General features: G+C 35.9%; 12 protein-coding genes and 3 long non-coding RNA genes across 47 annotated transcripts; 8 read left to right on the forward strand and 7 right to left on the reverse strand.

The window, feature by feature from the left end:
- Positions 1 to 30,044: 30,044 nt before the first annotated feature.
- Positions 30,045 to 678,891, reverse strand: klar (klarsicht). 23 transcript variants are annotated; one of them, XM_073982967.1, is made up of 22 exons: positions 677,464 to 678,891; positions 585,688 to 585,716; positions 502,811 to 502,848; positions 437,118 to 437,866; positions 409,722 to 410,597; positions 387,695 to 388,000; positions 383,430 to 383,591; positions 170,711 to 171,163; positions 128,512 to 128,934; positions 122,884 to 124,344; positions 112,513 to 113,445; positions 108,097 to 108,369; positions 75,739 to 75,924; positions 74,660 to 75,656; positions 67,901 to 68,048; positions 67,546 to 67,775; positions 65,911 to 66,311; positions 65,745 to 65,850; positions 35,914 to 36,089; positions 32,745 to 33,250; positions 32,440 to 32,662; positions 30,045 to 32,378 (listed from the first exon to the last, which is right to left on the reverse strand). In XM_073982967.1, exons 5-22 carry the CDS (start codon positions 410,502 to 410,504, stop codon positions 31,494 to 31,496), a joined length of 8,652 nt encoding a protein of 2,883 aa, XP_073839068.1. In that variant the 5' UTR covers positions 410,505 to 410,597; positions 437,118 to 437,866; positions 502,811 to 502,848; positions 585,688 to 585,716; positions 677,464 to 678,891; the 3' UTR covers positions 30,045 to 31,493. The 23 variants fall into 23 exon arrangements, with proteins under 23 accessions (XP_073839068.1, XP_073839075.1, XP_073839069.1 ...); XM_073982974.1 differs by lacking the exon at positions 502,811 to 502,848 and adding an exon at positions 622,957 to 622,979 and having other exon boundaries at positions 409,722 to 410,594; positions 677,464 to 678,583; XM_073982968.1 differs by lacking the exon at positions 502,811 to 502,848 and adding an exon at positions 622,957 to 622,979 and having other exon boundaries at positions 677,464 to 678,583.
- LOC141402171 (uncharacterized) lies at positions 59,799 to 64,948 on the reverse strand. The gene is made up of 2 exons (XR_012412548.1): positions 61,138 to 64,948; positions 59,799 to 59,929 (listed from the first exon to the last, which is right to left on the reverse strand). It is a non-coding gene; the product is annotated as an uncharacterized lncRNA (long non-coding RNA).
- LOC141402169 (uncharacterized) lies at positions 75,979 to 79,274 on the forward strand. Of its 2 annotated transcripts, none has more exons than XR_012412545.1 (3): positions 75,979 to 76,467; positions 77,952 to 78,539; positions 78,683 to 79,274. It is a non-coding gene; the product is annotated as an uncharacterized lncRNA (long non-coding RNA). The 2 variants fall into 2 exon arrangements; XR_012412546.1 differs by lacking the exon at positions 75,979 to 76,467 and adding an exon at positions 76,895 to 77,064 and having other exon boundaries at positions 78,683 to 79,251.
- LOC141400760 (odorant receptor 67d-like) lies at positions 527,892 to 535,958 on the reverse strand. The gene is made up of 5 exons (XM_073980233.1): positions 535,660 to 535,958; positions 530,575 to 530,987; positions 529,978 to 530,498; positions 528,298 to 528,487; positions 527,892 to 528,218 (listed from the first exon to the last, which is right to left on the reverse strand). The coding sequence occupies exons 2-5, from the start codon at positions 530,830 to 530,832 to the stop codon at positions 528,009 to 528,011; spliced, it is 1,179 nt and encodes a 392-aa protein (XP_073836334.1). The 5' UTR covers positions 530,833 to 530,987; positions 535,660 to 535,958; the 3' UTR covers positions 527,892 to 528,008.
- A 22,193-nt stretch (positions 678,892 to 701,084) lies between the features above and the next one.
- LOC141402170 (uncharacterized) lies at positions 701,085 to 701,853 on the forward strand. Its single transcript, XR_012412547.1, has 3 exons — positions 701,085 to 701,181; positions 701,569 to 701,638; positions 701,728 to 701,853. It is a non-coding gene; the product is annotated as an uncharacterized lncRNA (long non-coding RNA).
- Positions 701,854 to 710,179: 8,326 nt separating this feature from the next.
- LOC141402172 (uncharacterized) lies at positions 710,180 to 722,391 on the forward strand. Its single transcript, XM_073982990.1, has 4 exons — positions 710,180 to 710,301; positions 718,318 to 720,699; positions 720,780 to 721,209; positions 721,312 to 722,391. The coding sequence occupies exon 2, from the start codon at positions 718,439 to 718,441 to the stop codon at positions 720,137 to 720,139; it is 1,701 nt and encodes a 566-aa protein (XP_073839091.1). The 5' UTR covers positions 710,180 to 710,301; positions 718,318 to 718,438; the 3' UTR covers positions 720,140 to 720,699; positions 720,780 to 721,209; positions 721,312 to 722,391.
- A 10,888-nt stretch (positions 722,392 to 733,279) lies between these two features.
- Positions 733,280 to 737,335, forward strand: LOC141401460 (protein phosphatase methylesterase 1). The gene is made up of 6 exons (XM_073981722.1): positions 733,280 to 733,574; positions 733,638 to 733,836; positions 733,893 to 734,002; positions 736,082 to 736,393; positions 736,456 to 736,653; positions 736,726 to 737,335. Exons 1-6 carry the CDS (start codon positions 733,501 to 733,503, stop codon positions 737,033 to 737,035), a joined length of 1,203 nt encoding a protein of 400 aa, XP_073837823.1. The 5' UTR covers positions 733,280 to 733,500; the 3' UTR covers positions 737,036 to 737,335.
- Positions 737,336 to 757,632: 20,297 nt separating this feature from the next.
- LOC141402052 (UPF0193 protein EVG1 homolog) lies at positions 757,633 to 764,975 on the reverse strand. The gene is made up of 3 exons (XM_073982680.1): positions 764,679 to 764,975; positions 764,168 to 764,545; positions 757,633 to 757,879 (listed from the first exon to the last, which is right to left on the reverse strand). Exons 1-3 carry the CDS (start codon positions 764,851 to 764,853, stop codon positions 757,707 to 757,709), a joined length of 726 nt encoding a protein of 241 aa, XP_073838781.1. The 5' UTR covers positions 764,854 to 764,975; the 3' UTR covers positions 757,633 to 757,706.
- A 20,466-nt stretch (positions 764,976 to 785,441) lies between these two features.
- LOC141402549 (uncharacterized) lies at positions 785,442 to 786,720 on the forward strand. The gene is made up of 4 exons (XM_073984057.1): positions 785,442 to 785,585; positions 785,651 to 785,798; positions 785,858 to 786,382; positions 786,445 to 786,720. The coding sequence occupies exons 1-4, from the start codon at positions 785,519 to 785,521 to the stop codon at positions 786,596 to 786,598; spliced, it is 894 nt and encodes a 297-aa protein (XP_073840158.1). The 5' UTR covers positions 785,442 to 785,518; the 3' UTR covers positions 786,599 to 786,720.
- Positions 786,721 to 802,774: 16,054 nt separating this feature from the next.
- On the reverse strand, positions 802,775 to 852,777 carry LOC141402572 (protein Smaug-like). Of its 7 annotated transcripts, none has more exons than XM_073984124.1 (8): positions 852,007 to 852,073; positions 851,724 to 851,911; positions 819,734 to 820,827; positions 818,673 to 819,633; positions 816,333 to 817,023; positions 816,030 to 816,249; positions 808,152 to 808,662; positions 802,775 to 804,016 (listed from the first exon to the last, which is right to left on the reverse strand). In XM_073984124.1, exons 3-8 carry the CDS (start codon positions 820,459 to 820,461, stop codon positions 803,975 to 803,977), a joined length of 3,153 nt encoding a protein of 1,050 aa, XP_073840225.1. In that variant the 5' UTR covers positions 820,462 to 820,827; positions 851,724 to 851,911; positions 852,007 to 852,073; the 3' UTR covers positions 802,775 to 803,974. The 7 variants fall into 7 exon arrangements, with proteins under 7 accessions (XP_073840225.1, XP_073840221.1, XP_073840223.1 ...); XM_073984120.1 differs by having other exon boundaries at positions 808,152 to 808,677; XM_073984122.1 differs by lacking the exons at positions 851,724 to 851,911; positions 852,007 to 852,073 and adding an exon at positions 852,435 to 852,777.
- Positions 804,024 to 808,145, reverse strand: LOC141402574 (uncharacterized). The gene has a single exon (XM_073984126.1). It carries the CDS (start codon positions 808,131 to 808,133, stop codon positions 807,603 to 807,605), a length of 531 nt encoding a protein of 176 aa, XP_073840227.1. The 5' UTR covers positions 808,134 to 808,145; the 3' UTR covers positions 804,024 to 807,602.
- On the forward strand, positions 812,545 to 816,013 carry LOC141402573 (endothelin-converting enzyme homolog). Its single transcript, XM_073984125.1, has one exon. It carries the CDS (start codon positions 812,598 to 812,600, stop codon positions 814,593 to 814,595), a length of 1,998 nt encoding a protein of 665 aa, XP_073840226.1. The 5' UTR covers positions 812,545 to 812,597; the 3' UTR covers positions 814,596 to 816,013.
- An 11,787-nt stretch (positions 852,778 to 864,564) lies between the features above and the next one.
- On the forward strand, positions 864,565 to 871,396 carry LOC141402575 (ubiquitin-protein ligase E3B). Of its 4 annotated transcripts, none has more exons than XM_073984127.1 (11): positions 864,565 to 865,014; positions 865,122 to 865,361; positions 865,423 to 865,662; positions 865,727 to 865,797; positions 866,549 to 866,730; positions 866,805 to 867,185; positions 867,254 to 867,861; positions 867,933 to 868,051; positions 868,471 to 868,853; positions 869,372 to 870,169; positions 870,237 to 871,396. In XM_073984127.1, the coding sequence occupies exons 2-11, from the start codon at positions 865,201 to 865,203 to the stop codon at positions 870,519 to 870,521; spliced, it is 3,228 nt and encodes a 1,075-aa protein (XP_073840228.1). In that variant the 5' UTR covers positions 864,565 to 865,014; positions 865,122 to 865,200; the 3' UTR covers positions 870,522 to 871,396. The 4 variants fall into 4 exon arrangements, with proteins under 4 accessions (XP_073840228.1, XP_073840231.1, XP_073840229.1 ...); XM_073984130.1 differs by having other exon boundaries at positions 864,596 to 864,969; XM_073984128.1 differs by having other exon boundaries at positions 864,597 to 865,014; positions 865,105 to 865,361.
- Positions 871,397 to 905,825: 34,429 nt separating this feature from the next.
- On the forward strand, positions 905,826 to 907,765 carry LOC141401785 (uncharacterized). The gene is made up of 2 exons (XM_073982275.1): positions 905,826 to 906,207; positions 906,548 to 907,765. The coding sequence occupies exons 1-2, from the start codon at positions 905,951 to 905,953 to the stop codon at positions 907,713 to 907,715; spliced, it is 1,425 nt and encodes a 474-aa protein (XP_073838376.1). The 5' UTR covers positions 905,826 to 905,950; the 3' UTR covers positions 907,716 to 907,765.
- A 74,256-nt stretch (positions 907,766 to 982,021) lies between these two features.
- Doc2 (Dorsocross2) lies at positions 982,022 to 1,023,905 on the reverse strand. Its single transcript, XM_073980328.1, has 5 exons — positions 1,022,780 to 1,023,905; positions 1,011,874 to 1,012,030; positions 993,043 to 993,310; positions 992,800 to 992,937; positions 982,022 to 983,503 (listed from the first exon to the last, which is right to left on the reverse strand). Exons 1-5 carry the CDS (start codon positions 1,022,868 to 1,022,870, stop codon positions 982,229 to 982,231), a joined length of 1,929 nt encoding a protein of 642 aa, XP_073836429.1. The 5' UTR covers positions 1,022,871 to 1,023,905; the 3' UTR covers positions 982,022 to 982,228.
- Between the last annotated feature and the right edge of the window lie 129,528 nt (positions 1,023,906 to 1,153,433).

A 1,153,433-nucleotide genomic window follows, 5' to 3' on the forward strand; every position in this document is an offset into this window, starting at 1 on the left:
GGAACACGCATATTAATATTTTGGGAGTCATAAATTTGTTTGCATGCAAATTATTTGAATTTCTACTCATTATTAGTTGTTTTTTACCGGTTAAATATATTTTTGATATCACAATATATATCCACTTTTTTGGACGATAGATCTTCAAAAAACTCACAATGTTTCCTTTGGAAATTTGTATATAGCATCTGTAGTGTTCAAATTGGAGCATTGTCCGTCTGTCGAAAATTTCACGGTCAGATATGGCAAACTATATTTGCAGCGACTTATATATTGATTTAGATTAGGTGTATTCCAAAAAGGAACCTGATATTCAAAGAAAATTTATAGATGTATCAGAAGGGGCTAATAATGTCAATTTTCCGATTTTGGAACTTTTATTAGAAATGTATAAACATATACATAATTGTTCCACAAACATCCCAGTAGGGACCATGGACATTTTACATTTTTTGATTTTTGAAGAATAGACTTCGGAGACATTTAAAATGCCCAAAGCAAAAAAATCATTACGTATGTATCTTCATTTCTAATATTATTCCATAAAGTTCAGCTATATTTTAACTTCACATCCGCCTTGTACGTAGAATGTCGTGGGTTCGATTCCCCGGCGAGGTAACATTAAACTTTCAACGGTGGCAAAATACACCTCAGTAATGTTGGCGACATTTTCTGAATATGTCATCCATATAAAACTTCTCTAAAAGTGGTGTCTTAGGACACGCCGTTCGGACTCGGCGATAAACTGAAGGTCCCAAACTTAATGTGATAAGGTGGCAGAGTCGACAAAGTTATTTCTTACAATAAACTTTGTACGATCAGGAGGGTTTTCCTAACCGGCAGTGTAATTTAATTATTTTATTTTATTAAACCGCACTGCTGTAAAGTTCTTGGGCAGTGTAAAATGCGAGAACGATAAAAGGAGCGAAAAAAGAGAAACACAGATGTTGCTTCAATGCTTCAAATAACAATATTTTATTGAACCCAACAGACAAAACAGCCAGAGCGACGGACAACGAGACGAACAAGAGACATAGAAAAAGATATACAGTCGGACCTCGATTATCCGTGATGGTCGGGACCGGAGGCATTACGGATAATCGATTTTCACGGATAATGGAGGCAATGCTTTTATGCAGTTTTTCAACATATTTTGAAGTAAAAATGGCATAGTATCGTACAATAATATGAAAATCTGCAATTTATTTAAGTTTGTTACCGCAATCCCCCAAAATTTTATAAGATACTATATCATCATCATCATCAGACTCAACTGAATTGACTTTGTTCCATGGTTTTTGTGATACCATAAATACACAAATTGTGTAATACGGGAGAATTTCCAGTTTTTGTTTGTTTACATTTTTTTTGCTTAATCAAATTAATTGGAAAGTGTTCTTTTAATGCCGGGTAATGAAGTTTATAACGAAAAATATAGGAAATGGAACAAAGTCCAACATTTCTGTTCTATCACGGATAATGGAGGTTCCCGGATAATCGATTCACGGATAATCGAGGTTCAACTGTATATGTACGTACGTACACATGTACGCATGCAGATATATAACGATGCTTTTGGTTTCTAACTCTCGTTATTTTTTTTTTAATTATAAACTTATTTTCTAGTTTTTAGTGCATTTAAAAATAGAACACTGAAACTTATTAATTTTATAATTAATTTTAATTTTTTTGTAAATACATTTTTAAGATTTTCAATTTTATTTGTGATTGTGGATGTGTGTAGTAGTGAACAGGTTAGACTGAATGTGGAAAAGGCAAGTTGCGAAGGGGAAGTTCGGAGAAGGTTGTTTGGAAGTTCAGAGAGGTGGAAGTTCCTAACATCCACCTTCATAACACCATCCCTTCGAACAACCTCCACCGATCTTACGAACAACCTCATCCAAACTTCCCAAAAATCTCCTCCGGACAACCTCATCCGAACTTTCAAACAAACTCCTCGGAACTTCCGAACAACATTCACTTTAACTCCGAACAACTTCCACCGAACTTTCCCCTCCCAATATGCTCTTTCCATTTTCAACGGAACCCCATAACCAAGTTAGGCCGAAAATGTAGATAAAAACTTTAAAATGCCTGAAATTGGGTGGTACCATTTATAGGGGCTATATCAAAAACCTATGTCCACAATTTTTGGTGGACAAATTGGGAACTCGAAATCAAAGTTACAGCCATTTCCGCCCAAAAAATTAAGACAAAAAGTTACACGCAATTCGGTTTAAAAATGAAGATAAAATCCTTAAAACACTTGAAATCGGGCGGTACCGCTATATGGGGGCTATACCAAAACCTGGACCTATGTCCATAATTTTTAATGGGTACGTTTCTGTACCATTGGAAACCCTAGTTGTCAAAAAACAGCCAATACGGGCTTAAAATGACGGTAAAATACCTTAAATCGAGTGGTACCGCTGGATGGAACTACAGGAAAAAATTGACCCATATTGGTTTTGGTTTCATATTCATGTATTGTCATCCAAATCTGAAAAGTGTACAAAGTTTTAGTTCGATTGGTCAACTACAACTGTGCGAAAAATGAGTTACCAGATTTGAAAAGCAAATTAGATAAAAAACTGTAAAACAGTGTAAAAATGGACTAATATTGGTTTTGATTTCATATTCATGTATTGTCATCCATATCTGAAAAGTGTGCAAAGTTTTAGTTCGCTTGGTCAATTACAACTGTGTTAAAAAAGAGTTACCAGATTTGAAAAACAAAATACCGGAAATCTGGTGGTACCGTTATATGGGGGCTATAGGAAAAAATGGACCCATATTGATTTTGGTATCATATTCACGTATTGTCATCTAAATCTAAAAAGTGTGCAAAGTTTTACATCGATTGGTCAACTGCAACCGTTTTAAAAATCAGTTACCAGATTTGAAAAGGGGGTTAAGTTAGACACCATAAAAACACTGTAAGAATGGACCAATATTGGTTTTGATTTCATATTCATGTATTGTCATCCAAATCTGAAATGTGTGCAAATTTTAAGTTCGATTGGTCACCTGCAAATGTTTGAAAAATTAGTTACCAGATTTGAAAAGCAAATTAGATAAAACACTGTAAAACAGTGTAAAAATGGACCAATATTGGTTTCGATTTCATATTCGTGTATTGTCATCCAAATCTGAAAAGTGTGCAAAGGTTTAGTTCGATTGGTCAACTGCAACCGTGTTAAAAATGAGTTACCAGATTTGAACTAAAAACACACAAAGGCAAGTTAAATAAAACACTGTAATAATAATAATAATAATAATAATAATAATAATAATAATAATAATAATAATAATAATAATAATAATAATAATAATAAATAATAAAAAGGAATTTTGATTTGCTGAATGCTAATTCCCAGGGGCAGTGGTGTAGGGTATTACATGGTCGGCATGGTCGTAGCGCTTTTTAAACAAATCGCGGTCAAAGTTCACATTTTTAGTTTTAGGTTTTCACGATTTTGCTAGGAAACCGCAAGCCCCTGCAAAATGGAACTAGAGAGAATGCTGTGGCAGTGAAAATTGCCTACAGCATTGACCTTTACGATACTTTTGTATGTTTTACCACTTTTGGGACAATATACTGACCAAGGCATATCGACCAGGTAGTTTCATCGACATTTTTGTAATATGTTATTTCAAAAATTTCTTTATGTTGTTGGGGAAATTACAACAAAAATATTTTTTTTTATAAAGGGATTTTACTCTTAATATTCGAACAGCTGTTGTGATAACAAATTCCCGATAAAGAGAGAAAAGAAATGGAGAGTCTCAGAATACAGGAGAGAATATATACAGTGACTGTCACTGAAAATTATACAACCTGAAATAAAAAATGTAAACAAAAATGTAACAATTCAAAAAACATTAGCTGTGTTCCATTACTTACCTGAGGTTACCATTTTTACCATTTGTTACCATTTTTAACCTGCAAAGCGTTCCTTAACCCCACAAAGTGGTAAAACTGGCAGCAATTTTTAAGAGAGTAAGAGAGGAGAGAGATATCACATTTCTACCACAGGCTACCAGACAAATTTCTCTTCTACCACAGGCTACCAGGCAAATTTCTGCAGGTAAAAAATGGTAGAACTGATTTTTCGACTTTTGTTTGACGATTATTTCACAATGAAGAAAAAGATGGACGAAACACAGAAGAAAAAGTCGAACGCTGACAAAACTAAATTAAAAACTGTGAAAAAAGACGAAAATTGATTTTTTATGTTTCTTTTTGACATTGCTAACACATCTACCATTTTTCCGTTCCTTTAGTTTTCTGGTAAAAATGTTCATGAGAGAGCAAATTTGACATTTTCTCTTTTACCACTTTTACCACTAAAAAAGTAATGGAACAAAGCTATTTTGTAGGCTGAAAGTTGTCTTTAAGATGACATACAAAAATATACCGTTTACAGTACCGTTATACTAAAATTTTACCGGAAAACAAAAAATGGGAATTTTTGAGGTGAACATTAAAAATGATGCACCACAATAATCGATTAATAATTTTAATTTGTTCGCTTATTATGCCATTTTAGTAATCGGAATGGTGGAATAATTGGTTCCCTAACGTTTTCAGTTGTTTTGTCATTGATTCCGACAGAAAGAATGATGTTCCTGACGTAATTTTGGCATGATCGTAATTATTGTCCCTTTGTGGGCAATTTAGCTAGAAATTTCAAGTTATTTTCCAAAAAATGACTATGAAAAATCATTATGGGTTGTCCAGAGTACGTACAAATAACCTAATGATATATGGAAAGTCCTGCATTAGCCCGGCTTGCCCTATATTATTCTAGTCTTTAACGGCGTTGACCTGATAAAGGTAAAAATTGGGACATAGAACACAATTGTATGCACCTTTCTTTGAAAATAGCTTTCAGAAATATTGTTAACAATAGGTGTGTTCGTTTACTCAACAATTTGTACAAATTTGTACAAGTCCAGTAACTTCTTGTAATCGACTAAGGTCTTCTGCGTTGTACTGTAGAGTAAACGAACAACATCCAGTAACAATTTGTAAAAATTTTGAGTGAACGAACACACATAATGTTTTGACCATTTTTGCTTTTACAAAAACCAAAATTCCAACACCCATTGTTGTCATTCATGCCCGAACAATACTACTTCCTTCGACGAGTTTCATAGAATCACTTCAATTCTTTTTTTGTTGCGGGGTTTTTCAAGCTATGTTATATTTATGCGGGCATTGCGTGGTATAAAATTCTTAGTTCGGATGAAAATTAGCATATCTGGCGTAAAAACGTTATATTACTAGTAGAAGAAGCCAACACACACCTGAGTTTATATAAATAAACTGTCGCTATCAAAATGCTTAGAAAGAAGTATTATTGTTTACGTCGACCAAAATGCGAAAAGGAAATTAATGGAAACGTCCCCTGATATTTCACCTGTGGTTGGAAATATGTCCACGACGGAGTTAATAAAGATGATGCATGAATCCATGTCCAAGCTTCTAGACGAGAAGCTTGAAAACTTACCAACAAAGTCTGATATTTCAGATATTAAAAATAACATGGAGTCCATTAAAGAAGATGTTAAACGTTTGGCTACAGAAAACGAAGAGCTCAAAGCGGAATTAAAACTCCTCAAAGAAGAAAAAGAGGAAGAGAGCAAAAAGATACAAAGGCTAGAAGATCAGCTAGGCACCAAAAAGCTCGTTATACGAGGATTACCCAGTCAAAAGTCTTTGTATGGAGCTGTTAACAATCTGTTTCTTAATACCATGATGCTAAATATTGAGAATGAAATCGAAAATGTTAGAAAAGTGCAAGAATCCAACAATAAAATGTCAGTAGTTGTTGATTTTGCATCAAAAAGAACGGCGACGGACATCCTAAAATCTTCAAGAATGTTGGCTGGTACATCAATTTATATCGAACGGGAATTGACTGGAAAACGTTTGCAGAAGAAAAGAGTGATGCTACTACTAAAGAAGGAATTGCAAAAGGTGAGAAAAGATAAAAGGATTGGCATAAGAGGAGAACAACTGTTGATGGATGGAAGAACTTTTCACTGGAATGCGGAAAATAAATTAATGTGTGGTAGGAGTTGTGGTGTCGAGATTCTGGGCAATATTTTTGGCGAGTGCATTCAAAATATAAATATAAATTACAATGATCTAGCTGATAAGTTGATTTCAAAAAACTAACAAATATAGAGCAATTAAAAGCAAAATTAAATAAAAGTAGAAAAGAACAATATAACATAGCATATACTGAAAAAAAGAAAACTATATACTTAGCATTGTGGCATATAAAGTTCATGGCTTAGGAAGTAAAAATCTTCACCACCGTTTTTTTGAGTATTTAGATAAATTTGACATTTTCATTCTTTCTGAAACACATATTGAGGCTAAACAAGAAATAAACTTTGCAAACAAATTTAAAAACTTTAAGATTCATTGGAATGCTGCTACAAGAACCAGTGCAAGGGGACGAGGCATTGGAGGACAGTTATATGGAGTGCGCAGAGACTTGGAAAAAGCTTCAAGCATACTTTTACCAATAACGGAGACCAATATTTAATTCAATGTGAATTGAATTCTATTCGATTTGAAATAATTCCAGTATACTTAAGGGGTGCATGTTGGTATGAAGATTTCGAAAAACTGCAATATGTCGTGGAAAATCAAGGAAGTACTAAGATTATAATAGGAGACCACAATGTTCGTATTGGTGAGGAACAAGAAGTACCCACAGAAATTCTTAAAAACTGCCCATGTAGTAGAGTTTCAAAGGACAAAACTATAAATGCAAATGGCAGAAAATACATAGAATTCTGTAATAATAATGGTCTTATAGTTTTAAATGGAATAATGGCAGGAGATGAAGAAGGGAACTTCACTCTTGCGAACAAAAATGGTAACTCTGTTATCGACATATGTGCAGTGACGGTAGATACTATAAATTTTATCAAGACTTTCCGAGTGGAAGACCAAATCTGGTCAGATCATTTCCCTATAGTCTTAACCCTATCCATACCTTCATCGGGACCGAATATGTCAAAGAAACATAATCTTCTTCCAAAATTACTATGGAAGGAAAGCAAGAAAAGTGTATATCAAAACTCTCTAAACAAAAACATCGATTATTTGCCCCACAACCAAAACTGAAAGAGCTGACGAGAATTATACATAAGTCTTATCCGAAAAACACAACCAAGAAAAATATAATGTTCAAAAACAAATGGTTTGATACAGAATGCTTTAAAGCTCGGCAAAAAAACAATGAAACTCCTCAATAAATTCAGAAGATCTGGAGAAAGTTACAACAGAATTCATTATATTGAAATGAAGAAAACGTATGAAAACTTATGCAAGTCGAAAAAAAGAAACTATTACAATAATATAGAGCGAAGGCTGGACACAATAAATGATAGCAAAACTTGGTGGTCTTTGGCAAGGGAGATCAGACAGTTAGATGAGGGAAGTAACTGCTGCTGTCGCTATCAAAATGCTTCGAAAGAAGTATTATTGTTTACGTCGACCAAAATGCGAAAAGGAAATTAATGGAAACGTCCCCTGATATTTCACCTGTGGTTGGAAATATGTCCACGACGGAGTTAATAAAGATGATGCATGAATCCATGTCCAAGCTTCTAGACGAGAAGCTTGAAAACTTACCAACAAAGTCTGATATTTCAGATATTAAAAATAACATGGAGTCCATTAAAGAAGATGTTAAACGTTTGGCTACAGAAAACGAAGAGCTCAAAGCGGAATTAAAACTCCTCAAAGAAGAAAAAGAGGAAGAGAGCAAAAGGATACAAAGGCTAGAAGATCAGCTAGGCACCAAAAAGCTCGTTATACGAGGATTACCCAGTCAAAAGTCTTTGTATGGAGCTGTTAACAATCTGTTTCTTAATACCATGATGCTAAATATTGAGAATGAAATCGAAAATGTTAGAAAAGTGCAAGAATCCAACAATAAAATGTCAGTAGTTGTTGATTTTGCATCAAAAAGAACGGCGACGGACATCCTAAAATCTTCAAGAATGTTGGCTGGTACATCAATTTATATCGAACGGGAATTGACTGGAAAACGTTTGCAGAAGAAAAGAGTGATGCTACTACTAAAGAAGGAATTGCAAAAGGTGAGAAAAGATAAAAGGATTGGCATAAGAGGAGAACAACTGTTGATGGATGGAAGAACTTTTCACTGGAATGCGGAAAATAAATTAATGTGTGGTAGGAGTTGTGGTGTCGAGATTCTGGGCAATATTTTTGGCGAGTGCATTCAAAATATAAATATAAATTACAATGATCTAGCTGATAAGTTGATTTCAAAAAACTAACAAATATAGAGCAATTAAAAGCAAAATTAAATAAAAGTAGAAAAGAACAATATAACATAGCATATACTGAAAAAAAGAAAACTATATACTTAGCATTGTGGCATATAATGTTCATGGCTTAGGAAGTAAAAATCTTCACCACCGTTTTTTGAGTATTTAGATAAATTTGACATTTTCATTCTTTCTGAAACACATATTGAGGCTAAACAAGAAATAAACTTTGCAAACAAATTTAAAAACTTTAAGATTCATTGGAATGCTGCTACAAGAACCAGTGCAAGGGGACGAGGCATTGGAGGACAGTTATATGGAGTGCGCAGAGACTTGGAAAAAGCTGGCTTCAAGCATACTTTTACCAATAACGGAGACCAATATTTAATTCAATGTGAATTGAATTCTATTCGATTTGAAATAATTCCAGTATACTTAAGGGGTGCATGTTGGTATGAAGATTTCGAAAAACTGCAATATGTCGTGGAAAATCAAGGAAGTACTAAGATTATAATAGGAGACCACAATGTTCGTATTGGTGAGGAACAAGAAGTACCCACAGAAATTCTTAAAAACTGCCCATGTAGTAGAGTTTCAAAGGACAAAACTATAAATGCAAATGGCAGAAAATACATAGAATTCTGTAATAATAATGGTCTTATAGTTTTAAATGGAAGAATGGCAGGAGATGAAGAAGGGAACTTCACTTTTGCGAACAAAAATGGTAACTCTGTTATCGACATATGTGCAGTGACGGTAGATACTATAAATTTTATCAAGACTTTCCGAGTGGAAGACCAAATCTGGTCAGATCATTTCCCTATAGTCTTAACCCTATCCATACCTTCATCGGGACCGAATATGTCAAAGAAACATAATCTTCTTCCAAAATTACTATGGAAGGAAAGCAAGAAAAGTGTATATCAAAACTCTCTAAACAAAAACATCGATTATTTGCCCCACAACCAAAACTGAAAGAGCTGACGAGAATTATACATAAGTCTTATCCGAAAAACACAACCAAGAAAAATATAATGTTCAAAAACAAATGGTTTGATACAGAATGCTTTAAAGCTCGGCAAAAAAACAATGAAACTCCTCAATAAATTCAGAAGATCTGGAGAAAGTTACAACAGAATTCATTATATTGAAATGAAGAAAACGTATGAAAACTTATGCAAGTCGAAAAAAAGAAACTATTACAATAATATAGAGCGAAGGCTGGACACAATAAATGATAGCAAAACTTGGTGGTCTTTGGCAAGGGAGATCAGACAGTTAGATGAGGGAAGTAACTGCTGCATCTCAACAGATGAACTCAAAACATATTTTGAAAACCTCCTCAACCCCATCTGCAATATTTCACCATTTCATTTTGCACCAAATATATCAAGGGATATACACATGGATGCCGCATTTACTGTCGAAGAACTGAAAGAACAATTAAAAAAAGCAAAAGCAAATAAAGCTCCAGGGGAAGATCAAGTACCCTATGAATTTTTTATTCACGCAACAGACAGTTATCTAGAAATGCTGTGCAACAGTTTCAACAATATTTTTAATGGTTTTGATGATTATGAAACTTTTCGTTCCGGCATTATTTTTCCAATTTACAAGAAGGGAGATGTAACGGAAGTGAGCAACTATCGAGGCATCACATTTATGAACAGTGTTGGTAAATTGATGATCGGTATGATCAACCAGAGAATTGGAGAATGGGTGGAAAGAAACAATATATTGAATGAGTATCAAGCGGGATTTCGAAGAGGCTACTCGACTGTGGACAATATATTTAACCTTGCAGCGATAACGAACTTAAAAATTGACGAAGGCAAGAAGGTCTATGCTTTTTTCCTCCATTTTAAAGCAGCTTTTGATCGAGTTCCAAGGGATATGCTAATGTATAAATTGCATGATATCGGGCTGTCCACAAAAGTCGTGAATTTTATACAAAGGATATATGAAAAAACAAAATCTGCAGTTTGGTCAGGCCAAGAACTATCCGATTTCTTTGAAACACGGTCTGGAGTAAAACAAGGTTGCTTGCTATCTCCTATTCTTTTCGCTCTTTACCTCAACGACCTGCATGATCATCTTGAAGGAGGCATTTATATAGATGACACAAACATTCGTGTATTAATGTATGCGGATGATATTGCAACAAATGATCAAAAAATTAGAAGCATATTGTACATTATGGGGAATGGAGGTAAACCAAACAAAGTCTGAGATAATGGTGTTAAGGAAAGGAGACAGACTAGCGTCGAATGAGCAGTGGGTGTATAAAAACGAACAAATAAGAATAGTCAACGAATACAAATATTTGGGAATATTGATAACACCAACGTTTTCCTTCACTAAACACTTAAAGAAAAAAGAGGAAGCCACGAAACTATCCCTGCTCTCCACCTGGAAACAATTTATTTCAAAAGCTTCCATAAGTCTCACTGCAAAATGGAAAATGTTTTTGGCTGTATGCCGCTCAATACATAGTTACGGGGCCCAAATCTGGGGCAATGCGTACTTTAGCGAAGTGGACAAAATGTATCGCTTCTTCATCAAGAAGATATTGAACCTACCGGAGTCTACACCCAATTATGTCTGAGAATAACATTTATCACAACAACGTAATGTCTAACAAGACTTATTGGTTAGAAGCTGCGCAGAAATTGCTGACAGAACTGAAACTCAAAAGTATAATCGAACATATTGAAAAAGCAGAATGTAGTGGAACCCGAATATATAAATACCTCAATTTTAACATTGGTCCTCTTTATTGTAATGACAAATATAACCAAGAGCAAATTAATAATGAAGGCCAGATGTGGATTATTAAGGCTGAATTTTAATACTTGGAGGTCTGAGGAGGAACAAAGGTGTTCGTTATGCAATACTGGAGAAATAGAAACAGTAGAGCACTTCATAGGACGTTGTCCAGTTTTAAACAAGTGAGCAAAGGCTGTAGTCGGGACGGGGCCGACCATGTGATACCCAACACCACTACCCCTGTGCATAAGCTTTTCACTGGTAAACATTTTGTTTTAGGGAAAATAAACCGACTACCACCAAAAATAATATGCCTCTTTGTCTATGGGACTCCCATAAGCAACCAAAATTTCGTGACCATCCAATCAAAATTACGACCTGTAGCTTGATTGCAAAAAATGGAAGAATTGGATGCATTACCGACTATTGTGGTATCTCCCTTGTTTGACCACCTTCACCACCAATATAAAGGTAATATTTTCTTCTTCCATTGCGGGCTTTGCCGTTGGAATATCCCTACTAGAAGCCAATATATTCACAAAGAATAAAACTTTGAATATGTCTCCAAATGAGTTTTTCCCCATCCCGACCCCTAAATATTATCCGACTATCACCAAAATCAATAGGCTTCTTCCTATGTGGGACCCGCATCAACTCCCAAAAAATTCGTGACGATCCGATCAAAATTGCGACCTGTAGCGTGATTACAAACAAATCGGAAAATGGGATGCATTACCGACTATAGCGATATCTCTGTTGTTTGAGCAGCTACGACAACCTACTTTACATCGTTGTAAAGGTGATATTTTCTACTTTCCTTGCAGGTTTTTCTTTAGATATGCCTCTTAAAGAAACAGAGATATTGGCTTTGAAATAAAACGTAGACCTTTTCTCTAAATAAGTTTTTGCCCATTCCGACCCCTGAATATTATCCGACCATCATTAAAATCAGTAGGCTTCTTCCTCTATGGGACCCCCATTAACCCCTAAAATTTCGTGACGATCCGATCAAAATTGCGACCTATGCACGATGGGGCCGATGATATGTTTTTGAGGCAAAAAATCACAGGGGCAAGCTAGACCTTCAAAATTTCGTGCAGATATTTATAATCGGTCTAGAAGCTAATCTGCCAAATTTGGTTGATATCGGTTCATATATAGATATAGCTCTCATATATATGTTCGCCCGATTTCGAGTTATTGATGGACCAAACACGAAAATTCTGTCCAATTATGATGATATTTGGAATATGTGGCGGAATTTGGACTGGAAATAAGTTTGCCAAGTTATTTTGAAATCGGTTCAGATTTGGATATAGCTCCCTTATATATTTTCGCCCGATTTGAGGTATTTCTTGCAAAAAACACGCAATTTCTGTCCAATTTCGAAAAACGTGTGACAGGATTTGGTCTAGAAATATGATTGCTAAATTATATTGAAATCGGTTCAGATTTGGATATAGCTCCCATATATATTTTCACCCGGATTTAGGTATTTGGTGCAACAAACACGCAAATTCTGTCCAATTTCGATGAAATTTAAAATGTGTGTCGAAATTACGTCTAGAAAAAAAGTATGCCAAATTATATCGAAATCGGTTCAGATTTGGATATAGCTCCCATATATATTTTCCCCCGATTTTAGGTATTTCGTGCAGCAATCACGCTATATATGTCCAATTGTGATGAAATTTAAAGTGTGTGACGGAATTTGGTCTAGAAAACATTATTGAGACATCATATTGAAATCGGTTCAGATTTGGATATATCGTTCATAAATTTTCTCTGTCGAAGTTAATTGTTTAATTGTTTTTATTTTTCGTTTGACAAATTGGCCGATACAGAGGCGGCATGAATCAAGGGTTTGGTATTGTTGCCGTGTTCATAGCAGACTTCCGAAGCAAGTTTTCTTCCTTCATTATAATCCACATCAAATTGTAATACACGACTTTTTGACCTCCAATTTTTTATCCATTTTTGGTTAAGGCGTGCACAAATATTATAAATTTGCTTTTTAACTTCGGTCACGAAGTTGTCTTTGACACCTCGATTAAATTTTGCAGAAATCCATTCTATAAGGTGTTTAGGTTTTCGCTGATTTTCCAACCAAAAATTAAAAATATCCAAATTTTTAAGTTTTACGAAATCTGGAAGTTGATAATTTTTTTATTCGCAAGTATACGCAAAAATTCTTTTCAAAATCTGTTAGCCGACATTGTCACCTTTCACCAGATACATATTTTTACGAGAAAGCACCCTGAAGCCGAAAGTTGTACTCCAAAGAACACATGGACGATACCACAGACTACATCAAAAACCATCACTTACTGACACAACAAATTATTGACCACATCTAATATTACATTTACACTTTTAATAATAATCTTAATTTACATACCATTTCCCGTATTTTCCATTTTTAAAAAATAGATAATAGGTGTGTACGATAACCCAATAATTTGTACAAATTCGTACAAATTTTTGCTGAATGCTGTTCGATAACAAAATTATCCAGCAAAAGAGAGCGAGTTTGGAGAGATTTTTGGAGAGTTTTGTGACTGAGAACTTGCAAATTTTTGCTGGGAAAATTTGTCCCGCAAAAATTTACAAGTCTGATCAGCTGACTTTTAATCACCTGTTCAATGTAAACAACTCGAAATGTTAACATTTTTGACGAAGAAAATTTCACAATTGTACATTTTTTTAGATTCTAAACCGTTCTGGATAGGATTAAAGCATTAAATAAGTAAACTGCAATTATAAAATTTATGTTTTTGTTCCGTTTGGTTTAAAATGTCGAAAGAAACAAAAACAAGTTTCATACATTTTCGGAAACAGCTGACTTTCTTGCAAGTTTTTGCAAAATGCTGTTCGATAACTTTCTGCAATTTTTCTTGCTTGAGAGTGTAAAATTCACTGAGAGAGGTTGCTGGAACTGACTGAGTAATTATTGCTGGGAAAGTTATCGTACACACCTAATATCAACAGATCGGGTTTTGGCGCCAAAATACTTAAATTGTTTAATTACGACTGAATGTCAGAAATAAACGGAATCATAATTATGACATCTTTGACAGCTTGGCATGTCGCCGTGGGTCGTTCCAGATTGTAATCTTTTGGTTTTGGAGGTTTGAAAGTGTTAAGAATATAATTCCGTTATTATTTGATTTCAATCGCTGACTTGAAAAAATGACTTTTTGCCTTAAAAAGCTGCCATTGGCCCCATCGTGCTATGGCGTGATTACAAAAAAATCGGAAAATGGGATGCATTATCGACTATTGCCATATCTCTGCTATTTGACCACCTATGACAACCTAATTTACATCGTTGTAAAGGTGATATTTTCTACTTTCCTCGCCAGATTTTGCTTTTGATATGTCTCTTAAAGAAACAGAGATATTGGCTTTGAAATAAAACGTTGACCTTTCTCGAAATAAGTGTTTACCCATTCCGACCCCTAAATATTATCCGACCATCATCAAAATCAATAGGCTTCTTTCCTTTTGGGACCCCCATTAACCCCCAAACTTTCGTGACTATCCGATCAAAATTGCGACCTGTAGCGTGATTACAAAAAAATCGGAAAATGGGATGCATTATCGACTATTGCCATATCTTTGCTATTTGACCACCTACGACAACCTACTTTACATCGTTGTAAAGGTGATATTTTCTACTTTCCTTTCCTGGTTTTGCTTTTGACATACCTATTAAAGAAACAGAGATATTGGCTTTGAAATAAAATGTTGACTTTTCTCCAAATAAGTGTTTGCCCATTCCGACCCTAAATATTATCCGACAATCACCAAAATCAATATGCTTATTCATCTGTGAGACCCCCATTAACCCTCAAATGTTCGTGACGATCCGATCAAAATTGCGACCTGTAGCGTGATTTCCAAAAAAATAGAAAAATGGGATGTATTACCGACTATTGCAATATCTCCGTTATTTGGTTACCTACGTCGACCTAGTTTGCATCATTGTAAAGACGGGATCTTCTACTTTCATAGTCAGGCTTTGCTTTTGGAAAATTTTCAACCAAAGCTGTGATATTTGTCAATATAACTAAAATCGCAAAAATGAAAATTGCGGTTTTATTTGCTGCTACTGCGATATCTTCGTTGTTTGATCACCTACGAGCACCTACTTTACATCATTAGAAAGGTGATATTTTCTGCTTTCATTGTCAGGTTTTGCTTTTTTCAAGGATTTTATCTATTAGCGTACATCTTGATAAACATTATCATATAACCACTCATCTACCCAGCAGACGGTTTATAAAACCATGCTGTAAATATTCTTTATTCTAACATAATATCTATAATTGCAATATTTTGTATTTTGGGATTGAATAGCAACAGAGAGTGTCGAAATTTTGGTTTTTATAAAAGCAAACTGGTCAAAACATTGTTAACAATATTTCTAAAAACTATTTTCAAAGAAAAGTGCAAAAAATGTTGTTCTTTGCCTTGATTTTTACCTCTATCAAGGCAACGCCGTTAAAGACTAGTCTAATATGGGGCAACCCTGGCTAATGCAGGACTTTCCATATATCATTAGATTGTTTGTACGTACTCTGGACATAACCCATAATGATTTTTCATAGTCATTTGTTGGATAATAACTTCAAAAACTAGAACTTTCTAGCCAAATTGCCTACAAAGGGACATTTATTATAATCATGCCAAAATTACGTCAGGAACATAATTTTTTCTATCGGCATCAATGACAAAACTACTGAAAACGATAGGGGGACAATTATTCCACCATTCTTATTACTAAAATGGTAGAAAAAGCGAAAATTTTGGAAATTATTGATCGATTATTGTGGGGCATCATTTTTAATGCTCACTTCAAAAATGCCCATTTTATGTTTTCCGGTAAAATTTTAGTATAACGGTACTGTAAAAGGAATATTTTTGAACGCAACTTTTCAGCCTACAAAATGTTTTTTGAAGCTCCACCCGTTTCCATGTTATCAACCTTTACATTTTTATTTCAGGTTGCATCATTTTCAGTGACAGTCACTGTACATCTATGAATACGAAAGAAGATAAAGATAACACAAAACTGCAATATTCGATCGCAATATTTTGAAATGTACGGTGCATGTGATTTAGTATTAAGTTTTTGTTTTTTGCAGCAATATTTTTGCATTTTTTGATTATATATTTGAAAATTTTTTGCCTTTTTAGGCGAAGATCGTTTTTTAAGATTAATTTTTTAATTTTTTTAATCGAGCTTTATGATCTATTATGCAAGTGAACACAGGAAAAAAGTGTTGTCACGGCGTGTTAGCGTTCAGAGCCAAACTCATAACTTTCAAAGGCAGCGCTAAGCGTTTGTCATGAAAGCACAACTAAATGGGAAAATCCTCATTGTTGTTGTAAAATACAAAACAAAAATGCATTTGAAAGAAGAAAAGTTCGAGGACATCGAAGCCGCTCCACATCCGATATGTCTGAAGAGTCTTTACCGAAGACGAAACATGCATGTCACATAGTGGTGGGTGTGTGGGTTCGAATCGTCGGCTTTCCTTTTTCACTTGCATAATAGATAATAAAGCTCGATTAAAAAAATTAAAAAATTAATCTTAAAAAATGATCTTCGCCTAAAAAGGAAAAAAAATTTCAAATAAATAAAATCAGCTGAGCCAGGCTGGGGTTTGAACCCACGTCCTTGAAAAACACAGGAAAAAGTGTTGTCACGGCGTGTTAGCGTTCAGAGCCAAACTCATAACTTTCAAATGCAGCGCTAAGCGTTTGTCGTGAAAGCACAACTAAATGGGAAAATCCTCATTGTTGTTGTAAAATACAAAACAAAAATGCATTTGAAAGAAGAAAAGTTCGAGGACATCGAAGCCGCTCCACATCCGATATGTCTGAAGAGTCTTTACCGAAGACGAAACATGCATGTCACATGGTGGTGGGTGTGTGGGTTCGAATCGTCGGCTTTCCTTTTTCACTTGCATAATAGATCATGTTTTCATCTTAATACTGACCGATTCAGCCCAGTATAAATAATATACAACAAACATTAATATCATCACTACGGTCATAATATGTGTGTTCGTTTACTCAAAATGTGTACAAATTGTTACTGGATGTTGTTCGTTCACTCTGCAGTACAATGCAAAAGACCTTAGTCGGTTACAAGAAGTTACTGGACTTGTACAAATTTGTACAAATTGTTGAGTAAACGAACACACCTAATAATTAAAAAGTTTAACACGGCCCTCCGCCGTTAAACAAGTAGGAAAAGCGTTAAGTTCGGTCGGGCTGAACTTTTTATACCCTCCACCACAAATTTCAGCCATTTCGGTGGATTAATGTGGCCAAAACCTTCAAAATACCGGAAATCGGAAGGTACCGTTCTATGGGGGCTACATAATGGCGTGGACCTATACCTACCATTCCCAGCCGTTTCGGTGGATTAATGTGGCCACAACCTTCAAAATACCGAAAATCGGAAGGTACCGTTCTATGGGGGCTATATGATGGCGTGGACCTATACCTACAAATTTCTGGGGTAAAGTTCTATACCCCCAACGAAGACTAAATACCAAATTTCAGCCATCTCGGTGTGATAATGAGGCTAAAACCATCAAAATACCGAAAATCGTCCTATGGGGGTTATATCAAAACGTGGACATTTTATGGAAGAAATATTTCTTAGCCTCTGGAAACACAAAATACTAAGTTACAACCGATCTGTTGTCAAATGGGACTAATACATTCAAAATATATTAAAATGACGCGTTCTTTATATGGGGCGTTATATGGGTGCTATACCAAAATGTGGATCTATATAAACCAACTTTGGTAGGAATGTTTTTTGGCCTCTGGAGACACAAAATACCAAATTACAGCCAATTCGGTGTTAAAAATTCCTTAAAACGACGACGCGTCATTTTGTATGGGGGCTATACGAAAGCGTGGACCTACATAGCCCGCTTTCAATACCAAAAGTCCTAGGTACAAATAATAGATTTTCCCAAAATTTCATCCACCTACGTCAATCCGTTCGGACGCTAGAGTAATTTCCACAGACGGACAGACGGACGGACATGGCTATATCGATGTAGAATTGCACGCTGATCAAGAATATATGTATATAGTTTGTGGGGTCTACAATGATTATTTCGAGTAGTTACAAACGGAGTGACAAACTTAATATACCCCCATCCTAGGGTGGAGGGTATAAAAAGAAGATCAGTTGAAAAGACATAGAACAAAAACATCATCAACCATGAAGAGCTATCCTGTAGGAAGCATGTGGTCATGTGTCGACAAGTCACAACTTTGTCTACTATCATGGTGACAAAATCAACACTTTTGGTCTGTTCCTTTACTTTTGAAAATGGTAAAACCGGCAAGTTGTAAACTGCTCCCATATGAATGGTATGGTGTCCGAAGTAAAGGAACGCTTTCCGAGTAAAAAGTGGTAAAACTTGAAGATTCTTGCACGTAAAGGGACAGAGCTTTTGTCAACAGGTTGTCAACAATTGATACTTTTACCTTAATAAGAAGAAGCATTGTTTATATTGACAAAAGATAGCCCAACGAAGCATCTTCTTAATCTTTCTTCATTTTTTTTTTTGAAAAATCAATCAAATATTGTGAATTTAATGATAATTTTAATAAGAATCTTGGGCTAAGCCCTTTATAAAGATAAAAAAGACTGTAATACACAATTTGTACTTTTTTGCTTTTTCAATATTATATGATTTTTCTCTAATAAAATATACTAATAAAACAAAAGTGTAAAGGTCTGGGTACATATGTATGTACATAAGCTGCCTCGCCTGATTGCCTTGCTTTCCTGCTACATTACTGACTTCTATATCTATATATATAAAATTGAAATTTGTTTGTCTGTTTGTTTGTTTGTGCCTTATAGACTCGAAAACCGCTGAACAGATCTTACTGAAATGTTTAGGGTACATTGCTACATGGCCTGGAATGAAAATAGGCTATATCATTTTTTTAAATTTCGCGTTGATCTGAAGATATAGCATCAAAACCGGAGGTACCTCCAAAAAATTTAGATTTTATATGCAAATATCTTTAGAACTGTTACAGATACAATCTCCAAATTTTGTATGCGTGACGGAATTTGATGTAGAAATAAATTTACCAAATTATATTCAAATCGGTTCAGATTTGGATATAGCTCCCACATACATATATTTTCGGCCGATTTCCTTATTTTATGTACCAAACATGCTATTTATGTCCAATTTCGATGAAATTTGGAATGTATGACGGAACTTGGTCTGGAAATAAACGTGCCAAATTATATCAAAATCGGTTCAGATTTGGATATAGCTCCCATACACATATATTTTCGGCCGACTTCCTTATTTTATGCACCAAACACGCTATATATGTCCAATTTCGTTGAAATTTTGAATTTCTCACGGAATTTGTTCTAGAAATAAATGTGCCAGATTATATTGAGATTGGTTCAGATTTGGATATAGCTCCCATACACATATATTTTCGGCCGATTTCCTTATCTTATGCACCAAGCACGCTAATATGTCCAATTTTGCTAAAATTTGAAATGTGTAACGGAATTTGGTCTAGACATAAATGTGCCGAATTATATCGAAATCGGTTCAGATTTGGATATAGCTCCCATACATATTTTCGGCCGATTTTCCGCATTTGATGCACCAAACACGCTATATATGTCCAATTTTGCTGAAATTTAGAATGTGTAACGGAATTTGGTCTAGGCATAAATGTGCCGAATTATATTGAAAACGGTGCAGATTTGGATATTGCTCCTATCTATATTTTAGGCCGATTTTCTGTATTTGATGCTCTAAACACGCTATATGTTTGGGATGTCTGACGGAATTTGTTCCAAATATAAATGTGCCAAATTTGGAAATCGTGACGCAATTCGTTCTGGAAATAAATGGGACAAATTATACCGAAATCGGTTCTTCTTCTTCTTTATTTGCGAAACCGATATTCGGATGTAAAGCGATCATACAATATTATTGTTTACTTGTTTTAAAATGAATTTCAAATATAGATATTATCTAGTTGTAGGTAAGTTCTCGATTTTTAGCGGCATTTAGTAAGTTGGTTTCATCTCTGTATCCCGTCCAATCTTGAATGTTTTTTAACCAATATATCTCTCTCCTGCCTCTGCTTCGGCTTCCTTCTATTTTCCTTTTTATAATATGTTGTAGAAATTTGTATTTTGTATTTCTCATAAGGTGACCCAAGTATGAGATTTTTCGGTATTTGACAGTATGTAGGAGTTGTCTTTCCTGGTTCATTCTTCTCAGTACTTCCTGGTTTGTTATGTGAGCAGTGTATGGTATCTTCAAAATTCGTCGATATAACCATATTTCGAACGCTTCGATTTTCTTTTCATCTGCACTTTTAATTGTCCACGTTTCAGCTCCATATAATAACACAGACCAAATGTAACATTTCGTGAATCGTATCTTTGTTGCTAGACTTATCTTATATTTGAAAAATGTGTCTCTGGCCATCTCCACTCGACGTTTGATTTCGTTTGATGTATTCCATTTGTCGTTTATTAGAACACCAAGGTATTTGAAGTTCTTTACACGTTCGACAGTCTCGTTCTTTATTTGTAGTGTTGTATCAAGAATCAAATCGTTTCTACTGACAACCATATATTTTGTCTTTTTTATATTTATCCTGAGACCATATATTTCGCTTGTGTGTGTCAGTTTTTGTAGGAGTTTTTGTAAATCAGATATACTGCTAGCAAGTATGGTGGTATCATCGGCGTATCGTATATTATTTATCATTTTGCCGTACATTTTTATGCCCATGCGTTCTTTTTCAATTGATTCCCGAAATATTCGTTGGGAGTATATATTGAAGAGGAGGGGTGATAATATGCATCCTTGTCTAACACCTTTGGATATGAGAACTTCGTCTGTCAATTCGCCGTTTATTTCAAGTCTCGCCGTCTGGTTCCAATATAAACTGCGTATGCATCTAATTTCCTTTTCTTCAATTCCAATATCTCTCAGTATGTCAATCATTTTATCATGTTGGACAGTGTCGAATGCCTTTTCGTAGTCAATGAAGCATATGAACACATCCTTATGAACGTCTCTACATTTTTGAACAAGTACTTGAAGAGATAATAGAGCTTCCCGGGTACCCATACCTTCTTTGAATCCGAATTGGGATTCTCCCATAGCAATTTCACATTTAGAGTATATTCTCGTGTGTATTATTCGAAGAAAGATTTTTAAAATATGACACATGAGACTAATTAATCTGTATTCACAGCATTTTTTTGCATTCGACTTTTTTGGTATCGGTATAAAAGTTGATATTAGCCAATCGTTTGGGTATTGACCTGTGTCATATATATAGTTAAACAGGCGGACAATCAATAACACATTGTTTCCATCTATAAGTTTTAAAATATCAGATGGAATTTCGTCAGGTCCAGTTGATCTCTTATCTTTCAATGATAGAATGGCATATTCCACTTCTGATTTATTGATTGGGTTTCCAGATAGATTAGCATTTCCGTTGTGTTGGTATATTGAGCGTCTATCGTCGGTAAATAGTTGTTCAATATAGTTTTTCCATGTATTCTTTATATGTACTGTCTCAAAAATTGGTTGATTGTTATTATCCATCAGTAGTGTTGGCGATGTTCTCCTATATATCCCAGCGGCTTCTTTTAACTTTTTATGTAAATTAAAATCGTCATGTATATGTTGCAAATGTTCGATCTCTTGACATTTTTGATTGAGCAGGGAATTTTTGGCAGCTCTGGTTGCTGTGCGAATCTCTTTATTGATCTCCCAATAGCGTTCGTAATTAACATTTTTATATTTTCTTCGTTCCTCTCTTAGTTCCATAATCTCGTTGGTCATCCATTCCTCTTGGGTTCTTCTTGTGTGGGTTCCTATGTAGCTTTTTGTTACTTTACATATCGCATCCTTCACCTTGTTCCATATATTATCTGCATCGTTTGCATCGATATCTTCAAGTTTGTTGTTTATTTGTTCTTTTATTTCATTTCTGGCTGTTGTATTTTGAAGTATTTCAATATATATTTTATGGGATTTTTTCTTTTTTTTTTTTTTTTTGAATCCGAGCTAGTTTAATTCGAATATTGCACATCAAAAGATTATGATCTGACGGCACATCAGCTCCTGGATATGTCGAACATTTGGTTACACAGGTCCTAAATCTGTTGTTGATCATTATATAGTCTATTTGATTTCGTACGACATTTCTTTCGTTATCTAATGGTGACTTCCATGTGTATAGTCGTCTAGGATGTAGCCGGAATATTGTGTTGGTTATTGTCATTTTAAATTCTTGGCAGAATTGGATTAACCTGTCTCCTCTTTCATTTCTTTCACCAAGTCCATATCCTCCCGTTACTCCATTTATTTCTTCGTTTCCCACTTTGGCGTTGAAATCTCCTTGAATTATTGTTATTTCATGTGATTTCGTCATTTTTAGTAGTTCACTAATTTCTTCATAAAAAATTTCAATCTCGTCGTTGTTTCCATCACATGTAGGGGCATATACCTGTATAATGTTTAAATTTATGGGTTTTGCTGAGATTTTAATCATCATAGTTCTCTCTGACATCGGAACATATCCAACTACACAATCTGCAATGTTTTTATTGACAATAATGCCAACCCCTCTTCTGTGTATTCCCTCCATATTTCCAGAATGGTATACCAAGGTGTTTTTGGACTCAAAATTGCCGCTTTCTGTCCACCAAGTTTCACTGACACCTAGTATATCAATTTTGAGTCGATTCATTTCATTGATGGTGTTATTCAATTTGCCAACTTCATATAGGCTTCGGACATTCCAGGTCCCAATTTTTAGTTTTTGGTTATTTTTACCTCCGGGGATTCTTAGCACCCTCGTTTGGCCGGAGACTGAGGGCCGTGTGTTTTGATTTGTGTTGTTCATATTGCATGATTTTCAAGGGAAATTACTTCAGTTGTTTCCCGTTGCCTTCTGAAGGGTTTGTAGTTTTCCTTCTAGATTTCAGCCGCTCCACAGGTGAACAGACGCTGTTTGCAGCCGCCCAATGTGGGAACAGACGCTACAGTTATGGCAATTGGTTATTTAATGGCGCCAATGACTCGCCATGTCAATTCGAGCTTCAAACGGCACTCAATATTTCATTGGGATACTCTGCCAGAAGTATCTTATTGAGACCCTAGGCTCTGAAAATCGGTTCAGATTAGAAATCGGTTCAGATTAGAATAAAGCTCCCATATATATTTTCGGCTGATTTTCTGTATTTTATGCACAAAATGTGAATGTGAGACGGGATTTGGTCTAAAAATAAATTTGACAAATTATATCGAGAGCGGTTCATATAGGAATATAGCTACCCATATATATTTTCGGTCGATTTCATGTTTTTGTTACGTATGTTCAATTTCAATGAAATTTTGAAGACTTAGCAGTCAGTAAAAGTCATTATTATTTACAGAAGTACTTATAGTCGGGAAGGAATTGACCAAGGCTACAGCTATTAAGTGTCATGCCTTTGAGAGACTTCTTAAGATTTATGTTTTATTACGATATATCTAAATCATTAGGAATACTTATAGGCGGAAAGGCATTCGGAGGAGTGTTACCTCCTGAAACATACCAAAATACCATACTAGCTCCATAACAACCCTGAATAGGTATATAACGCCTTCATATCTCCTATATTTATTCGTTTAAATATTAAAAACATTAAAATAATTCTGCCATTCCATTATATTTTATCGTAGTCGGGGCAGCAAAGCGCACCGGGTTCAGCTAGTACATATCGTCACCATAAATGCCGGAAGACGTAACCCACAAAAATAAAACTTTACAGGAGAAGCAAAAAACGTTATAAAATGAAAACGGTGTTATAAAATATCGAAAATTTTTAGTATCGTGTTTTAAGACAGAGAAGAAATATATTTTTGGAAAAAATTAAATTTATTTCCAGAATGTTAGAAGCTGTGTGGGTTACGTCTTTTGGTATTGTATTTTTCTGAAATGTCAAACGACGTAACCCACAATTTATTGAGTATACATTTGAAGAAAGTAGTATAAATGAAACATTATAATTAAATTAGAACCAGTTTATTGGCCTCCGCGGCTAAGCGAACTTTTTACTAGCAATCTGGCGGTGTTGGGTTTAATTCCCAATCTTAACGGTGATATTTCAATGGAGCACAATTAGGAGAACTGTCTATTCCAACCAGCACTGCAAATAATGTTGAGTGTTCCTTTCCTCCAAAGGATTAATTCATTAGGACTATAGCTTCGTTCCCGTACTTTTTAATGGTAAAACTCGTAAAAGAGAGAACTGCAAAAAATTTGTTCTTACACATAAGTTTTCTGAAATAGTTCGGGAACGGAAAAATGGAAAATACGTCAAAAAAACTGGAACAAATGTCAAAGTCGGCGTATCAGCCAATCAGACGCCGGCAAGCATGTTACTATTTTTTTACTCGCCCAAATTTGTCGTGTAAAAAGTTTTTAAAGAGAGCGTCATTCAGCGCCATTTTTGTTTAAAGAGAAGTGAATATTTTACAACTTTTTTGTGTACGGGAACGCTTTTTCGAGTAAAATGTGTAAAAGTCGTAAAAATTGTAAAAACTTTTTAGTTCTGGAACACAGCTTATGATTAGTGAGAATGTCCACTAGGAGCACGTAATGTATTCCAAGAATACTTTACCTACAAATTTTTATAACACTTAAATAGCCCAGTCAAAATAGACATGCGTATAAGGGGGAAATAGCAAAAATGCCCATAAAGCTGGATTTTGGTGGAGAGCTAGGATTTACCATTAGAAGCAACGTCCAAGAAGTCCTCATCGATCCCATGTGAGCAAAAAAAAGTTTTTCGGGGACATAGGTCATTTTTGGATGCATTATTCAGTTTTTATTTAATTTTTCTCAGAAACGGTAAGACTTAGCAAAAGCCGACTAGAGTAAAAGTTGTAGATTATCTATATGAATGGTCTGTATTATTTCCCAAAAATACTTAGCATTTTTGAGATATCGCGATCTAAAGGCCAAATTAAAATTAGCGGCGTAAGTACATTTTGGGGCGAATGGGTGACAATAACCACACTATGTGTTAGGTATTTTCGGATCTGCCACCCGTGAAAACTGTATTTATCCGTAATCAGCGCAACAAACCCTACCCTCGTTCCCGTTGGGCTTTCGATTACACATGTGGGTTAAATGGGCTATTTTGCATAAAATTACTCTAACATGAAATAACTCTACTTAACACGCTCCGATTTTGTTGGAATTTGTTTTAAAAGATAGGTATAATTTCGCTCTTCAAGGAAACATATATTTTTTGGGGGAACAGACCCGGTTACTTCGGTTATTTTAGTCGGTTCGTCTGTGTATGTGCATATTTCCCTTATATGTGCATTCATATGTTTTTAGAACAACTATATCTCAAGAATGGTTCCTTCTAGGAAAAGAATTAAAAAGACCAAACTTCTAGATAAGTTTTCTGTCTACAATATTTACTTTAGTCACTTTTCGATTAGATTAAACGTTTTAAAAATAATAAATCCGAAACCCTAGAATTTCAATAAATTATTAAAAAAATCGTATTCTTTGACATTAAAAATCACAGGTAGGTCTAGGGATTGTTGTGTTGTACTCGCGCAATTATGCAACCAATAGATTTAAATTCCATTTTGTCTTATTCGTAGGCTATAACATTTATATAAATCAATGTCTATTTTATGTTTTTCGATTTCACGTCTGTGAAATGTATACACATAGGCTACGAAGTCTATATCCCTGAAAAAAACACAGAATAAATATAAATCAATTGTATAGAGGTTTCAGACGACGAAAATACTCAGGAAATGACACCTAAGTTATACTGGAGGAATATAAGAAGTAAATGTAGTAGCCAGGAAATCGACTCCCAGTTTTAAAATGGTCGCAGCCCGCGATATTTGTTAAAAATTAATTCGATTACTCGGTAATCAGGACAATTCGATAATCCTGACACAGCCGGATTATCGAGATTATACTGTACTTATAATATTAAGTGTATTAAGTGTAACCTCAGGCAAGTAAAGGAGCAGAGCAATAGTTAATATAAATTAAAGAATGTGTAACAATTTAAATGTAACTTTTAATTCTCATTAAGTGTTTTAAGTCTAGCAGGTGCTGAAATTTCTTTTTTGAAACTTTTAGCCTCTGTGCGTACATCTAAGGAGGACCCACTGCCATAAAACGCCGGATCAAACGCTAATGTTTGCAGTTTATTGGATCTCCTGTCTATTTGCATAAGTAAACAATACAGAAAAGTTGCGTTTTTCTCTGGACCTATTTGAATATCATTAAAAGCAGTTGAGTTTATCCAATCTCAAGCCATTATATATGTTATACCACGGGTTGAAAAGAACATTTTCGGCAAACTTACACTATAATCGTAGTTGTCTTTAAAAAAAACATCTTTGTGTTAGGCCGACGAAAATTTTGAGCATATGTTATATTCAAAAAAGTTTTTCAATCGTTGAAGTTGAGGTTCACCATTTAATAAGTCGCGAACTGTTAATATATTTTATAAAATATGAATATATTTATATTAATTGAAGTGTTTTAGCCACGATCTCATAATATGGACCATAACAAATAATTTTCGTGGAAGCTGCGTTGGTGGTAATATAAAAAAATGGGAAAAATGTGTTGAAGTAAACAAGTTTTTTTGTGTTCTTTTTTGCTTTCTGGCCAAACCACGCAAAATTCGAACCTGCGCCCAAAGAAAGAACTAAACAATACCCCTTGGGCAACACGGTTCTAGTGTATGACTTTCGGATATATACACTGCATCCCCCTAAAATCGACGCTGACAATTTGAAGTTTTGATTTCAGTGTTTTTCGAATTTTTCTTATAATTAGAGGGTGCAACTAGAAAATAATCCAAACTAGTTTATAGGATTGTAGAACTCGCGATTCCACGTCGTTCGATGTGCATCTCATGAGTGTGCTCCGTACAGCTTCCTAGTAATAGGAGTCCAAAGGCGAAAATTTGGTGCGTAAATTTTCTGAAAAACCCTATTTTTTGGCTTTAAAATTTACAACTGTCGTACAGGTACCCCTGAACCCCGCGTGATTTTAGTTTTTTTACGTGCCGGATCTAATGAGCTCTTCCGCGGTCGAATCCATCCACTAAAACGCCGGATATAGATACCTTGAAAGTAGGAAAATCTGCAAAAATATATTTTGACAATTTCGCGAATTGAACCGCGATTTTCTTTGATTATTTTTGCATAAATGTAATCATTTATACGCGATTATAATATTTGCCAAAACGGCGTGTCACAAATTACAAAGATTCGGGAGTAATATCCCTATTTATCCCAAAATAGAATGTGGTGGCACATCCGCAGTTCTTGACGAATCTGTCTAAAATAATTTATATTGACGTATTTTTAATAGGGGGCCATTGAAATCGGATGCACCTTATAATCATATGCACATCGCGTGATTTTTGCCCACTTGAAGGTTTTTTGAATAGTAAGATGCAACTGATGGCACACTTTGGCCCCTGAATGAAACATAGAAAATCCATGCATATTGATAGACATGGACTCCCTGTATCCGAAAAGCACATGCACCTCAACCGAATTAAACCAATTCGCGAATTATACGGTTTTTAACTTCTATGTTTTTTCTTTGATTCAATATTACTCTCTACTTCTTATTTCTATTGCTTATCACAGAAAGCAAATATTAGTGTTGGGCAATCTCGTTCATTGAGCGGATCGATCTTTTTCATTCCGTTCACCAAAAAGATCCGGGTCGTTTACTTCGTTCGTTGGCTCTTTTTCGTTCAACAATACATTTGAATGTACTATTTTCTTTTGAAGTCGTTCGTTCTCTGCTGCATATGACTCCGTCGTTCTTTCCACCGAATCGTTCTTTTGATAATGTTCGGTCATGAATGACACAACTGTTGTGTTACTTGCTTGTTTGTGTGCTAATGGGGGTGGTTTTGTTTCTGAACGTAGTGGTGGTGGTTTTGATATGAAAGAACCAGATGAACGAATGATGCAAAAGAAAGATATGACCGAGATGTGCTACTGAATGAGGTGAGTTACTGAGCGAGAGTAGCTCTCTGAATCATTGTTTGTTTTGTGTGGAAATTTGTGCAGCGTTTGTTTAGAGCAAAACCAATGCTGCTAATTTTGTAAGCAGCAATGCCTCGTCCATCGGGGATCTAAATGAACGATATAAAAGAATGAGCTGGATACGGATCCGTTCGTTCTTTTCACGGAATCGTTCCTTTGAGCCGGTTCGTTCATGAACGACGCAACTCTAGCAAATATACTTTCACGATGACTAATTACTTTTCTCGTAGAAGTTTAAGCAAAATACTTCAGGATTTGGATCGAAATTTAGCGAAATAATAGAATAACTCCCAACATTTATTTTTCAAATATTTCATATTTAACCAAAAATATATTTTTGAAATAATTTCCAACAATAAGTTTCCGTTCTTTGTTGTTGCTGTAATAGGCATGTTATAAACGTGATCTTTATAATTTTGGTCTCACATTTTTCTACGCGTTGTCTAGATTCTGTACGTATTTTTAAATTATTTTTTAGAGATTTTTTGGACTCTGATTTAGAATAAATAAAATTTATTCCAAAATTTCTTCAATATTTTTTGATTTTCCGCGAAAATAAAAAATAAATTTAGCAACTATTTTAGCATCTACGGATAGATATCAAATGCTGCTAACGATTCATATATACATGTTCTTATTACAACACAATAGGAATTTTTAAATATTTTTTCTTTATAAGAGAGTAAAACCGCATATAACTTTTGAGTGCAGCATCCAATTTTGTGAACGCGAACAGATTTGAAACCACGATTTTTTTCGTAACCCATGTACCAAAAATGGCGGATGTGCTCACCAAAAAAGTTTTTAATTTTTTTCTATAAATTTGAAATTTACCATATATGTACACGTTTTCGGGTCAACGTCTCATAAGATTTGTCACGTACATCAGTTTTTGTTGCCATATGTCTTCAAAATAACCACTTACTTTTTTGTTGTTCTTGGGAGGTTTATTTAAATCATGGCATAGGTCGGTCTTCAGACATCATCTTCAATTAGACACTTCAATCACGTTTTTATTAAAACTTTCGACATGTTACCAAACCTGGGTTTTGGCTATGACCTGTGTATAAGGGGAAATATCCAAAATTCCCACAAATCTGAATTTTGGTGCAAAAAGTTATTCGAGTTACAAAAACCGCCTAAAGTAAAAGTTCTAGCTTTAAAAATTAGCAACAAGAGTGGTCTTTATAATTTTTAAAACGGAATCACCAGTCATGAGATATCATCATCTGAGATTCAAATTAAACATACAGGGAAATAAGCTGCATAAGAGTCGAATTAAACACATAGGGAAATATGCCGCATAAGAGTCGAACCGGTTAAAATAACCACGCCATGTGATAGGTATTTCTATAAGCTTCCAAACGACACCCACTTTATAGTAATAGGTTCAGTAGAACCGGGTCTAACCCGGTTTTTGAATCCGGACTTTCGGATCAAATAACCGCCCCAAAGGAAATTATACATTTCCGTAATCAGCTCAAAATACCCTCCCTCTGGCATTATAATGGCTGCAAAAATCAAAGACTAAATTGTTTGTACTGCTGTTTAATTTTCAAATAATGTGGGTTACGCCTTTTGTGTTTTATGAAAATTACAGTATGCTGTTACGTCTTTTGGCATTTCTTGAATAGGATCGCTATTTTTAAACGCAGAACTTTGAAATTTTGCCAGAGCATGTATTTTAGCTTAATGTATCAGATTCCACCAAAAAACGAATTTCGATTTTCATGTCGGTTACGTCTTCCGGCATTTATGGTGACGATATGCACCTCTACCATAAATAAAACACATTTAAAATTTGATTTCCAGTTTGTTTGTTTTATTTAAAAAATAAAATGATTTTTGTAATATTTTGTAGCTTTTTGTTAAATTTTTGTTTCTTTAAACTTATATAGGGATATATTATAGATGGATTTGAAGTAAGTTTACGAATTAGAATTAAAGAAGATAATAGTAAAACTAAAAACGAAGATGATAAGGGCCACATAAATAATATACAAAAGATTGGATAGATTGGGATTTTTGGGATTTTAAGAATACTTAGAATATAGTTGAATCTTGTTTGCCTATACAAAATTTAGTGGATAGTAAATCCTTTTGGATTATAAGAACAGAAAATACTCTTAGAACATTAGAAACCTCCTTTTATAACTAGAATTGTATTAAACGAAAATTTGAAGAACGAAAACGATAATTTCAGTGAACAGTAGAAGAAGAACGTAAATTACGATAAATATGTTTGTATGTGTATTTGTTGTTATTTGAAAATAAACTAAAGTAACATTAAAATTTGCCATAACTACAAAGGGCTTTGTTTAAAAATATGATTAGAACCCCCAAAAGGATTTCTAAAAATGAATTGAATGTTTGTTGTTCACGGTAAATGGAGACAAGGCAATCGAATGTTGTTTCTTTGACAAAATGTCTGCCTTGCAGTAATTGTTGAATGTCTTACTTTTTTCTCTTTACAGAGTTCCCATTGCATAAGTTTGGTATGTAAGCCAAGGTTTGCAAGGCTTAAAGCCGGCAATTACCTTAAGCTTTTTTGTTGATGTTGTTAAACACTTTTAAGCTTCTTTGTAATGCTTGTTTAAATTACTTTACGCCGGCCTACTCATCGAGGCGGTAATAACTTTTTCATAATTTCATTTCATGTTGTTTTTATAAAATAGCTTAGTTGTAGCTTTTATTTTAGTTGCTCTAAACACTAAACACAAAAACAAAAAATAAATTTCCATTTCATTAAAAAAATATATATAAACTTCCTAAAACTGCTTCTTAAAAACTGCTTACAACTTCATCTGCTGCTATTGCTGCTGCGTATAAATGATCATCTGCTTTTGTGTTATTAGCTTGAACACGCCTGCGGTTCTTTTGTGTAACTCTCTAAAATCTATCATAACCTCGATTATAATTTAAGATACATATCTAACAAAACAAATACTTGGAGACGCTCGTGGATTGGGCCGTTAACGTTTTGCGGATATCACGCAAACGTAGCCTCATTCCTTCTTCAATCTGGTGTTATGGTATTCTTTGTTGCTTTTGTAGCGTTCTGTTCTGTCTCAAATGTGATTTGTCTGATAGTCTGAATGCCCTATATGTGGTGGAATGAATCCGTAGACTCCTTATACAAGGGACCTTAAGCTTAACATAATCCCTAACCTTATAGAGACCTTAGTAATGCATGCAAATCAAAGGGTACATCTGTGTGACCTTTGCTGCCGATGGCATTGCATAAACCCCTCAAATCGGTGGAGGTCCTCGTACATAACGCAATTGTGGTGTAAAACTCATGGACAAATTGTTGATGTTGTCACAGCAATTGGGCTGCATAAGGCAGGCGGCACAGAATACGGTAAACAAGGCCAATTGCATGGGAACTGCCACACGAGCTATGCGCCAAGCCCAGCCACGCTTCGATTTGGGATTCAACTCATCATCGGATGAATCCAAATCATAATTGGAATTATCATCGGAGGGATCGTCATCACCATCAGGATTGGTGGAGGACATTTGTATGGCATTACTTTGGGCCATATCAGCCGAAAGAACGGCATTTGTGGGAGCTGTGGCTGAACTGCGGCGATTTTTACGTTTACGTCTACTCATTGAAGAGGAGGGGGATGCTGCTGATGATGTGACACCTTCAACAGCTGCAAACTGGACTTTATTATCTAATCCATTCAAATAACCATTGGTCATTTGTTGACGTCCCTTAAGACAACCATTGGCATGTTTCAGTTGTGCTACAGGTTTTGAATCAGTTTGATCTTTCTTGTCTCCGGCCGCAACTTGTTCTTGGGATTGTTGTTTCTTGCTTTGATGAGAAGCTGCTGTTCTCACTATCAAATCTCTGCAGGTATTTTGAAGACTCTTTAAATCATTTTCAGCGGATTCCATGCGTGCGGCAATTGATTTCATGGCCTCACTGCCGGGAGCCAAGGCCGATTCCAATTGTTTTGCCAAACGTCTCAAGACACCCAAACGGCGTTCACGTTCTGAGAGGCCACCATCAGATGTGGCACCACCATCTGAAATGCCTGAATCGGAAAGCGAACCATTGGAAGCGGTAAATTTGGCTATGTAGAGGACATGGTTGGGATCCAGGTAATCCTGAACAGCAGTTAACTGTAAAAGAAAAGAGTTCCGTTTATTATGTGAATAGTTAATAAGTGTTATGAATAGTTACCTGTTCCTGGCTAACATTGACTTTTTCGGACAGTAATTTAGCCACCAGTTTAACATTTTGCGCCAATTCTCCCGGTGTGGCTTGGCCAGTTTTCAAAGCACCCTCCAAACCTTGTAGAGTACCACGATCTTGACCCAAGGCCAATTGAAATTCTGATAGGCCACATTCCAATTGACGCCATGCCGTCAAGGAAGAAGTTAATACTTCCAATTGTGAATTGATTCTAGATAAACAAAAGAACAACAACAAAAGATTAGCTTTGTTTCCTTTTTTTCCATGCAAAGAAATAAATCTTTTTTTCTTACCTTGAATCAGCTTCATCCCAGGCTGTGTACATATCGCTGACTTCATCTTTTAAATGTTTGTGGAATTCATTTTCCGATGTTATCAAGGATTGTAAATCCCAATTCTTTTCATTGGCAACAATTGTTTGAGTTGTCGTTGAGGTACCAACACTGCTGGCTGATGTCGTCATCATTGTAGCGTTTGTGGTGTGGGTTTCAACTTGATTGCCATTACTATCGGTGACAGTTATCATGGTTGTTTTGTTTGTTGCTGTTGTTGTACTATCAGGTTCTGTTGCAATTGAGGATGCTGTAATGCCGACGACGACTGCCTGTTTGTGTTCGGACTCAATTTCGTCTTTTTCCTCTAACAATTCAATGCTACCTACTTTGGCAGCGGCCTCTTTCAATTGTTGTTCGACAACAGCGTTTTGTAGACGTCTCTCCTGTTTTGTTAACCAACTGTGGACGGAGGCATTCAATTTTAACATACTTGTACGATATGTCTGCAATTGGGTTTTTTCATTCTGCAAGGAGGAAAAACAAACAAAAAATGAGAAAAAAACCAAACAAACATGTGATTAGAGGAATTGTAATTCAGAATTCTATTTAAAAGCAGTCTGTCATTTGGTCAGTTTATTGTCTATGGCCCCGTTTGTAGTAGTTTAAAGGAGGTCTTTATGAAATTTAGTACAAATGTCAACGTTGGAAAGGAATCGAAATTTATGTTGTTGTCCATCTGCTTAGCAATAATCCTCCTTCTCATCACATGCAAGATAGGTATAACGATACAAGTCTATGTAGAAGGCATACATACATATGTATATATAACTCTGGCTATAGATCAGCAATCGGCACTGTTGTCGGTGCATGGCTTTTTAATTAGTGAGTGAAGAGAGAAGCTCTCTTTGCTTGCTTGTGAGTAAAGGGCTGCGGAATGCTGCTATAGACCAAATAAGTCCCCATTGGCCGGACCTTTACATTAGCCCAAACGCTGGGAACGACGTGAGTACGTGATATGAGAGAAGAGTGAGTGGCTCTTGTTCCTTCGGGGATGCTGTGGAAACATATCGCTCATTTACTCAAAGAGTGACGACTGAGAAACCTCTTGTTCGAATCACACAGCCGTAAAAAATGCTGAGAAGACGACAAAAAGGCAAATAATGTATCCAAATTATCCGAGGCGGTTTCACTTGACACCTTATCTGCTTAAACTATAAAATTCCGCAAAAGGACGATAAAAAAGAAAAAAAACGTTCGACTTAGGTGCAAAAATGCTGTATGCTTGTCTAACCCGAAACATTTTGACAATATTGCGCGACGAATTGTCCTAGATGACCTTTGGCTAGCAATCATCTACAAGCATCAGCGATTGTCATTGGTTGTTGGTGAAAGGTCATAGGGACTTTCTCCTGTCAGACGTGGTTGACTAAAGTAGTCACGGTGTGCCTTAACCAAATTTAAATGGAAGGTGCTTACACCGGGGAAGTTTTTTTCAGATTCTGAAACTACAATGCTCATAGATGAGAAATATCAAAAAACAAAAAAATCGCCGGAGGGATTTTCAAATAAATCGCGATTTAAGTTTACATTTTTAGGGGTTCTTTAGATTTTCACGATATTGCTTGAAAACCGCGAGTCCTATGTAAATGGGCCTATAGAAAATGTTGTAGCTGTGAAAATTCTCCACAAGATTGGCCTTTATGATATTTTAATAGGTTTTACCGTTTTTGAGATATAGAATGTCAAATTGAGACAATGCACTGACTGTATCGCCTCCTTATAAAACAATATTATGCTCAGTGCGCCTTAACTAAGTTTTAATGAAAACCGCCTTCACATGTTAAGATTTTGCGGATTCTGAAACATCAATGTTCTTAGATAAGAAAAATAAAATAAACAGAAAAAATCGCCGGATGGATTTTTAAATAAACCGCGATCAAAATTCACAATTTTAGGGTTTTTTAGGTTTTCACGATTTTGCTTGGAAACAGCAAGTCGTATCGAATTGAGACTAAAGAAAATGTTTAGCTGTGAAAATTCTCTACAAGACTGACCTTTAGGTTTTTTTCGTAGCTTTTACCATTTTTAAGATATTGAGGTTTAGTTCAAATTTTTAGGTTTTTATCTAGTCTTCAAGATTTTGCTTGGAAACAGCAAGTCATATCAAAATGGAACTAAAGAAAATGTTGAATCTGTGAAAATTCTCTACAAGATTGGATGATTTATTTTTTCCTAGGTTGTACCATTTTTAAGATATAAAAGTTTAATTTGGGAAATTGCAGTAATGACATTGTTTTATAAGGAGGCGATACAGTCAGTGCATTGTCTCAATTTGAACTTTTATATCTCAAAAACGGTAAAACCTACGAAAATATGATAAAGGTCAATCTTGTGGAGAATTTTTACAGCTACAACATTTTCTTTAGGCCCACTTACATCACAAGGAAGTCAAGATAATTAGATGCGAGAATAAGGAGTCGGTAGTAGTTCTTATACAGGCAGCATTGAAGCACATTTGCTCGTATGGATTCCCCCTTATTCAATGTAGTTGGGGCGAATATTGAAGATAGTCGAGAAGCAGACGGGAAAGTGGAGAATTCTTCATTCCTTTCAGAAGAACGACGGACTTGTCATCAAGTTCGCCACCGACAAGTCTGGAGAGGAAGTATGATAATGTGAAATTACATACCACAATATGCTGAGTGTTTCATTTTCTCTGTTTCCGGAATTCAATATGGCTTTATAATGGGGACATTCTTACTCATTTTCATAATATGACCTAGTGAATGGAATTTCATACATTTAACCATGCGATAAGGGTTGTTGGTATAGCTCGTGGTTCATACGACCCCGATATTCAATGTTTATCAGCTTTTTAAAAGCTTTTTCTCTTAAACAAATCATGTCATGTCTAATGTGCTTGATCAAATGCTTTGGATCAGGTAGTGTCAGTGTCATATAGACCATTTATATAACAGCTTAAGTCAGCTTCAATTTGAAGTATGTACAACTAACCATAAAATAATTTCCTCAATCATACCACTTAAGATTACAACGAGAAGTTAGCCCGCATTTCATTGCAAAAATCTTCTTGCATGTTCCAATTACACTGTAATTTCCTAATATTTTTCATATTCATGATTGAATATCGCAAGTCTGTGAATCTTTCTGTGTTGTTTGGACTTACCTTTAGAGCTTCAATAGCAATTTGAATTGATGGTTCTGTATCTAACTGTTCATATGATGATTTATTGCCTAAACGATTTAGAGCATGCTTTAAGACAATCATGTCTTCTTGCATTTTACGAGCAGCGGCAGCATTTTCGCTCCAACCCAATAAATCCTCCCAGGCAGCTAATAAATCTGCAAATAAATGGAATGATGGAAGAAAAGAAAAAAAAAACGAAACAAAATAGAATGTTAATAAAATTAGTTTAAATTGTAAAAGTATGTAAGGCAACAACTACAACAAATACAAATACGAGTACATACAACAATAAGTGAACTAAATTTCAATTAAAATACAAAAAAAAACTTTCAATCTAAGGTTTTAAACCTTTCCAATTTCTTGTTTGATTGTTATCTGTTTGTGTCAGAAGATCGAAAAAGCCCTTTCTATTTTCATTTATTTCACTCTGTACTTTCGTTACAATTTTAAGCCTATATTATTTGTATTCCCTAAGTAAAGGTAAATTTATTGGCTTTTGTGTTCGGCTTAGGCCGCCAAGACACGCATTGCTTGTAAAACATAGGAAAAGAGCTGAAACAAAAGGCAATGTGAAAAAGTGGGTTTCTTGCCAAATCGATTTTATCCGCTTCGATCCAAAGCAAATCGATATTCTGTTTGTTATTTGCCAAGAAATTGTACAATTCATGAAGAGAAAGGGTTTGAACGTTGTAAAGTAACAACATGGGGAAACGACTGCTTTCAAAGAATAATAATAATATTTATTGTAATTATAAAAAGATATAAAAAACATTCTCTCTAAAATACATATCCCTTTAAGTTTGGCCATTAAATATTAATATTTTTGTTTTAGTATTTTTTATTTATTTATTTATTTATTTATTTTTTTTTTTTTGGTGAAAAATCGAAAGTTTATTTTGCGGCTCATTATTGTTCATTTTCATTTCATGGAAATTGCATGTTAATGATTCATTTTTCACAATCAATTGTTTTTATTACAACAAAAAATATATTATCGTTGTTTATATTTTCTCTTCACATGAGCAAAATTACAACAACAGCAAATAAAATAAATATTACATACAAATCAAGGTACACAAAATACAACTAAAATATGAAGAAGCAACGAAAAAGGTGTGTAATTGGGGAAGTAAATTTTTGTGAAAAAATTTCGTTTTGTTTATCGCATGAATAAAATACACAAAATACATATGAATTTTGCATTTGTTAAGGTTTTTTGTTATTGTCTGTGCTGAAATGTGTTTTCTGCTATAAACAAATTGTTTGCCTCAACTCCAAGCTATCCAACCAAGTCTAACTGACGGGCCGATAAAGGGAGTGTTGCATTGAAGTATTATTGTCGGTGTATGTCACCGACTATCACCCAATGTTGCTGGTGACGATAGCGATGATGATGATGGCGGTGATTATAATGTTAATGTCGGTATCGTTATTGTGCCTTCCTTAACTGTACATTAAAGCACTGCTTCTTTTTTTGTTTACATTTTTCCATAAATTTACTATGATCGTAGTTTTTCTACTGCTGTTGTTGTTGTTGCTGTTATTGTTGTTCAATACAACATTTCCATTAAAGTCAATTAGTAATTCAAGAGCAATGAACTTTATATTTGTTATTAATTCAATAGGGAAAACTAAAGCAAAAGAAACGTTGTGAAATGAAAGCAATTACAGAAAATTTATTTGAGCTTAATTTCATTGTTAGAAATTGAGTGAATGATTAAATGCAAAATCAATCAATAGAAGATTTAACAAGATTCACATAAAGTAAAAGTCGATATCAATAACGTAATGTCAAGGTTTCGATTTTCGCCACAACCAAAATTCCTTTAAGATCGGTAGACTTGTTAAGGCAAAAAGTGTGAAAACCTATTCTACATCGCAAGATTGAATTTAGTGCTAGAGATGAAGGAGTGGCCCTAAATATTGGGTGCTTTCGGGGCCCGTGTATCGACAAGTATTGCCCTTCCTTAGTAAAATATATAATGCTGTAGTCGTTATTACAACTGGAAATGGATTTTTATACCCTACCCACTCCACACTGTGGTAAAGGGTATTATGTCTTTATGCCTTTGTATGTTAGAGATAGACCCATAGTTGCTTTTAGGGAATAAAATTACTTTATTTGTCGGTTTTTAGGTCTCTGTCCGTCCATCTGTCCATGTTCGGTCCAGATTTGGATATAGCTCCCATATAAGTTTTCGGCGGATTTCCAATTTAATAAAATTTGAAATGTGTGACGGTATTTCGTCAAGAAATGAATTTGGCAAATTTTATCGAAATCGGTTCAGATTTGGATATAGCTATTATCGTTCCGTAGGATTTTTAGATCTTTTGAAACATTACGGAAGCATCGACTTGCCTATCAAACACATTATGTCGCTGTAAACAGAATCACATGGAGTACCACCGGTAAGAATTTCAATACAATCCTCTAACAGCCCTTAAACGGCAGTTAAGCGACAATTTTCTACTTTTGTGAGTGAGTTTCCCGAAGATATATGCAAAGTACGCCCAAATCGGATACTCAATTTGTAAGTAATCGTGCTTATTAGTCATTTTAGTAGGTGTTTTTGGGGAATTATTTGAGGAAGAAAGGACTTACCTAAAATAAAAAATAGTACCGTTATAATAGGGATTGTCTCCGCTGGCCCAAAAATTCATTTGTTTAGAGATTATGGGACATTATCCCAGGAAGAATGAATTTTCCAACGGAAAAAATTTACCGTTTACCGCATACGCAGAAAATTTCAAAAGGATCCGAGTCATAGTCTTTAAACTGCACATATGCGAACATTTTTAAAATTTTGTGTGGGAGGTATCCTAAGGAGAGGTCCGATATAGACTATAATCGAACCTAATCTATTACTGGAAGAAATATTACGAGGAACAAATCGTTGGATCCGTTCGAAAGTTATCCTGTTCTCCAATTTAGAGAAAAGTATTGAACGTTTGGTCTATCTTGATTTTGATCAAAGTTTCGACAAAATTGGTTGATCCGTTCGAGAGTTATGGTGGTCTCCAGGCAGCCAGAAAGACAGGCGAACGGACATGGCTAAATCGACTCCAAATTGTCTGAAACGGATTTCGTCCAAACATATGTGGGATCCAACCAAAACCTTCATTTCGATAAGGAACCTCGTTAGCCCAAAACTGACATGGAGCTTTTGAAGCAACTTTGTGGGCGACTATTTTTACTACTCAAATTAGAAAGAGGTTAAACTTTATTTTCAAATTTTACCAATGAAATTTTTTGAATATCGGTACAAAAAATCTGTTGACAAATAAGGCTATAAATTTCAATTGAGCTTAATTTCATTGTTAGAAATTGAGTGAATGATTAAATGCAAAATCAATCAATAGAAGATTTAACAAGATTCACATAAAGTAAAAGTCGATATCAATAACGTAATGTCAAGGTTTCGATTTTCGCCACAACCAAAATTCCTTTAAGATCGGTAGACTTGTTAAGGCAAAAAGTGTGAAAACCTATTCTACATCGCAAGATTGAATTTAGTGCTAGAGATGAAGGAGTGGCCCTAAATATTGGGTGCTTTCGGGGCCCGTGTATCGACAAGTATTGCCCTTCCTTAGTAAAATATATAATGCTGTAGTCGTTATTACAACTGGAAATGGATTTTTATACCCTACCCACTCCACACTGTGGTAAAGGGTATTATGTCTTTATGCCTTTGTATGTTAGAGATAGACCCATAGTTGCTTTTAGGGAATAAAATTACTTTATTTGTCGGTTTTTAGGTCTCTGTCCGTCCATCTGTCCATGTTCGGTCCAGATTTGGATATAGCTCCCATATAAGTTTTCGGCGGATTTCCAATTTAATAAAATTTGAAATGTGTGACGGTATTTCGTCAAGAAATGAATTTGGCAAATTTTATCGAAATCGGTTCAGATTTGGATATAGCTATTATCGTTCCGTAGGATTTTTAGATCTTTTGAAACATTACGGAAGCATCGACTTGCCTATCAAACACATTATGTCGCTGTAAACAGAATCACATGGAGTACCACCGGTAAGAATTTCAATACAATCCTCTAACAGCCCTTAAACGGCAGTTAAGCGACAATTTTCTACTTTTGTGAGTGAGTTTCCCGAAGATATATGCAAAGTACGCCCAAATCGGATACTCAATTTGTAAGTAATCGTGCTTATTAGTCATTTTAGTAGGTGTTTTTGGGGAATTATTTGAGGAAGAAAGGACTTACCTAAAATAAAAAATAGTACCGTTATAATAGGGATTGTCTCCGCTGGCCCAAAAATTCATTTGTTTAGAGATTATGGGACATTATCCCAGGAAGAATGAATTTTCCAACGGAAAAAATTTACCGTTTACCGCATACGCAGAAAATTTCAAAAGGATCCGAGTCATAGTCTTTAAACTGCACATATGCGAACATTTTTAAAATTTTGTGTGGGAGGTATCCCAAGGAGAGGTCCGATATAGACTATAATCGAACCTAATCTATTACTGGAAGAAATATTACGAGGAACAAATCGTTGGTTCCGTTCGAAAGTTATCCTGTTCTCCAATTTAGAGAAAAGTATTGAACGTTTGGTCTATCTTGATTTTGATCAAAGTTTCGACAAAATTGGTTGATCCGTTCGAGAGTTATGGTGGTCTCCAGGCAGCCAGAAAGACAGGCGAACGGACATGGCTAAATCGACTCCAAATTGTCTGAAACGGATTTCGTCCAAACATATGTGGGATCCAACCAAAACCTTCATTTCGATAAGGAACCTCGTTAGCCCAAAACTGACATGGAGCTTTTGAAGCAACTTTGTGGGCGACTATTTTTACTACTCAAATTAGAAAGAGGTTAAACTTTATTTTCAAATTTTACCAATGAAATTTTTTGAATATCGGTACAAAAAATCTGTTGACAAATAAGGCTATAAATTTCAAATTACCTACAATCGGAGTAAATCATTGTTTGAAAGCCAACGTGAGTCAATATTTTCCCTAACAAACCCCTTTTGTGACCAGTTTTAGCCATCTAGTCATTAAATGCTTAAAAACCGCGAGGATTTTTGCATACGGTTAGGTTATTTATAAAAATGTCGAGCAACGCGGGACCAGAACACTAGTCGATGACTTTATTCACCCGTCTTACCACCCTTAATATTAAATGACATAATAATTGACTGCATAAGTTGCTAAAATGTTTTTCTAATTACCGAAATTATAGGAGATCCCTACTTAAAGGTGGGAATTTTTTGACAATTTCAGTTTACAAAAACTCGTTTGTTAAGTGAAGCTACTAATATCAAAATTAATTAATTGTTCCTCACAAAACTCATTCAGGCATACAATATGCCGCATACTTATGTACCAAATTTAATTAATTTAATTAGAGTGATTTTTACATACGGATAGTTTTTCATAAACGAGGGGCCAGGAAAATAGTTAAAAGCAAACTGACCTAGGTTGACAACTCTTTTCTCCTCTCGTTACGAAAGTCATCAAAGCCCTTTGCTATGCTTTACCAAAAATAATTTTCAATTAGCACTTAAAATATTCTAAATGGTCTTTCATTCAGTGACTCCAAACTCTTTCAATTTGGACCTTAAAAGTAATAAATAGTAAAATTGAATGCCTAGTCACAGACATGGAGTACGTGATTCAAATTAAGCTTAACAAAGAATTCACAGACCGTTTATGGCAGACTAATACTATCGTGCTTTGCATGATTGATCGAAACACTTACTAGATCTGGGACACAATTGAGAGATAGAATAAATTATTCAGCCAATCTACTTTTTAAACAACAACTAGGTACTAACAAAAAATCCTTTGAAAAGCCGACATCTCCACAACAAAACCTTACGAATCAATTGAAAAGAATAAAGTAACAAAATGTTGTAACGGTTTATGTTTCCAAAAACACACTTTTGGTTTGTCCGAGATTCTTCTTAACATGTTTTCTTCACTACTAAATTGTTAGGGTGGGTTTTTCCTTTTTATTACTCACAGGTTAAAATGTAAATATTGCAGCAGGTAGGTTTGTACGACTCTATTGTTGGTTTTACGGGGTTGAACACAAATTTAGGTTTTTTTATTAACTTATTTAGACTTTCTCCACAATAAAATAAAGTATATTACTTTTTCAAAAGTTTACTATTAAAACAATTTAAATAAACTCATTATTCACTTGGTAAATTTCACAAAACGCAGCAATTAACAACTTCACCTCAAGATACGTATCATAACCACCGAGACTGATGAAGGCACTTAATATGGAAAAAATTTAATAACTCAACAGACCGCATGCGTAAGTTGTTCGTTTGCTTGCACTATTTTGGAAAAATGTTAAACACCAACCGGTAAATAAGTTGTTTTGAAACTAAACAATTTGAGATTTGTAATAATACCAAGGGGTTTAGGCGTTAAAAATGTCCACGATATTTGCCTCCTTTTTTTCAAAAGATTTTGTTTTTAATCTTTACAGTCTTGTTTATTGATGCGTAAGGATACAAATCAACCACACACTGCACTGCACGCTTGAAGAGTTGCAACTAAACTGGTTGCAGGTACTTCCATGCAACCACAATAAACACAACATTTAGCTTGGCTTGGCTTCATCGGGTACAGCTGATTTTACTTGCTGAAGTGGAAACTACGCTGTGTAACCACCATAGCCTGTCGCCTCCGTCGTCAGGTAGTAGTAGGCTGGCTGAATTGAATGCTAGACCGACCACCGTATTGTATTTAGTTAGAAAAGAAATACAAATCTAGTCAATCACTATGCAGCAGCAGGGAGGGAGTTTTTGAATGCATTGCAGAGTGTGTGTGCGCTGGTGCAGCACTGTAATCAATGTTTTTGTTTGGGTCTAGGTTTGGAATGGATGCATCTCTAAGCAACGACGAAAAAAACTAAAAAAAATTGTAAAAACATAAACCAAAAGCGACTGCGCATTTAATAATAAGGTAAGTAACTAAGCGTATTTTGAGAACAGTGGTAGCAAATGTAACATTTTTCAAAATAAAAAGGAAGTAAAAGCTGGCAAGTTGGTGTCCTGCCATTTTACAACAACAACTACTGTATAGACTGATTATTGTATTTGTTGTACCCTTTCTCTCATTTGTCAGTCAGAAAGGCAGGCGGAAGGACATGGCTAAATCGACTTCAAATTGTCTGAAACGTCCAAACATATGTAGGGTTCAGCCAATATCTTCAATTCGATGAGACACATTTTTGTCGTATCAAAGTGTATATAACCTCGTTAGCCCAAAGTCTGAGCGTAATGTGGAGCTTTTTAAGCAATAATGTGGACGACTATTTTTGGTACCCAAATTAGAATTACTTAAAGGTTGAATTTTATTTGTAAATTTTACCAATGCAATTTTCTGAATATTGGTACTAAAAATCGGTTGACAAATAAGGCAATAGTTTTCAAATTACCAAGAATCGGAGTAAATCATTGTTTCAAAGCCAACGAGAGTCAATATTGTTAATTTTTCCCCACAAAAAACCGCATGTGTCTAGTTTTAGTCGTCTATTCATTAATTGTTTCAAAAGCAAGAGTGAATTTTGCATACTGATAGATTTTTTTATAAAAATGGCGCCCAACGCGGGACTGGAACTCTAGACGATCACCAAATTCACTCCTCTTACGACCTTTAATATCAAATGACATCACAATTGACTGCATAAGATGTTAAACGGCGACTACGAATTTAAAATTAAGTTAAGTACCTAAGGGAATTTGAGAATAGTGGTACAGATGGAAAAATTTTCAAAATAAAAAGGAAATAAAAAATAACAAGTTGATGCCCTGCCTTTCTGGCATACTGAAGTTTGTGATTTCAGCAGTAGTTAAATCCTGCAGTTACCCCCTACGTAGTGAAATGGTAAGTTTACACGCTTTGCACACTGTATGCCCGAGGACGATTGTCAGGCCAGGCAACATTAAAATTTTCAATGGTGGCAAAAATACCCATCAGTCCTACGTTACGCTTAGGGGTATTTCTGCAATTTTCTGAGAATTTCAGTCATTTAAAATTTCTTTAAGAGTGGTGTCGTATAATACACCGTTCGGACTCGGCTATAAAAAATAGGTTGATATAAGGGAAGTCTCCTTTGTCCCATCGTGGATGTTTGTGAGTCATATTGTTACGAAAAGTAACTGGTAGATTTTGGTTAATTTAGTTGAGTTTCTGTTAATTTAAAAATCTGATTTAAAGCGGAAATTTTTATTAAGCATTTACTTTATTTGAATCAATTTTGCAAGAACAATGTCACCCAATATTTGACATGTTTATTTTGTTTTTGATGTACTCTTTCTCTCATATTTCTTTTGATCATTTATTATTCCCTCCACACAAAATTCGGAAAAAGTGAATTTTAAGAGCTCCTCTTGGATAGTTTTGAATTTTTTTCTGGGGTAATTCCACACTTCCTGAGACAAGGGCCTAAAACCTCCAAAAAACGGCAGCAATTAAAATGGCAAATCCGCAAGATAACTCTCACAGGAAGTTTCTGCTTGCTCCAAACTTTACACATCGTATTATTTCATCTAGTCATGTAACGAATTGGAATATGGACTGATATAGTTAGTCCCGTTCTTTCGGTACCCGTTCCCCTTCTTCCGGTACCTAACACACAAAATTTGGGAAAAAATGCAGTTTAACAGGTCATCCCGGATCGTTTAGAGTTTTTTTTTTCCAAAAATTCGTCTTGCTGGACCTGTTACGACTGCGCAATTTTTTTCGGGGGCAAGTCGATACTTCCTGAGATTATGGGAAAAAAGCCTGACGGTACCAACTAAATTGGGTAGTACGTAAGATAACGATCGAAGGGAGAAGCTGATTTGGTCTTACAGACTTGAATTATGTTCGAATGTTTACTACATCGGAATAATCTTTCGGTTACCTCCCACACAAAATTTAATAATTGAATAATCTTTCAGTTACCTCCCACACAAAATTTGGATTGAGTTCAATTTAAAGACTCGTCTGGGATAGTTTTTAAATTTTTGGCAACATGTTGTGTTTGCGGCCCTAGCTACGACGGTACAATTTTTCGGGGGCAAGTCTATACTTCCTGAGAAATTGGCTCAAAAACTCACCCCTATACACGTCAGAAGTATTGTGTTTACTTCTTTTGTCGGCATAGCAGACTGATACTTTCTTACTAGTTATAAAGCATTTACTTTATTTGAATCAGTTTTGCAACAACAACTACTGTATAAAATGTCATTTTCTATTTATCATGTTTATTTTGCTAAGGTTTTTTTGTACTCTTTCTCTCATCTGTTTTGATCATTCAGTTTTAGCTTTATTATTCTTCTACATTGTGACGTTATTCCTTATTACCCTCAGTCTCATTTGTGGATTCATCCGTCTGTTTGTATATGTATTTGCAAATCGATTGACATTTCGCTTGATCATTGTGCAACATGCTAGATTGAGGATCCTAGAAAGTCTATGCTTCAGCGAGCGAGTATAATACGGGAGAATAGCAGGTGGGTGAGTGAGTTGTAAATCATACAAAACCCTTCAGTTAGTGAAGCTTTGTGCATAGTAGAGTCAAGTTATGTGCTAAGTAAAGTCGTGTACGAATAATACGAATAATAGTTAAGGTAAGACTCGTAATCTAAACGAATCTTCGTTTTATTTAGTACAAATCGTATAGGGGAATGAAACAACGTCTACAGTGAGTTAATTTAAACCTATGCTCTGTACCAGAACCTGCAAAAATCTACTAATTTCTCTATTTTTTTAGATATCAAAAATTAAAAAAATTGTATCGTAGTAAAATTTGTAGAATCTTGCAGGTTCTGGAACAGAGCACTAATTCTGTAACAATACGTTAACATCTAAGTACTCCGGCGATACAAGGAGATCCTATTTTATTGTGCAAAAAAAATCAAATGTTACACTTTTATATCGGGACCCTGTATCATCTGGACCAACGGTGAAACGTTGCATAATGGTTATGTATGTTTGAAATTTAGAAAACATTGCTTTTGAACTAACATAACCACTGTGCAACATTATTTGCATTTATTTCATGCCAAACTTTACGCACAGCTGAGTGGCAGAGGCAGTAACCGCAGTCGTAGCTAGCACTTCAATAGGCAGCATATGAATTCATGCAGAATAAATACTTAACTGTCAGCTTCGACTTTATTGTATTATCTAAACCTATTGGTCGGTCGCTCAGCATAAGAGATACTTTGAAAAGTTATAAAGAAGGTGATATGATGCGTTAAATTTGCAATGAAAAGAATTTACATTTGAAATTAACTTTAAGAGATTATAGTTTATTTCCCGTAAACTGGACAACAACTGGTGGTGGTAAATAATGAAGAAAATGTGTGTATGTGTTGCCAGGGGTAACATGGAACATTTGTACGGGTCATTTAGCCCATAATCTATAAATAAGTTTTATAAATTGTGCAGGTCCATTTATGGTAAAAACAGTGCGATTAATAATTTTTCGCAAATACAAACACATCAATCGAGACACTAAAACTTGCTAATGGCCATTAAGTCAATTTATTAGCCAGCCAGTGGTTAACAGAGAAACACCTTAACATGATTTTTATTTGATAGGCGAGTGACTCCTGTTTTTTCGTGCCAATGGTTGGTTGTTGGTCTTTCATGTGCTTGATCATGTGGTATGGAATGAGGCGATAAAATGCTGCCAGCATTGCTGCATGGGAGGCACATGGCAGCCAGACACAGGCATGTATGTACAAATGTATGTTTGCAATGATTTTGGCTTATGGCCATATTTAGATGTTGGCGTTGCAACAAGTTGGCCTTCATATCTTTATGTCTTGTTGTCGCTATTACTTAATTTTTTTTCTGCATTACAAGTTGTTTATATGATTAAGTATTTGTTTTGGCTACTCTCCTGTGAGTGGGAAAATACAAAAAAAAAAAACATTGGTGAAATATATTTTCAAGCCAATTTATAATTTACGCAGCGTTAACACATCACCCCTTGGAGCGTGATGAAGAGTATTGCAGCAATGCAAGTAACAACATATTGAAAGAAAATTATGATTTTCACTTTTGAAAATCAGAAAATTAAATAATTTCACTACGCATAAACATGACGACAGCATCGGCAGCTGGACAAGCAGGTTCGCCAAAACACCATTTACCTTTCAGAGGTGCGTACATTGCCCGCGGAAATTAATTGTTTGCTTATCCATTAAGTAAAAAATAATAACAACAAAAATGGGTTTGGCTTTAAAACCAACAACAACACCTTTGCGTGGTGTAAAAAACCTTGAATTTGAGACACCAAAATGCATTTGCAATTCTAATACCCCCAACATTGTGGGTTTTGTGGTTGGTTGGCTACATTGTTGGTGATTGGCGTCAACAATTATTGAATATTTTCAATACATGGGAAACTAATTTAAAATTTAAATCAAAACTAATCAAATTTCAAAGAACATTTCAACTAATAAATTATCTCAACTCAGCGTCGTCAAACATATTTTTGTATCAATTAAAAAACTTAATTGACTTCAAATATAATTAAACGGATCTCAAAAGCAAAATCGAAAAAACATGTGATGTCATTGTGTGATCAGTCACAAATGATTTCAATTTGTTCTGTGTTAACTGTACAGACAAAACAAGGTTAAGTTTTCAATATGGCGCTAATCTAATATTTGATCTTTTTATTTCAAAATTGTATATAGAATTTTAACTACAGTAGAATTTGGCAAGGGACCACCCATTTTATTTCAAAGTTCGAATTATTCGAATCGATTTAGCGGTTAGGCTAAAATAATAACAAATAAAAAAACGTGTTTAAGGGACCGGCGGAAGAGTAGGGTAGGGCACCAACACAGGCGTAGACATGTTTTTTGTTTGTTGGGTCGCTACACTGATTTTCAGAATGTCTACACATTTCAATGAAAAAGTATGGTGATTATTTGCACTACAAACCCCAAGTTGATATTGTCCTAGTACATCGCAAAAACATTGGAACATTCTTTCAGGCAGTTTTAGCCTTAAAACAGTGCAAAATTTTCGGAAAATGTCGATTGTACCTCAATATCATTTATCAGCATTTTCCGAAAAATTTGAAGTATCTAAAGGGCAAAACTGCCTGAAGCAGTCTTCCAATGTTTTTGCTATGTACTAGAGAGTTCTTAATTATTGTCTTGACTACAATTTTTGTCTTTGTGTTGGATCGAAAATCTCAATGGTTTGCTAAAATATTCAAAAATCTAGATAAAAAACTTCAAGTCAAAATCTAGGGGCTCTATTTTCACTTCAGACGTATGGTCTAGTAGACTTTTTTAGTCAGTACAATCCCAAGGATCAGAAACTCTAGCCGCCCGTGATGGTGTTCAATGCGCCCCGGCCTAACCTACATCAACTCATACCTCTCTCCATATATAAAAACTTTGTTCACAATAAATAAAAATGTAATTTAGTCTCTTTTGACTTATAACTGATGATGTGATTTTATTTTTAATTTTTTTGTTAAATAAGGTGCCATTAATTACAAAACTAGATTGTACAAATAGGGTCATTACAAATTAACACAAACCGGTCTATAATGACGACATAAATAAAACTGAAAATAAAATTCGTTTTGAGTTTCAACTAAAATCTAGTTTAAGAATATTTTGAAAAGATAAACACTAAAACAAAAAATAAAAACGTAAATATTTAAAAGCCTCGAAGAATAAATTATAATAGGTTTTTAGTTTTCAAGAATAGTAATACAATTAAATTTAAAGCCTTGCCAAACCACAATTGAATGATCGATTACACAGTGTGTGTAATGTATCTGTAACAAAATGATTTCAATGATTTTTTGTTTTCTTGCTAAAAAAGTTTCACAAATAATCACATTTATGAAGGGAAACAAACAAAGCATTGACCTTGACTTTTGTGATTTGAAAAAATGCTGTTTAAAGCACGATTTTGTTTGTGAAGCAAACATTCAAAGTTCCCCCCAAAAATGAAGAAAAAAAAAACATGAAAACTTCAACAACAAAACTTCCGACCTCTTGAAGCAGCATAACAACAAAACAAGCGCTTATTTAATTAATAATTATAGCCTAACCAAAGCATTTATTTAAATAATTCTCACTTAGTGGATTATCGGTGTTTAGTTTGTGTTATCAATGCTTTGCTAAGCAAGTCTAGGCTCTACGTCATCTTTAAAAAAAAACACAAATCAGCTAATTTGTGGTTTTAAAACAGATGGTGCGGAATTTAACAATATAACGGCAAAAAATATTTAAACAATTTGGCAAATTATAAGCAATAAACACAAAATAGGTATATTGGAATAAAATTAACACAAATTAGTTAAACATATTAAATGTTCGTTATTTTAAATTTAGGTTTTTTCTCACAATGAAAATTTGTAAAGATGAACTCAATTCCAATTTTTCTTTTTTTTTTTTTCAAAATATTAAAAATTCCTTTGGGTTTTTTATTGGCAAAACAAATAATGGAAATTTCATGAAAACAATAACATTTTTTATTTATTTTTCTTCACATTCCGCAAAAGACCTTGTCACACTTTCTTCAGTGTATAAATGTAGCTTTTCTGCAAATTTCACTTTTTTATTGCAATTTTTATTCGAATGCATGAAATGTGTTACATATGTATATTTATTTTATATGTTAAGTGGTTTTGAGTCACGCAAATAATTTTGCAACAAAGAACACTAATCAAATAGGGATTAAAATGCATGGGATTTTCTGCATTGATGGTCCTTGACACAAACCTTTTAATACCTGCGAATATTTTGTGAAAATATCAACTTCAGTGGCTTGAAAAAAATAGTTCCCCTCTTAACAGTTTGTTTACATAACCCTGCTTTGTTTACATTACTTGGTAATGGATTGTTTGTATTACTTTGTAATGCATCATTTGGGTCATGTGTCTCACAAATATTTGCTGGTTAAATATAAACTATTTGAATGATTTAAAATGGTTTTCATGGTGGAGAGAATACGGATTTCAGTCCGACTAAATAATTTATCATGTGTGCGTAACATAGTCTTCTTTATTTAAGCAAAATAACTTCTTTGCTAGTGAATCGTTTACCAACCTGCTCTCTTCTTATGGGGCTTATCTTTATCATGCACAGTCTACTTTATTTTATGGTATGCATATTATCTGTATTTATATGATAAATGCTAAAGCATAAGATAATACAAAGAGGTGAAATAATTTGTTTACTACTGCGTCAAAACGCAATGATTGCAGAGCTGATATGAAAATGTTATTTAAATATTTATAAACAGCTTTTCATTTAACATCATCACAATTATGACAGATTCTATGAGTTTTATGGTGTTTAATTATTTTAATCATTTCAGAAATGGAAAAATATATTTGATTCAAATAATGATAAAATAAAAATACTTTATATGTCATATACGATTATGAATTATACACGGAAAATTAGTCACAAAAGTGAAAAATAAATATAATAATTGTTCCACAAACATCCCAGAAGGGACAAGGGAGACTTCTCTCATATCAATGAGTGCACCCCGACTCATATTAGCTCAATAATATGGGACCTACTGTTTATCGCCGAGTCCGAACGGCGTTTCTTAAGACACCACTTGTAGAGAAAAATGGTATTAAGGAAAAATTGTATTGACAAATTTTAAAAAATTCAGAAAAAATTGTAATCGTCCGAATCCCATTACCACATAGGGCTTAAAATTTTTGTAATTGGACGTAGTTTACCATACAATTTTTTTGAAAAAATTGAAGGGTGCAATCATGTTTAAAAATTTATTTTAAATATTAAATCCCGAAAATTGCATTGAAGCCCACTGTGCATTTTTCTTCTAAATATTTCTTTCGATAGCTAATAAAAAAACAAACAAATCAAAAAAAGATGGTCCCATTTGGACCAATATTAAAGAAGTTATGAGTATTTATTTGAACATAGTTCTTTAAAAATGCGATAATTTCAATAGGCGATATCTCTGTACCGTTGGTCAAAAAATAATTTTAAAATATACTAAAATGTTCTGTTGGCTAGGAGCATAAATTGAACCAAAAACAATTGAAATCAAAAATTACTTTTCTCCGAATTGTCCGATTTCACTTGGAATTCCCCATATATATGGTAAAATTCAAATTTCCTTTACAATTCCATCGAGAAAAAAATTAAAAAAATTTTGACAAGCACATTCACGATTTTTGTTACATGGGTTAAGAAAAAAATCGTGGTTTCAAATATGTTCGCGTTCACAAAATTGGATGCTGCGCCCAAAAGTTATGGGGGGTTTTATTCCCTTATAAAGAAAAAATATTTAAAAATTCCCTTTGTGTTGCAATACCAAAATGTATATATAAATCGGTAACAACATTTAATACCTATCCGTAGACGCCTAAATATTAGCTAAATTTATTTTCATTTTCGCGGAAAATCAAAAAATAATGAAGGAATCTTAGAGTAAATTTTATTTATTCTTACTCAAAGTCCATAAAAATCTCTAAAAAATAAACTAAAAATACGTACAGAATCTTGACAATGTCCAGAAAAAAGTGAGACCAAATTTTTATTGATTAGGATTTTAAATTGCATATTGCAGCTACAACAAAAGACAAAAGTTTATTGTTGGAACATTATTTCAAGAATATATTTTTTGGTTTAATACGAAAAATTTGAGAAAATTTTTTGGAGTTATTCTACTATTTCGCTAAATTTCCTAACAAAACCTGAATTATTTTGCTAAAACCTCTTCAAGGAAAATAGTTTATCATCGTGAAAGTATATTTGCATAGTGTGATAAGCAATATAATTAGGAAATAGTGATATTGATATAACAATCAAAGAAAAAACATAAAAGTTAAAAACCGTATAACGCGCGAAATAGTTAAAATCAGTTGAGGCGCATGTGCTTTTCGCATAGAGCGAGTGCATCTCTATCAATATGTTTGCATTTTTCCATGTTTCATTTAACCGCAAAAGTGTGCCATCAGTTGCATCTTACTACACCAAAATGCTTCATGTGGGTAAAAATAACGCGATGTTCATATGATTATAAGGCGCATCCGATTTCAGTGACCCCCTGTTAAAAATACGTCAATAAGACAAATTTTATACAGATTCGTCAAGAACCGCGGATGTGCTACCTGATTCTATTTTTGGTTAAATACGAATACTACTCCCGAATCTCTGAAATTCATGACACACCTTTTTGACAAATATTATAATCGTGTATAAAGGATTCCATTTATGTAAAAAAAATTAAGGGCAATCGCGGTTAAGTATGCGCATTAGTCAAAATAAAATTTTGCTTATTTTCCTATTTTCAGGGTATCTATATCAGCGGTTTCAGTGGATGGATTCGATCGCGGTAGGGCTCAGTGAATCCGGCGCGGAAAAAAACTAAAATCACGCGGGGTTCAAGGGTACCTGAGTCATAGTTGTAAATTTTGAAGCCAAAAAATAGGTTTTTAAAGAAAAATTACGCACCAAAAATTCGACTTTGGACTCCTATTACTAGGGAGCTGTGGGGAGCACACTCATGAGATATACATCAAACGACGTGGAATCACGAGTTCTACTATCCAATAAATAGATTAGGTCATTATCTGGTTGCGCCCTCCAATTATAAGAACAATTCAAAAAACCCCGATTTCAAAACTTCAAAATGTCAGCATCGATTTAAGAGGGATGCACTGTATATATCGAGAAGTCACACATTAGCATCATGTTGCCCAAGGGGTATTCTTCAATCCTTTCTTTGAGCTCAGGTCTGAATTTTCCCTCGTTTGACCAGAAATCAAGAAAAAACACAAAAAAGCTTGCTAACTTCAACACATTTTTACCCATTTTTTTATATTACCACCAACGCAGCTTCCACGAAAATTATTTGTTATGGTCCATATTATAAGATTGTGGCTAAAACACTTCAGTTCATGTAAATATATTCATATTTTATAAAATATATTAACAGTTCGCGACTTATTAAATGGTGAACCTTAACTTCAACGATTGTAAAACATTTTTGAATATTACCATATATATATATCCAGTTTTGATGAAATTTGAACTATGTGACGGAATTTGGTCTACAAATAAATGTGAAAAATTATATCGAAATCTGTTCTGATTTGCATTTAGCTCCCACATATATTTTACATATTCACAGTGGTGTACGGTATTATATAGTCGGTCAAAATTCTGGAAATTTTGCACGGATAGAGATATTTTCACATTTTTTTATTCGACAGATAACACTTTCAGCTTTCCGATGCATCAAAAGCGAAATTTCTAGTAGTTTCAGAGGAAGTCAAAATTTCGAATTTTTTAATATTTTGTATCAAACTATGAGCGTTTTTGAGATTTTCATATGTTCCAATCTATGAAAAAATAAAAAAAAACTGTATGTTTAAAAAAAATTAACATTTTATTTTTAAAAAATTTTAAATTTGTTCAAAAATTAAAAAATAGTTCTCGGGTTTTCATGAAACGCATATAACTCATATTCAATAAATTTAAAAAAAGTGTTAAAAAGACGTAGCGGGACGGGTACAAAAGTATATATGGGCTGAAAGAGGACACTCTCAGGTATCTCTCTTCGAAAACGGAACTTTGTTCCATGATGTTCCCTAAAAGTTTTGGTACACTAAAGTTGGAATTTCACTAAAATTTAGTATCTGAGGAAAAATAAAATAGCTCACTTCGTTAAACGCTACGGTTATTTATTACAAAAGTTATTAAAACAACAATCCTACCTACCTAACAAAAAGCAATGAACACAATATCTATTATAGTTTCCGAGAAATAGATATTTCTTTCTTCAGAAATTTGCAGAAATTAAGTATTTTCCAAAATTGTGAAAAATGGTCGTCTTTAGGAGCACGTCGCGCCCACACCTTATAATATTTTAACCTAATTTTACGGTTTCCTTAGTTTCAATATGTTTACTATCGAATCCCATATAGAAATTGACAATCGGGGTTTTTGGTTCGATTCTTGAAACATTGTACATCGTAAAATTTTTCCTTTTTTTCTGTATTTGGTCTAAAATTTATTGATTGATCGAAATAAAAATTGCATATATAGTTTAACATCTTTCTGTAGGCCTATTCTGTAACTTTTATCGATTGAAAAGTTGTTAAAATTTCCTTTATTTTTGTAACAACTACAAAACAAGCAAATGAAATTGTTGTAAAATAAACAATGAGTAAAGTTGTTAAAAAGTTACTGAATAGGGGGGCTGGTTAAGCCAGGTCAAGCATTTCCTCCCGAAAAATATGAGACGCTTATTCCCAAAATGAAAATAATATAAAATCATAAATAAAATTGTAAATATTTAATTTCCATCATTTACGACACTTTCTCCACTGGGTTTGGCAGTTTACATGAGCTTGAGCAACCTTTAATTAATTTTCTTAGTTGTTGTAATCCAATCCCCACGGTTGCTATTGGAATGTGCATTTATTTCTTTAAAAATAACTTCGATAGTCAACCATACATAAATTGACAAATTACAGTTAATTTCATTCATTAAATGGCATTGTTTATTGGAAAAAATAACCAACCAAAAACAACAACAACGACATTAAGTAAGCGACACTAATTATAGTAACTTCCAATTACAGTGGTATAAATCGACAAACGACTTGGGAATGTCAAGCCATAAAATATGGTTGAGGGGGACACAAAATGCATGACCATAGGCATGTGTCACATAGTCACAAATGTCAGTCAGGCAACATTAACAAATAACGGTTAAAATAACAAATACGTCACAATAGTTTATGGGCAGTGCCAAGGGGCTATTTTTTGTTCAAACTATAATGTCAACCAAATAAAGAGAAAGAAATACTCGTACACGCACACACCCGCCGCATTGATTGTTGACCCATGACAATAAATAATGAATTTGAAACCAATATGAAAACAAAGGTCTGGTTAACTCGTTCATTCCAATTAGGTATGTTTGCATTCGGGTAATGAAATGTTGTGTTAAACGTCATATTACGTCGATAAATCAAAATAAAAAGACAATAATGAATTTAGGTTTCCTGTTCAGTTGAAAAAAGTCGGCATGCCAAATTTAGGACGAGTTTAATTTTTCAATAGGCTACTACAATTAATTAACCTGAATACTTTTTGACTAAATTACAAGTTGTTAGTCATTTTCCCCTTTACCGAAACATAGCTGAGTGCCACGGAACACGTCCACAGGTCCAAATTTTGGACCGAATCGGCTGATCCGTTCGAGAGTTATCGAAACAGACATACATACATACGAAGAAAGTGTGCTCAGGTTATGGAAAAATGCAATGACGACGATGTCGCAAATCCAATCTTAGAAGACGAATTTACATGGTTTTTCAAAAGTCCGCCCTTTGGCTACGCCCTTGGTTGGATCATATCAAGTTTAGACCGGGCAATTGACCAGATCTTCACCTTGATGCAAATTCTAGAGTAGACTCAAGAAAAACAGATCGATGCAAACATCTTACCTATGATGCATTTGGTATTCAGCTAACTTCATACGTTTTATATGAGGTCCTCAGTTAAAATAGAAAGGAGTCTATCCGAACAGTTTAGTAGCAAACGAGGTTTCCTGTGATTTTTTCTAAATCTTTCTGGATAAGGTTATGCCAAATATGGAAGTGAATAAAAATACCACAATACACAAAGTCGAAGGTTACACGCTTATGCCGCAATATTGCAGCTGGCTTTCTTGCTGCTCTTCATTTTTGATAAAAGAATAAAAAAGGCCGAGCCAATTTCGAACTAGGTTAACCTCTTCTTTTTTATTGCTTTATCAGAAATCCAAAAAAGCCAGTCACTTATTTACGTAGGCCTTTACGGATACCAATAAGTGAAAAAAGAATCTTCTCAAGTGCCGCGATAAGACCAAGCTCAGGTATCAACGCGCAAGATAATCCAAATGTGGAAATTGAAAAATACAATTTCCAGTTTTGATGGCTTAATTCGGCATGTTTTATGTCTTAATAAAGATATTACGAAATTTAAATAACACCTGATACCAGAAATTTCCAAATAATTTACTGAAAAACAAGTACTTAAAAATACAAAAAAAAAGTTACCTGGCATTGAAGCGGAACGGGAAGTTGTTGCTGATGAATTCGTCGTGCTCGAAGACCAAAGACATTCGGCGAGTTCAGTTTGAACGGCAACATCAAGTTTAAGTACCATTTTTGTTGTTTTGTTTTAATTATTTTTCTTTTTTGCTTACAAAATTATTACTGAGATTTTTATGCGTTTTTCACGTTTAAATATTTTAATAATAAAAACACCTGATAAGTAGTGGCTGTGAATGCAATTTAACCACAATTTTTCAGCTAAAATTACTAGAAAATATCAAAGCAAAAATATGAAAAACATGGAATATGAACACTGAAATGTGGTTTAATTTTAATGTTTTTTATTTATTTTTATTTTGTTTTTGTGTTTAATTTTGTATACACGCACAACACACCGACCGGTCTTTTCGAAAAATACTAGAGGAGATAATTTAACACTCGAGGTAAAATGTTCACATCATTATGCACGAGGCTGCACAACAACTAAACAACAATAACACAGGATGACAGACATGTGCTAGCAGCAGCAGTTGCATTTATTATTCAAGGCGAGAGAGAGAAGCTTTTCGATTTTCTAATTACAATTCTGTGGCAATATTTGAGAGATATTTTCTATTCTATTATTATGAGAGATGTTGCATTTTGTATGCGACTGAGAGAGATAGTTGTTACATTGAGAGAAAGTCAAAATTACAAAGCAAAAGAAGAAAACGAAAAAAATGAGTTCAAGTTGGGAACATTGACCCATATTTCTAGACAATTACCTTCTCCTCTGCCACCCCCAAAATCAGATGAACAACCCCAGACACGTGTCTTGTTGTTGCTATTGCAACAAGAGACACAAAAAGAATAATGTTTTTTTGTGGAGGAATTTATTTCACCTTCTTTTGGTGGTTTCACCCTCATCTATCCATCCTCCCCCAAAATGTTTTTGAAGTGTGAGGAAAAACAGACACTTGTAAATGAAATTTCTATAACAAATAGAACAAATTGTGAATAATAATAAAATCGAATAAAAATACAACAACAGTTGTTGTTGTCTATTTAGTAAAGTACTCTTATTTTGGGATTACTTATGTTTTTTTTGAGGTGAATTCTTATCATCTGTTTTTTCAATTGCTCTACACTATGCTGCAGAGATCTTTGGGAGATGTTGCAATGTGAAATTTTGCAACACCAGTGTTGAATTTTAAAGGTTTCAGATAAATATTTATTTATTACACAGAAATTTTGGGATGCATTCAAAACAATTTGGATTGTATCTCTCTCTTCATCTATAGGAATTTTCTCTGTAGAATCTAAAAATTTTATTATTATTTTTTTTTTTAATGATAAAAAATAAAATTGCGGAACTACTCTCAAACATATACCTAATTTGTGCGGATTTTTTTTTTTTTTTTTTTTTTTTTGGAACGCTTTTTGACAAAATAATGCCTTAACTTGAATATTCTTGCACGTAAAGGAAGAAGAGCCAATGCCTGTAGATGAGTGTAATTTTGTACTCGTTTCTTCAATGAAAAGTTTTATTTGTTTGTCATAGATTAGTGTCAGAGTCTCATGCCAAACAAAAAATATATTTGTCATCAATGAGATGCTCAATGGAGTGATGAAATCATCACACTAATATGTGAGTACGGACAATAAAATATTAAATGTTTATTAACAATTATTTTTTACAGTAAATAAAAAAATAATTAATTTCAAATAAATTATTTATGAGATTAGACAAAAAAAGAAAATTGTCATTGTAATTCCCATCACATAAAATGACATTGGCGACTTTCTCTCTCTCAGTTTCTTTTTGGGGAATTTCTCTCTCATGCTTTTTCTTTATGGCAACTGTTGGCATCCCCCTTTTTATTGCAGCACATTCCTAGAAACATTTTCTTAAACCACCACTTTTCTAGATTTATTTTTAATTCTTTACAAGTTACACTTAGAACTTTACCACTTATTTTATAAATATCACAGATATTTCCAGGAATTTCTTTAAGTAACTAAGGGTATATTTGTTGTTGTTACAAATTCAATTTCATTATTCGTTTCATTCTTGAGATTCTTTGGTGGAGTGGGGGTTGTTTGGAGTAATAAGAATTCTAATAATTCATCCGCAATACGTCATTTTATGACCGTTACACATTTTATTTCGAATTCGGAGGCAACAGTTAAATCATATTCTACCAAACCGAAAGCAACCGTCGTCTTTGCGTGTTGTTTTATTACTGAAATTCAACGAGAAAACAGAAAAAGTTTTGTTGTTCCACCATTGCCAGCAGCAGCAAACAATGCTCGACAGTTTGTTGGCACGGGAAACCCGAACAGCACCGCACAGGCCCACAGCCAAAGAAGAGTATCAAGAGTAGAAGTGGTGGTAGTCATAGAAATAAATGATTTTGCACGTTGTGCTTTAAGCGACGCAGTAGGTAACTATTTCTTAAATGCTGGTCATTGCTAATGACACATGAAGGGAGCTGAGCTTAAATACATTAGCTCAAAATAGGTATAATGGGGTTCTAGAAAATTTAATTCTTTTCTCCAAGAAAAATTGTTATGTGTTTTCCATATGGTGGGTGGCATAGGAATTGGAAATTTCCTTTTACCTACCTTTTTAGTCATTCATTTCTCAATGAAATCCATAAATTGTATCATCTTATTTGCCTTCAACAACAACAAACGATTACTAATTACTAAAACAACACCAACAACGTCTGACCTCTACTACGTCATCTAACCAAAAATATTTTAAATACCTAACGCAAAAATAAAACAACAACAAAAAAAAACAGACAAAAAGAGTCAAGACAAAAACAATCAAGAATGACGACAACAACCAATATTGGGGAAAGCATTTAAAATAATTCAGTGACTTCAGACAGCAGCAGTATCGAACAAAAAAATACACACAATAAAACTTGGACGAGAATCAAACAACAGAAAAAACACGTTGTTTAACTTTGGTAAGCTTTTTGTTTAAAACTACCGCCAAAAGTCCCCCAAATACATTAATCAAGTTCAACTTGAAACATTCGAAACAGTAAAAGAGAAAACAGACTACATTTTCTACAAAATATTAAGAGAAATAAACCCCAACAAAATGGGGCTAGTAACTAGTTAACACAACACAAAGAGTGGGGGTTACATAGTTCCCCATCTCTTGTTTTCATATAACAAAAAGAGAAAATACATTTAAAAATGACAATGGACAATAACAACAGATTTTCTACAAAAGATTAAGAGAAACAAATACCCCCAAACAATATTTGGGGCTATTAAAACCAATACAATGCGGTTTACAACAGTGGAACTCACAATATTTATTTTTTAATAAACAATGAGAATATCGAGCCCTTCCCGCGAAAAAGATGTAAGCGACATTTTTTCGATTTTCGTTTTTTTGCGGAAATCTATGAAGAATATTCCAACACACCATCTCCCAAATTTTTAGAACTCAGCCATGTACCGTTACGAAATTAGAGCAAAAACAATTTTGATGTAAGCGCCATTTTTGCTTTTTGTGTACATTTGTTTGTGACAGCGAATTGTCGCTTACATCAAATTGCACATTTACATACCATGTCGTTATTCAACTATATTACAAGAAATACGTTTTAATCTTATAATTCTTCGAATAAATACTTGCTATAAAATTAGTGTGCTTTGTTTTTAAATTGTAGATAAGAACTACTGTAAAAATGATTTGTTTCAAATAATTTTTTTTGATGTAACCGCCACTTCTCAAAGTAAAAGCCTGATTGCGTGACAGCGAAAAAGATGTAAGCGACACAAACTACCGTTATATTGAAAATATTCCAGATTTTTTTTAGTTTTTCAGTAAATAGGATTTAATAACAGAATTATACGAAATTTGAATAAACAATTTTGGTTATATCAAAAGTTATTCAATAAAAACCGTCTCCTGTAAAATTAGCTTTTTGTCGCTTACACCTTTTTCGCGGGAAGGGCTCGATATGTGCAATTAATTTTTACGAAAACAAAAAAAATTGAAGCATGTCTGTTTCAAAAATGGTACAATCCCCATCTCTTGTTTCCACATAATGGAAAGAGCTCCACTCAACTAAAATAAATAACAATGTAACCATAACAGAAATCTGTTATCCGTAACAGAAATGTACAAAAAAGCTTAATTTAACGTTTATTTATGCTAACAGCAAATAAAAGCTTATTTCAAATCAATTATTTTTGATGGGAAAGAAGGTTTGTCTTAGTTGTTTTAAGATTTTCATTAAGATTTCGTATACAAAAGCGACGTAAACACAAACGTTAATGGAACATATTTAACGCTTTTGCTTATATTTCAAATTTATTTAAATTTCTTTGTTTCTACTAATGTTGATTTTGCGTTTCAAATCTTTTGAGGTATGCCGCTAAGTGCACACAAATATTAAATATGTTTTCTTATACATTAGCACAGGTCGAAGGAAATAAAAATAAATAAATAAATTGGACCGCATTTCATTCATATTTATGAAATATTTTGTGCATATGCAAAAAATATCACACGTTTCTATTAGAAATGCGCCAGGTGGGCCAAAATATAAAATAAAATTTGAAACATTAGTACAGTATTAACGGCATATAAAATAATTCGAATTAATTAGTCAGAACCAAATAACGGTACATTTAAAATGCATAATTTTAACAATGTACGATGACGTTTTTTAGTTGTAGCATTGCGATAGACGTGTGCATTATGTGAATATGTTGTTAAAGAATCGTGTCTATTTTCGATATATCGTTAATGGTATTTAATTCAATGAAATAGTTTTATGGGTTTAGGTATGGAAAACCGCCGAGTTACGCTTCATTTCCTTTTTTATTTTTTATATAAAAATCAGGGCAATCATTAGAGTTGGGTAATCTAGTTCCTAGTTCCTTGTACTAGTTCCAAAACGTATGAGTAACATCATGAAATATAACGTGTGATAGTAAGTATACGCAGTTTGTTCAAAGAAAAAATGTGGGCCATTGGAACTGCGAAGTGAACTATATAGTTCCATATAGTTCCTTTGGCACAACTCTAGCAATCATGAATAAAAAATCCGTGCGGAATTTTTCCCTTTCCTCAATTTCATAATTTTTTATTTCCATATTTATTTGTTTCCTGTGACTTTTTGCAATTTTTGATTTTTTACCATTTTCACGGAAAAATAATTTGAAAATTTTCGTATATTAATAATATTTTTTTAATGTATTTTTCACTTGGTCAGCCCACATTAATGTTACAAACAAATATATATTTATTGTTTCTTTCTGTTATGATGTGAATAGCGCATTTAATATTTTTTATTTGAAATATATTTGCAAAATGACGTAAAGTTGTTGTCATATTCGAAAACATTATTTAGTTTGCCAAGTTCACGAATATGTACATTTATATAAACAAATCTGAAGGTCAAGTTATGTGCTTTTTTGTATGATTTAAACTGACAACATTTTTATTTTGTCCCCAAAGTGAATTTTTTGTTTCGTTCAGCATTGAATTAACGAAAGATGTAAAATCGTACATACCGATACTGATCATGGCTATTTTAACGATTTTGCCTAATCAACTGAAATGGTGTAGAAGGTTAGACGAAACCAATATATTAGAGTTGAGCAATCTCGTTCGTCGCTCACTGTCCTCGTTCAAAAACGTATGAGTAACGCCATACAAACCAACAGTGAAATTAAGTATACGCCATACAAACTACCGGAATCCATTGAACGAGATGGTGAACTGAATCGTTCAATTAAACGAGATATTGGCACAACTCCACAACATACCCGAAAGTCATATTCTCATTTCAAAGTACAAATGGGAAATTTTTAAAATCGACTTTTACCCCCGAATATTTTTCACTGCCTATAGATTCGGTGCCAGGCACTGAAAATAACACATGCAATTTTGTTTATCTTTTAGAAGGGCTGTCTTTCTCCCTTCATACCCCTAGGCTCAAAACATTTTCATAAAAATTTTCATAGTCTGGCACAAGACTTATTTATTTACGAATTTTATTTATCTTGTAATTACAATTTTCCATTGGAAATTCGAACTTTTTTATTTGTAAATCGAATTTTTTACATTTGAAACTTGAATTTTTATTTGAAATTAACAATTGAATTAACAATTTGAATGAACAAATTCGATTTACAAATGAAATAATTCAAATTAAATAATTCTAATTACAAATGAATAAATTCGAAATTTATTTGGAATACTCAAATTACAAGTGAAATATTCCGAATTTGAGATTAAATAATCAAATTACAACTGAAATTCCTCGAATTACATGAAAAAATAGTGTAGACAGTGGGCTTGAAAATTGAAAAAAAAATGTAGCCAACACCCGTTTTCAAAACTTGGATGAATAAGAGAAATGCTAATAAATTAGCGCCTATTTAAAGCAATGCCTATTTGGGACGAGGATCGTTTCCGTTACAGTCGATCAGATTGATCTGTAGCAGCAAGGTTACAAACAACGGGCTCTGGGAGGGGGAAGGCTCAGGATTTTTATTGGCCGGCTGCGACAAAAATTAGTATCTTCGTATAGTTGGCAAATCTTGTGGAAGAGTTTTAAACACATTTAAAGGTTGTCAATGATCATTCGATCGGAGTTGATAAATAGTGGACAAAAAGAGATAAAGAAGTTTTAGTCGACTTTGTCAACCGACATAATGAAAAGAAACAAACCCAATGTGGATTGTTTTTCAAAACCATTACTGTTGTAATGAGTACTGCGACAATATCCGAAATAAAGTCTAAAATTTATCCGCAATCAGGCCTCAAACTGTTCTTAAGCCTAAATGTTTGAAATTTTGTAGAGGAGAAGTGGGGGACCTTTTGACCATCTTTTTATGTAAGTTTAGAACTGATCTTCTACGATGTGCAAGGATTAGATCAAATCAAGAACTCGCTTCAAGAGCCATTTTAGTTTATCCTTAGTAATTATCCTAGGAAGTATAGACTTGCACTGTAGTAAAATGAGCCGCGAGGAAAATACGCTGTAAAAATATCAAAAGCATTCTAGGTATGTCCCTAACCTGCACATTTGTGAACAATTTTAAAATTGTGTGTGGGAGGTACCAGAAAGAGTGGACCGATATAGTCTATATTCGTTTATGTTCGAAAGTGTGAAAGAAATATTACCATTCGTAAAGTTTGGATCAATGTCAATCACTTCTTTCGTGTCCATCAGGCATTTTAGTTTGTCATCGTGGATTTTCTTTAGAGATTTTGACCATTATGGCAAGAAGCACGGACCACAAGAAGTAATTTCGGTAAAAATAGGCAAACGACTCTCAAACAGCCCTTAAACTGCACTTAAGTAAAAATGTTGAACTTTTGTGAGGGAGGTACTCGTAGATGTTTTCAATAAAGAACTTTTTGTAAGTTGATGTACCGATGCCATTATTGTGCGCACAATTTTAGCAAAAAATTGTGAAATTTTGTTGGGGAGCTACCCGTAGGAGTGGATCAATATGGCCCATCTTCGAACTAGATGTAACTTTGGACAAAATATTACGAGAATCAAATTTTGGAACAAATTGGGTGATCCGTTTGAGAGTTATCGTGCGGTCCAGACAGATGGACGGAGATGGTTATATCGACTCCAAATTGACAAAAGTTTACTTCTATCAAAATGTCCCCGATTTCCCAGCCCGGTGTATTGTACGATAGCACTTATAGTTTATATACAAGTGGATACAGGGTTGCAATATTTGGGAAATGCATTCTAATATTAGTCAAGTGTTTCTGCCACCGATGATACAATTGATTCTGTCTGGCTGAATGCAAAGATTGTTAATTAAAAATGTCATTAACATCGTTTTAAGTCACAAAGATAACACAACAGAAGAATTAAACTGGAGAAGGTTAAGCATTTCCTTATAACCACTTTCTTTTATCTTCATAATTATAAAATTGTTTATTTTCATTTTCTTCTAGTCATTGCAATCAATGAAGTATGTAGGAGAATGAAGCTTGGGGGAACCCTTTACCTTAAACTCTCTTTCCACAAGTAAAATCGCCTATATTTCTAAATCCAAACCGTTCGGATTACCAACAAACTTCTCTTATTGTAAATATATGATTAATTTTTTATTCAATCAAGGAAAAATATTTCTTCAATAACAGGAGTTTGGTAGTAATTCTAACAAATTCGGTTTCGAATAGTCTTAGAGAGTCACGGCAGCGGGTTTTTTTCGTACCGGATTGACCCGGAACCTCCGGCTGCCAATCGAGCATCAAACCTGTGCTTCACGTAGGTTTCTATGCTACTACAACAACAACATAAGCTTAGAAATCATTAAATCTATTTCGGATCATAACCGGTTAATTTGTAAATTTGTTTGGCTTTACAATTGTTTGGTTCAAATATTTTATATTCCATTCCTATATGTAGAGATTTTGACAGACAAACGTTCACAGATTTTATACATGCTCTGTTCCAGAACATGGAAAAAGCTATTATTTTCTACTACGATAACATTTTTTCCTTTATGCTATCGAAAAAATAGTAAAAATTAGTAGATTCTTGCAGTTCTGGAACAGACCAACAATTATAAAAATAAATTGAGTTCTGAATACAGACATTTGTACGAATAGACAAATAAAATCATTTTCTTGAACCTGATTCTATTTACATTTCATATTTTCCATTATAAAATTGCATTTTCAGAAAAGATATGTATTTTCAAAAAAAGAAAAAAAAAATACGACTTTACTTACTGCTGATGTCGAGGTAAATATTGCACAGTGCAATTTACATTCGACAATAGTAGTATAGTAAGAATATTACTTTTAAGAAAAATCTGGTAAAAAATATTTTTAAGCAAGTACTTTCCTTGATGATGCAATTTTATTGGAAGTATGAAAATAAGTAATGAGAACAAACATCACAAATTTTGATCTCAGTCTCCAAAAATATTATATCAATACAATTAAATTATAAATTTACTACAGACATATACGTACATAAATATTATATTCAACTACAATACAATGTGAGCCCATTACCTTTCTCTCTAACACTAACAAAACACAAGATTATTAGTTTGTTTCTAAAAAGAATCTACCAAAACTATGAATATAAAATAAATTTAGACGAAATTAACCAAACATTAACAACATTGTTAAAAAAAAAAAAAAAAAAAAAACATATACTACCAAACATAAAAGGCAAAGATGATTTATTATTATTTCCCTATGGAAATGCATTAAAATAAAAATTCGTTGATATTTGTACGATTTTTTGGTAAGTGAATGCAATAATTTATTTATTTATGACTTAATAATACTAATTGATAATAATATGATGTTAATTATTTAAGTTTTATAAACAATTAAGAAATGGAAATACTTTTAATGAAAAATATGTTAAAGCTTTTGTCAAATTCAAAATAGATTATATGAATATGTATTAATAATAGTTAATAAACAATAATTAAAGCCATTGCAGAAAAAATCACAAAAAATTCAATTTCTTTGATATATAACAAATGCAATTTGTAAATATGTATATATAGGTAGGTACTCAATTCCGTTATAATAAACTACGTAAATATTCTAAAGCTTTTTCAATTTGCGTCAAATGACAATTGGCCAATTCATAAAGTTGTCGCAGGGTATTGAGAAAAAACTTATACAATGTAAAATGCTCTAAGAAATTGCTCACATCCAATATGAAATCTATGACACGGGCTATAAACCGGGTAATGGGCGCACATTGGCAATTGAGATGCATGTAAACGGTCAACTCACCTTTAGATTGGGTAACACATTGTGCGGACAATACCGAACTGGAGGGACCTTTTAAAACCGATTCTAAACAGCGTATATTATCACGGCAAGTATTGATAATTTCAGTCTATGGAACGAGAAAAAAGTGGATAAATAAGAGAACTTTCTAGATATTAGCTGAACTTACATAATCTTCCGGTCTCAAGAGATGACAACGTATTTTCAAGGCCTTAGTGTCATCCAAACGATTTTGTGATTGCTGCAATAAATTGCGTATTTCCTTTTCATCATCGCTATCGTCACCGGACGATGAAGAGGTGGCTGGTATCAATTTTATACATTTTTCCAAATTACGTGATGAACGTCTACGTTCGTCGGCTTTGCGACGTCTCTGTGAAGTATCACTTTCTGATGTACGTCTCAGCGATTGTGCCGAATGACTCATACCGAATTCCAATTTACGTGTGGCCGAATCTAATTTATGTTGTTGGAAATTGAAACGTTCCGAATTTTTCGGTGTCAATGCCTGTGTGGACGAAGAGAGTTGGGCAATTGTGGGACTCTTGGGATTTGGATAGTCCAAAGATTCTAGACAAAAAATGGAAAGAAAAATGAAATCATTAGAAACATAAGTTTGAGGAAATGCTAAAGAAAGAGTTAATAAAACCTGGCTAAATGTCAGATTAGAATACCTGTAAATCTTCTAACATGTGGAAAATCTTGGAAATATGTTAAATCGAGTGGTATAGTTTGGGGAAACTTAAATGTTAGGAACTTACGATAGCAAGATAATACATCATTTCGGACGCAGACGTAAACGTATTTTGATACGATGCAATTATATGGGCTTATAAATGTGGACATATGCTAACTATCTTTGAAAAGAAGGATTTTTACCCACTGAAAATCCAAAATTGCAAACATTAGTCAAATCGTTTCAAATGTATGAGGTTAAAGCTTAAACCCTTGTTTGAAAAGTGAAAACTCAAATTTTAATACAAGCTCAGATCACTCAATATGCTGCTCAATAACATCCAACCTAGATCTTGAACTTAAAAGATGCCAATATAGTTAACTTTTTTCAAATAAGTCTTTATGCCGCTGGGAGCTCAAAATTTCCATTAACAGTAAAATCGTTAGCAAATATTGACTTGCAAATAGGATTCCCAACATCTTAAAACGTTTCGAACGCTGGAGAGGGCGATTTTTACGAAAATTCCAAATTTAAAGATATCGCTAAATCTTGTCTAAGGCGCCAAAATTGGATGGTGAAGTCATATGAAGAATGTCCTAAAGTGGGTATCTGTTGTGAACTTATTTTGCAACGATCTACAGAAAAGGTATTTGAAGTAGAAACCTTTAAAAATCCACAAATCGGCTTTTCATATGAGATTAAAAAAAGCGCTTCTAAACTTTCGTTTTTTATAATATGAAATTACCCCAATTTCACAATTTACTTTGAAAAGATTTTATATACACTTTTGATAACTATTGACCCTTTTCTCATTGAGAAGATACAAAAAGTTTATTTTTATAAAATGCATTTTTATCTATGAAATTTGGGAGCTAAGCCACGGTGTAATGTAGGTAAATTCTTGTCTTTATGGCTCGTTCTTATCTTATTTTTTTTCTTTAATTTTTATTACTACAAAACGTTTCTCTTCATTAACACACCGCCTCTATAACTTTCTTTTGCCTTCACTTCACACACGCACACACAACTGCACTAATATTTTTCACTTAATTTTTGCATTTTTTCAACATTTTCCTCATCTAGTTTTGATAAATTTCTTCACATGTTGTAGTGGTGGTGACCAATTACCTTGACAAGATTTACGTCTGATCTCTAGATTTTTGCGACGTCGCTCATATTCCAATTCAAGTGCTCTACGTCGTCTGGCATGATCCACACTACTGACAATTGTGTCTTGGGTTATGACAATTTTCGTTTCATTTTGTTGCAGTGAATCCATGCGCGGTGGTGAGAGTGAATCCAAATTGTTGGCAGCCGACAATGAAGAGCAACAATCCGATTGTGAGTCAATGAAATTGCTGTAAAAGCAAACCAAGAAATTTTAATTTAATATTAATTCAAACAAAAATTGTAAATTATATCACAATGACAAAAAGCGATCTTCCTGTCTGCAACAAGTGTTGTGGTCAGACCGACTACTTACCGATAATCATCACCAAATTCCAATAATTTGCGTGCAGCATCCGAATCAAAACCTTCGGAATAATTTTCGGAATTATATTTCTCTTGATAATTATCCCAGGCTGTCTCCGAGAAACTGCTATGGTGATCTTCAGTGCCCGTTGTATATTCTAAAGTAAATAAAAAAAAAAACAAAACGAGAGAGGGAAAATTATTATAATAAAATTATTATATATATTGAGGAATGTTCTATTATGTACAGAGAGTGCCAGAGAGGCGGAAAAGGGGTGTAGAACAACAGGAAAAATATCTCATGCACTACACACAGAGGAAAGTTTCAAATTCAAATGTTTTTACTTTTTTAGATATACACAAATGGCTTTTCGCGGAATATAAACATTGGCAAAAAGTTCTAAAAGTTTAGCATGCTGTGGAAATACAGTAGTACAGGGTTCGGATATCAATGTTTATATGTACATACGTACATTGGGCGTTGTCTATGAAGAGGCGAACAAATTTTAATTTAATTGCGAATATTTTACGATCAAGTAATAACAATTAGACTATAGGAGGAATTGTTTGTTTACATTAAAAAAACTACTTTTAACCGGTCAATGTACTTTATATAATAGAGTGGCACGATATAACCAAGTGAGCTACAGAAACAAACATAATTATTCTAATAAGGATAGCAATTTAATGAAAGAAGCTACGAAAACATGGAAGGTATACAACTATCCTTTTTCAAGTGTTTCATGGCCGAAACATTCAGAAAATGGGGATAGCATCTTCCTGAAAAGTTTTTTGCCCCCGAAGAAAAATGTGATGTTGTCTTGTCTGAAAAACTAACCCAGGAATTCAGTCACATTTCCCGTGTATATGCCAGTACCATTGATGTGATCGAGCGAATACGTGATATTCATATAGCATACTTTTTGGCGTTAAAAAGCTATGGAATGTCAAAATAGTAGTAAATAGTGGATTACCGGGTTTTGACAAACGGGAGGCGACTACGTTAATGTTATATTCATATAGCATACTTTTAGGCGTTAAAAAAGCTATGGAATGTCAAAATAGTAGTAAATAGTGGATTACCGGGTTTCGACAAACGGGAGGTCGAGTATTTAAAGATAGTAAAAAGAATCATCAAAAACAAACCATATATGGGATGACGTTCCGAATACAACTTTTTCACTCCTGTAGTGCGATTCTCTAACACATTTTTTTGAGTTACCGACAAAAATCGGTAAAAATAAAATGCTTATAAATTCGGTAATTAACGATATTTTTCGGTAAGTTAGCGAACAAGAGAAAGTAGTCGTAAAGTTCTATCGATAGCAACAGTGTTGTCAACTTTTATTTGAGCTTTTCATTCATAATTTTGCGTTTTAATTTTACCGACATTTGTCGTTAACTCAAAAAATGAGTTAGAGAATCGCACTACTGACGTCATTAAAAAGTTTTCGGCTAATTATAAAATTATATTTTCTTTTTAAAAAATTCCTTAATTTTTTATACCCTGTCCGTCCGTCTGGTTGGAGAGCACGAAAAGTCTCGAACGCACAGTGGATCCACCCATTGACCAAAAATAAAAAATGAATGTCAAAATTTTGGTACAACATTTGGCAAATCTGACAGCTATGACATGGACCTTTTTAAAAATATATTAGTTTTTGTTTCATTCGAACGCGATCTGCTTAAGAATAGCTTCAAAAGTCGGAACATTTGACTAATATTTTTTTGTTGTGAGTACAACCTATATTTTAAGTGCAAGTAATTATATTCAAAATATCGCGAAACTAATACGTATACCAAAATATTATAGTGGATTTTGAAGGAGGAGGTAATAGCTTAATTTTCATTAAAAAGTAGTGTTTTAGCGTGTTGTGGAATTCTAGTTAGCTGCATATTTTCTTAGTGTATTTTGTAATGCCAATACTTAAATTTGACCTAAGGTTTTAGCCATGATGCCCACCAGTGCCCACTTCGGGAATAATTTTCTAAAGTAGGTCATGGGTTTAAGATTATTCAGTATTAAAATCAGCTGCCATCTAGTGTCACACTATAAATGGTGGGTCGCTGACTAAAGCTGCGCTAGAATAGGGTTTCTGTGGATATATTAGCGTATAACTCTGTTATCTGACCACCTACATTAACACAATTGGCATCAGTCGCAAGATGAAGAAATCTTCTTCCAAATTTGTTGTACGTTGGCGTTGCAATAAGAACGCTATAAGACCTCTAAATTGGTTGGATTTTATGTTGTTTTGGAGATTGTTTGTTTCCCCAAGCCTATTTTTGCATCATAAGATAATCGGAACCTTTGTTCATGTCATTTTGTATTAACAGCATAAAACAATTCTTACCCTATACCCCCTCCAGAAGAAAAATGGGGGAGAATGTAACGCCCGTGGTTTCTTAAAACACTCTACGCAGCAGCACAAAGCTGTACCCGGCGCATTGGCTTGATTTTTACACTCAAAATATCTTTGGACACTTTCTCCATATAAGTGGATCCACTGTGGAACGGATCAAACGATTTGGTCCTCGTAATATGTTTTACCACTCTTAGATTAAGTTCGAATATCACACCTTCCAGAAGCTCCGCAACGAAATTTTTCACAATAATGGGGCGCACGACAAACTTTTGGCCGAATCAATTGATTTGGTTCAAAAATATCTTTCTCGTAATATTTCTTCAGACATTATTGATCAGATTTAAAATCTATCTACACAAATGTTCAAACATTTTCGCACAAGTGCAGTTTGAGGGAATATTTTGCATCAGATTGTTCTTGTGGACCCTATTACAACGGTACATTTTTTCGAAGGCAAGTCCATACTTCCTGACATAATTGTCCGAAACCTCAAAAAAAAAAAACACCTGCGGACACCAAGTAAAATTACTGATGATAACGATTACTTATGAACTAAATATACGATTGGGCGGAAACTTTGCTCATCGGACAACACTTTCGGGTACCTCTCTCACAAAAGTTCAAAGTTTTTGCTTAAGTGTAGTTTAAGGGCTGTTCGAGGATCGCTTTGAAATTTTTAACGACCACAAAGAGGTCCCATTTACCGCGACATAATGTGTTTTGTGGGCAATTCTTCCATGCTTTCAGATATTATGGTCCAAGCTCTAAAAATTCTATGGGGATCAACTTAAATGTCTGATGAGAACGATAATCGAAAGTAGTGGTTGACATTGCTCCAATTTTTACACACCCTAATATTTTTCTCAAACGTACATGAAGTTCAGAGACGGTCAATATCAGACAACACCTCACGTGCCTCTTTCACAAAAGTTTAAAATTTTGCTTAAATGCAGTTTAAGCACATTTCGAGGATTTTGAAATTTTCATTAAAGGTGTCCATTAGGGTTATGACTTTTTTACAACCTCATATCACTGTATCATGGTGTGATAAGTTTTGCCATAAGATTACATAAAATCTTAATTATAAGGTGATTCGGTGAAAAAACCTCACGCACAAAATGATTTTAAAATTTGAATTTATCAAAAAATAAAGGACAACTTTTTGAAGTCACTGGAAACAAATATATAATTGAAAATAAACTTTAGAGAGATAATTAAAATGACATACAATTATTTCTTACTATTTTTCTTCAATTCTGAGAATCGTAAAAATGTCGTAAACGCTTTTATTCAAAAATATAATTTTTTAAGTCAAAATGACTTTTTTCGCGACTTTTTTAATATTTGAATGAAATAAACGTTATTATAGTTATTAGTAGGCTTATATTTATGCATTCGTGCAACAAAAAAAAAATTTTTGGAAAAATTTTTTTTTTCATTTCATATATTTTTTCAGAAATTTAGTTTTTTTTTTAAATCGATTTGTGTGTGAACTTTTTTTATATTTCAATGGAATAAACGATAGCATAGTGATTAATAGGCAAAAGTTCATTCATCCCTGCTACAGGAAATCATTTTTGAGGAAAAATGTCAAAAAGTCATAACCCTAGTTTCCATGTTATTCTGATTGCAATGATATAATTTATTTCGTGGGCAGACCATGCTTCCGGACATAATGACAAAAAAGCAAAAGGAATGACTCCCAAAATGCTATAATTTTATTCTGTATGGACTATGTTGATTAGATCTAACAGTGGGAAAATTAGTTTATGATATCTGCCCCAAAATCGCATAAAAAATTACTGTGAGAACTTCCTTTTTCGGCGAAATTGATATGATCAGTTGTAATTATGTGTGTGTGTCAGCCGGACGGACAGGTTAAATCGACTGCAAATTGTCTGAAACGGATTTCGTACAAACTTACTTGGGGTCTAAAACTATTATTTAGATGAGTCACATTTTCATTAGGCTAAAACCTTAAGGTATGCAATATTTTGTTTCTTTTTTTCAAAAATTCCTTAACTGAATTTCTTAATTTTTATTGAAACCGATATGAGAGTGGGTACATCGATATTTTTCAGTCTTTCATTTCGTCAAAATTTGAGCCATCAAGCACTTTTTTTATGAGATAGACCTGTTGGCTAAAAATTGAGACGTCGATTTATGGACAGATCGAATACCGGCAACACGACCAAACATTTCCATTCACAAAAATAGTTTAGGGTGTTTTTGTGTTGCATTTTTTGGAAGTTTGAACTTATCGGATAAATAATGGGCTTTTCGGAATTTATTTGATCGAATCAAAGCCATACAAATTGAAGTCAAGGTATGGCGGTTTTTAACGTACTGCAAGATTTAAACTACTGGACATTATAATAGAAAAGGAAATTTGCTAAGATCGTGGGTAACACTGACTCATTGAAATGTCTTAACCTATAAACTGCAATATATTGTATAAGTCTGATCACAATTTCAGCATTTTCAAAACCAAATTTTGACAAGAAAAATGTGACAATTGTTGTGTTCTGTCTAAATTAAAATTTCAAATCGAAAGTTCGAATTATAAATGAAAAAAAAAATCTGTTAAAATGTGTCGAAAAGAAAGTTGGAACGAAACACCCAAAGATTAGTTGATGTGTTTTTTTTTGGAATCGACAATAAGGAACAAACCCTATCTAACTACCCTGTAGGGACTGTGGCCGATTTAAGGCTCACATAAAGCTAGCTTTTTTTTAAACATAAGTGGCATTTTATCGATAATTTTGTCTATGCCAACTGACTAATTTTACAAGGCGATGAGCGCCTGAGTTGTCAGTATTGTCCAACGCCAGATAACTTTTCGACTGATAATAAACTAACTTTTTTTTGCCAATTTTTAGTCAGTTTAAAACATAATGTGAAAAAAAACAATTTTTGTTTCTGTGTGTTTTTTATTTTTGACTTTTCATATTCTCTCTCTCATTCTCTTTGTCTCTCTCTCTTTTTTGTTAGAGAGAAGAAAGGGCAAATTTGTATATTTCCTTTGTGTTCCTTTTTAATTCCAGAATAATATGAGTAATATGTACGAATATGTTCAGTCCATCAACACTGTATTCTATAACTGGATGCTGCATTTATACGAAGAATATTAAGAAAAAGAAAGTGCGAATTATTTATACATTTGTGCCTTATTTCTTCGACAAACACAAATACTTTGCAGACGGTACATGTTTCTGTTTCACGGTGGTTAATCTCTAGATAACTTTTCGACTAACTTTATATTGGTCGAAAAGTTATCTAGACATGGACAATTGCCGAAATTTTTTTCTGTTCAAAGTGGTTCATCTCTAGATAACTTTTAAGCCAGTTTTTAGTCAGTTTAAAAATTATCGATCTATTATCAATCATTTTATCAACTGGTTAATAAAAGTCCGACAGGGTACCTCAAGAATACACAATTGCCTTGTTTCTTTAAACGATTCGAAAACAAATTCGTTGAATTACTACAATAGCAGGAGTGTGGTATTAATTAAAACTAACTTGGTTTCATAGAGAAACAGCCCATAATAGTTAGAAATAAGAAATTTTATAGGTTAGGAAATGTTAACATGCACAATTCTAAGGAAATGAAAATTTCTAAATTACTGTATAAGTTTATCTACTAACAAATTTAGAATGTCTTCTATTCAACTACAGTCTTTGTTTTAAATACCTCTTGGTTTAAGTGTATGTGGCACAGGAGTGACAGCTTGAAAAGTGAAATTTGGAAATTGTATTGAATAATGATGTGATTAGATAGAAGATACACAACAGTGTAATGACTCCAATTTTCAAACAATAAATTTAAAATAAAGTATTAAAAAATACATATGTATTTATAACGGCAAAAATGTGGTCTTATATGGAATAATATCAAGGACGCTGAAACTGTCATACGATATGACGAATTAATCATACAAGTCGTTTAAAGACTTAAGATATATTTGCAAAAAGAGTATAAAAACCAGTAGTACATCTCTTGGAATCTTTATAATATGAGATGTACAATTTTCGTAAATAAACTAGGTAATGAATGGAGTCGAATAACAACCTGACAATTTTTGCCGCTGGTAAAATAAATAGACCAGAACCAAAAAATTAACGTAACACAAAACAAAACCCAAGAGAAATCAAGTAAAACGAAATTCAAACAAAAACTGAAAACGATATAAAACACTTGTTAAAACTGAATGAAAACAAATAGAAAATAAATAAAAAATAAACAAAAGATACGCGCACACACACACACGTCCATATATCACCAAACACTTGCACACACTTTAGTTGGAGCAGTGGCATGTGCAGGTTGTTCTCGGTGATGATAGTGGTGCTATACAACTATACTAAAAGTTAGTCATTCCGTCAGTTGTTATTGTGACACTTACCTCCTTGTAATTCCTCATCATTCATGTATGTGGCCAGTTTTGCCAATGAACCCAAACGGGCTTCATTGGTCATGTAGGCGGTGGTAAAGGAACCCACGCGGAAATTGGGCTTCATCAAATGATTCTCTTCTTCGCCACTTTCTGCATTTGAAGCTGATGTAGCTGCTCCTGTAGGACAATTGTTGATCAATTGTTCCGAGGTGCTAGCAATGTTACTATTGCTATTGTTGTTGCTATTTTGTAATTGCAACAATGCTTGGGTGATTTCTGCCATTTGCTGCGGTGTCATTGACTCACAAGACGATAGAATCATGTTATTGTTGTTGTTGCTGCTGCTGTTGTTGTGCTTATTCAATTCTGTCTGTTCCAGATTATCTTCCGAGTTGGTGTCAGACTTTTTGCCATTTGTATTGTAGCTAAGCTTCTTCTTGCGAGTTTTGCGTCGCTTTAGTGAACCTTTGCTGTCATAGCTCTTAACTTGAGCTGCTGTCGAAGAGGTGCGTGGTCTGCCTGGCGACAACGAGTCCAATGCCGACTCACTTATGGAGTGTGAAGCCAAACCAGATTGTACATTGCTAATGGTGCTGACTTTGGCCGCCACTTGTTTGGCATCGGTGGTCAACTGAGAGAGGCATGAAACCGACCAGGGTCTCTCGGATTTGCGACGTGATTGCTGGCGTTTAATTACCTTTACATTAAGACTTTGATTACTACCTGGTACCACCATGGGTTCAGCTGAGCCACCCATACGCTCAGTAGAATTGCCATAGGAATTGGTGCTAGTTTGCATACATGTGGCTATGGATTCAGTGAAACCTTCTGAGGTATCATCGGAGCAGTGTTGTGGAATTGAATCAGTTTCAGAAGCTTCACCCGAAGCCTCACAGTCATCTGTGCGTGAAGGACTTGCAGCTATGCTTGATGGTGAAGCCATCAGCTGATGATCCTGTGACGATTTCAATTGAACCGGTGTGGAGGGTTGATGTTCGAGCCATTCCTAAACAACAAAACAAAAACACAACACAAATCAGTATCAGTACCACAACAAATTGTGATAACAGCAGCACATCTACTCATACCTGTACTCGCTTTATGGGACCCGGCATTATACTGACTTCACGTTTTTTAATGGTTGACGATATCTGCACCAGACCGCCACAGTTGATGGAATGCTTTTGCTTGGTTGGTGTTTTCAAAGCTTCGTCACGTACTAAATGCTCTGCTTCGAGTACCAACTGTTTGATGGATTCGTGCGATACTTTACCCTGTTGTTTTTGTTGTTATTATTTCGATTCGATGATGATTTTCGTTTTTGTTTCAGCGTTGATGAGGAGGAGAGCATGTATACATCCATCCAGCGACGTCGACGAACGTAATAAAATCCGACAACAACAGGCAACAAACATCAGGCAAGCGGGCAGACAAGACCAAACCGTAGCGGCAACAAGACATGATTGAATGGATGGATGGATGGTGGACATGGAACGAGACGAGAAGTAAAAAAGAGAGTAAAATAGAAATTAATACACATGAGAATAAAAAACAAGTAAAAATAAAAGGTAGATAAAAACGGGCAAAGACAAAAACATAATAATAATAATAACAACAATGACGTTTAGCCATCAAGCCGGGCTGGGCTCAAAAAACAATAACAAAACAAACTATATGAAAAAAAGAAGTGTCTATAAAACAATAAAACCACCTCAAATAAACCTGGTCAATTATGACAGCTTAAAAATGTACCCTACATAGCATGAGGCAACAACACCTGGTTGGTTGTAACTTGTTCGGTCGGTCGGACAACAACGGTAAGTAGCTGCAATAGAAACAGCTGGATATACAATTCTCAAGTTCAATTTTTGTTAACGGTTAAATACATACACACATGTATAAAATGCAGAACACAGATACAAAATGTAGCGAAGAAATATAGAGTGTGCTAGGGAGATCGTGAGTATTTATTTCACGTGTTTTCTCTAAATGAGAACTTAAATCGCGGCTCTTGTTTTTGGAGATCTTTGAGCAAAACAGCTGATCACACATTGTTGTTTATTTTGTTTTATTGTGGAATAATTCTAAAAGAAAACCCACAATGATTGCATTCTTAATAGTTTAACGATATTCAGTTATCAAAAGTAAGAGTAAAATAGTTAAATTTGGATTCTTTTATTTATTTTGAAGACTACCTATTCATTTACCCCCATCTAAAAACATAATGGTATAAATTTTTCATAGAATATTTCTTGTGGAACGTGAATAATATCAACTGGAATGATTTCCTAGCCGAATACTAACTCATCCTGTGGTTGTGCGTTAATACACTTGTATTCTTCAACTAGAGATTGAATAGCTGTAATATGAGGTGTGCTCACACTTGGAACCGAGACGTTATTACACGAAGCAAGGTAATTTTATTTGTCATTGTGAAGCTTTCGATGCCAAAATTCTACTGATGACAGCTGTATTATTAAGGATGAATCGTAGTTAAAAATTTAAGTAATAAATGATCTAAAGTATATTTATGAAGCTTATTACCATTTATATGTTTACAAGTAGCCAGGTAGAGTTTGGTAGGCAAACCTAATAGTAAGTTTACAAACAAAGGAGGATAACCCGGCAAAAAGCGCAAATGCAAACATGCTATAAACAATCCAGATCAAACTAATCCGAATCTGCCAACAACGGTTTACATTTTTATTCCCTCCACCATGGAAGATATATTAATATAGTTAGGTGCCACCATGGTGTAATGATAAGCACGTCCGCCTTGCACTCTGTATGCCCGGGTTCGATTCCCAGCCTGGGCAAAACATCATACTTTAATGAAAACGACATTTCCTGAGTATTCCAGCAATGTAAAAACTTCTCTATAAGTGGTGCAATAATAAATAAAAGTAGGTGCTATATCATTGAGCTGATACGGATCGGCGTACATTTATGGATATACATAAGAGAAGTCTACCGTGTCCCTTCGGGGGTATTTAAAATAGGTTAAATAGGCCCACGTTTTGGTATAACAAACATATAAGCCGACGTGTCGCTTTATGGAACTATGAAGATATTAGTCCCATTTGCTCTTTGAATTTGGGATTTAGTGCTTCGGGAGGTTAACAAGCATTTCTACCAAAAATTGTTTATATAAGTCCAAATTTTGGTATAGGTCCCATATAAATCAACTCGCAGATTTAAGGCCACTTTTGCCCGCCGAGTTAGTTGTAATTTGGGATTTTGTGTTCCCAGAGAATATAAAATATTTTCGTTATCACCCGATTAACTTTTTTTTTAATTTCAGCCACATTATCCAACCTAAATTGCTGAATTTGGGTTTCAATATAAAAATTGCTGAAGAAATGTCAATAGCAAGGAATCAGCCAATGTCAACATCATGGTATCCTTGGCCAGCGGCTAAGATGGATGAGGAACACTGAGTAAGCAGCAAGAGGGGCCTAATTGCATTTTATTCATGGAAGAACTCCATTGGTAAACGCTGGGGTCTTAGACCGCATACAATATGCTGGTTTTATAGGACAGTGGTCGGCAGGCCCTAAGTAATACTTCGAACCTGTTCAAGTTAGCTACTGTGCAACGAGCTGCGTCAGTTCTCATTACTGGAGAAGTAAAAAGCTACCCTCAGGCATCATTATAAGCTGTACTAGATATCCAACATTGGATACTGCATAAACTAGGTGAGCATCAAGCAGACTGATGTGTCTTGAGGCTTAAGGAGCTTAATATGTGGCGTTGTTCACGGCTTGGCCATGCAAGCGTTCTACACCGGATTCTAGCCACATTATTCTGAGTGACATGGGGTATGGTGAAACCGACAATATTTCGGCAATCAAAGACTTTGAAAAAGCTGAAGCATTAATCCCTGACATGAGTAAGTGGGTTCCTTATACCCTAGCAAGCAATTCCAATTAACTCCTTTTTTCCCTACATTTGTGCTTTATCTGCTCTCCTCCCACTTATTTTCTGTCCTTTTCCCTTCATTTCGCACTCCTACCTCTTTCTATCTCTTTTCAGGATGAGCACAATGGACCCCCGGTCGTCGGGTGAGGTGGCTGTCAACAATCAACGGCAGTTGCGCATCCTTTAACCTAACCTATCAGCCAAGCAAATGCCAGCACAACTATCGAGAAATTACAGAAGAAGCCCTCAAAACTAAGGAGTTTGAAAAAAAAAACAATCGATCTGGCGTGTGTATCACGATATATCAGTAGATAGGGAACTCTGTGAACAGATATAATCCGATCGGCCTTACTGACATACAGACATACTTTTATGTGTAATTATGCTTATTTAATAAAATACTACTAGCCTCAATTCGACTCTGAAATATTGTCCCAGCGGTATCTAAAAGGTCTGATAATAAATAAAAGAAAATTGTTTAGCTCGCCGATTGGTTTGTGTTCGATACCTTTGTGGACGAAAGAAAGTTTTATGGCCCAATTAAAAAATTATCGAAATTTTAGATCTTACGATAGGATCTTTTTGAGAAATTATAATTATAGAGAGCTCTAGAATTTTGTGTGCTAGGCCGAGTAAGCAATATACATATGTACATTTGAATATCAAAAGAATAAAAAAACAAACTACTTTTTATTTTCATTTCAAATTATGGCGAACAGAATTCAAACAATTTTATTACCTCTCTTAGAACTTTCTTATCTGTGACGACGCTTTGCTCTTTGTTCTGGTTCAGAAAAACACAAACAAATAAACCAAATTGCTAATAACTTGGACGGAGAAAAACTTATTTAACTGGAGGGTTTCGAATGTTCCCTAGTGAATACTTAACAACTAACTTCAATGTTCCCAAGAAGTATTTTTCTACGCCAATAAATAAAATACTTGACTAAAAAAATAAACCAATATTATCTTCTCTGCAATTTATTAAAGTGACGCATCAGAACTTCATGTACTTTACTGCAGCTACAATATTATCGCCTATGACCAATTAATAACACAATTCAAGTGAGACCGGCACTCGATTTAGAGAGCACGTAGTACATATTGTAGATGGCAAAAAATGATTTCAAAGAAAAGCCACTAGAAGCCAGCCAACGACGGACATTGATAAAAGTCTGAACTGAATTCCATACAATGAAGAAGACGCTCGCTCATCATCATTGTCTGCCATCTTCATTTTCATCCCATCACCGCCATTAAGTGTCAGTCAGTCATATCAGTTATTAAAGGGTGTGAATTTTTTTAAACCCCTTGATGTGTTTTGACGTGTTCTTTTTATGTGCCAGTTTTTTGTTTTTAGTTCAAAATTTCTTATTCGTTCGTAATAAAGATAACGAATTTTTAATTATTTATCAATTTGATAATTTTGCAAATTTTTTTGTTTGGAAAGTTTTGTTTTTTTTTTCTTGACAAAAAAAAAAAAAAAACGGGAACGTATGGGGGGAGTGTATTATATTATTTAATATTTTATTGTTTATGGTGGTAGCTTTTGACTGAAACTTTGCGGTGGTTTTCAAAAGTGATGATGACCTCATTTTATTCCATACACACTTTTTATGGCAAATTATTGATTTTGCTTCGTTAATGGTAAACGAAAGCAGGCGAAAAGAAATTACGAGCTGTTAAATTGTAAAACATTTAATGATTTTGTTAACAGACAGGAAAGGTTCACTTAAATAAAGAAATATTTTTCTAGGGAAGTGAGACAAAGAAACATTTGAAGTAATGAAAAGCACACATCATTTTCAAAGATTTTCCACAATACGAATTTGTAAATCTTTGTGAAGAATTCCGATAATTCGAAACTCTAATTCGTAAGAAAATTTAGGTCCACTCTATAGATGGTTCCAGGCCCTTTTCATTACGAATTATTTAGATTTCACTGCATTTAAATAAAGCTTTATTTCAAGTTTTTTTATAACCTAGAACCAAGCTTTAATCAGTATTTGGGTCGTTCTATTTACTTTTGACACACTTATAAAGTTTCCAAATACGACCCCGTCTGTGTGTCAGTTTTCAAAACAACAACGAAAAAATGGAGAAATCAGCTGACCTTTCAAGTTAAACAACTCCAATGCCGCCGCTGTTACTGATCTAATATCAGAACTTGAATAATAAAATTAAGCGGCTAATTTATAAAGCCATTTAGACAGTTAGTCAGTCAGTCAGTCACAGTCAGTCAGTCATTCATTGAATGCAAGTAAAATGCATGTTAAAAAAATTGACTCATTGAAATAGAAATAAAACAAACTAGAATAACAATAAAAATGAACTAAACTCTATAAACAAATTACCATAATATTGAAAGAATACAAAACAAAAAGTTAAACAAAACAGTAACAAAAACACATGTAAATTAAATGAAATTACAAATTAGATGAAATTATTTGGAGCGCAACGTTAGATTTAGAGTTTTGAAAACAAACCCTCATTTTTTAAAGTAGTGGAACAACTGTAGTTGCTTGCTTGATTTTGTTGTTGTTCTATGACACAAAATCAAAACGGAAATGTGTATAAAAACTAATGAAGGCATGCATTAATTTCAGGCTACTGGACACACAGCCATAAAATTTGTTTTGAAATAATAATAAAAACCGTAGATCATAAATCAATGGGAGGAGTTTTAAACAAGAGAGACAAAGAAAAGATTATGTTATAGTTTATATTGTGCTACAGTGTTCCAAATGCTATATAAATTGTCACAATTTATGATGGATAATGATGCGAATGCCATCAGGAACGCTAAATCATCCAAAGCGATGGGCCCTAATGGAATCTCCATGGTAAAAGCTGGATGAGGCGGGAGTTATGTATCACACAATGTTCTCAACCTGTCTCTAGCAACACACATCTTGCCCGAAGTCTGGAAAATACGCAGCATGGTCCCACTACTGAAGCAAGGCAAGGATGTCAGCAAATGTGAATTGTAAAGACCGATTTCATTTTGTCGCCCGTAGCAAAGGCGCTTAATGCTTTACTTCTCCCAAGCGCCAGATATAGCTATCCACTTGTCGATCATCAGCATGGGTTCCGTAAGCAGCACAGTACGATAAAAAACTGTACGCCATCTCCACACATATTGGTCGAGGACTCAAACAGAACAAGCCATGTGATAGGACAGTGTTGGTGGCGCCCGACTTATCAAAAGTCTTTGATGCTGTTAGGGTCTCTACGCTGTTTTTGAACATTGAGCAGACCAACCTCCGGCCAAGTTTGAGTTTGGTAAGTTGGATAATCAAGTTTGAGCTGGATAATCAATTATATGTGTGGAACAGGAACAAGAGTTCCTAGCCACGTAGAGGGAAACAGGGAGTTCATTAAGGTGGAGTGATATCTACGGAACTGTTTAACCTCTACCTAATCTCCACCCCCTCCAGAGATCGTAACGTATGCAGATAATTGTATGATCTTGGCGTCAGGTACTTTCCCTTATGGCATTTGAAAGGCTGAACTCCTATTTGAATGATCGATTTATCAACTTTTTTCCACACGCGTGGAATACATATGCAAAGATCCGCCAGTAAACCTTCGACTATGTTTCCCACATTGACTGCGTAGGTGAACAGAGAACTAAATGTCATGGCCGATGGTAGCCGAATTCCGACCACTAACTATCCCAAGATTCCTGGGGGTCACATTCGACAGCATGTTCACGTCGTTCAAGAATACCACAGCTACCTGCGACAGACTGAGATATTGGAATATTTTTATCAAGTCTCTAGCCGGCAACACTTCAGATGCAGTCAAAGAAACCTAGTTGCCGACATTGAGATGCAGACAAAGAAACCTAGTTGCCCACATATAACGCAATTGGGCGATCTGTGGTAAGCTGTACGGTGCTAGTTTGGTCCGCGAATAGAAGTGCAACGTGATGGAATAATGCAACAGAGTGCCTACGCATCTTCAGTGGACCACAAGGTCCTCGGGTGTTAACGTAAGAGCCATCCTGATCACCATATGGTGGATGGACGACTAACAGACTAGTTTTGTCTCTAGGGCAAGGAATGATGACGCCTTGCGAAACATCTGCATAGCATGCGGCATATTCCCGCACAACACACTGCACCTTTTGAACTGCCCTACCAAACTAACACAACTAATTCCACTAGCTTTGTGGTTACAACCCATTGAAGCAGACACTAGTGATAGACCCAGAGCCGGATTAAGCAGAAAATGAACTGTTACAACAATAACTAAGTCTGTGGGAATGGAGACTTTCAAAATTGCTTACCTCCAAAAATTAAGTATTAAGAGGGTTTCAGAGTTTTGAGGCCTTTTTTTGAAAGTATGAAACTTTTAGCGTATTTATCTGACATTTGATTTAGATTAAAGCACAAAAGTGGTAACTGAAGGAATGTGTCGGTGCCTTTTGGTCATAAACATACATATGTTCCCATAACATCACCGAAGGTTCAATGGAGTTTTGCCACCGCTGAAAATGTCGTTGTTATGGTGAGGGATTGAACGGCAGAGATTATGTGTCCAAAGCGGACATGATTACCCCTGCACCACGGTGGCTCTTTTTTGTAAGTAAATCTAATTTTTGGGAGTCATTCCTTTTGATACACCTTTTCAGATGTAATTCGAGAATTCCATTTGTAATTCGAATTATTCCATTTGTAATTCGATTTATTCCATTTGCAATTCGAAATATTCCATTTGTAATTCGAATTATTCCATTTGAAATTTCAATTATTCCATTTGTAATTCGAATTATTCCATTTGTAATTCGAATGATTTCATATGTAATTTCAAATGAAATAATTCGAATTACAAATGGAATAATTCGAATTTCAAATGGAATAATTCGAATTACAAATGGATTAATTTGAATTACAAATAGAATAATTCGAATTACAAATAAAATAATTCGAATTACAAATGGAATAATTCAAATTACAAATGAAATGTTACGAATTACACATATAATTCTCGAATTACAAATGAAATGTTACGAATTACAACTAAAATGTTTCGAATAACATCTGAAAAAGGTGAAGTCATCAGGATTTTTTTTATAATTTTGTTTTGAGTTTTGGGTCATTATTAGACAGCGGAATCCTATGCAAATGCATATATGGTTAGGGTGGTCGTAGAGAAAATCTGATTAGACAGAAACTCATTTTATCACAAAATAAAACGAATTAGGCCCTGAAATTTTTGCGTATATTCCATATTTTGCATATTGTGCATATTTTGACATATTTTTACATATTTGCATAAAATGAGCATATGCAAAACCATATGCAAAAATATATACAAGGACTTGTGGTCTAAAATCCCACCGAAATGGCTAAAATGTGGTATTAAGTCTTCGTTAGGGGTATTTATACCCGAAATTTCTCGGTATAGGTTCACGTCTTCATATAGCCCCCATGGAACGGTACCTCCGGATTTCTGGTATTTTGAAGGTTGTGGCCTCAATATCCCTCCGAAATAGATGAAATTTGGTATTAAGTTTCCTTGGGGGTATACAATTTTGCACCTGAAATTTGTCGATATAGGTCCACGTCTTCATATAGCCCCCATAGAACGGTACCTCCCGATTTCCGATATTTTAAAGGTTGTGGCCTCAACATCACATTTAAATGGCTGACATTCTGTATAAAGTCTTCGTTGGGAGTATAAAGCTTTCCACCTGAAATTTGTCAGTATAGGTCCACGTCTTCATATAGCCCCCATAGAACGGTACCTCCGGATTTTCGGTATCTTGAAAGTTGTAGCCTCAGTATCCCACCGAAATGACTGAAATTTGGTATTTAGTCTTCGTTGGGGGTATACAACTTTACACCTGAAATTTGTCGGTTTACGTTCAGCCCCCATATAACGATACCTCCCGATTATCGGTATTTTGAAGGTTGAGGCTGTGGTTATAAATTTCTCTATTTTATTGACCTCTGAATAGAATTTTAAACAGAAAAATTGTACATACAAGATGTAAGATGTGCAAAGTTTGGACCAACGTCAGTCACTCCTTTCTGTAACCTACAGCAATTTTAGCTGGTAAGAAAGCATGGACTTGCCCACGAGAACCGTTAATCGCTATAAACATTTGCTAACATTTTTAAAGTGACCTTCAAAAGATTTTACACTGCGCTTAAGCCAACATGTCGGAGCTTTTGAGGGGAACTTAACGTACTTTCGGAAGATGTTACAAGATCCAAAGTTTGAACCATATCGGTTGATCCGTTCAAGAGTTATGATGCGGACAATCTGTTTAAATGTTTTTATAATGTGGATTTTGTTTGTTGCCCAGTGTCATTAGGTAATCGTAACTAAACCAATAACATGAAGCTGATGTCATTCATAAACAATTAAGAAATAAGTATATATTTTAAATACGAAAAATTTCATTGCAACTGTTTTTTAATTAAAATCATGTGGTACTTTTTAGAAAGGAGGTAATTAGCAAAAGTCCGCTATTAGTGTTAATGATATACCCAATTAAAATATGAATAACATTCACAATACATTTGCATACATTGTGAAAGTGGAGTTGAAGTTATGATTTGTTGATTTCAAGAAAAGAGATGGCATCAATGGATGTTCTAATTGTCGTGATTTAATTAGTTCAGAACTAGGCCTGTAATCCTGGAATTAGTATAATACGATCTACAAGTAATGCAGCGAGAGAGAAAGAGTCAATTTGTTATTTCCTATGATATCCACAAGCAGTGCCGACCAAGAAGAGAGAAGCCACAAATGTGAATGTATTCAAACCATTGGCAATTTATGACAGTGTGTTAGTAAGATTGTATGCTCCCAAGCTACAAAACAAAAACAAATCAAAACATTTGATCTCTCTTGCACGCTCATTCTTTGCGTTCGGCTCGTATTTGTGTGAATAGCCGAAAATCTTCGTAACCAGCGACAAATGGCTGTTCGGCACTGGTCTAAAGCATAGCCGACCAAGAAGAGCGAGCGCTTAAATTGTTTATGTGTGGGTAAAATTACACTGACAGAACAGGGTGATGATTTTCATATTGAGTGTGAAATGAAAAATATATTGTTGGCGCGTTCGCTTTGTATGACTTCAATTAAAAATAATATAAATAACTTCATAATTTGAAAAGTATTTTTCTTCATATGTTAATTTTTTTGAGAGAAAAAACAAATTGTATATAAAAATGATTTTTTAAGACTTTCTAAGCATACATACATTTTTTATTGTTGCATTGCAGACGAGGCATTCTGCGTCATTAAAAATATTAATACAAAACAAAAATCATTTTCAAATTCTTCTCTCCACATATTTGCTGTACAACTGCAAAATCTTTTCTGTGTACCCAAAAATAAACAAATAAAGCGGCATCAACCTGCTTGCATGAAATTCAGTACAAGACTGAAGTAAAAAAATCAAAACATTTGCTCTCTTACTTTGCGTTCGGGTCGCGTGTGTGTGATTTGCCGAAAAACTTCGTAACCAAATCAATACCCACGAACGGGTTTGGTCTAAAGTGGAACAGTTACTGTGACTCTGAGAATAGATGAGTTTCCGATAACGGACTAGTTCATCTTGGTAGCGCGATGGTCAACTGTACATACTTCTTTGAAGGCCCTACCTCTTTTTTCAATGACATTAAAAAATAAAGAAAAAATAGTCTGCATTCAAAATTCACAAACTGATTTCCCCCCTTTTCACACCTTTAACGGAATCGAGTTACAAATAATTTCGACAACATTTAATTTCACATTAACTTAGCGTCACTACAAGATATTTCGTTTAGTATTTCTTATTTCGTTTAAAAAAGTTTACAAAACCATTATGAACTGTTTAGCAAAGTTTTTTTTTCTGTTGCTGATCTTGATAATTAAAATAGTGGTAAAAAGCGCAATGCGTCTCTAGTTGTTAGTTAAAACGGAAACAATTTATTTTCCTCAAAAACTTGGTCTTTTTTCACAACCGCAAAAAACAAACAACAACAAAAACAGTGATATGTAATGTTTGTAAGACCATATGAAACCAAAGTAACAACAACTAAATAAGATAACAATCATTTTGTAAAAAATAAATAAATAATCCCTCTAAGCAACAAAAAAAGAGGCTATTGCAATTTCAAAACTAATACACAGAAAATAATGTGGAAACAAATTAAGATATTAATAGGCAGAGCTTATCTCCCTTAAGCTCGTGATAAAAACGAGGATGAAATAAATCTTAAATTTAAAGGGGTGTTAAGTTCTTTTGGGTCCAATTAAGGATTCAATTTGATACGTCGGTGATAGATACAAGATCTTTAGCCGGAAGGCCTATAACATATCGTCTATAGGCAGAAGACTTTTTACAGTCTTGTTAACAGTTCTTCTATAGGCAGATGACCTCTAACATGTATTTTACAGACAGAATACCTTATGCAGGTCTATCTATATACAGAAGACCTATAACAGGTCTTCCACAGACAAACTACCTTTACCAGGTCTCTATTGACAGATACCTTTAAGAGGACTTCTATAGACAGAAGATGTTTTTCGGGTCTTTGATAGACATGGCCACTTTTTTAATTCTCACTGTGTATTTGCAAAAACCTCCCATTTTTACGCAGAGTCATTGGAAACCTAAGAAACCAAACTTTTTCCCGAAGACTATGTTTTTCGTGTTTTGTTTTTGGGGAAAAAGCCTAAGCAAACAAACAAATACAAGAAATAAAATGGCAGAAAAAAGTAAAACAAGATTGGGCGTTTGTGATAATTAATGACAATTATTACAAACTTCAAATTAAAATGTTGTCGACATACAAACACAAACAAAACTAAGAGAGCGAAAAAAGCCATCCTACCAAATGGCCAGCCAGTCATTCACGTTAGTATAACGCCTTAAGTAAATGCCTAGCTGGTCAGAAGCAACTTAACTTGGCCAATTAACGCAAAACATAAGCGACATTGTCTGGCGGAGGCACAAAACATAAATGACAACCGCAAACCATGATGACGCGACCAACCAACCAACCAACCGCATGGCCGGCCGACAATCACAAAGATTTCAAATCTAACGTCAGTAACAACAACAATGAGAGCACAAACTGTAACTAAATCTCAATTAACTCCAATTTAATGCTTAAACTTTGTTGAATACAACACAGGCTTTGTCATACAAAAGAGGCTGGACCCGGTGCGGTGCCGCTTGTGCTAATAGAAAAACCACAAATATCAACAAAAAAACGACAAAGTAATGACATTCAGTTTAAAGTGAAAACAGGAAAGTCTACAGGATAGACAATTTGTTTGGGGAAGACATTAATGTTGACCAGGGCCTTTTGGTGTTAAATGTTGATGCAGCAAGCAATGCAGATTTTCTTGGTCTTTGCCATAAATCTCAGTGTCGGTCACCTAAATAACACAAGACACTGCAGACAGTTGTCAGGGTGGCCGGATGAATGAATCCAAAACAAAAATACATATTAAAGAAAGTTAAGTGAATGAATGTTGAAAAAGGAAAGAAAACTGTCTGATTGTTATTTTAGTGATGGTGGCAGCATCACACATAGAATCGGAATTTTTGATGAACTAATTAGAAATGGAAAATAACCTTGATACGTATTCCCATTGAGAATCTCACATAGACCCAATCAACACAGTATACACAAGCAACATAATTTTTCTTATATTACAAGAATACCATTTGGGCGGGGTTTTTCAACATTCGGGCCATTATCGAGAGAATTATGGGGAATAAAAATTTAGCGTAGTAACTAAAATCACCAAGACTACTATTTGGTGGCAGAGATGTATGAACAAGTGGCCCTAAGTGTTGGGACATTTCAGGCCCATACCTCAGGAAGTACTGGCTTCTCCTAGCAAAAAATATAATGTATTAGTCATTGGATAAGGTTCATATCTGAAGGGATAGATCGACATAGTCCATCTTGGAACTGGACTTAGTTCTGGGAGTATTTCCTTTCGGTGGTTATTTCAGTTGTCACAGTAGGACTTTTGGGTCATTATGTTAGGAAGCATGAACTTGCCTATTGTATCAATTGTCTCACAACTTCCCCAAACACATCTCGTACGCAAAAATTAAAAAAAAATTGTTAATTTTTCTTTTGTTTATTTATTTGTTACCACAAAACAAACAACTAACACTTGACTCATTATTATTATTTTCATTATTGCTTTGTGTTGAATATTTGATGGCTTTTTGTAATAAACCAGATTAGATGATGTCTATTTTAAAAAGCTCCTCATATACACACCACCACTGACGTATGTAGTATTATAACAAATTAGACATTTGATTTTGGCAGGCAACAGCCATTCAGGCTAAGCAAGGCAATCATCTGTTGTTTTTATTCGCGAGATACAAAACACCATTTTAGATATGAGCTTGTGCTTAATACGAATAAACGCAAATATGTGTATTTTTTCACTTTAAAATTTATTTACACGAACTCTTATTCATCGTTACAACAGCGAGAAAAAAACCTCAATTGGCGTACAAATAAATTTTAACAAAAATGTTAAACTTAATTGTTATTTTACACGCAAAAATTCGATGTATGAGGTAGATTTGTTTTTTTTTTTCTTCGTCGTCTTCTTCTACTTTATTCAGCTGTTGCGGTATGGATATTAGATATTAACACACACACGATTTTATTTTTTGAACAGTAAATTAGAGATTGCTAAGTTGAAAAGCAGAGATTCTTTGAAAACTTTCCTTAGAAGACTTCAAGGACTTTCAACCTTTGTAAAGAGAAGCCTTCTAAAGCTCTTCTAAAGCAAGAAGACTTTCTATAGGTAGAAGACCTATAAAAGAACAGTAGGAGAGTATGCCTTCCACAGAGTTTCTATATACAAGGTACCACAGTTTATACAGTTGGACACTAAATACAAAGAAACTCAAATCACAATAATATAAAATCTATTATGTTTGTTGTCAAAAGTTGTTAACATAACTCTGAATGGCCCACCTTCTATAGGCCTTGCAAGGTACCTTATACAAATCTCCTGCAGAAGGAAGACCTTTTTAGAGTATTGACAAAAAACCTTTTAGAGGTCTTCTATAGAAGACCATTTACAGGTTTTCTATAGACAGAAGACCTTTTTTAGTCTTTTATAGACAGAAGACCTTTTACAGCCATTCTACATATAGAAGACCTTTAACAAGTCTTCTGTTGACAGACGACCTTTAACAGGTCTTCCATAGATAGAACACGTTTTAATTGTGATATATTCTATATAAACAGAATAATTTTAGAGGTCTTCTACACACAGGTCTTCCCTGGACCGAAGACATTTTACAAGCCTGCAGATCGTCTACCGGTCTTCCACAGACAGAATACCTTTTTAAGGGTCTTCTATAGTCCGAAAACTTTTTACAGGTTTTCCATAGTACGAAGACCTTTTACTGGTCTTCGTTGGAGAAAAGACTTTTTGTAAGTCTTCTATACCCAGAAGAGCTTTTACACGTCTTCTATAGTCAGGAGACCTTTAACAGGTCTTTTACAGTCAGGGTTTTTATAGTCAGAAGACCTTTTAAGAAATTTTCTATATGTTTGCCGGTCTTCTATTGACAAGATATGTATAGGCAGAAGACCGCTTGAAGGTCTTCTAAGAGCAGAAGACCTTTTACAGGTCTTCTATAGACAGAAGACCTTTAGCAGGTTTCTTATAGACAGAAGACATTTTTCTATAGTCAGAAGACCTTTTAAAAATATTTTGTATACACAAGACCATTTGCCGGTCTTCTATTGACAAGATATGTATCTTGTACATGTTTTCTATAGGCAAACAACCACTTACCGGTATTCTATAGACAGAAGACCATAAAAAAGCCTTCTATATAAAGAAGACTTTAACAAACCTTCTATATAAAGAAGACTTTAACATGTCTTCTACATACAGAATACTTTTTACAGATACAGTAAGAAGGTCTTTTATAGGTCTTCTATAGACAGAAGACCTTTTACATGTCTTTTATAGATGGAAGAATTTTTCCAGGGGTCCTATGGTCAAAAGACCTTTTACAGGTCTTCTATAGACAGAAGACATTTTGCAGGTCTTCTATAAGCAGAAGACCTTTTATAGGTCTTCTTTTGACAAAATACCCTTTTCAGGTCGTCTATAGACAGTAGACAGAACACAGGTCTGCTGTAGACAGGATACGTTACACAGGTCTTCTATAGACAGAACACCTTTTAGAGGTCTGTTATAGTCGGGAAACCTGTTACAGATCTTTTATAGACGAATACCTTTTGCAGGAATTCTATAGACAGAAGAACTTCGAGATATCTTCTGTAGAGACAGAATATTTTACAGCTCTTCTCTGACAAAAGAAATTCTACAGGTCTTCTATATAATAATGTTCCGCAAACATTCAAGGCGGGTCTTCTATGGTATTCTATAATCAGAAGGTCGTTTATAGGTCCTTTATAGTCAGAAGAACGTTTATTGGTCTTCTATAGACAGAAGTCTTTGTCAGGTCTTCGATAGACGGAGGACATATTTACAGGACTTCTATAGAAAAATGTCCATTTACAGGTTTTCTATAGTCCGAAGATCTTTTACAGGTTTTCAGTTGTCAGAATACCCGGCCTTCTATTGTCAGAATATCCTTTATAAGTCTTCTATAGACGCAAGACCGCTTTCCGGCGGATATGGTACCTCTAATCCGACAATTGACGTTGTTAGCCACACAATCCACGCTCAGAGCAGGGAATTATGAGTGCAACCCTCTGTCAGACGATGAGATGGATACCACCTTTATCCCATTTCAATCGAACGGAGAAGATCTATGAAAAGCAAGTAAGAGGACAACACCATTAAGTAGGACAGGCTCTGCGAAGACGAGGAAGAGATTGAAGGGATCAAACATCCTATATGTCGGTATCCTAGTCTGATGAACAAAGCAAACAGGCTGTTTGGCGCCCTTGAGATTATATCTCATTTCCTCCATCACTTCCATATAACCCGCGGTCTTGATAATATGCTGCAGAAAACTTAGATGACAGTTTTATTCTAATAATTTATTTATTATAATTTATTCTACACCTAGTCGAATTAATCTCTCTCCCTTTTCCTTTCTCTCTCACGGTGGCCCTGGCTATGTCGGGGCATATAGGTTGAAACAATGTTGCAGGTCTTCTAGTTTCTTCGCAGACTCTGCGAAGACGAAGAAGATATTGAAAGGACCGAGCACCTTTAGTGCCAGTGTCCTAGTTTGATGAACAAAAGAAAGAGGCCGTTTGGTGCCCTTGAGATTATATCTCACTCTTATTTCTCTTCCATTCATTGATAAGATTTGTGCAGCAGAAACCTTAAATGGCGGTAAGGCGCGTCTTCTTTGATGTACAGGCGTTCGGTTAATTTATTCTACACCTAGTCAAATTAATCAATTATCCCTTGTCCTTTCTTTTCTCTTTTCATGATGGACCCCTGGCAATGTCGGTGCATAGGTTGAACCCATGGTGCAGGTCTTCTAGAGCTATACTTACAACAGCAAATATTCTTGGGGTAATTTTGAATTTTCGCTAAGTATTTAAAAAAATTGATTTTGTTTGTTTTATATCCTCAGCTTTTAGGCTAAACTTTGATACGACCAAAACTGTGCCTCATCGAAATAAGGGTTTTAGACCCTAAGTATGTTCTGCAATTTGGAGTTGATTAAGCCATGTCCGTTCGTCTGTCTGACTGGTAAGCACAATAACTCTCTAACGGATCAAACAATTTGGTTCAAATTCTGGGTGTTTTGTCCAAACCTAGTTTATGTTCGAAGATAGACTAATCTGTCCATTCCTTCCGGTATCTCCCCCACAAAAGTTCAAACATATTTACTAAAGTGATGCGCACGATAACTCTCGAAGGGAGTGGCCGACCGAATAGGTCATAACTTTGCATATGGTAATATTATTTCCAGGCATAGATCAGATTTGAATGTGGACTAAATCGGAAAGAGTACAGTTTAACAGCTCCTTTCGGATCGTTTTAAATTTTTCACAACAAGTTCTCATCACAGGCTCTGTTACGACGGCGCAATTTTTTTCAGCGACAAGTTTATAATTCCCTTGATAATGGTCCAAAAGCTCCAAACAAGCCTGCCGGAACCAACTAAACAGGTTACTACGTAAGATAACTCTAGAAAGGTGAAACCGATTTGATCCAAACGTTGCACATAGTATTATTTCTAACAGACTCGGACTATGTCCGAATGTTGACTATATCGGACTACTCTTTCGGGTACCTACCACACAAAGTTAGGACAGAGTGCACTTTAAGGATTCATCTGGAATCGTTTTAAATTTTTGGCAACATGTTGTGTATGCGGCCCCAGTTACGACGCAGCAATTATTTTTGGGGACAAGTCCGTACTTCTTGGGAAATTGGCACACAAACTGAAAAAATCCCTATAGACTTCAGAAGTATTGTGTTTACTTCTTTTTTAGGTCCAAGTTTGAAGGTATATCTCTGTCGGCTCTGCTGACTGATACTTTCATACTTGTTTTTGTTTTGTTGGGGGGTTTCACAAAATAATCCTTGACAGTGATGACAAATTCCCCATTTTGAATCCCTATTCATTAGCCATATTGGATTTCTGAGTAATTTACAACAACACACTAATAAATAATCATAACACCTCGATTTTGTTATTGGTGTTCCTGATAGAAGTCGCTCAGTGGTGGTGGTCGTGGGGTTGCAGTGATTGTTGTTTGCACGTCATAACCAATAAAACGAAAGATGAAACGATAATCGAAACAAGACATACGATTTTTAAACGAATGCATGAATGAGTAACTAACTGGATGCAATGAATGTAAAAATTACACTAGTTTCTTTTTTTTTTCAACATAATTTTTCCAACACTTGCCTCTGTGATGTTAGCGGTGACAATTTTTTTCTTCTGTTAGACTTGATTTTAATTAGATTTTTTTTTTGTTTTAAACAACTGTTGTTGATTAAAATATAAACAATTTTGTATTAGATTTTGATTTTTAAACAATTCAATATGACATGTTCCATGAACATTTCTTTTTCTTTGTGGTTTTCACTTTTTGATGTTGTTTTTGTTATTATTTGACACTTTCCGAAAACGTGATAAATTTCCGTCAAATTTTAAACCGTTGTTTATTTTTTATTAATATTTTCTTTGTTTGGTTTTTCCAAGAACTTTTTTTATTTTATAAGAAATTAAATTTTAATAAAGTTTTAAGATTTTTTTTTTCTGTTCCGTCTTCTAGCCAGCGTTATTTAAACTGAAACACAAACTCAACAAGTTGCGATATATTCAGTCCATTCGCCTGTCAATTCACTGTACCTGTGTACTCAACACGAATTTTTCTTTGCTTGTGTGGTGTTTCTTTATTTTCCACATGCCTTGCCTTTTTTCCATTTTGTTTCGTTTATTTAAGCGATAAGATAATAACAATAATAATATTATAACGAATGGTGGCTATAACAGCAACAACAACAATCAACAAAAGTAATACCAATTCCAATATCAAACACTAATTGTTGTTGCTGCTGATTTTGTGAAAAACTACAATACAACAATAACAACAACTGGACTAAATATTTTCATATTGTTGTTGGAATCTTTCGGTATATTGTTTTTGTAGAACTCAGTCATGTATCAGCGATATCAGCCTGCTAGGAATATTTTGTGAATATCATTTGATTATTTTTATATTCAAGTTTGTTGATCTAATAATTTCGGCTGACTGAGTGGCTGGTAGCGTTAGAGTTTGTTTGGCTATGTTTTATTGTTTTACATTTCAAATTTGCAAACATTTTGTAAAACAAAACAAATCTACACTGGCATACAATGTGAAATCAATTGTCAAGGAGAGATTTTAATTCGAATGAACTTGAATTCAAATTGGAAACATGCCCATATATTTGGTGTAGGTAATATGTGACCATTAGCCGCATTTTGTGGTTAAATTGAGAAAATCGGATCAGATTTTGATATATATACATATATCGAAATCTGTTTTGAAAAGTGTTCAATGAGACAATAATTAGCACAAATCCATTCATGAACATAGAATATTTTGAGCTCGAGTTTTTTGCCAGAAAAACGTGACATTTTTAATACCATCAGTAAAACCATTCTACAAGTGTCGCCGCATTAGGTTCGACGTTAAAAAAATGGATCTTTGAACTAAAAATAAAATCAGCCTATTGTCTTCCATATAAAAAGGAGTCCCTATTTTTATTTCTTGTAATATTGTGCCATGTAAAACCATTCCACAAGTGGCGCCGCATTAGGTTCGACGCGCCTTTTGGACTCGAAGTTAAAACAATGGATCCTCAAACTAAAAATAAAATTGACCTCTTGATTTTCATATAAAAAGGAGTCCCTATTTTTATTTCTTCTCGTGGGAAATACACAATTTTAATAAATGAGTTTTACATTTTACCAAAAATTGTGTGTAGTCCAGTGTAATATTTCGAAGAAGCAACATTGTTTATCATTTAACATTTTCGATCGTGTGTTTGGCATTTATTATTTATCTTCTGCAAAGTGATAATTAATGTTTTGTTTTTTCTTTTTTTCTTTTATGATTGATAACGTCTAGAAATAATTAACTATCAATGAATGTTTTAAATTTTATTAAAATAAAATTCATTCAAATACTAACCACGTGTGTTTAACGTGCGTAACGTAATTTAACCTTTATAATGTTTGTTTAATTTAAACAAAAGAGTATTTGATTTAAACAATAATCAATGGGTTTGCTTTGCTTGGTCATTGTTGATATAAGGTCAACAAACTCATGAGTTACTCTATAGGGTAGTATGTATGTAGTAGTAATTTCCTAAAAGTAGGCAACGATTTTTGATTTTAATGATTGTTTTTTTTTAAATAAATAATTTCTGAGGACTTGTCGAATAGTCCATATTTACATTAGGCAATTTTCTTTGCGGCAATTGCCAGTTTGTAGGTGAGAGAGGGTGTTGAGAGGCAAAGGGTTACCATATGCCATCAAACTGACAATTGCCGCAAGGAAAATCGCCTAATATAAATATGGAAACATGCTAGACAAGAGAGCCTCCTTAATAAAATAATAACAAAGACGCATTTAAAAAAATTTTAAATTTCAGCATTCGAAGTTTGCTAAAAAGGTATCGCGAATTTTGATTTTCGATTTTTTGTTGCCTTATGTTGTTACAGATTTCAATTTCCCCGATTTGTGCTGCATACTAATTAATTTTATTACGATTGCAACAAATCGCGTTGACATTGCTAAGGATATGTTGAACTCAGTCTTCGAAGGCTAAGATGTCCTCCAGTAATGGGATTCTGTAACTTTTTTGTCGCTACCGTCAAAAATTGGTAAAATTAAAACGCAAAATTATGAATGAAAAGTTAAAAATAAAAGTTGACAACACTTACGGCATTGGTAGGGGTTAGATACAACTTTAATTTGGTCGGTAACGACAAATTTCGTTAATTATCGAAATTATAAGCGAATCAAAACTTCCAGTTATCGATAATTGTGCGCAATTCTGTCGTTAACTAGTTACAGAATCGAACTACAGAGGGTCATAACTGGATGAATGGGTTTGGTCGGGTCAGATAGTAGAAATCAAAGCTAAATCATCCCGATGGAAGGTGTTGCAAGAATCAAGACAGACTTTCGAACCTACCTCGTATAAACAGTTTATTCACTTCCAAAACAACAACAAATCAAAATATATCTTCTATTTGCTGCGTTCCTCACGCTCAATCAGGTTGAAAGGTTTTAATGTGCCTAATAACTTCGTAAACAGCGTAAAACTTGTAGTCAGCAGCCGTATAGTTCTTCAAAATATAGCTGAAGTTCGAAGATCCCCTAACGGACCATATCTGTGCATTAAAATGTAATTTAGGGGCTATTCGCTAATCATATTGAATTTTTTGCCACTGGTAGCAGTTATGATTCTGATTACAACGATATAACCATTATCTTGGGTAAATGCAGAGCCTCTTGATGCAATAAACATCAACTAAAATGACCAACTCTCAGCCTTTAGGCTGACGATAGTTTTACACCCTAATACGATTAAAAGTGGCACATTTTTAATCGTATCGAAATAATGAGCTTAAACGACAAATACCTTTGGGCGAAATCCGTTTCAAAGCTAATATTTTGTCTAAATTAGATCAAGTTCGATGATGGGCCATTTCGGATTACTACTTCAAAATCTTATCCATCGTAATATTTCTCTCATACATAGATCGGGCTCGAATATGGACTACATTGGTCCAGACCTTAGAATGTTTAAAAACTTTTCTCAGATTGGTTTGGTTTTTTGCGCAACAGGTTGTTCTCGCAACCCCTACTACGGCGGAACAAGTCTCTTCGGAGGAATGTCATTACTTTCTGAGATAATAGTGCTAAAGCTCAAAAAAACTCTGCCAGCCCTAACTGAATGACTGCTAGGCACGATAACACACGAACTGAGTATATGATTTGGGCGAAAATTTGAACATCCAAAAAAGTCCACATCGGAAACACCATCAGAAGGTAAAAAATTTCAAAATTTTCAATGAAGTGCAGTTTAAGTGCTGTTCGAGGATCGTTTTGAAATTTTTACCGAAGAACCATGAGGGGTTTAAAGTGGAACTAGTTATTGTAACCTTGAAAATCTATGAGTTTCCGATACCGAACTAGTTCATCTTGCTAGTGGGTAGCTACTCTAAACTTGAGAATCGACGTATTTCCGGTACCGAACTAGTTCATATTGCTAGCGGAGAAAATAATTTCTTACAAAATTAAATCAAGTTCCAAGATGGGCTATATCGGTCCATAAGGCACTCCGGGCCCCCCCCTGGCTACGTCGGTGCCACCAAGGCATTAATTTTTTACAAGAAATCTACCAAACTTTTTCAGAAAAATTTGCTTTCACCTGACAGGCCTGTTTAAAAAAATAGTGAACTGTCAAAGTCAAAATTTGAACTTTGACTAAAAAATGGATAGTTTTTCGCCATAAATCCGTCAATTTTTTAAGTCCCTCGCTTAGTCCATATTTACATTAGGCAATATTCCTTGCGGCAATTGTTGGTTTGTCGGCAAGAGAGAGTGTTGAGAGGCAAACGGTTATCATATGCCTCACCTCTCTCACCTTCAAACTGACAATTGCCGCAAGGAAAATTGCCTAATGTAAATATGGACTAAGCGAGGGACTTAAAAAAATTGACGGATTTATGGCGAAAAACTATCTATTTTTTAGTCAAAGTTCAAATTTTGACTTTGACAGTTCACTATTTTTTTAAACAGGCCTGTCAGGTGAAAGCAAAATTTTCTGAAAAAGTTTGGTAGATTTCTTGTAAAAAATGAATGCCTTGGTGGCACCGACGTAGCCAGGGGGAGGCCCGGAGGGCCTCATAAAATTAACTCGAAGTTTTTTGCAACATATTCTATTTTATCTATACTAGAATATAGTCCAACAAAAATATACGATTTTGTAAAATTTGCAAGCGGCCATAACCCCGAAAAGGTCATTTTCGGGATCGTATTGGATTTGAATATCGGGAAGTGATTGTGACTACGACATTATATTTTTTGCTAAGAGAAGCCAGTAGTTCCTGAGATATGGACCTAGAAATCACTTATTATTAACGGAAACTCTTTCATAGACCCCCTCGGAGTGGAGTTTCTAGTAGTCGTTGTGGTCTTTGTTGCAACGCTATAATTTTATTCCGCACACTTCTTTCAATAACGGTCCAAATGCTCCAAAGTGGCAAAAATTAGGACCACTGTTTGTAATACCTACCCACAAACGACTAAAAATTAAGATTCAAGAATCGATCGATTTTCCTGGCCAAAACCTCAATTTTTTGTCATTATATTCGATAGTAAATATATTACAACGACGAAAAATTAAAAAATTCGGTCAAAATATTGTAAGGTTATGAATTATGAAAATATCTCTTCAAAAATATCCGAAAATATCCATCAAAAAACACAGAATTTTGACCAGCAAAAAAAAAAAAAAACGATTCTGAACCACTGTGCGTTGAAAAATTCCAAAGCTTCATTTGTCACCTACGAAAATGGTACATATTTTTTAAATCAGGAATCTGTTTTAATAAGACATTTAAGTCTACCACTCTTCAGCCATATGCTGAGGTTATTTATCTTTCGATAAAGACGACTGATTCTTTCTTACATGTTTTTGTAATAAATTAAAGATGTGTGATTTTTTCTAGAATAATTTTTATAGAATATTAAAGTTATCTCCTTCTCGAAATACCCCCACACAAGTGGCAGCTTAATACCTGTAATTGAATCATTTTTAACTAGAAGCAATAAGTAGTCTTCTCGATTATAACTGTATATTTTTTCGACCAAGAGTCCAAAGAATAATAATTTTAAGATCAACATGTTCTCCACAACATGGCCCCCAAAAGTAGGCAGTAAAGTGTTGAACTTAAACTTATACAACCTCTTCTTTACAGTCAAGATCTTCCTCCCATCATAATATTGATTGCATTAATCACCCACTTGTTATTCATATTTGGGGCCTGCCACAACCACTCGACAATATTTTTTCCCACAATTTAAACAACTCTCCAATCGTAATATTATTTAAATTTATTAAACATAAAATCGGATATTAAGATCATATTTAACATTAAGTATTCATAAGTAATAATCATTAATGGGATTATTATTACTATTGGAACAATCGCGCAAAGTCATTAACAATTCAAATTTAAATTCAATACACACCAAATGTAGACCAATAATACGTACACGCATTATACGCCACCACCATTACCAAACTTTGAAAAAAAACTTTAAACGGCTTTTTAATAAAAGCGCGCTTTACATGAAATAATAAAAGCGAACATTTAACGCCTGTGGCGTGTTTACAGGTTTTGAATTAACAAATTTTATTTATTTTTCACGACGTGTCTACATTTCACGATGATAAATGTATGGCTAATTTCCATTTTTGGTTCAAAAAGAAAAAAAGGAAAAACACTCAAAAGACAGGCGTGATATGTCTCATCCACACGCAATAACTGCCAAGAGGCGGCGGTGGGAGAAGCGGCCAAAGTGTCCAACAAAGCGCAAATCGAATCATTTACCAATCCGCACACGCATTTAAATGGTTTTTGTGTGATTTGTTTATGAAATGATTGCGATTTGGATTTTAAGATTTTTATCATTTTCCTTTTAATGTTTTTTGGTGGTCATTGGTGACAACATCGTTGCAAACAACTAATCGTTTTAATGACGTTCAAACTGTGACGTGTTATAGATTATGGAGCGAAAACTACATGAAATTCGTTATCATTAAATCAATGATAAAGTTTTCCGTTATTTAAAAAATATCACCTTTATTTAAAGTCGCTATGAATTAATTTCACTCCGCAATCGTTTAGAAATATTCATATTAGATGAAGATAGCAAACGATGATTAAATAGTTTGAATTGAAAAGGTGAGGAAATTAAGCAGTTAGCTTCTTTTCCATTTGAACATTGTAACATATTTTCTTTCTCTCTTGTAATTATATCTCTTTGGTAACCAACCACAGCAATTCCTGGTTAAATGGTACCCATTACCACAGAAAGTTTTTCTCCCTGGGGCAGTGTTGACAATAATAGAACCCATATATCTCAGGTATCACATAACCACTTAAATTGTAAATAAATCATTACCATCAACGGCCTGCATAAATAATGATCTCTTTGCATGTTTAAAGTTCTCAAACTTTAATTGATTTTACACTTCTAGAAGATGTTGATGGAGAAGAAGAAGATTTTACCTGGTAAGACAACTGTCACTTTGCCACAACAAATCAATGTCAATGTAAGGAACAAATGTTTCCCACCCAAAAAAACCGCATGAAATTAAATATATTTCCTACAACTTAGACGGAGGGTGGAAGAAGTTGCCGCTAACGATTTGACTACAATGTATGCTGGCCGTAACCATTGAGAAAATTAAATATTTTTGCAACTTTAAACTCTCATGGTGGTCGGGTGTTTTTAGAGCTTCCTTCATTTGTCATTGGCAAAGCTGAATTTGTTTTTACTATTTTGTAGTCAAGTGATAGGAATGTCGTTATAGAAATAAACGAAAGGAATATTGGAGGAGAATATTTGTGATCAGTTTGATCGAACGATCGTCATCATCAAAACCTAATCTTTTCGTAAACCCGTAGAATGCTCCAGTCTATTTCTACATATAGGACTGCCCGCTATCAAAATTGATCAACATGATCCCAAAACATAGGTTCTATAGACGCATCCTTTCGTTTAGAAATGGTCTATAGAAGCATCCATTCTTTTAGAAAGGGTCTATAGAAGCACCACTTCTTTAAGGAAGGGTCTATAAAATCATCCTTTTTTTAGGAAAGGGTCTATAGAAGCACCCTATCTTTCAGAAAGGGTCAATCGAACCACCCTATCTTTCAGAAAGGGTCTACAGAAGCACCCTATATATGGTCTATAGAAGCACACTTTCTATAAGAAATGGTCTATAGAAGCACCCTACCTTTTGGGAACGGTCTATTGAAGCACTCTATCTTTCAGAAAGGGTCTATAGAAACACCCTAGCTTTCAGAAAGGGTTTATAGAAGCAACGAATCTTTCAGAAAGGATCTATCGAACCACCCTATCTTTCAGAAGGGGTCTATGGAAGCACCATATCTTTCAGAAAGGGTGTATCGAACCACCCTATATTTCAGAAACTGTGTATCGAACTACCTATCTTTCAGAAAAGGTCTATAGATGCACCCTATCTTTCAGAAAGGGTCTATAGAAGCACCCTATCTTTCAGAAAGGGTCTATCGAACCACCCTATCTTTTAGAAAGAATCTACAGAAGCATCCTATCTTTCACAAGGGGTCTATCGAACCACCCTATCTTTCAGAAAGGGTCTACAGAAGCACCCCATCTTTCAGAAAGGGTTTATCGAGCCACCCTATCTTTCAGAAAGGGTTTATCGAGCCACCCTATCTTTCAGAAAGGGTTTATCGAGCCACCCTATCTTTCAGAAAGGGTCTATTGAAGCACCCCATCTTTCAGAAAGGGTCTATAGAAGCACCCCATCTTTAAGAAAGGGTCTATCGAACCACCCTATCTTTCAGAAAGGGTCTATAGAAGCACCCTATCTTCCAGAAAAGGTCTACAGAAGCACCATATCTTTCAGAAAGGTTCTGTCGAACCACCCTATCTTTCACAAGGGGTCTATCGAACCACCCTATCTTTCACAAGGGGTCTATCGAACCACCCTATCTTTCAGAAAATGTCTATAGATGCACCCTATCTTTCAGAAAGGGTCTATCGAGCCACACTTTCTTTCAGAAAGGGTCTATTGAAGCACCCCATCTTTCAGAAATGGTCTATCGAAGCACCCTCTCTTTCAGAAAGGGTCTATCGAAGCACCCTATCTTTCAGAAAGGGTCTATCGAACCACCCTATCTTTCAGAAAGGGTCTATAGAAGCACCCTATCTTCCAGAAAAGGTCTACAGAAGCACCATATCTTTCAGAAAGGTTCTATCGAACCACCCTATCTTTCACAAGGGGTCTATCGAACCACCCTATCTTTCAGGAAGGGTCTATCGAACCACCCTATCTTTCAGAAAGGGTCTATAGAAGCACCCTATCTTCCAGCAAAGGTCTACAGAAGCACCATATCTTCCAGCAAAGGTCTACAGAAGCACCATATCTTTCAGAAAGGTTCTATCGAACCACCCTACCTTTCACAAGGGGTCTATCGAACCACCCTATCTTTCAGAAAGGGTCTATCGAACCACCCTATCTTTCAGAAAGGGTGTATCGAAGCACCCTATCTTTCAGAAAGTTTCTATAGAAGCACCCTTTCTTTCAAAAAGTTTCTATAGAAGCCCCTTTCTTTCAGAAAGGGTCTATCGAAGCACCCTATCTTTCAGAAAGTTTCTATAGAAGCACCCTTTCTTTCAGAAAGTTTCTATAGAAGCCCCTTTCTTTCAGAAAGTTTCTATAGAAGCACCCTTTCTTTCAGAAAGTTTCTACAGAAGCACCCTTTCTTTCAGAAATTTTCTATAGAAGCACACTTTCTTTCAGAAAGTTTTTATAGAAGCACCCTTCCTTTAAGAAAGTTTCTATAGAAGCACCCTTTCTTTCAGAAAGTTTATATAGAAGTACCCTTTCTTTCTGAAAAAACTACTCTAGTTCAATGTCGTTCTTTGGTATTGTTGAAGTTACGAAGTTTTTCGGCAATTCACACACGCACGGTCCGAACGCAACGAAAGAGCACACAAAAGAGAACAAATGTTTTGATTTGTTTTTGTTTTGCAGCATGCGTGCATACAACCTTACTAACACACTGTCAAAAGATGCCAATATGCAGAATTTTGTGTGCCCTCTTCTTGGTCGGCAGTGCTCTAGTTTGCCGCGGCAGCTGACGTTCTTCAGCTGCGATAGATGGGGATGTACGCCGGGGACCGCATACACGCTATAGTTTTTACGGCATCTGCTACTGCATCTGTGTGAATACTATCAAAAGCCTACTGAATAGGCTTGCATATCCAGGGTTTAGGTCATGAATTCGTCTAGATCATGAAGATCCCCACTATCTCCGAGCAAGTACTGCAACGAGTGAATGTCATTGTGGTGCTGCACGGGAAGAATCTTTGTCTCAGGTGGTCTACTGATGACATGAGAGGCCACCCTTTTGCGTTTCTCAGGGTGATATTCTGACAGGTTTGCATATTTTTCCATCGCCTTGCACTTATATTCACGAACCACACTGGTGCCGCATAGCCTACAACAGGCCGACCTAGCACGTTTTATGTGGTCAACAAGGTTTCTTTATCTGCTCTCCAAGTGCTACTGGCTAGGGACTTGAGGACCTTGTTCCTACATATCAGCTTGTTTCAGACGACGCGAACGTGTGGCCTCAAGAATCTTGGGGTAGTTGGTGGTTACCTGCTTCTGTAGCGGAACCATACTGCCTATTTCTCAGACTTCGGCAACGATGTGCCTGGCTAACGACAGGTTGAGAATTTTAGTGAAACACTCGACTTCCGGCTCATCCAGCTATTTCAGCATTAACACGGAAATTTCATTAGGGCCCAACGCTTCGGATGATTTAGCGATTCTGATGGCGTTCTCAATATCATCAATTGTAAATATCATCCATATTACTATTTTCTTCGTCCTATAACTCCCGGGTTCTCGACAAACTGTCGATTAAAACAACTTGCGCACTTCATCGGATCAGTCATCAGAACGAATGATGATGGTCGATTAAAATTTCTGTTTCATAGAGATCTGTTGTTGTGTGATTGAATGGTGTTTCAGATGCCTTTTTGTCGATAGATGCACTACTCCACTAACCGGCAAAAAGGGACACGCGTGCCCTAAAGAGTGTTCTTCTGCCTTCTCACACAGTTAAAGTTCCCTAAAGTATGCAACAAAAATGCACTGAGCAGATGAGAAAAATCTTTGTGTTTCGGCAAAACTTTTGACTCTATATAGGAAAAATATAAAAAATATCTTCTATTTGTCCCGCACCAATCGGATGTCTTAGAAAAGCTTTCGCCGGTAGGTTATATGGCAATCTACCATGAATAGACGACTGTATTCGGATCGATTGTCATATGTATTTAAATATACATGTGTATATACATGAACTCTGCTATGAATTCGGAGTCCGAAAACCCATACTCTATGGCTTGTATAGTGACTTGGGATTCCCCAATTATCATCGAAAATGATTTGCAATCTCTAAACCATGGAAGGGGGTCGGCCGTTCGGTCAACAGTGCTCTCCTACATAATTTAATGCCACTAGCGGTTGCCTATTGCCTTTTGTTTGTATTGTATTTGCTTATAAACTTTTGACAAACTCTTGAGCGTTTCGTGTCTAACAAACAATCACGGCACGATTTGAAGTTTAGACAAATATACCGCCGCCTCTACGCATATTTTTTATTTCAGTGAATTTTTCGCGTTTTTGATGTAGATTTTGTTGCAGATGTGTACGGTACGTTCGCTGAACATGAGAAGTGAACATGTAATGCAATTGTAGGAAATCTTGTTTTCAGTGCAAACACGCAGGCGCGAGTGCACAAACCATAATTTCCCAATGGAATTTAAAATAATTTGAAAAAAATAGTACCAAATTCGTGTGGGTAATTGCCACTCGAAACATTTGATGATGGTGGTCGAGGAATAAAAATATTAAAGCAGCAGCAGTAAAATTACAAAAACAAAGCATCTAATTTCTGGTGTAATGCGACACGCATGCAACACTACAATATTTCGCACAGCATTCGCATGTTTGGCCCAGGGCAAACCAAACCAAATCAAACCAACTAACTACCAATTTTAAACTGGCCACCAGAAAAAAAAATAAGTTATGCATACTAAGACGTGTATGGTTTTTATTTTGTTTAATTTTCTTTTAGTATGATATGTATGCGGTCATATGTCTGTCCGTCCATACACGTCGTTTATGTTAGTTATGAACTAACTGACAAGTTGCGTTTATGTTGCTCTGACACTTGTTACCTTAAATATTGTCGACGCAATAGTGGATGGCGGCGAATGCATGGCGAATTTTTCGAATGCAACGACGCACTGCCAAAACGCCTTCCCATTTAGGTTTTCTTTATTTCTGCGTGTTCAAAATGCAAGCGAACGAACGACCAAACGGATAGACAAACATATGTCACTGCCAAGGTGAATTTATGACTTTTTGTAGGCTTGTTTTTTCTTCTGTTTCTTCTTCGTTGGGTAGTTGTAACTTTTTCTCGTTTAATATGCCCAGCTCAAATGTCGCGTGAGTTGAATTTTTATAATCTATTTATGTTTTGATGACTTTTTACGCCCACTAATCTATGACAATGTCAGGTTATTTGTCTGTATTACGTGCGTAGATATTATGCGTTTGTTGCTTTGGTTGTAATGCTTTGAAAGTGATTTTGTTGTTTTGATTTGGGGAAGCTATGTAATAATAATGGGTTCATTTGCCTTTGGAATATTAAGTAGAGGAATATTGCATTTTATTTTGACTATTAATTCAGTTAAGAAATGATTTGCGAGAAGTTTCATGAAACCATTGAAAACGACTATGAATGGAAAATGTTGAGGATTCCGACTCATTTGGAAGTCAATAGCTGACTGTGTTTCTGCCACGGGAATATAAGAAATACAACATCTTGGCGAATTTTTCAATTTAAATCCTGGAGATCTACCGAAAGATATTTTTACAATTCCTTGGCGACTTTTTTACCCTCCACTATAATATGGAGGGTATAATTAAATTTGTCATTCCGTTTGTAACACATCGAAATATTCGTAGGAGACCCTAAAAAGGGCTACGAATTTTTGACATTTTTTCCCAAAAATGATTTTCTGTAGTGAGAATGAAAATGATTTTCTGTAGTGAGAATGAATGAACTTAAGCTTGCTAATGCCAAAATAAAATTAATTCCATGTTATTATTAAAAAGTTTCCGCAAAAACCACATTGAAAAAATATTTTTTTTTGAAAAAATACTATGGAATGAATTTTTTTCTTAAAAAAGTATTTCCTTCTGCACGAATGAATGACATTTTGCCTATTAATGACTAAAATAACTTTTATTCCATTTAAATATTGAAAAAAGTCCCGCACAATCCGCTTTTAATTTTTATGATATATGAAATAAAGTTATATATAATATAAAATGATATATATGTTATAATACGATGATAAAATTAGTAAGAAACAAACGGTTATGTCATTTTGGTTATGCCGTGTGCCCTATACCTTGTTTTCAGTTAAATATCTGCTTTAAGGGACTTCAAAAAATTGTCGAAAGTTCTGAATAATAAAAACTTTAAAAGCTTTTTGTGCGGATGCTTTTTTATCGGATCACTTTAGAATTAAGACTTTATGTAATCTTAGGTAAAAACTCATAAAAATATATCACCCAGGGATAGGAGCTTGTAAAAAAGTCATAACCCTAATATATATTCTAGACCTTGGTAAGTCGAAATAGCCATGTCCGACCGTCCGTTCGTTCGTCTGTCTGTTGAAATCAATATACAGGTCGCAATATTTAATATAGAGCTTTATAATTGTGTATAGATGTTTCTATTACCCCTAGGATGTTTGGTATTGAAAATGGGCTATACCAATCCTCGTTTTGATATAGCCCCCATAGAACGGTACCTCCCGATTTTCGGTATTTTGAAATTTGTGGCCTCAATATCCCACCGAAATGGTTGAAATTTTGTATTTAGTCTTCGTTGGTGGCGTACACATTTCCACTTGAAATTTGTCGGTATAGGCCAACGCCTTCATATAGCCTCCATAACACGGTACCTTCCGATTTTCGGTATTTTGAAGTGTGTGGCCTCATTATCCCACCGAAATGGTTGAAATTTTGTATTTCGTCTTCATGGGGGTATAAAACTTTCCACTTGAAATTTGTCGGTATAGGCCCACGCCTTCATATAGCCCCCATAGAACAGTACCTCCCGATTTTCGATATTTCCAAAGTTTTAGCCCCAACATCCCACCGAACTGGCTAAAATTTGGTGTTTAGTCTACATTGGAGGTATACAACTATCCACCTGAAATTTGTCGGTATAGGTCCACATTTTTATATAGCTGCCATAGGACGGTACCTCCTTTTTTTCGGCAGTTTCAAGGTTTTATCCTTAATATCCCACCGAAATGGTTGACATTTTGTATTTAGTCTTCGTTGGTGGGGTACATCTTTCCACTTGAAATTTTTCGATATAGGCCTACGCCTTCATATAAACCCCATAGAACGGTACCTCCCAATTTTCGGTATTTTGAAGCTTGTGGCCTCAATACTACACCGAAATGGTGGAAATTTGGTATTTATCGTAGTGTTCGTTGCCACCGAAACGGCTGAAATTTGGTATTGAGTGTTCGTTTGGGGGTACAAAACTTTCCACCTGTAATTTGTGTGTATAGGTCCATGTCTCAATGATGCGGAACCTACTGTTTATTGCCGAGTCCGAACGGCGTGTCCTAAGACACCACTTGTAGAGAAGTTTTACCAGACTGAAATACTCAGGAAGTGTCGCCAATATTGCCGAGGGGTATTTTGCCACCGTTGAAATTTTTGATGTTGACTGGCCGGGGAATCGGTGTGCATACCATTACACCACGGTGGCACCCCAATAGGTCTTTATATAGCCCCCATAAAACCGCACTCACGGTGGGTAGAAAACTTCATCCCAGAAATTTTTCAGTATAAAGTTATTATCATCAGTTATAATATTATCCTCCTCCTTGGAATTAGACTTAACGTACATGAAGAGCTTAGTAGTTACTATTTGTTACTATTTAATACGGTTCGCGGTGGAGGGTATAAAAAGTTCGGCCCTGCCCGACGCGGATCTTAACCCCATTCTTACTTTTTAATTTAAAAGCCTGGAGGAATTGAATGCATCAATAAATGGGTATTGAATTGAATGTCAATAACTTAATATCTCATAAATAAATTCTTTATAAACACTTCAAATGCAGTATTCAGAATTTAGTTTACAATTTATAAACATTAATAATTGCATTGAAAACAGTTTAACTTACCTTAGTGGGTGAAATGGTGGAAGTGCTGGTATTAGTTGAAGTTTGTGAAATGCTTGATTTTGCCGGTGAACGTGGTGGCAAACGTTTACCGACATTTGTGGCATGCAATTGTTGGCTATAGATTAGCTGTTGTGCTGAAGCTGATGCTGTTGTGGGTGAAGAGTTAAACTGGCCATGGTTGTACTGGTGGTGGTGCTGGCGATACTGGTGATTGTCATTGACTTTGACATTGATATTGCAAATATCTGCACGTGTATAGAAACGTATATTATCCTTTTGAATAAGAAGAGAGTAAAATAAAAAGACATAAATAAGTCTAAAGGTTTTAACAACAATAAAAGGATAAACTAAACCAGTTCTTGCTGGGTGGTACAATTTGCAAATGTTGAAACTTTCAAAAAGTGAATTGTTTTACAAAATACCGAAACAAAATAATAGACAAATTATTTTGCAAAAACAATAAAAGCAAAAGTCTAACATGATCTTTCTCTCTCATTTTCCCTCTCTGTCTCCCTCGCTTTTTTTTGAACTACTTTTTTGCCAGCTTTAAACTTTACATGATTTCCGCTTATTATTTTTAATATGACTATCGCAAAAATCTTAAATCATGATCAATGATTTTAGTCGCTATGCTTTTCTTTTCCTTTTTGCAAAGTGGCTGTTGCTGGAAGAAACCACATCTGCAACAACAACAGTTACTACAAACAGTTGCATATTGTTGCAAAGGAAATCATTTGTTAATTTGTGAAAACGTTTACCACCACCATTAGCCATTAATATGGATCAGGTTTAGGCCGCCGCGTCATTCCGCTTCACTGCACTCACTACTCTGTGTGGTGATGATTTATGGTAGCCAATTTAATTAATGATTTTTCACTAAAATCCCGCTATGATCACATTTGGTAGAGGTATTTGAAAAGAAATTGCATCTTTAATTGAAATTCACACGCACTTTATATGGTGGATAGGTGATGGATATAAGAGTAGGTATGATTGAAAAATTAAAAAATACCGGAAGTGAGACAAAAATTTCTCAGCAGATGAGCTTTGTCGCCAACCCCTGTGACCCCAGAGTTAGGGAGCTGACACTTGAAGTTAACAGATTGGTCGGCGAGCTTAAGCGGAACAAGTGGCTATATTATCTTAAGGTAATTTGCAACCGGAATAAGTGAATTTGGGCAATTTTCGAATCCCGAGAAGAATGAAGATAGAACCTCAGTCACGTTTGGCGACGTTGCACTGACTGATCCGAAGAGGTGCGCATGTTAAATTAATCGATAGTTTCTCGAGCACCCTGGGAGAGACAGGGCGAATAGAAGAGTACTACGTTGTATTAAATTTCTTACTGCCGAGGAGAAACCACCACAATTTACAATTATCCAAATTATCCAAAACATTGGGCCCTGGTCGAATCTCCATGATAATACTGAAACACCAAAGTTCTCAAATTCTCGCTAGCCACCCACATAGTTTCCGAAGTCTGGAACATGGGTGGTCCCGTTACTAAATCCAGACAAGGGAGACAGCAAATGTAAATCGTACAGACGGATTTCCCTTTTGTCCCCATAGCAACGACTCGTGAGGCTTTACTCCTCCTCATAGTCAGAAAATCTATCCAGATGCCGATCATCAGTAAGCGTTCGTAGTCAGCACAGTACGGCAACAGCGCTGCACTACATCTCTACACATATTATCCAAGGACTCAACCAGAGCAAGACGTACGATAGAACAGTGATGTTGGCGCTCGACTTATCACGCCCCGATCATGTTTGAAACGCTCGATAATCAATTATATGTGTTCGTCCGCCAGTCGTACGTGAAAATCAGGAACAAAATGTCGAAGCTCCGTATAGTGAACCAGTGAATTCACCAAGGTGGGATTATTTCTCCCGAACGGTTTAACCTCTACCTTTCCTGTTTTTCATGACCTTCAAACGGCATTGAGAACGTAACGTATGCGGATGATTGTAATATCTTAGCGTCAGTTATCTTTCCTGATGACATTTGTGAATGGCTGAACTCCTATCAAATCGATCTACCCACCTTTTTCTTCCTGAGATATATGAAAATATGAAATGACCATTTTGTTTACCATATTGACTGCGGAGATTAGCACAAAGGTAATTGTCCTGGTCAATGGTAATAGAATACTAACCACTAATATTTGACAACATGTTCACATGGTCAGATGTAGGAACAAAGTCCTCAAGTCTCTAGCCGGGAGCAATTGTGGGGCAGACATAGAAAAACCTAGTTGACCACGTATAATACGATACGTCGGTCTGTGGTAAGTAAGGCGGCGCTAGCGTGGTCCTCGAGCATAAGTGCAACGCGATGAACATGTATCCAAATGTTTCAGAACGCCGTCCTGTGCCTCCTCATGTCATGTCTTCCAGGGTGGAAATACATGCCTGCAGGCATACTTGGCATGCTCTCGCTGCAGTACTTGCTTGGGTGTTACCATGAGAGTCATCCCAATCGCTGTATGGTGGATAGGCATGTCAGGAGGGACTTTCATGATCTAGAGAGAGAGACAGGACCAACGATATAAGTGATAACCCCTAGATCAGCAAGCCTATCAAGCAGGTTTGGACAGAATTCACACAGATGCAGTCGCAGATGCCATAAATAATTATCGTGTGAATGAGGTGCTCGGAGAACATTTCCCATCTATCGCAGCAGAGGAGCGTCAGCTGCCACGACAAACCAAATTAGTGTTCGCTCAAGTTCGCTCGGGATGATGCAGTCGCCTAGATTCCCAAAGGGCAAGGGTTGATAACACCGTGCAAAACACTTGTCCAACATGCGCAACAGGAGCTTACGATACACAGCAACCTTTTCAGGTACCGGAAAAATCGATGGGCTATATATTGGAACTGGATCTAATTTTGGGGAGTTATTTATTTAGATAATTGTAATGCCCTCCGGTGCCGTAGGTTTTTAAAGCTTTTATATCATTATGTCAGGAGGTATGGACTTTTCCAAAGCGAAAACTTTGAACTTTTGTAAAATGTTTAAAAAATTCGAGTCATGGACGGAAACTACACTTTTGCGAAAATTTTTGAAATTTCATTTTGCAGGTAACCAAACGGAGTGGACCGGCATAGTTCTTATTTGAAGGTTATATATGCGTGGTATAAAATATTACGATGTCCGATCAAATCGCTCAATCTCTTTGAGAGTTATCGTATGCACCATTTTAGAGAAAAATTCAGATTTTTTGTGGTACCTGTAAGAGTGGACCCATATGACCCATCTTCGAATTTGATCTATGTTTGGACACCATTTCACTAGTGGCAAAGTTTAGAAAATTTCAGTAAGACAGGTGGGTTTAAAGACTTTTATCTAGACCAGATGCAAATGGTACCAAATGTTCAAATTTAAAGTTTGTCACAATGACCGTGGACATTGAAGATAATACGGTACTGGGTCGTATACTACCAGGGGCAGTGGTGAAAATGACCAAATGATCGTAGCAATGCAATTCAGAGTTTACCGCTGAAATACAAGAAATGTGATTGGAATTCTAACTTTCAATATCAACAGCATCAACTGATCTTGGCTGTTGCTGTTACTTTGCTGCAGTATATACCCAACCCTGGTCAGCTGGAGAGGTGATTAATTCTGCAATAACGTTTTAAAAATGGCATTATAATTAATATGAACGATTACGAGAGATGACGTCCTTCGACGAACGTGACAAAATTCAGATACCAGTTTTCGTGGAAATCGAAGATGAAGAAAAAAGGGAAGATTTGTTTTTGAATATTTAAATAAAGTAAGTCAAAATAAACATTAAATTAAAAAATATTTTTTAAGAAAGCTATTTCAAATATCTCAAAATCTAACTGATTTAAGAACCAAGTTTTATAGTTCTAATTTAAATGAAATGTAACCCTTCTTTGCTTAAAACAAAACTGAACAAAGAAACTTTCTTCAGAAGAAAGAAATTTCACCACAATCAATTTAGGTTAAATTCCTATACAACCTCTGGTAAATTGATAAGCTGGCAGACATATACAGACATTTCCCCCTATATTCCATATAAAATAAAAAAACCAATAACTCATTGATTTTGAAGTGCACTGAGATGTTTTTGAGACAGAGAAAGAGTGAGAAGAAGAAAAGAAACACTGACACCGTTAACTGAAATGCGGTCTCCCAAGGTATTTGGATTAAGTTATTTGAAAAATGCCACACTCCGATCAACCGAAGAAGAAGAAGCACAGCAACCCAAGACCAAACATATCCAAGCATTTCTCACCTAAACGTCAATGGTTGGCTACAATTGCCGCAATTTTATTTGGATGGACGGATGGATGGTTGGTTGGTCGGATGTTTTTATTTCTTTGATTGCTTTGGTTAATGGTTTTAGTTTGTGGCTTCTTTTGATTATTTTCTTCTTCTTCGACTTACCTTTTCCAGATTTCCATTGACAGCATCATCGGAAAATGAAGAATTTCTGTTATGCTGCTGCTGAGAGGCTGTTGAAGATGATGCAGCCGCTGACAAGGCAGTGGTGTTGTTGTTGCTGTTGAATGTTTTGTGGCGAGAATTTGTGCTGACACAATTATTGTTGTTGTTGCTATTGCTGACAATATGTTGCATTGATGTTGATGTTGGCGATTTGCCGTTGTTGTTATTGTTGTTATTATTGTTATATTGATGGTGGTCATTGCCATGATTATTATTGATTTGTAATTCCATTTCTTGGCGTTGATGATACTTGGAACGAATTTTTGTGGCACTTGTTTTGATTGAGACTCCAGTTGTTGTTGTTGTGGTAGCTTCCGTCAACATATCATTCGATGAACAAGAACTACTGGTAATCGAACTGCTGGAAGAACTACCCGATGAAGACTCTTTGACAGCAGAGTTATTAGGTTCTGTTGTTATTGTTGTTGTGGCGTTGACAATCACGTCCGTATCATGAACTGTTGTCGTTGCAGCCGCCGATGTTTGTAAATGTATGGTTGTTAAATTTGTTGTAGTTGTTGTTGTGGCACATACAGCCTCCTTATTTTCTTTATCGGAATCACCGTCACCATATATGGTAGCACCTAGAGAAGCGGCAACAGTGGCTGCCACAATGGCCGCGGATGTTGAAGATGATACGGTACTGGATTGTATACTGCCAGGAGCAGCAGCGGCGTTGTTGGAAATGGCCAAATGATCGTAGCTATACAATTCAGAGGATACCGCTGAAATACCACGAGAAATATGATTGGAATTCAAACTTTCAATATCAACAACATCAACGGATCTTGGCTGGTGTTGTTGCTGTTGTTGCGATGCGGCAGTGTATAGCCAACCCTCGTCATCGGAAGAGACTTCAGCCGATTTTAGAAGCTAATGATCCAAAGGGAATAGATGAAATTTAATAAAAAATAAATAAATTAAAAAAAGATAGATAGACAAAATATGAGAAGTAAGCAATAGATGAGAGTAAAATGACAGTGAATATGAGTAAGCTATGTAATGTTTTGTTTGTATATATGTATGTATGAGAGTATTAACAAAATAAAATACAACACAAGATTCAGTTTTGGTTTTAGTAAAAAAAAGCATTGAAATTTAATTAGTTCTGGCAACAATAAAAAATTGCATCTAGAAAATGCAACCTCATCAAAGAACGCTGAACAGTCGTAACCACACACACACATACATGAATTTTAATGTAAAATCTTAGACAAATAGAAATAACAGCCAATGGGCAAAAACGTTTATCTTTAAAACCACCATACACCACAAACGCCATGTTTTGTAAAATAAAAAAAATACAAGAAGAACCATGACATTACTTACAAATGGACATTGCACTATGGGTTAAGTATTTAAGTAGATTTGGGATAAATTTGCAGATTTTGGGTACTATTTCGACTCTCAAACTTATACCCAATTCTAACTAAAGGAAAATATTATAAATCTGACAGTTTTCTTTTTTGAGTACTGCACCAAGTCGCGGGTCTACCTCGAAGATATTTTGTAGAGAAGGTTTTCTACGCATTTAGAAACCGAAAAAAATTTTCATCCTCTTCATTCTTCACATTCTATTAAAATTCTTCTTGTTGATACTTTGGAAACCCAGCTGTAGTACAGTATTTATTATTTAAATATTCTGTAGTTTTGTACCTAAAAGTATGCACTTTATTTTATCGTTCTAAGTTTTAAACGGGGTTTTCTCCTAATATATCTTTTTCGGTGCCCTCTGTAGCTCGAAAACGATTATTCAACCTTCATATATTTTTGTGGGATTATTATACAGATAAAAAGCTTGTTCATAAGCGTCTCTCGCTTTTTTAAAAATAAATTTGACGGATTTATGGCGAAAAAACTATCAAATTTTTTAGTTAAAATTTAATTTTGACAGTTCATCTTTTTTGAAAATGGATATTTTTTAATTCCGTTTCGATTAAAGACAAGATTACTAAGTTCTTAATGATCCCAAAAAAACATATACTGATCGGTTTATTTGTTTTCGAGCCACAGTGGGCACGGCAGACTGCTTTAGTAAAATAGGTCTTTATATGCGGCCATTTGTAGAAAAACAAAAAAACCGAAAGTAGCTCATTATGTTCCCTATCAAATGAGAAGAACATCTAAAAAAGTTTGGTAGATTTCTTCTAAAAATTCATAATTTTTTTTTGTTCTCAATAAGTGTCCATTACCCCTTCAAAATCAAGATCTAAATTCTTCTTCGTTAGTACGGTATTTATTATTGAAATATTTTGTGTAGACACCTAAAAGTATTCACATAATTTAATCATTCTAGGACTATAACCCTTCTTTGTAAAATAGCGATCACACATAGATGGCGTTCGTTTAAATTACATTCAATATCAATGGTCTTATTGTCGTAGCAGTACATGATTTAATCTCTTGGTCTAGATATTTATTACTATTTCAATATTCTATATCTTCTGATATTTTTACCACAGGAAGAGGTTTTTGATCCTGATTAAAATAAGTATACAGTTTTTTTGTGGGAAACCCCATATTTCCCGAGATACAGGCCTCTGAAATTCAGAAAATTTACAGTTTAAAAGAAAAGGTTGTTCAAGTACCCGAGATTTGCACCTGTCCATAGGAAAAAGTCTTAAATCTCTGGCCAAATGCCCCCTGCTTGGAAACAAATTACAGTTTAAAGGAATAGGTTGTTCCCGCAACCCGAGATTTGCACCATCTATATATAGGAGAAAGTCTTAAATCTTCCTCCGAATGCCGGCTATTAACAGATACATTGTTATGTATGTATTTGATAGTATATTTCATAAGATTTACAATGGTATCCATATCATCATTATCCGTTCAAAAATAGCAAGGGAATTTTCGGAATTTTAAAGGACCTTATCTCGGGAAGCAAGGACTTCCCCTTCTGTTATAAAAATGTCAAAATTTTCCATTAGCTGATAGAGTATTCAATTGTTTCCATTAAATTTATTTATCTAAGGCAACAACCGTTTTGTGTAATATCACATATAGATGGCGTTCGTTATAACATATATTCAATATCAAGGGTTTAATTGTTGTTACAGCAGTATCTGCTTCAATGTATATGGAATACGACCGCTTCTACTGGCTGTGATCACAAGCCCTCTGGAGTTCGTTGATTGATAATGCCCAATGAAATATGAAATTCTATATCTATACTTAATGAAATTTTTCTCAAAATCATAGCATAGAATTGGAAATTTTAATTAATAAAAATATATATATTTTATCAACAAACTTTCCTAATATGAAAGTTTTTAATTAATTGGATTAATCGAGCTAACATGGCCTAAGGAGTTTTCTTGTATTGAAAAATGAATTCTGGCGAAATACCACACACTCAACCATTACGCTACGATCGTTTCGCCTGGTGGTTTTAAGCCAGGCTCATCAGGCGTATTTGAATGCTAATGGCTAGAAGACAAAGGCTGATTTTGATAACTTCTATTTATACAAACATTTTTACAATTTTGTAATTATGAAGTATTTATTGAAGTCTTTTTCTTTATCAAGTCACCCTAGTGTCTTGTCTAGGAATCATTTTCTCAATACATACACATATACAATCAAAGGGGGTTTCCTTCATGAATTTTAATGCCTTCAGTTTTTGCAGTTTTTGGATATCATGTCGACTAGTTTGTTGTTATGATACATTGGCAGTGGCTTAGAACGCTGAGATCTCGAGAACATTGTCTGTTTGTTGGAGAGGACCCAGGTTCAAACCTCAGCCGGGGCAGCCTGGCTCTGCTGTGAAGTTTTTTATTTATTATTGTCTTTTTAGGACGAAGGCCATTATTTATGAAAGTTTTTAATTAATTGTTCCCATCCCATAAATTTATAGAAGTTTTCTCAAAGTGATTACATAAAATTGAAAATTTCGAAATGGAGTATTCACTGCAAGAAAGAAAATATACTCTTCTTCGGTAGTATGGTATTTATCATTATTAAATATTCTGTGTAGGAACCTAAAAGTATGCACTTCAATTTGTCCTTCTAAGACAACTACCCTTCTGTGTAATTTCACAAATAGATGGCGTTCGTTATAACATAGATTCAATATCGAGAGTATTATTGTTGTTTTAGTAGTATCTGATTCAAGGAACATGGCCGTTTCCGCTGAATGTGACCACAAGGAGTGACTCTAGAGTTAATTGAGTAGTATTGGTGCAGCAGTTGAAAATTCGTCAATCCTCGCCTTATAAAAAATTAGATTATATGAATGAAATTTCTTTTCAATTTCCTTCCATAAAATTAAAAAATTTTATTAATAAAATTTTATATTTTTTCAACAAATTTTCCGCAAATATTTCCCATTGTTTAAATGTCCATAACATGACCATGAGAATTTGACATTGGCAGAGAAAAAAAAAACTTTTAAATACAAAAACTGTGTTTTCTAAGCCTACTTCTTTATCTTAATGCGGCGGCATCTTCCAAGATGCCATCACTCTTGGCATTCGCCTATGATTAATTACATTTCATTGCAATCGAAGGAAAAGACAAATGAATGACCAAAGATGACCAGTCTTGAACCATGCAAGGCAGGCATTCACGCAATTTGATGAGATTTTTAGTTAGTTTTTCTTTCATTTCTTTAAATAAAAAAACTCGACATTCACTCACCATCATCGTGAGATGGCAATCATTCAACAAAAAAAAATTCATTTAAACAGTTGTGAATATATTTCTTTCATACGATCTTCGATTGTGAATTTCAATTCGCCTAACCATTAACTTTTAACAACAACCACTAAAAATCATTATATATGAATTTTTATTAAAATTGATAATTGCCAATTAATTTAATGGTTAACAATGTTTAACTTTTGGTTTTCAAATCAAATATCTTTGGTATTTCAACGGTTTAATGTTGTATAAATTTTTAATTATTTTTTTGCGAGCGAGAGAAAAAAAGATAATTAAATTGGAGAATTTTGTTGATGTTTTCGAAGAAAGAAATAACATAATTTATAATTAATTTTAAACTATTAAATGGGTGGGGTTATTTAAATTGATTTGAAGTTTAGAAGTTGAGTTTTGACATTTAAAGCCTAGAGAGGAGTTGTAGCTTCACGAAAGGGGGAAGAAGAGAGGCCAAGTAGGGAACTGACTTGAAAATATTTGCAATATCTAGAATAGTCAATACAATAATACTACTTCAATTGTATGGGATTAGGCCATCACTAACAAAGATTTATTATATGGTTTAAATATAACCTGTTTAATTAAATTTATACTAAAATAATATGCTATCTTCTGAAGCTGACAAAAATAGTTCTAAAAGATTGATAGTCATTGTAACTATATTGAGATATGTTTGGATCAAACTAAAATATTATTATGTCTGGCACAATACTATGTTTGAAGGCGCCAAACTTCGCTCCATATAGTTACCATATCATATCTATGAGCTGGTATGGTAAAAGTACCATAACTATTATTCTTCTAAAATATGATTAAAATCACCAAATTCATTCCTGATCTATGCGCTAGTATGGTAGATGTTTTAAATACATTTGTCCTTAAATATTGCAGAAGAGTTCATTGAATTGGCCTTTAGGGCGTAAAATGTTAATATTAGCAATTAGTGTTTGTAAGTATTTCTTGTTAGGTTAGTAAATCAAATTATGGCTTACAACAATATTCAAAAATATACATACATCACAATAAAATTATGTTAATAAATTATAAAAATCAATATCATGCAACATCAAACACAAAATAGAAAATAATAACCCATTATTATAAAAAAACAAAAAATTACTAAGAAAAAAATTGTTACACAAATACCCAATAAGATTAGAGAGATAAAATAAACAAATAATAACCGACAATTGCCACAGGAGGAAACCCGAAGAGCAGAAATATTGGCTAAAGAAGCCAAACCAACACCAACCACATTTCAGACAAATGAATGAATGAAATATTTATTTTTCTAGGGGCATGAATAAAAAAAGCTAATCGGAGCCCCAATAAGAAGAAAATACGACAAAAAGAAACAAACAAATTATATGACAAAATGCGAATGTTCCACAACCAGGTACCGGGTGATGAATCTTACCACAAAACCAGGAAATACAAACTAAACCAATACCACACCACAACAGTACACAATGATACTGATATAATAATAACAATGATCGTGATGATGATGACGACAACGTAAAAAACTTAAATAAAAAACTGAATGTAAAACACACAACTACAACGTCCTCGTCGTACGACGAAGACAAAAAAATCAACAGATGAATGATAAAATATGGAGCATATGCGTCATCATTTCAGTGTCACATAGCCCCAAAACGGCAGGGACACACCAAAATTTGGCGGATCCACACACCAAACTGAATGAACATCGGCACAGCATTGCCAACAACGAGAGAGACAATGCCACAGGGATATAGATGTGAGGACAGATATGATGAGAGGTAAATATATTATTTATATGTATATGGAAAAATATCAATGTATGACTTAAGATTTAGCCCCATAACCAAACGACCGGCCCAAAAAAACGGGAAATAAGGAAGACAAAAAAAAAAATAACTAACGTCAACATACATTGTACCATATAATAGGGTGGTGGGTAATATGTATACAAGTCTTAAGTAAAATGACGATTAACGAAATTTCGTGGATAATGAAGATTTTGTTTAGATATTTTTTGTGAAAAGAACATTTTTCTACTAACGTTTTAAATATTGTCATCTTCTTGTACCAGAAAAAAATATTAAACATTTCTAAACTGCGTACTCGAAGCTAAAAAACATTGACCATTCTTCAATAGAACGCTACTTATTGTTATTAAAATAGTCTGCTATTTTTGGCGCCTAAAAGTATGTACTTCAACTCATCCTTTTGCCACAAATCGTAGATATGTGGCGTTCGTTGAAATGTATATTCAATTTATAAGGTATTGATATTGTTGTAGCAATATCTGCTTTAATCTCTAGGTCGTGGTATTTGTAAGAAATATTTTAATATTCTGTAGTTATTTGGTATCTATAACCTTTCTGCCTAATATCACAGATATGTGGCGTTTTCTAATAACGTATATAATGAGTGTATAGTTATTGATGTAGTAGTACCGGCTGCTATATCTAGGTATTTTTTACTATTTAAATATTCCGTAGTTGTTGGCACCTAAAAGCGTACCTTCCAATGTATCTTTCTAAGACAATTACCCTTCTGAGTGATATCACAGATAGGTGGAGCCCGTCATTTACGTATATTCAATTTGAGGGTATTGTTGTGGTCGTAGCAGTATCTGCCTCAATATTTTGGTTTAAGAATGTGATCGTTTCGATTCAACAATGCATTAAAAATATCGGAAATTTCCTTATTTAGATACAGCAGTAATCGATTTTTCGACTTTTCGATTTTGGTCTAAAACTAAAAATGCCATTTTTCCGTCTGGCGATTATTTCTGTTGTCCTAGAACTCGACTTTCGACTTTTTCATAACCGCAGCAAAATTATTATTCGCCGATTGTCGAGTTTTCTTTTGAAACTGTAAAACCTCCAAAACCGCCAAGTCAACAATCTATGGGCAAACTCGAAAATCGATCACAAGATAATCGATTATGCGATTTTCCCTCTAGACAAAAGTCGACAACGAATTTTAGTCTTTTGACTGCAAAAAGTTGTTTAATCCTACCTTAAGAATCTTATTAAGGAACGTTTTCCAGAGGGTACATTGTTGTTGTAGCTATATCTAGTTTATTATCAAAGTCTAGGTATTTATTACTATTTGAATATTTCAGTTTTTTTGGAACCTATGGCGTCCGCTATAACGTATATTCAACGTATATTCCATCATAAGGATAAAATTTCTGTATGTAGACTTCAGTCAAGGCCTCGGTACATAAGAAGCCTCACCTGCCTGCCTAGCTTCTCTGCTTAATTTTCGGCATAATAAAAATGAATAGTTAGAAATTGGCTAGACTTTATTTATTCAGGCAAGAAAGCCAGGCGTCGAAAATCAATCTGTTAAAACCACCAATACGTGGATTTTAAAATAATATCTTTTCAAGCATTTTACCAAGACGTGGATTTAAAAAAATGTTTTTTCAAGCGTTCCACCAAGACGTGGAATTAAAAAAAAAAAAACATATTTTTTCAAGCATTCCACCAACACAGGGAATTTAAATTTTTTCAAGCATTCCACCAAGACATGGCCTTTTTAAGAAATATTTTTTAAGCATTCTACCAAGACGTGGCCTTTTTAAAAAAATATTTTTATCAAGGACGTGGATCTTTTAAAAATATTTTTTCAAGGACGTGGATTTTTAAAAAAATATTTTTCAAGGTCGTAGATTTTTCAAAATGCAGTTTTTAAGGACGGGCCTTTTTTTAAAAAATATTTTTTAAGGACGAGGATTGTTCAAGAAACAAAAAAATAAGGACGGGGATTGTTCAAGAAACAAAAAAATAAGGACGTGACTTTTTTAAAAAATAATTTTAAGGAGGTGCATTTTTTAAGAAATATTTTTAAATACTTGGTTTTTTTAAAAATATTTTTTACTGGACTTTTTAAAAAATATTTTTAAGAATGTGGATTTAAAAAAAATTAAGGACGTGGACTGTTTAAAAAATATTTTTAAGGATGTGGATTTTTCACAAAAAAAATTAAGGATATGGATTTTTTAAAAAATATTTTTAAGGACGTGGATTTTTTTAAAAATATTTTTTCACCGGACTTTTTAAAAAATATTTTTAAGGATGGAGGATTGTTCAAAAAAATATAAGGACGTGAATTTTTTAACAAATATTTTTAAGGACGTGGATTTTTTAAAAATATTTTTAAATACGTGGATTTTTTCTTTAAATATTTTTTCACAGACCTGGATAGTTAAAAAATTTTAAGGACGTGGATTTTTTATTTTTTTTTTTAATGACGTGGATCTTTTAAAAATGTTTTTCCAAGGACGTGGATCTTTTAAAAATGTTTTTCCAAGGACGTGGATCTTTTAAAAATGTTTTTCCAAGGACGTGGATTTTTAAAAAATATTTTTTCAAGGACGTGGTCTTTTTAAACAGTATTTTTTAAGGACGTGAATTTTTCAAAAAATATTTTTTAACGACGTGAACTTTTTAAAAATTATTTTTTAACGACGTGAACTTTTTAAAAATTATTATTAAGAATGTGGATTTTTAAAAAAAAATTTAAGACGTGGATTTTTTAAAAAATATTTTTAAGGACTAGTATTTTAAAAAAAAATATTTTTAAGGACTTGGATTTCTTAAAAAAATATTTTTAAGGACTTGGATTTCTTAAAAAAATATTTGTTCATGGGCCTGGACTTAAAAAAAAAATTAAGGACGCAGTTTTTTAAATATATGTTTTAAGGACGTAGATTTTTTAAAAAAATATTTTTTCACATGCCTGTATTTTTTAAGGACGTAGATTTTTTAAAACCTATTTTTAAAGACGTAGATTTTTTAAAACATATTTTCTAAGGACGTAGATTTTTCAAAAAATATTTTTCACTGGATTTTTTAATTACGTAGATTCTTTAAAAAATAATTTTAAGGACATAGATTTTTTAAAATATATATTTTAATGAAGTAGATTTTTCAAAAAAATATTTTTCACGGGCCTGAATTTTTAAAGAAAGTAGATTTTTTAAAAAAAAAATTTAAGCTGACTCAAAGCAGAATTCCATGGCATTATGTACCGAAGCCTTAAGTCCTTCATTACCGTTTGTTTCGGCTCGTCGTTGGAATCACCTTGAGATCTTCACAAAATTTTAATACGATCCACCATCGACACACTGTAACTGTCGATTTAAAAATCGATTTAGAAATGTCCGTATGTGGAAATCACTGTATCTTCCAGTAAACTTTAACATAAAAAAGAAAAACTGCCAACAAAAGTCCACGTTTGAAGACACAGTCCGATTGAAGATAAATACCCACTTATTTCAGATAAAAAAGTGTAAGAATGACGCTTTGAGCGGGCTGGTTTTTAGAGAGTCGTTCAACGTTAGTAGGCCGATGGAGAAACATTTAATGGAACAGTTAAAAAACTTCAAATATCTGGAAGACATTTTTCACTTTAAGTCCTTCCCAATACAAAAACGAAGGACTGTACACAACGACAAAAATTAACAAAACAATATCACACATTACCATCACTAACAATTGTACAACCAATACCACCACCTTCACCACCACCACTAACTTAAAGTAGGAAACAATGTATGGACGCCGTTACTGAGTTGATTGCGGATGTAAAGTTTTCTTTTTTTGCAATGTTTCTCACAGTGCTCTTCTTCTGCTTCAACAGATTACTTACATCACTTGCGTGTGAGGAGGCGGCCGATGATGAGAGTGTTCCACGATGATGACGACGACCATCGTTAACGTTGTTAATATCGCCATCTCCGCCACTACCACCAACAACATCATGGACATCATCACCACACTGGCTGTTGCTGTAGTTGGTCTCGTTGTCGGTGTCCAAATGCTTAAAATAGAAAATGGCACAATTTTTCGATTTGCGATTTGAGCGATTGAATTTTGAAATATCGGCGGCATGATGGTGTTCATAGTGTTTGCGCAACACTGTAGGCGATTTTTTGTTGTTCAGCTTGTTGGGGTGTTGATGAGGATGATGATGATGAGACGCTTTTGTGCCATTGTGACTGTTATTGGGCGAGATAATGGCAATGTTTTTCTGCTTCATGGTTAGACCAGAATTTCCACCAATGCCACCAAGACCAACGATACCACCGGCACCGACACCAACACCATTAGCAAGATTGTTCTGCTGATGGTGTTGCTGTTGATTGTTGTCGCTGGCCGTTGATGACGATGATGATAACTTGTGTTGCATGGTATGATTGTCGATAATGCCGCTGGTAGAACTTGAATTGCTGTTGCTACCGTTTATTGAACAACCGGACAAGGCACCAGACGAAGAGGACGACGATAACGAGCCAGAGGAGTTCGCTGTTGAACCTGTTGTCGTCGCCGTCGTCATGCCATTTTGTGTAATTGCCATAAGGGTTAATCTCTGGTGATTGTGTAGCTGCTGTTGGTGCAAAACTTTCAGTTGTTGTTGCTGCGACGGCAGATGCAAATGATCATTAGCCACCATTTTTGCATTCACCAATAAATCCGCTGCCGTTGCCTTAGTTTGCATGTCATTTATTTCACAACTTTCTAGTTCAGTAGTATTATTTTCAATTGCCGGCTCCTCTACCACCACCTCATTGGCCGCAGTATCAAGCGAGCAACTAACATTAGCTCCACTAACCGAAGAAGTAGCTACCTTTGTGGCTGGTGCTACTGACGTTGTTGTTGTCTTCGTATGATGATTATTGTTGCTAAAAGCGTTGTAGCGTTTTGCCTGATTTGGTGAAAAACTACCGTTTGCAATGAGGTATTTATAGGTCGTTGTTAACAATCCCTTGCCACCACCAACGGTAAACGCGCCACGTTGATTACGTATACGCTGTTGTATGGTCTCTAAATCGGAACTTTCGGAATCGGCTTCAAAATCACTTAAAGTTAAATTAGTTTTAAATTTGCTATTATTGCCGCCAGCTGCAGATGAACGTCCACCTGTGGAACGGTCAAAGGTGACTAGAAGTTTGGTATAACCGCGTTGTTTACGCTGTTGTTGTGGCTGTTGTTGAGGACAATCGATTTCATCTATATCAGTATCAAGATATTCTTCATCATCATCGTCATCATTGACGTTGTTATCTTCTTCCTCTTCTTCTTCGTCGTCACCTTCGTCTTCAAAATCAAGCTAAATAATATTTTTTGGATTGGAGAGATATATATTTTGATTTTTGTGTTGCAAATAAGTTATAAGAGAATAAAGTACGGTAAAGAAATTGTGTGGATGTGAATACAGAAAATAAATAAATGAATGTGTTTATACGGGGCGAAAAGGATGTGACAGGGTAGAGATGTATTATATTTGCTTATAGTCCTATCAAGAAGGTATGAAACAGAGTTGCTTTGAAAGAACAATTGAACCACGAAAAATTCAAAGAATAAATAGTTCTTAGTTTGGGGCCAGTTTCGAAGACATTGCGGCTGGTCTATGATGCTTCCACCCGAGTGAACGCCTAATTAGCTTGATGAAAGATTTTTCAGAACGTTCTTCATTTTAGTTATTGCTATGTGTGGCTTATTAGTCCTTGTGGTTCTTCTGTTGGTTCTGCGGGATTTGAGTTACTAAAGACCTGAAGCATTGTAAATGTATTCAACAAAATTCTTGTATGAGAACCCATATCAGAAGATTTCATTGCAGTTTTTTTTTTTTTTAAATTTGAAGGTCTGTCGAATGATTATAAAACAAGCTGACAACTATCGGATAGAGAGACTAGAACCACGTTCCTAGGGAAATTCCATTAGCAGACCATGTAGAGTTTTATGAGAAGACCATTTCCAATTTAAGGTCTAGGTTTATGTGTCTGAAGAACAAAGGTCTGCTAGAGGGAAACCGATGGTTTATATAAGAAGACCGAGGATATTCTTTAAAAAGATCGAAAGCATTCTATGAGAAGAGACATGATATTGTAAAAGCAGACCGAAGGTTTTCTATAAATAAAACCTTGTGGTCTAACCGTGCCTCATTGTCTTCTCTAGGATGCCCTTATAACATTTCAAAAGAAGACCTTTTGGTAATTTATAAGACCTTGTGCTCTTCTATAAGAAGACCTTGTGATTTTTTTCTAAGAAGACCTTGAGGTCTTCTATAGCAAGAACCAAAGTCTTTTATCAGAAGAACTTGAAATCTTCTATAAGAAGACCCTGAGATCTTCTATAAGAAGTCTCCGATGTTTTCTATAAAAAGACCCTGAGGTCTTCTACAAGGAGACCCTGAGGTCTTCTATCAGAAGACTCTGAGGTCTTCTATATGAAAACCCTTATAAGAAGACCCTGAGGTCTAAAAATAAAAGACCCTGAGGTCTTAAATAAGAAGTCCCTTAAGTTTTCTATAAGAAGAACTCGTGATCTTCTTTAAGAAGGAATTCTGATCTTCTATAAGAAGACTTTGTGGTCTATTATAAGTTTTTGTGGTTTTCTATAAGAGGTTTTCTTTAAGAAGCCCCTGAGGTCTTCTAAAATAAGACCCTGACGTCTCATGTAAGAAGACCTTGTGGCCTTCTATAAAAGGACCTTCTGGTCCTCTATAAGAGGACCTTGTGGTTTTTATAAAAAATCCTATGGTATTCTATAAGAAGTCTCTGAGGTCTTCTTAAAGAACCTCCTGCGGTGTTATATAAGAAGATCAAGAAGTCTTCTTTAAGAAGGCCATGAGGTCTTTTATAAAGAAATGCCCTACGGTCTTCTATATGAAGACCCTACGGCTTCCTAAAAGAAGATCCTGAGGTCTTCTATATGAAGACCCTAAAGTCTTCTATATCAAGACCCTGAGGTCTTTTATAAGAAGACCCTTAAGTCTTCTATAATAATATCCTGAAGTCTTCTATAAGAAAATCCTGAGGTTCTTTATAAAAAAATAGAAACTACTGAGGTCTTCTATATGAAGACCCAAAAGTCTTCTATATGAAGCCCCTATATGAAGATACTGAGGTCTTCTGTATGAAGACCCTGAGGTCTTCAATAAGAATATCCTGAGTTCTTCTATGAGAAGACCCTGAGGTCTTCTATATGAAAACCCTGAGGTCTTCTTTATAAAGACCCTGAGGAATTCTACATGAAGACCTTTAGGTCTTCTATAAGAAGATGCTGAGGTCTTTTAAGAGAAGACCCTTAGGTCTTCTAATAGAAGATCCTGAGGTCTGCTATAAGAAGACCCTGGTTTTCTATAAGAAAATCCCGTGGATTCTATGTGAAGACCATTAGGTCCCCTATAAGAAGAACTGCGGTCTTCTATAAGAAGATCCTGAGGTCTTCTATATGAAGACCCTAAAGTCTTCTATATGAAGCCCCTGTATGAAGATACTGAGGTCTTCTGTATGAAGACCATGAGGTCTTCAATAAGAATACCCTGAGTACTTCTATGAGAAGGCCGAGAAGAAAATAAGAAAATCCTGAGGTCTTCTATATGAAGCCCAGACGTCTTCTATAGAAGATTCTGAGGTCTTCAATAAGAAGGCCCTGACGTCTTCTATAAGAAGACCCTGACGGCTTCCATAAGAAGATATTGTGGCATTCTATAAGAAAATCCTGAGGTCTTCTATGACAAGACCCCGAGGTAATATATTAAAAGACCCTGAAGTCTTCTATATGAAGACCTTAGGTCCTCTATAAGAAGACTCTAAGGTCTTCTATAAGAATATCCTGAGATCTTCCATAATAAGACCCTGAGGTCTTCCATAATAAGACCCTGATGTCTTCTATAATAAGACCCTGATGTCTTCTATAAGAAGATCTTCTGTGATCTTCACCCTGATGCCTCCTTTAGGATGATCTTTTATTTTTCTGAGATTTTCTATAAGAATATCTTGTAGTTTTCAATAAGACCTGATGTCTTCTTCGAGAAGGTCCATATGAGACCGTCTTATGTATTCTGAATAGAATACCATGTGGTCTTCTCCAAGAGCAGATAAGTCCGAATACCTGCGATGCTAATGATAAATTTCAATGGGTTATCGAGAAGCTTCTTCAGTTTACATTCTCATACTTACGTGGAATACAAAAAGATGGGTCAAGCGAAATTGTGAGTCACAACTTGTGACTCAATATATTGAAGAAAATATAACGCTCTTACCTTTCAATGGCTAGGTGGCAATTATTCATTTTTTCTTTCATAATTTGTTAAATCAATGACTTCCATTAATCTAAAATCTATTTAATTTTATTTATGGCAACTCTGTTTCATGCTCACGTTCCTATTTCCATTACATTTATATGTTTTTTGTGTGCCTTCCTTTTCAATTCGCGTGACAATTTGTAAATTTGAATTCTTTGCTGTGTCAAACAGCCTGGACAGACAGACCAACATAAACATATGCCACGTTTTACGGGCACCATGGGGTAAACATGTGGAACAATCGGATAACCGTTAGCAAACGAGAAAAAAACATACCAAAAAACGCCGATAGACAAACAAGTGTTGCCAACTCTTGAGGCCCACAAAAACCCTTCTAAAATTCAAATTTCCTATTATTTAAAATTGTTTGGTTAGTTTTTAGTAGGAAAAAAGGCAAACAAATACAACAACATTACATCATTTCTTGTTAAAATTGAAAGAAAAAAATCGACTTACAATCCAAATAAGTACAAATCATAGGAAAAAAACGTTGACAATACTTTTGCATGCATTTTATGTGTTTAAGTTTATTGGAGGCAGGCAGATAAAACTTAAATAGAATTTCGGCACAGGCAAGTTACCGAAAACAAAAACACCAGGCATGACACAATTTGTTTTTCAGACCAAAATGCAAAAATTCACAACAAAATAAGCGCGAGCACCAAAAAACTCTATTCGCCAAATAAATGACAATCTGAAAGAGTTTTAATGCATTGCCATTATTTGTGGGACTTCTTTCTGTTCGCTGGCTGGTTGGATGGCTGCATCTCATCTCGCATGGGGTTACTTACTGATTTTCACGAGGAGATTTCGTACAATTGCGCAGCCCGGCAAATAGACAGCCAGCATTTAGTTTTTGTCTATGATCAATGTAACTGCCAAATAGACAGGCATACAGACGGACGGACGGACAGACAACATACATATATGTACATACGATTTGCAAATATATTTATAGGAATTATGCTGGTTATAGATTAAGGTGGTTAGGGAGAGAGTGAGTGGGAGTTAGAGGAGTTTAGTTTGGTAATAGGAAAAAAACAACAAAGACATAAATAAATTACATTTTGGAGGATCTGCTTGTCGTTTTTTTGTAATGCAACAACAATATTGCTCCTATGTAATATATGGGTTACAACAAAATGTAACGAATGTTGTTTTGTTCATTCGGTTACGAAATCTTACCTTAGTTTGAATACAATCACGAGAAGCCTTTTGAAGAAGATGTACCTGGTGGTGATGTTTGTTACGCTGCTGACTATGATGAGAAGACACAATGTTTAATGTTTGCTTTTCCTCATCGATGTCACTGGTGTTGGAACGTTGATGTTTTGGATGATGTTGTGTTTGATTACTAATGTCCTCGCCGTTGCGATTGTCTAAATGTTGTTGATGCTGTTGCTGTTGTTGCAAATCTTCGTTATATGACAGTGAGTTATGTCTTATGTCACTTTCCAAATCGGAAGCTAAATCATTTAAATCATCTTCTGTGGCGCCACCAATTGCTGCACGGTGATCATTGTGACCATCTAAACTATCATCAGATGTGGTATCATCAATTGAATCATCTATATCGTCACTATCTAAATCTTCATTAGTTAAATTGTCCTGAAATTAAAAAAAAATAATTATGAAAAAATTATTATTATCACTGTTGTTTAAAAATATTAAATTAAAATGAAATATTTGAATTAAATATAAAATTAATTATGTAAAATCGTGCGATATCGGTATAAAGTGACTAAAACAACGCATTATCTTGAATGTGTAGTGATTTTATTAAGAACCATACTTAAATACGCCAGTATACTCAAAGCGTTTTTCGCCACAAAAGTAGTACACATGTATTCTTTGAATATTACCGAAATACGTCGATCGTAATGGGGTAATACGGCCTCTAAGAAAGCGTTGTTGTGGTAGAAAGTTGAATTTTTTTGTACGTTCCGTCGTGGGCTAGGTATGGTTGTAAAAGCGAACGAACGGGAACGTAATAGTTTAATTAATCGATTCACTGAAGAAAACTGCTGAACTAGTTCAGAAAAGTGAAGAAAAGGACCTACTAAATTATTAAAAAATATTATTATTTAAAATTAAAAATACATATTTGAATTAAATACAAAGTTAATTATGTCAAATCGGGCGATATCGGTAGGAAGCGACTAAAACAACGCATTATCTGGAATCTGTGGTGCTATTATTAAGAGACATACTTAAATACGCCCGTATACCCAAAGCGTTTTCCATCACAAAAGTAGAACACATGTATTCTACCAATAAAAACCGAGCGTGTCGTGGGTTAGCTATGGTTGTAAAAGCGAACGTACGAGAACGTACTACACCATTTTCACATGTAATTCGAATAATTTCAGTTCTAATTCGAAACATTTCACTTGTAATTTGAGAATTCGAATTGAATTTCGAATTATTTCATTTGTAATTTGAGAATTCCATTTAATATTCGAATTATTTCATTTGTAATTTTAATTTTTTCATTTTTAATTCGAATTATTCCATTTGTAATTCGAAGTTTTCCATTTGTAATTTGAAATTTTTTCATTTGAAATGTGAAACGAAAAAAATCGATTTACAAATAGAATAATTTAAATTACAAATGGAAAAATTCGAATTAAAAATGAAATAAGTCAAATTACAAATGACAAAATGCTAATTACAAATGAAGTAATTCGAATTTCAAATGGAATTATCAAATTACAAATGAAATAATTCGAAATTCAATTAGAATTCTCAAATTACAAGTGAAATGTTTCAAATGAAGTAATCAAATTACAACTGAAATTCTTCGAATTACATGTGAAAATGGTGTAGTTCAATTGAATGATTCACTGAAGAGAGCCACTGAACTAGTCCTGCAAAGTGTGACAGTTTGACCTACTGACAAATAATCAATTTCATTACAGAATTTTTAATCGATTGAATTAAAATAGCCCAAGTACGATATAGACAGACGATCAAGGTAAACGATTGAACTAATGTGTCGATAACAAATACGGAACTAAAGGAGCAGTAACAGGATTCAAAGTCTAGCATATTTGAAAAAAAGTCAAATGATTAACATAAAGCCTGAAGTGCTGAACCAAATAGACAAATGAGCGACTATGGTTTATTGACATTATATCGTCTGCTCCATACGACATCCTCTCGTGGCTATCAGAAGACAAACAAAAAATTACCATCAAATTACCATTCAAACCCAAATCAGTTTATAAATCCCTACAAGTAACGGCAACAAATGTTGTTGTGTTTTAATCAAGTTCAATGCTCTCAAGCAAAAGAAGCGCTAAGGAAACAAAAAGAATTACTACTAGTTTTGTTCCATCTTATAAACATCATGACTGGAATCATGTAAAAAGATGCAGGGGGCACTTGATATGGTGATTGAACTGCATTATTGAACTGCAATGGGCATATTATTTTCTTCATTGCAGAAAGATCATAAGAAGAGACATTGTACTGATAGGTTACCAGCCGGAATTTTTATGACCGGTATCGATATGTTGCATTATGTATGAGTTGCTGACTCTGACAATTTGGCTAGAGAAACACATGCCTAATAATTGAATCCTTAGCAAAAATTAAAAAGTCTTAATTTTCTGGGGTCATTCATTTTAAATTATCAATGAAAAAGCCGGTTAGCTTTCAAAATACAGGTCACGCTATTTTTTTGCAAACAAATTGAGAATTATCTCTCCAAATCCAGAACGTCTTGAGTTTATAGCTTCGAATTTCGAAAATCATCAATGGTGATCAGTGTCAGATAAGCGCCATCTATACTTGAATACAAGGAATTTGATCCTATCTTACTTATTTAGCGCATCGTTAGGCTTTATCAGTGATCAGTGTCAGATAAGCGCCATCTATACTTGAATACAAGTAAGATTGGATCTTACTTATTTAGCACATAATAAGGCGTTTATCTGAAATTCATTAAATTAAATTGATTGAATATCGATGTTAATAAAATCGCTTGATTTTCAAAGTACAGTCTTTATTTTGACATACAAAAACATACATCTACAAAAATATAGTTCAATTGCTGATCGCCGTCTATACTTGATTAAGAGTTTCGTCAAATCTTTAACATTTCGTACTTTTTATAGCATGACATGGCATTAGGCGTTCATCTCAAAGGGATGAAATAACAATATTTTTGAATTTTAAAAATCATCAATTGTGATCAGTGTCAGAATATCGCCATCTATACTTGAATATAAGAAGTTTGTTCCAATCTCATTCATTTCAACTTTTGGAAGCATATCATTAGGCGTTTATCTGAAATTCATGAAACTAAATTAATTGAATATCGATGAAGTGATGTTAATAAATGCGCTCGACTTTCACAGTACAAAGCAAGCTCTGTTTCGACATGCGCATATACACACATACATCTACAAAAATATATTTCAATTACTGAACGTCCTCTATACTTGATTAAGAGACTGGTCAAATCTTTCACATTTCATACTTTTTTGTAGCATGACAGTATATGACATTTAAAATTGTTGAAATACAATTGATGTAACGAAATGGTTTGACCTAAAACCATGGAAAATAGCCACAAATGTTACAAATTCCCGACATTTTTATGCAAAAAAAAAAAAAAATCATTGGCAATTATGTTTGAGGTAATCCTAGTGCAGCTCCTTTGGTATTAAGTTATAGACCACGTCCTATTTTCGATAATATAACCAAACGATTCGTTATTCAGAACAGTACATTTGAAATTTAGATCTTGGAATTTGGATCACAAATAAATATTGAATTTGGCATTTAAGGATTACGACCGCTTGCAAATTTCGAAAAAAATTATATTTTTATTCGTTCATTGAAAAGTGCAGGTAGAATAGAAGAATATGTTGCAAAAGTCGGGTCGATCGGACAAAATTCGCTGAGATATGAGCATTAGAAAGGAAAAATTCCCGAAATGGCTTTTCTGAAAGCGGTACCCACTATAGCCCAAAAACGGACAATCGGATCTTCATATGTTTTTGTGGGATTATTATATACATTAGCTAGTCCTTAAACGATTCATTTAAACAAATACGGTTTTACAACGAAAAAAAATCTATTAAAATTTAAATTGTTTACTTTGACAGGTCATCATTTTCTAAAAAACGATTAGTTTTTAATTCCTTTTCGCTTCGGTTTATTCGTTTTCCAGCTACAATGGGAGTCGGATCAGAAAACTATGCTATATTTTCAACAAAATAATTCCTTAGAGGTAAAATCTCAGATGAAAAAATCATATAAAAAATTTTGTAGATAATTTCTAAAAATGTATGTATTGAAGGTTCGAAAAAATGTTATCTATAAAAAATTCTTTAATTCTAAGATTGTCATTTTTTACTGGGTTTCTTGACTAAAGGTTTCGTCAAATGTTTATCATTTCGTGGCTTTGTAGCATGGACCACAAACTGTATTTGTTTTCATACATTCAAGTAGGGTACCAAAGCTATAAATATATTACCGCCATCTATAGTTGGTTTTGGTACGTTTAAGTACGCAAATCTTTGTTATTTTATGTTTCTGCTGTAAGCCATTAGGCATTCATCTTCGTAGGGCTTTGAATTTTGAAAATATCATCAATGGTGATTAATATCAGATAAGTGGGATTTTATTCGTTAAGGATAGATATAAAAAACGGTAAAATATCCACCAATAGCAGACCGCCATCTATAAATCACTGCGAGTTTGGTCAAATCATCTTCATTTTATACTTTTTGTAGCATAACATTAGGCTTTCATCCGAAATTAATTGAATATTGATAACAAAGACAATGTGCTACATAAGAGAATACCCCGCTTCAAAATCCCTTAAGAGCGACTAAGAAGTTTTTTTCTAAACTCTTTCAAGAAGGTTATGAAACCTGAAAAACTATTCTTCATCTCCTCCTCTCAATTACTTACTATTCCTCGAATAAAAGTAAGTTATTGAGAGGAAACAGGGAAAAATACAACAAGTATACAAATTCGATTAAAATCAACTGCGGATTACACATCAGAGATGTATACGAGCTTATTCATTCTTATTGCATATTCATTGTTTTTGTTTTGACTGTATTGTCTTTTGTTTTGTATTCGTTCTCATGTGTGTCTTTTTAGTGTTTTTAGCAATAATGACTCTAAAAATTAATACAAAAAAGTAACATTTTCTTAAAAATTATACAAATTATATTCGAATCGGTTGTGGTTGGTTATACATATCAGAGATCATAGACTAATGAATGTATAAACTACAAATGTTTCTCAGCTTTTATCTTCGAAAAAATTTGAATCAATAGATGTCGCAGACAGCTGTTTACGGGTTGAGTAAAAGCAATTCTCTTTACTCAAACTAAAATTTATAAAAATATAAACATTTATGAAGTTCTTATTCATTGAATAGGATGTTAATTTAACTTGTAGAAAAAAATACAAAGATAGTCACCAAATTGTAAAAAAACCAATAAATTGTTTTCACTAGCTTCAGTTAGCTGTGAGTCAAATGACTAGACCCAACATCAATTTGTGCGACATCTGTTAGGAACAGAAAATGAAAGCTTTTGTTGTGAATACTTTTATTTGTCTATGTCAGAGATCTGCAAGAGCTGAGTGAATATTCATTGCATTTGTTTTGACTGTATTGCCCAAAAAACTGCCAGAAGAAAGGACAAGGGGGACTCCCCTTATATCAATGAGTGCACCACTATTTATATTACCTTAATGATATGGGACCTACTTCTCATCGCCGAGCCCGAAAGGTGTACCTTAAGACCCGCCCTTGTAGAGAAGTTTTTCATGGCTAAAATACTTGGGAAATTTCTCCAACATTACCTTACTCTAAGGAGCCACCGTTGAAAATTGTGACGTTGTCTGTCATGGGAATCCATTACACTGTGGTGAAACCCAGTAATATTTTTAATATTAAATCCCATAAAATAAGCTTGCTTACTTTTAATAAAATTTATTACATATTCGTTGCATTTGCAAATGATGTGAATACACAAGCACTAAACAGCGAATCATACTTTTGCACCATTCGTTCTCTCCCAGCATTGCTATCGAAAACGATATCGTTTTCCAATGTTTCTCGATAGTTTTGCGGATATTTTGTTCGAGAACGACACACGAGAATGAATTGAAAACGATTCATTCGTCGCTCAGTTTGTGGCAGGAAAACCTTCGATTTCGAATATATTATTGCCGATATTCGAAATCGAAGGTTTTCCTGCCACAAACTGAGCGACGAATGAATCGTTTTCAATTCATTCTCGTGTGTCGTGAATGACGATAGTTTCTACGATAGTGGCGAAAAACATTTTTTGTGGAATTTCTTGATGTTTCTCTTATGTACCTTTTCCGTTTTTATTTCTTTATGTTTGCGACTCCATATGTAACTGTTGATAAACATTGTTGGCTTGTTCGAAAATGATATCGTTTTCGGACTTTTGACGAACAAAAGAACAACGTGCTTGTATACACACGAAAAACATTCTACAGTGATAGTCGCTTTCGAAAGTTGTGCCGAACATTCGAATAATATCAGAAACTGGTATGAGGGGTAACTGTTGATAAACATTGTTGTCTTGTCTTTTGTTTCTCGAAACAATTTTTCTTGTGAAGAAAAAACATTCACCAAATGTTCGAAAATGATATTTTTCGGATATATTTTCGGACTTTTGACAAGCAAAAGAACAACGTGCTTGTGTACACACGAAAAACATTTGCCAAACATTCGACAGTTATAGTCATTTTCGAAAGTTGTGCCCAACATTCGAATAATATCAGCAACTGGTATGGGGGGCTGATACGTATAACAAACTCATACTTGTTGCTTATTTTTTTCTAAAACTAAAATCATCAGAAAAGGTTTTCTTCTGGAACTTGACCATTGAATATAAGCTTCTACGACACGTTCTTTCCATGAGATCATACAAATAAATAAAACCGAACATTTTCATAAATTCTTAAAAAAATATTCTAAATATTTCTTTGGGGTATTTTGGTTATTAACAAACTAAACCATAAAAAATATTCTGCAATTTCCCTAATCATTAATCAAAAGTGTTTATGAGACATCATGACAAGAAAAAATATCTAAACAAACAGAGAAAAATGAAAATTTTCTTAACCAAACAAAATCTTTTTAATGGCCCTTAAAGACAGACTGACCTTCAGTTTTCAGTTCTTAATGCGTAAGTGATGGAAATGGGAAATGTTTAAACATGTGAAAAACTTAGTCATCAACATGAGAGAGGTAGGGATCTTTAAAATGTCTGCCTATACATTTTTTAAAATTTGGTGTAGAACATTTTTGAAAAATACTTGTGAAGTTCACAATGAAATTGTGTATTTATTTATTCGTCCATCATCTTTGACTTTTTGGGCTTAACAAGAAAGACATTGTTTTTATGCGTAGCTATATTGAAACATAAAATTTATGCGAAATAAATTATAAACTATGAAATAATTGAATTGAAAAAAAAAAACGAAGAGACTCCGCCTAGTGGGAAGGGCAGAAATGTTTATGGAACATGGCCGGCAGGCTTCACTGAATATCTCAAGGTTGGGAGGTATTAACGTACATATTTTTAGGTATTTTATTTTGTAAACATTTATTACTAAACTTTTTAGAAATAATGTCATTAAATAGCTGAAAAAAATTAAGAATCAAAAATAATTAAAAATATAATCTTGATCAATAGTTTCTGTGGTATCCATCGCATTACAAATTAAAGGAATTTGTTACTGTGTATTTCATGATTGTCAATAATTTTTATTAACTCCCAACACCGTAGTTTGAACCAAAGATTAATATCGAACTCATGATTTCCAGTCATCGAATTAATTACCATACCATCTTGTCCGACATGACAGTTAACACCCGATAAAACTTGTAATATTTGCCACCCGCCTAATAAATAATAACATTATAACCACAACAACTTTAAATGCAACTTTGATCCAAAAAAAGCGACATAAACGTGCGTGGGTGTGGTGGGTGTGTATATCTGTCATATCTGCTACTCTCTATGGAAAACATAAAACTATCAACAATACAGCCACTGGCGCAGCGTATCACGTATCATATCAGCTAAACGTCATACTATTTTGACATTTATATATTTCAATTTCTTCGCAAATGCTACCATTTGGACTATAACTTCCATTATTGCCATTGTTGGTAGTCTGAAAAGTGTGGCAAAAATAATTTATTGTTACTGCAAATGACGGTTATCATTATTAAATTGTCAAATAATAATAACAATAAAAAAACTAAGGCACACGACAAATAAACTGTCAGCTTAACTGACAATGTAAAATAGATTTTCACACCATGTCGTTATTATGAGAGGTGGTGTCATGTTTGCACGACACTGTGTTTGGAATACAAATATAGAAATAAAATATTTGAATATAGGTAATCAAGTAAATAATTTTGAAACCGTGTTAAATAAGCGCCACTTTATTAAACACAGATTCAAAATTGTTGACTTGATTTAGATGTGTTTTGCATAAATTCTCATTTTTGTCATTGCCGATTTCTTAAATATGGATGGAATAAAATAGTAATAGTAAAATTATGAAAGTAGTACAATTATCGTGAATTTTATTAAAAATTTTTTTTTTCAGTCCCCTTGGATTTTTATTTTTTTTTTAAATAGTGGATTTTTTTAAATATTTTTTGAATAATCGTGGACTTATTTTAGAAATATTTTTCTATAATTGTGGATGTTTTTGTAACATATTATTTTCAATATTCGTGGATTTCTAAAATGATTTTTTTTTTTCAATTACCGTGGATTTATTTTAAAAATATTTTTCTATAATCGTGGATAATGTATAATTGTAACATGTTATTTTCAATATTCGTGGATTTTTTAAAATGATTTTTTTCAATTACCATGGATTTTTTTAAACATATTTTTCAATAATCGTGGATTTTTTAAAAATATTTTTTCAATTATCGTGAATTTTTTTAAAAATAGTTTTCAATAATCGTGGAGTTAAAAAAACATTTTTTCAATAATCGTGGTAAAAATAAAAACATTTTTTCAATAATCGTGGATTAAAAAAAAAAACACTTTTTTCAATAATCGTGAATTTTTTAAAAATACTTTTTTTAATAATCGTCGATTTTTTTAAAATATTTTTTTAATGATAGTGGATTTTTAAAAATAGTTTTTCAAAAACCGTGGATTTTTTAAAAATATTTTTTCAATAACCTTGGATTTACTTAAAAATATTTGTTAAAAAATCTTGGATTTTTTTAAATACTTTTTCTGTAATTGTGGATTTGTTTAAATACCTTTCCTGAATAATCGTGGATTTTGTAAAAAAATAAGTTTTTTTCAATAATCATGGATTTTTAATTTATTTTAACAATCGTGGAATTTCAGAATATATTTTTTGCAATAATCGCGTATTTTATAAAAAATATTTTTTTCAATAATCGTGGATTTTTAAAAAAATTTTTTTAAAAATCGTGGATTTTTTAAAAATATATTGTCAATAATCGTAGATTTTTTTAAAAATATATTTTCAATAATCGTAGATTTTTTTAAAAATATATTTTCAATAATCGTAGATTTTTTTAAAATAATTTTTGTAATAATCGTCGATTTTTTAAAATATTTTTTTTATAATCGTGGATTTTTTAAATATTTTTTTTCAATAATCGTGGATTTTTAAAACTATTTTTTCAATAGTTGTTGATTTTTAAAACTATTTTTTCAATAATTGTTGATTTTTAAATATTTTTTTAATAAATTTAAACGATTTTAAATATCTAAACAATTATTATTAAATAAATATTTTTAAAAATCCACGATTTAAAAAAAATATTTATTAAAAAAATATTTTAAAAGATCCACGATTTAAAAAATATTTATTAAAAAAATATTTTAAAAGATCCACGATTATTTAAAAAATATTTTAAAAGATCCACGATTATTTAAAAAATATTTTAAAAGATCCACGATTATTTAAAAAATATTTTAAAAGATCCACGATTATTTAAAAAATATTTTATAAGATCCACGATTATTTAAAAAATATTTTAAAAGATCCACGATTATTTAAAAAATATTTTAAAAGATCCACGATTATTTAAAAAATATTTTAAAAGATCCACGATTATTTAAAAAATATTTTAAAAGATCCACGATTATTTAAAAAATATTTTAACAAATCCACGATTATTGAATTATTTTTTATTATTTAAAAAATATTTTTAAAAATCCACCTTCTTAAAAAAATGTTTATTAAAAAAATATTTTAAAAGATCCACCATTATTTAAAAAATATTTTAAAAAATCCACGATTATTGAATTATTTTTTATTATTTAAAAAATATTTTTAAAAATCCACCTTTTTAAAAAACATGTTTATTTAAAAAATATTTTAAAAGATCCACGATTATTTAAAAAATATTTTAAAAGATCCACGATTATTTAAAAAATATTTTAAAAAATCCACGATTATTGAAAAAATATTTTTAAAAAATCCACGATTATTGAATTAATTTTTATTATTTAAAAAATATTTTTAAAATTCAACCTTTTTAAAAAAATGTTTATTAAAAAAATATTTTAAAAGATCCACGATTATTTAAAAAATATTTTAAAAAAATCAACGATTATTGAAAAAATATTTTTTTTATAAATTTAATACTTTTTATTTAAATATATTTTCAATAGTCGTGGATTTTTTCAATAATTGATTACAATATTTTTTTAAAATATTTTTTCAATAATCGTGGATTTTTTAAAATATTTTTCAATAATCGTGGATTTTTTAAAAATATTTTTTCAAATAATCGTGGCATTTTTATACCCTCAGCCTTTAGGCTATGAAGGGTATATACACTTTGATACGATGAAAATGTGCCTCATCGAAATAATGGTTTTAGACCCCAAGTATGTTTGGACGAAATGTGTTTCAGACAATTTGGAGTCGATCTAGCCATGTCCGTCCGTCTGTCTGTCTGTCTGTCCTGCTGGCTGGAGCGCACGATAACTCTCGAACGGATGAACCGATTCGGTTCAAATTTTGGCTTTCGTAATATTTTGCCCAAACTTAGTTTAAGTTCGAAGGTGAGCTACATCGGTCCAATCCTTCCGGTACCTCCCCCACAAAAGTTCGAAAATGTTCGGAAAAATTGTGCGCACGATAACTCTTGAAGAGAGTATCCGATTTGGTTCATACATTGTATAACGTAAACTTTCTACCAGAGTAATATGAGGTTCCAATATGGTCTTAATAGGTCCACTGCTTCGGGTACCTCCCACACAAAATTTGAGAAAAGTTCAGTTTAGGACCATCTCTCGAATCGCTTTGATTTTTGTTTTAGCAACTTGTATTCACTGCCCTCCATACGGCGGTACAAGTATCATCAGGGGCAAGTCCATACTTCCTGAGAAAATAGCAGGAAAGTTGCAAAAAACCCCTATGACACCGTGTGAGGTGGTTGGAGCGCAAGATAACTCTCGAACGGATCTGCCGATTCGGTCCAAAATATGGCCTTAGTAATATTTTGTCCAAACATAGTTTAAGTTTGAAGATAAGCCATATCGGTCCACTCCTTCAGGTACCTCCCCCACAAAAGTTAAAAAATGTTAGGAAAAATTGTTCGTACGGTAACTCTTGAAGGGAGTGGCCGAATTTGTCTATACTTTACACATCCTAATATATCTACCAGGTTCAAATATGGACTATATTTGTCCACTCCATCCGGTACCTCCCACACAAAATTTCGGATAAGTTCACTTTAAGAGCTGCTATCGAATCACTTTAATTTTTGTTGAAGCAACTTGCATTCGCTGCCTCAATTACGATGGTAAAAGTTTTTTAGGGGCAAGTCCATACTTCTTGAGCAAACAGCTCGAAGAGTGTAAAAACCCCCTATGGCACTATATGTTGTGCCTGGAGATCCACTTACATAACGGTCAATGTCGATCTATTCCTTATAGTATCTCCTCCGCAAAACTTTTTATCTTTAATCCTAATCAAAATTTTTGTCGGTTCAAACGCCCAAAATATTTAAAAAAAACATACGTATTTTGGGAAAAAAAAATTTTCAATATACACAGGCTGAGGGTATATCTCTGTCGGCAAAGCCGACTGATACTTTTTTACTTGTTTAAAATATTTTTCAATAATCGTGGACTTTTTTAAAATATTTTTCAATAATCGTGGACTTTTTTAAAATATTTTTCAATAATCGTGGATTTAAAAAAATCAAATAATCGTTGATTTTTTAAAATATATTTCAATAATTGTGGACGTTTTAAAAATATTTTCTCAGTAATCTTGGTTTTTTTTTCAAAATATTTTGTCAATAATCATGGAGTTTTTAAAAATATTTTTTCAAAAAACGTGAATATTTTAAAAATATTATTTTAATCATCATGGATTTTAATAATCGTGGACTTTTTTTTAAATATTTTTTCAATAATCGTGGACTTTTTTAAATATCATTTCAATAATCGTGGACTTTTTTAAATATTTTTTCAATTATCGTGGACTTTTTTAAATATTTTTTCAATAATCGTGGACTTTTTGATATATTTTTTCAATAATCGTGGATTTAAAAAAAATCAAAAAATCGTTGATTTTTTAGAAACATTTTTTCAAAAAACGTGTATATTTTGAGAATATTTTTTAATAATCGTGGTTTTTTTTAAATATTTTTTTAATAATCGTGGATAAAAAAAATTAAAATAATCGTGGATTTTTAAAAATATTTTTTTAATAATCGTGGATATTTAAATTTTTTTTAATAATCATGGATTTCTTAAAAATATTTTATAATAATCGTGGATTTTTTTAATATTTTTTAATAATCGTGGACTTTTAAAATAATTTTTCAATAATCGAGGATTTAAAAAAGTCCAATGATCGTTGATTTTTTAAAAATATTATTCAATAATGGTGGATGTTTTAAAAATATTTCTTCAATAATCTTGGTTTTTTTTTTCAAAATATTTTTTCAATAATCGTGCATTTTTTAAAAATATTTTCGCAATAACCGTGGGTTATTTAAAAATATTCTTTTAATTAAAAAGTTTATAGCATATAAATTGTATTTACCCTCGTTATCCTAAAGACTGAGGGTATAAAAAGTACTGGAAGCTACCCATTCTATCCGGTATTCCAAGTACCTCCTATTCCTATGAAGACTTTCTTTAGGATGAATACCAATGGCAAAATATGTAGTCATTGAAAAAATGTTTGTTAAATTGTCTGTCATGCCAAAAAGTCATCTCGCAGGCATCCCTATTTGCTACTCAGGTAAATTTTTATTTGTGGGTCAAATACTTAGGTATGTAGATGTGTGCTATCGCTGGCAGATGGTAGCTCATTAAATGTTACTACAAGACTACAAAATAGAATGCGGAAAAAGGCTGTTTTAATTTAAACAAACGGAAATTCAAGACAACAATTTCACAAAGAAATACCCAAATTCACTTAACCAGGTAGCCGAAAAAGAACGACAGCAAATAAACACACGACAACCAGTGACCACACTATAACTCTAAGTAAGACGGTAAGATTAAAAGGTTATGAAGACAAGAACATGGAACAAGCTAGAAATTAATGTCTGTTAAGATTTAGTAACTTTTTAGTCGACAAATGTTAAAATAAAATATATAATATTGTCCACTTAAAAGCCGCGATAATTGCCGAGATTTATTATTTAATTTCTTGAATTACTTTTCAAGTTTAATAACCTCACAATTTGCAGATCTGGCCAACAAAATCTTTTTTCTTGCAATTGTTAACATTTTTTAGGTGTAATAATTTATGACTGTATTATGCAGCTTTTATTTTGTCATCATGGGCAATAGAAAAAGTTCCGTGTGTGTCAGATTATGGGTGTTGAGGCTATGGCAAATAAAATGCCAAGGTTTTTCCCAAACACTGGCATATTGCGTGTACGCATGCGTACATCTGCTCTTGACAATTGTGTTTGGGCAGAAAACTGGCTAGAGCTTGGCATTCATCTGCCTACCTAACTGCCTTCTATGCTGTGGTTGGGGGGGTTTTTCCCCGCCTCTTAAGATGTAATAGAATTTCTTAGTTTTGTTGTTGTTGTGGTTATTTTACTTTACGATTCCTACAACTCGGTTGGCAACTTTTCTAAGCTGCTTGAAAGTATGTAAGTGGCTGTGTATTTTTTCTTTCTTAATTTTCCGTTTCACTCTGTGTCATTTTTCCTAAGAAGACATTTTCGTTTAATTGGTGGAAGATTTAAGTCTTAAAAGACGTGTTTAGCCAAGAGAATGAAGAACAAAGCCAAGAAGAAGAAAAAAGAGCTTTGAAAATAACTTTACAACGTGCTTACATGTCACATCATAGAGATTACGAGCCAACAAACGACATTGCCACAAATGTGCCTTTGTGTAGAACATGCTTTGGTTGAGTCGGTCTGGTCTGTTGGCGGCGAATCGATCGGCAAACTGGCCTACCGGTTGGTTGGTTGGTTGATCGACCGTACGTACGTACGGTTTGTTGGGCATGCGTCCTTATGTCCATATGGTTTAAAGCTCTTTTTTAAGATTCAAGATTGAATTGTAGTTGTAGCTTTTGTTGTTGCTGCTGTTGTCACAACCCATCTCTGATAAAGAACGCGCAACAAGCACATTTTCTTTTGACTAAACGTGTTGAATGATTAACACCGTTTGCTGTTGTTGTTGTGAGTTTGTCTTTTTTTCTTCAAATTTCTTAATAAAAATTACATGTTTATATATCGTCGGGAGGGAGATTGTGTCGTCTTAATGTTCTGAAATAAACTCCTCACTTTTATGTAATTAAAAACAGCGGCATTTTACCAAGAAAAACTAGAAGGAGCGTAGCTGTATGCATTTAATGGTGCTATGGCCATAACTAATTGTGAAAGCTGTTGACATTTAGAATGTGACCCAAAGGCCGGAAACAGGGTGGGGATATGTTTGATATAAACATTGAATTTTTATTAGGTAACCTAAAAATGCCCGATCTCATTTAACATATATTTTATGTTATGAGCGCTACTGAACTCGCTGGACTTATTGAGTTTTCAGCGAATAAATACATATTTTGTTATGAAATATAAGAGACAAATGGATTTTTGCAAGACTTGTAATATACTTGGGGTTGATTTTGGAGCATGCGGGCCATTATCAAGAGAAGTATGGAGAATAAATTTATATAGTACTGTAACAAGACCTCAAAGTCTACTAAAAGCTTTAGACTACTAGAAGTGCAGTGCATGAAGGTTTGGCCCTAAATATTGTGACATTTGTGGGTCCATATTTCAGTAAGTATTGGCTTTCCCCTTCGCAAAGACTGCTCCCTATTTACACGATCTGAAAAGTGGCTTTAGATTGTATTAAAGCGGCAAAATATCGATCACCGTAGGAATTTTTAGAGCTTTTGAGTCATTATGCCAAATACGAGGGCAGTACGATCACTTTCTGGATTAGGCAACACTGTGGTTTGCCCGGCGACATTTGAAATTTTTAGGAAAGTTTGACAGTTTTTAGCCTAAACTTAGTACGAGCGTGTGCTGTGTTATTTACAGTTACTTGAAAAATTACTTTGCAAAAAATGGAATTTACTTGTGGACATTTTCGTCCGATAATTTTTCGCAATATTCGACATGGATAATTACGGCAAAATTGCATTGATCAAATTATAAATCTTTGTATGTCGATAAGGGACCCTCCTTTAGCACTATAAAAAACTGGTTTAATGCATTCAATAATGGCCAATACTCGCTAAAAACGAAGGTTGTGAGGGTCATCCAAAAACGGCCGTTGTGCCAGATAAAATTGAGCCGTGCGTGAACGGATAATGCAAGATCGCCATGTTATATATCGCGAAATAGAGGCGTCCTTGGGTATTTCTTCCACCAACTAATAATGTCCATGTACATCTGGCTTCAAAAAGTGGGGTTTCTCGTTAGATCAAGCACAATTTGATAATCGCCCAATAAAAAGCTCTTGTCGATTTGTGCAAAGAAATAGGATCGCTGTGCTTCAAACGACGTTTATAAGATCGTCCCATACGAATCTTGGATCTATACCTATGAGCCCGAAACAAAACCGCAATCGACCGTGGAGGTCTTCAAAGGCGAGTCAAATCCAACGAAAGTTATTCATGGAATAAGCCCTTCGAAGCAACTGGTCGCCTGTTTCTATGGCAAAACTGACCATGTAGCGACTATACGGCTTGAGTAATATAGGACGGTTAATTCTGAGTGGTACACTACAATTTGTTTGCCTGAAGTCTCCTAAGAAATTCGAAAAACGAACAAAATCACTGTGCAGAATAAAATCACAGTGGAGAATAAAATTATAGTGTTGTAAAAGTGACTACCAAAAACTTTAGTTCGAGAGCTCTATGAAGGAGTTTCCTAATATGTAGGACATTTCAGAGGTCATATCTCAGGAAGTATTGGCTTCTTCTACCTAAGGAATATATTTAATGCTGTAGACACGATCACAATGACTATGTGATCTTCAAATGTTCAAAAGTGTTGATCTTTTGCTAAGGAGATATCTGAAGGAATTTTGAAAGTCATTCCGTTCGATGCCCAAGCAGCCACTTTAATTGGTCACAGTAGGATTTTTTTGAACTTTTGGTACATTTTGTCTGGAAGCATTGACTCGTCCACGAAGAAGAATATATATCGTTGCATTTAAGCGAAAATTGTTGTGAAGAAGTTACCGGAGAGTTGTCGGATATAGTCCATTTTCGAACGTGATTTAAGTTAGAGAGAAATTTTACGATTTTCAAAGGATGGACCAATGTCGGTCACTCCTTTTGATAGTTATCGTCCCCTCCAGCCATTTTAGTTAGTAACCGTAGGATATTTTAGAGCTTTTGGACTATCATGTCACGGAGAATGGACTAGCATATGAAAAACATTATATCGCTGTAAATCGAACCATAAGTAGTACCTTCGGTAACATTTTCAAAACTATTTTCGAACAACTCTAAAACTGCAGCTAAACGAAACTTTTGTACTATTGTGAGGGAGGGATCGGAATGAGTTGTTCGATATACGAAGACATACCTACTATATATATCTTCGAATTTGAATTAAGTTACAGAGAAATATTGCGATGTGAAAAGTTTGGACCAATATCAGCCACTCCTTTTGATAGTTTTTGTTCCCCCAGCCGTAGGATTTTTTTAGAGATTTTGGCCATTATATCAGGGACGATGGACTAGCCTTCAAAAAAACTTTATATCGCTGTAAGGTGTATCTTCGGTAAACATTTCAAAGTGATCCTCAAATAGCCCTTAGCCCGCCGATAAGCGAAAATGTTGAACATTTGTGAAGGAGGTATCCGAAAATGTTGTTCGATGTAGACCTTCTTAAAGTTTGAAGAACGTGTGTAAGAAATTTTACGATGTATCGTAAGCTTTCGTGTCATTTTAGTTGGCGGGCCATTCTCTCAAGAAGTGTGTATGTACGAAAAACTTTATATCGCTGTAAACCGGCCCACAAAGAGTACCTTCGGTACAAATTTCAAAACGACCCTCAAACAGCCTTTAAACCACACTTAAACGAAAATGTTGAACTTTTGCGAGAATGTTACCTTCTTCGGCCAAATTTGGGTGTCATTCTCTCAGAAAGTATGGACTTGACCAAGCTGCAAACAGGTCCACAAGGAGTATCTTCAATAATAATTTCAAAACTATTCTCGAAAAGCCTTTAAACCACACTTAAACGAAAATTTTGAGCTTTTGTGAGAATGTATCTTCTTCGGCCAAATTGGTGGGTGCCCTTCTCTCAGAAAGTATGGACTTGCCACCGGAAAATGTACACCGTAGTAATATGGACAGCTGGGACATACTGTCAGTTTCTGTTTTGAGATAACGTTTTACAGTTTTGTGTGGCAGGTACCTGAAGAAATGGACAGATATAGTGTATATTCAAACATAACCTATGTCTGGAAGAAATATTACGATCAGCAAGGTTTGGACCAGCTTTAACTTAAATTCTTTTTTATGGGACAGGTATGCGAAAAAGAGTATAAATATGGCCCATCTTTGAACTTAAACTAAGCCAAATCGAGTTATCGTGCGCACCAGGTGGACAAACTTTGGCAAAAAATCCAACAAACCAAGACATGCAATTTTGTGTGGGAGTTACTCGAATAATTGGGCCGATATATGGACCTAACCTGTGTCTGGAAGAAATATTACGATCTGCAATGTTTGGACAAAACTTTCTTTTTATGGGACAGGTACGCGAAAAAGAGGATAGATACATATATATGGTCTATTTTCGAAATTAAACTAAGTGCAGACAAAATATTACGAAAGTTGGGGAAAGGTGGGGGGTGAACGTACAGGTAGACATACAGGAATAAATAGATTCAAAATTGCCTGAATCGGATTTAGTCCATATTTTTACTCCCTCTTTAGCCCAAAGGCTGAGCCTATAATGACGGTGCAGTGCTCAGCTTACCAGCCCAATACACAGTAGATAAGAGCTGATGGATTCGTAGAAGTTAAACAACTTTTTTCGACGTGGCATCTAAGTTTTGGCATTCGAAATTTCTGCAGCGGTATTTCATTTTTAAATATACGATAGAATTCAAACATATTTTGGAGGCTTCTGATTGAAATCCTATTAAGAATTGTTCTAGAAATTCTTTAATGACTTAAGTTAGACCTCGGTAAGTGAACCTGACACAAAGTCGTTACTACATCTAAAAAAAAAAAACTATTTCGCACGAACCCCCCAGAAGGAACAAGGTGAGACTTTTTTTATATGTATCCATTCTCAGTTTGTTCTGGGATCTTCGATTATATTTTATCTCAATGATAGAGGATAATCTTTTTTACCGCTGAGGCCATGCCTTTGGGACTAGGTGATAAAAAAAAGGCTGAAATGGCTGAAATACTCAAGATATGTTACCAATATTAAATATTTAACCACGACTGAAAATATTGATCTTGCTTGTCCGTAGTTTCTATTTCATTGCACAACGGAGGTACCCAGGTCCTATGGGTATATCCTCATATGAGGTGGTATTGCATTCTCCACCGTGTCCCAGCTTCGTATCCAATTTTTACAGGTTCGTTTAAATTCTAACTCATGTTGAGGCTTAATATTTCGCAGACACATTCCTCTCGTATAGAAGAATATCCACTTTCTGACGATTTCGGAGTAATGCATTAATGCTCAAAGATATGTTTGCGTTGAACGTGGTATTATTTTTTGCACTAAAGGTTAGGTCACAACAACAACGGGATAATGGCAGCATCAGTTTTTCGACAGAATTGAATCTCACAGTAAAATAAAATGTAACTCCTTGCAAGCCAATGTGCTGATTCTGTTTAACACATTATATCACATTTAAAATGTTTTATGGCATATTTAGTTTGTACTCTGTACGAACATTTAAATGTTTTACAATATTTGCTTCAAGTTTGTTAATCACATCAATAAATACATAAAAAATTCTATTCTGAAAAAAATATCTGAGTTCTCAGACAACTTTTTCATTTATCCAGAAAATGTGTGTATTTTCTGTTTCCCTTAGGAACCTTATAACAGATATTTAAGACCGAAATACTTACAAAAAAACTATGCGGGGTATCTTATCCTTAGTAATTTTTATGATAATTAAAAACTTGGTATTCCATTTCAAAGAACTGCCGCACTCTTAAAATATTTATAGCACTTTTTGTTAATTATAATAAATTTAAAATTTGATTAATTTTTATTTTAATTATTTTATTGATTTTATATAATTTTTATTTATTTTTCAATAATATCTAAAATGGTTGTTTCTAAAATTTCACTCGTTATGTTTCACATATTTTTCTTAAGTACCGTCCGTCACAAAACTCATACCGAATGCACGCTCTAAATTACTACGCAAAACTAATTTTAAAATTCTTCGAACAAAAACAAAACCCTTGTCTTTCAGTCAGTCATCTGGCAAACATGCAGCAAGAAAACACGCACACACAGGTAGCAAAATGTGCAAGGACACAAGCAACACACACACAAAAGGACGAGTAAAAAGAAAACAGAATATTACAGACGATCAGATTTTTTGAGTAACTCAAGATTAGGGCTGTCTACCTAGTTTGAAGTAAAAGGCAAGAAAGAAGGGATAAGTAATGTGGAATGAAATGTCATAAAGAAAGTGTTGGTTGGTTAGATATTCCAGATTAAACGGTAAGAAAATGTAACTGGATTAATCTAGTAAGACTTTATTTGAATCTCATAAGAAGGAGGGATAATGCGAACAAGGTTGAAGAATTAGATAAATTCAACCAACCGTCAGGTACACTCAAAAAAAAAAAAAAAAAACAAACGCAAATATAAGATTAAAAAAAACAATAATTAATAAAATAATACAAAATATTTTTCTATCCTGAGAAATTAAATTGCAAATTTTGACAAATAAATTTTATTTTTTCTTTTTATGCACCCTTTGATTCGAGAAAAAAGAAAAGTATCCCGCTGTTTCTTCCAGGATGTCTGTTGAAAATTGTGTTATGAATAAATGTTTAAATCTCAAGGCAAAATGGTATCCATGCAAGTATCCCGATCTTGTTCATTGATGTTATTTGTTTTCAGTTTATAAATCTTCTTTAAATTAAGACTAAGGGGAATACTTCTCTTTATGATGCTGACTACATGGGAACAGTTACTACCAATAAGATTTGATTACCTTTGCTCCATTTCCATGCAATAAACAATCAAAATACTATCTCGCCCTATAAAACATTCTCTCAATGTAATTTATGTCAAACACGCAAATGGAAAACTAGGTTACTAAGATTTAACTGAAACAAAATTACCCCACATTACAATAAACAAAAAAAAAGGAAACAACAACAAATTATCTGTTCCCTTTTTAAGATCTTGTTTTTTGCATACCCACGAAAATTATCTTCTCCATTAGCCTCTATGGTGGACAGACAGGCCGTCAGACAGACACATCAATCATGCCATTATCTTACATTGATTGTCAGACAAGACAATTACGAAGGAAAAATCTAACATTCTTAGCAAACGAATTTCAGCACGATTTCAAACAATACTAGAATTATGTAGTACAAAATTTCCCTTGGGGTCATTTTCATGCAACACTTGCATTTATTTGCACTCTTTTTTGTGTTCAGAACTGTTTTGCAATTCAGTGAAGTTAGGGTAAATGGAATTAGAAACAAAGTTGCTACTCTCTTAATGTGGCGGGCAATTTTCGGTGATTTGTTAGTTAGGGCAATGGGTTCGCAAGTCTACTACATTCGAACATACATATAATTAATTTGTATGCTACGAATTGAGTTAAGAGTCTACAAATAATTGCGTTACATTTCCTGAGGACATCACGAAATTTGAATCGGGATTGCCTCTTTGCAACGACATTACAAATACTTGCCATAACTCAAACAAGTGTATGCCACAAAGTATATCTGTCAAAAATAGCATTATTACTAAACATTTATGGTAGCTAGAGAATCAGTTGACATGACTGGAGTTGGAGATTATGTTCGCTGTTGTAAATTTAACAAAAGTTAGGAATTTTCTGATCCATGTGGTGCCCAAACTTCAGCGTAATGCTGCCGAATATTTCATAATTTGACTTAAAAAAATCTCCAATAACCTTTCAGGACCTATAGAGAAATTGAAAATTGCTGGAAGTGAATGACAACCCACTTTACCATGTTTGTATATGTTATTTGAGGTATATTTTAAATAAATCTGTATAAATGGTAGACTATTATAGAAAAATGTAACTTTTGCCATCTCCTTTGCAATTATGTTGGAAATCTTCAAAATTCCATAAAACGATCAGATTATCACCAGATATTTATAATATAATTCCAACAAACACTATATGGTTCTTGTAACCATGTAACTATATTAATGTTCCGTATTGTCTAGTGGTTAGAATATCTGGGCTTTTTTGGTATAAATGTTCGGAAAAGGTTTAAGGATCCTTAAAAAAGGCAATAGCAACATCCCGTATTTTGACTTTATAGTAGCACTTGTTTATAAAATGGTTTCTACAAACACAATATGGTATTTATAAAAATATAACTATATTAATTTTCCGTATTGTCTAGTGGTTAGAATGTCTGGGCTTTTTTAGTATAAATGTTCAGTAAAGGGCTAAGCAGCCTTGCAAAAATACAATAACAACATTCCGAATTTTGACCTCATAATAGTAGTTATTATATAATATGGATCCTACAAACACAATATGGTTCTTATAACCATATAACTATATTCATTTTCCGTATTGTCTAGTGGTTAGAATATCCGAACTGTTTTTAGTACAAATGTTCAGTAAAGGTCTGGGAAGCCTTGCAAAAATGCAATAGCAACATTCCGAATTTCTACTTTATGGTAAGAGTTATTTTTAATATGGTTTCTACAAACATAATATGGTTCTTATAATCCTATAACTATATTAATGTTCAGTATTGTCTGGTGGTTAGATTATCTGGCGTTTATTAGTATAAACCTTCAGTAAAGGGTTTGGGAGCATTGCAAAAATGCAATAGCAATTCCGAATTTCGAGTAAGTAGCATTTATTTATAATATGGTTCCAACAAACACAATATTTATCTTATAACAATACAACTATATTAATGTTCCGCATTGTCTAGTGGTTAGAATATAGGCCCTTATTAGTATAAATGTTCAGTAAACGGTTAGAGAGCCTTGCAAAAATGCAATAGCAACATTGCTACTTTATAGTAGTTGTTATTTATAATATGGTTCCTACAAAAACAAAATGGTTGTTATAAGCACATAATTATATTAATGTTCCGTATTGTCTAGTGGTTAGAATATCTGGGCTTTTTTAGTATAAGTGTTAAGTAAAGCGCTAAATATGCTTGCAAAAATGCAATAGCAATATTGACTTTATATAGTAGTAGGTGTTTATAACATGGTTTCTACAAACACAATATGGTTCTTATAACCATAAATATTTTTCAGTTGTTATAACATCTCACATTATTTCACTATGAATGGAAATATAAAAATGTCACACCTATCAGTGCGACTTACAACATATTTCATACTCAAATAGCTCTTGCCATTATCACTCCAGTACACCTTAAAAACTACATAGCAGCGGAAACAATTAATTCGATTCTTAATATCGAAATGGCATAACAAAAATAAGCAAACCAAACATTTACGATAATGCTAAGTTAAACTCTATTTTGTTTTTTTTTTTTCTAAGGAATTCTTATGCCACCACTCATTCCGCCATTCATTCATGCATTCCCAACCCAACAGTGTCTGCAACTTGTGGCATTACATCACCGTGATAATACACAAAATGAATAAACAAAGCGACAAAGTTGCTCCCAGGCAACAATGGTTGGTGACAACAACCAGAAATGAAAAAAGAGACGTGGTTGTTTGTAATCATCATTATTTCAGTTTCATTTTGTGTCACACAAAAATAGATAATCACCCTAGCAGCAGCAGTTAGTAGTGGCATCAACTGAATGAAGTGTGAACCAGCAAGCAACTAACTAACTAGCAAGCGTATGACAAATTTAAGGTGTTGCCAACTCAACTTCATGGTGGAGGGGGGAGTCATAAAAAAACACCTAAACTCCAACTTCAATTCACAATCTTTTTTAGTGGCAGATAAAATTTGACACCTGTTGTTGTTTGCCACCAACAGGCGAATGATGCATAGATGAAACGATTTTCTTATTTGTGAATCAGGTAATTGTGGCAATAGTGACAGTGATTTTTTTTTTTTTTTTTTGCTTAACAAATAACTTTGGCTAAACCGAAAAATAAAATTATTTTCAGCAGCAGTTTTATGTATTTTAACAGCTCCATCACCGTCATCATTCATAGTCTTATTTTGAAGAGGAGGTTTGTAGTTTTACTCAATTTAAGTTAGGTGCGGCTAACTATTGTTATAATAGCAATAATAGTTTTATACACCGTGGCCAGGAAGGTGAGTCAAGCGAATGGAAGTGTGTTTTAATTTGCCGAAAACTTTAATGACATTTTGATGAAACCAGTTGAGAGAATTATGAAAGAGTTACATCTAATTGCTGAAGTTGATGTCGTATCAGTTTGTAATTGTTACCATTAAATTATGTATAGCAGTCCAAAAGCATGTGTTAGATAATTGGTAGGAACAGTTTAATACAAGTAAAATAATTTTCTCAAGGATTTAAAATTTAAATTTTGTTATGAATTAGATTTGAGCATAACATTGTAAAAGTCGATACAGTTTCAAAAATGTTTTTATCAATTTCTGTAAAAATTCTGAATGATTTGGTAATCCTTCCAGCAACAAAATGTTTAGATTTACAAGGGGGACAGAATTGATTCGCTTTAAATCTCATTTAGTTTATATTACAATATTGCAAACTTTTATTGTGCTTTGGCTGAATATTCAACGACATGACAGAAATTTGGTAAATGTTTCGGCAAAGATATCGAAAACCAACAACAATTGCGATTTAATTTTTAATAAAAAATTCAGCGAATAACTGTTTTTAAGCCCTCCTATTTAAATATTCCGGCCAAAAGTATGCTCTGTAAAATATATTCTCAAAGAATAAATACAATACTAATACAAAAATTGATATGTAGATGGCGTTACAACATATCAATGAACGTAAACAAACAAAAAGGTTCCCTTACCAATCACACAAAGCCACAATCTTTTCAGCTTCTCTGAATTGTTTCGTTCTCACAATCAAAACAAAACCATAAACTTTTCAATGTAAAAAGATGAAAACCATACGATTGCTGAAATGTTCTTCGGCTATGCTTTGCCGAGTTGTTTCATTCAACACCGAAACAAAAAGATTTTTTGGCAAACATTTGCTGTGCGTTATGGTTAACGACACACTCAGCCATACACACACAAATGTGATTGTTTAACAACCCTATAATCAGCATACCACAGTGAATTTTATTAACCACCAAACGTTTTTGATTTATTCACATGTGTTTAGTACTATTTCGTTTTCTATCTGCTCTTGTGGAGTTGAGTACTTTTGGCTTTTCGTTTTGTTCGTACTCACGAATGTAAACAAAACGAAACTAAACAGCGAGCTCTGCCAACGTGGGTTACGTTTCGTTTCGTATTGTTCCTATGGAAAATACGAAACGATTGGAAACGTTATTTAAAGTATTTTTAAGTACGCTGCAACATATATTAGTTTCGTTCCAGTACTTTATAGTAAACCTTTTGCTAGCAAACGAAGTGTAATAAAATGCTACCACATTCAAATTTGTTCAACTTTGACAGACGTGTCATAATCAACATATCAGAACCCAGTAGATCTATTGTTGGTTTTTAACGAGAGCGCCATATCTGTTCCAAGGGAAGACCAAGTTTTGCTAATTTCTGTAGTACAGGAATGTTTTATTTTTGTGCAAAAAAAGCGCGAAGTACAAAGAAGTATTATTTTCAATGTATAAGATATTAAGCAATTAGAATATTTTTGATACGTTTTTCGGGACTGAGAAGCTAAACTTCCATTCACAGCTTTGCAAAGCAGAAGCTCAGTGAACTAATATTACAAATAGACAGATTTATGCCTTTCAACCCAGTTATGTACATTTTTTTGATTTACAGCTTATATCTCTCGTTTATTTACCTCAGCAATATATTTAAAAATTTTATTTTTATTATGACATTATGAGACTTATGAAAATACATTTTAAAACGTCGGAAGTTATGCTTCATTCATGTTACATCACATTTCAAGCTTGTATGGAAGTTAAAGGTCTTGTAATAATCTAACCAAATTGTATTATTTCGGAACCCCAAGGCCCAATAACTCCTATAAAAAATTCATTCTAAGAACATTCGAATCACATATCTCTACCTATTTGGGCATTTTTTAATATTAACTCATCTAAGGTTTTCATAGTTGAAGGTTTTGAGTTTACATCTCTGGAAGGATTTTGAAATTATTCAAGAAGAAATTAGAGGTGCGAGCGTAAGTAGTTAGGCGGGGAATTTGAAATTCTTGGCTACAGAAATGTTACAATTGACGCAGATATGTATATTCAAACAGAAAATCGTGAGATTGATAGCACGACGGGGAAAAAATATATCTCACATTTTCTGTTTATTTCGTATATGAAAAATACCTCTGTAAGGTATTTTGTTGTCCTGTGTCAATTTTAATTTGAGTTGTTGAGAATTTTTTAGGCATTTGCTATTGTATAGAATTTTACTCACTATTTTCCATGTTGCTTTTGCTACACTCTCCTTTTCCCTTATTTGTTTTCTTCGCTCATTTTTAGCTTAATTTGTCTGCTACATTATGACGTCATAAAATTATTTATTACCTCTGCTCCATTTGTTGTTTACATTCATCCGTCTGTTTGTATATGTGTGCAGTTGCGTCTTTGAATGCATCTGTATACGAACATTGTGGAACATCCTAGATTGAGGATTACAGAACAGTCAAAGCTTCAGCGAGGGAGTATAAATACGGGAGAATAGCGGTGGGTGAGTTGAGTTGTAAATCAGTCAGCGAACTAAGTAAATTAAAGCTGTGCGCTTAGTAGAGTAAGACTGTGTGCTTAGTAAAGTCGTGAGCGAGTTAGTGAAGTAAAGTTAATAGAGCATTGGAGAATCGTAATCTATGGAACAAGAGTTTTATTTGTATTGTTAATTATATTTTGTGGAAATTCGTTCCTTGTGAAAGATGTCATTGATATTGTTTCTCTTTGTGCCATCTGTTTCACTGGACGATTTATCTGACAAACATAACCCGACGATTTATCTAACAAACATAAATTGGTCAGCAAACTTTTAGGAAACAAATTAAAATACAGTAGTATTCGATTGCGAATCGATTTTCATCGTCAGAAAATAATATACATACATGGCTTTGAAATGTATAGTTTATGATTCGTTTTGTAAGTTCCATGTCATTGAGCTAAGCCTCCCGTTTTTAAAACGATTCTTAAAGAAAACAGTCTGAGGCTATAGAAAGCAGGTACCATGTTATTAAGTCAAGTCTCCCGCAATGTCCCTTTGGAAATTTTCGTGGAAAATATTTACTTTTTATTTGAAAATTCCATACAGAAGGTAAGAAATTATTTTCATATTTTACTATATACCACCTATACTTCAAGTTCGACATTATTGTGGTGGTTGTGTTCAATCTACATCGATCTGAAAAATAATTGGTGATACTTTCCAAATATTTTAAGCTTTTAAAGGATGTTTTCTTCTTCTTTATTTGCATATTCGATCTCCGAGTATAAGCGACCAATACAATTATATATAATTATCTGTTACAAATTTTAAGGTATGTTCATATATTTTCCATGATCTCCATAATAGCGTCTCTATTTCTGGCTTCACTCAGTAGGGTTGAGATATTTCCAATGCCGGTCCATTTAAGAATATTGTCAATCCATGATATTTCTTTCCGTCCTCTCGATGGCTTCCCTTCTATTGTTCCAGTGATTATGGTTTGGAGCAGTTTGTATTTTGCGTTCCTCATTACATGTCCAAGATATGACGTTTTTCTTCTTTTTATTGTTCCAATGAGTTCACGTTGACGGTTAACCCTCGAGAGAACCACTGAATTTGGTGCTAAATTTGTCCATGCAATTTTTAGGATACGACGGTAGATCCACATTTCAAAGGCTTCCAATTTCTTTATTGCAGCGGTTTTTAGTGTCCATACTTCTGAGCCGTACAGCAGAACCGACCAGACATAAGTTTTAATAAATCGTATTTTTGTTTCCATGTTTATGTCATGACTCTCTCTTGCCATTTCTATTCTGCATCGTATTTCTTTCGAGTTGTCCCAGTTTTCATTTATTTTGACGCCAAGATATTTAAAGTTCTGTACTTTATCGATATGTGTATTATTTATATATAGTTCGGTTGTACTTTGGTTTTTAGACCTGGTTATCACCATATATTTAGTTTTTGATATATTAATCTTTAACCCATACTTTTCACTATAGGAATTTAGCCGAGTCAGAAGAAATTGTAGTTCTGATACACTACTCGCAATTAAAGTGGTATCATCTGCATATCGGATATTGTAGACGAATTTTCCACCAATATATACGCCTTTAAGAGCTTTGGACATTGATTCTTCAAAAATTCTTTCGGAATAGATATTGAATAATAATGCCGACAATATGCAACCCTGTCTAACTCCTTTCGATATTGCAATGCATTCTGTCAGTTCTCCATTAATGTCGACTTGTGCTGTTTGGTTCCAATATAATTGCTTGATGCATTGTAATTCTTTTCCTTGGATGCCAAGATGTGAGGATTTCCACCATTTTGTCATGTTGTACGGTGTCGAAGGCTTTTTCGTAATCCACAAAACATAGGTAAACATCTTTATGTACATTTCTGCATTTCTGTATTAACACTTGAATAGAGAGTAGGGCTTCTCTTGTACCCATGCCTTCTTTAAATCCAAATTGAGATAGCCCCATGGCTTCTTCACATTTTTTATGAATTCTGGAGTGAAAGGATGTTTTATTGAATAAATATTGAGAATATGATACTAAAATCCATCACTGAAGAAGCCCGACTCATCGTGCTTTAGGTCATGTCTCACTAATCTCTGCGGACATATTCGTAGAAAATAATAAATTTACTATTATTAAATTATTTATGCGCAAGTACGAAATGCAAAAAGCGCATTCATAACCTGTTATATGCCACAATTCCATCTGTGCTTGAGGTTTGGTACTGTTATTGGGTTGTTGTCTCAGATATATCAAATTGCTCAGCATACTTTTAGGAGAAAGCATAAGTGTGATTTGATACGATTCCATCGTTACTGCAGGATAATAAACGAAGCATATTGCAGGATAATAAAACAACCAAATATTTTTTAGAAATAAGCAGTGGATATCGTTTAAATTCTGTGTCTAAGCAGCCCAAAGGATCCAACTTATATGAGGTAGAACGTAGACAATTTTAAATTGATATTCAAAGGACCAATTTTAACGTTTCATTTCTACCCGCCAAACATTTCACCGTTTAACTTCGTAATAAAATGTAACCATTAAGAAAACATAAAAAGTATTTCCTCAATGTTGCGACAAAAGATATTACAATGGACTTTCTTCTTCTAAAAAAAGAGGAAAGACAATGCTTACAAATACTGAACACAAATAGGTGGGTAGGTGTAGGAGTCATTAACAGCAAAATCATGTTGACTACTGCCATTAAAAACTCCTACCACAAAAAGACAATGAACAGCGCCACAAATGTTAAGTAATTTAATAGCAAATTTAATGCAAATTTAAAAACAACAGAAAAACGTGAATTTAATGAGTTCATAATGGCCATTTTTCCAGATGCTAAAACTATATTTTTTGAGTGTATACGTAAGTTGGTGGTACAAATTGAGCACAGACAAGAAAAAAATTGGCCAAAACTAAAAATCCGAAAAAGTGTGTATGTTAAAAATTTAATTATGTTACAGTGTAAAAGTTGAAATTCATCACTGCTAGGAAAAATTAAGTTTTGTTTTTCGCCGTTTCTACAACCAAATTAGAGGAGGAACCATAGAAAGGCCCAACTGTTGGATTTCACATAGTGGCGCGTATTTAACACGGAAGTTTTGTTTTGCGATTTTTTCCCAACGTCTATGTTTCGTTTTGTTTTCTACCTCTTCGGCTGGCTTTAATCGTAATTGTTTGTCCAACTGTCTGATTCAGCTGTCTTGTGGTGTTTGGTCAATTGTCGATCAAGATATTTATTGAAGATTTGTTGTAAGCTAACAACTAACAACGCCAAGGAGGAACTGGCGAACGATGAACAAAGGCGGGAGATTTTAAAAGACCTACAAAACAGCGAAACAACAGCAAATCATTGGGGGTTATGTTTCGTTTTTGTTTTTGTAATGGCATTATTATGCTCCAGATATTCCCCCCGGGAGAGAATTGTTGTATGTAGTTAAGTTGTCGTTAAGTTAAGGGAAAGTAGTTCGTTTTGTTCACAAGAAATTGCATAATTAGGTAAATCAGGGTAGATGGACAGACAGAGGTATTGGACAATAAGCTGGAAATGCTCTCAAAAAACAGACATTTAGTCACAAAGTGAAAAATCGTGTAAAATGTAACAAAACTAAGCTTTCAATTTTAACCTGTACAATTTATAAAATCTCCCCCCTTTGAATTCATAGACTGGCAGACAGACGAACACATTTTGTCGATGATGAAGAAACCTTATAAACGTCATTTACTTGGTGGTCAAATGACCGCTGTGAAAAATACAATAACTTAGCACAAAGAAAGCGAAAGCAATATAATATAGATTAAATTGTTATTTGTTTAGCATAGGGATTTGGGAGGACAAGAGAGTGATTTGTAGATGAAATGAAATATTTTTACTTCCTTAGTTTTTGTGGTTGTGGAAAAAATGACATATTTCGTGGGGTTAATGATTAGATTTAATGATTGATTTGCGCTCGATATAGAATTAAAAAAACTTTATTTATTTCCCACCAAACGAACATCCCAGAAGTAGAAGAACCGTGGAAAATCGTTAATAACAATTTTATGCATTGAATACTTCTAAACCTTTTCCCATATATTGCAGACCAGTAAAAAGTTTCTATGTGTTACAGGTGTGTAAAGTCTCATCACACATTAGGCAATTTTCCTTCAAAGTCAGGAAGAAAGAGACGAAGCCTACGGGAAGCCTTTTGACTTCAAATTTTTTAGCTGAATTACATTTTTCGTAGCTGAAATGATTGAAAAAAAAAATTATAAATGTAATGCCTGATATCAATTATGCATCTCAAAAATGTTAGCTGAATTACAAATTTCAATTTCTGAATTACATATTTTTAGTTGCATTAAATAAAATTAATTACAAATATAATATTCTCAATGAAACAGGTACTTCTAAATTGTAATATCTCTGCTAAATGATATTTTGAGTCTATTCTGCTATATACCCTTGCTGAATAGCATTTTTCCCTAGCTGAATTTAGTAATAAGTTAGTAAATGTAGTCCCTAAAGGCAAATATGCATGTTATGCATAAAAAATATTAGTTGAATTTCGTGATTCGCTTGCTGAATTACTGAATTAATAATATAGCTGAATTTGCTTTCGAATTAGCTAAATAAATACAAATAAGTTGGTATATTATCCTATAGTCTAAAGGAGCATTTTTACCTAATTTATAGTTAGCTGAATTTGTTTTGGGATAGCTGAATGGCAAAAATATTGTGCAAATTTAGTTGGTATACCATAAGGGCATAGTTTACACTGTTTGTAGTTAGCGGAATAATGTGCGGAGTAGCTGAATAGCTACAAAATGTGTGTATAGCCAAGGAAACATATTTTCTTATTCCATAGCTAGCTGGATTTGCATTTAATGTAGCTGAATTGAGCAAAACCGATGTAGAAGAGTTCGCTTTGTGTCTGTACTTTAAATTCATGGGCAAATTTTATCTATTAGTTAGCTGAATTATAAAAAAATTTGCTGAATTTAATTTAAAAAATTAAATATTTATCTTATAAAAAAAATTGTAAATATCTTTTTGAATAGCATTTCATGTAGCTGAATTGAGCTAAAGCGATCAGGAATTGATCGATAAGTTTACAACTTTTTTAAAGCTGAATTACAAAAAATTCAGGTGAATTGCACTTAACCTAATTGAAATTGATAAAAATGTGTTCTAGCTTAAAAGTGGCAATGTTTGTGTCCTAATCATTTGCTTCAATAGCATATTTTGGTTGCATATTTTCTAATAACTACCTTGCTTAATAGGATTTAATCAAGCTAAATTGGACAAAATCTGTGCGGATTTATTCGGATTGTTTACGGGCATAAAATTTCTTTAAAAAAATAAGTTCCAGTTAGCTTAATTACCAAAAAATATGCTAAATTGCATCTAAAACAAAATGTTTTTTTTAATTAATACCTTGCTGAATAGGATTCTATGTAACAGAATTGAGCAAAATCAATAAATTTGTTAAAAAATAATAAAGTTTTTCTTTGCTGAATTGAAAAAATTATTGCTGAATTGTACCTTATAAAAATTTACAAACATTTATACAGACTACATTATTCCTGTTCTAATACCACTATGGGCAAAAAGTATATGAAAGCTTTTCCATGTATATAATAGTTCGAAAAGCTTTTTTATAGAAGGCTTCTATGTTTAGAGGACCTTTACAAAGTCTTCTGCATATGCAAGACCTTTAATAGGTCTTCTATTTATCAAATGGGTATTGGTAAGTCGACGTTCGTTGAAACTTTGGATCGTTTGGCGTTTTTTGCCTTTTAAAATACTAGGTGTGTCTTTTTACGTGATAATTTTTAATAATTATTACGAAATGTTACTAAATGCTGTCTTTTTACACAAAAGATCAGTAAATGAGAGCGAAGTGAGAGAACAATTTTGACAGTTGTTTGCTGAGAAATTGCTAAAAGTTGCTGAAAGAATTTTTCCCAGGAACATTTAGCAAGTTCTTGCTAAAGTTTACTAAATGCTGTCCTTTTACTTTTTTATCTATTTTCGTATGAAAGATGAAAAACCCTCTTACTCTCTGAAAAGAAGTTACTGAATAATTATTACTGAAAAAGTAAAAAGACACAACTACTAAAATGTTCAAGTTTATCTTTGAATCGAAAAGTCGACTTTTCATAGTCGACTTTCGATTTTTCTTCAACAGATTTTAATAGGAATATAGTCGAAAAGTTTAAAAATCTACGTTTGTTTTCGATTACATATTTGAAAGCTTCTCGCAAGGCTCTTCCAACTGTGTTTATACATTGAAAACCGCCAAAAGCCATGTGTCTAAACGCTCTTCTAAGCCCCCTTATATATCTTGTATGTATCAAGGTCTAACTTCCTATGGATTTTCTATGCCCAGAAGAACTCTAAAAGCTTATAGAAGACCTGTTAAAGCTCTTCTTCTTCTTGTCTCTAAAAGCTCTTCTGAATATAGAAACATTTATATAAGCGCTTAAATGTATAACAGACCACTGAAAACTTTTTTATGTAGAATATCTCTGAAAGCTCTTTTATATACATGAGTATTTGAAACTCCTCTAAAAAGTTTTCTATGCACTGAAGACTTCTATGGCTTTACGAAAGCTCTTCCTTTCCAAGAGGCCTCTAAAATTGTTTGTGAAAGCTTCTAAAAGGCTTTCCATTTATTGTAGACCTCTAAACAATCTTCTATTTATTAAATATATCTTGAAGCTTTTCTATATGTTTTACACCTTTAAGTGTTCGCTTATATATTTTAAAAAGTTTATTATGCACTGAAGACTTCTACGGCTTTACGAAAACTATTCCTTTCCAAGAGGCCTCTAAAATTGTTTGTGAAAGCTTCTAAAAGGCTTCCCTTTTATTGAAGACCTCTAAACAATATTCTATTTATTAAATATATCTTAAAGCTGTTCTATATGTTTTACACCTTTAAGTTTTCGCTTATATATTTTAGACACCTAATAGGTACTCTATGTATCGAAGGCGCAAAGAATATTACATAAAAAAGCTTTTTGAGTTCTTCCACACATGACAGGTGTTTTAGAAGAACTCAAAAAACTTTTTTATGTAAGAGCACCTCTAAAAGAAGATCTTTTATATATCGATGACCGCTAAAAGATTACCTTGTATAGAGGACTTTTAAAAGCTCTTTATGTATAGCAAGCCCCTAAAAGTTATTTTCTGTATAGAGACCTCTAAAAGGCTTTCAAAAATGTAATAGCTGTCTACGATAAAATATCTATAAACGGTTCTTCATAAATAGAAGAACCTAAAACGTTAATATTCCTTTAATACTTCTTTAAGCTTTTTCATGTACAGAATACTTTTAAAAGCCTTTTGTGAAATTTGTTAAAACTACCTCCTAATTTTCTCCTGGCAACATAACGCCGTCATGTAAGTAGGTACTATGTAAGTATGTAATAACCACAAAAACACAACTAAAGCTCACAAACAAAACCTGTCAAATTATGTCCATTAAATTTGATGGTAGTAAATCATTTTAATTACCCTCAAAAGTCATGAAAATACGAGAAAAAACATAAACCGAAAATATTTTAAACTTTTGGCGAAAACCTAAGCGGCTAAAATCATGTTTGATGATGGAAAGTGTCAGTCAATTGTCAAAAAAACAAAGAAAACCGACGAAAAAACAGTTGTAGGTCCATTCCAAAAAAATTATGAATTACAAATGGACATAAAAGATCACTAAAACGACATTTTGTAATTTTTCGATGGTAAAATATCACTGAGAGAAATCTCCAGATCAGCTCAAAAAGGATCATTAATTAACCACCATGGCAGGCAGGCAGACAGGCTTAAAGTTTAAATGTGACAACATAGATTGTAAAGGTAACTTTACTGTTTTCCAAAAAGAAAATATGATTTTTTCAAAAGCAAAAGTTCAGTGAAAATGCAACAATACTATTGTTCATCAGCATCATCATCGTGATTATGGTCGGGGGTTAAATTGAAAACAACAAACAAAACGGACATTGATAATAACATGACAGATTTTAAATGTCAATTTGTGATGCGGGAAAAATCTTTTCCGTATTTTAAGGTAAACAAAATGTTTTGTTTTTGTTTACCATTGGAGTCTTTCCACTGGAGTAAATCCAAACATAAGTAGTTAGCCCTCGAATTGGCCAATGGCAAACAATTGAACCCAGCCGATCAATGGACAAGGGAGAGATGAACGAACAGCAACACCAAAATGTATATGAATGAATGGACATAACAATTTACAATGTGTTTTGGTCATGTAAATAAGGAAAATCACATTGAACTACCACCACCAGAAGACACAACACCGCGCAACAAATCTCCCCTCCAAAAAAGTGTTCAACTAGCAAATGCAAATATTGTAAACAAATTTCAAATCCAATGTTATTTTTTTGTTGATTATTTTGCTGCTGTTGGGTATTTATGTTTAGAAGAGTAAAACCCCAATTGAATTGAATAAAATCAGTGCAATTTTGAAAGTAAAAGTTTTAAATTTATGTTTATGTTAGAGGACTCGAGAAAAACTCGAAACAACTCTAGTTTTTTGTAGTTGTTGTCAAAAACAAAAACATCGTTTACAACTTGTAGAAAATTGTAAAATAAAACAAAACTTATTTCGCAAAATGGGGGGGGGGGGGGGGGGGGACGACGACGACATAAAATCAATATGTTGTTGGATTGATGTTTTTGTGTGGTGTTGGAGTTTTTATTTCAACTTTTTATGTGCTCTATTTTATTTATCATAAATTTGTATACCACTTTGTAAGACACCACGAGCAAACATCAAACAGCAAACACACGTAGAGGAATGTAATCAAACCTTAAAATTTGAATGATTTAAAGGCAGATGAGTGACCAAAAGTATAGACCAACATTTTTTAATTGTTGAATGTTGTTATTTTCGAATCAAAACCAAGTTCTAACATGAAAACCAAATGACAATTATACGAGTCTAAATTTGTTTTTGTGTCGTTGACGGAATAGCCGCACTGTATACTTTTGGCTCGTAATGGGAGGAAGGGAAACCCATGACTAATTTGCATTAGAGTTGGGCAATCTCGTTCAATTGAACGATCCGGATCATTGTCCTCGAAAACGAATGAGTAACATCATAAAAACCAACGTGTAAAATTAAGTATACTCAGTTTTGTCAAAGAAATTACCTGCGTCCATTAAACGAGATAGTGATCCGGTCGTTCAATTGAACGAGATTGTCCAACTCTAATTTGCATGTGCTCGGTTTATCACAGCCACATCCACCAACTTCTTTAAGGTGCGATAGATGTTGGGAGTGGATGCATCTAAGGGGTTGCTGTGGACTCGTCCATGCGAGGGACTAGGACAGGGTATATATTGATGCATGCTGCGAGGACACAGCCTCCGAATACGAGACTTATAGGCAGCTCCCCAACAGCAACCGCTCACGCAACACTTGTTGTTGCTGTTCCAATCCCTGGAAATGTGTCATCAGTTTTTGCAATTTATTTGCTTCCAGTTAAGATCGAGGTAATAGTGGACTTTATGTGTCACTAGAATATCATGGTCGAGACGGTGTTGTGGTTACAGCGTACCAAGTTGAGGGGCAGCTTTCCTGTTGTAACAGTCTGTTCAATACATACCCTTCTGGTTTGAGCCTGGTTCTTTGACCCGTACATGAAATGTATCGGGTTAGCAGTCAGGTGTGGAACTGGCGCGTTCGCCGCATAGCTTGCCACAGACCAACATACCGCGTTATATATGGTCAATTAGGTTTCTTTGTCGGCACCTCAAATGCTTCCGGCTAGGGACTTGTTGACCTTGTTCCTACATCTCCACTTGTGTGACAGATGATCTAACAACTTGTTCTGTTTGTGGTCACACTAACTCTGGACTCATGAAGCCCTGGTCATGGTCTCACTTCGGGTATTCGAACAGCAGGTACATGACGAGTGGTTGAAGCTGTAATGATGTCTAGGAACATCATTTGTGCTATCCGAACATGAGAAGGCTTAGGCAGTTCTCTAAAGCGGTCATTTGTGAAATCCCTGAAACTAGAACAATTGGTTTTCACTTGAATGATAAAAGTGGGGCGTTCTGAGGTGATAAACTCGGGCGGTATGTCGACAAAGACAATTATAGGGAAATGGTCTGACGGGTTGGCAGGTGACGTCTTTTATCAGAACAGTTGACACAATGGCTATGTCTGGTGAACTATGGAACTCTCCGCTAATTCTGGTAGGGGAGGGTTATAAATCCGGTCAGCCAGCGCTATGCCGCTCTGGCCATTTCCGAGGACCGAATGGCACAACTTATAATGAGCTTTGAAGTCTCCGCAGACCACTCAATTGTAGCCTTATAAAATGGGACTACTGTTGGGACCAAAAAGGTTATGCAACTCTTCCAAAAAAATTTCAAACATTTATCAATAAAATGGTGCACACGATAACTCCCGCAGGGAATAACCGATTTGGTCTAAACTTTGCACAGTTCAAACTCGAATATGGATTGTATGGGACCACTGCTTGAGGTACATCCCACACAAAATCTCAAAATTGTTGCAAAAATTCCATAAAGGGTGTGGACCGGATCATTTTGAACTTTTCTGCAGCAGGTTGTCCTTGCACTAATAACCCGTGCTAATATATGGTTCCATAGCCTGGGTACTTGCGCAGGCAGATAAGACATCGCCGGGCAATCTGCGTTGACGGTGAATATCGACGTCGTATGAACGGCGAACCGTATCGCTAAAAAGCGTATAAAAACGGGCTGCGTGGCATTGCATGCAGAACAGGAAGCCCAAGGATTCGGTGGAGTAAACAAGTGAAAGATGAGATTGAAAAACACGATATTCCAAACTGGAAAAGTAAAGGAACAAATATAGAGGAAGGGAACCATTTCTTAGTTTGGCTTGTAGGAAAAACGTTCTATAGAGGTCTCTATTACATACATTCCCACAATATCCTCGAAGGGGCAAGGGAACCTTCTCTCATATCAATGTGTGGCTCGATGATATGGGTCCTACTTTTTATCGCCGAGTACGAACGGCATTTCATTACCCTCAGTGTAATACCTCCATACATATCGTGAGTATTTCAGCCATGAAATACTTCTCTACAAGATTTGCCACCGCCGAAAATTTTGATGTTCTGGTCAGGGATTGAACCGAAGCCTTCTGAGTGCAAGGCGGACGTGCTTACCAGGGCACTGCGGTGACTCCAACGGCCTCTCTTGCGACATTAAATTTTGTTTCGGAAGCAAGTCCATATTTCCTGAAATAATGGCCCAAAGGATCTAAAAATCCCCAGCCGGCACCAACTAAAATGACCGATGAGCACGATAACTTACGATTTAAGTATCCGATGTAGTCGAAACTTTGACGTTGTAAAATTTCTTCCAAACTTACATCATGTTCCAAGAAGAACTATATCGGAAAAAATTTTCGGGTACCTCCCTCACAAAAGTTCAGAAAATTGTCTTCATTTTTACCGAATGTTGTTTCATGTGCAAGTCCGTGCTGCCTTACATTATAGTACAAAAGTCCCACAAAAACCCTACGGTGACCAACTAAACGAGCTGTGAGGATACCTGTCGAAAGGTCTGACTCAACTTAATCAAGTTCGAAGATGCACTATATCAGAAATTTCCTTCCGCAACCTCCCTTAAAAAAATTTCAAAATTTTTGGCTTATTATGCCAAAATTAAATCCGGATGCAAAATAGATTACGGTATAGCCCCGGACAGGGACGCATGCAGGGGTGATTCCCATTAGAACCATTATTTGAAATTTTTTTGTTTCAAAATTGATATTTGGTGTAGTGTTTACCTGCGTTTAATATTAAAAATTTCGGGAGCTGATTTAAAATATTTCGAAAAAATTTACATGTATAACAAAAGTGTGTACCAAATTTTTAACCTCCTTTCCTACTGTGCCTCTGTGTTTCCAACTTCAAAAAGTAATAAAAAGGAAAATAATCATGAGACAGACGGTCATTCAATTGAGTAAAAGTGTGCAAAACATTTGGCAAACATATGTAACAACATTTGAGTTACATTTACCGATTGCTATCAATTTCTTTTAGTTGGCCCTGGCAGGCTGGCTGACAGAATGACCATCCAGAGCTAGCTATCCATCCATACACAGCTGTCAGTTATAATATTTTGGAAAAGATATAAAATAGGAGGAAAATTGCCTTTTTATTTCTGGAACTGCTGTGTGTTGTTGTCGTTGATGTTTACAACTCCCAGATCAAATGCCCGGTGTTTATTGATGGAAAAAAGGCATTGCGAAAAAAATACAAATAATAAACTTTATAGTTCAAAGATATTTTTGTGGCATTTTTCTTTGCACAGTTATGGTGGTTAATGTTTAGGTTCATAAATTACATGGAACAAAAACACGGACATGGGTGGTCAACAACAACAAATAATTGTGTTTATTTTAAATACAAATTTGCGGTGTTTCTTTTTAGGAAGATTATATTGCTGCTAATGCTGCCACAGATGCTTGTAAAAGTAGACAACTTAACAGGAAGTATATTATGCTATAGCGAGAAATGTGGTGAAAGAGGGAATACCCTTTCCCCAAATTAATATGTTCCTCTATTGAACATAAAATAAACAAGTGTTTATGCAAATGATCTGGCAATATTTACAAGATATCACGCCCGAAATCTTTGGTAGCTTTTCCAAATTAATGTAGAATTATACATTTTAGCAAATTGTATTTTTTCAAAAGTAAATTCTTTTGGAAAATTTGTCACCGTTATTTTTATACCACAATTTCTTCCCACTGTGCATGGGAATGACGACAGAAAACTCCATTTGGTGACATTGTAAGATCACACACTAACCAATCGTCCGGCCTTTAGTGGTGGCATAGGCAATCTCTCAATCAGTTTTCAATACAGCCAGCCAGCGAACTACCCAGACTATGTCACAGTCAACAAACAACACGGCATTACAAAACTTTACAATGTTTAATGTCCGTCTAAAAAAAACAACAAAAAATAAGCAAAATGAATACTTGTTTCCTACTTTTTTAGCATCATTGTCACCTTTTTTGGCTAAACAAAAAACTGTGTGTGTACATTGTTGCAGTTCGTAAGTTTTTAGTTTTCCCCAAACATTTTCTTATTTTCCTTCCATAATATGCAGCAGCGTGTTGCATTCGAGTCTGTGTGTGCTCGGTTTTCAAGTTCAAGTTTGTAATTTATCTTTTCATATGTCGATTTTATTTGTTTGGCAGCGTCAAGCAGCAGTGAATAGCATTTTCCCTTTTAAATGTTTTATTTGATGAGATTTCCATAAGAAAAATGGGAAGTGGGTAATGTATTAAAATCTTGATAATTCTCACACCATAAATCCGGAAATATCAAACGAACTGAATAATTTTATTCTTGTTTGGAACTCGTAAAATTGAAAATAAAGGGATTCCATTATAAAGGCAAAGCCTAAATTATTACGTGTTGCGTGTGCGTTCTTCGAAACAACAACAAAATACATGTTTTTCAAATTCGAAATTGGAGTGGGTGGTGTAGTGGTGTTGTTGTTAGACAATAAAAACAAATCGCCAAAATTGTTTTTTTTTTCAATCTCTCAGAAGAAACCAGTATTTTTTTGCTTTATGAAAGGCGTTCTTGAAATGCAGAAATTTGAACTTTGGCAAGACTTTATGAACACTATTCCTATAATACAGTATTTTTTTTTTTTCTTTGTAATTAGAGTTTTTGACCATTATATCAGGAAGCATGGACTTGCCCAAAAAGCATAATATCAAAGTAAACATGGTCACAAGATGTACCTTCGGTAAAAATTTACAAAGGATCATCAAACAGACCTTAAACTGCACTTAAACAAAAATTTTAACTTTTGTGCGGGAGGTACCCAAAGGATTGGACCAATATAGTTCACATTCGAACTTAAACTAAGTTTGGACAAAAAACTCGAGATCCAAAGTTTGGACCGAATCGGTTGCTCAGTTTAAAACATTGATGACCAGCAGAGAAAAAGCGAAATTAAACCCTAGCACGCGAGTTTAGTCATTTGAGTTGCTTGCGCTAACGTAGCTTGCTTGTGTTTAAAGCTAATGGTGGTTGTTTTGCTAATTGCGTTAGCAGCAATGTCTTGGCCATCAGGGGGTTACAAGTTATCGCGGTTACCATTTTTACCCATATTTTCGAACTTTTGTGGGGGAGGTACCAGAACGAGTGGATCAATAAACATCATCTTCGAATTTCATATAATATTCGAAGAAATATTACAATATGCAAAGCTTGGACTTACACAGTATTTTGTTCGAGAGTTGTCGTGCCCACCAGCCACTCTACACATGGTGGTCGTAGGGGTTTTTTACAGCTTCCGGGTCATTTTCTCAGGAAGTATTAGCTTGCTCCTCACTTGTACCATCGTAATAGGAGCCTCGAGTGTAACGTCTTACAAGAATTATCAAAACGATTTGAGAGGAGGTTTTAAACTGCAATTTTCCGAAATTTTGTGTGGGAGGTATCCGAAAGAGTGGACCGAATATAGTCTATAATCGAACCTGATTTAAGTCTGATACATATATTATGATGTGCAAAGTATGGAATAAATCGATTACTTCCTTCGAGAGTTATCGCGCGCAACATTATAGCGAACATTTTTGAACTTTTGTGGGGGAGGTAATTGGAGGAGTGGGCCGTTATGGCTCATCTTCGAACTTAGACTTAGTTTGGACAAAATATTACGAAGGCCATATTTTAGCGAAGGAATCGGCTGATCTGTTAGAGAGTTTTTGTGCGCTCCAGGCACTGAAATGGTGTCAGCTTTCGGGCCATTTTCTCAGGAATAATGGACTTGCCCCTGAAAAAGATTGTATCGTCGTAATGGGGGAAGCAAATACAAGTGGTTGCAAAACGATTCGAGAACAGGTCTTAAACACAGCTTTTCCGAAATTTTGTGTGGAAGGTACCCGAAGGAGTGAACCAATAGAGTCCATATTGCAACCTCGTCTATGGCCAATTCGGTACTGTGCACACAATTTTAGCGAAAAGCTTTGAACTTTTGCGGGGGAGGTAGCCAAAGGAGTCGACCGATATGGCCCATCTTTGAACTTAAGCTAAGTTTGGACAAAATATTACGTAGGTCAATTTTTGGACTGAATCGGTCCGAGAGTAATTGTGCGCTCCAGACTGACCGACGGACATGTTTAAATCAACTCCAAATTGCCTGAAATGTATTTCGTCCAAACACTCTTCGGGTCTAAAACCATTAGTAGCAGCTAAATTTGTTTTCTGTAAATTGTACATTTTTTTAAACGGACGGCCTTCGGCCGGGGATTTAAGGCTTTCTCCTATGGATAGGAGCAAATCTAGGGCATGGGAACAACATTTTTTTATTTAAATTTTTTTCTTAGTAGTTGGGCTTTAACCAAGGGAATTTTTGAACTTCAAAGCACCATTTCTCGATAAGTATGGAGTTCCCAAAAAGAAATTATATAATGTCGTGATCATGAAGGGGAGATCTACCAAAAAAAAAAAATTTCATCACAATCGGAGCTGAGCGGCTCAGCTTATCTTATGCACAGTTTCGGCGTATGAAATAGGATATGCCCTTGTTAGCCTAAAGGCTGAAGGTATAATAATCAAAAATCTGAAATGTTTTATTTTTTAATCAATGATAGATTTTTCAAGAAATATTTGGCAAGTCAATTGCATAAAATTCAGGTTATACAACTATTTCCTATGAAGTTACCAACTTATCTGTGGAGTTATAATATGCCAGAATTAGGGTCCAGTGGCTATACCGTCTTAACTCTTCAGGAGAACAAATCACAATTTTAAATAAGTGACTTTCCCCTCCATTGTAACATAACTTCTTCTCGGTATTTTACTATTTCAGATCTAATATAAAGAAGCATCTTGTAAAAATTTCTTCTGTTCACTTACCACTGATGAACTTTTCTTGCGCAGCAAACCATCCAACCACAATTGGACCTCAAATGCTTTCAAATATAATAAATGATAACGATTTTGTAAACGTTCCAAACTCAATTCCGATTTTCGGGAATGAGATGTTGTGGTGGCCGGGGTGGTGGCGTTCGACGAATTGTGATTGGCTGAATTTGCGCCAGCAGTTGGTGATGAGGGGGTATTTACTAATTTGTTGGACTCAGTGGAACAACAGACAATGCCCGATGATGTTGTGGCCGTATCGTCTGTAGAAGATAATGACGAATTTGTTTGTTCCGCAATTAAACTGGCATCGGAATCTTGGTTATGCTGAAGCTGTTGCTGCTGTTGCAATTGTAATTGTTGTTGTTGTTGCTGTTCCTTTTCGGAGGCTGCTCTAATACAGGCACTTACTATTCGGGCATGTGATACTATTTCATGGTATAACACCTGGAAAGAAACAACAAAAAAGTGAGACATTAGATATGGCAAAATTGTTGTTGGGTAGATAAAAGCGAAAGAGAAGTGAAAATTAATGCATTAATTTATACCGTTGATGATGATGTTGTTTGTTTGTTGGTTTGAATCAAATGTTATTTTGTTTCGAACAAAGAAGTTGCATTAAAATTTAAAAAAGTCAAAACAAAAAAAGAAAAACTTGCAAAAAATTAAACTACACAAATAGAAAGTGGAACGAACTTTTATGAAGAAATTTTCAGTACTGCAAAATGAAAATGAACCACGGAACACACAATTTTTATTGTTAGCATGATATGATGAGCATTTTCATTTGCATTTAATTTTCTTTTGTTTTGTTTAGGCGATAAGTTTTATAGGCTCTATGGAATGAATGCAGTATAACTAACTCCAATGAATAGCTTGCTATACTGCATCTGGAAGTGCAGTCCAAAAAATGTTATTTGAGTGTGGGCTTTTTTGTTGTAACCAGTGAAAAATTACTATAATCCATAATGAACCGTTCCTTGGTACACGTACTCCATGTATTCTGTGTGTCTAAATAATAGACAGATGGGAAGGCGGAACTAACAAAAAACAAAAAAAAAAACAACAAGCGACCCCGAGACGACACCGCCGCCACCATTATCATCATCACCGCCGCCACATACAATAATTGGATGGGAGAGACACATTAATGCCTCTAAACAATTACATTTAATTTTAGAGGTTTATAACGAATAACCAACTAGCAAAAAAAAAAAACAGCAGATCTACGCATAAACCATATTTCCAACAAGACACAACCCACATTTTTATATAATAATAACAATAAAAACAATAGCAACAATAAAAGAGTTGATGAAGGAAGCAGAACAAACACCAGCAAACTGTGGATAATAGATTATCCTAAACCAGCACCAGTAAGTGCATTAGCATCAGTTTGTCTTCCTCTCATCGTTATACAAGAACCTCTATCATCGCCATAGAATCATTTATTCCATTTATCTCTTCTTCCCATGCTTCAAACTTCAACGATGCAATTTAATAGTTCGTTCCTATAGTGCAAATAGAAAGGGCCACGCAATTTATTGAAGTCTAACCTCTTAACTTGCGCAGCTGAATCGTGGTGGTGGTGGTGCATTGCAAATTCAATGGCAATTATTTGGAGAATTGCCTACAAAGTTTATTCTTCTTTGGCAGATAAGTATCACAAAAAAGGGTCAAAGTTATAACGAAATTTAGATATAAATTTAATTGGATTAAATTGCAAAAAAAATATATGGTTAGAACGAATCACCGGTATTTGAATCTTAATAATGAAGGCAGAGGGAAACGTGATCTTAAAAAAAAAGTAAAAAAGTACCGACTGAGATATACCCTCAGCCGGTGTGAAGCTTTGAAGCTTTCATCTATTGACAATATCCAATCAAATACTGGCTATCCTACCGAATTCCCCTTCAGAAAAAATTATATATTAGAGGGTTTTCAGATTTTGTAACTTGCCGACAAAAATATACAACTTTAAATTAAAGCTTAAAAGTATTGCCGAAGAGGTACCTGAAGGAATGAATCGACATAGTCCATTTGGAAGTGGATCTTATTTTGAGTCATTTCTTTTTCATAGATTTCGCGCCCACCAGTAATTTCAGTTAGTCATCGTATAACTTAGAGCTTTTGGACCACTATGTCAGGAAGCATGGACTTGCCCATCCACTACACATGGTGCCCTAGGAGTTTTTTTACAACTTTCGAGCTATTTTCTCAGGAAGTATGGACTTGCCCCTAAAAAATTTAAAACATCGTAATGAGGGCACGAATACAAGATGCTACAACAAATCAAAGCAATTCGAGAACATGTCCTTAACTGAAATTTTTCGAAATTTTGTGTGGGAGGTGGCCGAAGGTGTGGACCAAATCGTCCATATTGGAACCCCATTCTGAACGATGTTCAAAATATAGACCAAATCGGGTACTCCCCTCAAGATTTATCGTGTGCACAATTTTACCGAACATTTTTGTGAGGAGAAGACCGATTCCTCGGTCAACCTCTTTGCTATTGCTGATCCGACTATGTCTGGACCAATGAATCCTCCATCATTACACATAGTGGTTGCATTGTTGTTGCATCGGCTTTCATCTCATCACTGAAGTCTACCATGACCATGTTGTTCGCCAATCCTTCCGCTGTCTCCTCAACGAGGTTACGAAATGTATTATTCAAAGATTCCTCGGTTCGCTGAATATCTTGAATGTGGTCTGCCGGGATTTTTGGTTGTTGACCAGTCCACCAATAGGATGTCTGCAGGAGAGTTCAGCTGCTCTTTTCACTTTTCCACTTGGAATTAACTTGTAATCAGTTGTTGTAATCAGTTCCTTGATTATTATGCTTAGATTTCTGATATCCTCTTTGAGGATTAGGCAGCGTTTAGGAGCTATACTTCGCCGGAGTGTATTGCGTAGATTTTTTCGCTCATCGATTAATCTCGTGATGTTCGGTGTGAGATCATCAAGGAAACTTCTATTGCAGCTGTAGAATATCGCTTCCACTTGGATGGCATTGGTTTACAGGCACATTTTAACTGGTCGACGGTCAGATTCATATTCATGGATTGCTACCAACCCTAGGTTGTCAATAGCAATTCCTGTAGTGCGTTTCTCTAACTCTTTTTTTGAGTTACCGACAAATGTCGATAAAATTAAAATGCTTATAATTTCGGTAATTAATGATATTATTCGGTAAGTTAGCGACCAATAAAAAGTAGTCCTAAAGTTCTACCGATATCAACAGTGTTTTCAACTTGTATTTGAGCTTTTCATTGATAATTTTGCGTTTTTATTTTACCGATTTTTGTCGTGACGTCTAGAGGAATTTTCGATATCCGATATCTTCAATATTCCCCTAGACATGTGTAAAACGCAATTTCCCCATTTGAAAACATTACATAATTCCATTTTGCAAATCCTTTTTCGATTAACTTCGCACCTATTGCCAGCAGACGTCGGTCGTACATTTCAAAACAATATGTCATTTATTTTTATTGATTTTATTGACAATACAAAGTTCAACAAAACAAACAAATGTCAATATACACCCATTGATGTTGTCATTTTGTTTGGCAACTCAATCTTCACCGGCAACAACATAACATTATCAGCTGTGGTTACAGTTGCGGCTTGGTGATTTCAGAAAACATTTGATGAAGGAGAACGTGTCTTTGACGTACCCCCTTATTTCTTGGCAACTCAAATTAATTATCACATGAACTCTAGAGATGGGAAAAAACGGAGAAAGATTAAAGATCAACTTTTTACCATCAGTCAATGAAGCCAACAAAAAACAGAATGCGATACAACAAGTTAAGAAACACAAGTTGGCAAATACGAAAAAAAAACATATATAGAGGGAGTGTTGGGATGAGTTATTAATGTAACCTTAACAACCAGAAATTGACAAAAATCAACAAAAACGTTGCATTCCACCCTCCTTCGTTGCACAATAGCAAAACGGTTATAAAGAAAACGTCATCATTCATATCGTTTTTACAAAGCACATGTCAATAATTTTCCTATAGCATGCGGTTCGCTGTTGTTGGAAATGTCGTTATCCTCCTAGTATTCGTCTTTATAAAATCTTGATAAGTCACCCGCCAAAATATTGCGGATAAAAAATGGCAAACAATCACAGACAGAGACCGGCCCGCACTGCACTCACCAAAAAGGGAAATAGACAAAAGTTAAACACCAATTTCAAGGGGCCAAAATACTAGGAGGCCACCACGTCACAGGGAATTGTTTAGACAATGCATGAAAACATTTTGTTTTTTTTTTTTTTGTTGTAGTTGCTTTTGTAAATAATGATGTTTGCAATATTTTGTTTTCTTATCTCTACATATTTCACGCCGCCTCTTATTCGTGGTAAAACAATTGAATTTTGTTTAACTTTATAGCGTGTTTCTTTTCATTTTTTATCATAGTTTTCTTTAAGTGCGAAACAAAGAGATTTATACGAAAGGAACCAAAGTAAACAAACAACATTTTCAACATTTCGTTTTACAATGGAATCTTCAAAAAAAAATACGTAAATAACAAAATGCACTGGAAGAAAAAAAATGGAGAAGATGTTTTGGTTTTTCACAAAAATAACAAATAGTTGTGTGGGTTGGGGGATAACACTGTGCAACATTTTTAAGGTGATCTTGTGCAAACAATTCGAACTGAGGATTTTTTGAAAGTACAGACCCAAACGACAAAAAACCCTAGTTGGGTTTTGTTGTGTCAGATCCAGCTGGGATTTTATGGGCCCATCTAAACATGGTTAAATATTGAGTTTTTAAAGAAATTCGGGGCTGTATCTCTGAAACCAATGCGAATCTTCTTCTGACCAAATTTGTAGATAAGGACAATAATAAAATATTTGGAGAAATAATGAACTCGAAAAACTACATTTATTGCCTCAAATTTCAAAATATATGCAAAAATTCCACAATTTTTATACATTTCGCGCCGTATCTCCAAAACCGTTAGTTTTTTCTGAATATTTTCTTTTGGAAAAATATTCCCTGGAATGTTATACACAACTTCAGAACATGCCATTGTTGTAAAATGCCTATATGCCGTTGTTTTCAGTACATTTTTCAACGACGATTTAATAAAAATGTCAATGTTGTAGTGAAATCCGAAATGCGAGAATAAACTGTTGGTGTGAACTGTGTTTGAAATATGTGTTCTGAAAGATATAATGCAAAATACCGCTGAAACAACATGAAGTAAGCATTTTAGCGTTTCAGAATGTTCTAAAGAATTGTTGAGGAATTTATTTGGAAGATTTTTGCAAAAGGTTACTTGATTCAACTCCCAATAGTTTACCAATACTGACCAGAATTTCAGCAATTATGTAAAATTTTCTATATTTTATAGATTTTGATGCCCTAAATCGAGTTTTTCTTGTGTTTTTTTTCTTTCGATCTAGTAGTTTGAGATGAATTCAAGGTCGAAGTAACAAATTCCATTTTTTTTCATCAAAATATGAGTGTTTTTGAGTTTTTCATAAGTTCTAACTATTTAAAAAGGGCCAAACACCAATATAAGTTTTATACCACCAACGAAGACTACCAAATTTCAGCCACCTCGGTGTGATAATGAGGCCAAAACCATCAAAATACCGAAAATTGGGGGCTATATCAAAACGTGGACCTATATAAATATTTTATGGTGGAAATGTTTCTTAACCTCTGAAAACACAATATACAAAGTTACAACCGATTATGTTGTCAAATGGGACTAATACATTCAAAATATAATAAAATGACGCGTACTTTATATGGGGCGTTATATGGGGGCTAACCAAAACGTGGACTTATATAAACCAACTTTGGTAGGAATGTTTTTTGGCCTCTGGAGACACAAAATACCAAATTACAACCAATTCGGTGGTAAAATGAGACAAATATCCAAAAAATTCCTTAAAACGACAACGCGTCACGCGTCATTTTGTATGGGGGATACACGAAGGCGTGGACCTACATAGCCCGCTTTCAATACCAAAAGTCCTACGTACATATAATAGATTTTACCAAAATTTCATCCACCTACGTCAATCCGTTCGGACGCTAGAGTGATTTCCACAGACGGACGGACATGGCTATATCGATGTAGAATTGCACGCTGATCAAGAATATATACAGTTTGTGGGGTCTACAACGATTATTTCGAGTAGTTACAAATGGAATGACAAACTTAATATACCCCCATCCTATGGTGGAGGGTGTAAAAAAACAATGAACACAATATCTGTTATAGTTTCTTTCTCCAGAAATTTGCCAAAATGATGTATTCACCTAAATCGCGGAAAAATGGTCGTTTTTAGGGGCACGCCATGCCCACACCTTCTAATATTTTTACCAATTTTTTTTTTTGGTTTTCTTAGTTGCAATATGTTTACTCTCAAATCCCGTATAGAAATTAACAATCGTTGACGACAAAAAATTGTGGTTTTGGCCAGGAAAATCGATTCCTGAACCGCTGTGCAACGTGGATAATCACGGCAAGAGTGCATCGATCAAATTAAATCCTGGTGTGTCGATAAAGGACCATCCTATAGCATGGGTGACCAAGAAGAGAGCATATCAAAATGTGAATGTAGTCAAACTATTGGCAACTTATGACTGTGGGTTAGTGTGTTTTAATGCACGCACTCTCAAAACAAAAACAAATCAAAACATTATCTCCCTTTCGTACGCTCTTTCTATGCATTCGGGTCGTATGTGTGTAAATTGCCGAAAAACTTCGGCACCGGCGTGTTAAAGAAGAACACACTGGTCCTGTAGCACTATGAAAAACTGGTTTAATGCAGTGTTCACCAACAGCTACAAATGCAACCGCTCCGATTGTGTTGGACACACACACGAGATTATATATCCCTCTCTAGATCAGCGTCAGGCACCATACCTTTCTATTGTATACTTTACGGGGTGTCATTGTATATTTCAATTGGTTGAATTGTGTGTGTGGAGAGAGCAACGTTCAATGAGCGCACGTGGGCGCTCTCTCGCCTGACGCTGCTCTAGATCAGTGTTCACCAGCAACAACAAATTCAACCGCTGCGTTTGTGTTGGGCACACACACGTGTGCGTTAATTGATTGCTAAAACAAAGAAGATGATCGGTGGTGAGAGTACCGTTCAATCTCACCACAATTGAGATTGTGTGTGTTCACACAGACACGGCTCGCGAGCCCAGTGGTGATTAACACTGGTTTAATGAATTCAATCGTGACCGAACGAAGGTCGTGAAGGTCGTCCAAAAAGGCCGTTGTGCCAGAAAAAAAAATAGAGATAGAGGCATCTTTGGAGTGCATCGATCAAATTATGTCGATAAAGGACCATTCTATAGCACTATGAAAAACTATTTTAATGAATTCAATCGTGGCCGAACGAAGGTCGTGAGGGTCGTCCAAAAACGGCCGTTGTGCCCGAAAACAATTTAGACGTGTGTAAACGGATAATGCAAGATGGCCATGTTATATACCGTGAGATAGAGACATCCTTGGGCATTTCTTCCACCATCTAACATTTGATATTGCACGAACACCTGGCCGCAAAAATGTTTTTTTTTTCGTTAGATCAAGCACAATCGCATAAAAAAGGCTCATGTCGATTGGTGCACAAAAATATTGAATAAATACGATCGTGGTGCTTCGAACGACGTTTATAAGATCGTCACAGACGACGAATCTTGGATCTATGGGTCTTCGAAGCCAAGCCAAATCCAACGAAAGTTGTTCATAGAAGAAGCACTTCGTAGCAAATTGTCGCCTGTTTTTTCGACAAAACTGACCTTGTGGCGGCTATACGGCTTGAACAACGTAGTATGGTTAATTCTGAATGTCACATTATAAGTTGTTTGCCTGAAGAAAAGTTGTTTGAAGGAGAAAATCGAAAAAAGAAAAATGGAAGACGAATCATTATGCACCATGACAATGCGAGCTCTCACACATCGATTCAAACCAGCGCACACTGTCGAAACCATTGATCTAGCGGCGCGAAAGTCAAAAAATCAAAGTATAAAATTGCGAAATGTTTTCCATTGTATCGATTACAGACACTCTGCTGACTAAAATTTTGTTTTCACTTTTTTGTTGTTGTAAATATTCAATCAGTTATTAACTGTCAAGTGCAAGAAATTTTGATTCATCAGATTTAACAAAATTATTGCTAAAACCTTATTTCATATTTGTTTAATTGTTTAATAAATTCGTAATAAAACTAAACAAAGTTTATTTTTTATTGATAGGGGAGGGTGTAACTTAAATTTAGAAAGAAATGTTTGGGGCCTGCAGTTACATAGTTATGTAGCAATAAATTTTCAAAAATTATTATTTTTTTATGTTTTTAGTGCAATATACTTTTGGTGAATGGAGCGTAACTACCAAGGTCCACTGAGGTTCAGTCCAATTTTTTTTACTAACTAAATTGGACTTCCTAGATTCCGAATAACCACAATTTGGCTGCAAATAGCTGCAAATCTGGCTGATAAATGGTGCTGAAATCCTCAAAATACCCAAAATTTGTCGGTACAGTTATATGGGGGCTATATCAAAATGTAGACCTATCTTCGAAATTTTTGGTGGATAAGATGTATGACCAACAAGAACCTCCTATGTCAAAATTCAGCTTATTTGGTCTGAAAATGTAGACAAAATCCTAACAATACGGAATATTGTGAGGTGCCGATATATGAGGACAATATAAAAACGTAGGCGTATGCCACGATTTTTGGTGGAGAATGATTGTGTCCACTGGGAACCCCAAATACCAAATTACACCTAATTTGGTCGGAAAATGTAGTTTTAAACCCCCAAAATACTCAAACGTGGACCTATGTCCACAACTTTTGGTGCAAAGGTTTAGTGATCACTAGAAACCCTAAGTACCAAATTACAACTAATTTGGAAGGAAAGGGTGGCCTAAATCCTCAAAATACCGAATATCAGGATGTACCGTTATATGGGGGCTATACCAAAATATTAGCCGATGTTGTTCAAATTTAGTCCATTATTACCCACGGACACAGACTGAGTTTGTGCAAAATTTCAGAAAGATATCTCCATTCGTTCCCATGTTATTAATTTCGCTCCGCTAGATCAGTGATTTCGACCACCGTGCAGCGCTTGTTTGACCGGACAAAATGTGGAATTGATGGGTCGTCCGCCGTACAGCCCTGACTGAGGATCCAATGACTTCATTTGATTCCAGAATATCAAGATAAAAAGGTGTGGTTAACGATTTTCGTCGCCAGAAGATTCTGTTGAAGCGTTCAAAAAATCAATGGGTGTGGAAAAAGTGATTCAATAATTGGCTTGAGCGCATGAAAAGTGTATAAATCACACTGGATACTACTTAAGATAACAATAAAACTATTTTTGATGGTAAATATTCGCGTTTTCATAGTTATGCCCGAAACTTTTTAGTTCCCCTCGTATCTATGAGAAAAAAGAAGAAGATTACAATCGAACCATTCTTATGTCGATACACATCTCAGAGGCAAAAGTTGCAGTACATATGCCGGATGTAATGGAAAGTACAGATCGATATTACCACCAGAGTGAAATAAATGTTCAAAATAATCCACAGCGTATCCTGGGTTTAAAAAAATCAAAAATCAAATCGGTTCCAAAAATCAATAAGATATCCATCCATGACTTTTGCCATTTTCTTTCAGTGTATGTTGTGCCGCTTGTAATATCACATCGTGTAAACAATGCTTATAATCGCAAAAAAGCGTTTATCTTTTTTATTAGCAACGCAAAAAGTCATTGTTTCTTTCGTGTTTTTGTCTACTCTTCAATCGTTAAGACTATTTATTTTGTGACTCGGTTTGACCATTTAATTCGATATGCTAGCGTTCATGTTTGACGGTATGTCTGGGCCATTAAGATGGGTGTTAAACTTTTGAACTCTTGCATCATAGCAGAAATAATAGCTTACCAGCGACAACAAGTACATTAAAGATTTTTTCCACTTGTTGTTACAAGTCCGCCTTGGTACGGCTAATAACTAAGAAGGCTGGTCATCAAGTGATTACAAAAAATTTTATATCCCTGCAAATTATGAAGTAACATTCAGCAGATTGAAATTTATTTCCGACATTTTAGAGCCACATTGAATGTCTTCTTGAATTGTGTATTACTTATTATTTCTAAAGTAATTCAGCTTAAAAGCAGTTTTGTTGTTTTGAAGGTAGTTAAAATGAATTTCCTTTCAGGAAAGACGGAGAACGCTATAGTTTCGGATTTTGCGACACATGCTCATCAGCTTTCTTAGTTTTTTTAGTTAAACAAACAAAAATTACCAAAATATAGAATCATCATAATTATTTGGAAGGTTTGTTGTAAAAACCAAAACAATATTTCTTTATCTCAGAATAATCCGTCATTCTTGTGCCTCTATTCCAAAAAACACATCGCCATATCATTTTTTGTTTTCAAAATTAAATTTAAACTTTAATTAGCCCAATCGAATACCCACCCATAGCGAAGAGAAAAAAAATACCCAGAAACAATGTCGAGGTCAATTAATCAAAGTTCGCCAATTTTCAGTTGTTTTCTCTCTTCTCATCCGAACCGTTACAATGAATTCAAAATCGGCCATTGTTGCCGATAAATAAATTCTAAATTGGAAGCATCAATTAAAGTATTTATTTTTTTTGTTTGTGTTTCGAAATTAAACTGAAAAATCAAAGGCTAATAGAAATTGAACAAAAACATTTCTAATGAATATAGACAGCCGCCGGCTGCGGCTGCCTCAACCCAAAAAATAGTGTAGACGACAAGCAATGTGAAAATAAAAGAAAACAAACAAAAATACATTTTAATTCGTCATTTTGTAACGGCGCGATATTTAATGTTGATGATGATGAGTCAACGAACCACTCACAAAATTTTCTTTTGAGAAATGGCAGATCTATGGAAGCAAGAAGTGAAGCGTAGCGAGAGACGACGCACTAAGGCATTTGAGTGAGTAGAATTTTATGTAGCCAAGAAAATACACACAACACACATTTTTCCGCAACTATCATCACGTCTAGGAGAACAAGAAAAACATTTGAAAAGAATAGAACAAGTGCGTCTTATGTTGCCAATAATACCGCATGTGTCAATTTTGAACAATGTTGTCATTTTTGCGTTTTTATACCCTCAGTATTTATGCTATCGAGGGTAATAACACTTTCATACGGACAAAATGTTGTTTATCGAAATAATGGTTTTAAGTATAGTACACATTGACAAGCAAAACTGACAGTCATCGAGGTCCATTTCGTGAATATCAAAGCCTAACTGAAAAATGTCTTTTGTAATCTCTAAATAATACCGTATATATACTATTTCAAACGTTTTTAGCTAAATAAAAGTTTTTATTTGCCGGAAAATCGTCCTAAAAGTACGTTGACTGTCAGTTTTGAATGATAGTGTGTACTCCCCTTTAGACCCCAAATTCTGTTTCAGACAATTTGGTGTCGATGTCCGTCCATTTGCCTGTCTGTCTGGCTGGAGCGTACGATAACTCTCGAACGGATGAACCGATTTGGTCCAAAATTTGACTTTCGTAATATTTTGTCAAACTTAGTTTAAGATCGAAAATCAGCCTTCAGGTACCTCCCCCACAAAAGTTAAAAAATTTCCGAAAATATGGTGCTCAGGATATCTCCTGATGGGAGTAACCGACCTGGTCCATACTTTGCACATCGGGAAATTTCTACCAGACGTAGATGAGGTTTCAATATGGACTTTATTCACTTTTTCGGGTACCTCCCACACAAAATTTGGAAAAAGTTCAGTTTAAAACCTGCTCTCGAATTGATTTGGTTTTGATTGCAGCCATTTGTATTCGCTGCCACCATTACGACGATACAAATCTTTTCAGGGGCAAGTCCACACTTCCTGAGAAAATAGCCCGAAAGATGTAAACAAGCCTATAGTACTACGTGTAGTGGCTGGAGCGCACGATACTCTCGAACTGATCCGCCGATTCGATCCAAAATTTGGCCTCGTATCTCCCCCACTTCTACGGGTATCTCCCCCACAAAAGTTCAAAACTTTTCGCTAAAACCGAGTTGGTCCAAACTTTGCACATCGTAATATTTCTGAGAATCCTAGACAAAGTTCGAATGTGGACTATATAGTTTCACTCATTAGGATACCTTCCCCAGGAAGGTTAAACGTTTTTGTTCATGTGCTGTTTAAGATCTGTTCGCGGATCCTTTGGAAATTTTTACAGAAGGTATTTATTGTGGTCCTGTTTACAGCGATATTATATTTTTCGTGAGCAAGTCCATGCTTCCTGATGTAATGGTCCAAAAGTTCTAAATTATACGACCCACCTACTCCGCAACACTTTTGATCATTAATCCAAATATATTTTTATCGGCAAGCTCATACGTTCGAAAAGGGCCACAAAATCTGGAAAACTCCCTGATACATAATTATTGGGGAAAAGGATTTCGGTTGCATAGCCTATATTCGATTCGATATTGTCAATAGATAAAAGTTCCAAATTCACAAAGGCTGAGGATATCTGTGTCTGTTGGCAAAGCCGACTGATACTTAGTATGGAGGTTATATTATGCTCGTTTTTTTCCGTTTGTAACACGTTGAATTATCATTTGCGACCCTATAAAATATATATATTCTTGTGATCAGGATAAAATTCTGAGTCGATCTAGTCGTGTCCGTCTGTTGCAATCACTCTAGCGTCCGCAAAAATTGAAATAGAACACTAGATTGCACCAGAGTATTTTTTTTTCTATATCCAGGTCAAGTTCGATGATGGGCTATATCGTCCCATGTTTTGGTATATCTCCCATATATGGGTACCTCCCGATTTTCGTTATTTTGAGGGTTTTAGCTAAAAATTTTAACCGAACAGGCTGTAATTTGACATTTAAGGTTCTTAGGGTTACACAACACTACTTCATTAAACACTGTCCACATAGGTTCATGTTTAGGTATAGACCCCATATAACAGTACCTCCCGATTTTCGGTATTATGAGGGGTTTAGCTACAATTTTTAACCGAACAAGCTGTAATTTTACAGTTAAGGTTCTTAGGGGTCATAACAATACTTCATTGAAAACTGTCAACATAGGTTCTTTATAAGGTATGGACCCCATATAACAGTACCTCCCGATTTTCGGTATTTCGAGGGTTTTAGCTACAATTTTTAACCGAACTAGCTGTAATTTGACAAGGTTCTTAGGGGTCACAACACTACTCCACCAAAAACTATCAACATAGGTCACTGTTTAGGTATAGCCACCATATAACGGTACCTCCCGTATTTCAGTATTCTCAGAATATTGGCAATATTTTTTACGGAAATTTTACATTTGAAGTTCTCTGCAGCCACGAAACTTCAACAACAACATTGTTCCACAACATCCCATACGGGACAAGGGAGACTTCTCTCATATCAATGAGTGCACCCCGATTCATATTAGCTCAATGATATGGGACCTACTGTTTATCGCCGAGTCCGAACGGCGTGTCCTACGACACCACTTGTAGAGAAGTTTTACATGGCTGAAATACTCAGGAAATGTCGCCAACATTACTGAGGGGTATTTTGCCACCGTTGAAAATTTGATGTTGCCTAGTCGGGGAATCGAACCCACGACCTTCTACGTGCAAGGCGGGTGTGCATACCATTGCACCACGGTGGCACCCACGAAACTTCACAATCAAAAATTGTAAACATAGTTCCATGTTTTGGTATAGCCCCCGTATAACAGAACCTCCCAATTTTCGGTATGTTTAGGGTTTTGGCTACACTGTTTGACGGAACTAACCGTAATTTGACACTTAATGTTCCCTGCAGTCACAAAACTTTTCAAAAAAAAAAATGTCTACATAGATCCACACTTTGATATAGCCCCCATATAAAATTACTACCTGATTGAACACATTTTTTAAATTAGATAACTTAGGCAATTGGATTATCCATGGTCGAACAATTTTTGCACTTAAAATTGTGGACAGGCAGGGAAACTACTTACTCCATTTTGGTTAAGGATATTTTATGGTGGAGGGTATAAAAAGTTTGGCCCGGCCGAACTTGACGACTGTCATTTTCATAACATTTTCGGGCGTCATGTAGATACCTAATGCAAGATTTCCATGATTGTTTCTATAAAAGTTTGCGTCTGCATTAAACAGTTTATTTGAAGTCCAAATATTTGGCAACAATTTCGAAGGCTGTTTTTTTTTTTCATTTTAAGATTTTAATAAATTGATAAATATGAATTTTTAAAAAAATTAACTCAGTTATTCCCACTGACTTTATTCGAGACGTGTCGAGAGCACTTGTTAAAAAGTTGTACAAGGCTGGAATATTTAGGAAATGGAGCCAACATGACGGAGACGATATAATCACCGTAATATGATGGTGGCTTGCTGAAGATTTGAACTCACCACCTCCTGGGTATATGGCAGGCATGTTAACTATACACCATAGCGAAACCGATAAAGCGAAAACGATGATATCGAAGATTGGAATGCAAAACATCCTTAACTTCCTAATTGCGTTTTTTATAGAATATCCTTTTGATAACACTTTATTGATTTCAGAGAGGGTTACGCATTTGAGATACATTTGGGTTCTCTCTCAGATTAGATTTTATTTTTGCTAGAAGACAACTCATGTCTGTGGCGCGCAACACGAATGTTTCATCTCAAACTTACGCATTCATAACACATTTGCGCCAATCTAACGCTAGAACTGACTGAGTGTGTTTGGCAAAATGTGATCATCTACCGTTTACATACAACAAAATCAAAGACATGTGCGCCGCGCTGTTGATGTTAATTTTAGTATTTATTTTAGCACAAAAACCAAAATGAAAAAAGTAGACGTATTCTAAAACAAATAAAGAGGACCAATAAAAATAGCCAACATCATTAAGTAGGTATGAAATATTTCAGAATATCTGTGTTTTGTTTTTACGAAATTTACAAAAATAGAAAAAAAGAATTGCTAGTTGTTTCAAATACATTTCCATGTGCAAAAGTTGTGAAGCAATAAACTTTTTCGTTTTGTTTTTGGTGGAAATTCTTAAGATTTTGTCATCATTGTTCTAAGAAAGAGGACAATGGATTAGTAGTAGTGAGTGTTCTGAGAATTAGATTAGGCGAATTTCTTTATGAAAACTTATTAGAAAATGTATTATGGCTCCCAAGTACAAATATTCAAATGAGGAACTAAGTATAATTATGAAAAATAAAATAGTATTGAAATCTATGCCACAAAATTTGGCAACATTTCTATTGCACATTCACATGCAAATCAATTTTTCATACTTTCACATTATGAGTGCATTTTTTTTTAAATCGCCATATCTATGTTACCCTATATTTCTAACCTTATTCCTCCTTCTCACAACAAAAAGTCATAATTTTAAATAGCAATAACGGTTTTCTTTATTAGTATGTGCTGCAAATCATTTCACTGTATGTCTGTCTGTCTGGTCTCATTCATATAAAAATCTCAATTTAGGACCCAATTTCAATTTCCTAAGGATACATTTGCATATCGATGTCGTTTCCAATCATCATTCAGTTCATTCAATTCACTTAGCCACCACCAACCACGTCCTCATTAGATTTCATTCAATTTGCTTTAATAGTCGTCATAAGAAAACAAAATGTGTTTGAAATATCCCAGTGATTTGGTTTTGGAATATTTGTTCCACTGCACTCACTGCTCCAAACTCTGTCCTTATGTTGATTAGTCACGAGTTTGATTCGTTCCGCAAACACTCGCCAAAAAATCTAATTCACAAACAATTGGCTTAACTTTCAAAGAACTTGAAAAATCGTGCTTTAGAGCGAAACAAAATAAAACGACGACAAACTGAAACTAAAAACTCCAAACTAAACTGTATTGAAGTCAGATTCTCTAGGTATGGTATATTTTAGTTGTAAATCAATGGAATAGCAACAAAAACAACAAATCACCAAAGGTAACCATATAGCCAAAGAGAAAGGAAAATATGTTTGGCATTGCAGGTAAGTTTTGGGGTCCCTGTTTAGAGGAAAAACAAAAGCAGAACAAACTTTTTAACAATCATATTTAGAATGCAAAATAGTTTTGAAGTTTTAATCCACCATAACGAACCTTCAGATACCCTAACAAGAATGGCCAGTTGGTTTTACATTTTTTCTCCTTATCAAAGAGGAATGGACAAAAGCCAAATTGTGGCGGTTTCCTTGGAGTTGATGGAATCGGGATAAAAGACTATTTTACATTTGAAGAGGCGGTGTCATATAAAAAACTTGAAATACAGCCTCTTAGTGTAGAAGTAGAATTACTTAGATATAGGCGAGTAAAAGGGAATCTTAATTGGCAACCGAAGGGTATCTTTAAAGGCGATAGAAGACGACAAACACCACTTAATGAAGTCTACATCACGCCGAGGGGGTTTTTGCCACCTTGTTTGATGTTATCTAGCTTGAGAATCTCACTCAGCATGCAAGGCGGGCATGCCAACTATCGCACCAAGGTTACACGCCATATTGCCTCATAGACGTGTCGAACGGAGTCTTATTACTCGAGCAAAAGGCGATCTTTCGAGAAGACTACAAGAATTTTGAAGACAAACAAAAAGGAGTGATTGAAGGGTTTATAGAGGGCTAAAGGGAAGTAGAATCGAGCAGAATTAGTTTCTATAGACGAGCAGCAACAGAGTGTCTTTACCAATAGGAAGTCACATGAGCAAGTACTAGCGAATCTTTATAGACTATCTGAAGGGAATTTTTATGAGCTGACTCTTGATAGACTAGCTGAAGGGAGCTTTTATGATAACTGCGGCAAATCTTTTCACTGGACAAATAATGAAAATAATCTGCAGCCAACTTCACATTAGCTAAATTACCCTTGCTGTTTTCGTAGTGCGAAGTTGGCTGCATACGTAAATTCAATAATGTTTTAATGCAGTGCAAATATACCCAGCAAAGAGTTTTACGAGTTAAGGGGAGTTTTATTAGAGGAGCAGATGGAAGTATGCTTAACCACTAAAGGAGGCTTTCTTTAAAGAAATGAGTCTTTCATAGTTGAACAGAAATGACAATCATCTACAGCCAACTTCACATAAGCCAAATTACTCTTGCAGCTGAGGCTGAGACAAATCTGGACTTGAATTTTTCGCTAGACAAACAATGAAATCATCTTCAGCCAACTATACATTAGCCAAAATACTCTTGCCGTTTGAGCAGTGCGAAGTTTTCAGCATTCGTCATTTCAATAATGCGACAATGGAAATATATCCAGCAAAGAATTTTACGAGCTGAAGGGAGTCTCATTAGACGAGCAGAAGGAAGTATTCTTAACCACTGGAAGAAAGTACTTTTAACGTATTGAAATTTAAAGCTAGCTGAGACAAATCTGGACTTAAACCTTTTACTGGGCAAATAACGAAAATCATTTGCGGCCAACTCCAAATTAGCTAAACTTCTCTTGCTGTTTTCGTGGTGCGAAGTTGGCTGCATTCATCGATTCAATAACGTTTTAATTTGAGACAAGCTAAATATACCCAGCAAAGAGTTGTACGAACTGAAGGGATTCTTATTAGAGGAGCAGAAGGAAGTATTATTAAGAAGAAAGTCTCAATTAAAGAACTAAAATGAGTCATTCATAGTTGAACAGAAATGACAATCATCTGAAGCCAACTTCACATTACCCAAAATACTCTTGCAGTTTGAGTAGCGCGAAGTTGGCTGCATTCGTCTGTACAATGATTTTTTAAATTGTAGACAATGGAAATAAACCCAGCAAAGAGTTCTACAAGCTGAAGGGAGTCTTATTAGACGATCAGATTGAGATATTAACAACTCGATGGAAGTCTTTTTTAAAGAACTGAAATTATTCTCTCATAGTTGAGCAGATCTTTATAGACGAGCACATGGGAGTCCTTAAAGCAAGATGTCTTTTTTATTTTCTTCCCTATTTTAATATTTTCCCCCATCAAACGATCTTCAGGTTTTCCGTTTTTCTTTGATAAAGCAGGGGTTTTCGAATTCTTCTACTACTTAAAACCCCAAACATTTGATATACTTTCTGGTGCTGGTTTTTTGATTTTTCTTCATGCACTTACTGCACTGTAATGACAAATGGACATGAGCATAACCAACTACAACTACCACTACAGTAATAACAACAAACAAGTTGTTAAACAAAACAATCAACATGAAAAAATGTACAAAAACATAAAACTGCAGATCTACAAGTCAAGTCGGGCAGACAAAAAAATAACAACAACCAACATTTCTATTAATAATTTTCAATGGACACCCCAAAAGGAACCAAAAAAAAAACCTACTGCTATAATAAAGTGCTCAAACTCTACTTCACTGAACATGTATTGGATTTGAAGGTTATTGTCTTGCGGCTAAATAAAAATTTCCAAATTTTCTTAAAAAAAACTGAGACAAAGAAACTTTAATGTCGAATTGTAAAAAACACAGTACACGGCAAGGTTGTTTTTTCTTTGTTGGTTGTACAAGGTATTTAGCAGGGAACTAAAAGGTGTTAGTGCATACACATGCCATTGAGGCGAAGAAAAAACACAACAAAACAACATGCTTAAAGTTTGACAACCCGCCATTTAGTGCCACAGTATCCATTCACCTCCCAGTTTATGGCCCTAAGAAAAGTAAACAAAAAGTGGAAAAAGAAGCATAAAATCTAAAGACAAAGCATATTTAGTTTGTTATCGTTCCATCACGAATGAACATTACAAATATTTGCTTAGTAGTTTTCTTAGATAATAATTTTTTTTGTCGCTTTTAAATAGAAAAACAAGAAACCAGTAGCATTTTAGAAACTAATTTCCCATTCATTTTTATTTCAGACGAATCATCAACTTTGGCGAGAAAGAGTCAACAAAAAATGTGCAAAGCTCATGGTGACGTTGATGAACAGCAAACAACTCCAGCGCCACCTCCATCAGCCAGCACTGTCACAGTAGACACTTGTCTAAGTTGCAAAAGATTCACTTCAAGCCCCCAACGTAATGTCATTAAAAATGGCATTTTTTCGGAGGTTATTGGATGGTTTAGAAAAACAGTGCGTCAATGGATATTCACAGAGTTTGAAATGAAAAAATTTTGAATTTTATATTAAATATACCACAAACAATAAAATAAAATATGAATAGTATGTTCTAGAATCCTCAATCCAGGATGTTCTACAATGGTCAAGCGAAATGTCAATCGATTCGCAAATACACACATAGAAACAGACGGTTAAATGTAAACAACAAATGGGGCAGAGGCAACAAATACGAGAGAGAGAGTTGAAGTTGAGTAATGAGTGAGGTTACAGTGTAGAAGAATAATTAAGCAAAAACTGAATGATCTAAACAAATTTGAGAAAGAGTACAACAGAAACAATAGCATAATAAACATGGAAAAGAGTGAGTAAAGTTCTATACAGTAGTAGTTGTTGTAAAATTTATTAAAATATTTTGTTTTTCAAAATAGTCAGGCTTAATCCCAAGGGGTAAGGCAGGGAAGACTATAGTTTCAGATCTCGCCACAGATCTTCATCAGTTCCCTTGTTTCTTGTTTTTCAACAGAGTGTTCGATTAGAGTGTTTCTTTGCGCACGTATATATCTATTTGAGCGAGCAATTAACACCTGGGTATAAAAAGTTTCTTGAAAAACAAGAAACAAGGGCACTGATGAAGATCTGTGGCGAGATCTGAAACTATAGTCTTCCCTGCCTTAACCCTTGGTAAACATCGCCAATTTTTTCCACTAATAAATTAAAGTTGTTTTAATATGGGATTAAGCCTGACTATTTTGAAAAACAAAATAGAAGTCGTCATCCCAAATAAAAAACGCCAACCCTCCTAATTTATTAAAAAATTTACACTACATATAGAATTTTTTAAATTACTGAAATTCATGTAAATTAGCTAAAATCCAACAAAAATGTATTTTTTTTAATTTTTTCACATTATGTTTGAATTGATGGTTTTCTTCCAAAGAGAAATATCTATTTCTAACCTTATTCCCAGTTTCGTTTATTAGTATACGTCGCAAATCATTTCACTGTATGTCTGACCCTCTCATATAAAAATCTCAATTTAGGACCCAATTACAATTTCCAAAGAGTAAATCTGCATATCGATGTCGTTCTCAATCATCATTTAGTTCATTCAGTTCACTTAGCTGCCACCACGTCTTCATTAGATTTCATTCAATTCGCTTTAACAGTCGTCATAAGAAACAAAATGTGTTTGAAATATCCCAGTGATTTGGTTTTGGAATATTTGTTCCACTGCTCTGCTCCAACTGTCCTCATGTTGATTAATCACGCCAAAATCACTCGCCAATAATTGAATTCACAAACAATTGGCTTAAAAGAACTTGTGAAGGCCCCATAGACGAGCAGAAGGAGGGTTCTATAGCGGGACAGAAGGGAAGTATGTATTTATGGACCATCAGAAAACAATTTAAGATAAGAAACGAAAGACTTTAAATGGAAGTAGGGACGATACACCATGTTCGGGGCTGCAATTTTGAACTTAGCAAATCTAACAAACAGATATTTGAAACCAGCATTGTTTATCCTGTAATACTTTTGTGATCTGCAAAACATCACAAATTAGCAAGAAAATACGTTTTCATTAAATACATTTGTACATATATACAAACTTTGCTGCAATTTAAATTGTCTTGCTATAACTTGCTATAATTTGAATTTTCTTTGCACTTTCCCACTCTTTTTTTAGAATAAACAATTATTCTGTACTCTAGTATTGAAATTCCCTCTCCCATTTTTGCTTCTCCTTTGCTTTGCTATTGGGAATAGAGAGAGCGTGGAAATGAGAAAATTCCCTCCCATGGGTAAAATCTCCCTGGGAATATTCGTAATAGGTCTGATTATTGAATCTTTTCACAAAAGTTAAACAATGAGCCTGCCTTTTGCAGCTATCCTTAAATAACGTAATTGGGGTTCATCCTGAACGTAATTCCCTCCTTTAAGTTGAAACTAACGGAGAATTTTCATTCGAAATAAATTAAATTTATAAGATTTTATAAATCTTTCTCAATACATTGATACTTAAATATCTAAATGGGAACTTCAATCTCTTGTTTCACACGTTGAAAATGTTAATGTGAAATTTTTGGGTTTGCTGGTAAGAAGGGATATAGTGGGTTCCTATATCTCCGCTCTCTCTCAAAATCTCAATAAAATTCAACTTCTGTCTGTCTCTAAGAACAATGTCTGTCTGTCAATCAGAACAAATCTCTAAGAACAATGTTCCAAAAAATGGATCATCTGCATATGATTATGGTAGAACTCTCCTTGAACTTTTTACTGGGCAAACTATAACATTAATCTGCAGCCAACTTCATATTAGCAATACTAATTTTGCAGTTTTCGTAATGTGAAGTTTGCTGCATTCATCAACTCATATTTTTTTGAAATTGTATTTTTTTCATACCCAGATACTTTTGATGATCGAAGGGTGGTAAAAGGCTTAGGTTGGTCATAGGACTCAGAGCTTTTATTAAATGTTAGAAGAATCATAAAGGTAACATTGTCTCACTTGTTTGTGAAATTTGAGGTAGTCAGTGGTGGCAGTTTAATTACGTTTCTATTTGAAGTTTCAATATTTTGGAGGAGATCTGTTTTTTGCTCTTAATGATGGGGAAGAAATAGTTTTCTCTTCATGAACTTTTCATTGGACCAACTGCAGCCAACTTCACTTTAGAGACACTACTCTTGCAGTTTTCGTGATATGAATTTGGCTGCATTCGTCAATTCAATCAGTTTTTTTTTTCAATTTGAGACAATTGAATTGTAACATTTTATGATAAATGAAAAAAAAGGAACCATATTCAGCTCAATCGTTTAGATCGTTCATTTAGCTGCTCTTGTTGATATACCCCTTCTTCTAGTAGTCAAATCAATCATTTATTTTTTAATATGAGACATTTAAAATATAAACATGAACTTCATTTAAAAAGTTTATATAGTTATATATTTTCTCCGAACAAAGGATAAAAGGATTAGGTTGTTCATAGGGCTTCAGAGCTTTCACTAAGGATAAAAGGATTAGGTTGTTCATAGGGCTTCAGAGCTTTCACTTAATTTGAAAAACACACAAAAAACGTTTTTTACGCTGTCTTTGTGAAAAATAAAGGAAGAATAGTTTTTCCGACATAATTTAATTTAATCTCTAGCATTTGGAACTTCACAACAAAACTATAAATCAAGCGAATCACCAGTTTGTGTTTGATTACGGTTTCTAGTTGAACTTTCAACATTTTTGAACTTTTCACTGGGCAAATCATGATAATCATCTGCAGCCAACTTCACATGGTTCTTGCAGTTTTCGTAATGTGAAGTTGGCTGCATTCGTCATTTCAATTAGTTTTTTTTTCAATTTGAGACAATAGAAATATTTATTTTGATTTTTACATGTATAACAAAGCCTATAGGCCAATGAATGAAATACACTATACATAACCCGGTGAATTTAACTACTCTACATGGACTCCACCAAAAAAGCTAATATAATAATGTTACATTTCATGTTAAAAACCAAAAGGAACCATATTCAGCTCAATCATTTATTTGTTCATTTAGCTGCTCTTGTTGATATACCTCTTCTAGTTTATTAAGTTACTTTATTTTTTGCTCTATCTCTCTTTTACAATACATTAAAACAAGAGAAGAGAGAGATGTCATAGGGTAGAAAAATGAATGAAGAAAACATTTCTATTGTGAATGGAAAGGGGATTTACAAACCATTAGCCAATGAACGGCCTGGTTCCTTTTGGTGAACGGAATGAAAAAGAATGAAATGAGTGCTTCCACTTTTTTTGAAAATATTAAAGGACTATAAAGAGCCACGCATACAGATTTTTAAGGGAAGAGTACTGTTGTCTCGAGGTGCAAAGGTCACATTATTCTGCGAGCAATTTGCCAGTTAAAACTTCATTATTTTCGAAAATATTTAAATTTGTTCTTCCTATACAAAGCTTCTACACAATTTTGGACTCAAGGTTAATTTCATTTGAAATGTCAGAGTCCAAACAAGTCGTAGTAGAACAACATTAGATTGCCTTCAGTTTGAAAGTTAGAGCTTAGAATAAAGAGGAGATCCATTTCATTAGTTAATAAGAATCGATATACATTCAAAAAATCTAATTAGGAACAATATCTTCAGCGAAAGGACCCATTGTCCCACGTTGAGGTAATGTTCCTAATCAGTAGAGTTGGGCAATCTAGTTCCCGGAGCGGAACGATATTTCTAGTTCCTTTTCCCAAAAGAAACTATTTCCCTAATATAGTTCCATAGGTCCAAATAGTTCCGAGACATAGTTCAACAAGTCCTTCTCTTTCATCATTACTTTCATTCCAAGTAGTTTCGAGACCGAAACAGTTCAACGAATCTTTTTATTACGAATTTGTTCAAGGTTTGGTGGATGAATTCACATAAAAATAAATAAATTGCAGCGAATAAACAGCAACGTTAAAGGAACGATAAGAATGAAAGGTACTATATGAACTACAGGAAGTATATAAACGCAAGAGCTGGATATAGTTCCAATTGTTCCTTGTCCGGAATAATTTCTTGGAACTAGTTAATTCTACTAATCAGGCTTTTCCATAGTTAAAATGCGCTCTTTTTCCGCAAGAATTGATTTTTAGAAACTGTTTTAATTTAAACAAAAAATTCAAATGATGATAGACCACTGTAAATTTGTTTTCCAATATTTGTATATTTGTTTTCTGCTTCTTCTTCTTGTTTCCATTGACACCGAGCAGTTGCATATTTCACAACAAGTGGCAATGTGATAACATTTAACCCTTTTTGTAAACAAATTCCTCCCAGTAAAACAACCAAAAAGCGCAGTGTTGTGGTGGGATATTGCATGGGTTAGTGACTGAGTGATGAACGAATAGTGTTTGGTTTTCCAGTTCGGTGGGCAAATATAATACTGCTGCTGGTGGTGGTGGTGTCTGTTAAGGATGCTGTGTGGCGGTGGTTGGCTGCTTCGTGTGGGTGAAATTATGCATGTAAAAATAATGCAAGTTTCATTGCCTTTAAGCGTTGCGAGAAGAGATAATCGGCGATAAGCGTTCGTTGTACATTTAAATGAATGAATAAAATTGATTATTTGGCTTTGAGGCGAGAGAAAAAACACCAGAAAAAATCGTAACCAAAAAAGAAGACACTTTCTATTTGGAGGAAATAAAAAACAACAATTGCAAAACAATGTTTCGAATATGTAGTGGGCTTTGGTGGTTTGTTGTCTCTGCTAGTTTTGCATTTTTAAGATGATGCACTTCCTTTTTGTCGTTTTGGCTTCCTTTCCTGTGGCATTAAGTCAAGGGTGAATCTCGATGATAATTTGTCATGACACTAAATGGCATGTGAGACGACAAGTGATGGTGGTGTTGTTTTTCTTTTTTCTGTTTATTTGGTTGGTTACAGGGGGGTGTAAAAGTTCATTGGCACCTGTTGGTGGAAACCACTAGGATTTTTTGGAATATAACTTTTGAATGATCTTGCCGAGATATGATTTCCAAATCATTAGCAATAAAAGTGAAGGTATTTCTTCTCAGTGGCCTTAAAAAATCACAAACAAAAAATGGCATCACAGTATCCGCATTATTTATAAGTCATGGCATGTAGTTCCAATGAATCTTCATTTTCAGTTGTTGTTTCTTGCTGTATGGCATAGCTGTGCCGAGTTCTTGATTTATACTTTTTTCACTTAGCAAATTGACGCCAGGCAACGTGTGACTGGCAGAGACTGCTGCTGCCACAAAAGCGTCACGACCAAAAGTGAAGGCGAAGACAGCCGCCAAGATATAGAAACAGAACAATAGGGAAAGTTTTCTGCATTTTCATCATCAGCTTCTTCTTTTTCAGTGTGTTTGGTTTTACCGACAAAACAACAAATCATATACCCCCTTCTTGATGCTGAAGAAGCTTCCACCAGAAACACAACAAAAAGAAGAAGAGCCCGCAATGCCTCTGTGGTACTGTGGTACATGCAACAAATGTTGTCTGCCATACCACTACCATATGGCCAACGAATGAAGATTTTTTTCTCCATAATAATTGCACACAGAAAATAAACAAACAAATCGAATTTATGTCTGTCTGTCCGTCCATTCATCCGTCCGTCCAGCCTGCATTCACTCTGTGAAAATTTATGTGAGAAATTCTAAGGTTACAATGAAAAGGAAGTCATCGACAGGCATTCCACTTTTTGTTTAATTCATGGCAAGATTTTTGCTTTTTCTCTCTCTTCCATCCGGCAACAACCACACAAACCGACATGCTACAGCTCCAACCGCCGCCGACGTTCCACAGACGGCGAGTCAACAAAGTAAATGAAAGTTCTTTGTTTTGGGGTTTGTTGTCGCCTGACACTGGTGTGTCATTTAAATTAACTCCATTCTCAACAAATTGAAATAGCTCAAGACGACAACAACTTTTGTCATAGGTGAATGTGACACCATGCCACCACACATGCGACGACATTTGTACTACACCAGTTTGGCCATCACCAGGTGAGTTTTGTTAATAAACTTTATTTGTGCAGCGTGTTGGTGTCTTCATTTTGTTTGCTGTTTTGCTTTTATTTTTGACCATCTAGTGGCGTTGTTGTTATTGTTGCCACGATTTGTGGGCCACGATTCAACCCAGAATCTCAAAACAATGGCCCTGTCAGTGCAGTGCTTGTTTGCTATGGAGTGACATCAACAGGCAACTACTTCACTATCGTGGCCAGAGAAGGCCATCAGGATCATATTTCAAAACAACAACAGCAACACTGCAGCATGTAAACACATTACAAATGAGGTGACTCTAACGAACGAACGCTGGTGGGGACAGCGCCACACAAAATTTTATTAGCTATCAAATTAACATTAATATGGAAATTAGAAGTGTTAAAAGTGACATTTAAAACTTAATCGCCATGTCTTTTACAAAATAACTCTTGACTACTGTTTTAGGGGAAATTAAAATTGAGATAAAGTTCGATAGATAAATATTTACACCTTCAAATGGGGGAGCGATAAATGGATATCAGAAAATGCAAGAAATTAATGGTCCAAATCGCCAGCACGAAAAAATTGAAAAAAGAAAAAAACTTGTTTGATGGTCAATATCTCACTTTGGATCGTTTTGTATAATAAAATGACGTTTAAGCCTTAAAAGTGCATATCAGGCTGTTTTCCATATTTTGACAATTAGGTGATATTGGTATTCAACATTTTTATTTTATTTTATGGGACTACGATTTTCAATACTTGAATTAATTATCATGAGACTCTTTTTAGGTATGAACAGATTTTTGGATTTTATTGTCTCACTCACCCATCTAAATATGTAGATCGTGGGTACCCACTTGTTCATCTTCTTAATAGACAATATTTGTATTGTTGTAGCCTTTTTTGTTTGTTTTAAATCATTTACAAACCAAGAGTTTTTTCGACACTATTGCCGTTTTTCCAGTATCCATAATTAGTTATGGAGTTACTTTCTCAAATGTTAAAGAACATTGACATAATCGCCATCATGTCAAGGTGTCACGTTCGGAACAAACAAAAAAGAAAATGAAAACAAAATATCAAAAAAGTGGAGTAGCATTCAAGTTTTCGTTTGGATATGGTAACAAGATATTCATATTTGTTTTCTCAATTTTCACCACACATCCGGTATTTAACACAATTAGCTGACATCACATTTTTTGGTGTTTATTTGGAGTTTCAAAGAAAAACAAAAACGAAATTATTCAAATGAAAGTGTGATAATTTCCATGTGAAGCACTTACATACAATAATTAATTAGAGCTGAATAGGTGAAAATTATCCGTAAAGAAGAGAAAATGTAAATTATTGGAAAAAAGCGAAAGTATTTTTAGAGGGTGCAGTGGTGGGCACTCTAGGAGATTCACATTCCAACACCGCTGAAGAAATCAGAATAGCAAGTCTTAATTTGTACAAAATATTTTTATATTTGGTCCTTTGGGGCAGATCATAAAGTTTACAATAGCATTTCTTTATCACTGCTTATATGAATTATCTTCGATGGGAATTATCTTCCAAGGTCACCTTATGTAAACTTTCTCCATATAATAAAACAAAATAACATAACATATAAAAAATGTAAAATATTACTAACAAAATATTCAATAACATAAAGGTCACTGACAAAAAAACCGCAACCATGATTGCACAGGAGATCTTTGACCACAACACTATTGGCGAAAAAAAAACAACACAAAATACGAAACCACGCTCTTCCAGTAAATTCCTAAACATCATTCCCCCCCTCGTGCGCATACCGAAAATCATAACTAATCACTGCGCTAAAGTGAATAATAGCGATAAATTGTGGTGTTGTTGGTGTTAACATAAAAATTACCAGAAGCTAAAATTTAAATTGACCAGACATTGACCTTAACGTTGCACCATCACAACCGTCACGTCAATGGCATAACAAAGCGTAGAAAGATGCCGCCACAAGCTTTAAGGCCCCTTTAGAAATATTCACAAAGAGGTTTTGTTTTCCGTTTTTTTTGCTTTTGAAATGGCAACGTAACTGACCTAGCCATGACCAACCTAACTATCTGCCTACCTACCTACCACCTCTTTTGCAAAACAAATGCAAAAGGTATTTTCCCTCAAGTCTTTGAAATCATTGGAATTTTATTTATTTTGGGAAAAAATATAAATAATAAAAAATGTGTTGCAAAATATTTGCACTTTAAGAAATTGGGAAATGGAGGGGCGGACAGAAAAATATTTGTTTGACCCATTCTTGGTCAAACATTTTGGAATATTTGGAATCATTAATGGTCATTAAATCAAAGTAAGAATTATGTTTTAAGTTATATAAAATAATCTTCTTATTTCGAATTATTAGCCACCTTCATCCAACTAATTGTTATAACCTAACCCTATGTCTTAGGAGTTTATAAACATTTTGACATGATCGAAAATGTGCTTCGGTTTAATCATGTTTAAAGATGGGGTTGAAACCCCGACACAAAGGAATAAAAAAAAACAGTTTAGGGCTGATATTGGATGATTTTGATTTTCTGTCGAAGGTAGTCTTTATGGTCCTGATTACAATGGTATAGTTTTCTCTCATGTGGAACTCCGTGCTTCCTAATGTCCCGGAAGTTCTCTAAAAAACTCTCATAGGGAGTATACACAGATGATCGAGCGTTTTCATTCCGTTCAACAAAAGGAACCGGGTAGTTCATTTCATTCGTTGGCTCATTTTTTGTTCAGTATTGCATTTCGACACATTTTTCTACAGCACCGCATCCTTCAATTTTTAATGTAAGAAGAGATAGAAATAAAATAAGAAAGTATCAGTCAGCTGTGCCGACAGAGATATACCATCAGCCTCGGACCTAAAGAAAAGAAAGAAACACAATAGTTCTGACGTCCATAGGGTTTATGAGTTTTTAGGTCAATTTCTCAGGAAGTATGGAATTGCCCACAAAAAATATACAGTTTTAACTAGGGCCGCATACAAAAATTTGATGCCAACAATTTAAAACCGATCCCAGACGAGTCCTTAAACTGCACTCTTTCGAAACGTCGTGTGGGAGGTACCTGAAAGCGTGCCTGATGTAGTCGATATAGCCCATGTTCCAACCTGATACATGACTAGATGAAATAATATGATGTGCAAATTTTGGACCATAAACTCCCTGTGTGCCGTTCAATCTTGGAACTTTTAGGCCACTATCTCAGGAAGTATGGACTTACCCCGGAAAAATATTGTAGCGTTGGGAAGGGGGCCGCAAGGACAATCTGCTGAAAAAATTCAAAACGATCCAAGAGGAGCTCTTAAAATTTACTTTTTTTAGAATTTTGTGTGAGAGGTACCCGAAGGAGTGGACGGATATAGTATAAAGCAATATTACCATTGCAATGTTATGGCCAATTCGGTTCGAGAGTTATTGTGCGCACCTTTTATTCGAAAATGTTTGAACTTTTGTGGGGGAGGTACCGAAAGGAGTGGACAGATGTGACCCTTCGAACTTAAACTAAGTTTTAACAAAATATTACGAATGCCAAATTTTGGGCTCGATCGCTTGCTTCGTTTGAGAGTCATCGTGCGCACCAGTCAGACAAACGGACGGACATTGCTTAATCGACTCCAATTTGTCTGAAACCAACCATTATTTCGATTAAGCATATTTCTGGTCGTATCAAAGTTTATATACCCTCTTTAGCCTAAAGGCTGAGGTTATAATGACTAGAGTTGTGCCAAATGAACTATATGGAGCTATATCGTCGGTGTTATGCTTAAGTGTTTTTGGTTTTGACTTTTTGAGGTGGGTTTTCGCGTATGCCCATTCTGAATTTTTGGTAGGCTTTTTATTATCTGATCTAGTTTCCGAGACATCCACCTTCCAGCCAGAAACCTTCAGTTCTTATCAGGTATGAAATTAATATTTTAATAACTTATCAATTAAAAAATACATTCTTTAGGCTAAAGAGGGTATTTACACTTTGATACGACCAAAAATGTGCCTCATCGAAATAATGGTTTTAGACCCCAAGTATGTTTGTACGATATCCGTTTCAGACAATTTTGAGTAGATCTAGCAATGTCCGTCCGTCTGTCTGTCCGTCTTTCTGTCTGGCTGGTGCGCACGATAACTCTCGAACGGATCAACCGATTCGGTTCAAATTTTGGGTATCGAAATATTTTGTCCAGATTCGATTTAAGTTCGAAGATGGGCCATATAGGTCCACTCCTTCAGGTACCTCCCCACAAATGTTCAAAAATTGTCGCACAATTTGTGCGCACGATAACTCTTGTAGGGAATAACCGATTTGGTCCATAATTTGCACATCGTGTAATTTCTACCAAACTTAGATGAGGTTCCAATATGGACTCAATCGGTCCACCCCTTCGGGTACCTCCCACACAAAATCTCGGAAAAGTTCAGTTTAGGAACTGGTCTCTAATCGCTTTGATTTTTGTTTACGCAAGTTGTATTCGCTGTCCTCTATACTACAATGTAAGTTTCATTAGGGGCAAGTCCATACTTCCTGAGAAAATAGCCAGAAAAAATAACAAAAAACCCTATGACACCGTGTGTAGTGGTTGGAGCACAAGATAACTCTGGAACGGATATGCCGATTCGGTCCAAAACTTGGCTTTCGTAATATTTTGTTCAAACTTAGTTCAATCCAAAAATGGATTATATCGGTCCACTCCTTCCGGTACTTCCCCCACAAAAGTTCGAAAATGTTCGGAAAATTTGTGCGTACGATAACTCTTGAAGGGAGTAACCGATTTGGTCCATACTTTGCACATTATGAAATTTCTACCAGACATAGATGAGGTTACAATATGGACTCAATCGGTAAACTCCTTCTGGTACCTCCCACACAAAATTTCGGTAAAGTTCAGTTTAGGACCTGCTCTCGAATCGCCTTGGTTTTTGTTGTAACATCTTGTATTCACTGTCCGCTATACGAAGGTACAAGTTTCCTCAGGGGCAAGTCCATACTTCCTGAAAAAATAGTCTGAAAGTTGAAAAACTAACCCTATGACACCATGTTTATGGGTGGAACCGCAAGATAATTCTCGAACGGATGTGCCGATTCCGGCCAAAATTTGGCTTTCGTAATATTGTTTCCAAACTTGGTTTAAGTTCGTAGATAAGCCATATCGGTCCACTCCTTCAGGTACTTACCCCACAAAAGTTCAAAAATATTCGGAAAAATTGTGCGCACGATAACTCTTGATGGGAGTGACCGATTTGGTCCATACTTTACACATTCTCATAATATCTACCAGATATAGATCAGGTTCGAATATCGACTATATTTGTCCATCCCGTACCTCCCACACAAAATTTTGGATAAGTTCACTTTAAGACCTGCTATTGAATCACTTTGATTTTTGTTGAAGCAACTTACATTCGCTGCCTCAATTACAATGGTAAAAGTTGTTTCAGGGGCAAGTCCATACTTCTTGAGAAAACAGCCCAAAGGGTGTAAAAACCCCTATGGCACTCCCATGGTCTATGTCGGTCCATTCCTTTAAGTACCTTTTCCACAAAATTTTTGAACTTTAATCCTAATCAACATTTTTGTCGGTTCATACGACCAAAATTTTGAAACCCCCTAAATACATAAGTTTTTTGTGAAAAAAGTGTTTCAATTTGCCCATGCTGAGGGTATATCTCTGTCGGCAAAGCCGACTGATACTTTTTTACTTGTTTTCAATTTAGAAGGTTTGAATTTATTGAGGCAAAGGTGGGAAAATTTATTTGTCACATTGTTCCATATGATTTACAATATTTTGCATTTGTGTCATAAGTGTGCATATGGAAAAATTCGACAAAAATTCTATTTCTAAAAAATTCTATATTACTATTTCATTCCAACAAATATTTCTCTAACTTTTGCCAATAAATCTTGTCAAAAATATAAATATTTTCTTTAGTTGACTCCAACCAGTTGTGATGAAAACATTAAAATGCTATTATTTCAAAACGGGAAAATGGCGTATGGAACACTTGAGCATGACACCGACGATATAGTTCACTTCGCAGTTCCAATGGCCCAATTTTTTTTTCTTTGAACAAACTGCGTGTACTTCATATCACACGTTATATTTCATTATGTTACTTATACGTTTTGGAACTAGTACAAGGAACTACATTACCCAACTCCAATAATGACCAGAAGGAAATATATTCATTTGTTCAATCTAATAAACTAGAATATGAACGAGAGAAGCTAAATGAAGAATATACAGGAATGAGCTGTATATGGTTCCCTTGGTTCAATTCACGAAATTGTTGCTTTGAACTAGTTCGTTCACTCTATTTTTAAGGCCACAATATATACTGTTATATAGTTAAAATATATTGTGCTCACAAAATATGATTCCGATGACCATATTCCTTCTCCGTGTACATATCCAGCACATTAATGCGCATTTATGAAAATAATGTTTTAACCAAAAAAGGTCAACATTTTGTTAAAGGCGCGTGTCAGACAATTTCGCTTAGCTTTTTGTTTACCTTTTTCGGAAGAAATAAGGAAACCAAAGCGTTAAATTTATTTTCAACGTTATCGTGTAAAACATGTTCGATGCCAGGTGAGACTCAGTGGACAACAATATTACAACTGATGTTTTCTTCTTCATGATGCCGAGGCTGATGATGATGATGATGGTGGTGGTGTTGGTGGCATTGTTTGGTATGGATCATAATCTTCACTTAATGTCTTTTATCAGAGAAGCAGATTTCAGCATTTATGAGCATGTCTTTGGCAATCACATGAGAGTGTGTCCCACAAAAGTCAGACAACCGACAACTAAAAAAAACACCTGTTCAAACGAACACACACTCCAATGGATACCACTAAAAATAGAGATGCATCTATATTGACCAGTTTTTATTCCCAGATTAACTGTTTTTGTTGTTATTGCTTTTACCACCACCTGTCTGTCTCTCGCATCTTTTAAAGCTTAATGGTCACAGAGCAAAAGTAAGGTTAAATTTGGGAAATTGATTTGCGGAACTCCCATGTGATGTTGGAGTTTAACTACCAAATATCATGTAATAGCCAAAAAAACTGGAAAAGGACTTCCATTTCTAAAAAAATAAAATTGGCAAGTATATTTTGGCTACTTATTATATCAATAAGGCTTTATCGCCTAAAGAGAGTTAGAGACAGAAAGTAAAAGTCCATCACAACGCCAAGTGCATGGACAATAGACGGACATTTGGATGGATAGATCGATGGACGACGGCGACGACGACAAAGAAACGTGCTGGTTGCCATTGATGACCAAAAGATAACTTAAAAATCAGCTTTCGGTAGTTGTTGACTTGCTTCTTTTTTGGTTTCTTTATTTCTTAATGATTTTCAGAAGTGCTTCGGCTGCTGCTGCCATCGAACAGCAGCCGTATCTATTAAAACGTGATTTGCTACTAGCATTTTATTATTTTCCACTTACTCTCTTTATGGCAAAAAATTATTTGAAAAGCTTAACCAAAAATATAAGCGGCAGCAACAACAACATCCACAACAAAACAAAGTCATGAGAAAACACCATCTATAAATGGCGTTATAATTTAAGCTCATTAGTAGCACTAACTTCTTGCTAAACCAAAAAAAAAAGAGTAAAAAACATTAACTACAGGCAATGACGACATCGTAATTTTAGTTACTTTACTAATACATGCCGTGTGGAAAGAAACAAATCACCCAATACAGCCAAAACCTCCAGCCACGACATCACTCATTTCCAGTCTCTGAAACGTTTTTAGAAAGGAAGTCTTTGCTTGATCAAGCGTTTTATTATGAGGTCATTTTATGATGTAAGCAACATTGTCTGTTTTTGGAGGGAATTTGTTCAGCTTCAACGAATTTTCTTACCATAATCAATTTGGTAAACATGAACTGCTCTTGGCCATAAACACGAATAGTCTGCAATATGTCAAGAAGTGTGCTATACTACCAATGGTAGCAAGTTATGCGCAAAGGGGAAATAAATATGTAATGTAAAATGGAATTTTCACTTTCAAAATTAGAAAAATATGAGACAAGTAGCGACTTTTGCAGGCTTTTATAACATTAGGGTGGGTCAGTACGAGGGAGAATGGAAAATAACATTATAGCGTTGTCACTAAGACCACACAAACTATTTGCAGAAAACCCCTGGTTTAAACGACACTTTAGAGCGATATCTTTGGCCGATATCTCGGGAAGTATTGGCTTCCCTAGCAAAAATATTATAATGTTGCTGTTTTTGTAACAGTTTGGCTGTAATCGAAAGCTCTCTCTTGGAAGTTGTTAAATAAATGGAAACATGAAAAGAAATTAAATACGAGTGGATCATTGTATCTGAAGAAATTGTGCCACATTAGTAGGCTGTAACCGGAAACTAGTGGAAGATATATTCGTGGCTGCGGACTGGCAGTTGAATAGATGCTGGGTGTCCTAAGGACTTTGGTGGCAGGATGGGTATCTATTTAGAGTACTGGGAACAATGCGTTCTCTGTTCGAACTGATAATGCTACTGTAACCGGAAAGTATGGATCGTATTTGCCTTGGAAGAAGCCGCTTATTATCCGAAATTGTTGGAGGATGTTGGTTTAGGACTTTATTGCATCTGTAGCCATTTATGACTTCGATCGCCGCCTGTTGATGCACAATGTTCAGAGAGTTTGCTGTCGACAGCCGGTTGGCGTCCGATGGACTGACATCTTGGATGTCCTAAAGTCCTTACAATTGCCTCTAGGTAGTGGATTTTCCATCAGGGTGACTCGCCTGATATCATGCCAGTAGAAAGGAACTGTGTAATTAAAAACATATCATATTGTCTGATTGACGGCATCCTGGTCTCCTGTCATCCTCAAGATGATCCACATTTGACAACTGAACACAAATGCGGAGAGCATTATATTGTGATATTGCAGTCATGTTATCTGAGAAATGGCCCTACACTGGATTAATCTGAAAACTGGATGTACGTTTGGGAGACATTCCGTTCGATAGTTATCAGGCCTACAGGTCAGTCAGGTAGCTCCATGAAATAAATCAATGTGAAAAGGACCAAAAGGTACCCAGTTCTGTTAAAATTTTTACTAAATCTTCGAACAGCCCATAAACTACAGTTAAGTAAAAATGTTCAGTTCGTGAGTTACCGTGATCATCAGTCATTTTAGTTGGTCTCCCCAAAAATTTTTGAAATTTCGAAGGAATGGACCGATATAGTACATGAGAGTAATGATGACCAGTAGTGCGATTCTGTAACTCCTTAACGACAGAATTAACGACGAATGTCGGTAGTTAACGATAATTTTCGGTAAGTGCTATTCTGTATACCAATTTTAACAATTTTTGTCGGTAAATTTTGTCGTTAATTACCGAATATTATTGTAAGGTTAACAACCAAAAAAAAGTTGTTGTTAAGTCTTAACGACAGTACATTATTGCAACATTTTGTTGATTTCTTTTAAAAACGGCGTTTTTATATGAGCATATGTGTTAATGAGAAGTGTACACAAGGTAAATTCTGCCTTATTGAGAAAAATCTTCTTAAAGCGTTTACATAAGGGTTAACTATGTATGATAACATGGGTCAGCTGCGCCACTGTTGTGCTTTCGCCAGCGCCGATTTTATTGAAACTGCATAAAGATCATCAAAGTTCTCTTTGATCTTCGATTAACTCATAAATTTCCTTTAGACCACCTTCATGTAGCATCAATTAAATCGGCGCTGGCGAAAGCGCAACAGTGGCGAAGCTGCCCCATGCTATCCTACATATGAAGACTACGCTAACCTTTGTTTTACTTACTAAAGAGGAAAAACGTTAGCTAATGCTTCAAAAGAACTCAAGTGTGGTACTGCTATGTAAGACCTATACCAATGTCCGTAACACTATCTTTCTAGGAGGCTTTCGTTAATAACACGTTAATAGTATTACTATAACCTACTTTGTTCTGTGATAATCTTATAGATTTTAACTCAGCATCACTAACAATCAGAATGCTAAAAATGGCGTATAAGCTTGGATTTTCGAACTTTTCATACTCTCCGCTATGAGAAATATCATTTAATGTGGGCGTGAATTAAATGTGTGAATATATAAACTCAAATGACGGTAACGTGGATCCACGATCACTGAAGGGGCTTAAGTCATGTCAAATATCAAAGCTGAATTTCCATACAGAGCGCCACAACCCAAAATATGATCCCAACTTTTAATTAAAAAAATACAACTGCGCTTTTAAAACAGATTAATGATGGTTTTATCACTTTTAAATCACACACACAATAAAAACATCTTAAGAAATCCTTCTTTACTGGCATCCGAATTCATCCAAAAGACACACATTTGAGCCAAATTCCTTCAAAAATCTGAATTGTTTCCTACTTAAACGCTTTATGTTTTGTACTCGCGACGAAATAATGTTTTCAGCTTCAAAATATATTTTAATAAATATTAAAATATAATATTTGACATTTCCTTCCTATCGATTTTCGTCGGTATGAGTTAACGATTTCTACAATCGGTAACATAAAGTTACAGAATAGCAAATTCGTTAACTCAACCACATATTTTCGTTAACTACCGATGTCGGTTCGTTATTAAAAAAAGTTACAGAATCGCACTACAGAAGCCACTTTACAGCCGATATATCTGATGAGCTGCTACTAACAGCGAAAGCAGGTCACATAATGGTGGTTGTTTGAGTGTGAATCTTCAGCTTTCCTATTAAAATGATAATAATATGCAAAATTTCAAACAAATTAAAATCAGCTTGAGCCATCCTGGGTTTATCACGGCGTGTTAGAGTTCAGAGCCAAACTCATAACTTCGGAAAGCTGCGCTAAAAAGCGTTTGTCGTGGAAGCCATACAGGTAGAATGAGAAAAAAGCTCATAACTGTAATAAAAAACACATTGCATGTGAGAAATGAAAAGTTCGATGACAGAGGTCTACAAAAAGATTAAACTCTGTAGCAAGACTTTAGGGTTTCTAAAGGCGGAACCTTTGTAATTCTAAAAGGAAGACCCCTTAGAATTTTTTAGGCTACTCCTGGGCCTTCAAAAAAGAAGAGGCTTTTGGAATTGAATAAAAAGTCTTAAATATGAACATCTCCATCCTTAGGGTCTTCTAAATGAAGATCTTATATTCTTCTATACGAATACCTTATAGTCTTGAATAAGAAGGCCTTTGGGATGCTCTGTACATGCAGAGGAAAAATGTGATTGATCCAACAATATTCGAAAAGCAAAATATGTATTGTAAATATATTGTTAGATTCCGCATGTAGTATTGTGAGTCCAACAAGCGTTTTTGTTAATTACAACAATTATTTTTGTCATTTCCAACAATAGTTGTTGTCATATCTAACAATAGTTTTTGTCTGCTGGACAATATTATTCTCTTTTCTTCGACAGGTTTTCGATGCCGTGGTAAAAAAAAAAAAACAATTTTGGTGAGTTTTGTTTGTATGGGTTCCTCTTATCTTTGTTTTCTTGTTTTTATTTGTTTCTTCTTTCTCATTCTTCTTTGTGTTTTGATAGTTGAGTTACACCTCAATCTGAGACGTGTTTTTTGGTCGTAATTTGTGTTTTCTTTTTATATTTGTTGAGGTTTTATGGTATTCCTTATGTTGGGGTAGGTGCTTGGAGGATGAGCTAAATGGAGGTGTCTTTTTAGTTAGACCTGGCAAAACCTGGCCATGTGTAGTGTTTGTAAAAGCTCATAATATTATACGTGACATTTATACCAAAGTTATGTGAAAAGTGTATATGAGAATTATATACGATGAAATCAGAAAATTTCAGTAACAGATTTTCTGGGCTAACAATAGTTTTTGTAAAAATTCTAGATTATGATAGTTCCTACCATATTTTTTACAATATTGAGGAATTTCACAAGATGTTTTTGTTTTGTATGTTTGGAGCAAACGATGGTATTTTTGGATTTGCAATGCTTGAGCAAAACAAATGAATTGTTGGAACAAAAAAAGACAAAATAGACATTGTTGTTCCAACAAAAGCAAAAATATTTTTTCCCTGCGTGTAAAAAGACCTCAAAGGACTCCTGTGACACAATGAAGAAGGCCTATAAGAAAATCCTTCATGGTATTCTATGAGAAGATCCTTGGTCTTCTATAAGAAATCTTTCTTTTTTATAATAAGGAATTTTTGGTATTTTGTTGTAAGTGCTTTTTGGTTTTCACAAAAAAAACTTATCGGGTTTTTTTAAGAAGATTTTTTTCATTTTCTATGAGAAGAATTTTTAATCTTTTTAAAGACCGTTTTGATCCCTTTTGACCTTCTTTAAGAAGACATTTTGATGAAGGTATTTTATAAACAAACATGGTTGTCTTCCCTGAGAAGATCTTTCTGGTTTTCTATAAGAATAGTGTAGGGCAATCTCGTTCATTTTTTCATTCCGTTCACCAAAAGGAACCGTTTCGTTCGTTTCTTTCATTGACTCATTTTCGTTCAATATTATATTTCAGTCTATTATTTTATTGTAAATATCGTTCATGCTTCCTTTTCTCATCATCGATAGCGATTTTGTCAGTCACAAATATAAGAAAATAAATATATTTTATATCTATATAAAATAAAAAAAAACTTCTATCGACACTCTAGATATTTGTTGTTTTTGATTTTGATACGAAATGAACGAAATTTGTTCATCGTCCATTTTTCTACTAAATGACATGTCTCATTCTTTGAAAGTATGAGGGAGATAGAGTGAATTGACCTGAAGAAACAATATTCACTCATCCAACCTAACAAACGAGAAGAGCTATATGAACGAGATGGGCTAAATGAACGAAATTATCTAAATGGACGTTATAAACGAATGAGCCAGATATGGTTCTGTTCGTTCAATTCACGAACGACACAGCTCTAATAAGAAAACTTTTTTGTTTTTATAGTAAGAAGAATGGATTCGATAAGAACACCTCTTGGACTCCTATAAAATATATTTTGAGACTTTTTGGTATTTTTGTACGACTACTATAAGATGACGTTTTATTATAGCAGTTAGTTATTATAGTAGCTGTTATAATTAATCCATGTCATACATGTAACGTACATATATACATACTATACATACATACACACTACTCATGTGTACTAAGTAACTTAATTCTATTTATTTAAATAGCTAAACATGAGTTATGCACGCTTTTCATAAACGATTCATATTGCCGACTACAAAATAGATTCTATGTATACGGATAACAACTTTTGGAGTTAAAAAGAAGACCATATATGTGTGTATACGCACTACTCTTTATTTAAACTGTTTTTGCCAACTTTGTCAACACATTAAATGGATGGATGGCTGACATTTTATTTTCAAAAGACAGCGGCTCACCGAAAACCTAGTCAACAAAAGGCATCATCTTACAGAGAAAAATAAAAAAACTACATGCGAATTTACCGTGACACATTGGCCATTTTATGGTGCAGAAGGGTAAATAGCAGAGAATGACCGTAGTAGCTACATAGGTTGGTTATTACAGACAGCAATAACAGTCCACATAACCTGGCTGGCCTATAGTGGTTTTGTTTTGCATTTTTATAACATAGCAACTGGCCTTAGGTTGTGGTCAGCCTTAAATCTAATAGAATTGTGGTTATTTCGCCGTAAAAATTTTGTTGTTGGTTGTTGGATGTACGAACGAATGTTTGGACTTTTTGTTGTTTGACTTGACCTCTTGGTTAATTTGCCACTGCCACATGGCTATCACATATCGGTTGACGATAATAAATTTCAGAAGTTGTAGGCAAACGTGAAAAAGAGTTATTGAATATGATGTATGAAGGCAGAGTTGGTACCTTCCTTTGTACATATGGTAGCAAAATTGTTTTATATTAATTACATTATGGAAATAATGTAAACAGAAATTTTATCCACGTATTAAAAAGAAATCTCATTCAAATGATAAAAGTTCTAATAGGAAACGTATACCCGTTATCAGCTTGATATAGAAATCTTATGCAAGTAATCATGATGGATCAAAAATTCTATCCACGTTTTCAGAATTAAGAAGCAACATTATGCAAATAGGTGGAAAACTAATCTATGATTTGCAATTTTTTTACAACATTAAAAAAAAAATTGAGGCATAATTAATTATCCACTTCAACCAAATAATTATCAACATTTTTCAAAGAAACAAACTAAATCTAAATAGTTTATCCACATTGTTGAAATATGTTGAAATAACAATAACGTTTTTTGTTTGTCACTTCTTTTCCGGGCTGTAATTTAATTCTTACCAACAAAAGAAATAGTATGTAAGTAATTAAATTATTGTTAATGTTATATGTATCGTCGGTGTCATGCTTAAGTGTTCCATACGCCATTTTTGACTTTTTGAGATACTGGTCGTTTCTAGGGTTTTCCGGTATGCTCTTTCTGAATTTCTAGTCGGCCTTCTCCTATCTGCTCTAGTTTCCGAGATATCCACGTCTTGACGGGAAAGCATAAACTTTTTTCAGTTATAAAATTAATATTTTAAAAACTTACTAGTTTAAAAACACATTTCAAAAATCATAATTTTAATTTTACATTTAGAAGTATTTAATTTATTGAGGCAAAGATGGAAAAATTTTTTGTCACTTTGTCCATGTGATTTACAATATTTCACATTTGTGTCATACGTGCGGATATGGAACAATTTGACAAAAATTCTTTTTTTAAAAAAATCTCTATAACATTTATATTCCAATACATATTCCTCTAATTTTTTGCAAATATGTTCTATAACTATTATTAATATTTCAAGTGAAAAATATAAATATTCGCTTTAGTCAGCTCCACACAGTTGTGACGCAAAACATTAAAATGCGATTATCTCAAAACGGGCAAATGGCAGTATGGAACACTTAAGCATGACACCGACGGTATGTTGCCGGCGGTCGGTCGGTCGTTTGGTCAATTGCTTTTGTGTTTTATTGTTGTAATTATTGTTTGTTTTTCTGTTTTTGTTTTATTTTTTTTTTTTTGCTCTTGGGGTAATTAAACTTTATATTAGCACTGTTTGTTGTTCGTGTGTGTGTTTCAAGGACTGTTGTAATTTAAGATGTGTTTTTTTCAGTTTAACTTCTCTGTTCGCAAAACTATTTTTCGCATTTGCTTTATTTTTTTTTTCATTTTGTATTGTGAAATTTAATACAGTGAGTGACACAGATTCTGGCAAGATTTTTTTAGCTTTTTTTGAATTTATTTAAAGGCCAAACAAAAGCTCTACAACTAAGAAAAAGGGAACAATTGAGTTAAGGTACATAATGTTGCAAGAAAGGGTTAATTGTCTTGTTTTTATAATTTAAATATCAAACACGTGATATGATATGTAGGTAGGTAAGTAAGAACAATAAAAAAAGAAGTTCAAAAACATTGTAAAAAAGTGTTCTCATAACACCAAGAAAGGAATTTCATTGAAAAAAAAATTGGCACCACAAAAATTCCTCTTGAAATTGAGAACTTTGTTCATTATTAGGCGTATAATATTTCATTTTCAGTTAATGCTTTGTTTGAGTTGTCTGAAATTGATGAAAAGGAGAGCTCAGAAAATCTCGACTGTTAAGAAAACATAAACAATAGTTTTTTTGTTTTTGTTTCATTAAAATAGATCTATGTTGGGCAATCTCGTTCATTGAGAGGATCGATCTTTCCCACTCCATTCACCAAATGGAACAAGTTCGTTCATTTTGTTCGTTGGCTCATTTTCGTTTAATATTAAATTTTAATCTTTTTGGGAATATCATTCGTGCTTTTTCTTGTTATTTTTTAATTCAATGATGGAGTTATGTTAAGAGCGAGAAGAGCTAAATGAACAATATAAACGAATGAGCTGGATATGGTTCTTTTCATTCATTTCACGGAATCGCTCTTTTGAACTAATACGTTTATGAACGATACAACTCTAAAATAGTTAAATTATCACCAAATTGAAAAAAGTAAATGAAATGGCAGGGAAAGACCTCGAGAATATTATGAGTACACTAGTTGAGAGGTTTTCCAAGGCTTAAAAATTATTCGGGCAGCTGAAGGTTTTTTGCCACAACCATGTGATTTGGGTAGGTGTGCATGGCGGTCGGATTTATCGACATACATAGATATACATACTCTCAGCCTATGTGAATTGAGACTTTCATCCACTTTCGAAAAAATTATATATATTTAGGTGGTTTTCAGAATACCACTTGAGAGGGGTTCTAGGAACATTTGGGCCATTATCGAGAGAAGAATGGAGAATAAAATTATACCGTTGTAAAAATACTACAAAGACGTCTAAAAATGTTAGGGTGAGATGTATGTGAAAAGGTAGCCCTACCCAGCAAAATATGAAGGAAGGGGTTCCATGCCACGACGTGATTTCATGGCATCTTTCGCATTGGTTCAAACGAAGTCGTGAAAGATCTGATCTTTTCATTAGCATTTGAACCCATGCAAAGGAAATCGTGAAAGATCCGATCTTTTTATCAGCATTTGAACCCATGCAAAGGAAGTCGTGAAAGATCTGATCTTTTCATTTGAATCCGATCGATCCAGTAGAGATGAATTTTGTGTTTTTATTTATACACATTTTTCTAAATATATAAGATTAATTATTAGAATAGGCTTGATATTTTCGGAGACTCGAAATCACAACCAACGTTGTTAAAACTCTCGTCGTAATGATAATGTTATTGCAAAGGGTTGGTGAAAATGACATGTCAAAGCATTGGTGTAAATGACATGTCAAAGCATTGGTGTAAATGACATGCTTTGGATCCATAAATGAATAGCATCCTTTGGGGTCCACGCTCATATAAAATTCATCGATGAAGATGCTAAAAAGATGACATGCCAGATCACTTGCACTCATGATTGAATGGCATCTTTGGCATCGAACATTTTGTTGGGTAAATATTGGGATATTTCAGGGCCAAGATCCCAGCAGTGGTCTTAATTAAACTGAATTAAAGGCGGATAAGGCACTTGATGGAATGGGCCGAAATAGTCCATTTTAGAAGTGGATCCATGACCTGCTATTTAAATTTAAACACGATCTGAGAAGTGCCCTTAAACTGCATTAGAGAGCAAAAATGTTGAACTTTTAGGAAGAATGTACCTAAAGGAGTGGAACGACGTAATCTATCTTCAAACTGGATCTAAGTTAGGAGGGAGGTATCGGAAGAAGATGTCTTCGAACTTGGTTCATGTTTGAGAGAAATACGACGAAGTGTTAAGGTTTGACCAATTTCAGGCTCACCCGCCATTTTAGTTGGTTATCGTAGGATTTTTGGAAAATTTGGACCTTTATTTCAGGTAGCATCAACAACCTTATATAGCTGTAAACTGGATCACAGGGAGAACCTTCGGTAAAAATTCAAAACTATACTCTGACAGCCCTTATACTGCATTTAATTACAATTTTTGAACTTTTGTGAGGGAAAAGGTGTTTGGAAGAAATTTTACGATGTGCAAAGTTTTGTCCAAATCGTATACTCAACTTTTAAGCGCATGTTTTTTATGTCAGGAAGTATGGACTTCGGAAAAAATTACCGTCGTCATAGGTAAAGCTAGGATAACCTGCTGCAAAAAAATTTCAAAACGATCCGAAACACGTCCTTAAACTATACTTTTGCCAAAAATCGGTGTAAGAGAAGGAGAAGAAAAAAAAATCCCATAATCGAGCGTGAAATTATTACGATATACGAAGTTTAAAACAAATCGGTTATTCTCTTCGAGATTTATCGTGCACACCATTTTAGCAAAAAAAAATTGGTTTAAGTTTGGAAAAAAGGTTAGGTTAAAATAGGTTTGAGGATGCGCAGCGGACATACGGTGGCCGCTTCACCCGGCAACCTTTGTTCATTGTATAGGTTTGAAGAAGATGTTGAGAATATTCCATAGTTATTGCATGTTGAATTGCGGATAATGATGAAGAAGTTTACCTGAGATTGCAGTGTTGTTGATCGGTGGTTTGTACTGGAAGAGAGATAGGGTAAGGAATAAGTGGAGTATATATGCTTTTCTAAGCCATGATCGATTTTTCGCAAATTTCAATAGGATAATGGGATCTATGCCTTATAAAAAGGTGACGAGTGTATAACTAATATCTATCTATCAGTGCCTACAAAGTAGATGTTCGACGTCTTTATCTCTTCTGCATCTCCAAACAAACTACAGTAGTCGACTCCACTCCATTTTGACGTTAGAGACCTAACCGTACAGTGACCCGTAATAAGTGATCGAAGGCCAGATTGCTTGGGATATTTTGAACCAAGGTTCCATAATCCATCTGCGGCGCTACTTCTAAGTTTGCTGTTGTAGTAGCATATCGGTGATTACTAATTATTTTCCCATTATGTTGCTACGTCCTGGAACCCGTCGAAGTTTAAAGATATTTTGTATATTTTTTTTATTAATTTTCTCGTTTAGAGTTAAGCTTGATGATCGGAAATTATTTGCAAGTGAAAAAGGAAAGCCAAGCGTTTGTCGTGAAGAAAGTACATTTCAGCGGCCAAATATCAGCGTATGTATAAAACACATTTGCATTTAAAAAAAAAAAACGAAAAGTTCTAGGACAGAGAAGCCACTACGTAGTCGATAAGTCCGAAGATCTGCTTTACCACCAGTGAAACCAGGTAACGTAATTTGGTGACTATGTGGGTTCGAGTCCTTGACTTTCCTTTTCACTTGCAAATAATTTCCGATCATCAAGCTTAACTCTAAACGAGAAAATTAATAAAAAATCAATAAAAATTATCTTCGCCCTAAAAGGCAAAATTTCAAAAGATATTTTGTATATTTCTGCAATGAAGGATAGCTCGAGAATTTAGGATCCTTCAGGGTCGCTTGACTATCGTAATACATGTGTAGTCACCCGCCATGATCCTGAGTCTCAGAGTCTAAAAGCCGTCCTCACAGACAGAAATTGGACCCCTGATGAAACTTGCACCGTCGTATGGGGGCAGTGAACACAAGTTGCTACAGCAAAAATCAAAGCGATTCGAGGGCAGGTCCTAAACTGTACTTTTCCGAAATTTTGCGTGGGAAGTACCTGAAGGAGTGGACCATATTGGAACCTCATGCATGTCTGGTAGAAATTTCATGATGTGCAAAGTATGGAGCAAATCGGTTACTCACTTCAAGAGTTATCGTGCGCACAAATTTTCCGAACATTTTCCAAACTTTGTGGGGGAGGTACCGGAAGGAGTGAACCGATATAACCCATCTTCGAACTTAAACTAAGTTTGGACAAAATATTACGAAAGACAAATTTTGGACCGAATCCGTTCGAGATTTATCGTGCGCTCCAACCAGACAGACGGACGGACGGACATGTTTAAATCAACTCCAAATTGTCTGAAACGTATTTTGTCCAAACATACTTGGGGACCAAAGCCATTACTTCGATAACACACATTTTTAATCGTATCAAAGTTTATATTCCCTCGTTTTAGTTCTCACCAGATGTTATGGAGTTTGAATTAAGCTTAAGACATTACCTATCGATTCTGAATAACAGTGGGCTGCTAGTATCGGTCATATGGGCGAATGGTCAACGAAAGTTATTATACGCTCCGACTTGATAATTAATTTTCGGTAAAGCTATCAAAATTCTTTTGTTCGTTTCTGAACTAAAACAAACTACTTTATCCGACCTATTTATGTAATTCAGTAGGTCTGTTCAGTGAATACACAGTTCAATTGAATTAGTTTTTTCTTGAAAAAGAAAAACGCAATACTCTTCCTATGAAGCTTTCGCAGCACCACTCTTCCACTAGGAAACACCAGTGGTGATCCCGTTGCTGCTTTAGAAGCGTCCCTATATGTGTTCTTTTCCTCCGATCCTGTTTCATAATGTCCTCCTTGCACTTAATGGTTCACCTGAATTAGTTGGTTCATTAATAAAAATACTGTTTTAATGCAACTTTGTAAGTATTTGTCTTTACCGAGGAAACCAAAATTTATTTTTTATTTTTATTTATTTTCATCACTTCAATATTTATTTCAAACTTTCTTTCATAATTGCCATTGAAAAAAAACGTTTATGCCTTAAAACAGAAGCACCAAACAAATCCAACAAATTGATGATTTCTTTATGACTGTGGAAAAGAAATTCCCAAATCAAGTGAAATCAAAACAAAACCTAATCATGTGATGAATTCGTAAAAAATGAGACACTCCATTCACCAAATGGAACAAGTTCGTTCATTTTGTTCGTTGGCTCATTTTCGTTTAATATTAAATTTTAATCTTTTTGGGAATATCATTCGTGCTTTTTCTTGTTATTTTTTAATTCAATGATGGAGTTATGTTAAGAGCGAGAAGAGCTAAATGAACAATATAAACGAATGAGCTGGATATGGTTCTTTTCATTCATTTCACGGAATCGCTCTTTTGAACTAATACGTTTATGAACGATACAACTCTAAAATAGTTAAATTATCACCAAATTGAAAAAAGTAAATGAAATGGCAGGGAAAGACCTCGAGAATATTATGAGTACACTAGTTGAGAGGTTTTCCAAGGCTTAAAAATTATTCGGGCAGCTGAAGGTTTTTTGCCACAACCATGTGATTTGGGTAGGTGTGCATGGCGGTCGGATTTATCGACATACATAGATATACATACTCTCAGCCTATGTGAATTGAGACTTTCATCCACTTTCGAAAAAATTATATATATTTAGGTGGTTTTCAGAATACCACTTGAGAGGGGTTCTAGGAACATTTGGGCCATTATCGAGAGAAGAATGGAGAATAAAATTATACCGTTGTAAAAATACTACAAAGACGTCTAAAAATGTTAGGGTGAGATGTATGTGAAAAGGTAGCCCTACCCAGCAAAATATGAAGGAAGGGGTTCCATGCCACGACGTGATTTCATGGCATCTTTCGCATTGGTTCAAACGAAGTCGTGAAAGATCTGATCTTTTCATTAGCATTTGAACCCATGCAAAGGAAATCGTGAAAGATCCGATCTTTTTATCAGCATTTGAACCCATGCAAAGGAAGTCGTGAAAGATCTGATCTTTTCATTTGAATCCGATCGATCCAGTAGAGATGAATTTTGTGTTTTTATTTATACACATTTTTCTAAATATATAAGATTAATTATTAGAATAGGCTTGATATTTTCGGAGACTCGAAATCACAACCAACGTTGTTAAAACTCTCGTCGTAATGATAATGTTATTGCAAAGGGTTGGTGAAAATGACATGTCAAAGCATTGGTGTAAATGACATGTCAAAGCATTGGTGTAAATGACATGCTTTGGATCCATAAATGAATAGCATCCTTTGGGGTCCACGCTCATATAAAATTCATCGATGAAGATGCTAAAAAGATGACATGCCAGATCACTTGCACTCATGATTGAATGGCATCTTTGGCATCGAACATTTTGTTGGGTAAATATTGGGATATTTCAGGGCCAAGATCCCAGCAGTGGTCTTAATTAAACTGAATTAAAGGCGGATAAGGCACTTGATGGAATGGGCCGAAATAGTCCATTTTAGAAGTGGATCCATGACCTGCTATTTAAATTTAAACACGATCTGAGAAGTGCCCTTAAACTGCATTAGAGAGCAAAAATGTTGAACTTTTAGGAAGAATGTACCTAAAGGAGTGGAACGACGTAATCTATCTTCAAACTGGATCTAAGTTAGGAGGGAGGTATCGGAAGAAGATGTCTTCGAACTTGGTTCATGTTTGAGAGAAATACGACGAAGTGTTAAGGTTTGACCAATTTCAGGCTCACCCGCCATTTTAGTTGGTTATCGTAGGATTTTTGGAAAATTTGGACCTTTATTTCAGGTAGCATCAACAACCTTATATAGCTGTAAACTGGATCACAGGGAGAACCTTCGGTAAAAATTCAAAACTATACTCTGACAGCCCTTATACTGCATTTAATTACAATTTTTGAACTTTTGTGAGGGAAAAGGTGTTTGGAAGAAATTTTACGATGTGCAAAGTTTTGTCCAAATCGTATACTCAACTTTTAAGCGCATGTTTTTTATGTCAGGAAGTATGGACTTCGGAAAAAATTACCGTCGTCATAGGTAAAGCTAGGATAACCTGCTGCAAAAAAATTTCAAAACGATCCGAAACACGTCCTTAAACTATACTTTTGCCAAAAATCGGTGTAAGAGAAGGAGAAGAAAAAAAAATCCCATAATCGAGCGTGAAATTATTACGATATACGAAGTTTAAAACAAATCGGTTATTCTCTTCGAGATTTATCGTGCACACCATTTTAGCAAAAAAAAATTGGTTTAAGTTTGGAAAAAAGGTTAGGTTAAAATAGGTTTGAGGATGCGCAGCGGACATACGGTGGCCGCTTCACCCGGCAACCTTTGTTCATTGTATAGGTTTGAAGAAGATGTTGAGAATATTCCATAGTTATTGCATGTTGAATTGCGGATAATGATGAAGAAGTTTACCTGAGATTGCAGTGTTGTTGATCGGTGGTTTGTACTGGAAGAGAGATAGGGTAAGGAATAAGTGGAGTATATATGCTTTTCTAAGCCATGATCGATTTTTCGCAAATTTCAATAGGATAATGGGATCTATGCCTTATAAAAAGGTGACGAGTGTATAACTAATATCTATCTATCAGTGCCTACAAAGTAGATGTTCGACGTCTTTATCTCTTCTGCATCTCCAAACAAACTACAGTAGTCGACTCCACTCCATTTTGACGTTAGAGACCTAACCGTACAGTGACCCGTAATAAGTGATCGAAGGCCAGATTGCTTGGGATATTTTGCACCAAGGTTCCATAATCCATCTGCGGCGCTACTTCTAAGTTTGCTGTTGTAGTAGCATATCGGTGATTACTAATTATTTTCCCATTATGTTGCTACGTCCTGGAACCCGTCGAAGTTTAAAGATATTTTGTATATTTTTTTTATTAATTTTCTCGTTTAGAGTTAAGCTTGATGATCGGAAATTATTTGCAAGTGAAAAAGGAAAGCCAAGCGTTTGTCGTGAAGAAAGTACATTTCAGCGGCCAAATATCAGCGTATGTATAAAACACATTTGCATTTAAAAAAAAAAAACGAAAAGTTCTAGGACAGAGAAGCCACTACGTAGTCGATAAGTCCGAAGATCTGCTTTACCACCAGTGAAACCAGGTAACGTAATTTGGTGACTATGTGGGTTCGAGTCCTTGACTTTCCTTTTCACTTGCAAATAATTTCCGATCATCAAGCTTAACTCTAAACGAGAAAATTAATAAAAAATCAATAAAAATTATCTTCGCCCTAAAAGGCAAAATTTCAAAAGATATTTTGTATATTTCTGCAATGAAGGATAGCTCGAGAATTTAGGATCCTTCAGGGTCGCTTGACTATCGTAATACATGTGTAGTCACCCGCCATGATCCTGAGTCTCAGAGTCTAAAAGCCGTCCTCACAGACAGAAATTGGACCCCTGATGAAACTTGCACCGTCGTATGGGGGCAGTGAACACAAGTTGCTACAGCAAAAATCAAAGCGATTCGAGGGCAGGTCCTAAACTGTACTTTTCCGAAATTTTGCGTGGGAAGTACCTGAAGGAGTGGACCATATTGGAACCTCATGCATGTCTGGTAGAAATTTCATGATGTGCAAAGTATGGAGCAAATCGGTTACTCACTTCAAGAGTTATCGTGCGCACAAATTTTCCGAACATTTTCCAAACTTTGTGGGGGAGGTACCGGAAGGAGTGAACCGATATAACCCATCTTCGAACTTAAACTAAGTTTGGACAAAATATTACGAAAGACAAATTTTGGACCGAATCCGTTCGAGATTTATCGTGCGCTCCAACCAGACAGACGGACGGACGGACATGTTTAAATCAACTCCAAATTGTCTGAAACGTATTTTGTCCAAACATACTTGGGGACCAAAGCCATTACTTCGATAACACACATTTTTAATCGTATCAAAGTTTATATTCCCTCGTTTTAGTTCTCACCAGATGTTATGGAGTTTGAATTAAGCTTAAGACATTACCTATCGATTCTGAATAACAGTGGGCTGCTAGTATCGGTCATATGGGCGAATGGTCAACGAAAGTTATTATACGCTCCGACTTGATAATTAATTTTCGGTAAAGCTATCAAAATTCTTTTGTTCGTTTCTGAACTAAAACAAACTACTTTATCCGACCTATTTATGTAATTCAGTAGGTCTGTTCAGTGAATACACAGTTCAATTGAATTAGTTTTTTCTTGAAAAAGAAAAACGCAATACTCTTCCTATGAAGCTTTCGCAGCACCACTCTTCCACTAGGAAACACCAGTGGTGATCCCGTTGCTGCTTTAGAAGCGTCCCTATATGTGTTCTTTTCCTCCGATCCTGTTTCATAATGTCCTCCTTGCACTTAATGGTTCACCTGAATTAGTTGGTTCATTAATAAAAATACTGTTTTAATGCAACTTTGTAAGTATTTGTCTTTACCGAGGAAACCAAAATTTATTTTTTATTTTTATTTATTTTCATCACTTCAATATTTATTTCAAACTTTCTTTCATAATTGCCATTGAAAAAAAACGTTTATGCCTTAAAACAGAAGCACCAAACAAATCCAACAAATTGATGATTTCTTTATGACTGTGGAAAAGAAATTCCCAAATCAAGTGAAATCAAAACAAAACCTAATCATGTGATGAATTCGTAAAAAATGAGACAAATAACCATAAAGTTAATCAGCATCATCATCGCCACCATCACCACCGTGTATGCATAAATAAATAGCTGCAGACGTAAAGCTGTGGAATTTTCCCATATTAATGCCTGGCAGTTGGATGATCAAGAAATTAACATCTGTAAAACGCACTTAAACAGAGTTAATTTGAAAGCCATGACAATAGCAATTCATTGCCGGTGCACCATTAGCGGGCGAGAACCGACAACTGTTGCAGTAGTAGCAGCAACAGAAACAGCGTCATCAGGTGCGGCATATTAAGGCGTTTAAATGTTGATATTAATGATGTATTTTTGCTTTCAGAAAAATGGTTGTTAAGCTTTTAATGAACACCTTCTGTATCGGCACAGCACCCAAACCAAACCAATCCGACCAACTAAAGTCATCAAATATGCTGTTAAACCTTAAGTTGTGGTCCAATAACAAATGTTTTACAACCAAACTCCTAATTTCACATAACCCAAGAAAGTAAATGCGTATTGAGGAGGCAGACACTTTTACTTGGGGAGAAAAGTGCTAAGCCCGCATTTGTTCATTTTTGTTTGTGAAGATTCCTTGAAAACGTAAGGAAACAAAACTCCCGTTAAAATGGGCTTGGCCTAGGTTTTTTAGTATGCTCTATTGTTGTTGCTTGGCCTAATGAGCTTAACTTGTTCAATCATCATCGTCGTGGTCTATGGTTGCCATTAGCAATGGTCATGCTTGGCAAACACTTTTCCCGCTAGCTTCTCAATTGATTTAATTAAGTTTTTTTTGTTTTGCCATAATTTTTTTGCAACTGTTATGGTTTCGAATTGAAGTAAAGAGAGCCATTAGATTGCCATTTCGTATTTCAGCTATGTATTTAGTTATGATGATGATAGTAGTTGTTGATGGCGGAATTGTGGAGAATGGTAATGGTGATGGCCACGCTTTATATGATTTGGGCGCGTAAATATCTTCTGGTGGTGTTTGTATTTCATTTTTGTGGCCTTAATTGGCATTATGGCAAGGAAAAGTGTAAAATTTTCTCTAATGGCCATCAAATGAAAATTTATATCTATGGAATTACAGACATACGAACACATAAACATAAAAAGTAGAAGCTATTTATTATAAGGTAAGTGAGTAATCAAATCAGCGATTTATTTTAGCAAAAACAAATATTTTGCGCTCATAAATAATAATAATAATTGAATAGGTTGGCTTTAGAGATTTTTATTTAAAAAAATTAAATGAAAATATGTATGTATATTCATAAAGGAGATCACGGATAGCAATTTACGTAAGAAAGTATGTTAAATCCTAAAAAAGAGTCTTATTTTACAAACAAAAAATCTCTAAATTAATTATTCTTATAAGAGGTTTCAATAAAATGCGAAATTGTGAAAATTGCCATTGCAAATCCCTTAAAATTAAAGCAGTGCAAAAATAATTAGTGTTTTTTTTAATCTTCGCAGTCCTAATTACATTTCATTTCTAATCCCATACATTTTTAAATTGATTTCAGACAAATTTACATATTTTCAATTAATTTCCAAAAAAGAAAAACACTTCCTAAATATTACATGTTGTCTTGTTATTCAAAAATTTGTCTATTACATTTCAAACATTTATTTGGATGGCTGTTCGTTTGTTGTATGCAAATTTCCTGATCGATAACAAAAATCCAATTACTTTTTCCCCAACTAAATATTTATATTGTATATTTTTATGATTTCAAATATAAAGTTAATCATCATTTTGAATTTTACATATTGAAGAGAAAAAAATTGAATTTTCCTAAAAAATAATTGACAAAATTCCCACTTCTTGCACTTGCGCATTTAGCTTGCAGAAAAATCTGCAGGCAAAACAAAAAAAAAAAAAACGACAACAAATCCAGCTCACTTGCATGTTTATGATGATGGCCCAGAGACAATGGAACCGCGCCAAAACCACCATCAATAAGCAAACAAATGGGATACTCTCGTCATGCCACCAGCAGACGGCAAGGCACAAGCATGTTAATATCAAATAAACAATAACTTTTATGTGAATATGATTTTCAGCTTTATATTTGGGTGGGGGTTTATGACAATTTGTGCTATAATTGCACTGAATGGTTATTAGTTCAAGCTGGAGAGACAGGGAGACAAAAAGGACTTTGATATCGTGAGTAGTTTTGTCTACACCTTCACTTTACGAATTGGGCTGCCTACCCCTTAACAAATATTGTTAGTAATTCCCACCAAATTGGAGTCAGAAAGTCGGTCGTACTTTCTATACAAAAACAAACAACAAAAACACAAAATCCAGATGGCATGCTCAGATGAAGCAACAGGAAAACGTATAGCAGCAAACACACGTGTTTTTTATGTATTTTTATGGTATAGTAAGGGTGTTGATTGTTGCCTCTACTGCTGACCTGGTCGGCGTTCACAACGACCACCGCGCTGCTGCTGGCTTCTGGTGTGGTCATCTGTAGCACTGTTGCTTCCCTGGTTTTGTTTTCGTAACATTTTATTTTAGTTTGCATGAGAAATTTTTAAATTTTACACTCTCTCAGCTGACCATTAGAAATGACCACATCATATGAATGTTGGGTTATTTGAAAGTAGTACACTGTTTCCACATAATGAAAGCTTAAAGGAAATATTATAAACACGATGGAATATGGTACAGAATGTGATTTACTCTCATTACCGAATTTTAAAATACAAACGGAATTTAATAGAAAATATATTAGAAGGTAGCCGAAATATTAAATCAAAATATCTGAATGTGACTGAATAATCATTTTCCCCCATTTTTGTCGTCGTAATCTATCAGTAAAGTCGGCGACATTTCTTCATCCATGTAAAACATCTCTACAGTGGTGTCTTAAGACACGCCGTTCGGCATGAGCTAATATGAATCTTGGTGCACTCATTGATATGAGAGAAAGCTCCCTTGTCCCGTCTGGGATGTTTGTGGAACAATTAATCCTTTGGAGCGTATGATTTGCTACAACAGTCATACGCCGCGATGGCATTCATACAGTCTTTTCAATGGAAAAAAAATTAACGGGTATGTTCTGAGAACAATTCACCTCTCACTTCACACCTCAAGCATTTTGTTAATGCCATTAACTTCTATTGTTTGCGAATGTTTTTGGCCTAAGATTCATTCACCCTAGTCCGCCCATAAAATACTCGTAAAATTAGCGTAAATGGGGTGAACAAAATGCTTCACAACATACCCGTAAATAATTAAAACAATCAGAAAGATTCCAACATCTTTTTACAACGAGACGCCAGCAAAGGTTTGTGGATTTTAACTGGATTTTAGAGAATATTTCCCAGATGCCTCAAGAATCGAAAAGTGTGGGTTAAATACAAACAATGACATTGCTAATTTTTCTAATTTTCATAAATATTTCCTAAAATCTCCAATCCTTGGGGCCTATTAAAGATATTTTCTAAATTTTCCACGCCTTGTGGACCATTAAATACTTGCAAAAGTTTCACTTCTTAGAAAATATTATTTGAAACATTGGAGCGTATTAGTAAAGGCTTGTGGATTTTAAAAAATATTTTCCAGATGCATTAAGAATCGAAGAGCGTGGATTAAATACAAACAATGACATTGTTTATTTTTCTAATTTTAAATAAATAAATATTTCCCAAAATCTCCCAGCCTTGGGGCCTATTAAAAATATTTTCCAAAAATTTTCACGCCATGTGGCCCATTAAAAAACATTTTGGAAAAATTTCACTTCATAGAAAAGATTTCTTAGAATATAATTTGAGACATTGGAGCGTATTAGTAATGACGATAGTTATACGCACTCAGGTGCAGCCACATTTACTACAGTATTAAGTAATTCTCTAAATAATAAGCGCTATAAAATGTGGCTGCCAAAATCTTCATTTTGTTTTAGTCGAAATACAGATTCACAGATTTTATGAAATTCTATTAAGCCCACTGATTTTGTGAAATGGGATCTTGAGAACTAAGAACAAGAACTTTGGAACGTATTACTTAGGACAGCAATCGCAATGAAACTTTCTGTTCAAAACAAAAAGAAATATTTGAAATAATCAGGAGTTTCCTACAACAATTATCAAAGATTTAATTTTCAATTCAATTTAGAAATATTTCCCAGAAGGCTGGCGAGGTTCTATAAAATATCTTGGATTTTGTGAAAAGGGATCTTCAGAATTACGAAGAACAAAATATAGATGCTTTTACGCCAATCTGATCCTTCGCCATAATTCCGTTTAAGCTTTATTTCCAAAGGTTAAAAAAAGAAAAATGAGATCCTTTGGAGCGTTTGACTTACGTTATAATAGCATTGAAACTTTCTTTTTAGTGAAAATTTAAAATAATCAGGGATTTTCCTACAACTGTTATCAACGAGTTTAGTTTCAATTCATGGAGAGGTTAATGTGATCCTTGGAGCGTATGACTTACGACAACAATCATACACCACAATGATTTTTTTTCTTTCGCTTTAGTGTTAAAAGCTCGAATAAATATTTCAATTAATGAATTACTATTTTCAAAGATTTTGCTTTCAATTCCTGGAAAGGCTCCTGGATTTTAGAAAGATTTCCCAAAAAACCCAATGATAGAAGAGCGTGAATTGAGTACAACTAATGGAGGGGTTCTACAAACTGTATTGGCTGAGTGTGAATTAAATACAAGCAATGGAGGGGTTCTCTAAAGTGTCTTAGCTTTCTGGAAAGGGATGCTGAGAATTACCACAAGTGGTGTCTAAGACACGCCGTTCGGACTCGGCAATAAACAGTAGGTCCCACATCATTGAGCTAAATATGAATCGGGGTGCACTCATTGATATGACAGAAGTCTCCCTTGTCCCGTATGGGATGTTGTGGAACAATGTTATTTTGTTTGCTGTTAAAGAACATACTGCTCTTGAACCAACTTTAAATAAAAAGTGGTTACACCTTGGAAGTTTTTGCGGATTCTGAAACTACAATGTTCATAGATGAGAAAAATCAAAAAACAGAAATATTACCGGAGCATTTTTAAAAAAATCGTGATCCAATTCTAATTTTTAGGGCTTTTAGGTTTTTACGATTTTGCTTGGAAACCGCAACTCCTATCGAACTGGAATTAGAGAATATGTTGTAGCTGTGAAAATTCTCTACAAGATTGACCTTCATGATATTTTCGTGGGTTTTACCATTTTTGAAATATAGAACAGTTTCTATTGTTCCATTTTGGTACGGCTTGTGGTTACCCAGCAAAATCGTGAAAATCTAAAAAACCCTAAAAATGTGAACTTTGACCGCTATTTATTTAAAAAGCGCCGGGTGATTTTATTTTCTCATCTATAAGCATTGTAGTTTCAGAATCCGCAAAAACTTTCCAGGTGTAAGCTCCTTTCATTTAAGGAATTCAAAATTTCCCCTTTATGTAAACTCTTGTCGATGTGGGCCTTGGGGCGGATGATTTGTGACAACAGTCATACTGCACATGTGATAACATTTGCATGTCTGGTGGCCCTTGAAAAATATTCTTTAAAATATTTATACCTTGTGATTCTTTTAAAAATATTATTTTCATAATTACGGATGGTAGGGCGCATGAGGTTAAATAATTTAGAGAATGATAAGAACCCAACAAAAATTTATTTGAAGTTGTTCTATGTGAAATAGTGATTGCATAGTTTTTTTTTTTGAAGCAGTTCATGCGGAGTCGAGAAAAAAGCAATCTTTCACATAAAAAGATGTAGTCCGAAATCACTTGCACTCATGATTTATCTACTTCTTTGGTTACAAACATTTCGCTGGGAATTAATAATTTCCCCTTTATATCAACTTTCGCCAATCATACGCCACATGGGATGAAATTTGCATGTTTGGTGGATCTTTCAAAATATTTACGCCTTGTGTTCCGTTAAAAAAATAATATTTTCAGGGTTTTTTAAAGGATCTTAAAATGTAAGAATTTGTATACAAGCTCGAAATTAGAAAAAATAATTTAATTTTAATTACTATAAAAAATTAAATAATTAAGGAAAGAGTTTCTAAGGGATAAGTACTTTTCATTAAAAAGAATTTGCCTTTTCCTCTTGTATCAACTTACTTCAATGTTGGAACTTAGAGCGTATGATTTGTGACAGAATCATAAGCCACATGGTCCATTAAATTATTCTTTAAAATACTGACGCCTTGGGACCCGTTTAATTTTTTTTCATTATCATTAGTCCTAGAGCGTATGTCAGTAAATCAGAGGTTTTTTTTACAAAGATCTTAAAATTTAAGAATTTTGATACAAAGCTCGTAATTAGAGAAAAATGAAATAATTTAGTTTTAATTATTTTAAAATAAATAAAATAATTAAAGAATCCGTATCTAAGGGGTAAGTACTTTTCATTAAAAATAATTCACGATTTCCCAATTCGCTTTCGCTAATGCTGGTCCTTGAAGCGTATGATTTGTGTTATCAATCATACGCCACATGGAACACCACAAATATTCTATAAAATATTCACGGAATACAAAATATTCTTTTCATTACTATGGGTACTACGACGTATGACAAATTTTAACATAATTATTTATTTACTTATTTATTTAATAAAAAATTAAATAAAATAGTAAAGCAAATTAATAAAAGACATTTTGGTACGCGGACAAATTTCTAATTTTTTATTTGGTTTAGCCCCTATATAAAATTGTTATTATTGGCCCATGATTTGGTATAACCATCTATATAAACACTGTTTTAATTATTAAAATATATTAGGACCAGAAGGGTTGGCGTTTTTTGTTTGGAATGACGACTTCTTTTGTTTTTCAAAATAGCCAGGCTTAATCCCATAGTCGTTGTTTTAATATTTTATTAAAAAAACTTTAATTTATTGGTAAACATCGCCAATTTTTTTCCACTAATAAATTAAAGTTGTTTTAATAAAATATTAAAACAACGACTATGGGATTCAGCCTGACTATTTTGAAAAACAAAATAGAAGTCGTCATCCCAAACAAAAAACGCCAACCCTCCTAATTGTGAGACCGGGCGCCGTCGAAATGTTGTTTATTGCTGTAGTATGCAATACCAACAAATTAGTTATGTGTTTTTTCGTCGAGAATCGACGAACGCATAGCAGTGGGGAAGATTTGGTTTTGTTTGCAAGTGAAGTTGCTAGAGTTTAGGTAGTGCCAAAGAAATTCTCGATCAGAGTGTTTCTTTGCGCACGTATCTATTTGAGCTAGCAATTGACACTTGGATATAAAAAGTTTCTTGTTGAAAAACAAGAAACAAGGGAACTGATGAAGATCTGTGGCGAGATCTGAAACTATAGTATTCCCTGCCTTACCCCTTGGTAAACATCGCCAATTTTTTCCCACCAATAAATTAAAGTTGTTTTAATAAAATATTAAAACAACGACTATGGTATTAAGCCTGACTATTTTGAAAAACAATATATTAGGACCTTTAGAAGGGCGGTCGGTTTTGCCCACTGAAATATACCCTCGACCTAAGACTACGGACAGCTCCAACTCTTGCTATTGCAACAAAAAACGTCAACAGGTATTCAATTCATAAAGGACCTCCTGAAGTTCTTCTAAAAGTCTTTAATTCATGCCCAAATAAGCATCCTAAAAGTCTTCCGTTTTTGTGGCGTAGGTACCAGAAGAATTGAACCTTGGTTTTATGTTTCCTAAAAAATGTCAAGAGATTTTTGATCATTTTTGCTAAAAAAAAATTTTAACATGTGTTGGTATTGAACATTGTTGGCAATGGTGTAACACACTCCTTTTCATATTTTCATTTCATATATATTTTTGGTTATTTCTATAAATAATATTTATTTATTTCGAAAAAAAGAAGAAAAAAAGGAGTTTTAATATTTTATTTCATTAGTTATGTGCAGTTTTGGAATGGATGCATGCAAGCCAAAGTTTGTGGTGGCTTTCCAGAAAAACTCCTGTTATGTAAAACGGCAATATCAATATTGAACTGGACACGAGGTGCTGCAGCAGTAGTACCAAAATGATGAGAAAATAAAGCTCTATTCGTAGTTGTTGTTTTGTTAGGGGAAATGTGTTACAAAATATCACCAATTATAATTTGGTTAGATTTGCTGTTGTTGTTGGAAAATTGCGATTTTCACATGCTCACAGCTTCTGCGCGCACAAGGCGCATTCGCACAAAATTGTTTTTTTTCTTGACTTTTTTCGTTACTATAACAAAGTGAAAGTTGGAAGGTTCAACATTTGTTGGCGGCTTTGGCGACTGGCAGCCAGCCAGCCAGACTTTGATGGTGGTCGTCGTCATCGTGCCTTAGATTATTATTGCTTATTTTGTTGCATTTGTTTCAACACCATTTGGTAGCCCAAAAAAAAAACAAAAGTTCACTTTTATTTTCATTTGGCCAAAAACCAAGTCAACAACCCAGCCAATAGTAACATCTATAAAAGAAGATGAGAATTCAACACAAAAAGAAAAAACAACACACAACAACGGTATATGAAATTATAATGAAAAAATTATAAAATACACGCAATCTGTAAAAAAAAAAACAATAAAATAAACCAAAAATCTGTAATGTTGGTAATGAATCAGCAGCCAGTCAGCCAGTCAGCCCATGCACAAAGTCAGGCCTATGGCAATGAAATGTCTTGAGAATATTGATGATATGACGTTGCTGTCTGGTTTGGTAATGACAAGGTGTGTTCCATCGCTAGTGGAGTTTGGTTGATGCTGCTGCATTTTTTTTTAATTTAAGAAGTTAAAAAAACTACACCCAGACAGCATCATTTTATGATGTTAATTTTACGTTGTAATTAACTTTTTTTCTTCCGTCTACAAAACAGCTTATTTTTTTGGGTGTTTGTGTCTGTGCTAACATTACATGTCTTGATGGCAGCTTTAATTTTATAAATAAAGCCACGCAACTTCGTCTAAAGAGTTTCCGTTTCTTGAACTTACGTAATTATAGAATTACTTTTTTAACGAACAACAACATCATTGAATGAAGAGAAATGCTTACCTAAAATGAAAAAAGAAAGACAAATAATTAGAGAAATGCAATTTATACTTTAATGTATATAAATCTAATGTATATTAATGTATATAAAAATATTTTTTTTTCTTAAATATTTGATACCAAGTAAATTTTGAAGATTTTCAAGTAAAGAATTAAGAAAGTTTAGGTGCTGTTTTTCGCCTATAATACACTCTCGATCTGAGACTGCAAAAGATTACGACCTATAGACAACTTCATCAATTTCTATGGAAAAAAGAAACCCTTCTAAATGTGTTCTATTCATATACGGCATCCTAGTGTTCTTCTATCCATAGAAATCCTCCTTAAAGTCTTCTATCTATAAAAGATCTCCTTAAGATCTTCTATCTATAGAAGACTCCTATAGAAAACGTTCTCAAAGCTTTGTATCGAAAGAAAACTCCGAAAAAAGTAATTTATCTATAGAAGGTACCTGAAGGTTGTATACCTACAGAAGACCACCTAGAAATCTTATATTTATAGAAGTTCTCTGTAAGATCGTTTATCTTTAGAAAAGTCTTAAAGGTTTTATACCTAAAGAAAGCCTTCTAAAGGTTTCCTATCCAAAGAGTTATCATGAAATCTCTTCTATCCATAGAAGAACTCTAAAAGTCTCCTATCCATATAAGACCTCCTAAAGATCTAATATCCATAGGAGACCTACTAAAGTGAAAAGAAGAAGGGAGAAGGCGTTCGGAACGTTCTGCGCTCACTAAAGAAATAATACCACAATAATTGGATTCCAAACATCACATGTATTTAAAAAATAAATAAATTAAAAAATTATGGCAAAGATGGCCCCATGAAAATATTCTTTAAAAAATTCACGCTTATGGCACAGAAAATATTCTTTAAAAAAATCCACACCGCAATTTCCCCACGAAAATATTCTTTAAAAAAATCCACGCCCAATTTCCCATGAAAATATTTTTTAAAAAATCCACGACCCATTTACCCCATTAAAATATTCTTTAAAAAAATTCACGCTTATGGCACAGAAAATATTCTTTAAAAAAATCGACACCGCAATTTCCCCTCGAAAATATTCTTTAAAAAAATCCATGCCCCAATTTCCCCATGAAAATATTCTTTAATAAAATCCACGTCCCAATTTCTCCATGAAAATATTCTTTAAAAAACCCCAGCTCCAATTTCCCCATGAAAATATTCCTTAAAAACTCCACGCCCCAATTTCCCCATGAAAATATTCTTTAAAAAATCCACGTCCCAATATCTCCATCAGAATCTTCTCTAAAAAATCCACGCGTCCTAAATGAAAACATTTTGTTAAAAGAATTCACGCCCCCTGAAAATATCTTTTTAAAAAATCCACGATCACATTTTCCCTTGAAAATATTTTTTAAAAAATCCACGCCCACATTTTCCCTTGAAAATATTTTTTAAAAAAATCCACGCCCATATTTTTCCCTTGAAAATATTTTTTAAAAAAATCCACGCCAATATTTTTCCTTGAAAATATTTGTTAAAAAATTCCACGCGCAAATTTCCCCATGAAAATATTCTTTAAAAAACCCCAGCCCAAATTTCCCCATGAAAATAAATATTCCTTAAAAACTCCACGGCCCAAGTTCCTCATGAAAATATTCTGTAAAAAAATTCACGACCACTGAAAATATTTTTTAAAAAAATTCAGGCCCCAATTTCCCATTGAAAATATTCTTTAAAAAAATGCACGCCCCCTGAAAATATTTTTTAAAAAAATCCACACCCAAATTTCCGCATGAAAATATTCTTTAAAACATCCACGCCCCAATTTCCCCAATTCACGACCACTGAAAATATTTTTTAAAAAAATTCAGGTCCCAATTTTCCATTGAAAATATTCTTTAAAAAAATGCACGCCCCCTGAAAATATTTTTTAAAAAAATCCACACCCAAATTTCCGCATGAAAATATTCTTTAAAAAAATGCACGCCCCCTGAAAATATTTTTTAAAAAAATCCACACCCAAATTTCCGCATGAAAATATTCTTTAAAACATCCACGCCCCAATTTCCCCAATTCACGACCACTGAAAATATTTTTTAAAAAAATTCAGGCCCCAATTTTCCATTGAAAATATTCTTTAAAAAAATGCACGCCCCCTGAAAATATTTTTTAAAAAAATCCACACCCAAATTTCCGCATGAAAATATTCTTTAAAACATCCACGCTCCAATTTCCCCATGAAAATATTCTTTTAAAAATTCCACGTCCCAATTTCTCCATGAAAATATTCTTTCAAAAAAATCCACGCCCCAATTTTCCAATGAAAATTTAAAAAAAAAATCCCTGCCCCAATTTCCCCATGAAAATATTCTTTAAAAAAATCCACGCCCCAAAAAAAAATCCATGCCCCAATTTCCCCATGACAATATTTTTTAAAAAAATCCACGCCCCAATTTTCCCATGAAAACATTCTTTAAAATATCCACGCTTGTGGCACAGATGGCTCATAAAATATTCTTTAACCAAAATTCATACTTTTGGCCCCAATTGTTGTTTCAACAAATTATCAAAAGCTTGGTAAAAGCCACCCACATCTGTCTATTGCTTTAAGTTCAAAGTGTCAATTCTCTAGAAAATCAAGTCAAATGATGATTTATAGACCACTTATTGGTTCGTAAGAAAAACGCCACCGCACACACACACACACTCTCTTTCTCAACATGACAATGAGAATAATTGTATGTTCCAATTTTAGACATTTCCACATAAATCTAAAGTATTTTCACTTAGATGTCTATGTTGGCAGAACTTACAACTAACGACAAAAAGAGGATAGACAAACTGGTAGTAGAGATAGACAAGAATGACATAGGAGAAATAAAAATGCCACAAAAGGACAAATTTATGAGAAAATGCAACAATGCAAAGACATGTGAATGATGGCTGGCTGGCTTAGTTGGTTGGTGGACCAATCCATTGACGGCCATAATCCATTGACATTTGAAGTGTTAATGCAACGTAAATCTCTTAGAATTATCTACACTACTTAACCCTTTCCTTCTATGGTTCGATTGAGGTTTGTGGCATTTTAATGGAGAAATCAACAAAATGAAAATGTATTTTCTTTCTATCAGAGGAATTGAGTGGGGTGGTAAGGGGCATCGTTTTTCTTTTGAATTAGCGAGTGTGTGTGCATTTGGGTTATGACATAGAAATAGCTTAGCCTTGAACTGTAAAATGTTCTCACATAGTTTACATCTGTTTTATGTTATTCCCCCTTTTAGCTATCGTTTTGTTTTGTTTTTCTACATTTGTACAATTAATAAATTAAGAAAACAAATAAATTAATGTTGAAATCTATTATCCCTTCCCCCTCTCTCCCTTTGGTTGGTTGCACACAATTGGAATGCACTGGCTGAAACGAATTGATTTCATTCTCTTTTCGTGGTGTTATTCTTGTATTATGACTTAATGGCTTTTGAATTTTATGGATATGATTTACATGGGGTATTTATTGTGTGTGTGCAGCACAGTGTTTTGAGGGTGCAACAGAGTAATTAAAATTTAAATATTTGTTAAAAATTGGTTATTTGTGAGAAAAGTACAAATTTCAGTGCACATTAAATCTTACTAATGGGTAAAAAGTAGAAAAAATTATGAATGAAAAAATGAAAATGATGATTGATTACACAGTCCAAATTCTCTATAACACAGCTATTCAGGACAAAAAAGTAATACCTAAAAAGAAACTTCGTCATAAAGAGACTATTTTGAGTGAAAATTATATTTGATCGAAAAAAATCCAAGCTTATGGCCCCATGGCCGCATGAAAATATTCTTTAAAAAAAATCCACGCATGGCCCCATGGCCGCATGAAAATATTCTTTAAAAAATCCATGCATGGTCCCCATGGCCGCATGAAAAAATTCTTTAAAAAAATCCACGCTTATGGCCCCCATGGCCGCATGAAAATATTCTTTAAAAATAATTTACGCATGGCCCCCATGACCGCATGAAAATATTCTTTAAAAAATCCACGCTTATGGCCACCATGGCCGCATGAAATTAATCTTTAAAAAAAATCCACGTTTATGGCTCCCATAGCCGCATGAAAATATTCTTTAAAAAAATCCATGCATGGTCCCCATGGCCGCATGAAAATATTATTTAAAAATCTACGCCTTTGGCCAGCATGGCCCCCATGGTCACATGAAATTTATCTTTAAAAAATCCACGCATGGCCACATGACCGCATGAAAATATTATTTAAAAATCTACGCCTTCGGCCAGCATGGCCCCCATGGTCACATGAAATTAATCTTTAAAAAATCCACGCATGGCCACATGACCGCATGAAAATATTATTTAAAAATCTACGCCTTTGGCCAGCATGGCCCCCATGGTCACATGAAATTAATCTTTAAAAAATCCACGCATGGCCACATGACCGCATGAAAGTATTTTTTAAAAAATCCACGCTTATGGCCACCATGGTCACATGAAATTAATCTATAAAAAATCCACGCATGGCCACATGACCGCATGAAAGTATTCTTTAAAAAATCCACGCTTATGGCCAACATGGCCGCATGAAATTAATCTTTAAAAAAATCCACGTTTATGGCCCCCATGGCCGCATGAAATTAATCTTTAAAAAAATCCACGTTTATGGCCCCCATGGCCGCATGAAATTAATCTTTAAAAAATTCATGCTTATAGCCAGCATGGCCGCATGAAATTAATCTTTAAAAAATCCACGCTTATGGTCCCCATGGCCGCATGAAAATATTCTTTAAAAAATCCACGCTTATGGCCAGCATGGCCGCATGAAATTAATCTTTAAAAAAATCCACGTTTATGGCCCCCATGGCCGCTTGAAAATATTCTTAAAAAATCCACGCTTTTGGCCCCCATGGCCGCATGAAATTAATCTATAAAAAATCCACGCTTATGGCCCCCCATGGCCGCATGATATTAATCTTTAAAAAATCCACGCTTATAGCCCCATGGCCGCATGAAAATATACTTTAAAAAAATCCACGCATGTCCCACATGACCGCAAGAAAATATTCTTTAAAAAAAATCTACGCATGGACCCACGACCGCATGAAAATATTCTTTAAAAAATCCAGGCATGGCCTGCATGAAAATATTCTTTAAAAAATCCAGGCATGGCCTGCATGAAAATATTCTTTAAAAAATCCAGGCATGGCCTGCATGAAAATATTCTTTAAATAATCCACGCTTATGGCCACTATGGCCGCTTGAATATATTCTTTAAAAAATCCACGCTTATGGCCACCATGGCCGCATGAAATTAATCTTTAAAAAATCCACGCTTATGGCCACCATGGTCGCATGAAATTAATCTTTAAAAAATTCACGCTTATGACTAGAATGGCCGCATGAAAGTAATCTTTAAAAAAAATTACGCTTATGGCCCCCATGGCCGCATGAAAATATTCTTTAAAAAATCCACGCTTATTGGCTTCGATGGCCAAAAAGAGGATATTTTGAGTGAAAATTCATATTTTTTATCGATAAGATACCTATGGCTGTTTTGAGTTGATTGAATATTAATTAATTAATACATTTTTTCAAAATGCAATATACCTAGTTTTAACACTTTTATGTCTCTACTATTTTTACAACCTGCAGTGAAGATTGAAGGAATCTATAAAATTATTATTCAAATATATTCTCTTCAAAGTAATTTTAAAATTCTAATGTTATGAACTTGTTTCACATTAGATATAACCGAGATTTAATTTTAAAATTACTTAGGGTGATCGTGAGTTGGTCCATATGCTGTGAGCATAGCTAGAAATTATTCAATGCTAAATAGATTTTATATTTACAACAATGACGTATTTTTTTATTCAAACATTTTATTATTCATTTTCCATTGTTCAAATTAAAAAAAAAAAACAAAAAACAAAAAACCAAAAACACGAAATCTCCACATGGAGTCACAATTGTTTCTGTGACATACCTTAGTGTTGGTCATTGTTTTCAGATTCTCACAGTCTAACACCATCTCGAACAGTTGTGAAGTGCGGATGATGACAACAATTATATTTAAAATGAAATGAAATTTATTATAAAAATACGCAAACTGATGTAATCTCTGGAAGTCATTGAAATCATGTTCCAACATTAACGATTTTGGGAAGAATTATGTGCGCCGACTTGTGTTAAAATCAGGTCATAATATAATACTTGGCACCACTCTAGGTATTTTTGTAGATATGTTTTATTGCACAATACATTTATTATTTTTTTGTTAATACCATTTATTATTTGTTTTTCTCAATTGGAAGGATGAATTTCGGTAAACACTCACAAAAATTGTTTTCTCAGGAAAAAACAGAATTTATGGTTTCGGGAACTGTATTCGTAATATGCAGGTAGAACATTTTTAGTTGCCCAGCTAACCCCACTCGCATGTCTCCTGTCTCCTGCTCTATGGAAGCAACCCCCAAGGCAGGGTGATAGATCAGTCCAAGTTGCAGAATTTTTGAGTCTTGATAAAGAGGGACCATAACCTGATAACTGAAATAATACACAATCGAACATATTTGCGTTTCTTCAACAACAAAGGCCAAACAAAAGTGCAGTTTAAAATAATCAATCGGATATGGGCCAATTATATTTCTGGTTCCACAGCGAGTCAATGAGGACATTTGTAGCCAATATATTTCTATCTTTTCGACAATGTAGAACACAGGAAAAAATTCCTCTTTTTTCAACACAATTCCATTTTGTTCATACTATTATTATTATTAGTCCATAAAATTAACTATCACCTTTAACATTTACGTCTTGACATGCCAACTTGCCGTGCAATGTATTGGGTGACGTTCATCCATACATTTGTCTGTCCGCCTTTGGAAATGATTGACAAACCATGAAATTAAAATCTCTTTTGTTCCAACAGCAATAACAACAACAAACAGCTACAGTTACAGTTAAAAGCAGCCATAGAAAGAAGCGAAAAAATTGAGATCCATATCATTACGATTACCACCAACAGCAGCAGCAGCAACAAAAAGGTCCAAGCCACAAACATGGAGCTGGAGCAACAGCTGGTAAAGACAACAGCTAAAATTTTCATCTGTTTATAAGCCCATAACCAAGAAAGCGATAGTTGGGGAACAATGCAAAATCGTCATTACTCGTCAGTGAGTTGAGGGAAAATATCCAAAATAGGGGAGGAGGAAGCAGACAAAAAAACAGTATCATCACCAGACGACAGCCAACACCACCAATAACACAAAACGACCACCATCATTCTTATTGTGATCATGGATATCTTCTGGTGGTAATGGTCTGGCCTGGTATCTTCTTCATCATCATCAACATCGGTATTGTCGTAGCCATCTATATTATCGTGCCACAAATGCCTCCTAGATGGATGAATGTTTGGATGGATGGATTGTTGGATATTGATCGTCAATGCCTTGAACGTCGTGGTCTCCAACTCCATTATTGCTCCATCTTCATGTTATGGTTTTTGGTAGTTATTGTACACATTTACATTGTTTCATCTTCAATTTATGGTTTCATATCGTGTGGCAGATACTTGTTGCTGTTTTTAGTTTTTAGCTTTTGTTTGAGATCTTCTTACCACAACTTTACTACCATTTGGATGGGTGCCCGGTTTCATTTCTTCTTCTTCGGCAAGCATTGTGGTTGAACAATTAAAGGATTTTGGCTTGTAGCAAGAGGAGAATGTATCTCCTAAACTGAGTGGCACTTTCAATTGGAAAAAAGGGTTATTTTTTGCCAATAGCTCTCCCTCCATATCAGCAGCGCAATAAAAAGCTCAACTCCAACAAAATTGTTAAACATTTTTATGGTTTCCAATAAAAATGAAGGGTACAATGCAAAAAAAAAAAAACTTTTTCTGAAATAACTGTGGTTTTGTTTATGGCTAATTCAGAGAATTTTTTTAAATATTAAACCAGGTTAAAAGAGAACAAAAACAAAACAGAAGACTATTCTACATACCTTTCAAAATGAATATTGACCACATTCACATTTGCCTGAAATACTCTGGTTGTTTTTTGTGGAAATGTGACTGCGACTTCATAGTCAGGGTCACCGGGGCCAACTACGATTTTTGTTGGTTTCATATTTCTGAAAGTTGGGCATATAAAAGGGAGAATTGCTCTTGAAAAAACGCGGACATCACAATGCGTGTATTATAGAACTGCTTAAGTTATACTGCTTTCCCTCAAAAAGCTCTACTTTTACATCGTATTTAACTGAACTTAAAAAACAGTAAACAAGGAGGTCAGCGCCAAATGCCAAGTTGAAAACGGTCACTAGATAATTTTTTCATACTCGGGAAAAGTCGCATACATTACACTGTGGTGATTTGCCACCGCCTAAAATTGTAAAGATCTGGTGGAGGTTTGAGCCTCAGACCTACTGAGTGCAAAGCGGACGTGCTTACCGCTGTAGTATAAAGAAGCTACCTTCTGCATTAGCAGCAGTTTAAAAATGCCTTATATTTTCTTGTGTCAACTAAGACGTTCCCACGAGTACAAGAAGATATTGCTATAGCTAGCCAGACATCGCCATTGTGGCTCCCTGTCTGATAAATGATATGCTCAAACCATTTTCTGATCATCGTCTCCGCTCAATATGAATTGGACGGGCCCCAATATGAACGGTTGCATCGTCCGGATCATAACTGTGCTGGCATTCATCTGTTGCGATGGATGGGAGGAGGTATCTGAGTACGGTGTATCAGTGTGAATGCTATTCATGCCTAACTGATATGCTCGTTGATCTAGATGTTCTTGGACCTTTCTCTGGATAATGAAGATCTCTTCTGACATATCTGAATGGGGAAACCTACAACACCAAAGCAGGCATCCCAACACACATGCGGATTGGGACCGCACGCCACGCTGCACTTGTTTAGCTGCCCAGCTAACACCACTCACCTGTTTCCTGATTCTTTATGGACGCAGCCAGTCCACGTTGCAGGATTTTTATGTCAGGACACAGAGAAACCACATAATTGAATTGAACTTATTTCCGTTAGTACAACAACAACTGCTGTGAGGAGTGGAGTTTTAGAATATTTTCTTCACTTACATCCCTGGCTGTAAGGCGTGCATTTTGAGAGAATATTTTTTCACTTACATCCCTAGCTGTGGGGCATAGATTTTTAAGACATTTTTTTCACTTACATCCCTAGCTGTAAGGCGTGGATTTTGAGAGAATATTTTTCACTTACATCCCTAGCTGTAAGGCGTGGATTTTGAGAGAATATTTTTCACTTACATCCCTAGTTGTAAGGCGTGGATTTTGAGAGAATATTTTTCACTTACATCCCTAGCTGTAAGGCGTGGATTTTGAGAGAATATTTTTCACTTACATCCCTAGCTGTAAGGCGTGGATTTTGAGAGAATATTTTTCACTTACATCCCTAGCTGTAAGGCGTGGATTTTGAGAGAATATTTTTCACTTACATCCCTAGCTGTAAGGCGTGGATTTTGAGAGAATATTTTTTCACTTACATCCCTAGCTGTAAGGCGTGGATTTTGAAAGAATATTTTTTCACTTACATCCCTAGCTGTGAGGCTTGGGTTTTTAAGAATATTTTTTCACTTACATCCCTAGTTGTAAGGCGTGGATTTTGAGAGAATATTTTTTCACTTACATCCCTAGCTGTAAGGAGTGGATTTTTATTTAAGAATATTTTTTCACTTATATCCCTAGCTGTGAGGTGTGGATTTTTAAGAATATTTTTTCACTTACATCCCTAGCTGTGAGGTGTGGATTTTTAAGAATATTCTTACTTACATCCCTAGCTGTGATGCGTGGATTTTTATAAAATATATTTTCCCTAACATCCCTAGCTGTGAGGTGTGGATTTTTAAGAATATTTTTTCCCTAACATCCCTAGCTGTGAGGCGTGGATTTTTAAGAATATTTTTTTCACTTACATCCCTAGCTGTGATGCGTGGATTTTAAGAATATTTTTTCACTTACATCCGTAGCTGTGAGGCGTGGATTTTTAAGAATATTTTTCACTTACATCCGTAGCTGTGAGGCGTGGAGTTTTAAGAATATATTTTCACTAACATCCGTAGCTGTGAGGCGTGAATTTTTAAAAATAGTTTTTCACTTACATCCCTAGCTGTGAGGCGTGGATTTTTAAGAATATTTTTTTACTTACATCCCTAGCTGTGAGGCTTGGATTTTTAAGAATATTTTTTCACTTACATCCCTAGGTGTAAGGCGAGGATTTTTAAGAATATTTTTCACTTACATCTCTAGCTGTGAGACGTGGTTTTTCGATTAAGGACACTTTTGGAGTATATAAGTCATATGAGGGATCTAAAACAGTTATTTCCATTAGACACTTTTTCTTTGCTGAAGCAAGTGGAGCTAGTAGCAAGCAAACTGCTTCTTAGATATGTAACCATTGACATTATGTATGCAGTGATTTGCTTGCTTCACACACAAAAGTTCATTCATTACTTCGAAAATGCAGGCTAAACGCCTCTAATGTTATGTGTGAGCGTGTGTTTTTTTGACTATGTGTGGCCTATTATGTTCAGTATGTAGTATGTTCAAAGCGCCGTTAAGACTCGGTAATTAAAACACATAATTGAGCTAAAAATAAAATCGTAATGTTTGTATTGCTATGAGACAAGTCTCCCCTTGTCCTTTGGGGGGTATGTTCGTGGGAAAATATGTTTTTTTTGATTTTTATGTTTCGTTTTAGTTGTATCGTAAAATAATCATTTTACTTGTTTTTTTCTTTCGATGAGAAAGTATCATCAATATTTAATTGTTATGTAAAAAAAGTTTCCCAAATTCGTGACTAAAATTTCTCAGTTCTGGCCATTTGAAAGCATAAATAACAAAATTTACCATAATAGTAAGCTAGGCAGCAACAGCAGATGGATCATTATAAAAATATCAAATTTGAATCTGAAATTAAAGACCCGGTTTTATGTTTTCTTTTGAACGTTTTGTCGTTTTTGCAGTTGTTGTTGTCTTTCTATTGAGATCACATCTTTGGCATTGCATTTAACTATAAACGAGCGAACGAACAATCATGTCAAAGGTTATTATAACACAAAAATGATCATCTGTTGCATCTACTGCGATGGGACGACACTGATGATGCAGACAGCATAGCATTGCAGTCATCTTTTGCCTCTTCATTGTGGCAAACATTATTTTTGCATCTTTGGCCTGGCATCGGAGTTGAAAATTTTTTGTTTTTCTAAACAAGTCGGGCAGTTAGTTGCTGTTGTTGTTTTGAACTCCTAGCAAAATGACAGCCAGTTGTTGTTTGGTTTGCCCCAGCAAAGATTGTATTTCAATTTTCCAAAGTTTGATATTAAATGGAATGGAATGAATTGTTGCGCTGGCATTATGGCCACATCTTTAGGTTTATGGTTTTATTTTTACTAGTTTTTTTGTTTAATATTTTTGTCTTGCAGACACTCCTGATGCTGTTGAGGTAACCATATCCCCAGTTCCATTTGTTGTTGCTGTTATTATTGTTTGTTACTATATCTATAACCCAGATGCAGCAATGCATCCATCTACCAACAACCATTATGGCCCAAAGCAAAGATGTTAAAATTGGTGGCAAAATATGAATTTCATAAAATCCATCAACACTCACAGCATGAGTTCCAATTTGAAGAGGCAAATGACTGAAGCTTGAACCCCTTGTGCACTCCTTACATATTCCTTATTTGAGTGGCTGGTTATTGACTGCTCTTAAAACAAAACGGCAGCCACATCAGCCACTTCTGCTGCCTGCCTCTATGCAGCGGCATATCATAAACAATTGTATTTTTAATTATATGGCCGATTATAAATACCGTCATAAAGGTCAATTTTGTTATAATTTCCAATTTTTAGCTTTTTTCTGATTTGCGGTGTTTATTGCAGCTCAAAGGCAGTTAGTTAGTTAGCCATTTGGCTAAGCTTGACCAAATATAATTTTATTACCAGCAATTGCTATGTGCAAAAGCAAAACAAAACTTCAATTTCAATCAACTTTCCCAAAACAATCCAACTGTGAATTGACCGAATCGCCGGCATTATTGCATTACTAATAAAGTGTAAATTTTCATTTTGCCAAAATATTTTTTTTCGGTTCATTTAATTTCACACAAAAAAAGGTGTTAATAAACAACATTGTGATATTTGTGTTTTTCTCATAAGGAAAATCTTTATGGAGCCACCGGATTTATGAATGGCCAACCTCTAGCCTGATTTTCCTTTTCATTGAAAATTGTTGTACACCGTAAGCTAATTAAGCAAAAATGTTATGTAAAATAAAATTAAGCCAATGCTTTGTGAATAGTCAAAGCTCCTTCAGTTGTGGTATTTTTTTATTTTTATGATATTCAATTCGCGTTTTGGTTTTTAGTGGTTGGGTGGTATCATGGAAATATTAAAACATGATTTTTAATTAATTTTTCGCCTCACTCTCAACTTTTTTACAATCGGTGTTTGCTTACATTCTTTGAAAACTGTTTTATAAGCGGTGCTAAATATGTAATAAACTTTAGCGAAATGATTGTTGTTTTTTTAAAGGAAAAAAAATGAGATTAAGTATTTTAGATAAAATTCATATTTTTTCATGTTATTAAAAATGTTTATTAATAAAACGTGAAACATTGAAATTGAGTGGCAAATGTTTTGAAAATAAACTACAATTATGGTTTTAATGACTTGGGAGGTCCACAAACATAATAGTTAAGAAAAAAAAAATACTTATAAGCAGCAAAAACATGGTCATTACCTAGTAATGAGATTGGTAAATACAATTAAAATATGAAATATATATTGAAAAATTTGCGGTTCAAATTTCAGTCAAAAGTCTTCTCACATTTCACACCTTTTTGAAAATCTGGTGGGAATCATATTATTTTTGCGAACACCAAAACGTGTTGGTAGAGATCATTTCTGGTAACAGTACATTTACATTTTATTTTTTCCCCTGGTTGACCGTATTATTTTTTGATGTTTTGAATATAATTAAACTTTATTAAAAACAACAAGTATGTATGGTTGCATTAACAAAACGATGCGACCATATTATTTTCACTTATATTATTGCTGTATGGTAACGTATGGTAACATATAATTTTTTTTATTTTCCAGCTAGTTGGCCGTATTATTTTTTGATGTTTTTAATATAATCAAAATTTATTAAAAACAACAAGTATGTATGTTTGCATGTGACCATATTATTTTCTCTTATATTATTGCTGCATGGTAACGTATGGTAAAATTTTACTTATGGGGGTTATCATGAATGAAATTTCCCCGCGAGTTTTGTTTTTCCGCCGTTGCAACTTAAGAGAGAAAGTGAAAAAACTCACGGGGAATTGCCGTTCATGATAACCCCCTATATATTTTTTCTGCATGAAGTGAGAAAAGGTAATTGCTCTCAATTTAAATAGGGCTACCTCAAAATGGAGTACGTGGTATAGCTATTCAGAAACATTTTTTACTGGCCAACATTCTTGAAACGGTTTCAGGTATATTCAGTACAATCATGAATATTTTCTTCGGAATTTTCCGTACGGAAAATAATTTTAAAAATTGAAATTCTTTTTAATTCAATATTTTTTAGCTTTCAATACTAGAATCACTTAATTTTGGATTTTTCTCGCCCGAATCGATAAAAATATCCCTTTTGGACATAAATATAGAAAATACAAATTGTGAAATTGGGGAAAGGGAACAAATTCTGCACGGAATTTTTATTCATGACAGCCCTGCCTCGTTTTCTCTCTTTTAAATTTGGTATTTTTTATTATTTTTTGTTAAATATTTTTAACCTATAGAACATAACTTTGATAATGAAATTGTTTATAAGAAAGTGAAAAACGAATCAGTCGGCTTTACTGACAGCTAAATACCCTCAACCGATGGTTGTACAGAAAAACAATAACAGAATTGGTGGACCTACATGTTCCATAAAAAATATCATAAAATGTGGAGTTAATTATTCCACTGGCAAACGATTTTCAGAGCCACTTTAGTTGGTCACAGAAGGATTTTTAGCAGCTTTTGGGTCATTATGTTGGGAAGCATGAACATGTACACTAGGGCTATAACCAAAAAAATACCACCACATAGCCGTGTAGAGCATGGAAAACTATTATGAAATACGGCGTCAATTTTTCTCTATCGCGAAAAAAGTTTCCGCACCAAATACATTGAAGTTCAGTAATGCATTTTTTAATTTTAGCTGTTATGACAACATATTTGCTTTTAATTAAAATTTGTATTTTTTTCTAATCTAATTTAAAATCATTATCAAAGCGTTCTGGACCAATTTGTTCTCAAATCGCGCCATTTCGGAGCATATTAGGAACTTTTGATACTATTGCAATTTTTGCTTTTTCTTAATAAACTCGTGAATTTTATGTTTATATTTTTTGTAGCTACCGGACAAAAGAATATGGGGTCATTTGCAACGAAGTCGCGAAAGTTACAGGCTGTTTTTGTTGACTTTGCCTGTAACCTCAGGTAAGTAACCGAATACAACTTATATTCATCTTTGCCATTAGCAGGTAAGGGGTCATATAGGATTTAATGGTAGGCATACTTATACTTACAAATTAACCTACTAACCCCCTCCAAGGAGGGGCAAAGGAGACATCTCTTCTATACAACCCGATTCATATTAGTTCAATGACATGGAATCTACATTTTAACGTCGATTTCGAAATGCGTGTCTTGTAGAGATTCCATTACATGGCTGAAATACTCAGGAAATGTCGCCAACATTACTCTGAGCGGATTTTTTTTAAATAATAACTTAAATAAGTTGAAATAAATTGTTTTATATTTTTTTTAACTTTTGAGCTGAATCTATGTCCCATTTCACCACACTCCAGTTTTTTTTTTTTTTTTTTTGTATTCGTTGTTGGTCTGCACTCATGAACATAAAAGTTGTTTTAAGGTTACACACAAATGTTTGTGACACACAGTCCTGGAAAAACTCATTACAGACTAATGAAAAAAACTATCATCTTCATTACAAATAGTATAAACAGTAATGGTTTGTTAAAGAAATACAACCCAAAGAACTTACTTTATCCACTACAAAGTAGATTAACGGTGGCACAACTAGTTCGCGTCCTAAGAATTTTTAGGATTACGAAGAAGTTGAAATTAATAAGGGATACAGTGGGGGGGGGGACTATGCCATCGTCTTCTGGAGGTACCCAACTAATTTTAACTAGATACTGCTTGATTTTCACTATTTATATAAGTTAATGAACTTGTGAACCTATCTCTTCCCGCTCTTCCCAACATCTTATTAAATTCATTTTACGTTATTCGATTAAATAGATTTATTAAGAGATATACAACTTTGTAAGCAATTCCATGTCATGTGTTATTCAATTAACAGAAAATATTTTCAAAACGTAATTGAAATCTTTCTCTCCGCAACTAAGACATGAAATATTGCGTGTTATGGTGAAAATAATTTGATAACTACATTTGAATTGAAGTGTTAATTTTAAGCACAAAACTCATATAAATAAGTAAAATGTAAATGCATGAAATAAAACAATTAACTAACTCCCTTCTAAAAATATTAAGAAGATGAGAGAAAGAGAGGTCACAGTGTTACCATGTCAAATACATAATTCATAGAAATGACCTGCTTTAGCAAAAGAGTGGTCCATATCTCCACCATGGTTTATTTATAATTCACAATAATAAAGGAACAAGCCCACATTTTTCTTTTACCAAAATATGAATGACCACCCACGTATGCCAATAGCTGAATTTAGAGACCCAGTTAGCCCTCAAAACAAACAAAAAATGCCAGGGCCAAGTTTGCTAAGGAAAAAAGAAACATCTTAGCACACTTGCAGTTTGAATCCACTCAATCTGAATAACAAAAACAACAAAATAAACCATTAATAATATTTTTGGAAACAAATGAGAGGGGGCAGAACACTGAAACTATGAACAGCATAAATTTGTAACATTTAACTAAACGTTGGTGTTGTATGATTGTGTGCGGCGGCAAGGCACTTCGTTGGTTTTGTTGTTTATGATGTTTAGGGGTTTCCTTAAGCCGAATTATGTTTCGATGGAGGCAAGCGCTTGCGCACCTAACATAGTTGTAAATGTTAAAATATTAGAAAAATATTTTCCATAGACGAAGATCAACAGAGCAGAAAGGTAAAAAATAGACATGGAGTTTTTCTACATTATGGCCGCACCTTGAAATGTATCATCAAAACCAAATCAAAAATTTATGAAGGAGAATAAAAATGAAAATAATCCACCAAGTGTTCAAAATTGTTGGGCGACAGTGGTATTGTGGAAGAAAATTATGAACAAGAAATTTAAAGGAAAATATTGGATACATGTGGCAATTAAGCGCTATAGAAAAATCTCGACATATGTAATAATCTTATTTCATATTTTATTCTAAAATAAAAATAGAAGGTAATTTTTTGGAAAACTTGCATATTAAAGTTGTTAATGGATGAAATGAAAATTTCTTTTAATTTCACTGTAAAATTTCCACAGATCCCGCAATTGAACTACAATCAGAAAATTCAAAGTCATTTCCACTCTCCACAATTTGTACTTCTTTACATGTTTTTTGTTGGAAAAACAAAAATCTGGCTGGCTGGATGAATGAATGAATAGCTGGGTGGATGGATGGATCGATGAATGGTTGTGGCTTGCTTGTTGTCGTTGATCTTGATTGCTTTTGTTTTATTTTTCTTGTTTCTTCTTTGAAAGAAAAACTAATTCAAGATCATCTCGATTAAAATGTTAAACATAACATATTTCTACTATTTTCCTTAGTTTTGCTTGAAACCACAGAAACTAGTCCAAATATTGTCTACAGCCATAACTAATGGCTTATCGTTCAATCTATCGATTATTACCTATCTTCGTTCGCCACAGTGGAAAAAGGTCTTTCTTCTAAGCCTTAAGAAAGAAGAAAAGCAAAAACAGCATGGAAAACGTTTCTCTTTGCCACAAAGACAATAAATTTATGGCAGATTGTGGTTTGTAGTTACAATTTTGGTGTTTTGTTTTTGTTGTTCTTTTTTTCGAAAATCTATCTACATTATTAGGTTTTTACAGTTGATGAATTGATTACAAATTGAAGTATATGCCACACAAAATGTAAGCGTTTTTGTATTTTGTTGTTGTTTTCCTATATATGGTTATCACCATTGGAATGATAAGAAATTGAATTTGAATATTTTGGCAAGTACACTTTTTTCGTAACATTTTACAAAAATTGTTTACATGTGATAAGTTCGTAAAAGGCTTGAATCATATAAGTTTTTGATGGGAAATATTTGGATATAACAATATATTTTATAAAAATATGTACCTATATGATTACATTCCGGCCCTAAAACATTTGAAATAAAGTTGTATATATTGGTATCCCATGTTGTATACGTTTTGACAATATGTATACGACACATTTTACGCTTACACTCCGGACTTTATATATTTTTCAAAAATTCATATAGAAAAAGTCTGATATTTTTAGACGATTTTAAATATTTATTTTCAGATTTGTACATGATATAATGAAAAAATTAAAAATGTGTTCAAAATCATGTAAGTATATCAGAATTTTCTTATTTTAATTTTGGAATAATATGCACCTAAAATTTGTTGAAAACACATTAAAACGGGCTTTGTTCACGTGGATTATATAAAAAATATTTTCAGATTTTTTAAATTGTTCAGATTAAAAAAAAACAAATTTGTTTTTTAAATCTACGTCAAACCATTAATGTGGTTTTTTAAAAAATATTTTTTTTATATTTTTTAAAAAATATTTTTTAGATTTTTACAAAATATTTTTAGATTATTTTAAATATTTTTCAATAATTTTTTAAGGCCACCTTAACGTGTTTTTAAAGGATATTTAAAAAAAATTTCTTTAGCACGAGTTTTTAAAAAATATATTTTGTAAAACAATTCTTTAAAATTTATGTTTTGATTTTTTAAAAATATTTTATAGATCTATAAAAAAATTTATATATTTTTAAATAAAAAATGACACTTTTTAAATAACTTTTTTTTATTTCATTAAAAATATATAGTTTTTAGATATTGTAAAAAATATATTTTTAGATTTTTTAAAAATATTTTTTTAGATTTAAAAAAATGTGAAGAAAAAAAAGTCAACTAAGATTTTGTTATAAATATTTTAAAAGACCTCTTTAATATAAATTTTTAAAGGACTTTTATAACGTGGGGTTTTCAACACACATTTTTTAAAAACCACCTGATAACGGGGGTTTTAAAATTTTTTTTTTTTGATTTTTTAAAACATTTTTTTAGATTGTTTTAAAAATATTTTTTTTAGATTTTTAAAAATATATAGCATAGTGGTTGAGTTTTTGGTACTTCGCTAGAATTAATTTTTCAATACAAATTCTTTAGGCCCTGTTAGCTCGATTAATTCAAACTTTCATAAATAATGTCCTTCGTCCTAAAAAGACAATAATAAATAAAAACTCACAGCAGAGACCGGCTGCCCCGGCTGAGGTTTGAACCAGGGTCCTCTCCAACAAACAGACAATGTTGTCGAGGTCTTAGCGTTCTAAGCCACTGCCAACCTATCATATCAACACTTCTTGATATGATATCAACAAAAGCTTCCGAAATGGAGGGCATTACAATTCATGAAGGAAACCCCCCCTTCGATTGTACATGTGTATGTATTGAGAAAATGATTCCTAGACAAGGCACTAGGGTGACTTAATATAGAAAAAGACTTCAAAAAATACTTCATATCTACAAATTTGTAAAAATGGTGGTATAAATAGAAGTGATCAAAATCAGCCTTTGTCTTCTAGACATTTACATTCAAAATATGTCTGATGAGCTGGCTTAAACCACCAGCGAAACGATCGTAGCATAGTGGTTGAGTGTGTGGTACTTCGCTAGAATTCATTTTTCAATACAAATTCTTTAGGCCATGTTAGCTCGATTAATTCAAATAATTAATTAAACGATTTTATTAAAGTTTTCTTCTAATTTGGCTGTAATGTTTGGCATTGTGGATTCTCAATATCTGTAACGGATTTTGATGTTTGGGTTTAATATTCCTACAAAAGTTCCAATTAATCAAGAAATCTCAATACTACATATTACAATTACATATTTTTAAGCAGTAAATGTTTTGTCATTTAATAATTGAGGAATACAGATGTGTTAAAATTAGAAGAACAAATACGATAATTGACTCTTTAACAGTTACAGTTGTAATTTAGACCAAATTGTTTAACCACAAAAAATGTAACCTCCCTCCATGTTAACATCAATTAATTGGTTCTTACCTAATTTATGTGTAGTTATTATTGATAGTGACAACTTACCTGAAAATACAAAATAGAAAATATTAGTGAAGAAAATAAAAAAAAAAAAAAAATGGAAAAATTATAAATAAAAAATTAATAATAAATTATACAATAGCGGAGTTACTAATGTAAACGTAGTACAAATATTATAGATTTGTTTGAGATATGCATTACTTGTTATCTGTAAAGCAATGCCGCTTAGTTTCAGTTCTGATGTTTTCAATTTAAAATATAATTTTTTTGAAGTGGGAGGTAGTTGAAATTGATTTTTTGGGAAAAGCAGAAAAGATTATACTTTCGGATATTCCCACATATCCCCAGTAGTTCTCTTACCCCCAGTTTATGTATTTCGAAACGAAAATGTGTGCGCATGAAAGACACCCAAACTTTATTTTTTGAAATATTATTTCATTTGCTTTTGCTTCAAAACAAAAAACAAATTTGAAATACACACTCAAATTTGGTAGTTTTTCTTCCGCATTCGTTTTCTTATCGACATACATAAACAGGCCCTTAGTTTTTTGCATTGAAACAAAAACTCTTCCCCAATATTAATTGGTGAATTTACTTTAAATTTCTATTATCTTTCACCCCACAGATTTGGTTTTTGATTTAGAAAAATTACAAAATATATTTTAAAGGCATTTGCACTGAGGCAAGACAATTTTCTCCTCCTATAATTTTCATTGTCGACTTGGGGTATTTTTTCATATGTTAAATGTTATTGATGTTGTTGTTGCATTGCTTGTATGCTTCATGTTACAGACTTAAATTTCTTTATAAATTACTTTATATTAATATTTTATTGTATAGTGTAGTGCTGTCTTGTATTTTATTATTATTTCTACCAAAAAAAAAGAATTATTATTTAGAAAGTTACATTAAACGCCCACAAATTTGTTCAAAATAACCAAAACATAGACAACAACAACATGAACAACAATAAAAAAAAATGAATTAGAAAATACAATCAGTATCATTTATCCCCGGACCCCTAATCATACCTACATATATGTAGGTATGTACCACCAATTATCAAGCAAGGAGTACAAATGATGAACATTGATTTGGTGTGCCACGGGGCAGTGTAGCCGCCATGGTGGTCATATGGTTGGTTGGTTGCCTTAGCACTAAAGGTGGGAGCGTTTGGGTATGACTTTCTCCAAGGTAATGCTGCTGTTCCATAATTAAAAAATATTTCTACAAATTATTAATAATTGTTATGGAAAATTATACAAATATATATCTTTAGATTGCTTCCAGCACTAGACGTTTGTTTCTTTTTTTTTTGTTTTTGTTTTGATATTGTATTGAACCTTGAATGCAAAAATCACCAAAGATATTCAAATGCCACTGAAAAGACAAAGCATTGCATTTAGCAAATAAAATTCAATGGAAGACCTTTCAAAATCGTGATTAAATCAAACATCAATCGCTTCGATGGTTAGAAAATGCAAATGATGAGTACCACAAGGTAAGGCAAAATTATTTGAAATTTTTAGCAATGACAACATGTAGAGGGAGAGATAGTAACTATTTTAATACATACAATAATTAACAGCTAAATTTCCTAGATGAAATAGGAAAAAAGTACGGATGTGCTTCCCAAAGATTTTGTGGTGCTAAAATTTCGCAATATTATTTCAGATTTCCAAATCTCTTTCTCTCTCAACAAAAGTGTGTTATTTTCCACTGCTAAGCTCGGAAAGGCATTAATTTTTTTAAAGTATATAAAAATATATGTCGTTTTACAAAAATCAAACCCACAATCGACAGAAAAAAGAGACGTAAAACAAATTGTTGTTCCCACAAAATACCCATCCCTTTTTAAAGACCCCACCTTTTCTACTTAAGCAATATCCCCTAATCTACAAATCATGAAAAAATCAAACATTCTAACGGCTTCCACACTCTAGTGGGCTGATTTCAATGGCTAATTAATTAAGATAAACCCTTCAAACTTTAAATGCTCAACAATTAGAGGAGTAATATTGAAAACGAATAACTGTTCATGGCAGTGCCCCACACCTTTATTTTAAAGGTTTGAAAAAAAGTCATTATTTGGTAATCATTGGAAATTTCGAAATATGTGTTTGTTTTGTTACGTTGGTTGTTTGTCTTGCCACCAACTTCTTATATCAATTCTTTTGAAACACACTACATTTCCAAACCAAAAACATATGTTTCTTAGTATTCAATGATTGAAGTGTGCCTAAAGCCTAACCACAAATCATGCAACATAACAACAACCTACATGCAACATGAATTTTCCCATAGACGAGAAACAATCAAACAAACTCCCAATTTGTTGAATACAAATCTCATGTTTTACTGTTGTAATTACATTTTAAATAAAGATTTCGATAAGTGAGTCAGCCAGTCTGTCAGTCATGACTACACCTATGTGTGGTATTGTGGACAAGTGTTTATGGTTTTCTTATAAAACATTTGGTAATCAAGTTAAAACAAGCTAATAAAAACAAATAAAATAGAGCCTTTACGAACAGTTCAGCTAAGAAGATTTAGACAAGAAAACATCATTATGTGTGATGTCTTTAACATCTGCTGGAGCAGTTTAAAAGGGGTTCTTGTGTAATACACTATACGCAAATCAACAAAAAAAAAAAAAAAATTCTAAAGAAGGCTTTAAAAGAAGCGCACCGATACTATCACCAACATTTTTTTTTGTCGGCTACAAGGCATTTTTCGATGGACATAAGCCATTCCAGTACATATCTGAGTTTGGCTTTGGAAGATAAACAAGGTTACGCACAACAAACAAGCTAACGAGTGATCTTTCAAAATCTTACTAGAGAAGCTTGTGCGAGATGCGAATTTTAATAGAAGTGGCACACTATACACAAAGCAACATAATGCGTACCATACGGAAAACAACATATGTTACCCCCTCGAAGCAAATCGTGTGCTAGGTATATTCAATATATCTGTAGTGGGATTCTGTAACTAATTTTTGCTGTTACCGACAAAAATCGATAAAATTAAATCGCAAAATTATGATTAAAAACATAAAGAAAAGTTGGCATCACTGTTTGTGTCGGTAGAGGCTAGCGACTACTTTTTATTCATCGTTAACTTACCCAAAATTTTCGTTAATTATCAAAATTATAAGCATTTTAATTTTACCGACAATTATCGATAACAGCAAAAATGAGTTACAGAATCCCACTACTGGACTGAAGGCATATCTCTTCTGGACTGTCTGGCGAAATATAAACGGTTCCAAAATGGACGAAGGCACTGGCGCCGTATACTGCGAGAACCCATTAATTAAACACTCATACAAGCTTAATGATAGATGCAGCGTTTTTCAGGCAGTGATCCTTGCTATCAGGAAAGCTACAGAATTGGTGAAAGAACTTGAAGGTAATCCCACAGGTCCGGTGACTATATACGTCGATAGCCAAGCGGCCATCAAAGCTCTCAAGTCACGGACCATCAACTCTCGAGCTATCCTTGACTAAAGGAAAGCTCTGCACGACATACGCAATATCGTTAAACTATGCTGGGTTCCGGGTCATAGTGATATAATGGGAAACGAAGCAGCAGATGAACTAGCTCGAGGCGGCTCTAAGTCTATCGACCTACCAGTTGATGAAGCTGTCCGACCACCAATGTACTACTAGATCGGCAAGCTTCGTGAGATCTAAAGCGAGAATTCACATCGAAGATGACTCCTGAAACCTGGTTGCATGATATCCGAAGAAAACTGGCCTGTGGTCTCTCGTCGTAAAACAACCTCCCTCCTCTCCCGATTACTGGGTAAATATGAGATAGATACTCTGACCTTCCTATCTACTTAACTTTACCAAGCACTTATCCTGGCTTGGCAAAGGCCCAAAACTACTAAAATTCGTCTCTTCTTTCTATTTCCAGTAGAGTAACGGATCAACGATACTGCAACAATCTGCCTTCTTCATCCGCAACTCATTGAACCATAACTCTTAACACTCTATCATCATCTTTGTCTAAAAGTTATCTCATCACATTTTCATATTTATTTCATCACCGTCATCACCATCTTACCATCATATTCACCACCTCTAACCTTTTGATACTGTCAGGCACTACACGCTGTTTGAGGACATTGAGCAGACAACCCTCCGGCCAAGTCTAAAACGTTGGATAATCAAGAAGTCCAAACCCACCAGACGGCCTTGAAATCGTAACGTATGCGGATGATTGTACGACCCTGGCGTCAGGTACCTATCCTGATGACATCTGTGAGAGACTGAACTCCTATTTAACCGATCTTACGAAATTTTTCCACGCGAGGAATATGAAGATATCCGCCACTAAATCTACGGCTAATCTGTTCGCCACATGGACGGCACAGTATAGACGAGAGTTGAATATCGTGGTCAATTGTAGCAGAATTCCGATCACCACACTGTGTTCACGTCGTCCGCGCATGCCGCAGCTGTCTGCGATAAACTGAAATGTAGGAACAAGGTCCTCAAGTCCCTGGCCGGCAGCACTTGGGGTGCAGATAACGAAACCTTGTTGACCACATATAATGCGATAGGTCGGTGTGTGGTAAGCTATGCGGCGCCAGTTTGGTCCCCAAATTTATGTGATACGCAGTGGGATAAGATTTAAATTTGTCAGAATGCCGCCCTGAGAACAGCAACTGGGTGCCTCCTTCAAGTCTTCAGTGGAACATCTGCCTGAGGAGGCAAAGATTTTTCCAGTACAGCAACACAATGAGATACTTTCGTTACAGTACTTGCTGTTACCATGAGAGCCATCCCAATCACGATCAGCTGGCTAGGTCCAACACACCCGGGCATATCAGGAAGGATATTCTTGCCCTAGAGTGGGGTTCAACAATATAGGAGAGATCCCCTAGATCAGCAGGAATATCTGGCAGGTCTGAAATGCATTCACACGGACGCAGTTGCTAAGGCCATAAGCAAATACAGTGTGAATAAAGTCCTTGGAGTACATCCCCCATCTATCGCAGCCGAGGAACGTCAGCTGCACGACAAATCGGAGTAGTTTTGGCTCAACTACGCTCAGGATATTGTAGTCGCCTAAGTATCGGTAGCAAGTATCGGTAGCACCGCGCAAAACATCTGCCCAGCATGCGGCTTTGGTCCGCACTGCTCCTTTTCAACTGCCCTGCCAAACCTACTCATCTAACTCCATTGGATATGTGGTTACATCTCATTTAAGCAATCACCTTCCTGGAACTTGAGATAGACTCAGAAGATTGAACAGAAGAACGAACATACAAACATAATAATAAACACTGTTACAACAACAACAACCCAGGATGAACACAATGGACTCTCTCCGAGTGAAGCAATCACGTTAAACTATGCTGGGTTCCGGGTCATAGTGATATAATGGGAAACGAAGCAGCAGATGAACTAGCTCGAGGCGGCTCTAAGTCTATCGACCTACCAGTTGATGAAGCTGTCCGACCACCAATGTACTACTAGATCGGCAAGCTTCGTGAGATCTAAAGCGAGAATTCACATCGAAGATGACTCATGAAACCTGGTTGCATGATATCCGAAGAAAACTGGCCTGTGGTCTCTCGTCGTAAAACAACCTCCCTCCTCTCCCGATTACTGGGTAAATATGAGATAGATACCCTGACCTTCCTATCTACTTAACTTTACCAAGCACTTATCCTGGCTTGGCAAAGGCCCAAAACTACTAAAATTCGTCTCTTCTTTCTATTTCCAGTAGAGTAACGGATCAACGATACTGCAACAATCTGCCTTCTTCATCCGCAACTCATTGAACCATAACTCTTAACACTCTATCATCATCTTTGTCTAAAAGTTATCTCATCACATTTTCATATTTATTTCATCACCGTCATCACCATCTTACCATCATATTCACCACCTCTAACCTTTTGATACTGTCAGGCACTACACGCTGTTTGAGGACATTGAGCAGACAACCCTCCGGCCAAGTCTAAAACGTTGGATAATCAAGAAGTCCAAACCCACCAGACGGCCTTGAAATCGTAACGTATGCGGATGATTGTACGACCCTGGCGTCAGGTACCTATCCTGATGACATCTGTGAGAGACTGAACTCCTATTTAACCGATCTTACGACATTTTTCCACGCGAGGAATATGAAGATATCCGCCACTAAATCTACGGCTAATCTGTTCGCCACATGGACGGCGCAGTATAGACGAGAGTTGAATATCGTGGTCAATTGTAGCAGAATTCCGACCACCACACTGTGTTCACGTCGTCCGCGCATGCCGCAGCTGTCTGCGATAAACTGAAATGTAGGAACAAGGTCCTCAAGTCCCTGGCCGGCAGCACTTGGGGTGCAGATAACGAAACCTTGTTGACCACATATAATGCGATAGGTCGGTGTGTGGTAAGCTATGCGGCGCCAGTTTGGTCCCCAAATTTATGTGATACGCAGTGGGATAAGATTTAAATTTGTCAGAATGCCGCCCTGAGAACAGCAACTGGGTGCCTCCTTCAAGTCTTCAGTGGAACATCTGCCTGAGGAGGCAAAGATTTTTCCAGTACAGCAACACAATGAGATACTTTCGTTACAGTACTTGCTGTTACCATGAGAGCCATCCCAATCACGATCAGCTGGCTAGGTCCAACACACCCGGGCATATCAGGAAGGATATTCTTGCCCTAGAGTGGGGTTCAACAATATAGGAGAGATCCCCTAGATCAGCAGGAATATCTGGCAGGTCTGAAATGCATTCACACGGACGCAGTTGCTAAGGCCATAAGCAAATACAGTGTGAATAAAGTCCTTGGAGTACATCCCCCATCTATCGCAGCCGAGGAACGTCAGCTGCACGACAAATCGGAGTAGTTTTGGCTCAACTACGCTCTGGATATTGTAGTCGCCTAAGTATCGGTAGCAAGTATCGGTAGCACCGCGCAAAACATCTGCCCAGCATGCGGCTTTGGTCCGCACTGCACCTTTTCAACTGCCCTGCCAAACCTACTCATCTAACTCCATTGGATATGTGGTTACATCTCATTTAAGCAATCACCTTCCTGGAACTTGAGATAGACTCAGAAGATTGAACAGAAGAACGAACATACAAACATAATAATAAACACTGTTACAACAACAACAACCCAGGATGAACACAATGGACTCTCTCCGAGTGAAGCAATCACCTATATTATTAGATGGCTGCGAATTCTTAAATCTAACCTAACATATCTAAGGTGGATTGTAATAACAGTTTTTTTAATATATGCTACCTTATCAGGAAAGAGACAGAAAGAGAACTATATTTACCTGTCCTCAGCCTTAAGCTAATATACGTACGGTCAAAACTGCACCTCATCGAAATAATTATTTTAGATCCAAGCCAAATATGTTTTACGAAATAAATTTCAGAAAAATTTTAGTAGATTTAGCCCAGTCCGTCTGTCTGGCTGGTGCGGTGCGCTGATAACTCCCGAACGTATTTGGTCAATATTTTGGACATAATACTATTAGGTCCAAACTTAGATCAAGTTCGTAGATAGGTCCTGATGGGTTTCCCAACATTTTTGGACACCTCCCATACAAACTTTTCAAAATTTTCACAAAAGTGCAGCTTAAGACTAGCTGCGTATCGCTTTGAATTTTTACAGCAGGTAGTTTTCCCGTATCCTATTACGACGGTTCAATTTTTCGGCGGCAAGCCAATACTATCTGAAATGATGGTCTAAAAGTTCCAAAAACCATACCGGGACAAACTTAAAGCAATGATGCCCACGTTAATTTACAGGTATCCGATTTGGCCAAAACTTTGCATATCGTAAAATTTCTTCCAAACGTACATCGAAAGGGTACCTCCCTTACAAAAGTTTAAAATTATTGCACAAGTGAAATTTAAGGGCTGTTTTAGGATCATTTTAAATTTTGCCAAAGCTACTCCTAACTATCGAAAAGAGTGACTTAAATTAGTCCAACCATAGCACATCGTAATATTTCTCTTAAAGTAAAACCCAGTTCGAAGATGAACAATTTCGGACAACTGCTTAAGGCACCTTCTTTACAAGAGTTGAAATTTTTCCCCCTCGTGCAGTTAAAGGACTGTTCGATTATTATTTGTTTGCAAAGTTTGCCTATTAGGGCGAAGGTCATTTTAGTATTAATTTTAATTAATTTCTCGTTGGAGTCGAGCTTTATGACCTAAAATTTGTTTGCAAGTGAAAAAGGAAAGCCGAAGATTCGAACCCACACAACCACCATTATGTGACCGGTTTCACTGTTGGTAGCAGATTATCAGATATATCGGCTGTGGAGTGGCTTCTACGTCATTAAACTTTTCATTTCTCTATGCAAGTTATTTTTTACAGTGATGAGCTTTTTTCTCAATCAACCTGTATGGTTTTCACGACAAACGTTTTTAGCGCAGTCTTCGGAAGTTATGATTATATTGTTTCGACATCTTCATTGAAAGCAGTCATTGAGATTCTGATTAGTCAGTATTTTCTGAGATAATGACCGAAATGTCCCAATATTCAATAGTATTCGTGGTCTTCGTAACAGCGGTATAATTTTATTCGCCATACTCCTCTCGATAATACCCTTTTTTGGTGTTGAGCGACAACTGTAGGTGGAATAATTAGGTCCACTGTTCATGATACCTATCACTATACGGCTAACAATCTATGCTGAAAAACATCTTTTGGAACCAAAGAAAATTTTATTTAATTTTCTAATTCCGCACCAGCAGACTGATTATTTTTCTTTTTTTAATTTTTTTCTGAACTTCCGCCATAGATGGGACAAACATCTAATAAATCATTGACATATGAATGATACATTTTCCAAACGAGCTAAATATTTATTGAAAACAGGGATGGAGAAATAAAAATAATTTTGTTTACCTGATCTTTTGTTGCAAAAACACAATATCCTGCCGGAGCAAAATGGCCAACTACTGCCGACCCGCCATATGTATGTGGTTTAATAGTTTATTTAATAATGTGGTCAATTAAATTTATTGTGGCATAAAGGAAAACAAAAATACCACTTGAAATTTATAATTGTTTTTAACCCCCTACTGTTTATTGGTAAATGTCATAAAACATTGTCCGCAACCCCTTATCCTGTCTGAAAAGATCCAAACTGCGTGTTAACCAAACAACCAACCAACAACCACTTATGGTTTCCTGTCATTGAAAATTGCGTGAAAATTCTTTTGTTGTCAGCGACACATAGCCGATGATGTTATGTTTCCTCAACATTAGCCGCTGCCGTTGAAAGGAATTTTTAGCCCTCTCTTTTTGGTGCATGTGGAGGAAACCTTTGAAACGGGTTGATGTGTTTTCTAGTTTGTTTGTATTGCCGGTATTGTTAGCCGCCGTTATTCAGTCATTATTGAACAACAATTGTTAGGTTGGTTGTATCAAATGAATGCGTTCCAATTCGTTGATTTTCCGCTTAACGCATTATTTTCTTTTTTTGTTTGAAATTGTATTCAGTCCGTCCGCTCGTCCGTCCATCCATGTTGTGGCCAATTGAATGAAAAGCGATTTTCAGTTATAATGATTTTCCAAAGTTTTCATTCATGACAGCGTGGTAGTTGTTTGCTAATGTTTTTATTGTTGCTGTTGTTTTCAAAAAAGGGGATAATGACTCTGTCGTTGAGGGTAGCTTGGCTTTTCCATCAAACCACCAATAGGTGTGAATGAGATGGAGTGAAATGCCTGACATTTGTGTAATGATGATGGATAACGTGAAAATATTGAAAATTCAATACCTTGCAGTAGTTGTCATCGGAGTACACCCAGCTGGCGGACAGACGGATAGACAGTTACACTATAAACTACATGTGGCAATCACGCATTTATGCGTGTATGGTATTTTACCTTATGTGGTGTTTTGTTGTTTGGTTGGGTGCTTGTTTGATGTTGTCACAAAAAGAAAAAAGAAACCTGGTGCTTTGGGTGCTACAGCCTGTTGTTGCATCTCCCATCAAAACAATGAACCAACCAACAATTTCCATTATAAATGATATTATGGTAATTGTCATGGTCAATTTTTCTTTTTTCTGTTATTGTTTTTTAAGCACCTTTACAGTTCGACGAAATTAAAGCTGCTAAACGAGACAGAAAAAAATCATTACCAAGATCTATGACTTTAGATATTTCGCTCCCATAAACTTGGCTAACCGTATTATGACCATAATTTATCACTGTTACTGCTTGGCTCGCTGGTATGTCAGTCGGTCGTTGCCTAGTGGCGGCTCGGTAGGTGTTAAACATTTATATGAAATGTCACTTTTGCTTGATATGGGTTTGATTGTCATTTGTCAAAATAAAAACCACAATGGCCAGTAAAATTTGACCCAAATGTGGTATGACGTGTTGGTCAGAATGGCCATTTTGTCAAATTTATTTTACATTTTATGTAAATTAACAATAGTTTGTGGTTTATGGTGAACATTTATTATGTATAACATTGTATATTCTTGTAAAAATGGTGTAAGGAAGGTAAGTAATAACAAATGCAATAGCATAATGTCCCACCCGCCGATCAGTTAGTAAGGTAGTGAAAAATTCGTTTAATACAATCACAGATTATATAGAATGTATGCTTCTTGGAATTAGTGTTGCACTTCATGTAGTATTTTAGAAGCGTGAAATTTGTAAGTTCAGAGGCTATTTGATAATCTTTCGTACTAAATTGTTTTCAAATTTCTTCAATGTAAACGCAATATGTAATAATTCAACCTAGTATTGGTCAGTGAAAATCATTAGACACTTTAAAAATCTCAATTTTTCAATATCACACCAAATCAAAGAACTTGTCTCTGGGTTTCGTGTCAACAACTTAAATATTTCAAACCAAAACTTACCAAACATCATTTTATTCAATCTCTATCAAAAGAAACCAATATTTTTCGCATTAGGAACAGCATTCGTAATATACACAAATTGTCAACACTTTTTGAGCGCTATTCATAATATGTATGCATTTTTTCATAAACATGTCGCAAAAAAAATTATTTTATTACTGTAAGGTAAAGCAGCTTAATCTCAATTTTGTTGTTTTTAAAATTTCTCAATTTTGTCGGTTATTTAACTACCTTCTTGAGTATCAAACCATTTTCAAACTTTTTTGTTGGGAATCATACTAACTTCTCCGCACTTTCAAACATGTTTGTTCGGTATCAAACTACCTTGTCGAGTATCAAGCCACCTTCATCCTTTAAACCTCTTTGTCGAGTATTGAACTACATTTACGAGTATCAAACAAACTTCAAACTTCGTTGTCGGGTATAAAACTACCATCAAACTTCTTTGTCGAGTATCAAACTATCTACTCAAGTATCAAATCACCTTCAAAATTGTTTGGTTAGTATCAAACTACTACCTCTACGAATATCAAACCACTTTCAAACATATTTGTGGGATATCAAACTACCTTCTCGAGTATTAAACTACCTTCAAACTTCTTCGTTGGGTATCAAACCATCTCTAGACTTTTTTCAAACTACTTTCTAATGTATTCAAACTTCTTCGTTGGATGGCAAACTACTTTCTTGGGAATTAAATTAAATCAACATATCTGCTCGAGTCTTAAACCACTTACAAATTTCTTTGTCGGGTATCCACCTACCTTCTCGAGTATCAAACAACCCTCAAACTACCATCTGGAGTATAAAACTCCCATTAAACTTCTTTGTAGTACATATATCAAACTAACTTCTCGAGTGTCAAACCAACTTGAAATATCTTTGTCGGGTATCAAACTACCTTTTCGAGAATTAAATAACCTTCAATCTCCTTTGTCGAGTGTTAAGCTATATTTTCGAGTATCAAACCAACTTCAAACTTTCTTGGTGGGTATTAAACCACCTTCTCGAGAATTAAACCACCTATAAACTTCTTTGTCGGGTATCAAACTAGCTACTCAAATATCAAACCACCTTCAAAAATATGACGAGTATAAAACTGCCTTTGCGAACTTCAACCTTTTTTGTCGGGCATCAAACTACCTTCTCGAGTATCAAACCGCTTTTAAACTTCTTTTTTGTGGGTTTTAAAATATCTTCTCGAGTATTAAGCTACCTTCAAACTTCTTTGTTGGGTATCAAACCATCTCGAAACTTTACTGTCGAACTAACTTCTCGAGTACCATACTAACTTCAAACTTCTTTTTGGATGTCAAACTACCTTCTCGGGTATTAAACCACCTTTAAGCTTCTTTGTAGGGTATCGAGTCTTAAGCCACCTACCAATTTTTTCCGGTATCTGGCCACACTTAAACTTCTTTGTCGGGTATCAAACTACCTTCTCAAATATTAAACCACCTTCAAATTACTTTCTCAGATATCAAACTGCCCTCTCGAGTATCAAATCCCATTCAAACATATTTGTACGTCATTTGACCACATTTTAACTTTTTGATGGGTATCAAACTACTACATTCTAGAGTATCAAACCATCTTCAAACTTATTTGTCGGATTTCAAACTACTTTCTCGAGTATTAAACTACTTTCAAACTTCTTTGTTGAGTGTCAAACCATCTCCAAACTTCTTTGTCAGATATCAAACTTCATTCTCGAGTATCAAATCACTTTCAAACTTCTCTGTGGGATATCAAACTACATACTCGAGTATTAAACTACCGTCAAACTTCGTCTTGGGTTTCAAACCATCTCCAAACTTGATTGACTGGTATCAAACTAACTTCTCGAGTATTAAACCATCTTCAAACTTATTTGTAGGGTATCAAGATATCTTCTCGAGTCTTAATACACCTTATTCGGTATCAAACTACTCTCAAACTTCTATGTCGGGATTAAACACTTTCAAACTTCATTGTTGTGTATCAGACTACTTGGAAACAACTTTGCGGAGTATAAAACTTACTTCCCGTGCATTAAAGCACCTTCAAACTTCTTTGTCGTGTATCAATCTACCATCTCAAGTATCAAACTACCTTCTCCAGTATCAAATCACCTTCAAACTTCTTTGTAGAGTATCAAACTACCTTCAAACTTCTTTGACGAGTGTCAAATTGCCTTCTAGAGTATCAAACCACATTCACCGTAGGGATTTTAGAGCCTCTTAGTTCATTATGAACCAGCTTTATGCCTTTTTTGATGATGAAAAGGTGAAGCATGACCGATATTCACAGGAAAATAATAAACTGAAATGTAATATTGAATGAAAATAAGGACTTGGTTCATTTTGGTGAACGGAATGAAAAGATCGGTCCGCTCAATGAACAAGATTACCCAACACTACTAAATACACTTGACTCATATCTCAAATCACATCCACCTCCACCAGCATTCTAAGGAAATTTTGAATATTCCTGTTCCGTTATAACTCAACAAAAACTAATTTGTAAACATTTTGTAGAACAAAATCGTGTCCAACAATGTGCCGTTGTTAACTGGCATTCTCACTCAGCCAGCCATTCATTTGTGACATTTTTTTCCTTCTTTCCTTAGCGTACAGATGTTTGTCTGTCATACAGGCTCTTTCATGTCGTGCTCTTGTAATGTAGTGTGGACAAGTGAACAAAATAATTCCTATTATTAAGTTTTCATTCATGGAAATGGAAACGAAAATGGTGATGGCTGGCAAGGAACTGCGGTGATGTGGATGGAGATGTGGAAATGATAGTAAACGATCACCACCACCAGCCATCACTAAACATATGGAGGCACCACACAACAATAACTCTTTACAATGTCAGCTCGCCAATTCAGATGACAATGACGACGACGACTCCTTTTGAACGCCCACCAAATGCCACACGCCTTTCTTCTAGCGGTAAATCGCCAACATATTTCATGTTGTAAATTTGAATTCGGAAATAATAGCTGCTTACTATGAGCAATAATAGCAGCATACAGTAACAAATTTAAACAATTTTAAATAAAATGATAATGGATCCATGTCATGACTACTTCACGCTAGCTGGCTGGTCGGCAGACTGGCTGCCTAGCTAGATGCCATGGCAAAATGCTTGGTGTTAAAATGAAACATGGAAACCATGGTTGTTGGGTTAACGCCTCTCATTTAGTTGAATATTACAACAACAACCACAGCAATGATACATAAAAGCGCGTGAAAAAATGTTATAATTTTCTGCATTGTGAATAATTTGTGTAATAAAGAAACAAAGCATAAAAATACGGGAAAAGATCTGTGTGCAATGCAGCAAAACATAATTTACAACAAACTTTTAAAAGAAAGAGAAGAAGAAGAAAAAAGCGGAAGTTTTGTTTTTCATGCTTTTGATTGGGCGCCAAGAAAAATCACCACCACCAAACAAACAAAAAATGCAAATGAATATGCAAAATGTCGTTGTAAAGGAAGTCATCGATTCGTTATGTTTTTCCATCCACTGCAATGGTGAGGAATGTGTGGTTTGTTGGTGTTATAGCCGAACCCTGATATCTTCCTTAAGTAAAAGTGATTGGTAACGCATGAACACAATTGTTGAGGGAAGTTTCCACACTTAAAATTTATTTGTGTAATTTTTGCATCTTTGTCTTCTGTCGTTGTTGAATGTTTTCGTTGTTGCTTTTTTGTCTCTTGTGGCTTCTGTGTTGATCTTTGCTCTTCTTGGTCAAGTTGGTGTGGCGATAAAAAAGACAGCTGGTTGGTTGGCTGGCGGATTGGCCTTAAGTTGGATGAGTCTGCTGCATTATCAACCCACCACCAGCCAAGATGATGACTAGTGTTATTACCAGCTAAAGTGTATTTGTCCATGTGTCCACACTTCAAAGCAGCTACAATCATCCATTTATACTTATGTACGTTGTGCTGCCCCTATGCAATTTTTATGGACATTTTTAACAAATTGTTTGCTTTGTCAGGGTCACCAGTGTTACCATCTTCCGAGAGAGACAACAGAAATTAACCCAACTCCAGGCAAGACAAACAACATTTTTTTCGTATTTTTCTTCTTTTTCTAACCAAATTTAATATACAATAAATAAGTTAAGTGTAAGGTCACACCAGTTGTTAGAGGCACTTAAGAGTAGATTATAGTCTATGCCATGTATGGGCCCGCAGACTTCTACTTTTATCTTCCATACTTATTCACTCCTACTCCTCCATGCGGTGTACCTGCATGGTCAACGATACATTTGTACATAAATATTGAAGACGAGACGAGAAAATATGGTGAAAATGAATGGTAAGATGACGATGATGGTCTTAAGTTTCCCTCTATTGCTCGCTTCCTAGAAGAGCTTTAATTTGTTTAATGTTTTGTTTAAAAGACACAACAATTTATTATAATTTAACCCATTGCTGGTGTCAGATGTCTTTCTTACTTCAGTTTTTGTGGCTTTTTGATTTGTTGGGCGGGGGGAAAATATTTAAATTAATGACATTTAATGTTGTGTGTGAAGTTTTTCCTAAAATAATGATTGAAAGTAAAAGTTTCATTTTCATTGAATGCGAGAAAATTTATTTTTTTTCCCATCATAAAAATATTTTCCCCTGCAAAGATTATTATCTTTGCAATATAAATACGAGTGCATAGGCATGACTTATGAATACAAAAGAAAAACATTTAAATATTGTCAGAATTTTCTCTATATCTAGAAGAATGATACCTAACTTTGGTGGGTAGATGCTATTTTTCGCTCTTGTGGGAACAAGAATATTTTTTTTGGTTCCAACAATTTATTTGTTTTGTTCAAGCATTGTAATTGCAAATCCAAATCTTTTGCTACAAACTTAAAAAATAAAAACAACTTGCGAAATTCTGCAATATTGTAAAAATCATCAAACATACCGATAGTATGAACTATCATAATCTAGAATTTGTACAAACACTATTGTCAGCCTCGAAAACCTCTTATTGAAATTTTTGATTTGATTATGTATAATTCCCATTTACACTTTCCACATAACTTTGGAATAAATGTCACGTACGTGTATTGTATATACAAGAAAAAAAAGAAATAAAGATAAAATCATTCTGTCATAAAATCAAAACTCACCAAAATTGTTTTCTCACCACGGCATCGAATTCGAGAGAACAGAATAAAATTGTCGAAGAAAAGATAAGAATAAAATAAAAAAAACATTTGTTGTAATTGGCAAAAACGATTGTTTGACTCACAATACTACATACGGAATCTAACAATATCTTAACAATACATATTTTACTCTTCGAATATTGTTGTATCAATCATATTTTTTTCCCCTGCGTGTGTGCTGTATTCTTGATGTACGCTATACTTTTAAAGGATTACTGAAGACATACACGAAAAAAGCATCAAAGTTGCAGTAATCAAATAATTCAGCACCAGAAAACTCTATATCCTTTAAGAATACATACTTGTAAAAACTCCAGCTAGAACATAGAAAACAAGAACAGACGTCCCGTTTATGTCATAACCATTTATCGTCCAGATACATGTTGTCAACCGAGAGTTGGAAACATAAATGTTGCCGGTAGCCTTTAGTATACGAATACATGTTGTTATAATCCATCCAAGCAACAAATTGCGAGTCATATGTGTTGAATAACTCATTACCAAGTAATTGCTCTGTTTCACAACCTGCAAAAGTCTACTATTTTTGTAATTTCAAAAAAATTGTTCCTTTATACTTTTGCCCACAAAAAAAAAAAAAAAAAAAGATTCTTGCCACCGTGGTGCAGCCCGCCTGGCAGTCAAAAGATCTGCAGATCAATTCCTCGCCAGAACATCAAAATTTTCAGCGGTTGCAAATCCCCGTAGTGTAATGTAGGAGACATTTCTTGAGTTTTCAGCCATGAAAACTTCTCTACAAGTAGTGTCGTAGTTAGTAGATTCTTGCAGGTTCTGGAACAGAGTCAAAGTAAATAATTTACCTTCTCCAGAAGACTAAAAATGATGGGTTATTTCTCCCCTTAATGTTGGTAAGCGTGGAGCAGTGTGCCTAGCTACAAATTAGGAGTTTGCACATTTAATTCCGCCAGAGGAAAAATAAAAATGTGGTGAAATTGAACACAAAAATTGTCATCAACAGTTCTAAAAATATAACATATGATATTTTAGCTTATAAATACGACATTCCCTTGTTAAAATAGTGGGTTTGTAAGTAGTAACAGTCAGCAAAAAGTATTATATGAAGTCAGATTTTAATGGGATAAAAAGTATAATTACGATCGAATTATACAAGCGCGCGTACATACTAAAAAAAACAGCAAGTCGGTTTGAAACATTATCGAAAAGTCTTCAAATATTATATTCCTAATTGTTGCGAAATTTATTCCGATTTGCAATGTCTATTGCAATGTCTATGTATCTGCCTGTGCTACATTTATAAGCTGTACCTAAAAGTTAAATAGCTAGCAGGATAAGCTTCGTAAGATTAAGACGATGGGCCACAAAAACACATAAGCTTGGGTAGTCCTGTTGTGCGCTATAGTTTTTAAACTCGTTGGCTCCAACATGGTTAAGGAGATTTGCAATGGTAACAAAGTCTCTCGTCGTCCTCTCCAGATTCGTTACTTTCGGCAGATGCGCTTGTAACCCAAAGGTGTCCTTTCAGACTGCCTTAGGTTCTTTGTTTTTCCTCATTTGGATTTCCCCATGGAATTTTGGTGTTTCCCCTAACTCCTCTTATTTTTACCCAACATTTTTGTCCATGCTTCTTGCCAAAGAGTTAGCTATATCGTTTCCTAATTCATTCATGTACTGGTTGGGAGTATTTGTCAAGTGAATTTATGCAGTGCAACATAGTTCATAGTTCGACTGCAATAATACCTTCGTACTGTGAATAAGGAATTTAACAGTAATTGGACTCGAGTTAGCACCAAGCCATTTCAGACACTCTACAATCGTTTGAACTTCCGCTTGAAGTATGGTTTCATAAACCGGAATTATTGTTACGGACCCAGCAAAATAAATTGGAAGTAGTGCAATGTGGACTAGTTCTGTTACGGCATGTTTTGATGCAGTTCAACCGGAGTCGTGAAAAAGGCACTCCAGTCCTCGCATTTTAATCGCATTTGGATGCAATCCAAAGAGTCACATCCACTTGTGACATTTTAACAACATCCGGATGCAGTTCAGCGGAGTCGTGAAAAAGGCACTCCAATTCCTCACAATTTAACAGCATCCGGATGCAGTCCGAACGGAGTCGTGAAAAAGGCACTCCGTTCACTGCATTTTATTAGCAGTTGTTAGAGATCCCTACATGTACATAAATCAGTTTGTACATCTCTACAGGCAGCGGAATACATTTCCAAAAAGAGATAATCGTGTTAACATTTCCAAACATTTGTTAGTACAAACTAAATAATGTTTAATTTGTGAACATTTTTCCGGTAACTCACGAGAAGAAAATTTCCCAATGGAGTGCTGTTGGAGTACATGTCGAAATCTTAACTGGAGATGGGAAGACAATATCAAACCCTTTTAGCAGATGAAGCAAAAGCACTTAAGCTTGGATTAAATGAAGAGCTGAGGAAACACACATGTTTGCGATTGAATTCAATAGAGAATTTTCATAATTTGTGTTAATTTAATAAAGTTATTAATATTTTTGTTTTACACAAATAATAAATGCATTTTATTTTGTTATTCAAAACACGTGCTCTGGACTGCCTCCTATTCTACCCCAAAGGGTCAGTTAAAATGCAATGCCAAAGGGTCAGTTAAAATGCAGTGCCAAAGGTTCAGTTAAAATGTAATGAAAAAGGGTCAGTTAAAAATCATGAGTGAAAATGCATAATTTGATGCACTTCCAAATCACTTGTACATATCATTTAACTGTCTCTTTGGAGGCAAACTTTTTGCTGAGGAATTATTTACTAAGCACACAGCTTTAACTTACTTCAGCTCTAACTGACCGTTATAGTTCGCGGTATGATTTATAACTCTCTCACCCATCTGCTACTTTCCCGTATTTATACTCGCTCCCTGTTGCATAGACTGTTCGTTCTAGTATCCTCAATATAGAATGTTGTAGAATGGTCAAGCGGAACAGCAAACTGACGGATGAATATAAAGAACAAGTTTAGCAAAGGTAATTAACACGAGAGTAGAAGGGGCAATAATAAATGACGTAACAATTAAGCAAAAAACGAATAATCAAAACACTGCTTCTAGTGGCCATTTAGACTTGTGTTTAAATAATACATCTTATCCTTAATTCCTTCCATAAAGACACGACTTCCTACACCGGAAGCACTCATACAACGCCATACCACAACAGAGCCTCCTCTGTGCTTTACTGTTGAAATTGTGTGTTTAGGGTCCAAGGCGGTATTTGCCCTATGACATACCTTAATTGGTCCATATGACCAAAACAGTTAAAGTTGTCTTCATTGCTTTCATTGGCAGCCTGTTTTGGTCATATGGACCAATTAAGGTATGTCATAGGGCAAACACCGCCTTGGACCCTAAACACACCATTTCAACAGTAAAGCACAGAGGATACTCTGTTGTTGTATGAGTGCTTCCGATGTAGGAAATCGTGTCTTTATCGAAGGAATTAAGGATAAGATGTATTATTTAAACATTCTGAAAGGATAATTTAAAATTTAGGCGCTGAAAAAATGGGATTTGGGACAACATTCCAATTTTATCAATATATGAGCACGAGCACAAATCACATATTTTTCCAAAATGGATGCTATGTAACTGTCCAAAAGTGATTCAAACACCTCCCCGATCCCCGGATTTGAATCCTATAGATAATTTATGGAGTATTTTGGAGACAAATATAAAAAATCGTAACATCTAAAGTATAGGAACCCTGAAAAATGCCTTGCAGGAAGGATGGGGAAAAATTCAGATATCGTACACCGAAAAATTAGTTAAATTTTTGCCAAAATGGCTAAAAGCTGTAAAGGATAACAAAGGATGTCATACCAAGGGCTGAAACCCTAAAAACGTTTAGAGTGCATACTTTTCACTATGATGTAGAAATCGATGTTGTTTAACCATTTTTTTATCTAAGTTTACCTAAATTTCGTTAATTTTATTTTATTATATTTAAGTTACGACACTAATGTAAAAATATAAAAAGAATAAAACCGCTATCATTAACCAATTCTTAACAATCGCAGTTTTAATGAAAGAAACTGAAGTGGATACTTTTGACTGTGATTCACTGTATAAGTTTATTAGCAGGATAAATCCGATTTACCATACAAAAATAAATCCACGTATTGAATGGATTTGTTTTTAATCCGACATAAATCTTCGTATACAATTCTGTTTTTTTTTTTTTCAACATGTTGCTAGAAAAGTACCAAAAGTTGCTAGTATTCCATTTGCGTTCTGTATAAATTTAGCTAAGTGTCAAATGCGATTGGCAGGACGAACAATAAACCCAGAAATTAAAAGAAGGAAAATCGAAAATAATTGAATAAAAAGTTATTTAATATATGTTTTAAGTTTCCATATTTGTTTAGAGATCCGCAAGCGTCTATAGTGGCGATGGCAAAAGAATGCAATGTACTTTTTAGTTACTGTCATTTGAACCCTCCAAAAGGTATATCTAAGTGCCGTGAGATTTGTATTGGATGTAATAAATCCAGTGGAGGAGGGCCTATAGCCCTTCTACAGGTTGACCAACATACATATGTAAGCTTTGCTTGCTCTTTCCTAGATATGATCTTTATATTTGATTTAAATATACAGGATTACTCACAGATATTTAATTTTATTTGATTTATTCAGGACAATTTTTTTATCGAAAAATCCTACTGTCTATATAACTAGCAACATCTCAATAACAACTTGTATCTCGGAACAAGTTGCCTTGGGAATAACAAAATTAATATCCACCCAACCTTTTATCGAAGCGTAAACAAAAATTCATGAATCTCAGGCATAAATTACCCCCAAAAATATTTAAGAAAATTCCCCCCAGCCTCAGCGAAATGTAGGTCCACTTCCCTCTGCAGGAAGGCCGGAGAGATCATGTTTGGTCCTGCTGCTAGCAACATTTCAACATGATGGAATTCACCAAACTAATAGACACACCCAATATTTTATTGTGGGGCAACAAAAAATCCATGCTTCACCAAGCTTAAATCAATCACAAAATGTTTGCTCTTGCACTGCTTTATCTAATTTGAAAATCTTTTTTTTAGCATAAACACAGCAATTTCTTTAATAGTTCCTGTTTTACGATTTTAGCTTAACACCTAACCAGCCTGCCAGAGCTCTCTCAATCACAGTTTAATCTGCTTGAAATTGGCCGCACTCTGACAAAACTTACACAATAAACCTAATTTTATGTGTTAAAACAAAATTAAAAACAAATTTATTTGCTGTTCAGTGATTTGCAAGCAAAAGCAACAACATTTGTTGTTGTTGCAATGTGAAGAAAATTCGGCACACTTTTATGCAAAAACAAAACATTTTTACAAACAAATGCAGAGGCAGGCAGACAAGACAAGTGAAGAAATGACGGAATTTATTTTGTGGTGGAATATTGATAGTTTACCCCCTAGAGCTTTGGAACAATAAAACTACACCAACGGCAACAATCAGCAACAATGCTGAATGGCAACATCAACCCCCTTATCGAATGCCTGCCTAGGATGCAAGTGTATCAGCAACAATGCAACAATGGGGTTTGGGGCTGGTTGGTTGTTCGGTTGCCAGTTGACAGCCGAGACTTTTCAACAACTTCAATCCTCCTAAATCAAGATTGAGATCATTTGTAAAGTCTCGAACGAAACCGAAAACTATGCAGAAAAATTGAATTGAACACAAAGAAAACTATTCCACACATATGAAAAGCAAAAAAAAAACTGTTACAAAAAATAATTGAATTGCAATAAAGTTGTTAAGTGGAAAACATACAATGTGTGGTGTAGCGCAGTATGTAAGTAAAGTGGGGAGGCGGTACAGTGCTTTGTATGTAAACAATTTAAAGAACCAGGGGAATTAAACATTAACAGGAAGTACACGCTACTGAAAAACTGTTTTCTTTTATAACAAGTAAAAACGTATCTGACGGCTTTGTGAATTGCCTTTCATCTATGGGATTGAAAATTTAATCCATGGACAATATAGACTTGAATATCGGTTACGCAACCAAAGTCCTTTTCCCAAATAATTATATATTTAGGAGGTTTTCAGATTATGTGGCCTTTTTTGGCCGTATGAACTTGGGACAAAAATATATTTGGAGGAGGTATGTATCGACATAGTCATTTTTGGAAGTGGATCTTATTTTGGGAGTAAAAAAGTATCTGTATCTAACAATTTCATCCATGGACAAAATAGACTTGAATATCGGTTACGCAACCAAAGTCCTTTTCCCAAATAATTATATATTTAGAAGGTTTTCAGATTATGTGGCCTTTTTGGTCGCATGAACTTACCGACAAAAATATATTTGGAGGAGGTATGGATTGACATAGTCAATTTTGGAAGCGGATCTTATTTTGGGAGCCATTTCTTTTCGATAGGTAGCGTGCTTTCCAGCCATTTCAGTTGATCGCCGTATAACTTAGAGCTTTTGGGCTAATGTGTCAGGAAGCATGGACTTGCCCACGAAAAACAAGATATCGGTGTAAACTGGACTACACGGAGTAACATCAGTATAATTTTCCAAATATTAATCCTAAATTGCTCTTAAACAAAAATGTTGAACTTTTCTGGGGCATGACCCTAAAGAGAAGACCGTATGGACCATTTTCGAAGATAAACTAAATTTGGATCAAATCGGTTGATTAGTTCGAGGATTATAGTTCGTTCCAGAAACTACACATGGTCACATGGTGCCAGAGTCTTTACCTCTTTTGTGTAAATTTCTCAGGAAATGTGGACCTGCCCCTGAACAAAACTTGCACCTGCGTAATGGGGCAGCGAATACAAGTTGTTGCAACAAAAATCAAAGCGATACGGGAGCAGCTCTTTAACTGCACTGTTCCGAAATTTTGTGTGGGAGGTAACCAAATATACCCGATATACTTCATATTCGAACCTCTTCTATGTCTGGAACAAATATTAAGATGCACAGTGTGGCCAAATTCAATATTTTGTGCCAAAAATGCCAAAAATTTTTTTTTAATAATTTACAAAAATTTTACATGGAGGGATAGAAAACATTCTAGCTATGAGAGAAAATTAAAAATTTCGTTGGTTGTACCGCTATTTTTGACGTAACGGTACCTATAACATGGACTTTTTTACGGCAAACGAATACTCAAAAACACAGTGAAATTTGTCGATTTTGTGTGGACCATATTGTCGCGAGTTGTTGAAAAATTTTAATGGTTCTTTTTGCTAAACTATAGTACGAAATCTGACGTATTAAAATATATTTAAAAGTAATTGCATTTGTGTAACACTTCTGTAGAAAACCCGGATTTGTTTTGGAACCTTTTCTACGTGTATATCTTATATTGGTCTTTTTAAATGGGATATAACTAAAAAGCCCCGCGGTTATCCGCAGTTCTAATAGTACACAAATTTAGAGGAGCTGTTGAGCTATCAATTTCTCAATAAATTAGCTGCGACCACGTGCGACGCCGGGATATAGACCCCCTATAACTGTACCTCCCGATTTTCTATATTTTCAGGATTTTACCTACAACAATTATCCGATTTAGTTAAAAATTGAAATATAAGGTTATTTACGAGTACACTATCTCCCTACCAAAAATTGTCAAAGTGGGTCCATTTTTTAATATAGACCCCATACAACGGTACCGCCCATTTGAAGAGTTTTTGGTGTTTCTGGCCACATTTGCCAACCAAATTGGCTGAAATTTTATATTTTGGGTTCTCTGCAAGTGAGAATCATTTATTATAAAAGCTGTCAGTGTATGTCCACGTTTTAATATAGTCCCCATATAACGGTACTGCCCCATATTAAGGGTTTTAAACGTTGTGAACACAGTTCCTAACCGAAAGTTAAAATTTCGATTGTTTAGCTGCCCGCTACTTTAAAACTTCAAGTTATCATTTGCTATTTATTATCCATTTCCACTTTTTGTATTACCATGTCTCTTAAAGTTCCACACAATATTTTATTTGATATATGGCTAAAAACGCCTCGACATAATAAAGTGAGAAACATTCAGGAGTACATTACTAACAATATTCCAACTTCATCAAATGCAGTTATCGATGAAACCTTGATAAAATGGCCACAAACGAGGACTTGGTACATCGACTTTTAATATCATCTGATCCATTTATTTGTAGTTTAAGAAAGAATTCAAAAACTAAAAAACATTACTTAAACAGTGAAATATTACCATTTTTACGTTAATTAAATAGTCTTATATGAGTTTATTTGTAGTATTTTTGTTACAGTATACTTTTTACTTGAACTATTTTAAGTTGTTTTTATTAGAGAAAATTCTGTTTTATGTTTTTATTTCTTTAAATCTTTATTTTAAATAACACTTAAAAATTATAAATTCTGATTTAAATACATATATATTACACAAACTTAAAAATTATGAAAAAAAATTTTATTCAATAAAATTCTGTAGAAGGCGTTGACCGAATATCACGTAACTACATGGAATATAAGTCCACTGTCTGATAAACATCTCCTCCAAATTTCATAGCTCTATCTTTTACCGTTTAGAAAATACAGATTTTTGGCACAAAAATCCCATTTTGGCCACACTGTGAGATGTACAAAGTATGGTCCAAGCTTTAGCACCATTTTAACAAATATTTTTTAACTTTTAATATTACGAAGGCCAAATTTTTGGGCGAATCCGTTCGAGAGTTATGGTGCCATAGAGTTTTTTACAGCTTTCGGGTTCTTTTCTCAGGAAATATTGACATGCCCTTGAAAAAGACTTGTACCGTCGTAAAATTGTTGCAACAAAAATCAAAGCGATGCGACAACTTTTAACTGAACTTTTCGGATATTTTGTATGGGAGGTACCCGAAGGCGTTGACATATATAATCCATATTCCAACCTGATCTATGCAAAGCACGGACCAAATCGGTTACTGCAGAGCTGCTTATAGAAGGGTAATCTAAGCTCTATCGACCATTTTTATTCCCTCTACCATAATATGGAGGGTATAATTAAATTTATCATTCTGTTTGTAACGCTTCGAAATATTCATCGGAGACTCTATAAAGTATATTCTTCATCAGGGTAAAATTCTGAGTAGTTTTAGCCATGTTCGTCTGTCCGTCCGTCACGATACAGCTCGCAATTTTTAAGATAGAGTTTTGTAATTTGGTATAGAAGTTTCCATTACTCCTAGGATGTTTGGTACTGCAAATGGCTATATCGGTCCACGTTTTGATATAGCCTCCATAGAACGGTACCACCCGATTTTCGGTATTTTTAAGGTTTTAGTTAGCTTCATTATCACACCGAAATGTCTGAAATTTGGTACCTAGTCTTCGTAGAGGGTATACAACTTTCCCCCAGAATTCTGTTGGTATGGGCCCACGCCTTCATATAGCCCCCATAGAACGGTACCTCCCGATTTTCGGTATTTTGAAGGATGTGGCCTCAATATTCCTTCGAAATTGCTGACATTTGGCATTCAGTCTTCGTTGGGGGTACCAAACTTCCCCCCAGAAATTTTTCGGTACAATTCCACGCCTTAATACAGCCCCCACATAGAACGGCACCACCCGATTTTCGATTATCACACCAAAACGGCTGAAATTTGGTACTTAGCCTTCGTTGGAGGTATAAACTTTCCTCCCCAGAATTTTTTTGGTATGGATCTACGCCTTCATGCAGCCCCCAAAGAACGGTACCTCCCGATTTCAGTTACTTTGTAGGTTGTGGCCTCAATATTCCTCCGAAGTCGCTGAAATTTGGTATTTGGTCCTCATTTGAGGTATATAACTTTCCATATGAAATTTGTCGGTACAGGTCCACGCCTTCATATAGCCCCCATTGAACGGTACCTCCCGATTTTCGATATTTTGAAGGCAAGCGACATTGTTTTACCGAAACTGCTGAAATTTGGTATTAAGTCTTCTTCATAAACGAAAGGAAACGAACTGTTCCATTTTTCTTAAATACCAGCCGTGGTGGAGGGTATAACAAGTTCGGCCCGGCCGAACTTAAAGCCTTTCTTACTTGTTATACCTACTACAAATTTACTAATATCGGGTGTAATGTTTTACTTCACATTTTACCAGTTAATTTTCTAACAATTTTATCTGCAGTTTCCAAACACTGTTAATCGGTTTACAATAAACTACAACTTCTGCCATGTTTTACACTACATTTCTTCACCACAACATTACACTTCCATACTTTTCCAGTTGTTTTCGTTTTTCCTTTATTTTTTCTTTGATAGACATGTGGAAGCTATCAACGAGCAAAACAACAACACAAAGACTGCCAACAATAATTTTATCGAAAAAAAAAATACTTGCAACATATAAGGAAATGATTTGGCTATCATCACCACTTCGTGGTTGCTGTAGAAATCTTTGAACTCTTTTTTATTAGAGGTACACAGACAACTGCAAAATGTTCAAAACATTGAAGAGCAAGCAGTAGCAAAATTTGCATATTGAAAAATTGTTAAATCATTTACAGACTTCAGGTGCTTGACAATTTTGATAGACAACTGGGTGGTGTAACTTTTTACTGTTTCCACCATCATTTGCTTCATTAAAATAGGTGTCATCCCCCATTTAAATTTCTTTACAAAATTCACATAATATTATTGAGGGCCATATTTTAACTTTTACTTTCATTGGAAAAGAAAGTCGGCATTCGCGTCAGCACTACGAAGGCTAATTAAAATTTTGCCAACCTTGGCTGCAAAGCAGGTTGCAATAACGCCCATCCACATAAAATAATGACCATGGTTCCAGCCTACCCTCAATAAATTTGATTACAAAAATAAAAAAAACATGCTTCCCAGAAACTTTTCACTTACATAATTTATGCATGTCGTCTTCTCTCAAGTTGGATCATCATAACATACATATGAACATGTGTAATTTCAACAGCAACAACAACATCAACACGATCATGAGAAACATCACACCAATATAAAAACACTGCTACTATCAAAACAACAACAATGTAAAACCACTACGCTTCCCATAATCCTTACAGGCAAATTTATTGGTAATCGTAAAAAATTAATGAAAAGGTGAATCCGTTGTGACATTAAAACTTTGTGACAACAACCAAAGCAAAGCCAACCAACCAGCCAGAAAGTCTGCTAGCATCTGTAACTTAAAAAAAAAGAAAAACAACAACTTGGTAGAAAACACTCTTACCTTCATTTCGAGCGTCTGACAGGTTTTTGGTGAAAACTACGAAACGAAAAGGAAATTTTATGAGCCTCAATAAGCTGTAATTAAATGACTAGGCTTAAATGCGGTGGCAGGCAGGAAGGACACTACTACGCAATCTAAAACTTATCGTGGGAAAAGATAAAAAGAGACGGTCAAAATAATGGAGACAAAAATCTTTCGGTTTGATAAGGTTAAATGGGTTAGCGTTTCTCAAAACGGATCATGACACATCGGAAAGGACAATTGATATCGACGCAACTGGAGTTGCGTTGCCGGAAGAGAATATCATACGATTAAAATGGGCAAAAAGTAATTTTTGTCAAATTTAATCAATATCAGTGTTTTTAACTTTTAGCTATTAATTTAATTGTAAAAAAGCATACATTTATTTTTATGCGGAAATAGAAAATTCTATAACTAAATTTGTTGTGGGCAACGCAACTGGAGTTGGGTTGCTATCCATAATCGACCCCTAAATCTCATAATGAAGCTATATGAAAGGTTGATGCTGATACCCAGCAAAAAATTGGGAGCCACATGAGACGCATAACTCTGACTGAAAGCTGGCAATGGGAGTTTTCTTTAAAAATGTAAAAGGCAATACTATTTATTCTACTCATTACTAAGTAATGAGTGTGTGTATCCGACTACAAAGCCTAAAGTTGTGAGTTCAACGCTCAACGTCCGCAAACGAGTTTTTTGATAAAAAAAAAACTAGGAAAAGTTGCTGCTGTACATAAGCACATAAATCCCAGCAAAAAATTGGAAGCCACATGAGCCTAGTAACTCATTACATAGTAATGTAAACAAACTTCCTTCTTTAAAATTTTGCATATCAAAAATTCTTATTTTACTAATGGCGCAGAATTTGTGTGTCCGACTACAAAACAGTGTGTTGTGTGTTCAACGCTCAGCGTCGGCAAACAGGGTTTTTATACCAAAAAAAGGAAGAGTTACCGTTTAAACAACCCCTAATACTCGGTTTGTAGTGTGCCATAAATCAGAAGTTGGCATGTTCAATCCCAGCAACAGGTCAAGTCAAAATGTGAAGTCAGTTAAAATTCAAGTCAAAAGTTCTGAAAAGAAAACATATTTTGCAGCATATTTTCGAGTTTTCGAAATCGATTTCAGACAATTTGGAGTCCATTTAGCTTTGCCCCCCGTCTGACTGTCGTATCGAACGATTTGACCAAGAAGTCGTACATTGTCTGTAAAAGACCTCAAGAGACTTTCTATGGTCTATGGAAAACTGCAAGAGATCTTCTGCTGTCTATAAAAGGCCTCAACAGATCTACTGTGGTTTAAAGAAGACCTCAAGAGGTTCTATTGTTTCTAAAAGATCACAAGAGGTCTTCTTTTGACTATAAAAGACTTCAAGAGGTCTCTTGTTGTCTATAGAAGACTTAAAGAGACCTTTTAAGGTCTATATAAAACTTAAAGAGGTCTTCTGTTGTATATAGAAGACCTCAAGAGGTATTCTTTTGTCTATAAAATACCTTATGATGCCTTCTATTGTCTTTAAATGACCCCAAAAGGCTTCTATTGTCTATAAAGGACCTCAAGAGGCCTTCTACGGTCTATAGAAACAAAAATGGGTCTTCTTATGTCCATAAAAGAACACAAGAAGTTCTCTGCTTTCTATAAAATACCTCAAAAACTTTTTATGGTCTATAGAAAACTGCAAGAGGTCTTCTGTTGTCTATAGAAGGTCTCGAGAAGTATTCTGTTTTCGCAAAAGTGCAGTTAAAACAATTTTTGCAGCAACAATTTCAACAACTAAGATTATTCTGGGTGACTATGGAGCGATCTCTTGATAGTCTAGTAAATAAAGAGCGTGTAGCTGAAGAGGACGTCAATTTTCGACTAAAATAAGCAAAGGCTAGCGAAAATATATATTCCGAATATAGAAATTCCGAAAAATTTAAACTCATACTAAGCTTCGAATACATTATTCGAATGTTAAGTCGATTCGGTCTGCAGCAAATTTTGAACATATGATGTCGGAACCGCATTCGAAACGATGAACTACTGAAGATTACCAACGGAAATGGCGTGAGATAGGCCAAATGCTCCGAAAATCAGTGGAAAACATTGCTCGCCAAACTCTTCATTGGAATCTTCAGGGAAGAGATGGGCATGTTTATGAACCACCTATATTATGGAGAAGTTCGGTCGATACAGACCTGCAAGCAATAAACTACACGCAGAGAAAACAATATGATTGATCCAACAATATTCGAAGAGCAAATTATGTATTTTAAATATATTGTTAGATTTCGCATGTAGTATTGTGAGTCCAACAATCGTTTTTGTTAATTACAACAATTGTTTTTGTCATATCCAACAATAGTTGTTGTCATATCTAAAAATAGTTTTTGTCTGCTAGGCAATATTATTCTCTTTTCTTCGGCAATTTTATTCTCTTTTATTCTCGAATACCGAGATTCTATGCCTTGGTGAAAAAAAAACAATTTTGGTGAGTTTTCTTTGTATGAGTTCCTCTTATCTTGGTTTTTTATCTTTGTTCTTTTTTTATGAATGTACACCATGATACTCTTGTTTTTATTTGTTTCTTCTTACACATTCTTCTTTTTGTTTTGATAGTTGAGTTACACCACAACCTGAGAAGTGTTTTTGATCGTAATTTGTGTTTTCTTTTCATATTTGTTGCATAAAACCTTTTGTTGGGCTGGGTGTTTGAAGGATGAGTGCAATGGAGTAATTATGTTTCTTCGTTCAATTTGTTTCCTTTTTAGTTAGACCTGGCAAAACCTGACCATAATACGCCATAATACTCATAATATTATACGTGACATTCATACCAAAGTTATGTGGAAAGTCTATGATGAGAATTATATACGATCAAATCAAAAATTTCAGCAACAGGTTTTCTAGGCTGACAATAGTTTTTGTAAAAATTCTAGATTCTAGTTCCTACCATAGGTATTGTCAATGATTTTTACAATATTGAGGAATTTCGTAAGTTTTTTTTTGTTTTGGAGCAAACAATGGTATGTTTGGATTTGCAATTGCAATGCTTGAACAAAACAAATGAATAAAAAAAAAACATTGTTCCACAACATCCCATACGGGACACCCCGATTCATATTTAGCTCAATGATATGGGACCTACTGTTTATCGCCGAGTCCGAACGGCGTGTCTTAAGACACCACTTGTAAGAAGTTTTTCAAGGCTGAAATACTCAGGAAATGTCGCCAACATTACAGAGGGGTATTTTGCCACCGTTGAAAAATGTTTGATGTTGCCTGGCCGGGGAATCGAACCCCTGGCCTTATGCGTGCAAGGCGGGTGTGCATACCATTGCACCACGGTGGCACCCAAATATATATTGTTGTTCCAACATAAGTGAAAAATATTTTTTCTCTGCGTGTATTCATGGAATGACCTCAGCCAAGAGACCATATACTGAGCAGGGATAACAGAACAAGGTTTTGGCTAAATTTTTCAAGTTTTATAAAGCCCTTTATTTCATGAAAAAATGCAACAAAATTCTGAAAAAACCCCAAATAAATAATTTTTGAACAATGGCAGGATTAAACATTTTTGGTTTGCTTCTTTTAATTGTGTCACAGGCTGAGGGTATATCTCTGTTGGCAAAGCCGACTTATACCAGTTACTTGTTAAATGTGAAACTTAGCAGTAGCAGTGGTAAATCTGAATAAATTCTGCAACTGTTGCAAGAAGAGACTAAAAATCAATGGCAAATTCCGTTTCTCTATACCTGTCTCATTTAAAAAATTTACAAAAAAAGTATGTTATTCTATAACTCAATTAAATAAAATACAGCTTTACAACTATGTGAACGTTGTCAATTTGCAATATAATTTGTTTTCAAATAACCCTCCACTAAACAAATGAGAACAGAAGTTAATAAATTGTCAAAATTGTGGAGGGTCTTGTAAACACCTCAAAACAGAGGTGGCAACAATAACAAATTTGGCAAAATATATTTTTCCGACAAAAAAAACTATTCATTAAAAAATGAGAGGGGGAAAATCAACTGACAGCTAGTCATTGCAAACCTGTCAAATTACAACAAATGCCACAACTAAATACCGCAGAGAATGGCTCAAGAGCTGTTGCCATTGTTTGAAGGCGGTTTGGGTTTTTTGCTCAACATTTTAGCATTATTATTTTTTGGTGGCCTGTAATTTATGTGATTTCGAACTGATAATGACAAAATACCACTGTCATAGAATTTCGGTTGAAGTGCCACCAACAAAAAACGTTATTTATTTTTAGTGCTATTGTTAAACTTAAAAGACACGACACGTTATGACGAACGAAAAAAAAAACAACTAGAAACAATTGGGAATTGGGAGCGGTTTGATATTCTAAAAGCACGTGTTTCCTCAAATGGAAATCAAAATTAGTTAAATTTTGGAGAGAGGAAAATTAGTTTTTCCAAAAACAAAAAAAAACTTTTTTAGAAGTTGTTTGAAATGCTATTTCTAATTTCCAAAGTTAATTGGTATTCGTGTTTGTTATCAAAATTCCCAAATCATGATTGGTTTGCATTTTGTTGCCACAAATTATATGAGCTAACTTTGCTATGCAAAGACTTTATTCATATACAGATTACTCCTCCAGCTGTTTGGCATGATTTGTAGTTTGCCAACCCTTAGTTTGTTTATTATAATTGTTATTGTTTTCCTATCTGTCATCGTTAATGTTGACTTTTCATAATTAACCCTCTTGCAACGAACTCCTAAAAAGCGGCATGCCACAAAGTCTTTGCCACTCACTTCCAAATACGGAAAATGTTACTGTGCCCTAAATAGATTACATAACAATGACAACAACAACACTATTTGTTTAATGGCATTCGACCAAAGAGTTGTTCGACGCACTTCAGACCTTATATGGTTAGATGTTATTTGTCATTTTTAGTGTAAATCAATAAATGGGTCATAGAATTCATATTTTTTTTTTTTTTTTATTTATGATTTTGGTTAAACTGAAGTTTATCTATGAGGGAGTATTGCACCGAATTGATAGATAAGAATTTTCATTTAGGGTGAATCATTTAAAGGGATTTGTAGTTACGTATGTGGCCATTTAAAAAAAAGGTTTATTGGAAAAGGAATATATCAGTGATTTTCATAGAAAGCTACATACAGTTTGTCAAGTAATTGTTTTCGAACCAAGAAAACTAACATTTTTCTGTATTACTTAATGAAAAAATTACTGATAATTGTAATAAAAATGTCGGGTTTTTTTGCAAAAATTAGTTGGACGACTTATTTAAGACAAGATTGGATGTATAAATAAAAAATTAATCCACGTAGTCCAACAAAAAATAACGAAAAGCAATAACTACATGTAAAATAAATGTTTTCGAAATGTAATGGAGGTTCCAATATACCCCATATTTTCGGTAAATACTTGAAAATCAGGACAATTTATGAATTTTATTTTTAACAGGGAGTAACTACTAACAAGTATCAACAATATTAGTCATCGAATATCCGTACTAGGAGGGTTACCATATGGACCAAGGGAGTACCAGGTCATATTACATGTAAATAGGGTCCTGTAGGTTTTAAACCGGGAATATTTGAAAACTAAGACGTTTTATGAGTTTCTTTAGTTCACTAGGACGGATTGTTATCAACTAAAAAAAAAAATTACCTTCAGAATAATTAAATCAGGAGGGTTGCCAGATGTACGAAAAAGGTACCAGGTTATATAAACAGTAAATGAGACCACCTGAATCCATAACCAGGGCTTAAGATTTGTTTATTTAACTCAAATTGAATTAATGGATGAAACAATTCTCTAAAACAAATCAAAATATGACATAAAAGTACAAATATCGCTTAGAAATACATATGCAAGATATTGTCAGTCTATACTGATTTTATAATGGACATCCGATGTCAACTGTTTAGAGCCAGTTCAGAGGAATTCTCTAAGTTTTTTGGCTTCCATGGTAAAATTGAAGCATTATTTTGCCGCCAGCATTATTTTTCCCTTAAAAAATATGCTGAGTAGTATTGCAGAGTACACGAAATGAGTCCAATAGATCGTAGTAAGCATTTCTGGAAATTGTCGAAATCTGTACCCCATACATTTCTAAGCAATATTAGTCTCTTACTGCGATATTTCCGATAGTTTCGTGAAACAAACTTCGGTGCCCTGTTTTGAGACACAGGTGGTCTCGTTAACTGTTTATATAACCTGGTACCTTTTTCGTACATCTGGCAACCCTCCTGATTTAATTATTCTGTAGGTAATATTTATTTTAGTTGATGACAATCCATCCTAGTGAACTAAAGAAACTCATAAAACGTCTTAAAACCTACAGGACCCTGTTTACATGTAATATGACCTGGTACTCCCTTGGTCCATATGGTAACCCTCCTAGTACGGATATTCGATGACTAATATTGTTGATACTTGTTAGTAGTTACTCCCTGTTAAAAATAAAATTCATAAATTGTCCTGAATTTCAAGTATTTACCGAAAATATGGAGTATATTGGAACCTCCATTACATTTCGAAAACATTTATTTGACAACTTGAATTACATGTAGTTATTGCTTTTCGTTATTTTTTGTTGGACTACGTGGGTTAATTTTTTATTTATACATCATATCTTGTCTTAAATAAGTCGTCCAACTAATTTTTGCAAAAAACCCGACATTTTTATCACAATTATCAGTAATTTTTTCATTAAGTAATACAGAAAAATGTTAGTTTTCTTGGTTCGAAAACAATTACTTGACAAACTGTATGTCGCGAATTACAAAAAAATAAATAACTAATAAATTTTCTGTCTATTAGAGCGAAGTTCTTAAAACTGTTGTCAAGCTACTATTTTGAGATTTAAGTAAAAGAATTTCCAATTAAACTTTCCATTCCTTTCTATAAAAGACAAAGACCCTAAAAGTTCTTGTTTTCCTTATGAGTATCGTGTCCAAAGCGTGATTTATATGCCTTAATCTGTCATGACATGGCGATTTTATGAATTATATCTTGACCATAATTTCATGCTATTTATTATCAAAAAAGGACTGGCGCACATAGTAAAGTTTTTTTCCTCCTCGATGCGGGTCATTTTGGACAGTTGAAAAATAATTAAAAACCATAAATAAAATGACTGTTTTTTTTTTGCTTCCCAGCATAGACGAGTCCAGGGGTACAAAAAATAATAGACACAATGGGTCAAGAAGTCAGCAAACATATGGTGGAGAAAAAAAATGAAATGAAATGAAATGTCTACATGGTACGCTACACAAAAACCCAACGATTTATGGAAATCGCCAGAGAGCAAAACAACAACAACAATCAAAAAACGCGCCAAACATGTGTGTTTTGGCAATATGGCAAATAGCATAAAAGACATAAAAATTGCACAAGTACAATTTTGTTATTTTTTGTTGGAGGTTAACTTCATATGCAGATATCTGAGGCGGCAACACCGCCAGGCCATATTGCCTGCCACATTTAAAAACGTATAAATATTACCCAGTAAATGGACAAATGAATGGCTAATAACAGCTAAAATGGTCATGTGAATGACCACCACAAACGAATTGAAACGAAACGACGATATGCCTTAAAGGGGAGGTCGAGATATCAAAAGCTAACAAAAGCGTTACAATCGAATGTTTAAAAAATCACACATTTAATAAAAGGACTTGTTACGTTTTTCGTTTTTTTTACAAAAATTTTTGAAAATCTTTAGCACTGAACAAACATAAAAATTGAAAAAGCAAATAACAATACTTGAAGCGAATCACTAAAGCAATAAAAGAAAAACCAACGCCTTTTTTTCTAGACAAAAAAGGCAACACAAATGGGCGGACAGTTCAACAGACAGTTGGACAGACAAATGAGAGGACAGACAGACAGAAAGGCGACGAACAATGGTTTTTTTTTTAACTGACCACGACGTTTGCCCCATCGTATGTGGCATATCGCTTTTGAAGAAATAAACCTTTGATTTTTAAATTTTATTCAAAAGAAACAAAACCAACTGCCAATCATATCTAAAATAACACTAAATGCAACAACATTCCGCACAAATCAAAGTGCTGTTATCATAGAGTCGCTGTGTGTTTTTCTTCTGACATTTGTCTATAGTGAAATATATAGCACAATCCATGGAGTAAATCGAAAAGCTTTTATTGATTTTGTATTTTTTGTTTTTTTTTTTTCAAAAGTCTCCATTCAAAATTTGTTTATAACTTGTAAAATATTAAGTGTTATAGTGACTTGTATTTAATGAAATACCTTCGATTTCAGTTAAATCAAATAAACGCCAGATGTTCAGATTGTTCTTAAAATATGAGAACTATTTTACTCAGCAAATCACGCTTAGCCCATAGCTTAAAAAATTGCACTTCATTTATTAAGTTACAATGTAAAAAGCAATTCAATCGAATAGCAAACAAACTACTGTTTTTCAATATTTGTTTCATTTTTGGTTTTAACCAAACGGTAGTACTTCCGAAATGATTCACTAAAGTGAACTCTTGAACTTAGTTCTAGTTCTACTACTGTGGAGACCCTGCAAAATCAATGCGAATAATTGCGTTTATAATTTAAAATATTTAATTAAAAAAAATAACAACATTTTTTTATTTGATTCTCCGAGGTAGATTAAGGAAGTGTCTTTTTACTTTTTTTTGAAAATTACTTTTTTCGAATTTAATAGGGTTTATTCATGAAATTAGAGATTCCAAATTTGCTTTCATAAAACCTGTTGTTTTATCCTAAACGTATAACAACCCAGCAAAAATTCGGATCCATTAGTCATTACGTAACTCATTACAAAGTTATGTAAACAAGCTTCTTTTCGCATTACAAGTAAACTGAAAAGTAATGGGATACCTATTAAAAAATTACAAGGCAAACCCACTTACTTTGCTCCTCACTAAGTAATGAAGACGGTGGCACAGTGAGCGTGTGTCCGACTATAAATCCTAGGGTTGTGTGTTCAACGCTTACTGTGGGCACACGAGTTTTTTTTAATTAAAAAATAACAGTTCGTGGTGCACATGTGCACTGCACATTTAAGTTCTTAAGCAACCCTTAATGTTCGTGTGCGTGGCACAGTATGTAGTGTCTTTGGCTAGAAATCAGAGGGTTCGTGTGTTCAACACGCACAGCGAGCGAAATAAAATAAAGTAAAATAAAAGTAAGAAGTGTGATGAAATTAAAAAAATTCTCTACACAACTGTTCTAAAAATAGAATTTCTTCAAGTTACTTTTCAACTTCTAGTAGCCACAGAATAACTAGTTATTCTAGTGGTCATAAAATAACTACAAACTGAGCGCGACATGCCCTTGTAAAAATAATGCGGAAGAAAGGGGGTTTGCGAGTAGTTACGGCTGCCAGAAATCCCTTACGAAACCCATGATTTTGAGAGGACTTTTTTTGCTGGGAACAAGTAAAAAAGTATCAGTGGGCTTTGACGACACAGGTATGTATATCCTCAGCCTATGAGTATTGAAACTCCTTTTTCCAAAAAAAGGTATGTATTTAGGGGGTCTTTAGAATTTTGGGTCTATGAACTTGCCGACAAAGATATGGATTAGGATAAAAGCTCAAAAGTTTAGCGGACTAAACAACTCCATTACAATATAATCGTCCGACATATGTAGCTTGATCTTGTTAGGCTGTCAACGAACGAATGGAATGTGTCGATATATTTTTCGTGGGCAGATTTGCCAGCTTTACGATAGCTTTCTGGCCGATAGCTTTCTGGCCTAGGCATCATTGGCATTTTGACATCTTTTTGAAAAGTTTGACAGCTTTTATCCCAAAACGTACTCAGGACAGTTTGACATGCGACCATGTGTTGCTTAGAGTGACTTGCAAAAATCACAGTGCAAAAAAATGGAATTTACTTGTGATCATTTTCGTCCGATCATTTTTCACAACTGATCTAGTTCATATGCTCTTTTCGATGAATCATTAAATTGAACTAGTTCGTTTGTGTACTACACAACTCCAACCATTACAATATAATCGGACAAATATCGTATGAATGCAAGAGTTCGACATGGCTTGATCTTGTTAGGCTGTCAAAGGAACGAATGGAATGTGTCGATATATTTTTCATGGACAGATTTGCCAGCTTTACGAGGGCTCCACGATAGTTTTCTGGCCTAGGCAACACTGACATTTTGACACTTTTTTTTAAAAAGTTTGCCAGCTTTTAGCCCAATACGTACTGAGGACAGTTTGACATGCGACCCTGTGTTGTTTACAGCGACTTGAAAAAATCATATTGCAAAAAAATGGAATTTACTTGTGAACATTTTCGTTCGATCATATTTCACAACGTTCGACGTGAAAAATCACGACAAGAGTGAATCAATCGTTCAAATTAAATCTTAATATTTCGATAAAGAATCATCTTATGGCACAATGAAAAACTGGTTTAATGAATTCAAACGTGGCCGACACTCGCTAAAAAGCGAAGGTGGTGTGGGTCATCCAAAAACGGCCGTTGTGCCGGCAAAAATTGGCTTTGCGTGGGATAGAGTCACCTTAGGACATTTCTTCCACCAATTAACATTTGGCATTGCATGAACACCTGACCGCCAAAAATGTGGTTTCCGCGTTAGATCCAGCACAATTTGGCAATCGCTCAAAATAGGCTCTTGTCGCTTGGTGCAAAGAAATTGGGAATAAATACGATCGCGGTGCTTCAAACAACGTTTATAAGATCGTCACAAACGACGAATCGTGGATATATGCGTATGAGACCGAAGGTTAGTCAAATCCAACGAAATTTCTTCAGCAAAAAACCATGTTTTGAAGATGCCTCAATCGGAGTGGAAAATGTGCTTCAACAATTGGTTTTGGCGCATGAAAAATTGTATAAATTGTCCTGGAGTCTACTTAAGAAGACAATAAAACTATTTTTGATAGTAAATATTCACGTTTTCATATTAGGACGGAAAGTTATCATATAGCCCTCATAAAATCACATTTGCCCTATGTATACGATGGGTAAGAGATTCATAAAGTATCCCAGACCATTTGCAGTTCAAAAAACCCTCATCTTCTTTAAGGGGTTATAATCACGTACAAATTTAACAAAATCGAAATTTTGGCCCACAAAGTCCAAGTAGAAATAATATGTTGCTAAAAATTTAGAGGCGATCGGACAAAAACTAGCTGAGTTATGAGCGTTAGAAAGGAAAAATACATTGTGATTTGTATGTAATATCGAAGTTTTAAACGCGGTTTCCTCTAAATGGAATTTTTGAATACCCACTGTAGCTCGAAAACGGATGATCGGATTATAATGTTTCATGTTTTTGTGGGATTATTACTTTATTAATTTATGGCGAAAATGTCGACTTTGACAAATTACCATTTTTTAAAAATGTGATATTTTTAATTCCGTTTCGCTTAAGGAAAAGGTTATAAGGTTCTTAATGATCCCACAAAAATATATGCTGATTGCTTTATTCGTTTTCGAGCCACAGTTGGCACCGCAATCATTGTTTCGTAGGCGGTCATTTGTTAGAAAACTGTCCAATAATTTGTAACAAAAAAATCTGAAAGTAACTCAAGGTATGACCTTTCAGATAAAAACAAAATCCTCTAAAAAGATTTGGTAGATTTCTTGCAAAAAATCATGAAAAATGTTTTTTTTTTCTGTTCAATAAGTGGCCATAACGCCTTAAGAGCTTTTCAGGTGAATTTGTGTTTAATTTCGAAATACGCCACATTTTTCATTTGGCAACCGCTGGTATAGATCACGCAAACTTCAGATTTGTAGCTAAACACACTACATACTGAGCCACGCTTATGAACATTAAGGAGTCGTTTACACACACGGATTTGTATCAACAACTTTTCGAATTTTTTTATTCAAAGACTGGTTTGCCAACGGTGAACTATCGGTTTTATAGCCGGAAAGAACCTCTCTTTGCCACCGTACTCATTACTTAGTAAAAAAATAGTTTTGCTTGGCAAAATTTGAAATATCTCATTATTTTACAGCTTACTGATAATGCAGAAGGAAGCTTGTTCACATTGCTTTGTAATGGGTAATTCGACTTATGAGGCTCTCAAATCTTTGCTGGGCTGTTGTGGCAGGATTACTAACATCGTATTTGTGCTAAAAAATTTTTTGGCACCGGTGAGCGTACCTCACTTACTCATTACCTAATAATACTAATGAAATACCCCATTAAATTTTAGCCTACTGGTAGTGCAAATATTAGCTTGATTACATTACTTTGTAATGAGTTATTCAGCTCGTGTTGCTTCTTAATTTTTGCTGGGCAGAAGTGATTCTTCTTCGTTTTACCATAAATCTAATGTCTACTATTTCATGTCTGCATCGTTTCCATTCACCGTTCGCACATTCCTGGTGCAGATCGTGTTCTTTGAAACCTTTGCGGTCGTCATTTTTCTTCTGTGTTTTTGTGGTAGTATTTTTCTTAAGGTTTGGTTGCTATTATAAAACTCCCACTTTTGGTTTTTATTGTTCTTATGGGAGAGCATGTTGCACGACAACTGTTAGCCCTTTTTTAAAACCAAATATTAGTAGCGGATCTTTGGACAACTTTTTACATCGCCATGCTAAGTTATGCACATAGATAATAAAGGTTTAAGGCCCTTTGATACAAAAAATCGACATCACTTTCCTTTTCAATGTCACACTTTCGTTAGTCAATGTTAATTTGTTCACACTCTTTTACGCTCATACATAGCCACATTAATTTATTGGAAAAACGAGCTTATAAACAAACAAATTGGAAAAGAAAATACAATAAAATAAAAATCCTAACCACAAGTTGTTGTTGTTGTAGCAACAAAAAAGCCACGCCAAAACAATAAAAATCAAAAAGAAATTTAAGAGTTGGAAAAATGCCGACAACATTTAACAGCTTTATTGGCCGGTCATCAATGAACGCCGTGCTTGCTCTCCCTTCCCGTTCATAGACATTGAACAAAAACCTCGTAACCATTGACTATGCCATAATACCGACCAACGATTGTCGTAAAGAAATGCAACGAAATAAAACTAAATGGTTTTCTTCTCGCTGATTTCTGTTAAACAATTTTCATGTAATTTAAGTATGTTGATGTGATAAAATTCAATATATTTATCGATGCATATATCTCAGCGATTGCAGGCAGTTAGGCAGTAAGGCAGGCAGTCAGCTTTTAAGTAAGGAATACAATTTCCACTTGTAACTGTTTCGCTAGATTTTTTTTATTACAAAATGTCCAATGGCATTTTTCAGGCCGCTTACAACAAACAAAGGCGGCAAGGATTCAAACAGAAAACAAACAGCCAACAAATATTGCAAAAATATGTCTTAAATTACTTACGCTCTTTACATGTAAGGCAACTCCACTAATAATGTTGTCTTTGTCTATATTTGGCTAGGGGAGTTGGTGGAACTTACCTAAAACGAAACGAAAAGTAAATTAAAAATTAATAAAATGTATGCCTGAGATTAAATGCCTGTTTAAAATGGGTAATTAATAAGGGTACCGCGGCACAAGTGCCACCGGTGGCGGCGGCTGTTGCCAGTGGCACTGACTAAGAGACTACCGAAAGGGGTTTTGGCCACTGTTGTAACTCTGTTGACAAATAGTTGATAATTATTTTTAAAATTGTGGCTGTTTGTAAATTTAACAGGAATTTGAAGTGATTGGAAATTGCAACTGTGAGAAGATTTATTGCAAACAATCAATTTTCGTATAAAAAAGAGATTATTTGGAATTGGTAACAAAAAATAATGATGATTGCATTTTGTTGTTTTATGCAATATATTACAGTTTTGATTACAAAGTCATTACCTCACTGATTACCAATACATGAAAAAGGGGTTACAATTATCTGAGTCAAGGTTTTTGTAATGCGAGGTGCACGATAACTTTCTGGATTATGCAACACAGCGTGTTTCCAAGGGCGATTTGATTTTTTTGGAAAGTTTGACAGTTTTTAATATAAAGGGACACAGAACAGTTTGAAACACCACATGGTCATTTATGTTATTTACAATGACTTGAAAAAATCACTTTGAAAAAGAAAATGGAATTTACTTGTGAACATTTTCGTCCGATCGTTTTTTACAACTTTCGACGTGGATAATCACGTCAAGAGTGTATCGATCAAATTAAATCTTTGTATGTCGATAAAGGACCATCCTATAGCACTATGACAAATTGGTTTAATGAATTCAATCGTGGCCTACCGAAGGTCGTGAGGGTCGCCCAAAAACGTTCGTTGTGTATGAAAAAAATAAAGACGTGCCGGAACGAATAACGCAAGATCGTCATGTTATATACCGTGAGATAGAGACATCCTTGGGCATTTCTTAAACCATCTAACATTTTATATTGCAAAAATGGTGTTTTATCATTTTTGTTTCTCATCTCAAAAGATGCTATTGTCGAAATAGTGAATAAATACGATCGCGGTGCTTCAAACGACGCACATTGATTCAGGAATCGATTTTCCTGGCCAAACCCCCAATTTGTTGTCGTCACTGATTGTTAATTTCTATATGGAATGCGATAGTAAACATATTGAAACTAAGGAAACTAAAAAAAAAATTAGGTCACAATACTGGAAGGTGTGGGCGTGACGTGCCCCTATAGACGACAATTTTTTCGCAATTTTCCAAAATACGTAATTTTTGCAAATTTCTGGAGAAAGGAATAGCTATTTCTCAAAAAATACAACACATATTGTGTTTTGTTAGGTTTATAGGATTATTGCCTTTCAGACCCGTTTCAACAAATTACCGTAGCGTTTACACGAAGCGAGCTACATTATTTTTCCTCAGGTAGTAAATTTTAATGAAATTCCATATTTAGTGGACTAGAACTTTTAGGGAACAGCTTGGAACAATGTTCCGTTTTCACAGAATGCCCGAGAGTGTCCTCTTTCAGCCCATATATACTTTTGTACAAGTCCCGTTCCGTCCGTTTAACACTTTTTTTAATTGTTTGGCATAAAATGGGTAAAAATGTGTGTTTTTCCATACAGTTCCCCATATAAATTACAGCTTTTTTAGACAATTAAAACTTTTTCATAAGATTTATATAAGTTTTATGAGTTTTATGAAATCCTAAGGAGCATTTTTTTAATTTTAAAAAAAAAATTTTTTTTATTAAAAATTTAAAAAAAAAAAAAATTTTGTTTGTTTTGTTTTGGTTGAATTTTCAATCTTGTTTGAATTGTTTTTAAGTCTGGAGTATTACCCCAATGGCTTAAAGTTCATCATTACTTTCTGTTACAACGAACTCACTTTTCAAAAAACGAACTGACTTTTTTTTCAAAAAAAATCCTTTTTAATTTTTTCTATTTTTATGGTTTGTTTCTTGGTGTTTGACCTTTTTTAAATAGTTGGAACTTATGAAAAGCTCAAAAACACTCATATTTTGATGCAAAATATGAAAAACTCAAATTTTGAACTTTGACCTTGAATTCCTTCCTCTGCAATGATACGGGACCTACTGTTTATTGCCGAGTCCGAATGGCGTGTCTTAAGACACCACATGTAGAGAAGTTTTACATGGCTGAAATACTCAGGAAATGTCGCCAACTTTACTGAGGGGTATTTTTTCCACCGTTGAAATTTTTGATGTTGCCTGGCCGGGGAATCGAAACCACGACATTCAATGTGGAAGGCGGGTGTGCATACCATTGCACCACGGTGGCACCCAATGAAAATATCTCTATCCTTTCAAAAGTTACAGAGTTTTGACCAGGAAAAAACGATTCTGAGCCACTGTGCGACGTTTATAAGATCGTCACAGACGACGAATCTTGGATCCATGCATATGAGCCCGAAACAAAACAGAAATCAACCAACGAAAGTTCTTCATAGAAGAAGCACTTCGTAGCAAATGGTCGCCTGTTTCAGCGAGAAAATGGACCTTGTGGTGACTATACGGCTTAAACAACGTATGACGATTAATTCTGAATGGTACATTACAATTTGTTTGCCTGAAGCCTTCGGAGAAATTCGAAAAAAGAGAAGACGAATCATTGTGGACCATGACACTGCGAGCTCACACACATCGATTCAAACCAGCGACTTTTTTATCCGGACAAAACGTGGTAATGATGGGTCATCTTCCGTACAGCCCTGACTTGGCACACAATGGCTTCATTTGATTCCCGCATATCAAGGAAAAAAGGCGTGGTTTTCGTCGCCAGAAGATGCTTTTGAAGTCTTCAAAAACCACGTTTTGAAGCTGTCGCAATCGGAGTTGAAAAATTCTTCAAAACAACAATTGTTTTAAGCGCATGAAAAAGTGTATAAATCATGCTGGAGACTACTTAAGAAAACACTCAAACAATTTTTGATGGTAAATATTCGCGTTTTCATTGTTAGGCCAGAAAGTTATCGTGCAGCCCTCGTATATGTCGGAGAAAAATTATTTTCAATGGAAAATGAGTATAAATAAAAATAATTTAAAAAAATTAAGTTTCAGTGTTTTATTTAGAAATGCACTTAAAACTAGAAAATAATTTGTAGCTTAGCCTCAATAAATATATACTTTCTCATGATGGAATCTCTCAAATAAAACGCTTGCCGTTTAATTTTGCCACCATTTATAATTTAAATGCAAGAGTTTTATTTGAGAGATTCCATCATGAGAAAGTATATATTTATTGAGGCTAAGCGACAAATTATTTTCTAGTTTTAAGTGCATTTCTAAATAAAACACTGAAACTTAATTTTTTTAAATTATTTTTATTTTTAACTTTTTAGTAAATACATTTTTTGACCACTGAGAACAAAATTATAGTCAATTTAGGCCGAACATTTAGATAAAAACTTTAAAATGCCTGAAATCGTGTAGTACCGTTATATAAAGACTATACCAAAACCTAGACTTATGTTCCTAATTTTTGGTTTGGAAGTTTATGTACCATAGGGAACTCCAAATGCCAAGTTAAAGCCAATTCTGGCTAAAAATTAAGATAAGGTCCTTAAAACACTTGAAATCGGGTGGTACCACTATATGGGGGCTATACCAAACCCTGGACCTATGTCAACAATTTTTGGTGTGGAAGTTTCTGTACCATTGGGGACTCCTGATACCAAGTTACAGCCAATTCGGCCTAAAAATGAAGATAAAATCCTTAAAACACTTGAAATCGGGCCGTACCGCTATATGGGGGCTATACCAAAACCTGGACCTATGTCCACAATTTTTAATGGGTACGTTTCTGTACCATTGGAAACCCTGGTTGTCAAAAAAACAGCCAATACGGGCTTAAAATGCGATAAAATACCGCTAGATGGGAGCTACAGGAAAAAATGGACCCATATTGGTTTTGGTTTCATATTCATGTATTGTCATCCATATCTGAAAAGTGTACAAAGTTTTAGTTCGATTGGTCAATTACAACTGTTTCAAAAATGAGTTACCAGATTTGAAAAGCAAATTAGATAAAAAACTGTAAAACAGTGTAAAAATGGACCAATATAGGTTTTGATTTCATATTCATGTATTGTCATCCATATCTGAAAAGTGTGCAAAGTTTTAGTTCGCTTGGTCAATTACAACTGTGTTAAAAATGAATTACCAAATTTGAAAAGCATGTAAAATTGAACACTTTGCAACACTGTAAAAATGGACCAATATTGGTTTTGATTTCATATTCATGTATTGTCATCCAAATCTGAAAAGTTTGCAAAGTTTTAGTTCGATTGGTCAACTGCAGCTGTGTCAAAAATGAGTTACCAGATTTGAAAAGCAAAATACCGGAAATCGGGTGGTATTGGTATATGGGGGCTATAGGAAAAAATGGACCGATATTGATTTTGGTTTCATATTCACGTATAGTCATCTAAATCTTAAAAGTGTGCAAAGTTTTACTTCGATTGGTCAACTGCAACCGTTTTAAAAATCAGTTACCAGATTTGAAAAGGGGGTTGAGTTAGACACCGTAAAAACACTGTAAGAATGGACCAATATTGGTTTTGATTTCATATTCATGTATTGTCATCCAAATCTGAAATGTGTGAACATTTTAAGTTTGATTGGTCAGGTGCAACTGTGTGAAAAAATAGTTACCAGATTTGAAAAGCAAATTAGATAAAACACTGTAAACCAGTGTAAAAATGGACCAATATTGGTTTTAATTTCATATTCGTGTATTGTCATCCAATTCTGAAAAGTGTGCAAAGTTTTAGTTCGATTGGTAAACTGCAACCGTGTTAAAAATGAGTTACCAGATTTGAACTAAACACACACCAAAGCAAGTTAAATAAAACACTGTAAATAGATTTAAATTTTAAATCAAGCACTTTGATGGTAAGTTTTTTTTTGTGAACCTCATTTCATTCTGTTGTTTCAAGCCAAAAACATTGTCCCTAATGTGCTTTCCCTTAAACTCCCCTCAAGCCCTTTTATTCACAAGTCTTGTTATTTCAATATCCCTCTCCTTTGTCTCCTAAAGCTCTTTATAAATTCATGTCAATATAACAAAACTAATGAATTGTTCACGATAATTTGTTTTGTTGTCTTTATTTTTTCGGCTATAATTAAGTAATTTTCTCTATGGTTGTTATTATTGCTCATTGTTTCTTGCGGCAATTATTAGGTTTTGGTTTTGTCTTGGTTGTTTTCTTACTTAGTTTCTTCTTAGTTTCGACTCTACGGTTGTTGTCTGATGGATTTTGATGTTTTTGTTGGTAACTGATGTGTTTTTATTGTATTCATTTACATTTAATTTGTATTAACTAATTTTTATTGACATTTTCAATCTTACAATAATTTATTTGTAAACAAGATAATGCCGTGTTTGTTGTCTTTGTAGTTATTAGCATATGTCAAAAAACAAGAAGAAGAAAACAACAACGCTACAAGATTTTCTTAATCGTCATTAGTTTTGCAAGACAATTTTTGAAGTCTTTCTTCTCATCGGTGTCATGATGATGGCGATGATGATTACAACTTTAAATAATATCCCCTTGAACTCAATGTTCAACTCATCATCATGTTTAACATAAAAGTTGTTTCTAAGAAAAACAATGATATTTAAATAATTTTATAGAAGAGTCTTGGCGAAATTGGAGACTTTGTCGTGTTTTTATTGTTACTTGGCAACGTAAGAAAGAAATAAAAGAAACAGATTTTGAGGTAGAGGAACTTTAGAGAAAATACTTTTTTTAATTTGTTGTTATAAATCACGTATTAGCTTCCCGCTGGCTACTAAAAATTAAGCAATTGCTTAATTAATTCAGATATTTTTCATGTCTTCTTCATATCCATATTTTGTAGTAAATTTTTTTTGAGTGTCTGGTGAAGTGGGGATTACAAGCAACGTGAAGTAGTTTTGTTCCACGTTTTGTTTTCTTTTTTACTTTATTTAAGTTTACATACTATTTTAAGTGCCTCGGGTGATTTACTATATTTAGAAACTGAAGCTTACAAATAAGATGTAGGTAAAAGGTAACATCAGAAAACGACAGTCTCGGGTTTATTTTGATTCCTCTTTCTACTCATGTTTTCATTGCTCGTCACCAATGTCTCAATCAGGGTGGAGAACACAATGTTTATGTCAACCAACATTTTGGGAGTCACATGAGCCGTATAACCAATTACAAAGTAGAGAAAACAAGCTACCTTCTGTCTTACCAGTAAACTAAAACCGAACGCGCTAGGCATGGTTGGATTTGTGGTAAACCGAGGAAGAAAATCCCATGTCTCCAGATTCTCTCCTGTAAAGAAGTGTCAAAATGTCTCATCTGCACCCATGTTCCGACTGGTAATGGACGAATCGGGAGAAAAAATGCTCAAATGGAAGGTCGACATTTTTTCACAGTGCCACTTGCAGATGACAGGAATGTGATAATAGCAAATATGTATTGAGAGCAAAATAGGTAAAAAAATTATATTATTTGCCACATACCCTCAGCCTATGTGAATTGAAACTATCGTAAATGGATAGATCGAATACCGAAGTCCTTTTCTACGACTTCTACGTTATCTTGTGTAAAATTTTCAAGTTTATATCTTTAAAACTCAATGAGTTTCAACTTATTTTTTAGGAGATTGGCATAAATCTATAAAAAAGGTTTTCACTTCAAAGGCATGCTTGATATTGCACAGAAATTTAGCACTGATATCTGGCTAGCTCGTTACAAAAGACTGTCTAAATAGTTATTTTATTTTTTGTGTAATAACCATTTTAAATTGGGAAGTCAAAATCAAATCGGTAACATAAAACGCATTTTCCTCGAAACTTGATTTTTTGAGATGTGTCACTCTTTGATGTTGTTGTGATGTTTCCCGAAGGGATAAGAACGACTTCTCTCATTCATATTGGTAATTGATATGAGACCTACTTTTTTCGCCGAGTGTGAACGGCGTGTCTTATGACACCAATTGTACAGAAGTTTTTCATGGCTGAAATGCTCAGAAAATGTAAGTCATTAAGGGGATTTGCCACTCCCGAAAATTTTTACGTTCTCGTCTCAATTGATCGGCAGACCTTCTGGGTGCAAGGCGGACGTGCTTACCATTGAACCACAATTGTTCCCAAATATAAAAGAATTTGGATTAAAGCTCAAAAGTGTTGCGAACTTTTGCGAACTTAAACTAAAAATACTACAAAATATTACGAAATCTAAAGTTTGGACTTAATCGCCTCCCCCGTTCAAGGGGAAATTTTCGATAAACACCATATTCGAATGTTACCTAAGATTCCAAGAAATATTTTTTTGATTGATGATTAATTCATCTTTAATTTATCTGTTTTTTGGTCCGATGACTTAAATAAATAAATAAATAAATAAATAAATAAATAAATAAATAAATAAATAAATAAATAAATAAATAAATAAATAAATAAATAAATAAATAAATAAATAAATAAATAAATAAATAAATAAATAAATAAATAAATAAATAAATAAATAAATAAATAAATAAATAAATAAATAAATAAATAAATAAATAAATAAATAAATAAATGAAGAATAATAAAGCAGCAGGAGCCGATGGCTTACCAGCCGAGCTGTTTAAAACCGGAGGCGATGCGCTGATAAGGTGTATGCATCAGCTAGTTAGCACCATCTGGCAGGAAGAACGCGTACCCTACGATTGGAACCTGAGCATCCTATGTCCCGTCCATAAGAAAGGAGATAAGACAGTATGCTCAAACTATAGGGGCATAAGTCTTCTCCCTATTGCCTATAAGATAGTGTCAGGGATATTGTGCGAACGACTAAAGCCAATGGTCAACGAAATAATTGGACCATACCAATGTGGCTTTAGACCTGGCAAGTCCACCATTGACCAGATATTTACCCTGCGGCAAATCCTAGAGAAGACCCAAGAGATGCAGATCGACATATTTCACCTTTTTGTCGATTATAAAGCAGCATTCGACAGTCCCCTCCGATCAAAGGTATTCCACGCAATGTCTGAATTTGGTATCCCCGCAAAGCTCATCCGGCTTTGTAAAATGACTTTAACTGATACTAGGTCCTCAGTTAAAATTGGAAAGAACCTCTCCGAAGAATTTTGTACCAAAAGAGGTTTCAGACAAGGAGACAGCCTTTCGTGTGACCTATTCAACATTTTGCTGGAAAAGGTAATACGAGATGCAAATGTCAAAAGAAATGGCACAATTTACACCAATAGCCACATGTTACGTGCCTATGCTTATGACATAGACATCATGGGACGATCAGTAAAGGAAGTAACTGATACCTTTAGGAAGGTCGAAGCAGAATCTGCGAAAGTGGGCCTGGCGGTAAACGGCGAAAAGACCAAATTGATGGTGTCGACGCGCAAAGCGTCCATAGAGCTCGGACCAACTGTGAAAGTTGGTACCTACAATTTTGAGGTAGTTAAAGACTTCGTCTACCTCGGCACTGCCATAAACACAACAAACAACATCAGTTGTGAAATAAGAAGAATTGTATTGGCCAACAGATGCTACTATGGTCTAAGTAAGCAATTTAAAAACAAAGCCACATCTCGTCAAACAAAAATAACACTATACAAAACGCTGATACTACCCGTGCTAATGTATGGCTACGAAGCATGGGTACTTGCGCAAGCAGATAAGGCAGTGCTTGGTGTGTTTGAGAGGAAAATTCTTCGAAAGATCTACGGGCCGATTTGCGTTGACGGTGAATATCAACGTCGTATGAACCACGAGCTATATAAGCTATACAAAGGCATGAATATAGTTAAACGTATCGAGATGCAACGATTGCGTTGGCTAGGCCATATCATGAGAATGAGCGATGATGAACCCGCTAAAAAGGCGTATGAATACACGCAGAATCGGCAGGCCTAAGCTTCGATGGAGCAAACAAGTGGATGAAGAATGGAAAGGCGCGGTATTCCAAAAAGTCAAGCGAAAAACAGAGAGGAATGGACATCTTTTCTTAGTTCGGTCTATGGAACAAATGTTCTGTAATGGGCCAACTAAGTAAGTAAGTAAATAATAAATAAATAAATAAATAAATAAATAAATAAATAAATAAATAAATAAATAAATAAATAAATAAATAAATAAACAAATAAATAAATAAATAAATAAATAAATAAATAAATAAATAAATAAATAAATAAATAAATAAATAAATAAATAAATAAATAAATAAATAAATAAATAAATAAATAAATAAATAAATAAATAAATAAATAAATAAATAAATAAATAAATAAATAAATAAATAAATAAATAAATAAATAAATAAATAAATAAATAAATAAATAAATAAATAAATAAATAAATAAATAAATAAATAAATAAATAAATAAATAAATAAATAAATAAATAAATAAATAAATAAATAAATAAATAAATAAATAAATAAATAAATAAATAAATAAATAAATAAATAAATAAATAAATAAATAAATAAATAAATAAATAAATAAATAAATAAATAAATAAATAAATAAATAAAAACTTGTGCCGCTGGATCCATGAGAAAAACACGTTCCAAAAAAAAAACTAAACCATTTGAGACAAGGTCTTAAACTGCACTTATCCGAAAAATTTTTAAATGTCGTGTTGGAGGTACCCGAAGAAGTGAACCGATATAGCCCATGATCGAACCTGATCTATGTCTGGCAGAAATATTACGATGTGCAAATTATGGATTAAATCAGGTACTTCCTTCGAGTGTTTCGAGTGAGTTTTTCGCACCACTTTTGCGAAAAATTTTGAACTTTTTCGAAGATTCGCAGAAATATTTCGTCATGCAAAGTTTGGGCCAACGCAGTGTCCTGTTCGAAATTGTCGTTTGCAGTAGCCGCAACACGAACCAGTTTTTGAAGTTTTCGGGCTATTTTCTCAGGAATTATAGACTAAGCCCAGATAAACTTGTAGCATCGTATTAGGGGCCAGAGAATAACCTGTTACGGAAAAAGTTAAAACGATTCGAAAGCAGTTCTTAAATTGCACTTTTTCGAAATTTTGTGTGGGAGGTACCCAAGGGAGGGTACCGATATAGACCATATTCGAATCTGATCTATGTATGGTAGAAATATTACGTTGTACAAAGCAGGTACCAAATAGGTTTATCTGTTCGAGAGTTATCTTGCGCTCCAGCCAGCCAAACAGACAGACATACGAAGATGAATCTATACAGAAATCGTGCTCAAGTTATGCAAAGAATGAGGACTACGTCGCAGAACCAATCCTAGAAGACGAATGACATGGTTGTTCATTGCAACTGTGCAACCAAAAACCCGACAAACCCATTATTAACCAACCAGATCTTCACCAAATCGGTTGATCCGTTCGAGAGTTATCGCGCTCTCCATACAGTCAACCATGCCAAATCAACTCCTAATTGTCTGAAACGGATTTCGGCCAAACCTACTTGGAGTCTTAAACTATTATTTCGAATAGGCACATTTTGGTCGTATCAAAGTGTATACCCTCTTTAACCTAAACGCTGAGGGTATATGAAACTATTTCCCATGAACAATCCAGAAGGGATAAGGGGAAATTTGAGAGCAAAGTTGTAAAGTATAATTTAATGAACATGGCACCGCCATAAGTAAAAAAGTAAAGGGATGTAAATCGATACCGATAGTGGGTAAATGGAAAATCTTTCCGATACGATATGTTCATTTGTATGTCTTGCAAATTCTTGCAAAAGTCATTAGCCATTTTTCTTCTGTATCTACAACTTCATTTTGTTTCAAATTTATTTTCACTTAAAAAATGTACAAACGTACATATATGCATTCATATGTAGCTTTGATGTGGTATTACGTGAATGAATTGTTGGTCTTTCATACAGAAATTTGTGGTTTAAAATTAAAAGTAAATAATACACTTTTCATTGTGGCCGAGAGAGAGAGTACATATTATGTGATTTTGAGTTTTAGAAACCACAACATTTGGTTTTTGAAGTTCCCTGTATGCGTCGAGGCGGGCAATTATTGTTACATGTTAATGTTATATATTAATTCATTTTTTATTTTGTACAAAAAAAACTTCCGTGTTTTGTGAGTTGTATAAGCTTCAAATAATTAATGTAAGTGATGATTAGTTATTAAAGCAGTGGCGTATGAATATAATGTTATTATTTATAAAAAACAGCTAATTAAGGATGTCCAAGCTACGCCATCAGCTTTTGAGAAAAAAAACTTAATACTCGTAGGAAAATCAAGCTTATATTATTTCAATTAGATATCAACTATTTTTCAACAATTAAAAATCCTATGTTATTTCCATTGAAATTCGAATCATTTTTGTAAAATGAAAAATGTTTGTGGTTCCATTGAAATTCAAAATAGTTTCAACTTTAAAGAAAATCCCCATTCGAAATTTACATTTTCGTTGAATGCCAACAATTAATTATTGAAAGTCAAAGTCATTAAACTTTTATTTTGATTTTGAAATTCATTGAACAACGACGATAAAAATAAAAAAATATCTACAATAATCGCTTGGTTATGCATTTTTGCGATTATCAGTGAAATGTATGTTGAATCTACACCTTTTGAATGTAGATTTGCCAATTAAATTGGAAATTTTTCGTTGGTTAAACAATGCAAACCATAATAACCACAACAATGAAAACATAAAATAAACAGCAATGTTTTTGTATTGTTTTTCTTTTTTTTTTTGCTAATAATTTTACTTGTTAAATCTGTATGAACTCGTATAAATACTGACGCATAGCGTATGATGGCAAAAAAAAAAGAAACGGTGAAAATTAATGTAAAGAAAGTTTTAAATGTATTTGCCATTTTCCAAAAAAATGTAATTAAAAGTAAAATGATATGTTAGGCATAACGGTGATAGATAAAAAATGTTCAATCGTTAAAATAAAATGTTCAACATAGTGACTGACCTAGTTTATAGGCTCTTTTCAATGAACCATTTAGTTGAACTGATTTGTTCAGTAGAATAAAGATATCCGAAAATCAGAAATAAGACATCCACCTTGGAAAAAAATAAGTGATATTTTGTGGCATTTGGGGGACTGTATAAATTTAGATTGAATTCACTTCTTCAATTATATAAAGCTTGCCTACCTCTTCCTCGTGAATAATTTATTTAAGGACCAAAGCTCTGAAGTTTTTTCTCGTAAAGAGATATTTTCATAGTACTTTTTTTATTCGACAGATGACACAATCACATTTCGATCAGATTCGTTCTTGTAGATGCAACATAAAGTCGAAATTAAAATTTTCAGTTCTTTTCATATTTTGCATCAAAATATGAGTGTTTCTCAAAGGCCAAACACCAATATACAAACCATAAAACACAAAAGAAAAATAAAAAAAAAACTTTTTAATTTTTAATTTTTTCCTCTTCATGGACGATTCCTTCTAGGGCCGCACAGTTCAGAATCGTATTTTCAAAGTCAAAGCTCTGTAACTTTTGATCGTATAGATATATTTTCATAATTCTTTTTTTGTTCGACAGATAACTCCATCAGTTTTCGATCAAATTAGGTCTAGTAGTTGGAATTCAAAGCCGAAATTAAAATTTGGACGAAATCCGTTTCAAACGAATTAACCGATTTGGTCCAAAATTTGGCATTCGTAATATTTTTTTTTCGTTAAAATTTTACGCACGATAACTCTAGAAGGGACTAACCGATTTGGTCCATACTTTGCACATCGTCATATTTCTACCAGACATACATAAAGTTCGAATGTGGACTATATCGGTTCACTCCTTCGGATACACCCCATACAAAATTTCGGAAAAGTGCAGTTAAGACCTCCACTCTAATCCTTTTGATTTTTGTTGCAGCGACTTGTATTTGCTGCCCAAATTACGACGGTGCAAGTCCACATTTCCTGAGAAAATGGGCTGAAAGCTGTATGTGTTGTGGATGGAGCGCACTGTAACTCTCGAACAGATAAACCGATTAGATCCAAAATTTGGCAATCGTAACATTTTACCCAAAATTAAATAAAGTTCCAAGATGGGCATCATCGGTTCACTGCTTTGAGCAAAAGTTCTGAACTGTTCACTAAACCGGTGCGCACGATAACTCTCGAAGGCAATAACCGAATTGGTCCATGTGTCAACTCCTCGGATACCTTCCACACCAATTTTAGTAAAATTGCAGGTTAGGACCTCCACTCGAATCGTTTTGATTTTTCTTTCAACAGGTTGCACTCAGGACCCATATTATGATGGTACAAGGTTTTTCAATGACAAGTCCATACTTTTTGAGAAAGTGACCAGAAAACTGTAAAAAAACCCCCTACGGCCAGCATGTGTAGTGGCTGGTGCGCACGACAACTCTCGAACCGAATGCTGCGTTGGTCTACACTTCGCATATCGTAATATTTCTTCGAATATTATATGAAATTCAAAGATGGTGCTTATAGGTCCATTCCGTCCGGTACCTCTCCCACAAAAGTTTGAAAATATTCGCTAAAATGGTAACTGGTGCGAACGACAACTTTCGAACCGAAGACTGCGTTGGTCCACACTTTGCATATCATAATATTTCTTCGAATATAAGATGAAATTCGAAGATGGTGCTTATAGGTCCAGTTCTTCTGGTACCTCCCCCAAAACAGTTCAAAAATATCCGCTAAAATGGTAAGTGCAATATCTCAAAAACGGAGCAACCAATTTGGTCCAAATTTTGGATCTCGAAATACTTTGTGCAAAGTGGTCCCTATCGGTCCACTGTTTGGGGTACCACCCACACAAATGTTCCAAATTTTTGTTAAGGTGCGGTTAAGGGTCTGTGCGAGAATCCTTTGGAAATTTTTATTCGTTTTATTATTTCGTTTAATTTAAAATTTTTCAAAAATAAAAAATTAAAAATACTTCTTGGGTTTTCATAAAAATCATATAAAAACTCATATATTAAAAACCGTCAATTTGTGTAAGAAAGCTATAATTAATATGGGAAACGCCATGAAAAAAACACATTTTTACCCATTTAATTTCAATAAATTTAAACAGGTGTTAAGCGGTACAAAAGTATATATGGACTGAAAGCGGACCCTTTCAGGCATCATTCTACGGAAACGAAACTTTGTTCCATGCGCTGTTACCTAAAAGTTCTACTCCACTAAAGTTGGAATTTAACTAATCAAATAGATAACTTCGTGCAAACACTACGGTAATTTATTGGAACGGTTCTTAAAGGCAACATTCCTACCTATCTAATAGTACACAATATTTGAATGTTCCCAATAAATAGCTATTTCTTTCTCCAGAAATGTGCAAAAATTACGTACATAGGGAACTAGAAAAGTTTCTGGCCTAGGCAACGCTCAGCGATTCCCGCACATCAAAAAAATGCGTGGACGAAAATCGTTGACCACGCTGCTAAAGTGTCCAAGAACCATGTTTTGAAGGTGTCTTAATCGGAGTGAAAAATTGTTCAAGCAGAACAATTGGTTTTAAACGCATAAAAAGTGTATAAGTCAGCCTGGAGATTACTTAAGAAAACAATAAAATTATTTTTGATGGTAAATATGCGCGTTTTCATTATTAAGCCAGAAACTTTTCTAGTCGGTATTTTCCAAAATTGGCAAAAAAAAATTGACGTCTTTTATTATAACCGCAATATGTAGTTGCTAAGTTTATTATGTTTATCAAATTTTGTTAAGTAATGTTTTTTTTATTTTTTTTTTTGCCAAAGGCCTGGGAAAATTCCATCTGTCATTATCATTCCAATAGTAGTAATAGTACTAATACATTGTTATTGTGTTTTTGTTTTTTCTTATTTGCAAAATTTTTTCTACAACGTTTTTGTTTCCTTGGCGCGTTCTTTCCTTTCGTTTTTAGCCTCTGGTGTTCAAGAACTTTATGGTTGAATGCATGTTACCAAATAAATACAAACTGCTTCACTGCCATTTTTTGTTATTGTTGAAAATCCAACAAAAAATGTAGAAAAACACTACAAAAGTTATGTGAAGTCATGCGTTACAACAAGAAAAAACCCTCTATGAAAAATTGAAAAATCACTTGAAACACGCAACGTATTTAACAAGTGTGGTGTGTCAGTCAGGGGCTCTGCACTTCTTTGTCGACGATGGAGGAATCCGGTGCAATGGTAAAATAATAATGCCAACAATAACAAATAATTCAACAATAAAGGTTGCAAACAAAGAAAAAATCAGGTGAATGGCTCTTTGCAAGAAATAAGATATGGTCGGATTTTCTCAACAAACAACAAAATAAAATACAAAACAACAAATGAAACCAAAAATAAAAATCAATAATAAAGACAAGGAACTATGGCAATACAAAATCGAATGAGAAAAAAAACTTTAATTATTTGCGATTTGTTGCACTCCACAAATCGTAATTATAGTTAATGTCGGCAAAAATTGCTGTTAATGAATGGAATGAAAATCTGATAAGCCAAAAACAATCCAAAGGCTGGTAGAGGAAGGGGGGGAATTGTGAAACAACCAACAACCTGCCATATGAAACCATGTTTGGCATTTGTAAAATTAAAAAACAAAATACACAATGCGATATTATACAAAGAGATTACCATCTAGAGTATTTTCCAAGTTAAATGTCATTTTAATTTAAAAATCAGGGTTCAATATACTTTTTTTAGTTGAGAATTTTTAAATTTATACCATTTTAGTTACACAAATTATCTCACAAAATTAATACATATGTAATTAGGAATAAAGATTAATGTCCTAGATGGTTACCATTAAAAAGGACATAGATGAAAAAGGGAATAAAAAGAAAAAAATGAGAAAAGTATTTGATCCTCTTTCGCATTATTATTAATTATAATAATAATTATAATTTATGTTATAGTTATAATAATTATAATTATTAATATAAATAATAATTATACTTATTACTACAATTATAATTATAATTATTAACTATAATTATAATAATAATTATAATTAATAATTATAATTATGAAAATTATAATTATTAATTATTATAATTATAGTTAATTATTATAATTATAAAGATTATAATTATAACTATAATTATAATTAGGAATAATAATTATATAATATAATTATAATTATATATATAATTATAATTATTATAATTATAGTTGATAATTGTAATTATAATTATTATATTATATATAACATAAATTATAATTATTATTATAATTAATAATAATGCGAAAACAGAATCAAATACTTTTCTCATTTTTTTCTTTTTGTTGTTTTTCTTTTTAATTATAATTATATAATATATAATTATAATTATACTTAAATTATACAGCAAGAGTTTATGAAAATGCCTCATTTATTTGACAGTGGAATTGAAAACATAAATGTTCCGTTTTTACTATATTTTTAATTATATTTGCAAAAATGTTTATGTAAAAGCCAACTCTCTTCTTAATTAAAAAAAAAACGTTCAAATATTAATTACACACCAGGCCTTTTATAACTGTAATTACCAGCAAGCAATTCACGCATAGGCAATTGTTTATGAGCTTTTAAAATTTGTTTCTTTATTTCTGTTTTTATTTTCAATTTCCTTCTTTTTTGCATAACACACTTAACGCACGATGGACATACATAACCATTAATTGAAGTCATTTGATTACAACATAGCCAACTCTCCAGCTTTATCTACGAGTACACAGCAAAGCCAACTAAATGTTGCAATTAAAAGACTACGAGCAAAAAAAAATCGCTAAATTAAAATTCTAAACTCATAAAAAAAAGCAAAAACAACCTACTAGCTTAGCTTAGTCTGTCCTACAGTTAATTTTTACAAAAGAAATAAAGTAATCAACACAAATCAACAACAACAAAACCAACAAACCATCCGCATGCTGACACGTTGAATGTTGTTGATGTTAATTGTTGTTGAGGAACTCCAGCCGAACTGAATTAATGGAATGGAAAATTGCGATTAGAACCAAACAACGAAAAAAAATGTTGTCCAGCAACAGCATGGAGATTCAAGCAGAATGTGAATAGCCAAAGCAAGAAAAAGCAAGAAATATATGACACACCAATCGGATGAATAATTATTACACCATGACTGATTCCAGTCTGAGACTTAAGCCTGAAACGCTGGAGTTGGTCAGCCTGCTAGTCTGTCTGGGTAGCCTGAATGGCCTGAGGGGACATATATACATATGTATGTATGCATGCGGCTAGCTACTGAGTTCAACAAGAAAAGTTGCAATACATTATGAAAGCGAAGAACGTGTATAAGAATTAAAGCATATCCAGCAGGAACGCATTTTGTCCAAACTATAAAATATCATCCAAATTAGCAGGTAATGCAAGCTTCATAAGTTTCAATGAAGAAAGTTGATAAAATTATATTTCTTCTTTTTCACTTGCAAAAATCATAGGTCATTAAGCTCGACTCTAACGAGAAATTAAATAAAATTAATATTAAACATGATCCTTGCCCTAATAGGCAAAATTTTCAAATAAAACTAAAATCAGCTTGAGCCAGAGAGGGGTTTGAAACCCACGTCCTTGAAGAACACATGAAAAAAGTGTTGTCAAGGCGTGTTAGCGTTCAGAGCCAAACTCATAACTTTCAAAGACTACGCTAAGCGCTTGTCATGGAAGCCATGCAATGAATGAACAAATATTCAGCGTTGTAAAAAACAAATTGCACAGCCGATATGTCCGATAAGCCTCTACCAAAGGCGAAATATGTCACATAGTGAATATTTGTGGCGGAGGTGCCGGAAAAAGTGGACCGATACAGCCCATCTTCGTATTTGACATGAGTTTTGAAGAACGATTACGATGTGCAAAGATCCTTTAAGACCCATAGTTGGTGGGTGTACGGTTTTTACAACTTTAGGATAATAATCTCAGTCAGTATGGACTTACCGTCGATAAAAATTATACTGTCATAATATGAGCCGCGAGGACTACCTACTGTAAACATTCAAAACTATCGTAGACTTTTTCCTAAAGTGCATATTTACGAAAATTTTTGAAATTTTGAAATTGTGAAAGAAATATTACGATGCGCAAAGATTGGACCAATGTCAATCAATTCGTTTGATATTTATCGTGGCCATCAGACATTTTAGTTGGTCACCGTAGATTTTTGGGAGCTTATGGCATGATACATGGACTTATCCAAGTAAAAAATTGTAAACTGCACTTTAGCAAACAATTTTGAACTTTTGGGAGGAAGGTACCCGAATATGTTTTCCAATATAGTCCTACCTGGAACTTGATGGAAGAAATTCTACGATACTCGTAAGGTTTGGTGCTCAGCAGTTATTTGAGTTGGTGGCGGCAGAGCTATTGAGATATTATCTCAGGATGTATGATGGTCTTGCACCCGAAAAAAATTGTAACATCGTAAAAGAGGGCCTTGCTTTATGACGATGACGAGACATGTTCCTACTCTGATTTTGTGTCAAAAAGCTCGAAATTTGTGTGGGAGTTGCCCGAAGAAATGGACCGATGCAGTCCATATTCGAAGCTAATTTATGCCTGGACAATATATTACGGGAACCAAATCCATTGAATCCTTTCGAGAACTATCGTGCGCTCTAGCAAGCCTGACAGATAGACTGACAGAAATCGACTCCAAATTGTCTGAAACCGATTTCGTCCAAACATATTTGGGGCTCTAAATCCATTATTTCCATGAGACACTTTTTGCGTCGTATCATTAGCCTAAAGGCTGAGGGTATAAATAGAACGAACACTCTTAATAATCCTCAGTTGGTGATTTAAATGTCATCCTAAAGATAGAATATGGTACACTTGCGGAGAGCATTTATGCTTAGCTTGTTATCGGGCATATGGAATATCTTAGTGATAAGAGGTGGGGAGGTCTTTTTTGAATTTTGATTAAAGTGCCAACCAGAATACGGTGGAACGGTACTGTAAAATGGCATGACCTGATCCGATCTTTTCCCTCTATAATCTTCACTCAGGTTCTATTGATAAATTATACAGAGCCCGCAGCCATCAAACTCCTCGACGAGATAGTTTTCGTCCGACCAACAGGAAAGCCCTTATCTGAAAGATATAAGCGAAACTATTCCTAAATCATTGGGGACATTTTGATCCATTCACAACTAACATAGAGCATGACAAACTCTTTGAAGAGAGCGTTTTTGAGACTAAGCAAGGAGAGCATTCCATCGTACATATGGGACAACCATATTTTGTCATCTCTTTAAGCTCATTGATAAACTAGGCACAACAAGGCACTCTCAATAATCCTCGAGGAGAGCTGTCCTTCACACTGAGTCAGAAGGACATCACATTCGTTACATGGAGCAACTTTTTTCTTTGAGTTATGGTGATGGCATATCGGTCATATTGGGCATCATAGTGGTATTCTACTCCAGACTGTCAACTCTTACGCTGATCCGACTGTTCTTTAAGCTCCATTAATAACTTTAAACTATCCTAAGAAGACATTTCGCACATACTAAGTATATGAAGCATTCCATCGGAAATGTCATCCAATAGGACTATCAAATGAGATGCTGACCTGACCTGCGTACTCTGTAAAAATGGACTGGAAGAAGAATTTCGAGAATCCGAATCGAAGATTGCAATAGGCATCTTAATTGAAAATATCTAGGTTAAACTGCCCGCTTAACTTTAAATTCTGTCCCTTATTTTCCCTAAGAAAGTTTGGAATTAGTAGTATTTGATATATATTTGCATACCCTGAGCCTTTAAGTTAATGTGCCTCATTTCAATAACCAATCCGTAATATTTTTTCTACCTTATATTAGAAGATGAAAAATATCAGTCCAAAGCGTCAGGTAGTTTTGAATTTTTATCCTGTTTGTAGTCCTTGTGGACCTGTGGGAAATCGACACATCCTGACATAATGACCCCAAAATCTTAGAAACCTCACTACGGTCACAAACTAATCAGGGTACCTATTCAGTAACTTTTTAACAATATGTGCCCCAAACATAGTTCAACTTCAAAGATTAACTTCATCGGTTCCATATTTCGGGAACTTTCCCTTGAAAAGTTTAAAATTTTGCGCTTATATTCAGTTTGAAACCACTTTACGGATAGTTCTGAATTTGTGACAGCAGGTAGCCGTTGTGGCCCCAATTACAGCACTACAATATGGTTTTTAGGAAAGCTTGAAATAGGAGCCCCCAGAACATCCAAAACCTTACAGCCACCTATCAAAACGGTGGCCGTGATTACAACGTTATATAATATAATTGTTCCACAAACATCCCATATCAATGAGTGCACCCTGATTCATATTAGCTCAATGATATGGGACCTACAGTTTATCGCCGAGTCCGAACGGCGTGTCTAAGACACCACTTTTGTAGAGAAGTTTTACATGACTGAAATACTCCGGAAATGTCGCCAACATTACTGAGGGGTATTTTGCCACCGTTGAAAAGTGGTTTGATGTTGCCTGGCCGGGGAATCGAACCCACGACTTTATTTATGTGTGCAAGGCGGGTGTGCATACCATTGCACCACGGTGGCACAACCGTGGGGTGATACAATCACATAAAAAGCATAAGAGTTATAGATATTATAATATTTGATATTATAATTTGATATATTTTTCAGGGTCTCTGCAAAGACATCTCTGCCTCAAGCATAACTTAGAGATCTTCCAGATCTTCCCGTCCATACTTGGATATTGTCTAGCCATGTAGTTTCCTTTCTTCCTCTGCCACCAATAGTTGTCCGTAGTATATTTAACTCCATTTCGTATTGCATTTTTCTCAGGATTTCGGCACTATTAAATAAATCTTATTTACTTTGGCATATTTTATTTTCCTTCTTCTTCTTTTCTTTCTGTGGATTTGTTTAGGATATTTGATGGAAAATATTCAAAAAATCTAATATGTTATCCACAGGAATCAAATATCCTCACCATAATTTATTCAAATTGGGAGGACTCTATGCGAAATTAATTAGAACAAATATTTGAAAATATTTTCACCACTCCCACATAATTGATCCATTTGAATCTAACCCAACCTTCTTGGTGAGGAAATAATTCCTGAATCTTTATTAGCCATTTCCTAATTAGGGTCACCACACCAACTAATAATTTCTCTTCATAAACTTCTCCTCCTAAAAGCCATAATTTTGTATTTCCTTCGAATTTATTAGGTTAATCTTATCATTATGGCTTGATAATGCATTTTGTTTCCTAGAAACCAACAGTAATATTGTCTCATCTATTTTTGGGAAAGGTCAGTAATTTGTAGTGAAGTTAAACGTTACGACATTTATGACTTCTAAACTGTTTGCATTTTTTTTTTCGTTTTTTTAGACAACAAAGTCTTAGGGGGATTGTCGTCGTCGTCGTTTGACCAAATGCACTATTCCTTTGTCAGTGTATTCTGTTGGCTGAAATGGTTAAATTGCATGTCATAATTTCCTGTACGTACGTAACGTAATATAACGGAAATTACTATTTCGAAAAGGAACATCAACAGCAAGGAACAGCAAATAGAACGCTCCTTCGATGATGTAACTTTTTAACATTACAAAAATGAAGAACATTTGAAATTGAGGTGCGACCACATAAACGGCCAGGTGAACCGTTGAGAGCGAATGAGCGTTTAAATGCTTTTTATTAAATTAAATGTTGCTAACAACAGCAACAAGAACCAGCAGCAACACGTCAAAATTTAACAACAAGTAAGCGATTGCAATGAAAAGTGCAATACCAACAACCAAGCCGGCAGTCTGGCGTGCAAGAAATCATCATCATCACCGTTCCTTCGTTCGTTCGTTTGACGCTTGAAGCCAATGACCCACGCAAAAACAATACAAACAACTTGCCTCCAAGTGTCTGCTGTTAAAATAACAAAGAATATGTTTTCTTGTCAGTCTGCCTGTGGTTGGAACTCAAGAAGCTTCCTCGGTAGGAGCGAGCGTATTGCACTCACTGTCTGTGTGTAGCAAGTAGATGTTTGTCTGTGTTGGTGTTGTTGGGGCAACATGAAATGTTTGCCATTGTCGCTGCCGTTTAGGCAGCAGCAGCAACACTCTTTAGAGCAAAATAAATAAAAACCCGATTTTTATGTTGCTGTTGGTATTTTTTGTTGTCGCTATTTTTTGGGAGGTTAGTGGAGTCAATGCAACCAGCCAACCAAACAAAACAAACATGCCATCATGCAACCCAAACACATGCGACATTAGCAACAAGAACAAACAAACCACATGGTAGGTTTTTGCTGTTGTTATTGGTTGATATAACATTTTACAGAACCCGTCAATTTTGCATTTATGCAATTTTATTTCTTTAATGCAAAAAATAAATCGGGAAATAAAATAATATAGCGGTTTTACCAGAGGAGTGATGGAATTTTCAATGATGGCACCTTTTGACTTACCACTTGCCCAAAATTTTATCAACATGGACTTACCTGAAAGAAATAAAAGAAATATTTGTTAGTTAAAGCTGTCAATGATAACATTATATGGATATTTAGAATAAATTCAATTAGAGAATAAGGCACGTAATTGCTTAAAAAATTAAAGATAGTACCTATACGATTGCAAAATGTACAGTAACTACCACGACTAAGTGGACTTAAATGTTAATTGTGATTATTTTTCATTGAAAATTTTCGATATTTTAAACCAAATACAAACTAAAGTTTGTACACATTTTTCAATACTTTGTATAAAAATAAGCGATAAAAAAATACACATTAATCAAAATGCAATGAATTTCGCACCACATTTAATAATGCTTCCACACGTCACAGTGCCCCTGAACTAACTTTAAATGAAAGGTGCTTACACCTGGGAAGTTTTTGCGGATTCTGAAACTATAACGTTCATATAATAATAATGTTCCACAAACATCCCAGGCGGGACAAGGCAGACTTCTCTCATATCTATGTGTGCACCCCGATTCATATTAGCTCAATGATATGGGACCTACAGTTTATCGCCGAGTCCGAACGGCGTGTCTTAAGGCTCCACTTGTAGAGAAGATTAACATGGCTGAAATACTCAGGAAATGTCGCCAACATTACTGAGAGGTATTTTGCCACCGTTGGAAATTTGATGTTACCTGATCTGACAATCGAACCGCAGACCTTCTGAATGCAAGGCGGGTGTGCATACCATTGCACCACGTTGGCACCCACTATAATGTTCATAGACGACAAAAATCAAAAAACAAAAAATCGTCGTAGGGATTTTTAAATAAATCGCGGTCAAAGTTCGCATTTGTTGAGATTTTTTAGGTTTTCATGATTTTGCTTGCAAACCGCAAGTCCTTTCGTAATGAGGCTAAAGGAAATGTTCTAGCTTTGAAAAATTTCTACAAGATTGTCGCTTATGATTTGTTCCGAGGGTTTACCATTTTTGAGATATAGAAGTTCAGGTACCATTTTAAATTTTAGTTATAAGTTTTCATAATTTTGCTTGAAAACGACAAGTCTTATCGAAATGAGACTAGAGAATATCTTAAAGCTGTGAAAATTCTCTACCAAATTGACCTTTATGATTTTTTCCTAGGCGATTCCGGTGATTTTTTTTATTTTCTCATTGCAGTTTCAGAATCTGCAAAAACTTCCCAGTAGTGCGATTCTCTAACACATTTTTTGAGTTACCGACAAAAATCGGTAAAATTAAAATGCTTATTAATTCGGTAATGAACGATATTTTTCGGTAAGTTAGCGACCAAGAGAAAGTAGTCGTAAAGTTCTTCCGATAGCAACAGTGTTGTCAACTTTTATTTGAACTTTTCATTCATAATTTGGTGTTTTAATTTTACCGACATTTGTCGTTAACTCAAAAAATGAGTTAGAGAATCGCACTACAGGCGTAGGAACTTTTCATTTAACGTTACTTCAGGCGCACCGTGACGACTAAGTGACGCCTAACCATTTCTAACATTTTATTTAAATTAATATTTTATTGCATTAATTTTTGGCAATAATCTTGCAAATTTCAAGTTTCACGTTATCCTAAGTCCACGTAGTATACTCTATGGCCCCCAAGACATGGTTATGCTAACCTTGTTGAGTTTGCGATGAATTTCTTGTGTATTTTGTGTATTTTTGTGTAGGGATATGCCACAATTTATGAATATTAGTCACAATTTAGATACTAGTGTTGGGCATTCTCGTTCATTGAGCATGTCGTTCACTAAAAGGAACCAGGCCGTTCATTTAGTTCGTTTGCTCATTTTCGTGCATTTCATTTCAGTTTACCATTTTTTGTGGACATCGTTCATGCTTCCACTTGGATTAAATTATTGGGCAATATAGGTCCAAGTTTTCTGTTAATTTTGAAATTTTTACTGTTGATAGTTCTTGTGGTACTCTGGAAAATCCATACTACCTGAGGTAATGAGCCAAAATCTCTAAATCCCCACAAATTACCATAAACTAAATCTCGACGCAAGTGCCCTGATTGATCCACACTTGCAATATGGGTTCCAAACTTAGTTCAACTTTAAAGATTGACTTCATCGGTTCCATGTTTCCGGCTCTTCCCTTGAAAAGTTTCACAATTTGCGCTGATATTCAGTTTGTGTCCACTTTACGAATGGTTTTGAATTTGTAACATCAGGTAGCCCTTGTGGTCTGGATTACAACATTATAATTTTGTTGTTGGAGTTGTTCAAAATAAGAGCCCTCAGAATTTTCAAAAGCATTTTCTTGTGGATATCGTTCATGCTTTCTCTCCTCATCATCATTAGACTTTTTCAGTCTTAATGATTAGAAACAGGTGTTTTGTATACACTTTCAATTCGCTATAGAACAAATTGTTTTTATTTAAAGCATTATTAATACAAGTTAAAAAATAATAGGATCGAAAAACAAATTATTGGTTATTTTTGAACTCACCAACAGCTAAATGTTAACAAGAAAAAAGAAATTACGAAAAATAAAAAGGGCCGAAGGAATTTTTTCGCTCGTTCAACCTAATAAACTAGAAGATCAATATAAAAAAGACAGGTAACTGAGTTGGATATGGTTCCGTTATTTCATTTGACAAACTCGTTCCATTGAACTAGTTCGTTTGTGAACAACACAACTCTAACTTTTTTTCATAAACATGGACTTCATATGTTTACATTTGAATTGTATCAAAATGATTAAAATGACGAATGCAGCCAACTTCACACTACGAACACTGCTAGACTAATTTGGCTAATGTGACGTTGGCTGCAAATGTTTGTCATTATTTTCCCATTGGATTTTTTCTTGATTATTATGTTTTAATTGAAGTTTTAACAATTGAACCATTATTATGTTTTAATTGAAGTTTTAACAATTGACACAAAGAAGAAAAAACCCTAATTCAGCCAAACGAACGGAAGTCGGTCAGATACGGTACAAAAATCGTCCAATTTTGAGCGGCAAGGGTATTTTTTGCACAAAAACTCGATCCAAATCCAATTAGGATTAAATTGGCAAACAGATTGTCAGAAGGACATAGTCGAAACGACTACAAGTTATTTGAAGGATTTCACCTTAACAAATTTGTTATAGTATACATTTGTTTAATAGCCTCGTTAGCCATAAGGGTGGAGATATGAATAAAAATATTGTTAAACCTAGATACGACACGAGGCATAGGGCAGTCTCATGTTCGAGCATTTCAAGTTTGCATTGAAATCACTCATTAATATCACTAGATCTCTTCAGCGCGCAGAAATGAAAATTTTCTTCTATTGACCCGCTTTCACTGTGGGCATGCATCATTTTATTAGTTTAGTGTGGATTTTAGTTAGCTGTACAATCGAACCGTCTTAATCAATTGTTTGAATTGTGTGGAGATAAAAACATTCACCCATCATTTACGGGTACTGGCCTTGAATTTGTCCATCTGTTTCTCTAATAGGGGGCCACCGTGGTGCAATGGTTAGCACGTCCGCCTTGCACTCAGAAGGTCTGCGGTTCGAATCCCAGGCCAACAACATTAAATTTTCAACGGTGGCAAAATTCCACCTCAGTAATGCTGGCGACATTTCCTGAGTATTTAAGCCATGAAAAACTTCTCTACAAGTGGTGTCGTAAGACACGCCGTTCGGACTCGGCAATAAAAAGTAGGTCCCATATCATTGAGAAAATATGAATCGGCGTGCACTCATTGATATGAGAGAAGTCTCCCTTGTCCCTTCAGGGATGTTGTGGAAACATATGTATGTATGTTTCTCTAATAGGGCTTAAGGTCCTTCGTGAAAAGTAGGTAGGTAGTTTAGGAGGTTTTATCATAGAATTTTTATAATTTCTATTTTTGCCTGTCCATCTATTTTGAATCGTGTCATTTTGAAACGACAGGTCTTTAGCATCCTATGATGCTGGCGCTGTCAGATTGTTGGGTCCAGGTAGCCAATTTTGATCTAAAAAAATCAAATCTACCACTTGAGACGCATATTAGCTTCGTTTGTTTCTTATAACCTTGCAGTTCTTTGTATATTTTTTACCGATGTGGGTAACACATCTTCACAAAAAATTACAACACTGGTTTTGATTTTGGTACATTTCTACGGAAAAATATTAACGAAATTTGTCAAACGATTTCGCTTAAATTTTGTTTTTAGAGGTTATTTACTAATGTGTGGTGCATACTTTTAGGAGTATAAATATGATCTGCGTGCAGCATTCGATTTTCCCGACCATAACTCAAAATTTTTGTCATCAACCATTTCTAATTTATATCTGGACTTCAGTAGTAAATATTTTGAAACTAAGAAAACTACAAAATATTTGAATAATTTCCTATGTCGGAAAAAACGTTGTGAAGAAAACTAAAACTAGTTCGCAAAAAATTTGTAGCAAAATTTGTCATACGATTTTGCTCAAATTCGGTTTCAGAAATTCTTTCCTTATGTGTGGTGCATACTTATTGTCGTACAGTTAGTCAACTATACTATTGCAAACGATGAATTTTTAAAAATTTAGATGTTTAATTAGGAATTACTACAAGAAATTCTTTCAATAATGTTGGGCTTTTTGTAAATATAGGTTTATTTACTTGTTAATGACAACATCAAGCCAACAAATTCAGAAATCGGTCGGAAATAACAAAAACAACGGGCAAAAAGGATAGGTACCTGGTTTTTGCGGTGTCAACTAAATAATTGCAAAATGAATTAATGTGCAATAAAATCGTGTGTTTTCCCCGCGTTTTTTTTTCCAAATAAGGATTTTTATGGTATGTGGACATGTAGATCCATAATTTTTGATCATCAATTAATTTTTGTGTGTGTAACATAGGCAGTATAATCAGAAAAAGAGAAAGTCAGGTAAACGGTTTCGGAAAATATGCTACATTTGGTCTATTCCAATTGTAATAATGGTAAATCCGAAAGAGAAATCCTTAAAGTCACCTCTCATAAGCTGAGAAGGGTATACAACATAATATACCGTACCAAGAAAGAAGCCAGGCTCAAACGGAAGGCGTTACAAGGCTGGCCCAAAATAGTAACCACACGAATTGACAGGAGAATGATTAAAGAAATTGACGAAAGAGCCCAAAGCAGCACCAGAAAATTGAATTTTTTTAATTAAAAATGATTTTGGAGTAAGTGTGTTACATGGAAGAGTCAGAAAATTGCTACATAATAACAAGCACTCATCACGAGTGACTAGGTAAAAACCATTGCCCTCCCAAAGCACAATATATAGAAACTATTCAGACTTGTTACAGACAACTTTTCACTCCATCTTTAGTATCGGCATGACGATATATTTTCTGATGAGACTAAAATTATGCTGTACTATCACGATGGGTCTCAAAAAGTGTTGCGAAAACCCCTTACAGCCATGGAAAATCAGAATTTAATACATACCGTAAATTTCGGAAAACTGTCATTTATGGTATGGGGTTGTACACCAAGCAGTGACGTTGGTAACATCCAGATTTTGGAGGAAATAATGACAGAGGAAGTTTATTTAGATGTTTCAAAACATGATTTAACCAAAAGCGTCAAGAAATTTAGGCCTGTTGGCCCTGAAAATTCAAACAAATTGCAATATAAGTACTACCAAGACAACGCCCCTAAGCATAAATCTAATTTATGTAAGACTTGGTTGTTACACAACTGTACCAAAGTCATTTACACCCGGTTCCAATGTCTAGATATTAACCCCATCGCCAATTCATGGGTACACCTGAAGGAAAAAGTTGGCAATAGGCCGCCCACTAACCTGGAGGCTTATTATAAAATGCAATAAAGAATAATGGCAAAAAATGCCAATGAAATATGACATTCCGAAAATTATTTATTAAATTCTGATACGTTTACAAGCTATTTTTGATGTCAAATTTGGGCATATGAAATATTAGAACCAACTTTTCGAAAAATACCGAGAAAGACTGAAAAGTTGTGAATTTTGCAATTCTTTAGTTGACAGTGCGAATAATGAGTTGTTCTCATTTTTGTTAATTTTAAAAAAATGTTTGGTAAAATTTAGCTACTTTTTATTTTTTTATATTAATAAACATCTGTAAGAATTATACTGTTAACAAAAATATTAAAAATGTTATTTATTTATACCAATAAAATAAGGTTTTATTTTAAATTTTGTAATAATTTTGGTTTTGCAATAATTAAGTTGACTAACTGTATCAATATGGACGGTACGAAATTATTCAAAGCGGCGCACAGTGATTCAGAATTCGATTTTCCTGGCCAAAACCCCTATTGTTTGTCAACACCGATTTGTAATTTATGTATGGATTTCGATAGAAAATATTTTGAAACCAAGGAAACCAAAAAAAATTAATTCAAAATCAAGGGACAGTAATGGAATTAGGAGTAGGTAATGAAAAGCAATAATCGATTTTTCGAAATTTAGATTTTGGACTAATATTAAAAATTTTCGATCTGTAGTGCGATTCCGTAACTCCTTAACGACAGAATTAACGACGAATGTCGGTAGTTAACGATAATTTTCGGTAAGTGCAATTCTGTATACCAATTTTAACAATTTTTGTCGGTAAATTTTGTCGTTAATTACCGAAAATTATTGTTAAGTTAACAACCAAAAAAAAATTGTTGTTAAGTCTTAACGACAGTACATTATTGCAATATTTTGTTGATTTCTTTAAAAAACGGCGTTTTTATATGAGCATATGTTATGTTAATGAGGAGTGTACACAAGGTAAATTCTGCCTTATTGAGAAAAATCTTCTTAAAGCGTTTACATAAGGGTTAACTATGTATGATAACATGGGTCAGCTTCGCCACAGTTGTGCTTTCACCAGCGCCGATTTTATTGAAACTGCATAAAGATCATAAAAGTTCTCTTTGATCTTCGATTAACTCATAAATTTCCTTTAGACCAACTTCATGTAGCATCAATTAAATCGGCGCTGGCGAAGGCGCAACAGTGGCGAAGCTGCCCCATGCTATCCTACATATGAAGACTACGCTAACCTTTGTTTTACTTACTAAAGAGGAAAAAAGTTATCTAATGCTTCAAAAGAACTCAGGTGTGGTACTGCTATGTAAGACCTATACCAATGTCCGTAACACTATCTTTCTAGGAGGCTTTCGTTGGCTTTAATTTAGCATTGAGGCCAACATGTGGATAGTATTACTATAACCTACTTTGTTCTGTGATAATCTTATAGATTTTAACTCAGCATCACTAACAATCAGAATGCTAAAAATGGCGTATAAGCATGGATTTTTGAACTTTTCATACTCTTCGCTATGGGAAATTTCATTTAAAGTGGGCATGAATTGAATATGTGAATATATAAACTCAAATGACGGTAACGTGGATCCACGATCACTGAAGGGGCTTAAGTCATGTCAAATATCAAAGCTGAATTTCCATACAGAGCGCCACAACCCAAAATATGATCCCAACTTTTAATTAAAAAAATACAACTGCGCTTTTAAAAACGATTAATGATGGTTTTATTACTTTTAAATCACACACACAATAAAAACATCTTAAGAAATCCTTCTTTACTGGCATCCGTATTCATCCAAAAGACACACATTTGAGCCAAATTCCTCCAAAAATCTGAATTGTTTCCTTCTTAAACCCTTTATGTTTTGTACTCGCGACGAAATAATGTTTTCAGCTTCAAAATATATTTTAATTAATATTAAAATATAATATTTGACATTTCCTTCCTATCGATTTTCGTCGGTATGAGTTAACGATTTCTACAATCGTTAACATAAAGTTACAGAATAGCACATTCGTTAACTCAACCGAATATTTTCGTTAACTACCGATGTCGGTTCGTTATTAAAAAAAGTTACAGAATCGCACTACTGGTGATTATTTCAGTTTTCCTTAAACTCGACTTTCGACTTTTTAATAACCGCAGAAAATAGATTATAATCGATAATTCGTCGATTTTCGAGGTCTTTTAAGAAGCTTTACACAAATGAGTTATACGTAAAAATTTTTCGGTAAACTAAATTGAGTTTTTGGGAAAAAGTGGAAGGAGCTCTTCTACCCTCTTTCTTAACACATATTTCCCAAAATCACTATTTGTACATGTAACTACTGAATTTCCGTCAGAAACCTAAAATCGATGGGAAAGATCGATCACAAGATAAGCGATTATGCGATTTTACCTCCCGTCAAAAATCGACTACGACTTTTAGACTTCTCACTGAAAAAATCGATTAACCGAAAGTGGACTTACCTATCCCTAAACAGAATGTAGAACTGGTTTGGAAAAACTAAGTAAATATAGTCAAGTAGCTATAAACCATACATGTAATTCATGTATAAACCATACATTGTCATTTATATTCAACTCCACACGGGCGGACCGTTTTTCGATAATTGGATTTAATTCAGTCGTAACTAGATTGGCATTCTCTTAGTTTTTCTATTAAAATGAGAAGTAATTTCTCCATGTTTGCTGCATACTTTTGGGCCCAACTAGTTGTATTGTAACAAAAACACATGTTTCTTTTATAACTAAGTTAAACATTAAATCCGAAATGAATTCCTTGTTAATGCTATCCTTCAATTAAATTCAATCTTTTCATACCAGCAGCTGATATTTTTCCCATTTATAGAACTTCTTTTTAAAACGAGCAAAAAGTGCAACTTGTATCATCCGCCTTTATTCTGTAATAAATCATTTCGTCTAGTTTTTTTTTTTAATTTTGCATTTTGTTGTTGGCAAAAGTTTATTAAACTCTCTTCGATCACATTTTTTTGTTCTTTCAAAACTTGTTTCTTTGCCAAACTTCTTCGCAATTTTTTTTACCCAAAAAATCGTAAGACTTCCACACATTTTTCGGGTTTTATTTTGATTTTGTTGTTTATAACGAAACAAGTTTTCCAAGAGTATTTTGTTTTGGGACAAACTACTTAAGGAATACAATAAAAAGAAAACAAACAAAAATTCATCCCGGCTTTAGCACGAGTTGTTCCTTGTGAATGCTGCTGATAACCGCATGGCAGGTAGAGTAGGTTGTTTTAAAGTATGACCCATAGGAGCGAAATGTAAGCAAAGGAGAAGAAATGTAAATGCTTAAGAGACAAGGCAAAACAAGCAGGGTGTCCCATTAGAACTGCTTGTCGTCTGAGGATGGCAGATGAAGCCAGTTATATAAGGTGAAGACCTTCTTAACCAAATATTCCACACCACACTCACACAAAAAAGACGACAACCAGAAAATGAGAAATAAAAAAGACAGTCGTCGTCGCCTTATTAAGGTCGGCTATAATGGAGATAAAGTTCTGGTGATAAACCTCGAAGAAAAAAAGAAAGAAAGAACAACACACCAAGGCAATCCATGAAGCATGGCCAAGATAACCGGCAACAAATGGAAATGTGCAACAGGCACGAATCCCAATACCAAAAATGTGGGTATAAGACACACAAACAACCAACCTAGTCTGATAGTTGGGACAGACAAATGTTACCATGGTCGAATGCATACAGCACACACGGTAGTATTAGAACGTGATGTTCTTTTTGTTGTTGTTGTTGTGTGGAATACTTAAAGAGATGACTGCTTAACTTAGGCAGAACAAATAGATGATGATAATGTTAAATAGAAGATCTTGAGGGGAGGGGTGAAGGGGGGAAATATAGCAATTCAAAATAAACATTACATTAAAAAATATGTTAAAGATATAAACATTTTTGTTAGGGGGTACTTATAAGTGCAACAACGTGTCATTGCTGTTGTTGCTAAGAATGTTTATAAACAATACAAAGAAAATAAATAGAAAAAAATGAATTTTAAATTGTTTAGCTAAGAACAAGAAACATTTTGAACTATTCGAGCGAGTGGGTAGAAAGAGTTTGGTGGGGAACTTACAACGAAAAAGGGCACATGCCACAAGTGTCTGTGACTTTGAACTTAAAGACACCAAAGGTTAGGTTATGGGTTTTTGTGTCTTTTGTTTTTTTTTTTCAATTTATTATTTGTAATGTACTTAAGATAAAATCTATTTGTGTGGGGAATATTGTTATCATTAGATGGAAGTTAGAAAAGTTTGAATTCAAAAATGTAAAGAAGCAATTATGGAAATTGTTGTGTGGCAGAGAAGCATTTATTCTGTGGAATTCGAATGGATTTATTTTTTACTATGTAGATTCGGTAGGCCATGAGGTTCAGCACAAAAGAAAAAAATAAATTTGTTATAGATATGATAATTTGTTAAATTAACTAAAAACGCTACCGATGTTTAAATATCTCTAACAGTATTTTTCGAGGAGAAATAATTGAGCATAGGCCCACGCTTTTCTATATTCTTTATATAACTTTGATTATTCATTAGCATTTTCAATAGATATGGCTTAAAGCTCTTTCCAGAAAAATTGCAATATTAATTTTGATATATCCCCATGAAGCATCTCCTCCGAATAATGATATTTTAGCAAAATTGTGTATTACTAATGTGTGGTGCATACTTTTAGGTGTATTAGTTTTTCAGAGGGGAGCACAGTAATTAAATAACAGCATCTTCTCCGGAATAAAAATATTTTGAAATTTTTAATAAAATTTGTCAGACGATTTGGCTGAAATTTGGGTTTTAGAGGTATATTATTCATGTGTGGTGCATACTTTCAGGTATATCTGTATGGTCTGTCTACAGCATAAGCTACGAAATTATTCAGAGCGACGCACAGTGATCCAGGATTCCTGTTTTCCTGTCCAAAACTCCAAAATTTTGTCATCACTGATTTCTAATTTATATATGGAATTCGATAGTAAACATTTTGAAACTATGAAAGCCAAAAAATATTGGAATATTTTCTTATTTCGGAAAAAACGAAATTTGTGCAAATTTCTGGAGAAAAGATTGACCATTTCTATTTGAAGATATTAATCACACTATTTCGACACCGAATAGAACCACACAGTATCGGTGTTCCGGCCAGGGGCTGCCAAATCAGTGGACATACATATGTGTGTATGTGTATCGTTTTTCTGTGATGCCTGATTCTAGGGACGGAGGAAATCCCAAGATCAATATTTATGTGATCGGTTTGCCATATCCGCAACCACAACACCCAAGCTTCCCTGAGATGCAATAGATGTCGGGATTCGCTCATGTAAGTGACTACGACATGGACTATGGTCCTGCATGCTGCTGGAACAAAGCCCCCATTGAGTCGTCGTTATCAGAAGACACGACTCACCAGCTGCTGTCTTGTTCCAATTCCTGAAAATAAAAATTTAATTGCAATGAACCCCGAGATAAGATCAAGGAAATAGTGGACTGTATACGTCGGAAGAATTTCTACGTAGTTTATGGTTACCACGTACTGAGGAATGTTAGCACTAGAAGTGGTTGGGAACCAGATTTCCTATTGCACCAGTCTGTTTAATACAGAGATTGAGCCTGTCTTTAATGTGCATGGAATGTAAGGGGATAAAAGTCTGGTCACACACCAAATAAAAACTTGTACTCCAGGTTACAGGCCCAACATTCGACCGCATTTGGAAGCTCATAACCAATTGATCTTAGGGACATAGTCTTTAAAACTGTCAAGCACTCAACGCCAATCTCAGTGACCTCAGAGAGTCACTTAGGCGGAATTATTGAATTGTTAGTAACGGTTGAATCACTCTCGAACCCTGGAAAGAAGAAAGAGGTTACGCGTCAGTTATTTTAATCGACCATCTATGGAGCACCCCAGGAGTAAAAGAGCGAAGTGAAGCCCCTACCAAAATTGGTGTCACAGTTCGCCAGATATAACCATAGTATCACCCTGTCAGACAAATTACGTCATCGGATAGATCAGACCATCATAATTATCTTAATCAGCAGCCCGATTTCATAACTTCTGATCTCCGCACTTTCATCAATCATGGGCCAATTGGCCTAGTTTCAGAGACTTCACTAATCACACTTCGTTCCGAGACATCATCAATGCTGCAGCCATGCACTATATACCTGTTGGACGAATACCCGAAGCGAGACAAAAACTCCTAGCAGAGCGCGGCGGAATTAGCAAATGAGCATGATGAGCTTCATTGGAGCCGGAATAAGTGAATTGTGGAATTAATCGACAGTTTATCGAGCACCCCGGAAGTGACAGGGCGAATAGAAGAGCACTGCGTCGCATTAGACGTCTTCCTGCCGAGGAGGAACCCCCGCAATTTACAATAGATGATGCCATCAGGAACGCTAAGTCATCCAAAGCATTGAACCCTGATGGAATCTCCATGGTATTGCTGCTGAAACAGCTGCATGTGCCGGGATTGCAGTACCTCACCAAAGATCTCAACATGTTGCTAGACACCCACGTCTTGAGGCTTTACACCTTCGCAGCGGCAAAAATCGCTATCCAGCTGCCGATCATCAGCATGGGTTCACGACAACGGTGATGCATGTCATCACCACACCTAGATAGAACAGTGATGTTGGCGCTTGACTTATCCAAGCTTTTGATACTGTCAAGCACTTCACACTGTTTGAGGATATTGGACAGACTACCGTCCGGCCAAGTTTAAAACGTTGCATAATCATTTATATGTGTGGACGCCAGTCGTACGTAGAATCCCGGAACAAGAAGTCCAAGGCCCGTAGAGTGAAACAGGGAGTTCCCCAAGATGTGGTAATATCTCCTGAACTGTTTATCCTCTACCTCGACTGTATTCCGCCCCCTACAGACAGCATTCAGATCTTAACACATGCGGATAGTTGTACAATTTTGACGTCAGGTACCTTCCTTAATGCTATTTGTGAAATGCTGAACTCTTATTTGATCGATCTTATTACATTTTCCGCACGAGGAATATACAAATATCCGTCACTAAATCTGCGACCACTCTGTTCACCACATGGACTGCGGAGACTAGTACTGAGTTGAATGTCCTGGTCTATGGTAACAGAATTCCGACCATTAACTACCACCAATATTCTAGGGGTCACATTATTTACAGCTATCTACAACTACGACCTGAGACCTGCAACAGGGTGATTTCTGATGTGATCCATCATTCAGTGGATCATCTGCATGAGGAGATGAAGATTCTTAAATGGCATTCACACAGATGCAGTCGCAGACAACATAAACCATTATCGTGTAAATGCGGACCTCGGAGAACATACTCCATTTCGCAGCTGAGGAGCGTCAGCAGCCACGACAAACCTCATTGGTTTTAGCAAAACTACGCTCGGGATGGTGCAGCCGTCGAAATTCTTATAGGGCAAGGATCAATGCAAAACATCTGACCAATATGCGCACGACACACTGCACCTTTTCAACTGCCCTGCCACCAAATTTACTCAACTAACTTTATCGAAACAGCCACATTTCTAGAGCTGGAGCGATACAGATAAAGCAGGAAAACGAACATACAAACATAACTTTACGAAAAGGTAAAGGTTTACCTTCCCGGTGTTAAGACCTCGGTACATAGGAGGCATGGTATGCTGCTTAAGTCATTTCTGGTAAACGTATAAATAACGGACGAGCCAAATTCGAAGTAGCTAGCCCTCTTCTTTTACCTTTCTATCTCAAATAACTTGCGCACTAAAGGTCGTGGGTTCGATTCCCCGGCCAGGCAACTTCAAAAATTTCAATAGTGGCAAAATACACACACACATTTATATTCCAACTACATATATATCTATATTATATAGTGAGTGAGCCATGTCTCCTAATTTCAACTAGTTTTCGAGGTTAATAGACAACCATTACATTCCACAAAAGATGGACTAATTAAGAAGTTATAAAAAACGCGGATATGTAATTAAGGTAGCTGCTTTTATCATTTATTAAGATTTCAGAACTGTCCCATCAAAACAACATGTTTCTGGTTTTTACTACAAGCAAACACTCAATCCGTTAGTGACAAAACTTCACAAATCGTAACTTTTCAGCTGAACCATATGTTACGAATTACCTCTAAGCACAGACCCGTCTCCTCCTGATTGTTAATGTATGGGTGCTTCCCTTTCATGTCACTTTAATGAGGTTTTAACCTGTAGAATAAATGAGTTTCTTGTTGGAGCATTTCCTCTTGGCACAATACACACATGGCCGCGAAGCAGAAGAAGAAGAACATTGGCAATATTTTGCTCTAACCAACAACTGCTGTAGTGACAACTTTTTATGACCAACAAAGCAAAAAAACGAAGAAGAAAAAAATCAGGCTTTTAACTTCTGCTTCATTTGGTTCCCGTTGTTTTTTCTTGGAGGGGTGTGTGTTTGGTTGTGTCATTTCTATACTCTTATTCATGGAGTTTGTTTGTATTGTCCAAGTCCATTTCCATGTTTTCTGCTGCTGTTGCTTTCCAAAGCATGCTTGCATGCCATGCATCTTGAATCATGGCTTGCATTTAAGAATTGTTTTGTTTGTTTGTGTTTTGACCATTTGTAAGTGGTTGTTGTTTTTGTGTTCATCCTCATATTGTTGTGACCGACCATACGACGTTTGTTACTTAGTGCCTTCGTTTGTCTGGCCAGAGTGGAGTTGTTGAGTGGCCAGCCAGTCTTACTTGGCCTGTTGCCTGCTCTAAAGTGGTACTTGTTTGCCTTGGTTTGGTAATAATCTTCCACTTCTTGAGTTGTCTTTTTTTTTTTTTTTTTGCTTGGATTCTTTGTAAGTCTTTCTGTTGTCATTTCGGTTTTTTATTCTTCTTCCTTTCTTTGTTTTTATTATTTGTTCGTTTCGTTCGACTGTTGGTTGTCTTCTGATTGGATTTGTTGTCATTTACGCTTCATTTGGAGTTTCTTGTTAACAGCTATCGAAGCAAGAAGTCTCAAGAATATCTTCATTGGATGCCAGAGTTTTTTCTTAACATCTTTCTGAAGTTTTTTTTTTTTTTTTGTATTGATGCGAACGAAGGCTGTCTGCCTGCCATTTTTGCCGACTGTTTATAGCTTTCTTGTGTAATTTTTTTGGCATGTTTTCTGGGCCCTTCTTCTATTACTTTGCGTTCCAATGATGACCAGATAATAATCTGATCTTTACCGTATAAAAAACCTTTACAAATTGTATTCAAAACATAACGAAACCGTGCAAAATCAATGATTAATGAATGAGATCTTTGTTGGTTGGCTTTTGGAATACCATAAGGGCGTGGGTTTTTTTTGAAATTTTTTCTTGTTGTTGTTGGTTGGTATTATTTATAATTTTTGATTTAAAGTTCAAAAACATTCTCACGTTTTTCAATTGAAAATTCAATGTTTGAAAAATTAATTGTATGTATGTGCCTTTTAAACCTTCCTATACCACACACGGTGCTCTTGAACCAAATTTAAATGGAAGGTGCTTACACCTGGGAAGTTTTTGCGGATTCTGAAACTACAATGTTCATAGATGAGAAAAATCAAAAAACAAAAACAAAATCGCCGAAGCGCTTTTTAAATAAATCGCGATTCAAGTTGACATTTTTAAGGGTTTATTAGGTTTTCACGCAAGTCCTATCGAAATGGGATTAAAGAAAATGTTGTAGCTATGAAAATTCCCTACAAGATTGAATTTGATGATATCTTCGTATTTTTTACCGTTATTGAGATATAGAAGTTCAAATTAGGACAATGGATTGACTGTATCGCCTCCTTATAAAATAATGTAATGACTGCAATTTCTCAACTTAAACTTACATATCTCAGAAATGGTGCAACGTAGGAAAAAATACGAAAACCATTCTTGTAGAGAATTTTCACAGCTACAACATATTCTTCAGTCCCATTTCGAAAGGATTGGCAGTTTTCAAGCTAAATCCTGAAGACCTAAGAAAAAAATCTGAAAGTTTGATCTGAAACTCTATATCTCAAAAATGGTAAAACCTAGGAGAATATCAATCAGCCAATCTTGTACAGAATTTTCACTTCTACAACATGTTCTTTAGTCTCATTTCGATAGGACTTGCGGTTTCCAAGCAAAATCGTAAACACCTAAAAAAACTAAAAATGTAAAATTTGATCGCGATTTATTTAAAAATTCATCCAGCGATTTTTTTCTTGTTTTTCGATTTTTCTCATCTATAAACATTGCTGTTTCAGAATCCGCAAAAACTTCCTGTTTTCATTTATAGTTAGTTAAGGTGCACTGTGCATAACATCGTAATATAAGGAGGCGATACAGTCAATCCATTGTCCTAATTTGAACTTCTGTATCTCAATAACGGTAAAAACAACGAAGATATCATATCTTGTAGAGAATTTTCATAGCTACAACACTTTCTTTAGTCCCATTTCGATAGGACTTGCGGTTTCCAAGCAAAATCGTGAAAACCTAAAAAACCCTTAAAATGTCAACTTGAATCGAGATTTATTTAAAAAGCGCTCAGGCGATTTTCTTTCTTTAGTTTTATGATTTCATCATCATTCAGAATCTGCAAAAACTTCCCAGGTGTAAGCACCTTCCATTTAAATTTGGTGAAAGAGCACCGTGCACATCGAAAAACGTTGGAGCAATGCTATAAAAAGTAATCACTTCGGACTTCTTATACATTTTGAGACTTTTTAAAGGACGAAGAAAATCCTTCGAAGATTGTAAGACAAAATTTCGATTGGTCTCAGAGATGTAGCCCTAATTTGAAGGAAAGGCTAAATTTGGCTAGGTTTAGACGAGACCATAAAACCTAAACAAGATACAACAAAGCAGATCGGAATATTGATTTCTAGTATCGATATGTCTGTCCTTTTAAAAACTTGTATTTAAAAATTTATTTCAATTCTCAGGGGGTTTGCCGAGGTTGATATGTTAGCTTCATCTGAATACACACCAAATTGGCTTCTCAGTTTATTTTAGATCCTTATCTCATCAGGGGAAGCTCTTATGAGCCATCTTTTTCCAAGATTTTCAATATGTGTCCAAGTTTTAATAACTCCCCTTTTTGGTACAAGTGAAATGAACAAAAAAAAAATACTTTCTCTTGCGCTTTATCAAATATTTATTGAAATATTATTGAATACAAAATTAAAAATTGCAATTATAGCTATTCAAATTACAGGCCATATGTTCTTCGAATTTAGTTTAAATATACCCTTATAAAGGTTAATTGCAATATTCTTCGGAAAGCAAATCCACACAGAAATAAAAATTCACTTTTAACCCTCCTAAAAATAAACAATAACAACAAGTAGTAGCAAATGGTCTCTGAAACTGTGCGAAATCAAACATCTGCCGATTTGCGTGCAATCAATCTGCTGTACAATTTCCGGAAATATTTAGAAATTCATTTAAGGGTATTTTCAGCAAAACACGAAAGCAAAATGTGCAAGCCAAAATGTGGAAGGATGTACTTCGGACAAATGAATTGGCATTTCATTCAAATGAAATAAAGGACAAATGCAAGTAAAAGAAAAGAAGAGTTGAAAAATAAAACAAATCCAATAAGAAATGACAACTCGGGATAATCCCTGAAAATAAACAATTTTTGCTACAACCAACAAAAAAAAAATATGTCAACTGATTCCAACACAAGCAGGATGTTCAACGATTTTATTTTTATCTCAAATATTTAAATATAGTGTCTGCACTCTCTTAAATATTTATTTATCACACTTAATCGCATAATCTTTTCTCCATGACTGACTGACTGACCACTGACAACAGCAGTAGTCCATAAAAGCTGATGCGTGTGACATGTTATATATAGACCAATGTTTTAAACTGGAAAAATATGTTAATAAATTAACACAATTATGGAAATATAAAACAAATAAAACTTGTTTTTCCCGTGCTCCTCTCATTCACTCTTTCGTTTCTGAAGAAAATAAAAATTAATTGGAAATTAGTTACACACTCTCATCTCAGACAAATGTCTGTATGTCTGCCTGCTTGGTTTCCTCGTAATTGTTTGAAGACAGAAGCAACTCAGTCAAGCAATCAACAAACAAACTAATTAAGAGGTTACGCTTTAATTTGAATAAAACATTTACAAAAATGAGTTTTATATTTTATTCTATGACCCCAGAACATGAAGATGGGGAATAAAAAGGCGAAATAAATGAAAACAAACCACTAGAAATTTTACGAAGTTTAACAGAAGATATTAAGAGAAAGAGAGGAAACTCCAAAAATTAAACCATGGCAAATCGTAATGTTAGCAATTAATTGCTGTCAATGACCGATTTTGTCTATAACGGTATATCATTTATATAATATGCTTAGCCAAGTAATTTTTGAATGAAACAGGGCGCAATTGATATTTTGGAAACTGATTGCATTAGGTTTGTGGTCCCATGTTAAGTAACACACTATTTGCCATTTACATCCTAATGAAAGAGTGACCCTCAATATTGGGACATTTTGGGGTTCATATCTCAGAAATAACCCCTAGCAAACAAACATTATAATTCCAACACGATCCGAGATGTGCCTTCAAACTGGATTAAAGCGCAAAAGTGTTGAATTTAGCGTAAGAGTTACCTGAAGAAATGAGCTGATAAATCCGTACTGAAGTGGTTCTAGCTTTGAGAGAGATATTCATTTAAATGATTTTCGTGGCAACCTGTCAGTTTACAGTGTCTTCCAACAAGAGTTGTTCCGGCCGATCATCAACAACGTCACCTCTTTGCTGATTCGGTCCTCGAAATGCATGAAAGTGACCCGGAATTCCATCGAAAAACAAGTTGACTGATGAGGCCCATCTCCATACCGCGGCTACGTCAACAAGCAACACTGTCGCATGTGGCTCGGAATACCTAAGATTTATTGTTGAAAGACCTCTCCATCCTTAAAGTGTGATTGTTTGGTGGGATTTATGGTCGTTCGGACTTTTTGGGTCATTATGTCAGGAAGCATGGACAGAAAACATTATATCGCTGTAAACAGGAGTAACTTCGGTAAAAATTTCAAAACTATCCTCGAACAGTCCTTTACTGCACTTATTCGAAAACTATTTAACTTTTGCGAAAATGGGGTATCCGGACAATTTGTTCGATATAACCTTCTTAGAACTTGATGTACATTTAGAAGAATTTTTTCGATTTGCAAAGTTTCGGCCAAATCGGATGCTCAATTTGTAAGTTATCGTGCACATCATTAATTTAACTTGATATCGGCAAGGGTTTTGAGAGTTTTTGGACTAAAGACTGAGTGTATAAACATGCAAAATTAGGGCTGGTTTAATTCGAATGTGATGCAAAAACCGTCGAAACCCTGAACTGGGGCTACACCGGATAAGTTTTGGTAAGGTGGACTCCAGGAATCTCCCTAGGAAATTTTTAGTAAAACGTTCAAAATTTCCTGTTTGTAAAAATATTTTTTTTGGTTTATTACATAAAAACAGAATATTTAATATACAAAGCGACCCCAGATACCTATTTATTTATTTTATTTTATTTTATTTTATTTTTTGTTTTGAAACATCTCCAAAATTGTTTTATAATTTTTTAATTTCTTTACTTAATATACAATAAGCAACAAAAATAGTTAATTTTTCTGAAATTTTTACTAAAACGTTCAAAAACCCTCAAACGGATTTATCAAAAAAAAAAAATTATATCTTTTTATAAAAATATTTTTAATTTTACATTTTTATTTAAATTTTTAATTATTATTTATATTTTAAATTCGTAGTTTTTAATATTTTGATTTTTTATAAAAATTTGTTTATTTATATTTTTAGTGTTAGCTATAATCCCTAAAACGGTATAATTAGGAAATTAAGGATATATTTTTTTATAAAAATATTTTTTTAATTTTTATTTGCATTTTTAATTATTATTTATATTTTTAATTTTTATTTTTTAATATTTTGATTTTTTTATAAAAATATTTTTTAATTTGTTTACTTTATATGCACTAAGTAACAAAAACAGATGATTTTTTGAAATTTCTACTAAAACGTTCAAAAATCTCTAAAACGGATTTATCAAAAAAAAAATTATATTTTTTATTTTTTTATAAAAATATTTTTTTTTATTTCTTGTATAAAAATATTTTTTTTTATTTTACATTTATATTCTTCATTTTATTATACACTTATAATTATTATTTATATTTTAAATTTGTATTTATATTTTAAATGTTTATTTTTTAATAATTTGATTTTTTTATAAATATAAATAAATATATATTTATAAAAAATCAAAATATTAAAAAATAAAAATTTAAAACATAAATACAAATTTAAAATATAAATAATAATTAAAAACGTAAATAAAAATGAAAAATATAAATGTAAAATAAAAAAATATTTTTTTTATCGTAGTATAATCCCTAAAACGGTTTAATTAAGAAATTAAAGATATTTTTTATAAAACTATTTTTTTTAATTTTTATTTGCATTTTTAATTATTATTTATATTTTTAATATTTATTTTTTAAAATTATGATTTTTTTAATTAAAATATTTTTTAATTTTTACTTGTCATTCTATTTTTATTTTATATTTTTATAATCCCTAAAACAGATTTAATAAGAAATTTATATAATTTTTTTTTTAATAAAAATATTTTTTAATTTTTGATTTTTGTATATATGCTTTTAATTTTGTATTTTTGTTTAAATTTTTAATTAAAATTTATATTTATTTTGAATTGATATTTAAATTTGTATTTTAAGGTGTTATTTTTTAAATATGTTTTTTATAAATTTTTATAATTGTTATTTATAATAAAAAGGTCGAAAAAACAAAAACAATCATTGTTATTTATATTTTTTCAATTTTTTTAAAAATATTTTGGGTTTTCTATAAAGTTATTTTTTTAACTTTTATTTATAAAATATTTTTATTTAATATTTAATATACACAGAAGATTTAATATGCACAGAGAAACTTTATATATCTATTACGTTTTAAACTAGAGTTATGCCAAAGGAACTATATGGAACTATCTAGTTCACTTCGCAGTTCCAAAGGCCCACATTTTTTCTTTGTAGAAACTGCCTTTACTTAGTAGCACACGTTACATTTCATGATGTTACTCATACGCTTTGGAACTAATACAAGGACCTAGGAACTGCATTACCCAATTCTATTTTAAACCCTAACCCGTTAGGTATATCTTTAATTTTTTTTCTAAATGATCTTTACAAAATTTTTTTGTTTTAATCTAGTTTTATTTTTTTAATTTCTTTAATTAATTTTCGCAAAGATGGAAAGTTGCTAATTTATCAAAAATTAATACATACTATAATTTCTTAAAATATTTTTTTATATTTATTTTTTTAATAATAAAAATATACAATATTTTTTATTTTTTATAAACACCAAATGAGCGTTGTTCAGTTATAATTAAAAATTTAATATTAAAAATATTTTTTTTTTTTTTTTAAGTTCGACTTTGTCCCTAAATGCTAAAAGATCATAAAAAACATACTACTGACAGTACCCAAAGAGCTGAAAGCTCAAGATTAAGGCAGAATGGCCAAAGATATCGAAAAGTGTGGTATTAAAAATTAGAAAAACAAAGTAAATAATCGAAGTGGTGCCAAATCTATTCTTAATTTAGCTTAGGGTCTTCTACGAAATATTACTTCATTCATTAAGTAACCACTTGCAATAAAAGATACTCTTTGTAAAATACTATAATTTCCAATTTTTTACTTAATTAATACATTCCAAACACCGCATTAACTTACCTTTAATTCAATTTCATTAATAAAAATCCAGAATAAGCTGGATAACACGATCATATGATTTTTCTTATAATCCCCACTTTCGATATTTTCAGCGGAGAAATTAAATAGCAAAAAAATTTTTCAGCTTCTCTTATTAAAAAGATAATCCAATTAAAAATATGCTCTTTTCATAAATGCACAAAAAAAAATCTGCTGACATTAGGCACACTTCAATAAAAATGTCAAAATGCGGATATGAGATTCAAGATTTACACGATAAACAAAATAAGATGAGGGGATCACTGCAAAATAATCTCACAAAGCTTTGATCTTGGACAAAAGCTATAGATTCTTTAGAAGAGCAGGAATGTTTAACGTTTTTTTGCTTGTAAATTTTATTTAAGAGTTAAGCTTGGGGAATTTGTTTGTGTGTGTTTTTTTTTCTTCTTTAATTGTATTTTTGCTTAAATGCTGACAGTCATAAATCCTTTAAATGTAGTCATATATTTATGTTCTTGTTGTTGTTGTAAATTGAGATGATGGCGGCTTTTTCAAGATGAGGAAGTCGTCTATATTGCTGCGATCATTGCAAAATGCTGGTGATGGTGGTGGTGGTGGTTTGTGGCCTCCATAAAGAAGGAATCATAAAAAGCAATATATAGAATATGGAGAGCAAAGCGGAATCCAACAAGAACTCAGAAATACAAGGAAATTCTCATACACTTATTTTTGTTATGTTTTTATTTTTATTCTTTTAATTTTTATTTCATCACCATTCAATTCGAGACGCGTTTTGTGAAGTTAAGAGCAAAAAGAACGAAGACCGTATTATATGGCAAAAAAAGATGCGAATTGTTTGCTTGATTGTTTTATAATGGAGAGCTGCGGCTGTTGCTTCTTTTTATTGTATTTTTTGCAATTTTTGCGCTTTCTTCTTTCTCAGAATATTTCCACAGCTAAATATGCTGGTGTTGGTGGTGGTGTTCTTAATGGTATTAAGAGTTTTTGATTTGCCTTTCGAGTGTTGTTCTTGTTAGGATTTTAATGTATTTTCGTCTTCCTGTACTTTTCGAATTTTGTTGTGAATTCAAGACAAAATAAATGCGAATACCAACATAGAATGCAAAACGATCATTGAACAAAATATTATCCCCCTTAAGGCAATTGGCGGTGACTGTGGTGGTGGTCTGGTCTGGAGTGATGCATTGTTTGTTTTCTTTTAATAATTTTAAAGGCACAATTTTTGTATAGCAATTGTATAAAAGAAACAATGTGTTTGTTTTTAAAATTTTTTCTTTATTTCAATACTTTTTTTTTATAATTTTAGTGCAATTTTGATTTGTAAATATACACAATTTTCAATAAATACAATCTTTAGAATTTTTAAGTATTTTTTTATAATTAAAATAAGGCTTTTATTTCTTTCCAGGTAATTATTTTATTTGTTGTTCTCAACTTTGTTCACCAAAGTGACATATTTTATTTCAAACTTCAATTATTATTATATGTATTTTTAAATTTGATTTTGTTTTATATTTAAAAAATCATAATTCTTTATTATTTTTGTTTGTTTATTTTTAACCGTATACACACAACGCGTTATTTCCAATTCGGTTGAGACGTTTTATATCCGGTGTATACGACACGACACAACTTTACATGTGAAGAGTTCGCGTGTTACTAAAGTATCTGTACACAGAACAGATACATTTGTTTAGTGCGGTATCTCACAAATACACTAGCAGCACATTGTCGTATATTGGCGGCGGCCCTGGATGATCCATAGCAGGCGGCAACTTTATAAGTTGCAACACGAACAATATACGAATGAAGAAAATTCCGATTGGAATTGCTGGGTATGTATGTGTGTGTGTTGCACAACGTGTGTGTTGGGGAAACATGTTGAGTAGAATGTTTCATGATATGTTGCAGAGAAACAAATGTTTCGATACTTCAAGAATGTTGAGCAATAATATTTAGTTTAGATAAAATGTTGTAGATAAATGTCTGTAGCAACAAGTTTAATAGGTGTGTTTTACATGTGCTACCCAATGCAATTGCAATTTTCGAATTTCGAAAAAAAGCTGAGTTGTGCTGAATTGTGCTAGGATTGTGCCCATTTGTGCCGAAACATTTTTTTGGAATTTCGAAAAAATGACTGAGATATTCGACAAAAATTGTGCTCGGCGAATTCAACTCAGCACATCATCTTTATATTTGCATTTTTACAGAAATTACAGTGATTTTTAATACGAAAATATTGGTTTTCGAAATTGAAAATGGTTAGAGATATTAAAAAAATTTAAATGCCACAAGTCGGCACAAACCGAGTAGAAATCAGCACAACTTTTGTTTCTTTTCAAAATTGCAATTCTGTCATTTTTTCGGAAATCGAAAACGGAGACATCGAAAAAAATTGCGGCACAAATGCGCACAATTCAGCACAACTTTTGTTTTTTCGAAATTCAAACCTTTAATTCTGTCATGTATTCGAAAATGGTACAGTATCGAAACAAAATTTTGCGGCACAAACTGAGTACAATTTAGCAAAACTTCTATTTGGAAATTTATTTGGCGAATATCTGTAATTTTTCCGAATTTCGAAAAAATGTTTCGGCACAATTCAGCACAACTCAGCTTTTTTCGAAATTCGAAAATTGCAATTCCGTCGGATAACACTTGGTTTTACGGTTCTATGAAAACATAAAGAAATGAGAAGATATGGTATCACCATGGTATTCCAAATTTCGATATACAGTTCACGTGGTCGTGATTTAATTAATAGTAACGTTGACCGAACGTAGAAGCATGATGTTCATTCTGCAATTTCTTCTATGATAGTCAAATCGCCATAGAAAGTATACTCTGTCCAAGAACCTGCAAGTGCCTACTGTTTTTGAAGTCCGATTTAGCCATGTCCGTCCGTCTGTCGGTCTATCTGGTTAGCTGGAGCGTACGATAACTCTCAAACGGATGAACCGATTCGATCAAACATTTTTCGTTCGTAATATTTTGTCCAAACATAGTTAAAGTTCGAAGATGGGCCATACCGGTGCACTCCTTCGGGTACCTCTCACACAAAAATTAGGAGAAGTGAAGTTTAACAGCAGGTCTCGAATTGCTTTGATTCTTTTGCAATCACTTGTATTCGCTGCCCCCATTACGTTTTTTCAGGTTTAGGTCCATACTCTCGAACGGATCACTATCGCTCCACATCTTCCGATATCTCCACCAAAACAGTTTAGGTAGGATCTGTTCGAAGATTCTTTGGAAAATTCTACCTATGCTACTCCTTGTGGTCCTGTTTACAGCGATATTTTGTTTTTCGTGGGCAATTTCATGCTTCCTGACACAGTAGTCCAAAAGCTCTTTGTTATACGGTGACCAACTGAAATGACTGGGGACGCACTATTTATCGAAAAGAAATGACTCCCAAAATAAAATCCACTTCCAAAATGAACTACACCGATGCATTCCTTTAGGTACCTCCTACGCAAAACTTTTGATCTTTAATCCAAATATGTATATATGTCGGTAAGTTCATACGTCGGCAAGTTCAAACGTCCAAAAAGGGCCACAAAATCTGAAAACTTTCATAATACATTATTATTGGGGAAAGGATTTACGTTCCGTACCCGGTATTCGATTCGATATTGTCACTATATGAAAGTATAAATTCACACAGGCTGAGTGTATATCTCTGTCGACAAGGCCACAATAACGCCATGGGTGCTTTCTTAAGTATTATAGATGGACAATAAAAACGAGGATTTTTGATATTTTTAAATGTAATGTGTTTTGGGTACCACCGTGGTGCAATGGTATGCACACCAGCCTTGCACGCTAAAGGTCGTGGGTTCGATTTGCCGACGGCAACATCAAAACTTTTCAACGATGGCAAAATAACCCTTAGTAATGTTGGCGACGTTTCCTGAGTATTTCAGCCATGTAAAACTTCTTTACAAGTGGTGTTTTAAGACACGCCGTTCGGACACGGCGATAAACAGTAGGTCCCATATCATTGAGCTAATATGAATCGGGGTGCACTCATTTGATATTGCCCCACAGTGTAATTAACCAAATACAACTGATATGGCTTTTGCAACATGTTGCAAAAATATTAACATTTACTTTACACATAGAAGCACCTCTGTTAACTAACATAACGATCATAACTAACATAACAAACTTTGAGAATGCTGTTGCGCCTGCCTGTATCCCATTATATATGTAAAAGGTATTTATGACAAGTAGTAGACTTTGTTAGACTTTGCTACCAAAAAGTGCTAAACATTTGGAAAACAATTTTCACTCAGAAAAACAAAAACCAACAAAGAATTGCATGCTAAATGTTCAAATTGAAAGAGGTGAAAGGTCAGCGACTTGACGGCTTTAAAACAATACGAAAAAAAAACTATTCATAAATGCTAAATGCAAAAGGTGTCAATTAGAATAATAATAAGTACGAAGAGAATATGAGTACGAAATGTAATGAACAGTAGTTATGGAGGGAGAAACAAGAGACTGGAAGACAAAAAACGAAATTATGGAATTTAGGAATAAAGGCTATGATGGATAATGTAAATGTGTGATGCATACTTTTAGGCTAAGGTAACCAAAAAATAATACAGTCGAACCTCGATTATCCGTGAATCGATTATCCGGGAACCTCCATTACCCGGGATAGAAAAGAATTGTTGGTCTTCTTTTCAATACCTCTATTATCCGGGAGAAAAAGCCTACCTTCCAATTATTTTGATTTATCAAACAAAATGGTAACAAAAAAATGGAGCCAAGAAAAATATTTTTGAATAGTACTTATGTAAGTAATAATAGGGAGTAATGAATTGGTTAATTTTCTCGAAATATTTTTCTGCAGATGTAAATTCTTGAATTCCATATTTTATTTCATTTCTTTCCTTTAATAAATATAATAAAAACAGCACAGATAAATATATTTGTACAAACCTATTGTACCATTTTTAACCAAAAATATTTTCGAAAACTGCATAAAAACATTGAATCCATTATCCGGGAAAATCGATTATCCGTAATGCCTTTGGTCCCGACCGTCACGGATAATCGAGGTCCGACTGTATATGTAATTGTTCCACAAACATCCCAGATGTGAAAAACATTTTTTTTTTTTTTTTGAATTTACTAGTGGGATGTTTTGAATAGTAAAGGACTTTCTCCGAAAATAAAACGCCTGTTTCGATTCAATGTGGTAGAGAATAGCTTTGAGAATAGCATTGGCGTAAAAGTAGGATTCCGTTAGAAACTGTCAAATAGTACTTTCTAGTAATTCTTTTCTATCACAAAACACAAAATGGCGCTAAATGACGCTCTTCGCCCCTACCTCTCTCTCTCTCTAAACACATTTGAATGAGTAGAAACCTGAGCTCCGAAATGCTCACTCCCTACTCGAATTCGAGTGGGAGACGAATAAGAACGCATTAGCTTGGCTCGTTTTCGAGTGGGAGTACAATATGCTCGATAGACCAGATTCTACTCTTGATGAGTACTATTTTGGTTTTTGTTGATTTATTTGTAAAATGTGTTTTTTTTAATAAATGAACAGTATCAAAAACTATTAGCTACAACTACACACAAACGAATCGGCAATAAAAATAAATTTATTTTTCCACTCGATTTCACTCTTAGAGTAAACTCTCTATTCGGAAATTTTTGACTCCTACTCTTATTTTCCAACAAGGGGCTCAACCACATAATACAAGAGGGATAGTAAATATCATGTAAAATTCGTACTCATCGATTACTCTCACTCACGATTAAAATCTGGTAGAAACTATCAGCTCGACAAGAAACTCAAATGACATGGAACACATTCTCATATCTAGTCGATGCCATAAGCGCGAAAGCGATGGTTCTGATGAACCATCACAGGAGGATACAAATATTCCCTCACAAATTCATAAACTCGGCGTATATTTTGAACGAACCAACTTCCTTCGCTAGTAAATCGAAATTCAAACGAAATATAAATATGTGAAAGTAGCAAGTCATAAATCCCAGGTCACTACTACTTCAGTTGAAAATGCTTTGAAATCAATAGCGAAAAAAACTTATCAACCTTACCTCCATCCCATGATTGACAGGAGGAAGTCTTAAACATGTACATTGTTACAAATATTCCCACAAAAATTCATAAATTCTGCGTATATCCGGAGGTTTTGACCATACACACGTTTACACACAGACAGTATTGGCAAGGCAATAGCAAAGTTACAAACCATTTTCAAAATACATTCATATTTTTCTCTATACATATTTGAAAATTTGTAATTGTATTTGTGAAAAAGGTTTGTATTTTTGCTATTGTCTTGCCAATACTCACATATGTAAACGCTTTTAAAGTTTTTATTTTTCAGAACTTTTGAAATTTTTGAAGTCACTGTAAGCAAATATTTAACTGAAATCAAGGTATAGGGGCACACGACATAACTAAAATGACATAACCGTTTATTTCTCACTAACTTTATCATTGTATTATACCATATATATCATTTTATATTATATATAACTTTTTTTCATATATCATAAAAATTAAGTGGTTTGAGTGGGACATTTTTTAAAATTAAAGTGGAATAAAAGTTATTGTAAACATTACCCAGCAAAAATACTCATTACAAATTGGCCTACTTTCTCATTATTTTAACACGGGCATGTCATAGGGGGTAAGTACTTATTTTTTGGCACTTAAAAGTAAATAAATAAGTACATAAATAAGTAGTTACGACTTGAAGTAACCAGGGAGTAACTACTTATTTATCTACTTTTTAGTGGCCCAAAAATAAGTACTTACTCCCTATGACATGCCCGTGTTAAAATAATGAGAAAGTAGTCCAATTTGTAATGAGTATTTTTGCTGGGTAATAGGTAAAAGACCATACATTCGTGCAATAGGAAATAATTATTTGAGAAAAAAAAAATTCTTAATTTCATAGAATTTTTTCAAAAAAAAATTCAAAGTGGTTTATGCCGAACCTTTTTTTATAATAAAGTGGAATGAATGTCATTTTAGGCATTAATAGGAAAAATTTCATTCATTCTCACTACAGGAAATCATTTTTGAGGAAAAATGTCAAAAGTTCATATCGCTAATGGATAGCTTAGGCCACGTATGATACCATCCGTCGACTAGAAAGCCCCTAAAAAAATCAATCGTTATCGTTGTAAAATGACAATAAATCGAAAAGACCGCGGTGAAAAAATATTAGCTGCGAAGATTGATTAAAAACCTAACAGTTGGCCTGCCAATTCTTGAATATCCATTTCATTTCCATATTTGTTAATAAGTTTGTATTATTTTTTTAATTTGTATTTCCACATTTCCTCAAACCTAAACCACTGTTTATGATAATTACGACCTATAATAATACATAGCCGAAGAATCCAGGAAGTATCTTTCACATTGAACCCCTTCCAAGAATCTAACATAACTGAAAACCTGTGAAATGTGCAACGGTTGGAGGTGTTAATGGGAAACCCACAATTAGAAAAAAGAAAGAAAATATTTTGAGTTAACATAAAAGAGCAGACATAAAACACCTCTCTTCCTCAAAAAGATACCCTCTACCCACCTCCGTTCTATAACTCTGTAATAAATACAGACTGGTCATTGCTTGTTTTGTTTTCTCAAATCTGTCAAAAACTATTAAATTAATTTTAATATGCGATAACAAAAATAAACATAACAATTAACTACGAAAGGAAAAAGAGGGTGGTGATCATAAATTAAAAAGCAAAAGCATGACTTGTGGCCAAAAACATCACCACCACCAACAACCAAGTGCTGGCTACAACAATAAAAATAACAAAAGAAGTGACATGAAAGCGGTCGATTGGTTGGGCTAAGCGGCCAGCATTTTTCAGTTTTATGTAAAATTATGTAAATTTCCAGTGAACGAAGCAAACAACAACGCTACATTCGAACCACATACATATTGTTGGTGTTATTATTCATTTCCTATTGTTTATAAAGCTGTAAACCATATCAAAACATAATTTTCAATGGGTTTAAAAGCTTACGTTTTTTTCAATTTTTTCGCTTCATCTTAACAAGATAAGTAAGGGATTTATCTTGTGCGGAACAGCCAGCTAGCTATAGGTACCGAATATAAAGAAAACCCATAAACAATGTTAAACACCTAAGGCTGGAAAGGGCTCGTTCGTTGGCTTGGTGGCATGGCTGCTCCAATATAAAAACCCTAATTTGTGTTTTCGAATATTTCAAGCCATATTTCTTTGGTCGTTGTGGTCTTATTGATGAAGAAAGTTCAATCCAAAAATTAAAGCAACAATCATCACCAACCAGCCATCCAGGCCCACATATTAAAAGACAAGATAACATTTTGATGTTACAATGGCCAAGAAATCATCTGTCAAAATGTCAAGTAACATTTAAAATAAAATAAATAACCCCATAATCAGTTGGAAGGTTAAATTCATTGGAATTTATGTAATGGCCTTAAAGATTTGTTTGGCCTATATGTCGTCCACCCAATGCCAAATAATAAAACACATATTTGTTAAAGAAGTTGAAGAGAGTTCTTTGCAAGACGAAGCAGAAGAACAGGGAAGAAGACAGTTTTGTAATACAGGTAGACATTTGTTATTAAAACATATCAAAATTTGCAACATTGTAAGACCAGTAAAATCCCATGGTGAAATTTGGGCGATATTAAAGAATTTTAATTTTAAGATATGATACAATGTATTGAATATAATATGCACTTTAATCAATGGAAAGTTTTCTATATGCGAAAAAAAACAGAAGAAGAATTTAAATATTAAAAATAATTTACTGTAATCCCCAAGGAGATGTTAGTTATAAATCCCAGACCACCACTACCTCAGTTGAAAATGCATTGTAATCAATGGAGGAAAAAACGACCTACCAACTTTACCTCCATCATCCTCCGTGGTTGGCAGGAGGAAGTCTTAACCATGTCGATTGTTATTACTTTTGTCATTATATCCCATGCTCATTGCAATGGCTAAGGTAAAAATCATCTAGGCAAATCTAAAGCTTTCTTTTCCAATAAATTCTAAATGCCCAATCGCTGATGCATTCACATACAGACAGCCAGGCAAAACAACACCACCACCTTCAAAGAGCACACAGACATTGGGAAGGTTTGATAATTGTAATAAAAAGTTGCGATGTAGAAGTGTTATTTTTTCCCAAACATTTCAACAAAGTTACCGTTATGTGGGATACATATATCAAAAACTGAACCGATGTGGTCCATTGGTCCGAATTGACTCCGAGTATTGAAAATGAATTGTAATCAATAGTATCTGAGTTCGTGTTTTTTTTTACCATGGACGCTAAAACAAATATTCTGGAATGCCTGCTATGAAGGGTTCAGAAGCAGCCTCGGCTGCTTGTCCGCTTCATTCCTGACATAATAAAAGTAAAAGGATAAAGAAGGCCGAGCCAATTTCGAACTAGGTTGCCCTTTTCTTCTTTTGTATTTCATTTTTATTATGTCAGAAATGAAGCAGGCAAGCAGGCTTTTTGATTCGTGCCGGGATTGAGAAGAACCCCGAGTCGTAGATCTGCTGTTCCGGTTGCCAGAACCGCATCCACCATATGTCAACATCGGTGGGATGTAATGGACGTATGGAATGGGCAGAGTTCTAAGGCTTAGACGCATCCAGGACTACTGCGATAGTTCTCTTGCTGCTTGCTGCGCCATAACATCACTCAACGTGTCCTCAACTTCATCGTCGATTCATCGTATTCGTTGGAATACGAAACGCAGTCTCCCCAACGACAACAAAGGCAGCTCCTTGTTCAGCACCCCGGAAATGTATTCTGCAATTCATTTGCACTAGCAAGATTGTAAACCTTATGAGTCGGAGAAATATGATGGTCACCGCGATCTCAGCCACAAAGCTCACCGTCACTTGTAACTTGAAACGATGTGATGGTTACAACGTTTTGCAAAAGGATTGAACAAGAAGCGGATGCAAAGGGATTGTCTTTCTTATACACCAGTCTTTCCAGTACAGACATATTTTGCTTGAGTTTGACCCAAGCGTACACAGCGCAGATAAATAGCCGTGTCGTGCGTTATATGCCTGACATAAGTGGGCTTGCTTTTGGAGGGCAATAATCCTCTGGTGCTAGGGGATTCAATGCTCACCAAGACCCAAGATAGGGAACTTACTCTTGAAGTCACCAGACTTATAGCACACGAGAAAAAAGTGACTAAGCAAACCGCCTGATGTAATGCGACATTGGTACAGGACTAAGTAAATTGTTGACAACGGTTAAATAACTTTCGTGAAAGAATGGTTGCTCTACTCCCAATCATGCGAACACAACAACATCACATGCTATATCCACTCAATCATTCAATAATTGGACCAGAATAGGTCGTGCGGCCGAAGAGTCATATGCCGTCAACCATGCCAAACTGATATCTACGATCTTAGGAATATGAAAATATCCGCCGCTAAATCTACTGTTACGTTGTTTACCACGTGGTGCATAATGAGGCTCCCTCCGAACGTATTCTCCTATGGTGTCCAGATTCCGACCACTAACTAGCCCAAGGGAGTAACATTCGCGCAAACCACTGCTATTTTCGATATGAGCGGAAGTAGGACCAAGGTCACCAATTCGCTTGCCTGGACTGTGGTAAGCTAGATGTCCTGAGAACTCCATCAGGCTGTCCCTCGTAACACCAGCAAAACATTTTCATGAGGAGGCGAAAATTTTACCGGTGCATAAGCACAAGGAGATGTTGTCGATGCAGTATTTGCTTGGCCACAATCTAATGGACAAACTTTCCCCACTCAGTTGCGACGGGAGAGATCTCATGATTTAGAGAGAGAGTGATGTCCAAAGGTACAAGCAAGAACCTGTGGATCAACGAGCCTATCTGGCAGGCTAGAATATCATTCCCACTGAGGCAGTCATCCATCGCAGCGGAAGAACGCAGGAATAACCACAATTGCCAAGTCATACATGGGTGGCCTTAGCAGTAAAGTCAGGACGGTGCAGCCGTCTCAACTCATTATGGCACCCACTGACCTCACCTCCGACTCTTCATGGACGCATCCATCCAGGATTCATAAATTTTAAAACTGGACACAGGAGAACAAGTGAAATCTAGGAACAAAGACCTATAAGCATTAGCATTCATTGCGCCCTACAAGGCCATTTGTCTCTCAGTCTTCAACTATGATGCTCAGTCTTCAACCAGGATGCTGCTGTTAGTCAGGCAACATAGTGTGTTGCTGACTAGACAGTTTATTCTTGCATGTTATCGTAAAGACTTCAGGTGTTATCGTGAGGACATCCAAGAAGACATATCATCGTAAGTCAGCAGATTGTCGATAGCGTACGCCCTGAATCATCAACAGGCGGTCTCCGAAGCCATAAATGCCTACAAATACAAGAAAGTCCTAAACCTACATTCTCCAGAAATTTCGGATAGCGGCTTCTTCCAAGGCAAACTTGTTCTTTACTGGCGAAACTACGGTTTGGTTACGGTAGCATTCTCAACTCGTAAACAGGACACATTGTTGTCGGTGTTCTAAATATGTGCCCTTCCTGCCGTCAAAGCCTTCACGACACCCAGCATATATTCTACTGTTCGTCCATACCCATGAGTCTAGCTCCTATCTATTTATAGAAAGAGCTTCCGATTACAACCCAACTTCCGATTACAACCCACGTATAGAAGATCAGGTCACATTTTCAGATTTTTTTGTTAGGTTTTCCACAATTTGCTTGAAAACAGTAGGTCTTATCGAAAAGGGTCTAGAAAAAATCTTATAGCTATGAAAATTCTCTACAAGATTGGTTATCGTTATAGTTTCCTAGGTTGTACCATTTTTGAGATATACAAGTTAAAGTTGGGAAATTCCAGTCATGGCATTGTTTTATAAGTAGGCGATACAGTCAATCTATTGTCATAATTTTAACTTATATATCTCAATAACGGTAAATACTACGAAGATATCATAAAAGTCAATATTGTAGTGAATTTTCATAGCTACAACACTGTCTTTAGTTTCACATCGATAGGACTTGCTTGCCCCTAAAAATTTATTTAAAAAGCGCTCCGGTGATTTTTTTGATTTTTTTCATCTATGAACATTGTAGTTTCAGAATCCGCAAAAACTTCCCAGGTGTAAGCACCTTCCATTTAAAGTTGGTTCAAGAACGCCGTGGATACTGAGGGTATAAAAGACTTTTATTCTTCGGAATAACTGTACGATGTGTCGAACATAGAGACGTTTTTCATAGCTGAAATACTCATAATATGTGGATAGCTTTTTGCCAAGTGAGTTTTGGTGAGGAATTGAACCACGGAACTTCTTTGTACAAGTCGGTGCTTTCAAGTTCAAAAAGAAAAACCGTACATATTTTTATGAATGTAACTGATAGATTTCAGTTAATTTAGATGGATTTCCGTTAATTTAAACATTTGAATTACAACGTAGATTAAGCAGTTACATAATTTTAATAAGTTTTACAACAGCGACTACTGTATAACATTTTTTCAATCATGCTTGTTCTTACTTTCCATGTTTCTTTTGTTATTGATGTAAATTTTTACATCATGCAATTATCGCTTGGTATCAGTTTCCAAGTTTTTTTTACTCTATTTTACGTTTGTTTTGATAGTTCAGTGACGTCATTGTTGTCTCTTTCAACTCTCTATTTATATTTGTCGCCCTTTCGCTCACATATGTATGTGTTGTTGTTCGTCTAGTGCGTGTCGTGTTTATCGTACTGTTAAATTGCTGGTAGTCGAGATGCTACCAGATCTTCCGTCTAGAAACATCGGGTAATAGAAGCGATTGGGCATAAATACTGGGGAATTGTAAGGTAGTCAGTCAATTGTAAATCAGACGGAGAATTAGAAACGCCAGCTGGTAAAGAAGTAAATCGTAAATTAAAAGAAAATAAATAAAACAGATTTGAATTCGCAAAAATATGCAAAGATTCCTGCACGCAGAGAAAAAATATTGTTGGAACAATCATATTCTAAGAGCAAAATAGTGTATTTTAAAATTATTAAAATATGTATTGTTGGCGCAACAATATATTTTGTGTCATCATGTTTGGTAATAAAAATATATGGTTGAAACAACAATATATATTTTCAGATTTTTAAAATACACTATTTTGCTCTTAGAATATGATTGTTCCAACAATATCTCTTCTCTGTGTGTGTATGATTACTGTACCATTCTGGAAAATGTTATTTCTCCTGTTCACTTTCTTATTAAACCATCCTCCATATCCTCCAATAGATGGATTCATTGATTCCTGTTAAAAATCCAATATATGGCTGGCACAAAATATATATTTGTGCCACCGGAAAATGAATCTGTACACGGCGCAACCAACATTGCCTGTGGCCAGAGCTGCTGTTGTTGGCGTTGTTTCGCTTCAAAACAAAACGGTGATCAATGTATCAAAGCTCGAGGTTTTGTTTATAAATGTTTCTTCTTCATTTTGGTTTGCCGTTGTTTGCTGTTAGGCAAACTGAAATCGCTTTTTGTTATAGACGATGGAGAAGAAAATCATTGTTTATAATTTATGAAATGGAAAACTCATTTGTTATGATGGTGGTGGTGGCTGGCAGGCAGGCAGTCTTCCTTGTGGACCTGGTTTAATTTTGATCATCTGGCAAGGAATAGAAGCTTTGGCATTAGAAGGAGAAGAAGAAGACAAACTTCATAGACAATCAGTAAAAATAGCTCACACATAGAGGAAGAAAATTAAAGCACAACTAAATTGAAACCTAGCTTGACTGCCTGCCATTCATTCATCCAGCCAGGGAGTAAGATATGCAGCCAGCTAGAGCTATTCAGTGAGTAGTCTGTTTTTTGCTTTTTTATGTTTAGAATCTGAAAGTTGTTGAGGCAACAACTTTTACTCAATGCGGCACAGCAAACAATGGCTGGAAAAATGGGTCGAGAATATGATTCAATAGATATATACAACAAGTAAATCTATTATAGCAGAAGCAAACGGCAATCGACTGACTAACTGATTGACTATAAAAATAACCACAACAAAATCTCATAAATTTCCACTTTCCATAAATTTTGCTAAATAACAACAAAAACCAGTCAAAACAAAATGATATGGAATCACAGTTTGTCTTTTTTTCTGCTGTTGATAATGAAGATGATATTGCTGCAGCATCCAAATGTGATATTGGCTGGCGGCTTCGGCAGCGGCGCTCTCTATGATGACCATAATGATGAGCAGCAATGTCATCATTATGCCTTAGAGGAAATTGTATTTGTATTTCTCATAACATTCATGTTGATGATGTTGATCGATTGTTCGTTCGATTAATGATTGTTGTAGTTGTTGCTGTTGTTGTTGCAACAATTATTCATTTGTTTTTGCTTTTCATATCGATCAATAATTATTTGTCATATAGTGATCATCAGCAGAAGAGCAACAAAAAAGGCCAAACAAACCTCGCCAGACTTGTGGGTGGTGAAAGTTTGAAGTGCGGCAACCGTTCACGTTTTTTGTCACGGATAATGTGATGATGACAATGATCTGTTGTGACGTGCTACGGGGCGACGTGATGTTAAGTGTGCCGCTGGTGGAAAGGCAGGCAGCAATTGATGCTCGCTCCCTCCTACCGCAGCAGCAGCAATAACCTCAGCAGTAGTTGTGTTGTGGATACGTGAGTATAATTTCAACACCGTATTTTTGACATGAAAATCATAGATACATTAATTAATGATGCTATATATTTGTTGTTGTTGTTGTCATTGTGGATGATTAAATCCACAATATCGTATCGTTATTTTTAATCTAACAGATACATGGCAAAAATATTAACAGCGACACGATCTAATCAAAATAAAATGAAAATAATGAAAATTAGCCTCGAGGGTCGATGACTAAAAGAAAAAACAGCGACGTAACTTCATGGAAAGTTCCAAAATATGGAGAATAAAAGAGTTTTTATTTTTAAGTCCACATTAGCTAAACACATTGCAGTCTCTAAAATAAATGCCAAAACATGATAAAGCTCAGGACTTATGTTGGTCTCTTTAAAACCCGTTAAAGCTCACTTATATGTGCCGCGCGTTTACAAATTAGAAAAATACAGGTTTTTATCATTCTTATGAGAGAACGCGGGGCACGGTTGGGCGTCGTGTAAATAATCCACCAAAATAAAAGCATGGTGCTATAAAAAAAAAAAAACAAACCAGTAAGGAAAGGATCAAAGTCGGGCGGGACCGACTATATGATACCCTACACCACAGTGAATATGTAAAATATAAATCGGAGCTATATCCATATCTTAACAGATTTCGATATAATTTGGCACATTTATTTTCAGATCGAATTTAGTCATACATTCCCAATTTCATCGAAATCGGAACTATATAGCGTGTTTGGTACAGAAAATACATGAAATCGGCCGAAAATATATATGGATACTATATCCAAATCTGAACCGATTTCGATATTATTTGGGACACTTATTTCTAGACCGAATTCAGTCAAACATTCCAAATTTCATCAAAATCGGACGTATATAGCGTGTTTGGTGCAGCAAATACGTGAAATCGGGCGAAAATATATATGGGAGCTATATCCAAATCAGAACCGATTTCGATATAAGTTGGCACATTTATTTCTAGACCGAATTCAGTCACACATTCCAAATTTCATCGAAATCGGACATATATAGCGTATGTGGTACAAAAGATACGTGAAATCGGCCGAAAACATATATGAGAGCTATATCCAAATCTGAACCGATTTCGATATAATTTGGCACACTTATTTGTGGACCGAATTCAGTCTCACAAGCAAAATTTTATCAAAATTGGACGTATATAGCGTGTTTGGTGCATCAAATGCGCCAAATCGGGCGAAAATATATATGAGAGCTATATCCAAATCTGAACTGATTTTCACCAAAAGCAATAGCGTTCTTCCTATTGCTAAAAAAATGTAGTCCCCAATTTTCAGCTGAATCGGACAAAAAATGCGACCTCTAGGTTGCGAACAAAAATACATGGACAGACGGACGGACGGACGGAAAGACGGACGGACATGCATAAATCGACTCAGAGAGTGATTCTATGTATATCCCCCAAAGGAACTATATGTCTATCTCGCTTCCTTTTGCACGTTACATACAAATGCACAAAGACATAATACCCCTTACCACATAGTGGTGTAGGGTATAAAAAGATAAACAATCCCCTCTTATAGATCCGAACCCCGCAAAAATTTTAAGGACCATAATCAGCAATTCTGCGCTTTGAATGTTCAGACTCTTTATACTATTGCCATGCAGGAAATACCGTGAATTTGGAAAGGCGTCACAACGACACCTAAACTTGACAGGAGTTTGGTTACGGATTTGGATGGAAGACTTGCTGCAATTCGGATAAAAGCTAAATTCTTTAATATCAGTCTTTAATGTGTCCATGCCTCCACCGAACCCAAGGACAGCATAAAGATATATTTTACGAGCGCTTGGAAAAAAGAATATGACCGGTGTCCATGATATTAAAATTTTTCAAGGCAATTTTAATACCAAAATTGGATAGAAGAATATCTTTCGACCAACAGTTGTGAAACTCTTTCTCCGCAATGAAGCGGGAAAAATATATGGTAGTTAGCAGCAGCAAAGAAACCAAATTTATAACGTTGTGATATATGGAAGATATTCATCGAATGTGCTGAGGGCCAAACATTTACACTACCTTGTTGCAGCAAAGGTGCGTACCTGGTTAAACGTTTCAAATAAAGTACGAACCGACACAACACGGAAGTTGGACATCGGTAAGCTGCAATCACAACAGGCAGCCACAGCAATCAATTCTTAATTCTTCAAATCAATTTTTTAATTAAAGCTGTCCTCGTTCCGATAATATATTAGCGCATCGACAAAGAATTGCTCATACCATGTAAACAGCTGTAAAATCCATACTTGGATACCAGAGACCTCCAACAAGGAACCCATGGTATTACCATGAGTCTCGTGCGGCTACCGAAGAGAAAAATGCGGCATATAGGGCTAGTTTACTATCAGTAGCAACGCTAAAGTAGCAAATCTAAAGCAATCCCAGAAGATGTTATTCAATGTATACCGCCCAGCCCAGGTGAGGTATAGGCAGCAATAAACCGGCTGAAGAATAATAAGGCAGCAGGAGCCGATGGCTTACCATCCGAACCGGAGGCGACACGCTGATAATGTGTACGCATCATCTGGCAGGAAGAACAAAAGGAGATAAGACTGTATGCTCTATGTATAGGGGTATAAGTCTTCTCCCTATGGCCAAGATAGTGTCAGGGATATTGTTCAAACGACTAATGCCTTTGATAAAAGAAATAATTGGACCATACCAATGCGTCTTTATACCTGTTAAATCCACCATTGACTAGATATTTGCCCTGCGGCAAATCCTGGAGAAGACCCAAGAGATGCAGATCGACACCTACCACCTTTTTGTCGATTATAACGTAGCCTTCGACAGCTCCCTACTGGGCTTTGTAAAATGACTTTAACTGATACCCGTTCCTCAGTTAAAATAGGAGAGAACCTCTCCGAACAGTTTAATATCAAAAGAGGTCTTAGACAAGAAGAAACCCTTCGTGTAACTCATTCAACATTCTGCTGGAAGAGGTTTTACGAGATGCAGATGTTAAAAGAAATGACACAATTTACACCAATAGCCACATGTTACTTGCTTATTTTGATGATATAGACATCATCGGCGATCAGTAAAATAAGTAACTGATTCCTTTAAGAATGTCTAAGGAGAATCTGATGAATTGGGTCTGGTGCTAAACGGCGAGAAGATCAAGCTGATGGTGTCGACGCGCAATGCGTCCATAGAGCTCGAACCAACTATGGAAGTTGGCTCCTATAATTTTGAGGTATTAAAAGGATTCGTCTACTTCGGCACCGCCGAAAACACAACAAACAAGATCAGTCGTGAAATAAGAAGAAAAATTGTATTGGCCAACAGATGCTACTTTGGCTTAAGTAAGCAGTTTAAAAACAAAGTCACATCTACATACATATGTTCCCACAACATCCCCGAAGGGACAACGGAGACTTCTCTCATATCAATGACTACACACCTATTCATATTGATTCAATTATATGGGCCTACTTTTTATCGTCGAGTCCGAATGGCGTGTTTTACAACACCACTTGTAGAGAAGTTTTTCATGGCTCTTACGGTATTTGTCACCGCTTAAAATTTTGATGTTCTGATCATGGATTGAACCGCTGACCTTCTGAGTGCAAGGTGGACGGGCGTTCCACTTACAAATCAGACTGCATCATGAGCTGTACGGCTAACAACGACACCGGCATAGTTAAACGTATCGAGTTACGTCGATTGTGTTTGCTAGACCATATCATGAAAATGAACGAGGATGAACCCAATAAAAAGGCGTATAAATATGGGCCGCATGACAGTACATATGAAGAAAGGGAACACCAAGACAATATTCCAAATTGAGAAGAAAATGCAAAAAATACGGAGAGGTTGAAATCTACTCTTAGTTTGCCTTATAGTTTAGTTCGACAAATGTTCTGTAGAGGACCATCTAAGTAAGTCAACATAAAAGTTCCCTTCTAAAAGCTGTCGATATTGGGCCACGTTTGGTAGACTCTTTAATGAAAAATGTCTTCATTCTTTTCCTTAAACCCATAAAGAGTAATCAAAATATGTATAGGCTTTCCCCAAGTTTAAATCAAACAGAACCATTGCCAGATATCAGTATTTATCTAAGTAACTCTAAAAGGATGACCAAATTTATTGTGTAATTATGAAATACTTTTTAATCCGGCCTTACCTTGATCTTTTGAAAAAATCTTAGTTTATGTTGAACCCAAAACCCCTAAAGGCCAAATAAAAAGCCTATAGCCAAAAAACTAAATAAATAACTTTCATTTTTTCCAATTCCATAGGAAATAAACATATTTTAGGCCTTCCTCCTTTTTCTTCATTCATTCGGCATCACTTCACAAAAATGTGCGATAAAACACACATTTTAGGTGTTATCGAAAAAGACAGCGGCGGCGGTGGCGCATGCGCCTACTTTTATTTTTTCTCTTCTTTTTCTTTGTTCATGTGAATGTCCATGTAATTTAGCAGCAGTTTACTTTTGGTGGACGGTAATCGTCATATTCGCCAAAAGCGAAAGAAAGACAACAGTTCGCAGTCTGCAGAGAAATGCGTTAAAAAGGAAGTCCAAATGGATAGATTATTTAATTTTATTTTCTGTAACAAATCTATTCCAAAAACGAGGAGCGACAACAGCATGTTTGATATCATGGGTACTACAGCCGAAAAACGGGAAGATTTCCAAGTCGTAACGACGTTCCGTTCATCGTATGTAGTAAGACGTTAAAACAGCTGCTAACATTTGTTTTGTTGCAGATCTTCGTTACAGTTTGCCAACAACTTAAGCCCGTTCCATGTAAAGTTATGAAAAAAAAACGAAACAACTGTGCCTGTCCATACACAGAGCGGATTTAACATAATGGTACTGGCATTAACAACGCCTCCGCCACCTCGCACAATGCATAACAAGGATTTTGACAATGGCAAAACAGAATTCAACAGCACATTTAAAACAAATGTTTGTAATTCCCATTTTTGGCTAAAAGTGTTTCTGTGCGTTAGGACTTTTTTGCGACTTGTTTATAACAATTGTTATTTTGTTGCTAATGTTATTGTTTAACGCGACAATGTTGTTGGTGGCAATGCTGTGTGATTGTTGTAGGTCTTTTTTCTTCAGTTTTTTTTTTTGCTACAATTTTTGGAGTGGTAAAACAGTTGTTAGATTCACTTAACGTTTAAGCGTATTTAAGCATTTTGATAAAGAAAATTACAACCATATTTGGCAACTCTTGGCCACAATGGAAGCAGCAATACCAAAAACATAATGATAATTTAAATTTGTTAAAAAAGAAATGAATGTTTAATGAATTCAAATTCGTTATTAAATTATTTTCTGTTATGGAGAAAAACGGGATGGTTAGCAATTGGATTGTTTGTCTACGTCCATGTCCATGGTCAATGATTTTCGTCCTTTCTGACAACATACTAACGTACTTAGGATACCCTCTACAGAAAATTTGTCCTATAAGCCGAACTAAGAATAGACTTCCACTCCTCTCTGCTTGTAGCTTTGCTTTCTCAATTTCGAATATCATGTTTTTTGATATCTTATTGTACTTGTTTAATCCATCGGAACCTTAACCTTCCCGTTCAAGGGAGTCTCCTCTCATATCATTGAGTGGCCGCCGATTTATGTTGACTCAATTATATGGGACCTACTTTTAATCACCGAGTCCGAAAGGCGTGCCTTTCAAAATCACTTGTTGAGAAGTCTTTCATGACTGAAATACTCAGGAAATGTAAGCCAGCATTACACTGAGGTGATTTGCCACCGATGAAAATTTTAATGTTCTGGTCAGGTATTGAACCGCAGATCTTCTGAGTGCAAGGCGGACGTGCTCACCCAGAGAAAAGAAGTAGGAATATAAAAGAATCTGCTCACTGTTGCCGAAAAATAAAAATGACAATTATAAAACTAATCATTCTTTTTATACCATCCACCATAATATGGAGGGTATATAAAGTACCGAAATAACCATGTCCGTCTGTTGGAATCCAGATACAACTCGCAATTTTTATTGTAGATCTTTATAATTTTGTATAGAAGATTCTATTACTCCTAGGATGTTTGGTATTGAAAATTGGCTATATCGGTCCACGTTTTGATATAGCCCCCATAGAATTCTACCTCCGAATTTTCGGTATTTTGAAGGTTGAGGCCTCAATATCCCACCGAACTGGCTGAAATTTGGTATTTAGTCTTCGTTTGGGGGTATAAAACTTTCCACCCGAAATGGTATAGGTCCACGTCTTCATGTAGCCCCCATAGAATTCTACCTCCGGATTTTCGGTAGAGTGTGGCCTCAATATCCCACCGAACTGGCTGAAATTTGGCATTTATTCTTCGTTGGGGCGTATAAAATTTTCCACCTGAAATTTGTCGGTATAGATCCACGTCTTCATGTAGCCCCCATCGAACGGTACCTCCCAAATTTCGGTATTTTGAAGGGTTTAGCCTCAATATCCCACCGAAATGGCCGATATTTGGAATTTAGGCTTCATTGGGGGTATAAAAATTTCCACCTGGAATTTGTAGGCATAGGTCCATGAAGATACAGCCCCCATAGAACGGCACTCACGAAGTTTCGATATTTTGAAAGTTTTAGCCAGAGGTACAAAACATTATAACAGGTACAAAACATACCTTACAAAAATCAGTCAGCATACGTCCACGTTTTGGCAAATGCGCCATGTAAAGGTACCACCCAATTTTCGCGCCAACCATATTATTTTTCTCTGTGTGTATTAGGGTTATGACTTTTTTACAACCTCATATCCCTGTATCATAGCGTGATGAGTTTTGCCATAAGATTACATAAAATCTTAATTATAAGGTGATTCGGTGAAAAAACCTCATGCACAAAATGATTTTAAAATTTTTATCAAAATTATGGACAATTTTTTGAAGTCACTGAAAACAGATATATAATTGAAAATAAACTTTAGAGCCACATGAGATAATTAAAATGACATAAAATTTATTTCTCACTATTTTTCTTCAATTCTGAGAATCGTAAAAATGTCGTAAACGCTTTTATTCAAAAATATAATTTTTTAACAAAAATCAAAAAATTTAAAATTTTTTCAAAGTGACTTTTTTTCGCGACTTTTTTCATATTTCAATGAAATAAACGTTATTATAGTTATTAGTAGGCTTATATTTATTAATTTGTGCAACAAAAAATTATTTTTTGAAAAAAATTTTTTTTTTTCATTTCATATATTTTTGCAAAAAATTATTTTTTTAAAATCGATTTGTGCGTGAACTTTTTTTATATTTCAATGGAATAAACGATAGCATAGTGATTAATAGGCAAAAGTTCATTCATCCCTGCTACAGGAAATTATTTTTGAGGAAAAATGTCAAAAAGTCCTAACCCTAGTGTGTATATAAGAAGTAACAAACATAATTATGCGTACATAAAACAGCAATATCTCCTCACTTGGGGTTAATGGCATTTACCGTCTTTACCCCGTTCTCAATCATCAATCATATAATATGCTTTAATTTCTTCTTTTAATCAAACTAAGAAATTTCTACTACCCTGCTGACTTTTGTCTTCATTGTTTTAACAAAGTTTTTACGTCAATTTCAACCAAAAATGAGATCATTCGATGTGGATCAGCAAAAGAAAAAATCGCCAAGGAAGAAATTGAATTATTGTTCTATTGATCTTCACAATTTTTTGCATCTTCGTCATTATTTTCTATTATCCGGCAGTTTATTTCTTTTTTTTTTTTTTCAAATAAATTTCTTTCTTACCTATCAAATGCTCAATATCAGAGAAACAAATACATAGTAAATATAGTAACAGCAACAACAACTAAATTAAAGATTCAGTCACTACAATACCCTGACAGATTCAACACTAAGGTAGGCAGACAGACAGGCAACCAGGCCGTATTTGTCGGTTGGTCATATGCTGCAAAACGTATTTAGTTCATTTGAGCTTAGTTTGTTGCGTTACAAAGCTTTAGTTTGAAAAAATTATTTATCAGATAACCGATGAAATAAAGTTTTGTTTGTAGGTCATCGTCATCATCATCATGATCATCATAACGGTGGTGGTGACTTCAGTTGACCACCACAGAAGACCAGAGAAGATTCAGTCGTATGTGTTGTGTTGAATGAATAGCAAAAGGAAATGGGTTGTTTATACTAAAGCGGCACATAATCTATTTTATGTATGTAGATTTTGAGGAAATTTCTATTTTCTTTGCCACATCATAATGTGCAACAAAAACAAGGCTAATAACCAGGTTATTGATTTATTGAAGTTTTTATTGAACTAAAACTTCATAAATTAGGTTTAAGGTTTTCATTAATATAGATTACGTTTGTGGAGGAGGAAACGATATATTAATTATGGGTTGGATCATAATTCATAGCATATACAGAAGGTATAAGATGTTGGATGAGAAAGGTTTAAATGCTCTATTTTAGCTTGGTACTAGTTCAGATTTGAACCATAAGAAAAGAAAAAATGAAGGAGTGTCGTAACGGTGTTTATTTAAAGATTCACAAAATTACTTACCAAGAATTTTACAAAATATTGGTAATTTCAAAACCATAACTTACCTGAAAATAAAAATAAAATGAAATTATAAATATTTTCCAATATGTTAAATATGTATAAACACATATGAAAATAAATTATTCTAAAGTATTGTCCATTACAATTGGAACAATTTCAAATGAAAACTCGTCTGTTCAAATATTAACTCGGCTATTCAAATTATAACTTCCACCAAAAAATCGGCAAATAAATTAAAAAACGATTTTCGATTATTTTCGCAAACATGGACAGATCCATGTTTTGTGGTTGCTGTACAGATTGACATTAACCGATCTTTTTCAAGAAATAGACAGTCAAAAATTATGGTGTGTACTACGATTTATACAATCGATTAATCGGACTAATCGATTAATCAAAAACCGACTTGTGCATCAGTACACCACAAAACAAGCCCTTCAAAAAATTATGTTTCCGATGGCAAACTAAATTTCTGACACGTCTGCTCAGATATTACAAAAGTCTACTTTTGGATCTCCTAAAACCAAATAAGTAGCTCAAATACCACAAGAAAATGCGACATGAGGAATATTGGAAGGGTTTGAGAGCTCGATATAAAAAAATATTAAAAACAAAGTCATCAGATTAGTAATCCAATCCTATAATAAAACATCCTACTATGAAAAAAAAGCAAAGAAAAACACACCCCTCTACAGTTGACTGCCCCCACAAACGTTTGAAGGACAATGATCTGCAAATCTGCTCCTAGAATTTTTCCCTTCTTTAGAGAAAAGGTGCAGTTTGCGCACTAGCAGATGTACTTGCAAAGTACAAGGCCGATATTACTGCTATACAGGATATTCGATGGATTGGGAAAGACATATTTGAACTGCCATGATAGTCGCAGGTTTCTAGTTTCACTCCGGTGAATGAAAGAATTGCTATCATTCGAATAAAAGAAAAATTCTTTAACATCATTCTTATTTGCGCCCATGTCCAAACCGAAGACCAATGGTATTTCACGATGCTTAGAAACATAGGACTAGGGTCCTGCCCATGACATAAAAAATACTCTAGGCGTTTTTAATGGGCAAAGTTGGAAAGGAGAATATCTTTGGAAATTCAGTTTCCACAGTGAAGCATCTCGCAAGGGAATGAGGCTGATAGACTTCGCAGCGACAAAAAACATGCAGTTAGCAGCACCAGATTTTGGCTTGTAGGCGTTCATGGGGATACCTGGCTACCACCAAATCCAGAGACAGTAAACCAAATTGATCACGTTGTGATAGAAGACATTTATCAAGCGCGTTTAATGTGCGATCGTTCCGAGAAGCAAACATATATGTTTGCTAAAGGCTCGGAAAACTATCTTGTTGCAGCAAAGGTACATATCCGATTAAACTACAAACAGACCCAACAAGTAAATTGGACATCGGTAAGTTGCAATCACAATAGATAGCCACTGTAAATTCTACTCAACTGACCCAATGGCTTAATGTAAACACTACTCGTTCCGATAACTTATCAGCACAGTATTACCCACACTCCATGCTTACAGCGGCAAAATCCATACTTGGATACCCGAGACCTTCACCAAGGAACGCCTGGTATGATCAGGAGTGTCGTGCGGCTACTGAAGAGAAAAATTCGGCATGTAGTTCTACGGGTACTCTGCCAACAGCAGCAATGCAAGGAGAGGGGAGAAACTACTTTTTCGCAAGAAAAATGAGAAATGGAAAAAAAAGAGAAAAAAATAAAACATCAAATTGACAGTGGTAGTAAGGGCAAGACAACAATAAACCGGCTAAACACAAACATACAACAAACACAGTCGAGGATCGACACAGAACAGACCGTGCGACCAAACAGTTATGGTGGGTCGTGACCTACAGAAGGCCTTCGATACCGTCAACCTTTCCAAGCTGATCGAAGACATAGAGAAGACTTTCCTCCAGTCGCGTTTGATACGTTGGGTAATCAACTATCTATACGGACTCAAGTCATTTGTGAAGTTCAGAAATAAGAAATCGAAACCCCGTAAAGTGCAATGGGGAATCCCCCTAGGAGGAGTGATATCTCTGCAACTATTTAACATCTGTCTTTTACATATTTCGCATGCGGATGATTGTACGATCTTGGCGTCGGGTCCTATCGTCGATGACATATATGATACGTTATATGTCTACATAGCTGACTTAGTGCCACCCCCTGAACATATTGGTGGATGGTGTCCTCATTCCCACCACTAACTACCCCAAGATATTGGATTAACGTTCGACATCATGTTAAAGTCGTCTACGCGAGCCACAGCTATTTGCAACAAGATCAGAAGTAGAAACAATGTTGTCAAGTCGCTGGCCGGAGTAGCACTTGGGATGCTAACAAAGAAACCTTATTGAAAATAATAAAACATTAAGCCGGTCTTTGGTAAGCTATGTGGCGCCAGTGATGTATGCAAATGTTAGCGCTGCGCAGTGGAAGAATATTCAAACCTGCCAGAATGTCGCCCTGCGGATTGCAGTGGGTACCTTTTCATGACACCAGAAGAGGATTTTACAGATACATCAAAAATCAACAAGATGCTGTTGATGCAGTACCTGCTTTGGTGTTACCGCCGTGAACGTCCCTGCAACGATCTAGTGGACAGACTTCCCCACACAGGTACGTCTGGAGAGATCTTCATAAACCGCAGAGAGCGGTCCAAAGGCACAAGCGAGAACATCTAGATCAACGGGACTATCAGGAGGGCTTGAATAGCATTCACGCTGTACTTGGATACCAACCCCCCATCCATCGCAGCAGAAGAACGCCAGCTGCCTACGCAAACATTAGTTGTTTTAGTCCAGTTATGATCCGAACGATGCAACCGCCTCAAATCATATTGGGCTCGAATTGATGGCACGATACCCAACACATGCCCTGCATGTGGACTGGAACCGCAAGGCAATCTGTTTCCTGATTCTCTATGGACGCAGCATGTCTAGATTGCAGATTTTTTTGAATTTCAACACAGAGGAGCCAGAGCCAGATAACTGAAAAGATATATTAATGAACATAGTTGCGATACAACAACAAAAACTAGAGTTAGCTAATCTAGTTCCTAGTTCCTTGTACTAGTTCCAAAGCGTATGAGCAATATCATGACATGTAACGTGTGATATTAAGTATACGCAGTTTGTTCAAAGAAAAAATGTGGGCCACTGGAACTGCGAAGTGAACGAGACAGTTCCTTTGGCACAACTCTAACAAAAACCGACTAAAGAATAATGAGGCCGCAGGAACCGATTGTTTAACAGTCGAACTTTTCAAGACTGGATGAGTAACGTTGATAAGCTGTATCCGTTAATTAGTTAGCATCATCTGACAGCAGGAACGCGTACTCGTTGATTGAAATGAGAGCATCCTATGTCCTATCCACAAATAAGAGATAAGACGGTGTGCTCAAATTATAGGGGCATAAATAAGTCTGCCAATAGGCAATGAAATAGTTGGGCCATATCAGTGCGGCTTTAGACCTGGCAATATTGATCAGATAATTACCTTGCGGCAATTCCTGGAAAATATTCCAGAATTTCAGATTTACAATTTTGAGCTTGTTACTTCTTGTCTACTTCCGAATCTTTTGAAATAGGGAGAAGAATAATATTGGCCAACAGATGCTACTTTGGGCTATGTAATAACTCTTTAAATAACATCACTTGGTGTGTTTTGGAGAAAAATTCTCAAAAGATCTATGGGCCAATTTTCGTTGAATTGACCTTCAATCGATGTCGTATGAACCACGAGCTGCACCGGCTATACGACGATATCGCCATAGTTAAACATATCGAGATACAACGATTGCGTTGGCTAGGCCATGTCATGAGAATGAGCGATAATGAACCCGCACCGCAAGACGGTACACGCAGTAGTGGAAGGCCAAAGCTTCGATGTAGACAACATGTGGAAGACGAGTTCAATAAACACGATATTCCAAATTGGAAAAGAAAAGCAAGAAATAGGAATGAAAATGTTTCCTTAGTGCGGCACAAATGTTCTTGAGAATGACACCTAAGTAAGTACATACATAAAGACATATAATTTACCCAAAGAGTGTCACATCTCAAAAAATCAAGTTTCGAGAAAGTCGCGTTTTAAGTTACCAATTGAAATTTGATTTCCCAATTTAAAAAGAAATAATTTAAGAATAAAAAAAAAATAACTGCTTGGACCACATTTTTCAAAGAGCTAGCCAGATATCAGCTTTAAATTTCTGGGCAAGATCAAGCATGCCTTTGAAGTGAAAAACTTTTTTTGTAGATTTATGCCAATCTCCTAGAAAATAAGCTGTAACGCGTTTTGAGATATCTATATCAAAATTTGAGACAAGGTAAAATAGAACTCGTAGAAAAAAATTACTAACTCAAAGAAACAAAGTGCGCCAAGGCTATAGTCGGGTCGGGGCCGACTATGTGGTACCCTACCCTTGTATATACGCTTCTGACTGGTAAAATTCAAAATACTAAAATTGGGTAGCTTAGCGCCTTTGCTCTGAATGTCTTTATTAATACAGGTCAATTTTGTTGAAACGCATTTAAGTTCATCGTCAGTACAACTCAAATAAAAAAATGGAAAAGTGGCATGTACGCCAACCATCAATAGGCTTCTTTCTCTGTGAGTCCCCCATCAACCCCCCAAAATTTCGTGAGGATCCGATCAAAATTCCGACCTGTAGTGTGATTGCACAAAAAATGAAAAAATGATGCATTACCGACCATTGCGATATCTCTCTCCAAATAAGTTTTTTTTCGACCCCTGAAATCAATAGACCATCACCAAAACCAATAGGCTGCTTCCCTTTCGGGACCTTCATCAACACCCAAAATTTGGTGACGATCGGATAAAAATTGCGACCTGTAGCGTGATTACAAAGTTTAGATGGACAGACGGACACACATAGCCAGATGGACTCAGCTCGTCGAGACATTCATTTTGGTATATATATGTATGGGTCTACGACCATTATTTCGATGCGTTACAAACTTTTTGACCAAAACCAACTTATAATACCCTCTCCACATAGTGGTGTAGGGTATAAAAACGCTTGTTTGAGTTATGCTTTCAGTAAATGAGCGATATGTTCCCACGGACATTCCCGAAGGGGCAAGGAGGACTTCTTTCATATTAATGAGTACACCTCGAATCATATATCATGAGGGGAGAGAAAACAATCCAAAGCTGTAATATTTTTTGCCACTTTCTACATACAAGTGGATCCACTGTGCAATGTTAAAATGTATAGTACTTTACACAATAATGCCGAGATGTTCCCACAAAATCCCATTTTTATCATGTGAATCCGCAATTTGTTAGATGATGTTACGCAATGCGTAATTGCGGTTGCTGTCAAAAAAGTAATGACCAAAAAGAAATGTTATAATCGTAAACTTCACTTACTTCATTACTCTTATTTGAAAGCCTAATTTTTTATGTATTAAGCCATTAAAAAGTAATTTCCTTTTCAAGCAATTGCATCTTTTTGGCCTTAATCATTTGAGGTTACAATTGTAGATTGTTAATAATCTTTTATTGATCTGATTATTATCTACAAAAAATACATTTTAATTCACTTGAACTCTGCTTCTGGGTTAAGCTTTATAAAAAAGTATAACAAGTCAACATTATATATTGGTAACTATTTTTCATGGCCATAACATTCATTCTACCTACCACCATTTTTTCAAACAAAACAATAGAAACTTTTACAATATGTTCCTTAATTTCTCTTTCATTTTAGTTTTCTTCTTTTGTTTTTTGTTTCTTGAAATCAAAAGTTCATTATAGAAAGTGAAATTATGTTTGTTTTTCCATAACCCATCTCGTTCGTCATTGTTGTTTTAGAAAAATTACAACAATTGTTTTTAAAATTTCTGGTAGATTGGTAGTATAAGTTACATATTGCCAGCCGTAGCTGAAACGCCCAATTGCATTGAAATTGTGTAATCCCCAAGAAAAACATATGTAATGAGATGGCTACTTTCTGTCCGACTTCGTTACATTTCTTTCACTCAATCAAGATAGTCCAGTCAGTCACTCAGCTAACCCGCCAGCCACTGTCAGTGTTAGTCTAAGTGAAATTTTACAGATTAACATGAACTTCTTTCTAAAATGTACCTTTTCTTTCATTTTTGTTTTTTTGTTTTTCTTGTTGTTATTTTTTGGCATCATAAAAACCCAAAAATGAAGTCAACGTTTGGTGTGGACGGACCAAACCCATGCCTGCTGCCTCTGCATTGTATGGTAAGTACGAGTATGCTTGTCAAGTTGCTTAAATGCATAATGATCAGCAGCATCACAACAACAACAACAGCAGCAACTTTTATAAATTGTTGTTGTTGGTCAGCAGCAGTTTGAGGCCCACAATTTTATTACCATTGAATGTTTTGAATGCTTTTGATAGATTGGCTCGCTTGAAACGTGAGGGTGCATTTTATTTATTGTGCAATAAAAAAGATTCCATACATTCTGCTCCACACAGCTCCCTGGCCCCTTTTCCAAAAAAGCAACAACAAAAATATTCATAAATGGAGAGATTGATTGGTAATAGCTGAACTCAAAAAAATATAGGTAATAATAACAAATGTAAAATGCAGCCGAGATTGTGAGCTGCTGTGGTTACTCCCTACAACAGTTTTTTGGCTGCTGGTGCTGCTTTTTTCTGGTGCATGACTCGCATTTGCGTTGCCCTGCTATTTATTAGATGCTAATGTTATGTTAAGCAGCATATTGTATTTCTGGTATTTAGTGAGTGACGGTCACAGTGGGACAAAAACTCAGAGTTGGCATTATTTAATTATATGCATGGGTTCTTATTCGTGAAAATGCATTTCTGGCCCCATACACATTACTATGGAAACAAAAATGGCAAAATTTCACATATAAGGTTTTTGGATCAAAAAGAAAAATTTCGGGGCTAGGAGTTTAAAAAAAAAAAAATTGGGTCGCTCTAGTATAGGATAAAATTCTAAGATCTAGCCATGTCCGCCCATCTGTTGTAATCACTCTAGCGTCCGCAATAATTAAGATAGAACGCTAAAATTTTGCATTTTTTCCATATGCAGGGCAAGTTCGAAGATGGGCTATATAGGACCACGTTTTGCTATAGCCCCATATAACGGTACTTCCCGATTTAAAGTATTTTGAGGCTTTTCTGATGAAATTAGCTTAAATTTTAGATTTGAGGTTTCCAGCTAAAGAAATATTTTTGTACTGCCTGCGCAGCTGTATCAGTGTGAATGCTATTCAAACGTTCCTGATAGGCTCGTTGATCTAGGTGTTATCGTTTGTGCCTATATACGTCTATCCAGATTATGAAGAACTCTCCTGACGTGCCAGGGTGAAGGAAACCTGTCCCTGTCCAAACAGGTACTGCATCGACAACATTTTGTTTGTTGTTTTGTTGATTGTTTGCGTTGGCCTACTGGTGTCATGAGGAGGCACCCTGTTGTCGTCCTCAGGACGGCATTTTGGCAGGTTTGAATATTCTCTTCCACTGTGTAGCACTAACATAGGCATATACCACAGGCCGGTCTATTGCTTTATAAGAGGTCAAGCAGGTCAACCCAGTGCTGGCGGCTTGTTCCTACTTCTGATCTTGTCGAAAATAGCTATGGCTTGCTCGGACGACTTAAATATGCTGTCAAACATTACACCCAATATCATGGGGTAGTGGTCGGAATTATCGACACCATTGGCCAATATGTTAAGGGGTAGCCTCATTTCAGCGGATAATTTCATATTCCTCAAATGAAAGAACTGCGCATAACTCAGCTATGTAGACATTTAGCCTATTTCATATATCATCGACACCAAGATCATACAATCATCCGCGTATATTACGATCTCTGGGCCGTCTGGAGGATGTGGAATTTAAAAACGGTAGATGTTAAACAGTTCCCGAAATACCACCCCGCCTTGGGTAAATCAATGTTTCATTCTACGGGTCCTGGACTTCTTATTTCTGAATTCTACAAAATCAACACCTATAGTTGATAATACAACGTTTCAAAAACGGTTAGAGGGAAGTCTTATCTATGTCCTCGAACAGCTTGGTATGATTGACGGTATCGAAGGCCTTCGATAGCTCAAGAGCCACTATAACTGTTCGGTCGCAAGGCCTTTTTATGTTCAGTTCTCGACAGATAAGTTTGGATATGGCGTGTAATACTGCTGTGGTGCTATGCATTTTCCGGAATCCATTCTGATGTTGGCCAACTGGGAAACTGATTCTCATCATGGGGTGGAGAAGTGTCTCTAGAATCTTTGCTACTGGCTACAAGTGGGAGATTGGTCAGTACGATTCACCTCTGCTGGCATCCTCGCCTGGCTTCATTAGCGGGACCAACCCCCCAGCTTCTGGTACAGTTGAGATGATTTCGCGTTTCGGATAACATCTACAACATCGCTCATAGTAAATTCTGGTGGTACCTTCTTAGCTGATAGGACTCTTATACGGCGCAGCACACTCCTCTTCGCCCTATCACCTTCGTCTATATACTAGTGGTTACAATATCACGCGCCTTTCCCGGATTCGAGAGTGATTTACATAAAAAATACTTAATCCTGTCGCAATGTTGCATTGCTTCAGCTAGTCTAGCCACTTTTTCCGCTTATGATCGCATAGTGGTCTGTGGATTTCAAGAGTACGTTCCCTGACTCTTGGGTCAGTCCGTAATATCGGGAATTCGAATAGCCGGTATGTAGTGAGCCGCCATTTATCATTCCGGATCCACAATGGCGATGTCTGGCGAGCTGTGGCAATCTCCTCTTATCCTCGTTTGAGCGTCTTCGTTCACCGCGCAAAATGTGGAGCCGTTTTTGTTTGCTTTATCCTGACGACCATAATGTTCCTCCGACTCATGAAGGGTACGATTTCGCCGATTTTGCTGCCGAGACAGTTGACATTTAATTGCATGATTGTTGTATTTTCGGGGCGCCGAACAACAACATGTGGTGTTAGATGCTTTGTTTGTTGTTAGTAGGAAAACTGCGGAGGTGTCTCGAATTCCAACGACGACGATGTTGGTGACACGCTGGGAGATGATCTGGAGCAGCAAGCAGCAATATGACTTCTATCGCAGTAGTCCTAAGGCGACTACGGCCGGAGTAGACTTGAAGGTGCACCTATTCCATACATCCTATAAAGCTCACCGAAGTTGATATATGATGGATGCGGATCTGGCAAACGGAACAGATCCATGGCCCGAGGTTCTTCTCTATCCCAAAAGAGCTCGAAGCAGACATTCCGGAATATATTGCTGGTGAAGGAATATACGAACACAAACACATAATTGTTGAGTTGACGGCCCCTGGTCGAAGATTCTTACAAGTTAATCCTGATTGATGCTATGCCAAGTTGTTTTCATTGCTGGAGCAAAGCGACTTCAAATATTTCCATGTGCGAGCCACTGTACTTGATTTTCTTATCATGATACATGTTTCACATATTTGTTGTTTATGTCGATTTCGGTTTCTTACTTCATTTCGATTTCTTTCGCTTAATTCGAATCGAATGAAAATTAATATTTATATGATTTGAAAGTGAAAACGCATCTGACATTAAATTAATCGGACAATAAACAATATTGAGTGAACATACAGGAAATATCCAAAGCTTTGTGGTTGATTCCTTTCCTCAAAGTTAAACACACTCACACACCATGCAGAGTGGTGTGAACAACAATACCACCCCCAGCAGCAACAACAAGAAAATAAAATTAAATTTCCAAAAAAATCAAAAGACGTAGAAACAAAACATCGCCCAACGATGCCACACAAAAAAAAAACGAATGATCAGTTAATGGCTGAAATAATGGTTAATTGTTATGGCAAATGCAATCAGCAATTGTTTGTACTAACCGCGCTTGGCCACAAGGTGGACTTCGATATGGTCTCCCCAAAATAAAACTGAAAATTATGTTCGTATGTCACGTCCCCACCATTCATATCAAACATTTGAGATCCATAATAAGTCATTCATTGCTAGATTTGTAGATCGTTCGTTAGCGGGAGGGAGTTTGTTAATGTTTGTTGCCGGACTTGATGATGTTCGTTACCATGTGTTCCTCGTATTCACTCGTCCGTCATCAGTGTCCAGTTGTAATAATTTGTATATGTGTTCGGTGGTACATATGAATTTTTAATATTTTTATTATTGCAATGTAAAGAGAGGGTGAAAGAGGGTGGTGTTGCTGGTGGTTTATCCATCACATCGTTGCCTTAAAACAACTTGTATTTCATTTTTTCTTCTACTTAATTCCGACATTTTGCTTAATGTGTTGAGTTGAAAAATGCTTCCACAGATAAACAAAACAACAACAATAACCGAGCAGAAAGAAACAAAAAATCTCCAGAAATGTTCAAAATTATAGTGGCGGTGTAAAAGTGTTGAAATTTAATGATCGATATGATGATTACGTACTGCTCTCATCGTTCACAAATTCACTGGTAAGCAGTCTATCCATGTCCATTCGTCACTTTTTTTGCCCGGCATTTTAGTTTAGTTTGGTTGTCTAACAACTAGAAAATTTTTGATTAACGCTCATTTTTAGCTATTAGTATTACCCAATATTATAATTAAGTGTTTTTCTTTAAATAATGTAAAACTGAAACTTGATATTAAGCAATTTTTTAAAAATACATTAAGGGATATTCAATTTTTTTCAATTTTGTTATATATGAAAGGGTATTTTAAACACACTTAAGTGGTAATGTTAACGTGTACAGATTTACAGTTTGTTTCACCTACAATCAAAACTTTCGAATCGACAAAAGGAAACTAATTTACCGAAAATATGCAGAAATTATAAGCATTTAATTTGACCGATTTTGGTCGTTAACCCCAAAAATGAGTTAGGGAATCCCACTACAGGATCATTAGCATTAGTATTAATATTGGGGATTAAGGGTGACAGGCAAAATTCCTAAAAAGGAGAAAGAGGTCAGCTGTGCCGACTGAGATATACGCCCAGCCTTGGACCTAAGGAAAAGAATAAAAAACGAGCACTTTTTCCAAACTTGGTGTTGGACATACCCGAAAGAGTGGTCCTATGTAGTCAATAGTCGGACATAACTCGAGGATGTAGGAAATAGTACGATGTACAACGTTTGGACAATATCGGTTTCTCCCTTCGAGGGTTATCTTATACTACCCAGTTTAGTTGGTGCCGGCAGGCACGTTTTGCAAAAAAAAAAATCAAAACAATCAGAGACGAGCTATTATAGTGCACTTTTCCAAATTTTGTGTGGGAGGTACCCGAAGTTTGGACCAATCAGAATCTCCCTGCGAGAGTAATCTTGCGGATATGCCATTTTAGTTGGTGGCGTCCAGGTTTCTTGGAGCTTTTATACCATTATCTCAGGAAGTATGAATTTGCGCCCAAAAAAATTTTACCGTCGTAAAGGGAGCCGCAAGGACAACCTACTGAAAAAAAATTTCAAAACGTTCGAAGAGAAGCCCTTAAACTTCACTTTATGCGAATTTTGTGTGGGAGGTACCCGAAGGAGTGCACCGATATAGTCCATATTCGAACCCGATATATATCTCGAAGGAATAATACGATGTGCAAAGTTTGGACCAAATCGATTGCTCCCTTCGAGAGTTATCGTTCACAACATTTTACAGAAACATTTTGAACTTTTGTGGGGAAGGTGCCCGAAGCAGTGGACCGATATGGCCCATCTTCGAACTTAAATTAAGTTTGGACAAAATATTACGATTCCCAAAATTTGGTTCAAATCGTGCGCACCAGCCAGCCAGACAGATGGACGGACATGGCTAAATCGACTCCAAAGTGGCTGAAAAGAACAATTAAATTTACCTTGTGTGAAACATAAATACCTGGCGGAGACATGTGAATAGATGGAATTATAGCACAAATGCCCGCTAGAAACTGCAGTTACGCAGATGGGTGCGCGCTAGGGGGAAAACGAGACAGACATTTTATACTGCATGACCGGAATCAAAAGTCTTCCCACGACTGCCGGATCAAAACACCATCCTTCAGACGAAAGTCCGAGTAATTACAGAGTGTTTGAACTGGTTTAGTGCTAGGCCAACCACTAACGTCCTAACGGATCGTAAAATAGCAATAATGGCTATAATAGCCAGAATAGTGAAATCAAAAACTGTTTTGAACAGCATGAATTCAATTAACGACTACTCTCTGCTCGGTCTAATCATTAGACTCTAATGCACATTATATGAGAGGTAACGATATAGCTAACTATTTGGCAAAACATGCCATAGAAGAAGCTAGGCTGAGTGCGGCGGATCTAGAATGGAGAATGAATGCCTTTTATCCTTTTGCAATAATGAAGAGATAGGAAAAACACCAAAATCATATGGGGAAGAGAGGACAAAACAAAAGACCTACAATTAGTAGGTAAGATAGAGATTATTAAACTGACAGGCAACCTTACAGGACATCCAGGGCTACAAGCTCATTTTCAAATAGGTTGAGTAGATAATAGCGAATGCAGAGCATGCCAGGAAGACTATGCAGCTTTGGGACACTTTCTCTGTAAGTGCCCAAGTTTCGCAAACCTCAGAATCCAGATTCTGGGAATCGACACAATTCAGGAACTTAGCCAAATCAGGACAAACGAGATTGAAAACTTTAGGTATTTTGTCAGGGCACAGATTCCTAAAATGTTAAACAAATAAGTATTTCGATCTAACATCCTCCATTTAATCAACAGCGCACAACAGGGCTACTGTGGCTTAAATGTCAGGGAAATCTTCAAATAGTCATTGTTAAGATTGATATTGTTATGGAATTAGGTTTAACTTAACTCGGTGTAGACGTTGTTCGATTTCTTGATATGATTTATACCAATAAAACTATGCTTTATTGACTTCACTTCAATTATTCGTACTGTACATTACTTTACTAAGCACACAGCTTTACTTTACTTAGTTTACACTTTACTTCTTTACTAACTGGCGTTGCTTCATAGACTGTTCTAGTATCCTCAATCTAGGATGTTCTAAAATGGTCAAGCAAAGTGGCAATCGATTCGAAGATACACATACAAACAGATGGATGAATGTTAACAACAAATGGGACAGAGGTAATAAATACAAGAGAGTAGAAGGGGTAATACTGAATGACTTCACAGTGTACAGGAATAATTAAGCTAAAACGGAATGATCAAACAAAAAAAATATGAGATAGAATACAACAAAAAATAGCAAATAAACATGTGAAATAGTGAAGGAAATTCTATACAGTAGTTGTTGTTGTAAAATTGATTCAAAGAAAGTATATGCTTAATAAAAATTCACACTACAATTCAAAATCTTAAATTAACGAAAATTCATTTATATTAATTCTAATCTACCAGTTACATTCATAACAATATATTTAATTTGTGTTCTTAAAAATCAAAATCAATCAAAACCCTAAGTAAACTCCAATTTTCAGTATGAAAACAGTGGTGTATTTTCCCGGTAATGAAATGTCATTTTCATAAATAGCTCGAACATTACAATTTATGATAGTTCATAAATTATACATGGTCTTGTCTAATCATGACTTCTTAACGGACTGCTAACGAGCAGTGGAAGCCTTTAAGCAGTGTTGTTATTGTTTTTACACCCAATAAATTGTTAAACGCCTTCGAACGAAAAAAAAACGAATGAATAAAAAATATCGGGCAATTACAAAGCAAGAAACCCGCTAACTGATAGCTTAGAAATCATTGTCAAGAAGATTTCAAAGCATCATTTAAGACACAAACCAACACAACTTAACACAATTTGCGTGGTGAAAATGGCAAATGTGTGGAATAATAAACTTTCTTTTGAAATTACATCCCCTCTCATCCTCTCTCTCTCTCTACCATCATTTAAGGCAATAAATTTAATTCAGTAACTGGGACTTTATGCAGGAATATTGTGTGTGTTTTTTTTGAGCTGCTTAAAGTTGTGGTTCTTTTTAAATTGTGTTAAATACATTCAAAAAGATTTATTTCTTAACAAAAGAAGAAACTAAAACTTTGTAACAGAAGAAAGCTGGCATTAACACCAAACATCCAAAAACGCACCCACACTCACTGTCATTTTAATGTAGATGCCTTGTTTTCTTTTGGCTAAAAGCCCAATGTTACAACGGCAGGAGATAAAACCAGCAAATGCATCTGATTATCAGACTACCAACCAAACCACCAACCAAAGCATTGAGGAACAAACGGTTGGTTGCTTCAAGAGAAAAGAATAATTAGAAATGTTTAGTCAACATTTTAAAGTACCAGGAATTGTATAGCGAACGAGCTCACCATCCAGGCCATACAACCAACAACATACATTATGAACAATGTCCTCCTCCACAACACACACAGAGACCATAATGATTCGTTCCATGAATTCATAAAAAATACACATCTGTCTGTCCTCCCGAAACTCCTAAAGGCAAAATAAGCAACAACAATAATAAACTAACAACGCAGAATTTTTACAATAATATGTTAACATATCCGTGTACAGATGTAACCTTAATTCTGGAGCCATGTATAAATTTTAAAACTACAAAAAGGTGTTTTCAACGAACAAATGCTGGTTGGTCGGCCGGTCGGTTATTTAATTCTATTTAAAAAAGCACATTTACCGTTATGTGGACTAACATGGTGGAAATGTGTTTACAAGATGACTTCTATAGATTATCAGGAGGCCTACTTTTCATGTTTTGGGTCAATAGACATTTTTTTCGTTACACAAAGAAAGAAGCAGCTATAAAAATTAAAAATAAAACGTAATTGGCGCTTAAAATTCAGCCGATCATAAAGTAAATTGTTTTTAAGCCTTTGATTGTTATGAGAGATGTAAAACAGATTTCGCAATAAGTAAGTTAATCTTCGGTTTGTTTCATCCTTTTAGCTGAAACAAAATATTTGCTCGTTAAGATGTGTGCTACACGCAGAAAAAAATTATAAACATGTTAGCAAATATGACCCTAAAATTTTTACAAAAAGTATTACCGTTAAGAAAAGCCTTCCCATGAAAAGGCACTTCCCTTCGAGCACTCGCGATACACAGTTAAATTGACAGTAAGGGAAGACGCATCAAAAGAAGCACCAAAATATCGATAACTCGATGGTCAAACAAGGCATCATGAGTTTCTTACCGTTTTAGCGGTTCGCGGTATGATTTGGTTTGTAATACAAACATATTTATTGTTACGGAAATAGGTTTAACCTAATCCCGTGTAGACGTCATATTTATTTCCCGATACAATTCGTATCAAATAAAACTCAGGTTATTCTAGTTAACGAATCTTACAATGATATATTAAATTTACTTCACTTATTCGCACACGACAAAGCACACAGATTAACACTTCTAAGCTAGCGATAGGCATAGTATATTTCTATTGCATACTTTAGAGGGTATCATCGTGTGAGTGCATGCTTTTTCAATTAGTTGAATTCTGTATATGGAGAAAGAAACGTTCACCGAGAGCACTTTAACTTTATTTAGGTTGCACTTAACTTCACTGACGGTTTTAGTTTGCGATATGATTTACAACTCACTCACCCACGTGCTATTATATTTATACTCGTTCGCTGATACATGTCCTGTTCTAGAATTCTCAATCTAGAATATCCTAGAATGTTCAAGCGAAATGGCAATCGCTTCGCAAATACACATACAAACAGACCGATGAATGTAAACAACAAATGGGACAGAGGTAAGAAATAGTTGAGAGAAGAAGGGGTAACAATGAATGACGTCACAATGTAGAAGAATATATAAACCTAAACTGAATGATCAATAGAAATAGGAAAGAGAGAGAGAGAGCACAACAAAAACAATAGCAAATTTAATACGGAAAATTGTGAGTGAAATTCTATTCAGTAGTTGCTGCGAGATGCGCTGTCTGCAACGACATTGAGGCGCTTTCAGCACTCAAGCAGTTATCCAATCCTTGGACGAGTGTCAGGATGATCAGGCCCATGAGACATAGATGGTCATGAAACGACAAAGAAGGGATCTTATCACCTGTCTTGTAGTTTACTACCATAAATAATATATTAAGAAGCTAAACCGAGAAAGGATTTGAACAAGCCCGACACAACAATACTTCTGAGGGAAAATAGTGCATTGTAGAAGGACTAATTCGTTCTAAAAATAGCTTACAACTAGTCTACATACATACCAAAAGTTCGAAACGTCAACCCAGAAAAAATGGAAATATATTCTCTAGGAAAATGGGACCTTTCAAGGAGTATTTCAACAAAAAGTTAAATAACTGGGAGTAATACTGAATCGAAAACACAAACTAGACGACCATTTCCAGGAAAGGGCAGACAAAGCAAAAGCACCTAGACATATTAAGAGTTACAACGGCTGATTCAATAGAACATATTGCATTATACCGGAAATTCGAAACAAGCGTAATTACTTTGTGTGAAACACTAACACCAGACAAAGACTTGTGGATCGATGGGAGCCTAACACGAATGTGCGCTGAAAACGTATGCAGATGGATCGATGCTAGGGGGAGAAAGGGACTCGAACATTGTATTGAAGAACCGGAAACAAATATAGATTCTTCAGGGATATCGCTACTTCAAATTATCCTTCATTACAGAGTGTCACGATCGTGACACTAAAGAACAACAACTAAAGTGTTTAGTACTTAATCGTCGCTAAAGTGCTTAGTTGTTCCTGTTTAGTGTCACGATCGTGACACGCACCCCTCTTTGATCTGAACTTGTTTAGTGCCATCTCATGGCCAACTGCTGTTAAAGACCTTACTAAAAGTAAAATATGTAGCAATAAAAGCTAAAGCAACAGGACAATGAAAACTGTATTGAGCGGAGAGGACGACGCAGCGTTAGAATTTTCTCTTTCAATGCCCTGGTTTAGCAAACCTCAAATATAACCGAGTCAGGGCAAATAATGAGATAAAAATTCTTTATCTTTTATTGTGATTTTATTCGACCTTTGGATTCAGAATTCCAAAAATCATATACTAATAAACATTTTAGATCTAGATCCTCCATTTAGTCAAGAGCGCTCATAGTAGGATATGACTTAAATTAAAATTGTATGGAAATGGTTATTTTATTGGTTAAGCTAGTCATCGACGAAAATATCAAGCTTTGTGCGGACTTCTCTCGTCCAGGAAGTGAATAAGGACACTATAGTCTTTGCGGAAGATAACTTTTGATTGTGCTCCCGGTTAAATAGCTAGCAATTTTGGCACTTACTTCGTCATCTGTACACGGAGGTGGGAGATTTGCAAGAAAGATGTTAAATGGAGGACAGTGCTTCGCTTTGCGGTCCTCCCATTTTAATCTTACAGAATTTGGATTTTTCGGCCTCGGAATTCAACGAAGACTTGCTTGCGTAAAATTTCCATAGATAGTTAGCACGATTTCAATTCATGATTTTGGGATTTGGATGGTTTGGACTTGGAGATAATTCTCTCAACATCACTGGACGTGAAGGAGACATGGACCTCTGTAATACAGCTCCGTCGAACCTGTTCTGTAAGTATGGATGCTCAATAAACTGGCGGCAAAACTGTGTTGTAGATTTTTTGGCATCTGAATGGAAAATCCGATTAAAGACGAAAGCACGGATATTTCTATTCTTATTGGAAGCAGATAGACTTTTTATAATGGACTAATGATTCTTACAATTAATTGTGCAGTGTTGTAGCCACATGGAACGCCTGTGTTCTGAAAATAATTTCGATATTTTGGTGGTCACTGACTTGTAAAAAGAATTGTTGAAAACGATGGCATGTAAAATCACTTGCCAGCATGCTTGAATAGCATCGATCATTTTGGTGGTTCCAAAAGGACATGTGGTTTTTCACCGCCCCCTTTTCTCAACCTAACCTAACCTTAACATATAATTCTCATATAAAATTTTCAAATAATTGTGGGTATAAATTTTACATACTTCTTACAAGTATTGATGGAACAACATATAACTCGCTTCTAAAATACTTCCCTCACCCAGCAAAGCATAAAGAAGAATCAGAAACACTTCAAAAAAACAATCCCCAGTTGTTGGTGTATATGTAAAAGACAAAGATAAAATAATAAAAACAAAAATCTTCAAAATTGCTTTACCCTAATACAGCTATATTTTTTGTTGATCTGATCATAAATATTGTTAAAGGGAACAATGTCATAATTGGTCCAACACTTTGTATTGTCGAAGTGATCATACGTATTTCTAAAGGGACATTTCACATGACTGGCCCAACACTTTAAATTATCAAAGCGATAATACATATTCCTATTTAGGACACAAAATCTTGTCTACTATGACAAAGGCTATTGTTGTGGAGACCATTTTTATATCGATTTTGAAAATATTTTTATAATAATCTCTTTTCTCTTCAAATATTGGTGAGTGCGAATATTGTCAAATCAACCATATATTTTTTCTCAGCGTGTACGAACAAATTGATTCGAATGGTGGTATAACAAAAAATTTATTGTCATATAAAAAATCATTCATTAAAAGCCAGCTACTTGTTATAAACGTGTTAAACTGTACTGACTTTTCTTTTTTTCAGTCCGTTCCCATGAAAAATATCTTAACTTCAGTCCACTTGCAAATTACATTATTGGGTCAGTAGTACTGTGAAGCTTGACTTATTCTCAAGCTGTTTCTATCCATTCATTCATCCATCCATCTATCCACTTTGTCAACGCAATTAATTGTTTGACAAAAGAACGTAAGTATATGCAGCGTTTTATTAACTTAAGTACACTTGAGAAACATCAAAAATGTAGACAGAATGTGAGTATTAAAAAAAAAAAAAAAATAAATAAAAACAACAAAACAAGTAAACATAAATCAAAGTTTAAGAAAGAAAAGACAAACAAATATGATTGATTAAAATTACTTGGGTAAAATTTTTTCATTTTTTTTGAGATATTTTAAATTAATTTAAGTACTTAAGCTATCATGACCTGAGGAGTTGTATGGAAACATTATTTCTGGAGAAGTTCCACACATCCAATCAATAATCTATGGTTATAAACTTTGCTATTGGTTATTCAGCTCATCGGACATATCAGATGTGAGTGCATAGACAAAGATCGATATGGGTAATAACTATTTATACGAATATTATTGCATATATCTCTAGGATTACTTTCAACACATAATGTGGGCTTTTTTCTTCATGAATTGTAGCATATCTTCCAGTTGGAATGATTGATAAGTTTGTGGTGGCTTGGCACTATACACACAACAAATATGAGCAAGTGAAAAATCTTCAGCTGAAATTTGTTACAACATTTATCTGATTGAACAATCAAATATTTTTAGTTCTATTTTAGTATTTAGTTCACCTGCATCATCTGTAACCAAAATTTATCACTTCCAATTCTTGTAAAATCAAGCCAGAAACAAGCATTTTTGCGATTTTTTCCAGAGAAGACCTTCTAATCATTGATAAGATTACAATATTGTTTCATTGTTTTCTTGTTTCGATTTCTACGAATACGATTATTACAATTTATATACCAACAAGTGAAAGGGGTTTTCTTGTTGAAAATGTCTGTGTTTTTTTTTTCATAAAAAGGCACGTACCACAGTGTCATATTTAAATGGCAAAATTATTGAAAAACAAAAAAAACAAAACACAGCAGAAAATGAAAACATTAAGCTAAAATATATTTATCTATTTAATGTGATGGTGACCATTTTTGTTGGAATCAAGGATGTACAACATGGAAAAACTAAACAGCACGAGATTTGGTTTTTTGTTATTGCCGTGGTGGTGGTGCTGCTGCTGCCTGTACTTCTTCTCGATCTCGATGATATTGTCTTGAAAAGTTATTAGAAATGTAACGAAAAACTAAAGCGTTTTGCTTTTTGCACTTCGGAACAAAAACTACTTTAAACAGAATTAAAAAGTGAAGGTGGACAACAACACGACGATGTCGACGGACGATATGAACAAATGTCGACTGTTTTTGTTTATGGATTGTGCTGCTGGAACAACAAACAGTCAGTTTGGTGGCTATTGTTGCTCTGTTTTTTGGCAGTTACAATTTAGTGATCATTTTTCTGACAAAAGCATAACTATAAAAAACAACCGTTAATGCAACTGCAACATCAAAAACAATAATAAAAAATGCAATATTTAGCAACAGCAGCAGCAAAAGTAAATGACACAAAAGTAAAATTGTAAGAAAAAACCTCACAAGTGGTTTAAAAAGTTTAGAAAATTTCTCAAAAGCAATAAAGTAGGAATGTTCTTACAGAAATTACACGTCTGTAATAATTAGTAAATGTCACATAGTTTAAGCTTAGTCCCGTTAAACACTAGAGTGATTTCTAGAGTTGGGTAATCTAGTTCCTAGTTCCTTGTACTAGTTCCAAAACGTATGAGTAACATCATGACATATAACGTGTGAAATTAAGTATACGCAGTTTGTTCATAGAAAAAATGTGGGCCATTGGAACTGCGAACTGAACTAGATAATTCCATATAGTTCCTTTGTCACAAATCTAGTGATTTCATTGATAAAAGTTCATGAAAATAGGCGTTCTTAGATCGAGTACAGCAATTTCATGATATTACTCTACTATGGAATTCGATCTAGGGACGCATAATTTCATGATTTTTTTCAATGAAATCGCTCTAGTGTGGACCGGGACTTAGGTGTTTAGCCACAGTCGTTCTACGAATTTTAAATGAACTAGTTCAGCGTGCTCTTTTCAGTGAATCGGGCAATTGAACCATTGGTAAGTGAACTAATCGAAATTTAGGGCCTGTTTCTGATGACAATTCTTTCTTTAATCTTTTTGAAACAAAAAACAATAACAAAGGTGAGGAACCTAAAAGTTCATATATATCATAAAGAGCTCCCAACATTTGAAAACAAATAGCATTTTCGTATGTCACAAAAGAAGTTTTGGAAGATTCAAGCGTAAATTGTTAGACTTTTTTGGGGGAAGGTATCATAAGCGGTGGGCTCATTATTCCTCTAGCAGATCCAATCAAAATAGTCTGCACCAGAAAAAGCATAATACTTCTTATTTTGCAAGAATATCATTTTTTTAAAAAAATAACTTTTTTCTATAAAACGTATAGTTTTCCTGCAATCGAGCCTTGTCTTAAAAATTCCGAAAACTTTTAAGGGTAATAACGGGTGATCCAAGTAGAGGTATTTTTTTCAAACAGCCTTTTTTGACAGATCACTCGTGAGTCGTGTCACGTGTTCATGTTATTTTTGTTTAGTACTGTTGGACATTTTTATCATGGAAAAGCTTACGCCTCTACAACGTGTGTTTCGATGCTAATTTTGTTCAGTGATGAGGCACATTTCTGGCTTTATACCTATGTAAAGAAGCAAAATTGCCACATTTGGGATGAAGAGGAACTTAAATAACGATTTGTCGGTGGAATCGTCGGACCTTATTTCTTTAAAAATATACCGGTTAGGACTTTATCGTCAATGGCGACCGTTTTTGCGCCGTGATAACCAACTGTTTGATGTCTGAAATTGAAGCTCGTAATCTCGACGACATTTGGTTTCAACAAGAACTCTTCTGTGAGCACGTTTTGGACCAGTCAATGCCAAAATTAATTTAGCTCGGCTAGATCAGTGATTTCGACCACTGTGCATTGTCTCCGTTAACAGACCACAAGACGTCATATTCTCTTACCGACAAACTTTTCTGAACCATGGAAAAGCTGACCTGCAATGGTTCAGAAAATTAACCAATCACCGCTGTCCAATATCTTTGATCCTCTGGTAGCTGAGAGAATTTTCCCGAGCGTCATATATAAGAGCCATCCCTCCTGAGTAGGTACTAGCACTAGAGCGATGTTGCAGTTTACATCAGTAACGAAAAATCATCCAAAGCGTTGCACTCGCACGGAATCTCAATGGTAATGCTTATTCAACTGGACGAATCCGCAGTTGAGTATTTATCAAGTGTCCTCAATATATAGTTAGCCACCAATATTGCACCAAAAGCCTGGGAAGTTGGCAGTAAAGGTGAATCGTACAATCTCCCTGCTGTCACAAAAGGTACCGAAGGTTCTAGAAGCACTACTCCTCCTTCCCGTGATGAGAAGCAGTTTCCCCAGTTACACAACATCAGCATGTATTCCGGAAAATGTATAGTACCTCAATCAGTCGAGGACTGAACCAGAACAGGATGTGCGAGCGAACAGTCAAGGTGACTTTTAACCTATCGAAGGCCTTCCATACCGTCCACAATATCAAACTCTTCAAGGATATAGAGAAGACTACCTTCCCTCCGTGTTTGAAACATTGGATAATCCACTATATGTGTGGACGTCAATCGTTTGTAGAATTCAGAAATAAGAAGTCGAAAGTGAAGCAGGAAGTTCCTCAAGACGGGTTGATAACTCCAGAACTGTTCAACATTTATCTTTCTGAAATTCTACACCCTTCATCCGGCAAAGAAATCGTAATGGGTGCGAATGATTGTACATCGAGTCCGATCGTCAATGACATTCATATGTCTACATTGCTGACTTAGTGCAGTTCTGAATAATATAAAAATTTGCGACTCTAAACCCACTGCCACACTCTTCAACACCTAGACGGCTGAAATGAGGCTTCCTCTAAACCACAGCCGACCAAGAAGAGGGCACACAAAATTCTCAATATTTGCAACTTTTGACAGTGTGTTAGTAACGTTGTATACAGGCATGCTGCAAAACAAAAACAAATCAAAACATTTGTGTGCTCTTTCGTTGCGTTCGGGTCGTGTGTGTGGGAATTGCCGAAAAACTTCGTAACTTTAACAATATCAAAGCACGACATTGCTCTAAACATATTGGTCGATGGTGCCATGATTCTGACCACTAACAACCCCAAGATATTGGGTGTAAGGTTCGACAGCATGTTTAGGTCGTTCGCGCTACTGCTATTTATTTGCGACAAGGTAAGAAGTAGGAACAAGATTCTCAAATCGCTGGCCAGCAGAATTTAAGGTGTTGGCAAAGAAACCTTGTTGACCTCTTCCAATGTGATAGGCCGGTCTGCGGTAAGCTGTGCGGCGACAGTGCGGTAAGAAAATGTTAGCGCTACGCAGTAGAAGAATATTCAAACCTGCCAGAATATACCCCTGAGGACTGCAACGGAGTGCTTCCTCATGACACCGGTGCATCAGCATAAGATGTTGTCGATGCAGCACATGCTTGGTTATTATCACCATAAGCACCCTGCCACAATCTAGTGGACAAGCTTCCCTCAGTTCCAAAGGCAAAAGCAAGTACCTCTAGGTCAACTAGCCTATCAGGCAGGCTTAAATAACATTCACAGCGATGCAGTTGCGCAGGCAGTACAAAGAAACCGTGTGAATTCCGTACTCCTATACCATCGCAGCAGAGGAACGGCAGCAGTTAAATCAAACACTACTGGATTTAGCCCAGTTAAGATCCGGACGATCCAGCGGCCACGATTCATATTGGGCCCAAATGGCACGATACCCGAAACGTGCCCTGCATGGCAAGGGAAGATGTATTTGTTCAACAGCCAACTAAACCTACTCACCTCTCACCTGATTCATTCGAACGCAGCCAGTCCAGTTTGTAGAATTTTTGGAAAGGAACCAGAACCAGTAGTGGGATTCTCTAATGCATTTTTCGGTAACCGGTAACCGGATATGAAGGCGGATATGAAGCCGGAAATCAAGTTTCTGTGCGAACGAACAGTGGTATATTGCAACAGCTCCTCCAGATTACACTCCGATAAACTGGACAGAACCGAACATTGAACTTTCAAAACAGCCCGTTGAGGATGGGTGAAATTTCTCACGAGTGTAGTAGAGTTTGTGCTGGATGTTGCAGACTTCAGGCAACAAGAGGCAATTAAATTAGGCGACCAGTCATGATATGTGCTTAGACCTGATGAACTCAGTTGTTGCAAACGTTACATCTAACGGAGATAGAATTCACATTAATGCGCATATTGCACAAGGAACAAAACCCGACACCAGGATTGGGATTTTGTAAAATGGCAAACAAAGATGCCGACGCATAATTTGTTAAAAAACCCCTTCGTTAAATTGGGTCGTTCCGGAGCGTAGATCGGATTGTCATGGGAAGGACCTAGACTGGTAGTTGATATCGTGCTGGTTGTTGTTGTACCAAAACCGCGGTTTCAATGTAGAATTTTATTTGAGGTATTACGAAGGTGTACAGAAAACCTCCCTTCAAAAAATTGTGGACATATAACCTGGACATATAACGGTAGATTAACAACGAAACCATAACATTTACATCTCCCTTAGAACACCCAAATTCCTCTGCATAACCTCGTTAATGTGTTATTAAACATGCTGTTGTTGTTGTTTTTCTCTTTTTTTTCTTTTGAAATATAAAGCACGGGCCAATCATTGTAGTGCCACTTGACTTTGCCACGATTTCGAATTTTGGGATTTTCTTGTCCTCACCAGTGTTGTTGTTATTGCTATTGTTGTTGTTGTTAGTTATGTTCAATAGCAGAAGTTAGGCATTAAGCCATTTTATGAATACGGGCTATTACATGATGTTTTGTTTCGTTAGATTGTTCATTTTGCAAAAAAAAAAAAAATAACAGTGCAACACAACACCGGTCACTCTCGAACTTCGCCGATTACGGTTTTTGGTTTTTTGGGGAAGTTGCAACAACAAAAACAATAAAAATTTCTGCCACCAGCACAATGCCAACAAAAAGTTAGACATTAAAATCAGCATCTAAAAAAGATCTGTTTAGTCGTAATAAGGCTGCTGTTACTGTCATTTAGTGCATCGTTAGTTTCAACTTCTTTTTTTTGGTTTTCCACCCAAAAAAGCGTCAATATCTGGTGTGTGTGTGTGTGTGTGTGTGTGTAAAGGTATTCGTTTTTATGGTATTCATAATTTAGTGAACAAACGCTCTTTCCTTCTTCCTCCATGTACATATATTCAAATATATATTGAGACATGAACTGCCGCTATTAGATGCCACCACAGAAAGCCACGAAACATGCCTTGTTTTATTGGAAATCGGAATAAAAAACACTTTTTTAACTGTTTCCAATTGTATTTGAAAATGCCAAGCAACACTTGTTAAATTGTCCATTCAAGCGTGCATAATTACCATGTTTGTCTTATGGAAATTTTTATGAATCGAAGAAAAACAAAAAAACAAAAGCGAAGTACAAAAATTCAAATTGAACAACTGTCTCAAATTATTTGAAATCGTTTTCTAATGACACAAAAGAAAAAACACCAACCACCAAGAAATAAAATGTAACAATTGAACTCGGTATTGAAGCCATTGCTCTTTATTCAAGTGAAATGCAAAATAGTTTTGGGTTGTTGGTTGTTCCTTAGCAAAAGCATGATTAGGATATGAAAGTGGTAAACACCCACTTGTTGGCCACAGAATGCAATCATAAATTTTGAATATTTGAAAGGTTTTCCAAAAATATAATATTCAAATGAGAATAAATTTGGCGAATCAAAAGCTCTTACTTCATAATAAAAATTACGAAAGACCTTTATACCTCTCCACCATAGAAAGAACGATGATCATTATTTCAGTTTCCTCTTCTTTCAGCCTTTTTTTCTAATTGTACATATTTTTAGAAAATTTCATACAATTCCACAAATTTCAATTATCCACCAGTAATGAAAATTTTCACTAAGACTTTTCTTTTCTTTACAGGCTTGCTGTGTTCATTCATGTCTAATATTCTGAACTCACTTTCATGCCGGTGAAAATGGTATCTTAAAAACTCTACTAAGCTATTTTTGTTCTTTGTTTTTAATTTTTTTTCCAACATTCGAGTTAATTGTTTTCTTTATGTTCATGCCGAAGCCGCCTTTGTTCTTCTGGCACAGACAGACAGACTGGCTGACTGACTGACTTAGTGATCTAAATTGTGCACAACTGGAGAGTATGTGTGTGCATTTTTGATTCTTTTTTTGCAACAAGGTGAAAGAAAATTCTCAGCTGTATGACATGCGATCTGCGATAAACTTTTGACTTTTCAAAACTGGGAAACTGTAGTTGAAGAGATGATAATGAAAATTTTACAAATAAACCATGACGAACACTTTACTTTCGCACTCATTTGCACCAGACATGGGTGGGGAAGTGGAATAAATGTTGCGGGTTCTATGACTTCAGGTCAACTTTTTTTTAACAGAATAAAGGAAAGTAAAGAAATCTCTTCACAAAACCTAATAAAATTACAAAGAAAATAAAAATTCATTAAAACTCTGCAAAAATTGAGTCGGTTCGGTACATCCAAAGGTAATTAATCACATCAATGACAGCTTGAATAAGCAAGCTTGAAATGTGGGTCATATTTCCGTGAATATTAATTAGATTTTTTCCAAATTCCCTCTTTCTAATAATATTACATAAAAGTTGATATAATATTATTGAATATATTTTAACAGGAAATATTCGAAATTAATTTTTATTTTGTCACGCTGATGTTCCAATACGTTATCCCAATACAAATTGATTATTTGAAAATCATTTCGACTTACCGAATGTTCAGTTAGATGTTTTTGCAATTCTGCACACGACAGCATTGTTGCCTCCGACAAAGTAGGGGCACTTTCCAATTTGTGTTCCATATCTCTGAGCCATTTGCGCAATTCTTTGGGATCTTCACAAGAACCAACACTGGGAATACTTTCTTCGAGCATCTGGAAGTGTAAAGAACAAAATACCATATTAAGCAAAACAATATTTAAATGACAAAATTAAGAAAAGTAGTGAATTGCTCTCATTTAAATTGTTGTTGCAACAGTTTGCCCATTCATTCGTGTTATATGAAAATAAAAAAGAAAGTATGTGGTTAGATCCGACACGAGTAACAATGTATATGCCGCATCGAGGACGCGCCCACCAAGCTTAGAGGAGAATGCCATAGTTCGCCTGACATATCCATCGTGTCACCTGGTCTGACAAATGATGTGACTTGACAACCCGTCATATCCCTTGGGTCGGACCATCTCCCTATCCACCATCCGTCTTCATAATCTCTAAACGCCGAATTTCCTTAACCACGGGAAAGCCAAGCGGCAAGGATTCAGGGAAATCACCAACCAAGGCTTCAGAAAACTGCCCAATCACTCTGATGTTCGGGTAGCAGAGAGGAATTTCCGAGACATCATCACTGCTGCAGCCGCTCGTCTCCATCTCCATCAATAGACCATCCATCTTCATAATCTCTAAACGCCGAATTTCCTTAACCACGGGAAAGCCAAGCGGCAAGGATTCAGGGAAATCACCAACCAAGGCTTCAGAAAACTGCCCAATCACTCTGATGTTCGGGTAGCAGAGAGGAATTTCCGAGACATCATCACTGCTGCAGCCGCTCGTCTCCATCTCCATCAATAGACCATCCATCTTCATAATCTCTAAACGCCGAATTTCCTTAACCACGGGAAAGCCAACTGGCAAGGATTCAGGAAATTCACCAACCAACGCTTCAGAGAACTGCCCAATCACTCTGATGTTCGGGTAGCAGAGTGGAATTTCCGAGACATCATCACTGCTGCAGCCGCTCGCCATATACCTGCCAATCAAATGAGGAGACGGGGTTAGCGAATGAGCGTGATGGGCTTCGCCGTAAGAACCCTAGTTACCCCAGAGTCGGAGAATTGACAATGAAAGTTAATAGGTTATTCACTGAACGCAAGCGGAAAAAGTGGCTAGAGCATCTGAAGTGCTGCAATATTGGAACCGGTTCTAACAAATTGTGGACAGCGGTTAAGACGTTATCGAACCCTGGATCGGACATCTGTCATGTTTAACGGCGTGACTATGGCAGCTCTTAAGAGGTGTGCGGGCTATAGTTGCCAACAATTTATCGAACACCACCAAAGCTACCGGGCGAAGGGAAGTGTTTCACGTCGTTTGTGATCTCTTCCAGCCGCGGAGAAACCACTCCAATTTACGATGGTTAATATTATCCGAGGCGCAAAATCATCCAAAGCGCTTGGACCTGACTGAATTTCTATGGTGATGCTAAAACAGCTGGATGGCCCGGGAGTCGAATATTTAAGCAAGGTCCTCAACTTATAGCTAGCCACCTTAATAGTTCCCAAAACCTTGAAGATGGGCAAGGTGGTCCCGCTGCTGAAACCTGGCAAGAATGCCAGTAAAGGCGAAGATACTTGAGGCATTACTACCACAACAGCTCTGCACGCCATTTCTACACATATTAGCCGATGACTCAATCAGAACAAACCGTACCACAGAACAGTGATGGTAGCATTGGATCTGACCAAAGCCATGCTAAGCTGTTCGAGGATGTCGAGAATACTACCTTCCGGCCTTGTTTGAAGCGATGGGTCACCAACTATTTGTGTGGTAGCCAGTCATACGTGGAATTCGGAAACAAGAAGTCCAAACCCCATAGAGGGAAACAGACAGCTTCCCAAGAGGGTGTGATATATCCACACCCTCCCGACGGCATTTAGTTTATTACATACGCTGATGATTGTATGCTCATGGCGTCAGGTCCAAACGTTGATAGCATTTGTGTCAGGAATATGAATATATCCGCCAAGTCAACAGCCGCACTGTTCACCACATGGCGAGGGTAAATGCAGCTCCCACTTAATGTGCAGGTCGATGGTTCAATAATTCCGGCACATGGAGGGCGTAAATGCAGCTCCCACTTAATGTGCAGGTCGATGGTTCAATAATTCCGACCACAAACTAACATAGTTGAGAAACAGGACCAAGGTCCTAAAGTTCCTAGCCGGCAGCACTTGGAGTGCAGATGAAGAAACCTTGTTAATGACATACAACGTGATGGGTCGGTCTGTGGTAAGCTATGCGGCGCCAGTGTGGTTTGCCAACGTAAGTGATACGCAATGGAGAAAACTTGCAAACCTGCTAGAATGCAGCTCTGAGAACAGCAAAAGGGTGTCCCATCATGTCTGCAGTGGACCATTTACATGAAGAGTCTATGATTTTGCCGGTGCGTCAGTGCAACAGGATGCTATCGATGCAAACCTGCCAGAATGCAGCTCTGAGAACAGCAACAGGGTGTCTCCTCATGTCTTCAGTGGACCATTTACATGAAGTGTCTAAGATCTTGCCGGTGCGTCGGCATAACAGGATGTCATCGATGCAGTATTTGATTGGGTTGTTATAGGCAAAACCATCCAAACCACCATCTAATAAATAGGTCCTTGCCGCCCAGGCAAGTCAGGAAGGGTCTTCGTGATCTGGAGAGGAAGGTCCAGAGATACAAAAGAGAACAAGCTTATCGGGCAGGTTTGAGAGATATTCACACTGATGCAATCGCTGAGGCTTTAGGAGCCTATCGTGTGAATGCTGTGCTCGAAGATCACCCACCATCCGTGGCAGCCGAGGAACAGCTGCCAAAGCAAACGAGAGTTGTGTTGGCCCAACTAAGATCTTCACAACGCAGAACATCTGCCCAGTTTGCGGCACATGTCCTCATAATACCCTGCACCTTTTCAACTGTCCAACCCAACACATCTAACTCCACACTCACTTTAGACTAATCCTATCTAGGTGGCGTCCAATCTGAACATGGAGATAGATGTAGAGCCGAATCATTCATTTAGAAGCTGATACACACTCGACCACCATGGCAGAGAGAAATGGGTGAAGCCCACAGTAAAGAGTCTTACAGGAGCATATACACAGAGAGGAACTTTTGCTGTAGGTTTCAGATGTGCTGACATCGATACCAAAAAATGTACGGTAAAGTTCTGCCAGTAATTTATTGCACATCCAACCAACCAACCAACAGAGCAAAACGAGGGGTCCTACGATTAACCCGAAATCTAATTAGACATGATCCTGTATTATTTTCAAAAGAAAAAAATCAGCACTGTCATCACAAGTTGTTGAAAATGATGGGCCCAATTGTAAATAATAATTCCACAAAAAAAGGTCCGATCTCCCCCCTACCAATACTATTCAAGGTTTTGGCTGAATAATGGTTTAATCTCTACGTGTAGCACAACATTAGCATGGAATCAAAAAGACTCAGAGCACCACTACAGCCTTCAGACGGAATTGCAAACGCCTTAAACCATACAACACCTAATTTTCCTAACCCTCCAGACAGTGTATAACTAGTGACTTACGCATATGACTCCACTATTATGGCCACTGGAGTATGCATAAATGAACTGAAGGGAAAAATCAATGCCTATCTCATCAGCCTGAATACGTTTTTGAACGAAAGAAACTTGCAGCTACCAGCGCCAAAATCCACATAACGGACAAAAAAGGTAAGGAGGAATTGGATATCAAGGTTAGAGAGGTCGCTATGAAGTCCATTCATATCCAAAACTTCAAAGACTTGACAATTCTTTCACTTAAAACGATAGTGTTAATAGTACAGCCGAACTACTCTATAACGTTTCACAAAACATAATAGTGTATTCCCACTCAAAATAGTCTATTTATTACGAATTTTCTCTATAAAGTAGTAATTCTTTCTCCACAGCAGCTACTTTATACAAAAGTCCGACTGTAATAGCTTTACATAAAATTTGATATTGGCGACATCTTTATATGTTGCAAAACATTAAACATTACATTTGGAATGTTATTACACATTTACCAACATTCTTATTATGCCTACAAGTATGCTACGGTTAATATTGTGAATAAAACTAAAATCCAAGCACATTTTCACCTACACATCATCGACAACAACCTTAAATATACAAGATTTATGCAATTTGTCTCTTAGTCACCACTTTTTCCACAAAATTATTACCACTGTTATTAACCACACACCAAAACTCACCTTTAAACATGTTTCATTTGTATTATTCAACACACTTGTGGCGCCCTCTATTTCACATCTTGCCTCTTTGCATGTGTCCAAAAGATTTGTGTCCATAATATAATTGTAATTTGTTTGTATGGCTGCCCACAAATCATCTTTGCCCGAACCAATGCCCAAGGTGGCAGCACTACTATGCAATGAAGACGAACTGTGGCCACTTCCCCATGAATAGCGATGATGTTTGTAGTTGTTGCTGTTACCATGCTTGTTACTGGCTCTTTGCATTTGTCCCAATTGATTTGTTAAATTTCGATCACTGTTTTTCTAAAATGAGAGCAAGATAAAATTAAAATGTAATTAATATTGACTAAATAAGGTTGATGAAACTAAATTAATAATAAATCATATTCATTTCCATGGGTATGGGATGTTTTTAATTCAAACATAAAATTATTCAAAAAAACCTATAAACATTAAAATGACTGACACAGGATGTACAGTACAGCACAATGTACAGTGGCAGGCAAAAATACCCAGCAAAAAGTTTGCATCCGCGGATGCTGTTGAATCACTGCAAGTGTACAGTACATTTGCCGTTGGAGTACATCTTTTCCTATGAATTCACTTATGAATTTTACAAGAGAGCGCGCAGCTAGGATGCACTCTATTTTGCTTCCACAGCACACAGCTAGGATGCACTCCGTTTTCGATCCAAATCACAGCTTTTTATGTAGTCGTTTGGATTGAATTTAAAGGCACTCTTCGGATTGTGTTTTTAATCAATCTAAAGATGCAGTAAAAATGGAAGCTATTGCGAAATATCCCAGAATAAATAAAATGCATTTATTATTTGTGTAAAACAAGAATACAAAGAACTTTATTATATAAACATAAATTAAAAAAATTGCCTTTAAATTCAATCACAATTGAGTGTACTTCATCCGTTCTCCATTTAATCCAAGCGCAACTGATTTTGCTTCGTCATCCTAAAGGGTTTTTATGTTGCCTTCCCATCACCAGTTCAGCTATCGGCATGCACTCCAACTCCACTCCATTAAAAATTTCCGTCTCCTAAATTACCACAAATATAGTCGCAACTTTTGTTTGTATTTTTTTTTGTTTTATAACAAATTCTTCTAAATATATTCACACTTGTTTCTCTTTTGAAGAAATTATGTCGGCAGCGACGGGTAGGGATCAACCAACAGTTTTTGTTTTCTAGGGATCTCTAAAGCAACTGCTTATAAAATGTATCGAACGGAGTGCATTTTACATAACTCTGTTGGACTACATCGAAAGATGTTGTGAAATCATAACTCCAATTGCACAACTTGCAATTTTTTTGCTGGGATAGTATTGCCAATACAAGATGTTTCTGCACTAAAAACTTGTTGTTTTTAAATTTGAAAACAACAAATATGAGATTAAGCGAGCTTACTTAAAAAAAATAAGTAAACACAAATCTCAAAAAAACAAAAAACAAGGGAACTGATAGGATCCTATGGCGAGCATCGAAACCATAATCTTCCCTGCCCTACCCCATGGCGAAGGAAAAAATTGTATAAAATGTTCGCTGGTGCTCAATGAGAGAATAGGAAATAGTATCTCAAAATATACAGCTGTGTTCAAAATAATAGGAGTGCTCATTTACACCAAGGGAATGGTCGAATAAACATGGTTAAACTTACCCATTTTGGTTTATTTTGAATTTATTTAATATTATTGACATACCAACAGTTAATTGATCAGCAGAAATGTGGCAATCTGTTTTAAATTATTTACTGTTTACACCAACATTATAAATTGACTTTAAATTTGTTGTTCAAAAAAATAGGAGTGCGGAAGAAAAAGGACAATAAAAATATTTTTAGTTGAGTTTAAGATCAAAATTGTCTATATTTTAGTTGACAGTAGTGAATTCAATATATTTTATAAGATTTGATGGCTGTTTGAAAACAAAAGTCCTTTGGAGGTAGCCTAAAAACTGGTGATTGTCCTTGCAGCGATTTCTTCCATAAATTGAGCACTTATTGGGTAACTCAATGGATTTTGTAGGCAGAGCTTTAGTGATTAGAGTTTTTTGATGCTCTGGCTGTTATCTCGAACAATATATAATGAGCGGTATCCCGGAAATTCGTGTATTTTGATCCTTGAGCCAAGTTAAAGCCTGTTTCCATTAACTCTTTATGTAAGGATCGGTTAAAAGAGCGTATCTATAAGGCATTAATTTCTCGATCAAGTGATGTTCTGAGGTCCTTAGCATCTTAACTGTACACAGAATTCATTACATGGTTCATTTTTGAACAATTGGATGATTGGCACATATGAGACATTTTTCAAAACGCTTTGTTGAGAAGGAAACTTTAAAGACAAACTTTTGAAGTTGGCCTAAGATTATTTTTATTAGGTTTTGCATCGTATAATAAACAGTTATCTAATGAAACTAACCTAAATGAAGTATTTTTGAGTGAAAACCGTAAGTTTATATTGAAAAATATATTACGGCGTATACCAACCATAGTGCAATCCCAGCCGGCCTATCACTAAGTGGTTCAAAGTACATTTCAACCGTTCACGTTTTAAATATTTTTTGAATAGAAGCGAAATTGATTACATACACAAGGTTAGCATCCTAAGGACTTCCAAATTTTATTTGGTTGGGGAACAAATTCCTTATAGATACGCTTTTTTTGGCCGATCCTTACCTTAAGGGCTAATGTAAACTGTCTTAAACTTGGCTCAAGGATCAAAATACACAAATTTATGGGATACCAATCATTATATATTGTTAGAGATAACATCCATAGCATCAAACAAATCTACTCGTTAAAGCTTTTGTCTACAAAATCCATTGGGTTGCCCATTAAGTGCTTATGGAAAAAATTTCTGCAAGGACAATCGCCTGTTTTCTGGCTAACTCCAAAGGACTTTTGTTTTCAAACAGCAATCAAATCTCATAAAATCTATTGGATTTACTACTGTTAACTAAAATATTGACAATTTTGATCCTAAACTCAACGAAAACTACTTTTATCGTCCTTTTTCTTCCACACTCCTATTTTTTTGAACAAAAATGTTAAACACGATTTATAATGTTGGTGTAAACAGTAAATAATTTAAAACAGATTGCCACATTTCTGCTGATCAATTAACAGTTGGGATGTCAACAATGTTAAACAAATTCAAACTAAACCAAATTGGGTAAGTTTAACCATATTTTTTGACAATTTTCTTTTTTTGTATGGGCGCTCCTATTATTTTGAACGCAACTGTAAGTATATGGTCCCAATTTTATTTATCTTAGTGGAGTAACCCCCTACTTGTCACTTTTGAATAGCCAACAATTTTCATTGGCTTATTTAGAAGTACGAGTACTAAGAAGCAAAAATATGTGGTAAAAATTTAAAGTCGATCGGAACAAAATTGACGGAGATATGAGCTTTGGAAGGGAAAAATTCATTGCGTTTTGTATGTGACATAGAAACTTTTGAACACGCAAGAAGTGGAGAAAAAGCGCTAAAAAGCGACACTTGCCTGTTCATCGTCTGCCTCCACAAAGTAGCATAGAATTTGCCTATTTGTTTTTTTTTTTATTTTTTTTTTTACTTTCGTTGGCTCTTCGCACAATTTGTTTATTTTTTACTTTCGTTGGCTCTCCGCACAAAATAACGTAGAACTTTTCTATTTACATTAATTAATAACATAGAATATTTCTGTTTTGGTTCTTCTCCCTCTTTCTGTCTCTCCTTGCGACATATGTACATACGCACACAGCAACACAGTGACCGGTTCTGAGAGGACACCGAGTGGATGGCGAAGTGTGGGGCAGAGGGAGGGAGAATTTAACCACCGCAAAAGAAGAAGTTGAAGGGTTTTTGATTTATTCGTTTTTTGATCGCATAAAGTGTGCCAACGCGCGAGCCAACGATTTTTGTGCGCCATCAAATATCAAACTAAATATTGATTAATTTAAGTCAGTTAATTATTGAATATTATTACTTCCCTGTCATAGACATTATAACAAGATAAACTGAAGTATTCCTGTGTCATTAATACCAACCGGAATTGGTTGTTTTAAGTTAATTGTACTAAATAAACAAACAAGAAAAAACTAAAGTTGTTGTCATCAGCCGGTGTTTTTGTGTCTTGTTGGAAAGGGGGTTGTGCTTTAAACCAACGGCAGCTTGTGTTGTCCCAATAATTCGGTGCTGCCTCCCCGTCTCCCGTTGTCTCACAGGGGGAATCCATTGGTGCGTGCTTAAGCGACTTAACCAGCATATTACACCGAGGCCGAAGGTGCAGGTGGACTTGGCTGTCCAGGGAAGGAGTATCCGTGGTGGTCAGCCTTGGTAAGTTGGGTGATTGGCCCAAACAACTTTAAATGCGTTTTTCTCGAAATATCATTTTGGAAGTTGAAAGAATTTTTATTTTTTATTTTGACCGATTAATTAAAAATTACATTTTTTTTATTTGTTTAAGTTAGAATTGATTATTTGATTTAAATTGGCCCTATGAATTGCATAGGTATATTCGTTAAAATCTCCTCATTACCATATATTACATTCCTGTAATAGTATGAGAGATTTCAACGAATATTCTCTTGACAACCGCGCTTTTGTAGCATCTGTGCAGATGTCAACATAAACATAAAATATAACAAAACACATAAACAACAAAAAGAATCGACCTCTTGAATCACAAGCAACAATACCCGCACTTTATTGTAAACATCCCTGCAAAAAATGGAAGTTGTGCAATTGGAGTTATGATTTCACAGCCTCTTTCGATGTAGTCCAACAGAGTTATGAAAAATGCACTCCGTTCGATACATTTTATTAGCAGTTGCTTTAGAGACCCCTACAAAAAAACAGTTCAGCGTTAGCATTTTTTCTAAAAAAAAAAAAAAAACAAAACTAAAAAAGACTGTTTATATTTCTAAGAATTTTTTATCAAATAAAGAAATACAAGGTAAACGCGAACATTTTTTGCGGTAATCACGAGACGGAAATTCTTAAAGGAGTGAAGTTGGAGTCCATGTCGAAAGCTGTACTAGTGATGGGAGGGCAACATAAAAACCCTTTGGATGATGAAGCAAATTCAGTTGGGGTTGTATAAAATGCAGAGTAGGAGGAAGTAGATTCAGTTGTGATTAAATTTAATGACGAATTTTTATAATTTGTACTGATGTAATAGTTCTTAACAATATTGTTTTAAACAAATAAAAGATGAATTTTATTTACTCTGGGATATTTCGCAATAGCTTGCATTTTTACTGCATCTTTAGATCAGCTATGTGCACCCAGACAAATGTAACCACTAAATTATGTTTGCATGAGTAGCAGTAAAACCCGAACAACAGCAACAATGCGTCAACAAACGAAAGCACACGAAGTTGTTTATGCGCTGCGTGTGCTTCTGTTCGTTTCCCATAAGCACCTAACTATAGGCGCTGCAAATAACGGTTTTAGATTGATTAGAATTAAAATCCGAAGAGTGCCTGTAAATCCAATCCAAAACAAAAGCTGTGATTTGGATCGAAAACGGAGTGCATCCTAGCTGTGCGCTCTCTTGTAGAATTCATAAGTGAATTCATAGAAAAAGATATACTCCAACGGCACTTGTGCTGTACACTCGTAGTGAGTTAACTGCATCCGCGGATGTAAACTTTTTGCTGGGTATAATTAATCCCAGCAAAAAAAGTTTGGAAGTAGTGCAATGTAGAGTTTTGATTTCACAACATCCTTTGATGATGTCCACACGGAGTTATGAAAAATGCACTCCATTTCATACATTTTAGAAGCACTCGCTTAAAGATCCCTACAGGCACAAGGAAATTTGTTGATCCCTACAAGAAATGTTGCAGTCTTTTTTTTTTCAAATAAAGAAAAGAGTGTCTAAAATTCTAAGAATTTGTTTAAACAATAAAGAAATGCAAACTAAAGTTACGAACATTGTGGTAATTCACGAGACGGAAATTAGTTTTGGAGTGAAGTTGGAGTTAATTTCGAAACCTGAGCTGGAGTGAGAGGACAATATGTATATATAAACCCTTTGGATGATGAAGCAATATTAATTGCGATGGCATAAAATGGAGAGCAGAGTAAGTAAACTCAGATACGATTAAATTTAACGGAGCATTTGTATAATTTGTGTTAATGTAATAAAGTTCTTAATATTTTTGTTTACACAAATAATAAATGCATTTTATTTATTCTGGGATATTTTGCCATGGATTGCATTTTTATAGCATCTTTAGACTGCATTTAAATTCAATTTTGGATCGAAAATGGACTGCATCCCAGCTGTGTGCTGTGGAAGCGATATGGGCTGCATCCTAACTGCGCGCTCTCATGTAAAATTCATAAGTGAATTCATAGGAAAAAATGTACTCCAACGGCAAATTTACTGTACACTTGTACTGATTAAAACTTTTTGGTGGGATTAAATCAAAATCTCGCTAAACCCTTATATGTTGTAAAATTAGCTTTGCCAACTCTAAAGAAAAATTTTATCTACCTAATATACAGTACAAATCGAAATTGTTTTCTAGTTAAGACAACAACCGATTAATAGTAAGTGGTAGAATTGCCAGATTGAAATGTAAGTACTGGTAATGCAAGAAAATTCATGGGATGTTTTTTCTGGCAATGACTTTTTGATGGGATGATTATTTAATTCAACGAAGCCCAAAAATTAAATACTTTGATATTTTTTAATTGAAGTTAATTTTAATACTGATTTGATGATATAAAGGAATGATCGATTTTTCTCCGAATGTATCTCATTTTTTATGTGATTAGCACTTCTTTCTGTAGTCTTGATTCCGCAATTGGAACAACCATCTTCCAAAAATTCTATTACAAAATTGTATTGAATGCCTCCCAATAGCATTAATTTGTCTCCCCCATAATGTCAGCTTTTATGATATAATATCAAAAATTAACCTGTGCCACCCAAACGATTGTAATCAATACCTGGAAAATTAGTTAAAAACAACCAAACAACCCACATGAGACGTGTTCGATTAAAAATCATAATCGTCGCCATTACAACAACAACAAAGAAAATCCCTCCTCTAACAAATTTTTCTTTAAGATAGCGGTATATTGTATCTAACGATTAAATGGCTCTTAATGAAACATGCTGTAAGGCAGCCAGCAACAATAGCAACAAAACATTATCGATTACAAATTTAAAACACTGCAATCAATGTACGAGTATCTGCTGGCAGCATGCTTGCCATCGCCATCATCATCTCCTCATCACTGCTGTCAACATTGTTTTTGTTGTTGGTTGTCTATTATGGGGCTGCAGCGTTGATGTTGTCGCCAACCGGCCTCTCATCGCGTCACCATACTTTGGCATGATGATGATCTCAATGCATTTTTACTTGTTCAAGATCATAAATGCGCGTTGCGCTTGTCACACTTGTTTTCCGGAAAAGAAAGACAAGGTAATCTTATGGGGGGCGTGTAGTATGGGGGAGGTAGGGTGAGTATTAGACGTAAAAGGGACAGTGGTTTGAAATCGATTGGAAGACAATAAACTCTAAATGTTCTAAATGTATTGTCGACAACATGCAGGCATTTGTTGACAAAACCGTGCATTTACGTATGAATTGCCAAGAAATGGTGTCAAGGGGTGTGTGGTCTGTACCCTAAAATTTTATAAAGGGCAAAATTTTAAAAAATTCAAAAACAGTAAATTCTTGCTGGTCATGTGGAACATAAGATATGACCAAATGTGAAACTCAAAACATTCTGTAAGCTAAACATTGATCCCCGAAGCTAATAGAAGACTCCAGCAAAAAAAAACTTATTAAAAATACCATTTCTAACCCATTATTTTAACAAGGACATGTCGCCAAAAATTTTTATTTATTTTGTTGGCTCCTAAAATAAGTAGTCAGCCATTTCTAGCAACATGTCCTTTGTTAAAATAATGAGTTAGTAGGGACGTTTGTAATCAGTTTTTTTTGCGGAGACGTATTCCATTTCCGTTCACTGTGACAACTACGATGCTCGCTTATATTAAAATGTGACGAATTAGATGCAGACCTGAGATATCAAAAACATCTGTGTGCGTGTGTGCGCAAATGTTTGGAAAAATTATGCTAGAGAGAGAAGATTAGATGTGCATGGTCGGTTGAAGGAAAAACAGCAGCAGCCGCAAGCATGTGTAAAATAAAATAGACAAGATTTTATTGACGAGTTTAGCAAGTTATCGGACACTGCAAACTGGATGTGATTGTAACAAACGTTCCTTAAAGCTGTTGGCGCAAAATTTCTGACTTAAGACAGTTTTCAATCTGCTGAGCTGAGCTGTTTACCGGTATTGAACGCCTATCAATGAATGATTCTTGTTTTGTTGTTGCTTATTATGTGTGAGATAGCAGTTGTGATCGGCTATAACGACAATGTAACTTGGCCAATGGCCATATGTAAGGAAGGAATCCTTCAGAATCAACATTTAATGCCAATGTTGTTGTATACGAATGCAGCTGAAGCATAGTTGACTTTTCGCATGGCATGTGGACTGGTTTGGTTTTTTTCTTTTTGTTTTCGATTCAATAAAAGGTAACTGGTTCTCCAAACAAAAATAACAACAACAGACACAAGTGTTTGATGTTGTTGGTGTTACTTCTAGTATAGCTTGGTGTCAGTTTGGTATTTGCCCCGGAAAAAAGCTATCTTTGTGCCTATTTTTCTATTACAACACCAATTACGATTTATGATGAGCACCATTAGCAATGCTCCCCTACAGTGAGTGTTGCCAGTGCCCGGTCTGACTGTGCAGAGAAACTCGTTATGTTTCTGGGGTTTTTGTTAGCTCATTGCCAACTTAACAAATGTTTGTTTACTAATAAAAGAAATAGATTTTCGAATTATTTGATGGCTGCAAATAGTTTTCCTTTGATGTTATATAATAACTATATCATTTTGGAAGATTGTGGCAGATACAATTATTAGACTAATTACTAGGATTAGGATGAGGTCTCCGCTCATCTGCAAAGCAAAAATTCCCAATTTCCTTAGAAGAATTTTGAGAGCTCAAAGTCAAAACGATTTTCAGCAATTTACGTCACTGTTGGTAGAACCCATTATGTGTAAAACAAGATCGTTCCGTTGAGAAACGGCCACCAGGAACCAGATGGCCTCGGAGAAATCTTCTTCGACCACCTCAACAATTATGTGTTTGTGTTCGTATTTTTCTCACTACGGGAGCGGCAATATATTCCACAATCCATGCTTCGAGCTCGTTTGGTACGTGTTAGACTAGAAAATAACCCCGAGCGTTGGATCTGTTTCGTTTACCAGATCCGCATCCACCATATGTCAACATCGGTGAGATGTTATGGATGTAGGGAATGGGTGATCTGACCTTAACCGCATCCAGCACTAGTGCGATATTGATATCTGCTACTCCAGAACATCTCCCAGCGTATTTCCAAATACTGCGGTGTCTGCAACAACAACAAACGCAGCATCTTACACCACATGTTGTAGTTCAGCGCCCCGGAAATGCGAAATTGTAGACTTTATAATTCGGAGAAACGTCACCTGTAGCTTGCAACGTTGTGATGGCTATAATGTTTTGCGGTACAGACTTATCTCGCTTGAGTTTGACTCTTTCGTTATCTGCCTGATATTAGTTCGTTTTTGGAAGGCAATAAACGTCTGGTGCTACACGACTTCAATGCAAATGATGAGCTTTGACATTCCATCCTAGGCAATGACTAGGCTCCACATCTTGCACGGTGAACGAAGACACTAATACGAGGTTAAGAGGAGATTGCCACAGCTCACTTGGCTCAGACCACCACCCTGTCATCGTCAACATCGCCGTACTTTTCTGAACCATCGAATGCTGATTGACTTGAGTTCACTAATTCCTATTCTCTCAGATCCTCAGGATCGAGATCATCAAGGTCCTCAGGTCGTTGGTCGGCAGCCCTTAGGGTGCAGGCAAAGAAACCGTATTGACCTTTTTAAAAGCAACAGGATAGCCTGTGGTAAGCTATGCACCGCCAGTGTGGAATGCTACGCAGCACCAGAATGCCACCCAGAGGACTGCAACAGTATGCCTTCTAATGGCACCAGTCGACCAATGAGGAGACGTAGATTTTACTGGTGCATCAGCCCAACAATTTGTGTCGGTGCAGTACCTGCTTGGGTGTTATCGTCGTGAGTATCCCTGGCACAATCTAGTCGACAGGTTTCCTTCAGCCAGGCACGTCAGGAGAGATCCTAATGATCTAGAGCAATGATAAACACGAAGAGCTGTGATGAATCGCGCGAAATCGTAAAAACGAGTGCGCATCTTGTTCATCTATGATTTAGAGAGAGAGAGAGTGAGGTCCGAAGGTACAAACGAGAACACCTATATCAAGCCTGCAAGCTTGGATAGCATTTAAACTGTGAATGTCGTACTCGGAAACTACCATATTTAATCGCAGCAAAAGAACGCCAGCAGCTAAGACAAACACGAGTGGTTTTAGCCCAATTACGATCCGGAATATGCAGCCGAATTTTAGAATATAGACACAGGAACTAGAACCAGATAATTAAAAAATATACGAACGAACATCTTTGCGTTGCTGCAACAACCTCACGAAAAAATTAAAAAATAACTTGGCAACACCTACGCCTTTGTCTTGTCGCCGTTTACTTCGAGTCCCACTTTAGCAGATTCTCTTACGACTTCTCTAAATGCATCAGATAATTATTTTACTGATCGACCCATGATGACGTAGGCTAGGTCACACGAAGGGCTCCATGTATGAAGCCTCTTTTGAGTAATTGTAATCCTACAAAGCTGAATGAGCTTAGTGGGAATACTAAATTCACAAATGGTTTGGAATACCTTTGACCGACAGCATATGACTGTGATAGGCTGCTTTATAATCGACAAAAATATGTAACATTTCTATCGGCATCTCTTGGGTCTTTTCCAGGATTTGCCGCAAAGTATCTGGTCAATGGTAGATTTGCCAGGTCTAAAGCCGGATTGGTATAGTCCAATTATTTCGTTACCATAGGCTTAAATTATTCAAAAAAAAAAAATATGCCTGATACTATCTTACGAGGGCGGCACGATAACTTTCTGGCCTAGGCAACCCTGCGTGTTGGAAGTGGATCCTCCTATAACCCTATGAGAAACTGCTTTAATGAATTCAATCGTGGCCGACACTCACTAAAAAACGAAGGTCGTCAAAAAACGGCTGTTGTGCCAGAAAAGCCGTGTGTGAGCGGATAATGCAAGATCGTCATGTTATATACCGCGAGATAGATACATCCTTCGGCATTTCTTCCACCAACTAACATTTGATATTGCATGAACACCTGGACGCAAAAATGGGGTTTTCTCATTAGATCCAGCATAATTTGACAATCGCTCGAAAAAGGCTCTTGTCGATTGCTTGGCGGGGCTTCAAATGACGTTTATAAGATCGCCACAGATGGCGAATCTTGGTTCTATGCGTATGAGCCCGAAACAAAACAGCAATAAACCGTGGTAGATCTTCGAAGATGGGCAAAATTCAACAAAAGTTGTTCATGGAAGAAGCAAATGGTCGCCTGTTTCTTCGGATAAACTGACCATTTGACAACTATACGGTTAATTCTGAGTCATACATTACAATTTGTTTGCCTGAAGTTTCCTGAGAAATTCGAAAAACGAACAAGAGAAGACGAATAATTGTGCACCATGACAATTCCAGCTCTCATACATCGATTCGAACCAGCGCCTTATTGACCGGCCAAACAGGGTCATCCGCCGTACAGTCCTGACTTGGCACCCAATGATTTCATTTGTTTCCCGCACATTAAGAAAAAAAACTTGGTCAACAATTTTCGTCGCCAGAAGATGCTGTTGAACCTTTAAAAACATAGTTTCGAGGTGCCTCAATCGGTTTGGAAACATTTATTCAACAATTGGTTTGAGCGAATGAAAAAGTGTATAAATCATGCCCGAACTATACGGATACGCGTTCTTACTGTCAAATGGTGGAAACTAGCTGATGCATACACCTTAACAGGGTGTCACCTCCCGTCTTGAAAAGTTCGTCTGTGAAATTATCATCTCCTGCGGCCTTATTATTCTTCAGTCGATCTTCACCTTATCTTTCAATATAATCATCTGGGATTGGCACGATTTTCGCCAACTTCGATAGTATTGGATACCAACTGTTTGGCAAATTCCTCTTTCCATATCGTAAGCACACTATCTGTATCTATTACCAGATTGCTATGATTGTCTCTACAGGAGGATGGCAACACAAATGAAAACACTGCGCAATTAAGAACACAAGGCGTTGCCTACAAAAAAATACAATGTATTTATAAACACACAGCATTATCAAAATGTAATGCACTGCTGCGTTTAGAAACCACAATTCCAGTATAGGCTTTGAAAATATAAATTGCAGTGAAGTAACCATTTGTATGACAATACTAAGTTACAAAAACAACTCCCACGCTTATGAGTGGAGAAAACTTTTTAAGAAACTTACTTTTAATATTTTCATTTTCAATTTTCATTCAACGAAAAAAAAAAAACATAGAAAACCCTGCCGTATCACATCGCCATCTCTTGTGAGTACAGTAATTGACTGAAATTAACACTTAATAAACAATCGAACTATCACACTGACAATTCAAACAAATGGGTTGTAGGCATGTAATAATAACCAATCTCAGTGTCGCATTTAATCGTCGTATGTGCCGGCGACAATGCCCCTTCGTTGCCTGTAACAAAAATTCACTCTCTAATGAATCCTAATGGGACTACTGACAATGACGCCGACGACGATATGGTAGTGCCTGCCTGCCTGTAACATAACGATTATGCAATGCAATCAATTGTCACCCAAAAGCATTAAAAAGTCAAGCAATTTTTACTTCATTTTTTGTCAGCGTTTTTTTTTATTTTCATGAAACGTTTGTTTCTTTCAATTTCCCACACATGCTGGCTGGCAGGCAGCAAACAGCATTGGGAGCGCGTTACCGGGTATTTTTGTTTTTCTGTTACAGAAGCATGAATTTCTGTATGAATTGGAAGGAAAACCTGAAAACATATCAAATCATTGAGAAAACGAATGAAAAAAAAACAGGAATTATCATTGGAAAATTAATGCGGGGAGACTATCAGAGAAGAAGTAGGAGATGTTAAACAATATTGGCGCTAGTCTTCAGAATGGCGGTGGGGAGAGAATGAAAGAGCTTGCTGCTGCTGCTTTTAGTCCGGCTTAACGTTTTATTGTTGTTTCTCTTATTTCTCCTGTCTACTTTGTTTATGATCTGTTGCTTTGAAGTTTTGTCTTTGCTACAAAACATCCATAAATTAATCGAGCTGTAACATTAAAAATAAGTTTGTAAGCGGCATTGGCTTTGTTAGTGATGAGGAAAGTTTGCATTTGGGTGTGATATTCGGGTTTTTATACCCTCCACTATAGTATGGAGGGGTACATTGAGTTTGTTTTACCGTTCTTGATCAGCATAAAATTTTGAGTCGATTTAGCGATGTCTGTCTGGGCTATATCGGCCCACGTCTTGAAATAGGGTTCCCGGATTTTGGGCGTTATGTCCGCTGCGCTTTGCGGACATAACTCCCAAAATTCGTCGTCCGTGAAGCAAAGCGGACATAACACCCAAAAAAATCGAGGACATAACCCCAACGATTTTTTTTAATTTCAAAATTATTTCCTTGCTTAATTTTGAAATTTATAGTTATAAAATTTTTTGTAAATTTTAGAGTAGAAGTTAGAATATAAGCGGAGTTATGCATTTGAGAAGGCCTAAGTGCAAACCAATGCCGAAGTATCCACAAAATCCTCCTGATTTCATAAAATTCGGAGAAGTTTTACGGTATTTCTTAAATTGTAAAAATATTTGTTAAGAAAATCGGGCGAATTTTTTCAAAAATACTTAAGCCTGTGGTGCTTTTTGATTTTCAGAAAGTATTTTAATATTTTTACAAAATCGTTTTATCTTCTTAAATTGTGAAAATATTTTTGTAAAAAATCGGGTGGTTTTTTTTTCAAAAATATTTTTGCAGACTTAGGCGGACATATCTTCCAAAATCGTTTTGGCACCTTGATATAGCCCCCATTTAACGGCACAACCTGATTTCAGGTATGTTGGGGAACTCAGCTACATTTTTGGCCGAACTATTTGTAGTGTGACATTTCAGGTTCTCAGTGGTCACAAAATGTCTCCACCAAAAATTGTCTACATATGCCCATGTTTTGATATAACTTCCATATAACGGTTTCTCCCGATTTTTAGGAGTTTAGCTAAATTTGTTGACCGAACTCACTGTAATTTAACATTTGATGTTCTCAATGGTCACGAAACTTCTCCACCAAAAATCGTTAACATAGGTCCATGTTTTGGTATAGCTCCCAAATAACGGTACCGCCCGATTTAAGGTATTTTGAGGCTTTTAGCTACATTTTCCGCCCAAATTGGTTCCAATTTAGCATTTAGTGGTCAAAAAAACTTGTTCATCAAAAATGTTGGAGATAGGTCCACGTTTTGGTATAGGCCCCATATAACGGTACCACACGATTTAAAGTATTTTGAGGCCTTTAGCTACCTTTTTTGACAGAATTAGCTGAAATTTGACATCTGAGGTACCCAATGACCAAAAAACTTCTCCACTAAAAATTTCCAAAATAGGTCCACGTTTAAGTATAGCCCCCATATAACGGTAACTCCCGATTTAAGGTATTTTTTGAAATTTTTTCAAGAAAATTACACATTCCCGTAATCAGCGCAACAATATCTACCCCTGGAAAAAAATGCAAAAAAATCGGAGAGTTTTTACTAAACTAGAGTTAAGCCGCTGAAATTTGACAGTTGATATTTCCAATAACCACAAAACCATGTTTGGGCATGGGGGGCATGCGGAACCTCCCGTTTTGAGGTATTTTGGGCACGGTACCCCCGATTTTCGGTATTTTGAGGATTTTAGCTACAATTTTTAACCGACTAGGTGTAATTTGACACTTGAGGTTTTCAGCGGTGACGAAACTTCTCCACCGAAAATTGTCAACATAGGTCGATATTGTGGTATAGCCATTATATGACCGTACCTCTCAATTTTCGGTATTTTGAGGATTTTAGCTACAATTTGGGTTGGCTTCAATTTGAGATTCCCAGTGGTCACAAAACTATTCCACCAAAAATTGTTAACATAGGTCCATGTTTTGGTATATCTCTAATATAACGGTACCGCCCCATTTCAGATATTTTGAGGTATTTAGCAAAATTTATCGACCGAAATAATTGCAATTTAACATTTCCGGTTTCACGTTGTCACAAAACTTGTCCACCGAAAATTGTAAACATAGGTCCATGTTTTAGTATAGCTCGCATATACCGGTACCTCCCGATTTTTAGGTGTTTTGAGGAGTTTAGCTACATTTGTTGACCAAACTTTCTGTAATTTGACATTTGATGTTTCCATTGATCACAAATTTTTCTCCACCAAAAATTGTCAACATAGGTCCACACGTTGATATAGCTCAAATATAGTGTTCCCATGTAAGTCCACAATATAATGGGGCCTATATAAATATATCGGCCGATTGAAGACATTTTTACAGTGTTTTATTTAACTTGCCTTGGTGTGTGATTAGTTCAAATCTGGTAACTCATTTTTAACACAGTTGCAGTTTACCAATCGAACTAAAACGTTGCACACTTTTCAGATGTGAATGACAATACATGAATATGAAATCAAAACCAATATTGGTCAATTTTTACACTGTTTTACAGTGTTTTATCTAATTTGCTTTTCAAATCTGGTAACTCATTTTTAACATAGTTGCAGTTGACCAATCGAACTTAAAATTTGCACACTTTTTAGATTTGGATGACAATACATGAATATGAAATCGAAACTAATATTGGTCCATTCTTACAGTGTTTTTACGGTGTCTAACTTGACCCCCTTTTCAAATCTGGTAACTGATTTTTAACACGGTTGCAGTTGACCAATCGAACTAAAACTTTGCACACATTTCAGATTTAGATGACAATACATGAATATGAAACCAAAACCAATATGGGTCCATTGTTTCCTATAGCCCCCATATAACGGTACCACCCGATTTCCGGTATTTTGTTTTTCAAATCTGGTAACTCATTTTTCACGCAGTTGCAGTTGACCAATCGTACTTAAACTTTGCACACTTTTCAGATTTGGATGACAATACATGAATATGAAATCAAAACTAATATTAGTCCATTCTTACAGTGTTTTCACGGTGTCTAACTTGACCCCCTTTTAAAATCTGGTAACTGATTTTTAGCACGGTTGCAGTTGACCAATCGAACTAAAACTTTGCACATTTTTCAGATTTAGATGACAATACATGAATATGAAACCGATACCGAAAACAATATGGGTCCATTTTTTCCTATAGGCCCCATATAACGGTACCACCCGACTTCTGGTATTTTGGGGATTTTGTCTTCATTTTTAACCCGAATTTGCTGTAACTTGGCATTTGGAGTTCTCAATAGTCCAGCAACTTCCCCACTAAAAAATGTGGGTCAAGGTTTAATATAGCTTCCATATAACGGTACCACCCAATTTCAAGCATTTTAATCTACATTCTCTGCTCAAATGGACTGTAATTCGGCATTTGGGGTTCTCAGTGGTCAAAAAAATGTATTTACTAAAAAGTTACAAATAAGAAATAATTTAAAAAAAATTAAGTTTCAGTGTTTTATTTAGAAATGCACTTAAAACTAAAAAATAATTTGTCACTTAGCCTCAATAAATATATTCTTTCTCATGATAGAATCTCTCAAATAAAACGCTTGCCGTTTAATTTTGCCACCATTCATAACTTAAATGCAAGCGTTTTATTTGAGAGATTCTATCATGAGAAAGAATATATTTATTGAGGCTAAGTGACAAATTATTTTTTAGTTTTAAGTGCATTTCTAAATAAAACACTGAAACTTAATTTTTTTAAATTATTTTTTTTTTTAAATAAATTTGTTTATTTAATTCAGGTATTTGGGGTATCCGTGGTCATAGAATAGCTTCACATACTAGGGAACCCAAGTTGACTTTCGATTAGTCGAATCTTTGGTGTGAAAAGTGTAAAAATCGATGTCGAGGGAAAATCGAATAATCCACTTTTAATGGTCGACTTTCCTACCCACGATTTTTATATGACATGTTTTGAAATGACACCCTCTATTGACAGGAATGAGTCCGTCAATCCAAAAGACTCCTAACATTGTAGGTAGGAAGAAAATGTCCACACGATTTCGTGCTTTCTCCTTAAAAACAGGTCGACTTCGATTTTTAGACTTTTTAAGCCAAAAAGTCGACTTATTTATTCAATCGAAGGTCGACCTACTTATCCGAATTTGGCTTTATTTTCTGAAGTGGTAACGACTATGTTCGACAACGTGTTCGCACTCTGTGACAAGAAGAAAGTCCCATGTCATGATGTGTTCTTTGATATGAAGTTAGTTCCCCTGGCCCCTTTCTAGGATGTGTGTAAAAATATTTTTTTCTTATAAAATTTCTTCAACCCTAATTTCTTTAATTCCAAATAAACCGAATACCTGCAATACCCTAATCTGTAATACCCATCTTGTAAGATGGCCAACTACACATACAAGAGTTTTTAAGTTCCAAGAGTTTTATTTCCCTCTCTCTCTCAAATTTTATTTATAAACTTCATTGAAGTTGCTGGCTTAGTTATTCATTCATGTGCTCATAATCAACATCATATATTCTGCAAAGTTTTTTGTTGTTGTTATTGTGTTTTCTTCATATTACTTAACGTCTAGGAGGACGTTTTCCCCTTTATGCATGCAGTTTAATTTATGTACTGTTCGAGACAATATTTCGCACAGGCACCCCTCCTCCACCACCCCTTAAAGTTAGTTGATTAAGTTTAGACTCTAAACTTTAGAGTTATGGCAAATGGATATGCGATTGTCTGGAGTGCACCACTACCAAACAACTTTAATATAAATACGATGGATATTGTTTGCCACCTTTCATATCCCGCATACCTCCCTCCCCAGGCATTGTTTGTGCAACATAGTTACGAATAAATAAATCATTAATACGCAGCATTCATTTAACCGCACTTAATATTGTTGTTTGTTTTATTTGTTTTGTTAACGTCGTCCGCCGACTATAAATAAACAACAAAAAACGGCCAGCGAAACTATGAAAACCCGGCAACTACCACTGACTAACTAACAATAACAATCACTAGCTAGCGTTTGTTAACTATTATGCATTATTTTATTAATTTTTCATTGAGATTTTTATTACGAGGTGGGTTATGACAGGTGCAGTGTCCTTGGAATAGGGAATCTGCCCAGAATCTTCAACACACCTATAGAACGATATGAGGCAGTTTTCATTCACAAAAGCAAGGCAAGTTACACAGTGCCAAAATATAATCGTCCGATAAGCCCATAGAAATTCAGGTAAGGTATGAAGCGGTGATCGCATTCAGAAGACTCAAGGCTATGGATTCGATCCACTCGAAAGAGATCACGGAACAAAGATAAGGTTATAACAGGTGATTCGATAGACCGGAATGCTTCTCGGAAACTGTTATTATATAAATGGGTTGCTTATAGGAGGAGAAGGGCACTGGGACTTAATATTGAGGAATTGGAAACAAAAATCTTCCTCCGACCGCCGGATAATAACATGATCCTTTAGGCGGATGTTCAAGCGATCACAGAGTGTCTAAACTGGTTTTATGTCCATATGAACGAACATGCGGCGACTTTTCATCAATCCTCTTCTCAATCTAACCTAACCATTTAACCCTGAGAACTGCAACATTCATCCCGTATGTAAGCGTAGTCGTACGCTTTACGTCCACTACCAGCTTGGGTGTCAGTTGGGAGGATCTTCATAAACGATAGATAGGTCGAACGTTACAACAGAGAACCTCTAGATCATTGATGAACAAAATTAACAATCACCCTTACGTTTTCATTCGATTCACCATACAAATGCTCTCACCGTTGCTCCAGATCAGCATCAGGCGAACAAACAAACAAACAAAAAACAATGGGAGCATGCGTTATTCTTATTGTGAGAATGCTTTGTTTATTAACGGGTAAAGTTGTGTGCATCTTATGGATATACGAACTTTCACTAAAATAACACCCAAAAACCCTAAAATAAACCTTCGACTGACGTAGGTTTGGATGCCTTGGCACCTTCAGTCTTCAATTCTACAATTGCATCAACCCCACTATCGCCAGCAGCTCAAGCTCTGGTGCTACAGAGAAACGGACTGTAGACAAGGGCGGGGACGCCATTTCAGTACTGGACCATATTAATGACAGTCTAAACAGAGAGAAAGAACATGAGGAGTATCTACCTCAAATTTATTGAGCAAAATGTCCCCCTAACTCTCAAGAAGGTAAGGTTGCTGAACTGACTTGTTCCACTGGGCATGCCAGTTCAGTGTCGCACGGACGTGCCCTGGAGGAGGAAAGTGGCAAGAGCTAATCATCCATCAGTAAGACCGCATACCTTTAAAAAGGCCAAAGCCAAAGGAACAATGGACTAAAAAGCATACCGAAGGGCAGTCACAAACTGCAATCGGTATGTAAACAGAGATCCAAACACTATCAGCCTAAGGATATATCAGTCGATAAGATCTAACCTCAAATTCGTGAGAGCAAAAGGAACCCTTAAGGAGGTGACAGTGGGAGAAACCCCTTGTTCGGAAAAGGACACACATTCGTCCAATGCGCCTACATCGCAGTCTTCACAAAAAGCCGAGAATCCTCCGGTAAGGTTCCACTTGACTCCTCATCTGCTTCAACTCCAAAACCCTGCAAAAGGGTTATGGAAGTGAGTCAGCTGATGACTCAAGAGCAAACGTGATTATGCGGACCAATGATGGGTCTATGGCAGCGTCAATTGCGTCAGTCCAAAACACAATTTGTGATTGTGAAGAGAATGAGGTCGTCCGAGGAACAGCCTCCTATCATGAAGAAACTGACGCTGTCACTGTCGGTCCATTACGTACGCCTCGGTGACAAGGAAGCTTAGTGAGAAGATCAATGCTGGAGAGGCAAATATCTCTTAACATTTTTCGAAACCTTGTAAGTCTGCGAAGGCGTACCGAAAACAAAAATCTTCCTGCGACTGCCAGATCATAACAAATAATTCAGGCGGAAGTCCGAGAGAATAGGAAGATAGTTGGACAAACAGTTACGGTGCAGGACAGATGCCTACGAATCCGAACCCGTCGTCATCAAGCGATCGTTAGTAAATCTCTCACACAGTTGTGGGTGCCTTGGCGTCTGTGGTCGAAGGTAAGGGCAAATACAAGAAGAAGGATACTGAGGAACTAACGGGAAACTCATGCTCGAGCCAGCCTTCAGATACAGGTAGCAATTTATATCTGAATCCGATAGCAATTGCAAATCAAATATAACCGTAATGGCAACGAAAAAAGGAGGAGGTCCACAAGATGGTAGATGAAGTGAGCGAGAACATTGCAAAGCTGTTTGGGGCTCAACGACCCAAGTTAAGGAAGCATCAGGAAAATTAAAAGGCTATATCACAGGACTCCTCCCAAAGAGATCACGAATACTCCGTCCACTTCTTCGGAAGTGGCAAGAGGATCAGATCTCCCGAGGAGCACAACACTGCAAAGCCGACGAAGAAAAAAAGAGCTCGAAAGAGCTTCCGGCGAACAGCGTCAAGAACCACGCAACAAAGTGAGCTCGAACGTGAAGAAGGTGTGCCCGGCCGAAGAGAAAAGGGATGCGGAGACTGGTATGGAGCCGCCATATTACGACAAGATAGTCAAAAAACGCTACAGGGACGAACTCTACTATGAAATGATCCGACAAGCTACCCAACCATCCATTTTCCAGAGGTGTCAAAGTGGACATGATGGTGTTACAGTAGTACCTCCATGCGATTGCGGCAAACTCATGTTGGTGAGGAAAGACCAAATTTCTCAACTAACTAAGATATCCTTATTTGTCAGAGGTTGGGTCTACAAATTCGAGACGGAACGCATGCTAGTAGTCTTTGGTCGCCAAAACTACACTTTGGATGTGAAGAGATGGGAAGTCTTCCACAGGGAGGAGCAGGAGAACGGTACTTTCCTTGTGGTCGAAAGTGACCATCCCTCCATAGTCAGTCTGAACAGAGACTAGGGGCATGTCATGGTATGACAAATCAGCCAAAAAGCCCTTTTACTGGAAGACCACTGATCGAGGTCATCCAGATAAACCTCCATCGGAGCAAGAAGGCAACCATGGCCCTGATGAAGCAAATTGATATACATAGGTAAAATTCATATTGATTTAATCCAAGAACCTCGAACTATTCAGAAGAAGGTATATGGACTAAACCATATAATCAACCAATTGTTTTATGTAAATAAGGACCCCAAGGAGCACCTTCGTTAACAATTTACAAACAATCCTCGAAACTCCCTTAAATTACACTTAAGTCAAAAATGTTGAACTTTTGTGATGGAGGAATCCGAAATCTTCCTGGGTTTTTGAGAGCCGGCGGGGGTTTTAAGAGGTTTTGGTCCATTATCTTAGGAGCCGCAAGAAGAATCTGCTGTTCCTGAAGGTGTGGACCGATATAGTCCATATACGAATCCATTCTATGTCTGGAAGAAATATTACTATGTACAAAGTTTGGACCAAATCGGTTGATATGTTCGAGAGTTGTAGTGCGAAACAGCCAGCCAGCCTGACAGACGGATGGACAGGGCCAAACCAACTCCAAATTGTCTGAAGTGGAATTCGTCTAAATATACTGTGGCGCCCCTGGCTATGTCGTTGTACGACATAACATGTACAAAAGCTTCAAATTTTCTAGAATCTTCGGCGACTTTATGCTTAGGAATGTTATTTGTGAGAAATTTATCGTTCCTTTTTCCTCAAATAACCATCCTGATCATATTTTCTTTCATTAAGTATTTTATTGAAAGGACAACAAAACATCCCCTCCCATTCTAAAAAAATAACAAATAATCGAAAATATCTTCAAAACTTACCTTCAAACTATTGTAAGGCCTTTCCGCCTTCAATTTAGCGTTAATACCATCACGATTTTCCTGTTGCTCATCTGGTGGCAATGAAGTCATCGATAGTGAAGTTTTTATATTGGATAACGATGACGATGAATCATGACCACGGCCGCCATGCATGTTATGACCGCCACCGCCGCCGAGACATTTTGAAGATTTATTGCGTTTCTTTTTCTTTTGGTGTTGTGGCAGGGAAGCCGAGCCGGCCGCCAATAGAATTGATTTATTTTCATTTGGTTTTTGAGGAGTTACAAATTGATTAGATGTATGTGATGAGGCGGATGAAGTTGCCGATGTGACAGAGGATACCAAAGCTGCAGATGGCAAAATATCGGCAGAAGGATCTTCTGTATTGGCCACCATGGTTGTGGTGGTGGTGCTATCTTGGCGCTCATCTTCATTATCATCATTAGTGTTGCTGTTATTAGTTAAGCTTGTTGCAACAACATTAACATCACTTGGCATTGATGTTGTTGCAGAAGTCAATGTCGAAGAAGTTGCAGAATTTTGTTGCATACATTTTTCCTCTTCGGACATCATGGCCGCTAGTAGATCAGTCTCTTGGTTGCTCATATCATTTGAATTGTTAGCCACTGTATCAAGGCTTGGTGCTGAGGTGCTGCTGGAGGGTATAGTTTGTGCTGTGGGCGGTGGAGTTGTTGATAAATTGCAATTCTCCATATTTTCACTAGAAGTCAAAGCTACGTTTGACGACGATGTTTTGTTGTTTTCATTGGCAGAAATATCCATTTGGTCACCACCATATCCATTTATTATTGACTTTATAAGGTGTAGAGTGTGGACATAGCGTTGCCGTTGTGTTTCGTTACTGGCCAAACTCTGCTGTAATGAAATGGAAAATTGAAGAAAAATTCAACATTAAATTTCACATTATCGTTTGTCATTTTAACGGAAATGAATTTGTTCGGAAGACAAAGAAGAAGAAAACTACTACTTCTACTACTATTACTGTTGCCACCAAGCTTCTGAATGTATGTTGAATTTTAATTAGAAATAGGAAGAAATAAAAGGAAATGGTTAAATGTCTGGATGGCATGTGATTTTGTGTTCAAGTTGTGTTGTCTACGAGTGTTTGACAAGAAACCATTAACCAACACCTTGCAACACTAAGTTAGAAGGGAAGCACTTCTATATCAAATGCATTCATTGTTCCGTGTCATAAACCGAGCAAAGGTGCTCCCTCCTCCTCTGAAAGTCATAAACGCTTGGAAGTGCAGTAAATCGTAAGAAATGTAAGAAAAACAATTTCACCTAAACTTTATTACTCTGAGAATACCATATAGGTATGTATGTCTGTTCTGCTATCTTATCTCTCGTTTTTGGTAAATCATTCACCACTCAGTCACATTTTATTTCTAGACTATTTGTCATTTTTACTCAAATACTAACACTCAAACAGAAACACAAACAACTTGTACTTTTGCTTACATTTTAATTAATCGATAAAAAAAAATTAGAAAAAAATTAAATGACATATTGATTTGACAGATATACAGTGGTGTAAAATAGAACAAGAACAAGTAAAAAAGTATCAGTCGGCTTTGCCGACAGAGATATACCCTCAGCCTGTGTATATTGAAACAAATTTTTTCCAAAAAACGCATGTATTTAGGGAGTTTTAAAAATTTTGGGCGTTTGAACTGACAAAAATGTTGATTAGGATTTAATATCAAAAGTTTTGCGGAGGAGATACTAAAAAGAATGGATCTCCAGCCACTACATATGGTACCATAGGGGTTTTTTAGAACTTCTGGGATGTTTGCTCAAGAAGTATGGACTTGCCCCTGAAACAACTTTTACCATCGCAATTGAGGCAACGAATGCAAGTTGCTTCAACAAAAATCAAAGTGATTCGAAAGCAGGTCTTAAAGTGAACATGTATCCGAAATTTTGAGTGGGAGGTACCGGATGGAGTGGACAAATATATACCATATTTGAACCTGATCTATATCTGGAAGATATATTAGGATGTGTAAAGTATGGACCAATTCGGCCACTCTCTTCAAGAGTTATCGTACGCACAATTTTTCCGAAAATTTTTGAACTTTTGTGGGGGAGGTACCTGAAGGAGTGGACCGATATTGCTTATCTTCGAACTTAAACTACGTTTGGACAAAATATTACGAAGGCCAAACTTTGGACCGAATCGGCAGACCTGTTCGAGAGTTATTTTGCCCTCCAACCTCCTCACACGGTGTCATAGGGGTTTTTTGCAACTTTCAGGCTATTTACTCAGGAAGTATGGACTTGCCCCTGATCAATCTTATACCGTCGTATGGAGGGCAGTGAATACAAGTTGCTAAAGCAAAAATCAAAGCGATTCGAGAAATGTTCCTAAACTGAACTTTTCCAAAATTTTGTGTGGTAGGTACCCGACGGAGTGGACCGATTGAGTCCATATTAAAACCTGATCTAAGTCTGCTACACGCTCCACGATGGGCAAAGTATGGACCAAATCGGTTACACCCTTCAAGAGTTATCGTGCGTACAAATTTTCCGAACATTTTCGAACTTTTGTGGGGGAGGTACCGGAAGGAGTGGACCGATATAGCTCATCTTCGAACTTAAACTAAGTTTGGACAAAATATTACGAAAGCCAAAATTTGAACCGAATCGGTTCATCCCTTTGAGAGTTATCGTGCGCTCCAGCCAGCCAGACAGGCAGACAGACAGACAGACGGACGGACATTGCTCAATCGACTCCAAATTGTCTGAAACACATTTCGTCCAAACATACTTGGGGTCTAAAACCATTATTTCGATGAGGCACATTTTGCCCGTATGAAAGTGTATATACCCTTCATAGCCTAAAGGCTGAGGGTATAAAAAACGGCCCGGTAATGCCGAACTTTTAAAACCTTGGATCACCATAAAATCTTCAGAAAAAACAACAAGTAAAAAAAACGCCAAGTTCGGCAGGGGCGAAATTTTTATGCCCTCCACCATTAAATACTCTGATCGGTCGGTCGATACCGCTATATGGGGGCTACAATAAAACCTGGACCTATGTCCATAATTTTGTTGGACAAATTTCTTGATCACTGGGAACCCTAAATTACAAATTACAGGTAATTCGGTCTGCAAATGTTGCTAAAAATTTTAAAATACTTGAAATCGGGAGGTTGGCAGTTTTTAGTAGAGAAGCTTTCTGGTCATTGGGAACCTCAAATGTCAAATTTCAGCCCGTTGGGGCTACACCAAAACGTGGACCTATATAGCCCATCTTCGAACTTGGCCTGCCTATGGAACAAAGAGACGCTAGTGCAAAAGTTTAGCGTTCTATTTCAATTATTGCAGACGCTAGAGTGATTACAATAGACGGACAGGCGGACACGGCTAAATCGTTTTAGAATTTTATCCTGATCAAGAATATATATACTTTATAGGGTCGCAAATGATTAGTTCGACGTGTTACAAACAGAAAAACAAACTTAATATACCCTCCATACTATGGTGGAGGGTATAAAAATACAACAATAAAATGACACCTCATGCAGCATTCAATGCTAAGTAGTAGAGTATCAAGTCTCCAGAGGTGCTTTGAGGAAGCTTATCATGTGGCATTGTTCACGGCTTGGCATTGTTCACGGCAAGCATTCTACAACTGACAGATAGTCAGTTTGGGCTAAGTGACAGGTGGGTGAAACCGATTTCATTTCTCCAACTCTGGACTTTGACACATCTAATAATCCCAGACGGGAATGATTAAGCAAAGGGCGGGTAATTTTTTGACAGTCTATCCATATTTACTGATGGGTCGAAGATGGATGAAGGCACGCGATCCGGTATGTTTTGTGAAGAGCTGAACATTAGACTCTCATATAAGCTTAGCAGCAACTGCAGTTTCTTTCAGGCAAAAGTCTTGCAGTGTTTAAAGCCTTAGAGCCACTAGTAGAAATTACAGGGTTTGAAAGTAGGGTAGTTACAGTATTAAATCTAAGACTGTTGAAAATTATAGTATGGTTGTTAAAATTTACATGCTACCTTGCTAAAATATTGCAGGAGCCTGAAGTGGCTATGGTGGCGGGTAATGCTAGACTATAAGTTTAACTAATCCTTTCTTCTATCCATTTGTCTTTTCAGGATGAATGGACCGCTGACCTCTGAGGGAAGTGGCTGCCAACAGGGAATGACAGCCGTGCATCCACAAAAAGCTAACCAGATGTCATGAAAAGGCCATTAGCTCAAGGATATGGGACCTACTGTTTATCGCCGAATCCGAACGACGCGTCAGACACCACTTGTAGAGAAGAAAAAAACAAACTTAATATTCGCTTCATTCTATGTTGGGAATAAAAAAATAATAAATAACTCTTTATCGTTCTTGAAGAAGTATATATTTCGTAATTTATACTTCAACCCTTTGTCGCAAAGTAAAAATTCCTTGGTAAAATTTCCTAAGTTAAAAAAAAAACAAGATTACACCAAGGTCTCACTAAGAGAATAACAATGAGTCAGTCCGACACAAGTGTAAAGTGTGCTACAGAAACGCTGTGTGTTCGTTACACTTGAGGTGCGGAGGTGAATGTCAGAACAGGTCCAATAATTTCTAGAAATGAAATTTCTAATTTTTTACGATGTCATTCTAATGAATAAAATAACACATACATACATATTATGTATGGATGCATCTTCCAAGCAAACTTATGCCCCCTTTCAAGGAGGAATAGTGAAATTATCTACCTCGACACTGCATTTAGCATAAAATGTATTTTGTTTTTGAATTTTGAAACAAAAACGCAAAACCCTTTCGAATTATACACTAACTGCTTGCTGTTCCCCCATTCGTTACACGTTACGTTTTTATGGTAAAAATTGCTGATTTTCTAAGCTCGTCGTTGTAGTTGTTGTAAAATTTTAACGTCTCTTTTTTATTGTTAATGGTTGTCTTTAGAGAAACTCAAGCGTTGCAAATAAAAGTTCTTAAATTACATTTAAGTGGGGGGAGGGGGAACACCACCAAAGGAGACAAACTCAACGAAAGACCCAACAACAATAGCAAAGCAACAACAAAAACAGTAACAAGAACAATGTTAACAAATCAACGATCAACTAGCCACCGACGACAACAACGACGGTTCGCCCTAAATACTTAAGACGCAAATAAGCACTTTATGACAGTGGTCTTAGCAAGGCTTTACTGAGTTGTTTATGTGCCTCGAAGGTGTTGTTTAATGCTGTTAAGAAAACCACTCCCACCCATTGTGGTCTGGCGAGCCAAAGTCACCTCTACCTAACCCCAACATAAAGCAGAAGAAGGAATATTCAAATGATATTTACCATAAATTAGCACACAGACATTAGAAAATAGTTTAAAAGTTGAAAAAGGGGGGAGAGCGAACCAGCATTAGGCCTTCAAAGCTGCTAGACAAAACCATCATTTCTGGGTAAACTAATGGTTTTGTTATTAGTTGTGGTATGGAAAAGAAGCACATCACCAATAAATTGCTTGTGGCATACTTGAGAATTGTAACGAAAAGAAGAAATGGAAAAATTGCATTTCAATCATCATTGGCGCTAAGGTGAAAATAACAAGAATTAAACAGTTATGCATTGCAATTATTAAAAAATTATTATGTTAATTTACCTTGGGATATTCAATTGAATGTTAAGATTAAATTCCGTGGAATGTAACACAATTTACAGCAAAAATCTCTTTTATTGAATTTTTTAAAATTCCTTTCTATAAATTCTATTTATGAACATTTTCAAAGTTTTAACTATTTAGTTGACATTTAAAATAAAATGTTGTTAACATGTATTTTGGATTAAAAAAAAACAACAAGTAGAAAAATGTATGAAGTAGATCTAAATGTCCGATAGAACAATAATCAAATAGAAGGTTCTGTGGAACAACCTTCAACGTGCGATACTACAGATTTGTGAATTGGAAATTCGCTCAATAATTAGCCTTTCAAACAGAATCCCCAAGAGTAATCACAGAAAATGTTAAGTGGGGAATATGAAATGGGTTTCTGCCCAAATAAAACCGTTCATGTTCTCATTGGCCAATTAACCAAGATACAATAACTTTGGGACTTATGCCCGATGTTATGAGAAGGAGTTATGCCTTTAACATTTTCGTAGGTGGCAAAACAAATATTAGCAAGTTTACAGCGTATATCTTTAGACATTAGACAATCAAGAGAGTGTCACAAAAAACAAAAAAACAAAAAAAAAAAACAAATATTGAGACATTCCGTTGTCATTATGACAACGACTACTGGAATAATCTTCGAACTATATCTTGCCAACTAGCCGTTATAGTTGTCAACAAGCAAGGAATTGCCAAGACAAAATTAGATCATTGTAATTAGGGAGCTACCGGAAGGAGTTGTTGTATACAAACCATCTTTGAACTTGATAAAAGTTTGAGAAATATGTTACTATGTGCAAATGTTGAACCAATGTCAGTCAATCCTTTCCTTTACCTATGGTAAAAATTTCAATACGATCCACAAGCCATTTAAAGCGAATATGTTGAACTTTTATGAGGGATCCGATGTAGACCATCTTGAAACTTAATGCTTCTTCATCTGTTGTGTTAATGCTTAATCATCTGTTGAATTCGCATTTAAACGAATTCGTCGGTCACATTTATTCTTGAGCTCGAGTCGTCATAAAATTGGGGAAGAGTTCTTTGTTTTCGGTACAAAGAACTAAGAGAACTGATGAGTCCAAGTGGCGTTGGACGAAACTAGTATTCTCTGCCCTTCCCTAAAGTAAATCAATTTTAACTATCCCAACTTTAAAAACTTGTTGTTTTTTTAATTTGAAAACAACAAATATGAGATTAAGCTGGTCTTACTTTAAAAAATAATAAATATCATCGTAAAATTGTTCATCAGTCATTTAAGTTGGTGCCGACGGGGTTATTTTGAGTTTTTGGGTCATTATCTCTGGAACTATGGACTTGTGTTCGAAACAATATGGCCGCGATGACAACCTGCGGCAATAACAAAATCAAAGCCCAAAGTCAAACCTGACCTATGTCTGGAAGAAATAATATTAATTGCAAAGTTTGAATCAAATTGGTCATGCCCTTGAGAGCTATGGTGAGCACAAATTTTGGGAAACATGTTTTATTGTTGTGGAGGAGATATTCTATGTAATGAACAAATATGACCCATCTTTGAACTTGATCTAGGCTTAAACATAAACGAGATGCAAAGTTTGGAACAAAATCGATTCTTTCGAGAGTTATTGTGTACACCAAAATGCTAGACAGATGATCGTAACACAATCACATAATTGTTGAGGGGAAGGCCCCTGGTCGAAGATTCCTCCGAGTCACTACTTCATCCCAGATGCCTAACATCAGCATAGATCCCGGAAAATTAACAGGACTACAACAGCATTACATGCCAATCCATACATATCAGTCGAGGACAGAACCAGATTAGGCCGTTCGACGGAACAGTTATGATGGCTCTTGACCTATCGAAGGTAACCAAGCCAATCTCTTGGACATACATAGACATAGGACGGACATATAGAAGAATTCCCTCCTACCGTGCTTGAAATGATGGATAATCAATTTTATGTGCGGGCGCCAGTCGTTTGTGGAATTCAGAAATAAGAAGTTTAAAACCCGTAGAGTGAAACTCCACACCTTTTCTGACGGCACACAGTGGTTCAGAATCGTTTTTTCCTGGACAAAATTCTGTAGCTTTTGAACGGATAGAGATATATTCATAATTATTTTTTTGTTAGACAGATAACACAATCAGCTTTCAGACGAATTATAGGCGGTCAAGTTCGGTCTGGTGGTTGCAGAGAAATTCAAGGTCAAAGTTAAACTTTTGAGTTTTTTAACTATTTTTCATCAAAATATGAGTGTTTTTGTGGTTTTTATATCTTCCTATGTATTAAAGATGGTCAAACACCAACAAATAAACAAAATACTTACAAAAAAAAACTAAAAAAAAAAATTGAAAAAATGTCGATTTTTTTTTCAAAAATGTGTAAAACAAAATTTTACAAAAAAAATTTAAATTTTTTCGAAAATTAAAAAAATTCTCCTTGGGTTTTAATAAAACTTATATAACTCGTATAAAAACGCATATACTCAAAAAAGTTGTTATTTGTGTCAAAAAATATCATATGGAAACAGTATAGAAAACACACACTTTTACCCATGTAATTTCAATAAATTGAAAAAAGTGTTAAACGGACGGAACCGGACGGGTACAAAAGTATATATGGGCTGGAAGAGGAGACTCTCGGGCATCTTTCTGTGGAAACAGAACTTTGTTCCATGTTGTTCCACAAAAGTTCTAGTCCACTAAATTTGGAATTTCATAAAATTTAGTACCCAAGGAAAAATAAAATAGAACATGTTGTGGGAACGCTACGGTAATTTACTAAAACGATTTTTAAAGGCCACAATCTTATCTTCCTTAAAAAAAAAAACATTGAACACAATAACTGTTATAGTTTCAGAGAAATAGCTTCGTCTTTCTCCAGAAATGTTCAAAAGTGAAGTATTTCCCAAAAATGGGGAAAATGCTTGTCTTTAGGGGCACGCCACTCCCACACCTTCCAATATTTGGGCCTAATTTTTTGGTTTCCTTAGTTTCAATATGTTTACTATCGAATTCCATATAGAAATTAAATATCTTTGACAAAACAAAATTTTGATTTTTGGCCAGGAAAATCGATTCCTGAACCATTGTGCGGCATACAGATCGTAATTTATGCGGATATTTGTACGATCTTGGTGTCAGGTACTAACGTTGATGGGATATGTGATATGTTAATGTCTACATAGCTGACTTAGTACAGTTCTTCCATCTAAGGAATATGAAAATATCCGCGTCTAAATCCACTGCCACACTGTTCACCACCTGAGCGGTTGAAATGAGACTGCCCTTTAACATATTAGTCGATGGTGTCCTGATTTCGACCACAAACTACTTCAAAGTATTGGGTGTAACGTTTGATAGCATGTTTAAGTCGGAACAAGTCGCTCAAGTCGCTGCCCGGGGGACTTGGAGTGCTGACAAAGAAACCATATAGACCTCCTATGAATCAAAAAACTGGTTTGAGGTAGAGATGGGCGCGTGCCTAAAAAATTAGGCACGAACATGCACGAACACGGACCAAAATTTTTATGCGCTTTCACGCACAAACACGGCGTTTTTCGAGAAGGCACGAACACGCACACTCACGCACGAAATTATAGAAAAGATATATCGATATAGTTGTACATTTATTTGTTCAAAAAATTCATATGTTCTAAAATATACATATTGCAAAATTACTTATAAACAAACATTTACATATTTTTATTTAATAACATTATTTTGTCCAAGTTAGAGCTCAAAAGTCTAGTTCGTCTTTCGTTGAGAATATTTCCAGATGTGGAAAAAAATCTCTCGCTCGTTGCTGAGCCGACGGGTATAGCCAACATTTTCCTGGCTAATTGTTTTAATTATTTTAGGTTCGACTGTTTCCAAAAGTTTACAACATCAGTCTGGCTAGATACGGCACTCGCTAAATATGTATCAATTTCTGTATCAATTGGAGACTTTTCAATTTTTCGTCTTTTTGCCAAATTTTGATCCAAATACTCTGAAAATTCGTGTAAATGTGGCATTGTAATTTCCTCCTCATCATTAGAACACTCTATGTTCTCACCTTGTATATCAAGTAACATTGCTTTTACATTAGCTATTACGTCATTTCTTTTATCTTCTAATAAGAAATTCATCTCCTTAAACGGCGGAAATAAAAACGTCCCTATAAGATGTACCATTGCTGGTACAAGGCGTTTAAGCAATGTAAACAATCATTGCTTTCAAATCTTTCATTTTTGCTTTCAAATCTTTCATAAATTGGTATCAATTGAGCAAACTATCAAAAGTTTTTCAGACCAAAGGGTATAAATATGCATAGTAGGGTATTTTTCCGAGCTTAATTTTTCGGAACACACTTTGAAAATTTTGAGAAAAGAAAAGAGGTTCTAACAATGAAAACTTTAAGTCAGATATACGATTCAACTCATTCTTTTCTTACAAAATACTCTTAATCTCATTCTGGACTTGGTATATGCTGTCAAGCATAATATATGTTGAATTCCAACGTGTTCTTATATCTTGTTTTAATGTTTTCGACAATTTGTTGTTTAGCTCCGATTGTTTAAAATATTTTGCAAGCTTTTTTGAGCAGCCAATCAGTTTTCCCAATTCGGGAAGAGGGTGTTTTACAATAACATCATTCATAACTAAGTTCAAATTGTGACAAGCTCAAGATATACGTTTAAATCTAAAATAACGTTGGAACCATTGTCGCTTACAAATACAGAATTCCTCAACTTGTCGTCAATGTCAAATTTAGCAAGATAAACAACCGATATCAAAGACAATATATTGCGTTAACCCGCTGAGTTGTTTTTGTATTTGCTTCTCTCTCATGAACAAAACAAATGGCAAACAAACATCATATTTTTTTCACCCATTCTCTGGCCTCTTCATAACAAAACGGCCAAAAGTACCAGACTACAAAATCAAAGAAAATAAATTTAGGAAAACTACAGTTGGTGAATTTTTTGGTCGGTTTTATATTCTTGTTCGATTTTCTTGTTTAGTATGGTCTCTTGCACGACTTCTTAAGGGAGCCCAACAATTTAGCACGATCGTGACACATAGTGCAGGTCGTGTTTATTCGTGTCGTGCAAAATCGTGTCGAACAAAAAAACACGATCACGCACGGCCAAAAATTTATTCCGGCACGACACGCACAAACACGGCGATTTTCGGGAAGGCACGAACACGCACTACTCACGGCACGACACGCGCCCACCTCTAGTTTGAGGTGTTACAGCTACACAGTTGAAGAATATTCAAACCTGCAAGAATGCAGAGTTGAGGACTACAGAGTGCCTATTCATGATACAGTGGACCATCTTCGTGAGGTGACGACGATTGTATCGGTATATCAACACAACAAAATATTGTCATTGGAGTACCTGCTTGGGTGAGTCTTCCCCCACCCTGGCACGTCAGGTGAGATCTTCATGATCAGGAGAGAGAAATGCAAAGGTATAAGCGAGAACCTCTATATCACAAGCCTATCCGGTAGACCTGGACAGCATTAACACTAGTGTCGTATTCGGAGACTACCCCCATCTATCACAGCAAAAGCACACCAGCTACCAAGGCAATTTTATATTTTATTTATTGGCATATTCATGAGTAGACGAAGATTTTACCGGTATATCAACACAAGAAGATGTTATTGATGCATTACCTGCACGAGTGCTATCGTGGACAGGCTTTTCCACCTAGGCACGTCAAGAGTGATCTTCATGATCTGGAGAGAGAGGCCAAAAGGTACAAGCGAGAATCTCTAGATCAACGAGCCTATCCTACAGACATTAACACTGATGTACTACATTACTATACTACTGCTACTGTTGCGAAGATGAGAATTGATGAGTCAAAAAGGAATCATACATACTTAGATACTTAGATGCAAGTGGCGCGATGTAATATATGCTGACGGCAGCACGATTGACCGCCGATTTGGCTTCCCGGAGAATGATGACACCAGGGTAATTGGTGGCTTTGGCGGCGCAATGGCTCGATGAGTGTTTCAAAACCTACTCGACTCGCAAAGCAAACGCTAACAACGGCCCGCTGTACGCTGTTGTCTTGTCTTTAAGCCAGGGGAACGTTTCACAACCGAACTTAACTAGAACGACAACACAAACAGATCCGGCAAAGGCGGTTCATTATACACTAAAGTCTTGTTTTAAAGCCAAGGTCATGTTTTACAACTCCATTCGACTAGACAACCCCTACATCAATTCACTTCCACTGGTAGTGGAGGGCACATTTCATAACACCAATTTAGGAGCGTCAGTTGCTACCGCAAACCAGAGTGGTTTTGGCTCAATTACGCTCGGAATGGTGCAGTCATCTAAATTCCTATAGAGCAATGACACCGTGCAAAACATCTGCCCAGCATGCGGCATAGACCCGCACTACACAAACCACCTTTTTAACTGCCCTGCCAAATCTACTCAACTAACTCTAGTAGCTTTGTGACATCAACCCATCGAAGCAGCTATATTCCTAGAACTGGAGATATACCCAGATTAAGAAGGAAATCGAACAAACAACAACGCAAGTCAAGGTCAGGTTTTTCGACCCCACTTGACTAGGCAGAAACTACAACTAAGCTATTCCCTCACAATCCATGTGCCCGTTTTTCAAACCCACTTGACTCAACAACCGTCCACAGACGATTACCTCTACAGCACCTTCTCTTATATCTGCAGGGAGCTGGCCGTCGTTTGATTCAAACTTCATCGGCGTAATAAACATTAATGTAGCTACCTGACGCTAGGGGTTCGAATCACTACTGTATCTGTGTATTAGTTTTCCTGTCCTACCACATGAGGGCAACTCGATTGTTAAATTTGAATTTAATATAATTGAAATGAATACATATTAATGGAGAAAACTGTACAATGAAATAAAAAAACGTGTACCAATGACTTTTGAGTGCTTCAGGGTAGAGCTAACTCATTGATATTGAGAAGTCTCCCCTTGCTCCTTCGGGAATGTGTGTGCAACATCTGTTAAATGCCATTGGTTAGATAATTAATTCATTTCGGTTCAATAATCAGCATTACTGACATATCATTTTTTACTTATTTCATTAAGATCTCCTGGTAAAATTTTAATATCTGGACCAGGGCAATGTCTTAAGCTACTCGAGATAGAATCTGATATAAACAACACTTAAAAAAAAACAATGAAATTCCATATAGAACTTAGGATAAAGCTAAGTTTGTAAATAAATTTAATATAATACAAAAATAATTGTTTATATAAAAAGTTCTTGTTGTTGGTGTTTATGAGGTAACTTAATGAATTTTGTTACTTTATTTTCTGTTGTTATTCATTTGTTGTCACTAGCATTAACCATTATAAAGCAAGATTTGTTTTTGCCAAGTTTCCCATTGCCACCAAAAACGAAATGACATGCCACCAACTATAGAACAGGCATTCAGTCAAAGCTAACTAAAAACACAGCCGAATCCACCGAATCCAGCTAGACAGTGTATGAACCATGTAAAATCCATCGAGGCATATGGATATGTCGCTGTCGTCGTCTTGGCGGTGCGGTGGCACATTGATATTCTCGACCAATATTTCTCACCAGTACTCCAAACAAAAAGAACATATTTGCCACCATCAAAACACGACGACCATAATGGGCCATGGACTGAAGAGGGAGTCTAACGAGAATATGAATATTTTCCATATAATTTTTTTACTATTTTGTATTACAATTTATGTGAGGGTGAATGTATGTGTGACTTGGGCTGAAAAAAGGATTTGCATTTGCCTAAAGTTTAATAAACAATTGATATAAACGTTTTATATTTGTTTGTGTTTTTTCTGTTTCTTTGTTTGCCATGACAGGCAGCCATGAAAATTGGTCTTTTTGTTGAGTCATACATACACATGCATGTGACGAACAACGGACGTATGTCTGCCAGTCCGTCTTTGGTTGCATATACTCATATGTGCCATATCAGATGGATAGATGGATGGATTGGTTGGTTGTTGTTATATGAAGTGTGTTTTTGTGTTTTTTATTGTTGAACATGTCTAACACAGAATGGTTTTCAATTAAGTAATAAATTTTGCACAAAATGAATAAATCAAATTAATTTTAGATTCAATTTTATTCAGTCATATCTACATAGGGTACGTAAAGAAAGGAAACGGTTTAAAGGCATATGTCAGGCCTTATTACAATTCGTGTCTTTTAAATACCAAATGTAAAATTTTTGCATATACGAAGTTAGGCAATTTGGGTAGCTGAAACAATGTACATATGATTTTGGCCTTGATCTATTTACGAGCATTTGTCATGGGGTTTGTTTCAGTGTTTAACTTCATTCAGTTCATTGCCTATTAAAATAAAATGAAAATCTTTGTAATTAGCAAAAGCTTCAATTAAAAAATCCGCATATGGTGTTAGACACCCTAGCACAGATACTCCATTATTATTCAACCAGACAACATATAGGTATAAACCAAGACTGCACCCCTATGGAAAAGGAGGAGAGGAGGACGAAGAAAACTAAAAATAGCAAATAAGCCATATGTACATACATCGACCATTTGAGTTGATTGCTATGCCAAGGCAAACGTAATGCATCCGATTATTTTCCCCCGCATGTGTTTGCGTTGTCGTTTAATGAATTGTTAAGTGTCTTGCGACATGTTGCACCGGCAGCAATGACGCCTTCCTTTTGGTCCTCCTTTGCATCCTCTACCGTTAGACTTGGTAATAAGTTTCCACCAAAAAAGCATATCACGCGCGTCCTCGACGTTTCGATTTCGTTGTAACGACGCCGCCGTGACACAATATTTGGAACAATAACAGCAACAACTGCAGCAATATTACGAATATGGCGACAATGTTTTGTAGCCAGAGAAGAAGTGAAAAAAGTGTCATTAATGACACACGACGAGGTAACAAAATGGCAAACTATCAAAATAACAAAACATTACCACATGTTTTACGTCCGCACCAAAGACGACGAAACAGAGCTAACACTAAACTGTCGACTATGATGTTGCCACCAACAACCATTAACATCACCATCATTATCGCCAGCCACTTTGTACAACAAAATGCTGGTGTTTGTCATTGGCTTTATTTGATTTTGGTTATAATAACACCACCAATGATATTGCCCGCTAAGGTATTCTTTAAAAGCCACCACTATTCAATGTCTTAGTTTCCAGATATGCAGAGCCAGCTGCTCAGCTGGTAGCTACAACAAAAGTATCGGTAATATTTGGAGTAACCACAATGTCATCGACGATCGGTTTGGTCTGTTCATATCAGTTGCAAAGATTAGAAAATGTTGTTAAAGCATTTTAATAACAACAACAACAATGATAAAAATTACAAAATTTGTTCGTTTTTGCTAAATAAATAAGCCAAAAAACAAGTAATAAAAATGTATAGATACGTCTAATTTTTGATAGGTTTAGGAGCAGAACTGTTGTCGTTGTGGCCGCGTTGTAAAGCATGTGATTTGTTTGAGAAAAACCTATAAATTGACTATACTCAATATTCTTTTAAAAAATAAATATTTTTGGTGTATTGTTTGAGTTTCCAATAGATAATTGGATAATTTAATGACTTTATTGTCTTTCTACGAAAAAATCGTTGCGGGTGGTACTCAGCTTTAGATTTCTTAACTGTGGTAACTAAATCGACAGCATATGGCAAATTTAAATAATGCATTTGAGGTGGTGGCTGAGGAACCTTGTCGTCCTCTTATAAATTAATACGCTGGCCAGTGGCCCCTTAAAAAGCTTGAAGTATAAGCAAAAGGGCTTCTGATATTAAGAAAACAAAACTTCAATGTTTTCATGTGTTGCAAATTTGCTTTTGAAATATTTCCGTGCTTTTCCCATAGGTATCACATTTGCATTTTAAGGAATTTGGAAGAAGTGGTTGAATTTTTATTTTTCTCCTCAAAATAAATTTTGTACTTCACTTTTCTTCAATCCAAATGATTTCATTGCCCATTAAATTTGTACATTCTGATCTTGATTTAGCATATAGAATATTGTCAAAGCTTGGAGTATAATCAAAACGACATCTGTATGACTATTCTGTAACTTTTATCGATTGAAAAGTCGTTAACATTTCTTTTGTTTTTATAACAACTACAAAACAAACAAATGAAATTGTTGTAAAATAAACAATGAGTGAAGTTGTTAAAAAGTTACTGAATAATTGCGACCAGCCCCCCTATTCTGTAACTTTTTAACAACTTTACTCATTGTTTATTTTACAACAATTCCATTTGTTTGTTTTGTAGTTGATTTCGAGATGTTGCCAAATCTTTATTCTGGAAAAATCGGCTACGAGAAGGGATTGGGTATGAATACAAGGAAATTGTGAGCAATCAGTCATTTGTGATTTGTAGAGCGAAATTAACAGTCGTTTGGTGACGTAGGGGATGGAAGATACCAAGGAACGGTCCTGACCGGTTTTAACATGGCAAAGCCCAGGATTTATCTTGGTCCCTCTTTCATCTCAAGTGGACACTGACCTCCCCGTGGTGTCACCTGGGGAACTGCCTTTAACACCCGTTAAAGGTAGTGAGCTAACATGTGCCGCGCGTTCACCCATAAGAACGTTAAAAACTTGGGTTTGGGCGTCGGGTTAGTAACCCTCCCCTAGAAAAAAACAGCCTACTATGAAAAAACGAAAGAAAAGAAAAACAAACCCCTCTAAAGTTGACGAACCCCGCAAACGTTTTAAGGACCATGATCTGCGAATCTGCACCTGGAATGTTCGCACTCTTTATAGAGAAGGTGCAGTCTTCGCATTGGCAGACGTACTTGGAAAGTACAAAGCCGATATTACTGCCATACAGGAAATACGATGGACTGGGAAAGATGTCACAACAACACCTAAAGGTGACGCACTGTATTATAGCTGCCATGACACAAAGCATGAGTTTGGTTGCGGTTTTGTAGTTGGTCGGAGGTTAAAACATCTGGTCTCCAGCTTCACCCCAGTGAATGAAAGACTTGCTACAATTCGATTTAAAGCAAAATTCTTCAACATCAGCTTTATCTGCGCTCATGCCCCAACCGAAGACAAGGACGAACAGACCAAAGATATATTCTACGAGAGCTTAGAAGAAACATATGACCGTTGTCCTGCCCATGACATTAAAATTGTTCTAGGCGATTTTAATGCCAAAATTGGAAAGGAGAATATCTTTGGACAAACAGTTGGGAAATTCAGTCTACATAGTGAAACATCAGACAATGGAATGAGGCTGATAGACTTCGCAGCGGCAAAAAACATGGTAGTTAGCAGTACCAGATTTAAGCATCTCGATATTCATAAGGGCACTTGGCTGTCTCCAGACCAAAGAACAATAAATCAAATTGATCACGTTGTGATAGATGGAAGACATTCATCGAGCGTGTTGGATGTACGATCGTTCCGAGGAGCAAACATAGATTCGGACCATTACCTCGTTGCAGCAAAGGTACGTACCCGTCTAAACGTTGCAAATAAAGCACGGACAGACACAACACGAAAGTTGGACATCGCCAAGCTGCAAACACAACAGATAGCCACAGCATATTCCACTCAACTGACCCAATTGCTTAATGATAGCGCTTCTCGTCCCGATAACATATCAGCACAATGGCAAAATATTGCCCACTCCATGCAAACAGCCGCAAAATCAGTACTTGGATACCAGAGACCTCCACCAAAGAATCCGTGGTATGACCAGGAGTGCCGGCATATAGGGCTACTTTACAATCAGTAGCAACGCGTAGCGCACGAGAGAGGTATCGGGAGAAAAGGAGAGAGGAGAAACGTCTTTTCCGCAGGAAAAAGAGAGAAATGGAAAAGAGGGAGTGTGAACAAATGGAGATGTACAGGAGACAGAGCGAAGTCCGAAAATTCTACCAAAGAGTGAAGCATCAAACTGATGGCTTTGGTACAGGAATATCGTCCTGTAGAGATCAACAAGGTAATTTGGTAACTGATACAGATAGTGTGCTCAGGATATGGAAAGAACATTTTTCCAAACTGTTGGTATCCGATAGCAGTGAAGACGGCGAAGATACCACAGATCCAATCCCAGATGATGGTATTGAATGTATACCGCCCAGCCAAGATGAGGTAAGGACAGCAATAAACCGGCTGAAGAATAATAAGGCGGCAGGAGCAGATGGCCTACCAGCCGAGCTGTTCAAAACCGGAGGCGACACGCTGATAAGGTGTATGCATCAGCTAGTTAGCACCATCTGGCAGGAAGAACGCGTACCCGACGATTGGAACGTGAGCATCCTATGTCCAGTCCACAAGAAGGGTGATAAGACTGTGTGCTCCAATTATAGGGGCATAACTCTGCTCCCTATTGCATATAAGATAGTATCTGGCATATTGTGTGAGAGACTAAAGCCTATGGTCAATGAAATTATTGGACCCTATCAGTGCGGCTTTAGACCTGGCAAATCCACCATTGACCAGATATTTACCTTGAGACAAATCCTGGAAAAGACCCAAGAAATGCAGATCGACACCTTCCATCTTTTCGTCGATTATAAAGAAGCATTCGACAGCCCTATACGTTCAAAGGTGTTCCAAGCCATGTCTGATTTTGGTATTCCTGCAAAGCTCATTCGACTTTGTAGAATGACATTAACTGAGACGAGATCCTCAGTTAAAATTGGAAAGAACCTCTCCGAAGAGTTTACTACCAAAAGAGGTTTCAGACAAGGAGACGGCCTGTCGTGTGATCTATTCAACATCCTGCTGGAAAAGGTCATACGAGACGCGAAGGTCAAAAGAAATGGAACGATATACACGAACAGCCACATGTTACTGGCTTATGCCGACGACATTGACATCATGGGTCGATCGGTAAAGGAAGTAACTGACACCTTTGCAAAAGTCGAAAGAGAATCTGCTAAAGTTGGTCTGGCAGTAAACGGCGTAAAAACCAAGTTGATGGTATCGACGCGTAATATGTCCATAAACACCGCACCATCTGTGAATGTTGGTACCTATAATTTTGAGGTAGTAAAGGACTTCGTCTACCTCGGCACCGCCATAAACACAACAAATAACATCAGTTGTGAAATACGAAGAAGAATAGTGTTGGCTAACAGATGCTACTTTGGGCTGAGTAAGCAGTTTAGGAATAAAGCCACCTCTCGTCAAACAAAAATAACACTGTACAAAACACTGATACTACCCGTGCTAATGTATGGTTCCGAAGCATGGGTACTTGCTCAAGCAGATAAGGCAGTGCTTTGTGTGTTTGAGAGAAAAATTCTTCGAAAGATCTACGGGCCAATCTGTGTTGACGGCGAATATCGGCGTCGTATGAACATCGAGCTGTATCAACTATACAATGACATCAATATAGTTGAACGAATCGAGATACAACGATTGCGATGGCTAGGCCATGTTATAAGAATGAGTGATGATGAACCCGCTAAAAAGGCGTATAAATACGGGCCGCATGGAGGTTCTCGCAGATCTGGAAGGCCAAAGCTTCGTTGGAGCGAACAAGTGAAACGAGATATCACAAAGCTACATATCCCAGATTGGGAAAATACAGCAGCAAACAGAGAGGATTGGAGATTTTTTCTTAGTTATGCTTATGGAACAAATGTTCTGTAAAAGGCCAGCTAAGTAAGTAAGTAAGTAATTAACAGTCGTTTAAAGAAAAAGTAACGGATAAGCTGTGTGCTTATTAGAGGTAAGCTGTGTGCATAGTAATTAAAGTCGGTTACAAATAGTTCAAGTAAGGTAAGGTAAATAATGCATTGTAGAAACGAAATCTAAAACGCCCCCTGTTTTATTTTGTACAAATCGTATCGGGGAATAAAGCAACGTCTACACGGAGATTATTTAAATTTAAGGCCGTAACTGTATAACCAAAACGACTTCTGATATTGTGAAAAGTCTTCAAAGTTATGATGTATTTTGTAAATTGTTCAATTGGAATATTTGCTAGATATTCCTATAGGTATCAATCGCACTGCTCTTACAGGCGAAGCAAAGTTATCTTTTCTTTCAAAATTTGTATTGGTACAACTGGATGAATTTTTGTTCTCAAAATACATTTTTTCTTCACTTTTCTTACCAATAAAATTTGTACATTCTTTTCGGGTGCTGACGAGACCGAGTTCGTCTGGTGAGAGCTATAAGGCTTAAGTTGACGCTGATCTTGGATCTTGCTGTGAGCGCCTAAGCACACTTAGTCGAGTGAGGTTATGAAACGTGTCCTTAAGGCGAGAACACAATGGATTTTTGTTGCTTATTTTTTCCGCCTCGCTTCAAAGCACAAAAGTGAAATTGTTCTGTTTTCAATAGGAAAGGCCACAACGAAGCGAGGCTTCTGGCCACAAAGTTGAAAATTGTTGAACTTTTGAATTATTCGCCTGGCTTCATTTTTGACATTTCGTTTCGACATTCAATTTGTTATAACACCTGTTCAATCTGAAAAATATAATTTGGATGTAATTTTTATGTTCGGTACTAATTATTTACGAACAATTCATATTAAAAAATTGTATTTTATTTGATATATTGAAATAATTATGTTTATAGCGCCCATGAATTTTACGCTTCGATGTGTGATACCAAGAAATAAGCGGCCTAGTGAAGAAATAAGCTAAGCAGGAACATTAAGCTAAGAGCTGACTGTGTTCTCACCTCTAGTGTGTTTTTTGTCTAGTCGAGTGGATGTATTATCATCGAACTCAAGTGGGGTTGTGAAACGTGGATTTAAGAAAAGCGTCACCGTACATCTGGCCTACCATTCATATGACTGCTATTCTCCCAATCGCGCTTTTGCTACCACCAACAATAGATATGATTGAATGAGAATGGATTCCCAATATGTAGCAAAAACGGATACGGGAGTTTTTATGTATATTTGGGATTCTCACTAAATTGAATTCGCCACTCATACTTATTCTAGAGCTTGAGGAAATTATTTTTTCCTGATAAGGATATGTGGCGATATCCGAAATGTCTTATCTGCCTATGCCGAATGCAAAAAAGTTAAAATAAAGCTGAACTATTTTGCAAAGAATTCGAAATGGCTAAATATGATCATTTGAAGGACAATTTGTTCCCTCTTTAACATTAATGAAAAGGAAAGCTTATTGTTCCCATAATTCATTAAAGGTTTCGCAACTGAACATTTTTTCCCTCAGCTTAATCCAATTTTAGATTAACAATTAATGCTTAAGCTTGAAATTTCTCCTGAATAATTTTGCCTTGTTATCTTTGCGAATAAGAAAACAAACGCCCACATGATGAAAACTTTGGCTATCTTAACTTTGTTACACAAAATCAGTGCAACAAATATAAATTAATCATGAGTTTCATATCGATTTTGGTATTTTTCCCTCTTTGCAGTGTAAATATCTGTAACATATTATAACCATAACAGAGGAATTTTTCAAAGATATTTCTACTCCTTTTGCCAGACAATCCTTTTTTGGCCTGCAACCACCAAAGTGAATTTGCACCACTTTCTAATTTGTAATGCAAATTAGTTTAAACGAAACAGTCTTTGCTTCCCGGTTAGTTGCTAATTTCAAAAACACTGGCTGGCGAAAAAAATTTCTTAGGATTTTATAAAAATTTAGCCAAGGCAACAATGTCTTAACTATGAAATATTTCGACTCAAATACTGAGATTAGAGCAAATTTTAAACAGTCAAGCAGCCGAAACAGAAACATTAACATACAAAGTTGAGCGTTGAGGCCAATGAAGCAGAGTCAGTAATAGGAAAATGTGGCCAAAGGAACGCTTCATCATTGCCACCAATGTCTGTGTCTGGCACACATGATCCCCACATGAATGAATGGCTTTGAGTAAATCGACTCCTTGTTTGCTTGCCACCAACACCACCAGCAACAATAACTGCAACAGCAGACATCAGTGAATCAGAAAAATTACAACCAACCAGGCCAAGCAATCAAACAGTCAAGCACCATCCACCAACACACTCCACAGTCATTTAGTCTTGTTTTTTTTAGTGGTGATTGGTAATTAACGCTTTGTCGTCTGGAGGTTATTTAATATCAATCTGCTCTCAACGACCACTAAATACAAGCCACAAACAAATAACCCCCGACCAGAGGAGCACTACGGCTGCTGCTGTTGCCGCTGCTCAATGATCCGCCGTTTGCCATATCTGTTACCCCCAAAAAAATGAAACCCACAAAAAAACTTTCGCCCATTTCACTTTTCTCTAAGCAATGAAAAATGAAAAGATGAAAATGAATTTGCTCCAAATTAGAGAAAATTTGACATTGTCAACTAGGAAATTGTTACAATTTACAATGACAATTTTGTATTTTTGTGGTTATGTAGAGGCGTATAAGGGAGACCAGCAACAAAGTAATGCTGAACAATTTTTCTGAATTTTTACCTGAAACTTGACCCTGTAAAATATAGCGCTGGCATTCACTGTCACATGTCAACAATCCAGCAAGGCAAATGTAGGGTCAACTGGAATCGCCTTCGTCACTTATTTCCTTCGATTCAACGTCATTGGCGTCTTACGATGGCGAAACCCACACAGAGCTCGAGATATCTCCTGTGCTAACAGAGGTGACCAGAGGTCAGGACAGTATTCGACAAAAATTTGTCTGTGTGGAGACGCTATATATTGCTGCCATATCTTCACACAGACGGGGCAAGCAAACAACTTTTTAGTAACAATAAGTGGCCGACCATTCCGCAAGAGCGTTCCGTCCGGAACTGGCGGAAGTAAAGCTCCAATGAAAACAAGGCGTAGCGAGAGGATAAAAATCGTTATAAAAAGAATAATAGTTTGTAAGCTTTTTTCAGTATCGGAAAGTATTAGACCGGCACAGTTGTGACTAGAAAAGATAATTGGAAATCATGAAGACATACATAAGTTACAGTTACCCTAGGTATCAATTTTGTAACCAAGATCCCGTCAACGTGGCCTGGTCAGCGTATAAGCAGAGAAGCTACGTCGGGAAGGCTACTGGATACAAAACCACAGGGAAGAAATCGGATAACCAAAAAGTGAGTGTGCTGTATTACGCTGATGTAACTTATGTTATGATAAATAGCAGTACACCAGTGTATTATCACGAAAACGCGAAGTTAGATTATATCGCGGCGGTCGAGAGCCTTCGTAGGCCTGAACATTGGAAGTAATGTTGTCGAAATATTAGGAGCCGTCGTGGGACTGAGCCTATACATAAAAATATCTTATAAAATTTTTCTCTTGAGGGTCAAGATCCATCGTGGGTCTGAACCCACACATAACGTGGTCGTAGCTAAATTATATTAGTGAGTTCAAAAGCCATCACTGGCAAGAAAACAAGAATAATGTGGCCAGTATTCCGTAATTCATTTAAGATACTTCATAGGCCAGAACACAAGAATAAGATGACCATTGTTACGTTCAAGAGCCGTCGCGGCCCAGGAAGCAAGGAAAAGTGGCCGACGTTTCGTTCAACAACCGTCATGGGCGTGAACGCAAATATAAAATAGTCGTAGCTAAATAATATCGCGATGTTCAAGAGTCGTAGCTGGCCAGAAAACAAGAATAATGGGCCAGAACGCAAGAAAAAGTGACCGATAGTTCGTTTAAGGTACATCGTGGGCCAGAATACCAGAATAAAATGACCATATTACGCTGAAGAACCGTCGTGGCCCAGGATGCAAAGAAAAATGGCCGACATTTAGTTCAACAGCCCCCGTCAGCCAGAAAACAAGAATAAAATTATCGGTTCGTTAAAGATCTGTCATGGGCCAGTACACCAAAATAAAAGTGATCGATATTCCGTTCAGGTGCGGTCGTGGGCCTGAACATCGTCAGAATTGTTCGCAATCTAGTTTAACTCGTAGAGTCAAGAGCCGTTGTGGGCCTGAACATGATCGGAAATGTTCACAAAACGTCAAGAGCCTTCGTGTACCTTAACGTAATCAGAAGTGTTTCCAATCTAGTGGAACACGTAGAGTCTAGAGACGTCTAGCCGACAGCAGTACTGCCATGGGTCTATAGGCAATAGAATACCTCCTGAGGTTTTCTATAGGCAACACAAGACCTCCAGAGTTCTTCTATGGGTAACAGAAAATCTTTTGAGGCCTTCTATCGGCAACAGAAGACCTTTTGAGGACAACAGAAGACCTATATAACCTATAGAAGATCTCACTATGGACAACATCAGACACCTGACCCTCTTCTATAAGAAACAGTAGACATCTTGAGGTCTTCTATAAGCAACAGAAGCCCTCTTGAGGTCTGCCATAGGTAAAAGAAGAAGAAGGTATATCTATGGACAACAGAAAATATGTTGAAGTCTTATACAGGCAACAGAAGACTACTTGAGATCTTCTATAGGTAACAGAAGACCACTTGAGGTCTTTTATAGGCAAATGAAGACCTCTTGAGGTTTTCTAAAGCAACAGAAGCCCTATTGAGATCTTCTACAGGCAACAGAAGACGTCTTGAGGTCTTCTCTAAGCAACAAAAGACTTATTGGGGTCTACTATGGGAAACAGAAGACCTCTCGAAATCTTCTGTGGGCAACAGAAGATCTCTTGAGGTATTCTATAATACGTAAGACCTCTTGAAGTCCTTTATAGATAACAGAAAACCTCTTGATGTCTTCTATGGGCAACTGAATTTCTTTTGAGGCCATCTATGGGCAACAGAAAACCTCGTGTTGTCTTATGTTATTCAATAAAAGCTAAACCTCAGAATTTCTAACCAAAATTCTATCTTTCACACTCAGTCACTTCAATATAAATTTTCTATGACGAACCCTATCCCTGAGGGCCTATCCCAGCAGCCGGAGAAACTATAATAATTGCAAAAGAATTCTCGAAAACCCCTTAACTGCACTTTAGCCAAAATGTTAGAACTCGATTTCAGTTGAAGAGAAATATTCGACGTACAAAGCTTGGAGTAATGCCCAGCATCCCTTTCAATAGTTATAGTGCACACCGTAGGATTTTGGTATCATGGAATTGCCTAGGAAATTCATTATATCGCTGTAGACGATATAGTCCATATATACAGACCTGATCTATTTCTGGAAGACATATTACGATGTGGATCATTTGTACGAAATTGGCTACTCCCTTCGGAAGATTGAGCTTGATCTAAGTTAGGAATTACAGATTTCGGCCAGTTTGAAACGATTACCAATCACTGTACGAAAGAAACCAGTTTGACAGTTTTTAGCCTAAATGTACTCAGGCCGATCATGTGTTGTGTTGTTTACGGTGACTTGACAAAATACTTTGCAAAAAATGGAATTTATCTCTGAACATTTTCTTCCGATCATTTTTCACAACTTTCGGCGTGGATAATCACGGCAAAAGTGCATCGATCAAATTAAACCTTTGTATGTCGATAAAGGACCGTCCTATAGCACTATGAAAAACTGATTTGATGAGGATCGCCCAAATACGGGTGTCAGAAAAAATTATGCCGTGCCCGAACGGATAATTCAAGATCGATCGCCATATTATATACCGTGGGATAGAGGCATTAATCCACCAACTAACGTTTGATATTGCATGAACACTTCGGCCGCAAAAATAGAATTTTCTCGTTAGATCCAGCACAATTTGAAAATTTCCCAAAAAGGCTCTTGTCGATTGGTGTAAATACGATTGCGGTGCTTCAAACGACGTTTATCAGATCGTCACAGACAACAAATCTTGGATTTATTTTTTTATGAGCCCGAAACAAAACAGCAAACGACCGTGGAGGTCTTCGAAGGCGGGCCAAATGTTTAAAGTTGTTCAAGGAAAAACACTTCGAAGCAAATACTCGGCTGTTTCTTCGGCTAGACTGACCACGTGGTTACTATACGGCTTGAGGAACGTAGGACGGTTAATTCTGCTCGGTAAATTACAATTTGTTTACCTGAAGTCTCCAGAGAAATTCGAAAAACGAACAAGAGAGGACGAATCATTATTATGCACCATTACAAAGTGAGCTCTCACACATTGATTCAAACCAGCGCCTTTTGACCGGACAAAACGTATAATTTATGGGTCATCCGCAGTGCAGCCCTGACTTGGAACCCAATGACTTCATTTGGTGCTTACACAACAAGAAAAAAGGCGTGGTCATCAATTTTCGTCGCCAGAAGATGCTGTTGAAGCATTAAAAAACGTTTTGGAGGCGTCTCAATCGGGGTGGAAAAAGTGCTTCGATAATTGGTTTGAGCGCACGAAAAAATGTATAAACAATGCTGGAGGCTACTTATGAAAACAATAAAACTATTTTTGATGGTAAATATTCGCATTTTCATTGTTAGGCCAGTAACTTTTTTAGTTTCCCTTGTATTTGTCGTTGTTATGGGTGGTAAACCTAGTGATTCCACAGGGAGATAAGTGACACTATTTGAGATGAGTAGGAAGTGATGAGAAAATCATAAAGACCATTCTTGTAGTGTGTTTTGGAGTTGATCATTGACAAGACTAAGGACTTGAGCACATGACATGTAATGGCAAACCCTACCTCCCCACCAAAATTCAGCTTTCTTGGAATTTTTGCTATTTCAATGCCTATTTTGACTGGCCTAAATAGAGACGATAAGGCATTGCTTCGTACATATCTACCATACAAATATTTTTTTGTTAAAAATATTAAATTTGTTAATAGAAAATTATCATCAATTTACGAGTATAAATAAAAAACAATCCATAATTCATAGAATATAAATATGTATTGCGTTGTGAACATTTACTATGAATTGATTTGATTTCTATTTTACGTGTTTTTTAGCTGATAATTATTATTTGTGTGATAAGTTTATGTCGGTATCTCAAATTTTGTTGCTTTTTTCTGTTTTAACGCTAAATTTCGATTCTCAATTCGTTTTCTTGTTCAAAACGTTTAATTAATATTTTCCTCAACGTTTATGACGTTCGAAAAGGCCTCCACGTTATTGTCATTAAAAGTCAAAACATTTACAATAAGTTTTGTTGTTGTAATAGTATTTTGTTGTTTTGGTCAAAATGTTGGCAATTATGAGTTTTTTCTTCTTTTCAATTGTTTTAAACATGAAATCGTTAGCAAAATCTTAGATTACAACGAAAAAAACATAATTTTTAAATTGATAGTTTCCTAGTTCGGTTTTGATTCTATTTTTTGGTTAAATGAACCACATCCGCCTACAATTATTGTACAAAATCTTAAGTAGGTTGTTAGAATTTATTCGAGTTTTTGTGGGGCGAAGAAGAAAAATGTTTTTGACTGAGCAAAAAAGGAAGTTTACGCTTTCCGTGTTTTCCATATAAAATGTTCGGAAAATATTTGTTTGTAGAAATAAAGCTTTGGAGAGAGAAGCGACCCATTTATGAAAATGCAATGCGTACAGACCGATTCTTTTTTAGCTACTTTTAAGAGCTGACTACCTCGCACGTAGTATCAATCATCGTGCAACACCACTTCATGGCGAACCACTCTATAGGAACTTTTTTCAATTAAGCTATATTACTTTTAACTTGTTTGCACATAGGTATATAAGTTTTTCCCTACTAAAAAATCCTAACTTTCCTATCCTTACTTTTCCTAAAATCATTCCTTTTTCCTTTTCCACTTTTGTTTTTTGTTTTTTCCTCAGACGATTTATTGCAAATGACTTTGCAACAACATAATTGCTAAACACAACCGATTGCAACATTTAAAGATTTTGAAGACAACAAATTTTTTACATTTATTAGCCATAAATTCTTCAAAGAAAGCGAAACTTTTAAACGATTTTTTTGTTTTCAACTACATCGACTTACCTTTAGTTCAGTTGAGGTTTAGTTAGAGCAGCAAAGGAATTGTCCATTAATTGTGGCAAATGTTGTGAGATGCTGCTGCTATAGATGTAGATATGGATGCCACAATATGTGGCATTAAGGCACTTCAAATCGAAGAAAAAAACTGTTTTTTTTTTTAACCTAATAGCACGTGTTCGACGTAAGATCGGTGGTACGTTCAACTGGACACAATTTATCTCTCTTTTTCTTTCCGAAGTCGATACGCACCAAATCTTTGTTGTTTACTGTTGGACTATTTGTATGATGTCCACATGACTTTCAACAAAGACAAAACACACACACACACGGGAAAAGAGGATCAATGTGGCAGCAATGTATCCCCACAAATGTTTATGCAAAACAGAAGACTTAAATAAATTTTTGTAAATATTTTTTGTTTCTTATTGTTGTTATTAGTTTGTCGTTGTAGCAGCAGTCACTGACTCGTTGCGGCGAATGCCTGGATGATTGCAAAATGATTATGATGATGACAAGAAATGTTGCTTTATTATTCCTTTTTGTTTACTTCGAAATGAAAGGATAGTTAAACAATATTGATGTTGCTGTTGGTTTATTGGTTGTTTTTTTTTTTTTTTGCTTTGTTTTTTTAATAAATATTTAAATTATTACCAACATTTATATTAAAGACGTGGATTACAAAAAAAACACTTTTCACACTGCACGATACAGCAAATTTGGGCGCTAACACTGACAACAAACTTGACGGAAATCTGCAAAGAAAAGTAAAAAAAGGAATAATTAGAATTTAGAAAAATATTGTTACGGAAGTAACTAGTAGATTTGAGTTAATTTAGATGAATTTCTGTTCATTTAAGAATTTGAATTGTAACGTAAATTTTTATTAAGAATTTACTTTATTTAAATGAAATTCACAACAACAATTATTGTATAGAATTCCAATCACTACTATTCTATGTTAGTCTGGCAATGTTTTTGTGGTACTTATTTCATTTTTCTCTCTCTCTCTCTCTCACTCTCTCTTTTATTTGGATTATTTAGTTATGTTTCATTCATATTAACCCCTTCTGCTCTATCTTATTTACTAGGTCTGTCCCATTGGTTGTTTACATTCACCCGTCTATTTGTATGTGGGTATGTACATTTGCGAATCCACTAGCATGTTGCATAATCATTGTGGAAAATTCTGCTTTCAGGATTCTAGAACAGTCTATGTATCAGCGGGCAAGTATACACACGGAAGAGGATCGTCTGGGCGAGTGAGTTGTAATTCAAACCGCGACTTTAAACCGCCAGCGTATGCTTAGTACAGTGTAATCTGAAGCTGTGTGCTTACGAGAGATAAGCTTTGTGCTTAGTAGAGTAATAAAGTCCTGCGTGGATAAAGTCTATAATGCATTGTAGAATCGTAATCTAAAACGAATCTTCGTTTTAGTTGGCACAAATCGTATTGAGGAATAAAACAACGTTTACACGGGATTAAGTTAAACCCTAATTACTAGTAAATAAAAAATTCATAAATATTATGAAAAGTGTTCCAAATGTTCCGATTCATGCATATTATGAACATCGTTATTAAGGCAAAAAAATAATTTCTTCTGAGACATTGAAAATTGAATTTTGTTAAGTACAAACCGATATTTCAGCCATACAGGAAATACGATGGATTGGGAGAGGCTGCGGATTTGTAGTTAGACAAAGGCTTCTCCCCGAATAAAAGCAAAATTCTTCAACATCAACTTTATTTGCGCTCATGATGACCGTTGTCCTGCCCATGACATTAAAATTATTCTAGGCGATTGTAATGCCAAAATTAGAAAGGATAATATCTTTGGCCCAACAGTCGCGAAATTCAGTCTCCACAGTGCAACATCTGACTATGGTATCATGCTCATAGACTTTGCAGCTGCAAAAAAACATGGTAGTAAACAGTACCAGATTTAAGCATCTCGATATTCATAAGGGCACATAGCTGTGTCCAGATCAAAGAACAAGTAATCAAATTGATCATGTTGTGATAGATGGAAGATATTCATCAAGCGTGGTGGACCACTACCTTGTTGAAGCAAAGGTACGTACCCGTCTAAACGTTGCAAATAAAGCACGAATAGATACAACGCGGAAGTTGCCACAGCATATTCCATTCAACTGGCCCAATTGCTTAATCAAAACACTCCTCGTCCCGATAACATATCAGCACAGTGGTAAAGTATTGCCCACTCCATGCAAACATCAGCAAAAACCATACTTGGATTCGTAAAGTCCTCCATCAAGGAACCCATGGTATGACCAGGAGTGTCGTGCTGCTACCGAAGAGAAAAATGCGGCATATAAGGCTACTTTAGAATCAGTAGCAACGCGTAGCGCACGAGAGGTATCGGCAGAAAAGGAGAAAGGACAAACGTCTTTTTCACAGGAAAAGAGAGAAATGAAAGAGTGGGAGTGTGAGCAAGTCAAGATATTCATGAGCCAGAGTGAAGTGCGAAAATTCTACCACAGATTGAAGCACCAAACTAATGGCTTTAGTACAGGCACATCCTCCCGTAGAGATCGGCAAGGTTATTTGGTAACTGATACAAATGGTATGTTCAGGATATAGAAAGAACATTTTTCAAAACTGTTGGTATCCAATACTAGCGAAGATGACGAAGATACCAGAGATCCAACCCCAGAATATGGTATTAAATGTATACCTTCCGGCCAAGATGAGGTAAAGACTGCAACAGGCTGAAGAATAATAAACAAGCAGAAGCCGATGGCTTACCAGCTGAGCTGTACAAACCCAGAGTCGACACGCTGATAAGGTGTATGCATCAGCTAGTTATTACGATCTGGCAGGAGAACGGGTACCCGACGATCCCGACGATAGGAACCTGAGAATCAGGGATCTTGTGCGAATGACTAAAGCCAATGGCCAACGAAATAATTGGTACATACCAATGCGGATTTAGACCAGGCATATCCACCATTGACCAGAAGACCCAAGAGACGAACATCGACACCTACCATATTTTTGTCTATTGTAAAGCCGCTTTCTACAGCCCTATACGCTGAAAGGTAATCCAAGTCATAACAGAATTTGGTATTCTCGCCAAGTATGCCAGAGTAATATCATGACGATTGTAATCCGTAGACATCGATCCATCCATGTAGTTCCCTCAACACACAATTATGTTTATTTCTTCTTTAACATCTAAGAGGAAAATAATTTTGGTGAAACTTTAGCAGCAATTGCATCATATTCAAACATAAAAGCAACAAAAATATCACACAACAATGTTTCAAAGCGATTGTTATGCTTCATAAGTTATTATGCCAACCACCCACACACACACACTCTTTGATTGGCGCTTATGTCAAGTACATAAATTATGAGCCCAAGTGGTGGGGAAGGAAATAAAGGAAATCAATAACAAACAAAACGGACAATAACAGCAACAAATACCAACTCATTAAAATAGCCAATGGCCAAGATACAAACAAAACAAGCAAATCTCGCAAAATGTAAGCTTTGCCATTGTTGTTAGGAAATTTGCAAAGCTCTTGGGAGCTCAACAATTTGAATGTAACGCACTCCACAATGGATGACGACGACGTCCACAGACAGGGACCACCTTTAGGCATAATTTCAATTTACAATTTTATGATTATCACAACGTTTAAAGGAAATTAGTTTAGCTTTTCATCAATTTTATTTACACTAAAAAATTTCAACAACCTCGTCACAGTCATTCATTGTTTGTTTATCTTTTTGATAGGTCTGTCCAGCAATAACCATAACAATTTGACACAATGAAAACGGGCAAGTTGCATGCAGCGACAAAGTTCCTTCCAATGATGAGAAGATGAAAACTGAAGAAGTGGAAATGAAAGAAAAATCGCCAATGAGATCATTGAAGTCACTCAAAATTGCATTTCATAATGAAAAATTATTATGGCCAATCGATCGATGAAAAAAATAAACGGCAACAATAAATGAATGTTGTTTTTGGCTATATTAGAAAATATGAGACAATAGCCATCAACGACAACAGCAAAAACAACAAACAACAATATGATCAACAAAATATTGGCACAACATCAAAAAAAAAAAATATTTATTACCGTTATTAACCTTTTCGAACTCTCACTCTTCAGATCACTTACCGGCCAAAAACAAAAAAAACAGGGCGACAACAATCATAATAGACATCAATGATGATGACGATGATGGTGGCAAAGACCACTACAGACAGACTTCGATTCAACCACCAACTAACTAACCACATGGAAAAGACAACACAACCACAACCCAGACTTTGGTAGCAGGAAATTGAGATGATCAAACATTTTTAAAAAATGGAGAAGTATTGCTAAATGTCCGATATATGTCATCGCCGATGACTTTTCCTAAAGAAAAGTTCATTGCCGATGATTTTTCCTAAAGGAAAGTTCATCACCGATGACTTATTCTAAAGGAAAGTTCTTCGCCGATGATTTTTCCTAAAGGAAAGTTCATTGCCGATGACTTTTCCCAGGACTTCTCATACGAGAACATTTATTGACATTGATCGACATGATGACCTTTTTCTAGGAAGTCATCTCCGATGAAATTTTCTATAGGAACAGACATCGGCGGTGAATTTTCCTATACGAAAAGTCATCGCCGATGAACTTTTCTATACGAAAAGTCATCGCCGATGAACTTTTCTATACGAAAAGTCATCGCCGATGAACTTTTCTATACGAAAAGTCATCGCCGATGAACTTTTCTATATGAAAAGTCATCGCCGATGAACTTTTCTATACGAAAAGTCATCGCCGATGAACTTTTCTATACGAAAAGTCATCGCCGATGAACTTTTCTATACGAAAAGTCATCGCCGATGAACTTTTCTATACGAAAAGTCATCGCCGATGAACTTTTCTATACGAAAAGTCATCGCCGATGAACTTTTCTATACGAAAAGTCATCGCCGATGAACTTTTCTATACGAAAAGTCATCGCCGATGAACTTTTCTATACGAAAAGTCATCGCCGATGAACTTTTCTATATTGGAAAAGTCATCGTCGATGAACTTTCCTATATAGGAAAAGTCATCGCCGATGAACTTTTCCATATAGGAAAAGTCATCGTCGATGAACTTTCCTATATAGGAAAAGTCATCGTCGATGAACTTTCCTATATAGGAAAAGTCATCGCCGATGAACTTTCCTATATAGGAAAAGTCATCGCCGATGAACTTTTCCATATAGGAAAAGTCATCGCCGATGAACTTTTCCATATAGGAAAAGTCATCGCCGATGAACTTTTCCATATAGGAAAAGTCATCGCCGATGAACTTTTCCATATAGGAAAAGTCATCGCCAATGAACTTTTCCATATAGGAAAAGTCATCGCCGATGAACTTTTCTATATAGGAAAATTCATCGCCGATGAACTTTTCTATATAGGAATAGTCATCGCCGATGATCTTTTCTATATAGGAAAAGTCATCGCCGATGAACTTTTTTATATAGGAAAAGTCATCGCCGATGAACTTTTTTATATAGGAAAAGTCATCGCCGATGAACTTTTCTATATAGGAAAAGTCATCGCCGATGAACTTTTCTATATAGGAAAAATCATCGCCGATGAACTTTTCTATATAGGAAAAGTCATCGCCGATGAACTTTTCTATATAGGAAAAGTCATCGCCGATGAACTTTTCCATATAGGAAAAGTCATCGCCAATGAACTTTTCCATATAGGAAAAGTCATCGCCGATGAACTTTTCTATATAGGAAAATTCATCGCCGATGAACTTTTCTATATAGGAATAGTCATCGCCGATGAACTTTTCTATATAGGAAAAGTCATCGCCGATGAACTTTTTTATATAGGAAAAGTCATCGCCGATGAACTTTTTTATATAGGAAAAGTCATCGCCGATGAACTTTTCTATATAGGAAAAGTCATCGCCGATGAACTTTTCTATATAGGAAAAATCATCGCCGATGAACTTTTCTATATAGGAGAAGTCATCGCCGATGAACTTTTCTATATAGGAAAAGTCATCGCCGATGAACTTTTCTATATAGGAAAAGTCATCGCCGATGAACTTTTCTATATAGGAAAAGTCATCGCCGATGAACTTTTCTTTATGGTCTTATATGGTCAATGTCATCTTCGATGAACTTTTTTATTGGAAAAGTATTCGTCGATTAACTTTTCAATAAGAACAAGTAAAAAAGTATCAGTCGGCTTTGCCGACAGAGATATACCCTCAGCCTGTGCAAATTGAAACACTTTTTCACAAAAAACTTATGTATTTAGGGGCTTTCAAAATGTTGGTCGTATGAACCGACAAAAATTTTGATTAGGATAAAAGTTCAAAAATTTTGCGGAAAAGGTACTTAAAGGAATGGACCGACATAGAGCATGGGGGTGCCATAGGGGGTTTTTGCACCCTTCGGACTGTTTTCTCAAGAAGTATGGACTTGCCTATGAAACAACTTTTACCATCGTAATTGAGGCAGCGAATGTAGGTTGCTTCAACAAAAATCAACGTGATTGAATAGCAGGTCTTAAAGTGAACTTATCCAAAATTTTGTGTGGGAGGTACGGGATGGAGTGGACAAATATAGTCCATATTCGAACCTGATATATATATGGTAGATATTATGGGAATGTGTAAAGTATGGACCAAATCTGTCACTCCCATCAAGAGTTATCGTGCGCACAATTTTTCCGAATATTTTTGAACTTTTGTGGGGTAGGTACCTGAAGGAGTGGACCGATATGGCTTATCTACGAACTTAAACTAAGTTTGGAAACAATATTACGTAGGCCAAATTTTGGCCGGAATCGGCATTTCTGTTCGAGAATTATCTTGCGCTTTCACCCATAAACATGGTGTCATAGGGTTTGTTTTTCAACTTTCAGGATATTTTTCCAGGAAGTATGGACTTGCCCCTGAGGAAACTTGTACCTTCGTATAGGGGACAGTGAATACAAGATGACAAAAACCAAGGCGATTCGAGAGCAGGTCCTAAACTGAACTTTTCCGAAATTTTGTGTGGGAGGTACTCGAAGGAGTTTACCGATTGAGTCCATATTGGAACCTCATCTAAGTCTGGTAGAAATTTCATAATGTGCAAAGTATGGACCAAATCGGTTACTCCCTTCAAGAGTTATCGTACGCACAAATTTTCCGAACATTTTCGAACTTTTGTGGGGGAGGTACCGGAAGGAGTGGACCGATATAATCCATCCTTGAACTCGAACTAAGTTTGGACAAAATAATACGAAAGCCAAATTTTGGACCGAATCGACAGTTCCGTTCGAGAGTTATCTTGCGCTCCAACCACTACACACGGTGTCATAGGGTTTTTGTAACTTGCCCCTAATGAAACTTAGAGCGTCGTATAGAGGACAGCGAATACAACTTGCGTAAACAAAAATCAAAGCGATTCGAGACCAGGTCCTAAACTGAACTTTTCCGAAATTTTGTGTGGGAGGTACCCGAAGGAGTGGACCGATTGGGTCCATATTGGAATCTCATCTAAGTTTGGTAGAAATTACACGATGTGCAGAGTATGGACCAAATCGGTTATTCCCTACAAGAGTTATCGTGCGCACAAGTTTTGCGACAATTTTTGAACATTTGTGGGGGAGGTACCTGAAGGAGTGGACCAATATGGCCCATCTTCGGACTTAAATCGAATCTGGACAAAATATTTCGATACCCAAAATTTGAACCGAATCGATTGATCCGTTCGAGAGTTACCGCGCGCACCAGCCAGACAGACAGACGGACAGACAGACAGACGGACGGACATTGCTAGATCGACTCAAAATTGTCTAAAACGGATATCGTACAAACATACTTGGGGTCTAAAACCATTATTTCGATGAGGCACATTTTTGGTCGCATCAAAGTGTAAATACCCTCTTTAGCCTAAAGGCTGAGGGTATAAAAATCATAATAAAAAAGTCATCCCTTCTTCTATAGTAAAAGTCATCCCTTTACTTAATAAATAAAAATTTGTACCAAGCAAACCACTGTTCTTGATTTTATTTCTGTCCTCAAAAAAGGTTTCATTAAACCTCTAACTGACCAATTGTGATAAGATTTTCTTTCGTGTAGTTTAAGTGGATCAAAATGTCAGCAGTTTCATCAAGAAACATTTTTACAACATCACCTAAAACAGCTATCACAACAACATAGTTTCTGAGCCATAGTCTATGGTGGTGGGGAAACTCTGTCATTGTTATGACGATGATGTGGCTGATGGCTGCAGCAAAAAGGGGACAAGTTATTACAGCTCTAAAACCTTTTCACCTAAAACGTTTTGTTGCCAGTTTTTGTATCTTTTTTGCAAGCCAATCCAGGAACGGAACAAAAAGCTCTGTTGCAGCAATGAAACGAACGTGTGATTGATTAAATTGCGAAAAAATATCATTTATTGGCAATTTGTAAAACAACTTAACTGTCAAGTTGTTAACGGTCTGGGACATACACCCAAGACGATGCCAACGCTGATGATGATGGCAGGCAGCATCAACGGTGTCAGCAGTCATGATTATGATGAAGATGATGAGGCCATGACAAACGGTTATGACGAAGAAATTTATGCAAAAAGTTGAAAAAAAGCTCTCCACAAAAACAAAAAGTATTCGCATGAATCGCAGCGTGCTAGAAAAAGGAAAAGTAATATCCACTTTTCGCCAGACTTTTTTGTTTTTGCCTTACACGCCAACAATCCATCATTATGACTCCTTTTCAATAAAAGTAAACGCCCACTTGTGGCGTTGTTGTTTTCCTACTGAGGTTGCTTGGAAAACAAAACGTTTTGGTTTTTTTCTTCTTTGTTTTTTCCTGCAAAACAAAAGAAAGATGAACAAAAACCTTACGGTTATGTGGTTTAAAAACGAACAAAAAAAACACAGATCAGTTATCGATAGTCAGACAGCTGGGCGCAAATGCAAAAAAGGAAGAAAAGTCTAGGTATTTCTTGAGAGGAGTTGCAACCACAGAGCATTGGCAAAGTGTGGATGTGTGTGTTTGGTGTAGAGGCCAAATTATGGTAATGCTCTAATAACCTTTTTTCCACCAACAATTTTTACATTTTTACAGCTACTGGCGATAATAATGTTGTTGTTAGTTTTTTTTTTTTGGTTATAATGCTGCGTTTCAATTTTAATGCAACACTGACCCATGTATTATCACCTTTACAAAGACACAAATAAGATATGTAATTGAAACTATTGTTTTCACCCAAATTACACATGTTACTCAAATCTACGATCTGCTTGAAAACGTATAACTTATTAATTTTGATAATTGTGAGAGGTACAAAGCTCGTGAATTTGTAAAATGAAATATCATTTCAAAGGAAGCTGGTATGCAACTTTTCGAAATAGTGTGGAAATCTAGGCACCAAAGCCAGCCTCCCAATAATGTAGAGAAATTTAAACATAACAGATGTAGATGCATATGTGTCTATTTTGTTTTTCTTGGGCCTTTTCCAGGAATTGGTGTAAGGTGAAAATCTGGTTAAACTGAATATTTCTATTAGAGATGTCATGAACTTCTAACTGGGAAAATCATTCCCGATAACTTATCTATAGAAAAAGTCATCGCAGTTGCACTTTCCTGGAAGAAAAGTCATTGCCGATGACCTTTACTATAAGAAAAGCCAATCATTATCGGTGAATTTTCCAATAAGAAAAGTCATTGCCGATGCACTTTTCTTCAAAGAAAAAGCCATATCCGATGAACTTTTTTTATAGGAGAAATCATTGCCAATGAACTCTTCTTTAAAGGAAAAGTCATTGCCGATGAACTTTTCTTTAAAGGAAAAGTCATCGCCCATTAACTTTCCTATAAGGAAAGGAACAGGAACAGTCATTGCTGATGAATTTTCCTGTATGCCGATGAATTTTCCTGTAAGAAAAACGATGGCCGATGAACATTTCTCTGAAGGAAAAGACATTGCCGATGAACTTTTATTTAAAGGAATAGTCAGTGCCGATGAACTTTTCTTTGAAGAAAAAGTCATATCCGATGAACTTTCCTTTAACGGAATAATCTTTGCTGATGAACTTTACTTTAATGGAAAAGTCATCACCGATGAACTTTTCTATAAGAACAGTCATAGCTGATGAATTTTCTTGTAAGAGAAGTCGACGCCGATGAACATTACTGTAAGAAAAACGAAAAAGTCATTGCCGATGAACTTTTCGTTAAAGGAAAAGTCACTGCCGATGAACTTTCCTTTAAAGGAAAAGTCATTGCCGATGAACTTTTCTTTAATGCAAAAGTTATTGCTGATGAAATTTTCTTTAAAGGAAAAGTTATTTCCGATGAACTTTTCTTTAATGGAAAAGTCATTGCCGATAAACTTTTCTTTAAAGGAAGAGTCATTGATAATGAATTTTTCCTTAAAGCAAAAGTCATTTCTTTGAATGAAAAGTCGTTTCCGGTGAAATTTTTTTCTATGGGAAAAGTCATCGTCGATGATTTTTTCTATGGCAAATGTCATTGTCGATGATTTTTTCTATGAAAAATGTCATTGTCGATGATTTTTTCTATGGAAAAAGTAATTGTCGATGGTTTTTTCTATTTAAAATGTCATTGTCGATGACTTTTTCTATGGAAAATGTCTTTGTCGATGGTTTTTTCTATTTAAAATGTCATTGTCGATGACTTTTTCTATGGAAAATGTCTTTGTCGATGATTTTTTATAAGGGAAATGTCATTGTCGATGATTTTTTTCTAAGGGAAAAGTCATCGTCGATGAACTTTTCTATGGGAAAAGTCATCGTCGATGAACTTTTCTATGGGAAAAGTCATCGTCGATTAACTTTTCTATGGGAAAAGTCATCGTCTGAACTTTTCTATGGGAAAAGTCATCGTCGATGAACTTTTCTACGGGAAAAGTCATCGTCGATGAACTTTTCTATGGGAAAAGTCATCGTCGATGAACTTTTCTATATAAGAAAGTCGTCGTCGATGAACTTTTCAATATAAGAAAAGTCATTGTCGATGAACTTTTCTATACAAGAAAAGTCATTGTCGATGAACTTTTCTATACAAGAAAAGTCATCGTCGATGAACTTTTCTATACAAGAAAAGTCATCGTCGATGAACTCTTCTATGAGAAAAGTCATCGTCGATGAACTCTTCTATGGGAAAAGTCATCGTCGATGAACTCTTCTATGGGAAAAGTCATCGTCGATGAACTTTTCTATGGGAAAAGTCATCGTCGATGAACTTTTCTATGGGAAAAGTCATCGTCGATGAACTTTTCTATAGGAAAAGAAATCGTCGATGAACTTTTCTATGGGAAAAGTCATCGTTGATGAACTTCTCTATGGGAAAAGTCATCGTCGATGAACCATTCTATTGGAAAAGTCATCGTCGATGAACTTTTCTATGAGAAAAGTCATCGTCGATGAACTCTTCTATATAAGAAAAGTCATCGTCGATAAACTTTTCTATATAAGAAAAATCATCGTCGATGAACTTTTCTTGAGAAAATTCATCGTCGATGTACTTTTCTATGGGAAAATTCATCATCGATGAACTTTTCTATGGGACGTAGTTTTCTATAGAAATATTCACCTTTTCTAGCATATGAAAAATCTTATCGCTCTTTGCAAACGGCAAAAAACTGTTCGCCTCCAACAACATAGTTATTAGATTTAATTATTTGTTATTGTTGTCTTACAATTGTGTCAATTAAGATTCTCCAAATATTTTCAACAACTGAACAAATATTCCAATCCAATCCCATCACATAACATGTCCACAAGCCACCACAAACAAGTCATGCTTTATGTATTGTCAGCTTTACGTTTGCGTGGATATTCATTCATAGCCGTTGCAGGTTGTTTCACTTTCTACTCTTTAAATATTCCGCGATTTGTGTGCGGAATGACATGGAAACTTTGGCAAATCCACTATGCAGCACTAACCACCACGATGAGGAGGACAATAAAATTCCATTCATTGATTTGTTACCAATGCAATCAAAATAAGAATTTCTTCTTGTTGTTACAATTGCCACTACATCTACGAGGAGCAAGCATCATACCACCACCATCAGACTTGCCGTCATCATCAAAAGCCAGGCTCTCATTGATGCTGAACATGCCAAACAATAATCTTTGGAGTTTTATGATCATTGAGTGGCTGGCAAAAAAAAGTCCCAGCATTTTTCTCATCTCTTCTCATTGTGTGTCAATAGAGCAAAGTTGTAGCTGCCCACCTCACGTCCTTGCCTGCAACTCCGCTGGGATGATTGTTTCATGGTGGTTGGGTCCCAGAGAAGGTGTTTTGCAATGCTGCAATTTCGCATAGAAAACGCAAGTGCATGAATTCCATTTCAATTCACCGATTTTCTGTGTGATTATTTGGAAATGATGGTGGTGGTGCGGCTAGTGCTGGTACTGCATCATGAGATTTATTTTTCTTCTAGTTGGTGAAAAAATGTGTGAAAATAAACTAGTCTAAAGTATTTTGGAATTGATGCTCATCATCATCATCCTGAGCAACAGGTCTGCCTGCTGTGGATAACAACAAATAATGCGTCCGTAATTATTGCATTGTATTGCGGTATGTAGCGAATATTTTGAACTGACGACCAACTGACATGAGTAGATCGCATTGTTAGAAGTGCCGTGGAAGGAAAGTGAATCGAGTTTTCTCATTTTCAACATATTTTCAAGTGATGACATTACAAAGATTTATGATTGAAAGAAATTGAAAATTTCACAAATCCACTCACAAGGCTCACGATGTCTTACATTTAAGGAGTCAGCAAATTGAGGAGTGTTTTTCTATCCAAAAAAAAAATATATATATATATAAAAGAACCAAAGCATTATTATGTACTATGTACCATAACCAGATATACTGGGGACACAATTTTTAATGAAAAAATATCACTTAATGCAAGGGTGATTGCATCGTAAAGCCACAAAACTGTTTCCAGTTAGAGGGAAGTTGAAACAATTTGATTATTCTCGAAGAAGATTATATGGGTGATTTGAAAAAACCAAAATCCAAACCACATGGCTTATCAATACATTTCACAATTGTCCCATATCTTAAGGTCATGCTTTACTACGACCTCAAGCACTTATGATGAATCCCACATAAAAAAGAAGAAATTGACTTAATGGTTTTTAAGTGTTTGATAAGAAGATGATAAAGATTCTGAAGTGGTGGTTGTGGTGCTGATAGTGGCATCTCTCTAAACTAAATCAACAATAAATAAATGATTCAGTTTCAAGAACAAGGCAGATAAAAACCGCCTCTTAATAACCATAACGAAAACAATAAACTTCTTTTTGTTAAATTTCCCATTCAAAAAACAATGACAACAACAAATACATTCATACATAAATATTTATAAATCAGAAACAAAAAAATGGTTAAAAAGATTTCCTATGCATTCAAAACCCATGAAACAAAAACGCATTCAATATTTTTTTCCTCTAACATAGCGCGGCATAAAAGAAAAGTGGGCATTGATAAATGCCTCTTCTGCTGCTGCTGATGGCAGTCAGCTACTTGAAGTGCAATCAACAATCTCTCACACATAGTACATTTGATGATTTTGTACAAATGATAAAGCCATAATTTCAAATTGAAGTTGAATTAAAAGTTTGTTTTTTTAGTTTGTATTGTCTGCACAACTTTTCCAGATTGAATGTCAAAGCTGCCGTAATGCAAACAACAAAAAAACGCCAAAATCATTGATACGTTTTAACAAACAATGAAAGATAAAAATGGACAACCAGTCATATGAAAATAGACATTTACGATATATGGACAGTTTGACAGATCAAATGGACAGATTGGTCCAAACTAAACAATTCAAATTATTTTGGGTGGCTTACAAAAATTGCGAACGATTGAAGGACCAAAAAGGTGCATTTACGGGAAGCCTGAGTGTTGTGCAAGATAACTCTCAAAAGGAGAGATTCGTCGAAACTGTGCATTTTTTCGAAGACTTCGAAAACTTTGAAGACGAAATACGTACTTACATATATACCAATTTTCCGTTACATCCTCAAGTAAGGATTCCTCAAGTACCTTCTTGACCTTTTGAAGTGTTCTTTATGTTTTGGGCTTTTTTATGGAGGTTTCGAAATTCCCCTCTTGCGTGGAGCACCAAAAAATTCGTTATTAACAGCGTACGAAAATAAACTTTATGAAACGTTTGCAATTGTTTCGTTTCGTATTTTCCATAGCAACAAAACGAAATATCACCCTAGTGGACCGAACTCGCTATTTAGTTTCGTCATGTTTACATTCGTGAGTGCGAACAAAACGAAAAATGAAAAGTTTTCAACTTCACAACAAAACAAAACATACAATACACACTACAAAGTACGGCACAATTACCAAGGTAGCTGCGGCAGCCCAGCTGATCGAATGTAAAATGTCAAAATAGACTGGAAATTCGCCATGAAAAATCAAAACAAATATTCAAACGTCAAAACAAAAACCATATGATTCAGTTATTCTGCGTTCTGATTGGTTAAATAAATTTGACGCGAAGTTCACATGCTGAGGCGAATTGTTTTATTTTTCGCCTTGTTTACAAATTTTAACATTTTACATTACTAAAAAACGTTTCTTTGTTGTAGCAATTCGCCGATGCATCTACCTAGGTAATTGTGCCATGCTGCAAACGTTTGGTGGTTGATTGAAACATCCACCGTAGTATGTCACATACGGTAGGTGATGTTAGCTTAATGAATGTGCTATTGATCATTTGTGCTATTGAACGTTTCCAAACGATTCATTTTGTTTCGTTCGTAAATGAAAACGTTCAAAAACGTGCGTTGCGTTTTGATTCTCATTCGTAATTGCACTTTTAGGGTTGCGCTGTTGAACAAGCGTACTTTTTGAACGAATAGACGTACGTTTTTTAATAAAGTGCCAACAAATTATCTGCCTACTTGAAGATTAAAAAAATTCTTTGGAAAAAATCAAAATTAAAAAAAAATCTTTGGAAAACTACAAAATTAATAGCAGGTACTACATATAAATTATAGAATTTTTTACAAAAATTAGCATTTCATAATATATGAGTTTTTATATGTCAGTTATATGAGCTTTATGACAACAAAAAAGTATTTTTAATTGAACAAATTTAAATTGTTTTGAAAAAAAATGATTTTTTTTTAGTTTTATAGTTTGTTTATTGGTGTTTTTAACTTTGACCTTTGATCCCAAGCACAAATAACATATTTTTCGAGAATGGATGCTATATAACTGTCCAAATGTGATTCAAACACCTTTCCGATCCTCGGATTTGAATCCTAAAGGAAATTTATGGAATATTTTGGAGACAAATATAAGAATTCATAACATCTAAAGTATAGGAACCCTGTTTGGACAAAATATTCAGCAGGCCAAATTTTCGGCTCATCCGTTCGAGAATTATCTTGCGCTCCGACCAGCCAGACAGACAGAACGACGAACGGACATTACTAAATCGATTCCAAATTGTCTGGAACGGATTTCGTCCAAGCATACTTGGCGTCTAAAGCCATTATTTCGATTAGACACATTTTTCTCGTGTGAAATTCAATTTATGTACTTACACAGAGAAGAAATATGGTGGGAGCAATCATATTCTAAGAACAAAATAGAGTATTATAAATATCTGAAAATATATATTGTTGGTACAACAATATATATTGTGTTTCCTGACACAAAATATATGGCGGAAACAACAATATATATTTTAAGAATTTTATAATACTCTATTTTGTTCTTAGAATATGATTGCTCCTACAATCTGATTGCTCAAACAAATTCATTTTTACGAAATCTAGTTAGACTTATTAATTTGGATTCGAAAAACCAATCCAGATTTGGCCTCATAGCTCTGGGTTTGGCCCCTGAGAGCAAGTGAGAGTAAATAATGCATTGAAATTTATGCTCACATGCTCTCAGTAAGTGCACACTGCCTGTCGCTGGAGCAAATATTTTCCTTAACTCAAATTCATTAAAACGAATTTTTGGTATTTTGGTATATTGGCGCCAAACCTAGGGCTATGGGCCCACGTCTGGATTAATTATTCGAGTCCAAATAAAAAAGTCTAACTCGATTTCGTAAAAATGAATTTTTCTCATATTTTGCATTTTTGGCGGCCAACGTGAGACCATTAGCTTAGATTTCAATATGTGGATATTCAATTCAGGATAAGCACTGTGCGCCCGTACTAACTTTAAGTGAAGAGTGCTTACACCTGGGAAGTTTTTATGGATTCTGAAACTAAAATGTTCATAGAAAATAAAATAAAAAACAACAAATCGCAGGAGAGCTTTTTTAAATGAATTGCGAACAAAGTTCGTATTTTTATGGTTTTTTAGTTTTTTTACGATTTTGCTTGGAAATCGCAAGTCCTGTGGAAATGGGATTAATCAAAATGTTGTAGCAGGGAAAATTATCTACAAAATTGACCTTTATTTATTTTCGTAGTGAGATATAGAAGTTCAAATTGAGACAATGAACTGACTGTATCCTTATAAAACAATGTCTGGCACGGTGCGCCTTAACTAATTTTAAATGAAAACCGCTTACTTTTAAATAATTTCTTGTTAGAGTCGAGCTTAATGGCCAATGATTTTTGCAAATCAAAAAGGAAAGCCGAATATTCGAGAGGTAGAGGCTCATCAGACATATAGGCTGTGGAGCTTCTTCGCTATCCAACTAACTTTTCCTGTTTCAAATGCAATATGTTTTTTACAACGCTGTATATCTGTTCATTCATTGTATGGCTTCCATGACAAACGTCTAGCGTAGTATTTGAAACGAAGCAAAATCCCGAAAACCTAAAAGTGTGAACTCTGGTCGTTATTTATTTTACAATCCCTCCAGTGACTTATTTCTTGTTTGTGGATTTTTTCTCATCTATGAACATTGCTGTTTCAGAATCCGCAAAAACTTCCCAGGTGTGAGCACCTTTCATTTGAAGTTAGTACAGGCGCACCGTGTTGAGTTTTATTCAAGATAAATACTGCCTCTTCTGTTCGATTTCAATTTTCAACAATATTTTGAAAGGAAATGTAGCTACTGTATGGTCTCACTAGATGACCGGGTCCTAAAATTTATAACAAATTATAGCACTGTAAAGTTTGCTAAAAACATGTTTCATGTGCGATCGTGCTTTTTTTTAAGTACCGTGCTAGTGCGTGAATGGACCTAAAATTTGTGATTTGGGAAAAATTATACTCATTTACATGATAATTATTTTATTTGACATACAAATTCAACTCATTTCCTTCAATAAATCAATATCTGACAATAAGTCCTAACAGTTAATCTCAGAATAATGACCCGGAGGATGAAAAATAATTCAAATAAAACAGATGACTAAATATCCATGGGCAAAAGAAAAATTGATTGGTTTTCCATACGCGTGCGATTGCGCGCATCGCATTGGGGGTTCCATTTTAATGTCAAACGATAGACACCGGGTCTCTGGAGTCATGCAGTTTAAAATGAAGAACAAAAACGATGACATTGCAGGCAGACAGGCAACAAGACGAGTCGCGCACACAGTTTTAATCAAGTGATGAGTGACACAAATGCTCATTGGCAAAACAAGTTGAAACAAGTCACAATTTAAGACATCAAACAAAGACATGACAGTTATTCATTCATTCGTTGGTTCATCCGCAACGTTCAGTTTATTCGTTTCGGCATCATTGTTGTCGAACAGCAACAATCAAACTCCCCAACGATGGGAAACAATTTTTGGTAGTCTGTAAGAGATCGCCTCTTCAAAACCATTATACCTATCTGGCAAGCACCAGCATAACGCACAGAGTCGCATTTTGGAGAGGGGGTAATGAATGAAATTAAAATCCCAAAAAACACACACAACACAAAGAAGTTACAGAGGCGGAAGAAGAACATAAAAATAATAGATCCAAAAAACAAAAATTCTTCATAAAACTATTTTTTTAACTGGAATGGTAAATTTGGCTTCTAAGATCCTATTCAAGCTCCCTTGAATTGCATTATTTAATCGCTGCTAACACTGCGCCTATGAAATATTGCAGCTTCTTTCGCTGCAGCTTGTCATTTCTGTCGCAGACTAAGATCACCAGACAAGATAAATTTCTCAACGTTCTTAAAAGAAAGTGAAAGACTGATGTGAGTGAAGTTTTTTTTTCAATTTTTATTTGCTTCCAATTGAAGGGGAGAGTATTTTCACTTTTTACTCCTATGACGATTGTCGCAAAGAAGGAAACTTTGCTTCTTTTTTTTCTTGTTTCGTTACATTTCGTACACACACATAAGGCAATCTTGTGAATCTTTAAAGTAAACAAAAAATTGAAATGAAAACAATAAAGCTCCAAGAGAAAAACAAACAATTTCAAACATTGCAACCATTCCCTGATACTGCTCGTGGAGGTGCACTTCAGCAGTCTTAAGTGCCATCCGACAACGTTAATTCAATGAAGTTAGTAGAGTATTTATGTAGTACAATTGGTGGTTTCACATTTCATTGGGTCATTGGTGTAATCAGCAGCAGCAGCATCGACGGCGGCAACAACAGACGGGCCAAAATAGATAGGCTAAGCCAACATTCACACCCATTTTTGTATGTTGTGATACAACTGCTGCTGTGGCCCCTAATATGGCCATAATCACTCTCATTCATATTGGACAAATTATGTTTTGTTTAGTTAAGCGAGAGCTTTGGCAGGCGGCGGTGTTAACCAGTTTATAGTTTCAGTTTTATCACGTTTTTCTGATTGTAGTTTTGCCGCCTTCAAATAAACGAAGAAATAATTAGATTTAAACACAAATACACTCAGGAAAAATGGAAAATCTTAGGCATCCATGCACCCATGCAAAAGCACGAAAATTTGAAAAAACACGAACGGATACAAAACATTATTTTATCCCAATATTGTCATTCATTGCGTATATTAAAAGAAACGAAAACAAACTCAGAAACGTTTTAAATGATTTCAAATCAGACCTTGTATTTCAGTTTGACTGGATACGGCACGTGCTAAGTATCTATGTATTGCCTGTAGTGTCGATTAGGAACTTTTTCGTTGTTCGTTGTGGTGTCTGTAGAAACGCCTTTCGGACTTGACGATGAAAAGAACTCCTTGAGCTAAATACAGAATCTGTTTGCACTAATAGATATGAGACATCTCCACTTGTTAATTAAAGGATGTTCTTGGTAAAGACATTTATTTTACCCGCGTGACACGAATACCGAGCTTAAAAAGGAAAATCGACACGAAACACGGCATAAACCGCAACGTCATTTGGAATTTAAGTCTAATTAATATCAGAGACGTGTCAAGTTGTCTGTTAAGAAATGTTCGTGGGACACGAAACTCTGTGTTAAAGCGGAAACACGACATAAATCCAACCTACATATAGAAAAGGTTTCTCCAGCTTAAAAGTCTAATTTATATCAAAGCAGTTTCTCATTGTCATTCGGGAGATGTTCGTGGAAAATATTTTTATTTTACCCGCGTGACACGACACTAACGTTAAAGTGGAAACATGAAGAGGTTTCAACAGCTTGAAATTGTAATTGATATAAAAGCCTAGACTAATGAATTTATAGACGACGGAATGCTCTCGCCGAGTATGTTCGAATTGAGTGTGGTAACTAAGAAACTCAATATAAAATGCCAAAAATATACAACTTAACAAATATTTTGTTCTGACAACAGTCTACATAGGGTTAGCTTTTGATGGGAACTATATCCTCAGATAAAAATATCCAAGAAAATATTGTAATTTTCCCTAAAAATCGTGTTCGAACTTTTTTGAATTTTCGGGTTTGAGTGACTTGTCCGCGGAAAAATTGAATAATCCGTCGTCTATAAATTCATTAGTCTATGATGAAAACAGTTTCCCCTTTGCCTGAGAGAAGTGTAAATACATGTGTATGTATGTCGTATGTCTTTTAAAAGATGTTCGTAAGAAATAGTTTTATTTCACCCGCGTGACACGAAACTCTGGGTTAATGTGAAAAAAACGACATAAACCGCTGCCATATATCAGTTTGGAGGGAATCAGTGAAGCCCTTGGAAAAACTAACATACTCTTAAACCATTGAGAGAGACTGCTATTCGCCATTGGATGGTTTAGCGATTCGAATAGCGAATACGAGGGCTGCACGATAACTTTCTGAACACTGTTCTGTTGCTAGGCGCCATTTGACAGTTTTGTTTACAGCGACTTTGCAAAAATATGGAATTTACCTGTGAAAATTTTCGCCCGATCACTTTTCACAACTTTCGACGCGGATAACCACGGCAAGAGTGTATCGATCAAATTAAATCTTTGTATGTCGATAAAAGACAATCCGATAGCACAATGAAAAACTGGTGGCCGACACTCGCCAAAAGACGAAGGTCATGAGGGTCGTACAAAAACGGCCATTGTGCCAGAAAAAAATTAAGCCATGCGTTAACGGACAATGCAAGATCATCATATTATACACCATGAGATAGAGGCATCCTTGGTCATTTCTTCCACCAACTATCATTTGATATTGCAGGAACACCTGGCCGCAAAATGGGCTTTTCTTCCTAGAACCAGCACAATTCGACAATCGCTCAAAAAAGGCTCTTGTCGATTGGTGCAAGGAACTTGTGAATAAAACGATCGCGACCGTCGCAGACGACGAATCTTGGTTCCATGTGTATGAGTCCGAAACAAACCAGCAATCGACCATGGTGGTCTTCGAAGTTGACCCAATTCCAGCGAAAGTTGTTCATGGAAGAAGAACTTCGAAGCAAATGGTCGCCTGTTTCTTCGGCTAAACCGACCATTTGGCTACTATACGTAGGCTGAGGAACGCAGGGCAGTTGATTTTGATACACTACAATTTGCTTGCCCAAAGTCTCCAGAGAAATTCGAAAAAGGAACAAGAGAATACGAATCTTTGTACACCATGACAGCGCCAGCTCTCACACATCGATTCGAAACAGACCCAGCAAAATGTTCGATGCCAAGGATGCTATTGAATCATGGTTGCAAGTGATCTGGCATGTCATCTTATTAGCATTTTCACTCATGAATTTTATATGAGCGTGACTACCATAAGATGACATTTATTTTCGGATCTTAAAATTACATTCATTGTCGGATCCTAAGCATGTCATTTTGACGGCACCTTCCACACCGACGGCACCTTCCACTCTCAGCCACTGATTTTGTTTCATCTTACAAAAGCTTTTCTATTATCTTCTCATCGCCAGTTCAGATTTCGACATGGACTCCAACAGCACTCCTTTAAGAATTTCTAGTTCGTGAACGAACCTACATTTAATTTGTAATTTTGTAATTTCATAACAAAAATTTTGGAAATGTATACTCTTTTGTTTTGATGTCGCTACTTGTAGGGATGTACAAATCGACTTGTTTGTTTGTAGTGATCTGTACAAATGATTGAAATGCTGATGAAAAGATCGGATCTTTCACGACTTCCTTTGCATGGGTTTAAATGCTAACGAAAAGATCGGATCTTGCACGACTTGCTTTGCACCAATGCAAAATATGCCATGAAATCACGTCATCGCATAGAACCCCTTCCTTCAAATTTTGCTGGGATGTCATTCCTAGTAAGTAGAAATAGGTAAATATTTCTTGGATATTTATTTATATCTCTTTTACGGGCGCGGTATGATTGTACCCTCAGCATAGAGCCCAAGTATGTTTGGACGAAATTCGTTTCAGACAATTTGGAGTCGATTTAGCCATGTCTGTCTGTCCGTCTGTCTGTTTGATGCGCTCGATAACTCTCGAACGGATCAACCGATTCGAACCAAATTTGGGGTATCGTAATATTTTGCCCAAACTTAGTTTAAGTTCGAAGATGGGCCATACCGGTCCATACTACATATTTGAACAAAAGTTCAATTTTTTTGTGTGAAATGGTGTGGACGATAACTCTCGAAGGGAGCAATCGATTTGGTTCAAACATTGCATATTGTATTATTTCTTCCCGATATAGATCGGGTTAGAATATGAACTGAAGGTGAAGTTTAAGAGCTCCTCTCGTATCGTTTTAATTCTTTTTTCAGTAGACTGTACTAGCGGCCTCATTTAAAACGGTCCAATTTTTTCCGGAGTGAGTCAATACTTCCAAAAGCTCCAAAAGCTTGACGGCACAAACTCAAAAACTTTTTCAAAAATTTCTTTCAAACTTAGTTTAACGTAATTTAATATTTCGGGTCCTTTATGAAGAAGTTTGGTTACTAAAAATGTTTGGTATATGTCAATGATTTGGTATAGCTCCACATTGCGGTACATACAGATTTTAAAGCAAACTCGCGATACAAAATCAATATATTTTATATACGCCATAATTATTGTGTTTGGTTTGGTGTTTTTGTCAGTGGCTGAGGGAATTTATATCTCCGTCAGCACAGCTATCCTACGTTGGGCGCCAAAATAGCACGAAGTTAAGTTTAACGAAAGTAATCTAAGAGAAGTGATATTTGAAAGAAGATATTTGTTTTACAATTTCTCCGACTTATCAAGAGTTATTTTTCTCTTCAAAATGTTTCTTGTGTCCAGTGGGCGCCACGTTGGGCGCCAAAATGTTAATAAATACAATATATATTAATCGTCGTTTCACTGTTAATTTTGAGTGTACTAATGAATTGATGTCGCTTGTAGGTAATCTTTAAAGCCAGTCGCAGTACACATATGATCATACAAACACTTGCAAAAAAAAACTACAAAACCGTCTCTCTTTAAACCAATATTAGCAGCATCTGCTGCCGCCAGCCACTCTAATCAATCGGAAATTGGAAAATTACTATTGATTAAGTCTCCGGGGAGGAGGATGATAATGATTTGAAGAAAATAAACTATTGTCAACGTTCCGATATTGATTGTATTTGGGTGTTATGATGATGTTAAAAACAAACAAAAAATTCAGTATTTTCTTTGGCATTTGTCAAATACTTAAGTGGATAACAACATAAAAATTACTCCATTTTTATGAATATGGTTTTGCGAAGAAGAAACTCTTCAAACGCGAAACAATCAATTAAAATTGAGTTGGTTGGTGTTTTGTGATTTGATTGCATTGTTGCCATTTATGGCAATGTCAGTGTTTCAGTGGACAATGGATGACAGTGATTTATTGTTTGTTATGGGCAATTGCAATAAAATCTTCATGACACATATAATTGTTGTTGGTGTATATTATTGACATGTCTATATTTAGTTGGAAATGTTCAAATGTTTTAATTAAAGTCAACAATTAAACATTGAAAGCAATAAAATGAAAATTTTTGAAATTTTCGAAATAAAAAAGAAAAATGAAATTACATATTTTTCTGCAAAATGTTTCAAATATTTGTGAACAATAAAAATCGACATAAATGGATTGGGGGGAAAATAATCATAAAAAGAAATCTCCACAAGGTAGTAAATAAAGCCTATTCATATAGTAAGTGTCATATTTCCTATAACCAAACAATTTTTGCTTAAGTCATGCACAACATGCTCATCACTGGTATCACTGGTGTGTGTGTAAGCTGTTTGTTTTCCTTAGTTGTTTTTTATCGATATGTATACAAAACTCTAGATGAAACACTTTCATTGTCAGATAGAACGTGCTACTCCATATTAATGATTTGCCAAGTTTGTGTACATGAATCAGACCATTGTTAACAGTTTATAGCTTAGATGGTTTGATAAAAAAATATTTATTTATTTTGTTGTATAAAATGGTGATATTGACATTGCAAATAATGTTTTCTTTAATTGATTTAGACTTTGCTGAATATACATATTCGATAAAAAAACTTTATGATATTATCGAGGTATGCGAATGCATGAGGTTCCCGTTCCAGTCCAGTGTTTTCGCCCAAGGCGTTCTAGAATATTGCTGGGGGAATTGTAGTCCAAACGACATCATACACCATTGACGCAACCCTCGAAAACGGCTGCAAATGCTGTAAATTTTTGCTGTCATCTTCTATCGATATCTGCTAATATCCAACTTTCAAACCCAGACTACTGATTCACCTAGCTTCTCGAAATCTGAATGAGATTCTCTGCAACGGGTTGGAGCAACTATTGAGATGCCGGAAGTCCACACACAATAAGTAGGTTACATTTTTTCTTAATGTTGGTTTGGTTTTTAGAGCCTTTAGCCAATAGTTCATTAATTTTTACTTCGATTATGGCCAATATAGCTTGGTTTTTCGAAGTGTATCACATCTTGAAAGAACGGTCATCTGTGAGCACTATTCTATGCTTTGCTACTGTTTATAGCCCATGCAATTCTCTGGAATTCTGTAGCTCCCTCTCCAGGAATATTTGTATTCGGGTTTGTGTCCCATATCTGCCGTGCCGTCCGATTCCGTTGATAGTGTGGCGCCATCTACGGCAGTGAGTTGTAGATTCCTTTCAGCTGCATTATCGCTTTAGGAATAGGTGAGTCGACTTTCGATTAATCGATTAGTCGACTTTTTGCAGTCAAAAGTCTAAAAATCGAAGTCGCGTTTTGATTAGAGGGAAAATCGCATAATCGATTATTTTGTGATTGATTTTGCCCATAGATTTTGGTAGGCTTTGGCAGTTCTACAGTTTTCTGATAGCTACAAAAACATCTGTGCAAAGGAAAATCTACGAATAGTTGGTTATAATCGATTTTCTGTGGCTATAAAAAAGTCGAAAGACGAGTTTTAGGACAATTGAAATAATTGCCAAAACGAAAAATTGTATTTTTAGTTTCATTACCTATCGCTTTTAGTGCTCGCCACATGAACTTACAAATTGGACCCGCACAAGTGAACTGGGCGTTACATTTCATCGACGAATCTAAACCAAGTATAAAATTCTCCGCCGCCTCTGACATAATCAAAAATCTGTTTTGTGCCTTAGACTTCGATCAAAAAGTCTATTTCCATTATCAGAATACATAGAGCTTTGGGCAAACTACCTATGGCCCTTTTAATTTTTGGTGCAAATTCCCTGCTGATGAAACATCTTATAGCCCATATTTCTACGGTAGCATCTACATGAATCCCCCGATGATAACTGAACCTACTACTATAGACAGGTCGAGAATCAAATGGGTTTCTTGGGCCATGTTTATGTTATAGCCTTTTGCAGGGTTAAGCTTCTTTATGAGGATTTTTTTGAAATATAAGCAATGGATTTGACATTTGAAACCCAGTGGGTTTGTTAAATTGGTTATATATGAACGTACTATTAGACTTGCCTTGGGACTCTTTCACAATTTTGTGCGAAATGACCGTCTTATCCACAGTGTCCGGATTTACTCCTCCAACATTCTAAATAGATCTTCCAGAGTACGAAAATCTCTTCTTTAAATGTACCACTGATGTTCTGGAAGTGTATTTCGAAAAATCTTCTCCACCATGTGAGCCTAAGTCGTTGTGTCACATAAAGTTTTGCATATGAAGTGGAAATTTTTCGTGGCTTCTACCGTATTTTCGTATCTCATCCCCAAAACTAACGAAGTGGAAAGAAAAACATCAGCAGATCTACCCGGTAACTGACCCAACTACTCCAACGCTTGTTATTCCTAAACAATGGTGGAGCTTTTTCTCTCAGCACCTTCGGCTTCACCGCGGTAAGCTACACCATTGAGGAAATCCCAGTGCTCACATTTCCCATCGTATGATAAATTCCACTTTCTCACTTTCTCCGACTTGATTTTCATTGATGCCCCTTTCTATGTTGAGTGGTTGTCCATCGGTATTGGAAGAATATTCTCCATAAAATCAATCCTCAACATTTCGTTTTGGGTATCACAATTCCCGGGAGCTTCTTAAGCGTTTCGGGACTGGAATCGGCTGTGACATTTAGGTTTCATGTTTTGCTTGTATAATCAGTAGGTTGGCCCGTACTCCCCTTCCCGAAAATGCACAAACAGTTTCCTTAACTCTACGATTGGTTCACAGTCCCCCAGATATTTTGTTAATTCTTCCATCCGAAGACACTTGTAACACGTTCTCCATGTTCTGATCAGAATTTGTATATTTTATAATTTGTTAACTGTTTATTGAACTCTTTATGCCCCGCTCGGACGCCACTGTAACGACAAATTACCTCTACATATTTTGTTTCTAATGACTTGCTTGCCTCTTCCTACTCTCATTTCATACTGCCCCTTATCATTTCGGCATTGCCTTTCAGGCTTTTTAAGCAAAGTTCCCGACCTCGTCTCTGCTGTTATTCCAACTACAGTTGAACCTCGATTATCCGGGATAGAAAAGAAATGTTGGTCTTTTTCCATTTCCTATATTTTTCGTTATAAACTTTATTATCGGGGAGTAAAAGCACACTTTCCAATAAATATGATTAAGCAGACATAATTTGTATATTAACGGTATCACAAAAACCATGGGACAAAGTCAATTCAGATGAATCTGATGATGGTATCCATCTAAAATTTTGTAGATTATCTTTAGAAATACATATATCAAAAATTACTGACTCTATTATTGTACAATACGATGTAATTTTTAGTTAAAAATATTTTCAAAAATTGCATAAAAACATTGCCTCCATTATGCGTGAAAATCGATTATCCGTAGACATCGGATTTTGCATATTTGCATATTTTTTAATAATAGAGATACGAAGATTCTGATTGGACCAAAATTCGTTTCAAAGAAATCTAAATTCAATGGCAGGGTCATATTTTGTATTTATTTTGCATATTTGCATATTTTGCATATGCACAAAATATGCAAAAAATATGCAAAATATGCAAAAAATATGCAAAATATGCAAAAAATATGCAAAATATGCAAAAAATATGCAGAATATGCAAAAAATATGCAAAATATGCAAACAGTTTTTGGCCGAAAATCGTCATAAAAGTCGTAATATTGACAATTAAAGTTGGGAAAAATCATCAAAGTGTCCTAAATTAAAACTGTTGGCCGTTTAACGTCGCTTTTTTAGCAGATTATTATGCTATTGAGACCCCTTACCACAGTGTGGATATAAAAATATGGTTATATGTATATTGTAATACCATTTTTTATTATTAACCTATTAAAAAATATAAAATTTGATAAATTGTCAAATATTTTATTTAAAATGCAATATTTTCTTTGTCTTAATTTGTTGCATTAGTCTGGTTTTAACTCAAAGGGAAAACATCGATGTCGGATTTTTTATGCGGCACTCCCCTAAAGTATTTAGTTTGGTTAGATTTTAAGATTGTTAAAGTTTAAGCACAATTGGAATATGTTAACACTGGGTCCTCGTAGTTATGAAAATCTTGACTTTTTGGCTATTTGACGACTTCAGCTACCCATATCTATGATACGGTTAAAACTATTTGCCCGTGTTATGCATTAAATTAAATGCCATACTATTCTTAATATTTCTTGCCGAACAACAAAATACGTAAGTAATACTGAATTCAAGATAATAAAGCCAATGTCCCGAAAACGCCTTAGGGTGAAAATGGAATCTATTGTGAAAAAAACACTTTTTACAGTGTTTAATTTAACTTGCTTTTGTGTCTGTTTAGTTCAAATCTAGTAACTTATTTTCCACACATTTGTAGTTGACCAATCGAACTAAAACTTTGCACACTTTTCAGACTTGGATGACAATACATGAATATGAAACCAAAACCAATACGGGTCCATTTTTTTTTCTTAGAGCCCCCATATAGCGGTACCACCCGATTTAAAGTATTTTAAGGATTCTCGTTAAATTTTTAGGCCGAATTGGCTATAACTTGGCATTTGGGGTTCCCAATGGTACAGAAACGTCCTCACTAAAAATGTTGGACTCAGGTCAAGGTTTTGGTATAGCCCCTATATAACGGTACAACACGATTTCAGGTATTTTAAAGTTTTTATCTACATTTTCGGCCTAAATTGTCTATAATTTTGTTATGAGGTTCGCAGTGGTCAAAAAAATTAAATGCTGAAAAGTTAAAAATAAAAAATAGTTAAAAAAATAAGTTACAGTGTTTTATTTAAAAATGCACTTAAAACTAGAAAATATTTTTTTAATGATTAAATCTCTCAAATAAAACACTTGCATTTGAATTAAAAATTGTGGCAATTTTAAACGGCCACCAGCGTTTTATTTGAGAGAATCCATCATTAAAAATTATGTTCCAGTTTTAAGTGCTTTTATAAATAAAACATTGTAACTTACTTTTTTAAATTATTTTTTATTTCTTCCCATATTATCAATTTTTGGGAATGAAAACAAATGTCTTTTACATTTTGTTCATATTTAAGGGGCTGACATAATGTGATTTTGGAGACATCTGGGTAAAGATGACTACTTGGTGATGAACTCGACTCCTTGCTCTGCTATGTCGTTCACAACTTTCAAGTTGTTTAACATCCTTTACCCTTCCTGGTAATTGATGTGCGGTCAAGTTACAGGATCTTTTTCAAGAAATTCGGAGTTAATGCTTAATCTCTTGAACAACAAGTAAGTATACCCTATAATTACGCCTGGTAGACTTTTTCTGGAAATTTCGGCAGTTGTTCTTTTGTTATACCTTGCTTACACGTAGCCGGATTAACCCAGTGGGTTTGGATTCCAAATGTCAATTCCATAGCGCAAACGTCAAATAAATCCTCTCGAAGTGGGTTAACCCGGCATAAAAACTCTAGTGTAACCGTACTATTAGTTTGGTTTTTTCCATCTTCTTCTGCTTGCTTTGTTAAGATTTTTGTCGCATTTGGCTCTTTACGATGGTTTGAACTATCAGATCAGGCCAACAAGTTCAGGACTAAGATACCACAGATGATATATAATTTTGTTATTTCCTTTATCTGATATTTGTTTCGTATTTCAGTAAATCTTCAATGCGGTTTAGGTCTTTTTTTGGACCTAAAAAATATTTCTGAATTTCGCTTTCACTATTTGTTGTATTAAACTCAATCTATTGTCTCTAATCCTTTTCAACCTATTGATTATGTTTACCCAATCCATCCAATATTATATCTACATAACCATTATCTTGTTCATTATAGGTTTTGTAAAATCAATAACCCACACTCTCATTTATAACACTCAGTTGTTGTCCTTTGATACAAAATAAGAAACGTTCTGGGCGCGTTAAACCGGGCTCGAAAGATGAAAAAACAAAGTGCTACTAAGACCTCTTGTTCTTGGGAAGTCAGCTGGGAAGTAGTTTTAAACCATGCTCGCCTACATCGAACTTGGATTTGTCAATCGCAGACTATTCTTATAGAAATCGCGTGAATATGTTTGTTTGATGTCCGGATGTGCTGCCAAACTTGCAGTCAAAAATCCCTCTCAACAATAATCCTTATTTTTTAATTTTTTAATCGAGCTTTATGATCTATTATGCAAGTGAAAAAGGAAAGCCGACGATTCGAACACACCCACCACTATGTGACATGCATGTCTTCTTTCAAATGCATTTTTGTTTTGTATTTTACAACAACAAATGCATTTGAAAGAAGAAAAGTTCGAGGACATCGAAGCCGCTCCACATCCGATATGTCTGAAGAGTCTTTACCGAAGACGAAACATGCATGTCACATAGTGGTGGGTGTGTGGGTTCGAATCGTCGGCTTTCCTTTTTCACTTGCATAATAGATCATAAAGCTCGATTAAAAAATTAAAAAAATAATCTTAAAAAATGATCTTCGCCTAAAAAGGCAAAAATTTCCAATAATCCTTATAAATCTGTACGCAGTTACAGAAGCTCTCGACTTAACATCTGCTCAAGCTGGTAAGACCCCATTATTCTAGGCATTCGTACACTGCTAAGTCTTGTTTCTCCCCTGAGCTACTGTCAGATTCAGGAACGCCCAGGAGTTGTTCTTTACCCTCATACCAGATGATACCAGAACAGCAACCCGTTCTTTCTGCACTGTTTTGGGAATACCTGGTAATAGTTTTCCATGCCAGTGCACGCAAATAGCCTTGTTTTGGGGTATCTTCCTTGAAGTTGTTGCTAGTATTTTTCACTTTTTATTCTCCGGAATAAACGGATAAAGCTTCTAAAGATCATATATTTGTTGGGGTCCTCTCCGAGAGCTTCTACTGTAGAAAAAATGATGCGACTAACGTTCCTATAGGAAACTTTACAGGGATCCAGCAGCAATGACAATTTCATGGTTAGGAGTTTTTGTTGAAGCTGCGCTTGATTATTTTCGGGACAGATGGTTCTGCAGATTCTACGAAGCGTTTAGCATCAAAAGAAGACCTAGACCTCATTGAAAATCTATTGAAATACGAAAACATAGACAGAGAAAGGAAATAAAAAATGATAAATAACCTGTGGTATCTTAGTCCTGAACTTGTTGGCTTGGCATTGTTTGATCCGACAGTGCAAAACACCGTAAAGAGTCAAATGGCGACAAAAATCTTAACAAAGCGAAGATGGAAACTTCTCCGGAAATATTCGACCCAAACTTACAAAAGAACAACTGTTTGAAATTCATAAAAAAGTCACATTAACTCCGAGTCGAGCTCACCACAGATTACAACCAATTAATTACAAAGGACGAACAACTAACACAATGCGTTCTCCAAGTAGTCTGCTATACCCAGATAGGCTCCATTTTCACCCTAAGGCGTACGTAGTCACGTTAATCGGGACACTGGCTTCCTATCTCGAATTCAGTAATACTTACGCATTTTGTTTTTGAATATAAAATAAACAGAATGGCCTTTAATTTAATGCATAATACGGGCAAATAGCTTTAACTGCTCCACAGATATGGGTCTCCGAGAGAGACGAGATTTTCATAACTTCGAGGCTCCAGTAGCACGTGTTAACTTATTCCAATGGTGCTCAATTGGAAATCTTAATATTAAATCTATCTAAAATCTAATCTAAGTAAACAGTTTAGGCGGCACCCCCGCCTAAAAAAAATCCGACATCGATTTCTTCCCTTTGAGTTAAAACAGCCTAAAGCTACAAACTAAGACAAAAATTTACATAAAATGATTGATATTTTATCAAATTTTATATTTTTGCATAGTTTAACAATAAAAATAGTATTACAATACCATATACCCTGCACCACACCGTCGTAAGAGGTATCAATAACACAATAATCTGCTAAAAAATCGACGTTAAATGGCCAACAGTCCTAATTTAAGACATTTTAAAGTTTTTTTGATGATTTTTTCCAACTTTAATTGTAAATTTTACGACTTTTTTGACGATTTTCGACCAAAAACTGTTTGCATATTTTTTGCATATTCTGCATATTTTTTGCATATTTTGCATATTTTTTTGCATATTTTGCATATTTTGCATATTTTTTGCATATTTTGCATATTTTTTGCATATTTTGCATATTTTTTGCATATTTTGCATATTTTTGGCATATTTTTTGCATATTTTTTGCATATATTTTGCATATTTTTTGCATATTTTTTGCATATTTTTGATATGACCCCAAATATCGAAAAATTGACCCTCAAAACGCCTAGATCCAAAATTTGAGTCCAATCGGATGAGAAATAAAAAACATGCAAAAATCCGATGTCTAATTATCCGTAATGCCTCCGGTCCCGACCATCACGGATAATCGAGGTCCGACGGTACATGTCTTCTCGAGTCAAGTGATCTTGTTTAAAATATGGGTACACATGCGGACTCAGCGATAAAACAATGTCCAATATCAACGAGTTAAAGATAGAATCGGACGGAGGAATCCCCCGTGTCTCTTCGGAGATGCTCCCACTAGCATAACTAATAAAAATTCTCTATTTTATTTCATTTTTATATTTTTAACGCAATTATTAAGCTCCAAAGTGTAAATTTGTTTCTTTATTCTCATCATTTGCAAAAACAGTCTTTGATTTATTAGCATTACAATCACGCAACTACCGTTCACAACATGGTCAGGGTCAAAGATGTCTGAATTTATTTCAATTCATTCAAATTTCAAGTCAATCAACCAAACTTTTTGTGTAGACTGTTGTAGTTGTTGCTGTTTGCATGCCTAATTTAATTCTAAAATTAAACAACGATTTTGTCTTAATATGGCTCCGATGGATAGTTGAATCGGATATTAAATTTCGACTGCAAACGAACTGAGGCTTGATTTGGTTTTCTTTGATTTGCATGATTGGCCCGGCCACAAACGTTTAACGTTTAGTGTTAAGAGATGGAGTTATTTAATACAAAATAATGTCCGGTTGTCGCGCTTTGTCATACCGGTGGCAGCGCAGCGGTGGCGGCGGGCTAACACGTTAAGTTTTTGAAGGTGTTTTGAATTCGTGTTTTTCTCTTTTTGTTTTGGTTTTCGTTCATTTTTCGGAAACCAATTACAAATGAAACAAAAAAACACAACAAAATCTCTACATGTTTAATTTTTGGTTTGTTTTGCTCGCATGTTTGTCTTCAGACTGGCTACCAAAAGTCGTGTTTTTCATGTTTCTGTTAATTGGTGATTTTGGCGCTTTTTAGGTTTCAAACTGTCTGTCTGCCTGTATGTATGTATGGAGGGGGAGATATCTTTGTTTTGTTTTGAGTCATTTTTCACTTTTTTCTACATTCCAACTTCGCTTGTTGTATTTTATTGTATAATTTTGGTTATAAATAAATCACTTCATTTCGAATGCAATACACGTTACGAGAAATGAAACTTAGAGTGTTGACTCAGTTAAATACTAGGTACTCTGGGGCCAGCGTTGCCAGTATTTTTTAGCCTCTTTTCCCCAACTTGTCCAAGACTTTTCCCCAAAATTCCCCAGATTTTATTGAATTTCCTCAAAAAAATCCCCAAACATTTTTTAACAAATAATTACAAAAAAATCAAAAGTAGTTTTATTTTACTATTGAAATTCATATCATTAAACTTGTAAAGTATTCTATACACTTATAAGTGCATTAAACTAACGATATTGAAAACTTCACTTTCAAGTGATTCAGAATCATTAGTCTCATTGGATTTATGAAAATTGTTATAATGAAAGAGTTGTAACATTTCTTTATGCCATGTTCATACCAGCATTTGAATAACGTCGTTCGTTCTCATAATTACGTACGACATGGTACATCATTCATAGCGACATGATTCATATTTTCATAGTTTTTGTTTACTGATTTTAAAGAAAGTTTCAGCCAAAAGACGAATAAAGTTAATTGATATGAACTGAAAAAATATTTGTCCTTCTTTCAGATATCTATTTAATATTAAATTATATTTGTTTCATTCATGTTTTCTATTTTTCTCACAATTTTGGTGTTTTCAGTATATTTTCAAATTTTTCTATTTTAAAAATTAACGAGAGAGAGAGAGACCTGCCAAAATAACTTTTTGGTATACAGACTTTCCGGCAGGCATTTGATTTTTGTTTCTAAATTTGTACGCGAATTTGAAACGATAGACAAGAAATGTAAATGCAATGAAAGAGAAGACAAAATTTGCTATGATTTGAATGTATACTAGTCGTTAAACCGTTTACTTTTCATTCATATTCTTCAATTTTTCTAAAAATGTTTGGGTTTTTAATAAATTTTTAAATTTTGTATTTTTCCTGTCATACTTAATTTATTTCGATAAATTCTCTCATTTGTTAGAGATGGGACATATTTTATCGTCGTTCTGAGAATAATTTAAATTGAACAATGTACACAAATCGTTGTTCGTTCTCAATATTTTGTATGGGAAATGAAGTAATTACATCGTAATTTGGGGTCGAACAACGAATAGAGAGCAAAACACCGTCAGTCTGAACAAGGCATTAGGTGGGTCAAAATTTCTACAACAAATGGAGTTGTTAGAAAATTGATTATTTATTCAAGTAACTGCTGCATTTTATTTCTGAATATGCTTCAAAATAGAAGACTCCTTCTACTTAAGAATTAATTGTTGGAACGGAAAGCATATTTAATACCATCTACAATTTACGAATGCTAACTTTCTGCATTGCGATTCGTAAACATCCGTGGAGATTTTTGTGTTGACAACTGGTTCTAAAAAGGTTTTTATAGAGCTAAAATTGTGTTGACCCAGTGAATTGCTGCCAATATTGGGTTAAAATTGCTTGTACATTTAAGAAATTGCATATTTGTAGGCATCGGTTTCAGCATTTGTATTACAAGCGTTTAAGATATTCGGCACTGGTCTTTTTAACTTTAATAATTGTTTACTCAAAAAAGTACAAGTCAAAATTAAAGCCCAGATCCATGGCTCCTCGTGGTAAATATGCCGAGTCGTTTTCGATCGGGAAAATGCATATTAGCAATGTGCATCGGTTTAAAAATTTAAATTAAGGCCGTTCTTACATCTTTTTTAAATCCCTTTTTGTTATACCTTACTTTAAGAAAAATAAGGAATAAAGTTCGCATTACCAGGGATTGGTAATGGTTGATTTGAATTTGCTCTAAATTTTTTCTTGTTTTTGGGCGCACTTTAAATTTTAAAAGGAACACAAAGTTCCTTTTAATTTATCTGACACTTATTATTAAAGCAAACTTGTAGATAATCTGAAGTAATTAGTCAAAAAAGAAATTCCCCAAAAATCCCCAAATATTTTTCAGATTTCCTCAACATTTTCCCAATTCCCCAAGTCGAAATTTTTTTCCCCATTTCAAATAAAAATTCCCCAATTTGGGGAAAAATCCCCAATACTGACAACGCTGTCTGGGGCCTCAAGTTACACTCAACCAGAAGAGAAGACTCTCCATAATATGGAGTCCATATCAGTGGAGCTGTTGAGTTTTCGTTGTATTATCGTGATTGTGAGTAAGCTTGTCGCTCGTCAGAGTCTTTATGTTGTGGCTTCTTCTTCTACTTCGTAATTTACACGTTACACTTGCTGGCCATATTCTTTTTATAGCGTTTTTTATGAAAATTAAAAATTCAGCATACACTTGTCGTTAGTTAGTTGATTGGTAGGTGTGTAAGGTATTTTCAACTGCCTGTGGAATTTGGAAACAATATTTAGCAATTCTTGTCAATGACATTGAACATTGGCAATTACATATTTGGTTGAGAAGGTGTATTACCGAATCAAATAAGAATTTATAAGTGAATTTTTGGTTTTCAAGAAAAAAGGCATTTAAATACATACAGACCGACGTATGACTATAATTTGACGTTTTATTTATTTGTTTACTTTTTTTAATTTATAGATAGTTAGGCATAGTTACTTGAAGTTAAGTTAATTAATGCCAGCATGTATTATAATTTTATTGCAACGTTTCGTCAACAATGTTGCATATAATCTTATCCCTTGACTGAAGTTTAGTCGAAATTATAAATAAATGACTAAACTTATATAGGAAAAAACTCAATCCAAGTAAAACTCAGTCTAAAATGATATTACAAAATCGCAATTACAATCCGAAAAGTGGCCTTAAACTGGATTAAAGCGCATAAGTGTTGATAAACCTCTTGGGTCATTATAATAAGTCCCACATAAAAAAAAATTATATCAATGTAATCAGAATCACACCCAGTAAAAATTCCCATAACCAATTAACGGACGGGTTTATATAGTATAGCCGTAACTACTTACAACTCAACCTACTAACCTATTATTTCAACAAGAGCATATGACCTGAAACATGTAGTTATGCTATGGCCAATAGAAGTTGTTGTTGTAACAATTCGTTTGTTCTGCCTTATCTGGCTCTGGGTCTATCTCCAGTTACTGGAGTTAGTTGAGTAGGTTTGACAGGACAGTTGTAAAAGTGCAGTGTATCGTGCGGGCTTGAATGCGTCATGGGCAGATGTTTTGCAAGGTGTCATTAATACTTGAACTATAGACAGGTGCATCATTCAGAGAGTAGTTGAGCCAGAACGATTCTAAGCTGCGATAGATGAGGAATATTCTCTGAGGACCGCATTCACACGATAGTCGTTTATGACATCTGTGAATGCTATTTAAACCTGCTTGATAGGATTGGATAGGGATTCCCTCTTGTAACGTTGGTCCTCACTTTTAAGATCATAAAGACTCCTCCTGACATGCCTGGATGGGAAGTCCTATCCACCATGTGGCAAGTAATGCAACGAGACTCTCCCATTGTGTTGCCGTACTTAAAGAATCTTCGTCTCCTCATGCAGATGGTTCACTGAAGACATGAGGATAAACTTTGTTGCAGTTCTCAAGGCGGCATTCTGACAGGTTTGAATACTTTTCCATCGCGTTGCACTTATATCGCAGATCACAATGGCGTCGCATAGCTTACCACAAACCGACCTATCGCGTTATATGTGGTCACCAAGGTTTCTTCATCTGCATCCTAGTCATACCGACTAGGGACTTGAATACCTTGTTCCTACATCTCAGCTTGTCGCAGGTACACTCTAAACCTTTTCTGTTGAATTTCACAATAATAATAATTGGCAACAAGATGCGACATAAAAATGCGTACTTTTCAACAGCTTTGTTGTAAGATTTTATGCAAAATGTGTTTAAAAATTACACATTTTGAGTTGCGATTTTAAACACAATTTATTGTAATTTTGCACACTTTTTATAAAAAATATGCAGAAGTACCCTAATAATTTCTGAATGTGTTTAACAAAACTAAATTTTGAATACGGAGAAAAAATTGTTTTATTTATATAAAAACATAACTTATTTCATTTATGCAATTTAAATAAAAATTTCAATACACCGAGAGGACAATAGTATATCTTTGAACCTGATTTAAGTTAGAGAAAAATATTGTGATGTGCAAAGGTTGGACCAATGTCAGTCAATCCTTTCGATAGTTATCGTGTCCACCATCGATTTTAGTTGTTCACAGTAGGATTTTTTTAGACCATTATGTCAGGAGGAATGGGCTTACATACACTCTAAACTTTTTGCAACAAAATGCGACACAAATGTGCGCAATTTTAAACATTTGTATTGAAATTCTATTTTTTTAGTATTGACATGATACCGACAAAATTACCGCCGTAGTAGGGCGAGGTCAATATGTTGCTAAAAATGTTGTAATTGGAAGTGCTATGAGTACTCGAAATGAACATTAAAATTCATATGCGAGCAGGTCTCAGCCTGTACTTAAGCCTAAATGTTAGATGTTTTGTGGGAGATGTATCGCACAGAATGAACCCATATAGTCCCATATAGTCAGGAGCACAGTCCACCCAATTTAAAGTGTAGGAGTCCGTGGGTCAATTCCTCTCTTCTCTTAACTCCAAAAAAACTTTTAAACAGAAAAAGAAAAGAAATCAAAGATCACCGACTTGTTAACGAAATATATAAATAGAAGAACTGAGTAAGTCATTTTTTCTAGAAGGTATACTTTTATTCTTTCCATTCAGACTCCTGAATATAATGTTACCATCATCTTCAGCAGGATTCCTTCCTCTCTGGGACTTATAGCTCAACGGACACACATAACCAGAGCGACGCAGCTCGTTGATACATTTAATTTGGTATAGGCGTATAAAGTTAGGTCAATGATCATAATTTTGATGTGTTACAAACTTTTGACGGAAAAACAACTTTGCAAAGGATGTGTCTGTGTAGGGTATAAATAAAATAGTCTTATGCCAGACTATGAAAATTTTCATTGAAAATGTTTGCCATTTTTTTCCTAATTTTCATTGACGTCTACACACATATATGAAATCATATGAAAATTTTGATATTTTCATTGCTTTGCATTGGTTTGAAAGTTACGAATTTAAACACAAAGAATAATTTCAGATTACAGAACCTTGTGTACAGAGCTTACCACAAACCGACCTATCGCGTTATATGTGGTCACCAAGGTTTCTTCATCTGCATCCTAGTCATACCGACTAGGGACTTGAATACCTTGTTCCTACATCTCAGCTTGTCGCAGGTACACTCTAAACCTTTTCTGTTGAATTTCACAATAATAATAATTGGCAACAAGATGCGACATAAAAATGCGTACTTTTCAACAGCTTTGTTGTAAGATTTTATGCAAAATGTGTTTAAAAATTACACATTTTGAGTTGCGATTTTAAACACAATTTATTGTAATTTTGCACACTTTTTATAAAAAATATGCAGAAGTACCCTAATAATTTCTGAATGTGTTTAACAAAACTAAATTTTGAATACGGAGAAAAAATTGTTTTATTTATATAAAAACATAACTTATTTCATTTATGCAATTTAAATAAAAATTTCAATACACCGAGAGGACAATAGTATATCTTTGAACCTGATTTAAGTTAGAGAAAAATATTGTGATGTGCAAAGGTTGGACCAATGTCAGTCAATCCTTTCGATAGTTATCGTGTCCACCATCGATTTTAGTTGTTCACAGTAGGATTTTTTTAGACCATTATGTCAGGAGGAATGGGCTTACATACACTCTAAACTTTTTGCAACAAAATGCGACACAAATGTGCGCAATTTTAAACATTTGTATTGAAATTCTATTTTTTTAGTATTGACATGATACCGACAAAATTACCGCCGTAGTAGGGCGAGGTCAATATGTTGCTAAAAATGTTGTAATTGGAAGTGCTATGAGTACTCGAAATGAACATTAAAATTCATATGCGAGCAGGTCTCAGCCTGTACTTAAGCCTAAATGTTAGATGTTTTGTGGGAGATGTATCGCACAGAATGAACCCATATAGTCCCATATAGTCAGGAGCACAGTCCACCCAATTTAAAGTGTAGGAGTCCGTGGGTCAATTCCTCTCTTCTCTTAACTCCAAAAAAACTTTTAAACAGAAAAAGAAAAGAAATCAAAGATCACCGACTTGTTAACGAAATATATAAATAGAAGAACTGAGTAAGTCATTTTTTCTAGAAGGTATACTTTTATTCTTTCCATTCAGACTCCTGAATATAATGTTACCATCATCTTCAGCAGGATTCCTTCCTCTCTGGGACTTATAGCTCAACGGACACACATAACCAGAGCGACGCAGCTCGTTGATACATTTAATTTGGTATAGGCGTATAAAGTTAGGTCAATGATCATAATTTTGATGTGTTACAAACTTTTGACGGAAAAACAACTTTGCAAAGGATGTGTCTGTGTAGGGTATAAATAAAATAGTCTTATGCCAGACTATGAAAATTTTCATTGAAAATGTTTGCCATTTTTTTCCTAATTTTCATTGACGTCTACACACATATATGAAATCATATGAAAATTTTGATATTTTCATTGCTTTGCATTGGTTTGAAAGTTACGAATTTAAACACAAAGAATAATTTCAGATTACAGAACCTTGTGTACAGAGTTTCACCCCCTTCACACCTCTTACCTATAAACTTATTTTCATGTTAATGAACATTTTCATAGTCTAGCATAAAAAATATAAGCAAAACCAGTTTGTGAAATTCGAAAGATAATATAAATAAGTAAAAACGCCGAACTTTTTATACCATCCACCATGGGGGCTAAAATAAAACGTGGACCTATGACCATAATTTTTATTCGAGAAGTTTTTTGATCACTGGGAACCTTAATGATCCATCTTGACAATATTTAGTGGAGAAGTTTCTAGTCCATTAAGAACCTCAAATGTCACATTTCAGATAGTTTGGTCAAAAAATGTAAATGAAATTCTCAAAATACATTCACCCACATAAAGCCAGTAATAGTAAGTAGTAAGAGTATTTTCTCAATCCAAAACCAAGGGATTGGCATGTAAGAATACACCTATTATTACCTTTCAAAAGGAAAACTACACTTTTTACAGAAAAAAGTTATTTTGTTAAAAAATGCTTTAAAAGTCTAAGTAAGTTTTTTAAAAGAAGTAAAAATATCATTTTCATACAAAATTTAAGGTTTTCTCGCAAAAGAAAATATCGGCGCTAAGTGGGTTAAATCGAGTGGTGCCAAAACATGGATCTACATATATAGCCCATCTTCGAACATGACCTGCCTAAGGAAAAGACACTCGGGTGTAAAACGCTAAAATGATTACAACAGACGGACAGAGGGACATGGCTAGATCGTCTTAGAATTTTATTCGATCTAGATGTTACAAACAGAAAAACAAACTTAATATACCTACCCTCTATACTATGGTGGAGGGTATAAAAAGTAGATCATGACTTTAGGTAAGTGAGCTACTAGATTATGGTTTGTAATGATCTTTTTGACACATTTTAAAGTAATGTTTAATATAATAATTATATATAATTGTTCCACAAACATCCCAGATGGGACAAGGGATACTCCTCTCATATCAATGAGCGCACCCCGATTCATATTAGTTTAATGATATGGGACCTACTGTTTACTGCCGAGTCCGAACGGCGTGTAATAAGACACCACTTGTAGAGAAGTTTTACAAGGCTGAAATACTCAGGAAATGTCGCCAACATCACTGAGGGGCGATACCGTTGAAAATTTGATGTTGCCTGGCCTGGGAATCGAACCCACGAACTTTAGCGTGCAAGGCGGGTGTGCATACCATTGCACCACGGTGGCACCCTTTAAAGTAATGTGTAGAGGCAAGTACCCAGTAGCGGGATTCTCTAACGCATTTTTTTGGCTACCGACAAGAATCGGTAAAATTAAAAAGCAAAAGTATGAATAAAAGTTGGCAACACTATAGCTATCGGTAGGACCTATCGACAACTTTATTTTGCTTGCTAACTTAACGACAAATTTCGTTAATTTCCGAAATTAGTTTAGTATGCCTCCAAATATAAACCAATGTTTTAAAAATTGGAATATTCCAAATATGTATTTTTTTCTTCCATTTTTTGCTTTTGCAATATCCAAACTAAATACGTATATAAACATACCAACATGAAAAAAGACCGTAATCCAATAACTCGGGTGGTGATTACCCGTATTTCTCTGGTTCAATATCCAATATAATGTAATTAGGTTTATTCCTTTTTGGGGGTGTTATGTTTATTCACACACTTAGCATCATCACATTATCAAATGAAATTTTTGACAATTTACTTTTTTTCTTTTCTTCTTTTTGTGATTATCTTATACATATCCTCTTTATTTATTCAACTTTTTTGATATTGCTGTAGAATAATAAAAACATGTTCGTTATTAACTTTTCACAGATCTTTTATTTGAAACACTTTATTTGAAAAATTATTTAACTTTCTTCTCTGTATCACATTAATGGGCTAAATTTATTATTTATTTTCTTCTTTTCAATATGGCAGTGCAAGGTAGTTATGTTATAATTTTTTAAATTATATTTTATGTTGACTAGATAAACGGTAAACAATTTCTATATTAATTATGCTTTCACATTTCCATTTCTTATTTTGTTTATTATTTTATAAACTTCTTTTTTTTAATTTTCTTTCATTTCCTTTTGATTACTTTTTCTCACATGACGCGTCCGTTCCCAATTAATCCAACTCCGCAGGTTTGTTGAAACATTCACAATTCACAGCATAAAGAAAAAGAACTCAATGTTAACACACAAACTTTTTGATCATTTCTAGAAATTGATTTCGAAATTTTAATTTAATTATGTTATTTTTGCCTTCAAAGTAAATCACAAACATCAAAATAGTTTAATTAACACAAATCTATTTGTTTATTGTTTTAAACCGGCGAAAGAAAAAAAATCAAAAGTCGAGTATTTTCATCGAATTGAAAAAATTGTCGACGCAACGAAACTCAACAGCACGCTCCGCACAACATTCCCAACTTTTCAGTTACTCAACAACGACGAATAAACTGATGAAAACAAAACTCCAAACAGAGTCGGAAGGAAATGAGTGTAGTTTGAAACAAATGGAATGGGAGAGAGAGCAAAAAACAAAACCACTCAAATGTGTAATGTGCTGCTGGCTGACGAGTCGAGTGGTGGTGTCAGTCAGCCAGCCAGTCAATACGAAGAGACCTCAATAATGAGTTAAAGATAGGTGATGGTGGTGGCGGCGGCACACACAGCTCAAGTCAAAGCGTAAGAAGAAGGCTGGCAAGTAAGCAAATAAACAAGCAAGCAACTAAACTAGGGATGGAAGATCCGAATTTATGCAGTGAACTGTACTAAAAGGTACTTTTTGTGATAATTATTAATGCATACAAGGCAATTTCTGGCAAATATAGCTCTGCTCCTTTACGTGCATGAATATGCAAGTTTTACCACTTTTTACTCGAAAAGCGTTCCTTTACTTCAGACACCATACAATTCATATGGAAGTAGTTTACAACTTTTACTACTTTTGCCGGGTGTACGATTTTCAAAAGTAAAGGAACAGACCATTTTAGTGTCTTTGGTGGTAAGAAGTTTATGTCTTCCTGCATTTGTATGTAACATGCAAACGGAAACGAGTAAAAAAGTTCAGTTTGCTTTGCCGACAGAAATACATATACGCTCAGCCTGTGTCAATTGAAACGCCCATCTATTGACAATATCGAATCTACGGGTTACGGATTTTGTGACCCTTTTTGGAATTTGCCCAAAAAAATATATACATATTTGGTTTGAAGCTCAACAATTTTGCCGAATTGGTTACAATCTTCGGGAGTTATCGTGTGCACAATTTTAGTGAAAAGTTTTAAACTTTTGTGGGAGAGGTACCTAAAGGAGTGGACCGATATTGCTCATCTTCTAACTTAAACTAAGTTCCGACAAAATATTACGATGGCCAAATTTTGGACGCTGTCTGCAGATACGTTCGAGAGTTATCGTGCGCTCCGGGCTATTTGCTAGAACTTCGGGCTATTTGCTCAGGAAGTATGGACTTGCCCGTGATAAAACTTGTACTGCCGTAATAGGGCAGGGCGATGAGGCACATTTTGCCCATATGAAAGTGTATATACCCTATATAAATCTGAGGGTATAACGAGATAGACCGAAAGTTCCTTTTAAGCATAGTACACACTGACCAACAAATCTGACAGTCATCGGGGTATAATTTTTTTAGTCATTGGAACGCTATTTCTTTTTTGTGAAAATCGGGTCAGATTTGGATATATGTATGTTAGCCCGATTTGAGGCATTTGGTGTACCAATCCCTCAACGTCTCTCCAATGTTATTGAAATGGGGAAAATGTCACCGAATTCGGACTAGAAATAAATTTGCCAAATTATATTGAAATAGGTTCAGATTTTAATATAGCTGCTATATATATTTTCGCCCGATTTTAGGTATTTAGTGCATCAACATCGCTATGTATGTATGTCTAATTTCACTTGAATTTTAAATGCGTGACGGAATTTTGCACTAGAATTAAGAAAAACAGTTTTGTCAAAAATAAAAAAAATCGCCAAATTCTATTGAAATTGTGGTGGTGTAGGGTATATTATTGTCGACCAGCCCGACTTTGATCTTTCCTTAAATGTTTTTATCGTGTCATTGCCATTGAAACATTCTTCAATAATAATAATAATAATTGGAGATCCCATAAATGTATATGCGAATAGAAATAGGTCAGGAAAAGGTTTTTTATTAACTATGAGATAAAATATCTGAAGAAAAAGACCAATTTTTTGATAAGCTCCAAGCCATAATACGCGACATAGGCGATTCCAATGGAAGAGTCGGCAATAACACGGAAGGAGAGTTTGAAAAATAAATTGAAAAGTGCGGAAAACTCTCTATTAACAACAATGGTCCCCGGTAATGTAATTATGTATCGCTAATAAGCTCATTAAAGTACACACAATGTTCGCATATAAAAATATGTATAATGTACAGATTCATTAGAGAAAAATGATAAAGGAAACAAAAGTCGGTAATAAACTACATGTCCGAAACAGCCAGGGAAATATATCAATCAATGTACTTCATACACATCGGGCGGGGAATATGAACACTGCTTGGGAATAGTTTAAGAAATATTCGAATCGGTAAACGAAATCTGCGGAAAAGTCAAATGCGGAGGACGACATGTAAAATGAGAAATGATGTCAGAGAGAACAAGATTAGATGGAAAACTACCTATGTCACAGAAATGCAGAAGAAATATAATTACAAAGAAAAATTAAAGGTCAAGCAAATGGTGAGACTAGCAAATCAGAAACGTTGGAAAAATTTGGAATATCAATAATGTGTAATCTAAACATGGTTAAATATTGACTTTCTAAAGCATATCTGGACTATATCTCTGAAACCTATGTGAATCTTCATCTGACCTCTGAAGCAAATTTGTAGATAAGGACAAGAATAAAATATTTGGAGAAGTAATAACCTCCAAAAACTACATCTATTGCTTAAAATTTTATGAAATATCGAAAATTTCCATAATTGTTATACACATCGCACAATGTCACCAAAACCGTTAAATTTTTCTTAATGTTTTCTTTTGGAAAAATATTCGCTTGAATGTAATTCAAACTCTTTAGAACATGCCATTGTTGTAAAATGCATGTATCACGTTGTTTTCAGTATGTTTTTCAACCATATGGAGGGTATAATTAAATTTGTCATTCCGTTTGCAACACATCGAAATATTGGTCGGAGACCCTATAAAGTATATATATATTAATGATCAGCATAAAATTCTATGTCGATTTGACCATGTCCGGCTGTCCGTCCGTCTGTCTGTTGAAATCAAGATACAGCTCGCAATTTTAAAGATAGAGAGTCAAAATTTGGCACAGAAGTTTTTATTACTTGCAGGATGGTTGTATTGAAAATGGGATATATCGGTACACGTTTTGATATAGCCCTCATAGAACGGTACCTCCCGATTTTCGGTATTTTTAAGGTTTTAGCTTCATTATCAAAATGGCTGAAATTTGGTACGTAGTCTTCTTTAGGGGTATAAAACTTTCCCCAAGAATGTTGTCGGTATCGGTCCACACCTTCATATAGCCCCCATAGAACGGTACCTCCCGATTTTCGGTATTTTTAAGGTTTTAGCTTCATTATCCTACCAAAATGGCTGAAATTTGGTACGTAGTCTTCTTTAGGGGTATAAAACTTTCCCCCAGAATTTTGTCGGTATCGGTCCTCATTTTCATATAGCCCCCATAGAACGGTACCTCCCGATTTTCGGTATTTTGAAGGTTTTAGCTTCATTATCCTACCAAAATGGCTGAAGTTTGGTACGTAGTCTTCTTTAGGGGTATAAAACGTTCCCCCAGAACTTTGTCGGTATCGGTCCATGCCTTCATATAGCCCCCATAGAACGGTACCTCCCGAATTTCGGTATTTTGAACATTGTGGCCTCAATATTCCACCGAAATGGGTGAAATTTGGTATTTAGACTTCGCTGGGGGTACTCAAACTTCCCCCTTAAATTTGTCGGTATAGGTCCACGCCTTCATATAGCCCCCATTGAAAGGTACCTCCCGATTTTTCGTATTTTGAAGGTTGGTCTTCAATATTCCACCAAAATGGCTGAAATTTGGTATTTAGTCTTCAATGTGATATAAAACTGTTCGCCAGAAATATGCTTGTACAGGTCCACTCTTTCATATTGCCCCATTTCTGACTAAAATTCGTCGGTATAGGTCCACGTTTCGATATAGCCCCCATAGAACGGTACCTCCCGATTTTCGTAATACTGAAGATTGTGACGTCAATATCCAACCAAAATGGCTGAAATTCGTTATTTCGTCTTCCAAGAGTTATAAAATATTCCAGAAGAGTATTATCAGTATAGGTCCACGTCTTCCTATGTCCCCATAGAGGCGTGCTTCTTGATTTCCGGCATTTTTTAAGTTTTAGCCACATTCTCTTACCGAAATATAGGAAATTTGGTATTTAGTCTTCTTTGAGCCTAAAAACTTTCCGTCAGAAATTTGTCGGTATAGATCGACGTTTTGAAATAGCCCCCATAGAATGGTGGTTTTACAGAAATTGCTGAAATTTAGTATTAAGTCTTCTTCATACACGAAAGGAAACTAATTATTCCATTTTACTTCAATACAACTTGTGGTGGAGGGTATAACAAGTTCGGTCGTTCTTACTTGTTATACCCTCAGCCTTTAGGCTAAAGAGGGTATTTACACTTTGATACGACCAAAAATGTGCCTCATCGAAATAATGGTTTTAGACCCCAAGTATGTTTGTACGATATCCGTTTCAGACAATTTTGAGTAGATCTAGCAATGTCCGTCCGTCTGTCTGGCTGGCTGGTGCGCACGATAACTCTCGAACGGATCAATCCATTTTGTCCAGATTTGATTTAAGTTCGAAGATGGGCCATATAGGTCCACTCTTTCAGGTATAAATACTTATAGTTCACTGACAATGTCGAGAGCAAAAAATTGGGAAGGTCGGTACACGTTTTGGGATAGTCCCCACGCAACGTTACTTCATAATGTTTCGGTATTTTGAATATTTTAGCTAAACTTATGAACCAAATTGGTTGAATTTTGAGATGCGGGTTTATCACTTTACAAAAAACTTTTCCGATAAAAATTATGGACATAGGTCCACGTTTTGATATAGACCCCATATAACGGTACCTCCCGATTTTCGAAATTTTGATGATTTTACATATGTTTCACGTCCAAATACGCCGAAATATTGCATTGAGGGTTCCCAATGGACCAAAAAACTTTTCTGACAAAATTTATGTACATAGTTCCACGTTTTGATATAGCTCCAATAGAACGGTATCGCACGATTTTCGGTATTTTCAAGGTTTTAGCCACATTAAACAACCAATGTAGCTGATATTTAGTATTTAGTCTTCGCCAGGTATTGCGAAATATTTTTACAGAGAATTGTTGGTATTGGTTCACGTTTTGATATAACCCCCGTGGAACGGTACCGCTCAATTTTCGGGTTTTTAAGGTTTTAGCCACATTATCCACCAAAAATTACAGAAATTTGGTGTTCAGTCTTCATATATTTATGTGAGTTTATTGAATATTATATATTATATTGAATATTATATATTATATATGGGGATTTCTGAGTGAAATCGGACACTTTTTTAAGATAAGGTTTTTGATTTCCTTTATTTTTTGCTGCGGTGATGCTGCTCATTAGCAAAACATTTTAGTATATTTTCAGATTTTTTTGGACAAACGGTTCTAAAGATATCGCGCCTTGAAAAAGTCAAATTCTGTAAAAACTACATGCAAAGAAATACTCATAACTTCTTTAATATTGGTCCAATTTGAAAAAATCTTTTTTTGTATGTTTTGTTGTTCTATCAGATATTAAATAAAAAATAGCAAAAAAATTTGCACAGTGGGCTTGGATGCTATTTTCGCGATTTAATATTTAAAATCAATTTTTAAAGATGTTCGACCCCTTCGATTTTCTTTAAATTTTTTTTTGTATTAAACTACGTTCAATTACAAAAATTTTAAGTCATATGTGGTAATGGGATTCGGACGATTACTATTTTTTCTGAATTTTTTAAAATTTGTCAATTCAATTTTTCCTTTATAACTTTGTGCAAAATTTATTAATTTATTAAAAAAATTAAAAGTTTCATTATTAAACATTTGTTTTGATTTTATATTTATGAATTTATCTCAAAAATTTTTAAAAACAGCGTAATTCTTCGATTTTGAAAATGCATCAGCGAAAATTCCATTAAAGCCCACTGTGCATTTTTTTCTATTTTTTATGATAAATATATAATATATAATGATAAATATGTACTATTAGCTTCAAAAATACAAAGGTATAAAGGAAAAATTGTACTGACAAATCTTAAAAAATTCAGAAAAATTAGTAATCGTCCGAATCCCATTACCACATATGACTTAAAATTTTTGTAATTGAACGTAGTTTAATACAAAAAAACTTAAGGAAAATCGAAGGGGTCGAACATCTTAAAAAATTGATTTTAAATATTAAATCGCGAAAATAGCATCCAAGCCCACTGTGCAAATTTTTTTGCTATTTTTTATTTAATATCTGATAGAACAACAAAACATACAAAAAAAGATTTTTTCAAATTGGACCAATATTAAAGAAGTTATGAGTATCTCTTTGCATGTAGTTTTTACAGATTTTGATTTTTCAAGGCGCGATATCTCTGGAACGGTTAGTCCAAAAAAATCTGAAAATATACTAAAATGTTTTGCTAATGAGCAGCATCACCGCAGCAAAAAATAAAGGAAATCAAAAACCTCATCTTGAAAAAGTGTCCGATTTCACTCAGAAATCCCCATATATTATACTAAAAATTTTTTCCAATTTTCACACAAAAGATTCGGTCCATAAATTAGCGGCTTAAATTATTATTAGATCATAATTTTAAATTGCAAGCTTCTTCTTTGTCGTAATCCCAGACCTTAGTTCAAATTTCGCGTCGATCAAATCATCATTGCAACTTCCAGAGTGGCTGCAAAATAAGATAACAATTTTGTTTTTGGTCCATTTCAAATTTTACGATCATCGCCAACAAGTAACGGGGCCCCTTCTGGTCGGAACTTGACCCAACAACATTATGTGACGATTGGTCCATAATTGAGGCCTGGAGTTTTTATTACAATTTTAATGGACGGACGGACATACATACATAGTTAGTTCGCTTTATCTCGTCGAGATGTGAAAAATGGCTAGCGGTCTGCGACGAATATTTCACGATTCAATATTGGGCAAAAAAAATCTATCCACATTGTTAAGTAAAGTATAGATATTTTATTTTAAAAAATCAATAAATTGAAGGAAAAGGTCGTAAGACCCAACAATAATTAAAAACTTTACGAAGAAAAGTCCAAAGATATTCAATTATCTCTCAATCGCGATGGAATTTGGTCAAACAAGCGGAAAAAATAAACGAAGGATAGTGTATTTACCACAATAATAAAATCTTTAATAAAGAAAGCTGTAGATTGTTTTTTCTTCGTCCTGAAAAATTATAAGAATGGACTTACGACCTTTTCGTGCCTAGCAGACGATATAATAAAGGAGTAAAAGGAGTAAGTATATAATAAAGGAATAAAAATAATGAAGGAATAACTAACACATCTTTTAAATAAAAATGGACAAATATCGGTTGATCTTCTATTTTACCCCATGAAATTTTCAAAATATTAGTTGTGTATTTTTACTTTTTCAGTAATAATTATTCAGTAACTTATTTTCAGAGAGTAAGAGAAATTTTACTCTTTGATACGAAAATAGAGAAAAAAGTAAAAAGACAGCATTTAGTAAACTTTAGCAAAATAACAGTTGATAACCAAAACAAAAACATTGGCGCCAATGCATGAACAAAAAAATGACTGAAAGACAATGAAAAAGTTCTTCAATTTTAAGCAAAATAAATAAAAATAATTAATATATTCAAAAATAATCAATAAATAAACGTGAATAGTAATATTTATAGTATTTTTTCCACAAAAATGAGATAAACATTGAGCAGCTGACCATTCACAGATGATTAAAAAACAGCTGATCGAACTTGCTAAATGTTGCTGGGAAAAATTCTTTCATCAACTTTTAGCAATTTCTCAGCAAACAAAATTGTTCAAAATGGTTCTCTCACTTCGCTCTCTTTTACTGAACTTATGTGTAAAAAGACAGTATTTAGTAACATTTTTAATAATTATTACAAATTATCACGTAAAAAGACACACCTATTGTCTTAAGCTTCGTTTTGATACTGAACTATTCGCAGAGGTTCCTTCCAAACCATATGTATACTATGTTTCAAAACGGTTTAAAAAAGTAAAGATATATTCAAATCGTTTTGACACTCCAAAATGTTCACTTGTGGGTTATTTTATCGTTAAGTAGTTTACACTATAGGTATACGTTTTACATTGAAAACTCTTTACCAATAACTTATTGGTTCCGGTACTAACAGCCTGTTTCTGTATGTCGAAAGAAGAATGTGTGCGAAAGAAACACGTCCAAACTCTTGTGTGTTTTTCAAATTTGTTTTTTTGTTTTGAAGCAAAAGCAAAGGTACAATGATTTCGAAAACTAAAGTTCGGGCGTGTTTCATTCGCACCCATTCTTCTTTGGACATACAGAAACTGGCTGTAAGTTTCCCACTTCCCTCATTCCGATACCTATGAAAAGGTACACAAAATAGTACAGTTGTATTACAATTTCCATCTCTGAAGCAAACTATCCGACAGACAGCTGTGTAATTTTTTTTTTATTTTACACGATCAAATCTACTCGTATCGTGTGTTTATGAATCACTTCGTAAAAGAGTAGGGTTCATTGCCTGGCGTTGGCAGAACGAGAATCATTACGGCTGTCACTTCCCCCAAAAAAACTAACCAAAAACCAGCAGAATATTTTAAATTAGGGGTTGTTTTTGTTGTTGTTGTTCGTGTGCACTTCTAATTTCGATGGTTTGAAAACAAACTATGCTGGCCTGTTTAGAGGTGAATTGCATTTTTTATTCCTCCCTACCTTTGCCTTCTTCTTCATTTCTTTTTCGGTTATTGTTTCAAAACAATTTCGTATTAATTTACCAGCATTCACATGACCGACAGACAGACCGACCGGTATGGCTACACTATTTTATGTTTCTTTTTTCCGTCCTTTTTGCTTTATATTCTAAACAGAAAATCGGGAATCGTTCGACGCTGAAAAAAGAAACAAACACGTCATGAAATGCCGCCACCATACTATTCCTCTGCTGCCATATACAGGAATCATGGCTATCTGGCTTTGTGTATTCCACTCGTTCGTTCGTTTGTGCCTTTACATGCTAGAAGTCCATCATGGATTTAGGAATTCACTTCGCCGCCTGGTTGATGGTCGCGTGCTAAATGCTAATAAAATGCCCATTCTTCTAACATTGACATTCAAACGTGGTTCAGCTGAGTTTTTGTCCCGGAAAGAAATGAAAACGAAAATAGAATTAATTTGGAAGTTGTTCGCCAAACATAAACCATTTCAAGTTGACACTGTTTAGATAAGAGCGAATTGAATTTAGGTGATAATACAAATAAACATATGGCAGAAATTGTGTCTCCAAGTAGCTATGGAGTATTTGGCGAGTTGGAATTTATTCAAAACAACCTTTAATTAGGACAGGAAGTTTATACAGAGTTTTAATGATATAAATGAATAATGACATAATTAAATTGAACTCGATTGCAAGATAAAGCAAATATGCCTTTGGTCAGGTGTTGCATAATTTAATATCAAAGTACATACATACATACAGGGTGGTAGAAGGGGAGCTTACTTCAGTGGGACATGCTGCTGAAAGACTTCTGTTTGAATTCTGTTAGATTGTCTGAGTGAGATTTTTACTCGAATTCTCTATCAGAGTAGGGGTACGCAGTGAAATTCAATAATCGGTTATCAATAAATCGGCTTTCGAGAAAAATTTAAAAATCGATTTTCAGTTAGTCGACTTTCCATTAGTCGTTAACAGGCGAAAACCGATTATAATCGAATATAATCGACCATTTTCGTTGATGCGATCCGTGATGGTTATATACATGGCCCAATTACAGGTCCTCCGGCGAAATCAGATGATTTCGATTTCAGCTATCAAAATGAATATATGTGTCATTCGAATTCGCTGTGAGGTATAGAAATGTCAAACTGTACACAAACAGATAGATTTATCTCAAAAAAAAAAAAAAAACAAATACGGGTGTGTCCTGAGACACACTTCACGCCTCAAGCATTTTCTTCAACCCATTTACAAGTATTTTTTGGCGAATTTCTTGGGCACTTAAAAAGAAGAGTACACCCTAGTCCGTCGAAAAATAAGCGTAAATGGGGTGAACAAAATGCTTGTGGCGTGAAGTGAGAGGTAAAGTGTGTCTCAGAACCAGAGCTCCGAATACTCGCTCGAATTCCACTCGCGAGTGAAACTCTTTTCGAATTCGAGGAAGTTGAGGGGGATAACTTGCCCCGTCCCCACCGCCAAACAAAAACGTACCCCACCCCCAAATAAACTAGTCCCACTCCCACCAAAAAAAATCGGACCCACAAAAAACTACCACCTCCCCCCAAATTTTCACTCGCGAGTAAATCGGAGCTCTGCTCAGAACACACCCGATAAACTTAATGTTGTACACGTAAAATATCAAGCTTTGTGGTGTTTTGTATTAGAATATACATAGTTTACAATAACTTCTTTTGGCAGTTCAAGTTCGATCAGGTGGTATTTTCGTTTTCGTCAAATAAAAACTACGGTAACAACCTTTTCTCGGAAAATATTTTGTATGTATCTACCTGAATTGACAGAAAAGAAATTTGCATCAAAAATTTTTTTCGCCTCTGTTTATGAATTTTTGACATTTAAAATCTTCGGTTTTCTTTGAATTCGCTTGCTGGAGGACCTGTAATTGGGCCATGGTTAAATACCAGCTTCAGGCAAAGGGTGCACGCACGCTCTTTGGGAGCGTACATTTATTCACGTATACAACATGTGGAGAGAACAAAACAATTTAGCAATTTAGTATTATCAACTGAGCAGGCAACGAAGAAGGTTGTGCTTGGCTTTTTTGTTTTCTCTGTATGCGTCGCCTTAGCGAAATGACTACCCTGCCAGCAATTGGAAGTGAGTTTCGCACTCCCTCGCCTAAGAGGTCACTCCGGAGACACTCCAAGGAAGATCGTTGGTGAATTACACAAACAATTTCTATAGCCTTATTGTGATTACGTTTGATCGCGTATGCCGACACTTCGGAGTGACTTCTGAGTCACTTCCAAAGCGATTGTTTACATTTATTTAATGATTCAACACATTTGAACAAATATAGAACATTTTCTATCTGATGATTATATGCGACGGTGGTGCAGTGGTAAGCATACTCGCTTTGCACTCTGAAGGTCCGGGTTCGCTTCCCAGGTCAGGCAACAAAACATCACATTTTTAAAATGACAAAATTAATGTAGGCGGAAATTGCAACGAATAATTTCTCTAAAAGAGAAAAATAAATAAATAAAAATAAAAAAATTAAAAAAATAAATAAGAATGAAAAAATAAATAAAAAATAAAAAGAAAAAAAATAATTTTTTTTTTAATTTCTAGAACTATCGCGGAAATGATCTTCTAGAAGTGTCGCTGGAGTGACTTCCAAGACGACACGCCGACGTGGTTCATTTCTTCACAACGGAGGTCGCTTCAGGGTGACTTCTGCGACTATCGCCGCGACTGTTTTCATCGCCCTGGGCGACACGCCTAAGTCACTTCCGCGATAGTTTTTGCTTGCAGGGTATAAGCACGTTATGTTTCCAATACTAATGCAAACAACGCAATGTGCGTTGGTATGGGTTGCCTGATGCTGATATACAATATAAAAAGTACCGTCGATTACGCGGTTTTACCACCCCCAATAGTCAACTACGACTAAAAGTCGATGTTGCGTGGTAATACCCGAACCAACGGGGCAACTAATAGCGGAACAGATATGCGTATCGCAATGTTCCCTAGCAGAATCACGGCTAATTACAGTAGCTCCCCTGACGATAGTATAGTCAGCTCGTCGATTTTGCCAGGAACAATTTGGCAACCGCGTGTTTCGCTGATTCTCGTTACGTTGGAGAGGCCAAGCGGCTTTGTGAGCCGGAAAATCGTACACAGCATCCCTTGAAGATCAATCCCTTCAGCCAATTGCCGCCCCCTCATTTGCCAGAAAGAGAGGACTTAGAACCATCATTCCCAGGGCGACCAAACGCAATATTCCATCTGGTCGAATACCGAAATTGAGGTCCAACGTCCCAACAGAACAGCGAGATACATATTTTACGACTGGCATCCTCAGATGATTCCTGCATGCCAACTTTGTGAAGGCCATTGATACCGTTGAGAATCAGCACCACAGAGAAAAAAATCTAGCGGCGCGAAAGTAAAAAAATCAAAGTATAACAGACACTCTGCTGACTAAAAATTTGTTTTTACTTTTGTTGTTGTTGTAAATATTCACTCAGTTATTCACTGTCAAGTGCAAGAAATTTTGATGCATCAGGTTTTAGAAAATTGTTGCTAAAAACCTGATTTCATATTTGTTAAATTGTTAAATAAATTCGTAATGAAACTAAACAATGTTTATTTTTTATTGATACGGGAGGGTGTAAGTGAAATTTAAAAAAAAAATGTTGGTGCCTGAAGTTACATAGTTATATAGCAATAAATTTTTAAAAATTATTATTTTCTTATGTTTTTAGTGCAATATACTTTTGTTGAATGGAGCGTAACTACAAAGGTCCTCTAAGGTCCAGTCCAAATTTAGTTTTACTAATTTATTTGGACTACCTAGATTCCGAATGAACCCAATTTAGCTGCAAATCTTGCTGATAAATGGTCTTGAAAAATACCCTAAATCCTCAAAATAGCCAAAATCTGTCAGTACAGTTATATGGGGGCTATATCAAAATGTAGACCTATGGTCACAATTTTTGGTGGAGAAAATGTATAACCAACGAGAATCTCCTATGCCAAAATTCAGCTTATTTGGTCTGAAAATGTAGATAAAATCCTAACAATACCGAATATTGGGATGTACCGTTATATGGGGACAATATCAAAACGTAGGCCTATGTCCACAATTTTTGGTGGAGAATGTTTGTGTTCACTGGGAACCTCAAATACCAAATGAACCTAATTTGGCCGGAAAATGTAGCTTTAAACCCCCAAAATACTGAAAATCGGGAGGTAACTAAAAAGGGCCCTATACCCAAACGTGAACCTATGTCCAGCGAATATCTCCGCTTCTGGTTGGAGTATTCCAAAAGGAATACCCGTCAATGGATGAAGAAAAGATCTCGTTTATATTGATGCAAGGTATGTTGGCGTAAGTGAGCAAACCGAGATACTACAAAATTCAGTAATATACCCAATTTTTGTAATCACGCTAGAAGTTGGAATTTTGATCGGATAGTGACGAAATTTTCGGGGGTAGATGGGGGCCCCACATAGGGAGAAGCCTATTGATTTTGGTAATAGTCTGATAATTTTTAGGGTCGGAATGGGGAAAAACTCATTTGGAGACAAATTCAAAGTTTTATTCTTTGTGAATATATCGGCTCCTAGTAGGGGTATTCCAACGGCAAGGCCTGTCAATGAAAGAAGAAAATATTACCTTTACATTGGTGTAAAGCAGGTTGGCGAAGGTGGTCAAACAAGGGAGATACCACAATAGTCGGTAATGCGTCCAATTCTTCCATTTTTTGCAATCAAGCTACAGGTCGTAATTTTGATCGGATGGTCACAAAATTTTGGTTGCTTATGGGGGTCCCAGAGAGAAAGAGGCATATTATTTTTGGTGGTAGTCGGATTATATTCCCTAAAAGAAATGTTTACCAGTGAAAAGCTTATGCACAGGGGTAGTGGTGTAGGGTATCACATGGTCGGCCCGTCCCGACTATAGCCTTTGCTCACTTGTTTTAAATAGATTCTTCAATCTATTTTGGGTAAAATAGCCATATTTGTCAAAACAATTTTTTTCTATTTTTAATGTATCTATATCCACCGTTTTAGTGGAAAGATTCGAAAGGACTCGAAAAAAGAGGGGTTCAAATGTTTTCTAAGAAAATTCAAGCATCAAGTTTTGGCCTTTAGACTCCAATTACTAGGATGCTGTATGGAGCACACTCATGAGATAGACATTAAACGGTCTAAAATCACGAGTTCTATAATCCTATTATGAGTTTTGAATATTACCTCGTGGCGCGTCCGGATTATTAAAAAATTTAAAAAGCCCTGAAATTCCGGCTTCAAATCATCAGTACAATTTCAGGTGGATGGAGTGGATATATCGGATCATCGTCAGTACAATTTTAGGTGGATGCAGTGGATATATCGAATAATCATACCTAGTATCATGTTGCCCATGGTGTATTCTTTGAGTCTTTTTTTGGGCATAGGTCTACAAAATGTAAGGTTGAGCCAGAAATCGGAAGGGAACATAAAAAACTTGTTGGTTGCAACCCATTTTTACAAATTTTTCTACCTTGATGCTAACACAGCACGGTACCGTGCCGATTTTTTGTGTTTAGCGGGTGCTTTGTCACAGTTTCGGACCAAAGTACACAAGTTTTAGTTCCGATAATTGGTAATACAGGGCAATGTTTTTATGCCCTCAGCATTTATGCTAACGAGGGTATATTGTAAAAACCAAAATTCCTTTGCAATTCCATTTGAAAAAAATTAAATTTTTTTTCGAGCACATCTAAAATTTTCGGTACAGAGTTTAAGGAAAAAATTCTGGTTTCAAATCTGTTCGCGTTCACAAAATTGGCCGATACGCGCAAAAGTTGTAGCGGTTTTTTTTTCATATAAAGAAAAAATATTCAAAAATGTCTTATTTGTTGTTATGAGAAAATTTTTGTATAAATCATTAACAGCATTCCATATCTATTCGTAGGGTTTAAAAATTCACTAAATCAACAAATAATAAATAAATATTGAAGTAAATCCAAATTATCCTGTCCCAGAGTGCGTACAAACCCCCAGAAAATAAATTAAAAAATATCTGCGGAATCTAGACAATACGTAGAAAAATATGAAACCAAATGTATAGAGATTGGATACATAAATTGCATATTATAGCAACAACAAAAGAGAAAAACATATTGTTAGACAATATTGTTGCAAATATATTTTTTTGTTTGATTCGAAAAATTAGAAACAAATATTTGGGAGTTCTCCAACTATTTCGCTAAAATCCCATACGATAATTAATGTACTCTACTAAAACTTCATCAAGAAATGTGGTTTACCATCGCAAAAGCTTAGTTGCTTACTGTGATAACATATAAGGATAGGAAATTAAGAGTGATATTGAAATTACAATCATTCAAAAAATATGAAAATTAAAATGCCTGTAATTCGCAAATTAGTTAAAATCAGTTGAATCGCATCAGTTTTTGGATTAAGCATCAATCTCTTTCAATATTTATGCATATTTCGATGTTTCACTCAGCGGCCAAAGTGTGCCGCCAGTTGCATCACACAATGCCAAAAACCTTAAAGTGGGTAAAAGTCAGCGTACGTAAAAATACTTTAAATAACATTTCCAATCGTTTCGTATCCTATTTTCCATAGGAACAATACAAACGAACAAAACGAAAAGCGAAAAGTACTCAACTCCACAAGAGCAGATAGAAAACGGAATAGTACTAAACACATGTGAATAAATCAAAAATGTTTGGTGGTTGATAAAATTCACTGTGGTATGCTGATTGGTGGTTGATAAAATTCACTGTGGTATGCTGATGCTATCTTATAGGGTTGTTAAGCAATCACATGTGTGTGTGTGTGTCTGAGTGTGTCATTGACAATACGCACGGCAAAAGTTTCCCAAAAATACTTCTTTTTTCGGTGATGAATGAAACAACTCGGCAAAGCATATCCGAAGTACATTTCAGCAATCGTACAGTTTCCATCTTTTTACATTGAAAAGTTTGTGGTTTTGTTTTGGTTGTGAGAATGAAACGATTCAGAGAAGCTGAAAAGTTTGTTGCTTTGTGTGATTGGTACGGGAATTGTTTTGTTTGTTTCCGTTCATTGGTAAAAGTCGCGCAATGTGCATACGATTTTGATGCGCTTCCGGTTTCATTAGCGCCCATCAAAAATACGTCAATATACACCTGTTTCAAATAGATTCTTTAAGAACCGTGGATGTGCCTCCACATTCAATTTTGCGTAAAAACAAAAACATATTAATCGCGTATCTCTGTAATTTATGACACGCGTTTTCGCAAATATTATAATCGCGTATAAAGTATTCCATTTATGTAAACATTTTTAAAGAAAATCGCGGTTTAGTATGCGGATTTGTCAAAATATATTTTTGCCGATTTTTCTATTTTCAAGGTATCTATATCCGCGGTTTTAGTGGATGGATTCGATCGCGCATGGGCTCATTAGATCCGTCGCGTAAAAAACTAAATTCACGCGGGGTTCAAAGGAAATTGAATGTCAGTTGTAAATTTTACACGCAAAAAATAGTTTTTTTAAGAAAATTCACACATGAAATGTTGGCCTTTATACTCCAATTACTAGGATGCTGTACGGAGCACACTCATGAGATATACATTAAACGACGTTGAATCACGATTTCTATAATCCTATCATGAGTTTGGAACTTATCTTGTTGCGCATCTGGATTATTAAAAAAATTAAAAAAAACCCCGAAATTCCGGCTTCAAAATATCAGCATAAATTGTTGGTGGATGCAGTGGATATATCGAAAAATCATACAATAGTATCATGTTGCCCATGGAGTATTCTGTGATTCTATCTTTGGGCATAGGTCAATAAAATGTAGGGTTAAGCTAGAAATTGGAAGAGAACATAAAAAAACTTGTTGGCTTCAACCCATTTTTACCCATTTTTCTACATTGATGCCAACACAGTTTCCACAAAAATGAATTTTAATTGTGGACATTATGGGACCCCTTCTGAAACACTTCATTTTAAAGAATTTTAATCATACTATATGGAATATGATAACAGTTTGCGAATTCTGAATGGGTAAAACTCGGATTCATCGATTGTAAAATATTTTTGGTTTTTACCATATACACTTTAATACGGGCAAAATGTGCCTCATCGAAATAATGGTTTAGACCCCAAGTATGTTTGGACGAAATCCGTTTCAGACAATTTGGGGTTTATTTAGCCATGTCTGTCCGTCTGTTTGTCTGTCTGGCTGGCTGGAGCTTACGATAGCTCTCGAACGGATCAACCGATTCAGTCCAAAATGTGGCTTTCGTAATATTTTGTCCAAACTTAGTTTTAGTTCGAAGATGGGTTATATCGGTGCACTCCTTCCGGTACCTCCCCCACAAATGTTCGGAAAATTTGTGCGTACGATAACTCTTGAAGGGAGTGACCGATTTGGTCCATGCTTTACACACCCTAATATATCTACCAGGTATAGATCAGGTTCAAAAATGGTCTATATTTGTCCACTCCTTCATGTACCTCCCTCACAAAATTTCGAATAAGTTCACTTAAAGACCTGCTATCGAATCTCTTTGATTTTTATTGAAGGAACTAGCATTCGCTGCCTCAATTACGACGGTAAAGGTTTTTAAAAGGAGCAAATCCATACTTCTTGAGAAAACCACACCATATGTAGCACGATAACTCTCAAACTGATCAACCGATTTGGTCCAAAATTTGCCTTCGTCCCACAACGTCCTGTACTTCCCCATATTTAAAACATGTCACTAAAATGGTATGTACGATATCTCTTGAACGGGGTACCTCCCCCACAAAAGTTCAACATTTGTGTCGAAGTGCAGTTTAGGTTCTGTTCGAAGATCCTTTGGAAATGTATAGCAATGCCTTTTTGTTGTGGTCCTGTTTACAGTGATATTATGTTTTCTTGGACAAGTCCATACTTCCTGGCACACTGGTCCAAAAGTTATACGATGACCCATTGAAATGGCTGAAATGACTAAATACATTCGATCTGCCCGTAGATGAAAGTTTCAATTCATATAGGCTGACGATTTATCTCTGTCGACAAAGCCGACAGATACTTTTTTACATGTTCATAAACAAAAGGAAACTATTCAATTTTGCTTCAATACCTAACTTAAGCTGGGTACACATTGTCAGTTTTGAATCATGCTCATGCTAGTGTGGCCGTTCATTTTTGTCATTCATCATGCAACCACAAAATATTTTGAGGTTGTTAGAGGGTTGGACAGTTATCGATTATTGCGAAAAATCGACATTCAAAACTGACAATGTGTACTGTCATTTAATCCATTTTTTTATATTTTTTTTTTGTGAAAATTCTCTTATTATCTAATGTTGACCTCCTGAATCCGAAAATCACAATGAAACAACAATACAGCATTGTAATCCGTTTACCCGTTATTATTTTATGTTTATTTTGTTTGCGTAAATCAAAGAGTTTTATTGATAAAATAAAAAAATAATATAGTTTATGAACAAATGATTGAGTTCAAAGATTTTTCAAATTAAACAAAGAGGGAAAACGAATTTTACGTCTTCAATCAATTTTATTGGCTATAATGTGATATTTTTCGAAACATGGACAAAATTATAAGGCCACATCGCATTTTTGACACTTTGTACGTGAACGACGTATGCAATTTTAGTTTTGACATATTTTTGTTAAAATCGTTTTTGTATAAATAAGAAATGACCTTCCTTGCTGCAATCCCTGAAGCTTGGGCCTGGAAAATAGGCTTCGAGGCATGACTTCGAGTGCAAAAACGTCAACGATTTCTTCCTCTTTACAATCCTCGTCATTCAAAGAGTCTAAAAAATCTTGTATATCATATAGTGTCATACTTAAAATAAACCAAATAAAATCCTTATAATAGTACGTTTATATATATATATATATATACAGTTGCGTTCAAAATAATAGGAGCGCCCATACAAAAAAAGAAAATTCTCAAAAAATATGGTCAAACTTACCCATTTTGGTTTATTTTGAATTTGTTTAACATTGTTGACATCCCAACAGTTAATTCATCAGCAGAAATGTGGCAATCTGTGTTAAATTATTTACTATTTACACCAACATTATAAATCGTGTTTAAAGTTTTTGTTCAAAAAAATAGGAGTGTGGGATAAAAATGGCGATAAAAATAGCTTTAGTTGAGTTTAGGATCAAAATTGTCAATAGTTTAGTTAACAGTAGTAAATCCAATAGATTTTATGAGATTTGATTGCTGTTTGAAAACAAAAGTCCTTTGGAGGTAGCCAAGAAACAGGCGATTGTCCTTGCAGAAATTGTTTCCATAAATTGAGCACTTATTGGGCAACTCAATGGATTTTGTAGACAAAAGCTTTAACGATTAGATTTGTTTGATGCTGTGGATGTTATCTCTAACAATATATAATGATTGGTATCCCATAAATTTGTGTATTTTGATCCTAGAGCCAAGTTTAAGGACAGTTTACATTAGCCCTTAAGGCAAGGATCGTCCAAAAAATCGTATCTATAAGGAATTTATTCCCCTAACCAAATAATATTTAAAAGTCCTTAGGATGCCAACCTTGTATATGCAATCAGTTTCGCTTCTATTCAAAAAATGTTTAAAACGTGAACGGTTGAAATGTAATTTGGACCATTTAGTGATAGGCAGGCTGGGATTGCACTAAGGTTGGTATACGCCGTAATATATTTTTCAATATAAACTTACGTTTTTCACTCAAAAATACTTCATTTAGGTTATTTTCATTAGAAAACTGTTTATTATACGATGTAAAACCTAATAAAAATAATCTTAGGCCAACTTCAAAAGTTTGTCTTTAAAGTTTCCTTCTCAACAAAGCGTTTTGAAAAATGTCTCCTATGTGCCAATCATCCAATTATTCAAAAATGAACCATATAATGAATTCTGCGTGCAGTTAAGATTCTAAGGACCTCAAAACATCACTTGATTGAGAAATTAATGCCTTATAGATACGCTTTTTTTAACCGATTCTTACGTAAAGAGGTAACGGAAACCGGCTTTAACTTGGCTCAAGGATCAAAATACACAAATTTCTGGGATACCTATCATTATATATTGTTCGAGATAACAGTCAGAGCATAAAAACACTAATCACTAAAGTTCTGTCTACAAAATCCATTGAGTTACCCAATAAGTGCTCAATTTATGGAAAAAATCGATGCAAGGACAATCACCTGTTTTTAGGCTACCTCCCAAAGAACTTTTGTTTTCCAACAGCCATCAAATCTCATAAAATCTATTGGATTCACTACTGTCAACTAAAATATAGACACTTTTGATAATAAACTCAACTAAAAATATTTTTATTGTCCTTTTTCTTCCGCACTCCTATTTTTTTGAACAACAAATTTGAAGGCGATTTATAATGTTGGTGTAAACAGTAAATAATTTAAAACAGATTACCACATTTCTGCTGATGAATTAACTGTTGGGATGTCAACAATGTTAAACAAATTCAAAATAAACCAAAATGGGTAAGTTTAACCATGTTTATTCGACCATTCCCTTGGTGTGAATGAGCACTCCTATTATTTTGAACACAGCTGTATATATAATCCTTTTTATATTATTGTTTTGACGGTTTTATAGTGCGTCCCTGCGGAACACATTTTTTTTAAAAACTAATGGCCTGTTTCACTACGACGATTCGAATACAAATTCGTTCGAACTACTAACAAACTTCTGTTTTTTGAAAAATATTTGAATCATTTTTGTTTTCAATCAAACAAATATTTTCTACAACGACAGGAGTTTAGTAGTAATTCGAACAAATTTAAATTCGAATCGTATTAGAGAAACACTTGCCACTTGCGAGAACTCATTTTTTCACTTTTTTGTTCAATTCTTTTTTATACACTTTTAACTTCCTTCTAGAACTGCACCTGTAACTCGGATGCCCGAAACGCAAGAGAGAGCAAAAATTAGCTGCATGTGTTTACTGTTAGAAAACAATTTCAACAATATCAAAATATTATGTTTGTAGTGTTTTTTCGCTGAATCGCAAAACACTAAAAGTGGTTCCACATGGAACCACCGCAGTGATTACTTGTTTTTCATTATGTAAGTAAAGTAAAGGTTTAAAATATTTTAATGTAAAAATTATACATATAACGAAAAACAAGCATTTAGCCCACCCCTAGTTTAGATCCTGGCTACGCCCTTGACGTGAAATCGGGCGAACATATATATGGGAGCTATATCCAAATCTGAACCGACTTCGATATAATTTGGCTCATTTATTTCTATACTGAATTCAGTCATACATTCCAAATTTCATCGAAATCGGACATATGTATATAACGTGTGTGGTACAGGAAATACGTGAAATCGGCCGAAAATATATATGGGAGCTATATCCAAATCCGGACCGATTTCAATATAATTTTGCACACTTATTTGTAGACAAAATTCAGTCACACATTCAAAGTTTCATCAAAATTGGACGTATATAGCGTGTTTGGTGCAGCAAATACGTGAAATCGGGCGAAAATATATATGGGAGCTATATCCAAATCTGAACCGATTTTCACCAAAAGCAATAGCGTTCTTCCTATGGCTAAAAAAGTTGTAGTCCCCAATTTTCAGCTGAATCGGACAAAAAATATGACCTGTATGTTGCAAAAATACATGGACAGACGGACGGACAGACAGACAGACGGACGGACACGCATAAATCGACTCAGAAAGTGATTATATGTATATCCCCAAAAGGAACTGTGGGTCTATTTCGTTTCCTTTTGTATTTTACATACAAATGCACAAAGACATAATACCCCTTACCACTGTGTCCCAGCGAAAAGTTTGCCTCCAAAGAGGCAGTTAAATGATATGTACAAGTGATTTGGAAGTGCATCAAATTATGCATTTTCACTCATGATTTTTACAAGGGAGTGACCCCGGAAAGAGGCACTCCATTGCACCGCATTTTAACTGACCCTTTGGCATTGCATTTTAACTGAACCTTTGGCACTGCATTTTAACTGACCCTTTGGCATTGCATTTTAACTGACCCTTTGGGGTAGAATAGGAGGCAGTCCATAGCACGTGTTTTGAATAACAAAATAAAATGCATTTATTATTTGTGTAAAACAAAAATATTAATAACTTTATTAAATTAACATAAATTATGAAAATTCTCTATTGAATTCAATAGCAAACATGTGTGTTCCTTCGCTCTTTATTTAATCCAAGCTTAAGTGCTTTTGCTTCTTCTGCTAAATGGGTTTGATATTGTCTTCCCATCACCAGTTAAGATTTCGACATGTACTCCAACAGCACCCCATTGGGAAATTTTCTTCTCGTGAGTTACCGGAAAAATGTTCACAAATTAAATATTATTTAGTTTGTATTAACAAATGTTTGGAAATGTAAACGCGATTATCTCTTTTATTCCGCTGCCTGTAGAGATGTATAAACTGATTTATGTACATGTAGGGATCTCTAACAACTGCTAATAAAATGTAGTGAACGGAGTGCCTTTTTCACGACTCCGTTTGCACTGCATCCGGATGCTGTTAAATTGTGAGGAATTGGAGTGCCTTTTTCACGACTCCGTTGAACTGCCTCCGGATGTTGTTAAAATGTGACGAATGGATGTGATTCTTTGGATTGCATCCAAATGCGGTTAAAATGTGAGGAATGGAGTGCCCTTTTCACGACACCGTTTGAACTGCATAAAAACATGCCGTGAAAGAACTAGTCTACATTGCACTACTTCCAATTTATTTTGCTGGGGTGGTGTAGGGTATAATAACAGTTCGTGGTGCACATGTGCACTGCACATTTAAGTTCTTAAGCAACCCTTAATATTCGTGTGAGTGGCACAGTGTGTAGTGCAAGCATGGTCACATTTGGCACGGCGGTGCCGATGATTTTCGGCAATTTACACGCACATGACCCAAATCCACAGAAAGAGCGTACAAAAGAGAACAAATGTTTTGATTTGTTATTGTTTTATAGATGGCGTGAATACAAACGTTCTAACACACTGTTATAAGTTGCCAATATTTTGAATACATTCACATTTTCTCCCTTCTCTTTTTGGTCATGTCTGGTGTAGTGCCTTCGGCCAGAAATCAGAGGGTTCGTGGGTTCAATTCGGGCAGACAGCGAAATTAAATAAAGTAAAATAAAAGTAAGAAGTGCGATGAAATTAAAAACAAATTCTCTACATAAACTGTTCTAAAAATAGAATTTTTTCACCTTACTTTTCAACTTCTAGTGGCCACAGAATAACTAGTTATTCTAGTGGTCATAAAATAACTAGAAACTGACTGCGACATGCCCTTGTAAAAATAATGGGGAAGAAAGGGAGTTTTTGTGAGTATTTACGGCTGCCAAAAATCCCTTACAAAACTCATGATTTTGGGAGGACTTTTTTGCTGGGTATCTATCCAAAGGAATGACTCTCTAAATAAAATCTACTTCCAAAATAGAATATGAAGGTCCATGTCTTTATTTACTCCCTCCGCAACACTTTTGAGGTTTAATCTAAATCACTTTTTTGAATTTCATACCTATATTACAGACCCATAATTCCCCCAAAAGACATACTTTTTGGGGAAAAGGATTTTGGTTGTGTAACTGATATTCGATCTGTCCATATATTATTACAAAATTTTTAATAAGGTTCTATTGGAATAAATAACTAACATTGTTAATATTTTTGTTAACAGTTTAATTCTTACACATGTTTATTAATAAAATAAAAGAAAAAATAGTAAAATTTTACTAAAAATATTCTTAAAATTTGCAAAAACAAAGAATATCTCATTGCTTGTACTGTCAACTAAAGAATTGCAAAATGCACAACTTTTCAGTCTTACACTGTATTGTTAGAAAAGTTGGTTCTAGTATTTCGTATGCCCACCTCGGGCATCAATAACAGCTCTTAAATGTCTCAGAATTGAATAAATAAATAAATAAATACATAAATAAGTAAATAAATAAATAAATAAATAAATAAATAAATAAATAAATAAATAAATAAATAAATAAATAAATAAATAAATAAATAAATAAATAAATAAATAAGTAAGTAAATAAATAAACAAATAAATAAATAAATTAATTAAAATATGTCATATTTCAATGGTATTTTTCACTTAGAAGTGTCTGTACACGCGATAAGAGATAATCAAAAAAATGAAAAAGGCATTGTTTGTGTAATTCAACAACGATCCTCTTTTATCTTCCTTGTCACTTCCAAAAGCTGGCAGGGCTGTTACTCCCAGTGAGATCTGAAGCATTGCACAAGCAGGTGAGATCTCTTGGTGTGTTCGAAAATAAGTCCGGCAAAGTATGTACAGGCCAATCTATGTTAAGCAGACGTCGACATCGTCATAGTTTAGTTTACTACAGCGATTACGTTGGTGATATCACAATGTAAAAAGCAAGGTATTTAAGATTGGACAAAAATGTAAGAGTTCGGAGGGGGCGGAAATCAGTTTTTTTAGTACATATGTATATCGTTATTATGTATGTGTTGATATATCATATATGTTTTCAATGCTTTTGGTCCAATATCACATGATGATAGAGGAATACTTACACACAGAAGCAAAAATGCCCAGCAATAAAACGGCATACCTACAAATAAAGAGACAAAATATTGATTTAAAATATTTCACTGCTCGCTATTAAATAATGAAATCAAAGGAAATTACCCACAGAGTCTAAAAAAGTAAATATTTATTTGTGTAGTGACGTTAACTCCCCGTATTTCATACATTTTGGAATTTCTACTTGTCAGGTTTTCCGTCTATCTGCCTGTCTCTCTGACTTTTCAAATATGTCCAACTAAAAGCTTGCAATGGAAACAAATCAAATCAAATCTGGCAACAATTCGATGAATGAATGAATACGCATTTTTTTCTGCAACGTTTTGGCAAAGTAGTGACGTTATTTGCCGGCGGAAGCTGAATATTTTAGAAAGTATTTTGACTTTTGATCAGGAGACTTGACTAGAGAAATAAATGTGTTTTTTCTTTACATAATTTTGATTTACTCAGGCACGCATTTGCAGCCACACACACACTCACACTTTATTTTCATTCATTTTAACAAATGAAGTTATATTAAAATTTACAACTCCTGAGTCATTGTTTCTTTCCACACAACTTGATTTCCGTATGAATTGACAAAAAGTGTTTTTTAATAGGCCGCCGCTAGCCACTATGATCACAGGCTGGCTGTGAGCCAGTCAGTGTTACCCGCGAGTGTGTGTGCGGGCTCTCTCTGGAACAATTGAACAAATCATAAATGTTATCCGTTGTTTTTATTTTATTTTCGAAAATTTATGACTCTATAAAATGAAGTTTTTTGTTTTTCATTGGTAATGCTGGTCAAAATCCACTTAAACTGGGTTCAGTGCTAAGACGATGGACGCACGTTGTCGCACTGAATAGGCCGACAGACCGACCAATGACTATGGCGTTTGTTGATGATAAACGAGTGCACAATAAAATGTTGGAAAATGAAAATGCAATTCAAATTTTCAAATTATGAAAAGACATTTTTCTAATAGAAATGATGACGTTAAATGTGTGGATAGTGTAATTGGTTGGTCATGCCACTAACTGAGGAGGATATGAATGACATTATGGAATACAGTATTTGGAAGTCACACCATATTGGGGCGTGACGCAATCAAATCTTAATGATACATTTGATTACGAAGACAGAAAAAAAAATTAAAATTGTTAATCAATAGTTGTCACAGAATTGAAAAAAATCGGAATTATGATGCATAGGGAAATATGTACATTGTGTAATTGAAAACACCCTGCGAATGCCCCTGGATAGGGTTGTGTGCTTTGTCAAGCTTTAATAGGTTTTTGGCAAATTTTGATAATGGGATTTATGGAGCCACCGTGGTACAGTGGTAAGCACGTCAGCCTTGCAATCAAAAGTTCTGCCGTTCAATACCTGTTCGCAACATCGAAATTTTCGGCGGTGGCAAATTCTTTCAGTGTAATGCAGGCTTAAAGTTCTTAAGTATTTCAGTCATAAAAACCTTCTCTACATGTGGCGTATTAAGACACGTTGTTTGGACTCGGCGATAAAAAGTAGGTCCCAGAGTAATCGGTAGTAAGTTCCACAGTTATTTTTATCCCTAACTTATCGAGTGAGAGTAGGAAAGTCATTCAACGTTGAATGATTCCAGGACAGATTCCTTTAGATCTCCTCCATTTAAGTCACCTAAGCCATCTTCGTTGAGCCTTCTCAATAAAGATCACGAAGTTATAGTTAGACCCACCTCGATCTAGTTCATCTGCTATATCGTTTTCTATTCCATTCCCCGGAAACCAGCAAAGCTCAACGATATTACGTATATCAGATATCAAGTCCATTAACCAATTATGCAGTTTTCCTGATAGCAAGGATCTCTGCTTAAAGACTCTACAGCTTTCATTAAACTTAAATGATCAGTAGATTTTCGCAATAGACGCCCACTCTAATGCCTTCCTTCATCTTTGATCCATCTGTGTATATTGCCAGACTGTCCAGAGGAGTTAGCTTCGGCACAAAAGTCCCTGCTTGGAAAATTACGGAGAGTGAGCCAAACCTAAAGGAGGTGGCCATATAATCGCTTATGCAATTCCTGTCGATTGCTTCAAGCTAACCTTCTTATGTCCAAAATGTGAAATCCACACGATCCTGACTGTCGGATCCGCACTCGTAGTCTGAAACTGGACTAGCATCTCCTGATGTTGGAGATCTAGCATAACGTTCAAAGCGGCTTGATGAGTACTTTAGACAGCCCTTTGCACACTTGATAGTTTAATAGTAGTCACTTATTCGCAAGTGCTTGTCACCAGACAAGTCCACCATAGGTCAATCCAACGGCGGCGGGTTCTCTTTTACCGGATTGACCTGGAACCACAACACACATGTTTATATTTGAATCGTTTTTCTGTGTTGGGAGCGGAATGCGTACCACCGGGACGGAGAAAAACCATGACCAATACATATGTGCTTGGTTTCTCACATCCGTATCTTCACCCAAACCCAATCTTCGGTGAGATGCAATAGATGTCTGGAGCAGCAATAACAGCAACACCAGTAGCATTTAATACCAGCCGTTGTTGTTCCAATCCCAGAAAATGCATCCTTTTTGCAATTTAATTGCAATGGACTCCGAGGTAAGATCGAGGAAGTAGTGTACTTCATAATTCGGAAGAATATCACGGTCGCTGTGGTGCAGGAAATCAACTACTGCAGCTTACAGCGTTGTGATGGTTACAACGTACAGAGGAAGGCTCGCACCAGAATTAGCTTTGCTATTGCACCAGTCTTTTCAATACAGACCTATCTCGCTTCAACCTGGCTCTAATGACCCGTACATGGAATGTACGTGGGTAGCAGTCAGGTGTGGAACTGCCGAGGTAGAGTTGCTGAACGTATACATCACGCCGATAAATAGATGTACTCCTGGTTATAGGCCCTACATTAGCTTATGGGAGGTCATAACAGCCTGGTCCTGGGGACCGGTTGTGGCATTCGGTCCTCGGAAACGACCACAGTGACCGATATCATCATCTCTGAACGCCGGACATTCCTCAATTATGGCAAAGCTAATTGGCCGAGTTTCCGAGTGTTCACTAATCACCGCTTCAGAGATTTGCTCAACATTACTGATGTTCGAGTAGAAGAACTGAACCTCGTGCCAATCACTGTGACCCCAGAGTCAGCTCTCTGACTCTGGGGTCACATTGATTGGCACGAGGAAGCTCATCACGATCAACAAGTGATTAAATCATCTGAAGAGTTGCAACATTGGAGCCTGAACAATTGAATTGTGGGCACCGATAAAGTTATTCTCAAACCGTGGAAAGAAGGACGATTGAACTTAAGTCACGTTTGGCTACGTTACGCTAACTGATTCGAAGAGGTGCGCAAGTTATTTTAATCAACAATTTGTAGAGCACCTGGGGAGTGACAGGGCGAAGAAAAGACAACTAAGTCGCATTAGATCTATTTCTACCGAGGAGGAACCACCACAATTTACAATGGATGTTGTTGTAGAATGTCATCAGGAACGCTAAATCATCCAAAGCGTTGAGTCCTGATGGAATCTCCATGGTAAAACTGAAACAGCCGGATGACTCGACTCCCGGGAATGTCTCACCAAAGTTCTCAACCTGTTGCTAGCCATCCACATCGTTCCCAATGTCTGGAAAATGGACAGATTGAAGCCAGGCAATGATGCCAGTAAAGACGAATCGTACAGGCCGATTCCGCTTTTGTCGCCCGTAGCAAAGACCCTTGAGGCCTTAGCCCTTCCCAGCGTCAGAAACAGCTATCGAGTTGCCGATCATCAGCATGGATTCCGTAAGCAGCACAGCACGACAACAGCGCTGCATGCCATCTCCACACATTTGTTTAGGACTTAAACAGAGAAAGCCGTGTGATAGAACAGTGATGGTGGCGCTTGAGTTACCAAAAGTCTTTGATATTGTCAAGCACTCCACGCTGTTTGAAAACATTGAACAGAGCTCCGGCCATTGAAATCGTAACGTATGCGTACGATTTTACGATCTTAGCGTCAGGTACCTTCCCTGATGACATTTGCGAAAGGCTGATCTCCTATTTGACCGATCTTACCACCCTTTTCCACGCGAATAATATGCAAATATCCGCCACTAAATCTACTTCCACTCTGTTCACCACATGGACGGCACAGGTGAGAAGAGAGTTGAATGTCATAGTCAATGGTAGCAGAATTCCGACCACAAACTACCCCAAAATTCAAGGGGTCACATTCGACAGCATATTCATGTCGTCCGCGCATGCCACAGCTATCTACGACAAGCTGGAATGTAAAAACAAGTTCTTCAAGTCCCTAGGTGTCATCGCTTGGGGTGCAGATAAAGAAACCTTGTTGATAGCATATAACGCGATAATATAAGTGCAAAGCGCTGGAAAAATATTCAAGAATGCCGCCCTGAGAACTGCAACAGGGTACCTCCTAATGTTTTCAGTGGACCATCCACATGAGGAGACAATGATTCTTCCAGTACAGGAACACAATGGCATGCTTTCATCGCAGTACTTGCTCGGGTGTTATAGCACCCAGGCATGTCAGGAGGGATCTTCATGATCTAGAAAGAGAGGTCCAGCGATACAAGAGAGAACCCCTAGATCAATGGATGCAGTCGCATAAACAACAATCCCCCATCTATCGCTGGTGAGGGGCGTCAGCTGCCATGACAAACCAGAGTAGTTTTGACTCAACTACGCTCCGTCTCGAGCGTGTAAATTCGTGTAGGGAAAGGATTAATGACATCGTGCAAAACATCTAGCATGTGGTACAACTGCGCTGCCAAACCTACTCCTAACCCCAGTAGATCTGTGGTTACATCCCATCGAAGCAATCACATTCGTATAACTGGAGATAGACCTAAAGCCAGATTAAGCTGAAGAATTAACGTCCAAACATGTAATAAAAACACTATTACAATAGCAACAACCATAGGTTAAGACGAGTTCGAATTTAATTATTTATCAGAAATGAAAATAAAAGAAACGAATACCTTGCTTCTCGGTAATCCTTTTCCATGTCAAACGATGGTCCAGGATTCTACCGAGGTATTTAGCTTCCGGAAAAAGTTCCACTGTCCCAAAATGGTGGTTGGAATTCGTGAATTTGCATTTTCTAGTGAATAGTACTTGTTTCATCTTCTCCGAGTGGACTGCAAGACGATTGTCATAGGCCTTGCCTGACAGTTGTAGCAGAGCACCTTGCATAAGTTCAGACAACGTTGGCAAAATTTGCCACTTATCAGCATAAGCTTAGTTTTCACCTAATCGAAACACACAGAGTCCACACGACCTTTGTCAAACATCTGTTGACAGCTTTCCTCACGGAACTCTCTCCTTCTTCTTATCAAGGAAATTACTCTTTTGCTGGGAGAGTTATGGATATATTCAAGCTTTACATTATTGAAGGTCCCCTCTTTATCGAGAAATGCCGACAAACCAAAGTTTGAATATTCTACATTTTTGGTACTCTAAACTTTTAAAACTGGCCCAATGCTTCGCCTTCTCGATTTCACTCTTGTACTTATTGAATTTAACCTCATAGGCATCCCAATCATTACTGAATTTCGTTTTACGGGCTTGATTATAAGATTTCCCAGCTGTTTTAATAAGAGATTCTAACTGTTTATTCCACCAAACCTGTTAAGATTTCCTCCCCGGATAGATGATTGGACTGGAGCCCTCAAAATCATTCCTTGGTATCAACAATTTTCCTTGCTAACCTAAACCAAGTTTATTGTATCCGTTCTACATTTTTAAATATTTTCGATATTCAAAATACTGTGCCCACATTTCTCTCCCCAGCAAAACATTTTGCTAAACAAGGCAAAATTAAACTAAAATTAAAACACAATGCGAACACATTCATTTCGTTTCGTTTGCCAGCAGACGCTTAATAATGTTGTCAGGTTCATGATGATGTCCTCGCGTCGCACAGTGTTGCCGCTTCCATACAAAAGTGGACAAAAATAGAAGGAGTTGACCTAGGTTGATGAATTTTTGCACAAGTACTTGAAAGGGCATAGGAATGAAAAATTTCAACTTTGGTCCATATCGGTTCAGATTTGGATATAGCCCCCATATATATCTTTCTCCGATTTTGCTATAACTCGGTCAATTTTGATCGAATAGCCTTCAAATTTTATATGTAATATTTTCTTAGGCCCCTGAGTAGCTCTACCGATGTTCACAAAAATCGGTTCAGATTTGGATATAGCCCTCGTATATATCTTTTCCCGATTTTGCTATAACTTGGTAAATTTTGATCGAATAGCCAAATCTGAACCGAAAATCGGAGAACCTATTCAGGGGCCTAAGAAAATATCACATATTAAATTTGAAGGCTATTCGATCAAAATTGACCGAGTTATAGCAAAATCGGGGAAAGATATATATGGGGGCTATATCCAAATCTGAACCGATTTTAGTGAAAATCGGTAGAGCTCCTAAGGGGCCTAAGAAAATATTACATGTTAAATTTGAAGGCTATTCATAAAAAATTGAGCGAATTATAGCAAAATAGGGGAAAGATATATATAGGGGCTATATCCAAATCTGAACCGACCACAAGTCGGCGGCACGATGCATAGAGAAAATAAAGAGAGTTTCCATAATGTTTACAAATCTGTTTTAAAATTAAATGAAAATCCACTAAAACCCAAAATGAATTTAGACATGCTTGTTTCGAATGGAGTTGCCAACACGCAATTCGTTACATACATACGAATGTACATTGTATGTGCATTGAAGAAGTCAGGGGTCTACGTTGGATAACAACTTTATTGGCCTTTTGATGAAAACAGCAGTAATGAACTAGTGCCTCCGAAAGACAATATTGACTTGAACAATTGTCATGTCTTATATACTCTTCACCATAAGATGGATGAAGTGTATGTAAAATCTTTCAATCAAAACTGACTGAGACCATATAAGGAATATACCTACATCAACCTGTTCAAAAACAAATTACACTGTGAACACAAATTTTGGGCCAGAGATAATTCCTTTTGGGTATGAAAGCCCTTGGTGAGTATATTAAGAATCAAGAAGGACAGATCGGCCGTGAGTCAAACTTCTGCGTTATGGCGTGATGAAGTTTTTGCTAGAGAACCTGTAAGCATCTTTGTTTACTTATTTTTGAGATGATATGTCTTCAGCCAAATCGAATGAGGATTATTTTCGTAGAGCACTTCGACCTTCTAACTCGCTTCCTTCAATGGCCTTTTCGTCCTTTATTTTAAGAGCCGCTATAAAATTACCACAAAATGTCGTTTTTCAGCTTCGAAATGTTCTGCAAAAATGTCGGCTCTCATTGACAACTAATCGATTTGTGCACAAAACGACCACGAAAAAGCGACAAAATCGATTAGTTGTCAAAGAGAGAGATGGCTTACAGGGTCTCTAGAAAAAACTTCATCACGCCATAACGCGGAAGTTCGACTCACGGCGGATCTGTCCTTCGGGGTTTCTAATATACTCACAATGGCCTTTCTTCCACAAGAGGAATTTTCCGTGCCCCAGACTTTCACCTCCATTTTGTTGCACAGTGTTATTGAAATGCTTTGGCATACGATCCAAAACCTCTACGAGTAAGTATGAAATTTTATGGGTATCGAACAATGTTACCCCCTAAGCTATTTTTATTTTCTATAGTAATCTGTATGGTGCCAAAGGGGAATTTTCACGAAATCGGTTACAACACTATCTAATTCCAACCAGATTGTGTACAGCTTTCAATCAATCAATTGAAGCTCTATATATTCTTCACTCTTTTCTATATTTCTCTTCTACTTACAGGATGAACACAATGGATCTTTGGTTTGCGGTTACTATGATAATTTGCGTTCAGAGTCAGTCTCGTATTAATAAGAATAAGCCTAAATCTTCACAACCCACATAATGGTGACAAAATTGGCAGCGTTCTTCAATTTAATAAGACATTTCTCAATTTATTCAAGTTCCAGGTCAGATATCTTATATCATAAATATGATCTAACTGATCTTTATCGTAATGCCCCAAAGAATAAATAAATATAATTGCTGCCGCTCTTCTTGAAGACGGACACACAACAGTGACCATCCACCATGGGTTTATCATTGCTGGATTAATTTGCAGAATACCTTTCCTAGAAAAAACCTGTGTATTTGCTAAGCAAATATACTGCAACCTGGACTGGGTGCGTCCATAAAGAATCATGAAACAGGTGAGTGGGGTTGGCTGGGCAACTAAACAAATGCAGCGTCTCGTGTGGGCCCAATATGAATTGAGGCGGATGTATTGTCGATCATTACACTCAATATATTTGGGGTAGTTAGTGGTCGAAATCAGCGCACCATTGACCAATATTCTTAGGGGAAGCCTCATTTCAGCCGACCAGGTGGTGAGCACAGTGAATGGCAGAGGATTTAGAGGTGGATATTTTAATATTTCTCAGATCGAAGAACTGCTCTAAGTCAACTATGTAGACCTATCACATTTAAATGTAGAGGTTAAACAGTTCCGGATATATCAACCCGCCTTGAGGAACTCCCCGTTTCATGCTATTGGACTTGTTATTTCGGAATTCTATAAACGACTTACGTCACACATATAGTTGAAGGGAAGTCTTCCCAATATCCTCAAACAGCTGGCATAGTTTACGGTATCACAGCTTTCGATAGATACAGCCACCGTAACTGATCGGTCGCCAGGCCTGCTCTGGTTCAGTCCTCGACTGATATATGTGAATATGGAATCCATGCTGATGTTGGGCAACTGGGAATCTTTGCTACTGGCGACAAGGGGGAGATCGGCCTGTTTGATTCACCTCTTCTAGCATCCTCGCCTGGCTTCAGTACCGGGACCACCCTGCTAACTTTCCAGACTTCTAGTATGATAGATTGAGGATACTTGTAAAATACTCAACCCCGGGTTTATCCAGTTTTTTATGCATGGCAATGCAGAGATATCGTGTTGAATGATTTCGAGTTTCGGATGACGTCTACAACATCGCCCATCGTAAATTGTGTTGGTAACTGGGAGGGCTCTTCTTATAGGCCTTGCACACTCCTCTTCGCCCGATTTCTCTCCTTGTACTTTATAAACTGTCGGTTAAAATGTCTCGCCGAATGTAACAGCCGTTCTGTCTTTCCCGGATTCGAGGGTGATTTAGGCGTTGCCCACAATTTAATTTTAATCGTTACCAAAGTTGCATTGATTCAGGTGGTCTAGTCACCTTTTCCGCTTATGTTCGCCTACCAGCCTGTTGACTTCAAGAGTAAATTATTCAACCCTTGGGTCTTCAGGGTTCATACGACGAAGCTCATCACGCTCATTTGCTAGTCCCGTAGCCTATGTTGGGAAATTTGGTATAATTTCGGGTATTCAACCAGCTGGTATGTAGCGAGCGGCTGCAGCTGTGATCATGTCCCGGAAAATTCTATCAGCTACCCAAGGATCTCAGGGAATGGATAGCTTTTTGAAACGGCGATTTGCTAAATTCTCCGGAATCCTTGCCAATCATGTTTTCCATGGTTTGGAAAAGTACGGTGGTCAGAAGTTATGAAGACGGGTGGTCTGTTTACCGAGACGATGAGCGGAAGATGGTCTGAGCCATGGGGAATGGCGGGTTGCCAGGACACGTCATTTATCCGACAAGGTGTCACAATAGTCATATCTGGCGAGGTGTGACAATCTCAACTTACCCTCGTAGGAACGTCGTCATTCACCGTTAATTTGCTCGGCCAGCGCTGTACCCCTTTGGTCATTGCCCAAAATGGAATGCTCATGGTGAGCATTGAAGTCCCCAGAACCAGATGGTTATTGCCTTCCAATAGCATACTAATGTCAGGCATTTGACGTAGGACACAGTTATTCATCGACGGTAAGTACACATTCAGTAACTCTACATCGGCAGTCCAACACTTTACTGCTACCATGTAGGTCTGTACTGGATGACAAATCCTCCTCCTCCGCTTCATGTACGATCCTTCCGCAAAACATTGTAACCATCGGAACGTTGCAAGCTACAGGCTTTGTTTCCTAGACCGCGGCAACCATGATTTTCCTCCGACTCTTAAAGTCTACAATTTCTCTGGTTTGTTGAGGGGACCGTTGTAGTTGAATTGCAGGAATGATGCATTTCTGAAGTTTCCCATTCCCTACATCCATTACATCTCACCCAAGTTGACATATGCTGGATGCGGATATGGCAAACGGAACAGATCTATGGCCCGGGGTTTTTCTATATCACGATACATATCAAAAACAAACGGAGCAGGCATTTCGGGATATATTGCCGCTTCCATGGTGAATAAAGGTTCAGAACACAACTTATAATTCTTGAAGTGGCGGTCTCGTGAGATTACGAGACGTATTATTGAGAGTTTGCAGCGTTACGCGGGAGAGGCGGAAGATTATGATGCCTTTGTCACTTTATGGACTTTCCCATCATTTTGGTAAGGTGGCTAAGGCCTATCTTCGACAAGAAAAAGTCTCCGATTAATTTTTGTTGTCTACACTATTTCCATTTGTATTTCCATACTAATCGGCGCTGGTCACATAAAACAAGGGAATTAGGGAGAGTGTACCAAGAGTGCTACTCTGGTAGAGCAGTCTAATCACCACATTTGAAAGTTCCCCTATGTGAAAATGAGAGTGAGATCTAATCTGTCCCTCATTTATCAATTTACTACCAAAGAGTAAAACATAAAGGCTTTGAGGTCCTGCTGTAACGAGAAAATCTAGTATATAAGAAAGATGTCATCTCATCAACCCCAGAAAATTGTACAGAATGTGTACCATCTAACCAGAAAGATGTTAAATGAAGAATAATAAGGCAACGTGGGACAATAAGCTACTAGCACGCCTCATTAAGACTCGAGGCAAACCGCTGATAAGGTACATATGTCCATCGTCTTCAAGAGGACACATAGCTGATGATTTGGAGCTAAACATTCTATGCTCGTTCACAGAAATGAAAAAAGTTTGTTTAACATGCATCCTAGAGAAGGCTCAAGAGAAGTAGGTATAGTATAATAACCATTTCTTCGACGACTACAAGGCTGTTTTCAACAGCCCTACGCAATTAAGGTGTTCCAAGTCAAGTATTACATTGGTATGACCAAAAGAACCAACGAGATTACATTGACGTAATGTGTCGAATATTACAAACGGCAAGAGACATATTTGAAAAAGTCGAGAATATCTGCTAAAGTGGGTGTGGCAGATGTGCAGCCAAAGTTGATGGAAATTAGAAACTACAACTTTGAAATTAGTGAGCGATTCGTTTTTGTACATTTTAAGGTGTTGGACAAAAGAGAATGGCAAAATTCACTGGACCAGAGAGAGAGTATTTGTTTTCAAGTTAATGATTTTATCGGTAAAATTAGAACAATTTCTTTATTTCGTAATTTCTCTTTTACAATCCAATCTGTAGTTACTTTAATTTTTTATTATTTTCACATATCCGGATATTTTATAATATAATTGGCTGCTGTTATTACTGGAGTTTTTTAGCAGCACCACAATCATTAATCTAAATATAAATCATGACTAACATACAAAACTCACAAGTATAAACATTAAGCTTCATCATAATGATTAAATTGACTTTGGTGGGGTTGTGATCTCTGCACTGTAATTTAGCTCCTAAAATAAGCACAGTTTGAATTTTATTAGCTCAGTCAAATGTTAATAATGATTTGATGACTAGGCCAAGTAAAGTAAATGTGTTTTTCCCAGCTCAGGATATGTGTTTTGATGATTTTAATGCAAAAGAGGAAAAGAGAAGGTGAGCAGTGGCCAATAAACTTCATAAATAAATTTCTTAACAAATCTTCGCCACCAATTAGCTCTCATATGGGGCACAAATGATTTCCTTCCACTTCAACATTTTGTGAGTGCACAGATTTTGAAAGGCCTCATCATGTAGACGCTTGCCTGTAAGACTGGCTAAAGAGATGCCGGGATAGATGGATGAATGGCTAGATAAATGGTGATGGTGGATTATTGGCAGTGTTAAAGCGCGCATTCGCCTAAACTTGAGATAACTTTCGCAAATCAAACACACATTCAAAGTCATAAAACAACAACAAAAGTGTTTAACAACATAAATTGAATTATTAAATAATTATGAACGTGTGTAGTTTCTCAGGTACACCTAATTCACAAAGTTGTGAAATGTGACGTGTGTGTGAGAGTGTTTAAATGGGATTTTATACCGAGTCGGGTGATAAAATGCAAATAATATGAACATGTGTAAACTCCCAGTCTTGAAGAAAATAAAAAGTTACTCATTAATATTTTTCAAAGAAAACTAACTTATTTTTCCCATCACAAAATAATGAGAAAAAAGTCCAGAAAGCAACCGAATGTTGTGATTTCGAGTCTCAGGATGGGCTACTGTATTAGCTCAACTATAGATACGTTTCAATTAACAACTCAGCTATTGAAACATATAAATTCGGTCGAACTACACTATTATTAATATTCTAGACTGAAATAAAATTATTTTCTTTCTGTAAATGATATACTCGTAATTTGTTGTGGGGAAGTTTTCTGGCAATTGGGAATCCTATAGCAAATTTGGGGCGAAAATGCGAATAAGAACCTGAAACCGATCGGTACCGTTATATAGGGGACTACACAGTTTTAGGTGGATAAGGTTTTTTTTACCACAAGGAATACCGTCCTTAACATGGCAAAGTTCAAGACGTATTTATATCAGTATTAGCCACCCTCACAAGTAAAGACTAAACTGTGTGCTTGTATTATAATAAACCACAACAAATGCCTCAATAGAACGAAGGCACACGCTGTTGCCTACAGTGTACGTGTGCGTCTCATAAGCATAGGAAAGTATGCACGGATGTGTGTCGTTGCCCATTGCTGCTTATATTGATTCCTCTTTCATCTCAAGTGAACACTAACCTCACTGTGGTGTCACCTGTGGAGTTGTCTCTAACACCCGTTAAAGGTAGTGAGCTAATACGTGCCGCCCGTTCACTTATAAGACTCATAAAAAACGGAGGTTGAGCGTTGGGCTAGTAACTCAGCCCGTCAAAAGATAGTATATTATCAATAGACAGCGGGATCCTATGCAAATGCATATATGGTTAGGATGGTCGTAGAGCAAATCTGATTAGACAGAAACTAGTTTTATCACAAAATAACACGAATTAGGCCCAGAAATTTTTGCATATTTTGCATATCGTGCATATTTTGACATATTTTTACATATTTGCATAAAATTGAGCATATGCAAAACCATATGCAAAAATATATGCAATGATTTGTGGTCTAAAAATCCCACCGAAATGACTGAAATGTGGTATTAAGTCTTCGTTAGGGGTATGAAACTTTACACCAAAAATTGGTCCGCATGGGTCCCAGGGACGTACGCAGGATTTCATTTCGTGAAATTAAAAAATGTTGTGTAGCCTTACATGAAACTATTTTAAAGGGTTTTTAGTTGATTTTATATGAAATATTGACACAAAGTATATAATTTCAATAGAGAGCGTTTACAATATTATAGATATAAGTTTGAAATTTGGAGTAAAATGAAGCATATCATAATACGTTCAGTATAGACCCAAACAAAAGTTCCGCCTGGTATTTTGAAGTTTTTAACCAAATTCTCCAACAGAATTTACGCAATAACTAAAAAATCTTTCAAGTGGATATTACACATGTAGGGTTACGTTTTGGTGTATCCCAGACTTTATTTGGCATTTTCGATTCTATTTCAAAGATTTACAGTATTTCTTATTCTTCAAAGTACATATCCATATATCACACATTAACTTCAGTCCCATTAAAAAAGTTTCGTGTTTCTTTTGCCTTTATAAGTTATCAATTGGACACATTTTTACCGCGAGGACTGATGCTGATAAGAAGATCTATCTAAAAAAAACCTATTATTGTTATTTGTATACCATTAATTAATTGAAATAAATAACTCCAAAAAAAGAATAACTCGAATCCTACAGTGTACGAGTGCAGATTAGACTTGTACCGAACATTTCCAATCAAACATTGTCAGCAATTGTAAAAACACACAAAACATTACTATTTTACCAGAAGTTATAGGAGTCCATGCAAGCCAACTAAAAAATTCAGAAAATTACAGTTATGCTCTGTTCTAGTACTGCAAGATTCTACTCATTTTCAGTAGTAAAAATGTGTACATTCTTGCAGGTTTTGGAACCGGCATTTAGGACAGAAAACATTTTTATCAGGAGTCGAGCGATACCAGCCTCAGCATATTCAACTCAACGGATCCAACATCTAACTGAAAGCACTTTCCGTTCCGATAACATATCTACATATTGTTTGCACTCCATGCAAACAGCCGCAAAATTCATACTTGTATACCAAAGACCTCCACCAAGTAACCCATGGTACGACAGGAGTGTCGTGCTGCTACTGAAGAGATGAATACGGCATATAGGGCTACTCTAAAAGGCGTAGCGCACAAGTACATAGGTATCGGGAGTAAAGGAGAGAGGAGAAACGTTTTTCCGCAGGAAAAAGAGAGAAATGGAAAAGCGGGAGTGTGAAAAAATCGAGATGTACAGGAACCAGAATGAAGTCCGAAAGTTATACCAAAGAGTGAAACATTAAACTGATGGCTTTGGTACAGGCACATCCTCCTATAGACACGAGAAAGGTATCCTGGTTACAGGTGGTTACTGCATTTTTCCAAGCCGTTGATATTCAATACTGGTGAAGACGACGAACATACCACAGATCCACATAAGGCCGAGCTGTTCAAACCCGAATTCGACACGCTGATAAGGTGTAGTAAGCACCATCTGACTGATAAAACGCGTACCCGATAAATGAGCGTCCTGCGTCCCGTTCAAAAGAAAATATATAAAATTGAGTGCTATGACTGCTCCCTATTACTAGCATCAGGGATATTGTGTCAAAGAATTAGTGGGCCTACTAATGCGGCATCAGGCCTAACAAATCGACCATTGACCAGATATTTACCCTGCGGCAAATCCTGGAATAGACCCAAGAGATACAGATGGACACCTACCACATTTTTGTCAATTATAATACAGCCTTCGACAGCTGATACTGATACCCGGTCTTCAGTTATAATAAGAAAGAACTTCTCCGAACAGTTCACTGCCAAAAACGATTTCAGACAATGAAGCAGCCTTTCATGTGATCTCTTTAACATTCTGCTGGAAAAGATTGTACGAGATACAAACGTCAAAACGAATGGCACAATGTAAACTAATAGCCACATGTTACCTGCTATGCCGACGACATTGACATAAAGGGCCGATCAGTAAAGGAAGTAACTGATACCTAGACATCGGATATTGCATATTTTTTTTTTTAAATTGCAAACTGTTGTAACTACGTTATTATTAGACAGCGGAATTTTATGCAACCCCTATTTGTGGTCCGATTCATGTCAAATTTTGGGACTGGGCATATTTTTGGCTTCTGATTACATTGCAATCGAAACATATGACATATGCAAAATTATGCAAAATGCATAAATTTTTGCATATGCAAAATTTATGCATTTTACATATTTTCTTATGCAACAAATATTTTAATAATAGGTACAAAAATGTTTGTGTGTAAAATTGTTCTGTTTACAATTCTCTTCAGACAAGTCAATAAAATAGAGAAATTTATAACCACAGCCTTCAAAATACCGAAAATCGGGAGGTATCGTTCTATGGGGGCTATATGAAGGCCTGGATCTAAACCGACAAATTTTAGGTGGAAAGTTTTTTACCTCCAAGGAAGACTTAATACCAAATTTCAGCCATTTCGGATTGATATTGAGGGCACAACCTTCAAAATACCAGAAATCCGGAGGTTGCGTTCTATGGGGGCTATATCAAGACGTGGACCTATACCGATAAATTTCAGGTGCAAAGTTTTATACCCCCAACGAAGACTTAATACCAAATTTCAGCCATTTCGGAGGGATACTGAGGGCACAACCTTCAAAATACCAAAAATCCGGAGGTACCGTTCTATGGGGGCCATATGAAGACGTGGACCTATACCGACAAATTTAAGGTGCAAAGTTTTATACCCACAACGAAGACAAAATGCCAAATTTCAGTCATTTCGGTGGAATATTGAGGCCACAACCTTCAAAATACCGAAAATCGGGAGGTACCATTCTATAGGGTCTATATGAAGACGTGGACCTATACCGATAAATTTCAGGTGGAAAGTTTTATACCCCCAACGAAGACTTAATACCAAATTTCAGCCATTTCGGAGGGATACTGAGGGCACAACCTTCAAAATACCAAAAATCCGGAGGTACCGTTCTATGGGGGCCATATGAAGACGTGGACCTATACCGACAAATTTCAGGTGCAAAGTTTTATACCCACAACGAAGACAAAATCCCAAATTTCTGTCATTTCGGTGGGATATTGAGGCCTCAACCTTAAAAATACCGAAAATCGGGAGGTCCCATTCTATGGGAGCTATATGAAGACGTGGACCTATGCCGACTAATTTCAGGTGGAGTGTTTTATACCCCCAACGAAGACTAAATACCAATTTTAAGTAATTTCGGTGGGATGTTGAGGCTATAACTTTCAAAATACCGAAAATCGGGACGTACCGTTCTATGGTGGCTATATGAAGACGTGGACCCATGCGGACAAATTTCAGGTGTAAAGTTTCATACCCCTAACGAAGACTTAATACCACATTTCAGCCATTTCGGTGGGATATTTGGACCACAAATCCTTGAATATATTTTTGCATATGGTTTTGCATATGCTCATTTTATGCAGATATGTAAAAATATGTCAAAATATGCACGATATGCAGAATATGCAAAATATGCAAAAATTTCTGGGCCTAATTCGTTTTATTTTGTAATAAAACGAGTTTCTGTCTAATCAGATTTTCTCTACGACCATCCTAACCATATATGCATTTGCATAGGATTCCGCTGTCTAGTTATTATATTGAATTGTATCGTTCCAATGATAGAAATTCGATGTCATATTGAAAAGTATCAATAAAACATACAAATACAAAATACAAATTATTTGCATTATAATTTATAATAATTAATTTATAAATATAAGAAGGTCGAAGGAGAATCTGCTAAAGCGGGCCTGGCAGCAAACGGCAACAAGACCGGATCAGTGATGTCGATGCGTTATTCGTCCACAGAACTCGGAGAAACTGTGGAAATTGGTAACTACAATTTTGAGGTAGTTACCCACAAACCTACCTCGGCACCGCCATAAACATATTAAACATCATCAGTTGTGAAATAAGAAGAGTAGTATTGGCCAACAGTTGTTACTTTGGCTTAAGTAGGCATTTTAAAAACAAAGCCACATCTGAGATTACCCTTGCTAATGTATGGTTTCGACTCTTGGGTGCGTGTGTAAGCAGATAAAGCAGTGTTTGGTGTGTTTGAGAGGAAAATTCTTCGTAAGATCTATGGGCCAATCAGCGTTAACGAAGAACATCGATGTCGCACAGTAGTTCAGAATCGTTTTTTCCTGGTCAAAACTCTGTAACTTTTGAACGGATAGAGATATTTTCATATATTTTTTGTTCGACATCTTAAGGATGCAACTAAACGACCAAATTGTGTCTAGTAGTTGCAGAGGAATTCAAGGTCAAAGTTAAAATTTTGATTTTTTATTTTGCCTTATCAAGGCGACGATCATTTTATAGTTATATTTGAATTAATTCTCTTTCGAGTTGAGCTGTTATAACATAAGAGGTACATAGAAAAATTAGGAATCCATCGAAGTGCAACACATTCAACCATGCTACGTTTCACGGGTGGCATTATTACAAATACTATGACAGCTTTTTTCCACCTTTATCAGAAGATTTGACCATCAGTATTTGTCTTCGGAAGCTGTGACATGTCATCTGGTTGTCGGATATCCAGGTTCGAATCCTAGCCTGGCTCATGCTGAAATCATTTTTTGTTTTGCCTTATTAAGTCGAAAGTCATTTTGTAGTGATAGTTGAGTTAATTCTCTTTCGAGTTGAGCTGTTATGACCTAAGACCCAGCAAACCAAATGTCGGATGTCCGACACATCGGAACAATTTCGGAAGCAAAATCGTTCAGATTTTGTTTAGATTTCTATACGATTTTTCGTAGAGGAATTTGTTTAGAGTTCGTTCCGATTTCGGAGAGAATCTAGGAAGTAAATTTCCCTTCAAATATGGTAATGTTATTCTTCCGATTTCGGTACGAATTCGATCGAAAAAAACATTACATAAGCAAACCAAATGTCGGATTCCGACACATCTAAACAATTTCGGAAGCAAAATCGTTCCGAATTCTATACGATTTTTCGTAGGGGAATTCGTTCCGATTTCGTTCCGATTTCGGAGAGAAATTTCCCTTCGAATATACCAATGTTTTTCTTCCGATTTTGGTACGAATTCGGATCGATACGTCGAAAACAGATTACCTTTCGCACAATAACCACCTTTTGTATATATCTAACAAGCAACATTTTAGTTTGTTGTCGAAAAATAAAATGGTTGGTTATAAAATTCGCATATACAATTTTTAAATATTTTACATATAAATGCAACATCTAATAATTCAAGCTAGTGCTGATAGACTAAAACGACGACTCATCTTTACGACGATTTGGAAGGTACCGCCGATTTTCATACGACATTATTCCGAAATCTGTAGGAACTTCCCAAGGATTTCAAATGGAATAATTCGAATTACAAATGGAATAATTCTAATCCCAAATAGAATAATTCGAATTACAAATGGAATATTTTTAATTACAAATGGAATAATTCGAAATACAAATGAAATGTTACGAATTACAACTAAAATGTTTCGAATTACCTCTGAAAAAGTTGTAGATATTAACAATCGGTGACGACAAAAAATTGGGCCAGGAAAATCGATTTCTTACCGTCGTATGAAACAAGAACTGTATCGGCTATTCAACGGTATCAGTGGTGGAATTTTATGACTTAATTGCCGAAATTATAAGTATTTTACTTTTACCGATTTTTGTCGATAACCAAAAACGAGTTACAGAATTTCACTAGAGTATAGATATTAGGGTTATGACTTTTTGAAAATTTTTTCTCAAAAATGATTTCCTGTAGTGAGAATTAATGAACATTTGCCTATTAATGCCTAGGCATTTTGCCTATTTGAAGATGTATACAAGACAATTTGAAGATGTAGCAGGAGGACATCTTCAAATTGTCTTTGAATACCAGTTTATTGAAGATCTATCGTCCAAAAATTGTGCACTAGTACCACACACATGCTTCGAAAATAGTTCATTGTGGGCATATATTGAGATATAAAAAATATGTTATACCGGTAGAAATAACTAACAATGAATAGAAATTCAAAAATTTTGCATGCAAACAAATTTATAAATCCCAAAATTATTCATATTCAATTACACTCCAAAGAATAATAAAAATATATTTATTTTGTATTTTAGTTGGAGCCGGCAGGAGTTTTTGGAACCAGAAAAGGGACCAGAATAGGGACCGTGAAAAGAAACTCTTCCAAAAAAAAAAAACAATAAAAAAAATAATAATAATAATCAAATAGATCCGATACGGTGTGGGAGGTACTCGAAGGACGGATTAAATAATACGATGTGTAAAATTTCGACCAATCAGAAAATCCCCTTGAGAGTTATCTTGCGGATTTGCGGCGGAAGTACAATCTGCGGAAAAAAATTCAAAACGATTCGAGAGGACTCTTAAATTTCTCTTTTCCGAATTTTGTGTGGGAGGTACCCTAAGGTGTGGACCGATCTAGTCTTATCCGATCTATATCTGGAAGGAATAATAATATATGCAAAGTTTGGAGCAAATTCGCCAGTTATCGTTCACACAATTTTCCGAAAACAATTTAGAACTTTTTTTGGAGGGGATGTGGACCGACGTAGCCTACATTCGAACTTAAACAAAGCTTGGGCAAAATATTACGAAGTATAAAATTTGGTTCTAATCGGTAGATCCACTCGAGAGTTATTGTGCGCACCAGCCAGCTAGACATTAAGAGAGACAGATGAACGGACAGGGCTAAATAGACTCCAAATTGTCTGAAACGAATTTCGTCCAAACATACTTGGGGTCTGAAACCAATATTTCGATGAGACACATCTTTGGTAGTATTTTCTTTGTATCCTAAATCCTGATGTATAAAATAGGTGGCGAAGCGACCCCATGCTGCAATATTTGTATAAAAAATCCAGTTTGACAACTGAACTAAAATTATTTCTGTCATAATAGAGACAATTTGTAGCATGGGAGGAAATTGTGGTTCTCTACACAAAACCCATTACATATTAGGCAGTTGGCCCGTTATCTAGCAGACACATTATTTCAATTTGCATCAGGGAAAAGGTCAGTAGTTATTATTCCATATGTAGGCTACTTTGCTGGTATATGCCCTCCAGGAATTAAAATATGGACCAAAAATAAAATTTGTATATTTTTCATACAATAGGGTGACATAGACCCCGCTAAATAATATCAGATCATCATGCAAAATTATAGGCATTTTCTTCAAAATAAACTCTTACCTCATGCAAAATTTCGTGACTATTGAGAGATGGTCTTCCAAATATAACTCACGAGGGAAGAATGTGTCTTTGAGGAACAAAGATATAAGCCGCATATTAAAATTTTTGACAATTTTCACACAAAAGTTCTGATCCATTTAACACTCTAAATATTATCTGATCGGCATCTCAATTTGCAAGCTAGTTCTTTGTCATATACTCTTACCATATTTAAAATTTCGTTGTTGATCGAAATTGGATAAAAATTATGTTTTTGGTCCATTTCACCCGCTAAATATTTCACGATCAACTCCAACAAAAATAGGGATCTATTCTGGTCTGAACCCAACCTCCATGCAAAATTTCGTGACGATCGGTCCATAATTGCGGCCTGGAGTTTGATTACAATTTATAATGGACAGACGGACGGACGGATGGACGGACACACATCTCAAAACGCTTTATCTCGTCGAGATAAGAAGCTTGGTATACCACATTGGAGGTCTCCGACGAATATTTCGCGGTGTTACATGAATTTTTACCAAAACAAACTTATAATACCCTTTCCACATAGTGGCGTTGGGTATAAAAACAAACAAAAAAAAAATTTAATCTCCTGAAAATTTGCAATTTTTAAAATACGTACTTTTCTATAAAAATTATTTTTTCTCGAGTGTATGTATTTGAAAAATAACTTTATATGAATATGTACTTTTATTTTTGTAAACCCACATTTCTCCCAATGACGACAACGTTCAATGCTCTGTTACATAGCTTAAATTAAAGAAAAATACTCCAGTTTAAAATAAGACTGAAGCGAAAGAGAAAAGAAATTTAAATAAAAATCAATAAAAAATGTTGCAAGCATAGCGGGTGTCAGGCAAACAAAACAGAAAACAACAAAAAAAGCAAAGGAGAAAAACATTCACTTGTTGCACCATTAATAGGTGAAACAACACAAAATTGCTGCCTAACAAATCATGAATGAAATATTTTTACAGTGGATATTGTTGGCTCAGTGTCTTTAAAGAGAGAGAAAAACTACATTATAAAATGTCTGAACATGTGTTTCCGTTAAAGTTAAAGTTTCAAAACATGTTCTTTTCCGGAGCTAAGGAAAGATTTTCCATTTTTAATAAAATATCATTTTTCATTTTAGGAATTTTGGCCAACCAAATTACGCTTTGGATACCGACGCGTCGGTAGCATCACGTTGAAATTGCTCATTTATCAGAAGAACTCAATCCGATTATTTACAAAAGGCCAATATAGAAATAGAAAATAATTGGAAATATATTTTTAGTATTGGAATTTATCCACTGTTCAAAAAATTTGTAACAGCATAGAAGAAAATCCGAGCAACAACAGCATGTGGCAGCAACATTAATTTTAACTTGTCATACATAGTAAATATGCCTTGTAAATTTTTAATCAACTGTCTTGCACTGGAGCACGCAAATTTCAAGACGGTAGTCGTCGGAGTATTAACATTAATCCTTAACCCACCTCCTTGCCACTTTCCACAGAGCGATGACTAAACTAACTCAATGTTTAAGCGACAAATCAACCAAATTATTGTGCATCGTCGTCTGCTTCCCTCGACATAATCAACTTAAGAGATTGTGGTGTTTACTAACGCCACTTAGGCCAAGAGGCGATGTTGATCATCATAACCATCTATGAAGAGCTAAAGTAGGATGGATAATGGTAATTTTTTTCTATTTGGTTTTTTTCTAAGTCTACCATTCCATAGATGATGCTGTGAGTTGCCCGAATCGCTAGTAAATTTTGCTCTAACTTGCACCATGAACATTAAACTACATACTTTGTGAGGTTGGAATGATGGTTACGCTGGGTATAGCTTTTGGCCACCTACTTTCTTAGAAAATGTGAAATTTTATCTCTTTTACATTTAGCCAAACATTTATTACAATTTAACGCCCACTTCACAGACCGATAGATGGAACGGCAGACAGGCACTACCACCATCACTGCATAGTTTACCATATTCCACTGTGGCTGGCATCTAACATTCCATGGCGACATAAAAATACAAAATAATTTATTGTTATATGTGAACGACATGACTTCTTAATATCCTTGGACAATAAAAATAAAACAAAGAAGAAACGAAAAAAAAAAACAAAGACAATGTGACTTATATAAAATCCATTACAAATCATATCAGCAAAATAACTGCCACAAGTTATGGTATTTGGTGAAAAACAAATTTTCATTTTGCGATTTCATGTTAGATGAGACAAATTATAAGGATTCGGTAAATAACATTTTCCTAATTTATTTTTATTATCTAAATAAAGAATACACGAAGCTTTTTATTTAAAATGTAAATAAATAAGTATGTCTGCTGTGCTGACTGAGATATACCCTCAGCCTCGGACCTAAAAAAGAAGTAAACTCAATACTTCTGACGTCTATAGGCTTTTTTAATTTTGGGCCAATTTCTCATGAAGTATGAACTTGCCACCGAAAAAATTGTATCGTCGTAACTATACACAACACAACATACACAACATGTTACCAAATATTTCAAAACTATCCGAGGCGAGCTCTTAAATTGTACTTTTTCCAAACTTTGTATGGGAGGTACCCGAAAATGTGGCCCGACGTAGTGAATATTCGGAATTAATCCGAGTCTGTAACGATGTATACGATGTATAGTTTTGGACCAAATCGGGCTCCCCCTTTGAGGGTTATCTTACGTACTATCCAGTTTAGTTGGTGCCGGCAGGTTATTATTTTTTTTTTGAGATTTTGGGCTATTATCTCAGTAAGTATAAAATTTCCCCCGAAAAAATTGCGCAGTCGCAAAAAGAACTTTTTGGAAAAAAAATCAAAACTATTTGAGACGAGCTGTTAATCAGCACTTTTCCCAACTGTTGTGTGGGATGTACCCATATTCCAACCTGATACATGATAGATGAAATAATACGATGTGCAAAGTTTGGACCAAACAGAAACTCCCTGCAATAGTTATCTTGCATATTTGCCATTTTAGTTGGTGTCCGCAGGGTTTCTTGGAGCTTTTAGGCCGTTATCTCAGGAAGCATGGACCCGTAAAAATATACAATCGCAAAGAGAACCTGCTGCAAAAAATTTAAAGCTATCCGAGAGAAGCTTTTAAATTTTGTGTGGGAGGTACCCGAAGGGGTGGACCGATGTAATACATATTCGAACCCGATCTATGCCTGGAAGTAATATTACCATATGAAAAGTTATGACCAATTCGTTTACTTCTTTCAAGAGTTTCGTGTGCACCATTTTAGCGGTAAGTTTTGAAGTTTTGTGAAGGAGTGGACCGATATGAACTTAAACTAAGTTTGGACAAAATATTACGAAAGTCAAATTTTGGACCGAATCGGCTGATCCGTTCGTAAGTTATCGTGCGCTTATAACGAGTGGTTTTGTCTAGGGCTGAGGTAAGCTCAGTCGCTGCCAGTGTCGACCTGAGGACCCAGAAACCTTAAGTAAAAACACGAGTCTTGGTGTTGGATATACGAACAATATGTGTGAGGAATGTGGATGAGATGTGTGTTTTATATGCAATGAATCGATGACAATCGGATTGTTGTAATGAGCTCGGGTTAGTGGTAGGGTTGATACAACCCGGCTCGATGACAATCGTATTGTTGCTGTTGGATCGATAGAAGTAGGGTTGTTCCTGTCGACTCGATGGTGATCGGGTTATTATAATCGGTTCAACGACAGTCGAGATGATGCTGTCGACTCGATGGTAATCGTGTATGTTTGCCTCGGCTCTGTTGAAATTGGGTTTGGAGTTCTGTGTTTTGTTATCCGGGTGGCTGTCGGCTCGGCAATCGTCGGGTGTGTGGCTCGGCTCTGTAGTATTCGAGTTGCTGTCGGCTCGTTGACAATCGTCGGTATGTGGCTCGGCTCTGTGGTATTCGGGTTGCTGTCGGCACGTTGACAATCGTCGGGTATGTGGCTCGGCTCTGTGGTATTCGGGTTGCTGTCGGCACGTTGACAATCGTCGGGTATGTGGCTCGTCTCTTAGCTATTCGGGTTGCTGTCGAGGAAGAGATCGGTTAATGGGAACTGGCTAAGAGCATGGAGCTGTGCTACGAGTTTGAGCTGGCTGAGCGCTGGGAGCTTGCTAAGAGCTGGGAGCTTGGTAGAGCTGGGAGCGTGCTAAACGCTGAGAGGTCTATTCATACTTTGTCGGCGGGTGATTGACATCTTCGGTGAGGAAATATTGAAATATACGAAAATGTTATGAACTTTAGACCCATAAGCCTTTCATCATTTCTGCTTAAAACGCTCGAAAGATTCATCGAAGTGCATGATCGAGGATGGATAACTCAAACACGCCTACCTTAAAGGACGCTCAACAAACACAGCCCAGAACTTGAGGGCAGCATATTTCGCTATCGTTGCTATTTTTACCTCAATGACCCATTCATTCCCTTCCCTTTATTCACAAGTCCAAATGGCATGTCAAGGGCAATACAACACCATTTTAGAAATGTTTTACATATCTGAGAGACTGGAGATGTTCTTCAAATGGAATAATATAAACATTTCAATATACCCCTAACGGGTGTCTACAAAATTTAGTTTTATTGACTTCTATTTTTTCTACAATGTGCAACTACACAAATTCTAAAAATTTGCCAAAAATGTTGTTGCTGTTGTGTAAAATAATTTAATTAACAAATTCATTTAAAATCATGGCTGCAGTATAAATAGTTTTCGTCAATTGCAAAGCCGTATTCAAACTCAACGGCATAATGCCTCCAACTGACATACTGGTCGGATATTGCGACTCCCTCAGCATAATAAGTATCATCTTTTGTTCCCGCACGGTTAGTTCATACCAGTTGCAGTCATAAATAATTGTAGTGAGATCATCATTCTAGAAAAAGGGAAAATGCAAAAAAGAAAAACTGCGATGTTAGAAGCGATTTCAAGACATTATCTCCGATTTACTCAACTGAATTTTGCACCAAATTACCAAAGCCACAAAACAAATACAAAATGGCAAAACAGTACATCATGTAAACGGGAGCCGCTGGCCATACGCCCAAGAATTGACAAACGATAATGCAGATAATGGCCAATGTGGAGGCAAATATTTGAACGAATATAACCCAGAAGAAAGTCTTTGTAACACGTTGAACAAAACTTGAGTGATAAAAATAATTTGTTTTAAACATTTTTGAAATGTAAAATTACAAATTATGCAATAAAATACAAATATTTAAATGTTTGATTTGATAATTGTTTAATGAACAAATTTGGTAAAATCTAATAATGATGGCTTATTTAATGAAGAGTATACAATATATAATAATTGCTCTGTTCCAGAACCACCAAAAATCTACTATATTTGAAAATTGTGTCAAATATTTTTTTCTTGCCAGACATGGAACAGAGCAATTGTGTGAAAAAAAAATAAATTTGGCTAATATCAATGCTGAAAAAAGGAAAAGAAACACAAACCCCTCTAAAGATAACGACCACTGCAAACGTTTTAAGGACCATGATCTGCGAATATGTACCTGGATTATTCGCACTCTATAAAAAGAAGGTGCATTTTAAGCTGGCAGATGTACTGTACAAGACCGATATAACTGCCATACAGGAAATACGATGGATTGGGAAAGGCGTCACAACAACACCTAAAGGTGACGGACTGTATTATAGCTGCAATGACACAAAGCATGAGTTTGGTTGCGGATTTGTAGTTGGTCGGAGGCTAAAACATCTTTAGGCCTATTCTGTAACTTTTATTGATTGAAAAGTTGTTAAAATTTCTTTTGTTTTTGTAACAACTACAAAACAAACAAATGAAATTGTTGTAAAATAAACAATGAGTAAAGTTGTTAAAAATTTACAGAACAGGGGGGCTGGTCTCCAGCTTCACCCCGGTGACTGAAAGACTTGCTACAATACGTTCCAAATGAAGACAAGGACGAACAGACCGAAGATATATTCTACGAGCGCTTAGAGAAACACATGGACGTTGTCCTGCCCATGACATTAAAATTATTCTAGGCGCTTTTAATGCCAAAATGTAAACAGCCGCAAAATTCACACTTAAATACCAAAGACCTCCACCAAGGTCTATCGAAGAAAAAATGAGGGAAATATGGCTACTTTAAAATAAGTAGCACCACGTAGCGCACGATAGAGGTATCGGAAGAAAAGAAGAGAGGAGAAACGTCTTTTCCTGAGGAAAAAGAGAGAAATGGAAAAGCGGGAGTGTAACAAACTCGAAATGTACAGGAGCCAGAGTGAAATCCCAAAATTCTGTGAAATTCTGTGAAACATCAAACTGATGGCTTTGGTACAGGTACATACTCATGTATATGATTTCTTCATCTTTGATCCGGAGACAGTCAGGTGTCCTTATGAATATCGAGCTGCTTAAATCTGGGAGACCATATGTTTAAACCTCCGACCAACTAAAAATCCACAACCAAACTCATGCTTTACGTATGGCAGCTAAAATACAGTGCCATTTAGCTTTAGGTGTTGTAGCGAGGAATTTCTATTTCTTGGTCCAGAACTTAAGAAAAACTTTACGTAAAATTTTACTTAAAGACTACCGACTTACATGAAGAACTTATTTTCTTTGTTTTGAATCTAGAATTTAAACAAAAACAACTTACGTAATCTCTTTTTTATGCCATTGAAAAATTTCCCTTAACAACGGCTCCGTCCTTTCGGGATTGCGTGGATGTTGCTGTAAAACCTCATCCAAGTGATCAAATTTTAACTTGAGAATATTTTTCATTAGCGGAATATGGACAACAAGCAACACCATTAACGTGTCATTGGCGAAATTACCGAACGAAGCAAAGCAGACACAACAGGTGTGGTAAAAGTGATATGTGGAGAATCCAAAAGGGGTATTTTTGTCAATTCCTGGTACCAGAAGTCGTATAATATCAATTCTCTCATCACGTACGAGGTGATAGTATAAAGGAACAGCCAAAACGCCAATAGTTTGTACGGAATATATCAGCAATAAGGCGAAGACGGCTCGTTTCAGCAAACTTAAAGTGGATCGCAAATAATACAAGTATCGTTCATCTTGGCGTTCATATTCTTCGTACATGATCAAAATTTCCGACAAAAGGGAACGTATACAAGCCGCTTGGCTAAGACCACTTATGAGTTTGGCAGTACCCTGCAGCGTAACGGAGTTTTTAATGTTTTAGTATCGATTCGGAAACGAAATCAAAACTAATTTCACAACTTCTCACCTGAGTGGCGGATCCAGTAACACATAAAGACTGTAGAATTGTTGTATAATCATGCTCAATTACCACGCCCACATACATGGTATACGAGGTAAACATAAAGAATGTTGCGATAACTCCAATTAGGAACCATGTCAGTGCATTAAATTTAAAATCCGGACGAAAAATATTGGTTCCACAACATATGGCAAATATTTCCACAATTCTTAAATATTTGGAAAAATGTTGCGACGGCAGAAGTCCGAGATTGGGTGGTGCCATTTTAATCAAGTGAACAGCGAACGACGAATGATTTTCTCAAAAGGTACCAAAGACCACGAGCTGTGCCAGTAGATTCCAATGTAACGCAATTATATCATAAGCAATTTATTGGGAATTATTAAGTTTGGGGCGTGATTGGTTTTTTTCTTTCTTTCCTTAACAAGATTATAATTAAAATAATTGTACAAGGTATTGCTGAGAAATTAGCAATTTCGCTATTTTCTTCTTTCTGTTATATTTTTATATATGTATATAAATATTAGTAATGACTACATTACACTACACATATGTTTTTATACCCTCAGCCTTTAGGCTAAAGAGGGTATTTACACTTTGATACGACCAAAAATGTGCCTCATCGAAATAATGGTTTTATACCCCAAGTATGTTTGTACGATATCCGTTTCAGACAATTTTGAGTAGATCTAGCAATGTCCGTTCCTCTGTCTGTCTGTCTGGCAGGCTGGTGCGCACGATAACTCTCGAACGGATCAATCGATTCGGTTCAATTTTTGGGTATCGAAATATTTTGTCCAGATTCGATTTAAGTTCGAAGATTTTTGTTTACACAAGTTGTATTCGCTGCCCTCTATACGACGCTGTTTTTTCATTAGGGGCAAGTCCATAATTCCTGAGAAAATAGCCTGAAAGTTACAAAAAACCCAATGACACCGTGTGTAGTGGTTAGAGCGCAAGATAACTCTCGAACGGATCTGCCGATTCGGTCCAAAATTTGGCTTTCGTAATATTTTGTCCAAACTTAGTTCAAGTCAAAGATGGATTATATCGGTCCACTCCTTCCGGTACCTCCCCCACAAAAGTTCGAAAATGGTCGGAAAATTTGTGCGTACGATAACTCTTGAAGGGAGTAACCGATTTGGTCCATACTTTGCACATTATGAAATTTCTACCAGACTTAGATTAGATTCGAATATGGACTCAATAGGTAAACTCCTTCGAGAACCCCCCACACAAAATTTCGGAAAAGTTCAGTATATGACCTGCAATCGAATCGTCTTGATTTTTGTTGTAACATCTTGTATTCAATGTCCACTATACGAAGGTACAAGTTTCCTCAGGGGCAAGTCCATACTTCCTGAAAAAATAGCCTGAAAGTTGAAAAACAAACCATATGACACCATGTTTATGGGTGGAAGCGCAAGATAATTCTCGAAATGCCGATTCCGGCCAAAATTTGGCCTTCGTAATATTGTTTCCAAACTTACTTTAAGTTCGTAGATAAGCCATATCGGTCCACTCCTTCAGGTACCTACCCCACAAAGGTTCAAAAATATTCGGAAAAATTGTGCGGACGATAACTCTTGATGGGAGTGACCGATTTGGTCCATACTTTACACATTCTCATAATATCTATCAGATATAGATCAGGTTCGAATATGGACAATATTTGTCCACTCCATCCCGTACCTCCCACACAAAATTTAGGATAAGTTCACTTTAAGACCTGCTATTGAATCACTTTGATTTTTGTTGAAGCAACTTACATTCGCTGCCTCAATTACGATGGTAAAAGTTGTTTCAGGGGCAAGTCCATACTTCTTGAGAAAACAGCCCGAAGGGTGTAAAAACCCCCAATGGCACCCCCATGGTCTATGTCGGTCCATTCCTTTAAGTACCTTTTCCGCAAAATGTTTGAACTTCAATCCTAATAAACATTTTTGTCGGTTCATACGACCCCCTAAATACATAAGTTTTTTGTGAAAAAGTGTTTCAATTTGCACAGGCTGAGGGTATATCTCTGTCGGCAAAGCCGACTGATACTTTTTTACTTGTTTACATGTATGTTGTAATATATACACAAAAACATACGTAAGCAATCGTGTTCATCAGTTATTTTACTTGGCCCGCAGAATATGTTACTAGAATTTTGCAAAGCTGTTTTTATCGAACTCAGGCGCTCCTAATGGGCGCAACATTTGAGTGATTTGGGAGGGCAGTTTAAAAGGGAGGGCAGTTGAAAAGTTTATGGCATGTGCGACTGCATCCGTGTAAATGCTATTTAAGCCTGCTTACTCTAAGGGTTCTCTTTTGTAACGTTGGACCTCTCTTTCTAGATCATGAAACCACACCTGACATGCCTGGGTGAAGGGTTCCATCCACCACACGGGTGTTAACCCGAGCAAGTACTGCAACGGGAGCATGCCATTGTGTTGCTGCACTGGTAGAATCTTTTTCTCCTCATGTCGATGGTCCACTGAAGACATGAGGATGTACAATGTTGCAGTTCTCAGGGCGGCATTCTGACAGGTTATATTCGCGGAATATAGCTATGCGGCGCCAGGCATAGCTTACCACAGACCTATTTATCACATTATATGTGGTAAACAAGGTTTTTTAATCTAAACCCCAAGTGTTGCCGCCTTGGGACTTGAGGTACTTGTTCCAGTGGCATGCACGGTCGATGTGAACATGCTGTCGAATGCGACCCCTAGAATCTTGGGGTAGTTTGTGGTCGGAATTCTGTTACCATCCACCATGACATTCAACTCAGCGATCACCTCTGCAGTACAGAGTGGTCATAGATTTAGTGGCGGATATTTGCACATTCCTCGTATGAAAAAAGATGGTAAGATAAGACATATAGAAGTTCAGCCTTAAACAAATGACATCAGAGAAAATACCCGACACCAAGATCGTACAATCATCCACATACGTTACGATCTCAATGCCTTTTGGAAATTTTTTGGTGGAATACAGGAGAGGTAAAGGTTAAATAGTTAGATATCACCCCACGTTGGGGAACTCCCTGTTTCAATCTACGGGGCTTGGATTTCTTGTTACTGAATTCCAAGTACGACTGGCGCCCACAAATATAACTCAATATCCAACGTTTCAAACTTGGCCGGAGGGTAGTCTGCTCGAACAGGGTGAGTGCTTGACAGTATCAAAGCGTTTAGATATGTCGAACACCACCATCACTGTTTTATAACACGGTTTGCTCTGATTGCGTCCTCCCCTGATATGAGAGGAGATGGCGTGCAGCGCTATTGTCGTGCTGCGCTAATCACATGCTGATGATCGTTATAGCTATTTCTGACGCTAAGGGGGCTTAAAGCATCAAGAAAAAAACTAGATGTCTATTCTCCAGACTTCGAGAACGATGTGGGTGGATAGCAACAGGCCGAGGACAGCGTGGAGTGGTTGACAGTATCAACATTTTTTGATAAGTCGAGCGCCACCATCACTGTTCTATCGCACGGCCTACTCTGCTTAGCGCTGCTTACGGAACCCATGCTGATGATCGGCAACTGGATAGCTATTTTTGACGTTGGGGAGGGTCAAAACCTAAAGGGTCTTTGCTACGGGTGACAAAAGTGAAATCGGTCTGTACGATTCACCTTTGCTGGCATCCTTGCCTGGCTTCAGTAGCGGGACCACTATGCTAATTTTCTTGGGAACGATGTTTGTAGCTAGCGTCAGTTTGCAAACATTGGTGAGATTTTCGACTCTCGGCTCATCCAGCTTTTTTAGCATTATCATGGAAATTCCAACACTTGGGCCCAACACTTTGCCCATCCATTGTAAATTCCTCGGCAGGAAGATATCTAATGCGACGTAGTATTCTTCGCCCTGTCACTCCGGGGTGTTCGACAAACTGTTGATTAAAATAATGTGCGCACTTCTTTGGATCAGACAGCGTAACGTCGCCAAACTTGACTGAGGTCCTATCTTCCTTCTTTCCAGGGTTCGAGAGTAACTTAACCGTTGCCCACAATTCACTTATTCCGGCTCCAATGTTGCAACTCTTCAGATTATCTAACCACTTGTTCCGCTTATGCTCACCGACCAACATGTAAACTTTCAGTGTCAGCTCCTTGACTCAGTGATCACTGGGAGTGGCACGACGAGCTTATCACGCTCATTTGCTGATCCCGTCGCCTCTGCTGGGAAATTCGGTCTCACTTTGGATATTCGACCAGCAGGTATATCATGAACGGCTGCAGCAGTGATAATGTCTCGGAACGTCCTTTCTGCTACCCGAACATCAGAAATTCGTCCAATTAGATTACCATTATTGCTAAAAATGCGGCTTTCGGAGGTGATGAAGTTGGGCGGCCTGCTGATAGAGAAACAATGGAGATATGGTCTGACCCAAGAGTAACGACTGGTTATCAGGTGACGTCATTTGTCAGACCAGGTGACACGATAGTTATATCTGGCGAACTGTGACATTATACACTAATTCAAAAAATGTCGAAAAATAGTGAATTTGCGGGATTGGAACCGCAACGACTGGTGTTAAGTGCAGCGTGTGCGGCAGCTGTTGGGCGGACATCGGTGCCGTCTTGTATTCTGATGACGACGACGACTCACTGGGGGCTATGTTCACGCAGCATTCAGTAACATAGTCCCTCTGTTGCATCTCACCGGAGTTTGAGTGTGGTGGATGCGGATGATCTGGTGTTTCCTTGTCAGATTTAGACCAAACATATACATTTTCGATTGTATCGAAGTGGATACACCCCCTTTACCCACAAGGTTGGGGGCATAATTGGCCCAACATTTCATTTATGACTCTTCCCCAGAAATATATCTTCCTTCTCCAGAAATGTACAAATAATGCGCTGTTCCTAAAATATAAAAAAATACTCCTCTACAGGAATTGTACTTAACAACTAAGAACGTAAATTCCTTGATATGATCCTGGAAAATAAAAAATAAAACTTTTATGTCATTGGAGAATTTCACTCAACAAAGGCTCGGTCTTTTCGGGATTCCGTGGATCAAATTTAAACTTGCGAATATTTTTCATTAACGGTACCATGACAACTATCAATAGCATTGCCATAATATTAGCGAAATTACCGAACGAGGCACGCAAACACAGCAAATGTGGTAAAATTGATAAGTGATTAATCCAAAAGGGGTATTTTTGTCAATTCCTGGTAGCAGAAGTCGTATAATATCAATTGTCTCATCACGAACGAGGTGATAGTATAAAGGAACAGCCAAAACGCCAATAGTTTGTACGGAATATAACAGCAATACGGCGAAGATGGAACGTTTCATCAAATTTAACGTGAATCGAAAAAATGTAAAAAACTTTTAAAAACGTTGCGGCGGCAGAAGTTAAAGTTTAGTAGCCCTTGTCATTTTTATCCAGTGAGCAACGAACGATAAATGTTTTTCTCTAAAGTATCGTAGGACGACCACCTATACAACCTATACAAAGTAGCAGTTCACATTCCAATGTAACGCAATTAGAGTAATTCCGTAGAAATTAATTAAGGCAGGCGTGGTTAGGCTTTTTCTTTCCTTTTTTAACAAGATTATAATTAAAGTAATTACACAAGGTACTGCTAAGAAATTTACAATTTCGCAGTTTTTTCTTTCTTCTATGTATGTATGTATGTATATATACATATTTATCTACATACTATTGCCCTTTACTCAAAGAGTGTCATAACTCAACAAATTAATTTTGCAGATAACACGTTTTAAGTTGATTATTGAGTTCGACCTCCCAACGTATTACACCAAAAACTGCATACTACATTTCTTGTATAGAGCTAATCAAGGCTGTTTTTTTGTGAAATATTAAACAAGGTTTAAAGTTTCTTAGTCGTTCGTCAAGTAAAAATACATGTCTCAAGTAAATGAGCTTTAAATTATTGAATTGTCAAGATATCAACAGAAAATTACGAATTGCGAAATGTTCCGATCGGCATTCTTAATGTTTCTGAAAATGAAGGATAGCGTTGGAGTTGCTGGGAGACGATAGATATCATTCAACCCTTTTGATTGTCTATATAAAGGAGTAGTTGGGAAGAATTTTTTATGGTCGAGTGGTCTCGCCAGTGAAAGCACTTTTAAGCCTGTTAATGAAGCCACTCCCAAGCCCGGTTGAAAAGCAGGACGAATTGTCGCGAGCCAATGAGGTGAATTAACTATTTCATAATACACCTCTGGGACGAGCGACATATATAGCAGATAGTGATCCCCTATCCTAAAGGAGATCGCCCAACACCGGGGTGTTAAGCGGCCAAGTGACAATCGGTATTCTTCAAGGTGTGTAATGGGGTACTAACTGTATTTAAACGGTGCCTCATTGATACCTGCATACCTCAACGAGTATTAGGCTTAGCTGTGAAGTCTTTGCGTGGTAAGGAGGCTATGCAGCGGTTAACCTCAGCCCCTCCATTAATCAATATCTCATGGATATACGAACTTTCACTATAAAAAAAAAATTAAAATAAACCTTCGACAGATGTAGGCGTGCATGCCTTGGCAATCTCAGTCTTCAGTTCTACAAGTACATCAACCTCAATATCCCTGACCATCACAACACTGAACACTGACAACGAACCCCCACTACAGTCTCCAGCAGCACAAGCTCTGGGGTTGCGGAGAAACGGCCTGTAGCTAAGGGACGAAATGACACTCCGGAACGACACTCCTGAATTTACCATTTTAACGACAGTCGTGAATTCTGAATTTAATTGTGGAAAATGCCCCCTAACTCTAAAGAAGCAGAACATTTGGGAAAGTATATCGCTGACAGAGGAGGATAAAGCCATTGACTCGACAATGATCCCTTTTTCAATCTCCATTCATGCTGCGCTCCAAACCATTGATCAGGTTGCTGAACCGACTGGGCTGGACATTTCTGGGGCCAAAAGCACTGGAGGAGGAAAGTGCGAAGTGCGAATCATCCATCATTAAGACGAATGACGCACTGATACCGCAAACCTCCAAAAATGCGAAAGGCAAAGGGGGCAATGGGGAAGAAAGCATACAGAAGGGCTGTCACAAACTGTATGCAAACTAAAATCCAAATACAATCAGCGGAAGGGAATTTCAGCTGAAAAGATCTAACTTCAAGTTTGAGAGGGAGTTTGAGAGGAAATATCTTCAAACAATTAAGAGAGAACTTCTTGTTAGTGAAATTCCCACTTCCAGAACTGGAGGAACCCCTGCCAAGACCCCTGAGGAGGTGATGACCGAGGAAAGCTCTTGTTCGAATAAAAATACTCCTTCGTTTAAAGAAGCCAAAGAGAGGCAAATGACGGTTCCACACCCTCCGGTAAGGTTTCACTTGAGTCCTCATCCTCTGTCACTCCAAAACCCCGTATAAGGGTGATGTAAGTGAGTCAGCTGTTGAGCAATGAGATACCATCTGACTCAGGTGCAAAGGCGAACAGATGGAGCGATGATGGGTCTGTGGCAGCGTCAACTGCTTCAAAGGTCGACCAATCCAAAGTCACAACCAGTGGTTGTGAAGAGTAGGAGGTCGTCCGAAGAACAGTCTACTGCTGCGAAGAAGTTGACACTGTTTCAGCCGGTGCAATTGCCTGCATCGTATGCATCAGTTCCACAAACATACCAGACGGGACAAAGGAAACTCCTCTCCTACTGTTTATCGCCGAGTCCGAACGGCGTGTCTTAAGAAGTTTTACATGACTGAAATACTCAGGAAAGTTCGCCAAAGTTACCGAGGGGTATTTTGCCACCGTTGAAAAATTTATGTTGCCTGGCCGGGGAATCGAACACACCATCTTCAGCGTACAAGGCAGGTGTGCATACCACTTCAATAAGTGCATCTTCTTGGAAACTTTGTACGTCTGAGAAAGCGAGCAAGGATAACCCGAAGCACAGCTCCACGCAGAAAACAGAGAAACAGAACGTCAGTCTTCAGGGGGAAAGTGGAGGATTCTAAACTCCTTTCAGAAGAACGACGGTCAGGTTTCCTACCGACAAGTCTGAAGAGGAATACTTATGAAGAGGAATACTTGGAAGGTAGCAGCAAAAGCTAAGCTTTGAGCAGATAAATTTCCATCATTGCACAGCTGTTGAACTCCTGCAAACCCACTCAATCTTAAACATCGATATCGCCCTTGTCGATGAATCTTATTTGTATAAAAATATGTCCTCGAATGGAAACAAGGCGGGAGCATGTATATTTGTTAAAAAGAACCTTAACTTAATCCTTCTGTCTAATTACAGTAGAGATGACTTTATGGATGGAAGGAGGGCGAAGTACGTTTTTGATACCGTATTTGATTTGCATGCCTTATGAGAAGCTGCTGGACGAACTGGAAGGCATATGCTGGATTAACTTTGGATGCGATGCAAATGTTCACCACTGGCATTGGAATCCACTGAAGGCAAGCCTTTTTGTTAAATTACGAGGCCAAAAATCCAAATTCCGTAAAATTAAAATGTGAGTATCGCAAGGCGGAGAACTGTCACCCATTTTATTTAACATACATATATCTTCATTCCTGAGCAAGACAGAATGGATAATCCTGCAAATGTCCCAAATTAATACTCTCGGAATTGCTACGGGCTGCGTTCATACGACGAATGTGGATCATCTTCCCCCCTCCGTCTACGCCGATGCCCATACCCATCCGTAAGGAGTTTAGATGCTATCGTGAGGACATCCAAGACGTGATTCCATAGGACGTCAACCGACTGTCGATAGCGAACTCTCTGAACACCGTGCATCAACAGGTGGTCTCCGTAGACATAAATATCTACAGATGCAACGAAATCCTAAAGCAACATCCTCCATCAATTTCGGATAGTGAACGTGTCCTTCCAAGGAATACTCATTCTACACTGGCCCAACTAAAGTCCGGATACAGTAGCATTCTAATACTTACCGTGCTCTAAATATATGTTCCCTTTCTGCAATCATATCCCTCACTACAGTCTACCCCAGATCCTCTGGTAGCAAAGAGAACTTTGCAGGACATCAGGGGGTGCAAGCGTGATCAGTTTCGTCGTACTAACATTCAAGACACAATGTTTGTAGGCTCGATAACCTGAAGCAATGGCACATTTGTACAGGTTTTGAATAAATTAGGGGCAGTTACTTTCAAAGCCGTAACATCGACTAATTCGTGAAGGCACGAGGGACAGAGCGATGAGGAGTGTGTAAAGCCGCATCAGATACCTCCCTAACTATTTAAGATGAGAGATGTTGCAAATGTCATGCGACATACCAAAACGTTGACTTCTTATTGAATCAAACTGGCAGTGCTGAATGTCTAACAAATATCCTCAATCATTTCTTAGCCGCCTTATACTAGAAATCTGGAATATTGGCTACCAGGCAAGCAGGCAGGCAATTCGTATGTAAAGATCGATTCCCTTTGGAATCGAAAGTCATCAAACACTACTCCTGCCCATGATCAGAAGCAGTTTTAAAGTTGACCAGCATTGACATTGTGTCCGGGCCACGCATTTAAGTCTATCGAAAACAAAAATATTCAAATCGCTTATCGGTAGCACTTGGAGTTTTTAGATAGAACTTTAACTTCTTGTAAAGCAATAGGCCGGTCTGGAGTAAGCTATGCTATGTGATATGCCAATTTGAGGACTGCTACAGATAACATTAGTGCACCACCTATTAGGTGATGAAGATCAGACCGGTTCATCGCAGAACAAGATGTAGTGGGTGTAGTGCCTGCCTCTGTACTGTCACCTCGAGTATTCAAGCTACAATCTTGACAGACATGCTTCCTCCATCAAGGAAGATTGATAAGACAGACTTGGATAACATAAAGTTTTGCACGTTCTGTCGGAACAACGTCCTGGTTAGTGGCCAAACCAATCGATTTTTGACGAAAATAAAATGAAAGCAGATTAGATGGTTTTAGACAAAAGTGGTTTTAATACTGTTGGCAGGGAGGAGTTCATCCGTTAGTCTATGAAAGGAAAGTTTCCCAAAAGTATCTTATATGAGGCCATTAGCCAATGAAAGTAGAAGGCATCACTATGACGGCATTCAAGGAATCAGAACTGGATATACTAAGAGCTTCCCATCATCAAAAGACAAAATAAAACCAGTAAGGAAAGGATCAATGTCGGGCGCGGCCGACTATATTATACCCCACACCCCTGTGAATAGGTAAAATATATATGGGAGCTAAATTCAAATGTTAACAGATTACGATATATTTTTGCACATATATTTCTAGACCAAACACCGTCACACATTCCAAATTTCATCAAAATTAGACATACATAGCGCCTTTGGTGCATCAAATACCTTAAATCGGGCGAAAATATATATGGGAGCTATATCCAAATCCGAATCGATATCGATAAAATTTGGCACTCTTTTTTCTAGACCAAATTCCGTCACACATTTCATATTTCATTGAGATCGGATATATATAACGAGTTTCGTGCCCCAAATACCAAAAAACGGCCAAAAATATATATGAGAGCTATATCCAAATCTAAACCGATTTTGATATAATTAGGCACACTTATTTCTAGACCAAATTCCGTCACACATTCCAAATTTCATTGAGATCGGACATATATAACGTCTTTCGTGCACCAAATACCAAAAATCGGCCGAAAATTTATATGGGAGCTATATCCAAATCTGAACCGATTTCGATATAATTTGGCACATTTATCTATAGACCTAATTCCGTAACACATTCCAAATCTCATCAAAATTGGACAGATACAGCGTGTTTGGTGTATCAAATACTTCAAATCGGCCGAAAATATATATGGGAGCTATATCCAAATCTGAACCGATTTCGATATAATTTGGCACACTCATTTCTAGACCAAATTTCGTCACACTTTCCAAATTTCATCAAAAGTGGACAGATACAGCGTTTTTGGTGCATCAAATACCTCAAATCGGCCGAATATACATATATATGGGAGCTATATCCAAATCTGAACCGATTTTCACCAAAAGCAATAGCGTTCTTCATTAGGCTAAAAAAATTATCTTACCTAATTTTCAGCTAAATCGAACAATAAATGCGACATGTACGTTGCGAACGGACGGACATGCATAAATCGACTCAGAAAGTGATCTTATGCATATCCCTAGCAGGAACTATGGGTCTATCTCTTTTCCTTAGGCATGTTACATACAAATGCACTAACACATAATACCCTTACCACAGGTGTGGTGTAGGGTATAAAGATTCGGAGAAAGCACATGAAAGGGAATATTGAAATGCGAAATTTTTGGAGGTCATACGGAACCCATGGTAAGGCTGTATTGCAGCCTCATGAAAAACTTGAGAAAATGTTTCCTAATATACCAAGACCGATAGTTTCGAGGCTAAAAATACTGTTAGTTACATATTTAAGTTCCGAGACTATCGGGATAACAAAGTATGTTCCAGCGAAATATGTTGGTATGATTCTCCCAGGAAATTCAAGCTCATCAAGATATCGATGGTGCATTGTATTTTTTACTTTTACCAACTTAGGTATATTTTTTACACAGGAAATTAGCACAATATGTTTAGCTAGGATTAATAAACACAACTTGAGATGATTTTGTATAAATATTACAATATTGTTACGGTATTAGATGTTGGTAACAAGGCGTGTGTGTTTACGATAAGGGATCTCCACAGTTCTCAATTGTTTCCAAACCTGAAATCAGTAGATCTGTTACAGCTGTTAGGTGATATAATAAGAGTTTAGATATATAAAAAACTACCACTAAATCAAACAAGCTTATGAAGGACTTTAGCATGGATATTGTACTGGGGGGACCATGCTGTGAGGAATGTTATTAATAATAATAATAACTAGTGACTACATTTCCTATTTTGTATATTTATTCTATTATAAAATGATATTATAAGTCTGTCAATGTGTCAGAACATAATGTTGAAGACCAGTTATGATGTTTGTTTATTGCTTGTGCACCATCAACACCAACCAACCACCTGGTTGCTGTTGGATGGCGGCAATCTAACAACGACAGTTAGGAATTTCTTTTACATTGGAGTTAGCATTCGATATACTTCTTGTTCATTGCTTGTTTTTTTCTGATAGCGGTAAAATCTGACATACCAATGCAAATTATTCCAAAGTGTTTTAAAAGCCATTATTGTTTAAACGCTTCGTAGGTATTAATTGATCGTTAACATGCTGCAGTAACATGAAGTTGTTGGTGTTGCATGTTGTTGGGTCTGTAGTTGCAATTACAAAGGCATCAATCTACAGTTGATGGTGTATAAAAATTAAATAAAATAATGTGGAAACCTGATGAACTACAGAGGATATAAACACGGTGAAAAATTTACCTCATCGCAATAATGGTTATATGACTAATCCCGTTACATATAATTTAAAATCGATTTAACTATATCTCCCCGTTTGGTTGTGTGTTGAAAACGGTATCAATTTGTTGCAAGTCTTTATTAAAACTATTAAAAGCAATATGAAATGCTCAGGACATTAACAATTAATACGGCCATATTTTATATTGTGCCATAAACATATCATAAATATCATTTCAAGTATCATTATCGCATTTAAAGAGAGCAAAGTATCTTTATTTTACGGTGATATTCAATATCACTATTTTGTGGGACACACCCTCCTCTTAACAATTGTTAGTGTTCCACATCGCCCATCGTACTCATAGCCTGAAACGGCTATCAAGTTTTGTGTGTTATTGTCATATTCCTTTGAACTGAAGAGACCTAAATCAAAACAATGCTGCAAAAGTGGTTACAAACTACGTATCAACGACAATAACAACAACCAACAACAGCATTTGGAAATCTAATACCTTTACACTTGGGAAAACATCAGATCGTTGTGTACAGATTTCCTGTAGTAAAGTTACAAAGTCTATTTCCATTTCTCAAGTCGCATCTGAAAAGTGAGTGAGTGAGTTACACATGCGCCCAGAGCAGAGAAGACGACAATTAAATCGAGCAATAAATGACTTGCTACGCTGGTTGACTGACTAACCGACTGCCACACACATTCTCACTTGAAAACAGCAACAACATACAGACAATAAGGAAGAAACAACGTCATTCAATCCACTTGATATTCCACTGAAAGATGAGTGGTGAAAATCTCATGCAGACGCAACAACAACCGATTCATCCAATCCAAAGCAGAGCAAAGCAGATAATGGAATTTATGGCAACTAAATTGGTGCAGTCGTTGTGCGATGAAGATGATCCTAATAGTTTCAGATTACCAGCAACAAAGAAATGCTATTGTATTTAATCACTGAGATAAAACTCCTAACTACCAAAAGCAACAACGTCAACAACAGCAAATTGAAAATAGCTGTTATTTTTCTATTAAAAGAACATTTTAGTTACTTCTGCTATCTATGCTCCACATATAGTCCGGTCAAAATAGACACGCGTATAAGGGGGAAATAGCAAAAATTCCCACAAAGCTGAATTTTGGTGGAGAGCTAGGGTTAGCCATTAGAACAAACGTCCTAAAAGTCCCGATCGATCCCATGTGTGCAAAACAAGTTATTCGGGGTCAAAGGTCATTTTTGGAGGCATTATTCAGTTTTTTTAATTTTTCTCAAAAACGGTTATACTTAGCAAAAGCCCGCTTAAGTAAAAGTTGTAGATTCAATAATTGTCTACAAGATTGGTCTTTATGATTCTTAAAAAAGACTTACCATTTTCGGGATATCTAGATCTAAAGGTCAAATAAAAAATTAGCCGCGTAAGTACATTATGAGGCGAACCGGTTAAAGTATCGACACTATGTGTTAAATACTTCCGTAAGCTTTCAAACGATATTCACTTTGCAGTAATCGGTTCAGTAGAACCTTGTCTAACCCGGTTTTTAAATTTGGCCTTTCGGGTTTAATAACCGGCGAACCGGATCCGCAACCGTTGAAAATTATACATTTCCGTAATCAGCGCAACAAACCCTACCTTCGGACAAAACTTGAAAAAAATTGGAGAGTTTTCGTTGGGGTCGTTCCCGTTGGGCTTTCGATTATACATGTGGGTTAAATGGGCTATTTTTGCATAAAATGACTCTAACATTGAATAACTCTACTAAACAGACTCCGATTTTGTTGGAATTTTTTTTTAAAGATAGCTATAATTTCGCTCTTCAAGAAAATATACATATTTTTGGGGGACAGACCCGATTACTTCGCTTATTTTAGCCGGTTCCTCTGAATATGTGCATATTTCCCTTATAAGTGCATAAAAATCATGTGTTTTTTAGAATAGCTATATCTCAAGAATGGTTCCTTCTAAGAAAAAAATTATAAGGGTCAAACTTGTAGATAATTTTTCTGTCTACAATATTTAGATAGTCACTTTTTGATTAGATCAACCGTTTTAAAAAAATAAATCCGAAAACCTAAAAACCCTTAAATTTTGACCTTTGACCCCGAATAATTTTTTTTGCACACATGGGATCGATGGGGACTTTTAGGACGTTGCTTCTAATGGCAAATTCTAGCTCTCCACCAAAATTCAGCTTTGTGGTAATTTTTGCTATTTCAATGTCTATTTTGACCGGACTAATACACAGTTTATGATAATAATTTGCGGGGATAATAATAATAATCGAGTTAAGCACAAATCACTGGCGGTATATTCGTTAATGCAAAAAACTACTGCCAACAAGCCATTTAAATAGGTTTTTATTTTTTCTATTTCTAAATACATACGAGTACATACATAAGAACTTAATTTCAGAGAACTAACAGTAAATGTAACGTAATTATAATATGCAAAAAAATAAATAAATTGTTCAAGAGCTGTTAATGAAAATTCTTAATCATGCATTTTGGCGAAATGGCTAACAGTAGGAAAAAAGAACAAAAAACCCAGTAAGGAGAGGATCAAAGTAAGGCGGGTCCGACAATTTGATATCCTACTAAATTCTAATCTGAACCGATTTCGATATAATTTGGCACACTTTTTTCTAGACCTCATTCCGTCACGCATTCCAAATTTCATTGAAATCAGACATATATAGCGTGTTTCGTGCATCAAATACCTAAAATCGCCCGAAAATATATATGCGACCTATATCCAAATCTGAACCGATTTCGATATAATTTGGTACACTCATTTCTAGACCTCATTCCGTTTCACATACCAAATTTCATTGAAATCTAACATATAAAGCGTGTTTCGTGCATCAAATACCTAAAATCGGCCGAAAATATATATGGGAGTTATATCCAAATCTGAACCGATTTTCACCAAAAGCAATAGCGTTCTTCCGATGGCTAAAAAATGATATTCCCCAATTTTCAGCTGAATCGGACAATAAATGCGACCTGTACGTTGCAAACGACGGACATGCATAAATCGACTCAGAAAGTGATTCCATGTAAATTCCTAGAAGAAACTATGGGTCTATCTCGTTTCCTTTTATATGTTACATACAAATGTAATACCCTTACCAAAAGGTGGTGTAACTGCGCCCTCCTACGCTACGCAACATTGTGTATACAAAAAGATGTACATTTCCGTTTTGTTTTTGCCCGCATTAATGTCATTCAAGGATCGACTCGAAACAGTTGTGGTTCGGGCGAAGGTGGAAAAGAATCATTGGTCCTATATCCAACCCCAATGTACAACGATAACGAGGTTAAAGAACACCCCTGTCAGATCACACCAAATACTTAGTCGTTATCCTATTGGGGGCTAAAACAAAGTATGGACTTATGTGGACAAATTTTGGTGGAGAAGTTTTGAGATCACTGGGAACCTTTAATGTCAAACTACAGATAGTTCGTTCAACAAATGTAATCCCGCGACGGCCGGTGTATGCACCGGATTGAGATGCATAGGAATCTTTGACCAGGGGCCGTCACCTCAACAATTATGTGTTTGTGTTCGTGTATTTTTTTCACCATGGGAGCGGCAATTTATCCCGGAATGCCTGCTCCGAGCTCTTCTGGTCCGTGCCGGGATAGAAATGAACCCCGGGCCAGTATGGATCTGTTCCGTTTGCCAAATCCGCATCCACCACATGTCAACAATGGTGAGATGTAATGGATGTATGGAATGGGTGCATTTTCGTGGGTGCTCTGGCCTTAGTAGCACCCGGGATTACAGCGAGAGGTATGTTGCTGATTGCTGCGTCAGCGCATCACCCAGTGCGTCGTCTACGTCGTCGTCTGACTCTTCGTGGTCGTCGGAATACGAGACGCCCCCGCAGTCTCCCCAACAACAACAACAAATGCAGCATCTAACACCACATGTTGTTGTTCAACGGCCCGGAAATGTATCATTCCTGCAATTCAATTGCAACGGTCTCCGCAATAAGGTCAGTGAAATTGTGGACTTTATGAGTCGGAAAAACATCATGGTCGCCGGGATCCAGGAAACAAAGCTCACCGCCACCTGTAGCTTACGTTGTGATGGTTACAACGTTTTGCGGAAGGATCGCACAAGAAGCGGAGGAGGAGGACTTGCCTTCCTAATACACCAGTCTGTCCAGTACAGACCTATCTCGCTTGAGCTTGGCTCTAGTGACCCATACATGGAGTGTATGGGGGTAGCAGTAAAGTGTGGTACTGCCGAGGTAGAGCTGCTTAATGTGTACATACCGCCGATGAATAGCTGTGCCCGACGTTATATGCCCAATATTAGTTTGGGCACCGTCTGGTGCTAGGGGACTTCAATGCTCATCATGAGCTTTGGCACTCCGTCCTAGGTAATGACCAGCGGGGTACAGCGCTGGCAGAGCAAATCGATAGCTCCACGTTTTGCACGGTGAATGAAGACGCTCCTACGAGGATTAGAGGAAACTGCCACAGCTCGCCAGATATCACCATTGTGGCACCAGGTCTGATAAATGACGTATCCTGGCAATCCGTCATTTCCCTTAGTTCGGACCACCTCCCTATCATCGTCTCCGTAAACAGACCACCCGACTTCATAACCTCTGAACGCCGTACTTTCCTGAACCATGGGAAAGCTGATTGGCAAGGTTTCAGAGAATTTACCAATCACCGCTTCAGTCAATTGCCCACCCCCTCAGATCCTCGGGTAGCTGAGAGAACTTTCCGAGACATCATCACTAAAGCAGCCGCTCGCTACATACCTGCTGGTCGAATACCCGAAATAAGACCAAATTTCCCAGCAGAGGCGACGGGACTAGCAAATGAACGTGATGAGCTTCGTCGTACGAACCCCGAAGACCCAAGAGTTAGAGAACTTACTCTTGAAGTCAACAGGCTAGTGGGCGAACATAAGCGGAAAAAGTGGCTAGACCATCTGAAGCAATGCAACATTGGTGCAGGAATAACTAAATTGTAGGCAACGGTTAAATCACTCTCGAGTCCGGAAAAGAAGGATGACAGAACGGCTGTTACTTTCAACGGCGTGACAGTAACTGACCCAAAGAGGTGCGCGTGTTATTTTAACCGGCAGTTCATAGAGCACCCCGAGAGTGATAGGGCGATGAGAAGTGTGCTACGCCGTATAAGAAGAACTTTTCCAGCCGAGGAGGTACCACCACAATTTACGATGAGCGATGTTGCAGATGCCATCCGAAACGCTAAATCATCCAAAGCGTTGGGCCCGCACCGAATATCGATGGTAATGCTTAAGCAGCTGGATGAACCTGGAGTTGAGTATTTAACAAGTGTTCTCAACCTATCGTTAGCCACCCATGTTGTACCGGATGCCTGGAAAGTTGGCAGGGTGGTCCCGCTACTGAAGCCTGGCAAGGATGCCAGCAGAGGTGAATCGTACAGGCCGATTTCACTCCTGTCGCCAGTAGCAAAGATCCTAGAGGCGCTACTCCTCCCCACGATGAGAAGGTGTTTTCCAGTTGCCCAACATCAACATGGATTTCGGAAAATGCATAGTACTACAACAGCATTAGACGCCATATCCACACATATCAGTAGAGGACTGAACCAGAAAAGGCCGTGCGACCGAACAGTCATGGTGGGTCTTGACCTATCAAGGCCTTCGATACCGTCAACCATGCCAAGCTGTTCGAGGATATAGAGAAAACTAATCTCCAGCCATGTTTGAAACGTTGGGTAATCAACTATGTATATGTGTGGACGCCAGTCGTTTGTAGAATTCAGAAACAAGAAGTCCAAAACCCGTAGAGTGAAACAAGGAGTTCCCCAAGGAGGGGTGATATCTCCGGAACTGTTTAACCTCTACCTTTCTGAAATTCCACACCCTCCAGACGGCATAGAGATCGTGATGTATGCGGATAATTGTACGATTTTGGCGTCGGGTCCTATCGTCGATGACATATGTGATAGGTTAAATGTCTACATAGCTGACCTAGTGCAGTTCTTCCATCTGAGGAATATGAAAATATCCGCCGCTAAATCCACAGCCACGCTGTTCACCACATGGACGGCTGAGATGAGGCTCCCACTGAACATATTGGTCGATGGTGCACTGATTCCGACCACTAACTACCCTAAAATACTGGGTGTAACGTTCGATAGCATGTTCAAGTCGTCCGCGCATGCCACAGCTATTTGCAATAAGATCAGAAGTAGGAACAAGGTTCTCAAGTCGCTGGCCGGCAGCGCTTGGGGTGCTGATAAAGAAACCTTGTTGACCACATACAATGCAATAGGCCCGTCTGTGGTAAGCTATGCGGCGCCAGCGTGGCCGCAAAGGTTAGCGCATCGCAGTGGAAGAAGATTCAAACCTGCCAGAATGGCGCCCTGAGGACTGCAACAGGGTGCCTCCTCATGACACCAGTGGACCATCTTCATGAGGAGGCGAAGGTTTTACCGGTGCGTCAGCACAATTAGATGTTGTCGATGCAGTACCTGCTTGGGTGTTACCGCAGTGAGCATCCCTGTCACGATTTAATGGACAGGCGCCCCCCACCCAGGCACGTCAGGAGAGACCTTCATGATCTAGAGAGAGAGGTCCAAAGGTATAAAAGAGAACCGCTAGATCAACGAGCCTATCAGGCAGGCTTGAATCGCATTCACACCAACATGGTTGCGCAAGCAGTACGAAGATATGTAACGTACCATTATCCGCTGATATAGTGGTTTTATATTATTATAATTATTGAAACAAATTCGCAAAAGAGAAAGGACGGCAGGAGCCATTGAAAAGCTAGCAAACAGTCGTTGGGGGGTTCGTGTCCTTTTCTTTCAGAATTCTAATCATGGCTACGACACAATAAAATATTATTTTAGACTCCTAGTTTTTATTTTATTACTCTATATTAAAAAATGAACCAATTATAAAAGTATACAAAAGCCCCTTTTATGTTATTAAAAGCGAAGATATCCTATAAAACTGCCTGATTAATGATTCTCAAGGTGTTGTGAGAATCCATCGCCTCATAACCCACCCTTCCAGTGGTTCTATAGGCCTAAGTGTTTTATAGAACCCCTAAATCAAAGTTTAAACAAAGATCTAATTTACCATCCTACCATAACCTCCCAGCAATGAAACACCCATAAAGAAGACCTATTCACAGAACATTTTCATTTGAATTCAATTATGAAAGTTTATTCATTAACATTAGACACGCTTAAATGTACCTTAGAATAAATATAATGGAAAATACATATGTATATCTTATTGAACATATGATGAGAATTTCAAAAGGAAATAGTGTATCGAAATCTTTGAATTTTAAACGGATTATGATTTTAACAATATCTTATGAAATCAACTTTAGTTGCAAGAGGGAATTACAAACTTATAAATGAAAAGAACTTGAAGTTATCAATGCTAAACGTTCGGAATTTTACTCATATGATGGAATGAAACTTCTAATTTTCTGACAACATTTTTTTGTGTGATATTAATTTGCACCTTTGGTCTTAAAGATGGAAATAAGTATCTATCCAGACATGCTTTTAAATATTTATTGCATCGTAAAATTTTGATAAGTTACCATTATGCTTTGTTTTTTTCGTGGTAAACAATGTACCTGGTTATGATTTACATTATGTTGTTTGTTAATCAAACAAAATTATCTACTTTTTTTTGGCAATCTAGGTTTCTGATTTAAGCAAAAGCATAATGATGATAATCAGTATTCAACGCAATAATGATCTCTCAACATAATTATATATACCCATTAAATGCTACCTAGACGATTATGACAATTGAAGCCATACGTGATAATTAAGTTTTAGAATAGTTGAGGAACATTACTTTACAATCAAAATCGAAACGCACTTTGTTATTGTTCTCATTCCTTTTTACTTTTGATCAACATTCACTGGTGATCTGTGTTTTGATTTTGATTATATTTTACTTATGCCGTTTAACTAATGATCATTACCGAAAAGGCAAAAGGTAAAGAAGAAGAGATAACAAATGCACTCACCCAATGATGCTGGTATCCATCGATGCAAGAATAGGGCCCTTTTCTGCTTTGATGTGATGAGCTTGATGTGAAAAATGTTATTTTGCCTTAACGATGATGTTGATAATTTCTTAAATTTGGTAATGCATGGTAATTAAATGTGCTTATAGACTATTCATCTTACACCTATTTAAAAATAGTATGAATTAAGTATTAGATTGAATAATTATGGTAATATTTTGGTGGTGGCTCTTTGGCCGTAAACAGTACTTTACGTATTAAACTTCAGCAATTGGTTTGACAATGTTTTACCAGTTCTGCTTTCGGGCCTACTTAATAATGAAGTTCCGCCGCCTGTGTTTACTTGGGAATGAGCTTAGGTTTGCTTTCTTTACTGTACTGATGCCTTCAGTAATATGCAAATTGATTGGAGGTTGTATAGCGGTCAGTGCTGAGTGTTCTAACAACAATGCTGATGGGTTGATGTGCCAGTGGTCTTATTATTAATGTTGTTGTTGTTGCGTAATTAGCTTTGGTGATCGCAATTGGGACAATGTTTGGTGTTGTTGTTTGCATATAAAAATTGTGGAGATCGATGTAATACAGGTTCTTGTGTTTCTTTTGTTCACTTCATAGAAATACGTCATCAAAATAAATTCAACCAAAATCCCATTGTTTTTGATGTTTGATTTGGTTTGTTGCTAAGCAAGGGGTCATAAAAAGGGATCCCCCAGTTATGTGGTTTTCGTGAACCGATTGAATTGACGAAATTTGTGCAGAATAATGGTACTTACAATTATCTTTGCTTAGGAATTGCCCATGTGTAATGGCAAATCAAACGAAGAACTTGTGGTTTTTTCTTCTTCAGAACAAGGTTTATTCCACTGAATAAAATAATGTTTGGATGGAATCCGAGTGTTGACCATGTAGAAACCTTGTCCCTCAGGACAGTCAAATTTGATGGTTTGGTCAATTAATTGCCTGTAGAGGATCAATCACTGACATAATTTTCACTTTAATTTCTGGCAAAAATTACTTACTCGGAGATCCGAAATATTATTACGCTTGATTTATAAATATAATATTTAGGGTTTTTCTTAATTAACCTTTTTAGATAATTCACTGAGATGGTTAAGATTTTTTTGAAATTATTACTGAATATTTTGACTGCTACTTGAAGACGATGTATTCAATTCAATGGTTAATTTGTAAAGGAAGTTTAGTAGCCAGTTGAAGGGCAAAATTTGTTTGTTGGTTGTTTAGTTGTTGCTACAAGTACCAATTATTTATGATAATTTTGGTGTTTATTAAACTGTTATACTAGAAGTGCTTAGATGTCGCTGTTATCTAGGTAAGATGTAAGCAGATGAGTCTGTTTGAACCGATTGTTAATAAATGCGTTAACTTTGAATTTGATTGAACAATATAAAATTATAAGGTTTTTGTAAAAGAAATTATGCCAACATTTTTTGAAAAAAAAATTGTTATTGCTTGAGAAAAAAAATATTGCAAAGAGAAAAGGGTAAACGACCATTACAAAACCGGATAATTCTGTACCTATGGTATGTAGAATTATCAGGAAAAAGGGAGTTTCTTGGACGTTTTATGGACGAATGTCCTTGGCATGGTATGTGCCATCTAGTTGGCCTTGCAAATCTTCAAGCATGTAATAGTTGTTTCCAATTTTTTCTCGTATCCTTGCCTTTACAAACATTGGGGCTAACTTGGAATTGAACTTTTTCTCAGCCGAACTCTGAGCGAAATTTCGACGAAATACTTCTTGTCCAACTTGGAAATTTTGAGGCCTTGACCTCAAGTTGTATTGTCGAGTGTTTCGATCATGGGCTTCTTTAAAGAACTTCCTCATATCTGTGTGTTTAAGTGCTAACATATCGTCTCTAGGTAAATGAAAACTTGGTTCGTTCAATAGTTGTAAATTCCTAAGTAATTTATATGCGGAACCGTGTGTCACCATATCTATACCATACAAGGCATGATACGGAGAAGTATGAATGGTCTCATGGTAAGAGTTCCTTAGCGCACAACTTATAGCACTTATATTCTCATCCCATTTTTGGTGATCTTTTTTAATATAAGCCCTAATGCCTGCGATAAGTGAACGATTCACCCGCTCAGAGGCATTACTCTGAGGTGAATATAGAGCTGTGTATACGTGTTGAATTCCATAGGAAGTTAGGAATGCATTGAAGTCATTGGCTCGGAACTGTGTTCCATTATCACTGACGAGACTTTCTGGGACTCCGTAAATATGGAATATTTGACTTTCTAGGAAGTCAATGATAGTTTTGGACTTAAATGTTCTTATTTTGCACAGCCAATGAAATTTGCTGAAGTGGTCGAGTACTATGAATAGACCCACATAACCAGTCCTACTTCTGGGATATGGACCCAAGAAATCTACGTAAAGCCTTTGGAAAGGACGATACGAGATAGCTTGGTTTCCCATTGGCGGTTTCATTGTGAAGTTAGGTGCCTTCGTAGCTTTGCATGTATCGCAGTTTTTGACGTAATCACGTACGTCTTTTACCATGCCAGGCCAAAAAAAATTCCTGCGGAGTAAATTAAGTGTTTTTGTTATACCTCCATGGGCACAAATAGGAGAATCGTGGGCTCTGGATAAAGTAACCGTGCGTAATTTGAAAGGTATCCATAGTTTCCAACACCCACTCTCTTGTTCCTCTTCGCCAGCGTAGTGGTCTGTCCTTATATAGATGTAGTTATCTACCACCTTGATGTCGGGGTATTTAGACTGGTTAGAAAGGACTTTATGTTTTAGTTCCTGGTAATCGGAGTCATTGAAATGAGATGACGATAGATCGATTTCTGGCTCAGCAATATCTAAAGCAGAGACTTCATTTCCTGGCATACGTGATAACGCATCGGGTACAACGTTCTCCCTTCCCTTCCTATGACTGATTGAGAAGTTATAGGATTGGAGTTTGAAGACCCACCTAGCGAGTCTACCACTTAAATCTTGCTGCTTTAAAAGCCAGACTAAGCTAGAGTGGTCCGTAATAACTTCAAATTCTTGCATCTCGATGTAGCAGCGGAATTTGTGAATGGCCTCGATTGCAGCAAGACATTCTCGCTCTGTGACGCTGTAATTACGTTGGGCGGTGTTTAGTTTTCGGCTCATATAGGCTATTGGCCTCTCGTTGCCTTCGTCATCTAGCTGAACGAGAACCGCACCAATTCCGTAATCACTAGCATCACAGTGAACGAAGAATTTCTTGCTGAAATCGGGGTTTGCTAAGACGGGTGCTGTTGTCAATAACCTTTTAACCTTGTCAAATGCCTCCTGTGCCTCTGATGTCCAACAGAACTGTTTCTTGCTGGAAACAAGATCTGAGATCGGGGCGACAATGGTTGAAAAGTTATGGACAAAGCGACGGTACCACCCTGCCAAACCTAAGAACCCTCTCACCTGCTTTATATTTTTGGGAATAGGCCAGTTCAAAATAGCAGTCACCTTATCGGAATCGGTGGAAATGCCACCATTTCCGATGACGTATCCAAGGTACTTAACCTGTACCACACAAAACTTGCTTTTAGCCACGTTAATGGTTAAATTTGCCTTTCGGAATTCGTCTGCAATTCGCATTAAAACTGCTAAGTGACTTGAAAAGTCTTCGGAGACGATAATTAAATCGTCTAAATAGCCGAAAACGCAATTTTTTAAGTCCGGGGGAATTAGTTGATCCATTAATCGGCACATCGTTTGGGGAGCCGTACAAAGTCCGAATGGCATCACCACAAACTGATATAAAGGCCGCCCGGGAATAGTAAAGGCAGTATAGGCCTTCGAATCGTCCTCTAGGGCGATCTGCCAATACGCATCTTTAAGGTCTAGCTTCGATATCAAATGTGCTTTTGGTAACCGAGAGAAAATTCCGTCTATGTTGGGGAGGGGGTAGGCATCCTTTTGGGTTACCGAGTTCACCTTCCTCGCATCCAAGCATAGACGAACTTTCCCCGGTTTTAAAACTAACCGCATGGGCGAGCTCCATGGGGAGTTAGATGGTTCGATTACGCCCAGATCTAGCATACGATCAACCTCCTTATAAATGATTTTCTCCACCGCCGGAGATACGGGGTAAAATCTCTGTTTAATAGGTCTGGCGTTTTCTATATTTATGGTATGTTTAATTAGGTTTGTCCGGCCGAGGCCTTGTTTCTCAAAATTGGGAAACATTGATATGACAAGGTCAAGTTTCGTTTGTTGCTCAGTAGATAAAGGATAAAACTGATCCTTGTTTTCAAACTCGTCAGAGCTAGACTGATCACAATTTATCTTAATTGTGGAAGGAATTTCGAACTTCTTATCTAAACCCGGTGGACTTTCAAAAACATCAATAGAACTTATAATATTAGGAACTAAATTGAACGCCTTCCAGAAGTCTATACCCAGTATTAAACGTATTGATATGGCTGGAATTATAAACAACTTCAAGGTTTTTGTTTGCCCTTTAAACGCGATATCAACTTCTATCCATCCTTTTACTTCTTGATTTTTACCATCCGCGGTCCGAACAAAAGTTTTACATTTGACGAAATTTTTATAGTGGTGAAAGGGATGGGCTGCTAGGTCTGCTCCTACACAACTAATATTAGCTCCCGTGTCCAATAGGCCATATTCATTAAATTCAAGAAATGCCACTTGAGCATAAAATCTCCTATCTGATGGATTGGATATGATAGCTGAAATCAAAAGTTTTCTAGCCATTTTCTTAAGTCGAAAATACTTCCTATATCGCAAAGGTTTTTGAAATGAAGAAACTAGTTTTTCATTTTCACTGAAAATTTCGTTTCTTCTTTGCATATAGAGTTCATATCTTTTATGATATGGTAGCTTTGGAAATAAAAGCTTTAAATTGACTTGATGGTAATTTGTAGCATTGTCCAAAAAAGGCGATTTGATTGGAGAATCTGGTGAAAAATTAATAGGGGAATTTTGGTTTAATATAGAAAGAGAAACAGGTTTAGTAGGACTATTTGTTAGGGAATTATTTTCCGGATTTTCATTGGGGTTTATATTGACAACTATCGATTTGAATTCATTAGAGGGTTTTGAATGAGAATTGGTCGAATTAACGGACTCGTGGGAAATTTCCTTCACTACGGATTTTTCTTTGGAGGGTGCCCCTGCCGAAAATTCCGGTGAAATTTTGGTTTGGATTCTGCGCATGTGGCACAATTGGGCTTGTAGGTATTTTTGGCTCCACAGCCATAGCAAAATACCTTCCTTTCATTAAGACAATTCTCCCAAAAGTGGTCTGTTCCATCGCAGTTCCAACATTTTGATTCATGTGGAAACCCTTGGACTGCGTTTATTGTCTCCAAGTTGTCTTCAAACAGATCTATTGAATTGTCAGATACTTCTGCTATTTGTTTTCTCATCGGATATTGATTCGTTAACCTGTTTGATAACTGTTTTTTGACGTAGTCATCATTTAAAAAGTTCTCGCGCATATGAACTAATTTACGAAGGTGTGCTAGAGAGTTGACAGGAACATATAAAAGTTCTTGTCGAATCTCCGGACGAAGATTACGCGTAAGAATTTCAATAAGTTCAAACTCTGGCATTTGGTTTGGTAACCGATCATGAATCGAGGTTACCGCTTCAAAAAAGGAATCAAAGGACTCCCCTATTCGTTGTTTCCTGTTTCTAATTTCTTCTCGGATATCGAAGGAGGTTTTAAAGTCTCTATATTGAAATTTAATAGAGTCACAAAAATCTTCCCATATTATGGGGTTGGCATTTTTACGGTACCGCCAGTACCATTCTCGCGCTTTGCCGGACAACAATATATTCAAATTTTTACATATTAACGAAAAATCACCGTTAAAGTTGTCTTCCGTCAAAGTCGTGACTCTGTACAAAAATTCATCCACTGTTAACCCAGTTGGAGATCCATCAAATTTTAAGTGCCAATTTTGTATAATTGTGGTTATTTTGTCTGGCTGAAGGGATAGATTTGATACGAAAAATGGATTTGGGGAATTTGAAGAACGAGATTGCGGGTGGCATTGTCGTTGTTCTTGTTGTGGTAAAGCTGGGAAATTATTTCGGTTTGTATTGGTTCCATTTACATTAGTTCTAGGAAAATTGGTTCCATGGCTGTGGGTTCCATGTACATTAGAATGATTTTGATTGTGCAGATTTTGATTAGAAGAATTAATGGGTAAAACATTTAGTCTAGTTAATATGCTACAAAGACTGGATTCGACCATTTTGTGAATTTCCCCGTAATCAATTGAACTTTTAGCAGTTTGTGATGGCAGAGGAAGAGGAACGTCTTGTAAAGGTTCGTTATTAAGATTTTGTCGCGTAGGAGTCATACCTCCTACGGCTCCTTGCAAATCTGCACTGAAATCTAATAAATTTGTTTGCTCCTGAAAGAAATTCTTCACAGCATATCTCGTATTGTAAGCCACTCTTGACATAGCACCACGGCCTTTTCCTCTTTTCGCAGTTTTATTTTGAGGTTTAGAAACTAAAGATATCGTTTTTAGGTCAGATAATTGACATTTTATTTTGCAACACGGACATTCAGCCTTTGAAGACATATAGCTTTCGATACAATTCCTGTGAAATGTATGAGCGCAATTTTTTAATGCCAAACACTCTTGATCTTTTGACAAAGCTTCCTGACAACTATAACAAATAATATCTGCTTTCTGGTTTGTGGTTTCTATAGGTCCCGTTGGATCAACATCGGACACCTCACTCATACCACTAGGGTCTTGGTTACTCATACCACTAGGGTCTTGAATACTCACACCACTAGGGTCTTGGATACTGGACCTAGGTGGAGTCCTCTCTAGCGACATATTTGTTTTATAATATGGGATAGGAAAATAACAAAATTTATGTTTACAATATTGGTAGAATCCTTATATTGTAAAAAGCAAAATTGGAAAAAAAATCAATACTTTGGGTTGGTGTTTCATTTTGGTCGGTTCGGGTTCAGATGATAATAGGGCAGTGTTCTTAAGGATATTCGTGGTATACAAACTGGGCTATGGATGTACCATACAATTACCTTTATTCCATCTCAGATCAAACCAGTTGAAATGTATATATTCAATGTTCCTACTAACATTTCCTAATCAACCAACGGATAAGAGATCGCTAGAGGCAAAATCTTATTTTCCAGTTGACAAATTAGTACTGATAGCTAAGATCTGATGAGCAATAAAAATTGCTGTAGAGTACAAAACAAAACGCCGTCAAGTTCCTAAATGTGGCCGTAATATAAATTATTATAAGTGTTGAACCAATCGGTTAGTCTTCTCGATTGAACCTACTCAAGAGACTAATATCCTGGATGGTCACACAATATATCCTTTAAAATTATTGCCAATTTAGTCAATCAAGAACGTTATGTTAAATATTGACATTTACGATCTACTCTATGGAAGAAGCAAAAGAATAAATTATACCTTAACTCTTCGCAAAGCAAAGGATTTTCTCAAATGATTTCGATGGACCAGTATAAGGCGTAATACCTTTAAATCTGAAACCTTAAACTCATTCAAAATTCTCTACGTCCAGGTTCAAATATTTCTTATTCTGAACGTGAATATTTTCCATTCTTTATGCCCCACGATGGGCGCCATCTTCTATTATGTAACGTACCATTATCCGCTGATATAGTGGTTTTATATTATTATAATTATTGAAACAAATTCGCAAAAGAGAAAGGACGGCAGGAGCCATTGAAAAGCTAGCAAACAGTCGTTGGGGGGTTCGTGTCCTTTTCTTTCAGAATTCTAATCATGGCTACGACACAATAAAATATTATTTTAGACTCCTAGTTTTTATTTTATTACTCTATATTAAAAAATGAACCAATTATAAAAGTATACAAAAGCCCCTTTTATGTTATTAAAAGCGAAGATATCCTATAAAACTGCCTGATTAATGATTCTCAAGGTGTTGTGAGAATCCATCGCCTCATAACCCACCCTTCCAGTGGTTCTATAGGCCTAAGTGTTTTATAGAACCCCTAAATCAAAGTTTAAACAAAGATCTAATTTACCATCCTACCATAACCTCCCAGCAATGAAACACCCATAAAGAAGACCTATTCACAGAACATTTTCATTTGAATTCAATTATGAAAGTTTATTCATTAACATTAGACACGCTTAAATGTACCTTAGAATAAATATAATGGAAAATACATATGTATATCTTATTGAACATATGATGAGAATTTCAAAAGGAAATAGTGTATCGAAATCTTTGAATTTTAAACGGATTATGATTTTAACAATATCTTATGAAATCAACTTTAGTTGCAAGAGGGAATTACAAACTTATAAATGAAAAGAACTTGAAGTTATCAATGCTAAACGTTCGGAATTTTACTCATATGATGGAATGAAACTTCTAATTTTCTGACAACATTTTTTTGTGTGATATTAATTTGCACCTTTGGTCTTAAAGATGGAAATAAGTATCTATCCAGACATGCTTTTAAATATTTATTGCATCGTAAAATTTTGATAAGTTACCATTATGCTTTGTTTTTTTCGTGGTAAACAATGTACCTGGTTATGATTTACATTATGTTGTTTGTTAATCAAACAAAATTATCTACTTTTTTTTGGCAATCTAGGTTTCTGATTTAAGCAAAAGCATAATGATGATAATCAGTATTCAACGCAATAATGATCTCTCAACATAATTATATATACCCATTAAATGCTACCTAGACGATTATGACAATTGAAGCCATACGTGATAATTAAGTTTTAGAATAGTTGAGGAACATTACTTTACAATCAAAATCGAAACGCACTTTGTTATTGTTCTCATTCCTTTTTACTTTTGATCAACATTCACTGGTGATCTGTGTTTTGATTTTGATTATATTTTACTTATGCCGTTTAACTAATGATCATTACCGAAAAGGCAAAAGGTAAAGAAGAAGAGATAACAAATGCACTCACCCAATGATGCTGGTATCCATCGATGCAAGAATAGGGCCCTTTTCTGCTTTGATGTGATGAGCTTGATGTGAAAAATGTTATTTTGCCTTAACGATGATGTTGATAATTTCTTAAATTTGGTAATGCATGGTAATTAAATGTGCTTATAGACTATTCATCTTACACCTATTTAAAAATAGTATGAATTAAGTATTAGATTGAATAATTATGGTAATATTTTGGTGGTGGCTCTTTGGCCGTAAACAGTACTTTACGTATTAAACTTCAGCAATTGGTTTGACAATGTTTTACCAGTTCTGCTTTCGGGCCTACTTAATAATGAAGTTCCGCCGCCTGTGTTTACTTGGGAATGAGCTTAGGTTTGCTTTCTTTACTGTACTGATGCCTTCAGTAATATGCAAATTGATTGGAGGTTGTATAGCGGTCAGTGCTGAGTGTTCTAACAACAATGCTGATGGGTTGATGTGCCAGTGGTCTTATTATTAATGTTGTTGTTGTTGCGTAATTAGCTTTGGTGATCGCAATTGGGACAATGTTTGGTGTTGTTGTTTGCATATAAAAATTGTGGAGATCGATGTAATACAGGTTCTTGTGTTTCTTTTGTTCACTTCATAGAAATACGTCATCAAAATAAATTCAACCAAAATCCCATTGTTTTTGATGTTTGATTTGGTTTGTTGCTAAGCAAGGGGTCATAAAAAGGGATCCCCCAGTTATGTGGTTTTCGTGAACCGATTGAATTGACGAAATTTGTGCAGAATAATGGTACTTCTGACAATTATCTTTGCTTAGGAATTGCCCATGTGTAATGGCAAATCAAACGAAGAACTTGTGGTTTTTTCTTCTTCAGAACAAGGTTTATTCCACTGAATAAAATAATGTTTGGATGGAATCCGAGTGTTGACCATGTAGAAACCTTGTCCCTCAGGACAGTCAAATTTGATGGTTTGGTCAATTAATTGCCTGTAGAGGATCAATCACTGACATAATTTTCACTTTAATTTCTGGCAAAAATTACTTACTCGGAGATCCGAAATATTATTACGCTTGATTTATAAATATAATATTTAGGGTTTTTCTTAATTAACCTTTTTAGATAATTCACTGAGATGGTTAAGATTTTTTTGAAATTATTACTGAATATTTTGACTGCTACTTGAAGACGATGTATTCAATTCAATGGTTAATTTGTAAAGGAAGTTTAGTAGCCAGTTGAAGGGCAAAATTTGTTTGTTGGTTGTTTAGTTGTTGCTACAAGTACCAATTATTTATGATAATTTTGGTGTTTATTAAACTGTTATACTAGAAGTGCTTAGATGTCGCTGTTATCTAGGTAAGATGTAAGCAGATGAGTCTGTTTGAACCGATTGTTAATAAATGCGTTAACTTTGAATTTGATTGAACAATATAAAATTATAAGGTTTTTGTAAAAGAAATTATGCCAACATTTTTTGAAAAAAAAATTGTTATTGCTTGAGAAAAAAAATATTGCAAAGAGAAAAGGGTAAACGACCATTACAGATATAGTGTGAATGCCGTACTTGGAAACCATCCCCCATCCATCGCTGTGGATGTTGTCGATGCAGTACCTGCTTGGGTGTTACCGCAGTGAGCATCCCTGTCACGATTTAATGGACAGGCGCCCCCCACCCAGGCACGTCAGGAGAGACCTTCATGATCTAGAGAGAGAGGTCCAAAGGTATAAAAGAGAACCGCTAGATCAACGAGCCTATCAGGCAGGCTTGAATCGCATTCACACCAACATGGTTGCGCAAGCAGTACGAAGATACAGTGTGAATGCCGTACTTGGAAACCATCCCCCATCCATCGCAGCAGAAGAACGACAGATGCCAAGGCAAACACGAGTGGTTTTAGCTCAGTTAAGATCCGGACGATGCAGCCGCCTCAATTCGTATTGGGCCAGAATTGACGCCACGATACCCAACATATGCCCAGCATGTGGATTGGGACCACACGATACTCTGCATTTATTCAACTGCCCAGCTAACCCCACTCACCTGTCTCCTCATTCTTTATGGACGCAACCAGTCCAGGTTGCGGAATTCTTGAGTCTGGATACAGAGGAACTTGATAACTGAAATAATACACGAACGAACATATATGCGTTGCTACAACAACAACAACAAATGTAGATAAACTCCACAAAACACCCAAAATCGCTGGTACCGTTGTATGGAGCTACACAAAAACATGTTCCTATGCTGAACATTTTTAGTAGATATGGTTTGCGGCCACTGGTAGCCTCAATTACCGCTATTTCAGTAAAAAGGTAGCCAAAATTATGGGGAGTACCGTTATATGGTGGTATACCAAAGCATGGACCAATATATCTTGACAGTTCTTGGAGAAGTTTCGCGGTCACTGGGAACCTCAAGTGTCAAATAATAGGTAGTTAAAAAAATGTAGCTAAAATCGTCAATTTACCGAAAATTGGAAGGTACCGTTATATGGGGGCTATTAGTATAGCCATGGACCTATGTTGACAATTGCTGGTGGAAAAATTTTGTGACCACTGGAAACCTCAAATGGCAAATTACAGCTAGTTCGGTTAAAAATTGCAGCTAATATCCTCAGGATACCTGAAATCTGAAATCATAATATGGACCCAGGTTGATTATTTTTGATGGAGATGTTTTGTGGCCACTAGAAATCTCAAATGCCAAATTACAGCCAGTTTTGTAAAAAAAAATAGCTAAAATCCTCAAAACACCGAAATCGGGAGGTGCCGTGATATGAGGTCTATACCAAAATATGGACCTATGTTGACAATTTTTGTGACCAATGGAAACTTCATATGTCAAATTACAGTTACTTTGGTCAAAAAATGCTCACACCATAGAGGTAGCGATATATGGGGCTATACCAAAACGTGGGCCGATATAGACCATCTTCGAACTTGCCTATGGAAAAAATACACTCAGGTGCAATAATATAGGGCTCTAGCTCAATTAATGTGAGCGCTAGTGTGATTACAACAGACGGACATGGCATGACTGACGGAATTTTATCCTGATGGTTTCAATGCGTTATATATATTTGGTCAATATATATAACCATCAAAGCAAGTGCGACTTGTAATGCTGCAAGGCTACGTGCTCTAGGAATGTGGATAGATATAGGATACGGACATGTCTGCGACCTTTACAACCTACCGAAATGGATAGCAGTTAATGCTGTTTACTACCACTGACGGGATTCGACATCAAGGTGTCTCGCCTTCTCAGAAGAAGCAAACATATCTACATCCTCAAAGTTACCTGAAAACTGCCGTGTATAAGGATATAAAGAGGTTGATTTGATAAATGATAAACCCTTACAGCCCACCAATTCTATGAGTTCATACCACCTCCCCTCCCGGTCATCGGCTCCGCCAACACACCAGCCGACTTTATAACGTCTGAATGAAGCTCTTTTCTGATCCATGGGAAAGCTGGTTCAGCGAATTTATCAATCGCCACTTCAAAGAGTCCTTCAGATTCCCAGTCCCTGAGATCACCGAGTAGCTGAGAAAATTGTTGTAATCGAACGGTAGAAGAAGTGTGTGCTACGTCGTATAAGAGCACTACCAGCCGAGGAGGCACCATCACAATTTACCATGAACGATTATGAACATGTCATCCCAAACGTGAAGTTATTCGAAACGTTTGACGGAATCTCCATGGTTATTCTTTAGAAATTATATGAACACGGTGTTAAGTATCTAATAATAAATATATCGTTATCCGCCTATATTGTATCAGAAGCATGGAAAGTTGGTAGGGGTACTACTGAAGCTAGGCAAGGATCACAGCAGGAAAGAAACATGAATACGGATTTCTGGAAATGCACAGTACTGCAAAAGGATTACAGTCATATACACTCAAGGTCATCAGATTAGCTGACTCAAATTCTTGTTAATGCTAGCTTATTTATCATAAAACGAAGGAAGCTAGGATTTTAATTATTATAAGTTTTAATTATTATCCGTATCAAACACCCAAAAAAATATTTTTCTAACACTTCGCGGAATGGTTTTCCGATCATTTTGCCGAAAGTATTAAGAAAAAATAATACTTTCAACGAGTATAGTAAAAAAAGGATGTTTTCCAAGGTGTGCAAATAACTTCAGAACATGTAAACCTCGACCTTTCTGCAATTTTACTGCGGATGAGAGTGAGGTCGGGTCCTACCGTTGAGTTCAAATGCCTATATAACTGACTCAGATCTGTGCTCTTCATCACATCACTCTCTTCAACACATAAATTGCTGAAATGAAGCTCCGTCTAATTATATTTATTGACTGATTCCCACCACCAAATAACCCAAAATATTGGCTGAAACGTTCGACAAATAAGCTAAATCGCGATAGTAAAAACAATGTCCTGAAGACTCTGGCCGGCAGGACTTCGATGTATGAGGGAGGTCTTCGAATACGGCATTTACACAATGGCCAATGACCAAAAAAAAATTATTTTTGTTTTGAAATGCTCACCCTCTAATGTTTTTCCATTTGACCCAAAAATTCCCAAAAAATTTTATAAATTTTAGTAGGATTCTTAAAATTTTGTCATTGTTTTGACAATAAATTTGGCCTATAAAGATTTCGTGAAAATTTGCCTTTGGCCCCACACATAAATATCGCTCAGGGCAAGTGTTAACGTTAGGCGATCGCCATAAAGCATCACATTTGAGGTCTTTGAAAAAAATAATTGTTTTTGGGACACCTTAATGCCATTGTGTAAATTCTGAATTCGGAGACCGCCCCCATACAACGAGGCAGAATACATGAAATGGTTTTAACTTATTGAGATGAAGCAGAGCAAACGGCTTAATTCATATTCGGCGCGAATAAACAAAACGAGACCTAACGCATGTGGACTGAGACAACACGATGACCAGAACAGGATAAACGGAATCTACATATTTGAGTTGCTACAAAAACAAGAACAATCGTTTTAGAATCCCAGTAAAAACGTTCATAAAATCATCCTTTGATTTAAGCACGTCCCTCAATGACATTTTCTCTCCAAATTTTACCTTTAAAATCGTCTAGCCAGTGATTTCAGGTGATTTCGTAGTATTTGTCCAAACTTAGACTAACTTGGCGTTTACACAAGACAGACTGCAAATACAACTCTGTTTTACTAATACATACAAACATTTGGCTAGTTGCCTCGGCACTGTCTGGTAATTTTCGTAGACAGCAAACATGGACATTTTTGAATAAATGATTTGTTTTGTTTTATTTCAAATAACAAAAAAGACAACAGGACTGGGATGCAACAAAACAAAAAGAAATAGACGATTTTCATTCACAATTTTACAACTGGTTTTGCAGTTGTCTAGACGCCTACGTCACACAGGCATGTTTTAGGTTTTTGACAATCAATACATATACTCAACTGTCTGTCATGTGTAAACGCAGGGTAAGAACAAAGATGGAACTTATCGGTCCACTGCTTCAGATACCTCTCACTCAAAAGTTCAAAATTATTTGCTAATACGGTACGCCGATAACTCTTTAAGTTGGCAACCGTTGTGGTCCAAACATTGTACATCGTAATATTTCTTACAGACATAGACCACCAGGTTCGAATTAGGATTACATATAGCGGTCCACGCATCCTACACAAACATTTTCGCAAGAGTGCAGTTTAATAAGAACATAGTTTGGATAGTTTTGAAATATTTTGTAACAGGTTGTCCTCCCGCCTCTATTACGACGATACAATTTTTTGAGATAATGGTCCAAGAATTGTAAGAAGCTCTGTCGTCACCGTGGTGCAATGGTATGCACGCCGCCTTACACGCAGAAGGTCAGGCAGAATCGAACCCACGATTCCCCGGCCAGGCAACATCAAAAAAATTTCAACTGTGGCAAAATACCCCTCAGTAGTGTTGGCGACATTTTCTGAGTATTTCAGCCTTGAAAAACTTCTCCACAAGTGGTGTCTTAAGACACGCCGTTCGGACTCGGCGATAAACAGTAGGTCCCATATCATTGAGCTAAATATGAATCGGGGTGTACTCATTGATATGAGAGAAGTCTCCTTTGTCCCGTATGGGATGTTGTGGAAAAATGTTTTTTTTTTTTGTTCTGTCGTCACCAATTGAAATGACTAATGAGCCTGATAACCTACGAAGTGAGTATCCAACTTGACAGAATTTTTTTTACTGGTGGTACTCCTAGCGATATAATGTTGTTCATGGGCATGTTCATACCTCTTGTAATAATGACCCTAAAGTTTGAAAAAATCCTACGGTGATTGACTTTGGTCTCTTCTTGAAACATCGTAATAAAATAATATCGTAATATCTGTCCCAATCCCTGAAAATGCATCCTTTTTGCAATTTAATTGCAATGGACTCCGAGGCGAGGAAATAGTAGATTTCATGAGTCGGAAGAACATCAAGGTCGCGGCGGTGTAAGAAACCAAGCTCAACAACAACTGTAGCTTACAAAGTTTTGATGGTTACAACGTACTGAGGAAGGATCGCACCAGAAGTGGAAGTGGGGGACTAGCTGTCCTATTGCACCAGTCTGTCCAATATAGACCTATCTCGCTTGAGCCTGTCTCTAATGACCCGTACATGAAATGTATGGGGGTAGCAGACAGGTGTGGAACTGCCGAAATAGAGTTGTTGAATGTATACATCCCGCCGAGACATACCTGCATCTCGGATTACGAGCCTGACATTAGCCCGCTTTTAGGTCATAATCGTCTGGTCGTGGGGGACTTTAATGCGCATCATGAGATGTGGCATTAGGCCCTCGGAAACGACCAGAGGGGTACATCGCTGGCTGCTTGATAGCTCTACGTTCTGCAAGGTCAATGAGGACGGCCCTACCAGAATTAGTGGAGAGTGTCTGACAAATGACGTTACCTGGCAATCCGTCATTTCCCTTGGATCAGACCATCTCCCCATAATTGTGTCCATTAACAGACCACCCCATTTTATCACCTCTGAACGCCGCACATTCGTCAATCATAGGAAAGCTTATTGGCAGAGTTTCAGAGAGTTTACCAATGTTCTGATGTCCGGGTAGCGGAAAGGACGTTCCGAGAGATCATCACTGCTGCAGCTGCTCACCATATCCCTCCTGGTCGAATATCCGAAGTAAGACCAAACTTCCCAGCAGAGGCGAGGGGATTAGCAAATGAGCGTGATGAGCTTCGTCGAGCCAACCCCAATGACCCCAGAGTCAGGAAGCTGACACTGGAAGTTAACAGGCTGCTCGGCGAACATAAGCGGAACAAGTGGTTAAATCATCTGAAGAGTTGCAACATTGGAGCCGGTATACGTAAATTGTGGACAACGGTTAAGTCACTCTCGAACCCCGGAAGGAGGGATGACAGGACCTCAGGCGACGTTACGTTGACTGACCCGAAGAGGTGTGCAAGTTACTTCAATCGACTGTTTGTCGAGCAACCCGAGAGTGACAGGGCTAAGAGAAGAGTATTACGTCGCATTAGATCTCTTCCTGCCGAGGGTGAGCCACCACAGTTTACAATGGATGATGTTGCGAATACTATCAGGAACGCTAAATCATCCAAAGCGTTGGGCCCTGATGGAATCTCCATGGTAATGCTGAAGCAACTGGATGAACCGGGAGTGGAGTATCTCTCTAAAGTTCTCAACTTGTCGCTAGCCACCCTCATTGTTCCCGAAGTGTGGAAAATGGGCAGGGTGCTCCCGCTACAGAAGCCAAGGAAGGATGCCAGCAAAAGTTAATCGTACAGACCGATTTCGCTTTTGTCGACCGTAGCAAAGTCCCTTGAGGCCTTAGTCCTCCCCAGTATCAGGAATAGCTATCAAGTTGCCGATCATCAGCATGGATTTAAGCAGCATAGCACGAAACAGCGGTGCACGCCATCTCTACATATATTTGTCAGGGACTTAACCAGAGACAGCAATGTGATAGAAGAGTGATGGTGGCGCTTGACTTATCAAAAGCCTTTGATACAGTCAGGCACTCCACGCTTTTTGAGGACATGGAGCAACAACTAGGGAGGGGCAGCTGCCCCCCCCCCCCCTAGATGGTATAAAACAGTTCATTTGTATGTAAAAAATTTTGAATATTACGAAAAAAAAAGCAGGGTGCCGACTCAAGTCTTCAGTGGACCATCTACATGAGGAGGCAAAGATTCCAGTAAAGCAACATAATGAGATGCTTTCGTTGCAGTACTTGCTTGGGTGTTACCGTGAGAGCCATCCCAATCACAACAAATTCCTAAGATATTGCCCCAAATTTTCCAAATATTTAGAAGTTTATGCACCTCTCGCACTAACGTTGGTAGTTGTCGTTTTTACAAGACTACAATTTTATGCTCCATATTTGCCTGGACAATGACCCGAAGTTCTAAAGGTGACATTCTGTTGATTAATTACGCATAAACAAAAACGCATAAAAAATTACATTGAAAACTTCCATAATTTCTTCTGTCACCCACTAAAAGCTGTTTGCTGAGCTGGCTGAATCTTTTCTACTAACTTTTATTGTCATAATTTTTGTTTTCACTGAATTATTTACTATGATTATGTTTTCAATGTTCAATGATTGACTTGTCTCAGTTAATAAAAAATTGTTATTTTAAAGTTATAGAGTAGACACTATTTTTAATAATGTTTATATTAGAGGAAGTGGAATATAGCAGAAAACTGCTATTTATTTTTCTAAATTTTGTTCAACGACTTAAACAATTTAAGAAAATTAACTGCCAAAAGTCTGTAATCATCGGCCAAATGCATGCCACACGAGTGGCACAAGACAATGAACACCGTAGTGTGTCTGCCACTTAATAATGATCTCAAGAATTTGCTATACAATTACGATCATGCTACTATAGATCTCCGCTCCCATCAACTTCTTGTACATTGTCAGTAAAGCTAAAGTAAATTGCATTACATCAGTCGTCTGCTAATAATTAATTTTTCTAAAAACACTGCAAACAACAACTGGTCAAACAACAGCAGCTAGTACGAGATGTGTAGATGAGTACGTGTGCTGTTCAGTGCATCTGAACAAACACCATCACTCAATTGGGTGCTGCTGTAGAATGTCCGTTACTCAAATATTTAACTAACAATGTTAACCAACTTAACTACCTACCGACCAACCCATCATCATAGCTGACATCCTCAAAGCTTCATCACAATTAAAATGGCCAATCAATAATAATGGGAGATGTTCTCCGACGTCTGTATCGATGTTATGCTGTCTCTTTGGCGGTTCTCAAGTTGTTAGAAAAATGCTGTTGTTAGAAACCAAAGTAAACATTCCTAATGGTGGGTACTCATGATACGAAAAGGCACAGTGGTTTTTCTGCATGAAATGTGAAATTTTTCATTAAAAAATGGGCAAATAAAAATGTTCTACATAGAAAACCTTTTTTCTTAGGAGATAAACTATTTCCTCGCAAATTGGAAGACATTTCAAAAAGTACAGGGTTATCCATTTCGTGGTTTCAAAAGTAAGGGACTGGAATTCGACATCTGTCAAACTAAGTTGTTGAACCAATTTTTTTATTTTCAGTTGAAGGTTTGACATTGACGAAAATGGATCGCTTAACTATCACACAACGCATAAAAATGATCAAAACCTACTGAAACAAGTAAAATAGAGATATACCCTCAGCCTATGTGAATTGAAACTTTCATCTACGGACAAATCGAATGTATTTAGGGTATTTTCAAAATTTTGTGGATTAAGATTAAAGTTCAAAAGTGTTGCGGAGGAGGTGCTGGAAAGAATGGACCGCCATTATGGAGTGGATCTTATTTTGGGAGTCATATATTTTCGATAGATACCGCGCAGACTAGTCATTTCAGTGGGTCATCGTATAACTTTTGGATCAGTATGCCAGAAAGCATGGAGTTGTCCACGAAAAACATAATATCACTGCATACAGAACCAAATCGGTTGATCTGTTCGAAAGTTATCGTGCTCTCTGCCACTGCCACTGCCTAACATATGGTCCCTTTCGGGATGTTTTTTTTTAAAAAAAGTTGGACTTGCCCCTAAAAAACATTTACCGTCGTAATGGAGGCAGAGAATGCAAGTTGCTTCAACAAAAATCAAAGTGATTCGAGAGCAGGTCTTATAGTGAACTCATCCGAAATTTTGTATGGGAGGTACACGAAGGAGTGGACAAATATAGTCCATATTCGAACCTGATATATATCTGGTAGAAATATTAGCATGTGTAAAGTGTGGACCAAATCGGTCAATCCCTTCAAGAGTTATCGTGCGCACAATGAATGAGTGGAACGATATGGCTTAAACTAAGCTTGGACAAAATATTACGAAGGGCAAATTTTGGACCGGCAAATCCGTTCGAGAATTATCTTGCGCTCTAGCCACTACACACGGTGTCATAGGGTTTTTTTGCACCTTACAGGCTATTTTCTCAGGAAATAGGGGCTTGCCCCTGATGAAACTTGTACCGTCGAATTTGGGACGTTGAATACAAGTTGTTACACCAAAAATCGAGAGCAGGTCCTAAACTGAACTTTTCCGAAAATTTGTGCGACAGGTACCCGAAGGAATGAACCGATTGAGTCCATATTGCAACCTCATCTAAGTCTGGTAAAAATTTCACGATGAGCTAAGTATGGGCCAAATCGGGTACTCCCTTCAACATTTATCGTGCGCACAAATTTTCCGAACATTTTCGAACTTTTGTGAGGGTGGTACCGAAAGGAGTGGACCGATATAATCCATCTTCGAAATTAAACTAAGTTTGGACAAAATATTACGAAAGCCAAATTTTGGACCAAATCGGTTCATCCGTTCGAGAGTTATTATGCGAATCAGCCAGCCAGAAAGACAGACGGATGGACAAGGCTAAATTGACTCCAAATTGTCCAAATTGTCTGAAACACATTTCGTCCAAACATACCATTATTTTGTGAAACACATTTGGCCCGTATGAAAGTGTATTTGCATGCACTCTAAAAGGTATAAAAATTATGTTTTTTTTATTGTTTTTTTTTTCTCACTCAGTGTGTATGTTAATAAACAAAATTGCCGTATTTGGGGTTCTGAGAATCCTTAAGTAATTGAAGAGGGGCTATTACATCCAGAAAAGTCACTGTTTGGGCCTTACTCCTTCGAAAACGACGATGGAACGACTTGTCACCGTCAATTCGGAGCGTTATGGTCATATTTTGCATGCTATTGAAGAATACGACTTGGAGAATATTTGGTTTCAACTAGACGGTGCCACATGCCACACAACTCGAGCGATTATGGATTTATTGCAAGAGATATATCCTGGCCGCGTAATTTATCGTCGTGGTGATATCAATTGGCCACCACGATCTTGCGATTTGACACCATTAGATTTTTTATGGGGCTACGCGAAAGACCATCATTTTTATGCAGATAAATCTTCAACTCTTGAAAAACCAACATTCGTTAAGTTATGGCCGAGATACCTCCCAATATGTGTCAAAAAGTGGTTTAAAATTACCTCAAAAGAATCAATGCTTACAACAGTTCGCGTGGAGGTTATTTAAATGATGTAGCGTTTCACACATAATGTCAATGTTCAAACTTTATAATAAAAAAGAAATATCATAAAAAATATTTTATTGTATTTTATTTACATTTACTTTTCAAAACCATGAAAAGGTAATTATAGGTTTATTTCTAGGCCTTTGACATGTACAAACAAATTCTCAAACACCCTGTACCACACAAACAAAAAGAAATTAATGCTCTCACCTTTGCCTACCGGACCTCAAAGACTACTAGCTGTAAAAACCTGGACTTACCTCCACATATGTAGAACTTTTGTCAGAGAGATGTATGAAGGAGTGGCCCTAAATATTCGACTGATTTCTGTAACAGTTGCTACTCGAATAAATTCCAGCTTCCCCTAATTTTTACAAAAACGAACTTTTGGGATGATGCCAATATGGATTTGTGACTTTTCCGTGGGCCATATCTTGGAAAAAAACGTATTTTGAAGAAAGTATATATGTAAATTGTTTTGAAATTCACATCCCAGGTAGTTCTTGTGATTCTGAATATAAAGATATTATTTTTCCGCATGTCCAAAAAATTACTGGTTGGCAATATAACTGTTGAAAGGAATGACTCTCAAAATAAGATTCAATTTCAATGTAGACCATGCAACCGGTGTATTCCTTCAGAAGTGCAAATTCCACAGTTTATACAGTAGGCCATTCAGAGTTCTGTTAACAACTTTAGACAACAAACATAATAGATTGTTCATTATTGTGATTTGATTTTCTTTGTATTTTATGGCACAATAATGTATTTGACAGCAAACTAAATAGTCAGTGCTAACTAATTTGGGCTGAATGGCTAACTGCAGAAACTGTGGCAAATTCTAGAACTAGAAGTCCTGATTGTTTACATCCAGCCTAACAACATGTTGCTGCTTACCACCCGTCCATCAAACACCTTTTGGTGGGGGATAAAAGGATAGGCGGTTATAGGTATTCTCTGCTAGCAGCCGAGACTCCCCCTACATCGCCATCGTCAGCTCTTCTGGGGCCTAATTACGGTATTCAATTCGATCGAGTATTTGCTCATGAATGAAAAAATCGAACTATGAAAACCTATTCGCGCCACCAACCGTACCTTTACTAAGGTAGATACATTAGCAATCTGTTACAACAATGTCAAAAGGTTTTACAAAAATAAATCATTTTGTAAATTTTTCCAGTACAACTTCATCCTAAGTTGTCATCTCAAGTATTGTTCAACGAATTCAACAAATATTTACATTTTTTTCATTAATAATTTTGTTTCTTAGTTTGCTTTAAAATAAACGCATTTTTTACACTCTACCTTCTTAATGTTTTTTGAAGAACAAATAGGTTTTCATAGTTCCAAGCAAATACTCGATCGAATCGAATGCCGTAATTAGGCCCCAGTTGTTCAGCTAGCACCCTGGCAAACTAAGATCTCACTTGTGTCCGATCAAATCCCATTGATAAACTTTAATAAGGCCCACTGGTAAGACTTCATGAATCATATTGACGGAATTGTATTCCAACTGCAGCAAGCGTACCAAAGAGATCAACTGCGATCAAATTATTCAGATGATCAACGTATTCCGATCCTCACAGCAGATATCAATAACCTCATCAACTAGCACTGTAGAAAAATAAATCGATCACATCGACAAATGCAATGTTTGTCACGAAAACTAGAGTCAACAATCAGGAGGCTATCTGGAGTGAGTAGACACCAAGGTGACAAGCAGAGAAATTCATCCAACAATGAAGATTGTGTCCAATAGAGCTACACTTAGAAAACACAGGAAGTTAAAATCTGAATTGGCACACCTGAATTTACTGCCACCCAGATTACAGAGACAATGCCGCTCGCCCCGTAATGCATCTGTGGACTTGCCAACGGCCATTGATACGGTGGACTATTTGGTCCTACTTGAGGATACCATGAATTATACGCTACCTAATAACATATAAAGGTGACTAATTATTTATGTCACTACTAGGCAGGCGTGCGGAGAATTTAATGGGAGGAAATCGAAATCACACAAGATAAAAATTGGCATCCCGTAAGGTAGAGTTAGAAAGCCATCCGGCAACAGTCCACAACTTTCTGTAGACAGAAACACTCAGTAGAGAGTTTTAAAAATGAGGCAAAACAATGCGCTAAGCGTCAATACTGGGTGTGTCCAAGTTGACGAACTAGAACGAGGTTACTGTCAGAGAGGCAACATAATGTGTTACTCACCCGATTGCACCTCTTGGCAAAACATCAGCCTGGCCATCCACATCCATATATATGATGCAGGATTCACTGCATGGGCACATCCGGAAGGACTACAGATACTTCGGTCCAGACATGTAAGATATAATACCACCGACATCAATCTACTGTCAATAGCAGCACACGGAACCGTTCCTCAAGTAACTAGCAAACAGATTCTTACAGCAAAAATAACAACGATAGCAGAAAGCAAAAAGGCACTACAAACATCAACAAGTGTTAACTGCGTTCCGGCTCGTTGCATAACCGACGTTAAAGACATTTGACAAGAATGCCGACAAAATCCTCACGACACAGCTACAGTTCCCGGCCCACGCTCTTAAAGTTAAGTTTTTAGTCAATCCGATTGATTTGATCAATTCTACCAACTTCCTACTCCCTACATCCCAATCCCATCATCCCATCGCACACATCAAACGCAATCATATATATGGTAAATTTCAAATTTCCTTTACAATTACATAGAAAAAAATTAAAAACTTTTTTGGCGAGCACATCTGCCATTTTTGGTACATGGATTACGAAAAAAATCGTGGCTTCAAATCTGTTCGCGTTCACAAAATTGGATGCTGCACTCAAAAGTTATATGCGGTTTTACTCTCTTATAAAGAAAAAATATTTAAAAATTCCTGTTGTGTTGTAATAAGAACATGTATATATGAATCGTTAACAGCATTTGATATCTATCCGTAGATGCTAAAATAGTTGCTAAATTAATTTTTATTTTCGAAAAATATTGAAGAAATCTTGGAATAAATTTTATTTATTCTAAATCAGTGTCCAAAAAATCTCTAAAAAAATAATTTAAAAATACGTACAGAATCTAGACAACGCGTAGAAAAATGTGAGACCAAAACTATAAAGATCGTGTTTATAACTTGCATATTACAGCAACAACAAAGAACGGAAACTTATTGTTGGAAATTATTTCAAAAATATATTTTTGGTTAAATACGAAAAATTTGAAAAATAAATGTTGGGAGTTATTCTATTATTTCGCTAAATTTCGATCCAAATCCTGAAGTATTTAGCTTAAACTTCTACGAGAAAAGTAATTAGTCATCGTGAAAGTATATTTGCTTTCTGTGATAAGCAATAGTAATAAAAAGTAGGGAGTAATATTGAAATTACAATAAAAGGAAAAACATAGAAGTTAAAAACCGTATAATTCGCGAATTGGTTTAAATCGATTGAGGTGAATGTGCATTTCGGATACAGGGAGTCCATGTCTACCAATATGCATGGATTTTCCCATGTTTCATTCAGCGGCCAAAGTGTGCCATCAGTTGCATCTTACTATTCAAAAAACCTTCAAGTGGGCAAAAATTACGCGATGTGCATATGATTATAAGGTGCATCCGATTTCGATAGCCCCCTATTAAAAATACGTCAATATAAATTATTTTACACAGATTTGTCAAGAACTGCGGATGTGCCACCGCATTCTATTTTGGGATAAATAGGGATATTACTCCTGAATCTTTGTAATTTGTGACACACCTTTTTGGCAAATATTATAATCGCGTATAAAAGATTACATTTATGCAAAAATAATCAAAGAAAATCGCGGTTAAATTCGCGGAATTGTCAAAATATATTTTTGCAGATTTTCCTACTTTCAAGGTATCTATATCCGGCGTTATAGTGGATGGATTCAAACGCGGAAGGGCTTATTAGATCCGGCACGTAAAAAAACTAAAATCACGCGGGGTTCTGGGGTACCTGTACGACAGTTGTAAATTTTAAAGCCAAAAAATAGTTTTTTTCAGAAAATTTACGCACCAAATTTTCGCCTTTGGACTCCTATTACTAGGAATAGCATGAGATGAGATGATATACATCGAACGACGTGGAATCGCGAGTTCTACAATCCTATAAACTAGTTTGGATTATTATCTAGTTGCACCATCTAATTATAAGAAAAATTCGAAAAACAATGAAATCAAAACTTCAAAATGTCAGCATCGATTTTAGAGGGATGCAGTGTATATATCGAAAAGTCATACACTAGAACCATATTGCCTAAGGGGTATTCTTTAGTTCTTTTTTTGAGCACAGGATTGAATTTTCCGTGGTTTGGCCAGAAATCAAGAAAGAACACAAAAAAACTTGTAAACTTCAACACATTTTTCCCATTTTTTTATATTACCACCAGCGCAGCTTCCACGAAAATTATTTGTTATGGTCCATATTATGAGATCGTAGCTAAAACACTTCAATATATATAAATGTATTCATATTTTATAAAATATGTTAACAGTTCGCGACTTATTAAATGGTGAACTTCAACTTCAACGATTGTAAAACTTTTTTGAATATTACCATATACCTTTAATTTCAAGAAAATTCAACGGTTCCAGCAGTCCCAGTTACAACAACAACCACTTAGCAATCCTCCGGAATCTGCCTAACATCAGTACCAGCTACAGTCTTTAACACCGCGTATTGCTGTTCCAGTTGCTGACAATGTAACGTTCCTGCAGTTTAACGGCGCACAATGGTTCAGGAATCGATTTTCCGGGCCAAAAATCAAAATTTTGTTTTGTCAAAGATATTTAATTTCTATATGGGATTCGATAGTAAACATATTAAAACTAAGGAAATTAAAAAATTAGGCCCAAATATTGGAAGCTGTGGGCGTATATTTGAGTATATGAGTTTTTATACGAGTTATATAAGTTTTATTAAAACCCAAGGAGAATTTTTTTAATTTTTGAAAAAATTGAAATTTTTTTTGCAAAATTTTTTTTTAAAAATTTTTGAAACAATTTTTTTTCGACATTTTTTCGATTTTTTTAGTTTTTTTTGGTAATTATTTTGTTTATTTGTTGGTGTTTGACCATCTTTAATACATAGGAAGATATAAAAACCACAAAACACTCATATTTTGATGAAAAATAGTTAAAAACTCAAAAGTTTTACTTTGACTTTGAATTTCTCTGCAACTACCAGACCGAACTTGAAAGCTGATTATGTTATCTGTCTAACAAAAAAAGATTTATGAATATATCTCTATCCGTTCAAAAGTTACAGAATTTTGACCAGGAAAAAACGATTCTGAACCACTGTGCGGCGTGGCAAAATTAACGAATTGTATGAGTCAGAGAAGTAAAATGGTCGCGGCGATTCAGAAAACGAAGCTGAACAATACCCTACGAGAATTGGGGGCAGTGGACTTGCAAACCTATTGCACCAGTACAGTCCTATCTCGCTTGAGCTCGACGATAGTGACCCATACTTGAAGCTTAAGGGGTAGCAGTAAAGTATGGAATCACCAAGAAAGATCTGGTAAATGCGTATATCCTGCCGATCAATAACTGGCACTCAAGGCACTATTGGAAGGTGACAACCGGCAGGTCCTATGAGATTTTAATGTGTATCATGGCATTCAACCTTCGGAAATCACCGGAGTGGCATAGGGCTGGCTGAAGAGACTAAAAACTTGCCGGTGCATCGGCACAACAAGATGTTGCAGGATGCTATAGTCAAAACCATCTAAATCAGCTTCTAGTGGATAGGTATCCTCCTCCGAGTGTCACGCTCTTGCAAAAAAAAAAAAAAAAAAAATGAGGCAGCTCACTTACTTACTTTGTCTACCCTCTACTGAACAGTTGTCTTATAAGCCGAACTAAGGAAAGGTTTCGATTCCACTTTATTTGTTGCATTATTTATCCAATTTGGAATACCACGCTTTTCGATCTCGTATTTCACGTGTTTACTAGGGTTATGACTTTTTGACATTTTTTCTCACAAATGATTGCCTGTAGTGAGAATGAATGAACTTTTGCCTATAAATGCCTAAAATAACATTCATTCCATTTTATTATAAAAATGTTCCGCACAAACCTCCTTGATTTTTTTTTTAAATTTTTTTCTCAAAAAATTATTTCCTGTTGCCATTTTGACATTTTTTCTCAAAAATGATTTCCTGTAGTGAGAATGAATGAACTTTTGCCTATTAATGCCTAAAATAACATTCATTCAATTTTATTATAAAAAATTTTCCGAATCTTTTCTCAAAAAATTATTTCCTGTTGCACGAATGAATATCACTTTGCCTATTATGACTAAAATAACTTTTGTTTCATTTACATATTAAAAAAGGTCTCGCACAAACCACTTTTAATTTTTATGATATTTTAAATAAAGTAATATATAATATAAAATGATATATATGTTATAATACGATAATAAAATTAGTAAGAAAGAAACGGTTATGTCATTTTGGTTATGTCATGTGCCCCTATACCTTGTTTTCAGTTAAATATCTGCTTAGAGTGACTTCGAAAAATGGTCAAAAGTTCTGAAAAATAAAAACTTTAAAAGCATTTTGTGCGGAAGTTTTTTTTTTAACGAATCACTTTATAGTTAAGATTTTATGTAATCTTAGGTAAAAACTCATCAAAATATCATACAGGGATACGAGGTTGTAAAAAAGTCATAACCCTAGTGTTTACTCCATCGAAGCCCTAACCTTTCAGTTTTACGTACCGCCTTGCGGCACATATTTAAACACCTTTTTAGCGGGTTTAACATCGCTTATTTTTATGAAAAGGCCTAGCCAACGCAATCGTTGTATCTCGATACGTGTAACTATACTGATGTCGTTGTATAGAAGATACAGCTCGTGGTCCATACGACGCCGATATTCAACGTCAACGAATTTGGCCCGAAAATCATTCGAAGAATTTTTCTTTCAAGCTCATCAAGCACTGCCTTATCTACTTGCGCAAGATCCTTGGCTTCTATTGGCCAATGAAATTATTCTTCTCATTTCTCAACTGATACTGTTTGCAGTGTTTATGTCGGTGCCGAGTTAGTCGAAGTCTTTTTTATTACTTCAAAATTATAGGAGGCAACTTCAACTGTTGGTCCGAGTTCTATGGAGCAAGCAAAAGGTGGCTATTGGTGTATATTGTGCCATTTTTTGACGTTTGCATCTCGTATAACATTTTCCAGCAGGATTTTGAAGAGATCACATGAAAGGCTGTGTCCTTGTCTAAAACCCCTTTTGGTACTAAACTGTTAGGAGAGCTGCTAAGGACCGGGTATCAGTTAAAGTCATTTTACAAAGCCGAATGAGCTTTGCGGGTCATGGATTGGAATACCTTTGAACGTAGGGGACTGTCGAAGGCTACTTTATAGTCGACAAAAAGATGGTAGGTGTCGATCTGCATCTCTTGAGCCTTTTCCAGGATTTGTCGCATTGTACATATCTGGTCTGGTATCTGGTGGATTTGCAGGTCTAAAGCCGCATTGGCATGGACCAATTATTTCGTTTAATATTGGATTAGTCGTTAGCACAATACTATCTTGTAGACAATATGAAGCAGACTTATGCGCTTAGATTTCAATCGTCGAGTACTCGATGGTGCTATCTAGCTGATGTATATTTGCGTGTTGCTTCCGGTTTCGTACAGCTCGGCTGGTAAACCATCGGCTCCTGCTGCCTTATTATTCTTCAGTCGGTTTATTTCTGTCTTCAACTCATCTTGGCCGGGCGGTATACCCCCAATACCACCTTCTGGGATTTGATCTGTTGTATCCTCGTCGTCTTCGCTAGTATAGGATACCAACAATTCGAAAAAAATGCTTGTTCAATATCCTGGTCTCTATAGGAGGATGTGCCTTGACACAGACCATCTGATAGACGTTTTACTCTTTAGTAGAATTTTCGGACTCCATTCTGACTCCTGTACATTTCTATTTTTTTACACTCCCGCTTTTCCATTTCTCTCTTTTTCCTATACCATTTTTGCTATACCTTTTTCGGGGGCTACGCGTTGCTACTGATTGTAGTGTAGCCGTATATTCCGCATTCTTCTCTTCGGCAGCAGCACGACACTCCTGATCATACCATGTTGATGGTGGTCTCTGGTATCCAAGTATGGATTTGGCGGCTGTTTGCATGGAGTGGACAATATTAAGCCACTGTGCTGATATGTTATCGGCACGAGGAGTGCTTGATTAAGCAATAGGGCCAGTTGTGAATATCTGTTGTGATTGCAGCTTACCGATGTCCAACTTCCGTGTTGTGTCTATGCTTGCTCCACGGGTCTATGCTTGCTCCACGGAACGATGAACACGTTCAAGTACATCTGTAAAGAGTGCGAACATTCCAGGTGTAGATTCGCAGATCACTTATACAAATTATTTAACCGCATCTTTGGACTCAAACTTTTTGCTGGACAATGTGCCACGGTTACGAACATTTGGTGCTGTTTTTACGCTTATATTGGGCGGGGAAAAAACGAACAAAAAGTTTTGAAAGGCCTACCCCATATTTTTCCATTTGGTTCAAAAACCTTATATATGAAATTTTATGGAGGTCGGTTAACGTTAATCCGTTCCACCTGAGCGATCTTTGTTTCCATTGTAATTTGTATAGGACCAAAAGTGAATTTTCACGAAAATTCTATAAAAACCGTATTTATGGTACAATCGATGAAAAATCTTTAGCTGTTCATTGTTGTGGCTAAAAATATCTATTCTAATTTCGATTTATACAAAAAGTTAGCCTACGGTGAGCTCTCGGATTTGTGGTCAAACACGCTCACTCTGTGAGACCGAAACTCGATTACTCAGTAATGCGTAAAATAAATGGTTTAGCCTTGTAAAATTTTAAAGAAATAATGGATTATTTTTTTTCTGAAGTTAACTGTATACCTTACTTTGTAATTTGAAGAATATTTTTTGCAGGTTGGTTTAACAATGATGACATTGGATTGGATTATTCGTTCGGATATTGCAACTAATTGTTCTGTATCTGGGTACTAACCAGCTGTCCCACTTTCCTTACAACCATTTTTTCCTTCATAAATTCTTTATTTTAACCATACTTTTTTATGATTTATAGGAGAAATTGAAAATTTCTTTGGCCCCAAAAAATGGTGATTTTATTAGCTGACACACACGGCTCAATTGCCTGACAAACCGGAAAATTTTGAATTTAAATTTCTGTTTTGAGGTGGTGGTGAGGATTCTGTTCTAATTTCCTTTTAATTGACTTTCTTGGCCACTGTCATAAAATTTGTTGTCTTGTTTGTTAAAGTGAGTGTTATTTGTCGAATGGTGTTGTTATTGATGTTGTTGTTTTCCTTAGTTCAATACATGTCGTGAATGTTGAGTCCATAAAGTTGTTGTTAATAACTTCAATGTTTACAGTGTCCTCATAAAATTAAAAAAGCGCACTTGTTCGCATGTAAAGAAGGAAGACAAATAAAATTGAACCTGTCATACCAACCGACTGATCAACCAGTCAAACAACTAGCCAAGGGGCTACACATTTTGATGCGTTACTCATGGTCGTGTATGACAACTTTTCATACAACTTCCCCATCACGAGAAAATATGTTTATATGACAAAAGCTTCATAAATTCCCTCAAACCATTCGAAAACCCCCACTAACTAACTCATGCTGTATTCGCAGCGGAATGGATGCAGCATACAGATGGGTCATGCGTTTGGTTAGTTTAGGAAGAAAGACAGAGTGACTTAAAAAAGGTGTGTCTTGTGTAACCAAATGCTGTAATTTATGAATTGCAAGCGTGCATGCGTGCAGGTGCCTATGCTACGCAATTGTCCATTTATGATGTTAAAGAGCCGGTAGATGCCACCACCACAACCCAAAAGTTTAAAGCCAAAGCCAACAATTTATAGTTTTGCCACAAATCAACGAATCAGTTGTGGTTTTGGGTCTTTCTTTGCCACTACTTTTTTCGCCATAAATTTCAAGCTTAGTTTTTTTTTTGCTTTTTGGTGTCGTCTGTCCCCTGAAGGCTGAGTGAACTGAACTTAACAGCCGTCCGTCGACCTGAACATAACTATGTGGCAACTTACAAGTGTTTTCAATTTATAACAGATATGGTCTTTGCCTTACCCCTCCCTACCCACCCAATGTCTGATCTTTAGTCCTTGTTTTGTTTTATTTTTTTGGGGTTTTAATTCATTGCTTTTGGAGTTTCTGTGTGAAAATTCCAATTCAATCGTTCGTTTATAAGAAAATTGGGTCAAATCTGTTGTTAACTGCCATGAATGCTGTGAGTAGCCTGTAGGCGAACAAAATAAAAAAAAAGAAATTGCTTTTAGGTGAGATAGGTAAGCCAAATAAAAACCAACATATTTACCTCGGTTTTAAATCACAGGAAAGCCAAAATGAAATAGTGGACAAATGATTATTTATTTTACAATCTCTGGGTGTGTGTTTTTGGTTCTCCATTTGGAGCCATAACAGCAGTCACATTATTTTTATGCTGCCGCATTTTGTCATTTTCATTGGAATTTTGATTGCATTGCCATTTTATTGCTTCAGAAGACTCAGAGAGTCAGTCGGAGAGTCGATGATGGTGATGTGTTTAATCCAAAGAAATTTCCACAATTAAAAACGCGTAACAACACTTATGATAGCGATGGCGATGTGACCAAATATGTCGAAACAAGCAATTATGTCACATCATGATTGGAAATTCGAAGTTGCAGGTTGACAAAAAACAGAGTATCAGTCGGGGGATCTCCTTGAAGTTCCAAAGTTTTGTGAGCTTAAAAAATCACAATATTAAAGCGAATGAAGGACGAGTGAAACCCCCTAATGTTGGCAACCGCGCAAATGTTGTAAGGACCATGAACTGCGAATTTCCACCTGGAATATCCGGACTCTATGCAGAGAAGATGCATTTTATTCACCGCAGATTAGTTTTGCCACTGACACATTGTATTATATAAGACATGGCAAGACATAAGTTTGGGTGTGGGTTTGAAGTTAGATGGAGTCTAAAAAATCTCATCTCTCTTATCTGCCGGCACAAGGACGAACGGTCCAAACATACGGACAACAGCACACTACCGCTCTCCTGATCATAACATTAAAATTGAAAAACTGTGGAACGAGACTGATAAGCTTCGGGATGGCCGAAAAAAACTATTTTGTTAGCAGCTTCAAATTTAAACACTTTTTTATACAGCGTGGCTATTACCAGACCAATTCCAAACATAACAAAGTGACGAACTTAAACACCCTAAAATTGTGACATTTAACCGCGATTTATTTGAAAATCCAACCAGTTTTTTTAATTTTTATCTATGAACATTGTAGTTTTAGAATCTGCAAAAACTTTCCAGATGTAATCTGCTTTCATTTAAGGTGCACCACACATGGCATTGTTTTATATAGAAGCGATACGATACAAATTTTAACTTCTATATCTCCTTGACTTTGAAGAGTATTTTTATACTAACGAATGTATATACAATTTCATACGGGCAAAATGTGCCTCATCGAAATAATGGTTTTAGACCCCAAAATATGTTTGGACGAAATCCGTTTCAGACAATTTGGAGTTGATTAAGCCATGTCTGTCCGTCTGTCTGTCTGGCTGGAGCGCACGATAACTCTCGAACGGATCAACCGATTCGGTCCAAAATTTGGCTTTCGTAATATTTTGTCCACACTTAGTTTATGTTCGAAGTTTATGTTATATCGGTCCACTCCTTCCGGTACATCCCATATAAAAGTTCGAAAATGTTCGGAAAATTTGTGCGCACGATAACTCTTGAAGAGTGTAACCGATTTGGTCCATACTTTCCACATCGGGTAATTTAGACGAGGTTCCAATGTGGACTCAATCGGTCCAGTCCTTCGGGTACCTCCCACACAAAATTTCGGAAAAGTTCAGTTTAGGGCCTGCTCTCTAATCGCTTTGATTTTTGTTACAGCAACTTGTATTCACTGCACCCCATACGACGGTACAAGTTTCATTAGGTCCAAGTCCATACTGCCTGAGAAAATAGCTGGAAAGGTGTAAGAAACACCTATGGCACCATATGTAGAGAGCACGATAACTGCCGAACTGATCAACCGATTTGGTCCAAAATTTGGCCTTCGTTATATTTTATCCAAACTTAGTTCCAGTTCGAAGATGGGCAATACCGGTCCACAATTTCCGGTATTTCACCACAATATTTAAAAAGTTTCACTAAAATGGTGTGCACGATGTCTCTTGAACGGGCAGCTAATTTGGTCCAAACTGTGGATCAGCTAATATTTTGTTCAAATTTAGTTTAACCTCTAAAATGGCCCATATCGGTCTTCTCCTTAGGGTACCTTCCCCATAAAAATTCAACATTTGTGTCTATGTGCAGTTTAGGATCTGTTCGAAGATAATTTGGAAATGTATACCGGTGTTGTTGTTATGGTCCTGTTTAAAGCGATATTATGTTTTCCGTGGACTAGTCCATGCTTCATGGCACACTGGTACAAAAGTTATACGACGACCCACTGAAATGATTAGTGGTCGCGATATATGAGGCGTTCAGAGCACACTTCGACTAACTCCATAAAACAAAAAGTTGAGAAAATCAATGATGAAGTGTATATTGTTTTTTAAAATTCCCCTGATAATATGGATTCAAATATATAATGTAGAATGCATAATAGCAGGAATAGCTTTCATCTAACGGTATATAAAATAAAATAAAAAAAATAGCCAACGAACAATCGTTAGTAATGTTGTGGTAATGGTGGAGTTAATCGAAGTGTGCACTGAAAAAAGTAATAAAGTTACGTCTTGATTTTTTTTATTTTTTTATTAACGAAAAACTTAGTTTTATACACATATATTCAGGTTTTACATAAAAATTAATGTTGGCAGTTCGGTTATAAAACAATATTTGTAATTAATTCATGTTAGCTTTATGTTAGCGGCATTCTTCATGGCTAGGTTTACGACGTTTCCGACGTATGTAATATACGTCAAAAATGTATTTCATATACGTCATAATTTCCTAAAGGCCATCTATGGTTTCAACAAAAGCCGAAAGAGCATTGAATGTAAAAAATGTACACGTTGCGAGCAGAGCTACATTTGAATGTGGAGTTAATCGAAGTGTGCACTGAAAAAAATTGCATATTATTCAGTGGTCAAAAAAACTTGTTATTTAAAGGTGCTCATCTTTATTATTCAGAAAAGATATAATCATAAATAGATATGGCTATATCAAAGGCTTTGACACTAAAATCTCAAATTTTTTAAAAAGTGGAGTTAGTCGAAGTGTGCACTGAGCGGCTCATATATCGAACTTTAATCCTAATCCACATTTTTTTCGGCAAGCTCAAATGTCCAAAAAGGGCCACACAATTCTGAAAAGAACCCAAATACATTCGATCTGTCCGTAGATGAATGTTTAAATTCTCATAGGCTGAGGGTAAGTATATCTCTGTCGGCAAAGCCGACTGAAACTTTTTTACTCGTCACAGCTTCAAAATTTTCTCTAATCTTATTTCGGTGACTACCTCATTAAGAGGCAAGTTCGAAAACGAATTGACCGATGATAATATATATTTGCGGGTTTATTAAGCACCTTATAATCATCTCTTCAAACGAGGGAAATTTATGTCCATTTAAGAAATGATGAACTTTCACCACAAAAAATGGGCAGTTATTTGGCCCTAAACCGGTCAAAAAAATTTTATAATTTTTTTTAAATACCAGTTTTTTAATGTACTCAATAAGCCCACAAAAATATATTAAAAGTAAACAATAAATTTCTGCAATTTGGATAATGTTACTAAACCCTTCAAAATATCGAAAATCGGTCGGTACCGCTATATGGGGTCTATATAAATAAATAGCGAATTTCAGTCACTTTGTTTGGATAATGGTGCTAATATCTTAAAAAAACGGAAAATCGGGAGGTACATTTCGTCGAATATCGTGAAAAATTATCGGACGAAAATGTTCACAAGCAAATTAAATTTTTTTTTTTTTGCAAATTCATTTTTTGATGTCACTGTAAACAACGTAACAAGTGGTCGTCGTACGTCAAACTGTACTGAGTACGTTTATGCTAAAACCTATCAAACTTTCCAATGGCAGCACATAGTCGTGCATACGAGTAGGCTCAAACTTTTAGCCTTCGTATTATTCATTGTATAGACATGGGCTCAGATTTCCGTAATAGCTTAGCATTTGAGAAAAATATTAATTTCAAAAAAAAAAACAATTTCAATTCTTATTTAAGCAAATAGATAATCTTTTAGTTATCCTACCAAACGGCATTGTCATAAAAGTATACAAACCTTTTTTGTCTCTCAAGGATTTGCCATACCTGTAAAATTGGAAAAAAACGAAATTTTAGAAACAAATAGTCAATAAGAGCGTTAAACTGAAAATAAACTATATTCGTTTTATTTATAGTCGAATATCAAAAGTTTTTTTTATATAAATACATTTGGTGGTATGTCTTTCTCAACTAAATAAATTTAGGTTGATTTAGAAATACATCTTGAGATTGATCATTGTGCACCATATGTGGTAACGTTATGTATCCAATTAGCTTATCTAAAAAGTTAAAACAAGTAAGAAAGAGTCAGATGTGGCGAGAGATATACATACCCCCAGCCTTTAACCTAAAGAAAAGTAGCAAACTCAATACTTATGACTTCTACAAAATATATTGATTTTATATCAGGATTTGGCGACAAAACACGTGGACCTAGTGATTTGACGTATTTTGAAGCCAAATCCTGATAATGTGGGACTATAGCAAATCATTAGCATATGCCAAAAAATTTTAGTAAGCAGACTCGAAATGTCATATTACATCTATTACATCTAATTGACTAAAATCTTCCAAATACGTGAAATCCTATGTGAGAAGTTAATCAAAAAGTGGATTGAAATGTACCATCTTCGAACTTAAACTAACGATAGCATAAATATTATGTTGTACAAAATTTGTATCAAATCGGTTACCCCCTCGACTGTCATAGTGCACTCCGGCCAGAAAGACGGACGAACATTTCCAACTTGACTCCAAATTGTCCAAAACCGATTTGGTCTTAACAAATGTGGCTCATTAGGCTGAGGGTATACAGGCACATTATTATTACGGTTGGTAGCTGTATATTTTATTTAATTTTCGGGTTATTATATGTAAAAGGTACTGCGACAAATATATTCCATACTAGAACCTGATCTATTTATCGTAACAAGTATGGATCAGCTCAATTAATCCCTTTGAGAATTACCTTGAACATAATATTAATCATAATGTTTAGATAAATATAAAATTCCATGGCAATATTATGGAATATTTGTTTTAGATTTCATGTAAAACTCCTTTACAAATGGGAAAAGTCTCCCTGGTCCCTTCGGTGATGTTTGCGGAACAATTATATATTATAATTTAAGATGTTCAAAACATTTGCAACTGATAAAAATTTTCCATAACCTACAGGATTTATTTGAATTAATTCTCTTTCGAGTTGAGCTGTTATGACGAATTGACAAATTAGGAATCCACCGAAGTCCCACACGTTCAACTATTATGCTACGTTTCACGGGTGGTTAAGTCCGATCATCAGGCATATTTGAATGTTATTTTAGTGGGTGGACGAAGGCTAAGCTTGGAAACTAGCATTTATACGTAAATCATTTGAAAATTGTATATACGATATAATGCCAGTTATTTAAATCCAAACTTTTCCTATAGTCCGACTTGCATTATCACATATGTATACTATGGCTGTTTTTTTCAGGCTTTATTTGAATTTGTCCTTCTGTATCAGAAGTTTTGACAATCAATATTTGTCATCGGCCCGGGGCTATCGATGATGTGTGTATCTCATATTAATAAATGTTTAGGCCCCAAACCTGTTTGGACAAAATCGGTTTCAGACAATTTGGAGACGATATAGAATTGACAGTCCGTAACCGTCAGTAACCGATTTGGTCAAAACTTTGCACTTCATGATATTTGTTCCAGATAGAGATCTACGGATACACAGAATAAAATATTTCAAGAACTTTTACATATTTCCGTTCGTGATGTAGTTTTTTCATACTGTACAGGTACCTCACATGTGTTTCAGTTTCTTATTATCCATTCGAAAGCCACTATTTTTTGAAAAATATGTAAGATATTAATGAGATGCAAAATCACTTTTCGAGTATTCCCTACATTCCCATTATTTGCTCTCATATTTCCTCTCTTGTTTGGTAAATGCTCTAAACTTTGTTCTCTTATTCTTTTGACTGGTCTGATCGTCTCACCATCACATTGCCACTGTATCAACAAACCACAACACACAACCTGACTGAAATACAACTAAACGCTTTACGCTAAACTACCACCGTCGCGACGTGACGCCTTAACAACGAAAAAACAAAGCGATTGGCTGTACGATATAGTTCGCAACTACAACTTTTTAATTTCTTTAATATAAAGGCAACATATAATATCTGAACATGTATGTACATATGGTTCATATTGTTCTGCTATGCTCACATGACGATAACAAACAACTACAGTGAAAATCATTTGGTCCAGTCAAAATAGACATGCGTATAAGGGGGAAATAGCAAAAATTCCCACAAAGCTGAATTTTAGTGGAAAGCTCGGTTTAGCCACTAGAAGCAACATCCTAAAAGTCCCCATCGATCCCATGTGTGCAAAAAAAGTTATTCGGGGTCAAAGGTCAAATTTTGGGACTTTTTTGGTTTTTTGATCGTATCTCGAAAACAGTAAGATTTTTCAAAAGTATGCTAACGAGAAAGTTGTAGACTATTAATTTTTGTGCGAAATCGGTTTTTATATAATACGGGTGCGCCTTAAATAATTTTAAATGAAAAGTGCTTTCACCTGGGAAGTTTTTGCGGATTCTGAAACTACAATGTTCATAGATGAGAAAAATTAAAAACCTAAAAAAATCGGCGGAAGGATTTTCAAATAAATCGCGGTCAAAGTTCAAATTTGCGGAAGTTCTATCGAAATGGGATTAGAGCACATGTTGTAGCAGTGAAAATACTCTACAAGATTGGCCTTAATGTTATTTTCATAGGTCTTACCATTTTTGAGATATAGAAGTTCAAATGGGGACAATGCATTGACTCTATCGTCTCCTTTCAGAACAATGTCATGAAGGGTGCACCTTAACTAACTTTACGTGAAAACCGCTTACATCTGGAAAGTTTTTGCAGATTCTGAGACAGCAATGTTCAGAGATGAGAAAAATTCAAAAGCAAGAAAAAATCGCTGGAGGGATTTCGGAATAAATCGCGGTCAAAGTTCACATTTTTAGGTTTATTTTAGGTTTTCAGGATTTTGCTTGGAAGCGGTAAGCCGTTTCGCAATGGGACTGAAGAAAATGTTGTAGCAGTGAAAATCATCTACAACATTTTCTTTAGTCCTATTTCGACTCATATGAACACTATTTCTGAAAAGTGCTGTTCCGGATAATCTGTTCAATAGATTGTCCTTGCAAGTTCACACTTTCTGAGCAAATAGACCAAAAGCTCTAAAAACCCCTTCCGGCATCAACTAAAATGACTGATGAGCACGATAATTTACGAATTGATAATTTGGCCAAAAGTTTGCACATCGTAAAATTTCTTCCAAACAACACATTAGGGTATCTCCCTCTTAAACATTTAAAATTTTCGTTAAAAACGCAGTTTAAAGGCTGTTCAGGGATCTATTGAATTTTTATAGCAGGTACTCCTTGTGGTCCTTTTTACAGCGTTATAACAATCTACGCAAGTTTTTGCTTCCAGTTATAATGGTCAAAAAACACTAAAACATACTTCGGTGCTCAATTAAAAAGACTGGTGGGCGAAAACACTGTGCAACATCTTAAGATAATCGTGTGCAAAAAAATTGAACTGAGGATTTTTTTCGAAAGTATTGACCCAAACGACAACTAGGGGGGCTTTGTTGTGTCAGATCCAGCTTGGATTTTATGGCCCCATCTAAATATGGTTAAATATTGACTTTTTAAAGCACCCAACAGGTTTTTTTCATCTGAAAGGGCACATCTTAATCTACTCTCTGAATTATTTTTTCGTAGAAAAATATTACGTAGTTTTGTGGCAATTGGCCGTCTACCAAATTCTGCTTATATTAAAGTGTTTTGAAATCGATCGTCATATATGTTAGTATGCTTATTTAGAACAAAAAAAAAAGTTCTTCATCGACCGATTTTTTAAAATTTTTTAGGCAAAAAAAAAATTAGAAATAAAATCGGTCGATGAAGGAATCGTTTTTGATGTCCTTGATAAGCCCACAAAATTATATGATAATCGATTTATTTGTTTTGGAACTAGAGTTGGCACCGTTTTCCAAATGTGATTTCGACTTCGTGGGGTGTACAAACCTTTCCCTCAGACTTTTGTCGATATAGGTGCAAACCTTCATATAGCCCCCATAGAATGGTACCTCCCGATTTTCGGTATTTTGAAGTTTGTGGCATCAATATTCCACCGAAATTGTTGAAATTTGGTATTTAGTCTTCATTTGGAGTATAAAACTTTCCATATAACATTTGTCGGTATAGATCCTTGCCTTCATATAGCCCCTATAGAACGGTACCTCCGGATTTCCGATAGGTAGAACAATACCTCCCGATTTTCGGTATTTTGCAGGTTGTGTCCTCAATATGGCTGAAATTTGGTATTTAGTCTTTGTTGGGGGTTATAAAACTTCCCCAGAAATTTTTTGGTACCGGTTCACGCCTTAATATAGCCTCCATAGAACGGTACCTCCCGATTTTCGGTATTTTTAACGTTGTGACCACAATAATCCATCGAAATGAGTGAAATTTGGTATTTATTCGTTAGGGGTATTCAGCTTTCCCCTATAGGTCCACGCCTTCATACAGCCCCCATAGAAGGGTACATCCCAATTTTAGATATTTCAGACGTTATGGCCTCTATATTCCACCGAAATGGCTGAAATTTGGTATTTCGTCTTCGTTGAGGGTACAAAACTTTCCACTTAAAATGTTTGGGTATAGGTCCACGTCTTCATATTACCCTTATAGAACGGTACATCCCGATTTTCGGTATTTTGAAGGTTTGTGGCCACAACCTTCAGCTACCGAAATGGCTAAAATTTGGTATTTAGTCTACGTTGGAGGCAAAAATCTTTCTGACTGAAATTCGTCGGTATAGGTCCACGTTTCGATATAGCCCCCATAGAACTGTACCTTCCGATTTTCGTTATTCTGAGGGTTGTGACGTCAATATCCAACCAAAATGACTGAGATTTGTTATTTAGTCTTCCATGGGGTTATAAATTCCATTATCAGTATAGCTCCTCGTCTTGTTATTAGAACATTTAGGATCATCTCCCCTAATAGTTGCAAATGTTTTAGCATCACTGTAACATATGTTGCATTTCCAAGCATTTGTTTTACCACGCGCAACATTACGCTATAATTGCTTCCTCTATGATTTCCAAAAAATCTCAAGTTAATAAAACACATGCTGAAAGCCATAATTTTCAATATTCCAGATGATAAACATCGAAGGAAACGCCGCACACACACACGAAATAAAGCAAATTTTTCTATTACAAGAAAGTGTTTATGTTTATGGAAAAGCTCAACGTAAATAAACACTTTCAATGCCAAGAAGATAATTTCGAGGGGAGAATTTTGCCATTAAATTTGTAGATTTTAAAACAAAAAGTAATACAATGAATGGCTAAAAGTTTCGTAAAGTAATTCCAAACTAAATAACAAAAACCTTAAAGAATATGCGTCTACTCTTAAAAATTTCTTAAATAAATAAAAAGTAACAACAAATATTTTGCAGGTGTTAGGAAACTGATGTTGTTTTAGTTTATAAACGAACACTTTATGGTCCCAATAAACAACAAATCTGGCATATTTTCTATTCTCCAATCTTACAAGTGTTTGGTGTTTAGCAGGCAGGCAAATAGACCTAAATTTCATTCGTCTGTTGCCCATTCAGCGGGAAGTTCGTTTTCTCTAATGAAAATTGGAAAAACACATGTCGAACATGTAAAATATTTACTTTGGCCGCCTTTTTTCGTTTCTTCCACTCAACATTTGACCATCAACGAGACGATGAATGGGAGAAAAGTGAAAGAACACATGTTTTGGAGGTTAAGAAAACAATAAACAATTCATCGGATGAAAGCTAACGATAAAAATTACAAAATAAAATATTTTCTATTTCCAAGGCATGTGGAGGAAAACACAAAGCAAACATTTTCTAAATTAATGTTTCATCGATAGCCAATAGATTGTTCGAAAATGTTTAGGTCAAAGAGTTCTTGGCCAATAAAGTAAGTGTGAGAAAAAGTTTTAGTCGGCACAGTGTCGGAAGTTGAAGTTATTGTTATAAAATTTGAATGAGAACAATAAATTATTAACAGAATATATGAATACGACATACAGACGAAGATATTTTAAAGATGAGAAAGTAATTTATATAGATTTTAAAGTCATGGAAAATTGACCATATTCTGACAACGGTCAGGAAATTCAGAAGCACTCCTCGATCTCTTAACATATCAGGACAGTGACAAAATGTTGCTCAATTCATGCAAACAGCGCCAGATTTCAAAATTGGATACCAAGGACCACCACCAAGGAAACCATGGTATGACCAGGAGTGTCGTTCTGCTACCGTAGAGAAGAATGCGGTATATAGTGCTACTCTACAGGTATCGTGAGAAAAGGAGAGCGGAGAAACGATTTTCTTAAGGAAGAAGAGAGAAATTTAAAAGAGGGAGTGTGAAAAGGAGACAGAATGAAGACCCGAAAATTATACAAAGACTGAAACATCGAACTGATATTTTCAGTAGTGTGACTCTCTAACTCATTTCTTAAGTTACCTACAAAAATCGGTAATTTTAAAAAGTTGACAACACTCTTGCTATCGATAGAACCAAGTCATACTTATACAAGGTTGAAGTGACAATCAGCTGAATTCTTACTTTTTTGTAAATTTAGTTTTCAAAATGCAATAGGGTCTACTCAGCAAATTTGAAACTTCGAAATTTGCTACCATAAAATACTGCTTTTCATCCTAAGCGTGTAATAAAAATTACCTACGAGAGTTCTGAATGCTTTACATTTACATTTTGATTAAAATTTGTTCTATTTTAGAGGATTTTCAAAATGTATTTCTGTTTTTCCTAAACAAATTTTTGGAACGACCCTATTGTTCAATATTTTCTTTCACAATTAATTTTCAACAACAACAATGTTGTTTTTGTAAATTTGTTAATTGTTGTAATTCATGCATATACCTTATGTATATTTGCCTTGGGTAGAACTATACGCTGCTTTTTATTCGTCGCCAACTTACCGAAAAACATCGTTAATTACCGAAATTGTAACCATTTTCATTTTATCGACATTTGTCGGTAACTCAAAAAATTAGTTAGTCCATATTTACATTAGGCAATATTCCTTGCGGCAATTGTAAGTTTGAGGGAGAGAGAGGTGAGGCATATGTACGGTGACCAATATATTTGGATGAAAATAGAGTACACATACGAGGGCTACAACATAAGTTTCTGGGCTAGGCAACAATGCCAGGCGCCACTTCCATTGAAAAGCTTAACATTTTCTAGCATAAGAGTACTCAGTACGGTTTGACGTACCACGTATTGCGTTTTTACTGGCCTTGAAGAATTAATTTCCAAAAAAAATATGAAATTTACTTGTAAACGTTTTCGTCCGACCATTTTTCACAATTTTGTACGTGATGACGACGCGATGAAACAACATCCTATAATCAGTAGTCACCAGGTTTTCGTAGTCTGAGTTGGAGTCGAGCAATTAAGCTGTAGTCGGAGACTGAGTCGAAAAAATTACTTGGCTCCAACTCTGGGCAATTTTTTTTTTCTACATTTATCAAAAATTAAATTTTAAGAACTTTTTGAGTTTCAACTTTAGCGTGAATTTGGAATCTGGGTCGATTTCTTAATATACGATAAGAAATGTATAATATTTTAGAATATTTTTTAGATCCCACACATTCTTGATCTAGAATATGATAAATAGAAGATAATGATCTCAAATTGCTCATATTCCTGAGCGAAAGCCTGCCCACTTCAGAACCTCTTAAACAGAGTTTCAAATTTCGGTGATCTTATATTTTTATTATAATTGTAAAATTTTTAAACAAAGAAGTTTTGTAGTTGTGTATTATATTCGACAAATGTTCTTTTCAAAGAACACCTCAGAAAAAGGCCAATATATAGGAAAAAATGGAAACTTGTGTATATTTTATTCATATTGAGTGCTATTAGGAATTACCCTCGAAGTCGACTCCGGAGTCGGCTCGACTCTGAAACCTTGGTAGTCACACATAAAAAGTTTACTGTAAAGTAATTTGAGTTTATGTGAAATTGATTGTAGAGGAGCTCTATTCTTTCCACTCTCTACCAAACACTCAATATATTTTAGCAAACTTTGTACGTCCAAGAGAAACGACATCATTTGGCCTACCAGGTGACACGGTGGTTATGTCTGTTACACTTGCCGCTAATTCTGGTAGAGGCGTCCTCATTGACCGAGCTCTATCCCAAAATTTGCTTTACCGAAAAATTTGTACGTGTGACTACGGACATATGTAGCTCTGTGAAAAACTGGTTTAATGAATTCAATCATAGTGTGTGACAGAAAATATTGATTCCGTGAGTAAAACGATAAGTCAAGATCACCTTGATAGAGGCATCTTTGGACATTTCTTTCACCGGCTTCAATTCCATACTGCATGAAAACCTGTCCGTAAAAAAGGTTTCCTATCGATAGATTCCGTACCGATTGGTAGAAGAAATTCCAAAAAATACGATCGCTGTATAAGCCTTATACGATGCGTATAAGCCCGACACAAAACAGCAATCGACAGAACATGCTGTTGACACATTCAAAAACAACGTTTTGGAGGTGTTTCAATAGGAGTGGAAAAAGTGCTTCAACAATTGGTTTGAGCGCGTGCAGAAGTGTTTAAATCAGTGATTTGAAACAACTGATTTCATTTAAGCAACGACAATATTTGGTTAAATGTCTGATTTCATTGTATTACCTTATTCACATGTATTTGTAAAATAAATCAAAAATAGAGGACATAGAGTACACGTGATGAAAATAGAGGACAAATAGAGTACGCTAAAAAAATAGAGTACGGACACCTAAAATAGAGTACTGTCCTCTATAATAGAGTACGGTTGGTCACCGTAGGCATATGGTATCCCTTTGCCTCTCAGCACCCTCTCTCACCAACCAACTGACAATTGCCGCAAAGAAAATTGCCTAATGTAAATATGGACTTAGAGAATCAACTACTGAAAATATCAGTTCGATGTTCGAAAGAGCATTTTTTCCAAAGTGTTGGTATGCAATAGCTTTGTTCCTTTACGTTGCAGTTCCTTAGATTTTTACCAGTTTTACTATTTTTAACTCGGATTACGTTCCTCAACCCCAAAAAGTAGCAACACTTGAAGCGATAATGCCAAAATGGCATTCTCGACAAGTTTCGTAAAATCTGTCAAACTGCTGATTTGACATTTATTTGACAATTATGGCGAAAAAAAGAAAATAACGCGCACTGTCAAAGCAAAATAAAAATAAACAGCGAAAAAAATATGGAAGTGGATCTTATTTTGGGAGTCATATCTTTTCGATAGATATGGCACCCACAAGTCATTTCTTTGGGTCATCGTATAACTTTTGGAGCGGTATGACAGGAAGTATGGACTTATCCACCGAAGACATAATGCCGCTGTAAACAGCATCTGTATACATTTCCAAAGGATCTTCGAACAAACCCTAAACTGCACTTAGACACAAATGTTGAACTTTTGTGGGGAGGTACTCTAAGGAGAGGACCCATATGGGCCATTTTAGAAGTTAAACTGAATTTGGACAAAATATTGGGAGATCCAAAGTTTGGACCAAATTGGTTGCCCCTTTCAAGATATATTGTGAATACCATATTAGTGGCTGTCACTGGAAGTACTGGAAGTTGTGGACCGGTATTCGAAATGGTTTGGACAACATATGGCGAAGGCCAAATCGGTTGATCAGTTCGAGAGTTATTGTGCTCTCCAGCCGCTTCATATAGTGCCATAGGGGCTTTTTTACACTTTTCACGCTGTTTTCTCAAGAAGTATGGACTTGCTCCTGAAAAATGTTTACCATTGTAATTAAGGCAGCGAATACAAGTTGATTCAACAAAAATCAAAGTGATTCGAGAGAAGGTCTAAAGTAAACTTCTCCGAAATTTTGTGTGGGAGGTACCTGAAGGAGTGGACAAACATAGTTCATATTCAAACCTAATCTCTATCTGGTAGATATATGTGTTAGGATGGGTAAAGTATGGACCAAATCGGTCACTCCTTTCAAGAGTTATAGTGCGCAAAATTTTTCCGAACATTTGTGGACTTTTGTGGGGGAGGTACCTGAAGGAGTGGAGCGATATGGCTTATCTTCGAACTTAAACTAAGTTTGGACAAAATATTACGAAGGCCACATTTTGGACCCAATCGGCAGAACCGTTCGAGAGTTATCTTGCGCTCCAACCACTAAACACGGTGTTATAGAGGTTTTTTTGCACCTTACAGGCTATTTTCTCGGGAAGTATGGACATGTCCCTAAGGAAACTTGTAACGTCGTATGGGGGCAATGAATACAAGTTGCTACAAAAAAATCAAAGCAATTCGAGAGTAGGTCTTAAACTAAACTTTTCCGAAATTTTGTGTGGGAGGTACCCGAAGGAGTGGACCGATTGTGTCAATATTGGAACTTCGTCTAAGTCTGGTAGAAATTTCACGATGTGCAAAGTATGAACCAAATCGATTACCCTCTTCAAGAGTTATCGTGCGCACAAATTTAACGAACATTGTCGACTTTTCGTGGGGGAGGTACCGGAAGGTGTGGACCGATATAACACATCTTCGAACTTAAACTTAATTTGAAAAAATATTACGAAAGCCAAATTTAGGACCGAATCGGTTGATCCGTTCGAGAGGTATCGTGCGCTCCAGCCAGCCTGTCTGACGGATGGGCATGGCTAAATCAATTCCAAATTGTGTGAAACGGATTTCGTCCAAACATACGTGGGTTCTAAAACCATTATTTCGTTGAGGCACATTTTGCCTGTGTGAAAGTGTATATACCCTCGTTAGCTAATTCGGCTTAACATATACCTCGTCGCCCTGCCACTCTTGGAATCTGTAACACAGTTGATAGTAACAACCTTCTTTTTACCCACTTTTCTCGTTCAATAGCCTGTTGATGTCAAAGTAAGTTCCCTAACTCTGGATCTTCGGGCTTAGTACAACGAAAGCGCAATGTGATTTGAATTTTGTTTAGTACATGATGACATATACATTGCGGCACAATTCATACGCACCCATCTCCCTCTTAATAACACTGTGATACGAAAGTTGAAAAAAAACATTTCTTGCAGGGTTCCGGATGTTTTAATTCGATTTTGTTGGAGTGCATGGATGACCTTTGGTTTCATTGGGTGCCTTTATTTTACTTTTAACGGCAAATGTAGTAAACTCAAAGAAAATAGCAGATTATTTGCTATTATTATTTGCTCCAAACCAAAAAATAAACGAAACTGACAGTAATTATTTAGTAGATAGAGATACCGTAAAACCGAAGGTGTAACTTCATTTATAGACGTCATATGAGATGCGAAATCATCCAAGACCCTTAAACTGTCGGTATATCTTTAGTAGTATTGAAAAACAAGTAAGAACGTTGTTTATTTTCAGTCATTTCGGTGCGATAATGAGGCTAATTATATTAAAACGTGGACCTCTACTGACAAAATTCTGGCAGAAAGTTCTGTAGTCCCAAAAAAGACTAAATACCAAATTGACATTTGGGAAGCAAGCAAAGCAAGCGACGATTGATTCTGTTCTGGCCTTTAATACTGCATATGGAATCTAACAATATCTATACAATATATATTTTGCTCTTCGAATATTGTTGGATTAATCTGCGTGTACCGTTCTATGGAGGCTATATCAAAACGTGCACCTATACTGACAAACTATTGGCCCAAATGAAGACTTTACACAAAATTCCAGCCATTTCGGGTTGAAAATGAAAACCTTCCAAAATCGGAGGTAACGTTTTTTGGGGGATATACCAAAACGTGGACCGGTACTGACAAAGAAGACAAAATACCAAATTTTAGTAGTTTTTGGTGTGATAATGAGGCTAGAACCTTCAAAATATCGAGGTTCGATATAGCCCAGTTGCAATACCAAGCATACTAGGAGTAATAAATATTGCGAGATGTATCTTTATTTCGTGTATATGGGGATTTCTGAGTGAAATCGGAAACTTTCTCAAAAGGTGTTTTTTGATTTCTAGATTCTCTTCGGCAGTTTTGTTGAGATGATTTGATTTCCTTTATTTTTGCTGTGTTGATCAAAACATTTTGGTATATTTTCAGACTTTTTTGACTAATGGTTCTAGAGATATCGCGACTTCAATAACTCGAATTCTGCAAAAACTATATGCAAAGAAATATTCATAATTTGTTTTGTATCTCGTTTTTATTGTATGTTTTGTATTTTTTATCAGCTACCTAATAAAAATGGTAAAAATTGCAAAGTGGGCTTGCATGCAATTTTCGCGACTTAATATTTAAAACCAATTTTTATCAATAATTGTACTCTTCGATTTTCTTGATTCTTTTTATTAAACTGTGATTAATTGCAAAAATTTTAAGTCCTATTTGGTAGTGGGATTCGAAAAATTACTATTTTTCCTAAAATTTTAAAATTTGTCAATAAAGTTTTTCTTATATCGAGATGCAGAGATTGCGTTGGCTAGGGCATATCGCTCATTTACTCAAAGAGTGGCATAACACAAAATATGCGTTTTCAGAGATAGCAATTTCTATTGTTTCTGCGACTTCTATTTTATCTTGTGTCAAATTTTCATGTTGATATCTCTAAAACTCTACGAGTTACAGCTCATTTACTACGAGTTTGGCATTATACAACAAACAAGTTTTTTGAGTTTATGAAGCACTAAAACACTTCAAATCATACTTGATCTTGCACAGAAATTTAGCAGTGATATCTGGCAAGCTGTTTAAGAAATATGGCCCATGCAGTTTTTTTTTAGTTTTTGTGCAATAATCTCTTTATGTTTATATTGGCGGTGCGCGCAAAATTAGGAGGCCAAAGAATAGATGGCGCAAACAAGTGGATGAAGAGATGAAAAGGCGCGGTATTCCAGAGTGCGAAGCAACAAATAGAGAGACATGGAGATATTTTCTTAGTTCGGCCTATGGAACAAATGTTCTGTAATGGGGCATCTAAGTACACGGTGCTCTTGAAAAAAATTTAAATGGAAGGTGCTTACACCTGGGAAATTTTTTCGGATTCTGAAACTACAATGTTCATAGATGAGAAAAATCAGAAAACAAAAAAAAATCGCGGGAGAGCTTTTTAAATAAATCGCGATTCAAGTTGACATTTTTAGGTGTTGTTTAGATTTTCACGAGTTGCTTAGAAAGCGCAAGTCCTATCAAGATGAGACTGAAGAAAACGTTGTAGCTATGAAAATTTTCTACAAGATTGACATTTACGGTATTTTCGTAGGTTTTACCATTTTTCAGATATTGAAGTTCAAATTGGGACAATGCACTGACTGTATCGCCCACTTATAAAACAATGTCATGAAGGGTGCGCCTTAACTAACTTTTAATGAAAACCGCTTACACTGGGGAAGTTTTTGTGAATTCTAAAACAGCAACGTTCATAGATAAGAAAAATTCAAAAACAGGAAAAAATCGCTTAAATAAATCGCGGTCAAAATTCCCATTTTTAGGTGTTTTTAGGGTTTCACGATTTTGCTTGGAAACAGCAAGTCCAATCGAAATGGAGCTAAAGAAAATGTTGTAGCTGTGAAAATTCTCTACAGGATTGACGTTTATGATTTGTTCTCAGGCTGTACCATTTTTGAGATAAAGAAGCTCAGTTTACAATTTTAAGTTTTTTATTAGGGTTTCGCGATTTTGCTTTAATACGGCAAGTCTTATCGGTATGGGACCTGAGAAAATCTTATAGCTGTGAAAATTCTCTACAAGACTGGCTTATGTAATTTTTCCTAGGTTGTACCATTTGTTAAATATATAAGTTTAAGTTGGGAAATTGCATTCATGACATTGTTTTATAAGGAGACGATACAGAATTGAATTGAATTTGAATTGTCCCAATTTCAACTTCTATATCTCAAAAGTTGTAAAACCTACGAAAATATCATTAAGGTCAATCTTGTAGAGAATTTTGATAGCTACAACATTTCTTTATTCCCATTTTGATAGGACTTGCGGTTTCTAAGCAAAATCGCAATTTATTTAAAAAGCGCTCCGGCTATTTTTTTTGTTTTTTTATTTTTCTCATTTAAATTTGATTCAAGAACCAATGAAAAATTTGTTATTTTAACAAAAAAAATAAAATTTTCATTTCTAAACATTTGTTTTGTTGCTTCCTTCAGGAAATCATCTTAAAAACTTCGTCATATATCGATTTTGAAATTGGTATAGCAGTTATTGTACCAACATTGGTGGTTATTACTGAATGAAGTTTGTTTGTGCCCGCGATGAGTTTAGCCATTTAATATCTCATTTTCAAATCCTCCTCTATAGATTATTCCGCTCGCATGCCCATTCATATAATTCCCAAGGTGCATCGTCAATTTATTTAGATTGTTGTCCGGCTGGTACAATAGTTGGAAAATCAATTTTCAAAATGGAAATATGAATCAGTTCTTAAGATGTTTAGGATAAATTCCTAAATAAAACAACAAATGTTAAAAAATGTAACTTTTTATTTTTTGGTAAAAAAACAACAAATTTTCACACTGGTATAAAGGAAAAACTTTATTGACAAATTAAAAAAAAAATAGAAAATATAGTAATTATTCGAATCACACTACCAAATAGGACTTAATTTTTTGCAATTTTATCGTAGTTCAATACAAAAAATTTCAAGAAAATCGAAGAGTACAGTTACTGATAAAAATTGGTTTTAAATATTAAATCGCAGACTAACCGATTGTGTCCAAATTTTACTTACTTAATGTTCGCTAAGGGAGTAACCGATTTAATCCAAAAATTGCACATCGCAATATTTTTTTAAAAAATCAGGATGGAATATGGACTATATCAGTCCACTCCATCAAATATCTCCCGCACACAATCTATATATATAAAAATGGTGTAAAAAATGTATAGTAATTCATAAAATGAGAACGGCTAGGCCGATTTCTGTACAAATTTTTGTCAGTTATTCGTATTTTCGAGGAGAAGGTCTTTACGGAAGAAAATTTTGGAAAATCTCTCTGGAAAAGTCGGAAAATTGGAAAAATCGAAAATTGAGTTTTTGTATGAAATTTTATTCCTTAATAGCGAGACGAAGTTCGCCGGGTCCGCTAGTTTCCTATAAAAACGGTACATATTTTTCGGGCTGTAAAAACTCGGTCAGCTCTAATTAAAACGACTGATGAGCACGATAACTTACGAAATGAGTATGCGATTAGAGCGAAACTTTGCATATCGTAAATTTTATTCCAATTATACGTCAACTTCCAAGAAGTCACAAAAATTCAACTTTTCGTTATGGCCACACGCAAATTAAAAAAATATAAATCGCAGATAGAATATTTGGCAAAAAGTCGATCGGACAAAAATTGGCTGATATATGAGCGTTTGAAGTTAAAAATTTACTGTGTTTTGTATGTAACTGTAGCTCGAATACGGATGATCCGATCTTCATATGTATTTGTGGGATTATTATACATATAAAAAGCTTGTCCTTAAACCGAAGGTCACACTAGAGTGGTTGCATTGAAACTTTTAGGTGTTTTTAGATCTAGTTCCCCACTACAGCAACTTCATCATATTATTCTAGTATGGAACTCGAACTAGGAACCTTTGATTTCATGGAATTGTTTCAATGAAACCACTCTAGTGTGACCAATGACTAAGCGAGAGACTTAAAAAAATTACAGCGATAATACTATCAATATATTTTCTTAAAATCGTAATTTTGACTTCGACAGCTCACTATTTTTTTTTTTTAATACAAGATTATTAGGTTCTTAATGATCTCACAAAAATATAAACTGATCAGTTTATTCGTTTTCGAGCTACAGTGGACACCGCAAAATGCTTTAGTGTTTCGTAGGCGGGCATTTGTCAGAAAAATATGCAATATTTTTCATCCAAACAAAAAATCCGAAAGTAGCTAAAGGTGTGACCTTTCAGATGAAATAAAAATCTACTTAAAAAGTGCAGTGATCCTGTTTTCAGCGATATTAATTTTTTTTCTCTAAATCCTACGGTGACCAACTAATATTGCTGGGGGACGTCATAAATAAGAAGGGATGAATCCCAACTTAAAATCTGCTTTCAAAATGTACTACGTTGGTCCATGCCTTCTGGTATCTACATATGTAAAAGTTCAACTCTTTTCCACAAACACACAAAATTCTGAGAAACCTTTTTTCTCTATGTTTCCAACAAAAGATTATGAAGATACTAAAATGTGCGATCGGTCCCATTGTAGGTATATACAATGGCAGTATGTGACAAGCCAACATGTGATAAATTATGTCAGCTTTTAGACTAAACAATCTTTAAACAAAAAATAAATAAGCCAAGTTTATCCCGGAATGCCTGCTCCGAACCCTATTGGCCCGTGCCGGGATATAGATGAACCCCGGACCTGTATGTACCAGTCCCTTTTGCCAGATCCGCGTCCACCACCTGTCAGTATCGCTGAGATGTAATGGATGTTGGGAATGTGTGCATTTCCAAACGATCACAGCACCCAGGATCGCAGCGATAGGTATGTTGCTGCTTACTGCGCCAGAACATCGCCCAGTGTCTTCAACTTCGTCGTCGTCGGAATACGAGACAAACCCGCAGTCTCTCAACAACAATTAAATTAAAACATGTATTCCTAAATAACTTTTCCAAATATCGATTTTTATAAAGAAATATTAGCTACATAAACAACAAGTTTTTCTACGAAATGTAAAAAAAGTCCCACGCTAAACGCCGTTAACTGACTCATATGGCCTTAGAACTCTGGCAATTTAATCGGTCAACGCAAAGAGAAATCCCTTAATTGTTCGTACATCAATAGCTAATCAATCTTTGGCTAAGATAACCTGGCCACCTCTCTCTTACTCGCTCGCTCTCGTTCAGACGAAATCTTAAGCTGGAAATATGCGGCAACAGACAAACTAAAGTCTGGACAGATACACCATTCGTTCGTTTGGTGGTATTCCATCGAGACAGAATTACTTACACAGCTGAAATAGTTGTTGGTGCAAGTGTACCTTCCATATAAAAATAAATTGTTGGCCAAAAACTAAAGATACCAGAAACGAGAACAACCAACCATAAACTAATCACTGCCATTAATAAAAAGAAACACAGCCAAGTTCCACCAGCACCACCACGACCAAGTGCATTGCTCGAGCCAACATAAATAGCGAATGGGGCGCATGCACCACCAGCATTGGCATCAGCATCATATCATGGCACTGAATGCTGTTTTATGGCATACCACCACCATCGTCGTCAGCACCAGTGAGCGATACAAACAAATGTGTTGTTTCCCGTTCAAGGAATGTGGTCGGGACGACATTTTCAAGCGGCAGCATTATGGCGCGCACAGAACTCGCGACATGAAAGGAAGCCCAACAAGCCTAGAAACAAGAATGCAAAGTCCCCCTTGTAAAATGGGGATTTGTAAGACACACATACACAGACAGACGACGTTAATGCAACAAATAAACAAAATTTGTATTTTTTTTTTGTGGCAAAGAAAGAAAAATTCGACAACAACAAAAAGACACTTGCATTTTTATACTCTCCCAACTTTTATTTTTAGCAAGACAGCAACAACGACAGCAACATGAAAATAAAACAAAACAGCAAAAAAATGAAAACAACTGAAAAAATGCTGCTGTTTCTTGGAAGAAGTAACAAAAAAAAACATTGAGCAGAATTAATATAGGGAGGTACGGATGGCAGGATAAGGCATTCATTACAATGGCTGAGGTTTATTTGGCACAAAAATTGCAGCACATGTTGCAGTTGCAAGAAACAAGAAACATTCAACAGTGCCAGGGGCACGAGCAAAGGAAATCTCAAATTGTCAACATTTTTCCAAAATAAACAAGGAATAATAAATAAAAAAACAACGAACGGGTGACATTCCATTGCAATGAATATTTCACAGTTTACAGGAATACTTTCTTCTACTTATCTCTCAAGAGTCTAATCCATTTGGGAGTGATAAATTAAGATTCTCATTTACATATCAGAAAAGAATTTGTTGAATTTCAATTTGCAGCTCAATAATGTGGGACCTCCTTCCTATCGCCGACTCCAATATTAATATCTTATTTTTTATTTCTAATTTTGCCGGTTAGGGCGGAGATCATTTAATATTAATTTTCGTTGGAGCTAAGCTGAATGTGATCGAAGATTTCTGCAAATTAAAAAGGAAAGCCGAAGAGATTACCACACAACTACCGAATTATGCGACCGGTTTCGATGTTAGTCCCGTAGGTCATCAGACATATCGGCTGTTGAAGTGGCTTCTCCGTAAATGCTTCGAATCTTTTACTTATACCGAAGTTATTATACCCTCCACCATAATATGAAGGGTATAATTAAATTTGTCATTCCGTTTGTAACACATCGAAATATTCGTCGGAGACCCTATAAAGTATATATATTATTGATCAGCATAAAATTCGATCTAACCATGTCCGTCCGTCTGTCTGTTGAAATCAAGATACAGCTCGCAATTTTTAAGATAGAGCGTCAAAATTTGGTACAGAAGTTTTTATTACTTCCAGGATGGTTGATATTGAAAATGGGATATATCGGTCCACGTTTAGATATAGCCCCTATAGAACGGTATCTCCCGATTTTCGGTATTTTTGAGGTTTTAGCTTCATTATCCCATCAAAATGGCTGAAATTTGGTATTTAGTCATCATTATGTGTATATCACCTGAAATTTCATCACCTGAAATTTGTTGGTGTAGATCCACGCCTTCACATAGCCCCCATAGAACGGTACCTCCCGATTTTCGGTATTTTGAAGGTTGTGGCCACAATAATCCACCGAAATGGCTGAAATTTAGTCTTGGTTGGGGGTGTAGAACTTTTCCCCAGAAATTTGCCGGTATAGGTTCACGCCTTCATATATCCCCCATAGAACGGTACCTCCCGATTTTCGGTATTTTAAAGGTTGTGGCCACAATAATCCACCAAAATGGCTAAAATTTGGTGCTTAGACGCGTTGGTGGTATAAAACTTTCCCCCAGAAATTTGTCGGTATAGGTCCACGCCTTCATATAGCCCCCATAGAACGGTACCTCCCGATTTTCAGTATTTTGAAAGTTGTGAAATTTGGTACTTAGTCTTGGTTGGGGGTATAGAACTTTTCCCCAGAAATTTAGCGGTATAGGTCTACGCCTTCATATAGCCACCATAGAACGGTACCTCCCGATTTTCAGTATTTTTAAGGTTGTGGCAACAATAATCCACTAAAATGGCTGAAATTAGGTACTTAGTCTTCGTTGGGGGTATAAAACTTTCCCCCAGAAATTTGTCGGTATAGGTCCACGCCTTCAACCCCCATAGAACGGTACCTCCCGATTTTAGGTATTTTTGAGGTTTTAGCTTCATTATCCCACCAAAATGGCTAAAATTTGGTATTTAGTCATCATTTGGTGTATAAAACTGTTGGTATAGGTCCACGCCTTCACATAGCCCCCATAGAACGGTAACTTCCGATTTTCGGTATTTTGAAGGTTGTGGCCACAATAATCCACCGAAACTGCTGAAATTTGGTACTTTGTCTTGTTTGGGGGTATAGAACTTTTCCCCAGAAATTTACCGGTATAGGTCCACGCCTTCATATAGCCCCCATAGAACGGTACCTCCCGATTTTCGGTATTTTAAAGGTTGTGGCCACAATAATCCACCGAAATGGTTGAAATTTGGTACTTAGTCTTCGTTTGGGGTATAAAACATTCCCCCAGAAATTTGTCGGTACAGGTCCATGTCTTAATATAGCCTCCATAGAGCGGTACCTCCCGAAAGTGGTTATTGTGAATATTAGCCACATTTTTTACCGAAATTGCTGAAATTTGGAATTTTGTCTTCTTCATACATGAAGGGAAATTGTTCCATTTTACTTCAATACAAATCGTGGTGGAGGGTATAACAAGTTCGGCCCGGCCGAACTTAACACCGTTCTTACTTATTGTAATATTGTAACTGCGAATATTGTAACTAAGAAACCAAGCCTGCCATAGAATATTGACTTTTCAAGTACAATATGGTCTATTCGGTCCGTACTTTGGTGTTGTCTCCGTATAACTGCACGTTCCCACTAAACAAATTTACTGTAAAATTTCGATGAGATCAACGTTTCAGCAACGCAGCACCAGAGTTTTAGAAACGGATCCTTTAGTGGGTGACGTAGGGAATGTAAGATACCAAGCAACGACACTGACCGACTTTAACGCGGCAATGTCCAGAAATCATCTTGGTCCCTCTTCCATCTCAAGTGGACACTGGTGTCATCTGGGTAGCTGCCTTTAACATGTGTTGAAGGTGGTGAGCTAAACGTTAAAAACTTGGGTTGGATGTTTGGCTAGTAACCCATCCCTCCAAAAAACAACAACAAACTATAAAAAAAAACAAAGAAAAAGAAAAACAACCCCATCTAATGTTGACGACCCCACAAACGTTTTAAGGGCCCTGATCTACGCTATGACGGAGGCGACCCGTTGATAAGTTGCATGTATTAACCAGTTAGCACCATTTAGCAGGAAGAACGCTTACCCAACGATTGCAACCTGAGCTTCCGTATCCACAAGAAAGGAGATAAGACTGTGTGATCCAACTTTCCGGCCATATATCTGCTCCTTCTTGCTTACAAGATAATATCACGTGTGAACGACTAAAGTCTATGGTCAATGAAATACTTGGATCATACCAATGTTGGTACCAATAATTTTGAGGTAGTTAAAGACTTTGTCTATCTCGGCACATACATAAACACAACAAACAATATCAGTTGTGAAATGAGCAGAAGAATAGTATCGGCCAACAGAAGCTACTTTGGCTTAAGTAGCCGTTTAAAAGCAAAGTCACATCTCGCCAAAGAAAACTAATACTTTCACTGATACACTGAACACGGATACTACCCGTGTTAATGTATGGTTCTGAAGCCCGGGTACTTGCACATGAAGAATAGGCCGTGTTTGGTGTGTTTGAGAGAAAAGTTCTTCGAAAGTTCTACGTTTCAAAAGAAAAATTGTCAAAATCGTTCCAGCCGTTTTCAACTGATACAATTACCAACGAACGACATTTGATTTTCATTTATAAAGATTAAAAATAATGCCTTAAAACACAATTCTATACTTTGTTCGCATTTTTTTCAATTATTTATAGATATTAGATGCATTTTCTGAGAAAGATCGTGACATTCACATGGACATGAAATATGTACCCACATACAAATGTTTAATTCATAGATTCTCATGTTCTAAAATAATATTATCAACCGTTGTTCATTGCTTATATTTATTTATCTGAGTAAATTAAATAGAAAAATCACATTAAAATTAATTAATTCCAGTATCAGTATAATCTCAATTAGTTTTCAACTTTATAACCCAAATAAACTTCGTTATAATCTCTGCTTGTCTATTCTTTCAAAATTAATCATTTCCTCTGTTGCATTTTTCTCTTCACATAAAAGTTGTACTTTGCTCTCGCATTGAAATGAAAAAAAAAATATTGTAGAAAATTTATAATTAACACTTCACAAGACGGTCGCAATCATCATCACGTCTCGTCTCTTTCAAGCGAATAGTTGATTTTCTTATAATACACTAGACTAGCATTTCAAAACTAAATGAGTATGTCTGTGTTTCAAAACGGAAATAGATTTAATAAATTTAAATACAACTAAGAAAATTAGCATGCAGAGCAGATTGCAGATTTGTTATTCAGAATTCTAGTGAATGAACAATGAAAGTTAGTTTGCCATTGCATTCCTATTTATTAAAACAACGTTTCTAAGATGAAATTATTCTGAATTTTGCTTTGTATGTACAATATTTGTTGCTAAGCCGCAATTGTATTTACTATAAAGCATACAAATCAGGTTATAACACTATGTAGCAACGTTTTTGGAAAATTGCTTTCGGGCCTTCAAAGGCAAGAAATTGATATTGTCATGTTTTAACTGGATGTGAAATTGCAGGAGAATGTTGATTTAGAACTTTATTGTATCTATAGCCGTTTACGGCTTTCAAGACTGCCAGTTGGAACAACTTTTTCATGTGGTTCGATATCGACAGTAGCTTGACGTCCGATGGAATGGCGTTTTCACAATAGTACTTGTAGTCCATACGAATCTGTAGAGGAGGTGGATCTAACACTACAATGCGATGGCTTGGATGACACGGCAGATATGACAGCAGCAGAAAATATCTAGTTATCATCTATTATATATTTGAGTTTGGTAATAAGTGACAGACAGACTGACTGACTCATCATCAACGCTCGGCTAAAACGGCTAAAGCTAGGAGCTTGAAATTTTACCAGTAGGTCACAGTTAGTGCAAATGTGCGAGATAAGGCCGGGTTTTGCAAAATTCGTCCCGGAACCACAAAAATAACAACAACAAAAATCCTTATTATTCACTGTTATTACTTACTTATGTACTTAGTTGGCAACACATTTGTCAAATTAAATGCTATAACTTCTTAATACCGTAAAATATCACAAACAATTTCAAATTTTGTAATTTACTTCTATGCGCATTTATTTTATCGTAAACCAATATATATTGGAAAGACAATGAAGGTTGTTATTTTCCATTACAACAGATGTCGCAGTTGGTGATAATGGTATAAACTTCATTCTGATTTACGAATGATTTACGTCTCTTTAATAATTTTGTTTTCACATAACAGGTGTCGCACAAAAGATTTTCTTTCTTTAAAATCCAGTTAGACAAAAAATGATTACAAACGATAAATTTGTAAAAATTTTGATTATCAAATTCAATTTCAAAAAAAAGAAACACTCTGATCGAGAATTTCTTTGGCACTACCTAAACTCTAGCAACTTCACTTGCAAACAAAACCAAATCTTTCCCACTGCTATGCGTTCGTCGATTCTCGACGAAAAAACACATAACTAATTTGTTGGTATTGCATACTACAGCAATAAACAACATTTTGACGGTGCCCGGTCTCACAATTAGGAGGGTTGGCGTTTTTTTGTTTGACTCCGGGGTAAAATCGAGGAAATAGTGGATTTTATGAGTAAGAAGAATATCATGGTAGCAGTGGTGCAGAAAATCAAGTTCTTCAACAAGTACAGCATACAGCGTTGTGATGGCTACAACGCACTGAGGAAGGATCGCACCAGAAATGGAGCTTTCCTATCGTACCAGGCTCTAATGAACCGTACATGGATTGTATGTGGGTAGCAGGTGTGGATAGATGTACTCCAGGTTGTAGGCCCAAATATCATAAAGGTAGTATTCGGTCCTAGGCAATGACCAGCGGAGCAGGCTGAGCAGATTGATAGCTCTACAATTTCAGGATAACCAGAATTAGCGGAGAGTGTAATAGTTCGTGTCACCTGGTCTGACAAATGACCTCGTCTGGCAACCCATCGTTTCTCTTGGGTCAGACCATCTCCCCATAATTGTCTCTATCAGCTGAAGGACCGATTTCATCAATCACGGGAAAGCTAATTTGCTAGTTTCAGAGTTTTATTAGTCACCGCTTCAGTTATCTGCCCAATCCTTCTAATGTTCGGGTAGCGGAAAGGACCTCGGAACATCATCACTGCTGCAGCCGCCCGCCATATAACTGCTGATCGAATACGCCACCAAACCAGAGGCGACGGGACTAGCAAATGATCATATATTAAAAAATGCCCATTTGTGTAAAAAATATTTTTACATTTTTGCATAAAATAAACATATGCAAAACCATATGCAAAAATATATACATGGATTTGTGGTCTAAATATCCCACCGAAATCGCTCAAATTTGGTATTAAGTCTTCGTTAGAGGTATGAAACTTTACACCTAAAATAAATTTGTCCGCATAGGTACACGTCTTCATATAGCCCCCATAGAACCGTACCTCCCGATTGACGATATTTTGACGGTTGTGGCCTCAACATCACACTGAAATAGCTGACATTTTGTATTAAGTCTTCATTGGGAGTATAAAACTTTCCACCTGAAATTTGTCACTATAGGGCCACGTCTTCATATAGACCCCATAGAACAGTACCTTCTGATTTTCGGTATTTTGAAGGTTCTGGCCTCAATATCCCACCGAAAGGGCTGAAATTTGCGATTTTGGTCTTTGTTGGAGCTATAAAAATTTCGACCTGAAATTTGTCGGTATAGGTCCACGTCTTCATATAACCCCCATATAACAGTGCCTCCCGATTTTCGGCATTTTGAAAGTTGTGGCCTCAATATCCCTCCGAAGTGGTTGAAATTTGGTACTAAGTCCTTCTTGGGGGTATAAAACTTTCCACCTGAAACTTGTTGGTATTGGTCCACGTCTTCATATAGCCCCCATAGAACGGTACCTCCCGATTTTCGGTATTTTGAAGGTTGTGGCCTCAATATCCCTCCGAAATGGCTGAAATTTTGTATTAAGCCCCTTTGGGGGTAATACAACTTTCCACCTGAAACTTGTCGGTATTGCTCCAGCCCTTGATATAGCCCTCATAGAACGATACCTCCCGACTTTCGGTATTTTGAAGTTTATGCCTGTGGATATACATACATTTGTCTATTTTATTGACTTGTCTAAAGAGAATTTTAAACAGACAAATTAATTGTACACATAAACATTTTTGTATGTATAATTGAAATATTTGTTGCAGAAAATATGCAAAATACATACATTTTGCATATGCTAATTTTTATGCATTTTGCATAATTTTGCCGTATGTTTCAATTACAATTTACAATTTTAGGAGCACGCCACGCCCGCACCTTCCAATATTTTGACCTAATTTTTTTGTTTTGTTAGTTTCAATATGTTTACTATCGAATCCCATATAGAAATTAACAAGCGATGACGACAAAAAATTGGAGTTTTGGCCAGGAAAATTTATTCCTGAAACACCGTGCGGAGGTTTTTAACTTTTTTTTTTTTTGCTTTTACTGACAAAAATCGGTCAAATTAAAACCCCAAATTATAAATTTAAATGTGTAGAAAATATATTCTTTCCCGAAGAGTGCCAAGTATAATTAACACTATTTATTAATAGACCTCCAACATATCTCAACGATATATCTATTCAAATATTATAGTGTCAACGGCAATATTTATTTTTTTGTTTGTTGTTTTTTTTTTTTTTTTTGCTTTTGAGACACGAAAAAATTGGTGTCACTTCACAATGCGACTGACACTTCAGTTAATCATTGGTGGTGGAACCTTGAAGTTTATTTACAAGAGATCAATTTCCATATGGAATCATCAAAGCTGTGCAGCTATTGGTATCAAAGCTAAAGCAACATGTCACCTCAATGCCGTGTAATCCTAATTACACTCTGCCATTTTGCTACTGAACGTGAAACAAAAAGACACACACAAAAACGCTTTAACAAATGTTCTATGCATTTATTTGTTTTTGTTCTTTTTTTCTTCGCTCATTGAATACTATTGTTCAATTTCAAAATTATTGTTTTGCGGTTCAACGGCACTCATCTGTCAATGTGCTCCGGGTTTATGTTGTTGTCTTCCGAAAAAAGCAATAGAAATAATGCATTGTTGTTGTGTTTGTTCTCGATGCTCTTAAATCCAGTGGCCACCTACTTTTGATACTTTTGATGCTTTGTAGCGTAGCGTTTGGGTTAATGCTCACATTAATATGGTTGGCAAAATGTTGCAATTTGGTCGCCAAATGTGGCCAAATCCAGTGGCAACAAAACAGTCCACAATCATCAACGAGCATATCTCTCAGGCAACAACGCTTGAGGAAGGAATATTTGGGAGGGGGTGCAACAACTCTATGGCTCTGCTGCTGCAGCCGCTGCGGTTTACCTCAAATCAATTTTTGTGAACATTGTACGATGTTGAGTTGTCGACGTCGTTGTTGTTTGTTCCAGAAACACAAATTTCATGCAAAAAGTTAGAAAAATAGCAACAACAACAGCAGTAACTCTGTGGCGACATACATGCATCATTTTATTGCCATAGTTAGTTTGTCAGTCAGTCAACCAATCGGTCAACTACGTAGTCAGTCAGTCCGTCAGTCAGCCGGCTTAAGGCTTTTTGCAGCATTGCCTGCAGTCAGCAAGAGCTTAACAACAATTGGAATAGAAGACGATGAAATCGGCAACAAAGAGCAAAGATTAAAACCGGAACATTCATGAACGTTTAATTAATTTAAGTTGCTGTTGTTGTTTTTTTTAATTCCACAAAAATATAGAATAACACTTGGACTTGAAACCAAAATGTTTGTTATTAGATATAAAAGAATGAAGAGGGTAATGGGGACAAAGTGTGCTTTATAAACAATTATGATTGATCGTCAATTTTTGCCACAAACAGATGGAGAGCTTAATTTGTATGTTTTACCAGGCACTTTTAATACTCTTATGGCTAATGGTCTTGATAGCTATTATCTCAAATAATATATTCGTACATATGCATATAAGCTACATATACAGCAACGGTAAATATTTTACTTTTTTAATGTCCCAACCACTACTTCATTAACCCTCTGTCGGATACCTAAGTCTGGCGAGACCTTTTTGATTTTATTTTGCTAGGAACTTCTCAGCCTTTATGAAAAAAATGGAAATTGTTAAATGTGACTAAAGCTATCAAATCTCCTGAAGCGATCGGTACCTTAATAAAAATAACCTAAGATAACCCAGAAAAAATACTCATTACAAAACCTCTTACAAAACTATTATTTTAACATATTATTTACTAAAAGTTGTAAATATTTATTAAAATACTTTTTTTGTGGCCAAAAAATAGTCAGTTATTTCGCGCGACATGTTTTCATAAAAATAATTGGTTAGTAAGGAGTTTTTTAATGAGTACTTTTGCTGGGAAATTTTTTTGATAAGATTTCTTTCTTAGAGATAACTGGAAGCTCTACGAGCACTACTACGAATTCAACTCGTCTTCATTGATTTCAAGCAGCCTGCTGTATCTAAAAGAGGTCCATTTTGGGTCATAGAATGCTACTTATTAAAACTCTTACTTGGAGTCAGATTCCCCATAGAAATCCAAGGACAAGGAATTTCGGAAAATTCAGAGCGCTGCACAGTGGTCGAAATCACTGATCTAGCGGCGCGAAATCAATAACTTGGAAACGAATGGAAATATGTTTCTGAAATTTTGCACAAACTCAGTCTGTGTCCGTGGGTAATAATGGACTGAATATGAACAACATCGGCTAATATTTTGGTATAGACCCCATCTAACGGTACCTCCTGATATTTGATATTTTGAGGATTTAAGTCCACCATTTCCTCCCAAATTAGTTGTAACTTGGTACTTAGGGTTTCTAGTGATCACTAAACCTTTCCACCAAAAATTGTGGACATAGGTTTACGTTCGAGTATAGGCCCCTTTTACGGTACCTCCCGATTTTCAGTATTTTGGGGGTTTAAAGCTACATTTTCCGTTCAAATTAGGTGTAATTTGGTATTTGGGGTTCCCAGTGGGCACAAACATTCTCCACCAAAAATTGTGGACATAGGTCTACGTTTTGATATTGTCCGCATATAACGGTACTCCCAATATTCGGTATTGTTAGGATTTTGTCTACATTTTCAGACCAAATAAGCTGATTTTTGGTTTAGGTGGTTCTCGATGTAGCCTCCAATAACTGTACCGACAGATTATGGGTATGTTGAAGATTTAAGTTATTTTTCAAGACCATTTATCAGCAAGATTTGCAGCTATATGCAGCTAATTTGTGGTTATTCCGAATCTAGGAAGTCAAAATTAATTAGTAAAAAAAAATTGGTCTCGACCTTAGAGAACCTTTGTAGTTACGCTCCATTTAACAAAAGTATATTGCACTAAAAACATAAAAAAAATAATATTTTTTGAAAATTTATTGCTATATAACTATGTAACTGCAGGCCCCAACAATTTTTTGTAAATTTCTCTTACACCCTCCCCTATGAATAAAAAATAAACATTGTTTAGTTTTAGTTTAGTTTATTCTTTAGTTTATTCTGTAATTTTTTAACAACTTTACTCATTGTTTATTTTACAACAATTTCATTTGTTCGCTTTATTGTTGTTACAAAAACAAAAGAAATTTAAACAATATCGATAGTTGTTAAAATTTACAGAATAGGCTTGCTGATGCATCAAATTTTCTTGCAAATATTTACAACAACAAAAAAGTAAAAACAAAATTTTAGTCAGCAGAGTGTCTGTAATCGATACAATGGAAAACATTTTGCAATTTTATACTTTGATTTTTTGACTTTGGCGCCGCTGGATTAAATGGTTTCGTGCGCTGGTGGCTTCTAAATTTTGTGAAAGCAATGGCCTACTCACCGTGGAAGAAATTGAGAGAGCTGTAGAGATGCCCTTACCAAAACTATTTAAGGTTCCCAAATCAAATGTGCCTAAAGATAAAACCGATTTTAATTAGCGAAGACACTAGTTAGCGGAGATTCAATTTGTCAGGTATAACAAGTTATATTTTACAATGAAATGTGTAGGACAATAAATTTGCGGAAAGTAGTAGGAGTCATCTTTCCACCAGTACCATCAATGTAGGCATATCCTATTTGAGTCCCGAGCAGGTATGGTTTTTTCCACCACGAAACGTTTTTTTTTTAAATTTGTACATTTTCGGAATGTGATATAAACAGTACTTTCCCGTATGAGGCATACGCGAACCTCATAGACATGCTTTCGTTTTTTATCCTCAAATGTATTTGTTATACTAAAATATAATCTGTTACACCACAAAAATTATATCTCCGCTAAGTGGTGTCTTCGGTACCTTAAAAACGGTATTTAGTGTAGCGACGGTAACCCCGTCTACTATGGAAGAAAACCTTGAAAGGTCTTCGGTCAAGGCCTGTTTGCATTGCACTCCTGCAAGAACACCATTTGCAAAAGTTGGGGATCTCTGACGACAAGTCATACTCTGCTTGAATGTAACCTTGGATCTGAACATCCTAATATAGGGTGCTTGTTGTTAAAAAAAAATTTATAAAAATTTTGGGCTGGACCAACTCGTACGTGGTTGAGCCAAAAACTACTGTGGTTGTTCGTGCCAGCTGATATCGTTCATATTCTCACGATAGTTGTTATGGCACCAGCAACTGTATCTGTGTCCACCGATGTGCCATTACATCGGCAAACTTCGGGAGATCTTCAATGAGAAAGCACATCAAAGATGGCTATTGGAACTTGGTTGTACGGTATCCAAGGCAATATGGCCTGTGGTTTCACGTCGAACAACGGCTTCCCTACTCTCACTTGATAAGTTAGGGATGAAAATCGCGGTGGGACTTATAACAGGTCACTGCAGGTCAAAATGGGACGACAATGGCAATGCCTACTGCAGACTATGTGAAGATGCGGAGGAGATAGAGACTGTCGAACATCTGCTTTGTAGGTGTCCCATGTTGCAAACAAGGATATGCCGTACACTAGGCAGATATGAGATAGACACTCTAACCTTCCTGTCTAACATAGATTCCATCGTCCTACTCAACTTTGCCAGACATCTCATCTCATCAAGCTGCATCAACACTCTATCCTCTCCTTCATCTTAAATATCTCAACAACACACCTCCATCATCTTTAAATAATCATCTCCATCATTTTTAAATAGCCTACACAGGATGAACACAATGGACCAACGGTCTCCGAGTAAAGCAGTCACCTATTCCAATAGAGGGCTGCGCATCCTTAAACCTGTCTGTGTCCAAATCTGCTTAATAGGCTTGTTGATCTTGGGATTCTCTCTTATATCGATGGACCTCTACCTCTCTAGAGCATGAAGATCCCTTGGGTGGTGGAGTCATTTCAACCATACACTGATTGGGATGACTCTCACGGTAACACTGCAGCGAGAGTATGCCGTTGTGTTGACGTACTGAAAGGATATTCGATTCCTCTGGCACATAGTCCACTGATGACATAAATAGGCAACCTGTTGCAGTTACCAACAAGTTCAAATGTGGCTGTACAAGTTCAGCGCATGCGTAAAGATCTCAATGTCGTTAGTGTGGAATGCTTGGCAGTATCTTCTCTGGACAGTCTAGCAATAAACACATATGGAACTAAGATGGAGGAAGGCACGGGCGCCGCACAGTGGTTCAGAATCGTGTTTTTCCCGGTCAAAACTCAGTAAGTTTTGAACGGATAGAGATATTTTCATAATTATTTTTTGTTGGACAGATAACATAATCATACCTTCTAATTCGGTCTATTAGTTGAAGAGGAATTCAAGGTCAAAATTAAAAATTTTTGTTTTTTCATATTTTGCATCCAAAATATGAGTGGATTTTTTAGTTTTTCATATCGACACCTCCAAATAATAGTATGCTAAGTCTGAAAAGTGAGTTTTGCAGGAAAAGCTCTCAAAGTTTACAGTTTTCTTTGACCTTCACTACTATTCTGAATAAACATTTGTTTATAACTTCTGTTCGGATTGACCGATCATTACCAAAATTTGACAGAATTTAAGTTAAAGGACGTAAAATGTAAAAATGTAAAGAACTTGAAAACATGCTAAGTGGACTTAGCATACTATTGTTTGGAGGCGTCGATATGTTTTATAAAAAATAAAAAAAAAAATTAAAAAAAATTGGGAATTTTTTTCCAAAATTGAAGAAATAAAAGAAATAACTGATATAACTCTTATAAAAACTCATATACTGTCGGACCTCGATTATCCGTAATAGTTGGGACCGGAGGCATTACGGATAATGGAGTAACACTATTTCTCATATATTTTTAATCAACAAAATTAGCGCTGTTGCAAATAAGAGCAATTATGAATTTATTGTCAAGTTTAAAAGATTGAAACTGTTCTAAAATATTTCATGTGTGCATTGTATTTGTTCATTGAAATTGGGTCGAATGAATTATAATCCCGGATCATAAAGATTTTTACGGTTAAACGGTGTAAAATTAACAAAAAAAATCGTTGTTTTCCTTACGAATAATCGATTACCGGATAATCGAGGTTCGACTGTATTAAACAAATGTTCATTTGTGTAAAAAAAACCTGTAATTAATATGGGAAACGGTATGGAAAAAACACCAATTTTTACCAATGTAATTTCAAACAATTAAAAAAAAATGTTAAACGAAACGGTACGGGCACAAAAGTATATATGGGCTGAAAGAGGACACACTAAGCTGTTCCCTAAAAGTTCCAGTTCACTAAAGTTGGTATTTCACTAAAATTTAGTACCTGAGGGAAAATAAAATAGCTCACTTCGTGAAAACGCTACGTTAATTTATTGATACAGTTCTTAAAACCCCTAACAAAACAAAACAACGAACACAATATTTGTTATAGGTTCAGAGAAATAGATATGTCCTTCTTCAGAAATTTGAAAAAAAAAGTATCGTCTTTAGGAGCACGCCACGCCGACACCTTCTAATATTTTGACCTAATTTTTTGGTTTCCTTAGTTTCAATATGTTTACTATCTAATCCCATATAGGAATTAACAATCGGTGACGACAAAAAATTGGGGGTTTGGCCAGGAAAATCGATTCCTGAACCACTGTGCGCCGGTGTCTATTGCTTAATGATAGCTGTAGCCTCTTTCAAGCAGAGATCCTTGCTTGATATGTCGAGTGACTTGTGAAAGTTTTTGAAACCTTGATAAAGGAGATCTGGGGCCTATTCGCAACACCAATCGTACATTTACTAAGGTAGATGCATTACCAATTTGTTACAACAATGTCACAAAGTTTTACAAAAATAAATCAGTTCGTACATTTTTCTAGCACAACTTCATTCCGAAATTATTAACTAAAGTATTATTCAACAATTTCAGCAAATATTTACATATTTCATTAATAAGTTTGTTTTTTAGTTTTTGTTTAAAAAATAAACACATTTTTACCATCTACTTTTTAAATGTTCTTTGAAGAACACATGTTTTCAAAGTTCGATTTTTTCATTCACGAGCAAATACTCGAATCGAATGCCGTAATTAGGCCCTTGGCGTGCAATTTTTCGTAGTAGAATCGTTTCCCAAATTTGGACCGAAGCAATTGATCTGTTCGAGAGTTATAGTGCGCTCCATCCAGCCAGACAGACAGACCGACATGGTAAAATCAACTCCAAATTGTCTGAAACGGATTTCGTCCAAACATCATATCGATGAAGCATATTTTGCCCTATGAATGTATATATACATATGTACATACCCTCGTTAACATAAATGTTATGTCAGTTTGGTTATCTTATGTGGCTATAAAGTTTATTTTCAATTATATATCTGCTTACAGTAATTTAAAAAATTATCCATAATTCTGATAAATTCAAATTTTAAAATCATTTTGTGCGTGAGGTTTTTTCGCCGAATCACCTTATAATTATGATTTTATGTAAACTTATGCAGAAGAAAATCATCGCGCTATGATACAGCGATATGAGGTTGTAAAAAAGTCATAACCCTAATGTATACATTAAGCAACTCTTCATCGGCACTGGACAGACTTGCGTATAAGGAAGGCAAGACCTCCTCTTCCGCTTCTTGTGCGATCCTTTCGCAAAACTTTGTAGCCATCGCAACGTTGCACGCATGACTCATATCGCAGTAGTCCTGGTGGCGAAACCCATTTCATGCATCCATTACATCTCGCCGATGTTGACATATGGTGTGTGCGGATCTACCAAACGAAAAAGATCCATGACCCAAGGTTCTTTTCTATCCCGAAAGACCCCAAAAAAGCTCGGAGCAGACATAGCAAGATATATAGCCGCTCCCAAAAAAATTGCGAAAACTAAATTTAGAGCATTCGTTTGAGTTCTATTTCTGGTCGTCATTGTAAAACAGACCCTTTAGTTTCTGAATTGGCTCACATGGAATATTTTGAATTTTAATTAACATAGTATTTAGTACCTGATTTTATTAACCTAAAAGTTCTATATGCACATACATACAAGTATTTATGTATGAATGCATTGTATATTTTTTCAACAAAACCCAAAATTAAAGAATTGCGTTCTATAAGCGTCTGTAGGTTGAGCTGCTAAGCCAAACCTTAAATTTAAATCACAAAACTTAATTCATTTAAACACCAAATAATTAAACTTTTTTTGTTTGTAATTAATTGAAATGCCAATGAAACTAAACGTATATACACATATTTATGTATGTAAATTCATTTAAATGTTTCACCTAATGGAATATCCATTGGTGAAAAATGATATACCAGACCACTAATGTTCCTTTTGTTATGAAAAACATTTGATTCACTGAAGAAAAAACAACACACATAACATTCGACTCTACATGTGCAAGACACCCAATTCCAAGGCGGGTACAACAAACGAGGAACATGTGTTTCTGATGGAGACATTAAATAAATTGCCATAGCCTGAGTACGATGACAGTCAGATAGATATGTCTTTATTTATATATTCTGGAAAATCACTTTGACTTTTGAAGTTTTTTTTGGATTTTTTAAGAAAATAAAATGTAAAATGCTTAACACAACAACTTTTGTTGTGTTTTCCCTTCATTACATTAATCACGCCTATAATAAGAAGTAGGGAATGACAAGTTTGGTGTGCATTTTTTTTGTTTTGTTGAATTACTGTCTTAAATGCTACTCGTAACGCTATTTTCAATTATTTATTAAATCCTCCAGCAGGCTTGAGCAACCAACCATAAAAAATTAAGATAACGTATAGCAAATGCGTGAAGAATTAACATACTTACTTTGCCGTCTACTTTTTGACTATGGTTATTTCTTGACTTAATTTCAAAGCCCAGATTTTGTAAAAAACTGAAAATAATAGAACTCGAAGAATCTTATAATGTGGCCTTTAAAAAAAAAACGTATAAAATTTGAAGGATTCGTTGGGCGAATGGTTTAAGTTTGTCAACATGATTTACGCAAAATCGACCAACTGACCACATCCGTTGTCGACAGTGTATCAACACCGGTTTTGGTCTAAATGAACACGACGTTGTCATTTTGACAACGAGATGGTGTCAACGGTTTCAAGAACTGACATCGTACCGTTGTTAAAGTGAGAACGATCGTGGTCGAAATATTAAAAATTGAGCACGCATGTTGACGTAGGGAATGAAAGATACCAAGGAACGGTCCTAACCGACTTCAACATGGCAAAGCCCAGGATTTATCTTTGCCCCTCTTTCATCTCAAACGAACACTGACTTCCGCGTGGTGTCACCTGGGGAGCTGGCTTTAACACCCGTTAAAGGTAGCGAACTAACATGTGGCGCGCGTTCACCCATACTAACGTTAAAAATTTGGGTTTGGGCGTTGGGTTAGTAGTCCTTCCCTAGAAAAAGAAGCCTACTATGAAAAAACGAAAGAAAAGAAAAACAAACCCCTCTAAAGCCGCAAAATCCATACTTGGATACCAGAGACCTCCGCCAAGGAATCCATGGTATGACCAGGAATGTCGTTCTGCTACCGAAGAGAAAAATGCGGCATATAGGGCTACTCTAAAATCAGTAGCAACGCGTAGCGTTTAGCGCACGAGAGAGGTATCGGGAGAAAAGGAGGGAAGAGAAACGTCTTTTCCACAGGAAAAAGCGGGTTTGTGAAAAAATCGAGATGTACAGGAGCCAGAATGAAGTCCAAAACTTCTACCAAAGAGTGAAACATCAAACTGATGGCTTTGGTAAAGGCACATCCTCCTGTAGAGACCAGCAAGGTAATTTGGTAACTGATACAGATATGGAAAGAACATTTTTCCAAACTGTTGGTATCCGATAGTAGTGAAGACGACAAAGATACCACAGATCCAATCCCAGAACATGGTATTGATTGTATACCGCCCAGCCAAGATGAGGTAAAGACAACAATAAACCGGCTGAAGAATAATAAGGCAGCAGGAGCCGATGGGTTACCAGCCGAGCTGTTCAAAACCGAAGAAGACACGCTGACAAGGTGTATTCATCAGCTAGTTAGCACCATCTGGCAGGAAGAACGAGTACCCGATGATTGGAACCTGAACATCCTGTGCCCTGTCTACAAGAAAGGGGATAAGACTGTAAGCTCTAACTATAGGGGCATAAGTCTTCTTCCTATTGCCTACAAGATATTGTCAGGGATATTATGCGAACGACTAAAGCCTATGGTCAATTGAAATAATTGGACCATACCAATGCGGCTTTAGACCTGGCAAATCCAGCATTGACCAGATGTTTACCCTGCGGCAAATCCTGAAGAAGACCCAAGAGATGCAGATCGACACCTTCCGCCTTTTTGTCGATTACAAAGCAGCCTTCGACAGTCCCTACGTTTAAAGGTATTCCAAGCCATGTCTGAATTTGGTATTCCTGCAAAGCTCATTCGGCTCTGTAGAATGAAATTTACTGATACTCGGTCTTCATTTAAAATAGGAAAGAACATCTCCGAAGAGTTTAGTACCAAAAGAGGGTTCAGACAAGAGAGGCCGCCTCCTATCGTGTGGCTTATTCAACATTTTGCTGGAAAAGGTTATACGGGATGCGAAGGTCAAAAGAAGTGGCACAATATATACGAACAGAAATATGTTACTTGCATATACCGATAACATCGATATCATGGGTCGATCGGTAAAGGAAGTAACTGATACCTTTGCAAAAGTCGAAAGGGAATCTGCTAAAGTGGGTCTGGCGGTAAACGGCGAGAATACCAAGTTGATGGTGTCGACGCGCAAAGCGTCCATAGAGATCGGACCAACTGTTGACGTTGGTTCCTATAATTTTGAGGTAGTAAAAGACTTCGTCTACCGCGTAAACGCACAAACAACATCAGCTGTGAAATAAAAAGAAGAATTATATTGGCCAACAGATGCTACTTTGGCTTAAATAAGCAGTTTAAAAATAAAGCCACATTTCGTCAAACAAAAACATATGGTTCCGAAGCCTGGGTACTTGCGCGAGCAGACAAGACAGTGTTTGGTGGGTTTGAGAGAAAGATTCTTTGAAATATCTATGGACCAATCTGCGTTGACAGTGAATATCGACGTCGATGAACCACGGGCTGTATCTTCTATACAACGACATCCGTATAGATAAACGTATCGAGATGCAACGATTGCGTTTGCTAGGCCATATCATAAGAATGAGCGATGATGAACCCGCTAAAAAAGCGTATAAATATGTGCCACATGGCAGTACACGCAGAGCTGGTGGGCCTAAGCTTAGATGGAGCAAACACGTGGATGAAGAGATGAAAAGGCGCGGTATTCCAGAAAGTAAAGCAGCAAACATAGAGAATTGGAGATCTTTCTTAATTCGGCTTATGGAACAAATGTTCTGGTCCATTAGCTAAGTAAGTAAGTAAGCACGCATGTGCTCATATTAAAGACAATTCGTGGTCAGATTCAACAATGTTGACACCATACTAGTGCTGGCAAACTATCGATATTCCCAACATTAGATATTTTCGATATTTCATTTCAAAAAAACGATTGCTATCGATATTATCGTTAATTTGTCATCACCAGGAATTTCGAAATAAAATTGGCGGAAGTGTCTATACTTTTGTTGATATTTTACGCAAGTACTTCACAGAAATATAAAGAAGAAAAAACAATTGCTTTTATACACAAAAATACATTTTACTTTTCCGAAAAATTTCTCACATCCACAAAGCCAAAAAAACCGCGAAATTTCTATTTATTTCAATGAATTTTATGTTAGGGTTTTTAATCCGATAATACCGATAGCAAAAAATATCTGTCGATATTGAATTTTTAAAAAATAATCGATATTGTCGATAGTCTCATCGATTTTTTGCCAGCTCTACACCATACGGTGTTGATTTTAAATCGACTTTCTTCCCTCTGTGTAGGGTCTTTGGTACAAGAGACTTCATGCACTTTACAGTATATTCAATAAGTCCCAAAGATGTTGTACTAACAAATAACGCTAATAAATTGTAAATTAAAAGCTTTGAACGTGTATACAAGTATACATATTTTAAATGAGTTTTCAGGACCTATAATTTTCAAAGTATGTACCTGCGTAAGACATCTGACATATAATTAAACACCATGCGTGAGAAGAACTTGTGCAATTTTCCATTCATAATGCTAATAAAAGGGTTTAAGCAATTACTTACAAAGGCTTTTATGAATAACGTATTATTAACTACTCAATGAGGTGGGTTTGCGTTTGCAAAAATTCCTTTGCAATCATGAATTTAATTCCATTTCATTGGAGGCAACATATTTTTAACATACCTAATACCTCAAGTTGAAACTTCCTTGATTCGATTTTAATTTGTAGTCTTAATTACTTACCATCATTAGAATATGGAACGTACCTGAAAGTAAAAAGAATATCGATTTAAATTGGGCTTCAAGTTTTTATTATAATTTTATGATGTTCAAATTCGAAAAAATGTCAAGTGCAAACACATAAAAAATATTATTACTTTATACATTTGTAATACAAATATAATTATTTAAAATGTATGGCTTTGATGCCGCACAATTACTAAGTAACAAACTTTTTTATTTTACTAAACTCGCATTTAACGATTTTTGTCAGTATGACGACAAATTTGTGACATCAGTAATACAGATGTAACCCAGCAAAATTAAATGGATTTCGTTCAATAAGGAGTAGTGATTAGACTACTTGTTCTAGAGTTGTTAGGAACGCTAGATTTATCAAATTTTAACAGTATCCGAATTGTATATACGTCATGAGTTTCAATTGGTCGTAAAAAGTGACAAAGATATATGAAAAGTACTAAACAGTATTAAATTTGGTACAATTTGGATTCGGGTGAAAGGATAGCGCTGGAATTCTGAAATTTGGAATAAACATTATGTTGGAGTGTACGATTGAGGAAGTTTTGGAAATTCGTGCGTATGCGTTTGGTACAAAACCAAAAATAGGGACGTGTATTGACAACTTTTGGTGGAGAAATTTTGTGACCACTGGGAACCTCAAATGGCAAATTACAGGTATTTTGGTCACAAATATAGCTCGATTCCTCAAAACACCTAAAATCCGGAGGTATCATTATATGAGGGTTATACGAAAACATAGACTAAATCTGACAATTTGAAGTTTTATGGTCACTACCGTTCTATGGGGGCTATACCGAAACATGGACCTACATTAACAGTTTTTAGTGAAAAATTTTACTAAAAATTCTCAAAATAACGAAAATCGGTAGGTACCATTGTAAGGGGGCTATACCAAAACGTGGATCTTTGTTGACAACTTTTGGTGGAGAAGTTTTGTGGCCATTGGAATTCATAAAATCGGGAGGTACAGTTATATAGGGCTTAACCAAAGCATGAACCTCTATTTACGGTTTTTAGTGGAAACGTTTAGTGACCGCTAGTACCATCAAAAGGTAAAGAAAAATGCAGCTAAAATCCTCAAATTGCTTGAAAAATTGGAGATATTGTTATATGGGGTCTATAACAAAACGAGGGCCGAAGATGACACTCGGGTGCAAAAATATAACATTCTAGAATGAAAACAACAGATGGATAGACGAACATGACTAGATCGAATTTTATCCTGATCATGAATAGTTTAAATGGTCGCAAATGATTATTTCAATGCATTACAAACGGAAAAACAAACATAATATGCCCTACATACTATGGTAGAGGGAGGATATAAAAAAAGAGGAATATAAATCTTTTCTTAGTTCGGCTTATAGGACAAATGTTCTGTAGAGGGCCAACTAAGTAAGTAAGAAACTGTATACATCGTAAAGTTTCTTCCAAACGCACATCAATTTCCGAGAAGGTCTATACCGAACAACACCTTCAGCTACCTTCCTCACGAAAGTTCAAAATTCGTTTAAGTGTAGTTTAATGACTGTTCGAGAATTGTCTTCAAACGGCCTCTCTAACATATGTCCCAAACATATTTTGCAGTAAACATATATTTGTTTGCAACCACTCCCAAACATAACATATGTTTGGGTCGTGCAAACTAATATATGTTTGGGTGCAAACAAATATTTCTTTGGATGTAATATAAATATAAACCCAAATGTAATGTAAATACAAATACAAAACACAAAAGCAACAACAGACGCGTAGATACATACACAAAATTCCACATCGCCCAAGAAATACATAACAGACTTTAATGAAAGAAAAACGGAATAGAATAATTTATAAAAAAGTAAATAGTAATGTAGTGTCACACTTTTAAAAAGAATAAAACAAAAATATAGAAACGTCGTTGTACACTTCTCGTTAGTTGTAAAATAGAACACATTCTCCTGTCAAAGTTAAAATCATCAGCGGGAAATCGTTAACTGGAATCAAATGATTATATAATGTAATAAATAGGTACATCCACATTTCAAATATACATACATATGTATGTATCATGGTACAATAATACAGGTAGCATTATCATGCCAGCTGATGGTAACATAATGTGTCAACTGCATTGAATTGATGTCAAATTTTGACACCTTATGTTACCAACAATTGCCGATGCGGCTACCTGTGTATTTGTACCATGGTATGTATATAAAAAATGTATTGATGTTATTACCAATATTAAATGCGATTTCTTCTTTGTCTCACAGCATATGTCCATTAGGGTTATGACTTTTTGACATTTTTTCTCAAAAATGATTTCCTGTAGCAGGGATGAATGAACTTTTACCTAATAATCACTACGCTATCGTTTATTCCATTGAAATATAAAAAAGTTCACGCACAAATCGATTTTAAAAATATAATTTTTTGAAAAAATTTATGAAATGAAAAAAAAAATTATTTTTCTAAAATTATTTTTTGTTGCACGGATGAATAAATATAAGCCTACTAATAACTATAATAATGTTTATTTCATTCAAATATTGAAAAAGGTGCACAAACCACTTTGAAAAAATTTAAATTATTTTGTTTTTTGCTAAAAAATTATATCTTTAAATAAAAGCGTTTATGACATTTTTACGATTCTCAGAATTGAAGAAAATTAGTGAGAAATAAATGTTATGTCAGTTTAATTATCTCATGTGACTCTAAAGTTTATTTTCAATTATATATCTGCTTACAGTGACTTCAAAAAATTGTCCATAATTTTGATAAATTCAAATTTTAAAATCATTCTGTGCGTGAGGTTTTTTCACCGAATCACCTTATAATTATGATTTTATGTAATCTTATGGCAAAACTCATCACGCTATGATACAGGGGTATGAGGTTGTAAAAAAGTCATAACCCTAATGTCCATTCACCTTTTTGGATTCAATTATAAAATGTATTGGGTTTAAATCACAAAGCACCGATTTATTTATTCACTTTACCGACTAGAGCGACCCACACTGAAAGATAGTCCAGAAGAAACTGCAAAAGTAAATGAAATTCCCCTTCTCGCAAAAACGATAAAACAGAACAGCAAATAATAACCCATTACATATTTTCTTTTTCTCTCCGCCTTGGCCGTGAGTTACAAAAAAAGGCCTACTGAAGAATAAATCGCACCAACAACAACACAGAACGCAACACTAGCTTTTGGCCGCATACACACCGCCATTTCAACCTCTCGTCGTCGCTTCTGCGTCTTCTATTGCACCATACAAACAGTTCTTTATTATAACATATTTCTAACATATATTTTTCTGCGTGTACCTCTTGTGGTATCATGTTTCCTGACATAATGGCTCAAAAGCTATAAAATTTATACATTAACCATGTTATATGGCTGGTGGGTACGATAACTATCGAAAGGAGCGACTGACTGACATTGGTCAAACGTTTGCAAATCGTAATATTTCTTTCAAAACTTAAATCAAGTGCGAAGATTGTTCAAAATTTTCACATAAACGCAGTATATGGGATATTCCTGAATTGTTTTAAAATTGTCATTTCCATGTGATTCTAATTACAACGGTATAGTTTTTTCGTGATATGTCTAAAATGACCTAATAGCTCAACGATATCCTTTTTTGGCTGGTTGACACGATAACTATTTAATCCAGTATAAGGTTACTACTCAGACCGTGTTGAAATTTTAATAGTGGCTAGTCATTGTGATGGTGTCTAGAACATATTTTTTTGCTCGGGGAATACTATACTTTCTGAGATATGGGTATCGTAATGTACCAGAATTTAGGGTCACTCCTTCGACCAACAAACCTGTTATTGATTTTGGCTCATTCATAAGTTAAGGACATATAGCTGACTTTTCTTCTTGTCAACATCACAACATCTGTCAGAAGCATTTCTTATATACGTATGTATTTACTTATTTCAACTCAAATATTTTGCTGGGTATGTTAATAGTGAAAGGCAGGAAGCTATTGAAGTTGTCCACAAAGTTGCAAAATATAAATTAAAATGCAATTAAGCGATACTCAAAAACTCAGATAGATGGATGGCCAATGTCCATATCATAAAAAGACCAAGGGGCAAATAGGCAAATCACTTAAAAACTTGATGGGTTTCTTGACATTTAAATGACAACATATTTTGTTAATGCTTATACAGTTGCGTTCAAAATAATAAGACCGCCCATACAAAAAAAGAAATATGTCAAAAAATATGGTTAAACCTACCCTTTTGGTTTATTTTAAATTTGTTTAACATTGTTGGCATCCCAACAGTTAATTCATCAGCAGAAATGTGACAATCTGCTTTAACTTATTTACTGTTTACACCAACATTATAAATCGTGTTTAAAGTTTTTGTTCAAAAAAATAGGAGTGTGGAAGAAAAAGGACGATAAAAATAGTTTTAGTTGAGTTTAGGATCACAATTGTCTATATTTTAGTTAACAGTTGTAAATCCAAGAGATTTTATGAGATTCGATTGTTGTTTGAAAACGAAAGTCCTTTGGAGGTAGCCAAAATACAGCCGATTGTCCTTGCAGAAATTTTTTCCATAAATTGAGCACTTATTGGGCAACTCAATGGATTTTGTAGACAAAAGCTTTAACGATTAGATTTGTTTGATGCTATGGATGTTATCTCTAACAATATATAATGATTGGTATCTCATAAATTTGTGTATTTTGATCCTTGATCCAAGTTTAAGACAGTTTACATTAGCCCTTAAGGTAAGGATCGGACAAAAAAAGCGTATCTATAAGGAATTTATTCCCCAACCAAATAATATTTGGAAGTCCTTAGGGTGCTAACCTTGTGTATGCAGTCAATTTTGCTTTTATTCAAAAAATGTTTAAAACGTGAACGGTTGAAATATACTTTGAACCATTTAGTGATAGGCAGGCTGGGATTGCACTATGATTGGTATACGCCGTAATATATTTTTCAATATAAACTTACGTTTTTCACTCAAAAATATTTCATTTAGGTTTGATTCATTAGAAAACTGTTTATTATACGATGGAAAACCTAATAAAAATAATCATAGGCCAACTTCAAAAGTTTGTCTTTAAAAAAATGTCTCATATGTGCCAATCATCCAATTATTCAAAAATGAACCATATAGTCAATTCTGCGTGCAGTTTAGATGCTAAGGACCTCAAAACATCACTTGATCGGAAAATTAATGCCTTATAGATACGCTTTTTTAACCGATCCTTACGTAAAGAGTTAATGGAAACCGGCTTTAACTTGGCTCAAGGATCAAAATACACGAATTTCCGGGATACCGATCATTATATATTGTTCGAGATAACAGCCGGAGCATCAAAAAACTCTAATCACTAAAGTTCTGTCTACAAAATTGATTGAGTTACCCAATAAGTGCTCATTTTATGGAAAAAATCGCTGCAAGGACAATCACCTGTTTTTAGGCTACCTCCAAAAGAACTTTTGTTTTCAAACAGCTATCAAATCTCATAAAATCTATTGGATTCACTACTGTCAACTAAAACATACAATTTTGATCTTAAACTCAACTAAAAATATTTTTATTGTCCTTTTTCTTCCGCACTCCTATTTTTTTGAACAACAAATTTGAAGGCAATTTATAATGTTGGTGTAAACAGTAAATAATTTAAAACAGATTACCACATTTCTGCTGATGAATTAACTGTTGAGATGTCAACAATGTTAAATAAATTCAAAATAAACCAAAATATGTAAGTTTATCCATGTTTATTCGACCATTCCCTTGGTGTGAATGAGCACTCCTATTATTTTGAACACAGCTGTATAGGCAATTTACTCCATTGTTTGATATAAACTGGTGTCTGCCAAACAGTAATAGGAAATATTTGTCATTTGTAAAACTCATATCACACGCGAAAGGACATAGATGTGGATGTAAATAACGAACAGGGGGAATGCAAGAGGGGTTTTCAACCCTCACACTATCGATTCTATTTCTATAAATTTGAGAAAATAACTTATTATCTGAATAAAGTCTATATCAACACAACCATTTGTGTGTCAACATTATTTGAAAATCTAAACAAGCCATTAGCATACTTTTGGCGATTGATAGATATTTCTTCCCTGTTTTTCGTTTTTCTGTTGCTTTAAAAGTCTGTGGGTTTTTAGTTAATAGGACAACAGTTGAAAGGAAAAACGTTTTCCATTGAAAACGAAAATCAACATGACGTGGGAGTGTCTGTTGTTTGCCCAAAAAATTTCAATGAAATCAAAACCGAAAAAAACAACGAAACGGTTTGTTTTTTGTGTGACAAAAAGCAAAAACAAATCAGTTGGTCGTTGTGTCTGTCTTTTATTTGTTCAGTTGAATTGGTGTCAAAATGCAATTAATTTTTGTTTGTAGTTTCCAATGAAAAAGAAAAGAAGAACAGATAATAAATCACTTAATAAATAACAAAGACGACAAAACGAATTAAGAATTGTGTAAATTATCTCTTTAAGAATGAATACCTGAAATTAAAGGCTAAGCCTTTATTATTTATTGCCACATATTCATCAAAGACAGGTATAAGGGAACAAACTGCGATCCAAGTAGCAGGGACATTGTAAATATTTTTAGTCTTATTGTTATGGATGACATATGGTACACTATACCTCATCGAATGGTTTTAAATCAAATCCATTACAAGCATTATAACAATCTAACTGTGTAACTGATTTGATCCAAATTTTTAGGCCATGCACAACTTTACGACAACTTTAAAATAATTTTAAAATGACAAAATAAATCCAATATTTTCCCAGCTATTTTGCAATGAGTTTATTTTATCTTTGGCCTCTAATAAACCGCAGAAAAGAAAAAAACAAAAAGTTCAAAACATTTAACTTTGTTGCTAATGAAATACAGAAATACCATCGAAAATGAAACGGCAAACGAAAAAAGCAAAATAAAAAACAAAAGTGCAAATTATGGTGAAACTACTTTAAAGCCGACCTCTATGTTAATTGCGTTCGCCACTGTGGTGTCAATCGTAGCTTAAACCAGCTTTTGACATTTAAGTCTGAAAAATTATTTCATCGTTTAGTTATGAATGGAATTTTGAGAACTCGTAGTCCAACCAAAGCAAAACCAGACTTTGTTCAGTGTTGTTTTCTGTCTTCTTTTTTGTCTGTTCATACGTAAACATTGGCTTTTTAAGATAATCAAATAAATTAAAAATTCAAAACAAAATAAGATTATTCTTAGAAAACAAAAACCGTCATAAGTTGTGAACGAATTTGGCGTTAAATTGTATTTATGAAATACTTATGAGTCAGCTGCTCCAAAAAAAGATGGTAGCAATAGTATTTGAATAACAAATCAATAAATTAAATTTGAATGAATTAAAATTCTTAAATTGGTGGCAGGTCTTACAAAAGACAAATTGTGTTGTTGAATGAGAAAGTTCGTAGAGCAGACTGCAAAAATTCCTCTAAATCCTAGATGGTTCTTTTAAATTTTGCTACCAAAGACACAAATTTTTGACATATGTAGTTCCCAAATGTTTAATTGGGGAGAATAATTACCGAATTCAACTTTTTTTAGATGCTTTTAAATAAAATAATTTTTTTTTCCACAACATCCCATACAGGACAAGGGAGACTTCTCTCATATCAATGAGTGCACCCCGATTCATATTTAGCTCAATGATATGGGACCTACTGTTTATCGCCGAGTCCGAACGGCGTGTCTTAAGACACCACTTGTGGAGAAGTTTTTCAAGGCTGAAATACTCAGGAAATGTCGCCAACATTACTGAGGGGTATTTTGCCACCGATGAACCCGAACCCATGACCTTCTACGTGCAAGGCGGGCGTGCATACCATTGCACCACGGTGGCACCCATAAAATAATTTTAATGGAACAAAAAACGAGCTGTTATTTGTTTACAAAACAAGTAAAAGAGTATCAGTCGGCTTTGCCGACAGAGATAAACCATCAGTCTGTGTAAATTGTGACATCTATGGACCGTTCGAATACCGGATACACAACCGATATCCTTTCCCCCAAAAATTGTATATTTGTGACACTCTCCGCTAATTCTGAGCATTAAAGTCCCCCAAAACCAGTCGGTTATGACCTTCTAAAATCGGGCTAATGTTGGGCCTATAACCTGGAGTGCAGCTATTTATCGGCGGAATGTATACGTTCAGCAACACTACCTCGGCAGTACCCCACCCGAATTCTACCCTCATACATTCCATGTAGGTTTCACTAGAGCCAGACTCAAGCGAGATAGGTCTGTATTGAACAGACTGGCGCAATAGGAAAGCTAACCCTGCAACTTGGACTGGTTGCGTTCATAAAGAATCAGGAGGCAGGTGAGTGTTGTCCCAATCCACATGCAGGTTATGTGTTCGGTATCCTTCCATCAATTCGGTTTCAATATGAATTGAGACGTCCGGATCTTAACTGGACTAAAACCACTCGTGTTTGCCTTGGTAGCTGGAGATTTTCTGCTGCGATGGATAGCGGAGGGTCCACAAGTACGACATTCACACTGTATCTCTGTACTGCCTGCGCGACTGCTTCAGTGTGAATGTTATCCAAGACTGTCTGATAGGCTCTTTCTTCTAGACGTTCTCGATTATACCTTTAAACCTCTCTCTCCATATATTATGAAGATCTCTCCTGAAATGCCTGGGTGGGGGAAGCAAAGGACGTTCCGAGACATCATCACTGCCGCAGCCGCTCGCCATATACTTGCTGGTCGAATACCCAAAGTAAGGCCAAACTTCCCAGCAGAGGCGACGTGATTAGCAAATGAGCGTGATGAGCTTCTTCGAGCCAACCCCAGTGACCCCAGAGCTGACACTGGAAGTTATCAGGCTGGTCGGCAAACATAAGCAGAACAAATAATTAAATCAACATTGGTGCCGGTTTAAGTGAATTGTTGGTAACGGTTAAGTCACTCTCGAACCCCGGAAGAAGGGAAGATAGGACCTCAGTCACATTTGGCGACGTTACGTTGAATGACCCGAAGAGGTCCGCAAGTTATTTCAATCGTCAGTTTGTCGAGCACCCCGAGAGTGCCAGGGCGAAGAGAAGAGTATAGAGATTTCCTCCCTCCGAAGATGAACTACCACAGTTTACAATGGATTATGTTGCGAATGCCATCATCATCCAAATCGCTAAATCATCCAAAGCATTGGGCCCTGATGGAATCTCCATGGTAATGCTGAAACAACTGGATGAGCCGGGAGCGGAGTATCTCACTAAAGTTCTCAACCTGTCGCTAGCCACCCCAATTGTCCCCGAAGTCTTGAAAATGGGCAGAATGGTCCCGCTACTGAAGCCAGGCAAAGATTCCAAGAGTGAATCGTACAGGCCGAATTCGCTTTTGTCGGCTATAGCAAAGACTCTTGAGGCCTTAGTCCTCCCCAGCGTCAGAAATAGCTATCTAGTTGCCGATCATCAGTATGGGTTCCTGCGCTGCACACCATCTCCACATATATTTGTCGAGGACTCAACCATGAAAGGCCGTGTGATAGAACGGTGATGGTGGCGCTTGAATTATCAAAAGCCTTTGGTACTGTCAGGCACTCCACGCCGTTTGAGGACATTGAGCAGACAACCCTCCGGCCAAGTCTGAAACGTTGGATAATCAATTATATGTGTGGACGGCAGTCGTACGTGGAATTCAGGAACAAGAAGTCCAAAGCCCGTAGAGTGAAACAGGGAGTTCCCCAAGCTGGGGTGATATCTCCGGAACTGTTTAACCTCTACTTCTCCTGTATTCCGCCCCCTCCAGACGGTTTTGAGATCGTAATAGATGCGGATGATTGTACGATCCTGGCGTCAGGTACCCACCCTGATGACATCTGTGAGAAAATGAACTCTTATTTAACTGATCTTACCACCTTTTTCCACGCGAGGAATATGCAGATATCCGCCACTAAATCTTCGGCCACTCTGTTCACCACATGGACAGCGCAGTATAGAAGGGAGTTGAATGTCGTGGTCGATGGTAGCAAAATTCCGACACTACGTTCACGTCGTCCGTAGATGCTACAGCCATCTGCGACAAACTGAAATGCAGAAACAAGGTCCTCAAGTCCCTAGCCAGCAGCTCTTGGGGTGTTGATAAAGAAACCTTGTAGACCACATACAACGCGATAGTTTGATCCCCGAATTTAGTTGATACGCATTGGAAAGAGATTCAAATTTGTCAGTATACCGCCCTGAGAACAGCAACATGGTGCCTCCTCAAGTCTTCAGAGGACCATCTACATGAGGAGGCAAAGATTTTTCCAGTACAGCAACACAATGAGATGCTTTCGTTGCAGTACTTGCTCGGGTGTTACCGTGAGAGCCATCCCAATCACCATCTGCTGGCTAGGCCCGACACACCCAGGCATATAAGGATGGATATTCATGATCTAAAGAGGGTCCAACAATATAGGAGAGAACCCCTAGATCAACAGGCATACCAGGCAGATCTGAATAGCATTCAGACGGACGCAGTTGCTAAGGCCATAATCAAATACAGTGTGAATAAAGTCCTCGGAGTACATCCCCCATCTCTTCCAGCTAGGAGCATCAGCTGCCACGACAAACCGGAGTAGTTTTGGCTCAACTACGCTCAGGATATTGCAGTCCGTGCAAAACATCTGCCGAGTATGCGGCATGGGTTACATCCCATCGAAGCAGCCACAAACACGCAAACACAATAATATACAATGTTACAACAACAACATTGCGGTAATACCCAAGCAGGTACTGCATCGACAACATCCTGTTGTGTTGATGCACCGGTAAAACCTTATGAAGATGATCCACTGGTGTCATAAGGAGACATCCTGTTGCAGTCCTCTGGTCAGCATTCTGGCAGGCTGTGTGCAGCAACATAGTTCCTTTCGTAGTCCCTCATATGGAGGAGTCCAGAGCAACCCCCAGAGTGCACACACTCCCGACATAGTGCATATCTCATCGAAGTTTTAGTGTAGTGGATGCGGATGTGACAAACCGACCATTTCCCCCATCCACGAACGGCACGGATCAAAAGAATTCAGAGCAGGATTTCGGGAAAATGCTGCTCCCAACACAGAAAACGACTCAAATACAAACAAATGTAGACTGCGGTGGCAGTCGCTGGTCGGAACACAGGTGTTGTGTGGTTCTGGGTCCACCCAGTATTGAAGAACCCGCCACGGTGTGAATCTCTCACCTAAATTTCCCATAAACTAAAACAAAAAACAAATATTCAATCGCTGCCTATATTCACATCTTGGATTCTCCGTCAATGCCACTTAAAGTGTTAGTTTACCTACCTCATTGTTGTGATGTTTGATATCTTTAAACCGGTTATTGAAAAAATATTTGCATTATAAGTGCAATGCTTGAATTGAAGTGGACAAACGCACCTAATGACTTTGCTGCAAAAAAAACTAATTGCAAACGCTTGTAATAATTGCGTGGTGTGAATTTGAAGAAACAAAATAGTAACAGCTTGATATCAGGTGGCAGCAGCTATGGCAACCGTTTTAGTTTGGTCAGACAATGTTGATCAATGAATGCACGAAGCAAATAACAACAACACAATTCGATGTGGAATGTGAAATGCAAATGAAAACAAAATTCACCTTCCTCCAGTCTCGATACTGCAGCACACCTTAGATCAACAAGAGGCTGTTGGCACAGTTACAGCAAGCCGCGAACTGTCTAAAGTTCATGTTTTCATGCTTTGGGACCTCTTTCATAAGAAGAGTCGAACAGACTTGCCCGGTCCTCTGGTTTAATGTGGCTGGACATTTTATTTATTTACTTTTTTTTACAATTGCTATGGAATCCACCAAAGTTGTCACAAATTAGCATTTAACTAAACACTTTTACCTAACAAAAACTGTCACACTGTCGAACACAGAAGACGCAATGGAAAATGGACGCTGCAAATACTTGGCCTAAAATGCACGCAATGCTGCAAAATATTTGCCCATAGACAATGGCAAACAATGATCACAACGTCTAGTACCGCAAAAACTCACACGAATCTAGACCATGTACTACGCTTATATTTGCGCAATTTACTCGTTGTAATGGAAAACCAAACACGAAGTGGGATGGAAAATCCATTATAATCTACTCAAGAAGAAATATGTATGGGTACATACACATGTAAAAGCTTGCAAAACATTTAAACGACCGACCGGCCGGCTACTAGCCGTCCAGCACATACACTTTGCCATCAATAACTTCATGCCGCGCACCAAAACGTTTCTCCTCCTCAAAGCATGACATACAAAAAGACGGCGGGCAACTGCTTAGTTACGTAGCTTTACGTTTCATTTTCTGGCACACGGGCTTCTTTTTTTCCACCATTTCTATTTTTCCGCTGCTGATGGTAGCTGGCGCATAGGAAGATAAGAAGAGCCTAACCGATAAACAATTTCTTTAATTTCCATTTCATTTGTAATTTATGTGTGCGACACAACAGAGAAATAGACGAAAAAATGCAATGAAAATGAAACCGAAACTCTTTTCGACAAGCAGATTCCGAATAGTAAGAGTTAGACCAGACCAAGACAAACATAATAAATAAAAATGTTATACAGACCAAAGATATCAAAGAGTGTACTGCACAAATATTTCATTGCTCTGCTACGACATGTGTAAGTAAATATTAAACGACCCGATTGTTTACATTGGAATTCGTGTAATTGGCGATAAGAGTTTTACCCCCCAAATAAGAGTTACTTGGAACTTTTATCTTAATGGACTTATGCATTTCGGTGATCTAAATTCATGTCATAAACCATCTTATCACAAATAGTGGAATAAATATAAACCCTATATCGCCGGGTGACGTAGGGAATAAAAGATACTAAGCAACGGCCCTGGCCGCCTTTAACATGACAAAGCCCAGGACTTATCTTGTTCCCACCTTTCGTCACAAGTGGACACTGACCTCCTGGCGAGGCTATACCGAAACATAGACATATGTTGTTAACTTTTGGTGGAGTAGTTTTGTGAGCACTGGGAAACTTAAACGTCAAATTAAAAAAAATTAGCAAAAATCCTCAAAATACAGAAAATCGGCAAGTACCGTTATATGGGGGCTATACCAAAGCATGTACCTATGTTGAAATTTTTGGTGAAAATATGTTCGCAGCAAAAAAATCCTCCCAAAATAATGGGGTTTTATAGTACTTTTTGGTAGTCGTAACTACTTATTACAAAGCTGTGTTGGCATCAATGTAGAAAAATGGGTTGAAGCCAACAAGTTTTTTTATGTTCCCTTCCGATTTCTGGCTTAACCTTACATTTTATAGACCTACGCCCAAAGAAAGAATCACAGAATACTCCATGGGCAACATTATACTGGTTTATGATTTTTCGATAGTTTATGATTTTTCGATATATCTACTGCATCTACCTAAAATTGATGCTGATATTTTGAAACCGGAATTTCGGGGTTTTTTGAATTTTTTAATAATCCCGACGCGCAATAAGGTAATATTCAAAACTCATAATAGGATTATAGAGCTCGTGATTTTACGTCTTTTCATTCATATCTCATGAGTGTGCTCCGTCCGGCATCCTAATAATTGGAGTCTAAAGTAGAGCTGGCAAACTATCGATAGTCCGACTATCGTTTCGATTGCTGTCCTAAAACAAAGCTTACGTCGGGCACCAAAACATGCTGTTTGGGCTATCTTTCGCGAATTCTTTAAAAAAGAATTGCTTTCGAGTCCAATATAAAAAAGCTTTACGGCGGCGATCAAAACGACAGTCGGACTATCGATAGCTTGCCAGCTCTAGTCTAAAGGCCAACATTTGATGCGTGCATTTTCTTAAAAATCCTATTTTTTGTAAAATTTACAGGTGTCATTCAATTTCCTTTGAACCCCGAGTGAATTTATATTTTTTTACGTGACGGATCTAATGAGCCCTTCCGCGTTCGAATCCATCTACTAGAACCGCGGATATAGATACCTTGGAAGTAGGAAAATCAGTAAAAATATATGTTATGACAAATCCGCGTACTAAACCGCGATTTTCTTTAAATTGTTTTAAATAAGTGGAATCCTTTGTGCGCGATTATAATATTTGCGAAAAATCGTGTCATAAATTAAAGAGATAGGCGAGTAATATGGAACTTTTACGCAAAATAAAATGTGAAGGCACATCCGAGGTCCTTGAAGAATCTATTTAAAATAGGTATATATGTATATACGTATTTTCGATGTGCGCTAATAAAACCGGATGCGCATCCAAATCGTATGCACATTGCGCGACTTTTATCCACTTTAAGGTTTTTGGCATAGTGTAATACAACTGACAGCACACAATGGCCGCTGAGTGAATCATCGAAATTTGCATAGATATTGAAAGAGATTGATTCGCTGTATCGAACATCGGATGCACATCAAGCGACTTTAACTAATTCTTTAGTTTTCATATTTTTTGAACGATTGTAATTTCAATATTACTCTTAATTTCCTATCCTTATAAGTTATCAGAGTAAGCAGTTAGGCAGGCTCTCGTGATGGTAAACCATATTTCTTGATGAAGTTTTAGCAGTATACATTAATTATTGTATGGGACTTTAGCGAAATAGTTAGAGAACTTCAAAATATTTTTTTTTATTTTTCTAATCGAACCATAAAATATATTTGGAATAATATTTTAACAATAAGTTTTTTCTCTTTTGTTGTTGCTATAATATGCAATTTGTAAAGCCAATGATTATGTACGTATTTTTATTTATTTTTTAGAGGCTTATACGGGCTCTGAGGTAGTATAATTTAGATTTACTCCCAGATTTTTTTAATCTTTTTGATTTTCCGCGAAAATAAAAACTAATTTTAGAAATTATGGTGCATTTACGGATGGATGTCAAATGCTGTTACTGATATATGCATACATTTTCTCAATACAACAAATAAGAAATTTTAAAATATGTTTTCTTTAAATGAGAATAAAAACCGATATAACTTTTGCGCGCATTGGCCAATTTTGTGAACGCGAACAGATTTGAAGCCAGCATTTTTTCCATAACCTTTATACAAAAAATCGTAGATGTGCTCGCAAAAAAATTTATATTATCGAAATAACGGTTTTAGACCCCAAATATGTTTGGACGAAATTCGTTTCAGACAATTTGGAGTCGATTTAGCCATGTCCGTCCGTCTGTCTGCCTGGCTGGTGCACACGATAACTCTCGGAAGGATCAACTGATTCGAAACAAAATTTGGGTATCGAAGTATTTTGTACAAACTTAGTTTAGGTTCGAAGATGGGCCACATCGGTCCACTCCTTCGGGTACCTTCCCTACAAAAGTTCCCTTTCGAAGGGAGCAATCGATTTGGTCCAAACTATGCACATCGTATTATTCCTTCTAGATATAGATCGGGTTCGAATATGGAGTATATTGGTCCACTCCTTCGGGTACCTCCCACACAAAATCGTTCAAAGTAAAGTTTAAGAGCTCCTCTCGGATAGTTTTGAAATTTGTTTCACTAAGTTGTCCTTCCGACTCCCTTTATGACAGCACAATTTTCTTGCGCAAGTCCATACTTCCTGAGATTTTGGCCTTAATGTTCCAAGAAACCCTGAAGGCACCAACCAAAATGGCAAAACCGCAAGATAATTCTCGCAGGAGTTTCCGATTAGTGCAGACTTTGCACATCATATTATTTTATCCAGTCATGTATCAGGTTGGACACACAAAATTCGAAAAAAGTGAAGTTTGAGAGCTCCTCTCGCATCGTTTTGATTCTTTTTTCAGGAGATTGTTCTATCGGCCTCATATTCCGGAGTAAATCAATACTTCCTGAGATAATGGTCCAAGCACCAAAACCCGGCACATACTAAAACGGCTATAGTGCAAGATAACTTTAAAACTTTTTCAAAAATTTCTTTCAAACTTCGTTTAACGTAATTTAATATTTCGAGTTCTTTATGAAGAATTTTGGTTACTAAAAATGTTTGGTATATGTCAATGGTTTGGTATAGCCCCACATTACGGTACATACAGATTTTAAAGCGAACTCGTGATACAAAATCAATGTATTTTATATACGGCATAATTATTGTGTTTGGTTTGCTTTTGTTTTTTTTTTTTTTTTTGTCAGTGACTTTCTTACTTGTTTTATTTATTTATTTTATTCCGTTGTCTGCTGGATTTGATCTTGCGAACTTTTGATTTGTAGCCGAACACACTAGCAACTGTTTGTTTAACAAAAAGTAACCGGCCGCGGTGAGCGTTGAACACACAACCCTCTGATTTATAGTTTGACACACACCCTCTGATCCACCGTACTCATAACTTAGTTAGGAGTAACATAAGTAGTTATGCTTGGCAGTGGATTAAGTGGCAGATATTTTCATATTTCTCTGATGCAAGAACTGCACTTAGTCAGCTATATATCATATCACATATGAGAATGTCATCGACAATAAGGCCCGACACCAAGATCGTACAACCATTCTTATGCATCACGGGCCAAAAGAATCCGGAACAGGCATTTCGGAATATGTTGCTTCCAACACAGAAAAATTATACAAATATGAACATACACTAGCGGTCATCTGAATAGGTTTGATTTTTTTTTCTTTTTATATGTTAAGGTATCTTCTGATGTGTTCGTATTACAGATCCATACTATTTAGTTCTTGAGAGTCCTATACTATGCCAATATTCCCAAGAAAAAAACTTGACGGTGTTGCCATATTTTCGGAAAATATCCCAATTATAGCTCTGTTCCTTTACGTGCAAGAATCTTCAAGTTTTACCACTTTTTACTCGAAAAGCGTTTCTTTACTTCAGACACCATACAATTCATATGGTAGCAGTTTACAACTTTTGCTACTTTTGCCGGTTTTACCACTTTCAAAAGTAAAGGAACAGACCATATAATAAAAACTGTACAAAAAAGTGTCCAATGTTTGCGATCATCTGAATAGGTTTGAATCAAATAAAATTGAAAAATTGTACTACCCATGCAAATATTGCGCAGTTTTTTGGTTTAGTTTAGTAAAATGGAACATTCTGATAAATCCTACAACAAATTTGAGCCGCTTTATTTGGAACGTGGGTTCAATTCTCAACATGGAAAAGTTAGCAAGAACTTTCAGATAAAATTAAGAAATATTCCAACAAAAACGTTTTATAAACTTGCTTTAAATGACTTTTTTATTTCGTTAGATCTCTTCTGAGCTTTGAAAATTGTCTGAAAGCAAATACCAAGTGTAGCCATATTATTAGGATCGATAAAATAGAAAGGTCATTGAAAGTAGTTGGTATTTTAGTTCAAGTTTCTATTTTTAACTATCCTTGCAGTACTAATTTAAGTATTATCATGCTCACAAATCCACCATAGTTGACCACATGTATCATAAATGTTCGAAAATTGGTCTGGAAGAATGTTTCATCGACGACAATAAAGTAGAAAATTGTAATTCAAATTTAAGTCAAATGGGCATGATATCACCGACTTTTATAGTGCTGTGTAACCTCAGTAGTCCATTCTTTTGTACTTATTCGTGTTTGTTGTATGACTTGTGAACAGAAAAAAACTTTTTGACCTGACTATATAGGTATTATATATATATAATATAATTGTTCCACAAACATCCCAGATGGGACAAGGGAGACTTCTCTTCTAGGTATTACAGCACTATAAAAGTCGGTGATATCGTGCCCATTTGACTTAAATTTGAATTACAATTTTCTACTTTATTGTCGTCGATGAAACATTCTTCCAGGCCAATTTTCGAACATTTATGATACATGTGGTCAACTATGGTGGATTTGTGAGCATGATAATACTTAAATTTGTACTGCAAGGATAGTTAAAAATTGAAACTTGAACTAAAATACCAACTACTTTCAATGACCTTTCTATTTTATCGATCCTAATAATATGGCTACACTTGGTATTTGCTTTCAGACAATTTTCAAAGCTCAGAAGAGATCTAACGAAATCAAAAAGTCATTTAAAGCAAGTTTATAAAACGTTTTTGTTTGAATATTTCTTGATTTTATCTGAAAGTTCTTGGTAACGCGGGTCACATTTGTTGTAGGATTTATCAGAATGTTCCATTTTACTAAACTAAACCAAAAAAACTGCGCAATATTTGCTTGGGTAGTACAATTTTTAATTTTTTTTTTAAATCAAACCTATTCTGATGATCGCAAAAATTGGACACTTTTTTGTACATTTTTTATTATAATTGGGATATTTTCCGAAAATATGGCAACACCGTCAAGTTTTTTCTTGGGAATGTTGGCATAGTATAGGACTCTCAAAAACTAAATAGTATGGATCTGTAATACGAACACATCAGAAGATACCTTAACATATAAAAAGAAAAAAATCAAACCTATTCAGATGACCGCTAGTGTATGTATATTGAGGTGACAGCCGCTGTCCAGAACTCGGGAGTAGGGTGGTTCCGGGGCAATCCTGTATCGGAGAACCCGCCGCCATGGGATTATTTTTAATACACATTTTAAACCCTAAAATATTATTGGTAATCAAACGAAGGAGAACATTTGAACAAATTTTTAATAATAATAAAATCGTTAAAACAACAACATTAACAAATGGCAACCTCATGACCAATGAGAAGAAAACATCATGTTTTACAAAATATCAGCAATGTTCATTGAAATCGAATACAACAACAACAAAAAACAGCAAGCGTTCAGTTCATCGTTCGTTTGCCCAGCCGGCTAATGTTATTCCTTTTTGTTTCTATGTGTGTGTGTTATGTTAATGTAATTGTAAACTGGTATTTTTGCCATTTTTTAACAACAAACAGTTCGATTATAAGTTTGGGTTATGGGGTCAGATTCATTTCTTTTAATACCTTTGTTGTGTGTCTCACTCGCTTTTTTCATGACTTTCATTGTCACAGTATCCCCCACCTACAATTATTATATTTCCTGATTGAAAATTTTGTATGAAATTTCGCATTATTGTATTTTGGAAGGAGGAAGATGAGAGACAAGTTAACATTGTAAATGTTCGCCAAAGTGGACGATCCTTATTTCGACAGTAAAGCTATATTTTCCAAAAAAAATTACCTCATTCCGACCAGCGGCTGCCATCTCAGTGTACACATGTTTTTATTTGTTTCGTTTTTTTGGGTTGGTAGCAGCATATCCCGGAATACCTGCTCTGGATTCTTTTGGTCCGTGTCGGGACAGAGGAATACCCCGTGCCAATTATATGTGCTCATTTATCACATCCACATCCACTACACTCAATCTTCGGTGAGATGCAATAGATGTCGCGACTGGGTGCATCTCAGTGGTTGCTCTGGACTTGTTCAAATGAGGGCCTACGACAACAGGGACAATGTTGCTGCATGCTGCATGAACACCGCCCCCCCGTGGGTTGTCATAGCCAGCAGAATACGCAACTCCTCCGCAGTTCCCCAACAGCAGCCGCACACACAACACTTAACACCTGTCGTTGCTGTTCCAATCCCTGAAAATGGACGCTTTTTGCAATTTAACTGCAATGTACTCTGAGGTAATATCGAAGAAATAGTGGATTTTATGAGTCGGAAATCGCGGCGGTGCAAGTTAAACAATAACTGCAGCTTACAGCGTTGTTATGGTTACAACGTACTGAGGAAGGATCGCACCACAAGTGTAGAAGAGGGATTAGCGGAGAGTGTCACAGTTCGCCAGACATATTCATCGTGTCACCTGGTCTGACAAATTACCTCACCTGGCAACCCGTACTTTCTCTTGTCTCAGACCATCTACCCATAATAGTCTCTATTAGAAGAGCCCCGGATTCCATTACCTCTGAACGCCGCACTTTCATAAATTATGGGAAAGCTAATTGGTCTAGTTTCAGAGAGTTCACTAATCACCGCTTCAGAGATCGGCCCAACTTTTCTGATATGAGGGTAGTAGAAGAAACGTTCCGAAACATCATCACTAGAGCTGCTCACCATATACCTGCTGACCGAATGCTCGAAGTTAGACCAAACTTCCCAGCAGAGGCGACGGTTCTAGCACATGAGCGTGATGAGCTTCGTCGTGCCAACCCCTGTGACCCTGGAGTCAGGGAGCTGACGCTGGTACTGTTAACAGGTTGCTCGGTGAACATACTCGTAAGTGGAACAAGTGGTTAAATCATCTGAAGAGTCGCAACATTGGAGCCGGAATAAGTGAATTGTGGGGAAAGCGTTAATCACTCTCGAACCCAGTCACGTTTGGTAACTGATGCGAAGAAGTGCGCATGTTATTTTAATCGACTGTTTGTGGGGCACCCCGCGAATGACAGAGCGAAGAGAAGAGTACTACGTCGCATTAGATTTCTCCCTGTCGAAGATTAACCACCACAATTTGCAATGGATGATGTTGCGAATGTCATCAGGAACTATAAATCATCCAAAGCTTTGTACCCTGATGGAATCTCCAAGGTAATGCTGAAGCAGCTGGATGAACCGGGAGTCGAGTATCTCACTGAAGTTCTCAACCTGACGCTAGCCACCCACATCGTTCCCGAAGTCTGGAAGATGAGCAGAGTGGTCCTGCTACGGAAGCCAAACAAGGATGCCTGCCTTTGAATCATTAGTCCTCCACAGCGTCAAAAATAGCTATCCAGTTGCCGATCACCAGCATGAGTTCCGTAAGCAACATAGCACGACAACAGCGCTGAACGCAATCTCCACATTAGTCGAGTATGCCAAGTTTTAAACGTTGTATAATCAATTATATGTGTGGTTGTCAGTCGCTTGTGGAATTCAGGAACAATAAGTCCACGCTCCGTAAAGTGAAACAGAGAGTTCCCCAAGGTGGTGTGGAACTGTTTAAGCTTTATGTATGCTGTGTTCCGCCCTCTCCAGACGGCATTGAGATCATAACGTGTGCGGACGATTGTACGATCTTGGTGTCAGGTACCTTCCCTGATGTCATTTGTGAAAGGCTGACTGATCGAATATCCGCCACTAAAGCTACAGCCACTCTGTTCACCCAATGGACGGCAGAGGTGATGGTAGCGGAATTCCGTCCACCAACTACCCCAAAATTCTAGGGGTACATTCAACAGCATGTTCTAGTCCTCCACGCATTTTCTAGTTGGCGGCATTTGGGGTGCAGATAAATAAGCCTTATTGACCACATATGACGGGTTAAATCGGTCTTTAGTGAGCTATGCGAACAGCAACAGGGATCCCCCTTATGTCTTCAGTGGACCATCTACATTAGGAGACAAAGATTCTTCCAGTAAAGCAACACAATGACAAGCTTTCGTTGCACTAATTGCTCGAGTGTTACTGTGAGAGCCATCATAATCACCATGTGGTGAATAAGACCCCCCTCCCAGGCACGTCTGGAGGGATCTTCAAGAGAGAACCTCTAGCCTAGCGGTTTAAATAGCATTCAGACGATTGCATTCACAAATGCCATAAACCACTATCGTGTGAATGCGGTCCCGGAGAACATCCCCAATCTATCGCAGATGAAGAGCGTCAGCTGCTACGATAAACCAGAGTAGTTTTGGCTTTGAATTCCTTTATAGTAAGGATCCATGATACCGTGCAAAACATCTGCAAAGCATACGGCACAGGCCCGCATGACACACTGCACCTTTTCAACTGCCCTGCCAAACCTACTCAACTAACTCCAGTAGATTTGTGTCACATCCCATCAAAGCAGCCACATTCCTAAAACTGGAAATAGACCCTGAGTCAGATTAGGCAAGAAAGCGAACATACATATAAAATACTGTTACAACTACTACCTATTTCCAGTTCCAGAAACCATGGATCCAACATTGTACATAAATATTTTTATTATTATTTTTTGCAATTTAATTTCCTCCTTATTATAATTTGTCTTTTAATTTTCCTCATTCTATTACATAACTTACACGAGTTTATGTTTTTTTTTCTATTAATATCTAATCTCACCTTAGGTTAATGAAGTTTCGATGCTTTAATAATTCCCACCCACCGCTCCATGGGAGGGGTATAAATAAATGGTTGGCGCGTTTTTTGTTCAACTTCAGGGAAAAAACTCTCCCATTTCGTCATCATCATCATGAGCAGCAGCAACAACAACCGAGTAAATTAATCTCCAACATCCAATACCATGAAAGGATGTCGGTCGAAACAAATAACATTGACGTTGTTGCACTTTGGCACGCAATGTTTTTGTTTTTTTTTTTCTTCGTCTTCTTCTTCTTCTGGATGTGAACTTTTTGTACTCGAACGTTTTCCACCTTTTAAGACGAGAGCAAAATTATCGTGTTATAAACATATTTATCTATGGCTGGCGAGATTGGCGGCCACTTTAAGGAGGAAAAACAACTACAACAAACTAATTAAGATTTTCTTTTGTGTTTAACATGACGGCATTGTTGTGCTGCTGCTACGGTAACTTTTCATGGGAATTTTATGCGAAAATTAAGCGGCTTTGGAAAGTAAGGAAGGAGATCATGTAAGGCAAACGGATAAACAAAGTAACAAGTAAAGCAAATTGTTATTGTTTTTGTTCCTTATTTTTGAGAAAATTAAAACATTTATTTTGTCTATTGGGTAATTTTCTACACCTTCGAAGGTATTTTCATGCAGCAGTTGCAAAGAATTCAATCAAGCGGAATTTTCTAAAGCTTGCGATTTTAATTGTCACTTCCATCTCTTCTTTCCATTAGGTTCGGTTGTAATGAGGGGAATGAGGGGAGAGAATCGCCACACTTAAGCCAGAGTAAGCCAGTTACGTGTGTGACGTAAGAGATGAAAGATGCCAAGCAACGGCCCTGACCGGCTTTAACTCTCGTTCAATTCTTTCATCTCAAGTGGACACTGACCTCCCCGTGGTGCCACCCGAGGAGCTGCCTTTAACACCCATTAAAAGTAGTGAGCTTACATGTGACGCGCGTTCACTCATAAGAACGTTAAACACTTGGTTTGGGGGTTGGGGTAGTAACCCACCTCTGCAAAAAGAACACAAAAGAAAAGAAAAACAAAGAAAATGAAAAACGAACCCTTCTAAAGTTGTCGACCTTCGCAAACGTTTTAAGGAACATGATCTGCGAAACTGCACCTGGAATGTTTGCACTCTTTTAGAGAAGGTATAGTTTACGCATTGGCAGATGAAAAATACAAAGCCGATATTGTTGCCATGCAGGAAATACGATGGATTGGGAAAAGCGTTGGTCGGAGGTTAATACATCTGGGAGGTATCAGGAGAAAAGGAAAGAGGAGAATCGCATTTTCGCCAGGAAAAGGAGAGAAATGGAAAAGCGGGAGTGTAAAAAAAATGAAATATACAGGAACCGAGTATGAAGTCCGAAAATTCTACTAAAGTGTGAAACATGATACTGATGACTTTGGTACAGGTCCATCCTCCCGCACAGATCAGCAAGGTAATTTGTAAACAGATACAGATAGTGTGCTCTTGGTGTCCAATAGTAGGGAAAACGTCGAAAACACCACAGTTCCAGTCCCAGAAGATGGTATGGAATGAATACCGCTCGGCCAAGATGAGCAATAAACCGCTTGAAGAATAATAAGGCAGCAGGAGCCGATGGCTTAAAATCCGAACTGTTTTAAACCGGAGGTCACAGGCGGATAAAGTATATGCATCGGCCAGCTAGCACCATCTAGCCTACATGACCATTGGAACCTGAGTATCCTGTATCCCGGCCACAAGAAAGGAGACAAGACTGAACGCTCTAACTATAGGGGCATAAGTCTTCTACCTATTGCTTATACGATAGTGTCAGGGATATTGTGCGAATCGCCACACTTAAGCCAGAGTAAGCCAGTTACGTGTGTGACGAAAGAGATGAAAGATGCCAAGCAACGGCCCTGACCGGCTTTAACTCGCTTTCAACTCTTTCATCTCAAGTGGACACTGACCTCCCCGTGGTGCCACCCGAGGAGCTGCCTTTAACACCCATTAAAAGTAGTGAGCTTACATGTGACGCGCGTTCACTCATAAGAACGTTAAACACTTGGTTTGGGGGTTGGGGTAGTAACCCACCTCTGCAAAAAGAACACAAAAGAAAAGAAAAACAAAGAAAATGAAAAACGAACCCTTCTAAAGTTGTCGACCTTCGCAAACGTTTTAAGGAACATGATCTGCGAACCTGCACCTGGAATGTTTGCACTCTTTTAGAGAAGGTATAGTTTACGCATTGGCCGATGAAAAATACAAAGCCGACATTGTTGACATGCAGGAAATACGATGGATTGGGAAAAGCGTTGGTCGGAGGTTAATACATCTGGGAGGTATCAGGAGAAAAGGAAAGAGGAGAATCGCATTTTCGCCAGGAAAAGGAGAGAAATGGAAAAGCGGGAGTGTAAAAAAAATGAAATATACAGGAACCGAGTATGAAGTCCGAAAATTCTACTAAAGTGTGAAACATGATACTGATGACTTTGGTACAGGTCCATCCTCCCGCACAGATCAGCAAGGTAATTTGTAAACAGATACAGATAGTGTGCTCTTGGTGTCCAATAGTAGGGAAAACGTCGAAAACACCACAGTTCCAGTCCCAGAAGATGGTATGGAATGAATACCGCTCGGCCAAGATGAGCAATAAACCGCTTGAAGAATAATAAGGCAGCAGGAGCCGATGGCTTAAAATCCGAACTGTTTTAAACCGGAGGTCACAGGCGGATAAAGTATATGCATCGGCCAGCTAGCACCATCTAGCCTACATGACCATTGGAACCTGAGTATCCTGTATCCCGGCCACAAGAAAGGAGACAAGACTGAACGCTCTAACTATAGGGGCATAAGTCTTCTACCTATTGCTTATACGATAGTGTCAGGGATATTGTGCGAACGGCTAAAGCCGATGGCCAACGAAATAATTGGGCCATACAAATGCGGTTTTAGACCTGGAAAGTCCACCATTAGCCTGCGGCAAATCCTGGAGGAGACCCAAGAGATGCAGATCGACACCTTCCAGTTTTTGCAGCATTCGACAGCCGTTCAAAAATATCCCAACTCTTGTCTGAATTTGGTAACTCCGCAAAGCTCATTCGGCTTTTTAAGATGAAGTTAACTGATACCCGTCCCTCAGTTAAAATAGGAAAGAACCTCTCGGAACAGTTCAGTACCAAAGAGTTTTTAGACAAGGAGACACCCTTTCTGTAATGGGCCAACTAAGTAAGACACCCTTTCGTGTGATCTCTTCAACATTCTGCTGGAAAAGGTTATGCGAGATGCAAACGTCGAAAGAAATGGCACAGTAAGTAACACAGAAGTAACTGATACCTTTAAGAAGGTCGAAGGAGAATCTGCCAAAGTGGATCTGACAGTAAACGCCAACCTGATGATATCTACGCGAAATGTGTCCATATAACTCGGACCAATTGTGGAAGTTGGTTCACATAATTTTGAGGTAGCTAAAGACTTCGTCTACCTCGGCACCGCCATAAACAAAACAAACAACATCAGTTGTGAATAAAGAAGAATTGTGTTGGTCAAAAGATGCTACTTTGGCTTAATTAAGCAATTTAAAAACAAAACCATACCTCTTCAAACAAAATAAAGCTTTACAAAGCACCGATACTACCAGTGCTAATATACATATGATTCCGAAGCCCCGGTATTTGCACAAACAGATAAGGCAGAGCTTCGTGTGTTTGAGAGAAAAATTCTTCTAAAAATATGGCGGTACACGCTGAACTGGAAGGCCATAGGGAGGTGTGCAATTTTTTAACACAGAATTTGCTATCTCGCTTGGATCTCTGATTGAAGCACGGTTCTCTTCCTATAATCGAGCCGTCTGTATAACAACAGTTTCCAGTGGACATTCGTGCTAGAGTCCCGTCGACTCAAGAGTCTCTTTCAGGAATTAATGTTTCACATGAGGCAACTGCGACTGTTTCAAATACACCGTTGTTACTTGTAATCGAGGTGCTTCAAAAGACGTTTATAAGAGGGATCCAGGTGACGAATCATGGAACTATGCGCATGAGCCCGAAAAATAGCAGTAATCGCCAGAAGATGCTGTAAAAGCGGAGGTGTCTCAATCGAGCCACTGTAAACAACACCAAACATGATCGTGTCCAACTGTCTTGAATACGTTTAGCCTAAAAACTGTCAAACTTTCCAAAATGAATGTCAAATGGTGTCTGGCAACACAGCGTGTTGCCTAGGCCAGAAACTTTTTTAGTTCCCCTCGTAAGAGTAAATTTTTTAGAGCTGACAGTATAAAGCACAGGATTGAAATTGTTTACTCATTTATGAAAAAATATGGAAGGAAATGTATTTTTCGATCCGTTTAAGTGTAATATAATGGAAATATATAAACATTGGTTGTTACAGACTCAATAATATACTTTCCCGGTGTTGACCCGAACGTTGTGAAGTTCTGGATACATTAACCCTGTCGGGAAGTTCCACAAACTTATCCAGATTTTCATTTTATTGAATGCGATAACCAAATATAAAAAAATTGCGGGATTTCAAATGTCCTAGACGCCAATAGTGCACTTCTTGAGGTATGGGGCCATATGGACTACTATGAACCTATTCCTCAAGTAGCTGTACTAATAAGTCCATATATCAGGCTTAATTGCTATTTTGAGTCATAAATGTGATTTATGTATATAATAACATATGGTATACGAGTACTTTATTATTATGGACTAATTTAAATGGGGTGCATCATTAAAGTTGTGAGTAGAATTTTTGGAGTAGTACTAATCTCTTGATTATCATTTCCCAAAGCCGTATATTTTTTAGCATATTCAGATATATGTATGTATGTTTCAACTTTTAGCCTATTCTTCTATAAAAATCTGTTTATTTCACTCTCAGTTGAAAACAAGCCAAAATATTACAACTTTTCTTAATAAATTGTACCTGCATCAAATAAGCTGGGAATAACTGTATGAACCTAACCTAAAGGTAAGGTCACATTAGGCAAATATTTGCTCCAGCGACCGGCAGTGTGCGCTTCCTGAGAGCAAGTGAGCGTAAATAATGCATTAAAATTTATGCTCACTTACTCTCAGTAAGGTCATTGAAACAAATATTTGCCTAATGTGACCTTACCTTAACTCAGTGTTCCCTAAAAGACGACACACTCTCGGCAAAGAAAGACAAACCTTTTTTAAGTCAGACGGAAATATGTACATTTTTATTTATTTAATTTTATTTTTCATCATGAGAAGAACAAGTTGACATTAACATCTGTATGTTCTTTGCACTTCATCTAACATGTGTTAAAACAAAACTTCCGGTTTCCATCAACAACAACAATTTCCAACAACCATGCATGTAAAGTGCGGTACACACGATCGGTTTTGGCTGTCAGTTTTGCTCAAATAATCGGTTGCTTGGCAGTGTGGCCGTTAATTTTTGTCATACATCAGGCAACCACAAAATATTTTGTGGTTGCTGGACACTTTGACATTTATCGATATTTCCGAAAAATCGACAATCAAAACTGATCGTGTGTACCCCGCCTAAAATTTACATACAAAAAACAAAACATAGTCTTTTTTTAACAAAAACCGGGTAAATTCATATTAATGACTCTACCCCCTATTATTATGCAATGATTGAGCCCCAGATTACAATAATTACCAAAGGACTTAAAAATCACAAAATTATCACGAAATGACTACAATCGTGGGTCGAAAACGGCCAAGTGCGAATGTAGGCTAAATAATTATTTGATACTGTTTTAAGTACCATTTTAAGCATTAATAAGCAATGGGCCATGTACAGTGTCGGCCAAAACTACAGCACCCCCTCAGCACATTTTTTTAAAATGACCATACAAAACGTAGGTAGACCCAGGCCCACAATTTGGTGGAAGAGTTTAGTGACCGCTAGTGGCCAAATTACAGCTAATTTAGTATGAAAATGTGGCATAAATCCTCAAAATACTAAAAATCCGGATGCACCGCCTTGTGGGGGCTATACCAAAACATTATGCGATAGTGTTGATATTCATCCAAAAATGATGCTGCAGCACCTTCTGGTCAAATACAAAGTCGCTTATACATATTTAAAAATTACCAAAAGAACGATTCACAGAAGAGCGGTAGAGGCGGGCTTATTCAGTCGACGACCAGCAAAAAAAACTTCATATCGACAATAAATGAAAAAGCCAGACTGGATTTCGCCAAGACCCATCTGAATTGTGTTATCCAAGATGGACGACTGTGCTGTTTTCTAATGAATCTACACGCAGAGAAAAAATATTGTTGGAACAATCATATTCTAAGAACAAAATAGTGTATTTTAAAATTCTTAAAATATGTATTATTGGCCCAACAATATATTTTGTGTCATCATGTTTCCTAATAAAAAATATATGGTTGAAACAACAATATATATTTTCAGATTTTTAAAATACACTATTTTGTTCTTAGAATATGATTGTTCCAACAATATCTCTTCTCTGTGTGTAAGTTTAATTTAAAATATTCAGATGACATAAGGCGTGGACCAAGTGGACAACGGTTAAACGGCAGAAAAACAAAACTCACGGGGAGGTTTCGTGTCTTCCAATAATAAAGATACATAGGTATAAATAAAAAGAAAAATAAAAAATAAATTTATAAATTTGTTTTCTAAAAAAAATTATCATTTTAAAAAAGGATTTTTCAACCCACGGCACTATAGGTAATTTGCCCAGTTTTTGAGGCCAAAAAGTCGATTTTGCAACTTTTAATAATAATAATTTTTTAGTTGGTATTGAAAAAAGAACATGTCAAAGTTTATTAATATGAATGATATTTAAATTGCAGTCAAAGTGAGAATTTCGAAGAAGAACTAAAAAAATATATATTGTTAGGCATATTTCAATGTATGTAAAACCGTGGAAAAATAAACCAAATATAAATATATGTAAAATGGAATGGATTGGCTATTGCGAGAGGAATTTACTTAATATATAATTTAGCTTAAACATTTTGGGTAGCGACGAAAAAACACAAAAAGTCAGAAATAAATATTTTATTTTTCTTAAACTCACTTCATATAGACTTATACTAAATTGGCCGTGTTTGGCCGCGATTTTGCCACCTAGAACACTTTACTGAAAGTCTTCTGCAATGGTATTACTAGGTTTCAAAACCCGATTTTGCCCGTTTTTATACCCTACACCACTATGTGGGGAGGGTATTATAAGTTGGTTTTGGCCAAAAAGTTTGTAACGCATCGAAATAATGGTCGTAGACCCATACTTATATATACCAAAATGAATGTCTCGACGAGCTGAGTCGGTCTGCCTATGTGTGTCCGTCCGACAATGAAAGTAGAAAATATCACCTTTCTAATGATGTAAAGTTGGTGCTCGTAGATGATCAAACAACGAAGATATCACAATAGTAGCAAATGAAACCCCAATTTTAATTTTTGCGATTTTAATTATATTGACGAATATCACAGCTTTGGTTGCAAATTTTCCAAAAGCAAAGCCTGACTATGAAAGTAGAAGATCCCGTCTTTACAATGATGCAAACTAGGTCGGCGTAGGTAACCAAATAACGGAGATATCGCAATAGTCGTTAATACATCCCATTTATCCATTTTTTTGGAAATCACGCTACAGGTCGCAATTTTGATCGGATCGTCACGAAAATTTGAGGGTTAATGGGGGTCTCACAGATGAAGAAGCCTATTGATTTTGGTGATGGTCCGATAATATTTAGGGGTCGGAATGGGCAAACACTTATTTGGAGAAAAGTCAACATTTTATTTCAAAGCCAATATCTCTGTTTCTTTAAGAGGTATATCAAAAGCAAAACCTGGCCAGGAAAGTAGAAAAAATCACCTTTACAACGATGTAAAGTAGGTTGTCGTAGGTGGTCAAATAGCAGAGATATGACAATAGTCGATAATGCATCCCATTTTCCGATTATTTTGTAATCACGCCACAGGTAGCAATTTTGATCGGAGTTTATGGGGGTCTCACAGAGGAAGAAGCCTACTGATTTTAATGATGGTCGGATAATATTTAGGGGTCGGAATGGGCAAAAACTCATTTGGAGACAAATTCAAAGTTTTATTCTTTGTGAATATATTGGCTTTTAGTAGGGGTATTCCAACGGCAAAACCTGTCAATTGAAGAAGAAAATATTACCTTTACATTGGCGTACAGAAGGTTGGCGAAGGTGGTCAAACAAGGGAGATACCACAATAGTCGGTAATTCATCCAATTCTTCCATTTTTTGCAATCAAGCTACAGGTCGTAATTTTGATCGGATGGTCACGAAAGTTTGATTGCTTATGGGGGTCCCAGAGAGAAAGAGGCATATTATTTTTGGTGGTAGTCGGATTATATTCCCTAAAAGAAATGTTTACCAGTGAAAACCTTATGCACAGGGGTAGTGGTGTAGGGTATCACATGGTCGGCCCCGTCCCGACTATAGCCTTTGCTCACTTGTTTGATATTTATAAGATTTTATTAGGTTACTTCTTAAAATTGTGGAAGTTTGGCTTGAGGAAATAAATAATAAATGTAAAAAATATTGTTGTTTACAATTTCATTGCAAGTAAAATAAGTAATGACGACAAATTGTTCGGTATATCCGTGGATTTCTATAAACGGTGCGGCAGTAGTAAGCTTTATTTTATCTCTCTATGACATATTAATCATTGATACGGTTTAAGGGAGTACTAAACTCGTCTTTATTAGCGTATAAACAAAAATATACAAAACTGTACTAACAATTCGTTGGAAAATCTACTCGCGGGGACAAAATTTTTGTTACTTACTACCGTGATCGTTTTCAACAGTTTGTTGTGTATAAGAAAACTAATGAAAATTGCATTGGAAAAAATAGCTTTGTTCGTTATATAGGTAGTTGCTTATAACCGTTGTTCGTTATATCCGAATTTCTGTGTAAAAATCTTTGTTTTATCTCACTTTTACACAAAAATAATTTAAAAAGTTAAAAAATCCTTTAATTCCGCTGTTATTAATTTTTGTCTCCTATAGTGCACGGGTATGACAATAGCCTCAGGGAAATTATATTTCTTCAAATGTGTTTTTATTTGTTCTATAATTCTTTGAATTTATAATCCCACTTTTTCCATTATGCCCTTGTGATCTAGAGGACATCTAATTGAATGGTTTAATAACCTTATCATATTTATTTTTTTAATATTGGGCGTTTCTTTTAATTTTTGTGCAGGATCGTTTTTATTCTTCTACGACGATCTCGCTATTTCCGCATATTTTTTCCTCTGCATTGGTATATTTTTGTGGTGTTACGTTATATTTGATGACATGTTTAGCAATCCTATGATCAACTTATTTAAAAATTATCATGAATAATTTCAAATTTACATCGAAAATGTCATTCCCATATTCTTTTGCCATTATCGTGGTTTAGATATATGTATCTACTCATGCACTGTGATCGAACTTGTATGGGAAGAGCCGCCAAAAATACTTCCTGTGTAGATATCAATATGAAAATTTCAGTAAAGGTTAGTTTAGCAACACCAATAAAAAAGCAAAAAAAATCAACATAGGTCCAACTTTAGGTATATCCCCCATAGAACGGTACCCCTTGATTTCTGGAATTGTGCGGATCTTGACCACATCTTTCAATGAAATTGGCTAAAATATCTTTACCGGTATTCCCTAGTATTAGAAAACCTTCTTGCAAAAAATTTTTAAGTTGGGTCCACGTTTTGATAGGGTCCTCGTACAATGATATTGCCCGATTTTCGGAATTTTGAAGATTTTATATACATTATCAATTTGAAATGTTCGAAATGCTACTTAATCTTTCCTGAAGGTGAACTACCCCTAGAAAATTGTCGATTAATGTAGGTCCACCCATTGATGTTGTCGCCTGAAATCGGTTCCGCCCAATATTCGATATTTTTAGGGTTCTGGCCGTAATAATCAATCAAAATGACGGAATTTTTCAAATTATATATTCAGGACCGCATTTTGACATATTCTTTATATAACTGAACCGCACTATGTCTCTTCTATATATTTAAAAAGCTGAAATGTATCACCTGCACATTTGAAAAAATGACAAAAACATCCTTAAAGATGTCCTTAGTATTTTGGGAGCAATTTCAAAGATGCGGAAAGTTGCAGCTGATATTTTGAAAAAAGAATCTCTAGACTACTACCGATATTTAAAAAAAATCGTTGCGGGGAAAGGTGGAGAACATAGGTAACTAAAACTTTGCATGAAATATAACAATTCTGAAGAAATTGCATTTCAAAAGTCCTTCAGTCAACACACGTGTCGAGGCTCGACCTAAAAGCGTTGCTAACTCTACCGGTGGGCCAACCCCTATGGATATTGAGACTGTCGATGGCCAACTTATCAATATCGATAATTAGAACATCGATTATTAATTATTTTTTTTTTTTCATCTCTTACTTACTTACGAACCAGTGTCGTGAAGTGTAAGATCGTCTTGATCCTTTTTTTCAAACCCAAACAAAACCAACCCCCCAAACAATAAAACTAAAATCTGTCGACCTTGGCAGTAATTGTGAATATTTTAAATATTTTCTTTTATTTTTATTGTGCCAATAACCTCACAGTGAGTATAAAGCGTATACGTCTTGTGTTCGTTTTTTCGTATTTGCTGTGTTGTTTTAGTTGTTGTCTTTACCGCCAACAACAAACCTCTAGACCTTAAATTACGCCTGTAATTTAAAGTCAAAATTGCAGATCCTTCGTCCTTTGGAGGAAATCTGTACATGGTCCTTCGAGCCTTAAAACAAACTAGCGGCCTAGATTTGCCATTTTTTAACTCATATCTTTGATTTAATTTTCAAAGAAATTCTCTTTGCTATTTGTGTTGAAATTTATAGCTGTCTTCTTCTTCTTCACTCGAAAATACAGCAAAGCTCAACACTAACACAAATAAAAAATCAAAATTGTTTTGCAGCCAAAATTAAAAAGAAAATTTATTTATTAATTTATTTAATTTATTAATACATTTGTGGTAATTTTTATAATAAAATATTTAATTCCACAGTTTAATATATTTCTTTAATAAATTTCACGGACAGACATATTGTGTGTTTGTTTATATTAGTGAAATATTTTTTGCGAGTACCAATTACTAAGTACCCTTGAGTGCCTTTAAACGATAGTTCAGTTAGAGAAAAACGTAGAGGCCGGTGTACAGTAACCGTAACAAAACGTAACATAACGTAACGTACGTAACGCAAGTAAATACATTCTAATTGCATTTCATATCATTGCATTTCATTTTTACTATTAAACAAGTAAGAACAGACTATAGTCGGACGGGGCCGACCATGTGATACCCTATACCACTATCCCTGTGCACTAGCTTTCCGGGCTAGCTTTTGATAAATGATAACTTTTATTTAAATGTATACACAAAAGTTTTGATCAATTTAACCCGCTAAATATTATCCGATCATACCGTTGACTTGCACGCTACTTCTTCATCTCAAACCAAAACTACTCAAACTAGTCCGCCGATCGGACTATTATTGCGACCTACAGAGCGGCTACAAAATCGAGCAAAAATTTTGTTTTTGGTCCATTTCATCCGATTTAGAAAGTGGGAAAACAGTTTCTCATCAAAGTACTTTACGTACTTTGAACCCTATCATAGATCACGAGGGTCTTCTGAGAGTAAACGGTCGTTTAGCAAAGTCTAATATGACACATGACGAACGATGCCCCATAATAATACCAACGGATTCGCACTTCTGTGAACTCTTCCTCAAATTTATTCACGACACTTTATTACACGCTGATATCCAGCTAATGATGGCGACAATCCGAAATCAGTTCTATATACCTCGACTGAGAAGAACTGTAAAGAAATTTGTGCATAATTGTTTAGTGTGCGTAAGGCACAAACAAAACGTAAAGTCTCAAATTATGGCAGCATTGCCACCAGAACGCTCAACGCTAACGTTGCCTTTCACGTACACGGGTGTGGACTTCGCGGGTCCTTTTCAAGTAAAGTCGGGGAACCTCAAGAATTCTCCATATCAAAAGGCATATGCATGTGTCTTTGTATGTTTTGCAACAAAGGCGATCCATTTAGAATCGTGCACCAGTTTAACGTCTGATGCATTTTTAGCAACTTTTGCTAGATTCATAGGGAGAAGAGGTTTACCAAAATGTATCATGTCTGATAACGGCACCAATTTCGTCGGTGCGAGTAGAGAATTATTAAACGAATTCGACATTTTTCTCAAAATGTCAGCAAAGGCGATTTCGAATAAATATGTACTGAGAGGGTTTCAATGGAAATTCATTCCCCCAGGTGCTCCACATATGGGCGGCCTATGGGAGGCGGGGGTAAAGAGTTTTAAAACTCATTTCAAAAAAATAAGTGGACAGCAAAAGTACAATTTCGAGGAATTCAGTACAATTTTAGTAAGAATAGAAAGCGTATTAAATTCTCGCCCTTTGTCTCCATTGTCCGAAGATCCCGAGGAGTTAGAAGCTTTGACTCCCGCCCATTTTCTTAGAGGGGGTTCGTTAATATTCGCACCGGAGATTCCCTTGGACAACATATCAGACATAAATCGTTGGGAGAAACTCAAAGTCTTGCACCACGAATTCAGCAGAAGGTGGAAGACGGAATATTTACACGAGATGCACAAAAGATATAAATGGCAATATCCAGAACGGGATTTAGAAAAAAATGACTTTGTGCTCGTTAAAGACGACAATTTACCAGCAAACGACTGGAAAATGGGGCGCGTCATAATGACATATATGGGTGACGATGATCACGTAAGAGTGGCAGACATCAGGACTGGCGATGGCATAATAACAAGGCCAATTTCGAAATTGTGTATTCTTCCCGTAAACGGAAGGCAGTAGTCAGTCCAATGTGTCGTTTATGTGTTTTGTGGAAAAATAACCCACTTATATTAACGGGCCATATATCGTATGGTCGAAAATTTCTGTCCTTTTCTCTACACCTTTCGTTCCAGAATATGAATGGACCAAGAGAGCAATGCCTGGTATGCTTCCAATACCACCCTCTTAAGTCGTGTAAAATGTTTAGGAAGATGGCTACAAAGGACAGGGAGTATGCGGTGAGGGTGCATAAATATTGCATTAATTGTTTGTCTCGTGGGCATTTTGTTCGGTTCTGCAATGCCGTTGGAAACTGCAGAGTATGCAGGGAGAGGCACCACACCTTGCTGCACCCAGACAACCGAATGAAAAGGTCCTCCAACTATTATCCCAACAACAACAAGAACCAACAGCAACGGGGATACAACAAGAACCGCGGTCATCAGTGGGGAAAGAACAATCAGCAGATGGCCAGTCGTCCCCCAAGCAACAATAAGTCCCAAGGCAACAACAATAACCAACGGCGGGGCAACAACAACAAGAAGCAGCCAAGTACTAACAACAACAATAACCAACGGCGCGACAACAACAATACGCAGCCAAGCAACAGCAACAACAATAATCAACAGCGGGGCAACGACAGCCAACATCGTGTCAACATCGATCCCAGAAAAGGAGTGGAAAATCAGGCAAAAATTCGTCCGTCGACCAAAGACCAACAACCCAACAACACGTCCCAAGGCATGGCTACTCCAAAACCAAAAGGCCAGACAATGTTGCAACAACAAAAACCACAACTGAAACATGAGCCCGTCGAAAAGGAGACGGAAAAGCAAGAAACAAAACGTATTCTGCGTGAAATTGCGGAGCAAATGAAGGAGCTGGCGACTACCATAAAGGTTGCACCTGTGCAACGGGGGGAGCATGTCGAGGCTCGACCTAAAAGCGTTGCTAACTCTACCGGTGGGCCAACCCCTATGGATATTGAGACTGTCGATGGCCAACTTATCAATATCGATAATTAGAACATCGATTATTAATTATTTTTTTTCCATCTCTTACTTACTTACGAACCAGTGTCGTGAAGTGTAAGATCGTCTTGATCCTTTTTTTCAAACCCAAACAAAACCAACCCCCCAAACAATAAAACTAAAATCTGTCGACCTTGGCAGTAATTGTGAATATTTTAAATATTTTCTTTTATTTTTATTGTGCCAATAACCTCACAGTGAGTATAAAGCGTATACGTCTTGTGTTCGTTTTTTCGTATTTGCTGTGTTGTTTTAGTTGTTGTCTTTACCGCCAACAACAAACCTCTAGACCTTAAATTACGCCTGTAATTTAAAGTCAAAATTGCAGATCCTTCGTCCTTTGGAGGAAATCTGTACAACACGTATTCAATAATGAATCCAAAAAATTAACAAATACAAAACTACATAAAATTTAAGTTAATGCATTGTTTTTCAATATTCGACTTTAGTTTTGTCAATATAGAGTTCATTTAGTTTGATTTTAATGTTTTACTTTCACCTACATTTTACACTTAATTAATCTCAAAATCCAAAGAGTACAGTAAGAATTATTCCATAACAAATTTATTCTAGAGATGTTAGGTATGAACACATTTGGTACCAAAAATTAGACTTCCAAAATTTTAATTTTGGCCAATGGCAGCGACCACTGTGCCATGGCAACGATGGAACGGTAAGTCCCAATTTACATTGGGCGAGTTTACTTGCGGCAATTGTCATTTTGTAGGAGAGAGAGGTGAGGCATATGGTAACCCTTTGCCTCTCAGCACCCTCTCTCACCTACAAACTGACAATTGCCGCAAGTAAACTCGGCTAATGTAAATTGGGACTAATGATAGAAACTTGATTTAAATGAGGAAATGTTATTTTTTATAAAATGTATGAAGACTTACCCCCTGTTTTTGTAAAAAAAAATGTGTTCTCACACGAATTGTCAAATTTTGTAGATCGATTTACTCGCCTGAGCGCAAATGTGGAACGCAGATTTTTGAATGAGGAATTCTTAACTATATACCTAAAGGTCAGTGATAGCCACCGACAACAACTTTCCTATGCCCGCGGGCATACGACACACACGTACACTGTAAACACATTCGTTCGGTTAACGCATTGTTTACGTTTCCACTCACACTAGCGCAAGTTATAATCTGCAAATGTGTGTTTTTGGCCATCACTGTATGTCATCTAGGGGCTGAGTTATGGATGTCCAAATTACGAATATAGGTAGACAAATGAACAAAAAATAGTTACAAAAACAGGGGGTTAGAAAAGAAACAAATTAATACCCGAAATCCAGTCAATGTTCTGTAGAATCGTTCATAAATGTAAATGCTAAAAATTATAATAAAAATGCATAAATGTTGTTTATAATTCAAAACAATCGAAGTGAAATGCATATGATTCAAGTCTTAAGTTGCTGAATATATGAATTAAAAAAATATAATAAATTACTAACGCGCATCTTCTCTAATCAGCCATGCAATATGAATGAATTTCAAACAGAAAATTTCTTAACAGAGGCCCGCCCGTCAGTTCCAAAAATGTAAATTGACAATTCACGTGAATCGCAACAACCAACAAACCGGCACAGCAAAGTGATGAAATCGTATAAACAAACAGTTGTTTAATAACAATGTCTAACGCACACATAGCCCATGCAGCAAAAGAATGGGATGAGGGCAGAAATATGACAACAAATAATAAACCAAACAAAGAAAAGCAAAAAACCGTCGAGCTAATTCCAATTTGAACTCAAAAAAATGGTAACATAATTTATCTGTTTGTTTTTTGTTTTACTTTCATTTCCTATTCCATATCTTCTTCAACGTGGTTTAGTTTGTTTTTTATTTTTCTTTCGACTCTTTTCGTTGCTTTGTTTTTCAACCAAATGTTGCCACTCATTTGAATATTAATACTCATTTTGTGATGGAGTGTTTTTTTGGAGTGATGACAAACTCATTAATGACATAGCCCACGCCAGTGTTGGGCTCTTAAGTACAGTACACATTGTCAGTTTTGAATGACGATTTTTTGCAATTATTGATAACTGTCCAACCGTCCAGCAACCACAAAATATTTTGTGGTTGCATGATGAATGACAAAAATGAACGGCCACACTAGCAAGCAACAACAAAGCTGTCATTCAAAACTGACAATGTGTACCCAGCTTAATTTAGGAATATCGATAGTTTGCCAGCTCTATATTGTGGCCGTTCATTTTTGTCATTCATTTGGAAAGTTATCGATTATTGGGAAAAATCGACATTCAAAACTGACAATGTGTACTGCACTTAAAGTTGGGTACACATTGTCAATTTTGAATGGCAGCTTTGTTGTTGCTTGCTAGTGTGGCCGTTCATTTTCGTCATTCATCATGCAACCACAAAATATTTTGTGGTTGCTGGACGGTTGGACAGTTATCGATAATTGCAAAAAATCGTCATTCAAAACTGACAATGTGTACTGTACTTCAGATATTTTCGATATTTCATTTAAAAAAATCGGTATTATCGTTAATTTATCATCGCCCTTAATTTGGAAATGAAAATGACGGAAATGTCTATGCTTTTGCTGACTTTTTGCACAAGAAATATAAAGAAGGAAAAACAATTGCTTTTATTTAATAAAAATACACAAAAATACAGTTTACTTTCCGGAAAAAGTTGTAAGTGTGAATACGGACTTACCTTCTCACGACCTCAAAACCGAAAAATCACGAAATTTATATTTATTTCAATGATTTTTTGGTTTTTAATCTGATAATATCGATAGACAAAACTATCACTCGATATTGAATTTTTAAAAAATAATTGATATTATCGATAGTGTAGATGGAAAACCAGTAGGCCTATTCTGTAACTTTTTAACGACAGTCGAGTTGTTATTTTTATCGCCAGGTTTTGGGGTTTGCACTAACGATGGTGTTATTCAGTAACTTATGTTAAAATACTATCGAAAATAAATATTTTAAAATGGTATCTCTGGAAATTGTTGTTGTCAAAAATAAAGAAAATATAGAAACGAAGAAATGAAAAATATAAAAAAACGTATATCCCACGAAAATTACGCAGTTTTATACCCTCCGCCATATTAAGTTCGTCATTCCGTTTGTAACTACCCGAAATAATCATTGTAGACCCCACAAACTATATATTCTTAATCAGCGTGCAATTCTACATCGATATAGTCATGTCCGTCCGTCTGTCCGTCTGTCTGTGGAAATCACTCTAGTGTCCGAACAGATTGACATAGGTGGATAAAATCTTGGAAAACTCTATTACATGTACGTAGGACATTTGGTATTGAAAGCGGGCTTTGTAGGTCCACGCTTTCGTATAGCCCCCATAGAGAGAGTATAAAAAGTTCGGCCCGACCGAACTTAACGCATTTCCTACTTGTTATAAAACTAAGTTGAATAAACTGTTCGAGTGAATGTCCAGTGTATTCTACGTAAGTGTAAATGCGTTGCAATGAAACAAGAACTGCTTACGTACAAACGTCTTATTGTAGAATGGCGCATATAATTGGTACCGAATTGGCGAAAGGAGAAAAATTTCAGAAATAATGGTCGCGGCGCCATGAGGAGAGAGAAGAGTTGCGGTCAAAGTTTTTAGAAAAAGCCAAATTCACGCTGATTCGCTCATGGTTAAATGCAGATAGCATCTGTTTCATGTTAATTGCAATATACATATTCACATACATAGATGTTGGTTGAACCTAAAGTTGAGACGAAAGCACCAGAATGATAGCATTAATAAATTTAAATTTTAAGACGAAAAACACGTTTCTGTTCCATTTTGGTTTTTAACCTACAGTAGACTTCGTTTATAATAACGGTACAAAATCCACGAAATTCGGTCGGCATAAGCGATAATCTCTGTATTTGATATTCGTTTAAATTATATAGGGCGGACAGAAATTTTGACGTTTCAATTTCGCCGTTATTATCAGTATGTCGTTATAAGCGATTGTCCAAGTCGCGAAATAATGTACTGCTTATTGCCGGTTCTCTCATAAAACTGTTCCTAAGAGATCAATCATATATAACTTATTCAAATGCCATTTTCAATAACAACAAATCGGCGACAATTTAACAACACAAAATTTATTGCCGTTTATTTATCGACAAAATTTTAAATAACAATGAGTAAAGTTGTTTAAAATGTTTCAGAATACCAAAGTAGATAAAAATATGGTTAAAAAATTTAAACAACTTGAGTGTCGATAAATTATGATAGTGAATCGAGGCACTGATCTTGATTTAGCATATAGAATATTGTCAAAGCTTGGAGTATAATCAAAACGACATCTGTATGCCTATTCTGTAACTTTTATCGATTGAAAAGTCGTTAACATTTCTTTTGTTTTTGTAACAACTACAAAACAAACAAATGAAATTGTTGTAAAATAAACAATGAGTGAAGTTGTTAAAAAGTTACTGAATAATTGCGACCAGCCCCCCTATTCTGTAACTTTTTAACAACTTTACTCATTGTTTATTTTACAACAATTCCATTTGTTTGTTTTGTAGTTGATTTCGAGATGTTACCAAATCTTTATTCTGGAAAAATCGGCTACGAGAAGGGATTGGGTATGAATACAAGGAAATTGTGAGCAATCAGTCATTTGTGATTTGTAGAGCGAAATGAACAGTCGTTTAAAGAAAAAGTAACGGATAAGCTGTGTGCTTATTAGAGGTAAGCTGTGTGCATAGTAATTAAGGTCGGTTACAAATAGTTCAAGTAAGGTAAATAATGCATTGTAGAAACGAAATCTAAAACGCCCCCTGTTTTATTTTGTACAAATCGTATCGGGGAATAAAGCAACGTCTACACGGAGATTATTTAAATTTAAGGCCGTAACTGTATAACCAAAACGACTTCTGATATTGTTATGATGTATTTTGTAAATTGTTCAATTGGAATATTTCCTAGATATTCCTATAGGTATCGATCGCTCTGCTCTTATAGGTGAAGCAAAGTTATCTTTTCATTCAAAATTTGTATTGGTACAAATGGATGAATTTTTGTTCTCAAAATAAATTATTTTATCATATAGAATGTTGTAAAAACTTGGAGAATCAAAATGATTTTTTTATATTGCGAACAAATCTTCAATGCTGTGTTATTCTATTAGAAAATTTCTGTGCTTATCTCATATCGACACCTCCAAATAATAGTATGCTAAGTCTAAAAAGTGAGTTTTGCAGGAGAAGCTCTTAAAGTTTGGAAATTTTTTTGAACTTCAGTACTATGCTAAGTCAATATTTGTTTATAACTTCTGTTCGGATTGACCGATCATTACCAAAATTAGACAGAATTTAAGTTAAAGGACGTTCAACACCTCCAAATAATAGTTTGCTAATTCTGAAAAGCGAGTTTTGCAGAACAAGCTCTAAAAGTTTGGAAATTTCTTTGACCTTCAGTACTATGCTAAGTAAATATTTGTTTATAACTTCTGTTCGGATTGTCCGATCATTACCAAAATTTGACAGAATTTAAGTTAAAGGACGTTAAATATAAAAATGTAAAGAACTTGAAAACATGCTAAGTAGACTTAGCATACTATTGTTTGGAGGCGTCGATATGTACAGCACTGTTCTTATAAATGAATCAAAGTTATATTTTCCATCTTAATTTCTGTTAAGGAATTGGTTGAATTTTGATTTTTCTCCTCAAAATAACATTTTTTCTTCACTCTTCTTCAATCCAAAAAATGTCATTGCCAATTGAATTTGTGCATTCTTTCGGTGCATCTGATCTTGATTTAGTAAATACAACAACTCGCAGTGCCCTACGGCTGCATGAACAGGATCTCTGGCGCGGTTGTGCCTATGGGCATGGGTGTATCCTGAACGAATCAGGTATAAATGTTAACCAACGCCGGAAACTGAGCGACTATATATCACCAGTCCTGAGATTTGTCGATATAGACGTCGTTATACCTAGTAGAGACGACTGGAACCGCAGTAACCCCCCTCTGGACGATCTGGCTTTTTATACAGACGGTTCCAAGATGGAGGAAGGTACCGGGGCCGGCGTCTACAGTGAAAGGCTATCTCTTGAGTATACCTGCAGCCTAGACAGCAACTGTAGTGTCTTCCAGGCTGAAATCTTCGCGATTTGGAAGGCAGCGGAATTGATAAAAAGTTTGGATGCAGTAATCTTTGAACCGGTGACTATCTTTGTGGATAATCAAGCGGCTCTTAAAGCCATCAAATCCTGCAACATCAAATCCGATGTCGTTCATAAGTGTAGATCAGCCTTGGGAACGCTAACTAATGACTTTCGGCTATGCTGGACTCCGCGACTATCTGGGTAATGAAAGAGCAGATGAATTAGCTAGACGAGGATAGCAGTCTACAGATCTAGCTATCGCTGACTCCATCAAACCAACCATTATTCATTTCTTCCAAAAAATTGAAGCGTTCTCTGACGAAAGAGCCAGTGAATTGTGGCATAATGAAGATCCATATTGCCGTCTCTGTCAGTCAAAAGAACGAACTCTCTGTTGAACCTGAGTAAAGCTGAAGTTAGAGTAACTACGGGAGTCATCACTTGACATTGCTATATCAGGGCCTTTACCATCAAATGGGATGAGGATGTTACTGACTACTGCAGACTCTGTGAGGATGAGGAGGAGTTAAAGACGATCGAGCACCTCCTGTGTCGTTGTCCAGCAACAATGAGTAAAGTAGTTTAAAATGTTTCAGAATACCAAAGTCGATAATAATATGGTTAAAAAATTTAAACAACTTGAGTGTCGATAAATTATGATAGTGAATCGAGGCACTGACTGCCCCCCTATTCAGTAAATTTTTAACAACTTTACTCATTGTTTATTTTACAACAATTTCATTTGTTTGTTTTGTAGTTGTTACAAAAACAAAAGAAATTTTATCGATTAAAAAGTTGTTAAAAGTTACAGGACCAATATTTGTGCTCGGTTTGTCACAACTGCACCTTCACCCAAATCCAAGCTTCGGAGTCGGGAGTGGGTGCATCTAAGGGGTTTTTGTGGACTGAAAATCGAGGAAATAGTGGACTACATGAGCCGGAATAATATCATGGTCGCGGCGGTGCAGGAAACCAAGCTAAACAACAACCGCAGCTTAAAAGCCCTCGGCACATACGGTCCGTTTAGTGACACGTTGGGACACCCGTTGTCCCAAAAAAGTTAAATTATTGGTCTGTTCCAGAACTGCAAGAATCTACTATTTTTTTCCGATAACATAAAGGAATAAATGTTATCGTAGTAAAAAATAGTAGCTTCTTGCAGGTTCTGGAACAGAGCATATGTTTAACTTTAATGCGTCAGCCACATTGTTGTTTTTCAAAAAACTTGGCATCACTTACACTTTTTTCATGTGGTTGTTGAACCGCGAGCGCTAAAGCGTTGTGATGGTTACAACGTACCAAAAGTGGAGGTGGGGGATTAGCTTTCGTGTTGCACTAGTCTGTTCAATACAAACCTATCTCGCTGGTCTCGCGAGCCGGGCTCCTTACTTGGATTGTATGGGGTAGCAGTCAGGTTGGGAACTGCCGATAAATAGCTGCACTTCAGGTTATAGGTCCAACATTACCCCACTTTTGGAAGGTCATAACCGTCAGGTCCTGTGGGACTAACGCTAATCATGAGCTGTGGTATTCGGTCCGCGGAAACGACCAGAGGGGTGTATCGCTGTTTCAGCAAATAGATAGCTCTACGTTTTGTACGGACGACCTTACCAGAATTAGCGGAGAGTGTCACAATTCCCCAGACATAACCATCGTGTCACCTGGTCTGACAAATGACGTCACCTGGTAACCCGTCATTTCTCTTGAATCAGAACGTCTCCCCATACCGATTTCATTACCTCTGAACGTGAGTTCCAGAGATTTTACTAATCACCGCTTCAGATATCTGCCAACCCTTCTGTTGTTCGGGTAGCAGAACGGGCGTTCCGAGACATCATTACTGCTGCAGCCGCTCGCCATACACCTGCTGGTCGAATTCCCGACGAGCTTCGTCGTGCCAACACCAGAGTCAGGGAGTTGACACTGGTAGTAAATAGGTTGGTCGGAGAGTCCAAGCGGAACAAGTGGTTAGATCATCTGGAGAGTTACATCATTGCATTGACTTAACTATTGGTTAAGTCACTCTCAAAACCTAGGAAAAAGGAAGATGGGACCTAATCCACGTTTGACGACGTTGCGCTATCTAATCCGGAGAGGTGTGCTTATTTTATTCGATAATTTTTTTAAGCACCCGAGCGATGAGAAAAGTACTACGTCGCATCAAATCTCTTCCTACCGAGGAGGAAACTCAACGATTTCCAGTTGATGTTGGTCCAATCGTGTTTAGGAATGCTAAATTACTTAAAGCGTTGGCCCCTGATGGAATTTTTATAGTAATGCTGAAACAGCTGAATGAGAGGGAGTTGAGTATCTCACCAAAAATGCTCAAACTCTGTAGAAAATGGGCAGGGAGGTCCTGCTACTGAAGCCAGCAAAGGTAAATCGTACATAGTAAACGCACGTTAGCAGAACATCCCTACGTAAGCTCCACAAAATAACTTGATATCGAATCCTTCCTATCGAAGAAGAACCACCACACTTTACAACAAATGTTGTTGCAAATTTCATAAGGAGCGCATGGACGACCCAAATCGTTGGATCCTAACGGAATCTTCATGGTAATGCTGAAACAGCTGAAAGAACCGGAAGTTGAGTATCGAACCAGGGCAAGGATGCCAGCAAAGGTAAATCGCACATCGTAATCGTCCGTAAGCAACACACAGCGCTGCACACCAACTTGATATCGAATCCTAGGTAATAACCGGAGAGGTGTAGCGCTAGACGCTAAGCTAATTGACGTCGTTTCCGGAAGTTCATCAATCACGGCTTCAAAGAACATTCCAACCATTCTGATGTTCGGGGACGATCCGGGACATCATTACATCTGCAGACGCTCGCTGTATACCTGCCAAGGACATCTAGCTTTGGGAATATTTTTGGGGGATGCAAATTGGAGCATCGCCGGTATATATGGTATTATATGGTTTGAATGTCTTTATTGATCAGTTTATCTTATTTCATCAATCGCCTTTTCAATAGTTGTCTAGGAATTCATCAGTTCGTCAAGCTCTTTCTTCCACCACACTTGTATGGATTTTTTGGTCGGATAAGTTTGTGCACACTATTACTTATGACATTCAAGAAGAGTGTAAGACAGATCATCCATAGCTCAGCAAGTACTCCTGTCTCTTATAGTGTTGGGTATCTGTCCCGGCTGTAAACTTCTGGGCAAATATTGTCCTTATTCGTTTACAAGTGGTGGGATTCTGTAATTCATTTTTTGAGTTACCGACAAAAATTGGCAAATCGGTTTCTTCATGTTGATCATTTGTAACACATACATACATATTTGTTTTTATTTCAATACCTACCAAAAACAGCTATGTTTGCATCACTGATCGTGAGGAGATGAACTCTCTCAGTATGAGAGTCGGAATTAAAAATCACTCAATTGAGTAATGGAAGGAACTAACAAAGCCATGTATAAACATATCTACAGTGCAGAGTCTACACGGTTTTGCCCGCTTGTTGGCTATAAGTCGGTAGGTAAAACAGAAAGTGTGCAAACTCATAAAATAATTTTATTAAAGAAGAAAAGTGTAAAAAATCTTCGTGAGTATAAAAGATAAAGCATAAAGAAGATACATACATAGGGAGCAGGTAAAATAAGGTGAGAAAACATAAAACGCACACTTTTTAACATTCATTCATTAAAGAACCTAAGCGCATTACCACGAAGGGAGAAGAAGAAATGTGTACGAAGTACAATTAGGCAACAACAGCGAAACAAGTGCAAGCAATTGTTGACAACAAGAAAGATAAAAGAAAGATATTGAGGTAATACAACAAGCAGAACCACGATGACAGTGTGAAATGTAGCAAAAAATCAAAGAACATCAATTAAAAGAACGGGAACTTAGAAATGGTTTAGGATTGCCAACAATCGTTTTTGTTTTTGATATTGGAAATTTGTACATCTTTTCAACAGAGAATTTCAACAAGGTTGTTTTATTATTCCATTATCTTATGACCTTGGAGAATTGAACTTGTCTTAGACATTATAGAGCACTTGCAAAGGAACAAACAAATGGTCTACGTTTGGAACTTTTAGAGGGGTCGAAGAATAGAATTATCAAATTATAAAATGCAAACAAAATTGATTTTGCATTGATACAAGAAAGTCACTTAATTTCGGATTTAACACAAAACCTTTATTTTAAGTCGTGGTATTCTTGGCAGAGGGGTTTGAAAAGGCATTTTAATTGTATTATATATATGTACATATATCAGATCCAAAGAACCGTTTAGTATCAAAACTGATGCAGATAAGGTTTTTTAGTTTTAGACCAAAATCGAATATTGAAAGGAATCCTGGCAATTGCAATGAAAGCAATTCCATTACCTATCCCTATAAAGCATTAGTTGAACGATTCAGTGCAAAGGGCGACTAAACTACGTCAGTCAAAATCGCTAATTATTATTAAAAGAATGGACGATAATAATAATTCAGTTCAAAGATCGACCATATCAGTCAACTACTTCGGGGACGTCCCCCACAAAACTTCAGAATTTTTCTGTAAGATGGAACGATAACTTTGGAGGCAACAATTGATTTAGCCCAAACTGTACATCGTAAAATTTCTACCAGACATAGATGGCGTTCCAATATGGTCCACACATTCAGGTACCCCCCACATAAAATTTCGAAAAAGTGCAGTTTAAGACCCCCTCTCGAATCCCTTTAATTTTTGCTTTTACAAATTGTATTCGCTGCCCCCATTGCGACGGTACAAGTTTAATAAGGGACAAGTCCATAATTCCTGAGAAAATTACCCGAAACCGAAAACCATGTGTAGTGACTGGAGCCCACGATAACTCTCGAACGGATCAGCTGATTAGATTATAAGAACTTGGCCTTCGTAATTTTTTGTCCGAACATAGTTTAAGTTCAAAGATGAGCCATATGGGTCCACTCCTTCAGGTACCTCCCCCACAAAAGTTCAAAACTTTTTGTTAAAGTGGATAGCACGATAACTCTCAAAGGCAAAGATAAGGTTCCATTGTGACGGGACAAGTTTTTTCAGAGGCAAGTCCATACTTCCTGAGAAAATGACCCGAGGGGATCAAAAATTCGGTCCAAAATTTGGCATTCATAAATTGTTGTCCAAATTTAGTTTAACTTCGAAAATGGTCCATATGGGTCTTCTCCTTAGGATACCTCCCCCACAAAAGTTCAAAATTTTTGTTTAAGTGCAGTTTAAGATCTGTTGGGAGCAATGAACGCAAACAACCATTCACACGCAGTCAAAAACTTTTCATTTTCTCTGAATCGTTTCGTTCTCAAAACAAAAACACAAACTTTTCAATTGAAGAAGAAACAAGTAAGAAAAGCGTTAAGTTCGGTCGAGCCGAACTTTTTATACCCTCCACCACAAATTTCAGCCATTTCGGTGGATTAATGTGGCCACAAACTTCAAAATACCGAAGTTCGGAAGGTACCGTTCTATGCGGGCTATATGATGGCGTGGACCTATACCTACAAATTTCTGGGGGAAAGTTTTATACGCCTAACGAAGACTAAATACCAAATTTCAGCCATCTCGGTGTGATAATGAGGCTAAAACGTGCAAAATATCGAAAATCGGGAGATATTGTATTATGGGGGCTATATCAACACGTGGACCTATATAAACATATTATGGTAGAAATGTTTCTTAGCCTCTGGAAACACAAAATACAAAGTTACAACCGATTCTTTGATCGAATGGGTCTAATACATTCAAAATATATTAAAATGACGCGTACTTTATAAGGGGCCTTATGTGGGGGCTATACCAAAACGTGGACCTATATAACCCAACTTTGGTAGGAATGTTTTCTGGCCTCTGAAGACACAAAATACCAAATTACAACCAATTATGTGGTCAAATGGGTATAATACATTCAAAATATATTAAAATGACGCGTACTTTATATGGGGCCTTATATGGGGGCTATACCAAAACGTGGACCTATATAACCCAACTTTGGTAGGAATATTTTTTGGCCTCTGGAGACACAAAGTACCAAATTACAACCAATTCGGTGGTAAAATGGGCCAAATATCTTAAAAATTCCTTAAAACGACGACGCGTCACGCGTCATTTTGTATGGGGGCTATACGAAAGCGTGGACCTACTTTGCCCGATTTCAATACCAAAAGTCCTACGTAAAAATAACATATTTTCCCAAAATTTCATCAACCTACGTCAATCCGTTCGGACGCTAGAGTGATTTCCACAGACGGACAGACGGACGGACATGGCTACATCGATGTAGAATTGCACGCTGATCAAGAATATATATACTTTGTGGGGTCTACAATGATTATTTCGAGTAGTTACAAACGTGACAAACTTAATATACCCCCATCCTATGGTGGAGGGTATAAAAACGGCACGATTTCTGAAAAGTACTTCGGCTATACTGTTCCGAGTTGTTTCATTCACGAACAAAACAAATGAATCGTTTGCAAACGTTTGCTGTGCGAAAAGATCAATTGCTCATTAAGGTAAACACACACATTTGATTGTTTAACAGCACAGTAAGCTAACGTCACATACTTGGGACATACTGGGGTGGATGTTTCAATCAACCACCACACGTTTGCAATGTGTATTGTACGGTTTCGTTTTCTCTAAGTTGTTGTGAAGTTGAGAACTTTAAGTTTTGTTTGCACTCAAAGTAAAATTAGTTGTGACATAACCATAAAGCCGTAAGGCCTTATCAGTCAGCTGATTGAACCAAACCTATGGAGATCAATGTATTCGATTAGTAGTGACATAATATAATGCCATAACCATAAGAACCAAATGGTTTTTGGTTTTCTATGATTCTGGCGTTATGGACTATGTCATGACTAATTCTTCATTCACGAATGTAAACAAAACGAAACTAAACAGAGAGTTCGGTCAACTTTGGTTATATTTCGTTTTGTTTCTATGGAAAATACGAAACGAATGCAAAGTTTTCATAAAGTTTATTTCCGTACTCTGGTTGGCAGATCCTTAAGTGAAACGGATCTTGATTGTGTAAACTCACACAGGCTCGGCAAAGCTGATACTGATAATTTTTACTTGTGTTATATAAATATTACAGTAGTTTCACTTATCTGCATTGGTTTTAGCTGCGTTTTGGCTTTAGCTGCCCAGTTTCATTTTTCGTGCGTAGAGCAAATTTATATTTTATATTAGGGGTTATGTTATTTTTCATGAATTTTTCACAAGAAATATACAGTGAGTCAATTAAGTATTTTCCATCTTTAGAAAATTGAAAAAAAAAATCAATAAATTCGTTTTAAACCATGGACACTTCATCCAAGACATTGATTCCGAGATTAATATTGAAGACCCGATTAATTTTTGGAAGCGGCCAGGAAGGATTTCCGCGATTTTTTAAATCATTTTTGGCCTTGAATTTCATAGTGCCAAACTGTAATTTCTTCAACTATTTGCGATGCATCTTAGCTTTTTATTTATTTTTTACGCGTTTGTTATGATTTGAATGTAGCGGCGAATCATTTTTCACTCATAATCTTAGAAATAATTGTCATTACCGACAACATTATTGAAGGGAAATTGGAGAAAATAACCGCGAAAACATGTCGCAAGATGGTGGAACTGGTGCCGAAACGGTTCATTCATAATTTTACAACTGTTTGTGCAGTTTTAGTTCCTATGCTACCTGCAAAACACAATAAAATTTTTCCTTTCAAAACTTTTATCATAGCCAATTTTTGTCAGAACGCACAATGGTCCCAAATCCAAATTTTCTGGCCAAAACTATTTCAACGTCCATTTTGTATTGAAATTAATTATTATTTATAATAAATGTGTACAAACAGCAATTCTTACGTTTTATCGACCAAAATTACCAAAAACAGCCAAAATTTGTTGAACAGGGTGGTCCCGTTGTGTGGGGTCTAAACCAAAACATTGACCTATGTTAATAATTTTTGGTACGAAGAATTCATATCTTCCATGAGGTCAAAATACCAAATTTCAGCCGAATCGGTCATAAAGTGTCGCTAAAATCCACAAAATATCTTAAATCGGACGGTACTTTTATGTGGGGGCTATGACAAAAAATTGACCTATTTTCAAAAAAATTATACATACTTGTTTTCTATGCTCTGAAACCCCTAAATATGAGTTTTAAGGAAAATCGGTTGATAGATGTGGGTATTACCGTTCTATTTCAATTGGATACTACGTACAGTCACAACAGGTATTTACAAAAAATTCTTCCATCTTAAAATAGAAAAATCCACTTTATTTTAACTGTGGCAAATTTGAGCACGATTTCACTTCTGAATTTATTAGTACAGACCCCCTGCTATCTTTCAAATTCGATTTGTGGGTGGACAAATTTGGACATTTTTTTAAAAGTTTAAGTATATTTAAAAGTATTTGTAAAAAATAATTTTTAATATATATAAAAACATTGATATTATTATGCTAATTTTACAAATTTCATCGTTCTTTTTGTAAATATTATGAAAGTACTCATTAACAGCTTCCCGATTCATAATAACTTTGGTCTCACTTCTGTATATTTATGCAGCGACGCAATACAACAAAATTTGTATATTTTACAGCAAAAAGTCTGTTTTATTTTTACATAAAAAAGTGTCAACTTTGGAACTGCGCCAATCAACGAATACTAACGTTATTTACAAAAACTAATTATTTTCAGATTACATGATGTGTTTTTTATTATTTTGTGCAAAAATAAATTAAAATTTCGAAACTTCAAAAATAGGGTTTTGGCCAAAAATTTCCTGATTGAAACCTATGTGGAACGGCTCGAAATTGTAAATATAGGCTATCTTCGAATTTAATCGTAGTTTGGAAATATTTTTGGCTGTACCAAGTGTGAACCAAGTCGGTTAATCCTTGCAAGAGAAACGCTTAAACTGCATTTATGCGAAAAAATTGAGACTTTTGTGTAGGAGTTCCTGAAGGAGTGGTCCATGTTCGAACCTTATCTCTGTTTAAAAGAAATATTAGGAAGTAGAATAGTAAAGGTAGCTTATTTTTTAGACATTTAAGATCACTTTCAAAAACCTCTAGTATAGTAGACAGTACGCTTCCGAAAATGAACTCATTGACAAGGCATATAAAGAATTACCGTTGCTAGCACTGGTCAATACGACGTTTGTTTCATCCGAATTTGTTTTCTGTTTGTAAAGGCCAAAACTAAAAGGATTTTTCTTGCTTGCTTCGCTTTATTGGACTGTTATTTGCAGTATATATAGTATAATGGTCTGCTTCTCTAAGACGATTCGAATTCAAATTATTTCGAATTACTACCAAACTCATGTTATTTTAGACAAGTTTTGTTTTTTCGAAAACAGAAATGAATAAAATATTTTCAAAAAACTGAAGTTTGGTTGCAGTTCGAACGAATTTGAATTTGAATCGTCTTACCCTGCGTTTACACATGTCAGTGACAGTTCGAAAAACTCAATACACTCACACCTTTTTATAATTATATTTGTCGAACTAGCTCAGCTGGCAATGAAATTCTCTTGCCAGTGAGTAATAATAATGCCTTGTCAGCTAGTGCTAATTCGAAAAAATTATAATACATATACCCAAACTGGATGCAAATCATTGGCAGTATATTTAAAAGTATTTGTAAAAAATAATTTTTAATATATATAAAAACATTGATATTATTATGCTAATTTTACAAATTTCATCGTTCTTTTTGTAAATATTATGAAAGTACTCATTAACAGCTTCCCGATTCATAATAACTTTGGTCTCACTTCTGTATATTTATGCAGCGACGCAATACAACAAAATTTGTATATTTTACAGCAAAAAGTCTGTTTTATTTTTACATAAAAAAGTGTCAACTTTGGAACTGCGCCAATCAACGAATACTAACGTTATTTACAAAAACTAATTATTTTCAGATTACATGATGTGTTTTTTATTATTTTGTGCAAAAATAAATTAAAATTTCGAAACTTCAAAAATAGGGTTTTGGCCAAAAATTTCCTGATTGAAACCTATGTGGAACGGCTCGAAATTGTAAATATAGGCTATCTTCGAATTTAATCGTAGTTTGGAAATATTTTTGGCTGTACAGCAAAAAAAAATTGGAAGTGGTACAATGTAGAGTTATGATTTCAAAAAAAAAACTAGTTGGTTGATCCCTATAATCAGCAACAAATTTCTTCAAAAGACAAACTAAAGTTTCGAACATTTTCACTAGACGGTCCACTGAGAGTCATGAAAAATGCATTCCATTCCAGCAAAAAGTTTGCAAGTAGTACAATGTAGAGTTATGAGTTCACTACATCTTTCGATGCAGTCCACACAGAGTTATGAAAAATTCACTCTGTTCGATACATTTTAGAAGCACTCGCTTAATGATCCCTACAAACAAGCCAAATTGCTTTTCTTATTGCGTTTTTTAGCATCTTTAGGCTGCATTTAAATTCAATCCAAAACACTGCATCAAATGCTGTGATTTGGATTGAAAATGGACTGCATTCTACCTGCGCGCTCTCTTTTAAAATTCATAAGTGAATTCATAGAAAAATATGTACTCCAACGACACTTGTACTGATTAAACTGCACACACGAATGCAAACATTTTGCTGGGATTCTTCACATAAATCCAGTATAAATCACGCATCATTTACATATTCCGTTGGGAGGATTAAAGTGACAGTCCGTTACTTTATGTTTACATTTAAATCAATGGAGGGCAAATTCCGAGAGACTCATGTATTTTTTACACTTTTGTGTATGAGGCCGAGCATTTCTGCCCAACAGTGATTTAAATATACATTATTTGTATTTAATCATTTGCCTATCGGGTATTGTGTGAAAACTCAATTTTCTGTGCAGTTATTTGCTATTCCCATTCTATATGCTTTATTTTATATCATTTTCTCAGAAAATAATTATTTATTTTGTGATATCAATTCAAATCGCAAAATGTAACGGATGTATCGTAAAAAGTGATGCCAATTTTGATACTTTTTTGGAAGTGTAGAAATTTTTTCTACAAACCAGATTTGTATTGGAGGATTTGTGCCGGTAGATTATGGCCATTAGATTTTGGCCGGATTTAGTAAATAAAACCTGATAATTCGCTAAATCCGGCTAATGAATTCATATCTAAATCGACTATAATTTGGTATGACAAATCTGTAGTGGAATTTTCTAACGCATTTTTTGGTTACCGACCAAAATCGGTAAAATTACAATGCTTATCATTTGGGTAATTAACAATGTTTGTCGGTAAACTAGCGACGAATAAAAAGTAGTAGTAAAGTTCTACCGATACCAAGAGTGTTGTCAACTTTCATTTTAATTTATCTATATATATATATAAAAATGGTGTAAAAAATGTATAGTAATTCATAAAATGAGAACGGCTAGGCCGTTTCTGTAAAATTTTTTGTCAGTTATTCGTATTTTCGAGGAGAAGGTCTTTACGGAAGAAAATTTTTGAAAATCTCTCTGGAAAAGTCGGAAAATTGGAAAAATCGAACATTGAGTTTTTGTATGAAATTTTATTCCTTAATAGCGAGACGAAGTTCGCCGGGTCCGCTAGTAATTCATAATTTTGCTTTTAATTTTACCAATTTTTGTCGGTAGATAGTAGGGATACGTATTACCAAGCAAAAATCGATCTTTCAATCTTTTGATTCTTACTTAGAACTCAAGAATCGGTCTTTCGATCTTTTGATTCTTACTTAGAACTCAAAAATCGATTTTTCGATTCTTGCGTAGGAATCAAAAATCGATCTTTCGATCCTTTGATTCTTACTTAGAACTCACTTGTATAAAAGAATCGTTCGATCGAGATGACTCCTTAGTTGAAAATGTGAACGTTTTAGTGTACAATGCTTCGCGTTTAACACTGCCGTACCGTTAGATTAACTTTGTTCATCAGTACAACAAATAATATAATATTGTTGTCTTGCTCTTACCAATGTAATCTGTATATTTCATTTTCGTGGTACATCAAAAAGTCAAAACAGAATTGATCTTTCGATTCCCACTGCAAGAATCGAAGAATCATAATAGAAAGTCGATCTTTCGATTCTCTATGAAGTCAAAACTCGATTCCGATTTTTAGATTCTTGAAATCAAAGAATCGAGGAATCGATTTCTCGAAAATCGACTTGCGTATCCCTAGTAGATAGAAAATGCGTTAGAGAATCCTAGTGGTCAAATTTGACCGAATTAAGCAATTGTGAATTTTAAACCAATTCCGATCGCATAAAATGTTACTTTGGCAACCCTTTTAAGTACCTAACATAAAATTATGTAAAAAGGATAGCGATTGCGCAAACGAAAAGATACTAAACAACGTGAATATTATTATATAAAAGTAATTCAAATTATAATATCATAGCCATTTTCTAAAACAATCCAGACTTGGAAAACATTTCAAGAATATTGAAGCATTGTCAAGTAAAGACCATTAACTGTTTGAGATACAAATGCATGTGCATACATACACATTGTTTATTTTTTGTTCATTGATCTTTTGCCAATTTATATAAAAACATAATTTCAGTTGCACACGTACAAACATATCTTTGAAGAATCCAAGCAGTTGAAATTAAGAAGATTATAGAGATACAAACATACCTTTCGCAAAAATTTTGGAATTCCGGAATTTACCAGCGTAATTCGTGTTTATTTTTACCAAATTTTAAGCACAAAACCTTTATGGACACCGGATGTTTGATAACGAGGGTTTCTCTTATTCCTTCTTTTTATTGCTTTTTCTTATCGCTTAAGCGATCACATTTAAGAATTCTTATTTTGTATTCACATTGAAAACAGACACACACAGAAACCTATAATACGCTTAAATATAAACCGCGCAGGTGTACCCTTGGTTTATCCAACCTTGGCAGATTGTAATAAAATATTTAAAAAACCAAAGATTACATACATTTGTTTAAAAAAATCCCTCACTTATTTAATGCACTTTTTGCCAATATCTATAAAATAAAAACATTTTTGTTTGCCATTGCTTTTATTTGCTGTTACTTCTTTTCTTCTTTTGCTCTTCCACACTTGGTTTCAAACAAAAACACTTCTGATTTTTCTTTCAAACTTTGCATATTTTGTACACTTCGTTATTTATTTTCTTATTTAAATTTTATTTTCTTCGATTAAAATGTGATTCTTTTTTTTTCAATTTATTTATAAAATTAAACACTTCTTTTCCATGGACAATGCAATATTTCGCTGCTTGTGTTACTCTTTCTCTCTTCCTATGTTGTGAGTAATTGCATTTTTTGCTGACATAAACACATCAACAAGCTCCACAATATTGGCCAAAACACACAAACACCCGTACTCCGTATAAAAGATATTTTCATATATTTTTGAGAACTTTTAGCTACAATAGAAATATTGCAAATAAAACCATACTCTTTTGTTAATTATATATTTGCTGTTATTTGTTATTTTTCGTTTAGCGGTTTCGGCAATTGAAAAAAATGCATTTGTTAGCACTTTAGTTATATTTGTTATATGCAGGTATTACTCGCACTCTCCGCTTAACACTTTGCTAGAAGTGTTAAGTTTCATTAATTTTATATTCAAAAATTTCTTTGTTTTGTAATTCTGACAAATAATTAAATATTTGATACATTTTGCTCTCGAAATCTTAAAAAAATGCTTTGCTTTACTATATCACAATTCCGACACGCCGCGGCTGCACGTTCACGTTCAACTCTTCACGCGTCAAAAATACAAGTAAAATCCCAAAGAGGAGAGAGCTTACTTGCTCCTTCGACGAAATCCATTTGTAAAAGTTACACTTGAAGCGCTTCTTGCTTCAAATATTTTTATAGATTTAGAGGTAAGAGTAAATGATTTTTACATTATTCGTATTATTCTTAATCGCCGTAAAGAATTGTTTGCTAAATATACTCTTGTTCTTCGTCAGCTATGTCAATTTAAATTATTTCCAATATTTATCGTATTTGTTTCTATTATTATACCATACTCGTAAGCTTATAAAGCACAACGCTTGCTATGTAACACCACTCCAATTGGAACAATAAACGTGATTAACACAGAACCATTGTGAATTGTTTTCTCTGATAGTGAATAGTTGACAACGACGCCTTGCATCATTTTACTTGAAATTTGTTGTACGATATGTCGCATGCCGACCATGGTTTTTACTCCATTTAAATTATGTAAATTGGTTAGACATTTCAATAAAAAGTAGCATAATCGGTGACACTTGCAACGTCTCCCTTTATAAATTATGAAGATACCTTCTCGACTGGAAGTCATTATCTTCACTTGACACAAATATCTATCAACTAACTAAAAAATAATAACAGTCCCCTAAAGTATGCAAATGATAATACTGTGCGGATACACAGCAAAATGTTTGCCTCCAAAGATGCAGTTAAATCATATGTAAAAGTGATCTGGAAGTGCATCAAATTATGCATTTTCACTCATGATTTTTACAAGAGCGTGACTACTGAAAGATGCACTCCATTAGCACTGCATTTTAACTAACCCTTCGGCACTGCATTTTAACTATACCTTTGGAATCGCATTTTAACTAACCCTTTGGGGTAGAATAGGATGCAGTCCAATTTGCATCCAAAGCACGTGTTTTTATGCAGTGCAGTGTATGTGTAAAACAACAATAATAAGAACTTTATTACATTAACACAGATTATGAAATTTCTTCATTCAATTCAATCGCAACTGAGTTTGTTTCGCCCGCTCTCCATTTAATCCAAGCTGAAATGTTTTTGCTTCACCTGCTAAAGGGGTTCTTGTATTGTCTTCCCATCACCAGTTGAGAATTCGACAAGTACTCCAACAGCACTTCATTAGGAAATTTTCTTCTCGTGAGTTGCCGTAAAAATGTTCCCAACTTTTGGTTGTATTTTGTTTATTTTATATAAAAATTTTAGAAATTGATGCATACTTTTTCTATCTTTGAAAAAATTCTGTAGTTGTAGGTATCTACAAATTGGCTTGCCAGCTAGGGATCACTAAACAACTGCTTGTAAAATGTATCGAACGGAGTGGTGTGCCTTTTTCACGACTCCATTGAACTGCATCCGGATGCAATTTAAATGTGAGAAATGGATGTCAATCGTTGGATCGCATCCAAATGTTGTTAAAATGTGAGGAAAGGATGTCATTCATTGGATCGCATCCGAAAGCGGTTAAAATGTAAGGAATAGAGTGCCTCTTTCACGACTCCGTTTGAACTGCATCAAAACATGCCGTGAAAGAAATAGTCCACATTGCACTACTTCCAAATTATTTTGCTGGGTACTTGTATACATCAGCATTAGGCAAAGGGTGCTCGCACGCTCTTTGGGAGCGTACATTTATTCACGTCAGGGATGCCAGATAAGTTTGGTCGAAAATCGGCACTTTTCGGGTGCCAAATTCGGCAAAAAATTTTCAAAATCGGCAAATTAAAAAACATTTATTTGAGTTCAAATTATCTCTTTATTTAATAAGCATAAGTTTAAAAAATAACATTTTAAGTACAACAAAACAATTAACAATTCATAAAACAAGGCAACAATTCAAAATATGTATGAATATAAATGGTTTTACCATATACATATGAAGTATATATTTATAAGAACATGAGATCAATATATTTTCAATTCAGTGAAGCTAAACAAAACTTATACAAATATTATCTTAAAAGGTTAACTAATAAGGTGATCGTTTGTGTATTGCAATTTTGAAATGTTGGTTTACAATTAAATTCAATTTCATTCATAAATATTTCAATTAAAGTTTCGTAACAAATCATTTTTAATGACAACATCATAACAGTTGGACTTATTTAATTTTAAGTAGTCTTTAGTAAAGAGAATTCCTTCCATCGATTCCCTAGCTAATGCTTTTATTTAAATTCACTTGGCTAAAAACTCTTTCCACATTTGCTGAAGAATGTGGCAAGACTAAAATATGTTTAATAAATTTGGACAAAATAGGAAATAGTGGTTCAGAATTGGCACATCTTAATTCACATACTGTTTTCCAAAACTCTAGCAACTCTACTTTTTTACCTTGAAACAAATTTTGGAAATTTAAACGTGAAAGTTCGCGTAATTCTGAGTCCAAGTCTTGCTTTTCGTTTATGTTTATAAAGCATTCGTATTCCTTTATAATGTCGAAAAACTAATCTTCTGCGCCATCTATATATATAAAATTGAAATTTGTTTGTCTATTTGTTTGTGCCTTATAGACTCGAAAACCGCTGAACAGATCTTGCTGAAATGTTTAGGGTACATTGCTACTCGGCCTGGAATGAAAATAGGCTATATCATTTTTTGAAATTTCGCGTTGATCTGGAGATATAGCATCAAAACCGGAGGTACCTCCAAAAAATTTAGATTTTATATGCAAATATCTTTAGAACTATTAAAGATACAATCTCCAAATTTTGTATGTGTGACGGATTTTGAGGCAGAAATAAATTTACCAAATCATATTCAAATCGGTTCAGATTTGGATATAGCTCCCACATACATATATTTTCAGCCGATTTCCTTATTTATGTACCAAACACCCTATATATGTCCAATTTCGCTGAAATTTTGAATTTCTGACGGAACTTGTTCTAGAAATAAATGTGCCAAATTATATCAAAATCGGTTCAGATTTGGATATAGTTCCTTTATATATTTTCGGCCGATTTCCTGTATTTTATGCACCAAACTCGCTATATATGTCCAATTTCGCTGAAATTTGGAATAAATGTGCCAAATTATATCGAGATCGGTTCAGATTTGAATATATGTAGCTCCCATATATATTTTCGGCCGATTTCCTAAATTTTATGCACCAAACACGCTATTATGTCCAATTTCGTTGAAATTGTGAATATGTGACGGATATTGGCCTAGAAATAGATGTTCCAAATTATATCGAAATCGGTTCAGATTTGGATATAGCGCTCATATATATTTTCGGCCGATTTCATGTATTTGATGATCCAAACACGCTATATATGTCTGATTTCAATGAAATTTTTAACGTGTGACGGATATTAGTCTAGAAATATATGTGCCAAATGATATCGAAATCGGTTTAGATTTAGGTATAGCTCCCATATATATTTTCCTCCGATTTGATGAACTTAATGCACCAAAAACGCTGTATATGTACGATTTCAATGACATTTGGAATTCATGACGAATATTGGCCTGGAAATAGATGTTCAAAATTATATCGAAATCTGTTCAGATTTGGATATAGTGCCCATATATATTTTCGGCCGATTTCATTTATTTGATGCACCAATTACGCTGTATATGTCTGATTTCAATGACATTCGTAATGTGCGACGGAATTTGGCCTAGAAATAATTGTGCCGAAATACTTCGAAATCGGTTCAGATTTAGATATAGCTCCCATGCACAGTTTATACAGTTGGCCATTCAGCCCAAACTAGTTAGCCCTGACTATTAAGTTTGCTGTCAAATACATAAAATACAAAGGAAATCAAATCACAATAATGAACAATCTATTATGTTTGTTGTCAAATGTTGTTAACAGAACTCTGAATGGCCAACTGTATAAACTGTGCTCCCATGTATATTTTCGGCCGATTTCATGTATTTGATTTGATATATACGTCCCATTTCAATGAAATTTGTATCATTATTGACATATCTATATCAATATTGGATTAAAAATTATCAATAACAGAAGCAGTTATCCTAAGAGTAATTTAAGATGTCCCAATAGGCTGAATAAATTACAAGTATCCTCAAACTTAAGGTACTCAATTTTAGTGTGGTTCCTAATTTAATTATCGTCTTTTAAAGAGAGAGTGGACTCAGGAGTGTTAGAGTATATAAAATTTGTAAATGTGATCTCAAACAGCTTCAAAATCTGATCACAACGTTCAAAGCAAAAGTTTGTGCAGCTTTTAATTATTTACACTAACTCACATTTCGACAATTTCGTTTTTTGTACACGTTTTGGTAATCAAGGAAATTCAAACTGTTTTTATAATCTGTTAAAAAAAGTTATTATTATTATAAATCAAACTACTCTTGACGATATAGTTGTCTTGGTTATTGTACCAAAACAATGCTAGCAACCACAATTTTCACACAAAACGCAAATTTTATGTGAACAAGTTGCCATAACTAAAAATCGGCATTTTAGGGGTAAAAAGCGGCATTTCTATTTTTTTGGACTTAAAATCGGCAAAATGCCGATAAATCGGCAAATCTGGCATCACTGATTCACGTATACAACGTGTGGAGAGAACAAAACAATTTAGTCTCAGCTGAGCAGGCAATGAAGAAGGTTTTGCGTCGCTTCTTTTGTTTTTTGTGTATGACTCCCCTTACCAAAATGACTATTATCATGGCACAATTACCAGGTAGATGCATCAGCAAACAACTACAACAAAAACGAGTTCAGTACTGTGAAATGTCAAAATTTTTTTCCAAAAATAAAGCAATTCACAAATTTGTTTCAACAAAATTTTGTTAGGCAGTTATTAATAAACACATTATAACAAAAATCCGTCAAAAATTCACAGTTTTTCTTTTAAATTTTTGTTTTTTAATTTTGTGTGTTTCAATTACAACAACTTTTTTGACAGCTCACAGTACATCAGCTGGGCTGATGCGGGTACCTGTATGATCCCAGCTAACATTTTTTCCCGAATTCGTATCGAATTCGGACAGAATTTCTGAAAAAATATCCGATTCTGATGCCGAATTCGTACCGAATTCGGTACGAAAGTTGTATGGACGTGGTCACCGAATTCGGAAAGAATTTTCTAAGGAAATTCTAAAAAAATATTAGAATTTCGCGACGAATTCGGTCCATATTCGGAAGTAAATTCTTGGAAAATTCGGAGAAAAATTTAGATTTTCTGACAGAATTCGGTCCGAATTCGGAAGAAAATTCTGGAAAATTCGATGAAAAATTTAGATTTTCTTAAGAAAATCCGTCCGAATTCGGAAATAAATTCTGGAAAAATTCGGAGAAAAGTTCAGATTTTCTGAAAAAAATCGGAAACAATTCTGACGCTGACGCCTTTGATATTGACACAACACGTGTACTGTACTGAACAACCCCCCACTCAGAGACAATTTTCTTTTAATGTACTATTTATGGAAGATTTTAATTTCAAACTTTCTAATGATTTTGCCTGTTGTTATCATTTTATGATTTTATTTATCAACACTAGCTTGAATTATTATATGTTGCATTTATATTTAAAAAATTGTAAATTTGTATATGCGAATTTTATGACCAAAATTACTGGTCATAAAATTCTTCGACATCAACCGAAAAAAAAATTCCCTTAGAAAATCCATTAGAAATCGGAACGAATTCGGAATGACGATTCTTAAGATTCTTTAGAAAATGTGCAGAGATTCTTAAAATAAACTTATAGAAAATCGGTCCAATTTCTAGGAAAATATTAGAGAAATCGGCCACATTTCTAACAAAAATTCAGAAAATCTCAGAAAAAATCTGATATCAGAGCCCTCGGAAAAAATTGTTAGCTGGGATTGTGCCATGACTATTATGCACGTTATGTCACCAATACTAATGCAAACAACGCAATGTGCGTTGGTATGGGTTGCCTGATGCTGATATACAATATAAAAAGTACCGTCGATTACGCGGTTTTACCACCCCCAATAGTCAACTACGACCAGAGATGGTCTGTATGACGATTTTTTAGGTTTTCGACTGTAAGAAAGTTGTAAACGTCGAAAACGTCATATACCCGTAGTAAACGTATAAAAAGTAGTAAATGTCATAAACCTCAAAAAATTTATGTTACCATCATATTTTTCACTTAATATTAATTCTGCAAGCCTGTCTTTGTTATTGAAGAGGGTCCGTACCCTTTTTGAAAATAACAGCATAATTTTTTTAATATTTTAATTTTTAAAATAACTGAAATAATTGAACAATAAATTGGATTACGCACTTAGTACGCCATCTACAATATATTCCGAACACTACCACTACTTTACGTAGATTCAAAGAATATGCGGGTGAAGTAATAAACAAACATATCGTCACCATAAATGCCCGAAGACGAAACCGACATGAAAATCGAAATTCGTTTTTTGACGTAATCTGATACATAAAGCTAAAATAGATGCTCTGGCAAAATGTCAAGCTTCTACGTTCAAAAACAACGATCCTATTCAAGAAATGGCATTTCGGAAAATGGGATAATATCGCAGATTTTGTTGTAATGGAGGATCTCAAAACTAAGCAATTCAGCGGTTTTGGTTTCACTACTTATTCCCCTTCGTATATGATCGATAACATCTCATATACTCGCCTTCATAAGATTAATATTCCGTAAAACAGTTTTTAATTTTATAAAGTTTTTTGCTTCTCCTGTAAAGTTTTGGTTTTGTGGGTTACGTCTTCGGGCATTTATGGTGACGATATGTATAATGCCCATATAATATAAAAAATATATATTAAATTTACATTTTAGAGTGAAATCTTTTTATGCCTGTTTTGTAATAAAATAGGATCTCAAAAAATGAAAAATGAGTTTTATTATTATGGAAAAACATCGATTTTTAGGATATAAAATTCGTTTGTTTATTCTGTCAAAAACCTTGTTTGTTTGGCTAGGTTTACGACGTTTCCGACGTATGTAATATACGTCAGAAATGTATGTCATATACGTCATCATTGTAGACAGACCATCTCTGACTACGACTAAAAGTCGATGTTGCGTGGTAATACCCGAACCAACGTGGCAACTAATAGCGGAACAGATATGCGTATCGCAATGTTCCCTACCAGAATCACGGCTAATTACAGTAGCTCCCCTGACGATAGTGTAGTCAGCTCGTCGATTTTGCCAGGAACAATTTGGCAACCGCGTGTTTCGCTGACAGCGTACAATATACTGATTCTCGTTACGTTGGAGAGGCCAAGCGGCTTTGTGAGCCGGAAAATCGTACACAGTATCCCTTGAAGATCCCTTCAGCCAATTGCCGCCCCCTCATTTGCCAGAAAGAGAGGACTTAGAACCATCATTCCCAGGGCGACCAAACGCAATATTCCATCTGGTCGAATACCGAAATTAAGGTCCAACGTCCCAACAGAACAGCGAGATACATATTTTACGACTGGCATCCTCAGATGATTCCTGCATGCCAACTTTGCGAAGGCCATTGATACCGTTGAGAATCAGCACCACAGAGAAAAAAATCTATCGGCGCGAAAGTAAAAAAATCAAAGTATAACAGACACTCTACTGACTAAAAATTTGTTTTTACTTTTTTTGTTGTAAATATTCACTCAGTTATACACTGTCAAGTGCAAGAAATTTTGATGCATCAGGTTTTAACAAAATTGTTGCTAAAAACCTGATTTCATATTTGTTTAATTGTTAAATAAATTCGTAATAAAACTAAACAAAGTTTATTTTTTATTGATAGGGGAGGGTGTAAGTGAAATTTTCAAAAAAAAAAAATGTTTGGTGCCTGAAGTTACATAGTTATATAGCAATAAATTTTTAAAAATTATTATTTTCTTATGTTTTTAGTGCAATATACTTTTGTTGAATGGAGCGTAACAACAAAGGTCCTCTAAGGTCCAGTCCAAATTTAGTTTTACTAATTTATTTGGACTACCTAGATTCCGAATGAACCCAATTTAGCTGCAAATCTTGCTGATAAATGGTCTTGAAAAATACCCTAAATCCTCAAAATAGCCAAAATCTGTCAGTACAGTTATATGGGGGCTATATCAAAATGTAGACCTATGGTCACAATTTTTGGTGGAGAAGATGTATAACCAACGAGAATCTCCTATGCCAAAATTCAGCTTATTTGGTCTGAAAATGTAGATAAAATCCTAACAATACCGAATATTGGGATGTACCGTTATATGGGGACAATATCAAAACGTAGGCCTATGTCCACAATTTTTGGTGGAGAATGTTTGTGTTCACTGGGAACCTCAAATACCAAATGACACCTAATTTGGCCGGAAAATGTAGCTTTAAACCCCCAAAATACTGAAAATCGGGAGGTAACTTAAAAGGGCCCTATACCCAAACGTGAACCTATGTCCACAATTTTTGGTGGAAAGGTTTAGTGACCACTAGAAACCCCAAGTACCAAATTACAACTAATTTGGAAGGAAATGGTGGCTTAAATCCTCAAAATACCGAATATCAGGAGGTACCGTTATATGGGGGCTATACCAAAATATTAGCCGATGTTGTTCATATTTAGTCCATTATTACCCACGGACACATACTACGTTTGTGCAAAATTTCAGAAAGATATCTCCATTCGTTTCCAAGTTATTAATTTGGACCACTGTGCGTCGATGACATATGTATGTGAAAGGTGAAATGTCTACATAGCTGACTTAGTGCAGTTCTTTTATCTGAACAATAAGAAAATATCCACTGCCATACTGTTCAACAATTAGGCGGCTGAAATGAGGCTCCCGCGGAAAATATTGGTCGATGGTGTGTTAATTCCGACCACAAACCTCCCCAAAATATTATGTTAAAGTTCGATATCAATTTTAATTCGTCCGCGCAAGCCATAGTTATGTGTGATAAGATCAGAAGTAGGAAACAGATCCTAAAGCCGGTAACACTTGGGGTACAGACAAAGAAACCTTGTCGACCTCTCCAAAAGCAATAGGTCGGTCCTTGGTGAACTATGCGGCGCCAGTGTGATAGTCAATTATCGCTTCGCAGGAGAAGAATATGCAAACCTGCCAGAATGCCGGCCTGAGAACTACAACAGGGCGCTACCTCATGACACCACTGGACCATCTTCATGAGGAGATGAAGATTTTAGAGGTATATCAACACAACATGATATCGTCGATGCAGTACCTACTTGGGTGTTACAGCGTGACATTCCTTCCATAATTTAGATAATCTAGACAGGCATCTCCCTTACAGACACGTCAGGAGAGATCTTCATAATCGAGAGAGAGGGTTTACAAAAAAAAACAAGCGACAGGCAGGCCTGAATATCATTCACACACAGTTAAACTATGGACGATGCTGCCGCTTGCTGCCTTGAAAAATTGTTGAATCTGGGCACAGAGTTCTATCGTGTGTTCTTTTTATACCCTCCGCTTTTAGGCTAAAGAGGGTCTATACAATTTCATACGACCAAAATGTGATTTATCGAAATAATGGATTTAGAGTCTAAAATTTAGACCTCAAATATGTTTGGACGAAATATTGAGTCGAACCAATTCAGTCCAAAATTTAGTCTTTACAATTCGAATACCTCCCACATAAAATTTCAAAAAACTACAGTTTATGGTCAACTCTTAGATCGTTTTGATTTTTTTGCAATAAATTGTACTCGGGACTTCTAAGCGACGAACCCCTACGGCCACCATGTGTAGCGGCTGGTGAGACCGATAACTCTCGAACTGGATACTGCGTTGGGCCAAACTTGGCATATTTTAATATTTGTGCTAATCATTGATAAAGATTGAAGATGCTACTCATCGATCCACTCGCTAAAAAAGTACGCGCGATATCTCTTAAACGGAGCAACAGGTTTGGTCCAAATTTTGGATTTCGTAATATTTAGTCCAAATTTAGTTTAAGTTAGAAAATGGTTCATAGACCTTAGGGTACCTTCCTCACAAAAGTACAACATTTTTGTTAATATGCAGTTTAAGGTCCGTTCGAGGATTCTTTGGAAATTTTGTTTCAGCGATATTATGTTTTTCGCGGGCATATGGATTATCGATACGGGTATACATAAAACGGGTATAGCCCCTATTTTTATTGCATACTTTAGCAGGCTGTTACCGGTTGAGGCATGGGTTTTCAACAGCGATAGGCAACATATTTTTCTATTGCATACTTTACGGCAGCGTCAGACACCATACTTTTCTATTGCATACTTTACGGGGTGTCATTGTGTGAGTGCATGATTTTTCAATTGGTTGAATTGTGTGTGTGAAGAGAGCAACGTTAAATGAGCGCACGTGGGCGCTCTCTCGCCTGACGCTGCTTTACGGCGTGTCATTCCTTTCAATTGCTTGAATTGTGTGTGGAAAGAGAAGCGTTCACTGAGAGCACGTGGGCGCTGTCTTGTCTGACGCTGATTTTCAATGAGTTGATTATGTGCGTTGGGATAGAAATGAGAGCTTATGGTCGTCCTTTTGGGTATCATTGGTATAAAAAATGCATACTTTAAAGAGCTGTTATTATGCGAGTGCAACCACACGCTGAAACTTTCATACGAAACTTTCCCATTATTTTGGCGTTCATAGATCGAGTTCCATACTAAAGTTATTTTATGAAATTACTGTATGGGGGAACTCGACCTAAGAACGCCAAAATAATGGGAAAGTTTCATATTAAAGTTCCAGAGTGTGGCTTTAGAGCAAGTTTGTTCTTGAAGTTTTCATGTGGTTGTTGTAACGAAACGCTCAACGCGAGGTATGTGCAGCGGCCTTTAGGGCCTGCTTCACTATGTCGAAAATTATTGCGAACGAAAAACTTGACTTTGTGTTTGCTTTAAAACAGCTACAAAATTTCAAAATCATACACGAGTTTAGTTGTTTTTCTTTCGTTTTCATTTTCGTTCGACATAGTGAAACAGGCCGTAATATTATGCCTGTTCGATAACTTTGCAAGTAAAAAGTTTTTGCAAGTTCTTGCAACTACTTGCAAGACTTCCCAATTCTCTTTTACTGAACAAGTTTGTTATCGAACAGCATTTTGTAAAAGTTTGTGCAATTTTGTACAAACTTTTGGGTTATCGTACGGACCTATTGTCTAAAATAGTTCGAAATGCAGTTTTTTAAAAAACATATGGTCTGTTCCTTTACTTTTGAAAAAAGCAAAAGTTGTGAACTGCTCTCATATGAATTGTATGGTGTCAGAAGTAAAGGAACGCTTTTCGAGTAAAGAGTGGTAAAACTTGAAGATTCTTGCACGTAAAGGAACAGAGTTATAAATAGAAATAGTATACACGCAAACTTGTGTACGGTCCAAAAAAACTAACAAGGCGTTTACAAAAGTCAGATGTCTTCAAATACAACCCTGATTTATTAACACATACAATTAGTCAATTTGATGATTGCAAAACCAAAGTTATTACAAAGTTTTAAATAAAACATCACTTTTTATTTAATTGTTGTCTTATTAGGACGTAGGTCATTTATTTGTGAGAGTTTTATTTAATTAAATTAGTTGAGCTTATTATGACCTAAGGAGTTTTACATTCATCATAATTTTATTGGTATAAATATCATCATAATTATTTTTGTTAACAGTTTAATTCTTACACATGTTTATTAATAAAATAAAAAAAAAGTAGATAAATTTCACTAAAAAGTTTCTTAAAATTAACAAAAAAGAGAACAACTCATTATTTGCACTGTCAACTAAATAATTGCAAAAATCATAACTTTTCAGTCTTTCGCTGTATTTTTAGAAAAGTTGGTTCGAATAGTTCGTATGCCCACATTGAGCATCAATAACAGCTTGTAAACGTCTCTGAATTTAATAAATAAGTTTCGGAATGTCATATTCCAATGACATTTTTTGCCATTGTTATACCCTACACCACTATGTGGAAAGTTTGTTTTTGAAATAATTCACGTAACACCGCGAAATATTCGTCGAAGACACCCAATGTGGTATACCAATCTTCATATCAACCGTCCGTCCGTCTGTCCATTATAAATTGCAATCAAACTCCAGACCGCAATTATGGACCGATCGTCACGAAATTTTGCATGGAGGTCGGGATCAGACGAGAATAGACACCTATTGTTATTGGTGATTATCGTGAAATATTTAGCGGGTGAAGTGGACCAAAAACATAATTTGTATACGATTTTGTAGCTGCTCTCTAGGTCGCAACAATAGTCCGATCCCCTCGATTTGAGATAGTGATCAGATAATATTTAGAGGGTTAAATGTACAACTACTTTTGTGTGAAAATTGTGAAAATTTTTAATATACAGCTTATATATGTATTCCTGGAAGATACATTTCGCCCACGTAAATAAAACTTGGAAGGCCATTTCATGACCTTTCCATTGATGGCAATTATGTTGATTTACGTGCTCAGATAACAGAGTTACAGCCTAATATATCCAGTTATTTGTTTGTGTGTAATCAGAAACACGCTATAGGTCGCAATTAAAGATCAGTAGTCATGAGATTTTGCACGTTGTAAGAGTTTAGGTCGAAGAACATGCCATTTTGGATGATGATATATTATTTAGTGGGTTAAATGGGCCATTACTTTTGTATCAAAAATATAAAAACTTAAAAATTTGGTCCATATTTTACTTCCTGGAGGGCATATATCAGCAAAGTAGCCTACATATGGAAAAATACATCTACATGAAATATATCTACATGAGGAGGCAAAGATTCTTCCAGTAAAGCAAAACAATGAGATGCTTTCGTTGCAGTACCTGCTTGGATTTTACCGTGCGAGCCATCCCAATCACCATCTTGTGGGTAGGCCCGACACATTCAGGCAGATCAGGAAGGATATCCATGCTCTTGAGGGTGAGGTCCAACGATATAGGAGAGAACCCCTAGACCACCAAGCATATCAAGCAGGTTTAAATAGTATTCACATGGATGCAGTTGCCAAGGCCTTAAGCAATTATAGTGCGAATAAAGTCCTCGAAATACATCCTCCATCTATTGCAGCTGAGAAGCGTCAGCTGCCACGACATCCTACTCATCTAACACCAGTGAATCTGTGGTTACATCCTATCGAAGCAGCCACTTTCCTGGAACTGGATACATCCAGAGCCAGATTGAACAGAAGAACGAACATACAAACATAATAAAGACTGTTATAACAACAACATATGGAAAAAGAACTACTGACCTTTCCCCTGATGCAAATTGCAATAATGTTTCTCCTGTGTAACTAACGGGACTACTGCCTAATAGGTTTTGTGTAGAATACAACATTTTCCTCCCATGCTACAACTTGTCTCTATCATGATAGAGAAATTCCCAGCATTATTGCAAATTACGTGGAGTCCTAGCATATTAATTGTCCAATTGAATTTTTTATACATATTGCACTAGGTGTCGCAACCGTTAAAGTTTTTTTGAAATATTAATTTTGGTGAAGGCACCCACCCCTCCTGGCCTTTAATTAAATATGAATACTTTTGGGAGTCATACAAATTATTTGAATTTCTACTCATTATTAGTTTTTTTTTTTACCAGTTAAAGTATATTTTTGATATCACTATATACATACATATATCCAAAATGAACTATTTTCGAAATACCCTCAAAAACACAAAATCCCGTGCATTTCCAAGCATATGTATGGTATGTATAGATCTTCAATAAACCCTCAATGTTCCCTTTGAAAATTTGTATATAGCATTGTAGTGTTCTGTCGAAAATGTCACAGTCAGATATGGCAAATTGCATTGTAATTGGGTATATTTGCAGCGGCTTTATATTTATTTATATTAGGTGTATTCCAAAAAGGAAACTGATATTCAAAGAATATGTATACGTCTATCAGAAGGGGCTACCAATGTCAATTTTGCAATTTTGGAACTTTTTTATAAATGTATAATGATATACATAGTTGTTCCACAAATATCCCAGTATGGACAAGGGAGGCTTCTCTCATATGAACGAGTGCACTTGCTTACTTGTTCTTTAATACATTTTATTTAGTCCCTCATGTTAGTGGGCGACCTATTCCCGATTTTTTTCCTCAGGTGTACCCATGAATTGTCGATGGGGTTAATATCTAAACTTTGGACTGGGGTGTTAGTGAATTTGGTGCAGTTGTATAACAACCAAGTCCTACATAAATAAAATTTATGCTTAGGGTCGTTGTCTTGGTAGTATTTATATTGCAATTTGTTTGAATTTTCAGGGTCGACAGCCCCAAATTTCTTGACGCTGCACAGTGGATCCACCCATTGGCCAAAAATAAAAAAAATTTATGTCAAAATTTTAGTACAACATCTGGCAATTCTGACAGCTACGACATTGACCTTTTTAAAAATATATTAATTTTTGTTTCATTCGAACGCGTTCTTCTTAAGAATAGCTTCAAAAGTCGAAACATTTGTGAGTACAACCTATATTTTAAGTGAAAGTAAATATATTCAAAATATCGCGAAACTAATACGTATAGCAAAATATTATAGTGGATTTTGAAGGAGGAGGTAATAGCTTAATTTTCATTAAAAAATAGTGATTTAGCTTGTTGTGGAATTATAGTCAGCTGCATATTTTCTTAGTGTATTTTGTATTGCCAATTCGATCATATACTTAAATTTGACCTAAGGTTTTAGTTATGATGCCCACCAGTGCCTACCTCGGGAATAATTTTCCAAAGTAGGTCATGGGTTTAAGATCATTCAGTGTTAAAATCAGCTGCCATCTAGTGCCAGACTATAAATGGTGGGTCGCTAACTAAAGCTGCCCTAGAATAGGGTTTCTATGGATATATTAGCGTATAACTCTGTTATCTGACCACGTACATTAAAATAATTGGCATTAGTGGCAAGATGAAGAAATCTTCTTCCAAATTTGTCTTACGTTTGCGGTACGTGCCTTCCAGGAAGAACGCTATAAGATCTATATTAAAAATTTTACCAATTTTCAGATATAAATGTTGATTTTTTTTAATCCGCTAAATTGGTTGGATTTTGTGTTGTTTTCGAGATTGCTTTATTTCCCCAAGCCTATTTTTGCAACATAAGATAATCAGGACCTTTGTTCATGTCATTTTGCATTAACAGCATAAAACAATTCTTACCATATACCCCCTCCGGAGTGGAAAGGGGGGAGAATGTTTCGCTCGTGGTTTCTTAAAACGCTCTTCGCAGCAGCACAAAGCTGTCACCGGGGCATTGGGTTGATTTTTTCACTCTAAATATTTTGGCCACTTTCTCCATACAAGTGGATCAACTGTGCGCTGTTGGTTAAATCATTTTTTAAAATATGTAAATAAACCTCATCTGTCATTGTTTCTTTTAAAATCTGGATGTTACCAACGTCACTGCTTGGTATACAGCATCATACAATATCTGACAGTTTTCCGAACTTTCCGAATACTTTTAGACTCATCTGAATATACAAGGTCATCCCAATACTAAATGACGTGAAAAGTTGTCTGTAATAAGTCTGAATAGTTTCTATATATTGTGCTGGGAGGACAATGCTTTTTACCTAGTCACTCTTTATGAAGGCTTGAGGTACAAACGGGAAGCTCTAGATCAACGAACCCATCTAAAGGCTTAGATAGCATTCACACTGATGCAGTTGTACAGAAAAGTGTATTCAAAGATCACCAGTTAGTCCTTGGTCACACTAGAGTGTTTCATTGAAACAATTTCATGAAAACAAGGGCTCCTAGTGGACAACTCTATCTATAAATACCTAAAAGTTTCAATGAAACCACTCTAGTGTGACCTTCGACTTACCAAACATGAGTGTTTTTATCCCAACTAATGCTTGGTTTACATTTACGAAATCCACTCGATTTCAAATGTCAATTCCATTGCTTAAACGTCAAATTAAATCCAATGGATTTTAGATGAGATTTCGTTTGACGTTTAATCAATGGAATTGACATTTGAAATCGAGTGGATATCGTAAATGTAAACCTAGCTTAAGTGTCATCAAAGAACGTCAGTTACCAAACACGAGTGCTTTTATCCCAACTAAGAACCGGACGATGCAGCCGCCTTAATTCGTATTAAGCCCGAAATAGCAGCATGATACCCAACGCATACCCTACATGAGGACTGGGACCATACGATACGTCTATATTTGTTTAACTGCCCAGTTAAATCCACTTGTCTGACTCCCTATTCTTTACTCTGCGTTTACACATGACAGGACAGTTGAGTACATGTATTGATTGTCAAAAATCCAAAACTTGCCTGTGTGACGAAGGCGTCCCAACTGGAAAACAGTTGTAAAATTATGAATGAAAACCGCCGATTTCTTTTTGTCTTCCGTTCACATATTTTGTTTTTGTTCATGTTCTTTTGTTTTCAGCACATTTCAATTATTATCTCAATTTTTTTACAAAAATGTCTGTGAAAATATGATGGACAGCTGGGAGACAGCTGACAAATGTAGGTAAGTGTTAGTAAATCAGAGTTGTATTTGAAGACAAATTGTCTGGTGTAAACGCCTAGTAATATCAGTAGTGCAATTCTCTAATCCCATGTTCATACCGACGGTTGTTCGCTCTCTATTCGTCGTTCGACACCCAATTACAATTTAATTACTTAATTTTCCATAGAAAATTTTGAGAGCGAACAAGCATTTGTGTACATTGTTCAATCTCTAACAAATGAGAGAATTAAAAATTTGTGAAAAACGCAAACATTTTTAGAAAAACTGCATAACATGAATAAAAGGAAAAAAGGTTCGTTGTATGAATGAACGGGTTTCATTGATTATTTTTCATTGATGCTATGAAACTTTCCATTAATATAATGAAATGTTTCATTGAAACTTTACGTTATTTAAAATTCAAAAATTTTTGGTTTCATTGTATAAACGAAACGGATTTCATTGATACAATGAAACTTTTAATTTCTATAAATTTAAGAAAAATATGTATGTTTTAGTACGCAAACATCTTTAAAAAAAAAATGGCGAAAAATGTATATATTCGATGTGTTTGATTTGCTTTAAAAGTGAATGAAACAGTTTCATTAAATGAATGAAAGAGTTTCATTAGATAAATGAAAGGGTTTCATTAAATAAATGAAACATTGTTGAAATTCCTTTTTGCGTTTTGCATTCTTTGTAAATCTGTTAAGTTAATTGTTTTGTCTTTATTAAACAATTTAATTTTTTGACAATCATAAAAAGAAAACATTTATATATTGTTACGGAATTAGATTTAACTAATCTCCCTGTAGACGTTGTTTTATTCCCCAGTACGATTTGTACCAAATAAAACAGGGTTCGTTTTAGATTACGTTTCTACAATGCTTTATTTACTTTATTACACTTATTCAGAACCGACTTTAATTACTAAGCACGCAGCAAGTCTCTAGTTAGCACGCAGCTACTCTTTTACCGATCTGTTCAGTTCAACGCTTAAAACACGACTAACTTCGTCATTGCCAGTTCCCCTGTATTTATACCCCAAAGTCTCCTTGGTCTAGAATTATCCAGAAAGTCTGGCAACACCTCGAATCTGTGCAACGAACACACAGACGCACATTCGCACTAAGCGAACAACCATACTCACATACATACATGGGGGGAATACAGGCGGACGACAAGCACAGTAATGACGTAATTACAACAACAAACAAATGCAAGAAAGAAGTAGCAACTAAACGATAATTACATGATTATGGCAAAACAAAACACAAGCACATTAATGAAAGGTAAAGTAACATCTAGAATAATGAAGAGAGTTCTACATGGTAGTTGTTGTTGCCTAAATAAAGTAACTGCGTAATAAAAACTTTACGTTACAATTCAAATTTTTAAATTAACGGAAATTAAACTAAACTAACTTCAACCTATCAGTTACATTCGTAACATTGCCTCCCGCTTAAGCCTGTTCGTCCCGAATAGGCACAGTTCCCTCTCGGTGGTATGGGCATTGGTAACGCTGCCTCCCGCTTAAGCCGGTTCCTCTTGACTAGACGCAGTTCTCGTTCCGTAGTGGTGGCAACCAATTTAGACGTACGCTCTACGCCGTCAGCTTTGGATGCTTGCTCTTCTGGACGACGTTGCTTTCTCTCCAGGAATCGCGACGCTATACCTTCTTTTTTCGTGGTCACCTTCCTAAGTACCACCTTGTCTTCATCGAACTTGGCCTTCCTTGTTGTACGGCCGCTTTTCGATGGACCTTTCCTCGACGTACATCTTCGCTTTTTCCTCCTCGTTGCGAGATTTTTCCACTTTCCTACGGGCCATTTGTCGGCGGCTTCCACCTTCAGCGTACGGACATCGACAGTGATCTCGCCGGATTCTGCCTTTGGGCGATGTTTGCTTTTCTCGTTGTAGCCCACACTTATCGGTATTTCCACATTGGACCAAGTCATCACACGGTGCTTTATGTCCAGGTTGATATCGAAGGCAATCATGAAGTCTACTCCAATTATAACTTCGTCCACAATATCGGCCACTATAAAATCGAAATTTACCGATTTCCTACCCATACTCAGCCTTTGGTAGGCCTTTCCATGCACCGTTGTAGTCTCGCCTGTGGCCGTCCTCAATTTGACTCCATTTAACGGCAATACCTTCCCTTTTACCAAATCCGGTCTAATAATGGACTTTGTTGCACCGGTGTCCAATGTCAAGGTACGCAATACACCATTGACGAAGCCTTTAACAGTCAAGTTGTGATTCTTCTGCTGGACTATGGCTATAGAAATTGTGGGACCATCGTTTTCATCCTCTGCCAGCGGCGCCTCGTGATTAGCAGAACTTGCTGTATCTGATTCACCTGATGTCTCTCTTTGCAGATTCTTGGCCACCGGTTGGTCGTTTGTTTTTGAAGGCGGTGAGGTGGATCTGGGCCTTGCTTGTCTCACTCTGCATTCTCGGGCCAAGTGTCCAGTTTTCCGACAGTTATAGCACGTCTTTTTCGTTCTGCCAGCACCTCGTTTCACACGCATTAGTGCATCTTTCAGCAGGTCGACAACGGTCTGGGAATTGTTGTTCTGGATTTCCAGCCTCCGCACGTTGTAAGCTTTAGGTTTCACCATCATCCTCGCGGTTTCTTGGGCCAGGGCAAATGACACGGTTTCTGCAAATGTTCCTATCGGTGCCGCATACGTCGCAAATTTTACCTCTGGATCACGAATACCACTAGCAAATGTCTCAATCTTTATGCGGTCCACCAATGGATGTGTCTCTCCTGGATATGCCAACTGCGCCAACCGCTCTATATCAGCCGCAAAGTCTTGTAAGGTCTCATTTGGCTTCTGGACTCTTCCCCTCAGTTCCATTCGGTAGATCTCTTGCTTGTGTTCACTACCGTACTTACGTTCGAGAGCAGCCATTATATCCCCATAGTTATTCCTAGAAGCGGCGGGAATACTCTGTAATACGTCAGCAGCATCACCCTTCAATGCCATAAGGAGTGATACCGCCTTGTCGTTGTCGTTCCAAGAATCTCTAGCAGCCAATGTCTCGAACTGTAATTTGAACACATTTAAAGAGTTAGAGCCGTCGAACACTGGAGGCTTGATTTTTAACGTGTTATGAATAGCTCTCACTGGACCGCCTTTGATTTCCAGTTCCGACATTTTCTTCTCAAGGTTCACAAATTTCTCATCATGGGCCAAAAATTTCTCGTCAACAGACAAAATCTTTTTATCCAACTCTTTAATTTGTACCTCCACGTTCTCTACTCTCTTTTCAATCACCATCGTGATGTTCTCGAGTTTCTCGTTAATTTTTCTAGAATTCTCTTCCAACTTTTCCTCTAATTTTCTGGAATTTTCTTCGCTCATTCGACAATTTTCTGCTTTCATTTCCATCACAAGTCTGGAAGTTTCTTCGCTCTTTCTGGAATTTTCTTCCATTTTAGCATCTAATTTCTCCATCATCATAGCCAGCATTGATTTCAAATCGTCACCCCTGGCAGCTACCGACGAAACTTCCTCAACGCTGGATTCGCCCTTTGCCGATAACTCGACTTCCTCCTTCTCGAACTCATATTCATCGATGTTCATTCCACGGCGCTCGAACTCTTCCAACAAGCGTTTTTGTAGTTCGGCCTTGTTGCCAGTAGAACACAACTCCAACTTACTTAGCTCCTTCTTCAAGTCTTCCACTCGCAGATCCTTAAACTTCATTGTAGGATGATCGTAATCCCACTGCTGACACCAATTGTTACGGAATTAAATTTAACTAATCTCCGTGTAGACGTTGTTTTATTCCCCAGTACGATTTGTACCAAATAAAACAGGGTTCGTTTTAGATTACGTTTCTACAATGCTTTATTTACTTTATTACACTTATTCAGAACCGACTTTAATTACTAAGCACACAGCAAGTCTCTAGTTAGCACGCAGCTACTCTTTTACCGATCTGTTCAGTTCAACGCTTAAAACACGACTAACTTCGTCATTGCCAGTTCCCCTGTATTTATACCCCAAAGTCTCCTTGGTCTAGAATTATCCAGAAAGTCTGGCAACACCTCGAATCTGTGCAACGAACACACAGACGCACATTCGCACTAAGCGAACAACCATACTCACATACATACATGGGGGGAATACAGGCGGACGACAAGCACAGTAATGACGTAATTACAACAACAAACAAATGCAAGAAAGAAGTAGCAACTAATGGGTACTTTACACGATATGTATTTTACATATGGGTTGTCACTTTGCGTATACATTTCGTATATAAAAAGTGACAACCCATATGTAAAATACATATCGTGTAAAGTACCCATAAACGATAATTACATGATTATGGCAAAACAAAACACAAGCACATTAATGAAAGGTAAAGTAACATCTAGAATAATGAAGAGAGTTCTACATGGTAGTTGTTGTTGCCTAAATAAAGTAACTGCGTAATAAAAACTTTACGTTACAATTCAAATTTTTAAATTAACGGAAATTAAACTAAACTAACTTAAACCTATCAGTTACATTCGTAACAATATGTATGCATGAATATTTGCCAAAACTAGCAGAAACATCTTTAACTGTACAAAAATTCGCTACTGTCGCCGATTGGCGTTGGTATACATAAATATTCATCCACATTAAAAAGAATGATCTCTCTCTTTGTTATTGTTTGTATTGTCGTTCATTGAATTCCATTTGTGGTTGTGTGTGAGTATTTAACAAGCAGAAAAAACACGTGTTGGCAAAACAACCCCCGCTTTCTTAGCTACATCATAGTTTTCTGTCCAACGGCGAAAGTTACCTTTAACTTTTGTTAATGTTTAGAAAGAAAACCAGGTAAATTACATAAAATTGTTTTATGGTTTTCAATTTTGCTTATATATGACAACGCTCAAAAGGATAATTAACTTCGCTTAAAGTACCCAGCAAAAAAAATTGGAAGTTGTGCAATTGGAGTTATGATTTCACAACATCTTTCGATGTAGTCCAACAGAGTTATGAAAAATGCACTCCGTTCGATACATTTTATAAGCAGTTGCTGTAGAGATCCCTACAAAACAAAAACAGTTGGTTGATCCCTACCAGTCGCTGTCGACATAATTTCTTCAAAAGAGAAACAAGTGTGATTTTTTTTTTCAAAGAATTTGTTATAAAATAAAACAAAAAATACAAACTAAAGTTGCGAACATTTTGTGGTAATTTACGAAACGGAACTTTTTAATGGAGTGGAGTCCATGCCGAAAGGTGAACTAGTGATGGGAAGGCAACATAAAAACCCTTTAGGATGACGAAGCAAAATCAGTTGCGCTTGGATTAAATGGAGAACGGATGAAGTACACTCAATTGTGATTGAATTTAATGAAAACTTTTTTAAATTTATGTTTATATAATAAAGTTCTTTTTATGCTTGTTTTACACAAATAATAAATGCATTGTATTTATTCTGGGATATTTCGCAATGGCTTGCATTTTTACTGCATCTTTGGATTGATTAAAAACACAATCCGAAGAGTGCCTTTAACTTTAAATTCAATCCAAAAGACTACATAAAAAGTTATGATTAGCATCGAAAACGGAGTGCATCCTAGCTGTGTGCTGTGGAAGAAAAATGGAGTGCATCCTAGCTGTGTGCTGTGGAAGAAAAACGGAGTGCATCCTAGTTGAGCGCTCTCTTGTAAAATTCATAAGTGAATTCATAGGAAAAGTTGTACTCCAACGGCAAGTGTACTGTACACTTGTAGTGATTCAACTGCATCTGCGGATGCAAACTTTTTGCTGGGTAAGTATGAAGTGTTTATTAATGTGAAATGAAAATTCAAATATTGGTTAATTTTTTTTTTGTTGTTTTTATGTGTTCGTTTATTTACTTTTTTAATTTTCATTTATAGTTGCAATGGAGATAAAAAATAGAAAATCCAATGATCAGTGGAATTACGGAGACTGTCCGTGGCCAATGAAGCACTACTCCCTTAAGAAAAAATTCGGTATCGCAACATCGTGGACGTACACAGGGGATGACTCAGCGGCAAAAGTTGCAGGTAAGTGTTATTGTTTAGAAAACCAGTCAATTTGTTAGCAATTTGTTTATTGTTTTAATTTTACTTACAGATGACGATACTATCATTAATGTGCTTAATACCTGAGGTATTAAATATGACTTGTTGTATTAATGGTCAAAAATAATTGCAATAAAATGAAATAAACATATTTAGCATTGACTTCATTTTTGTTCATTACGTGAGTATGAAATGACTTAATAACATGAATGAAATCCTACGTTGTATCAATGAAATTTGTCATTGATTTTTAACCAACGTAAGGCTTAAATGAAAAAGCTTCATTGCATCAATGAAAGAGTTTTATCGCATTAATGAAAAAGTTTCATTGCATTAACGAAAAAGTTTTATTGCATAAATAAAGGAGTTTCATTGCATTAATGAACAATTTCGTTAATTTTACTTCAATGAAACTTTTTTCATTTATTCAATGAAGCTCTACGTTGGCTCAAAATCAATGACAAATTTCATTGATACAACGTAGGATTTCATTCATATTACGTAGCTTTTTCTTTCAGTGTAGTGTACGTTAAAAGCATAGTAAATTTTGTTTTCTTTTTCATTGCAGTTACATTTCTTGTCCATTGTTTCAAATTCGCGTACAAATCTTGAAACCAAAATCAAATGCCTGCCTGAAAGTAAGTATACCAACAAGAAATAGGAAACACAAATGAAATGAATATAATGTCGATTTTTTGGAATTATCAATTACTGTCCAACCATCCAGGTGACTGACAGAAGTGAACGGTCACGCTGGCAAGCAACCGATTATTTGAGCAAAACTGATCGTGTGTACCCCACATTAAATGGATATTAGATGGAAGGACAATTAATTTTCCAGTTTATATAAAGTAATTTTACATGTCTTTTGGTTGAAACTACCTTTAAAATCAAGAAACGAAAAGTATAAAAATATGAACTATGTTGGCATGAAGTATGTACCATGTAATTTGAACGGGTTAAATCGGGTACGCAATTGCGTACACGAACAACGTAATGTAATCTCTGGTATAAACATGGCATAACTCATTTTTTAAGTTATAGCCCGTTTCCACGGTACGTCGTTCGTTCTCTATTCGTTGTTCGACCCATAACTACGAATAAATTACTTATTTCCCCACACAAAATTCTATGAACGAACGACGATTTTTCTACGTTGTTCGATTAGAAATACTCTCTGAACAACGAATAAGTTTGTCCCATCCCTAACAAATGAGAGAATTTATCGAAAAAACTAATTATGACATGTCTAAATTCAAAATTGAAAAATTTGTTGAAAAGACAAAAATTTTTAGAAAAAAGTTAAAAGATGAATGGAAATTAATGAACTAAACATTTTATATAGATGCAGAAGGAAGATGGTTGTGTTTCCTTCTTAATTCCACACACACATTTCTTGTCCATTAGTTCAAAATCGCGTAAAAAAAAATCAGAAACAAAAAGGAAACAGATAACTGAAAGTCTGTATACACAAACATTGTTTTGACATGTCTCTCTCTCTCTTTAATTTTGAAAATAGAAACATATACAAATATATTGAAAATACAAAATTATTCAGAATTTATGGAAAAATTGAATGAAATGTGTGTAGATAAATATAGAAGATAAATTTGAAGGAAAGTCTATTGCTTTTCCTATTCATTTAATGTATATTTTATGTGTTTTCGGTTCAAATATTCGTGGAAACAAGGAAACAAAAATGAAGGAAATTTTGTTTATGTTTCTCTTAATTAAGAATGGTGTCGTGGAAACGGGTTAATTCGTGTACATCGTTCGACAGGCGAACAACGTAATTGAAACGCTCGTGTGAACATGACATTACCGACAAAAATCGGTAACATGAAAATGCAAAATTATGAATGAAAAGTTCAAAAAAAAGTTGACAACACGGTTGCTATCGGTAGAACCAAGGCAAATTTCAAAAATGTATAACATAATGGAATTATAAAGACCCACCAGGGAACCGACCAAAACGCCCAGCCCACCAAGTAGCAGCAGTCGTCCCGAACAACAACAGGCCACCCCGAGCCGAAGAGCGTCGCCCCAGCCCCGATCGTCGTCAGCAAAGCCGCTCCAACATGGAGCCAGAGCAGGAAGGCCAGGACATTGGCAATACTCATGCGGCCTATGTCAGCAAGACCATGCCATCAGTTCCTGCCAACGATTCAAGGAAAAGACCCCATACCAAAGGTACGAAACGGTTGAGCGAAGAGGGTTATGCAGGAACTGTTTGGCCCTTTATAACTGGCTGCCGAAGATGTGACTACCGCCATCACACGATGCTTCATTGGGCGCCGCATCTTGAGGACAGCTTACAGGCGGCAGCGATAGCCGTGCCCCGCTACTCGTGGGATCTCACAAAAGTTTTTAATTCAAATGTATGCGTTGTTGTTTATTTGCCGGCGGAGAAAATAAAATGAAAGAAAATGCAGAAGAAAACTGCGAAGAATAAAGAAACAAACCAGAATTTGCGAGTACAGGGGTGTGTGTACTAGAGCTGGCAAAAAATCGATAGCACTATCGATAAAATCGATTATTTTTTAAAAATTAAATATCGATAGATAGTTTTGCCTATCGATATTATCGTAACCAAAATCGCCAACCTAAAATTCATTGAAATAAATAGAAATTTCGCTGCTTTTCGGTTTTGTGTGTGTGAGAAAGTAAGTCCGTAGTTACACGTACACATTTTTCGGAAAAGTAAAATGCATTCTTTAAATATTTTTATAAAATAAAAGCAATTGTTTATTTTCCTTTACATTTCTGTGAACTACTTGTGCAAAATGTCAAGAAAAGCATTGACATTTCCGCCATTTTCATCTCCAATGGTGTTGACAAATTAACGATAATATCGATAGCAATCGATATTTTAAAATATTATATCGATAATATCTAATGTTGGGAATATCGATGGTTTGCCAGCTCTAGTGTGTACCACCTCTTATTCCTCTCTACTCCCTCTCCCATAAACTCAATTTTCTTTCCCATTAACTTTGAACGTCTAAACACCGACTAAGGTAAATGCATGAATTACAACAACTAACAACTTTACAAAAACAACATTGTTGCTATTGAAAATTTAATGTCAAAGAAAATATTGAATAATGGGGTCGTTCCAAAAATTTTCTCAGGAAAAACATAAATATATTTTGAAAATCCTCTAAAGTAGAAAAAATTTGAATCAAAATGTAAATATGGTAATATTCAAAAAAGTTTTACAATCGTTGAAGTTGAGGTTCACCATTTAATAAGTCGCGAACTGTTAATATATTTTATAAAATATGAATATATTTATATTAATTGAAGTGTTTTAGCCACGATCTCATAATATGGACCATAACAAATAATTTTCGTGGAAGCTGCGTTGGTGGTAATATAAAAAAAATGGGAAAATGTGTTGAAGTAAACAAGTTTTTTTGTGTTCTTTCTTGATTTCTGGCCAAACCACGCAAAACTCAAACCTGTGCTCAAAGAGAGAACTAAAGAATACCCCTTGGGCAACATGGTTCTAGTGTATGACTTTTTGATATATACACTGCATCCCCCTAAAATCGATGTTGACATTTTGAAGTTTTGATTTCAGTGTTTTTCGAATTTTTCTTATAATTACTTATAATATTTTCAAACTAGTTACAGGATTGTAGAACTCGCGATTCTACGTCGTTCGATGTATATCTCATGAGTGTGCTCCGTACAGCTTCCTAGTAATAGGAGTCCAAAGGCCAAAATTTGGTGCGTAAATTTTCTGAAAAAACCTATTTTTTGGCTTTAAAATTTACAACTGTCGTACAGGTACCTCTGAATCCCGCGTGAATAAATATAAATTTGATGCCGCAGCATCCAACAGACAGCCGCAGCTCGTCTGTAAAAAATTAGAACGCCGAACGTCTTAACACAAGGAGTGGTTTTAAGTCACTGTCAAATTTATTTAAATATTTCCTTAACTGTAACTTGGTATTATTTCTATACAATTCTTATCAACTATTTCTAAAAATACTACAAACATGTGATCATTGAAGCAGGTCATAAAATCTTAAGTGCAACAACTTCGACTTAGTGCACACCCAAACAATTATCATTGCAGCTACCACTGCATGTGGGATCTTCTAATCTTCAATGACCCAATCAATACAAAATATAAAATTCTGTTCAAAATATTTTGAACATGCTGCCCACTCGCAAAAGGGATGGCAACAACAAAATTCTTTTCAAAATATTTTGAACACGCTGGCCGCTCGCAAAGGGATGCCAAATACAATTTTTATTTAAACATAAAACAGATGGATCCTCTACGAGCCACTTAAAACACTCATACATTCTTAGACACATCTATAGCAATGCGAGTGATATTACAATAAACTAATATCAATAATAGATAACTGCATATTATAAAATACAAATAAAAAATATTCTTAAATAGAAAGTATGCAAATCTGTTCAAAGTAATTTGAACATGCTGCCCACTCACAAAGAGATGACAACTACAATCTCTGTTCAAAGTATTTTGAACATGCTGGGCACTCGCAAAGGTATGGCAAATACAACTTTTATTTAAACTAAAACAGATCGATCCTATGCGAAGCATTTTAAGACACTTTAACATTCTTATACAAACTAAAGCAATGTGAGCGATACTTATATTAATAATAGGGATCAATTATAAACTACCATGGCATATACAAAATAAAAATATTCTAAAATATAAAAAGTGAATAAATGAAACATTTGAGCAGCAACTTTTATGTGATGGCACCCAGCAGCCTTTGCATCCATTTAACGACAGGACCTCTCTTCCAACGATCTTTGATTTTCTTTTCAGCTGTATGTTGCTGCCCAGGTTCTTTAAATAATATAACTTGTTCAGCCACTGTAGTCTTCAAATCTCTTGTGGCGTAAGTATCACCGGCAATCACGCTGACACCACATATTTTAATTCGAGCAGAAGGTTTCTTCTTCATCATACCATACGTTCTCATCATCGTATGAGGGAACTCCAAGTGTTTTCTAAAATTAGAAAATTTATAAAATGCAAAAGTATTAACTTTACCCTTAGGGCCTCGTTTCATTGGAGCTCGTCCTGGATATCTTTTGGCCCTCATAACTGCCAAAGGTATCTCATCTTCTATTTTCGATTCCTTTTCATCCTTGCATGTATCTCCTTTTTTCTTTTGTGGACTGTATTTTTTGGTTACATGAGTTTGTTCATGTTTTCCTTGTTCAACGAAGTTATTGACTTCCAACAGTTTCTGATCCAGTACAATTAGTTGCTCTGCCTTTCTTTCTTCTTCCAAAGTCCTTTCGATTACCACATTAAGTATTGATTTTGCCTCATGTCTCATAGGTATAAATCCTTCAGATTTCTGCAGACATTCTGCATTATTTGGTAGTTGCCCGGCCAAAGGTTCATCTTCTAAACGCTGCCATTCTACAGCTTCTTTTTCTACTTCCCCATTCCTGGGGTTAACATAATTTTCTTCTTTATCAGACTGCGGCGTAGCATCCTTTTTGAGCTGCCCAGTTAAACGTTCGTCTTTCAAATGTCGTGGTGTTATTTCAGTTTCATCTAACTGTATCTCTTCCAAGACATCTTCCTGTTTTATATTCACAAACAAATTCCCTCCACAGTGAGGGCTTGCCGGGACCACCAAACATTTAGCGGAACTCGTTATAATATTATCCAGTTCCTTCAATAATGGATGATATATTTTATCTACCCTCATCATTAGTTTTCTCGCATCTTCGAGATCTACTTCGTCTTCTATTCCTTTAAGCGCCTTCAGCGCTAATGCATAACAGTACTTCATGCTATCCATTCTAATTCTAATGGATGACATTTCCATAGTATGCAGATTGGACGATATAAAAGTACAGACGGTTACCACCATATCTGCCTTTTTGCCAAAATTATTAAAATGGATTCCTTTAATTTGGAATTCCACAAAATCATCACCAATTTTAATCATCTTGTTTTTATTTTTATATTTCCAACAAATTAAATTTAAACTATGTCGTTGTTCAAGCCACGACAAACGCTTTACCGATCCACTTTATCGGTTTATAAAAAAAAACTACCCACTTTTATTCGGGCAGAAAATATTTAACAATTCTTCAAAATTGCTAAAGTATTTTTTTAAATCAAGCACTTCCATTCGCCAGTTCCATTGAGTCTCTTACCGCGGGTGGGGGAAAACTCAATATTGCGAAGGACCAAAATGAATAAATATAAATTTGATGCCGCAGCATCCAACAGACAGCCGCAGCTCGTCTGTTAAAAATAAGGAAAGACGCAGACGTCTTAACACAACGAGTGGTTGTAAGTCACTGTCAAATTTATTTAAATATTTCCTTAACTGTAACTTGGTATTATTTCTATACAATTCTTATCAACTATTTCTAAAAATACTACAAACATGTGATCATTGAAGCAGGTCATAAAATCTTAAGTGCAACAACTTCGACTTAGTGCACACCCAAACAATTATCATTGCAGCTACCACTGCATGTGGGATCTTCTAATCTTCAATGACCCAATCAATACAAAATATAAAATTCTGTTCAAAATATTTTGAACACCGCGTGATTTTAGTTTTTTTACGTGCCGGATCTAATAAGACCTTTCGCGTTCGAATCCATCCACTGAAACGCGGGATATAGATACCTTGAAAGTAGGAAATTCTGCAAAAATATATTTTGACAATTCCGCGAATTGAATCGCGATTTTCTTTGATTATTTTTACATAAATGTAATCCTTTATACGCGATTATAATATTTGCTAAAAAGAGGTGTCACAAATTACAAAGATTCGGGAGTAATATCCCTATTTATCCCAAAATAGGATGTGGTGGCACATCCGCAGTTCTTGACGAATCTGTCTAAAATCATTTATATTGACGTATTTTTAATAGGCGGCCATTGAAATCGGATGCACCTTATAATCATATGCACATCGCGCAATTTTTGCCCACTTGAATGTTTTTTGAATAGTAAGATGCAACTGATGGCACACTTTGGCCGCTGAATGAAACATGGGAAAATCCATGAATATTGATAGACATGGACTCCCTGTATCCGAAAAGCACATGCACCTCAACTGATTTAAACGGATTCGCGAATTATACGGTTTTTTAATTTCTATGTTTTTTCTTTGATTGTAATTTCAATATTACTCTCTACTTCTTATTTCTATTGCTTATCACAGAAAGCAAATATACTTCCACGATGACTAATTACTTTTCTCGTAGAAGTTTAAGCAAAATACTTCAGGATTTGTATGGAAATTTAGCGAAATAATAGAATAACTCTCAACATTTTTTTTTTCAAATTTGTCGTATTTAACCAAAAAATATATTTTTGAAATAATTCCCAACAATAAGTTTCCGTTCTTTGTTGTTGCTGTAATATGCAAGTTATAAACACGATCTTTATAATTTTGGTCTCACATTTTTCTACGCGTTGTCTAGATTATGTACGTATTTTTAAATTATTTGTTTAGAGATTTTTATGGACTCTGAGTTAGAATAAATAAAATTTACTCCATGATTTGTTCATTATTTGTTGATTTTCCGCGAAAATAAAAATAAATTTAACGACTATTTTAGCATCTACGCATAGATATCAAATGCTGTTAACGATTCATATATACATGTTCTTATTACAACACAATAGGAATTTTCAAATATTTTTTCTTTATAAGAGATTAAAAACCTCCATAACTTTTGAGTGCAGCATCCAATTTTGTGAACGCGAACAGATTTGAAACCACGATTTTTTTCGTAACCCATGTACCAAAAATGGCGGATGTGCTCGCCAAAAAAATGTTTAATTTTTTTCCTATGGAATTTTAAAGGAAATTTGAAAATTACCATATAAAGCATTCAGAACTGTCGTAGGTCATTGTTATTAAACGTTTGCGATGAAAAGAAGAATTTTATGGTAGCAAATTTCGAAGTTTCAAATTTCATGAGTAGACCCTATTACATTTTGAAAACCAAATTTACAAAAAAGTAAAAATACAGCTGATTGTCACTTCTACCTTATATAAATGTGCCTTAGGCCATGTTTATATTACAGCCTTTTGCAGGGTTAACCTTCTTAAAGAGGATTTAGTTGACATATACGCAAAGGAATTGGCATTTGAAACCCAGTGGGTTTGTTAAATCCGGTTATATATAAACGTACTATTAGGTAGAACTTTTTGACTACCCACTAGTCGTGTCGCTTTACGTGCCTGAGTTTACCAGTTTTACCCGCAAAGTGTTCCCTTACTTTTAACAGCATACAGTTTATATGAGAACAGTTCACCACTGTTACCTTTTTTAAAAGTAAAGGAACATACCAATTATTTGTCGCTAGCTTACCGAATAATCTCGTTAATTACCGAAATTAGAAGAGTTTTAATTTTACCGATTTTTTGTTGATAACTCAAAAAATGAGTTGGAGAATAGCACTACAGGACTACGTCCCTTTTTGTTGTGATGATGTGATGAAAATTTAAGTTTATTATTAAATTAAAAATTTACTATTTCGTTTTTATAAAATATACGACTACCTCAAATAAGCTGTGAGTATAGTCATGACTAATGACATACAAGGACTAATTTCATTCGACACAGTCAGCAGTGGCGCAATAAAATATTTTTTTATACTTATACTTCTTTGCTTTAGGATTTTGACATTCACAGAATTTACACGCTTTCCCTTTCATTTCTGTTTATTGCACACACGAACTATGTCCATATTTACATTGGGCGATTTTCCTTGCGGCAATTGTCAGTTTGAAGGAGAGAGAGGTGAGGCAAATGGTGACTCTTTGCCTCTCAGCTCCCTCTCTCACCAACAAACTGACAATTGCCGCAAGGAAAAATGTCTAATGTAAATATGGACTATGTAATCATGTCGCCAAGCAATTTTATTTTAAATATACACAGACATCACTTCCAATTTAACCAAACGGAACATTTCTAATCTTTTTTACTCTTTTTTGCATTTTCATTTCAACATTGTGTTGGGGAGAATTTTGTTCTTGGTCTTGAAAAGTGTTTTTGCAAATAAGATGTAACGTTGAAAGTGAATTTATATTTAGAACTTCATGTGCAACAAAATTACATTATAAAAATAGCTATCATGGACTTTGGATATGCTCGTAATTGATTTTACTTTGGACTATTTCCAAATATAGAAAACAACACACTTTTTAGTTGGAAAACTTCGCACTGGATGTTTTCTATAAATGTGCTTATAAAGTTTTCCAAATATCAACATGATATAAAGAAGATGTAAACGAAGGAATGCTCTCAACGAGTAGGTTCGAATTGTAATCAATGCAACTCATCATGGTAGAACAAATATAAGGTAAAGTAAATACTACAACAAATACAACTCAACAACAGCCGCAATTTGTTTTTGTTTGTAATGTTAATGTCACCGGTACATGTAAACAAAACAAGGAAATATCTATAAATTATTGGAATTTAAAAAAAACCAAATTTTTTCACATTTGATTGAATATTTTGGAAAACATAAATTCGTTAAGGCCCCCACTCATTAGTCAGTCTGACTGCCAGCATTTATGGTAGTATGTGTAAATTTTTGAAATTTTGAGAATGTATGTGTGAGTTTTCCAAGACTGGTGAAAATCAAAATAGTTTTGATTTCAAAATGAACCCCTATCAGTCTGGGTGAATTGTGTTTATTTTCAAATTGTCAATAAATAATTTTGAAAAACAGAAAATAATGTTGGTGTTGGAACACAAAAAACGTAGAATTCGTTCATTTTTGGAGGAGGAATTCAAGATTTTTATACTTGACTGATGGTTCGTGCTACACACTTGTCAGTCACACATACAGAAAGGGTTCATCGGACTGATGGCACAGACTGATGAATGAGTGGGGGCCTTTACATTTTCACCTTAAATGTCATCATTCCACTAAATGCATAATTTCTCGCAGAAAGTAGAATTCTTGTAAAAATGTTTGGGGTCACTGGAAATTCATTGAAAAGGGAGAAGCTGTCTCCAACTTTTGTTTTTGAAATCAATGAAGCACATGTTTATAAGGGTTTATGTTTTTCAAATTTAACAAAATTCCACACATACTCGTATTTTAACAAATATTGTGCCGCCTCTACAAACGGTGTTTTAGTGTGCGGCACGTCGTTCGGACTTGGCGGAGGTTATATTTAATTGATATGAAGAAGTCTTTATGGGAAATAATTTTTTTTTTTTTTTGATAAATATATTTTTTCTTAAAAAATATATATCCCTAATGTACATGGAAATAGAAATAAATATATAAAATGTCGTATGGGATTTGACACTAATGTTTGGTTTACATTCGGCATCGTTTCGTGATTTCGGAGGTGTTTCGTGATTTTGCGCGAAATCAAGCAAAATTTACCATGATTTCGCATACAAAAACGAAATCATCTCATTTTGTGATTTCAGCGAAATCAACATCGCCTAAAAAAGTACCAAAAGTTGCAACCAAGGCGAATTTAACAAGGTCATCCAAAAGGCGAATTCAGACCGTAGTCTTCATTTGCTGTAAATTTTTTTTCGCATAATATCCACAAAAGTTGGAAGAAAACGGTAAAATATTCTTCGCGAAGCTTAAATAAAGATGTTGTACATAGATATTCTTTATGGAAGCGAAATATTTGTTATTTATTTTTAATTAAAATTTTGTTTTTTGACAGCAAATGAAGAAATCAGTTGGTATTATTGTATCACCTTCTTTCTTGCACCATGAGCTCTGTTCCTTTACGTTCAAGAATCTTCAAGTTTTACCACTTTTTACTTGAAAAGCGTTCCTTTACTTCAGACACCATACAATTCATATGGGAACATTTTACAACTTTTACTACCTTTGCCGGTTTTACCATTTTCTAAAGTAAAGGAACAGACCAATGGTTGCAACAATTTTCACGTATCACAATAAACAAGGTAGATGTGCGAATTGCTGGTGAAAAAATTGAATTAATTTGTTACAATATTATAATTTCATTGTGTTCCTGTTTGTCTTACTTTTTTCATGGTAAAATTAGCAAAAGAGCGAAATGTCAAAAAATATTTTCCTATACAAATTTTTTCAAACAAATGGTAGAAATTGCAAAAACTCTAGCAGAAATGTAAAATCAACTTATCTGGTAATCAGATGCAAAATAGCTGCTAGTTTCTCCTCCGTCAAATTTGTGTTGCAGAAAATGTTACTCTGCTCCAGCTTTGTTTAAAGAGAAGTGCGAGTTTAGGACAGGGGCGGATTTCTAGCACAAGACAGGAAAAAACTGTGCAAGTCGTACTATTTTGCAAGTTCTGGAACACAACTTTATCAATCAAAATGTATAATTATGATGCTTCAACGATGAAAATATTTTTTATTTGTACATTTGTTAAGGTCTCGACACATAAGAAGCATGGCATTCCTGCTTAAGTCATATCTGGTAAATGACTAAAGACAAAGTTCGACCTAGTTCATATGTGATCCTGAAATCTTTTTATTAGGTCGAACTTGGTTTTTAGTCTTTTATCAGATATGACTTCAGCCAGAAAGCAATGCATCTTATTATTAGTATTATACACAGTAATTATGACATATGTCAGTAAACAGTAAATTTGTATATTGTCGTATAATTTAAACGACAAATTAAAGCCCTGTTCCTTTACGTGCAAGAATCTTCAAGTTTTGCCACTTTTTACTCGAAAAGCGTTCCTTTACTTCAGACACCATACAATTCATATGGGGGTAGTTTGCAACTTTCACTACTTTTGCCGGATTTACTATTTTCAAAAGTAAAGGAACAGACCATAAATTTGCAAAGACTTGTTTTGAAAATTCGTGTTCGGTCAGCTGCACATATGCACCTACATTGATTATTGTGATATATTTGAAATCATCAAAAAATAAATGTAAACAACGGGGTGTATTTCAGTATTTCGTGAAATCCAGTGGATTTCAGAGCATAATGCTTGGTTTACATTTACGAAATCCACTCGATTTCAACTGTAAATTCCTTTGCTTAAACGTCAAATGAAATTCAGTCGATTTCAGACGAGTTTTCATTTGACGTATACGCAAAGGAATTGACAGTTGAAATCGAAGCTATGTTCCTTTACGTGCAAGAATCTTCAAGTTTTGCCACTTTTAACTCGAAAAGTGTTCCTTTACTTCTGACACCATACAATTCATATGTGAGCAGTTTACAACTTTTACTACTTTTGTCGGTTTTACCATTTTCAAAAGTAAAGGAACAGACCACGAGTGGACATGATACAATAAAGTGGAGGTAGGCCAGGTATGAAAATCACTGAAAAATGCTACCCTGCAGCCATGGCGTAAAACGTCAAATGGCATGGTACAATAATAATGGTAGATGTATCTGCATAGCTAGTCCGTTTTATAAAAACATATGGAACTAAAGCCTTCGGTACATAAGCTACATCGCCTACTCGCCTTGCTTGCTTCTGATAAGATAACAAAGAAGAAAAGGGCAACACAGTTCGAAATTTGATCCGCCTTCTTTATTCTTGTATTTTGATTATGTCAGAAATGAAGCAGGAAAGCAAGGCAGCCAGGCGAGGCAGCTTATGTACGCTGGCCTTGATTGCTGGCATCCGATTTGCAGATAAATATCAGTATAATTTTTAAAAAAATCGTAACATTTACATTCCCGAACTTTTTGAACAAATTTGAATTAATATCAATAATTGATAAATCGTTCATCCGTAAGTTGTACTATTAAAAATCAACAATTTCAACAACAATCAATTTTGCCACGCGAATACACATTTTTTGTCCATGTTTTCAATTTTAAGATATAGTGATACAGCAGAAGTTTTTTGTTGGAACAATTCAGCGATACATCTACCTTTATTATTGCATAATGTCAAAAACAGTACAAAATGTCAACACTGCTTTTGACAGATTAGGCCATGAAAAGAAAAAAATTGTAATCAGCTGTTAGCTGTGGCCTACCTTTACTTTATTCTACCATGCGAAAGGATTTCGTAATGTAAACCAAGCATAATAGCCCGTTTCCACGGTACGTCGTTCGTTCTCTATTCGTTGTTCGACCCATAACTACGAATAAATTACTTATTTCCCCACACAAAATTCTATAAACGAACGACGATTTCTCTACGTTGTTCGATTAGAAATACTCTCTGAACGACGAATAAGTATGTCCCATCCCTAACAAATGAGAGAATCTATCGAAAAAATTAATTATCACATGTATAAATTCAAAATTGAAAAATTTGTTGAAAACACAAAAAATTTTAGAAAAAAGGAGAAAGATAAATGAAAATTAATAAACTAAACATTTTATATAGATGCAGAATGAAGATGGTTATGTTTCCTTCTTAATTCCACACACATTTCTTGTCCATTAGTTCAAAATCGCGTAAAGAATCGGAAACAAAAAGGAAACAAATAACTGAAAGTCTGTATACACAAACATTGTTTTGACACGTCTCTCTTTCTTTAATTTTGAAAATAGAAACATATAAAAATATATTGAAAATACGAAATTATTCAGAATTTATGGAAAAAATGAATGAAATGTGTGTAGTTAAATATAGAAGATACATTTAAAGGAAATTCTATTACTTTTCCTACTCATTTAATGTATATTTTATGTGTTTTCGGTTCAAGTTTTCGTGAAAACAAGGAAACAAAAATTAAGGAGATTTTATTTATGTTTCTGTTAATTACGAATGGTGTCGTGGAAACGGGTTAATTCGTGTACGTCGTTCGACAGGCGAACAACGTAATTGAAACGCTCGTGTGAACATGACATAAGTATAAACCAATGTTACAATAGAATTTTTAATTGTGTTCCCGTACTTTTTTAATGGTAATGTTAGAAAAATGAGCGAATTGTCAAAAATTGCTTCCCATACAAATTTCTTAAAAAATACGGGAACGGAAAAATGACGGAAATTGTAAAAACTCCAGCAGAAATGTCAAAATCAACGTATCAGCTATCGTATTTAGATGCCAAAGAACATGCTGCAAATTGTATTGCAGAAAACATGAAAAGAGGGTGTTATTCGTCGCTATTTTTGTTTAAAGAGAAGTGCAAGTCTTGCTAGATTTCGGAGTACGGGAAAGTATTTTTAGCACTAAACTGGAAAAACTACTGCAAATAGCAATATTTGGCAGGTTCTGAACACAGCTTTTATCTATCAAAATTAAATTTATTCTGTAAAATTAATTCTGTATAGTACTAACAAATGAAATATACAAAAAATGAGTTTTAAAACCCGGGTTACACTATTGAAGGTTAACCCACTGGGTTTAGTAGATCCAGTGGGTTAATCTTTGCTTTTCGAGGATATAAACTGTCAGCTGATGTTTGTTTACGTATACATACAAAATAACTAATAAAGTCGTGTTTTACACTTTTACAATTTCTCGTATGAGATATCGTCCCCTCTTTGCTCATATTGGTATATTTTACACACAGGAATACTATTGCTCTGTTCCAGAACATGCAAGAAGCTACTATTTTTTACTACGATAACATTTTTTTCTTTCTGTTATCGGAAAAAATAGTCAAAATTAGTAGATTCTTGCAGTACTGGAACAGACCATATGTTTACATTTACGAAATCCACTCGATTTCAACTGTCAATTCCATTGCTCAAACTTCAAATCAAATCCAATCGATTTCAAATGAGTTTTTATTTGACGTATATGCAAAGGAATTGACAGATGAAATCGAGTGGATTTCGTTAATGTAAACATAGCAGAATACATTTTTGTATCATGGTATCAAGCCATGGTAGAATAAGACAAGGTAGCAGAAATACACAGCTGACTGAACTGGGTTGTAACGTTAGTGTCAAATTTTATATGACATTTTATACATTTATTTCTATTTCGATGTACATTGGGGACATATATTTTTTGAGAAAAAAAATATACCATTCGGAAAAAACCATTTCCCAGAAAGACTTCTTCATATCAATGATATGTAACCTCCTCCAAGTTTGAACGATAAGCCGCGCAGTAAATCCCCGCTTGTAGAGGCGATACAACGTTTGATAATATGTGAGGTATTTTGTTAAAATTTAAAAAAATAAAGCCCTAATAAACATGTGCTTCTTTGATTTCTAAAACAAAACATTGAAACAGCTTCTCTTTTTCTATGAATTTCCAGCGACCCCAAACTTTTCTGCAAGAATTCTACTTTCTGCGAGAATTTATGCATTTAGTGGAATGATGTGGAAACATAAAAATTGAAAATGTAACGAATTTTCATTCATGTTTTCCAAAATATTCAACCAAATGTGAAAAATTATTAGTTTTTTAAATTCCAATAATTTATAGACATATCCTTGTTTTGTTTACAAAAACAACTGGCAGTAACGTTACAAACTCTTAAGGGGAGTACACACTAACAGTCAAAACTGACAGTCAACGTACTTTTAGGACAATTTTCTGGCAAATAAAAACTTTTTGTTAGCTAAAAATAGCTCTGTTCCTTTACGTGCAAGAATCTTCAAGTTTTACCACTTTTTACTCGAAAAGCGTTCCTTTACTTCATACACCATACAATTCATATGGGAGCAGTTTACAACTTTTGCTACTTTTGCCGGTTTTACCAACTTTCAAAAGTAAAGGAACAGACCAAATGATTGAAATACAACATTTAAGGTATAATTTAGTGATTAGGAAAGTAATTATTCCGTTAGACTTTGATATTAACGAAATAGACCTCGATGACTGTCAGTTTTGTTGGACCGTGTGTACTATGCTTTATGTTACACGCTGAAACTTTCATACGAAACTTTCCCATTATTTTGGCGTTCTTAGGTCGAGTTCCCCATTACAGTAATTTCATAAAATTACTTTTGTATGGAACTCGATCTATGAACGCCAAAATAATGGGAAAGTTTCGTATGAAAGTTTTAGCGTGTAACATAAGAGAAACAAAAACAAATTCCTTTGTGGTTGTTGTTCTAGTTGTATTTGTTGTAGTATTAACTTTACCTTATATTTGTTCTACCATGGCAATTATGTATGCGCAAAATTTTGAGTGGATGGTAACGAAGGAGTTGACCGATACCCAGCAAAATCTCCTGACCCCCAAAAGATCGGAATTGTTTTCACATTCTAATGCTGGTATCTTCACTGACCCCAAGAAATTATAACTAATTTTATTGTAAATAAACATGCAAAAGCCAAAATAAAAATGAAATGTAAATCTCAAAATTTTTTGTGGTTGCCTGTTGACTGACAAAAATGAACGGCAACACTGGCATAGAGCTGGCAAAAAATCGATGGCACTATCGATTATTTTGTTTTAAAAATTCATCATCGGCAGATATGCTCTGTTCCAAAACCTGCAAGAATCTACTAATTTTTACTATTTTTTCCAATAACATAAAGGAAAAAATGTTATCGTAGTAAAATATAGTAGCTTCTTGCAGGTTTTGGAACAGAGCAATAGTTTTGTCTATCGATATCATCGGATTAAAACCCCCTTACCTAAAATTTATTGAAATAAATAAAAATTTCGCGGCTTTTTGGTGTTGTGGATGTGGATTTGTAAGTCCATAGTCACACGTACAATTTTTTTGGAAAAGTAAAATGTATTTTTGTGTATGTTTATTACATAAAAGCAATTGTTTTCCTCCTTTATGCTTCTATGAACTACTTGTGCAAAATATCAACAAAAGCAGAGACATTTCCGCCATTTTCATTTCCAAGTTAATGGTAAAGACAAATAAACGATAATATCGATAGTAATCGATTTTTTTAAATGAAATATCGAAAATATCAGTTTTGACCATTGCGGGAATAGAGCTGGCAAACCATCGATATTCCCAACATTAGATATTTTCGATATAATGTTTTAAAATATCGATTGCTATCGATATTATCGTTAAGGTTGCATCGCCATTAATTTGGAGATGAAAATGGCGGAAATGTCAATGATTTTCTTGAAATTATGCAAAAGTAGTTCACAGAAATGTAAAGGAGAATAAGCAACAGCTTTTATTTTATAAAAATGTAAAAAGATACATTTTATTTTACCGAAAAATGTGTACCTGTGACTACGGACTTACTTTCTGAAGCTGGGTACACATTGTCAGTTTTGAATGACAGCTTTGTTGTTGCTTGCTAGTGTGGCCGTTAATTTTTGTCATTCATCATGCAACCACAATTTTACATAATTGCTGAAATTCTGGTCAGTATCGGCTAAACTATTGGGAGTTGAACCAAGTAACCTTTTGCAAAATCTTCCAAATAAAGTTCTCAACAATTCTTCAGAACATTCTAAAACTCTAAAATGCTTATTTCATGTTGTTTCAGCGCTATTTGACATCAAATATTTTACAACACGTATTTCAAACACAGTTCACACCAAAGGCTTTTTCTCATATTCCGGATTTCAGTACATTATTGGCATTTTTATTAAATCGACATTGAAATCATGAATTTTATATCAATAAATATCAGTATCAACAACAATTCTGCAACTTCCTCTCATGAACCGCCAGCTTCCTCTCATGAACCGCCAGCTTCCTCTCGTCAACCGCCAGCTTCCTCTCGTCAACCGCCAGCTTCCTCTCATCAACCGCCAGCTTCCTCTCGTGAAACGGCAACATCCTCTCGTCAACCGCCAGCTTCCTCTCATCAACCGCCAATTAGACCTGGAACATCACTTTTGCGTCCTGCTGCAACTTCCTCTCGTCAACCGCCAGCTTCCTCTCGTCAACCGCCAGCTTCATCTCGTCAACCGCCAGCTTCCTCTCATCAACCGCCAATTAGACCTGGAACATCACTTTTGCGTCCTGCTGCAACTTCCTCTCGTCAACCGCCAGCTTCCTCTCGTCAACCGCCAGCTTCCTCTCGTCAACCGCCAGCTTCCTCTCATCAACCGCCAATTAGACCTGGAACATCACTTTTGCGTCCTGCTGCAACTTCCTCTCGTCAACCGCCAGCTTCCTCTCATCAACCGCCAATTAGACCTGGAACATCACTTTTGCGTCCTGCTGCAACGGCAACTTCCACTTCACTGAATATAAATCCTGGGACTAGTGAGACGGCAACTTCCTCTCGTCAACCGCCAGCTTCCTCTCATCAACCGCCAATTAGACCTGGAACATCACTTTTGCGTCCTGCTGCAACGGCAACTTCCACTTCACTGAATATAAATCCTGGGACTAGTGAGACGGCAACATCCTCTCATGAACCGCCAGCTTCCTCTCATCAACCGCCAATTAGACCTGGAACATCACTTTTGCGTCCTGCTGCAACGGCAACTTCCACTTCACTGAATATAAATCCTGGGACTAGTGAGACGGCAACATCCTCTCATCAACCGCCAATTAGACCTGGAACATCACTGAATATAAATCCTGGGACTAGTGAGACGGCAACATCCTCTCATGAACCGCCAATTAGACCTGGAACATCACTGAATATAAATCCTGGGACTAGTGAGACGGCAACATCCTCTCATGAACCGCCAATTAGACCTGGAACATCACTTTTGCGTCCTGCTGCAACGGCAACTTCCACTTCACTGAATATAAATCCTGGGACTAGTGAGACGGCAACATCCTCTCATCAACCGCCAGCTTCCTCTCGTGAAACGGCAACATCCTCTTATCAATCGCCAGCTTCCTCTCATGAACCGCCACTTTTGCGTCCTGCTGCAACGGCAACTTCCACTTCACTGAATATAAATCCTGGGACTAGTGAGACGGATTCGGATTTTGAACCAATTCCGCAAAAAAACGCCTCTCGTGAAACGCCAGCTTCCTCTCGTGAAACGGCAACTTTCACTTCACTTTCTGGGACTAGTGAGATGGATTCGGATTTTGAATCAATTCCGCAAAAAAACGCCAAGCGAACTATAAACAAGAGTGCAGCAAATAAAGAAAATATCACTAAAAGAAAGCGAAAGGATTACACGAAAGCACAAATGCAAAAATGCATAGAGGTATGCTTAACTGGCGAAATGAGTAGCATTTTGTGTGAGCGACATTTTGGCGTACCTTCTAGAACAATAAGGAGCAGACTTAAAAAAATACGAGAAGGGAAAGCTGTGGAAAAGAAGGCGCCGAGTTCCGGGCTTTCAGGGTATGAACCTGTTTATTACGGGGTAGAAGATGTAATGAAGAAGTGATTCAAACGTTTGTTTGAAGGATCCGTAAATTCTCAATGATGATGGCGGTGCTGAAGTCTCAACATATTGTGCTGATAAATTACCCAACTTTTTGAAGGAGTTGGAAGCCTATAAAAATGGTGATTTTTAAACGCCATTAAAAAATGCATTTTTGGATAAAACCCTATTGGAACCAGCTGTCATTGAAAGAGAAGAGGATTTGGGCGATGAAGACACCACAGAAGATGAAGATGCCGATTATGACGATGATGATGAAGTCGACGAGGAAGAGAGGACGCTGAATAAGAGGAAGAGTGATTGAAGAACACGGCAAAGATAGTGGTTGTATTGCTGTTGTTGGTTTATTGCATGGTCGAGATTTATATGTTGCTAATGCTGGTGATTCTCGTTGTATTGTCTGTCGCAATGGCAAGGCGATTGAAATGAGTTTGGATCATAAACCGGAAGATGATGAAGAATCGGCTCGTATTGTTAAGGCTAGTGGTCGTGTTACTTTGGATGGCCATGTTAATGGCGGTCTCAATTTGTCAAGAGCCTTGGGAGATCATGCCTATAAAATGGTAAGATGTTTTACGATATTAACAATTATTTTGCTCTACTTGTGAGATATATGCTTATATATAAGTAATTCCTTTGATAGCAATGTGATTAGTGGAAAAAATTTCAATGGTGATGAAAGACCTTCTTTTTCGAACGAAGATGACGATGAAGACGAAAGTAATTCCATGGATAACGACCTGATTATGAATTTTAATCAAATGGATGTTAGGGCTGCACAAAATTGTGCACAATTGGGTGGTGCTAATGGCGTTCAAAATGAAGGAAATTATGCCTGTAGTGGTGCTTCGGCCGCAATATGTGCTGAGATCGAAGGACCTGAGACTGATGTTGTCCTAGTGGAAACACCTCAAAAACCTGAACGTGATTTAATAGCCTTACTTAAACATACACCTACACCGGCCGCCTTAGGACCTTTGGCTTGTGTTAATTGTGTGCGCTGATCGCAAAATGGTCTAATGTTGGCATCATGTTCCGATGATAAATTGGAAATGATATGGAAGCAATTGAAGGTAAGTAGAAAATGAAAGGAATGAACCGGCATCCGACCGGCTTTAGTGGGTGGTTAAAGAAGTTAGTTAAAATATTTTCCCATCTTCTTTATTCCCTACCAGGGTCCTAGTGGTGTTTTTGGCACCGGCGGCATACAAAAGAATCCCGAATCATGGAAATGCATGTTCACTTTGCGAGGGCATGCCGGCGATGTCCTCGATTTAGCATGGTCACCTCAAGATCGTTGGCTTGCCAGCTGGTAGACAATACAATCATTGTATGGGATGTACAAAATTTCCCAGTCATCATTACCACACATACTGGCTTGGTTAAAGGTGTCGCATGGGATCCGGTTTGCAAATTTTTGGCATCACAAAGTGATGATCGTAGTGTGAAGATATGGAAAACATCTGATTGGAGTTGCATTAATACTATTACAGAACCATTCCAATAATGTGGTGGAACAACACATATATTACGCTTATCATGGTCACCGGATGGCCAATACCTAGTTTCAGCCCACGCCATAAATGGTGGAGGACCAACGGCACAAATTAGCGAACTTGAAGGATGGAAATGTGACAAGGATTTTGTGGGACATCGTAAGGCGGTGACATGTGTTATACTAAAACGGCAGGCTCCAAAGTCCCAGAAACCCCAACAATATTGTTTTGCTGTGGGTTCGAGAGATCGTTCACTGTCCGTTTAGATGACTGCTCTACAACGACTTTTGGTTGTGATACATGAACTATTCAATCATAGTATATTGGATCTATCATGGGCTCCAGAAAAGTATATACTTATGGCATGTAGTGGTGATGGAACGGGTACACCACTCTCGGAAGAAGATAGAAATTCCTTATATCAACGTATCTATGGAAAAACAGCTGCCAATCTAACAAATGGTTCTACCACCGCCAATGATATGCTGATTGAAAATCCTGAATTAATTTTATATAGTCAAAATAAACCTAAACCTCCAACACTGCCAACAATGCAACTAGCAAGTAATCATAATAATAATTGTATAGAATCAACTGGAACACTGCCACTTCGTTGCAAAATAGCAACGAACAAAATTCTGCTTTTCAAATACCAACTACAACACTAGTAGTCAATGATGTTAGTAAGGAAAATATACCACAAACGGCGGCAAAATCTCTAGCTAATGTAAAAAAATAAATAATTCTATGATTTTCAAATAACTTTAGATTTATTAACTCCATAAAATCTCATGCGACCAATCGTAAACGTGTAAAACACGATAAACTCTGTTGCAAAAACAGTTGCAACTTTTGGTACTATTTGAGTAGAGTTGGATTTTTTTGCACAAATACCGAATACAACACTGTATTTTTGGTGGATTTGTGCCGGATTTAAAATAAACCCAGTCGTGAGAGGATATAATTTTTGTATGGCAAATCTGGTCAGATTTGACCAGATTAAGCAATAAATCCTCATAAAGTGGGTTAACCCGGCAAAAAACTGTAGTGTAACCGCACTATAAGCAATAAATCCACATGAAGTGGGTTAACCCGGCAAAAAGCTGTAGTGTAACCGTTCTATTATCGTTGAGACATCATAATAATAAATTTTGATAGATAAAAGTTGTGTTCTGAACCTGCAAAATACTACTATTCGCAATAATTTTCTCGTTTAGTGCTACAAATGCGTTCCTGTACTCCGAAATCTAGCAAGACTTGCACTTCTCTTTAAACAAAAATAGCGCTGAATAACAAACACCCTCTTCTACTGTTTTCTGCTATACAATTATGGCGTAGTAGAAACTAGCAGCAAGTATTTTCATTGGCGTCTTATATGATAGCTGATACGTTGATTTTGACATTTATGCAATTTCCGTCATTTTTCCGTTCCCGTATTTTTTAAGAAATTTGTATGGGGAAGCAATTTTTGACATATCGCTCTTTTTTCTAACATTATCATTAAAAAAGTACGGAACACAATGAAAAGTAGCATTCCCAGCAAAAAAGTTTGGAAGTAGTGCAATGCAGAGTTATGATTTCAATACATCTTTCGATGCAGTCCACACGGAGTTATGAAAAATGCACTCCGCTCGATACATTTTAGAAGCACTCGCTTATGGATCCCTAGCCAAGCAAGCCAATTTTTTTATCCCTACAGTCGCAGTCTTTTTTTCTGAACACAAGAAAGAGTGTCTAAAATTTACTCTGTTCCAGAACCTGCAAGAAGCTACTATTTTTTACTACGATAACATTTTTTCCTTTATGTTATCGGAAAAAATAGTGAAAATTAGTAGATTCTTGAAGTACTGGAACAGACCAATTATAAGACTTTTGGTCTGTTCCAGTACTACACATTTTTACTCCGATAACCGATTTTTCCTTTATGTTATCGAAAAAAATAGTAAAAGTAATAGTGCAGTACTGGAACAGAACATTTGTTTAAAAAAATAAAGAAATGCAAACTAAATATACGAACATTGCTGTAATTCACAAGACGCAAATTATTTTTGAAGTGGAGTTATGCTTGGTTTACATTTACGAAATCCACTCGATTTCAACTGTCAAATCCATAATTTAAACGTCAAATGAAATCCAGATGAGATTTAATTTGACGTTTGAGCTATGGAATTGACAGTTGAAATCGAGTGGATTTCGTAAATGTAAACTTAGCATTAGAGTTTTTTTGGAAATCTGAACTGGAGTTGGAGGAAAAATGAAAAACCATTTGGATGATGAATGCGGTGTAACAAAAAGCAGAGCAGAGGAAGTAAACTCAGTTATGATCAAATTTAATGGAGAGTTTTTATAATTTGTATTAGTGTAATAAAGTTAATATTCTTGTTTTCACGAATAAGCAATGTATTTTATTTATTTTGGGATATTTGCATCTTTAAGCTAGGTACATATTGCCATTCTTGAATGACAGCTTTGCTCAGATAATCGGTTGCTTGCCAATGTGGCCGTTCATTTTTGTCATTCATCATGCAACCACAAAAAATTTTGTGGTTGTTGGACAGTCAGGTGTTGGTTGTATGATGGTATGATAGTGTGAACCCAAAACGTCATTCAAGGAAAAAATTTGCCGTGTAAATATCAAATAAAAATGAATAATTCGCGCATTTTTATTAAATTTGGAGAATTCCTATTGGAATTAGAGATAATAACACGGTCATAACAAAAGAAATTTGACGATACAGTGAATGGATGGGATAACAAGGAAAAAAGCAAATGGAAAAATGGTTCTGTGGATGACGAAAAAACAAAAAGGAAAAAATAAATTTGTGCATTGTGCTGTTGGAAAAATATAAAAATCTCCCGGAGTTTGAATTGTATGTGTGCGGTACTAAGATGTGGAAATAGCTATACATAAAACCAAATTGTGCTAGTCGAGATGGTTCTGTGGATGACGCCAAAGAAACAAACAAATTCTTGTATTGTGCCAATGGAAAAATGTGTTCAATATCTTCCAGTGTCTTAATTGATTGTGCTATACTAATAAATGTGCTGTATTAATAAATAAATGCGTGCAGTTTTGCAAATTCATTATATGTGTATTTTTTATATTAATGGGAAGTCATGGGTCGCTGAGAAGGGATTTTCATGTACAACATTCCCAAGTGAATACAAAAAAAGCCATATATTTATTAATATCCATCAATTTATTGTTTTTTATTTATTTGTGGTTGCCAGCGCCCATATTTATTGAGCAAATTTTACAATTTGACTGACGGCTTGGCATCCAACATGAATGATAGTGTGGCCGCTCCGTAAAACCCAACAAAACTGAAGCAATCGATATTTTCGAAAAATCGTCAGTCAAAACTGACAATGTGTACGGCACTTTAGACTGCATTTAAATTCAATCCAAAACACTACATCAAAGGCTGTGATTTGGATCGAAAATGGAGTAAATCCTAGCTGTGTGCCGTGGAAGCAAAATGGAGTGCATCCTAGCTGCGCGCTCTCTTGTAAAATTCATAAGTGAATTCATAGGAAAAGATGTACTCTAGCGGCAATTGTTCTAGTGATTTAACTGCATTCGCGGATGCAAACTTTTTGCTGGGTTGTTTATAAATTTTGATACTAAAATTTTTTGTTGCAGCAATTGACCATCTACCTTGTTTATTGTGATACGTGAAAAGTTTATCTGTTCCAGGGGCTGGATTCTTGTTCTATGAAAATTTGAAATGAAAAATATTTCCTTTATAATTTTTTTCATTTGACAGTTTTTTCCTTTATAAAAGTTTTCATTTCACATTTTCATAGAAACAGAATTGAGCCCCAGTACTGCAAGAATCTGCTAATTTTTACTATTTATTTCGATAACATAAAGGAAAATATGTTTGGTCTGTTCCAGTACTGCAAGAATCTACTAATTTTTACTATTTTTTCCGATAACATAAAGGAAAACATGTTATCGCAGTACAAATTAGTAGCTTCCTGCAGGTTCTGGAACAGAGCAGTTATTGTAGTAAAAAGTGGGTGTGTTCCAGAACTATTTTACTATTTTTTCTGATAACATAAAGGAAAATATGTAATCGTAGTAAAAAATAGTAGCTTCTTGCAGGTTCTGGAACAGAACAAGTAGTAGCTTCTTGCAGGTTCTGGAACAGAGCAAGTGTTGCAACTTTTGGTACTTTTTTAGGCAAAAACAGGGTTGTATATCATGTGTACTGTGATTTTGATGTTAATTTCGCTGAAATCACGAAATGAGATGTTTTCATTTTTGTATGCGAAATCATGATAAATTTTGCTTGATTCCGCGCGAAATCACAATACGCCTTCGAAATCACGAACCGACGCCAAATGTAAACTAAGCATAAAACTCGATATTTTCAAAATTATTATTGCGCTGTTCCAGAACCTTCAAGAAGCTACTATTTTTTACTACGATAACATTTTTTCCTTTATGTTATTGAAAAAAACAGTGAAAATTAGTAGATTCTTGCAGTACTGGAACAGACCATAAAATAAAAGAATAAAAGAACAAATATATTGAGAACGTGTTTTATTTATAGCAAAAATATGCTGGAGTTAATATTTGTTTACGTCCCGAAATGCAAAGAAGATCCATTAAGTGGCCATGAAATGGATGGAAGGAATTGTCCGTTATAGTTAAGTCCAATTTACATATGCACATTAAATGATTTCGTTTTACGAAATCCTAGAATCAAATGAAGTGTATTTACATCTGTTTTTTTGCGTCATTTGCTTACACACACAATCGCACATACACACTTATACAATAACACAAACACACGCACACAATATATTTATTCTGAAAAATAGGAATTTCACAACACAAATGTGTATCAAATAACTTAAATTAATTCCAAAAACAAAAAAACGTAATTTTTGCAAGTTTTTTAACCATTTATTTTCACTTTTGTCATCGTTTGAGTATTTTTGTTTTTCTACAACACACACAAACAAACAAAGACATCATAAAACACTTGCATTTTTTGGTAGTTTATGACGAAAAAGCAGGGTTGCGTATAATAGTATGGTGTTTTCGTGCGTTGTTTAGAATAAAAGACGCAGCTATCGTCATTTATTTTTGTATGGCAAATGACGCAAAATGTTGGCTGTTTTAGCAAATAAATGACGAATCAGCTCTAAATGACGAAAAAGTTGCTAATGTAAATTGGACATTAACCTTCAAACAATGTATGTTTGAGAGAAATATAATTGGTCTATTCCAGTACTGCAAGATTCTACTAGCGTTTACTATTTTTTTCGATAAAATAAAGGAAAAAATGTTATCGTAGTAAAAAATAGTAGCTTCTTGCAGGTTCTGGAACAGAGCAAATATTATAGTTTTTAGAGCTTTTGGAGCATTATGTCAGGAAACACAGACATGCCCACGAAGAACTTGATGACGTTGTAAAACACTAATCCTCGTAAGTTATCGTGATCATCTTTCATTTTAGTAAGGTTTTTTAGAGCTTTTCTTCCATTATTACAGAATGAATGGACTTGCCCCGAAAAATTAGGTACCCTTATAGGAGCGCGTTTACAACCGACAGAAAAAAATTCAAAATGATCCAAAACATGTTCTTATACTGCAATTATGTATGCGCAAAATTTTGTGTGGATGGTAACGAAGGATGACCGATACCCAGCAAAATCTCCTGACCCCCAAAAGATCGGAATTGTTTTCACATTCTAATGCTGGTATCTTCACTGACCCCAAGAAATTATAACTAATTTTATTGTAAATAAACAAGCAAAAGCCAAAATAAAAATGAAATGTAAATCTCAAAATATTGTTACGGAATTAGATTTAACTAATCTCCGTGTAGACGTTGTTTTATTCCCCGATACGATTTGTACCAAATAAAACAGGGTTCGTTTTAGATTACGTTTCTACAATGCTTTATTTACTTTATTACACTTATTCAGAACCGACTTTAATTACAAAGCACACAGCAAGTCTCTAGTTAGCACGCAGCTCTTATTTAACCGATCTGTTCAGTTCAACGCTTAAAACACAACTCACTCATCATTGCCAGTTCCCCTGTATTTATATCCCAAAGTCTCCCTGTTCGAGAGTCCTCTAGAAAATGTCTGGCAACTCCTCGAATAAGTACAACGAACACACAGACGCACATTCGCACTAAGCGAACAACCAGACTCACATACATGGGGGATGATCAATGACGTAATTACAACAACAAATAAATGCAAGAAAAGAAGTAACAAACTAAACGATAATTACATGATTATGGCAAAACAAAAAAAAAGAACATTAACAAAGGGTAATGTAACGACTAGAATGATGAAGAGAGTTCTACATGGTAGTTGTTGTTGCTTAAATAAAATAACTGCGTAATAAAACGTTACGTTACAATTCAAATTTTTAAATTAACGGAAATTAAACTAAATTAACTTAAGCCTATCAGTTACATTCGTAACATTGCCTCCCGCTTAAGCCTGTTCGTCCCGAATAGGCACAGTTCCCTCTCTGTGGTATGGGCATTGGTAACACACTGCCTCCCGCTTAAGCCTGTTCCTCATGACCTGGCACAGTTCTCGTTCCATAGCGGGCCAACCGATTTAGATGTACCCTCTACTGCGTCAGCTTTGGACTTCTGCTCTTCTGGACGTTGCTTTCTCTCCAGGAATCTTGACGTTATACCTTCTTTCTTTGTGGTCACCTTCCTAAGTGCCACCTGGTCTTCATCGGACTTGTCCTTCCTTGTCGTACGGCCGTTTTTCGATGGACCTTTCCTCGACGTACATCTTCGCTTTTTCCTCCTCGTTGCGAGATTTTTCCACTTTCCTGCGGGCCATTTGTCGGCGGCTTCCACCTTCAGCGTACGGACATCGACAGCGATCTCGCCGGATTCTGCCTTAGGGCGATGTTTGCTTTTCTCGTTGTAGCCCACACTTATCGGTATTTCCACATTGGACCATGTCATCACACGGTGCTTTATGTCCAGGTTGATATCGAAGGCAATCATGAAGTCTACACCAAGTATAACTTCGTCCACAATATCGGCCACTATAAAATCGAAATTTACCGATTTCCTACCCATACTTAGCCTTTGGTAGGCCTTTCCATGCACCGTTGTAGTCTCGCCTGTGGCCGTCCGCAATTTGACTCCATTTAATGGCAATACCTTCCCTTTTACCAAATCCGGTCTAATAATGGACTTTGTTGCACCGGTGTCCAATGTCAAGGTACGCAACACACCATTGACGAAGCCTTTCACCGTTAAGTTGTGGTTCTTCTGCTGGACTATGGCTATAGAAATTGTGGGACCATCGTTTTCATCCTCTGCCAGCGGCGCCTCGTGATCGACGGAATTCATTTTATTTGATTCACCTGATATCTCTCTTTCCAGATTCTTGGCCACCGGTTGGTCGTCGCTTTTTGAAGGCGGTGAGGTGGATCTGGGCCTTGGTCGTTCCAATATGCATTCTCGTGCAATGTGTCCAGCTTTACGACAGTTATAACAAGTCTTTTTCGTTCTAGCAGCCCCTCGTTTCACACGCATCAGTGCATCTTTCAGCAGGTCGACAACGGTCTGGGAATTGTTGTCCTCAACTTGCAGCCTCCGCACGTTGTAAGCTTTAGGTTTCACCAGCATCTTCGGGGTTTCTTGGCCCAGGGCAAATGACACGGTTTCTGCAAATGTTCCTATCGGTGACGCATACGTCGCAAATTTTATCTCTGGATCACGAATACCACTTGCAAATGTCTCAATCTTTATGCGATCCACCAATGGATGTGTCTCTCCTGGATATGCCAACTGCGCCAACCGCTCAATATCAGCCGCAAAGTCTTGTAAAGTCTCATTTGGCTTCTGGACTCTTCCCCTCAGTTCCATTCGGTAGATCTCTTTCTTATGTTCACTACCGTACCTATGTTCAAGAGCAGCCATTATATCTCCATAGTTGTTCCTAGAAGCGGCGGGAATACTCTGTAATACGTTAGCAGCATCACCCTTCAATGCCATCAGGAGTGATACCGCCTTGTCGTTGTCGTTCCAAGAATCTCTAGCAGCCACTGTCTCGAACTGTAATTTGAACACATTGAAAGGGGTAGAGCCGTCGAACACTGGAGGCTTAATTTTTAACGTGTTATGAATAGCTCTCATTGGGCCACCTTTGATTTCCAGTTCCGACATTTTCTTTTCTATGCCCAGAATCTTCTCATCTTGAGCCAGAAATTTCTCGTCAACAGACAAAATCTTTTTATCCAACTCTTTAATTTGTACCTCCACGTTTTCTACTCTCTTTTCAATCACCATCGTGATGTTCTCGAGTTTCTCGTTAATAGTTCTAGAATTTGCCTCTAATTTCTCTTCCATGCCCTTAGCGATTTTTCTAGAGTTCTCTTCTAACTTTTCCTCTAATTTTCTGGAATATTCTTCACTCTTTCTGGAATTTTCTTCCATTTTAGCATCTAATTTCTCCATCATTTTACTGGAATTTTCTTCAACCATTCTGCAATTTTCCGCTTTCATTTCCATCACAAGTCTGGAAGTTTCTTCATTCTTTCTAGACATCTCTTCTAACATCTTATAGTTGTCATATTTCATTTCCGCCATAAGTCTGGAAGTTTCTTCATTTTTCTTATTCATTTCCAGCATCATCATAGCCAGCATTGATTTCAAATCGTCACCCCTGGCAGCTACCGACGAAACTTCTTCAACGCTGGATTCGCCCTTTGCCGATAACTTGACTTCCTCCTTACCGTCGAACACATATTCATCGATGTTCATTCCACGGCGCTCGAACTCTTCCAACAAGCGTTTTTGTAGTTCGGCCTTGTTGCCAGTAGAACACAACTCCAACTTACTTAGCTCCTTCTTCAAGTCTTCCACTCGTAGATCCTTAAACTTCATTGTAGGATGATCGTAATCTCACTGCTGACACCAATTGTTACGGAATTAGATTTAACTAATCTCCGTGTAGACGTTGTTTTATTCCCCGATACGATTTGTACCAAATAAAACAGGGTTCGTTTTAGATTACGTTTCTACAATGCTTTATTTACTTTATTACACTTATTCAGAACCGACTTTAATTACAAAGCACACAGCAAGTCTCTAGTTAGCACGCAGCTCTTATTTAACCGATCTGTTCAGTTCAACGCTTAAAACACAACTCACTCATCATTGCCAGTTCCCCTGTATTTATATCCCAAAACGAACACACAGACGCACATTCGCACTAAGCGAACAACCAGACTCACATACTTGGGGGATGATCAATGACGTAATTACAACAACAAATAAATGCAAGAAAAGAAGTAACAAACTAAACGATAATTACATGATTATGGCAAAACAAACAAAAGAACATTAACAAAAGGTAATGTAACGACTAGAATGATGAAGAGAGTTCTACATGGTAGTTGTTGTTGCTTAAATAAAATAACTGCGTAATAAAACGCTACGTTACAATTCAAATTTTTAAATTAACGGCAGATATGCTCTGCAGATATGCTCTGTTCCAGAACCTGCAAGAATCTACTAATTTTTACTATTTTTTCCAATAACATAAAGGAAAAAATGTTATCGTAGTAAAAAATAGTAGCTTCTTGCAGGTTCTGGAACAGAGCAATAGTTTTGTCTATCGATATCATCGGATTAAAACCCCCTAACCTAAAATTTATTGAAATAAATAAAAATTTCGCGGCTTTTTGGTGTTGTGGATTTGTAAGTCCATAGTCACACGTACAATTTTTTTGGAAAAGTAAAATGTATTTTTGTGTATGTTTATTACATAAAAGCAATTGTTTTCCTCCTTTATGCTTCTATGAACTACTGGTGCAAAATATCAACAAAAGCAGAGACATTTCCGCCATTTTCATTTCCAAGTTAATGGTAAAGACAATTAAATGATAATATCGATAGTAATCGATTTTTTTAAATGAAATATCGAAAATATCAGTTTTGACCATTGCGGGAATAGAGCTGGCAAACCATCGATATTCCCAACATTAGATATTTTCGATATAATGTTTTAAAATATCGATTGCTATCGATATTATCGTTAAGGTTGTTATCGCCATTAATTTGGAGATGAAAATGGCGGAAATGTCAATGATTTTCTTGAAATTATGCAAAAGTAGTTCACAGAAATGTAAAGGAGAATAAGAAACTTCTTTTATTTTATAAAAATGTAAAAAGATACATTTTTGGTATGTTCCAGTACTGCAAGAATCTACTAATTTATACTATTTTTTCCGATAACATAAAGGAAAAAATGTTATCGTAGTAAAAAATAGTAGCTTCTTGCAGGTTCTGGAACAGAGCAATTATTTTACCGAAAAATGTGTACCTGTGACTACGGACTTATATGCTGTTTATATTAGAGCTTTTTGCAGGGTTAACCTTCTTTATAAGGATTTATTTGAAATATAAGCAATGGAATTGACATTTAAAACCCAGTCGGTTTGTTAAATCCGGTTATATATAAACGGGGTATTACTTTCTTAAGCTGGGTACACATTGTCAGTTTTGAATGACAGCTTTGTTGTTGCTTGCTAGTGTGGCCGTTAATTTTTGTCATTCATCATGCAACCACAAAATGTTTTGTGGTTGCTGGACGGTTTGACAGTTATCGATAATTGCGAAATATCGTCATTCAAAACTGACAATGTGTACCCAGCTTTACAAACACATAAAGGGTTGTTTACACCATCTATCAATGTCGTATGAGATGTCAAATTTTCTACCTGCGAATGTTGTACACATAGTGTGACCACTATGAAAATTTTCATCTATCAAAATGATTTGGCAACTCATATGTAATTTTTTCATTTAGGGAGCGCTCTATTTGATACGGCATTCTCGTATGTAAACATAAATTTATCAGCTGTTTCCTGGCATTCTCAAAAAAAAAATTGAAAAACAAAATCTTTTAAAAAAGAAAATGGAAAGTTATGTATATTTAAGTATTTAGAAAAGTAAATAAAGGGTGTTTATAATGTTATTTTCAGATCTATTGGTCGAAAGGAGCAGTGTTGGAAATTATTGCTTTGTGGCAAAACATGAATGCTTCTATAACCCCAAAAACCTATTCTACCACAACAAACATGCTAGATATTCATTTTCCTTCAACCAAAATTAAAAATTTGCGCAAATTTGTAACTCAACAATAAATGTAAACAATGACAACAACTGCTGTTTTTATATTTATAGGTTATGTCATACGAAAATAACACTTGTAGGTATGAACGCACAAATTGAAAGTTGTATGGATGACGTCAATTTTGACAAACATAGAGAATGTCGAATGGTTGAAAGAAATGACAGCTCATATGACATTGATAGATGGTGTAAACAGCCCTTAACCGAAAAGCAGCGAAATTTCTATTAAGTTTTGTGCCAGACTATGAAAATTTTCATGAAAATGTTTTGAGCTTATGGGTAAGAAGGGAGAAAGGGAGCTCCTTCACCTCCGCTCTCTCCTAAAAGCTAAAAAATGTTCATATGTTATTTTCAGTGTCTGGCACAAGAGTAATTTCAGGTTAGGGTTTTTATTCCGATAATATCGATAAGCAAAACTATATATCGGTATTTAATTTTTAAATAATAATCGATATTATCAAAAGTGCCATCGATTTTTTGCCAGCTTTAGGTGGGAAGGTGTTACATCGATAACAATAACGTCAATATTTGTTCGCAAATTTTTTATTCCACCATGGTGTGAACCCCACTTAAATATGTATATCGTTTCTGCTATCGAATAATCAAGAACAAACCAGTTTAGAGATCCCTAACATGAACAAAATTACATGAGAGTTGAGAAAAATACGAAAAAAAAAAACAAAAGTCCTTTTGAATAATTAAAAAAAAAGATTGCTAAATTATGTCCAGTTTACAGCGAACGATCCTCAAAGGGCGCTTACCCCCCACAATACCAGGTTCAAGAATCGGTCGCAGGTTTGTAAATAAACAAACATGTAGAACATAGTGTTTTAAATTTATAATCCCAATCCTTTTTAGTGATTCGTTTAAGAAATCAAGAGTAAGAGATTTTAAGCCTTCCCTGTGGAGTGAATTCTTTGCCGAAAAGGAAGATGTCCAAGTAGATGACAAGCGTTTGTTTCGCGTCTATCGCACAAAGCAACCTGAAAAGCAGGGACCACTTTTACTGTTGTTGCATGGCGGCGGGTATTCAGCACTAACATGGGCTCACTTTTGTGTAAGTTATTTTTAATACAAAATAAAAATATAAAATTTAAATTATTCTTTTTTTAGACTGAAATAACCAACATGATTCATTGTCAGTGTCTATCGATAGATCTTCGAGGCCATGGCGATACAGTTACGGATGACGATGATGACTTATCTGCAGACACTTTGGCTAAGTGAGTTTATATTTGCAGTTTTTATTTGATTGTAATTTAGTTTTTGCCAAATAGTGGCTTTAATGGGCTAGCATAGGGTTTTGGATACAATAAGTTCAATAAGTTCTCTGTAGCAAAAGAGTATGTTTATATATTTACCAGGACCGACTTGTGCCACTGGAGATTAAAGACTTTCTTCTATAGACAGGAGTAAACTTTGGGCGCGGGAACAAAATATATTTTAAAATGTAAATTTTGATCTAAGTAGGCGGCCTTTAACAAGGTAATAAGGGAGATACCTACCTGTGACAGGAATTTCATCCCGATCCGAGCTTAGCGCATAAGCTGATCATAAACACGAAATTGTAGGAGGATATTGATTTATAACTTTTTTGCGTCTATGGTTTTGGAGGCAACCTACTGAAGCAGTTTTTTGATGGAGTTCATTATAGACAATACGGTGACGTCAAATTATGGAGTAATATTTTAGAAGTCTTCTTCAAGTTCGGACTGATGTATCGGAGGGATGAGGCATGGCTGGGTGTAAATAACATGCGAACATGAACAGTCTGGTTAGCAAATTAGGCCATGCCCTTTACCGAAACCATGTTGATGTGGAGTTATGGAAATATTTCAGCGATGAAAGCAACATGAATTTCAACGCCTTTGCTATTGGAAAATGAAATGAGTTGGGGTGGTACGATTTTCATTACACAAACGACGTAATGGAAACAATTAAAATACCATGAATCATAAACCAGTAAATGGGCATTCCTGGACTTTTGCAGGTTATTAAGCCTATGGATATAGAGCACTAAAGGGTATCCAAACTAATGTAGACATATTTTTGTCGAGAAAACAAACCCTCAGCCTTTAGGCTAGAAAGGATATATACAATTTGATACGACCAAAAATGTGCCTCATCGAAATTACGGGTTTAGACCCCAAGTATGTTTGGACGAAATTCTTTTCAGACAATTTGGAGTCGATTAAGCCATGTCCGTCCGTCTGGCTGATGCGCACTATAACTCTCGAACGGATCAACCGATTCGAACCAAATTTTGGGTATGGTAATATTTTTGTTTAGTTTAAGTTCGAAGATGGGTCATATCGGTCCAATCCTTCGGGTACCTCCCACACAAAATTCGGATAAAGTGAAGTTTAAGAGCTCCTATCGGATCGTTCTGATGACGGTACAATTTCTTTCTAGCGCAAGTCCATACTTCCTGAGATATTGGCCTAAAGGCTCCAAGAAAACCTGACGGCACCAACCAACATGACAAATCCGCAAGATAATTCTCGCAGGGAGTTTCTGATTGGTGCAGACTTTGCACATCATATTATTTCATCCAATTATGTATCAGGTTGGAATATGAACTATATAGGTCCACTCCTTCGGGTGCCTCCCCAGGAAAAAGTGAAGTTTAAGATCTCCTCTCGCATCGTTTTGATTCTTTTTTAGTAGGTTGTTCTAGCGGCCTCATTTACAACGGTACAATTTTTTTCTGAAGTAAGTCAACGCTTCCTGAGATAATGGCCCAAAAGCTCCAAAACCCTGCCGGCACATACTAAAATGGCTATTGTGCAAGATAACTCTAAAACTAATTTAATATTTCGAGTCATTAATGAAGATGTTTGGTTACTACAAAATCTTGATATATGTCACATTACGGTACCTACAGACCGACCCTCGGCAGCGGGTTCTTTCGTACCGGATTGACCCATAGTGTTTCGGCCAGCGGCTGCCAACCCAGCATCAAACCTGTGCTTCTCGTAGGTTTCTATGCTGCTACAACAACAACAACAACAGATTTTATTTATTTATTTATTATTTATTTATTATTAATAATGCAGTAAATACATAGTTAGTAAAGCAAGATTTAGCATTGCCTACTGTGGCCATCTGCAACAACAGATTTTAAAGCAAACTCTTGATTCAAAATCGATATATTTTATATACGGCATAATTATTGTGTTTGGTTTGTTTCTATGGTTTTGGAAATAGTCATGTGTAATATTGAATACATGAATATGGCGTTGTTAAAAAGTATATTATTTTAATTCAAGAAAACAGTACAAGTTTAATGTCCTCTTTTCCAGGGACATAGGCGATCTCATGCTGAAGCTCTATCCCACAAATGTTCCACCGGTGTATATTGTCGGCCATTCTATGGGAGGTGCTATTGCTGTTCATTTTGCCCATTTAGAATTAATACCAAATTTGATTGGTATCACTGTCATTGATGTTGTTGAAGGAACTGCCATGGAAGCCTTGGCAAGCATGCAAAGTTTTCTACGTTCGCGACCACAATATTTTAAAAGTATACCCAATGCTATTGAATGGTGCATACGTAGCGGACAAATACGTAACGTTGATAGTGCTAAAGTTTCAATGCCGGGTCAAATAATCAAGTATGTACACCATTCTAACTCCATGTAAAATAGAAACATTTTAGAATTGGATTTATTTGCAGTTGCACAACAAAGAAATTGGCCACAAATGAATTGCCACTTGCCGATGATGAGTCTACCGAAGATACTGCCAGCACCAAATTTACACACCCCTTTAGTATTTCCGAAGATGAGGAGGTTGCTGATGAAGGTGGTGAGAGTGAATCTAAATCTCCTGAATTTAAGAGACCAACAGCAGCCTCAGATGAAAACACAAAAAAGTAAGTTACATTTTTTTTTTCAAATATAAAGTAAAAAACCTAATTTTGTGTTTTTTTCTCCGTTCTTCACAGATATACCTGGCGCATAGATCTATCGAAATCGGAAAAATATTGGGTTGGCTGGTTTTCAGGTCTTAGCGAGAAATTCCTCAATTTACGTTTGCCCAAGCAGCTATTGTTAGCCAGTATTGATGGTCTGGACAAGGCACTCACTGTAGGTCAGATGCAAGGACGTTTTCAAATGCAAGTTTTGGCTCGTTGCGGTCACGCCGTACACGAAGATCGCCCTCATGAAGTTGCCGAAGTACTCAGCGGTTATTTGATTCGTAATCGTGTGGCTGAAACAGCAGGTGAATTTCGTTGTCACATGCCAGCCTGTTAATTATTGGCCAGTGGATGTCGCTGCTGAACACAACTTCCGAAATGTGTCAAGTAATGCAAAAGATAAGCCAATATATAAATGATTTTAACTTTTGATTGCGATCAAATGAAATGAATTTTTTAATTGGTCACAACAATTTCATTATTAATAAGAAGTAAGAAATATTTATTAATACAAACACAAAATCACATAATATTTATAATATCAATTATATAACATCAACTAAAATATAATTATCGATACTTCCTTGCGTTCATTGATTTTGGCTTTGAAATAAATTTCATTATTAACATTGCAAAAGGACGTTTTATTTCACTGACTGACTCACTGACTGACTGATAATCAAGGCCCAGGCTAAACGGCTGGAGCTAGAATCTTGAAATTTTGGGTGAGGGTCAATTTTGGTCTACATCAAATGGCTGGGTTTTTGGAAATTCCAACTACAGCGGTATGAAAAGTACTAAATATGGTACCATTTGTATTTGGTGAACACGTAGAGCTAGAATTCTGAAATTTGGAATGGGGGTCACTGACGGAGAGTTAGAAAGGTGTACCTAAGGGTTTTTGGGAATTCGACCTATAAGTGTACGAAAAGTTCTAAAAGTTACTAAAGTTAGATCTAAATTTAGAATCTAGAAATTTGGTATGGGAATAAAGGTTAGGAAGTGATGCTGATATAAGGAAATGGTTTCGGAAATTCGTACTCATGTATACGAAACGTACTAACGAAACGTAAATGGTACTAAATTTAGTACAATTTTGATTAGGAGCTATAAACTTGGAATTTGAATTTAAGATTACTGTTGGAGTTAAGAGTGCGATTTTTACGAATGGGTAAAGCAATAAATAAAATTAATTAGAAATTTGAATAGCTATTAAGGCCTGGGTACATAAGCTGCCTTGCCTGGTTGCCTTGATTTTCTGCTTCATTTCTGACATAATAAAAATAAAAGAATAAAGAAGGCCGAGCAAATTTCGAACTGGGTTGCCCTTTTCTTTTTTATTCTTTTATCAGAAGCAAGCAAGGTAAGCAGGCAAGGCAGCTTATGTGCTCACCCCTTTATTATCCAAGCCTCAATTTATGTATGTATAAGAATAAAGAATTGCAGGATCGCATTTTAATTAGGTAGGACTTGGCCTTTATTATTGATCGTGAAGCAAGCAACAAAGGTCAATGTCTTTTAACCTTTTAGGTAGAAACAGAATGACTTTTGTTGCTTGCATAGTGTTTTCTGGCGTATTTTGAAATACATCATTTTCACATACATATGTATACATAATTCAAATTATTTCATTTTTAATTTGAGAATTCCATTTGAAATTCGAATTATTTCACTTATAATTCAAGATCTATTTAACAGGTCACGTAAGTAGCACAACAACAACTCTATTTTGGCCGAAAATTCTTCAATATGTCAAAATGTTTGTTTACGTTTTCATACAATTTATTCACAATAACAAAATATTTGACAGATTGAAACCAATCAGCTGGCCGTTTTACGCCACCTTATAATTTCATCATGTTATAATTTAAATTTGTTTCATTTGTAATTAGAATCATGGTTTAATTAGAAAGGTTTTCATTCATGATTTTAACAAGAGCGTGACTACCGAAAGCTGCAATCCATTAGCATTGCATTTTAACTAACCTTTGGCATTGCGTTTTAACTAAACCTTTAGAATAGGATGCAGTCCAATTTGCATCCACATTCTCCGGAATGTGTTTTTAATCAGTTCAAAGATGCAGTAAAAAATGCAAGTCATTGCAAAATGTCCCAGAATAAAAAAAATAAATTTATCGGGTATGTTATGAGAGCATTTTGTTCGCCCCATTTACGCTTATTTTTCGAGTATTTTATGGACGGCTAAAGTTTACTATTCTTTTTAAATACCCTAATGCATCTTAACCTTAATATTTAACAGTGTTTTATTTAAGGGCTGTTTACACCATCTATCACCCATTCGACATTCTCTATGTTTGTCAAAATTGACGACATCCATATAACTTTCAATTTGTGCGTTCATACCTACAAGTGTTATTTTCGTATGACATAACCTATAAATATAAAAACAGCTGTTTTTGTCATTGTTTATATTTATTGTTGAGTTGCAAATTTGCGCAAATTTTAATTTTGGTTGAAGGGAAATGAATATCTAACATGTTTGTTGTGGTAGAATAGGTTTTTGGAGTTATAGAGGCGTTCATGTTTTTGCCACAAAGCAATCATATCCAAGACTGCTTCTTTCGACCAATCGATCTGAAAATAACATAAACACAATTTATTTACTTTTCTAAATATTTAAATATACATAACTTTCCATTTTCTTTTTTAAAAGATTTTGTTTTTCAATTTGTTTTTGAGAATGCCAGAAAACAGCTGATAAATTTATGTTTACATACGAGAATGCCGTATCAAATAGAGCGCTCCCTAAATGAAAAATTTACATATGAGTTGCCAAATCATTTTGATATATGAAAATTTTCATGGTGGTCACACTATGTGTACAACATTCGCAGGTAGAAAATTTGACATCTCATACGACATTGATAGATGGTGTAAACAGCCCTTTAACTTGCTTTGGTGTCCGTTTAGTTCAAATCTGCACCATTTTCATATATAATTCGAATAATTTCAGTTGTAAATCGAAACATTTCACTTGTAATTTGAGAATTCCAATTGAATTTCGAATTATTTCATTTGTAATTTGATAATTTCGTTTGAAATTCGAATTATTTCATTTGTAATTTGCGAAATCCATTTGAAACTCGAATTATTTCATTTGTAATTTGAATTTTTTCATTTGTAATTCGAATTATTTCATTTGAAGTTTTCCATGGCCTGTTCCCGTACTTTATAAAGTGTTAAAAGTCGTAAAAGTTGTAAAAGTCGTAAACGATTTTCATATAAATTTTGTGTACGGGAGCGCAAAATGTGTAAAAGTGGTAAAATTTGTAAAAACTTTTTAGTTCTGGAACAGAGCTATAATTTGAATTTTTTTTCATTTGAAATTCCAAATGAAAAAATTCGATTTACCAATAGAAAAATTACAATTGGAAAAATTCGAATTACAAATGAAAAAATTCAAATTACAAATGAAATAATTCGAATTTCAAATGAAATTCTCAAATTACAAATGAAATAATTCGAAATACAATTGGAATTCTCAAATTACAAGTGAAATGTTTCGAATTTCAAATGAAATAATCAAATTACAACTGAAATTCTTCGAATTACATGTGAAAATGGTGTAGTAACTCATTTTTAACACAGTTGCAGTTGACCAATCGAACTGAAACTTTGCACACTTTTCAGATTTGGATGACAATACATACACCAAAACCAATATGGGTCAACTTTTTCCTATAATCCCCATATAGCGGGACCACCCAATTTTAGATGTTTTGAGGATTTTGTCTTCATTTTTTTTTGTCAGAATTGGCTGTAACTTGGCATTTGGAGTTACCAATTGGACAGAAACTCCCCCACCAAAAATTGTGGACATGGGCCAGATGGGCCATCAAAAATAGTCTGTTTACAGTTCCATTACTACTAAACCTAAATAACGACGGACCCAGCAAATACAATTTCGGACGTCCGACGCGTCTGCTCAAAATCGGAAGTTTTTTTCCGACGCGTCTGGTCGACTTCGGTCCGAACTCTGTCCGACTAGTCTGACGAACTTTTTCCCGTCCTCTCTCTCCCTATCTGAAGGGAATTTTTTATTTTCTCTTGTGCTGCTTTGGCAAAATTATGTGTAAATAAGCAGAGAGAAAAGAATTGTACATGTTTCGTTCGCACATTGTAAATGTGTAATTGTTGATGTGCCGACTTTGATGCAGTACGAACGAAAAATTGAGTGCTCGGGGTTTAATTTCTGTATCGGAGAACAAATTCAACACTATTCCGTGGAAAGTCATATGTTTTATATTTGTATATGGCCAAAGTTAAGTTTCTTAACACTTTTAAATATGTGTATCAATATTTTTTGCATGTGAAGACATGTATTTTTTCATATACATATTAATAACAATTATTTTACATACCTATTTCAAATTCGGTCCGAAAGTCGACAAACACTTTCGAATTTCATAAGATTTTACTTTCGAATTCGGACCGATATCTGTCCGATAGTCGGTAAAAACATCAGAAATTTATACGACAGTTCTTCAGAGTTCGGACCGAAAGTCGGCTAAAACATCCGAATTTCGGTCTGAGAACACGTCAACCACGCCATATGACTTTCGTTTCATTCGACTTTCGGACCGAACTCTGATGTTTCTTCCGATTTTGGTTTGCTGGGGACGTACACAAATATTTCACCTTTCTACAACAACAACGCTCTCTGAGCGTCCGTATTACCCAAATACGTTGAATACAAAATCACATTTAAAACACCAAATCCGCGACCAAAACTTATTTAAACATTTTTATTCGCAATTAATTGGATTTCAGGTTTTGTTGGGCTCAAGGCGAATTTAACAACGTGATCCAAAGGGCGAATTCGCATGAGTTGCCGTTTCGCTCCGATGGAGGTTGATCTGGATGACCTCAATCATTGGTCGTTCAGTAGACGGTTTACTTGGGAGGCGCTGATGGGTTCGTCTCCCTCTGTGTCTTCGCTCGGTAGGTTTTTCTCCCGGCTAGGTGGTTGGGCATCTTGATCCTCTCCGACTCTTGCTCTTCCAGTCTTGAAGGTGACTGCGTTGCAGATATAGAACGCCCTGCCCTTCGTCTTTGAGAGACTGGCTAGTGAGAGGTCGTCAATTCCCACCACACAAGGAGAGTGCCATCTTCTTTCTCCTCCCTGTGGAAGACTTCCCACCTCTTCACTTCCAAAGTCTCATTTTGTTTTTCAAAGACTTCGAGCATGCGCTCTGTCTCCAACTTGCAGCCATAACCTTTTACGAAGACTGCCGCTTTAGTCAGGTGAGGTACGTTCTCCTTCCTCACCAGCTTCAATTTACCGCCTTCCCAAGGGGTGGTTACTCCACTTATAACCTCCTCGATAGCGGTCGGTTTTGCTTTTGGGCCCAAGTAGAACCCAAGTAGAACGACTTGAGCTCGCTGCTAATTATGTTTATTACTAATTATTATTCAATTTGATTAACATTTACGATTATGATATTTGAATATTTTAAACTTTTGACAACTGCTAAGGCTACAAAATTTTACTGAACAAAATTCCTTCAGTAAAAATTATAAGTTCTTAGTAATACAAATTTCAAAACAAGTCTCTCAATTCATTCTCTTTTACTGAACATTTGTGTAAAAAAAACATTCAGTAATAATTTGTAATAATTATTACAAATTATCGAGTGCGCAGACACACTTATTGTATCACCTTCTTTCTTGCACCATGGTTGGGCTTTTGTTTTCAAAGTACAAAACACACACATATATACATGCATACAAAACGTTCTGTCATAGTTGAATTTGTTCAACTTACAAAAAGTATACGCTCGACGTATTTTGGTAGTTCTCATAAGAATACATGTGTTCTACTTTTTTCACCACCATTTTTTCTGAATTCTTTGCGAATTCGGTCAGAATCTCTGCACAAGTTGCCGATTCTGATGCCGAATTCTTTCCGAATTCGGTACAAAAGTTGTATGGCCGTGTCCACCGAATTCGGAAAGAATTTTCTAAGAAAATTCTAACAAAATATTAGAGTTTCGCAACGAAATCGGTCCGAACTCGGAAAAAATTCTGGAAAATTTAGATTTTTTGAAGAAAATCGGTCCGAATTCTCGAAGAAATTCTGGAAAAATTCGAAGAAAAGTTTAGATTTTCTGAAAAAAATCGAAAGAAATTCTTGGGCGCTGACGCCATTGATACCGATACACAACACAGATCAAATATCCCTACTCAGAGACAATTTTCTTTTAATGCGCTATTTATGGATGATTCTAATTTCAAACGTCCAAATGATTTTCCCTGTTGTTATCATTTTGTGATTAATAGTATGTTAATGTAAAAAATCACTTTGTTTTCGACAACAATTGAACAAAACAATCCCTTAGAAAATCGATTAGAAATCGGAACGAGATTCTTAAGGTTCTTCAGAAAATGTGCAGAGATTCTTAAAAAAAGTGTTAGAAAATCGGTACAATTTTCAAAAAAATATTAGAGAAATCGACAAATATTTAAAAAATATTCAGAAAATTTCGGAAAAAATTGTTAGCTGGGCACACACGCCCTGGGTATACGGACGTATGTATATAGGTAAAGGATACTAAAATTTTAGAGGAAAACAAAAAATGGGCATTTTTAAATTGAGCATTGAAAATGATGCACCTCAATAATCGATTAATAATTTCCAACATTTTCGCTTTTTATGCAATATTAGTAACCAGAATGGTGGTTTTGTTATTGATTTCGATAGGAAAAATGATGTTCCTGACGTATTTTTGGCATGATTGTAATTAATATCTCTTTTTAGGTATACTAGTCTTTAACGGTGTTGCCCTGAGAGAGGTAAAAATCAGGGCATAGAACAAAATTGTTTGCACTTTTCTTTATAAATAGTTTTCAGAAACATTGTTAGCAATGTCGCGATCCTGTTTGCTTTTATAAAAACAAAAATTTCAACACCCATTGATGACATTCAAGCCCCATACAATAATACTTCTTACGAAGCGTTTTGATGGCGACATTTGATTTATTTAAACTCAGGTGTGTGTTGGCTTCTTCCACAAGTAAAATATCGATTTTACGCCAGATACGCTGATTTTCATCCCAACTATGAATTTTATGTCACACAATGTCCGCAAAAATACGACATAACATGAAAAAACCTGCACTAAAAAAGAATTGGCGTGATTCTATGAAACTCTTCGAAGGGAGTAGTACCCAGCAAAATATTTGCCTCCAAAGATGCAGTTAAATCATATGTACGAGTGATTTGGAAGTGCATCAAATTATGCATTTTCACTCATGATTTTTACAAGAGCGTGACTCTGCATTTTAACTAACTCTTTGGAATCGCATTTTAACTAACCATTTAGGGTAGAATAGGATGCAGTTCAATTTGTTTTGATGCAGTGCTTTGGATTGAATTTAAAGGCACTCTTCGGAATGTTTTTTTTATGCAGTTCGAAGATGCAATAAGAATGCAAGCCATTGCAAACTATTCCAAAATAAATAATAAGAATTTAGTGTTTGTGTAAAACAAGAATAATAAGAACTTTATTACATTAACACAAATTATGAAATTTCTCCATTAAATTCAATCGCAACTGCGTCTGTTTCGTCCGCTCTCCATTTAATCCAAGCTGAAATGTTTTTGCTTAATCTGCTATTGTCTTCCCATCACCAGTTGAGATTTCGACAAGTACTCCATCAGCACTTCATTAGGAAATTTTCTTCTCGTGAGTTACCGTAAAAATTTGGGTTAACTCTAGTTTAGTAAAAACTCTCCGATTTTTTGAAATTCTCCCTCAAAAAGTCGAAAATGGGCCCAGGGTCCCATTTAATATAGCCAGGTTGTAGCTTACACTTTAAAGGCCTGCGTACATAAGCTGCTTTGCCTGACTGCCTTGCTTACCTGCTTCATTTCTGACGTAATAAAAATAATAGAATAAAGACGAAATTTCGAACTGGGTTGCCATCAGTTTGGAAATTGGGTCGGCCTTCTTTGTTCTTTTATTTTTTTATTGAAGCAGGTAAGCAAGGCAATCAGGCAAAGCAGCTTATGTACGCAGGCCTTAAAGGCCTTAAAGGCCTGCGTACATAAGCTGCTTTGCCTGACTGCCTTGCTTTGCTGCTTCAATAAAAAAATAAAAGAACAAAGAAGGCCGACCCAATTTCCAACTGATGGCAACCCAGTTCGAAATTTCGTCTTTATTCTATTATTTTTATTACGTCAGAAATGAAGCAGGTAAGCAAGGCAATCAGGCAAAGCAGCTTATGTACGCATGCCTTAACCTTTCCAAAATGGTGCTATATGTTGTAATACCGTCCCAGGATCCGGAGATGTGGCTCTTAGAATCTCGACAACCCGGTTTCTCTAAGTGACTATTTATAGAAAAAAATTATAATTTAAAAGAACATTTTGTTCCCTTTCTCGAGATTTGCACCTGTCCATAGGAGAAAGTTTTAAATGCACGGCCGAAGGCCGGCTATGTAGAGAAACATTTATAATTTAAAAGAAAAATGTGTTCCCGTTCCCTATAATTGCATCTGTCCATAGGAGAAAGTTTCAACTCCCCGGCCGAAGGCCGGCTATTTAGAAAAAAAAATATAATATAAAAAAAAAAAAATTTTGTTCAATTTAGAACTTTAAATTTTTCCATAGACACCTATAATGTAAAGAAATGAGCCCTACAGAACCAAATTCTCAAGATTCTAAGGGCCATATCTCTGGATCCTGGGAAGGTATTACAACATATAGCACCATTTTGGAAAGGTTAAAGTGCGAGCTCTGACATAAATCAAGCGGGCGCCCATAAGGGGCACATTTTCGACTTTTTGAGGGTTTTATGGAAAAATCCGGGTCCAAAAATCAGTTTTTGGGTTATATCACCTGACCACCTGAAAATAACCCCATCATATGACTTTTTGGATATGTATTTCCATAAGTTTTCCAATGATACCCATTCTGTAGCAATCGGTTCAGTAGAGCCGGGTCTAACCCGAGTACCCGAACTTTCGGGTCCAATAACCGGATCCGTCCCCCAAGAAAATTATAAATTCCCATGATCAGCGCAACAATTGGTCTGTTCCAGAACTGCATGAATCTACTAATTTTTACTATTTTTTCCGATAACATACCCAGCAAAATTTTATGGAAGTGGTTCCATGAGATGCCATGATTTCACTGGATCTTTTGCATTGTTTTAAATGAAGTCGTGAAAGATCCGATCTTTTCATCAGTATTTGAAACCATTCAAAGGAAGTCGTGAAAGATCCGATCTTTTCAATAGCATTTGATCCCATTCAAATGAAGTCGTGAAAGATCCGATATTTTCATCAGCATTTAAACCCATTTTATCGATCCAAAAGAGTTGCAGTTTGTGTTTTTTTATAAGACATGTAAATTTTCTTTAATTTATCTAAATAAGTTTAAAGCTATATGAGATTTATTATGTTAGGAAATTCCAATCATTGAGCTAAAAATATAGTCGGACTGAACTCTTTGGTATTATAAAAGTTTCCTTACCTGGTCTAGAGAACCCTGCTCTACAAAACCGTATAATCAAATCGATTTGTAGATCCCTACAAAACAAAAAAGAGTATTTTGAGGGTTTTATGGAAAAATCCGGGTCCAAAAATCAGTTTTTGGGTTATATCACCTGACCACCTGAAAATAACCCCATTATATGACTTTTTGAATATGTATTTCCATAAGTTTTCCAATGATACCCATTCTGTAGCAATCGGTTCAGTAGAGCCGGGTCTAACCCGAGTACCCGAACTTTCGGGTCCAATAACCGGATCCGTCCCCCAAGAAAATTATAAATTCCCATGATCAGCGCAACAATTGGTCTGTTCCAGAACTGCATGAATCTACTAATTTTTACTATTTTTTCCGATAACATACCCAGCAAAATTTTATGGAAGTGGTTCCATGAGATGCCATGATTTCACTGGATCTTTTGCATTGTTTTAAATGAAGTCGTGAAAGATCCGATCTTTTCATCAGTATTTGAAACCATTCAAAGGAAGTCGTGAAAGATCCGATCTTTTCAATAGCATTTGATCCCATTCAAATGAAGTCGTGAAAGATCCGATATTTTCATCAGCATTTAAACCCATTTTATCGATCCAAAAGAGTTGCAGTTTGTGTTTTTTGTAAAGACATGTAAATTTTCTTTAATTTATCTAAATAAGTTTAAAGCTATATGAGATTTATTATGTTAGGAAATTTCAATCATTGAGCTAAAAATATAGTCGGACTGAACTCTTTGGTATTATAAAAGTTTCCTTACCTGGTCTAGAGAACCCTGCTCTACAAAACCGTATAATCAAATCGATTTGTAGATCCCTACAAAACAAAAAAGCAAAGATGTCAATATTATAAGATAGGAAAAGTCAATTGTGAAAAATTAACTGTAGGTGGAGTTAACCTCTGTTGCTACGACATCATAGCAACATTCTGTTAAACGAAAACTGTTATTCATTGGAATATTGACAAGAAAAACATTAAAACTCAAGTTTGACGGCATTCGCTTTTGATTTTTTCATTGAATGAACAATAAAAAAAGAAAAGAAATAAATTTCAGCCACAAAACACGACGTTAATGTTTTCTGCCGCGAGAAATGGGAATCAAAAACGATTGGCATTGCTGTTATCAATTCCAGTGAGTTGTGTAGCCATCTGTAACCAAAATGTGGAACTATTAGCATATGTTTTTGGAAAATGCATTTGTTCGGGTCTTTATTGCTATACGTCTTTGAAAAAAGAGTATTCATTTACAAGTGTTGTAAAATAAAATTCACGAAATAGTAATTTGCAGTTGGTGTCCATGTCGAAATCTGCACTGGATGAATCAAAATCAGTTGCGAATGAGGTTAACTCTGTTGCGAGCAGTGGCGGTGCTAAAACTCCAACAGCTGGACGACCGGAAGTCGTGTATATCACTAAAGATCTCAACATGTCGCTAGCACCCACCCGCTTTTCTTATCAAAACCCTTTGATACTGTCAAGCACTCCACGCTGTTTGAGGTCATCGAGCAGACTACGCCGCTCCGGCCAAGTTTGAAACGTTGGATTTATATTATAAAATTATATGTATGTGTGTGTTATATGTGTGGATGCCAGTCGTACGTAGAATTTAGGATCAAGAAGTCCAAGATCCGTAGAGTGAAACAGGGATTTGTACAAGGTGGGGGTGATATTTCCGGAACTGTCTAACCTATACCTCTCCTGAATTCCAACCGCTGCAGTCGGCATTGAGATCGTAAATTCCTATAGGGCAAGGATTGATGACACCGTGCATAACATCTGCATATCATGCAGCACAGACCCGCACGACACGCTGAACCTTTTCAACTGCTCTACCAAACCTACTAACAAACTTAAGTATGTAGCTTTGTGGTTACAAACCATCGAAATTCTTACAACTGACATACAAACATTACAACAACAAACTGCAAATATGGATGTAATATTTTTGATGATAGTTTAATAATAGTTATTTCACAAATTCCTATGAATTAATAAAAAATCATGAAAATCATATTTCAATACAGCATTTTCCATTTTCCGAACATGACGTGAAAATTTCATGCCAAAGGGTTGGTGAAAATGACATGCTAAACATTAGTGAAAATGCTATTCTAGGCAATCGGTTAAGATGACATGCCAATGGATTGGTATAGATGCCATGCCAAAGAATTGTTGATGATGTCATTTCACCGAGTGAGCAAAGATGACATGCTTATGATCTGAAAATGAATTGCATCTTTTGGGGGTCACGCTCTTGTAAAAAGAATGAGTGAAGATGCTGAAAAAATGACATTCCATTTCACTTGCACCCATTCCTGAATAGCATCTTTGGCATCGAACATTTTGCTGGGATAAAGGAAAAAATGCTATCGTAGTAAAAAATAGTAGCTTCTTGCAGGTTCTGGTTCTGATGCACAGTTTTTTATCTTCGGAAAATTTTTGTAGTTATAGGTATCTATAAATTGGCTTGCTTGATTATAGGGATCACTAAGCAGCTGCTTGTAAAATGTATCGAACGGAGTGTCCGAATGCAATTTAACCGCCTGTTCATGTACGTCGCACGGAAACCTGTACGAAAGGAAAGCAGTCACTCGCTTCCGTCTAAAAATGCGTTCATGTATTTCGCAAACTATCGTGCGACTGCCGTTACGTATCCTATGCGAAATACTACTAATTTGAATGAACATTTGTACAACTATGTTCCATAAATGAGAGCCAAATGAGAAATGAAAACAAAATCCACATATACATACAAACATTGGAATATGTGTGATTTGTTTTGTTTGAAAAATAAAATGTGTCGGTATTTTGAATTATTTTATTTTATTGATTTCTTCAAAATAATGAATGAAAGCGCCATTGAAACGTATCTGTAAAATTTTTATTTTGTTTCAAGAATGTGTTGCATAAATTTGTTTTAAGATTTTCGGTGTTATTCGCGAGTTTACGTTCTACTCGGCAGCTACAAAGCAAGTGAGTGATTTTGACTTTCTCTTTCTATAAGAGACAGTCCTTTCGAAATACATAAACCCAAATTTAATGGAAAAGTGTACGTTTACGTGTTATTTCGTAGGGCTTGTCGGTCGCATAGATTTTCGTTTCGAAGGTGTTTACATGAACAGAAAATGATTTTTTTCCACTTTCGAAGCGCAAGAAACCTTTCGGTCGACATACATGAACAGGCTGTATATGTGAGAAATGGAGGGCAATCGTTGAATCGCATCCAAATGCTGTTAAAATGTAAGGAATTGGAGTGCGTTTTTCACGACTCCGATTGAACTGCATCCAGATGCTGTTGAAATGTGGGAAAGGCTGTCATTCATTGGATCACATCCGAATGCGGTTAAAATGTAAGGAATGGAGCGTGGTAGAATAATTACAGGTAGGCCATAGTTAACAGCTGTTGTATCCCTATTTATAATTAATGCACAATGGTAACTCTAATCAATAATGTAAATTATAATACAGTGGCAACACTATAATTCAAATGTCATTGTATTCCTTTTTCTACTTCATAGTTTGTAAGTTTCTAGCAAAGAGAGTAAATGAATTCCTAATAAACTAATTAAAAATTAAACGCGTGCCAAGCCTTTCAATTATTCAACATATATAGTCCACTCTGACGACCATTCCAGACACAACAAAATTGGCGACGAGTAAAAACAATAGGAATAAAATGGATGCAGCACAATTCGAACAATTATTGCAAGTTTTCAATCGGAGCCAGCAGGAGTTGTTAAATAGAATTGCAGAAAGTTCTAGCAACGCACAGACACGGCAACAACAACAAAGTGTGCAACAAATACACACAATTATTCCGCCATTTGAGCATTTCGATTCCACCAAGGAAAGTTTCAAGTTGTACATGCAAAGATTCGAAAACTACTTGTTGATGCGTGATGCTTTAAAAGACAAAAAACTGTGTCATCAAATGTTAATTAATTCAATAGGCTCCACAAATTTCAAATTGATGGTGTCCCTAGTGTCTCCTAAGAAATTACCAGAAGTGAGTTACGATGAATTGGTACAAAAACTAGAAGCACATTTGTGCCCCAAAAAGAACATTTTGGTTTTGCAACATCGATTTCTATGCACATATCAAAGCGAGGAACAATCAATAGCCGAATATGTAGCTTTATTACGCAGGGATCTGAACGATTGCCAATTTGTATCATCGTGTGAGTGTAGAGCCGACATTTCAAACATCTTTCTTCGTGCGCAGTTTATACGAGGCCTTAAAGACTCATACATACGCGAGCAACTCCTTCAGTCAACAGAATCGGATTTCGACAAAATTATGGATAAGGCACTGTCGTTGGAGGCATCAAAGATTGACAGCCAAGAACTAAATTCAAAGCAGCACATAACTTCGAATGACGTCAATAAAATTCAACCAACTTTTTCAAGCCGCCGAAGAAGCCGATCATCAAGAAGATCATCTGATAGACACCGTTCAAAATCAAAAATAAATTTTTCACAATTGGGTATCGACCATTTATGTATTCGCTGCGGAAGGAACAACCATAAGGTTAAAGATTGTCGCACCAACCCAAGGAAGCTCAAGTGCAAATCATGCAACAAGACGGGTCACGTTAAGCAGGTGTGTATCAAAACATTAATGTCGACTCAAAATAACAACAATGTGGCATCAAATGACGACTACGATGAGTCTATACACAAACTTCATAACATAAACAAAATTGTTGATATCCATCACAACCGGCCCAACAACAAGAATGATGATGACAAATACATGGTCACGGTTAACATCAATGGCCGACGTCAGAATTTTGAAGTGGACTCTGGAGTAAAATATACATTAATCAACAAAAGTGCGTTCGATCGTCTCAACGTCAAGTCACAATTACAGCGTTCGTCGATAGAGTTTCGCTCCTACACCAGAAATATTTTAATTCCTTATGGAAAGGTAAGCGTAGAAGTTGAATTCAATAAAAATAAATCGAAACAAGAAATGTATGTAGTACCCGATGATTATGAACCACTGCTAGGACAAATTTGGATACGCAATCTTCAAATAATCAAACATATTCATTAATCAAACATATTCACTAAATGAGATCATTAATGAATTTCAAGAACTTTTTGATGAGAAAATTGGATGTGTTCCTAATTTTCAAGTTAAATTACAATTACGAGAAAATTCAACCCCTAAATTTTTTAAAGAACGTGAAGTTCCATTTGCACTACGCCAGCGGGTGGAAAAAGAACTTGATGAATTAGAATCATCAGGCATCATATCGAAAGTTGAAAGGAGTGACTGGGGTTCTCCATTAGTAATTATCCCGAAATCAGATGGTGGGGTTCGACTCTGTGTCGATTATAAAATTGGAGTAAACCCACAGTTAGTCTCAGCCAATTATCCAATTCGCCGGATTGATGAAATTTTAAATAGCCTTAAAGGAGCCAAGTATTTTAGCCGTTTAGATTTGTTTAAAGCGTATTTACATCTTCAAGTCGACGAGGAATCCAGTCAAATTCAAACAATATCAACCCATAGAGGAACTTATAAATTCAATCGATTGTCCTTTGGAATAAAGACAGCGCCCTCTGAATTTAATCGCATAATAGAACAAATTCTGTCTGGTTTGAAAAACACAATGTCATATTTCGACGATATAGTAGTTTATGGCGCTACAGAAAATGAATGTTTACACAATTTACATCAATGTCTTCAACGTTTAAAACAGTATGATTTACATTTGAATTTGAGGAAATGCTCATTCATGAAACTTCAAATCGAATATATAGGACATGTAATTCAACATAACAAAATTTCAAAATCGCCTTCAAAAGTTCAAGCAATAGTAAATATACCAAGACCATCAAACGTAGATGACGTAAGACGATTCTTAGGTATGGTTACGTACTATTCAAGATTTATTCCGGATTTGTCTTCAACAACTGCACCCTTACGGTTGTTACTACAAAAGAATAAAAAGTTTTTCTGGTCAACAAGTTGTGAAACAGCATTTTTAAAACTCAAAAACATTATAGCTAGTGACCAAGTACTCATGCCATTCGATCCAGACTTGCCAGTTGTGGTAGCATGCGACGCTAGTCCCACAGGGATAGCAGGGGTATTGTCACATATTGTTAATGGTCAAGAACATCCAGTAGCTTTTGCTTCAAGATCGTTGACAGCTGCTGAGAAAAATTATAGCCAACTGGACCGCGAAGCATTAGCAATAATTTTTACAATAAACTATTTCTTCATGTACTTGTATGGTCGAAAATTCAAACTGAATACAGACAATCGTCCCTTATGCCGAATATTTCACCAGAATAATAAATTGCCAGCAATAACATCAGCCAGATTACTACGTTACGCAGAATTTTTATCAAACTTCGGTTACGAAATAATTTTCAAAAAAGGAACTGACAATTCAAACGCAGATTGCCTCTCAAGAGCAACACAAATGTTGAATCAGACAACAACAGATCAATTTATCAATGAAGAAGTTAATCAGCTTTGTGTTCAATCAATTTTCAACATTTCAAATGAAATTATCAACGCCGAATTAATAGCGAAAGAAACAGCTAATGATCAATATTTATCCAGCCTTCTTGAGCAACTACGCAACGGCACTGATGTTAGCGAGGTGTATACGGTGAATGACAATATTATATTCAAAGGTCAACGAGTGGTAATTCCCAAAAATATCCAGCCTCAAATATTAAAGGAACTGCACCACACACATTCGGGCATAACAAAAATGAAGCAGCTCGCCAGAAGATATTGCACATGGAAAGGTATAGATCGCGATATAGAACGAATGGTGCGAGCATGTGAGTATTGTGTTAAAATTCAATCAAAACCGGTAAAAGCCCCTTTACATCACTGGGAGGAACCAGCACAGAACTGGGATCGAATACACATCGATTATGCAGGTCCGTTCCAGAACCATCATTTCTTAATTGTAGTTGATGCGAAATCAAGATGGGCTGAAGTAAAAACTACGCGTGACGCACCCACAACCGAAATTACATTGAAATTGTTGGCAGACATTTTTGCGAGTCATGGATTTCCCATTACAATGGTATCGGACAATGCAAGCATTTTCAAAAGCGACGAATTCAAAGCTTATTGCAAAACAAATGGAATTTTTCAAAAACTAATAGCTCCTGGACATCCAAGTACCAACGGCATAGCAGAGAGAAATGTACAGACCCTCAAGCGGAAATTAAAGGCAATGTCAACTGAACGTGGTACATTACACAGCAAGGTAAACGAAATTTTGCAAAGATATAGAGCAACGCCTCTTTTATGTGGAAAAAGTCCAGCTGAATTGTATTTCAACCGTCGTATTCGAATTAAATTGGATGCAATATTGCCTACAATAAAATTTCAACATACAAAACCAATACCTGGGTACCTATTCTCTAACTTTTTAACAACTTTACTCATTGTTTATTTTACAACAATTTCATTTGTTTGTTTTGTAGTTGTTACAAAAACAAAAGAAATTTTAACAACTTTTCAATCGATAAAAGTTACAGAATAGGCCTACTGGTGTTCGTAAACTAAGCGTGGGAGAAAGAGTGATAGTTCAACATATGTATAACAACAAGTTAATATGGAAAAACGGTACAATTTTAGAAAAGTATGGACAGTTGCACTATTTAGTGAAACTCGACGATTGATATGTGCTTAAACGCCATATAGACCAATTAAAAGCCTCAAGGGTTCAAGAAAAGAAAGTTCGTTTCGAGTCAGCAATTCAAAGTCAGCCATCGCGACAGCAATATAGTCAATATCAGTATTATACTCTCCAACCAGCACCTCCAGGTCAAATCCAATCAAGTACTCCAGAAACATCAAATTCAGCAGTGCAATCATCTCCAGGAAATACTCAGCAGACTCAAGATTATCAACCGGTACAACAAGACAATAATCCAGACATTCCAATTTCTACAGTTCCAGATTCAAATGTACTCAGTCAACATCGTCCAACAACCCAGCAGGTCAGTCCTCAACCAAATCTTCCACCTTCAACTAATCAACAACATCCAGAACCTCAACAGCAATTTTTAAGAAGATCTCAACGTCCTCGAAACAAGCCAACGTATCTTAGAGATTACGTAGATGAAATAGATTAGTAAAAATGTATTCAAGATCTCAATTAAGCGTGGGAGACTGTTGTATCCCTATTTATAATTAATGCACAATGGTAACTCTAATCAATAATGTAAATTATAATACAGTGGCAACACTATAATTCAAATGTCATTGTATTCCTTTTTCTACTTCATAGTTTGTAAGTTTCTAGCAAAGAGAGTAAATGAATTCCTAATAAACTAATTAAAAATTAAACGCGTGCCAAGCCTTTCAATTATTCAACATATATAGTCCACTCTGACGACCATTCCAGACACAACAACAGCTGATTACAATTTTTTTTTACTATGGCCTATTCTGTCAAAAGCAGAGTTGACAATTTTTATTGTTGTTGACAGTATGCAATAATAAAGGTAGATGCATCGCTCCAACAAAAAACTTCTGTTGCAGCGCTAAATCTTAATATTAACCCTTCGTTGGACACCGATATTGTTTGTCACATTCGTAACACATGAGTCTGGCCAGACCCATATAATTATTTATATTTTTTAGTAAATTTAATTAACATTTTCGTATAAAAAGTTTTAGAATATGTTCAAAGGATCCTAATCTTACCTAAATAATCCTTATTTGTCAAAAGACTTGCAAAAACACTAAATTTAATTAATTTTATCAAGTTAATAGAAATGGACATATGCCTATGAAGTAAAAATTAGTATTTTTCTTGTATCTATGCTCGAAAATCCCATTTATATATAATGTTGATGCACTATATTTTATTTTGGGGTATTGTTCAGAATGAATAGTGTCTATTTTATAACTTTACAGCTTATTGCAGTGCAATAACTATATTATCAATAAGTAAACGAAGGCATATATCCTAAGGATTTTCTTCTAATTCATATGGAGAATCCTATATTTGAACCATTCCACCCCACAAAAAAAGCATAAAGGATATGTATTGGGTTTTATTTGTCCACTTATGTGTATAATTGTCTAAAATAAATGTGTAACCCTATTTGCAAGGAATTTTTTTAGGTTGTGGTACATTCATTGATTTCCAACCCATCTCCTACTTTTGCGACCTTTTTATGTGCAATTTTGAAGACAGGGTAGGGTGAAATGCGACAAACTTCATAATAGGGTATTCATTTTGTCAAATAATGAAGAAAAATATCCAATTTTAAGAAAAATTTCGGAAATTTTTCAAAAAAAATTGGAGGGGTCGTCTGGCCATACTCATGTGTTACGAATGCGATATGTATGTCGAAAAATCCTTGTAGCTCCTTTTCTGGAGATCCTATATGTTTCTTTCGTTGGAAAGGTAAGAAAATTGCATGAAGGTACCTGGCATCTCAGGTCCACAGCTTTATTGTAACCCAGTTTAAAATGCAAAATAAATTGGAAAAGCCTGGGTAGACTCAGGTGTCCAACGGAGGGTTAAAAACAAGTTCAAACTATTTTTATTCCCGTGGCAAAATTAATATGTTCATTTTTTCAATAGTAATACTTGCGAAATAACGATTCGTCAGATACTGATATTAATTGAAATTTGTTCCAAATGGACGGGAATGTAAAAATAAAATTTTTGTAAAAATTTTTAGCTGAAATGTATCTGCAAATCGGATGCCAGCAATCACGATGTTAGATCAGCCAAACTTGGCAAGTAGAAAATAAGAGAATGAATTTTTTTCGCTTTTCCTATTTTTGGAACACTTTTCTACCAACAATATTCTGGAGCCTAGCTAAAGTAATTTTTATTTTTTAATCTATTTGGTACTTTTTACATATAAACAGTGAAGTTCTAAATTCCGTATATTTCTGTAAAACGGACTAGCTATGCAGATACATCTACCTTTATTATTGTACCATGCCATTTGACGTTTTATGTCATGAGTGCAGGGTTGTATTTTTCAGCGATTTTCATACCTGACCTACCTCTAATTTATTGTATGTACCATGGCACTACCGAACTGCGTGTGTTTGGGAGATTCCCATCGCCCAAAAACAAAATTTAATGTAGAGGTTCTTCAATTAGCAGCCATCGATTAGATCTATGTATGGCTGCTACTCGAAGTTCATCCGGTACCATTGGTCTGCTCGTTAACTTTGCAGTGCCGCTTCTCGTCGGAGGAGATCCGGAAGACACATTGTGACTCAAGTTAGCTTGAGATGCTGCCTTAGCTTTGGGGTCTTTTCCGATCTCGTTCTTTTGGTTGGAGCTGGCAAACTATCGTTTTGATCATTTGATTATTTTTAGAGGTTCAGGCGCAGAAGCAATTATGTTTTAAATAAATATGTATATGTATGTACATATGTAAAACTTATTTTGGTGGCCGTTGTGACCTTTGTCTTAGACAGCAATCAAAAAGACAGTCGGACTATTGATAATTTACCAGCTCTAGCCCACACGTCCACTTAAACAGGCCGGTGCAGGGTCAGACCTCCCAACTTTCTACATCCTTGATTTTATCTGGGGTTGATTAATTTCTTTTGTCTGTATGTGCAGTGGCAGAACCTCTCTTTAAAGAGTGTTGAGAAGTTCGCGGGGCGCTGAGTCAACCCACGTTAGCTCCTAATTTGGCCTTTGGGGGCTATAGGGGCCGATGTTGGCGGTGAGCTTAGCATGGCCTTTTCGTTCATCGGGATGAGTGAAAGCTTATTTATTTTAGAATTTCTCCTGGGCAAGTGAGGATGTTTCCTTTCAAACTTGCTCACCAACCTGAGATTGATCCTGATTAATTTGTATTCTCTCATCGAGATGGACGAGGGTTCCCTGCCGATGTACTTCTTGAGGCTGTTCATCGATCTACGATAACTGCTCTTCTCCTTAGCCAACTGAGTAGCACAGTTAGATGAGGCGGTGGGAGCCTTTCCGGGGTTCCATCCTCAATAGCGCCCTGCCTCGGAAGGCAGGCTACGGTCGGTGAACAGTCCTTCTGGAGTTTCTACTTTCCTGGATTCTAGGGATTAGTAATTTCCACTGAGGCCGAGGCCAGTTTATGGGCAACTTCAGACGCTTGGTCGACTGTGGTGTTGAGTTCGTCATCAGATAATCTTTCCTCGGCCTCAGCAGAAGCTCTACCTAAGTGAAGTTCAGTGCCACTAGAAGGGCTACACGATGTTTGCTTTGCTCAACAAGACTGTCTTTTACAACTATTAGATTTAATACCACTTGTCCGTCCCCTCCCGGAACTACAAGGCAAGGACTTGACAACGAAGTCTGTACTACATTGAGACCCTAACTGCAAACCTTGGAACAAAATAGTTTTCTAAATAGCCAAAAACACAAAAAGTCTGCTCGAAAAATTGCTTTTACCTGCACTTTTTTAATAAAATTAAACGGCATTGATTTCAAAATAATTAAAAATATATGTATATTTATAATTATAATTTATAAAAAAAAGTTTATAAAAAATTCATTGATTACTCTACGTAGCAAATGCCTTTATTTGTGAGTTGCTTTTTTGTTTCAAGTGCTTTAATGTGACGCAAACGTTCAGCGATTTGTTCGCGTATCTCATCCCTATAACGTTTGCCTTCTCCCAGCTCTTCCATTTCCGCAAGCCATTCAGCACGCTCATTTATTTGGTCCAATACTGAAAAAACAAATCCAAAAATGTGTAAGTTTGTGGTAAATGGAAAAGGTATACAAATTGGAATGAAATTAGGTTACAAACGACTTGACAATATGCTTTGGAAATTATGTATATTCTCAGAAAAAATCATTAAAATCCGTTCGGTAGTTTTGTAAATGAGCAGGCAAATCGATTTTCATTTTAGCCAAGTCAAGAACACCACTTTGCCCGATTCGTTTTTCCTCTCATTTTAGCCATGTCAAGAACCCCACTTGCCCGATTAATTTTTCTTCTCATTTTAGCCAAGTCAAGAACACCACTTTGCCCGATTCGTTTTTCCTCTCATTTTAGCCAAGTCAAGAATCCCACTTGCCGTATGATAAAAATCCGATATACATTCGAAATCGCCTATAACGTCGTCGTTTCTAACGTCATATCTCTTATAACGACGAAATCCAAAAGTCCTGAATTTTTGTTCTCTATATTCCACACAAATAATTATCGCTTATAACGTCGTAGCTTATAACGTCATATCGGTTGTAGCGACGGTTTTTTTGTGAAATATTTGTTTGTGAAATATTTATAGCGTCCGATTCTGGTCGGTCCCTTGACCGACGTTATAAGCGATTTCTCACTGCTGAAATTCTCCATCCTGTGATATTTAATGTCTGAAGCAAGAGACCATTCCGAACGAATAGAAAGATGTCATAATTGTAAACATCGCTAAGAAGGGAGACTTGGAAGAATATGGATATTTGTGGGAAATTTGTTTGCTGCTGGCAATAGCAAAAACAATTGCCATAAACTCCACTCAAGACGGTTTCTGAAGTGGGGCTTATGTCGTGTTTATCATATAAATACCATCGGATTAATTATTGAGCCGTATTTAATTCTGAGCTGTATTCATAGCTTTCGTCAGCATTAATCGTGTCTACATTTGAAATTCATTGTACAAAAGAAGTATATCTTCGAAGCTTATAAGGAAACTTACATTGTGATAATCTTTCACAAACCTTCAAGATAACTTGAGAGGCTCTACATATACATAAATTCAGCAAATGAATTTACCGAACCAGAGATATTTGCTAAAGGTCAAGCTATTCAAACTCAGAGTCGTAAATGACAGTGGATGGTTTGTTGTTGTTGTCACAGTATATCGTCACGTGAAATGCCCAAAGACATAACCCTCAAAGGGTTACGTTGAGGCTTACGTCTTTGGGCATTTCAGGTGACGATATATGTTTGTAAGTTTGTATTTATACCCTCAGCCTTTAGGATAATGTGTATATAACCTACACTTTGATACGTTTCAGACAATTTGGAGTCGATTTAACTATGTCCATCCGTCTGCCTCTTCTTCCAGCTGTCTGTCTGGCTGCTGCGCACGATAACTCAACCAAATTTTGCACTACGTAATATTTTGCCCAAACTTAGTTTAAGTTCGAAGATGGACCATATCGGTCCACTCCTCCGGTACAAACGTATGGACAATAGGACCATTCCACCCACGCAAAACTCCGGAATAGTGAAGTTTAAAAGCTGCTATGGATCGGTTTGCTTGTATTTGCTGCCCCATTACGACGGTACAAGTTTTTATGGGCGAGTCCATACTTGCTGAGAAAATGGCCCGAAAGCTGTAAAACCCCTATGGCACCATGTGTAGTGCCTGGAGCGCACAATAACTCTCGAACGATTGAACCGATTTGGTCCAAAATTTGGCGTTCGTAATATTTTGTCCAAACTTAGCTTAAGTTCGAATATGAGTCATGTCGGACCCCTTATTCAGGTACCTTTCCCACAAAAGTTCAAAGCTATTCGCTAAAACGGTGTGCACGATAATAGCCTGTTTATATTTTAGCTTTTTGCAGGGTTAACCTTCTTTATGAGGATTTATTTTAAATATAACTAAAGGAATTGACATTTGAAATCCAGTGGGTTTGTTAAATCGGTTATATAAACGTGCTATAACTCTAGAAGGCAGTGGCCGATTTGGTCCATACTTTGCACATCGTAATATTTCTTAGATAAGGTTGAAATTTGGACTATATCGCTCACAAAAGTTCAACATTGTTGTTTAAGTGCTGATTAGGGTCTGTTCTAAGATCCTTTGGAAATCTATACCGATGTTACTCCATGCTTCCTAACACAGTGGTCCAAAATCGCGTCCTCCAGTCATTTCAGTTGGTCACCGTATACCGGCGCGATAGCCGGTATTCAATTCGATATTGTCAATAGATGAAAGTTTCACTTTACACAGTCTGAGGGTATATCTCTATCGGCAAACACGACTCATACATTTTACTTGTTCTGCTTAATCTGGGTCTATCTCCAGTTCTAGAAATGTGGTTGTAGCCACAAAGTTACTGCAGTTAGTTGGGTAAGTTTGGGCAGTTGAAAAGGTGCTGGGCAGATGTTTTGCATGGTGTCATCGATCCTTGCCCTATAGGAATTCAGACGGCTGCACTATCCCGAGCGTAGTTGAGCCAGTTGAGCGTAGTTGTTTGTGGTGGCAGCTGACGCTCCTCAGTTGCAATAGATGGGTATTTTATCCCAGGACCGTGTTCACACGATAGTTGTTTATGGCACCTGCCACTGCATCTATGTATGTGATAGGCTTGTTGATCTAGGGGTTCTCTCTTGTAACGTTTGACATCTTTTTCTAGACCCCTTAGATTTATATCTTGATGGGGCAAGTACTGCAATGAAAGCATGTCATTACTGGTAAAATCTCTGTCTTGTCATGTAGATGGTCCACTGAAGAGACTTACATTCACGGACCACACTATGCCGCATAGCCAAGATCGTAACGATCTCCATGTCGTCTGGAGGTGCCGGAATAAAGGAGAGTTCAAGGGTAAACAGTTCCGGATATATCACCCCACCTTGAGGAACTCCCTGTTTCAGTTTACGGGGCTTGGACTTATTGTTCCAGGATTCCTCGTACGACTGGCGTCCACACACATAATTAATTATCCAACGTTTCAAACATAGCCGGAGGGTTATCTGATCAATGTCCTCAAACAGCGTGGAGTAGTTGACAATATCAAAGGGTTTTGAAAATTCGAGCGCCACCATCACTGTTCTATCGCACGGCTTACTCTGGTTGTTTCCTCGGGTAATATGTGTGGAGATGGGGTGCAGCACTGTTGTCGTGTTGTTCTGTTTACGGAACCCATGCTGCTGATCTAACATTGGGGAGGATTAAACCCTCAAGAGTCTTTGCTACGGGCGACAAAAGCGAAATCGGTCTGTACCTTTGGTGGCATCCTTGCCTGGCTTCAGTAGCGGGACCACCCTGTGGGTGGATAGCGACAGGTTAAGATCTATAGTGAGATACTCGACTCCCGGCTCATCCAGCTATTTCAGCATTACCTGGAGATTCCATCAGGGCCCAACGCTTTGGTTTGTTTTGCGTTCCTGATGGCATTCGCAACATCATCCATTGTAAACATTGATGTTTCATCCTCGGCAGGAAGAGATCTGATGCTCTTCGCCCTGTCACGCTCGGGGTGCTCGACAAACGACTATTGAAATAACATGCGCGCCTTTTCGGACCAGTCAGCATAATATCGCCAAACGTGACTGAGGTCCTATCTTCCTTTTTTCAAGGATTCCAGAGTGACTTAACCGTTGCCCACAATACCCTTATTCCGGCTCCAATGTTGCAACTCTTCAGATAATTTAATCACTTATTCTGCTTATGTTCACCGACCAACCTGTTAACTTTCCCATTTGTTAATCCCGTCACCTCTGCTGGGAAGGTTGCTCTCACTTCGGGTATACGACCAGCAGGTATATCGTCGGTGTCATGCTTAAGTATTCCATACGCAATTTTCCCGTTTTGAGATATTTGCATTTTAATGTTTGCTTCGCGTCGAGAGCGTGGATATATTGGAAACTAGAGCAGATAGGAACGTGCCGACCAAAAATTCAGAAAGAGCACACAAAAAACCCTAGAAACCACCTATGTCTCAAAAAGTCAAAAATGGCGTATGGAACACTTTAGCATGACACCGACGATATGGCGAGCGGTTGTACCAGTGATAATGTCTCGCGGCGTCCTTTCTGCTACCCGAACACAAGAAGGATTGGGCAGATCTCTGAACGGTGATTACACTGTGTGTAATTTTTTGAGTCGGCCAATTATCTTTCCCATGAATGATGAAAGTGCGGCGTTCAGAGGAGATGAAATCGGGCGGTCTTCTGATGGAGACAAATGACGGGTTGCCAGGTGACGTCATATGGTCCCGCTAATTCTGGTAGGGGCGTTCTCATTGGCCTTGCAAAACGTAGAGCTATCAATCTGCTCAGCTAGCAGTATACACCTCTGGTCGTTTCCGGGAACTGAATACCACAACTCATGATGAACAGTAAAGTCCCCCAAAATAAGACAGTTATGACATTCCAAAAGCGGGCTAATGTTGGGCCTATAACCTGGAAGGCAGCTATTTATCGGCGGCATGTATACATTCAGCAACTCTACCTTGGCAGTTCTACATGAACTGGTCATTAGAACCAGGCTCAAGCAAAATAGGTCTGTATTAAGCAGACTGGTGCAAAAGTAATGCTAATCCCCCAACTCTACTTGTGGTGCGATCCTTCCTCGGTACGTTGTAACCATCACAACCCTGTAAGCTGCAGTTGTTGTTGAGCTTGGTTTCCTGCACCGCCGTGGCCTTGGGTTTTCCACCGTGCCGGCACGGACCGAAAGAATCCGGAGCAGACATTTCGGGATATGGGAGGAGCATATCACGATACAATTACAATCATTTGTATAATGAGGTGTCAGACCGGAACACGGGTGTTGTGAGGTTCCGGGTCAATCCGGTATTGCCGACAATAATATCGCTCAAAGCAAGCGTTGCTTAGGACTACTGCAACTTGTTTGGAGACCTAAGGAAACCTGGAGACGTTCTACTGACGCCGATCGACGTAGCTCCAAACCAAGATGGATGGAAAACGGTTATTATTAGCACCCTATGCTGAAGAACGAACCAAATTATGCCAAAATTTATTAAGATATTAGGCCTTAGTAAAAACCCAGAGCCCAATGTTTCTATACTTCCCCCCACCCCATGTTTCAGCATTTATGCTAACGAGGGTGTATGTACACTTTGTACGACCAAAAATGTGCCTCATCAAAATAACGGTTTTAGACCCCAAGTATGTTTGGACGAAATTCGTTTCAGACAATTTGGAGTCGATTTAGCCATGCCCGTCTGTCTAGCTGGCTGGTACGCACGATAACTCTCGAACAGATCAAACCGTTCGAACCAAATTTTGCATTTCGTAATATTTTGCCCAAACTTAGTTTAATGTCGAAAATGGGTCATATCGGCCCACTCCTTCGGGTACTTTCCCCACAAAAGTTCAAAAATGTTCTGTAAAATGGTGTGAACGATAACTCTCGAACAAATCAATAGATTTGGTCCAAACTTTGTACATCGTATTATTCCTTCCAGATATAGATCGGATTCGAATATGTGTTATATCGGTCCACTCCTTTGGGAACCTCGCATACAAAATTCGGAATAAGTAGTTTAAAAGCTTCTCTCGGATCATCTTGAAATTTTTTTCAGCAGGCTGTCCTTGCAGCCACCTTGACGGCACCAACTAAAATGTCAAATCCGCAAGATAACTCTAGCAGGGTGTTTCTGATTGGTCCAAACTTTGCACTTCGTATTATTTCATCCCGTCAGGCATCGGTTTCGTACTTTGTGTATCTCCGAAAATTACGAAAATGTACTCGTCTCGGATCTATTTGAAATTTTTTGCAGAGGTTATTTTCACGGTACATATTACAACTATTTTAGAGTAAGTCCATACTTCTTGAGATAATGGCCCAAAAATTCTGCCGGCACATACTAAAATGGCTAGTTTGCAACTCTCAAACTATTTTCAAAAATTTCTTTAGGACCCATACAACAAAATTTACGACGACTAAATTTTTGGGCCGAATAAGTGGATCATGAGCTACAGCCAGACATACAAACGAAGAGGACTAAAAACTGAAAAAAAAAACTGAAACTGATTTCGTCCAAAATAGAGTTCGGAAATTGAACAAACTAGTTCACTGTTCTAGCTCAAAGGCGTATGAGTAACGTCATACAAACTAAAGTGCGATATTACGTATACACAGTTTGTTCATACGAGCGGTGTCCATGGAACTAGATAGTGAACTAGGTCGTTCAATATAGTTCAATTGGCACAACTCTAGTCCAAACAAACTTTGGATCTAAAACCATTATTTCGCCGAGGCAATTTTGGGACGTGGTGAAAGTTGTAGAAACCTTTTAGTTTGATACTTACGTTCATTGATTATATCATCTGGTGTTGCAGGTGGCTCCTGCTTCACTCTCTGCTTACGTTTCGGCTTTAATGTAGTCTCCGACATACGCAAACCAGACATAGCTTCTTGTAATAATTTTTTCGATTTTTCTGATGGCATTCTATCATCGGGTTTTGGACGATTACGTGGTGTTTCATAAGCTCCACTAGCCTTAATTTCTGTTAGTGATTTCCTTTTGGCATTATGGGCTCTTCGTAAAATTTCCATAGCTTCGGTATCAGGATCTTTGAAGATATTTATACGTCTTGGTTCAGGTTTGGGTAGCGGTTCTCCATTGCGAAGATGATGATCGATTTGTTTTCGCATTAGCATTGTCATTTTGGACTCTTTCATAAGCACTTGTTAGAGAAATAAGTATAATCATAGTTATTATTGGTATAACTATATTTTAACTATTTACATATGTATGTACGTGTGTAAAAATATACACATTTGGTGGGGGTGAAGATTTTACTATATTAATTTGCTTACATTTCAATAAATCTGCCGTTTCCTTGCTGTACTGAATCGTTGGTGTATGGAAGAGTCCGCCTTGTGCAATACGTTCACTTGGCCACATTTTGGGTTCATTATTTGTTAAAATATTGCCGTTAAAGTTGGTCCCCTGGTCTCCTCGAGAAATATCCAATTTTTGTGATTTCTCCATATCTATTTTTGTATTTTTTCCGAATAGTTAGAATTTTGTTATTGTTGTTTATCTGAATATTTCTTTGGTTGTAACATTTCTATCGTTTCATTGTAAACAATTTTTGAATGGAACTCCAAGGCAACGGAAAGTTTGTTGAAACATAAGGGGTGCTTTGCTTATCGTTAGTTATGGCTATTTTAGTATGTGCTACAAATCGTCACCATAAATGCCAAAAGTCGTAACTAACAAAATAATTATTTTACAGGAGAAGCAAAAACGTTATAAAATGAAAAACTGTTTTATGGAATATTAATCGTATGAAGGCGAGTATATGGGATATTATAAATCATATACGAATGAATGTAAGTAATGAAACCAAAAAGGCGGAAACGCTTGGTTTTGGGATATGTCATTACAACAAAATTTTGCAAGAACATGTATTTTAGTCTTATGCATTAGATTCAATCAAAAAACTAATTTTGACTTTTTTGGAGATACGACTTCGGGCTTTTATGGTGACGATATAGGGCGTTAAAGTTGTATTTGAGGGAAAAACATGTAGGCTGCAAAAACCATAATTTTACCGAAGATGACAAAATTTCAAGATAATAAACTGAAATCGAGGATAAACCCATTTGATATATCGACGCCTCCAAACAATAGTATGCTAAGTCGACTTAGCATGTTTTCAAGTTCTTTACATTTTTATTTTTAGCGTCCTTTAACTTAAATTCTGTCAAATTTTGGTAATGATCGGACAATCCGAACAGAAGTTATAAACAAATATTTACTTAGTATAGTACTGAAGGTCAAAGAAATTTCAAAATTTTCAGAGCTTGTCCTGCAAAACTCGCTTTTCAGAATTAGCAAACTATTATTTGGAGGTGTCGAACGTCCTTTAACTTAAATTCTGTCTAATTTTGGTAATGATCGGTCAATCCGAACAGAAGTTATAAACAAATATTGACTTAGCATAGTACTGAAGTTCAAAAAAATTTCCAAACTTTGAGAGCTTCTCTTGCAAAACTCACTTTTTAGACTTAGCATACTATTATTTGGAGGTGTCGATATGACATATAATGAAGCGTGGTTCAACATTGGTGTTTTCCTGCAAGGAGCACTGCAACCAACCGCTCTAAATAATGTAATATACCAGTAATGATGCTGTTACTATTTTTGGGAGTTTTATCGAAATGATGGCTTTAAGAGCCGCTTAACTATCCACAAAGATAGTCACCGGTTCAAAGATTTCTGCATACAAACTTATTATCGATTCCGGTGCATTCCAAATCGCAAAGATTTCAGCCTGGAAAACACTACAGTTGCTATCTAACCTGTAAGTGTACTCAAGAGATATCCTTTCACAGTAGACGCCAGCCCCAGTACCTTCCTCCATCTTGGAACCGTCTGTATAAAAAGATTACTGCGGTTCCAGTCGTCTCTACTAGGTATAAAGACATCTATATCGTCAAATCTCAGGACTGGTGATATATAGTCGCTTAGTTTTCCAGGTTGGTTCACATTGATACCTGATTCATTCAGGATACATCCATGTCCATAGGCACAGTCGCGCCAGAGATTCTGTTCATGCAGCCTTAGGGCACTACGAGTTGCCTGACACTTAATGCTGAGGCTCAGAGGCCTTAGGTTCAGCATTGCGTTCAGAGCAGCTTTGTGTGTGCTCCTGGTGGCTCCAGTTATGAGAATCTCGGCAGCTCTTTGCACCTTGTCTATTTTGCTGTGAGTGCCAGCATTCCTATTCCATCGTAATTGACAGTCCAGGATTGTACCAAGGTACTTTGCCTCGGGCGAGAGCTGAAGCTGAACTCCATCCAGTATTGGTGGAACAACGCTTCTTCGTGAACATTACCAGTTCTGTCTTAGTTGGGTTTACTCCAAGGCCGTTAGCCTTGGCCCAGCGCGAAATGGTGGACGGAAACTTACCGGAAATCAGTAGTACTACGTCGTCTGCATAATCAACAACTTTGATACCTTGACTATGCAGCTCCGTCAGAATATTGTTTATAACAAGTAGCCACAGTAACGGTGAGAGCACTCCACCCTGGGGAGTGCCTCTAGTTACTGTTTTCCTAATTTTTGTCTCCCCAATATTGGAGTTTATAATTCTGCTTTTTAGCATATTATTTATCCAACAAGTTAGGGTTTAAGGTGTGTTAACTTTTTAAGTGAGAGGTTTATGGATTCAAGTTCTACACTGTTGAAAGCTCCTACTATGTCTAGAAAGGCAGTCAAAGTAAAGTTTGAGTTTTCCATGTTCCTCTCAATAAAACCTACCACCTCATGCAAAGCAGACTTCACAGATTTGCCTTTGATATAGGCGTGCTGCGAGTTGCTTATAGAGGCGGTGTCCACATGACTCCTTATCTCCAGATCGATCAGTCGTTCGAGAGTCTTACCCTGCGTTTACACATGACAGGACAGTTGAGTTCATGTATTGATTGTCAAAAACCCAAAACTTGCCTGTGTGACGTAGGCGTCCAGACAACTGCAAAAACAGTTGTAATATTATGAATAAATTTCATCGACTTCTTTTCGTTTTCCGTTCACATATTTTGTATTTGAACATATTCTTCTGTTTTCAACACATTTCAATTGTTATCTCACTCAAGGCATATTCATATAAGGTAAATGCATGAATTACAACAACTAACAAATTTACAAAAACAACATTGTTGTTATAGAAAATTAATTGTCAAAGATAAATATTGAATAATAGGGTCGTTCCAAAAATTTGTTCAGGAAAAACATAAATACATGTTGAAAATCCTCTAAAATAGAACAAATTTGAATCAAAATGTAAATATACAGCATACAGAACTGTCGTAGGTCATTGTTATTACACGTTTACGGTGAAAAGAAGAATTTTATGGTAGCAAATTTCGAAGTTTCAAATTTCATGAGCAGACCCTATTACATTTTGAAAACTAAATTTACAAAAAAAGTAAGAATACAGCTGATTGTCACTTCTACCTTGTATAAATATGCCTTGATCTCACTTATTTTTACAGAAATGCCAAAAATTTGTCTTCCCTGCTGTCTGTGAAAAAATTATGGACAGCTGGGAGACAGCCGACAAATGTATGTATGTGTTAGTAAATCAGAGTTGTATTTGAAGACAAACTGTCTGGTGTAAACGCCTAGTTAAGGAAAAAGGATGACAAACTAATGGGTCTGTAGTTCTTTGGTGCAGAGTGACTAGGTTTTCCCACTTTGGGAATGTAAGTAACCTTTACCTCTTTCAACAGACCTGGTACACACGAGAGAGTCAAACACACCCTATAGATCTCCTCCAGGATTTGATATAAACGTGGCGATGCAAATTGATCGTAAAAGATAAATTACAACCAATTTAGGCCGAAAATGTAGAGAGTAATTCCCAATACCTGAAATCGTGCGGTGCCGATATAGAGCTATGTCTATAATTTTTGGTGGATAAGTTTTTTTTACATCTAGGAACTCTAAATGCCAAATTACATATAATTCGGTCTGAAATGTGGCTAAAAACGACAAAACACATCAAATCGGGTGATAACGTTATATGGAGCCTATACCAAAACATGGGCCTACGTCCATAAGTTTTGGTAGATACGTTTTTTACCTCTACGAACTCTAAACGTACCTAAACGTGGACTAATATAGTCCATCTCGAACTTGACCTTCGAACTTGAACTATTTTTGTGGATGCTAGAGTGATTGCCACTGACGGACGGACATACATAGATCGACTCAGAATTTTACCCTGATCAAGAATATATACACTTTACAGGGTCGCAAATGATAATTTAAATGTGTTACAAACTGTAAAACAAACTTAATATATCCTCGATACTATGGCTGAGGGCATGTTGCCAGAAAGAAGGTGATACAATAATACCAAGTGATGTCTTCATTTGCTGTCAAAACATATTTTTAATCAAAAATAAATAACAAATATTTCGCTTCTATAACGAATATCTGTGTACAACATCATTATATAAGCTTCGCGAACAATATTTTATCCTTTTCTTCTACGTTTTGTGGATATTTCGCGCAAAAAATGTTGACAGCAAATGAAGACTACGGAATGAATTCGCCTTGGTTGAGGGCATCAAAATAGTTGATTCTTGCAGTTTTAGTCCAGGGGGTAGGCGGACCGACTATTTAATACCCTAATTCTATTTAATACCTAAGTTCCGTCAAACATTCAAAATTTTACGGATATAGGACCAGCAAAATTTATTTGAAGTTGTTCTATGTGAAGTATGTACATATGTAGTGATTGCATAGTTTTTTAAAGAAGTCCATGCAGAGTCGTGAAAAATGCACACCATTTATTACATTTTAGAAGCAATTGAGTAGAGATCCCTACAAGCCAGTTTGTCGATCCCTACAAACAGCGACTTTATTTCTACCAAGGGGAATTTAAGAAGGTGATCCAAAAGGCAAATTCAGGCGAATTCAGGCCGTAGTCTTCATTTACTGTCAACATTTTTTGCACGAAAGGTAGAAGAAAACGATCAAACATTCTTCGCGAAGCTTAAAAAAAGATGTTGTACACAGACATAATACTTTAAAAAATACAAACAGTTAAATTAATTAAAAGTTGTGAACCTTTTTGCGGTAATTCACCAGAGGAAAATTATTAATGGAGAAGACCATATAAAACACATTTTGGATGAGCGGAACACGATGATTGAGAGCAGCGAAAGTCAACACACTAGCTAGCGATTGATATATTATTATTATTATTGTTACGGAATTAGATTTAACTAATCTCCGTGTAGACGTTGTTTTATTCCCCGATACGATTTGTACCAAATAAAACAGGGTTCGTTTTAGATTACGTTTCTACAATGCTTTATTAACTTTATTACACTTATTCGGAACTGACTGTTATAGCTAAGTACACAGCTTTACTTTACTTCTTTACTAGTCGATGTTTACACTTCGGTATAAAATTCACAACTGCTCACTGTTTGGCCGGAATCTCATATTTATACCCAAAATCTCCTTGGTCTAGAATTATCTAGAAATCTGGCAACATCTCGAATCTGTGCAACGAACACACAGACGCACATTCGCAATAAGCGAACAACCACATTCACATACATACATGGGTGAAATACGAGTGACGTAATTACAACAACAAATTTAAGAAATAAGGAAGTAACAAACTAACAATAATTACATGATTGTTGCAAAACAAAACAAACGCACATTAATAAAAGGTAACATCCAGAATAATGAAGAGAGTTCTACATGGTAGTTGTTGTTGCTTAAATAAAGTAACTGCGTAATAAAACTTTACGTTACAATTCAAATTTTTAAATTAACGGAAATTAAACTAAACTAACTTAAACCTATCAGTTACATTCGTAACATTGCCTCCCGCTTAAGCCTGTTCCTCCCGAATAGGCACAGTTCCCTCTCTGTGGTATGGGCATTGGTAACACTGCCTCCCGCTTAAGCCTGTTCCTCATGACCTGGCACAGTTCTCGTTCCATAGCGGGCCAACCGTTCTAGATGTACCACCTTCATCTTTGATCTAGGGCTGTCGCTCTTCTGTATGCGATACACGACGTCATTTATTTTCGTGACTACCTTGTAGGGGCCTTCCCAGTGCGTTTGTAATTTGGGGCATAGTCCTTTTTTCCGTTGTGGGTTAAACAATAGTACCAGTTGCCCTTCTTGGAACCCAACAATAGTACCTCGCCTTCATGCGGTTGCTGACCATTTTTATCCGATGGCGTACTGCATCGTGGACTTCACTGAAAGAGTTTTGACTGTTTTCATCGTTATCAGTTTCGGGGTTTGGTGTGGCACCGAAGATCAAGTCACCAGGCAGCTTTAATTCATTCCCGAACAAAATTCTGGCTGGAGTTCGAGATGTGGAGTCATGAATGGCCGACCTATAGGCTAGTAGGAATTTTGGAATATGCTCATCCCAGTCTCTTTGGCCGCCATCTACCACCTTTCGTAGATGCTCTTCCAGGGTGCGATTAAATCTTTCCACCATGCCATCTGATTGTGGATGCAGGGGCGTTGTCCTCGTTTTCTTGATTCCGTAGGTGTCACACATTTCTTTGAAGATCGCTGACTCAAAATTTCTTCCTTGATCGGAATGAACCTCGGATGGGACACCATAGCGACAAATCCAATTCTTGCTAAACACATCCACTATTGTCTTGGCTTCCTGGTTGGGAATGGCATAAACCTCTGGCCATTTGCTGAAGTAATCCATGACCACTAAGACATACCGGTTTCCAGAGTCGCTTATTGGAAACGGTCCAGCCACATCCATTGCGATTCTTTCAAATGGAGCTCCTGAATTATACTGTTGCATGTGGCCTCGACTCTTCCGGGTTGGACCTTTAGCTCTTATACACCTCTCACAGTTGGCAATCCAGTCTGCGATGGATTTCTGACAGCCGACCCAGTAGAACCTCTGCTTTACCTTTTCGGCAGTCTTTGTCACACCAAGGTGTCCTCCACTTGGCCCATCGTGAAACTCTGACAAGACATCTTTTATTTTGGAGTCTGGTACGACAATCAAGTTGCGGTGAGTTTTTCCATCGTCGCTCTCCCACTTACGATGTAGGCACCCATCTATTAGAAGTAGACTGTTCCACTGGGCCCAATAAGATTTCAAAAGTGGGCTTTCGGGCGCTATTTCTTTGCGACTAGGGCGCTCGCCCGTTTCCATAGCAGAAATTATTTTGCCTAGGGTGTGATCTTTTCTTTGTTCCGCCGACCAATCCTCACCGGACTCAACCTGCAGTAGCCGGACATCGACGATGCTTGCTTTGGCTTCAGCCTTCGAGCAATGTCTACATTCAATTTTGCATGGCCGACGAGACAGGGCATCAGCATTACCGTGTTTTCCACCTTTTCTGTGCTCGATACTTAGGTCATAACTCTGAAGCCTCTCGATCCAGCGGGCCAATTGACCTTCCGGGTTCTTAAACTGGAGCAGCCATCGCAGGGCGGAATGATCGGTTCTTAGCAGGAAGGGCTGTCCATACAGGTATTTGTGATAGTGTTTGATACTCTCCACAACTGCCAGCAGCTCTCTCCTCGTCACACAGTAATTCCTCTCAGGCTTTGACAATGTTCGGCTGTAGTACCCGATGACTTTTTCTTGGCCGTCTATTTCCTGGGAAAGGACACCACCGATCCCGTATGCACTGGCGTCAGTGTCCAACACAAACTTACCGCCGGGTACAGGGTACGCTAAAAGAGGGGCTGTGCAGAGCATGTCCTTGAGTTTTTGGAATGCCTCTTCCTGATCGTTGCTCCACAGAAATTTCTGCCCTTTTTGAGTCAATCGGTGTAAGCTTGCGGCAATGCTGGCAAAATTGGGGACAAACCGACGGTAATAGGTGCAGAGACCCAGAAAACTTCGCAGCTCATGGAGGTTTCGAGGCTGCGGCCAGTCTCTGACGGCTTTAATCTTCTCGCTATCCGTCGATACGCCCTCCGTCGTCACATGGTGCCCCAGGAACTTCACCTCTCGCTGGAAGAGGTTACACTTCTTCGGGTTAAGTTTCAGACCCGAAGACGATAGCTGCTGGAGTACATTCCTTAAATTCGTGAGGTGTTCGTCGAAGGTCTGTCCCATGACTATGATGTCATCCAAGTATATAAGGCACGACTTCCACTGCAATCCTTTCAGCACCCGCTCCATCAGCCTTTCAAAGGTGGCCGGGGCGTTGCAGAGCCCGAATGGCATGACATTAAATTGCCAGAGACCGCCGTTAACGCCAAACGCTGTCTTTTCCTTATCTTTTTCGGCAATCTCTACCTGCCAGTAACCACTCTGCAGATCGAGGGTAGAGAACCATGACGTCCCGGCTAAGGTGTCTAGTGTGTCATCGATTCTTGGGAGCGGGTAGCTATCTTTCTTGGTGACATCATTTAGTTTTCTGTAATCCACACAAAATCTGGTGCTTCCATCTTTCTTCTTGACCAGAACTACTGGGGAACACCAGGGACTCGACGACGGTTCGATCACACCACTCTCCTCCATTTCGCTTATCAACTTCTGGATTTCGTCCCTTTTTGCCAGTGGAACGCTTCTTGGGGCCTGTTTTATTGGTCTTGCGTCTGCTGTGTTTATTTCATGTTTCACCACCGATGTTCTTCCTTGATGCCCTTTTGTAGACGCAAAGGTAGAGGCATGTTTCCATAATAACTGCTTGGCCTTGTTCTTCTCGGAAGGGAATAAGTTCTGTGTCCACTCTTTGATGTAACCATCGAGGTGCTTCTTTTCCGTGGCTGCTGATTTTCCGGTGTTATTTTCCAAATTGATTACAGCTTCGGCTGGTGTACATTGTCCAACGTCGGAAAATTGGCAAATTTGTTCTTGCTTATCTGACAGGTTCAAAACTCTAACTGGAATCAATCCATCATCGTTGCTTTTCACCAGGGCATTCGCTATTAAGATGTTACTATTTTTGTTCTCTGCTGGTTCCACCACCCACAATTTCCCGACTCCACAATCTCCATCCATTGGTACCCATATCAATGTTTCGGCACAAGGCGGTATAATCTCTGGATGTTCCGTAGTCAGACGTCTAATAGGTGTGTTTTCATCGTAGCCCATATTTAATGGAATTTCCACATTGGACCATGTCATCACACGTTCTTTCATATCCAGATTAAGACCAAAGGCAATCATAAAATCTGCGCCTATGATAACTTGGTCTACGATATCAACCACTATAAACTCGTAATCGACCGATTTATTGGCAATAGTAAGTCTCACGGTTATCTTTCCATGTACTGCCGCAGGCTCCCCCGTTGCTGTGCGCAGTCTGACTCCATTTAGTGGCGTTATCTCTCCTTTTGCCAGATCTGATCTGATGATTGACTTTGATGCGCCTGTATCCAAGGTCAGAATTCGCTTGTCGCCATTGATGTAACCAGTTGTTGTAAGGTTGTGGTTTTTCTGCTGTACAATCGCTATGGAGATTGTGGGGCCGTCGTCGATGGGAGCCAGTTCACGCCCCGCTGGACTGGCTCGATTTAGTTTACCGGTGACTCATTTGCAGAACGTTGAGCCACTCTTTTACTTTCTTTTGACGGGGATGGTGACGATGACCTCGATCGCTTGCGCTTCGCTCTACATTCACGCGCAAAATGACCCATTTTGCCGCAATTGTGACACCTACCCTTGGCCTTAGTTGGTGCTGCCGTATACCTTCCTTGTAATACCCGCTTCATTGCTGCCTCGATCTCGTTAACACGATATTTGGGTTCATCGAACTCGGTATCCAGTTGGCGGACCTTGTGAGTCTGGGGATTGGTGATTATTCTTGCCGTCTCTTGTGTAAGGGCGTACGACACGGTTTCAGCAAATGACGATTTTGGTGACGCATACGTTGCACGTTTGATCTCGGCGTCACGTATACCATTCACAAATGTTTCGATTTTCATACGGTCCAACAATGGATGGTTTTCTCCTGGATACGTCATTAGCACCAAACGTTCTACTTCCGTTGCGAAGTCCTGTAAGGTCTCATTTGGCTTCTGTACTCTTCCCCTTAATTCCATCAGGTAGATGTTTTGCTTATGTTCGCCACCGTACTTGCGTTCGAGAGCAGCCATTATATCCCCATAACTGTTTCTAGAAGCGGCGGGAATACTCTGTAATACGTCAGCAGCATCACCCTTCAATGCCATAAGGAGTGACACCGCCTTTTCGTTGTCGTTCCAAGAATCTCTAGCAGCCACTGTCTCGAACTGTAATTTGAACACATTGAAAGAGGTAGAGCCGTCGAACACTGGAGGCTTAATTTTTAACGCGTTATGGATAGCTCTCACTGGGCCGCCTTTGATTTCCAGTTCCGACATTTTCTTCTCAAGGTTCACAAATTTCTCATCATGGGCCAGAACTTTCTCGTCAACAGACAAAATCTTTTTATCCAACTCTTTCATTTGTACCTCCACGTTTTCTACTCTCTTTTCAATCACCATCGTGATGTTCTCGAGTTTCTCGTTAATTTTTCTAGAATTCTCTTCCAACTCCTCTTTTAAGTTTCTTGAATTTTCTTCAAACATCCTAGAATTTTCTGCCATTAAGTTTTCGGTGATTTTTCTAGAGTTCTCCTCCAACTTTTCCTCTAATTTTCTGGAATTTTCTTCGCTCTTTCTGGAATTTTCTTCCATTTTAGCATCTAATTTCTCCATCATTTTACAGTTGTCAGATTTCATTTCCAGCATCATCATAGCCAGCATTGATTTCAAATCGTCTCCACTGGCAGCTACCGATGAAACTTCCTCAACGGAGGATTCGCCCTTTGCCGATAACTCGACTTCCTCCTTACTGTCGAACTCATATGCGTCGATGTTCATTCCACGGCGCTCGAACTCTTCCAACAAGCGTTTTTGTAGTTCGGCCTTGTTGCCAGTAGAACACAACTCCAACTTACTTAGCTCCTTCTTCAAGTCTTCCACTCGTAGATCCTTAAACTTCATTGTAGGATGATCGTAATCTCACTTCCTGACACCAATTGTTACGGAATTAGATTTAACTAATCTCCGTGTAGACGTTGTTTTATTCCCCGATACGATTTGTACCAAATAAAATAGGGTTCGTTTTAGATTACGTTTCTACAATGCTTTATTTACTTTATTACACTTATTCGGAACTGACTGTTATAGCTAAGTACACAGCTTTACTTTACTTCTTTACTAGTCGATGTTTACACTTCGGTATAAAATTCACAACTGCTCACTGTTTGGCCGGAATCTCATATTTATACCCAAAATCTCCTTGGTCTAGAATTATCTAGAAATCTGGCAACATCTCGAATTTGTGCAACGAACACACAGACGCACATTCGCAATAAGCGAACAACCACATTCACATACATACATGGGTGAAATACGAGTGACGTAATTACAACAACAAATTTAAGAAATAAGGAAGTAACAAACTAACAATAATTACATGATTGTTGCAAAACAAAACAAACGCACATTATTAAAAGGTAACATCCAGAATAATGAAGAGAGTTCTACATGGTAGTTGTTGTTGCTTAAATAAAGTAACTGCGTAATAAAACTTTACGTTACAATTCAAATTTTTAAATTAACGGAAATTAAACTAAACTAACTTAAACCTATCAGTTACATTCGTAACATTATTTTTTAACGTAGAAGCTTGAAATTTTGCAAGAACATGTATTTTAGTTTTATGCATTAGATTCAATCAAAAAACTAATTTTGACTTTTTTGGAGATACGACTTCGGGCATTTATGGTGACGATATAGGGCGTTAAAGTTGTATTTGAGGGAAAAACATGTAGGCTGCAAAAACCATAATTTTACCGAAGATGACAAAATTTCAAGATAATAAACTGAAATCGAGGATAAACCCATTTGATATATGACATATAATGAAGCGTGGTTCAACATTGGTGTTTTCCTGCAAGGAGCACTGCAACCAACCGCTCTAAATAATGTAATATACCAGTAATGATGCTGTTACTATTTTTGGGAGTTTTATCGAAATATGGACCAAAATAGGTCATATTTAAACATATTTAAACCTATATTTTGCTCTTGTGCCAGACTATGAACATTTTTATGAAAATGTTTAGAGTTTTTTGATTGGTGCCATCAGGGTTTTTTGGAGCCAATATCTTAGGAAGTATGGACTTGCACAAGAAAAAAATGTAACGTCGTAAGGGGAGCAGCAAGGACAACCTACTGAAAAAATAATCAAAACGATGCGAGAGGAGCTCTTAAACTTCACTTTTTCCGAATTTTGTGTGGGAGGTACGCGAAGGAGTGGACCGATATAGTCCATCTATATCTGGAAGAAATAATACGATGTGCAAAGTTTGGACAAAATCGATTGCCTCCTTCGAGAGTTATCGTTCACACCATTTTACAGAAAATTTTTGAACTTTCAAGCGTAAAGGCTGAGGGTATAATAACTTAAAAAGGGTTAAGTTCGGTCGGGCCGAACTTCTTATTCCTCCACCATGAAATATTTTGAACTAATATGGAAGACCAATGTCCACGACTTTGGGGAGAGAAGTTTGTTTACCACTCGTAAACGTCAAAGATAAATTACAACCAATTTAGGCCGAAAATGTAGAGATTAATTCCCAATACCTGAAATGGTGCGGTGCCGTTATAGAGATATCTAGGAATTCTAAATGTCAAATTACAGATAATTCGGTCTGAAAATGTAGCTAAAAACGACAAAAACACCTCAAATCGGGTGATAACGTTATATGGAGCCAATACCAACACATGGACCTGCGTCCATAAGTTTTGGTAGATAAGTTTTTTTACCTCTAGGAACTCTAAATGGCATATTATAGTTATCTCGGTCTGAAATTGTAGCTAAAAGCGCTAAAACCAAAATACCTCAAATTGGTCTGTACCATAAGTTTTGTGACCACTACGAGCCCTAAATTATCGCTAATTCGGCCTCAAAAATAGCTAAAAAAGCCAAGATACCTCAAATCGGACAGCACCGTTATAGGGGGGCTATACCAAAACGTGGACTGATATAGCCCATCTCGAATTTGATCTTCGAACTTGAAGACGCATCCACGTATATACAAGCCAACAGCGGCGGCGCATCGACTTATTTACCGACTCGCGGCTAAATTTCAGCTTTTTATCGTTGTAGTTTAATGGGTACTTTCCACGATATGTATTTTACATATGGGTTGTCACTTTTTATATACAAAATGTATACGCAAAGTGACAACCCATATGTAAAATACATATCGTGTAAAGTACCCATAAACATAGTCCCGGTCCACACTAGAATGAATTTCACACTACAGAAATTTCATAAAATTAGTAAGAAAGCATGATTTCATGAAATTTTTTTTCAATGAAATTAGTCTAGTGTGGACCGGGACTATGTATATCACGAAATTTCATGGATTTTTGCTGTAAATGATCGGCGCGCGCCGTTTCTATTGATTTGACGGCTATCTCTATTTTTGTGGATGCTAGAGTGATTGCCTCTTTCGGACGGACATACATAGATCGACTCAGAATTTTACCCTGATCAAGAATATATACACTTTACAGGGTCGCAAATGATTATTTCAATGTGTTACAAACGGCAAGACAAACTTAGTATATCCTGAGGGCATGGTTCAAGAAAGATGGTGATACAATAATACCAACTGATGTCTTCATTTGCTGTCAAAACATATTTTTAATCAAAAATATACATATAAGAAATATTTCGCTTCTATAACGAATATCTGTGTACAACATTATATAAGCTTCGCGAAGAATATTTTATCCTTTCTTCTACGTTTTGTGGATATTTCGCGCAAAAAATGTTGACAGCAAATGACGCCTACGGACTGAATTCGCCTTGGTTGAGGGTATCAAAATGATTCTTGCTAGTCCAGGGGCTAGGGCGGACCGACTATGTAATACCCTACATCACTGGGGGCTATATCGAAATCTGAACCAATTTCGATACAATTTGACACATTTAAACCAAGTTCCGTCAAACATTCCAAATTTTAATAAAATTTTACGGATATAGGACCAGCAAAATTTATTTTTTTTTATTCTTTATTGTTCAGAAATTAATAACAATTCATAAGTTTATAGAAGCTAATCTTAGCCTGTCTGTGGGTAATACATAAATAATGGACGTTATATATTTTACTTTACTCCAGTCTTCAATATGAGTATGAAATTTCATGATACAATTGATTGTTGTTTTAATTATTTAAGTAGTGTTTTTTGATTAACTTATATCTAATTCTTTTATTAGTTTCTTGTAGTATGTCTATTGGCAAACTGTTCAATGCGGTGGGTAATGCAACAGATAAAGAGTACTTTCCGTAATCATTTTTATAAGTCGGGACTATGTACCTTCCTTCCGATCTTCTCCTTGTGCGTTGGCAATGATCAAGTTTTTTTGCTACCGTACTATCTTCTGCAAATTCTTTGATGACTGTTGTTAAGAATAGTTCTCGAACATTAAGTATTTGTTGATTTATGTACATCTGTTTAGTGGAATTGTCCACTGGGTTTCGATTAGTTTGGGATACGTTGTTTGGCGATTTCTTGTTTAAAGATTTAACAATTCTATTCTGTGTTGCTTGTAAATGTCTGCAGCTCCTGGCGTTTCCCCATGCCGTGATTCCGTGTCGAAGATGAGACTCAACCAGGGAAAAATAAGCTTGTTTTATTACGCAATGGGGGGGCAGTTACTTAAGTGATAAAGCGCATATACTGACTTTCTTATTTTTTTCTGCAGAGTTTAAACGTGGGTTTTCCATTTGAAGTGTTCATCTAGTTGGACTCCCAAATATTTGTATGATTGTACAACTTCTATAAGAGTTTCACATTTGTCGATCAATGGTTGGTTGGTATACGTCTTATGTAGGCATTCAGTTTCATGAAATTTGATGTCGATGTTAGTTTTTGGTGTATTTCTTGTTCTAAAATGCATTATTTTAGTCTTCTTCGAATTGATAATTAGCCCATTGTCATGACACCAACTTCCAATGATGTTTAGTTCATTTTGTATGGTATTTACAGCCGAGGGAAGTGATTTATGACAAACAACCACTGCTGTATCATCGGCATAAGCGAAGGCTTTACTATTTTTTAGTTGTTGTAACATTTCATTTGAATATATTATGTATAGAATTGGTCCTAGTTTAGACCCTTGTGGTACGCCATAACTCAAGTTTTTGTTATCGCTATATGTTTCGTCTAATCTTACATTAAACGATCGGAACGATAGGTAATCTGTGAATCATTTTAATGTATGTCCCCTTATGCCATTTTTTTCCAATACTTTTATTATGTTTTCGTGAGGTAAAGTGTCAAAAGCCTTACTGAAATCTATGAACAAGGCTAGACAGTTCAAATTTTGACTCAGTGATTGGTTTATGTGGTCAGAGAAATATCCCAAAAGCTGGTTTATGTTTTTACCATTTTTAAATCCAAACTGTTGCTTGCTTATAATATCGTATTTCTTTAGGAAAGCAGACAATCTTCTTACCACAACTTCTTCCAATACTTTTTCAATGACTGGGAGTATTGATATTGGCCTATAATTGTTGAAGTCAGTTTTACAGCCGCCTTTGTATATTGGTCGTATAATCGATTGCTTCATGATATTCGGCACTACTGCTTCATTTATACTATTGTTAATTAGTTTAGTAATGATCGGCGTGAGTGTATTTGCATTACTTTTTATATCAATTGCTCTTATTTTATCAATTCCAGCGCTTTTCTTAACGTTAATGGTCGTTAGAATATTATGAATTTCTCGTTCTGTCGCATATTCCATAAACATTGAATTTTGTATAGATCTTTCTGCACGAGTACTTAGGGTTACAATAGCACATGGATGTACTATTTTCAGTACATTTTCATTCAAGTTTATGGCAAAATTCTCGCAGATTTTTTTTAGTGTGTCATTTTTGAAACTTCTTTTTATATTGGCATCAATATTATCCGTCTCTTTACCAATGACTTTATTAATAAGTTGCCAAGTTCCTTTTATATTGTTTCGATTTTCTAAGAATTTTTCGTAGAGGTGATCATTTTTGGCCTTAATTATAGTTTTATTCAACTTGTTATTAAAATTTTTGTATATTTTTTCATTGGCGTTGTTGTTTTTATCTTGGATCCACTTCTTATACAGCTGATCTCTTATCTTGCAACATTTGAGAATATAGACTGTAAGCCAAGGATGTGCATTCCGTTTTTTAAATTTCGAAGATTTCACTTCAGATTTGGAATATACGTTATCAAAAACATTGTAGATATTGTTAAATAATTCGTTAACATCGCGCGAACTGTTCAGCATTTCATCCCAGTTTGTATTGTTAATATGATAGTTAACTATTGAATTATTTATTATTTTTTCACGATTTTCAGTGGTATTTAGTCTTTTTGTCGAAACAGTATTTTCATCAATACACGCAAATAAGGCATAATGATCCGATATATCTGATCGTACAACCGCTGAATGAGCTTTTATCGATCTATTATTCCATCTGATAAAAAGATGATCTATACATGTTGCTGTTTTGGTGATCTTATAGCTCATTTAGACTAGCCATAAATCCTCGACTGGATTTAATAAATCCAGTACAAATCTCATTGCATTTAGATATACATTTTGGAGGATTTAAATGGCAGTCAGCTGATTTTTGTTCATAGCACAATTACCAAGGTAGATGCATCAGCCCATCTGAACGAATTTGAAACGTTAAAAGAATTTTTTGTAAATTGAATTCGTCTCAAAAAACACACGTCAAATTACAAATTTATTATTTAATACTGAAAATGTTAGCACATTATGCTATTAATGCTAACTAAAGAGCAAATAAAGAATTATTTTATCGCAGTTTGTCCATCTGAAATAAATAAACGAATTATTTTATTGTTTACAAATCATAAATACTATTATTCTTGGTTGATTAATATCAACTTTGTACATCAAAACAAATTTAATTTTTCCCCCTTGTTAACAAATTTTTACATTTTTAATTATTTTTAGTGTAGCAATTCACCGATGCATCTACCTTGTTTCTTGTGCCAGCTTGCAACATTTCGTATTTTCTAGCAACATGTTGCAAAAAACAGAGTTGTATACGAGGATTTATGCCAGATTTAAAACAAATCCACTCAATAGGAGGATTTATTTTTGTATGGGAAATCTGGTAGATTTTGGCTGGATTTAGCAAATAAAACCTGATAATGGGCTAAATCCGGCTTATGGTGCCATATCTAAATGGCATATTATCTTCTCTAGTTGCATTGTTAATCATGCAATGCAAACCATAGCAAGAAAGGATATTCAGATAACTTGCCAATAAAACATTATTTTTCATTATATTTATGTTAATATCACCAATTAATATTAGATTTGCTTTTCGGTGTATGTTGTTTAATAGATTATCTATTTCTTGCAGAAAAAGTTTAGTATTTGATCGAGGCGGACGATATATTGGTATAACGACAACTCTCATCTTATTCGGAATTTCAATTTCCAGTTTGGTTGCTTCCGCTGAATTCATTTGAAATTGTATTTGATCATATGCTATGTCCTTTCCTATATAGACTGCAATTCCTCCTCCTTTTCCATATCTATTAAGAAAAACAGCATTGAAACCATCTATCTTATAGAATTGATTTTCTTCATTTGATATATTTGTTTCACACAATATTAATATTTTTATTTCATTTAATATTTTTGAAATATTTGCGATTAATGCCAGGAAATTTTTCCTCAACGATCGAATATTTAAATGTAATATGGGCATTTTATAATTCAAGTAACTTGTTTCTATTTCATTGAAACTGTCATATATATGCTCATTATAATCCATTTTCGAAAGATTAAAAAAAATAGTTTTTGTAAAAAGACCGTTTTTATACTTTTTATATATTTTATTGATTTATTAATATTTATTTTTGACAGGAAAAAATTGCGTACCTTGAAAACAAGGAATTTTATGCGTTTAGGAAAGTCACTATCTTGATCTCTATATACGTTTTATTCTTTTTAATTAACACTATTTAGTGGTTTTAATCTTGAGATTGGGTAGCATTTGTTGATGTAATAATTTCTAGGTCTGATGCGTTGTTAGTATTTATAAAGCGAGAGTTTTCATTTTTTCGAGCGTATATGTTTCCCTTTTTCACCCACACATACTTCCATCCGTTTTCTTTTGCTTTTGTTTTAGTCATCCAAAGGAGACGTTTATTATGTTGTGTAAGTTCATCATTTACATATAACCAAGTTTTCGACCCATTTGACTGTTCAATTTCCACTCTATGATTCTTTATTTTACTCATTATCTCTCTTTTGAAGTTGTTCTATGTGAAGTAGTGATTGCATAGTTTTTTGAAGAAGTCCATGCAGAGTCGTGAAAAATGCACTCCGTTTATTACATTTTAGAAGCAATTGAGTAGAGATCCCTACAAGAAAGCCAGTTTGTCGATCCCTATAAACAGCAACTTTATTTCTACCAAGGGGAATTTAAGAAGGTGATCCAAAAGGCGAATTCAGGCCGTAGTCTTCATTTAGTGTCAACATTTTTTGTGCGAAATATCCACAAAACGTAGAAGAAAGGATAAAATATTCTTCGCGAAGCTTATATAATAATGTTATACACAGATATAATAAATTAAAAAATACAAATAGTTAAGTTAATTAAAAGTTGTGAACCTCTTTGCGGTAATCCACGAGAGGAAAATTACTAATGGAGTGGTTTTGGAGTCCATACCGAAAATCTGAACACGTGATGAGAAGACCATATAAAAAAATTTTGGATGAGCGGAACATGATTGAGAGCAGCGAAAGTAAACACACTAGCTAGGGATTGAATTTAATAGATACTTTTTATAATTTGTGCTAATATTTTGTTTTTTCAAAATAGTCTGGCTTAATCCCATTGTTGTGTTTTAATATTTTAAAACAACTATTTTATTAGTGGAAAAGATTTGGCATTGTTCGCCAAGGGGTAAGGCAGGGAATACTATAGTTTCGATCCACGCCACTGGATCTCATCAGTTCCCTTGTTTCTTGTTTGTGGATATTCTCCACCGAAGTTATTTTTCAATAACTTCTTCAACAAGAAACTTTTTATACCCAAACATCAATCGTCAGCTCGAAGTATAAAGGTAAGCAAAGAAAAAAGTTCAATGAGAAGTTTTTCCTTGGCAACCTCATACAACTCCGACGAAAGTGTCTGCGAAAACAATTTAAACCTCTTCCACTTGTATGTGTCGTCGAGTTTCGACGAATGCACACACCAAAATTTGGTTGGTCTGCTTTACAGCAGGCCTGCTCAAGGTGCGCACCTGAGCTGTCGGTGTGTGTCAATTTTCTCACACACACAATTTAAAAAGAGAGCTTTTGTTTTTGTTTTGAATATTTTCAAAATTAAAAATCAGTCTCTATTGAACATTCAATGAGGAAGGTTCTGTTTTCGAATTTGTCTATGAATTTATATGCGTACACTGAAAAAATGAATGAAGATACTGAATACGAATTTTTATTTGCCTAAAATTTTTACGGCAAATTAGAGTGTTTGGTTTGTCAACGCACTTTGGTTTGTCACGAACTTGATTTGCAACAAATTATAACATCAACAGTCACATTTGGTCAAAATAAAATAATTATTCTACTCTATATTTTGAAATATAAAATAAAAAAAAACTGTTACGATATTTCTCACAGTATACAGAGAGACAAAGGAAAATTGAAATTTGTGTATTTCAAAACCAACACAATTACAAAATGTGTTTGTATGTGTCTGAGCAGGCCTGCTTTACAGCAAAAACAACACACGTCGTGCCAGTGTCTTCAATTTGAAGCATTGTGGCGTTTTTTTATTGGGATAGCGTTTGCAATTTTGTTTTTTCAAAATAGTCTAGCTTAATCCCTATTTTGAAAAAACAAAATTGCAAACGCTATCCCAATAAAAAAACGCCACAATGCTTCAAATTTGTTCTAATATAATAAAGTTCTTTATACACTTTTTTCCCAAATAATAAATACATTTTATTTATACTGGTATATTATTAATAGTATGCATTTTTATTGCATATTTAAACTTATTAAAAACACATTCCGAAGAATGTATCTAAATTCAATCCAAAGGACTCAATCATAAGACGTGCCGTTGATCAAAAATAGAGTGCATCCTAGACGTGTGCTGTGGAAGCAAAATGAGCTGCATCCTCTTTCCAACATGCCCTAGTAAAAGCATGACTTCTTTCACATAAAAATATCATATATCCGAAATCATTTGCACTCATGATTCATCTACTTCTTTGGCTATAAACATTTTGCTGGGGTTGTTTGGTGCATCAAATACTTCAAATCGGGTGAAAATATATATGGAAGCTATATCCAAATCTGATACGATTTCGATATAATTTGGCACATTTATTTCTAGACCGAACTAAGTCACACATTCCAAATTTCATCGAAATCGGACATATATAGTGTGTTTAGTGCATCAAATACGTGAAATCGGCCGAAAATATATAAAGGAGTTATATCCAAATCTTCAACGATTCCGTTATAAATTTGCGTATTTGTTTCTATACTGAATTCAGTCACACATTCCAAATTTTATCGAAATCGGACATATATAGCGTGTTTGGTGCAGCAAATACGTGAAAACATATACATATAGGAGCTATATCCAAATCTGAACCGATTTTCACCAAAAGCAATAACGTTATTTGTATGGCTCAAAATATGATATTGACCAATTTTGAGCTGAATCGGACTATATATGTGACCTGTACGTTGCAAAGGGACGGACGGACGGACATGCATAAATCGACTCAGAAAGTGATTCTATGTACATATATATCCCCATACAAATGCACATAGACATAACCCTTTCCACAATGTGGTGTAGGGTATAAAAATATATATTTGTCTACGATGGAACCAGTTCTGCTGTCCATGGTCTGTCTCATTTAGTATTGTTAGGGCTAGGACGAAACATTTGGCGTTGAGAGAACACAATTTTTAGCCGTGTTGAACTGACATGAAATTTAAAACATTAGCAAAGTAGGCCGTCCAAAAAATATTTATTTTGAAACAGTAACCATTTCTTCAAAACACCTAACGCCAAGAAGTTAAGAAGGTTACTGAATTGTTGAGCCGTAATAGAAAAAAGTAATTTTTAGTGGAAATATGGTGCGTAGTATATTTTCTCAGCGCTATAATTATGCCCAAATAAGATTAAATGAGGCTTTGGATGGTAAGATTGGCGATGCGAATCAAATCATTGTTATACTTGATAAAAAATTTACGATTCCATTCCAGATGTCTTTCGCCGAACAGATATTTTCCCAAAAATAACTAAATTACCCCGCTTGAAGAGAACATTTTTCGTTAGTGTTCCCAAGGCGTCAGTTGAGAAATGTACCAAATCGAAGTCGAGGACGAAGAAAATATTGGACTCTTCTGATTGGTGGGTAAAAACAATTTTTGTATTATACATTTCTTGTGAGCTTTATTTGATATGAGTAGGTATGATAGCGATTCAATACCCATGACCACGCGATATGAACTCGAAGTGATTTTAAACATGACATTGATGGAGCGTCATACTGACAATGAATCCGGTGGAACATTTAGTCATGTATATTGGGAAACATCAGATGAAGTTTCTCAAACGAATCAAACAATGACTCGGTCAACCACATGCGGTATAAGGCGCAGCACATTGCTTTCTGAAAATTCTCAAATGCAATTTGATTCCACAGCAAAAAAGGAAATGGATTTCCCTCAAAATTCAACATTTCCTTTTCAACAAATGGAGCGGCCTTCAAATACTTCAATTTCCTCGAAAAATCTGTCTAATTTTGAGTTCAGCGACACTGAAGCTACTACTAAGCCCAAACGTACCAAACATCTGAACAAAGCCTATGAATGTCAACACTGTCACAAAACATTTGATCGGCCTTGGGTCCTTAATGGTCATATGCGTTTGCATACGGGCGAAAAACCATTTGTTTGTCCTGTGGCAACGTGTAAAAAAAGATTTGCTGACAGGTAAGAAAGATGAAGAGAAGTCTCATAATTATTATTTCTAATTAAAAATTATACTCTGCCAGATCAAATCTAAGAGCCCATCAACGTACCAAAGGTCACCATAACTGGAAATATCAGTGTCCGCAGTGTACCAAGGCTTTCAGCCAGGAAAGCTATTTAAATCGCCACTGTTTGCAGGCGTGTCGCAAATTCTTGGCCGCCCATAAAAATGCATGATTTAGTAAATGTTTTCTGTATTACTTATTTATTAATCTAATAATTTTTTGATTGAATCTTATTATTTAAAATTATATTGAATTCTGAATTAAAATAAAACTTGAACTTTTGTGCGTTTTCAATGTAACTTGTATGTACTTAATTATGCTTTAATTGCTTATCATTAATAAAAAATGGCGTATGGAACAAACGTTCTTTACGAAGCCAATTCATGGACTTAATAATTTCACTGCCCGACGCAATCAACACATTCTGTACAAAAAACAAGTAAGAAAGAAACAATTTTTTGCTAATAATTTCAGTTTTTAGCCCATTATCTCAGGAAAAAAATTGTATCGCCGTCAAAAAATCAAAACTACCCGAGAGGAGCTCTTTCAATTTTTTCCGAATTTTGTGTGGGAGGTACTCGAAGGAGTGGACCGATATAGTCCATATTTAACCTGATACATGACTAAATGAAATAATACGATGTGCAAAGTTGAGACCAATCAGAAACTCAGATTTGCCTATTTTATGGTGCAATCTGTGTTTCTTTAAGCTTTTAGGTCATTATCTCAGGAAATATGACCTTGCCCCCGAAAGTACCTTCCTAAAGGAAGCTGCAAGGACAACCTGCTGAGAAAATGTTAAAAACGATTTCGAGAGGAGTTTTTAAACATTACTTTTTCCGTATTTTGTGTGGGAAGTACCCGAAGAAGTGGACCGATATAGTCAAAATTCGGACCCCATCTAAATGTGGAAGGAAAGTACCCAAAGGAGTGGACCGATATGGCCCATCTTCGAAACTAAACTAAAATATTTCGAAATGAAATTTTGGTTTGAATCGGATGATCCGTTGCACCAGCCAGCCACATATACGAATAGACTGACAGGGCTAAATCGACTCAAAATTGGTCTAAAAGCATTAGTTCGATGAGGTACATGTTTGGTCGTATCAAAGTGTATTTACCCTAGAACTCTTTCCTTTCGTTTATGAAAGTACTAACTAAGCTCTGCCGCCACGTCAAGGTTACTACCTAGGAGAAGTGCAGAATGCTAACTGCAGCATATCACTTTCCATTAAACGAAGTTTAACACAAATGAGACATCGATGTTTTCATACCCTCAGCATTTATGCTAACGAGGGTATATATCCTTTCATACGGGCAAAATGTGCCTCATCAAAATAATGGTTTTAGACCCCAAGGACGATGTCAATTTCAGACGTCTATTTGGTGCGCACGATAACTCTCAAACGGATGAACCGATTTGGACCAAAATTTGGCGATAGTAATATTTTATTCAAACTCAGCTTAAGCTCGAAGATGAGCCATATCGGTCTACTCCTTCAGATACCTCCCACACAAAAGTCTGAAAATTTTCGGAAAAATTGTGCGCACGATAACTCTTGAATCGAGTAACCGATTTGATCCATACTTTGCACATCGTGAAATTCGATCTAAAATTTGGCGTTCATAATATTTTGTCTAAACTTAGTTTAATTTCGACCATATCGGTTCACTCCTTCATTTACCTCCCCCACAAATGTTTGAAAGTGTTCGGAAAATTGTGCGCACGATAATTTTTGAAGGGAGTAACCGATTTGGTCCATACTTTTCATATCGTGATATCTCTACGGGACATAGATAAGGTTCGAATATGGACTATATAGGTCCACTCTTTCGAAAACTTTCCACAAAAATTTGTGAAGAGTGCAGTTTAATGCCTACTCTCAACTGGACTACTGACTACTGAAGTACCTGTGTGGGACGGAAAGCCGAAGCTTCCGTGTGAGACAGTAAGCCGAAGTCTCTGTGTGGGACGGAAAGCCGAGGCTTCCGTTTGGGACAGAAAGCCGAAGTCTCTGTGGGGGACGGAAAGCCAAAGCTTCCGTGTGGGAGGGAAAGCCGAAGCTTCCGTGTGGGACAGAAAGCCAAAGACTCTGTGTGGAACAGGAAACCGAAGTCTCCGTGAGGGTCATTAAACAAGAATTCACTGAGTGCAATATATTAATGGGACAGCCACAATGGGTAGTCCCATCCAAAATTTGCAAACGCAAATCGCCACCAAAGATTACCCCTGCAGTAGCAAGTTCACTTCAACGTCGAAAACTGGTATGAAGTGTTTAAGAATTATTCTGCATTGATTACAGCAAGCAAATGACTTCAATGCATGACTGGGGTAGATGAAGGTGCCGTTGAGTGCATGCTGATTCACTGCTGAGAAAATAGTCCGAAAGGTTTAAAATACCCCTGCATGGAGGCTTTCACTACAGTAGACAAATCCTTTAAAGACTTCTTCACATCGAGCGATATCGTTGTATCTTCCAATCTGAGAAACCTGCGATACCTCTTAAATGGGAGCTATTTAATAACGTGAATCTATACCCACAATATTTTGTAGGCGTGTTTTATACCCATGTCGAATGCTAAATATCAAATTTCAGACAATGTGGCTATAACCTTTAAAATACCGTAAATCGGGAGGTACCTTGTATATATACACCTTTACCGACAATTCTTTGCAGGAATGATGTATATCCGCAACGAAGACAATATATCGAATGTTACATATACCTGTAGGATAATGCTGTTAAAACCTTGAAAAATTGGAATCGAAATTTTCTGAAATGAAATTTCTGAATTTCAAGTAGAATTTCGGAATTTCAAATGAAATTTCTGATTTTCAAGTGGAATTTTGGCGTTTTTTATTTGAGATGATGACATATATTTTGTTTTTCAAAATAGTCAGGCTTAATCCCACAGTCGTTGTTTTAATATTTTATTAAAACAACTTTAATTTATTTCTGAAATTAAAATGAATTATCTGAATTTCAAATGGAATTTTTGAATAGCAAATGGAATATCTGAATTACAAATAAAATGTCTGAATTTCAAATGGAATTTCTTAATTACAACTGCTATTTTCTGAATTACAGTTGAAAATGGTGTAGATGCCAAATTTCAGATGCCATTTCGGTGAGATAATGTGGCTAAAAATCTTCAAAATACAAAAAATCGGTAGGTACCGTTATATGGAGAGCTATATCAAAATGTGGACCTATACTGATGATTCTGGGGTAAAGTGTTTTGGCCTCAGAGAAGACTAAATACCAAAATTCGGGCATTTCGGTAAGATAATGTCGCTAAGACCTTCAAAATAGCGAAAACCGGGATGTATTGTTCTATTGCGGCTATATCAAAGGGGGGGCCGATGTAGCCCAATTTCATGGACCAAGGAAGTCAAACATCCTAAGAGTAATATAAACTTCTATACCAAATTATAAAGAGATCTCTCTTAAATATTGCGAGCTGTATTTTGATTTCTACAGACAGACAGACGGGCATGGTATTATAGACTTTTAATTTTATGCTGATCAATAATATTCATACACTACCGGTCATCTGAATAGGTTTGAATTTTTTTCTTTTTATATGTTAAGGTATCTTCTGATGTGTTCGTATTGCAGATCCATACTATTTAGTTTTTGAGAGTCCTATACTATGCCAACATTCCCAAGAAAAAACTTGACGGTGTTGCCATATTTTCGGAAAATATCCCAATTATAATAAAAAATGTACAAAAATGTGTCCAATTTTTGCGATCATCAGAATAGGTTTGAATCAAAAAAAATTGAAAAATTGTACAACTAAAGCAAATAATGCGCAGTTTTTTGGTTTAGTTTAGTAAAATGGAACATTCTGATAAATCCTACAACAAATTTGACCCGCTTTATTTGGAACGTGGGTTCAATTCTCAACATGGAAAAGTTACCAAGAACTTTCAGATAAAATCAAGAAATATTCAAACAAAAACGTTTTATAAACTTGCTTTAAATGACTTTTTGAATTCGTTAGATCTCTTCTGAGCTTCGAAAATTGTCTGAAAGTAAATACCAAGTGTAGCCATATTATTAGGATCGATAATTTAGAAAGGTCATTGAAAATAGTTGGTATTTTAGTTCAAGTTTCATTTTTTTAACTAACCTTGCAGTACAAATTTATGCAATATCATGCTCACAAATCCATCACAGTTGACCACACGTATCATAAATGTTCGAAAATTGGTCTGGAACCATGTTTCTTCGACGACAATAAAGTAGAAAATTGTAATTCAAATTTAACTCAAAGGGGCATGATATCGCCGACTTTTATAGTGCTGTATAACCTCAGTAGTCCATTCTTTTGTACTTATTCGTGTTTTTTTTATGACTTATGAACAGAAAAAATCTTTTTGACCTGACTATATAGGTATTACAGCACTATAAAAGTCGGTGATATCATGCCCCTTTGACTTAAATTTGAATTACAATTTTCTACTTTATTGTCGTCGATGAAACATTCTTCCATACCAATTTTCGAACATTTATGATACGTGTGGTCAACTATGGTGGATTTGTGAGCATGATATTGCATAAATTTTTACTGCAAGGTTAGTTAAAAAATGAAACTTGAACTAAAATACCAACTATTTTTAATGACCTTTCTAAATTATCGATCCTAATAATATGGCTACACTTGGTATTTACTTTCAGACAATTTTCGAAGCTCAGAAGAGATCTAACGAAATCAAAAAGTCATTTAAAGCAAGTTTATAAAACGTTTTTGTTTGAATATTTCTTGATTTTATCTGAAAGTTCTTGGTAACTTTTCCATGTTGAGAATTGAACCCACGTTCCAAATAAAGCGGGTCAAATTTGTTGTAGGATTTATCAGAATGTTCCATTTTACTAAACTAAACCAAAAAACTGCGCATTATTTGCTTTAGTTGTACAATTTTTCAATTTTTTTTGATTCAAACCTATTCTGATGATCGCAAAAATTGGACACATTTTTGTACATTTTTTATTATAATTGGGATATTTTCCGAAAATATGGCAACACCGTCAAGTTTTTTCTTGGGAATGTTGGCATAGTATAGGACTCTCAAAAACTAAATAGTATGGATCTGCAATACGAACACATCAGAAGATACCTTAACATATAAAAAGAAAAAAATTCAAACCTATTCAGATGACCGGTAGTGTATATACTTTTTGTGGTCTCCGACGAATATTTCTTTGAACTTGATTTAAGTTTGAAAGAAATGTTACAATGTGCAAATGTTAGACCAATGTCAGCCACTCCTTTTTTATAGTTATTGTGTCCACCAGCCAATTTAGTTGGTCACCATAGGATTTTTTTTACAGCTTTTAGGTCATGATGTCGGAAAACATGGAAAACATTGGTTGTACGAAACACTCTTGCAGAGAATTGTCGGTATAGGTATACGTTTTGATATAGATAGGCACCGTCCGATTTTGAAAGTTTTAGCCACAATATTCAACCGAACTATTTCTACATAGAATAACCGGAATATGTCTTTGTTTTGGTATAGCCCTCATAGAATGATATCGCCCGACTTGGAGGGCTCGCATTTATAACACAGCTGGTTCTCAGATAAAGTTAATACCTGTTTCCTCCCATTCCTTTGAAGTCAATAAGTCCATCTGCTTCAAGAGGATAACAAATTATGCTTGGCGATTTCAATGCTCATTACGGGATATGTATTTTCCAGCTTCCGAAATATGTACGCGTCGCTCATATCAATAAAGAATCCTCCAACAGAGTTATACACCCTTATTCTGAATGTAAACTCGCCGTGAGTTTTGCCATTTCAATTAACGGAGAGAGTGAGAAAACTCATGTGAAATTTACGTGTTCCATACGCCATTTGCCTGATTCGAGAAAAACTCAACTTAATGTTTAAGGCCATACATGATAAAAATGGTGCAATAATCCAATACTTTAAGAGCTCAGTTCTACTTAACTAAACTCATAGAATATATCAGTAGTTTATTTTAGTCAGATATCTGTGATAGTCTAGAAGTTATGGCCAATTTTTATAATTGCAAAAAATTGCTGAATTGTTCCATGGAATCTTTTTTTCATGTTTTTGGCAGTTTGTGTCATATGGAACACATGTTGTCACATTTCAACCAAAACACTTTTTATCAATCGTGTTCCACCTCCCTTATATGAAGTGCTACTATGGAGTTGAAAAATCAGGACTTAATGCTCTGTTCCAGAACCTGCAAGAAGCAACTATTTTTTACTACGATACCATTTTTTCCTTTATGTTATCGGAAAAAATAGTAAAAATTAGTAGATTCTTGAAGTTCTGGAACAGACCATAAATGAAACATTTATTTTTCTCATATAAATACAATAAGGACCATTATTATAGATTTCCTTAACATTTATTTAAGGGATTGCCTCCACTTTCACAATTTTTGGTGGTAAAATCGGACAAAACGGATACTTTGCATTTCTACGGTAACACAAAACATTTAAACGCGTTTTTCTTATAATACCATTTTTTTAGTCGGTGTCCACACTAGCTTCAAGTCGAATGAACATTTTTGCGTATATTTTTGTGGACATACATAAAAATTTTGTCTTTAAACTAGGGATTCTTTGTTTAAACGATTGATAAATTTTCGTTTTCATATAACAATACAATATTCAAAAATATTTGGATTTAGAAACTATTATTCTTCAGTTTTTAAAACAAGTCCTTTAAAACAATTTGTTCCATACGCCACATTATTCGTAACTTGGCAAAAATGGGCAATTTTTTGTTCCAAACGCCAACATTTTTGGTGTGAAACAATTGGTTTTTATCTCTTTTTGTTCCATACGCCAAACGACATGGATATGGAACTAAAAGTTCAAAGTTGTTTTGTTCCATACGCCAGGCTTTATGGATATGGAACAAAACAAGATTTTTTGGGTCACAAAGCGGATATGGAACATAATGGCATCTGAAAATCTCAGAAATTATAAGAGATAGTGAAAAAATCTGAAAGAGCATGGTTCAAAACCTCGTAAGGTACCTTTATCTCAAAATGTCAAAAATTGCGTATGGAACACTTAAGCATGACACCGACGATATGTAAATGTTTTGGAAATTAAAAATAGAGACATTTTATGATTCCTATTCAATCCAAGGAAGATTGCAGCCTGGATTGGATGTGCCCATAGCGCCTCAGGTGTCAGATCTGTGGGGTTTTGCGAGCACGCTAGAAGATGCCTGGTCGTGTGGAGGGAGCTGCCGCACCTCCGGCATTGGTCTAAGATTTCGGGACTTATTTGACCTAGGTAGCTGTTTAGATACCTTGAGAGTCCCGACCTAAGTTGCGATAGGGCGCATCTCGTATCTCTATGCAGCTTTCTCTCTTCATTATTGATGGGGGTTGAGGGAGTGTGTTTTTATTTTTGCGAAAGTCATGTCTAATTGGGATTTGTCTCTCAGAGGGGGGTTCATGTATATGGTGTGGTTGGAGTGATTGGGGAAGGTACATTTTAGTTGGTGCTGTTTTGTTAAGAGGTTTGAATGCCATCTAACATGTAACGTCTTGCATTCGTGGTGCAAGTGTTCTTCTGGGGTTTTGGAGTGGTACCCTGTTGCTATTCTCAGTGCCGAGTTTGCAAGTTACTCAAGGCAAGTTGGGGTCTTGGCCACGTATAAGTTGAAATTGAGTGGGGATATTACTCCGCCTTGGGGTAGCCCTTGTTTGTTCCTCCTATATTTGGATTTTTATACCTCTAAATTCGACTGTCTTTCCGCGATGTAATTTGCCAACCATCATTTTAGGGTATTGGGAAGGGTGGTCTCTATCACGTCTTTTAGTAGAGTTGTGTGACAAACAGCGTCGAAGGCCTTTGACAGGCCTAAGGCCACGAGCGTTTATGTGGGCGTTTACTATTTAGTCCTTCTCCCTGGGCGGAAACCATGTTGGTGTTCGGCGAGTTTGAGGTGTTCTGCGAAGGAAGGGAGTATATTGCTTCTGGCATTTTTACGGTGAAGGATAGGAGAATGAAGGGGCGGTAGAATGGTCCTAAGTGGGCAGGTTCCCAAGTTTCGGGAGGGGGATAATTTCCATGTTTTCCATATGTCAGGAATCTCTAGAGTCTTTGTGCACAAGTTGAAAATGTGTGTGAGAAATGGTATGCCATGTGGTCCTCTATTTTTTAACATTTTGGTACCTAGTCCATCCGGGTCAATAGCAGTAGAACCTTTAGCTACTTTGATGGCGTTAGCTACTGCTTCTTCTGTTATAAGGAAAGGGGATGGATCTGGTTTGACTTTTTGATATTGATTTTTTTGCTTTTCTCCCAAGGGTTGTTTTGGGGTTCTCGACAAACTGTCGGCAAAAGGAGGATGCTACCTTTAAAGGGACTATTGGGGATTGGGGGTGGTATTCCAGAAGGTTATAGCGATTTTGTCTTTCCTTCTAGGGTTTAACAGATTTTTAATTGTTGACCATAGTCTTTTGGTGCCATGGATTGATTCTTCTGAGTTGTTTTCGCCACTTAGCCCTTTTGTGACTGGCAAAAAGTCTGTCGATTTCCCTATTAAGCAATGGGATTCTCTTTTGGTGGCAAGTTTGGAAGCTTCTGGTGGGAAATTTGGCTTTCATGTGGAATGCGTCCGGAAGGAATGCATCTATCACATACCTTTTTTAGTATGTTTTTTCACCAGAGGGAGTTGTGGTTGGTAGTGGCGTGTTCAAGAATGCGTTCGCAGCATGTTTTTGAATGATGACCAGTAGGGTTATGACTTTTTTACAACCTCGTATCCCTGTATGATATTTTGATGAGTTTTTACCTAAGATTGCATAAAATCTTAATTATAAAGTGATTCGATAAAAAAAGCTTCGGCACAAAAAGCTTTTAAAGTTTTTATTTTTTAGAACTTTTGAAATTTTTTTGAAGTCACTATTAACATATATTTCACTGAAAACAAAGTATGGGGGCACAAATTGGTATAACCGTTTGTTTCTCACTAATTTTATCACCATATTATAACATATACATATAATATTATATAAAACTTTATTTCATATATCATAAAAATTAAAAGTGGTTTGTGTGGGACACTTTCTTAATATTTAAACGGTCATTTAGCCATTAATAGGCATAAGGCCATTCATTCGTGCAACAGGAAATAATTTTTTGCGAAAAACATTTTTTTCATTTCATAGAATTCAAGGCAAATTCATATAAGGTATATGCATGAATTACAATAACCAACAAATTTACAAAAACAACATTGTTGTTTTTGAAAATTAATTGTCAAGGAAAATATTGAATAATAGGGTCGTTCCAAAAATTTTCTCAGGAAAAACATAAATACATTTTAAAAATCCACTAAAATAGAAAAAATTTGAATTAAAATGTAAATATAAAGCATTCAGAACTGTCGTAGGGCATTTTTATTGCACGTTTAGGATGAAAAGCAGTATTTTATGGTAGCAAATTTCGAAATTTCAAATTACATGAGAAGACCCTATTACATTTTGAAAACTAAATTTACAAAAAAAGTAAGAACACTTCTACCTTCTATAAATGTGCCTTGATAGAATTTAAATACCTTTTTTTATAATAAAATGGAATAAATGTTATTTAAGGCATTAATAGGACAAAGTTCATTCATTCTCACTATAGGAAATCATTTTGAGAAAAAATGCCAAATAGTCGTAACCCTAATGTCCAGTCCGGAGGGTGTTTTGGGGTGATGATGCGTAGAGGTGTGCCATTGAGGCGACATGCATATGACCTTAGAAACTGCGTCTGTGTGAATGCTATTTAAACCTGCTTTATATGCCTGTTGATCTAGGGGATCTCTCCTGTATCCTTATACCTCTCCCCCTAGAGCGTGGATATCCTCATGTAGATGGTCCACTGAAGACTTGAGGGGGCACCCTGTTGCTGTTCTCAGGGCGGCATTTCGACAGGCTTGAATCTTTTTCCGATTCGTTTCACATAAGATTTCTTTACCTGCACCCCAAGTGCTGCCGTCTAGGGACTTGAGGATCTTGTTCCTACTTTTCAGTTTGTCGCAGATAGAGTGCGCGCACGACTTGAACATAGTGTCGAATATGACCCCTAAAATTTTGGGGCAGTTTGTGGTTGGAATTCTCCTACAGTCGACCACGACATTGAACTCTCTTCCAAACTGCGCTGTCCATGTGGTGAACAGAGTGGCTGTAGATTTTGTGGCGGAAATCTGCATATTCCTCGCGTGGAAAAATGTGGTAAAATCGGTTAAATAGGGGTTCAGACTCTCACAGATGTCATCAGGGAAGTTACCTGACGCCAGGATCGTGCAATCATCCGCATACGTTCCGATATCGATGCCGTCTGGAGGGGGCGGAATACGGGAGAGGTTAAACAGTTCAGGAGATATCACCCCACCTTGAGAAACTTCCTGTTTCACTCTACGGGGTTTGGACTTGTTCCTGAATTCCACTTACGACTGGCGTCCACACGTTTTACAATTGACTATCCACGTTTCAAGCTTGCCCGGAGGGTTGTCTGCTCAATGCCCTCAAACTGCGTGAAGTGTCTGACGGTATCAAAGGCTTTTAATAAGTCAGGCGCCACCACCACTGTTCTATCACACGGCGGTCTCTGGTTGAGTCCTTGACTAATATGTGTAGATATGGCGTGCAGCGCTATTGCTGTGCTGCTTACGGAATCCATGCTGAAGATCGGCAACTTGTACGTTTTGTATTGTAATTGTACGTTTATATATAACCGGATTTAACAAACCCACTGGGTTTCAAATGTCAATTCCATTCCTTATATTTCAAATAAATCCTCATAAAGAAGGTTAACCCTTCAAAAGGCTATAATATAAACATGACCTAAGGCCTCAAGGGTCTTTGCTACGGGCGACAAAAGCGAAATCGACCTGTACGATTCACTTTTGCTGGCATCCTTGCCAGGCTTCCGTAGCGGGATGCTATATGATATCGTCGCTATAATAAAATAGCATCGGTCACGCATACTCATATTATGCAGCACACATGATCAACACATATCAGAAAAGAGAATAATGGGCCGATTCCGTACAGCGAGGCGAGTCATGTCGCGTCGTCTATCGTCTCTGCGACAAAATTTAAAAAATGCACTACGTACAGCGATAGAAAATAATCGTCGATAACAAGTTATTTTTATTTTTTTTTATTTTATTTTTATTCGTTAGTAAAAATGAACGGCGACAGCTAATTTGTTGTCGCCGGAAAATGAACATTACGGCGACAAAATTTGACGTCGTCGTGCGACTTTTGCCATACGTAATGGAAAAATTGCAACTGGCAACGCGACACGACTCGCCTCGCTGTACGGAATCGGCCCATAAGCAACAAAGTTTCAACGGCTTAGCCAGGTTTTCAGCAAACAATTGTTTTTGAGATCAGGGTTACCAGTGTAATGCATTAATAATCACGATATAATTAATTACACTTTTCCGTTCAAAGGACATGTGAATTTTTGGTGAAGCCGTTTAATACATATATTTTTTTTATATTTAAACAATAATAATTAGTATTCTTTACATAGGTTCTACCAAGGCGAATTTAACAAGGTGATCCAATAGTTGACGTTAGGTTGTAGTCTTCATTTGCTGTCAAATTTTTTTTGCGCGAAATATCCACAAAAGTTAGAAGAAAACGTTAAAATATTATTCGCGAAGCTTAAACAAAGATGTTGTACACAGATATTTTTTATAGAAGCGAAATATTTGTTATTTATTTTTGATTAAAAATCAGCCCTATTCTGAACATTCCCATGGGAACTGTTTCCCATGGGAGCGAAATTTCCCATTCCCACGTTTTCCATATTCTCAACGACGTGGGAACATCAAATCATGGGAATTGAATTTTCGAAATTCGAAATTAGTTACACCAAATTATGATAGCATACTTTTAGGGGGCTGTAAATTTGTTTTGTAATACAAAATGCCTATTTGCATTGAATTCGCGGTTTTTGAATTAGATTAGCAAAAGCACAACTTACTTAATTCAACAACCGTGCATTGATTTATGGATTTTTTAAGTGAATGGAGTCAACGATGTGTGATGTTGTTCTAATAAGCACATTTTCTTCAGATTGTGCGAATTGGTGTAAGCATTTTTTAATTAGTAGGCAAACATAATTTTTATGTAAAAAGTAATAGGAACTTTTTAAGTTTGTAACGAATTTAAAAATTGTATGTTGATACCGAGTAATTTTAGTTAGGGGTTTAACGAGTATATCGCTAGTTTTACTTATTCCTAATGATCGCTAGAACTCGTATTTTGCATATTTTTAAAAAAATTCAAAAAGATAAGTTCGGATATTTTTCTCGATTATTACATATTTTTGCTTGTTATTACATATCGTAACCATAAATATCCGAAGACGTAACTCAAAAAAAAAAAAAAAAATAATAATAATAAAGTACGTTTGTGATTGAATCTAAAACTAAAACACATACACATGCCCTTGCAAAATTTCAAGCTTCTACGTTCAAAAATAACGATCCTATTCAAGAAAAGGCATTTCGGAAAATGGAATAGCATTGCAATAATTTGGCATATATGTATGTACGCCTGTGATCTTTGTCGTGTCGTTGAGGAGACTAACACGTTTTCAATAGAACGTTGGTCGTCTGATTTAAAAAACCCGAAAGTTATATTACGAAAATGAATAAAAGTTGTAAAGATTGTATATTATGGTTATTTTCCAATATATTTTAATAATTATTGCCAAAAATTCTTTTGAAATTGATTTGTTTTTACTTGTTGTTCTGCGTTAATAGAATCAATCATGACTCTTTTTCTCGTATTTCAATACATATGGTCTGTTCCAGAACTGCAAAAATCTACTAATTTTTACTACTTTTTTTGTTTTGTTCGATAACATAAAGGAAAATTTTTTATCGGTGTAAAACATGTTAGATTCTTGCAGGTTTTTGTATCATATAAGAATATGCAAAATCCGAAGTCTACTAACGACATATTTTACAGTAAATTTTGTATGCTTTTATTAAGCAAACACATGGCGATTATAAATATTTGCATTAATTTTGTCGTGTAGATGTCTTAAAATATGAAATTTCATAAAAATATGAAATTTCTTGAATTTTTTTTTCAAACTCCCACACTGTTTGCTGGGGAGATTTTTCCCACAAAAAGACACAAAATTCTCCCACAATTCAAGATAGAGAATGTATACTTTTTTCCCATGGGAACAAATTCCCAATTCGAACTTCATTCAGAATGAGGGGAGATGGGAAATGGGAAAAAAACTCCCACAAAATTTTGTTCAGAATACGAAAATGTGGGAATGGGAAAAAATTCCCAACTCCCATGCGTTCAGAATAGGGCTGAATATGTTTTGACAGCAAATGAAGACATAGGTTGCTATTTTGGATCACCTTCTTTCTTACACCATGGGTTCTACCATATGATGGAGCCATTTTGACACTAAATGACACCTTTTTTATTACTGTGTTGACAACTCTAATCACAAAACCACCCTCGGTTGCTAATTCGCTGCGACGAATGGTCAGCCGACTGCCAAATATTTAGCGTGGTTGACGATTATGCCTAACGAAAAAAAGACTAGGCGTAAAAAACAAAATAAGCAAAAATGCACAAAAATAAATATGCGTTCGGTTGCTTAGTTAGCCGTGTGTGTCAATATTGTGTAGCAGTTGAAGTGTACATCTAATTCTAATGTTTTTAGATGCTGGCTTTTAAACCCTGGATCCACTCCTTCAATATAACTTCCCTATTGAATCACTTAATCACTTTCCCTGTATTACTTTAACATCCATTCTTAAATTTGCGCAAAGGAAATGTACGCACCTCTTACTAGGATTTTTAACGAATCGTTACGCCAGGGTTATTTTCCATTTCATTGGCGATCTAGTTACATCATTCCACTTCATAAGACTGGCAATAGATGTTCGGTAGATAATTATAGATGTATAGCAAAACTAAGCGTCATTCCTAAACTGAACTTTTAGTATCTCGTAGATTGAAACACTTCCTGGAATCAATAATTTCACCTCTGCAACACGGGTTTATTCAAGGAAGATCAACAACTACAAATCTCTTAGAATTTGTCACTCATGTACATAATGCATTTAGTAAAAAGCATCAGACTGATGTTATTGATTTTAGTAAAGCCTTCGATACAGTTGTACATAAACTTTTGCTCTTCAAACTTAATGGTATTTCCTGATATTTTCCCAAATTGGATATCTACATACTTAGAATGTCGTACACAAAAAGTGTTGTTAAATTGTCCCTTATCAAGGAATATCATTGTCTCGTCCGGTGTTCCACGAGGTAGTCGTTTAGAAAATTTTCTTTTCGTGTTGTACCTAAATGATCTCCCTTCTGTTATACGTTTCTCGAAAGTTTAATGTATGCTGATGACGTTAAGTTGTTCCATCAAATAGACACTCCAACTCATTCACTTCAATTAAAATTTGACTTACCTTCTTTGGCTAACTGGGGTAGCGCCAATGGAATGTCCTTAAATCTTAAAAAATGTAAAAAGCTGTCACTATTTAAGCCTCAGTACATTTGTACCGATTACCATATTGGTTCGAATAAATTAGAAAATGTTATGTCGTTCGTTGACCTGGGTGTAACTTTGGATAATATACTAAGATATAATTTACATATTGAATCTTTCGTTAATAAAGCCAAGTCATTATTGGGATTTATTAAGCGGTGGTCCGAAGAATTTTAGGATCCTTATATTACCAAACGTTTGTTCGTCCTGTATTAGAATATGGTTGTAGCCTATGGAATTCTTCATACAAGTGTTATTCTGATAAGATTGAATCCGTTTTTGTCGTTTGGGTCTGTACTTAAAAAAAATCCTCAGCTCATATTGTTTGGACAAGATTACCTTCAAAATTTTGCACAGTGTTATTCAAAGGCAAACAAGAGAACAGCCGATTTTAGGAAAACAAAAATATATGCCGGCAAAAATTTGACCAATGTTCATTCGCAATGAGCGTAATGTGAACACAAAATCAACTCTGCATGAAATTTGGATAAAATATTCGCCTAATGTAACCTTACCTTTAGTAATGGATAGAAGAGAAGTCCCCCTTGTCCCTTTTGGGATGTTTGTAGAATAAATATATTCGGATCTCGATTATCCTCGATGATCGGGACCGGAGGCATTACAGATAATCGATTTTCCCGGATAAAGGGGTAAGTTTTTCTCATTCTCATATTTTTAATGAAAAATGTGCGTTTTTGCGAATTTTTGCATAAATAAGACACATTTTGAATTAAAAGTGAATTGAAACTGTTTTAAAATAATTTTCTGTGCATAAATAATTTCTTTGTTTTTGCCCATTGAAATGGGGTCGAATAAACTGTAATCCCGAATCATAAAGAATTTTCAAGGTTAATCGATGCAAAATGAACGAAAAATTCTGTGTTTTCCTTTACTGGATAATGGGGTTTACGTATAATCGATTCCCAGATAATCGAGTTTCGACTGTATGTATATATTAGTAATGAATCGGAAGGCTTTGAAGTCTTATTCTTAGAAAAAGTAAATATGACATTGTTAAATGGCTTACCTTTAATAAGCAAACCCAAGGATTCATTAAAATCATTTCATAGAATTAATTTCTTAAAATGAATTTTTATTTGTTGTTTGTTGCATAACAAATATTAAACATAAGTTCTCAAAATATAAAAAATTAACATTTCTTAAAGTGGGAATAATTTTGCATATGCTTTTTTATTTAATTGTATTTTATTATTATTACTTTTTTTTGTTTTTTGCTAAATAGTCACAATTTTAGGTGAAAAATAATCTCATGTCTTAGACTGAAATAATATGTATATGTATGTTTTTTTTTAATATAGTTTCTTAAAATTGTTTATTATTAGTTAATTAGCAAATATTATAGTTGTTTTTTTTTTTTTTAATATAAAACATGAAGACCCAAATATTTATATGCACATTAAAATAATATTTAAAAACAAACTTGAATCTATTTTCTTTCCCACACAGTTGAGAGAAGTGTTAGATTTTTGTTTCGCACTGAAAACCAAGCAGCAGCAAATTAAACAAAGACGTATAGAAACACTTTTTACAAATAAAAACAAATGTCTTATATTGAAAATACAATTATAAGAAAATAAAAATTACACAGGCTGTCTTACAAATTATATAATAGAAAAATAATTTAAAATATTTAATTATAAAATACATACAATATTTTCGATAGACGACAAATCATTACACATATAATTTTCAAAAAATAATAATAAAAACAAACATTCATACAACATTTTTCCTTTTTGTTTTGTTTTGTAAGAGGATATTAACTCGTATCATTTTCTAGTTTTTATATATTTGTTTAAGTTACACAATATGTATATATAGAGTTGAAAAACTTTGTATGTTTGCTTTTAGGATTTGGGGATTGTTTTTTTATTTTTGGGAGGGGCGGAAACGGACGATACGATATCATTGTTTGGTTTATATGTTTCATATTTGTATCATTGTTTTTACTTTTGTTTTGTTTTTTCTTTATAGTTTATATAAGAGTCCTTTTGTTATCAGCATAATCATCAATTTGTTGTAAGTCATAATATAAGCTATATACTACATAATAATATATATTTTTGTTTTTAATTTATAATTTTGCATATAAATCAGTTGTTTAGTATTAAAAAAAGAAGAAAAAAAAACGAAAATATGCAATACATTTAAACAATAATTTCATTAAATGTGGTAGTAGTTGGTAATTGAAATCTTGACTACAATCAAAATTGTTGATTTTGGGTATTTGTTTGTGTCTTTGTGTGTGTTGGGTGTAGGGTGTGATTGTGTGTTTTTTTGTTATTTTAATGTAAAATGTTGTGTATTTATTTTTAAATGTTAATTTCATTAATTCAGCAATCATATTCCGTTAGTGGAAAAAATGTTTGATTTCTTTGTTGTTGTTTAGTTTTCTAGGAGAAAAAAAATAATATAGTTTACTACTTTTTTAAAGTCCAACTTCAGCAAATATATTCACGGGGATTTCCTTTTGTCAAATTCCTAATAATTATAATATATGTATTTATTTTTTGATTTGAAATCATTTCTTTGTATTGTGAGAATTTTCGTAATATTTTCTTAATCAAACATCTCTACATTTTTGTTTTCTTTTGTTTAACTTACAGTGTCAAAATTCTTTCCACAGTTGTTTGTTGTTCCTGTTGTGGTAGTTTTTAAATTGTATTTTGTTTTGTTCTTCAAGGAAAATAATCTAAGTCAGTCTCTTTTTTGTAATTTTTGTTATAATTTTCGTGGTATTTTTCTACTTTCAATTAATTGAGTGAATGACACGCGTAATATTGCATTAGTTTATTTTTTTAAAAGATTTTCAATCTTATTTAGATTTCTTGCCGAGTTCATGCTGTTCAAGACCAAAATCGCCAAATATCGAATAATTATAGAATATAAAAATATAAATAATATTTATGTGTATGATGATGACGATGGTGATGAGTGGAAGGGCTTTAGAATTAGATTTTCGTTAATTTGGATGCTTCTTTCAAAACAATGTAAAGTGTTGATCGAATTTGGCCAAATTTTCCTATAAAGGTGAATGAAAAGAATTAAAAGACATAGAAAAATTAAGATGAATGAAATGTGTAAAATTTTAATAGCATAATAGATGTTTTTGATACTTAAAGGACAAATAACGAACAGAATGTTTATATAAAATTCGAAGGGAAGGGACATCGAGTGCAGGTACAACCAAACCCTGTTTTGGAAGTGGATTGTTACTCACGCAAATTCGTTCACTTTGAATTTCATAGAAACAGGCTGATTGTAATTATCTACAATAGTTTAAGTCTACATACACAAATTTCTACATTTATGCAACCTATGCGAGTTGGGATTTAATGTTTGCAAAAAAAGTTCTTTCCTGTTCCTTCAAAATGAATTTCATTTCTGACATTAACGGCCATTATTATTTTTACATATTTTTGTACTATTGGATGGATTTTAAAACGCAAAATAACCCAATTTGGAGTCGTTAAAAATATAATTTCCACATTAAATTTCATTTGTGACATTAACGGCCATTAATAGCTTTGTTCCTTTACTTTTTAATGGTAAAAGTGATAAAAGAGAAAAGTGTCAAAATTGCTCTCTCATGAACATTTTTACCAGAAAAGTAAAGGAACGGTTTTGTCAGCGTTCGACTTTTTCTTTTGTTTTTCGTCCATTTTTTCTTCATTGTGAAATAATCGTCAAACAAAAGTCGAAAAATCAGTTCTACCATTTTTTACCTGCAGAAATTTGTCTGGTAGCCTGTGGTAGAAGAGAAAGGCAAATGTGCTCTCCTTCCTCTCTCACTCTCTTAAAAATTGCTGCCAGTTTTACCATTTTTGGGGTTAAGGAACGCTTTGCAGGTTAAAAATGGTAACAAATGGTAAAAGATGTAACCTCAGGTAAGTAAAGGAACACAGCTATTATTTTTACATATTTTTTTACTATTGGATGGATTTTAAAACGCAAAATAACTCAATTTGGAGTCGTTAAAAATATATTTCCACATTAAAAGTTAATGCCAAAAATGTCCTCCATGAAATTTAATGATCACATTTAACTTTAATTTAACCAAAATGCTATAAATCTGTTCGGAAAATCCAAACTTTAGCAAAAAAAGACTTATAAAAATGGGTATGCCGATCGTTACCGACAGTTTTTGATCGGAAATCGTCAAAAAAAATCGTCAATAATATTTGGAAAATCGTCAACATAGTTTGGTTACCGTTTAATGTGAATTGATTGCTTATAGTTATGACAATGAGACTGACTACATAAGATAATTAACCCACAGCAGTAAAGCTAACTTAATCTCACTTAAATACCGCTATTAAAAAACCTATCGCCAGATGAAATTTTCCCCTATGGCTATGGAGTTTGCCACAGTGCAGCAGGGTAAATACACTGCACGCGGCCTTCTCTAGTCTGGTGGAATAGAGCAAACAATTACTAGCCCTCCAATTTATCCTAATATATTACCTCAGTTGTCCCAGAGAATGAAGTCATCGATACACAAACCATGACTGCCACCGTGATACAGTGATATGTACACTAGCCTTGCACTCAGAAGGTCTGTAGTTCAACTCCCAGGCCAGGCAACATCAAATTTTCTACGGTGGCAAATTATCCCTCTGTAATGTTGGCGAAATTTCCTGAGTATTTCAGCCATGTAAAACTTCTTTACATGTGGTGTCGTAAGACACGCCGTTCGGACTCGACGATAAACAGTAAGTCCCAAATCATTGAGTCTCCCTTGTCTCTTCTTGGAAGTTAGTGAAACAAACCTTGACATTAACTCTACGAAGTCAGGACTATCGCGAATTCAGGACGATTGCCCATCGGGCAAAGCCGATAGAATTAGACAATTAGACCATGACCAAGAAGAGAACAAACTAAAATGAATGTGTTGAAACTATTGTCAACTTATGAATGTTTGTTAGTGTGCTATAATCATAGATGGGCTTTCTCGCACGCCAGCGTTGCTGTGGTTTGTTTCTCTTTTTCGTTGTTACAACATAAATAAACATTTACGGATTGTTTTGTTATTGTTCTTTAACAAAATAGTTTTTTTTTTATAATTGTTTAGATGCCGTCTGTGTCTTAAAAATATTAAAAAACGTAAAAAATGCTAACAAAAAGGCTGTTTTAATGTTTCCCTTAACACGTATTTAAGAGTAATTTTGACCATCTATGGCTATAATGCACGCACGCTACAAAACCAAAACAAATCAAAACATTATCTCTCTTTCGTACGCTCTTTCTATGCATTCAGGTCGTATGTGTGTATATTGCCGAAAAACTTCGGCACCGCCGTACCAAGGAAGAACACATTGGAATTAGACACAGCCCCAACTAATGTCGTAAATCTGTTGGCTAATGAGGGCTTATTGTAGGTCGGTCGATTCATTATTTCGTCGACAGGCAGACCTTGTCAATCTCGATGAGAGAGTGCTGCTTGATTAAGATTAATCTCAAGAGATGATTCGAAAATAGATACCCAAAAGAAATTCTTATCTCAACAAATTCTTTCTCATTCCGATGTTCTAAAGTCCACATCGGGAGCGATGTTGATTCGATGCTTCATCCCTTGCCATCATATCGACAGAACACTTCTTAAAGTGGAAGGATGCGACGTCTAAGGAAAAGAATCAGCCCAAAATAAATTAATGGCGCAGAGGGCAGGAAAGACTGACTTAGCACCGGACTCAACACCTGGCAGTGTAGATTCAACCAAAACCAACCCTTTTCCACCAAAAGAACAAGGTGAAGAGAGTTCCAAGATAAATATAAAAATATATACAATATAAATTGCTCTGATGTCTATAATATAACTGCAGCATTCAGGCAACGTTTAAAAAGGCGGACGAGTTTATGTACTATCTCGGTTTGTCTCTCTAACGATCTATCTATACGATGTGCTCCTACATCGACAATTTTAATTTATTTGCAACTTCATGGGATCTACTTCGAGAACACGTTCCGAAGATGGCAACGGAATCTGGATGCAGAATAACCGCTTATTTGATTAAAATTGAGATCGTCAGCTGTCATTGGCTCGTTTCAGTTCTATCGGATAACGCTTGAGCAAACAAACATTGAATCATTGAGGTTATAATACCAGCTAGAGATGATGAAGGCGTTCAACTTAAATCCCAGTTGCGATAGATATCGATAAATCTATATTTGTAATACTTCCATTAGAATTTATATTATGCTTAGGACATACAATAAACTATATATTAACACAATAAACTACACATACCAACGAGCACAAGTGTAAAATATATACTAATTGATATTACTCTAAAAATGAAAATTACTTTTTAAGGCGATTACAAGTCTTACAACAACATTACTATTTTGATAACAATACATCTGTCATCAAAAGAAAACTAATAAACTAATCATTCCTTTAGGATAATTTGTTAATGACAGAAACAACAAAAATATCTAAAAAAATCATAATAATACAATATTACGGATCATTAGTACTAATAAGATTCAGCAAAGAATACAAATAGCAGTCATACAGTCAGACAAATAAAACATTTTTTAAGAGTCCTGATGGAATTACATAGATAGAATCAATCAATACATCGATCAATTAGGAAGGAGTAGGAAAATTAATTAATAGCTTGTTCGGTCATTTGAAGACACAATGTTTCCAATTGTTCAAGACTACTGGCGTCATTTAGACAATTCGTATTGCAATTGGAAACAGCAGACGTTTTAGGAACATCTGTAAGATTTGTGGCATTGGTGTTGGCGGCGGATGAAGGATTTGGCTGTGGATGGGGGGAATAATTTTCACTTAAGGTGGGAAGAGTTAGGCTCAAGGGCGTGGATGTACAACAATTATTGACACCACAGTTACTACTATGACCATGCCCGCCAAGACTGTGGCATGAACTACCAACAGCGGCAGCTGCAGCAGCCAGCAATTGCAACTGTTGTTGCTGTTGTTGTAACAACATGTGCTGCTGTTGCAAAGAGTTAGTATTATTACTACTGTTATTGTTGTTATTTGTTGTGATTAGAATTTGGGGAGGTGGTGGGGGTGGTTGTGATGATGTTTGAGATTGAGAAGGTGGTGGTGGTAAGACGACACTGTTACTATTTGCATTTACAACTGATCCAGAGCCAGTTGCTTGCATGAGATCATCGGTACTAACCATAACGACAGCAGCCATTGTTTTCTTTGGCACAGATGTGGCGGCAGATGACGATGATGAATTATGGTGTTGTTGCAACGAATCCAAATTATTGTTGTTTTGATTATTGTTGTTGTTATTGTTGATGGAGGTAAGGCTAGCTTTCCTCGCTTGTTGCTGTTGTTTTTGATTGATCATATCAATCCTTGACATATCATCATTATGCATAGCATTTGTTGTGGACAATATAGCTTGACCCGGTTGGAATATCATTTTTTGAGGTTGTTGTGGTCCACCAGAAACCACAATTAAATTGTTGAGTGAACGTCGATGTTGTTGATTTTGTTGTTGCTGCTGCTGTTGTTGCTGTTGGTGTTGCTGCTGCTGTTGATGTTGCAATTGTTGATTATGATGGTGTTGTTGTTGCAGACAACTCAAAGAAAAATTCAACATATCATTTGAATTCTTACGATGATTTATACGATCACTGCTGCCATTTTTCTGATCACATTTGCGCGCTTTGCCATTCCACCTGGAAAATTGAAAACTGTAAAAATTACTTACTATTCATGCGACAGAACAAAAGAATTACATAAATAAGTTGTTTAAAGACGTATAAACAAATCAAGCAATAATAAGAATTAAGTTGACACTAATATTCTAGATCCGATTAATATGTGACGTATAACGATCTCAGATCTCCCAGACACATTAAGAACTAAAAATTGAATATATTACAAATATTGAATCGATTAAATGTGTTGAATATCTACTTCTTCTTAATCTCAGATGTATTTGAAATTAGAAATATTTTTGACATAACAAATTCGAATTGTAGTCCTAAAGATTATCTGAAAAATGTACACTGTTCTCCTGAACTAACTTTAAATGAAAGGTGCATACACCTGGGAAGTTTTTGCGGAATCTAAAACAACAATGTTCATAAACGAGAAAAAAATCGTGGGAGGAAGTTTTAAACAAATCGTCACATTTTTTTGCTTCAAAAAGGCAAGTCATATCGAAAGGGGAGAAAATGTTGATGTCGATATAGAAGATCAGGTCACATTTTTAGAATTTTTTAGGTTTTCACGAAATCGTCTTATCGAAATGGGACTAGAGAAAATTTGTGTTCCAAAACCTGAGTACATAGTACTGTTTTTTGCAATTTAGTGCCAGAAAACTGTTCCGGTATTCCAAACATTAGCGAAATTTGCACTTCTCTTTTGCTATTTTCTACCACACACATTTGGGTGAGTAGAAACTAGCAGTTTGTTTGCTGGCATCTGATTGGCTGATACGTTTCGCCAGATTGTTTACAAGTTTTGTCTTTTTCAGTTCCCATATGGTATAGAAAATGTCCACAGCCTTCCCTTTTCGTATAGCTGTAAAAATTCTCTACAAGACTCGCTTTTATAATTTTTTTCCTAGGTTGTACCATTTTTGAGATATATAAATTTAAATTGAGACACCGACTTGATCGCCTGATACCAGAAAATGTTAGTCATGACATTAGCAGGACATAAGCAGGCGATGGAGTTAGTACAATGTCCCAATTTAAACTTATATATCTCAAAAATTTTATCAACTTCGGTCCACCCATTTTAGATGTGTTCATTTTCGTATATCATGACAGTCTTTGAGAATTTTATATATGGGTATTTCTTAGTAAAATCGGACACTTTTTCAAAATGAAGTTTTTGATTTTCTTTATTTTTTGCTGTGGTGATGCTGCTCATTAGCAAAACATTTTAGTATATTTTCTTGAAAAAGTCGAATTCTGTAAACACTATATGCAAAGAAATACTCATAACTTATTTAATATTGGTCCAAATAGAAAAAAAAAACCTTTTTTGTATTTTTTATTTTTTTATCAGTTATCCAATAAAAAATAGAAAAAAAATCCACAGTGGGCTTGGGTGCATTTTTCGCAATTAAATATTTAAATACATTGTTAGTTTTTAACTTATTGAGTAGTGCATGTTTTGTAGTTTTTGGAACAGCTCTCGGCCATATTATGGGCTAGGTTCTCATTTATAAATAAATTGAATTGAATTGAAAAAATAAATTTTTATCAATGATTGTACTCTTCGATTTTCTGGATTTTTTATTAAACTACGATTAATAACAACAATTTTTAGTATTATTTGGTATTGGGATTCGAATAACTACTATTTTTTCTTAATTTTTTAAAATTTGTCAATACAATTTTTCCTTTATACCAAGTGAATCATTTATTTTACCAAAAAAATTAAACAAAAAATATTTATTTAATATTTTTGTTGTTGTTTTATTTAGGAATTTTCTTAAAAATCGTAAAAATTGAAATTGATTTTGAAAATGGATTAGAAATTATTGTACCAGCCGGACAATAAACTAACTAAACTGTTGATGATATAATTACAGCTCGGGAATTATATGACACGGCATCCAAACCAAATAATCTACCAAATATTAAAGTGATATTTTCTTCAGAAGATGATTATTTAAATACGAAAGAGGATTTGAATTTAAAATATGCAATGGTTAAACTTATCGCGGGAACAAAAAAAAACTTCATTCATTTATGCTGGTACATTAACTGCTAAACCATTCTTAAAATCGCAAAATGAAAAAGTTTTTAATATGTTTAAAATAAATAAAATTATATAATAAAATATTAATAAATGATACGTATTAGTTTTTGGTAAAATAACATATTTTGCACAGTGGTATATAGGAAAAACTTTATTGACAAATTTTAAAAAATTTAGAAAAAAATAGTAATTGTTCGAATCAAACTACCAAAATACAAAAAAGTACAATCAAAAGTACAAAATAGTACAATCATTAATAAAAATTAATTTTAAATATTAAACCGAAAAAATTACATCCACGTCTATTGTGCATTTTTTTCTATTAGAAAACTGAAAAAAAATCTATTTGGACCAGTATTATAGAAGTTATATGTATTTCTTTGGGTGCCACCGTGGTGCAATGGTATGCACGCCCGCCTTGCACGCAGAAGGTCGTGGGTTCGATTCCCCGGCCAGGCAACATCAAAAATTTTTCAACGGTGGCAAAATACCCCTCAGTAATGTTGGCGACATTTCCTGAGTATTTCAGCTTTGAAAAACTTCTCCACAAGTGGTGTCTTAAGACACGCCGTTCGGACTCGGCGATAAACAGTAGGTCCCATTCATTGAGCTAAATATGAATCGGGGTGCACTCATTGATATGAGAGAAGTCTCCCTTGTCCCGTATGGGATGTTGTGGAACAATGTTTTTTGTTATGTATTTCTTTGCATATAGTTTTTAGAGAATTCGACTTTTTCAAGTTGCGGTATCTCGCGATATCTTTAGTCAAAAAATCTAAAATATGCTAAGACGTTTTGCTGATGAGCAGCATCGCCACAACAAAAAATAAAGGAAATCAAGAACCTCATTTTGAAATAGTGTCCTCAGAAATCCCCATATGTATATCGTAGTTGTAGGCATGATCACAATGACTACCGGCTATTAAAATTTCAATACAATCCAGGAAGTGCCCTTAAAGCGGATTAAACCGCAATTGCGTTGAACTTTTCGGAGCAGATACCTGAATGAATGGACCGACATTGCCATCATTTTTTTACCAATCAGCCATTTTAGGATTTTTACAGTATTTGGACGATTTTGTCAGGAAGCATGGGGATCATGCCCAAATTATATCGTCATAATTAGAATCACAAGGAATGCAAAATGATCTCAAAAAAACCTTAAACCGAAGATGTTGTGCGAAATAGACCTTCTTGTAATTTGATGTACATTTTACAATGTGCAAAGTTTCGGCTTATTCGAATACTACATTTCTAAGAAATTTTGGTAATATTACGATGTGCAAAGTATGGACCTAATCGGTTACTCCTTTCCAGAGTTATCCTGTGTACCATTTTAGAAAAATTTGTTTAACTTTTGGGCGGAGTTACCCGAAAATTGGACCGATATAGTCCATCATCGAACATAAACAAAGTTTGGATAAAATATTACAAGTACCAAGTTTCAACCCAATCGGTTGATCCGTTTAAGAGTTACCGTGCTCTCCAGCCAGCCAACTACTTTGCTTTGAATGCAAACTTGCCAAAACAAAAAAATTTGTTAATTACCGAAATTATAAGGAAATACAAATTTAAATGTCGTGTTTCTGTCAGCTGCGTATCTATCGACGGTGACAATGTCTTGTGCATCCGAGTACACATATGCAAAATTACTGATTTTTATTTATACTAATATTACATCTGTTAACCAACGCTAACGTAGTCGTAATCGGCGGTTTCATCTCCATCAGATAGAATTATTTTTATAATCCGATTAAAGAAAAAACTAAAGCAATTGTCGATTGTAACTCATATATAAATGACTTTTCAATTAGAAATGATAACATTCGTTATTTTCTATCTGAGCGGAAAGTGTTTCTTGTTATTTTGTGGAAGTGCCGCCTCCCATAGAACAATGAACAGTTTTTCAATATCATCTTCACTATATTTGACGCTGGTTTCACTACTATTGATTAAACAACACGTGCTGTGTGAGCTTATCAGACTTCCACATGCACCTGCCTTAACAAGTCGCAAAATCATTGTTAATCATCGACATCTAAAGTCAATTGAAGGTTCAATGGACCTGACCACAGATCCATGTGAAAATTTCTATCAGTATGCCTGTGGTAATTGGGACAGCATGCACACGAATATTACCAAATACCATGACTATTATAGGATGATTGAATACTACACAAATAGAGAAATGGCAATAGCGCTGCAAAAGAAAACTTCAAAAACAAAGGAACCGAAATTTATGGAAAATGTTCGAGCATACTTTAAATCCTGTACAAAAATGAAACATTTGGATTTGTCACAATTTCTTAAATGGCTGCAAGACCATGAAAACCTTCGACCAGTTGGTGGTGGAGGATACCGCAAGGATAATGCAACAGCTGATGCTCCGGATTGGTTAAGAACCTTAGCCGTTTTAACTAAATATGGTCTGAGTGATGTCCTATTAGAAGAAACTTATTTTAAAGATCTGCATATCATTAAAATCAGTCGACCACAAAAAAACAATGGCTTTGTAAAATTTCCATATCAAACCTTTAAGGTGTTGACATATTCAACATTTGGATGGAAAAATGAAACATTAGACAACAAATGGATACTATTTTCCAGTTTGGAACAGGAATTGTATGAATTGCAAAAACTTCAAATGCTGACCAATGGTACTCATAAATACTTTAATTTGTTTACCATTCAAGATATACCATGGCTAAAATATTATATAAATTTGTTGTTGAACAACACGCAGTTTCCAGTTAGAAAATTAAAGATCTTCATTTCGGATATTTCATACATAACAAGACTCTATAAATTGTTGCAAGCCTACGATGATGAGTTCATTTGCGAATATTTGCAAATTAGATTTCTCTGGAGTGTACTGATCAATGGCTATACAAAATTTAGCCCGGAAATGTGTGCTTTAAAAACACGTCAATTTATGTATTTAGCTACAGATTGGTTGTTCGAACGCCAACATCAAGTTTTGGTAAAGAATATACCAAAGATAGAACAGATGTTCAAAAACATAAAGGAACATTACAGGAAAGTTTTACTAACCAATCCAAATGGTTTCGACACAAAAATTATGTCATTTCTTATGGAGAAATTAAATGGCATACAACTACAAGTAGGACACTTGCCCCGCAGTAATACCCAGCAAAAACTTGAGGACATCTACAGCCATTTGGATTTAGATGAAAATAACTTTTATCACAATCAAATGCAGCTATTAAAATTCTATACAAATAATACTCTTCTCAATTATATTGCAACACAAAATCGCACGGACTACATAGAACATGACAAAAAGTTGTCGCCATATTTCCACAGGATTTACAATACTGTGGTATTGCCCATTACCACTTTACAACTACCCATCTATGATGTTAATTTAAACGATTTATATCAATACAGCTCGATTGGTTATATATTGGGACATGAAATTACACATGGTTTCGATACCCAGGGCACTCAGCGTGATGCCAATGGTCGCAAATTAACACTCTATCATGATATGATTAATGCGAATCCCCGATTTGAGGAAAACCTAGAATGTATACGTAATTTAAACAATGGTCGAATCGATGAAAAAATTGCCGATATTACTGGTTTTCGTGTGGCTTTTCAAACATTTTTCGAACTGCATCCAAAGGCGCGACAACAAACACTCAATGTGAATGGTCGAAATATGACACTGGATAAAATATTCTTCCTCAATCATGCACAATTCAGATGTACGTCAACTGAAAAGAATCTCTTTGCTGACAAAACTCATGGCACTGCTGAAGATCGTATTGTAGATGCACTTTCACATTTTCCAGAATTTGTGAAAACCTTTCAATGTTCCAAATATTCTGATATGTTTTTGGAGAAAACATGTCAGCTATGGAGAAGATGAGTGATTTGAATTTAAGTTTGTATACATTTAAGTTATAAAAACAAATAAGTTTTTAATTCATTTGTCTATAAAACCCAAACATGTATTTATTTCACTACTATAACATCCCTTTTAATAAGTAAATAATTCATTGACAAACAAAAGGAAAAGATACGTTACGTAATTTTATACCGCGATTACAGTATAGGAAATTCCATTTTTGCCTTTACTCATTGTTACTTATTTTATTTATTTAACAATCAATCAATGACCTAATGGACAACTTATGCTGACAAGATATTCGTAATCGTAAACAAAAACCTTACACACCGTCCTTTGAAAATAGTTACATTTTATCAATTTATTGACTTTTTGCTATGTGGTTAGAAAATGTTGGTAAGAAATTCCAGCTATTCTGAATATTATGATATTCGCTATACTTGCTCTTAATCGAGTATGTGACTCAAAATTTGTTGAGGTACACAGATGCATTCAATATCAACCTCATTTGGTGGTTGGATGTATCTCTTGTCTATACGAATATCTTCGTTCAAGACGAAACAATTCTATAAATGTGATGTTTTTTATGTCAAGTGTGGTACGGTACCCATAAGAAGGTTACACAAAATATGGTACCAAATTAAATAACGACTACGTTGAAGTGAAACGTGCTGGATTCAAGCATTTTTACACCACAAGTTTGATCATTTCAATTCAAGTGCAAATATTGGTTTCATCTGTTTGTTTTAGCGAATGCTAAATGTCAAAAAAAAAATGCAAACGCAGAATATAGAAAAATCTCCAATCCACTTCATTTAATTTATTTTCCGATAATCTATAAGCAACACAATGACAAACTGTTATTAAGAGTACCAAAGATCGCCGCTACTGAGAATAAACGCAGCGTTCGGGAAACCCTGTAGTCAATAGCAATACGTAGTGAGTTATTTTCTGAATGAAGTCCAACATTGTACTTGCAGCTTTGGTTCAGCAGCATCTGCCGGTTATGCATGAAACAATTTAGATGGGTTTAGATTAACTAGCATTCTAAGCAGAGCGCGTTGGACCTTATCCCCCTTATATCTGGTAGCATTGGGGCGGACGAAAACTTATGTGTGAGATCCAGCTATACTGACAGACTGTCATGGGCTTTGTAAATCGTTTGAGTGCAGGGAATTAATTATTCTACTCCAATTCTGAGCAGTAAGAAAGCCCTGAAAAAATGTACATCATCAATGACAGTCTAAACAAACAGAGCTTCTCAATTTCATTGAGGGAAGATAGCATCCCCTACAACATTTGAACAATTTATCACTGATGGAGGAGTACGAAGCAATATCATCAAAACAGAATATAAGGGGACTTTGTTTGGTAAAAATATTTTTAATCCTATCAGAATGCACAAATAAATTACTAGATTAACTCTTTTCAATCAAAAACGTTTGTAAAACTCACCTGGGCTTGTTCAAATTGCCATTGCTGCCATTTTTATTATGATGCATTTTCGGTGTTAATGACATCTTCAGTTTTGATAGCTTGAATTTCAATTCTTTTAATTGATTTACATGATTGACAAAAGCCTCATTATGTATGGAACGATCCAATATCCATAGAATTACACTGATGTTGTCATCATCTACAAGAGCATAGGGATCCTTTTGAGCAATAGTGCAAACTGCAAGGGAAATTATAAAAAAAAAAAACACATAATTTTAGTAAACATCACAAAAATTTCCAAATTGATTTTTCATTACATACCCAAATCAACTATTTTCAAAAACATCAATGCAACATTATCTTCGCCAGCCGCAACTAATTCTATTGGCTTCATGGGTGTTAGAACAATATTGGCCAACTCTTCAATGGCTGCCTGCAGCTTCAGCTGACCATTCATCAGTTCATGTTCCATTTTGGCCAGATGATTACAACGATCCTTAAGTTTATCTATACATAAAGCCAATTTATGGGAAGCACCTTTGGTTACACCTAAACTTTGCAAATATTCCTCCGTTATTTGCAACATATCCTCGTACGTCATATTCTTAAAAAGTTCGATGTATTTATGTAGACGCAATGATTTTAGCCACAGGCCAATGCTGGACATGCCAACATTTCTTGTTTGAAATTTAATGTAATTCGGTTTAAAATCATCCAGACGTGTATCCGAACCACTATTAGTCAATGAGCCACGATGATGTTCAATCGATAGGGAAAAACTACGAGGTTTATTGGCAAATTGTGCCAAATTTTCTGTAGAATTTGAACAATTATCATTGACGGTAATGACTGACGAATTGGAAGATGATGCAGATGAGGATATGGTTTGGGTTGTTAGACTGTTTGAACGACGTGTCTTTAAAGCAGCAAATTTGCTATCTAAACTCCAACGATTTATGTCTAAGTGATCACCACAATTGCTCATCAGTATTGAGGCATAACCCATTTGTGGCTAAAAAAAAAAAAACAAAAATTGTTTATTTGTTGTAAAAAAATACTGTGTGTGCTCCTATGGGAAGACCTTAAAATATAAATATTATTTCTCCCATATATATCTATTGGTACCAATTTGCAGCGGTACTGCTCGTCCAAATACCGAATCATCGCTCCAGAATGGCATTCGAAATCTATTGGTTAGTCGATGAACCAAAAGTGGATAAAGTTTCCAGAAAATCAGTTCTTTTTACACCTCCAAATAAAAATTCAATTTCTCTTTATTCGTATATACACATTTCTTTGTTTTTTACTCATGTATTCCTATAAGGAATTTTCTATATAACGTAGTAATTCATCAGTCTATAACTGCTACGTTATAGAGAAGGTCGACTGTATATCAGTAGAGTTCCCAACCAGACGCATAAAAAATAGGAATATCGAGAAGAATACCCAATAATCTTTTACGAGACCTTTGTCACAAACTATATGTGTGCACGCCGGTGAAAAGTGAAGCAGAGAGTTCCCCAATGAACTCAGGAACTGTTTACTGAAATATGAAAATATATGTCACTTATTCTGTCTCATAGTCCACCCTATGGGGTAAGAGCATTCAAGCCTACCAGAATGCATTTTCACATGTAATTCGAAGAATTTCAGTTGTAATTTGATTATTTCATTTGAAATTCGAATTATTTCACTTGTAATTTGAGAATTCCAATTGAATTTCCAATTATTTCATTTGTAATTTGAGAATTCCATTTGAAATTCGAACTATTTCATTTGTAATTTGAGAATTCCATTTCATTTGTAATTTGAGAATTACATTTTTTCATTTGTAATTTTTCTATTTATAAATCGAAGTTTTTCATTTGGAATTTCAAGTGAAAAAAATTCAAATTACAAATTGAAAATTCGAATTACAAATGAAATAATTCGAATTACAAATGAAATAATTCGAATTACAAATTAAAAAAATAAATTACAAATGAAATAATTCTAATTTCAAATGGGATTCTCAAATTACAAATGAAGTAATTCGAATTTCAAATGAAACTCTCAAATTACAATGAAATAATTCGAAATTGAATTGGAATTCTCCAATTACAAGTGAAATGTTTCGAAATACAACTGAAATTATTCGAATTACATGTGAAAATGGTGCGGTATTCTTATCTTTATTAGACTACGGTTTATCACTGAAATCATAACTTCAGCTTATTGTGTACTACCTATTTCGACTACACTTTATCAGGTATGTGATGGAAAACGATTCGACTCGTTTTGCCATAAATCGAAATCGTATAACTCAAATTTTGGTGAATATTTTAATGAAATTGAAAATGGATTTTGAAAATATTATTCAGATAAGAGGCGTTTGCGAAGCAAAACCAAATATATCATCAACGGCACTCCGATTATATACCATTTCGTTTCTGCAAATCGAGTCGACTCGGTTTACATCGCATACCCATATATAATGTATGTTTTTATCCCCTGTAAGTAAATTGTCTGCAAACTCTTCTTTATAATAGAGTTTCTTTGGTCACCTAAATCATACTAAATCTTTTCTTTTGTTCTAAAAAAACCATAACAAATCGTGGACTAAAATTCACATTTCTCTTATACCTTGATAATCGTAATAACAACTTATTTAATTCAACTCACCTGCAATTGACCCAAATTATTACTGCCATTGTTGCTGCAACTATCGCAGTTGTTCATTGTATTTGAATTGGGATCAAAGTCTAAAATTTCAGTACCATTCTTAGAGAATGAAGTGTCATGATCTTCGATACCATTCAATTGACTACTACAATTGTTGTTATTATTAATTATATTAATAATTGGATTTGTTTGTGTGCCAAAGAGGTTGGGGGTTGTGGCCACCGCCGTTGAAGCGCTTACAGACGCCGTCAAGCCATTCACCAACGATGTGCAATTATTTGTGTCGACAACTCCGCCCAGGGAATCGACTATACTCGTTCCGATATTGAGTCCTAAACTATTTTGACTAGATGCTAATTCATTCAGCGTAATACCATTCAAATTATCACAGAGTTGATCGGCTAGTTGACCGACCGTGACACCAACCGCATTAGCACCACCAGCATTTCCACCTCCGGCATTGACACCACCACCACTACTACCACCAACGTTATTGTTCACATTATTATTATTGTTATTGTTGGATTTTACAACTAACGATGACCAATCTGATGCTATACTTGATGGCGGTTTATTGGCCTGTTGTTGCTGCTGTTGTTGTTGTAGCTGATGTCTGCTTGGAGGTTGAATTGTTTGCCAGTCTGTATTGCGTGATCCCATTATCGATTGAGAAATTGTTGATGAATTACAATTCTGTGTCAAGTTGCCAAACGATGAGGCTACCGAAGCATTCGATGCTGTCGAAGAAATTGACAAAGCCGATGATGACGACGAAGTAGCTGATGAACCAGAGGTAGTCATAGTTGGATTTTCCAGCAAAAGACCACCAACAAGGCTATTTTGATTTGATATGAAATTTGAATTGTGCATTGATGGTGGCGGTACACCAATGTTGTAAGATGCACAATTGTTAGAAGATTGTAGATGATCTTCTAAATGTCGCAACCAACCATTTAAGGATCTAAAAAAATAAATAAAAAATCATTAAAACATATAACAGAATTCAACACGAATTTTTAAGAAAAGACATGAATCATACAGAGGAACCGTTCGTTACTCACCTTCGATCCTCACTTGATATGGCTGAATGTATTAACATATACGAGAATATTTGCTGCACCAATTCTGTTGGTACAATTTGTCTTATTGTATCCTTTACGGCCAGCGGTATCAACGATAAATATATCAATTTGGCCTCTTCATTGCCCGGTTTGAGTAGAGGTAACATATTCAATACCTCATGTAATATATCCTCCTTCTTGCCATATAATTTCCTCTCATCACATTGTGTTAATTGAAAATCAGATCCATAGCACGATGGCATTGAATCTTTGTCCGATGATGATGAAGACAGCGTATCAACTAAATCGCCCAAATGAAACGTCTTATAGGCATTCAATAGATTCTGCAAATACGATGGATTATTGGCATTCATGTCGATGACTACGGTGCTTAGATTGGATGTGGAACCCATATTCTGTGTCAAGGTATTATCAATGGAATATTGTAGAAATTTTAAGCTGGGATAACGTAGGCGCTTCAACAGTGCATACATTACGACCGTACGTTCACAATCGTTCCATTTCTCAAAGAGATTTGTGACCGTATTCACTTGTTCGCAAAACAATGCATTCCCGGTGGTATTAGTGCTGCCACCATTGGTCGTATTGGTTGTTGTTGTCATCATCGTTGGAGACGTGACTATTGTTGGTGCATTGTTGCTACTGATGCTGCTGCTACTATTTGTTGTTGTATTTTGGTTTTCGGTATTGTTGCCTGTGTATTTCATATTGATGCCTTTGCCTTTTTAGGTTGTGGATTTGTCAAGTGTTGCACTGTGATTTCGTTCTAGCTAATAGTTTTTTGATACGCCGTCAGACTGATTGACCGACTGACTTAATTTTTATGTTTGTATTGTGTAGAGATGCGTTTTCGCTGTGTTTCTTTCTTCTTATTGTAGTTGTTGCTATTTCGTTTTGGAACAACAAAAGTCCTTTCTCTGTTTATGTTGTTGTGGCTTTGTTTTTGCAATAAATAATAGTTAATATATTAACAATAATTGTATATAGTCTATTTCGTTTGCATTATCTTAGTGTTGATATTAGTTCTTGTTGTCATCCAAAAGATAAACAAATGGTCGTGGTTGGTAAAATCTCTAAAAAATGATGGAAATGAAAAACATTAATAATAAGAAACGTAAGAAAATTTAGAAATATAATGAATATATTAAATTGGAGGAACGTTTTACGTAAAGTGATACTTTTTAGAATATACTACTAATATTAGCCAACAGCATTATAGAGATCTATAGGACATTGTTTGTAATATGATCTGGTAATCCCTTGGTCCATACAGTAGCCCTCTTAGTAGGGATATTATATACCTAATATTGTGGATATTTGTTAGTAGTTAATCCTTATTAAGAAAGAAATCATAAAATGTCATGATTTTTAAGTATTTACCGAAAATATGGTGTATTTTGGAACCTTCATTACATTTTGAAAACATTTGTTTGACACCTTGCATTACATGTTAATTATTAGTTTTTGTTACTGTTGTTGAACCACGTGAGCTAATTTTTTATTTATTTAATCTGGTCTTAAAAAAGTTGATCAACTGATTTTTGCAAAAAAAAGCCTCGAAATTTTTATCTCAAACCTTTCTGGAATTTTACACTAATTAATGCATGAAAAGTGTTCATTTTCTTAGTTTGAAAACAATTACTTCATCGTCTATAAGACCACCTTCTATAGCCCATTAAAATCAATAGTTTTTCAAGCCAAGTTAGAGTTTGCTACTCCTGCGAAATTGACACGATTATGCAGAATAACATTAACTGCAATTATAAGTGCAGCGCGATAGTAAAATATGCAAACCTATTAGAATGCCCCTGCAGGGTGCATCCTCATGTTTTCAGTGGACCATCTACATGAGGAGACAAAGACTTGCTCGGGTGTTACTGTGAGAGTGTGAGAGACATAGAAAAGAGCCCATATGCCCCCACCGCGTATGTCCCTGGTTACAACCAGGGATGCCAGATAAGTTGGTCGAAAATCGGCACTTTTCGGGTGCCAAAATCGGCAAAAAATTTTTTCAAAATCGGCAAAAAATCGGCAATTTAAATAACGTTTATTTCAGTTCAAATTATTGCTATATTTAATAAGCATAATTTAAAAAACAACATTGTAGGTACAACAGAACAATTTATAAACCAGGGCAATAATTCAAAATATGTATAAATATAAATGGTTTTACCATACACATATGCAGTATAAATTTATAAGTACGTGTATATATGAGATCAATTATTCTCAATTCAGTCAAGCTAAACAAAACTTATAAAAATATTGTCTTAAGAGGTTAATTAATAAGGTGATTGTTTTTGTATTGGAATTTTGAAATGTTGGTTTACAACTAAATTCATTTTCAAAAACACATTTGCATTCGAAAAACCAAAAGTTCTAGGACAGAGAAGCCATCCCACAGTCGATACGTCTGAAGAGCTGCTCAACTAACAGCGAAACCAGGTCAAGTAATTTGGTGACTGTGTGGGTTCGAGTCCTTGGCTTTCCATTTTCACTTGCAAACATTTTTCGATCATCAAGCCTTACTCTAAACGAGAAAATTAATAAAAATCATTAAAAATGACTTTCGTCCAACAGGCAATATTTCAAAAAATTCAATTTCTTTAGTAAATATTTGAATTAAAGTTTTGTAACAAATCATGTTTAATGACAACATCATAACAGTTAGACTTATTTAATATTAGGTAGTCATTTGCTGAAGAATGTGGCAAGACTAACATATGTTTAATAAATTTGGACAAAATAGGAAATAATGGTTCAGAATTTACAAATCTTAATTCACACCCTGTTTTCCAAAACTCTAGCAACTCTACTTTTTATCTTTAAACAAATTTTGGAAATTTAAATGTGAAAGTTCACGTAATTCTGAGTCCAAGTTTTACTTTTCGCTTATGTTTATTAAGCATTCGTATTCCTTTATAACGTCGAAAAATTAATCTTCTGTGCCAATTATTATAAAACATGGATTTATTGAAGCTAGGCTCTTAAATTTGTTTTCAAAATCAAACCGCTTCAAAATCTGATCACAACGTTCAATGTAAAAGTGTGTGCAGTTTCTAATTATTTACACTAACTCACTTTTCGACAATTTCGTTTTTTGAACAATTACCTTGACGTATGTACAGAAGTACACGTTTTGGTAATCAAGGAAATTCAAACTATAATCTGTTAAAAAAAGTTATTATTACTAATCAAACTACTCAGTGCTAGCAACCACAATTTTCACACAAAACGCAAATTTTATGTGAACAAGTTGCCTTAACTAAAAATCTGCATTTTAGGGGTAAAAATCGGCAAATCGGCATTTCTATTTTTTTGGACTTAAAATCGGCAAAATGCCGATAAATCGCCAAATCTGGCATCACTGGTTACAACCTATCGAAGCATCCACATTCCTCGAACTTGAGATAGACCAAGAGAGAGAGAGAGATTAAGCAGAAGAATGAACTTACAAATGTAAAATAAAAAACTGTTATGACAACAGTATATCGCTCATTTAGGCTGACTTCCTAAACGTACCGGCACAAAGCAATTTTTAGATTTCGTCAAAATATTTCACTTGCACACTAACGCAATGTCCTCGAAAATGCAAGTATGAATTCATAAAAAAAAACAAGTAAAAAAGTATCAGTCGGCTTTGCCGACAGAGATATACCCTCAGCCCGTGTATATTGAAACAATTTTTTCCCAAAAAACGCATTTATTTAGGGAGTTTTTAAAATGTTGGGCGTTTGAACTGACAAAAATGTTCATTACGATTGAAGATCAAAAGTTTTTCGGAGGAGATACTAAAAAGAATGGATCTCCAGCCACTACATATGGTACCATAGGGGTGTTTTACAACTTCAGGGATGTTTGCTCAAGAAGTATGGACTTGCCCCTGAAACAACTTTTACCATCGCAATTGAGGCAGCGAATGCAAGTTGCTTCAACAAAAATCAGAGTGATTCGAGAGCAGGTCTTAAAGTGAACATGTATCCGAAATTTTGTGTGGGAGGTACCGGATGGAGTGGACAAATATAGTCCATATTTGAACCTGATCTATATCTGGTAGATATATTTGGATGTGTAAAGTATGGACCAATTCGGCCACTCCCTTCAAGAGTTACCGTATGAACAAATTTTCCGAACATTGAACTTGAACTTTTCCAAATTTTTATGTGGGAGGTACCCGACGGAGTGGACCGTTTGAGTCCATGTTAAAACCTGATATAAGTCTGGTACACGCTCCACGATGGGCAAAGTGTGGACTAAATCGGTTACTCCCTTCAAGAGTTATCGTGCGCACAAATTTTCCGAACATTTTCGAACTTTTGTGGGGGAGGTACCGGAAGGAGTGGACCGATATAGCTCATCTTCGAACTTAAACTAAGTTTGGGCAAAATATTACGAAAGCCAAATTTTGAACCGAATCGGTTCATCCGTTCGAGAGTTATCGTGCGCTCCAGCCAGCCAGGCAGACAGACAGACAGACGGACGGACATTGCTCAATCGACTCCAAATTGTCTGAAACACATTTCGTCCAAACATACTTGGGGTCTAAATCCATTATTTCGATGAAGCACATTTTGCCCGTATGAAAGTGTATATACCCTCGTTAGCATAAATGCTGAGGGTATAATTAATAAGTTAAAATTTTATTTTTTAATATTTTGCATCAAAATATGAGTATTTTTGAGTTTTTCATATCGTCACCATAAATGCTCGAAGACGTAACCGACATGAAAATCGATATTCGTTTTTTGACGAAATCTGATACATAAAGTTAAAACACATGCTTTGGCAAAATTTCAAGCTTCTACGTTCAAAAACAACGATGCTATTCAAGAAATGACATTTCGTATAATGGGATAATATTGCAGATTTTGCTGTAATGGAGGATCTCAAAACTAAGCACTTCAGAGGTTTTGGTTTCACTACTAATTCCCCTTCGTATATGATCGATAATATCCCATATACTCGCCTTCATAAGATTAATATTCCATAAAACAGTTTTTAATTTTATACCGTTTTTTGCTTCTCCTGTAAAATTTTGGTTTTGTGGGTTACGTCTTCGGGCATTTATGGTGACGATATGTTCTAATCCTTTCAATAACAAACAAAAAATTGTAAACATCTTTTTATTTATTTATTTTTTAAATTCATAAAACTCATATATTTAAAAAAATGTCATTTTGTGTAAAAAGCTATATAATAAGGGAAACTGCTCAAGCTTCACAGCCGATATGTCTCATGAGCCTCTACCAAAGACTAAACATGTCATATAGTAGTGGTTGTGTGGGTTCGAATCGTCGGCTTTCATTTTTCACTTGCAAAAATCATCGGTCATTAAGCTCGATTCTAACGAGAAATCAATTAAAATTAATATTAAAAATGATCTTCGCCCTAATAGGCAAAATATTCAAATTAATACAAATAATCTTCTGAGTTGAAAATTTCTGTTTTCTACATATTCTACTTCATACTGTATTAAAATGTAATGACGATATCCTGAGAATTCACCGAGTTACAGTTTGATTACTTGAAGTCTAACAAAAAATTACAAACAAGTTATTTGAGTTTATATAATATATATTAGGGTTAGTAATTTTTTCATTTTTTTTTCGAATATCAAAAATCTGTGGAAATGGCATGTAGGGCAGGCAAAAATAATAAGAATTGCGTTTTTACTTTTTCGAAATTGTAAAAAAACCTTCCGCACAAAATGCAATTACTTTAGCTATAAACAAACTTTTTTTAGTTTACTTTTTTTAAAATTTTTAATTTGAGAAATTTTTTTCTGCAATAGTTGTTCTTGGAAATATTTTTTTTAGTTGGTTTTAGTGCATCGATTTCAAATATGCAATTTGATCAAAAATCTGTCACTTAGTTTTTAAGCTACATCGATTTTAAAATTTGACAATACAGAAGTAATGTCATAATACATAATTTATATCGTTTTGAGTTTTAAATTATTTTTTCATAGTTTGTGTTCACTTCGCCATGTCGTTTAAAAAAAGTTGCAAAAATGTCCAAAAAACAGTGATAACTGGGTCAAACATTTTAAAGCAAAAAGACAGAATGAAATAAAAAAGCTGTTTTGCCGCTATACCCCAGCAAAATTTGACGGAAGGGGTTCTTTGCGATGACGTGATTTCATGTCATCTTTTGCATTGGTTCAAAGGAAGTCGTGAAAGATCCGATCTTTTCATTAGGATTTGAACCATTGCAAAGGAAGTCGTGAAAGATCCGATCTTTTCATCAGCATTTGTACCCATTCCATCGATCCAATAGAGATGATGTTTGTGTTTTTATTTACACACCTGTTTATTTTCATTTTGGTATGTTCCGGTACTGCAAAAATCTACTAATTTTTACTATTTTTTCCGATAACATAAAGGACAAATTGTTATCGTAGTAAAAATAAGTAGATTCTTGCAGTTTCTGGAACAGACCAAAGTTGTTAGAACTGTCGTCGTGATGTTGTCTTACATTTCCTGCATATCAAACAACTAAAACTTCTAAACAATTGGTATTATATGAAGTCCCAACCATTGAGCTAAAAATAGAATCGGACTGCACACATTGCTATTTTAAAAGTTCCCTTGTCTGTTCTAAATCTGACATAGAATGAAATCAATCAAATCTCGCTCCTTGGAATTTGAAAAAAAAGTCCGAAACGAAAAGGAACAAGAATCTGAAAATTAAGAAGAAACTACTTTTGGAAAGAAACAATTAAAAATAAATTAATTAAGCATAAATGGTATTTTCCATAAAAAGTCTCTCCTCCCCGTTTCTTTACATTTTGTTCTTAGAGATCCCTAAAGCAAGCCGGGTTGTAGATCCCTACATATTTCCGTCACTAATCAAAAGAGTATAAATTACCAAAATGTTGTTATAAAATAACAAAATTATAAAATAAAAGTAATTTGCGAAATAAAAATACTTAAAGGAGTGCATTTGGAGTCCATGTTGAAATCTGAACTGGTGATGGGAAGATAATTGAAAAAAACCTTTTGTAAGATGAAAGAATATCAGTTGCGGAGAACGGAGAAAGTAATCTTTTGCGTTGCAGCGGTGGTGATTACATTGCAATTTTGGATGTAAACTTTTGAAAAACTAAACTGATAAATTAATTGTAGTTATTTCATGAATTCGTTTGAATTAATAAAGAGTTTTGTTTTTCATGAAAACCATATTTCAATACAGCATTTCCATTTTCCAAACAAGACATGAAAATTTCATGCCAAGGGGTTGGTGAAAATGACATGCCAAAGCATTGGTTAAAATGACATGTCAAAGCATGGGTGAAAATGACGTGTCAAAGCATTGGTGAAAATGACATGTCAAATCATTGGTGGAAATGACATGCCAAAGCATTGGTGGAAATGACATGTCAACGCATTGGTTAAAATGACATGCTTAGGATCCAGAAAAGAACGTCATCTTTTGGGGTCCACGCTCATATAAAATTCATCGATGAAGATGCTAAAAAGATGACATGCTAGATCACTTGCACCCATGATTGAATGTCATCTTTGGCATCGAACATTTTGCTGGGACCATTTATACGAATTTCCGAAAGAAATCAATATAATTGAAAGATATAGAGGATTAGTGCTTGAGAAATCTAAAAAAAAAATTCTAATTATATTTGAAGAATTAAATAAGTTATGGATTAAGCTAAATCAAAACGCGATGGAATTAAAGAAGTAGTAGAAAATGCTACTGCATTTGAGTAATTTATTATAAATGTTATTATTCTAAGGCGTTACTTTAAATAAAATTGTAATCTTATTAACATTATTGCATAATATCTTCAATTTTATTATAAAAAAATAGTATTGCATATTTTACAATCGATATATCTCGAAAAATAAATGACATATTTTGGATCAAATTACATTTTATTAAAAATTTATTAAAAAAAAGTATATATAAAAAATTAAAAAAAAAAAAATATCAAATTTTAAAAATCACAAAAAAATTCAAATAAAAAAGTTGGGTTTGAGCTAAAGTAATTGCATTTTGTGCGGAACGTTTTTTTCACAATTTCGAAAAAGTAAAAACGCAATTCTGCTTGTTTTTGCCTGCCCTATATGCTATTTCCACAGATTTTGAATCTAAAAAAATTACTAACCCTAATATATATATCACATATTATGTGATATTATCAATCATATACGAATGAGAGTAAGTAATGAAATTGGTTTCGCGGAAACGCATTACAACAATGGGATCCGTCATTACAACAAAATCTGCAATGTTATCTCATTTTCCGAAATGTCTTTTCTTGAATAGGATCGTTATTTTTAACCGTAGAAGCTTAAAATTTTCGTATGTATTAAATCCAATCAAAAAACTAATTTTGACTTTTTTTGGAGAAGGACTTCGGGCATTTATGGTGACGATATGTAGGTATGGCTAGCTCAGTGCAAAGATGGAGTATTCAACAACAGTCAACCTTAGTTTTCTTCCAAATATTTTTTTTTATGTTATGATACTCTTTGAGTAAATGAGCGATACATACATATATATATATATATATATATATATATATATATATATATATATATATATATATATATATATGTTCTTAATATAGAAATCATTTATAGATGCTAATTGTCAAAAATCAAAACAATAACAATAGAATTGTGGAAAAATCGATCATCGAAAGATGTTGACAATAATTATGTCGTGTATCATATGATCTACAATTTGTCCAAGTACACGAATAACAATTATGTTTGGCGTGCCAAAATAAATAGATAGAAAACATTAGATATTTTTTTCTTTATTTTTTGTCACCAATACATCAGTAAAAGAGAGTTTACCCCACAAACAAAAAATGTGTTTATTTTTAACGGCATAACATCCCAGCAAAATGTTTGTAGCCAAAGAAGTAGTTAAATCATGAGTGCAAGTGATTTCGGACTACATCTTTTTACGTGAAAGAAGTCATGATTTTTACAAGGGCATGGTGCAGTGAGGATACTGTCTAATTTACTTTTTAAGCACACATTTTGCATTAGTTCTTGGTAGTGAATAAATCACAACAACATATGGTTCAACTACTTCTTTGGCTACAAACAAAGATGTAGTTCGAAATCACTTTTATTATTTTTTGTATACAAATTACTTTTTATGGATGCAAACATATTGCTGTTATTAGAATTAACAAGAAACAAATTACGTTCTTTGTCTTTTTAAGTTTTTTTTTTGCAAAATTTTGAAATTTCTAAAATGTGAAAAATTTATGAAATGGATTCAAATCGGACATTGTCAAAATGTGAAGAACGGACTGCATTTTTCATGACTCTGCATGGACTGCTTCAAAAAAAGCTATTCAATCACTACTTCACAAGGAACAACTTCAAATAAATTTTGCTGGGATGTTATGATCAATTTGCAAAATTAACACAACTGAAAATAAAATTTAAATGTTTGAATATACTTATCTATTATATTTGTAAAGAAAACCAGCTACATTTCAGTTTTTTGTTTCAGAATTAAAAAAAAAAAAATAAAGTGGTATGCAGTTTGATTTTGTTGAATAAACCATATTAGAGTAAAACCTAAATTCAAAATTGTTGTTTGCTGGGCTTTCCTTGACATACAATTTGCTTAAATTTGCTTGGTGAATAATTCACACATTTTCATATTTACTTTTCATCATTTCATTGATGATGCTTAACGTTAAGAGCGTATACACCAAATAAATCAATGTTTACACAGTGACTGCCAAAAAAGTGTCATTGTGAGTATGAAAGACGCTAAAATTGCGTTAAATTGATTAATCCAAAAACAGTTTTTAATCTAGATTATATAAATGTAATACAAACAAAAATCACTTATCGTGAAAGGGGAAAGTAATGCATAGCCGTAGATATTCTGTGGTCTCTGTCAGCAAGCTAAATGTAAGGCTAGATGTAAGATAAAATATAAATTTCCATCTCTTATAGAATATTATGATGGAAAGGGGTAGGAAAGAGTGGCGTTGGGAACGTTCGATAAAAAAGAAAGATCGAAGTCTAACAAAAATATTTCGTCATGCATATTTTGAATAAATATGTATATTTGAAATTTCAATAGGGGTGGAATAATAACAATAAATAACACAGAAGAGAGTTACACAATGTGTAATTTTTTGAATCATAGAAAATTAACCATTTTTTGACACCGCGGCTTTATAGAAGACCAAAAATAAGAAGTCACGTGTCCCGGCGTTTTGCCCCATCACTTGCACCTTCGAGGTTACGAACCCCCAAAGTCTTGAGGCTTTGATGTCAAAAGGTATCATTTTGTTAGGCTAATATCTTCGTAATCGCGTTGTATTTTGGTTTATTTTCGGAGGCAAAATTGTAGCCCTTGTCTGAAAGAACAAAAATTGTGAACACATACTTCGTCTTCAAGGTCAAAACCTTGAAGATATTTAACAAGATATCAAACCTATCAAAATCTGATGGGCAAAAGGCCGGGACTCTTGTCTTCTTATTTTTGGTCTTCCATTACGCTGCGGTGTCAGAATATGATTTTTTTTTTTTTTTTTTTTTTTTTTGTTTCGTGCAGTGTTTATCATCTAAGCAACTACCAACATGCTTATGAAATAGAAAAAGAATATGGACGACTAGAATAAAATCTTGGCCGCCTTTCTAGATAGACATAGAAGGAGCGTTTAGTAATGCAAAGCTTAATCCATCCATTCGACTCTAGAAAATAATGAAAATAGGAATATATACCATAAAAAGTAGTTTTATTGTTTTCTTTAGTAGTCTCCAGCATGATTTAGGTGTCGATTATGCATTGTCACTAAACTTGAGTTGCGTTGTCAATTGCCAGCGCGACTGAGTTGGTATGTTGTATAATTGATGTCAACCCAACTGAGTGGTCGATAAACGTGTTATCGATCAGTGTTTTTCCAAACTTGTGAACACTATTCAATCAAAAACACACAATTCGCAAAAAAAAATATTTTAAAATGATAAATTCAGTGGAATTGTATCTATTAGAAGAAATTTGAGGGACAAGTCGAATCCATTGGAATTGCCAGCTGCACTGTAAGTTGATGCTCATGTTGGGAAGTCCTCTATAATCAGTAAATTATTTTAGGTTTAAGACGTATTTTTGTTTGCCAAAGGCTGCTGTAGTTTACATTGTGGAAACATTAAAGGGTGACTTTTAAAAGAGTGCGTTGCGTTGAGATTTTTTTGAAGGGAAGTTTCCAAAAGTCCCATGGCAATGATTACAATTGCATGGTTCAATCAACATTGTCGAACGTATTGAAGGAAGTTGTCCAATTGATAGAGGACAAATTAACCGAAATTGGATCGTTTCAAAGTGAAGGAGGAAAAAAGGACAAAATAAATATCATTTTTATTCAAAAACGAAATTCCCTGGTGTAGACGGCTGTATAGATGGAACACATGTGCACATTGGATTTGCACTCAATTTATCAATTAATATTGTTTTGTCGTTATTTTCACCATATTTTTAATACACAAAATTAATTAATGGTGCAAAGAATCAACAATTGTTAAGAAAATATTTTTTTCCTTTCTATTTTACTTCTTGTTTCTTTGAAAATGTTCATTGCAACTGAAAATAGGTGGTTGCTGAAAAATAGCCGTTTCGTCAACTGAGATTCGCAACCTCAGTTGAAATTTGCCATACATAAAGTTATTTTGGCAAATGACAACGCCACTCAATGATAATTGCTATCGATAATCGACCCCTTATACACTATTTAATGCGCTCAAACAAATTGTTCAAGCACTTTTTCCACTCCTATTGAGACACCTCCAAAACATGGTTGTTAAACGACATCTTCTGGCGACGAAAATTGTTGACCACGCCATTTTTTCTTCAAATGCGGGAATCAAACGAAATCATTGGTTTCCAAGTCAGGGCTGTACGGCGGATGACCCATCAATTCCACGTTTTGTCCTGTCAAAAAGGCGATGGTTTGAATCGGTGTGTGAAAGCTCACATTGTCATATCTCAAACCGTATAGTAGCCGCATGGTCAGTTTAGCCGAAGAAACAGGTGACCGTTTGCTTCGAAGTTATTTCGTTGGATTTGAATTCGCTTTCGAAGACCCCCACGTTCGATGCTGTTTTGATTCGTCGTCTGTGGCGATCTTATAAACGTCGTTTGAAGCGTTGCAACCGTATTTGTTCACAACTTATTTGCACAAATAGACAAGAGCCTTTTTTGAGTAATTGTTAAATTGTGATGGATCTAACGAGAAAACCCCTTTGTTACAGCCAGGTGTTCATGCAATTTCTAATGTTAGTTGGTGGACGAAATTTCCAAAGGAGCCTCTATCTCATGGTATACATATAACATGGCGATCTTGCATTATCCGTTCACGCACGGCTCATATATTTTCTGGCACAACGGCCGTTTTTGGACGATCCCTGCGACCTTTGTCTTTTTAGCGAGTGTCGACTACGTTTGAATTCGTTGAAAATGCAAATTATGTTGTGAAGGGTACCAGGGCACTGCAATATTGAGGAAAATAAAACATCAGTAAATCAGAGATCAGAATCGCTTTAGAAGTCATCGCCGGACATTGCAGCACTAGATCTATATGGAAGGGCAGCAACATTGGGTACTGCAGGCTATGTGAAGATGGGGAAGAGATTGAGATAATCGAGCACTTTCTCTGTCGGTGTCCTAGACTGACGTTTGTTCAAGACTGTAGGCAACACAAAGCTTACATCAGCTAGTTACCACTATATGACAAGAGGAACACATACTCGATAATTCGAGTGTTATATGCCTAAAAAGGCCATAAGACTCCCCCTCATCGCTCATAATATCGTATACAACGTACTGTGTGATTACTAAAGCCTATAAACATTGAAATAATTGAGATTTGGCAAATCGGTATCTATCAGGAACATCCATCGCTTTAAGCCAATTTCTGGATGAGGCTCGTGAATGAAAAGAAGTTCGATTGTATCAAAGATAAGATTAGATTATTAATGAATCACTGCTCAAATCGACGAACAAGTATTTTTGACTTTACGAACCGCAAAGAAACTTCAAACCGCACTTAATCTTGCATAGACATTTGCCGTTGATATCTGGTTAGCTCTAAACAAGAGATGTAGTATACAGTTCAATTGTTGCTATATAAACCATATCCTAAACTAAATTTGTGTAAGTGTTATGTATACTTTTGTGTGTAACTGTAATATGTATCAAATTTAGCTTTGCACCCAAGTAAATTGTAAGAAAATATTAAAATTATAAAGATATAGTAAAATTTTCGTGCATGATGTGCTACCCTTCTCAGAATACACCACCGTACAAAAATGTTTGTATGATTCTGTATATATTTTCTTTTGTATGTTTGTGTGACGACATTGAACGTATTGACAAAAACAGAACAAACTAAAAAACAATTAAAAAGTATTTGTCATTTTTTGATTCGTTTTTTATTTAGTCAGAGTGTTGTGCTGCCCATGATAAACCATTACAGAAATGATGAACACGAAGAGAAAATTTGTATGGTGAATCGTATGAAAACGTAAAGGCGAGTGCTCATCTTGTTCATCAAAATTGGCTCAAAGAGCAGAGAACGGGAAAACACTGATATGTTGTTACCAAAAGAAAAGACTTGACACAACACATGAAATGCTTTCGATGCTTTCAATGCCGTTTTTGTTTACATCAACACCCATAACATGTTTGATGTTGTATATTAAAAATGTTACATTACCACGCCTCAATGTTCGACATTCTATTATCGTTTTAATATCCCCTGTTAACAACGGAGTAAAAATATTGACTTGGGGGACAATTTCGTACAAAACAAAACTGACCTGACCCCTTCTTCTTCTGTCGTGCATTGTTGTTTTGGGTTTTAGTTTCGTTTCAATTATTTTCAGTTTTTCAGATTCATTGCTAGACAAAATAAAATACGAAGCAGTAGCATCATCGCTTTTGCATCACCTTTTTTCGCTCAGTTGGATTGTTCTGTTGTTTGTTTCTATCACCTCAAATTGTGTTGGCTTGTGTGGTGTAGTTTTGCGTGTTGTTTTGTTGATGCTCATGTTAATGTAGAGCAAATAATTTTCAAAATAAATTATTTATTTACTTTGTTATTTATTTATTTCAAGTTGAATGGTGTAGATTTAATGGAGGGTTCGTATATTTGTTACTCTCTATAGTATATAAACCAAATTTGAGCAAGTACTTTTCTCATACGCGCCATATACCAACGTACGTTCGATCGTATGGTTGTGCAAAAGTATCAAAAAAAAAAATGAAAACATTTATAAAAATAAAAGTACGTACGACGTTTGTGTATCTTCATTTAGTATTTTCGTATTCACATACATTGTAGAATGAACAAATTTTTAACAAAAAACAAATGCGAATATGACGCTGGTAGATGATGATCGTATCATTCTGTTCGACATGTTCCTTAAAAGTTCAATATACTAAAATGCCCAGTCGTCCGATAAAATTAATTTTTCTGTGTTTAATATGTCTTCCATTAAGAAAGTCAATACAATTTTGGAACATCTTTTGATTCTCATGAACAATATAAACAGCTTGATTTTTTACATTTCGATAGCTTTGAAAAAGCATTGAGAAAAACACTACTTTTCCCTTTCGTGGTTATCTTTGTACTGGTGAAAAAATAAAAAAACTAATTTCCAATATATAATTTAAAATTTGCGAACAAAGTTATGAAAGGAGACATATTTACTTAAGGTGTTCTGATATATTGAAAAGACACAGAATGTGTCATCAGCATCAGCATGGGATAGTCAAGTTTTTTGACCATCGAAAAGGTGATGGCCTCACGTGATCTTCCAATGTGCTATACTATTTGTACGCTTTTTCACTTAGTACTGCCTTTTTGGTGTGAGGGAGTGATAAAGATCTACGAGTGGAGAAGATGGAAAAAAGTAGTTGCAAGTCCTCAAAAACCAAACATCTAGTGCAATTCTCTAAATCAGTTTTTGAGTTACCGGCAAATGTCGGTAAAATTAAAACGCAAAATTATGAATGAAAAATTCAAATAAAAGTTGACAACAATGTTGCTATTTGTAGAACTTTACGACTACCGAAAAATATCCTTAATTACCGAATTTATAAGCATTTTAATGTTACCGATTTTTGTCGGTAACTCAAAAAATGTGTTGGGGAACATAATATATAATATAAAATTATATGTATGTAATAATACGACGGTAGAATAGTGAGAAACCAACGGTTATGTCATTTCGGTTATGTCGTGGTAGGAGAGCAGTAACCAAATATATATCACTCATCCCAAAGATACACTGTGAGATTTCAGTGCTTTATGTTGGTTTGCGACAAGAAGAATGGATAACCTTTGGTCAGTCACAACCCCCCAGTTCAACACTAAGAGAAATTGAATGAGCAGGTTGTGGCCGCATCGCGCCAAGTTTGTTATCCCCGGCGGGGATATGACAAGTGGAAGGACAACAACGATTAATATTGCAGGCTATGTGAGGATGTGGAAGAGACTTAACATATTGTTATGGTAAAAGCATAGAAACCTACGAAGAAGCATAGTTTTGATACTGGGTTGGCAGATGCTGGCCGAAACACTATGGTGTTCCGGGTCAGTCTGGTACGATAGAACTCGCTGCCGTGCTTAACATATTATAGAAGCTTTAAGTGGGTATGGCGTGGGTCATGGTACACTCAGTAAGTTTAATTAATCCCCTTTCCCTTCCCTACCTCTATGTCATATCTATTCATCTCCCATCTACTTCCCCTTTTTATCCCTTTTTATGATGAGCAAGTGGCTGTCAACAATCCACGGCAGCTGCCCATCCTGTAACCTAAGTATTGGACGTGCAAAAGATCTGAAGTTCGAACGTCGTATAACATTTTTAGGTTTTTTTAGGTTTTCACGATTTTGCTTGGCAACCGCAATGTTGTAGCTGTGAAAATTCTCTGGAGGATTGACGTTTATCATTTGTTCCCAGCCTGTACCATTTTTGAGATAAAGAAGCTCAGTTTACATTTTTAGGTTTTTTTGTTAGGGTTTCGCGATTTTGCTTGAATACGGTAATTCTTATCGATATTGGGCCTGAGAAAATCTTAAAGCTGTGAAAATTCTCTACAAGGCTGACTTAAGTAACTTATCCTAAGTTGTAACATTTTTTTAGATATATAAATTTAAGTTGGGAATTTGCGCTCATGAAATTGTTTTATAAGGGGGCTAATACAGAATTGAATTGAATTTGAATTGTCTCAATTTTAACTTCTATATCTCAAAAACGGTAAAACCGACGAGAATACCATGAAGGTCAATCTTGTAGAAAATTTTCATAGCTACATCATTTGTTTTAGTCCCATTTTGATTGGACTTGCGGTTTCTAAGCAAAATCGTGAAAGCCTAAACAACCCCTAAAAATGTCAACTTAAATCGCGATTTATTTAAAAAGCGCTCCGGCGATTTTTGTTTTGTTTTTTGATTTTTCTCATCTAAGAACATTGTAGTTTCAGAATCGGCAAAAACTTCCAAGGTGTAAGCACCTTCCATTTAAAATTGTTTCAAGAGCACCGTGACAATTACAAAACGACAACAAATAAAAATTCCATCATAAATGATGCTAAAGTTTTGTGGTTTCATTTTAGTTCTAAAACCTAACCTCATTGCATTAATTTCCAATAGAAACAAACGGTAAATATGTATTCCAATATATTGGCGCTTTATGTACGAAGACGAAGAAATAAATGCCGATTGATGCACACTTATTACAAAATACTCACATTTATGGAGAATGCAAAACAAAAGAGATCGAGAATATCCTTTTTAATAATTTCTCCAGGAAATCTATGCCGTCGTTTGCCAATCCTGTTGATGCTGCTGGTACCTTTATCTTGTTAATTGTGATCTAGTCACAATATGTCGGATTTTTTGTACAGAAATCAATCTATTTTCATCCAAAATTGCTTTTTCAAAGCAATTAACAAACACACAAACTGCCAAGCGCATTTACAAACACACAAAAAATTAAAAAAAACGATTTTCTAAATCGTTTATATCAAAAATAAATTCTTGAAAATATTTTTACTCTTTTTTATATCATTATCACGATGTTCTTTGGTTTTAGTTTATTCACACAACACAAACGGTAAAATTGGACATTTAAGACTTTACAAACACAGTTCACAAAAAATTATGATTGGTCGGGTTGATGGTTCGTTTGAACAGCAGCAACAGAGTACAAATAATGACGATGGAGTTATTAAAAAAATAACATTTTCATTATAGTTTTGTTGTTGACTTTATGAACCTGTAGAAAATCTCCACTTTCTTAACGAAACATTTTCTTATAGAGAGGTATTCAGAGTTGGATGAAGATGGCGCGAAGAGAAGTAATGACCGACAAAAACAAAATATTAAAGAAAACTACTAAAAATATCAACAACAACTGAACTTGTTGGTATTAGCTTTGTTTTTAAGGGATACCGTTGTTTTGACAAACCTTGGCCACTTATTCAAAAGAAGAGAGTTGACAATTGTGGTCTTCTCGATGAGAAGAGAATTACACTTAGGTGTTTTAGCAAATGAATATGTAATGTTTATATGTAGACAGTTTTAGTTTGAAATTATTATCCATTTCGACGCATGGGGTCGACAAAGAAATGCGATGAAACTTTACAAAAATTGCATTAGGTGAAGTATATAGTAACTGTCATTTATCGTTTAAATATAAGCTGTGCGGTGGGTTAGTGTCCAAATTCACCATAATGGGTAGAAAAGTAGCAATATTTCGGATATTACAACCCGTTTGCTCTTAACCGGATTTAATAAACCCACTGGGTTACAAATGTCAAATCCATTGCGCAAACGTCAAATAAATCCTCATAAAGAAGTTTAACCCGGCAAAAAACTAGTGAAAATGCCGTTTTACTCGTAGATAAACTCCTCAAAATCAGTTACTTTTACGTCCATGCCCAAACGACGCCACAAATAATCAAAGATACCTATTAGGGTTATGACTTTTTGGACATTTTTTCTCAAAAATGAATGAACTTTTGCCTAATAATCACTATGCTATCGTTTATTCCATTGTAATGTAAAAAAAGTTTACGCACAAATCGATTTTAAAAATATAATTTTTTGAAAAAATGTATGAAATGAAATTTTTTTTTTTCAAAAATTATTTTTTGTTGCACGGATGAATAAATATAAGCCTACTAATAACTATAATAATGTTTATTTCATTCAAATATGGAAAAAGGTCGTGCACAAACCACTTTGAAAAAATTTAAATTTTTTTGTTAAAAAATTATATCTTTAAATAAAAGCATTTACGACATTTTTACGATTCTCAGATTTGAAGAAAATTAGTATAAATAAATGTTATGTCAGTTTAATTATCTCATGTGACTCTAAAGTTTAATTTCAATTGTATATCTACACAGTGACTTCAAAAAATTGTCCATAATTTTGATAAATTCAAATTTTAAAATTTTGTGCGTGAGGTTTTTTCACCGAATCACCTTATAATTATGATTTTATGTAATCTTATGGCAAAACTCATCACGCTATGATACAGGGGTTGTAAAAAAGTCATAACCCTAATACCTATACAGTCCTGCTCATAGGTAGGATAGGTACACACATTTTTGTTTATTGACATTTGTTGATAAATTCGTTTTCATATTTTACATCGATCTTTAATTTTTTTAAAAAATAATAAATATAAAAATTGTTGAAAATAAAATTTGTAATAAAGACAAATTGGCAAAGAAGGTATTATCAAAAATGATAAGTCCGAGAAAAATTCAAGAGTGATGCTATAAATAGCGGCTCTGGTAAAAACAATATTTCGCGTTCTTAAAGTTGCAATGAACAAAGTAAAAGTTATGAATCTTCAATTATTTATATAATTAAAGAAATCAATATTCGAGATGAGTTGGGTAAATGCATTCTAACCTTTTTCAAAAAAAGATGCCGCAGAAATGTGCGTAATTTCAAACATTTTTGTTGAAAGGCGTGGTTTTTCTAAGTGAATGATCATACAACAGTAAATGCCTACAGTTTAAACATTTTAAACCCGCATTTCAAAAAAAAAAAATGTGTGAAATAGCGCGTACTTGTACCTCATCTTGTTGTAAAAAATTTAGAGTGTGGAGTGTTGAAAATTTAATTAAAAACTCTACATTATTAAGATGATTGTTCTAAATCTACAAAGAGATACGAGAGCATTAAACACTTTCCCAGAGATCCCCGAAGTATCCCGCTTGCAGCAGTTTGAAAATGTGTGCACTATAGACCGGAAGGCTGCTTGGCAGATTTTCTTCGTAATTCGGTTCGGCAACTAGCATGGCAAGGCATCAAATATGGCATAGGAGGTTAGTTAAGGTTAGAAATTAACTGAAAAAAAAATATAACTAAATTTCTAATTTTCATAGATGCAGCTGTGCATACCCAAACATTCTTTCAGTTCGCTGAAAGTATAAAGATGCGAAACATATGTAAAAACCGCAAATGCAAATATTAAATACAATTATTTAATAATATCATAAACTGAAAAATTGAATTACTTGTGAACTTAATTTTCATAAAAATAACAATAAAATAAGTAAAATCATAAAAAATGTAGAAATATTAACTAAATTAATAAAATTTGAATAAAAATGCAAAAAAATATATATAAGCTTGTTTTAAAACAAGTAAAAAAGTATCAGTCGGCTTTGCCGACCGAGATACACCCTCAGCCTGTGTATATTGAAACAATTTGTTTTCCAAAAAACGCATGTATTTAGGGAGTTTTAAGAATTTTGGGCGTTTGAACTGACAAAAATGTTGATTAGGATTTAATATCAAAAGTTTTGCGGATGAGATACTAAAAAGAATGGATCTCCAGCCACTACATATGGTACCATAGGGGTTTTTTAGAACTTCAGGGATGTTTGCTCAAGAAGTATGAACTTGCCCCTGAAACAACTTTTACCATCGCAATTGAGGCAGCAATGCAAGTTGCTTCAACAAAAATCAAAGTGATTCGAAAGCAGGTCTTAAAGTGAACATGTATCCGAAATTTTGAGTGGGAGGTACCGGATGAAGTGGACAAATATAGTCCATACTTGAACCTGATCTATATATGGTAGATATATTAGGATGTGTAAAGTATGGACCAATTCGGCCACTCTCTTCAAGAGTTATCGTACGCACAATTTTTCCGAACATTTTTGAACTTTTGTGGGGGAGGTACCTGAAGGAGGATATGGCTTATCTTCGAACTTAAACTATGTTTGGACAAAATATTACTAAGGCCCAACTTTGGACCGAATCGGCAGACCTGTTCGAGAGTTATTTTGCCCTCCAACCTCCTCACACGGTGTCATAGGGGTTTTTTGAAACTTTCAGGCTATTTTCTCAGGAAATATGGACTTGCCCCTGATGAAACTTATACCGTCGTATGGAGGGCAGTGAATACAAGTTGCTAAAGCAAAAATCAAAGCGATTCGAGAGATGTTCCTAAACTGAACTTTTCCAAAATTTTGTGTGGGAGTTACCCGACGGAGTGGACCGATTGAGTCCATATTAAAACCTGATCTAAGTCTGGTACACGCTCTACGATGGGCAAAGTATGGACCAAATCGGTTACACCCTTCAAGAGTTATCGTGCGTACAAATTTTCCGAACATTTTCGAACTTTTGTGGGGGAGGTACCGGAAGGAGTGGACCGATATAGCTCATCTTCGAACTTAAACTAAGTTTGGACAAAATATTACGAAAGCCAAAATTTGAACCGAATCGGTTCATCCCTTCGAGAGTTATCGTGCGCTCCAGCCAGCCAGACAGACAGACGGACGGACATTGCTCAATCGACTCCAAATTGTCTGAAACACATTTCGTCCAAACATACTTGGGGTCTAAAACCATTATTTCGATGAGGCACATTTTGCCCGTATGAAAGTGTATATACCCTTCATAGCCTAAAGGCTGAGGGTATAATTACAATGATAAGCTTAAGAATAGAAAGCAGTCGCAAAGTTCTACCGATATCAAGAGTGTTGTCAACTTTTATTTGAACTTTTCATTCATAATTTTGCGTTTTAATTTGACCGATTTTTGTCGGTAACTTAAAAAAATTAGTTAGAGAATCGCACTACTGGTTCTACTGGACCGATTAATACAAATCAAATCAAAAAATTTCGAATTTCTGCATGATTAAAAATATTAAGAATAACAAAATTGTTAAATTTGTAATGGAGGTATATTAAGTTTGCCATTCTGTTTGTATCTCCTCGAATAATTTAAGATCATATAAAGTATAGGGTAAGTGCACCAATAGTCGGCACTTTAAGGGTTTACCTAACTTCAATCCTTCGCCATTCCGAGGAAATTTGGCCAATTGCAATGAAATAAAGCTTATTTGCTTCAAAATTTTGTTTACTTTCCGATGACATAAAGAAATATTGAATTGTTTCCTTTAAAACTTGTGAAATTTGCGAATTTGTTAGGATGGTGCTTTTTTGCTAGTAGTCGGCACATTTTATATAACAAAAAGCATACTTTTTCACATATAATACATATTTCAACCGATATTGCTTTTAAAAAGTAAATAAATTACAGATTTTGTTAACATTTGGATAATCCAACATTAATATAATCCAAGTCTATGCACCTACAGCAGATAAAAGTAATGACGAGATTGAAGCGTTTTACATTGAAGTCGAAGAACTCAGTAAAATAACAAAACCGCATAAAATAACAAAACTGCATGAAATAACCATAATCCAAGGCGATTTCAATGCAAAGGTAGGAAGCGATATAGTTGCAGGAGTAAAAGGAATATATGGTCTAGGAGATAGAAATGAAAGAGCTGACAGACTCATCGAATTTTGCCAGGAATTTAAAATGAAAATTACTAATACCCTTTCGCCCTACCGCCAAGAAGTTTATACACTTTGAAATCCCCACAAGATAGAGTCGGGAATGTGATAAGGAACCAAATAGACACTGCTCGTCTATAAGAAAGGCCACAACATATATGTATGTATACCCTAGCGCAGATGTACCATCTGACCACAATCTTCTGATGGCAAAAATCCACATAAAACTAGCACGTCAAATCGAAAAATTGACATCGGAAAACTCGAAAATCCTATAATAAGGTCTGACGTTTCTTCTGAAGTCAACACAGAATTAATCAATATCAACAGGAATGACGTGGAAAATATATGGACCAGTGTGAAGACAACAATCAATTCAATTACACGTGACACGCTTGGAAACCAAAACCCAAGAGTAAAAGTTGGATGACTGAAGAGATACTTCAACTGATGGATGATGGTAGAAAATATAAAAATAGTAACTACGAGATGTATTGGGAAATCAACAGGGAAATTCAAAGGGAAGTGCGTATAGCCAAAAATAACCACCTGAACAGTCGATGCCAAGAAATTGAACGACTGATGACACTGCACGACGACTTCCAGTTACACAAGAAAATTAAAGAAGCAGCCGGCATTTACAGAAATACCAATTCATCAGTACTTTACAACAATAATAATGAACCCGTTTTTGAAACTGCTGAGAATAAAGATATCTGGAAAGAATACATACAAAACGAATTCCGAGACTGTACCAGATCCATCCGAGAACGAAAAGCCACGGGTCCTGATGAAATACCTGCCGAAATACTAAAAATGATAAATGGTGACAATGTTGACCTGCTGACAAAACTATAACTACATATTTCACACCGGACAATACCCTCAGGATTGGCTGTAGTCAACATTTTTATCCATCCCAAAAAAATCTCACCCGAAAAGATGCAACGATTACCGACTTATCAGCCAAATGAGCCATGCCCGGGAAATATCTTTTTACATTTATCATAACTAATGTTGAATGAATAAACTATGCCCGTCACTTTTATACCATGGAATCAGAATTCGATTATATTTTACAGAATCAATAAATTACAAAAGATTTGGAAATAATTTTAATCTACAAAAGTGTTTTCAGGTAAAAAGTTATAAGAGCCGCACCAAAAACATTGACTCTAACGACGAATTTTTATTCTGTTCCATTTAAGTGTGAAAGAATATTTTCCTTTTTAAGTCCCATTTTTATACCCTCAGTCATTGGGCTAAAGAGGGTCCGGCTGGCTGGCTGGTGCGCACGATAACTCTCGAACGAAGCCACCGATCAGGTCAAAAATTTGGCATTCGAGATTTTTTTCAAACTTATTTTAAGTTCGAAGATGGACCATATCGGTGGTCCATTACTTCCGGTACCTTCCCCACTAAAGTTCAACAATTATCACTAAAATGGTGCGCACGACAACTCTCGTGCATACGGAAAGAAAGTGAAGTTTCTCGGATCGATTTGAATTGTTTACAGCAGTTTGTCTTTACGGGCCTCTTTAAGACGTTAAAAATGTTGTCGGGCCAAATCCATACTTCCTAAGAAATTGGTTCAAAAATTCAAAAAGCCCCTAGAAACGTCAGAAGTATTGTGTTTGCTTCCTTTCTTTAAGTCCGAGGCTGAGGGTATATCTCTATCGGCACAGCTGACTGCTACTTTCTTACTTGTTTCAAGCAATCTTAAGCATAAGAATAAAACATACGATTTTAGAGGCCCATAAAATTGGAATTTCTGATCAATAACTTTATTGTTTGAGCCAAATCACTTTCGATCGAGCGATTTCCTTAGCTTTGAATAATGGAAATGGTCAGTGTGGGCAAAATCCGGGCAACATGGTGCATTTTTCCATATTTTTTCGTTTTTAATCGATAGAGCGAAAACGTGTTATCCATTTTTGAACTCGCAACTCTCTGAAAATATTGTATTTCATATAAGTTAATATGGGAAGATAAAAAAATCAGGGAAATATTGATCCACTCTCGTATTTTAAAATTTCCCGGGAAATCCCGGATTCCCGGGTATGGCGATTTTATGATTCCCGTTTCCCGGGAATGATAAAAACCGGGAAAACCCAAAATCCTAGTTGGTTCAAAAATGTAGAGATGTAAATAAGAATGTTTTTATGTGCTTTATAGAATACGAGAAAGCATTTGACACCGTACAGCATGACAAGCTCATGGATATTCTGGCGTCAATCGGAATAAGCGAGAAATAAATTAGATACATTAAAAGTCTGTGTTGGCATCAAAGTGCACATATTAATATCAATGGAGAAATGAGGGAAGAAATATCTATATCCAACGGAGTAAGACAGGGCTGTACACTGCCCCCACTATTGTTTAATATTTTTTCCGAAAAAATATTCAAGGAATCAATTACCAACGTCCAAGAAGGAGTCCTAATAAATAATGAATACGTAAACAATATCAGATACGCTGACGATACTACCCTAATAGCGACAGCTTATCGGGTCTACAAAACCTTGTCACAAGACTAACTGCGTGTAGTGAAACATGTGGATTAAGATTAAACAACAATAAAACAAAATATATGATAATAAGCAGGAAAAATAATTTTGAAAACATGAATATAATAATTCACAACGCTCCACTCGAGAGAGTGTCGAGCTTCAAATATCTCGGGTTTTCAATAAATGATCAGTGGGATAACTCCAAAGAAATTAAATGCCGGATAGAAATGGCAAGAGACGCCTTTTACAAATACAAAAGAGTATTAACAAGCCATGATATTAACATTGCAACCAAGAAAATGTTCATAAAGGCCTACATATGGCCAGCTTTGTTATATTCTGTGGAAGTATGGTCTTTAAAAGCAATAGATTTCAAGCGCTTAGAAGCCTTCGAAATGTGGATACATCGAAGAATTCTTAAAATACCGTGGATAGCTCACGTATCAAATGACGAAGATCTACGAAGATAGAACAAAACAAGAGAAATCTTCGATCACATAAAAAGGAGAAAAATTCAAATCTTGAACGCATAATGCGAAACCCAAAATACCGCATCCTGCAAAGAATTCTACAAATTTGCGAATTTGTTAGGATGGTGCTTTTTTGCTAGTAGTCGGCACATTTTATATAACAAAAAGCATACTTTTTCACATATAATACATATTTCAACCGATATTGCTTTTAAAAAGTAAATAAATTACAGATTTTGTTAACATTTGGATAATCCAACATTAATATAATCCAAGTCTATGCACCTACAGCAGATAAAAGTAATGACGAGATTGAAGCGTTTTACATTGAAGTCGAAGAACTCAGTAAAATAACAAAACCGCATAAAATAACAAAACTGCATGAAATAACCATAATCCAAGGCGATTTCAATGCAAAGGTAGGAAGCGATATAGTTGCAGGAGTAAAAGGAATATATGGTCTAGGAGATAGAAATGAAAGAGCTGACAGACTCATCGAATTTTGCCAGGAATTTAAAATGAAAATTACTAATACCCTTTCGCCCTACCGCCAAGAAGTTTATACACTTTGAAATCCCCACAAGATAGAGTCGGGAATGTGATAAGGAACCAAATAGACACTGCTCGTCTATAAGAAAGGCCACAACATATATGTATGTATACCCTAGCGCAGATGTACCATCTGACCACAATCTTCTGATGGCAAAAATCCACATAAAACTAGCACGTCAAATCGAAAAATTGACATCGGAAAACTCGAAAATCCTATAATAAGGTCTGACGTTTCTTCTGAAGTCAACACAGAATTAATCAATATCAACAGGAATGACGTGGAAAATATATGGACCAGTGTGAAGACAACAATCAATTCAATTACACGTGACACGCTTGGAAACCAAAACCCAAGAGTAAAAGTTGGATGACTGAAGAGATACTTCAACTGATGGATGATGGTAGAAAATATAAAAATAGTAACTACGAGATGTATTGGGAAATCAACAGGGAAATTCAAAGGGAAGTGCGTATAGCCAAAAATAACCACCTGAACAGTCGATGCCAAGAAATTGAACGACTGATGACACTGCACGACGACTTCCAGTTACACAAGAAAATTAAAGAAGCAGCCGGCATTTACAGAAATACCAATTCATCAGTACTTTACAACAATAATAATGAACCCGTTTTTGAAACTGCTGAGAATAAAGATATCTGGAAAGAATACATACAAAACGAATTCCGAGACTGTACCAGATCCATCCGAGAACGAAAAGCCACGGGTCCTGATGAAATACCTGCCGAAATACTAAAAATGATAAATGGTGACAATGTTGACCTGCTGACAAAACTATAACTACATATTTCACACCGGACAATACCCTCAGGATTGGCTGTAGTCAACATTTTTATCCATCCCAAAAAAATCTCACCCGAAAAGATGCAACGATTACCGACTTATCAGCCAAATGAGCCATGCCCGGGAAATATCTTTTTACATTTATCATAACTAATGTTGAATGAATAAACTATGCCCGTCACTTTTATACCATGGAATCAGAATTCGATTATATTTTACAGAATCAATAAATTACAAAAGATTTGGAAATAATTTTAATCTACAAAAGTGTTTTCAGGTAAAAAGTTATAAGAGCCGCACCAAAAACATTGACTCTAACGACGAATTTTTATTCTGTTCCATTTAAGTGTGAAAGAATATTTTCCTTTTTAAGTCCCATTTTTATACCCTCAGTCATTGGGCTAAAGAGGGTCCGGCTGGCTGGCTGGTGCGCACGATAACTCTCGAACGAAGCCACCGATCAGGTCAAAAATTTGGCATTCGAGATTTTTTTCAAACTTATTTTAAGTTCGAAGATGGACCATATCGGTGGTCCATTACTTCCGGTACCTTCCCCACTAAAGTTCAACAATTATCACTAAAATGGTGCGCACGACAACTCTCGTGCATACGGAAAGAAAGTGAAGTTTCTCGGATCGATTTGAATTGTTTACAGCAGTTTGTCTTTACGGGCCTCTTTAAGACGTTAAAAATGTTGTCGGGCCAAATCCATACTTCCTAAGAAATTGGTTCAAAAATTCAAAAAGCCCCTAGAAACGTCAGAAGTATTGTGTTTGCTTCCTTTCTTTAAGTCCGAGGCTGAGGGTATATCTCTATCGGCACAGCTGACTGCTACTTTCTTACTTGTTTCAAGCAATCTTAAGCATAAGAATAAAACATACGATTTTAGAGGCCCATAAAATTGGAATTTCTGATCAATAACTTTATTGTTTGAGCCAAATCACTTTCGATCGAGCGATTTCCTTAGCTTTGAATAATGGAAATGGTCAGTGTGGGCAAAATCCGGGCAACATGGTGCATTTTTCCATATTTTTTCGTTTTTAATCGATAGAGCGAAAACGTGTTATCCATTTTTGAACTCGCAACTCTCTGAAAATATTGTATTTCATATAAGTTAATATGGGAAGATAAAAAAATCAGGGAAATATTGATCCACTCTCGTATTTTAAAATTTCCCGGGAAATCCCGGATTCCCGGGTATGGCGATTTTATGATTCCCGTTTCCCGGGAATGATAAAAACCGGGAAAACCCAAAATCCTAGTTGGTTCAAAAATGTAGAGATGTAAATAAGAATGTTTTTATGTGCTTTATAGAATACGAGAAAGCATTTGACACCGTACAGCATGACAAGCTCATGGATATTCTGGCGTCAATCGGAATAAGCGAGAAATAAATTAGATACATTAAAAGTCTGTGTTGGCATCAAAGTGCACATATTAATATCAATGGAGAAATGAGGGAAGAAATATCTATATCCAACGGAGTAAGACAGGGCTGTACACTGCCCCCACTATTGTTTAATATTTTTTCCGAAAAAATATTCAAGGAATCAATTACCAACGTCCAAGAAGGAGTCCTAATAAATAATGAATACGTAAACAATATCAGATACGCTGACGATACTACCCTAATAGCGACAGCTTATCGGGTCTACAAAACCTTGTCACAAGACTAACTGCGTGTAGTGAAACATGTGGATTAAGATTAAACAACAATAAAACAAAATATATGATAATAAGCAGGAAAAATAATTTTGAAAACATGAATATAATAATTCACAACGCTCCACTCGAGAGAGTGTCGAGCTTCAAATATCTCGGGTTTTCAATAAATGATCAGTGGGATAACTCCAAAGAAATTAAATGCCGGATAGAAATGGCAAGAGACGCCTTTTACAAATACAAAAGAGTATTAACAAGCCATGATATTAACATTGCAACCAAGAAAATGTTCATAAAGGCCTACATATGGCCAGCTTTGTTATATTCTGTGGAAGTATGGTCTTTAAAAGCAATAGATTTCAAGCGCTTAGAAGCCTTCGAAATGTGGATACATCGAAGAATTCTTAAAATACCGTGGATAGCTCACGTATCAAATGACGAAGATCTACGAAGATAGAACAAAACAAGAGAAATCTTCGATCACATAAAAAGGAGAAAAATTCAAATCTTGAACGCATAATGCGAAACCCAAAATACCGCATCCTGCAAAGAATTCTACAAGCCAAAATAGAAGGTAAACGTAGCAGAGGAAGACAAGAAATGTCCTGGCTTCAAAATATTCAACAATGGACTTCCTTTCGAAATGCAGAAAATTTAATAAGTGTCCCAAGAAACAGAGATTTATATTCATATTTTGTCAATAATATATAAAGAAAATTATACATGAAATGTAATATGATCGCTAACATTCGAATATTGAATGCGCAATAAAAAAGAAGAACATTTGGGATTCAATTGTTCGTTTTAGATTTGTTTTTAACATAAACTAAATTAGATTGCTTGAGTATTCCCCCATTAGCTCAACTTCATTTATTACCCTCTATTACAGAAAGTAATGTCTTTTCAAAACGAACTGACAGTGTTGCAAAATTTTACTGATCGCTACCAATATCATGATTTCATCCCGGCGAAGGGAATTATCAATTAGCTTCTCAGTTTTTGAAATGATGCCTTTTTAGCGAAAAACCGAACTCCTTAAGTATCTAGTATTCTCATATGAATGAGAATCACACTCTCTTTTCGGCTTTTCCAAAGAAACATCAAAATCAAAATATTCTGCAAAATGTCAGCACGTATCAACTAAGAATTCATCGAATTCTGTGAGTTGAAAAGAACATCACCACAGTTACCTGTGAGGTTGTTGTTGGAATTTTGTTTTTAACAAAACTCCCTTGCTTGATTGCTGATAGAGGGTAATAAATGAAGTTGAGCCAATGGGGGAATACTCCAACTCAAACAACCAAATGTGATTGAATCTTTAACAATAAACAAAACAAACATAAACTAAATTATTTGAAAAGTCAATCTGCTCCGAAATTTCGAAAAATTCCTTGGGGCCGATTATGGATGGCAACTCAACTGAAGTTGCGTTGCCAGAAGTGAAAATCCCACAAAAAAATAAGTGAAACGACAGAAATTTTTGTCAAATTCATTCAATATAAGTGTTTTGTAAAATTTTAAAAAATATGAATTTCAATACAGTAATGGAAATTTCTATTATTAAATTTGCTGTCGGCAACGCAACTGGAGTTGGGTTGACATCCATAATCGGGCCCTTGGTTTCTACATAAGTTTAGTTTAAATCGAAATTGTTTAATATACCTACGTAAAATAATTATATGTGCAAACTAATATTGTGATATTTATCGTCGAAAACAAAATATATTTCCAATATTATTTTTACATTGTAGTTAGTGCTTACGATTGCTTTTAAAATATAAAAGAAAATTGCGTTCTTATTAATTTCATATTAGAGAAAAATAATTTATAAAAAAATTTTCATAGAAAATAATTATATGTGCAATAACGAAAATTTTTAAAAAATTCATAATAATGAACAAAGTTGTTGTACATTTAACATGATATTGTATTGCCCTTGTGGATTAGGACTTGTTGTAGCCTTCGTCTCATAGATCCGACTAGGTTTCTTAAGGTGTTAGTGGTGATATACTCCCATTCCGCCAATAATGCACATTTCAATTATTTCAGCGTTGTGCGCTCCTTTGACTTCGTGAAAACTTTGGCGGATAGTATACCCCGAAGGTCTTCAATGGGTTTGTGGCCATGAATTATAGCTGGCCACTCCAATAACCGTACATTTCGTGCCTTTAAAAACTCCTTTGTAGGTCCAACAGGGTGATTCGGAGCAATATCCTGCCGGAAAGTCCAATTATATCCGTACAGTTCTCCAGCAAAATCTATTAAGTTGTTCTCTAACAACTAAATTTATGTTTCGGCACTCATTTTTGTCGAAACAAAACTTAAAGTAGACTTTCGTCGATGTTAAGTGTTCCCTTTATGACGTGACAGACGCGAATGTTTCATAATTCTCATATAATTATTTTTTATTGGTTTGTAAATTAAAATCTAATGTCTCAACTAACGGGATTACAGATTAAATCCAAGGAAGGTATTACCACTAAGCAAAAAGTGAGAGGACATAAGCAAAATGTAGAAAAAAATTGAAATTTAATACCGTTAGAATTTATTTGAGAATTGGGAAGTTTTTGAGGAGGATCTTTTATGGTATGCGCTGCATTCAGAGCTGGACGAAAGCCTAATTTAAGTTTTGTTCCGACAAAAATAAATGCCGAATCATATGTTGAGTTGTTAGAGAACAACTTAATAGATTTTGCTGGAGAACTGTACGGATATAATTGGACTTTCCAGCAGGATATTGCCCCCAATCACCCTGTTGAACCTACAAAGGAGTTTTTAAGGCACGAAATGTACGGTTATTGGAGTGGCCAGCTATAACTCATGGCCACAAACCCATTGAAGACCTTCGGGCCATACTATCCGCCAAAGTTTTCACGAAGTCAAAGGAGTGCACGACGCTGAAATAATTGAAATGTGCATTATTGGCGGAATGGGAGTATATCACCACTAACACCTTAAGAAACCTAGTCGGATCTATGAGACGAAGGCTACAACAAGTCCTAATCCACAAGGACAATACAATATCATGTTAAATGTACAACAATTTTGTTCATTATTATGAATTTTTTAAAAAATTTCGTTATTGCACATATAATTATTTTCTATGACAAATTTTTTATAAATTATTTTTCTCTAATACGAAATTAATAAGAACGCAATTTTCTTTTATATTTTAAAAGCAATCGTAAGCACTAACTACAATGTAAAAATAATATTGGAAATAAATTTTGTTTTCGATAATAAATATCACAAAATTAGTTTGCACATATAATTATTTTACGTAGGTATATCCGGCCTTCGGCCGGGGATTTAAGTCTTTCTCCTATGGGCAGGAGCAAATCGAACAAAATTGTTGTTTAAATCGAACATTTTTTATAATCGATACGAATCCAGTTCAAACATTCATCTATGCCTATAACGCAAAATCTACTACAACCAAGACTAGCCCGGTCTGGTTACCCATTTGTTCAAATAGTAGCAGAATGTTGTCTGCTAACACGATTTTTTGATAGCTCTTCACTTGTAAGTAACCAAACATATTAGCATTTTCGCGTCATTGGTGTCGACGTTATATTACACCATCGATTCTTTCTCATGGAGATATCTTTCTGAAATAAGCTCTAAGCTGTGCAAAGATAAAGTATCTAACTGAACGAGTTAACAAAGAGCTTAGAATTTCCTGAAATTTTAATTCCAACACAAAGAGAATTTATTTATTTGCTTTCGAATTTCCTTATATTATGGTAAAAATTCCATAATCGTTCTCTATAACCATCACAAACAAAAGCAGGAAATTTTTATGCAAAAATACATGCAGTTATTTGGACAGACAATGTTATTGCTGCTGTCGCATTCGGATTGTAGAGCTGGAGGAGGCTGTGGGTAGGAGATATTACACACACAACACAACAGAAACACAAAATAATTTCTAGCGATTTCTCTTGTTGTAAACAGAAGACGGGGGACTTTATCCATGGCTGGAGCATTATTTGTATCTGTATTGTAATGTGAACACTTATTTGTACATGTTTTGTTTTCTTGTTAACAGAAAAAATGACCAATTCTTCTCTGGTTGAAAGTTTGTTGATACACTACGCTGCGCAGTGCTTCGGCTGAACATGTTTTTGTTGCTTTACCGTTATTATTGTGATGTTTGTTTTGTTTGTTGGTGGTGTTGTGCCATCCGTTGTACGTACGACGACGACGCAAAATGAATGTTGGCGTCGCGTCACTGCTGTCGTTACTTTCTCATTAATATATTTTCGCAGAGATGATTTGGTTGATTCACTTGTTTTTGTTGGAACGTATTGTTCGCTTTTTATTCCTGAAATTTCCAATAGTTAATTGTAGATCCTTTTTATATTTTGCATAGGACAAAAAGAATGCAGCAATCACATTTTAAATTTCATAGAGACTTACACCAAACACAAACAAACAATTAACATTGTGCCATTGTTATTTGATCTACAACTGGCCTGCGTGTACTTCATTTTTGTGTGCTAAATTCACAGTGTTCGTTTTCTGGGGCCAGATTTTCTTACGCAGTAACAGCGCAGTAAAACGCAAAACCTTGAAATTATTTTTTTTATTTCATCTTTATTTTTGCTGTTGCAATCTTTTTCTTCTTTCTTCTCGTTTACTTCAGCATATAGCACTGACTGACTTTGTACTTAAAAATAGCCACACCAAATTCAATTGAATCCTTGCCCCCACCATTAGGGAAGAAATACACGGGCGGGAGCACACAAAACACGCAGAAAAAACACATTCATCCTATAATTTTTATTTAATTTCATATTTTCCTCATTATTTGTTTCTTTTTGGTCATTCACTGTAACTTTCCTCACCTTTTTTATTGTATTTCTCACACTACTTGTCACTTTTCTTTTTTTGTATTTTAATTATTCTTCACGAAAAATTTAACCAACCACGTTTACGTCCTTTTTATTGGAGGTTACATGCACACAATTGTTAATCCCCATGTTTTCGATGTTTGCCGTTTCTCTGTAGGACGATTCTAGTGTATTTTTGCAAAAAATTGGCCGAATTTGATAGTATTTTAATAGTTTTTCTTCAATGAATTATTTTCTCTTTGTAAAACAATTTTCCCCGAGCTAGGCTATAAAAAATTGACTGGTCAACTTTATTCCCTGATTATCACCATTTTCGTATCTACATCTCATGATTCCCTGATATTCTCTCAATTTTCGTAGCTGGTTTTACTATCGATAATCGATTATCGAAAGTGGGAAACAGACATTCAGATTATGTCATGTTCACACAAGCGTTTCAAGTACGTTGTTCGCCTCTCGAAATACGTACACGAATTAACCCGTTTCCACGACACCGTTCGTAATTAAGAGAAACATATGCTCTGTTCCAGAACTAAAAAGTTTTTACAATTTTTACGACTTTTACACATTTTACTCCAAAAACCGTTCCCGTACACAAAAAAGTTGTAAAATGTTCACTTCTCTTTAAACAAAAATGGCGCTGAATGACGCTCTCTTTAAAAACTTTTTACACGACAAATTTGGGCGAGTAAAAAAATAGTAACATGGTTGCCGGCGTCTGATTGGCTGATACGCCGACTTTGACATTTGTTCCAGTTTTTTTGACGTATTTTCCATTTTTCCGTTCCCGAACTATTTCAAAAAACTTGTGTGTGACAACAAATTTTTTGCAGTTCTCTCTTTTACGAGAAAAAAAAAACTTTTACTATTAAAAAGTACGGGAACGAAGCTATAATTTACTTTTCCTTCCCAGCAAAACAAATTGGAAGTAGTGCAATTGGATTTATGATTTCACAACATCTTTCGATGTAGTCCAATGTAGTCCATGCACTCCGTTCGATACATTTTTGCTCTGTTCCAGAACCTGCAAGAATCTACTAATTTTTACTACGATAACAATTTTGCCTTTATGTTATCGAAGGAAATAGTAGAAATTAGTAGATTCTTGCAGTTCTGGAACAGACCATTTATAAGCAGTTGCTTTAGAGATCCCTACAAAACAAAAACAGTTGGTTGATCCCTACCCGTCACTGCCGACATAATTTCTTCAAAAGAGAAACAAGTGTGAATATATTTCGAAGAATTTGTTATAAAATAATAAATACCAACTATAGTTGCGAACATTTTTGTGGTAATTTACGAAACAGAAATTTTTAATGGAGTGGAGTGGGAGTCGAAAGCTGAGCTAGAGATGGGAAGGCAACATAAAAAACCTTTAGGATGACGAAGCAAAATCAGTTGCGCTTGGATTTAATGGAGAACGGAGGAGGTACACTCAATTGTGATTGAATTTAATGGAAACTTTTTTTAATTTGTGTTTATATAATAAAGTTCCTTGTATTATTGTTTTTCACAAATAATAAATGCATTTTATTTATTCTGGGATATTTCGCAATAGCTTGCATTTTTATTGCATCGTTAGACCGACTAATGCTTGGTTTACATTTACGAAATCCACTCGATTTCAACTGTCAAATCCATAGGTTAAACGTCAAATGAAATCCAGATGAGATTTCATTTGACGTTTGAGCTATGGAATTGACAGTTGAAATCGAGTGGATTTCGTAAATGTAAACTTAGCATAATGCCCGTAATTTCTAGCCCTAGGTAACTGGGTAGGTAGCTACCTATTAGTTATCTTTACCTACGAGTTTGGTAATTTCTACGTGCCATTTACCGAGGCGTGTATATTTTGAAAACATGTGGTAACATTGGTGATTTTCATTCATGATTTCGTAAAAACATTTGCCACATATAAGTGTTTTACAATTTTTAACACATTGGCAACGATCAACCAGGCAAAATCCTTGGTGTAAGTAACACGGCCGTTTTCGACCCGGTAACGTTACCTATGGATTGAAATGATGACATTTTGCTTACACGGGGGATATATATCGACACCTCCAAATAATAGTATGCTAAGTCTAAAAAGTGAGTTTTGCAGGAGAAGCTCTCAAAGTGTGGACATTTTTTTGAACTTCAGTACTATGCTAAGTCAATATTTGTTTATAACTTCTGTTCGGATTGACCGATCATTACCAAAATTTGACAGAATTTAAGTTAAAGGACGTTCGACACCTCCAAATAATAGTTTGCTAATTCTGAACAGTGAGTTTTGCAGGACAATCTCTAAAAGTTTGGAAATTTCTTTGACCTTCAGTACTATGCTAAGTAAATATTTGTTTATAACTTCTGTTCGGATTGTCCGATTATTACCAAAATTTGACAGAATTTAAGTTAAAGGACGCTAAATATAAAAATGTAAAGAACTTGAAAACATGCTAAGTCGACTTAGCATACTATTGTTTGGAGGCGTCGATATGAACTCATAGATAACTACGCGTAGAAATTACGGGCATAAAAATGCAATCCGAAGAGTGCCTGTGCCTGTGCTGTGATTTGGATCGAAAATGAAGTGCATCCTAGCTGTGTGCTGTGGAAGCAAAATGGAGTGCATCCTAGTTGCGCGCTCCCTTGTAAAATTCATAAGTGAATTCATAGAAAAAGATGTACTCAGACGGCTTTTGTATTGTACATTTGTAGTGATTCAACTGCATCCGCGGAAGCAAACTTTTTGCTGGGTACTGATTAAACTGCACCCACGGATGCAAAATTTTTGCTGGACTTGTTTGTCTTTTGAAGAAATGTGTCTGCTTATAGGGATCTCTAAAGCAACTGCTTATAAAATGTATCGAACCGAGTCCATTTTTCCTAACTCCATGTGGACTGCATCGAAGGACGCAGGGAAATCATAACTCTACATTGCACCACTTCCAAATTTTTTGCTGGGTTATGACCGGATTTAGCTTATTAAACGGCGTTTGCATTAAAGCTTTTTGCCGAGTTAACCTTCATTATGAGGACTTATGCTTGGTTTACATTTACGAAATCCGCTCGATTTCAACTGTCAAATCCATAGGTTAAACGTCTAATGAAATCCAGACGAGATTTCATTTGACGCTTGAGCTATGGAATTGACAGTTGAAATCGAGTGGATTTCGTAAATGTAAACTTAGCATTATGCCAAGTTTACACTTACGCTCCAAAATCCACTGGATTTCACGAAATCCTGAAATACACCCTGGTGTTTACACTTATTTTTTTCTTGATTTCAAACATATCACAATAATCAAGGTAGATGCATATGCGCAGCTGATAGAACATGATTTTTCAAAAAAAAGTTGTTGTAAATTGAATTAGTCATCAAAAATGTACGACAATATAGAACTTTACTGCTTTATCGTAAAATTATCTATATATCGTATTAATTGTTTATAATACTAACAAATGAAAAACTAAAAAATTATTTTATCGTTGATACATTATAATAATAAATTTTGATTGATAAAAGTTGTGTTCAGAAACTGCAAAATATTACTACTTGCAGTATTTTTCCCGTTTAGTGCTAGAAATGCGTTCCAGTACTCCGAAATCTAGCAAGACTTGCACTTGTTTTTGAATAAAAGCCTCTTCTCCTGTTCTCTGCAATAAAAATTTGGCGTTTTTGCTGGAGTTTTTGCAATTTCCGTCATTTTTCCGTTCCCGAATTTTTTCTAACATTACCATTAGAAAAGTACGGAAACACAATGAAAAATGGCATTGTAACAAAGTAATTTAATATTTTTTTCACATTGTTTACAAATTTTGATACTAATGCTTTGTTTACAGTTGGCGTCGTCTCGTGATTTCGAATGCGTTTCGTGATTTCGCGCGGAATCAAGCAAAATTTATCATGATTTCGCATACAAAAATGAAATCATCTCATTTCGTGATTTCAGCGAAATCAACATCGAAATCACAGTACACAGGATATACAAGACTGATTTTGCCTAAACAAGTACCAAAAGTTATTTTATCGTATCACAATAAACAAGGTAGATGGTCAATTGCTGCAACAAACAATTTTAGTATCAAAATTTGTAAACAATGTGAAAAAAATATTAAATTACTTTGTTACAATGCTATTTTTCATTGTGTTTCCGTACTTTTCTAATGGTAATGTTAAAAAAAAGACCGAATTGTCAAAAATTGCTTTTCCATACAAATTTCTTAAAAAATACGGGAACGGGAAAATGACGGAAATTGCAAAAACTCCAGCAAAAATGTCAAATTAAACGTATTAGCTATCACATTAGATGTCAATGAACATGCTCGCTGCTAGTTCCTACTAGGCCAAAATTGTATGGCAGAAAACAGGAGAAAGGGGTGTTATTATTCGGTACAATTTTTGTTTAAAGAGAAGTGCAAGTCTCGCTAGATTTCGGAGTACGGGAACGCATTTTTAGCACTAAACGGGAAAACTACTGCAAGTGGTAATATTTTGCAGGTTCTGAACACAACTTTAATCTATCAAAATTTACTATTATGATGTCTCAACGATAAAATCATTTGTTATTTTTTTATTTGTTAGTACTACACAATTAATAAGATATATATAGATAATTTTACGTTAATTTTCGAAATAAAGTTGTAAAGTTCAATTGACGATTAATTCAATTTAGAACAACTTGATTTGAAAATCAATGTTCGATCAGCTGCGCATATGCATCCACCTTGATCATTGTGATATGTTTGAAATCAACAAAAAATAAGTGTATTTCAAGATTTCGTGAAATCCAGTGGATTTTGAAGAGCAAGTGTAAACTTGGCATAACATTTTTTGTTGCAGCAATTGACCATCTACCTTGTTTATTGTGATACGTGAAAAGTGTTGCAACTTTTGGTACTTTTTTAGTCAAAAACAGGGTTGTATATCATGAGTACTGTGATTTCGATTTTGATTTCGCTGAAATCACGAAATGAGATGATTTCATTTTTGTATGCGAAATCATAATAAATTTTGCTTGATTCCGCGCGAAATCACGAAACGACGCCGAATGTAAACCAAGCATTATTTAACGTTTGTGATATGGAATTAACATTTGAAACCCGGTTTATTCATGGTTTACCCTGCGTTTACAAATGACAGGACAGTTGACTTCATGTATTGATTGTCAAAATACCAAAACTTGCCTGTGTGACGTAGGCGTCCAGACAACTGCAAAAACAGTTGTAAAATTATGAATGAAAATCATCGATTTCTTCTTGTTTTCCGTTCACATATTTTGTTTTTGTTCATGTCTTTTGTTTTCAACACATTTCAATTATCATATCACTTCTTTTTTACGAAAATGTCAAAAATTTGTTAACCCGGCTGTTTGTGAAAAAATGATGGACAGCTGGGAGACAAAAGACAAATGTATGTATGTGTTAGTAAATCAGAGTTGTATTTGAAGACAAACTGTCTGGTGTAAACGCCTAGTTAATAAAAAAGGTTATGCTTGGTTTACATTTACGAAATCCACTTAATTTCGACTGTCAGTTCCTTTGTGTATACGTCAAATGAAAACTCATCTGAAATCAATTGGATTTCATTTGACGTTTAAGTAAAGGAATTGACAGTTGAAATCGAGTGAATTTCGTAAATGTAAACCAAGTATTAGCTAAAGCTTCCTGTCAATTTAATTTTTTTTCTTTCGATTGTTTCTAAAACGTCAACATAATATACACAAACTTTGTATGTGTGTGTGCTGTTTGATTAATATGTCAAACAATTTTAAAAGCAATCGAAATCAATGGTTTTTAAAATAGTTTTTAGAACATTTGTATGGAAGAAATTTGTCAGCTTTTCATTGAAACAAACATTTTATCATATTCACAACTCGATTATGTGGAGAAACCTTGGCCCTTCATTCATTTTTCGTGTTTTTTATAAAATGCACAACATTGGTATTGTGAAAAAACCCACTTGTTGCTTGATTTTCATAACATCTATCGATGTAGTCCACAAAGTTATGAAAAATGCACTCAGTTCGATACATTTTATAAGCAGTTGCTTTAGAGATCCCTACAAAACAAAAACAGTTGGTTGATCCCTACCCGTCGCTGCCGACATAATTTCTTCAAAAGAGAAACAAGTGTGAATATATTTCGAAGAATTTGTTATAAAATAATAAATACCAACTAAAGTTGCGAACATTTTTGTGGTAATTTACGAAACAGAAATTTTTAATGGCAACATAAAAAACCTTTAGGATGACGAAGCAAAATCAGTTGCGCTTGGATTTAATGGAGAACGGAGGAAGTACACTCAATTGTGATTGAATTTAATGGAAACTTTTTTTAATTTGTGTTTATATAATAAAGTTCATTGTATTCTTGTTTTACACAAATAATAAATGCATTTTATTTATTTTGGGATATTTGGAATAGCTTGCATTTTTATTGCATCTTTAGGTTGATTAAAAACACAATCCGAAGAGTGCCTTTAAATTCAATCCAAACGACTACATCAAAAGCTGTGATTTGGATCGAAAACGGAGTGCATCCTAGCTGTGTGCTGTGGAAGTAAAATAGAGAGCATCGTAGCTGCGCGCTCTCTTGTAAAATTCATAAGTGAATTCATAGGAAAAGATGTACTCCAACGGCAAATGTACTGTACACTTGTAGTGAATCAACTGCATCCGCGGATGCAAACTTTTTGCCGGGTATGTGTGTGTTTTGTATATTAAAAACAAAACCCAAAAAAAAAAACATGAAATACAATTCATTGCGAAGGGAAATTATTTGCTTTACGAATGAAAACTTTTAAGCAAGTTTCGGTCGCGGATTTTGTGTTTTAAATGTGATTTTGGACTCAACGTGTTTGGGTAATACGGACGCTCAGAGAGCGTTGTTGTGGTAGAAAGCCCAGAAAAAAGTTTGCATCCGCGGATGCAGTTGAATCACTACCCAGCAAAATTGTATGGAAGTGGTTCCATGAGATGCCATGATTTCACTGGATCTTTTGCATTGGTTCAAATGAAGTCGTGAAAGATCCGATCTTTTCATCAGCATTTGAAACCATTCGAAGGAAGTCGTGAAAGATCCGATCGTTTCATCAGCATTTGAACCAATTCAAAGGAAGTCGTGGTAGATCCGATCTTTTCCTTAGCATTTGAACCCATTCCATCGATCCAATAGAGATGATTTTGTGTTTTTATTTTTACACATGTATGTATTCTATTATTTATGCTAGGAAGTCCCAATCATTGAGCTAAAAGTAAAGTCGGACTGCACTCTTTGGTATTAGTCGTGTTCCTTTACATGCCTGAGGTTACCAGTTTTTACCCGCAAAGTGTTTCCTTACTTTTAAAAGCATACAATTTACCTTACCATTTTTGCAACAATTAACATTTTTAAAAGTAAAGGAACATGCCAATTATAAAAGTTTCCTTGCCTGCTCTAGAGAACCCTGCTCAACAAGTCGATTTGTAGATCCCTACAAAACAACAAAAATTTCCAAAACGTTGTAAAATAAAATTCACGAAATAGTAATCTGCAGTTGGAGTCAATTTCGAAATCTGCACTGCTCTGATGGGAAGTAAAATCCTTTTGTAAGATGAATCAAAACCTGTTGCGGAGGAAGTAAACTCTGTTGCGTGCAGCGGCGGTGTTTAAGGCCTGGGTACATAAGCTGCTTCGCCTCATTGCCTTGCTTTCCTGCTTCATTTCTGACATAATAAAAATAAAAGAATAAAAAAGGCCGAGCAAATTTCGAACTGGGTCGCCCTTTTCTTTTTTATTCTTTTATCAGAAGTAAGCAAGGTAAGCAGGCAAGGCAGCTTATGTACGCAGGCCTTAAGACTGCAACAGCTGGGACGGCCGGAAGTCAAGTTTCTCACTTAAATTTACAACCTGTCGCTTGCCAAACACATCGTTCCCGAAGTCTGGAAAATAGGCCAGCTACTGAAGCCGAAAAGGATGTCAGCAAAGGTGAATCTTACAACCCGATTTCGCTTTTGTCGCCCGTAGCAAGGACCCTTGGGGCTATAGTTCTTCCAGCATCAGAAATAACTTTCCAGTTGCCGATCAATAGCATAGGATCCGTAAGCAGCACAACAACTGCAATGACGGCCATCTCCATATTAGCAGAGGACTCACTCAGAGCCAGCCGTGCTCATAATCTAGAAAGAGAAGTGTAATGCCAAGTTTACACTTGCGCTCCAAAATCCACTGGATTTCACGAAATCCTGAAATACACCCCGGTGTTTACCCATATTTTTTGTTGATTTCAAACATATCACAATGATCAAGGTAGATGCATATGCGCAGCTGATCGAACATGAATTTTCAAAACAAGTTATTGTAAATTGTATTAGTCATCAAAAATATACGACAATATAGAACTTTACAACTTTATTTCGAAAATTATCGTAAAATTATCTATATATCGTATTAATTGTGTATGGTTCCAACAAATGGAAAAATAAAAAATGATTTTATCGTTGTGGCATCATAATAAATTTTGATCGATAACAGTTGTGTTCTTCTCCTGATTTCTGCCATACAATTTTGGTCTAGTAGAAACTAGCAGCAAGCATGATCATGATATGATAGCTGATACGTTGATTTTGACATTTATGCTGGAGTTTTTGCAATTTCCGTTCCCGGAATTTTTAATAAATTTTTGACAATTCGCTCTTTTTTCTAACATTATCATTAAAAGTAATTTAATATTTTATTCACATTGTTTAAAAATTTTGATACTAAAATTTTTTGTTGCAGCAATTGACCATCTACCTTGTTTATTGTGATACGTGAAAAGTGTTGCAACTTTTGGTACTTTTTTAGGCAAACACAGGGTTGTATATCATGTGTATGTACTGTGATTTCGATGTTGATTTCGCTGAAATCGCGAAATGAGATGATTTCATTTTTGTATGGGAAATCATGATAAATTTTGCATGATTCCGCGCGAAATCACGAAACGCCTTCGAAATCACGAAACGATGCCGAATGTAAACCAGACATAACGTTACAAGAGAGAACCTCTAGATCAACAAGCCTTTCAACCAGGTTTATGTAGCATTCACAAGAATGCAGTCGCAGATGCAGTAAACAGTTATCGTGTGAATGCGGTCCTTGAAGAACATCCACCATCTATCGCAGCTGAGAAGCGCCAGCTGTCAGGACAAACCAGAGTAGTTTTGGGTCAATACGCTCGGGATGGTGCAGACGTCAAAATTCCTATAGGGCAAGTACTGATGACACCGTGGAAAACATCTGCCCAGCATACAGCACAGGCCCCCACGACACACTGCTCCTTTTCAATTGCCCTACCAATCCTGCTAAGAAACTTAAGTTTGCAGCTTTGTGGTTACAAACCATATAAATAGCGAAATAGCCACATTCTTACGACTGATAGACCCAGAGTCAGATTAAGCAGAAAAATGAGAATACAAACATATTAACTACTGTTACAACAACGAGAACAAACTGCATTTATAGATGTAAACTTTATGATGATAAATAAATTATAGTTATTTCATTAATTCCTTTGAATTAATAAGTCCCGGGCCACACTACAGTAATTTCACTGAAATTTTGATATGAAATTATGCGTCTCTAGATCGACGGCCATAGTAGAGTAAAATCATAAAATTGTTGTAGTGGGGAATTCGATCTAAGAACACATAATTTCATGAAATTTTTTAATGAAATTCACGCTAGTGTGGACCGGGTCTAAAATAAAAAAATGAGAACCATTTTTCAATACAGCATTTTCCATTTTCCGAACAAGATGTGAAAATTACATGCCAAAGGGTTGGTGAAAATGACATGCCATAGATTAGTGAAAATGCTATTCTTGGGAATTGGTTAAGATGGCATGCCAAAGGATTGGTATAGATGCCATGCCAAAGAATTGTTGAAGATGCCGTTCCATCGAGTTAGTAAAGATGACTTGCTTAGGATCTGAAAATGAATTGCATCTTTTGGGGGTCACGCTCTTGTAAAAAGAATGAGTGAAGATGTTGAAAAAATGACATTCCATTTCACTTGCACACATTCTTGAATAGCATCTTTGACATCGAACATTTTGCTGGGTACAAGTGTACAGTACATTTGTCGTTGGAGTACATCTTTTCCTATGAATTCACTTATGAATTTTACAAGAGAGCGCGCAGCTAGGATGCACTCCACTTTGCTTCCACAGCACACAGCTAGGATGCACTCCGTTTTCGATCCAAATCACAACTTTTTATGTAGTATTTTGGATTGAATTTAAAGGCACTCTTCGGATTGTGTTTTTAATCAATCCAAAGATGCGCTTAAATTGCAAGCTATTGCGAAATATGCCAGAATAAACAAAATGCATTTATTATTTGTGTAAAACAAGAACACAAAGAACTTTATTATATAAACACAAATTTAAAAAAAGTTTCCATTAAATTCAATCACATTTGAGATTACTTCCTCCGTTCTCGATTTAATCCAAGCGCATCTGATTTTCTTTCATCATCCTAAAGTTTTTTTATGTTGCCTTCCCATCACTAGTTCAGCTTTCGACATGGACTCCAACTCCACTCCATTAAAAATTTCCGTCTCGTGAATTACCGCAGTACATCGAAAGATGTTGTGGAATCATAACTCCAATTGCACAACTTCCAAAATTTTTTGCTGGGTATGTGCAATATTGGGGATTTTCCTTACGCCATTTACTTTGTGCGTCCACACCAGCAAAAATGTAATAAAATTACGTCTCCAAATTGCCTGCGTGGGTAGTCCCAATTTACATTAGGCGAGTTTACTTGCGGCAATTGTCAGTTTGTGGGTGAGAGAGGGTGTTGGGAGACAAAGGGTTACCATATACCTCACCTCTCTCTCCATCAAACTGACAATTGCCGCAAGTAAACTCGCCTAATGTAAATTGGGACGTAGATATGGAATGTTTTTATTTCGTGTCATATGACATTTACATATAGTGTAAACTACCCCTTAGCAGTTAACTGCAAACGATCTATAACAGTACGTTTACATATAACCGGATGTAGCAAACCCACTGGGTTTCAAATATCAATTCCATTGTCTATACGTCAAATAAACCCCGGTAAAAAGCTATAATATAAACATGCTATAACTCCCGATAATGCGCTAAATCAGGCTAATGCTAAGTTTACACTTGCGCTCTAAAATCCACTGGATTTCACGAAATCCTGAAATACATCCCGGTGTTTACACTTATTTTTTTGTTGATTTCAAAATATCACAATGATCAAGGTAGATGCATATGCGCAACTGATCGAACATGAATTCTCAAAACAAGTTGTAAATTGAATTAGTCTTCAAAAATATACGTCAATATAGAACTTTACAACTTTATTTCGAAAATTATCGTAAAATTATCTATATATCGTATTAATTGTGTATAGTACTAACAAATGAAAAAATAAAAAATGATTTTATCGTTGAGACATCATAATAATAAATTTTGATAGATAAAATTTGTGTTCAGAACTTGCAGCAGTTTTCCCGTTTAGTGCTAAAAATGCGTTCCCGTACTCTGAAGTCTAGCAAGACTTGCAATTCTCCTTAAACAAAAATAGCGCCGAATAACACCCTATTCTCCTGTTTTCTGCCATACAATTTTGGCCTAGTAGAAACTAGCAGCATGTTCATCTAAATACGATAGCTGATACGTTGATTTGCTGCAGTTTTTGTAATTTCCGTAATTTTTTCGTTCCCATATTTTTTAAGAATTTTGTGTGGGGAAGCAATTTTTGACAATTCGCGCTTTTTTCTAACATTACCACTAAAAAAGTACGAGAACACAATGAAAAATAACATTGTAACAATTTGTTGCAGCAATTAACCATCTACCTTGTTTATTGTGATACGTGAAAAGTGTTGCAACTTTTGGTACTTTTTCAGGCAAAAGCAGGGTTGTATATCATGTGTACTGTGATTTCGATGTTGATTTCGCTGAAATCACGAAATGAAATGATTTCATTTTTGTATGCGAAATCATGATAATTTTTGCTTGATTCCGTGCGAAATCACGAAACGCCTTCGAAATCACGAAAAGACGCCGAATGTAAACCAAACATAATGAACTCATATCTATGTAACTAAGCTCGTTTGATGTAAACAGGGCATTTTAGGTGTCAGTGTAAATAAAATGCAATGGCAACCCTTTTAGCTAGAGATCTGTAAATTGAGAATAAGAATATTTATTTTATTATTAGTGTTAATTTTATTTTTAGTGAAGAAAGTGAAGAAATAATGAAAAAATATTTAAAAGTCATTGGCATTTAAGCAAATTTTTGTCTCTCACAAAAAATGCCTTGCCAATCAAATGCAGGACTTATTTTGCAAGCCAATTCCAATTTAATTTAATGTGAAATCCAAGTTAAACAATGACCTATGACGACTATGTCATCACAGCACAAACAACGGAATTTAAAGTTCTGTAAAAGTTTTAAAAACAAATTAAAGTCTGTACACAAATCTAACAAATCCAGTGAAGCAATTATACATATTTCCAGATACTATTGGAAATTGTTTCCATGTTGTGGGTTCCATATACATTGACTCATCTTCGGCATCAGATTCTGAAGTATATTTTTATAAAATTTTATTTTGACTTATAAAGATGTTTCTCAACTTTATTCCGATATAGTTACAAATATAAATAAATATAATGAAGTGTCCTTATTTTTTTAGAGACTACCCAGCTTTATATAAAAGCTTGTAAGAAAACTATCTGCTTTATTTACTGTCCGTTTGCATATCTATTGTAAAAATGTTCAGTGGTACGGAATCACAGAAGACATCGTTTCTGGAGCAGACGAAAGCAGCCAGAGAAGAAAGGGCACTCGAAAAGAAACGAACAGAGGCGGCCATTAAGATACAATCCACCATTAAAAGATTTTTGTGTCGTAGGCGCTTTCAAAGGCGTATACTGTAAGTTTTATGTCTTTAATGTATTCAAAATATAATATTAATATTTTTTTAACTTTTCCAGACAAGATTTTGATGCCCTTCTACCAAATAATGTCGCTGGCGATGAACAAAAAATTGATTTGTATGGAGCATCAGTTGTGTATCCAGCGTTTTTACGTTTTTTAACATATTACAAATTATCCAAAGATAATGAGGAAACTCGTGAGCGTATTGAACGCTTGTGTCGCTACTTAAATAAGTCAATGGAAACGGATTCTCCCAAACTTTCATATGCTACCTTGTGTTTGCAAAAAGAAAAGAGGTAAGTATTTCTTGAAATTATTTAGCTATAAGTTTAAAATGTATTTAAATTATATACATTTCAGCTTGGCATGGATAGCGCACATAAAGACTCTACTGAATTTTATTCTTCAACTACTTCAGGATATTAAACCAGGTAAATAGTTAAGAATGCAGCCAAAGCTTTAACAGTTTTAGGCATGTTCTATATAACATCATGCTGCAATGATTAGCTTAGACGCTGAATGCAATTATAGGACAAAACAATATGTATTACAAAACCCCCAATAGCGTAATGTTGGCTTGTAGGTTATGGGGTGCTCTGCCAAATCATATGGTATCCTTTGATCCATTGTGTTCATCCTGGATAGGTTTGAAGATGATTATGTTTCATGATATTTCTTTGTTGAACTGACAACGAAGTAGAATTTTGCGGGATATTGATGTGTTGTTAATCGATCGTTGTTATTAAGTCATGACATGTTTTTGACAAATTTAATAAGAATAATGAGATCTACGTCTGTTTAGAAAGTGAGAGTCTTCTTTTTGCGTGCAGAAAAGACCACCTGCAGAGTATGTATTCGGCCGTCTCTATCTCTTCTCTTCACATAATCTACAGTAACCGATGCCATTGTCATCCCATTTTGACGTTATATTTCTAACCCTACCTGTTTTTGGCAGCCGCTTGCTGAAACTCTTGACCTGTAATAAGTCCCACATTGATGAATTGTTGGCTTATATTTCGTGAGTTCACATTTTGTGGGAGAAGTCTTCCTTTGTCGCTTTAGGAATGTTCGTGTGAAGTAGTTCTTTTCTACATAAAAACATAACCCTAAAAACATGACACCATTCACAGCCTCCTTTATTCCTCATTTTATTATATGTATGTTAATATTACATCTTTTCAGAAAATCATGCTGATAGCATATCTCTGGCTTTATATCTTCACACATTGGTGGTATTCACTTCACCAAAATCATGGGGAATTTTAAGAATTAAACAATTTGAAAAAGTACAACCAGCATTACAAAAAATCTGCTGCAACATTCAAGGCAATTTAATACAAAATGATTTCTTCAAGATTATGAGGGTAAGTGGAGAACAAGTTACAATTCTCAATAATTTGCTAACAATTCTTCTTCTCTCTCTTTCCATATTGCTTAGAGCCTGCTTTTGAAAGGAACTGCTCGCGAAGATTTATCATTGAAACCAGTTTCATTGATTGCCATAATGACACTGTGTACACGTCCACTAATAGATGGTGACTTCTCTCGTAATATCATGGCACAATTTCTTATTGAGATATTATCGGTGCCGGCACTGGTTTATCATTTGAATGCCGTGGCACCTCAATGCATTGAACAAATGTCTTCAATGTGGATACTCAAAAGAGCCTTGAACATATCGGATGATATGAATTGGTTTAAAGACTATGGCTCTAGTATGCCTGGTACCAAAAGTTTGGCTTTGTTGGGAAACATAATTAATTTATTTAATATAGAAAATTTGGCGGAGGCAAAACTTTTATCCTATCCACTACTGACGGTAATTAAAATTAGCTATAAATGTGTAATATTCCTCAAATGGGGTTTGATTCATCTTTTTCTTTCTAGAACACTGTTACAATGCTTTTTGAAAACATACCCAGTACATCTTCATCGAAGGGAGTATTCACACAGTGGCATGAATTATTGGGTTGGCATACACCATCCAAAGATCCGGCCCAAAATCAATGTGTTGCCCTAATTAAAAAACAATTTCACATGTTGTGGGCATTGCGTTGCTTGCAAATTCTTCTGGGTGATCTTCTCAAAGACATCAATGTGAATTTTGAACGCATCGAATTCCAGCCACCAAGTTTGGCTTCTACAAGTAACTTATTCCGACGAGCTCTCGAACGTAGTTCAACCCGTACAAATTTAAATAAATCAACAAAAGTGACATGGCGTAAATTGGATTCGCCTGAAGTTATACAAGTTTCACGTATTTGTGCCATGTATTATTCGGCCCTGAATACGTTGTCACAGCTGAAATTGGAAATATTGACGGGCATTTGTTTTGTCGATAAAGTGTTTTATGATTTGTGGCTATTTTTAACATCAATGGGACCTAATTGCGCCTTAAAGGAATATTTGGAATTGTTCAAGTGTGAAGATTTTCAAAATAAGCCACAAACTCAAATGCTGATGTTGTTTTGTGATTGTATGACTCACTATGTAACGTAAGTTGGAGATTGTGGCTTTTGTAAAAAATACATTTTTTGGAATTTATTATTTGTTTAATATATTTTAGAGTCCTTGATGAACACGAAATGTACACCGAACAGAAATGTTTTCAACTAAACGATTTTGTTATGCTGACATATTTTTTAAATAATATTTTGTATCGCATCATAAATGAAGATATATTTGGTAAGTATGGTCGTAAGTCCATTTTAAGGACGGGCCCTTATCATTTTGGAATTTAAACATATTTTTCGAAATATGGGTCTTCAAAGTTCCTTGTATGAGTTGCTTTTGTTTTATTTAATGGGAAATTATATCATTGTTATTTAGACCTCAATGGCCTTACACATTGGCATTCATATTGCATTGCGCGGTTTTCAATGCAATGAAAAAAAGAAAAAGAGCTTACAGATCTTTGTTGATGCACTTTCTTTGAAAAAATCCAGGTCCCACGACAACCTTTGTACAACTTCCGTAAACTGGACTTGTTCCAAATATTTCATTATTGAACCCCCCACGAATTCACTCATTTACAGACTGAGCGAGATCGAAAAATGCCTTCAATCATGTAACTAATTTCATTTTAATTTTCACTTCGCTTTTAGGAAATACGAAAAACATCACCCAATCTCCTGTCTTTGTATCGTTGCACATGTTAATGTTGTGTCTGTATAAACGAGATTGTCGTCGCCGTTTCACACCGCCCAATCATTGGTTAATACCAGAAGTGAAACCTTCTACTTTCATCAATGATCTGGAAAAGGGTAAACGTCTTGCTGTAATATTACTGCAGAAAATGCCTCATATTATACCTCATGAAGATCGTGTTAAACTGTTTAGAAAATTTGTTCAAAACGAAAAGGCAGTATTGGGTTTAACCGAATCAGCTTGTGCATCACCACGATCGGCTTTGATAGTTGTACATCGTGAACGTATTGTGGAGGATGGTTATCGTCAGTTGGCCGCACTGAAACCTCATGCATTAAAGGTAAGTCAAAATAATTAGTGTACTAGTAGTAGATAATTAGCGAGTAAAAATGGCGTGAGATCGGAAAATCTTTCACATTATAAAAAACCGTTGAAAATGAGTTCATTCTTCTGCAAACATGAAACCCCCAGATGAATGTAGATGTATTAAGCTTGACACATTTGCATACACAAAACCCCCCAACTTCGCTGAGATGCATTATATGTCAGAGGCGGGGCACTTTAAAAGGTTGCTCCTGACTCGTTCTTGTGCTGGATTTCAACGATAGGGATTATGTTAAAGCTCCCTCCAGAAATGGTGGAGACTGTAACAGATCGCCAGACATAACTAGTATGCCCCCATTTAACTTTGGACATTACCAATTATCTCCATGCCGTCCCACTTGATCCACCATTGTGCGTCGCACTTTAGAGGTGGTTACAACAATGCTGAAAGCGCCATCTGTTGTATTTAATACCCTTTAAATTTTTAAATAATTTTATCTCAATATATTCTTATGTTCTGTTGCATACTTTTAGGGCGTAATACGAGTACGTTTCATCAATCAACAAGGTTTACATGAAGCTGGCATTGATCAAGATGGTGTTTTCAAAGAATTTCTGGAAGAAACTATAAAACGTGTCTTCGATCCAGCTTTAAATCTTTTCAAGACAACGTCAGAACAACGTCTATATCCTTCTCCCATATCCTATGTACAGGATAATCATTTGCAGTTATTTGAATTTGTGGGTCGCATGCTGGGCAAGGCGGTCTATGAGGGTATAGTCGTAGATGTACCATTCGCCTCCTTCTTTCTATCGCAACTATTGGGACAAACTCACCAGGCTCTGTACTCATGTATGGACGAGTTGCCATCATTGGATGCTGAACTCTATAAAAGTCTGACATTTATCAAACACTATGAACACGATGTGGCCGATTTAAATTTAACATTTTCAGTGGACCAAGATGTAATGGGTAAAATTATCACCCATGAATTGCATCCGGGGGGTAAAGGACGTGCTGTGACCGATCACAATAAATTAGTTTATATACATTATATGGCCTATTTTCACATGAACACACAAATACGTGAACAGACTCAGGCATTCAATCGTGGTTTTCGCAGCATTGTCAATCCCGAATGGTTGTCGTTGTTCTCGCCGCCAGAATTGCAACGTTTAATTTCGGGTGATACGGTGCCCTTGGATTTAAAAGATTTACGTAAACATACCCAATATTATGGTGGATTTCATGATTCGCATCGTGTTATTGGTTGGTTGTGGGATATCTTGGCAAAAGATTTTACCGAAGAAGAAAAGAAATTGTTTTTAAAGGTAAGTGAGGGTAATGGTGGGAGGCACTGAAAAAGTTGTAACTATTATTTCTTCAATTTCTTTGCAGTTTGTCACAAGTTGTTCGAAGCCCCCTTTGTTGGGTTTTGCCCACTTGGAACCGCCCTTCTCAATACGTTGTGTTGAAGTTGGTGATGATGAGGATACTGGTGATACTATTGGCAGTGTGATACGTGGTTTCTTTACAATACGAAAAAAGGATCCCCTTAACCGTTTACCCACCTCTTCAACATGTTTCAATCTACTCAAGTTGCCAAATTATCAGAAGAAGTCAACACTGAGAGATAAACTGCGTTACGCTGTTACCAGTAATACCGGATTTGAGCTGTCCTAATTTGGCTTTAGAAATTATTATTTATTTCCAATGAATGCATGTTCAAATTGTTTTATTTTTATTTGGAAAACCACATATCAATAATTATTGTCCAATATGTCCACTAAACATCTTTTTTAATATTGTTGCTTACACGTTTTTGTTTTTTGCAATGTCGTAACGTAATCCTAAACCTCAAGAACATAATTCGGGATAATAAAAATCAAGATCAGTATCCTTTTATCTCTTTGGTTTTGCAAATTTTCAATTTCTTAATATGTGTTAAGAATACTAAACACAAAGTCAATATAGACTATCAGATTGTAACATAGAAAAACCTGAAACTTGTAACTAACCGTAAAAGTACTACCTACCACCCATTTGTATCTCCATAAGTATGTATTTAGCGTAGATGTAAACCCGGCTGCTGCTATATCTTTTACATATTGCTTATTCACGTCAACATTATATTAATTAATTGTCATTTCAAATCTATAATTAGCAACTGTGATATTGGAGTTTTTTTTTTTTTTTCGAAAAAGAAAACGAAGTGGTTTGAAAATGTCTTTGAAAATCTTATACCAACGAAATTATTGGTCTTTTTCAAATTTTTTAATTATATTGTTTCTTAGCTTATTTTTTGTTTAAGTTGTATACTCTTTTTAACTTCTATTTAAATTTTAATTTCAATTTTAATATATTAAAATTTGTGTAGTCTGTAAAAATCCATTATCTTGTAATTCTATACACACATTCACATAAACTTAGAGATAAACGTAACATAAACATGCATATTCTTCAATACATATATATTTGAAATAAACGTATAATTAATTATGTATACACTGAATCATTTTCAAATAAAACACTTTAACGCTGTGTTTGTGTACAATAAATATAATATACTTTGTTTTCGAAATGATTCTGATAAACGTTTCCACGACATTATCCCTCAATCCCACGGTAGCGTGTTCATTCGTACCGGGTTGACCCGAAACCATAGTGTTTCGGCTTGCGGTTGCCAACCCAGCATCAAACCTATGTTTCTACGTAGGTTTCTATGCTGCTTACGGTTATGACTTTTTGACAACCTAATATCACTGTATCATAGCATGATGAGTTTCTACATAAGATTACATAAAATCTTAATTATAAAGTGATTCGATAAAAAAGCTTCGCACAAAAAGCTTCTAATGTTTTTATTTTTCAGAACTTTTGGCAATTTTTTGAAGTCACTATAACCAGATATTTAACTGAAAACAAGGTATGTGGGCACACGACATAACCAAAATGACATAACCGTTGGTTTCTCACTATTTTATCGTCGTATTATTATTTCATAAAACAAAAAAATTAAAAGTGGTTTGTGCGGGACCTTTTTCAATATTTATGTGAAATAAAAGTTATTTCGTGCAACAGGAAATAAGGTTTTGAGAAAAGTTTCTTTTCATAGTATTTTTTATACCCTAACGAGAGTATATACACTTTCATACGGGCAAAATGTGCCTCATCGAAATAATGGTTTTAGACCTCAAGTATGTTTGGACGAAATGTGTTTCAGACAATTTGGAGTTGATTTAGCCATGTCCGTCCGTCTGTTTGTCTGGCTGGAGCCCACGATAACTTTCGAACGGATCAACCGATTTGGTCCAAAATTTGGCTTTCGTAATATTTTGCCCAAACTTAGTTTAAGTTCGAAGATGAGCTACATCGGTCCACTCCTTCCGGTACCTCCCCCGCAAAAGTTCGAAAATGTTCGGAAAGTTTGTGCGCACGATAACTCTTGAAGGGAGTGACCGATTTGGTCCATCCTTTGTATAGTGTAAACTTTCTACCAGAGTAATATGAGGTTCCAATATGGTCTCAATAGGTCCACTCCTTCGGGTACCTCCCACACAAAATTTCGGAAAAGTTCAGTTTAGGGCCATCTCTCGAATCGCTCTGATTTTTGTTTTAGCAACTTGTATTCACTGCCCTCCATACGACGGTATAAGTTTCATTAGGGGCAAGTCTATACTTCCTGAGAAAATAGCCTGAAAGTTGCAAAAAAACCCCTATGACACCGTGTGAGGTGTTTGGAGCGCAAGATAACTCTAGAACGGATCTGCCGATTCGGTCAAAAATGAGGCCTTAGTAATATTTTGTCTAATCATAGTTTCAGTTTGAAGATAAGCCACATCGGTCCACTCCTTCAGGTACCTCCCCCACAAAAGTTCAAAAATGTTCGGAAAATTTGTTCATACGGTAACTCTTGAAGGGAGTGGCCGAATTGGTCCATACTTTACACATCCTAATATATCTACTAGATATATATCAGGTTCAAATATGGACTATATTTGTCCACTCCATCCGGTACCTCCCACACAAAATTTCGGATATGTTCACTTTAAGACCTGCTCCCGAATCACTTTGATTTTTGTTGAAGCAACTTGCATTCGCTGCCTCAATTACGATGGTAAATGTTTTTTCCGGGGCAAGTCCATACTTCTTGAGCAAACATCCCGAAGGGGGTAAAAACCCCATAGGCACCATATGTAGTGGCTGGAGATCCACTTCCATAATGTACATCCATTCCTTTTAGTATCTCCTCCGCAAAACTTTTGATCTCTAATCCTAATAAACATTTTTGTCGGTTCAAATTCCCAAAAATTTTTAAAACCCCTAAATACATACGTTTTTTGCGAAAAAATTGTTTCAATATATACAGGCTGAGGGTATATCTCTGTCGGCAAAGCCGACTGATACTTTTTTACTTGTTTCATAGTATTTTTTATACCTTTTTGCACTTAACCGGATTTCATATCGCAATACCCTCAGCATTCATGCTAACGAGGGTATAAACACTTTCATACGGGCAAAATGTGCCTCATCGAAATAATGGTTTTAGACCCCAAGTATGTTTGGACGAAATGTGTTTCGGACAATTTGGAGTTGATTTAGCCATGTCCGTCCGTCTGTTTGTCTGGCTGGAGCGCACGATAACTCTCGAATGGATCAATCGATTCGGTCCAAAATTTGGCTTTCGTAATATTTTGTCCCAACTTAGTTTAAGGGGTCGATTATGCATTGCCACTAAACTTGAGTTGCGTTGTCAATTGTCAGCACAACTGAGATGAAATGTTGGATTATTGATGTCAACCCAACTGGGTTGTCGATAAACGTGTTATCGATCAGTGTTTTTTTCAAACTTGTGAACCCTAGGCACAATTCGCAAAAAAAAATATTTTAAAAAGGTAAGTTCAGTGGAATTAGTTTTTGATGATGAAAAAAGTGTACAGGACATGACATCTATTAGAAGAAATTTGAGGGACAAGTCGAATCCATCGGAATTGTCATCTGCACTGTAATCAGTAAATTATTTTAGGTTTAAGGCGTATTTTCGATTGCCAAAGGATGCCGTAGCTTACATTGTGGAAAGCATGACTTCAAAGTAGGTTACAGATCAACAGCAATACCCCTACTTTTAAAAATATGCGCTGCGTTGAGATTTTTTGCGGAGGGAAGTTTCCAAAAGTCCCATGACAATGATTACAACAATTACCGGGCATGTTCTGGAATTCTCGGTGTATCCATTTCACATCACACATGCACTTCACCTGTGAAAGTAATTGATGTTCTGTATTTCACGTGAAAAGAGCTTTCATATTTCACGAAAGAACTTTGGAAAGCTTACCCGCGTCAGTCCAGCTGATGTACTGTGAGCTGTCAAAAAAGTTGTTGTAATTGAAAACACAAAATTAAAAAACAAAAATTTAAAAGAAAAACTGTGAATTTTTGACGGATTTTTGTTATAATGTGTTTATTAATAAATGCACAACAAAATTTTGTTGAAAAAAATGTGTGAATCGCTTTATTTTTGGAAAACATTTTTGACATTTCACAGTACTGAACTCGTTTTTGTTGTAGTTGTTTGCTGATGCATCTACCTGGTAATTGTGCCATGAATAGCGCGTACATGTCGAATTTGGTGCTTTAAGAAAAAATAAATTTTTAAATCATATTGTGTTAAGAAAATTAAATATTTTTTTAAATACTCATGGAAAACACATTAAATTTTAGTCCTATGCGGTTTTTTGCAGGAATTTGCAATTAGTTTCTTTAAAAAATAAGGATTCACTCAGCTCTCGCCATCAAAATTACAGTGTGAGGAATACACCCCAATTAGGTGTAAAGCTTGTTGCAGAACAGCTTTAGGTGTGTTCGATACACGTGAAGTGCAGAGGTGAATGCCAGAACATGCTCGTACAATTGCAGACTCTCTGCGACTGTTCAGGTGTTCGTGTTGAAGGTCCATGGCTGTTTAAACTGTCCGAAATTGACCTCCACGCCTTATCTGCTGTGGCTTTGGTTTCACCAAAAACCCGAACTCCTCGGGCTAAGTTTGGATTTGCACGCAATTTATCAATTAATATTTCAAACTGTTGCATTGTCGTTATTTTCACCATATTTTTGATACACAAAATTAATTAATCATACAAAGAATCAAGAATTGTTGAGAAAATGTTTTTTCCTTTCAATTTTACTTCTTGTTTCTTCGAAAATATTCACTGCAACTGAAAATAACTGGTTGCTGAAAAAAAACCGGTTCGTCAACTGAGTTTCGCAACTTCAGTTGAAGATTGCAATACAAAAAGTAATTTTGACAACTGGCAACTCCGCTCAACGATAATTGCTATCGATAATCGACCCCTAAGTTTCATACAGGTCCCAACACAACATAGGTTCATGTTTATGTATAGCCCCCATATAACAGTACCTCCGATTTTTGGACATTTTCAGGGTTTTAGCTACAATATTTAACCGAACTAGTTGTAATTTTACATTGAAGGTCCTTAGGTGTCACAAAACTACTCCTCCAATACTGTCAACATAGGTCCATATTTAGGTATAGCCCCAATATAGCAGTACCTCCCGATTTTCGATATATTGTGGGCTTTATCTACAATATTTAACCGAACTAGCTGTAATTTTACATTTAAGGTCCTTAGGTGTCACAAAACTACTTCTCCAAATACTGTCAGCATAGGTCCATGTTTAGTTTGGCCCCCATATATAAGGGTACCTACCGATTTTCGGTATGTTGAGGGTTTTATCTATAATATATATCCCATGGCGGAATAAGAAGGTATTACATCGATAACAATAATCGGGCCATTTACCACACCAAACGTCAAAATAACGCATTACTGTGAATTGCTTGTTTACCTTTTGTATGTAATTTTATTCACAATAATGCATTTTGACAACTAGTGTGATAATCAGCCGATGTACCTGTATTATTGTGCCATGATGTATCCGAACAAGCTGTAATTTGTAACTTAAAGTTCTTAGATGTCGCAACACTACTCCACCATGTCCATGTTTCGGTTTGGCCCTCATATAACGGTTTCTCCCGATTTTCGGTATTTTGAGGGTTTTAGCTACATTGTTTGACGTAACTTCGCATAATTTGACATTTGAAATAATAACAGCTGTGTCTTTTTACGTGATAATTTGCTTGTTTCGTAATATTTATATTTTTGCATAAAAATTAACTGTTTTGTAGGATCTAGGGGTAACAGCTGCCCCTCCCTAGCAATTCCTGGCTACGCCCATGATCGAACCCACGATCTTCAGCGTGCAAGGCAGGTGTGCGTGCATACCATTGCACAACGGTGGCAGCCAATTTGAAATTTTTGAAATTCACAGTAGTTACAAAACATTTTTACTAAAGTTTTTCAATATAGTTCCACTTTTGGTCCATTTAAGCATACCTCCCGATTTTCGGTATTTTGCGAATATTAGCTTTATTTCTTGACCGAACTTGCTGTAATTTGCGCACAACACTTCTCCACCAAAAGTTGTCAATATGGGTCCATGTTTTGGTATAGGCCCCACATAACAGTACCTCCCGATTTTCGGCATTTTCAGGGTTTTGGAAACATTTTTTTTATGGAACTACCCGAAATTTTACAATTGCAGTTCTATGCAGTCACGAAACTTCCCAACCAAAAATTGTAAACATAGGTCCATGTTTTGGTATAGCCCCCATATAACAATACTTCCCAATTTTCGATATTTTAAGGGGGTTTAGCTACATTGTTTGACGGAACTACTCATATTTTACATTTTAAGTTCCCTGAAGTCACAAAACTTTTCCATCAAAAATTGTCAACATACGTCCACACTTATCAGTTATGGTTACCAAGAAATAGCTACATATTTGGAGAAAGCTCCATAAACTGCGGTCTTTAGGAGTACGCCACGCTCACATCTTCCAATATTTTGACCTAGGTTTCCGGTTTCCTAAGTTTCAATATGATCACTATCGAATCCCACATAGAAATTAACAATCGGTGTAGATAAAAAATGGGGTTTTGGCCATGAAAATCGGTTTGGAACCATTGTTCGCCGTGGGATTGCCTATGGGGAGTAGAGTATGTTATAGAACAGTTTCACTGGGAACCTGAAATGTAATATTATCGCTAGTTCGATAAAAAATGTATCGAAAATTCTTAAAATCCCTAAAGCCGGCAGGTAACGTTATATGAGGCTATACCAAAACATGGACCCACGATAACAATTTTTGGGGGAGAAGTTTTGTGTTACAGATCAAAAAATGTAACTAAAAGCCTAAAAGGTACCTAAAATCGGGTGGTACTGTTGTATTGAGACTATGGCAAAACATGGACCCACATATGTTGAAAATTTTTGGTGTAGAAGTTTTGTGGCCACTGAGAACCGCATGTAGTTCGTCCAAAAAATACCTAAAATCCGGAGTTGTCCTTATACCAAAACGTGGTCCTATGTGTTGGAGAAGTTTTGTGACCATCCTCAAATGTCAAATTACAGGTAGTTCGGACAAAATGTATTTTTTTTTGAAAATCGGGAGTTACCGTTATATGGGGGCTATATCGAAACATTGACCTACGTCGTCAATTTTTGTTGGAGAAGTTTTGGGACCACTGCAACTTGACAAAAATGTACATAAAATCCTCAAAATACTTGCAGGTCTTACAGAATACATCATGAATATACCTAATATGGGAGACATGCCAAAACATTGATCTGACAATGGAGAAGTTTTGTGACCACTGGCAACCTCAAATGTAACCTCGATAAAAAAAATTTAGATAAAATCCTCAAAATACTTGTAGGTCTTACAGAATACGACGAAGAAACTTTTTCTTAATGGACGAAGAAAATCGATATTTTTCGTTACATGGTAATATCATTAAACTGATTTTCTTGTTCATTCAGATTTCATCATAACAAATCCATATAATCCTAACATTCCTAGCCAATAGCTCAGCTACGAACAAATCAAGTTTCCAATATGAAAAATTCTGAAAAGTAATTTGTGGTTTAACTACAAACATAATCTTCATCATGATACAAGCTACCAGTTTCCAGTTGCCTGTGCAGAACTGTGCATTCGTTATCTAATCCTTTGCAATGTTCAAATCTTGTCTTACATTCCACGTTAATGGCTAATAGGAGATTTTGTGGTTTGTTGACACCACGCTACGCAACAAAAGCAACAAACTGTGTTCTTAGAATGGCGGCATCAACGGAAGCAGCGGTGTCATTTGATTTGCACGCTCAAACTAACCGGACGCAGGGTAACAACACCGCTACTTAGACCGTAAAAGGACAGGCAGACAGACTTTTGCCTTAACACTTTAACCTGTCCGGCCTGTAGAAGAAGTTGGAGAGTATCGAGAGAAAAGTGTCGCCAGTCTTGTAATAACCATTATATCACATGTAATAAATTTGTTTCTATCACTTCAGTTGTCATTGCCAGTCAGTCAGCCTTTGTGTGTGAGTGTTGACTGTGTATTGTCCCCCTGCTGAGCTGTGATCTACTGATGCTTACTTGTGCCATCATAAATGTTGTACAGCAAGATCATGAAATTCTTCATTAAACTATTGGACATCGTAAAACATCAACGGGGGGTTCTATTGTTGCCTTCTCCTCTCTCGCTTGTCTCTGTGACACTGTAACAAGTGTCATTAGATTGCAACTTGTGATTGCTTTGTGAGTTTGGCTTGTGATATTTACCGACACGGTTCATTTAGGGGACAATGACGAATATTGTCAACCTAATCGGAAATCAGGACAACACAAGTGTTGTCGACGACAAGTGTTTTTTGGTTTTTCTTTGTGTTCGGAATGTTTTCGGCAGGTTTGATTTTTAATGGGTCATTTGTGGGTGTGTTGTGATTGGCGCCAGCTTTTATTGTCCTGTAGTCTGTCGTTTGAATCCTTTCCGCTTCCTAAGTGACATAACTGTTAGTGTTGTTATGTCATTTGTTTTGTGAAATGTTCATGTTTTTTCTTGTTGTTCTGCTTCGTGTGTTTGGTGTTATCTTTGGCGGATCTTTGTGATTTCTTTATCAGTTTTTAATATCTTCGATTCCTGTGGCTGTGGGTGTTGTAAGACGGCTGCAAATCAGTGGCAAAATTTGGCTTAGAAAGACAAGGCTACCAACTGTTTGTGGTAATCTAAATATGTATTACATCACTTGGGGAGATAGAGAGGACCAGTGTCCCATATACCAAATGGTTTGATATAATGGCTAAATGTTTTTTTTTCGATCATTTTAACAGTTTTAGTGTAACACCGTCGAACTTATAACAACGATTTTGAAAATTTTTAGAAATTTTCTTATCTTGTTGTCCAATTTGATACATGCTGGTATCACACATAAAGAGAAAAGAGCATAAAAATTGAATTTATCGACGAAGTATTCGCTTTCTCGCGCGATAATCATTTTTTTTCCACATTAATATGGAGGCTCAATATACCACTGAAATGGCTGAAGTTTAGTATTTTGCATTCGTTAGGGGTACAAAACTTTCCATCTGAAATTTGTCGGTATAGATCCACGTCTTCATAGAGCCCCAATAGAACTATACTTCCCGATTTTCAATATTTTGAAGGTTTTAGCCTCAATATCCCCCAAAAAGATGAGTCTTTTGTTTGAAGGCAGGTGAATTACGATGGTGGGCTATAACAGATCACGTTTTGGTATAGCCCTCATATAACGGTACCGCCGTTTTCAGGTATTTTTACGTTTTTAGACACATTTTCAGACTAAATTAGCTATAATTTGACATTTAGGGTTTCTAGTGACCAAAAAACGTATATACCAAAAAGTATGGATATAGGTCAATGCTTTTGGTATATCCACCATATAACGGTATCTCTCAATTTTCTGTATTTTGAGGATTTAAGCTACAATTTTTAACCGAACTAGCTGTAATTTGATATTTGAGGTTCTCAGTGGTCACGAAAGTTCTCCACGAATAATAATAAGGCCATGATTTGTTATAGCCTCCGTGTAACGGTTCTGTATTTTGAGGATTTCAGATAAATTTTTGATCGAACTACCTGCAATTTGATGTTTGAGGTTCCTAATGAACACAAAGCTAATCCACCAAAAATTATCAACATAGATCCATGATTTGTCTTAGCCCCTATATAACGGTAATCCCTGATTTTAGGTGTTTTGATCGAACTATCTGTAATTCAACATTTCAGGTTCCCAGTTGTCACAAATGGTATGAGGCTGATAGACTTTGCAGCTGCAAGAAACATGGTAGTTAGCAGTACCAGATTTAAGCATCCCGATATTCATAAGGGCACCTGGCTGTCGCCAGATCAAAAAACAAGAAATCAAATTGATAACGTTGTGATAGATGGAAGACATTCATCAAGCGTGTTGGATCTACGATCGTTCCGAGGTGCAAACATAGACTCGGACCACTACCTTTTTGCAGCAAAGGTACGTACCAGATTAAACGTAGCAAACAAAGTGCGAACATACACAACACGGAAGTTGGACATCGGTAAGCTGCAATCACAACAGATAGCCACTGCATATTTCACACAACTGGCCCAACTGTTTAATCAAAGCACTCCTCGTTCCGATAACCATGGTACAATTAGAAAGGTAGATGCCTCAGCCCAGCTGATCGAATCTAAAACGTCAAAAAATTGGAATTCGCCATGGAAAATCAAAACAAAAAACCATATGATTCGGTAAGTAAGAGATAGCATGTCTACACTTTATAGACAAACACAAGCGATAAAAAGAGACAACAAGAGACCATTTGGCGAAAATTTCGACAGTTTACATTACAAAAAAAGTTGCTTTGTTGTAGCAATTCGCCGATGCATCTACCTTTGTAATTGTACCATGCCGATAACATATCAGAACAATGGCAAAACATTGTCCACTCCATGCAAACAGCCGCAAAATCAGTACTTGGATACCAGAGACCTCCAATAAGTAATCCATGGTATGACCAGGAGTGTCGTGCTGCTACCGAAGAGAAAAATGCGACATAGAGGGCTAATTTACAATCCGTAGCAACGCTTAGCGCACGAGAGAGGTATCGGGAGAAAAGGAGAGAGGAGAAACGTCTTTCCCGCAGGAAAAAGAGGGAGATGGAAAAGCGGGAGTGTGAACAAATCGAGATGTACAGGAGACAGAATGAAGTCCGAAAATTCTACCAAAGAGTGAAACATCATACTGATGGCTTTGGAACTGGCACATCTTCCTGTAGAGACCAGCAAGGTAATCTGGTAACTGATACAGATAGTGTGCTAAGGACATGGAAAGAGCAATCCCAGAAGATGGTATTGAATGTATACCACCTGGCCAAGATGAGGTAAAGACAGCAATAAACCGACTGAAGAATAATAAGGCAGCAGGAGCTAATGGCCTACCAGCCGAGCTGTTTAAAACCGGAGGCGACACGCTGATAATGTGTATGCATCAGCTAGTTAGCTCCATCTGGCAGGAAGAACGCGTACCCGACTGGAACCTGAGCATCCGTGTCCGGTCCATAAGAAAGAAGCTCCAAATATAGGGGCATAAGTCTTCTCCCTATCGCCTACAAGATAGTGTCAGGGATATTGTGCGAACGACTAAAGCCCATGTTCAACGAAATTATTGGACCATATCAATGCGGCTTTAGACCTGACAAGTCCACCACCCTGCGGCAAATCCTGGAGAAGACCCCAAGAGATGCAGATAGACACCTACCACCTTTTTGTCGATTATAAAGCAGCCTTCGACAGCCCGCTACGTTCAAAGGTATTCCAAGCAATGTCTGAATTTGGTATCCCCGCAAAGCTCATTCGGCTTTGTAAAATGACTCTAACTGACACAAGATCTTCAGTTAAAATAGGAAAGAACCTCTCCGAAGAGTTTTGTACCAAAAGAGGTTTCAGACAAGGAGACAGCCTTTCGTGTGATCTTTTCAACATCCTGCTAGAAAAGGTTATACGAGAGGCAAACGTCAAAAGAAGTGGCACAATCTACACCAATAGTCACATGTTACTTGCTTATGCTGATGATACAGACATCATGGGACGATCAGTAAAAGAAGTAACCGATACCTTTATGAATGTCGAAGGAGAATCTGCTAAAGGGGGTCTGGCGGTAAACGGCGAGAAGACCAAGCTGATGGTGTCGACGCGCAATGCGTCCATTGAGATCGGACCAACTGTTGAAGTTTATTCCTATAATTTTGAGGTAGTAAAAGACTTCGTCTACCTCGGCACCGCCGTAAACACAACTAACGGCATCAGTTGTGATATAAAAAGAAGAATTGTATTGGCTAACAGATGCTACTTTGGATTAAGTAAGCAGTTTAAAAACAAAGCCACATCTCGTCAAACAAAAATAACGCTTTACAAAACACTGATACTACCCGTACTGATGTATGGTTCCGAAGATCTACGGACCGATCTGCGCTGAAGGTGAATATCGACGTCGTATGAACCACGAGCTATATCTGCTATACAACGACATCAATATAGTTAAATGTATCGAGATGCAGCGATTGCGTTGGCTAGGCCATATAATAGGAATGAGCGATGATGAACCCGCTAAAAAGGCGTATAAATTCGAGCCACATGGCGGTGCACGCAGAATTGGCAGGCCAAAGAATAGATGGCGCAAACAAGTGGATGCAGATGACAAGGCGCGGTATTCCAAAAAGCGAAGCACTAAACAGAGAGAATTGGAATAAATGTTCTGTAATGGGTCAGCTAAGTAAGTAAGTAAGTGGTCACAAAACTAATACATCAAAAATTTTCAACATAGGTCCATGTTTTGATATAGCCCCATATGACGGTACTTCCCGATTTTAGGTGTTTTCAGGAGTTTAGCTACATTTGGTGACCGAGTTATCTGCAATTTGAGGTTTCCAGTGGTCACAAAACTTCTCCACCAGAAATTGTCAATTGAAGATATTCACCTAGTTCAGAGATTTTAGGTATCCATACGAGAGTATAAAAAGTTCGGTCCGGCCGAACTTTACGCTTTTTTTGCTTGCTTCTCTTCCGGCACTGAAAGAGGATGAGAACCTCAGACATATTACAAGTATTTCGCGATTAATTCCGAGTCTTACCGCATGGTTATGTACTTTCTTATGTGGCCTGTTAGAGAACATTTGGTCAAAAGCCGAAGTGAGAGTACATTTCCAAACCTTCCGATGCTTTACATTGCTTATTTATACAAGGGGACCCCTCACACCACCGAAATGGAAATTTTTAGGACATTTTTGTTTACATCCTGTCGGGTTCGTGAGAAATGTATTCTTCGAAATATCGACGTGGCGGCAGGTTTTTGACACCGTAACCATACAACATCCGTTCCGGCCAGCGGCTGCAACCTCAGTATACACATGTTTGTATTTGTATCGTTTTTCTGCGCTGGAGGCAGCATATCCCGGAATGCCTGCTCCGAACTCTTTTGGTCCGTGTCTGGACGGAGGAAAATCTAGGACCAATATGGATGTGCTCGGTTTGTCACATACGCATACTCCACACTCAAACTTCAGTGAGATGTAATATATGCCGGGAGTGGGTGCATCTCAGGGGTTGCTCTGAACTACCATGTGAGGGACTACAACAGGGTCTATGTAGCTGCATGCTACGTGAACACAGTCCCCAGTGAGTTATCGTTGTCGTCAGTAGAATATGAGACTCCCCAACAGCAGCTGCACATGCAGAACTGAACTAGTGATGAGTGTCACAGTTCGCCAAATATAACCATAGTGTCTGACAAATGAAGTCTCCTTGCAACCTACTCTTGGATCAGACCATCTACCCATAATTGTCTTCATCAGCAGACGGCCCGATTTTACTTTCATCAATCATGGGGGTTCACTAATCACCGCTTCAGAGATCTGTCCGACCCTTCTGATGTTCGGGTAGCAGAAAGGGACGTCACGACACATCATCATATCATTGTTGCAAGCGCTCGTCATGTACCAGCAGACAAATGACATGACAAATTTCCCAGCAGAGGCGACGGGACTGAGACTGGAATGTTATCAGGTTGGTCGGTGAGCATAGGCTTAACAAGTGGTTAAATAATTTGAAAAGTTACAACGTTGGAATAAGTGCATTTTGGGAGACGATTAAATCCTTTTTCGAACCCTGGACATAAGCTAGATAGGACTTCAGTCAGGTTTGGCGACGTTACTCTGATTGATCCGAAGAGGCACGCAAGTTATTTTAATCGACAGTTTATCAAGTACCCCGAGCGTGATAGGGCGAAGAGAAGAGTATTATATTGCATTAGATCTCTTCCTGACCAGGAGAAACCACTAAAATTTCTAATAGATAATGTTGCAAATGTTATCAGAAACGCTAAATCATCCAAAACGTTGGGCCCCGACGGAATCTTCATGATAATCCTGAAGCTGCTGGATGAGCCGGGAGTGGAGTATCTCACCAATGTTCTTATCCTGTCGCTAGCCACACACATCATGCCCGATGTCTGGAAAATAGAAAGGATGTTTCCGCTTCTGAAGCAAAGCAAGGATGCTTGCAAACGTTAGCTATCCAGTTGACGATGATCAACATGGGTTCCGTAAGCTGCATAGCATGACAACAGCGCCATTAGGTGAGGACTCAACCAGAATAAGCCGTGCGATAGGACAGTGTTTAATACTGTCAAGCTACCCGGGGGCCATGCTTGCAAACTTAAATAATCAATTATATGTGTGGACGCCAGTCGTACGAGGAATTCTGGAACTAGAAGTAAAACGAAACAGGGAGTTCCCCAACTGTTAATTCGCCAGGAATATGCAAATATCCGCAACTTAATCTACGGCTACTCTGTTCACCTCTTGCATAGGGGAGGTTAGACCTGAGCTGAATTACCCCAAGATTCCAGGGTTTTACTCTACAGCATATTTACGTTGTCAGCGTATGCCACAGCAACCTGCGACAAGCTGAGATGTAGGAAAAAAGGTCCTCAAGTTCCTAGCCGGTGGTAAGCTATGCGTCGCCAGTGGGTCCGCTAATATATATAAGTGCAACGCCATGGAACAATATTCCAACCTGTCAGACCTGTCCTTAGAACTGCAACATACATATGCTCCTATAACATCGCCGAAGGCACAAGGGGGACTTCTCGCATATCAATGTGTTCACGCCGATTCGTATTGGCTCAATGATATGGGTATGATTTTTATCGCCGAGTCCGAACGGAGTGTCTTACAACACCACTTGAAGAACATTTTTTCATTGCTGAAATACTCAGGAATGTAAGCCAGCATAACATTTACCACCGCGGAAAATGTTGATGTTCTGGTCAGGGATTGAACCACAAACCTTCTGAGTGCAAGGCGGACGTGCTTACCACTGCACCACAGTGGCTCCCAGAGAACTGCAACAGGGTGCCTCTTCATATCATTATCTGCATGAGGAGTCAAAGATTCCTCCAGTATGTCAACAAAAAAGCATGCTCTCATTGCAGTACTTGCTAGGGTGTTACCGTAAAAGTCATCCCATCAGGCTTGTTAGGAGGGATCTTCATGATCAATAAATAGAGGCCCAGCAAGCCTATAAAGCAGGTGTCTTCAGAGGATGATATACATGAGGAGATAAAGATTCTTCTAGTACAGCAACTAAATGCCTTGCGATTGTTGTAGAACTTGACCGGGCGTTACCATGAGAACCATTTTATGGTGGATAGGACACCCCACCAAGGGACGTTAGGAGGGATCTTCATGATCTAGAGGGAGGGGTTCAACGTTACAAGAGATGGTTGAATAGAATTCCACAGATACAGCCGCAGATGCATACCATAAACAACTATTGGGTGAGAGCGGACGGAGAACATCCTCCATCTATCGCAGCTAAGGATCGTCAGCTAACATGCCATTATGGCTTAACTACGGGATGATGCAGCTGTCTAAATTCCTATAGGGCAGTGTGCGGTACAGGCCCGCACGACACACTGCACCATTTCAACTGCCCTGTCAAACCTACTCACCTAACTCCAGTAGGTTTGTGACTACAACCCAGCAGCGCATTTCTTGGTGTGGATATAGACCCAGAGCCAGATTAAGTAGAACAAGTAAGAAAGTATCAGTCAGCTGTACCGACAGAGACCAATAACTCAGGAAGTATGGACTTGTCCCTGAAAAAAGTTGTACCGTCGTAACTTCGTCGTAGGCCGCATACAAAACATGTTGCCAGAAAATTAAAACCTGTACCCTTAAACTTCACTCTTTCCAAACTTTGCGTGGGAGGTACCAGAAAGAGTGTTCCGCTGTAGTCAATATTCGGACGTAATTGGAGTATGTAAGAAATAATACGATGTACAACGTTTTGGCCAAATCGGTTTCTCCTTTCGAGGATTATCTTATGTACTACCCAGTTTAGTTGGTGCCCGGCAAGGCTTTTTTGACCTTTTGGGTCGTTATCTTAGGAAGTAAGGACTTGCCTCCGGAAATAAATTGCGCAGTCGTAACAGGGCCCGGAAGAAGAACTTGTTGTAAAAAATTTAAAACGATCCGAAACGAGCTGTTGAACTTTGTTTTTTCCAATTTTTTTTGGGAGGTACCCGAAGGAGGAGGAGTTGACCGATATAGTCCCTATTCGAACCCCATCTATGCCTGGAAGTAATATTACCATATCCAAAGTTATGATCAATTCGGTTACTCCCTTCGAAAGTTATCGTGCGCAACCTATTAGCAAAAATGTTTGAACTTTTATGGGGGAGTTATCGGAAGGATTGAACCAATATGAAACCGCGGCCTCAAGAACAATTCTAAAGAAATTAAGATAGCTGCGCTCAAATTGAAAGATGGAAAAGCTTTGCGTTGTCATAGACGATGAGCTCCATTGTTGGAATAAATCACCAAACAACAAGGGCTTCTTTATACAAGATTTGATGAGCAATCATTCTCAATTAAAAGCGGCCTTCAGAAATGGTAAAACTGAGATGAGACAAACAGACGACCGGAGAATCAACATGAAGTTCCTCTTCCGCCTCACTCGTTTCTTCCGTAACTTTACTGAGATAAGTGAAATCTCGTTCAGTAATGTCTAAGCAGATCCCAAACATCTGCAATACACCCTGAAAGTCTCGTGTCATTCTAGCTCTTCTTGCGTTTATTCCAGGGGTGAGCACGCCTGTGTGCTAGCAAATTGTGAAAACGTACTCTTAGTTTTTTGTGAACCATAAACAATTAAAAGTTTATTCAATTTTTTATTTATATTTTTTAATAATTTGCATTGTGGACGATTTTAGACAGCATTAACGTTTAAAAAATGTTGGAATAATTAATGAAACATCAAGAAAAATTAAATATTAATTCTCCCTTAAATTTGCCTCTCTCTCGATTTTGCTCAGCTCTGGTTTATTCTGATGTCTGATACAGGGAACCCGTGCTATCAAGTTGTGCAAGTTATGATGGTTGTTGTTGTAACGGGGCTTATTATTGTATGTTTGTATGTTCGTTCTTCTGCTCAATCTGGCTCTGGGTCTATCTCCAGTTCCAGGAAAGTGGCTGCTTCGATGGGATGTAACCACATATCCACTGGAGTTAGAGGAGTAGATTTGGCAGGGCAGTTGAAAAGGTGATGTGTGTTGTGCGGGCCCATGCGACATACTGGGCAGATGTCTTGCACGGCGCGATCGATTTCCGCCCAATAAGAATTTAGGCGACTGCAATATCCCGAGCCAAAACTGCTGTGTGCTGTCGTGGCAGCTGATGCTCCTCGGCTGCGATCGATAGGGGATGTACTCCGTGGACTTTATTCACACTATATTTGCTTATGGCCTTAGCGTCCGTCCATGTGAATGCTATTTAAACCTGCTTAATATGCCTGTAGATCTAGGAGTTCTCTCCTGTATCGTTGGACCTCTCCCTCTAGGGCGAGGATATCCTTCCTGATGTGCCTGAATGTGACGGACCTACCAACCAGATGATGATTGGGATGGCTCTCACGGTAACACACAAGCAAGTACTGCAATGAAAGCATCTCATTGTGTTGCTGTACTGGAAGAATTTGTGCTTCCTCATGAAGATGGTCCACTGAAGACATGAGGAAGCACCCTGTTGCTGTTCTCAGGCCGGCATTCTGACAAGTTTGAATATTATTCCATTGCGTATCACATCAACTCGCGGATCAAACTGGCGCCGCATAGCTCACCACAGACCAACCTATCGTGTTATATGTGGTCAACAAAGTTTTCTTATCTGCACCCCAAACATTATCCATTGTAAACTGTGGTGGTTCATCCTCGGCAGGAAGACATCGACAAATGTGACTGAGGTCCTATCTTCCTTCTTTCCAGAGTTCGAGAATGACTTAACCGTTGCCCACAATGTTGCAACTCTTCAGATGATTTAACCACTTGCGCCCGCAGACCAACCTTTTAACTTCCAGTGCTGTTAGAATCTATACTTCAAATACGCTACTGTTGCCGTTAAGTTTATAGAACCACCTACATATTTAAGTAAAGTAAGTGATTTACAATCAGTAGTGCGATTCTCTAACACATTTTTTGAGTTACCGACAAAAATCAGTAAAATTAGAATGTTTATAAATTCGGTAATTAACGATATTTTTCGATAAGTTAGCGACCAATAAAAACTAGTCGTAAAGCTCCACCGATAGTTACAGTGTTGTCAACTTTTATCAAACTTTTAATGTTACCGATTTTTGTCGGTAACTCAAAAAATTACGTAGAGAATCGCACTACAGATAGCTGAAATTCTCCCTTTGGCTACTTCCAATCCTTATACATTTTTCTAGTCCTATACATTTTAAGTGCAATTAAAATACGTTTATGTTTGTACCTTGCCATTGTTTCTCACCACGTGTCTTGTGGGAGGATAATTAAATTTCAATATAATCCCCCAAAGAATGGGAAAATCATAACTTCGACCAATTAGTACCTCAGCTACATATTTTTAACTGGTCGCCTGTCAGTGTATTTTGTTTGTTGTACATCATTCATGTGTGTATTGGGTTGGTCAATTGGCAAATGTTGAGTCATCCACTCTTCAACCTCCTTCTCCTCCTCAGTCTATTAACATACATCATGTTCATACTTCGCCTTTAAGTGTTTGTTTCCTCTTCGCCTGGCTACTGTGGTGTTAGTCGATGTCCACTTAGACGCGACAATAGGCTAGACTCAGCTCAGTGCAACAGTTGAGAATTGTAACAACATTTACTTAGCACCACCACCACTGTCGTCTACAGACATTAGAAATTTGTCACGCCCCATATGGAGGTGCCACAACACACATGACCACCAAGAAGAAGAAGACAAACCATCTAACTAACCAACACAAACCAAACTATCCTCTTAATCCAAAGTAGTAGCACAAATCTAATACAAGACAGTCAGTGATGACGTTTTCATAGACGCCATACATCAGCGTGTTGAACTAACGAGTTGGTCATTTACAGCAGCGATCAACGCCCTGATCAGAACTCTGTCGTCATTAAGTGTTGTTTTTCGTCTTTTTCTTTGCTTTTGGTTACTATGGCGATTGTGTCCAATCCTCCTTTCTGGTCATTTTGAAAACTTCATTCAGTTTAGATTTAGAAAAACCCAACCAACCACTGAACAACACTAGACCGACAACAGCAACAACAACTCATTCAATTCTACATTTTGCCATCTTTTAAGCCTTGTTTCCGTTATTGCCAACATTTAACGTTGGTAATTTGAGTTGATTTTCCCAAATCTTCATTCTGATTGTTTTTCTTACAATTAGTCTTAGATTTTGAGGGTGATTCTACTCCTACCCCCGCTTGCCGATCTGTTGCTGTTGATAATGGAGTGTCTGGTGGAAATCCTTAAAAACTAATTAAATATTATTAGCACAGAATGGAAAATCCTTTTTTGGGATTTTCCCTAAAATGTTCGTTTTTTTGCTGAAATGGTTGTTGCATAAAAGTTAATCCATTTTAGCATTTCCGTTACCAGGAAGTTGTAGCTAAGAGAATGAATGTTCAACCATCACGATTTGCCATAATTTTGACTGTGTTGTTGTAATATGAGTTGAGTTCACGTAATGAGAGTTGATCTTACGTGTCTATGGTTTTGTATGACATCCAGATCAATCCTTTTTTGCTGGAAATAAATTCGAGAATTCCATTTGACTAATAGACGACAAAATATTGTGGCACCAAAATGTCATTTGGAAATCATTCAATATTTTCTAGCCACAATTTGAAATTCGTGGAATATGTTTCGCCCAGTAAGCAAAAACGGAGAAATACTTATAATTTTGTACTAGTTGATTATGTAGCGATATCGATTGCCAGGGATATTGGGAAAATTTATGTAGACACCAAGGTATATTTGTTTATTATTCTCAGGTAATTAACAATTCGCAGACGGAGAATTTGCTGCAAATATAATGGCGACATTTAGTAATCAAAATATGAGATGGTTGCCATTCAACATGATTCGATAAATTTTTGACTTTTTTGTAGTTTTTTTTTTCTTAATCTACTTTCTGAATATTTATTGTGGAAAATATTACGTAGTTGTGTGGCAAACGGCCGTCTTCGAAACACTATTTTTATTAAAACGTTTTGCGGTGCCCAATTCTAGCTCGAAAACTAATGAACGTCATAAAGAATCTCATCTGGCAGTACTTTTACTATGGTTCAGGAAAAAAGGACGAAAAGGAAATGGAAGAAGTAAATTGAGTTTTTAAGAGAGAGCGGGGAGGAAAGAACTCCCCTATGCTCACTTTTACCCCATATTTGCCAAAAACTCAATGCACCTTATCGAAAAAATGTATACGTGTGATTTTAATGCTCAACAAATATTTTATTATTTAAAACTACTACACTTAATTAAAAAGTTGGTATCTCTTTTAAACAGAGCTCCGAATACTCGCTCGAATTCGATCGAATTTCACTAGCGAGTGAAACTCTTCTCGAATTCGAGCAAGTTGAGGGGGGAAACTTGCCCCTTCCCCAACACCAAACAAAAAATTATCCCACCCCCAAATAAACTTGCCACACAACCACCAAAAATATTGCACCCTAAAAAACTACCGCCTCGCGAGTGAGTCGGAGCTCTGCTTTGAAAAGGTCGAATATGTGATAGATACCCAACACATGCATAAGAATTTCATGGGTCACATTTTTTAAGGATATACATACTAAACTTATTCGCCACCTTGGCTTTTAATAACAGATGAATGAGGGCTAATTGAATCAATATACATATGTATATATATTTACAGTCGAACTTCTCTATAACGAACTCCCCTGTAACGAATTTTTCTTTATCTATAAAACAAACGATTTTCGAGCTTGAGGTTCTTTTAGAACAAATAAAAAGATCGAATGTTTCCAAATTTATCTGTTTGTGCCTTAAGGACAAAAAACGGCAGAACAGATTTTCCTGAAAGTTTCAGCATCGCCTGAAAGTAATATAGGCTATATTATTTTTTTTGAAATTGCACGTTGATATAACAAAAAAAAGTAAAAAAGCATTAATTTCGACCGGGCCGAACTTTTTATACCCTCCACCATAAAATATTCTTAACTAAAGCGGAATAATTATTTTCTTTTCTGTCCACAATTTTAGGCGGAGATATTTTGTGACCACTAATACCTAAATAAGGTAAAAAATATAAAAAAAATGTATTCAATCGACCCAGAACCTTATATGGGGCTATATCAAGTGTGGAGAAGTTTTGTGAGAGTTTTCTGAGAGGAGAAGTTTTGTGACCACTGGGAACCTCAAATGTCGATTTGCAAATATTTGAGTGAAATCCAAAAAAAACAGAAAACAAATTTTCGAATTACAGATAGTTTGTTCAAAAATACCGAAAATAGGGAGGCGCCGTTTTATGGGGGCTATAAAAAACATGGACCTATGTTTACAATTTATATAGGGGGCTATATAAAAACATTGACATATGTTGAAAAGTGTTGCTGGAGATGTTGTGTGACCACTGGGAACCTCAAATGTCGACTTACAAATAGTTCTGTCGAAAATTGTAGCTACAATCCTCAAAATACCGAAAATCGGAAGGTACCGGTATATGGGGGCTATATCAAAACATGGATCTATGTTGACAGCTTTTAGAGGAGATTTTTTGTGATCACTAGGAACCCCAACTGTCAAATTTTGGGTAGTTCTGTCGAAAATTGTAGCTACAATCCTCAAAATACCGAAAATCGGAAGGTACCGCTATATGGGGGCTATACCAAAACATGGACCTATGTTGACAGTTTTTAGAGGAGATGTTTTGTGATCACTAGAAACCAAACTGTCAAATTTCAGGTAGTTTGGTCAAAAATTGTTGCTAAAATCTTCAAAATACCGAAAATCGGGAGGTACCGTTATATGGGGGATATACCAAAACATGGACCTATGTTGACAGTTTTTGGTGGAGATGTTTTGTGTTTACTAGGAACCTCAACTATCAAATTACAGGTAGTACGGTCAAAAATTTTAGTTAAAATCCTCAAAATACAGAAAATCGAGAGGTACCGGTATATGGGGGCTATAACAAAACATGGACCTAATTTGAGGGTTTCTAGTGGAGATATTTTGTGACCGCTGGGAACCCCAAACGTGAAATTACAGGTACTTCGGTAAAAAAATGTAGCTAAAATCCCCAAAATACCGAAAATCGGGAAGTACCGTTATATGGGGGCTATGCCAAAAAGTGGTCCGATATAGCCCATCTTCGAACCTGCCTATTGAAAAAAGACACACGGGTGCAAAAATATAGCGCTCTAGCTCAATTATTGCGAACGCTAGAGTGATTACAACAGACGGACATGGCTAGATCGTGTTAGAATTTTATCCTGATCAAGAATATACACATAGTATGTATAAAAAACAACTTATTTCATTTTACAGACATATCACAGAAACCAATTCAGATCGAAAATGGAATTGATTCCATATTTAGCTTCTTTAGAAACCGAAAAACGAAACAACTTTTGATTTCTCAAGTGGAATTGTATTTTTATTCCAAAAATTCGCACATTTCCATTATTTGTCAATCAACGAAACCAATTATTAATGGCTATATTACACCATATGCTTTTTACATGTATGTTGCACTTTGGGTATACTAATATACAGACCAGCTGATGTCATACATGTATGTATAAAAAAAAAAAAACATATAGCCATAACAGAGTATTTGCCACATAATTTGTTCGTTGTAAATTTGTAAAAACTAAACAATCTGACATTACTTACTTACTTAGCTGGCCTTTTACAGAACATTTGTTCCATAAGCCGAACTAAGAAAAAATCTCCAATCCTCTCTGTTTGCTGCCGTATTTTCCCAATCTGGGATATGTAGCTTTCTGATATCTCGTTTGACTTGTTCGATCCAACGAAGCTTTGGCCTTCCAGATCTGCGAGAACCTCCATGCGGCCCGTATTTATACGCCTTTTTAGCGGGTTCATCATCACTCATTCTTATAACATGGCCTAGCCATCGCAATCGTTGTATCTCGATTCGTTCAACTACATTGATGTCATTGTATAGTTGATACAGCTCGTTGTTCATACAACGCCGATATTCGCCGTCAACACAGATTGGCCCGTAGATCTTTCGAAGAATTTTTCTCTCGAACACACCAAGCACTGCCTTATCTGCTTGAGCAAGTACCCATGCTTCGGAACCATACATTAGCACGGGTAGTATCAGTGTTTTGTAAAGTGTTACTTTTGTTTGACGAGAGGTGGCTTTATTCCTAAACTGATTACTCAGCCCAAAGTAGCATCTGTTAGCCAACACTATTCTTCTTCGTATTTCACAACTGATGTTATTTGTTGTGTTTATTGCGGTGCCGAGGTAGACGAAGTCCTTTACTACCTCAAAATTGTAGGTACCAACATTCACAGATGGTGCGGGGTTAGTGGATATGTTACGCGTCGATACCATCAACTTGGTTTTTTCGCCGTTTACTGCCAAACCAACTTTAGCAGATTCTCTTTCGACTTTTGCAAAGGTGTCAGTTACTTCCTTTACCGATCGACCCATGATGTCAATGTCGTCGGCATAAGCCAGTAACATATGGCTGTTCGTGTATATCGTTCCATTTATTTTGACCTTCGCGTCTCGTATGACCTTTTCCAGCAGGATGTTGAATAGATCACACGACAGGCCGTCTCCTTGTCTGAAACCTCTTTTGGTAATAAACTCATCGGAGAGTTCTTTCCTATTTTAACTGAGGATCTCGTCTCAGTTAACGTCATTCTACAAAGCCGAATGAGCTTTGCAGGAATACCAAAATCAGACATGGCTTGAAACACCTTTGAACGTATAGGGCTGTCGAATGCTGCTTTATAATCGACGAAAAGATGGAAGGTGTCGATCTGCATTTCTTGGGTCTTTTCCAGGATTTGTCTCAAGGTAAATACCTGGTCAATGGTGGATTTGTCAGGTCTAAAGCCGCACTGATAGGGTCCAATAATTTCATTGACCATAGGCTTTAGTCTCTCACACAATAATAATAATTGTTCCACAAACATCCCTGAAGGGACAAGGGAGACTTCTCTCATATCAATGAGTGCACCCCGATTCATATTGGCTCAATGATATGGGACCTACTGTTTATCGCCGAGTCCGAACGGCGTGTCTTAAGACACCACTTTGTAGAGAAGTTTTACATGGCTGAAATGCTCAGAAAATGTCGCCAACATTACTGAGGGGTATTTTGCCACCGCTGAAAAATTTTTGATGTTGCTTGGCCGGGGAATCGAACCCACGACCTTCAGCGTGCAAGGTGGGCGTGCATACCATTGCACCACGGTGGCACACAATATGCCAGATACTATCTTATATGCAATAGGGAGCAGACTTATGCCCCTGTAATTGGATCACAGAGTCTTATCACCCTTCTTGTGGACTGGACATAGGATGCTCACGTTCCAATCGTCGGGTACGCGTTCTTCCTGCCAGATGGTGCTAACTAGCTGATGCATACACCTTATCAGCGTGTCGCCTCCGGTTTTGAACAGCTCGGCTGGTAGGCCCTCTGCTCCTGCCGCCTTATTATTCTTCAGCCGGTTTATTGCTGTCCTTACCTCATCCTGGCTGGGCGGTATACATTCAATACCATCTTCTGGGACTGGAACTGTGGTATCTTGGCCATCTTCACTGCTATCGGATATCAACTGTTTGGAAAAATTTTCTTTCCATATCTTGAGCACACTTTCTGTATCAGTTACCAAATTACCTTGTTGGTCTCTACAGGAGGATAAGCCTGTACCAAAGCCTTCAGTTTGATGCTTCACTATTTGGTAGAATTTTCGGAATTCGTTCTGTCTCCTGTACATGTCTATTTGTTCACACTCCCTCTTTTCCATCTCTCTCTTTTTCCTGCGGAAAAGACGTTTCTCCTCTCTCCTTTTCTCCAGATACCTCTCTCGTGCGCTACGCGTTGCTAGGGATTGTAAAGTAGCCCTATATGCCGCATTTTTTTCTTCGGTAGCAGCACGGCACTCCTGGTCATACCATGGATTCTTTGGTGGAGGTCTCTGGTATCCAAGTACTGATTTTGCGGCTGTTTGCATGGAGTGGGCAATATTTTGCCATTGTGCTGATATGTTATCGGGACGAGAAGCGCTTTCATTAAGCAATTGGGTCAGTTGAGTGGAATATGCTGTGGCTATCTGTTGTGTTTGCAGCTTAGCGATGTCCAACTTTCTTGTTGTGTCTGTCCGTGCTTTGTTACTAGCCCGACGCCCAAACCCAAGTTTTTAACGTTCAATCTGACATTACGAATGATAAATTAAAGCAGTGTTAAAAGAAAACAAGTATCAGTCGGCTTTGCCGACAGAGAAATGCCCTCAGCCTATGTGAATTGAAATTTTCATCTACGGACAGATCGAATGTATTTAGGGCCTTTCAGAATTTTCTGGCCCTTTTTGGACATTTGAACTGCAGACAAAAATGTGAATTAGGATTTAAGTTCAAAACTGTTGCGGAGGAGGTACTTGAAGAAATGGACCGACAGTGGATACGATTTTGGGAGACATATCGCGTCCACTAGTCATTTCAGTGGGTCATCGTATAACTTTTGTCAACGGAAAACATAATATCGCTTTCAACAGGACCACGACGAACAGCATCGGTATTCATTTCCAAAGATCTTCGACCAGACCCTAAACTGCACTTAGACACAAATGTTGAACTTTTGTTTGGGAGGTACCCTAAAGAGAGGATATATTAGGAGATCTAAAGTTTGGACCAAATTGATTGCCTCGTTCAAGAGACATCGTGCATGCCATTATAGTGGCATTTCTATAAGAAGTTTTGGACCGGTATTGCCCATCTTCGAACTGAAACTAAGTTTGCACCACATTGGGTGGGCTGTTTTCTCAAGAAGTATGGTCTTGCCCCTGAAAAAACTTTTACCGGCTTAATTAAAGCAGCGAATGCAAGTTGCTTCAACAAAGTGATTCGAGAGCTCGTCTTAAATTGAACTTATCAAAAATTTTGTGTGGGAGGTACCCGAAGGAGTGGACAAATACAGTCCATATTTGAACCTGATCTATATCTGGTATATATATTAGGATGTGTAAAGTATGGACCCAATCGGTCTCTCCCATCAGGAGTACAATTTTTCCAAACATTGCGTACAATTTTTCCAAACATTTTTGAACTTTTGTGGGGGTGGTACCTGAAGGAGTGGTCCGATATGGTTTATCTTCGGACTTAAACTAAGTTTGGACAAAATTGTGCACCTATTTGACAGGTCCGTTCGAGAGTTATCTTGCGCTCCAATCACTACACATGGTGTCATAGAGTTTTTTTTTAAACTTTCAAGCTATTTTCTCAGGAAGTATGAACTTGCCCTTCATGAAACTTTTACCGTCGTATAGGGGACAGTGAATACAAGTTGATACAACAAAATCAAAGCGATTCGGAGCAGGTCCTAAACTGCACGCAGAGAAAAAATATTTTTCGCTTTTGTTGGAACAAAAATATATGTTTTGGTTCCAAAAATGTATTTGTTTTGTTCAAACATTGGAATCCAAATCCAAAAATACCATCTTTTGTTCCAAACATAGAAAACAAAAACAACTTTCGAATATTGTTAAAATCGTTAACAATACCGATTGTAGGAACTATCATAATCTAATTTTGTTTACAAAAAGTATTGTCAATACAGAAAACCAGCCCAGAAATTTTTGATTTGAGTGCATATACTTCTCATATACACTTTTCGCATAACTTGGATATAAATGTCGCGTATAATATTGCAATCATTGATGAACACAATACATGGTTTGCTGCATTGGCTGACAACAAAGACAAACAAAAAGCCACAAGAACCCACCACAACATAAGGAATAGTTAAACACCATAACAAACATGAAAAGGAAAGAAGAATGAAACAAAACAGAAACAAATAAAAACAAGAGTCTCACAAATACATACACACAAAAACAAAGGTAAAGGCAGCATGTCATACAAACACACCACAACTCACCAAAATTGTTTTTTCAACACGGCATCGAATAGCGAGAGAAGAGAAACAAATTTTCGAAGAAAAGAGAGAAATATTGTTCAGTTGACACAAACTATTTTTGGATTTACAATACTACATGAGGAATCCAACAATATGTTAACAATACATATTTTGCTCTTGGAATATTGTTGGATCAAACATATATTTTTCTCTGCGTGTGAACTTTTCCGAATTTTTGTGTGGGAGGTACCCGAAGGAGTGGACCGAAATGAGTCCATATTGGAACCTCATTTAAGTTTGGTAGAAATTTCACGATGTGCAAAATCTGGAAGAAATCCATTACATTTTTCAAGAGTTATCGTGCGTACAGATTTTCCGAACATTTTGGAACTTTTGTGGGCGAGGCACCGGAAGGAGTGGACCGATATAACCCATCTGCGAACTTAAACACTTCTAAGTGTTTTCTAATCATATGTTTTTGTTTTGTTTCTTTTGATTCCTCTAATGTTGTCATATTTATACTAAATAATAAGATTTTCGGAATTCATCAAATCGATCGAAATCTGCAGTGGAATTCCGTAAATTATTTTTGATTTACCGACAAAAATCTGTAAAATCAAAACGCAAAATTATTAATGAAAAATTCAAAGAAAAGTTGTCAACACTCTTGCTATCGGTAGGACTTAACGACTACTAAATTTTGGTCACTAACTTACCGAAAAATTTCGTTAATTATCGAAATTATTAGCATATAATTTTTACCGATTTTTGTCTGTAACGAAAAAAATGAGTTACAGAATTCCACTACTGAGGAAGCTAAAACAAAAACGACAAAATAGCGGATATTTTCCTATCAGATTACCTTCCTCTGAATGTGGAGCCTATTTTCAAACCTTTTATTGACCAAAACACCAGGGTTTTTATAAGAAATTTTTGACGTTTTTCATATTTTTTAAAATGTATTGTATCCGTCGAGGTTGTTTATGTCCTGCGCGACTGCTGCTGATATTCGAAGATGTTTCAATTATCTGTCAATTTAAGCCCCTTTTACTCCGTTATTTCGGTGTTCACGGAATAATTTATAGGTTTTATTTGCTGAAAAATAATTAGATAAACCTGCTTTATGGACTGAAAGGAATTCGGCGTTAATATCTCAACAATCCGCTAAAATAAAACGATTCTTCTATCCTGATGACCAAAAATAAATGCATATTTTTCATAGTCCTATCGGAAAAGTGATCAGAAATCATTTCTTAGAAACAGAATTTTTTCTGTGTTTGATACGGAACATCAAAGACTTTAAATCCCCTACAAGATTAAATATGTAAATTCTTTCTTTTTGGGATAAATAAGCTTACATTAACAAAAATTTAGATGTTATATTATACTGACGTGGGGTGTATAATTAATAAATATATTTATTTTATTTTCATTCAAAATGACCTAAGTCGTCTTGTGTTCTTTTTTATGAAAATGTTTGAAATTAACTGGTCCTTATGTCAACAAAATAAGTTTATTAGACAATTACTAAATAAATATATCATATTTTTCAAAAACGGAATAGGGATATGGAAAACATTAAAAACGTACAACTATGTGGCACCAATAACTCAAAATTTAGATAAGTCGGCTTATGTCGTAATGTTATGGAAAACCACAGATATATCCTTTGTGTTAGGATCTGGGCGTGTTGGAAAGAACTACCGCATGATTCGTCCTATTGCCGCGTAGAGGACCATATTAATAAAGAAATTTATTAAGCAAAACATTTATCATACCAAATATATAACAGTTGTTTTTTTTTTCAGATAAATAAAATGCTATAAATCAATTATTTTATAGAAATGAATTTAGAGTTTATAACATTTTTAGTTAAAGTTTTCGTAAATGGGCTGATTTTGATTTTTTTTGTTCTAATAGTACCATTTACATAGCATGTGTATAAATTAATGTTAAAACACACATTCGCTTGAAGTTTTATGGCAAAATTTAGGGAAAAAATTAAAAAAACAAAAAACAATTAAAAAATTCCACACAAAGATGTGTAAATATGTCACGGTGCTCTTGAACCAAATGTAAATGGAAGGTGCTTATACCTGGGAAGTTTTTGTTCAAGATGAGAAAAATCAAAAAACAAAAAAATCGCCGGAGCGCTTTTTAAATAAATCACGATTCAAGTTGACATTTTAAGGGTTTTTAGGCTTTCACGATTTGGCTTGAAAACCGCAAGTCCTGTCGAAATAGGACTAAAGAGAATGTTGTAGCTATGAAAATTTTCTACAAGATTGATTTTTATGATATCTTCGTAGTATTGACCATTATTGAGATATAAAAGTTCAACTTAAGACAATGGATTTACTGTATCGCTTCCTTATAAAACAATGGCATGACTACAATTTCCCAACTTAAACTTATATATATCTCAAAAATGATATAACCTAGGAAAAAACAAGTAAGCAAAAGCTATAGTCGGACGGAGTCGACCATGTGATACCCCACACCACTACCCCTGGGAATTAGGTTTCAACAAATCAAAATTCCTTTATGGAATAAACTCTCTTCTCTCATATTAATGAGTGCACCCCGATTAATATTGGTTCAATGATATGGGACCTACAGTTTATGGCCGAGTACGAACGGCGTGTCCTAAGATACCACTTGTAGAGAAATGGTTGAAGTACTCAGAAAAAGTCGACAACATTACTGAGGGATTGAACAATTTATGTTGCCTGGCCAGGAAATGTTTGTGCAATTTTCTTTGAACATAAGGTTCTTTTTTGGAGTACAAATATTCCCAGTTACAATGACACTCCTCCAATTTATTGAACACTACAAATGCTATATAAAAATTGTCAAAGGGACAATTGTGAAATTATTGAAGTTCTATCGTCCAAAAATTGAGCACTTGTGCCATGCTTTTCAGGGTAATATCATTGTGGTATAAACTTATATATGACTGAAAGACCAAAAATTTAGTTTCCATGAAACCAAGGTTTGCACTATTATAATACGCGAACTATTGTAGTTTACCAATAACTATGACTATTGCTTGATCAAATTAAGTGTTTTCTAACAAAACTCAAAAATTTGACAACAAAATTTTATTTGCCTGGAAGTTATGACCGCGTAAATGAATAAGAATAGGTAAAACACGTCGGGTGTTTAAAAAAACCAATAATAGGATTAAATTACTCGCGATTGCCCATAATTTGATATGTATATTGACAATGTTGTCCACACCCCTTCACAGTAATTTACTGCTAAAGCCAATATTTAGTGCAATATTTTTTCTAAAAAACCTATTTTTTGGGTAGAGTATTTACAATATTCTTTTGAGTGTGCTGGTACCCCGCGATATTTTAGTTCCGGATCATACAAATCAATCATAGAGTGAAAATCCATCCACTAGAAAAGCGGAAGCGGCTACTGCAAAAATTAAAAAAAAATCGATAAAAATGTTTTTGAAAATATCGCAGATTAGAGTTGTAAAAAGTTTAGCGGTATGGAAGCTGTATCCGATTTATCCCAAAAATTGGTTGTGAGTGTACATCAATGTACATCCACGGTGCCCTCAAAAAATTAGTACTTTAAAAAACTTTAACGGTAGCGAGATCGAGAACATTTTGACATAAAGGTGGCGAAGCGACCTCATGCTGCAATATATGTATAAAAAATCCAATTGGACAATTAACACTCCATGGCTTCACGTAATTTGCAATAATGAAAACACTGGACTTCTGTCATGATAGGGACAATTTGTAGCATGGGAAGAAAATGTGGTTCTCTACACAAAACACATTATATATTAAGCAGTAGGCCCGTTATCAAGCAGACAAGTGATTGCAATTTGCATCAGGGGGTAGGATCAGTAGTTCTATTTCCACATGTAGTCTAATTTGCCGGCATATGCCCTCCAGGAAATAACATATAGACCAAATTTTTTTTGTATTTTTCACACAAAAGTAATGGTCCATTTCACCCGCTAAATAATATCAGATCATCTAAAATTGGAAGCATCTTCTTCCACCTAAACTTTTATATTAGGCTGTAACTCTGTTATTTTATCATGTACCTACACTAACACAATTGAAATCAATAGAAAGGTCAAGCGTTCCTCTTCCAAGTATAGCTTACTTGCCCGGAATATCTCTTCCAGGAAAAAATGATGTAAGCTGTATATTAAAAATTTTCACAATTTACACACAAAAATTGTGGTCCATTTAACCCTCTAAATCTCAAATTGCATGCTTCTTCTTCTTTATATACTCTTACCTTATCTAAAATTTCAAGGCGATCGGACTATTATTGCGACCTACAGAGCAGCTACAAAATCGGATAAAAATTATGTTTTTGGTCCATTTCAACAGCTAAACATTTCACGATAATCACCAATTAAAATAGCGTTCTATTCTGATGTGAAACCGACCTCCATACTTAATTTCGTGACGATCGGTCCATAACTGCGGCCTGAAGTTTGATTACAATTTATAATGGACAGACGGACACACGGACGGACGGACACACATCTCAAGATCGCTTTATCTCGCCGAGATATGAAGATTGGTATACCAATTGGTATATTTGTCTCCGACAAATATTTCGCGGTGTTACATGAATTTTTACCAAAACAAAGTTATAATACCCTTTCCACATAGTGGTGTAGGGTATAATGACGAAAGCCAATTTTGTAGAGAATTTTCACAGCTACAACATACTCTTTAGCAGCGTTGTCAGTATTGGGGATTTTTCCCCAAATTGGGGATTTTTTTTCTGAAATGGGGAAAAATAATTCGACTTGGGGAATTGCGGATTTTTTGGGGAAATCTGAAAAATATTTGGGGATTTTTGGGGAAATTATTTTTCATATTATCTGAAATAATTACTCAAAACGCACACATTTATAATTTATAACAGATTTGAAGTGCTATCATGCGGTTCGGCAATTGATCGTGTACTAGAACAATGGGTTGAATTAAAATACAATTTTTTCATAATTTCAACTGCTTAACTGCCAAATGATTTCTGAATTAATAAGCAATGATGAAATTAAACTTTATGTAACATTCATGGCTCCAATTATAAAAGAGAATTATATGGTTAATCTAAGTTTTCAAAGCGATAAAATGGGCCCGGGAACAGCTTCTAATAAATGGCACTCGAATTTTGAAACCATCTATAACTGTCACGATAAAGCGGGCTACACACAGTTTTGCTCAAATAATCGGTTACCATTGGGAACCATAGACCTACGCTTTACTTAAAAAAAAAAATTGAATGCTTGAATGAGTCAAAAATTATTAATGTTAAAAATACCTGTGCCGAATATCTTAAAAGCTTGTTAATACAAATACTGAAACGTATGCATTTTTTAAACTTACAAGCATTTTCCCCCAATGTTTGCTGCAATTCATTGGGTCAACCCAATTTTAGTTCTATAAGAACCAAGGGGATCCAAAAGACGAATTTAGGCCGTAGTCTTCTTTTGCTGTCAAAATTTTTTGTTCGAAATATGCCCAAAATGTAGAAGAAAACGGTAAAATATGATTAAGCTAGGGTCACACTAGGCAAATATTTGATCCAGCGAGTGTGTGTTTACTGAGAGCAAGTGAGCATAAATTTCATTGCATTTGTTATGCTCATTTGCTCTCAGTAAGCGCACACTGCCGGTCGCTAGAGCAAATATTTGGCTAATGTGACCCAATCTTTAGAAATAAGTTTTGACCGCAAATAAAGACATCAGTTGGAATTATTGTATCACCTTCTTTCTTGCACCATGATAAGAACCTTTTTACACATTTTGGCGTTATATTTTCTTATATAAAGATGCAGCAGTGTTAACTCCTTTTCAAGAAATTACAAATAATGGATTTGTAGAAAGAGTTTTTTCTATTATGAACTCTATTAAAAGTATAAGAATAAGTACTTTACGAATGTGAAACCAAATTAATTGAATTTCAATGAATGAAGTATTATTTAGTACAAACATTTTGTTGACCTTTTCCAATTTTTAACTCACTTATGTAAAATAAAATGCATGAATTGAATTTCAATAGCAAAATAAAACTACTTTTGATTTTTTTGTAATTTGCTCTGTTCCAGAACCTGCAAGAAGCTCCTATTTTTACTACGATAACATTTTTTCCTTTATGTTATAGAAAAAAATAAAAAAATAGTAGATTCTTGAAATGAATTTCAGTAGTAAAATAAAAAAAACTACTTTTGATTTTTTTTAATAATTATTGAAAAAAAATGTTTGGGGATTTTTTTGGGGAAATTCAATAAAATCTGGGGAATTTTGGGGAAACATTTTGGAGAACTTGGGGAAAAGAGGCTGAAAAATACTGGCAACGCTGCTCTTTAGTCCCGTTTCGAAAGGATTTGCAGTTTTCAAGCTAATATATCTATAATATATCTATATCTTAAAAATGGTAAAACCTAGGAAAATATTAATCAGCCAATCTTGTACAGAATTTCCACTGCTACAACATTTTCCTTTGTTCCATTTCAATTTTTCTCATCTATAAACATTGCTGTTTCAGAATCCGCAAAAACGTCCCTGGTGTAAGCGGTTTTCATTTAAATTTAGTTAAGGTGAACTGTGTATAACATTGTAATATAAGGAGGCGATGCATTCAATCCATTGTCTTAATTTGAACTTCTATATCTCAATAATGGTAAAAACTACGTATATGTCATAAATGTCAGTCTTGTGGATAATTTTCATAGCTACAACATTCTCTTTAGTCTCATTTCGATAGGACTTGCGGTTTCCAAGAAAATCGTGAAAACCTAAAAAAACCTTAAAAATGTCAACCTGAATTGCGATTTATTTAAAAAGCGCTCCTGCGATTTTTTTGTTTTTTGATTTTTCTCATCTATGAACATTGTTGTTTCAGAATCCGCAAAAACTTCCCACCGTAATGTGTTTTGATTTGCGTTGTATCGCATTGCTTTAAAGTTTGCCGGAACCAATCATTAATGCAAAGTAGCCAAGTAATGTTAAGTAGCCTAAGTTTAGGTTTTTATAGAGATTTTCAATATAGTATCAAACACTCTCCGAATCAATTAGCTCCTAACTTAGTAAATACTTAATAATTTTAAAATTTCTATCCTAAATGTTAGATATTGTCCTACAATTTTGTAAAAGTAAATGTAAATAAAATATACTACGTATCATTTGAATCTTGATTTTTTACGTCATTGTTTTTTTTTTTTTACTTTTTAAGCGGTATGCTTATCATATACGTAAAACACAGTGGTCCACTATAGAGCGGATGTTGTAAATCCTTAATTCATTTGTTTTTACTTGTTTTATTTAAATAATTTGTCCATATTTTATTCATTCTGTGATAATTTTTTCAAATAGAAACAATTTTAGAAATATTCTTCCCACGATTAAAAATGTTCCCTAATGACAAACAAATTCTAAAGTCCTTCTGAATTTTTTTTCTCTAAGAAAACCATTGAAAGAATCCTAATTGCCAAGGAATTTTAAAATCTTGTAGTGTTTGTTATCCCATGTTTTAACAAAAAAGATAATTAGTTTGTGCCACTGTTTTTGTAAGCAAAGGATAATCATAATACATCCATGATGGCTTGTGCAATTATCCCTCTACCGTGGCCTTCTGTACAAAAGTCAATTACCACAATAAGGCAATATATTGGAAAACGGAAATGGATATTAAATTACAAAACGAAAAGCCTGCGATTTATTTGTTGAAAATCTGAAAAAAGAGCATTCAACAATCAGTTGCATGTACTTGAAAATCCAACTTAGTAAATTGGCTTGGATTTACAAAAGCGATTGCATACGTATGTAAGTGCTTCTTGCAAGGGGATCAATAATTGAAATTGCATGGAGAGCTATGAGAATAAATCACCCGGCGATACTTATGATAATCATCTATCTACACTACTCAATATTGTTGAGCCATTTCCGGTTGGTGACATTTGGTAAGAAAAATTATTGGTGCTTGAATTACTTTTTAATTTTCGAGTAGAAAATCCTTTTTGTTTGTGTTGTTTTGGGATTTTCAACAAACAAATTAGTTACGCGACAATTTTGAATGACAACAATTGACAAGGAAGAACGGAAACCCCCAGGAAGAAGAATAGTGGCAACAATAAGTGATTATTAATATATCACTTACTTAGTAGCCTAGACTTTTGAATGAATGCTTAGCTGCTTGAATTGAAGTGGTCTGGCCCAGTATGGGTTGGCTGGCGGTGGCGATTCTGCCTACCAACAACAAGTGAGACATTGATTTTATGTTTTAACAAAACAAAAATGGAGAACTGTGTTTGTTGTTGGTCATGCCACCATTGTTGAGAAAGAGAAGGCATGCTTTGTGTGGTGACTGAAGCCAATCACATGCCCACAAATTGTGTGTGTGCGATAGAGAGGGAAGATGTGATATTTGTCCTCAACACAAACAGGTAGAACATGTTTACCAACAAGTGTGGCTACCCACACCACACAGGAACAGATCACACAATGCTCTCTCATGAAAACTCTTGTGCAGAGAGTTAAATCTCAAAGAGATTTGTGGGATTTGTTTGATTGAGAGCTAAGCAAACTGAGATCAGTTGTTGAATCAGTTTGAGAGCGAACGTTGAAGAAGTAACAACTCATAGCGGAAAAATAAAACAAATAACAAAAAACATTTACCAAGTTTTGAGTTCGTTTTTGGAACAACTATTTGAACAAAAAAACACAACAAAATGATCACCATGAACGAATTAGTGGATTTAAGAATGCAACAACAAATTGCCCAAGAGATTATCTATCGCCAACAAATAATGCAACGGATACCCGATCCATTTGCCGCTGCCATGATGCCCTCCATGCATTTGCCTCCCCATATGTTGATGCCAGCCCATCCCCCACTACCTGGGGTTGAGGCTAAATTGGAGAACAAAGATTTGTGGCAGCAATTCCATAAAATTGGCACCGAAATGATTATCACCAAGACTGGAAGGTATGTATTAATTGTCACAATGACAACTGTAGGGTATATGAAGAAGAAAAGACAGACAGGTGTGATGTCAATGTTATCAGTCATTCTTCCCATGAGCTGTTCTAAGGCAAGATTCCACCAGATAAAGTTGACAAACAAAACTGGTGTTGTGAGTGGAGTGCTTGTGTTTGGCGGGGGGATTGATAGCGTCAGCTAACATCAGCACCCACCTTAGACAGAAAACAGACATTGCTCATTGGGGTGTGACTGTGATATCCACCATGTCAATAGATAATAATAATGATGATGATCTTAAAAACATAAAGCTAATAATCTTTCTTTTTTATTTGATTTCTTGCAGACGTATGTTCCCCTCTATGCGTGTTTCCCTCAAAGGTTTGGAAGAAGAGTCACAATATTGTGTGCTCATTGAAATGGTACCAGTGGGAGATTGTCGCTACAAATTCTCTGGTTCTCAGTGGGTACCAGCCGGTGGAGCTGAACCCCAATCACCCCAAAGAATGTATTTGCATCCCGACAGTCCAGCCAGCGGTTCACATTGGCAAGCCCAGCCCACTCTGTTCAACAAAGTTAAATTGACCAACAACACCTTGGATAACAACGGTCATGTGGTCTTGGCCAGCATGCACAAATACCAACCTCGCATCCATGTTATTCGCACCAATGATTTGTCGCAAATACCCTGGGCACCTCAGCAAGCTTTTGTATTTCCCGAAACAGAATTTGTGGCCGTTACAGCTTATCAAAATGATCGTATTACCAAGCTGAAGATTGATAATAATCCCTTTGCCAAAGGTTTCCGCGAAACTGGCCAATCGAAATGCAAACGGAAAATGTCTCTCTCCCCCGCCTTGTCGGATGATCAGAATGCCAATAGTTCATCGCAGACCGATGATGATCAGTCGAGTATTGCCAGCAGCCAGGATTCACCACCATCATCGCAAAACAAACGTTTCTGCAGTCGTGAAGAACCATTGCCTTACATCGATTTAAATGGGGCCATGCGTTATGCTATGCAACAACAATCCGCTGCCACAGCTGCTGCTTTGATGAATGATTTTGCGCCGGCATTTTTCCCTCAAATGCCGTCGGTCATACCACCACCCCAATCCATGTATATGGGTCTACCAAATACCCCTGCTGGATCTTACATGGATGCGATTGCAATGCACCACCGTTTACCATTTAACTATCACAATAATTCTACCCAATCGGATAATGATGAAGCTTCCAGCCAAGTGGAACAATCCAACAATGAATTATATGTTGATGTGGTCAGTACATCATCTGAAGATTATGACAATGCAACAACAACACCCTCAGCATCGCCTATTGGCAAAACCAGCCAATCAGTGCCCCAAACACCAGCTTCCACAACTTCACCATGCCCACCCAAGAGATCGAATTCTTCGGATTCTTTGTTATCCTGTGATATGCCAGCCAAACGTTCAAGTTTCAGTATTTCTTCTATATTAGGAAGCAATACCAGAAATGTTGTAACCGTCTAAAATTATGGATTCACAACCACCTCCCATAACCAGCCCCTATAGCTCTAAATTACTATTGCCCAACCTTATTCGATTTTATAGTTATTGTAATCATATGCTGAGCATGTTAGAAACTAAGTTAATATCTAAAAAAATCTCAACAAATTGCGTGTAAAATAGCATGTTTTTTGCATTATATGTTTGTATTATAGCTTTAAGAAAAGAAATACCTAAGTAATTTATTTTTATTAATTAATATTTTGTTTTAAGAAATAAATTTACTTATATGAAAAAAAATATAAAATTAAACTAAATTTTGAATTTTTTTATTTCTGAGCAATTAAAGCCAGAACAAGGGGATGATGGGAATTACAAAAGATGAAAGATAAGGATTTGTTAAACGACCCCTGAACTTTTGAGGGTGCAAATATATAGGCTATCTTCCGTATCGCCAATTGCTTTGTGTTATTTAAACTTCGTCAAAAAATTTCAGTTGCAGACTCATACATTGTTCTTCGAAAATGTAACTAAATGCATCAGAAATAAAAAGATACATGTTTGCTTTTTACCTGCGTTAAAACTGCGTATTTTTGACCTTTTGAAACACGTAGCTTCGCAGTTCTCAAATACAAAGGCGTTAAGAAACAAAATATTTCGCAGATTTCCTGTCATTTGTAAAGCAACTGACGATGCGTAAGTCAGCATAATTAAGCGCTCTTACACATGAATATAAATTTATAGATTCTGAACGGACCATTGTGGATGTAATTGTTTTCCCAGCAAAATTTGAAGCAAGGGGTTCTTTGCGATGACGTGATTTCATGTCATCTTTTGCATTGGTTCAAAGGAAGTCGTGAAAGATCCGATATTTTCATTAGGATTTGAACCAATGCAAAGGAAGTCGTGAAAGATCAGCATTTGTACCCATTCCATCGATCCCATAGAGATGATGTTTGTGTTTTTATTTACACACCCTTTTATTTTCATTTTGGTATGTTCCAGTACTGCAAGAATCTACTAATTTTTACTATTTTTTCCGATAACATAAAGGAAAAATTGTTATCGTAGTAAAAATTAGTAGATTCTTCCAGATTCTGGAACAGACCCAAGTTGTTAGAACTGTCGTCGTGATGTTGTCTTACATTTCCTGCATATCAGACAACTAAAACTTCGAAATGTCTGCAATAAAAATGAAGTCCGAATCATCGAGCTAAAAATAGAATCGGACTGCACACATTGCTATTTTAAAAGTTCCCTTGTCTGTTCTAAATCTGACAGAACAAAATCAATCAAATCTCGCTTCTTGAAATTTGAAAGAAGTTCGAAACGAAAAGGAACAAGAATCTGAAAATAAAGAAGAAACTACTTTTGGAAAGAAACAATTAAAAATAAATTAATTAACCATAAATGGTATTTTCCATAAAAAGTCTCTCCTCCCCGTTCGTTACATTTTGTTCTTAGAGATCCCTAAAGCAAGCCGGGTTGTAGATCCCTACACATTTTCGTCACTAACAGGGTGTTTTTGTAAAAATGCTTGCCTGTCACACGAACCGTTCGTACTAAAACGTATACGTTCAAAATTTGGTTCTTGTAAAATTTTACGAACCATTCGTTTTTATCTGAAAGCTTTCGTCTATTTCATAAAAGCTTTTATATTTCAGGGTTTCCATGATACTTATTTTGTGAATTTTGCATAGGCATCTGCACGTAAAATGTGTTACTTGATGGCAACCCCGATAAACAGATGACAAACAAAAAATAAGAAAAAAATGTAATCAAATTTGTCCAAAAATAATTGTGATAATATGAAGAAACGGATGTACATATACGCGTGTGCTTCTATGGAAATAAATAAAATTGCATTCCCTTCCAGTTTTCGTGTGTTTTGTGCCATTTATTACTCAAATTATTTAATTTTCATTCAAAACGATGGGTATTTTCCATTCGTTTATTTTTGACGTATTCGTTCGTCTGATTTTGTTACGAAAACCGAAAAAATTACGAAAATAAAAAGCTTTCATTTGTTTGTCACACGAATACAAACGTCAAACGCTATGAAAACCAAATTGTGTCTTCGTTCATGAAATCGACGAACGAATGGGCAAAAACTTTTTACAAAAACACGCTGTAAACAAAAGAGTATAAATTTCCAAAATGTTATAAAATAACAAAATTATAAAATAAAAGTAATTTACGAAATAAAAATACTTAAAGGAGTGCAGTTGGAGTCCATGTCGAAATCTGAACTGGTGATGGGAAGATAATAGAAAAAAACTTTTCTAAGATGAAAGAATATCAGTTGCGGAGAACGGAGGAAGTAATCTTTTGCGTTGCAGCGGTGGTGATTACATTGCAATTTTGGATGTAAACTTTTTGCTGTTTTGTTTGTCCATATTTCAAAGAGCGTTTCCATTTTCCAAACAAGACGTGAAAATGTCATGCCAAGGGGTTGGTGTAAATGACATGTCAAAGCATTGGTTAAAATGACATGTCAAAGAATGGGTGAAAATGACGTGTCAATGCATTGGTTAAAATGACATGCCAAAGCATTGGTGAAAATGACATGTCAATGCATTGGTTAAAATGACATGCTTAGGATCCAAAAAAGAACGTCATCTTTTGGGGTCACGCTCATATAAAATTCATGAGTGAAAATGACAAAAAGATGACATGCCAGATCACTTGCACCCATGATTCAACTCATGATTTTTCATCGAAGATTTTACTGGGTTTGTGCTCCTACCCCAATCCGATTCGATTTTAAGGAGTTTTTCATCGATTGGACCATATTTGCGGCCGTTATAGATTTTTTGTGAAAATGCATGGGACCAAACCATGCAAATTACTATGGAAACAAATATCGCCCGGTTGGCACGGATTAATGTTAACCGATTACCACAAAATTTCATACACGGAGGAAAAAACGGCCTATCTAACATATTTTGCAGCAAACATATATATGTTCTAACATAAAAATATATGTTATAACATAAAATGTGTTTGGATCCAAACATATGTTATGTTAGTGACTGTTGCAAACATAGAATATGTTTGGATCCAAACATATTTTATGTTTGCATCCAAACACATAATTGTTTGCTGAATTTGTTTTCTGTGTGTATATAAAACGGTGTTTGCCTTAGAGCTTTTTGTCGTGTTAACTTTCCTTATGATGATTTATTTGACGTTTGCGCTATGGAATTGACATTTGAAACCCAGTGGGTTTATTTAATCCGGTTAAGTTCAAACGGGGTATGGGGTTTTTGGATCGAATGGAAAATGTAGGTGGTAGGTCGCCCTAATGTACATATAATCAAATCTAGCGATTGAGATAGGATACTACAATCTTTCTAATTTCAGTAAGCATTAAGGTGTTAAATGTGGGATATATCGGTCCACATCTTGGATGTAATTTTTTCCCGTTCTACAAAAATATATATCTGGCGACCCAAATAAGGAGAATTTAAGGGAACGAAATGTTTTTATTTTTGTACTTTGTTTAAAAAACATTTCCACGAAAATCTCATAAAATAATTTTTTCCATATCAATGAGAGCAGCATATATAATTTTTCGAATATTCCATTATTTGGCTGCCGGGGACCCAGGTTAGGTCATAACAGCTCAACTCAAAAGATAATAAATTAAATAATAATCTCTATAAATGACCTTCGCGTTCAAAAAATTGCCCGATGCACGGACAAGTTATAGCCGTTTTTATTCTCATATAAAGAAAAAATATTTAAAAATGTCTTAGTTGTTTTTATGAGAAAGTGTATTCATCAATCATCATCAATCATCAATGTTTAAATATTAACTATATTTATTTTTATTTTCGCGGAAAATCATCAAATAATAAAAAAAACCTTAAAGTTAATTTAAATTATCCTAACCCAGAGACCGTCCGTACAAACCTTAAAAAATAAATTAAAAATATCTACAGAATCTAGACAATGTGTAGAAAAATATGAAACCAAATTTAAAGAGATTGGGTTTATAAATTGCATATTATAGCAACAACAAAAGAGAAAAACTTATTGTTGGAATACTGTTTCAAATATATTTTTTTGGTTTGATTAGAAAAATATATTTGGGAGTTCCCCAACTATTTCGGTAAAATCCCATACAATAATTAATATATTCTGCTAAAACTTTATCAAGAAATATTGTTTACCATTGCGAAAGCTTAGTTGCTAATTGTGTAGAGGTTAAACAGTTCCGGAGATGTCATCCCGCCTTGGAGAACACTCTACGGTTTTGGACTTCTTGTTTCTGAATTCCACAAACGACTGGCGTACGAACATATAGTTGATTATGCAACGCTTCAAACACGGCACGGAGAGTGGTCTTCTCCATATCCTCGAACAGCTTGGCATGGTTGGCATGGTTACTGACGACAGAAGGGAAATCGACCTGTTGGATTCACCTTTGCTGGCATCTTTACCAGGCTTCAAAAGCGGGACCACGCTGTCAACTTTCCAGGCTTCTGGTACACTTATTAAATACTCAACTCCAGGTTCATCCAGCTGCTTATATCAATGATAATGCTCATTGATATTCCATGTGGGTCCAACGCTATGGATGATTTTGCGTTTCGGATGAGATCTGCAACATGGCGCGTCTTAAATTGTGGTGGTACCACCTCGGCTGGGAGGGTTCATACTTCTTTCCCGGATTCGAAAGTGATTTAACCTTCCTCACAATCTACTTAATCCTGTACCCATGGGCGTAGCCAGGAATAGCTAGGGGCGGGGGCAGCTGTCTCCCTATATCCTACAAAAAAGTTCATTGTGGGCAATAATGGGCCAAATATGAACAATATCGGCTGATATTTTGGTATAGCCCCCATATAACGGTACCTTAAGATTTTCGGTATTTTGGGGATTTAAGCCACAATTTCGTAGCAAATTAGCTGTAATTTGGTACTTAGGGTTCCTAGTGGTCACAAAATATTTTCACCAAAAATTATGGACATAGGTGCACGCTTTGATTTAGCCCCCATGTAACCGTACCTCCCAATTTAAGGTATTTTGAATATCATGACCACATTTTTAAACCAACTTGGGTGAAATTTTGCATTCTGTGTTCTCACGGCGTATAAAATCTTCTTACAAAACATTTTCAACACGGATGTTTGTTTCGATGTAGCCCCTTTTATGGTACCCCCGATTCGTTCAATTTTTACTTGTTATCCCATATTTAATAACATATTTAGCTATAATATGGTATTATAGTGTCTCCGAGGGGTAGAGCTCCTCCTTGCAAACATTTATCAAGATAGGTCCATATTTTGATATAGCTCACATACAAATGCAAAGCTGAATTAGGATTAATTTCAAGCAAAATCACATATTTTAAAAGTGCAGTTATCAGAAGATTTGCAAATATTTGCAGCCCTAATGTGGTTATTCTGTATCCAGAGAGTCCAATTTCATTCCCCAAAAAAATAATCGAACCTAACTACGTTCGGCTAAGTTTACAAGATGCACTCTATGGAACAAGCGCGTACAACACTAAAAAATTTAATTTTTTGAAAATGTATTGCTATATAAGTAAATACCTTCAGACCCCAAACTAATTTTTATAATTTAAATCACACCCTCTGCTATTAATTAAAAGTAAATCTTGTCCAGTTTCATTACGAATTTATTTAATATTTAAACAAATATGAAGTTAATTTTTTGCAACAATTTTTTAAAATCTGTTGCAACAAAAACTCTTGTATTTTTTAAAATCTGTTGCAACAAAAACTCTTGTATTTGATAGTGAATAACTGAGTGAATATTTACAACAACAAAAATAAAAAACAAAGTCTTTGCCTGCAAAGTGTCTGTAATCGATACAATGGAAAATATTTCGCAATTTTATAGTTCGATTTTTTGACTTTAGCGACGCTAGATCAGTGGTTTCGACCAGTGTGCGACGGCGAAGAGTCGGACGACGAAGTTGGAGACACACTGGGAGATGTTCTGGCGCAGCAAGCAGCAAAGCTATCGCAATAAACCCGGGTGCGACTATGGACGGATCACTCTCGGAAATGCACCCTTTCCCTACATCCATTGCATCTCAGCATTCTTGACATGTGATGGATGCGGGTCTGGCAAACAGAACAGATCCATACTGGCTCGGAGTTCATCTCTATCCCGAAAGAGACCAAAAGAGCTCGGAGCAGGAAATCCGGATTAAATTGCCGCTCCCTTTGTTGAAAAAAATACACGAACACAAACACATAATTGTTGAGGTGGCGGTCCCTGATCGGAGATTCGTCTGAGTCAATCCTGTGCGTGGGATTGTAATGTTAAGTAGGTTGGCGTAGTTTGTCAAACAACGGAGATATTGCTGTTGTTAATCCATCACACTTTTCCATTTTTTGGATTTGAATTGTATCCCAGCTTTAGTTGGGGCATTTCATCAAAGGTGACCAATATTATATCAAAACAAGTAAAAAAGCGTTAAGTTCGGCCGGGCGGAACTTTTTTAAATATTCTGAACAAAAATAGAATAAAGTTTCCTTTCCTGAACACAATTTTAGGTGTTAAACTTTTAACGGCAAGGGATACCCCAAATCCCTAAATTATCTAATCTAAAAAATGTGTTCAATCAGGTAGCACATTTATATGGGGTCTATATGAAAGTGTGGACTAGGGTTAGACTTTTTGACATTTTTTCTCAAAAATGATTTCCTGTAGTGAGAATGAATGAACTTTTGCATATTAATGCCTAAAATAACGTTCATTCTATTTTATTTTAAAAAAGGTTACCCACAAACAACTTTGAATTTTTTTGAAAAAATCCTATGAAATGAATATAAACTTTTTCTCAAAAAATTATTTCCTGTTGCACCAATGAATGACATTTTGCCTATTAATGACTAAAATAACTTTTATTCCATTTAAATATTAAAAAAAGTCCCGCACAATCCACTTTTAATTTTTATGTTATATGAAATAAATTTATATATAATATAAAATGATATATGTATATGTTATAATACAATGATAAAAATTAATGACAAACAAACGGTTATGTCATTGTGGTTATGTTGTGTGCCTCTATACCTTATTTTCATTTAAATATCTGCTTACAGTGACTTCAAAAAATTGTCAAAAGTTTTGAAACATAAAAACTTTAAAAGCTTTTTGTGCGGAAGCTTTTTTTTATCGAATCACTTTATAATTAAGATTTTATGTAATTTTAGGTAAAAACTCATCAAAACATCATACAGGGATACGAGGTTGTAAAAACTTTTTATGGAAAAGTTTTTTGACTTCAGGGAACCTAAAATGTAAAATATGGGTATGTTTAAAATTTTGGTCGGGAAGTTTCGTGACTGAATAGAACTTAAATTGTGCAATTTCGGATAGTCCCATCAAAAAATGTTGCCAAAAGCCTGAAAATGGCGAAAATCAGGAGGTACTGTTATGTGGTGCCTATACCAAAACATGTACCTATATTGACAACTTTTGGTGGAGAAGTGTTGTGCGCAATAGAAGTTTCAAATGCCAAATTACAGCAAGTTCGGTCAAGTAGAAAAGCTAAAATTCTGAACATATCGAAAATCAGGAGGTACCGTTATGGCACCCATACCTAAACATGGCAGTATTTGGAGGAGTAGTTTTGTGACACCTAAAACCTTTAAATGTAAAATTACAGCTAGTTCGGTTAAAAATTGTAGATAAAACCCTCAAAGTATCGAAAATCGGGAGGTACGGTTTTATGGGGACTATACCTAAACATGGACCTATGTTGACAGTTTTTGCTGGAGTAGTGTTGGGGCCTGTCCTTAAATTTCAAATTACAGCTAGATCGGTTAAATATTGCAGCTAAAAGCCTCAAAATACCGAAAATCGGGAGGTGCCCTTTTTTCTCTCAATTTTTACGGACGCTAGAGTAATTGCAACAGACGGACAAGGCTAGATCGACGCAGAATTTTATCCTGATCCAGAATGTATATATTATTTATATAATGATTATTTCAATGCGTTGCAAGCGGAAAAACATACTGAATATACCCCCCATAATATGGTGGAGGGTATACAAATAAATAAATAAAAAATTAATATAATGTAAATGAAAGTAGACCCCCTGAGCCTTAAATCAATACAAAACTTTATGGCGTTGATATCAAAATATCAGAGTTGTTGCAAAAGGAGTTAAGCTATCCCAATTTTAATATTTTGAATTTTTTATTTTAATGACAAATATCTCTGCTTCTATTTGGTGTTTGGTGGCTTCCAAATGTTAATTTTGGTAGTAATTTGTACATGCATAAAAATATACTAATTTCGATAGCTCTCGTTAAAAGTCAGGAATAGCCTGACGAATAACCTTAGTATCTAGGGTATTATATAGTCGACCCGCGAATATAACATTTGTATACTTGTTTAAAAAATTAATTCCTATGCTGCTCAAGAAGTTGAGTGGAAAAGAAGATGTTGCCATCGATTGTCTGCCCGCTCTACAACAGATGCAACATATTCTTAGCTGAACCCTTTTACCTATGCCATAATAATTTTATTAATTCTCAATAAAATTATTCATAAAATCATACAGGTGTAATGGTCATTCAGCATTTTCAAACGTTTTTAATTTTTTTTTTTTGAAGAATACCACATGTGAACCCAAACCCCCTAAAAACATTAAGTATAAACATCCTCGAATGAATCAACCGCAACAACCTGTACACAGTAGTCAGAAAAACTAAAACAAAAACACGATCAGCATGCCGCATGGTTAATGGTGATGGTGTTGTCTAAAACAAGCGATTGTTGCACTAAGATATCGTCGCTCAGTTAACTATGATCACGCTTATCAGCAGATCATAGAAAGCCGCATCTTAAACGATGGCGCCAATTCAAATTGTACGACTTGGTAGGTACAGATAGCAAGCGGGCAGGCTCGCTGTTGACTATGTATCAGGGCAAGTATCAATGTAGCTAGCTGCTACGTGTGTTATTGGCCACATTTCTTGTTGACTAAACATGCAGAAGACCGACTGACATTGGTGTTACATACATACTACCTACATACATACTAACATTCATACATAAAAGGGACTTGTAGAGTGAGAGCGAGAAAATCTAACAGAGCGGCTAACAAAAGCAAAAGGCTCTTGTGATATTTACGTATGTACAGTGGTGTGAAAAATAATAAGGACAGTGACATTCACAACTTTTGGTCGCTCCTAAAATGTGTAAAATGGAAAGTTTTGCGATGGATTTTTTTTTTTGAAAATGTACATGTATTGCAATAAGAAATCCCGTTACGATTTTGGTTTCTTTCTGTTTAGTTTTTATACAAAACAAATATTTTTCGTAAAATTCGTCATTTCTGCTGTGAAAAATAATAAGGACAGTTTTTCGTTTTAGTAAAAATAAATTGATATTATTTTTTTGTGATTCTTTCCTGTAAGTAAAAGTTTAAAATGAATTAATTTATATTCATTAAATGTTAAATCTACCGGTATTTTTAGTTTTTCTTTGCAAATATGGGTAAAAATATGCATTGTTATCACGCTACTCGAGAAATCATCAAATGTTTACATAAAGAAGGAAATTCATACAGAAAAATTACAGAAAAAGCTTAGAATCTTTAAAACAATGGTGGAGAATGCAGCTAAGTGAACTTCAAAGATAAAAGTCGTAGTAGAAATCCAAAAATTGCACCTGTAATAATAAATGCGTTATTCGATGATTAAAAAAGATCCTTTTACCACATCTATACAAATAAAAAACTACTTAAATATTAATTTTGACGCATCAACAACTCCTAAAATCCTCTGTGGTGGCCACATTAGAGCTCACAGTGTCAGAAAAGTTTAATTTTAATCGAAAAATTATACACTTCCTACGTAGTGGTATAAAAATATTCAGCAAATAATACAGTTTGCTAGAAATCACATCGCTTGGTCTAAAAAAAATTGCGTACCATTCTTTGGTCTGATGAAACCAAATATATTTTTTTGTTCCGATAGAGGAGTTTATCAGGGTTGAAGACCTAAAAATCAATAATATAACCAAAAATATACTCTGAAGGCGGCTAAATATGGCAGAGGTAACAGCATGGTGTGGGGCTCATTTTCTTATTATGCTGTGGGGTCTCTATACAGTATTCAAAGTGTTTTTGAAATCACTAGATTACATTGAAATTTTGAAAAATATAATTCTTCCGTATGCTGATGGGGGTGTGCCTCTCAAATGAGTCTTCAGCAAGGTTAATGACCCAAAAATGACGGCAAAATGAAAAAAGGTGTTCCAGGATAGTTAAGTTAAGTTGTTAGAATGGCCCATACAATCCCTTGATTTGAACCCGATTGAAAAATGTTGTGCAATGAAGTTAAAAAATCAAGCAGAGGAATGTGTCCATCAAATTATGGCGACCTTTTGCAACTTATACAGGTTGCGTAGGTCGCGATACCAGTAGAGAAGTGCCAAAATTTGGTCGCCTCGATGCCCAGACGATGCGCTTTCGTTTTAGAAAACAAAGGATCGTCTACAAAGTATTAATGACACTGAAACACTTTATCTACCATTATTTAGTAAAAACCTGCATTAATTTCTTTCAAGTTTGGTCCTTATTAAAGGATGTCATGAAGTGTCCTTATTATTTTTCACACACCAAACTACGGCAATTCGCATAAAATATAAAAGATAAATAAAATGTGGTTACAAGCAATCAAAATATTTTTATAATACTTTTCTTAACATTTTAAGAAAACAATAAATTTTATAAACTAATGTAATTTTCACTTTTTTAGTCAGTTTTCAATGTAATCTTAGTTATGGATTGAAGTGTCCTTATTATTTTTCACACCACTGTATGTATGTACAGCAATATTCGAGGCAAGGACTGAAATGCGGTAGCCTACATACCCATGTACATATTTCACCACAACAACAAATCCACAGAAATAAATTGTAAATAATATTGTTGTGTAGTACAAAAACAACAAAACGGGTGAGGAAAAAACATGGCCAACAAGCAGCAGTGTTGGAAAAAGGTATCAATGCAAAAGGAAATGCCTTTAAGATGAAATGTTTCTTATCACTCGGTGTTAACATCCTTGAGAAAAGGCCATGACGGGGCTCAAAATTGATGTTTTCACATTTGATAAGAAACCCAAAAACATCTCCAATGGAGTCCAACAAATCAAGAACACATCTGCCCAGCCAAAGATTAAGGTCTTGTTTAAATTGTCAAAGGTAACACTGACTTATCGGACCGAACGCAGGAACAAATAGCAAAGGTAATAACAGCAAGAGAAACAACAACATAACGACATTTAAGATATTGTCTAGCGACAAGATCATGTAACATTTTGCGGCTTGTCATATAGCGCTTTGGTGGTACATCAAAAGATAGAAGAAGACACACACACACCATTGCTAGCCGCAGTAAATATCAGTTACACAAATGTAACATTTGTTGTTTGTCAAGCATTGATTTGTTGTCCATTCCAAGAGATAGCCAAAGTGAGTTGGGGGGAACAATGAACTTTCAACACGGGTGGCATTTGAATTGCACCCGCGAACAACTCGGCGGCATTCACAACAATCAGCCACCACCAACCAACCATTAACAAAACCGAGAGACTTTCAAAGATTGTCTCAGACAACAACAACAAAGGTGAAGGCTTTTATCGTAACAACTTGTTTCCTATTGTCAATGAGCATCCAACGAGATCTCCTTTTCCCCATCGAACATAAAATAAATGCCGCCACTCGACAAACACACAACTCTTGCTCTTGTTACGAACTGCCATCCATTCAATGGACTGGTGCTTGGTTCTCATCATTGATTTTGGGATTCCATTAAAATGTTGTTAAAGTGTTTATAAGCTCCACATTAATAACACTGCATATTCATGTTCTGCATTAGGTCTTCTGCTCCAGTCGCACAGACATTAGCTTTTTAACAACATCAACAACAACAGCAACAACAACTACAATTGCGACGATATCAACTCTAATGTCTATAACAATCAATATTTATTTGCTGTGCAGAACCTACTCGGGCACGTTAAAAAGGATTTTTATTTAAATAACATTCAAATTAGGGTATTTGGAAAGTTATTTACTGTGCGGGAAGTTTTCGCGGATTATGAAACAGCAATGTTTACAGACAAGAAAATTCAAAAAAAAAAATCTTTTAAGTTTTGCCTTTTTAGGGCCATTTTTTGTGAGATTTTTAATTAATTTAATTAAGCGACCTATATGACCTAAGGAGATTACATTGAAAAATTGATATCTACCCAGCAAACCAATCGTACAAACATCGTAACGAAATCGGAACAAAATTCGGACGATATCTGATCCGAAATCGTAACGACATCTTAACGACACTTCATACAACTGGTTTCGTAACGAAATCTGAAATCCTTGGGAAATTCGGAAAGGAAATTTCTTTCCGACATTCGTTCCGAAATCGGAACGAAATCGGTACAAAATCTGAACTATTCCGTCTCCGAAAAATCGTTTAGAAATCGGAACGAAATCTGAACGACTTTGCTTCAGAAATTGTTCAGACGTGTCGGAAATCAGACATTTGGTTTGCTATCATCAACCGCTATGCGACGATCGTTTCGTTAACTGGTTAGGTTAACGTCATCAAGCATATTAGATGTTGTTGTTGCTAGACAATTTTCGACATTTGGATCTCTATTTATACATCCAAAATTGCAAATTTGCATTTGTGAATTTCAAACTGAAGCTTTTTATTTCCAAAGACGAGTTATTTGTCCCCCTTCTTTTCTAGAAATCGATTTTTCAATATTGCAGTCGATAGCTTTTTTCGCTAGATATCAATTTTTCAATTTAATCTCCTTAGGTCATATAGCTCGAGTAATTAAATTAATAAAAAAAATAAATAAATTACGGTCAATGTTCACATTTTTAGGTTTTTTTTTTTGTTTAGTTTTTCACGGTTCTGTTTGGAAACCGCTATGTGAAGAAAATTTTGTAGCAATGAAAATTCTCTAATAGGTTGATCAACTCGATCCGTAACAGCCACCTTTGCGAAAATTGAAAAAGAGTCTGCCAAAGTGGGTCTGGCAGTCAACGGCGATAAGACAAAGTTTATGGTATCAACACGCAAGACGTCCAGTAGACTCGGACCAACTATTGATGTTCAGAACTACAATTTTGAGGTAGTAAATGACTTTATTTACCTCGGCACCGCCATAAATAAAACGAACAACATCAGTTTTGAAATCAAAAGAAGAATAATATTGGCCAACAGATGCAACTTTGGTCTAAGTAAACAGTTTAAAAGCGAAACCACCTCTCGTCAAACAAAACTTACGCTCTACCAGACACTGATACTACCCGTACTTATGTATGGATCTCAAGCATGGGTACTTGCGAAAGCAGATGAGGCAGAACTTGGTTTGTTTGAGAGAAAAATACTTCGAAAGATTTATGGACCAATATGCGTTGACGGTGAATCGTATGAACGACGTCGTATGAACCACGAGCTATACCAGCCGACCGACATCGATATAGTAAAACGTATCAAACTACAACGATTGCGTTGGCTTGGCTATGTCAGCAGGATGGATAAAGATGCCCCCGCCAAAAAGGCATTTGAATACGAGCCACTCGACGGTATACGCCCCAAGGGAAGGCCAAAACTCCGATGGAAGGACCAAGTTGAAGAAGATATCACAGAACATGGCATCCAAAATTGGAGAAGTAAAGTAAAAGATCGGTGCGTTTGGAAATCTATTCTTAGTTCGGCTTATGGAACAAGACGTTCTGTTTAATACAAAAGCCATCTAAGTAAGTAAGTATACGTGAAAATTCTCTACAAGATTGACCTTAATGGCTTTGTCCTAGGTTTTACCATTTTGTGTGATATAGAAGTTCAAATTTGGACAATGCACTGACTAAAACGCCTCCTTATAACACAATGTCAAGTACCGTGTCCTTAACTAACTTTAAATGAAAACCGCTTACACCTGGGAAGTTTTTTGCGGATTGTGAAACAGCAATGTTCATAGATGAGGAAAATCCAAAAACAAGAAATAATCGTTGGAGGGATTTTTAAATAAATTGCGGTCAAAGTTCACATTTTTAGGTTTATGTTAAATTTTCAAGATTTTGATTGGAAACGCAAGTCCTATCGAAATGGGACTAAAGAAAAAGTTGAGGAGTATTTTCACTGCTACAGCATTTTCCTTAGTCCCATTTCGAGAGGACTTGTCGCTTCCAAGCAAAATTTTGAAAATCCAAAATAAACCTAAATATGTGAACTTTGTTTGGGAGTATTTACGAGCTTATGCGTGCACCTTATTAGATCGTCGCCTCCGGTCTTGAATAGCTCTGCTGGTAGTCCGTCAGCACCTGTCGCCTTATTATTAAGTTTTAGTCGACTTATTGCTGTCATATCCTCACTACGGCTGACCAATGTCCAAAATTTTTTGTGGGGAAGTTTCTCTACAAATGGGAAGTCCAAATGCCAAGTTACAGCCAATTTGGAATAAAAATGAAGACAAAATCCTCAAAACACCTTAAATCGTGTGGTACCGCTATATGGGGGCTGTAAGAAAAAATCGGCCCATATTCATGTAGTGTCATCCAAATCTGAAAGGTGTGCAAAGTTTCAGTTCGATTGGTCAACTGCAACCGTGTTAAAAGTGAGTTACTAGATTTGCATTAAATCGGGTGGTACCGCTATATTTGGACTATACTAAACCTTGACCTATGTCCACAATTTTTAGTGGGGAAATTCCTGGACCATTGGGAACTCCAAATGCCAAGTTAAAGCCAATTCGGGCTAAAAATGAAGACAAAATTCTCAAATTACCTGAAATCGAGTGGTACCGTTATATGGGGCGGTAGGTAAAAATGGACCAATATTGGGTTTGATTTCATTTTCATGTATTGTCATCCAAATCTGAAAAGTGTGCATAGTTTTAGTTCGATTGGTCAACTGCAACTGCAAAAATGAGTTACCAAATTTGAAAAGCAAGATAAATGAAACAATTTAACAAGTTAAATAAAACACTGTAAAAATGGACCAATATTGGGTTTGATTTCATATTCATGTATTGTCATCCAAATCTGAAAAGTGTGCAAAGTTTAAGTTCGATTGGTCAACTGAAACTCTGTTAAAAATCAGTTACCAGATTTGAACTAAACGGACACCAAAGCAAGTTAAATAAAACACTGTAAAAATAGTTTCGGCCGTAATTATTGTCACGGTGGCCTTGAACCAAAAATAAATGCAAGGTGCTTACACCTGGAAAGTTTTTGCGGATTTTGAAACTACAATGTTCATAGATGAGAAAAATCAATCAAAATCAATCAATAAATAAATCGCGATTCAGGTTGACATTTTTTAGAGCTTTTTAGATTTTCACGATTTTGCTTGGCAACCGCATGTCGCACAGTGTTGCCGCGTGGACAAAAATCAAAAAATGTGATGTTAACTTTTACATATGTATGTTTATATTTTTTTCTTACAGTAAAAATATCCGATACAACGAATCTGAAAGATTTTTGTCGATATGTGCATCCATAATGAAGTTATATATATATATAAATATGAAAAATATTTCCCAGGTAATCTAAGGCGATAATCATATGAAAATTAGACGACATTTAAAACAACATTTTCTGAAAAGTTTGTCGATAATATTAAAAGTTTTGGATGGGGATTTGATGGGTGGGCTATAAATATAAAATTTTAGTACAATATATTGACATCAACTGCACATGGGCAAAGTACCGTTACCAAGAATTAAAAATTTAAATTTGATAAAAAATATAAATTGTTAATATTTTGTAGAGTATATCTTTTGATTGCCACCTTGGCTCTTGATTTCCGATAATTGGACATCTCTTCTGAAGCGATATGCGTAAAAACATTATGCCCATCCCTGCAACCTTCTGAGATATATCGGTTCAGATTTTATATAGCCCCATATATGTATATCTTTCCCCGATTTTGCTATAACTCGGTCAATTTTAGTCGAAAACCCTTCAAATTTTATATGCGATATTTTCTTAGGCCCATGATTAGATTCACCGATTTTCGTAAAAATCGGTTCAGATTTGGATATAGCCCCCATATATATATTCTCCGGTTCTTCTAAATTTCGCTCAATTTTTGATGAATAGCCTTCAAATGTAACATGGGAGGTTCCTCAGGCCCCTGTTTTACCGTTGACATAGGTTGATGAATGTTTGCCCAGGAATGAAAAATATCAAATTTGGTCCATATCGGTTCAGGTTTGAATATGGTTTCCATATATAATTTCGCCCGATGTCACTCAATTTCTAATAATTACGTCATATTTCCCTAATTTAATGAATATAAAAATCGGGCGGAAATATATATGAGAGCTTTACCAAATCTAAACCGATTTTTTTCAAAATCGGTGAAACTGAAAAAGAAAGCATCCCATGTTAAATTTGAAGGATATTTTCCAAAAATTGACCGATTTATAGCAAAATCGGTGAAAGATATATGGAGCCTATATCGAAATCTGTACCGGTTTTTCCGAAATCAAATCAAAATCTGTAAAACTGAACCGTGGTCTGAGGAAACATCCCAGGTTAAATTTGAAGGCTATTCATCGAAAATTGAGCGATTTATAGCAAAATCGGGGAAAGATATATATGGGAGCTATATCCAAAACTGAACTGATTTTTATGAAAATCGTTGAAACTACTCACGGGCCTAAGAAAATGTTACAAACTAAATTTGAAGGCTACTCGATCAAAATTGAACGAGTTATAGCAAAATCGGGGAAAGATATATATGGGGGCTATATCTAAATCTGAACCGATATGGACCAAAGTTGAAATCTTTCATTCCTATGCCCTTATAAGTACTTGTGCAAAAATTCATCAACCTAGGTTAACTCCTTCTGTTTTTGTCCACTTTTGTATGGAAGCGGCAACACTGTGTGTTGTATCGAAATGCGACTAAAGAAACTGTTGTAGCTATGAAAATTCCCTACAAGATTGGCTTTTATGATATCTTCCTAGGTTTTACCATTTTTGAGATATTGAAGTTCAAATTAGGACAGTGGATTGACCGTATCGCCTCCTTATAACTGACTGCAACTTCCCAACTTAAACTTATATATCTCAAAAATGGCACAACCTAGGACAAAATTACGAAAGCCAATCGTGTAGAGAATTTTCACAGCTACAAGATACTCTTTAGTCCCATTTCGAAAGGATTTGCAGTTTCCAAGCAAAATCGTTAAAACCTAAAAAAAACCCAAAAATGTGAACTTGAATTCCGATTTATTTAAAAAGCGTTCCAAATTTTTTTTTAATTTTTCTCATCTATGAACATTGCTGTTGTAGAATCCGCAAAAACTTCTCTGATGTAAGCGGTTTTCATTTAAAGTTAGTTAAGACCCGTGACTATATACGTCGATACAGGTTTCAAGCCCTTTAACGAATTCTGCATCTTTCCTGATAGCAAGAATCACTAATTGAATGACGCTACAGTTATCGTGAATCTTATATGAGTGGATTTCCCATTAAAAGTCGGCTTCCAATGCCTTCCTTAATCTTGGTTCAATCCGTTGTATTGCCAGTCCGTACCCATTTATCGCCCATCCTGGGAGGCTAGTTAATCTATAATCTGTTCAACGTCTTCAATGCGGCATTGATTATGAAGATTTCAAACGTAGGATACCATCAACATCCACCAGATTCTATAGTTCAGAGTAAGTTCCAGGGAAGGTGGTGTGCAATGTGCAAATTCAAGGATTTCCAGACCTATGCTATACGTGACCTTTCTTGGTGGGTTGGGATCTTTGTACGTCATGTAAATCGAGGACAAGATCAAAGGCATGTTGGGTCCATCCGTCATCCGTATTGTGTAATGCCACCGGTAGTATAATTAAGTTATGGCTCTTTTTGGAAACCATACACCTTCTCACTTTGTCCCCATTTAAGGGCGTGGAAAACAGTATAAATCCTACCGCTTAGTTCACTCGCCGAATTTTTTATACACAGCGTCTGAGATGACGTACAAGGTATATGCGAAGATTCAATGGCTGAAAGGATTTTGGTCTCTCCAGTTGTGATCTTCTCACTAACCTTCATCGCCATTTAGACATACGAAACATACTGAAGGACCAGATGTGAGATTGTTAACTTCTTCTCAAGTTCTGTCAGGCTGCTGTTCCTCAGACGACTGCATGATTTCGGGTTGGTCGACTGCGGACTAGCGGCCTTTGAAATGGTAGACGCTGATCCTTCTGCTCGCGTATGCACCTTTGTAAGATGGTTTCTATGGTGTGTGGACATATGAGGAGCCCAATGAAACCGTCTGCAAGAATTGCATCCTAATTCTTATCTCTTCGCTTCTTCTTCTCTTCCGGTTTTGACGTACCGACTGCAGTATGTAACTTCCTTTCAGTCCGTTACTTCTTTACCGTTGGTATTTTTGGGGGTCGGCAAATTATCCGTTTTTTGTTGAATGATTCTCCCTTCTCCAATGCTTCCGTCTTAATATAGCTTATCCTCATTATCTTAAATGTCGTCCTTGAAACTTCGGGGGACTCTACCAGTTTAATTAAGTCGTCTCCGTCATAACTACAGTCAGTTTCTTTGTCAGACAGGAGCTTGGTCTGCTGACTCCAGTAACATTTGTCAGGGAGGGTTGGGTTGAGGCTATTATTCAGGGGAAGACTTTGGGTGCCGAAGGTTCATTTTCAGGATTTTCGGTTTTTTAGTTAAAGTTCATATATATCAGGGATGGTCTTTTCTTGCAAAGACAGTATGTTCAGCGATCACTCTGAGTTGCTTTTGAATTTATTTCTCTCCTTCACTTACGCTGCACGTGAACAGAAACAAACGATAAACACATGTTTTCGTGTTGATTGTATTTTGTTGGTCTCCACTGGTATCCATGAAATGTTGATCTTATGGAGGAACTGAGGTCAACCATGGCTGGACAAAAGCCAATAACTTTTCAAGGGTAGAAATAAAAAAGTTTTAAGGCGTTCTCAGATTCTTCTGTTGGTTGGCACGTTTTACTGGATAAGGCTTACGTAGTTTTTGAAATTATTGAGAAATCTGACTGAAATTATACGGTTTGAGACAAGTTCCGCTTGGGTCATCGGTGTAGATAATACTGCTGTTAAATACTTTTATAACCTCCTAACCATAAACTAACCCATTCTCTTAAAAAATGTCCTGCAGCTCGCAACGTTTATTTGTCCTCTCTTGGCTTTTAATATTAGGATAATAAAATTAAGTTATTTTTCAACAGTGAACGGGGTGGACTTAAGCCTCAACCGAAGTTTTTATTGTATTTATTGGTTTTGTATGGAATTGTTAGCTCACTATTATTAGCTGCTATTCAAGTGACAATACGAGAGCTATGTATGTGTCCACTTGATATGAAAAAGGAATCTAGATAAATTTAGGACTTTGCCATGATCAAGCTGATCAGGATCATTTCTTGTATCATTCCCCACGTTCCCTATAAACATACATATATGAATTAATAACAATTTTATGCACCAAATCTCAAAAGAAACTCCACCAGGCGTGCCAGTGTCTGGTCTACCCGTCTTCGCTTTTCAATGTGTCTACAATCATTAACATTTGTTAAGATAATCGTTTTCGATATTTCCCGTCTGTCCATTCTCCTCGATCCTTGTGACAAAATCATTCCCAAGGAAAAGCAATGCCGAAGGAAGACAATTCATCCCCCCTTTTTAAGATTAACAAATTTATTGAATTCTCATTGGGAAAATGTTGTTGCCAATGTGGAAAGGAGACGAAGCTACAATACAACAAGACAATGGTAACATCATCAACTGCATCAATAAAAGCCTCTTTTGTGAATGTCACAGTCATTTTTGCCAAAGCTGGCAGGCGATACTTATTGGCCAAAAATCGAAACATGAAACTCCAACATCAAGTAGTGAAAAAAGGTGATGCTCTTGCTACAGCTAAGATATAATGGAAAGACGCCAGCCATGAAGCAGAAGACCGACCTCTTGGACTTCTTCCTTCTACTCGAGATCTACATGCTGTGATAACAAATGTTTGCAACATGTAAATCGCTTTGAATGCCGGGGAAAATGCTGTTGAATATTCAAAGCGGCGCTTAGTGTGGATGGAGCAGTTGAGGTTGTGATGGTGGCGCTTAGTTGTACGATTGTGGTGGCTATGGGATAAAAATTAATGTGCAAGCGGCTTAAATCAAAGCTTTTTCTTTTGTTCGATTTCTTAAACGGCAGCCACTAATTTCGTGTGTTTGGCGACAATTTTATCGTTAGTCTCACATTAAAATTATTTCGGCTTTTGTGACTTTCTTTTCTTCAGTACCGCCACACAAACTAAATGGCAACAACAACAACAAAACCGAGGGTGATATAAGGGAAAAAAAGACAAGTAAACGCCAGAGAGACAATGGCTATTCCAGGGGGGTCTTCACAATCGGTGATATTCTTGTCTCCAACGCTTTGACATATGGATATGGTCTTTGGTCGCCAGCCACCAGCGCCATACTACTCACTCGCTGTTGTTGTTGTTAGTTTAGTCTACCGCATTATACTTGTTACTGTTGTCGCTTGCTATTTTGTTTTGGGCTTTAATTGCTTTCCACTTTGACAGCTACAGTTTATTTGAGAATCAGTTTTGTTTCAAACTAAGAAAATTTATTTTCTTTTTCATTTTTAATTTCAAATAAAAAACAATAACAATTTATTGGAAATGTTACATAGTATATACTGTTATGGAGACAAAAGACTTTGAAATGCTTATATATTAAAAGGTAGTACCTATGTAAGAAAAGACAGCCTTTACTTCTGCGATAATTATCGCCGTAGTGTCTATTATAAAAATTATGAACATATCGTTTTTATACCCTACACCACACTGTGGTAAGGGGTATTATGTCTTTGTTCATTTGTATGTAACATACAAAAGGAAACGAAATAGACCCATAGTTCCTTTTGGGGATATACATATAACAACTTTCTGAGTCGATTTATGCTTGTCCGTCCGTCTGTCCATGTATTTTTGTTCGCAACGTACAGATCGCATTTTTTGTCCGATTCAGCTGAAAATTAGGGATTATAATTTGTTTAGCCATAGGAAGAACGCTATTGCTTTTGGTGAAAATCGGTTCAGATTTGGATTTAGCTCCCATATATATTTTCACCCGATTTCACGTATTTGCTGTACCAAACACGCTATATACGTCTGATTTTGATGAAATTTTTGGTGTGTGACTTAATTCAGTCTAGAAATAAGTGTGCCAAAATAAATCGAAATCGGTTCAGATTTGGATATAGCTCCCATATATACATATTTTCGGCCGATTTCACGTATTTTCTGTACCAAACACGCTATATATGTCCGACTTTGATTAAATTTGAAATGTGTGACTGAATTCGGTCTAGAAATAAATGTGCCAAATTATATCGAAATCGGTTCAGATTTGGATATAGCTCCCATATATATTTTCGCCCGATTTCACGTATTTGCTGCACCAAACACGCTATATACGTCCGATTTTGATGAAATTTGGAATGTTTGGCTGAATTTGGTCTAAAAATAAGTGCACAGAATTATATCGAAATCGGTTCAGATTTGTATATAGCTCTTATATATTTTCGGCCGATTTCACGTATCTTCTGTACAAACACGCTATATATGTATGTCCGATATCAATGAAATTTGGAATGTGTTGGTGTATTCGGTCTAGAAATAAATGTGCCAAATTATATCAAAAACGGTTCAGATTTGGATATAGCTCCCATATACATTTTCGGCCGATTTCGCGTATATGTTGCACCAAGCACGCTATATAAGTCCGATTTAAATGATATTTGGAATGTGTGACTGAATTCGGTCTGGAAATAAATGTGCGAAATTATATCGAATATATTTATTTTATTTTAGATATTCACAGTGGTGTAGGGTACAATATAGTCGGCCCGCCCGACTTTGATCCTTTCCTTACTGGTTATTTATAAATATGCATTCACATAAAATTATTTTTATTTATGTTCTGTTTGACGAACTTCAAATATTTGATGGCGAACTTGCGTTATGTTCCCGAACCTGCAAGAATCTACTATTGTTTTAATTTTTTGACACAAAAAATTCTCAAAATTTCAGTAATAGACTCTTGCAGTTTCTGGAACAGAGTAAAAATCTTTAATTGTGTTTCTATGTGCTTGGGTAAGGTAAGGAATGCTTATAGTCTGCTTGGATATGCCAAATGAAAAACGCCACTCTAAAATATGGACCAACATATTTATACCCTCAGCATTTATGCTAACGAGGGTATATACACTTTCATACGGGCAAAATGTGCCTCATCGAAATAATGGCTTTAGACTCCAATTATGTTTGGACGAAATTCGTTTCAGACAATTTGGAGTCGATTTAGCAATGTCCGTCCGTCTGTCTGGCTGGCTTGTGCGCACGATAACTCTCGAACGTATCAACCGATTTGGTCCAAAATTTGGCTTTCGTAATATTTTGTCCAAACTTAGTTGAAGTTCGAAGATGGGTTATATCGGTCTATTTCTCCCGGTACCTCCCCCACAATAGTTCGAAAATGTTCGGAAAATTTGTGCCCACGATAAATCTTGAAGGGAGTAACCGATTTGGTCCATACTTTGCACATCGTGAAATTTCTTCCAATATGGACTTAATCGATCTACTCCTTTGGGTACCTCCCACAAAAAATTTCGGAAAAGTTCAGTTTAGGACCTGCTCTCGAATCTCTTTGATTTTGGTTGTAAGAACTTGTATTCACTGCCCCCCATACGATGGTACAAGTTTCATTAGGGGAAAGCCAATACTTCCTGAGAAAAATGTCTGAAAGATGCAAAAACTTGTGACAGCGTATGTAGTGTTTGGAGCGCAAGAGAGAGATCAACCGATTTGATCCAAAATTTGGTCTTCGTAATATTTTTTCCAAACATAATTTAAGTTCGAAGATAAGACATATCGGTCCACTCCTCAAGGTACATCCCCCAAAAAAGTTCAAAAATGTTCGGAAAAATTGTTCGCACGATAACTCTTGAAGGAAGTGACCGATTTCATACGTACTTTACACATCCTAATGCATCAACCAGATATAGATCGAATATGAACTATATTTGTCCACTCCTTCTGGTACCTATCACAAAAAAAATTACGGATAAGTTCACTTTAAGACATGCTATCTAATCACTTTGATTTTTGTTGAAGCATCTTACATTCGCTGCCCCAAGTCTATACTTCTTGAGAAAACAGCCCGAAAGGTGTAAAAATCCCCTATGGCACCATATGTAGTGGCACGATAACTCTCGAACTGATCAAGCGATTTTGTTCAAAATTTGCCCTTCGGCATATTTTGTCATAGTTTTAGCTCGATAATAGGCAATAGCGATCCACAACTTCCGGTACTTCCCTCCAATATTTTAAAAAGTGTCACTTAAATAGTATGCACGATATCTCTTGAACAAATTTGGTCCAAACGTTGGATCTCCTAATATTTTGTACAAATGTAGTGACATAGGGTATGAATGATACCAAGCAACGGTTTTGACCGGCTTTAACATGGCAAAGCCCAGGATTTATCTTGGTCCCTCTTTCATCTCAAGTGGACACTGACCTCCCCGTGGTGTCACCTGGGGAACTGCCTTTAACACCCGTTAAAGGTAGTGAGCTAACATGTGCCGCGCGTTCACCCATAAAAACAAAAACATTGTTCCACAACATCCCATACGGGACAAGGGAGACTTCTCTCATATCAATGAGTGCACCCCGATTCATATTTAGCTCAATGATATGGGACCTACTGTTTATCGCCGAGTCCGAACGGCGTGTCTTAAGACACCACTTGTGGAGAAGTTTTTCAAGGCTGAAATACTCAGGAAATGTCGCCAACGTTACTGAGGGGTATTTTGCCACCATTGAAAAATGTTTGATGTTGCCTGGCCGGGGAATCGAACCCCCGACCTTCTGCGTGCAAGGGGGGCGTGCATACCATTGCACCACGGTGGCACCCATAAGAACGTTAAAAACTTGGGCCTTGGGCGTCGGGTTAGTAACCCTCCCCTAGAAAAAACATCCTACTATGAAAAAACGAAAGAAAAGAAAAACAAACCCCTCTAAAGTTGACGAACCCCGCAAACGTTTTAAGGACCATGATCTGCGAATCTGCACCTGGAATGTTAGCACTCTTTATAGAGAAGGTGCAGTCTTCGCATTGGCAGACGTACTTGAAAAGTACAAGGCCGATATTACTGCCATACAGGAAATACGATGGATTGGGAAAAGGCGTCACAACAACACCTAAAGGTGACGCACTGTATTATAGCTGCCATGACGTAAAGCATGAGTTTGGTTGCGGATTCGTAGTTAGTCGGAGACTAAAACATCTGGTATCCAGCTTCACCCCAGTGAATGAAAGACTTGCTGCAATTCGAATAAAAGCTAAATTCTTCAACATCAGCTTTATTTGCGCTCATGCTCCCACTGAAGAAAAGGACGAACAGACCAAAGATATATTTTACGAGCGCTTAGAAGAAACATATGACCGTTGCCCTGCCCATGACATTAAAATCATTCTAGGCGATTTTAATGCCAAAATTGGAAAGGAGAATATCTTTGGCCCAACAGTCGGAAAATTCAGTCTCCACAGTGAAACATCTGACAATGGTATGAGGCTGATAGACTTTGCAGCTGCAAAAAACATGGTAGTTAGCAGTACCAGGTTTAATCATCTCGATATTCATAAGGGCACCTGGCTGTCTCCAGATCAAAGAACAAGTAATCAAATTGATCATGTTGTACTAGATGGAAGACATTCATCCAGCGTTTTGGATGTACGATCGTTCCGAGGTGCAAACATTGATTCGGACCACTACCTTGTTGCAGCAAAGGCACGTACCCGTCTAAACGTTGCAAATAAAGCACGAACAGACACAACGCGGAAGTTGGACATCGATAGGCTGCAAACACAACAGATAGCCACAGCATATTCCACTCAACTAGCCCAATTGCTTAACGCGAGCACTCCTTGTCCCGATAACATAACAACACAATGGCAACATATTGCCCACTCCATGCAAACAGCCGCAAAATCCATACTGGGATTCCAGAGACCTCCACAAAAGAATTCATGGTATGACCAGGAGTGTCGTGCTGCTACCGAAGAGAAAAATGCGGCATATAGAGCTACTTTACAATCAGTAGCAACGCGTAGCGCACGAGAGAGATATCGGGAGAAAAGGAGAGAAGAGAAACGTCTTTTCCGCAAGAAAAAGAGAGAAATGGAAAAGCGGGAGTGTGAAAAAATCGAGATGTACAGGAGCCAGAATGAAGTCCGAAAATTCTACCAAAGAGTGAAACATCAAACAGATGGCTTTGGTACAGGCACATCCTCCTGTAGAGACCAGCAAGGTAATCTGGTAACAGATACAGATACCGTGCTCAGGATATGGAAGGAACATTTCTCCAATCTGCTGGTATCCAATAGTAGCGAAGACGATGATACCACAGATCCAATCCCAGAAGATGGTATAGAATGTATACCGCCCGGCCAAGATGAAGTAAAAACAGCAATCAACCGGCTGAAGAATAATAAAGCAGCAGGAGCCGATGGCTTACCAGCCGAGCTGTTTAAAACCGGAGGCGACGCGCTGATAAGGTGTATGCATCAGCTAGTTAGCACCATCTGGCAGGAAGAACGCGTACCCGACGATTGGAACCTGAGCATCCTATGTCCCGTCCACAAGAATGGAGATAAGACTGTATGCTCCAACTATAGGGGCATAAGTCTTCTCCCTATTGCCTATAAGATAGTGTCAGGGATATTGTGCGAACGACTAAAGCCAATGGTCAACGAAATAATTGGACCATACCAATGTGGCTTTAGACCTGGCAAGTCCACCATTGACCAGATATTTACCCTGCGGCAAATCCTAGAGAAGACCCAAGAGATGCAGATCGACCCATTTCACCTTTTTGTCGATTATAAAGCAGCATTCGACAGTCCCCTCCGATCAAAGGTATTCCACGCAATGTCTGAATTTGGTATCCCCGCAAAGCTCATCCGGCTTTGTAAGATGACTTTAACTGATACTAGGTCCTCAGTTAAAATTGGAAAGAACCTCTCCTAAGAATTTTGTACCAAAAGAGGTTTCAGACAAGGAGACAGCCTTTCGTGTGACCTATTCAACATTTTGCTGGAAAAGGTAATACGAGATGCAAATGTCAAAAGAAATGGCACAATTTACACCAATAGCCACATGTTACTCGCTTATGCTGATGACATAGACATCATGGGGCGATCAGTAGAGGAAGTAACTAATACCTTTAGGAAGGTATAAGCAGAATCTGCGAAAGTGGGTCTGGCGGTAAACGGCGAAAAGACCAAATTGATGGTGTCGACGCGGAAAGCGTCCATAGAGCTCGGGCCAACTGTGGAAGTTGGTACCTACAATTTTGAGGTAGTTAAAGACTTCTTCTACCTCGGCACTGCCATAAACACAACAAACAACATCAGTTGTGAAATAAGAAGAAGAATTGTATTGGCCAACAGATGCTACTATGGTCTAAGTAAGCAATTTAAAAACAAATCCACATCTCGTCAAACAAAAATAACACTATACAAAACGCTGATACTACCCGTGCTAATGTATGGCTCCGAAGCATGGGTACTTGCGCAAGCAGATAAGGCAGTGCTTGGTGTGTTTGAGAGGAAAATTTTTCGAAAGATCTACGGGCCGATTTGCGTTGACGGTGAATATCGACGTCGTATGAACCACGAGCTATATAAGCTATACAAAGACATGCATATAGTTAAACGTATCGAGATGCAACGATTGCGTTGGCTAGGCCATATCATGAGAATGAGCGATGAGGAACCCGCTAAAAAGGCGTATGAATACATGCCACATGGCGGTGCACGCAGAATCGGCAGGCCTAAGCTTCGATGGAGCATACAAGTGGATGAAGAAATGAAAAGGCGCGGTATTCCAAAAAGTCAAGCGAAAAACAGAGAGGAATGGAGATCTTTTCTTAGTTCGGTCTATGGAACAAATGTTCTGTAATGGCCCAACTAAGTAAGTAAGTAAGTAAGTAGTTTAACTAAAGTAAAACGATGACCCACTGAAGTGACTAGTAGGCGCGATATCAATCGAAAAGATATAACTGTCAATATAAGATCCACTTCCATAATGGACTATGCCAGTCCATACCTTTAAGTACCTCCTCTGCAACACTTTTGAACTTTAATCCTAATCCAATCAACCATCAATCCATCCTAATCCTAATCAAGCCAACAAAATTCTGAAAAGACTCTAAATACATTCGATCTTACCGTAGATGAAAGTTTCAATTCACATAGGATGAGGGTATATCTCTGTCGGCAAAGCCGACTGATACTTTTTTACTTGTTGAAATGTAATTCGAATTATTTTAATTGTAATGCGAGAATTTTATTTGTAATTCGTAACATTTCATTATTAAACCTGTAATTCGAATTTTTCCATCTGTAATTCGAATTATTCTATTTGTAATTCTTATTCCATTTGTAATTCGAATTATTTTATTTGAAATTCGTATTATTCAATTTCCATTCTAATAATAATAATACATACATGGTAAAATTGTAGGAGATTTGAAGATTTGAGGTGAAGTGAGGATATTAAAGCGCTGTTGGGAAGAAGGAAATTTGTCATTAGGCTAATCCGGGAAATTACCCCGGAAGGTCCCTAACGATATGGGACCAACTGTTTATTGCCGAGTCCGAACGGCGTGTCCCAAGACACCACTACACCACTTGTAGAGAAGTTTTAAATGGCTGAAATACTCAGGAAATGTCGTCAACATCACTGAGGGGTTAATGGTAAGGTGATGTGTATATGGTAAAAACAAAAAATGTTTTACAATCGATGAATCCGAGTTTCAGCCATTCAGAATTCGCGAACTGTTAACATATTTTATATAGTATGACTGAAATTCGTTAAAATGAAGTGTTTTAGGAGGGATCCCATAATTTTAACATTTAAAATTAATTTTCGTTTAAGCTGTGTTGGCATCAACGTAGAAAAATGGGTAAAAATGGGTTGAACCCACAAATTTTTTTTATTTTCCCTTCCGATTTCTGACTTTACCCTACAATTTATAGACCTATGCCCAAAGAAAAAATTATAAAATACTCCATGGGCAACATGATATTTGTGTATGATTTGTAGATATATCCACTGCATCCACTAAAAATTGATGCTGACATTTTGAAGCCGGAATGTCGGGTTTTTTGGACGCGCAACAAGATAATGTTCCATACTCGTAATAGGATTATAGAACTCGTGATTTTACGTCGTTTAATGTATATGTCATGAGTGTGCTCCTTACAGAATCCTAGTAATTGGAGTCTAAAGGCCAAAATTGATGCGTGAATTTTCTTAAAAAAGAAACTATTATTTGTGTTTAAAAATTACAAGTGTCATTCAATTTCCTTTGAACCGCGATGGATCTAATGAGCCCTTCCGCGATCAAATCCACCCACTAAAACCGCGGATATAGATACCTTGAATGGAGGAAAATCAGTAAAAATATATTTTGGCAAGTTCGCGTACTAAACCTCGATTTTCTTTAAAAAATTTTACATAAATGGAATCCAGAATACATTAATTGTTGTGTGGGAGTTGGCTGTATATACATATAGAAATGGCTCTTGGTACATTGCACCTAGGATCATTATGTCATAATTCTTTGGTTCTTTCATCAATGCATCAATTACATATGGGTGGTTTGATAGAGTTAGTGGTTGCTAGACTTTTTGACTTTTTGACTGTGATCCATGCCTAGCCAGTTCATCTGTCTTCTTGTTTCCCATAATGTGCTGGTACCCACGATTGTCGGAAACCATTTGGTAGTTTATTCTATTGCTGCCCTGCATTAGATGACGGCCTCAGATTTGATGGCCTTAAGAGCCGCTTTACTCTCCACAATAATAGTCACCGGTTCAAAGATCTTATAATCTAGTCTTTTTATCAATTCTGCAGTTGTCCTGATAGCCCAGATATCAGCTTGGAACACTGCAGTCGTTATAGACTTGTATGAGTATTCATTACCTAGACTTTCACAGTAGACGCCAACTCCGGTATCGTCTTAAATCTTGGTAGAAGGCCAGAACGTCCTGAGGAGGCTTACTTCGGTTCCAGTCATCTCTACTTGGAATAACGACATCTACCTATTCTGATATTAAGACTGGTGATATATAGTCGCTGAGTTTACCACGTTGGTCCACTTTAAAGTCTGTTCTTTATTCATTCAGAATACATCCATGCCGAAGATTCTGTTCTTGCTGCGTATCATTATGGTGAGTCCCAAGGGTCGCAGGTTGAGCATTGTACTCAGAGCTGCTTGTGAAGAACTTCTAACGGCTCCCGTTATTAAAATCGAGGCTGCTCTCTGCACCTTGTCTATTTTGCTAAATGTCGATTTCTGGCGTAAAGTGTGCCACCAGGCAAGAGATCCATGGGATGGCATGGCCCTTACCACAATATTTCACATCCAGTATGTAAACGATGGGTTCGAATTCTTGCACGAATCGAGAGCGATTTATCCTCTCTTCGTCCGCTCCTCAACGTCCCTTTTCTATCGCAGCTGATAATCCAGAATTGTACCTAGATATTTAGCTTCGGGTGAAACATGTAGTTGCTATCTATTAAGTAGAATCAGTTCTGTTTTCGTTAGATTAACTTCGACTTATCAAGATAAGGCTGCTTGCATAAGTTCCGAAATTTTAGACAGGGATTTCCTAGAAATCAGTAGTACTATGTCATCTGCGTAGGCGACAACTGTAGTGCCCTGATTATCAAATTTGATCAGTCTGTTGTTGATCACGGGTAGCCACAATAACGTTTAGTGCACCCCACTCTGTGGAGTACCTCTAGTTATTGTTTTCCCAATGGTCGACTCCCCAATATTTGAATTTATAGTTTTGCTTTGTAGCATTTTATTCATCCAACATGTCAGGGTTTACGGTGTATTTCTATGTGAGAGGTAAATCGATTCAAGTTTACTTTAATGAAAGCTCCTTCTACATATATAAAGAAAAGCGGCCAGTATAAAGTTTGAAGTTTTCATATTCCTCTCGATCGAACACACCACTTAATGAAGAGCTGTTTCTACAGATTTGCCTTTAACGTAGACATGTTGCGGGTTGCGTAAAAAGGAGGACTTCGTATTACTCCTAATCTCCAGGTCAATCAATCTTTGGCACTGTGCTCTTGAATCAAATTTAAATGGAAGGTGCTTACACCTGGAACGTTTTTGCGGATTCTGAAACTACAATGTTCATAGATGCGAAAAATCAAAAAACAAAAAAATCGCCGGAGCGCTTTTTAAATAAATTTCGATTCAAGTTGACATTTTTAGGGGTTGTTTAGGTTTTTGCGATTTTGCTTGGAAACTGCAAGTCCTATCAAAATGGGAATAAAGAAAATGTTGTAGCTATCAAAATTCTCTACTAAATTCACTTTAATGATATTTTCGTAGGTTTTAAAACTTTTGAGATATAGAAGTTAAAATTGGGACAATTCAATTCTGTATCGTCTCCTTATAAAACAATGTCATGACTGCAATTTCCCAACTGAAACTTATATATCTAAAAAAATGGTACAGCCTAGGAAAAATTACATTAGCCAGTTTTGTAGAGAATTTTCACAGCTACAAGATTTTTTTAGGTTCCATGCCGAGAAGACTTGCCGTATTCAAGCAAAATCGTGAAACCATAACAAAAAAACCTAAAAATATAAACTGAGCTTCTTTATCTCAAAAATGGTACAGCCTCAGAACAAATCATAAACGTCAATCCTGTAGAGAATTTTCACAGCTAAAACATTTTCTTTAGCTCCATTTCGACTGGACTCGCGGTTTCCAAGCAAAATCGTGAAAACCTAAAAAACACCTAAAAATTTGAATATTGACCGCGATTTATTTAAAAATCCCTACAGCGATTTTTTCTTGTTTTTGGATTTTTCTCATCTATGAACATTGCTCTTTCAGAATTCACAAAAACTTCCCCTGTGGTTTTCATTAAAAGTTAGTTAAGGCGAACCCTTCATGACCAGTGTTCGAAAATAAACACTATGGTATCGTACCGTACCGTTCTGTACCGTACCAAGGTGAATAGGTACACTACGATAGTGTACCGCTCCGGAACACAAACACTAAAAAATATTTTAGTGATACTGTACCGGAACACAACGATAATCGACTGCGGAGGACTAAAAATCGTAGTGTTCCGACTGCGGAGCACTAAACATTTTAGTGTTCCGCCTGACGGAGCACTAAAAATCGTAGTGCTCCGACTGCGGAGCACTAACAATTTTAGTGCTCCGACTGCGGAGGACTAAAAATTTTAGTGTTCCGACTGCCTGATCACTAAAAATCATAGTGACCGCGTGTTGGAACACTAAAAAATAATAAAGGTATTATGTTTTCTTAGGAAAATTAAATATTTTGTTAAATTTTATCAAATAAAAATTAAGATAAACGGTTACATCCATGTATGTTTAAATTAGTTAAACGCATTGCGAAATTTGGTCAAAATTATGAAAAAACAATATTTAGTTTTTGTGGAATAAAGCACAAAAATCGTCGTGCCGTAGCACTAAAAATCGTTTTGTACCACGTTTTGAAACTGTAAGGTAATGAACCATACATTAATTTATTATGATTTCTGAGGAAATTAAATATTATATATATATATATATATATTTTTTAATAAATAAAAATTACAAGAAAATGTTAAAAACATCTGATTTGGTTTTTGGACAATGGAGCACTAAAAATCGTAGTGTTCCGACTGTCGGAGCACTAAAAATCGTAGCGTACCACGAGCCGAAACGCTAAAAAGTAACGTTAAGGTAATCGTCTGTTTATTATGATTTATGAGGGAAATAAAATATTTTATGTTTTTAGGATAAATAAATACATATTAATAAATACAAATTGAAAGTAAATGTGCAAAATATCTGATTTGATTTTTGGACAATGGAGCACTAAGTCGTAGTATTCGACTGTGGAGCACTAAAAATCGTAGTGTTCCGACTGCCGGATATCTAAAAATAAAAATCGTGGTGTTCGGTTGTGGAGCACTAAAAATCGGAGTGTTCCTACTGCCGGATCACTAAAAATCGTAGTGTGCCGACTGCCGGATAACTAAAAATCGTAGTGTACCACATGCAATATAAAAAGGTACTGTACCACACATGAGTTTATTATGATTCGTGAGGAAAATGTAATATTTTATGTTTTTTTAATAAATACAAATTAAGAAATAAAAATTAGTAGGAAATGTGAAAAACATATGACTGGTTTTTGGACAATGGAGCAGTAAAAATTTTACTGTTCGATGTTTAGGTAATCATCTGTTTATTATGATTTATGAGGAAAATTAAATATTTGATGGTTTTTGGGTCAAGTAAAAATTAATAAATACAAATTAAGATGAGCAAGATGTATGCGGTACAAATTTTTATAAAACACTATTTATTACATTTTTTGTTACATATAATCTAAAATATTACACGTTACTGTGGTTGCACATTTAGACGCTCAGTATATACGTATCAGAATAACAATACTTAGTGTCATAAAGATGTACATATTCGTATAAAAATTGTCTTCTTGATCTTCATGAATTACTTAATTTTTTTAATGTGAAGAAAAGAAATAAGGAACGGAAAATATTGATAACAGCACAATGTTTGTGGAAATTGTACCTGTAACTTTTTGTATCAAAAACAAAATTCCTCAGTGAATGCAGTTGAAGAAAGTATGTGGATTTTCCCAAGTAGACTTGTACGTTTGAAGACACTTATTATTTTGGGGAAATTGTACCTGTGTATATTTATACAACAAACAATATCACTCAATGAGAATGTGCAAGTAGGAATGTACATTTAAAGTCAACTTTATGATTTCGGGGTAAATACAACCACACACTTATTATTTTGGGGAAATTGTACCTGTTGCCATTTGTACAAGAAACAATATTCATCAATTAATGATGATGATTTTTTTTCTAATTTTCTACTAAAGCTCTCAACGTTTGTAACTAATTTAAAACACGTGCATTTTATTTATTAATTTTTATTTTTACTCGTACCACAACCCATAAAATATTTAATTTTCCTCAGATATTATAATTAACAGCGTTTCGATTTTTAGAGATCCGGCAGTCGGCACACTACAATTTTCAGTAATCCGGCAGTCGGAACTCCACGATTTTTAGTACTCCGCAGCCGAACACTACGATTTTTATTGTTCCATTGTTTCGATTTTTAGAGATCCAACAGTCGGAACACTACAATTTTTAGTAATTCGGCAGTCGGAACACTACAATTTTTAGTGATCCGGCAGTCGGAACACTACGATTTTTAGTGATCCGGCAGTCGAAACACTACGATCTTTAGTACTCCGCAGCCGAACACTACGATTTTTATTGTTCCATTGTTTCGATTTTTACAGATCCGGCAGTCGGAACACTACAATTTTTAGTGAGCCGGCAGTCGGAACACTACGATTTTTAGTGCTCCGCAGCCGAACACTACGATTTTTATTGTTCCATTGTTTCGATTTTTAGAGATCTAACAGTCGGAACACTACAATTTTTAGTAATTCGGCAGTCGGAACACTAAAATTTTTAGTGATCCGACAGTCGGAACACTATAATTTTTAGTGATCCGGCAGTCGGAACACTACAATTTTTAGTGATCCGGCAGTCGGAACACCACGATTTTTAGTACTCCGCAGCCGAACACTACGATTTTTATTGTTCCATTGTTTCGATTTTTAGAGATCCGGCAGTCGGAACACTAAAATTTTTAGTGATCCGGCAGTCGATTTTTATAGATCCGGCAGTCGGAACACTAAAATTTTTAGTGATCCGGCAGTCTGAACACTACGATTTTTAGTGCTCCGACTGCGGAGCACTACGATTTTTAGTGTTCCGACTGCGGAGCACTACGATTTTTAGTGTTCCGACTGCGGTACCCAATGTTTTTAGTGTACCAAAATGTGGTACACTACGTTTATCGTTGTGCTCCGGAACAGTATCACTAAAATATTTTTTAGTGTTTGTGTTCCGGAACACTAACGCTAAAAATATTTTAGTGATACTGTTCTCGGAGCGGTACACTATGTTAGTGTACTGTTTATTTTCGAACTCTGTTCATGACATTGTTTTATAAGGGGGCGATACAGTCCCAATTTTAACTTCAATATCACTGTGTGTAATTTTTTGAGTCATGTTTTATTAATCATATTCTGACTCCACAATATGATAGAACACTAAAAACGAGAAGACACGTGTCTCGCCGTTTTTCCCTATCTCATCATCTTTCGCGGTTACAGGCCTCCAAAGTTTGAGGCTTTGCTGTAAAAAGGTTCATTTAGTCAGGACTATATCTTCCAAACCATTAGGAAATTTAAATTTATCTCAGAGGCAAAGTTGTAGCAATTGTCTTAAAGAACAAAAATTGTGAACACATATAACCCATCAAACTTCATCTGCAAGGTCGAAATCGCCATGGTCAAATTTCTTTTAAAATTTTTCTCAAGCTTTGTTATACAGCTATCAAACCGATCAAATTTGAAGCAAACAACCAACTACAAAAATGTACCTCAGATCTCAGTAAACATCTTTCTAGAATATACGAACCCTGAAGGAACAGGTCTTAATGGTCAAAATAGCAAAACAATTGCGATTTTTATCCTCTTTTCTCGGCTTCTGCTCCATAGATATTAAACCGTTCAAAATTCAAGAAAACAATCAACCACAATAGTGTAGCGAAGGCTTCAATAAACAACTTTCTAGAATATGCGAAATGTCTATGAACGGTTTTTAAAATAGCAAAAACCTTTTGAAAATATCCAATTTTCATACTTTTTCCTCCGACTCTTGTCCAAAGATACGCAACCGCCCAAAAATTAAGGATTTCAACAAACAAGTATGTAAAACAAATGAAGATTTTAGGAACGATCCTTCAAGCTCAAAATTCGATTATTTTATATCATTGTTTCCTGTTCAGGTACCCAAATAACAAACCTTTCAAATTTCCTTGAGTTTTTAACAGTTTGTTATTTCCAAACCTGAGCAGGGGGAATGTTAAAAAAAATGTAATTGTTCGTGAAATTCAGCTCTAAGAATCATTCCTACTATCTTCATATGTTCTAAAAAGTTGTTTATTGAAATCTTAGGTACATTTTTGTGATTGACGGTATCCTTAATTTTTGGGCGGTTGCGTATCTTTGGACCAAAGTCGGAGAAAAAAGTATAAAAATTGGATATTTTCAAAAGGTTTTTGCTATTTTTACCATTAAGAACCGTTCATAGACATTTCGCATATTCCAGAAAGGTGTTTATTGAAGCCTTTGCTACGCTATTGTGGTTGATTGTTTTCTTGAATTTTGAACGGTTTAATATCTTGGAGCAGAACCCTAGAAAAGAGGATAAAAATCGCAATTGTTTTGCTATTTTGACCATTATGATCCGTTTCTACAGAGTTCGTATATTCTAGAAAGATGTTTATTGAGATCTGAGATACATTTTTGTAGTTGGTTGTTTGCTTCAAATTTGATCGGTTTGATAGCTGTATAACAAAACTTGAGAAAAATTTTAAAAGAAATTTGACCATGGCGATTTTGACCTTGCAGATGAAGCTTGATGTATTATATGTGTTCACAATTTTTGTTCTTTGAGACAAGAGCTACAACTTTGCCTCCGAGATAAATTCAAATTTCCTAAATATTTGGAAGATATAGTCCTGACTAAATGACCCTTTCTACATCAAAGCCTCAAACCTTTGGAGGCCTATAACCGCGAAAGTTTATGAGATAGGGAAAAACGGCGAGACACGTGTCTTCTCATTTTTGGTGTTCTATCACACAGCGGTGCCAGAATATGGTTAATAATTTTCGTGTTGCACAGTGTATCTCAAAAATGGTAAAAACTACGAATGTACAGTGTAAGCACCATCCATTTAAATTTAATTCAAGAGCACCGTGTTGAGCGTCTTGAGGAAAATGGAAGATAAGTTAATTGGTCTATAGTCCTTCGGTACAGCGTGACTAGATTTCCCTCCTTTAGGGACGTTCTCACATAAGATCACACCGACAATGACATAGTTAAACGTATAACAAACTACAAAGGTTAGCCTGGCTTTAGCTGACATTTTGACGATACACGAAGAAAGAAAACATCCAAACTTCGGTGGAAGACTCAAGTAAAGGTGCTGATCTCAAAGATTGGTCTAAGTTGGAGTAGGGTGGATATTCATGGGGCTTGGGAATCTATTATAAGTTCGGCTTCAAAAACTGGCGTTCTGTTATAACCGGCTGTGAATAAATGTATGCCGATGTCTCAGAGAGCCAGAGATAAGATTCCCAACAATTATATTGTTAAGTTATAAAAATCATAATCCACATATGAAGAAAGAACAAAATTCTATTGATAAATTAAATCCCTAAATAGATTTAAATATACAACAGTTGAATCTGGAGATCAATGTCGATCCTTTAATTGTTTTATTTGTTCACATGTCCTGGCAGGATGAAAACATTGTGAAATGTAAAACCACAAATATTCAATTGTTAGGCCACAAAATGACAACGAAGGACATGTACTTAAGAAAAACGAAAAAGAGAAACGATAAGGAGGACAAAGACTTACATGTGTAATCACCGACCAACAACAACAACGATGACGACATTAAGGACAACGGGGGCAAATCTCATTTTGAGTAAATTACATTTAAAACAGGTACCACCCAGCTTTATTAACATGTGAATACAACTACTTGCCTAAAGGACTTCTATGCATACAGCATACATATAACATAGGGACATGTGTATGGATGTATGTTAATGCATTCACATGTAGGCCCACTTGAGTGGTATAATGCAAATTGTTTATATGAAATTATAAACATTTTCCATTTGTATCCTTTTGTCTCTGCGATGATCCTGTTTAGTTTGGGCGCGACTCTTTAAAAGAGTTTAAAGGAACATTTCAAGTGGTTGCCATTGTCTGCTGGGAGATAAGACGACGTACTTAAGTAGGCCATTGGCTGATGATTGTTTTGTATTTTGCTTGAGTGCTTGTCTCCTACTTCTTCTAGCCATGGGTGGATTTTCATTATCCTCTAATTGTTATTACCATTGTTCGAATAATCTCTGCTCTCTGCTATTGAAATGTAAATGTTTTAATCTTAAGAAATGGGCCAAGATGTTTGTATAGTAAATTGAAAGATTTACTTGCAGGATATTTTTGTGGGTTGATTATTAATAATTTTTTAAATGCACAGTGTGTCAGAAATGGTGGAAACAAGACAAGACTACAAAGTTCAATTGTGGGAAAATTCATATAGCCACATTTGACAAGTTTTTTTTTGTTCAAAACGTGGTTGAAAACATTCTGAAAGGAGAGCTGTAAAGGGGATCGCTTGGCCGAAATATTTTTTCTTCACCAACCGGAACCTATTCTAATAAAGGCAAGGCTAGCTGAATTAAAAGAATACCTTAAATTTAGACACCCAGGTTCTGTTTTTTTTTAAGCAAAAACAAAATAGCAGTTTTAAATCTACGATGTCTTTAACTGCGCAAAAAGTTAGCAGCTCATAATGTTTGCTTAGTTTTCGCACATTATAGCACCTAAACCACTGTGCAGTCTTCAGCTTTGCTCTAGTTTAAAACTCTCTCTCAGTGGCTTAACTGTTCATAGTCCTAGGCTTTTGCCATTAAGCCTTATCCTTTAGGCCAATACCTTCGAAAACAATGAAGAACCACTTGAATTTTTGGCTTACAGAGTTTTGATATTGTTTTTACTAATACCCCTCTTGAGATTACAATGGCCAGAGGAAGATGCATGCACTGCACAGTACGAAGAGTCTTTTAAATCAGAGCACCGGCATTTATTATCTCTAAGTCCGAGATTTCGGAAATGGAAATAGGCGCTTACATTGTTTTAGCTACACATTTCCCAAATTATTGTTGTTTTTGGTTTTGTTGTGGCCTTTTGTTGGCGTTTATTGCCCTGATGGATTTGTTTGTCGGATGCTTGAGAATTTTATTGCTTAGCACCGGCGCAAGCAAACTGTGGCCAGTGGTTTTGTTTGCTCTTTGTTCTCTTTCTTGTTGATTTTTCTTTGGTATTTGGTCAGGTCTTCTTCTGCTGCTGCAGTTGTTGTTGTTGTTGATGGTATATGGACAACAATTTATTTGCATGGCACAAACAATAAAAACCTCAAGTACCCACTTCACATTGGCATTGTTTGCAACGATTTTGTTTAAAGACTTGTTAACGCCGGCGGTCCTAGATTCTGCTGCTGTTGTTGTTTCTGCTGCTGCTGCCACAGCAGAAGAATGTATCTACAAAACATACATAGTTAAGACTAATGATCATTATTGTAATGTTTGCATGTTGGTTTCATTAGGATTTTGTTGTTGTTGCTGTTGTTATTGCCAGCACTTGCCAATACTTAACAGCGCCATATTATATGGCTTCCTGGACCATGGGCAAATATCGATATTTCCTATGTACTTGCAACATTCTAATGGATGTACAAATACATGGTCTAATATACATACATATGTATGTATGTATGTATGCAAGTCCATGAATATCAGTATGATATTAAGAAATTTGTTTTGAAATCAAATATTTATGTACATACATACCTACAGTGAGTTCACATAATGTTCTCGAAACATAATTGTTGTAGAGATAATGTTTCTATACCCTCAGCCTTTAGGCTAAAGAGGGTACAAACATACATTTTGATACGACCAAAAATGTGCCTCATTGAAATAATGGTTATGTTTGGACGAAATCCGTTTCAGAGTTGGAGTTGGAGTTGATTTAGTCATGTCGGTCCGTCTGTCTGGCTGGTCCAAAATTTGGCATTCGCAATATTTTGTCCAAACTCAGTTTAAGTTCGAAGATGGAAAATGTCGGCTCAATTCTCCCAGGACCCCCCCCACAAAAAATAAAATATGTTCGCTAAAGTTATGCTCATGATAACTCTCGGAGGGAGTAACGAAATGGTCAGAACCTTGAATATGGTGATCTTACTTTCAGGCATAGATCGGGTTCATGGACTATATCGGTCCACTCCTTCGGGTACCTTCCACACAAAATTCGGAAAAAGTGAAATTTAGGAGATCCTCGTGTATCGTTTTGAAATTTTTCAGCAGATTGTCCTTGCGTCCTTGCCCTGACGGTACGAAATAAATTGTCAAATCCGCAAAATAAGTCTCGCAGGGAGTTTAAGATTGGTCCAAACTTTGCAGATCGTATTATTTCATCTAGTCATGTATTAGGTTCGAATATGGACTATATTGGTCGAGTGCTTCGGGTATCTCCCACACAAAATTTGGGAAAAGTGCAGTTTAAAAGCTCATCTCGGATCGTTTTCATTTTTTTATGTTCTTGGGGCCCTGTTACGATGGCGCAATTTTTTCGAGTACAAGTCCATACTTCCTGAGATAATGATCGAAAATCTCCAAAAAGCCTGCCGGGCACCAACTAAACTGGGTAATACGTAAGAAAACCCTCGAAGGGAGAAACCGATTGGGTCTAAACGTTGTACGTCGTATTTTTTCTTACAACCTCGAATTAAGTCCGAATAATGACTACATCGGACCACTCTTTCGGGTACCTTCCACACAAAGTTTAGAAAGTTTAACGACTTGTATTTTGTAGGCGGCCCTAGTTAAAACTGTACAAAAACCCCTATAGGCGTCAGAAGTATTGGCTGAAGCTGAGGGTGTATCTCTGTCGACGCAGCTGACTGATACTTATCTAATAATTCCGTAAGCATAAGCAAACCTATGCAATATTATTCTCCCTACGGGTTTAGCTTAGCTTTAGATATATTGGTTGGCTGCGGAATAAGACAAAGCAGCGGAACTGGGAGGTGAGGGTTGAAAAAAATATCCGAGTCCATGCAATCCTAGGATTGACGAAACGAAGATTCATTGGAGCGTTAACATAAGCGTTCTCATGGTTAAACATCTTATTGCTTATTTTAAGGGCCCAATGAAACTATACCTCGTCAATCCCGCGATATACTCGGATATTTTCTTCAAACCTCACCTCTCAGTTCCACAGATCTGTCTAATTCCGCAGCCCGATCCACATTAACTTAGGCCGGACACTTTTGGTCCGGGACGACGGAAAATCCTGGACCAAACTTCGGTTGGATGCAATAGATGTCGGGGTTGGGTGCACCTCAAGGGTATTCTTGACTCTTTTTTGTGAGTACACGCAGCATTTAACGCCAGCCGTTGCTTTACAATCCCTGGAAATGCACCCTTTTTGCAATTAATTACAGTGGACTCCGAGGTAAGATCGAGGAAAAAGCGGTTTTCATGGGTTGATAGCGGTACAGTGTTGTGATGGTTACAACGTACTGAGGACGGATCGCATTAGAAGTGGAGGTGGGGGATTAGCTTTCAATACAGGCCTATCTCGCTTGAGCCTGGATCTAACGACCCGCACATGGGTCAGATGAGGAACTGCAGATTGCAGGATTTCATCACCTCTGAAGTTCGCACTTTCATCAAACATGGAGGAGCTGATAGGCCTCGTTTCCTAGAGTTCACTAATCACAGCTTCAGACATCCGTTCAACCCTTCTGAGTGTTGGGTAGCAGAAAGGACGTTCCGAGACATCATCACTGCTCGCCATATACCTGCTGATCGAATACCCAAAGAGAGACCAAATTTACCAGCAGAGGCCATGGGATTATGAGCGTGATAGGCTTCGTCGAGCCAACCTCTGTGACCCTAGAGTCAGGAAGATCACACTTGATGTTAATAGGTTGATCGGTGAGCATAAGCAGAACAAGTGTGCTTAATCACCTTAAAAGCAGGAATAAGTGAATTGTGGGCAAAGGTTGGGTCACTCTCAAAACCTGGAAAGAAGGGAGGTAGGACCTCAGTCGCGTTTGACGACGACGCTACGTTAACTGATCCGAAGAGGTTTGTCGAGTTTGTCGAGCACCCCAGGTGTAGCAGGGCGAAGAGAAGCTACTACGTAACATTAGATATGTTGCAGCTGACGATGAACCACCACAATTTACAATGAATGATGTTGCAAATGTCATCAGGAACACTAAACCATCCAAAGTGTTGGGCGCTGATGGAATTTCCATGGTAATGCTGAAACAGCTGGATGAGCCAGGTGTCAAATATCTCACTAAAGTTCTCAACTTGCCGCTAGGGCCCACATCGTTCCCGAAATCCGGACAATGGGCATGGTGATTCCGCTACTGAAGCCAGTCAAGGATTTGTCGCCCGTAGCAGGGACTTTAATCATCACCAACGTCAAAAATAGCTATCCAGTTGCCGATTATCAGTATGCTCGCCATCTCCACACATTAGTTGAGAACTCAGCCAGAACAAGCCGTGTGATAGAACAGTGATGGTGGCGCTTAACTTATCAAAAGCCTTTGATGTTGTCAAACACTTCAAGCTGTTTGAGGACATTGAGCAGATTTCCCTCCGGCCAATCTTGGAACTATCGATAATCAATTATATGTGTGGACGACAGTCGTACATGGAATTTAGGAGCAACAAGTCCAAACCCCTTAGATTGAAACAGGGATTTCCCCAAGGTGGGGTGATATCTCCGGAACTGCTCAACCTCTACCTCTTCTGTATTCCACCCCCCTGCAGACAGCACCGAGATCGTAATGTATGCGGATGATTGCACGATGCTGACGTCAGTTACCTACCCTGATGACATGTGTGAAAGACTGAACTTCTATTTAACAGATCTTACCACCTTTTTTCACGCGAGGAAAATGCAGATATCCGCCACTAAATCTACAGCCACTAGGTTCACCACATGGACGACAGAGGTGAGCACTGACCTGAATGTCTTGGTCGATGGTAGCAGAATTCCGATCAAGATTCTAGGGATCATATTTGACATATGTTCACATCGTCCGCGCATGCCGCCGCTATCTGCGACAAGAAACAAGGTCCTCAAGTTGCTAGAAGACAGCACTTGGGCTGCAGATAAAGAAAACTTGTTAACCACATTCAACGCGATAGGTTGGTCAGTGGTAAGTTACAGGGTGTCTTCTCATATATTCGATGGATCATTTACATGAGGAGACTAAGATCTTGCGATGCGTCGGCACCACATGATGTAGTCGATGCAATATCTGCTTGGATACTATAGACAATACCATCCAAATCACCATCCAGTAGATATGACCCTTGCCCAGGCACGTGAGGAAAGATCGTCATAATCTAGAGAGGAATATACGAAAGAGGACCTCTAGATCTGCAGCCTTATCGGGGAGGTTTGAGTAATATTCATACTAATGCAATCATCGACGTTATTAGAGCCTATCCTATGAATGCAGTCCTCGGACATCATCCATTATCCGTGCCAGCGGAAGAACAACAGCTGCCTAGGCAAGCGAGAGTTGTTTTGAAGCCATTAAGATCCGATTGGTGTAACCGTCTAAATTCTTACTGAGCCAGAATTGATGGCACAATGCAGAACGTCTGTCCAGTATGCATGATACACTGCACCTTTTCAACTTCCCAGCCAAACCAACTCCACTCTCATTATGGACTAACCCTATTCAGGTTGCTTCTTTTCTGAACTTGGGGTTGGAAGCAGAGCCGAATCAAAAAAAAAAAAAAAAAAAAAAAAAAAAAAACAAGTAAAAACAAGTAAAAAATGTTAAGTTCGGCCGGCCCAAACGTGGATCGATCTTGGCAATTTTTGTGGTGACATTTTTGGTCATTGGGAACCCCAAATATCAAATTTCAGCTAGTTCGGACAAAAAATGTAGCAAAAACCCTCAAAATACCTTAAATATGGTGGTGCCGTTGTATGGGGGCTATACCAAAACGTGGACCTATATAGCCATTTTCGAACTTCACCTGCCTATGGAAAAAATAAACTTGGGTGAAAAAATTTAGCGTTCTATATCAATTATTGCGGAAGCTAGTTTGATTGCAATCGACGGACAACCCGTACATGGCTAGATCTTCTTATCTGATCGAGAATATATAGACATTATAGGGTATCGGACGAATATTTCGAGTTCTTACAAACGGAATGACTTTTATTAATTATACTTGCCATATTATGGTGGGGTGCTAGGCTCTTCTAACTCTTAAGCAGCGTAGCCCATAATATTTCCATTAATACTAAAACATGAGTGTATGCATGGGTGAAAAACAACAACCACATGATGTTGTCGTTTGTTTATGTACACGTACACTGTACGTGAGAGAGAGAAGCAAATGCAAAAACATCTCAGTGGGCGCCCTCACAATACTGTCGTTACTGTGCTCTAAAGCCACACGTGAAGGAGCTCCTTCATCTCCGCTCTCTCCCAAAAGCTGTGAAAGTTTCGTATGAAAGTTTCAACGTGTGGTTTTAGAGTATCAGAATGGTAAGGCCAAGGCTTTGATAAGGTAAAGGTGAAAACAGAATAAAAGTCTTACTAATGTAAAAAACAATCACATGTCAAAAATGAGAATAACGTTGAGCAATGGTGTGTGTAAGTCCATATTTACATTAGGCAATTTTCCTTGCGGCAATGGCAGTTTGATGGCGAGAGAGGTGAGCCATATGGTAACCCTTTGCCTCTCAACACCCTCTCTCACCTACAAACTGACAATTGCCGCAAGGAAAATTGCCTAATGTAAATATGGGCTTACAGAATAAACTTCGAAATAATTGAATTTTTTGGGTGTCAACTTAAAACTTGAATCATCATCCAAATTTTTATTTTGTCTTAACATGGTATCAAATTGGGAAGGTAAATCAGCAACTAGAGAGGGATGGAATTTGGTTATTTTAGGCTAATATTCTGTAGTCCGTCTAAACCCTATCCTAACCTTTGTTTTTAAAATGAAAATAGTAACGCAAAAAAATTCCAGCATTCCTCAAAAAACCACCACAACATAACGTAATACCGAATATCGCCAAATAAAAATTCCCAACATTTTATCAATCACATTCGCGTAATGTCACATAAAAGGAAATTCCACCCTCTTTATCATTTAACTGCGACTTGGAAATTCCACCATGAAATGTTAATGGAAAACATGCGTTAAATAACCAACCAACCACCCATCGATCGAAAATTCCACCCATTTTTAGCACCACCAACAAACGGCAAGCCGCAAACGCCATTTATGCAGATAACCACCGAAGTGACAACAAAGCCATAAAACGCGAATGACAAGCGCGTACGTGATGTCATTAGCAAAACCACAATTTTCATACCTAAGCCAGGCAGGCAAGCGAAGCATGGCAGAGGCGAATGTGCTAAGCAACAGCTAAAACGGACACTTAATAGTGGGTGTTGAAATTTAATGCAATTTTAGGTTAAGCATGTGTGCTCAGGTACACCCATATCCAGGTCATACACGCTCGCGCGATCGCCACCACCACCAATTAAATCCCACTTAAGTATGTGGGATTAGTACATTTAATCGTTTGTCTAGTTTAGTCGCCGCGTATGGTGGATGGATTAACGCAGGTGCTTAAATTTGTAAAGTGGTTTCTACCTTCTTCTTAGAGGGCCAGCCAGTCAGGACAAAAGGAAAATCCCTCGAGTTAGTTCATTCATCCGATTTTATAGGAATTTCCATAAGCCATAGTCAATGTAGAAAAGGTTGGCGCAGAGCTGAGAAGGAAGAAATCATGGCCTAACTTAAGTATAGATCATATAAAATTGATCCTAATGATTATTGCTGCGACTAGGTAGGTACATAGGTACGGTTGTAAATACCAATGAGCCTTTTTATGATATGGTGACAGCAATATCTAAATTTAAATGGAATACTTAAGACGAGAACTATAAAAATTATTACATATGACAATATGAGGAATTTTCAATTCTCGAGTACTATAAACATTTTTAACCACTAAAAGTCAAGGAACTCTTTATTTAGGGTATTCATTTTATCCTCACAACAAAGGTAAATAATATAGGATTGTTAGTTTGGATGATTATTATGATAAATGAGGAGTATAGTTGGGGTTGGGGAGTCTCATATGGCAATTTTGAGTTTTTACTATCAATTGATACCCAGCAAAAACTCATTTCAAATGTACCTATGTATAATTGTCATCTCTGATACAATGAGTACACCCCGATTCATAATAGCTCAATGATATGAGACCTACTTTTTATCGCCGAGTCCAAACGGCGTGTTTTAAGACACGTGCCTTAAGACCACCACGATAAGGAGTATTTTTGACACCGTTGAAAATAAGACCTGAGAATCGAACCATTACTGCTAGCTCTTTATTTTAACCAGGGTTTCGGAGTCGGAGTCGAGTAATTTTTCTGGAGTCGGAGTCTGAGTCGAAAAAAGTAACTAGACTCCGACTCCGGGTAATTTTTTTCTACATTATAGAAATATAACATTAAATAAGGGACACCAACATTTTTTTAAAAAATCATTATTTATTTTAAAAGAAAAATATAAGAAAACAATTAAGCAAACGGTATATTAAACTATGTTAGACGGCGATTCACAGGATATCTACGAGGGCAGTTGGGAAACTTCTTAGCCTAGCACAAAAAGCGCGGTATAAACAGACAAAAGTTAAGTGTGTTGGAAACTTCCATCTCTGTTATGAACACATGTTAAATTTTGTTTCGATCTGGCAACTCCTTCATATAGAAACAGGTGTTCAAAAAAACGCATCCGCAATTTTTTTACAATGGAAAAATTAGAAATGCTTGCTGTCATTAAATATTTACATAAAAATGGTTTATCGGGACAAGAAATTCATAATGATATGGTGAATGTGTTAGGTGAAACTGCTCCTTCATTTGCAACAGTAAAAAATTGAATTTAAACGTGGTCGTACAAGCATTGAATATGAACCACGTAGTGGACGTCCAAAAACAGCAACAACAACAGAAATTGTAGCCAAAGTGCATGATATGGCATTAAATGATCGACGAATAAAAGTGCGTGAAATTGCTAATATCATGGGCATCTCAAATGATCGAGTCCATTTAATTTTGCATGAAGAACTACATATGAAAAAGCTTTCTGCAAGATGGGTGCTGCATTTGTTAACAGTCGATCAAAAACGCATAAGAATGAACATTTCTCAAGCTTGTTTGGATCGTTTTAAGCGAAATAAAAAGCGTCGTTTCACACACACAATACTCCAGCGACAAAAGAACAATCCAAACAATGGACTGAAGCTGGAGGAAGTGCCCCAAAGTGCTGGTAAGGTTATGGCACGGCTTTTTGGGACTTCAAAGGTATTTTATTGATTGACTATCTGCAAAACGGTAAAACAATAAATTCAGAGTACTATTGCAACCTTTTGGATCAATTAAATGTACAAATTCGAGAAAAACGTCCTGGCTTACAACACAAAAAATAATTTTTCATCAAGACAACGCACCAGCGCACAAGAGTGTTTTAACAATGACTAAAATCAACGAATTAAAGTACGAGTTGCTTGACCACCCACCTTATTCTCCTGATTTAGTTCTTAGTGACTTTTACTTGTTCCCAAATCCTCCTCCAAAGGTTTGAGGCTTTGATGTAAAAAGGGGTCATTTTTCAAGACTATATTTTCCAAGGAGTTTTGAATTTATCTCAGAGGCAAAGTTGTAGATCTTGTCTTAAGGAACAAAAATTGTGAACAAATATACATCAAACTTCATCTGCAAGGTCAAAATCGCCAGTGTCAAATTTCTTTTAAAAATTTTTCTCGGGGTTTGGTCTGCAGCTATCAAACCGATCAAATTTGAAGCAAACAACCAACTACAAAAATGTACCTCAGATCCCAATAAACATCTTTCTAGAGCATGCGATCTCTGTATAGACGGTTCTTAAAGGTCAAACTAACAAAGCAAATGGGATTTTATCGTGTTTTCTCAGGTTCTGGTCCACAGATACAAAACCGTTCAATATTCAAGAAAACAACCAACTGCAATAATGTAGCAATGACATCAATGAACAACTTTCTGGAACATGCGAAATGTCTATGAACGGTTCTTAAAGGTGAAAATAGCAACAAACACTTGACGATATTCAATTTTTACACTTTTTCTCCGATTCTGGTCCAAAGATACCCAATCGCCCAAAAATTAGGGATACCGTCAACTACAAAAGTATACCTAAGGTTTCAGTAAACAACCTTCTAGAACATATGAGGATTCTAGGAATTGACCCCTTTTTACATCAAAGTCTCAAACCTTTGGAGGCCTATAACCGCGAAAGTTGATGAGATAGGAAAAAGCGGCGAGACACGTGTCTTCTATTTTTCGGTCTTCTATCACGCTGCGGTGTCAGAATATGGTTAATAAACCATGACTCAGAAAATGACACACACAGTGTATGTTGCCTTAAAAAAACTATTGTATTTTCCTAATGTACATTGAAAATATAAATAAAACACAAAATGTAGTATAGAATTTGACACTAACATTACAATACAGTTCAGTCAGCTGGGTATTGCTTTAACTTTGTATTGTTCTACCATGGGTGGAGGCTGAACTTAACAATTCTGTACTTCTTAAAATTAGGGGCCTGTTCAGAGGACATTTAGATTAGGGTGTCCAAAACCGAAACCGGTTATCCAATTTTGAGTTACAAAACGAAACCGGTATCGGTTCACATTTTGATATGGCCCCCATAGAATGGTATCTCCTAATTTTTAGTATTATGAAGGTTTCTGCCACATTATCTTACCGAAGTGTCTGAAATTAAGTATTTAGTCTCCTTTGGGGCTACAAATCTTCCTCTCCCATAGAAAGATACCGGTCGATGTTTCGGTATTTTCAAGGGTTTAGCCGCATGGGTTAAATTCGGTATATAGTCATCGTTAGGAATATGCAAGACTCTTGCAGAGAATTGTCGTTTTGATATAGCTAATGTAGGAAGGTACCTCCCGATATTCGCTATTTTGAAGGTTTTAGCCATAGAAGATGTAGCGTCATCTCAGATCGTAAAGTACTACGATACTGCTCGATGTGAAGTATTTTAAAAGATTGGTTTTTGTACACGGAAAAAAATTGACAACGATTTGATAAACAAATTCAGAAAATTACGTCAGGAACATTATTTTTTCTATCGAAATCCAAGACAAAATACTGGAAACGATAGGGAGGGAACCTATTATTCCACCATTCTGATTACTAAAATGGCATAAAAAGCCAAAAATTTGGAAATTATTAATCGATTACACTGTGTGTAATTTTTTGAGTCATGTTTTATTAACCATATTCTGACTCCACAGTGTGATAGAACACCAAAAATGAGAAGACACGTGTCTCGCCGTTTTTCCCTATCTCATCAACTTTCGCGGTTATAGGCCTGCAAAGGTTTGAGGCTTTGATGTAAAAAGGGCCATTTTGTCAAGACTATATCTTCCAAACCGTTAGGAAATTTGAATTTATCTCGGAAACAAAGTTGTAGCTCTTGTCTTAAAGAACAAAAAATGTGAACACATATAACCCATCAAACTTCATCTGCAAGGTCAAAATCGCCATGGTCAAATTTCTTTTAAAATTGTTCTCAAGTTTTGTTATACAGCTTTCAAACCGATCAAATTTGAAGCAAACAACCAACTACAAAAATGTACCTCAGATCTTAATAAACATCTTTCTAGAACATACGAACCCTGAAGGAACAGGTCTTAATGGTCAAAATAGCAAAACAATTGCGATTTTTATCCTCTTTTCTCGGCTTCTGCTCTATAGATATTAAACCGTTAAAAATTCAAGAAAACAATCAACCACAATAGCGTAGCAAAGCCATCAATAAACAACTTTCTGGAGTATGCGAAATCTCTATGATCGAATCCTAATGGTAAAAATAGCAAAAATCCTTTGAAAATATCAAATTTTTATACTTTTTTCTCCGACTCTGGTCCAAAGATACGCAACCGCCCAAAAATTAAGGATACAGTCAACTACGAAAATGTACCTTAGATTTCAAAAAACAAGTTTCTAGAACAAATGAAGATTCTAGGAACGATTCTTCAAGCTCAAAATTCGATTATTTTATATCCTTCTTTCCTGTTCAGGTCCGTAAATAACAAACCTTTTAAATTTCCTTGAGTTTTTAACAGTTTGTTATTTTCAAACCTGAGCAGGGGGAATGTTAAAAAAATTTTATTGTTCCTGAATTTCAGCCCTAAGAATTATTCCTAGAATCTTCATATGTTCTAAAAAGTTGTTGTGGTGGCCGGTATCCTTAGTATTTGGGCGTTTGCGTATCTTTGGACCAGAGTCGGAGAAAAAAGTATAAAAATTGGATATTTTAAAAGATTTTTGCTATTTTTACCATTAAGAACCGTTCATAGACATTTCACATAGAAAGTTGTTTATTGATGGCTTTGCTACGCTATTGTGGTTGATTGTTTTCTTGAATTTTTAACGGTTTAATATCTATGGAGCAGAAGCCGAGAAAAGAGGATAAAAATCGCAATTGTCTTGCTATTTTGACCATTAAGATCCGTTCCTTCAGGGTTTGTATATTCTAGAAAGATGTTTATTGAGATCTGAGGTACATTTTTGTAGTTGGTTGTTTGCTTCAAATTTGATCGGTTTGAAAGCTGTATAACAAAACTTGAGAACAATTTTAAAAGAAATTTGACCATGGCCATTTTGACCTTGCAGATGAAGTTTGATAGGTTATATGTGTTCAAATTTTTTGTTCTTTAAGACAAGAGCTACAACTTTGCCTCCGAGATAAATTCAAATTTCCTAACGGTTTGGAAGATATAGTCTTGACTAAATGACCCTTTTTACATCAAAGCCTCAAACCTTTGGAGGCCTATAACCGCGAAAGTTGATGAGATAGGGAAAAACGACGAGACACGAGTCTTCTCATTTTTGGTGTTCTATCACACTGCGGTGTCAGAATATGGTTAATAATTTTCGTGTTGCACAGTGTTATTGTGGTGCATCATTTAAAAATGCCATTTACATTATCAGGCTGCATCATTTTCAGTGACAGCCACCGTATATTGAATGACAATATTTTGCCTTCTAGCCCCTATAATATCAACAGGTGCTGATGGGACAACAAATAATGTGTACAATTTAATTTTACTTGAAAAAATACAAATCAATTTCTTTCTACTTTCAGTGTTCTTTAAAAATATATATTCAAGATTTATAAGATTGGACCCAACTTCCATTTATATTAAAAGTAATAGTCTATATTTACTATGTATAATTATAATTTTCTTCCTTCACATTAAAAGATTTTTGTTTATTTTGTCAGTTTGTTTCCGTTTCATTCAATTCATCCAAAATGTCCATTAATCTATCAGTTTGGTGGGCCAGCATTTTCTTTGCAACGCCCATAGTTCTGTTCTGGTTTGTTTTATTTATTTTTATTGTGGCGTCATGACTGTCTGCTGTCCAGCAGACATTGCATCGACTGTGTTCTTTATAACATTTCGTCTTGGAAGGTGGTTACAACTGTCATCGTAAGTTGTTGTTTTGAATTTGCTTCACCCAAAAGCAACGTACATACATACATATTAAAATTACGATTATTGCTATGATTCTCTGATTAAAGTTTTAACTTGGCATCAATAACATAATTTATAGGTCATGATGAAAGTCCGTGGAATTTTTGCATGGGGTAAGGAAAGTCCTGTATGTACAGTGCGAACAAGCATAATGACAATGACATGTATATGATTAATAATAATCTTGCTCTATTACACTAATTATTACTATTTTCCTTCATGCTACATTCCTTCATTAGAAAAATTTCATTTAAGGTTAAAAATCCTGCGCAAATATTTTCGAGACTCATATCTAGGAAAGTATTGGAAAAAATATAGTGTCCTATTCACGATTACAAGGAACATCTGATAATAAACTTTCATCACGATCCTAGAAGTGGACCTAAACTGGATTTTTGCGCAAAAATCTTGAACTTTTGTAGGAAAGGTAGGTACCTGACTGAATGGCCGACAATCAATCTTTAGCATCTGTAGCGTGATTATGGTTACAATAAACAATTAACACTGTGGGATCCATGTATTTATATGTTAGGCTTAAAATGGAAAGGTCAAGATGATGTGGGAAATCTTTGCATTGTTACCAATAGTCCAGTGACCGGTTAGTCTTAGCAGATTCAGTCGATTTTTATTAATCAGGAAGATTGATGTTGTAAAAAGGTTGCGAAGATATTGATATATGGCATATTTCAGTCTCGTCCCATCTGATATGTATCTGTTTGCGATAGATAGTACGAAAATTTGAATATATCCCCTTTAATTACAACCATTGGTGTTGCGACTGACACTTTAGGTATTTCGTTAGAGGCGGATCCTGCTCTGGCTACTTCGTCTAATTTTCGTTACAAACATGTCCGTTATGACCTGGGATCCAAGAACGAACTACTAGGGTCAGACACCCTAAGTTAGCAGGTTCTTCTTTACATTCCTTCACTAACTTTGATGTGACAGTGTTTATATTATTTGTAGGATGGCAGCTTGGCTGTCGACAAAAATTCCTATTGATACTGATTTGTAACACTCTAGTAGTAGCACAAGCTTTCTTTATACCCATTAGCTGCGCCTGAAAAACTCTACAGCCCATCATGTCAGCCGATTTTTTTTCGAAATTCACAAATACATATTTTTCATTAAATAATCTACCCAACAAGATCCTATAATAAATTTGTATACCTCAACCTTTATACTGAAGTGGGTATGTTTACTTTTATACAACCATAATCGCGTTTGGACGAAATCCGTTTCAGACAATTTGAGTCCATTTAGCCATGTCCGTCTGTCTGTCCGTATGGCTGGAGCGAACGATAACTCCCGAACGAATCAACCGATTTGGTACAAATTTCGGTCCTCGTAATATTTTGTCCAAACTAAGATCTACTTCCAAGATGGGTCATATCGGTAGGTTGTACCTACCCCAGAAAAAATTAAAAAAAAAAATCGCAAAGATGGCCCATATCGGTAGGTACTTCCTCCAGAAAAATTAAAAACAATTTTTAATAGTTTTCATACTTTGTACATCGTGATATTTCTTACAGACATACATATATCAGTTTCGAATAAAGACTCTTTCGGTTCACACCTTAGGGTACCCCCCGACAAAATTTTTGGAAAAGTGCAGTTTGAAATCTGCTCTTGAATCGTTTTGATTTTTTTGCAAAAGGTTTTCCTCGCGATCCCGTAGGGCGAAGAGGAGTGTGCTATGCAGTATAAGAAGAGCCCTTCCAGCCGAGGAGGCACCACCACAATTTACCATTGGTGATGTTGCTGACGTCATGCAATACGCTAAATCATCCAAAGCGTTGGGCCAATACGGAACATAAATTGTAATGCTTAAGGAACTGGATGAACCCGGAGTTGAGTATTTAAGAAGTGTCATCAACCTATCGTTAGTTGCCCATATTATACCAGAAGCATGGAAAGTTTGCAGCTTGGTCCCGCTATTGAAGCCCGACAAGGATGCCAGAAGAGATTAATCTTACATTTTTACGATTTCCCTCCTGTCGCTAGTAGCAACGATTTAGTTTTCCAGTTGCCCAACATTAACATGGATTCCAGAAAATTCATAGTACGAGGGCGGTTCGGAAACTTCTTAGCCCATCAATGAAAGAGAATAGTTAGTTTTTCAAAAATATTTTTATTTTTCAATATAATCTCCTGAACGTTCAATACACTTAGTCCAACGCTTTTCTAGCAATTCTATCCCTTGATTAAAATAGTTTTCCTCAAGGTCTTCAAAATAGTGGTTTACAACTGTAATTGCATCTTCATTTGAGGTAAAACGCATGCCAGCAGCATTTCTTTTAGATTTGGGAACAAGTAAAAGTCACTGGGAGCTAAATCAGGAGAATTAGGTGGGTGGTCAAGCAACTCGTACTTTAATTCGTTGATTGTTGTGTATTTATATTGAAAATGCACGCGTTGATTAATGTTTAAATAAGAATGCTTTATTTAATAAATAATAACAACAAAGATTAAAGGTTGATTATAAAAATGGAGTCGAACGTTTTGATCTGTTTGATGGTTGAAATCGAAGTGAACAAGTTAATAATAACTAGTAAGTAAAATGGCTGTTACTAAAAATGTAGCGAATAGTTAATTAGTACAAAAGATACATTGATAGAATAGAAAAAGCGTAACATAGAATCAGTGTTGCCATGTGTTTGAAATAACTATTGAAATACACCACAATCTCCCAGGCTTAATAAGGACTTGGTCCGTCAGCAGAGCCGAAGGTAGTTTCCTTCTACTTGAACGTCTTGCACATCAGAGGTAGCAGACAGGAATATTGTTGAATTCATTGATGGTATGGCACTTCACTAAAAACAGCTTTTGATTTTGAACCATGTTGATTATTTCTTGAATTGATGATCGATGTTTTGATTCATCGCAATAGGTTGACGATGACGTCGATTTGTTGAATTGAATGTTGTTTTTTTTTTTTTTTTTTTGGTTGAAAGTTTTTTGTTAGAAAAGTTTTTTTGTATGTATGGAGTTTTTTTTTTCTCCATTTTGTAGATGCCGGTGACTTCCCTTTGCACTCAGGAATTCACACTATTTCTCCCAGGCTTGAATATGTTTTTTTTTTTTTTTTTTTTAAATGATCGAAATTTGCAGGTTTTAATTTATGTTGATTTGAATTGTCGAATTGATGATTTTGAATTGATTGATTGATGATTTTGATTTGATGTTCGAAGTTGAGGGTGTTGATAATTTTATTTTTACCAATACCCTTGTTGATGGGGTATGTTCAGTGAGTGACTGCATTGCAGTCAATCATCTGATTGCACTGATCGTCCGTGTGTGTGTTGTTGATTTATTTTCTTCTTTTGATGTCGTTTTCGCCTGTCTCCGTACTTGTACATGACCACTGCTTCCACATACACGGCACTTTAGCATAGATTTGTTTATTTTTTTATTCTTTGCAATCTTATTAGATTTGATGCTGAAGGTGTTGGTTGATTCTGGTTGATCTTTGCTGTTGCCATTGTTGTAATGGCATCCAGTAGTTGCGCCAATTGATTTACATCCATTTTAGGTTATGGATTTTTGTTGAACTCGAAAATAATTGCACAAAATCTTATTTGAACTTGGTTGAAATAGAGTTTATCCTCGTCGCCAATTCTTTGTTGTGTATTTATATTGAAAATGCACGCGTTGATTAATGTTTAAATAAGAATGCTTTATTTAATAAATAATAACAACAAAGATTAAAGGTTGATTATAAAAATGGAGTCGAACGTTTTGATCTGTTTGATGGTTGAAATCGAAGTGAACAAGTTAATAATAACTAGTAAGTAAAATGGCTGTTACTAAAAATGTAGCGAATAGTTAATTAGTACAAATGATACATTGATAGAATAGAAAAAGCATAACATAGAATCAGTGTTGCCATGTGTTTGAAATAACTATTGAAATACACCACATTGATTTTATCCATTGTTAAAACACTCTTTTGCGCTGGTGCGTTGTCTTGATGAAAAATTATTTTTTTGTGTTGTAAGCCAGGACGTTTTTCTCGAATTTGTACATTTAATTGATCCAAAATGTTGCAATAGTACTCTGATTTTATTGTTTTACCCTTTTGCAGATAGTCAATCAATAAAATACCTTTGAAGTCCCAAAAAACCGTTGCCATAACCTTACCAGCCGATTGAATTGTTTTTGCCTTCTTTGGGGCACTTCCTCCAGCTTCAGTCCATTGTTTGGATTGTTCTTTTGTCTCTGTCTTATGTCTCATCAACAGTTATGAAACGACGCTTAAAATCCATTTTAAAACGATCCAAACAAGCTTGAGAAATGTTCATTCTTATGCGTTTTTGATCGACCGTTAACAAATGCGGCACCCATCTTGCAGAAAGCTTTTTCATCTGTAGTTCTTCATGCAAAATTAAATGAACTCGATCATTTGAGATGCCCATGATAATAGCAATTTCACGCACTTTTATTCGTCGATCATTTAATACCATATCATGCACTTTGGCTACAATTTCTGTTGTTGTTGCTGTTTTTGGACGTCCACTACGTGGTTCATCTTCAATGCTTGTACGACCACGTTTAAATTCAGCAACCCAATTTTTTACTGTTGCATATGAAGGAGCACTTTCACCTAACACATTCACCATATCATTATGAATTTCTTGTCCCGATAAACCTTTTTATGTAAATATTTAATGACAGCACGCATTTCTAATTTTTCCATTGTAAAAAAATTGCGGATGCTTCTTTTTTGAACACGTGTTTCTATATGAAGGAGTTGCCAGATCGAAACAAAATGTAACATGTGTTCATAACAGAGATGGAAGTTTCCAAAACACTTTACTTTTTTCTGTTTATACCGCGCTTTTTGTGCTAGGCTAAGAAGTTTCCGAACTACCCTCGTACTACAACAGCATTACACGCCATATCCACAGATATAAGTAGAGGACTAAACCAGAACAGGCCGTGCGGTTCTTCCATTTGAGGAATATAAAAATATCCGCCTCTAAATCCACTGCCACACTGTTCATCACTTGATCGGCTGAAATGACGCTTCCACAGAACATATTGGTCGATGGTGTCCTGATTCCGAGCACTAACTACCCCCAAAATATTGGATGTAATGTTCGATAGCATTTGAGATAAGATCAGAAGTAGGAACAAGGTGCACCCCCACCAATCGGAGCAGCAGCGTCCAAGGCAAAGACGAGTGGTTTTAGCCCAATTAAGATCGTATCGGGCCCGGATTGATGTCACAATACCCAACACATGCCCGGCATGTGGATTGACAAAATCGTTTACTCCGTTCAAGAGTTATCGTGTGCACAATTTTTCCGAACATTGTTGATCCTTTGTGGGGGAGGTACCAGAAGGAGTGGACCGATATGGCATATTTTCGAACTAAAACTAAGTTTGGACAAAATAATACGAAGACCAAATTTTGGACCGAATCGGCAGATCCGTCCGAGAGTGCAATTATGACACTATGCTGAAATCTTCGGAAAAATGTCCATAGAACCAGGTAGTTCATCATCTGGAAATCCTTGCTTTACACGTTTGTAGGTCTCTATAACTCAGAACAAAGTTTATGTAGTGTCCGGCAGTTTCTCCTTTGGTCATAAATTTCAGATTGTTTTTCAATAGTCAATCATCAGTCAGTAGTCTGTAGCTAAATAGAAAAACAACCATCAGACAGATAAATAACAAACATTATGCTACACCTTAACAGATGTTGTTTTACTAGACAAAAGGCTGGTGGCCGCGTTGTTCCCCCTCGTTTCTAACTATACACCAACGAACGCCTCCTGCTTTACAGTAGACAGAAAAACAGATAGACAGACAGATAGTAGAGAAATTGTTTTTATGGGAGATTTGTGGTTAATGCGTTATTTGCTACAGCCAATTGACAGTTGCAGTCGCTTAATGTGCGTTTAACATGTTGAGACATTTTTTGGTGTGTTTTTCTATTATTTTTTGTTAAAACAGAAACCGTAGAATTACCCATTAAATATAACAAATTTATGTAAGAAACAACAACATAAGGCAGTGAACAAAAATCGAAAAAAACAAAAACGATGCAACCTAAACGAACACCCCCCAACTAATGATGGGCGACAGAGTTTTGTTGTTTGAACATTTCTTCAGGCATCAATTCATCCATCCATCCATTCTTCCATCCATCCATATGACGCATGTTTGGGGTGTTGTTGGTGGCGACAGTTGTAATTCCGCTTGAATTGCTGCTCTCTTTAATGAATTGTAATGAAATTCGATATCAGAATTAGTGGTTGAGTTGTTTTATTTTTATTGTTTTATGTTGTTGTCTTTATTCGTTAAAGTATTAGCTTGGTTATTTTAATCGTTTGCTACGTTTTTTTCGATTACACTGTAAAAATGGTCAAAAAGCAAAGCAAACAAGTAAGAACGGCGTAACGTTCGGCCGGGTCGAACTTTTTATAAAACGAATTGTATTGAAATGAACAATTAGTAACTACTAAGTTCTTCCTTTACGTTAAGTATAATTCCGTTAAGAAAATAATATCTTCACTGCTGATAATCACTTTATACTGATAATTTTCGGTGTGGAGGTTTTCTTGTCTACCCATTGAGATTCCAAAATACCAAGCTACATCCACGTTAGAAGGAAAATGTAGCAACACTATTTAAAAGAGCTCATGTGTGTCGTCATCATTGTTCTTTCCATAGGTGAGATCAGTTATATGGAGGCGTTATGAAGACCTATACCGACAAATTTCTGGTGGAAAGCTTTATACCCACTTCCCATTTCGCTGGGAGGTACCGTTCTATGGGGGCTTTATGAATTCGTGGGCCCATACAGGTGGAACGTTTTATAGTCCAACGAATACTAAATACCTAATTTCAGCCATTTTGGTAGGATATTGAGTCAAAAACACTCAAAATACAAAAAGAAAAAAAATCCGGCGGAACCGGAGGTTATAAGAAGACATGAAACTATACCGACAAATTTCAGGTGGAAAGTTTTATTGCTCTAATGAAGACTAAATACCATATTTCAGCTACTTTGGTGGGATATTGAGGCCACAACCTTCAAAATCCGAAAAGCGGGAGGTACCGTTCAATGGGGGCTAGATGAAGGCGTGGACCTATACTGACAAATTTCAGATGGAAAGTTTTACAACCCCAACGAACACTATATGCCAAATTTTAGACAGTTCGGTTAGATATAGAGGTCAGAACATTCAAACTACCGAAAATCTATGGGAGCTAAACGGAGACGTATTCCGAAAATCGGGAGGTACCGTTCCATATGAAGGCGTGGGCCTACACCCAGAAATTTAAGGTGGAGAGTTTTATACCGCCAATGAATACTAAATACAATAGTTTATGATAATCAGGCTAAATCCTTCAAAATACCACAAATCGGGTATAACAAACATTCTAGGAGTAAGATAAACTTCTACACCAAATTATAAAACTCTATCTTTAAAATTCGAGCTGTATCTTGATTTCAACAGACATACCAACAGACGGACGTGGCTATTTCGACTTAGAATTTTTGCTGATCTAGAATATATACTCCTTATAGTGTCTCCGTTGAATTTTTTTTCGAAAAAATCCAATTTTATTGACTCTGCATAAAAATCACCCGAGGAAAAATTGTGAGTTTATAGAGGATCTACAGCAATAAAAGGCAAAGGTACATTAGTGCCCCATGATACCTAACATTTTGTTTATTTAAAATTTTGCCTATTAGGGCGAAGATTATTTTAACATTATTTTAAATAATTTCTTGTTAGAGTTGAGCTCAATGATCGATGATTTTTTGCCAGTGAAAAAGGAAAACCGAAGATTCGAAACCATACAACCACCATCATGTGACATGTTTCGCTGTTGGTAGCAGCTCATGGAGTAGCTTCTCTGTCATCGAACTTTCCATTTCTCAAATGCAAGTCGTTTTTGTTTGCAGTGATGAGCTTTTTTCTCATTCAACCTGTATGACTTTCCATGACAAACGCTTTATTAGAACAGTCTTCGGAAGTTATGGGCTTGGACCTGAACTCTAATTTTGGTATGGTGGTTGTGCACAGAAAAAAATACTGCATTTTACGAATAGTGTTCAAAATTCTGCATTTCATGTACCCCTTTCATAAAGCAAAACATACTGGTTTCTTCTGAGAGATTAAAAAACAATTTTGGCGCCCTGTTTTGTTTTTTTTGACTAACAACCAACACCAACCACAAACCAGAGCAATGTTTTGCTACCTTTTATTTATGCTTTTATTTTGTGTTATTGTATAATTTACCGTTTCTTCAAATGATTTTCACTGCAGTTGTTATCGTGTTGTGAGGATAGCAGAACAATATGAACCATATGTACAAACATATTAAGTCTATCGGCACTACGTTGAAATATTAGATCTTGCCTTTATAGTAATGAAATAAAAAAATGTAGATGCGAACTATATATGAGAGCAAATAATGGGAATGAAGGGAAAATTGGAAAATAATTTTGCATGAAAATCTTACATATTTTTGAAAAAAGTGAATTTCGAATGGATGTAAGAAACTGCACATGTGTCTTATGTAAGGTACCTGTACAGTATGAAAAAACTACATCACCAACGAAAATATGTAAAAATTCTTGAAATATTTTTTTCTGTGTGTGGGTTCGAATCTTCCACTTACATTTTTCACTTGAAAAAAATCTTCGGTCATTAAGCTCGACTCTAACGAGAAATTAATTAAAAAATAAAATAAATATTTTGGTTAGTAATAAATTCCTTTCTAATGCCTAGTAGGTAACATATGTTTCCCACGAACAGCTTCGAAAAGACTCGGAAGACTTCTCCTAAATCAATGATTAATATTAGCTCAATGATATGTGACATAATTTGTATCGTCGAGTCAGAAAGGCGTGTCTAACGAGACGACTTGCCACAGCCCGGGTATTCAATGTGCACCACGGTGATACCCAATCGCATCCCATTTTTTTCTCAGTGCATAATTTAAAATGTTTAAAAATAAATACAAATTTAACCCCAAACAATTGTTACAATAAAAGAAAGTAAAAAAGCTATTAATTGTTTTCATATGAATGAAGAATAAATGATTGGGGTGAAAGGAAGTGTTAATGAGTTAAATTTTGAACCACAATGCAACGCTCGCACATGCCACATATTGTATGCAGTACATACATACATATGTAACTAAGTCAGCATATAAAGGCGTATCTATGAATGAATGGATGAATGCATCATTGAAGGTATTCTCTTTGGTCTGTTAGCCTGCGTTATAATTGTTTGATTTTTTGATCTGCATTTTGTAAATATTTATTTGTACGCTTCGCGTTGTATTTGAGAATCAAATCATGCGCAAAATTTGGTATGGAAAATTAACAATACGTTTCAAATTTTCCCTGTGAAAGTCATAGGTGTTCTTGTTTACATATCTAGACCACACATGGAATTATTAGTGATGCGTGATCATTGTCAATAAAAAGAATTTCGCCGATTTTCCAATATTATATCTCGCTTTAAATTAAGAAATCTATTTTTGAAAAAAACAACTTTTTGATTACATTATTATGTGAGATAAATCAAGTAGAAGTTATCCTCAGTGAGTCTTCGTCATGGTCGTCAGATTATGAAACTCCTTCGCAATCTGCCCAACAGCAATACCAGCCGCAGCCGTTAATAACGCGTATTGTTGTTCCAGTTCCTGACATTCCTGCAGTTTAACTGCGATAGTCTTCGTAGCAAGATCAATGAGATCATGGATTTTATGAGTCGAGGAAATATAATAGTCGCGGCGATTCAGGAAACGAAGCTGAACAACACTTGCAGTCTTCGGAATTGTGATGGATACAACATTCTTCGCTTGGATCGTACGAGAAATGGGGGTGGTGGACTTGCAATCCTATTGCAACAGTCTGTACAGTACAGACCTATCTTGCTAGAGCTCGACTCTAGTGACCCATACTTGGGGTGTGGTGAAGTGTGGAACCGCCTATTCCGCCGATTAATAGCTGTGCCCCGCATTATTCGCCTGACTTCCGGCAGCTGTTGGAAGGTGATGATAACCGGCTGGTCCTAGGGGATTTCAATGCGTATCAATGGTATTCAATCCTAGGGAATGACCAGAGAGACAGAGCGCTGGCTGAGCAAGTAGATAGCTCCGCATTTTGCACCTTGAACGAGGACGCGTCCACCAGGATTTAAGGAGAATGCCATTGTTCGCCTGACATATCAATCGTTTCACCTGGTCTGATGAATGACGTGACTTTGCAACCCGTCGGATCCCTTGGATCGACCATCTACCTATCCTCGTCTCCATCAATAGACCACGCGACTTCATAACCTCTGAACGCTATACTTTCATTAACCATGGGAAAGCTAACTGGCAATGATTCATGAAATTCACCAATCAACGCTTCAGAGAACTGCCAAATTACTCTGATGTTCGAGTAGTAGACAGGAATTTCCGAGATATCATATCAGAAGTGTTGTACGTCATTTGCGATATCTACCCGCCGAGGAGGAACCACCACAATTCACGATATGTGGTGTTGTAGATGTTATCCGATGTTGTCATCCAAAGCGCTTGGACCTTGTTGTAGATTTTTTTTTTTTTTGATACATATGCAAAAAAATTCTCACAACGAACTTTGAGATACATTTTCCAATAAATTCTTTTAACCTTCCAAAAATATCTATGAGTACGTTTTTATTGTTTTGATAAACAGATTGAATATGTGTATTTTTAACGGAATTTTACAACAAAATCACAGTGGTTTCCAAACTGTAACTAATCAACATATGACTTGTTGTAATGTTTATAAACAAATATTCTGCCTGTTTGTCAACTACCAAATAAACGTCACCTCTAGCAAATCATTTCCGCCACTACCACCAAAATTTTTTCTTTCTTGTTTAAACCTCGTGCCATCAAGTCCAAAATCTGTGGAATACTCACAAAGATCCACAATTGAATAAAAAGGAATAATTAAATAATTAAATTAAATAATTAAATTCGTTTATACCAGTTAAACTAAATAATTACTTTAACTCCGAATATTTATTTTGAAAATAATTTAAACATTTTCTACTTCTTAATATTGTGCACAACTTTTCATTTTAGTTCAACAAAAATCCATTGAATATTTGGAAACGATACATTCTTTCTTGCCGGGAAGTTCCCGCGCGGAATCTTCTAATAAATACAATCCTTTGTGGAAATAAGGTTATCCAAATCTGAGCAGAGGGAATTGGTCAGGAATTTGGTTCTTGTCGCCAGAGTAAAGGCCCTTAATTTACCAAAATATATGCATGCTGTATTTACATACCTGTTGTTATCTCTGTCAATGTGAAGACCTCAGCTCCTCTTTCCAACTACACACAGGAGTTCCACGAGAGGCATAATCTGCCTCAAAAAGGAATACAACAGATAAGCGACACACAAACAGCTACATATATTCATCACTTTGTACAAAAACAACATTCAACGACAAAGCTTGATAGCCAGGTATCACAATTTTTTTTTCCTAAATCTGCAACTATTATTCAATTTTTATTATCATTCTTTTTTTTGATCACTAAATCATTATATTCAAATAATCTCACACAAAAGTTTTAAATTGAATCACAATTTGTCACACATTATAATCTAATTCACTACAAAATTATTAAGCACAATTTTTTTTCAATTTTTCTTTCAACTGATCAATTATTATTGTTTCTTCGTAATTTGCATTATCTCCTTTAATCCTATTGTTTCTACCTATATTACTTATCTCAGTTATCTGGAGAAGAAGAAGCATCGATCACTTGGAAGAGAATTTGAAAATCAAAACAAACATAATTAGAAACTAGATCATAACAAAAGTAATTATTTGACCTACTTTTGAAAAAAAAAGATATTGTTAAAAGAAACGAACAAAAACTCGCATGCGATAAGTTTTAAAAGAAAATATCACAGAAATCATATCTTTACATACGTATAAATAAATAGCATATTACAGTTCTTGAATTTATATTGTAATTCCTAAATGTATTATTATTACTAAATTTAAGTAGTTATATTATTATAATTATGAATTGCTAATTTAAATATTTATAGAGGAATATATGTATGAATGATCTACAAAAATGCCAAAGTAGTGAAAGTTTCTTTTAGAGGGGTAATACCCTGGTGATACCCATGTAAGTATTTGGTATATGGAAATTGTTCAAAACAAAATTTAATTTGCTCTCTTAGAGAATTATATGGTGATTTATAACGGCATGATGATTCTTGCTATGCTGTGTGTCCCATGTATTTTAGACCCAAGAACCACGCCATTCCGACAAGAGCTAGTCGATGAAAACCCAGCATGCCAACCAAGGTCTAGAATACATGGTTATTATAAATCGGCACATAACATAGATGGCGCCCAACGAACGACGTTTAATGATATATATTAATTACACAACATCTTTGAACAATTTCCAACCAAATACGTTTTACGATATACTCTCGACTTCATTTAAACTCGAATCTTATACATGATTCATGAATATATATGAGTCCTAGAAAGCAATTCTATGAAGGGTTCTCTTATGTGGCAATATTATTCATTAGTCACTGTATGGGATATATTACAAGCAATCTATGCGTTTCCTAAGTCCAATACAATTACTTGGAAAGTGTAGTGTGTTGTGTTATGAGATGCAAGTTTGCAATATGATGTTCTATCAAAGAAAAGTGAAGTTGAGATACTCGTTATTTGAAATATTAGACATATAATCTAGTTTAAACTGTTATATACGCAGATATTCGGTCATATTAGTAGGAGAAAAGTACAAAAAAAAAAAATAGAAACACTTAAAACGTCTACTTTTCATTACTGATATGGATCCAGAAATTATCACTATTTTGGCATTTGAGTAGGGATTTCAGACATTATTCCTCGATAAAACCTACTGATCCTTTTACTCAACTTAATTATTCTCAAAAAAAAAAAAAAAAACTATATTCTCTTATATTCGCGATAGTATTATGTTAACCCGATCGAGTTCTAACAAAAATAACGCTTTGAGTAAAAATTCTCCTTCTATACGTGGAAGAGGTAAACATATAGGGAGTAACATACAAAGCCTCTCTTTAGATAGTGCAGAAAACGCCTTTAGGTCAATGCCTCGGTTAGTCTATTCTCCACCACGTTCATCTTCCAGTATACAACAAAATAGCACAGCTTCAAACAGTACCTCCCCCACCTCTGCTCGTAATAATAACGAAGAGTTAATTTCTTTAGATCAAACCCTTAATTCCCTTGAGAATACAAAACAAATAGACACAGCTAACCAATCTTTATCTTCATCTTCGGTTAATTTTTCGCTATCAGGAAATTCCGTAGTACCGCATAACACCGAAATAAGGGTTTCAACCGCTAATACAGCAGAAACACGTGCACAAAGCCTCGAACTAGCATCTGATTCAGACATTTTAGAGACATCATTAGCAAATTTAGCGCATTCGGATTTAGAGAATCTCCTTCCACCAACTGGGTTTATAGAAAAACACCATCGTTTACAGGCACAACTGAATATGGCTTCTAATAATATCAACAGTGACAATACCGGTTCCAATACCGCTCCTGCAACATCTCAGAATGCTCCAGATGTTGACGTACTTCTGGCATCTTTGCATCAAACTATTCTTGCTTCTCAAGCCGAATTTCGTTCAGAGATAAACGCTTTAAAAGAAGCTCTTTCAAGTTTGTCCATTGGTAACTCAACCACCTCTCCTACAGTACCAACAACTAATACTACTTCTCAACCCCTGCTAAATAATACCAGAAAACCACCAGAACTTAAGGACTGGAAAGTAAATTTTGATGGCACAGGAAGTGTGTCTGATTTTCTATTCAAGCTGGAAACTCTTTCTCAACGTAATCATTGTACAAATGATTTCTTATTAAGCAACTTCCAGGTATTCTTGAGTGGCAAAGCCGAGACCTGGTACTGGCTTTTTGTAAAGCAGAACCGAGATTACACTTACCCTTATTTATGTTATGCCATAACCAAGGAATTTGGTAATTTAGAGTCCGACCATGAGGTTATGATGCGAATATCTCTTAGGAAACAGCATTTAAAGGAAACTTATGACGAATTTCACTCCGCATTAGTATCCATGAATATTCGCATGCAAGATCCTATATCAGAGAGATCACTCATAAAAATTATTAAAAATAATGTAAATTCGAATCTGAAACTTATGCTTTTTAATGCTGAACCAAAAAGTCTCGAAGACTTAAGGGATATAGCTAGAAAAGCAGAAAAATTAATTAAAGAAAATAAAGGCCAGGTAGGTATGCCAACCACCACTAAACATGTGAGTGAAGTTGACACTTGCCTAAATGTAGAACAACCTTCAGATTTAGACAATGATCCCCAGATTGAAGCATTTAATTTACCCCGATCTTCTCTAAAACCAGACTATTCCAAGATCAAATGTTGGAATTGCCTGAACTTTGGACACTCATATATATACTGCCCAGATGAAAAGCGAAATAAGTTTTGCTACAAATGTGGCCAACACGGTGTTCTCACCACCAATTGCCCTAACTCCCATACGGGAAACACGAAGCGGAACGAGATGGCTACCGGGGACTCTCGTTACCAAAAGTAAGCCCCGAGTTTTTTCAAGATTTAAACTGTTATCTCCCACAGGAAGATACAGATATAATCCACACTCAAAGAAAATCTTTAGAAACATCAAATACGAAATGTGTAAAAAACAAAATTTTACAGTGCAGAAAACGTTTTACCACTAGAAAGAAGTTTAGAAAAATAATTGAATCCACCAAGCTAATAGAAAACGGCGATGACAGACCATTTGTCAAGGTTAAAATTTTAGATGACGAATTTGTAGCGTTATTGGATTCTGGAGCTAGCGTTTCAGTAATGGGGAAAAACTGCTCAGAGTTTTTAGATAAATATAATATTAATTTGAGACCTTTTAAGTCTCACGTATCTACAGCAGACGGCGCCAAAAAGGAAGTTATTGGACATTGCGTATTATCAATTACTTTTAAAAATGTGACCAAGGAACTAAATTTTTATATGGTCCCTTCACTTTCGCAAGAAGTTTATCTTGGCGTCGATTTTTGGCGACTTTTTGCTCTTGCCCCAGAAATAATTCCGCAAATTGATTCGATTGAAGATGCCGATATAGGTAATCAAGAACTGTTTTTCCATGAGTTGAGCCCAGATCAAAAACTTCAGCTTGAGTCAGTAATATTAAAGTTCCCCTCATACGAAAAGTGTGGCTTAGGATGTACCAATCTGTTGGAACACCATATTGATACGGGTGATGCTGTACCAATTAAAGCAAAACATTATCCTTTATCTCCTCCTAGACAAAAGGAAGTTTATGATGAGCTTGACAGGCTTCTAAAATTAGGTGTTATTGAAGAGTCAAACTCACCGTGGTGCAGCCCAGTGGTCACTGTACGTAAACCCGGTAAAGTGAGGCTATGCCTTGACTCACGAAGGGTAAATGCCTTGACCAAAAAGGATTCATACCCCTTACCTCATATCAATGGGCTGCTGAGCAGGCTAAAGGACACATTCTATATCACCGGTATAGATTTGAAAGATGCTTTCTTCCAAATTAGGTTAACAGAGTCGTCCAAGGAAAAAACAGCATTCGCTGTACCAGGAAGGCCCTTGTATCAATACCGAGTCATGCCTTTCGGTCTATGCAATGGACCACAAACCATGAGCAGACTTATGGACAAGGTTATACCTTCACGAATGAGAGAAAATGTTTTTATCTACTTGGACGACCTATTGGTGTGCAGCCCCACTTTCGAAGATCACATACAAATGCTTTCAGATGTTGCCACTTGCCTTCAAAATGCGAATTTGACAATTAACGTCAGCAAGAGCAAATTCTGTCAAAAGGAAATAAAATATTTGGGCTATCGCATTGGAAATGGGTGTTTGAAGGTAGACCCTGACAAAGTTATAGCCATAAAGGACTTTCCAATTCCGAAAACTCCTCGTCAAGTTAGACGATTCGTGGGTATGGCGAATTGGTATAGAGGATTTATTAACAATTTCGCAGACCTGTCAGGACCTCTTACCGATTGCTTAAAGAAGAATGGTAAACCATTTCAAATGACTGGGGAAGCTATAACATCTTTTGAAAAGCTTAAGGAAGCCCTCAGTAGTGCACCTGTTTTAGCTCAACCCGACTTTGGAAAAGAGTTCATCGTTCAATGCGATGCTTCTCGAGTTGGAGTGGGTGGTGTGTTATTCCAATACACAGAGGACGGTAAAGAAAAGCCCATTGCGTTTGTTTCGCAAAAGCTTAACAAAGCAGAGCGCAACTATACCGTCACTGAGTTGGAGTGTCTTGCGGCGATAGTTTGCGTACAAAGATTCAGACCATATATAGAAGGTCTGCCCTTCCGTATAATAACAGACCACTCTAGCCTGAAATGGCTTATGACCCAGAAGGACTTGAGTGGGCGTCTTGCGAGATGGAGCCTCAAGCTCCAACGCTATGACTTTACGATGGAACATCGAAAAGGTTCCCTCAATGTCGTTCCGGATACCTTGTCACGCTTTGACGTGGACGAGATAAATCTGACGAACACTTTCCCTGAAATTGATATGAACAGTGAAGAATTCAATTCCTCCGAATACAATTCTTTAAAAACTTTAATCGATACAAACAAATCGTCACTTCCAGATTTGAATGTATCCGGGAATCAGGTATACCGCCGTGTAAAGTTTAGAGAAGGGAATGAAGATGGTGAAGATAGTCTTTGGCGAATATGGTTACCAAAAGGTTTAACACAAACAGCAATACACAATGCTCACACCTCTACTGCCCACGGAGGTTATTTCAAAACTCTGGCAAGAGTGAGACGGTTTTATTTTTGGCCCAAAATGACTAAAGAGATTCGGAAATTCGTTCAGGAATGTGACGAATGCAAAGCCATAAAGCCTGCAAATAAAACATTGAGGCCTCCCATGGGCGATCAATTTAAAACCTATCGGCCTTTTCAGCGGCTTTATTGCGATTTCTTGGGTCCATACCCTTGCTCAAAGCAAAGGAATACCCAACTCTTGATTGTTCTTGATCATTACACCAAGTTTATTTTCCTTCACCCTATGCGATCCGCTACGTCCATTAACACGATTGACTTTCTTCAAAATCATTTATTTTCAACGTTTGGTGTTCCACAATACCTACACACAGATAACGGCAAACAATTTGTCTCTAATGAAATGGGTGATTTCCTTCAATTGTACGGCATATGCCATATAAAAACAGGCCTTTACTCGCCTCAGGCAAATGCCTCTGAGCGGGCTAATCGCGAAATTATTTCAAAAATTCGTCTTCTGTTAAAGGAAGAAAGCGATCACAAGAATTGGGATAAATGCATACCAAAAATTTTAACTGTACTGAGAAGTGACCATCATTCTTCAATAGGCTGCAGTCCGTATTACGCTTTATTCGGTCAAAACATGTGCCTACACGGAACATCTTATTCCATATTAGAAAAGCTCAACATGTTACAAGATGATACAATAGTTCAACACACTGATCGCATCAGTAAAGCTAGGGAAAGAATCTCACAAAATTTAGATATAGCCCACCAAAAAGCAAATAAGGTTTATAACTTAAGATCGCGTAATGTAACATTTAACCCAGGGCAAATAGTTTTTCGAAAAAACCACACCTTAAGTAACATGCAAAAAGGAATAAACTCTAAAATGTTGCCAAAATTCCTTAAATGTAGAGTGAGGAAAAAAATTGGTAATTGTTTATACGAAATAGAAAATCTCGATGGGGAGTTAGTAGGCCGATTCCATGGTAGTGATTTAAGAAGTTAAAAGAGGTCGGAAGAATAATCAAGAGTAAATGAAAATGTATTGCCCGGCTTCGTGGGTCGTGCCACACGTATTGCTGTGTGAACAAGCACAAAAAAAAATCTTTTTTTCTGTTCGTTGTAAAGGACTTTTCCGTTAAACGAAGCAGATTTGTTGTAGATTTTTTTTTTTTTTTGATACATATGCAAAAAATTCTCACAACGAACTTTGAGATACATTTTCCAATAAATTCTTTTAACCTTCCAAAAATATCTATGAGTACGTTTTTATTGTTTTGATAAACAGATTGAATATGTGTATTTTTAACGGAATTTTACAACAAAATCACAGTGGTTTCCAAACTGTAACTAATCAACATATGACTTGTTGTAATGTTTATAAACAAATATTCTGCCTGTTTGTCAACTACCAAATAAACGTCACCTCTAGCAAATCATTTCCGCCACTACCACCAAAATTTTTTCTTTCTTGTTTAAACCTCGTGCCATCAAGTCCAAAATCTGTGGAATACTCACAAAGATCCACAATTGAATAAAAAGGAATAATTAAATAATTAAATTAAATAATTAAATTCGTTTATACCAGTTAAACTAAATAATTACTTTAACTCCGAATATTTATTTTGAAAATAATTTAAACATTTTCTACTTCTTAATATTGTGCACAACTTTTCATTTTAGTTCAACAAAAATCCATTGAATATTTGGAAACGATACATTCTTTCTTGCCGGGAAGTTCCCGCGCGGAATCTTCTAATAAATACAATCCTTTGTGGAAATAAGGTTATCCAAATCTGAGCAGAGGGAATTGGTCAGGAATTTGGTTCTTGTCGCCAGAGTAAAGGCCCTTAATTTACCAAAATATATGCATGCTGTATTTACATACCTGTTGTTATCTCTGTCAATGTGAAGACCTCAGCTCCTCTTTCCAACTACACACAGGAGTTCCACGAGAGGCATAATCTGCCTCAAAAAGGAATACAACAGATAAGCGACACACAAACAGCTACATATATTCATCACTTTGTACAAAAACAACATTCAACGACAAAGCTTGATAGCCAGGTATCACAATTTTTTTTTCCTAAATCTGCAACTATTATTCAATTTTTATTATCATTCTTTTTTTTGATCACTAAATCATTATATTCAAATAATCTCACACAAAAGTTTTAAATTGAATCACAATTTGTCACACATTATAATCTAATTCACTACAAAATTATTAAGCACAATTTTTTTTCAATTTTTCTTTCAACTGATCAATTATTATTGTTTCTTCGTAATTTGCATTATCTCCTTTAATCCTATTGTTTCTACCTATATTACTTATCTCAGTTATCTGGAGAAGAAGAAGCATCGATCACTTGGAAGAGAATTTGAAAATCAAAACAAACATAATTAGAAACTAGATCATAACAAAAGTAATTATTTGACCTACTTTTGAAAAAAAAAGATATTGTTAAAAGAAACGAACAAAAACTCGCATGCGATAAGTTTTAAAAGAAAATATCACAGAAATCATATCTTTACATACGTATAAATAAATAGCATATTACAGTTCTTGAATTTATATTGTAATTCCTAAATGTATTATTATTACTAAATTTAAGTAGTTATATTATTATAATTATGAATTGCTAATTTAAATATTTATAGAGGAATATATGTATGAATGATCTACAAAAATGCCAAAGTAGTGAAAGTTTCTTTTAGAGGGGTAATACCCTGGTGATACCCATGTAAGTATTTGGTATATGGAAATTGTTCAAAACAAAATTTAATTTGCTCTCTTAGAGAATTATATGGTGATTTATAACGGCATGATGATTCTTGCTATGCTGTGTGTCCCATGTATTTTAGACCCAAGAACCACGCCATTCCGACAAGAGCTAGTCGATGAAAACCCAGCATGCCAACCAAGGTCTAGAATACATGGTTATTATAAATCGGCACATAACAACTTGACGGAATTTCAATGGCCATGCTAAAACAGCTGGATGACCCAAGAGTCGAGTATTTAAGTAAGATCCTCAACCTATAGCTAGCCACCCTAATAGTTTCCGAAGCCTGGAAGATGGGTTGAGTGGTCCCGCTGCTGAAACTTGACAAGGAGGTCAGCAAAGGTGAATCATATAGACCGATCTTACTTCTATCACCAGTAGCAAAGATACTTGAGGCGTTACTCCTCCCCAGCATCAGAGTGTGTTATCCAGTTGCGGATCATCAACACGGGTTCCAGAAGCAGCGTAGTACCACAACAACACTGCACCCCATTTCCACTCACAGTGCCACAGAACAGTTATGTAAGCAATAGACCTGACTCTAACTTTTGATACGGTCAGCCATGCTAAGCTGTTCGAGGATGTCGAGAATACCATTTTCCGGCCTTGTTTAAAACGTTGGGTCAACAACTATATTTGTGGTCTCCCGTCATATCTAGAATTCAGAAACAAAAACGGTATTGAGTTTATTAAGTATGCGGATGATTGTACGCTCATGGAGTCAGGTCCCACCGTTGATAGCATTTGTGTGGAACGTCAAGTCCCTAGCCGGCAGCACTTGGGTTGCGGATAAAGAAACCTTGTTAACCACATACATCGCGATAGGTCGGTCTGAGATCTTGCCGGGGCGTCGGCTCAACAGGATGTTGTCGATGCAATATTTTCTTGGATGTTACAGGCAAAACCATCCAAACTAACACCTAATGAATAGAACCCTGCCGCCAAGACAATTCAGAGAGGATCTTCGTGATCTGAAGAGGGAGGTCCAGAGATACAAAAGATAACCTCTAGATCAAGAATCTTGGGCAGGCAGATTTGAGAGATATTCACACTCATGCTGTCGCAGAGGCTTTAGGGGACTATTGTGTGAATGCTGCCCTCGAAGATCACTACCAAGGCAAACGAGAGTCGTGTTGGAGCAATTAAGATCTGGTTGGTGTAGCCGCCTCAATTCTTATTGGACCAAGACTGATTTCACAACGCAGAACATCTGCCCAGCATGCGGCACCGGCCCGCATAATACACTGCTGCTTTTCAACTGCCCAGTCAACCCAACTCACCTAACTCCACTCTCTCTCTTCTATCCAGGTGTCCTTTCTGAACTTGGAGATGGAATCAGAGCCGAATTAATAAAACAAAGATATACACATAGACTTAGAAGCTGCTACAACAACAACCGCTTTACAAAACAGTGTCTCGGTAGAGATATGACCATTAACAAATTCATGGTCTGAGTCTATTCGCCGTCCTTTCTTTTCCTCCCTTTTCCCTCCTGTAGAGACTAGAAAGGCAATCTGAAAAAATGCATACACGAAAGCTATACATTTTATGTTTCAGACTCCTCCACATGCCGACAAGTTCTATATTTTTTGTGCGGCGAAGACCAATTGTCTCTCTCTTCTATTTTATCGATACCACTCTCCTGTCTTGACTTTTTTTATACCCTACTATGGGGGGTATATTAAATTTGTCATTACGTGTGTAACTACTTGAAATAATAATTTTAGTCCCTAAAAACTACATATACATATATTCTTCATCTACGTGCAATTTTTAGAGTAGTTATTGTATAGCTGTTTTTGGAACCGCTCATGGCCCTATGGGCTAGGTTACTGGTTTGTCAAATAAATTAAAATTAAATTAAATTCTATATCGATACAGCCATGTCCGTCCATCAGCCCGTCTGTGCAAATCACTCTAGCGTCCCAACGGATTGAAGTAGGTTGAAGAAATTTTGGTAAAATCTATTGTATGTACGAAGGACTTTTGGTATTGAAAACGGGCTATGTAGGTCCACGTTTTCGTATAACCCCCATACAAAATGGCGCGTGTCGCGTCGACGTTTTAAGGAATTTTTAAGATATTTGCCCCATTTGACCACCGAAGATTAAAAGAAATTTATAATCATGCCCCATATAGTACGCGCCACTTTAAGATATTTTGAATGTATTAGTCCCATTTGACCACCGAATCGGTTGCAATATGGTATTTTGTGTTTCCAGAGTTAAAGAAACATTTTTACCAAGTTTTGATATAGCCCCATAGGACAGTATCTCCCGATTTTCTGTATTTGTAAGGTTTAAGCTTTATTATCCAACCAAAATGGCTGAAATTTGATATTTTGTCCTCCTTTGGTATACAAAACTTTCTTCCGGAAATTTATCGGTATCGGTCCACGATACCCATAGAACCGTACATCCCAATTTTCGGTAGTTTGAGGGTCGTGTCCTCAATATTCCACCGAAGTTTGTGGTATTTGGTATTCAGTGTTAGCTGGGGTGCAACATTTTACACCTAAAATTGTCGGTATAGGTCCATGTCTACATATAGCATCCATAGAACGGTAACTCCCGATTTTCGGCATGTTTAATGTTGTGTGCTCAATATCCAATTGAAATGACTGACATTTGGTAGTTAGTCTTTGTCATTATAACACCGAAATGGCTGAAATTTGGTACTTAGTCTTCGTTTAGGGTATAAAACGTTGCACCTGAAATAGGTCTGTTTAGATAAATGTCTTCATATAGTCCCCATAGAACGGTACCTCCCGATTTTCGGTATTTTGAAGGTTTTAACCTCATTTTTCCACCGAAGTGTCTGAAATGTGGTATTTAGTCTTTTTCTGGACTACAAAAATGTATAACACCGAAATGGGTGCAAGTTGGTACTTAGTCTTCGTTGAGGGTATAAAACTTTCACCTAAAATTTGTCGGTAAAGGTCCACTTCTTCATATAGCCTCCATAGAACGGTACCTCCCGATTTCCGGGATTTTGAAGGTCGTGTCCTCAATATTCCACCGAAGTTTGTGATATTTGGTATTCAGTGCTAGCTGGGGGTGCAACATTTTACACCTAAAATTGTCGGTATAGGTCCATGTCTTCATATAGCATCCATAGAACGGTACCTCCCAATTTTCGGTATGTTTAATATTGTGTGCTCAATATCCAATTGAAATGACTGACATTTGGTAGTTAGTCTTCGTTGGTGGTATAAAACTTTCCACTTTAAATTTGCCGGTATAGGACCACGCCTTCATAAAACTCTCCTTCATATAGAAGGTTGTAGCCTCAATTCTCCACCGAAATAGGGGTATGAAACATTCCACCTGAAATTTGAGGGTATAGGTCGACGTCCTCAGGTACCAACCAATATACCACCGATATGACTGAAATTTAGAATTTAAACTGCAATGAGGGTATAAAATATTTCAGAAGAGAATTATCTGTATACGTCCATGTCTTCAAATAGCCCACATAAAAGCGTATTTCCCGATTTTCAGTATTTTGAAGGTTGTGCCATCAATATCCCATCGAAATGTATGAAATTTAATATTTAGTCTCCGTTGTTGGTATAAAACTTTTGACCTGCAATTTTCAGGTATTGCTCCATTTTTTATATAGCCCCATAGTAAGGTCCCTCCCAATTTTCGGTATTTTGGAAGTTTTAGCCACATTATTCAATGGGAATAACTGAAATTTGGTATTTAGTGTTCGCTGGAATTACAAAACTTATGTATTTCGCTCAATTTGGAAAATTGTAAATATTGGTCCATGTTTTGGAAATGACATCGAGGTCGGCCCTGAGCTGTTTTGTAGGGAGCATTATCAGTTGGGATATAAGCACTACTCCTGGAATAAAAAGAAGAGTTTATTACTTTCATAAACGAAATTAAACTAATTGTTCCTATTCACTTCAATACACTTTGTGGTGGAGGGTATAAATAGTTCGGCCCGGCCGAACTTAACGCCGTTCTTACTTGTTAATATTAATTTCTCGTTGGAGTCGAGCTTAATGACCGATGATTTTTGCAAGTGAAAAAGGAAAAGCAGCGACTAAGTTTGCCACCCTAGATTCAAAATTCTTTAAGACATTTTTTCCAATCTATTTTTCATTAATTTGGTACTTTGAGATTGTATATTTGAAAAAATTGATTCGACTTTCAAGTTGCGTAGCCGCTCAATCAATAGAAAGTAAACAACATTTTTATAAAGGTAACATTTTCAATTTTTATTTTCAGTTTCGGTTAAATATTTTATGAACAGGGTAAAACATTTCACATTATTTACATAAATGGAAAAAAAGTTCTCTAAATTTTCCGGTTTTAGTCCATCATTTATAAATCCACACGTGATTATTTGGCACTTTGTTAGGGAATAACAAACGAATCCGGCGTAATTGAATGCCAAACTAACTGCCACCACCTAAAATGGCTGATATGCTAAAGCCTTTCTTTCTGACATTGCTGTGGTGCTGCTGGCTGTGGTGATTTGACTCGCCAGCATTGCATGACGGTGATTGGGGTAATGCATCATTTGTGGCGATGATGGTGGTGGGACAACTGCTAGAGGTGGTAGAGGTTGTGGTGGTAGTGCTGTTGTTGTCAGTAGCCCCTGAGCTGGACATCGTTAGCACTGGTGTTGGTGTTGTTGGTTGCGTCGCAACATCTTCTTGTATTAATGATGAATCGGATGAAGAAAGATCGGCATCGTTTGTATTGCAATCGGAGGTGGTATTCGAGTTAATGGCAGTAACACGATTTGGCAACAATTCTCCACCACTGCCTCCAGCATCAAGAGACAAATGTTGTGGCAATGGCGGAAGAGGTGGTACAGGTGCTGTTGGTGGTACGATTTGATGCTGTGATGCCAAACTGGCCGCCACAAAAGCCTCATGTTGTTGTTGTTGGTGTGCGACAGCATAGGCTGCATGTTGTGGCGGGTACATGGGCTGGGGACGACCAAAATAGGAACACGCTAAATCGACCAGTGAAGGTCGTAACAACGACTGCATGTTTTGTTGGAAATGATGCATAAATGCAACGGATGTTGCATTACAGGTTGCCCCACCAGCAACATTGGCAGCACCAACACCACCATTGTGACCAGCAGCAATTGCAGCAACAGCTGCAGCAGCGGCTTGTTGTTGAAAAATATTGCCACTATTACTATTGTTAACATATTCCAGAGGCAATGGTGATGACATACTGTGGTTGGAACAGGTTTCCATGGCGTTGTTGGTGTGCGTAGATGGTGCAACACAGCTACCATCCAATGATGCATGATGGGCTGCCGCTGTATCCAATGCAGCAATGGCGGCTAAATCGTTTGAGCGTAATCGTTTAATTTGCGCTGATGTTCCACCATCCATGTCCACAATGATATGATCATTAAAGAATGCCGTCGTCACTGGTTTATCCGAACAAATTGATGATCCCGACTCACTGATTGCCGCCGATGATGATGATGAGGTTGTTGACGACGACGGTGTAGCTGTTGTCATTGTTAGTGCTGACGACGACGATGATGATTTCGTTGGCGACATGATTTCGTGTTGCTGTCGCAATAACTGCTCATCGGCAGTAGGTGATGAAGACATTTTACGCTTACAACGAGATTGACCAGTTTCACGAAAGCCTTTGGCAAAAGGATTATTATCGATTTTCAGTTTAGTAATGCGATCATTCTGAAAGAACAAAAAGAAAAAGAAAACAAATAAAAAAACAATAAAACAAATGAAAAAGTGTTAAAGCGAAAGAGAAATTTGTGAATTCAACTATCGTTAGGGTAAATCTTGCACAACCGTAAGATGATCAAAAACTATATTTTGGTCTATTATAAGAACACCCTTTGGTCTTCTATAAGAAGACAGTTGTTCTTCTTTGGAAAATCCTATTGGATTTCTATAAGCAGACCCTTTTTGTCTTCTATATGAAGACGCTTTTGGTCTTCTATAAGAAGACCCGTTAGCTCTTATATTAGAAGACCCTTTTGCTCTTCTATTAGAAGAACCGTTTGGTCTTCTTTAAGAAGACCCTTTTGGTCTTCAATAAGTAGACCCATTTGTTCTTCTATAAGAAGACCCTTTTGCTTTTATATTAGAAGACCCTTTTTCTCTTCTATTAGAAGACCCTTTTGGTCTTCTACGAGAAGACCGTTTGGTCTTCTGTGAGAAGCCCCTTGTTGGTCTTCTATTAGAAGACCCTTTTAGTCTTCTATGAGAAGACCCTGTTAGTCTTCTATGAGAAGACCCCTTTGGTCTTCTATGAGAAGACCCTGTTGGTCTTCTATGAGAAGACCTTTTTGGTCTTCTATAAGAAGACCATTTTGCTCTTCTATTAGAAGACCTTTTGGTATTCTCTAAGAAGACGATTTGGTCTTTTCTAAGAAGACCCTTTCCGTCTTCTATTTGCAGACCTTTTTGGCCTTTTATTAGAAGACCCTTTTGTTCTTCTATTAGAAGACCCTTTTGTTCTTCTATAAGAAGTCCCTTTTCTTTTCACTAATAACAGCTTTTGGTCTCTTAGAAGACTATAAGAAGAATCTCTCGTTCTTCTTATTCCAAAACGGAATTGAAGACCTAAAGGGTCTTATATAAAAATAACCTCTTGTTTTTCTATAAGAAGACTCGTTTGGTCTTCTTTAAGAAGACTCTTTTGGTCTTCTATTAGTAGACCCATTTACTATTTTATAAGAATACATACACTCTCGATCTTCTATAAAAATAGCCTTTACGTCTTCTATGAGAATACCCTTTTAGTCTTCTATAAGAAGACACGTTTGGTCTTCATTGCGAAAAGCTTATGGTTGCCCAAAAGAATGTTTTCTTTGGTCTTCCTTGTAAACATCTTTCAGAAGGATCTTCTCTAATATAGAATCTGCAAAATTACTAAACTTCCATTCCCACTGTGCGTTTTAAGCTTCCTCCACAGATGAAAGTCATCGTTGATCTTGGCTAATTAGACAACTCAGAGCAAAGAGAAATGATGATCATCAGACTGATGGCGTTTCATTCAGATCATATTAAGCAGCACACAGACAAGGAAGAGGATGCTTAACCAAGCCTGAGCCACAGACATCAAAATACAAACATAGGTAACTATTGACTAGACGTATGTATGCGTATTTGACCAACTGACTGACTAACTGTATTGGCTGGATAGTTAAAAGAAAATCCAATTCTGTTTTGGAAACAAAAACACAGCAAGAGCTCAAATTATGCCACTCATTCTTAAATGTTGGTGATTCATTGCTGAGATGTTTGTCGAAAGGAAATTGACTGACTGGCACTGGTCGGCTGGCCATTAACTAGGCAAGCTCATGACGACGACGACGTCGACGTCATCAATGATGCTGATGATGATGACAATGACTAAGGACCTGCTATGACTAAGAACAATTTTGGCAATCACCACAAAAGGCAGCGACATGCACTTCCTCGTCCTCCTCCTCCTTGGGATGTGCTGCTGCTGTTGTTTTCTTTGGCTTACTAACTAGCTTGTCTAGCCCAGCCAAGACAGACAAACATGTTGTCTTATTTGGATGGGAAAGGATGTGCGGGGCGTTACAGGCTAATTTGCTTGTTAAAGACAGACACACACATGGCGCAGCCAACCGCTGTGTCTTTGTTTGCTGCGTCTGACGTCGTTGAGTGATTTCTGTTGACTGGGTTGTCCGTCGTTCGTTGTGTGTTTTTCTTTTGCAGACTTGAACAAATTAAATAATTAACTAAATTCAAGTGGTTTTCTGGGTTTCTACCCAAAAAACTCAACCAACAACACCCCCCAATGGTTAGTGTGGTGGTCAAACAGGGTAAAAGGATGGATATCTGACTGAGTTCATCTATAATTTGCAATAGTTCTCTACATATATGACTGGGCTAGTCTCGGATGATTGAGCCAATGTAAATATTGAATGAATGGGTTTGTTTGCCAAGGTCATTTCGAGTTCCTTTTTATGGTTTCCTCTTTAAGTGAGCCAGGGAGTGAGTGATTGATTGATTGACTCTGATTTTTTTGTGCTGGGATGGCGTTGTCTACGCCTCTTAATTAGTTTGTCATTAATAAAAATAGCCGGCAATTATGTACTTAAAGATGAGTTAAGGCGTTGTTTGTGGTGTCTTGACTAGTTTTTTCTAGAATTTTTAATCTCTTCGAGGGATTCTTAAATTGCAATTCAAATTCCTTTTTATAATATGGATCCAGTAAAGAAGCCTTGCATTATTTTATGGTGGATACCGGCCAATAAAATTTCCAGATAATTTTTCAGGCTCCGGAAAGGGGTTGATAGAAATAATCTAACATGGAGCTGGATGCATGTATGCTTGGAAGAAATATTACCATATCGTGCGCACAAGTCAAATAAACACACACAGGCCATAAAGCAGAGGGTATTAACGTTATTTCCGAAGCCTGAGAATTTGACAGGGTTGCATCGCTTTTGAAATCAGGGAAATGGGTATTTAAGGATAAAGTTATAAGAAACTTTGCTTCTCTCTTCGACAAAGTTTCGCAATTGCACAAAGCAAATTATGTCCGCCTGATTTCAATAACGCCGAACAGACGAAGATGGCTCAACCGGATGCAATCGCACGGAGGTGGGTTCTTCGAAACAGGATTGACCTGGAACCACACAATGCCCGTGTTCCGGCCAGCGGCTGCCACCTCAGTGTACACATGTTTGTATTTGTATCGTTTTTCTGTGTTGGGAGCAGCAAATCCCGGAATGCCTTCTCCGGATTCTTTTGGTCCGTTCTGGGACGAAAGTAAACCCTGGACCAATTTATTGTGTTCAGTTTGTCACATCCGCATCCACCACACTCAAACTTCGGTGAGATGCAATAGATGTCGGGAGAGGGTGCAAGTTGTGGATTTCGTGAGTCGGAAAACTATCTTGATCGCGGCGGCGCAGGAAACCAAGATCAACAAGAACTGTAGTTTACAGCGTTGTTATGGTTACAACATACTGAGGAAGGATCGCACCAGAAATGGAGGTGAGGGATTAGCTTTCCAATTCCAGTCTCTTCAATACAGACCTATGTCGCTGGAGCCTGTCTCTAACGACCCGTACATGGGTCAGGGTCTAGAGTTGCTGAACGTATACATCCCGCCGATAAACAGCTGTACTCCTAGTTATAGGTCCAACAATAGTTCGATTTTGGAAGGTCATAACCATCTGGTCTTGGAGGACTTTAATGTTCATCATGAGTTGTGACATTCGATCCTCGGAAACGACCAGAGGTGTATAGCACTGGCTGAGCATATTGATACAGACCGATTTCGCATTTATCGCCCTTCACAATGACCCTTGAGGTGCTTTAGTTGGTGTGTTTGCAAAAGCCCAGTATAAAGCAATGTCTCGGATCGTTCGAAATTTTTGATGCGGGTTGTCTTTAAGGCCCTTTTTGCTAGGGTACAATTTTTATACCCTCCACCATATGGAGGGTATAATTAAATTTGTCATTCCGTTTGTAACACATCGAAAAATATAAAGTATATATATTATTGATCAGCATAAAATTCTATGTCGATTTGACCATGTATGTCTGTCCGTCCGTCTGTCTGTTGAAATCAAGACACAGCTCGCAATTTTAAAGATAGAGAGTCAAAATTTGGTACAGAAGTTTTAATTACTTGCAGGATGGTTGGTATTGAAAATGGGAGATATCGGTCCACGTTTTGATATAGCCCCCATAGAACGGTACCTCCCGATTTTCGGTATTTTTAAGGTTTTATCTTCATTATCCTACCAAAATGGCTGAAATTTGGTACGTAGTCTTCTTTAGGGGTATAAAACGTTCCCCAGAATTTTGTCGGTATCGGTCCACACCTTCATATAGCCCCCATAGAACGGTACCTCCCGATTTTTGGTATTTTGAAGGTTTTAGCTTCATTATCACACCAAAATGGCTGAAATTTGGTACTTAGTCTACGTTGGTGGTATAAAACTTTCCCCCAAAACTTTGTCGGTATCGGTCCATGCCTTCATATAGCCCCTATAGAACGGTACCTCCCGATTTTCGGTATTTCGAACGTTGTGGCGTCAATATTCCACCGGAATGGCTGAAATTTGGTATTTAGACTTCGTTGGGGGTACTCAAACTTCCCCTTTAAATTTGTCGGTATAGGTCCACGCCCCCATGGAAAGGTACCTCCCGATTTTTCGTATTTTGAAGGTTGTATTTTAAATATTCCACCAAAATGGCTGAAATTTGGTATTTAGTCTTCAATGTGATATAAAACTGTTCGCCAGAAATATGTCTGTACAGGTCCAAGCTTTCATATTGACCCTTTTCTGACTAAAATTCGTCGGTATAGGTCCACGTTTCGATATAGCCCCATAGAACGGTACCTCCCGATTTTCGTAATACTGAAGATTGTGACGTCAATATCCAACCGAAATGGCTGAACTTCGTTATTTCGTCTTCCAAGAGTTATAAAATATTCCAGAAGAGTATTATCAGTATAGGTCCACGTCTTCCTATATCCCCATAGAAGCGTACTTCTTGATTTTTGGTATTTTTTAAGTTTTAGCCATATTCTCTTCTTTGAGCCTAAAAACTTTCCGTCAGAAATTTGTAGTTATAGATCGACGTTTTGAAATAACCCCCATAGAATGGTGCCTCACATTGTTTTACCGAAATTGCTGAAATTTACACCTTTTTCAGATGTAATTCGAATCATTTTAGTTGTAATTCGAGAATTCCATTTGTAATTCGTAACATTTTATTTGTATTTCGATTATTCTATTTGTAATTCGTAACATTTTATTTGTAATTCGAGAATTCCATTTGTAATTCGAATTATTCCATTAGTAATTCGAATTATTCCATTTGTAATTCGAATTATTTTATTTGTAATTCGAATTATTCCATTTGTAATTCGAATTATTCCATTTGAAATTCGAATTATTCCATTTGTAATTCGAATTATTCCATTTGAAATTCGAATTATTCCATTTGTAATTCGAATTATTCTATTTGTAATTTCAATTGGAATAATTCGAATTACAAATGGAATAATTCGAATTACAAATAAAACAATTCGAATTACAAATAAAATAATTCAAATTACAAATAGAATAATTCGAACTACAAATAGAATAATTCGAATTTCAAATGGAATAATTCGAATTACAAATGGAATAATTCGAATTTCAAATGGAATAATTCGAATTACAAATGGAATAATTCGAATTACAAATAAAATAATTCGAATTACAAATGGAATAATTCGAATTATAAATGGAATTCTCGAATTACCAATAAAATGTTACGAATTACAAATAGAATAATCGAATTACAAATGAAACGTTACGAATTACAACGGGAATGTTTCGAATTACATGTGAAAAAGGTGTAGTATTAAGTCTTCTTCATACACGAAAGGAAACTAATTATTCCAGTTTACTTCAATACAACTTGTGGTGGAGGGTATAACAAGTTCGGCCCGGCCGAACTTAACGCCATTCTTACTTGTTACTCTTTAAAATCTTGACGAGACGAACTAAAATGGGTACATAACATACAAAAGTTTAAATATGTTGCTACATTTTTAACGAAGGTTCTCCCATTGGTCCTGTTTGAAGCGATATAATGTTTTTCGAGGGTAAATTCATTCTTTCTGACATAAGAGCCCAATAGCTCTAACAAAATCCTACGGTGACCAGCTAAAATTACTGGTGGACACGAGAACTATCGAAGGCAGTGACTAACCTTGATTTAAAATCTGCACATTGCAATAATTCTTTCAAACTTAAATGAAGTTCGAAAATTTATTATATCGGACAACTACTTCTGATTCCTCTCTCACAAAATTTCAAAATTTGCGGTGAAGTGAAGTGTAAGGGCAGTTCATCGATTGTTTTAAAATGTTCAATGAAAGTATTCCTTACGGTCTTGTAAATAGCCATATATATATTTTTTGAACGTTACCAGATGGATCCAGCACTGGGATTCTCTAACACATTTTTTGGTTATCGACAACAATCGGTAAAATTAAAATGCTTATAATTTAGTTAATTAACGAAGTTTGTCGGTAAGTTAGCAACCAAAATAAAGTATTCGCTATGTACTACCGATAGCAACAGTGTTGTCAACTTTCATTTGTACTTTTCATTCATAATTCTGCGTTTTAATTTTACCGATTTTTGTCGGTAACCAAAAAATGCCTTAGGGAATCCCTCTACACGTCGTTCATTTCGTTCGTCGGTTTATTTTCGTTTAATATTACGTTTCACTGAGCTGAAAGAACTATGTCCCTCGTTCATCCTAATCAAATAGAAGAGTTATATGAACGAGTGGAGCTAATTGAACGACATAATCTAAATGAACGATATAAACTAATGAGCTACATAGGTTCCGTTCGTCATTTCATGGAAACATTTCTTTGAACTAGATGTGGTTAAAGGGCTTTAGATTGCTTGTTGTAATTTTTTAGGGAGAAGGGCTTACATACTCAGATAAGTGGCTCAAATTTTTTGAAATTATACATTTTCAATATATGTATACTTGTCTCCGGGAAATCAGTAGTTGGGGATCTCGATATTTTTGGCAAATTGTCGAAAATTATCGTAATTGCTTTTAATGACTTGGCATTAGTTGTGTCTTTTTACTTTTTCAATAATAATTATTCAGTAACTTCTTTTCAGAGAGTAAGAAAGATTTTACTCTTTGATACGAAAATAGAGAAAAAAGTAAAAAGACAGCATTTAGTAAACTTTAGCAAGATAACAGTTGATAACCAAAACAAAAACTTTGGCGCCAATGCATGAAAGAAAAACTAACTCCAAAGCAATGAAAAAGCAAAATAAATAAAAAATAAGTAATATATTAATCAATAAAAATAGCTGAATCCTAATATTTATAGTATTTTTCCACACAAAAACAGATAAACATTGAGCAGCTGACCATTAGCAGATGATTAAAAAACAGCTGATCCAACTTGCTAAATGTTGCTGGGAAAAATTCTTTCAGCAATTTCTCAGCAAACAACTGTCAAAATTGTTCTCTCACTTCGCTCTCTTTTACTGAACTTTTGTGTAAAAAGACAGCGTTTAGTAACATTTCGTAATAATTATTACAAATTATCACGTAAAAAGACACACCTATTAATAATGGATTCTGCATCTTAGGTACTTGTGAACTGTGGTAGGTAAAGTTCTAGGGCGAAGTGAAACTTTTTCGAATTGAGAGACGCACCTTCTGGATTTATCAAAATTTCCCCTTGAAAGATGACAGAAATTCGCTTTTTGGAACTTGCACACAGCTTTCACTAGCAGTACTAATTTCTAATCTAAGAAATTGACTTCGATGATGTCGGGAAAAAAATTCTCAGAAAACTTAAGCCTCTAACAGGTTAAATATTTTCACGACGCACAGTGCTGCCGCTTCCATACAAAAGTGGACAAAAATAGAAGGAGTTGACCTAGGTTGATAAATTTTTGCACAAATACTTGTGAGGGCATAGGAATGAAAAATTTCAACTTTGGTCCATATCGGTGAGATTTGGATATAGCCCCCATATATGTCTTTCCCCGATTTTGCTATAACTCGGCCAATTTTGATCGAATAGCCTTCAAATGTAATATGTAATATTTTCTTAGGCACCTGAGGAGCTCTACCGATTTTCAAAAATTGGTTCAAATTTGGATATAGTTCCCATGTATATCTTTCCCGATTTTGCTATAAATCGCTCAATTTTTGAGAAAATAGCCTTCAAATTTGATATGTGGTATTTTCTTAGGTCCCTGAATAGGTTCACCGATTTTCGTAAAAATCGGTTCAGATTTGGATATAGCCCCCATATATATCTTTCCCCATTGGGAACCCCAAATGTCAAATTAACAGGGGCCTGAGGAACCTCCCATGTTAAATTTGAAGGATATTCATCAAAAATTGAGCGAATTATAGCAAAATCGGGGAAAGATATATATGGGGGCTATATCCAAATCGGAACCGATTTTTACGAAAATCGGCGAACCTATTCAGGGACCTAAGAAAATATCACATATCAAATTTGAAGGCTATCCGATCAAAATTGACCGAGTTATAGCAAAATCGGGGAAAGATATATATGAGGGCTATACCCAAATCTGAACCGATTTTTGTGAAAATCGGTGTAGCTATTTAGGTGCTTAAGAAAATAACACATGTTAAAGTTCAAGGCTATTCGATCAAAATTGAACAAGCTGTAGCAAAATCGGGAAAAGATATATGTATATGGGGGCTATATAAAATCTGAACCGATATATCTCAGAAGGTTGCAGGGATGGGCAGAATTTTTTTACACATTTCGCTTCGGAAGAGACGTCCAATTAACGGAAACCAAGAGCCAAGGTGGCAATAGGTGGCAATCAAAAGATATACTCTACGAAATATTAAGAATTAATACTTTTTTTTATCAAATATAAATTTTTACTTCTTGATAACGGTACTTTGCCCATGTGCAGTTGATGTCAACTTTTTGTACTAAAATTTTTTGTTTATAGCCCACCCATCAAATCCCCATCCAAAACTTTTAATATTATCAACAAACTTTTCAGAAAATGTTATTTTTAATGTCGTCCAATTTTCATATGAATATCGCTTTAGATTATCTGGGAAATATTTTTCATATTTAAAGAGCTATAACTTCATTATGGATGCATATATCGACAAAATTCTTTCAGATTCGTTGTATCGGATGTGTTTACTGTAAGAAAAAAACATAAACATATGTAAAAGTTAACATCACATTTTTTTTATTTTTGTCCTCGCGGCAACACTGTGCGACGCGATTGTCAATGGGGTATACAAATTATTTAAAATTAGCTTTTTTAAAATTGATGGAATTTCCTGATCAGGTGGATATGACTATGACCCAAGACTCGAGAATACTCAGCAAATACCAGATGGTTGTTGCCTGTATCCTGTATTCATAATCCTTAAATTATAATTTTTTTTCACAACTACTGAACCATACAACTTAGTCAATTTGAACTCACCTGATATGCTGTGACAGCAACAAATTCCGTTTCCGGAAATACAAAAGCCTGCTGAGGTGCCCATGGTATTTGGGCCAAATCAGAAGTGCGTATAACATGTATCCGAGGTTGATATTTGTGCATGCTGGCCAAGACAATCTATGAAGAAATAGAAAAAAAAAACAAATAAAACACAATTAATTATTAAAATCCATTTGAAACAAAAAACATCTTTTCTCTTTTCCACCGCTTCCGCCTACTTACTTGACCGCTATTGTCCAAGGTGTTGTTGGTCAATTTCACTTTATTGAATAGAATTGGCTGGGCTTGCCAATGTGAACCGGTGGCTGGACTATCCGGATGCAAGTACATGCGCTGCGGTGACTGTGGCTCAGCACCGCCAGCTGGTACCCACTGTGAACCGGAGAATTTATAGCGGCAATCACCAATTGGTACCATTTCCAGAAGAACACAATAATTGGTGTCATCATCCAGGCCGGACAAAGACAAGCGCATGGATGGGAACATACGTCTGCAAAGGACAAACAAAAACAAAGGATAACATAAATAACAATTCTAAAAAGAATACAAGAAATAATAATGGCGGTAATGATGATGATGACTCCTATAACAAGGGATGTTACCGCACATTTTCTAGATAACCAAGCATTTTATTTGTTTTATACACAGCTTATTTACGATAGAAAACAAATGTTCAAAAAAAACTGAAAATGAACCAAAGAAATGGAATCGTATATCACATTGTCTGAGGTTCGTTCGTTCATCCCCCACCTTACGTCAGCACCAGTCATTGATATCGAAGCAGACGACGAGCTATTGACTGATGGCAAGTGGGCGTTACAAATATTTAATTGTGCGTTTTACAGCGTTTCATTTGTAAAACGTTTGCGCATGCGTCCTCTGCCAGAGTGTGTTTCATTGTTTTCCTTTTCTGTTTTTTCCATGGAAGCGTAGGCGATTTAGTGTGTAATTAATGTTGTTATAGCGCCGTTCTCGTTTTGATATTCCTTTTTTGTTTAAAATTCTTAAAGGAACAGTTCTGAGCTCAAATAAACATAAAGGCGCTCTCTATGTTATTTCTAACAAGAAAATGTGAAATGGAAACAAAGAGGAATGGAACCAAATGCTAACTTGAAGCTCAACTCCTGGTTAATATAAAAACTACTACTACAGATGGGAGCAAATTAAAAAACGACAAAAAAGAAATAACTCCCCGCTAAAATTTGAAAATGCGATGAGATTTATGTAAGTTTTGTTTACCCTCCACCATAGTATGGTGGGTATATTAAGTTTTTTTGTTTGTAACCCATTGAAATAATCATTTGCGACCATATAAAGTATATACATATATTCTTGATCAGGATAAAATTCTGAGATGATCTAGTCATGTCCGCCTGTTGTAATCACCCTAGCGTTCGCAGTAATTGAGCGATATTTTGTGGATTTTAACTACATTTTTGACCAACTTACCCGCAATTGAACATTTGAGGTTCACAGTGGTCATAAAACATATCCACTAGAAACCGTCAACATAGGTCCATGTTTTGGTATAGCCCGCATATAACGGCACCTCCCGATTTTCTGTATTTTGAGGATTGTAGCTACATTTTGCGACCGAACTACATGTAATTTGACCTTTGAGGCTCCCAGTGGTCACACAACATCTCAACCAAAAACTGTCAACATAGGTCAATGTTTAAAATTGGTGCCTACGAGATAGACCTAGAGCCTCTGTGAAGGGCAACTACTCTCTAAGAGCCCAATAGGTAGTCCCCAAGGGTGGCTGGGCGACGCCTGATATCTCTGCTCCCCTGCAATGGTGTATCACGGATTGAGCTGTCAAGACGTGAACCACGTAAAACTTCTTGATTTCACGTCCCGTCTACTTTCGCTAACACTCATGCCATAGAAAAAATATTTGTCGGAAGGGTATGGTAGAAATAAATCTAGCAGCGTCTGACCAATATTGGGCGGCTTGCTGGTCTGCGTCAGATTCCAGGAGGGGCGGCAACAATACATATTTTTCGCCTTTATGGACCTTAAGATCGAGATCAGTAAGATCTTAATTATGGAACATGAATAAGTGGAGCGAAATCTTACTGAAATAACATCTAGGCAAATACTGCATCTCCGTCCTATAAAAAACTAGCAAGTCTTAAAGAACGCTATCAGTTCCGTCGCCACTACGTTGGGTGTGAAGGTCCAGGCTTGTTGTGGTTTATATGGGTTCAGTGCAGAACGCAGTTTCTCACAAAAATTCTGCGTCTACCATCGCATGGCCTCCCTGCTTGCATAGACAACCATTATCATCCCGACTTAAAGTATTTTGAGGCTTTTAGCTAAATTTTCTGATCGAATTAGCTATAATTTCGGATTTAGGGTTTCCAGTGGTAAAGAAACTTCTCCACGAAAAATTATAGACATAGCCTGGTTTTAAGACCGGCCTGGCCGAACTTTACACTTTTTTACTTGTTGTTTTTTTTTCAGTGGGAAGCCAATACTTCCCGAGATAAAATGTCCCAATATTAGGGTCATTCCTTCATACACCTTTCGTAATAAATCTTATAATAGCCTTTGTTGAAAGTATTTAATTTTATTCTCCACACTTCTCTCGATAATGGCCCGAAGTGGTGTTATTTTTGGTCTAAACTGTGTTGATTGGGTCTGCCAGTGGAATAAATACGCCAACTGTTTATAATACCCACCCCTAAAAGACTGAAAGTTTATTTAATTTGTTAACTACGAAAATGGTATTTACTTTCAAAAATCTGCGTCTACCCTGGCATGGCCTCCCTGCTTGCATAGACAACCAGCACATCGGTATGTACTGAGATAACGGCTTCCAGTTTGGACCTATTTACAAGTTAAATGGTGAAATAGAAGGAGAAGGAGCGAACAATCCTTTTAAGTCCAGCGGAATAACAAAACGTACTCCATCCAATGTGGTAAACAGCGGGTTTTTTTCAAAAAGGAACAACAAGGGAGACCAAAACGGAGAAGATGATGATCTACATATTGGTCGTCAAAAGCTAGAAGAAGAAGTGCAATTGCTTCCCTGTTTTCTTTCAGCTGATGGCACATGGCAACCGAATGCATTAGGTTATCCCTGAGGGTTTTGTTAATATTTTTCGCGTCACTCACTATCGAGTTCATCGCGCTTAGCTTGTTTCCGAGTTTAATAAAAGCAAAACCTGAACAACCTGTGTCACGTCCACATGAAAGGAAATAAGACTGTGTGCTCTTATTTTAGAGGCATACGTCTGCCATCTGTTGCTTATAATATCAGGGATATTATGCGAACGTCTAGTGCCTATGATCAACGAAATTATTGGGCCATACCAATACGGCTTTAGACTTGGCAAATTCACCATTGAGCAGATATTTACCCTAAGCAAATCCCAGAAAAGACCCAAGAGATGCAGATCGACAATTACCATATTTTTGTCGCTTGTAGAGCAGCCCCTTACGTTCACTGGTATTCTAAGCCATGTCTGAGTTTGGTATCCCCACAAACTCATTCGGCTTTTAAGATGACCTTTCGTGTGACCTATTGAAAATTCTGCAGGAAAAGTTGAATGAGATGAAGATCTTAAAAGAAATGGCACATTTTACACCAGGCGATATTGACATCATGATCGATCAGTAAAAAACTAACTGATACCTTTAAGAAGGTTAAATGATAATCTGCGGAAGTGGCTCTGGAAGTTAACGGCAATGAGACCTCAAATTGGCCTCATCGCAGTTAACTGCCAGACGCGAAATGAGTCCCTAGAACTTGGACCAACTGTGGTTCATATAATTTTGAGGTAGTTAAAGACTTCGTCTACCTCGGCACCGCCATAAACACAAGAGACAAGATCAGCTGTGATATAAGAATAAAAGTTCTATTGACCGAGAGATGCTACTTTGGTCTAAGTAAGCAGGTTAACAACAAATCTAGATCTCGTAAAATAAAAATCGCAGCCTACAAAACATTGATACTACCCGTTCTAAGATATGGTTCCGAATCCCGGGTACTTGTGCAAGCAGATAAGGCAGTACTTAGGAGTGTGAGAGAATTATTATTATTTTTTTGAAAGATCTACGGGCCAATCTTCTTCCGAATCACGGGTACTTGAGCAAGCAGATAAGGCAGTACTTATGAGTGTGAGAGAATTATTATTATTTTTTTTGAAAGATCTACGGGCCAATCTTCGACGAATATCGTCGTAAAAACCACGAGCTGTATCGGCTACACAATAACACCAGTATAGTTAATGGTATGAGATACAACGATAGCTAGACGATGTTATGAGAACCACAAAAAGGCGTATAAATACGAACCGCATGGCGGTACACTCGGAACTTGAAAGCCGGAGTTTCGATAGAGTAAATAAGTGGGAGATGCCGTCAAAAACACGACTAATGTTTACTGGGTTATAATATATAAACTGTATTATTTACGCTTCTAAATAAGAATAAATTCTTAAAAAGTATTTTGACCAAATCCACTTAATTATAGTTAAATGGGTGTGTGTTTTCAATACAAAATGCCTTGGAAATTGGTATTTGTTTATAATTCTAAGAAATTTTACAACATTCAATGATTTCTTTATGTCGTTTTCAAATTATTTCGTTTTACCAAAGAACGCAGAGAAAGACTCTGTTTTCAATAACCTTGAAAGCAATTAATGAACTCAATCTAGGTTCAAATCCTACAAACTGTTCAGCAATTTAACAATTCAATTAATTAATCATTTGTTGTTCGAATTGATCCTCAAGCATAAACCTCAACAACATGCAGCAAACAACAATATCATTGAATAACAACAACAGCATTCAAAAAACATTTCAGTAATAGAGGCCCAAAAACAAAGATGCACCTAAAATACAACACAAGGAACACATCAGTAGCAACAACAACACCAAAAAGAACGAGGTCATGCATTTTCATGCGATATAATTTAAATTGGCGCCAGATACCCCTGGCCACCTGCTGTTACTGCCAACCGCAAAGCATCCTTGTTAGCATTGCAAACCTCAAATAACAACACCCATACCTGAGCGCCAACACGCACATAGAGCATGGAAAGGGCAACCAAAAAATATTGGTTACTAATTTCAATGCTACAACAGCACATGCGCCTAAACATCCTTACCTATGCACTATAGGTAATTTGCCCTGTTTTTGAGGCAAAAAGTCGATTTTGCAACTTTTAATAATAATAATTTTTTGATTGGCATTGAAAAAAGAACATGTCAAAATTTATTAATATGAATGATATTTTTCAAAATAGCGTCATTATCGCGGTTTAAATTGCAGTCAAAGTGAGAATTTCGAAGAAGAACTAAAAAATATGTATTGTAAGGCATATTTCAATGTATTTAAAACCGCGGAAAAATAAACCAAATATAAATATATTTAAAATGGAATAGATTGGCAATAGCGAGAGGAATTTATTTAATATATAATAAAGCTAAACATTTTGGGTAGCGACCAAAAAACACAAAAAGTCAGAAATAAATATTTTATTTTTCTTAAACTCACTTCATATAGACTTATACTAAATTGGCCGTGTTTGGCCGTGATTTTGCCACCTAGAACACATTACTGAAAGTCTTCTGCATTGGTATTACTAGGCTTCAAAACCCGATTTTGCCCGTTTTTTGATATTTATGAGATTTTATTAGGTTACGTCTCAATAAAAAGCCTTAAAATTGTGGAAGTTTGGTTTGAGGAAATAAATAATAAATGTAAAAATTATTGTTGTTTACAACTTCATTGCAAGTAAAATAAGTAATGGCGACAAATTGTTCGGTGTATCCGTGATTTTTTATAAACGGTGCGGCAGTAGTAAGCGTTATTTGATCTCTCTATTACATATTAATCATTGATACGGTTTAAAGTAGTACTAAACTCGTCTTTATTAACGAATATTCAAAAAATATACAATACTGTAGTAACAATTCGGTGGAAAATCTACTCGCGGGGACAAAATTTGTCTTACTTACTACCGTGATCGTTTTCATCAGTTTGTTATGTATAAGAAAACTAATCCAAATGGCATTGGAAAAAATAGCTTTGTTTGTTATATACGTAGTTGCTTATAACCGTTGTTCCTTATATCCGAATTTATCTGTAAAAATCTTTGTTTTATCTCACTTTTACACATAAATAACTTAAAAAGTTACAAAATCCTTTAATTCCGCTGTTATTAATTTTTGTCTCAAAAACAGGGCAAATTACCTATAGTGCTATGGCTAAATTTCAAAATCAAATTGAAATTGAAAGATACACAAAACAGAAGAATAACAACAACAATAACAAAATCCTTAGTGAAACAAAATGAAACTGAAATTCTGTATTTGTTTAAAATGTGAAGAACAAAACTCACGATTCTAATTGATACAATCGCATTGAATTCGATGAATATTCAGTTGTGATCATTGAGTAAATATAACATTGAAATTTTAAGGTTTCAATTTGGTCTAATTTATTGTTTATTCGTTTAAATGTCCAACGGTAGGATACGTAGACACTAGGGTGGGGCGATTAAAACAATTTATTATGCCCTTCGCGTTTCTGATTCGTGGGATTGTACAGAACAATAAAGTCCACTAGACCATATGTCTACGGTGAAAATTGGTCCTCCCGATATTGACTTAAAGTTTTTTTTTATTCACGAGGAGAAAACTGATTGAAGGAGCGTCCCATTACTTTTGCAATGTACTAGAGAGTTCTTAATTATTGTTTTGGCTACAATTTATGTCTTAGTGTTGGTTTGAAAATCTCAATGGTTTGGCTGTTATATGCCAAAATATTCAAAAAACGAGGATAAAAAACTACAAACTTGTTCAGTACAATCCCAGGAATCAGAAACGCGAAAGGCCCAATACGGTGTTTTCCTTCCATACAAAACGGCCCGGCGTTTTTGTAGTATTACTTGTTTAGCCACAGAAATGAACTAGTAAAAATTTCTCTTCGATTGGACAATAAATGTGGACTTTAGAGGAATTTCGTAAAAATTCACCTTTGGCCCATACAAATTACTATGGAAACTTTGAGGCCCCAGTGGCACGTGTTAACATATTCCGATGGTGCTCAAATTTTGGCAATCTTAAAATCTAATAAAACTAAACACTTTAGGAGGTGCCGCATAAAAAATCCGACATCGATGTTTTCCATTTCAGTTAAAACCACTCTAGTATGTATGTTTGTGGTTGGCAAAATCATTGGTATTTGCAATTCAAAATCAACTTGTAGCACCTAGGAAATTCCATACGTAGTAAAAAGTACATTAGCTTCGTTCCAGAACTTTCTTAATTGTATTTGTTTACTTCGGTGTCATGCTACAGAATATGTGTCTTATATGTCGGACTAAAAATATATTTCTACTCCGAAAAGTGGCCGAATTTTGTATTAATCAGCAGAATTTGTTGTGATTTTCGCATAAAACTTTCGAAAATATTCAGGTCTTTTACCAAAATTCGGATCAAACATCCGATAATTTCCCGAATATCGAATCAAAAATCCGGTAATGTTCCGAACTTCGGATAAAACATACCGCAATTTTCCGAATTTCGGAACAAATATCCGATTTTTTTTTTGAAAGTCTGAAAAAGTATTCGAAGTTCATCCTTTTTCTGCCAATTTTCGAATATTTCTTTAAAGTTTTATCCGAAATTTTGCAGAAAATGGAAAAACTGTAACGTGACAAGTGTCACATACATACAACAACACCTACGGTCTTCCCTTACCACCATATTAGCAATGAGTCGATTGCACTCAACAGCATCTCCATCTACGCCAGTCATGAAGTCATTTGCTTGCTGTGCTCAATACACAATAATTCGCAATCACTCTGTACAACGTAAGCCTTTAGTATTTTGGTTTTCGCTGTTGGAGTGAGCTTGCTACTGCTGGGGGCTTGCTATCTACCAAGGCATTCCTGGGTGGCTTGTTGCGTTGGCAAATTTTGGAAGGGACTACCCATTGTGGCTGTCCCATTAATAAATTGCACACAGTGAATTCTGTTTACTGTCCCCCACAGAGACTTCGGTTTCCTGTTCCACACAGAGACTTCGGTTTTCTGTTTCACACGGAGACTTCCGTTTCCCGTCCCACACGGAGACTTCGGTTTCCCGTCCCACACGGAGACTTCGGTTTCCCGTCTCCCACAGATACTTCGGTTTCCTGTTCCACACAGAGACTTCGGTTTTCTGTCCCACACGGAGACTTCGGTTTCCCGTACCACACTGAGACTTCGGTTTCCCGTCCCACACGGAGACTTCGGTTTCCCGTCCCACACGGAGACTTCGGTTTCCCGTCTCCCACAGAGACTTCGGTTTCCTGTTCCACACAGAGACTTCGGTTTTCTGTCCCACACGGAGACTTCGGTTTCCCGTACCACACTGAGACTTCGGTTTCCCGTCCCACACGGAGACTTCGGTTTCCCGTACCACACGGAGACTTCGGTTTCCCGTCCCACACAGGGACCTTGGTTCTTTGTTCCTGGATATACGCAGTAGTCTGTATGAGTTCGTAGCTGTAATTAGTGTTGTATAGTAGTCGTTCCGAACAAAACAGCAGATCGTCGTCAACCAGCCCGACATCAATCAACACGTTCCCGATCAATACTGAAACGAATCAGCAACCAGAATCGTCGCTTCCTATCATCGATAACTATCGTTATCAGCCAGCATCGTCATCACCGATCCCCGCTAACCATCGGCGTTCCCGAACACCCCCGAAACGTCATCACTGAGCGTCGTCACCCGTCGCCGTTCCCGAACAACTTCGGACGAGTTACCGAACATCACCGAATCGTCGTCACCGAGCTTCGTCAAGCGTCGTCGTTACCGAACAGCATTAGCCGAGTTGCCGAATCGTCGTCACCGATCTTCGTCAACCATTTCCGTTCCCGAACATCACCGAGCTTCATCAACCATCGTCGTTCCCGAACAGCTTTTGCTAGTTGCCGAACACCAACACATACGAGTTGATAAAGTTCCCGATCACCTATAAATCGTCATCATCTGTCCTATCAGCATCCTCCGCTCCGAAGAAGGGCAAAGTAATAATATCGCATTTCATTGAAGTAGAACATACTACTATTTAGATCAATAAATATCCTATTGAACCCCTAGAAGGGATAAAACTAGTCTTTTATTTCGTAAGGTTTAGTGGGTCCTTATGGAGACCCTGGACGCGACTGGACTTACCCCAGCCGACGAGAAAACCACGTTACAAAACTTCCTCAAAATTTCCAATTTTTTTGAATGTTTTACGAATTGATTTAGAATTCGGAAAGAAACTCGAATATTCCTTCCGATTTTTTCCTACAAAATTTACCAAATGCGAGGGCACCTTCACACAATTTTGTTCCCATTTGGGCATCACAATCGGAAACTTGTGCAGAGTTTCGTTCCCAACTCGGAAAAAAATGTTAGCTGGGTGGTATCGGCTAATGTCATCATACAATGCCGAATGTGCCTTGTTGCAATACGAAATCTAGGCATAGTTTGAAACGCCTTTGGACGTATAGAGCTGTTGAATGCTGCTATGTAGTAGACAAAGAGTTGGTATATGTCTATCTACCTCTCATGGGTCTTTTCCCAGGATTTGCGGCAAAGTAAATATCAAGGCAAGGTCAAATATCTGGTCGATGTTGGAGTAGCCAGGTCTGAATCCGCATTGGCATGGGTCAATTATTTCATTCAAAATAGGCTTTAGTTGTTCCCACAATACTCCAAACCTTTCGTATATTCAATAGGGATTAGACATGTGCCCCTATACTTTGAGCATACAGTTTTATCTCCTTTCTTGTGGGTGGCACACAGGATGCTCAGGTTCCAATTACCGGGTATGCAATATTCCTAGCTGATGCATACTCCTTATCAGCGTGCCGCCTCCGGTTTTGAACACCTCGGCTCCTGCTCCTTTAATATTCTCCAGCCGGTATATTGATGTACTCATCTTGGCCGTAGGATCTGCGATATCTTCGTCGTTTTCGACATTAAATTAAAAAAAATGTTCCTTGCATATCTTAAGCACAATATCTGTATTTGTTACCAGATGGTGATCTGCATCTCTTGGATCTGTTGCAGGTGTTTTCCGTAAGGCAAGGTCTAAAGACGCATTGATATGGAACGAAACGGTGAATTTTATTTCGACATTTTGAATGAACAGCAAAATAAAGCAAAATAGTTTATCGAAAATAATTAATATCTGTTTGCAGAAAATAAAATAAAACTCATCAACAAATTAACAGCGACATTTTGTTGCTAAATAATCGATGCGTACGTATAACACAGACAGTGTTATAAGCATAATTCTTAAATGTTAATACCACACGTTTCAACTAATTTCTTGCTCTTGCGTCTACGAAGAGAGAAAAGGCGACAGATTAGTTATAATGACGACAACAACAACAACTTTTGTCTTTTGTCAATAATAACAAATTTGTTTAATTAAGAATTCAAATTAAAAGACCCATTTAAATCGCTAAAAAGACACTTGTAGCCAGCCACTGCTTCATTGTGACCAGCAGAAACAGCAGTAACCATTCCGAAACCATTAAAGATTTCAATCTCTCAAGACCAAAGATTTATATGTGCTACCAAAAAAACGATCACAACACAAGTCATGAATAATGTATGAAAGGTCCAAAATCGCTTTACCACAGTTTTAAGCCAAGAAAAATCTACGGTGGCTTGGAGATCTCAAAAAAATAAGCTGCATTTTGGTGTTTTTGGTCTTATGATAAAGAAGAAGAAAGTCTCATTAAAAAAAAACTACAATAAATTTTAAGACCATTAATTTATGAAGCGTGTACATACGAATAAAGCCTTTGCTTGCAGCCTCACTCGTAAAAAACACTAATATTTTACCATCAAGAGTGACCTACAGCTATGGGATGCCAGTAACGACAACAAGTATGCAACATTGTTGTTTTTGTTATGTGGCTTTGTCGCCATACACTCAACTGGCTAATGGCGGGTGGCTTCTTCTTGGTATATATTTCAGCTTAGCTGTGAAGCGATCAAAATCTTCCTTCTTTTGTTGGCTGTCGTTAAAAGTGTGAAATTGTTCGTATTTAATGTAACGAGATGACATGCTGTGGATATTGTCAACAATCTCGGATCAGTGTTTGGTTGGTATTTAGCGGGTGAATCGTTTTTGTTTTATAAATTATTGCCATTTAGCAGAAGGAAGGGTTGCCAAAGCAGTAAAAACAAATGATTATTTAGGCTCAATGAGATATTTACAAAACGATTTTATTTAGTAACGATCAATTGTAGAAGCTGGAGAAGAAACTTGAAAATGTAACCTTAGATTCCGTCCTTACCAAATGGGATTTTTTTAATACTATGAATTTTGCCAAAAGGCAGAGAATCGGACCTCCATCGAAGCCTAGGCTTACCCATTCTGCGTGTATTTGTACGCCATTTTAATGGGTTCATCATTGCTCATTCTTATAGAAGGGTGTTTCTTAAGACCCCTTCCAAAGTAAAGGGTGCTTATTAAAACCCTTTTCAAAGTAAAGGGTGGTTCTTAGACCCTTTCCAAAGTAAAGGGTGCTTCTTAAGACCATTTCCAAAGTAAAGGGTGCTTATTAAGACCCTTTCCAAAGTAAAAGGTGATTCTTAAGTCCCTTACCAAAGTAAAGAGTGCTTCTTAAAACCCTTTCCTAAGTAAAGGGTACTTTTTAAGACCCTTTCCAAAGTAAAGGGTGCTTCTTAGGACCCTTACCAAAGTAAAGGGGGCTGCTTAAAACCCTTTCCTAAGTAAAGGGGGCTGCTTATAACCCTTTCCTAAGTAAAGGGTACTTTTTAAGACCCTTTCCAAACTAAAGTGTGCTTCTTAGGACCCTTTTTAAAGTAAAGGGTGCTTCGTAAGACCCATTCCAAAGTAAAGGGTGCTTCTTAGGACCCTTTTTAATGTAAAGGGTGCTTCTTAAGACCCCCTCCAAAGTAAAGGGGGCTTCTTCAAACCCTTTCCTAAGTAAAGGGTACTTTTTAAGACCCTTTCCTAAGTAAAGGGTGCTTCTTAAGACCCCTTTCCAAAGTAAAGGGTGCTTCTTAAGACCCTTTCCTAAGTAAAGGGTGCTTCTGAAAACCATTTCCAAAGTAAAAGGTTTTTCTTCTTAAGGCCCTGTCCAAAGTAAAGGGTGCTTCTTAAGACGCATTCCAAAGTAAAGAGTGCTTCTTTAGACCCTTTCAATGTAAAGGGTGCTTCTTCAGACCCTTTCCTAAGTAAAGGGTGCTTCTTAAGACCCCTTTCCAAAGTAAAGGGTGCTTCTTAAGACCCTTTCCAAAGTAAAGTGTGCTTCTTAACGCCCTTTCCAAAGTAAAGGGTGCTTCTTAAGACCCCTTCCAAAGTAAAGGGTGCTTCTTAAGACCCTATCCAAAGTAAAGGGTGCTTCTTAAGGCTCTTTCCAAAGTAAAGGGTGCTTTTTAAGACCCCTTCCAAAGTAAAGGGTGATTCTTAAGACCCCTTCCAAAGTAAAGGGTGCTTCTTAAGACCCTTTCCAAAGTAAAGGGTGCTTCTTAAGGCTCTTTCCAAAGTAAAGGGTGCTTTTTAAGACCCCTTCCAAAGTAAAGAGTGCTTCTTAAGACCCCTTCCAAAGTAAAGGGTGCTTCTTAAGACCATTTCCAAAGTAAAGGGTGCTTCTTAAGGCTCTTTCCAAAGTAAAGGGTTCTTCTTAAGGCTCTTTCCAAAGTAAAGGATGCTTCTTAAGGCTCTTTCCAAAGTAAAGCGTGCTTCTTAAGACACTATTCCAAAGTAAAAAGTCCTTATTAACCCCCTTTCCAAAGTAAAGGGGGCTTATTAAGACCCTTTCCATAGTAAAGGGGACTTATTAAGACCCTTTCCAAAGTAAAGTGTGCTTCTTTAGACTCTTTTCAAAGAAAAGGGTGCTTCTTAAGACCCTTTCTAAAGTAAAGGGTGCTTCTTAAGACCCTTCCAAAGTAAAGGGTGGTTCTTAAGACCCTTTTCAAAGTAAAGGGTGGTTCTTAAGACCCTTTTCAAAGTAAAGGGTGGTTCTTAAGACCCTTTTCAAAGTAAAGGGTGGTTCTTAAGACCCTTTTCAAAGTAAAGGGTGGTTTCTAAGACTCTTTAAAAGTAAAGGGATCTTATTAAAACCCTTTTCAAAGTAAAGGGTGGTTCTTAAGACTCTTTAAAAGTAAAGGGTGCTTATTAAGACCCTTTTCAAAGTAAAGGGTGCTTATTAAGACCCTTTCCAATGTAAAGGGTGCTTATTAAGACCATTTACAAATTAAAGGGTGATTATTAATATCCTTTCCAAAGTAAAGGGTGCTTATTAATACCCTTTCCAAAGTAAATGGTGCCTATTATGACCCTTTCCAATGTAAATGGTGCCTACTATGACCCTTTCCAATGTAAATGGTGCCTATTATGACCCTTTCCAAAGTAAAGGTTGCTTATTAAGGCGCTGCAAATTGCTGATTTAGTAAGATGAAGATATGCAAGATCGGTCGTAAAAGTCAGTTTAAGGGGAATTGGAATTTTGTACCTAATAAAAAATCCTTTACATTTTTGATTCATTTACACTGATGTGCTAGTGTGGTGTCGTTTCCCAAGAGCTAGCATTTGAAAATACCGAAAGCTAGCAATGATTGAGAAAGTCACCACCAACTCAAGCTCTTCAATGTTGGCAACACTGTTCTGCCAATAAATTCACCGAGGTCTATGATGGTGATTGATATTTTTTGTCAATTTCATTGGTTTTTTGTTAAACTGGCGCCACCGAAACACTTATCCTTACAAAGATGACTCTCTCACCATCTCACACAACACTCACAAATTTCCCATAAAAAAACTTAGCTGAAGAAAAACAAAATAGTCTTCACATCTTCAGTCTTCAACTCAAGGTGAAACCGTTCAGCTTTAACATGCATGCCGTGGCATATTTCATTTAAAAAAGCATAGAGATAACTTTTAACACGTAATTTATAGGTGTTACATAGTTTACGTAACGTTGCATGGTAGTAACTACAGCATTGCCACTTAAACGTGCAACATTCTTGGTCATATCTCGTTCTTATCATTTGCTAACAAGAGATTCCAAGAGATTTATAGGCACGACTAAAGGCAGAACAGAGCATAAAACGTACATTGTTGAACGTTGTTGGTGGACGGCAACTGGAAAACAAAACAATGGTTTAAAGGCTTCCAAAATAATGCACAGGATGGATCTCACAACACCATTGAAATCAGTCATGTCACATCACTAAAATACCCGATGTCCTACTGAGTTCTCAAGTCATAAATAACCCAGACGCCACATTACGTGCAAGCAGGCGTTTTAGTATTTTGTTGTTATTTTGTTTCTGATGTTGTTGGTATCCTTAAAGGCTGACTACTTTGATGATGATGACGATGATGACATTCCGGACATTATAACGTTGATGATAATGGTCGTTTTTCATTCTGTTCACGCTCTTATCATATCTCTAAAATCTTTTCGGTTCGTTTGACAATCGATACCAATGTGCGGCCGACGTCGTCATAGCGATGGAGAGTTTTATTTATGTAGTGTGTAGTAGCTAGCAACAAGTGTAACAACCTGTGGAATGGTGGGAAAAGCATTGTTGTAGGTGATCTTGTTAGAAGATCCGAGTGATAAGATGAAACAGGTGAGATGCAAATTGGTTAAATGAAAATTATATCACCAACGTGGAAAGAGGAGTAAATATTTTTACTATGAAAGATGTGATAGAAGACTATTAACGTGTTCCTATAGAAGACCATTATGGTCTTCCTATAGAAGAACATAAAGTTCTTCATATAAAAGACCATGCCGGTCTTCCTTTAGAAGATCATGCCGGCCCTCTTATAGAAGACCATCCAGGTCTTCTAATAGAAGACTATAGTAGAAGGCAATAAAGGTCTTCCAATAGAAGACTATAGTAGAAGACAATAAAAGTCTTCCTATAGAAGACCACGGAGATCTTCCTAGAGTATGTCATAGATGTCTTAATTTAGGTGACCATACTCGTAAAGTTCTTTCTGTAGAAAGTCATAGAGGTCTTCCTACAAAAGACCATAAAGCTCTTCATATAGAAGACAATAGAGGGCTTCCTTTAGAAGATAATAAAGGTCTTTCCATAGAAGACAATAAAGGTCTTCCTATAGACGATCATAAAGGCTTTTAATAGGAAATCATAAAGGTTTTTTACAGAAGACCATAAAGTTCATTCTTCTGCTTAATCTGGCTTTGGGTCTGTCTTCAGTACTAGGAATGCAGCTGCTTCCATGGGATGTAACCACAGATCTACTGGAGTTAGTTGAGTAGGTTTGGCAGGGCAGTTGAAAAGGTGCATTGTGTCGTGAGGGCCTGTGCCACATGCTGGGCAGATGTTTTGCACGGTGTCATCGATCCTTTCCCTATAGGAATTTAGACGGCTTCACCATCCAGAGCGTAGTTGAGAAAAAACTACTCCGGTTTGTCGTGGCAGCTCACGCTACTCAGCTGCGATAGATGGGGTATGTCCTCCAAGGAGTGCATTCATACGATAGTTGTTTATGGAATCTGCGACTGCATCTTGTAACGCTGGACATCTCTTTCTTGATCATGAAGATCCCTCTGGGTTGTTAGCGGTGTATTATCTACCATATGGTGATTAGGATGAATCTCGCGGTAACACCCGACAAAGTACTGCAACGAAAGCATGTCATTGTGTTGCTGTACTGGAAGAATCTTTGACTCCTCATGTAGATGGTCCACTGAAGACATAACGAGGCACCCAGTTGCTGTTCTCAGGGCGGCACTCTGACAAATTTGAATATCTTTCCATCGCGTTGCGGACCAAACTGGCGCCGCATAACTTACCACAGACTGACCTACCGCGTTATATGTGGTCAACAAGGTTTCTTTATCTCTACCCCAAGTGCTGGCGCCTAGGGACTTGAGCTTGTGGCAATGTACACATGCTGTCGATTGTGACCCCTATAATTGTGGTGTAGTTTGTGGTCGGAATTCTGATATCATCGACCATGACATTTAACTATGTTCTCAACTCTGCCGTCCATGTGGGGAACATAGTTGCCGTAGATTTAGTGGCGGATATTTGCATATTCGTCACGTAAAGATGGTAAGATCAGTCAAATATGAGTTCAGCATATCACAAATTACATCAGGGAAGGTACCTGACCCCAAGATCGTACAACCATCCTCATACGTTACGATCTCAATGCCGTCTGGAGAGGGCGGACTACCGGAGGGGTTGAGGTTAAACGGTTTCGGAAATATCACTCCACCTTGGGGAACTCCTTTTTTCACTCTACGGGTCTTGGACTTCTTGTTCCTGAATTCCACGTGCGACTGGCATCCACGCATATAATTTATTATCCTCAAACAGCGTGGAGTGCCTTTGTCAGTATCAAATGCTTTTGATAAGTCAAGCGAAACCGTTACTGTTCTACCACACGACTTGCTCTGGTTGGGTCCTCGATTAATATGTGTGGAGATGGCGTGCAACGTTGTTGTCGTGTTGTGCTGCTTACGGAACCCATGCTGATGATCGGCAACTGGATATCGATTTTTAACGCTGGGAAGGACTAAAGCCTCAAGGGTCTTTTGCACGGGCCAAAAGTTTGAAATCTTTCTGTACAATTGACCTTGCATCCTTGCCTGGCTTCAGTAGCGGGACCACTCGCCCATTTTCCAGACTTCAGCAACAATGTGGGTGGCTACCGACAGATTGAGAACTTTAGTGAAATACTCGACTCCTGGCACATCCATCAAGGCTCAACGTTTTCGATGATTTACCGTTCCTGATGACATTCGTAACATTATCCATTGGCAGCAGGAAGAGATCTAATTCGACGTAGTACTCTTCTCTTCGCCCTGTCACTCCCGGGGTGCTCGACAAACTGTCGACTGAAATAACTTGAGCACCTTTTCGGATCAGTCAGCGTAACGTCGCCAAACATCTTCCTTATTTCTAGGGTTCGAGAGTGACTTGACCGTTGCCCACAATTCACTTATTCCGGCTCCAATGTTGCAACTCTTCAGATGATTTAACCACTTGTTCCGCTTAAGATCACCGACCGACCTGTTAACTTCCAGTGCCAGCTCCCTGACTCTGGCGTCACAGTGGTTGCCATGACGAAGCTGATCACGCTTATGTGCCAATCCCGTCGGCTCTGCCGAGATGTTTGGTCTCACTTCGGGTATTCGACCAGCAGGTATATGACGAGTGGCCGCAGCAGTAATGTTTTCTCGGAACGGCCGTTCTGCTACCCGAACATCAGAAGGGTTGGGCAAATCTCTGAAGGAATGATTAGTGAAGTCTCTGAAATTAGGCCAATTATCTATCCCCTGATTGATGGAAGTGATGCGCTGAGAGGCGATGAAATCGGGCGTTCTGCTGATTTCAGAAGGTCTGACCAAAGACAAACGACAGATTGTGAGACCAAGTGACGCGAACTGTGACGCTCTCCGCTAATTCTGTTAGGGGCGTCCTCATTGAAAATGTGCAAAACGTAGTGCTATCTATCTGCTCATCCAGCACTGTACCCCTCTAATAATTTCCGAAGACAGAATACACTACCTGTGATGATCATTAAAGTTCCCCAAGACTAGACGGTTATGACCTTCCACATCTGATTCCTACCCCATGTACGGGTCATTGGAACCGGACTGAAGCGAGATAGGTGTGTATTGAACAGACTGGTGCAAAAGGAAAGCTAATCCCCCACCTCCACTTCTGGGGCGATCCTTCTGCATTTGTTGTTGAGTTTGGTTTCCTGCAACGCCTCGACCATGATAGTCCACTATTTCCTCGAACCCCCCGCCGCCGTGGGATCGTGAATGTCTTTGCAATGTATCTTACATTACAAGGGAGACTTCAATTCATATTGGCTCAATGATATGGGACCTACTTCTTATCGCCGTGTCCGAACGACTTGTCTTACGACACCACTTTTAGAGTTAAAGTTGGCCCAACACTTCACTGAGGGAATTTACCACCGCCGAAAACTTTGACGTTTTGGCCAGGGATTGAACCGGATGTGCTTACCACTGCACCACGGTGGCTCCCAATTCGAGGTGATCTAAATTGTGGTACATGGTATAAAAAATTGATTGCTATCTCTATTTCGTTCTCTACGAGATACAGAAGGGAAACTTACTCAAAAAAAACACGCAGTACGACATACATGTGTATGTATATATACCCATTTAAGATGCAAATATTCCAAATATACCATCCATTCACTCCAATAGTCCTTGTTTGAATTTCGGCAAACAATAGCTCGGCAGGATATCTGAATTCTCTAAATTCCACTTGGTGCCAGAACGAGACGGAGCAACATGCCAAAAGGAAAAAAATGAAAAACCTCAACCTAACCTAACTAACCTATGAATGTGACGAAATAATGTTTTTGTTCCTATCTGATATTTGTGTGTGAAAAATGTTGTCGCGTCGTTGTTATATTCCTCAGCTCATTTTGGCAGGCGCCGTCATCGTCTCCGTGTCTTAATGAGCCTCACTTAAAATGCAATTTCTTTTCTCGTTCTCATTTCCATTTCGAAAACATTGACTGACTGGCTGGCCGCTTTTAGCGGTTCTTGTTGTGGTCCGTCGTTGTTGTTATTCATAATGCAACAACATCATTGCAACAACGGCGGCTGTGAGTTTTTGTATGATGGTGTTAATGCAATCATAAAAATCTATTTTTCTTTTCCTGTTGCCTGCTGCAAGCTACAATATATACCTACAAGACAGACGTACGTGGTACTTAACCTCAAACAACAAAAAGAGAATGCGTTTTTCCTCTTGCGGTCGGTCAAGCAAATTGCCATGCCATTGTTAAGGCGCGATATTTTTCAAGTTTTCAAAAAGAAATTAGGAATATTCTGATCCTAAACAAAGTTGGCTGGCGTCTGTGTCTAATAATCCTTAATTGATGTTCAAACAAAATTTAACCGATAGAAAATAATGCCGTAACGATAGCATAACGAAGATTAAGCGCCAGAAATACATACGAAGTGTATGTATGTATGTACTTATGAAGTTTACATATTATTGTATGTACAGGGGTATATACTACCTGCTTACCGGACTTACCTTCCACTTTTGGTTATTATCATTTCCGTTCCTATTTGATGAAATTGTTTCCATAGTTCATCATTTTGCAATTGGACATCGACACCGGGTAAAGTCACCCGTGGTGGCATAATAACATGTCTGGGCATTGGAATGTGCATCATGGGTGGGAAGGGATCTGAAATAAAATGAAATTGGTTTATTAGATGCACATTAGGGTGACCCAAAAATATATCGTGTTATTAAATACAATAACAGTGATTGACTGATATATATTTTCAGCAACCGAACGCATATTTATTTTTGTACATTTTTGCTTATTTCGTTTTTTACGCTTAATCTTTTTTTTCGTTAGGCATAATCGACAACCACGCTACATATTTAGCAGTCGACTGACCATTCGTCGCAGCGAATTAGCAACCGAGGGTGTTTTTGTGATTAGAGTTGTCAACGCAGTAATAAAAAAGATGTCATTTAATGTCAAAATGCCTCCATCATATCGCTCATTTACTCAAAGAGTGACACATTTCAAAAAATTCAGTTTCGAAAAAAACGCATTTTAAATTGACGATTCAAATTTGACTTCCCAACTTAAAAATATTATTACACAAAAAATAGAATAACCAATCGGACCATATTTTGCAAACAGCTAGCCAGATATCAGTGCTAAATTTCTGTGCATGATCAAGCATGATTTGAAGTGTTTTAGAGCTTCATAAACTCAAAAATCTGATTTGTAGAATTATGCCAAACTCGTAGTAAATGAGCTGCAACTCGATGAGTTTTAGAGATATCAGCATGAAAATTTGACACAAATAAAGGAGAAGTCGCAGAAAAAATAGAAATTGCTAACTCAAAAAGCCCGTTTTTTAAAAAAACCCGTTTTTTGAGTTATGCCACTCTTTCAGTAAATGAGCGATATGGTATAACCTAAAGAATACTAATTATTATTGTTTAAAAATAAAAAATATATATTGAACGGCTTCACCAGACATGCCCTTTGAACGAAAAAGTGGAATTAATTATATCGTGATTTTTAATGCATCACACTGGTAACCCTGATCTCAAAAACAATTGTTTGCTGAAAACCTGGATAAGCCTTTTAAACTTTGTTGCTTATTCTCTTTTCTGATATGTGTTGATCATGTGTGCTGTCCGATGCTGTTTTATTATAGCAACAATATCAAATAGCATCAGCATCGCTAGCAATATGTTTGTGAAATTTGTTGCTACATGTTGCCGTTGTTCATTGTTGCTAAACATATTTCAAAGAAATTTTAGCAGGCAACACTGCAAATATTCGGTGCTTTTGCTAATGAGGCGTTAGCATTTTAAACCCTGATCGAACGAAATACATACAATCCCTGAACAAAATACATACATATCGCTCATTTACTCAAAGAGTGACACATCTCGAAAAATCTAATTCCGAGAAAAACGTGTTTTAAGTTTCCGACTAAAATTTGACTTCCAAACTTAAAACGATTATTATATTAAAACTAAAAAAACTACTTGGACCCTCTTTTGTAAAGAGCTAGCCAGATATCAGTGCTAAATTTCTGTGCAACAAGTAAGAAAGGATCAGTCAGCTGAGCCGACAGAGATATACCCTCAGCCACGTACCCGAAGAAAAAAAAGTTAACACAATACTTCTATAGGTTTTTTAGCTGTTGGGAAAATTTTCCAGGATGGAAAGGGCCGCAAAAAACTACATGTTGCAACAAAATTCAGAATGATCCAAGACGAGTGCATTTTTTCCAAACTTTGGGTAGGGTGTACCCACAGGAGTGATCCGATGTAGTACATATTCGGACCTAATAAAAATCTGCTGCATCACAAATTAATAAGATCAGAGAGGAGTTGTTAAACTATACTTTTTCCAAATTTTGTGTGGGAGGTACTCAAATGAGTGGACCGACATAGTCCATATTAGAACTCGATCTATGCCTGAAAGTAATATTACCAATAGCAAAGTTTGGCTCAATTCGGTTAATTCCTCCTAGAGTTATCATGCCCACAATCTTGGCGAAAAATTTTGAACCTTTGTGGGGGAGGTACCGGAAGGAGTGGACCGATATGGTCTATCTTCGAATTTAAACTAAGTTTGGACAAAATATTGAAAGACCCAAAATTTTAACCAAATATGTTGATCCGTTCGAGAGTTATCGTGCACTCCAACTACGACACATGGTATTATATGGGTTGTTTGCAGTTTTCGTGCTGATTTCTGAGGATATATGGACATGCTCCTGAAAAAAATTATATCGTCGTAATGGGGGTAGTGAATACAAGTGGCTGCAACAAAAATCAAAGCGATTCGAGAGCAGGCCTTAAACTGCACTTAAGCAAAATTTTGTGTGGGAGGTACCCGAAAGAGTGAACCAATAGGGTCCATATTGGAACCTCATCTATGTCTGGTAGAAATGTCACGATGTGCAAAGTATGAACTAATTCGGTTACTCCCTTCAAGAGTTATCGTGCGGAAATTTTTTCCGAACATTTTTGAACTTTTATGGGGGAGGTACCTGAAGGAGTGGACCGATATGGCCCATCTTCGAACTTAAATCAAATCTGGACAAAATATTTCGATACCCAAAATTTGAACCGAATCGATTGATCCGTTCGAGAGTTATCGTGCTCACCAGCCAGCCAGACAGACGGACAGACAGACAGACGGACAGACAGACAGACGGACGGACGGACATTGCTAGATCGACTCAAAATTGTCTGAAACGGATATCGTACAAACATACTTGGGGTCTAAAGCCATTATTTCGATGAGGCACATTTTTGGCAGTATCAAAGTGTAAATACCCTCTTTAGCCTAAAGGCTGAGGGTATAAAAAACGTTCTAGATGATTTATGCCAAATTCCTAGAAAATAAGCTGTAACTCGTTGAGTTTTAGAGATATCAACTTGAAAATTTGACACAAGATAAAGTAGAAGTCGTAAAAAAAATAGAAATTGCTAACTCAGAAAAGGCATTTTTTGAGTTATGTCACTCTTTGAGTAAATGAGCGAAAGGAGACAATTAGAAAACTAACAAGTAAGAACAGTGTTAAGTTCGGCCGGGCCGAACTTGTTATACCCTCCACCACGAGTTATAATACAAAATTTCAGTAATTTCGGTAAAACAATGTGAAGCACCGTTCTATCGGGGGTATTTCAAAACGTCGATCTAACCGACAAATATCTGACGGAAAGTTTTAAGACTCAAAGAAAATTCAATACCAAATTTCAGCCATTTTTGTGGAATATTGAAGCCACAATCTTCAAAATACCGGAAATCGGGAGGTACCTTTCCATGGGGGCTATATGAAGGCGTGGTCCTATACGACAAATTTAAAGAGGAAAGTTTAAAACCCCCAAACGATTTCAAAATACCAAATTTCAGCCATTTCGGAGGAAAGTTGAGGCCACAACCTTAAAAATACTGAAAATTGGGAGGTCCCGTTCTATGGGGGCCACATGAAGGCGTGTACCTATACCGACAAATTTATAGGGGTAAGTTGTATACCCCCAACAAAGGCTATATATATCAAACTTCAGCCATTTCGGTGGAATATTGATACTGACAAAATTTTGGCAGAAAGTTAAATACCCCCAACGAAGACTAAGTATCAAACGTATATACTTTATGGGGTCTCCGACGAATATTTCGATGTGTTACAAACGGAATGACAAATTTAATTATACCCTCCATATGGTGGAGGGTATAAAAAGCGTTAAGTTCGGCCGGGTCGAACTTTTATACCGTTCACCATTAATCACAGGGATTTTTAATTGCCAAATACATCAAATTTGGGCCGAAAATGTAGATTATATTAGATTAATCAAAATACCTGAAAATGTATATACAAATTTTAAAATACCAGATATAGCGTGGTACCGTGGTTTGCCTCCAAAGATGCAGTTAAATCATATGTAAAAGTGATTTGGAAGTGCATCCAATTATGGATTTTCACTCATGATTTTTACAAGAGCATGACTACTGAATGATGCACTCCATTAGCACTGCATTTTAACTAATACTTTGGCGCTGCATTTTAAATATCACTTTGGAAACGCATTTTAACTAACCCTTTAGAGTAAAATAGGATGCAGTCCAATTTGCATCCAAAGCACGTGTTTTGATGCAGTGCTTTGGATGGAGTTAAAAGGCACTCTTCGGAATGTGTTTTTATACAGTTCAAAGATGCAATAAAAATGCAAGCCATTGCAAAATAAATAAAAATAATGTATTGTTTGTGTAAAACAAGAATACTACTAACTTTATTACATTAACACAAATTATGAAATTTTGACATTAAATTCAATCGCAACTGAGTCTGTTTCTTCCAACCTCTATTTAATCCAAGCTGCAATGTTTTTGACTCATCTGCTAAAGGGGTTCTTATATTGTCTTCCAATCATCAGTTGAGATTTCGACAAGTACTCCAACAGCACTTCATTAGGAAATTTTCTTCTCGTGAGTTAAAATAAAAATGTTCCCAACTTTGGTTGTATTTTTTATCTTATATATATAAAAATGGTGTAAAAAATGTATAGTAATTCATAAAATGAGAACGGCTAGGCCGATTTCTGTAAAATTTTTTGTCAGTTATTCGCATTTTCGAGGAGAAGGTCTTTACGGAAGAAAATTTTGGAAAATCCCTCTGGAAAAGTCGGAAAATTGGAAAAATCGAAAATTGTGTTTTTGTATGAAATTTTATTCCTTAATAGCGAGACGAAGTTCGCCGGGTCCGCTAGTTTTATATAAAAACTTTGAAGCACAATTTTTTATCTTTGAAAAAATTCTGTAGTTGTAGGTATCTACAAATTGGCTTGCTTGTTAGGGATCACTAAGCAACTGCTTGTAAAATGTATCGAACGGAGTGCCTTTTTCACGACTCCGATTGAACTTTATCCAGATGCTGTTAAAATGTAAGGAAAGGATGTCATTCATTGGATCGCATCCGAATGCGTTTAAAATGTAGGGAATGGAGTGCCTTTTTCACGACTCCGTTTGAACTGCATTAAAACATGCCGTGAAAGAACTAGTCTACGTCGCACTACTTCCAATTTATTTTGCTGGGTTGTAATGCTTTCCAATGATCCAATTAATTGAGTCTGCGTTCCAAAAAGGAAACGCTCAAATTGCGATACGTGTTCCGTTTTTTTAGGATATATACCTATGTAGGTAACGTATTATCCATTTAAGTGCTACATTAAGTCTGCGCGGTCGGCACAAATCGTACAATAACGCTGGATTCAATAATGTTTTAGCTAGAAGACAATATACATACGTACATATGTATTGTGATGTCTATGAGTGAGCCATAGTATAAAAAGATTTCACAACATTAACATTTTGTTGCGCTTGAAAATACTTCATATTTAATTGCGCATTTATTTACATTTTTTTATTTTTGTGTATTATTAAGAATTTACATTATCTATAAGTTTAGGTATGCACTTTTTACCCTCGTGAGACGTTAAAATATCATGAATGTCCTAAACAAAGGGTTTGCAAACAAATTCAAAAAATGTAATACCTGGAGAAAAATAAAATAGCCCACTTCGTGTAAACGCTACGGTAATTTATTGAAAAAGACTCTTAAAACCAACAATCCTTCCCACCTAACAAAAAAAAAAAATATTTGCAAAAATTACGTATTTTCCAAAATGAGGAAAATTTGTCGTCTTTAGTATGCCAATATTTTGAGCTAATTGTTTGGTTTCAATATGATTACTATAAGTCCCATTTTACATTAGGCGAGTTTACTTGCGGCAATTGTCACTTTGTAGGTGAGAGAGGGTGCTGAGAGGCAAAGGGTTACCATATGCCTCACCCTTCTCTCCTACAAAATGACAATTGCCGCAAGTAAACTCGCCCAATGTAAATTGGGACTAAGTGACGAGATTCAAAACATTATGTACAGTATGCAAAGTTCATACTCGTACACCTCTCAAAAATGAATAAAATCGTTATATACTCCATATTTTTTATGCACATATGACCTAATTGATGGTAATTCCCATCATCGATGACGAAGAAAGATTTAAAAATAAAATTTTGAATTTATTCCCTTACGAGTATTTAGGTATAGATGGCGCCTGTGTGGATGGCAAAGTTCATATGAGACATCGAATATTGTTGCAGAAGGACTGCTATTGCTATTTTCGTCCAAAATTCGGGAATAATTTGCCATAGTTAATCATTTTTATACCCTCAGCCTTTAGGCTAAAGAGGGTATATACACTTTAATACGATGAAAATGTGCCTCATCGAAATAATGGTTTTAGACCCCAAGTATGTTTGGACGAAATGTGTTTCAGACAATTTGGAGTCAATCTAGCCATGTTAGTCCGTCTGTCTGGCTGGCTGGTGCGTACGATAACTCTCGAACGGATCAACCGATTCGAACCAAATTTTGGGTATCGTAATATTTTACCTAAACTTAGTTTAAGTTCGAACACTTGAAGGGAGTAACCGATTTAGTCCATACTTTGCACATCGTGAAATTTCTGCCAGACTTAGATGGGGTTCCAATATGGACTCAATCGGTCCACTTCTTCGGGTGCCTCCCACACAAAATTTCGGAAAAGTTCAGTTTAGGACCAACTCTCGAATCGCTTTGATTTTTGTTGTAGCAACTTGTATTCACTGCCCCCCATACGACGGTACAAGTTTCATCAGGGGCAAGTCCACACTTCCTGAGAAACTAGCCTTAAAGGTGCAAAAAAAACCCCTATGACACCGTGTGTAGTGGTTGGAGCGCAAGATAACTCTCGAACGGATCTACTGAGTCGGTCCAAAATTTGGCCTTCGTAATATTTTGTGCAAACTTAGTTTAAGTTCGAAGATAAGTCACATCGGTCCAAACCATCAGGTACCTCCCCCAAAAAAGTTTAAAAATGGTCGGAAAAATTTTGTGTACGATAACTCTGGATGGGCGTGAGCGATTTGGTCCATACTATACATATCCTAATATATTTACCGATATATATCAGGTTCGAATATGGACTATATTTGTGTTGTTAAGTCTTTCTGGTACCTCCCACTCATAATTTTGGATAAATTTACTTTAAGACCTGTTCTCGAATCACTTTGATTTTTGTTGACGCATCTTGCATTCTCTGTCTCAATTACGACAGTAAACGTTTTTTCAGGGGCAAGTACATACTTCTTGAGAAAACAGCCCGAAAGTTGTAAAAAACCCCTATGGAACCATATGTAGTGGCTGTAGAGCTCGAACCGAATACTGCGTTCGTCCACATTTTGGATATCGTAATATTTCTTCGAATATTAGATGCAATTCGATGGCAGTGCTTATAGATCCACTGCTTCCGGTACTTCTCCCACAAATGTTTGAAAATATTTGCTAAAATGATAAGCGCAATATCTCAGAAACGTAGCAACCGATTTGGTCCAAATTTTCGATCTCGAAATTTTTTGTCCCTATCGGTCCAATACTTGGGGTACCACTCATAAAAACGTTCAACACATTTCTGTAGTTGAGGGTCCGTTCGAGGATCCTTTGGACATTTTCACTGCTTTTCGTAGGCTAGTATGGTACAAAAGCCCTATCTATCGATATTTTTGTGCTTTAATCGAATCCATATTTCTGTCGGTTCATACGCCCATACATTTCTTTTTTTGGAAAAAAGTATTTCAATCCACACAGGCTGAAGGTATATCAGGTATATCTCTGTCGGCAAAGCCGACCGATACTTTTTTACTTGTTCTTAAGTATTTCGAATGTTTGTCCGACTTTTTATTCATGCAATTTTTAATAAAAAAATCATTTTTTTATATTTTTCCGTCCAAAAGACGGAAAGAACAAAAATTAGTGGTATTTTGCGTATAAACACAAATATATAGTGCTCTAGGAGTACGAATACGAATTTTGACACCCACGTAGGCGCCATATATATCCAAATGACGGAATAAATTAAACATTTGTTTTGTTATTTTTAAATCTTTCTTCGTCATAGTGATTCCCAGCAATTGGTTCATATAATAAATATTTGTTCCACAAACGTCCTAGGAGGGGCAAGGGAGACTTCTCTCATATAAATCCAGCAAAAGTTTATGTAATAAGAAAAAAGCCGCGATTATATGCAAAATTAGTTTAGTTTCACGGTATTTCAGTATATTCCTTACGAAATTGTCCTCCATCCTTCATGATATGTTTAAAACGCCATATAGTTTCGCGGTCAATATAAAGCCCTGCTTTATATGGAAGGCAATTTCTACAAAAATTCCAAATCGCATTTTTTTATAATTCAGGATACTAAAGGGTCTATTGAGAATTAATCTGTTAAGTATAAATTAATGTTAAGCTTATATTTTGACTATTAAGTAGAGTGCGCTAAACGAGTGTCGCACAAGTTTTTAGGGGTTTTAGGGAATTTTCCACGTTTAATCGCATCTGTATTATTATTGACTTTATTATACCCTATACCACAATGTGGAAAAGGGTATTATAAGTTTGTTTTGGTAAAAATTTATGTAACACCGCGAAATATTCGTCGGAGACCCCCAATGTGGTATATCAATCTTCATATCTCGACGAGATAAAACGATTTTGAAATGTGTGTCTGTCCGTCCGTCCGTCTGTCCATTATAAATTTTAAACACGCTCCAGGCCGCAATTATGGACCGATCGTCACGAAATTTTGTATGGAGGTCGGGTTCAGATCAGAATAGAGCCCTATTCTTATTGGTGATGATCGTGAAATATTTAGCGGATGAAATGGACCAAAAACATAATATTTATCTAATTTTCTACCGGGTCTGTAGGTCTCAATAATAGTCCGATCAACGCGTAATTTTAAATAAAGTAAGAGTATGTCACAAAGGAGAAGCTTGCCATTTGAGATGGTGATCGGATAATATTTAGAGGGTTAAATGGACAAAAACTTTTGTGTGAAAATTGTGAAAATTTTTAATATACAGCTTATATCTTAATTCCTGGAAGTGACATTCCGGACAAGTGAGATATACTTGAAAGTGGAATGCTTGACCTTTCAATTGATGCCAATTATGTTGGTGTGCATGATCACATAACAGAGTTACAGCCTAATATATTCCGTTATTTGTTTGTAGTGTAATAATAAACTCGCTAGAAGTCGTAATTATACATCAATAGTCAGGAAATTTTGCACCGGGTAAGAGTATAGGTCGAAAAAGATGCCTACGATGATCTGATATTCTTTAGCGGGTGAAATGGACCATTACTTTTGTATGAAAAACATAAAAATTTTATTTTTGGTCGATATTTTAATTCCTTGAGGACATACATACATATTTCGCAAAGCAGCCTACATATGGAAAACAACTACTGACCTTTCCTCTGATGTAAATTGCAATAAAGTGTTTGCTAGATAACGGGCCTACTGCCTAATAAATAATGGGTTCTGTGTAGAGAACCACATTTTTATCCCATGCTATACCTATATTGTCTCTCCAAAATTTTATGTAACACCACGAAATATTCGTAATAAGGGGTCTATATTTGGTATGCCAAAATTCATCGCCCGACGAGATAAAGCGATTTAGCGATGTGTGTCCGTCCATTAAAAATTGTAAACAAGCTTAAGGCCACAATTATGGACCGATTGTAACGAATTTTTTAAGGAGGTTGGGTTCGGGCCAGAATTGAAATGATTAGTTTTTGGTAATGATCGTGAAATGTTCAGGGGATGAAATGGACCAAAAACAAAATTTTAACCAATTTTGTAACGGCTCTGTAGGTCAAATAATAACCCGCAAAATTTTAAACAACGTTTGAGTTTATGATGAATGATGAGAGCGATTGTCCAGGGATAGTGGTATAGGGTATTCCACGCTCGGCTCTGTCCGACTATAGACTTTTCTTACTTGTTTTTGTTTAGTATTGTTTGGCATCTCATCATGGAAAGACTTATGACTGAATAATGTTTGCAAATCGTTCAACTTTATTACGAAATTTCGCGTTCATTGAGTAAGGTATTTCGAGCGATATTTTGCATTTGGGTTAAGAGCAATCTAAAGAGATTTAAGAGGGGTCACTTCAGCCAGAAAAAAACAACGGTTTCCTATGGTTTGTCCTCTGGAAGAATCATCAGTCCACGTTTCTTCAAAAATTGTTTCGGTGTGTAAATGGCGACCATGATAGATGAAAATGAACCTCGTGAACTCGGCGACATTTTGGTTCAACAAGACATGACACCAATCAGTGACTATTTCGATTTGCCACCAAGATCGTGTGATATCACACCGTTAGTCTTTCTAAAGTGTATTCAGGCCTTCGGGCAAAACATCACGAGTCATTCGTCAGTTACCAGTCGAAATATTCGAACGATTCATCGAAAATTGGACCCTACGGACGGACCATCTAAGACGTAGACGCGGCCAACATTTGATAGACATACCCCCATTATTATAAGTCTTCTTCTGTTATAGTTTGGATTTACCGAACAGATTTATAACGTTCCGGTTAACTTAAAGCTAAAAGTGATGATTGAATCTCAAGGAGGAGCTTCTTGGGATTAACTTCTAATGTAAGAATTATATTTTTAATGCCTCGAAATTGGTTTATTTTGCATTTTCAAATCTATCAGATAGTAAAAGAACACATATAATAATGGCCCAAACGATATTAAACATTTTCCATTCAATTAGAATTTTCTGATTCTTTTTTTCTTTAAAAAAGTTGGGAACCTCTAGTTGGATCACCCTTTAGAAGTAAATGGTACAAATATTAGATTCCGACTAGAGTTGTTAAATCTAGTGAACTAGTTCAGTACCATAGCTCATTCGCACTATAGGTATAACTCATTCGCAGTTCGTTCATACAAACGATCGGTGTCCACTGAACTAGGTCGTTCAAACGAACTAGATTTTAGAAATTCTATTTCCGACGGCATTTTTAAAATAAATGAGAAAATAAACTCCACTTACCTGGTATACGTTGCATAATCTGCTGGCGATAAATTTCATGGGCGATATGCTGTTGCATACGCAAATCCACCAATTCATTCATGGTAATCATGGCTGTTGTGGATTAATTTGTCTTGTTTTTTTATTCGTATTGTACACTTTGCAATCTATAATAATTATGAATGATGGCGTTTTTCTTGTTTATTAGCGAACGTGGGTCTGATTCACTCGGCAAATCTTAGCTGCTTGCTTTCTTGTCTGTGGTTGTTCTTTTGTTGTTGTTGGCAGACAGGTTATAATGGAAATTTATCGTTAGACACGATCACAAAACACGAAGTAAAACATTGTCAATTACAAGAGTTGCTTTATTATTATTGTTGTTGTTGCTTTTTTATTAAAACTGGAACTAGCGAACACGACTACGATAATGATGACGACCGATGACACGATAACGAAAGCAAAAAATGCAAACCGGCGTTGGCGTTAAACGGAAGTGTTACATTTATCACCAATACTTTAGCATAATTTCACAATTTATTTATTTTTTTATTGTAAGCAATTTGTTATTGTTGCGATAGTGTGAACTTGTTTTGTTTGTTGTACATTTTTGTTGTCAATTTAATAATTTATGCAAATTACAAATTCATTCAAATGCCTTGTTAATTTTTTGAATTAGCTTTTTTCGTTGTTTTTTTAATTGTACCCGGGTTTGAGTGGGTGCTAATTGGATTACATCCATGCGATAACTATCGGCCCTGTAGTAGACAAAAAAGTTTCCATAACGTAGCTTTGCCAAAACATTTGTGCCGACGGTTTAAAACTCAGCTGTTGATGAAAACGTTGGATACGGTTGATTACACGCTCGCATTAAGGAGGGAAAGAGAGTAGCAGAACACGATCGCCAATGAGCGTGGATCCGCTTGCTGGCTTAACAAAGTTTGCTGTTCAACTGAACGGGCTACATTGTTTTTTTCATTTTACGTTTGTCACAAAAAATTATACGTTTCAGTGAATGAGTGCGACGGCAGCTACAGTGAGAAGTGACTATCGTTTTCATAGCCAGCCGCAGTCGTCGTGGCAAAAATTCCAACAACCACACAACATCGGCTTGGGAGTAAAAATAAAAAATAAATAAATGAAAAAAAAACATTCGATTTTTAAATTGATCGTTGTCATCATTATCAATGGAGACAATGGAAGATGAATGAGACATCTTTTGTCTAGAGAAAATTTACCTGCTGTTATTCTCTTATAAGATCAACATTTGTTCAGTTTGTTGCTGGTTTCATTTACTACGGCAGTGGTTGCCTTGAAAACCCTCTGCGATTGGTTGAATTCGTTTGAGAAGAGAGAATTGTTTCTCCCGAAGTGATAAACTCAACATCACTCTTTTCTCTTTTCCACATCGAGACACAATAACAACTACACAACAGAAGCCAATGCAGCTGTCATCAACTCATAGCATTTAACATTTGATATGTGTATGTGTTCTCTTGCTCTCACACTCTCTTTGTACAGTTTTAGGGTCCCTTGCTGTAGCAGTTTTGTTTTTACAATGTGATCATTCTCCATTTTGAAAATCACACTCGCATTGAAGTGCTGATCTTAACGCTTGTGGCTGTTGACTTCCAACACGCTTCTGTTCAATTTTAGCCCCTCCTTCAGTAAGTGTGAGCATGGCAGTGGATATGTTTGTGTGCGTATAAGATGTTTTGTGAGTTTTAACGCTCACAACTTTTTTAGATGTTTTTGCCTTTTGTCCATAATCATCAGCGTTTGATTTTCTCGCTAGCTAATATTGTCAGCTGGCCAAATGGTTAGCAGATGATTTTTCGTTCTTTTGTTTTCTGAAAAGGGAAGTTTGAATTAGGTATTAATTCGACCATTTAAGGATATATTAATAATGTAAGTCAGCTGGCATATTTTTTGTAAAAATGTTATATTTTTGTAAAAATCTTTTTGATAAGAAGGTGAAGGTACATTGGAACACTATTGTTGCCGAATAATTGTTACAATGAGATACCTATTTTCAGATACCTGTAGATGGAACAATCATCATCAGGTTATGCAATAAATTGCTTAAACTTTCGAATACCTACAGGGGCATGGTTAAAAAGAAGATCAAATCGCACAATCACCGACATCATTCCGTGGAAAAGGGCAGTTGTAACATCCGTACTGAAAACTGGCAAAAATTCGACATTATGCGTTATTAAAAGACCAATTACCATATTCTCGTCGGATGTATTTTATACTCTCTGAAATAAGAAAATATTATAAAATGGAGCAATATACATATCTGATAGTGAGTTTGGCTTCAGACAGGATCATTCAACAACACATGTCCTGATGGCTGGGTATAACTACACGCAAATAAGAGATATTGTAGAGTTGGGCAATCTACATACATACTTTCTGAGGCGGAACGATCTTTATAGTTCCTTTTCCCAAAAGGAACTAGTTCCTTAATATTGTTCCATAGTTCAAAATAGTTCCGAGAGCGATAAAGTTCAATGAATTTGTCTCTTTCTGTTTCCTTCTTTCCAAATAGTTCTGAGACCGATATAGTTCAATGAATCTTTCTCTTCCGTCGTTCTTTTTATTTCCTTCGTTCCGAATATTTCCGAGAGTGAAGTAGTTTAACGAATCTTTCTTTTTGTTTTCATCTTATGGTGGATGAATTGACATACAAATAAATAAATTGCAGCGATGTAACAAGGATGTTATTTACGTTTATTTTACAATGTGAAGTTAGTGTGGAATTAAAGGAAGAAAATGAACTATACACATGAAAAGAATTATATGTTCGACTGGAACTATATAGACTAAAGTAACTATATAAATGCAAGAGCCGGATATACCTAGTTCCAATAGTTCCATGTTCGGAATAGTTCCTTGGAACTAGTTCGTTCCGGAACTACACAACTCTAAGATATTGTAGGAGCAATAATATTCTAAGAAAAAATTAGGGTATTTTAAAAATCTAAAAAAAGGTATATATATGTTTTTGCTTCAATCATATATTTTGTGCCAAGGAGCATAATGACACAAAATATTGAATCAACAAAATGTTGTTTTTAGAATATGATTGTTTCTACAATATCCCTTCTGTGTGTATCTTCGTTAGTATTTTTTATTTGATTTCTTCACATCCGGAATTTCTCCACATCCTCCTTCATTTTGTGTCAATATTTCATATTGATATCTTAAAAACTCAGGTAATTTTAGTAGGGTAAGTGCGCCAATAGTCTACACTTTAAGGATTTGTCTAACTTCAATCATTCATCATTGCTAGTAGTAGGCACCATTTTCCAATTGTCGGCATGACATGTTCCAACAGTCGGCATATCGTATTTTAGTAAAGAAATGTTATAAGTTGATCTTTTCTTTATACCCTCTATACACTTTCAAACGGGCAAAATGTGCCCCATTAAAATAATGGGTTTAGAGTCGATTTAGTCGGGTCAACCGATTCGAACCAAAATTTCGGTATAGTAATATTTTGTCCAAACTTAGTTATGTTCGAAGATGGGTCATTACGGTCCTCTCATTCCGGTGCCTCCCTTACAAATGTTCAAAATTTGTCTGTAAAATGGTATGAACAATAACTCTCGAAGGGAGCAATCGATTTGGTCCAAAATTTGGCTTTTGTAATATTTTATCCAAACTTATGTTTTGTTCGAAGATGGGTTCGAAAGTTCGATATCTTCGGAAAATTTGTGCGCGCGATAACAGTAGATGAGGTTCCAATACACAAAATTTCGAAAAAGTTCAGTTTAGGACCGGCTCTCAAATCACTTTAGATTTTATTGTAACAATTTGTATTCACTGCCCCATACAAAAGTTCAAAACTTTTCGTTAAAATGGTGCGCACGATAACTCTTGAAGGCGGTAACCGATTTGCTCCATACTATATAGACATAGATCCAGTTACAACATTCACTACACGCAAAAAAAAAAAACGGCCTCTCTAACATATGTCCCAAACATATTTTGTAGCAAACATAATATATGTTTGGGTCTGCAAACAAATGTATGTTTGGGTGGAAACAATTATATGTTTGCGTGCAAACATATATATGTTTGGGTGCAAAGATATTTATGTTTAGGTGCAAAGATATATATGTTTGGGTGCAAAAAAAGATATGTTTGGGTGGAAACAATTTTATGTTTGGGTGCAAACATTTTATATGTTTGGGTGCAAAAAAATACAAACCCAAAAGGCACAAAAAAAACAAATACATGCACCAGTGGGCGCTTACTGAGAATAAGGGAGCGTAAAATTCAATGTAAAACACTTGCTCTCAGTAAGAACTCACTGGCTATCTCTATAGTATACACACAAATGTTGTGGTTTTTTATTGAAAGGCAAAAAACAACAACAAACACATAGGTACATACAAAATTCCAAAGAAATACATAACACACTTTAATAAAAGAAAAACTGATTGAAATAATTTGTAAATAGTCACACTTTTAAAAAGGAAAAATATATAGAAACCTAGTTGAACGCTTCTCCTTAGTTGTGAAATAAAACAAATTGTTCTCATAGTTGAAATTATCAGCGGGGAATCGGCATCTAGAATCAAATGATTATGTAATGTAATAAATAAATATGGATATGTGATATTTCAAATATACATAAGTATGTATGTAATTACCAATATTAAATGCGATTTCCTCCTTGTCCAATAAAATAATTCCATTCAACTTTCCGATTCAATTATAAAATGTTTGGGCATTTAATTTACTAAAAAGCTCAATTTCTTTAAGAAAACACAAAACACTGATTTATTCACTCACTTTACCGTCTTGACTCTACAAAGGCAACTAAAACACTGAAGAAAGAAGAAAAATAAAATTCATATCATTTATTTTTTTCTTCTTCGCCTGCTAAGTTGTTTAACAACAACAAAACAAGAAACACACGAGTTTGACGCATACACACGCACAGAAAAAATATTTTTCGCTTTTGTTGGAACAAAAATATATGTTTTGGTTCCAAAAATGTATTTGTTTTGTTCAAACATTGTAATCCAAATCCAAAAATACCATCTTTTGTTCCAAACATAGAAAACAAAAACAACTTTCGAATTTCCGCAATATTGTTAAAATCGTTAACAATACCGATTGTAGGTACTATCATAATCTAATTTTGTTTACAAAAAGTATTGTCAATACAGAAAACCAGCCCAGAAAATTTTGATTTGAGTGCATATACTTCTCATATACACTTTTCGCATAACTTGGATATAAATGTCGCGTATAATATTGCAATCATTGATGAACACAATACATGGTTTGCTGCATTGGCTGACAACAAAGACAAACAAAAAGCCACAAGCAGCCACCGCAACATAAGGAATAATTAAACACCATAACAAACATGAAAAGGAAAGAAGAATGAAACAAAACAGAAACAAATAAAAACAAGAGTCTCACAAGTACATACACACAAAAACAAAGGTAAAGGCAGCATGTCATACAAACACACCACAACTCACCAAAATTGTTTTTTCAACACGGCATCGAATAGCGAGAGAAGAGAAACAAAGTTTCAAAGAAAAGAGAGAAATATTGTTCAGTTGACACAAACTATTTTTGGATTTACAATACTACATGAGGAATCCAACAATATGTTAACAATACATATTTTGCTCTTGGAATATTGTTGGATCAAACATATTTTTTTTCTCTGCGTGCATGCCACCAAAGCCCCCTTCTTCGCTTCTACGTCTTCTATTACACAATACACACAACTCTTTATTATAAAACAGCATTCCACAGCCGCGAGAGCACTGTTATTACTCTCGTTGACAAACATCCTCTCTCCACCCATGAAAAAAATGTTCTAACATAAAAAATATGTTTTACTCAAACATATCAAATTGAGATATGTTACAAAATGTTGCAAACATATATTTTTTGGACCCAAACATATATTTGTTTGCAACCGGTCCCAAACATATATTTGTTTGGATCCAAACATATTTCTAACATAAATTTTTCTGCGTGTATATATGAGGCGCTGAGCGCCAAAACGGCCTAACCCACATGACCAAAAAATCAAACTGGCTGTAAAGATTTAACTGAAGCCTTTTGAAATAAATTCTAATCCCCTGTTTATGTATATCGACCGAAAGGTTTCATTTTCAGTTCATGTAAACACCTTCCAACCGAAAATCTATGCGACCGACAAGCCATACGAAGTAACACGTAAACGTACACTTTTCCATGTAAATTTGGGTTTATGTATTTCGGAAGGACTGTCTTTTGTAGAAAGAGAATGTCAAAATCACTCATTGGCTTTGTAGCTGTCGACTAGAACGTAAACTCGCGAATAACACCGAAAATCTAAAAACAAATTTATGCAACACATTCTTGAAACAAAATAAAAATTTTGTAAACACGTTTTAAAGGCGGTTTCATTCATTATTGCGAAGAAATCATTTAAATAAAATACATAATTCATAATACCGACACATTTTATTTTCTCTAACAAAACAAATCACACATAATCCAATGTTTGGATGTATGTATATGTGGATTTTGTTCTTATTTCTCATTTGGCTCTCATTTATGGCACATAGTTGTACAAATTCAAATTAGTAGTATTGCGCATAGGATACGTAACGGCAGTCGCACGATAGTTTGCGAAATACATGAACGCATTTTTAGACAGAAGTGAGCGACTGCTTTCCTTTCGTACGGGTTTTCGTGCGACATACATAAACAGGCGGTAAAAATTCCATATTGTATTATTTTGCAATATGGAAAATTTTTAGTAGTTATTTCAAAAGGTTCTGGTTAGATCTCTATAGTCTGTTTGATTTTTTTGGGCATGTGTGTTAGGCCGTTTTGGCGCTGAGTGCCTCATATATCAACTCCTTCGGGTACCTCCCACACAAAATTTTGGAAAAGTGAAGTTTAGAACCTCCTCCCGAATCTTTTGATTTTTCTTGCAAAGGCTACACTCTAGGCCCCTCTTATGATGGTACAAGTTTTTTGAGTCGAAAGCTGTAAAAAACCCTAGGCCAGCAAACACTACCTCGTTTTGAAAATACCCTATTTTGTACTTGGAATATGATTACTTCTACAATATCTCTTCTCTGGGAGAGTTAGGAATAAGATATTCTCTCTCTTTCGTGTAGAATAAAGGTTAATGTTAATCTGAAATGTCCTTGCAATATCTTTAGATAGGAGAAGTTTTAGCCTCTGGTTAACTACAAAACATTACCATAAATTAGATTAAATTATGGCAAACCTGTTTATAATTCGAATGTGCAAATACCTATAATTTGTTTCATATACTACCTCTTCTCTGCGTTATGGGACCTATCATTTTAATACATCCTTCAACTTGTCAGCAATGAAGGTGGTCTCATGTCCTTATAAGGTATTGTACAACAACCAATTGGTAAAAGGAAGCATATGCTACGCCATTATCTACAAACCCATACATATTCAATGAAATGCTGCTGTTACCACTCCTTCGTTTTACAACATTTTATTTTGCCTTCCTTCCACTTGCCTGATATTGTCCATCGGATAGTTCGTTTCTTAATGGCGTTTTTTTACACGCTATCGATTCTGTTTCGTTTTTTTTTTGCTTATCACAAAACATTTGTTCGTCTTGCCAGCCAGTGCCAATTGGCTTCGTCATGTTACAGCAGGTGGAATCATAAATGTTTATGATCCGATAAAAACAGGCTCGAATGTTGTGGATTGGATTGTATAACCCAAAGATGGCTGGCATTAAGTGGCAATTAATCCGATAGACATGGCTAAGAGAGTGTTTAAAATTTCACTATTTACTGTGAAAATTGTATGCAATGAACAAATTTTTTGACACAGCCGTATTTTAAACATTTTTCTTTTCACATTGCGGTGGAATGGGGATGAATGAATGGAAGTTGGTATGGAGAGAGGAATGTTTAATAGGTTGATTGTATGGTCTGATAAACGGACAGATGTTTGTTCATTGGTAGGCACTGTGGAGGGTATTGGGAGACCAAATTTGCCTCTCTTATTATTCTTGATAACACCGAAGAAGCTCAGTAATGAGGTAGTTTAGTTTTTCTAAAACTTGCAACTTTTCATCATTTACTAGGAAAAACCTCTGAGTGCCATTTATAACCGAATGAGGTTTCAGACAAGTTTACACTCCATCGTGTGACCTATTTACCATTCATCATATTTGTAAGAAACGGAAGACACTCTCAAGAGTGCAATGAATGTTGACGATTCTAAATTGTTTGAAACTGATTTCGTCCAGACATAGTACTTGGAGTGTAAACCATTATTTCGTTAAAGCACATTTTATCGCATCAAAGTACATATGGTGAATTCTGAGTGAAATTGGACACTTTTGAAAAAAGTGGTTTTTAATTTCCTTTATTTTTTGCTGTGCTGATACTCTTCCTCAGCAAAACATTTCAGAATATTTTCAGACTTTTTATATCCTCAGCATCCATGAAAAAGTCGAATTCTGCAAAAACTATAAGCAAAGAAATACTTACATCTTTTTTAATATTGGTCCAAGCAGACAAAAATCTTTTTTGTATGTATTGTTTTTTTTATCAGCTATCTAGTAAAAAAGAAAGAAAAAATGCAGGGTGGGCCTGGGTACAATTTTTACTATTTAATATTTAAAACCAATTTTTATCAATGATAGTTTTTTTTGATTACACTACGATTAATTATACAAATTTTAAGTCGTATAATTACTATTTTTATACTCTCAGAATTTATGCTAACGAGGATATATACACTTTCATACGGGCAAAATGTGCCTCAACGAAATAATGGTTTTAAACCTCAAGTACGTTTGGACGAAATGTGTTTCAGACAGTTTGGAGTCGATTTAGCCATGTCCGTTCGTCTGTCTGGTGCGCACGATAACTCTCGAACGGATCAACCGATTCGAACCAAATCTTGGGTATCGTAATATTTTGTCCAAACTTAGTTTAAGATCGAAGATGGGCCATATCGGTCCACTCCTTCGGGTACCTCCCCACAAAAGTTCAAAACTTGTCTGTAAAATGGTGTGAACGATAACTCTCGACGGGAGCAATCGATTTGGTCCAATCTTTGCACATCGTATTATTTCTTCCAGATATAGATCGGGTTCGAATATGGACTACATTGGTCCAATCCTGCAGGTACCTCACACACAGAATTCGGATAAAGTGATGTTTAAGAGCTTCTCTCGGATCGTTTTGAAATTTGTTTCAGTACGTCATCCTTGCGGCTCCCTTTACGACGGAAAATTTTTTTCTTGCGCGAGTCCATACTTCCCGAGATATTTGCCTAAATGTTTCAAGAATCCCTGACGGCACCAACCAAAATGGCAAATCCGCAAGATAATTTTTGCAGGGAGTTTCTGGTTGGTGCAGACTTTGCACAGCATATTATTGCATCCAGTCATCTATATATAAGGTTGGAATATGGGCTATATCGGTCCACGTCTTCGGGTACCTCCCACACAAAATTCGAAAAAAGTGAAGTTTAAGAGCTCCTTTTGCATCGTTTAGATACTTTTTTCAGTAGGTTGTTCTGGGCGGCCACATTTACAACGGTACAATATTGTTCCGGAGTAAGTCAATACATCCTGAGATAATGGTCCAAGCTCTAAAACCCCACCGGCACATACTAAAATGGATATTGTGCAGATAACTGGAAAACTTTCTTTCAAACTTAGTTTAACGTAATTTAATATTTCGAGTCCTTTATGAAGAGGTTTGGTTACTAAAAATGTTTGGTATATGTCAATAATTTGGTATAGCCCCATATTACGGTACATACAGATTTCAAAGCAAACTCGTGATACAAAATCAATATATTTTATATACGGCATAATTATTGTTTTTTTTTTTTTTTGGTCAGTGGCTGAGTGTATATATCCTTCAGCACAGCTGAATGATACTTTCTTAATTGTTTCTACATTTTTTTTTAAATTTGTCAATAAAATTTTGTTTATATACTACTGTGCAAGATTTCATTTTATAAGGTCTTTTGCTTCTCCTGTAAAGTTTTGGATTTGTGGGTTACGTCTTGGGGCATTTATGGTGAAGAAATACATTTGTCTCCAAGCTGACCATCATTTTTTCACAGACAGTAAGGTTAAACAATTTTTGACATTTTTTGTAAAAATGTGTGAGATAATAATTGAAATGTATTGAACACAAAAGAATATGAAGGAAAACAAAATATGTGAACGGAAAATAAAAAGAAATCGATGATTTTCAATCATAATTTTACAACTGTTTTTGCAGTTGTCGGGACGCCTACGACACATAAGCGAGTTTTGGGTTTTTGACAATCAATATATGAACTCAACTGTCCTGTCATGTGTAAATGCTGGGTTAAACATTTTAAAAACTTCATTATTGTTCGATTTTGGGGATGATTTTGCAATTATTGTACCATCAATAGTGGATATTACTGTATAAGTTTTTTTCTGTGTTCGCAATAGTTTTAGTCATTGCTTACATATCTCAATTTCAAATCCTGTTTCGTATTTAAATAATCATCTTCTGGTGAAAAAATCACTTTAATTACATAATTCCCTAGCTGTGGTTATTTGGTTATTAATTTAGTGAGTTTATTGTCCGGCTGGCACAATAACGGCTAATTCATTTTCATAATGAAGCAGTATTTAAGATGTGTAAGATAAAAATTCTAAATAAAACAACAAAACAAATGTAATTTTTTTTTACATTTTTGGTAAAATAACAAATGTTTCACACTGCACAGTGGCCAAATTTCCGAAAAACCTGGCCAAAAATCGAAAAACAATTATATCAATTTACACTAAATAGTGTAAAATATTGTTTATAGGATCCCACTGCGTTTAGTTATGCAAAAATATATACCCAGCAAAAAAAGTTCTCCCAAAATCATGGGTTTTGTAAGGGATTTTTGGCAGCCGTAACTACTCGCAAACCCCCTTTCTTCCCCATTATTTTTACAAGGGCATGTCGCACTCAGTTCGTAGGTATTTTATGACCACTAGAATAACTAGTTATTCTGTGGCCACTAGAAGTTGAAAAGTAAGTTGAAAAAAATTATATTTTTAGAACAGTTGATGTAGAGATTTTTTTTGTAATTTCATCACACTTCTTTACTTTCATTTTATTTTATTTCGCTTGCTGTGCGAGTTGAACACACGAACCCTCTGATTTCTAGCCAAAGACACTACATACTATGCCACGCACACGAACATTAAGGGTTGCTTAAAAACTTTAATGTGCAGTACACATGTGCACCACGAACTGTTATTTTTTAATTAAAAAAACTCGCGTGCCGACAGTGAGCGTTGAATACACAACCCTAGGATTTATAGTCAGACACACACTCACTGTGCCACCGTCCTCATTACTTAGTGAGGAGCAAAGTAAGTAGGTTTGCCTTGTAATTTTTTTTAAGAAGTATCCCATTACTTTTCAGATTACTTGTAATGGGAAAAGAAGCTCGTTTACATTACTTTGTAATGGGTTACGTAATGACTACTGGATCCGAATTTTTGCTGGGTACGCTTCTTGTTTAGCAAGTGGGCATAAAAAGCAGGTCAAAGTGACCCTATATGGAAAAAAATTCTCATAATTTAATTTAATATGAAACGTATGCGAAACGAATTTAAAATGTTCAGTGTCGCCAAGGAAGTCCGCGTTTTTTAATAATTTATGTCCATACTTCTTGATTTTTCTCAAGGTCAATTTTCACAATAAATGATGAAGATCGAGTTGGGCTGTGTACCTTATTACTATTTCATAAAAAGGTAAGACTTTTTTACCAATTTACATCGAAACATCCTGCACACATTTTCACTTTTCGTTTTTATGTGATATTTTGTCTTGCAGATATATACACATTTTCGTTGATTCGGAATGTCATGTTAAATTCCTGGCGTTTCATTAAAATTTAGAATTTTCATGTATTCTAGGACCTATAGTAAAATTTTATGGCGAACAAATTTCTAGAATATTTTGATTAGGGATAGGTAAGTCGACTTTCGATTAATCGATTAATCGACGTTTTGCAGTCAAAAGTCTAAAAATCGTAGTCGACTTTTGTCTGGAGGAAAAATTGCATAATCGATTATCTTGTGATCGATTTTCGAGTTTGCCCATAGATTGTTGCCTTGGCGGTTTTACACTTTTGGCGATTTTACAGTTTCAAAAGAAAACTCGAAAATCGACGAATAGTCGATTATAATCTATTTTCTGCGGTTACGAAAAAGTCGAAAGTCGAGTTTTAAGACAACTGAAATAACCGCCAAACCGAAAATTTTAGTTAGTTTTAGACCAAAATCGAAAAGTCGAAAAATCGATTATTGCGTTTCACTACCAATCCCTAATTTTGATCTGATACGATCACATTTTATAGGAGATTTTAAAGATTTGTGGAAAAAGGGACCCAAAAGACCCTTTTATGACTCACACGAGGGTTACTTTGTTTAAGAAAATTATTCGTCGCACTCTTGACAGTAAAGTTACCAAAGACACTGTATACCTAAAGTGCAAGGATTCCAAGTAATCTTAACTCAAATATTTCCAGAACTGTAGAAATGGCAGAAGCTTGCAACCCTATTTTAGTTTCTTGCTTTTTTTGGCAAAATTGATACCGATATTTCCTTGGTATGTAATGCAAATAGAGATTTCATTTCTTTGGTGATTTATAGAACATTTTTGTCTTTGACGCCATTCTTTTAAAATGATGTTTGGTATGACAATTTTGCCAAAACTCACATGAAGTACGACCTTAACCCTTTTTAGTTTTGCATATTTCTGGAGTTTATGTAAGATGTAGAGTTTTGGTGTATTCTAAGACCTATAGTAAAAAATGATGGCGAACAAATTTGTAGAATATTTTGATCTAATACGATCACATTTTATAGGAGAAGAGACCAAAAAAACCCTTCAGTGGCCGTCTGAGGGTTAAAAATATGAAAAATGAAACCAGCGACCCGAAAAACATAAGAACCTAAGGTTAGGTTGAAGCCCATTCATTTTTAGAGTTTTGGCCAGGTTTTTCTTAAAATATGCCTCTGTGCACTGGTATAAAGGAAAAATTGTATTAAAAAATTTTTTAATTAATCGTAGTTTAATACAAAGAAAAAATCAAGAAAATCGAATAGTACAATCATTGATAAAAATTGATTTTAAATATTAAACCGCGAAAATTGCACCCAAGCCCAATGTCCAAGTATTTTTCTTGAAAAAATACAAAAAAACCGTTTTTTCTATTTAAACCAATATTAAAGAAGTTATGAGTATTTCACTGTTTATAGTTTTGGTAGAATTAGACTTTTTCAAGGCACGATATCTTTGGAACCGTTAGTCACAAAGATCTGAAAATATAGTGAAATGCTTTGCTGAGAAGCAGCATTGACACAGTAAAAAAATAAGGGAAATCAAAAACCACTTTTTACAAAAGTGTCCGATTTCACTCAGAAATCCCCACATATACCCTCGTTACCCTGAGAAGATAAGAAGACATTAGGTTAGGGCCAGGTTAAGTAGACAGTTACTTCACTCCGAGACCTTGTGGTCCATTGTGTTCAGAAATAGGAGAAAATATGTGTCATGGAAAGAAGAAAAAATATACATACGTATTACAAGGGACAAGGGAGACTTCACTCATTAAAATATATATAACAGAAATTTGAAAGATATTAATTAAAGCCTACTCGGTTTGGCAGTAAGTTGTCAGAGATTGGATCGTATGTTCACCAATGATTCGCAGTCTCAGGGTCGTGATCATTGAACAGCGTCATCTTGACATAACCTGCAGTAGTCAACCGTGTTTATTCTCACCGTTAATTTCAGGTCGGACTTTTTCATGGAAAGCAGAACTGTAGTTCTGCTTACAGTGGGATCTAAGTGATTTAAGGTGTTATGGCCACTTACAAATTTTTCAAAATCGAATCGTAAATTTCGCTATTTTCTCGAAATGGCATTTTTGAATGCTGTGCCCACTGCAGCATGAAAACGGATGATCCTATATTCATATGTTGTGTGGGTTATTATACATATAAAAAGCATGTACTTAAGCGAGAGACTTTAAAAAAATGACTGATTATTGGCGAAAAAAACTATCCATTTTTTTAGTTAAAATCGAAATGATGACTTTGAAAGTTCACAATTTTTTTAAAAATGGATATTTTTAATTCCGTTTCGCTAGAGTACAAGATTATTTGGTTCTTCACAATCCCACAAAAACATATGCAGATCGGTTTATTCGTTTTCGAGCTTCAGTGGGCACCGCAAACTGCTTTGATAAAAACAAATGGCCGCATATTTGTCAATATTTGTGCAACATTTTTCAACAAAAAAATCCGAAAATAGCTCAAGGTAAGGCCTTTCAGATGAAAAAAAATCTTCAAAAAAACTTTGGTAGATTTCTTGTAAAAAATTCATTAAAAATGTGTTTTTAGTGCTCAATAAGTGGCCCTAACCCCTTGAACTGCACTCTTCCGCAATTTTGTGTGGAGGGTACCCAAAAGAGTGAACCGATATAGGCAATATTCGAGCCTGATCTATATCTGGACAAAATGTTACGATATGCAAGGTATGAACCAAATTGGTTACTCGCTTCGAGAGTGAAATTTTAAATTTTCAACTTTTGTAGGGGATGTACCCGGAGTGGATCGATATGGTCCATTTTCAAAACTGATATATGTTTGGACAAAATATTACGAAACCCAAATGTTGGACCGAATCGGTTGATCCGATCGAGAGTTATCGTGGAACTTATTTTTGGAACTTCAACTTTGGGGTTTTTGACAGTCTTCGGGCCAATTTCTCATCAAGCACCGACGTAGCCAGGGGGGTGGCCCGGGGGGCCCGGGCCCCCCCCCGAAATGATTTTCGTTCTCATAGGATATTAGTTAATGTTACACATTTTTTATACCCTCCACCATAGTATGGAGGGTATATTAAGTTTGTTTTTCCGTTTGTAACGCATTGAAATACTCATTTGCGACCCTATAAAGTATATATATTCTTGATCAGGGTAAAATTCTAAGTCGATCTGAGCACGTCCGTCCGTCCGTCCGTCCGTCCGTCTGTGGTAATCACTCTAGCATCCACAAAAATAGAGATAGGACGCTGAAATTTTGGGAAAATGCGTCTTTTGTCTGCAGGCAGGTCAAGTTCGATGATGGGCTATATCGGTCCACGTTTTGGTATAGCCCCCATATAACGGTACCCCCCGATTTACGGTATTTTGACGTTTTTAGCTACATTTTTAGACCGATTTGGCTATAATTTGACATTTAGGGTTCTTAACAGTCAATAAACTTATATAACAAAAGTTGTGGACATAGGTCCACGTATTGGTATAGCCCCCATATAACGGTACCCCCCGATTTACGGTATTTTGACGGGTTTAGCTACATTTTCAGACCGATTTAGCTATAATTTGACATTTAGGGTTCTTAAAAGTCAATAAACTTATATAACAAAAGTTGTGGACATAGGTCCACGTATTGGTATAGCCCCCATATAACGGTACCCCCCGATTTACGTTATTTTGACGGATTTAGCTATAATTTGACATTTGAAGTTCTTAGTGGTCACAACACCTCTCCATCAAAAATTGTCAACATAGGTCCATGTTCGGATATAGCTCACATGTAACGGTACCTCCAAATTTTCAGTAATTTCCCTATTTTCGGTACTTTGAGGATTTTACTTAAAATGTTTAACCGAACGTAGGTCCATGTTTTTGTATAGCCCCAAAATAAACCTCCCGATTTTCCGTACCTTAGCTTTATTTTTTGGACGAACTTTCTGTAATTTGAAATTTAAAAGTCAACAAAAATTCTGCAACAAAAATTTTTCATTTAAGTTCATATTTTCTTATAGCCCAGATACCTCCGAACTAGCTGTTAATGACATTTGAAGTTCCCACGTTATGTACCGATTTTCGATATTTTAAGGATTCTAGCTAAATTTTTTAACCGAATTAGGAGTTATTTGACATTAAAGGCTCCCATCAAAAACTGTCAACAACCTCCCAATTTCTAGCCCACCAAAAATTGTCAACAGTTAGATATAGGCACCATAAAAAAGGGCCTCCCGAATGAAGCATTTTATGTACATTATCTGACATTTTAACGTACTCACTTAAAGTTGGGGACAGGAATGAATATTTTATGGTGGAGGGTATGAAAAGTTCGGCCCGGCCGAACTTAATGCTTTTTTACTTGTTAATTTTTGAGTAAAATTTTAAACCGTTTTAAATTTATCAAGAAATATGTAAAGTATTTGGAGGAAGTGTTACAGAGAATTATTTTACTACATTGGTATACTTATTGTCCAACATATTTGAAAATATAAAAATAATGAACAAGTTAGACTTTTTGAGCAATTTTCTGCATAGTTGTTGTTAAGATTTAAGGTGTTTTTAAGCGTTTATTCGTAATTTATGGCTGACAGTATGTATTACTGAGTTACGTTTGAGCATATTACGTCCAATACTTTGGCTTATAAACGACATCTAGAAAAACATTATTGCGATCTTTTGTTTTTGAAATTTATTATAGGACCTATTCAACAATAAAAGATAAAATCGTTGCTTAATCTTTGTGGTTTGAACATCATAACAATTACAAATTCTTTATTATGCTTGACATTTGCAAAAAAAACTATATCAACCATTTTTATGATATAATTTCTATTCCAGCAGTGTCGTCCGTTGAGATTATTTGAAACTGATCTCTTGCTACAAATTAGTAAATTTCTATGGGACAAAAAATTGTTTTATTGTTTTCGACCTTTCGAATGTTAATAAAATCAAGATTATTGAGCTTGAGGTCAATGTTTACATTTTATTTATTGCATATTATTTTCAATATTTCGAAATTACATTGAACTTCATCTTCAGAGACTTCTCTGTCGATTACTCTTTGAATAAAACCAGAAGAAAACGTCATAGAAACCCACAATAATTGTATTTTGGGAAGTGCTTTTAATGGATGCACATTTCTAGGAATATTCGGTTTTCCTTCATCGACAAAGGACTTTGTGACGACAAACGAAATCAAAAAAACTGGTCGGAACAAGATTTTTCTTGGTCAAAATCTCAACCATTTTAATCCTTTAACCCCAAAACTATGTATTGTGAGTTTTTCAGAATTTTATAGCCATTTTCGGACGTATGAACTTGCCAACCACATATGAATTTGTATCATTGATCACAAGTGTTGCGGAGGAAGTACCTGAAGAAATGGACCGGACCGACATGGTTCATTTTGGAAGTAGATCTTATGTTGGGAGTCATTCCTTTTAAAAGATATTTCAGTTCGTCACAGTATAATTTTCAGATTTTGGATCATTATGTCAGGAAATATGGACTTGCAAAGTTTGGGCCAAATCTGTTGTTCCGTTCATGAAAAATCGCGCATACCACTTTAGTCAAAATTCTCGAAATTTGGGGGGAAATACAAGAAGGAGTAGGCCGAAAAGCACCATCTTCGAACTTTTTATAAGGCTCGCAGAAATAATGCGATATACAAAGTTAGGAGCAATGCAGTATTCGGTTCGAAAGTTGTCGTGCTCATCAGCCGTAGGTGCTCTTTACAGCTTTCGGGCCATCTCTGGAAGTATGTACTTGCCTCTGAAAAAACGTGTAATATAGTAATATGGGTCCCGAGAACACTTGTAGCAAAAAAGCAAAGTGTTTCCAGAGAGGTCTTTTTATTTATTAATTTATTAAACTAAGATCTCGCTTTGCGTCGTTGATACGTTCCAAAAAAACACGACTCAAAGTGAAACGATGCAAAGCGAATTAAAATTTTCTATTGAAAGGAAACACAATTTTTTCAAAAAGAATATTACTGTTATAAGACAGTTTTCCTTCACTACATATAGGTCAAATGTGAAAACTGTGAACAGTTTTTCTCAAACAAAATTTCCTTGTAGCAACTGACAATTCTACTTACCTCCTGGGACACTTCTTTCTCAATCAGCAACGTTTTTATACCCTCCGCTTTTAGGCTAATGTACACTTTGACTCGACCAAAACAAAAAAACATCGAAATAATGGTTTTAGACCCCAAATATGTTTGGATGAAATGCGTTTCAGATAATTTGGAGTCGAATTAGCCCTGTCCGTCGGTCTGTTTTGCTGGTGCGCACCATAGCTATCGAACGGATCAACCGATTCGAACCAAATTTTTGCACTTCGTAATATTTTGCACAAACATGTTTTAAGTTCGAAGGTGAGCCATATCGGTCTATTCCTAGAATTTCATGATGGATAGACGCTGTATTGCTCAGCATTAGTTCTCTCTCAAGAAAACCACTATCGCCTTCAGAAATTATTTGTGATAAGATCTACAATTGGGCACCAAAATATATTCATGGAAATAACTACAATTGGTTTCTTTATGACAATAAATATATTGACCATTTTTCGGCGTTTTTTCCTTTATTTATATAACGCCTAGATCTACCTGTAAATATAAAAAACGAAGGATAACCCCATGATATCCCGACGTTCCCTCTGCATAAATCAATTCTCTACTAATCCCATTTTCCTTCCATAAATTACTCAACAAAATTGGAGTGGAAAATTGAAGCGGTGATTTTGAACTTTTGTGAAGTAGGAAACAAAGGAAAGGTCCTCAAGGTTTTCCGATTGTATACTCTTTCTTTTGGTCTTACCGAAGTGATATCACTAAATTTGATAAATGATACACCCAAAAGTATGTGCGATTATTAATATATCCATTGTTTTGAACATATATTAACTCTGATATATTGTCAAAATTTCTGGAAACAAGGGAAAATTGACCAAGAAGTCTTACGTAATTTTAATTAAAAAATAGTAAAGAAAAATATTTCATCAGTAATTTAAGTATAAAAAAGGTTTACATAATTGCTAAATAAGAAATTTTCGCTAACATGAATTTTCAAAATTTTGGTCAGGTGGGCCCCCCCCCGAAATTAAATCCTGGCTACGTCCCTGTCATCAAGTATGAACTTGCCCCAATATAATTGTACCGTCGTAATGGGAGCAGCGACTACAAGTGGATGCAAAAAAAAAAAATACAAGTAAAAAAGCGTTTAGTTCCGCCGGGCCGAACTTTTTACACCCTCCACCATAAAATATTCTGAACTAAAACGGAATAAAATTATTTTCTTTCCTGTCCACAATTTTAGGCGGAGAAATTTGTGACAACTCATACCTAAATAAGGTAAAAAAGCATAAAAAATTTATTCAATCGGTCGGGAACCTTATATGGGGCTATATTAAAGTGTGGAGCTATGTTTTGGTGGAGAAGTTTGTGACCACTGGGAACCTTAAACGTCGAATTGCAGATACTTGGGTCAAAAATTGTAGCTGAAATAAAAAAAAAAACGAGAATCGGGAGGTACCGTTTTATGGGGGTTATGTTGATTTGGTGGAGATGTTGTGTGACCACTGGGAACCTCAAATGTAGTTCGGTCGAAAATTGTAGCTAAAATCTTCAAACTATACCAAAACATCGACCTATGTTGACAATTTTTAGTGGAGATGTTTTGCGATAACTCAACTGTCAAATTACAGGTAGTTCGGTAAAAATTGTAGCTAAAATCTTCAAACTACCGAAAATCGGGGGGTACCACCACCAAAACATGGACCTATGTTGACGGTTTTTGGTGGAGATGTTTTGTGAGCACTGGGAACTAAAAATGTTCAATTGCAGGTAGTTTGGTCAAAAAAATTTGTTAAAATCCGCAAAATACCGAAAATCGGGAGGTACCGTTATATGGGGGCTATACCAAAACATGGACCTATGTTGACGGTTTTTGGTGGAGATCTTGTGTGATTGCTAGGAAATTACAGGTAGTTCGTTCAAAAATTACAGGTAGTTCGTTCAAAAATGTTAGCTTAACTCCTCAAAATACTGAAAATCGGGAGGTATCATTATATGGGGACTACACCAAAACATGGACCTGTGTTGACTATTTTTAGCGGAAATGTATGTGACCACTGGGAACCACAAACGTGATATTACAGGTATACCAAAAAGTGGTCCGATATAGCCCATCTTCGAACTTGACCTTCCTATGGAATAAAGATATTCGGGTGCAAAAATATAGCACTCTAGCTCAATTATTGTGAACGCTAGAGTGATTACAACATGGCTAGATCGTCTTAGAATTTTATCCTGATCAAGAATATACATACTTTATATGGTCGCAAATGGTTAGGTTGATGTGTTTCAAACAGAAAAACAAACTTAATATACCCTCCATACTATGGTGGAGGGTATACAAATCAAAGCGATTCGAGAACAGATCTTAAACTTCACTTTTCCAAAATTTTATGTGGGAGGTACCCGAAGGAGTGAACCGATAGAGTCCATATTGGGACCTCATCTATGTCACGTAAAAATGACGATGTGCAAAGTATGGGCAAACTCGGTTACTGCCTTCGAGACTTATCGCTCCCACAATTTTAGCGAAGAGGTTTGCACTTTTATGGGGGAGGTACCCGAAGGACTAGACCGATATGACCTATCTTGGAACTTAAACTAAGTCTGGACAATATATTACGAAGATAAAATTTTGGACCGAATCGGCTGATCCGTTCGAGAGTTATTGTCTAATAAGGGGTTTCGTCCAAACAAACTTGTGGTCTAAAACCGCTATTTCGATGAGGCACATTTTTGTTCATATCAAAGAGTAAATACCCTCGTTAGCCTAAAGGCTGAAGGTATAAAAAACAAATATAACAACATCCTGAGACTTTCACTCAAGCGCTCCATCCCCTGTGATTCGGCGGAAACCATGAATGATTTCCCAACAGCCTAACTATCATTAATAGAAATGTTAAAACTTTAAAGATCACCTAAAAGCTGAAGAAACAGCCTGTCAAAACAATATCCCCGCGGAATTGCTTCGTTAGGGACCTGAGCCTATTGCGCAGACTTCAAAGCCAATCATTTGTGATACAAACTCAATCCTCACCGTATTTCAATGAGAATTATATTATTTTGTTATGCTGTAAAAAGTTTTTATTGGGCATACAATTGGCATGGAGTATATAATTGTTGTAAACAACAACAACGACATCAACCTACAAAAATCACCTTTCCAGTTCATTGACCGTATAAAACGGCCACTTTACATGTGTCATTTTCACACATTGCATTAAAGTAAACAAATCCCGCCAACAGCTGAGATCATCTTAAATGACTCAAGAAAACAACACCAAAGTTTACCAAAGTCGCCGTTGACGTTGCCAAAATATGTAAATCCAAATTTGGACTCATGACTTTCTGTCTACTGTAGATGGCAATGGTTACGGTTCATTAACATCGGCATTAACAATAACAACAACAGCATCATCGACTGCAATAAATAAAGCATCACAACGGTGATGAAGAAGAATAATACGCTTTAATATTGACACAAATTATTTGTAACTTTACAGGTAGCCCCATTTTTTATTTATTTTTTTGTTAGGCTACCAGCAGACACTGGAAAATATCAGGAAAAACAATTTTAACAACAAAAATAGAAACACGAAAAATGCAAAAATATTACAGCAATGGTGGTTTAACTTGCGGGACAAACACAGGTTCAGGGCCAATTATAAATGTTTTCCCAAAAATGAAATTGTTTACGTACATTGAAATCACGCGGTGAATAACAATTTCCAATTTTACTTCAATTTTTATAATATGCATATTTATCATCAGTTCACTAGCATAACGAGTGTATGAGCTCGGTTAATATATTAGAAGATTTATTTTATGATTGGTTAGCATTTATGATAACGGGGGTATATACACTTTCATACGGGCAAAATGTACCTCACCTAAAAAATGGTTTTAGTCCCCAAGTATGTTTGAACGAAATCCGTTTCAGACAATTTGAAGTTGATTTAGCCATGTCCGTCTGGCTGACTGAAGCGCACGATAACCCTCGAACGGGTCAACCTTTCAGTCCAAAAGTTGGCTTTTTTATTATTTTGTCCAAACTTAGTTTAAGTTCGAAAATGGGATATATCGGTCCACTCCTTTCGTTACCTCCCCTACAAAAGTTCGAAAATGTTTGGAAAATTTGTACGCACGATAACTCTTGAAGGGAGTTTCCGATTAGGTCCATACTTTTCACATCATTAAATTTATACCAGCCTTAAATGAGGTTTCAATATGGACTCAATCGACTCAATCCTTTCCTTCGGTTATACCAGCCTATATGGACTCAATCCACTCCTTCGGTTACCTCCCACAAAAAATTGCCTAAAAGTTTACTTTAGGACCTGCTCTCGCATCGCTTTTTGTTGTTGTAACAACTTGTATTCACTGCCCCCCTTACGATGGTACAAGTTTCATCAGGAACAAATCCATACTCATGAGAAAGTTGTCTGAAAGATACAAAAAAACCCTATGACAGCGTGTGTAGTGTTTGGAGCGCAAGATAACTCTCGAACGGATCTGCCGATTCGATCCAAAATTTGGCCATCGTAATATCTTGTCCGAAATTAGTTTTATCGGTCCACTTCTTAAGGTACCTTCCCCACAAAAGTTCAAAACTTTTCACAAAAATAATGTGCACGATAACGCTCGAAGAGAGAACCGAGAGAATCCTACGAGACATAGATCAGATTTAAATATGGACTATTTGTGTCAACTCCTTCGACACAAAATTTCGAAAAAAATACAGTTTAAGGCCTTCTCTCGAATGACTTTGATCTTTGTTGTAACAGCCTGCATTCGCTCCCGCCATTACAACAGTACAAGTTTTTCAGGGGCAAGTCCATACTTCCTAAGAAAGCTAAAAGCCCCTGTGGTACCATGGGTAGTGGCTGAATGAAGCTTACGATAATTCTCGAACGGATCAGCCGATTCGGTCCAAAATTTCGCTTTCGTAATATTCTTCCAAACTTTTTTTTAATTCGTAGCGGGGCACTATTTGTGCGCAACTTCCGGTTCATACTTTTAAAATCTCCTTAGCCGATATTGTCAATAGATAAACATTTCAATTCATACAGACTGAGGGTTTATCTCTGTCGGCAAAGCTGACTAATACTTTTTTTACTTGTTTACTTTTAATTGTCTTAGGGTTTAATGGGTTAATGAATTTTATCGTGGGTAGTCCAAAACGGCCGTTGTGCCAGAAAAAAATTAAGCCGTGCGTGAAAGGATAATGCAAGATCGTCACGTTATATACCGTGAGATAGAGGCATCCACCAACTAACATTTGATATTGCAGGAACACTTGGTGGCAAAAATGGGGTTTCTTCTTGTTGGAACCCGTGTTGGTCGGTGCAGGAAATTTAAAAAAATACAATCGCGGTGCATTAAAAGACGTTTATAAGATGGATCCAGGTGACGAATCATGGAACTATGTGTATGAACCCGAAAAATAGCGGTAATCGCCAGAAGATGCTGTAAAAGCGTTCAAAACCATGTTTTGGAGGTGTCTCAATCAAACCACTGTAAACAACACAACAGATGATCGCACGTCAAACTGTCCTGAGTACGTTTAGCCTAAAAACTTTCAAACTTTGCAAAAAATGTCAATGTCAATGTCGATCGATGAAGGACAAGATCTTCATGTTCTAAATAAGTCCATAAAAATGTATGAGAATCGGTAGATTAGTTTTCGAACTTGAGTTGACACCGCAAAATGCTGTAATAAAAACTGGGTTTCGCAGACATCCATTTGCCACAAATCTAGGTAATATTTAGACAAAAATACAGAATGTAGATTAAGAGGTGATCTTTCAAATGAAAAAATCTACCAAATAAGTTTCGTAGTTTTCTTGAACAAATTATGAAAAATGACTTTTATTGGGCTTTACAACCTGAAATCGAAGGAGGATAATAACTTTAGTGTTTCCCTAAAAGAAATGGTGATCCGTGAAAAGCTTATGTTCAGAAGTAGTGGAGTAGGCTATCGAATAGCCAGCCCCGTCCCAACTATAACTATACATTTATGCTAACGAGGGCATATATACATATACAAGGGCAAAATGTGCCTCATCGAAATAATAGTTTTAGACCCCAAGTATATGGAAGAAATCAGTTCCAGACAACTAGGAGTCGATTTAGCCATGTCCGTTGGTCTGCCTCTCTGTCTGGCTGGCAGGAGCACACGCTACCTCTCGAACGGATCAATCCATTGGGTCCAAAATTTGGCCTTCATAATATTTTGTCCAAACTTATTTTAAGTTCGAAGATGAGCCATATTTGTCCACTCCTTCAGGTACCTGCCCTACAAAAGTTCAAAAATGTTCTTGAAGGGTGTAAGCGATTTGGCCCATACTTTGCATATCGTGAAAATTCTACCAGGCAATGACGAGGTTCCAATATGGACTCTATTTGTCCTCTCTTTCGGGTACCTCCCACACACAATTTCGGAAAAGTGCAGTTTAAGACCTCCCCTCGAATCCCTTTAATTTTTCTTGTAAAAACTTGTAAAGTTCGAAGATAAGCCATTTCCGTCCACTCTCTGTCGGTAAAGCCAATTGATACTTTATACATTTAAGGATCTCAGACATACATAAATATGTATAGTTTGTCACCGATTATGCCAATGACTTCAAGTTGTTCAATATCTTTTGTGCGAAAATAAAAGACAGGTGAATAGACAGTTATTACTTTGTATAGTAATGACTCATCCTAAAATATGTCAACGACAACAAATTTATTCACAGTATTATCGTTATAGTGTAAATCAATTTTATGATTTAAAGAGAGCAGTAGCTAATTGTAGAAAAAAAAAATAGTCAACTAATTTAAATTGTGACGTTTTCATCAGTAAAACACTAAATATCTTTCAACTTAATAAGTACCGTTAATAGCGAATGTTATTTTCTACATTTACACATCTTGCCGTAAAAAGCTTTGTATGCAAATAAGTACTTTGCCAGTGGTAGGTAGGGGTTGCTGTTATTGTTATTTTTGTTGTTCCCACTTTATTTACAAAAATATTATTGCACAGTTTTGTTTATTTACACAAAAAATACAATATTTTACAATGATTAAAAATGTAAATGCGATTTCACACCTATTTTATGAACTGCCTTTTTTGCGACTGCTGAGGAAATAAAACAGTCGCAATAAATGCAAATTACTACCTATTTGAAAGTCATTCATTATTAGTCAACAAAGTCTGTCTCCAAACGGGGCTTTTTTAAGAAATTCAATTTGCACAATTCGCAGCAATTAGGATAAATATCAATTTGTTTACAATTGGGATCTATCAATGCCAATAATATTTATGCTTTGAAAAATTTCCTAGGGTTTTTGTTGATTTTCATTTTCCAAAAATTTGAAATTCTTCATTTCGCACTTCATTTCCTCCAGTAAGAATCCCATCTGATTTTAAGAAAAAAAACGCTATTGTCACTAAAAAGTTTTCACGAAGCAGATTGTATAATATTTGTAAGATGCTACTCAGTATCTCCGGAATTTACAAAAAATGGAAAATGTTTTTTTTTTTTAAACAAGTAAAAAGTATTGCCGGCTGAGGGCAGTGTGAGGTGGAACTCTCATCTACGGATAGATCGAAAAACGGCCACACAACCAAGATTATTTAGCCTAAAAAATTATATACATATTTAGAGGAGTTTCTGAATTTTGTGGCATTTTTTGACGTATAAACCTGCCGACAAGAATTTGGATTTAATTTAGCTCATATGTGTTGCTGGGGAGGTACCAGAAGGAATGGATTAACATAGTCCATTTTGGAAATGAATCACATTTTTGTGAGTTATTTTTTCGATAGATATCAAGCCCACCAGTCATTTTAGTTGATCACCGTATAATTTAAAGCTTTTGGACCACTACGTCAGGATGCATGCACTTGCCCACGAAAAATACAATATTGCTGTAAACAGGACCACAAAGAGTAGCTTCGGTAAAAAAATCCAAAGGATATTTGAGCAGATCCTAAACTGCAATTAAACAAAAATTTTTAACTTTAATGGGGGAGGTGCCGGAAAGAGTGGACGGAAAGGCTTATCTTCGAACTTAACCAAATATTACGAAGGCTAAATATTGAACCGGATCGGCTGATCCGTTTGAGAGTTATCGTGCGCTCCACTTGTGCCGTCGTAATGGGCGCAGCGAACACTAATTGTTACTTTTTCGAAATTTTGTGTGGGAGGTACAAAAAGGAGTGGTCTATAAGCCCATATTCGAACCTGATTATGTTTCGTAGAGATATTACAATGCGCAAAGTATGGGCCAATTCGGTTACTGTCATCGAAAGTTATCGTGCGCACCATTTTAGCGAATAGTTTTGAACTGTTGTGACCCGAAGGAGGTACCTGAAGGAATGGACCGATATGGCTCATTTACGTACCTTAACTACGTTTGGGAAAAATATTACGAGGGCCAAATTTTGGACCGAAACGGCTGATCTGTTCGAGAGCTATCGTGCGCTTCACCCACTACACATGGTGCCACAGGTGTTATTACAGCTTTCGGGCCATTTTCTCAGGAAGTGTGGAATTGCCGCTGAAAAACATATACCGTCGTAAACGGGGCAGCAAATATAAGTTCTTACAAGAAAAATTAAAGGATTAAAGGGGAGGTCTTTAACTGCACTTTTACGAAAATGTGTGTGGGAGGTACCCGAAGGAGAGGACCGATAGAATCTATATTAGTATCTCGTCAGTGCCTGGTAGAAATATCACGATGTGCAAAGTATGGACCAAATCGCTTACTCCTATCAAGAGTTATTGTGCGGACAATTTTTGCGAACATTTTCGAACTTTTGCGGGGGAGGTACCTGAAGGAGTGGACCGATATGGCTCATCTTCGAACTTAAAATAAGTTTGGACAAAATATTACTAAGGCCAAATTTTGGACTTAATGGGTTGATCCGTTCGTGTGTTATCGTGCGCTCCTGACAGTCAGACAAACAGAGAGACAGACCGACGGACATGGCTAAATCGACTCCAAGTTGTCTGAAACTAATTTCGTCCACATACTTGGGGTCTAAAACCATTATTTCGATTAGGCACATTTTGCCCTTATATATACCCTCGTTAGCATAAATGTTAAGGGTATAATCATCGTCTACAAAAACAAGTAAGTACAAGTTATAGCTGGGTCGGGGCTAACTATGTGATAGCCTACACCACTACATGTGAACATAAGCTTTTTACGGATCACCATTTCTTTTAGGGAGATACTAAAGTTATTCGGCTCCTTCGATTTTAAGTTGTAAAGCCCAATAAAAGTAACTTTTCATAATTTTTTCAAGAAAACTACTAAACTTATTTGGTAGATTTTTTTTCATTTGAAATATCACCTCTTAATCGACTTTCTGTATTTGGTTTTTTTTTTGTTTGTTATTTTTGAAGAATCAATCATATGATTGCTTGAGTTTGGAGTATTCCCCCATTGGCATAACTTCATCATTACTTTCTTGACAGAGAGTAATGTTTACAAAACGCACTGACAGCCAGCAAAATTAACTGATCGCTACCAATATCACAATTTCCCGGCGAAGGGAATTTCTCAATTGGCTTTTCAGTTTTTGAAATGATGATTTTTCTAGCGAAAACCTGAACTCTTTAAGCAATCATCCTAATGATAAAGATGCTCACTTTTCGGATTTCCCAAAAAAAAACACCAGAAAAATAATGCTTAGTTCTGTGGCAAATGGCCGTCTACGAAACCGTGTTTCCATTAAAGCGTTTTGCGGTGTCTACTCAAGCTCGATAACTAATCTACCGATTGTCATATATTTTTATGGACTTGTTTAGAACATGAAGGTGTAGTCCTTCATTGATTGATTTTTTAACATTGCCATTGACATTTTTTGGAAAGTTTTTAGGTTAAGCGTACTCAGGACAGTTTGGCATACGATCATGTGCACAGTGGTCCCACTCTAATCGAGCTACCGCCTCGAAATTTCAAACATAGGTATATAACGATGCAAAAAGATAGAAAATTGTTTTTCGTGGATGTAGGTCCACATTTAGGTATAGCCCCCATATAAAAGTCACGCCTGATTTTTGGCATTTTGACGAATTAACACAAATTTTCCAACCGATTTGGTTGTAATTTTGCATTTTGAGTTCTGAGTGAACTCGCAAAAAATGTTCAATATAGGTCCACGTTTAGGTATAGCCCCCATATAGAGGTACCGCCCTATTTTTGGTATTTTGAACTATTTTTGCCGAATTTTCCAACCGATTTGCCTGTAATTTTGCATTATGTGTTCTCAGTACATAAAATACCTACTTGTAAAATATGTTGAATATGTCTTCAAGTTTGGATATAGCTCCCTTGCCGGGTGGGGACAGCTGATTTTTTTTTTTCATCGTAAAATAGAGACTTTTCCATGTATTAAAAAATATCAAGACTAACAAATACTCACAACATTAGTAAAACTCAACATAAAATAATAGTAATGGTGTTAAAAATACCAGAAAAAGTCAGTTCTGCAACAGACCAAATACCATCAACTATCATTTTCATTTTGGAAATTGTACATTTACCTATTAAATTTTTTATAATTTCGCTCATAAACTACGAATGCTTTGCGGATGTACTTTACGTTTTTAAGGCACCACAAACAAGTCACAACTTCTTCGACTTAAATTAGCACATTACCCCTGTAAATTGACAAAAATAATACTGGATATTAAAAAACTGATGTGTTTAGAGAATATTCATTTCATTCACAATCAAATTTGTCGCCATAAGTTTTTCGATTTTTGTCCACGGGCGAAACCACTGTGATGTGTTGTGTTGTTTACAGTGGTTTTACTCAGACACATCCAAAATATGGTTTTTGAAAGCTTTTACTGCATCTTCTGGCGATTGCTGCTATTTTTCAGGCTCATACGCATAGTTCCATTATTCGTCACCTGGATCCATCTTATAAACGTCTTCTGAAGCACCGCGATCGTATTTTTTCGAAATTTCTTGCTCCGATCAACACTGGATCCAACGAGAAAAAAAAACATTTTTGCCGCCAAGCCAAATGTTAATTGGTGGACGCCTCTATCGCACGGTATATAACGTGGCGATCTTGCATTATCCCTTCACGCACGGCTTAATTTTGTTGGTCGTTTTTGGACGACCTTCGATTTTTAGCAAGTGTCGGCCTCGATTGAATTCATTAACCCATTAAACCCTAAGAGGTATTCACTGACTGACTGGGTATTCACTGACTGACTGACTGATTCATCAGCGCCCAGACGAAACCGCTGGAGCTAGAAAGTTGAAATTTTGGGTGTAGGTTGCTGTTGGTGTGTAGGGGTGAGATAAGGCTGGGTTTTTAGAAATTCGACCTAGAAGTGTACGAAAAGTACTAAAAGGTACTAAATATGGTACCCTTTATATTAGACAAACGGTAAGAGCTAGAATTCTGAAATTTGGAGTGAGGGTAACTGATGGAGAGCTAGAAGGATGTTCCAAAGGGTTTTTGGAAATTCGACCTCTAAGTGTACGAAAGGTACTAAAAGTTACAAAATTTGGTACCAATTGTATATTTTGAATGGATATAGCTAGAATCTTGAAATTTGGTGTGGGAATCAAGGTTGGGAAGTGGTGTCGATATAAGAAAGTTGGTATGGAATGCGTACTAGTGTGTACGAAAAGTACTAAATGGTACTAAATTTGGATTTGGGTGAACGGATAGGGTTGGAACCTTAAAATTTGGAATTAAGATTGCTGTTAGAGATTAGGGTTGAGATATGAAGATAGCTTTGGAAATTCGTTCTTATGTATGTGTACTGAAAATACTAAATGGTACTAAATTTAGTACAGTTAGGTTTCTGGGTAGATTAATAGAGCTGGAAACTTGAAATTTGGAATTAAGATTACTGTTAGAGAGTAGGTTTGAGATATGGAGGTAGTTTTGGAAATTTGTACTTCTATGTACGAAAAGTACTAAGTGGTACTAAATATGGTACAATTTGAATTTGGGTAAACGGATAGAGTTGGAATCCTAACATCTGGAACTATGATTACTGTTGGAGTGAAGGATTGAGATATCTTTGGAAATTCGTACTTATGTGTACGAAAAGTACTAAATGGTGCTAAATTTGGTAAAATTTGGATTTGGGTGAACTGATAAAGCTGGAAACCTGAAAGTTGGAATTAATATTGTTTCTGGAGTGTAGAATAAATGTATGCAGGTTGTTTTGGAAACTCGTACTTATGTGTACGAAAATATTATATGGTACTAAATTTGGTACAAATTGGATTTGGAACAACGGATAGAGCTGGAATCCTAAAATTTGGAATTATGATTATCCAACAGGATTAACATATGAAGATAGGTTTGGAAATTCGTACTAAATGGTACTAAATTTGGTACAATTTGGATATGAGCGAACAGTAGAACTGGAATCCCGAAATTTGGAATTGAGATTACTGTTGGAGTGTAGGACTGAAATATGAAGATAGTTTTGGAAATTCGTACTTATGTGTACAAAAAGTATTAATTAGTACTAAATTTTGTACCATTTCTATTGGGTGAACGGATAGAGATGGAATCCTGACATTTGAAATAAAGATTGGAAGGATTTAGATATGGAGGAGAACTTTCAGAAGTTCGTACGAAAATTACTAAATTTGGTACAATTTGGATTTGGGTGAACGGATAGAGCTGGGATCCTTAAATTTGGAAATAATGTTACTCTTGGGGTGGAGGATTGAGATAGTTTTGGAAATTCGTACTTATGTGTACGAAAAGTACTAAATGGTACAATATTTGGTACAACTTAGATTTATTTCAATATATAGAGGTTGAATCTTGAAATTTAGATCTACTGTTGTAGTGTATGATTGATATAGTTTTTTGTACGAAAAGTACTAAATGGTACTATATTTGCTAAAAGTTGGATTTGTGTGAACTGATAGAGTCAGAATCCTGAAATTTAAAATTAAGATTACTGTTGGAGTGTAGGATTGAGATAGGGGTGCAGTTGTGGAAATTCGTACTTATGTGTACGAAAAGTACTAAAACTAAATGTGATACAAATTGTACTTGGGTGAGCGGAAGGAGATGGAGTCTTGAATATTTTATTAAGGGGTCGATCATCGATAACATTTATCGTTGAGTGGCGTTGCCAGTTGTCAAAATTGATCCACGTATGGCAACACTCAACTGAAGTTGCGAATCTCAGTTGACGAATCTGCTGTTTTTCAGCAACCACCAATTTTCAGTTGCAGTGAACATTTTCGAAGAAATAAGAAGTAAAATAGAAGGAAAAATAAACATTTTGTTAACAATTATTGATTCTTTGCATCATTAATTAATTTTGTGTATCAATATGGTGAAAATAACGACAAAGCAACAGTTCGAAATATAAATTGATAAACTGAGTGAAAATCCAAACTTAGCCCGAGAAGTTCGGGTTTTTGGTGAAACCAAAGCCACAGTTTAAACAGCCATGGACCTCCAACACGAACACCTGAAGAGTGGCAGAGAGTCTGGATTCACTTTAAAGCAAAGTTGAAAATGGCTCAAAATAAAAGAAACTTTAACCACTGGTGGTGGTCCATCACAAGAAGTAAATTTATCTTATCGCCTTTGGAGCAGACAACAGCAAACGTTTTGCGAATGAATTTGGTGACAAATCCAGTAGGTTCATCCCTCAAATTTCTTCTAATAAATGGAATGTCCTGTACATTTTCTTCATCATCAAAAAATAATTCCACCGAACTTATCAGTTTTTGGGACAGCAAATAAAACTTGACGATCCGAAGATTCAATGGCCAGGTTATATTCCAATCTTGGGTTGTTTTCCAAATTTGCTCGAAAACAGCCAAAATATTAAAATATTGTCCAGAATACACGAAAGAGTTATCCAAAGCGCAAATTATTTCTAAGATAGTTTTTTTGCGAATAGAGGTCACAAGTTTGAAAAAACACTGATCGATAACATGTTTATCGACCACCCAGTTGAGTTGACATTAATGGTACAGCATTTCATCTCAGTCGCGCATACAACTGACAACACAACTCAAGTTTAGTGGCAATGCAAGATCGACTCATAAGATTTCTGTTGGAGTTGAAGAATGAGTTGATTTGAGTATTTTGAATTTATTTATTTAACAATTCATTACTTATTTGTATGAAAAGTAAAAACGGTACAATTTGGATTTGGGTGAATGGGTATAGATGAATACCTGAAAATTAGAATTAATCTGGAATTGAAATATCAAAGAATTTCTAGATATTCTTACTTACATGTACTAAAAGCGCTAAATGGTACAGAATTTGGTAAATTTTGGTATTTGCTAAAACTGGAATTATAAATTTTGGGATTAAATTTACTGTTGGTATGTTGAATGGAGATAAAAAGAAGATTCTCGAAATTAGTACTTATATGTACGACAAGTACTAAAAGGCGCATCATTTGGTCCAAATTGTTTTTGCGTAAAGAGGTAGAGATGAAAATTGTGAAATTCTGTAATTGACATTTAGAGAGGAGATAAGTACTTAATACTATTTTAATTGGTTTTGGGGGAACAGATAGAGCTGTGAATGAGTATCAGAGTTGGGACATAGTGTGGATATTGGAATATACATATTTTTAGAAACTTGTACCTACTATAAGTACCAAATTTAGTACAATTTTTGTATTGCATAAAGGGATATGGCTGGAATTTGGTGTTGGGTGTAGGAATGAAGCTGGAATTATATAATTAGTGTGCGAAAAGTACTAAAGTACAATAAATTTGATATTGAGCTAATGAATAGAGGTGGAATTCTGATTTATTATTTATTTGTCAGTTTCACTGTCAATCGTAATCGTACAAGAAGTGTACAAGAAATATTAAATTATACTAAACATTAAAACACTGGTATATACACAATTTTTGATTGAAAGTTTTTAACTACTGGAAACTATAAATACATAATGACATCCAATTTTACCCGAAAATTTGAATAAAAACTAAAAGAAAAACTGAATTAGATGGTGCCGTTGTATGGCGCCATAGCCATGCAAATACCTTAAATCAGCTGGTACCGTTTTTTTACCTATTCCAAAAGGATGACCTATGTCCGAAACTGTTGGCAGTGACGTTTGTTGATGACTACGAAACCTAAATGCTAAATTACAGTAAATTTAAACCGAAAATGAACATATGGAGGATATGCCTAAATATGTCAACAACTTTTAATACAGAAGTTTGTTGAAGGTTAAATTATAGATACTTCGGTCTGAAAATGTGGCTAAAACATAAAAATACCCGAAAAACTTTATATGGAACTATTCCAAAACGTAGACCCTATGTCCATAATTTTTGGAGGTGAAGCTTTTTGAATCTTATATGCCAAATCATACCTAATTCGTTCTGAACATATATCCAAAAATAGCAATCGGTCGGTATAGTTATGTGGAGGCTATGCCAAAACATGGACCGATATAGTCCACCTTTGAACAAAAGACGCATCTTTTCAAAATGTCAGTGTCCCCTCCCAATTTTTGTGGATGCTAGAGTGATTTCCACAGACGGACGGACATGCATAGATCGACTAAGAATTTTATCCTGATCAACAATGTATATACTTTATAGGGTTGCGAATGATTATTTCAATGCGTTACAAACGGAAAAACAAACATAATATACTCTCCATACTATGCATGGTAAAACATGATAGAGGTAGAGGGTATATTTTCATAAAAAATATAGTTTTTAAATTTAGCATTATTTTTTGGCATTTTAATATTTATTTTAGCATAATTTTAAAGCTGATTTAGCTGAAAATCTTTTTTAGATCTGGTCACACTGGTAACCATGCGTGCAAAAATTTGTTGAGAGAAGTTTTGATAAAGGTCTCACCTCAAAAATTATGTCAGTAGTATCTAGTTTTAGTTTATTTTGCGACATATTTTGATAAACGATTGGAGTGGACGTGTCTTTGCAAAGTGCGAAATTCATATTTTCTCTCACTCTACAAGTGGCATATCGTCATCTCCGCCACTTTCGAAAAATACTTCAACTTCACTTGGTACATCATTTGACATGCGATCGTAAAAAATATCCTTATGATTACCCTGCTCCTCATCTATGTGAAAATGTGGATTTGGTGGAAAAATCGCTATATCGAAATTATTGTCAACATCACTTTCCACCAAATCAAGAACACTGTTCAAGTTTGTAGAGATTTCCATTTTAGTTGAAGAAAATTCTAAAAAATATATGCATACCATAAAGGAAAAATTGTATTGACAAATTTTTAAAAAATTAAAATAAAATCCATAGTAATTTTTAGTTTTGCCTTTTTAGGGCGAAGGCCATTATTTGTGAGATTTTTATTTAATTTAATTAATCGGTATATATGACCACTATGCGACGATCATTTCGTTAATTGTTTAGGTTAACATCATCAGGCATATTAGATGTTGTTGTTGCTAGACAATTTTTGTCATTTGGAGCGCCTATTTATACATCCAAAAACAACACAAACATTGTTCCACAACATCCCATACGGGACAAGGGAGACTTCTCTCATATCAATGAGTGCACCCCGATTCATATTTAGCTCAATGATATGGGACCTACTGTTTATCGCCGAGTCCGAACGGCGTGTCTTAAGACACCACTTATGGAGAAGTTTTTCAAGGCTGAACTACTCAGGAAATGTCGCCAACATTACTGAGGGGTATTTTGCCACCGTTGAAAAATGTTTGATGTTGCTTGGCCGTGGAATCGAACCCCCGACCTTCTGCGTGCAAGACGTACCATTGCACCACGGTGACACCCCAAGATTACAAATTTGCATTGGTGAATTTCAAATTGAAGCTTTTTATTTCCAAATACGAGTCATTTGTCCCCCAGTATAAGTTCTTATAACACTCGATAGCTTAGCTGTAAGTATGGTTTTCATATCGAAAGATTTTAAGTAGATTGTGGTTCAGAACGCTAAGACGTTAGCAACATTGTCTGTTAGTTGGCCACGAACCAGATTAGAACCACAGCCGGACTCAGCTGAATTTTTATTTTTAAGTTTCGGCTTTTTAGGGCGAAGGCCATTATTTTTGAGATTTTTAATTAATTTAATTAATCGAGCTATATGACCTAAGGAGATTACATTGAAAACTTGATATCTAGCGAAGTCCTGATGATGTTAGCCTAACCATTTAACGAAACGATAGTCGCATAGTTTTCAATGTAATCTCCTTAGGTCATATAGCTCGATTAATTAAATTAATTGAAAAAAGTAATCATTCGAATCCCAATACCAAGTAGGACTTAACATTTTTGTAATTGATCGTAGTTTAAAACAAAAAAATCAAGAAAATCGAAGAGTACAATCATTGTTAAAAATGATTTTAAGTATTGAATCGCAAAAATTGCATCCACGACCACTATGCAATATTTTCTTATTTTTTATTACAACAAAAAAATAGAATTAATTAAAAAATACATTTTTTTAAATTGGGCCAATATTAAAGAAGTTATTAGTATTTCTTTGCATATAATTTTTACAGAATTCGACTTTTTCAAGGCGCGATATCTCTGGAGCCGTCAGTAAAAAAAATGTAAAAATATAAAGGAAATCAAAAACCAATTTTTGAAAAGGTGTTCGGTTTCACACAAAAATCCTCGTATGTCATTTTGGTGTCAGAAAGGAGTTCATAATGCAGAGTCCCTTCGGAAAACAAAAACGTTCTGTTTTAGCCACCTTAGTAAGTTTTTCGCTGAAAAACAAGTGGATTTGGGACATTCTGTTGCCAGAAGCAGATGAAAATGTTAATTGCAAACTTTTCTATCACAACACTTACCACTACCGTCTTAATCGTGGTGAGAATGCTATTTTAAATGAAAACAAGTAAGAAAAGTCTATAGTCGGACGGAGCCGACCATGGGATACCCTATACCACTATCCCTGGACAATCGCTCTCCACGGAACTTCTTTTCAATGATTGTGAAAATTTAATTATCAAATATCACAGATGTAATGTATAATACTTATGACCAAAACCAAAAAGTTATCTAGCATGACAAAGATCCGCTACAAAAATGGTTAAATTTTTGTTTTTGGTCCATTTCATCCCCTGAACATTTCACGATAATCACCAAAAACTAATCATTTCTATTCTGGCCCGAACCCAACTCTCATTACAATCGGTCCATAATTGCGGCCTTAAGCTTGTTTAAAATTTTTAATGGACGGACACACATCGCTAAATCGCTTTATCTCGTCGAGATATGAATTTTGGGCATACCAAATAAGGGGTCTAGGACGAATATTTCGTGGTGTTACATAAACTTTTGGAGAGACAATATGTAGCATGGGATAAAAATGTGGTTCTCTACACAGAACCCATTATATATTAGGCAGTAGGCCCGTTATCTAGCAAACACTTTATTGCAATTTACATCAGAGGATAGGTCAGTAGTTTTTTTCCCATATGTAGGCTACTTTGCGAAATATATATGTCCTCAAGGAATTAAAATATCGACCAAACATAAAATTTTTATATTTCTTACAAAAGTAATGGTCCATTTTACCCGCTAAAGAATATCAGATCATCATTCAAAATTGTAGGCATCTTTTTCGACCTATGCTCTTACCCGGTGCAAAATTTCGTGACTATTGATGTATAATTGCGACTTCTAGCGAGTTTATTATTACACTACAAACAAATAACGGAATATATTAGACTGTAACTCTGTTATCTGATCATGCACACCAATATAATTGGCATCAATTGAAAGGTCAAGCGTTCCACTTTCAAGTATATCTCACTTGTCCGGAATGTCACTTCCAGGAATTAAGATATACGCTGTATATTTAAAATTTTCACAATTTTCACACAAAAGTTTTGGTCCATTTAACCCTCTAAATATTATCCTATCGCCATCTCAAATTGCAAGCTTCTCCTTAGTGATATACTCTTACCTTATTTAAAATTACGCGTTGATCGGACTATTATTGAGGCCTACAGAGCCGCTAGAAAATTGGATAAATATTATGTTTTTGGTCCATTTCACCCGCTAAATATTTCACGATCATCACCAATAAGAATAGGGATCTATTCTGATCTGAACCCGACCTCCATACAAAATTTCGTGATGATCGGTCCATAATTGCGGCCTGGAGCGTGTTTACTATTTATAATGGACAGACGGACGGACGGACGGACTGACGGACGGACACACATCTCAAAATCGCTTTATCTCGTCGAGATATGAAGATTGGTATACCACATTGGGGGTCTCCGACGAATATTTCGCGGTGTTACATGAATTTTTACCAAAACAAACTTATAATACCCTTTTCCACATTGTGGTATAGGGTATAATGAGTATTCCTTAACTTTATGTATTGATTGCCACTATGGTTTGTGGGAACTTTGGCTCCTCCAAAATCCACTACCTAACTAACTAAGTGTGCCAGCAGTGGCAATGTTGTTGGCGCACATCGATCAATCGCCACAACAGTTTAATGCAACCCGTTTTGGAACTTTATCTTTTCGTTCGTTTTTTCCCCGATGCATTTCTTTTATTAACCGTTTATAATCCCTAACAATCGCAGGGTGTAGTAAAAAAGTCGTCATAAACCGTAAATTAATAAATCTGTCAAGAAGTCAACAACAAAACAAACAAAAGCAAAGGATGGGAAATAAAATCAAGAGAACAATGTGTAGATGTTGTTAATGTTAAATAGCACTGGGAATGATTGAATATTCAGACATACCTACATATGTATGAATGTACATAAAGTGCTATTAAAATTAAATACAATCTCGACTTCTCGCTGACTGGAACAACAACAGCAACAAAACAAAAGTGACCACGGAGATGAGGTTGAAATAAACAATTGGTCCTCCAATGAAATGTGTCCAGTCCAGTATGTTGGCTTCGCGTTGCTGCTCTGGCCTGGCCGGCATTGTACCTGTCAAAATGCATTTTAAATGAGAATGATCGAGTGATGGTATTTAATTTTATGACGTTGCATCGCCCATTTCATGTGTACTGATGGCGCCAAAAATTATCGAAATATGACCCCAATGATAAATCCATGGCAGCAATTTGGGATGTCAGACTGACTTGCCACTGGGTTCAAACGCCCAGAAACCAAAAAAAAAAACGAAATGAAATGAAACGACAGCACCAGCAAAAGGGAAATGCAGACACACGTCTCTCCAAATAAATGAATGTAAATGAAATGAATGATTTTGTTTTTCTTTCACTGCTGGTGTGGCCTGATGGATTCCTCCATGGTCAGTGGAGTGGGTCAATCAATGTAGGCTATAGGTGCGTGAGCAATACACATTCAATGGTCATGTGTATGTATGTTTGTCTGTCGTTGGTTTTTTGGACCTCACATTGTGGTGAAAATGAAGGTAAATGAAATGTTACTTTTTTACGGTGATTTATGTCGGCCATTGGCTCCACATCCCACCGTTGTTATAGCCTATAAGCCATAAGTATGTGGGTTGATTTGTTGTATGTCTGGAAATGATGCTTGTAACCCCACCAACCAACACCACCACCACACATTGTAAGTTGCTGTCCATTACCCGGTAATAGAGTGTGCGTCGACATTTGTAACCATGAATGGAGCCTAAGAGGAAATTAGTTATAATTTCATAAACATTTGTAAGAAGATGAAGAAGAAGAGGTGCAAACCTTAAGACAGCCCAACTCATAGATTACCATAATAAATGAAGAGCTTTCGTTGTTTGTTTAGATTTTTAACAGGTAATTAATTAAACAAACTGTTGCCTGAAAGAGGAAATGACCAAACACCATATTATATTTTTGAGATTTGTGAAAAGTTATAAAGTTTATTGTTGAAATTTAACAAAGATGTGCTTCTCATGTGTTTATCCGAATGAATGAACTGCTCCAATGTGAATATGTTGAATGATATGCATACATATGTGTTTCCAACTCAATCATTTTTTCCCATTTATGGCAGGAACAACATTATAAGTTTGGGGAAATTAAAAAATAATTTTTTTTATTCAATTTGAACGATCTAAATGGCCCATCTTCAATTTGAACGATCTTCTACAAATTGCAGAAATCCTCAAAAAACATGCCGAAAATTTAGTGCACCTGTTATGTGGGAGTATTTTTAAACTTGCATCTATACCCGCAATTCTCTGTAGGAATGCTGTATTCCCATACTAAACTTCACCCGTTTCTGTGTGAAAATGAATCTAAAACTTTGGAAATGGCGAAAATCGATCGGTACCCTTCTAAGGGGACTACATTAAAACATGGTTTTGTAGCCAAAAATAGCTTTTCGGTGAGATTGACGTCACATCCTTCAAAGTACCAAAAATCGGGAGGTACTGTTCTATGGGGGCAAATTGAAGGCGTGAACCTCTTCCGACAAGTTTTGTACCCCAAATGAAGACTAATTACCAAATTTCAGCCATTTCGGCGGGAAAATTGAGGTCACAACCTTCAAAATACCTGAAATTTGGATTTACACCGACGAATTTCAGTCTGAAAGGTTTTTACCTCTTTAGACTAAATAACAAAATTCAGCCATTTCGGTGGGTTGTTGTGGCCACAACCTTCAAAATACCGGAAATCGGGAGATACCGTTCTATGGGGGCTATATGAAAGCCTGGACCTATACCGACAAATATCTGGGAGAAAGTTTTATACCCCAACGAAGACTAAGTTCCAAATTTCAGCCATTTCGGTGAGATAATAGGCTAAAACCTGCAGGAAGACAGATCCACGTCTTCTGATAATTATCTTGTGGAATATTACATAACCCCATGGAATACTAAATAACAAGTTTCAGTCTATTGTATATGAAGGCGTGGACCCATACCGACGAGTTTCATAAGAAACATTTTGTTCCACAAATGAACTATTGTGGCCACAACAATCGGGAGGTACCGTTCTATGGGGGCTATATGAAGGCGTGGACCTACACCGACAAATTTCTGGGGGAAAGTTTTTACCCCCAACGATATAGCTAATTTGCATACCAAACATCCTAGGAGTAATAGAAACTTCTAAACCAAATTACAAAACTCTATCTTAACAAGTAAAAAAGTATCAGTCTGCTTTGCGGACAGAGATATACCCTCAGCATGTGTGAATTGAAACAAATTTTTCCAAAAAAAAACTTATGTATTTAGGGGGTTTTCAATATCACTGTGAACCCAAAATAAGACCCATTTCCAAAATGGACTAGGTCGGTCCATTCCTTTAGGGAGCTCTCCCGCAAAACTTTGGAGCTTTAATCCAAATCCATATTTTTGTCAGTTAATACGCCCAAAATACGCTGTGCAACAATATGGAGCTCGTGGTCAGGGGTGTGGAAAATTCCTTTTGGGGGTGTAAGCCCTTGATGAGTATATACAGAATCCCAAAGGGCAGATCCGCCGTGAGTCGAACTTTTGAGCTATGGCGTGATGAATTTTTCACTGGAGACCCTATAGCCATCAGAAATATGCGTTATATCTTTGTTCGCTGTTATTTTGGCTTATTTTTCGTAAAATATTTCGACCTTCTAACTCACTTCCTTCCATGTCCTTTTCGTCCTTTATTTCAAAAACCGCAATGAAAGCACCACAAGACGACATTTCTCAACTTCGACGTGTTCTGCAAAAATGTCGCTCGGAAAATTTTAGGTACGGCTCTCATTGACAACTAATCGATATTGTCGCGTTTTCATGGTCCTTTTTGCATTTACCCAGCTTACCATTGCATCAGGAAACATGGTCTTGCCCACGAAAAACACATTATCGCTGTAAACAGGGACACTAGGAGTACCTTCGGTAAAATTTTCCAAAGGATCCTTGAACAGACTCTTAACCGTACAAAAATGTTGAACATTTGTGTAGGTGGTATCCCAAGGAGTGACAAAATATTTTCAGATTCAAAGTATCGGTTTCTCCGTTTATGAGATATCGCTTGTACCGTTGTGGTTTGAGAGTTGTCGTGCGCACCAGCCACTACACATGTTGGTCATAGGGGTTTTCTTCACAGCTTCCGTGTGCTTTCCTCAAAAAGTATAGGCTTACCACTCAAAAAACTTGTAACACCGTAAAGGGACTTTAAGCGCAACATGTTGCAAGAAAAATCAAAATGATTCGAGAGGAGGTCCTAAATTGCACTTTTACGAAATTTTGTGTGGGGATACCTCCTACATAGTCCCTATTCTAACAGGATCTATGTCTTGTAGAAATATTACAATGTGCAAAGTAGGGATCAAATCGCTTACCACCTTCGAGAGCTATCATGCGCACCATTTTAGCGAAAAGTTTTGAACTTTTGTGGGGAGGTACCCGAAAGAGTGGACCGGTAGGCCCATCCTAAAACTTGTTTTATTTTTGCGCAAAATATGAAGACTGCCAAATTTTCGGCCGAATCGGTTTACCCGTTCGAGAGTTATTGTGCGCTTCATCCAGTACATATGGTGCCACTTCTGGTTTTTAAAGCTTTCGGGGCTTTTTCTCAGGAAGTATGGACTTGCCCTGGAAAAAACTAGTACCGTCGTAAAGGGGGTGGCGAATACAAGTTGCTACAAAAAAAATTAAAACGATTTCAGTGGAGGTGTTAATCTGCACTTTTCCGAAATTTTGTGTGGGTGTTACCCGAAGGAGTGAATCGATATAGTCCATATTTTATCTATCTATGTCTGTCTAGTAGAAATACTTCGATGTGCAAAGTATGGATAAAATCGGTAAGTCGCTTTAAAAATTATGGTGCGCATAATTTTTGCAAAAAATTTTGGAGTACCCGATGGAGTGGACTGATATGGCCCATCTTCGAACTTGAACTAAGTTTGGACAAAATATTACGAAAGCCAAATTATGGACCAGATCGATTAGTCCGGTCGAGAGTTATCGTGGGCTCCAGCCAGCCAGAGAGACAGACAGACGGTCGGATATTGCTAAATCGAACCCAAATTGTCTGAAACGGATATCGTCCAAACATACTTGGGCTCTAAAACTATTATTTGGATGAAGCACATTTTGCCCGTATGAAAGTGTATATACCCTCGTTAGCTGAGGGCATAAATATTGCGAGCTGTATTTTGATTTCAACAGACAGACGGACATTGTTATATATGCAATCCACGTTTTATCCTGGTCAAGAATATATACTTTATAGGGTCTCCGATGAATATTTCGATGTGTTCCAAAGGGAATGACAAATTTAATTAAACCCTCCATATTATGATGGAGGGTATAAAAATGGTAGAAATTGGGAAACCAAATTTCAGAAACTTTAACATCAGCAAATTCATTTCAAATTAGATCTCGATTTAGGATAATAGTAACAACATGCTTCCCAGCAAACCAAAATATCCTTTTGAGTCAATTCAAATACTACATGACTGAAGATATATTCAACTGAGTAAGTAAAGTTTAATGAAGGATTTAAAAAGCAATATGCTTTTAGATTTCAGACAAGCATTTCCAGTTATACATCATTCAATTCCAGCAGATGAAATAAATGCGATGCATGTATAGTTTATGATATTTGTTAAGAAATATTGTAAACAATTTGATATTTACTCTGTTCACGTGAATTATGTGCCTATGTTCATTTATATGTACGTACAATATGAATACGCTTATAGTAAAACTCACAAATCATTTGGCAAATAAAAGAAAATCTCTATTCGCAAGATCATTAGCAAATGCTTCCGCTCAATGTTGTATTTGGTTTTGTCCTTCAATTCTGTGTTAAGCAAAACAAAAGTAAATTTATTTAAACACATTTTACTGCGAAATGTACATCTGTAATATTTAGCGGAAGGGAGAAATGTGAACAGTTTAGTAGACAATAATAACAGAAAAAATGTAATTGTTTTCTATGGGATTAATAATGTTATGTACACATTTGATATTTGCGTTTGCCAATGGAGATATATTTACATCTCCAAGCTAAACAAACACAGCTAATTCTCAAACAATTAAGAACGTCATAGAGTTTCATTCAGTTCATTAAAAATTGTTCAAAAAAAATTTTATAGTTTGGTATAAACAAAGTATACGGATATATTATTTCAAATACATTTGTATGGGTACATTACAAATCCTTACAGGGTTGAAGGTAATGCAATTCATGTAACTGATACCTGATTCGTAGTGGCAATGATAATTGTGATCTGTTCAACAGATGCTGATGCAAGTTATACAAAATGCGAATGTAAATCGAATTGACACTCTATGCACAAAATAGCAAATATTATTCCTCATGCCGCGCAGAGGCCAAAAATGGTCAAAACCAAGTACCTCGGAGTACAAATATATTGATGGGAGTTGATAGAAAACATTCCAATTAGAAGGATTTTGAATTTTGTCATTGATACGCCAAGCAGTTTCCCAACACTAACAACATTTATTATCTTAAAATATTTGAATATTTAAAGTAACGGTAATTATAAAACTGTTTTTTTTAGGTTGCTTTGGATGTAATAGACTTGGCTTCACATTTGTAGTTCCTAATTCATCAATTTTGTGAAGCAAATTTTAAAATCAGTGGAGTGGGAAAAACTCGTATAAAAGTGTATAACGATATTATTTGTTGTTTGAGTTGTGGAAAGTGAGTACTTCAAATGTATAAAGGTGCCAGCTGCAGAGGCTTGCGAACTAGGGATAGGTAATGGAATGCAATAATCGATTTTTGGACTTTTCGATTTGGGTCAAAAATTAAAAATGCGATTTTCCGGTCTGGCGATTATTTCAGTTGTCTTAAAACTCGACTTTCGACTTTTCCATAACCGCAGAAAAACGATTATAGTCGACTATTCGTCGATTTTCGACTTTTCTTTTGAAACTGTAAAACCGCCAAAACTGTAAAATCGCCAAGTTAACAATCTATGGGCAAACTCGAAAACCGATCACAAGATAACCGATTATGCGATTTTCCCTCCAGCCAAAAGGCGACTACGATTTTTAGACTTTTAACTGCAAAAAGTTGATTAATCGAAAGTTGACTTACCTATCCTTAAGACGAACATTTTATTTATCTTTTTTAGTGACCACCTCACCGTCAGTCTGTTGAAATCAAGATACAGCTCGCAATTTTTAAGATAGAGCTTTGAAATGTGTGTTTTGTATACACAAATTACAAAGCTCTATCTTACAAAACACTGATACCGAAGCCTGGGTACTTGCGCAAGCAGAGAAGAATACAGTGCTTGGCGTGTTTGAGAGAAAAATTCTTCAAAAGATCTACGGACCAATCTGCGTTAACGGTGAATATCGACGTCGCATGAACCACAAGCTGTATAAGCTATACAACGACATCAGTATAGATAAACGTATCGAGATGCAGCGATTGCGTTGGCTAGGCCATATAATAAGAATGAGCGATGATAAGCCCGCTAAAAAGGCGTATAAATTCGGGCCGCATGGCGGTGCATGCAGAATTGGCAGACCAAAGAATAGAAGAGATGACAAGGCGCGGCATTCCAGAAAGAGAAACACTAAACAGAGAGAATTGGAGATCTTTTCTTAGTTCGGTCTATGGAACAAATATTCTGTAATGGGCCAGCTAAGTAAGTAAGTAAGCTTTGTAATTTGGTATAGCATTTTCTATTACTCCTAAGATGTTTTGTATATATAACGGTCCGCGTTTTGATATAGCCCCAATAGAACGGTACCACACGATTTTCGGTATTTTGAAGATTTTAGATTTTTTATAACAACGAAATGGCTAAAATTTGTTACTTAGTCTTCGCTGAGGGTGTTAAACTTTCCCCCAGAATTTTGACGTCCACGCCTTCATATAGCCCCCATAGAACGGTACACCCGATTTCCGGTATTTTGAAGGTTATGGCCTCAATATTTCACCGAAGTGACTGAAATTTGGTATTTAGTCTTCATTTGGGGTATAAAACTTTCCATATGAAATTTGTCGGTATAGGTCCACGTCACACACAGAACGGTACCTCCCGATTTTCAGTATTTTGAAGTTTATGGCCACATTAATCCATCGAAAGGGCTGAAATTTGGTATTTAGTCTTCGTTTGGGGTATAAAATATTTCCACCTGAAATTTGTCGGTATAAGTCCACGTTTCAATATAGCCCTTAGGACGGTACCTCCCGATTTTCGTAATTCTGAAGGTTATGATGTTAATATCCCACCGAAATATTATTTAGTCTTCCATGGGGTTATAAAATATTCCAGAAGATAATTACCAGTATAGGTCCACGTTTTCCTATATCCCCCATAGAAGTTGTATATCTTGATTTTCGGTATTTTTTTTGGTTTTAACCTCATTATCTTACGGAAATATCGGAAATTTGGTATTTAGTCTTCTTTGGATCTAAAAACTTTCCTCCAGAAATTTGTTGGTATAGATCGACGTTTTGTTGTAGCTGCCATAGAACGGTACCTCCCGAATTTCGGTATTTTGAAGGTTAGCCACATTGTTTTATCGAAATTGCTGAAATATTGTATTTAGTCTTCTTCATAAACGAAAGCAAACTAACTTTTCCATTTTACTTCAATACCACTGGAGGTGGAGGGTATAAAAAGTGCGGCCCGGCCGAACTTAACACCGTTCTTACTTGTTTAAAAAAGCGTTTTGCGGTGTCGACTAAAGCTCGAAAACGAATGTACCGATCAAAATAAATTCTTTTCTGCGTTTATTATGTAGCTAGTAATCTTGTCTTTAAATGAGAGAATTTAAATTTTTTTAAAAAATAGCGAACAATAAAATTGTTTAATTCAATTTTATCACAAAAAAAAAAAAAATGCCTTTTTTGACCATTAATCGGTCAAAAAAAGTTTTTTAATGAAAATTCTCTTATTTAAAGACAAACTGGGTGCCACCGTGGTGCAATGGTATGCACACCCGCCTTGCACGCTAAAGGTCGTGGGTTCGATTCCCCGGCCAGTCAACATCAAACACATTTCAATGGTGGCAAAATACCCCTCAGTAATGTTGGCGACATTTCCTGAGTATTTCAGCCTTGTAAAACTTCTCTACAAGTGGTGTCTTAGACACGCCGTTCGGACTCGGCCACCAAAACATATGAAGACTAAACATCAAATTTGAAATTTCAGTCATTAAATCAAAACGTGGACTAACTGAAACCTTTAAAATACCGAAAATCGGCCCGTGCCGTTCTATGTGGGCCTATGCCATAGTTTTTATCCGTCTTTTCTCAAAGCAAAAATTCAGCCAATTTGATAGAGACACTCAGGTAAAATCTTTAAAATACTGAAAATAAGGAGGCATAAAACGTGGACCTATGTCCATAATTTTTATCGGGTAAGTTTTTGTGTCAACTGGAAACTTCAAAATTCAGCCTATTTGGTAGACAAATTTTGCTAAAATATTGAAAATATTGAATATTCGGAAGTACCGTTATATGAGGGGCTGTACCAAAATTTGCACCGACCTTCCAATTTTTTTGCCCTCGACATTGTTAGCCTACAATAAGTACTTGTACCAAAATGCATCTACCTACGCCAACTGCTTATATATTTGGCCACTGTTTATATGAACTCGTGACATAGTGTGTTTGGGTCATGGTCATCATGGGTCGAAGTTACAACACATTACCCCGCCTTTTCAAACGGCCCTCGCAACAAATATATTTTCAGACAATTTGTCGAAAATATCTATGAAATTCATTCAAAGTGATACATATTTACAAATTGTTTTTCTCTCTTTTACTCGTTTTGCTCTCGATGTGGCAACAGGTAAAAGAACAACGCGGTTTTAGAATTGTTGTATTCCAATAAGTGTGAGTTGTTGGTGTTATTTATTTGATAAAGACACCGGTATCGATACCATAAAACTCCATTTCCGTTTGGTTTCCGGTTTCCTTACAAAAATATTTAACAGCGACCATTGATACACAAACAAAAAAAGTGAATATGTATATGTGTATGTATACCGTATGTACATAGTCTTAGGGTTTGAACCCATAGATTAGAAATGGTTTCTGTTTTTTTTTTGTTTAATTGTTTTGTATTTCAGGCAAATGGCAGACGTTGCTAATGGCTTGGTTGGAAGTTTGGTGGTGGTTGGTTCCGGCGGTGAATTTCTGTCGATAATGTCTTCGATATCAATTCATGGCGTGTGCATGTAGTTGTTGTTATTTTTTGTGTCATTGTTGCATTTTTCACTACTTCCCTTCAGTTTTTCATTACTACTTTTTTCTGCTTGAGTAGCAATCGAGTCGAACATTTTTCATACAAATTGGCGTGTTAAAGGTAATCAATTGATCGTTTACATTACATTTCACCAGGCACAATGTAATGACGTCGTTATCCCCTATCTTTAGGGTGAATTTCCGTTGCATTGATGACAGTGTAAGCCGTAATAGCTACTGTTTATGGTTTCGCTACCTTTTAGTGGCATTCAGGCATAAGGCCATATGTTCACATTCCGATAGTATCCTTACGGATATTTATTTAATGATTTACCAACTTCTTCCTTGATGTGTTTTTTATTAACGCTAATTATTTTCTTACAGCAGTTTTTAAATGGTCATGGCTGCCAACATCAGCCATTTTTAATTATTTTTTCATAGCAGGTATAAAGCGGGTATTAATTATTTGCGTTTTGTATAATGATCTGAATATAACGTTAAACATTTTTGGATTTATTATTTCTCATACCCTCCATAATATAAAGGGTATAATTAACTTTGTCATTCCGTGTGTAACACATCGAAATATTCGTCAGATACCCTATATAGTATGTATATTCTTGATCAGCATAAAATTCTAAGTCGATATCCAAGTCCGTCTGTCCGTTGAAATCAAAATACTAGCAAATTGCGCGCCACTTCGTATGCGGAAAGGAAATAAAAAACCAACAAACAATATTTAATACAGTAATGTATAATCAATTTTTTTTAATTGATATGTAATTTCATTTAAATACTAGTGGTAACACTTTTGTTAGATATTCCAAAAAATCGGTCGTATCTCACCCCAGCAAATCAACATCGAGGTATTTCAATTTATGGCAAAAAGAAATTGTCGCATTGGTATACGTTTCCAAATGGGCATTCAAAGCGTTTTTTCACATAAAACCAAAGCTATAATATTCAATACAATTTTTTAAACCCAGGACCTTATCTCGAATTTTACAGTTTTATCCCTACTTGTTCGCCCAATACCTATGGCATTACATGTAGAAACATTCCATACATTTTAAGTGCGAATTTTCATAAACATTCTGATCTCATCCTAACATTCACGCTCATAACAAATTTCAGAGTGGTGGATTCACCAGTTCATTTAATATCACTACTTAAATGTGTAGAACAATTTAGTAATTCAAAACCCTTATTGCATATAACCCTTTAGAAATTTGTGTACACTAATAGCATTATTCCAAATTATAGAATTTCAGCTTTAATATGCACCCAGGACCAAATATAATACTTCTCGTAGCCTTATAGGAGTCATTTCCAATACCACCTCCACAGCTCAGTCCACAGCGATCTTCAAACACAAATTTTAGAATTTGTACGCATTTAAAAATTGTGTAAAAGTTACTCCTTTTTTCAACCCTATATAACAACCGTGATTCTCATTGCCAGCTCCATCTGTTCCCCTCCATATCTTAACCCACACACCAACAGTGGTCCTAATTTTAGAATTCGAGCTCTGCACCAACATGTATTTCTTATACATGGTTCAAAATTTAGTTTCACTTAACACTTCTCGAACATATAAGTACGTTTTTCCAAAATTACTTCCAAATCTCAATTCTATTCTCTAATCTCAATTCGAAATTTCAGGATTCCAGCACGATCCGTTCACCCAAATTCAATTTGTACCGAATTGAGTACTAAAAGGTACCTTTTGTATCCATAAATACGAATTTTCAAAACTACTTCCATTTTACACTCCAACAGCAATCTTATTTCCAAATTTCAGGATTCCCGCTCTATCCGTTCACCCAAATCCAAATTTAGTGCCATTTAGTACTTTTTGTACCCATAAGTGCGAAATTCAAAACTACTTTCATTCTACACTCCAACAATATCTTTAATTCCAAATTTCAGAATTCCAGCTCTATCCGTTCACCCAAATCAAAATTGTACCAAAATTAGGACCATTTAGTACTTTTCGTACCCTACGAATTTCCAAAACTACCTCAATCCTACACTTCAAAAGTAAACTTAATTCCAAATTCCAAGATACCAGCTCTATCCGTCTACCCAAATCCAAATTGTACCAAATTTAGTACCATTTAGAACTTTTTTCTACCCATAAGTAAGAATTTTCAAAACTACCTCAATTTTATACTCCAGCAGAAATCTTAATTGCAAATTTCAGAATTCCAGCTCTATGGGTTCCCCTTAATCCAAATTGTACAAAATTTAGTACCATTTAGTACTTTTTGTACCCATGAGTACGAATTTTCGAAACTACTTTCATTTTCCTCTTTAATATTAACCGTAATTCAAAATTTCAGGATTCTAGCTCTATTCGTTCGCCTAAATCCTAATTGTACCAAATTTAGTACTTTTCGTACTTAAGTGTACACTTTTCCGCCTGCTTATGTCAACCGTACTTGTTAACCTTGATTCTCACTCCAAATTTCAACCTTTAAGATTTATCCGTTCACAAAATACGAATTGGTACCAAATTAGATAAAATACATCTGTCCTACACTTTATCAGTGATGCTGATTCCAAATTTCAGAACTCTAGCTCAACCGGTTCGCCAAATACAAATGGTACCATATTTAGTACCTCTTAGTACGTTTGGTACCGTTCTAGTTCGAATTTCCAAAAACCCAGCCTTATCTGACCCCTTCGGACCAAGAGTGACCCTCACCCAAAATTTCAAGATTTTAACTCCAGCCTTTTAGCCTGAGCGTTGACTATCAGTGAGGCAGTGAATCAGTAAGTCATCATTACTCAACTTTTTTATGGGTATAGATTATAGTTTATATTACTCCTAAGATGTTTGGTATTGAAAATGGTCCACGTTTTGATCCATCCCCATATAACGGAACCTCCCGATTTTTGGTATTTTGAGGTTTCAGCCTCATTATCGCACTGAAATGGCTGAAATTCGGTACTTTGTCTTCGCTGGGGGTATAAAACCTTCCACCTGAAATTTGTTGCCCCTATAGAAAGGTGCTTCCCGATTTTCCGTATTTTGAAGGTTGTGGCCTCAATATCCCACCGAAATGGCGGACATTTGGTATTTAGTCTTCGTTGGGTATACAACTTTCCACCTGAAATGTGTTGGTATTGGCCCACGCCTTTATTTAGCCCCCATAGGACGGTACACTCCCAATTTTCGGTAGTTTGAAAGTTGTGGCCTCAATATCCCATTGAAATGGCTGAAGTTTGGTATTTAGTCTTGGTTGGGGTATACAATTTTCCACCTGAAATTTGTTAGTATAGGTCAATGTCTTCATATAGCCCATATAGAACGGTACCTCTTGATTTTCGGTATTTTGAAGGCTGTGGCCTCAATATTCCACCGAAATGGTCATACTTTGGTAACTTGTCTTCCATGGGGATAAAATGTTCTAGATGAGAATTATCAGTAAAACTCCACGTCTTCATATAGCCCCAATAGAAGCTTACCTCCCCATTTTCGGTATTTTGATGGTTGTGCCCTCAATATCCCACAGAAATAGCTGAAATTTGGTCTTCATTGGGTGTATAAAATTTTCCACCAGAAATTTTCCGGTGTATTTTAAAGTTTTTTTTTACATTTTCGGACAACATTGGCTGTAATTTGGTTATGGGGTTCTCAGTGTTAAAAAATGTATTTGCTAAAAAAGATTTGACAGATATGGCCCAAATTTGGACATAAACTAAGTTTTGACAATATTTAGAGATCCAAAGTTTGGACCAAATCGGTTGCTACGTCTATGTGAAATCGCATGTACCATTATAGCGAATATTTTTGAAATTTTGTGGAGGAGGTACCGAATTTCATTTAATATTCGAAGAAATATTACAATATCAAAAGTGTGGACGAACGCAGCATTTGGTTCGAGACCTCCAGCCACTACATATGGTGCCATAGGGGGTTTTACAACTTTCGGGCTGTTTATACCCTCAGCCTTTAGGCTAAAGAGGGTATTTACACTTTGATACGACCAAAAATGTGCCTCATCGATATAATGGTTTTAGACCCCAAGTATGTTTGTACGATATCCGTTTCAGACAATTTTGAGTAGATCTAGCAATGTCCGTCCGTCTGTCTGTCTGTCTGGCAGGCTGGTGCGCACGATAACTCTCGAACGGATCAATCGATTCGGTTCAAATTTTGGGTATAGAAATATTTTGTCCAGATTCGATTTAAGTTCGAAGATGGGCCATATAGGTCCACTCCTTCAGGTACCTCCCCCACAAACGTTCAAAAATTGTCGCAAAACTTGTGCGCACGATAACTCTCGAAGGGAATAACCGATTTGGTCCATACTTTGCACATCGTGTAATTTCTACCAAACTTAGATGAGGTTCCAATATGGACTCAATCGGTCCACTCCTTCGGGTACCTCCCACACAAAATTTCGGAAAAGTTCAGTTTAGGACCTGGTCTCGAATCGCTTTGATTTTTGTTTACGCAAGTTGTATTCGCTGTCCTCTATACGACGCTGTAAGTTTCATTAGGGGCAAGTCCATACTTCCTGAGAAATTAGCCTGAATGTTAGAAAAAACCCTATGACACCGTGTGTAGTGGTTGGAGCGCAAGATAACTCTCGAACGGATCTGCCGATTCGGTCCAAAATGTGGCTTTCGTAATATTTTGTCCAAACTTAGTTCATGTTCAAAGATGGATTATATCGGTCCACTCCTTCCGGTACCTCCCCCACAAAAGTTCGAAAATGTTCGGAAAATTTGTGCGTACGATAACTCTTGAAGGGAGTAACCGATTTGGTCCATACTTAGCACATTATGAAATTTCTACCAGACTTAGATGAGGTTCCAATATGGACTCAATCGGTAAACTCCTTCGAGTACCTCCCACACAAAATTTCGGAAAAGTTCAGTTTAGGACCTGCTCTCGAATCACCTTGATTTTTGTTGTAGCATCTTGTATTCACTGTCCCCTATACGAAGGTACAAGTTTCCTCAGGGGCAAGTTCATACTTCCTGAAAAAATAGCCTGAAAGTTGAAAAACAAACTCTATGACACCCTGTTAATGGGTGGAAGCGCAAGATAATTCTCGAACGGAAATGCCGATTCCGGCCAAAAGTTGGCCTTCGTAATATTGTTTCCAAACTTACTTTAAGTTCGTAGATAAGCCATATCGGTCCACTCCTTCAGGTACCTACCCCACAAAAGTTAAAAAATATTCGGAAAAATTGTGCGCACGATAACTCTTGATGGGAGTGACCGATTTGGTCCATACTTTACACATTCTCATAATATCTACCAGATATAGATCAGGTTCGAATATGGAAAATATTTGTCCACTCCATCCCGTACCTCCCACACAAAATTTTGGATAAGTTCACTTTAAGACCTGCTATTGAATCACTTTGATTTTTGTTGAAGCAACTTACATTCGCTGCCTCAATTACGATGGTAAAAGTTGTTTCAGGGGCAAGTCCATACTTCTTGAAGGGTGTAAAAACCCCCTATGGCACCCCCATGGTCTATGTCGGTCCATTCCTTTAAGTACCTCTTCCGCAAAATTTTTGAACTTTAATCCTAATCAACATTTTTGTCGGTTCATACGGCCAAAATTTTTAAACCCCCTAAATACATAAGTTTTTTGTGAAAAAAGGGTTTCAATTTCCACAGGCTGAGGGTATATCTCTGTCGGCAAAGCCGACTGATACTTTTTTACTTGTTTCTCAAGAAGTATGGACCTGCCCCTGAAAAAACTTTTACTGCCGTAATTGAGGCTGAGAATGCTAGTTGCTTCAACAAAAATAAAAGTGATTCGAGAGCAGGTCTTAAAGTGAATTTATCCAAAATTTTGTGTGGGAGGTACCCGAAGGAACCTGATCTGGTAGATATTTTAGGACATGTAAAGTATGGACCAAATCAGTCACTCCCATCAAGAGTTATCGTGCGCACAATTTTTCCGAACATTTTTGAACTACCTGAAGGAGTGGACCGATATGGCTTATCTTCGAACTTAAACTAAGTTTGCACAAAATATTACGAAAGCCACATTTTGGACCGAATCGGCAGATCCGTTCGAGAGTTATCTTGCGCTCCAACCACTACACACAGTGTCATGGGATTTTTTTGTAACTTTCAGGCTATTTGCTCAGGAAGTATGGACTTGCCCTGATGAAACTTATACCGTTATATGGGGGACAGTGAATACAAGTTGCTACAACAAAAATCAAAGCGATTTCTGAACAGGCCCTAAACTGAACTTTTCCGAAATTTTGTATGGGAGGTACCCAAAGGAGTGGATCGATTGAGTCCATATTGGAACCTAATCTAAGTCTGGTAGAATTTTTACGATGTGCAAAGTATGGACCACATCGGTTACTTCCTTCAAGAGTTATCGTGCGCACAAATTTTCCGAACTTTTGTGGGGGAGGTACCGGAAGGTGTGGACCGATATAACCCATCTTCGAACTTAAACTAAGTTTGGGCAAAATATTACTAAATCCAAATTTTGGACCGAATCAGTTGATCCGTTCGAGAGTTATCGTGCGCTCCAGCTAGCCAGACTGACAGACGGACATGGCTAAATCAACTCCAAATTGTCTGAAAAACATTTCGTCCAAACATTATTTTGATGAGGCACATTTTGCCCGTTTACCCTCGTTAGCATAAATGGTAGAAGAATGGCGTCACAGACAAAAATTTTTTCCGCTAAATTTCACTATAAGTCACCAAAGAAATGATATCTATATTTGCATCGCTTACCAAAGAAGTATCGGTACCAATTTTGCCAAAAAACCAAGAAAATAAAATAGGGCTGCAAGCTTCTACCATTTCTACAGTTTTGGAAATATTTGAGTTAAGATTACTTGGAATTCTTGAACTGTTGGTATATGGTGTCTTTGGCAACTTTACTGACAAGAATGCGAGGAATATTTTCCTTAAAAAAGTTAACCCTCGTGCGAGTCACAAAATGGCTCTTTTTGGTCCCTTTTTTTCACAAATCTTTAAAAGCTCCTATAAAATGTGCTTGCATCCGGTCGAAATATTCTAGAAATTTGTTCGCCATAAAATTTTACTATACGTCCTAGAATACAACAAAACTCTACATTTTACCTAAATGCCAGGAAGTTACCCTATACTATATTCTGATATTCTGAATCAACGAAAATATGTATATATCTGCAAGACAAAATATCAAATAAGAACGAAAAGTGCAAAGATGTGCAGGATGTTTCGATGGAAATTGGTAAAAAAAACTCTCTCTTTATGGAATGATAAGGTACCCAGCCCAACTCGATCTTACTCACAACTATTTTCATCATTTACTGTGAAAATGGACCTTGAAAAAAAATCAAAAAGTACGGACATAAATTATTAAAAAAAGCACACTTCATTGGCGACACTGAACATCTAAATACGTTTCATATACCTTTTATTACAGTTACAAAAACAAATATTTAAAAATCGTTGTTTTATCATAGTTTTATAAACAACTTAAATATTGAGACAAAAAAAATCCAAATAGGGCCGCTTTGACCTGGTTCTATACCCACTTATTAAACAAGAAATGTATATATTTTTTCATAACTACATGCAGTGGGATCCTATAAACAATATGTGACCCTATTTTGTGTAAATTTATTTTTTTCGATTTTTGGCCAGGTTTTTCGAAAAATTGGACACTGTGCATCCCTTGAAAAAAAATCAAACAGTATAGATCCAAGTTTTGGTCTAGCCCCCACATAAGAATCATAATCAAACGTCATCAAAATTGTGGATCTATTTTATTAAGTTAATTTTTATTTCTCTTTTCTTTTCAAATTGAATTAGATGTGATTAATTTCTTAAAGACTAAAATGACACAAAAAACTTTGCCATCGCTGACCCTCTTCCCACAAATACGCAAGTACGAATGTTTACAGAGACCAGTTCCTCATGTTGTTTGAGTTGTTTTATTAAATCATTAAACAAATATTAGGTTTCAAACCTCACCAAACAAAATACTTAATCAAGTGTTTCAGACTGGCGTGATAAAGGAACATTTTCTTCTTCTCCGTCTTCATGCCGTAACACTTCTCTCTACACAAAGTTTCTAAATATTTTAATCGTATTTCACATCATTCATATGTACACGACATTCCAATTCAAATAACTATTGAAATTCATATTCAAATCCGAAGATACTGTATCGTCTTAAAGGGCACCAGCACCACTCGAAGAAGAAAAAAAATAAAAAACGCCAGTAGCACTTGAATGTGTAGAAAAATAACAACGTTTAAATGATGAGTGAGATGGGAGAAACAAACGCAAAAACCCTAACGACAAGGCGACGGTAACACTCAAGTGCTCACTTTAGTGGCACTAGACAAACGTTTTCAAGTTTAGCACTTAAGATGCTAAGTCTATTTGGTGTACATATCTTGGTTTGTTGGGGGAAGAAGACTAAAGAATGAAGTGTCTGAAAGCGTAAAACCCTTTGTATCTCTGAAATATGAAAGAACTGGCTAGAGAATCATAACCGCACAACACCATAAATTTCAAATATGCCTGACTGCATAGATAGCAGTGATTTAACCATTTTTGGATATCTGGGTATTTTTAGTGCCTCCGGTAACGATGCATATTCTATGTTGGTGGCCTGGCATATTATGATCATTGTGTTTTTGGAATGTATCCATCACACCAAGTATGAACATCAATTCACCCATCCACTCACTCACTTAATTTATAGGGAGCTACGTGTGTATGTATAAATAAATAATATTTGTTTACTTATGATAATTTAAGTGCCAACAAACATCATCATTCTCGTAAGCATTATCCACCGTAGACAACTGCTTCCACATTCATACGTAGATGCCAACAATGACTGCGGTGGCTTAAACAAATATACAATATAACAAATCGATTCCTCAGCAGATACATTTTAGTTTGAAAGTGCTAGGTATGGTAGATGGCTTAAACAAAGCTCACGTTTTTAGTGGAAAAACTTCGGCTAGAAAAGAAGAAGTAAGCTTTACTTCCCAAATTCTCAGATATTGGCCTAAAAGCCAATGAAGGCAAATCTGTTTCAATATGAATAAAAGGATTCACTTATCCATTTTTTCTGGCCGAAATTGGGTTGAAAAGTCCGTTATTAAGATATTTAAAGTAAATGTTGGTGTTCATCATGTTAATATACTGGCTTTCATAACGCTTACTTGCATACACACCTAAATATGTACATATGTATATGTCATACCTACACACGCTGCTCTTCAAGCAACTTTAAATGGAAGGAGCTTACACCTGGGAAGTTTTTGCGGATTCTGAAACTACAATGTTCGAAGATAAGAAAACAAAAAAATCGAGGGTTGCTTTTTAAATAAATCGCGATTTACGTCGGCCTTTTTAGGGTTCTATTTTCACGATTTTGCTGGAAACTTTTTAGCAGAGGAACATACTTTTAGCAGCACAGCTCATGGTTTACATATATGCTGCGTTAACACTGTTTAAGATATATCGAAGAATATCTTTCAAAATGTAAAAAGCCTATTTCAAAATTTATTTTAGAAACTTTACAACCGCTTTTATCCAACTGAGGGTATTGACAATGCTTATCCTGTAATCAACCTTTTTTTTATTTTTCTTCATTTTATTTTTCAATATCCTGTAATCAACCGCTATACAGTCCACTCTAGGCCAACACGTCCTCATTTGTACAGTCCAACTCTGTTGTGTGTCAACTTCGACTTTAATTTTGTTTGTCTTAAATCTGTTCAAATTAAGAATTAGAGTTCAAAGTTGGTACGGCCGAACTTGTTATACCCTCCACCACGATTTTTATTCAAGTAAAACTGAACAACTCGTTTCCTTTCGTTTATGAAGAATACTAAATACCAAATTCCAGCAATTTCGGTAAAACAATGTGGCTAACTTTCAAAATATCGAAATTCGGGAGATGCCGCTCTATGGGCGTATATGAAGGCATGGACCTGTACGGATAAATTTCGGAGGGAAAGTTATATACTACCAACCAAATTTCAGCCATCGAAGCCACAATCTTTAAAATACCGAAAATCGGGAGGTACAGTTCTATAAGGCTTGGACCTATACTTACAAATTTAAGATGGAAAGTTTTGCATCTTCAACGAAGACTAACTACCAAATTTCAGCCATTTCGATGAAATATTGAAGCCACAATATTCAAAATACAGAAAATCGGGAGGAACACTTCTATGGGGGCAGTATGAAGGCTTGGACCTATACAACAACAATTAGGATGTACTGTCCTATAGGGGCTATATGAAGGCGTGGACCTATACCCAACGAAGAGTAAATAAAATATGTCTGCCATTTCGGAGGAATATTGAGGCTACAACCTTCAAAATACCGAAAATCGGGAGGTACCGTTCTATGGGGGCTATATGAAGGCGTGGACTTATACCGACACATTTCATATGGGAACTTTTGTACCCCATATGAAGACTAAATATGAAATTTCAGCCATTTCGGTGGAATATTGAGGCCACAACCTTCAAAATACCGCAAATAGGTACCTCCCTATATGACGGCGTGGGCCTATACCGACAAAACCACGACCATTTTAATAGTTTTGTGACCACTGGGAATATGAAATGTGAAATTACAGGCAGTTCGGTCAAAAAATAAAATTCTCAAAATACCGAATATCGGGGGGTACCGTTGACAATTTTAGGTGGAGAAATTTTTTGACCACTAGAAAACTCAAATTTCAAATTACGGGTAGTTTAGTCAAAAAATGTAGCAAAAACCCTCAAAATCCTCAATTTTGGGTGGAACAGTGTTGCGATCACTAAGAACCTCAAATGTCAAATGTCCTCAAAATACCTAAAATCGGGAGGTACCGTTATTTGGGTGCTATACTTTTTGTATATGGACCTATTTGTAATTTTTAACGGAGAAGCTTTGTAACCCCTGGAAATCTCAATTACATATAGTTTAGTAAAAAATGTAGTTAGACCCCCAAAATAGCGAAAGTCGGGAGGTTGCTTCATATGGGGCCTATGCCAAAACATGGACCATGAATTTGTTGACCACTAGGAACCTTAAATGTTTCAATAACGGATAGTTTAGTAAAAAAATGTAGATAAAACCCTCAAAATACCGAAAATCGCATGGTACCGTTATATGGGAACTATACCAAAACGAGAGCCGATATAGCCCATCCTCGACATGTACATGAAATTGACTATTTTAATAGAAAAAGAAATAATTCCTCATGTAATAACGCCCGAAACGAAAATGAAAATGGACCACAATGTTTGGATAGTCTTTTTTCAATTTGAAAAATAACCCAGATACAAAAACACCACACTAAAATGTCAAAAATATTATTGCACCAAAAATAAAATAACTACTTGCACCATTTATTCCAAAGAGTTTGCCAGATATCAGTGCTAAATTCCTGGGCAAAATCAACATGATTTGAAGTGTTTTAGTGTTTCATAAACTCTAAAATTTTTTTTGTTGAATTATGCCATACCCGTAGTATATGAGCAGTAACTCGTTGAGTTTTAGAGATATCAGCACGAAAGTTTGACACAAGATATAGTGGAAGTTGAGGTTAAAAAATAGAAATTGATAACTCAGAAAACGCAATTTTTGAGTCATACCCCATTTTTGAGTAAGTGGGCGATATGTCCGCCAAAAATTTTGGGAGTTATTTCCAGCATCAAATGCGGATTTGAGAGTTATGTCACGGCACCGTTTTAGTAAGTACCTAATTGATGAGTGGACTGTATTATGATTAAGATATCCCAGACAGATTGTACGATTTTGTAATGCAGGCCTAATTTTTGTTTTTGTTATACCTTAAATTGCACTTGGGCCTCAAAATGTGCATAATGGAAACTTAAATTACACCCCAAATTGATTTTCAAATTTTAGATTTACTTGTTATAAAGAATAGTTGGCCCAACCACTAAATGAAAAAAGGTCTCAAACAGACGAAATTAGGCCCCAAAAATGCTGTTTTTATACCCTCAGCCTTTAGGCTAGAACGGGTGTATACACTTTGATACGACCAAAAATTTGTCTCATCGAAATAACGGTTTTAGACCCCAAGTATGTTTAAGCGAAATTAGTTTCAGACAATTTGGAGTCGATTTAGCCATGTCCGTCTTTCTGTCTGTCTGTGGCTGGTGCGCACGATGACTCTCGAACGGATCAACCGATTCGAACCAAATTTTGGGAATCGTAATATTTTGTCCAAACTTAGTTTAAGTTCGAAAATGAGCCATATTGGTCCACTTCTTCGGGTACCTCCCCCGCAAAATCGTGTGAACGATAACTCTCGAAGGGAGCAATCGATTTGGTCAAAATTTGCACATCGTATTATTCCTTCCAGATATAGATCGGGTTCAAATATGGATTATTTTGGTCCACTCCTTCGGGTACCTCACACACAAAATTCGGATAAGTTGCTGTTTAAGAGCTCCCTCGGATCCTTCTGAATTTTTTTTCAGTTAGTTTTCCTTGCTGCTCCCTTTACCACGGTACAACTTTTTGCTTGTGCAAGTCCATACTTCCTGAGATATTGGCCTAAAAGCTCCAGGAAACCCTGACGACACCAACCAAAATGGCACATCCGCACGATAATTCTCGCAGGAAGTTTCTGATTGGTGCAGACTTTGCACATCGTATAATTTCATCCAATACCTCCCACACAAAATTCGGAAAAAGTGAAGTTTAAGAGCTCCTCTCGCATCGTTATGATTCTTTTTTCAGTAGGTTACGGCTTCATTTACAACTGTACAATTTGTTTTTCCGGAGTAAATTAATATTTCCTGAGATAATGGCCCAAAAACTCCAAATCCCAGCCGGCACATACTAACTAAAATGGCTATTGTGTAAGATAACTCTAATTTTTTTTCAAAAATTTCTTGCAAACTTAGTTTAACGTAATTTAATATTTCGAGTCCTTTATGAAGAAGTTTGTTTACTAAAAATGTTTGGTATATGTCAATGATTTGATATAGCCCCACATTACGGTACTTACAGATTTTAAAGCAAACTCGTGATACAAAATAATATATTTTATATACTGCATAATTATTGTGTTTGGTTTTGTTGTTGTTGTTTTGTCAGTGGCTGAGGGTACATCTCCGTTAGCACAGCTGACTGATACTTTCTTACTTGTTATAGTACTCATTGGTAGTCGTAACTACGTACAAAACCCCCTACTAACCAATTATTTTAAAAAGGGCATGTCGTACTGAATAACTAGTTATTCTACGACCACTAGAATAACTAGTTATTTTGTGGTCACTGAAAGTAGAAAAATAAGCTAAAAAATGTATGTATGTTTTTCTATTTTTCGAACTGTTGAGTTGAGAATTTGTTTTAATTTCAACACACTTCATATTTTGATTTCATTTTATTTTGCTCTCTTTGGTATTTGATCATGGGAACTTCTGACTTGAATCCAAACACACTACACACTAGGCTACGCGTACGGGCATTAAGGGGTGTTTAAACGCTTACATGTGCTTACATGTGCAGCACCATGTGCACCACCAACTGTTCTTGGTTTTTTAACAAAAAGTACCCGGAGGTCGGTGAGCGTTGAAAACACAACCCTCGGATTTGTAGTGGGACACACACGATCTGTGCCACCATACTCATAACATAACATAGTAAGGAATAATTTGCTTACATTACTTTGTAATGAGTTACATAATAACTAACGAATTTTTTTCTGGCTACCTTTAGAGTAAAATAATGTCGTAAATAAATCTGCTTTTCTTGGGTCTTTTTAGGAATTAGCTGCAAGATGAAAATTTAGTCAATGATTGGGAAAAAATGCGCACTGTTGTGTTCAAACTATTTCATTGGGCATAAGCTTTGGATGTTCATTTTTCACACAGTACGCTGAATACGATTTTATGGACAATGGATATTCTTTGAACATTGCTTTTAATGACAAACCCTAGCTCCCTATTTTAAAGTCTCTATAGGTAAAATTCAAAAAGAACCAAAAACCTGGTGGCATCAAGAGACTTCAATGACCACGCACAGCAAAAAAAAAAAAAATAAATAAATAAAATATATTATTCAACACAACATAAAAAAATTGGTGTCAAATAAAAGATTTTTTTTATAAATGTGCAAACTCAAATCACGAAATAAAAATTAATTTTCCACATCTCCACGAGCAATGAATGACTGACTGGCCAGTCTACAGCAAGCATCAATGAATGGATTGAATGACGGTGCGCATGTGTAACTTTTGTTAATATAGATATGCGTGCATGATTTTGTTGTTGGATTATTTAATTTTGGCGCCCATGGCGCCAAAGCTTCACATTTCTCTTTATGCTATTTTGCCTCCGTATGCGTTGCAGTTGGAAACACTTGAGTTGGAGTGCCAACATTTTCATTAACCTCATGACAATGACTGCGTCATAAGAACAATGATGATGGTGATGATCATCATCATCTCCTCTAAGATAATAATAATGTCTTGGATAAGTGTGTCTACACAGATTAGCATAGAACAAATAGTGGTCTCTTGGCAAGGCAGCAGCAGCCATCCGTTCAGTCATTTCATTCATACTTTTAATACTTCATCATATCCAGTATTCTCAGCATTATCATGGGGTGCCACTTGCATCCAAAGACATAGTGTTGTTGTTTTTGTTGCTTTGAGGTCTCGTGTATCTCAATTTTTAGAGAAGTGCTGATGCCTGCTGCTGTTATTGTGGACATAGACATGGGGATTTGAGCACATATGCAGTTTAGCATAACGTTTATGATTGCCGTTTGTTTGTTTGGTTGTTTGTGGTTATTTCATATTAAGAGGAATTGCATTAGAGCGTTAGATAGGTTTTACAAGTAATTCCATGCTATGCACACTTGTGGCTTCAACTGCATCCGGCAACAGACTACGGAAAGAAAATGACTAAGGCCAAGAATCAAAAAGGCATTTTAAATATTTTATGGGGAAGTATCCAAAAGATTGGAAAACCATTTTACTTTGGAGCAAACATTAGTTTGTGCAATTTTGACCAAATCGAATAGTTTGTCTTAGGATGTATGGACTTTCCACAAAAGAAATTATATCGATCGAATTTCTACTTAAGGTTACCTTTGGTGGGGGAGGCACCCTATGGAGTGGACCGATATGGTTCATCTTCGCACTAGCTTGAAGTTCGAAGGAAATATTACGAGGCGCAACGTTTGAACTAAATCGTTAAATTCTCGAGGTTATCGTACAAATTTTTTAAAAAGAATTTGGTCTTAATATGTAGCGACCTCTTTATCCCTCAATGTTTTTGGTCTGATAACACTGTGCAACAAAATTGAGCTCAAAGTCTGGGGGTGGAAAATTCCTATTGGAGATAAAAGCCCTTGTTGAGTATATACAGAACCCTGAAGGACAGATTCGCCGTGAGTCGAGCTTTCGCGATATGGCGTGATGAATATTTTGCTGGAGACCCTAAACGCCATCTGGAATCAGCGTTATATCTTTGTTCGCTGTTGTTTAACCTTATATTTAAGATGACATGTCTTCAGTCAAATCAAATGAGGATTTTTTCGTAGAACATTTCGACCTTCTAACTCGCTTCCTTCAATGGCCTTTTCGTCCTTTATTTCAAGAACCGTAATAAAAGTGGTACAAGATGACATTTTTCCTCTTCGAAATATTCTACAAAAATGTGGCTCGGAAGATTTTAGGTACGGTTCCCAAAGAAATAAAATCGATAAAATCTTGTTTAAGCGGTCGTTTTTCACTTTTACCCGAATCTTGCTCAGACCGCCCTATATCTATTTATTTCAATATATTATTGTTAACCTATTGATGACCGAGAATTCTCGGAGTCATTAAAACTGTTGCATCTCGTTTTGCTAAGCACGTTAATTTTTGGAATAAAGATCCGGATATCCGAATTATGGAACCGGTTATTCTGATATTAAAACCGAATTTTTATCCGATTTTTATGAACCGATTAACCGTATACGTATATCATTAGAAAGCTATTAAAATTGTCAATCAGATATGATTACTATGCAATAGACATTTTAAGCGGCATTGGTGCTAAAACAAAAGACCGTATTTTTGAACCGTTTCTTAACGTTTGTGAGGATACATTTCTGTGCGTGAAAAAAATTATGATCATGACCTGGGGGTGGAAAATCGCAGGAAAACAAACTGGGGCAAATTTGGAGTCCTGACGACTTTTTGGAGGTGAAAGCTCTTGGTGAGGACATACAGAATCCTGAAGGGCAGATCCGCCGTGAGTCCAACCTTTGAGTTATGGCGGGTTGAATTTTGGGATGGTGACCCATTATTGCAAGTGTAAAAAGTTACGTAACTGAATTTCAAGTGGGTTTAGGGTTCTACTGGGACAGTAGGAATTTTGCACCCCCAAAATTTCGGTTCACAGTGTAATCGAAAGGTTGTCATGCGTACTTCAATGTTTGTGTATCGTGTCATTTCTCTCCTCCAAGGCCCAAAATTAGAACGCCTATGGTGTTGCTTGCACTCATATGCAGATGTACATGTGCGGTAGGCATTTTGTCGCTTTTATGATATTCGTTGAGTGTTACTTTTAATATTTTAATTGTGGAAATTGTTCTTTGGATATTTATTTTTTGATAACAACGAAATTTCTTGTATTTTGTCAACAAGCGTTTTACAAGTCCGGGTTATTGCTACGGAAGAAACTAACAGGCACGTGTTTTTTTATGGTATTGGGATGTGGGGGCTAACAGTATAACAGAGCATAAACGGATATATAACAATAGGCACATACATATGTAAAACTATACATACATATCTACATATGTCAAATAATCTCCTTTTATATACAACACTGTGCAACTCAAAAAATAAGTTGTAAGCAGAGGGCATATTCGGGACACGGTCGACTATGTAATACCCAGCATCACATCACTACCCCCATGTATAAGCTTTTCACTGATCAACGTTTCTTGTAGGGAGATACTGAAGATATTAGTCATCCTGGATCTTAATACCAGATGTTTTATGGACGTGACATCACAGCGGTAGGGATAGAAGGAGATACACTCTTCTAACTACATATAGCTGGACTACCTGGGGAGCATAGGCTTAGTAATCCTTGGATCTGATGTAAATGTTCACCACTTCCTCTGGGCAAGCAGTGACTCTAACATCAGAGGTGCGTCATCCACGTAGCCAGGAGGCGACCCCCCAGCTGTTCATCTTTAGACATTTTTTTATATATTTTACTCGCAAAAGTTTAAATTTTGTCCACTTAAAAGCGTTCCATCTCTGATCACAGCATGATACTTTTCTAAATCAATATACTTGGAGTAATATATAGTCCCCATAGAAATTCCAGGAAAACAGACTGGGGCAAATTTGGAGTCCTGACGACTTAAAATTTGTGCGGAAAAAGTCGAGGGAGCTTTGGATTCCCTAACCAATTCTCTCCTCAGAGCAAAACGACACCTATCCAATGACCTACCCTGGCAAGAAATCCCAACCGGTTTGGTGAATATACAGTTAGCAAATCTTCGTAAAATGGATAGGAGATCCTACAATAAAATCAGTAAGACGAAACTCGGTACGGATTGGGATGCCTACGTTCAAGTACAACAAGGAAAGGATCAAAGTCGGGCGGGGCCGACTATATGATACTCTACATTACTGTGAATATGTAAAATATATATGGTAAAAACCAAAAATGTGTTACAATCGATGAATCCGAGTTTCACCCTTTCAGAATTCGCGAACTGTTAACATATTCTATATAGTATGACTGAAATTCTTTAAAATGAAGTGTTTTAGGGGGGATCCCATAATTTCGACCATTAAAATTAATTTTCGTGGAAGCTGTGTTGGCATTAATGTAGAAAAATTGATTAAAATGGATTGAAGCAACAAGTTTTTTTTATGTTCACTTCCGAATTCTGGCTTAACCATAAATTTTATAGACTAATGCCCAAACAAAGAATGGGGCCTTCCTAGTAATTGGAGTCTAAAGGCCAAATTTTGATGCGTTAATTTTCTTAAAAACCCTATTTTTTGCGTTAAAAATTTGCAAGTGTCATTCAATTTCCTTTGAACCCCGCGTGAATTTAGTTTCTTTACCCGACAGATCTAATCCATCCACTAAAACCGCGGATATGGATACCTTGGAAATAGGAAAATCAGCAAAATATACATATTTTGTTTTTCAAAATAGTCAGGCTTAATCCCATAGTCGTTGTTTTAATATTTTATTAAAACAACTTTAATTTATTAGTGGAAAATAATTTGTTGGTATTGCATACTACCTCCTAATTGTGAGACCGGGCATCGTCGAAATGTTGTTTATTGCTGTAGTGTTTTTCGCTGAGAATCAACAAACGCATAGCAGTGGGAAAGATTTGGTTTTGTTTGCAAGTGAAGTTGCTCGAGTTTAGGTAATGCCAAAGAAATTCTCGATCAGAGTGTTTCTTTGCACACGTATCTATTTGAGCGGGCAATTGACACTTGGGTATAAAAAGTTTCTTGTTGAAAAACAAGAAACAAGGGAACTGATGAAGATCTGTGGCGAGATATGAAACTATAGTCTTCCCTGCCTTACCCCTTGGTAAACATTGCCAATTTTTTCCCACTAATAAATTAAAGTTGTTTTAATAAAATATTAAAACAACGACTATGGGATTAAGCCTGACTATTTTGAAAAACAAAATAGAAGTCGTCATCCCAAATAAAAACGCCAACCCTCCTAAAAATATATTTTCACAAATCCGCGTACTAAACCGCATTTTTTTACATTTTTTGCATAAATTGAATCCTTTATACGCGACTATTTGAAAAAACGTATGTCATAAATTACAGAGATCCGTGAGTAATATGGGTATTTTGCCCAAAATAGAATGTAGAGGCACATCCGCGGTTCATGAAGAATCTATTTGAAATATGTGTATATAGACGTATTTTTGATGGGTGCTACTGAAACCGTATGCACATTGCGCGACTTTTACCCACTTTAAGGTTTTTAGCATTGTGATATGATGCAACTGACGGCACAAAATGGCCGCTGAGTGAAACATCGAAATATGCATAGATATTGAAAGAGATTGATTCTCTGTATCCAAAATCGGATGCGCATCAACCGACTTTAACTAATTCGCGAATAACAGGCTTTTTATTTTTCATATTTTTTGAATGATTGTAATTTCAATATAACTCTTAATTTGCTATCTTTATAAGTAATCACAGTAAGCAGTTAAGCTGTCGCGATAGTAAACCACGCAGGGATGGAAGATACCAAGGAACGGTCCTGACCGGTTTTAACATGGAGGATTTATTTTGGTCCCTCTTTCATCTCATGTGGACACTGACCTCCCCGTGGTGTCACCTGGGGAACTGCCTTTAACACCCGTTAATGGTAGTGAGCTAACATGTGCCGCGCGTTCACCCATAAGAACGTTAAAAACTTGCGTTTGGGCGTCAGATGAAAAAACGAAAGAAAAGAAAAACAAACCCCTCTAAATTTGACGAACCCCCCAAACGTTTTAAGGACCATGATCTGCGAGTCTGCACCTGGAATGTTCGCACTCTTTATAGAGAAGGCGCAGTCTTTTTTTCTGGTATCCAGCTTCACCCCAGTGAATGAAAGACTTGCTGCAATTCGAATAAAAGCTAAATTCTTCAACATCAGCTTTATTTGCGCTCATGCTCCCACTGAAGAAAAGGACGAACAGACCAAAGATACATTTTACGAGCGCTTAGAAGAAACATATGACCGTTGCCCTGCCCATGACATTAAAATCATTCTAGGCGATTTTAATGCCAAAATTGGAAAGGAGAATATCTTTGGCCCAACAGTCGGAAAATTCTGTCTCCACAGTGAAACATCTGGCAATGGTATGAGGCTGATAGACTTTGCAGCTGCAAAAAACATGGTAGTTAGCAGTACCAGATTTAATCATCTCGATATTCATAAGGGCACCTGGCTGTCTCCAGATCAAAGAACATGTAATCAAATTGATCATGTTGTGATAGATGGAAGACATTCATCGATTGATTCGGACCACTACCTTGTTGCAGCAAAACTACGTACCCGTCTAAACGTTGCAAATAAAACACGAACAGACACAACGCGGAAGTTGGACATCGATAGGCTGCAAAGACAACAGATAGCCACAGCATATTCCACTCAACTAGCCCAATTGCTTAATGAGAGCACTCCCTGTCCCGATAACATAACAACACAATTGTAAATTATTGACCACTCCATGCAAACAGCCGCAAAATCCATACTTGGATTCCAGAGCCCTCCACAAAGGAATTCTACTTTACAATCAGTAGCAACGCGTAGCGCACGAGAGAGATATCGGGAGAAAAGGAGAGAAACGTCTTTTCCGCAAGAAAAAGAGAGAAATGGAAAAGTGGGAGTGTGAAAAAATCGAGATGTACAGGAGTCAGAATGAAGTCCGAAAATTCTACCAAAGAGTGAAACATCAAACAGATGGCTTTGGTCAGGCACATCCTCCTTTAGAGACCAGCAAGGTAATCTGGTAACAGATACAGATAGCGTGCTCAGGATATGGAAGGAACATTTTTCCAATCTGCTGGTATTCAATAGTTACGAAGACGATGATACCACAGATCCAATCCCAGAAGATGGTATAGAATGTATACCACCCGGCCAAGATGAGGTAAAAACAGCAATCAACCGGCTGATGAATAATAAAGCAACAGGAGCTAATGGCCTACCAGCCGAGCTGTTTGAAACCGGAGGTGACGCGTTGATAAGGTGTATGCATCAGCTAGTTAGCACCATCCGGCAGGAATAACGCGTACCCGACGATTGGAACCTGACCATCCCGTGTCCCGTCCACAAGAAAGGAGATAAGACCGTATGCTCCAACTATAGGGGCATAAGTCTTCTCCCTATTGCCTAGAAGATAGTGTCAGGGATATTGCGCGAACGACTAAAGCCTATGGTCAACGAAATAATTGGACCATACCAATGTTGCTTTAGACCTGGTAAGTCCACCATTGACCAGATGTTTACCCTGCGGCAAATCCTTGAGAAGACCCAAGAGATGCAGATCGACACATTTCACCTTTTTTGCGTTGACGGTGAATATCTACGTCGTATGAACCACGAGCTATATCAGCTATACAAAGACATGCATATAGTTAAACGTATCGAGATGCAACGATTGGCTTGGCTAGGCCATATCATAAGAATGAACGATGATGAACCCGCTAAAAAGGCGTATGAATGCATGCCACATGGCAGTGCACGCAGAATCGGGAGGCCTAAGCTTCGATGGAGCATACAAGTGGATGAAGAAATGAAAAGGCGCGGTATTCCAAAAAGCGAAGCGAAAAACAGAGAGGATTGGAGATCTTTTCTTAGTTCGGTCTATGGAACAAATTTTCTGTAATGGGCCAGCTAAGTAAGTAAGATAGTAAACCATATTTCTTGATAAAGGTTTAGCAGTATACATTAATTATTGTATTGGATTTTAGCGAAATAGTTTGAGAACTCCAAAAATATTTTTTCTAATTTATCAAATCGAACCATAAACAAGTAAGAGAGGGCTATAGTCGGACGGGCCGACCATGTGATACCCTACACCACTACATATATGTATTAACTCATCGCGTATTAAAACCGTTTTAAAATTTGATTTTGCCTGGCTGGGGAATCGTTTTGAAAGAAGGTGGCAAAGCGAATCATGCTGCAATGTATGTATAAAAATCCAATTGGACAATTAAAACGTTAGGGCTCCATGTAATATGCAACAATGCAACAACTGGGAATGGGAAAACCCATAACCCATTATATATTAAGCAGTAGGCCCGTTATCTAGCAGACACTTTATTGCAATTTTCATCGGGGGGAAGATTAGTCCGGTCAAAATAGACACGCGTATAAGGGGGAAATAGCAAAAATTCCCACAAAGCTGAATTTTGGTGGAGAGCTAGGGTTGGCCATTAGAAGCAACGTCCTAAAAGTCCCCATCGATCCCATGTGTGCAAAACAAGTCATTCGGGGTCAAAGGTCATTTTTGGAGGCATTATTCAGTTTTTTTAATTTTTCTCAAAAACGGTAATACTTAGCAAAAGCCCGCTAAAGTAAAAGTAGTAGATTCAATAATTATCTACAAGAGTGGTCTTTATGATTCTTAAAAAAGACTTACCATTTTCGAGATATCTAGATCTAAAGGTCAAATAAAAAATTAGCCGCGTAAGTACATTATGAGGCGAACCGGTTAAAGTAACGACACTATGTGTTAGATACTTCCGTAAGCTTTCAAACGATATCCACTTTGCAGTAATCGGTTCAGAAGAACCGGGTCTAACCCGGTTTTTAAATTTGGCCTTTCGGGTCGAATAACCGGCGAATCGGATCCGCAACCGTTGAAAATTATACATTTCCGTAATCAGCGTAACAAACCCTACCTTCGGACAAAACTTGAAAAAAATCGGAGAGTTTTCGTTGGGGGTCGTTCCCGTTGGGCTTTCGATTATACATGTGACTCTAACATTGAATAACTATACTAAACACACTCCGATTTTGTTGGAATTTTTTTTAGAAGATAGCTATAATTTCGCTCTTCAAGAAAATATATATTTTTTTTGGGGGACAGACCCGATTACTTCGCTTATTTTTGCCGGTTCGTCTGAATATGTGCATATTTCCCTTATAAGTGCATAAAAATCATGTGTTTTTTAGAATAGCTATATCTCAAGAACGGTTCCTTCTAAGAAAAAAATTATAAGAGTCAAACTTGTAGATAATTTTTCTTCTTTGTGTTTATTTCAGCTTAAGTCCATATTTTGTTGTAATTCAATTGTTTGAATAACAACAAAATATTTTAAAGTGGATATGAAATTGATTAGTTGCGGGCGAAGGGTAGGGAATACTATAGTTTTAGTTGTCGCCAAACAACTTCATCAGTTCCCTTTTTCGCCGACTCTGTATCGATAAACAGGTTAATAAAGCCATCTAGCAAATTAAACAAAATGAGAAATTTGCTGTATGGCCCTAAAGCTGTTTACCCTACAATTTGAGTCGAACTAAAGAATTTTATATCCACCACTGTTTTTATGTCGTCTTTGCTTCGCAAAGAATACGAACATAGGAATGTTGCTTCAATAAGCGGGGGTAAAAACAACAAGAAAGTTGTTTTTGCATTACGCATTGGTCAACAAGGCCGTGCTGATGCCTATTATTGTTGTTGGCGTTTTTTATTGTTGGACTGCAGAATTTTACATCTTTGTGTTTATTTCAGCTTAAGTCCATATTTTGTTGTAATTCAATTGTTTGAATAACAACAAAATATTTTAAAGTGTTGTTTTTACCCCCGCTTATTGAAGCAACATTCCTATGTTCGTATTCTTTGCGAAGCAAAGACGACATAAAAACAGTGGTGGATATAAAAAACCCTTAAATTTTGACCTTTAACCCCGAATATTTTTTTTTGCACACCTGGGATCGATGGGGACTTTTAGGACGTTGCTTCTAATGGCAAACCCTAGCTCTCCACCAAAATTCAGCTTTGTGGGAATTTTTGCTATTTCAATGTCTATTTTGTCCGGACTAGATCAGTAGTTCTATTTTCATATGTATTCTACTTTCCCGGTATATGCCCTCCAGGAAAAAAATATAGTTCAAAATAAACCAAAAATATTTTTTTTTGTATTTTTCATACAAATGTCACCCGCTAAATAATATCTGATCATCATCCAAAATTGTAGGCCTCTTCTTCGACCTTAACTCTCTCCTCATGCAAAATTTCGTCATTATTGAACTATAATTGCGACCTCTAGCGTGTTTATCATTACACTACAAACAAATAACAGGATATATTAGGCAGTAACTCTGTTATCTAATCATGTACACCAACACAATTGACATCAATAGGAAGGTCAAACGTTCCTCATCCAAGTATAGCTTACTTGCCCGGAATGTCTCTTCCAGGAATAAAGATATAAGCTGTATACTAAAATTTTTCACAATTTTCACACAAAAGTTTTGGTCCGTTTAACCCTCTAAACATTATCTGATCGCCATCTTAAATTGCAAGCTACTTCTTCGTCATATACTCTTACCTTATTTAAAATTTCGAGGCGATCTGACTATTATTGCGACCTACAGAGCATATACAACATCGGATAAAAATTATGTGTTTGGTCCATTTCGTGGCGATCGGTCAAAATTGCGGCCTGGAGTTTGATTACAATTTATAATGGACAGACGGACACACGGACGGACGGACACACACATCTCAAAATCGCTTTATCTCGCCGAGATATGAAGATTGGTATACCACATTGGGGGTCTCCGACGAATATTTCGCGGTGTTACATGAATTTTTACCAAAACAAACATATAATACCCTTTCCACATAGTGGTGTAGGGTATAAATATATTTGGAATAATACTTTAACAATAAGTTTTTTCTATTTTGTTGTTGCTATAATATGCAATTTATAAAGCCAATGTTTATAATTTTGGTTTCATACTTTTATATGCGTTGTCTAGATTCTATACGTATTTTTAATTTATTTTTAGAGGTTTATACGGATTCTGAGGTAGTATAATTTAGATTTGCTCCCAGATTTTTTTAATCTTTTTGATTTTCCGCGAAAATAAAAACAAATTTTCGAAATTATGGTGCATTTATGGATGGATGTCAAATGCTGTTACTGATATATGCATACGTTTTCTCAATACAACAAATAAGAAATTTTAAAATATTTTTTCTTTATAAGAGAATTGTAAAGGAAATTTGGTTTTTACCATATGCGAGTTATATCTAAATCTGAACGATATAATATTGCACACGTATTTCTATACCAAATTCCGTCACTCATTCCAAATTTCTTCAAAATCGGACTGATATTGGGTGTTTGGTGCATCTAATACCTCACATCGGCCGAAAATATATATAAGACCTATATCACATTTATTTCTAAACTTAATACAGTTATACATTCCAAATTTCATCGAAATCGGACATGCATATATAGAGTGTTGTATGACATGGAAAGGAATACTGAGATTGGGAAAAGTTTGGAACTGAGGTCACAAGTCATGTGAAACGTCAGGAGTGAAACGTCGCTTAAGGCTCTCAAGTACTGGACCATAAATTCTGCAGCTATCTATGATTGCAGGAAAAATCTGCACGATATACGCAATATCGTTAAGCTTTGCTGGGTGAAAGGAATTAGTAGATGGACCAGCTAGAGGTGGCTCTAAGTCTATCGTTCTGCCGGTTGATGAATCTGTCCGGTCAGCAATGTGCTGCTACATTGGCAAACTTCGTAAGACTTACCATAGCTTGGCAAAAGTACATAACTACTCAATCTACTTCTTTCTATTTCTAGCACAAACCATCGAAGAAGAACACTCTGGAAACTGCAGGATAAAAACAATGGACCAACGGTCTACGAGTTAAGCAATCACCTTCCCTATTATATAGCTGCGCATCCTGAAACCTAACCTAAAATCAAGTACATACCGAAATGGATAGGAGGAGATAGGAGTGACTTAGACTGGTCCAATGTTTGTACATCATTATATACTTTAGTCATGTTCAACAATCCTTTCATCTGCAATCAAAAACATTTTGGCAATTCGTATTAGCTTTTCCATTACATATTATTTATTTATTGTATTGCCAATGACTCAATCGGCAAATTAACATCAACGACAACAATATCGAAAATGCTGAAAACAACAAAAATAAATATATAAATAAAAATTAAACGATTATTGACAATCAATTGGACTCCTGTCTACAAATTCAGTAAAAGATTACAACCGATTAATGTACGGCTGTAGGAAAACAACGATGATCTTTCTTTTTTGTTTTGTTGATCGACGTACTTGAGGCTTATGGTGCGTTAAACGAAGAGTGTAAAGCAAGCAATGAAATGAAAAAAATTAAATGCCTTCAAGTTGTTTCTCTTGGCAAAGACAAGAAGCCTGTATCGACAAGCATCATAACGATATTCACAGCGGCTCCTGCAGCACCAACTTCCATCCATTCATCGCAGAGTAACTTTTGTAACATAACAAACATTTCAATATGGTAAAACAACAACAAGTACAAGTATTTACACACCCAAAGACACGTTTTGCACATCTAAAAATGGCATTTCAGTTTAACTGCCGAACACAGTGTTGCGATGGGGGATGTTACTGTCAGAAGTTGTAGGGATGTGGTAACTTTTTTTTGGTTGGATTTTTTGGTGAGGGTAGGCATTTTTTTTGAGGTTGGGGTAAATAGCTAAATAGAAATGCATAGACATATTTAAGGCACATATATCTCATGTTCGACCGAAAAAAGTCTGCAAAAGCCGCTCTCAAACTATGATAGTGAGATGCCATTCTCCGACTGGGCGCGTCTTCCCGGGTGGCGGATGGAGAGGGGGTGTTTTTGACATATTGAATCAGAACTATCTGTAAGGAACCTCATGTCGATTTAACCTTGGGGATCTGTTGGGCTCTCAGTTTGCTGGGGTTATAAAAGCGTCATCTAACCGAAAGTAATCTCTAATAGACGTTTGCTCCTCGTTCCTCTGCATTTTGTGGATCCCCCGTGGACAGAAAACGTATCGGGGTAGTTAGAGTAAAGAAAATAACTAGACCACAAGCTATGTGTCGTTGACACCTACAGTGGCGGCCATATAATTAAGAACGACATCGTATTAAAAAGTATTTGATTTGCTACGTTCCAAATATTTGAATATTTATATGGAACAAAATTTGTAAATAAAGTACGCGGTAAGCACTTTTAAATAAAGCCAAAACATGTTTTAATTCTCCCTCGTTTATACGAAAGATACCACGATTTAGTAAAATAGCCATAAATCGACCTGGCCACATAATTAAGAACGATATAAGTAAAGGTTACTTTAAGGTATTTTTCATACACAATATGTGAATATATCGTTATGTATTTTAGAAATCGATTAATTTGATTCATTTTTAGTATCAAATGTCCTTCAATGGTACATATTATTGAGTCTAAGTCTTTGATAATTAGGGCATACCTAAGGTTTTCCAAAATTTGCCCATAATTTGACGAATTTATTTTATTTTTGGGATCTAAAGCCACAGTTTTGGCTTCCTCTCATTCTCTCGACGACGCTCTAAACGATACCCTGTGATTGTCGTTCCATAGTCGGAGCTTATTTACCCTTAAATTGGCTTTTGTCCCACTTGTTTGAGTCCTTTACGAGGGATTTGTCTGGGAAATGGTTTCATAAGAGTCATTTCCACCTTATAAAGTGGTATGATTTTTGTCCTCAGGTAGTAGACAGGAAATGAAAGAATAATATAACGTCTACACCAAAATTGGAAGAATTCCACACCGAATATAACATTTATTAACATAATGTTTTGAAAGCTCAAATTCCACAATAATGTTGTGTATGTACATCAGACATTAGTTTATACAAACATTGTATTTTCATCCATAAAAAATATTGATTTTACTAGTTTTGATATTAATATGAGCTTCATTGATTAAAAAGTCTTACATAACTATACCTACCACACCCACAAAGACATTGTGCAATGAAGGCTTTCAAAATATTATACCTTTCTTTTTTGTTTGGTGTACCGTTAGGCCAATTTTTTGTACAAAACGAAATTATTTTTTTTATTTCCTGTCTACTACCTGCAGACAACAATCCTACCGATTTATAAGGTGGAAATGGCTCATACGAAACTATTTCCCAGACAATTCCCTCGTAAAGGACTCAAAGAAGTGGGTTCAAAACCAATTTAAGGGTAAATAAGCTCCGACTATGGAACGACAATCACAGGGTATCGTTTAGAGCGTCATCGAGGGAATGAGAGGAAGCCAAAACTGTGGCTTTAGATCCCAAAAATAAAATAAATTCGTCAAATTATGAGCAAATTTCGGAAAACCTTAGGTATGCCCTAATTATCAAACTTGGACTCAATAATATGTACCATTGAAGGACATTTGATACTAAAAATTAATCAAAATAACCGATTTCTAAAATACATAACGATATATTCACATATTGTGTATGAAAATTACCTTAAAGTAACTTTTACTTATATCGTTCTTAATTATGTGGCCAGGTCGATATATGACTATTTTAATAAATCGTGGTATCTTTCGTATAAACGAGGGAGAATTAAAACATGTTTTGGATTTATTTGAAAGTGCTTACCCTGTACTTTATTTACCAATCTTGTTCCATATAAATATTCAAATATTTGGAACGTAGCAAGTCAAATACTTTTTAATATGATGTCGTTCTTAATTATATGGCCGCCACTGTATAACTGTACTTGCTAGAAGTACACAAAATATTAACGATAGGAAAGATGACGGTGATCCCTAAGGACAATGATAAGGCCAAGATGGATGCAAACCAGTCTTCGATCGATTTTTTGAGCTGGGCGAACTACACGGGACTTTTAAGATTATTGCAGAACACTTAGAGAGACAACTGGGAATATTCGAGAAGAGCAGAACCAGGACTTACCCTAATTGACGATAAGCTGGACACTACGGTGATTCCAGCCGAGCCTATTAGTCAAGATAAGAGTAATATGGAGGAAGGGAATATGGGCTCAGCTGGCATCCAACTCAGTTCCAGCAGGTCTTATATGGGCACATGCCGGTAAGAAACTTCAAAGGCAGGATGACACAGATCATAGAGTGGTGATGGGGTATCCATGAAGGCTCCAAAAACAGTCAATGACCCTAAGAACAGATTTTACAGAGAAGTTAAGGCATATAAAGCCCTATACACGTGCGTGGAATGAGACTCGAATTTGTGAACTTCATGTGGACAAGACATTCCTTCCAGCCCCTGCAGTTGCTCAACTCAAAGCCTCTAAAGAAGCTGCGGTGACAAGCAAAAAAGTAAAATTGACGAAACTAACTACCCCAAGCAAAAAGGTGGTGTCAATTTCTGCTCCGAAACGGAACCCAACCCTAAAGAGAAGTGAGGAAGGCTAAAAAGTCTAACCCTAAACCAAACGACATACGCAAAGGGGTCTGCCTCTAATCCTAACTCAAACCCGAAAGGCAAAGATAAATCGGAGAAATATTCGAATCGACAATGACTTTTCAGGTGGTCAACCCATCGACTTCCTACACAGCTACCATTGCCCAGAAAGCCAAGTAGAATAAGCACAGAACCGAGAAGGCGCAAGTCACTGGTTGCTAGTCGAAATCAATCTTCGGAGAGCCATTGTTTTTGTGATGGTAAATCAGGATGTCCCTTAGATCGGCAGCGTCTTTCTTCATTAACTGTTATAATAAGATATCTGGTGATTTTCTAGTTCAGACAGCTAATGTCTTTGGTGAACATTGGGGAGGGGCTAATCTGCTGCGATCTCCGTATCTGAGATGCCATACAGAAAATGTTTACAGTATAGACAAGGAGCTCTTATTAAAAATTCTGGAGCGTAAGAATTCGACCTCCACACATCTGGCAGGACCATCACCCCTTGAATGGAGAATTGAGGGATGGAAGTTAAGCTGTAGTCCCCATTGGGGAGGGTTTTTTAAGGAAACGTGAGAGAAAGCTGAATTTTGGTTTGGTATGGATTCCGTCTGAATACACCTCAAGCAACTAAGTTAGAGCAGGAAAGCGGCAAGCGCTACGCATATTGCAGAATAATCTGAACCTTTGTAAAGCTGCTGCCATCGAACTACTCTTGTCCCTAACGAATTCTGAGGTGGACATTGCCTCAGTTCAGGAGCCATATGTGAATAGAATGTGGATAAGAATCCTGGACTAAGCAATGCCAGTTTTCATTTCTTCGCTTCGTCTGAGGGGGATAAGGTGAGGACGTGTGGTAGTTGGTAGTAAGAGTTTAAATTTAACCTTTCTATATAATTACAGTAATGCGAACGATTAGACTGTGAACGATCAGTTTACATGCCTTTTGAAGACAAGGACCTACTTAACCTGATTGTCCGCAAGATTCTGTACGAGATTATGGGCTTGTGTAACGTTCTTCTGAGATGCGATGCAAAGGCCCACCATTTTCAATGGGGTAGTAAGGACACCCACAGCGGAGGTGAATCAATATATTTAAAATCAGGGTGAGAGAGGAGGCAATTGGTCTTACTCTCACCAATCTAGATGACTCTGTCACCAGAAACTGGAAGGTATCTAACAAATGCTCATTCTCAGACCATATGAAGACTTTTCGAAAGATATACCTAGAAGAATAAACTGGAGTAGGTACGCAGAAAAAACAATCGCTCACCTGGCATCTATTAGTAATATAAAAACATCTGAAGAGCTAAATAAAACTGTGAATAAAATGACTGACGTTCTTCTTTGCTATCGTAAGGATGCCTGTCCACTTACTAAAGGCAAGGTCACATTACGCAAATATTTGCTCCAGCGAGAGGCAGTGTGCGCTTACTGAGAGCAAGTGAGTATAAATTCCAATGCAGTAGGTTTCGACGCATCTAGGCTTCTTCCAAAGAACCCAAATCCATTGGGAGCATCAAGAGACCAGATGGTACGTGGACAGACCCTGATCTTGATACTCTAAGCCTCCTAGCAGGGAACCATTTTGCGAATGTGAGGATGTTGCTATCGCTCACACCTAGTGCGATGACATCTAAATCCAAGCAGATATGGATATGTATCTCACCGGAAAGTTGGTTAGCAGAAATAAGATAAAATGGGTAGTCAATACTTTCAAACCCTATAAGTCTCGTGGAATGGAAAAGGTACGTTGAGGGGCGGGCGAAGAGAGGTTTAATCGCAGTTTCTTGGTGGAAAGATCTGGGGATCGAACCCATCGATTATACGCTGCATGTATAACACTGGGTCTTACCCCGTCCTATCCTCTTGCCACGGGACTTTTTACGCCAGAAATCGACAAATTAGACAAGGTGCAAAGCGCAGCCTCGACTTTAATTACGGCAGCCCTGATTCCAATGCTAAACCTCCTGGCTTGGGGGCTCAACATTAAATGTCAGGAATTAAATCTTTGGCGCAACAGTACCTATGGTCATGGATGTAAGTATGTATCTTAATGGAATTAGAAGTAGACTTAAAAGCGGACCCTTGGGGCAAATTTCGGGACTTTGTTGAGGTCGTGTAATGTGATTTTGTCGTCGGCTGGGGTAAGTTCAGTCGCATTCAGGGTTTTCATAAAGACGCACTAAACCGTACGAAATTAAAAGGCTGGTATTCTCTCTTTCCTGGTGTCAAAAATCGGATTCTTTATTGATTAAATACTAGTTAATATTGTACTTGTGTTGAAATGTTATAGACTGGATGGAGGGAATCTAGAGCTGACAAAAAATCGATGACACGATTGTATAGATTATTTTTTAAAAGTTCAATGTCGATAGATAGTTTTGTCTATCGATATTATCGGATTAAATAAATTTAACCTAAATTCTATTGAAATTAATAGAAATTACGCGATTTTTCGGTTTTGTGGATGTGAGAAAGTAAGTCCGTAGTCACACGTACAAATTTTTCAAAAAAGTAAATTGTATTTTTGTGTCTTTTTATTAAATAACAGCTATTCTGTTTTCTCCTTTATATTTTCTATATGCACATACATGCATTTTGCACAAGTACTTCACAGAAATATAAAAGAGGAAACAGAATAACTTTTATTTAATAAAAAGTCCCAAAAATACAATTTACTTTTTTGAAAAATTTGTACGTGTGACTACGGACTAACTTTCTCACATCCACAAAACCGAAAAAGCGCGTATTTATTTCCATATTTATTTCCAAATTAATGGTGATGACAAATTAACGATATTATCGATAGTTATCGGGATTACGGTGTATTCGTCGTTCGCCTGTCGATGCTTGGGAACACGATGGGTTCAACGTTCGGCTATTAATGCTCGGGAACACAATGGGTTTGAGTATTAGTCTAGTGTTATGGTCTACTTTCTACCATGCGCTAGTGGTCTCTAACTACGGAAGAGCTGACCCTAAGACCCTGTGTAACCGATGACCCGAAGGTCCAGTAGAACAGATGACCCGAAAGCCCTGTGGAAAAGCTGACCTGAAGGCTCTGTGGAACTGCTGACTCGAAGGCCCTGTGGAACAGCTGACTCGAAAGGTCTGTGTATGTATTAGTCACCACAATTTAATGGTTGTCCCTCAAAAAGTATTCCCGAGACTATAACACCGAGATGTAAGTCGGCGGATTTAGAATAGTCTTTTTTTCCAACACGTGTAGCTAACTCTTTGCAGTAGTAAGCTCTCCATCAACATCCAACTCTGGAATATTTGAGTAACTCGAGGTATGAGGTAAATGAGAATTACTTGTTATAGGCAAAGACAATTAATGTTGTGACGTGGAAATAAAAAATAAAAAATAGGTGTCCATTTCTCATCAAGTCTAACTTTCTATTCATATATAGAGCTAGCTATCATCAATAATAGCATCAACAATTGTAATGGTTCGAACGGCGCAACCTGGATACGTAAATAGTCTCTCCGGCTGTTTTTTCCACTCCTACCCCTACTTCATTCCCTATACTTTTGGACAATCACATTGGTATCCGAATGTCGAAGTTATTGTGTGACTTCTACACATCCCCCAACCTATGATCCATGTGGCCATATTTTAACTCTGTGCGTGCCATGGAAAGTTTATTGAAATGAAAGAGGAACCAAAATAAATTCTAGTAACTAAAATATATTCTACACGCAGTCGGAATACTATGCTACTACAACAAACTGATCGCTTATGAACAAGTTGTGAGATTTGCTTGAAGAAGCTAGACATCAACTAGTCCGTAGTTATTGTAAAAACATGTAGACAAAAATAAGAAAGAAACCACCTTAAACGGAATCTCAGCTACATGGTGTGCTGCAGATTGGTGCTTGGAGAGCGCAACGCATACACACGACCGACGATAATCATATGCATCAAGACAAACTCAACTACTGCCATTGTTGCATTGGCATTAAATTATTCAATCGACAACTTACCACACGGCATTTATATGGAAATCGAGCTGTTTACGGTCGGCCGGTGTGGTCAGTCCAAATTATTGGAAAACTATGCAGAAACTGTTGTCAATTGGCGCTCACAAACAAAACGTACAAGCATTAAGCTTGTTGGTCGCCGCGGCTCTGTTGGACACCGACCGCTGTGAATCTTGTAGCCGAATAATTGAAAGGTGTTTTAATCGCACATTTCTTATTATTGACGGTATCATTATCGAAATAACGTTGATGGAGATAACTGCTTTTGTGAAACACTTTATGGACATAAAGGCTTAAAGTGAATTTGATTTTGGCATCGTTTCCAATAACGTGTGTGAGTGTTTTTTATGTATGTATGTGCGTATATTTTAATGATTGACGTGCCATGGCGATAATGAAATGATCAATTCATTGATGGATGAATTAAAATTTGGATCTTTTTTATTCAGTCATTATTTAAGTTCTAATATGGTTGAATTAACAATACTGGGTTACGTTGTAAATTACAAATAATTTAGATATTCAGTGCGATTTAATGTTGGCAATTAAAGAAACACACAGGCAATGGAATGGAGGTCGATGAAAAATGTTCAGCATGGACTTTCTAAAGTAAAGTAGTTTTCTTTTAACATACAAACTTCAATTATAGTGGTGTATTATTACTCTCAGAATTATGTTTATTTATTTTATTTTTTAAATGTCCATGTTGTTTTTTTTTTTTTTTTTTGGAAATACTTTGAGGCCTTTCTCACCTTCAAAGTTCAAATTTTGAAGATTAAAAACTGAAAGCAAAACCACTAATCTTGATATCGATATCTCAGATTTACCAAAAACAGTTAACACACATCCATGGGTATGCGCATTCATACATACATATATACATAATGTACGCATACATATTCTAATCACTGTTATTTTGTCGCATAGAGTCATATTTTCAAAGTGTAAATTGCCATCTCATTTGTTTGCTACATTTAAAATTGTTCATTGTTGACACTCCAGTTCTCAGATTAGGATGTTAGGCTAAAATGGGAACTGTTTGAGGTGTAAATAACACAAATGTGTACTACAGTTCCAATGATGTGCCCACCATTATTTTAGTTAATTTCCATTTTCATAGAATCTCACATTTGTGTATTTAATTTAATGAGTTCCATATCTTGTGCTATACATACATATCTACATATGTATATACATATACATGTATGTATTTAAATATACGAATATGTAGAGATTATCACTTCAAGATAAAATTGTTTAATTTAGTCCAAAAATTGTTAATTTTTCTTAAAAGAAAACCATAATGGCATCTAGAGTCAACACACAGAGCAACAAAAGGGCATCCTCTTACCAATTTGGGAGGAGTGATAACATCTCATATAGCTCAACGAGTAAAGTTCAACAAAACCAAGTAATGTTGGCTTACTGTAGCTGCTGTAAACAAAAGGATTATGGTTGCAGTACATAAATTTTAAACAAATTCGAAAATCTCTTTGGTTTTGAATATTCACTGCCTTAATTTGTTTAATTGTTTAATTGTGGAGTTTCACCCACACGAAGGATAAAAACTTGGGTTGGACGTTGGGCTAGTAACCCATCCTTACAAAAATCATGGTGCTATGATAAAACAAAGAAAAAGAAAAAAAAATCCCTCTAAAGTTCACGACCCACGCAAACGTTTTAAGGACAATGATCTGCGAATCTACACTTGGAATGTTCGGACTCTTTATAGAGTTTACGCACTGACAGATATACTCACAAAGTGCAAGACCGATATTACTGCCATGAAGGAGTTGCAGCAAAACATACAGATGACGGACGCACTGTATTACAGCTATCATGTCAAAAAACATGATTTTGGTTACGGATTTGTAGTTAGTCACAAGTTAAAACATCTAGTCTGCTGCTGCTCCCCTGCCAAAGATACGCGAGGGCTTAAAATCAACATATGACCGTTGTCCTGACCATGACATTAAAGTTATTATAGGCGGTTTTGTGGGTCTTATTATGGGAGTCATTCCTCACGATAGATATTGCGTCCACCTGCCATTTCAGTTGGTCACCATATAAGTTAAAACATTTGGACCATTATATCAGTAAACATGTACTTGCCTACGAAAAACATAACATCGCTGTAAACAGATGTTATGTTATACAAAGAATCGTCGAACAGACCCTTAAGCGCACAATAGGGCCCAATTTTGAACATAAACTAAGTTTGGACAAAGTATTTCGAGATATAAAGTTTTGACCAAAATCGGTTGCTCCACTTATGAGATATCGCGCGTACCATTTTATGTGTACCAACTTTTGTGGGGGGAGATACCGGAGGGAGTGGACCTATAAGCACCACATTCGAATGCCAATAGGGCCCACTTTTAAGTATAAACTAAGTTTGGACAAAATATTTTGAGATCCAAAGTTTGGACCAAATATGTTGCTCCGTTTATGAGATATCGCAGGTACCATTTTAACGAATATTTTCGAACTTTTGTAGAGAAGGTACCGGAAGGAGAGGACCTATAAGCACCACCTTCGAATTTCATCTAGTATTCGAAGAAATATTACGATATGCAAAGTGTGGACTAACGCAATATTCGGTTACCAGTCACTATACATGCTGGCCGTAGGGGTTTTTGCAGCTTTCGGGTCATATTCTCAAGAAGTATGGACTGGCCACTCAAAAACCTTGCTCCATCGTAATAGGGGCTTTGAGCGCAACAGGTTGCAAGAAAAAATCAAAACGATTCGAGAGGAGGTCCTAAACTGCACTTTCCCGAAAATTTGTGTGGGAGGTACCCGAAGGAGTTGTCATACATAGTCCATATTCTAACCGGATCTATGTCTCGTAGAAATGTTACGGTGTGTAAAGTATTATCATATCGGGTACTGCCTTCGAGAGTTATCGTGTGCAATGTTTTAGCGAAAAGTTGTCAACTTTTGTGGGGCAGATACCCGTAGGAGTGGACCGATATGACCCATCTTAGAACTTGTTTTAATTTTGCGCAAAATATTACTACTGCCAAATATTGGACCGAATCGGTTTATCCATTCGAGATTTATTCATCCACTATCTACTACACATGGTGCAATAGCAGGTTTTAACAGCATTCGGGCCGTTTTCTCAGGAAGTATGGACTTGCCCCTGAAAAAACGTTTACCGCCGTAATGGGAGCTGCGAATACAAGTTTCTACAACAAAAATCAAAACGATTCGAGAGGAGGTCTTAAACTGAACCCGAAGGAGTAGACCGATATAGTCCATATTCGAACTTGTTCTATGTCTCGTAGAAATATTACGATATGCAAAGTATGGATCAAATCGGTAAGTCCCTTCGAGAGTTAACGTGCGCATAATTTTTACGAAACATTTTGAATTTTTGTGGGAGAGGTATCCGAGGAAGTGGACCGATATGGCCCATGTTCGAACTTAAACTAAGTTTGGACAAAATATTACGAAAGCCAGATATACATACAGATGGTCAGACACTGCTAAATCGATTCCAAATTATCTGAAACGTATTCCGTCCAAAAATACTTGGGATCTAAACCCACTATTTCGATGAGGCACATTTTGCCCGTATGAAAGTGTATATACCCTCGTTAGCATAAATGGTGAAAATATAAATATCGTTGAACTGACTGTTTGGAAATTCAGATTCAACAGTGAAACATCTGACAATCGAAAGATGCTGATAGATTTTGTAGCGGCAACAAAACATGATGGTTAGCAGCACCAGATTTAAGCATCTTGGCATTCGAAATGGGTCCATGGAATACTACCATGGGTACGTGAGTAAGCAGACAGGAAAGCGCTTGGTGTGTTTGACAGAAAAAAAAAACTTCGAAAGATCTACGGGCCAATATGCGTTGAAGGTTAATACCGACGACAAATGAACCAAGAGCTGCAGTACAGTTAAACGTATTGAGACACAACGATTGTGTTGGCTAGGCCATGTTATAAGAATAAGAACGGGCCGCCTGGCGGTGCACGCAGAAATGGAAAGTCAAGGCTTTGATGGAGTAAATAAGTGGAAGACGAAATCCAAAAAGGCGGTGTTCCAAATTGCAGAAATAAAGCAACAAATAGAGAGGAATGGAAATCTTTAGACTTGAGGAGAAATGGACACCTAATATACCATAGCGCAATTAGGCAATGACATAAGAGATTCCCAATCGTCTCCATCTCTTCTTCAGCTTTACAGAGCCTGCAATAATCAATATCGCCATTGTTCCATTTGCTGGTTAAATCTCTGATATTACAGTGCCCGGTAACGGCTTAAGTCATTGCCTTAATATCAGGTTTGCTAATCTTTATGAGTAAAGTTGTTCTGCTGGTTGATAAAATCGACCAAATAGCTCTTGATACGTTGCGTTTAGGTTCATTATGCCATAGTTCTTTGGCTCTTTCATCATATAACGTTTAAACGCTTCGAAAAAAGTGTCATATAGGTGATTTTAAGGAGTCAGTGGTTGCTGCCTTCTCGTTTCCCCATAATGTCACAGTATTCTGGTAACCAGCATAAGCGGAAAGTATTTGTTAGATTTTCCAAAGCGATTCTGCACTTAAGATCGGCCCCTGATTTGATGCTAAACAATTTGAGGGCTTTAAGAGCCGCTTGGCTATCCACAAATATAGTCACCGATTCAAAGATCTCAGCATACAGACTTTTTATCAACTCTGCTGCCTTACTGATCGCGAAGACTTCTGCTTGGAATACACTACAGTCGTTGTTACAATTGTATGAGTATCTAAGACCTAGTATTCAATAGTAGACGCCAGGTATTATTTTCTAACTTTGAACCGTCTGTATAAAATGCCAGACCGACCAGAGGAGGCTTTCTTCGGTCCCCCAAGTCATTTCTACTTGGAATAACGACCTCAACATCTACAAATCTCAAGACTGGCGAAATATAGTCCTTAAATTTTCCACGAAAATCCACTTTAAGGTCTGCTCCTAATTCCCTTAATACACATCCATGACCATAGGCCAAAAATTCTGCTCATGCTGCCGTAGAGCTCTACGTGTAACTTAACTTTCAATGTTGAGCTCAAAATGCCGGAGAATCAGCATTACATTCAGTTCTGCTTTTTAAGTACTTCTAAATGCTCCCCTAATTAGAGTCAAGGCTGTTCTTTGCACCTTGTCTACTTTGCTGGATGTCGATTTCGAGCGTAAATAGTTAAACCAGACAAGAAGATAGGATTAGGCCCACTATAGTGTCATACAACCAGTGTATAATCGAGACAGCTTTAATTAGGCTCTCTGCATAAGTTGTGTTATACCATCAGGAACAGGTGACTTATAGTGTTTGAATGTATTGACTACCTTACTTACTTAGCTGACCCATTACAGAACATTTGTTCCATAAGCCGAACTAAGAAAAGATCTCCATTTCTCTCTATTTGTTATTTCGCTTTTTGGAATATCGCGCCTTCTCATATCGTATTAACTACTTTTTGTCTTATTTCTGCTAACCAAGTATACAATGAGATACATATCCACATCTGCTTGGAATTAGAAGTCGTCATACTCCGTGTGAGAGGTAACAACGTCCTCACCGCCTGGAAAATTGGTCACTGTTAGAAGGCTTAGAGTCTCATGGACAGAGTTTCTCAACGTAACATCTGATTTCTTAATGCTCTCAAGGGATTTGGGGTCCTTTGAGAGTATTCTTCGAAACCTAGTTGTGTCGTTGAATCCTTCTATCGGCTAGCAGAAACTCAATCAAGTCTTTTCTTGGCGCGTTTGATCTCGCCCTTATATTTATTGAAAATGGTCTTGTATGTATGAGTCCCAATCAATATCGAATTCTGTCGCGTGCGACCTTCTATACAAGCTTCTGTTGATTTTCCTCACTTCGCCAAGATCCTCAGTTCACATCTATTGTTACTGTCACTGTCATGCTGTCCATCTTCAGCCGTTTCTATATTTCCAATACCCAATATTTCAAACACCCAGGTTTGGTGGGTCCCTTCTACATAACCGTGCACAAGTCTCCATTACTATAATTACACTGTCCGACAGCCAAAATTACACTTGAACCGGACTATATACGTTTGAAAGTATAGGCAAAATGGAGTATAATGGTATTTTTAATTTTTCGTTTTCTCATCGTTTTGACCTTTTAGATGTCAAACAAATTTCAAAGGTCAACATTTTTCAAAAAAAATATTGTAAATACTTGTAATCGTCGTACGATGCTGGTATTGGTGTCATATTAAAGAGGAGAGTATAGGATTTATATAATAGTTATAAATTATTGTATTCCAGGATAAAAAGCACATCTCCTAAACCGCGAAGAATTTTAATTTGTTCATGGAGGCAAAGTTGTAGCTCTTGTCATAAAGAATATAAATTCTGAACACATGAAAAGGTCAAAACGATGAGAAAACGAAAAATTAAAAATACCATTATACTCCATTTTGCCTATACTTTCAAACGTATATAGTCCGGTTCAAGTGTAACAAAATTTTTGAAAATTGTTGGACGGTGTTATATATTAATGTTAAATTTAAATATTTCCTACCTACTACACAAGTCCTCACCCTATCACCCTCGAATGAAGCGAAGACGAGTCCAGAGCTATATTCTTGTAGTTATCTGGCTCCTAATTGCTCTACTTAAGAATTCGTGATGGACAAGAGTAGTTCGATTGGAAGCAGCTTTACACTTGTCGCTTCTCTCCTCTTACTGTGTTGCGTGAGGTGGATTCAGACCATTGGTATTCAAAATAAATGAGAGAGAATTGATGGAAGAGTAATGTCCTTTTGATAGGAAAATAGAGAGTAAATTTGGTTTATTGTTGCAATGACGAATATGGGCCGACATTAACGATTTAGAGGGAGACGTATCCATCCAAACCCGAAATTCAGATTTCCTCAATTGAATATTTTACAAAATTGAAAAACTCTCACAAATAAATGACCTTCGTCCTAATAAGGCAACAATTAAATGAAGTCATTTTAAAGTACAGTTAGAAAAAAATATGTTACAAACAATTTCATGTCGATCGCACAAAAATTAGCTGAGATGTGAGCGTTAGAAAGGAGAAATTCATTATACATGGTGTCATAGGGTTTTTTTTTTTTTGCATTATGGAAATGGCATTTTTGATTGCAGTGCCCACTGTAGCTCAAAAATGGATGATCCGTTCTTCATATTCTTTTGTAGGATTATTATACATATAAAAAGTTTGTCCTTATGAGAGACTTCAAAAATTGACGGATTTATGGAAAAACAAACTGTCGACGGATATTTTTTATTCCGTTTCGCTTAATTACTATATTATTAGGTTCTTAATGATCCCACATAAACATATGCCGATCGGTTTATTCATTTTCGCGCTACAGTGGGCACCGCAAACTGCTTTAGTGAAAACTGTATTTTTCAACAAAAAATGTTTTTTTTTCGAAAGTAGCTCAAAGTGTGACCTTTCAAATAAAACAAAGAAAAAAGGATCAGTCGGCTTTGCCAGGGCTTTGACAGATATATACCCTCAGCATATGTGAATTAAAACTTTCATCAACGGACAGATCGACAATATTGTTGAAATTTTTGTGTGGGAGGTAACATAAATAGAAGATCGATATCGGCCATTTTAGAAGTTAAACTACATTTGGACAAAATATTGGGAGATCCAACGTTTGGACAAATTTGGTTGTCCCTTTCAAGGTATATCGTGCATACCATTTTAGTGACATTTTCTAAATATTGGAGGGAAGTACAGGAAGTTGTTGCCAATCTTCTAACTGAAACTAGTTTGGACACCTTTTGGGCTGTTTTCTCAAGAAGTATGGACTTGCCCCTGAAAAAATCATATACCGTCGCAATTGAGATAGCGAATGCAAGTTGCTTCAACATAAATCAAAGTGATTCGAGAGCAGGTCTTAAAAAGAACTATTCCGAAATTTATTCAAACCAGATATACATATGGTAGATATATTAGGATGTGTAAAATATGGACCAAATTGGTCACTCCCTTCATGAGTTATAGTGCGCAAAACTTTTCCGAACATTTTTGAACTTTTGTGGGGGAGGCACCTGAAGGTGTGGACCCAGCCATATGGCTTACCTTCTATTCTAAGTTTGGACAAAATATTATGATGGACAAATTTTGAACCGAGCATGCAGATCCGTTCTAGAGTTATCTTGCGCTCCAACCACTATACATGGTGTCATAGGGGTTTTTTTTGCACTTTTCAGGCTATTTGCTCAGGAATTATGGACTTGCCCCAGATGAAACTTGTACCGTCGTATGTGGGGCGGTGAATACAAGTTGTTACAACAGAAATCACGAAAGCCAAATTTTGAACCGAATCGGTTGATCCTTTTGAGAGTTATCGTGCGCTACAGCCAGCCAGACAGACAGACGGACGGACAGTCTGAAACGGATTTCGTCCAAACATACTTGGGGTCTAATCTAAAACCATTATTTCGATGAGGCACATGAAAGTGTATATACCCTCGTTAGGATAAATACTGAGGATATAAACAAAATCTTCTAAAAAATTTGGTAGATTTATTGTACAAAAATTCATGAAAATTATTTATCGCTGTTTGCTAGCTGTTTGCAAAATATGGTCCAAGTAGTTATTTTATTTATTTTTGTGTAATAGTCTTTTTAAGTTGGGAAGTCAAATTTCAATCGCCTACTTAAAAGGCGTTTTTCTCGAAATTATATTTTTTGAGGTGTGTCGCTCTTTGAGTAAATGAGCGATATTTGTTTTAGAGCTGGAAAACTATCGACAGTCTGACTATCACTTTGATCGCTGCTGTAAAGCTATGCTTCTATCGAACTCCAACGCAATAATTTTTTGAATAATTTGCGACAGATACCCCACGAAACGTGTTTTGATAGGCGAAGTATTCTTTGGTTTAATAAAAGTTTGCCAGCTCTAATATGTTTGCATAATACAATTGCATATTACACAAAACCATGCCATGCATCTAATTATTTTGAAAAAAAAAACATATCATACCAAAGTGAAACCCTTTCTTATATTTTTGTCGAATAACGCAATTACAGTAGCCAAAAAATGTTGTGAAAAAGCTTACATTTCTTAATAAAAGAAAACAATAACAAAAACCCACGCAAAGATAACAATTGTAGAAGTGTTTGTGTTTTGTTCTTTTCTATGAAAAATATTTTATCTTAATTCCTTTGATAGAATTTTATCTGCCCAGCTATCATCATCCATTGCAAATATTTACCAAAGGCTTAATCTGTTTTGTCACCTACTGCATGCGGTAAAAATTCTTTAGTCACACAAAATGGCTAAAATTTATTATTAGCAAAACTTGGAAAAGGAAATGGAAAGTGTTTTTTTTTTCATTGCGTGTTTCATAATAATTTATTAGAAGAAGTGAACAACAAACAGGGCAAGGTCAAATGATCTCACGGCAAAATGTTTGCTTGGCAAACAAAAACTGGCAGAATGGGGACAAGATGTTGGCCACACTTTATTACTGAGTTTGTTTAGAAATTGTTGTTCTCCATAGTCGATGGTTGGTGTTTATGTACAAGAAAGAACAGCCAAAGTTATGATGGCACCAATTATTTTGTTTCGTATACTCCCTTTTGGTAGGATTTTGTTAAAATTTCAATATTACATTATTGATATGTAAATGGAAATGTGTGTTTGCGGCTCAATAAGTGATTTATCTCTGGGCCATTAGAAATTCTTCATCAAGTTGTCAGATTGTCACTTTGAAGAATTTTCTCACCCTGATTTATTGTTTTACCAAGAATTCGGCGGCGGTAAACACTCAAGATCAACCCTCTCAATGACAAAATCACAAATAATCCCTCTATGAAACCGCCTTCAGCAACTCTTTCATCTAACCCTAATGTCCGACATTTCATTTACGTAACTCGACCATTAAATGTCAATTTGATGATCTGATCTCCGCATATCCATCACCTTTACCGACAAATGAAGTTGTTGGACCAACTGGAATTTTCTTCATTTCAAGTTCTTCTCAATGGAATACCATTTTCGTTATCTTAATGAGAAGAACAATGAAATACTTAATGCATTTCCATTACCGCACAAACAATAAAAATCCAAAATAATAAAGATATTCTTCTTCTTCACATCTGTTTATGGAATGCAGCCATGTGGAAGGACGGACGTTGATGGAAAGCGGAAAACTCTTTCGAGAGTGTTAACTTGGTCAAATTATTCTGTTACGCTTCAAGTGAATGGCGGGCTAGCTGTTGAGTGAATGACTGAGTCAGTTTAGTTTGGCGCATGATTGGCTAGCTGGATGACAATCAGAATCGAGCGGCATTTTCAAAAGATGATGTTGGTATTTTCTAACCAAAGAGAACTCAAAGTAGCACAGGCGATAAAACCTAAAATACAGTAGTTAATAGAAAAAAGTTTTTCATTGATAAAACCCAAAAAACACAAAGATTTCCGAAAAAAACACACAGCCCGTCAACACTGCATTTAATAGAACCTGAATGCTGGCCTTCATTTTGGTAAAGAAAATGGTTTTAGAGATGTCAGCAATTGTTTTATAATCTTTTAGGATTGGGGTTTGCTTTACAATTAGCCGCTTTACATTTAATTTTGAGATAACTACAAATTGGGCCAAATTTAATGCGTTTTCATTTTTTTAATTCTTAAGAAAGTTTATGCGAAACAATTATTAATATTCGAAAAGCTCGTAGATACACACATATAGGGCGCCCATTTCTTTTTTTTTTTGAAATTTGGAGCTATGTCACAAATTTTGTAGGATTAGTTTTTTAGCTACAACAATGTAAAGTTTTTTCATCGTTTGGTCCATAATTCCTATTATAATTCGTTATATATTTTTCCACTATCTACAACCTATGTATGTACTTGGTATGAATGTAAAGCTATGCTGGTATTCTTGATTAGCAGCTTACATGTTTATAATATACCACAGAGTATTTGCATTAAAATAAAAATTGCAAAGTATTTAAATTGATATTCGCCCATCATGACCAACACATTTGGCATCAATTTAAAGTTCAGATGGTCTACTTACATTATGATTATCCCCTTGGAATATGCCCAACAGTAGCGGAGATATCCGGCTTTTGCAATAACTCTGATATTTGACCATCAACACCAACAAATTCGGCATTTATTTAAAGTTCAGATGGCATACTTTCGTTACCAGGTACTTCCCTTGGAACACGTCCAACAGCAGCAGAGGTAGCTCCAGGAAACAATTTTTAAAATGGGATACGCTTTTGGTTACGCAATAAGGACCAGTTATGTTTTCAGAAGGTCTACTTTAATATTGGCCAATTTCATTGAAATGTCCCATCCAACTCTAAAAATGAACAAATAAGAAAGGCTTTAAGTTCGGCCGGGCCGAATTTTTTATACCCTCCAACACGAGTGGTATTAAATTCGGGAAGTTCCGTTCTACGGGGGCTATATCAAAACGTCGATCTATAACGAAGTCAAATACCAAATTTCCGATATTTCAATAAGATAATGTGGCTAAAACCTAAAAAACCGTAAATCAAGGGGTGCGCTTTGAGGAGGATGTAGGAAGACGTGGACCTATACTGATAATTCTTTTCTTGAACATTTTATAACCCCATGAAAGACTAAATAACAAATTTCAGTCATTTCGGTGGGATATTGACGTCACATCCTTCACAATTACGAAAATCGGGAGGTACCGTTTTTGGGGGCTATATCGAAACGTGGACCTATATCGACGAAATTCTGTCGGAAAGGGTTTTACTTCCAACGTAGACTACATACCAAATCTTTGCCATTTCGGTGGTTTTTGTGGTGGCCATAACTTTCAAAATACTGAAAATCGGGGGCTATGTAAAGGCGTGGACCTATAGCGACAAATTGCATTTGGAAAGTTTTATACCTCAAAAGAGGACTAAATACCAAATTTCAGCATCTTCGGAGGAATATTGAGGCCACAACCTTCAAAATATCGAAAATCGGAAGGTACCACTCTTTGGGGGCTATCTGAAGGGGTGGACCAACAAAATTCTGGGGGAAAATTTTAAATCCCCAACGAAGGCCAATTAAAAAATGTCAGCCATTTCGGTGTGATAATGAAGCTAAAACCTTCAAAATACCTATAATCGGGTGGTACCGTTCTAGGGGCTGTATTAAGAAGTGGACCTGTATCAACAAATTTCTGGGGGAAAGTGTTATACCCTCAACGAAGACTAAATACCCAATTTCAGCTACTTCGGATGAATATTGAGGCCACAATCTTCAAAATACCGAAAATCGGGAGGTACCGTTCTATGGGGGCTATATGAAGGCGTGGACCTGTACCAACAAATTTCTGGGGGAAAGTTTTATACCCTCAACGAAGACTAAATACCCAATTTCAGCTACTTCGGATGAATATTGAGGCCACAACCTTCAAAATACCGAAAATCGGGAGGTACCGCTCTATGGAGGCTATATGAAGGCGTGTACCTGTACCGACAAATTTCTGGGGGAAATGTTCGTACCCCCAACGAAGACTAAATACCAAAATTCAGCCATGTCGGAGGAATATTGTGGCCACAATAATACTTAGAATTTTACCCTGATCAAGAATATATCGACGCCTCCAAACAATAGTATGCTAAGTCGACTTAGCATGTTTTCAAGTTCTTTACATTTTTTATATTTAACGTCCTTTAACTTAAATTCTGTCAAATTTTGGTAATAATCGGACAATCCGAACAGAAGTTATAAACAAATATTTACTTAGCATAGTACTGAAGGTCAAAGAAATTTCCAAACTTTTAGAGCTTGTCCTGCAAAACTCACTGTTCAGAATTAGCAAACTACTATTTGGAGGTGTGGAACGTCCTTTAACTTAAATTCTGTCAAATTTTGGTAATAATCGGACAATCCGAACAGAAGTTATAAACAAATATTGACTTAGCATAGTACTGAAGTTCAAAAAAATTTCCACACTTTGAGAGCTTCTCCTGCAAAACTCACTTTTTAGACTTAGCATACTATTATTTGGAGGTGTCGATATGTATGTACTGAATATTTCAATGTGTTACAAACGGAAAAAATTTAATTATACCCCCCATATTATTATACCCCCATAGTATAAAAATTGGATGTATTAGCGAATACTTTGATCATTATAAAGGTGAGTTTATCGACATTGATTACCAGGTTTTGCTTTTGGAATACTCTTAATAGAAGCGAGAATAGAATAAAACCTTGACCTTACCCCACAGAAGTTTTTTGCCATTTCCGATTCCTGAATAGTATCTGACCAAAATCAATAAGCTTCTTCTACTGGGATCCCCATCAACAACCAAAATTTTGATTACAAGGTATAGATGAACACACATATTCACATAGACTCAGTTCGCCGCCACATTCAGTTTGGTATGTACCTTTGGTAAGTATGGGTCTACGACCATTATTTCAATGTCTTACAAACCAACATACATATGTATAATACCCTCCCAAATAGTGTTGTAGGCTATAAAAATTGAAAATACCTCAATTTTGGGGCTATTCCAAAACCTGAACCTATGTATGTTCACAATTTTAGATGCAGAAGTTTGCTTACCAAAAACGTCTAATCGGGCGGTAGTGCTACGCAGGGATTATTGATCACCATAGGGATTCCGGCAAGCTACCCAAAGACCGTCTTCCAGTCTTGAGCGAGGAGGGATTACTCCAGTTAGTAAAGAACGGGGAGTCGATAATGAAATTAGTGGCTCACAATTAGACCGTTTACTGAAGAACCAATGAACATGAGTGGCCTACGAGGACTATTCCTTGTCTGACCATAGGTATATCAGTAATATGAAAAAACGGGTACCGCAGCAATAATACTCAATGGAGTGGATAGAAATATAACCCAAAACATACCACTAAAACAATTTAAAGGTCAAACCAGATGATTCAATATATCCTATCAGATCGGGTACTCGAGACAAATTTAGTTTCCTTGGGTGACACATTAACACAGGGACTTGTAGATCGGTGGAACCCTAGCACACATGCTCGCTAGAAGCGTTGGTTATATAGATGGTTCCATTCTAGGGAGGAGAACGGAGCTGGAAGTTTATATTGAAGAACCGGAAACAAAAATCTTCCTCCGACTGCCGGATCATAATATGATTCTCCAGGCGGAAGTCCGAGCGGTCACTGAGTGTGTGTGAACTAACAGACGGTGAAATTAAGAACTGTTTTGGAGAACATAAATTCAATTAACACCTACTCCAATCATGGTTCGGGGAAAATTTTATGGGTACTAGGACATGTAGGGATTAGGGGTAACGAAATAGCTAACACTTTGGAATAAATAAATGAATTGGAATGAATAAATTACGGTAAGCCTAGACAAAAAAAAACACTTGCAAATAATTTCAGATCATTAAGCTTAACTCTAAACGAGAAAATTAATAAAATCATTAAAAAAAATGATCTTCGCCCTAACAGGCAAAATTTCAACAAACAGCTCTGTTAATATAAACTACAGATTGATTTTCTTGTAGTTTAATTGTTGAAACTTCATCACAGCTTAAGTGGCGAATATTTTATTTTTTTATTTTAGAAAAAATGCTTTAATAAATGTTACTCTTCCAAGGAAATTGATATTTCTCATGAGAGAAATGTCTCAAATATTTTCTTCCATACTTGGTGATCTTGTGCATCAATTTCATTTTCTCCCACAGTCGTCCGGATTGGTCGGCATTACTTCAAAGTAACTTCGGCTCAGAGGTAATTGTTATGCACTTTGAATTTGTGTAGATGGATTAGCTGGCATTGGTTGTTTTTTCTTTGCTTTTTTATCGGAAGACTTTTAATGTCATCATTGTGTTATCTGTTCCTGCCTCTCTCTTCTTGGTCATCCTCACTTTTGAGCAGATTAAAAAATCACCAATACGTGGTCGGTCGGCAATGTCTTCATCTCATGGTCATTGTTGTGTGTTGAGAACCACTGCTACTGTATGACCAGGGGGGAAACAAGACAACAAGATGACTGGTGATAGCACCGCAAACGATCATTGTTGGTTGGTTGGTAAGCATCGGTGAACATCGAAGGTAATTGGGACAATGGAAGCGGTCCAAGTACAAAGATATCCACTTTATTAACTACTTGAGATTAGGACTGATAAAGAGATAATCTCCAACAAAGGTAGGCAACACACAGAGTCACGCACACACAATAGGGCATAGAGTGAGAGACTTTCATTAACAAGACAGGGTGAAGGGTGGTGAAAAGAACTAATGGAAGTAGTAGTAGAAGAAGAAGAAGCGTACTGATTCCAGTAGCACTTCTAGTTTAATATGCATAACAATGCGCATATCCTCCCTTATTAAGGATCAAAATATTTAGTAATTTTGCTTCTCTGACATTTACCTTACGCTTTTTGATGTGATTTTTATTGATGTTGGTCATAAAATGTATGAAAAATATAAAAAAATGTTTGGCTTTTTAGGAATAGAAATTGACTTTAAATCAAGACACATATCTCTATGGACTCGCACAGCTTTAGCTGAAGCTTTTTTTTTAATTTCAGTTGCATTCTTCAAGAAAGCACGACACACAGTGTTGCCGCGTGGACAAAAATCAAAAAATGTGATGTTTACTTTTGCATATGTTTATGTTTTTTTCTTACAGTAAACACATCCGATACAAGGAATCTGAAAGAATTTTATCGATATGTGAATCCATAATGAAGTTATAGCTCTTTAATTATGAAAAATATTTCCCAGTTAATTTAAGGCGATAATCATATGAAAATTAGACGACATTTAAAAGACCATTTTCTGAAAATTTTTTTTGATAATACTTAAAGTTTTGGATGGGGATTTGATGAGTGGGCTATAAATATAACATTTTAGTACAAAAAGCTGACATTAACTGCACATGAGCAATGTACCGTTATCAAGAAATAAAAATTTAGATTTGATAAAAAAGTTCAAAATTCTTAAAATTTAGTAGAGCAGATCTTTTGATTGCCACCTTGGCTCCTGTTTTCCGTTAATTGGACATCTCTTCCAAATTAAAATGTGTAAAAACATTCTGCCAATCTCTGCAACCTTCTGAGATATATCGGTTCAGATTTTATATAGCGCTCATATATAGCTTTTCCCGATTTTGCTACAACTCGTTCAATTTTGATCAAATGGCCTTCAAATTAAGTATGTGTTATTTTCTTAGGCCCCTGAGTAGCTACACCGATTTTTACAACAATCGGTTCAGATTTAGATATATCCCCTATATATATCTTTCCCCGATTTTGCTATAATTCGCTCAATTCGAATAGCTTTCAAATTTAACATGGGATTCCTCAGGCCCTTGTTCAGTTTTACCGTTAACCTGGTTTGATTAATTTTTGCACAAGTACTTATGAGGGCACAGGCCTAAGAAAAAATCCCATGTTAAATTTGTAAGTTATTTTTCAAAAATTGACCGATTTATACCAAAATCGGTGAAAGATATATATGGAGGCTAATCCAAATCTGTACCGATTTTTTCGAAATCAAATCAAAATCGGAAAAACTGAACAGGGGCCTGGGGAAACGTCCCATGTTAATTTTGAAGACTATTCACCAAAAATTGAGCAATTTATAGCAAAATCGGGTGAAAGATATATATAGGAGCTATATCCAAATCTGAACCGATATGGGCCAAAGTTGATATTTTTCATTCCTGTGCCCTCATAAGTACTTGTGCAAAAATTCATCAACCTAGGTCAACGCCTTCTATTTTTGTCCACATTTGTATGGAAGCGGCAACACTGTGCGACACTCATGGTCATACCATGGATTCATTGGTGGAGGTCACTGGTATCCAAGTATGGATTTTGCGGCTGTTTGTATGAAGAGGACAAAATTTTGCCATTGTTACCGGGACGGGAGAGCTTTAATTAAGCAATTGGGCCTGTTGAGTGGAATATGCTGTAGCTATCTGTTGTGATTGCAGCTTACCGATGTCCAACTTTCATGTTGTGTCTGTTCGTACTTTATTTGCTATGTTTAATCGCTGCAGCGATGTGCTGGTCCGAGTCTATGTTTGCTCCTCGGAACCTACTACAACCAACACGCTCGATGAATGTCTTCCATCTATCACAAAGTTAACAATTTGATTTCTTGTTTTTTAACCCGGAGACAGCCAGGTGCCCTTATGAATGTCGAGATGCTTAAATATGGTGCTGTTGACTACCATGTGTTTTGCCGCTTCAAAGTCTATCAGCCTCATACCATTGTCAGATGTTTCACTGTGGAGGTTGAATTTCCCGGCTGTTGGCCCAAAGATATTCTACTTTTCAATATTGGCATTAAAATCGCCTAAAAAAAATTTTAATGTCATGGGCAGGACAACGGTCATATATTTCTTCTAAGCGGTCGTAAAATATTTCTTTGGTTCTAGTCATGTTTTTATTCGAATTGTCTTTCATTTAATGGGGTGAAGCTGGAGACCAGATATTTTAACATCCGTCCAACTACAAATCCGCAACCAAACTCATGCTTTATGTCATGCCAGCTATAATACAATGCGTCACCTTTAGGTGATGACAGTAATGTCGGCCTTGTTCTTTTCAAGTATATCTGTCAATATGTATACTGCACCTTCTCTAAAAAGAGTGCGAACATTCCAGGTCCTTAAAACGTCATGCGCGCTGCACATGTTAGCTCACTACCTTTAACGGGTGTTAAAGGCAGCTTCCCAGGCAACACCACGGGGAGGTCAGTGTCCACTTGAGATGAAAGAGGGACCAAGATAAGTCCGGGGCTTTGTCATGTTAAAGGCGGTCAGGACCGTTGAAAGATACCAAGCTGTCATCCCCTACGTCACCCCAACTTTATTGACAATTTTGAAATTTAGAAAAATATATTAATTATTCGAATCCCATTACCAAGTAGGTAATTTAATACAAAAAAGATCAAGAAATTCGAAGAGTACAATAATTGCTAAAAAAAATTATTACAGTGTTTTTTTTTTAATATTAAATCGCAAAACTTGCATTTTTTTTCTATACAAAAAAAACAAAAAAATACAAAAATATTATTTGGGCCAATAGTGAAGAAGTTATGAGTATTTCTTTGCATATAGTTTTTACAGAATTCGAATTTATAAAGGCGCGATATCTATGGAAAAATCTGAAAATATACTGAAATGTTTTGCTGATGAGCAGCATCAACACAGCAAAAAATAAAGGACATTAAAAACCGTTTTTTTGAAAAGTTCCCAATTTCACTTATATATATAATCGAGCTGGACACTTTGTACCCTCTTGTCCCTTCGACGTATTTCTAATCTTGAGAAATATTAAAACATTCCAATTTTTTAAAACTTTGCATTGAAAAGGAGGACTTTTAAGTACCTAGTCTCCATGTTTATGTTTGGAGTAGAGCTGAGCCCAAAATGAGGTGAGATCAATAGCCGGATAATCCCAGTTAAAAGACAATGCCGACTGAGGAGCGTTTGCTTGGTCGGTATTCTTGTCTTGTTCCTGAGCCCCTCCAAATTCCATTACATGCTTTCACCATGATCAAAGAGAAAACAATTCAACGCAAAATAGATCACCACCACCAATACCAACCACCAGCCAAGCCAGCATCATCACTCACTTGCCGCATTAAATCGAAACAAAATCCTCAACAACACAATGACAGCTAGCACACAATGACAGCCCGCTGTTTTGTGATCATTGAAGCGAATTTTTAATCCAAATTGGTATTGGCTTTCAGATTTGGTACTTGTACAGCGAGCGGCATGCAGGAATGCCTCGTCGGTTGGCTATTGAATTGTATCACGAAGCGACTTTTACCTAATTGAAAAGTATGCGCGTATGCGTTTCAGGGGATGATGTAACGAAGTAGGAGTTGATTGGGGTTGGCTTTGCCATGATGATCGCTGACAGGCTGACATTTGCCGGTAGCACTTTTACAAAAGATTCGTGTGAAGCGGTAGTAACTTTATTCTCCTTTGTAATTTCACCGACATTTTACGCTTTTCATAAAGCGGTAATTATGCTATTCTATTTTGAAGAATTTAGTGTTTGAAATACGTATCTCCATTAGAAGACACTTGGCATTTGTAGCGTTCTTCTTGTAACAGTAGCTATTTAAGGCTTCTTTATGCTACTGTATGGTAACACGATTAACATGAAGGCTTTGTGACGAGTGCGAGCGTTGAATTAAGTTATAGTAGTGTAATGTAGGGTGAAATACTATTTTCTACAGTATTTAAGTAATGAAGGAAACAATTTGGGGAATATTTTGAACGAAAGATGCAACAGACGTAATAAAACTAAATGTAAGTCATTAGTTTGCATTCTTCTTCAGATCTATTTGACTAAACTCAGGAAAAAACTAATGATAATAATAACTAATTTTAAACGGTTTCTTCAACAAGATAAGCCTGTCCCAAATATTACCATAAAACATCATAAAATATAACTCAGAGATATGTATGAGTGAGTGATATGTGATGCTGGATATTATCAAACCGACTCCCGGTGTTAGGTGCCATGTCGTCATAACAAAGTAACTTCTGTTCCATGCCACCATTTAGCCATAAGTCAAAATTTTTTTTTACCAATGTCTCTGCATTGTTTACTTAAAATGGAATGTAAGTGGAACAATTTTTCGGGGTGGTGGTATATGTCACATTTCACGTTGACGACCAAATCATGTGTCGAGCACACAAATGTGCTGATGGTGGCAGTCAAATTTTGCGCCATTATAGAACATAAATCACAGAGATAATAACGCCCCTTTGCGATTACAAATTTGAAAGAGTAACACAATTTTGGAGTGAATAACAACAACAAAACAAGAGAAATAGTAAATATTTACCTTGACAGAATTTTGGTATCTGTTTTGACTTCAGCATCGTAGAACTTTACTTTAAATTGAGGTAGTGTAAACATTTGTAGAAACAACCAAACAAAGAGTAACAATGGAAATCTAGAAATATCCTTTAAAGATACAACCCCCTCCACCACCAACTGATGTAGCCACTTTATACAGATAATTTTCTTTTGAGGGGTTGAGGGGGTATTTATTTTACATATTCACAGTGATGTAAGGTATCATAAAGTCGGCGCTGCCCGACTTTGATCCTCTCTTTATTGGTTTTTATTTGGAGGATTGTACCTTACTGCAACATTTGTTGTCCTTAATTAGAAAATATAGAGCTAATTGCGATCTTATTTTATTTTAGTGATATATTAATTTGATTTCTTTCCATGACATACGTTTACAGTGCCGCTCAAAAATTAAAAAAGTATCAGTCTGTTTTGATGACAGAGATTTCGATCATGACTTTGTAACACAATAAAAATAGAGAAAAGAGAACTAACCGAAATAAAGTCTAAAATTTATCCGTTAAAGGTCTTAATCTGTTCTTAAGCCTAAATGTTTGACCTTTTCTGGGGAAGGTGCCGAAGGGAGTAGATCGATGTAGTCCCCCTTCGAATTCGACGCAAGTTTTGAAGAGCATTACCATGTGCGAAGATTGAGCCAAATCGTAGATCTCCTTAAAGTCCCATAGATGGTGACCGTAAGGTTTTACAGCTTTAGGGTAATTATGTCTGTCAGTGTGGACTTACACTCGTAATATGAGTCGCGAGGAGTTCGATAAACTGCACTTTTTCGCTTATGAAGAAAAAATATTTAAAATTTCCCTTTCTACTGTTATAGGAACATATCGCTCATTTACACAAAGATTGACACATTTCAAAAAAAAAAAAAACAAGTTTCAAAAAAAAAAAATCGTTTTAAGTTGGCGATTGAAATTTGACTTCCCAACTTAAAAAGATTATTACAAAACAAAGGACAAATAACTACGTGGACCATATTTTGCAAACACCTAGCCAGATATCAGTGTTAAATTTCTGTGCAAGACCAAGCGTGATTTGAAGTGTTTCATTGCTTCATAAACTCCAAAAACTGTGTTGAATAATGCGAAACTCGTAGTAAATCAGCTGTAACTCGTCGAGTTTTAGAGATATCAGCATGAAAATTTGACACAAGATAAAGCAAAAGTCGTAGAAATATAAATATGTATAAATCGTTAATAACATTTGTTATCTACCCGCCGATGATTAATTATTTCCTAAACTTATTTTTATTTTTGCGGAAAATCAAAATATAATGGAAAAAATCTCTCTCTATCTAATTTATTCTAACGCAGAGTCTAACAAGACGTAGAACAATGTGAGACCAAAATTATACCAATTGGGTTTATAACTGACATACAGTGAGCGTCAAAATAAACTTTACACCTCTCAACATTTTTTTGATTGCATTATTACACCGACATAGAGATATAATACGTATAACATATAAATTCAACTTTTTTGAGTATTTAGGGGTGAATAAAAATCCAGAAAATATTAGGCCCTTCCCACGTTTCATTAGGCAATAAATGAAGAATGCCAAAATAACACAAAATTTTCCGCGTCAAAATAAAGTTTACACTTTTGCCAAACGCAAGAATTTTCTTATTTCTTTAACAGATGAATGGATGCTTTTGCTTTTGAACTTATTTTCATCACTTACGAGCCTCCAAACATTAAATTAACGAGTGTTTTGGTGTAATCCGGTGATATTTCCCCCATTGAACCCGTGATACCACTTTCGTGTAATATTGGCATAAAATAGGCCTCTATTAAGGTTTTTGTCGAATTTTTTCGGCAAGTACTCTATGGATTTGTAGTCTAGAGACGTCAATGGGTGATCCGATATACATAGGAGTCAAATATGCAACATGTTATTCATAATTATAGCCGAATGCGTCAGATCCCTGCCCATATGTTACGTAAACCTTTGGCATTAGCCCCATTCCTCCAGACTAGGGTTTTTATTATCATGTCAATGAAGGTGGAAGATATTGTTCTCATATCCCGGAACCTATAAAAGCCATTTATCCGCACTCCTTTACTGTCATGGACCCCCTGAAGATACATCCCTTCTCGCCTCTAATCCTTTTATACTTGAATAAACTCATACGCTTTATAACGTTTATGAAAAAAATTCTAATTCAATTGTTTTATTTCTAATTATTTCTCATTGGCTTGGAGGAATAATTTATAACAAAAATACAGTCCACTACTCTTTGATGTTCCTGTTGGACATATCTTCGGTTCGTCTCTGCACCTCCAGCAAAAACCTAGCAACAAGATATCAACTTTATTCAGTGTGAAAAGAAACAAGTAAAAAAGCGTTAAGTTCGGCCGGGCCGAACTTTTCATACCCTCCACCATAAAATATTCTGATCTAAAGTGGAATAATTAGTTTTCATTCTTGTCCCCAACTTTAAGTGGGTACGTTAAAATATCAGATAATGTACATAAAATGTTTCATTCGGTAGGTCCTTTTTTATGGTGCCTATATCTAACTATGTATGTTGAAAATTTTTGGTGGGCTAGAAGTTGGGAGGTACCGTTATTTAGGGGTTATAATAAAACATGGACCTATGTTGACAGTTTTTGATGGGAACCTTTAATGTCAAATAACTCCTAATTCGGTTAAAAATTGTAGGTAGAATCCTCAAAATATCGAAAATCGGTACATAACTTGGGAACTTCAAATTTCATTAACAGCTAGTTCGGGGGTATGTGGGCTATACCAAAACATGGACCTACGTTCGGTTAAACATTTTAAGTAAAATCCTCAAAGTACCGAAAATCGGAAAGTATCGTTATATTGGGGCTATGTTGAAATTGTTGATGCAGATGTGTGGTGACCACTACAACCTTCAAATGTCAAATTACAGTTAGTTCGGCTAAAAATTTTAGCTAAAATTGCCAATTACTGAAAATTGTGAGGTACCGTTATATGGGAGCTATATCCGAACATGGACCTATGTTGACAATTTTTTATGGAGAGGTGTTGTGACCACTAAGAACTTCAAATGTCAAATTACTGCTAGTTCGGTTTAATATTGTAGTTAAAATCATCAAATTACTGAAAATCGGGAGGTACTTTTATATGAGAGCTTTATCAATACATCGACCTATCTTGACAATTTTTGGTGGAGAGGTGTGGTGACCACTAAGAATTTAAAATGTCAAATGTTCAACAGATAATTCCGTTAAAACTTGTAGGTAAAATTCTCAAAATACCGAGGTACCGTTATATGGGGCTATACCAAAACATGGACCTACGTTCATAATTATTTCGAATATAAGTTTTTTTGGTCACTAAGAACCCTAAATATCAAATTATGGATTTTGGATTTTGAAAATACAATGGTCATAGATGAGAAAAATAACAAAAAAATCGGCCGAGCGCTTTTTAAATTAATCGCGATCAAAGTTCACATTTTTAGGGTTTTTCGTTTTCACTATTTTGCTTGGAAACCGCAAGTTCTATCGAAATGAGACTAAAGAAAATGTTGTTACAATTCTCTACAATCCTTAGTCCCATTTCGATAGGGCTTGCGGTTTCCATGCAAAATCCTGACAAGCTAACAAGCACTTTGATTCATTTAAAAATCCTGTTCTTTGGATTTTCTCCTTTATTAACATTGCTGTTTGAGAATCTGTAAAAACTTCCCAGGTATTATCGGTTTTCATTTAAAGTAGGCTAAGGCGCACCGCATATGACATTGTTTTTAAGGAGGTGATACAGTCAGTGCATTGTCCCAATTTGAACTTCTATATCTAAAAAATGATAAAACCTACGAAATTATCATAAAGGTCAGTCTTGTAGGAAATGTTCACATTTTAATGTGACTTGCGGTGTCCAAGCAAAATCGTAAAAACCTAAAAAAACCTAAAAATTTGAACTTTGATCGCGATTAATTTTAATGTTTCTATAAACATAGTAGTTTCAGAATCCGTAAAAACTTTCCAGGTGTAAGCACCTTCCATTTAAATTTGGTTCAGGCGCACCGTGCTATTAGACAGTAGTTCCTTTATCTAACTGCTAAATTGATATAATTTGCATCATGTGAGAGGTCAAGAGTTGGTTTTCAAGTTTATTTTCGTAAGTTGCCCGAATATGCCCTAGAATTTTAATTACTGATTAAAAATTAAATTTGGATATTTTTCACTCAAGAGTGATGGTCAATTTTACACGCTAAATTCTATCCGATCATTATCAACAGTTATTGGCACTATCCTTGAACAAAACTATTACCTCGTGCAAACATGTGTCAGTATTGAACTATAACTGCGACCTCTAGCGTGATTAAGGTTACACTGCCCACAATTTAAACTGAGGGATCTATGTATATACTGGGCTGTAACTCTGTTATCTATATAAATATAACATACATGGGTTTAACATATTTTCCAGGCTTTTAAATTTTACACGCAAAAAATAGGTTTTTAAGGAAATTTACGCATCAAATTTTCGACTATGATTAATAGGATGCAGTACGGAGCGCATTTGTGAGATATACCTCAAACGACGTAAACACTCGAGGACTATTGAAAAAAATCAAAAAAACGCCGAAATTCAGACTTCAAAGAGTCAGCATCAATTTTAGTATACAAATATCGAAAAGTCATACCCATGGAGTATTCTCTGATTCTTTTTCGGGCATAGGCCTATGAAAGGTTAATCCAGAAATCGGAAGGAACATTAAAAAACTTGTTAGCTTCAACCCATTTTACACCTCTTAAACACTACATTTCAATGAAATTCAGTCATATTACATAGAATATGTCAACAGTTCGCGAATTATGAAAGGAAAATGCAGTTTGTGACAACATAAATCGAATTAAGTTGCTTAAAAAAAGAGGATAAAGGTTGTATTTTAAAAACCTCTCGTACAATCATTTGTACAGGCCAGAGAAAAAAATACAAGATGACAGAACAAATAAAAAAGGTTTTATGACAAAACCGCTTCTAAATGTTATATTTTACATATGTATGTACATATATCATGTCTGTCTAATATGATGGATGTTTATGAGGTTTTGTGACATTTTATATGATGGGGTTAAACGTCACTGCTAGTACGAGTTGATATGGTATCAGGTGATCTTAAGCATACGATCATCACGATCTTCTCATGTACATATGCATTCGTTTGTATGCAGTTATATTAGAATGTTTTGTTTTTGTTCATAAATTGTAATTTTGTATTCAAATTCGTCCAATACATCATTGTTTTCTCTCTCAATCAAACACCTTTCCACTTACCTGATGGATGATTGCCAGAGTCTTGTTGGTGGCCCATTACGATGCGAGTGTTTTATGTATTGATAATTAAATGTCAAAATATTTATTGACAGTTTGAATTTATAGATCAAGTTTGACAAAGACATAAAACCACATTTTTATTTAGATAAATACGATATATACAGATGTGTATTTTTTAAGGTCATAAAATTTTTGTCGCTTGCCTTTTTGGGACAAACCCTATCTATATTTTATAAACCAGATATTTTGTTGAAGAGAATTAAATGCACATTGCTTATTCTCGTCAACAAACGTTGTCACATTGTGTTGTTTATATTTTGAAAAAGTTTTTTTTATAAATACAATTTTAATCAGATGCACTGGCTTAACCCTAAACAGCAGAATGAATATTTCTAGTACATTCTAGTACTTTCTAGTTGTAGAATTGCAAAAGAACGAACAATTTTTTTTTCAAAAAGTATGGGAATCCGAAATACATATATACATATGAAATGGAAAAGTAGCTCTAGCCCCAGTGTGAGAATGTATAATATGTACGGCAGTTATTTCCAAATCTCTTTCGATTCCAATAAAATTTGGTGCATTTTTTTCTAGACCAACTACAGTAACACATTCAACATTTCATCGAAATTGGACATACACAGCGTGTTTGGTGCATCAAATGCATGAAATCGGTATCCAAATTTGAACCGATTTCGAAATAATTTGGTACATTTATTTCTAGACAAAATTCCACGTCCCACATTCCAAATTTCATTGAAATTGGACATGTGCAGCATGGAGTGGCGCTCTTCCTATGACTAAAAGAATGATCCTCCCTAATTTTAAGCCGAATCGGGCACTAAATGCGACCTGTACATTGCGAACAAAAATACATGGACAAACGGCGGACGCATATGCATAAATCGACTCAGATAGTGATTCTATGTGTATTCGCACTGTGGTGTAGGATATGAAAAGAAGAAGATGTATCTTAAACAGTGGACAACTTTTGTGGAGAAAGTGCCTGAAGGAGTGGTCTGACATAGTCCACAGGTCACTTTAGTTGGTCACAGTAGAATTTTTGGGCCATTATGAGTTATTAAGCCATTATGGCAAGAAGTATAGAATTGGCCACGAAAAAAATTATATCGTTTCAATCAGGACCACAAGAACTTCCATCGGTGAGAAAACTGAAAACTATCCTTGAACATACCTTATACGGCACTTTGTTTACTTTTGAGGAAGGAGAAAATGTTGAACTCTTATGAGGAAGATACTCGAAATACTTGTCCGATATGGTCCATCTTCGAACTTGAATTAAATTGGAGAGAAATACTTCGATGTGCACAGTTGGGGCAATGTCTGCAACTCATTTCGATATTTATCGTGTTCTCCAGACATTTTAGTTAGCAACCCTAGGATCTTATAGAGTTTTCGTGCCATTATGTCAGAAAGCGTGGACTTACCCAGAAAAAAATTAAATCAGGCAAAATGGTTTTCGCTGCATTTAAGCGACATGTTGAACGTTTTTTGAGGGAGATATTCGAAGGACTTCGATATATTCGTCTAATTGAATGTTCATTTTGAAACAAATATGCATTGCGATTTAGAATGTAACCATGTTAGTGAATATTTTTGAAATATTTTTAACCGGAAGTGTGGACAGATACACACCATTTTCGAACTTTTTCTAAGATTTTCAGAAATATTAGGATATGGAATGTTTGAAATATCACAGTATCCATTTCGGAAGTTGTTGGGCGCATCCGTGCCATTTTCTCTATCATATATAATTTCATTTCATATATCATATCAATTAAAATTGGTTTGTGCGGCACCTTTTTCAATATTTAAATGGAACTAAAGTTATTATAGTCATAAATAGGCAAAAGGTCAGGAAATAATTTATTGGGATTCTTCTTTTTTCGTTTAACAGTTTTTGAAGAATTTTTCATTAAATAAGTTAAATGGAATAAACTTTATTTTAGTCATAAATAGGCATAAAATCATAATTTTTGTAAAAAAGTCAAGAAGTTATAACCCTAATAATCACAAAAAATAATATTGTCTTATCAGAAGAAAGATTTAATGGATGAGGTTTTATTCAAAATTGCCATTTTTGATGTTTCTACAGGAAAAAAGTACTTTAAAACAAATATTCAACAGAAATATGTATTCCAGAATCTCCTTCTTGACAACTCACTTCTTGTAACCTCACTTATGCCATTAAAATAGTAGCACAAGGTAATGCAATTGTTTTGGGTTTAACTATATTGGCATCTGAAATATGTAATATATCGAATCTGAAATTGATCGGAAAAAAACTGTGGCTTTGTTGAGTTTCCACATCAAATGGGATGGAAGTGTATAGGAAAAATGTTTAAAATCAGGCTTTCCACCAAAAAAAGAAAAATCATCAAAAAAAAAAAAATCATGCTAAAGCAATGATTTTTGGTATATAGATTAGAACATAGATTCCAAATCTGTTTCTATATCCTCAGCATTTATGGTAACGAGGGTATATACACTTTCATACGGACAAAATGTGCCTTCCCAGGAAAAAAAGTCGTTACTAAGTAATGACTTTATTCAGTAAAATTTGGCAGTAGTAACTACTTACAAATATACCGTAAAAGTCATTATTTTTACAAGGGGATGTCATAGGAAGGAAGTACTTCCTTAAATATGTTTTTTTAGTACATACTTAACCACATACCGGCAGTCGAAAAAAAGCTAAAAGCATAGTTCTATTTTTAGAAAAAATTGAGGTGAAATTATATTCAAATTCAACACTACACATTTTTTGCTTGTTTCTTTTTCATTCGATACCTGCTAGTTTTGAACACACGAACTTCTGATTTGTAGCCAAACACACTATACACTAGGCCACTCGCACTAACAACAAGGGTTGGTTTAACTCATCCATGTACATCAACATACTCATACTCATTACTTAGTAAGTAAGTAGTAAGTAAGGAAGTAACTAGTTATGTGTAAACTATTATATATATACTGCCTGATAATGCGGAGTGTAATGAGCACTCATTACCCGGAAATTTTTGCGGGGTTATTAAAATGATGGTTTTAGACCCCAAGTATGTTTGGACGAAATTCGTTTTAGACAATTTGGAGTAGATTTAGCTATGTCTGTCCGCCTGTATCTCTGGCTGGCTGTAGCGCACGATAATTCTTGAACGGATCAAATGATTCGGTCTAAAATTTGGCTTTCGTAATATTTTGTCCAAACTTAGTTTAAGTTGGAAAATGGATAATATCGGTCTATTCCGTAATATCGGTCCATTCCTCTACAATAGTTGTAAAATGTTCGGAAAATTTGTGCGCAATTTCGGAAAAGTTCAGCTTAGGACCTGCTCTCGAATCGCTTTGATTTTTGTTGTAACAACTTGTATTCACTGCCCCCCATACGACGTTACAAGTTTCATTACTGATTAACCGATTTAGTCCAAATTTGGGCTTTGTCATATTTTGTGCATTAATGGTCCACAACTTCGGGTATTTCCCCTCCCCCTCTTTATTTAAAGAATATCACTAGAATGGTTTGCACGATATCTCTTGAACGGGGCAACCAATTTGATTCAACCTTTGTATCTTCTAATATTTTGTCCAAATTTATTTTAACTGCTGAAATGGTTCTCTCCTTAGGGTAGTTCCCCCACACATATGATACCGTGTGTAGTGGTTGGAGCGCAAGATAACACTCGAACGGATCTGCCGATTCGGTGGCAGTGGCTATAGAGCACGTAACTCTCGAACTGATCAACCGATTTGGTCCAAAATTTGGCCTGCATATTTGGTCCAAACTTAGTTTCAGTTCAAAGATGGGCAATACGGGTCCACAGCTTCCGGTACGTCCTCCCAATATTTAAAAAACGTCGCTAAAATGGTATAATTCACTTAAAACAGGATCACGTGCTGTCTTTTTGTTTATTTTTGGACTTCGTTGGATCTACATTTTCCAAAAATAATAATTTTTGCAAAGCTTTGATATAATTTCGGGCCATAATTTGTGTTTTCTTAAAAAATTAGACATATCTTGTTTTCGGCATTCTTATCTGTCAAAAGTAGACGTACACAGGTGGGATAAAATTTACTCCTCATAAAAACTTTTTGTCCCCTTCTTCTGATTAAACAAACTCGTATGCATATCAATACAAAAAACTCGTAAAAAATTGGCTAATAGGTATTCGTGCTACGGAGTTGGAAGTGTTTTGAGAAGACTGAAACATGTGTTCCCCCGATATTTCACACTTTTTTGTAACATAAGTGTTAATAACTGAATAATAACCAGTAAGGAAAGGATCAAAGTCGGGCGCGGCCGACTATATGATACCCTACACCGCTGTGAATATGTAAAATATAAATCGGAGCTATATCCAGATCTTGACCGATTTTGATATAATTTGGCACATTTATTTCCAGATCGAATTCAGTCACACATTCCAAATATCATTGAAATCGGACTTATATAGCGTGTTTGGAGCAGCAAATACGCGAAATCGGCCGAAAATATATATGGGTGCTATATCCAAATCTAAACCGATTTCGATATAATTTGGCACATTTATTTCTAGAATGAATTTAGTCACACATTAAAATTTCATCGAAATCGGAAATATGTGTATGTCGTGTTTGGTACAGGAAATACGTGAAATCGGCCGAAAATATATATGGGAGCTATATCCAAATCTGAACCGATTTCTATATAATTTGGCACACTTATTTCTAGACCGAATTCAGTCACACATTCCAAATTTCATCAAAATTGGACGTATATAGCGTGTTTGGTGCAGTAAATACGTGAAATCGGACGAAAATATATATGGGAGCTATATCCAAATCTGAACCGATTTTCACCAAAAGCAATAGCGTTCTTCCTATGGCTAAAAAAGTAGTAGTCCCCAATTTTCAGCTGAATTGGACAAAAAATGCGACCTGTACGTTGCGAACAAAAATACATGGACAGACGGACGGACATGCATAAATCGACTCAGAAAGTGATTATATGTATATCCCCAAAAGGAAGTATGGGTCTATTTCGTTTCCGTTTGTATGTTACATACAAATGTACAAAGACATAATACTCCTTACCACTGTGTGGTGTAGGGTATAATTATAGACCGGTTGCAAACAAATATATGTTTGCAACATTTTGTAATATATCTCAATTTGATATGTTTGGGTAAAACATATTTTTTATGTTAGAACATTTTTTTCATGGGTGGAGAGAGGATGTTTGTCAACGAGAGTAATAACAGTGCTCTCGCGGCTGTGGAATGCTATTTTATAATAAAGAGATTTGTGTATTGTATAATAGAATAGAAGCGAAGAAGGGAGCTTTGGTGGTATGTATGCGTCAAACTCGTGTGTTTCTTGTTGTTAACCAACTTAGCTGGCGAAGAAGAAAAGAAGAAATGATATGAATTATATTTTTTTTATTTCTTCAGTGTTTTAGTTGCCTTTGTAGAGTCAAGACGGTAAAGTGAGTGAATAAATCAGTGTTTTGTGTTTTCTTAAAGAAATTGTTCTTTTTAGTAAATTAAATGCCCAATACAATTTATAATTGAATCGGAAAGTTAAATGGAATTATTTTATTGGACAAGGAAGAAATCGCATTTAATATTGGTAATTACTTACATACTTATGTATATTTGAAATATGGCATATCCATATTTATTTATTACATTACATAATCATTTGATTCTAGATGCCGATTCCCCGCTGATGATTTCAACTATGAGGACAATTTGTTTTATTTCACAACTAAGGAGAAGCGTTCAACTACGTTTCTATATATTTTTCCTTTTTAAAAGTGTGACTATTTACAAATTATTTCAATCAGTTTTTTTTTTATTAAAGTATGTTATGTATTTCTTTGGAATTTTGTATGTACCTATGTGTTTGTTGTTCTTTTGCCTTTCAATAAAAAACCACAACATTTGTGTGTATACTACATATACACTACCGCTCACTTGAATAGAACCCCCCTGCAAAATTTTTTTCAATCTCCATTTTTTCCAAATTATACAAGATATGAAATTATTAAGTTTTATTATATTTTGCTTCATGTGTTTGGAGTAAACTTTGTCATTCATTTGCATTCAAGTCCAATTTGTATAAGAATTATGCAAGGAAAACAAAATAAAGTCCAAAATTGAAGTAAAAAAATTGGCTCATTTGAATAGAACCCCCCCTTTAAAACTTGGGAATACAGAAAGATTGTAGTAGAATATCGATGCATATTTTCTCTATATTGAAAACGAAGTACTTTCAGTAATATTCAGTAAAAGTATATCCCTCCTGATTAAGGATACACCCGTATATCCTGCTTTGGCAAGGATTCTTTAAATAATCGGGTGTAATGCCCAACAAAGCTTGCTTTTTCCATTCAACAAGTTTAGTTTTGGAAGATTGCTGTCTCCTTTAGTCGTACATTTTACGCATAAATCATTTTCATACATTTTAGGGAATATTTTCCACTCTAGAATATGGCGGTCCCGCAAGGACATCCGCATTTCTTTTCAAAATTTTAAGTTTTTATGACTCGAAGTGTACAAACGTTTATAAAATCGTTATGAAATTTCCACACGGGATATCCAAAAATGTTACGCACTACTGGATATGTCTGTTTCAGAACTCCTTTGTAAATTGTCGTGCGAATTTAGGGTGAAAGAATTTGACGCCCAAGTCCTTCATAATAAGTAAGGACTATCCTTATTAAGTAAACAATTGCATAACTATAGAAGTATTTTTTTCGCGTCTATGGAATGGAAGACCATCTTCTAAATTGTTTCTGTAGCGATGAATGTGCTTTTATGGTGCTGGAAGGCATTACTAATTATTAAGGACATGACCGTCAATTTACTTCACCTTAATGCGTACGGCAATTTATAAAGGAGTTCTGAAATAGACATATTCAGTAGTGAGTAACATTTTTCGATATCCCGTGTGGAAATTTCTTCACGATTTTATAAACTTTTGTACACTTCGAGTCATAAAAACTTAACATTTTGAAAAGAAATGCGAAAATCCTTGCGGGTCCGCCATATTCTACAGTGGTAAATATTCTCCAAAATGTATGGGAATGATTTATGCGTAAAACATACGACTAAAGGAGACAGCACGCTTCTAAAAATGAACTTTTTGAATGAAAAAAGCAAGCTTTGTTGGGCATTACACCCGATTATCTAAAGAATCCTTGCCAAAGCAGGATATACGGGTATATCCTTAATCAGGAGGGATATTCTTTTACTGAATATTACTGAAAGTACTTTGTTTTCAATATAGAGTAAATATGCCTCGATATTCTACTACAATCTTTCTGTATTCCCAAGTTTTAAAGGGGGGTTCTATTCAAATGAGCCAATTTTTTTACTTCAATTTTTGACTTTATTTTGTTTTCCTTGCATAATTCTTATAAAAGTTGGATTTGAATGCAAATGAATGAATAAGTTTACTCCAAACACATGAAGCAAAATATAATAAAACATAATAATTTCATATCTTGTATAATTTGGAAAAATGGAGATTGAAAAAAATTTTGCAGGGGGGTTCTATTCAAGTGAGCGGTAGTGTAGAGCAGAGACGCGCTGTCTTTGCAAAGAAGTATAGTGAGGGCGCCCACTGAGTTGTTTTTGCATTTGCTTCTCTCTCTCACGTACAGTGTACCCAGCCAGCAATTGGGAGTGAGTGAGTCACTTCCTCTATCAAAAGTAATCGCTTTCTGAACTTCTATTCTAGAAAATAGCGATCCTTTATCATTTTACAATAACAATTGCATTGCTGTCCCTTTTTTAACTTCTTGAATAACTACCTAGTGTCAGAAAAGGAGATCGAAATTCTAATATTGCTTTTTTACACTAACAATGCTACTACTTACGACTATCGCATGGGCAGACACTTTCTCTGGTCAATGCAGACACTTCGATTGTTTACGTTCATTTGAGGCGTGTACAACCTTAAACTAATATAAGACTTTAGCCTATCTGGTGTTTATAAGGTACGGTGGTGCAGTGGTAAGCATGTTCGCTTTGCATTCTTAAGGTCAGGGGTTTGATTCCCAGGCCAGGCGACATAACATTTTTAAAAGTACAAAAATTAATGAAGATGGCAATTTCATCTAAGGATAGTGTTCTTTAAAAACGTATGTAATTGAAACATTAGTAAAAAAATAAAAATTAAAAGCATAACAACAGATAAAATGAAAAACGAAAAAAATGTTTTTTTTCGTCACAACCAAGTTTATCGCTAAAAGTACTTCTAGGAAGTCTCGAAAGCGGCATTCACAAGTAGTGTCGTGGACGTGGTTCATTTCTTCCCGAACGGTGTGCCTACTTCAATTAGAATGCGAGACCGCGGATGTGTATTTCTATCGCCTGGGAGTGACTGCTTCGGGTAATGGGCGATAATAAATGCTTGCTGGGTACGGGTAAATAAACAAACGATGTATATCATGTGGTTGTTGCTTTTTTCACCAATGCATAAACATATGCTGTAGTATTGATGGAAATATTATGGGCGACGCTACTATAGAGATAGCCAGTGAGTTCTTACTGAGAGCAAGTGAGCACAAATTTTAAAGTGTTTTACATTGCATTTTACGCTCCCTTGCTCTCAGTAAGCGCCCACTGGTGCATGTGTTTGTTTTTTTTTTGTGCCTTTTGGGTTTTTATTTTTTTGCACCCAAACATATAAAATGTTTGCACCCAAACATACAATTGTTTCACCCAAACATATCTTCGTTTGCACCCAAACATATATATCTTTGCACCCAAACATAAATATCTTTGCAACCAAACATATATATGTTTGCACCCAAACATATATATCTTTGCACCCAAACATAAATATCTTTGCACCCAAACATATATTTGTTTCCACCCAAACATATAAATATATGTTTGCTGCAAAATATGTTTGGGACATATGTTAGAGAGGCCGTTTTTTGCGTGTATGGAAGGAAAAAAGTGATAGTGGGCGCCTGGAGTTTCTGATTCTTGGGATTGTACTGAGCAAAAAGTCCACTAGACCATATCGCTTATTTACTCAAAGAGTGGCATAACTCAAAAAATGCGTTTTCTGAGTTAGCAATTTTAATTTTTTCTACGACCTTAACTTTATCTTATCTTTATCTTATGTGTCAAATTTGTATGCTGATATCTCTAAAACTCAATGAGTTACAGCTCATTTAGTACGAGCTTCGCATAATTCAACACAACAATTTATGAAGCACTAAAACAACTCAAATCATGTTTGATTTTGCATAGAAATTTAGCACTGATATCTGGCTAGCTGTTTGCAAAATATGGCCCAAGCAGTTATTTTAGTTTTTGTGTAATAATCTTTTTTAGTTGGGAAGTCAGTCGTTCTTAGTACACTCACCAAGGGCTTTCATCTCCAAAAGGAAATTTCCACCCACTGACTTTGAGTCAAATGTTGTAGCACAGTGTAATTTATCGATATTTTCCGAAAAATGTGCACTTTCTCGGGGCCATAACTGCCTGAAGGAGCGTTCCAATGCTTTTGCGATGTACTAGAGAGTTCTTTTTTATTTATTTATTTATTTATTTATTTATTTATTTATTTATTTATTTATTTATTCAGTCTATGGAAATACAATCCTTACAGACTAGAAATTATTACAGTAATATAAATCTAAACATTCTTTAAATTTATCAAAAGTAAATGTAAAATCCAAGTTTACTCTCATATTTATCACATTAAATTCACTTAATATTCTTGTAATTGGTTCATATTGAGCATAGTTGCTTCTATGAGTTGTTACATTAAAAAATTCAGCATATCTCAAATACCTTGATGGCACTTTGAAACCAAGCAATCCAAGTAATTCCGGACAATCTATATATCCACAAATCAATTTATAAAGAAACATAATACCCATTTTTGACCTACGATCATTAAGTAAATCCAGATGTATCAGATTACACCTAGATTCATATGATGGCAATGGATGCGAAAAATCCAATGAATATAAAGCAAAGTTGATAAATTTTTTTTGAAGTCTTTCAATGCGATTTATATGTACAGCGTAATACGGATTCCAAACTACTGACGCATAATCCAGTTTAGATCGAACGAAAGTTGTATACAATATCTTACGAGTATATGGATCGGAAAATTCTCTACAGTTACGTCTCAAAAAGGCTAACGCCGAGTACGCACTAGGCAAAATATAATCAATATGATATTTGAACGTAAGTTCTTCATCAAATACCACACCAAGATCGACTTTAGTACTCACTTTTGTAAGTATAACATTATCAATATGATAATGAGTATTTATCATTTTAAAACGCCTTCCAAATGGAAGGTGTACACATTTAGAAATATTGAAATTAAGCTTGTTTAATTGACACCAGGAAAATAGTCGATCAATATCAGCTTGTAATAACTCAAAGTCATGAAGACTAGAAATTCTAGAGAATAGTTTAATATCATCCGCATAGAGCAGATATTTACCAAAATGGAAACAAGTGTCAATATCATTTATAAACAATATAAAAAGCAATGGACCTAAAATACTTCCCTGTGGAATACCAGAAGTAGCAACAAAATGATCTGATTTATAACTGTCAACAACAACAAAACAAAGCCTATTAGAAATGTATGATTCAATCCATTTTAGAAAGTAGGAATGAATTCCAATTTTATGCAATTTAGCCAATAGAATTTTATGTGAAACTCTATCGAAAGCTTTACAGAGATCAAAGTATATAGAGTCGACTTGAAATCCTTTTTCAAAACTGGAAATGCAGTAGTTTGTAAAAAGTAAAAGATTAGTTATGGTTGATCGTTTTCTAATAAAACCATGTTGAGAATTTGATAAAAATATATGAATTGAATAATAAAGCTTTTCAAAGACAATATGTTCAAAAAGTTTAGAAATATTTGACAGTTTAGAAATAGGTCTATAATTTTTTATATCATTCTTAGGGCCGGACTTATGCACAGGCGTAACAGACGAAATCTTCCATCTATTCAAGAATAAACCCTTGGATAAAGAAAGATTGTAAATATGCAACAAAGGAAAACAAATGGATGCACTGCATTGCTTTAAAAAAAAGGCCGATATTCCATCAATATCAATCTTGGTTGAATCTTTCAACATTTTCAAACCACTAACAATATCGGATTCATATAATTTTATAGAACCCATATTAATAAAAGGCTGTACGGAATCTAAATACAAATTATCAGTAACTTCTGTAAGTACAAAGTTTGATTTGAAAAATTCAGCAAAAAAAATTAGCTTTATCGTTGAAGGAGGTTGCACGTTTACCATCAAAATACATTGGCGTTGGAAAATCACTTGAAGCCTTTTTCTGCTTTATAAAAGACCAAAAAGACTTCGGATTGTTATTAATTTTCGATTCAAAATCTAGAATATATTGTTTATATAGAAATTTGTTGAGGAATGAGAATTCTCTACTATAATGCATATATAAATTATAGCTGTCAATAGAGTTTGTTGATCTATAGCGTTTATAATATTTATTACGTAAGTTCTTTAACTTTTTCAATCCAGGAGTATACCATGGAATTTTATATGATTTAGGATGCAAAGTAGGCACATGAACTGAGCATATCTCTTTTATATTCAAAAGAAATAAATCAAAACATTCGTCAAGAGATTTGTTGACGAATGTATTATTCCAATCAAAATTAGCAATAGTTTCATTTAATAGATTGTAATCACATTTTCTGAAATCAAAATGTGTACTATCATCATTAGCAGAATCAAAGGTGTATAATTCTATTGTAACAACAAGAGCAACATGATTAATATCAACATTACATATCGGACGTTCTATGCTATCAATTTTAAAATAAACATTCTTACTCAAATAAATTAAGTCCAAAAATCTATCTAAAGCATTAGGGAAACAATTCACTTGAACTAAGTCAAGGCTCAACATTGAATCAATAAAATTAATTTCATGAGATAAATTAACATTATTTGCATACATAAATGAAGAATCAGGATATGTGGACCAAACCAGCTTACATAGATTAAAATCACCAGCAATGAAACAACAGTCATCAACTGCGTCAGGAACAATATTAACAATATTTTGAATATGTGCATCATATAAACTATAGGAGGATCTTGGTGGGATATATGAAACCAGAACATATATTGAATTTTTAGCACCAATAATACGAATACACAGCTGATCCAATAAACTATCATTATTAGGCAAGTCTATTAATACTGCATTGAAGCGTTTATTAATAGCGATTAACACACCACCACCACGAGAACAGCCAGTTTTATGTATGTCTCGATCTTTGCGATAAACTTTATAAAGACGTGTATCAAAAAACTCTCCATCATAAAAATCAGAATTAAGCCAGGTTTCTACAAAAATAAAAACATCATAATCGCATTGGGATGTTGCCATAAAAATTTCAGAGGATTTGGTTCGGATACCAGACATATTTTGATAATACATTTTAAGACAGGTAAGATTTTGGCAAGTTACACTGGAGGCCGTTCGTGTTGAACCTTGGGAAAATTATGAAATGGCCTCACTTTTACAAAAGAGGGCCATAACATTGGCTTGAAAATTTCACTATACAAATCTGCTGTAACGCCCAATTTAAAATTAACGCTTCGCAGTTCATCAAGATTTGCATCACTTTTTACAAGCTTGTAGCAAACTAAGTTGTTTCTGTTTACATTAGAATGCTTCAACACATACGATATTATATCTTCTGGAACAACCGTTGGCTTAAAGGATGATAAATGAATCCATTTTTTATGAATAACTACATCCAATTCATTGTTGTCATTCTGACCAAAAATTGGTTTATTACGCTTTTTCGATCTAACTCCATCAAAATTGTTTGCTGTGTTAACATTATCTGAAGAGACACCTTGCAGAGAGGCACTAGTTGACATACCTGCTCTCTCAGAGCAATCCGCAAAATCAACAACTCCGTCACTACCACCATTGGCATTAGATAAATGAGAAACTTCACTGATATGCAGGGATGCCAGATAAGTTTGGTCGAAAATCGGCACTTTTCGGGTGCCAAAATCGGCAAAATCGGCAAAAAAATTTTCAAAATCGGCAAAAAATCGGCAAATTAAAAAACATTTATATCAGTTCAAATTATTGCTATATTTAATAAGCATAACTAAGAAAATAACATTATAAGTACAACAAAACAATTAACAATTCATAAACCAAGGCAATAATTCAATATTTGTATAAATATAAATGGTTTTACCATATACATATGCAGTATAAATTTATAAGTACGTGTATATATGAGATCAATACATTCTCAATTCAGTCCAGCTAAACAAAACTTATACAAATATTATCTTAAGAGGTTAATTAATAATGTGATTGTTTTTGTATTGGAATTTTGAAATTTTGTTTTACAATTAAATTCAATTTCAAAAACACATTTCCATTTGAAAAACCAAAAGTTCTAGGACAGAGAAGCCATCCCACAGTCGATACGTCTGAAGAGCTGCTCAACTAACAGCGAAACCAGGTCACGTAATTTGGTGACTGTGCGGGTTCGAGTCCTTGGCTTTCCTTTTTCACATGCAAACAATTTTTGATCATCAAGTTTAACTCTAAACGAGAAAATTAATAAAAATCATTAAAAAAATTAACTTCGCCCTAACAGGCAAAATTTCAAAAAATTCAATTTCTTTAATAAATATTTGAATTAAAGTTTTGGAACAAATCATTTTTAATGCCAACATCATAACAGTTAGACTTACTTAATTTTAAGTATTCTTTAGCAAAGAGAATTCCTTCCATAGAGTCCCAAACTAATCGATTTCGACACTTGTTTTTATTTAAATTTACTTGGCTAAAAACTCTTTCCACATTTGCTGAAGAATGTGGCAAGACTAAAATATGTTTAATAAATTTGTACAAAATAGGAAATAATGGTTCAGAATTTGCACATTTTAATTCTCACACTGTTTTCCAAAACTCTAGAAACTCTACTTTTTATCCTTAAAAAAACATTTAGAAATTTAAACGTGAAAGTTCTCGTAATTCTGAGTCCAAGTCTTGCTTTTCGCTTATGTTCATAATGCTTTCGTATTCCTTTATAATGTCGAAAAATTAATCTTCTGTGCCATTTATTATAAAACTTGGATTTATTGAAGCTAGGCACTTAAATTTGTTTTCAAAATCAAACCGCTTCAAAATATGATCACAACGTTCAATGTAAAAGTTTGTGCAGCTTTTAATTATTTACACTAACTCACTATTCGACAATTTCGTTTTTTGTACACGTTTTGGTAATCAAGGAAATTCAAATTGTTTTTATAATCTGTTAAAAACGTTATTATTATTATTAATCTGACTACTCTTGATGATGTAGTTGTCTTTGTTATTGTACAAAATCAGGGCTAGCCACCACAATTTTTACACAAAACGCAAATTTTATGTGAACAAGTTGCCTTAAAATCGGCATTTTAGGGGTAAAAATCGGCAAATCGGCATTTCTATTTTTTTGGACTTAAAATCGGCAAAATGCCGATAAATCGGCAAATCTGGCATCACTGCTGATATGCACTCCACCAACAACAGGTTTATTCACAGAAACATTTGCATTCTCATTGCTCACAGATAAATGAGACAAAACATTGCTAGGAGCCGCATTAACAACAACAGCATTAGATGAAACATTTGTATTCTCATTACTCACAGATAAATGAGACGAAACATTGTTAGAAGCCGCATTAACAACAACAGCATTCGTTGACACATTATTTTGAATAGGTTGTGAAGAAAAAACAGGAGCATCATTGGCAGCAGCAACAACACCAACAGTTGAGTTGTTAGATGAATGTTGATTATCTAATAGAGAAATAGGCATTCGATCGAGAGCAGCAGTTTGGTTTCCTTTATACAAATCAAATTTTGCAAATTGCATCTAACAGCATTTTCTTAAGCTCTCTAACTTCAATAGAGAGCATTGATACAGAAGAGACCAATTCTTTCGATATGGTTATGCATTCGTCACAATTGTAAAATATATTTTTGGATCTTTTAACAACCTCAAATATATTTACATCATCTATTTCGGTGCAAAAATAATGAAATCGACAACCGCAAATGTTACATCTTATGTACTTATCAGCATTCAACGATTTAAAACACTTAGCACACAGAGATTTGGGCGTAATAGATGCCATTGCAAAAAAAGACGTCAGTTTCGAGCAAAGGTCACTGATGAACTGAATTCTTAATTATTTGTCTTTGTGTTGGATCGAATATCTCAGTGGTTTGGCTGTTACATACATGCCAAAATATCCAAAAAACCTTGAAAACAAACTTCAAGTCAAAATCCGGGGGCTCGATTTTCACCGTAGACATATGGTCTAGTGCAGGGACGTACGCAGGATTTCATTTCGGGGGGGGCACAACTTGACCAAAAATCATGAAAAATTTAAATGTTGTGTAGCGTTACGTAAAGCTATTTTAAGGGGTTATGACCACTTACAAGCATGAGAAATGCCATTTTCATGCATATTTTATAAAAAATCTATTAAACCTTAAGTTACATTCTATTTTTTTTTTTTTTTTGAAAAATCTTACATTCAAATGCCCGCATATAAAGCACTGTTTTTACTAAAGCAGTTTGCGGTACCCACTGTAGTTTGAAAAAGAATAAACCGATCAGCATATATTTTTGTGGGATCCTTACGAACCTAATAATCTTGTCCATTATCGAAAAGGAATTAAAAAAATTAATTTTTCAAAATTTTGAACAGTTAAAATCAAAATTTCGATTTTAACAAAAACCAAACACTGTACAAAATTGATATTTTTCTGACTCCGTCAGCAGTTTTTTTAAAGACTATCTCGGTTAAGCACATGATTTATGTGTACAATAGTCCCACAAAAACATAGAAACTGCCACTTCGAGGAAAAGACGTTTTTAGTTTCTATGCTACATACAAAACACAATAAATGTTTCCCTTCGAAAGCTCATATAATAATTTTTGGCACATATTCTATTCTATATTCTATTCTACATTTTATATGAAATAATGGTACAAAGTATATACATAAATTCAATAGAAAGAGTTCATAATATTTAGTCCCAATTTACATTAGGCGAGTTTACTTGCGGCAAGTCTCAGTTTGTAGGAGAGACACGTAACGGGTATGGAAGTGGAAAAAAATTGCTCGTACCGGCAATTTTCAGGCAATTCCTTTTATATTTTTCGTTTTTGACATTATTTTCATTGTTTTGAAAACAAAACTTGCAGAAACAGAATTGCCTGTATAAACGCAAGAGGCAAGTTTAAAAGAGAACGAGAAAAATTGCCGCAAGAAAAATCGTTTAATTTTAATTGGGACTAAGGATACAATTTTAAATATTTACAGAGTAGGATATTTAGAATTGAAAATAGACAATATCGGGCCACGTTCGGTAATGTCGCCATGTAAAATTTATTGAAGTATATTGAAGTTTTTAATCATACAGGTCCACGTTATGGTTTATGGAAGAATTTTAAAACCACAAAGAATTGCCGTTGTCTTTGCTATAGCAAAATTTTCACTATTTCGGTGATCTTAGCCTAATTTTTAAGAATATCGGCTGTCGTTGTCGTTGATATGTTTCCAAATGAAAACATTAAGAAAAATTTAACAGCTTTGGAGATATGATGCGAAATGTATACAAATTATGGAATTTTTAGATATATTATAAAATTTATTTTTTTTTTTCATTTCTCCAAATATTTTATTTTAACCCTTATCTACAAATTTGCTGCAAAGGTCAGAAGAAGATTTGCATTGGTTTCAGAGATATAGCCCCGAGTTGTTTAAAAAGTCGATATATAACAATGTTTAGATGGGGCCATAAAATCCAAGTTGTATCTGACTCAACAAAACGGAACTAGGGCTTTTGTACTTTGGGTCTGTACTTTCAAAAAATCCTCACTTCAAATTATTTGCACAACATTACCTTAAAAATTTTGCACAGTGTTATTTATCGAAAGAGATAGATTCTGATACCAGGATTATTTTTACTTTTAATATTATGTTACAAAAGAAGCGTTATAATTTGTTTTCTTAATTGTACGATTAGAAGTTTTTGGACTCGATGACAAACACTTTGATAGACTTAGTTCTATATAGTTTTGACAAATAACAATCGATCCTTATTGAACCCCACATAATTAGTCACTAATAATTATTTGAGAGACACTCCTCTCGATAGTTACCGCGCCCATAAGCTTTTTAGTTGGCCACCGTAGTATTTAGAGCTTTGTCAGGAAGCATAAACGTCATTTTGTAACGTCATTTTTTTAACAAAGTGTTTTACTTAGATATATAGTTTGTTCTGGGACTTATAGTGAAATTTTGTGTATAATATTTTTTCTTTTAACAACTTTTGTCTAAAACTAAATTTTATGTTACTTTCATGCATCAACCCGAAAAAAAGAATAAAACAAATTTATTCAAAAAATATTTGGGTGTTTTGTTGGCAAATTTGATGTATATATTTTCTTGATATATATTGTAAATACAGATTTCATTTATTCGGCGACTTATATTGAAATTTGATGGAGAATATTTTTGCTTTTACGTCTTCTATCTAGAATGAAGTTTAGTGGGACAAAACTTAACAAACTCAGATAAAGTACAACATTAACCATAAAACGTGATTTTACTTTTAGGTACGTTTAGGTACGATTTAGAGTTCTGGTATATTCGGGGACATATAGTAAAATTGAATGACAAATAATTTTGTAGAATATTTTGATCTGATACGATCTCATTTTAAAGGACTTTTTAAACGTTTTTAAAAAAATGGACCAAAAAGACCCCTATAGTAACTCGCATGAGGGTTAATTTTTTTTCATAAAAAGATACCCCGCATTGTTGTTCGTAATATTGCCAAAGACACTTTATACCTGAAATGCAAGGATTCCAAGGAATCGAATGTCGAATATTTCAAAACCTGTAGAAATGGGCGGAACTTCCCACGCCTATTTAGGTTACTTCTCGACGTAAACTTTCAAAACGACGATACCCGTGTCTTCTTTTTTCGGTCCTCTTTCATAATCTGGCCGAATTATCTTGTAATTTTTTTTGTGTTGTACAGTGTAATAGACATGTTGTATATTCATTAAGGAATTAGCATTTGATAGTGGTATGATATGACATGAAGAAGTAATTCAGATTTCATTGGAAGTTTCTCTCAAAAACAGCTTACAAAGAAAATTTTTTAAAATATTTTCTTACAAAACTTGATGAAAAATGATGTACATTTTCTGTTCAGAAACTTAAGAAAATATAAGTTTTAATTTGAAATCTTCAAATATACAAACATTTTTATGAGAAAAAAATATAATAACTAGTTACAGCAGCTTAAAAAATTTTGTTCGACCAAACCATTTCGGGGGGGGGCCCGGGCCCCCCGTGCCCCCCCCCTGCGTACGTCCCTGGTCTAGTGGACTTTTTTGCTCAGTGCAATCCCAATAATCAGAAAATCCAGGCGCCCGTGGTGGTGTTCAAATCGCCCCACCCTATTATAGACCCTACCCTACACCACACAGTGGTAAGGAGTATTATGTCTTTGTGCATTTGTATGTAACATACAAACGGAAACGAAATAGACCCATACTTCCTTTTGGGGATATACATATAATCACTTTCTGAGTCGATTTATGCATGTCCGTCCGTCTGTCCATGTATTTTTGTTCGCAACGTACAGGTCGCATTTTTTGTCCAATTCAGCTGAAAATTGGGGACTACAACTTTTTTAGCCATAGGAAGAACGCCATTGCTTTTGGTGAAAATCGGTTCAGATTTGGATATAGCTCCCATATATATTTTCGCCCGATTTCACGTATTTGCTGCACAAAACACGCTATATACGTCCAATTTTGATGAAATTTTGAATGTGTGACTGAATTCGGTCTACAAATAAGTGTGCCAAATTATATTGAAATCGGTTCGGATTTGGATATAGCTTCCATATATATTTTCGGCCGATTTCACGTATTTTCTGTACCAAACACGCTATATATGTCCGATTTCGATGAAATTTGGAATGTGTGACTGAATTCGGTCTGGAAATAAATGTGCCAAATTATATCGAAATCGGTTCAGATTTGGATATAGCTCCCATATATATTTTCGGCCGATTTCGCGTATTTGCTGCTCCAAACACGCTATATAAGTCCGATTTCAATGATATTTGGAATGTGTGACAGAATTAAATGTGCCAAATTATATCAAAATCGGTTAAGATCTGGATATATGTAGCTCCGATTTATATTTTACATATTCATAGTGGTGTAGGGTATCATACAGTCGGCCTCGCCCGACTTTGATCCTTTTCTTACTGGTTTTTAAATCGAAAATTGGGTCAATAAAGAATCAAATTACAAAACTCAACATGTCCATAAAATAGATTAAATGTGAAATAGGCATCTGAGTTGCAAATGTTTTGATCAGCACTGTATGTATGTATATGGCAAAACCATTCATATTTATACATATTTTACATTGTTGGCTAGTTTTATGAACTGGTAATTGTTTCTTTACTTAGCATTTGTCTTAAACTTATGTACATATATTAAACATAGTAATAATTTGAACTGAAATACAAGTTATTGTATTTGACGATATTTTCACGGTTTCGGCAACGGAAAATTTACAATTTTCGGCCAAAGTTATCTGGCATCACTGCATACAATACCATTTTCTGGGATTGGTTCTGCTGAATATACATTTTTGGTAGAATTTTCGCAGTTCTCCCTTACATTTTGATCTTTACAAACACTCTTTTTCCTGTTCCTATATTTTTCTAGCAATTTTCCTCCACGGTTAACAACCAAAATAAAGCTGTTGCTTAATTCTATCGATAGCAACAGCGGTCAACTTTTATTGATACTTTCGTTCATAATTTTAAGTTTTAATGTTACCGATTTTTGTCGGTGACTCAAAAATGATTTACAGAATTCCACTACTGATGGAACCTTTTGAAATTTATGGGTTAAATAGATCGTTGGCCTCCTTGTATAGTTTTGAATATACCATTATTGAAATAAAAAACACTATAGGAAATGATGCGAGTATATGCGGCAAATCAAAGAAAACTGCTGTGTGTGTATTTATGGGTTAATTTAAAATGCATAGAATGAAAATGCAAATGATCAATGAAAGGTGTTTTTATGACTTAAAAAAAAACAAATGAATTCTTTGCAATTATCCCCATTTAGCCAAATGTGTTCAATTAACACCACAAACAACTTAATAATGTGGAGGCAAATTTAATTATTTAAAACGACAAAAAGTCAAAAAGCATTATAATTTCCAATTAAATAAATTGAAATATGGTTTAACCTGATTTTATGCAAATCGCTTTAACATATCTACGTATCTACTATGTACGTCTGCCTGTATGCAAGAAAACAAAACAAAAACCGAAATGATGAACATCATTTTAAATTCTTCAAACGAACAGGTGTAAATAACATGTTGAAAACATTTTCGAAGTCTTATTTCTATTAAAAATTCATATAAATTAGTACATTTTAAGTAAGTAGATGACATAAACAGGTAAGAATGTATCAATCAGTTGTGCTGACGGTGATATGCCCTCATCCTCTGACCAAAACAGAATGATTATGCTGTATAAAAAAAATATTGATTTTGTATCACAAGTTTGCTTCAAAAAAAGTGGAATCTGCAGTAAGGTATTTAGTAAACAAACCTCTGATTCATAGAGAGCTCGAAATATTAAATTACGTTAAACCAAATTTGGAAATTTTTGAAAAAATAAGATGACTCTCAACATCTTGAACACTGACCGTTTTAGTATAGGCAAAATTGTCTGAAACGAATTTCGTCCAAACATACATAGGGTCTAAAATCATTATTTTTATGGGGCACAATTTTTTTTTTTGAAAGGGGGGGGGGGCGGGGGAGGACTTGCCTTCTATCCAGTACAGATATATCTCGCGCGAGCTTGACTCTGAAATGTATGGGGGTAGCAGTAAAGTGCGGGACTGCAGAGGTAGAATTGCTTAATGTGTACATTACATACATATGTACATCGATGAAAAAAGCTTCCGCAAAAAACTTTTAAATTTTTTATTTTTCACAAATTTTGACAATTTTTTGAAGTCATTGTTAGCAGATATTTTATCATTTTATTATAACATATTTATCATTATACCCTCAGCATTTATGCTAACGAGGGTATATACACTTTCATACGGGTAAAATGCACCTCATCGAAATAATGGTTTTAGACCCCAAGTATGTTTGGACGAAACGTGTTTCAGACAATTTGGAGTCGATTTAGCAATGTCCGTCCGTCTGTTTGTCTGGCTGGCTGGTGCGCACGATAACTCTCGAATGGAAGAACCGATTTGGTCCAAAATTTTCGTAATATTTTGTCCAAACTTAGTTTGAGTTCGAAGATGGGTTATATCGGTCTACTCCTTCCGGTACCTCCCCCACAAAAGTTCGGAAATGTTCGCAAAATTTGTGCGCGCCAAAACTGTTAAGGAAGTAACCGATTTGATCCATACTTTGCACATCGTGAAATTTATACCAGACTTAGATGAGGTTCCAATATGGACTCAATCGGTCCACTCCTTCGGGTACGTCCCACACAAAATTTCGTATAAGTTCAGATTAGGACCTGCTCTAGAATCGCTTTGATTTTTGTTGCAACAACTTGTTATCGCTGCCCTCCATACGACAGTACAAGTTTCTTCAGGGGCAAGTCCATACTTCCTGAAAGGCACAAAAAACCCATATGACACCGTGAGAAGTGGTTGCGGCGCAAGATAACTCTCGAACGGATCTGCCGATTCGGTCCAAAATGTGCAAACTTAGTTTAAGTTCGAAGATAAGCCATATCGGTCCACTCCCACAAAAGTTCGAAAATATTTTCTAAAATGGTACGCGCGACATCTCATAAACGCAGCAACCGATTTGGTCCAAACTTTGGATCTATAAATATTTTGTCCAAACTTAGTTTATATTTAAATGTGGGTCCTATCGGTCCAATCCTTGGGTTACCACCCACACAAATTTTCAAAATTTTTGTGTGGTTAAGGGTCTTTTCAAGGAAATGTTTACCGACGGTTTTCTTAGTGGTCCTGTTTACAGTGATATTATGTTTTTCGTAGGAAATTATGGTGCAAAAGCCCTATATATCGATATACCCCGCAAATTTTTTTTTTTTTTTTTTTTTTGGGAAAAAAGTTTTTCACTCCACATAGGCTGAGGGTATACCTCTGTCGGCAAAGCCGACTGATACATTTTTACTTGTTTGATATATAATAGCCATAATTATTGCAGAAACTTTTTGTAACGATCGTACAACTTCTCCTTGATATATTCGTATCGAAAATCCCACAAAAATATTTATTTCTATCCGAGAATAACGAAATTCTAGGTAAAAACAGTAAAACGCGATTTTCAGCTATAACTCAAAAACAAGAGCTGATGGAGAAAAACCGCGACCAGATTCGAAAATAACTCGCTGTTTTCTGTAAGAAACACAAAAAAATCGGATGAAACGAAAGTCGTGTTGACCAGTGTTATTTATTACTACAGCTAAAACTGTAATCTTGGATATCGGAAGACTGGGGCGTATACTACACTATAGGAAAGTATATTTCCGAGTCGGATCAAATGTTACAAGAAATTTAAAATTGGTGATAACTCCAGCTGCAATAGAAAACAAAGAAAATGTTGATTCATGTCAATATCTTCCTTTGATGAATCTGAGTTTGTTCTTTGGATTCATGGTACACGCAACAAGACGCTCCATATGATCATTCCGAGTTCTTATTTGTATTTTGAATATTTGTAATACAACGCAGGTTCCTTACAGGAACCTCTACCATGAGGGCAAAGTGTACGAAATAAGTAAGTATATTTATAAAAAAGTTTTCTGATACTTCAAATCAAAATCTTCCATCAACATCGCCAGCATAATAGTTTCCACCTGATCCATGGATATCAATCATCAATAACATTTGACAAGTCACACTTGTTTCGTTATCCACCTTGCATTCGATGTTTTGATTGTTGTTGTAACGCAATGATGTATTTATCACTTATAACAATAAAACACAACAACAACCACGACATAAAAAACAAAGAGTTCATAACCACTATTTTGTTTGATTCACAGACAAATTTTAATGTTGTAAATTGATTGATGCCCTTTTGTGAAATTGAAGTCACCTTTGTCTCTTCGGACCCATCCGTCGTCTATACGACCCTTATGAGATAATGAGAATCTAATCGAATGCCAACCAACCAGCACATTATCATGGGAGTGAATTTTATGTGCCATAATGTGTCTCTGTGATAGATTTTCATTAAAAAATGAAATTAAATAAAATCAAAGATTCTAAAGATTTGTGGCTGACTGGCATGTTATGGCGAAGCGTCCAAGCGTTTGTTGGCTCGTTAAAGGTTGTGAAAAACAGCGGGTGGTTACTTGGCGCCACTGAAACACGCATGCTGATGATCTTATTACCCTTTTTGAGTTTTTTTGTTTTTCGTTCATTGCCTCTTTTTTCTCAGTTGTTTGCATCGAAATTCTTAAAAGTTATTTTGTATTTTTGTGTATGTTTCGTTTCGTTTTCATTAACTGGGAATACATTCGAATTTATAATTTGAGTAGCAATGAACTTATGGAAATATTTGACATGCTTGTTGGAGGTGTTTCCCACTGTCTGCATTTTGGAGTCTTAATGGGCAATGATAACTAGACATTTCTTAGAAATTTTGGTCATTCCACACGTTGATGGTGAAAAAAATTTTTTATCAGGAACCTTGGTAGTAGGTTTGGTGTTATACGTATGTCATTATAGCCGATGTCGCCATTTGGCCTGGTCTGGTCAGTACAAGCTAAACTAAGTAACCTTTTTCAAAAATTATCCAAATGATGTTCACAGCAATTCTTCAGAATGTTCTGAAACTCTAAACTTCTTATTTCTGGTCTATTTTTGTCCACGTTTGCAAGGAAGCGACACCTCTTTGCAACGGTCCTAGTCGTCTTAAAAGTAAAACTCCGAACTTGCCTTTGTCTTTCATGTAGGTCCTCGGCTGAGTGCAACAGGTGGTTGCAGATAGTGACCTAAATTTAACATCAGGTTTTACTACAGGAACGCATGGGAAATAAAGTGTTGTTAAAGTGTTGTCGTCGAGAAATTCAAGTCATATCTATGCGGGTTTGAATTGGCAAATCGACCTTAGACATAATTTTCCCACTACGTCTAATTCTAGACAAGACCATTTGTCTAAGAGGATTTCAGATCAATCACCTCTCCTGGGAAGAAATCTCGACCGGTTTGGTGGAGTAAACAACTAGCCAATCTTTGTAAAATAGTTAGGAAATCCTACAATAAAGCCATTAAGATGAAACTCAGTACGGATTGGGATGCCAACAAGGTTAATGTCAATAAGTAAAACAGCAAAATCAAGAAAGCTAAGCGAAGCTCTTGGGTTAGTTTTAGTGAATCTATAGAGGGTATTAATGCAGCTGCTGGGTTTCAAAGGATACTATGTTAAGACTCCAAATCCATAGGTAGTATTAAGCAGAGCGACGGTTCCTGGACTAACTTTTGAAGAGAGACCCTCAATCTGCTTCAGCCTTACAAATCACGGGGCCAGATGGTATAATACCAGCAATGCTTCAGAATGCAACAGAGTCAGTCGTTAGTGCTGACGGAGATTTTTAAGGCTTGCCTGCGTTTTTCGCACATATCTGGTCTATGGAAAGAGGTAAAGGTAACATACATCCTTAAAGCGGGGAAACCGATTCACACATTTCCTAATGACTACAGACCAATTAGTCTTTCTTTCTTTTAAAGACGATGGAAAGGTTACTGGATCTGAGGATTAGACCACAATTAGATCCCAAACATATGTATGTATCAGTAGATCTCAGCAGGCCTTCATCAAAGGCAAATCCGTGGAAACCGCCCTACATGAAGTGGTTGGACACGTTGAGAAGAATATGGAGAATTCAAACTTCACCCTTTTTTCGACATAGAGGGGGACCTATAATAATGTCAAGTTTAATTTCATCCATACTTCTATCAGCAACATAGACATTTCCTCTATCCTTGTGGCATGGATTGATGAGATACTGGAAAACGGTTAATTGAAGCATACCGCACACCTCCGCTCAAGATAAATGAAATTCTTGTGAGTTTCGACCGGCTGAAGACTAAGGATGAAATATGCCGATGATGTTGTAGTGCTGATAAGTGCCAAATTTTTAGAAATCCAGTTTCCAAAGAAAACGAATTGACAGATGAACTAGCACGAGGTGGCTCTAAGTCTATCGACCTATATGTTGATGAAACTGTCCGGCCACCTACTTATGGTTGCAGGATATCCAAAGCAATTTGGCCTGTAATCTCTCGTCGTAGAACTAGATCCTTCCTATCACTCGACAAGTTGGAGATGAAAATTACTGTTGGAATCATAACGGATCTCTGCAGAGTGAGATCTCTAACTTCAAAATGGGATAACAATGGTATTGGCTACTGTAGGTTATGTGAAGATTTATAAGAGATAGAGAACATAAGAAGCACCGGCTACTAGGTAGATATGAGATCCTCATTGCAGCCTCGTATCCCTGTATATTTTGATGAGTATTTACCTAA

This window comes from Musca autumnalis, unplaced genomic scaffold, assembly GCF_047663935.1.
Source record: "Musca autumnalis isolate F117 unplaced genomic scaffold, ASM4766393v1 scaffold_4, whole genome shotgun sequence".
Lineage (NCBI taxonomy): Eukaryota > Metazoa > Arthropoda > Insecta > Diptera > Muscidae > Musca > Musca autumnalis.

Excerpts from the sequence above, each read along its gene's own strand:
- klar (XM_073982977.1), bottom strand. Across the intron at positions 388,001-409,721 it reads GGCCTTACAATAGTTTGAAG|AAAAACAGTGATCGAAATTT; the intron begins GTAAGTTTTGAA and ends CTCTCATTTTAG. Across the intron at positions 67,776-67,900 it reads GAATTTGGTGATGATTATCG|CAATTTCATTGACTCACAAT; the intron begins GTAAGTAGTCGG and ends TTGCTTTTACAG.
- LOC141400760 (XM_073980233.1), bottom strand. The coding sequence starts at position 530,832 with ATGGCACCACCCAATCTCGGACTTCTGCCGTCGCAACATTTTTCCAAA. Across the intron at positions 530,499-530,574 it reads TTACTGGATCCGCCACTCAG|GGTACTGCCAAACTCATAAG; the intron begins GTGAGAAGTTGT and ends GTTACGCTGCAG. Across the intron at positions 528,219-528,297 it reads GTAATTTGGTGCAAAATTCA|AATGATGATCTCACTACAAT; the intron begins GTTGAGTAAATC and ends CCCTTTTTCTAG.
- LOC141402172 (XM_073982990.1), top strand. The coding sequence starts at position 718,439 with ATGAATTTTATATCAATAAATATCAGTATCAACAACAATTCTGCAACT.
- LOC141401460 (XM_073981722.1), top strand. The coding sequence starts at position 733,501 with ATGTCCAGTTTACAGCGAACGATCCTCAAAGGGCGCTTACCCCCCACA. Across the intron at positions 733,575-733,637 it reads GGTTCAAGAATCGGTCGCAG|TGATTCGTTTAAGAAATCAA; the intron begins GTTTGTAAATAA and ends AATCCTTTTTAG. Across the intron at positions 736,394-736,455 it reads ATGCCGGGTCAAATAATCAA|TTGCACAACAAAGAAATTGG; the intron begins GTATGTACACCA and ends ATTTATTTGCAG.
- LOC141402052 (XM_073982680.1), bottom strand. The coding sequence starts at position 764,853 with ATGGAGAAATCACAAAAATTGGATATTTCTCGAGGAGACCAGGGGACC. Across the intron at positions 764,546-764,678 it reads AACGGCAGATTTATTGAAAT|TGCTTATGAAAGAGTCCAAA; the intron begins GTAAGCAAATTA and ends TTCTCTAACAAG. Across the intron at positions 757,880-764,167 it reads AGATGATATAATCAATGAAC|TATTGGACCAAATAAATGAG; the intron begins GTAAGTATCAAA and ends TTGTTTTTTCAG.
- LOC141402549 (XM_073984057.1), top strand. The coding sequence starts at position 785,519 with ATGGTGCGTAGTATATTTTCTCAGCGCTATAATTATGCCCAAATAAGA. Across the intron at positions 785,586-785,650 it reads ATTAAATGAGGCTTTGGATG|ATGTCTTTCGCCGAACAGAT; the intron begins GTAAGATTGGCG and ends ATTCCATTCCAG. Across the intron at positions 786,383-786,444 it reads AAAAAAAGATTTGCTGACAG|ATCAAATCTAAGAGCCCATC; the intron begins GTAAGAAAGATG and ends ATACTCTGCCAG.
- LOC141402574 (XM_073984126.1), bottom strand. The coding sequence starts at position 808,133 with ATGCAAGCAACTGGCTCTGGATCAGTTGTAAATGCAAATAGTAACAGT.
- LOC141402573 (XM_073984125.1), top strand. The coding sequence starts at position 812,598 with ATGAACAGTTTTTCAATATCATCTTCACTATATTTGACGCTGGTTTCA.
- LOC141402572 (XM_073984117.1), bottom strand. The coding sequence starts at position 820,461 with ATGAAATACACAGGCAACAATACCGAAAACCAAAATACAACAACAAAT. Across the intron at positions 817,024-818,672 it reads ATAATTTGGGTCAATTGCAG|CCACAAATGGGTTATGCCTC; the intron begins GTGAGTTGAATT and ends TTTTTTTTTTAG. Across the intron at positions 808,678-816,029 it reads GGCAATTTGAACAAGCCCAG|TTTTCAATTTTCCAGGTGGA; the intron begins GTGAGTTTTACA and ends TAATTTTTACAG.
- LOC141402575 (XM_073984127.1), top strand. The coding sequence starts at position 865,201 with ATGTTCAGTGGTACGGAATCACAGAAGACATCGTTTCTGGAGCAGACG. Across the intron at positions 865,798-866,548 it reads ACTTCAGGATATTAAACCAG|AAAATCATGCTGATAGCATA; the intron begins GTAAATAGTTAA and ends ACATCTTTTCAG. Across the intron at positions 868,052-868,470 it reads CATAAATGAAGATATATTTG|GAAATACGAAAAACATCACC; the intron begins GTAAGTATGGTC and ends CTTCGCTTTTAG.
- LOC141401785 (XM_073982275.1), top strand. The coding sequence starts at position 905,951 with ATGATCACCATGAACGAATTAGTGGATTTAAGAATGCAACAACAAATT. Across the intron at positions 906,208-906,547 it reads ATTATCACCAAGACTGGAAG|ACGTATGTTCCCCTCTATGC; the intron begins GTATGTATTAAT and ends GATTTCTTGCAG.
- Doc2 (XM_073980328.1), bottom strand. The coding sequence starts at position 1,022,870 with ATGATTACCATGAATGAATTGGTGGATTTGCGTATGCAACAGCATATC. Across the intron at positions 993,311-1,011,873 it reads ATAATAACCAAAAGTGGAAG|ACGTATGTTCCCATCCATGC; the intron begins GTAAGTCCGGTA and ends TGTCCTTTGCAG. Across the intron at positions 992,938-993,042 it reads CCTTGGACAATAGCGGTCAA|ATTGTCTTGGCCAGCATGCA; the intron begins GTAAGTAGGCGG and ends ATTTCTTCATAG.